Here is a 1,052,714-nt window from a genome sequence, read left to right on the forward strand (position 1 = left end):
CTTTATGATGGCTAGTGCGCTGTGCTGGTTAGGAACGTTATAATGGTTAGACCTCTGTGATGGTTAGAACTCTGTGATGGTTAGAACTCTGTGATGGTTAGAACTCTGTTATGGATAGAACGCTGTGATGGCTATCACGCTGTGATGGCTAGAATGCTGTTATGTTTATAACTTTACGATGGCTAGTGCGCTGTGCTGGTTAGGAACGTTATAATGGTTAGAACGCAGTCGCAGTTAGAATGCTAGGATGTTTCGCGCGCTGTGATGGTTAAAACTCTGCGATGGTTAGAACACTACCATGATTAGAACGACGCTGTTATGGTTAATTATGTGATGGTTCGAACACTGATGGTTAGCGCTGTGATGGTTAGGAACGTTGGAAAGGTTAGAACCCGGTGGTATAATGCTGGGACGGTTAACGCGCTGGACTTGCAACCCAGAGGTTACCGGTTTGATGACGCTCTTCTGTTCCATCCAATTCGGCGGTTGAAACGGAGGTGGAAGTCTGTCAAAGTTCGCTCCCCTTCCCACTCCCGCTGTCGACCCAGCGGGACAAGCTGGTGCGCCACTCACTGCTAAGGGGCCGTCCATAAATGACGTCACGCACCTGGGGGGGTGGGGGGGTCAGACATTTGTGACGATGTGTGACGAGGGGGGGAGGGGGGTTGAGAAATGTGACGTCACATCAAAATGCGCAACTTTAAATTCATATAGACAACACGTTCTATTTAATTAAGTAGACTTCTTAATACACGTTTCTCCTACAACATCAGAGTACAGCGCCACATTAAATACGCACTACAAGGACAATAGTTTAAAGCAATTTGAAGCATGTTTTATTTTTTGGGCGGGGGGGCAGAGCGTTGTGACGTCATATTTAAGGGGGGGGTCTGACTTTTTGTGACGATGGGGGGGGGGGGGCGGCGTCAAAAATCGTCCAAAATCGCATGATGTCATTTACGGACGGCCTCTAAGTCGATCAAGAGCGTCGCGTGCGGTAGGCGGTGGGGGGGGGGTAAAGTGTGGGTATCTCCAAAACCCGTCCAACACAGAAATAAAATAACAAAAAACAACACCTGGCCAAGAATATCCTCACAAAAACGAGCCACCGCCAGAGCTCCCGATGGCAAGAGGCTCGTCCGCCGGGAGTGGCACGGGGGAGCCGCTTTCGGGGCCCGCAACACGTTCACCGTCGCAACGCCCCGTGCATCCGTGATGGCTGAGCGTCACCTATTTGCATTAATTAGCTCAACGGCTGTGGCGTGAACGGGGGATGTCGGGGGGATTACGTGGGGGGGGGGGGGAGGGCAGCTGGCGAGGGAACGCGATGCTAATCAGGGGGTGGGGAGGGGAGGAAGGGGATCAGGCGGAGGGTGAACGCCGTGAGATACACCGCGGCACGAGGGAGAAGATTCTCCTGCCAAGAGCCTCGCTCCGTTTCCGCCCCTCAACGCCGCTCTCCGCCACGCGGCTCATCGTGCATGCGCCGCGCGCTCGACAAATGCAGATTACGATGATGATGATGACGATGATGATGATTAGTTACTCCCCCCTCCCACCCATCCCCCGGTCATCGTGCAGCGGCTGCCAATGCAACATGCGAGAGCTGAAGGGATTGTTTTTAGCTGAAGCGTGAAACCTGTCAATCCCCTTATCAGTGCCGCTACCTGTGTTACAGACCAACTCAGACCGTATTGGTCACCCCGTTGCCCCTTATAAAATCTCAACGTTCATCCCACAAAGTCCCATCACAAGGTGAGATACACAAACAAATAGACAATCCCCACTACTACACTCACCACTACTATACTCACCGCGATACTCACCACTACATTCCTGTAAATCCCTTATCAGTGCCATGCGTTGTTACAGACCAATTCTGACCCTATTGGTCACCCCATTGCCCCTTATAAATCTCAACGTTCATCCCACAAAGTCCCATCACAAGGTGAGATACACAAACAAATAGACAATCCCCACTACTACACTCACCACTACTATACTCACCGCGATACTCACCACTACATTCCTGTAAATCCCTTATCAGTGCCATGCGTTGTTACAGACCAATTCTGACCCTATTGGTCACCCCATTGCCCCTTATAAATCTCAACGTTCATCCTACAAAGTTCCATCACAAGGTGAGATACACAAACAAATAGACAATCCCCACTACTACACTCACCACTACTATACTCACCGCGATACTCACCACTACATTCCTGTAAATCCCTTATCAGTGCCATACCTTGTTACAGACCAATTCTGACCCTATTGGTCACCCCATTGCCCCTTTTAAATCTAAACGTTCATCCTACAAAGTCCCATCACAAGGTGAGATACACAAACAAATAGACAAAAAATGTGTTTTGCCCGTATTGAAACGGCTGTACGCCGTATGGACCTGAAAACTCAATTTCCCTGCTGTAAAAGAATACGGGGCAAACCGTATGGCTTGACAGCTATGGAAGCGTGATATCCCATGAAAAGGGGGGTGGGTGGGCGAGGCAGGGGGCACGGTAAAGTAAAGGTACGCTCGTTTCTCATGTTGCCTTTGTTTAATGAGTGCCAGGAGAGTTTCTGACCGCGGTGCCAATGATGGCACAGGGCACTCAACCGCCAGCATTACAGGGCAGCCTTTTGGGTCTGGCACCGACGAATCTGGAAGAGTCTCGTTCATTTGATAACGATCCTGAGCCTCCCCCAACGATTTATTTAAATCACCAACTCATATGGACCAACGTGGTGAAGTATAGTCAAGACAAAGATCCCCCGTATAGCCTTGCGAGCACCTATGAAGGCCGGTAACGTCACACGACGTGGTGCTGGCCATCAGTGGCGATGCTTACATACCGCACGAGGCACTCATTTAAGGCTGAGTCGACCTCGAGGAGGCCCAGGACCCGTTCAGATAATTAATCGTCACGCGTTGTTGGCCGTGAGCGGGAATCGAACTCGGGACGCCGGGTTCGCAGCGCAGCGCGCGAAATTGCCACACCACCGCTCCCCGACAGGGCACTTGGGAGGCCTTGATTTCAGAAGAGCAGAGGGCCGCAAGTTATTTGTAAAAAAAATTATTTTATTTTTCTTATTAAAAAAAATACCAGAACGGAACGAGACGCACGCTGGCTACGTACGGTGCGAAGGAAGTCCAACAGACGTATACAATATCGTGATGATTGCCGTGAATTAACGCGAAGGTTGTCAGCATGTCCACCACGTGAAGAGAACACCGTTTCGATTTAAAGCTTTCGTGACTGCAAGGATTCATCTTCTTTGGTTCTTTCGGTAAAGTCACGTAGAATGAGGAACGTCGTGAGAATATTATTGTGTTATTTTATTTTATCAATGTATTATTTTATTCTCATTCTACGTGACTTTACCGAAAGAACCAAAGAAGAGAACACCGTTCTTTAATGCACACCGCGACGGTCCAATCCACTCTCTTGCGCGAAATTGCATTTGGACACTTTGCTGAAATTACATCGGGGTGGCATTTGTTAGTTCAGCTAAGACTCTCATTATTGCAAAAGTTATTGCGGGATTTGTCTGGTATTCTGATACAAATTGGCATTTTCGGCCCAAACAGCCGCTCACCAAATGCCTGATGAAAAAAAAAACCCCACTTCCTCATGCTACAGGTTGATCCACGTATAGATACCCCACGGAATCATATTATATATAAATAAATATACATTTAATTTATAGCCTCTACTCGTCTCTCCCATCAAAACCTTGCCCTGATTAACTTTTGTCGAAATACGGAGCCATAAATCAACGTAAATCAGTCAGGCTGACTAATGATCCAGCACTCACTGAGCCACTCGTCACGTGCTCACTGATGGCCTGTCATCTACTTATCACTCCTCTGTCGCTACTACTATGGTTACTGTTCCCACAAACTTCGCTCATTGGTTCCTCCACCCGTGTTGATTCTACCAGACACGGACTGTGTTCACTGCATGTAGCAACCACACTCCTCACTCATCCGCTCACTTACTCACTCATTCGCTCACCCACTCATTCGCTCACTCACCCACTCACTCATTCACTTACCCTTTAATTCGCTCACACACCCACTCACTCAGTCACCCACTCATTCCCTCACACACCCACTCACTCACTCATTGACTCACCCACTCATTCGCTCACACACCCACTCACTCACTCACCCACTCATTCGCTCACACATCCACACATTCATCCACTCACCCACTCACTCATCCACTCACCCACTCATTCGCTCACACATCCACTCACTCACTCATTCACTTACCCACTCATTGGTTCACACGCCCAACTCACTCACTCATTCACTCACCCACTCATCCACTCACCCACTCATTCGCTCACACATCCACTCACTCACTCATCCACTTACCCACACATTTGTTCACACATCCACTCACTCACCCACTCATTTGCTCACACACCCACTCACTCATTTACTCACTCATTCGCTCACGCACCCACTCAGTCACCACACTGCAGCTCACAACTCTTCGCTGTCTGCTTCTTCCCTCGCACCGTTCCACTTTGGAAGCCACTTCCATCGCCTCTCACCCCAAGTCATTATGAACCACCTTGCTCAATTCAAGAAACGCAAAGTCCTCTGTTTGCTACACCTTCATCGGTGCTGTTTGTTGCTGGCCGCTCGGAATTGGGGCCTTTGGGCCCTGTACTCAGCAACTGTGATTTTTTAAAGGCAAAAAATCTCCTTCATAACATTCAAACAATGGCTGTGAAGTCAGTGTGATATCTATATACATGGATCACCATATATATATACTACACCCAGCGTAATATGTAATTACTGCACATGGATTGGCGTGACTATGCAGTTATAATGGTTATATATACTTTATATCAGCAAACCCCATTATGTTAAGGCATATATATAGAGAAAGGCAAAGTCAAAGCCATGATTGCATGTGTAATTTGTCAATGGAATGACCTACAGAGGAAAGGAATTAGCTCTGAAGACTCCCTGGGTTGAGCCTTGGATATGAAACGGATCGAGAAACGTAATGAGTGTTGGGTAAAGGCTCATGGTATTTTTCGCGATACAGCGGTGACAATTCGTCCCTACGCTGATACACGGTCACGTGATGCGTAATAGGCATTGCAAGTTAACAATATTTCTAATACGGCGATGATGATGATGATTTAATAGCCCGGTATCGATCCATCTATAGATCAAGGCCTCTCCATTGGGAGGGGGTGGGCGGGGGGGGGGGGGGCAATGGGTGGATTCAGTTGACCATACTTCACCACATTGGTCAGCGTGGGTTGGTGAAAGACTGTAACTGAAGATAATATTCAGATGTCACTTTTGCCACCAACTGATGTTAGGGGGGGGGGGGGGGGTGGTGGATGGGCGAGTCTAAGTCAGACTGTGTCCTTCATTGCAAGGCCGGCGACCCACTGGTGAGGCCTGGTGACCTTAAGTTCCGTCCCTGACGTGTGGTCCCCGACAATACACAAATGGTGACAACACCCCCCCCCACCACCACCACCATCATCATCATCATCGTGCTGCTGGCACAAACCCCCCAATTGTTTCAAATGGCGCGGCGGCACCCTACTGACACACACGCCTATGATGTCTCATCGACGAAAGTGCCCCACTCACCAACCGCACCGCCCCCTCCACCACCACCTCCACCACCACCACCCTCGCTCTGACGCGAACCGCGCCCGCTCGAAAGGAACAACAGACGGAGCGACACGTCGGGTTACAGCCGGGGAGCGCCTCGTGGTGACGATTGGCGCGGCTCGAAAGACCACTCGAGCTGGAGGTGACCCCCTCTCCCACCACCCCCCCCCCCCCCCCCAGCTCTTTCCCTGGCGGTGAGACGGCGCTGTTTCCACTCTCACGCAACAGAAAGCCGCCAACAAACCCCGACCACCTCGCCTCGCCTCGCGATCACCCCCGAAGGTTTGCTCGCCACCCACACGCCTGTCGCGATCTGTGTGCAGCCACCGTAAAGGGGGTAGGGGGGGTGGAGGAGCAGTGGGGGGGTCCTGGGATAGAGAGCAAATCAGAGTGGAGAGGAGATCGCTTTGTGGTTCCCCAAAAAGCCAGAATATCTTTCGAAACTACGATTTTCTATTTGACCAGATGAAGCCCACTGCGCAATGTAGCTCTTTTATTTTGGAAGCGAGATGTCGCTCACAAATGATAAACCAGCGAAGCGGATTGTTATTCACGTGGATATTTAGAGCAGCCAAATACTCCTGAACGCGTGTCGTTTCTAAATGTGGAGGGAAAAAAAACCGCAAGACCCGGAGACAAATCCACACGACCACGGTGAGAACACGCAAACTTCAAATATAACAGCGGGCGTCAGGGTCAGCATTTGAACCCACGACCTCCCGTAAACCATGCGAGGTAGTTAACATCTCGCGACCGCGACGCCCTCTGTAAGCGAATAAACAAAACAGGTAACGGTGCAGCCCTGCAATTGCCTGCTCACGCCACTGCTGGTAGAAGGCGCTTACCCAGTATAAAAGGGGCTGTAGAGAGAACGTCTTTTACGCTGGACAGACAGAAATTAATATGCAAAGAGGCCAATTAATTGGAGGGTGGGGGTGTGTCACAAGACATCTGGACCACCCTGTACTATGATGTGCTCATTACTGCCGGGTAGGACAGAGGCGGTTTGGGCCGTTCAAGAAACTTGACCCCGTTCCTTCAGCTGCCGCGCAGAGAGATGGGATCGAATCGTCGCCTTTTTGATTGCAAGTCACGGTGCGCCAAGACCCATTGCAGATTGAAAACTCTGTTTCTTTACAACTGCTCATTTTTTTGCGCGTGTGTGTGTTAGTGTGTTGTCGTTACCTGTGGGGAGCGGTAGTGTAGCGGTTAGTGCGCTGCGCTACGAACCTGGCGACCCGGGTTCAAATCCCGCTCATGGCCAACACCAGTGACGATTATCTCTGAACCGGTCCTGGGCCTCCCCTAGGTCGAGTCAACCTCAAATTAGCATTTGTTTGCGGTGTGTAAACATTGCTACTGGGAGACAAAGGCGGCCGGGCGTGGTGTTGGCCACCCACCCCCTCGTGTGCTGTACTGGCCTTTATAGGTGCTCGCTAACAGCACTTGCCCCTACAGTCTGTTAAGGCTATACGGGGGATCTTTTTTTGTCTTTCCCCACGCCCCCCGCTCTCCAGCCATCTCCGATGAGCACAGTTTGACAACGTACGGCGCGAAAGAAGTTCTACACACATAACACACACCACGGCAACATTTTATACACATATATATGTGTGTGCGTGCTTTGAAACGAGAATTTCCTTGCTTTCATCGCAACAACAAAACCGATAAAACAGATATGGGCACGGGCGCTGTTGGAAAGCTTTGCTGCAATCGCCACAACGGGCCGGTGTCGTGTTTTTTTGTTGCGTTCGTGTTGTAGTTCTTTGTGAAAATACTTGGACGGGTGTCCTCAAACACACGGCTGACATACCGGGGATATTTCCCAGGGGTGGCAATAAGCCCGCCTTATGGAAGCCTCCGCGCAAAGGTTAGAAGAAGTAGGGAACGCGCGGCGTGCTAAAAAAAAAAATAGAGAGAGGGAAAAAAATATATAACTTAAACGTATAAAGCGCACGGAAGGGAGCGCTGACATTTGAAAGGGCATCCGGGCCAGGCTTGGACTGAAACAGGCACGGCATGGAACGACAGATTTCTTACCCATTGGGAACCTAATAGCAGATCCCTCCGCGGTGGGGCGAAACTCACTCAATGTTCAGATATAGTCCAGCGACACCCGCATTAACACTTGGGTGCATTCATTAATTCGGAAGTGAACGCATGAATCAATGTATTCATCGATGCGTGTATTAATGGCGTCACTCTGCACGCCTCTTCTGAAGGAGAGGATCATTGGCCAGCACATTAGGCGATTAAATATATTTTTCTCTTCTTCCTGTGAGTACGGCGGGATTAATGTCAACAGCGGTGATTTGGTGCCGTAGTGCGAAACATGAAATGTAAAATATCTCACCCGCCCTAACCCCTCCCCCCTCTCCCCCCTCCTTCTCTCCCCAGTGCAATTGCACCACCTGCACACGACATATAACGGCGGATATCCTTGCTTCATGCGGGACAGCTGCTCTGTATTGAAAAGCATGCAATAACGTGTTTGTAATACTGCTGGTTGTTGTTGTTGTTGTGACGTCCTTACCCGACCTGACTGGACATCTGTGAAAAAGAGCTTCAGAGCTCATCGGATTCCTCCTGCAGTCTACATTTTCTGATTCTGACAAAAACAACAACAACAAATGCCCGTTCGAATCACTGCTCTGTCCTTTTAAACGGAACACAATTGTGCAATCGTTCCAGAGCGCAAAGACAAAGACCCCCCCACCTCCTGTATAGCCTTAACAGCCTTGTGGAGCAAGTGCGTTTAGCGAGTGGCAACCTATGAAGGCCGCACGTCACACAAGCTGGTGGGTGGGTTGAACCGAGCACTCTTTAGACACATTTACTAAGACGCGAAATGCCTCCCTATCCCCCGTAACTGATTCTTAATATCGCGTCTTTACGCGCCGCATCACGGATTGTAGAGGGGAATCGATGTTTGCCGATGCGCACGAATCCGCCGTAACGTTACGCGTCAGCGCGAGACTCCTTGCAGCCACGGGAGGCCGCTACGATCGAACCTCGAACTCGTAATCGTGGGAATTGATCGTGTCGCTGGCGAAAGCGCCCTTTTTCCAGCGTCGAGTAAAGCGCGCGTGTGCGTGGCAAGTCAGCCACGATCCAAAAAGCTGTCCAGCAATTGGTAGGTCATGGCTGATGATGTGCACAAAGGGACCGTTCATAAATGACGTCACGCACCTAGGGGGGCGTCAGACATTTGTGACGATGTGTGACGAGGGGGGGGGGAGAAGTTTGAGAAATGTGACGTCACGTAAAAATGCGCAACTTTAAATAAATATAGACAACACGTTCTACTTAATTAAATAGACTTTTTAATAAATGTTTTCTCCTACAACATCAGAGTGCAGCGCCACATTAAATACGCACTACAATGACAATAGTTTAAAGCGATTTGAAGCATGTTTTATTTTTGTGGGGGGGGGGGGTAGAGCTTTGTGACGTCATATTTGAGGGGGGTCTGACTTTTTGTGACGCCGCGTGACGAAGGGGAGGGGGGGGGGGTCAAAAATCGTCCAAAATTGCGTGACGTCATTTATGGACGGCCCCATAGCAAAACCCCAGCATCCGTGTCTGCGACGCCCACTGTGGCTGTTCCACTTATTCACGCTGTGCAGCGCTCTATGCAGTTGGTGGCACGAGGCACAAGCAAACTAATAACAGGGAGCCAGAGGGGAGGGGAACGATTCACGAAATAAAAAAAATATAATCTGGAATTTATCCACGTAATTAAATGTGCACACCCAATTAACATGCTCCGCCGAAATCAATCTCTCTCGCATCTTTGTCTCGTCGGCATTCCCTCTCGCCCTCTCTCTCTCTCTCTCCCTCCTCTCTCTCGTTCCCACCGCCCTTGAGCTGCTGCTGCTGCAGCTGTGGAATAAGAGCTTCGTGGCTCATCGGATTCTTGCAGAGCGAATCAACATTCTGAATCTGCGTTTCGCACGCGGCTCTTCTCGCCGGATCTCCGTCGCCCGTCGCCGCCTCTGCGTCTTCGATCGTTCCTCGACGTCGTCGTTCTCGATCGCTCCGAGTTCTGTCGAAACCACCGGCAACCCCTAACGCCCAGCCATCTGTGTGTGTCACCACGGCCCTCTGTGTGTGTCACCGCAGCCCACTGTGTGTGTCACCCCAGCCCTCTGTGTGTGTCACCACGGCCCTCTGTGTGTGTCACCCCAGCCCTCTGTGTGTGTCACCCCAGCCCTCTGTGTGTGTCACCACGGCCCTCTGTGTATGTCACCACGGCCCTCTGTGTGTGTCACCCCAGCCCTCTGTGTGTGTCACCACGGCCCTCTGTGTGTGTCACCCCGGCCCTCTGTGTGTGTCACCACGACCCTCTGTGTGTGTCACCACGGCCCTCTGTGTGTGTCACCACGGCCCTCTGTGTGTGTCACCCCGGCCCTCTGTGTGTGTCACCCCGGCCCTCTGTGTGTGTCACCCCAGCCCTCTGTGTGTGTCACCCCAGCCATCTGTGTGTGTCACCACGGCCCTCTGTGTGTGTCACCACGGCCCTCTGTGTGTGTCACCCCAGCCCTCTGTGTGTGTCACCCCAGCCATCTGTGTGTGTCACCACGGCCCTCTGTGTGTGTCACCCCGGCCCTCTGTGTGTGTCACCACGGCCCTCTGTGTGTGTCACCCCAGCCCTCTGTGTGTGTCACCACGGCCCTCTGTGTGTGTCACCCCTGTGTGTATGTCACCTCTGTGTGTGTGTGTGTCACCCATGTGTGTGTGTGTGACCCATGTGTGTGTGTGTCACCCCTGTGTGTGTGTCACCCCTGTGTGTGTGTGTGTCACCCCTGTGTGTGTGTGTGTCACCCCTGTGTGTGTGTGTGTCACCGATGTGTGTGTGTGTGTGTCACCCCTGTGTGCGTGTGTATCACCTCTGTGTGTGCGTGTGCGTGTGTCACCCCTGTGCATGTGTGTGTTACCCCTGTGTGTGTGTGTGTCACCCCTGTGTGCGTGTGTGTGTCACGTCTGTGTGTGTGTCACCCATATGTGTGTGTCACCTCTGTGTGTGTGTCACCCCTGTGTGCGTGTGTGTGTGTCACCCCTGTGTGTGCGTGTGTGTGTGTCACCCCTGTGTGTGTCACCCCTGTGTGTGTGTGTCACCCCTATGTGTGTGTGTGTGTGTGTCACCCCTGTGTGTGTGTGTCACCCCTGTGTGTGTGTGTCACCCCTGTGTGTGTGTGTCACCCCTATGTGTGTGTGTGTGTCACCCCTGTGTGAGTGTCTTTGTGTCACCTCTGTGTGTGTGTGTCACCCCTGTGTGTGTGTGTGTCACCCCTGTGTGTGTGTGTCACCCCTGTGTGTGTGTGTCACCCCTGTGTGTGTGTGTCACCCCTGTGTGTGTGTGTCACCCCTGTGTGTGTGTGTGTCACCCCTGTGTGTGTGTGTGTCACCCCGGCACGCGGCGTAAATCAGAGGCGGGATCGATGCGCGGCTTCGCAAAATCGCGCGAGGGTAAACGACGCCGCTCCTCGGGACATTGCCGATGAAATATAAACACAATTGTTGCGAAATTAATACTTTGTCAGTGTGTCGTCGTCAGACTGAAACACGCGTGCGCGTGCTCTCTGTCTCTCTCTCTCTGCCTGCTCCGTGTTGGGCAGCAGTGTGACTGATGTGCGCTGATGATCTGGTGGTGATCGCTGCTCACTCGCAGAAGGAAGCTGGAGGGCTCTGCTGCTGCTGCTCAACTTGGGAGCGTGCCGCTAAGTTCAGGAAAGTCTGCAAGACTATTTTTTTATTACCTTTAGCTTTCCCTTGACTATGTCCTCTCTCGTTTTTTATTTGTATATTTTTTTTTAACAGGCGTCTTGGCGTTATAGATAGAGCTACCTTCGTTTAATTCATACTGTAAAGTATTACGATGCCCTCTTTAGTGGGGGCGAGTTATTACTCGGAACATTAAATTGAATGGATGAATTAAGGTGGGGGCCTTACCATGAACCCCATAAAAACGAAACACCTGTCTGGGAATTTTGTCCCATCAAACACTCACCCCCACCCCTCAAATCCCCATTGTTGATGGTGGTTGTTGTTGATTTCTCTGTTGTTGTTGTTGTTGATCTCTCTGTTGTTGTTGAGCTCTCTGTTGTTGTTGATCTCTTTGTTGTTGTTGATCTCACTGTTGTTGTTATTGATCTCCCTGGAACGTAGGGGAGCCGCAGTGTAAGTGGTTAGCGCACTGTGCGTTATGAAGCCAGCGACCCCGAGTTCGATTCCAGCTCACGGCCACCACCAACACCAGCGACAGCGGCTATCTGAACCGGTCCCTGTGCCTGTAGGTCGACTCATCCTCAAGTGAGTACCTCGTGCGAAGTGTTCACATCGCCACTGGGGAGACAAAGACGGCCGGGAGTGGCGCTGGCCACCCCACCCCCTCGTGCGCCGTGCCATCCTCCATAGGTGCTGCTCGCTAACAGCGCTTGCAAGGCTGTTGAGGCTCTACGGGAGATGTTTGCGCTCTTGAAGGAACGCACAATTGTGCCTCATTTATAGACAAAGCAAGCGATTCGAACACACACGCATTGTTGTTGTCGCACGGTTTTCAAGGCAGAGCAGCTTGCCCGCATGATTATGCACAACCCCTGCCAAGCCACAGCCTTCACCCCCCCCACCCCCCGACACAGTTGCCAGAGCATCGGTCCCTGGACAGAAGCTCCCTCCTTCACTCTGCTGTCCGGATTTGGGACTGCCTCCCTGGTCAACACATCGTCGGCGATATCACCGGTTCGAGTCTTCGAGTCCTGCAAATGACAAGCTCACAACATGTGGGACATTTCCTAACCTCACCGCACGCCTTACAGTGACTGAGTCTTTGAGCTGCTGCGAACCAATGATTATGCCGATCAGATGGACTAATATTCTTTGGGTCTGTCGGTAAAGCCACGTAGATAGGTTCAAAGAAAATAACAAAACAACAACAAAAACACTTGTTATCTTTTGGTTATTTTGTTATTTCATTTCAACCTATCTACGTGACCTTACCGAAAGACCCAGATAATATGAATTCCTGCAGTCACGAAAGCTTTAAGTCAAGATGTAGATGGACTAATGTCTGATGTGGCTCTTGTTCACAATTCACCCAATACAAAATCATAGGATATCCACCGTTACAATATTGTACGGTGACTATTAAGGTTTATATAGCGCATGTCAAAAAATGCGTCTATCTCTCAAGGCGCTGTTCTGAAACGGTGGGCATGTTTGTTTGTCTTAGCTGCGTGTGACGTTTTCCTGCTCATAATCAGAATTTGTTTCTATATTGGAGGAATGTGATGAGCTATAAAGCTGTTTTTTTCACGGATGTCCACTCATTAGTGCATCGGTATTCATCACTCCTGTACTGCTCCGAGCCAACGGTGGGAATTCCACGCCGCTATGTCGAGACCGAGTCTATCCTTAGGACAAGCACTTATGAATTCCCCGCAAATTGGTACTCATGTGTATGTACCTGTAGGCATGTTGAACTTATTTGTGTATGTATGGATGCATGTTGAACTTCTTTTGCGATGTACATAGCCAACCTCGCTAATCGGAGGTGTCGGGGCAAGGACAGCAAACTGAACACACAAACGAAAAAAAAAACAGTTCTAAAGAAATGCGAAACGAGTATTCAATCTCGCGTGGGCTTCGCGATGGTGCCTAGGGGAGGATGGCATCGCTCAGGTGGACTGGGGGTTCCGTTGTGGCTGCATCGACGCTCGACGCTGATCAGGCCTCGGTCACCGACGCGCGCGCCTTCAGGCAAGGCTCTCGACGTTTCGAGCGCCGTGGCCGAGAACACGAAAAATTCATTAATCATTGCTTTCCCCTCTCTTGTCAAGGAGCTGAGCTGAGAGCGAGAGAGAGCGAGTTAGCGAGTGTGTGTGCCAAGTCGTTTATAAAGGGGGGTGGGTGGTGGGAGGTTATCGGTGAGTAGCGAGCGGCGTGCATTCGTAATGGGGCTCGTTACAGCAGCGCCGGTCGCGGGGAGGGGTGGGGGGGTGGTGAGGGGCCTCCGACGTGCCACGACGTGCGGGGAGACGGGCGGCAGGCGCCGCGGCATTTGCGAGAGTTTGACGAGGCGGATGCTTTGGCGGAAGGCAATTACCGGGCGGCAGAGGAGACGAGAGCCGGAGGCGCGCGGCATTCAGACCCAAGCGGTGGGGCCCATCCAGTGCCGGATTGTTCTCGTGGCAAAACGTAGCCGCATAATGTAGTAGCTACACTCGTAGTAGCTACACGTGCAGTAGCCACGGGAGCTACGCACTTTCAAGGGCCCCGCGCTAAATGATTTCAAGCTGTCAATTCCGGTTCAGTGATTCTGCACTTGCTCTATCGCTATAGTACTATACCGCCTTCAAGTTTTTTTTATGAACGACTGGGTGTTTAATGTGAGCGATTTGTCGTATTATTTGGCTGTGTAGCAAATGAAAAAAATACAGTGACTTTAACACGCACGTAAAACATGTGTGTTTTAATATTTATGTTTTTTTTGTAATTTAGGGCCCCTTTATAACATGTGCTACAGGCCCCGCACTAGCTTAATCCGGCACTACTTAGATGGCCTTGGATTCGGTTTTAATCGCCGTGGCTCATCGAGCCAGACTAAGGCTACCAAAGCGTTAGGCGTTAATTCACGAGATTCACGGTGGGGGGAGGGACACTGCGCCTTTCCCTACGGGGTCCAGAGAGCGGCAGAGCCGTCAAGTGTCGCAGGCAGTGGAAATGAAATTGGTGACCAGGAAGAGGGCAGATAATTGGAAGAAGGTTTGGGCCCCATTTGTTTCCCTTGCGTGCCACCCACGACACACCACCGTGCAGACCACGGTCCTCCCATTGAGAGAGAGAGAGATGAACAACACAATAATAATAATTCACCACTCACAATTCCTTGCACACAGATGGCCCTCCTGCGGAACTCGGAGCGCCCCTTATTTACTGAGGGTACGCCTAACTCCTTTTTAATATAAACAAAGCACTTTTTAAACGGACCAATCCATTGCGGCGAGATCGATTATGCCCAGGTCACCGCAGCGGGAGACGGATTCATCTCAGGCACCCGCGGGGTCCATGGATGCAAACGGGCCGGAGAAATGAAGTTGTGACAAGGTGAGGATTACACTTGCCTTGTCGCCTGCAGCAGCAGCAGCAGTAGCAGCAGTAGCAGTAGCAGCAGCAGTAGTAGCAGCAGTAGAAATATCAGTAGTAGTAGCATCAGAAGTAGCATCAGTAGTAGCGGCAGTAACAGCAGTAGTAGCAGCAGCAGTATCAGCACCAACAGTAGCAGAAGTAGCAGCAGTAGCAGCATCAGTAGTTGTAGCAACAGTAGTAGCATCAGTAGGAGCAGCAGCAGTGGTAGTAGCATCAGTAGCAGCAGCAGTAGCAGCAGTAGTAACAGCAGCAGTAGTAGCAGCATCAGCAGCAGTGGTAGTAGCATCAGTAGCAGCAGTAGTAGCATCAGTAGGAGCAGCAGTAGCAGCAGCAGCGGTAGTAGCATCAGGAGCAGCAGTAGTAACAGCAGCAGCAGAAGTAGCAGCATCAGCAGTAACAGCATCAGCAGCAGCCGCGAATTCAAATATCGGGATGCAGCGGCTGTCTGGCCGGGATGTGCAGATCACATCAGCAAATTGGGAGACCTCTTCGGGCACTACAAAATGCTGAATGTCAGCGAAGTCTGCCTTTTTTGCCTCCAAAAATATATATAAAAAACCCCTATATACTTTTTATTTTTTCAAGTAAAGCAGCCGTTCTGTCACGAGGTGAAGAACGCAGTCGGAAATCTCGCCGTGGAGGTGGATATCCACGGAGCTACCCTCCCGGCCCCCCCCCCGCAGGAGTGGGGCAGAACATTCGCGCTCGCTCCGCACGCGAGAGGAATGCGCGTTGCATGACAATCGAACTGATATTTCATTCGTAAAGATCCGGAACTTATCTGATGTAAGTGCAGTATTAAATGGAATGCCGTGGGGATTTATTGTCGTGTGCGTGTGTGCGTGGTTATCGGGAGCGGTAGTGTAGCGGTTAGCGCGCTGGGCTATGAACCTGGAGACGCGAGTTCGATTCCCGCTCACGGTCAACACCTGTGACGATTATCTGAACCGGTTCTGGGCCTCCCCTAGGTCGACTCAGCCTCAAATGAGTACCTGGTGCGGTGCGTAACATTGCCACTAGGGAGACAAAGGCGGCCGGGAGTGGCTTCTGGCCACCCACCCCCTCGTGTGCCGTTCCTCACACGCCGCTGCATGGGATTGAACCCAGGTTCTTGGCGTGTGCCAGCTTGGCACCCACACCATGGAGCGAAACGTCGGACGTCGTTCCAAAAACGACACGCAGTTTGACCGGGTCAACACGCCAACGCTTCAGCTCCCGAAGAAGCACGTGGGCGTGAAACGTCGGACCTCGTGCCGGAACGAGGGGAAGAGCTGACCGACGATACGTCACAGTACTCGAATTGTAAATGTTGTGGGTTTACTCTCCAACACACCGGCGTATGCTGAACTAGTAACGAATTGGCACGTTTTGTTTACGGGACAAACATCACTAATTGTCTGTGTCGGGTGGTGACCGGTTTTACGACACATTTACATTCACGCAATCTAACCCAACAAACAACAAAAAAACTCTATTATGGATGGTAAAAAAAGTAAACCCATCGCTTTATTCGTAGATATACCACTTCCTTCGCTCCCTCAAGAATAATGAAATTGGACCGTCGTGCAGCCACTAAATTTAATTGGGTGTAACTACAGTGAAGCGCTTAGGGGTTTAACAACGCCGGATAGACTTAATTTGTATTTACCGCCATTGGATTCAACACAACAAAAAAGGAAGCAAACCGAGCGTGGCCCGTATGGTCCGCGGGTCAAAGGTCACGGCTGCGAACGCTCCGTCTGGAGGTGCCCAGGGTTCGTAATGACGTTATACATTTTTATTTATTATTTTTTTTTATGTTTCACCCGGACAATCCCTTGAGATTGAACGCCTCATTTTGCGAGGATGTCCAGGGGGGTGTCGATTGACACGTACGGAGCAAAACACGGATCGACACGTAACTGATTTATTATTTAAAAAATCTAACTTACGCAGTACCATTCAACATCATACCCAGCCAAGCAAATGAAGTAATCCTATTATATATTACTTATATATTCACCTTCAACACATGTGTGTTGTGAAATATATTTGTTTATCCGGCCTGCACTAATCTTTCTGTAATTAATTATTGCTTTCTTCGTACACGTTTGAATTATGGTGATGATGATGATGCTGTAATGATAAAACGAATGCAATTTGTGACGTGCACAAAATTTCAGCGGTACAAAAAGTATATGCACTTCGACTCGGAGGTCCGAGGCCAAGGTCGGTGCTGCGTGAAAGCCAGGCGAAAGAGGTGGGACCTTTAACAAAAGAGGCGAGTCCTTTAACAATGAGATGATGCTTTGCCAATTAGGTGTGGCCTTTAACAAAGAGGTCTGGTGTTGTATATATATAGGCCTTTTTCCAAAAAAATAATATTAACAATAATTCTGCCATTTGTTTAATAATAATAATCGATGAAATAAATAAATTAACCACCCTCAAACCCGCTACCTCCCACAAGCACCAAGCATCTGGAGGTCGTAAAAATCCATTACATAATAAACTCCGGAGCAAAGGTAGGTTAACGACGACGATCTGCAAAATCTCCAGATTGCCAAATGACCGTATGCCATGACCTGCTTGGCGCTTTGGACAGTTCACAAACAAATATCCAGAATCACAGGCACGGACACAGAGCACAGGGAAAACGGACATTATAACTGATATATATTTTTGTTTGTACGGAAAAAGTTGAAGCTTGGCTATAAGAATAAGTCGACATTATTGACTGCAGTATTCCTTATATTATTTCTTATCGTATCTTTCTATCTACGTGACTTTACCAAGAGAACCAAAGTGCATGAGTTCGTGCAATCACGAAAACTTAAGTCCAAACTAAGCTGTATCTCTGGCCTCGAGAATAAAACGCACGGATCCCTGGATGCAGACAGTGAGCAAAAAGTAATAAAACCCTTGAAATACCGGAGGTAACATCTAATGACATTACAAATCTTGGTTAAACATGAACCAAATAATAATCACAAGAGATTAGACCTGGGGTAACTCAAAAGAGATACAAGAAAATAGGTCAAACACACAAGACCAGAGCTTGGCTGTGTTTAACTCCAGCGCAGTCTTCGAGACAGTCTGGTCCCCTTCACCTGATGAAGGCCGCTTGTGTTGTGGCCGAAACGTCGTGATTTTTGTTGTTTTATTTTTTTACCTACGTGACTTTACCGAATAGAACCAAAGAGTACAGATAATATGTATTCCATGAAATCAGAGCCTCCCCGGCCGCCTTTGTCTTCCAACAATTTGACACAAACACATGGTAGCCATAAAATAGGTATGAAGGGAGAGTGCCTCCCCTCCCTAATAGGAGAGACCACGAAGAGAGGGGTTGGAAATGCAAACAAACAAAATGTGATGGTAAAACAGTCAAAGGTCAAAGGTCAAAAGGGGGGGGGGGCAAGCAGCCAGGCCGCTGCTGCCACGGGAGGAGGACGGTCACAGAGGGCATCTGTTGTTTTTTTCTCTCTCGCAAGAGACGCGGAGAGAGGAGACAGAATTTCACATTTAAGCTCGGCAAGGGACATCTCGACACAGCAGCTCGGCAAGGGACAGCTCGGAAGAGGACAGCAAGCCAGCTCCGGGTGTGGTGCATCGCAGAGAAGAGGGGCGAGGTGATGCTCTGTGCTGAGTTCGGCATGGACCGACAGAGCGTCGCTGGAAAGTTATTCCCAGCGTCAAGCAATCAACCTCGAGAAAGGGCGGAGAGTGCCAAGCATCGACCAAGCCAGCGTCGCAGAGAACCAGCTGCACGCGCAATCGGCACCGCCACAGAGAGAGACGGAGCAAGAGAGAGCGCGCAGCAGCGCCACCGAGCGAGGGTGCCAGCTGCCAGCGGACAAGCGTTATGCCGACTCGGCTCATCCAGCAGGGGAAAGAGCCTGACCGGCCGCCCGTGAGCGAGAGTGTCAGCGCCAGCGAGCGCGCCGTGGGTTCCACCCACAGGCACACCGAGCGGCACCGGCTGGGAACCAAGACGAGAGTGAGGAACTACAGCCAGCGGTCGAGCTGCTGGCGCTATCTGACGACGAGATCATCGCGCATCGACGGCGAGCGTCGTGCCGACTCTTCCAGCCAGCTGTGGACAGAAACTGTGGCCGGTCCCCCGAGCAAGAGAGAGAGAGCGAAGCCGTTTGTACGACCCTCCCCCACACTCACACCCTCACGACGCATCGCCCGGCGTCCGCTTTACGCAAAGAATTGAACAATTGGCAAAGAAGACACGCAGCACGCATATCGGGACAAATAAGATCGTTCCAAAAAGTTACCTTTGTGTTTCAAGAAGGGTTGCCATTCCAAGGTGGTGCGTTAAATATCAACTGATCTTGAAGAACATTGCTGCCCATTGAGTTACGTGGATACGGTCATTTAGAAGTATTTTAGTCGTTCGTTTTTTATTGCATAATCTTACCAATGAATTAATTGATATCTGCTCTTGCCCTTCGGGACATGTTTATTTATTGCTCTTCGTATGCTCGCGTACTCTGAGGAATAATCGATTGTACTCTTACCCAGTTAACAAACGTAACCATTGAGGGTTAAATGTATGGATCGATGAGGGGAACATCTCCAGGAGTACTGTGTTGACAATTCCAAGCATAAGAGATCGCATATAAGAGTGTTAAGGTTTTGTTTAGAAATTAAAATTGCTTAACAGAGAAGTGTCTGAGTGGTCCTTCTTAAGTTTATGCAAAATAATCTTAATTATAAGAACTGTATCCTGCGGTGAGATTTGAATTTGGAGACCTGATATGAACACACTAAGACATAATGCGTAAATGTTAAAGCGAGAATAATTGTATTATACCGATTGATAATACAACCCTAGACAACGAAGCCGAGCTTAATCTAGCATACTTACATCACACCTGCATAACTTCATACAATTAATTGTCTTATTCCGATTAAAAATACTACCCTCGACAACGAGGTTGAACCTAATTATCATAACTGCGTACATTAGCATAATCGCATGCAATCGAATTACTTTATACGATTACACCTTCAAAATTAGCATAATTTATGCGCATAATTACATCAATTACTTTTCCAATTTTTTTATTTTCATTAAAATTTTCAATACCCGGCATATACAGCAGTGGCCTTTAACAAAGATGGTGAGTCCTTTAACAATGAGATGAGGCTTTGCCAATTAGGTGTGGCCTTTAACAAAGATGGTGAGTCCTTTAACACAGCGGTGTGGTTTTTAACAAAGAGGGGAGGCCTTTAACAAGCATGTATTGTCTTTGTATTGTTTTTTGTTGTGACTTTCTGACCCGCCCCTACTGGACATCTGTGAGTTTTATAGCTCATCGGAATCCTGCTGCAGTCTAAATAGAGATTCTGATTCGGAAGAAGTGTCTCCTAAAAGTCGTATAGACTCAACGCTTCTGCTGCTGCTGCAGCAGGAGGATGGTGATGATGAGGATGATGATGGTGACGATGAAGATAATGAGGATAGTGATGATGGGGAGGATAGTGGTTATGATGATGAGGATGGTGATAATGATGAGGATGGTGATGATGATGACGGTGACGATGATGTCCGCGTTCCAGACGGCGGGGGCCTGCCACGGAGAAATGACGCCCGATCAGTGGCCACGCTCCGCCCGCTCCTCCCGCTCCTCGGTTTCGCAGACAGGGAGGAGCTTCATCCGGCACGGGGCCCATCGAGTCGGCGGCGTGCAGGCGGTGTGACTGCACTGGCGGTGGGGTTGGGGAGGCGGTTACAAAGAGCCTCGATTTACTCATTGCTTTTTTCGGTAAAGTCACGTATGTAGAAATACAATACAATTATTTTAAAACGAAAAAACAATCACGACGTTTCGATCACAACGCAAGATCGCTTGCGTGACTTTACCGAAAAAAACAATGAGTAATTTTATGCAGTCACGAAAGCTTTAATACTTTTTTTAGCCTCGATTTAATTTGTCGCACCAGGGCCCGTGCCCACTCAGCTGTGCCACTGGGGTTTTGTTGTCTTTAAAAGTATTTTGTGAACAAGACGGTTCCGGCACGCAACACAGAGGGTACTGAAACGAGGTCGTCACCAGCACAAACACACATTACGGATTAACAGTGCAATGGAAACCTGTCTTAAATCGCATGCTTAAAAAAAGAATTCAATAAACTCTTGCAACTCCCTGGTGTCTTCCTAAGCTCTGATAGCCCTGTAGAAGAAAGATACAAAAGGGGAGAGAGGCGGAGGGGGCGGGGGGTACTTAAATGCCCTCACGATCCCCTTCAGAAATAATGCTCCACTTGAGAAGAGGTAGCGAAGGGGTTCCATGTTTTGGTGGTAAGGAGGTTAAATCTTGACTTAGAGCTATCGTGACTGCAGGAATTCATATTCGTTGGGTCTATCGGTAAAGTCACGTAGATAGGTTCAAAGACTATATCTACGTGACTTTACCGAAAGACCCAAAGAATATGTAAGGTGGTTGTGAGTTGGGGTTGCTGTGGAGAGCTCTCGTTGCCACGAGGCAAGCTGCTGGGTCCCCACGGTGTAAAGGTAAAGCCCTCGTCTTACTCTGCACAGGGGCTAACAGTTGACACCACCACGTGGTGTCAACTGCTGCCCGTTGGGACGGTCACGCGTTCTCGACTCGTGTTCTCGACGCATGTTCGACTCATGTTCTCGACGTATGTTCGACTCATGTTCTCGACGCATGCTCGACACATGTTCGACACGTGTTCTCGACTCACGTGTTCGACTCACGTGCCCGACTCGCGTTTTCGAATCGTGTTCTAGACTCATGTTTCTCGACACATGCTCGACTCACGTGCATGCTTAAACCATTGCCAGGAGTTAAACTCATGCGGCTGGGCTCGTAGCCAGTGAGTGCGTGCGCGAACAACTGCCACGAGCCCACCGCGGACGGTGGTAATTAATGTCCACGTGTGCTCATTACCTGCGTGGCCTTTCGTTAAACACATTTCTGATCTCTCATATCCATCAAGAGACGGTTTGCTGGGCTGTTCTGCATCTATAATAATAATACTCACCCTTGACTTGAGATCGGTTAGAAACTCCCCTTTAACGGCAGTCAAAACACAGCGCACAGTACTTTAATCTCGCTTTCCGCCCCCTGTCTACGCAGACGGTATACGTTTCAGTTTCATTTTCAGTTTCATTTATTTGGTATAGCCCTGTGAGCCATTTGGCTCTTGGATCGGGTGCAACCACAACAAACAAAAATAAATAAAAACATGAACAAGAAAAACATCTTTGAGTGACTATGCGAAAACAGAAAAATTCAGGAAAAATAGCAAAAACTTACAGAAAAAGCACCGTACACCAACGCTGTGTGCAAAAATCCCAGTGGGATGCAAGTCAAACAACAACAACAACAACCACAAGACAACTTAGATTAAAGCCATCAGTTTAACTCCGTACTACAAGAAACAAACATGGCTTCAACCACAGCCAGCCTATCGGCATGTTGCATGTGCTGGTGGGGCAAAGAGTGGGTAACTCCCGAGGCCTCCTCCCTCCACATTAAACAAAAAAATAATCCCTCCACGTGTAAAGAAACGCGCTTCGATATTTTTGAGATAATTTCGCCGCTTTAAATGTCCGCGCAATGAGTCACTTGCTTGAGCTGTCATTTGTGGCCAGGTTGTTTACTAAAAATAAGAAGCTAATAGGGCAGTGGGCTTTACCTGGTAAGAAAAACATTATTGTCGTTTCATTTGCATATACATTTTTAAAGGATGTGTTTACCTTTCCTGTACCTTTGCACTCCTTTCGTGTTTTTTTGTATCGTCTGTTGTTGTCACGTTCTTACCCACCCCTAATGGACATCTGTGAAAAAAAGAGCTTCATAGCTCATCGGATTCCTCCAGCAGTATACAACTCAAGATTCTGTGTGGCAAGCGTGAAAGTAGTCGGCCAAAACACCGTCTATCTAGAGGTTCTGTCTTAAGCTCCCTCTAGTGGAGGTCCTTCCGCCAGCGGTTCAGTTTAAGTTTTCAGTTTATTTATTTTCAGTCAATTTATGTTGGTATAGCCCTGTGAGCCATTTGGCTCTTGAATCGGGTGCAACCACAACAAACAAAAAAAACAAAAACACGAACAAGAAAAACATCTTAAAGTGACTATGTGACTGTGCAAACAGAAAATCCATGGAAAAAAACCGTCAAAATATTCCTGAAAAAAGCACCGTACACCAACGCTGTGTGCAAAAAATCCCAGTGGGATGCAAGTCAAACAACAACAACCACAAGAAAACTTAGATTAAGGCCATCAGTCTAACTCCGTACTACAACAAAACATGTCCAAACCAAATTTTTTTTTCGAAATCACCAAAAAAATGTAAACCATAAATGCAACGTCACAGTGATCACAGGGACTGTGACCGAATTTTTACAATAAACTACATAAATAACATGTAACACCAAATCCTAGAGCCATAGCTGGCTGCATGAGTTACTCCACAACAACAGAAGCATCAGTCGGAGTATCAAATTTTTCAATGCACCTTTAAGTTCATCACGCTAAATCAAAATACAGATAATACTTTGCAGCGTCATCTGGAGCGAAACATTTTTCTTTATTTTATGCCAATGAACAGCAGTGGCAGCTAGGGGTGTACAACCCTTCTAGAGCAGTTTTGAGTAAATATCTCATTGGTAGCGATTCAAGTTGCAGTTTATTGGCAATAGCATTCCAAACCCTGGGGGCATCAATAGCAAAGGCCCTTCCTCCAGTTTTTGTACGGCAATAGGGAATGTGAAGCTGGTAAATGAGCGAAGACCTGAGGTCAAATTTGTTCGTTGAAACAGAGAGGAGATCCATCAGGTAGTCTGCGGATTTTTTTGTAAGTACATCGTGAATAGATAAGATCTGGTGTAGAAACCGTCGAACATTAAGAGATGTTAAGTTTGACCCAATGTAGAGATCACAGTGGTGAGTCCTATATGGGCAGTTCAATGTAAATCTTAAGGCCGAGTGATAGATGGAATCAAGCTTCTTCAGTACAGTACTTGGGGCTGATTTATACACGATGTCACAGTAGTCAAGTAGAGGCAGTATGGTAGCTTTTATCAGTTCCAAAGGGAACATTGGGGGGAAGCAGTGTTTGTGTCGATACAGAAAACCAATTTTTATTTTTGTCTTTTTACCAATATAATCAATGTGATGTTCAAAATTCAGTTTTGAATCCAGGATGACCCCAATATACGTATAGATCTTGACTTGTCTATTTGATAATTATTTAAGGAATGTAATTGGGGAAAAATAACTTCCTGCTTTAGTTGTGGTGAGAAGCATAGCACCTTGGTTTTGGAGGTATTCAGGACTAGTTTAAGAGCAACTAGCTGATGTTGTAGTTTGTTGAAATCACCCTGTAGCTTAGCAATCACGTCATCCGGAGAGCGGCCAGCAGTAATCAGTATCGTGTCATCTGCAAAAAGATTTACCCTGGAATGATCCAGGTCAGTGCCCAAGTCATTGACATAAAGAAAGAACAAAAGGGGGCCGAGGATGGAACCCTATGGATCCCGTTTTGTTATCTTAACACTGTTTGACCTCCAACCATCTGTGAATACAGTTTGGGTGCGAGAAAAGAGGTAATTTTGTAACCATTTTACTGCGTTTTCGGAAAAACCGAGGCAACTTAGTTTACTAAGCAGGGTGTTGTGGTCCACTGTATCAAAAGCTTTGGACAGGTCTAGAAAAAGACAGACACAGTACTGCTTATTATCAAAGCTACTGTAAATGTGATTCAGATAGTCTAATGCACCAGATGTGGTGCTGTATTTTTTTCGGAACCCAGATTGTTTTAGATGTAGTAGATTGTTGGTGGACAGGAAACTGCAAATTTGGTAATTAGCAGCGGTGACATGACCAGGACATTGCATGGGCTGCGCCTTTAAAATCTCCATCGATGTACTCAACTGTGATCTGCAATGGGGACTCTGAACGTAAATGACGACGATAGAAAAAAAAACTTCTTCTGAAAGTCAACTGCAACCACGACAACACACGACATATCTGCTCACCCCGAGCTCGACGTGGTCTGATAGTGGCATTGTCTTTGTACTGTTCGCGTTTTAGCGTTCGCTGGTCTGACACTGGTGAGACGAGGCCATCAAGAAGGCTGTCTCTGGTGTAGGCCAATCAGTTTCAAAGACAACGCAAACATTATGAGAGCATGTTTTTTTTGTTGTTCGCATGTTCACCACAAGCACTGTGTGTGGTTAGGGCAGACTTTATTCCTTGCAAAAGATTTCTATTTGGTGTTTGAAGATCTCAACGTCTCTTGTTTTATTGCCAGAAAGGGTAAAACCTATTCTTATTTTTTTATACTTTGATACTGGCAAGAAAAAAAGGGTCCCATAATATAACCACGATAACAATGAGGGCACTTCGCCAGTTTGAAGTGTCTGGAAATGAAAAATTGTGGGCACTGCATAATTTATGCCTTACCAAACGACGACTTCCAGTTTGATTTAAATGTGGGGGTGGGGGAGGCTTTTAATGAGCAATTGAATCAGCATTTGGATGAGAAATTGAATGAGCAATTGAAAGAACAATTGAATGAGCAATGGAATGAGACATTGAATGGGCAATTGAACGCGCAATTCAATGAGCAATCGGATGAGAAATTGAATGAGCAATCGAATGAGCAATTGAATGAGGGATCCCTGAAGGCGGTGGCCATATGAACTTGCACGACGTTCAGCCGCTGCAATCAAAGCGAACGAACCCCATTTCCCGCCCATGCCGCTCACTCAAAGTCCGCTTCGGAATTTGACCTTTGGAGATTTAATTTCCAAATCGCTAATTTCTAACCTAATTAACCCGCGTGAAACCTCAATTATTTACAGAGAGCCGCTCGCCTTGGTAATGACGCTGAGAGGTAGCGCCCCCCCCCCTCGCCCCCCCCCCCCCACTCCTCGCTCATTGCCCTTCTCGCGAAACGAGCCGAGCCACCGTTCCGACTCTCAGTCACTTAGTGGAATAATGAAGGGGAAATTGGTTTGACGATGAGAACTAATAATTAGGCGCCGTTTGTGGCAGGTTGGGAGTCTTCGCCACTTTAATTACGAATCGTTAAACGGAGCTTGCAAAGGAGGGGGCGTCCTTTTACCCGGTGATTGAATTTCTTTCGCACTGTACGTAGCTAATTGGAGGTCCTGGGGGAAGGGGAACAAACTAAAGAACAACAACAACAACAACAACAACCAGTTCTAAAGAAATGGAGTTTCAATCCCGACCAAGTGGCTCTTTACGGACTGCTTCGTGAGGTAATGTACAGGATGTATGATGTGCGTGATGTTTACACTGGTAGGAACCTCCTGGTCACACCAGCCCACAGGGGAATATTGTGTCCGTCCGTCCGTCGTGCATCCAAACATGGGAGGGGTGGGGCTGGGTGGGGAGGGTGGGGCTGGGTGAGGAGGGGAGGGTGGGGAGGGGCTGGGTGGGGAGGGTGGGGCTGGGTGGGGGGGTGGGAGGGGTGGGGGCTGGGTGGGGGAGGGGCTGGTCACCCCGTGGTGCCCTTATAAAACTCAACGTTTAACCTACTCACGCCGGCTTGTGCCCGCCCTCACAGTCGGGCAATATTTGCGGAATACACCACGTGGTGCCGCCGTTGTTGACCCTGGCCATTGACCGAGCAACCCAACGTTCCTACCAGCTCCCTCCGCAGGAGAATGTGTTATGTATGTATGTACGTAATGTGTGTATGCATGTAATGTGTATGTATGTATTATGTGGACGTATGTACGTAATGTGGGTATGTATGTATTATGTGTCTGTTTGTACGCAATGTGTGTATGTATGTATTATGTGTATGCATGTATAATGTCAATAATTAATCAATGGGCACGTTCCTCCATGTGGAGGGATGTCCTAAATGCGGAGGGAAGAGGCGTGGAGGATCCACACTTTACCACACGCAACCTGGCGGTCGACCAACTGCGATTTCAACCCATGTTGGTGGCTGGCGGCTATCACGGGTGCGTCGATAAGCCGGGGACATCGACACTGGTGGTCACAAAGAGAGCGTCATTCACTCGCGCGTACACGGTGGGCCGGCTCGTAAAAAAACAATAAAATACGACGAAAAAAGAATACCAAAAAAATTATTGAAAAAAAAGATATAAATCAATTGAATTGAGAGGTTTTTTTTTTTAGACTTACGCCAAAAAAAAAGCAGCTAGAAACATCCCAGGGCTATTAAAACGAACGACGCGCCCATTAAAATGACCGACGGCTCATGAATAATCTCGATGTATGGGCGGTAGTGCCGGTGGGGCCCAGGGCCCAAAGTCTCCGGCTCGCAAGGCGATACGGGCTGCCTGGCGGCGAGCCCCGAGCGGTTTCACACTCTCCGTCTTGACGAACACGACGAATATATTCCTCTGCCCCAGATTGTTGCTGATGGCTATATCGAAGGGTTGTCGGGTTTTGTTCTTGTTTCTGATGCTGCTGCTGTTGTTGTTGTTGTTGTTATTGTCGACATGCTGACGAACAGGACGAATATTTTCCTCTGCCCCAGATTGTTGCTGATGGCTATATCGAAGGGTTGTCGGGTTTTGTTGTTGTTGCTGCTGCTGCTGTTGTTGTTGTTGTTATTGTCGACATGCTGACGAACACGACGAATATATTCCTCTGCCCCAGATTGTTGCTGATGGCTATATCGAAAGGTTGTCGGGTTTTGTTGTTGTTGTTGCTGCTGCTGCTGCTGTTGTTGTTGTTGTCGACATGATGCCACGGCGGTGTTAATGGTTAACCGGCGCGCTCCGATCGAAGGAGGTGGCCGCTTCGACGCGACCACCCGGAGTGGCAGGTGGAGCAATGGAGCGAGTTTCTTAGGTCGCCCAGACACCCCCGCATCTCCCGTGCATCTCAATTTGCCCATTGCCACACCCCTCCCCTCCCCTCCATCACTGATAAGTGTCAGCCTCTGTGTTTGCTTTTTATTTGTTTCGGGAAAAATGAGTGAAATAGAAGCCAAGACCCACGTCCAATGTTGGCTTCGCCCCACTGCGTCACGCGTTGGGATAAACAAAATAAGAATACGAATCAATTTTGAAGAACGTTTTGAACCAGTGCACAAACACCCCCCCCCCTCACACACACATCTCCCGTTACGTGTGCGCGAGACGCGCGGTTATTGACAAACAAAATAAAAAGGGGCGACAGCCGAAAACAAAATCTGCGCAAAGAAGCGTGGAGAGAGACGCGCGTGCTTGGAATTCTGTTGAGAGGCGAGAAGGGTGGACGCGTGGATTAGAGAGCGTACGTGGGCTGGCGTCATCATTAAAACAAATGGTTTCATGGTTTGTCATTCTAACTGCCAGGCCAGGTCGAGTCAGGGCTTGGGCGGGACGCGTCACGGCGAGAAGAGACGATGGTCCAGGCAAGGCTCACTGAGCTATGTGGCTCTTTTTCAGAAGCGACCTGGCCCATAACAAACGATAGCTCAACCAAGTTGGCTTGTCGCGTGGAAATTTATCGCCGCGCAAATACTCTGAATGCACGCTGTTTCTAAATGTGGAGGGAAAAAACCGGAGGACCCGGAGAAAAATCCACGCGACCACGGGGAAAACACGCACACTCCAAATATACAGCAGTTGTCAGGGTCGGGATCGAATTCGCGACCTCTTGTATACCAAGCAAGGTAGTTTACATCTCCTAGCCACCGTGATGATGAGAGAGAGAGAGAGACACACACGCAAACTACAAATATACAGCAGGCGTCAGGGTCGGGATCGAAGCCACGACCTCATGTACACCAAGCGAGGTAGTTAAAATCTTCTAGCCACCGTGATGATGATGAGAGAGACATGCAAACTCCAAATATACAGCAGGCGTCAGGATCGGGATCGGATTCACGACCTCCTGTAAACCAGCCGAGGCAGTTAATATCTCGCCACAATTGTAGCTCAGCAATGATAACGGAGCGGCATCATGTATGAACATGCCAATGTAAAATAACTACGGTATGATTTAAATCCACGTGGTAACCTAGAACGATATGAGACCTTTTAATGTTCATTGATCGTTCACAATGTTGCTTAACAAGAGTAACCCAGCGAGCACGAACAAATTACTTCACGTGCGTGCGGGACGTCCGCTGAATTTGTTTTTAATTCGCTTGCAGTTACTAAGCTAGTTAGGATACCTCACAAAATGGACAATCGGTTAGAATATTTAAGCCCGATAATCATACATTCATTTCCTCAGAACCGTGTTGGGTCAGGCAACCGAGGGTGGCTTTCTAGATTGAAACATAATTCAACAAAAGAGGGTAACAACAGTTAGTTTAACACGTAGGATTTCGCGACCAATAGTATTCATAATAAAGGTTTTTGGGCTAGATCGCGTAAGTATGAGTGTGTCGTAAACCTCCACCACCCGACACAGCCAGCAAGGTTTGTCACGTAAACAACGCGACAATTAGTTTACTGCTTCAGCCCACCGTTGTGTCGGAGAGTAAAACCCACGACGTTTACAATCTGAGTAGTCCGACGTTTCGCTGGTAATTACATCAACCAGCATCGTCTGGCGATTAGCCAGGATGGTGAAGCCATCCACCTGCTTCAGGTCTCACATAGAGCAGCAGTAGGACGACTTCATCACTGAACCCACCAGGTGCAGAGATCAGAGGCGGAGGAGGAGGGGGGGTATTGTAATCATATAATAGATTCCAGTTATACTCTTTGGTTCTATTCGGTAAAGTCACGTAGGTAAAAAATAAAAAAAAATCACGACGTTTCGGCCACAACACAAGTGGCCTTCATCAGGTGAAGGGACCAATCTCTCCAGAGGACAGCGTTGGAGTGAGAAAAGTCAAGCGCAGGTCGCCTCCTTTAAGCTGTGAGTGGGTAAACAGAAAAGACGCCTTGACAAAGGAATTAGCATACAATGTACAGCTGTGCAAGCTCGCAAATAGCATAAACAATACATTAGCACCACCGTGAGAGTTTGGGATGCCACTAATTGAATGAACATACTGTACGATTAAACAAGTACAGCGCAGGTCGCCTCCTTTAAGCTGTGAGTGGGTAAACAGAAAAAACGCCTTGACAAAGGAATTAGCATAAAAATGTAAAGCTGTGTTTTATTTTTTGCCTACGTGACTTTACCGAATAGAACCAAACAGTATGGATCCTTGCAGTCACGAAAGCTTCAAATCTACAAGATTCCAGTTAATCAGTATGTGTTTCCTCCATAAGGAACTGTAGTTGTAACATGTATTACTCAATAGTACGCTTCCATACTCTTTGGTTCTATTGGGTAAAGTCACGTAGGTGAAACGTCGTGATTTTTTGTTATTTTATTTTCACCTACGTGACTTTACCCAATAGAACCAAAGAGTATGGATCCTAGCAGTCACGAAAGCTTTAACTCTAGTACGCTTCCAGGCCGCGTATTGTCAAGTCGTACAACACAGTTAGCCAAGCGTGTGGTTGAGGACCCAAACGCTCTAAGGTTTAGTAGGCGCGGCATTTCGGACAGCCCCTCAAGTAGAGAGAGATACAGCAAAGCATTGAAAAAAAACGAAATGATGAACGAATCAAAGTGCCGACGACACCGAGCATCTTGTTGCTTCCTCTGATCGTTAAAAAAAAAACAAAGAGAGAAAGAGAGACGAGCTACTCCGGTCCAGGTGGGACGCAACGAAGGCGGAGGGCAGCTTCTCCGTTTTCTGAAGCGAGGGATTTGAGGAGGTGGAGGAGGAGGTGGCACGGGAGAGAGTGGCGGGTGTCACCGTGACGGGCCGTGCACGGGAGGCGCGCGTGCGGAGCGGGGAGTGCAAGGGAAGGGGGGGTTGCACGGCAAGTCAGCGCTGAACGCGTGGCGGTGTTCACGCCCGCGGTTTCGCGTGTTCGCCACGGTCTCCGTTTCTTCCGCGAGGGGGACGCTTTTGGCACAACGTGGATAACGCGCGCCCTGCTTCGACGCGGCCTCGAAGCGCTCGACGACGAACTACTTTCTTGAGCTGCGCTGCTGAGCGGTGCAGTGATGCCGTCCGCGGAATGATACAGTGACGGCGGCTGCGTCGTACCCCTCTCAGTGATTTGTCCCGCCATCTCACTGCGTACGCGCAGTGGTACAATCGCGTCTTGCCGAACTTCACCGTCACATCATTCATCGGGGGTAATTGTTTCCGTTCGACGGCGGCATTTTCCAGGAACGGATCTGCCGCGTTAACCGGTGACTTGGTGGCGTGCGAGTGGCCCCTACAAAGATCGACGCGACATGAACAGGGTTCCTCCCTTGATTTGAAGCTTTCGCCACTGCAGGAATCCATACTCTTTGGTTCTTTCGGTAAAGTCACGTAGGTAGAAATGAAAGAAAATAAAACAATCTTTTTTTTTTTTAAATAAAAGAAAATAAAACAATATTCTATTTTATTTCCACCTACGTGACTTTACCGAAAGAACCACAGGAGCATAGGGTCAGCGGGCTCAACGCTTTGATTGATTTGACGGGCCACGCACACGGAAATTGGCAGCGTTTTACGCACCGGCCCGTCACGTCAAAAGAGACGATAAAATCTGCCCCAAATGGCCTTGCCCGTTCCCCTGCACTCTCGGTCGAGTCGCGTCGCATCGGCCTCGCGTCATTGCTTGAGAATGTTCGCCGCCCGGAACGACGCGGGATCGCGTCGGCCACATGGACGCGGGCGCGAGCGCGCTGAGCGTCGCCTGTGAGCCGGCGGGCCGCGTCGGTGCGACAGAGTCGCGTCCGCCTCCTCTGGCTCGGGTGCCCTCGTTGGACGGTTTTTGGCGGCGAATGTATTCAAGGTTCGAGACGAATAAAGCAAAGTTCGCGCGTTAAACTGTCAACGTGTGTCACCCCCCCCCCTCAATCCCCCCCTCATCCCCTCCGTGCCCCCCCCCCCACGCCCCCCCCTTCATCTCCCCCACGCCCCCCCTCATCCCCTCCCCCACGCCCCCCCTTCATCCCCCCCACGCCCCCCCTTCATCCCCCCCACGCCCCCCCCTCATCCCCTCCCCCACGCCCCCCCTTCATCCCCCCGAAGCCCCCCCCCCTCATCCCCTCCGCCTCCCACGGTGCGCGACGCTTTGACCACGGCGAGCTGTTTTTAGCACAATGTCGCTGAAATGAATACAAGGATTGGGAACGACGGTGCCGAGTGATGGTGCCGCAGCGCCACTGATGCTCCTTGGCGATTGTTGACTTCGTCGCCTCGTGTGCAGGCGAGGGCGTGGGACCTGACTGGCGCCTGCTCTGTTTGTGGGGGGCGGCGGTGGGGGGGGGGTTCTTCTATCCTGTGGACGCGTGGAGGTTTCTCGGGGCCCTCTGGATTTTCCACCTCCACGTTGAGAAGCGCGCGTTCAGAGTACGTGATCGGGGCTATCATTGGTGACCAGGTCGCTTCGGGGGGGAAAAAAGTAAAAGAGCTACATAGCTCAGTGTGCCCTTAACTTTGCAAAATAAAAATTAGGTTATAGTTGTTTTTGGTTTTGTTTAGTTGTAACCGCATTGTACCATCGCCTGCGTAATATGGGGCCGTCCATAAATGACGTCACACGATTTTGGACGATTTTGGACCCCCCCCCCCCCACATCGTCACACGGCGTCACAAAAAGTCAGACCCCCCTTCAAACATGACGTCACGAAGCTCTGCCCCCCCCCCCCACAAAAAATATATAAACATGCTTCAAATCGCTTTAAATTATTGTCATTGTAGTGCGTATTTAATGTGGCGCTACACTCTGATGTTGTAGGAGAAACATTTATTTTAAAAGTATATTTCATTAAGTAGAACGTGTTGTCTATTTATTTAAAGTTTGCGCATTTAGATGTGACGTCACATTCTCAAACCCCCCCCCCCCCTCGTTACACATCGTCAGAAATGTCTGACCCCTCCCCCCTAGGTGGGTGACGTCATTTATGGACGGCCCCTATACAGTTCACACAGCCGCGTACACATAAACAAGTATTCGGGTAAATTTGGCCATGGGACCATAACAGAGGTGTTTGGGTTAGATCGCATCAATAACACATTCCTGCGGAGGGGGTTGGTAGGAACGTTGGGTTGCTCGGTCAGTGGCCAGGGTCAACGGCGGCACCACGTGGTGTATTCCGCAAATATATTCCCGACTGTGAGGGTGGGCACAAGCCGGCGTGAGTAGGTTAAACGTTGCGTTTTATAAGGGAACCACGGGGTGACCAGCCCCTCCCCACCCAGCACAACCCCACACAGCCACACCCCTCCCACCCCCCACCCAGCCCCACCCTCCCCACCCAGCCCCTCCCCACCCTCCCCTCCCCACCCAGCCCCTCCCCACCCAGCCCCTCCCCACCCAGCCCCTCTCTACCATCTCCTCTCTACCCAGCCCCACCCCTCCCACGTGGACAGACATCAACAGACATACACAATTAATCCCCTACCTCCTGTGAATTAATCCCGGTTGGGCTTCCAGTCCACTACGTTTCCTATCAGTATAAATGCGTCAAATTTTGATTTAAAGCTTTCGTGACTGCAGTAATTCATAATTCATATTCTGAGCTCTTTATATATAATTTTATTGTTTAATATATTTTATTATTTTATTGTTTCCCTTCGACGTGAAAGAGCTAAGAATATAAGAATGTAAATGCGTCGTTAAACCCGCTACCGCCCGACACAGCCAATTAGTAAGGCAAGCTGCAACATTTACAATCTGAGCACGACGTTTCGCCAGTGATTACAACTAGCTTCATCAGGCCACAGCCAAATCTGCCAAAATCTGGCTGTCTGTTTGCGTGACAAACCTTACTGATTGGCTGTGTCGGGTGGTGTGGCGGGTTTAACGACACACATTTATATTTACGCGATCTAAACCCCCGAAAAACCTCGATTATTATGGATAATATTGGTCGCGAAAGCCCTTACTAATACTACTGCTACGTGTTAGATTGGCGACGAGTGTTTGTTGCACGTGGTGGAAACAAACCAAACACAAATAAGTAATATTAAAAAAACAACTTTTTTAAAAAACACGTTTTTATGTAATGTACTAGTAATGGCAGAACTCCATGACTCCAGGAAGTGGCCCCGAAGCTTGCCATAACGTAAGGGGGCCGTGGTGCAATTACAGCCAACGTCAGTTGACCGTGGACAATTAGACCCAAGCCGAAACATAACATACACAAAATAACGTTTACAAATATATATTTGTTATTTTTTATGATAGAATATAGTGTTGTCATCAGTATGACATAAGTATACCAAGTTTGCAGTCGATACCACATTGGTAAGTGGGTTAAAATTGAGTTACAAGATTTGAGGATACAACAACGACAACAATAACAGAGTGAGTTAAATGAAAGCGTGTAAAAAGCGTTTGCTTACAGCACGTGCGTCTCGTCTGTACGGTCGACTTGTTTATTTTTGTTGACAGTCCTATGCACTTTGGAAAAAAAAAACAAATATTCATTCGTGACTATGATACCATCTGGAGTCTTCCAGGGAAGACAGCTGTCTCCGACTCCAGAGAGCGATGCCCCTTGAGTGTGAGATGTCAGACAGCACGGGGTTGAACAGTGACGAGGCTATGTGCAGAGCTGTCAAATGCTGTAGGGTTTAACACGACTGGTTAAACAACAACAAAAAACGCAATTTGCCACTAATTGGCGGTGATGTCACCAGGGCGCTTGTGCCAGGCTATGTGCCGTTTAAGGCCACGTGATGTGTCGAACGTCCGTTGGTAGGAGGTTCCGGGACAGACCCAGGTGCCATGGGTTGACTGACAAATGACTGGCCGATGCAACACCTGTGCCCCCTACTGTGCCAACTTTGCTCTGTTTTTGCCGCCCGGCGCATCACTCATTGTTGTGTCGACACAACAACGAGACACCGACCGCTCGTTGCCTCCAACTGCCCAGTAGCGTCCTTCACGAGCTTCCTCCACAGTATTTTAACGACTGGTTAAAACAAAGACAAAGACCCCCCCGCGTAGCCTTTAACAGACTGTTGGGGCAAGTGCTGTTAGCGAGCAGCACCTACGAAGGCCGGCACGGCACACGAGGGGGTGGGTGACCAGCACCGCGCCAGGACCGCCTTTGTCTCCCCAGTTGGCGATATTTACACACCGCACCAGGTACTAATTTTAGATGGAGTCGACTTAGGGGAAGCTCGGGACCGGTCACTGGTGTTGGCCGTGAGCCGCAATCGAACTTCGGTTGCCGGGTTCGCAAGTGCAGCGCGCTAACCGTTGCACCACCGCTCCCCGCTGCTGGTTAAAATACACGCACACGCGTGTCTTTGTGGTGAGCTGTGGTGTAGTGGTGAGCGGTGGTGTAGTGGTGAACGGTGGTGTAATGGTGAGCATACTGCACGTGCGTGATCCCGATGCCTCAACAGCAGAGGAGCTGACGAGATTGGTATTGGAAAGCAGCGTGGGGTCGAAAATCAATTTTGGAAAATAAAAAAAGGCCAACACTTATTTGTTTTTTGGCAGGGATCAAGAACGAAACGTCTACTTTCAACGAACGAACGGATATGAATGAGAACCGGAACGAATTTACGTTCGGGAACGAATTATATTTAGAGAACAGACCGCTTAACCTTCGTTTAGTGATATAATGTTGCGGGAAGAAATACAAAAAGTTGTTCAGGTCCAAGTGCTGGGTCAGGTGTCAAACCGGTGTCTGATGGCTCCTGCGTTGACGAGTTTACAAAACCAAACAAACGGAGCGCTCAACGCAAACGTGAATAACGCCGTGTGTGTGGCGTTTAAAAGAAGAACACAACTATCATAGGCAACGTTTCGGGCAATGGCCCTTCTTAACAGCACGCAAATGCAAAGGCCGGCGACGTATGAGTGGACAAGAAGAGTTGGGAGACAGAACATGGCATAGCGGTGGGCCTGATGAGGATGACATTCTAACAGTGTTTGCTGATTAACAGTCTTCACGTAGTCCACTCAGTGATGCATTCCTCGGGTTCAGTTTCTCATCTCGATAATAATGAGAATGAGCAAAAAACCCAAAACCCCACTCGGTGATGATTGCCGTGGCTCGACTCTCATTTCAAATGCCACGAATTTCACCGCAGAGGACCCACCTCGGCGAAACTTACCGATGCATCACAGTTACTCACTCGTCGGCAGGCAGTCACCTCCGTCTCTCTTTTCTACCGCTATTATTGCGGTTACGGTGCCCGTGAACTTCGCTCCTTGATTCCCTCCTCCACGCAGTGTAAAGAAGTCGGTACACCATGGCTGACTGTTTGGTCTCAAACAGTCAGCCATGGTGTACCAGCAAAGCAGGAAAGTAGCCAGCGAGAAATGCAGCCCTGACAGTGATGGACTGACGTCCTTAAACATCGTAAACGTGCCTCTAAGTCTCAGGTATTTACACCGAACATTAAGAATGGTACTACAGCGTTGGCCGGTGAAATCCCGCCACTTAAAATTATCTTCAAGTTTAAGAATAAAAATAACAGGGGGCACTTTTGTCCAGGTTTGGAGCCTCGTGAAATTAAAACGACAGCTCATGAATTATGGCCGTGCTTTAGTTTAGCTCCTACGAGCATTGGGATTTTAACGGCGGAGCATTGAAAATAAAGCGCGCGCGTGCGTGTGTGTGTGTGTTCAGCGTGGTGCGATGACACTCAGATATTTAGAATGAACCTCAAGCAAAATTAGGGGGTGCTTGTGTTGCGGATGTCTGAGTCTGGTGCATTAACGCAGAATCATTTATTAAATGGGCCCCAAGGGAGCACTATGTCTGGCTCCGTGAGCCTCACGGGTGCAAAAGAAGTTCAGCATGCACACTTGACGGACTATGTCAGCTTGAACCGTTGCTGCTACTACTGCCATAGTCTGCAACTCACTCCCCCCAGCCATCCGTGCTGTCGAATCCCCTCTGCCCCTATTTAAGTCCATGCTCCCTTTGTCAATGGCAAGACTGCCTCTTCTCTATCACACAAATAGGCCCACTGATTCTGGAACAGCATCTTGAGACGCGGTCAGTCGCCTCCATCACGTGTTATATGAATACGAATTGTACGGCATTGAATATATGCACGCAGATAACCATTAGGCTCGCACAGAGACCCACAGGCTCACCAAGAGACAAAGACACTTGCACAGAGGATCGTAGACTACCTGCCTTTGCCAGGCTACAGACATTCGACGTACCCTCTTGGAAGGTGTCTCTTAGCGTTACCTAAACTATAAACTAAACTCCATTAAACAGATGTGTGGAGAAATCCTCCTGCTTCGTTCGTTAAATAGAGAGGTAGATGTGATGAAGTAACTTGTGAGCCTTTCACGTGTGAAGGGGTGGGGGGGGTTAATGAATGATTTCAAATTAGAATGAGTATCCATAAACTAAACTATTTTTTTTTATTTGAGCAGGTAAGGTCCACTGAGCTGTATAGCTCTTTTCAGAAGCTACCTGGCAACAGATGATAGCTCAAGGGGCCGTCCATAAATGACCTCACGCACCTGGGGGGGTGGGGGGTCAGACATTTGTGACGATGTGTGACGAGGTGGGGGGGGGGGTTGAGAAATGTGACGTCACATCAAAGTGCGCAACTTAAAAAAAATATAGTCAACACGTTCTACTTAATTAAATAGACTTTTTAAGAAATGTTTTCTTCTACAACATCAGAGTGCAGCGCCACATTAAATACGCACTACAAATTTCAACAGTTTAAAGCGATTTGAAGCATGTGGTGGGGGGGGGGGGCAGAGCTTTGTGACGTCATGTTTGAGGGGAGGTCTGACTTTTTGTGACGCCGTGTGACGAAGGGGGGTGGGGTGGTCAAAAAACGTCCAAAATCGCGTGACGTCATTTATGGACGGCCCCCAACGCAGTGGCTCATCACGTGAGAAGCAGCCAAATACTCTGAACGCGTGACGTTGATTCGAAATACGGAGGTCATGACCCAGAGGACTCGGTGAGAAATCCACGCGACCATGGAGAGAGAGAGAGAGGCACGCAAACTCCAAATATACAGCTGGCGTCAGGGTTGGGATCGAACCCAGAACGTCCTGTATACCAGGCGAGGAAGTTGACATCTCCTAGCCACTGCTGTGCCATAAATATGTTGGAGGGGGGAGGGGGGGGGGGGTGCACTCCGGACCCTCCGCCGCACGACGAAACGCGCGAGCGGCTCTCTCTACCCCCTTTTTTTTTGACCAGCTGAAGGTTAATTTGCAACGTGCACAAGGCCGAGACCGGTGGCAAGGCGGGCTGGCTGGAAATCCGCACGGGGAACGCAGACACACGCAGCCGACCGAGCGCACGAGTTAATAACGCGGCTGATGCCTGGGGATCGGAGGAGTAAAGCCCACAGTCCGCGGATTGTGTGACTCCGGCTAAACAAGCGTGGGGAGCGCTGAGCAAGCGGAAAATTATCCGCCGCGGGTGGCTCCGGGCAAAGGGGCAGTCAACCTGGGAAGAAGAGGTGGAAAGGGCAGGAATAGTGATACAATTTCTGTGCGATGGCATGGGCAGAGTGGAGTGGGGGGGGGCATCGCTGAAGTTGTCAAATGGATTTTAACAAAGGAGGTTTCATACACTTCCACAATCCTCTCCCGCGATCACGTATAGACGTGGATTTGGCCAAGCATCCAAATGTAGGACCACAGAGCTTAAGGCGAATGTTGTTCCCCCGGTCCTGGCTGCCTTCCCGCTCGTGTGTGGTTTCCTGTGCCTCTGAATAATTATCAATATCTTCCCGAACGAATTCTCCATTTTCAGACGAATCAGAAATATCCCAAAATTGACCCTCGATGTGAATTTTTTTAAGATCGGCAGAACAAAATATGCGACGTCACTTCCTGTAACATCACACGGTCGAATCGATCCGAAACTGTGATGTCACCGTTTGGTGTTTCTCCCGGCAAAATTGGTGCCGCGTGACACCTGGTGACGTCACTTTTGTTAGCACGAGGACGCGTCATAATTATTGAACCACGTATAAATGCTCTAACAATGCGAAAAAATACGGACAACGTTTCGTTAAAACTATAAAATTACAAAACTCACCCGCTCGACGCACCATACTACAGGGGTGGAGTGGTGGCGCAGTGGTTAGCGCACTGCTATGAACCGGGTCACACTGACCGACATGGCGAAGTTACGCTCAAGCCAACTCTCGTGGCTGACACGAGAGTAGGGGAGGCCTTCAGCCAGCAGTGGATTGACAAACGGTCGCAAACTATGTGTTCATTATGTCTTTAAAAGATACGTCTTCGACGTCCAATAGGCGAGCTGAACAAACCGCACCCACCAGTACGGTAAAGTATACGGGCCAAACAACCGCTGTGACAGACACAGCTACAATCCAGCAGTAGATCTAACGACACAAGAAGGATTTGAATTGTACACTTTGTAAATTATTAAAAGCGCCGTAAATTATTAATAATTGTACGCTGAACACCGCTCGTTAATGCGCACACAAGCTCTCTCCGGCGCCGTTTTACTGATTTTAAATCCCTGGGGGTTTCACCGTAGCTGGTAGGCGGAATGGGGCGGCACAGTGGCTGGGAGATGTTAACTACCTCGCCTGGTATACAGGAGGTCGTGGGTTCGATCCCGACCCTGACGCCTGCTGCTGTATATTTGGAGTTTGCATGTCTCTCATCATAATCACGGTGGCTATGAGATGTTAACTACCTCGCCTGGTGTACAGGAGGTCGTGGGTTCGATCCCGACCCTGACGCCTGTTGTATATTTGGAGTTTGCGTGTCTCTCTCTCATCATCATCACGGTGGCTATGAGATGTTAACTACCTCGCCTGGTATGTAAGAGGTCGTGGGTTCGATCCCGACCCTGACGCCTGCTGCTGTATATTTGGAGTTTGCGTGTCTCTCTCTCTCATCATCATCACGGTGGCTATGGGATGTTAACTACCTCGCCTGGTATGAAGGAGGTTGTGGGTTCGATCCCTACCCTGACGCCCTGGCTGTATATTTGGAGTTTACGTGTCTCTCTCTCATCATCATCATCTTCTTGGTGGCTATGAGATGTTAATTGTCTTGCCTGGTGTACAGGAGGTTGTGGGTTCGATCCCGACCCTGACGCCTGCTGCATAATTGAAGTCTGCATGCTCTCTCTCTCTTTTTCGTGTGGATTTTTTTCCGAGTCCTCCCTATTGAATCCCTCCTCCACATTTATAATCGACGTCCGTGAGGTTCAGGCACAGGTACGAACCGCTCCTCCTTCCGCCCTGCCGCACAACAGAATGATAAAATCAGAGAGATGGCCACCGTACGCCAGGAAATGTGCAACAACGTATCGTCAAGTCGCTCTCACGGCGTAAACTTTGCTCTTAACAGCGTCAACTTTTTTTTTTGGAGACACTTCAACACTTCCGCTGAGATACCCAGCGGGTGCGAGATGACGAACGAACGTTTTTGCGGACGTCACCATCCCTGCGAGGGATTTGTAACCCCCGGGTTATTAAATCCTAAACAAAATAAGGGTCCGTCCATAAATTACGTCACGCGATATTGACCCCCCCCCGTCACAAAAAGTCAGACCCCCCCTCAAACATGACGTCACAAAGCTCTGCCCCCCTCCACCCCCCCCCAAAAATAAAACATGCTTCAAATCGCTTTAAACTATTGCCATTGTAGCGCGTATTTAATGTGCCGCTGCACTCTGATGTTGTAGGAGAAAACATTTATCAAAAAGTATATTTAATTAATTAGAACGTGTTGTCCATATTTATTTAAAGTTGCGCATTTTGATGTGACGTCACATTTCTCACCCCCCCCCCTGCTCGTCACACATCGTCACAAATGTCTGCCCCCCCCCCCCCCAGGTGCGTGACGTCATTTAAGGACGGCCCCTAAACCATCCTCACAGCAGCAGCTTTTGGCTGACCGTCGAACAAAGACGGCGGTCACCGCATCGCGCGCTTTCAGATGCTGTCCTGCGGCCGTCTGGAACGTTCTTTCCTTCCAATATTAGGGAGACACTGGAGCTACGCGAATTCAAATCTAGATTAAAGACTCATTTGTTGCGAACTGCTTCTTTGTGTTTAGTTTGTTGTCCTTCCCACGCACCTCCCATCAGCACGGTTAGCCACCTACGGTGCGAAAGAATTTCAACATACACACGTACACAAGTGGGCCCACGTGCCACTCTGCCCCTCGCCTTCAACCTCCATGGGCCCTGCTCATGACCAATTGCGTTTGTAATAAAGGTTTTTGGGTTAGATCGCGTTTATTTATAAATGTGTCGTAACCCTCCACCACCCGACACGGCCAATCACCAAAAAAGTGTCACGTTGACAAAAGACAAATATTCACTACTTCAGCCCACCGGTGTGTTGAAGAGTTAATCCATATTTACAGTTTGAGTACGACGTTTCGCTGGTAAATACATCCAGCATCATCAAGCAATTCGCCAGAATGGTAAAGCCCTCGCTTGCTCCCGGTTTTATATAGAGCAGCAAGGTGACGTCATCACTTAACTCATATCAGGTTCAGTGATTAGAGGCGGAGGGGGGGGGGGCATTGTAATTATATAATCGATTAGTAATCAGTCATTGGTTATGATTAGTAATGAGTTGTAGATTAGTAATTCTTTTATATAATCGATTAGTAATCAGTCATTGGTTATGATTAGTAATGAGTTGTAGATTAGTAATTCTTTAAATGTAATGTGTATTATTTAATAATACGCTTCCAGGCCGCACTAAGCCGGTTTAGTGCGGCCTGGAAGCGTATTATTAAATAATACACATTACATTTAAAGAATTACTAATCTACAACTCATTACTAATCATAACCAATGACTGATTACTAATCGATTATATAATTCCAATACCCCTCCGCCTCTAATCACTGCACCTGATATGAGTTAAGTGATGACGTCACCTTGCTGCTCTATGTAAAACCGGGAGCAAGCGAGGGCTTTACCATTCTGGCGAATTGCTTGATGATGCTGGATGTATTTACCAGCGAAACGTCGTACTCAAACTGTAAATGTGGATTAACTCTTCAACACACCGGTGGGCTGAAGTAGTGAATTATTTGTCTTTTGTCAACGTGACACTTTTTTGCTGATTGGCCGTGTCGGGTGGTGGAGGGTTACGACACATTTATAAATAAACGCGATCTAACCCAAAAACCTTTATTATGAATAATATTGGTCGCGAAAGCCTACGTGTTAAACTCAATTGCGTTTGGTTGACATCGGGTCACGGGGGCAACGATGCATCTCTCTCTTGCCCAATCGGTCGCTCGACCATCTCAACACAATCGTCAGTAACACTGGCTTAAAAAAAAACAGAAGCGAGTAGGCAACGGGTTTCCCTCGCTTCGTGCGGGTTCGGTTTGTGCGATTTCGCGCTGTCAATGCGGCTATAACAGCGCTGTTCATTGCAAGGCCCGGGGGGGGGGGGGGGGCGGGGGGCACTGGCGACCTCTGGTGGCCTTTAGTGCGGCCCCTGACGTGCGCCCCCCCCCCCCCCCCGACAATACACAGACGGTGACAACACCCTCCATCATCATCAGCATCGTGCTGCTGTCAAACCCCCAATGCTTTCGAACGTGTGGCAGCCCCTCACACACACACTGATGATGTCTTATCAGCAAAAGAGCCCCCCGCCCCCCCCCCTTAAAATGTGTGAAGATTACTGGGGCATCACCTATTTCTACCCAGCGTTGGCGATATGATGCGGTTTGAATTCACTTATGAGCGGCTATGCGGTTGGACGTGGGGCAACATTGTGTACTGTGGGTGTGCTGTGTACTGTGTGTGTGCTGTGTGTGTGCTGTGTGTGTGCTGTGTGCTGTGTGTGTGCTGTGTGTGCTGTGTGTGTGCTGTGTACTGTGTGTGTGCTGTGTGAGTGCTGTGTGTGTGTACTGTGTGTGTGTGCTGTGTGTGTGTACTGTGTGTGTGCTGTGTGTGTGTACTGTGTGTGTGCTGTGTGAGTGTGCTGTGTGTGTGCTGTGTACTGTGTGTGTGTACTGTGTGTGTGCTGTGTGAGTGTGCTGTGTGTGTACTGTGTGTGTGCCGTGTACTGTGTGTGTGCTGTGTGAGTGCTGTGTGTGTGTACTGTGTGTGTACTGTGTGTGTGTGCTGTGTGTGTACTGTGTGTGTACTGTGTGAGTGCTGTGTGTGTACTGTGTGTGTGTACTGTGTGTGTGCTGTGTGTGTGTGCTGTGTGTGTGTGCTGTGTGTGTATTGTGTGTGTACTGTGTGTACGGTGTGTGTGCTGTGTGTATATGTGTGTGCTGTGTTTGTGCTGTGTGTGTACTCTGTGTGTGCTGTGTGTGTACTGTGTGTGTACTGTGCGTACGGTGTGTGTGCTGTGTGTGTATGTGTGTGCTGTGTTTGTGCTGTGTGTGTACTCTGTGTGTGCTGTGTGTGTACTGTGTGTGTACTGTGTGTACGGTGTGTGTGTGCTGTGTGTGTATGTGTGTGCTGTGTTTGTGCTGTGTGTGTACTCTGTGTGTGCTGTGTGTGTACTGTTTGTGTACTGTGTACGGTGTGTGTGCTGTGTGTGTATGTGTGTGCTGTGTTTGTGCTGTGTGTGTACTCTGTGTGTGCTGTGTGTGTACTGTTTGTGTACTGTGCGTACGGTGTGTGTGCTGTGTGTGTATGTGTGTGCTGTGTTTGTGCTGTGTGTGTACTCTGTGTGTGCTGTGTGTGTACTGTTTGTGTACTGTGTGTGCGCTACTCGGCAGGCAGCTGTCTCCTCGTCCAATTTCGCTTTGTTACGCCCTATTTTTTGGACAGAATCTACTACTACTACTACCGTGTGGAGCGATGGAGACCTGTACATCACAGGCGTCGTGTCCCCATCTCTCAATGCATGTGCCGTGCTTATCGATGTCAAAAAGTGGCAGCCCTTGCCAAGGAAAGCCTTGCTGTCAGACGCCACTGAAGAGGCCCCTTGTCACATCATAACGCGTGACAGTGGCCTTGCTATATATATTCTTGGTTCTTTCGGTAAAGTCACGTAGAAGGGAATCAATAAAATAATACAAATATAAAACAATAAAATTATCACGACGTTTCGACTACAACACAAGCAATCATCATCAGGTGTGAAAACCACAACAAGAAAATGTGCACAGGTACGAACCGCTCCTCCTTCCGCCCTGCCGTACAACAGAATGATAAAATCAGAGAGATGGCCACCGTACGCCAGGAAATGTGCAACAACGTATCGTCAAGTCGCTCTCACGGCGTAAACTTTGCTTTTAAAAGCGTCAACTTTTGTCTTTTTTTGTTTGGAGACACTTCAACACTTCCGCTGAGATACCCAGCGGGTGCGAGATGACGAACGAACGTTTTGCGGACGTCACCATCCCTGCGAAGGATTTGTAACCCCCGGGTTATTAAATCCTAAACAAAATAAGGGGCCGTCCATAAATTACGTCATTTTTTATTTTCTTGTTGTGGTTTTCACACCTGATGATGATTGCTTGTGTTGCAGTCGAAACGTCGTGATAATTTTTTTTATAGTTTTATATTTTTATTATTTTATTGTTTCCCTTCTACGTGACTTTACCGAAAGAACCAAGAATATGAATCCCTGCAGTCACGAAAGCTTTAAATCAAAAGTGGCCTTGCTGAAAGGTTTAATTTTTAATCCACGTGCACAGCCACCAGCCCCTCCCCCGCCTAAAAAGACACTAAAATAAGTTAATCGTTTTAAAGTAAAAGGCCAGTCCGAATTTTTTTTTTCTCCCCACGTTTTCGCGATGTTAATTATCTCGCTTGGTATCCAAGAGGTCGTGGGTTCGATCCCAACCCTGATGCCTGTAGAGAGTATTGAAATTTGGAGTTTTCATGTCTCTCTCCCCGTGGTCGCGTGGATTTTTCGCCGGGTCCTCCGGTTTTTCGCTCCACATTGAAAAGCAACATCACGCGTTTAAAGTATTTGGTTGCTACACATTTCCACGTGAGGATGATGATGATTATGATGATGATCCACTTCGTTGAGATATCATTTGTGGCCATGTCGCTTCAGAAAAAAAGAGCCGCATAGCTCAGTGGGCCTTACCTGGTTAATTAAAAACAGTTTGTCACTTTTTTTTTTATAATTTCATAGTGTCAATTTGCAAGGTTTCCAAGGTTGACCGTTTACAAAAATCGTCGCACGAAAGACGTCCAGGAACTGGAAACCTGCGTGTTTGACTCGTGACATTGGCTACCGATTAAATACAGGATTGTGGATAAACTATGGCTACTCGTCTTCCAGAGTCTCCATCAATCTACTCCATCCTATCTCGCCGATCAGTACGTACCAGCTACAAAGAGACCCAAATCGACTCCGACTATGATTCGCGGCTGGCGGCGACTTGCTGCTATACCCGCCACGTGCAGACCTCGCGCGCGATACGGCCAGTGCAGTTTCGGGGTCTCCGGGCCCAAAGAGCTGCAATGCCGTTACCAGCTCATCATGTTCGGGATCCATCCCCAAGTCTGAGCCAGCTCTACAACAGACTCAAATCGGTGTTGTTGTTTCAGAGAGTCTTCTTCAATGTTTGATCAATGTGTGATCAATGCATGATCAATGCGTACTCGTGATGGATTGGACTTATCAGAGTTGCTCAATAACAAATGTTCTTACTTACACACTGCTTGTTTAAATCATTCAACACCCACGTTCCAAATATTAACCATGAGTCTACTCCTAGAAACCGTCCATCGGCTCGCTCGACAACCTTGAGATGAGCATTGGAACGTTGCCAATCGATTTCCTGCCATACAGAAGAAGACGTGCCTATGGTCGGTCCATTGATCTCTATTTGAGTATATGGTTGTCTATGCACATCTTTTGGTGTCTATTTTGATCTATTGGCGTCAATGTGAGTCAATTAGTCTCTACAAAAAAAGATATGAATCTCCTAAACATTTTTTTCTCTTTTTTTTACCCAGTTAAGGCCCACTGAGCTATATAGCTCTTTTTCAGAAGCGATCTGGCCACAGATGACGGCTCAGCGAAGTGGCTTGTCGTCACGTAGAAATGTGTAGCAGCCAAATACTCTGAACGAACGTTTTTACACGTGGAGGGAAAGACCGGAGAACCCAGAGAAAAATCCACGTGACCACGGAGAGAATATGCAAACTTCAAATATACAGGCGTCAGGGTCGGCATCGAATCCACGACCACATGCACACAAGGCGAGGGAGTTACCATCTCGCTACCGTGGGGCTCCTGTTATCCGCATATATACGGGAGTGCAACTCGGAGACTCCGTTCATCCGCATGTATTCGTGTAAATTCATTGATATTATCCGTGTGGTGATCCGCGACACTCAATTATCTCCCTCGCCTGGTACACAGGAGGTCGTGGCTTCGACCCTGCACCCTAACGATGCCCGTTGTATATTTGAAGTCCCCGTGGTCTCTCTCTACCCGAGGTGGTTCGCGTGGATTGTTCTCCGGGTTCCTCCGGTTTTCACCCTCCTCCTCCTCCTCCCCGTCCATAAAAAAAACACGTGCTCAGATTATGTGGCTGCTACTAGAAATTCCTTCCCAAGTGTGCCGATGATGTAAGCCACTTCGGCGATGAGCTATCATCACGTGTGGCCAGGTCACCTCTGAAAACGAGGTAATAGCTCGGTGTGCTTTACCTGGTAAGATACAACAGTGGACTTTAATTAAGATGAATATTCCTCCACTCGTAGGTCACTCCCTTTTACCTCTGGATACGCGCAGATAACGATTTGCACGGATAACGATTGGAGAGGAGAAATCTGAGAGCACAACATAAATGATAGAAGACGTCAGAGCAAGCGACGGGGGCGGGCCTGTGGCGTAGCGATGTCACTCGTGCCTCGCAGCAAGAAGCGTCCTGGTTCAATTCCCGACTCAGGCGCCGTTCTCTGTGGAATTTGAATGGTTCTCCCTCTGTTCTGCGTGGGTTTCCTCCTGGTTCACCAGATTTCCTCTAATAGCAAAAAAAAACCCCACATACAATGTAACCGGTGTCGGCCAAACGTCGCAATGCTTACACTGCAAATCAGGCAAAGATCCACCGTATAGCCCTAACAGACTGTTGGGGCAAGGTGTGTTAGAGAGCATCTATGAAGGCCGGCACTGTGGCACAAGAGGGAGTTGGTGGCCAGCACCACGCCTGACCACCTCTGTCTCACCAGTGGCGATGTTTACACACCGCACCATGTACTCATTTGAGGCTTAATCGACCTAAGGGAGGCCCAGAACCGGTTCAGATAATAATTGTAAAGCAGGAAACAGGAAGTTGATGATGGGCAAGTCGCGAACGGTAGCCCAGAGCGAGACAGACGGAACCGTAATTGCGAAAACAACGTTCAAAGTGAAACATAAATTAAAAATCTTTGTTTAAACCAGAGTGATAGCTAATAATATTTCTCAGGCATAGATGACAGTGACTCAAAGCAGCGGCATAGCGCTCTCAACGCACAAGGAAAAGGGACAGTAATTGCGTTAATGAAAAGCAACTCAAAAAATTTAACGTTTACTTTTCATTAAACACTCCCCGCCCGTACAGCGCCGTGATTAGCCGAGACGCGCGCTAGCTCGCTCGCTCGCTCATCATCATCTGGGTAAACAATTGAGGAAACGCAGAAGCAAGGCTTGCTGCAATGCGCCCACCCCCACTACTACAGCCCCCCCGCCAGCAGAACCACCACTCAACCCCCCACTGCCTACGCCACCACCATCCACCACTCAACCCCCCCCCACCACCACCACCCACCACCCCCTCCTTCCTCCGGGCCATCACTGAGCGACACTCTGCCTGGTTCCGCTGTAACCTTCGAGTCACGGTCGTTGACGTCCGTCAAATATCGTGCGCCTTACACTGGGCATCTGTGAAAAAGAGCTTCATAGGTCATCGGATTTCTCCAGGATCCATAGAGATTCTGATTATAACTAATTAAAAATATATATATCTTTATTGCTTCAACGAATTTATCCAAAGTGGCACTGCATATTTACTGTAAAATAAAAAAATAAATAAATTATCAGCACCTTCGTCAACGCTCTTGCTGGATGAATGTGGATGCGTTTTCGTGTTCCACGTGCAGCATGATGACATCGAACTGCTTAGGGGAAATCCATCTTTACTCAAATCAGTTTCAAGCCTCCAGCAAATCACGTGGCTTTTGTGTCCCCCCCCCAATATCTGAACTTAATAAGGAAGAGCAGCCACACTAGTGTGCCTACAAGGGCACGTGGTTTCACAGAGTGCGGCGGTCGCTAGCTAGACAGGCAGTGGTCCTCAACAGTGATGCCAATGACAATAATGACAGTGTTTGTTTCGGAAATTCATTTTTTTTTTCATCGCGATATTCAATGTAGAATTTACGTTAGGTAAACTACCCTGATGAAATTACCCCATAACCATAACATCTAAATGCCGGCCCCCGCCTACAACGCCCACCCCCCTTATAGCTGCGTTTACAAAAATAAAAACGTTTGTAAGTTCCGGTAATATGAATCGTGTTGTGGTATTTGTAGAGTGGAAGTGAACGGGATTTCTCACCAGGGGTGAGGAAGAGGGGGGAGGGTGCTGGGTGATCAGCGGGAAATGTTTACACCGCCTTGGGTCGTCCGCGGGCCAAAACTACGTTTGATAAGCAGCTGCTCCAGAGGAGTTCAACACGGTGGACTTTCGCGAACAATAATGTCCGTAATAGAGGTCTGTAAATGTCGCGGGTTTAACTCTCCAACACATCAACCGCTGTGCCGTACTGGCAACGATTTGGCATGTTTTGATCACGTGACGTTAACCTTGCGAATTGCCTGTTCTGGGTGGCGGTGGCGGGTTTAACGACGAATTTGTATACACGCGATTTAACACACACAAACCCCCCCCCCCCCCCCCCCCCTATATAACGCTCTAGGGGAACGTTTTCAATAGTTGCATGTTTCCAGCATCGATGCACGGGGCTCAGACAACGCGGACTTTTGATGAAGAATATGGGACGATGATTAAAAAAACACCACGCACACACACTGAAAAGTACACAACAAGCAGCACTATGGCAATTTACCTAGAGTCAAACACGAATGAGAGCCCCCCCCCCCCCCCTGCGTGTTCGTCCGTGAACGGAACACGTCACAAGGGAAGGGCTGACGGAACAATGGACCAGAGAGACCAGGAACGCAATTCCCCCCCCTCTTCCCCCCGCTAAAAAAACAATGGGACCGATCCTGAAAGACACTCGTGAAAAGGTGGAACGACGAGGTGAGTTCGTAGCGCGCAGGCGCGAGATGGATCGTGTGGCATCTCGAGGCCTCGAGAAACGGTGGGGAGAGGCGCGCGATTCATCTAGCAGCGGATAGATGATCGGTCATGTCATGGGATGAAGGAATACCCCCCCCCCCCGTCCGCCTCCCCTCCCCCACCCTTACGAAACTCCTTCACTCAGCAGATATCGCATCGTGTTAAGGACCAGCCCGCGGAGATAACGGTGACGAATTTCTTGTCAGTGGAGGCTCCGGTGTCTCCGTGTCCTTATCCGACTGTGAACGTCGTCTTGCCGTGGAGGGGTTTTTGTGCGAATTCGTGTCCGATTTTCACGTTCGTTACCCAACGTACGTTTTTGTAAAACCAAAAAAAAAACATGCGAGTGCTGGTAACTCGAATAATAGATGCAGCCGTGAAAGGGCCACGTTTTCACATCGTGGATTTTTTTTTTAATAGGCGCATAACTGTGCATCGATTCGTCGATTAAAACTAAACAAAAAGCACCCGAAATGATGTTGATAGCCATGATGCACACACAGTGGACTGGGAATTAAGTGTGTTGGACGAGACCTTTGATAACGGACGCAATCGATTCGCCGATGTTATTCCAACGTTAACAAAAGACACAAACGAGACAGAAAGGGGTGGGGGCGAACGAACGAGTCAAAACAAAATAACCGATTCCTGAACGTAATCGCGATCCCAAAAGTTGTGATGATTCGTGGACTTTTTTGTGGGGAGTGGGGGGAAGGGGGAGTGAATCAGTGCTTACCCAATATTTTGTCTAAATGCACGTACAGCACAAGCATAACTCAGGACCGTGTTTCCACGTGAATGCGCGTCTAAATCAGCTCAAGCCTCCCGCAAATCACGTGACATCTGTGCGGTCACCACCCCCACTCTGAACCCCTCCCCTCTACCCCCCCACCCGCTGTGAAAACAGACGCTGCTCATCCGTGCAGCAGCAACAGCAGCAGTTGCATCAGTGACGAGACTCCGACGGAGAAGCCTCTTCCTCCCTCATCCTCATCTCTCCTGACCCCATTTTCTCCCGTTCCGTCGTTCACTTCGCATTCCTTTACTCTGATTTCCCATTCTCTGCTCTTTTCCTTCACTTCGCTCGCCCCCTCTGCCATCCCCCATTCATTTGTATTCCCCCCTGCATCAAATTCTTGACTCTCCTTCCCGTGGTGCTTACTACGGGCACAAGTTGCTCGTATAAGCAAAATGTGTGCCTACTGGGCATCTGTGAAAACTACTGGACATCTGTGAGAAAAGAGCTTCATAGCACGTCTGATTTCCTCCCGCGTAAATACGTATTCTCATTCTGTTTCTTGTCTATCGGCCTCTTTGGCTCTCGGGACCAATATTACCGAGCAGCATTTGTTTAAGTAAAGCTAAAAGACTGGATCCGTTTTGACCTCCTGGATCCCATCAACTTATTAAACAAATGCTGCTGGATATGCGAACGCTGTTGGCAAGGGCACTGCATATCGTACATTGCTAATACAATTGACAATCTGGTTTAATTCTGGAAATCCAGCAGTGCTGCTTCAGCTTGTCTGCAAGGTTATTAGAGGTCATATTTTTGCCAACCGGCCACCAATCCTCCGTGTTACTTTTCAAATGAGCTTAGTTTTTTCTCTATTTTTTTTATTTTTAGATTTGCGCTAACAGCATCACGTCGCGAGATGAAGAATCCATCCAGGACTCTCACAGGGCCAGTGCCCAAAGCCTCACTCTGAGACAACGCGCGGGCTATATCTGCCCTTGAGAAAAAGACCATTGTCTTATAGGTCTCCTGTTTTATATTTGCGAACGTGTTGGTTTTGTTGTTGTTGTTTGTGCTTGTGCACCACTGTAAAGACAAAGATCCCCCTATAGCTTTGACAGACTGTTGGGGCAAGTGCTGTGAGCGAACCAGCACCGATGCAGCCCGGCACGGCACGCGAGAGGGTGGGTGGCCAGCATCACGCCCGGCCGCCTTTGTCTCCTGGAGTGGCGATGTTTTACACACCGCACCAGGTACTCATTTGAGGCTGAGTCAAACCAGCCAACCCATTATCAGACGCGAGCAATACTTTTAATTTCTGAATCATTTTGTACGGATTACTTTGTTGCAGATTATTTTGCGTGTTAGCTAAACGACGAACAACGCTCCTAGTGCTAAGGCAAACACATGCGTATAAACACACACGTGACTATATTTAGATATTTACCATCGCCCAAACAAATCATATTTAATTTAATCAGAGCTCCACCGAGTGCAACAGATGCATTATTTTCTCGACGGTGCTTAAACATCCACTCCCTGCTGGAAAATACATCTTCCCTTCGACCCCAGTCGTTCTGCTGATGAGAGGGAGATGTCGACATTCAGATTAAACCACTGGGGAGAATAAATAAAAAAAATCCCCCGCATAGCCTTAACAGACTGTAGGGGCAAGTGCTGTTAGCGAGCAACCTATGAAGGCCGGAACGGTACACGAGAGGGTGGATGGGCCAGCACCACACGCGACACGCCTTTGTCTCCCCAGTGGCGATGTTTACACACCGCAACAGGTATCTCATTTGAGGCTGAATCGACCTAGGGGAAGGTCCAGGACCGGTTCAAATAATTCGTCGCTGGTGTTGGCCGTGAGCGGGAATCGAACTCGGGTCGCCGGGTTCGTAGCGCTGACCGCTGCACCACCGCACACGCGTGCACATGGGTTTGCTTGCGAAGCGGATTGTTTGGAGGAAAATATTTGTGGCCAGAAGATTTTGTGTTTTTTTTTCTTTCCGCATTTTAAAGTTAAACCGATGCCCCTTGTTGTGCGAAAATGTCACGGTCGTGACAATTAAACGCCACGCCTTGAGACCAATTTGTTTTACATGCAAAAAAAGCGATGCTGCTAATGTTTGAAAAGGATATATTTTAAATACAAAAAAGCGCGTTCAGATTACATCGGCTTATGTGCACAATTATTTCAGAGTGCACGTTTATTTTAAAAAGCCCGGGATGTCGCAATATATGTTGTTGATCTTAAGCAGAGCTCTGTGCAATCAAATCTGGAAAATGTAGTTTACATTCAGCCAGTTGTTCTAGCCAAATTAGCTCATATTTAAATAAACAATAGCCTATTTGAATAGTGGGGGGGGGGCGAAGGGAGTATTTATTAAAAACGATTAAAACTAATTATTTTACCAGGTAAAACCCACTGAGCTATCAAGCTCTCTGTCAAAAGCGATCTGGCTTTCACAAATGACAGCTCAACGAAGTGACTTATCACGTGGAAATGTTTAGCGGTAGCCAAACACTCTAAACGCGCGATGCCGTTTCTAAATGTTGGAGGGAAAAAAAAAACCGGAGGTCCCGGAGAAAAATCCACGCGACCACGGAGAAAGAGACACACAAAATCCAAATATACAGGAGTTAGGGGTCGGGATAGGATAGAACCCACGACCTCGTGTATACCTGGCGAGGTAGTTAACATCTCGCTACAGCGGCACCCCTCGTGAAGGTGATTAGGAGGGAGTGTTGTCGCTAGCAACCACTCCCGGCCGCCTTTGTCTCCCCAGTGCTGGCAATGTGTTGACATAGCAACGGGGGTACTCATTTAAGGGTGATTCGACCTAGGGGAGGCCGGGACCGGTTCAGATATTTTTCCACTGATGTTATCAGAGTCAGAATCGCGATCTTTTTTTTCGACTGGAGTAGGAATCCCAAGCGATGTGAAGCTTTTTTTTCTCACAGAAATCCAGTATGGGGGCGGGTCAGCATGTTAAGCCGTGAGCGGGAATGGAAACGCAGACGTGAACTCAGATGATAACTTAGACCTTAACTTAGACGTGAACTCAGACGTGAACTCAGACGCGAAGCTCAGATGTTAACTCAGACGTGAACCCACGTGGATTGTGGACGGTACGCCACGCAATCACAAGTGACGAAGATCCCCTCCCGTACAGCCTTCTCTGACTTGGTGGGTCAAGTGGCATTAGCGACACAAGTAAATTCGCGCGCGCACACAAAGACAAGAATTCCCCGTACAGCCTGAACAGACTGTAGGGGCAAGTGCTGTTAACGAGCACCTATGAAGGCCGGAACGGTACGCGAGGGAGTGGGTGACAAGCGTGTGTATGTGTGTGGCACACGCACACACACACGCACGCGCACACACACACACGGGCAATAAACATCACGAGTCCAAAGCACGGATACTCTCACGGCCACTCGGTGGCGCCAGCCTCCACTCGAGGCGTGCGAGCATCGCATTGCCCCCTGCATCGGCTCTGGCTGCGCGGAGAGTCGACGTTGTTTTTGGGTTCGAGCAACGCTGCTGTTCGGCATTAATGTCCGACGTTTCGCTCCACGTGCTGCTGGGGTTGAGGGGGGGGGAGGCTATTCGGGTGATTGAATTGAGCCCTCGTTTCTCCTTCTCCCCGCACGTTGTGCAACGCTGCCGGCCGCTGTTGGTGTCGATTCAATTCTCAGCAACACGTGGCGCGAAACGTCGGACATCGTGCCGATAAGGAACGAATACAACGACAAATATACCCCGTATAGCCTTCACATACTTTTGGGTGCAAGTGCTGGAAAGCGAGGACCTATGAAGGCAGGAAAGATACGCGAGGGGTGGAGGGGGGGCAGCGCCACGCCCGACCGCCTTTGTCTCCCCAGTGGTGGTATTCACACACAGCACGAGTCAACCCCGAATACACAAACAAAGATAAAGACAAAGGTACCCCCGTTATAGCCTTAACAGACTGTAGGGGCAAGTGCTGTTAGCGAGCACCTATAAAGGCCGGAACGGTACACGAGAGGGGTCGGTGGCCAACACCACGCCCGACCGCCTTTATCTCCCCAGTGGCGATGTTTACACACCGTGCTCATTTGAGGCTGAGTCGACCTAGGGGAGGCCCAGGACCGGTTCAGATAATCGTCACTGGGTGTTGGCCGTGAGCAGGAATCGAACCTGGGTCGCGGGGGTTCAGAGCACAGCGCGCTAACCGCTACACTACCGCTCCCCCACATATACAGACACACATAGACACTCACACACAGACACTCACACACACAGACATTCACACACACACATGTACAACTCAATCACGTCTGTCACTGCTCTGGTGCCTTGTCGATGACTGACACACGTGACTTGGACCGGACCTCGAGCTCGCTTTCATAAGCCCTTCTGTCGGCAGTAAAGGTTCACTCGCCACATGCAGGGCCGCGCTTCTAGCTTTACTCCGTAAAGTCACTTGTGATTGAGTAATCAAAAACGTGAGCTGTACATTATTATTATTATTATAAGGGGGGTGGGGGGCGGTGGGGGCTTTGTTGTGTTATAATTAATCGAGCTGTACAGGTGTGTGGTCATACCGTTGCGCGCATATAGATTGTTTGCGCTCGCCGTCTTGAATGATTATAGAAAAACACCTCCGCCATCGTTAACTTGCTGACAAATGAGTCCCAGTAGATATGATGAGCTGACCCACTTTTTTGTTGTTGAGCTAATTAAGCCCCGCCCCGCAACCCCCCTCCCCCCAACCCCCCTCCCCCCACGCTCCAATGCAAAAATCTTTAAATACTTGTCAACGCATTTGCTATTCAAGGCATGCATATGTCAGCCATAACTAACTTAATTCTGAGTTATTCAGGTTTACCATACGTTCCGAATGCCATATTTGTAAATGATGGGAAAATCTCATCATCATCATCACGACCATTATCATCGTCACGGAATGATAGCGTAGGCTAGGGAAAAAAGAAGATCTTGCAAATAAAAACACGGGAATCGTGTGAAAAGCTTTACAACCGTTTGTGACATCCGCAAAAAAAAACTTCCTAAATAAGCAAATTGCCCTACCCTCTGGTCTTGGGATCATCGTCAAAATAAATTTGAGAAGATAGCACCGACAAGCTCTGAGACAGATTGTGAAAGCAGTGAGCGGTGGTGACCGTACCGTGCTGATGAGCCCTGATCAAAACGACACCGGTCCAAAATTTGCTCAAATTTATTTTGACGGTGATCTAAATGTTGATGGTTTACATTTTTTTTGCAAATGCCACAAATGTCTGCGGTGCTTCTTTTGTTTGTTACGCATTTTTGTTGTTGTTGCATCTATAAGTTCAACACTTTCTGGATTGTAAGATGCCCGGTAGTCAAATAAAGTCATGGAATCGTGGTCCCACACACGCAAACACATACATACACACACACACATATACACCGGTACAGAAGATGGGGGGGGGGGGGGGGGGGTGGCAGTGCGTCTTAAAATCTAGAGGATCCGGTCATATTAAAACATATATTGAGAGTTTAATTGGCGCTCCTTTAAGGCGATTATGATAACATGTCAGATGATTTCCAGGGACACGCAAATACGCATCCATTGTTGCTATTAGCTTTCGAAATTAGGGCGCCGTACCTTCGAAAGATAAATTACTGTGAAATGTTTGCAAAACGCATTTTTCTTTTTTTTGTGTTCTCCCAAAAGACACATCTATAATGGTATTAAGTATTTCTGCACAGAATTTCGAAATAAAAACACGAAATAAAGTTTAAAAAAACCATACACGTACAATTCGAAATTAAGTCTTAAATCTACCGCAGCGGGCTCCCTTTAACTGGCCAAGGGCTCTAACTACTTGGCCATCATTTCCTGAAGCCACACCGCGAGGACGATGGGAAAGAGGGATGCATGTGTTACGCCACGAGGTCCCGATGCACGCCTCCCCCCCCCCCCTCAAACAAGAAGGGGGTTAAATCCGTGAATGAAAGCCAACAACAAAACCCAGGCCCCATTCGCACTCACTCCAGGCCCACGATTCGTTGCCAGCGATGCGGGACTTTGGGTGAATGGCTTAATTATAGTAATGAGTATCCCCGTTTTCGTGCGTGTGGGGGTGGAGCGGAGGCGCGGGGGGGGGGGGGTCCTGGTGGGGGGGGGGGGGTGTAAGGAAGCAGGGATAGGAGAAGGGTAAGTCAGCGGCGCGCCGTCTCCCCGGCCTGATGATGATGATGATGAATGCGAGGGAGCGCTCCGCACCCGCGTGTGTAATGTCGTTATTTCATGGCAATGGGCTCAGAAGTGATCGACTTGGTCGCGCGCGAATTCCGGGGGAAAGCGGGTGTCTGGGTCAGTGGCGCAACGGGCGGGCGGGCGGACGGGCGGGCAGAAGAACGCGTGGGACAAGGGGTGGAGAGACGGGCGGACGGACGGATGGAGAGATGGACAGACGGACGGAGAGAAGAACGAATGGAAGGACAGACAGATTGGCGGACACGCGTAAGGACATACGCAAGAACGGAGGGAAGGGACTGAGAGATGGATGGACAGAGGGACAGACAGACAGACAAGGCGGTCGAACGGAGAGATTGGACGGAGAGATTGGACGGACGGATGCAAGACGGACGGACGGTCGGACGCGAGCAAGCGGGAAGCGTGAGTGCACTCGAGTGCACGCAGGCACGCAGGCGATATCAGCTCTCACCGATACCATCATCATTATTATTATGCCCTATAGACACCTCTCGCAGCCTTAGACCGTTGGGCCAAGTGCTGTTAGCGAGCCCTATTATTAAGACCGGCACACGGCTCTTGAGAGCTCCCTCCACAGAAGAGGGGTTATTTGGCCTACTCTTCCACGCTGCCCGGAAGAGACCAAGAATATAATTGGGAGTGGGGCGGAGGCTTGGGGGAGGGGGGCAGTAGTTGAGAGTAAGCGGTAGTTGTTGTGTTGTTGTTGTTGTGTTGTTGTTGTTTCCTGGTGGTAGCGGAGGGTGGTTGGTTGGTTGGTGGGGAGTGCTGGTGGATTGGGGGGGGGGGGGGGAGATGTCTGGCTCGTAAAACACTGGCGGGGAAATTCGGCAGCGGAGGGAAGGGAAGTGGGGGACTCGGGGAGATTTTCACGGCAGATTATTTCATGAGTTACGGCATTAGTATTTTAACAGCCCCCTAATATGCATGCCCATTGCTCGGCCCCGCACGGATAGAAGCGGAGCCGCATTTCACGATCATTCCTGGCTGTCCAAATTTACCCACCACCCCCACCACCCCCACCGCCTCTCTCTCTCCCCCCACCTACCTCCCACCACCACAACGTGCCCCCCACCACCCCCACCGCCTCTCTCTCCCCCCACATACCCCCCACCACCACAACGTACCCCCCACCACCCCACCGCCTCCCTCTCTCCCCCCACCTACCCCCCACCACCACAACGTACCCCCCACCACCCCACCGCCTCCCTCTCTCCCCCGACCTACCCCCCACCACGTCCTCGTTCGTGCCGGCGGGGGGGGGGGGGGAACCTCTCGGCGAACGGACCGGGCGCATCACCGCCTTCCCCTCGACTGGCTGCGTCGCATTTGCATGAGCGAGGCGAGTGGGGGGGACGGTGTGGGAGAGAGAGAGAGAGAGAAGGCGAACGAGCGCTGCGTTGAATTGAGCCGCTCCTCTCTCTCTCGATCTGTCACTCCCTTCCCCTCTCTCCCTCCCTCCCTCCTGCCCACCAATTCCCTCCCAAGCATCTCACCTCCCACCCACCCCGCTACCTCCCCTCCACTCCCTCTCTACCCCCACCCCACCCACACAACCCACGCCTCGACACGCAAACCTGCCCAACCACCCAGCCACCCCTTCCCCCATCCAGCGCAAGCACTCCTCTGGTCGCGGATTTGTGTCGAGTAATAACTGCGAGGGAGCCGCCACTGTTTGGTGGTGGTGGCTGCGGCGGAAGACGGCGTTTGCTGGCTGGGTTTTCGCGTGGCCTGTTGCTGCTACTGCTGCTGCTACTGCTGCTACTGCTGCTGCTGCCCTTACGCAAGGCAATGCGCTCGTGATCCCCGCGAGCGAGACGCAGTATCAGAGGCATGGGACATCACAGCGCTTGGCAGTCCACCTGCTAACACCATCATCATCATCATCATCGCCGCCGCAGCTGCCGTCACCCGGTTCCTCCGGCCCGAGATCAACTCGGCGCAACAGCGGGCGAGGCGTCGCCACTTCTTGGCGATTTTTGTCACGATCAACTTTTTTTCGCGTCGACTTGAAATTCAATTCCCGTGCTCGCAGCTGAAAGCGCGAGGCACCCGGCCACACTGGACGCTGCGCCCGGCGCGTGCAACGCAAGTTTGCGTCTCATCCTCCAGCCGAGCCCCTAAACCACGGCGACCAACATCCATTGTGGGTGACCCGCTCACGAACGGGGCGTTCAAGACGGCAAGCAAACAAGATCCGAGGGATAATCCGAGAGCGAATTTACAGATCGTCGCTCGCCGCCGTCATCCGAGTCGCTCGGAGTTGCGTTTGTGTCCCCCCTTGTTCCCGCGGGAGAAGATGGTGGGCAGGCGCGCGAGGTGTTGGTGATGCCCCCTTGCAGACCATGGTGACAGGGTCCCACGGCTCACACAGCCTCGAGAATAATAATAATAATACCATTACATCGACGACGACATGCCTCCCACTTCTCCGTGGACCATGCTGCCCCGGCAGCTGCCCTCCACTTCCTCGACGCCGCCGCCTCTGCCGCGGCTGCTGCTGCTGCCCCTCGCCGTGCTGTGTCTGGCTCTGGGGGCAGCCGAGTGCGAGCTGTACGGGGCAGTGTCGATCCACAAAATCATCGTCGGGGGCAAGCACCGCGGGCCGCTCACCGCAGCGCATTCGCCCTCCTCCCTGCGCTCTCGGGGTGAGTTGCGGCTCCTCGTGGCGAGTGAGTGAGCGGTGCGAGTGAGGCGTTCTTCCTATTGTCGTACGGCTTCATGTTGAGATGCAGGGCAACGACTGCAATTTCACATTCAGGTGGTCAAGCCCAGATGACGGCGTCAGGATCGGCAAAGTGCATCGCTGCGTCAACGTGAGTGAGCTGAGTGAGCTGAGTGGAGCGAGTGAGCGATTAAGCGAGCAGGTTCATTTCTAATATTGGCGCTACGAACCTGGCGAAACGAGTTAGATTCCACGCTCACGGCCAACACCGGTTACGATTATCTGAACAGGTCACGGGCCTCCCCTAGGTCGGCTCAGCCTCAAATGAGTACCTGGGTGCGGTGTGTAGTAAACGTCGCCACGGGGAAGACAAATCCGACCGGGCGTGGCGCAGGCCACCCACCCCCTCGTGTGCCGTGCTGGCCTTCATAGGTGCTACTCGCTGACAGCACTTGTTCCAACAGTCTGTTAAGCCTCTACGGGAGATCTTTGTCGTCTGTGTGTGTGCGCGCACTCGAGTGCTGGCACGACGCGCCTGATCCAGGCAATGCGCAGATACACACACGGATCAAGGCAATTGCCTACCCTCCCGTATAGCATTTAACATGCCGTTTGGGCGAATGCTGTTAGCGAGCACCTATTTAAGGCCGCCACGAAACCGCGAAGGGTTTGGGTGGCCAACACCACGCCCGGCCGCCTTTGTCTCCCCGAGTGCCAATGTCTTTACACATCGCACCAGGTACTCAATTGAGGCTGAGTCGACCTAGAGGAGGCCCAGGACCGGGTTCGGATAATCGTCACTTGGTATTGGCCGTGGGCTGGCGGAATGGAACTCGGTTCGCCGCACGGACACACACACACAAACACACAAACATACACACATACACACACGGCGACAGACGTACACGGCGGCGCAGAGACACGAGACGCACATTGTGCCGCACTCGCCTGCACAACAACGGGGGGGGGGGGGTGAGGGGGAGTGGGCCTTGTGACAACCACAACCACCACCACCGCCAACAACAACAACACGTGCCGCGCACAATGATCACCTCCAGCGCGACTGATTGAGGATTGTCCAACACGGGGGCTCCTCAATCCGTTTGAGATTCGCGCCCCCCAAATGGTGTTGGCTACGGCACGTGCCACGACCCGCCCACCTTTGCCTCTCTTCTTTCACCGACCCCGCCGCTGATGAAACGCGCACGCCACCTCTCTATCACCGGGGTCTTCGCTTTGTTTTTTTGGGAATCCCTGACGCCTGGCGAGGAGATGCTTCGGAAAGAAGAAAGAGAAACCCCGTTTCTGATACCGCCTGCCAAACTGATTCTTACAGCCGCGGTCTGGAATCGAACTTAAAGCGGGCCAGTCTCGTAGCACACGCACAGATTATTACGCAAAGGAGGACAGGCTACTGACAGTACAGCCCACTCGCAGTTCAGCACGCTCACAGTACAGAATACAGACAGTACAGCCCGCTCACAGTACAGAATACAGACAGTACAGCCCGCTCACAGTACAGCCCATTGACAGTACAGCCGACTGACAGTACAGCCGACTGACAGTACAGCCGACTGACAGCAGAGCCCACTGACAGCACAGCCCACTGACAGTACAGCCCGCTCACAGTACAGAATACAGATAGTACAGCCGACTGACAGCACAGCCCACTGACAGTACAGACCACTGACAGTACAGCCCATTGACAGTACAGCCGACTGACAGTACAGCCGACTGACAGCACAGCCCACTGACAGTACAGCCCACTGACAGTACAGCCCGCTCACAGTACAGCCCACTGACAGTACAGCCCACTGACAGTACAGCCCACTGACAGTACAGCCCACTGACAGTACAGCCGACTGACAGTACAGCCCACTCACAGTACAGCCCGCTCACAGTACAGCCCGCTCACAGTACAGCCCGCTCACAGTACAGCCCACTGACAGTACAGCCCACTGACAGTACAGCCCACTGACAGTACAGCCCACTGACAGTACAGCCCACTGACAGTACAGCCCACTGACAGTACGTTCAGTACACACCGCAGTGCCTCTACAACCACAACGCCCCGCGTGCATGTTATCGCTGGATCTCGGAAGTTAATCGGGAATTGTGGAGCCCAGGTTATGACTTGGATGGGAGACGATGTGGGAATTACAGCGCATAGTCGGATCTGGGATGCGAGGTAGCCAAGGGCAGCGCGTGACAACGCGGCAATGGGGAATCTTCATCGGATCTGTGCGGAGCTTTGCGAGTGTCGGTTCACCCTGTCGCACGGGCTGGTGTTGGGAGCTTCCCTCCGTGTGTCTTGGATCCCTGCTCGGTAGATGATTGGCCAAGCACATCCCCGTGTGGCCAGGACCCTCCTGGGAAACGCGTCACGAGAACTCGGCCACGAGTATCGTGCGCAAGACGATTGTCTGGCACGCCGTCATGCGATGTTGTGGCACGATCAATGCACGTGGTTGGTCAATGCACTACGAGGATGATCTCGGTTTAGGGTTACCTGCATACGGGACCGGTGGGTTAAGGATCTCCGAAGCGAGTAGCTATTTATAAGGGCACGAGGTTGTGGTTGATCCAGACGCCGCGCGCGACCGCCTTTGTCTTCGACAATGATCATGGTGACGATTGTGGATGTCGTATGCACCAATAGCAGGTATTCATTTAAGGCTTAATCGACCTAGGGGGAGGCCCAGGTCCGGTTCAGATCATCGTTAGTGGTGTTGGCCGTGAATGGGAATCGAACACGGGTCGTTGGGTTTCGTAGCACAGCGGTTATGCTGTACACAAATATAAAGACAAATATCCCCCGTATAGCCTTAACAGACTGTTGGGGCAAGTGCCGTTAGCGAGCACCTGTGAAGTCTGGTTCGGCACACGAGGGGGTGGGTGGCCAGCACCACGCCCGGCCGCCTTTGCCTCCCCAGCGGCGATGATTACACATCGCACCGGGTACTCGTTTGAGGCTGAGTCGACCTAAGGGGGGGGGGAAGAGATCCAGTTCCAGTTCAGATAATCGTCACCGGTGTTGGCCGCGAGCGACAATTCGGGAGTCGCCAGATTTGTCGCGCAGCGGCCCCAACCGTTGCACCACCGCTCCCCGCACGCGCGCACGCACGCCAGCACAATCGCCACGTGTCCGCACCCGCGCGTACACGTGGCGATTCGCGTACACGTCCGCGCGCACGCCAACACAATTGGCGTACGCCTGTTCACACACAGTCACATCGGCGTGCACACACGCACGCGCACAAGCACACACGCACGCACACACGCGCGCGAACGCACGAATTCTCTCCTGGAGACATCCAATCCGGCAGTTTGGGGGTATCCCCCCCCATACTTCACAGCCCACTGCATCGCTCGTTAGTCATCAAGCAGGGAGCAAGTACTGTTAGCGAGCACCTATTATTATTAAGGTCGGAAACGCCTTTGTCTCCCCCCCTCCCCCCGCTTTGCTTTTGTTTTACCTACCGCACAAAGTGCGAATTTTAAGGCTGAGCGGACCTAGGGGAGAGGTCCGATTGAAGAGCGCATCTGACACCACTCGCCACACTGATCGCGATAGCCGTGGTCGAGAATCGCATTTGAGGGGGTTGCCGTGTCCATCGCGCGCGTCTCGCTCAGCCTCCGCTCACAAAACCAAAACGCTGACGCAGCGACCGCCGTGTCACCACGTAGAACCATCAACAGACTGGAGAAACGCGATTAGCGAGCACCTATTGAAGCCGCATTCGTACACGAATGGGCAGTGTGGTCAAAGCAATGGACGCGGCGGTGTCCGTCTTTGTCTCCCCATTTGACGATGCTGCACGCAATTCATCACGCGTTTATTTAAAGGCTGAGTAGACCTAGAGGGAGGTCCCGCGCGCCGGTTTAAATTTGTAGGATTCGAACCGTGGCGGGCAAAAGGGTCGGAGCAATGCAAAATGCCGCCTGCTCGCTGGGGTTCGAGGTGCACCGCTCTCCCACCGTACCACAGCGAATTGCATCGGCATCCACGCTTGAGTGCAGAGCCCATCGCTGCGTCAAGGCTGCTTACGGGAGACCTCTTGCCGCTTGCGTCTTGGCTCAGCGGTGCGATTTGCAAAGGCAACGGACAAAAGGTAAAAAAAAAATGGCAAAGGCGCAGCCCTGCAATGGCTCGCTCACGCCACCACTTGGCGGAAGAGCCTCCACCAGAGGGAGCTCATGCGGTCAATTTGCTTGCGGCCCGCAACGGTAGCCCACGCCTTGGCACGCGTACCGATCATCTCGCTGCAAGTGCGCGCGTTTAAGTCGTCGCACGCTTCACGCGCCCGATGATTGTTACACACACACACACCCCCAACGTGCCGTAGAGACGGCGAGTGATTTGACTCCGGCGAATAAAGCCCGGGCTCTATTCGAGATGCACGCACGCACGCACGCTGTACATTATTGTGAAATTGGCGCCGTTCTACGCCATTTGGTACAAAGACAAAAATCCCCAGGCTGTCGGAGCAAGTGCTGTCAGCGAACACCTAATGAAGGTCGGCACGGCCAACGAGTGTGGGGCGTGGCCCAGCACTACGCCCGGTCACCTTTGTTGTATGCGCCTAAGGGAGCGGATCAAGAGGATCGTCTGATACTGTTTTGAACCATTTTATTTAATCTTACCAAGTAAGGCCCACTGAGCTGCTGCACAGCTGTTTTTTTTTCTTTCCAGAAGCGACTTGGCTATCGCAAATGATCGCTCAACGAAGTGGCTTACCACGTGGATAATTACGTATAGCAGCCTAAATACTCGAATCGCACGTTTCTAAATGTGGAGGGAAACACTGGAGGAGCCGGAGGAAAAATCCACGCGGGCCACAGTGAGAGAGAGAGAGACGTAAACTCCAAATATATAGCAGGCATCAGGGTTTGAGATCGATCCCACGACCTCCTGTATAACCAGCGAGGGAGTTAACATCTCCCAGCCACCGTGATGATGATGATGAGAGAGACACGTAAACTCCAAATATAGAGCAGGCGTCAGGGTCGGGGGGTCTAACCCACGACCTCCTGTATACCGGGCACGAGGGAGTTAACATCTGTACGACTGCGTCACGAGCTGTTTAGCCGTGGTCGGGAATCGAACTTAATTCGTCGTGTGCGCTGCGGAACCCGTGAGCGAGTGCCGGCGCCTCTCTCCCTTCCTCTCTCTCTGTTCCGTGGCTCGGCGATTTTGTTGCTCCGGACGAGAGAGGCAGAACGGTGACAGTGGATCTAAGCGAGGGTCCGGTGGTTATTACATTGGGTTGTCAATAACTGGCCCGTGACACTTGGCACGCACGAACGAGTTGGAGAAAGGAAATCCAATATTAAAATGTAAGGCGTGTAAGCCCGTGGCTAATTTTATTTTTATTTTAGCTGGCATTTTGCTTGTTTGCCTGGCAAAGGAAATTGGTCTATGAATAATAATAATGCAAATAAAACTAAAAAAGCCACTTTGCATATTCCTATTTACTTTTGCACTTCAAACGTGTGGTTAATTTGGCTTCAAGAATGATACCAAAATTGTTACGTTTTTTTTTCGGTGTGAATTTGCAATCGGATGCACCCATACAGTGTACATCGTCATCATCGTTATCTCCGTCAGCCGTGGTCAATTCACTGTTGGATGAAGGCCTCTCCCAATCCGCTGCCAGCTGCCTCTCACGATTCTACGACATGTGACAATCCTCCCGGCACCTGCGCGTGAACCGATTCCATCGCTCCATCTCCGCGGCTGTTCTCCTCCTGGGATGCGTTTTCACTCCTCGCCTGCCACCGCTCCCATGCATGCAATTAGCATTAGGATTGATTGAGTGTAATTAAATATTTACCAAGATGTGCCTTTAATATCCTATGAATGCTGAGAAATGGCAATAACTATGACCTAATCACCTTGAATGCGTCCTATCTCGTCGGAGCTCGGAAGCTGCGGTGGCTAGGAGACGTTAACTCTCTCGCCTGATATACAGGAAGGAGGTCGTGGGTTCGATCCCGACCCTGACGCCTGTTGTTTATTTGAAGTTTGCAGTGTCTCTCTCTCTCATCATTATCACGGTGGCTAGGAGATGTTAACTACCTCGCTTGGTGTACAGGAGGTCGTGGGTTCGATCCAGACCCTGACGCCTGCTGTTGTATATTTGGAGTTTGCGTCTCTCTCTGTGGTCGTGTGCATTTTTCTCCGGGTCCTCCGGTTTTCCCCTCCACATTTAGAATCAACGTGCGTTTTAATCGTGGCTGCTGCTGACACTTATGATAGTACAGATACTACATTGCTGTTTCTGTATTATACTTTGTCAATCCACTGCTTGATGAAGACCTCCCCATGCTGTGTAAGCCCTGCACATTCTTTGACCACAATTGGCAACGCTTGTCAGTGCAGAATGTTGGCCACAATCAGGAATCAAACTCGGCTCTCCAGCTAAGTAGCGTGGCGCGGTGCGCTTACCACTGCGCGCGTGTGTGTGTGTGTATCAAAGCGTACTGTAATGTTAAACCGCGTTAAAATCGTTGGCACTGTGGGCATATGCGGGCTTCGACTGGAAGAGGACATGCTGCGCCCACACGCGCACCATGCAGCAACGGTCACCAGTCACTCTTCGAAATCAAAATTACTGCGCAAACGCGGCCCGACTTGAGCCTGTGTCTTCAACGTAGCTGTGAAGGTCACCGTGCGAAGGATTTTTGTTGTTGTTTGTCACGCAAATAGTACAGCCGCAACGAGAGGGGGTGGTGGGTGAAGCTGATGCCGGCCGTCCGGCTCAACCGACGATACCGGCGGCTTGCAGACCAAAGGTTGCGTTTCCAAATCCTGGTTGGTGGGTTTTCTGACTCATCCCATCATTCCTCCGGGGTTGATAAAATTAGCACCAATTTTTTGGGAGTGGGGGAGGGGGGGACGGCTAGTAAACAGTAGTTATCCTGTAAACAAACTCACCTCTGCCATAGGAATGTGTAATTTCCACCACCGACTCCGGGCTGCCAATAGGAGATGAGCATGGATGCTCCAGTGCTTTGACAATTTGACAAAAGCAGATTGGGTCGGCTTTCAAGGCGCCGCATTAGCGCGATGTTAACTCCTTCGCGTGGTACACAGGAGGTCGTGGGTTCGATCGCGACCATGATGCCTGCTGTATATTTGGAGTTTTCACGTTCTCTCTCTCTCGCTCCCCGTGTTCGCGTGAATTTTTTTCCCGGTTCCTCCTGATTTTCCCTCCACATTTAGCAACACGCGATGTGAGTATTCGACTGCGAGAAAATGCCACGTGATTGTTCACTTCGTTGAGCTATCATTTGTACCAGCCGGGTCGCTACGGAAAAAAAAATGTCTATACAGCTCAGTTGGCCATTACCTTTCTGTAAAAAAGTACAAAATAGAACCCTAAGGCTTTTAGATTTTAGAGTGCACATCCGTCGCGTAACACTCGCTTGGAAAACACCAAAACGCCAAGCTCGTGATGCAGTGGAACGCACGCAAAAAGGGGGGCCTCCCTTGCCGTAGCAGCCGCTTAAAGGGGCACTCGGCGCACTAAATGTCATCATCCCCCTTCAAATTACTCCATTAATTATTCAGTAATTATGTCAAGATGAATAATTGGACGCTGGACTGCCGCGGGAGGAGGGAGGCCCGGGGATTGGGGCTGTGATCGGCGGGAATGTGTTCGGCGTGTTTATAGACGATGGTCGCCAGCGGATGGATGTCCACGTGGCGTAGAGGAGCCTCGTGCTTAGACTTTAGGCCTCGGGAGCGATTTGCCCGGTGACAGCGAATTTACTAATCGCTTGACGACGACGACGACATAATAGATCGGTGCCAGAAAGATGTGTCCACTACTTGAATATATTGGCACAAGACAGAGGGAAGTGGAATCAAATAACAAAAAAGTGCAGTGGACACATACGGGTGCTATCTTGCCCATGGATCATGATGATGATTTTACTGGGTAAGTCCCACTGAGTTACTTCGCTCTTTTTCAGAATCGACCTGCCCGCAAAACGATAGCCCAATGAAGTGGCTTATCACGTGGAAATGTATAGCAGCCAAATACTCTTAAGCACATATCGATTGGAAATGTGGAGGGGATATCCGGAGGACCCGGAGAAAAAAAAAACACACGCTACCACGGGGGGAGAGAGAGAGAGACACGCACACTCGATATATACAGCAGTCAGGGTCCAGATCGAACCCACGACCTCCTGCATACCAGGCGAGAGAGTTAACATCTCGTTACCGCGCTGGACACGTGCTGTAATACCCAGCCTTACGTGGGTGGATGCGTTCCTGAAATGTGAGACGAACATCGAAGCTACGGAAATCGAAGCACATTTCACCACCCCCCCCCACCCCCCAAGTCACCAAAATATCGTCCGTAAATAATACATTGTACTCTACGGTAGAGGAGCACACATTTCTTGATGCGGGGCGCAAAGTGGTTCGTGTGCAGGGCGGGCGGAGGCGGTGGCTGAGAGAGGCGACAGATAACAACGAGAAGGGCCCGGATGATGCTGTCAGCGACGCGAGCGCGTGTGGCGTTGAGGCGACGAAACTCGGGCGGCGGCAGCGGCGGCGGCATTGAATTGAATTGAAGCGACGACGCATTTGCGAAACGCCGTAAAAAGGATTGGAGGGACGTTGAATGGTTTGGCATTGCTCGAACTGACATTTGTTGGCGCGTGGAGGCTTCAGCGGGTGGCTGGTCGCGGGGCGAGCAAACAGTCGAGCAGTTTCCTGCTGGCTCGGTCGTTCGAGAAGAGGGCTTCCCAACATCACTGGCTTAGAAGGTAAGATGAGCCATGGCAAGCAAAGAGGACATCGGTTGCTACCCTTCCCCATCCTCCACCCCAAAACACCCATACCCCCCCCCGCGACCCCCCCCCCCCCCTACTCGTGCCACCCCCCTCCCCCTCCTACACACACGTTAACCTAAAATGTAGGTTCAATCATGATTTATGTTTATGTTGTCATTACCTGTGCAACAACTGTCAAGTGACTTTTTTTTTGTAACGAAATATTATTTTAAATGTAGACGTATCGGAAGATAGCTTGTGTATTTATTAAGCCCCCTTGAGAATACCTCGGTGGCAATTTTTTTTTTAATGCTCAGCGGTATTGGATCGAGGTCAAAGGTTGTACGCATCTCACGATCGATGCCGGATGCTCTGCTTAGTCCTTCCGTTCGTAAAGCAACTTTGTTCAACTCTGGACTTTCAAAGGTACTCAACTACTGTGGACAGACTGACGTGATGCGTGCACGGGAAGACGCATTCATAGATGGACAAATATGTTATTGTTTTTATTTATGAATATTCATAATATGTGTATATACGGGTGGTTATACAGTACGTGGAAACATAAAATGACCCACTCACTGCACAGCGTCTGATAATATGAACAAAAATGTGACGCGTTAGCACGTCAGTTATGGGGGAAATACCTGCGGTTAAATTAATGAGCTTAAAAGGATTTCATCAATCAACTGTAATTGATTCTTGTCCGACTTTTTTTTTAGGAGGAGGAAATGACACGGAATGCGGACAAAAAAACGTGTAGACAATGTCTGGCAGAGGTTGATAAAAGAAAAAGTTAAAGTGATGTTTTAAAATAATTATATATACAACATTTGTGTAAAAATGAACAATGCCCAAGTAATAAATTGCACTCTGAGCTGAGATCTCAAGTGCAGCGAATTGATGGTCTCTCCTTGGTCATCAATTCTATTGTGTTATTTTCTGAAAAGTTTGGCTGGCTGGCTGGCTGGCTGGCGACGGAGGGAGCCATTCAAAGGAAGTGCAGGTTGTCAGTGACTGCGCACACACAAACCCAATCACATTAAATTTGCGTTCTGCCCTTAATTTGCCTACATTTCCCAGCTGCAAGAGTTCAAATGTCGAGTTGGCTGCCACGCCATGGACAATCACTCACACGTGCAGAGCGGCTCAGAAAGTTCCTCCATCCGCTGCGGACACCAAATGTCATCACCTCTTCGCTGTGTGGCTGCTGGAGATGCAGAGAAACAAGAATGAGGTGGTTGAGCCTGATGATGGCTGGTCAGGCGTCAGCGGAGTGGTGAATCATCGCTGCGGTTAGGATGGATGCCTCCTGCTCCACCCGCTCCTCCTCCTCCTCCTCGGGCATTGATTCGTTGTTACAATCTTGATTTGAAGCCTTCGTGACAGCAGGAATCCATGCTCTCTGGTTCTTTCGGTAAAGTCACGTAGATAGAAAACATAATAATAGAACACGACGTTTTGGTCGCAACACAAGCTTTCCGTCATCAGGTGAGAAATAATGCTCTGCTGTTGTGGCTTTATATAGGTACGGTTGGGGAGAACAGTCGTCACACACACACACTGCCAGGGAGTTTGTTTTTTAACGTGCCATTTGTGCATCATCATCATCAGCTGCTGCTGCTGACACGGGTTGTGCACTGTGGATGATGCGGTTCTGGGCTTGTGGCCCAGAGTGTTGGTGGTGGGAAGATTTGAAGCAAGTGGGGGGGGATCTTCTGCGTCGTCGGTTCTTTCACGAGGAACGGGGGGGGGGGGGGAGGCGTTTGCTTTTGACAAAGGTCGCTCGCGAAGAGATGTCAGAAGCGGGATCGGCGATCGCCGCTCCTTTTGCGAGATAATTCGAACGGGGATTGTACCCAGAAACGTATGTGGCCCGATGCCAATGGCTCAATGGCGATATATGCAGCTGTGGTGGAGGAAAATTACAAAATTCGATAAAAAATATATAAAGAAACGTTACCCCGCTATAGAAATAATCCTCAGGAGGTGATCAAAGAAGGGATGTAGGCCATACGCAGGGCTGCTGTTAAAAGTTTTTTTTTTTACAAAGCTTATCGACTTTTATTGCAATTTCAGTACACAGCGATGCCAACTGGGAGCCCTTGTGAGTGAATTTTGACGGTAAAAAATGAGACGAGTTTACGGAAAAGTTTTTTTTTACATTTATTGCAAATAAACAAGTGATTGAAAGCATTGCTGTAACGTTGGCCTTTTGGACTCAATGAATACGCACAATAGATTTCAGCCCTTTGTCAATCCACTGCTGGATGTAGGCCTCATCAATACCGTGTGAACAATTCATGGGGGGGGGGGAGGGGGGGTTGTTTGACCGGAAGTGACGATGCCGGCTCACATTTGAACGGAGCGCATTCTGCATCATAACGGGCGCGTTCCTGCGTTGCGCGAAAAGTGTTCTCCGATAGAAAAGAACCGCGTTGCGGCGAAAACGCTTTAGGTGAACATGCGTTAAGCGAGGACTTACTATGCCCACATCCAGGAGTGGACAGAGAATGACTCCAGATGGTGATTCAATCAAATATTCTCACGGAGCACCCGAGTGTGTCATTAAGGCAAACGGAATGCGACGTTTTTCTTTAATTATTCTTCGTCTTCTTGCTGCTTCTGCTGCTGCTGCTGCTGCCGCCTCTCTCACCGCTTCGCTGTGGCCACACCGGAATGATTCTCAGCGCGGGGTCTAAACATGCGGACGACGAGCAAAATTGTTCATACCCCGTCGACTTCAAAGTACAAATTGTAATAAAAACCCCCGGCTCCATTCTCACGCGAAATGTAGACGTAGAGAATTTTCTGAAGTCCTGGGGGAAAAGGGGGATTTTTTTTTGTCTTCAAAATCCACGTGAAGCAATGTTGCAGCTAATGAGAATTGGATAATAAGGGAGGGGGGGGAGAATGATGGCTGCTCCAAAACTAAACTTGGGGGGTGGGGGTGGGGAAGGGGGAAGGGGGGTGGGGTAGGGGGTGGTTAGGGGGTGGGGTGAGGTTAGGGGATAGGGGTGGGGTAGAGGGTGGGGTTAGTGGGTGTGGTAGGGGGAGGGGTGAGATTAGGTGGTGGGGTAGGGGGTGGGGTCGGGGGTGGGGTCGGGGGTGTGGCAGGGGGTGTGGCAGGGGGTGTGGCAGGGCGTGTGGCAGGGGGTGTGGCAGGGGGTGTGGCAGGGGGTGGGGTAGGGGTGGGGTAGGGGGTGGGGTAGGGGGTGGGGTCGGGGGTGGGGTAGGGGATGGGGTCGGGGGTGGGGTCGGGGGTGTAGCAGGGGGTGGGGTCGGGGGTGTAGCAGGGGGTGTGGCAGGGGGTGGGGTAGGGGGTGGCGCAGTATTCGGCCTACTCTTCCACACTGGCCCGTTGTCTTTGAAGATGCGTCAAGTGCCCTCACCTTTTAGACCACGACTACACGCGACCTGCCGATGGACTTTGGTGGAAACCCATTAATGCTGTCGGGTGGACAGAGGCGGCAGCGGGTTGGTGGAGGGATTTGCAAGTCCAACCTGTTGCTGATCCTTTCCACTCAGCAGCATAGGCGGTTGAAACTAGGGCTGAACGATTAATCGATTTCAAATCTAAATCGCAATTTGAAACAATGCGATTAGCAAATTGCAAAGGATGCGATTTGAAAAGTCCCATTACTTTATTGGAATTTTTTTATTTTGATAACTTAATTTATTTAACTTAACAATTGTTATATGTTTGATTGTTCTATTTCAATGTAAACATTTTAATAAAATACATGTTGGAAGCAATTAATATCGTTTAAGTTCTCATCCGTGCATTAAAATAGATAGGGCAGTTCATATTTTGATGGTATCAGGTGGTAATGATCCATGACATGTTTTAAATCTATTACACGGTGACTATTGAACTGAAGCTTGACTTAAAACATTTGTAGTCGCAAATCAAATCGCAATATCTGTCAGAAAAAATCGCAATTAGATATTTTCCCCAAATCGTTAAGCCCGAGTTGAAACTCACGGGTAACCCGCAGAAGCAGCGATTAGCCCGCACCTCCGATTTAGCGCGGTTGGCTACATATGGCGCGAAATAGGTTAGACGTGCAGAAGCGAAACCCAAACGAGACGAGATGCCACGGGAACATTGCGTGGCGTGGTGGTCAACAAAATATAAAAAAAATCAACCGCCGAGCAAGCACGGGTCTCTTTCTGGCCGCTCGTCCCCTTGACTTCGGGGGGGGGGGGGGAACTGTGGGCCCCACGTTAGTCCATTGTTTCCGCGAGCTCCCCCGTGCAATTTCTCAGTAAATGCCAATGCCCCGGACGATTTCCGAATGCGGATTTGAAAATACAAAGGGGAGAAAGCGATGGGGAAGAGAAATGGGGAGATAAATAAATAATGTCACAGAGAGAGCCCGGACCGCGTGATACATTCCCTGACCGGGTGGCGCGTGCGGACACTGTTGGGGGGTGGGGGGGACTGGTGGGGGGGGACTGGGGAGGGGGGTGCTGGGGAGGGGAGGGGGGGAAGTGGGAGGAGCTGGGGAGGTGCTCGTGTTGGGAGGCAGTGCAGCCAGCGATAGGTGGAACGAGTCTGCCGACGACTGGTGATGGTGATCGTCTTCATTGTCATCATCACGATCATAATCAGCGAGGGTCACTCCACTGCTGGATGAAGGTCAATCCCAAGCCGCTGCCGCCTCTTGCGATGCTCGAAAGAAGAAGACACAGGAGCACACCTGCACGCGAACCGATTTCACCGCTCCGTCTCCGTGGTTCTGGTTCTTGGCTGCCGATGGACGCGGGGGGAGGTGGCCGGGAGGTGGGTGGGGTGGGGGGATGAAAAAAATACGTATTAACATGCCACATGTCAACAGCATAAATGATGCGTAAATACAAGAACACATCCGTAACTTGACGCTGCCTCTGTCCATGTCGCCCGGCATATGCCCGCCCTCGTCAGATATCGGAAGCTAAGCAAGCTTGAGCCTGCATATTGCTTTGGATAGGCGACCGCCGAGTATAACAGGTGCCATAGGCAGTTCAGGTGAAATCCATCGCTGCTATGCGACCGACGCTTGACGAGCCCGTGTGAAGTAAGCCCCCGACACCTCGCCGATCTTGTGAAGAAGCATGGACCATCATCACGTGACACTCCGGGCATCCTCACTCACGGCAGCAGCAGCAGCGGCGGCGGCGGCTTTTGGCGCTTTCAGACGCGCTTCCTCGGCCGTCTGGAACGCTCTCCCTTTCCGATGTTAGGGAGGCACCGGGAGCTATGCCACTTTTAAATCGAAATTGAAAACCCATTTTTTTGGAACTGACTTTTGTGTTCAGATTGGCACGGTTGGCTACGTACGGTGCGAAACAAGTTCAACGCAGCGTGGACTATGGTCCGAATAGCTCCCATGACCTACATGGCCTGGGAAGGCCCTCAAAACCGACAGGGGGGTTTCTTTGCACTTCTCAAATTGGGTCGATTGGTTGCTGGAGGCAGGTTTAAAAAAAAAAAAACATTCACTGATATTTTTGTAGTGGGAGCTCTAGTCCTCTTGTTATCTACTAAGTGTTGAGGAAAGTGGGGGGGGGGGGTAATACCCCCCCCCCGCAGTGTACCCCCCCCTTACAGCTACAGGGGAGGATGAGTGACTCTGATGTTGTCGTTGGCTGAGAGGACCTGCGTGTAAGCCTATTGTTCAGATCTCTATTGTTCAGATCTTTGACCCCCCACCCCCCCCCCATCCGCCACCGTCACCGCCCCCCCATGGAGGGGGGGGGGGGGTCATTGCCATAGTAACAGCGGTGAGCCCTTAGGGGGAGCTCTTGGGGCAAGGGGAGCAGCAGGAGGAGGGCAGGCAAGGGCAGCTTCACTTTCCTCACCGTCCACCCTGCAAGCTGCTGCACTGTGGGGGTCCGAGGAGCGTGGGGTTATTATTTTTCTTTCTCTCCAAAGAGATAATTTTCAAAGAAGGACACTCCCCTCCCCCCCCCAGCCACCTTTCAAACTCACCTTGGGCCTCAAATGCTGCCCGCCGACTTTGTCGTTGAGACCTCTGGCAGCGACACGGCGAGCGTGGCAGTAAATATTCACGACGATGCCGATTAATCGCACGCGGAACAGCCCGGTGGCTGAGTCTCGAGGCTCCTTGGCAAGGGGCGTCCTGCATTGGGATGTTTGGCCACGCGAGTGGAAAGCTGGAGTACGTGAAAATAAAATGAAAACCCAGCATGCACGCGAGGAGGTGTGAAGCCACGGGTGTACGGCCGTCTGTTGCCTCCACCCCTCGCAGCCCACACCTACAACACCTGGTATCCCCTTCGGCAGTCCCCTCATGCGACGACTTTCAAGCAGGCTCTCAACGCCTGCTTGGCTTCACAGATCCTGACGCAATCGAGTGCATTCCGAGGCGACGGTGGTCGCGAGGCATTCGCCAGCTCATCAGCCACCTATCGACACCCCCGCCACCCCCCCCCCCCCCCCCCATCTTTGAGGCTAAAAGGACGCCACGGCGGTGAGATGTGAACTACCTCGTCTGGTATTCAGGAGGTCGTGGGTTCGAAGGTTAGATCCCGATCCTGACGCCTGCTGTAAATTTGGAGCTTGCACGTCTTTATCCCCGTGAACTACTTTCCGACGTCGTTTACGTGACCTCGCTTCAAATAATCGCGAGGGTTCGCTGCCGTTTCTCACGCGTTACCCTTCCACATAATGACGTTTGCTGCACGGCCGTGATTAAAAAAAAATCTATTTTTAAATGAATGCTTGGAGCCGGTATTAAGCAAATGTTAAGTGGAAAACCAATTTGAACGTGATGGGGTGAGTGTGTGTAGTCATTGTTGGCCGGGCTGAAAAACCATCAACTCGCCGCCCTTGAGAACCCCCGCTTAATCACGGATGCCCTTAATGAAGGTCATCTCCGTGCTGTGACCCCGAGCCAGCGGGCCACCACTGCACCCCTGGCTTCTTATGCCTCCGAGGACATCACAAGAGTAATGGAGAGCTGCATCGACTCGCGGACTAAAACTTAATGAGCCACCGGGAATGAAAAAAAATTGTCAAAATTCCGTGCATTCAAAATTAGGTCGGGTATTTATTTAAAAATTTCCAAATTTTAAAATTATCCACACTTAATGCATTTGAAAGTAATGACTTCTCTCCCGCGGGCGGCTGACTATGTCTGAGAATTAGAAGTTAATTCTCGAGGGGTACGTCCTGCTTTAAAAAGAAAAACTTGCATTGCATCGTACAAAGCAAAATATATATATATTTTTTTACAGCCATGCAGTACTGCCTTCAACCGTTCTGCCACGAATAGTATTGGACATCTACTGGACATCTGTGAAAAAAGAGCTTTACAGCTCATCGGATTCCTCCAGGATAAAATATTCTGATTAAATATTTCACGAGATTGCCTACAATTCTATTTTGAAGTCGCGGGTATTTCCACTTAACTATACGACAGCAATTCTAACTGGGGTGCTCGTTCAACAACTCATCCACGATTCGCTGGTCTTGAGGCGCGTCCATAGCCGAGACGATCAGTTGCCCCCAACTCAGTTGCACGCAACAGCTTCGCTTACGTGGTGGACGTCCCTTGCGACCGTAGGGGATGTCCTCATTAAGACGTAAATTGAGTTGTGCGATTTCGAGAGCGGGGTCGAGTCTCGATTGTGCAGCTCGCCACATATTCATGAACGGTCTCTGATACACGGTGGCCAGCTGCGAATTTCGGTGCTGGGGACAATGTACCCCCCCCCCCCCCACCTTACCCACCAGGGCTACGCTTCCACAGACGGTTTCGCTAAACCCTACTCGCTGCACTGCCTCTTCCAGGCCATCTCGCACTTCTGGCAGCTCCCCCCCCCCCCCCCCCCCCACCATTTCCCAGTCTCTAGGCAGGGGCTCAACCCTGACAATTGTTTTTTGCAGCTGCCGCGAGGGATCTCGGCATCGCAGGTTTGCTGCAATCAAGCGGGGAGGGAGAGGGGGACACCCCGAGGCTTGCCCACGCCGCGGGGCTGCGCTCCTCCTGACGCGGTTCTCTGCTGGGCGTGACCACCAGGATGTGAAATTGTCGTCGTTGCTGTGCCGTCACGGGCTCCTGCCGTCACGGGCTCCTGCCGTGCGCGTTCCGCTTCCATTTCCCCTCCGAGCCCTCCTCCTCATCCTTCTTAGTCGTGCCGCTCGTCAGCGGCTAAGTGGTCGCCCAGTGACTCTTTGTCGGGGGCTGTGGGGCCCGATTCGTTAACCCTGACCGGCCATGGACTATATTGTCTGCGTCTGTGTGTGTGTGGTGAGCATGAGGTTGAGGTGGGGATAAGCCGGTAGTGTAGCGGCCAGCCCGCTGCGCTACGAACCCGGCGGGCCGAGTTCGATTTACCGCCAATGACGATTGTCTGAACCGGTCCTGGGTCTCGGCTTGGTCGACTGGTGCGCTGTGTAAACATCGTCGCGGGGAGACAAAGGCGGCCGGGCGTGGTACTGGCCACCCTTCATGTGTGCACCAACACAGGCTGTTAATGCGATACGGAGGATCGTTGTCTTTGTCTTTGTCTTTTTGGTTGAGGGGGGGGGTAGTGGGGGTGGTGTGATTGATAATTGTAGCCGCTTGATGGTCATTGCTTCGAGCCGCTCTTTAGGAACGAGTCACCTCCGTCCACCCCCCCACCTCCCCCCCACCACCGACCCATCCCGCCCCGCCCCGCGGGTCGGCTCACGTCGTCCGTGACTCGTAAGGGGGCGACGCGTCATTAGCCCCGTGACTTAGCGCTCGGTCAATGCCTCGCGCGGCGCATTAAAAGGCGATGGATCCGTGCAGTGACGGGCGCAGCGCTCGCGAGGAGGCAGTCGTCCCCGCGTGCACCCTCGCGATGCGCGAACCGTGGGGCCACTGTGGTTAGGTTGAGAGTCGAAGCGGCTAAGTGGGCCCTTTATTTGTGATACAACCGCCGGTGCGACCACCTCTGCCGCCACTTGACTGAGCTATTTTTTTAAAATTTTATTTTACCAGGTAAGGCCAACTGAGCTATATACGGCTATTTCTCAGAAGCGACCTGGCTATCACAACTGAGAGCTCGCACGAAGTGGCTTCAACGCGTGGATATTTACGGCAGCCGAAATACTCTATAAACGCATGTTGATTCTAAATGTGGAGGGACAAACAAAAATTCCACGCGATCACTGGGAGAGACGCGCGAATCTCCAACTATACAGCAGGCGTCAAGGTCAGGATGTAACGAATGAACCCATGACCTCCTGTATACCAGGCGAGGTAGTTAACTGCTCGCTACTGTGACTCCGCTGTTGCAACTGCTCAAAGTGACACCCCTAATTTATTAGTTTGAATATCACTGGCGACCTACTCAAGCGTTCCTCTTACTTCGTGATTGTTCAGGATGGGGGGGGGGGGGGCGGCGGCGGGGGAGAGTGGAGGGGGGGTTAACTGGTGAGCGAAACTCTTTGGTTCTTTCGGTAAAGTCACGTGGGTATAAAATAAAATAAATCACGACGTTTCGGGCGCAACACAAGCGTCCGTCATCAGGTGAGAAAGCTTTCCCACCTGATGACGGACGCTTGTGTTGCGCCCGAAACGTGGTGATTTATTTTATTTTATACCTACGTGACTTTACAGAAAGAACCAAAGAGTATAGATTCCTGCAGTCACGAAAGCTTCAAATCAAGATTGGTGAGTGATGTTTTGTTTCGGTCCTCCGATTCGCTAACCTGCACTGCCCAGCGCAGTGAAGTATGGTCACACAACTTGTATAGCGCACCAGGTATTGGGGCGGTCTTCGTGCAGCAGAGAATTAACACAGGGGCTGTAAAATAAACGTGCATTATTAATCTATATATCATGGCAGTTTCTGCAGAACGTAGATATTTTATGGCTTCTTATGCATTTATTTTTGTTCATACATTTCGGCAAAAATTCCTCATCGTCTTTGTTTACGTGACATTATTCCCCCGCTCATGCTAATTCTAGAGCCCATATATATACATACGTGTAGGCGCTTTATGTTGACGTAAAAGACAATTAACCTTCTTCGCAACCCCGTGCATAATGAGCGTAACAAACAATTACGAGGAATGAAGCGCACCTGAACTCAATAGGGCCGCTGCTGGAGACACGCCTGAAGCCATGCGAGCCGAATTGTGGGAAATACTTGCCTCGACAAATCCGCGGAGCGATGCATTGCGCCGTCAATCAACGGAGTGCTTGGACGCGTGGCGACGGCGGCTACGCTCGCACGCAATACACGCGCGCGTTTCGCGGGATTGGTGGATCGTCGGTTCGAATGTTGCGAATGTGGATCCTAGCCCGCGGGTGTCGGAGAGGAGCCCCCCGTACCCCTCGTTTCCCAGGAGCAGGCGAATACGGCAAAAGTGCCGGGGAATGTGATCTGACCGTTTTGTTCAGGGATAAGGTGTTGCACCCTCGCACGTTGTGGGTTTTGTATGTATGTATGAATGTTGAACTTCTTTTGCACCGTACGTAGGAGGTGCGGCGGAAACAGAACAAAGTAGTTATTTTTCAATCTGCTCCAGTTTCCTCCCACATGTATACACACCCGGTAATGGGCTGACAACATCTTAATATATAAAGGACCACAGAGCGTGGGCAATGAAACGAAGTCTTGGGCCATATCTAACCCACGAGTGGGGTTCCGTAGGTTCCCCATTCGTTCTTTTATAAGTGATAGACCGAACACGTAGTTTATTTTCACGCATGTAGTTCACGTATTTTTTTTTCACGATTTTTAAAAGAAATACATCTGTTTTGATCAGTTTTAATCATTCGTATTACCCACGATCCAAACCTGTCTCCCAAGCCGCATGCGGCTCTTTAATCTACCACACGTGTCTCCATCGAAGGGAGCATTACGTAGAACGCAGTCACTATCACGGTAGGAGGAAAGAATACTTCTTGAAAGTTGCACGATATATATTCTATGCATTCACTCGGCTCTTTTGCAAAACTCATGGCGTACTTTTTGTCTCTAGGTTTGTTAAAGGTTGGCCAATCCTGCTCCAAAACGTAGATTGTATCCATTTCCCGTTTGGGAAAGTGGAAAGTTGTAAACATCTTTAGCTTCGCATGGACAGGGCGAGAGAGTGCTGCAACCAATAAGCTATTAAAGTATTTAAAAAAAACCATTATTTTTTCCAGAAGCGACTTGGCTATCACACATGATAGGTCAATGAAGTGGCTCACCGCGTGGGGATGTTTAGCGGTAGACAAATACACGAAACGCACATTGATTAAAAATGCGGGGGGGGGGGGGGGGGGGGAAACCGGAGGACCCGGAGAGAAGAAAAAAATCACACGAACACGGGGAGAGAGAGAGCCACGCAAACTCCAAATATACAGCAGCAGCAGGCGTCAGGGTCGAGATCGAACCCAGGAACCTCCTGTAAACCAAGCGAGGTAGTTAACATCTCCTAGCCACCGTGATGATGATGAGAGAGAGAGAGAGAGCCACGCAAACTCCAAATATACAGCAGCAGCAAGCGTCAGGGTCGAGATCGAACCCAGGAACCTCCTGTAAACCAGGCAAGATAGTTAACATCTCCAGCCACGGCGGCGCCTCTGTGCAACCTGTGTACATCGAGACGCTGCGAGCAACAGAGCAACACCCGCTCGCGTGACGCGTCCGATGAAATTAATAAAGCCGCGATTTAAAAAAAAAACCCAGCGGGTTAGTAATATATTGATACACACACACACACACAGACCCGACACACGCGCGCGACCCGGACACAAACATCCTCGAGTCTCGGCCGCTTGACAATCACGACTCGCGGAATCTCTCGCGGGAAAAAAAAAAACCTAAAACAAAATTCGCCTGTGCTGGCCTCCCGTCAATAATGAGAAGTGCAACAGCAGCAGCAGCAGCAGTGGGGTCGACCCGCCTGTCCCGCTTAAAGCGAAGGGGTTAATGCGATGCAATGCAATGTTCGGGCGGCGATGAATGTAAACCGAGGTTTAATTAGACAAAAAAAGCCATTTACTGATTAAAGAGCGCCCGGCGCTATCTGTGGGGGTACAATACATTTAACATTAACTGCCGAATGGGGGGTAGGTGGGGGAGTATGTACGGGGGGGCGGGGGGAGGGAGTACGTAGGGGGGGGGGCGCTATGGATAATTTGGTTTGCTGTACTGCCATTGCGGCTGACCCCACACGAGCAGGGTCAGTCCTCGCTTAACGCACGACGACGCGGTTCTTCCACGTGGCGATACTTTTCGCACAACGCGAGAGAGGCGCACGTGTTTCAACGCGCACACGTTATAACGTGGATACGCACACACGTTATAACGTGGATACGCGCACACGCGTTATAACGTGTGTGTGTGTGTATCCACACACGTTATCACGTGGATACACACACACGTTATCACGTGGCTTTGTTTTAATGTAGCGCGGCTTCCCTGCGCACTTCGCCCCAGCTGGGTGAACTTGCTTTCCCACTTTCGGGGAATTATGACCGAATGGTGCGGTCAAGAGCTCAAGACAGAGGCGCGCTTAATATGTAATTGCCCGGTTCCGTGCCTTGGGTTCAGCGTAAACGGGGGGGGGGGGGGCGTGCCGAAAGTGTGGGGAGTGACTGGGGGGGGGGGTACGCGAGTGTGCTATCTTCGGAGCGTCATGGTGGGTAAAAGGCTCGCTCAGAAAATCTCCTTAAAATGAAATAGATTCTTCCTTAATCTTCCCATAATTAGGTGTCAACGCCCAACGGGAGTTGGGCAGGGAGAGCGCTCGGACCGACAAGGGCAAGGGATGTGCGCTGGCTGGGGGTGTGATGTCCGTGTGTGTCTCTGTGTGTGTGTGTCTGTGTGTGTGTATGTCTGTGTGTGTCCGTGTGTGTCTGTGTGTGTAGTGTAGGGGTTAGCGCGCTGCGCTACGAACCCGGCGACTCGAGTTCGATTTCCGCTCACGGCCAACACCATTGACGATTATCTGAACCGGTTCTGGGCCTCCCACAGGTCGACTCAACCTCTAATCAGCAATGCTGCGGTGTGTTAACATCGTCACTGTGGAGACAAAGGCGGTCGGGCGAGGTGCTGGCCGCCCCCCCCCTCTCCCCATATACCTTGCCGGCTATCATAGGTGCCTGCTAACAGCACCTGTCCCAAAAGTCCGTTGAGGCTCTAAGGGGGATCTTTGTCTTTTGTGTGTGCGGGAGGGTTGAGCGGTGAGAGTGGCTGTGTTCGGGCCACACCACCACCCGTGCGCGCCGTGCCGGCCTTCGGAAATGCTCGCTCGCAGCACTTGCCCCAGCAGCCCGTGTAGAGTACACCGGTTATCTTTGCCTGTTGTGTGTGTCTCAGTTGCTGCACGTACCTGTGCGTTATACCGCCTGCCGGGGAGATCCTAACGTCGCCTGCACACGTCTGACACTTGTATGCCGCTGTTGTTGATCTTCTTTCGCACCGTACATAGCCAACCGTGCTAATCCGAGGTGCGGTTGTTGCTGCTGATGCTGTATTTGCACGCATTGGATTTGCCGCAAATCGGTTGAGAAACATCATAGAGGGTGGGCGGTGAGGGAGTGGGGGGCTGAGCGATGCAGTCGGTTCAGATTAAATGTTCCGACCTCCTTGGAGGGAGCGAGCTGCAACTTTAATTGCCGTGCTGAAATTACGCGGGGCCACGGAGGAGCGAACCTCTGGCCAGCCGATTGGAGACGCTCGCGAGCGACACTTAAACTATAAACTTGTTTTTTTTAACTTCTACTAGGTAAGGCCCACTCGAGCTACGTGAGCTTTTTTTGTTGTTTGTTGCAGAAGCGACCTGGCTATCACGAATGATAGCTCGACCAAGTGGCCTCTCATCACGTGGGGATGTTTAGCAGTAGCCAAATACTCTGAAGGCGCCCTGTTTATTCTAAATGTAGAGGGGAAAACCGGAGGACCCGGAGAAAAATCCACGCGGACACAGAGAGAGAGACACTGCAAACTTCAAAAAACAGCAGGTGTCAGGTCGGGATCGAACCCACCACCTCCTCCATACCAAGCGAGGTAGTGCGCACTTCAAATGCGTTCGCTGCGATGACGTCATTTCGTAGGCGGTGACATCCTCCATGTGGACTTGCACCACCACCAACAACAACAACAACACAGTAAAACGAGGCTCTACTCTCCCAATATTTGTCATTGTTGTTCCCTTTGTTGGCAAACGGACAAACTCTTCACCACAGATAATGTAAGCACCACCACCGCCACTCCCTGTCTGAAGTGAAGAGACGTTTGCCTTGTACTCAATTCACAGGCGCCTGTCCACATGCACTCCAACACACGCGTCGTGTTTGTCGCCTCTGTGAAGATCCGGGTCGGGTTGTCCACCCAAACCGCCCGAACGATCGCGCTCAGCGCGTGCCGGTGACGCGCCTCCCGCGGCACCGCGCGCCGTTCGTCGCCCGTCGATGCGAAGAGAGAGAGAGAGGAGAGAGAGAGGGGAGAACGCTCGTTTGATTGCTCGCTCGTGTAAGCGCTTGCTTGTGCGTTTGATTGCGTGAACGAACACTCAGGTGGGCCTAAGTGACCACGTATTCGCACATTGTGTATACCAAACCTACACTGAGTAAGCATAGCGCGCGCGTGCACACAAAAGTCTCCACGTTGTACGCTAACGCGGGATGGTGTTGCGTCGGGCAGTGAGTGGAGATTCCGCCTGTGAGCGGAAACCGAGTGCCATCGAGCAGTGGAGTACCGATGACACGTGCATTTGGTAAAAAAAATAAAAATGAAAAAGTTTGAAAAAAAAGAGAGGAGAGAGAGGGGAGAGAGGGGAGAGAGAGGGGAGAGAGACCAATATCTGGTACTGGTATCGTGTTGACCTTATAATCACAATCGACCAATATCTGGTACTGGTATCCTGTTGACCTTATAATCGCAGTCGATCAAGATCTGGTACTGGTATCGTGTTGACCTTTGAATCACAGTCGACCAAGATCTGGTACTGGTATCCTGTTGACCTTTGAATCGCAGTCGACCAATATCTGGATCCTGTTGACCTTATGATCACAATCGACCAAGATCTGGTACTGGTATCCTGTTGACCTTTGAATCACAGTCGACCAATATCTGGTACTGGAATCGTGTTGACCTTTGAATCACAGTCGACCGCACACAGTTTTAGTGACAGACCGGACTGAGAAATTCTTCCGGGTTTTGGTCTACAGTGGAAGATGCTCGGCCACCCTAATCCCGCATACTCCAAGGCTTTCCCTCGAGCGCGACATTCCAGAAAATATTGAGTGAGAAATTAAGCCCCCTCGGATATTGCTCGCTCGCTGATGATATTAACCATGACCGAGAATCGAACCGAGGTCACTGTGGGATTCATAACGCGGGGGCCACGAGCCACCGCTCCACCAACCCAAAATAAATTGGTTTGGATATAATCCCCCCACACCACCACCCACCCATCCACCCACCACCCCCCAGCCCTTACAAAACTGCTGCCTTATTTCATTCTCATTATTTCATTTGGCGGACGCGTAAGTCGCGCTCTGATTAAGGACGAGTAAATGTTGACTCTGTCTCGTGGCGAGAGGCATAAAAAAGTGTGCGGCGGGGTGGGTGGGGAGCTCACGCCCGCGGTAATGTCACACGCTTGGCGGTGATGGCGGGGGTGTTTCTGGGGTTGTTGTTGTTGTTGTTTTTGTTGTTGACACAAAAAGCTTGGAGGCTTTCCGGCAAATTAAAAACGAAACCCGCCACCTCCGTAACGTTCCCCGGCGTTTGGTAGTGATGCCGGAGTGTGTTGTGTTTTTTTTGGGTGCTGAACACAACCAAAGCGGGAATTCATATTTATGGGTCTTCCTGAAGACGACCGCTTGTGTTGCGATCGAAACGTCGCAGTTTTTTCGTAATTTTTTTGTTATTTTCTTTGAACCTATCTACCTGACGAAAGACCCAAGGATATGAACGCAACCAAAGCGTCTTCTTTGGTTCTTTCGGTAAAGTCACGTAGAATGAGAATAAAATAATAAAATAACACAATAAAATTCTCACGACGTTTCGGCCACAACGCAAGCGGCCGTGACTTTACCGAAAGAACCAAAGAAGATGAATCCTTGCAGTCACGAAAGCTTTAAACCGAAATTTAATACAACCAAAGCGGTATTGTATGTAAATAAACAAACATTTCATTCGTGATGTGCCACCAACGGCCGAGGGTTATTGGGTAAAATATGAATAAATTAAAATACCTGACCCGAGTGCTTTAGGTCTGGCACCTCTGGAGAGAGCCTGGGTTGGAATCCAGGCCAGCGAGGCTACGACGCTTCACGTGCCCTCAAAGTGCACCTAGCATGGCACAGGCGCCGTAGTGACCGCCGTGTCATGGTGAAAGCCGGTTGTTGTTATTGTTGTTGTTGTTGCCGCAGCGTTGTTCCTGTGTGGTGGAGGTATGCTGCCAAGCTATGGCAGCGTATGAGAAAGTAGTGTTGACATAATAGTGATGAAAAAAGTGCATTATATTGCGTCCATTAATGAACGAAAATGTCTCGGAGAGAAATGTAGCCTCGGGGTACGCTGTATACTGTATAGTCTAGAATCATGCTCTCTATACTGGAGGAATCTAATTAGCTATGAAGCTATTTTTTTCACAATATGTCCAGTAGGAGCGCGTCAGAAAGTTATAACAAACAATTAAAAACAAAGCAAAACGATCGTATAGCCCATGAGGCCGGAGCAGCAATGTAACTCCTTAGTTCCAGCAGAAGTGGCATCATCACCTTGACCGGATTCAAATTCATCACGTGGCCAAAAATAGCGAATTAATGGTCAAAAGAATCCGCTGTTTGTCAGCCAGAGAAATCAATCCGTGCCACTGAAATTCTTACCCGCCGCGTGTCTTAAGCTGGTAACAATTTCTGCCTCTTGCCCATGGACCACTCGCCCTGTACGGCTCGGCACAGACCCGCGACTGGGTGGGGGAGTGGTGGCAGTGACTGCCGTGCGAAATCCCAATTGTGTGACGGATGATCGCTTTGAGAAAGGAATTAACCTGACGATCCCACCGCCGCTGCCGCTGTGTTGACTGTGTTGCGACAAGCGCCATTCACACCAACACAAACAAAATAAAACACTCAACGCGTTCGTAAGTAACAACACCGTGATCTTAAAACGAGAGAAAAACAAGGGCGACATTTGCGGGAAATGTACCTAGTTCTTGATGCGCTATGAAGAAGGACCGTTACCCGAAACGTTGCCTATTGTTACATTATATACATTTTTCTCACTACAGCCACAGTTGTGTTATTGGCGTACGCTGAGCGTTGTTGATTGGCGCCATCCATGAACTACACGTCAAAAAGTCTGCTACGGTACTAAACGTGGAACGCACGCATTTGAAATTGAAAGCTTTTGCAATGCATTGCATTTTCTTTGGAAATAGCGGACGCGTTCAGGAACCGGGTGGGGGGGGGGGGGGCTTGGGAGGGGGCCCTTTTCCCCATGAACGAAAACAAAAAAACATTAGGAATAAGTTAGAGATGTTCTTTTTTTATACCGATTAAATAATGAAGCGAGTATATGTATAAATAAGTAATTGCCTCACTTAAAATGTTTAGCTGAGTCAAAAAAATATATAGCGACATCAAAAACCTAGAAATAAAGTTGCGTGCTGCTGCAGGATTGAAACAGTAGGTAGTCAAAGTTACTTGACCCCCCCCCCCGCCCCCGATATACCCACCTCATTGCCCTAGGCTAGAATCAAGGCTGGATTATGGACTGGGCCAGTGGTGACAGTGCCCCGGGGCCTCGGACTGCCAGGGGGCCTCCAAGCCTCAGGCCGCGCACGGTGCGTGGCCCAAGACTTCCGAAGGAAGTTGAACGCCAGGGCCCTCGGTGCGCACAGCGCAAGATGACCACGAGGCCCCTGGGTGCTCATAGCGTGAGCTCACCATTAGGGCCCCCCAGCGCTTACAATGTGATGGCCCTCCAGACCCCTTGGTGTTTAAAACGTAAGCTGACCACTAGGGCCCCTATGCACCTGGGGCTTAAAGCGCGATCTAACCACTCGGGCCCCCTGGCCCCGCAGCGCTTACAATGTGAGGCCCCTCGGTGCTTAAAGTGTGAGTTGACCACTAGGGCCCCCAGACCTCTCGGTGCATACATCGATCCTGGGCCCCTTGGTACACACAGTGCATGCTTAAGACGAGAGCCTCTCGGAGAGTGCAGTGCTTCTGTACAACTGAGCCACTGGCTGGCACGCTGCAATACGCTGTGACATGATACAATATTCACCAACAAGTCAGTCAATTCTGCATAACTAGGACAGTTTGAAGGGCGTCATATTATGGCAAGCCGTTCGTTATTTGACTTACCGTAACTGGGTATCCCTTTATTTTAGCTAGCTGCCCATTTTCCCTAGCAAGCTGCCCACATGATTCAGCTTGTTACCAGAAATTAGTTAGCTTGCTGACATTTTTACCAGCTAGCTGCCCTTACAACCAAATTATCTGTCTTAAAAAAGCCAGCTAGTGAGACCGAGGGCTCGTCGTTTGTTGAGAGATTAGTTTCCCGTTGACAAATCAATTATTAAAATGCACCGCGGTTTTTGTGCAACATTAAAAAAGATGTGACAAAAGCTATATTTTTTCATACACTAACGCATATGTAAAAGACCCAGTCCATGCTTAAAGATTAAGTAAAACCCCATTAATGTATTCCATGGACCGTCTGTTTTTAGATGCACGTAAGTAGATGATGCGAACGTTGACATGCAAATTGTCGACAGCTCTCACGAGGTCTTTACCCCCCCCTCCCCATCGATGGGGTGTGGCCTACGGGGTGTGGTCCCTCCCCATCGATGGGGTGTGGCCTACGGGGTGTGGCCCCTCGCCATCAATGGGGTGTGGCCTATGGGGTGTGGCCCCTCCCCATCGATGGGGTGTGGCCTATGTGCATAGTCTCCACCAAGTAATTTCACTGACTAATCAGAAACCTTTGTTGATTGTTCAGCCAATGAAAAAAAGTTACCTTTTGAATTTCAAGCACCACGATTCTAAATTTTGATTTAAAGCTTTTGTGACTGCAAGGATTCATCTTCTTGGTTCTTTCGGTAAAGTCACGTAGAATGAGCATAAAACAATAAAACAAAATAAGACAATAAAATTCTCACGACGTTCCGGCCACAACACAAGTAGCCTTCTTCAGGTGAAGGAACAGAACTGTCGGGACGATTGAAGCGCTGTCGTTCCGACAGTTCTGTTCCTTCACCTGAAGAAGGCTACTTGTGTTGTGGCCGAAACGTCGTGAGAATTTCATTGTCTTATTTTGTTTTATTGTTTTATTCTCATTCTACACCACACTTCTCTCTGTGTCTGGCAGGTATACAGTACATTTCTTGGTAGGAAAAGCCACATACAGATGCCTGGTTTCTTGCTTGGTACACCACAGTAATATATTCAGACACTTTTTACATCCTTTTATAAAACAACAGCGTGTTTAAAGGATATTTCAACAATCCCTCCTAAGGGCTATTTTCTAACAGCCTTTTTATTTCCGTTGATGTGCTTTTCTGTTTTTCATGTATCTACTCAAAGCTGCCTTTAGGTACAAGTAGACTATCAAATTCTACCACTTGGTTGTATTTTCCAACAACAGTATTTGAATGGTGTTATCATTTAGATTTAAAGCTTTCGTGACTGCAGGGATTCATATTCTTTGGGTCTTTCGATAAAGTCACGTAGAAGGGAAATAATAAAATAATACAAATATTATTTCCCTTCTACGTGACTTAACCGAAAGAACCAAGAAAATGGTGTTATCATTATTAATATATTAATTAAATTTTTATGTAATACGTATTTTAATATGCTGTAAATATATTCACATAAATAGCATACTAGTTCTGAAATATGGACCGCAAACATTGGAATAGCGGTGCTTCCAAAAGGAAAGACAAAAAAAGAAAAGGAGGCAAGAGAGGAAGTTTTACTTCAAAGTGTTCCACTCTTTGTCAACTTCTTTCAAAATCCCTCTGATAGTAATGACGATGACAGCAGCACTCTTGTCAGCTGTGAGGAAGGAACTTGCACTAGTTCAGTTTCCAGTAATTTTGTCACTCTCCCAGAGCCATATTTGAAGCCGAACCCTCAACAGCTAATGGTGTACAAGAACCATCATTTACACCTCAGGAGCATTTGGGCAGTTCACAAGAATCAAATCAGCAACCAAGCCATTCCTGGTGCTATGAGGTCACTGACCTTGCATTATGGCAAAGCACTTCCAGTGACATTGTTAAGTCAGTGCTTATTGAAAGAGTAGCAGTCCCCTTCCAAAACCGCAGTGAACAATACTCAGCTTAAGTCCGAGATAGAGCGTTTGGTGGAAAGACGAGACGTTTTAACAATGAACTTCTGAACTGTATATTGCCAAATGGGCAGAATGTTTCTAGACAGTGGCTACTGTACTCACCCTCAACACGTTGTGTGTAACTGTTCTGCATGCAAACTGTTCTCCAGCAAGCTCGGTGGCTTTAGTCAGAGATTTAGTGACTGGAAGCACTCTGAAATAATAGGGGAACACGAAAATGGTACAGAACACAGATCATGCCTTGCACCAGCGGACAAAGGGCAGTGCTATAGATGCAGATCTCATGCAGCAAATTGATGCGGAACGTAAATACTGGAGGGATATTTTGAAACGAGTTGTAGCAGTGATCAAGTTCTTGGGTGAAAGAGGACTTGCGTTTAGGGGAGATGATGAATGGTTTGGGTCAACCGATAACTGTACTTTCCTTGGCATCCTAGAGTTGCTATCACAATTTGACCCATTCTTAGCTGAACATTTTAAAAAGTTTGGCGGAAAAGGAAGAGGCACAGTGTCGTATTTGTCATCAGAAAATTCGCCAAACAATAGCAGATGAGATTCGGGATGCCACATATTTTTCAATAATTGTCGACTCCACCTCAAACCTGTTGCATGTGGACCAATTGACGTTCATACTCCGGTTTGTTAACAGCAGCCGGAATGTGGTGGAGCGGTTCCTGGGCTTTGAGCCAATTGAGAGCCACACTGTGAAAACTTTAGCAGATCGTGTGACTTTGATGGTGGAGGGACTTGGGTTGGACCTCTCAAACTGTAGAGGTCAGTCGTATGACAATGCAAGCAACATGTCAGGAAAATTCAATGGGCTACAGGCCCACCTGAAACAAACAAAAACCCTCTGATAGAGTATGTGCCTTGCGCAGCACATTCACTTAGCGTAGCTGGTGTTAACACCTTAGATGGCAGTAGCCCAGAGGCTGACGAGTTTTTTTTAACATGTTGCAGTCACTGTGCACATTTTGCTCTTCATCCACACAGATGGGGGAAAGTCTTTCGGAAGACAGACGTCAGACTGGCATTAAAATCGCTGTCCAGCACTCGATGGAGTGCTCGGGCAGAGTCAACCAAGGCACTTTGGAGGAATTACACCAAAATTAGAGAGGCCTTCAGTGGTATGTGCAATGATGATAATGAGAAAAGAGATACTCGAATAATTGAGGCCGCTGGAATATGTACTAAATTGGACACCTTAGAAATGGCGTTCATGATACATATCTGGGGCGTCATACTTGACCGGTTCCACGCAATAAGCATGCACCTACAGAAAAGTAACATTGACATCTCCGTAGCAGCACAGCTTTTGTCTTCGTTGAGGGATTATGTGGCGGGACAGCGAGACCAGTTTGAGGCTTTTGAAAGGGCAGCCTTGATGTAAATGTGACAGGTGTCTCTCAGTAATATAAGGACAATCTTCAGCGAAACAGGAAACGCAAAACATTTGCAGATGAGAGCTCAGAGCCAGGTGTCACACTTGAGAGGAGGGAGAAGTTCAAAATAGAAACATTTTTACGTGGTCATTGATAAGCTAGTGGCATGCCTTGAGCATCGCTTGGACGCTGTCAAGCGTTTCACCAGTCACTTTGGAGTTCTGTTTATGTCAGGTCAGGTGTCTAACAGTGATGTCATAGTGGAAAAGGTAAATACACTCTCCGCTGCATATCCATCAGACCTGGACATGAACTTTGCCAACGAACTCATCCAATTCAAGTCTTTCATGTCTGACTCTGAGTGCACAAATAAATTGCTTGAGACGTTGCAGGGCACTTGATCTGTAGTCAGTCTTCCCCGATGTTTTCGTGGCACTTCGGATTTTTCTAACTTTGCCGGTGACAAACTGCCAGGGTGAGTGGACATTTTCCCTTTTAGGCAGAATTTAAAAAAAATGGCCTGCGGAGTAGCGCGTTGCCAAACACGTCTCAGCTGATTGTCACTAATGTCAATAGAGTCAGACCGTGTCAGACAGCTAGAGTTTGACGATCTAGTGGATGGTTTTGCGACGAGGAAGGCAAGAAAGACACTAATATAGGAAAGCGGTGGGGGGGGGGGGGGGGGGGCTGCAAAAGCCGTGTGCCCAAGGGGCCTCACGGGACCATGATCCGGCCCTTAGAATCTTACCCGCTTTATTAAACACGCCCATGTATGCCTCGATGTGAACTTACAAGCGAATGCACTTTTTGTTGTTGCAAGAGCAAGGTAATTTTGCACCGGTAGAACCGGTAGTCGTAACCTTTACCGATGATGGTCAATCATCCCTCAATCAACTGCTGGATGAAGATCTCCCTAAGTGGCCGCTATCTCTCGAAATACTGCAGGGTGACGAATCCATCTTGCATTCTTTGTCCGGCATTCCATCTCCGCCATGGATGTCCTCTCATGCCCATCCCCGCCCCCCCCCCCCCCTTGCCTCACAACGCCAATCTTCTTTGGTCACGCACTCTGTCATTGCTGTCCACGCCTTTTGTCAAGCCGGATTCACAACGGAGCAATCGGTTGCGCGATTTGATTGCATGCAACTCACTCGCTTGTGTGTGAACGTCTCTACAATCGGTTGCGAGCAGTTGCCCGCGAGCGTTTGCTTGCAGCAGAAACGGCTCAGCGATTTTTCAGCGACGCATCGCATCTCATTCTGCAAACAAAAACAAAGATCCCCCCGTAAATACTTAACAGACGGTCGGGCAAGTGCTGTTAGCGACCGCCTATGAAGGCCTGCACGGCACACACAGGGGTTGGGTGGCCAGCAGTACGTCCGACCGCCTTTGTCTCCCAGGTATTCATTTAATGCGGAGACTACCTAGGGGAGCACTGATTTCACTCGCGTACCGACGTTAGCCGTGGCGTGCAATCGAACTCGGTATGCCGCTCAGGTACGTAGCGCAGTGCGCTCACCACCGCACCACCCGGCCCGTATGTACCTCACCTGCACCACCACTTGCAGCTTCACACTTTCACTAGCAAGCCCAAACACCCTTCTGCGCTTCTACTCCACCTCCTGTCTCATTGCTGCCTCCCAACCCCCACTACTCCCAGTGCCGGATTAAGCTAGTGCGGGGCCTGTAGCTTATGTTATGAAGGGGCCCTAAATAATAAAACAACACAAATGTTTAACTTGCACAGTACAGTAATTGTATTTTTTCATTTGCTACACAGCCAGATAATACGACAAATCGCTAACCTTAAACACCCAGTGGTTCATTAAAGTTAAAGGCGGTATAGTACTATAGTAATAGAGCAATTTCAGAATCACTGAACCGGAATTGACAGCTTGAAAGCATTTAGCGCGCGGCCCTTGAAAGCGCGGGGCCCGTAGTATACTGCATGCAGCTACGAGGATAATCCGGCACTGACCACTACCCTAAATTACCCCCCACCCATACCCCCCTACCCACACCCACTCCTACCCATACCCCCCCTACCCATACCCCCCCTACCCATACCCCCCCTACCCACACCCACCCCTACCCATACCCCCCCTACCCACACCCACCCCTACCCACCCCTACCCACACCCACCCCTACCCATACACCCTACCCACAACCACCCCTACCCACACCCCCTACCCACTCCCACCCCTACCCATACACCCTACCCACACCCCCCTTACCCACACACCCCCTACCCACACCTACCCCTGCCCACACCCCTTACCCACACCCAAACCTACCCACACCCCCTACTCACACCCACCCCTACCCACAACCCCTACCCACAACCCCCTCTACCCACATTCCCTACCCACACCCCCCTACCCACACCCCCTACCCACACCCACCCCTACCCACAACCCCTACCGACACCCCCTACCCACATCCCCTGCCCACACCCACTACCCACACCCCCCTACCCACCCCCCTACCCACACCCACACCCCTACCCACACCCACACCCCTACCCACACCCACACCCCTACCCACACCCACCCCTACCCACCCCCCCTACCCACACCCACCCCTACCCACACTCCCTACCCACACCCACCCCTACCCATACACCCTACCAACACACCCTACCCACACCCACCCCCCCCTACCCACCCCCTACCCACACCCTCTACCCACCCCCCTACCCACACCCCCTACCCACACCCACCCATACCCACACCCCCTACCCACACCCACCCCTACCCACACCCCCTACCCACACCCACCCTTACCCACACCCCCTACCCACACCCACCCCTACCCACCCCCCCTACCCACACCCACCCCTACCCACACTCCCTACCCACACCCACCCCTACCCATACACCCTACCAACACACCCTACCCACACCCACCCCCCCCTACCCACCCCCTACCCACACCCTCTACCCACCCCCCTACCCACACCCCCTACCCACACCCACCCATACCCACACCCCCTACCCACACCCACCCCTACCCACACCCCCTACCCACACCCACCCTTACCCACACCCCCTACCCACACCCACCCCTACCCACACCCCCTACCCACACCCCCCTACCCACCCCCCTACCCACACCCACCCCCCTACCCACACCCCCACCCCTACCCACACCCACCCCTACCCACCCCCCCTACCCACACCCACCCCTACCCACACTCCCTACCCACACCCACCCCTACCCATACACCCTACCCACACCCACCCCCCCTACCCACCCCCTACCCACACCCTCTACCCACCCCCCTACCCACACCCCCTATCCACACCCACCCCTACCCACACCCCCTACCCACACCCACACCCACCCCTACCCACACCCCCTACCCACACCCACACCCACCCCTACCCACACCCCCTATCCACACCCACCCCTACCCACACCCCCTACCCCCACCCTGAAGCTCTGTCGCTCAGCGAGGCGGCGGTAATGGGCAGCCGTGCACCAGCAGTGGCTCCGTCCTTGTGGGGACTTCAATGAAGAGCAGGGGAGACATATTGGCGAGAAAGATCTCGTCTTGTACCGCCGCTGGCTCACGGGATCTTCAATGAAGAGCAGGGGAGACATATTGGCGAGGCAGATCTCGTCTTGAACCGCCGCTGGCTCACGGGATCTTGCAACAAAAATACTCAACTAAACTAGAAAATATATATTTTCATTTTACCAGGTAAGATCCACGCAGATGTCTAGCTCTTTGTCAGGAGCGACCTGGCTATCACAAATGATAGCGCAACGAAGTAGCGTGTCGTCATGTGGACATTTGTAGCAGTCAAACACTCTAAACGCGTGTTGATTCTAAATGTAGAGGGGGGGGGGGGAAATCGGAGGGCCCTGAGAAAAATCCACGCGACCACGGGTAGAGAGCGAGACACCGCAAACTCAAAATATACAGCAGCAGGCGTCAGGGTCGAGATCGAACCCACGACTTCCTGTATACCACGCGAGGTAATTAACATCTCCTAGCCACTGTGATGATGATAATGAGAGACACGCAGACGGCACATAGACAGCAGCAGGCATTGTCAGGGTCGGGATCAAACCCACGACCCCCTGTATACCAGGCGAGGGAGTTAACATCTTGCCAGGGTGGAAGCTCTGCTCGCCACCATAGTACCTTAGCTGAAATTACTGCCCCGCGTAAGGAATCGTTATTATGATGTTGACTGCACAATTTCGGCGTCTTCCTTGTCACTCTATCGCCGTTGTCCGCAGTGAACGAGTCCCTAGATTTGTCGCTGGTCGACAGGACACTTTGTTTAACTTCTCTCGCAGGGCAAACTCAAAAGTCGCTCGATCCAGCGACACAATCGCGAAGCTTGGCAAACGCTGTAGGGTGGAGGGGGTAGGGGGGCACGCTAATCGCAGCCGTCGATTTTTAATTTGCGTGTAAAATGTTGTATTTGTCACCCCCCCCACCCACCCCCCACCCACCCACCACCCCCCACCCACCAACCCCTCCGCCGACATGAACAATTGCGTTTTACTTTTGTCGCCGATTCAATTACCCTGCTTCGATCATCGTGCCCGCGTCGCGCTAATAAGATTTTAAAAGGGTTAGCGGAGTGGCCCCTCCAGAAGCATTTGACGGGGACGAACGGTGGGTGGGAGGGAGTGGGAAGGGAGGGAGCTCTGTTTTTTTTTTCTTCTTAAATTGCATCCTCGATATCAAATCATTTAATTAAGGCCCTCTGCGAGCAGCCGTGTGACAAAGGGCGGCGGCGGGGCGAAGGCGACCTCCGAACCTTCGTGAGCGGAGTTTGCCCCGCCACGCTCAGCGCGAGTGGGTGGCGCCGTTGGCAGCAATCCGCCGTCGCTCTGTTACGCGTACTTCCGTGCGCTCCCAATTTTGTGCGGCGCAAACGGGTGGCTTAGGGAGATGTTAACTACCTCGCCCGGTATACAGCAGGTCGTGGGTTCGAGCCCGACCCTGATGCCCGCTGTATATTTGAAGTCTGCGTGTCTCTCTCTCTCTCTCATCATCATCATTACGATGGCTTAGGGAGATGTTAACTGCCTCGCTAGGTGTACAGGAGGTCGTGGGTTCGAGCCCGACCCTGACGATGCCTGTTATATTTGGAATTTTGCGTCTTTCTCTCTCCGTGGTCGTGTGGATTTGTCTTTGGGTCCTCCTGTTTCCCCACCCCCCCCCCCCCCTCCACATTTAGAATCAAGATCGCGCATTTACAGTATTTTGCTGCTTTAAATTTCAGCATGATAAGCCACTTCGTTTGGCTATCATTTGTGGCCAGGTGGCTTCTCAAAGAGAGCTACATAGCTCAGTGCGCCTTAGCTGGTCAAATATATATTTAAAAAAATGTCCTAGAAATGTATGTACCGTATGTATATTGAATTTCTTTCGCACCGTACGTAGTCAATTGCACAACAATCGGTTATTTATATCCGTAACAGGAACGATGACGACATTCAACTTCCACGGTGTAATTAAATCCACTTACTGGAAATGTCGGTACCATTTAATCCTGGGCTTAATAGCCATGATGCATAAACCCATGTTAAGTGCCCGTGATATGATAAATCCCAGCTATCAGTCCATAAAACTATTAAGACTCGGTTGAAATGTCCCATTGTATCATTATATTCTGCTTAAATGAGCATTGTGCCGTTAAATCCTGGCTAAATGTCCATTACTCTCTTAAAGCCACAAATCCCGTAGCCGTGATTATTGAGGCAAGAGCTCTAATAGGGTCTCTATTCAAGCTGGACGGCGGATGAAGACGACACGACGACTCTATCTTCCCCCAGCCTGGCACTTTATCATTCGTGACCGAATGAAGCGACAAACGTGGGGCCCCAAGAGGGCTGAAGCGGCGCCACGGTGGCTAGGAGATGTTAACTACCACGCCCGGTACACAGGAGGTCGTGGGTTCGATCCCGAGCCTGACGCCTGCTGTAATATTTGTAGTGTGAATGTTTCTCTCCCCGCGCGGTCGCGTGGATTTTTCTTCGGATCATGCGGATGTTTTTTTTTTCTTTCCACATCTTTTCAACACGCTATAAGAGTATTTGGCTGCAATACATTTCCACAAGATAAACCGCGAACTTGAGCTATTATTTGTGATAGCCAGCTCGCTTCTGAAACAAAAGCGTTATATAGCTCAGTGGGCCTTACCAGTTGGTCATTTGGATTGACAAACGGTACACGAGATTACTTCTGCGACGTCCGTTTACAAAATAGGAATCGATGAAAACATCGGTGCACGTACGTTCGAGGTTAATTGAAAATAATTATTTGAAATAGTGGGGGGGGGGGGGGGTGTGGTTATGAGTGCGAGGAGGCGGGGTGGAAGTAGCGCTACGGAATGAACCCCACTACCTGAGTTAGATTCCCAGCCACGGCTATTGCCACTGGCCTGTGATATCCGAACCGGCGATGGGGCCTGCCTATTCACCAACCCGCACTGACCAACGTGGTGAAGTATGGCGTAAACAACCGTCACGACGTCTCAGCATGTCATGCGGGAGGCCTGCATCCAACTGTAGATAAGAGAGGGGCTGGGAATGATTAATTATCACGTATTGTCATTAGTATAGTAATATCAATGACTCAAGTATTCATTCTGGTGACGAATCTGCCCAGGCCATGTAAAGTCGAGTGATTGCGATTTCGCCGCAGGCTATAGCAAACAGATCAAGGCGTTTCCTTTCCCTTCCATTCTCTTGATTGTGCAGGGTGCTGTCACACCTCATTTTTATTCAAAAGCTCATAAAAAAATTAACAGGTAACAAACTTAATTAGCAACTAGAAGACCGTTAACAGGCACTAATTACACTTAACAACATGCTAAATAATAAGCTCACAAACGCTCGGATTTAATTGACTGTTTAGCGGCAGTCTCAATCCGAGTGACCCTCCGGACGTATAAATATCCAAAGTGCGAAATTAAGTGCATTGCTCAAACGCAATAGCAGCCCGTGGTTTTCATCACTAAGATATCCAAGGCGTGGTTAGTGCTGTTCACATTATAACGCGTTTTCGCGATAACGCGTTTTTTTTTCCTTTGGCGAACACTGTTTGCACAACGCGGAACGCGCACCGCTGTTAGAACGCGGAACTACTTATTTAGCGTCGTGACTGAGCGGAGTGATACAGTACCCAGAATTATATAGTAACCGCGGCGGCGTACCCTCAGTTATTTGTCGCGTCGTCTCACTGCGCGTGCATAGGGACACATCGTGTCGCCGCACGCTTTAGCCTCACATTATTCGTGGGTAAATTGTTTTCACTCGTCGCGTTTTTGTCTTTCTTTCAGGAACGCATCTACTACCGCGTTAAGCGAGGACGTACTGTTCAGCGATATCGATTGCGGCTTTTCTAAATTGCAGCCGTGCGCAATGCCTTTTGGGGGACGTCACGGGCACGCGAGGCCGAGCGCGGTTGGTGACCGGCCGGCCACTCGCAATGCCTCGAATGATGTCCGACGTTTCGTTTCCACGTCATTGAAGCTTCTTCAGGAAGTGAATTGTGCAATACAGCACGAGGGGACAAGTGCTCAATAATGCAACGATTGATCTCAAGCTCATGGCACGTTCATCAAAGGGCTATGCGCAATAATTAATATTTTTAAAAAATTCATATACGGTATATATTTTGGGTAATTGGTTCACGTGACCAGTGCAGCCATTGGATGCGCTATGATTCACCGCTACGTAACACAAAAAAAAATCAATGATTTGAATTATATTATTTGATCTCCTCCCCTACAATTACTTTTGAATTAAGCTCTCAGCATTGGGACATCTTGAGCGAGCGGCGTATGTTGTGTTTAAGTGCCCCCAGAAGTAGACTTGAGCTGAGTTCAATAGAAATATAATCACCACCCTATTGCAGTAGGGGTCCAACAATGCTCACTTGTAATTCAGTGACTGGGAGACACTATTCATGGATCGCATGGACAATGCCGCGGACAATGATGGCAGTACAGCAAGTAGATGCAGGAATTGAATTCACCTGTTCGCACCTCGCACGTATGCACGTTGAACTTTATTCGCGCCGTACGTATCCAACCGTGCTAATCGGAGGTGCACACGTGGGTTTACTGTTCAGCATTGGTCATCTTTATATTTTCGTATTTGCCGTGAAGTGGGATGAACGTTGTGTCAAGAAATATTCACTCCTTGTGTCGGTGTTCGTGGCTGCGCTGCACGGCTCTCCGATTACTCTCTCGGGTCGTACCGCGCGTTGCTCGGCAACGATGTCCGACGTTCCACTCCACGAGCTGGGAGGCTTCTCCAGGAACATCGATTCCCGTCGCTGAAGAAGCTGCGAGCACGCGGATCGGAATGTCGTAAATCGAAGGCTCATCATTACGTCGAAATTCATAGCAGCCAAATGCTCTAGACGCACGTTGATTCTCAATGTGGAGGGGGGAAAAACGGAGGACCCGGAGAGAATTCCACACGACCACGGGGGGAGAGCTAGAACACGCAAACTCCAAATATACAAGAGGCGTCTGGGTCGGGATCAAACCCACGACTTCCTGCCTACCAGGCGAGGTAGTTAACATCTCCAAGCCACCGCGGCGGCGCCCCTGATAGTGATGTATGACGTTATCCCCTGGAAGGAGTCATCCGGCAGCTGGGCGGAGACCAGATGCCAAGCCACGCAACCTAATGGGGCGTCGCGAAGAATGATCTGCCCAGCGGTCCAACAGATGCTCCGACTCACACGAGAAGCCACGCACGCCGCGTACGAGCGGAAATCCAGTCAGAAAGGCTTGTGGAATGCCGACAATTAACTTGAAGGGCTGAGAGAAATCAAATTCGTTTGTCTCTATACAATCGACCTTAGATCGTCCATACACCTTCCCGCCCAGTTCTGTGCGCAGGTTTACTTGGGGGGGGGGGGGGGGCAGCGACTGGGGGTCGTGGGGGCCCGGACCCCCCCCCCTCTCCAACATGTTTAGCTTCGGCTCAGAGCACCTATATTATAATGTTGGACATATGACTGGGTAGATAACACACAGTGACGCTGAGGCTTTAATTACCTCAAGGATTAGTCGTAGTGCGACAGTGTTGCGTTTCAATACAAGCGATTTATATTATTTGAGGGGTGGGGGGGGGGGCACCTCAAATCAGAATATTTTCTTTACACCGGAGGAATCCGATGAGCTATGAAGCAATTTTTTTCGTCACAGATGTCCAAATTTCGAGACCCTGGGCTACAGGCCCTGGTGCCTCAAAGATAATCCGGCCCAGGCTGCAGACCGCGCGTGACACACAGGACGGGAGAAACTGTGGCAGTCCCGAGATTATCAACCCATGAATTTTAATGGTCACGTTCTTTTTGTCCATAAATGTATATTTCCTTCCGCAGCAAAAGCCTCGCTCAAGAGTTTTTTTTTTTACATTTCAGTTCGGGAATGTTTTGCTCTTCGCTGTGTTTGTGCGTTGTAAAGCGAGCGTTGTTATCATGTGTGGCCAGGTCGCTTCTGAAAAAGGGGGGCTATATAGCCGCTCGGTGGAGGCCTTTACCCGGTTAAATAAAAATAAAAACAATCGTTGAGTTTACTTATGAGTAATGCCTCCGCTTTACCCCACCACACGTGACCTAACGATCGACTGACCGTCGTGAAAAACGAGGCATTGATTTGAACAATCGGCTTGAGTCTTGAACTATCAAAGATAATTTTTTTGTTGGTTTCTAAGCCGACGTTTGGAATTTTGTTGCTTAATTCCACGTTTCGTTTCTATTCGAGTAGATTATTTTGTTCTTCTCAAATGTGAAACATCACATTATTTTTCTTAGCTCTTTCGGTAAAGTCACGTTGAAGGGAAAGAATAAAATAATAAAATATATATAAAACAAAAATAATTCTCACGACGTTTCGACCATAACACAAACGGTCGTCATCAGATGTGTCGGTTTGCATTAATTTATTTATTTTTAAACGGTGTATTTATTTATAATAAAAAAACGTCAGCGCCACGCGCAGCGATTTGGCAGTTTATTTAGAAGGACTAGTCCATCTATGTTCTGAAAAGAGGAGGGGGGAGACGAAAAATTAATGTATGCTGTCTGAAAGCCACTGTAAGCGTGAACAATCAATTAAGACCTGAAATGGTTAATCAAATCTTTCCAATGATTGCTAAGCCAGAATCCATCTTCTCGGTTGAAATTGTCTCTGTGCTTGTATATGTGGAAAGCCTCATGAACGAATCTCTCATGGTAGCCAGATGGCTTGCAAAGAACCTCTGTCTTGGAAAAGTCAATGTCATGTGAGCCTACTGAATTATAACAATGATCTGCCACGGCCGAGGTGTTGGTCCTACCGTGTTTAAGGTCTGCTTTGTGTTCACGAATGCGGTCCGAGACATGGCGTTTGGTTTCTCCAATGTAACTACTGCCACAGAGGCAACTTAGTTTGTAGACACCAGGGTACTGTTTGTCCGGAATCACATCTTTTACAGACGGAACCAGATCACGGATTTTATGTAATGTGTTGAAACGGACCTGGATCTTGTGTTTATTCAAGATTTTGGAGATTTTTTTTTGTGATCCCCGCAATGTACGGTAAAGTGATGGTTTTGAAAGGCTCCTCAAGAGGGTCCTTCTTCATGGTTTGAGTGATAGCTTTGCGGATTGTATAGTCGGAGTAACCATTAGCCTTTTATAAATAAATAAATACACCGTTTAAAAATAAATAAATGAATGCAAACCGGCACACCTGATGACGACCGTTTGTGTTATGGTCGAAACGTCGTGAGAATTTTTATTGTTTTATATATATTTTATTATTTTATTGTTTCCCTTCAACGTGACTTTACCGAAAGAGCTAAGAAAATGAATTTCTGCAGTCACGAAAGCTTAAAATCAAAATCACATTATTTCTTTAGGTGCATTAATTAATCCCCTACCTACAACCACCCCCCATCCCACAAACCAGTCAATTAAACGATTCTTCACGATTGGATTGCAAGTCCAGCAGCGCTGAACCATTACACGGTGACAGCGACGTTGGCAACAAGAAGTGAATAATGCACGCAACCACAAAACAAAAATGCGGTGCTTCGATTTATTTTAAGAATCTACGAAAGGAATGTTCTTTCTCTGCAATTTCAAATTGATAACCCCCCCCCCCCCCCCCAAGAGGCGAGCGTGCAATCGAGCTGCTTTGAAACAACGCTAGCTCCGTAATGCTGCGGTCTTTGAAAAGATAAAGGCGTGGTCCTGAAATCGCTCGCTGATGCCGACCGCTGCGGGAAGGGCTTCCCACTGGAGGCAATTTTTCAAGCAACCCCCCCCCCCATACAGCTCACATACAGAGTGTTTTTGGCCTACCCTTCCACAATGGCCAGATGCCTTGGCGCCCACATTTTACCCCGCCGCATGCATGTAACATACCGATCGAGTAGCTGTGGTTGTACTCGCAATGCTGCTGGGTCGATAGCGCGCCCGGGGGGAGAGGGGGGGGTTATTTGGGCATTCAAGAAACTCCCCACGATTGTTTCAAGCGTCGGGCCGGGGAGATCGAAACGAATTGGCAAACTCTGGATGTCAAGCCCATCAGCATATCCGTTCGCTCTCCCTCTCTCTCGTCATACCCCTCCATACCGCCCCTGCCAGGAATGTACGAATCCCACGTCGCATAAGTGCGAGCAAGGCAATGTCCTGGCGCTCTTGAAGACAACGCTGGGTCCAACTGTGGAAGTCTTTGCCGTGCCGCTAGCTCTGAAGGTGCTCGGCACGGCACGCGAGAGGGGGTGGATGGCCAGCGCCAGCACCCCAGTGTTAGCGATGTTCACTACTCACCGCACCAGGTACTCATTTGAGGCTGAGTCGACCTAGGGGAAGGCCCAGGACCAGTCACAGATGATCGTCACCGGTGTTGGCCGTGAGCGGGAATCGAACTCGCGTGGCCGGGTTCGTAGCGCAGCGCGCCAACCGTTTCACTATAATTCACCACACAAAAGACAAAGATCCTCCGTATAGCCTTAACTGGCTGTTGGGGCAAGTGCTGTGAGCGAGTAGCGCCGATGAAGGCCGGCAATGGCACACGAGGGGGTGGGTGGCCAACAACCGCGCCCGGCCGCCTTTGTCTCCCCAGCGGCGATGTTTCCACATCGCACCAGTGCGTCACGCAGTGGCCTTAACGCTTAACTGCTGCTCCGATTTTAATAACAACAACCGCCATTCGCCACTAAGTGGCAGTGACGTCGGCACGGCACGGCGCTGGTGCCAGGCTATGTGCACTTTAAGGCCACGTGAAGTGTCGAAAGCCCGCTTGCAGGAGGTCACGTGACAGACCCAGGTGCCATGGGTCGACTGACTGAGATGACTGGTCAGAGCTCGGCTGTGTTATTACACCTTCATATGTATTAGTTTCATTGCTCCATCTCCCTAATGGACGGACGTGTTCTCGGACGGGTTTTTTCCTTGGCTGCCAACTCCATTATTAATCTTGACCATTGTCCATTATTCCAATTTACTTAATTGTAGTTATTACAATTCCATGTCGGCATCTCTCCAAGTTAATTTTTAGGCGCGATTATCATAGATTTATCAGGTTGTAGTTCTCGTATGTACGTGTGCTGAACTCCTTTCGCACAGGTCCGCAGCCAACCGTGCTCATTGGTAGGTGCGGGAGAAGGTCAACAAACTGAACACAAAAAAAGCAGTTCTAAAGAAATGAGTTTTCAATTTAGATTTGAAAGCGCACAGCTCCCCGTGACCTTCCTCACGAGGAAGATCGGCGTCTAACAACGTTCCTGCTTCTTCCTTCGCCACCGCATCCACCGTTGTTGGAATTTGCTACCACCATCTCTACCTTTCCCCCCCCCACCCCCAGCTCTCACAAACCTTGCTCAATGCATGTGTAGTGTCCTTATTGACGACGGAGACTGTTGACTTGAGGCAACACGTATTTATTGCAAATGCTTCACAGTAACGACCCTGACACTCGAAGAGGTAACAGCCTCTTCACCCGTGCTCTATAGAGGGAAGTGTTCCCCGAGTTAATGCCCCACGCTAGCTCCCTACTTCCCTCTATCCTAGACCTCCCTTTGGAGGCTATCTGACCTGGCCCAGCTTACAGGTCTCGATCACCAGCCACACGAGTCCGGCCCTCAGAAGGACATCGGCCCTCGCGGCTCTGGTGTCGCACCCTGGCTTGCTTTGCCCGGCCCTGAAAAGGGCAGCGAGTCAGAGGAGTTCCAGGGTCTGGCTAGTCGGTCTTCTGTCTTCACTGGCTCTTCATCCTGGCTGGGTCGAACTGAACTCTCAGCTCGCCGGGTCCCACATTTTATACTGAGTCTCACTGAGGGGCGGGGCTGGGAGGAATCACAGCATCCCCCACAGCCCCCCCCCCCCCAGGGTGGTGGTCTTAACGGACGTGTTTGTGGCCACCGTTACACAACCGCGTGTCACCCTCCCGTAACACCCATACACATGCACCGCATAAACAACTCTTCCTGTACCCGTTGAGACTTTAATAGCCGCTGTTTCTTGTCTGGCCACTCGGCGTTTCGAGTCCTTGGGCCGGCGCTTCTCAACTCTGACGTTCAATACATGTCAATTGTTGTTGTTGTTGTTACGTTACTTAATGATCGTGCACCGCGCAAGAGTTAACATGCGGCAGCGAACCCATCGCGTTAATGAAGTGTAGCAGAGCGCCCGTTTAAAGCGAAGCCGAGGCTACATCGGAGCCTGGGCAAAGATTTCGTAACGGCGAAAAGGAAGCGTGAGACTGAAATCCGCATCTGGGCAATGCCAGTAAAGTCGTCGGTAACGAATTTCACCCCTTCTCCCTAACTCCCTTCCACCGCCACCCACCGCCGCCGCATCCCATCCCGCTACTTCCATCACTTTCGGAGCAATCGGGCATGTACCGTTCGTTAGTTCGTCGGGGAGAGAGAGCACATTGGAGAGCAAAGCCAAGGATTGCCCGGCCGGGTGTGATGCTGGCCACCCACCTACCATCTGGTGTGCCGTGCCGGCGTTTTGTAGGTGCTACTTGCTAACAGCACTTGCGCCACAAATAGTCTGTTGAAGGCTTTACTGGGGGATCTTTGTCTTTGGACAGCAACGGTGGGCCCGCGTCTGAATTAAATTCAGCAGAAACTGCGGTGGGCGCATTATTGTTTTGACATAGCCGATTTTTTTTTATTTTAGAAATTTATTTTTTACTTACGGTGGTTGACAGAACTATCCGAGGGAAAGAACAACAACCCCCCCCCCCCCCACAATAATTACATCTTGCAGAAAAGCCTCGCTTTGCTCCCCGTTTTTCACTCTCCCGTTTGGCGCTCCCACGCGCGGGTTCACGACGAGCCGACGACGCAGCGGGTCCGTCGCACGTGGACGGATCGCCTGTCGACACTTTACCTCCTCGCCGTTCACCAAAGTGCAAAGGTGCGGGAGGAGGGGGGTATCAATATAACCCCCCCCCACCTCCCCCCCCCACCTCTCCCCCCACCTGTCCCCCACCTCTCACCCACCTGTCCCCCACCTCTCCCCTCACCTCCCCTCACCTCCCCCCTCACCTCCCCCACACCTCCCCCCCCACCTCCCCCCCCCACCTCCCCCCTCACCTCTCCCCGCACCTCTCCCCCCACCTCCCCCTTCACCTCCCCCCCACCTCTCCCCGCACCTCTCCCCCCACCTCCCCCCCACCTCCCCCCACACCTCCCCCCACACCTCCCTCACACCTCTCCCCCCACCTCCCTCACACCTCCCCCCCACCTCTCCCCCCACCTCTCCCCCACCTCTCCCCTCACCTCCCCCCCCCACCTCCCCCTTCACCTCCCCCCCACCTCCCCCCACACCTCCCCCCTACCTCTCCCCCCACCTCCCCCCACACCTCCCCCCACACCTCCCCCCCACCTCCCCCCACACCTCCCCCCCCACACCTCCCCCCACACCTCCCCCCCCCACCTCCCCCCACCCACCCAACAACGACGGCGGTGGCTGCGCCCTTCGTGTGTCTCGTCCTCGTTCCCCTGCCGCCGCCGCCGCCTCGGCTCCAATGCGTGGCGCTGCACAGCGGAGCGGTGATGACTGACAAACAATAACCCTGCTCTCATCGTTTACCTACCCACCAACCCCTTGCCCCCCTCGCCCCCCCCGCCCCTCGCCCCCCCCCCACTTCGACCTGGAGACGAGATGAGAGCGTGCTTTGGGCTTCGGTGATGGTGGCCACCTGCGTGCGACTCCCACCGCAACCCCTCCCCACCTCGCCCGAAGGCGAAATGTAATTACCTCCTAACAGCGGTGGATCTCAGGATTCTAAACGTAAAGCAGCTGGTGCGATGGTTGCGTGTCAAAGGATGACGCAGCGTCGAGGTGTGTGGGGCGGTGGAGATATTCCATGGAGCATCACGGTTGGAGTTCGAAGGGGTAAGGGTTGTTGTGTGTTGCGTGTTTTGGGGAGTCGGGGAGCGGTGGTGGGAGCGTTCAGCGACGATTCGATGGCTTGCAATAATTCGGGGTCACGATGTGATCGGCCCTGCACCACCGCCACTGGACCACCATCACCACCACCACCACCACCGCCACTGGACCACCATCATCATCACCACCACCACCACCACTCCCCACACCACCACTGCTCCCCTTCCATATAAATAAAAACAACATTCATTCTTACGCACACAATGATGCACATATCACCTCCGAATAGCACGATTGGTTACGTACGGTGTGAAAAAATGTACAGCATACATAGATCAAGACTTTACGTTAATTAATCAATGCATCGCCACGCCTCTGGCCGTAATCGTGGTAACCACGAACCCATATATATGTCTGAGAGTGACCCAAGATACGATCAAAGAATACCCCCCCCCCCCCCCCTTTGTGAGTGAAATAAACCCGCGCCATTGTTTCAGGTTGCCACGTCGGAAGATCGAATCCGATGGGGGCGACCCCTCGACTGCCGAGTCCAGCAGTGGCACCGCGCACAGCCGTGAGAGCGACGGCGTGCGGTCATTTGAACGACGGAACTCGATCGGCGGGGGGGGGGGGGGGGGGGGTGGGAAGAGGTGAAATGAGGCAGCCCTTGGTTTAAAATGCCAGGGCGGTAAATGGCTTCCGAGTGAATGGTGAGAGGCCGGCTGGGAGCGTCGGGGGAGGCGGATGACTGGCAGGAATTTTTCAAACCTTTTCGGCCAATTTGGGGAACGTCACGCCGCAGTGTGGAGAGAGGGCCGCAAAGTTAATGTTGGGTCAAATCCGCGCGGTGTATTTGGTCGGATGCATTAGGCAAACGAAAAATAAAACAAATCCGTGACACGTCTGAAATCTCTCCCCGCGCCCGCCCTCAACTTCCAGATCCGACTCCAGCCGCTCAATCGCCCGGTTGCACTCCTCATCGCGGGCAGCTATTCACTGAGAAAGCGCTCGTGTTCCATCCATCCGATCCCGTCTTGTCTCTCGTGAAAGTCTACGCCAGCATGTTGTGCAGTATCGGGCTTCCTCATTCAGCGCGCAACGACCGACGCTCGATCCTTTTTGGGCGCTCGATAAAACACCGCACGCGTCCCGTGCAAAACGTAAACTTGGCAGCGTGAGAGCACTTCTCCCGTGGAAAGTAAAAAAAAAGTGTTTTCATCGAACCGTAACACTATTGCCACTTGCGTCTTTTCTTCCCGTCTCTGTATCTGACTGCGCCCGTGCCTCTTGTCCTTCTTCATATTCCTCTCGACTTTCAGCCTTTCATCTCTCCCGTAATTCGTTCACACATCTGACACCCCCGCCCGCCCGCCCGCCGCCACTACACACTCGCCACCTCCACCCTGGTCTCTTCTCAATGAACCCCCCGCCCGCACGCTAATCAGCATCCGTCTGCGCCGAAGCATCGGACGAAACGCCAATATAAACAACCCACGTGGACGCGGAGAGAGCGAGCCGCCGCACGAATTGCGCGCGGCATTACTTTGCCCGGCAGACAATACCGATAACAATTACGCGGCATGCGAAATTGTTCAATAACGTATCGGTGGGGTGGATTGATTTCAAAACAACAAAAATTATATATGTGTGTGTGGTTCGGAGCGAAGTTGCGCCGATGTAAATGAATACATTCCAATGCAGAACAATTACTTGTCAAAAAATATAACGATTGTGACCAACTCTTAAGTTAAGCATCTCCGCCCTCCTACTCCCCTCCCCCCACCCACCACTTTCACACTCTCCTCTAGAGTTCACACGCCGGCGTTCCGAGAATTCGACAGCGTGACAAATCGAATATTTTGCACGAGTTACAGTGGTATTTTTCAAATAATGTTTGATATTTAAAGCGGTTCTTTTGACAGATCTGTGTGGTCCCCTTCTATTTTGGAGGGGGCGTGTGTGGCGGTGGATGCTCATCGATTGTCACACTAGTGACAACGGAGAAATAACCTCTTGTCAAGACGTTGCCCGCTCCATTCGATTATTTAGATTTTTCTTTGCAGCTCTAAATTTCCACGCGATGATAAGCCGCCGCCACTTCGTTGACCTATCATTTGCGATAATCAGGTCGCTTTTTTAAAGATCTACATAACACCAGTGGGGGCCTTTCCTGGTAAAATAAAAAAAATAGTTTAAATTTTTTATTAGTTTCCACTCAAAGCCCCATCGGGCGGACAAGCCTTTGAGAAAACCCCCTCGCTGTGGCAGCCGCGACAGCGGGAGAGAGAGAGAGAGCAAACGGACATTTCAGATTGTGTTGTTGGACCACCCAGCGGGTTCACGTGTTGACCTAAAAGAACATCTCTCTATATATAACCACACCTGATGCTTTGTCTTAACTCGGCCGCGTGGCAGTACATTTGCGCGAGTGTGGGGGTTTTCACTTCTGGTCACGCTCGGGCAGACATCGAAATATAGGACGGTGATTTAGCTCGGCAGAGGACGTGTCCGTGACGTCTCCCGGGGGCGATCGAAGCGAGTGTCACCCGCTCGTTAGTAGATGGTATTAGTGCGGGAATTGAAGCAGCTCTGGAGCGAGTGGATTTGTTGAGAGCCGCTGGTTTATACGTTTTATTCGTGCACGGCTTCGTGAGTTTCTTTGAACACAGCGCCTCGAGTAATGGTTATCGCACCGGAATTGTAGTGCGGATGTCGCCAGCGTGCTGCGACGAGTAGGACAAAGTACCCTCCCAGAGGGCCTCTCTTGGGCCTCCCTCTTGTGGAGGCCTTTCCGCCAGCAGTGACGTGAGCAAGACAATCGCAGTGCTGCACTTTTACCTTTGTATTATTATAACTATCATTTTTTTTAACGAAACGTATGACACACCGCCCGAGAAACTTAAATCATGAAAGAGGTGCCCTATAGCTGTTGCGTAGCCTGGAGCTGTAGCACCGATTCAGACCTTTACATCATGGGTCTTGCGATAAATAAAACACGCCCACACATGCTTCACTTTCATGATATTCTGTAATATGATTTATCATTGCACCGAGGCTTTGCCTTGGACGCCAAGAGGTCATAGAATCGTTGGCTGAGACCGTGTTTGCTGTTTTTGTGTTGAACTGCCGTGCGGACCCGGTCCAAGCCAAGCCGTCGCAACATTTTGGCTCAATACTCTTTGGTTCTTTCGGTAAAGTCACGTAGGTATAAAATAAAATAAATCACGACGTTTCCGGTGCAACACAAGCGTCCGTCATCAGGTGGGAAAGCATGGTCTGCTGCTGACTGTTTTAAAACATTTTCTACCTACGTGACTTTACCGAAAGAACCAAAGAGTATAGATTCCTGCAGTCACGAAAGCTTCAATTCAAGATTTGGTTCAATGTTATCGGGACACCCCCGTGAACGTTTAGAGTCCAGATGAGAATCTTTATTGAGATCAGAATCTTGATTTAGACTGGAAGAATCCGATGAGCTATGAAGCTCTTTTTCACACATGTCCAGTTTTTTTCTTGCTGTGGTTGTCCCAGCTGATGACGATTGCATGTGCTGCGATTGAAACGTCGTGATCTATTTATTTTTTTCTACCTACGTGACTTTACCGAAATAACCAAAGAGTATGGATTCCTGCAGTCACGAAAGCTTCGAATAAAAACAACATAGTTTTAGTAAAAGTATAGTTTAGTTTGAGTCAGCAGGCAGCGGTTGTGTAGATTTTTTTTTCGTAGAATCTCAGCGCAGTTCAACTTCTCTTTACCCGTAACGCCGTTCGTGGGGTGAACTTTAAGGTTCCCGTCTGCGATTATTCTACCCGGCGACCATCGGGGGAACTGTTTGCTGGTCGTGTACACGCAACTACTGCTGCTGCTGAGTTATCTTCGTGTCGTCTGGGACTGTTGTTGTTTTTGCAGTTCTTCTGCCTTTCCCAATTTAGCTCAATCGGACTTATATAATGAATGCATTTATTCCGTATTTATACTTCGTGCCTTGCTTACTATTTTCTTTATTTTTCACTCCCGTCGTGTTTTGTGTCGTCTGCTGTTGTAACTTGCTCACCACCCCCCACCCCTCCCTCCCGTAGTAGAGACATCTGTTATAAAGAGCTTCATAGCTCATCGGATTTCTCCTGCAGTCTACATCAAGATTCTGATTCTGTGTCTCTATCCCTGATTGGCATAATGTCCCATATCCTTAATGGACACCTGGATCATACGAGGGGTAAACAAGTAATACATAGGTATTTATATACACACGGCGCTCTTTCGTGCATTCATTATGGGTTCATTTCCTGTGGCGATATATCTTTAGCCCCGTAAATTCGCACCACTTCCCCTAACTCTCTGCCACTCATTCTCTAATCGAATGACGGAAACGTTCCCTTCGCTGGTCGGCGATGCTTGAACGACGCCCTTTCGGCGCTCTCAAGATGTGGCGGTTAGCTCAGCCGGTAAATTGTGTAACACTCCAAATTGTGCAGAAATTGCCGTAATTTCGAAGCGTCAGACGAATCGCTCGCGTTCTCTCCATTGCCTTGCGTCTCGCGCGTCGGTGTGGACTCTGAACGTAACTCCTTATCGGCTGTTCTCATCACAGCAGCGGAGTCATCGGTGACGCTGCGATGGAATGTTTCCAGTTCGATATTAAATGTCACGACGTGACGATTATCGCTGTAGCAGTTCCCCTGAGCACTCTAAGGCAAAATCTACTTCGCAGTATCGTTTTGTGTTCTCTGCTGTGCTTCAAAGCGCGAATGTACGTCGACTGAAAATTCTTCTGACTGGGATCGTGGCAAGTGAATTGGCGGTCTGTGGGATCTGTTGAGAAAGCAGTGCATTGATCACGGCTGGTACTGATGATAATAATGATGATGATATACAGGGTGCTTTAAAAAAATGTTAACACTTACATGGGACTATCGTTTTTAATGAAAGAGGAACGGGTAATAACACCATAACAAGATACCAAATGTATGTTAATAGCTTCAAAAAGAAAGGTTAGCGACTCGATCAGCTGAGCCTTCTTCTTAACAGCTTCAAAAAGTCAAAGAGTCTCCACTCGCTCGCCATCCTTGTCGACACATTGCCTGGAATCTTCTCCAGGTGGTCTCCAGAGCACGGAGGCGGCAGCACATTTCTTGTGGAGTTGTTGCAAATCCTCTGAAATGTTAACATTTTTGTTTGAAGGACCATGTAGTAACGCCATATCAAGGCATATTATCCGACAGCTCTGCTGCAAGAGCATGCAAACGGTGGGGGGGGGGGGGGGGGGTGGACGTTGGGGCCATCGTGACGCTTTTTTTTTTACAGTCCTGCGGTGTTTGCTCCTCGCAATGATTGAAGAACCCCATCCGTGTAGCAGAGGAGGAGGAGAGAGTGATAGACGAGCGGTTGTGTTTTAATCTCTCCGCTCGCCCGGCGGTCATCCCCGCAGCCACGAGGCTGCTCTGATGAACGAGTTCCGGCACTCTGGGGCGAGCGGTCCGGGGGGGGGGGTATTTCGACACGTGCGACAAAGAGCTTTATATCTCGTCGGATTTCTCTCCAGTTCAAATAAATATTCCGATTTTGATGATATCCCCACCGCTCGCTTGAAGGCCCTTTTCTCCATCATGGGACCTCCGTTGCCTTGCCAGTATCAAAGTGTAAGAATAGGTTTTGCCCTTTCTGGCAATAAAACAGTTGTGTTAAGATGTTAAAACACCAAACTGAAACCTTTTGCAAGGAATCATATCTGCATTAACCACATATACTCGTGGTGAACATGCAAAAAAAAATTGCTCTGATATTATATGCATTGTCTTTGAAACTGATTGGTATCAGTTTGGTGTTTTAACATCTTAGCACCTATTTTATTGACATAAAGGTTAACACCTATTCCTTTAGGCCCTCTCTCCGTCTGCAGACTCTATCTGCTCTCTTAAGCCTTCCCGTGCAAGTAAGGACACGTGACTGCAGATGTGTTTTTAAACGGAGGCCCGTGCCTGCAACCTCCAGACTTTGTTGGGTTTTTTTTTTGTAAAGTTTGCATGCGTTAACAGTCCGCGACTCAAGGACGGAGGGGGGCTCTCCCCCGCAGCAAAGGTTTTGGTGTGCGGCGACACTCCTTGTGACCCGTAAATCCTGAAGGTCACCGACCGCGTCGATTACCAACTTTGCCGCTAGTTGAAACAAGGGAGCAAGTTTCTGCATTTCCATCTCACCCTCCACACACCACACCCCCCAACCCCATACCACCCACGTCCTTCAGAGCCACTTGAACGGCTACAACCGCAGTTAGTCTGTCGATTGGCGGGTGTCGTGCGGTCGGGTAAATTGTGGGTATTTGCACAGCATGTTTTTCTCAGCATGGTAGAGAAAACAACAACAACAACAACAACTTCAACAACAACAACAGCAACCTATGACCGCCATGGCGCAGAGAGGCCGTCATCCAGCGGCGGTTAGATAATGATGGGTGGAGGAATGTTATTTATTTTATGATAATAACGCGATCTAATCCCCCCACCCCACCCCCAAAAAAAAACATTTATTCTGAATAATAGTGGTCGCGAAAACCTACGTGTTAAACTTTTTGCGTGCAGTTTGTTGTCGCTCCCCCCCCACCCTGCACCTCCGGTTGGCTACGTACGGTGCGAAAGAAGTGCAACGCCCATACAAACGACCGGCTCATTGATTATTGTATTTGGTGACGATGCTGCGGCCGATTAAGCGTTGGCAGTCGTTGGCAGTCGTGCACTGACGTTCGTCAGTAACAACACCACCACCACCACTGCCACCACGTGCGTGTGTGTGGCCTTTAAAGGACAACTATATATACAGGGTGCTTTCAAAAGAAAAAAAGAAATATGAACACGTCTGAGAATTTGCAACAATACCATCAGAAATGTGCAACCGCCTCCGGGCTCTGGGGACCACCTGGAGAAGATTCCAGGCCACGTGTTGACAGCGATGGCGAACAAGTGGAGACTCTTTGACTTTTTGAAGCTGTTAACATTACATTTGTTATCATGTTACAGTGCATTATTATCCGTTTTGTTCCCCATTAAAAACGATAGTCCCATATCAGTGTTTATATTTTTCAAGCATCCTGTATAACAGGCGTTGTTTCGGGAAATGGCCTTCTTCGTGACACATTAATTAGCTACCATTCATCGCCTACGAACAACCCCCCCCCCCCCCCCAACTATGTTAATAATATAATGGCCTTAAATCAATCGTGACGATTCGTTAATCCGGTACACCTCTGGTGTGCAAAGGGTTCGCGGGTTTCATTCGCGCTCGGAAGTGCGACGACCCGAGTTCCATTCCCGCTCACAGCTACCAACACCGGTGACGATTATCTGAACCGGTCCTGGGCCTCCTCTACGTCGACGCAGCCTCAAATGAGTACCTGGTGCGGTGTGTAAACATCGCCACTGGGGAGACAAAGGCGACCGGGCGTGGTGCTGGCCACCCACCCCCTCGTGTGCCGTGCCGGCCTTCATAAGTGCTCGAACAACACTTGCCCCAACAGTCTATTAGGGCTAAAACGGGTATATTTGTCTGTGTGCCTATTGGTGGGTGCCTGCATACGCGCGCGTGACACATTAGCACCCAACTTGAAAGTGAATAAAAGATGCGTGGGTGGCTTTGAGAACTCTCCCTCATTGAGCGACACCAAGAAGGGAGAGCGAGAGAGAGAGAAAGGAGAGAGGCAGAACGAGTGTGTGGAGAGAGAGAGAGAGAAAGGAGAGAGGCAGAACGAGTGTGGGGAGAGAGAGAGAGATGAGTTGCAGGGAAACGAAGACAAGCTGCCACTGCCTTGCCATTTATTCTGGACGCTAAGCCCAAGGATTGGCATCAACTCCACTGCCTGACCCAATGAAAAAAAGAAAACTCACAAAAGTAGAAGGGAAAAAAACCCTGTCCCACCCTGCCCACGCTGCCCATCCTCCCTACCCTCCGCACCCTTCCCACCATGCCCACCCCGACGGTACACGGCAGGGGTGGTACCAGTAAGCACGTATTGGCCCGACGACTCCGACCAGAGGCCAACCAACGTTTTTCCCATCTTGTGCTCCAATGCGCTCCGAGTCTCAGTGTTTAGGGGTGAGTGCAATATTCACGACTTTTCCATTGCTTTGCTCTAAGTGCATTGTATCGTTCTGTATTTTACCTGATTTGTTTTCATGCGATATTTTGATTGCTCCATTGAGTGGGAGTGATATTACATTTCAAGTAAAACCTTGACACTTTTGAACACTTTCAATGGGGTGTGGCTAACACCACGCCCGGCCGCCTTTGTCTCCCCCAGTGGTGACGTTTCTACAACTGTAGCGGGTGCTCGTTGAAGGCTGAACTGGCCTCGGAGAGGCCTAGAAATGGTGAAAGTGTGAACCAGCCACAGATGTTAGCTGTGGCTGGGAATCGAACTCGGGTGACCAGGCTCGTTGTTCAGTGTGATAAATGCCTCACCACCGCATTCACGCATAAGTAGACCATGATGCTCCGTGCACATATGTGCGTATGTCCATAAATAAGTATGCACGTGGTGTTGAGACTACCTCGCCTGGTATACAGGTTGTAGGTTCGATCCCAGCTCTGACGCCTGTGGTATATTTGGAGTAAGCATGTCTCTCTCCCCGTGGTCGCGTGGATCCTTTTTGGGGGTTCTCACGGTTTTCCCCTCCACATTTAGAAAAAAAAACATGAGTATTTGGCTGCTATCAATCTTCACTTTAAAAAAAATGCCACTTCCTCGAGCTATCAGGTCGCTTCTGAAAAAGAGCGACATAGTTCAGTGGGCTTTAACTGGTAAAATAAAGCATAGTTTAGTTTGACACACATCCATGCTGTGACGTCGTGTTGGTTGGCATGGGCCCTGGTGCAAGCTATGAAATTGGGTCCCAAACCCTGCCCAATAGACCCTCTCTACGTAGACCGCCGCCTGGGAGCTATGCCACTGCATCCGTGCAAAGCACAGAGCCAAGCCATCGTAAGAGAAGAGGACACAGCTTGCTCGACATCTTTCCCCATCTGTCTATGGTGTTTCAACGAAATTGACTGGACATTGCGCACATGTTGACTGTGTATGGTTACTGCTTATGTAAACATGCATAGCCCAGTACTGTGACTCTATGTGATGTTTAACATGTAGGCTTTCGCGACCAATTTCATCCATTATTGAGGTTTTTGGGTTCGCACATTGCACATGCATAATGTACGTTGCCTCAGTAATCCCCCTCCCCATCATTGTGCAAGAGCGCAGAAGCGTGGTCACCACATCCACGCCTCTATATAATGAACGAAACAGGTGAACTTCTCCACAAATCTGGCTGTCGCCTGGTGATGCTAGTTGTAATTACTGGCGAAACGTCGTACTCAGTTTGTAAATGTTGTGACTTGGCTCTCCAACACACCGCTGTGCTGTACTAGTGACGAATTGGCCACGTTCTGTTAACGTGACAACCCTTACTAGTTGGCTGTGTCGGGTGGTGGCGGGTTTTAACGACACATTTATATTTTTACGCGATCTAACCCAAAAAACCTCGTATGGGAAATACATTTTTACATTTATAAGGCGCAATTCATTAAGAGATCTCAGTGATAGATTTACCCTCTTGGTAGATTCACTCTCTTGGTAAATTCATCCCCTTGGTAGATTCATACTCTTTGTAGATTAATGTCTGGAAATCTCCAGCGGCGATCTGGAAACGCAGACGTGCACGCAACAGCGACAGTCGGGTTGGCGATTGCTGTGAACGCACGGATCGCACAGAGAATCAATGGGCACACACACACACAAACAATGATCCACCGTATAGCCTGAACTGACTGTTGGGGCAAGTGCTGTTAGCGAGCACCTATGAAGGCCGGAACAGCACACGACGGGGTGGGTGGCCAACACCACGCCCGGCCACCTTTGTCTCTCCAGTGGCGATGTTTACACGCCACACCAGGTACTCATTTGAGGCTGAGTCGACCTAGGGGAGGCCCACGACCGTTTCAGATAATCGTCACTGGTGTTGGTGACCGTGAGCGGGAATCGAACTCGGTTCGCCAGGTTCCTAGCACAGTGCGAGCTAACCGCTACACTACCGCTCCCCACACACGGACACACGCACACAAGGCAAGAGATCCCCCTGTATAGCTGTGGCAAGTGCCTGGTCGCTTTTGAAGAAGATCTGTATAGCTCAGTGGGCCTTACCTGGTTCAATAAAATAAAAATGTGTTTTAGTTTCATGTTTAAACAGCAGTGGTTCTGAACCGTTGCGGTATGACGGCCTCAAGACCACTGGTCCTGCGCATGACACCCAAAAGCCCCACGTACAATTAAGGCAACTGAGGACACAGCGCAACAGAGAGATACTACGTCCGCGCCTCTAGTCACTCTCGAGTCGACGATGGCTTTCGCCGCATGGCTCTGCGCGGGTCGCAGCTGTCGTCCTCGCTCGCAACCTTGGCACTGCAGTTCGAATGTCTCCCTGCACGGTATCCACGCGGCAGCCTGGGTTGCAAACGGCTGCTTCTCGAGCTCTCCCGGGTCGCGTCCTTTTCGCGTCGCGTGCCCCGCGCGCTGTTGTTGCTGCTGCTGTTGTTTGGCACCATAACCGGCGTTTCTGCTCCACGTGCCGGGGAGGGTCTGGTGGTGGTGGTGGGGGGAAGCTTCTTGTCGCTTCTCCTGTCAGCTTCTGGAAGATATTATCAGCAAGTTGACACCACGCCGAGCTACGTGCGGGTGCAACCGCAATGCGCGCAGGAGAACGAGAGACCGCAGCTTGAGCAGTCCGCCAATTAGGCTGCATTCTGCAGGAATCGATATTTGCCTGGCTTAAAGCCTCCCCCATTGTCACTGCATGGGGTTTTCTTTCTTGCCCGTAGACAATGATACCCTGTGGAATTTTGAAGAAGAAGAAGAAGAAAAAAAGAACCTTGTGTCGAAAGCATGATTGGCCATTTAATTGCATTCATGTTATTATTGTTATAATTTTAACAATTAGGAGTGCAGGTGATGGGCGCAATGTTACTGCAACTATGAACCCACCGTACCTGAGTTCAAGTCCAGGCCCTTGGCTGATATTGGTGGCGAGTGGAATATTAACTGATCCCAGGCATGGTTGGGTTAAGATTATAAGAGCCCTAAGGCTAATAGGAGGCAAGGGCCTCGGGTTTTGGATTACATTTTGCAGCAAATATAATGAAGTCGTCAAGCATATTCATTTATTTACCTCTGCAAAATGTACAACTTGTATTCGACTCAGCGTAAATTTCCGATGGCCGCGGTACAGTCGGCCAGCTGTTTCTTTCGATATGGAATGGAGGGCCTTAAGGAGGGCCGACAAAATATGAGGGCCTAAGGCATCACGGTGGCGAGACGTTAACTACTCTTGTCTGGTATGCAGGAGGTCGTGGGTTCGATGTTAATTTTCGTGTCTCTCTCTCCATGTGGTCGCGTGGATTTTTCCCTTCACATTTCGAATCAACATCACGCGTTTAGAGTACCTACTATTCGAGCAATTTTACTCTTCAACACACCGGTGTGCTGTACTAGCAACGAATTGGCATATTCTGTTTACGTGACGAACCTTGACAAGTGGCTGCGTCGGGTGGTAGCGCATTTAACGACTCATTTATATTCACAAGGTCTTACCCAAAAACCTCTTATGGATAATATTCGTCGCGAAAGCCTACGTGTAAAAAAAAAAAACCAACAACAACTGGCAGTTTATTTCATTGAATATTTAAAACCCTTATTTTTTATTGAAAATAATATTTGTTTTACATACAACGCCAAAAAAACCGATTTCATTGCACGTGAGCGCCAGAGGCAGGCAACATCCCAGATACGAAGTGCCCGTTCTTTGGCCAAGTTCTGTGACAACACCGCGGCCTTTCTTCCATCCCCCCCCCCCCCGCGTAGAGAATGAAGCTTTGATTTTATCACTTCAAAAAGAGCAGCTCCCAAATGATGGACTATTGGTGCATCACACATTCACGGCACGCTTTACCGTTAAAATCCCGCACCATTAAAACGTGCCATTTAAACTCGACACAGTCCCCCACGTGTTATCGGATAACATTTACGCTTTTGAAAACAGCCAATCCTCGCCGCTGTGATCCTAGCAACTGAGCAACCGTGTCAAATTAAAAGCCACCCTATATACTACGTACATACACACAGGGTGGCCCAAAAACGTCGGGACACATAGGGTTATTATGTGTATTTTAACAGATCACATCGGGTTATTTTTTTTTTATTTGAGCAAATGTTCAAATTGACTTCCATGAACACTATTGCGCGGTGCATTAATGTTTTTTTTTTAAATGAATGTGGGACTTTTATTTTTAAAACATTGCAGGTGTGTGCAATCTGAACAGTCATCAGTTGTGTTTTGTTGCCTCAATTCATTCAAAGGTTCTTGGTCGAGTTGTGTAAATAATAGATTCAAGGTGATCTCCACAGGAAGGAGACAAAGAGATTTCGATAAAGATAACAGATAACAATATATAAACGTAGAGAATAAACAATTCTAATGCTTTCATGCCATGTTGAAAATTAATTAAATAACCCGTTTTGTCCTGACTTGTGGGCCACCCTTGTGTATATTAAAAAAACACTTCTACTTGAACGATTTAATCATTAAAAATAAAACATTTACAGGTAAAAGTGCAGCCCTGCAATCGCTTGCTCACGCCTCCTGTCGCCAGCAGCGTCTCCTATACGCACTGGAACAGGCGGGAGTTACCCACACTTTACACTGTTACATTGTTTTTATAGCATTATTTTAGTAATTTCTAGAAAGGTTTAGTCTAGCCCGATTTTTTTTTATGTAGTATAGAGTTAGACTTAAAATTGTAATCTAAATAATATTATGATTGTTATTGTGATCGAACATCAAAATGGGATTTTTTTTGCACAGTTTACTACGCAGCATAAACAAATGGCGCTTTTTCTGTAAGATGTTATTGTTTTTGTAGGGGATGTCTCAATTTGTGTACAGTAAATTATAAATGTATCTTGTAATTTTATTGTTTGTTGCGGGTTATTCCAAATAAATGAAACTGAAAAACTGAAAAAACTTGCACCACCGTGTGTGACGTGCAGATTGACTAGCTGTGGTGTACATATCATTGCTGCTGTGTGGACATTAGTGGAGGAGTGGGATTTTAAGAAACTTGAAGCCACCGTTTCAACTGCCGCACCAGAAGACCAAATCGGACCGGTCAACCTCTGGATTACAATTTCGCGTGGCTATCCCATTGCACCACCATGGAGTACGGCACAGAATCGCAACCTGTAGCGGGACTTTGGCGCGGTTGCATTCCACGAGAGGCGAATTACTGTGTGTGGGGGGGGGGGGGGTGCTGATTGGGAGAGCGAGCGGGAAGAGTCGCACGTACGTGGTGTCCGGTTGGAGTCATTCGAGGCGTAATTACAAAGGCAAGCTGCTTGGAGATATGAATTATGTCTTACACTTTGGCACGTTCACTTAATTCCGAGAAATTGGAAGCCGTAAGGATGCGGGGGTGGGGGGGGAGGTGGTGGTGGGACACGTGCAGTGTCCAACGGCCAGCAGGCGCTGCCCACGTGTTGATGGGCATGCTGGAGACGAGCCGAGAGGTGGGGTGGTGGCGTGGGGTTCTGTGGGGGGCCATTTGGGGTGACGTTGGATGAATTGCCCGATCGGTCGGTGCTCCTTGGGCGCATTAATTGCCGTGACGCGGGGGCGTTGTCTGCTTCAATCGGGCTGGTGGAGGGGTGTGGGTGGGTTTGGGATAAATACAAAACCCTAATTGGCCTCTGTTGCAACTGGCACATGCCCGTCACGAGGTTGCCAAGCGGCCCAATTAAAAAAAATGTTCGTGAAAAAAAAATCGGCATTTTGTTGTTGTTGTTTCTGCTGGTGCTGCTGCTGTTGTTGTTTTACTTAACGTGGCGTGGTGTCAGGGGCATCGATCGCACTCGCCGAGTGCGTTTCTCCGCCGTGCTTATTTAGCCCCGGCAAAGTCGGACATAACCGTCGAGAGCTTCAGAGGCGAGCGGCGTCCACTTCAATAACCACTGCCTGGGAATAAAGCTGGGGGCAGTGCCAGATTAAGCTAGTGCGAGGCCTGTAGCATATGTTATAAAGGGGCCCTAAAAAACAAACAAAAAATGTTAAAACACACATTTTTTACTTGCATCGTAAAGTAATTGTAGTTTTCATTTGATATACAGCCAGATAATGCGACATATTTCAGTTGTATTACTGTAGGTATAACCCTGTGAGCCATGCGGCTCTTGACTCGGGTGCAACCGCAACAAAACAAAAACATGAACAAGAAAACATCTTAAAGTGACTACACGCAACAGAAAAATCCTGGAATTTAACAGCAACGTCTTCCAAAAAAAAACACCGTAAAAGTTGAAGGCGGTATAGTACCATAGTAATGGAGCAAGTGCAGAATAACTGAACCGTAATTTAAAGCTTGAAAGCGTTTAGCGCGAGGCCCTTGAAAGTGCGGGGCCCGTAGTTACTACACATGCAGCTACTTTTGCCACTGGGATCATCCGGCACTGCCCGGGGGCAATGGATCATGCTGGGAACCGACGATCCGAGCGTGGCCCGGTCCTCGTCAGGTGGCAGAAACTAAGCAGGGCCGAGCCTTGGCTCTTGCATCACGCGTGTGGCAGCTGCCCGCGAAGACACCAAGTCTTCGTAGAATCGCCCTGTCAGGTGACTCAGCATCTGGTGGTTATCGGTAGCTCGGTGGCGAGATGTTAACTCCCTCGCCTGGGTTCGATCCCGATCGCGATCCTGCTCCTGTATAGGGACAATCCATTTAGTAGGTACGCAAAAATCTGTCAAAACCTGAGCCCTTCCCCTCTCCCTGTATGCACGCGGACTTTTTACACCCCTCCCCACCTGCGTACGTACACCTGACGCACCCCCCCCCCCCCCCGCTCCCGAATCCTATAGAACGGCCGATATTTAATCCACTCAGAAACGTATTAACGTGTTTAAGCAAACAGATAGTCCACCGCCGGACTATCTAACTCAGTTGAAAGCCAATGTAGATAAATTATTATCGAGGCTTCACCCCACCCCTCCCCCCCCCCCGTTTCATATGCGTACGCACCTTGTCAATAGACCCCCCCATAAGCAAGCGCACGCGTTTTGGTTAACCCACTCCCCCCTCCATGCGTACGTATTCAATGGATGGCTCCATATTTGGAGTCTGCATGTTCTCCCAGTGGTCGCGTGGATTCTTGTCCGGGGTCTTTGTTTCTTTTTCCTTCCACATTTAGAATCAACGTTCATTCAGAGTATTTAGCTGATAACGAAATCCACGTGATACGCAACTTCGTTGAGCTGTCATTTTTGATGACCAGGTCCCTTCTGAAATCGAGCTGCATAGCTCCGTGGGCCCTTGTTGCAACTTTGGCAGCCTGGTGACTGGCACGTTTATACATGGGGAAGGGAGAAATCCGGAGAACCAGGGGGAAAATCCACGCGACCACGAGGAGAGAGAGAGAGAGACACACGCAAACACCAAATTCTACAGGCATCAGGGTCGGGATCAAACCCACGACCTACTGCATATCGGGCGAGGTAGTTAACATCTTGCCACCCTCAGATGCCGAATGAGGAAATGGAAGTAGCCTCCGGCAATCGATGTCAGTTGCCGTTTGATGCGATAAGATCCACGTTCTGGAGGAATTCGTGACCACAGTTGCACTTGTGGGGTCTTATCCCTCATCATCCAGTCGTGGAGCAGGCGGTCCGTGCGTCGCCATCATCATCATCATCTTCTATTAAAAACTAAACAATTGTTTAAAAAATGTATAGGGTTTTCCTCTTTTTTCTGGCAACAAAAATGAAACATTTTTACGAGGAATCATGTGTGCATTAACCACAATATTTGGGGTCATAATACAAACAAAACACATTCTGATAATATATGTCCTTGCATTTTGCATTTTGACCACAAGTTTTGTGGTTAATGCAGTAACATGATTCCTTGGAAAAAGGTGTCAGTTTTGTTGCCAGTAAAAAGGGGAAAAACCCTATTATTATATTTTGGTACTGGGAAAGGAGGTCTAATGATGTAGATGCTTAACCCGAGCCCTCATTACTTTGTTAGTGCATTGTCTTTGAGCTGTACGCCTTTTGGCGTCATCTGGTCTAGCACAAATTGAGACTGGGCTCTAAAGAAAGCTGTCTCTGGTGTGGACCAATCAGTTTCAAGGACCATGCATATATTATCAGTGTGTTTTTTGTTTGCATTTTGACCACAAATATTGTGGTTGATGCACAAATTATTTTACTGGCATGAACTTCCTGGTTACACCAGCCCACAGGGGATTATTGCGTCCGTCCATCCTTTGTGCATCCAAAAATGGGAGGGGTGGGGCTGAGTGGAGAGGGGAGGGTGGGGAGGGGTTGGGTGGGGAGGGAGGGGCTGGGTGGGGAGGGGAGGGACTGGGTGGGGAGGGTGGGGAGGGACTGGCTGGGGAGGGGCTGGGTGGGGAGGGTGGGGCTGGGTGGAGGGTGGGAGGGGTGGGTTTGGGTGGGGAGGGGGTGGTCACCCCGTGGTGCCCTTATAAAACTCAACGCTTAACCTACTCACGCCGGCTTGTGCCCGCCCTCACAGTCGGGCATATTTGCGGAATACACCACGTGGTGCCGCCGTTGACCCTGGACATTGACCGAGCAACCCAACGTTCCTACCAGCTCCCTCCGCAGGAGTGTGTTTCATTTTACCAGGTAACGCTCACTGAGCTGTATAGCTGTTTTTTTCAGACTCCACCTTGCTATCACAAATGATAGTTCAACGAAGTAGCGTATCATCGTGGGGACATTCATAGCAGCGATGTTGATTCTAAATGTGGATGGGGACCCGGAGAAATATCCACGCGACCACGGGGTGAACACGGAAACTTCAAATATCCAACAGGTGTCAGGGTCGGGATCGTAAACACGACCTCCTGTATACCAGGTGAGGAAGTTTACATATCCTAGCCACCGTGATGATGATGATGATGAGAGAGACGCAGACTCCAAATATACAGCAGGCGTCAGGGTCGGGATCAAACCCACAAACTCCTGTCTACCAGGCGAGGTAGTTAACATCTCGCCATTGTCCACCCCGCGTGTCACGTGCCGAGTCGGTCGAGTGCCCATCCAATCATTGTCGTCGAGGGAGGAGCCAGCGGGTCACCTCCGCTGTTGTGTCAGTGACGATGAAGGGGGGGGGGGGGGTGTTGCTTCTTGACGTTCAGTCCTACGATCCCGTCCCTGAATTATTGGCTGGATGCCAGCTGCGTGGATATAAAAAAACAACCACGTGAAAGCACCCCCAAAAATAGACTGAACTACCTCTTTTCTCTCCGCCAGATGAAGACCGCTTTTTGCTTTTATTTTCAATTTTGTTGTTGTTTTTTTGTATTTAATTAAATGATATTATTTGTTATTTTTGTTTTTAAATGTAATCTTCTATTTACGTAACTTTACCGAAAGAACCAAGAATACAAACTAACATATTTTTTTTAAATGCAGTAAACAAGTTGAAAGCATGAAGGCCGAGGGCGTGCGCTCCCGCTTAGGCAGCTTATCGTAGAACGGTTCTCCGGATTCGCATTCTTCTACAGCCACCGCCACCACCCCCTCCTCCACCCACCAGCCCTTCCCCACACAGCCCCATCGCCCGATCCCCAGGGCCCAAGCCTTCGGTCCTTATCGCTAGCGCGATAGACGGGAGCGGTGGTGCCGGGCGGCACGAGCTGGCCGGGCGAGTTGGTGGGGGCGGGCGGGGGGGGTGAAGGGAAGAGAAGCCCCAACATTCGACGCGTGACATATGCCTCCCACTTTCGTTTGTGTCGTATCGCCGTTCCACCGCTCACTCTCCGGGCCCGCAGAGAACGCACCCAGGGGGTGGGGAGGTGAGATTGGGGTGGCGGGTGGTGGTGGTGCAGGGATGAGAGCTGACTGCTGCACGCGAGAACACCGCTGTGGGAAAGTAGCCCGGGAGCGGCGCTCGGAATATTAACGCGGAGGGATGCGCGGTTGGCACGGGACGCTGCCCACGCGGTGCTGTGAAGAGGGGTCAGCGCCACTCTCCACCGGCGGGACTCTCTGTTTCTCTCTCTATCTCTCTCTCCTCGCGATCCGGTGTGGTCGCAGATTCGATTCGATGCGGCGGCCGTCGAAACGATTGATCTCGATGATCGGGACCTTTCAAGATGAAATGCTCAGATCTACAAGTCAGGGGAAGCTGGTTTTGAAAACTATCACCAACCCATTTTTTGTCCCACTATGCCACCGGACCGTGCCGTGCCGTGCCAGCCTGGCCCCACTCCGGGGCAGGAAGTGCCCGGTTGTTGTTGTTGTTGTTGTTTTACACTGCTTAGAGTCGAGCCGTGCTGCTGACGTCGCCACGTGATGTGTGACGTTGTTGTTGTTATTTTGCTGCTATACCCAAGCTTGCATTTATTGTTGAAAATTCGGCAGGAATGTAAACACTTTTGCAAATTTGTATGAGTATACTTTATTTTTTTTTAAGTATTCACGTTTTTAGTGACTCGCTTATCTTTCCTACACGTTGCACTCCTATCCGTTGTTGTCTTGTTATTGTCACTTGCTTTTTTTTTTTTTTTTTACCCCCGCCCCATACTGGAAATCTGTGAAAAAGAGCTTCAAAGCTCATCGGATTCCTCCTGCAGTCTGAAATAGAGATCCTGCTTCTGACGTCGAGATGCGCGGTGGGCGTCGCGGTGACGTCGACTCCTGACGCCTCGTGTGGCCGACGTCACGTGCAATGAACGCGTCACTCGCCTATGGGGTTTGCGATTGTGGGCAGCAGAGGGCAGGGCATCAAACCTCGATTGCGGGCAGCAGAGGGCAGTGCGTCAAACCTCGATTGCGGGCAGCAGAGGGCATTGTATCAAACCTCGATTGCGGGCAGCAGAGGGCAGTGCGTCAAACCTCGATTGCGTGCAGCAGAGGGCATTGCATCAAACCTCGATTGTGGGCAGCAGAGGGCAGTGCATCAAACCTCGATTGTGGGCAGCAGAGGGCAGTGCACCAAACCTCGATTGTGGGCAGCAGAGGGCAGTGGATCAAACGTCGATTACGAGCAGCAGAGGGCAGTGCGTCAAACCTCGATTGTGGGCAGCAGAGGGCATTGCGTCAAACCTCGATTGTGGGCAGCAGAGGGCAGTGCACCAAACCTCGATTGCGTGCAGCAGAGGGCAGTGGATCAAACGTCGATTACGAGCAGCAGAGGGCAGTGCGTCAAACCTCGATTGTGGGCAGCAGAGGGCAGTGCATCTACAGTAACCTCGATTGCTCGCCTGGACGTGCATGCCCACCGCCTTCACCACCCCTCACTCACCACCCCACACTCCCCAGCGTGGCGCATAATCCCCCACGACCTGCACGCCCAGGGGGGTTGGAAGGGGTGGGGGGGGGTACCGTTGTGTATATGTGTGTATGTGTGTGTATGTGTGTGTGTATGTGTGTGTATGTGTGTGTGTATGTGTGTGGGGAGCGGTAGTGTGGTGGTTAGCGCGCTGCGCTACGAACCTGGCGACCCGGGTTCGATTCCCGCTCACGGCCAACACCAGTGACGATTACCTGAACCGGTCCCGGGCCTCCCCTAGGTCGACTCAGCCTCAAATGAGTACCTGGTGCGGTGTGTAAACATCGCCACTAGGGAAACAAAGGCGGTCGGGCGTGGTGCTGGCCACCCACCCCCTCGTGTACCGTTCGGGCCTTCATAGGTGCTCGCTAACAGCACTTGCCCCTACAGTCTGTTAAGGCTATACGGGGGATCTTTTTATCTTTTTTGTATGTGTGTGAACCGGTCCTGGGCCTCCCCTAGGTCGACTCAGCCTCAAATGAGTACCTGGTGCGGTGGATAAAAACATTGCCACTGGGGAGACAAAGGCGGTCGGCCGTGGTGCTGGCCACCCACCCCCTCGTGTACCGTTCCGGCCTTCATAAGTGCTCGCTAACAGCAGTTGCCCCTACAGTCTGTTAAGGCTATACGGGGGATCTTTGTCTTTGTGTATGTGTGTGTATGTGTGTACCGTATGTGTGTGTGTGCGGCAAAACAACCCCCTACCTCCTCGCGGTGCCGGACGGGCAACTCTGTCGTGGACAGCGCTGTGGGGGGAGATCCAATTTTGATTGGCTCCTCCCCTCATGGCATATGTATCCACCACAGGGGCTAAACGGGGGCTCTGGACGGGTGTGAGGGGCTGGTAACCCCTCCACCTTCAATTAATTACCACGAAACTACGAATTAAACTTAAATATGTAACAACTAAGCTTGTGCCGGAGGCCCCGGGGGGCCAGGCGTCTATGACGTCTCCTGGCCAAACCCCAATTGGCGGAGCCAGGAGATTGAATACCTACCCTCGGGGCTACTCCAGAAACAACGAAAAGCCACTACGGTTGGCCACGTGGAATGTTCGAACGCTCACTGCAGAGGAGAGGATGCCACTCCTCTGTCGGGAGCTGGACCGGTACCGCCTGGATCTATGCGGCATTCAGGAGGTCCGGTGGACCGGCTCTGGCTCCTGCCACCATGAGGGGTGGACAGTCCTCTACTCGGGGCAGCAGACTGCCAAACAACAGGGTGTGGGTCTTCTTTTGATCAAAATAATGAAGGGGGCGTGGGAGCGTGGCGGTGAGGTGTGGGAAGCTGTAAGCCCCAGGCTACTTTGGGCTCGCCTTCCCATCAACAGGAGGCGAGGAATGGTGGTCGTGGTTACTTATGCCCCCACCGAAGATGAACATCCGTGGAGGGATGCAGGCAAAGCCGATGAGTCAGATGCCTTCTATGACCTCCTGTCACAGGTGCTGGCTAAAGTGGCCCCTCGGGATAGAGTCATCATGTTGGGTGACTTCAATGCCCGAGTTGGTCATGATACTGGCACCTGGCCTGGAGTGATTGGAGGGCATGGGCCAGATCAGCTCAATAACAACGGTAGGAGGCTGCTAGATTTTTGTGCAGCCCATGGGCTTGTAATTACCAACACGCTGTTCCGGCATCGGCGCATCCACACAACATCATGGATGCATGCCGGGTCCAAGCAAGAACATCTGCTGGACTACATAGTGACGGACCAGCGAATGCGAGCCCATGTCCTTGACACCAGGACCTACCGTGGAGCTGATCTGCCCTCTGACCATCGACTAGTCATCTGTAAGATGCGCCTGCCATTCTTCCACTCCGGTGGTGGGTGTACACCCAGGACCCCATTCCAACCTAAAGTGGCCTGGTCTCAGTTATCTGATGAAAGTTGCAAGCGAGAATTTCATCATCGCTTGCGGCTGGGATTGGCATCGTCCCCGACTCCTCCTGATGTCGAGGGTAAATGGGCGAGGTTTAGGACTGTGACTCATGCAGCTGCAATGGCTGCTTTGGGTACGCGGTCCAGACCTCCCCAGACACCCTGGATGACAGAGGAGTTGTTCACGATGGTTGAGAAAAAGCGACAGGCCCACTGTCATCGGCTACAGAGTCCCACGTCAGAGAATGAGGAGGCTTACCGCAGCCTTCGCTCGGAGGTTCGGAGAGCCGTGAGGCGCTGCAAGGATGGGTGGTGGTCGCGGGTTGCTGAGGAGATGGAGTCTGCCTCAGTGGCCCGTGATCACAAATCACTATTTAACTCCATCAAAAAAGTAACCTGCAGCGCCACACCTATTACCATCATTAGGGGAAAAAACGGCGATCCAATTTCCGACCCCCAGGAACAGGTTCGCAGATTTGCTGAGCATTTCTGTGAGGTCCTGGGGGAGGGAAAATCCCTCAGCCAGGAAAACATCGTGGCACAAAGTGAGGATGACCCTGCTGAGGCTGCGGTGCCTCAAATATTGGATGAAGTCACCCCCTGTGAGTGGCTGGCTGAGGTGCCATCTGCTGAGGAAGTATTGAAGGCGATTCGGAGTCTGAGACCAGGAAAGGCAGCGGGCAGAGATGATCTTCCAAGCGAAATGCTGAGGGAGGGTGGCGTTTGTGCACAGACTGCCCTATATGACATCATAACAACAGTCTGGACCACTGGACGGGTTCCGCAGGATTGGAAGGATGCCCTGGTGGTCCCCCTTTTTAAGAAGGGGGGCCGCACAGACTGTAACAACTACAGGGGCATCTCACTCCTCAGTGTGCCGGGAAAGGTCCTGGCAAGGATTATTCAGCATCGCCTTGCCAGGCACGCTGAGGAGAGGCTTGCGGAGCCCCAATGCGGTTTCAGGAAAGGGCGGTCCTGCACAGATGCCATATTTTCTGTCCGTCTGCTACAGCAGAGGTGTAGGGAATTCCAACAAGACCTACATCTCTGCTTTATTGACCTGGTCAAGGCCTATGATACCATCAGTAGGCCTGGGCTCTGGGTCGTTCTTCGTGCTTTTGGAGTACCTGACCCTCTGCTCACGATCATTAAGGACCTTCATGATGGTGAGCGGGCCCGGGTAAAACTACGTGGCCGGGAGTCAGAGCCATTCCCAGTACACCTTGGGGTGCGACAGGGATGTCCACTGGCTCCCACATTATTTAACATCTAATTTGACCACGTAGTTCGTGAAGCCTTCAATAGCTGTACCGGGGGAATCTCCATATGGTACAGATATAATGGGAGGCTAATCGATGCCCGGGTGCGGTCAAGGGATGGCTCCCTATTGCTCAACCACGTTATGTATGCTGATGACTTGGTAATAGCTGCTCAGTCAGAGGAGGAGTTGGAGACGCTGCTGCTGAGACTGGAGCGTGCCACTAAGAGGTGGGGCCTTACCATCAGCCCCACCAAAACCAAGCACCTGCCTGGGTATTTTGTACCATCGGACACTCCACCCCCACAACTCCCAATCGGTGATGGGGCAGTTGTGGAGAGAGTGGAGAGTTTCCCATACCTGGGCAGTGTGCTTATGACTGGCACCAGTTTAACAGCAGAGGTCTCACTCCGAATCAGTCGAGCGGCAATATCTTTTCATCGGTTGCGTAACGCTGTGTGGAAGCTACCTGGTCTGTCGCTCCGCACTAAGCTTCAGGTCTTCTCGGCCACGGTCATTCCCTCCCTTCTCTACGCTTGCGAAACGTGGACCCCCCTAATGGAACATCTTCGCCGGTTAGAAACATTTAGGCTGGCCTGCCTACGATCCATCCTGGGTTTAACCAGACTGGATTGTGTGAGGAGCTCACAAATCCTTGAAAGATCTGGGCAGGGTCCCATCGGTGAGCTCCTCCGGCAGGCAAGGCTGCGATGGCTGGGTCATGTAGCCCGCATGCCCAGCCACCGCATGCCGAAACAGCTTTTGTTTGGCCGGATTGAGGGGGCTAAGCGGGCGCGGCACGGGCTAGAGAAGAGATGGAGTGATGTGGTACAGGAGGACGTGGAGCTGAGTGGACTTGCCGATGACTGGTACCAGCGGTGTCAAGATCGGCCTCTGTGGAGGAGGCTCGTGAAGGATGCTACTGGGCAGTTGGAGGCAGTCGCCCTCCAACAACAACGGAGGGCGGAGGAGCGACGCTCACAACAGCGAGCGGAGCGCCGGGTGGCTAAAGCACAGCAGGTTGGCACAGTAGGGGGCACAGGTGGTGCATCAGCCAGTCATCTCAGTCAGTCGACCCGTGGCACCTGGGTCTGCCCCGTGACCTCCTGCCAGCGGGCGTTCGACACTTCACGTGGCCTCAGGGTGCACATAGCCTGGCACAAGCGTCGTGGTGACGTCACCGCCACTTAGTGGCGAATGGCGGTTGTTGTTGTTGTTGTTGTATATGTGTGTGTATGTGTGTGTGTGTATGTATGTGTGTGTATGTGCATGTTGGACTTCTTTCGCACCGTACGTAGCCAAGCGTGCTAAATCGTAGGCTCGTGTGTTCTCGGATCCACGCGGTCCTCTGTGCTCTCTCTCGACAGCAATTTCGATCATGCACCTTTCACCATGCATCTTCTCTCAACCTGTAATATCGGACACGGGGGACAGAGAGACAGAGAGATATATAGTGTCTTCCCCCTTCTGTCTCTTCATGTCAATCCCCGAAGAGGCAACTCTCCACGCTTACTAATAATAATACCACTACTTTCATTTTATACCGCGTCATTCATGCCAACAGCATCCCGCAACGCTGTACGTTAATTAAATACAGGGTCCAAATCCCGTACACGGCGTTTGGCTACGCACGGCGTTTGGCTACGCACGGCGCGAAAGAAGCCCCCAACATACGGACGCACGTGCCAGGCCGACTAAGACGCTCAAATTACCAAGCAAAATCAAAGGCATGAATTGAGAAATGGCACCGGAATAAAAAAAGCGTAAACAACAGTGTGCGAAAGCTTGTTTGGGGCACGGCCTATCTACCTGTCTGCACTTATTGTTGATTTCTGTGACGTTTGTGACCGTATTAATGAATCCGCGTGTCACAGAAGCAGGGGTTCAAAGTACGCGCCGATTAAAACGCTGGGCGCGTCTGGATCACCGCGGTCAGCGGACACTCTCATGCCCGTGCATTCCACCACCACCACCACCACCACCCCCAAAGTCCAACGGGGATCCAGTCACAGCCTACGGATTGGCGGCTGATTAGGTTGAGGCTGTGGGTGAGGGATGGGTGAGGATGGGGGTGAGGGAGGTGTGAGGATGGGGGTGAGGGATGAGTGAGGATGGGGGTGAGGGATGGGTGAGGATGGGGGTGAGGGATGGGTGAGGATGGGGGTGAGGGATGAGTGAGGATGGGGGTGAGGGATGGGTGAGGATGGGGGTGAGCGATGTGTGAGGCTGTGGGTGAGGGATGGGTGAGGATGGTGGTGAGGGATGGGTGAGGCTGTGGGTGAGAGATGAGTGAGGATGGGGGTGAGGGATGGGTGAGGATGGGGGTGAGGGATGGGTGAGGCTGTGCGTGAGAGATGTGTGAGGATGGGGGTGAGGGATGGGTGAGGCTGTGGGTGAGAGATGTGTGAGGATGGGGGTGAGGGATGGGTGAGGATGGGGGTGAGGGTTGAGTGAGGATGGGGGTGAGGGATGGGTGAGGATGGGGGTGAGGGAGGTGTGAGGCTGTAGGTGAGGGATGGGTGAGGATGGGGGTGAGGGTTGAGGGAGGATGGCGGTGAGGGATTGGTGAGGATGGGGGTGAGGGTTGAATGAGTCTGTAGGTGAGGGATGGGTGAGGCTGTGGGTGAGGGATGGGTGGGGATAAGGGTGAGGGATGAGTGAGGATGGGGGTGAGGGATGGGTGAGGCTGTGGGTGATCGATGGGTGATGATGGGGGTGAGGGATGGGTGAGGCTGTGGGTGAGGGATGGGTGAGGATGGGGGTGAGGGATGGGTGAGGATGGGGGTGAGGGATGGGTGAGGATGGGGGTGAGGGATGGGTGAGGATGGGGGTGAGGGATGGGTGAGAATGGGGGTGAGGGATGGGTGAGGATGGGGGTGAGGGATGGGTGAGGATGGGGGTGATCGATGGGTGAGAATGGGGGTGAGGGATGGGTGAGGATGGGGGTGAGGGTTGAGTGAGGCTGTGGGTGAGGGGTGGAGTGAGGATGGGGGTGAGGGATGGGTGAGGATGGGGGTGAGGTATGGGTGAGAATGGGGGTGAGGGATGGGTGAGGATGGGGGTGAGGGATGGGTGAGGCTGTGGGTGAGGGGTGGAGTGAGGATGGGAGTGAGGGATGGGTGAGTATGGGGGTGAGGGTTGAGTGAGGATGGGGGTGAGGGATGGGTGAGGATGGGGGTGAGGGATGGGTGAGGATGGGGGTGAGGGTTGAGTGAGGCTGTGGGTGATGGGTGGAGTGAGGATGGGAGTGAGGGATGGGTGAGGATGGGGGTGAGGGATGGATGAGGATGGGGGTGAGGGATGGGTGAGGATGGGGGTGAGGGTTGAGTGAGGATGGGGGTGAGGGATGGGTGAGGATGGGGGTGAGGGGTTGAGTGAGGATGGGGGTGAGGGATGGGTGAGGATGGGGGTGAGGGATGGGTGAGGATGGGGGTGAGGGTTGAGTGAGGATGGGGGTGAGGGATGGGTGAGGCTGTGGGTGAGGGGTGGAGTGAGGCTGGGGGTGAGCGCGTGTGTGTGTGTGCGTTGGGGTAAAGGCAGCAGCGGGGTGACATGGAGGAGCGACAGGTCACGAAGGAGGGCTCGTGTAGCGCCTTTCAATCTCACGCACCTTTGTCCGTCAAGTTGAGATGCGGCCCAATTACGGCAACACATTGCACGCCTCGGAATGTTTTTTTTTATTCCCTCCCAGCTGTCCAGCTGTCGACTGGCTCGGCAAGGCGGTGGTGGTTGGGGGGTGCTGAGACGGGGGGGGGGGTGATGGGAGGGGGTGACTGTGGCGAGGGGAGGGGCCAGGCAATGTCTGTGTCACCACGGCCTGCAGCTAGCACCTTGCGAGAGAGGTTCTCGCCCGTACGATGTCCTCCGGGGCTCGAGAGGGGGGGAGGGGGGGAGGGGGGGACTAAGGACAATCATCGGTGGGCCAGGTGGCAGAGCGAGAGACTCACGGCCGGAAATATTCGAGTTCAAACCCTGGTTGAGGGAGGAGTTGACTCGTCGCATCATTCCTTACTGGGTGTTAATAAAATAGTTAGCATTTTGTTGAGAAGTGCAACAGTGGTTCTCCTGCCTCAGCAGTTCGCCTGCTGTATTTTTTTCACCTGAAGACGATTGCTTGTTTTGCGATCGAAACGTCGTGATTTTTAAAATTATTTTTCTGTCTACGTGACTTTGCCGAATACCCAAATGAGTAGTGGTCTAATGATGATGGAGTAGTGGTTATCCTATGGATAACCACTACTCCATCACCCGCTCGCCCCAGGTAGCGAGATGTTAACTACCTCGCCTGGTATACAGGAGGTCGTGGGTTCGATTCCGACCCTGACGCCTGCTGTATATTTGGAGTTTGCGTGTCTCTCTCTCATCATCACGGTGTCTAGGAGATGTTAACTCCCTCGGCTGGTATACAGGAGGTCGTGGGTTCGATCCAGACCCTGACGCCTGCTGTATGTTTGGAGTTTGCGTGTCTCTCTCCCCGTGGTCGCGTGGATTTTTCTCCCGGTTCTCCGGATTTTCCCTCCACACTGAGAATCGACATCACGCGGTTCGAGTGTCTGGCTGCTGTAACATTTCCATGCGACGAAGAGCCACTTCGTTGAGATGCCGCCTGTGGCCAGGTCGCTTCTAGAAAAAGAGCTAGAAAGCTCAGTGGGCCTTACCTGGTCAAATTAAAATAAGAAAAGGGGTAAAAAAAATTCGACTTTTTAAGTTTCTCTCTACCGATGAGAAGCGCAGCGTGCAGTCCTTTGTGCAGTATCCCTTACGGAGCCTGCACAGTACTCGTCCCCCGCGATATTGACGTTTGTTGTTGTTTTATGTTGCTGCTGCTGCTGCAGCTGTTGAGGCTCACACAGCCGGGCAACTGGCTGCACGGGACCATCATTCCGTGCAACGAAATCAAATCAACTCAACGCTCTTCGCAGAGACGCGTGGATTGCGGTGAAGGTGGAAAAAAAATTGGAGGGAAGAAAAAATGTTTGCGAATGATTTTGCCGTTATTTTTTTTTAATTTCTTCACCACACCGAGCTCTGCGAAGATCACAAGCAGAAGCAACCGAAGGTCGGGGATTGCTCGCGGTGAACACAAAGACAAAGAGCCCCCGTATAGCCTTAACAGTCTGTAGGGGCAAGCGCTGTTAGCGAGCACCTTTGAAGGCCGGCACGGCACACGAGGTAGTGGGTAGCCAGCACCACGCCCGGCCATCCCCTTGTCTCCCTAGTGGCGATGTTTACACATCGCAACATGCACTGATTTGAGGCTGAGTCAACCTAGAGGAGGCCCAGGACCGGTTCAGATAATCGTCACTGGTGTTAGCCGTGAGCCAAGTTCGTAGCGCAGCGTAGTGCTCACCGCAGCAGTAGCAGCAGCGTTACGCGGCGCCAGCCGTCTGTGTTGCGAGGTTACTCCCGAAGGCTGCTTCACAGCTGGGCGTCCAACTTCACACGAACTTGTGACCCTTTAACGCACGATTTTGTTACTCAGAATTGTAAATGCTGTGGATTTACTCTCCAACCCACCGGTGTGCTGAAGTAGCAACTTATTGGCAGGTTTTGTTTACGTGACAAACCTTACTAATTGGCTATGTTGGGTAGTGGCGGGTTAAAGACGCATTTATATTTACGCGATCTAACCCATAAAACCGTTTTTTTTAATGAATCAAATTGGTCGCGAAATGCCTACGTGTTGAAATTAACCCACGACTCGAAGACAGAATGTAGATTCCACAGATGTCCTCCTCTCAGTGCCTGAGGCGAGAAACCCCCACCCCCCCCCACCCCCCGAAACACAAAAAAATATTTTTAAAAATCACGTTAGCTGCCAATTCATATTCATACTGAGGTTTTTTTATTGTAAGAATTTACAATACCCTTTAACAGACGAACCCCCAAAGGTGATAATTACATCTCAGGGCTGTTTGAAACCATTTGCTAAGGTTATCGTGGGGAACAATAGCATATATTTAAGACCGATTTAATCGCTTAAAGAGTTGCCCAAGTGCTGCGGAGAGATTTTCACGGTTTTTGCTTTCTTTAGGAGCGGTGGTGCTGCGGTTGGCAACGCTGCACTAGAAACCCGGCGACCCGAGTCTCGATTCTCGCTCACGTCTACCAATACCGGTGACAATTATCTGAAGCTGCCCTGGGCCTCCGCTAGGTCGACTCAGCCTCAAATGAGTACCTGGTGCGGTGTGTAAACATCGGCACTGGGGAGACAAAGGCGGCCGTGCCGGCCTTCATAGGTCACGTGTGCAGGATCATCCTCGCAGCAGAGAGGCTGTTGTCTCATTCCTTTAGAGCTGCCTTTGTTTGTTTGTTTTGAGTTTGTTGTCCTTCCCCGCAACTTTGATTAGCACGGTTGGCTACGTACGGTGCGGAAGAAGTTCAACATATTATTGATGGATAAATTATCGTTTACAATGTGATCGTATTCATTGAATGGTGTGATGGAAGCTTTTCTTCAGCAGTGGATCGGCAAAAAAATGGTAACAACGAACCCTTACTGCTGGTGAGACTTGGACGCTTGAAACTGGTGCTTTTGAGTGGTTGAACAGAGTTCGCGTGCCTAAACGAATGCCGCCGGCTGTTGGAGTAAGTTCGACCATACTTCACCGTTACTGGTCAGTGCAAGTCGGTGACACGGTAGGATGCCTGGTAATTGTGGCTAGAAATGGAATTCTGGTTGCCGGGTTCATAGTGCAGCGAGCTTAACCGCTTTAACGCCATTCTACCTGGCACTTTTTATATATATTTTAAAAGGAACCATTCAATGCCGCAATTGTATATCTCGATGGGCCCCCCCCCCCCCCATTGAATCAAGTACAAATTTAAGTGGGGTAATTTTACAATTACCGTTTTTTTCTTCCGCGCGCAACGTAGCCCCACTTTAGCGAGCGGTGCGTGATCGAGTGACGCAAGTTTTCTCATTTCCGCCCCCCCCCCTCCCCCAGCGACACGCACGCGCAGGCTACGCGCGCGCGTGCCCGCGGTCGCCAATGACCCCTCGCGGTCTTCTAAATGGGGAGGGAAATGACGGAGTTGGGCAATGAACCTCTCTGCGAGCTGCCGCGTTATTAGCGAATGAGCCATTGTCGCCAGCCACGCAACGTCGCGTGCTGGGACAGGGTGTTACCTGCTCAGCTCCGGGAGGGAATGTACTTACATCTGGCGTGTAATGACTCACTTCCACCCCCCCACCCCCCACCATTTCGCCCCAACTTAGAGCGTTGATGAATTGCTACAATCTGGGAATCGTGATTTGATTCGAGAACGCATTTTTTTGTTTTGCTCTTCAAACTTTTTTTTCGTCGCTTTCCGTGTCTCATTCGTTGTGATGTCCGTTACGTGCCTCTGGTTTGTGGCTTTTACCGTCTGTAGTGTCCGACTCGTCTGTATCGCCTGTCTCGTGTTTCTCTGGTTTGTCCACCTCCTGTGTGCGTTCAAATCTCAATTTTCCATCTCATCGTCCGCGAATGCCACGAGTGTTCCGTGGCATGCCCCTACCGGACACGTGCGAAACAAAATGAGCTTCATAGCTCATCGGATTTCACCGGTATGAATACATTTATTCCGATTCTGAATTTACACGATGCTCGTTTTAACCGCGTAGACCAGCGTGGTGAAGTATGGTCAAACAGCTGCCATGCCATTTCATAGGGAGGCCTTCACCCAGCAGTTGATTGTCAAAGGGTTATTCATTGTAGCAATAATAATAATAATTATCATCAGCGCATCATTGTATGCCCAGCGAGCATGTCACCGAGCTCGCTCAGAATCGCTTTCTGCACAGATATCAGTGTCGATCCACTGCTGGATGGAGCCACAACCTCGACGCCGTGGGGGTTTGGCCGTTGTGGGCCTTGTGAAGGGAGGCGTTGGGGGTAAGCCCCAGGGGAGTTCCAGACTGCACTCGCCACTGATGTTAGCCGTGGGCCTCACACTCAGGCAACTGGGTTCGTAAGGCAGTTTGCCGGCCACTTTACCAACTCGTTTGTCTTGTTCTTTCCTTTTGTGTTCCATTAGTTTCATTTGCTGCGTTATCCTAAAATAATAATAATAATGTCGAGCTGAGCGTATAACTTAGCGCGAATTCCAACGTCATTAATTCTTACATGCCATAACGATCCCAGCGCGTGTGCTCTCCGAGCCTTAAGAATCAATATAATATATAGTCACGCATCGTTTAGATGCCCAGATGAAGTCCATCACTGCCGGACTCTTCTTCTTCCTCTTCTTCTTCTTCGTCTTCTTCTTCCTTTGAACCCTTTAAAAGACACAAAAAAGGACGCCTCACATCTCTTGAACAAGTTATCCGCTTTGGCGGCGCTTCTGTCGCTTTGGCAGCGGTGCAATGAAGGCACATACAGCACACAAATAAACATATATAGTAGACGTCGTTTCGGTCAATCGCCCTTTTTAGTAGAGGCTTGCCATAACTTTTATTATAATTATTTTTCCCAAAAGGCGCTTGCAAAACGTATTTTCCATGATACAGGTTTTTTTTTTATTAGATGGTGTAAATATAAATGTCGTTACACCCGCCACCACGACACATTCACATTTAAGCGATCTAACCCAACAAAAACATGTATTATGGATGATACTGGTCGCGAAAGCCTCCTACGTGTTAAACTGAAGTATGTTTTGATTTGAAGCTTTCGTGACTGCAGTAATCCCTAACTCTTTGGTTCTTTCGGTAAAGTCACGTAGGTATAAAATAAAATGAATCACAAAAGTCACGTAGGTATAAAATAAAAATAAATCACATTTCATTTGATACCCACGTGACTTTACCGAAAGAACCAATGACTATGAATTATGTTTATTGGCCAAGGAGGTACTTCGTTTGTGCCACACCCAGCACGTGCTGGGAACCATTATCCATCTCTGTGCCCAGTGTGCCACCCTCACACCCACTTACCACAACTGCTATACTCTATGGTACGGTGGCAATGCGTTCGCATGTGCGTGTATGTTGTGGGGAGCGGTGGTGTAGCGGTTAGCACTACACTGTGCCACGGCGACCCGAATTCAATTCCCGCTCACGGGCCAATACCAGTGACGATTTACTGAACCGGTCATGGGCCTCCCCTAGGTCGACTCAGCCTAAAAATGAGTACGTGGAATATTAACTAGTTCAGTAGTTTATATCTGCATGCTTTGAGCCCCATACCCCGGTGGGTCATCATCTCCCACTGGTTATGAAATCTAAAAAGCGGCGTGCGCCTCTAGCTGGGTCGCTGGGCACGCGCGCTTGTACAAGCATGGTCGTGCTCATGTTCAATTACGCGAGTTTGCTGACGTGTACGCAGGACACCAACAAAGTGCTTCGAGCGGAATTGCGCTGTCGCTGAAACTGCAATTGCGTTGCGTGCTGTCCCCAAAGGTCTCCCTCCCCACCCCCCCCCCAACTGCCAACCGCTCCCCCCCCCAAAAAATGAAATAAACGCGAGCTCCTAAAACGCTTCGATGCCCAATAGCCGGTGCGGCTATTCCCAACGCGATCGTACAAAACATGTAAATAAATAAAGCATCGGCCCGGCCCGTAGGAGGCTGCCACGGCTGGGACTCCACGCGTGCCCTGCAACCGTTCGAAACGTCACCGCCCCCCCCCCCACCCCCCATCTGAATTATCTTTGCATATTACGTGGGCTTAAAAGAGGGCAGCATCGTTTAAGCCGGAGAAAGGGTTGCTTCTGTGGAATCAACGGGACATTAATTGGGGCGCTTCCGTGGCGTAAATGGTAACTACCTCGCCTGGCATGCAGGAGGTTGTGGGTTCGATTCCAACACTGATGATGCCTGTATAAGTGGAGTTTGCATGTTCTTTCTCTCTCCCCGTGGTCGTGTGGATTTTTCTGATGGTCCTTCGGTTTTCCCTCCAACATTTAGAATTAACAACACACGTTTAGAGTATTTAGCTGCTCTAAATTTCCACGTGATGATAAGCCACGTCGTTGAGCTGTTTTTTCTGGGCAGGTCGCTTCTGAAAAAATAGCCAGATAGCTCAGTGGGACTTTACCTCGTAAAATAAATGAAACATGTTGTTTAGTTTCATAGTAAGTTTAGTTTACAGGCAGAATAATATATTGTTAAATTCTCAGAACTGGAATTTATCCCAAAAAAGTGCAGAATCAATTTTAATCAAATGTTCAATCGTTGTTTGGCCGGTCGAGACCACCATCTGTCTGCAAATGAAATCTGCTTTAATCACAGGTGGCTGCCTGAATTCGAACCTAGGATCTCACCGGTGCCAGATAAGTGCTCTGACCTCTGAACCACTCGGATAGCTGTTGTTTTGTAGGTCGCAGATTTCGGGTGGAGAGACTCGCTGTCCCACATTGACAGTCCAGGGCTGTGTCACAGGACTATCGGAAGGCCGTGTGCGTTCCGTGTCCGTTGCAGTTAAACTCCCAGTGCCGAGCCATTTATATATCCCCATTAGCTCTGCTCGCAGGGGATTGTTCACACGACTGTAGGCCATCCCGTGCCCATCTGAAGGCTAACTATAAATTGGCCTCAAGAAACATATTAGGGATGTTTCCGTGGGGGCAATAGATGGTTAGTACGCGGAGACCTGCCATCCAGAGGCTCAAGGCGTGGCAGCTAAACCAATGGTGCATGTTTCTTAAATCTGACCGCCTCTGTCAACCCAGCGGTACAAATGAGTAACAGCCCGCAGGTTAGTCGATCGGAAGGTCACGAGTGGTGGAGTAAAGTGTGAGTTCTCCCACTTCTGCCAAGACGTCTGGCTAGCGTGAGAGAGTCGACCAGGATACTTTCTGCTACATTGCAGCGCTCTTCATTGCAAGGCCCCGCGAGGCCACTGGCGGCTCCTGGTGGCCTCTAGCGCGGCCCCTGACGTGCAGTCCCCCGACAGTACACAACACGTGACAACACCCCCCATCAACATCATCATCATCATCGTGCTGCTGTCACAAACCTCCAATGGTTTCAAATGTGTAGCAGCTCTCACACTGATGATGCCTTATCGGCCAAAGGGGCCACCACCCCCCCTCCACCCTCACCCCCCACCCCCCCGCCCTGAAAACGAGTGACGAACACCGGTGTAGACCCTTCCACCAGCGGTGATGCAAGCGCGAATTTGCCGGGCTGCACCTTTTACCACTTTAAAGTGATGAATGCGTCAGTTTGAGGCGCATCCCCAAGTGGAGCGTGCACCCAAGGCCCGTGACGTCCACGAGTGAGTGGCGCGGCAGACCGCTCCGAGGGCCCAGAGCTGGACAGCGATTTCCGTGACGTCCGCAAGGGGTATATTACGCGAGCGCCTGATATAATCACGGCCGCCGTGGGATGTCGCCGTCCCGCGTGAGATCTCAACCCGGCAATCCCGGGGAAGCGGGTTAGAGTCCAGCCTCACCGGGGGGGGGGGGGGGGGGCTCCGTCGCCTTGACGATGACTCGAGCCGTTAATGAACGTCGGTCCCCTCGCTCTGACCCCCCCCCCCACCCGGATGGGCTTGGTCTCTGCGAGCCCGTGGGTCGAACGCGAGGTTGTGCATTGTGTGCGTAGGCGAGTGCGAAAGGGGGGGGTGGAGGCGGCAAGACTGAATTCTGTCAGCGCTGGGTTTTTTTTCTCTTTTCTGTCGATGAATTGTAAAATCTCGCCAACCGCCCGCGGTTCCAATGATAAATTTGATGACAACTTATTTTGTTTAAAGGATGTTTGTTGTGACAATCCGCTTCTGGATGAAAGGACACCCGCAATGCCGTGACTGTTCTTTTTTTCTCCCCTCCCCTCCCCGCAACGGGGTCCTTCTTGACACGATTGGCCAACTCGGCTTGCGGAGTAATAAAGGTGTTAGGGTCAGAGCGTGTCGTAACCCTCCACCACCCGACACAGCCAACGATTAAGGGATTTGTCACGTAAACGAAACGCCAAATCATTACAACTTCAGCCCCACCGGCGTGTTTTGAGAATAAATCTACAACATTTACAATTTGAGTGCGGTAGGAAGACTGCCGGCACCAGGATGAAACCGGACGGCAAGCGCCAACTACTTGCTGTGCTGCCCTGGCAACGCGCACCCTGGGTGGCTAGCAGGTGGGACATCTCACGCACGAGACGACTCCGTCCACAGCTCATCCTGCACGGAGAACAAATCCCGGAGGATTGCACCAATCGTTACGCACACGCGCGTCGCCGACGCTCCTCCTGCTGCTGCCGAAGCTCCTGCTGCTGCTGCTGCTGCTGACGCTATTGCTGACGCTACTGCTGCTGCTGCTCCTGCTGCTGCTCCTGCTGCTCCTGCTGCTGCTGACGCTCCTGCTGCTGCTGACGCTCCTGCTGCTGCTACTGCTGCTGCTGACGCTCCTGCTGTTGCTGACGCCACTGCTGACGCTCCTGCTGTTGCTGACGCCACTGCTGGTGCTGACGCCGCTGCTGCTGTTGCTCCTGCTGCTGCTGACGCTACTGCTGCTGACGCTGCTGCTGCTGTTGAGACTACAACTGCCGCTGGGCGCCAGTACGACTTCGACGTCTGCAGAAGAAGTGCTGCGGCTGCTACTGCTGCTCTGACTACTGCCGTTGCTGCTGTCGTTACTGCTTAAAGTGCAAAGGGCCGCACGCGAAATCGCGCCCGGAGCGAATTTAAACAATCGTAGCAACAACAACAACAACAAATCACTTTACGAGAAGAGCGTGATAATCTACGCCAGGGGTCAGCAACCAAAATAACAACAAGAGCCAAATATTTTTTTCGAATTCGGTAAACAAAATAAACCCCTTTAATACTTCAAGAGCCGCAATGCGTGTGAATAACCTCACGAAGCAGTGTGGAGCGGTGGTGCAGCGGTTGCCGCACTGCGCTACGAACCCGACCACGCGAGTTCGATTCCCGCTCGCGGCCACAACCAGTGACGATTATCTGAACCGGTCCTGGGCCTCCCCTAGGTCGACCCAGCCGATAAATGAGTTTACCTGGTGCGGTGTGTAAGCATCGCCACTGGGGAGACAAAGGCGGCCGGGCGTGGTGCTGGCCACCCAACCCCTCGTGTGTCGCTGCCGGACTTCATAGGTGCTGCTACTCGCTAACAGCACTTGCCCCATCAGTCTGGTCCAGGCTATACGGGGGGTCTTTGTCTTTGAAGCGGTGATCAAAAGGGCCGCGCGCGGAGCCGCAGGTTGATCCGACCCCCTGGTCTGCACGGAGGGGTTCACACGGACATGGAACGCCGCTTACTTAGAGCTTCCCGGACTGAAACGCAATGACATTACAGTACCCCGCGCCGTTAAAAGCGTTTTAACGGGACAGCCATGCGAGAGAGGAGAGAGAGAGGAGAGAGAGATTTTTTGGCTTTTAAACAACTTTTATTGCCGCCAGCAGCAACAGCACTGGATGCGATTTCGATACGAAATACACGAAGTCACCAGCAGACAAATGAAAATACACGCTACAAATCCACGCGCTTTGGCGCTAAAAGCACCGCGCGCAACACGAAAGAAAAGTCACTTGGTGGTGGTACTCATACACTTTCGGTAAAGTCACGTAGGTAAAAAATAAATAAATAAAGTTGATCAAATCACGTTTCGGAAGCAACACAAGCTTCCGTCATCAGGCGGGACAACCACAGCAATTTTTTTTTCTGTAGTGGGTAAAGAGAGCTGTTTGTGTTCATCGCGCACGCCACGGTGACGAGCGAGCGCTTCAGAAGGTGAACACGTGGGCGCCGTCCACGCTGGTACCAGAGGGCTTTTCGAGAGAGGAGCGAGAGAGAGAGAGAAGGGGAGAGGACCTGGAAATCCCTCGCGATGCAGCGAGGCAAAGTCCCGGGCGTGTGGGGGATCGCACAGAGGAACCGCCGCTTCGCCCGTGACGCCACGGCTGACAGGTTTCATACTCACGGCTCGTTTCAGCGCTCTGCTCCGATGAGCGCGACGAATCGCTGCGTTCACGGTGCCCTCTTGGCCGCCTGTCTGCGATAATTAGCGCTCTCGGCCACGTCGGGTGCGGAGGAAGTTCGACGCACACACGGGCAATATGCGCGCAGGGACACCCCGGTTTGCGTCGGGGATGAGTTCCTGGAGGGTGAGGCGGCGAATATATCGAGGCGACGTAAATCAAAGCGATTTCCGGCGGTAGGTAGCTGGGTGGGTAGGTGGGTGGGTAGGTAGGTGGGGGCGAAGGCTGAGGGGCGACGGATAACGAGAATGGACGGACGATGCTGTCAGCGACGTTAAGTGCAGGATGAGGCGACTCGCATGGGCTCTTGGTGTTACTCAAGCGACGGCGGCGTTGCGGAACGACGTAACATGGGGATGCGCAAATCGGAGGTATTGCCGTACGTACGTGTCTTCTCGTCCCTTCTCATATCTCTTCATCTTCGGTTCATCGACTCTCCCCTCCCCCCTCTCTCTCTGTCCTCTGTCTCTCTCTCTCGATATTTCACGCGCCTTATAAATGCAATTAAGCAGTCGGGCCTCATTAATTCCAACGCAACCTTAAAAACGCCTTGTCCAGCGAGTAAATAATTGATCCATTTCACGCAAAAAAAAAAACCCTTTCCCACAAAAAAAAACTGTCTAAAGATCACGCGAGTGAATTGATGAACCCATGAATTAGTGACAAGCCAGATACATGCACGAACGAATGAGCGCATTAATGCTAATGAAGGAGTAAATCAGTTCCAAGAAATGGCCACCTCTGCTGATTCAGATCTAGCCCAAGACTCCGCTTCCAGTCAGAGATGGAACACTGCTCAACTCTCCAAATGCACGTGGCCCTTACGAGATCGTAATGGCGGAGCAGCACAGCACGCGACAGCAGTAGTAGTAATAGCAGCAGCAGCAGCGGTGTCAACAGTAGTAGCTGCAGCGGTAGCCAGCAGTAATAGTATCAGCACCAGCAATAGTAGTAGAAGCAGCAGCAATAGCAACAGCGGTAATAGTAGTAATAGCAGTAGTAGCAGCAGAAGTAGTATCAGCACCAGCAATAATAGACGCAGCAGCAGCAATAGCAAAAGCAGTAATAGCAGTAGCGGCAGCAGTGGTAGCAGCAACATTAGTAGCTGCAGCAGCAGTTGAAGCATTAGCAGAACCAGCAAGACCAGCAGCAGTAGTGGTAATAGCAGCATTAGCAGCAGCAACAGCGGTAACACAAGCAGCCAGAGCAGCGCTATCATCAGCGGGAAGTTGTAGTAGCAACAGCAGTAGTATCATCATCATCAGCAGCCACTAGCAGCAGTTGCAAGCATCATCAGCAGCAGCTTTGCGCGTGCGTAAGCTGCCGCGTAAAGAACGCATGGTGGGGGAGGGAGAGGCAGTCGTGTCGGAGGGAAAACAGCAAATAAAGCCCAATTAGCAAGGCGAGTGGTGCGCGTGAGAGCGGATCGATCGTGCGCGCCGCTGGTGGCTGTGCGCTCGGGCGCCCATCCTGGCAGAATAACTCTGTCCCTGTCAGAGGCCACGTGAAGTGCGTGAGTTTGTGGTGGTGATGGTGGTGGAGTGGAGAGGGACAGAATTCCAAGTGGGAATTATCAAGCGGGTGGTGGTGATGTTGGTGGAGGGGAGATGGACAGAATTCCACGTGGGAATCGCCAAGTGGGTTGTGGTGATTGAGGGGAAGGGGAGAGGGACACAATTCCACGTGGGAATAAGTGGTACTTCTGAAAGATCACGGATTTGAAAAATGAATGATCCTTATGAGAAGCATTTATCTTAGAGTTTCACCAGATGCGAAATTATTGCTTCTAAGCACCCCGATGGAAAACTGAATTCGCAAGTCACGCAGCAACAAGTGCGCCATCTTGTTAATAAAATGTACAACGACAAACACTACTTAATTATTTATTTTGCTGTGTTGGAGAATAGCCCGAGTAGAATACGTCACAAAACTAGTTCTAAAGTCACGTGGTTGACCCCCCCCCTACCCTCGTTATTCACCATATCGGGGCGCAAACATTTTAATGCCCTCTCCCTTCCCCAGTCTCCCACAACTGAATTTTATCATCGAACCAAATATATGTTTAAATGTCTATATTTGACGGGGGGAGGGGTTCATATTTCTAATGTGTGCAGTCATTGGCGGTCGGCCTGATAAAATCCACTGATTAAATCACCTGATGATATTCACTGATGAAATCAATTGATGAAATTAACTGATGAAATCCACTGATGAAATCAACTGATGAAATCCACTGATGAAATCAACTGATGAAATCAACTGATGAAATCCACTGATCAAATCAACTGATGAAATCCACTGATCAAATCAACTGATGAAATTTACTGATGAAATCAACTGGCCAAAACTGCGTCGATTTCTGTCCCCCACCCCCGCGTCTGTCACGCTAAGTAGCTCCCCCGAGGAGTTTTTGGGATCGTGCCGCGTCGATGTTCCACACCGGGGTGTGTGTCCGACGTTTCGCCCCGTGTTCCGGGATGTTGTTCTCCGATATAGATACGCGCGCGCGTCAGAGAGCCGTCTGCTCGCCGCACGTTGAGATGACTGAGGCGGCTGCTGAGAATCACGCCTGGGACCTGGGATGTTCGCGATGCCGGCGAGAGTGGCTCCTGACTCCTTTGCCATCCACACGAGCTTAACCCCCTAGTCCATTTTGCATATTTCGCAACAACAACAAAAAAATGGTCTTAGAGTACAGCACATTAATTCCATAAAAGTGCATACATATGGCAATTGACAAAGTAATTGATATCTGCCGAGAGCATACTTAATTGATTGCTCGAGTGTAGAGGTTTCTCTCAGCTCAATTGGCCTTTCTTGCTGTGGGAATATCATCAGAACGGAAATCGCTGGGCGTTGCCGAGCAGTGAGCGTGCAACCGGCGCGCGGGAGAAGTCGTGTGTGCGGGGAGTGTGTGCATCTCTGCTGCGGGGTTGTCAATGTGTGTGTGTGTGTTTATCTCCAATGTTTTATGCGCCGTACCTGGTGCGGTGTATAAAACATCGCTGATAGGGAGACAAAGGCGGCCGGGCGTGGTTTTGGCCACCCCACCCCCTCGTGTGCCACAGTGCCGGGCTTCGTAGGTGCTCGCTAACACCCAACAGTCTGTTACAGGCTATATGGGGGATCTTTGTGCGTCGTTGTGACCTCCGATTAGCACGATTTGGCTATGTACGGTGCGAAAGAAGTTCAACATACGGTACATACATCACTGCAGTTGAATTCGGCGCAGCTTACAGATGAAATGTATCAATATGCAAACATTCTGTTCTGTGTGATTTTTTTTTAAATAATCGTGTTTTACATTTGAACCTCAAAGTGTTTTTATTATTATTATTATTCACGTGAATTGAAACTACTGCTGCCTCTATCCATCACTCTACTGCTGTGTTGCCAATCAGGCGTGAGCGAGGGTGTGTACAGCATCAACAGCAACAACAGCAACAACAACATACCCAAGCTATTTTTCCCATTTAAATGTAAAAAAACACACTTGCGTGATGTAGCCAGGTGGCCCATGGGATCAGAGCATTGAAGCTGATGTCGCTAAAAGCATGGGATGGAATCCGGGTGTCAGTCGTCCGTGATAAAACCGAGTTCTCCACTATCGCGAGATGATCGTTTCAGCTCAGTTAACACAATGAAAGGGCAAAAAAAATTCCTAAAAAAAATCAGTCATTCTCAATCCACCAATGGACGAAGGCCTCATTCAACCATACTTCACCATACTTAGCCACTGGTGTTAGCCGTGACCAGGAATAAAACTGTGGTCATCGGGTTAATAGCGCAACGCGAAAAACATTACCACCACTCCGTACCAGCATTAATCCTATAAATAAATGGCTACATTTTCCATTCATAATAGAAACAAATATACACATCAGAGTGACGGTACGTGCCGATCATTAATCTGGAAAATGCACCGAATTGTGTGTGTGGCCATGAACGAACAAAATATTGCTTGAAATTATCTAAGACGTGGTTCTGTGATATCGCCTTCTGCAGGCCGTTTTCTCGCTAGTGTGCTTTCACTGCCCGACGAGAGTTGTGAATGAACACTTCATCTTATGATGCGATTCCACTAGCAAATTCGAATTAAATTGCAAACGTTTTAAACAAAATAATCAAAATTTAATTACTCTTTGGCTAATTTTAGGAACAGGGGAATATACTCCCACTGACATCCGCTCCAAACTTTTCCATTAAAGCACATTCGTTCAAGTAAATATAGAGGCGTCAATATTAATTTCCGTGGAAATGAGGCAATTTATTTCCAAATCCTCGTTGTTACCTTTACATAACAACATGCAGTAAATCTCATCTGGTTTCAAGTACGATTCAAACGCAACCCTTTGGGCAGCTCTTAGACTTGAAAACGCGTTCGCAGATTACATCGTCTGCGTCGGTGACTGTCTTGCCTGTGAAGTGCCCGAGTGCAGAAAACCAAGAGGGCGATGTACAACAAAAAAAACCTCCCAAAAGTATGGCACTTAGTTGTGTTGTTTGCTCAGGAGACCGGGAGACCGACGTTCGATGGTTTCGGTGGCCGCGTTGATGGCATTCCTCGTTATTGTCTCACTCGATGGCAGAGCGGGCCGCGTGAAGGATGCTGCCGTGTTCCACTCCGAGTACCTCGTTCAAAAGCAACCAAGATCACACGTCATCTCGCTTGCCCAGAGACTGCACACGCACTTGCAGGCCGTTGCTGTGTGCATCTCTGCCGAACGGGGGGGGGGGGGGGGGGGAAGCTGTTATCGTAGGGGTGCACAGATGAATCGATGGCAAAGACACTGTGGCAAGAGGTGACTTTTTTTTTTCGTCACGTCTTCCAAAGCCTAATTTAATGGAAGCAACAGGTCACCAGAACAGAGGCATGGGCCCATCACAATCTTGGAGACGAGGTGCCAGACGTGCGAACTCGCACCGTTGCTGGCATCTTAGCCCAAGCAGGTGTGCGGTTGGTCACGGTTCAGACAGGACAGGTGCTTGCGGGAGGTGGTGGGAGCGTTTCCCCCGGAAATTATTCATCAAGGACGGCCGCGTAGATCGTGGCGGTGACGAATCGGCTCGGCGCACGAAGTGGCGACAACTTCCAGGCCAGCGCCACCGCTGTCGTCACCTCTGTTACATTGTTTTCATCGCTTTATTTTTGGTGATTTTGAAAACGTTTTGGTTTAGCCATGTTTGTTTGTTGCAGTACAGAGTTAGCCTGATAAGTTTAATCTAAATTGTCTTATGGTTATTCTTGGTTCTTTCGGTAAAGTCACGTAGAAGGGAAACAAAGTAATACATATATTTTTTTGTTTTCCCTTCTACATGGTGACTTTACCGAAAGAACCAAGAATATGAATCCCTGCAGTCACGAAAGCTTTAAATGAAAATTTGTCTTGTGGTTGTTATTGTTTGACTTGCATCCCACTGGGATTTTTGCACACAGGGTTGCAATGCGGTGTTTTTTTCTGGAAGACTTTGCTGTTTTTTTTTTTCTGGATTTTTCTGTTGCGTGTAGTCACTTTAAGATGTTTCTTGTTAATGTGTTTTGTGTGTTGCGGTTGCACCCGAGTCAAGAGCAGCATTGGCTCACAGGGTTATATCTAATAAATGAAACTGAAACCTCGGGTGAAGCCAAAAATAGGAGAGGGATGGCAGCCCTGGGGGGGGGGGGGGTGGTGGAGGGGGCAGGGGGTAGGCGCTGCTGATTAAAAGGGTGTGGGGGTCACGAGGAATGGGCAACTGCTGGAATCGCCCACTGTTAAGCGGGAGGCAATTGATGGCCCATCAGTTCATCATCGGTTCATCGGTCAGTTGTCTCGTCCGAGAGAGTTCTCACTTAAGTGAGCATTGAGGCAATGAATAATCATAATATTTAGCTATGCTGGAGGAATCCGATGAGCTATGAAGCTCTTTTTCACAGATGTCCAGTAACGTTAATCTCCTATGTACATCCACCTTGAGCCAGTGGTGGATATCCACATCCCCATGGCAGGGGTGAGTCTGGTCGTGGTACAGCCACTGTTGACGTCCCCATAAATGGTACCTATTTTACCGACAAATAAGGCATGATGTGCTGAGTTATCCCCCCCCCCCCCCACTCTCTTTTCATCTAAGTCACCTGGCCAGTCATTGAGTAATGTTGATTCTTAAGCTCACAACACAATAGGGACGTGTTCCTGATTCTTTGGATTTATAAAAACGAATTAAAGAAAATGTTGCCTCCAATAGTAAAGTAAGGATAATCAGGAAATGTTTTTGTTTTGGATGAATCAGAGATTATGATGTCACGGGACATGACGTAACTTCCGTGCTTTGTTCGCCATACTGTGATATAACGATGACATTGGTGACGTCACTTTTGTTCACACGAAGGCGCATTAAACTCTTACGTCATTATTAATGATCCAAAAAATTCCACAAAGGTATCCAAGATGTTTCTGAAAAAATCCAAAACTCACCCCCACTCTACACACACATGAATCACGTGGGTCACAGTTGGCAATTATTACGACGGGATTTGTGTTGTATGTAATCGGTTCACATCACCGCTGCTGCCACTCGTGGCCGCTTAATTATTCACGACGAAGTGAACACAAGAATTGGTTTCTTGAATCAAACCGCGAACCCTGACTTGTGATCATCCATCCAAATTTAGGACTAGGAGGGGGTGATATGTAGACACCTCTGGATTTTTTTTCTACTTCACGTTACGGTTTAACTGCACGCTTGTAAATGTTACATGTCTAAATGACTCCGCCTTGACACACAAATGCTAAGATATACTGGCTCTGCAAGCTCTTCACCACCATTACAACAAATGTGTAAATGTATAAAATATACTATCTGTACACGGCGATATAAGGTAGTCAAGGCGTCAAGTAAAACCTTCACTTTTTAAAGGGGATGGTCAAATGTTTTACCACTCACCCCACCGCCTTTGGCCAAGTGTTATATTTGTTTCATCACAATCGTTATTAAATAATAAACCGCACGGTGTATAAATCTTTTCAGTTTCACAAGGCAGAGCTTAGAGTTGATTGGAAGCAGGTTGCATATTGTACGCGTCGTGTTCCCTTGTTACAGGCCTCTGTGTTTGTACGTTACGTTGAACTCCTTCGTGCTCATCGGAGGTGCGGGGGATGGACAACAAACTCAACACAAAAAGCAGTTCTCAAAAAAAGGAGTTTTCAATTTAAATCATTTCAAAGTGCATAGCTCACAGTAGCTTACTAATATCGGAAGGAAGAGCGTTCCAGACGGCCACGGAAGCGCAATCTGAGAGCGCGCGATGCGGTGACCATCTTTGTGTTCGATGGCCAGCCAAAAGCTGCTGCGAGGATGACCCCTATCACTACCCCTATCACTACTTCATCCCCTATCACTACCCCTATTACTACTCCATCCCCTATAACTACCCCTATCACTACTCCATCCCCTATCACTACCCCTATCACTACTCCATCCCCTATCACTAGCCCTATCACTACTCCATCCCCTATCACTACCCCTATCACTACTCCATCCCCTATCACTACCCCTATCACTACCCCTATCACTACTCCATCCCCTATCACTACCCATATCACTACTCCATCCCCTATCACTAGCCCTATCACTACTCCATCCCCTATCACTACCCCTATCACTACTCCATCCCCTATCACTAGCCCTATCACTACTCCATCCCCTATCACTAGCCCTATCACTACTCCATCCCATATCACTACCCCTATCACTACTCCATCCCCTATCACTAGCCCTATCACTACTCCATCCCCTATCACTAGCCCTATCACTACTCCATCCCCTATCACTAGCCCTATCACTACTCCATCCCCTATCACTAGCCCTATCACTACTCCATCCCCTATCACTATCCCTATCACTACTCCATCCCCTATCACTAGCCCTATCACTACTCCATCCCCTATCACTACTCCTATCACTACTCCATCCCCTATCACTACCCCTATCACTACTCCATCCCCTATCACTAGCCCTATCACTACTCCATCCCCTATCAGTACCCCTATCACTACTCCATCCCCTATCACTACCCCTATCACTACTCCAACCCCTATCACTACCCTATCACTCCCCCATGCCCAATCACTAAACCTATCACTCCACTCAACCCCCTATCACCACCCCTAACATTAGCCCTAAAACTACCCCTCCTTAACCACTCCCGCCTGTCCTCTTGTCACGATAACAACACCACCATTTTTAATAATAACCCTACTCTTTATGATCACAACCATTATCATCTTTTGCACAAGTGTATCATTGCTCTAGTTAAGCTCCTTGGATTAAGGCGACATATATAAATGTAGATACGGTAAGACTCCGATTAGCACCGTTGGCTATGTATGGTGCGAAATAAGTTCAACATCCATATGTACATACGTAGAGAAGTTTAACACGTGAGCTTTCGTGACCAATATTATCCATAAGAGTGGTTTTTTTGGGGTTAGATCGCGTAAATCTCAATGTGTCGTTAAACCCGCCACCACCCGACACAGCCAATTAGTAAGGTTTGTCACGTAAACAAAACATTCCAATTCGTTACTAGTACAGCACACCGGTGTGTTGGAGAGTAAAGCCGCAACGTTTACAATTCGAGTACAATTCAGAATGTGACAAACCTTTACTAATCAGCCGCGTCGGTTTGGTGGCGGGTTTAACGACGCATGAATATTCACGTGCTCTAACCGCAACAAAACAAACCCTCTCATGTACACAAAGGAGCGTGTTTATGTGAGGACAGATGAGCGGTCGACAACCTGCGCCTCCGGAACCGCACGAGGCTCTTGAAGGACCACCGTCTCGAATTCACCCACAGTGCAATGCGACTCTTGAAATATGCGGGGGGTTTTTTCGTTTGTTACCGAATTGGGAAAATTTTTTTTTGCTGTTCTGGTTATTTTGGTTGCTGATCCCTGGCGAAGGATAGGAGGAAAGTGTCCATGTGACGTGGAAGGGCCATCGACGGCTTTGACAATGATGATGATGAAGACGATGACGTCTCGATCTTGATTACAATCATTTAGGTGCTGGTCCAAGCAATGTGACCACGTTTTTTTTCTTCCTTTTGTCAAAATATTATTTGTCTTGGCCCCGATTGTTATCTGGGAGGTTACAACCATAGGTGGTGACGCAGAGGGGAAATTGGGGGGGGCTATCCCCTTTCCACATTAGCACACTGTGTGTGTGTGTGTGGGGGGGGTGAACAATAAAACAATATAATTTACTCCCCCCGTTAAAAAAAAATCGCTGGGAATAAGGGGCGAGGAGCCAATTGGCGTTATTTAAACGATAAATATATTGTGTAAACATCGCCGCATTTTTTTTATTGCCGAAATAAATCTGCGATATCCTAGAAGTATAATACACTCCGGGTTACGTGTGTTACAAAATATATGTCATTAGCGTCACAGTGGTGAGCGGCTGTGTTGCTGAGGAGATGGGCAAATCACGAGTCATGTAAATCTGATCTGCGGACCGGGGTCCCATGGCCTGGACGCGTGATTTAACATCGTCGCCTCACGGCCTGTCCCCTCGGCTGCAGGGCCTACACATGGGCACGGCGCGTGGAAGAGTAGGCCAATCCCCGACCCTCTCGTGAGGGGGGCTGGTGGGGGAGGCCCTCTTGTGAACGGTATAAGGTTGCACTCATTGCGCACACAAAGCGCTTGCCACAAATGGACCACGGTGCATTTTCCTGATCTCGTCAAGGAGCAATAAACCATTGTCACGTGACACTCCGATCATCCTCGCAGCAGCAGCGGAATTTTTTTCTGCTGCCATCCAACAAAGACGGCGCTCACCGCGTCGCCCGGCGCTTTCAGAAGCGCTTCCGCGGCCGTCTGGAACGCTCTCCCTTCCGATATTAGGAATCCACTGGAGCGATGCACTTTTAAATCTAGATTGAAAACTCCTTCTTGAGAACTGCTGTTTGTGTTTAGTTTCTTGCCATTCCCCCCGCACCTCCGATCAGCACGGTTGGCTACGTACGGTGCGAAAGAAGTTCAACATACGTACACAGCAGCCGTGGTGCCTGCATGCGACCGCAGCGCTGCGGCTTTAGCTTAACCTCCCCTCACCGAAGCAGCTTGCAGCTTCGCCCCTGGCTCTCACCCCCCCCCATCCTCCTCCCCCCTCCCCCCCAGGGACATTCCCACACGACCCAATGCATCAGCCCCTCACGCCAAACACCCCGAATCTTCCTTGCCTCGCCAAGATGTAAAATTGTGGCACACTACCACCTCCACCCCCCCCCCCACCATTGCTGCTATGGAAGTGGCCTCATCCAAGTATCGCGGGCCCGTTCTTAATCCAGCGGCAGTGGCACACTGACAGGAGGCACAAAGAGTAAGTCGGAGAACTACAGCGGCAGTTTTCCCATCAGTCCCTTGGAGAAACTCTTCCGTGCTTCGCCGCGCAAGCTGATAGCCCATTCCAATGTTATGGCCCCACCTATGAGGCGAGGCAGTGTGCCACTGGAATGATCCCCTTCCTCCTGCTCGCTCGAACCCCCGCTCAAGACTGGTGGTGGTGGTGGGGAAAATCATGTTTGGGGACATTTATATTTAAAACATTTTCCAGCTCATTTCAGAATAAACTGCTAACCCGTTCGCCCACTGTCTCTCACGGTTCAAGGTGGTATCGAGGGGGGGAGTGGGGGGGGCAGGAGTGGAATAGTCGAGGCGAGAGTGAGTGCCGGAATGCGACAGCTGCATCGATTTTCTTCTCGGAATTTAAGTGGAAATGGTTTGGGGTGACCCCCCCACTCCCCGTCCTCCCGTGCCACACAGGTTCCAGTAGCAGGCTTGCAAAGGTGTGTGGGTATTATTTAAGCACGCTGAGGATTTCCTTTAGATATATTATATATATTGTTCCCATGGTTAATACCCAGGCCTGTCACAAATCACAGGGGTCCCTGCACGTGTTACACGAAGTATATTTTCATATATCCTGCCTTTAATTTTTTTCTCTCTCTCTCTCTCTCCACTTCTTCTTATTAAATTTCTACCGAGCACGGGACCTATTCATTCTCATCCTGCGACCGGCAAAAACCCATCTATCCCATCCGTGCACCTCTCCACTTATATTCATCCACCCAATCATTGAGCCATCAATCTGTCTCTGCCCGTGCGTACGACTTTCCGTAACATCCATCTATCGAGCGATGACATCAAGCTCATAGTCAGCTCCTGAAATATCTCCAGGAGGTGGGTTAGGGTTAGCCAAACGCTGGGGGTTTGCGGTGGGGGGAGGGTTGAAGAACTGGGGGGGGGGGGGAGTGGTGGTGGGGGTGGGGGCAGATGGACCAGACCGCTAAGATTACCTTCGCCCCCCAACGTGTGAAAGGAGATGGGGAGGGCTTTCCTGAAACGTTAATCTAATGAGGCGGTAATTAGCGTCGATACAATTAATTATTGATTTGACCCACGAGGTGGAGCCCGCCAGCGACGGTTATGCGGTATTTATCACGGAAAGTTTAAGCATCGTGGAGTTCGACACAAATCGACGGATAAAATGTCAGGGTCCTTTATTGATGGAGAGAATGCTAACGGCTCTGACACCATCGATCAGGTGGGCGTGCGTCTCTGCAAAATTTTTTTTTTGCGTGGACAGCTCCGAAATGTCTTTAGCCAGCCCTGGGTTGGATGAAATGATTTCGGATTGATTTGGCCGGGAGCATATCCGAGCCGGTGAAAAGTATTCATCTTCCAGCTGATCGGCGTATTTAGCACGCGCTAAATACGGCGATGTTCATCCGCAGCGAGTCGCGACGACGTTGCGGTGGCGCGGTCGTTCGTTCGTCCGTCCGGATTCGGCCGCCCGTTGAGCTTCTTCTCGGGCGTTGGCCAGAATCGGAATCAGAATCTTTACTTAGACGCGAGGAATCCGATAAGCTATGAAGCTGTTTTTTTTTAGCAGATGTCCAGTATAGACAGATGGCCATCTCGCTCCGTGGCGGGGGGGGGGGGGGGACCTTCAGGAGCTGTAGAGAGGAATCCCACCTGGTTTCCGCGTAGACTCATTTAAACTACGTATTTTTTATTTTACCAGGTAAGGTCCACTGAGCTGTTACGTAGCTGGCAACAAATGGTCGCTCAACGGAAGTGGACTTATCATCACGTGGAAATTTATGAGCCAGATACTCGAAACGCTTGATGTTGATTGTAAACGTGGGGGCGGGGGGGGGAATCGGAGGATCCAGAGAAAAATCCACGCAACTCACGTCAGGGCCGGGATCAAACCCACGATCTCTTGTATACCAGGTGAGGTAGTTAACATCTCACCACCGTACCGCCCCTGTTCATAGAATAGGCTGGTGATTCGGAGGATTGCTATCCTCTGCTCCAGAGAAGGCCACGTAATAAAAATAAGAATAACAACAGTTAACATTTGTAAAGTGGCGCATTCTATCCGTGAAAGCCAACCAATGCGCCACCACCGTTGTACGGAAAGCAGAAAAAACTGAACCTGCAGGGTTAAAGGCCCCATCTAGAAGGCCAGTTTAAAGGGGTGACTTTTCAAGGCTGGACTTAAAAAAATTGCTAACGACTCTGATAGTCGTCCTATTAGCAGAGGTTAAAAGCGTTCCAAAGCTTGGCAGCTGCACAGTGGCAAAAGCCCGATCAGCCCTGCAGGAACAGTGCCTTGACCTCGGAGTACTTAGCAGAGGAGGATCCAAAGATCTCGGGGAGCTCGTTGGGGTATAAAGATGGATCGCTTCCTGCAGATATATTGCAGGGCTAACCCACTGAGTGCCTTCCTGAAACGCATGCACATTGTATATATTATGTGCTAATGACAAGCGTGGTAATTTTAGTTTAGATTTGTGCTTGCCTACCACTGTCAGCACAATCCCTTCATTTTTATTGTCTTTCGGTGAGAAATATATGTGGGAAAGTACAAAACTGATTATTATTATTTTGATAAACGTGGCTGCCTCAGATAACCAGGTTGCCAAATGATAATTGTAGTTTTCCCGAACAACATTGCAGCAGAGACGGCTTCCAATGGCATTACCTATCCGGAGATCATCCTGCCTCGTTAGAATATTCTTTGAATTTAGGGTATTTATTTTATGGAAATTTCAGGCCCTTTTTTTAAAGCTCCCTCCCCACCAACAAAGCTCTTCCCAAAGTCCTGTGGAGGTTGTGACACCATTTGGAAAGGCCAGACCTAGAGGCAAAAAACCCATTGCTTCACTTGAATCCATCATCTTCTTTGGTTCTTTCGGTAAAGTCACGTAGAATGAGAATAAACTAATACATTGATAAAATAAAATAACACAATAATATTCTCACGACGTTTCGGCCACAACACAAGCGGCCTTCATCAGGTGAAGGGACGAGACTGTCTGGTAGGACAGCGCTGGACTGAGGCAGCCAGGTTTATAAAAATAATAACAACAAAACAAAGATCCCCCATATTACCTTAAGAGACTTTTGGGGCAAGTGCTGTTAGCGAGCACCTATGAAGGCCGGAACGGCACACGAGGGGGGTGGGTGGCCATCACCACGCCCGACCGCCTTTGTCTCCCTAGTTGGCGATGTTTACACGCCGCACCAGGTACTCATTTGAGGCTGAGTCGACCTAGGGGAGAATCCCAGAACCGGGTTCAAAGAGCCGTCACTGGTGCTAGTCGTGAGCGAGAATCCAACTCGGGTCGCCGGGTTCGTAGTGCAGTGCCCTGACCGCTACAACACCGCTCTCCACAGGCAGGGGGGTGGCGTCGAACCGACGAACCTGTGTTGGTCGCCAGTTGCGGCGCGCTGCTGACCGCGCCGACGGCGGCGGCTTGCGTACTTGGGGACAGTGTACTTGGGGACAGTGTACTTGGGGACAGTAGACAGCGTACTTGGGGACAGTAGACAGCGTACTTGGGGACAGCGTACTTGGGGACAGTGTACTTGGGGACAGCGTACTTGGGAACAGTGTACTTGGGAACAGTGTACTTGGGGACAGCGTACTTGGGGACAGTGTACTTGGGGACAGCGTACTTGGGAACAGCGGACAGCGTACTTGGGGACAGCGTACTTGGGGACAGGGTACTTGGGGACAGTGTACAGTGTACTTGGGGACAGTGTACTTGGGGACAGTAGACAGCGTACTTGGGGACAGTGTACTTGGGGACAGTGTACTTGGGGACAGTGTACTTGGGGACAGCGGACAGCGTACTTGGGGACAGGGTACTTGGGGACAGCGTACTTGGGGACAGCGTACTTGGGGACAGTGTACTTGGGGACAGTGTACTTGGGGACAGCGTACTTGGGGACAGTGTACTTGGGGACAGTGTACTTGGGGACAGTGTACTTGGGGACAGGGTACTTGGGGACAGCGTACTTGGGGACAGTGTACTTGGGGACAGTGTACTTGGGGACAGTGTACTTGGGGACAGTGTACTTGGGGACAGTGTACTTGGGGACAGTGTACTTGGGGACAGTAGACAGCGTACTTGGGGACAGCGTACTTGGGGACAGTGTACTTGGGGACAGTGTACAGCGTACTTGGGGACAGGGTACTTGGGTACAGTGTACAGCGTACTTGGGGACAGTGTACTTGGGTACAGTGTACAGCGTACTTGGGGACAGGGTACTTGGGGACAGTGTACTTGGGGACAGTGTACTTGGGGACAGTGTACAGCGTACTTGGGGACAGTGTACTTGGGGACAGTGTACTTGGGGACAGTGTACTTGGGGACAGTAGACAGTGTACTTGGGGACAGTGTACTTGGGGACAGTGTACAGCGTACTTGGGGACAGGGTACTTGGGGACAGTGTACTTGGGGACAGTGTACTTGGGGACAGTGTACAGCGTACTTGGGGACAGTGTACTTGGGGACAGTGTACTTGGGGACAGTGTACTTGGGGACAGTGTACTTGGGGACAGTAGACAGTGTACTTGGGGACAGTGTACTTGGGGACAGGGTACTTGGGGACAGCGTACTTGGGGACAGTGTACTTGGGGACAGGGTACTTGGGGACAGGGTACTTGGGGACAGTGTACTTGGGGACAGGGTACTTGGGGACAGTGTACTTGGGTACAGTGTACTTGGGGACAGGGTACTTGGGGACAGCGTACTTGGGGACAGGGTACTTGGGAACAGTGTACTTGGGGACAGTGTACTTGGGGACAGGGTACTTGGGGACAGTGTACTTGGGTACAGTGTACTTGGGGACAGTGTACTTGGGGACAGCGTACTTGGGGACAGGGTACTTGGGGACAGGGTACTTGGGGACAGTGTACTTGGGTACAGTGTACTTGGGGACAGTGTACTTGGGGACAGCGTACTTGGGGACAGGGTACTTGGGGACAGTAGACAGCGTACTTGGGGACAGGGTACTTGGGGACAGGGTACTTGGGGACAGTAGACAGCGTACTTGGGGACAGGGTACTTGTGGACAGGGTACTTGGGTACAGTGTACTTGGGGACAGCGTACTTGGGGACAGTGTACTTGGGGACAGCGTACTTGGGGACAGTAGACAGCGTACTTGGGGACAGGGTACTTGGGGACAGGGTACTTGGGTACAGTGTACTTGGGGACAGCGTACTTGGGGACAGGGTACTTGGGGACAGGGTACTTGGGGACAGCGTACTTGGGGACAGCGTACTTGGGGACAGCGTACTTGGGGACAGGGTACTTGGGGACAGCGTACTTGGGGACAGGGTACTTGGGGACAGGGTACTTGGGAACAGTGTACTTGGGGACAGGGTACTTGGGAACAGTGTACTTGGGGATAGCGTACTTGGGGACAGGGTACTTGGGGACAGTGTACTTGGGGACAGTGTACTTGGGGACAGTGTACTTGGGAACAGCGTACTTGGGGACAGCGTACTTGGGGACAGCGTACTTGGGGACAGTGTACTTGGGGACAGCGTACTTGGGGACAGCGTACTTGGGGACAGCGTACTTGGGGACAGCGTACTTGGGGACAGCGTACTTGGGGACAGCGTACTTGGGGACAGCGTACTTGGGGACAGTGTAATTGGGGACAGGGTACTTGGGGACAGCGTACTTGGGGACAGCGTACTTGGGGACAGGGTACTTGGGGACAGGGTACTTGGGGACAGCGTACTTGGGGACAGTGTAATTGGGGACAGGGTACTTGGGGACAGCGTACTTGGGGACAGCGTACTTGGGGACAGTGTACTTGGGGACAGCGTACTTGGGGACAGCGTACTTGGGGACAGCGTACTTGGGGACAGGGTACTTGGGGACAGTGTACTTGGGTACAGTGTACTTGGGGACAGTGTACTTGGGGACAGCGTACTTGGGGACAGGGTACTTGGGGACAGTAGACAGCGTACTTGGGGACAGGGTACTTGGGGACAGGGTACTTGGGGACAGCGTACTTGGGGACAGTAGACAGCGTACTTGGGGACAGGGTACTTGGGGACAGGGTACTTGGGTACAGTGTACTTGGGGACAGCGTACTTGGGGACAGTGTACTTGGGGACAGCGTACTTGGGGACAGTAGACAGCGTACTTGGGGACAGGGTACTTGGGGACAGGGTACTTGGGTACAGTGTACTTGGGGACAGCGTACTTGGGGACAGCGTACTTGGGGACAGGGTACTTGGGGACAGGGTACTTGGGGACAGCGTACTTGGGGACAGTGTACTTGGGGACAGTGTACTTGGGGACAGTGTAATTGGGGACAGGGTACTTGGGGACAGGGTACTTGGGGACAGTGTACTTGGGGACAGTGTAATTGGGGACAGGGTACTTGGGGACAGCGTACTTGGGGACAGCGTACTTGGGGACAGGGTACTTGGGGACAGGGTACTTGGGGACAGTGTACTTGGGGACAGTGTAATTGGGGACAGCGTACTTGGGGACAGCGTACTTGGGGACAGCGTACTTGGGGACAGCGTACTTGGGGACAGGGTACTTGGGGACAGCGTACTTGGGGACAGCGTACTTGGGGACAGCGTACTTGGGGACAGCGTACTTGGGGACAGGGTACTTGGGGACAGGGTACTTGGGGACAGCGTACTTGGGGACAGTGTAATTGGGGACAGGGTACTTGGGGACAGCGTACTTGGGGACAGCGTACTTGGGGACAGGGTACTTGGGGACAGGGTACTTGGGGACAGCGTACTTGGGGACAGTGTAATTGGGGACAGGGTACTTGGGGACAGCGTACTTGGGGACAGCGTACTTGGGGACAGTGTACTTGGGGACAGCGTACTTGGGGACAGCGTACTTGGGGACAGCGTACTTGGGGACAGCGTACTTGGGGACAGCGTACTTGGGGACAGCGTACTTGGGGACAGGGTACTTGGGGACAGCGTACTTGGGGACAGGGTACTTGGGGACAGGGTACTTGGGAACAGTGTACTTGGGGACAGGGTACTTGGGAACAGTGTACTTGGGGATAGCGTACTTGGGGACAGGGTACTTGGGGACAGTGTACTTGGGGACAGTGTACTTGGGGACAGTGTACTTGGGAACAGCGTACTTGGGGACAGCGTACTTGGGGACAGCGTACTTGGGGACAGTGTACTTGGGGACAGCGTACTTGGGGACAGCGTACTTGGGGACAGCGTACTTGGGGACAGGGTACTTGGGGACAGCGTACTTGGGGACAGCGTACTTGGGGACAGCGTACTTGGGGACAGCGTACTTGGGGACAGTGTAATTGGGGACAGGGTACTTGGGGACAGCGTACTTGGGGACAGCGTACTTGGGGACAGGGTACTTGGGGACAGGGTACTTGGGGACAGCGTACTTGGGGACAGTGTAATTGGGGACAGGGTACTTGGGGACAGCGTACTTGGGGACAGTGTACTTGGGGACAGCGTACTTGGGGACAGCGTACTTGGGGACAGCGTACTTGGGGACAGGGTACTTGGGGACAGTGTACTTGGGTACAGTGTACTTGGGGACAGTGTACTTGGGGACAGCGTACTTGGGGACAGGGTACTTGGGGACAGTAGACAGCGTACTTAGGGACAGGGTACTTGGGGACAGGGTACTTGGGGACAGCGTACTTGGGGACAGTAGACAGCGTACTTGGGGACAGGGTACTTGGGGACAGGGTACTTGGGTACAGTGTACTTGGGGACAGCGTACTTGGGGACAGTGTACTTGGGGACAGCGTACTTGGGGACAGTAGACAGCGTACTTGGGGACAGGGTACTTGGGGACAGGGTACTTGGGTACAGTGTACTTGGGGACAGCGTACTTGGGGACAGCGTACTTGGGGACAGGGTACTTGGGGACAGGGTACTTGGGGACAGCGTACTTGGGGACAGTGTACTTGGGGACAGTGTACTTGGGGACAGTGTAATTGGGGACAGGGTACTTGGGGACAGGGTACTTGGGGACAGTGTACTTGGGGACAGTGTAATTGGGGACAGGGTACTTGGGGACAGCGTACTTGGGGACAGCGTACTTGGGGACAGGGTACTTGGGGACAGGGTACTTGGGGACAGTGTACTTGGGGACAGTGTAATTGGGGACAGGGTACTTGGGGACAGCGTACTTGGGGACAGCGTACTTGGGGACAGCGTACTTGGGGACAGCGTACTTGGGGACAGCGTACTTGGGGACAGGGTACTTGGGGACAGCGTACTTGGGGACAGCGTACTTGGGGACAGCGTACTTGGGGACAGCGTACTTGGGGACAGGGTACTTGGGGACAGGGTACTTGGGGACAGCGTACTTGGGGACAGTGTAATTGGGGACAGGGTACTTGGGGACAGCGTACTTGGGGACAGCGTACTTGGGGACAGGGTACTTGGGGACAGGGTACTTGGGGACAGCGTACTTGGGGACAGTGTAATTGGGGACAGGGTACTTGGGGACAGCGTACTTGGGGACAGCGTACTTGGGGACAGCGTACTTGGGGACAGCGTACTTGGGGACAGCGTACTTGGGGACAGCGTACTTGGGGACAGTGTACTTGGGGACAGCGTACTTGGGGACAGCGTACTTGGGGACAGCGTACTTGGGGACAGCGTACTTGGGGACAGGGTACTTGGGGACAGCGTACTTGGGGACAGGGTACTTGGGGACAGTGTACTTGGGGACAGTGTACTTGGGGACAGTGTACTTGGGAACAGCGTACTTGGGAACAGCGTACTTGGGGACAGTGTACTTGGGGACAGTGTACTTGGGGACAGGGTACTTGGGAACAGCGTACTTGGGGACAGGGTACTTGGGGACAGTGTACTTGGGGACAGGGTACTTGGGAACAGTGTACTTGGGGACAGCGGACAGCGTACTTGGGGACAGCGGACAGCGTACTTGGGGACAGGGTACTTGGGGACAGTGTACTTGGGGACAGTGTACTTGGGGACAGCGGACAGCGTACTTGGGGACAGCGTACTTGGGAACAGTGTACTTGGGGACAGCGTACTTGGGGACAGTGTACTTGGGGACAGTGTACTTGGGAACAGTGTACTTGGGGACAGTGTACTTGGGGACAGCGTACTTGGGAACAGCGTACTTGGGGACAGCGTACTTGGGGACAGCGTACTTGGGGACAGCCGCGGCGGCTCGTGTGCTCGGGACAGCGCGATGTTAACTAAAAGGGTGCATTGATCTGGCGGGGTATTAGGGGGTTGCCGCCTGTACAGCTTCACTCGGGGCATTCGATACGTCTGGTGCTGTCGCAGCGGCGGCTGCGCTCAAGAGGGTAAAACATTATTCTGCCCTTGGTCTGTCCACTGGCTCTCAACTAACGTCGCTTGCAAATCATGTACACGACATGCGTGCGCGTGTATATGCATGTATGTATGTGCATGTATGTATGTGGGTTGAACTTCGTCGTCGCCAGCCGTGCGAATGGCGAGGTACATGCATCCCCAGGTCGTTGACACTAACAGACAGATGCCCGTTGTGAAGAGATGTCCAGGAGGAGGTGTGCGGCGATGCAAACCACTCGCCGATGCCCCGTGCCGCTTTCCTCGGGGTCTCGACGATGATTTGTCCCAACTTCTCGTTGAGCCTGGAGAGCGCTCGGATTGGTCGCGCACTGAATACAGGTGCGGTAGGAATCGTGGGCAGTGCAGGGCATTGCTGAAATGTCCATACCTGTGCCCTACCTTATGACAAACCAATTCAGACCTTATTGGTCACCCCGTTGCCCCTTATAAATATCAGCGTTCATCCTACAAAGTCCCATCACAAGGGAGAAACACAGACAAATAGACACCTTTTTGTATGTTCTTAGTTTTTTCGGTAAAGTCACGTTGAAGAGAAACAACAAAATAATAAAATATATATAAAACAATAAAAAAATTCTCACGACGTTTCGACCATAACTCAAACGGTCGTCTTCAGGTGTGTTGGTTCGCATAAATTGATTTTTAAACGGCGCATTTATTTATTTAAAAAAATTTTTTGCGTCACGCGCAACGATTTGGCAGTTTACCCAGGACTAGTCCATCTATATATTTGTATGCCCGTATTGAAACGGCTGTACGCCATATGGACCTGAAAACTCAATTTCCCTGTACAAGAATACAGGTAAACTATGGGTTGACAGCTATGAATATATATTCAGGGCGCCACGGTGCAGAGATGTTAATTGCAAGAGGTCGTGGGTTCGATACCGACCCTGATGCCTGTGTAGCGCCATAGATGGAACGGTACCTCGTACCGTCAGGGGAGGGGCTGCTGGGGGCTCAGGATCCCCAGAGAGCTAAGCCCCTCGGCGCCCCCAACGGGGGGGGGGGCTGCGGGGGTTCTGGGATCCCACGTAGCCCCTTGCCCTCAATGGGCAAAGGGCATAAAAGGGGTCCTCCCCAGCCGATCTGGACCAGTTGAAGACCGAAGCCGAAGGCCAGCAGCTCGATAGGACCCTGAGACCCCCTAGCCACGCTGCCCTTGTCAGGGCCGGGATTCTGTGCGGCTCAGCGGTGAGACCCTGGGAACCCCTGGCCCCGACGTCCTTGTAAGGGCCGGGTCCAGTGGGTCAGTGGTGGGAACTCACAGCCTGGCTAGGGCCGAGTTAGAATAGCCTCCCCCTAGGCACCCATAGCCGGAGGACCCTGAGTGTAGCCCTGTGTTAGGGCACGTTAGCCCAGAGGCAGTATACCTCCCCAGACAGTAGCTGTAGGAGGACAGTGACCCTGTAGGAGGACAGTAACCCTGCCGAGCGAGGTGGTTTAATAAATAGTGTTGCCTCCAAGAACCGTCTCCGACGTCTCCTGAATCCACAACACTACAATGTATAGTTTGGAGTTTCCATTGTTCTCTCTCTCTCTGTCTCTCCCCGTGGTCGTGTGGATGTTTTCTCCGGTTCCTCTTGTTTTTTTATCCACATTTAAAATCATTATCACCCTTTCAGAGTATCTGGCTGCTGTAAATTTCGACGCGATGAACCGCTTCGTCGAGCTCTCGTTTGTGACGGACAGGTCGCTTCTGAAAAATCGCTGCATGGCTAAGTGGGCCTTACCTGCTAAAGTAAATAAATAAAAAAATATATAGTATAATCGTCGTTAATTTTCTCTGCACGGTGAAGTCTGGTCAATATATCCCTCATGGTGGCAATCAGGCACGGGCAGGTCCACGTCCAGCAGTGCATTGATAAAGCGGGCTGTATGTGTGCAGCATTACAGACATTCATCTGCGGATCGGTGCACCGTTACATGACCGGCGAGCAAGGTGATGGGCACGGGGGGGGGGGGGCCTGTGTGGAGGAAATATTCAAAAATAAATTGCGACATTCGGTCGTTCAACTAAGCACACGGGCCAGATCGTTCATTGCGAAAGGGCCGTCTGTTAATGTCGTCGGCGACGGGCAATACCGTGACATTTCGACCAACATATTGTTTGTTAATAGTTCATTAATCACAATGACCAACACAAGTTTGGGCCTCCGGGGCGCGGAAACGTGGCGCGGTGAGAGGGAGGGGGGCACCACCTGCGGGTTGAAGGGGGGCGGAGAGAGGGGGCCCGGGAGCGGGGGGGAGGGGGGGTCGGGGGGGGGGCATTAACCTCCCGATAATTTGTCACGCGCCGCTTTCATCTCGCACGTGTGCGCGTGCCCCTACCGCACTTCTGGGGGGGGGGGGAGGGGGGGGGCACGCGACGCGAGGAATGGAAGTGGTCACCGCTCATTCGCCGCGTTCGTGGCGACCGCCGAGGGGTGATCGAGCGGATCGATGGCGCGCGACGATGGATGGATGGGGGGGGGGTGCAATTTTTTACTTGAAAGTTTTGTGAAAGTTTTGTGGAAGTGGAAATTTTTTGTTGTTTTTCGTTAGGAAACGTCGGCGTTTTTAGCGTAATGCGCTCCCATCTATTTCCGAATGACGATGATGATGATACAAACAAACTAAAACACACACACACACAAGGTATCTGCGCAAAGTCGGCTTGGACGTTTCTTCTACGACCCTTGTAATTAATGATTTCGCTACTTTCTTTGAGACGTGAGAAATTCCCCTGAACTATTTCCCGACCCGGCGGTTTAAACAATAGGACCAGTTTGTTAAAGCTACCCAGGGGTATAAATGAGTTACACCCAGTGGTGGACATGGGCCAGAACACCCAGGAACGTCGTGGTGGGAGTGAAAATTTGAAGGAATCAAAGAATAATCGTTCTTTACTTATTTTGTCTGACTCATCGATAGATCCCTAGACTAACGGAGATACCCACAGACACGCTCAGAGACCCACAGACACGCTCACAGGCCCACATATGCGCACAGAAACCCACAAATGCACTCAGATACCCACAGACACGCTCAGGGACCCACAGACACGCTCAGAGACCCACAGACACGCTCACAGGCCCACAGATACGCACAAAACCCCACAAACACACTCAGATACCCACAGACACGCTCAGAGACCCACAGACACGCTCACAGACCCACATACACGCTCACAGACCCACATACATGCTCAGAGACCTACAGACACACTCAGAGACCCACAGACACACTCAGAGACCCACAGACATAGTCGGAGACCCACAGGTACTCACAGAAACCCACAGGCACTCACAGAAACCCACAAACACGCTCAGAGACCCACAACCACGCATTGAGACCCACAGACACATGAAGATACCTGCACATGGAGCGAAGCTCCTCCTCCCCCTCTTCCTACAGGACAATAAGCTACACGCAAAAAGCAGTTCTACAGAAGTGAACAACGCTTCGGGAGGTTCTAGCACCTTCAAGGTGGGGGGCGCTGATTTGCATGCAGCTGCTCTTTCCCGCGACCGCTAGGCCCCCCCCCCCCCCCTCCGCGTTAAACGGGGGGGGGGGGGGGGGCACGCAACGCTGCTACGAAGGACGCGCAGAGCAAAAGGCGGCGAGCAGGCTGGGGGCTGGCAACGGTTGCTAGGGTATTGGGTGGGTGGGCGGGGGGTAAAGAGCTTTCCAGCTCATCGGATTTCCTCGAGTATAAAATAATATTTTTGTACTGAATGATTAGAAAGGGGCCTCCTTTCTCCGCGTCGACAAAGCCCTCATTCCTTACACACACCACGCCCATTTGTTTCTGAGATACGTAAAGCGATTTCCTTCCCATATGGACATCTATGCGGTGCGCACCTCCTGCCTTCAACAATTCGTGGAAATTCCACATTCCTACGGCGGGGGGCGAGTCCATCCAAAAAGGGCACACCCGCTGCTGAATTCCCTCCACGTACTTCCCCGCGCAGCGAATGATGGGCCGAGTCCACGACACGCCACCAAGAATATTGTTATTTTTTTTAACTCGCAACATTCCGAATGTTGCGATCTGCTCGCTCTACCACCTTGGGGGGGTCTACCACCTGGTTCGCCTATCCCCCCGCCCCTCCACACTCTCTCCCCCCCCCCCCACCCCATCCTCGCCATCTCCCTCTCCGGCCTTCACCTCGGAGGAAAGGTACGAAAAAAAAGCAATAGCAGACATAAAAGCCCGGGATTTATGACTCGGCTGTGACCAGCCGTCCGATCCATCACTAAGCAAAACTAATTCGGCCACAGATGAGAGTCCCCGACCATAAAGGACATTTTTTTTCCCACACGTCGGCACACGTGGAGGTGTGGGCAATGACCGGCCGTGAACAGCGGCGGTGACGGTTTTTGAGACGTCAACGTGAACCCTTTTGTTTCTGTTTCCCTTCCCCTTGTCGGGACACCGGTTCACCAGCACATGAACCCGGTTCACCATCACAGGACACCGGTTCACCAGCACATGAACCCGGTTCACCATCACAGGACACCGGTTCACCAGCACATGAACCCGGTTCACCAGCACAGGACACCAGTTCACCAGCGCATGAACCCGGTTCACCAGCACATGAACCCGGTTCACCAGCACATGAACCCGGTTCACCAGCACATGAACCCGGTTCACCATCACAGGACACCGGTTCACCATCACAGGACACCGGTTCACCAGCACATGAACCCGGTTCACCATCACAGGACACCGGTTCACCAGCACATGAACCCGGTTCACCAGCACATGAACCCGGTTCACCAGCACATGAACTCGGTTCACCATCACAGGACACCGGTTCACCAGCACAGGAACCCGGTTCACCAGCACAGGACACCAGTTCACCAGCGCATGAACCCGGTTCACCAGCACATGAACCCGGTTCACCAGCACATGAACCCGGTTCACCAGCACATGAACCCGGTTCACCAGCACATGAACCCGGTTCACCAGCACATGAACCCGGTTCACCAGCACATGAACCCGGTTCACCATCACAGGACACCGGTTCACCAGCACAGGAACCCGGTTCACCAGCACAGGACACCAGTTCATCAGCGCATGAACCCGGTTCACCAGCACATGAACCCGGTTCACCAGCACATGAACCCGGTTCACCAGCACATGAACCCGGTTCACCAGCACATGAACTCGGTTCACCAGCACAGGACACCAGTTCACCATCACACGACACCGGTTCACCAACACATGAACTCGGTTCACCAGCACATGAACACGGTTCACCAGCACAGGACACCAGTTCACCAGCACAGGACACCGGTTCACCAACACATGAACTCGGTTCACCAGCACATGAACACGGTTCACCAGCACATGAACTCGGTTCACCAGCACAGGACACCAGTTCACCATCACAGGACACCGGTTCACCAACACATGAACTCGGTTCACCAGCACATGAACTCGGTTCACCAGCACATGAACTCGGTTCACCAGCACAGGACACCAGTTCACCATCACAGGACACCGGTTCACCAACACATGAACTCGGTTCACCAGCACATGAACCCGGTTCACCAGCACATGAACTCGGTTCACCAGCACAGGACACCAGTTCACCATCACAGGACACCGGTTCACCAACACATGAACTCGGTTCACCAGCACAGGAACCCGGTTCACCATCACAGGACACCAGTTCACCAGCACAGGACACCGCTTCACCATCACATGAACCCGGTTCACCAGCACAGGACACACGTTCACCAGCACACGATCCCAGACGCCCTCCCCACCCCGACCCCGCTTCTACCACCAACACCGCACGCTTCTGTCACCTCCAGCCTTCCCCCACCACGCGTCCCCGTGGAGTGACTGCACGCGGTTCGAACTCACGCGCAAGCACCACGGAGGTTGGTTCCGTCACTCGGTAGACTTTAGCGTCGGAGCAACGCGATTCGTGGTTTGCATGTTACGCGTATCGAACGTCTTTCTTCGCCGTAGGTGGCCAACCGTGCTAATCAAAAGGGAAGGACAACAAAACAAACGCGAAAAATATCGTTCTAAATAAATGAGTTTTCAATCTAGATAATTTTAAAGAGCTTAGCTCCAGTGGCTGCGTAATATCGGAAGGAAGAGCGTTCCAGACGGCCGCAGAAGTGCACTTGAAAGCGCGCGATGCAGTGGCCGTCTTTTCTCGGTTTGAGTTCGGTTAGCACGGTTTGCTACGTAGGGTGCGAAAGAAGTTCAGCATACATACACGCAAACGGGGTTCTCCGTTAGAGCAAGCGGATTGGTCTATTTGATCAATCAATGACTATTGTACCTAAGGGTGTCTTAAATAGTAGCTTGGTTGGATACTGGAACAGTATCACAGACCGCTTGAGAATCAGTTTAACACGTAGGGCTTTCGCGACCAATATCAACCATAATATAGTCTTTTTGGAGTTAGATAGCGTAAATAATCACGCGATCTAATCCAAAAATCCTATATGATGGAGCATGATGATCACTGACAATCTTTACAAAAACAAAAATATACTAATATAATTCTTCTTTTTTGTACTCCAATATATTCTTTTAGTTTATTTGTGCGTTCTTAAAATATAAGTCGTTGTCCGTTGTTTTAGTTATAAGTTAAGCAATAGCTAAGTCCATGCTCTCCATCTGCCTTTGTGAAAAGTGAGCAATGTCTTTGCTCAACACTGAACCAGCCGTCTCAACACTTAAAAAAATAAATCAATATGACTGCACACAAAAAAACGACATTATTTAAAATATGTTTCGCTCCTCGATCCAAAAACCAGTGTGTGTTGTGCATTCTCAGCTCGGTGAGCAATTGCCGTAATAAACTATTGATAAGTATTTGTTGATGATGATGACGCTGTGTTGGCAGTGATACACAAGCAGAGGTTCTGACCACGCCCATCCTGGACATCTGTGCGAAGGAGCTTCGTAGCTCATCGGATTTCTCTCGTCTAAATAAAGATCCTGATTCCCAATTCACAATAAAACCAACATATGATAGGTGACGTTCGAGGCAATGACCCTTACTTAACCTATTCATAACGCGTAAATGTAAATCATTGCATTTGATACCGTGTCAAATGGTTTGCAATTCCCACTCTCTTTCGTCACCTCGTCCACACACGTACCATGGTGCACGCTCTCGAGTCATCTGTAGCTTCTGCGACTCGCAGATGGCAGTGAGGTGGTAATCGCCGAGCTTCTGCGACTCGTAGATGGTAGTGAGGTGGTAATCGCCGAGCTTCCGCGACTCGCAGATGGCAGTGAGGTGGTAATCGCCGAGCTTCTGCGACTCGCAGATGGCAGTGAGGTGGTAATCGCCGAGCTTCTGCGACTCGCAGATGGCAGTGAGGTGGTAATCGCCGAGCTTCTGCGACTCGTAGATGGCAGTGAGGTGGTAATCGCCGAGCTTCTGCGACTCGCAGATGGCAGTGAGGTGGTAATTGCTGAGCTTCTGCGACTCGCAGATGGCAGTGAGGTGGTAATCGCCGAGCTTCTGCGACTCGCAGATGGCAGTGAGGTGGTAATCGCTGAGCTTCTGCGACTCGCAGATGGCAGTGAGGTGGTAATCTTCGAGCTGTTAGTCCTCTCCATTTAATATAATCAGGAGTGGCCTGCAAAAACCCATACTTTCACTTCATCTTATCCAACCAGGCGCTGCTGTGCACTCCCTGCTATTCACTCGACATTGATTGCTCTGTGGCTCGCAGATGACAGTGAGGCAGTGATCTCCAATCTGGACATGATTTTCCCGCTCTCCAGGTCAGGTGACGAATTCTCACAAATAAAAAACTCGCGTTTGGGAAAATGTCATTTTCTGCTGACTTCTTATGGCTATATTTTCCACTCTCGTAATACTTTTTAGCCCTCGAGTGATGAGCAAAATAACAGACAAATGTCTTTCAATAAATCAATGAAGGAATGATTATCATGCAGTGAAGGCTCCATGCAAAGTGTGGAGGCATGACATCGAGTGTTGAGTGAGAGTGTAATTAAATACGTCTGTGCCATCTATTCAGGTCTGTTATCCGGAGAATTACGTGACGCTCTGTTGACTGCAAGTTCCCGAAATAATTTGTTTTTTTTTCTCCTGACATAACTCCGAAAGCACAATTGTAAAAAAAACATTTTTTGTGATTATTACGATTTCCCCCCCCCCCCCATCGGTTAGGCTAACGGTGGTAAACGTTTCAAAATGCCAGATATACGTCATCGTAGACATTGCTTGCGGAGAGAGACATGGCACTCAGGGAACAAATGCACATGAGCTGCATCGTCGTGACTGTTAAACTAAGCTATTTCTATTCTTGATTCTTTCGGTAAAGTCACCACGTAGAAGGGAAACAGTAAAATAATAAAAATATAAAACAATAAAATTCTCACGACGTTTCGACTGCAACACAAGCAATCATCATCAGGTGTGAAAACCACAGCAAGAAAATTTGAAAAAAGTGGCGTTTTTTTTTTTACGTTAGCACCACGAAGAGCGATTTGGCAGTTATTCAGGTGGACGAGTCCATCTATGTTCGGAAAAGAGGAGGGGGGAGACAAAAATAATGTATGTGGTCTGAAAGTCACCGTAAGCGTGAACAATCAATTAAGACCCGAAATGGTTTATCAAATCCTTCCAATGATTGCTAAGCCAGAATCCATCTTCTCGGTTGAAATTGTCTCTGTGTTTGTATATGTGGATAGCCTCATGAACGAATCTCTCATGGTAGCCAGATGGCTTGCAACATAGATGGACTCGTCCACCTGAAATAACTGCCAAATCGCTCTCCGTGGTGCTAACGTTAAAAAAGCGCCACTTTTTTCTAATTTTCTTGCTGTGGTTTTCACACCTGATGATGATTGCTTGTGTTGCAGTCGAAACGTCGTAATAATTGTATTGTTTTATATTTTTATTATTTTATTGTTTCCCTTCTACGTGACTTTACCGAAAGAACCAAGAATATGAATCCCTGCAGTCACGAAAGCTTTAAATCAAAATTTAAGCTATTTATTTTTATTGTACCAGTAAAGGTTCACTGAGCTAATCTAGCTCTCTTTTCAGAAGCTACCTGGCTATCACAAATAATAGCTCGACTCAGTGGCTTATTGCATGGCAATGTACAGCAAGGCACATACTCTCAAACGCGTCGATTCTAAATGTGGAGGGGAAAACCGGAGGACCTGGAGAAAAATCCGCACGACCACGGGGAGAGAGAGCGAGAGAACACGATAACTCCATATATACAGATGGATTCAGGGTCGGGATCGAACCCACGACCTCCTGCATACCAGGCGAGGTAGTTAACATATCAACGTCACCGTGATGATGATGAGAGAGAGCGAGAGACGCAAACTCCAAATATACAACAGACGTCTGGATCGGGATCGAACCCATGCCTCCTTGCATGCCAGGCGAGGTAGTTAACATCACGCCACCTTGATGTTTCGTGGGCTTTGGGCATTACACATCATGAGAAGGGATGATGGCCAACGGACAAGATTGCTGATGGAATGGCAGTCAAAGGAAGGAATATGCCAAGAGAATGATCGTGAGAAAGTCTTCGCTCCAGACTTCATTCTTAATACCCTTCCCATTCAGGCAGTCTGCAAGGAAGCAATCAACCTTATTTATTAAAAAAATAAGAAGAGGTATTTCCGTGTTTCTGCTCCCACGTTCCTGGAATACCCACGGAGGCGGAGCGGCGATGTTGTCGTGAGTGGGAACGAGACCGTACTGCTGCATCGCAAGAGCACGAGCGCTGGCGATGGGAAGGAAGCTTTCATCCAGCAGTGGATAGACATAGACTCGCGACGACGCTGCTGGTAGACGACGAAGAAGTTCTCCTGCGTGGGATGTTCCTGCCTGGCTCTCCGATGTTGCTCGGCGCGACGTCCGCCGTCGTTTCGTTCCACGTCCCCGGCGCTGATTCGATTTTGATTGCTTTCGGCTGTTCGAGAAGCAACCAGCCGCGTGGAAGCGAAACGTTGGACGCGAGCGACAGAGGTCATCGTGGATTTGTGAGGCTCGCGAGTCGTCGGAGATTTGAATGGGAGTGAGGATGTGATGGGCATACAAGAGGGTTAAACAAACCAGCCAACTGCCCTTGATCTCTTACCCATCCAGTCTTCTGTAGGGGTTAATTTATTTCTTAATATTTTGCCGAACGCTGCTGCTAGGTTTTTGAGCAGTGGAGATTATCGGCGTAAGGCACCACCACTAGAGTATCCACTGCTCTTAAACATTAGTCACTGATTTGGTTTACTCAAATGAGCATTGAGGCAGTGATCATCTCCTGTGCACAACCCTGAAACCAGCTGTGGAAATTCCATAGGAGAACCACTCTTGACTTCCCCACAAGGTAGTAGGAGTTTTATCGACCCCAATGAGATGATGATGGGCTGAGTTGAACCGCCAAACAGAATTTTAACTATGAGAACACACTTTTCTCTTCCGGAGACTGGAATTCGCACACGTGATGATAATAATGTTTTATTATAGTCCACTCGATTATTGCACCCTATAATCCAACGATACTGAGGTATCGTGAGCTCAAAATCAGGCGAGACGGATGCTGCTTGTCGCTCAAATAATTCCCGGAACAGCGTTGACACCTCGACATCATCCAGCATGGTGCAGTTCCAGTGGTGCACGCTTGCATCATCGAGTCGAAAATTGTCAACCTGGGGTGAAGTGGTGAGATGTTATTCGCCTCGCTTAAGATGCAGGAGGTCGTGGGTTCGATCTTGACCCTGACGCCGATATAATTCGAGTTTGCATGTCTCCCCCCCCCCCCCTTGGTGGCGTGGATTTTCCTCCGGGTCCTCTGGTTTTTTCCCCCTCCGCATTTAGAATCAACTTGCACTTAAGATTATTTGGCTTGCTCTACATTTCTACACTACGACAAGCCACTTCGTTGCGCTATCATTTGTGACAGCCGAGTCGCTTCTGAAAAAGAAATAGCTGTATAGCTCAGTGTGGACTAAAAATGTGTTTAATTTAGAAGTGAAAAATAAAATGAAATCACACCAATTTTCAAATCTAAAGGGGGGGGGGGGGGTGGGGGTGGCAGTAACGTTCGGGACGTTTATCCCTTGTAACCTTGTCCTCGTGGCCACGTTAATCCAGGTGATTCGAGCGGGGGCAGCGGGGAGATAAAAAACAAAATCCCTCGCTCGACGTGGAATCCTCACGCGAGCCGTGATGGGCACTTTAATTTCTGTGCTTGGTCTAAGCCAGTGGTTCTCCTGAACCTGGGGTGCACTCACCCCCCCTGGGAGTGCGAGATGCCCTTTCTGGGGGTGCGAGACGTGGCCGGATTTTTTTAGAAGGTAAATCATCGGAAACACAAATTGAGCAAGGGCAGGTAACCACAACTACTTTGTTGCATCAAACCCTGTGCATTTGTTAACATTCTACCTTTTTGAACGTTTGAAAACCAAAGGGCTGCAGTAAAGGTTAAGTACCACTGGTCTAAGGGGTCACGACAAGACACGGAGCGCACTGTCAGCCGGGAGCCGGGCACCGCTCCATCATCCATCTGCTGGCCTCTCAAATGTCTCGTTTGATGCACGACGGTTGGCAAGAGAGAGAAATGCTCACGAGGCCTCCCCCGATCCTGCGACAAATTCAACGCGTGGGGTTTGTCGCGACCGACGTGATGATGATGATGACGATTCATAATCGATGTTTGGGTCATATCGTGTGAGCACAATTCTGACATCTGCCTGATGATGCTGATGAATGAATGAATGATGCTGGTGGTGGTTCTAACTACCTGCAAAACGCCCGTGACCATTTGTTCAACGTTGCGTGGTAGAACTTTCCACAAACAACGTGTCCAGGGGTGCTGCTGAAGCAAAAATTGGCCACGTTTGTGCAGCACGCGGCGCCAATTAATTTCCTGTGTCGGGTGGAGAAGGCTTTTTTTTAACGCACATTTTACTTACTCGCTCATACAATTGCTGTTGGAAAGACCTCTAATTGTCTGGACCCCTTTCTCGAGAGAGAAAGAGTGTTCGGCCCACTCTTCCATCTTGGCCTTCATGTCTTGAAAAAGATGGACGTACCCACACTTTTACCCCCACCACACCCGATCCTCTGTGATTGTACCCTAGTATACTGCTGAGTGGACAGAGGCAGGGGAGGAGGGGGGATGTCGTTATTCAATAACCTCGCCCCAATGTGTCAACTGGACTCGAACCGGCGACCTACAGATCGCGTGTCCCAGTGTGCTTCAAAACCATTGAATCCTCTCACACTGCGCATTCTCTCTCAGACTTGACTATCTTTGAAAAATGCCTATTCAATTACTAATTTTCTTTAAAACGCCCTGCTTTGGCGAGGCTATGTTAGGGCTGCGGATGAAGGAACGCGCACCAGCGCAGGGTGGCACGCTTATCGTAAACCTTAACGGGGACCTGTCAACGGTCACGTCAGGACACGGAGTCGAGCATGGCATTCAAATCCGGGAAAAGCCATCCGAGACTCCACTTTCAAGTCAAAACAACCTTTCATTTCGCTCGAGAAGGCTGTGAGCGATGTCTGACCGCCCAAACGCCGGGCCAGCGCCAGTAACGACATCTTTGTTCGAAATGAGAGAGCGAGCGAGCGAGCGAGAGAGAAGGAGGCATTTGTTGTAAATGGTTCGCGTACGCAACCTTTTGTAAATCTATACGATTCACATTTCTCCATCACGGGCATTTAAGCATTAGTCCAGCGATACCTTTCCAGATAGCGCCGTTGGATGCCTCGGGATTAACCCTTTATCCTTACCCAACCTCTAACATTTCCATGCGTACACTATTGCTACATGGGCCGGGCAAGCTCGTCAATCCACTGCTGGATTAAGGGCCTCACATCTACCCCGTGTCTCTACGCTTCCACGTGCGTGCTCTCAGGGGAATTGTTGCGCTCCAACGACACAAATTGAGGACCCAAACCCCCACGCGGCGTATGGGGGGGGGGGTGGGGTGGGGGGGGGGCCTCATCCAGCAGTGGATTGACAACGCAGGCCGTGCAGTACATGTCCGTATGATGAACTAAAAGAGCATGCAGCGAACATCCTCCAACAGCTTCGTGATCGATTAGAAACACAAAGTCATCATCCTCGTCACTTTCGCCGACACATCCGTGGGGCCCATTGACCCTCGAACAATGAGCGCGTGCGCAGTGAGTTGTCCTGCAGACCACATGGCCACACACTCATCCAGTGCAGTGTTCTTCACGACTTCTCAGTGTTGGGAGGGGGGGGGGGCATTTTCTAAGATAAGACATCATCAGTGTGTGTGAGGGGCCGTCACACCAATTGAAACGATGATGATGATGATGATTGGGCGGGTATTTTCACCATTTGTGTGTTGTCAGGGGCCGCACTAAAGGCCAACAGGGACCGCCAGTGGCTCGCGGGCCTTGCAATGAAGACAATCGGCGGCCAGCTGGTTCCAAGGGTTAATAACGCAGCAGTAAATTAGCAACACTGGGTTCCACCAGCCCGCCTGCCCCCCTCCCCTCCTCATCTCTCTCACGCGGCTGCCATCAGGATATTTTTTTCGTGAAATGGCTCCGTCGGGGGTGCCGCTAAAAGGTTCAGGCTCTTGGAGGTTTTGGCGGCGGCGGTGGTGGTGGCGGCTGCAGTAGCGCGGGGGTTGGCGGCGAGGAGGCGATCGCAATGCCGCGCACAGCGCGAGCGTTAAGCCCGCCGATTCCCACAATCATCTCCCCCACCTCTCCCCCTCTCCTCCCCATCTCACTCTCCTCCCTCCAGCCTCCCTCTACTCCCTCCCTCTCCTTCACCCCTCCCTCTCCTCCCCCTCCCTCCATTCTACTCCCCCTCCCCCTTTCCTCCCTCCCCCAACTCTTCGTCCCCTCCCTCTCGTTCCTCCCCCATGACGCTCCGTAGCAAGTAACCACCTACTCCTCCTCTCATCTGGTGACAATATCCAAGTCTGTCGAGATGTTAACTCTTTCACCCGGTATGCAGGAGGTCGTGGGTTCGATCCTGACCCTGACGATGCCTGCTGCTGTATATTTGGAGTTTGCGGTGTGTCTCTCTCTCTCTCCCCGTGGTCGCGTGGATTTTTTTCCGGGTCCTCCGGTTTTCCCCTCCATATTTTCGAATCGACGCGGCTGCGATACATTTCCACACAATGACACGCCACTTCGTTGCGCTATCATTTGTTATAACCAGGTCGCTTTCTTAAAAAAAAGAGCTATAGAACTCAGTGGGCCTTACCTGGTAAAATTTAAATAGAAAGAGTTTATGTTTTTCGTTTACTTTGATTTCGCCACCGGTATGGCATTTGCACGCGTGTGACCCAGGCAGAATCGTCTCGACCAAGACGCGCCACCACGCTCGGTCGATGTCAGTCTCCTTCCACGATTTCCACAATCGGAGCAGCGAGAATCGTGGCCACCGGGCTGGAGAGGGCATCCTCCAAAATAAGGAGCGCGTGAAAGGCGCATGAAGGTTATCCGACTGTCGCGGCAGTCAACGGAGCAGTCAAAGATCAAAATTACGCATCTCAGACACCGCCACCCCCCATCCCCCCATGATTTGTATCGGGAGCAAGCCAACTCCCTCTGTTTTTTTTTCTACGTTGCGAGGCAAGGCTCCAGTCGTGATTAGCTGGATGGGAAAGCAGCGGCAGTATGGGGGTTGATAAGGTTGGGTGGGGGGGGGAGCAAGTTTGGAGGCGAGGCAGGGGGACCACGTAAGCACCGTCGACAGCCAAATAATAAATATCTTTATCGATGACTTCGGTGCAAAGACAAATGATAGGCGAAAGTGCCAGGACCGATTGCTTCCACGTGGAGTGTGCGGTGGCCGGCCCAGGTCAGGCAGGCTGGCGAGCGGCTTGAAGAGATGGCACGTTCACCTAAAGGGGGGTTGTGTAAGGTTGTTTTTCTTCCCCTCTCTCCTTTGTCCGGGGCTGCAATTTAAACTCTTACCCTTGACACCCGCGCGAGCCTGCCCAGTGCCAGCAGGAAGGCAGAGCATTAGGAGACGCCTCAATCTCGCACGGGTACGCTCGGAGGCGCTGAGATATACAAAACAACATTTCACCTCTACGCGCCCACACGAGCCTCTGTGATGCACGTGTGTAGCTGCGTGTTGGTGCGTGAGTGGGGAGTGGTGGTGCGCGGTTAGCGAACCGGTCCTGGGCCTCCCCTAAGTCGACTCAGCCTAAAATGAGCACCTGGTGCAGTGTATAAACATTGTCACTGGGGAGACAAAGGCGGCCGGGCGTATTGCTGGCAACCCACCCCCTCGTGTGTGCCGTGCCGGCCTTCACAGGTGCTCGCGAACAGCACTTGCCCCTACAGTCTGTTAAGGCTATACGGAGGACCTTTGTCTTTGTGCTCGTGCATTCGTGCGCGCCGCGTCGAGTCCCTTGCATGAGCTTGCTGCGCTTGTGTTTAAAAATTAACGTCGTTCTATGCGGAATGAACCTGCGCCAAGCCATACGGCATCACGCCGCAGGAGGCACCGATAACACAGGCGCGCAGCGGGCGGTGGAGCAAGTCTCGGGCAAAAACACATTTGCACACAAGTGTCAAGGCGCTCTCGCCCGTGCGCGTGTGTACACGTGCGTTTGTGTGTGTACACGTGCGTGTGTGTGTGTACACGTGCGTGTGTGTGTGTACACACGTGTACACACATACACGCGCGTGTACACACACGCGCACGTGTAAACACACACACACAACAACAACAACTGCCATTCGCCACTAAGTGGCGGTGACGTCACCACGACGCTTGTGCCAGGCCATGTGCACCTTGAGGCCACGTGAAGTGTCGAACGCCCGCTGGCAGGAGGTCACAGGGCAGACCCAATTGCCACGGGTCGACTGACTGAGATGACTGGCTGGTGCACCACCTGTGCCCCCTATTGTGCCAACCTGCTGTGCTTTAGCCACCCGGCGCTCCGCTCGTTGTTGTGAGCGTCGCGCCCGTTTAGCCCCCTCGATCCGGCCCAACAAAAGCTGTTTCGGCATGCGGTGGCTGGGCATGCGGGCTACATGACCCAGCCAATGCAGCCTTGCCTGCCGGAGGAGCTCACCGATGGGACCTTGCCCAGATCTTTCAAGGATTTATGAGCTCCTGACACAATCCAGCCGGGTTAAACCCAGGATGGATCGTAGGCAGGCTAGCCTAAATGTTTCTAACCGGCGAAGATGTTCCATGAGGGGGTTCCACGTTTCGCAAGCGTAGAGAAGAGAGGGAATGACCGTGGCCGAGAAGACCTGAAGCTTAGTGGGGAGCGACAGACCAGGTAGCTTCCACACAGCGTTACGCAACCGATGAAAAGATATTGCCGCTCGACTGATTCGGAGTGAGACCTCTGCTGTTAAACTGGAGCCGATCATAAGCACACTGCCCAGGTATGGGAAACTCTCCACTCTCTCCACAACTGCCCCATCACCGATTGGGAGTTGTGGGGGTGGAGTGTCCGATGGTACAAAATACCCAGGCAGGTGCTTAGTTTTGGTGGGGCTGATGGTAAGACCCCATCTCTTAGTGGCACGCTCCAGCCTCAGCAGCAGCGTCTCCAACTCCTCCTCTGAGTGAGCAGCAATCACCAAATCATCGGCATACATAACGTAGTTAAGCAATAGGGAGCCATCCCTTGACCGCACCCGGGCATCGATCAGCCTGCCATTATATCTGTACCAAATGGAGATTCCCCCGGTACAGCTATTGAAGGCTTCACGAACTACGTGGTCAAAATAGATGTTAAATAATGTGGGAGCCAGAGGACATCCCTGTCGCATTCCAAGATGTACAGGGAATGGCTCTGACTCCCGGCCACGTAAATTTTACCCGGGCGCGCTCACCATCATGAAGGTCCTTTATGATCGTGAGCAGAGGGTCAGGGACTTCAAAAGCACGAAGAACAACCCAGAGCCCAGGCCTACTGATGGTATCATAGGCCTTTACTTGGTCAATAAAGCAGAGATGTAGGTCTTGTTGGAATTTCCTACACCTCTGCTGTAGCAGACGGACAGAAAATATAGCATCTGTGCAGGACCGCCCTTTCCTGAAACCGCATTGGGGCTTCGCAAGCCTCTTCTCAGCGCACGTGTACACACACACCCACGTGTACACACACACACACGCACGTGCACACACACACGCACGTGTACATACACACACGTGCGTACACAAGACGATCCTCCACCCCCGTAAGTCCGTAACAGATTGCGCTACTGCGCGGCCAACACCAGTGGCGATTACCTGAACCGGTGCTGGGCCTCCCCTAGGTCGACTCAGCATCAAATGAGTACCTGGTGCGGTGTGGTAAACATTATCCCCTACGCGCTAAAAGCACTTGCCCCGTCTGTCATCACAAAGACCCCCCCCCCCACCCCCGTACAGCCTGCAACAGACTGTTGGGGCAGTACTTTTGGCGAGTAGCACCTATATAGGCCGGCAATTGTGGCACACGCGTTGGGGTGTGTGTCACGGCACCAGGGCTACATAGCTCACTAGGATTCAACTTGTGAAATTAATCTTATTCTGATTCTTAAAATGTTTTTTAGCAATATCCGTTTGCATGTTTGTACCACAGTTATGTGTGATTAATACAGACCTGATGCTTTGTTATAGGTGCCTATTATGTATTTTGACATCCTAATACATGTATTATTACCAGAAATTGTAAAGCTTTCTTTTTCATCATCTTGATACTGCCAAAAGGGTCCCATAAATATTATTTTGATGCTGAAATATTGCCTAAAATGCATCGTGCGTTCATAGAGCGTGTATATTCAGGACTGCATCATGTATCCCTCTACATGTAAATACAATATACAGCGCAAATAGATCGTTCATTCATCGTAAACATCATCACTGGGAAGAGAAAGGCAGTCATGCGTGGTGCAAATACGCAGATACGCAGACCCACACACACAGATACACGCAGACACGCAGAGACACGTTGACACACACACAGAGACACGTAGATGCACACAGACACGCCGAGACACAGAGACGCAGACACGTAGACACACACAGACGCAGACACACGCAGAGACAATCAGAGACACACAGAGACGCAGAGACACACAGACACGCAGAGACACATAGACACATGTAGACACGCAGGGACAAGCAGATGCACACAGAGACGCAGACGCATCGGTCTTAGTGAGTTCCCGCGATAATAGGCACTTGATGCCCAGCACTTCAAAGGCTAAACGGAGATATCCTTCTCGCGGCCTTAATAGGCCCTCAATAACGGCGCTCGCCCCAACAGTCTACGGGGCCGATCGGGGAGTCTCCGTCTTTGTAGCTGATAGTGGAGCGCGCTCGCACTCTGCACGCGGATGTACGGCCGAGGTAAAATTAAGTTCCCTGGGGCGGGTGGTCCTAATCCATTGTCGCGCGCGCCTCATTTCTGTTTTGTTGCGGAGCGCTTTGACAACCTTTACCCACCACCCCCCCCCCCCCCCTGAGCTTCCGACGATGGGATGAGGGAGCAATCCTGCAAGGAGATGGAAAGGGTTGGGGGGTAAGGGGAGTCGGGATGGAGGGGGGGGGGTTGGTAGTGGGGGTATTAGGGGAACACAGCCTACACAGCTCCACCTCGGAAGATAAACCGAGTAGGATTGATGGGGGGGGGGGGGTAATTCTTCTCACAAATCCTGCCAGTGGGGTTGTCAAAGACCTACTCGAGTTAAACTCCCAAAGCTCTCGCGCGCACATCTGAGACGCGTCGCTTTGACAATTAATTACACGGCGAACATTTCAAAGCGATCGCGTGGGAGCTCCCCGCAATAGTTTATGCGTTGAGATTGTCAGCGCCCGTGTCGATTACCGGGGCGTCTTCCCCTTTCGCATGGATTAATATGAGCAGGTTAAAGATGTAATTTTAGATGCTGTTATCCACTCAATTGTCTGTTCTGGAAGCGGAGTGGATCTCGTCCATTCACTCATTTAAAGGAGTGAATTGGCAGCAGCAGGGTCGATGGTTTTGGGATTCGTGGCGGTGCCACCACGCGCAGGCCGCCGAATCTTTGATGGGTGCCGTTTGTGGCATCAGGTGGCCGCGTCGGCCACACGGCCCGGTCCTGATTCGGTTGATGGTCCACCATCGGCGGCGTGGAAGGTGGAAACCGGGGAGGTTCGATGGTAGGGTCGCTGTATGTAAAGTTTATTTTTGACGTCGGCCGCAGTCCAAGACTCTCGCTTCAATCTCACGCTTTCATTTGTATATGTGGCGTGGAGTGAGGCTGCTGTGATCCAGAAGTGGTGGCGTAATTTCAGGCGAAGGGGCGGCCCTGGGTTTATGTCCCCATGTATCGGAAGGTGCGGGTTGACGATAATTTTTCTGGTACTGCCAGACGGCCGCTGTTCCACCACGGGGTGTAAGACAGAGAGACAGACTTGCGCACGCCACGCTGATACGGTCCGAATTTGCACGTATGTATGTTGCACTCCTTTCGCGCCGTATGCAGCCAACCATGCGGGAGGACACCAAACTGAACACGAACAGCAAGCAGTTATAAAGGAATTAGTTTGTGTACCCTGAGTGCGTGCGATCGACTCTTAACGTTGCAAAGCCCTTGGAAAAACACGCCACCCCCCACCCGCCCCCCACATCCTTCTCACCACGGGATGCATTCGATCGATTGGTCTCTGCTCGCTAAGAGAATGTTTTGCTCGTTTTGCGAACAAATTGTTCGAATTTTAAATTGTTCGGGATAGGAAATTTCTTGTAGAAAGAACGCCCGTTAAACGAGACACGCCAGTAACGATCAACAGAAAAGCAATCTGTGAATTTTAAATAAAATTAAACAGCTCCTTCTTTGTTATTAGCATCGCAGAGAGGAGAATAAGGAGCTTAATATGGCTTCCAACTAAAGCTCATGAAGTCCGCGTGACTTAAATCCTTAAATTCAACAATCCGGGAACTTATTACTCGATTAAAATGGCAAATTGTGTGCTTTTCAATTATAAAATGGTGAAAAACCTATCGCGAAAAGCTCCAATTAAAATTTAATAAGCTAGCGATTAATTAATTAAAAGATGCAAAGTATATGCCTATTCATTATAATTTTCTAACAAATACATTATAAATAAGCACTTCAGGATACTGGAGCATTTAAATCGCTATATAAATGCAAATTATGATGCCAAATCCTTAAATACCTAATTAAATAACTATTTTGAAGAACAAAAATAAATCAATACATAATGCACACGTAGATTAATACACACACCTGCAGGCCACGTTGCATTTACCCTGTGCCATCGCAGGGACAGCTGCCACTGGGGGGGTCCCCTTGGGCATACCGCAGCAGGTCATTAAAATGGTTGAAGTGAAATATGATGTAAGGTACTGTAAAGGTGAGGCATTTAAGTCCCATTATAAATGCGTGCTTACACAAATATAAGGGACGTTTGTGTACAGCGCACACTGTACAGTGTACCAGAACTCGCAATCCGCGATGTCGGACGTCCGCGAATCGCATCTGGAACTCTGCACGACTACTCCATCGAGAGAGAGAGGGAGAAAGTGATGAGAGAGGATGTGATGAGAGATAATGTGATAAATAAATGTTATGAGAGAACGATGAGATAATGTGATGAGAGAGAAATGTTAGTTACGTATTTATTTTGATTTTGAGGAAATTCATTCAAAAAATATATAGAGAGATTTTCGTAGAGCCAATATCATTATCCGCGAAATTTGACATTCACGAGCATCTCTGGAATGTATCCCTCGCGAATAACGAGAGAACACTGCATTGTAACAAAAATATTCACCGAAATACTGAAAGCACCGGGAGAAATTACCGTCAGCCTTCCTCGTTGTTGTTGTTGTTATTGCTGATGTTGTTGCTACTGCTGTTGCCTCTATCACACACAGAAAGATCCTGAGCATGAAATTACCGGGAGGATTTTAATGGGGGGGGGGGGAGATAACGTGATGACTTATGGGTTTTTTTACACTCATTTCACCCGCTATGCATCGTAAACGCCTTCTTGACTCCATAATACAGGGGTTTTTGGGGGTTAGATCGCGTAAATATATAAATGTGTCGTTAAACCCGCCACCACCCGGCACAGCCAATTAGTAAGACTTGTCACGTAAACATATTTTACGCGATCTATCCCCCAAAAAAAGCTTGCGTTATGGATGATATTGGCCGCGAAAGACTGTCATTCATTCCCCATTCGTTTGCGGAGATCGCGGGAGTGTGAGGTTGGAAGCTTTGTTACTGGTTAAATCGCTTTCTTCCACGAGGTGTGAATATTTGTGGGGCTCTTTTACAAGGAAATACGGGGTGAGGGATGTGACATCTGGTTGTCGGTTGTTTTTGGTTTGCACCATCCCGTCCCATGCCACGGTATGTTTTGTACCATCGTCAGTTCATCACTTAGATTTACAGGGCTTTATGAATGTAATTCAGTTAAGTCGTGCCATGGTTGAGATGGTACCAGCCGTCGCTGGGGTTTCCCGTTAAAAGGGTACGCGGGGTGCAGAGTCACTTGCCTTATCTTAAAACTATTGTTTTTTTTTACCAGCTAAGGCAAACTGAGCTCTATATCTCGTTATCAGAAGCGACCCGGCCACAATTGATAGCTCAACGATATAGCTCATCACGTGGACCCGGAGAAAAATCCACGCGATCACGGGGAGAGAGAGAGAGACACACAAACTCCAAATATATACAGGATCAAACCCACGACCTCCTGTATACTAGGAGAGACAGTTAACATCTCGCCACCTCTGCACCCCCTATTCAAATCGACATTAAAGTGTACCTTCCCCCCAAAAAGCGCAACATATTCGTCAACAGCATTGCCCGCGACAACGAAAGGACCAGTGGTGTCGACGGATGTGCGCGCTTTGTTATTTGTGCTAGCGCACACCTGCTGCCAGTGCATCCCCGATTAGCCGCGGTTGGCTACGTACGGTGCGAACGAAGTTCAACGCACAATGCGGTGTCGCCAACGAGGAGTTTCGTTTCCCAAAACGGAATCGTTTCATTGAATAGCTTCAATAAAACTGACAAAGGAGTTCCGTGGATATAGCTGCTTCGACCGAGCTATTAATGAACGCGTTCGATTTGGCACTGTCTTTGTGCCGTTCCTCCCTTTGGCGGACGTTGGTCTACAGCAGTGGCTCTTGACCTGGGGGTGCGAGACACGGCCAGATATTTTGTTAGAAGGTAAATAATCTAAAAGACAAATTAAAAACACGGGCACGTAAGTTACAACTACTTTGTTTCATGAAAGTTCTATGCATTTATTAACACTTTACATTTTTTTTATGACCGAGAACCAAAGGGTTGCAAGGCTGCAGTTTGGTTAAGAACCACTCACTGGTCGAAAGGATCGGTGAGGCAAAGCCACGAAGGAGGCTAAACCCGGTGTAGGCAAATCAGTTTCAAGCACAGTCCACACATTATTATCGCAGAATAATTTGTTTCGCGTGTTCCCCCCCCCCCCCTTCTGCATGTGTGTGGTGAATGCATACTTCATGCCTCGTGATCTCTGTGTGTTTTTGTTATTTTTTTTTTACATCGTAACAGGTCCTGTATGTTTGCCTTCTCTTCATAATTCATACATTGTTTCTTTTTCATGGCCCACTACTGAATTATCGCTGTTGTACTCTACTCGTATGCTCCATCCTACATGCCCTCCCCTCACCCTTTAACAGTAGCCAGTAGTGACCGCTGTGAACTAAGGTACGGTATGTATGTAGAACTTCTTTCACACCGTAAGTAGCCGACCGTGCTAGTCGGAGGTGCGGCGGCGGCGGGGGGGTAGGACAACAAACCAAACACAACAACAACAAACCAAACACAACAACAACAACCAGTTACATAGCCTCACGACCGCCAGGGCTTGCGATGCACTCATCCAGCAGTGGATAGACAAGAAAGGACCTGCACGTGCAGCTTTGTCCATCGTTGATGATACACTATTTGGTTGAGGCACGAGATTCACCCGACGCGTGCATCACGATCCGTGACGAGGGTGCGAGGTGAGTGGAGAAGCACCCCCGACGGCGTTGATGCAGCGTGTCGCTGATTAGCAGCTGGCCTGTAATTGGATGGAATCGATCGGTTCCGCGTGTAGCTTTTAGACAAAATTATTTTGGTGAAGCTGTGGCTGCGTTGGCAGTGGTGCACAATCACAAATAACCAAAACACAAATAAAATCGACACGCTTGTGAATAACCCCGTGGACTTAAACGGGAACACACAAAAAACGTTACAATGTTTCAGTTTCAATTTTTAGGCATAACCCTGTGAGCCATGCGTCTCTTGACTCGGGTGCAACCGCAACAAAACAAAAACATGAACAAGAAAACATCTTAAAGTGACTGGCTCTTAAATTTTGATTTAAAGCTTTCGTGACTGCAGTGATTCATATTCTTGGTTCTTTCGGTAAAATCACGTTGAAGGGAAACAATAAAATAATACAATATATAAAACAATAAAATTCTCACGACGTTTCGACTGTAACACAAACAGTCATCATCAGGTGTGAAAAAAAAACCCCACGGCAAGTAGTAGCCTTCCTCAGGTTAAGAAACAGTCCTGTTTCTTCACCTGAGGAAGGCTACTTGTGTTGTGGCCGAAACGTCGTGATCATTTTATTCTGTTTTTATTATTTTTATTATTTTATCTCCATTCTACGTGACTTTACCGAAAGAACCCAGAAGATGAATCCCTGCAGTCACGAAAGCTTTCAATCGAAATTCAGTTGTAAAGAAATTAGTTTTCAATTTACCCCACACCTCTCAGTCGGTTCACGTGAGTGTCGTGCAGTATTCTTAACTAATTTTCAGAGGGCGGGGGGGGGGGGGGCACTGTTGCCGATAGATCCGTGGGGCCCATTGGCCCTCGACCAACGCGCGTGCGCAGAGTGAGTTGTCCTGCAGTCCACGTGGCCACACACTCATCCAGTACAGTGTTCTTCACTCATTTCCAGAGGGGGTGGCCACTTTCGCCGATAAGACATCACCAGTGTGTGTGTGTGAGGGGCCGCCACACTTTGAAACCATTGAGGAGGGTTTGACAGCAGCACGGTGAATATGATGATGGGGGGGGGGTGTTTTCACCGTTTGTGTATTGTCGAGGGGGACCACACTCAAGGCCATCAGGGGCCCGCCAGTGGCCCCGTGGACCTTGCAAAGAACACAACTGATGTGGCGGACAGGCGTGCTTACCGTAAGACTCACACGTGGCAATGCGCGGGGACACGAACACACGTCTTGGGATTCATCGGGAGCGCAGTGACACAGTCTTGGCTCTCCGTGATAGAGGCCCCTTTAATAACTGGCATTTCGGGCACGGCGAGACAGGTATATTATAAACACGGTAATTATGATGCATTATCCATCTTTGTGTGACAGCGCATCAATACGATTTAACAAACGCTCGCGCAAATAAGCCCAAAACAATGATTTATTATCGGTTAGGACAAGGCTAACGTAATTAAGAGGCTGTATTTTTTTGTTCAACATTTTTTCCCCCCACCTCTACCAAAAATAATACTTGTTGGGGTTTGCGTTGACACGTGCGCAGTAATGGCATGCGACCGTGGGATCGTGCACCGCGCAGCACAAAGGAGTCTCTGATTATGTGTGTGTGTAGTGGGAGCGGTGGTGTAGCGGTTAGTGCGCTGCACTATAAACCCGGCGACCCGGGTTCGATTCCCGCTCACGGCCAACACCAGTGACGATTATCTGAACCGGTCCCGGGCCTCCCCTAGGTCGACTCAGCCTCAAATTAGTACCTGGTGCGGTGTGTAAACATCGCCACTGGGGAGACAAAGGGGGTCGGGCGTGGTGCTGGCCACCTACCCCCTCGTGTGCCGTCCCGGGCTTTATAGGTGCTCGCTAACAGCACTTGCCCCATACAGTCTGTTAAGGCTACACGGGGGAGCTTTGATTATGATGGTCAGCGGTACTGCACTGCGAACGCGTCAGATCCGAATCCAATTCTCTGCCACGGCTAACATCGGTGGTGATTATCTGAACCGATTCTGGTCCACTACCCCGGATTGCCTCAGCCTTAAGTGAGTAGCTGGTGCCGGGTCGAGACAAAGGCGGCCGGGTGTGGTGTTTGCCACGCCACCCCCTCGTGTGCTGTGCCGTCCTCCTTCATGGGTGCACGCTATCTGCGCTTGACCCAAAAGCCTGTGCAGACTATACGGGGGGGGGGGGTCTTTGTCATTGGCGTGTTTGTGAGTGGGATGGCTTACGTACAGGATGGTGCATATGTATTGTAACCCGATTTAATTATCTCAATTTAAAGCAAAAATTTATAAATTGGGGGGAGGGGGGGTCACAAGATAGTAGGGACAGTGATCCATGTATAAATACTCAACTAATATAACATGGATGCATATTAGTGTCTTTTACTTACATTTTACTTCATGTCCCCACCAATCTCATTAGTGAAACATATTACCACTTTCCCGATGCACCTCGTCATTATTTCAATCAAAATTTTAAATCACCTGTTGAGAACGAGGTTAAGTGGCTTATCAGAAAACAGCGGGGTATCTCTAAACGGATCACCACGTACAGTTTTATATCTCAACAGAGGAGACATCTGGCTGGTCATGACCCAGCATAGATAGAGCAGCTCCATAACAAGATACCCACTGGCTTCTGGGAACACATTTAATGGGTCTCGGGATACTGCTGGGACCTCAATAATGACACTTTCAGCGGTGTGTTTTCCTTCATAATCGTGTACCGAGATGATAACGTGACATGATTTTGAGTTTCATGATCTGCAGAGACCCGGCTGAGATGTAACAACGGGGTATGAATTGTACATGACCTTAACCCTTGACCTATGACCAATGACCCCTAAATCCTGAGAGGCGGGGGGAAGGAGGAGGGGGGCTATGACGCAGGGCAAGGGATGCGTGGTAGAGACATGAGCTGTGTGCCTTCCACATCTGCACGGACGCCCGTTCGCGTAAATGTGTATTTCCCCGCGTAAATGTGTATTTCCCCGCCGCAATGTGATACCTACATTTGCCGAAGGTTATAAGCGATTTACTTAAATCAACGCGATCAGGGACATACTTTCTCTCTCTGTACCGGTCGCCTAATGTGCTACTACCGTTGGCACGTGCATCGGGCATGCCTCCTTAATGCTAATAACAGATTCATGTGATTCCAGGGAATAAGATTGCCTGTGGCAATTTACTTCGCGACTTTCATAGGCCACGCAGCTGTACAGGTGAACGTACATAAATACATACACGTACAATCTTGATTTGAAGCTTTCGTGACTGCAGGGATCCATACCCTTTGGTTCTTTCGGCAAAGTCACGTGGGTAGAAAAATAAAACGGAAAATAATAGATCGCGACGCTTGTGTTGTGATCGAAACGTCGTGATTTGTTATTTTCTGTCCTATTTTTCTACCTACGTGACTTTGCCGAAAGAACCAAAGAGTACATACACGTGCGTAAGCACACATGTGCGTGGATGGTTATTTTAGAATTTGGGTCGGCGTCGATTTAAAGTACGGACAGCTCCGTTTGCCTGAAGTGGCCGGACCCACTGAAAAGCCTGTGCCAGTCACACGCCGCATTCATGAGCTCAGTGGTGCAACAGGGACCGGTTGTTCATGCTCGTCATCGTGATTACAATCTGCCGTCATTTATCCACTGCTGCATGTGGGCAACCCCAAATCGTCTCGCAATCCGTCACTGTCAGGGTCAGGTTACGTTTGATGGGGACCCGGGGATGCTATTGTTTTAAGGGGCACCTCTTGGTATATAAAGTTAATTCCCTTGGCTGTTGTGCCACGGTGGCCCGGAGATGTTAACTACCTCGCGTGGTACACAGGGGATCGTGGGTTCGATTCCGAACCTGATGCCTGTTGCAAATTTGGAGATTGCGTGTCTCTCTCTCTCCGCGTGGTCGCGTACATTTTTCTCCGGGTCCTCCAGTTTTTTCCGCCTCCACATTTAGAATCATGCTCAAAGAGCATTTGATTGCTGTACATTTCCACGCGATGAGATGCCACTTCATTTGTGATCGCCAGGTCGCTTCTGAGAAATAGCTATATAGCTCAGTGGGGCCTTACTTGGTAAAATAAAAAAATGTATTTTATAGTTTAATAGTTTAAGTTTTACCACCACCATGATGTCAATCACTCTCCATTGGCATCTCAACTTGACCAAATCGGTTCTAGCTTATTTCCACTCCCTCCCAAACCCCAATGCGATATACGAATTTTAAAGCTAAATCCAAGTAAAAATCATACAAAACTATCTGAATTCTGTCACAACCGGTAGTAACTTGCACAGCGAGGCCATGGCTTGCAAGGACCGGGTCACACTGCGAGCTCCATCGCAGTGCTAGTGTCGCATTTCAACCCGCACCCTCCGATTGCCACGGTTGGCAATGTACCGATGCGAAAGAAGTTCAACATACGTACATACAATTTGTCTTCGATACCAAAGTACTATGCAAACCTCCCGGTTATTACCAAAGATTTGTCCTTGAAGCCATCCAGATATACACACATGGACACAACTTCAACCGAGAGGATGGTTTCAAATTGAGCAACTTATGGAAAGATGTCATCAACCAAAGTCAAACGTTAGCTGGCTGATAATTACTCTTTGGTTCTATTCGGTAAAGTCACGTAGGTAAAAAAATAAAACAACAAAAATCACGACGTTTCGGCCACAACACAAGCGGCCTTCATCAGGTGAAGGGATCAGACTGTCTCGAGGACAGCGCTGGAGTGAAACACAGCCAAGCTCAGACCGCGACCTTTAAGCTGTGTGCGAGGAAACAAGGTGCCTTGACAAAGGAATTAGCATAAAAATTAGCATTTTATTGGCCGACTTAGCATGATGAACGGTGTAGAGGTGGTGTACATGCGGGTGAACATGCCGGTTGGCGAGGGGGGGAGGGGGAGTTTACCTATTAATGGTGTGAAAAGGGCATTTTTAAGAGCTGCGAAAGTTTGGGGTACCACTACTGTCTCTGACCGAATTCGCGAGCACAAATCAGATTAGAAACACGGCAAAGCGCCATAGCTGATCACTGTTACAACGCTGTGGGTGATCACGATATAATTTTCTCCGATACCAAGGTTCTTTGCAAACCCACGGGTTTTTATCAGAGATTTGTTCACGAGGCAATTCAGATCTACAAACACGGACACAATTTCAACCGAGAAGATGGTTTCAAATTAAGCAACCATTGGAAAGATGTTCTAAATCGAACCAAACATTAAACTAATTTTCAATGGTACAATATATTTTTCAAGTAGTGGTACCCCAAACTTTCGCAGCTCTTAAAAATTCTATTTTCACACCATCAATAGGTAAACTCCCCCTCCCCCCCCTCGCCAACCGGCATGTTCACCCGCATGTACACCACCTCTACACCGTTCATCATGCTAAGTCGGCCAATCAAATGCTATTTTTTTATGCTAATTCCTTAGTCAAGGCACCTTGTTTTCCTCGCACACAGCTTAAAGGTCGCGGTCTGAGCGTGGCTGTGTTTCACTCCAGCGCTGTCCTCGAGACAGCCTGGTCCCTTCACCTGATGAAGGCCGCTTGTGTTGTGGCCGAAACGTCGTTATTTTTGTTGTTTTATTTTTTTTACCTACGTGACTTTGCCGAATAGAACCAAAGAGTATGGATCCTTGCAGTCACGAAAGCTTTAAATCTAGAATTGGCTGATAATTGTACAGCCGTTTCCGTTTCTACCAGGATGGTGCTTGCTCTCGTGCAGCGCACCATCGCTCCCCCCGAACCCCCTGCAGCATAACAAAAGGCGTCTTAACTTAGCCCCTCCCCTCCCCACCACGTCACTTCCTGGCTCCTCCCCCCTCCTCCTTAACCTGTATATAAGCTCGTGTGTCCCAGAGCTGTTAACTTGATACAGCGAACTTTGTTGTGTCTGTTCCACCTGAAGACGGAAGCTTGTGTTGCCTCCGAAACGTCGTGATTTAATTTAGTTGTTTTTTTTTATTATTTTATTTTACCTACGTGACTTTACCGAAAAAAAACAAAGAGTACGTACAGTCAACCATTATAACGGAGTCGCGTATATTTTATGGGGGAGGAGGGGCGGGGAGAGGGGGTTTGCTCTCGGCATGACTGGTTTCGATCCGCATCCTCGAATGCTGCCGCCTGCGTTGTATAACCCAGCCCTGCTCACGGCCTCGCGATTATGAATGTAGTGTTTGCTGCCCTCTCGCCGCACCTCTGATGAGCACAGTTGGCTACGTACCGCATTGGGCTTCGCCTTCTACGGTGGGGGATGGTTTAATGTTTTATTTGTATGTTTTTGGCTGATTTGTTTCCCTTTTTTTGTATTTTGCAACACGATCATTTTGTTTTTCTAGAGTTTTTACCCCTTGCCCCGACTGGACAATTCTGCAAAAAAAAAAAATAACTTGAGAGCTTATCGAATTCATCCCGTACAAATAGATATTCTGATTCTGCCAAAAAAAAGTTCGCCGACGCCAACTGTGACTTGCCAGCAACAGAAGCGCGACTATTGGTTTTGGGGGAGACCCACAGGGGAGGAGAGAGACAGGAGAGAGACGGGAGGGAGGAACCTGCCCAGAGTGGGAGAGAAATCCCATCTCTACCGCGAACGGTAGAGACGCCCAGGGCTCCAACACCCCCCCCCCCCCATCGTGAGCGCGTTCGCCGAACAAAATTCCGCGAAAGCCCTCATTAAGCTGAGCTCTTGCCAGCAATTAGCATGTAGGAAGTGCTGTTGCGCTCTTTGATACGCGGGCTGCATTGCTGTGGCATCCGTGCCTCCAGCTCCGTGATGAAATCGGCATTGAACGTAATGGTGATTGATGGACACAATGATAGCGCGGTACGATAGTGGTTTTTATAACTGGCTTTCCTGTTTAGGTAAAAAAAACTATCCAGGGAGCTTTGATGAATGGATACAAGGTAGCCCACCGCGGGAAAGTTTATTTTTTTTATTATTATTTCAAAATGATGATACGAAGTGCAGTTTCAGATGTTCTTCATTAAAACAATTATTTTTAAACGCACTCGTGGCCAAGTCAAATCATTGCAATCGTCACCGCCGCACGCGATATATATAAACTACAAATAGGCTTTGTTAAACCAAGTAAAACACAATTTGCATGCTTTTAATTTATGTTAATTTCTACGAAATGATGAGCACATGTTATTTGGGATTGAAGAATTAACGTGCCATTATATTTGTGCCAAGCCGTTTTATCTTCATGCCTTGCACGTATCAGCGGGGCAAAAGACAAAGGCGGCCGGGCGTGGTGCTGTCCACCCACGCCACTTGTGCACCGTGTTGTCCCTCGTGGGTGCTGGCGAGCAGCACTTGCCCCAACAGCCCGTGTAGGTCATAGACGGGGGGGTAAACCTTTGATCTTTGTGCGTTTCAAAAACGATTGTCGTCGGATTCTATTCGATTTTATTTCGCATTCATATAGCGACCTTTCCAGGGCGCCTGAAGATGAAATCCGACGGCGTTCAGTGAGGAAGGCGATGCAATGGATGGAGGGAAAGGGGCTGGGAATGGAGCTGATGTTGCAGGGGTATATAAGGTAGAATAAGGTGGATGTGATGGTGAGTGAAGGTGTCCGTTGAGTGCAGAGTGGATGAGAGGCAGGATCGAGCTAAACCCTTACGTGACAGAGGAACCCACATTAGTGACGGTAAAAAAAATTTTTTTATGAAAATTATTAAACCTCGTTTCTGTTACCCCCAACCACGACGATCCTTCGTTAAGTGTTTACCATTTGCCACCCCCCCCCCCCACACCCCTCTCCCCAATTCAAACGCCACTCAAGCCGTGAATTTGATGAGTGGCGAGAGATAAATATTTAAGAAAAAAAAACCTGCATGCATTTCGACACGCCGCGGGATCCAAATCGTGTTATTGTTGTATATGAGGGGGCTGGTGTTCGTCTGCCCATACCTTGTGGCGTGACCTTGTTTAAAGGAAGGGACATGCGAATAGTGGCTGTGCGGTGTCTTCGCAGTCAAGTCCCAATATGCGAACGTAAATCGATCGGTAATGGCAGTATGTAAGCGGCGTCGTAAATCGGACCTGCTGTAAATCTGGGCGTCGTAAACCGATAGATCTGCTCCGTGCCTTAAGGGCCGGCCATAAATGGCGTCACGCGATTTTGGACGTATTTGACCCCGCCCCCCCATCGTCACACGGCGTCACATAAAGTCAGACCTCCCCCCCTCAAATATGACGTCACAAAGCTCTGCCCCCCCCCCCAAATAAATAAACATAAACATGCTTCAAATAAATTTTGATTTAAAGCTTTCGTGACTGCAGTAATTCATATTCTTAGTTCTTTCGGTAAAGTCACGTTGAAGGGAAACAACAAAATAATAAAATATATATAAAACAATAAAAATTCTCACGACGTTTCGACCATAACACAAACGGTCGTCTTCAGGTGTGTTGGTTTGCGTTATGGTCGAAACGTCGTGAGAATTTTTATTGTTTTATATATATTTTATTATTTTGTTGTTTCCCTTCAACGTGACTTTACCGAAAGAACTAAGAATATGCTTCAAATAGGTTTAAACTGTTGTCATTGTAGTGCGTATTTAATGTGGCGATGCACTCTGATGTTGTAGGAGAAAATATTTATTAAAAAGTATATTTAATTAAGTAGAACGTGTCGTCTATGTTTATTTAAAGTTGCGCATTTTGATGTGACGTCACATGTCTGAACCCCCCCCCCCTCGTCACACATCGTCACACATCGTCACAAATGTCTGACCCCCACCCCCCCTAGGTGCGTGACGTCATTTATGGACTGCCCCTTACTGTGCCTTCTGCCCCGAGTTGCCTCCCCGCTGTGTGTGCGAACCGAGCCTCTTTAACATTTCCACGCGATGCGCCACTTTGTTGAGCAATCATTTGTGTGGCCAGGCCGCTTCTGAAAAAAGAAGGAAGGTAATAGCTGAGTGGGCTTCACCTGTAAAATAATAAAATAATTTAGTTGTATTCATATATTAGTGATTTGCTTACCTTTCCTAAACTTTGCACTCTCATCGTGGTTTCGTACCGTTTGTTGTAGTAACGTGCTGCTGACCTGCCCTTACTGGACATATGTGAAAAAAAGAGCTTCATAGCTCATCGGATTCTGCCTTCAGTCTAAATACAGATTCTGATTCTGATACATCTTTTGACTTGGTTGGGGGAGTGGGGGGAGGGGGCGGGGCTTATTCCATCTTTAGCCCCGCCCCCTCCCCCCGACACTGCCGGGGCTAAGAAGCTGCCGTGCACGACGCATCGCATGGAGACCACGCGTCCGGTCGCGCTCCACGCGACTCCCATCACAGCATCGTTTGTTGGCAATTGTCCAGCATTCTGGATTTAACAACAACAACAATAACACTCCACCACCACCACAATCTAATTTTGTTTCATTCGACTCTCAAACAGTTATCATTTAAAACCTGGCAGGGAGGAGGCGCAGAGGTGGGGTGGGGGAGAAAGGGGGGCAGACACCCCCCCCCTCCTCCCCCCACTCTTTTCAACGATGACATTTTTTTCAGTTGTTGTTGATGGAAATAAATGATCGAAAATTTTAACGCGGCCAAGAAAAGAGGTTCGCGGGAGGTTCCACGCGGGATGACGGCTACTTGGGAAGCCGAGCGCTGCCGGCTGCCGGCTAAACCCTGCCGTTGTGTCCCCGCTTCGCCCGCCCACCAGCGGCGATCCCCCAATCGATTTCGTGCGCCGATAATTAATTGATCCGTGGCGACCCACGGGGTTGAGCCGGTGGTGGTGGTGGTGGTGGGCGGGGGTGCAGCCGGGCTTGGGAAAACGCGGGCCGCCGATTCATCACGGCCACGCGTGTCACGATCGAACCCCCCCCATCTCTCCCTCACCTCCCCCGGTGTAGAATAGCCACGGGATTGTGAGCCAGGAGCGAGACCCACCGACCCCCTCCCCAACTATCCTTCTCCACTCCCCCCCCCAACCTGTATTGTGACATGGCCATCGCGTGCAAGCGCAGAGGGGCAACCCTTGCTGTAGCCAAGGCCGGATTAAACCATGGGTTTGCTTCGGGGATAATATAACCTTAGGCCTGCACATATTTGCAGGCCCTCACCTTCCTCGGTGTTGAAGTAACAGCTGAGCGAGACGGTATACCCCGCGCCTCCGATCAGCACCGTTGGCTACCTACGGTGCGAAAGAAGCTCAACGTGCATACATCATGATTCCAATCATCATCGCTGTTACTATCAGCATCATCACTTCCAACATTTTTCGACTGACTATAAGAATTTAGAAGGGGGGAGGGGTGGTGAGAGGTCTGCTCCCTCCAGCCCCCCTCCCCTATAACTCTGCACCCTCCCACCACCAGCAGAGGCTGTGGAATTTAATTTCGATCGATGCAGTGTTTCGGGAGGGGTTAGATGCTCACGTTGTTCCCGAGATGTGGCCGGGTGATGCATTGCTCCGTGTGCGTAGCCCATCGTGAGCGAGTGAGTCCGGTGACTGATGCAACCTCTAATGGTATCCTGTAGGGGAATAGGAAGCTAAACATTTGGCACAAAATATTGTCGGGTCTATGATTGGACGTATCTGTGTGTTTGTGGGGAGCGGTCGTGTAGCGGTTAGTACGAACCCAGCGAAACCGAGTTGTATTCCCGCTGACGGACCAACACCTGTGATAGCGATTATCTGAACCGGTCCTGGGCCTCCCCTAGGTCAACACAGCCTAAAATGAGTACCTGGTGCGGTGTGTAGAACATCGCCACTGGGGAGACAAAGGCGGTCGGGCGTGGTGCTGGCCATCCACCCCCTCGTGTACCGTTCCGGCCTTTATAGATGCTACTCGCTAAGAGCACTTGCCTCAACAGTATGTTAAGGCTGCACGGGGGATCTTTAACTTTGTTTTTTTCGCGTTTGTTTACAGCCATTCACTGCTGTACGGAGTGCCTCCCCAACAGCATGCAACGTTGACCCGACGTTGCATGCAACGTTGACCCGACGTTGCAAGTGATCACGTAGTTTCAAATTGACGGGTTGCCGTGCTTAACCCACACACAGCCAGCGAAGCAGTTAACGATGCGGTATTGACGGATCGTGATGAGGTCACATCAGTGCAACACTCGTATTGCAGGGGCAGTGAAGTGCCAGCCAGGTATAGTACAGCAAGTAGGCTGCCGATACTTGTGCTGGGCTCGTTCCGCCCCTTGTACGCGTGGGGTTTCCTCTGGACAACACTAGGATCTGTCGCACGTGTGAAATTCGGAAGAGGGAATTGGAGAAACATCCCAATGCTGCTACATCCTGAAAACCGGGCACTGAGACTCACCTAAGGCTTTTACGGAAACGGACTATTATAATCATAATTCGTTTGTAACTTTTAAAAATATAATTTTCGTTGTCTTTTTTTTTCTCAATGTTATTCCGGTTGTGCGATCGGTGTCACATTCACGAGACGCCCGTATGGAACTTTCACAGAGCACAGCCCACGGAAGCGGATGCCACGGACCTACTTCTGAGACCCGTCCAAGTGACCTCGATAGCCACACGAGAAATGTTTGACATGCAGCAATTGAGCCGACATTTACATTTCCAATTGTCGGAGCTTGAGTTTTTATATTTTTCCATCAAATGAAGCGATGAACCTAATTTAGTAGGGTATATTTATTAGTGCAGTCATTTTGGTGACCGGGCTGAGATCATCAACTTGCCACACTTGAAAAATCCAGTTTAATCACAGACGGCTTAAACCCTTATTTGAACCAAGGGCACCGGCAGTGATCTGACCCTTGATCCATCCGGCAACTTCAGAACTTTTCTAACGTTGTAACCAGTGGTTGTGTAAGGAAGTAGAACTCTGGCTTCATTTCAATGAATACAATGTGGTACAGGAGCAATATCAGAAGCAGCTTTACCATCCTGCCCCCCCCCCCACCCTGCGTCCGTCCTCCCTGGATCCCCCCCCCCCTCCTCTTACCCTATATGATTAATCGCTCATCACTAATAGCTCTCTCTACAGTAATTTTGCTGTGCTTTTTACACCTGACGATGAAAGCTTGTGTTGCCTCCGAAACTTCGTGATTTAATTTAGTTGGTTTATATATTTTTTATTTTTTTATTTTTCACCTACGTGACTTTAGCGACAGAACCACAGAGTATCCTTGCAGTCACGAAAACTCCAAATCTAGAATTAAACTGCAAGACAATGTCTAATTGTATGGCACGCATTTTTACGCGTAGCACAAGGGAGCACGGGATGGGAGGGAGGTGGAAAGACACGCGCTTGGAATTACATTGAAAGAGAGAACCACGTGGATTGCAGAACATTCACAGGTTAAGGAACACGTGGATTACAGAACATTCACAGGTTAAGGAACACGCGGATTACAGAACATTCACACGTTAAGGAACACGTGGATTACAGAACATTCACAGGTTAAGGAGCACGTGGATTACAGAACATTCACAGGTCAAGGAACACGTGGATTACAGAACATTCACAGGTTAAGGAACACGTGGATGACAGAACATTCACAGGTTAAGGAACACGCGGATTACAGAACATTCACACGTTAAGGAACACGTGGATTACAGAACATTCACAGGTTAAGGAGCACGTGGATTACAGAACATTCACAGGTTAAGGAACACGTGGATTACAGAACATTCACAGGTTAAGGAACACGCGGATTACAGAACATTCACACGTTAAGGAACACGTGGATTACAGAACATTCACAGGTTAAGGAACACGCGGATTACAGAACATTCACTGGTTAAGGAACACGTGGATTACAGAACATTCACAGGTTAAGGAGCACGTGGATTACAGAACATTCACAGGTTAAGGAACACGTGGATTACAGAACATTCACTGGTTAAGGAACACGTGGATTACAGAACATTCACTGGTCAAGGAACACGTGGATTACAGAACATTCACAGGTTAAGGAACACGCGGATTACAGAACATTCACACGTTAAGGAACACGTGGATTACAGAACATTCACAGGTTAAGGAGCACGTGGATTACAGAACATTCACAGGTTAAGGAACACGTGGATTACAGAACATTCACAGGTTAAGGAACACGCGGATTACAGAACATTCACACGTTAAGGAACACGTGGATTACAGAACATTCACAGGTTAAGGAACACGTGGATGACAGAACATTCACAGGTTAAGGAACACGCGGATTACAGAACATTCACACGTTAAGGAACACGTGGATTACAGAACATTCACAGGTTAAGGAGCACGTGGATTACAGAACATTCACAGGTTAAGGAACACGCGGATTACAGAACATTCACACGTTAAGGAACACGTGGATTACAGAACATTCACAGGTTAAGGAACACGTGGATTACAGAACATTCACAGGTTAAGGAGCACGTGGATTACAGAACATTCACAGGTTAATGAACACGTGGATTACAGAACATTCACAGGTTAATGAACACGTGGATTACAGAAGATTCACAGGTTAAGGAACACGTGGATTACAGAACATTCACAGGTCAAGGGACATGTGGATTACAGCACATTCACTGGTTAAGGAACACGTGGATTACAGAACATTCACAGGTTAAGGAACACGTGGATTACAGAACATTCACAGGTTAAGGAACACGTGGATTACAGAACATTCACAGGTTAAGGAACACGTGGATTACAGAACATTCACAGGTTAAGGAGCACGTGGATTACAGAACATTCACAGGTTAAGGAGCACGTGGATTACAGAACATTCACAGGTTAAGGAGCACGTGGATTACAGAACATTCACAGGTTAAGGTCATCCTCGCAGCAGCAGCAGCAGCTTTTGACTGGCCATCGAATAAAAATAGTCAACGCTTCGCGTGCCTCCCAAATTGCGCTTCCGTGGCCGTCTGGAACGCTCTTCCATCCGATATTAGTAAGCCACTATGAGCTATGCACTTTTAAACGATTTAAAACTCCTTTTTTGAGAACGGCTTTTTGCGTTGAGTTTGTTGTCCATCCCCCGCACCTCCGATGAGCACGAAGGAGTTCAACGTAACGTACAAACACAGAGGCCTGTAACAAGGGAACACGACGCATACAATATGCAACCAGCTTCCAATCAACTCGAAGCTCTTCCTTGTGAAACTGAAAGGATTTATACACCGTGCGGTTTATTATTACGATTGTGATAAAACAAATAAAACACTCGACCAAAGGCGGTGGGGTGAGTGGTAAAACATTTGACGACCCCCTTTAAAAAGTGAAGGTTTTACTTGACGCCTTGACTACCTTATATCGCCGTGTACGGATAGTATATTTTATACATTTATACATTTGTTGTAATGGTGGTGAAGAGCTTGCAGAGCCAGTATATCTTAGCATTTGTGTGTCAAGGCGGAGTCATTTAGACATGTAACATTTACAAGCGTGCAGTTAAACCGTAACGTGAAGTCAAAAAAAATCCAGAGGTGTCTACATATCACCCCCTCCTAGTCCTCAATTTGGATGGATGGTCACCAGTCAGGGTTCGCGGTTTTATTCACGAAACCAATTCTTGTGTTCACTTCGTGGTGAATAATTCAGCGGCCACGAGTGGCAGCAGCGGTGATGTGAACCGATTACATACAACACAAATCCCGTCGCAATAATTTCCAATTGTGACCTCACGTGATTCCTGTGTGTGTAGAGTGGGGGTGAGTTTTGGATTTTTTGAGGAACATCTTGGATACCTTTGTGGAATTTTTTTGGGATAATTAATATTGACGTGAGAGTTTAATGCGCCTTCGTGTGAACAAAAGTGACGTTACTGCATCGCGTGCTGTCAGAGGAACTTCTGCAGGCGTCTGGAACGCCCTTCCTTCAGATATTAGTAAAGCCACTGGAGCTATCCACTTTTAAATCATCTAGATTGAAATCTTATTTTATTTAGAACTGCCTTTTGTGTTTAGTTCGTTGTCCTTACCCCGCCCCTCCGATTAGCACGGTTGGCTACGTACGGCGCGAAAGAAGTTCAACATTCATACGTACACGCACATCATTCAAACTGTTGTCCTTGGGAAGGACACGTGATGGCTCGAAGTGATTGATCAGAATCAGAATGTTGATTTATACTTGAGGAATCCGATGGGCAATAAAGCTCTTTTTCACAGATGTCCAGTAGAGGGTGACTTAGGTGGCTAATGCCATGATGAGTGACGGCCAAGAATAATGACGGAGCAAAAGTCTAGGGAATAGGTATAAATAAATAAATACATCCCAGAGAACGTCCACACGATGAGAAGGAGCGATGAAATCCGTCAGCTTGCAAGTGCTGGGCAAAATTACGTCATCGCGCGATCGTTGCGACCGGTGGTTGTTGCTCGATGTCCGACGTTTCGCCCCCACGTGCTTCGTCAGGAACTGATTGGAGCAGCTCACAATTCTCCCTTGATTAATGTAAAGTTATCCTCGACAGAGGCTCTCTGGACCTCCCTGCAGTGGACGCCCTTCCGATGGCAGTGGCGTGAGCAAGCAATTGCAGGGCTGCACCATTTCCCTTGTCGTATTTATCTCCGCTAACATTTAGTTTATTTCACTTGAATTGTGAATGAGGCCCCCTGTGCAATGTGCGGCTCCCGCACGTGGCTCCCAACCCGGTCTAATTCCACGCGTATCTCTCTCCGCGCTTGGCTGCACACTTTCCAGGCCTTGTTGTGTTGTTGTTCTTGACCATGGCTCTGGACACACAACATTCCGGTACAAATTACAACAACAGCAGCAAGGCTACTCATCAGAGTTCGTCAGTAACGCTAACGTAGGTCATGTTTCTACAAATGGTCATTCATAGCACATAATTGATTATTGATTGTGCTGTGAAGAAGGGCCATAGCTCCCCGAAACGTCAACTACGTATATACATATTTGCCTTGTACGGCCAGAGTGTTATTGACAGTGCAAATAATGAGTTTATCCCCCCCAAAAAATACAAAGACCCCCCCCCGTATCGCCTTAACAGACTGTCAGAGCAAGTGCTCTTAGCGAGCACCTATGAAGGCCAAAACAGCACACACGACGGGGTGGGTGGCCAGCACCACGCCCGGCCGCCTTTGTCTCCACATTGGCGATGTTTTTTTACACACCGCACCAGGTACTTATTTGAAGCCGAATCGACCTAAGGGAGGCCCAGGATCGGTTCAGATACTCATCACTGGTGAGCGGGAATCGAACTCGGGACGCCGGGTTCAGACGAACCCGTTTCGCCGGGTTCGCAGCGCATCACGCTAACCGCTACACCACCGCTCCTCTTTGTAACCCCCCCCCCCCCCACACACACACACACACAGAGTTCAATTCCAAATGCCAACATCACCCACATCGTGCAAGTGCCACTTCAACAATTCGCAGCAGGCGCACACAGCATTCCCCGCGCAGGTGACAACGCAATCGGTGGTGACCTTATTATCCCTTGATTCCACGCGACGGGAATAATCGTGGCTTATTGATCGCGGTGTGATTTACAAGCGGGTGTGCGTTGGGTGGTGCACGTGGGGAAAGGCGGGAGATGTGAAAATTAACCGCTGTGAGTTAAAACTACGGGGTGGGAGATTTGAAGCTTTCGTGACTGCAGGAACGACTCTTTGGTTATAATAGAGTCTTTCCATTTTTTGTCTGGCAACAAAACTGAAACCTTTTTACAAGGATTCATGTCTGCATTAACCACAATACCTGCAGTCAAATTGCAAACAAAAACATACTATGATAATCATGTCACCCTATGTGCTATTTGTTTTTTTTACACCTGATGAAGATCGCTTGTGTTGCGGTCGAAACGTGGTGATTGATTTATTTTAATATAATTTTATGGTATTTCTACGTACGTGACTTTACCGAAAAAAACAATGAGTAGACGTTTGCCTTGTACGGCCACAATAAAATTCTCACGACGTTTCGAAATGTCGTGAGAATTGTATTGTTTTATATTTTTATTATTTTATTCTTTCCCTTCTACGTGACTTTACCGAAAGAAGCAAGAATATGTGTTTAACTCTGTTAACGTTGAGTGTCATTCACTTGAATGTGAATGAGGCTCCCGTTACAATGTGCAGCTTTTACCACGAAAGTTTATTTGCCTAACCAGAGTAATTTTGGAAGAAAAAATAAATGCGCAAATGTGATTACCCCAAATGAATTGAGTAATTGTTGTTGTTATTCTAATTCATCTTCTTAGTTCTTTCGGCGAAGTCACGTAGAAGGGAAATAATAAAATAATAAAAATAAAACATAATAAAATACAATTCTCACGACGTTTCGGCCACAGCACAAGCAGCCGTCTTCAGGTGAAGAAACAGAATTGTCACCTGAAGACGGCTGCTTGTGTTGTGGCCGAAACGTCGTGAGAATTTTATTATGTTTAGTTTTTATTATTATTTTATTATTTACCTTCTTCGTGACTTCACCGAAAGAACCAAGAAGATGAATCCGTGCAGTCACGAAAGCTTTAAATCGAAAGTTATTGTAGTTGTCGTTGCTTAACAACACTAGAGACGCATCACATCACGTGTCCTTCTCAAGGACAAGTGTTATTGGTCCATCGCAGCGTTGTGTAGCTGTAGATCCGATGAGTGAAGCGTCTGGCCCTTACAAGGACACGTCTTGCCGATTTACCATCGGCCGTGGTGCATGTGTAACGTCAAACAGCTGCCTCTTCGATGTACGCTGCTGTAGGACTTCTTTCGCACCGTACGTGGCCAACCGTGTTAACCGGAGGTGCAGGGCTGCGCCTTTGCCATTTTCTTCGACGACAAATTCTCGAAAGCAGTCCCATGCCCAAGTTTGGTGAGCACAGTACCTTTATAAATAACAAACAGGCAAAATTTTGCCTTTTTTCATGGAAAAAGGTTTAATGGCATCTTAAGAATTTTTTTTATGAAAAAAAAATGTTAATCTGTCTGTATAGTTCTCCTGGGTTGTACTGAATGTTTGTTCGGCACATTGTCCGACGTTTCGCTCAAAGCATTGAGAGCTTCTTCAGCAACCCAGTGCTCCTCCTGCCTGTGCTGATGTTGGTGGTGCAATTTTGATTTGAAGCTTTCGTGACTGCAGGGATCCATGCTCTTTGGTTCTTTCGGTAAAGTCACGTAGGTAGAAAAATTTAACAAAACAAAAAAAATAATATATCACGACGTTTCGATCGCAACACAAGCGGTCGTCCTCAGGCGGAAAAAAATAATAATAATCCTGCAGTGGAATTGCTGAACCAGCGAGAAAGCTGGTGGTGATATTGTGGAGAGCGGTGGCCAACACCGGTGACGATTATCTGAACCGGTCCTGGGCCTCCCCTAGGTCGCCTCAGCCTAAAATAAATACCTGGTTGTGGTGCGTAAGCAACCGCCACTGGGCGGCCAGGCGTGGTGCTGGCCGCCCAACCCCATCGTGTGTCCTGTCTGCATTCATGTGCGCTCGCGAACAGCACTTGCCCCAACAGTCTGTTGAGGCTGTACGGGGGCTCTTTGTCTTTGGCGCTATTGGTGGATCGTGTCATCTGTGCAAATTGCCAATTTGTACTCTGCACATATTTGTGGGTGAATGATAGGACAATTATATCTTGGCATCTCTTCTTATCCATGGAAAATCGTGAATAGGACAAATGTGGCTCTTGCAGTGTCTCCCTTAATCTGTGGAGGATATGAATAATTTTCCGTCACTTGCCGGTGACTTGTTGTTGTTGTCTTGTTACACGCAGATAATTAACGAAAATTTTTGGCAGTGCAAAGAAACGTCCGGCAACGCCTGTGTGAAGTGACAAGACAGCTGCGCAAATAAAGCATCTCTGTCTCTGCGGTGTTTCCTAAGTGGCAGTGCAGAGGTTACGATGTGGAAGAAGTACACCGTCGTTTTGGTGTCAGCCAAGTTTCCGGTGAAGGGGAATTTCCAAAGTGGCTGGAATTTTACTGCCGGGTTTAGCTTGTGCACTTCAGTGATGTGCACGTGCGTGTGTCTGTGGGGAGCGGTATAGTGTAGCGGTTAGCGCGTTGCGCTCCGAACCCGGCAAACCCGAGTTGGATTCAGGTCCTGAGCCTCCTCTAGGTCGACTCAGCTTCGAATGAGTACCTGGTGCGGTGTGTCAACATCGCCACTGGGGAGAAAGAAGGCGGTCGGCCGTGGTTGCTGGACACCCACCCCCTCGTGTGCCTTTGCCGGCCTTCATAGGTGCCACTGGCTAACAGCACTTGCTCCACCAGTCTGTTAAGACTATACGGGGGTTCTTTATTTGTTTTTTTTTGTTGTTGTTCACGCCTCCCATGTGGGCGTGAGTTAGGAGTGCTGCATGAGGTTTTTGTTTTAAAGACGGGCTAGAGTTTTGGTAACAACAACAACCTAGTTTTAAATCATGAAAGCGGATGTCCTGTCATGCCATAAAGATGTCTCTACGCTTCTGGCGGGGAAGAGACAGAATGCATGCGAGTGTAGTCGGGGGTATAACTGTGAAAAAGTGACATTTTGACTTCAAAAGGTGGCTAAGTTTCCTTTCACTAAACTTCAACATTTGCTCAGGGCTTCAACATTCGCATCGCTCTTCCTTCCGATATGAGGAAGCCACTGGAGCTTTGCAGTGTTTGTTTTTTTATTTTCCCCCTTTTTTGCTTGTTTAATGTTCATCGTGAGTGCACATTGCCAATAAGCTTGTTGCGTAACGTGCTTCCAACGTACCAATGGCATTTTAGAGGGGGCATTGACGCCAAGCCCATCACCACCACCACCACCGCCACCTCCACAGGGTGAAGCGAGCGTTCCGTTCCCATCCTGGAAGCAAAGGGAGGCGATGTGGGGTGGGTGGTCGGTGGCGGAAGTGAATGTCTCTACAAAGTAAATGTCTCTACAACGGAAAAATTGTTCACGTGAAGAAAACTAACGCCGCCAGAAAATTCACAGGGAAGTGCCCATCGGAAAAAAAACGACGCTGTGCATATTAGCGGAAGAAAAAAATAACACGCCGATAACATACACGAGGGAAAACGATTATGGGAAGGTGCGATTTGGGGATTTTGTAAGCACGGGTTTTGTATGTATGTTGAACTTCTTTCGCACCGTACGTAGCACAACCTTGCTAAACATAGGTGGGGGGACACAACAAACAAAACACAAAAATAAATTCTCAACAAATGAGTTTTCAATCTAGATAATTTTAAAGTGCATAGCTCCAGTGACTGCCTAATATCGGAAGGAAGAATGTTCCAGATGTCCGCAGACTGTGTGTATGTATGTATGTATGTTGAACTTCTTTCGCACCGTACGTAGCCACCCGTGCTAATCGGAGGTGCGGGAGGGGTTGGTGGAAAGACAACAAACTAAACACAGAAAGCACTTCTCAATAAGTGAGTTTTCAATCCAAGAAATTCGTTTTCAATCCAAGAAATTCGTTTTCAATCTGTGCGCACCGTTGGCTCGTCCGTGCCTGTAGGTCCGCACGTGTTGTGTCCGCCGCTGCCGGCACGGGCCTGTGTGCGCGGTGGCGCCTGCGGTGTCCGCTCCACACGACAGAGGGGACACGGGCTCCCCCGAACCGTCAGGGGCTGTCTTGTCGAGGACAGATCGCCGGCCAGACCCGTTTGCGTTCAGCTCCCGCGGCGCCACGGATTTACTCTCTCTCGCTCTCTTCTAGATTTGAAGCTTTCGTGACTGCAAGGATCCATACTATTTGGTTCTATTCGGTAAAATCACGTAGGTTAAAAAAAAAAAAAACAACAAAAATAAAACAACAAAATGTTTTATTTTTTATTTTTTTACCTACGTGACTTTACCGAATAGAACCAAAGAGTATTAATCTCTCCCTCTCTCTTTTTGTTGCTGTGTGAGTCGGAGCTCTTTGCGAGCGACGCCGAGTCGATGCGGAGCAGCGCGGTACATTTAGGCGTAATAGCGCGCGAGATTTGCTTTGTTTCATTAATTTACTTCGAGCGAATGGCCTCATTCGCAGTCACCTCTCGAATAGTTGAGTTTTAGTATATTTTCTTTCGCGATTTAAAGACGATTAGCGGTCTTCCCCGGCGCTTCAATGGCCCCCTTTCGCGCGCTCTCTCTCTCTCTCTCCATCTCCCGTCTCCCTTACCCTCCAGCCGCAGTCACACCTTCTGTCGCTAAACATTAGGGTATTTATTAACACTTTAACTCTTCCTCTTTTTTATTACGGCATCTCGACGTTAATTCCGGTGCCGCTGGATCTTTTTTTTATGGATTCGTTTTAATCTGTCCCAGGGACTGCAAACGTTCGCCAGGGATACTTGCATTGCAATGAAAGTGGGGAGAGAGTCTCTGTGTGTGTGGGTGCGTGTGCGTGTGGGTGACGGCTGTTATCATCGCATGTATCGTTTCTTCGTCGTAACCATCAGCGTAATTGTATTTTCATGACTCACTTTTTTCAAAACAAACGCTTCAAAGCGGCTTGATAGTGGTGGCCAATGATTTGAAGTGATGGTAAAAGAAGAAAAAAAACGTTTGTTTCCGTTGCGTAATAATTCTGATCATTTATTTGCATTTCAAGCCATTGGCAATCCGCTGCAGTATGAAGGGCTTCCCATGCTGTATCAGTCATGGGGGCTTGTTCGTCCACTGACCATACTTCACTCCGCGGGTATGTGCAGTTTGGTCGAACGGTGACGTATGGTCAAACAACTACAGTGACCATCCGACACAATGTGTGTGTGTGATTGTCAACAAAAAAAACCTGTCAATTAATTATTACACGTATTACCCCAACTTAGCAATGTATGCATATTTAACTTTTTTCGCACCGTACGTAGTGCATGTGGGGGGAGGGGGGGGGGCTGGACACAAAAAGCAGTTCTAAAGAAACGAGTTACTTCCTAACCTCATTTCTTCACCTGGAACGTCACATTATTTTCAATTAAAATTAGGCCGATTCAAAAATCCACGTCTTGCCATGCACGTGTGTCGTCGGTGCTCGTTGCCGTGCAACTTGCGTCAATAGAGCAGGGTCGATGACTACACCGCCATTTGATAAACCTTCCGCTGCACAGTGCGCGTGGCGATGGTCCAATGGGTCTGTCTCTGGCGACGTCAGTATTAAGTTTCTCTGTGCTCCGCGAGCTCTCACAAGTGAGCACGTGAGGTCACATTAATTGGTGTGCGATGCCTCTCGTTGTTCGCACACATTGCCTTGTGATAGTTCAACGTTGGGCAGAGCTGTCTCCGTTCTTAATTAGGATGCAGTCTGAGCGAGCGAGCGAGTGAGCGTGCGTGCGTGTGCGCGTGCGTGCGTACGTGTGCGCGTGCGTGCGTGTGTGTGGACGTGTGTGCGTGTGTGTGTGGAGCGGTAGTGTAGCGGTTAGCGCCATGCTGCGCTGCGAAACCCGGCGACCCGAATTCGATTCCCGCTTATCTGAACGATTATCTGAACCGGTCCTGGGCCTCCCCTAGGTCGACTCGGCCTCAAATGAGTACCTCGGTGCGGTGTGTAAACATCGCCACTGGGGAGACAAAGGCGGCCGGGCGTATGTGCTGGTCACCCACCCCCTGGTGTGCCGTTCTGGCTTTTTGCCAGAATCATAATGTTAGGGCTAAAGGTGCGTCCCTGATAGGGGCCCCACTAGAAGGGGCTTATGACAGCCCCCCACCACCACCTAGACGGCGTTTGGCCTACTCCTCCACGCTGACCAGACTACCCAGGAGAAATGTTTCCATACCCACACTGTGCCCCCCCCCCCCCCCCCCCGCTCTTTCGCGACATGCCGATCAACTAAACCGCCGCACGAACTCCGCTTCGTCATCGCAGCAGCTAAGGGGCCGCCCATAAATGACGTCACGCACCTGGGGGGGGGTCAGACATTTGTGACGATGTGTGACGTGGGGGGAGGGGGGTGAGAAATGTGACGTCACATCAAAATGCGCAACTTTAAATAAATATAGACAACACGTTCTACTTAAATAAATATACTTTTTTTTTAATAAATGTTGTCTCCTACAACATCAGAGTGCAGCGCCACATTAAATACGCACTACAATGACAATAGTTTAAAGCGATTTGAAGCATGTTTTTTTTGGAGGGGGGGGGGCAGAGCTTTGTGACGTCATATCTGAGGGGGGGTCTGACTTTTTGTGACGCCTTGTGACGAGGGGGGGGGTCAATAATCGTCTAAATTCGCGTGACGTCATTTATGGACGGCCCCTAAGCCGTCGAACAAAGACGTTGGTCACCGCCATCGCACGCTTCCGAATGCGCTTCAGTGCCCGTCTGGAACGCTCTTCCTTCCGACGCTGGAAAGGAAGAGGAGCTTTTAAATCTAGATTGGACGCTCATTTTGCGTGTGCTCGGCGCGTTGTCCCTCCGCCGCACCTTCGATTCGCACGTTGTGGCCACGTACGGCGCGTTAGGAAGTTCACCGTACATCCAGTGCCGTGACTGCTGGGCAGAGAGTGGCCGTGGGGGCTGAGGATTTAAGAAGCTTGCGCCATTGTTTTTGTTCCAACTGCTGGACCAGACGATTGAAGCGGCGACCTCTGGATTGAGCAACCACCGCGAACGCAACAAATTCTCTGGGGCCGATCGTTTTGGCTGTCGTTTCTCGGGACCGGGTAGGGTAAAAGTACCGAAGAAAGGAAAAGTAAGGACTGCACCGTGAAGACAAATTCGAAGAAAAATGAGCTCTGGGGAACAGCTTTTAACACCATTGGCCTTAATTGGGCCATATGCCCTCCCAACCCCCCCCCCCTCCCCCCTAATGACACCTAAATTAGCCCTGGGCGTACACATTGACTATTGTGTTTTTGTGTGGTGTTCTTTTTATTTCTCCCTCATCAGTGAAAACGTTGTTATTTAGCCGCATGTTGTTGTTGTTTTGCAACCGAGCGTGGCACGTTCAGACCGTACCTGGGGCAGGAAAGGAGAAAGTGAATCTATCTTGGACGTCTAACCCAGTTTCATTGGGATGCTTTGCACTCCGCGTTGTGTTTAGGGTGATGCTCGTAATCATTTTGAATGTGTGTGTGTGTATATATATGTAGCATCCAAAATACAGAGCGAGGGTGGGGGGTGATGCTGCTGCTACTGCTGCTGCTACTACTACTGCTGCTACTACTGCTGGTACTGCTGCTGCTACTGCTGCTTCTACTACTTGTACTGCTGCTGCTACTCCTGCTGGTACTACTGCTACTCCTGCTGGTACTACTGCTGCTACTGCTGGTACTACTGCTTCTACTACTTGTACTGCTGCTGCTACTGCTGCTACTCCTGCTGGTACTACTGCTACTCCTGCTGGTACTAATGCTGCTACTGCTGCTTCTACTACTTGTACTGCTGCTGCTACCCCTGCTGGTACTACTGCTGCTACTACTGCCAAATAGTATTCAGTGCAACGGTTAGGAGTAATGTGTAAGAGTAGACTAATTATTCAGTTTAACACGTAGGCTTTCGCGACCAATATTATTCATAATAAAGGTTTGGGTTAGATCGCGTTTATTTACAAATGTGTCGTAACCCTCCACCATCCGACACGGCCAATCAGCAAAAAAGTGTCACGTTAGCCCACCGGTGTGTTGAAGAGTGAATCCACAACATTTACAGTTTGAGTACAACATTTCGCTGGTAATTACATCCAGCATCATCGGGCAATTCGCCAGAATGGTAAAGCCCTCGCTTGCTCCCGGTCTTAAATAGAGCAGCAGGGTGACGTCATCATTTAACTCATTCAGGTGCAGTGATTTGAGGCGGAGGGGGGGTATTGTAACTATATAATCGATTGGTGATCAGTCAATGGTTATGATTAGTAATGAGTTATAGATTAGTAATTAGTTGTAATGTGTGTTATTGTGATTATATGCTACATTAGTAATCTGTTAGTTAGTATGTGTTTCCCCTTTAAGGAATTGTAATATGAATTATTTAATAATACGCTTTCAAGCCTCACTAAGCCTGTAGCTGTCAGAGAGATTAAAGTTATTTCTATTTCTCTCGAATTCAATGAATTCTCTAATTAGTCTTTGCCAATAATAATTCGTTTTACACAACACTTCAACGTTATCAAAATCAATTGAATGTCCTTGTTGACAAGCATGTTCTGCCACTTCCGACAGTTGTGTTTGATATTACTTAATATTTCTTTGGCGTTATTTAGTCTTATGGTGATGTTACGTCCCGTCTGTCCAATATAGCATCTGCCACATGAACAATTATTCCGATATTCACCTTCTGTTGATAATTTAGGTAATTCGTCTTTAGTGCAAGATACTAGTTTTTGAATTTGGTGTACTGTACCAAATCATACTGTAATGTTTTGCTTTTGCAAAACACGGGCTAATTTGTCAGTTACTCCTGAGATATATGGAATTTTAATTGTTTAAACAGGCTAATTATTCTCCGGTGTAATGGTTTGGGTGGAAGAGTATGCCAAATACCCCGTAGAGTTGCTCTCTAGAGCTCCTCTCGCTTACCAGGACCTTCTGCTAGCAGCAACACGAGCAAGCAACTGCAGGGCAGCACCTTTAACCCCTTTAACCAATACACACAACCGTGACGCCTATTCATTGATTTTCTTTGCCAAACATTCAACGGGTTCCCAGTTGCCGAATGTTGGGGTCGTGCATCGCTCGCGAAACGCTCTGCCCGAGCACACACAGTCGGCGCGTGTCCACTCCCACGACCGGGCGACCTTGCGCGCAAGCGCAAAGCCGCCAACGACGCAGCGAATGAAGCGAATTAGCGGGCTCGTCCAATTAACAGCGGCGCGAGGAGATCGACAAAGCCGCGGAGCACACGGGTTCATTGGGCGTGGTGCAACGAGCGTTGTGGTGATGATGATGATGATGGTGGTGGTGGTGGTTGTTGTTGTTGTTGTTGTTGTTTTCGAGGTTTGCGCCAGCCGTTTGATCGGAGTCTAACCATCGAACGAAAACGTTGGGTCGCCGCGCCGCGCGTTTTCAGATGCGCTTCTGCGGCCGTCTGGAACGCTCTCCCTTCCGATGTTAGGAAGACACTTGGTGCTCTGCACTTTTAAATCATCATCGCCCTGATTGACAAAATCTGACGATTTGTTTCGTTCGTTTGCATGTTTTTTTTGCCACAAGCGCGTGTGGTTAACGCTGACTTGACCCCTTGCGAAAATATATCTATTTGGTGTATGGACACATTAACACCCTCCTGTTGTATTGCTAGAAAGTGTGAAACCTAATTATTACCGTTTCATCAGATTGAAAACTCCCCTCTTTCGCACTGATTTTTTCGTCTTTAGTTTGCTGTCCCCCCCCACTCCTCCGCACCTCCGATTAGCCACGGTTGGCTACGTACGGTGCGACAAAAAGTTCAACAAACACAAAAAAAACGCTGCACCGCCTCTTATTTGGCATTGAGCGCGGGCTCGCCACTGAAGAGCCGTGATGCCATTATCCGGAGCGCGGCGCATCGCTGACAGCCGCACTTCGGGCGAGCCGCGTACGGCTTGACGCTAAACGTCCGACTATTTTTAGTTCGCCTTACCGGGAAATGCCAGATTATCGATGGTCGTGATTTATAGGCGGCATCTGTTGCGAATGTCCTTCATTTCACCCGCGCCGAGTGCCCGTTGAGATTTTTCGTCTGGGTGGTGGTGGTGGTGGGGGGGCTGTCCGTGGTCCTAGGGAACTTAGACACGAGCCTCAAACAAACAATAAAAAAGCCTCCAGAGTTCTGTGTATTTATGCATTTAAAAATGCCTTAGTCAGAGCCCAGTTACTATTATTAAAAACGAGGAAGAAGAATCGGGAACGCGCCTGGATTCCGTAACGCTCTGCAATTATTGGCGCCTGTACTGGTTGAATTTAATTAGCGACACGCAAGCCGATGATTCGCTGTAAGGGGGGGGGGGTATTTTTTGCATATTTGAAAATAACGTAGTCCCCATATTTTGCTCTGCTTTGTGTCTGCAAGTTTTGGGAAACAAATCCTTTGTTGAACGTGGCCGGGTTGTGTCGAGGTTGCGTCCCTAATAGCAACAAAACTTTACACTAAAGGTTCATTCATAATGGATCATCTTTACAGGATTCATCTCGACCTCTGCCGTTACAGACAGACAGACGGACGGCAGAGCTGTAATGCATTGCCGCTTTCAACCGTTGCTGGGGCAAGCGTTAAAAAAAAATCATCGCCATAAAGGAGAGGAGACAGCCCTCTGTCTGGCAACAGAAGCGTTCACCGGCGCTGCTCCGTCCAACCAAGATGACCTCATACTTTATCAATACAGGATTGCGTGCAGCTCCACTGCCTCGCTTCATACTTAGCACAACGCACGGCGGCGCATTAGGTACACAATCAGTCTCGCTGAATTATACATTACCGCATTTTTCGAGCCGACAGAGACGAATGGCTAAGGAGCCGCAGACAATTGTTTTTTTTTTATTTGCGAATCAATGTAATGTTTTCACAATGCAGTAATTCACATCACAACGGCCTCTTTCACTTATCGAGGACACTCATTCCCCCATAACGCAGCCGTATCCTGCCTCCACCACCCCCCACCCCCCGCTCCCCCACCTCTCAATGTCAGCTCATTATTTTAATATGCGCGTTAATAAAGCTCAATCAATACAGATGTCTCTACGCGTCGCTCGGCATGTTAGGCACTGCGTGCGAATGTTTCTGCAAGAACAGCGAATAAATGAAAGTCCGGCGGCTGTGCCAGGTAAAGGGTACAGGCACCGTTCCTCCTACTAGGGCCCTGACAATTCTCGTCCTCAGTACATGTCGCCGTCTTCGATAGCCCGATGAATCTTACAATAAATGTGGTGCATCGATGCTCACGACTGCACACCAGTCGTGAAGGTATTTAACAATAATAATCATTTACAATTTCTAAAGTCGCACATTTCACCCGGAATTCCCACCAATGCGCCTCTGTCGTGTATGGAAAACCAGGAAATACATATAAAAATAACCTGCATAGGGTAAACGGGCAGAACTAGGGGGGGGGGAGGGGGGGTAAAGGCCACAGTTTAAAGTGGTGAGTTTTTAAGACACCACTTAAATATAGCGAACGATTTTGATTGTCATATTAGCAAGGGCAAAAAAGTTCCAAAGCTTTGGAGCCGCACAGTGCACAAGTGCCCGACCCACCACCGCATGGAGAGAACCTTGGCCTCGGAGTCCAGGGAGCTCGTTGGATGAGTTCATGTACATATTTTATCGTAAAAATCAAAGTTTATAAACATCCACGTCACTGAGTCTGAGTTCGCGTAGCAATCGTGTAGAATAACCGTGCACGATGATCGATCGGGTGATAACTAACCGTGAGGTTTGTAATTTTTTAACACGATCGTATTGTAAAATGTTATTTTTTTTATCGACTTTTAAAAAAGAGCGTTTCTCGTCAGCTATTCATGGTAAGCGATTTTAATTTCCAGGAGGCGCCAACTATTAACATTATCTCACATCTGTTCCCATCGCAAGGTGTGGTGGGGGGAAAAAAAAACCAAGCCGCTTGACTGACACGGCATGGGAAGACTTTTCATCCAGAAGTGTATTGACAGTAATTTTTTTTTTAATCAAAAGCATAAATTGTGCACCCGTTAATAATGACAAGCCTAATTGACAGCGACACCTTTTTACTAGTTAAGGAGCCTTTTCATATAACAGTACAGTTTATGCAAACCCCATGTTGTATGCTGAACTTCTTTCACACCATGCGTAACCAAACGCACTAATCGGATGCCCGTGAGGTGTTCAAATATCCCAATGGAGAGGGCCTTCGCTAGAAAGCAATAATCTTGAGACTCCGTGAGGCTCTTGGAGATAAGAGGATCAAAGACATGTTTATGCTGGCAGAGCCCCAAAGTACGGGGTGCTTGAAAAAAGAGTGAACACTTATATGGGACTATCGTTATTAGTGGAAAAAGAACGGATAATGACACTGTAACATGTAAACAAATGTCAAAGAGTATTCTTTGGTTCTTTCGGTAAAATCACGTAGATAGAAAAAAATATAATAATAAAAATCATAATAATATTTTTATTTTTGTTCTATCTACGTGACTAAAAATAATAACATTGTTTATTATTATTCTTTTTTCTATCTACCTGACTTTACCGAAGGAGTCAAAGAATATGAATTCCTGCAATCACGAAAGTTTTAAGTCAAAATTTGAAGTCACAGAGTCTCCACTTGTTCGCCATCATTGTCAACACGTGCCTGGAATCTTCTCTTGGTGGTCTGCAGAGCCCGAAGGCAGCACATTTCAGTGGAATTGTTGCAAATTCTCCGAAGTGTTAACATTTTTTTTTTTGAAGCGCCCTCTATAACCAACAGTACCAGTCTCTCTCTCCCACTGTGCAGGAAACAAAAAAAAAATGTTCCAGGAATTCCCAGTGGGTCATCGAGACAGCCTTGATGGGTTCAGTGATGACGTCATCTTGCTCTATTTAAGACCGGAAGCTGGTGGATTGCTTCACTATTCTGGCAAATCGCCCGATGATGCTGGATGTAATTATCAGCGAAACGTCGTACTACTCAAATTGTGAATGTCGTGGATTTACTCTCCAACACACAGGTGGGCTGGAGTAGTAACTAATTGGCGTGTTGTTTACATGACAAACCTTACTGGCTGTGTTGGGTGGTGGAGGCTTACGACACATTTATTAGTATGCGATCTAACCCAAAAAAAACCTTTATTATGAACGGGACAGCCTTGTGCACGTCTCCACTCAACAATAATGTAGCGGACCTGGTGCATACCTTAATTATTTAATAACCCACTTATATATATTCTCAATTAATGTTGCCCAGGCTGAGATGCACCATCTTGCTCACAGCGTCGCGCCAATGATGACATTGGACCATATGCCACTGCAGTTTTTTTTTCAATTAAAAATTTTGCATTAAAATAAATAAAAGCAAACTAAATAATTACACACAGGGATGCATCTCGCAGCTTTTTGTTGTTGTTCATTGGACGCTTTTCAATATTTCAGTCTCTTAAACGGTTTTGACCACCCATTAAGTGCCCATAGGCTGTCTGAAAGTATTTGTTTCTTCCCTCTATTACCACCGCAGTCATTGACACTGGATAATTAGTGACCCTTTCATTTAGACAGGAAAGCCTCACTGAGCCTCAAGACTATTTTCTTTCTTTCAGCAGGGTCCTGCATTGCGGGTCGTTTGACCAATTTCCATTTACCCGGTGTTGTAGAATGTGGGGGCGATCTTTTGCAGAGGTGGTAATGCCCAAGGAAACGTCACACGGATAGGTTCAAGAATCCATTGCTGCGTTGAAAACTCCTGGCCACCTCGCAGCCCAAGCCCAGAGCGCCTCGTGATGATTCCAAGTACAGAAGTACCCCGATTTACGTCTCCCCTTTAATAGTCGTTTCGCAATTCCCGTCGTCAATGGATGTTTAACACCCACTCCCCGATGTGCATCACCTCAACCCCCACACGCTTACGTCGCTGAGATCATCGTCCATCCTGTCTCGTTATCCGTCGCCTCTCAGCCTTCTCCTCCACCACTTAACCCTGTAAATCGCTTCGATGTATTACGTCGTTTCGATATTCGTGAGTCGCACCTGTCAGGGGCGCATCCCCAGATGTCACCAGGGGTATGACTGTACCAACGAGGCCTTACCCCTGCTGACTTTCCAGGACCTGACGAGATCGGGCGAATCACTGTCATCATCATCATCAGCAGCAGCAGCCATGATCAATCCACTGCTGGATAAAAGCCTCTCCGAGTCGTATCCATCTCTCACAGTATCTGCAAAGTAACGTCACGATCTTGGATAACTGTAAACAATATACGAATGAACGTTGCGGACAGTGAGTGTTTTTTTTTTTTAAAGCTAGAGGTAAGTAGAAGGCAGAAGGTTGCGTGCTTTAACCATCAATGGCAACTTAATTATGATTCTCGCGGTTTACAAATGAAACGGTGGCGTTAATTAGGTTTCCCGGCTAATTATTTGGAGACAGTGAGCTACCAACACGTACCCCGCTGCCAGTGCGAGTCTCCCAGAAATGTAATCGTATTCCGTCGTTTTTCGCAAGGGATATACGTTCCAGAGATGCTCATGAATTGCAAATTTCGCGGATAATGATATTGGCTCTACGAAAACCTATCTTTTATCTCATCACTTTATCTCTCATCGCCTTATCTTTCGTAGCTTCATCTCATCACTTTATCTCTCATCGCTTTATCTCCCATCACTTTATCTCATCACTTTATTTTTCATCGAGTTATCTTTCATCGAGTTATCTCTCATCGAGTTATCTCTCATCGAGTTATCTCTCATCACTTTATCTCAACACTTCCTCTCTCTCTCTCAATGCGCAGTAGTCGTACATAGTTCCAGATGCGATTCTCCGATAGCCAAAATCGCGGCCATCAAGTTCACGAATAACGAGGGAATATTGTAATCGAGACGGTGGTGGGGGGGGGGGGGGGTGGTGGTGAGGGGTTGGTGAGGGGGTGGTGAGGGGGTGGTGAGGGGGTGTCTCACGCGTTATTGTTTGGCACGATGTCCGACGTTTTTGCGCTCCGCGTGCTGGCCAGTTTCTTGAGGAACTGAGTTGCCCCGAAGGGGGTACTGATCGATCGCAACTCACGGAATCATTCGACATTTTGTTCAAGTGGCGAGTCCATTTGCTCGTTAAAAACCAGACTGGGAGAAAGAGAGGAGGGGGGGGGGGGCGATTGTTAGAGGTAACTGTTGCTGGTATTGTTACAGGTGATTGTTACAGGTAATTGTTACAGGTGTTTGTTACGGGTAATTGTTACAGGTGATTGTTACAGGTGATTGTTACGGGTAATTGTCACGAGTAATTGACCCGGAAACCAGCGCTTACTTGCCACTGGGTCTACCCTGGTCAGCGACCCAGAAGTGAATTCCATGCCCAGTACGCCACGTCCAGAATACTCCCTCGCTGTGGCTGTGGCTAGCAGTCACCAGCTACCTGCTCCAGTCAACCAGCGACCCCAGGCACACCTTTTATTGTGTGAGAAATGTAGCCATAAGACGCGACGTTATTGCAAGTGAGAGGAGCATCGCTGCCGAAGGAGGAGGATGTTGCTGTCCATCACACGAACATCAAGGATCCCAACACGTGCGCTGTGTGTGTACGTGTGGGTCTCTTAACCCCACTGACAATAACTTCCCCATCGCTCTAACAACACCCATCTGTCACCTCTCTCGCGATGGACATTTAATGTCTTGGTTAACAATGGGGCTTCCCACCCCTGCGGCAATTCAAGAGCGCCCTTACAACTTCGTGCGATGGACCGATCACTTGTGGCTATCAAAATCGGGCCTCTCAATTCACCTGCCGTCGATAACGTCCACAAACATTCGCAATTCAGAGCCCCCCCTCCCCCCGCCCCTTCCCCCCTCCTCCTCCTCGCCCCCCCCTCCTCCTCGCCGCCCCCCTCCTCGCCCCCCCCCCTCTCCTCCTCTCGCTATCGCTCTCTCCCTCTCCTGACAATGAGAGTCTCTCTATTCACGTCTCCTTTCTACGCCTATAATCTCTCGACAGCCCTCCCCTCCGACCCCTCCGTATGTCCGTATAGATTGTTGTGAACAAGTGCTGAGTTTCGATTTGAAGCTTTCGTGACTGCAAGGATTCATCTTCTTTGGTTCTTTCGGTAAAGTCACCACGTATAATGAGAATAAAATAATAAAAATTCTACGCGACTTTACCGAAAGAACCAAAGAAGAAAAGAAAAAAGTGCTGCGTTGTCGGGTTGGTGTGGTCAAAACCATGCCTCGCCGCCATTGACTTCTCAGCACGATGATGATGATGATGGTGGTGATGATATTTACACAACGCACGGAGTCACTCGATTAAGGTTGAGTCGACGTAACTGAGCTTGGCTGTGTTAACTCCAGCGCTGTCCTCTAGACAGTCTGGCCCCTTCACCTGATGAAGGCCACTTGTGTTGTGGCCGAAACGTCGTGATTTTTGTTGTTTTATTTTTTTTACCTACGTGACTTTACCGAATAGAACCAAAGAGTATCGACGTAACTCGTTCGGACACCACCCGCCAATGATGTTGACCGGGGCCGGGACTCGAACTCGGGTCACCGTGGGAGTAGCGTGGTATGCTAAACACTGTGCCACCGCTCCACACAAAGACAAAGATTCTCCGTATAGCCTTAACAGACTGTTGGGGCAAGTGCTGTTAGCGAGCACTTGTGAAGGCGGCAACGGTACGCAAATGGATGGCCAGAACAACGCCCGGCCGCCTTTGTCTCCCCAGTGTCGATGTTTGCACACAGTTACGTGTGCTCATTTGAGGCTGAGTCGACCTAGGGGAGACTCAGGAGCGGATCAGATAGTCGTCACTGGCATTGTCTGTGAGTGGAAATCGAAGTCGGGTCGCCGGATTTGTAGCTCAACGCACTTAACCGCTGCACTACCGCTCCACACACACAACAACAACAACAACTGCCATTCGCCACTAAGTAGCGGTGACGTCACCACGACGCTTGTGCCAGGCCATGTGCACTTTGAGGCCACGTGAAGTATCGAACGCCCGCTGGCAGGAGGTCACGGGGCAGACCCAGGTGCCACGGGTCGACTGACTGAGATGACCGAGACGACTGGCTGATGCACCACCTGTGCCCCCTACTGTGCCAACTTGCTGTGCTTTAGCCACCCGGCGCTCCGCTCGTTGTTGTGAGCGTCGCTCCTCCGTCCTCCGTTGTTGTTGGAGGGCGACTGCCTCCAACTGCCCAGTAGCGTCCTTCACGAGCCTCCTCCACAGAGGCCGATCTTGACACCGCTGGTACCAGGCATCGGCAAGTCCACTCAGCTCCACGTCCTCCTGTACCACGTCACTCCATCGCTTCTCTAGCCCGTGCCGCGCCCGTTTAGCCCCCTCTATCCGGCCGAACAAAAGCTGTTTAGGCATGCGGTGGCTGGGCATGCGGGCTACATGACTTTGCCCAGATCTTTCAAGGCTGGTCTGCCTACGATCCTTCCTGGGTTTAACCAGGCTGGATTGTGTGAGGAGCTCACAAATCCCCACAAACGCACACACACGCGCACACACGTACACATACGCTCGCTCGCACATTTTGGCCACACCGAGTTCCGTCTGCGCTTCTGTTTCCCTCATGCACAGTAACAAAATCTTCTACCCGCCCCACCCCCTTCCTCCAAATGTCAATAAACCCATGGCCAAAGATCATTGCGGAGCGGTCACTAAACGCTGTGATGCGTCCGAGAGTTACATCCATCGCAGAGCAGGGAGCGATGTGATCACCTCTTGTGCAGAGGTGCTGCTCAGTCGATGATTGTATCGCAGAATTGCGACAGATGGTGGATGACTAGAGGAGGCCGACCATCCAGAGGCAGATTGATAATGGTTGCTGATGGACGTACTGGGAGACAGACGGGAAGGAGCCTCTGTTGTGTGAGAGGCGTGTAAACCCTGGGAAAACGTCGCGGGGGTTATTTTTCAGATTGATTTGTAACGCTCGTTAACTATTAAACCAAACAGTATGGTTTATTTTCCAGGTAAGGCCCACTGAGCGATACAGCTGTTTTTTTTTTGCCAGAAGAAAGCTGGCCACAAATAATAGCTCAACGAAGTGACTTATCAGGTGGATATTGATAACAGCCAAATACTCTAAACGCATGTTTCTAAATGTGGAGGATCCGGAGATAAATCCACGCGACCATGGGGAGGGAGACACGCAAGCTCAAAATCTACAGCAGCAGGCGTCAGGGTCGGGAGCGAACCCACGGCCTCCTGTATACCAGGCGAGGTAGTTAACATCTCCTAGCCACCGTAATGATGATCAAAAAGAGACACGGAAAACTCCAAATATACAGCAGGCGTCAGGGTCGGCATCGTACTCACAACCTCTTGCATACCAGGTCCTCTTTCCCGGGGTTGTCACTGCCATCACCGCGGCTTTGGAGCTCAGTGCGCACACCCAAGTAGCGATTCTCCCATCGCGCTGCCGCGTTAAATTAGACCGATCAGGGAAGCAGCAATAGTGCTCGTCGCCCGGGAACTGTGACGCATGGCACCACTGCATCTCCGCAACAACACCACCACCACCACCACCAACAACAATCGATTAAAGCTCCAAATATCACGTGAGGCACTTTTTTTTATTTTGCTAATTTGTTGCTTGGCTGTGTGAAAAAGAAAGTAGGTCAAGCCTAATTTATACGTTACGTGGTGTCGCTCGCTCGCTCCCTCCCTCGCCCGCTCGTGCGCGCGCGCGTTTACTCGTTCGAATCAAACTCTGCGAGAGTAGAGACGCGCGCAAGGACAAAGCGCTCACATTTGGCTCTCAAAGGAAGTGGGTTTTTTTGGAACAGGTGGCCGCATTTAAGTTGTCCGTGAGCTGCATCACTATTTGACGCGCAGTGCCGTTGTCGTAAAAATAATATATATATATATATATAAGTTGGGGAGATATCTAAACGAGCTAGCGTGACTAAGAGATTTGCTTAAGGCAGCGTGTGCAACAGTACGTTCATCGCAATGCGACACGGAACGGCTTTCGACGTTTACAATCTCCTCCGTGCAAACGCAGCGTTCCATTGTTACACGCTCCCACGTGCCTGATGATCGATGAACACGAACCAGAAACAAATGTCGAGACAAATTAATTAAGACCGATAACTTGCAGTAGCACGGTCGACTACATACGGTGTGTGTGTGTGCACGTATGCCTTACTGCTTAGTGTTAAATAAGGTTTTTATTTTTCACTCAATGTTATATCCGTGTACGCCATTGTCCTTGATATTTCATTGAAAGTGTTCGGTTTTGTACCGTTATATATTGTTGCGTTTGCTCTCATGACAGAGCGCTATTTTGATCTCAACGGGCTCCCCTGCCTATAAATATTTAGCACGACCACTGGAACTTGAGTGACGCTAATTCCTGATATCGCTCATCCTCAAAATGAGACATTGCCGAGACAAACACAGTGATAGTCGTCACACTACAGAGACGTCCGCAATATTGTTTACAAGAAATGACAGGGTAATGCATACTGACAGCGAGGTAAAGAACAAGAAGGCATCAACATAACATCTACACACATGAAAAATAAACAGACAGACTGACGGGAGACCTACACAGAATCAATCATCGGAGGAAAGAAATAAAGCAATGCGACTGTGCATCCCGGATTTAAACAGAGGGAAATATTCAGCACCACGGACAGCTGCAGAGAGGCCACGGTGTCTCGGTCACCGCTCGCCCGTGTATCGCAAACAATTAAAGAGTTCAAGATTGCGAGAGCGCGCTTGTAAATACAGAGCACAGAGGTGGGCGTGTTGGGGGAGGGGGGTTTGCACACAACAAGACAAATATCCTCCGTGTAGCCTTAACAGACTGTTGGGGCAAGTGCTGTTAGCGAGTAGCACCTATGAAGCCCGGCGTGGCGCACGAGTGTGTGTTGCCAACACCACGCCCGGCCGCCTTTATCTTTCTCGTGGCTATGTTTACATATCGCATCAGGTACTTATCTGAGACTCAGTCGACCAAGGGGAGGCTCAGGACTGGTTCAGATAATCGTCACTGGTGTTGGCCGCGCGCGGGGATCGAACTGGGGTCGCCGGGGTTCCTGGCTCAGCGTAGCGCTTACAGACGCACTACCGCTCCCCCACTATCAACACAACCTTCAAGTCACGTACAAGCGACACAGATGGACGCATGCGCTGCACACCCTGCGCGCTGTTTGACCGGTCTCTATCCGCACACTCAATCACCAACCCCACCAACGCCGCCCCCCACCCCCGCCGCCTACTCCGTAGGCATGCCCCTTTCTCCACGTGGCGCGCGCGAATCGCTCCGCAAACTCGCATGGTATCGTGTGCAGTCCTGGAGAAGAAGAAAAAAACAGACCATTGGCCAATCGTCTGGAGCAGGATCCCCTCCCCCTCTTGAAAGTGAATATCGCGAGGCTAGTTGAAGAATTACGGCGCCTCGCCCATTATGCAGACTAAGGTGATTGCGGTCCGGGATGCTCACGTAACAATAGTTAAGTCTTTGTTTAACCAACTTACAACGAAGTGTTTGTTGTAACAACACAACAACTAGCTGTGTGTGTGCCTCTCTCTCTCTCTCGACTCTGAGGCACGTGGCACTCAATTCTGGGTCCCCAATGACGACAAGGCGCGCGTGCACGCTCTCTGCTTGACGATGTCGTTTTTATGTCGTTATTGATTAGAGGAAAAATGGTAATACAATCAGTGCTCCTAATTAATTGCATTCTCTGGCTAATTGTGTGTTCAATGAAGAACACACAATTAGCAAGTAGGAGAAATGGTTTAACTTAATTGAAGCAAAATTGCCCTGTTTCTATCCGAAATAAGTGGGTTAGCTTTTATTGTTTTCCAAAACAAATGCATTTTTTTTTATCGTAAACGGCCACTATAGGCGTAACGTGTTGGTGATTTATGCATTGTTTTTTTTATATCCATTTACAGTCGCATACTGATTATAACCGATTGTTTGGAATCGATCAGAGGCAGCTAATTCCGAATTCACGCGTATTTACTGCACGCCGAAAGCATTTATACGAGTTTTTTTCTCTTGACAGTGAATGGCAGCAATAGCTTGCAAAGGCCTTAATCCAGCATTCATATTCATCCCACCGATGCTGGTGCGAGCGGTGGATGCAGCGGTCAGCGCCGCACTGCGCTATTATCCCAACAGCCTGAGTGAGATTCCTGGCCATGGCTCAGCATTCATGCTGAGTGATATCCGAACCCGTTCCTGAGTACCCTTTTCACCATTCCACACTGCCCTGCATGGTGCGGTTTGATCAAATAAGACCCATTTTCAACTTGGCATGGGGAGACCTTTATCCAGCAGGTGATTGACAGAGGACTGAGTTTTTATTACCATAGATAGCCTAAATAATGTGCATTAAAATAAATGGCACGTATTCGAATTAAATGGTGCAATTTATAAAACCAGAATCTGGGAACTACACCAGGCTAGCTTTCAGCTATTCCGTCATTCCCCACTGATAACAACCGGATCTGATCAATCGTAAGCCACATCCAACACAGAGGAATGAATGTGCTAACGTACAGCAGAGTACAACGCCGCGTGTGTGTTAGTGTCCGTGCCTCCGGGAGAGAAGTGTCGTGGTGAGCGCACCGCGCTACAAACCAAGCTTACCCGTGATCAAACCACCCCCCCCCCCCCCGCCATACCACTCACGGCTTACATCAGTGATGTACATCTGAACTGGTTGTCCTGGGCCTCCCCTAGGTCGACTCATCCTGAAGAGATTAGCAGGTACGGTGTGCAAACGTCAGCACTGGGGAAACAAAGGCAGCCGGGTGTGCGTGGCACTTCACCACACCACCCTCTCGTGCTTCCCGTGCCGTCCTTCATAGGTGCTCGCTGATAGCACTTCCTGCAAGAGCCTGGTGGGCTCCAACAGCCCTGGTGGGCTCCATCAGCCCTGGCGGGCTCCAACAGCCCTGGTGGGCTCCATCAGCCCTGGTGGGCTCCATCAGCCCTGGTGGGCTCCATCAGCCCTGGTGGGCTACATCAGCCCGCGTGGGCTACACGGGCGGGGGAGGCGGTCACTGATCTTTTCCTTTTGCTCTTCAGAGTTTCACCTCGCCACGCCTCAGACAGACGAGGCAGCCCGCGCCCACCAAGGGTCTCGTACCCTATCAGAGTAATTCCCTCTGACACGGCTCACCTTTACCGAGATGCCTTAATTAGCACAATGCGCGCGGTGTCGGCGCGTGCACAATAATGGCACGCAAGGTATGTCACCGCGTAATAATTAGGCGCTTCACGTTTTATTATTCGCGGGTCGGGTCATGTTGCCTTGTGAAGTGCCGCAGCCCTTAGCACGATGAGAGGAGCCTGTGTCGCAGCGATGTCGGCTGAAAGCCAACCCCCGAGATGACGCCTTTTACGAGAGGAGCATTTACAAGCAGAGGATTGTCACTTCGATATGAAGTCAAATAATGTTTTTTGTCGGTGACAATGACATTAATAGGTTCAGAGGATGTTGGGTGGCTCAGGGATCAGAGCACGAATATGGTAGGTTTGGCAGCTTATTCCACAATATGAGGAATAAACTGTGGAAAAATATAGGGACTATGGGGTCTATACTCTGGAATTATATCGGAACTAAAGGGACTATACTCTGGAATTATATCAAAACTTTTGGGACTGTACTCTGGAATTATATCGGGACTATATGGACTGTACTCTGGAACGATAGAGGGACCATTAGGACGATAGAAACTATCCTGGCGAATGGGTAAGGAAATGCTCTGTAGATGAATGCCCTGCCAGCCGCATATTTTATACCAGTCTGATTAAAATTTGTTTTTCAGCCACTGGTGATGAAACCAGCATCTGAAGTGTTGGTCTCAGCCCATATTACATTTTTTTCCATTTGATTTGGTTTATTCCACGTCTTGAGTGGTTATTGTTTTCCCAGTTTGAGTGACATCTGATGAACAATCCTTGCAGCAAATGAGCAAATAAGTCTGTGCCACTGCTGTGGATAAAGACGTCTTTTGAAGTGACTTCAGAAGTAGTTATGTTACATTAGATTCAAGGGTGATGCACTGCTAGTTGTACCAGTTTGAAGTTTATCTGTCTTATGAGATGAATTCGATATCACAACTTAAATATTATTGTAGGGAGGGGGCAGGTAACCCAGAGCATGATAATAATAATGATACTAATAATACAGTAATGTATACGTTTATTCATAAGCGGCTTCATTGAGTCAGAGTCTGGATCGAAATTATGACCTCCTGCATACCAGGAAAGGTTGATAACATCTCGCCACTTCACCCCAGGTTGAAAATATTCGACCCTATGATGCAAACGTGGACCAGTGGCAGTGTTTAGGAGCTGCACCATGCTGGATGATGCCAAGTTGTCAACGCTGTTCCAGGAATTATTTGAGCGACAAGCAACATCAGTCTCACCTAATTCTGAGCTCACGATACCGCAGTATAGTAAGATTATAGGGTACAATAATGTAGTGTACGATAACAATATATAATTATCATCACTTGAGCGAATGCACACGTGGCGATGATTACGACCTTTTTGTGGGGAAGTCAAGGGTGGTTCTCCTAAGGAATTTCCACGACAGTTTCAGGTTGGTGCACAGGAGATGATCACTGTCTCAATGCTCATTTGAGTAAAAACAAAAATCAGTGACTAATTATGATTCAGTGGTAGTGTCTTACGCCAATAATCTCCCCTGCTAGACAGCCTAGCAGCAGCGTTTGGTGAAAATATCGAGTTAGAGATTAACTCCTGCAGTGCATCCTGACTCAATGGGAATGATCAAGGGTGGCTGGCCCATCATCGTCTCATCGGGGTCGATAAAACGACTACCACTTTCTGGGGAAGTCAACAGTGGTTGTCCTATGGAATTTCCACGATCGTGGAGCCCCTTCAATGGGTGCAATTTAACGCTCAGCGCCGTGCCACTTTTTTTTGCCCTGGTCACTGCCGCACTGGGTTGGCCCTTTCGAGAACGAATCACGGGGAGACCCCCTTTAATTTGTTCCCTGTGTGCCCACACAGAGGCAGGGAAATACTCGCAGAGCTAAAGCCATCAACATCGCGCTTTGATATTCTCGTCAATGAAAACGTTGTGGTTATCTTACTTATTATTATTATTATTTTTCTTCACGCTTAAGTAATGAACACGGTCTCAAGCCGGTGACGATCGACCATTAAATTAAACGTAGCATTGGGTTCACAGTGATTGATCAATGACAATACAAGCAGATGCTTGTCACAGTGTTTGATGGCCCGTACTCGAGTGCCAGCATTTAAGGCAGCCAGCATATCTAATTGGGCAACATGTGCTGCCTTGTGCCTCTGTGCTTCCCGACCAGCTGGCCATTAACCTCCACGCTACAGACCTCGCTGCAAAAAGGCACGGCGCTAGCGGACACAACGCACTCGGGCAATTTTATCGAAGACTCATTGCTGGCACAAAGTCGCTGGGAATTGGTCGTCCAAATCTGGAACAACTAAGATCGTCGCTGCTGCTTACTCTCTCCCACCTCCACCTCGTAGGGACTGTAATGGCAAACTTGCAACCGTATCACAGACTGGGGTCACGTGACTACCCCGAGATCGGGCGCTCCGTAGTTCCCAATCAGTGCACATCAAAGACACTTTTAAGGAAAGTCTGTTTTTTTATTATCTAAATTCAACTCTGCCACTCTGTCCCATTTTTGACACCGAGTTGATTTCTCCCAACTATTCACTGCACATAGAGGCACCGCTGGTGACAGTTACTGGCACGGATTGCCCCAAAAATTGCTCGAAAATTGCCCTCGTGTATCATAGTCTGAAAGGCAATGTTTTTGTGTGGGTGACAATTTATTGGCTTTACCTGCCATGATGTTGCCTCCAAGTGAAGCCAATGAGAAGGCCCTCCCAGGGCAGTGTTGGCCGTTCTCCAGGAGTAATCGGAGGCAAGAAAGGAGCAAAGGACGATCCCAGCTTTCCGCTCCTCGAAACAATTTTTTTCAACGGCGCCCAAAATTGGCGAGACACGAGGCCGTTCGCGATGAGAGCAGCATGTGAACACGCGGTAAAATCACGTTCCAAGGGCCGTGATCCGATTGGCCGCCGGTGTCTCGAATGCATCTCCCATGGTATCATTCACGGACGCAGCCAAATTCCACCGATAGGGCCTTCGGATTTCTCCCAACAATTCCGCCGCCCATCGGACTGTCAACTAAAATGAAAACAATTTTTGTTGAGCAGGTAAGGCCCACTGAGTTTTTTTTAAATATATATACAGCTCTTTTTTCAGAAGTGACCTGGCCATATATGATGGCTCAGCGAAGTGGCTTATCGTGAGGCCATTTACAGCAGCCGGATACTCTGAATGTGAGCTAAGCGAAGCTTTTCATAATTTTTTGCTATTTGTATTTTACTGCGTTAGGCCCACTGGGCTACATAGCACTTTTTCAGAAGCGACCTGGCCACAAATGATAGCTCAACGAAGTGACTTATTACGTGTACGTTAGGCCCACTGGGCTACATAGCACTTTTTCAGAAGCGACCTGGCCACAAATGATAGCTCAACGAAGTGACTTATTACGTGTACGTTAGGCCCACTGGGCTACATAGCACTTTTTCAGAAGCGACCTGGCCACAAATGATAGCTCAACGAAGTGACTTATTACGTGTACATTAGGCCCACTGGGCTACATAGCAATTTTTCAGAAGCGACCTGGCCACAAATGATAGCTCAACGAAGTGACTTATTACGTGTACGTTAGGCCTACTGGGCTACATAGCAATTTTTCAGAAGCGACCTGGCCACAAATGATAGCTCAACGAAGTGACTTATTACGTGTACGTTAGGCCCACTGGGCTACATAGCAATTTTTCAGAAGCGACCTGGCCACAAATGATAGCTCAACGAAGTGACTTATTACGTGTACGTTAGGCCTACTGGGCTACATAGCAATTTTTCAGAAGCGACCTGGCCACAAATGATAGCTCAACGAAGTGACTTATTACGTGTACGTTAGGCCTACTGGGCTACATAGCAATTTTTCAGAAGCGACCTGGCCACAAATGATAGCTCAACGAAGTGACTTATTACGTGTACGTTAGGCCTACTGGGCTACATAGCAATTTTTCAGAAGCGACCTGGCCACAAATGATAGCTCAACGAAGTGACTTATTACGTGTACGTTAGGCCTACTGGGCTACATACCACTTTTTCAGAAGCGACCTGGCCACAAATAATAGCTCAACGAAGTGACTTATTACGTGTACGTTAGGCCCACTGGGCTACATAGCACTTTTTCAGAAGCGACCTGGCCACAAATGATAGCTCAACGAAGTGACTTATTACGTGTACGTTAGGCCCACTGGGCTACATACCACTTTTTCAGAAGCGACCTGGCCACAAATGATAGCTCAACAAAGTGACTTATTACGTGTACGTTAGGCCCACTGGGCTACATACCACTTTTTCAGAAGCGACCTGGCCACAAATGATAGCTCAACGAAGTGACTTATTACGTGTACATGTATAGCAGCCTAATACTCTAACTGTAAGCGAAACTAAGCTATATTTATTTTAGCTATTTGAATTTTTTTTTTTTTACCAGGTAAGGCCAAACTGAGGTGTGTAGCTCTTTTTCAGAAGCGACCTGGCAATAAATGATGGCTCAACTTAGTGGCGTATCATGTGAAAATGAAGAGCATCCATATATTCAAAATATAAGACAATGACCCCCCCCCCCCCAACCTCCGACCCAGTAATCTGCTTATTAGCTCACTCAGAGCCCAGCGTATTCATTGATTAAGGGCTGCGGCATTTATTTTGAAGCCAAGAGCCCGTTGAGACTGATTGTCTGTGGAGAACTCCGCCAATTTCCCTCCCTCCCTCTCTGTCTTTTTGATGAGGCACTCACCACGAACCGAACAATGTGACATTAATGTGGCAAGGCACTTTTCTCTGCTGGGGCACTGTATTGTTTCAGCATCGGCACGGGTAAACGCCGATGCACACGTAATCATGCGTGCTTGCAGTTTGCTACAGCAGTTCCAAGCCTCCGTCTATTATAAGCCAACGTAAGATTTTACAAGGAATTTTAAAGAATTTTAATGATTTCCACTATTCTCTTTACTCTGTTTGTGTTTATGTACCGTAGCTATGTGGGGAGCGGTCGAACCCGGCCATCAGCGTTCGATTCCCGCGCACGGCAATCACAAGGTGACGATTATCTGAATCGGTCCTCGGCCTCTCCTAGGTCGATTCAGCCTCAAATTGGTTCCTGGTGCGATGTGTGCATGTCGGGGGGTTGGTGTTGGCCACCCACCCCTTCGTGTGCCGTTCCGGCCTGCATAACTGCTGCTCGCTAACAACGCTTGCCCCAACAGTCTTAGTTTATTGTTGTTGTTTATGCCTTCCACGTGGGCGTAAGTTGGGAGTCCTGCATGAGTTTTTGTTTTGTTTAACACGGGTGAGAGTTTTGGTAACAACCGCAGCAACAAAACAACAATATACGCGTTTTAAATAATGAAAGTGAATGTCCTGTAATGGCGCGGGGAACACTTGCCCTATGTTAAGGCTATACGGGGAACCTTTGTCTTTGTCCAATAGAGCAATCCGTGTATCATTCAAGGGTCTCTAGATCCCTTAATAAGGTCAGAGGATTTTTTTTTTATTTGGAGGTGATGAGGCTGCCACCTGCCCTGGTTTTCCCAAGATTGTGCTTTTTATATGTAAGGCAGCTGCTGTTGTGGGGAATCTGCAACTCTTCCTGGGACATTTAAGTCCCAGTTGTTGTCAGTTGCATAATAATAATAATAACAACAACAATAATAACAATGATAGACCACGGAGAACAATGCATTCACACGTGCGAGTTCTCTCACGCGTAGATCAGTTTTCTTCTTCGCGCAACATGTCCCGGTGTTGTGCACCGCAGAGGTGGCAACCCCCAGCAGATGCTGTGGAAAAAAAGATTATTGCCATCGTCTGTATGTATGTTGAACTTCTTTTGCGCCGTACGTAGCCAAGCGTGCTAATCGGAGGTTCGGGGGAAGGACAAAAAAAAAAACTAAACACGAAAATTAGTTCTAAAGAAATGAGTTTGTCAATCTCGATGATGATGATGATGATTTAAAAGTCCACAGATCCCAGTGACTTCCTGATATCGGAAGGAAGAGCATTCCGGACGGCCACAGCAGCGCATCAGATAGCACGCGATGCGGTGACCATCGTTGGTCCGCCAAAAGCCGCTGCTGTTGCGAGGATGACCGGAATTCGCGTGACGGTTTTTGCTCCGTGACGATATCAGCGAGGTATTGTGGTTCATTTGGTGGCGAGAGCTTTGCGGGTAACGAGCCCGGCCTTATGATAATGTATTCGTTCGGGCGACCGACTCCGTACGACACGGTCGTTTTCGCGAAGACAGAGCTCGCGACCGCTACGTGCTGCTCTAACGGATTATTTTCCCCGGCCGCCGGTGCATCAACGGTGCGGCAAATGTGCCCGCTGCGCGGAAAAGCTCAAAGTTTAAACGCCGTCCGCATTGAGGTCAGCGGGCAACCCGCGTGCAGAATCACAATCAGAATATGGATCTAGACTGCTGGAGGAATCTGATGAGCTATAAAGCTCTTTTTTTTCACAGATGTCCTGTCGGGGCGCCGGGGGTCAGACCGTTCCAACAACAAAACGATACAAAACACGATAGGAGACGTAGAGTATAGGGAAGAGACGATTCGGACACAGGAGGAAGTTAAGCCAGCAGCGTTGGCCAACCAGTCAGTGGGTCAGCTCAAGCGAACAGCAACACACACGCACGGACAAACCACGTGGCGTCACGGTGGCTAAGAGATGTTAACTCCCTCGCCTGATATGCAGGAGGTCGTGGGTTCTATCCCGACCCTGACGCCTGCTGTATATTTGGAGTTTGCATCTCTCACTCTCTCTCTCCCCGTGGTCGTGTGGATTTTTCCTCCGGGTCCCCCGGTTTTTCTCCACATATTTAGAATCGACATCACGCGTTTAGAGTGTGTGTCTGCTGTAACATTTCCACGAGGATAAGCCACTGTGTTGAGCTATTATTTGTGATAGCCAGGTCGCGTCTCAAAAAAAAAAGGCCACATAGCTCAGTGGGTCTTAACCTGGTAAAATAAAGAATTAAAAGTTCAAATTAGGACACTCGCCTTCGTTATCCGTGGACAGGATTCCGCGTCGATAATATGGCCACGCCAAGCTGCCCTGGTGTATTGGTTGAGCTCGCCCGACTTTAGAATCGAAATGTTTCTCATCCACGCTGTTCTTTGGGTCTTTCGGTAAAGTCACCGTAGATAGGTTCAAAGAACTATGAAACTGGACAAGTGCCAACGGCAAAACAAGACTGACGAACAAAAACACGGATATGAGTGTAAAGATAGAGGTGAAATGTAACTAACTAAATAATACATGTTTTCACGTTTGATTTTTCAAGATTGGGCAAGGCAGCAGCAACAACAACAACAGCAACAACACAGTCCCAGACCACACCACGATAACGCCACACAGCGGTAGTAGTCCCTCATTAAAATGGCACATCAACATTGAACTATCGACACACAGGTCACAACTTGCGGCTGCAGCATGCATCACTGATCTTTTCGCTTCAGGATACTCACAACCCAGAGGTCACCGGTTGGACTTCAAATTCCCCGGCGCGGCAGTTGACACATTACGGTGCACGATACGTGTATGGTGTTGAATTTATTTCGCACCGTACGTATCCAACCGTGCTAATCGGAGGTGTTTATGTACGTTGAACTTCTTTCGCACCGTACGTAGCCAGCCGTGGTAATCGGAGTTATGTATATGTGTGTATGTTGAACTTCTTTTCGCACCGTACGTAGCCAGCCGTGGTAATCGAAATTTCACACAAATACAGTTTGTTACGGCTACACGGTGCGGTATTTGCTTTTGTCTTCCTCTTACAATTCTGGGTTTTAGCATGTCAGCGTTATGTAGACATGCAAACGGAGCATGCGGAAAAAAATCACATTTTGTTTCAAGGCCGCTGGCAGTCTTATTGTTCACGTAACCAAGAACGATTTTTTTTGTACCTTAAATTAATTTGATAAGTAAATGCACCCTTCCCGTGTTGGCTTCATGCCAACAACAAACAAAAAAGCCAGGAGTGCTGTTGAGTTTGCCATAAGCCCGTGGCAATGGCACTTTTGATCCATTGGCCCGCACACTGATTTATCGGCACCACCTCAGGGTGGCAAAGCCTAACAATGACGTTCTATCGAGAATCTTATCTCTCGGTCAAAAAAAGAAAATATAACGTACGATGGCAAAGACACACAGGGTACGTATGCTAAGTTTTCTGACCATGGTAGCCAAATGCGCGTGGTGGACACTGCCCATGGTGGACGATGCCCATGGGTGGACAATGCTCAGAGGTGGACAATGCTCACGGTGGAGAATACTCATGGTGGACAATGCCCATGGTGGACAATGGCGATGGATGGACGATACCCGTGGTGCACACTGCCCGTGGTGGACACTGCCCATGGTGTACGATGCCCATGGGTGGACAATGCTCAGAGGTGGACAATGGCCATGGATGGACAATGACCGTGGAGCACACTGCCCGTGGAGGACACTGGCCGTGGTGGACAATGCCCATGGGTGGACAATGCCCATGGGTGGACAATGCCCATCGGTGGAAAATATTCACGGTGAACAATGGTCATGGTGGACAATGCTCATGGTGGATATTGGAAGCATTTTCCACAACAGGTGGTAGCGAACAATCCCCTTGGTGGATCATTTTCTCTAACACAGAATTTGAACTAACCATTAAAGTGTATCCATGTCCAGTATAACATGTATACATTTTTGAAAATAATTATTTCATAGCAGATTGATAACATGCACGACTATGTGAAATTATTTTCCTTTTTTTATATATGGAACTTGGAGGGACTATAATTTCTCACGATGTCTCTAGGTTGGCCATGTGACTATCGCTGTCATAATTGAAATAATAACAATCATAATCTTGATTTGAAGCTTTCGTGACTGCAGGAATCCATACTCTTTGTTTTTTTCGGTAAAGTCACGTAGATAGAAAATTAATAGATAACAATCGTAATAAAATATTTTAATAAATATTTTTTTGTGGTACAAGGTAGCTGTGAACCTGCATTGCTGCTCGGGAAACAATCAGCCTCGGGGCCTCTAAAGCGTAACCACAATCATCACAGCCCAACCGGCGGTGTGTCTGGACGTGGGGAAAACGGGCAGTCCAGCCAGTCACGACAAATCAAATAAATGTTGTGTACGCGGCTATTGCACTTACAGCCAGACGGGTAGATGCTCGCAGAGCGTTCGCGATGATGTGTGCAGAATGTACGCATGTATGTAGCTACGTATGTTGAACTTCTTGAGCACAGTACGTAGCCAACGGTGCTAATCGGAGGTGCGGGGGAAGGACAACAAACTAATCCAGAGGAGGCCAATTTCATTCCATTGGTAAATATTCTTAAATCCACCTACCCAGCTGTATAAAAAATTAGGAATGCCACAGTTGACCAGCAGGTCACGCGTGGTTAGGTTAAACTGAGGGTAACTCCCTCCCACTTCTTCCCAGACGTCGAGCCAACTTGGAAAAGTAGGCCAAATACCCAATGGAAGGGGAGGATGTCTGAAGCTCCCTCTAGACGAGACACATTCCGGCAGCAGTGGCGCGAGCAAGCAAATTGCAGGGCCTGCGCCTGTACCCTTGTCCCTTTGAAAACTCAATTAGGTACAAGGAATCGTATTAGCCCGGCTGTGCCTGTGCCCGGCTCCGTATCACATTTCGTAGACACTGCGGGAGGGGAGGTCATTGGCTTCTTAGCACAGCAGGGGTGGCACGGGTGGCACAGTGGGCAACCGAATATCCAACAGCTCAGCCGTGCCAGCCGGTGAAACCGCATCTCGAGCTCCCGGGGTTACCGTGGATCAAGATTCCATCGCACCGATGACTCGGAGACGCATCTTGCAGTGACGACGCCGCTGCTGTGAAGGCGATTTTGCCCGAAGCATCCTCCGCTCGCTTTCTCTTCCGTCGCTCCGAATGCTCGCGTCGCATTAAAAACAACAACAACAACAACAACAAAAACTCCCGGCGACTAACCAAGCAAATGGGGTGTGTTAACATATTATTTCACGGCGTAGATTGAATCTGCTTTGAAAAACTCTGTTTTTTTATCTCTCTCTCTCTCGTTATTTATGTATTCCTTTTATTTGTTTTCTAAGCGGTGGGGTTATGTTTTTTGTATTATCTGTGCACAAAACTGGATAATCGATGTGCAGCGTTGTGGGATGCAATTGCATGAATGACGCGATGTAAAATGGAGTTATTATTATTATTGACAGGTGAAGCCACCGCGATGGAGGCTACCATGTACACACGAGTCACACTCGTGCGATTGTGGCCATGCCAGCCAAACTATGGGTCAAATAGTGAAGCCATCGAGACGCACAGGGACACATCGAGACGAATAGAGACCCCACAGTTAAGCCGCAGCAGTGCGATTGTGGCCACGCAACCCAAACTATAGGACGTAAAGTAAACCCACTGCAGTCTGCGCTCCTTCAACGGAGGAGGAGGAGGAGGAATGGCAAAGACTCCCACGAACTTTCTGTCTCCTGAAGCCCTCTCGTGGCTAGCAGGAGCTCAGCATTGGGTTCCTGGACATACTGCTGCTGCCATCAAACAGAAGCAAGAGCGTTGATCGTTTATACCCTGACGTGAAGCATATGGGCAGGAGGTCAGGGCATGTAGACTCTACCTGGGAACCGTGGTTTGGCCGTGCTGTAGTGGATTTCACTGCACTACGCTCCCATGTCTACGCTCACCACCATTAGCCAAGCCGCACTTTAGATTCTCGCGGCTTTGGGAGACTCGCATCCAGCAGTGGATTGACACACGGTTTGCTCCCTGTGCACACACCCACAGACAACATAAAAATAAAAAGATCCGCCGTTCAGCCTTACCAGGCTGTTGGGGGTATTGGTTGGCCAGCACCGCCCATGGCCACCTGTGCCCGAGTTCATAGCACAGCACGCTAACCGCTACACCACCGCTCCCCATACACAAACGCGCGCACACGCGCGCAACATATGCTTTCATTATTTTGCGGAAATTATTTTCGCGCCCTAATAAGTGTCCGCATGTTTTATGTAAGCCAAAGTTTGGGATCCTCCTTAAACAACTCAAATTTGTTATGCTGCCTGGACGCATTCTCATTATTCGCGATATATGCCAGTTCTCTGGATTCCCTCTTCTGTCTCATCGCGCATATGTTTAATTCAAGGCATCAACATCACCAGCGCTCGTGTCGTTCCACCATCAATTTGCCCGAACGATTCTCGTAACGAGGAACGGCCGAGGGTGTTAAGGACAATACTAATGAACGCGCACTCGGATATATTTATTTATCCGTGTATATATGTGTTTTCTTTTGTTCTTTTATACCAACGCAACGGCTTATTTATTTATTTTTGATGCCGCCGTTACTGCGTTTCGCTTATTTCATTAATTCTGCCCCCCCGGTCACGTGCTCCTACATTCGTTATCGCCCCTGCAGAGCTCACATCATAGCCGCCACCCCCCCCCCCCCCACCACCAGAACAACAACAACAAAAGTGGCACTGTCTCTGCCCAGTCAAGGCTACTGCACTGGGTCGTTTGGGCCGAGTCTACAAACCCGGGGCGGGGGGAGGGGGCTGGCGGAGCGATCGTTGACACGCAGCATGGAAGAGTTGGGTGGGTTTGTACGTGACGGACCCCCCCCACCATGCCGCCATCCCCGACACCCCCTACACCCCCTACACCCGACACCCTACCCTCCACGCTCAATCGATCATCCATCAAGCATGCGGAACCGCCCTCTCAGAATCTGGCTCCGCCGACCATCCTCCGGCTCTTCCCTGGGCGTCGAGCAAGGAGCCCTAAAGGCACTCCGGCCTTTCGGAGAGACCATCAATTCGAGCAGCCTTAATTAAACGAACGCTGCACAAAGGCTCGTTTCATGCCCGAACGGGGGCGGGGGGGGGGGGAAGGTGGAAGAAGCGAGCTGGCAAAACAAAACAAAAAACGAACATGGCTTGTGGATTGTCGGGGGCCGTTGCATGCGGGGTGAGGTTCACGGCGAGTGAACGGATGAAATGAGAGCTTCTGTCGACCGAGCGTGAGTCGGCTTGCCCTCTGCGTTCACAGATCGAGGCTCATAGCGCCATGGCCTTAAAAGAGCCCTCGCCGCCCATATATCACGTGGAGATCGATCGGCGAGCCTTTATAGAAGGGTGCGCATTGTGTGATGCCACTTGACTGCCACCCACGTGATTGGCTGTTCGTAATTAGCAGGTGCCGGAGGGAGACATGGAAGGGGAGAATTGGGATGAGAGAGGGATAGGAACAAACAAGGCTTAAAGATCAGTCGTAACATCGACAGGGCATCTTTGCTTCAGGATGTTGATCACATTGATCGTGCTGTATCGACGGTGTTGATCACATTGGTCGTTGTGGCATAGATTGTATTAACCACATTGATCACATTGATCGTGTTGTGTTGACAGCTGTAGCTGGAGACCACGATCAGCTCCGTGAAAGTTCCCTGGTTTTGATCTTTCCACGAAGCTCATGGCCGACCACTAAATCGCATATGCGGAAGATACCCGGTGGAAATTTAGTTTTACAAAATTAAAAACTCTCCAGCAGCAGTGTGCGACCGTGGCCATCCAGAACGGAGACCGTACAAGGTGGTGTAACAACGCAATGTCCCGATCACAAACCGGGAAGGAGACATCGTGACAGAGCTGAGACACTCCGCTACACCTGACGCGCCTGTCTGGCTTAACCACTTGAATGTGAAATTGTGGTTGCTGTTGTTGTTGCTTCTCTGCATCTACATCAGCCGTATATTCTTATTGTTTTTTATTGCGCTATTAAACTATGCTGTCGTGCAGTCGTAATCTCAGTGCAGCGGTGCCGGGGTTAATGGAGAAGCCGGGAGCGATGCTGCTGTGCGCGTTAGTGACGGTGGTGGCGATGGTGATTATGGATGCGGCAATTGCCGTTTCCGTGATGCCGGTAGCGCTGCTGGCGATGTCGGTGTTGATGGTGGTGTTGGTGACGTGGTTGTGGTTGCGAAGAGCAGTGATATTGGCGATAGTGGTGATGTGGTGGTGGTGGTGGTAGGAGTGATGTGGTGGTGGTGGTGGTGGTGACGACATGGATGTCGTGGAAGTGGTGACGTTGGTGCTGAGTAGATTTCGTGGCCCACCATGCACCTCTGCGGACGCATAACCCGTCCCCCCTCCCCTCCCTGCGTATTTGACGCCAATCGGCACTGCAAGACGGCTGCAGGAACGCCGGGGCCACCGCTCCGAGCGCATAACGCGGCGACGGTGACGGACAGACAGGCGCGTGGATTAAAACCACCGGCTGGCATCCGAGGAGACTCGCGCACAGATTCACCGCGCAACCCGCGCTGACAACGTCTCTTCGCTTCGCGTGCTCAGCGCGAGAGTCGTGCCGTTCGCGGGCGCGATGAATCAACGCTCGCGTTGCCTTCCAGTTCCCCGAGGTTGTTCTCGAAGACGGATGTCGCAGCGCGCAGCGGCGGCGGGGGGGGGGAAATTTTCGTACTAATTCTCGCGGGGGGCTGTACCAAAAAAATGTATATATATGTAAAACGTAGAGAAAGAAGGAGAGAGCGTTGAGTTAGGAAAGTGCGGCGGGGTTGTGATGAAGAAGTGGGCCGGCGTCGGGAAACGAAACGAACTGGCGAGTCGCGCTTAACATCTCACGGTGGCTAGGAGATGTTAACTACCTCGCCTGGTATACAGGAGGTCGTGGGTTCGTTCCCGACTCTGACGCCTGCTGTATATTTGGAGGTTGCGTGTCTCTCTCTCTCATCATCATCACGGTAGCTAGGAGATGTTAAAAACCTCTCCCGGTATACAGGAGGTCGTGGGTTCAATCCCGATTCTGACGCCTGCTACATATTTGGAGGTTGCGTGTCTCTCTCTCATCATCATCATCATCACGGTGGCTAGGAAATGTTAACTACCTCTCCTGGTATACAGGAGGTCGTTGGGTTCGTTCCCGACCCTGACGACTGCTGTATATTTGGAGTTTGTGTCTCTCTCCCCGCGGTCGAGAGCATTTGGCTGCTATAAATATTCCACGCGATTAGCCAATTAATTGAGCTATCATTTGTGGATAGGTCGCTTCTGAAAAAGAGCTACACAGGTCAGTGGGCCTTGCCTGGTAAAAACAAAATGTGTTCATTTTTTAGTTTAGTTTTAGTCGGTCACATTTTTCTAACATTTTATTTTTTCGATGGTCGGCCGAAGACAAGAGGACCAGCCACGCGCCTCTTCAGGAAACGCCAATGGACATATTTAAATATTCACCAACGGCTGAGCACCTTCTCGCGTCGATACGAGGCAGGATTAGCGAATAAAAGCATCCGTCTAATTCTTTAATGGGACGTCTCCTTCTAGATGCAGAACGGGAGGGGCTGTGTGTGTGTGCGTTGTATTGCTAGTGGGGAGCGGTGGTGTAGCGGTTAGCGCCACGCTGCGCTATGAACCCGGCGACCCGGGTTCGATTCTCGCTCATGGTCAACACCAGTGACGATTATTTGAACCGGTCCCGAGCCTCCCCCTAGGTCGACTCAGCCTCAAATGAGTACCTGGTGCGGTGTGTAGTAAACATCGCCACTGGGGAGACAAAGGCGGTCGGGCGTGGTGCTGGCCACCCACCCCCTCGTGTACCGTTCCGGCCTGCATAGGTTGCTCGCTAACAGCACTTGCCCCAACAGTCTGTGAAGGCTACAGGGCGGTTCTTTGTTGTTGTTTTGCCTCGTCGCTGTCGCAGCAACAATTGACTTTGACAGCGCCATCGGCTTATAATTGGTGGTAAAAATTCACAGGCGCAGGAAGGCGAAACGCCAAGAGAGCACCCATCGCATGCGTGTGTGTGTGTACGTTTTGCGCGAGTTAGAGCAACGGTAAATATAGCACGGACCATATGGCTGATGCACAGCACTTGAAAGTCAAGCTCTCCGTTGATTTTTTTCTTTGTTTAAGTGTGTGCTCTCGAGCATTCTGTGACCGACCGTAATCTTGTAAACGTGCGGTGCTCTCCTGATCTAATCTCTCGACTGCTGTCTCATGATCAACCGGATCTTATCTGATTACCGAGGCTGTATGCGGCGGGGTGTCTCCTTGTAAGACGCTCGCTCGCACGCAAGGCGCACACTTGCGCCGCTCCATCGCACGCGTTTGACACACGTTGGCACGCAGGTTCATCGCAGAGTCTGTGGGGAGCGGCGGTGCAGCAGTTAGCGCTACGCTGCGCTACGAGCCCGGCGACCCGAGGTCGCCAACACCGGTGACGATTGTCTGAACAGGTCTTGGTGCCTCACCTAGGTCGACTCAGCCTCGAATGAGTACCTGGTTGCGGTGCGTAAACATCGCCACTGGAGGGACAAAGGCGGCCGGGCGTGGTGCTGACCGACCACCCCCTCGTGAACCACGTCGGTGCTCGCTAACAGCACTTGCCCCAAAAGTCTGTACAAGCTATCGGGAGGATCTTTGTCTTTTGTGTGTGTGTGTTTGTGCACTTTGTGTACTGTGCCGGACTTGCATAGGTGCTCGCTAACAGCACTTGCCCCAAAAGTCTGTACAGGCTATCGGGGGGGAATTTTGTCTTTTGTGTGCAATTACGGCCAGCATGGCACACGAGCGAGCGGTGTGCCCATTACCTCGCCTGGCCGCCTTTGTCTCCCTCGTCGTGCTGGATGTTGACCGCACCGCAACATGTATTCATTTAAGGGATTCGCTGACCCAGGCAAGGTCTAGGCCAGGTTTGAACGTCAATACCTGGTTCACATCAAAGGACGTGGACAGGAATTGAAGCTCAGCAATTGCCCAGGAATTGCAGTGCGAGCTACCAAACACTCATTAATGGAATTGCCGGAGCATTCCATCGTAGCTGCCGTCCTCTGTGAGGTCTCCCCGAGTAAATAAGGTCGATTTATTTATTTATTTGACTACAACACGTGCTCGCATCCAGCAACATCCTCTAATGGCCATCACTGCTGCTAGGGGGGGCTGAGGTGGGTGGGTGGGGGTGCGGGGATGGGGGTGGCAGGGGGGGGGGTGCGCAGGGGCGGGGGTGGGGGGTCAGGGAGCGGGGTTGAGTGGGAAGCATTGTCGTGGTGTTTTGTGCACGAGGTTATGTTATCATCGACCCGCGTATCGTTCCGTGCGCCGCACATCGCCGCGCGTCGAACGGGACGGCCCTTCGAGACTCTCCCCTTTGGCCTCCCCGAGTTGTAAGGCCGCGACGCGCACCGTGCGGTCCTACGGACGGTGCCAAGGAAGTTCAACGCTGCGCAAACAACAACAACAAAAAAACATCGCGTGGTGTAGCGGCCTGTGATGGTCACAAGAGCGCCTCGCAGCAGCAAACGCCTGGGTTCGATTCCAGCGCCCGGGCGACTTTGCTGCGTCGGGGGTTTTGTGTATCCCCCCTCCCCCCTCCCTCCCTGTTCGGCACGCGGGTTTCCTCCGAGGACTTCTGGTTTCCTCCCAGCGAAGGCTTTCGAATTCGTTAACAGGCGGAGTAATGAGATGTCCATTAGCATGAATGACGCTGTATACAACTAAAGTATTATTCATTATTATTATAACTACGCGTGGGTTCATGGGCTGGTGGGGGCCCATGAACCGAGCTAGCTAAAAAGGAGATATTTTATCGCCCCCCCCCCCCACTCCATTTAATTCGTTGCACCAAGGCCCTTCCAGACGATTCGACTACAACCATTGTGCAGAGACAACGGAGTTCAGAGATTTCCCTGGCCACAAGAGCCTAGTCTAGCCATGAATGATTGCTGGCCTTAGCAATAATAATAATACTATGACAAGCATGCCTTTTTTTGGCCAAGAGAGAGTTTTACTCAATCATGAGTCTATATATGTTTTTTAGGAGGGTGCTGGATTGGAATGTTTGACCACTTACCATCGTGGGTGTTTTGATTGAATTTGGGAGGATATCAGAGGACCTGAAGAATACCCCATTACACACAAGGGGGTTAAAAGACTCAAGTCTTTACACATACAGATGAAATAATCCATTGCTGTACCTTTGCCATCATCTTGCCAGCTCACAGCCCAAGCCTACGGTAACACCTGTCATTGCCTTAGACGAGTGGTTATTAACCTGGGGTGCACACACCCCCTGGGGTGCGAGATGCCCTTTCTGGGGGTGCGAGACATGGCTAGATTTGTTTCGAAGGTAATTAATCAAAAACACAAATTAAGCACGTGGCACGTAAGTGCAGCTACTTTGTTTAATGAAACCGATGTATTTATTAACATTTTTTTTATGCTTGAGAACCAAAGTGGTGCAGGCTGCAGTAAAGGTCAAGAACCACTGCCATATAAATCCAAACACTAACCAGGCTGAAACTATGCTTAGCTTCTAAGATTAGGTGACATTGGGGCGCCGAAGTGGCTAGGAGATGTTAACTACCTCGCCTCTGTATACAGGAGGTCGTGGGTTCGATCCCGACCCTGACGCCTGCTGCTGTATATTTGGAGTTTGCATGTCCTTACCGTGGTCGCGTGGATGTTTCTCCGGGTCCTTCGGTTTTTAACTCCACATTTAGAAACATGCGTTTAAAGCATTTGGTTGCTGCTATAAATATCCACGTGATAAGCCACTTCGTTGAGCTATCATTTGTGGCCAGGTCCCTTCTGAAAAAGAGCCGTAGAGCCCAGTGGGCCTTTACCTGGTAACATAAATCGTTTCAAGAGTTGATATCGCAAGCCGATCTTTGTATGCATGAATGTGAACGAAGTACATTGCCAGAGTGTGCACAGGGATCTATGTGTGTGTGTGTGTGCTCGTGCGTGAAGCAAAGTCAAATGTATTTGTTTTACGAGGTGGGAACTCGAGAGAGAGAGAGAGAACAGGACACGTCTCGTTTGGAAGCTTGACCTGGGTGAATGTGGGGAGCCACCGACACATCAGGTTTGGCGCGCGGTGCCACAAACCCGACGGGCTGAATTACAGAACAAGCTGCAGTTAAACGTCAGCGTCGAGCGATATCAGAGCCAGTCTCTGGACCTCCCCTAGATCGACTCAGCCTTAAATGAGTACCTCGTGCGGTGTATGGACTTCAGCAAGGGGCGTGGACATGGCCGCATCGCCCCATCGTGTACGCACCGTTCCGACCTTGCAATGTGCCCTCTAACAGCCCTTGCCCCAGTAGCCTATACAGGGCTATGAGGGATATGTGTACCTTGTGTGAGTGTGTGCACATGTGGGATTGATATGAATACTGTATTTTTTTTAAGATGATGTGCGTGGGCCTTTATGCACCTATCGTGATCAACATCTGCTGGGGGGGAGCAAGGTGTGTGTGTGTGTGTGCGATGTGTGAGATAGCCGGTCACGACTAGATTCGATTTGATGCAGTGCAGCCAGAAGACTGGCAGATAAAGCTATCGACACAGACACACACGCCAGCGCGCATGCGCGCACGCGCGCACACACACAGAGTTGATATATGGAGCCGCTGTGGTGTACACCGTGAGCAATATGGACTTGGGTTATTTCCTGCCGGCACAGTTTAAGCCTTGGACACGTTTCTCGTTCTCACATTTCCTCTGCCCCCGCTTACCGGGCACGTGATGACCGATATTGATCCACACCGCGGATTCTCGCCTTCGTGACGTCGAAGAAAGTGTGACTCCCAGTCGACATTAAAAAAAAAACGTCTACGATAGTTTTACCGCAGCGTTCATGGAGACTGCGCGAGGCAGAACGGACGAGTCAGACGGCACGAGTGAGAACAAAAATAAATAGACGTTTTGGAATTGAATGCCGACACTGACTTGTGGGCAAGCCATCGCATGGGCGAGGTTAGAAATCGCTGCATGCTTATGTTGTGGCAACCAAACAGGCGACAGCGATTGACCACTCGGTGCATCGCGAGCAACGTGCGGATCAGGTGTTTTCAAACCCGGTAATTAACACGTGAATACTGGAGGTTTTAAATCGCACCTATGCAATTGCTAAGGCGGATTGTGGAAGTGTTCTCCAGTCGCTCGTGCATTTGAACGGATTGAGTAGCGGCGCAGTGGTTGGCGCACCCGCGCTATGAAACCCGGCGGCTCAAGTTCGATTCTTAGGCGTGGCTAGCACGTCGGTGGCGAGTGATAACTAAACCGGTTCCTTCACACCCCCCCCCTCAGTCTCCCCCCCAAGTCCCCCCACCCACCTTCAACAACAAGCGTGGTGAAGTATGGTCAAACAACCACCCCCCGTGACCAAAATTGCAGCGGAAAGCCTGCAACCAACGGTGGATTAACTCAAAAGGGGCCAAGAAATATAATAAATTAGTAAAACAACCCTTGAGTGTTTAGAAACCTAAATGAAATTGTTGAAGTTGGCGAGATGTTAACGCCTTCGATCCCGACCCTGGCACCTGATGTATATTGGTAGTTTGCACGTTCTCCCCGTGGTCACGTGGATTTTTCTCCGGGTCCGCTGATTTTCTTCTCTCCACATTTAGAATCAAAATACGTTTAGGGTATTTGGCTGCTATAAATTTCCACGCGATGAACCACTTCGTTGAGCTGTCATTTGTGACCAGATCGCTTCAGAAAATAGAGCTATATAGCTCAGTGGGCCTTACTTGGGAAAAAATTTGTTTCGTTTAAGTTTCATAAATGTCACATTTTGTTAAAATAGAGCCCAGCGTGACCTATTTTAGTGTATTGTTTTCGAAACAACCATTTGCTGTTCCCGTTCTAAATGTATGTACGTTTAATTTTGTTCGCACCGTAGATAGCCAACCATGCTAATCAGAGGTGCGGGGGCAGGACAACAAATCAAACACAAAAAGCAGTTTCCGAAATCAGTTTCCAATCTCGATGATTTTAACGTGCGTAGCAACAGTGGCCTCCTCATAAATGGCCCAACATCATGTGCGTAAGGCTCGTGTAAAGGGCGGCGAGCGAACGAGATGCAGTTGTATTACAAAACGGGGTCAAACTCAATTTACGGGGGGTCACGGCGGAAGGCGGAGGGACTCTCGGGGTTGGTGGAACTCGAACTCCAAGCAAGGCCCTCTCGCGTAAAAAAAAAATATTTGAACAAAAATAAAGAAATGTTTAGCTCCAACGCGCGCCGCCACCGATTGCTCACGGGCGTAACCTCAAATGATGACGTCGCTTTTCTCCGTGGGTTTAGTGTGGATTTTTTTTTTGGGGGGGGGGGGGTTTGCCGGCGTTAATTTTCTAGACGTATAGCCAACTTTGCAACCGATTTCTGTAAAACCCACCAACAATGTAAACATCAAGCAAGCAAGCAAGCCGCCCGAGGGCATTGGGTAAACTTTCCTGAGGCGATGCATTGCCGTTGCGACGCGAGCATTTGCTTCCGCATTTTCGCCCGCTCCAACCCGGAGGCTGCCGTGAAATGTAGCGAAGCGTGTGGACATCACACCCGTAAACTATCGTCTCATTCGCTCGAGCATTAGCCGCGCGGTTGTGCTACGTACGGTGACGATAGTCTCGTTCGCTTTAACAACGCAGACTTTCGCGACCAATATCATCAATTGTAGAGGTTTTTGGGGTTCGGTCGTGTAAATATAAATGTGTCGTTAAACCCGCCACCACCACCACCACCCGACACAGCCAATTAGTTGCCGTGCAAACAGAACATGCGAATTCGTTACTCGTTCAGCACACCGGTGCGCTGTACAAGTAACGAATTGGCACGTTTTGTTTGCGTGACCAACATTACTAATTGGCTGTGTCGGGTGGTGGCGGGTTTAACGACGCATTTATATTTACGCGATCTAACCCAAAAACCTTTTTACGTCTCATTCGCAAAAGCACCTCCGATTAGCTGTAGGATCATCCGACGTACGGTGCGAAAAAAGTTCAACATACACACACGTGCAAAACATGATAGCGCAGCGTGGCACATGCGACCGTCACTTCTCCACCGTGACCGACGAACCGCCCACAGCCAATGCCTCGCGTGCTTCGACACGTTACAAAGCCGTCAGATTCTACAGACGTTCACAAATCTGATCTCGCCGCGTTCACGCAATATTAGCCTTCGTCTCGCGTACATTTGCTCACTTCTGGAAGCCCAGTCAAGCATTCCCCCCGGTGTTTAAAGCTGATTGTCTTTTATTATTGCCTGGTGACGTAATTGTTATTCTTTGAATCGAGAGCACGTGGCACAACTGTCATATAAAATGGCTGTCATATAAAATAACAGTCGTTCACATATCCACTGGAGACTATTACGAACTGTTCAATATATAATTATTATTTTTACCAAGTAAGGCCCGCTGAGCTATATAGCAATTTTTTCAGAAGGGACCTGGCCACAAATGATAACTCAATGAAGTGGCTTATTATCACGCAGAAATGTCAAACAGCCAAATACACTAAACGCGTGCTGTCGATTCTAAATGTGGAGGGAAAATCCGGAGGACCCGGAGAAAAATTCACGCGACCACGGGGAGAGAGAGAGACACACACAAACTCCAAATATGTCAGAGCCAGGATCGAACCCACCACCTCCTGCACACCAGGCGAGGTAGTTAACATCTCGAACTCCATCCCCAGTGAGTCGGATAGATGCTGCATTTTACCATACTGGTTTTTTCACGATATGTCACACCTATAGTTTGATAGTAATGAGTGCGGAATATTATATAAAATAATATTTCTTCGAATTTTTGTTGTTGCTACATTAAATAGATTGGCTATTACAAGGTAGTAAATTGAAGAGAAGGTTGAATTCGTTGTGAGATTTGTGCACGGCAGGGTGGGCTCTTTGGCCAGGGGAAGCATATCGATAGATGACCCCTATAACCAATTGGGACATGGCACGGAAAATTGAGACGAAAAATATATTTTTCAGGGGTTGAACCGGGTCAAATCAGCATCGCAAAAAAAAACCAAAGCGAACACAATCATAGCGACGCTCTGTGCTCGAACGCAGAAACGACGCACGAGCTTAGAAATCACTAAAAGCAATCTGCATGGCAGATTTTAACGATAAAAAATCATCTCAACATTACCTTCGGTTGTAAATGTTTGCAATTCAAACAAACGAACTCCGTGTGATTTTCATGCTCTTTTGTTGTCTACTTAAGAGGGCTTACGTTCGTGACGTCCCACTGTGGAATCTAACACGCGGGGCCGCGTAGGGCTTCCGCGGTCGTGCACTGCAGGGCTCTGCCAATGTTGAGCTCCTGGGTCGTACCGCTCGCCCTTCCTGTGCAAAATGTGCGACGTCCGCTCCCCACTTAACGCGCTGGGCTCTTCTCGAGTTCAGTAAAAAATAAAAGGAACATATACGTCGTATCGAACGCTGACCCCCAGAGCGGTGGGGGTGAGAGGGGGGGGGGGGGGCTGAACGTTTAGATTCATGGCCGTGTATGGTCTCAAGTCTGCGTGCAAAGAGGTGGGAGGGGGGGGGCAGCATCGTGTTTTTTTGCGAGCAGTGCTTTATTTATTTTTTATAGCCTAAAATTCGTACGATTTTTTTCTTTCTGGACTTGTCACGGAAAATGTGAGCGATGGCCTCTTCGAGCAACGGCTCCTCCAAGGTTTTGGGGGCGGGGGGGGGGTAGAGGGGCCCTCATGGAAAGTGCTTTGCCAATAGCGGTGCCACTCACTTTTTGAAGAGGCAGGAGAGAGAGGTCACCTCGCAGTTTGTTGCGAGTCTGGAGGTGGGACGACCTTGGTGGAAGGTGAAAAATCACTGATTTTGGAGGGAGGCAGGCCACGATTTTGGAGATCTTGTCCGCGCGCTCCGTTATGTCCGTTTTTGAGACGCTTTTTAAACCTTCAGATTCGTTAAAGCTTGCACCTCCCCCCTGCCCCCCCCCCCCCCAAAAAAAAAGACGCACTTGAGAAAAAAATCACTGCAGGAAAGGAGGCGGCGACGCCTCTGCCGCTACTTTAAAAAAAAAAAAACGACGCACACGACGCTAATCGCTGCAATTGGTTCGGCAAAAATCCTAGACACGTCACGGCTTAGCTTCCCTGGACAGCCTGTGACCCGCAACAAGAAGCACACACTGCCTGCACACGCATTTCCATTGCTGTGCTTGAACATGGAAGCCAATTGGGAAGCTACTGGGAGCTATGCACTTTCGAATATAGATTGAAAACTCATTTATTTAAAACTGCATTTTGTGTTTAGTTTGTTGTCCTACCCCCCACCCGCCCGCCCCCCTCGCTAATTATCACGGTTAGCTACGTATGGAGTGAAAGAAGTTCAACATCCAGACATATGTAGTGTAGCACAAGTCGGAGACGAGGTAGTTGCAGGAGGAACCTTCTTTAATTGTTACACCTTTCCGGCCGTTCACACACAGGATCGCCTTTCTCTCGCCCCCGCTGCCGTACAGCCAGGCCTAGGCACAACCCTAACCGTGTTGCACCGACAGAGTCGACCGAGACAGCCAACAACTCTCCGTCCGAGCAATTATCGCGACAAAGGCGGCGGCGACGATGACGACAGCGAAGACGAGAACCGGCAGCCCGGAGCTCCCCGCTCTCCGCTGCTTTTATTCCACTCGGCGCGGCCTGGCTCCGCCCTGGCCACGCCTCCCTTCTCGAACCCACCAGCAGATTCCAGAGGCCTGCCCACGAGGTCTTCCGTGACCCATGCCCCAGTTCCTCCGCCCTGCCGGCACACACACACGCGCCGTGTGGTATGCTCGACGGCGTGTTTGCGGACTGTCCACCGTAGTTGCCGCTGCTGGACAGCAGTCGGCGCTGTATCACTACACATACATAAACACGGGTGGAGCCGTGATTTTAATGAAAGGATTACGTATGTTAGCTGAACTTCTTCCGCACCGTACGTTGCCAACAGTGCTAATCTCACCGTCTGGGTGCGGATGTTGGCAATTGTACGCTCGCGATGCAGCCAAACTAGCCGCCAGTAACTGGTGACACCTTTCAAGAGAGACAGACGCTGGTATATACATATATAAACGCTGAGCCCGCATTGATATTTAATACTCTCTACGCTTGTTTCTAAATGTGGAGGACCCAGAGAAAAATCCAAGCGATCACGGGGAGAGAATCACGCAAACTCCAAATATACAGCAGGCGTCAGCGTCGGAATCGAACCGACGACCTCCTGTATACCAGGCGAGGTAGTGAACATCTCGCCACCGTGGCGCCAATATGTCAGTGGTGATATTATTACAGTCATCATCCAGTGAACAGCGGTCGACTTCTTATTGTATCTCGAACGCATCTCCCAAATTCACTGCACGTCTCTTGCAGCTCTTGACTGGATCTGAAATCGTGATGTCAAAGCGTTGAATGCTGTTGCTGTTCACTCAAACGACATCATCATCATCACCATCATCGCCGCTACAGGAACCAGACTCAACGCGTTCGTCAATAACAACACTGCGGCCTTAAAATAAAAAAAAAATATGTAATGGACGACGTTTCGGGCAGTGGCCCTTCTTCATAGAAAGTAAAATGACATGCAAGATGGGCGTAAAGACGAACGCCTAATTGTGCAATCCATCACGACCATTACGGTCACAAAGCAATGTCAAAGAAAGACAAAGATCCCCTGTGTAGCCTTGCCAGACTGCTTGGGAAAAGTGCCGTTAACGAGCACCTATGAAGGCCAGCTCGGCACACGAGGGGGTGGGTGGCCAGCACCACGCCTGACCGCCTTTGTCTCTCCAGTGGCGATGTTTACACAGCGCAACCAGGTACTCATTGCGAGACTGAGTCGACCTAGGGGAGGCCCAGGACAGATTCAGATAATCGTCACCGGTGTCGGTGGCCGTGAGCGGGAATCGAACTGGGGTGGCCGGTTTCGCAGCGCAGCGTAGCGCTAACCACTACACCAATGCTTCCCACGTACGTACGACAAATGCGCGCACGCACGCGTAGACCCGAGTTAACAGAGCTGCGCGCAGCTTCTCCCTCTCTGTCATTCACGTCGCGTGCACGAAACTGAAGGTGGCCTAGGAGGGGGCGCGCGCGATCGAATGAGCGCATCTAGCATCGTTACCCCGTGGGCACTCCAAGCTCGCGCAGCAGCTCGCCAGGGCTCGCGGCGACTCGGAGCAAAGCGAGCACGTCGAGGACGTGGATCGCTGGCGCGGGCCCGCTGCGCGTGCATGTGCACGATGAACTTTCGTGACTGCAGGAATGAAATTAAATTAAAAAAAGAAAATTGTAAAAATATATATATAGCGCTGTGGAGTCAGCAGCGAGGGTTGTTGGATGGCCGTGGTGGAACTCCCCTGCGTGTTGACGAGGTGCCGTGAATCCTGGCTGGCCGTGAGAATGCGGTAGAGCCAAGTGTGGGCTAATATCATCTGTCAATTTTTTTACGGGGATAGAGTCTTGCGACCTCGCACATTGCGGATTTTCACCGGGTGCTCCGACGCCCTCCGACGTGTATGAACACTCATTAATTGGCTGACAACATCTTAATAAATAGAGGATCGCAGAGCGTGGGCAATATTGACTCACCGCCTGTCTGCTGCCTTCCCACTTATCTGTGTGGAATAATGCCCATCTGTTCCATCTGGACGGAATCCAAACATTCACGCATCACCACCACCCTCATCATCATGATCGTCATGATTATTCAGACGCCGGCGCTTGTGCCAGGCCAGGTGCACTTTGAGGCCACGTGAAAGTGTCTAAGGTTCCCTGACAGGAGGTCTCGGGACAGACCCAGGTGCCATGAGTTGGCTGACTGAGTTGACCAGTCAATGCACCAGCTGTACCTCCTACTGGCACAATCACAATACCTTACACACCCGCATGTTTAATCACAAAAACGCGCCCAATATCTTCCGATCTCGAAGCTAAGCCGGTATTAGCCTGGTTTATCTTTACTGGGAGCGCCACGGTGGTTAAGAAATGTTAACTACCTCGCCTGGTATACATGAGGTCGTTGCTTCAATCCCGACTCTGACGCCTGCTGTATATTTGGAGTTTGCGTGTCTCTCTTCCACCCGTGGTAGCGTGGATTTTTCTCTGGGTCCTGCGGTTTCCCCCTCCATATTTCGAACCAACGTGCACTTGCAGAGTATTTGACTGTTTTGAATTGTCCACGCGACGATAAGCCCACTTCGTTGAGCTATCATTTGTGATAGCCGTGTCGCTTTTCCGAAAAAGCGCTGCCAGAGCTCAGTGGGGCTTTACCTGGTTAAAACATGAACGAAAGTTCAGTGTAGTATAGTGTGGCTATCATTTGACGCCGGGGGGGGAGGGAGGGTGGGGCGAGAGTCAGCCTCGGCGAAACGGACACCAACGCCGTCGATGCGGTTCGCCTTTGGCGCGTCAACAAACACGGGGATGAATCCGTCACCGCGCGTAATTCGCTTCCGCGCCTCCGTCCGTCGCGCTTAAGCCGGAACGCTGCGGTTGCGTTTTTAGGGGTGGCTCACGACGTCTTCTGACGCAGTGCAGGTTCAGCGTCAGCGTCAGCACTCGCAGAGCTCGCGGGTGTTCGATTCGATCTCTCGGCGCGGCAGTGGAAACACCGCCTCGGTCCGCCCAGCAGTGTAACTGCGTTCCCAGCGGTGTAGCTGCGTTCCCCGCAGTCGGTTGACCGGCGGGTTGCATGCGGTGTGGGTATACAGTGTGTGGGTACTCCGTCTCGCAAGACGCCTGTCCCGTGTTTTGTATGTGTGTGCGTGTGGTGGAAGAGTAGGCCAAATGCCCTCGAGCGCTTCATCTCGTGGAGGCTCTAGCCCGCAGCAGTGGCGTGAGTGAGATATTGCAGGGCTGCACATTTATTTTTTTCATCTTTTAGTGATGGGAGCAATCTCGTGACACGATTTCATCAGTCTCGCCTTCCCATGTGTTCCAATCCACCGCGAGTCAATCTGTGCTCTTGAGAGCACTCCACATGGAAATTTGTCTCCCGCATTATAACGACCGAATACGTGGTGAATAACAAACCCCTTTGTCAATCCACTGCTGGGTGATGGCGTCCTGACGTGTGTCGGCCATGGCGGGAGGGTTGGGGGGAGGGGGGTGGTGGTTGTTTGGCCATACTTCACCACCGCTTGTCGGTAATCGAACTCGGGGGCGGTGGGCTGACAGCGCGGCGTACTAATCGCATCCACACCCCCACCCCCCTCTCGCCTCCCCGTCTTCGCCAGAGCACGTGCGCTGTTGCCGCCGTACGAATGATGCCCTTCTCATGCTCGCCTGCGATCGTTGCGCCCGTGCAACTTTGACCCAGTTGCAGTTCCACGCCGCGCCAGGTTGCGCCAATTAAGCAGAGTCCGGTTAATTACCGAAACCTGCCAGGGATTTTTTGTCTTCTCCCTCCTCCACCTCCTCCTCCTCCTCCTTCAGCGGCCACGGCATCCTCTCGCTGCCCGCTTTACCAGGTGTTGCGAATTCATGCAGTGGCGGCTTGCCAGAGCTTTCGCGTGAGGCTTTGGTCCAACACCACCAGGTGCGCGCGCGCGCGCGCGTGTGTTGTGTGCGTCCAATTTATCCAAAGCAATGGTAGCACACTTCAGTGTGTCCCTACGCTGCCCGTGGTTACGATTCTCAACGGACTGCTTCTGTGAATTACAAAAGGCCCGAAGTTTTTTGTTCGACTGGCGCGGCAACTTGTTCTTTGCATTTAAAATACCGAGACGGTGTCTGTTTACTTCTGGATGAAGCATCTCCCCCCCCCCCCCCTCTCCGCAGTCCCGTCATGCCATGATCCGTCTAGCGCATCGCACGAGCCGGTTATTTCTCGATTCATCCATCCACCTCCGTGGTGAGCGCTTCCTCACGGGGAGGAGACTCGTCCTCGCTAAACTCAGCGTTCCTCCCACTGGCCGATATAGCACTACTACAGCTTTCGACTCTCTTTGAATCGGTGGTCTCAACGAGGCTTGGCTGCATTGCGCACACACAGTGACGTTAAACTACAAAGCAAAGCTAAACTGGTTTTTGTTTTATTTTACCAGGAGGTTGTAGTTTCAATCCCGACCCTGACGCCTGTTTGTTTGGAGTTTGCATGTTCTCCCCGTGGTCGCGTGGATTGTCCTGCGGGTCCACCGGTTTTTGCTCCAAATTCAGAAACATGCGATTTGAGTAGCTACATCATGGGACCTCCTTTGCCAGTACCAAAATATGAGAATAGGTTTTCCCCTCTTTTCTGACAACATAATAGGTGTTAAGATGTTAAACACCAAACTGAAACCTTTTACAAGCAATTATGTCTGCATTAACCACAATACTTGTGGTCAGAATGCAAACAAAAAAACATACTCTGATAATATTTGCATTTTCCTTGATACTGATTGATCCACACCAGAGATAGCTTTCTTTGGAGCCTCGTCTCAAAACGGTGTCAGACCAGAGGACGCCTTTTGGCGCCTTTTGGCGTCCTCATCTGTTGCTAGGTCGCTTCTGATAAAGAGCTATATAGCTCTGTGTCTTACCTGGTATAATATAAATAGTTAAAATAGTTTAGTCGTCTGGCCATCACAGAAGAGTAGGCCAAAATACCCTCCAGTGGAGCGCTTTCCAGCTCCCTGTCATGGAGGCGCTTTCCACCAGCAGCGCCGTGACAAAACAATTGCACAGCCGCACTTTTGCCGTGCAACAACATTCGTGCATGTCTCGGACCGCATTCGTGAACACAAAGCAGACCTGAAACACGGTAGGACCAACACCTCGGCCTTGGCAGATCCCTGTTATAATTCAGTAGGCTCACATGACATTGACTTCTCCAAGACAGAGGTTCTTTGTAAGCCATCTGGCTACCATGAGAGATTCGTTCATGAGGCTATCCACGTATACAAACACAGAGACAATTTCAACCGAGAAGATGGATTCTGGCTTAGCAATCATTGGAAGGATTTGATAAACCATTTCGGGTCTTAATTGATTGTTCACGCTTATGGTGGCTTTCAGACCGCATCCATTATTTTCGTCTGCCCCTCCCCTTTTCCGAACATAGATGGACTCGTCCATCTGAATAACTGCCAAATCGCTCTCCGTGGTGCTAACGTTAAAAAAACGCCACTTATTTCAAATGTTCTTGCTGTGGTTTTCACACCTGATGATGATTGCTTGTGTTGCAGTCGAAACGTCGTGAGAATTTTATTGTTTTATATTTTTATTATTTTATTGTTTCCCTTCTACGTGACTTTACCAAAAGAACCAAGAATATAGCATTCGTGCCGTACAATATTTACAGTTGTCGAGCAAATTGTAACTCCATAAAGCCAACGAAATGTGAGCTTCTCTTCGCTTGTCCGTCCATTCCCGTAACCTCCGCAAAACCGGGAAAGAAGAAGAATGAGAAATAAAATAAAATACCGCTCGTATATTTCACAACCCGGCTTACGTTTTATGTCGAAACAAATCTAATCTCGCTCGCACTTGGTGTATTTGGGGTCTCCAGCGAGATCCTCCTCCCTCCAACGCCGCCAACCAGACGGGCAACAACTCACGGCCGCCTCGCGCGCTCACCGCCCCGTTATTCGTAACCGGGTATAGAGCTTGTATTTATTTAGGTTTCACCCACAGCGAGCCACCGCTGCCGCAGGCCGAGTCTGTCACTTTGTGGATATTCGGTCGAGGCACAGGGCGGACACAAGCAGTTGCTTGTCTCGCGATACTGCTGGCGGGAAGCGCTTCCATGCTGCAGCAGGGCGGTTCTCATCCTGTGGTCCGCCAACCACCGAGCGCTCCGTAAAGGTTTGGGGCATCGTGGTCCGCGAAGGGGTTTTTTTTTTTTTTGAGGATTCACATTGGTGGTCAGCAGGCGTCAGGGTGAGGATGGAACCCATTACCTCCTGCATACCACACCAGGGAGTTAACGTCTTGTCACCGTATCGCCCCTGTATGGAAAGAGGCAGCAGAATTTAAGAAACTTGCCCCGTCGTCTTAACTTGCCGTGCCAGGAAACACAGTAGAGCTGGTGACCTCCGGAGTTCGATTCCAGCATGACAAACGTTTCGCAAGGGCAGCGTCTCATTTTAGCATGGCAAATTCGAAAATCTCTGCGAAATTTCATCGTTTGAGCCCCTTCTGCCCCAAAGACTCAATTTGTTTTCGTCACGTGTTACCAGAAGTTTCCTACTTTTACAAAACTCTTCCGAAAGTTGTCGGTGAAATGTATCCGTCAGGTTTTTATTTTTTTACCTAGGTCACATGACAAAAAGTCATAAATAATAATACTTTCATTTCATACAGGGTCATTCATGCCAATAGCATCCCATAAGGACTAAATCCCATTACAGCCACTCCCAAGCGGATGAAATCCCGACTGCTACCAAACAAAATAAAAAATGAATAAACAAATTAAGAAATGGCACAAAAAACAAAGATATAAACAACAGCAAAGTTATCACAACAAAAATATTAGTCCATGAGGTCACATTTAACTATTTATGTACAAAATACATTTGACCAGGTTAGGCCCACTGAGCTGTAATGCTCTTTTTCAGAAGCCACCTCGCTATCACAAATGTTAGCTCAACGAAGTGGCTTATCACGTGCAAATTCATAACAACCAAATTCTCTCAATGCATGTTGATTCTAAATGTGGAGAGAAAACCGGAGGATCCGGAGAAAAATCCAGGCGAGAACATGCAAACTACAAATATAGAGGCGTCAGGGTCGGGATCGACCTCCTGTATACCGGGCGAGGTAGTTAACATCTCACCACCGTGGCGCCCATACTTACCAGACGTCCTTGGTTCCTTCCGGTAAGCATGATCTCAAATTCAACTCTGTACGACGAGCATCATTCAATGTTTATTGTTGCTAGAAACGTTGTTTATTATTCTGAATTATTCAATTGAGCATAATTCATTGTTCGCCGTACTGTGCTTGAGTGACTCAGCCAAATGAAATTTCTTATAATGTAGATTTGCCATTAGATGAGGCGCATAGCAGATAAGCCTTTCAATAAATCTCCCAGAAGGCCAGCGAGAATGGAATTCCCTCTTAGAGCCGGAGATTGTTATCATCGTTTCGAGAGAAGAAAACTATTTCCATTTTCCTTTCATTATGAGTAACATCAGCAGTTGTGTCAGGCCTTGTCAGTTTATATGCTTTTGGGCCCTCTGTCATTGTCTCAGAGATGCCACAAGAATAAAACAACGGAGGAACGTTACTCTGCATGTATACAAGAGAAGAGGGTGTTTTTTTGCATATTGTAGGGATGAGTTTTGGATTCGATTTTATTTCAGATATGGAATTTTTGGGCCCTGTTCAGGCTTTCGTTCCTGTTTTTGTTTGTTTGGACTTAAAGTTATGAAATGTTAATAACCTTCATTATTAATTCTCTAAATATAGGCATTCGATTTTTTTTTTTTTATATGAATCACTGACAAAGTTCCTTCAGTAGAACAATCATTTCAATGCCTACATTTTAATTTTTTTATTTTTATAATTCAAGCAACAGTGACATCACTTGTCTTTAAAATTATGTCACGCGACGATGCCACCTCTGGTGGGGAGAAGCACGGCATGGATGCCAAGGGAGGGATGTCACATTCAGATCATTCCAAAAACAACATCAGATCCCAGAGTACACTTAGAATTTGATGGCATAATACAGGGTAGGCACACAGCGAGATGAGAACAGAATGTGACGTGTTAAGGAAGGAAAGTATGAGACGGCTGCATTGTGTGTGTGTTTGTGAGTGTGGTAGTGTAGCGGTTAGAGCGCTGCGCTACGAACCTGGCGACCCGAGTTCGATTCCCGCTCACGGCAAACATCAGTGACGATTATCTGAACCGGTTCCTGGATATCTCGTAGGTCTACTCAGCCTCAAATGAGTACCTGGTGCAGTGCGTAAACATCGCCACTGGGGAGACAAAGGTGCTAGGGCATTGTGCTGGCCACAACCCCCTCGTGTACCGTGCCGGCCTTCATTGGTGCTCGCTAACAGCACTTGACCCAAACGCCTGTTAAGGCTATATGGAGGAAATTTATTTTTTTGGTACAGACCGGTAATGAGTAAGATTGGTTCACAGGGGTATGGGATTGACCAGTAAGTTGAATACCAAATATGGTGAACAGATGCCAGCGTGGGGAATGTAGCATTGCAAAACAAAATTAATCACCATCATTAGCCATGGGTCAATCTGCTGCTGGATGAATGCCTCCCCAATACCATCGCCATCTCTCACGATCCATAATAGAGGTTTTTTTTAGGTTAGATCGCATTATATAAATGTCTCGTTAAACCCGCCACCATACGTCACAGCTATTTAGTAAGCTTTGTCACGTAAACAAAACGTGCCAATTAGTTACTCGTTCTGCACACCGGTGTGTTGGAGAGTAAACCCACAACATTTACAATTGGGTGTACTCTCCAAGGCGCGGGTGTGCTGCTCAACTAGTAACTAATTGGCGTGCTTTATTCACGTGACAAATCTTATAACGACAAAAAAAATGATCTCGCCGATAATATTGCTCGCGAAACGCGTACGCATTAAACTGACGAATCTCTCACGGCGCTGCGATGTGGTCGTGTACCTGACACGCGCAGCACTTTAACCGGTGGGGCAGCCTCTCGGATCCGTTCCTGTTCCTTAGCTACCACTCCACCATTGCTCCTTTCACCCTCGCCTTATGGTATCCACATTGGTGTCCGTGGGAGACCCCTACGCACGAAGCGAACTTAATTAATTCAATTATGGCGTTTGCGGTATTGCTAAAGTGGGCAGAATCAGCCCAGCTTTTCCTGCGTTGATGTCACGTCAGGGACTGCCGACCCCCACTTAGAAGGCCACGATGCTGCAACGCAGTGCAGCCCAAAGGTCTCGTCGACTCGCCTCATCCCTCTCTCTCTCTCTCCCCCCATCGGGTGTGCACGAGGGGGGAGGAAATGGCCAACGTTTGGGCAATTTAATCTGTTCTCATCAAAGGCCTTGCAACAGTGAAACATTCACGGGGCCACCCTATGCGGTTCGGCTAAGCGATGCTGCCGCGGTGCAACGGTCAACACGCTGGGTTTTACAATCCAGAGGTCCCCGGTTCAATGAACGGGTTTACCACACACAGTTGGTCGATGCGTGAGGTGGGGTCATGTGTTGGTATTGCTGGGGTTTTACAATCCAGAGGTCCCCGGTTCAATGAACGGGTTTACCACAGTTAGTCCATGCGTGTGGTGGGGTCATGTGTTGGTATTGCTGGGTTTTGCAATCCCGAGGTCACCGGTTCAATGAACGGAGTCACCACAGTTAGTCCATGCGTGTGGTGGGGTCATGTGTTGGTATTGGCACCTCTTCCGAGATGCCTGGCCAGCGTGGAAGAGTAGGCCAAAACACCGTGGTCGTGTGAATTTTTCTTCCGATCCTCCAGTTCTTCCCTCCACATTTAGAATCAACACGCGTTTAGAGTATTTGGCTGCTCTAAATTTCCACATCATAAGCCACTTCGTTGAGCGATCATTTGTGGCCAGGTCGCTTCTGAAAGATAGCTACATAGCTCAGTGAGCCCTTCCCAGGAAAAAAATAAAGTAAAATGTTTGTTTGGATGTCAGAGACGTTTCCGGGAGAAATGAGTAACAGTCTGCACAGCTAAATTTTGATTTAAAGCTTTCGTGACTGCAGTAATTCATATTCTTAGTTTTTTCGGTAAAGTCACGTTGAAGGGAAACAACAAAATAATAAAATATATATAAATATATATTGTAAGCCATCTGGCTTCCATGAGAGATTCGTTCATGAGGCTATCCACATATACAAGCACAGAGACAATTTCAACCGAGAAGATGGATTCTATCTTAGCAATCATTGGAAAGATTTGATAAACCATTTCAGGTCTTAATTGATTGTTCACGCTTACAGTGGCTTTCAGACAGCATACATTATAAAAAAAATCGTCTCCCCCCTCCTCTTTTCAGAATATAGATGGACTAGTCCTAAATAAACTGCCAAATCGTTGCGCGTGGCGCTAACGTTTTTATAAATAAATAAATGCGCCGTTTAAAAATACATTTACGCGAACCAACACACCTGAAGACGACCGTTTGAGTTATGGTCGAAACGTCGTGAGAATTTTTTTATTGTTTTATATATATTTTATTATTTTGTTGTTTCCCTTCAACGTGACTTTACCGAAAAAACTAAGAATATAGTCCACACAGCTGTTCGCTCGACGTTCTGACGTTTGAAGTCATTCGCCACGTTCCCACTGTTGGGTGTCCCCGAGTGTCCATCTGTGCGCGAGCTATCCGCGGCGTCCCGTGTGATGAACTAACGCGGCGAATGATCAGTCACTGCCAAGCCAGGAGGAATTATCGTCGGGCTCGGCTATGAGGCTCTTGTTTTTTTTTCATATCAACGGCCGCCTCCGTTCATTTATGCCACTTCTCTTTTCCGGGATGAAATGTTCAGTTCAGCCCAGTCACCAATGTGGCTGCAAATAAAAAAAGCAATCCAACGTGTTCATTTTTGTTCCGTCACGTAATGTGGCCAAATTCCAGCCCTGCCAATAAAACAGCTAATCAGGGTTGGACTGCCACGAGTCAAATGCTCGTCTCTAGCAAGCTGTGTGAAAAAGTGTGCCCGCTAGCGTGTGGGTGAAATAAAGTCACCGCAAGGGTTCTCAGAAAGCGTTCTGTGATGTCCACTTCCAAAGGCTGTTCTTTAACGCGGTATAACTCACTGCTCCTTGAGCTTTTCGATGGATGCTTCATGTCGTGACATGATGCCAGTAACACGATTATAATAAAACCTTGGGGGGGTGGGGGGAAGGGTTGGGAAATTTGTTTGGCTAGTGGTGTGGACATAATGTAAATAGCGTCGCGTTTGTCACAATTTACGCTGCGTCGTGCCTTTCACTGACACAACATCAGAGTCTCGTCCCGCAGAGCGGTGAGCAAATTACGTTTCATTCATTCACGGGCGTACCTTGGGTGGGCTTTTACGGTTGTAAAGCCGTCATCACAATAATTCTTTCGCGATGGATGATACTTTTATGAACATGCTCTTTGCCGTGATGTGACGAGTGGCCGAATGCAAAAGAGAGAAAGAATGAACCTGTCTGGCTCTCAAAACCAAGGCCCTGTATGAATTTAGTGGCATGAACAGCGCAGGTGATTCTTTTTTTCCAGCACTGGCGTGTGTGTTTGAAGGTTGGTATTTTTACTTCACGCCTTTTTTTAAGAAAAGGAGCCCACTTTGGCACAATGCAGCTGTCTGGCCTTAAACTTTTGAACACGTTTTCTTGCCGGAGGAAGTCTGGCCCCCAATCTCGCTGAGTATTTGCTCAGTTTGTGATGCAAACCAAGCGGACAAAAGGCTTGGGGAGTGAAAATGACATGTCGGTTGATCGGAGTAAAATCGCTTTTTTTTCGTTTTACGATCACGGTAAATTATGTATCAAATGGCAATTGATTACGCGCATGTTTTTATGATTTGTACTCACGTAGCCAACAGCAGCCACCGGAGGTGCTACAATGCACCACGGCGCTAAAAAAGAGAAAATCGTTCTCGGACGGATTGAATCGCAGCCTCGACCGTGACAGTTCATCAAATTGCGATGACTTTATCGGTTTAAATCGGTGAAGGTACGAAATACAGGGGGAGGTAAAAATAAAAGTTCGGCCCTCCAATAGCTTGCTCACGACACCGCTGGTAGACGGGTCCCTGCTAGAGGGAGCCTTGGATAGCCCCTCTCGAGGGATATTTGGCCTACTCTTCCACGCTGGCTGGATGCCTTGGGAGAAGTGAGCGAACCACCACACTTGACCCCAAACACGCGCGACCTGCCGGTTGAACGAACCGTGGTGTGGACCCATTTGTACTGCTGGGCAAACGGAGACGGGGAGTGGAGTTTACGAATCAGAATCTTTATTCCGACCGGAGGAATCTGGTGGGCTATTAAGCTGTTTTCAGCAAACTATACAAAAAAAACATACCCAATAAACAATAGGAGTGCAAAGTAGTGCAAAAAAAGGTGAGCACGTCACTAAATATAAATAAATAAAACTGACTTAGTTATGTAAGTACGATTTATTAAGCTTGGGTAAGGCATAGCTGATCACTGTTACAACGCTGTGGGTGATCACGATATAATTTTCTCCGATACCAAGGTTTTTTGCAAACCCACGGGTTTTTATCAGAGATTTGTTCACGAGGCAATTCAGATCTACAAACACAGACAGAATTTCAACCGAGAAGATGATTTCAAATTAAGCAACCATTGGAAAGATGTTCTAAATCGAACCAAACATTAAACTAATTTTCAATGGTACAGTATATTTTTCAAGTAGTGGTACCCCAAACTTTCGCATCTCTTAAAAATTCCCTTTTCACACCATCAATAGGTAAACTCCCCCCCCTCGCCAACCGCCATGTTCACCCGCATGTACACCACCTCTACACCGTTCATCATGCTAAGTTGGCCAATTAAATGCTAATTTTTATGCTAATTCCTTTGTCAAGGCACCTTAATTCCTCTCACACAGCTTAAAGGTCGCGGTCTGAGCTTGGCTGTGTTCACTCCAGCGCTGTCCTCGAGACAGTCTGGTCCCTTCACCTGATGAAGGCCGCTTGTGTTGTGGCCGAAACGTCGTGATTTTTGTTGTTTTATTTTTTACCTACGTGACTTTACCGAATAGAACCAAAGAGTAAGGCAGCAAAAACAACACCAAAACAGTCCCCGACCAAAATTAACACCACCACCACCACCACACAGTGATAGCCCCTCAAAACAATGGCTCATTAACAGTGAACGATGGACACGTAGTTGAGGGACCAACGTTACAAATCACAATCGCAAAAAATTGCGACCGCTGTCCCCGGCGCTGAATGTTCCGCTTCAGGAAGCTTCGAGAAGCTTGCGACCACCGCTTCGATTGCCGCGCTGGGAGATCTGAATCGAAACCGAGCGACCTTTCTCTCTCTCTCTTTCTGTCGCGATTCCAAGCACGCCCGAGCCCACCCAATGTGTACACGCGACGAATTCACAGACGCGTTGTTTTTTGTTTATATAAATCCGGAGGCACGCGATTAGCGTACGGAGCATTCGGCCCGCTACTCTCCGAGTAAAGCGCCGATAACAATTGCAAATTATTACGAGGCAGAAAATTCGGCAAAAAAAAACCCCATCAGCGCTTGGGCGTGAGTCCGTTTTTTTAAAATCTTTGCTGTCCGTCACAGCGACGTAAATAGTTAAAAAATCACTCCGCACAAAAGTGCCCCAATAAGTTCGACCCCCACCACCCCCTCCACCGGCCCCGGGCTTGCTCCGTTGCACGAACGTCCCGAGCGAAGCTGAAATTCCTGCGCCCCGTTTTTGCGCGTCCGCACGCGACCGCAGGACCCGTCCGGGGCATTGCTTGTCGGGACCGTCCTCTTCAACTTCGTTGTGGGCTTGGCCAGCCGCAGGGGAGTCTGGGAGATGGTTCCCCAAGTCCTTGAGGTCTGGGCCCCGTTGTTGTGTTTTCCCCGCCCCCTCCGAGAAAGTTCCATCCAATTGTCGGTCCCCGAGGCTCAAGCGTTTCGAGCCGCCTCGTCCTTCGGCAGACCGCACGAGGGTTTCCATCCTCGTTTCGCATTTGCCAGAGGTCCAAACAGCGCAGGGAAATAAAGTGTCCCTGTGGACGCCGGTGGAGCTAGGGTATTGGCGAACTGATCGAGATTTTAGGGCCCCAATCAGCTGCCAGGGGCCCTGCAATCACAAATAACGGGTGCTCCAAATATCAGCTCAAGCTCTCTCCCCCCCCAAAAAACATGAAAACGCCCATCATTCTAATAACGCCGTTAAGATCATGTTAAGTGTAATTCGTTTATTACCTTAATGGTTTCACACGGCTGTGATATAATTAAGTGATGAAGCTTATCCATTTATGTAATGTTTGAAGACAGGTGATTTACCCAAACGTAATTTCTGCTTCGGGCGGTCAAAGGGCTGGTACGACCACTGCCCGCGAGAGTGCTGGGTATTGGAAAGGGTTTTTGCAAGAGTTTTGGGACATCTTCTTTTGTTCTTTCGGTAAAGTCACGTAGAATGAGAATAAAATAATAAATTGATAAAATAAAATAACGCAATAAAATTCTCAGAAATAACACAATAAAATTCTCAGAATTTTATTGTGTTATTTTATCAATTTATTATTTTATTCTCATTCTACGTGACTTTACCGAAAGAACCAAAGAAGATGAATCCTTGCAGTCACGAAAGCTTTAAATCGAAAGTTTTGGGGCAGGTGGTGGCACAGGAGTTGGCGCACCGCACTTTGAACCCAGCGGCCTGAATTCGATTCCCGACCACAGCTAACATCGGTGATGAGTGATCTCTCAACCGGTCCTGGGCACACTGCCCTAGCCCTCCTCCCCGCATCCCCATCCCTTCACCACACGTACAAATGTTGACCAGCATGGTGAAGTATGGGTACACGGGCAGTCCTCGGCTTACGAATATAATTCGTTCCTGAAAACCGTCCGTACGTCGAACGATTCGTAAAATCGGAACACAGGAATGCACTGCATTTAAATGCCCATGCGATCAGTGCTATGAAATGTGTTACGGTTCAACAAAAAGGAAATCATTGTTCAACTCATAATAAAGAATAAATATTGTACGCTTGGATGTAAGATGTTTTAAGTCAATGTTTTTTTGTTATTTCATGGAAGCTGCTTCGTGGAAGTACTGGTGTTCGTAAGCCGGGTGTTCGTAAGTCGATGACTGCCTGTACAACCCCCATGATGAACGTGGCACGAGGAGACCTTGTCGAAGCAGTGTATTATTATTTATATTATTGTTATCATTACAAACGGGCACAGCTCTCAGTTGGCAGAGCATGGTGGCACCAAATTACGGCATCGTCAAATAAAGCCTTGGCCAGGCTGCAGCTTTGCCCCGGTTCTTTTGTAAAAGCCTGCCTGCATCACGTGCTATGGTATTCCATCAGTGGCTTGAGCCATTACTGAACTACCATAACAGGCGGCGGATTGCTGGTTTGAAGAGCCTCCCACTCGGAGCTCTAGAAACGCCCTCTCGAGTGCACATGGCGAGGTGTCTTGGAAGAGGTTGTAGTACCCACACATTTCCCCACCACACGCAAACCTGCCGAAGCGACTGCCCGTGGTTTAATCATTAGTACCGCCGAGTGGACAAGAACTGACACTTTCCCATTGCTCCAATGGCCACGCAGCAGCGGGCGTGGTGGTGGGGGAGGGTGTCAGACTGGCTGACCTCTGGGCTTCCTCACTCTCAAATAGAGAGATAACGCTTCATCTGGAAGCTCCGCAGCCGTGGGTTCCCGGGAGGAGGGAGTACTTCTTCTGGCTGGATTGGCCGACCCCGTGCTGCTGCACTTTCCAGGATGGCTTCCTGCTTTGAGCCTAATGTGATACATTTTGGGAAACTAAGCTGGAGCGGTATGAGAGTACTGTGTAGGCACCGCCGGCCACCTCAACGCCGCTCCTGCCAGGCAGACGTTGTCGGATGAAAACCATTTTGGTGAACAAGAGAACAGAATTTTGCCCCCCACCCCCCTTCCCTCCTGCCTGTCACCCCAACCCCCATCCTTTGCAAATCATAAAAGTCATACTTTTTACGCCGGTCTCACCCACTTTTTTGATATTTGTGTCTATGTACATGGGGCGCTGTGGTGGCGAGATGTTTATTATCTCGCTAGGTATACAGGAGGTCTTGGGTTCGATGCCAACCCTGACACCGGTTGTATATTTGGATTTTGCGTGTCTCTCGTCCCGTGGTTGCGTGGATTTTTCTCCAGGTCCTCTGGTTTTTCTCTCCATATTTAGAATCAATGTGCGTTGAGAGCATTTGGCTGCTATACATTTATACGTGATAAGCCACTTTGTTGAGATATAATTTGTGATAGCCAGGTCGCTTCTGAAAAATACCTATAGAGCGCAAGTGGACCTTACCTGGTAAAATAAAAAAAATGGTTTTAGTTTTCTAGTTCATATTATTTTTGCTGAAAAAAATTATACCCGATGATGCAACAATTACTTTTCTCCAGAATCCAATCTCGTCGCCCGTGCATCTGTTCAAAAGCCTGAAGCGAAGCTCGTGTGAGTGTCCAGGTAAAAAAAAAATCCCATTGTCCATGATCAGCACTGGCAAGGTCCCACTCGCGAGAAATTCCTGTCCGCCCCCCCCCCCGGCTCGCTGGCCTGATGCTTTAGCGAGCGCCACTGGTCGTGTGCGACAATAACATGAATAAATAAATATGTACCACTCCGCGTGAAATGATGAAGACCTCACAATTTACGGGGAGACTTGTTGGCAGAATATTGACACGATGCTTTACACAAAGCGAGCAAATTACCTCCAGATTTTGGCCAATTATTCCGCGGAATTTACACGCGTGCCTAAAAGATCCAACCCGGCCCCCCGCTACATATTTAGGCGTTATTTATATCTCGAATTACGGGCCATTTGTATGCGCGGGGATATTTATGCACTCGCGCGTATCGCATTTGCGACCTACCTGGGAACACATCAGCCGAAGATTTGCCATGCGCTGGTTGTGCCAATAATCCTTTGCGATGTGCGCGGAACGAAAGCCTTGAGATTTGTCTCGGTGAGAGAGCAAAAATAAGAAAGAGCATTGCGGTTTTTTTTTGGTTGTCGTCCCGTCCAGCTCGGCTGAAAAAATAGGGCTTTCTGTTTTTCGCGAGCGTGAAATGCTGCAAAAGGTTTTGCGCGTAAAGTGGATGCACATACACGTAGCATTAGCAGGCGGTGGCAGCAAAGTTCGTTGGTTGTTTGTTATTTCTTTTCCTTCACGTTTTTTTTTTTGCCACGATTTCATGGAAGGCTCCATCAATTCAACCCTACCACCACCACCACCATCACATCCTCCGACCACCACTCACCTCTTCCATCTCACCCCCCACAACCGCACGCGCACACTCGCGTGATGCGATTCGGTGGATTGTTGCGATTTGGAATCGGGCCCTTTATTTGATTCAATAATTTATTCTGATTATTCTTTTTTTTACCTTTGACTTCTCGCCAGGGTTGTCACATTTAGTGCTCGCGATTCCTTCCAATTTAATTACAGTAGTTGGTCCACTCAAAGACCTCGGCCGATCAGTTTACGGCCCTTAGTGGAGAGCTTTTGTTGGGATTTAGCTCGACTGATCACATCTCGATTCAAATTAATGACGTCCTCTTCGCTTAGATTATGGTTTCCGTTGTGCTTAAGGTCACCTGAAGACACCTCACGCTTCGAGAAAGCGACCGGATTTTAACCAACGGGGGAGGATGAGGATGAGGAGGAATACTAAAAACTAAAAAAAACGAACAACCTCTCTCTCCTGAAGACCCCTCTCGTGGCTAGCAAACCTCGACATTTGCATTTAGCTCCTGCCTTACGCAAGAAGAGAGTAAAACATGATTAGTGCCTGTCTCTTTGTGTCCCATGGTTGTTTGTGTTCTCATTCATTTGTGCAATTTAGTTTTGCTCCAATAGCCTCAATGTCCCATTAGGACGTCAATTGCACGCATGTCAATTGAAGTCAGCTACCGTGGCAACTTGTTTGGCACAGAAACCGGACGAGAGTCAGGGATGTGATGCGCGAGAAAAGAAAAATGACTGGCAAAAGGGAAGAGAGAAGAGAAAGAATGGGAAACAGGAGGAAAATTATGGGCAATGAATGTGGAAATGGCAGCAAAGGGGTCAGGAAAAATTAGGATCGGAAGAGGCTGCATGAGGGCCTCGACGCTGCTGTTGCTGTTGCTTCACGGAGTGGAGTCTGTTTTCACAGCGGGCGGTGGAGTAACAGGGGAGGGGTTCGGAGTGGGCGTGGTCACACACAGAAGTCACGCAGTTCGCGGGATGCTTGAACTGAGTTCTATTTTCAGATTTGTCCAGTGTTGCCGCTAACCACTGCACCACAGCAACATCGCTCACTGCTGTAACAAAAGCCGCGATCATCCTCCTCACTCTCCGGCAAAACTCAAAAGACGGAACGTTGCCATCAACTAACCAAGAACCACGGTTGTTCTTTCCCCATCTGTCCCCCTTACCTTTCTGCCCCCCCCCCCCACCTCTTTGCCCCCCTCCCACACCTTGCTCTTCCCTTGGCCCCCCCTCCCCACCACCACCAATTTACTGCCAGAAGGGCTGAGCTACGTGTTTGGCGCCGGCGGGGGCATGGTGACGTACTCGTGGCCGAGTAACGGGAGGCCGAGCACACGCGCCGATCGGCTCACGCTGGGGTTCAGCACCCTGGCACCCAGCGCCGCCATCCTGCGCGTTGACAGCCAGGACGGCCTGGGCGACTTCCTGGAGCTGTACATCGTACGTACAATGCCCGCGCGCACGCACGCGCGCATGAACGCACACGCGCGTGCTAAGTTGGTCTACTGCCGCGCTGGTTTGTGTTTAGTTTTTTTGTTGTTCTCCCGGTTGGCTACGTGCGGTGTGAAAGAAATTCAACACGCATACATAGAGACCCACAGACTCACACAGAGACCCACATACGTATAGAGACCCAAAAACTCACATAGAGACCCATAGACTCAAACATACACCCACAGACTCAGAGAGACCCATAGACTCACATAAAGACTCACATAAAATGAAAACCCTAGATTGAAAACTCATCTATTTAGAACTGATTTTTGTGTTTAGTTTGTTGTCCTTCACGCTCACCTCCGATTATACACTACATAGATAGGCATTTGTGCTGTTACTCTTTTTGTTTGATTCGTGTGGTGTCGTGGTTGGCCAGTGTGCCAGAAGATGGCTTCAGGAGTGTGAATCTCTGAACACGCTGCTGACGGGCATTGGTAGCGGGCAGTGGCGTTACAATTGCACTTTTGCACCAACGAGTGCACACACTGCAGCGACGAAATGTCCTCGTTTGTCCAGGAGATTTCTGGTATCAGAAGGCTGTTCCGGTGACCCCACCCCCCTGCCCATCACAAAAAATTGGGGGTTTGTCCTCGTTTGATATTTTCTTGGTGAGGTTACCTGAGTCGCTCCACCCACTACCTGGGTAGCCCCAAGCCGACCGCTCATAGATCCCAACTACTACTCAGGTACACCCATAGTGGGTGGGGCTAACCGAGCAGTGGGCGGGGTTTACCTGAGCAGTAAGCGGGGCTACATGAGCCGTGGGCGGGGCTAGTGGAGGGGCTGACAGCTAATCAGGGAGCTCCTGAACTCGTGTCCAGTCTGATTGTATTTACGTACGTACAGTGAGGGAAAAAAGTATTTTATCCCCTGCTGATTTTGTACTTTTGTCCACTGACAAAGAAATGATCAGTCTATAATTTTAATGGTAGGTTTATTTGAACAGTGAGAGACAGACTAACAAAAAAATCCAGAAAAACGCATGTCAAAAATGTTATAAATTTATTTGCATTTTAATGGAGGAAATAAGTATTTGACCACCTCTCAATTAGAAAGATTTCTGGCCCCCAGGTGTCGTTTATACAGGTAACGAACTGAGATTAGGAGCACACTCTTAAAAGGGAGTGCTCCTAATCTCAACTTGTTACCTGTATAAAAGACACCTGTCCACAGAAGCAATCAATCAGATTCCAAACTCTCCACCATGGCCAAGGCCAAAGAGCTTTCCAAGGATGCCAGGGACAAGATTGTAGACCTACACAAGGCTGGAATGGGCTACAAGACCATTGCCAAGCAGCTTGGTGAGAAGGTGACAACAGTTGGTGCGATTATTCGCAAATGGAAGAAACACAAACGAACTGTCAATCTCCCTCGGCCTGGGGCACCATGCAAGATCACACCTCGTGGAGTTGCAATGATCATGAGAACGGTGAGGAATCAGCCCAGAACTACACGGTAGGATCTTGTCAATGATCTCAAGGCAGCTGGGACCATAGTCACCAAAAAAACAATTGGTAACACACTACGCCGTGAAGGACTAAAATCCTGCAGCGCCCGCAAGGTCCCCCTGCTCAAGAAAGCACATGTACATGCCCGTCTGAAGTTTGCCAATGAACATCTGAATGATTCAGAGGACAACTGGGTGAAAGTGTTGTGGTCAGATGAGACCAAAATGGAGCTCGTTGGCATCAACTCAACTCGCCGTGTTTGGAGGAGGAGGAATGCTGTCTATGACCCCAAGAACACCATCCCCACCGTCAAACATGGAGGTGGAAACATTATGCTTTGGGGGTGTTTTTCTGCTAAGGGGACCGGACAACTTCACCGCATCAAAGGGACGATGGACGGGGCCATGTACCATCAAATCTTGGGTGAGAACCTCCTTCCCTCAGCCAGGGCATTGAAAATGGGTCGTGGATGGGTTTTCCAGCATGACAATGACCCAAAACACACGGCCAAGGCAACAAAGGAGTGGCTCAATAAAAAGCACATTAAGGTCCTGGAGTGGCCTAGCCAGGCTCCAGACCTTAATCCCATAGAAAATCTGTGGAGGGAGCTGAAGGTTCGAGTTGCCAAACGTCAGCCTCGAAACCTTAATGACTTGGAGAAGATCTGCAAAGAGGAGTGGGACAAAATCCCTCCTGAGATCTGTGCAAATCTGGTGGCCAACTACAAGAAACGTCTGTCCTCTGTGATTGGCAACAAGGGTTTTGCCACCAAGTACTAAGTCATGTTTTGCAGAGGGGTCAAATACTTATTTCCCTCATAAAAATGCAAATCAATTTATAACGTTTTGACATGCGATTTTCTGGAATTTTTCGTTGTTATTCTGTCTCTCACTGTTCAAATAAACCTACCATTAAATTATAGACTGATCATTTCTATGTCAGTGGGCAAACGTACATAATTAGAAGGGGATCAAATACTTTTTTTTCCCTCACTGTACATGCACGCCTTCAAATTTAATGATGTTGCGTACTTATAAAATTCATCCAACACACACACTCACATGTGTATCACTCATATTATTTACTAAAGTGTGTACCTTTATACTTTATGCGCTCAAATATTGCCCAATGCGTTCAACAACAACCACAACAAAAAAACGTGCAGCTACACATCTGCTATGATGTGTACCCTTTGATGCACCAGAATCCGTACCCAGATGTCCCCCACTTTTGTAGCTGCATGTGTACCCACACATCCTCATTATTACGATCGTTTATCATTTATATTGTGTGTCACACCTGCGTGACAGGTGTCGAGGCACCATAAGGATTTCGACATTAAACCTCACATGTGGGTGACGGATGAATCCACGCACACACACACACACAAAGCGGAAACAATATCAAAATACATAACTTAAACATATTTCACTCAAGACACCGGTAACGGGTTTCGCGCTCGAAGGTAAGTCTGAAATAACCGGTTTGCGTATGATGTGAATGCAGAAAGCACATGCTCTGATGCACACGAAACTAGTAAGAACTTGTGTGGGTCTCTCTGTACGAGCATGAGCGTCTCTGCGTAATGCTGTGGGTCTCTGTATGAGTTTCAGGGGTCCTCTGTGTGAGTCTGAATATAAATACGTGTGGTCATCACGCATCCTGATTCGGTGCTATCTCCCCACCCCGCCGCGCGCAACTGCTCGCTCAGACGCAGACTAAAGCGGCTGCGGGTGGACGATCGGTGTTTCGCGATTCCGAGCGCGATTTGCTTCACGCGAGCCGCTCGCTCGGTGCATGTGCTTGCCGCCTTCACTAACTCCGTATCCGTCCACGCGGCACTGCCCGGTGGACGCGGTCATCGGGGTAGCGTCCCCCCTTTAGGGGCCGTCCATAAATGACGTCACCCACCTAGGGGTGAGGGGGGGGGGTCAGACATTTGTGGCGATGTGTGACGTTGGGGGTGGTTGAGAAATGTGACGTCACATCAAAATGCGCAACTTTGAATAAATGTAGACAACACGTTCTACTTAATTAAATATACTTTTTTTAATAAATGTTTTCTCCTACAACATCAGAGTGCAGCGCCACATAAAATACGCACTACAATGACAATAGTTTAAAGCGATTTGAAGTATGTTTTATATATTTTTGGGGGGGGGGGCAGAGCTTTGTGACGTCATATTTGAGTAGGGGGTCTGACTTTTTGTGACGTCGTATGACGAAGGGGGGGGGGGGTAAAAAATCGTCCAAAATAGCGTGACGTCATTTATGGACTGCCTCTTAGTTGGTATCCACAAACACGTTTTGTGCGCCGGACACGTTTAGTTACACGTCACACGGTGGGGGCATGGTGGAGGTAGGATTTCACTCCCCCCCCCCTCCTCCCCCCCCCTTTAATTTTAGCGAACGAATCGCAATTCTTTTTTTGCAAAGGAAGCCCGAGGCAGCTTCAACGGCTGGGTTTGGGGCATGAAGGGTGGTGCCATTGCCGCGTGGGAGGATCGGAGCGCATGCTGGCGGTCACTGGGGGGGGGGGTGGGAAGATGTTATCTCCCTCGTCGGTATGCAGGGGGTCGTGGGTTTGATCCTGACCCTGACGATGCCTGTATAATTAGAATGAACGTGCATTTAGAGTACTTGGCTGATATACAATTCCACACGACGATAGGCGACTTCCGTTGAGCTATCACACGTGATAGCCAGGTTGCATCTGCAAAAAAAAGAGCTATACAGCTCAGTTAGTCTTACCTAGTAAAAGAAAATAGTCATTGCACATGTAGGCAGTGTGGGGAAGGGGGGGGATGGGGGCGGGGGGTAGGGGGGGTGGAAACAAGCCAAGCCCGACGATCCTCCAGGGAGCCGACACCTAATGCGTCCAACGCCGCTAATTGAATGATGGATGGTTTTTCTGCAGAGCGCACGTCAAGAGCTACACGGGGAGCGTGCGAATGAGGGGGGAGATATTTCTTTTGTTTTGCCAATGGAGGAATGTTAAAGGAGTTCGGCCTAGTCTGCATTGCCGCCGCAGCACGTGTGGCCTCGAAGCAAAGGCACAGAATCTCAGTGTCACCACAGCACGTGTGGCTTAAAAACACAGGCACAAAATCTCAGTGTTACCACAGCAGGTGTGGCCTAAAAACAAAGACACAAAATCTCAGTGTTACCACAGCACGTGTGGCCTAAAAACAAAGACACAAAATCTCAGTGTTACCACAGCACGTGTGGCCTAAAAACAAAGACACAAAATCTCAGTGTTACCACAGCACGTGTGGCCTAAAAACAAAGACACAAAATCTCAGTGTTACCGCAGCACGTGTGGCCTAAAAACAAAGACACAAAATCTCAGTGTTACCACAGCACGTGTGGCCTAAAAACAAAGACAAAATCTCAGTGTTACTACAGAACGTGTGGCCTAAAAACAAAGGCACAAAATCTCAGTATTACCACAGCACGTGTGGCCTAAGGACAAAGGCACAAAATCTCAGTGTTACCACAGCACGGGCGGCCTATAAGCAAAGACACAAAAGCTCCTAAACGACATCGGTGGTGGCAAGAGCTGAAGATTTGCCATTTGGTGAAAGTCTTTCTGCTTGGCGTGGAATGATTCTTCGTGATTCTGCACGATCACCCGCTGGCAATTTGATGAATTATCCCGAGGCAGTGTCAAAACTCTGATTCTAGATTGGTTGATTTTTTTGTTAATGTTTTCTTAGACAACGGAAATAATGTTTTAATAAGTCATACAATTCGTGTATCGTGAGTTTAATATGCATTATCAATCAATGAACGTATGAATTATGCCACCCCCAGTGTTTACATATTCAAGATACACACCAATAATTTGGGGCACTGCTAATTTTCGTTATTTTGTGAAACAGTTTGACAATCGCCAGGCAATCACGGTCATCGTCATCATCGAGACATTTTCAACCCTCTTGCGCCATGCCAGCTTCTGTCGGTCCTCGTTAACAGCACTTGCCAAAACAGTCTCCTCAAGGCTACACGGGGGGAGGAATCTTTGCCTTTTGTTTATTATTTAAAGCACATGTTATCACGTGGCCATGTGGAGGTTTGTGGCAGGGGTTCATAAGCATGAAGCTTGAGAGATAAATATTGAAACGTGCAATAGCTCTGACACGAGCAGTAAAACCCAGGGGAGGGATAAAATGATCGTGGCTGTGACATCAACTGAGAATGAGCGGATTGATTTGTTGCCTCCAACCGTACATTTTCGCCGGCGAGAAACGTCTGGCCTGCGGTCTTGTTCATGTATTTTACAATGAAGGGCCCGGAAAAGCGACAACTCTACTAAATTTTGCTTTCTCAAACTTCCGATTTTCTTGCTCAAATATTACCGTGCTGGCTTGTTTATAGTCCATTGTCTCTCCTCCGGTAGCTATGGTCCGGAATTCCAATCCCCCCCACCCTCTCTCTCTGAACCAACCCCTCCCCCATCTCTCTATTTAAGGCCTCGACACAGTGGCGCTGTCTTTCTGTTTGTCAATCTTTGCAAGAACGTAATCAACCATGTGGGATGTTGACTGTTGTGTTAGCCGACTCTGTGTGTTGTCTCGCATTATATTTCTAAGTTTACTATGTTTGGTTTTTTCTCATTCATTCTTACCTAATGATGCTTGCTTGTGTTGCAATCAAAACGTCGTTTTCTATTATTATTATATTTTATTTTCTACGTAACTTTACCGAAAGAACCAAAGAGTAATTCTACTTTCGTATGGCTGATGATGTTGATGCAGGGCAAAAACTATTTCACAATCAGGCGGTCGAGGCATACAACCGCTTCAGAAGCAGCGGAGTGAATCGCTGTAATGTCTCCCCGTGTATTTGTGGATTTGGGGCCTTGCATCGTTATATGTTGTACGGTCTGTTCTGGATGACCACATTCGGACGCTGGAGAGTTTTTCATTTTCCATCTGCGCATCAGGTATCCGCATCTACTGTCATGGTTTGTGCACAGGATGTGGTTTAGGGTGGACCATGAGCTTCATGGAAGATCCAAACCATGGACGTTCTACGTCGGGTCTTTCATAAGACTTGATAGTCTTTGTACTTAAAAAATATATATATAGACGCAGTAACCATTATGGAATCAGCGTCGATGATGATGATGATGATGATGAAGACGAAGACGGACAGGTTAAATGACGACACGCACGCTGCCAGTCATCGTCGGCAGTCCCTCGGGGTTCGAGGGTGACGTCCATCAGGTTTAGTGGTGGCTCTTTAGGTGGCTCAGGGGTCAATTTTCCTGACAAAAGCCTGCGGCATGTAGTTGATTTACGTGGGGACCCCGGTGTGCGGGGGGCTCGGATCCACACGATCTCGACGGGCTAGTGGCCAGGCCCAGTGGCCACGGCGAGCCGAGGCGACTGGAGCCACTTTTCACGCTGCAGCTGTCGTCCGCCTTCGCCACCGTCGAGACCCACGGCCTCTCTCTAGCGCGTTCTGCTGTTGAGGACTTCTCGGATCGCGTTTAGCCCTGGAAGCTCCCCCTTTGACCTTGCCCGCCGTGGGTGGGTGACCCCACCAGGGGCACGAGGCTCCCGGCGGCGTCGCTCTGGGGATCATTTGAACGCGCAAAAAAAAACCTCGCCACTACGATAAGGTGGCAATCCCCGCCAGTAGGAGGCTGTTAAAGAGGAGCAACTCGACGTTGCGAGGACGGATTAGTTGCCCAACCTGCACAGAAACACCCGTTTTATACGGATTGGCTGAAAGTCACATCTCACACTTGTACGTCTTCATGTAAAATACCCCAGTGATTTTCATGAAAGAAGATTGTGGACCCTCTACCTCTGGCGCACATTTGCACCCGGGATGGCACTAATGGAAAAGGAGGCCATTATTGAGCAATGCGATCTGATGCTTTGTGGGTGGTGGTTGATTTTTATTTATTTATGTATTTATTTATATATATGCCCGGATGTGCAATGTGGAGAGATGTAACTGCCTCGCCTGGTATATAGGAGCACGTGGGTTCGATCCCGACCCTGACGCCTGCTGTATATTTGGAGTTTGCGTGTCTCTCTCTCTCATCGTCATCACGGTGGCTGGGAGATGTTAACTACCTGGCCTGGTATACAGGAGCACGTGGGTTTGATCCCGACCCTGACGATGCCTGCTGTATATCTGAAGTTTGCGTGTTCTTTCTCTCTCCCCGTGGTCGCGTGGATTTTTTCCCCGGGTCCTCCTGGCTTTTTTTCCCCTCCACATTTAGAATCAACATCGCGCGTTCAGAATATTTGGCTGCTGTAAATTTCCACACGATGATGATAAGCCCACTTCGTCGAGCCGCTATCATTTGTGATAGCCAGGTCGCTCCTGAATAAAGAGGCTGTATAGCTCAGTGGGCCTTACCCCTTAGTGCCCCGTGAGTGCGAGGCATCAGTTGTTGTCACCAACGTGTCTTGTGTGCCGCGAACGAGGAGCCCAAGAGGATGTCATCTGGGGACTAATGGACGAAGGGGGTCAGACCTCAAGAAAGGAAAATAAAAAAAGTGTTCACGTATCTCAATGTTTTATTTCCTAATTCGAATGGCTGATGCAGGTGTAGAAAACAACATCCGCAATTTTACGTTCAGGTGGTCGAGCCAGATGATTGCCAGTCAGGAGTCAGCGTAATGGTGAATCCTCGCCGCTGTGACGATGCCTGCTCCTTCCGTATTTAATAATTGGGCATTGAGTCGTCGTTACGAGTTCCATGGTTCCTTCTGGGTGGTGGACCACAGTCTTCGTACACCGTCCGGAGAATTTTAATTTCCCATTTGTCCATCAACATCATCATCAGCGAGTGTCCGGATCACCATCATCACCATCATCTGCTGCTGCTGCCATGGCTTGTGCAGTGGATGCGGTTTAGAGATTGTGACCCAGAAGCTTCTTCTTGGCGGAAGATCAGCGCCAGGGATCGTCTACATCGTTAGGTCTTTCATGAAGAGGAGTTGTTGTGCGTGACTTCTTCAAAACTCCATTCGGCTTTCCGAGCCCCGTCGTTTATCCGTAGTGGTTCTCCACGTGACAGGATGTGGTTGCGCAACAATAATGAACGATCAAAATGAATAGCTATTACCCATTCAATTGAAGGCTTCGTTTCGCAGAGTAATTGACAGCGTGATGGTTATGTGACATAATTTTCGCGGGTAAAATTAATAATTCAGTAATGTATTGCGTAACGGGCGACGTGTGTGCGTTTATGCACGCGAGACAGATTATAAAGGTGCAATGGAACGGTTTTTTTCTCTCTCGTAATTTAGCGATCTTCATTTGTACTGGTAATAATATACCAATAAATAAATAAATAGACACTACGCATTAAATTTGTTTAAACACCATTTGAAATTTCACGGGAAAAATCTCATATCGCGATTAGCATAATAGCGCGAAAATTAATGTCGTGTTTCGAACGATAACATTTCAGCAACCCCAATAATAATAATTTCAAGCACAGTGCAAGCATTTTGGCCACAGTGATCACATTAGGTCCTCGGTGGATCAACAGGCCCGCTGTGCGAGAACATTCCTACCCTATGCAAGGCCCAATGATGCTCTTGTTTAATGCTGTTATTATGATCCGGTTTCGTGTCCCATGCTGTCATGCCTCTACCGGCAAATTGACCGCGTGCATACGTGCCTGCGTGCAACTCAAGCCCACTCATCTCTGCAAAGTGAAAGGTCAAGGCGCAGCCTTGACCTTTTACTTGCAGAACGATCTCCACTAGAGGGAGCTCTGGAGACCCACTCTAGAGTATTTTGGTCAACTCTTCCAGACATCTAGGAAGATGTACGAATGCCCACACTTTGCCCCACCACACGTGACCTACCTATCGACTAACTGCGGTGGACCCACTTAAACTTATGGGACCTTCGTTTTCCAGTTTCAAAAATAAGAATAGGTTTTGCCCCTTTTCTGGCAATAAAACAGGTGTTAAGATGCTCAAACACCAAATAGATCCTAGATTTGAAATTTTCGTGACTGCAATGATCCATACGCTTTGGTTCTTTCGGTAAAGTCACGTAGGTAAAAAAATAAAATAAAGTTAATCAAATCACGACGTTTCGGAAGCAACGCAAGCCTCCGTCATCAGGTGGGATAGTCACAGCAAGAAGTAATTTGCTGTGACTACAGCTGTGACTACAGCAAATTTTCTTCTTGCTGTGACTATCCCACCTGATGACGGAGGCTTATGTTGCTTACCGAAACGTCGTGATTTGATTAACTTTTTTATTTTTATTTTTTACCTACGTGACTTTACCGAAATAACCAAAGAGTACCAAATATATCCCTTTTTCCCCCTTAGATATAACTGCTCATCCCGAGCGACGATGCTTTGACACTTGCATTGTCTTTGTACCGTTCACCTTTCGGCATTCTCTGGTCTAACACTGCTGAGACAAGGCCATGAAGAAGGCTGGCCCTGGTGTAGGTCAATGCATTTCACATACAATGCATATTTTACCTGGGCATGTTTTTCCACAAGTATGTGTGGTGAATGCAGATTTGATGCCTTGGTGTTTGGACATCTTAAGACCTATTTTATTGCCAGAAAGGGCAAGACCTATTCTTACACACTTATTCTCTTGGTTGGACAGAGGCGGTGCTGGGGATTTAGTAAACTTGAGATGTTGTTTCAATCCGGTGACCTCTGTATTGCAAGTCCAGCATGCCGACCATTATTACCTCACGGCAGAATCAATTGATCTTTTACAGTGTCTCTGCTAATAAGTAATAAAAAAAGAACATGCAAAGTAGATATTTTTTGTCGCAACAAAAAGTTTACTTTCTTGAAATAATATCTGGGATTTTGTTGTTTACCAAAATATAATTTGGACATCACTTGGTAATCTGTGAATAATAAATAAATAACTTTGCTACGTACTGTATCATTACAATCGCAGCGTGAGGGTCATTATTTCCTCAAAGGCAAATGGTGATTCTGCCCATTTTAATTTTGTTTATTGCCCGTGCCCCGATAAGATGCCATCGGGATTTTCTATCGCCGCGTCTCAAAAAATACAGCCGCATCCCAAGACGGCGTCCAGAAACAGGAGGGGTGCGTCTGTTTTATTGATGGGGGTGAGCGGGCAGCGCGAGACAATGCATTATTTCTCGAGCTTGGGCTTGAACAGGGGGCAGGGGGAGCCGACAACACGGATGGCTGGGGGAGGAGAGGGCTCTGAAACTTCGGAGGCGGCAGTGTTGAATCATCGGTGAACTCCCACACGACCAAAGGCTTAATGTGCGCAATATCCCAGAGAGAACTTTACGCGTTTGACGTGTTATAATGCAATTGTTTTTTATTGGTAAATGTATTACGAAAATTGCAACATCAAGCTCATTATGTTCTGCGGCTCTGTATTCATAGGAATGAGCTCAAATTGCCTCACGAACACCTACGGGTGTAATAATTCACACACCCACAGCAAGCTGATAAATTGTTGCAATTCAGGGAAGTTATTCTTTTTGAGAATCCTTTTGTGTTTTAGTGTTAGTGTCTAGCCACCCTTTCATTTGTATTGCTCATCTTTTTTTTTCCCCCCAAACGACTCGTTTAGACGTCGCCGTGCGCTCGATTAACCTGAATGTAATCGTACACTAAATGCTCAGCCACTGCTGGATGAAAGCAGTGGATTTACAGTCCACTGGGGGGTTCTAGATTTGAAGCTTTCGTGACTGCAAGGATTCATACTCTTTGGTTTTATTCGGTAAAGTCACGTAGGTAAAATGAAATAAAAGAAACAATGAAATCACGACGTTTCGGAGGCAACGCAAGCTTCCGTCTTCAGGTGGAATAGTCACACTTGACACAGATATTCTATTTCGATTCAAAGCTTTCGTGACTGCAAGGATTCATCTTCTCTGATTCTTTCGGTAAAGTCATGTAGAATGAGAATATTTTATTCTCATAATACGAGAATATTTTATTCTCATTCTACGTGACTTTACCAAAAGAACCAAAGAAGACAGATATTCTACTGTGACTATTCCACCTGAAGACGGAAGCTTGTGTTGCCTCCGAAACGGCGTGATTTAATTGTTTATTTTATTTTATTTTACCCACGTGACTTTACCGAATAAAACCAAAGAGCACCGGGTGGTTGTTTGACCGTAATTCAGCATGCCCGCTCGGTGCCGGTCGCTGAGATGGGAGGTGGCCCTCGACTTCTTACGACGTCACTCGCCACTGACCCTTGGCCAGGAATCGAACTAGGGTAGCCGGGCTCACGTCTCGCGGCGCAGTGTGGCGGCCACTTTCCCACCCCCCCCCCCCCAACCTCGTGAAAATGCGGCACGAACATTTGCGAGCGGTTTGCGGAGATAAAATAAAATGAAACATCTTCTCTCACGCCAGAAATTCGATGCGTCATCCATCGTGGGCGTCCGAAGCGCTTGCTTTCACGTTACACTCGAGCACTTTGCTACGACCGTGACCACGAGGGGCATTGAAGGTTTCAGGCGCTTCCCCGAGGCCAGAATTGCCTCTCTTTTTCGTGCCGACTGTCACGTGGAAGTAAGCCTCCTCCGTCACCCTTCACACGCATAGAGCCCCCCTTGCGATGCAGACAAGGAGAGAGATTAACATTAAACATTAAAGTAAATTCCAGGTAAGGCCCACTGAGCTGTATATAACTCTTTTGCAGAAGCGACCTGGCCACAAATGGTAGCTCAACCATGTGGCTTGTCACGTGGATATTTATAGCAGCAGCCAAAGACTCTGAAGGCGAGATGTTGATTCTAAACGTGGAGGGAAAAACCGGAGGACACGGAGAAAAATACACGCGAGCTGGTTTTTTGATGTACCGCAATTTTTTTGCTAAAAATCTGGGGCCCCCTTTATCTGTTTAGTTTGCTTGGGCATATTACCCCACACACCGCATCGTTGTGGCCTCAAATCCCAATGCATTTGAAGAACAAATCCAGAAGTCTTCGTGTTGGCGGTACGCGTACAAGTGAAACGTGGGTGATTCAAAGCCGTGGAAACTTTCAGCCAACGCACTCCGCATAAATAACGACTTCAGGGATGACTTAACACGCCGCTTTGCCTCTGTGCATCAGGCGGTAGGGTGACGCAAGTCGTAACGTGTGCGGCTTACAGCAAGAAGAACCTGGGTTCCACTCCTGACTCGGGTGCCTTTCTGCGTGTGAATGTTCTCCCCCTGTTCTGCACGGGTGCTCCAGTGGCGAGATGTCAACTCCCTCGCCTAGTATGCAGGAGGTCGTCGGTTTGATCCCAGCCCTGGCGCCTGTATATTTGGAATTTGCATGTCTCTCTCCCCATAGTCACGTGGATTTTTCTTCGGTTCCTCCGGTTTTTCCCTCCACGTTTAGAATAAACGTGCGTTAATAGGATTTGGCTGCAATACATTTCCACATGAGATAGGCCACTGCGTTGAGCTATCATTTGTGGCCAGTTCGCTTCAGAAAAAGAACCACATAGTTCAGATGGGCCTTATCTGGTAAAATTAAAAAGAGGAACTAGTTTTAGTTTATCGTGAAAATAATTTCATGTATTTGGCCTGGGACAAGTGACGTTGTTATACAACCGCCTCTGACCAAATCTCCCGGAATCCTGTCAGATATCACAAGCCAAGCGGGATTTTTGAGCCTGGATAGTGCTTGGATGGGTGATGGCCATGATGCGTGGGCTACTTGGTCGGCGTCACAGCACCTTGGCGAAATCCAGGCACAAGCCAACGAGACAGAATGATTAAACACACAGCGCAGTTCGGGGAGACATCTCTCTGATAACGAGACGAGCCGCGATTGTGTTTTTTCCTTCCATCCGAGGACGGGGGTGGGGGAACCGTCGATTAACGCTTAATTTTCAGCAGCAGACGAAGTTTTATTATTATTATTATTATTCTTTTTAGTTTTTTTTGTTATCATTCTGTACGGCGCGTGTTTCCTTAGCGTGCGTTTTAAAAACACACCGACGTGATTAATGGTGCGTGTTCCGTCGTGACATTCTCCGTGGCGGGCCCGCCACCGCTCAGCGGGCCCCCGCCGTCCTCACGATGTAGCCCGTGCGACGGCAGAGGGAGGGGGGTGGTGGTGGTGCTTACCTGCCGCAACGTCGCTGGTTAATTGGGCTGTGAAGGCGACTGCCACCAAACGAGAAACGTACCTCGCAATACATTCATGGCGATGTGTGTGTGTGCGCGCGTGTGTGTAGTGTAGCGCAGCGGTTAGCGCTACGCTGCGCTATGAACCTGGCGACCCGGGTTCGATTCCCGCTCACGGTCAACACCGGTGACGATTATCTGAACCGGTCCTGGGCTTCCTCTAGGTCTACTCAGCCTCAAATGAGTACCTGGTGCGGTGTGTAAACATCGCCACTGGGGAGACAAAGGGGGTCGGGCGTGGTGCTGGTCACCCACCCCATCCGTGTACCGTTCCGGCCTTCAAAGGTGCTCGCTAACAGCACTTGGCCCTACAGTCTATTCAGGCTATACGGGAGATATTTGTCTCTTATATATAGCAATGATGAAGGTGCAGCCCTAGCAATTGTTTATTGCGGCCACTGTGCCACTGCTGGATGAAGGGCCTCCACTCGAGTAGAGCTCTAGCAGGTAGTATCAGAATCTTGATTGACACTGCAGGAGGAGGAATCCGATGAGCTACGAAGCTCTTTGTTCACGCATACAGTATGGGGCACGGGGTCAGCAAGTTACAAGAGCAAAAAACAGAGAAAATGGTTAGTTAGTCACGAAGTAGTCTCTCAATAACATGGCCACATTAACATTGAACTATCAATACACAGCTAAGGATCAAAGTTACAACTCACATTTGCCAATGTGACTTCTGTTCCCAGCACTAATCCTCTGCTTCAGGATATATATATTTTATGAAAATCCCAAAAAACAAGACCCCATCGTTCTCAGCAACAGCACGGCGCACGATGCCAGTCGATGTATTACAGGTGAGCGTTGCAGGTTAGGAGTGTTACAGGTGAGCGTTTCAGGTGAGCGTTACAGGTTAGGAGTGTTACAGGTGAGCGTTGCAGGTTAGGAGTGTTACAGGTGAGCGTTGCAGGTTAGGAGTATTACAGGTGAGAGTTGCAAGGTGAGCGTTACAGGTGAGCCTTGCAGGTTAGGAGTGTTACAGGTGAGAGTTGCAGGTGAGCATTACAGGTTAGGAGTGTTACATGTGAGCGTTACAGGTGAGCGTTGCAGGTGAGCGTTACAGGTTAGGAGTGTTACAGGTGAGCGTTACAGGTGAGCGTTACAGGTGAGCGTTACAGGTTAGGAGTGTTACAGGTGAGCGTTACAGGTGAGAGTTGCAGGTGAGCGTTACAAGTTAGGAGTGTTACAGGTGAGCGTTACAGGTTAGGAGTGTTACAGGTGAGCGTTGCAGGTTAGGAGTGTTACAGGTGAGAGTTGCAGGTGAGCGTTACAGGTGAGCATTACAGGTTAGGAGTGTTACAGGTGAGAGTTGCAGGTGAGCATTACAGGTTAGGAGTGTTACAGGTGAGCGTTACAGGTGAGCGTTGCAGGTTAGGAGTGTTACAGGTGAGCGTTACAGGTGAGCTGTGCAGGTGAGCGTTACAGGTTAGGAGTGTTACAGTTGAGCGTTACAGGTGAGAGTTGCAGGTGAGCGTTACAGGTTAGGAGTGTTACAGGTGAGCGTTACAGGTGAGCTGTGCAGGTGAGCGTTACAGGTTAGGAGTGTTACAGGTGAGCGTTACAGGTGAGAGTTGCAGGTGAGCATTACAGGTTAGGAGTGTTACAGGTGAGCGTTGCATGTGAGCGTTACAGGCTAGGAGTGTTACAGGTGAGCGTTACAGGTGAGCTGTGCAGGTGAGCATTACAGGTTAGGAGTGTTACAGGTGAGCGTTACAGGTGAGCGTTGCAGGTGAGCGTTGCAGGTTTGGAGTGTTACAGGTGAGCGTTGCATGTGAGCGTTACAGGCTAGGAGTCACACAGGTGAGCGTTACAGGTGAGCTTTACGCGTGAGCGTTGTCCCAGGGTGAGTGGCTGAACCACCGCAGCCCAACTCGAGGCTTCACGTCTCGTGATGAGGGCAGCTGTTATCCAAATAAACTTCAACATCAGAGCGTGGCACAAATGCCACCCATTGTTGCCTGATCTACGGGACCAGGTTTTCGTGAAGCCAACGCTGCCGGCTTTAATTTTATATATATACTTTAATAAATATGCATATACTTTTACAGGTGGGTAAGAGAGCAAGGCAAAGGTGCGGCCCTGCAATTGCCGGCTCACGCAACTGCTGTGGGAAAGGTCTCCGCTAGAGGGCGCCCCTAGAAAGCCTCTCTCCAGGGTAAGATGATATGTATGTACGTATGTTGAATTCCTTTCGCACCCGAACGTAGCCAAACATGTTGATCGGAGGTTGCGGGGCGAAGGACAACGAAATAAACTCAAGAAAACAGTTCTAAAGAAACGTTTTTTTAATCGAAATCATTTAAAAGTGCACAGCTCCAGTGGCGTCCTAATTTCGGAGGGAGGAGCGTTCCAGACGGCCGCAGCAGCGCTTCTGAAAGCGCGCGATGCGGTGGCCGCTTTTGTTCGATGGTAGCAGCCAAAAGCCGCCGCTGGGAGGTTTGACCGAAGTTCGCGTGAAGATGTCACCGAAGTGATGGGAGCAGGAACGATTTACCCCACCACGCCTGCTGCGGCGCAGCTTCTCGCCAAGAGTAATATTTTGTAGGGGTAGGGGGAGAAGGAGGGGGGTAGGTGAGAGTCTGAACCATAGAGTCGAGTGCCAATCATAAGCCTGTTGCAAGGAACGTCTATTTGTGTGCTCCTGTGCGTTGTGTGTCCTCTTTATTTTTCAACGTAGAATTTCTTATAAAAATGCACAGATCGGTTATAAAATATGCAATTTACAGACATTGACAGCTATTTTGTTATTTTTATAGAGCAGTCCGTAAAATTTACATACGTTGGCAACCCCCGACACTCCGAAACATCAGGGGCCCAACTTGTCAAGTGTGTTTAATTACTTTGCGCCGGCTATTTTGTTCACCTCTTCTTCTTCTTTCCAGACATTTGGAAATCCTGGCACGGCAGCTGCTTAAAAAAAGAAAAACCTCTTAAACGTCTTGCACCCTGGGCCTTATTTTAACTTTGTTGCCACGTCTAAAACTAAAGAAAGCGAAGAACGGCCTTTGAGCATAATTCGACCCAATTAAGTTTTGGCAGGGTAATTTTAACAAAGATATTTGCAGAATATATGGCGACATCTGCACATGAGAAATACTCTCTCCTCTCTCTCCTCTCTCTCTCTGCTCCTGCTGCTGCGATAACGAAACTATATATATTTTTAAATTTTACCAGGTAAGGCCCACTAAGCTCTCTAGCTATTTTTTTCAGAAGCGACCTGGCCTCAAATGATAGCTCAACGAGGTGGGCTATTTGGTCATGGGCGGTTGCATAACAACCACGATTGGCCCAAACCGAAAACATAATATGCTTTTCACGATCAACTAAAACTATTTATTGTTTTTATTTTGCCAGATCAGGCCCACTGAGCTATGTACTGTATCTAATTTTTTTTTTCAGAAGCGACCTGGCCGCAGATGATCGCTAAACGAATTGGCCCTCGGTTTATTTTTTCTTTGGCTGCCACGCCGGGAAATCTAACTGGCAACTTCCGAATGGCCGTTTAGATCCGATGTGCCGACCATCACGGTGTAGTCATCCGTCTCGCTCAGCGGGAATATTACTGGAACGTCTATTCCGATCACGGATCACAGACGGTCATCCCGACTCCTCTCGATAAAAAGACCAAATAAAGCCACGGATTCTTCTTTTCTCTCTCTCTCTCTCGCGCGCGTCTGTGTCAACAACAACAACTAACTACTATCGATAAAATAAGAAACAATATACAGCCACCTCTCTCTCAGTTTGTGGCGAGCGTCTGTTGTGAACAACCACTCTTCCACTCCCCGCTCCCCTTCCACCTCTCCACGCCACACGTCTTGCCAGCACTCCCCCTGCCTCTCGTCTTTCCCCCCCCCGCGGCTCCCCCCCCCCCCTCATTTATCGGTCATTTCCACAGCATCCCTTTCGGTTAAACGTGAAGTAGTTATTTCGGGCAGGGGCTACAACTTTGATTGGTTCCTCTCAGACCTCACTGAGAGGGAGGGGGGGGGCATCTTAAAGAGACCATAAAAAAAACAACGTGGGATGGCATAATGAAAATAAAAATAATAATAAATATATTAAAAACTCACGACGTTTCGGTCGCAACACAAGCGGTGGTGCCAGGCTAGGTGTACTTTGATGCTGCATGCAGTTGTATAAATTGGCCACAGAACAGACGAGCATTTCGCGTTTTAGCCACCAATTGCTCTGTTGTTTTGAGTCTCCTGGCACGCGGAAGAGTAGGCCAATCACCCTCTAGCGGGGGCTCCGTACAGCTCTGCCTGGTGGGAGGGGTTGTGAGCAAGCAATTGCAGGCCTGCGCCTCTACCCTTGCATTCATTGCCTCCTCCACCTCGTGTTATTGCAGCAGGGCGAGAATTGTTGACTGACCAACAGTATCGCTCACGAGCCCCATTCCTCTCAGCACACACAGGAGCGACTGCTGGCATCAGCGATGGCCATCCCACTTTCTGCGGCACCACGTTCTGCCGCGCCGCATCAGCCCATCTTCGCTGTAGCCTCTGCAGCGCCAATGTTCGCCTCCCTTTAACTGGCCAAACAAATCACGATCAGCATCTGTATTTATACCGCAGGAGGGATCTGACGAGCTTTCAAGCTCTTTTTTTTAACAGATGTCCGCTAGGGGTACGGGGCCAGAACGTGACAGAAACAAGCAATACAAATGTAATGGGTTCCGGAGACTCTTGTAGAGGGCACGTCTTTATTTCCACACACCACGTACTTGTACACTTTACTCCCAGCCTATTCACATAGGTCTCCTACACAGCCTGTCTACGTAGCGTGCCTAGCCTCGTCTACGTTCCCAGGTCCTCCGGCTATGATTACCCCTGGGGAGGCTACCTGACCCGACCCAGTCAAGGTGCGGGTCGAGACCTCTGGCTTCCTCGGACCTCGCCCTTACAAGGGCGTCGGGCCGGGAGTCCCAGAGTCTCACCACTGGCCCGCACAGCGACCCGGCCCTTACAAGGGCGTCGGGCCGGGAGTCCCAGAGTCTCACCACTGGCCCGCACAGTGCCCCGGCCCTTACAAGGATGTGGGGCTGGGAGTCCCAGAGTCTCACCACTGGCCCACACAGCGACCCGATGCCCTTACAAGGGCATCGGGCCGGGAGTCCCAGAGTCTCACCACTGGCCCGCACCGTGCCCGGCCCTTACAAGGGCATCGGGGCGAGGGGGTCCAGGGTCCTAAGCCGGCTGGTCTTCTTGCTTCGGTCTGCGACTGGTCCTGAGCTGCTGGGGAGGGGTCCCCCTTTATGCACCTTACCATCGAGGGGCGGGGCTGCGTGGGATCCTGGAACCCCCGCAGCCCCTCCCGCTCTTGGGCTGGACAATGCAGTCCCTCCCCTGGCGGTTCGAGGTACCGCCCTTGATGGGCCCTGTCCACCATTGCAGGTAAGTGCGGCCCATCTACAGTGCTACGCAAAGACGCGACAGCAGTGCAAAGTACAAGAAAGGCAAAACAATGACGCAAACGCACACAAATAAAACTAAACCCTCCCCATCCCATCAGGCAAAGCCCACTGACGATTGTGTAACAATGGGCCGCCGCTCAAGACAATGCACTGATAGCACGTTGCAGTTCCTCCCCTCTTCCGATTTTGAGATATTATTCTTCTGCCTGAGACGTGTCCTGGCTTTGTGCACCTCTGAGGTGGCAACCGTACACACAGAGCCATACAATGTAACGTGACGTGTAATTATTACCCAATCCCCCCTCTGAGCGATTCAATTAATTTCTACCGTCGAGGGTCGAGATTCGACTCCAATCATCATTATTATTGGTCTTGTCTTTATTATTCGCCACCTCGTTTCTACTCGTTTTATTTTTTGCCTGTTCTATCGCACTCGGGCAAGTCTTGTTCACACCGCCGGTCCAGAGGTGACGACATAAACGCGAACCAAGTAGCGGACTTTCTCACACGCTCAGTTCCACACAGACTTTGTGTGCGGTTGTTAATGTGCATGTACACAGCCCTTTTCGTCAGTCCACTGCTGGATGAAGGTCTGCGATCCATGGGTGTTATTTGACCTCAACTTATAACTGAACTGTGTTCAATTTACCAGGTGAGGCCCACTTCACCATGTGCGGTCAGCGCAGATAGGTGGAGGCAAGGAATATAGTTACGGGACGATAGAAGCACAGTACAACAATATATGTTGCACCACTGACTGACCATCTGTGCCCCACAATATAGCACAGCCCCTCAGTCACCTATGACAACCTGGCATGCATGTGTAATCGGCCCGCCCTATCCCTCTCCTCGCGTATTCATTACGAGGGGACAGGCCGGCTGATAAGTACAAAAAAAAACAACAACAACAATAATAGTAGTAGATGAGTTCGGATGAGAGGAGTGGATACTATGTTTTGTTCTGCACTCCACTACCAAGGGACACCAAAGGATTGTGTGACTGCAACTCTTCATTTCAAAGTGTTCTTCTGAGGAGCATTCGTGCATCTGTAATTATGACCCGATGCACAGCAATCAACCCCAATTAACACCGTCTCACTGCTCTATCCCTGTACTGTAACAGCGTCCACCCGAATCTCAATAGGTGTCTTGTACCCTCAATTGGTTACTCAACTGGTGGGCGTGGCCTACTGTGCACTCACGTGACCACATGGGCCCAATCCATGCTTATTATCACTTTCATTCACTATGATATTTGTGGTTCATTGACATTTAGCCCTTACCGGCTACACATGGGAAATAGAAATGGGGTAAAAGGGGACGGGATGGGTGTACAGGTTCTTGGAAACCTATTTGTAGGATTATAAGAATATAGGGTATAGTAATATAGGATTATTATAGGTAGCTTGTACTGTACTAGCAGTGCGTATATGTCAACAATTTATTTTTGAAACAGGTCTATAGCAGCGTTACGGAAAATAGCGAGTGAGAAATTCGGCGCTGGCACGTATCCATGTCTACTGCTGGGTGGACAGAGGCAGGAAGGATTTACGAAACTTCCTTGCCCCCTTTGTTTAAACTGCCACGCCGGGAGATACAATCGGACCGGCGACCGCCAGGTTGCAAGCCGCGGTTGTGCTGACCATCACACCGAGGCAAAACGACTATATATTTTTATACCATAAAATACTCGGCATTTTAACTCCGCTGTTTCGTCCTCTTCACCCATATAAAACTATAAAGATTTTTTTTTTACCAGAAAAGGCCGACTGAGCTATATAGGTCTTTTTTCAGAAGCGATCCGGCCACACAAATGATAGCTCAACGAAGTGGCTTATCACGTGGAAATTTATAGCAGCAGCCAAATACGTGGTGGTGGCTGCGTTCCCCCGGGCCGTACAACTTAAGGCTACCCCCCCATCCCACCACCCTCCCCTCCTGTCGCCGCCCAAATAAATATTTAGACAAGGGCGATTTGTCTTCAGCACCTGCACGCGTATCCCTGTTTCGGGGGGCCACGTTGCAGAGCACACACTCGGCCTCTGGCGCTCGTTCGCGAGTCTCCTGGCCCACGGGGGTGGAAGTGGGGTTAGCGGTGAATGCGTGATGAGCTCTTCATCACGGGCAACCTCTTCTTCCCGTGGCAGCGATGCACGGGCGAATAAATAAACAAATACATTATTTAGATGCTCTCGCCGCCTGCTCTGTCGCCCCGCTAGCACGGGGTCCGCCCGCCCCCGCCGCCCGACGTCGTCCGAGCCCCGTGGTGAACGCGCGAGTGGCTCGCGGTGCGAAGGTTCTGTCGCACGTTTTTGTCTCGGAGATCTTCCCCCCCCCCTCTCTCTCTCTTCCCGGCTGGAGATTTGGTGCCTGCGTTTTTTGTTTTTGTTTTGTTTTACCCAGTGGGTTTGGGTTTGTGTCGGGGCCGCTGGTAGTGGTAGCGACTGACATGAAGGGCATCCCAGACGTGGGTCTCTTGGAGCGTCAGGACATCGATGTTACGGGTTTTCGCTATGTTCGCGATCGTACTCAAACTTGGCCCGGGAGAATGTCTTATTGTCCGGTTGGGGAGATCCTTGTCCCAAGGCCTATCTGGCGCGTTGTTGGGCTCTGGGGAGGGGCCTTGGCGTGGCTTAGTGCTGTTGTTGCTCTGGAGACCGGAAGATTGATGATCGATGTTCGGTCGCCACGTTCATTGTGTTCGTCGTGATTCTCAATTGAGACCTCGCTCCCCATCGACTCCACCACTCCCCCCACCCACCCTTCCCCACCACCACCTCCCACCCTCCAATTCCACACTCCAGCTCATTTTGTCCTTTCAGAGAGCCATGGTGAAAGCGAATCGTACTCGGATGCAAATTTTCCTGGCGAGGTTTATTTTGTGTGTGTGTGTCTATGGGCAAAGGCTGCGTCCTCATCAATCAGTCGTCCGAACAGGGCGTTATCAAAAGGTTTCCTACGGTATCGTGAATAAATAACGATAACCTTTAGACGAGTCCTTAACCGGAGGGTTTGTGTACGCTCGCCCTGACATGACACGCACACACGCGGTCATTCATGAGAGTTTACTTCACCCCGAAGTGAGCCGTAACTCGTAAATAAAAACCGCCACCTGCCCGGATCTATACACGGATTGGCGTAGAGTCGTCACTCTAAGGTGGGAAGCAGATGTTCGAAATGAAGTGAATAAATGCATAAACCAAAAGGCAGAAAGGAAAAAAAAGAGACATGCTGCAGATACTGCTGAATATCATATCAGTCGAATTTAGTGTGAGCCTCTGATTATATTCACACAAAGACAAAGAACCCCCCCCGTAGCCTTAGCAGACTTTGGGGGCAAATGCTGTCGGCAAGCACCTTTGAAGGCTGGCACCGCACACGAGGTGGTGGGTGGTCGGTACCACGCCCTGCCACCTTTGTCTCCCCAGTGTGGATATTTACGCATCGCACCAGGTACTCATTTTAGGCTGAGTCGACCTAGCAGAGGCCCAGGACCAGGTCAGACAATCGTCACTGGTGTTGGCCGTGAGCGGGAATCGAACCCAGATATCCGGGTTCGGAGCGCAACGCGCAAAACCACTGCCCCACCGCTCCCCTCATATTCACACACACCCACAGATGAGATGACACAATGGCTTGCAACCTTTGAAGGCCAGACGTATCGCGCTCATAAATCATTATTTATTTATGCGATTCACCTTTGACCCCGTGAATGCGCCCAATCTGTTTGGCCAGACTGCTCGGGATCGATGGGAGTACCCACATTACCCCATCACACGTGACCTGCCGACCGACTTGACAGGGGCGTACCCATCTCTTATGTTTTGGTGAACAGAAGCGGCAGGGGCGGGGCGGGGGGGTGGCAGGGGGGAATTTAAGAAATAGTTTAAACTGCCACGCCGGGAGATCAAATTGAAATGGCGACACCTCGTGATTGCAGGTTCCATCTGATAATTGTCACACGGCGGCAGCTTCATGCGTCGTCACATAAATCAGTGATGACTGCAGCGGTATTGAACGTATTCTTGGTTCTTTCGGTAAAGTCACGTAGAAGGGAAACAATAAAATAATAAAAATATAAAACAATAAAATTCTCACGACGTTTCGAATGCAACACAAGCAATCATAATCAGGTGTGAAAACCACAGCAAGAAAAATTGAAAAGCAATTGCACTGAAAAAAAATTATAAGCGCGATAACAAAACAAAAAATTTGGGGGGATAAATAAGGTTCAACAGTGACTTGTTTCCGTCGGTGAAATGTGATTGCTCGCGAACTGGGGGGCAAAGCGACGGCGCTATCGTTGCAGCATTCAAATTCATCGCTCAGGCTGATGAGAGTCGAGGGGCGTTCAATGTCACGGCGCTGTCGATGCCAGGCATCTCCTTCGCGTGAATCGTGTGAAATCCACTCCGCACATGAAAGCTGACGACACAACAGCCCGGGACGACTTGGGAACCTCATTGACCTATCGCTGGTGTGTTCTCGAGCGCTGAATCACCAGCGAAGGAACACCTACGATAGCGAATTTGACGTGTCATAGTAACATTTCACTGTCAAACTGATTTTGGCTGAAAATTGTATTTATGCTACAATCCTTTTTTTTTTATCTCCATCATTTAAGTTTTTGTAAGCGCCACAAATGTTTTGAAAACCTCACTCTGCCCGGAGACGGGGAGGGAGGCACCGCAAACTCAAAATATAGAGCAGGCATCAGGGTCGGGATCGAACCCACGACCTCCTGTATGCCAGGCGAGGGAGTTAACATCTCCTAGCCACCGCGGCGAAACAGCGGCGTATCGTTTCGTACAATATGCTTCAATGCAGAAGGATATCAGGTCGCGTGCGCGCAATTCTGCGAGCGTGTCCATCAGCCCCACATTAATAATCTTGGCAATCGGTGCGTCGGTACATCCCTACCATCGCGTGCCATTTGCGCACTTTTCCGGCCGGATTGTTTTCAAATCGACAAATGTATTCATTTTCACACCGGTAATAATAATAATTATTATTACAGTGTGTGTCCACGGTACCGGCACTCGCATCTGCATAACACACGCTGCTTGTGAATTGCGTGTAAAACTAGGACAGGGTTGGTTATTCCCCCCCCCCCCCAACCACGTTGAAATGCTAAAGAAGCTGTGCCTAATAGCATCACCACGGCTGCATTTTCAGTCAATTTGCAGCTTTGAAATGACATGCAATTTCGGTGTTATATCCAATCATTCCATCTCGCACAGTCAACCGCGGGAATCTGACCACATTTCTTGCTTGTTACATTCCGTTCCACAAGTGCAACCCACCCGAACCTTTTTTTGTTTTCACCGCCAAATTTTTTTGCTACGCCCTCGAATCCTAAAACAACCACGAGCGGATTATTTCTTTCTGCTTTGGTTTTGGCCCGGCTCAAGCGGCTGTGCCATCCTCGCGGCCGCCCGTTAACATGATGCGCGCACGCGCGTCGCCGGAGCGATGAACTTCATTTCTTTTTCTTCGAGGGATCCGCAGGAAAGGGGAACGGGCGAAAGCGAAAAGTGTGCGGCTCCCACCCCCCACCAGCCACCACCCACCACCAGCCACTTGGGTAAACCTTGACATTGGCCAGCGGGTCCAAATTTCCAACGCGGGTAATTTTTCCGCGCTCGCTATGCGCATTGGAATCCCCCGTGTGCCGCGCGTCCCCTGTCGAGTGGCGAGTGAGGGGCGAGACGTAGAATGGGCAACCCAAGCCACCAGGAGACCGTGCCGGAACGCCGCTCCCAGAAGCGGGAGGGCGCCCTTCACGAGCGCCGTTAAATTGAGCGCGGATCTGAGAGGGGCACCGGCGTGGGTTTTTCGCGAGGTGATGCAAAATTTCATCTCTAGCCCCGCCCACGGACCCTTGGGCTACACCCATCTCAAACCTTTGTAACTCCCTGCCTTAGCAGCGCTCCCACCAAATATTCTCAGCACCTCTCCCACTATATTTTTCTGCCTGATGACGATTGCTTGTGTTGCGATCGAAACGTCGTGATATTGTTATTATTATTTTTATTATTTATTCTATCTACGTGGCTTTTCCGAAGACCCAACGAATATAGTTTGTTATGGATTGACTGAAGCGGAATCGACACATTCAGTCACGATTAACGATCCACAGCGACCGTATATGGACAAGGACACACCCCTTCCGTAACAAAGCCACGCCCACTTTCTTCCACATATGGGCGGGTAGTCTGATCGGTGACTTCGTCGAGGCGAACGATTGAATGTTTTTATAAACAACAACAACAACAACCCCACCACCACCACGGCACCTTTAACGTCTGCAGCACAGCAGACGGATGCCGATTAATGCACTTGAACGCAACCCGGCAGTATTAATCAGGGCGGCCACTGTGAACCACCCAATGGCGGATTGAGCTAGTGCAGGACCTGCAGCATATGTTATAAATAGGCCCAATTTTTTTGTTTTTTAAAACACGTTAATAATAAAACACAAATGTTTAACTTGCACAGTAAAGTAATTGTATTTTTTCATTTGCTATACAGCCGGATAATACGACAAATCGCTAACCTTAAACACCCAGTCGTTCGTAAAAGTTGAAGGTGGTATAGTACTATAGTAACAGAGCAAGTGCAGAATCACTGAACCGGAATTGGCAGCTTGAAAGCGTTTAGCGCGGTGCTTTTGAAAGTGTAGGGCCCGTAGCTACTGCATATGTAGTAGCTACTTGTGCTACTAGAATAATTATCCGGCACTGGATCCACCCGTACCTACCGCGATCGCTCCACAGCGACAAGCGGCGTAATTCCGGACCCACCACCCCCCCTGCCTCTCGAGTGTCAGCTGCACAAGAAGACGCGGGCAGCGGTGTTTCGGGTGCATTCTCATTTGTGTTAACATCGCGGCAAGCATCTGGCGTGGCTTCGTGCGAAATAATAATTGTTAAAGCCAACGCCATTTAGCCTCATGCCCCCCCCCCCCACCTCTCAACACCCACGTAACCCTTACCACTTACACCGAAAATCCAACTCCAGCATGAGCTTGCTGACCCCGACTTCGGGACTGCGGGAAAATAAATTCAATTTCTCAAACCGAATTAGCTCGGCGCTGGTGCCGAGAGGGTTATGTCGTTTGCTCGTGGGGGGGGGGGGAGGAGGGCAGGCCACGTGTTTTACATTCATTCGATGTGGCACACGCGGGCCAAGTACCGCATCACGACGATGATGACGGAGAGGATGCGTTTGTTGGTCTTGTTTACTCAATCGCTTGCTGGGTACGACTTACATGGTACTCTTTGGGTCTTTCGGCGAAGTCAGGTAGATAGAAAAATAATACAATATTTTTTTTTATTTTACTGTCTACGTGAAGTCACGTAGATAGAAAAATAATAAAATATTATTTTTATTTTACTATCTACGTGACTTTACGGAAAGACCAAAAGAGTATGAATTCCTGCAGTCACGAATGCTTTAAGTCAAGACTTCCATGGCATTCGCCAGTGTGGGGAGAGGCGGTGTAGGGGCTGTTGGTGCGCTTGCGCTACAAAGCCGGCGACCCGGGTTCGATTCCCGCTCACGACCCACTAACAGGCAGCAATTATCTAAACCGGTCCTGGGCATCCCCTAGGTCGACTCAGCCTCAAACGAGTACCCGATGCGGCGTGTTAAATATCAGCACTTGGGCGACAAAGTCGGCCTGGCGTGGAGTTGGCCACACCCGTCCCACCTCGAGCGCCGTGTCGGCCTTCATAGGTGCTGCTCGCTAACAGCACTTGCCCAGCACAGGCTGGTGAAGGCGACACGAACGGGGGGGATCTCTGTGTGGTATTCAGAGCGCGTTGTCTGTCGAATACGTGCTGCTGAGACATTGCCACACACTTCGTGAAATGTTTGAATGCTCAAACAAATCCAACACAGCCTTCCCATTGCCCCCTACCCTGGGGCGCCACGGTGGCGAGATGTTAACTATCTCTCCCTGTATACAGGAGGTCCGTGGGTTTGATCCCGACCGTGAGCCTTGTATATTTGCAGTTTGCATATTCTTCTACAGGTATTTCAGTTTTTCTTTCCATATTTAGAAGCACGCGTTGAGAGTAGTTGGCTGCTATACATTTCTACATGATAAGCCACTTCGTTGAGCTATCATTTGTGGCCAGGTCGCTTCTGAAAACTAGCTATATCGCTCAGTGGGCCTTGCCCGGTTACATAAAAAATGGTTTAGTTTTAGCTTAGAAACCGGCTGCATGTGATTAGTCCAAGACCTCAAGCTACCAGAATGTCTGTTTCATTTTGTTTTATACATATACAGTTCCATACTATATCTACGTATGTGTCTTCATTTTAACGTGATATTTATTCTGCGAAGAATTAAGCTCATTTGCTTGGAGGAGGGGGAAGGGGAATCGTTAGCATAGGGAGATAGAGAGAGAAAAAAAAAGTGCATCGCTCTCGTTAATTAAAGGAAGTGAAAGTGATTTGAAGAGAATGAGAGATTCTGAATGAGAATCACGGGGATGATCAGAGTGGCCTTTTTTTGGGCATGAAATAAGGCGCAGAATAAATGATGCGGGACAGAGTGAGGACAAGGTGAGAGAGTAAGGGTGGTGTAAGGTTAAAAATGTGGGGGGATTTTAAAAGACTGTCACAACCCTCCTTTGGCACAAGCATCGGTCTGTTAATTTGAATGATAGTGATAGCGACTATCATTATCATTATAGGCAAATACAAAAAAAGCAATGCAAGAAAAGCGACGGTGATTATTATTCTTACAGGACGGGCAAATTAAATACCTAAACGTAGATAAGACAGTGTAAATCACCCTTCGCGCGCCACACAATGGAAACGAAAATGCAATTATTTTCCGGTCCTCTCTGGATTATGACTCACTTTTTGAAATAAGTTATTTTAAGATAAACGTTTTGGAGTCGCCTCGGTGGCGAGAAGTTAACTCCCTCGCCTGGCATACAAGCGAGGTCGTGGGTTCGATCCCGACCCTTGACGCCTGCTCTATATTTTGAGTACGCGGTGCCTCCCTCCCGTGGCCGCGTGGATTCTTCTCCGGTTCCTCCGGGTTTTTCCCTCCGCATTTAGAATGGACGTGCGTTCAGAGTATCTGGCCGGGGCTGCTGCTATAAATTATAAGCCCACTTCGTTGAAGCTGTCGTTTGCGACGGCCAGGTCACTTCTGAAAACGAGCTATATAGCTCAGTGGGGCCTTATCTGGGAAAGACAAAAAAAATTACATTTAATTACCCTTCCCGGCAGAGAGCCTGGCGCAGTGCTCCTACCCACGTCCCCGTGTCCCGAAATGATCGTTCATGATTGGAGAGGGGTACCGATGCGTGCCTTAGCCTCTTTATTTTTTTTTTACACGACCTGCATATTTCTTGCCCCTAATTTGGTTAATTTTTTTTGACGACGTCTCCGTTTTGCAAACTTTAGCTTCGAGTTGATGGCCCGTTATCTCTCCTCCTCCTCTTCCTTTGCTTCCGAGTCGGTGAGCACGGTTGACTACGTGCCGTGCGAAAGAAGTTCAACATACATGGCGCTGATCGCACAATCATGGTAAAAATGGCGAAAACTGACAAGAATGGGGTGAAGGGAAAGTATAAAACGGTCAACAAGTCCCAAAACGTATTCTGGAGGGGTTTTGTCCTTGGAATATTTTGGCCGGTACCTTACGGGGTACTTGATTTTATTTTGCTCGCCTCGTGTGCCATATCGCATGCGTTAATCTTGATATGATCCACCAACCCCGCACCCCCCCCCCCCCAATCTTATTGTATTGTGGATTTGTGTGTCATGCTCACCAAAGGCTGGAAAATTACGTCGATAAACAGACAGACAACACCTTGCTGTCCTGTGTCTTCCCGTACGTACGTTTAACCTCTTTCGCGCCGTACGTAGTCAACCGCGCCAATCGGAGGTGCGATTAGCAATTTAAAAAAAAACATGTTTTAGCCATCGGCCTATTTGTCAAAGTTTTTTGAGCACCTGGTTTCTCGTGAACAGCGCCAGGCTTGTGAAAGACGTGCCGGTCTGGTTGCATTGTGGTTTTGGCGAGAGCACATTGGATCGACGAGTGTACATTGCATCATAGAGGTAACGTCGTGGGTGCATTACTGAGCAAGGTTACGAGCGAGCTTAAAGCATTACACGCGGAAAAGCATCAGGCCGACAATTTGAATTCATAATAGATTTTTGGATCACATTTGTGCGATTTCGCATGCGTTTTGAATTGTAAAAAGGCGCGTCGTTTTCATTGACGGTTGTAAAATATTCAACCCCTTTCAAGCGCTTTACTCTCGCCCTTGAATTGCTTACGATCGCAAGCAGACTCTTTTCCTCAGCCCAAACAGCAGCAGCTGCAGCAGTCTTTATGGAGTGTTGTCTCGCCTGTTCAATGGCCCAACGGAATTCAGGCCGCCCCCTGCTTTGAAATTGGAATTGCAGCGCTTGTTCTAAGATTCTAATTGTAATTATTACGGGTTTGGTCGAGGTGAGTAATACACGTATCACCTATGCGCCCCCTTACCCATGGCTGTTTAACCTATAACGAGACATGCGCGCGCACACAACGGTAAAGTTTCCCCCGATAGATATACAGAATGTTGGGGCAAGTGCTGCTAGCGATCAATAACATAGATAAAAAAAATACTCCCGTACAAGATCAGCCACCATTCGTCTCTTGGTCCGTGTCACCCACACATACCCAGGGCCCTCAAGTACACACTGGATGGACGACACGGGCGGGTTAATGCTTTGTAATAAAACGCCGAGGAAAAATATAAATCGAGTGTCAAACGTGCACCTTGGTCTCAGCGTGAGCTCTCCACGAGTTAGCGGGGCTGCTCGCCCGTTCTCCGGTAATTAGAAGCAATTACCACAATTACTACCACAATTACCAGCAATGGTGGCGAGTAGCCGTGGAGCAGTCCTTGCCCGGGGGGCAAAGTGGGATGACGGTTCCTGACGATTCATCAATTCCCAACACCCACCCTTCACCCACACCAACTGGACCAGAGGTGCCAGCCACTTTGGGTGTCGGGGGTGTCTGGACAACCGCCCCCCCCCCCCAAACCTACCCCCCACAGACGTTGAAAAGATCACGCTCTTTTTTTTTCTTCTCTCCAACAAGGCGACGTAAATGCTGACTCGCGGCGACGAAGGGCTCTCTCGAAATAACGCGCAATGGCGCCGCACGAATTGTCGGCTCGGTCACGGGGTCGAGTCGGTAGCCGGGATCGAGTCGGTAGCCGGGATCGAGTTGGTAACTGGGATCGAGTTGGTAACTGGGATCGAGTTGGTAGCCGGGATCGAGTTGGTAACTGGGATCGAGTTGGTAGCCGGGATCGAGTCGGTAGCCGGGATCGAGTCGGTAGCCGGGATCGAGTTGGTAGCCTGGGTCGAGTCGGTAGCCAGAGTCGAGTCGGTAGCCAGGGTCGAGTCGTGAGCCGGGATCGAGTCAGTAGCCGGGTTCGAGTCGGTAGCCGGGATCGAGTCGGTAGGCGGGGTCGAGTCAGTAGCTAGTGGCGACTATTTGGCCGCGAGTATTTTTCTTTTTAACGGGGACATCTGTCAAAAAAAAAGCTTCATAGCTCATCACATTCACCCAGTCTAAGTAGAGATTTTGATTCCGATAAAGATTCTGATATCGTCGCAGGGGTCAGCAACCTGCCGCTCCCAGAGCCCCGCGTGCGGCTCTTTAAGTGACTCCTTCCTGACGTTATTTATTAAAGGACCCACCGTCTCGTATTCATCACATTGCATTGCAGGCTCTTGAAGTATTGAGTTACGTATTTTTTTCATACCAGATTAGAAAGAAAAAATGTATCTTCTTGGTAGTTTGGTTGCCGACCCCCGGTTTTTGTGAAATCATTATCAATCGTAGGCCAGCAGTATTCCTCTCATCAGCGACAGAGTGAGCGGGAGGAGAAACTTTGCAGACCGCATTTGTGCCCCTTCAAGACATCTGTGAAAAGTAGCTTCACAGCTCATTGGATTTCTCCAGCATAAATAAAAGATTCTGATCTGAAACTAAATTATTTTTTTTTTTATCAAAGAAAGGCCCACTGAGTTACATAGCTCTTTTTTCGGAAGTGACCTGGCCACAAATTATGGCTCAAGGAAGTGGCTTACCATGCTAATCGGTAACCACCAGGAACCATTCGCTGGTTGGAACTGCTCCACCCCACAACTTTCAGAGTGCGACTGCTCCCCAGGCCCCAACGCTGCCAAACACATTTCCGATGAGCTGCCCATCTCCCGCACGGCGCTCGTGAATTACCCATCGTTTGTGGTAATCCTGAGGTTCTAATCAGGTGGAGTGGTGGCACAGTGGTTAGCGCACTGCGCCGTCAACCCAGGTGGCATGGAGTATGCGATTCCCAGCCCGCGACTAACCTCAGTGGAGAAGGATCATGGTAGCGAGGTGTGAAATATCTCACCTGATCGTGGGTTCGATCCCGACCATGACACCTGCTGTATATTTGGAGTTTGCGTGTCTCTCTTCCCACGATCGCGTGGATTTTTCTCCGTTTTTTCCCTCCACATTTAGAATCAAGGTGCGTTCAGAGTATTTGGCTGCTATAAATTTCCACCCGATGAACCACTTTAATGGCCTCATCATTTGCGATAATCAGGCCGCTTTTAACAAAGAGCTTTAGAGCTCAGTGGATCTTACCTGGTAAAAATAAATTGTTTAGTTAATATCTTAAACAGTGAATAGTGGGGTCAAATAGCCGCTATGTCTGACAGCATGGGGGGGGGGCTATATCCAGCAGTGGATTGACAAAGGGCCGAATATTAAATAGATCTGTGCATGTTCAACTCTCTTGGCTTGCGTGTAAGAAGTGTCAGGTCACAACTGCCTCCCTTGTGACATGACATAGGAGTGTGACGGAGGCCAGAGCTTGAATCGGAAATCGTGCGCCATGGGATGCATGCAATTCCTATATGTGTGTATATATCATTTATGTTTGCGAGCACGGATTCATTCATTGCATTTCACGTGTTAAAAATGCATACAGGAATGTGCCCTCGTGTTCCGTTGATGTGTAGAAGTTCTTGTTGACAGGCCGAGTCTGGAGACCACTAAAGCTCTGAATGAATTGATGTTCATCTCTGCTTTTAATGCGCCAAACAAATTTGAGTAGTTTTATTTCGCGTGGCAATAACCTATTTATTTCGACCTGTGGATGGCACTTGGTGCGGCAACAGGCTGCGAATACCTCTGCATTGTCTCATGAACAGAAGCGAAAAATTTAAGCAGAATTATTTAATTAATTATTCGACGAAAGGAAATTATGCTACAAAACTTTTGTTTGTGGTCTATCACACAGGCATGTTTAATAATGGCCGACCGCGCATCCCATCCCCGCTAAGGCGGGAAACACCCCCAACAAGCCACTCCCAGCGTGATCCGGGTGACGTTGCCGAGGATGTCGCACAAACCCCGCCCGTCAATCTTCCGTCCAGACGTGCGACTCGTTCTCACCACTAGAGTATCTTTGTGTTATCCGGTCAAGTCGAGTCATCGAATAGAAAACTAATAGATTAATCGATCACTTAAATTATCTCTGTATTAAACATATGTGCATTGCATGATGAGCCAACATTGTGGGCGATGGCACAATCTAGATTGAAAAACGTATTTCTTTGCAACTGATTTTTGTGTGTAGTTTGTTGTCCTTCCCCCGCACCTCCAATTAGTACGGTTCAGCGATGTACGGTACAAAATAAGTTCAAAGCTCCGTTCCTGGAGTGACCGGGATTTTTGCCAGTGCAGCTCCAAGACTATGGAATGCTTCGCCTCTGGCAATAAGACAATCCAAATATTTAGAGCCCTTTGAATCTGCCACTGGAAACGCACCTCCTTAAAAATGTCCCTTTCCCCCATAGTTTTGGTCGCTGGCTCTGTCTTATGTCCTTCTTTCCATACACGGCGCATCGGGTTTCCTTGGGATGAAATGCGCCTTTCAGTTGTAAATAATAAGTAGTGTACATAAGTACGTAGAAATCAGGTGGCGGCAAAGCAAAATCAGCACCCCGCACTCATCAACTCGCACTGACCAGCATGATGAAATATGGTCGAATTACGCCCACGACCCACATTGACAAAACGGGATGTACAATGTACGCGTGCATGATCTCTATCTGATCCACCAACCCCAGGCATGTTCCTCCACAGTGCACGTTGGCTCGTTGTGACTGTCCCATTATTATTGTTGATCGTTTTTAATCTGTTACGTTTATACTTTCTCGTTAGCTCCATGATCCCACATGTAATATTAGCTTATCATCATATGCACAAATTATAAATCTCTTCGGGGCTTAATTTTATGCCGGAGCAGCCCCCGAGGCTCAGCTCCAGAAAATATTTCCTCGTTCCCAACCCTCCTCACCCGGGAGGGGAGGGAGCAGGGGGCAAAGTTGAGGGGGCCAAGGGTTACCCAGAAAATATCCCGTGAGAAATGAATCCCTGTAAATAATCTACTCTCGCGCGCGCGATCAGTTGCGTGTATCGCGAGCAGCATAAGGACTGATTTGAATCGTTAGATTGATACGTTGTGTCATGCCCACTCTCTCTACACACCTACAACCAGACCTCCCCACCCCCCAACCCCACTTCACCACTGCTGATGCGATTGAAGGCTGCATGTCAGCCTCTAAAGCACTTACATTTATACCTGCCGTGGCCGTTGATTTACGTCTTGAGCCCCAGCCAGCAAGGAAGCAGTTGACACATTATTGGGCAGAGTTATAAAGCAAGAGTGTCATGTTTATGTACAGACACCACGTGCCTATTATTAAATGACGCAGTCGTGAAATTAAACGGACGATATTCATTGCACAGCAGACGTAAGAAAGCCACATTGTAGCGTCTTCATGTTGTCCATGCGCACATTTATTGACTCGTCTCACTGAGCCTCAATGCTCTTTTCCTGCAGTCGCTGGTTTGCTGCCATTTCGTTCGCACGGAATGCTAGGGCATGGAACGGTTTCTTTCGTCTCATGTTTAACCAGTCATTTGCATCGTTTATGTTTTTCACGACATTTTTGGGGGGGGTTCCAGTCCCGTCTCTAGCTTTGTTCGCTCCGCGAGCCTAAATATAGCATCATAATTTGAAAGTAATTCGCATAGACAACAATAAATTATAACAACCTGATGGCCGCTTCATGAGAATGAGGAATTTGATGCCGGCATTGAGTGTCCACTGAACACCTTCCTGGGTGAGTCGAGCCGTATATGTAGACCGTATTTAACCCCTCATCCAGCAGTGGATTGATAGAAGGGCTCTACTGTGTACATGTGCGTTGGTGTAACATGCACATTTATCGTGGGCCCTTCTTTGGACGTGCCAAGTGAGGATTAGTCGACAGGGCCTAGGAGCCACGCGCTCGCGCCTTTTCGACGAAGCCGGAATTTGTCACGAGAGTTCGGTTTCACCTTTGACACCGGGGGCTTGCGTCGACAACACCGCGCAGCAGTCCGTTCTCAACACGTGTTGGTTTGATGATGCGAATGGGATACAACGAGATGAATGTATGGAGGGAGCACTTTTTTTCATATGACGCGGGTGCAAATTGGATATAACGCGATTGAGCGAACGGAACCACGTCGCGCGAGTAGGGATGAGCGGTCGCGCGGCTGCCACTGCGTAGCATCGCACAAGGCGGGATGCTTCTGGATGCTTCTAGATGCTACCCACGCGCCTGCGTACGCATCTCACGCGCTATCGCTTTGCCCTACATTATACATTATTTATTAGAACGCGATTTTTCCATAACGCGGTGTTCCAAGTTTGAGTTTATTTTGCTACTATAAATGCCCAAATGATAAGCCACTTTGTTGAGCTATCATTTGTGGGCAGGTCGCTTCTGAAAAATAAGTTAATACCTCAGTGGGCTTTGCCTGGTAGGATGGGGATGATTTAGTGTTTTGTATTTGTTTGTGTGATTTGTTTACTTGCCTTGTACTTTGCGCTACTGTCGTGTTTGTGTGTCACTGTTTGTTGTTGTAACGTTCTTACCCTGCGCCCCTACTGGACACCTGTGAAAAAAGTGCTTCATGGCTCATCGGATTCCTCCTGCAGTCGAAATCGAGATTCTGATCAAGATAATGGCCTCGACTAGAAGGAAGCTCTGGAGAGACCCCTCTGGAGGTTATTTTGGCCAAGTTTTTTTCTGTGCCAGCCACAAATCCTGAAAGAGCTCGCCGGCAATGCTTTGTACTTATTAACCGACGAGCATCGATTCGAATCAATCACTGGAAACTCAGGCGGAAATACGCGTGCGATTAAGTTTGTGAGAATCGGCTTCACGGAGCCCGCTACTGCGGCCGCCGCCGGCCGCCGCACCCACCGACGCAGTCCATCGTCACGTATCCCAACTCAACAGGCCACTGAGAGTTTTCGGCGGTTGTGTATGTGCGAATCGGTGAACTTCTCTGAAAAATTTGACGGTTGCGCAACGCGCAAAATACTGCCCATGACAGAGGTTTTTTTTTTTTTGGGTCGGATCGCTTAAATCTACGTTACTAGTACAGCACACCGGTGTGTTGGAGGGTAAACCCACAAGATTAATCATTGCAAATGGCATGCTTTGTTTACGCGACAAACCTTACTAATTGGCTGTGTCGGGTAGTGGCGGGTTTATCGACACATTTATACTTACGCGATCTAACCCAAAAAAACACTGTATTATGGGTAATATTGGTTGTGAAAGCCGCCTACGTGTTCAACTGATAAATACCGCGACCGGGTGCAGGCGGTTGACTGCTCCGGACGGTTGTGCGGTGTTGTACTGTGGCGTTAAACAACAAAAACGAAGAAGGTTATTTAAAGCGAACTTGAATTGTCGCGCACCCGTAACCTCACAATCACGTCGCGCGCGGAATGCCAATGGAGTCGACGGAGGAATACGGAGCCTGAGATGACTGGTGCTTGGATAATATCAATTGGCCACGGCAGAGCCGCTGTGCCTCGGACGCTTCCTCCTTTTCCCCCACCACGCCTGTGCCTGTCCTCCTGTGAGCGCGAGGAGGCCTATCCCATCGCTATATATTTATATTCTCGTTGGGTGTGTTTCCCACGTCTATTTTAGTTTTGGCGTGTAAAAATAATCCACTTTGGGTCGCGTGGATTATTTTTTCCTTCCCTTCTAACATGCCCGTCATGCTTCCTCTTTTTTGGCTGCTTTCCCCACCCCTCCAAAAAAATGGAATACGGCTTTCAGATTAGTAAAACGTGGGCATGCTGTATCACCACGAAGACAAAGATCCCCCGTATAGCCTTAGCAGACTGTAGGGGCAAGTGCTGTTCGCGAGCACATAATGAAGGCCGGCACGGCACCACGAGGGGGTGGGGTGGCGCGCACCACGCCCAGCCGCCTTTGTCTCCCCAGTGGCGATGTTTTTACACACCACACCAGGTACTCATTTGAGGCTGAATCAAACAACGGGAGGCCTAGGACCGGTTGAGATCATCGTCACCGATGTTGGCCGTTAGCGGGAATCGAACTCGGAACGCCGGGTTCGTCGTGCCAACCGCTACACTACCGCTACACTTACGCACGCGATCACTTTTCTCCATACACTGCCAGCGCAAGGCCGCCACAACGAGCGCCAGGAGCAGGAGAGAGTGGGGGGGGGGGGCGCATCCTACATCCCGCAAACCTCGGTGCCAATAGGCGTGCCGTAAAACCCACGAACACGTGTGTTGTGATCGCCGCTTACCACGCGCGCCTGCAAGAGGCTGGAGCCGTGCGACTTGGCCTTTTTTTTTGTTTTACGAGAGGCTGATTTACGCCGAGCGATACATTCCCGGCACACAAGCAGCTCGGAGCTAACGCCGCCCAGCATTAAATGAGCGGGCTTTTGTGGTTGGAGTGGCGGGGGGGGGGGAGTTGTGGCGTGACCCTGCTCCGTTGCATGTTGGGGTGTAGTAGATTTGTTTATTTATTTGACAGAGTTGAATAAATGCCAGGTGGGTGGGTGGAGGTTGGAGCTGTTCACCCTGGTGCTGTGTCGTGGCAGGTGAGGCTACTGCAAGGGGAGTGCGATGGGTCGCAGGTATTTGTATGCGCGTGTGTACGTTGAACTTCTTTCACACCGTACGTAGCCAACCGTTGCGGGGTTGGAAGGACAACGAACTAAGCACAAAAAGCCGTTTTAAAGGAATTCGTTTTTCAATTCACATTTATAAGTGCACAGCTCCGGTGGCTTCCTAATATCAGAACGAAGAGTGTTCCAGACGGCCACAGAAGCGCATCGGACAGCGCTCGATGCGGTAAACCGTCTTCACTCGGCAATCTATCCTAGAGCTGCGGCTGCTGTGAGGATGACCGAAGTTCGCGTGATGGTGGTTTATGCTCCTTGAAAGTGATGGGCAGGGCGTTGTGGTTCATTTGTGGCGAGCTCTCTGTGCGTGCGCGCAACGGGTGCGACCTGGCTTGACCACCCGAACGATGACATCGTAGTTGTTCCTCTGCATCTACGTGAGCCACGTGAAAGGAAAGAGTGCCACCTTAAAAATGAGCGCGACCTTAGAGGAGTGCGTACCGATTGCGCGAATCGCTCGTCGCCTGTCGAGAACATGAGAGGAATGTAGCGGCAGCAGTCGCACAGGTGGTGAACCTGGCATCCCGAGTTTGGCTACCGGCTAGCGGCTCGCGTCACAGGCGGACGACATCTGAACGAGCGGTGGATCGGGGTTTGTGCAGCGGTTAGCGCCGTGAGCCAACCAAACGCGGCTTTGATCCTCAGCCACGAATTAACATCGGTTGCAATTTGACGTCTGACCTGATCTTCCTGGGTAGCGCCCATTAACCAGCCCACGCTGACCGGCGTGGTGAAGTATGGATAAAATAAAATAAAAATATACCAAAAAATATATATTTAAAGAAGAAACTTTTTTTTGTTTGTTGCGTGAGCGATACGTTGTGAATTGAGAATTCTGGTCCGTAATTTATATTTTGTTATTGAAAAGCGGTGCAATAATAGACACTGCTGACTGACCCCGACTGTAAATCTGTGAAAAAGAGCTTCATAGCTCATCGGATTCCACCTCCGGGATAAATAAAGATTCTGATTCGGACACCGGAACGTTGCATCAAGGAATTCGCGTGCACGCACACCACACGCACGCTCGCACAGCCCAGACGGCTGACATACGGGACAATATACACGGGACCCTTTTGCAAGTACTGCATCAGGATGTTAAATGAATACAAGAGGTGTTGAGATATTCTATGGGTCTTTCGGTAAAGCAACATAGATTGACGATTGCTTGTGTTGCGATCGAAACGTCGTGATATTTTAAATTATTTTTCTATCTACGTGGCTTTACCGAAAGACCCATAAAACATGTATTCCTGCAGTCACGAGAGCTTTAAGTCAAGGTGTTAAGATGTTCACACTCCAAATAGACACAAATTACGCAAACAACCCGGGCTGTAATTGCGTTGGTGGTTACATAGCCCTTGTACCGTTCGCCCTTTCGTCCAGCACTGATTGAGACGAGAGAGGCTGCCTCTGTGTCGCCAAATCAGTTGCAAGGACGGTTGCCGATATTAGCAAAGAATATAATTGTTTGCATCTGTTCGCCACAAGCAAGTGCGAGAGACAGGGTTCGCATTACACTGAGACGTACAAACACGTCGGCGACGACGTTGAAATCCGCTGCCTTGCGAGTTTTTTTTTGGGGGGGGGGGTTTGCAACAACTTATCGTAGCTTACAATTACCCGGATGAAAAATCGGGCGTCATGATACCGAGACGTGTTTGGATATGAAGGGGCGGGGGGGGGGGCACTAGACAGGCAAATTTTAAATTAATACTGTTCGTAACAAAAACAAACCCCCGCCACATTCATCACTCGGATTGGCCATTACGTCGCCTTGTCAAGACAAAATCTACCAATGCAATTGCACCCCGCAATCATCCAAACTCCCCGCTGACTTAATAAGACGGGGGTGGGGGGGAAGGGGCGGGGTCGTCCTCATAAAATAAACCAAAACAAAAACAAATCTCCCTAAATCCGAGACGGTTTGTGTACGCACGATGTATTTTACCGCGGCCTAATAGCCCAGGCGTATTTTATTTAATCGCATCCAAATACTGGAGGATTGACAGAGTCAAGAATGAGAAGAGGTTTTTCACTTTTCAGGTGTTGAGATGTTAAAACACCAAACTGAAACCTTGTTACAAGGAATCATGTCTGCATTAACCACAATACTTGTGGTCAGAACGCAAAAAAAAACTCTGATAATATATGCATTCTCTTTATCAGAGTATGTTTTTTTTATGTTTGCATTCTGACCACAAGTATTGCAGTTAATGCAGACATGATTCCCTGTAAACGGTTTCAGTTTGGTGTTTTAACATCTCAAACACCTGTTTTGTTTTTGCCAGAAAAAATGGGAAAACCTTTTCTCATATTTTTTGGTACTGGCAAAGGAGGTCCCAGAGTCAAGCCTGTCGGATTTGCATGCACTGCATGGCACCAACAAGCGGGTTAAATATACAGCATCGGCGGCAGTGGCATCTGGAGTCGAGGATTGTGTCGGAGGGCCTCTGCGGAGAGAGATGCCATCGGTTCAAGCGCGACGCCAGAGGGAAAACGAGCTGTAAGTGGCAGACTCGTCATTGCGGGCGAGAGTGGAGTCAATGAAACTAAATTGTTAAACGATATATCGTGTTTTACCTTACCAGGTTTAGGCCCCACTGAGCGATAATAGACTTGGCCGACAAATGATAAGCGCAACGAAGTGGCTTGTTGCGTGGGGGGGGGGGAAATATATATATAGCAGACGAATACTTTAAACGCGCGTTTCTAAATGTGGAGGGAAAACCCGGAGAACCCAGAGAAAATAGCACGCGACCAAGGGGAGAGAGACACGCAAACTCCAAAAACAGTGTGCTTCAAAACAATGTTATTCACTTCGGAGAATTTGCAACAATACCATGAGAAATGGGGACCACCTGGAGAAGATTCCAGGCACGCGTTGACAACGATGGCGAACAAGTGGAGACTTTTTTTTTACTTTTTGAAGCTATTAACATTACATTTGTTATCATGTCACAGTGTCTTATCCGTTCTTTTCCCATTATAAACGATAGTCCCATATGAGTGTTTTTTTGAAGCACCCTGCATACAGCAGGCGTCAGGGTCGGGATGGAACCCACGACATCATGTAGAGCAAGCGAGGCAGTAAACATCTCGCCACCGCGGCACCCTAAACGGTCTTGCAGACCGATTCCCCATTCGTTCCTGGTCTCCGATACGGCATTTGTAACACCCCCCCGCGCAGCACGCTCAAGCCCGCTCAAGTACGGGGAGGAAAACAAAAACCTCGCGGCGTCTCGCGCAGACGAGAGTCTCGTGCCAGCACCGGCTTGCGAGCACGTGGGGGCTGCCCCGTGACAGGGGTGGGTGGGTGCGGGGTGATGTCGCCGGCCCATTATTTGGAGGGCAAGGGGGGGGGGGGGGTGTGAAGGAGGCCCTCAAATCACGAACTGCGTGGCCACCGAGTCGTGCGGTTTAGCCTGCCACGGAGCCGAACCGGCGACGATCGATCTCGGGCGGGAAGAGAAGCCCCCCCCGCCACCCCGCCCGCCTCCCGCTTCCCGCCGGCCGCCTCGAACGAATAACCGCGGTGGTGGCGTCAACGGCAAGGGCGCTGCGTGGCGGCTTGGGGAAGTGGTCGCCCGCCGAGCGTAGCGCCGAGATGACACGCTCGCGTGAAGGCACCCCCGCTTCAGAGGAAGGCAGGTAATGAGGAGTCGAGTGAGCCGATTGCAATACGTGTGACTAATGTGGCAGTTATTTTAAATCTCGTGGATTTCAGTGGTGGGACACACCTGGGCGCTTAGTATAAATTATCTGGCTGTAGGCACGGGGGTCATTCTACATGATCTTGTTTGATCCCGACCCTGACGCCTGCTGTATATTTGGAGTTTGCGTGTCTCTCTGCTCAGGGTCGCGTGCATTATTTTTTTTTTAACCGGGTCCTCCAATTTTTCTTTCCACATTTAGAAACATGCGTTTAGAGAGTTTAGATTATTTGGCTGCTTTAAATTTCCACATTATGAGCCGCTTCATTGAGTTATCATCTGTGGCAAGGTGGCTTCTGAAAATTAAACTAATAGCTCAGTGGGCTTCACCTGGTGAAATACAATATTTAGGTTTTATTGTAGAATTTTTTTGTAATCTTCTTACCTTTCTAAAACCTTTGCACTCCTATGGTGTTTCCGTATTGTTTGTTGTTGTTGTTGTAACGTTCTCTTCCACCCCGACTGCACATCTGTGAAAAAGAGCTTTATAGCTCATCGGACTCATCCAGTATACATCAAGATTCCGAATCTGACATGTACACACTTTCAAAAAAGAACACAGGGGGATCTTCGCTTGCAGCCTTTGGCAAGGTGCTTCTAGTGAAGTCAGTGAGCACCTATTATAAGGTTGGAGAGGTTACAGGATGGCGTCGAGTGGCCAGAAATCACGCGCGGCCGTCTCAGGTCTCTCCAGCGCTGGTGTTCACTACACACTGCACCGGGTGCTCGTTTTTAAGTTCGAGTCGACCTAGGGGGAGGCCCAACACCGGATATCAGAGGCCAATGTTAAGCGCGGCTGAGACTTGAACTCAGTTCGTGAGGTATTGGGCACGCGAAGCACAGCGTCGCGCCTTCATTCAACGCTTTAAGGAAACGCACAATGGGTCCCCCAACTTCTGTGACTCATGTTCTTTGGGTTTAGGAGTAAAGAAAATGAATACAAATAAAAACGCACACTGAAAACGTTTTCCGAATAAGCAAACTAATTGCACACTTAGGAGGCCTCAATCAGGCCCATTCACAGACGCGCGTCTGATAGTGACATTGCCGAGACTTTTAAACTAAGATGTTCAAAGGGAGATTTCATTTTATTAATCATCTCCCGGTGAACTTTCTGTTGCCAAAATGAAACAGGCAGAGCAATGTATACCAACTTCAAGGCAAGACTGCTTTATTTCTATTTTAATTAAAGAAGGGAAGTGTTCGATAAGGTGCTCTATAAAAGGCTTAAAGATAAAGCAAATGTCAGTAAGCTGTGTATGCGTGTGTGTTTGCATGCTTCTGCAATCAAACAGCGCAGACGTTCGTGCGGGTGAGTCAACGCAGCGGTAAATCCTGCACGCGATGCTCGCCCGTCGTACACCCACGCGTCCATGGCAGTGCGTGGCAGTACAGCAAGTAGGTTCATAACTTTATCTGAAACTAAAAAAGAACTCACATATTAACTAAAACTATTTAACCATAATAGAGATTTTTTTTTGGGGGGGGGGGGGGTTAGGATCGCGTAAATATAAATGTGTCGTGAAACCCGCCACCACCCGACACAGCCAACTCGTAAGGTTTGTATCACGTGAACAGAACGTGCCAATTCGTTACTAGTACAGCACACCGGTGTGTTGGAGAGCAAACCCACAACATTCAGAATTCGAGCACGACGTTTATGGATAATATTGGTCGCGAAAGCCTATATTTTAAAACTATTTAAACGAAACGTAGCGGATTGCACATTCATTCTACTAATCCAGTGACCTGAGTTCGATTCTCGGGTCACGGCTAGCACCAGCGGAGAGTGATGTCAAACCAAGTCTTGGGCCACCATTCACTGACCCTAAACTAAACTCTAAAACTATAAACTATTTTTTTATTTCACCTGGTAAAGCTCACTGAGCTATTATAGCTCTTTTTTGCAGAAGCGGCCTGGCCACAAATGATAGCTCAACGAAGTGGCTTATAATGTGGACATTTATAGCAGCCAAATAATCTAAAGGTGAGAGAGGCACGCAAACTCAAAATATGCAGCAGGTGTCAGGGTCGGGATCGAATCCACGACCTCCTGTATACCAGGCGAGGTAGTTAACATCTCGCCACCGTGGCGCTCCTTGTTTTCTGTGCGGAGATGTATCCATAACCGTTTTGCCTTTGGGTTAGGTCTCGTAAGAAATGTAAACCCTGGTCGACCCGACACAGCCGACACAGCCGACACAGCCGACACAGCCGACACAGCCGACACAGCCGACACAGCCGACACAGCCGACACAGCCGACACAGCGCTGGTGGTGGTGCTGTTGAAGCAGAGATGAGTGCGGCAGGTTTTATTCTCGTGGCACCTTTCTCGGATGACTGTGTCGGGTGGAGGAGGGCCTACAACGCGCACATTTCCGTTCGCAAGACGACCTCACCCATACGAAATCAATTAGGAATCGTACTATTAGTCACGATAGCCAACTTATATAATGAAAACATTAATCCATTTCTCCCGTTTAGTATTCATGGGGTCCCCCCCCCAGACACTCCCGAGTTTATTTTCAATCGAAAAACAAAAATAAAATGAATACAATGGAATAGGCGAAACATCACAAAGCACAAGACCGTTACAGGTTTAAAAAAAATATCTAGCAAAGCATGTTTTTTTTCTTTACATAAAAAAAATCTAGCAAAGCATGTTTTAAGTTTCTTTAGGTAAACAAAAAATAGATTGAACAAAGGGCAAAGCAAGCAAAATACGATTTCAAATTGACTGAGAGCCAACAAGGTGTCGAGTGAAGTGTGTGAAGTTCAAACATTCACCGGTAGCTGTGGTGGTACCAAGGACAGCAGCTTTTGCTGTCTAAAAAAACCTTTTTTTTACCATGAGAAGACCCACTGAGCTATAGAACTCATTTTCAGAAGCGACCTGGCCACAAATGATAGCCCAATTAAGTTTCTTATCGGGTGGAAATGTATCGCAGCCAAATACTCTAAACGCGTGACGTTGATTCTAAATGTGGAGGAAAAACCTGGAGGACCCGGAGAAAAAATCCAAAATACAGCTGGCGTCATAGTGATGGGTGAGGTGTTGGTGTGGAGGGTGAGGTGTTGGTGTGGAGGGTGAGGTGTCAGTAGGAGGGTGAGGTGTCAGTGTGGAGGGTGAGGTGTCAGTAGGAGGGTGAGGTGTCAGTATGGAGGGTGAGGTGTCATTGTGGAGGGTGAGGTGTCAGTGTGGAGGGTGAGGTGTCAGTGTGGAGGGTGAGGTGTCAGTGCGGAGGGTGAGGTGTCAGTGTGGAGGGTGAGGTGTCAATGTGGAGGGTGAGGTGTCAGTATGGAGGGTGAGGTGTCAGTAGGAGGGTGAGGTGTCAGTAGGAGGGTGATGTGTCAGTAGGAGGGTGAGGTGTCAGTATGGAGGGTGAGGTGTCAGTATGGAGGGTGAGGTGTCAGTATGGAGAGTTGAGGTGTCAGTGTGGAGGGTGAGGTGTCAGTAGGAGGGTTGAGGTGTCAGTGTGGAGGGTGAGGTGTCAGTGTGGGGGGTGAGGTGTCAGTGTGGTGGGTGAGGTGTCAGTAGAAGGGTGAGGTGTCAGTATGGAGGGTGAGGTGTCAGTATGGAGGGTGAGGTGTCAGAGTGGAGGGTGAGCTGTCAGTATGGAGGGTGAGGTGTCAGTGTGGAGGGTGAGGTGTCAGTGTGAAGGGTGAGGTGTCAGTGTGGAGGGTGAGGTGTCAGTATGGAGGGTGAGGTGTGTGTGTGTGTGTAGGGTGAGGTGTGTGTTAGTGTAGGGTGAGGTGTGTGTGTATAGGGTGAGGTGTGTGTGTGTGGAGGGTGAGGTGTGTTTGTGTATAGGGTGAGGTGTGTATGGAGGGTGAGGTGTGTGTGTGTGTGTAGGGTGAGGTGTGTGTGGAGGGTGAGGTGTGTGTGTGTGTGTGGAGGGTGAGCTGTGTGTGTGTGTAGGGTGAGGTGTGTGTGTGTGTGTTTAGGGTGAGGTGTGTGTGTAGGGTGAGGTGTGTGTGTGTGTTTAGGGTGAGTTGTGTGTATGGAGGGTGAGGTGTGTGTGTGTGTGGAGGGTGAGGTGTGTGTGTGTGTGGAGGGTGAGGTGTGTGTGTGTGTGTGTAGGGTGAGGTGTGTGTGTGTGTAGGGTGAGGTCTGTGTGTGTGTGGAGGGTGAGGTCTGTGTGTGTGTGTAGGGTGAGGTCTGTGTGTGTAGGGTGAGGTGTGTGTGTGTGTGTGTAGGGTGAGGTGTGTGTGTGTGTAGGGTCAGGTCTGTGTGTGTGTGGAGGATGAGGTGTGTGTGTGTGTGTAGGGTGAGGTGTGTGTGTGTGTAGGGTGAGGTCTGTGTGTGTGTGTAGGGTGAGGTCTGTGTGTGTAGGGTGAGGTGTGTGTGTGTGTGTGTAGGGTGAGGTGTGTGTGTGTGTGGAGGGTGAGATGTGTGTGTGTGTAGGGTGAGGTGTGTGTGTGTGTAAGGTGAGGTCTGTGTGTGTGTGGAGGTGAGGTGTGTTTGGGCCGAGCCACAAGCCAAGTCTTTGAAATGTTAAATGACATTTTTATATCAATGAAAGAAAACACTGCAGAGCTCCAACAGCCAGATTTTTATTTTGTACTGACATAGAGAGATAACTTTTTGTCAGTGGAGAGTAGAACAGAGTTGTTGGTCCATCACTTTACAATTCATCATGTCGCCGCGGTGTCATTTCATGAATCGCGTTAATGGTAAAGGTTCAGCCCTGCAATTTATTGCTCACACCACCCCTGGCCGAAGGTGTCTCCACTCGAAAGAGCTCTCGGGAACCTCTCCAGAGGGCAATTCGGCCTGCTCTTCCATGCTGGCCACAACACTTGGAAGAGATATGAGTGCCCACGGTTGACCCCCCCCCACCACACACGCTTGACCGTGCCAATAGATTCACTGTGGTTTTCCCGTTCATTCCTGCTGGGTGGACAGAGGTGGAGGGGTGGTGGTAGGGAGGTGGTGGAGATTTAAGAAACTCGCCCCATTGTTTTAATGGCTGCACCGGGATATTGAACCGAACCCTCGTGACCTCTGGGTTGCAAGTCGGAGTGTGTGGACCATTACCTTCATAGCAGCAGCAGTAGCAGCACGGTGGCGAGATGTTTACTACCTCACCTGGTATACAGGAGGTCGTGGGTTCAATACCGATCCCGACCCTGACGCCTGCTGCTGTATATTTGGAATTTGGCGGTGTCTCTCTCCCCGTGGTCGCGTGGATTTGTCTCGGGGTCCTCCGGTGTTTTTCCCCTCCACGTGTAAAACCATGCGTTTAGAGCTTTTGACTGCAATAGATTTCCAAATGGTACTGTAAGCCACTTTCGCTGGGCTATTATGTGTGGCCAGGTCACTCCTGAAAAAGAGCAATATTATATAGCTCAGTGGGCATTCATTAGCCGGTAAAATAAAATAAAAAAAAAATAGTTTAGTGTTTTACTTTAGCAGCAGAAACATCCTCAAGCAAATAATTTGCAACAGGAGGATGCTATAATTTGCACGGCGAATAATTATCCCATGCGTTGCGTTATATATTTTTTTTTGCACGCAATAAGTGCTGCCTACGGAACGTGTAGCACCGTGGCTTTGGGCTTTGGTTGTCGGGGCGTGGAGTTTCGTCCAAGTTTGTTGTGGGGTCTGCACTTTCCGGTCGGCAAAACATTTGCGTGGAATGGCATTGACTTGTGAACACAAAATAATGTGGAACAAAAAGATTTCGCGATGAGCTCAGGTTTGAGGGGACGGATGGGCGGGGCGAGGGCGAACCCCAGGTAATAACTCACCGAGGTGAAGACCTATTTTTATGGCTGAATGGAAAAATCCGAAGAAATATGATAACAGAAAAAATGTTGAGCAAAACAAATCTTGAAAGCCAGAGACTAACATTCACAGGGCAGCATTGCTTTTTGTTTACACTCAGAGTTGAACGAGACATCTCTGGGGGCGCAATTATGGAATATTTAACGAGTGGAGGCATTCTTAGGAGGAATATATTTTGAATACGTCATCGGTTGTGACCCAGTGGAAGAATCCACCCCAAAGAGCGATTAAATCGTGATTCACTCACCTCGCTCACGAGCAGCTATGGCTCGGGTTCTGCGGGGGGGGGGGGAATTAATAAAGCCTTTTTGGTTTGTACCCAGACAGTTTAAATATTGGTTTGTGCCTTTGTGGTACCCTTCTGCTGGAAGGACCAAGAAGTTCTGCGGCTCTCGCCCGGGAGCGAGCTCATTGTACTGACAGCTCTTTTGTCAATCTCGTTGACGGCGCTCCGGCATGTCGCGTTTCCTCCACGGGCGCGCGCGAGCCACAATTTGGCCTCCCTGCAGATAGGGATGGAAAGCAGATTACAACTTCAAAGCGAGGGAAAAAATGAGCCAAAATCTGCAACAGGAAAAAAAGTATGAAGTCACGGAACGATCTTGCAAATATCATCTGGCAACCAACGAGCGTTTATTTATTTTTACTTACTTTCACTCCTGAATCTGCTGATGAGACCCAGAGTGTCAAATCGGGTCTGGAATTTTACGTGTTTGATGAAAAACTGTGCTGGATAATATTGATCTGTAAAGCTACAATGGGCTGATGGATTAAATCGATTTTTTATTTTTTTACATTCACGATGAATGCGTAGAGCTGTACACACACGAAGTGAACATTCTTGTATCATGTGTTGGTGGTTTGCATAAGCTCTGCTAGCAACCAGGGGCTCAACAAGGCATCGATTCATCGATTAACATCAGTTATATGTTCAGTGGGGCGGCGATGTCAGCGGTTAGCACCTTGCACTGTGAACCCGGTCGACCTGAATAAAATTCCCGGGCAAAGTTAACGACATCAGTGGCGAGTCATCATCCGTCCTGGCCCTTGCTCCCGCCTCCTTCTTCACCAACTCGCACTGACCGGCTTGGTGACGTATGATGGAAACAACCCCTTTGACTGACACTGCACGGAGAATCCTTCACATTAACATATGACGTTCGGTATTGTGCAGCGGCTGAGCATGCTTAGCATGGACCCTACTGCAAGGAATTAAATTCCCCCTTCCCCCCCCACCCCTGTACAAATTATCCTCTTCTTCATAGCCCGGTACCTGGGCCCCCTTTGTTCTGTAAGGTCCTGGTGCAGTTGCACCGCGTATACACCTGATACTCGATAGCCATGCCACTGGTACCGTAAGTTAGGTTTCCGCAGTCCAAAACCCATAGGGGGGAGAGGGCGGGGGGGGGGTGCGGGGTCCGGGGCAAATCCCACCGTGTGGGCCCCCCCTGGCCCCGTCGAAGCGCGGGACCCCCCAAAGCGCGGGGCTCGGGGCGGTCGCCCCGATTCGCCGTGTGCCCCTAGGGACGTCTCTGACACCGCTCGTGGTTTTTTTAATTGCAAATTTTTTCCCCCAAAATTCTCGGTGCCAGATTGCCATCGACGTGCCCTGGCTTCTACCATCAGCCTGCATCGCGGACTTCGAACAATCTAGGTCATACACTTCAAATTTAGTACAGTGCTGTAAAAAAATATACATTCTGCAAGGAAGATACTCCTGCAGCCGCTGGTTGCATTAATGCGCTTCTGTATTTATGTTTCCATCGGTCCCAATGCAGTCTGCGTTCTTGTTTGGCATCTGAAGCAGTGGTCGTTGTAGTTTAGAACTTCCATTTGTTCCTGTAAGGCTGCGACGAAATAGTCCAGAATACAGCCAGTCTCATCAGATCTATATTATTGGTTCTTTCGGTAAAGTCATGTAGGAGTGAAATAAAAAAATAAAATAATACAGTTCTCACGACGTTTCGATTGCAGCACAAGCAATCATCAGGTGTGAAAACCACAGCAAGAACATTTTTCTAAATTTTTCAACGTTGAAAAAAAAACAACAATCGAAACGTCGTGAGAATGTTATTGTTCTATTTTTATTATTTTATTATTTCCATTCTACGTGACTTTACCGAAAGAACCAAGAATATGAATCCCTGCAGTCACGAAAGCTTTAATTAATCAGATCTATAGAAGCTAAGCAGGATCGAGTCTGGATGATGTTTGGATGGGCAAACACCATAAATAAGAGATCGTTAACACTATTTTTCTGAGTTAAGTGGTGGGCAGCAGATGGCGGTACAGTCAATACGTTGTTGTACCGTTCTTCTATGCCCGCATGTGTACACTCCTTGCCATAACCAACCCGCGCTCACCAGCACGGTGAAGTATGGTCAAACAATCCGCACGGTGGTGCATGGCCCTCATATCTTATTTTATATTCATAGAGCTCATTAGCTCTTACATAGTTTTAAAAAGTTGCGTAAATCGAGTGACTTAGATGGCAGGGGCAGTGCAAGGGACGAGTGACCCTAAAAGGGGGGCACGTGGTGGTCACGAAAAGGCTCCAGGGGAAAGACAGAGTGGAGGGGCGAGGGGAGGGAAGAGGAAGGGAATGGGAAATTGAGAAGAGGTGAGGATTTGAGAGAGGAACGGAAGGAGGTGAAGGAGGAAGACTGCTTTCTGTACAGGGGCAGTGTTGAGTCTATGAGCAGTGCCGAGTCTATGAGCAGTGCTGAGTCTATGGTGCAGTGCTGAGTCTATGGTGCAGTGCTGAGTCTATGGTGCAGTGCTGAGTCTATGAGCGGTGCTGAGTCTATGGTGCAGTGTTGAGTCTATGAGCGGTGCTGAGTCTATGGTGCAGTGCTGAGTCTATGGTGCAGTGCTGAGTCTATGGTGCAGTGTTGAGTCTATGCTGCAGTGTTGAGTCTATGAGCAGTGCTGAGTCTATGGGCAGTGCTGAATCTATGGTGCAGTGCTGAGTCTATGAGCGGTGCTGAGTCTATGGTGCAGTGCTGAGTCTATGGTGCAGTGTTGAATCTATGAGCGGTGCTGAGTCTATGAGCGGTGCTGAGTCTATGGTGCAGTGCTGAGTCTATGGTGCAGTGCTGAGTCTATGGTGCAGTGTTGAGTCTATGGTGCAGTGTTGAGTCTATGCGCAGTTCTGAGTCTATGGGGCAGTGCTGAGTCTATGAGCGGTGCTGCCTAATGTGCAAGGGAAGTTGATTCCAGTGGAGGGGTGCACGGATGTAGGATGCATGCAATTTACATGCGCAATATCATAGTAAAGAAATATCCATTCAAGAGACTGCTTGATCAAACAAAGTGTTGTTTTGTAAAAAGAAACCTAAAATGTTAACCTGTTTAGCCTGACTTTCACAGATGAAAACTAAGTATTTTTTACAAAAAGTATGGTTGGAAATGAACCTAATTACTAGTTTAATCTCATGGTTTTAAAGTTTTAATAGGCAGTTTTAATATTTTATGTGCAGGGGCCTTGGTTTGAAGAAAAGTGCCCATGTAAAAATGAAAGTTTTTTTATTGATTGAAAGTTATCAAAATAGAGGGCAACAACCAAATCCGCATCGTGCCGTGAGACGAAGCGTCCGTTTGGAACGCTCCGTGCGCGTTTGTGAGCGACTCAGCCTCAAGTGGGTACCCGGTGCGGTGTGTAAACATCGCCACTGGGAGGACAAAGGCGGCCGGGCGTGGTGATGGGCACAGGCATCTCCTCCGTGTGCCGTGCAGGCCTTCATTGGTGATACTCGCTGACAGCACTTGCCCCAACAATATGTGAAGCCTATAGGACGAGCCTTGTCTTTTTGGTAGCGTACGTTGAACTTCTTTCACACATGACGTAGCCAATCGAGCTAATTGGTGGTGCGGGGGAAGGACAACAAACTCAACACAAAAATAAGTTATTAATAAATTAGTTTTCGATTGAGAATGGTGTGGAGAAGGAGATAAAGCAGAACTGCTTCTGAGATCCCTGCGCTTGATCTTCTGTTTCTGCACACGAGGGCACATTGCACTGTACCACCCGCCCTGCTGCATTGAAATATTCCTCTGCATCGCGGTCAAACTGAATAATTGTTTTAATTTAATTCTCAGAGCCAGAATTTTTCCAAATGAAACGACACCCAAATTCCACTTTGGGACCTCAGTTGTGCAAAGGTCAATGCCTCTGACCCCCAATGAGGCTTTGTAACAGAACAACGGTCGCATTCCGTGGGCCACATTACGAACTTTTGTCATGCCAACGCACGTGACGAACTTATAATCCATGAGCTGCCCGAGCCCAACTGAGGTCATTTTTTTTTGTTTGGAGTAGATGGGTGGGTGGGGGGGGGGCGAGGTCGCAAATTGGTAGCAGCACGCACATCTCAAGTGACCAAAGTTGAGCAATACGTGAAGAATTATAAATCTCCGATTTGGTGGTAGGGGGGGGGGGAAACACACACACGAAGCTTAAGCCAGCCTGCATATCTGTCTGTGTAATAAAAACCGTAATTAATTGCCGAGGACAAACCCCTCCAAAGCCGCACGCGAGCGTGTTGCGGTATTCTCGGCAGAAATAATTATCCGAATTATCGGAACAACTGCAAATGTGGCACTCATTTCGCGGGGGGGGGGGGGGTGCATTTTCTGTAGGGAGCGGACGACGCAATAACAACAACAACAACAATCGCATTTGTGTTGACCGCGTCCGCGTGTGTCGGGTCAGCAACGTGACCTCGCCACGTCACCGTTAGACGGTGATGGAGAGGGGGGTGTGGGGGGGTTGCTCGCCGCTGACTCGAGATGAGCGATACGAGCATTAACATCGCAGATAGCCATCGTGATAGTAATCGTTATAATAATGATGATGATAATTACTTAAAACAGGAAAGACAACGACGGAACAATAGGCCTCGCTTCAGGCGCAACACTCGTGTGGTCATTCCTCGTTATGCCCATCAGTGGGTGTTTTCGGAATTTCACGATGAATGCTGAACTTCTTCTTTGGTTCTTTCGGTAAAGTCACATAGAATGAGAATAAAATAATTAATTGATAAAATAAAATAACACAATAAAATTCTCACGACGTTTCGGCCACAACACAACACAAGCGGCCTTCATCAGGTGAAGGGACGAGACTGTCTGGAGGACAGACAGTCTCGTCCCTTCACCTGATGAAGGAGGACAGACAGTCTCGTCCCTTCACCTGATGAAGGCCGCTTGTGTTGTGTTGTGGCCGAAACGTCGTGAGAATTTTATTGTGTTATTTTATTTGATCAATTTATTATTTTATTCTCATTCTACGTGACTTTACCGAAAGAACCAAAGAAGATGAATCCTTGCAGTCACGACAGCTTTAAATCGAAATGTAATGCTGAACTTGTAAATCAGGGAAAGGCGTTTCCACGCGCGTTACCTTAAATTCGCGTTTGCGGAGTTTTGGATCCATAATAGAGTTTTCTTTGGGTTAGATCGCATAAATATATAAATGTGTCATTAAAGCCGCCACCACCCGACACAAGCCTACGTGTTAAATGGAGTTTTGGATGTCTAATTTGTAATTTTAAAAAAGTGAGGGGGGGGGAGGAGTAGGCCAATGCACGGTCCCTCAAGTCCTCGCATGCATTTCGCCACAGATTCTGGTTAAGTCCGATACAATATTTATACATCTCGAGACTTCTTTTGAGTACAGTATTATTACAAATAATAATTTATCGTAAAAATATCGCCTTTTTACAGTAAATATGTGCTGTAAAAGGGTTTGGTCCATTCCTAAGTTTTGATTTTTGTCAGATGTTTAACACGGGCCCCAAAATGTAAACTTTGGTCTGTTTTTTTACCGTGCGTTTTGCAGTCGGAACGCATCTCCAAATTTTCTCAGGGAAGCCAACGGGAAAAATAGGGAGCGCGATGTGCGGAATATCGCTTCACGGACAACTTTCCAGGAACGTGTCCGTGGGATAACCCGCAACAATAAAACGACGATGAGGATGATGACAATTACTCACCCAGAAAAAGAAAAAAAAACGCCTCACCTTGACTCAATCATCCTTTTTTTTAATATCAGGCGGCTCACCCCCCCACACTGGCCATCGATTGTCGAATCCCACTCACGAGCACAACCGAGAGCTTTTTTACGGCTGTGCTCTACAGCTCTCAGATCTTGTTATCGGGGTTGTTACTGCGTGATTAAAACGCACACACATCTCCCATGGCAGACCCCTAACGGGCTAATGGGGCAAGCGCTGTTGGCGACTAGCACCAATGAATGGTTGGCACGGCGCACGAGAGGTTTGACGTGGACAGCGCCGCGCCCGGCCCGCCTTTGTCTCGCCACTACGGCTGCTCACACACCGCCCCAACCGCTCGCGCAAGTCATGTCAACCTAGAGGGGGGCACCAGGACGGGCTCAGTGATTCGTCGCTGATGTTGGCTGCGAGCGGGAACCGAACTCGGGTTTCTGTGTCCGGAGCGCATGGCGCTGAACCCACTGAGCTCTCGGCTCACTGCAGCCACATTGATGCGCACAGACGCGCATACTTACAGGCAGTGTGATGGACAGACAAACTGACAGGTGGATGGCAAATTGACACGCTAACTGACTGACGCGTGCACGATAGCAAAGAGAAAGCGAATGCTAAAGTGGGAGTGTGCGACAAGGAGAGAGTGTGTGGGGGGGGGGGGAAATGAGAGATTGAGAGAGAGAGAGAGAGACACACAGGGTGATCGATACGATGCAAAGGTGAATAAGAGATTTAAAAAAAAGAGGAATGGCGGATGTATGTATGTATGAGGAGATGGCAACACAGAGGGATAGAGAGATACGGAGAGGAAGGAAGGAGATGACGAGAGAGGAAATTGAAAAGGAACACGAAATGGGTTGACAATTACAACAGCAGTGATTTGTCGAGCAAAGCCTCACTGAGTCTAAAGCCTGCCTTTCAAGAGACTCCTGCACGAGTATACTTGTCCATTTCCATTCGCGGAGTATTTGACTTGTGGACTGCGATCCCCTTGATTTAGAGCTTTCGTGACTGCAGGGATTCATATTCTTGGTTCTTTCGGTAAAGTCACGTAGAAGGGAAACAATAAAATAATAAAATATAAAACAATAAAATTCTCACGACGTTTCGACTGATGATAATTGCTTGTGTTGCAGTCGAAACGTCGTGGGAATTTTATTATTTTATTATTTTATTGTTTCCCTTCTACGTGACTTTACCGAAAGAACCAAGAATATGCGTGTGGCCTTAATTGCATCTTGGGGAAAGTGCTGTTGGCGAGCACCCATCAAGGCCGGCATGGCACACGCTGGGGTAGGCTGACTCGACCGAGGGGAGGCCCAGGAACGGTTCAAGGCATTCGCCACTGTCTGTTTGTCGTGAGCGGGAGTCGAACTCAGGTCGCCAGGCTCACAGCACGCGATCGCTCGTCCATCTCACACACGCGCACACACACGCGCGTGCATGTGTGTGTGTGCAAGCACTACGATTCCCGTTCACGGCCACTACCAGTTGACGATTATCTGAACCAGTCCTGGGACTCCCCTAGGTCAACTCAGCCTCAAATGAGTACCTGGTGCCGTGTTTAAACATCACTACGAGGGAGACAAAGGCTGCCGGGCGTAGTGCTGGCCACCCATCCCCTCGTGTGCCTTGCCGGCCTTCATAGGTGCTTGCTAACTGCACTTGCCCCAACAGCATGTAAAGGCTATACGGGGGATCTTTGCCTTTGTTGTGTGTGCATGCACTGCAAACCACACTTTCATCTGCAGCCCCTAAAAAATCCAAGTGGATTTGCGCAAATTGCATGACCCATCCAGATGGGATCATCTGCGATGGCCACACTCCGCTAAACCAGTGCCCCAGAGTGTCAGTAGAGTAGAGTTGACCGAAGCAATTTTGATTGAAGGTAAAACCTCTGTGGGTGCATTTATTTATACGGGGACGGGTGGAGGAGGTCCCTCGATAGCCTAAGGTCCACGCGATGCCAATCCAACGCGTGTTACACCGATAATATTACACCAGTCGTGTGCTCACTCGAATGTATATGCTGTAGAAGTGAAATGCGGCACAACGTCGCACATCCGGTCGTATACGTCACGTATCCTACCTGGCCTCACTGGGCGGATGTGTGAACATCTATGGGAAAGGACAGTCGCGCCGTGCCCAGTTGCTGCACTGGATCATCACTGGATCATCATCATCGTAGCCATCGTTAGATGCGCTTCTGCGGCCGTCTGGAATGCTCTTCCTTCCGATATTAGGAGATCACTGAGAGCTGTGCACTTTTAAATCTCAATTGAAAACCCGTTAACACAGCACTGCTTCTTGTGTGTCGCTTGATGTCCTTATCCCGCACCTCCGATTAGCACGGTTGGCTACGTACGGTGCGAAAGAAGTTCAGCATACGTGCATACATTATCAGCCATGGTCAACCCACTGCTGGATGAAACGCCTTCCCAAGCCGCCGCCACCTCTGGCGATGTGCTTAAATGCGAGAGCATCTCGGGACGTTGTGCGCGGGCATGTCAGAGGCCGTGTGCTGCACGGGAAAGTCACGTGCCAGCCAGATTAGGGTGCGGGTGGCCGCTTGGTAGCAGTTACAGCGGAGGTCACGGAGCAAACCTCCCGACGCTCACGCCCATGTTTAAATGCGCACGTGCTGAAGGACACATTGATTTGCTGATTAACGTTAATCCTGGCTGATGGCTAAAGAGTAATCGATGGAGTCGCGACCGAGGAATGGAACACGTCCGAGAGGGAACACCGACCGCGGAGATGTACGTAGGAAAGAGGAGGAGGTGCAGGAGGAGAAGTTGAAGATTGAGAGGAGCGCTGAGTTTCGAGCCACAGAACGAGGATGGCGTCACCGTTGCTGTACCGCATTGGTCAGTACGGGCGAGTGGAGGCAAAAAGCGCAGCTGTCGGAGGATAGAGGTGGCGTACGATCCAAAATGCTGTTCCGGGAATTATTGTGGCACGCCACATCCATTTCGTGCCTTATTTTGTCCTCATGGATTTATATAAATATTTCTGCAGTATATGTGTGTAAATCAGTTCATAAGATTATAGGAATATAGGGAATAGAATAGAATAATATTGGATTATAGCAGATAGCTATACCTTGCAAATATTGTGAATTTACTCTCCAACACACCGGTGTGCTAAAGTAGTAACTAATTGGCACGTGTTGTCTACATAAAAAAAAATCTTACTAATAAGTTATGCTGGTTGGTGGCGGGTTTAACAACAAATTTATATTCATGCAATTTCATCCAACAAAAAAACCCTACATCATGGATAATATTGGTCGCAAAGGCCCATGTCTTAAACTGACTCTAGTGGTAGTGCCTTACACCAATCATCCCCACTCCCAAGTCAGCCAGCCTGAGCAGCCGTTCCGGGTCGGGGAGGCGTAAAAAAAAATCCCGAGTGAGAAATTGAGCCCTGGATCGCAGTCAGTCGCGGCATTCGTGTGCCAGACTGGTAATCATATTCAGACAATGGGATGACTGGAGCCAACTCCGTCAACGCACGGAGCAGCCGGCAATTTCTGTCTTTATTAATTCAACTGACGCAGATTAAATATGCATATAAAATCCCGATACACGCAGAGTTACCCGTGTGAGGGTACAACAACCCTCATGGTTCTGCGTCTGTGTCAGGAAGAATCTATCCTATATTAGGCTCGCAGTGTTAATTTAAAATGAAATGTGGGACGCTGCAGTAACGCAGCAATCCTTGAGATTCACGGGCCGTGTTTGTTCTGAAAAACTATTTATTATTTGGCTATATTTTTTATCTCGTGCCAGCGTGCGTGTAATGTAGGCTCGTGCCGCCTACCTCATTAAACAAAAATATTATTGCCATGGTTCCCAACTCTGGACGAACAAGCTTTATTTCCGTGGAGACCCGAGTGATTTTAAGTGCGGGCCGCAGTCAAACACTACTGGATTGAGAGCGATTTACTCCCTGTACCGGGCTCCATCACGAAGTTTGGAAACTCGTCTGTGTCTCGTACTTGGTCATCACGGTGGCTATGAGATGTTAACTACCTCGCGGGGTATACAGGAGATTGTGAGTTCGACCCCGACCGTTAATCCTGCTGTATATTTGGAGTTTGCATGTTCTCCCCGTGGTATCGTGGGCTTTTCTCCGAGTCTTCCGGTTTTTTGAGCATGTGTCTGCTATAAATTCCCACGTGATAAGCCACTTCGTTGAGCTGTCATTTGTGATAGCCATGTCACTTCTGAAAAAGAGCTGCGTAGCTCAGTGGGCCTTACCTGGGACATTTTTTGCTTAAAATATTTCTGATATATCTGATGATGATGATGATGATGATACCTATAAGTACAGTAATGCCCTGGCTTACATCGGGGATGCGATCCTGAAAGGTGCGACGACGAATATCGAAACGGCGTACTAAATCAACGCGATTTATAGGGTGTAGAGTTGGTGGTGGTGGTGGTGACGACGCATTTGCGAAACGACATAAAAGGTGGAGATGTAAATCTGGGTACTGCTGTTCTACCTGGTCAGGAAATTCGGTCGGCTGATCGACACAATACCATATATTTTTCACGTGAAGCACTGAACGGAAGTCTGTTTAATAGTTTCATTATTTTCACGGAGATTAGTTGCTATGGGAAATAACTTGGCATGTGGTATGCTGTGTAATCTGAATATGCTCGCAACACATGAAGCGAAGCTATTCCAATGTTTAAAAACCATTACTGTATCTGATTTTCACTGTTTGTACTTCACGCTCTATAAGATTCACTCTTTATACAATTCCCGAACGTTTATTGCCGCCACTGCAATCTACGGCAATATCCATCGATGTCACGTGCCTACTGCCACCCTTTGCAACACTTTTTTACCAACATTGGCACTTGCACGACCACCACCACCATTACCGCAATCACTATCAGTACAATAACTATCACAACCACACTTAATAATCATCATAATTTACATTCATAGAGTGCGTTTAATCCGTAGATCCAAATGCCCCACCGTGCATGGAAAGCAGGAGACGAACAGAACCTGCGGGATAAACGACCAGATCTAGGCGCTAAAGGCTGGTGGAAAGAGGTGGGTTTTCAGGACAGGCCTCATTCGGAAAGGCAGAGCGTTCAAAAACCTTGGAGCTCCACTGGCAAAAGCCCGATCACCCCCTAGGAAATGAGCGTTCACCGCAGAGTCCTTACCACTAGCACGCACCATTACTGTCGCAACCAACGACGAAAGACAAAGATTCCCCTGTGGGGCCTTCAAACGACGAGTGGGGCAAATACAATCGGTGAACAACTATTAAGACCTGCCCAGTGCTCGAATCGGTGGTGTGGCTAACCCCACGTCCGGCCACCTTTGTCTCCCCATTGCCGACATTGACACCCCACACCAGGTAATCATTAAAGGCTGAGCCGACCTAAGAGAGGCCTAGGAACCTGCTCAGACATTCAACAGTGATATTGGCCATGAGCGGGAATTGTAACTCTGCTTTTCTGAGTCGTAGGGCAGTGCGCCAACCACTGCACGACCGCGTCCCGCCGATGACGACCGCGGTTACCACCGTTCACCGTCGCTGTGAGATGTTGGTTGATGCGTGCCTGTAATACAGCGACTTAAAAGGCTGGGTTGGTGGATTGCTTAGAGATGGGGAGCCTTGTAAGACACCTATCTATCTGTGCTAGGATTTCCCCCACAAGCACAAACTAATTAAAAAAAAATTCAAAGTACCTCGCCAAATATATTCAGGTACGGTCATCCTAAAAAAACAAAAATGTTCAAAAGGCTCGTCCATTTGCGGAGCGGGCGTAACAAAATAAGAAAAAAACGACGATGTTAACGCGAACGGCACCCTTTCATTTCGGCCAATCCGAGCAATTCCACACCACTCTCCGCTCTCAATCGAATCATCCGCCACATTAAACACTGCTCGAACGATCGCGACGGTCGCTCAAGTCCCTTGCAATGCTTCAATCTATTCGAATAAGTTGGGGGCCGCTTCCACTCTCCAATGAGCCCAATCTACGAAAAGGCGGCAGGGGCCAAATTCAGAAATTAATGCCCTCTCCGTTCACCGGCGTAACGTTAGCCGTGTTTAATAAGCATAATGGTGATGAATTGCGGAGAGTGTGTTGGTGCCCCTGCACGGCAACACCCCAGAGCGTATTCATAAATGCCCGCGCTAATCGCATCAGCGGTTAACCCATTCCGAGAGAACGCGTAAATGTCACGGAACGATTTCACCTCCGTAGGCACACAACAAAAATCAAATTGACCATCAACGTAACATTTGAATGTTTTATCATCGTGTTTTTTTATTTTTACGGGCTCTGGACATTTAATTGCAAATTTATGCGCTGTGTTTTCGCATCGATAGTTCTATTATTGGCAATAATACGCCGGAGAATGGCACCAATTCGTTCCGTTGAGAAAAGTGAGCGAGCGGGGTGGGGGGGGGGGGTGATTGGGCAGGACGCCGTCGTTACGGCAAGACGAGGCGACGGTGGCCAACGATCACAATATTAATAACTGAGCGGAAGCCAAGGAACGGAACGGCGTCGGAGCGACAGGGCACGCCCGCCGAAGAGGTGACGCAGTCAGTTGGTGTGGCCGGCGGTCGGGGTGGAAGTATTACATCTCAGGATCGCAAGCGTGGCATTCATCCAGCAGTGGATTCACCACGGCCGATAATAATAACAGTGATGACGACGACGATGGAGATGACATCGATCTTGATCTTGAAAACTTCTGTTCACGCTAACAATGTTGACATTTTAATAATAAATATTTTTAATTTTACATAGCGTCATTCACGCCAACAGCATCCCACAACGCTGTGCATTAAGTATAAATACAAGGACCAAATCCCATATACGCGGTTGGCTACGGACGGCACGAAAGAAGCCCAACAAAGACAAAGACGAAGATTCCCAATATAGCCTTAACAGACTGTTGGCGCAATTGCTGTTAGTAAGCACCTATGAAGGCCGGAACGGCACACATGGGAGTGGATGGCCAACACCACGCCCGGACGCCTTTGTTTCCCCGAGTGGCGACGTTTACACATTGCACCAAGGAACTCATTTGAGGCTGAATCGACCTAGGGGAGTCACAGGGCCGGTTCAGATAATCCTCACTGGTGTTGGCCGTGAGCGGGAATCGAACTCGGGTCGCCGAGTTCGTAGCGTGGCGCGCTAACCCCTGCACCACCGCTCCCCACACTGAAGCCCAACACACGCACATACCAAGCAGATGAAAAAACCCCTACTTGCTACCAAGCAAAATCCGAAAATACATTTAAAAATTTCGAAAAAAATCACACCAAAAAGCGAAAAAAAGGACGAACAACAGCGACAAAAAATTCTCAAAAACTTCAGAGCGGCAATGGGCCCCCATTGCCCGCGTCGCCACTTTCGTGGCGTGCGTCAGCTGTTCGTGTGGAGGCAAGTGACTCGATCCGCGGCGTCATCTCGCCGGACGCCCGTCGCGCGTGCCAGTGACACTTATATATCATGGGGACCTCTGTTGCCGTGATGCAGCTTTGTGCCGTGATGCAGCTTCTCACCCCGAGCTGTAAATGCTCTGGGACGTTGCATTGTCTTTGTGCTGTCCGCCTTTTGGCGCTATGCTCTGGACTGACACTGGTGAGGCTAGGCCATGAATAAGGCTGTCGTCTGTGGTGTAGGCCAATCAGTTTCAAAGACATTGCATACATTATCCAGAGCATGTTTGTTTGCATGTTCACCACAAGCACGTGCGGTCAATGCAGACTTTATTCCTCGCAAAGGGTTTCTATTTGGTGTTTGAACATCTTAACGCGAGTGAGTGACAAGCCCAGCCCCCCAAATAAACCCAAGTCCCCGACTTCCAAGTGGAAAAAAAAAACGCAAGTGCCTGGGTCAGACGGCAGTTGTAAGAGCCGAGGCCCAAAATTCCATCGCCTCTCTTGTCACGGATGACTAACGCGGCTCTGTGATTTAAATGTGCGGATACTTTGCACACAATATGCTAATGCGGTGTGCAATGGGCCCCTGTTTTAATGCTGTGACGCCTCCATCAGAGTAATGGCCAATTCTTTGTCCCTAAAGAGGCAACCGTAAAAGGAAGATTCTGGCATTTTGAATAGAGGGTGCCTGGGGAGGTTTGCAGGAATTTCACGGAAATATGACTCGAGAAACCGGCACGGAATAGAAACGTTGCGAGAGACGTAGCCAAAAAATATCTGCTTGGGATGGGTGGGACACGGTGTACGGGGAAGGTGGAGCTCAGCTTACCGAGACGGGGCATTGATGCTGACAACAGTGTCCGTCGATAGGGCACTTTGGGTCTCACCAGGCGAGAACTCATTGAAACGCCAAAGGTATTTTCGAAAGGTGACCTGGAATCCATGCTTCTGGGTTAAGAAAAAAAATATATTTTTATTTTACGTGGAGAGACCAGTATCGTGAAGGAGACGTATTGTCCGCTTATTTATTTCGTAAATCTACATTCTCCACAAAGACGCATACGATTACTTTTGAGTTGCGAATTAAATAATTTCGCGTTGAACCAGGACCCCCATAACGTAAATCGAGGGCGGCACGATTCCTAGTAAGATCGGGCAGTTCACCGGCAATGAATCGAGCGAGCCTGACTCTGCTCCTGATGAGGACACTGTGTGTTAAAACCAGTCCAGAGTTTGCTTGTCTTGAAACGAAGCTGTGCGGCTGGTGGGTTGTATTAGAATGTTTTTACGTGGAGATCAATACGGTATGTGAAGGACATATTGTCTATTTTTGTATTTTGTTCTGCATAACGATTCATATTTGTGTGCATTCAGCGCAAAATAATTAGTATGTACCCTATTTCGTGTTTTTCCCATCTGCATGGCTTTGTTGGCACCACGTTGGCAAGATGTTAACAAACTCGTCTGGTTTGCAGGAGTTCGTGGGTTAAATCCCGACCCTAACGCCTGCTGTATATTTGGAGTTTTCGAGTTCTCCCCACGGTAGCGTGGATTTTTCTCCGGGTTTTCCGGTTTTTCCCACCACATTTAGAAATACACTTTTAGGCCCACTGAGCGATTTAGCTCTTTTTCAGAAGCGACCTGGCTATCACAAATGATAGCTCAACGAAGTGGCTTATCATCATGTGGAAATTTATAGTAGCCAAATACTCTGAACGCGTGATGTTGATTCTGAATGTGGCGGGAAAAACTGGAGGACCTGGAGAAAAATTCACCACGACCAGGGAGAGAGAGAGAGAGGACATGCAAACTCCAAATATACAGGCGCCAAGGTTGGAATTGAACCCACGACCTTCTGGAAACCAGGCGAGGTAGTTAACATTTCACCACCGCGGCACCCCAGGTGGAAGTAAACCTCACTTTACCCCACTATATGCTACCTGTCGATCGACTAACCACAGCGTACCCAAAATATACTCCTGGTTGGACAGAAGCGAGAGGCATTTCAGAAACTTGCTCGTTCATTTCATCGACTGCGGTGGGACAAATAACTGCAGGCCTGGGCAAGGCGACACAAAGTCCCTCAATAAAATAGCACAAACAAAATGGGCAAGGATCAAAGTTACAAGTCACACGTGAAAATGTGGTGGTATCCAGTACTGATCTTCTGCTTCAAGATATTTTTTTTCTGATCATTTAGATGTCGTTATTCATTTTTTATTCAACTCGAACGGTTGCACAAGTCGATATATATATAAAAAAAAATTCGAGCAAAAAAAAAGTTACTTTCCTATTGTTGGTTTGCGTACGAAGAAAAATCTAAAATGCCACCGACACCCAAACGATGTGCTGCTGGATGCGGCCGAGAATGTCGTTCTTGTAAAACTTAATCGTAAAAAACAGAAACTTCATCAATATGAAGCTATGTTCAGATTCCAATCCATTTCCCGCTAAGTGCATCGGCTGTTTCCGCGAACATTTAACAGGTAGGCAAAACAATCGCAGCTTTGCAGCTCCCATTCTGCCATTACATCCGAAAACATTTACAGACGTGTAATACGCACGCCGCTCTAAGCCAGGGATATATTTTTGTTTACGCATAATGCGTTTTCATTCAAAATGCGGGGTTTTTTTTTGCTCTTTCCATAACATCACGCCATTGCTTGCTTAAAACTTCTACATTCGAACAAAAGTACAGGCCCGGCCGGCACAAAAGGCATCGCTGCAGTGGCGTAATGATTTAACAGCGCATCGAATTTGAAATCCAAAGTTTCGCCGGTTCGATTCAATCTCCCGGGCGCGACAGTTCAAACCACGGTGCAGATTTCTTAAGCCCCGACAACGCCCCCCCCTCCCCGCCCGCCTCCACCCCCGAAAGGGCTTCTGTTCACCGATCAGCATGAATGGGTCCGCTAGAGTTAGTCAATCAGCAGGCCATGTGGTGGGGTAAAATGCGATGTCTGGCCAGCATTAAAAAGTCGGCCCAGAAATACGATCTAGAGAGGGGGGCCTCTTGATCCTTCTCGAGTGAATTGTCTTCTGCCAACAGTGGCGTGCAGAAGTAATGACCTTTAACTTGCAGACAAGCTCCCATAAGTCTATATGTATCCACTCACATGGAATTATAATTGAAGCGAGCGTCATTCACCTTAATTAAGGTCTGATGAAGTGACTTGCGCTGCCTTCTATGGGGAGCTTCATTGCATTATCAGCATTCTTAATGCATTCCTTTACATTGTGCAATGACACGAAAGGTTAAGGTTAGTGGTATCGTTTGAAGAAGGCACAATGAAAGATGCGTCGGGCGGCCTTAATTGATCTTCACCGACATTAATAGCGTCCGTTTTCGTGGATTTCTATGGAATGCAGTGGCGTTTGTGATTAAAATCGCTCGGGAAAAGTGAATAGGAGCCCCCTTTAATATATCGCCGAAGGAAGGTCCTTGCAGCGCTCATTTAATGATATGTATACACATCACCTTTGAGTGAAGAATTGTGATTGAGGCGGAGTGGTGGCACTGTGGTTAGCTTTGTCTCATTAACACAGGCGAGCTTTATAACTGCGTTTTTAAGAAAAACGCGTTGTCGTTATTTCATGTTTTTGGACAATGACACAAGATTGTGACTAATAGGGGGAGGAGGGGTTTCCCACAGTATAGCGTCTTGACATTTTGTGCAAATGTATTTCATTCATTCCAACACGCGCAATTCAAACCAAGAAGCGTTTGGTTTAAATTGTCGTGTAATGTCACAGCCGTTTTTCTTTTTTGTTTGTGTCCACTACTAGCTGAGGTTTAATTTGGCCAGGAGTGGATTGGCCGTACTTCACCACACCGGTCGGCACGGGTTAATGAAGCCGGGTGGACCCAGGACGGGTTCAGGTATCACTCATTAATGGTAGTCATGGCCAGCGATTTTAACTAATTTCTTTACTGGGTTCATTGTGCAGTGCGTGAACCACTACACTATAAATCCACACTGCACCACCTTATATACTAATAATTAGCAAACGTGCATACAGTGATGAAGCGGAATGCACACTTACACGAGTTGGGGAGTGATTTCAAACCCAGTTCTGGGCCACCTTTCACTGACCCTGAATTAAACTGCAAAACTATATACAATGTGTTATTTCACCAGGTAAGGCCCGCTGTGCTATTCAACTCTTTTCAGAAGCGACCTGGCCACGTATGATAGCTCAATAGCTCAAGTGGCTTATCACTTGGGAAATTTATAGCAGCCATATACTCTGAACGCGTGATGTTGATTCTAAATGTGGAGGGAGAAATCGAAAGACCCGTAGAAAAATCCACGCGACCACGGGGAGAGAGACACCGCAAGCTCCAAATATACAGCAGGCGTCAGAGTCGGGATCATACCTACGACCTCCTGCATACCAGGCGAGGTAGTTAAATCTCACCACTGGCAAGTACAGTGAAGTGTGGTCAAACAACGCCCAAGACCAACCGACACGGCACGGGGAGGCCTTCATCAGGCAGCAGATTGGCAAAAGGGGGTACATTTTTAAAATGTTCTCCTACCTTACTGCTGCTCTTCGTGGTAAGCAGTATCATTTTATATGTTTGACCGAACTGCCATTTCCTAAAGGCTAAACACAACTTATTTGTGTTGTTTGTATACAGTACATAGCTTGAATAACGGGTGTCTAACGATGCATCGATTCGGCGATTAATGTCGATTACAGCCGCTCGTAATGCACTCACTCACCGCATCACGCGTGGAAGAAACTGCGTGTTTGTATAAATATATATTTATTTATTTTATCTCGTTGTACGCACCTACGACGCCCGACTTTTTGTGAGACCTCGAAAGCGTCAGCGGGTTTTGGGGCTGCATCATCCTCGGTGTGGGCGACCACTGTGCACTAAAAACAGGCACAGTATGCGTCGTGGGCAGCGGAGGGAAGCGCAACAAAATTCATTGATGTGCTCCCCCCCTCCGCTCCCCCGATCTTCATCAACCCACCCTGACCGGCACGGTGAAGTATGACCGCTGCCTACACAACCAGTGGACTGGCAAATGGGTTGTTTATGCGAACCACATCCAGCCACTTGAGCAGTGGTTCTTCTTAACCTGGGGTGCACACACCCCCTGGAAACGCGAGAGATGCCCTCTCTGCGGGTGCGAGACATGGCCAGGTCTTTTTCTTAGAAGGTAAATAATCGAAGCACAAATTAAGCACGGGCACGTAAGCACAACTTACTTTGTTTAATCAAACTGTTGTATTTGTTAACATTATAAAAAAAAAATTTACGATTGGGAACCAAAGTTGTGCAAGGCTGCAGTGAATGTTAGAACCACTGCACCAGAGGCTACACTATTCACTGCAATGTAAATCTGGAAATCAAATTTAGACCTTAAAATTCAACATTTCCATTGCATTTAGAGGTCGGCAAAAAATATTGCATTGCTAATGGATAGCGTCAAACACAAATGATGCTTTTCAAATAAACTATTCCATCTCATAAGCCTCAGTGATGAAACATATTTTTTCTGGCTTTCGTCGAATGCAGTTTTCGAATAAGCGAGCATATTGATAAAGTTAAAACAAATATAGCATAACGCTACGGTTCTCGGCCTAATAATTGAATACGCATAATCTGATATTTCAGCTTCAAATAATCAATTTCCATTTTCACACAACACTAATCGCCTAAGCCTAATTTTTATGACCTGTTTTTTTTTTTGGGGGGGGGGGTCTGCAGCTTTACCCGCTTAGTTGAACTATATGGGGGGTGGGGGGATTGTGGGGCTGATGGGTAGGGGACATAAAGAAAACAGCGGACGATCCAGGGCACCTGTCATGCATCGAGTTGATTTTATTGAGCTCCGAGGAGGTCATTGGGGGCCCAGTGTTGCTGTGCTTCCTTCTGAGAAAGCAAAGCAAGCAAAAAGCGCTAGTTCCGCTAAGCAGCTCAAGGATTCCCCGGGGGGTTCACGCCAACGTGGATAGGAGCTGACTCAAATCTCAAATACCAGCGACCTCGCATGGTATTCAGGATTCGTGGGTTCGATCCCGACTCTGACGCCGGCTGTATATTTGGAGTTTGCGTGTCTCTCTCTCTCTCTCCCCCCCGTGGTCATGTAGATTTTTCTCCGGATCCTCCGGTTTTTTTTGTCCCTCCACATTTAGAATCAACATCACGTGTTTAGAATATTTGGCTGCTATAAAAATGTCCACGTGACGACAAGCCACTGCGTTGAGCTGTCATTCGTGATAGCCAGGTCGCTTCTGAAAAAGAGCCGCATAGCTCAGTGGGCCGTACCTGGTCAAATAAAATTTGTTTAGTTCATGACATGCTAATTAACAAAATGAATCTCATTGATCTCGCTCATTTCCATCTTGCCTGCGTCTCTCATGTTGCTTGCGTGTCTGTTTTTTTTGTATCTACATTTCACTCATCTCACAAACATCTATATTTACTGCCTGTATCCCTTCTGTAATTTTACTTAGGATTTTTAAAATATTTTTTTAATTGGAACCCCCCCCCCCCCTAAAAGTAGAATGTCTCCCTCGGGGATTCCAAAATGAGTCAGCCACCATCACTGACTGATCGCCTTCTATTGGAAACAGGAACAAGGACTGCTGTATATAGAACACCCCCCTCCCCTCACCGCCCCGACGCATGGCTGTAATTTAATTTAATATATTCAACAATGCCGCTCGAATAACGAAGCTGCGCCAGTTTCCTTACGATAATTTCCATTGCAAAGCTGTGGCAGGGCAAACGCCAGCAGTAGCAGCAGCAGCATCTTTACGATGGTATTCTGATCGCAGTATGCCGCCTCCACGTGACCGCACTCTGGAGAACAAATATTATTGAACGGGTGGAACAACGTGGAAATGCGTCGAACCGTTTATCCGTGTGCTCGTGCATATGCCTTTTTGACGCACTTTCATTTAACTTGCCGCGTCTGTTTATATTATTTCAAATCTTTGACGCTTAACATCTTCGGACCTACGAAGCCTGAAGAGCTGGAATTTCGTACACAAAGACTCATCGTCTAAGTCTCGCGTGATGATTCAAGATTTCATTTAAAGATCCGGTCCAGGTCCCTCCGATCCTGGGCCTCTTCGTGTCTTCTTTTTTTTACTGAAATTTGTATTGCACTATTTCAAATATATTAGAATTATCTGGATTGAGATCTTAGAATATGTATTTTTTTCAGAATCCTACTTTAAAAAAAAATTGATTAAAAAACAAGTTTATCAATGCACACAATTGTATTTGTATTCAAAAGTAGAAAACAAATTATATTCTTAGTTTTTTCGGTAAAGTCACGTTGAAGAGAAACAACAAAATAACAAAATATATATAAAACAATAAAAAATTCGGTTTGCATGACACACCTGATGATGACCGTTTGAGTTATGGTCGAAACGTCGTGATAATTTTTTATTGTTTTATATATATTTTGTTATTTTGTTGTTTCTCTTCAACGTGACTTTACCGAAAAAACTAAGAATATGAATTACTGCAGTCACGAAAGCTTTAAATCAAAATAGAAAACAAATTGTTTTGATTCTAGATTTGAAGCATTCGTGGTTCTATTCGGTAAAGTCACGTAGGTAAAAAAAAAAAAATGTTGACCCCAGAATTAATTAAGATTTGATGTTCTGAATAGAAGTGGGTGGCTTCCTTTCGGTATGTTTAATTTAATTCATGCAAGTCACCCACTTTCATTCAGCACATCAAGTTTGATCAATTCTGGGGTAAAAAAAAAATTACTTTCCACTTTTTTGTGCAAATAAAGGTGTGTGCATTGGAACACTATTTTTTTTTACCAAATTAGTTTTTTTGGTAATTATTGTTATTGTATTTCAATGAGTACCTGGTTCAGTGGTGTGTAAAACATCAGCACTGGGAAGACAAACATGTCTGAGCAAGGTTCTGCCCACCCACCCCCTCATATGCTGCGTCAGCCTTTCATAGAGGCCTTCACCATTACCGTATGACCATTTTTTTTTTACAAAACACGGGCAGTGCAAATGTTCTGATTCAGTTTTTTCTGTCTTTTTGTTGTCTTTTTTAGCAAAACAAAATGTCTTTCGCGGTACCGTTCAGGGCGCATTGGGAATATGGTCTCATGGAGTGAGAGAGAGAGAGAGAGAAAAACCCTAATGCGTATCCTCACCAACAGGAGTCTATTTTGAGCGCCCCAGAGAGGGATATCTTGGGCCGAATGTGTTTATTATTAATTTATTCATCTCAGAGTGTTAATGCAAAGTGGCCCAATTTACCCCCGAGCAGCGGAGTCTGCTCTCATCTGGAGGAATTCACACGTGCGTGACAGCATGCGATGACTCTCTAAGACAATGGTTCTTAACCTTTTGCTGCTAACTTGCACTCATTTGGTTCACAATCGTTAAACAAATGAACACTATATTCTTGGTTCTTTCGGTAAAGTCACGTAGAAGGGAAACAATAAAATAATAAAAACATAAAACAATAAAATTCTCACTACGTTTCGACTGCAACACAAGCAACCAAGAATATGAATCCCTGCAGCCACTTAAATCAAAATTCAAATGTACACTGTTAATAAATACATAGGGTTTGATGAAACAAAGTAGTTGTAACTTACGTGCCTATGCTTAATTTGTCTTTTTTATTATTTACCTTCTTAAAAAAATAATCTGGCCGTGTCTCGCATTCCCGTAAAGGGCATCTCGCATCCCCAGGAGGTGGGTACCCCCCAGGTTAAGAAAAATAACCACTAGCCGAAGGTCTGAAATCAGCAGCTACACTCCACCAGCAAAAACACGCAAGCTGCCACTATTGCAACAATAGCACGAAACAGGACACATGGGGTTGTTATACAGGGTGGCCCAAAAGTCAGGACACATAGGGTTGTTATACAGTACTCTTTGGTTCTTTCGATAAAGTCACGTAGGTAGAAATAAAATCCGTCATCAGGTGGGACAACCACAGCAAGAAACAATTGCTGAAATTATATGCTTAGTTTTTTCGGTAAAGTCACGTTGAAGAGAAACAACAAAATAATAAAATATATATAAAACAATAAAAAATTCTCACGACGTTTCGACCATAACTCAAACGGTCATCTTCATCTTCAGATGACCGTTTGAGTTATGGTCGAAACGTCGTGAGAATTTTTTTGTTTTATATATATTTTATTATTTTGTTGTTTCTCTTCAACGTGACTTTACCGAAAAAACTAAGAATATGAATTACTGCAGTCACGAAAGCTTTAAATCAAAATTTATTTCCTGAAATTATATCTTGCTGTGGTTGTCCCACCTGATGACGGACGCTTCTTTTATTTCTACCTACGTGACTTTACCGAAAGAACCAAAGAGTATGGATTCCTGCAGTGACGAAGGCTTCAAATCAAGATTGTTATACAGTGTTGCGCAACAATCACGTAGGGTTGTTTGATTTATTTCAACCCTGGCATGAAGACATGTTCATTGTTTATTCTTTAAGTTAATAGCACATCTCGTATCATTATTTATACTTATGTATCTTGTTCTTCCTGTGACGGTCACCTCAAATCTTACCGTTTACAATACTCGACCAAGAAACCCCTGAATGGCAAGTCGAGAGCGGTGGGGTAAAGTGTGGGAATTCTCACCTCTCTCAAGCCCAGCGTGGACGACTGGACCAAAGCCGCCTCTAGAGGGGCTCTCCAGAGCTCTACCTCTAGTGGGGATGCCCTTCTGCTCGCAGTGACGGTGAGCAAGAATCTGCAGGGCTGCGCCTTTAGCTTCACACCGCATTTAGCGCTCGTTCCACGAGTTAAGACTTGAACCAGTACAGTCCGCTCTTCGACAACGCTGCGTGTTTTCACGACGCAAATTGGATGAAGCGCGATGGACTGCATTAGGGAACACGATTTTATTTTTTCGAACGCGGATGCGAAATGGATATAACGCAATTGAGTGAACGGAACAGCGTCGCGCGAGTAGGGATAAGCGATTGTACGGCTGCCTCGGCGTGGCATCGCACAAGGCGTTGGGATGCTGCTGGATGCTTCTAGGCGCTACCCATGCACCTCAATTTTTGTTCAGCCTGCGTACGCAACTCACGTGATACAGCGGACCGTGCTTTAATCCCACATTATTCATCATTTATTGTAACGCGTTTTTTTCTTTCCATAACGCGCTGTTCTTCAGGAAGGCAACTACCACGTTATAGGAGAATAGACTTTATACTATATTATTATAATACCTTTCCAGCATAGCACAATGTTGTATTGTTGACACTCGAATCTTTATTACAAATAACCATGCCGGCGCTAAAGCATCTGTTGCAGCAGTCGCAGTAGCAGGTGTTGTTGTTGTTGTTTCAATGCAACGTTGCGTCTCAATCAAATGTCCCGCGGAATGATTTCAACACATTCGGCCACGGCGGATTTCCCCCGAATTAATGGGAATGCCCCTCTGGGAGGGTAGCCGTCGACGGCCGCCCATCCCGTGGGACTGCCCCTACCCACCAGCAGTGGCGTGAGCGAGCGATTGTAGGGCTGCCACACCTCTTGACCAACTTCACGTGAAAAACAAATGAATGCGCAACCCACTGGGCGAAGGCCTCCGGGTTCGGCCCGGGGCACGTTGCTGCCGGTGGGGCGATGTCGCTCGGCTGGCCTGGGAACGCCTGGGAATTACCCCAGGAAGAGCTAGGGTAGTATTAGTGTGTTGTGTATTAGTGTGTACTAGTGTATAGTGTCGTAGTGTATAGTGTAGTAGTGTATAGTGTAGTGTATAGTGTATGTGTGTAATAGTGTATAGTGTTGTAGTCTAGTAGTGCATAGTATAGTCGTGTGTAGTGTATTAGTGTGTAATAGTGTATAGTGTTGTAGTGTATAGTCTAGTAGTGTATAGTGTAGTGTATAGTCGTGTGTAGTCTATGTGTGTAATAATGTATAGTGTTGAGTGTAGTAGTGTATAGTATAGTCGTGTTTAGTGTATTAGTGTGTAATAGTGTATAGTGTTGTAGTGTAGTAGTGTATATTGTAGTAGTGTATAATATAGTCGTGTGTAGTGTATTAGTGTGTAATAGTGTATAGTGTCTTAGTGTATAGTGTAGTATATAGTGTAGTGTATCGTCGTGTGTAGTGTATTAGTGTGTAATAGTGTATAGTGTTGTAGTGTATAGTGTAGTGTATAGTCGTGTGTAGTGTATTAGTGTGTAATAGTGTATAGTGTTGTAGTGTACTAGTGTGTAGTAGTGTGTAGTAGTAGTGTATAGTGTAGAGTACTGTATAGTGTAGTGTATCGTGTCGTAGTGTATAGTAGTGGGGTGTATAGTAGTGTGTAGTGTATTAATGTGTAATTGTGTATAGTGTAGTGTAGTAGTGTGTAGTAGTGTATAGTGTAGTAGTGTGTAGTAGTGTATAGTGTAGTGTATAGTGTAGTTTATCGTCGTGTGTAGTGTATTAGTGTGTAATAGTGTATAGTGTTGTAGTGTATAGTGTAGTGTATAGTCGTGTGTAGTGTATTAGTGTGTAATAGTGTATAGTGTCGTAGTGTACTAGTGTGTAGTAGTGTAGTGTGTAGTAGTGTATAGTGTAGTGTATAGTGTAGTAGTGTATAGTGTAGTCCTGTTTAGTAGTTTATAGTGTAGTTGTGTATAGTAGTGTATAGTGTAGTCGTGTATCGTGTTGTAGTAGAGTGTAGTAGTGTATAGCAGTGTATAGTATAGTAGTGTATAGTGTAGTAGTGTATAGTGTAGTAGTGCTAGAGTCTGTCGCCAGGGAAAGGGAGGTCTGGACCACCCTACTCAACACGCTGCTGCAGTGTATAGTCTAGTGTATAGTAGTGTATAGTGTAGTGTATAGTGTAGTGTATAGTGTAGTGTATAGTGTAGTGTATAGTGTAGTAGTGCTAGAGTCTGTCGCCGGGGAAAGGGAAGTCTGGACCACCCTACTCAACACGCTGCTGTAGTGTATAGTGTAGTGTATAGTAGTGTATAGTGTAGTGTATAGTAGTGCATAGTGTAGTGTATAGTGTAGTAGTGCTAGAGTCTGTTGCCAGGGAAAGGGAGGTCCGGACCACCCTACTCAACACGCTGATGCCATGACCCTCATCAGGACAAACGAACTTAAAAACGAACAGGCGAGTAACTACGCGTAAATAACGCTGCCGCGCCTTGGACACAGCATGACGGTAACTTGCCCGATGTAGCTTGGCACGGGTAAGATCATAAAGCATAACTCTTTGTGAAAAGTAAATTAACTCGACACAACAAATCACTACGAACTAATCATTTCCAGTATGCATTATCCTACAATCGACCATTTGTACAGGCCCTAGGGACAGCTGTGGCGTGTGCTTGCCAGCCACCCCTGCACAGTATTTGGCCTACTCTTCCACGCTGCCGAGAGACAACTTGGAGGAGCTCGGAGTATCCAAACCTTACCCCGCCACAGGCGACCGGCCAGTGAACCAGCTACGGTGTATAATCCATTCATACTGAATTTAGACTTAAACGCTTTCGTGACTGCAGGAATTCATATTCTTGGTTCTTTCGGTAATGTCACGTAGATAGAAAACAATACGAAATCTAAAATAAAGGCAAAAAAATCCTTGACTTTCCGATCGCAACACAAGCGGTCTTCATCAGGCGGAGAAAAAAAATGCGCACCATCGCAAACTCCCTTGTGCTGCTTGCTTCGGCCGCTGAAGCAAAACTAAAAATGCCGCGAAGGATTATTCACGGCGCGCGATTGAACACGGAGCTATCGTGCATTCATTCGCGAGGCGACGCTCCTGTTGGAATATTCGTGCTGGCTTGCACACACGAAGCGGATTTACAAGCACCGCCGTGCGTACGCTTGCAGAGGCTGTTGAATATCTCGCCGTTCGTCGTACGTTTTGCTCCATCGGCTGGACAATTCTGACCCCATCATACGCAGCAGTAGTAGTAGTGGTCGTATAATCACAACAGTGGAATCCTTCTTAACCACGGTTGTTGGTTCCACGAAACCGGTCGTTGAGTGATTTGGTCATTTAAGCGAGTTTAGGAAACACACGTTAAAGGCTTAATTCGTTCCCGTAGCATGGAAAGTTATCCCTTTTTACCCCCAAAAAAGAAGTTTTATAATATTTAAACAATTGGTATTAATACATAAAGGTAATAGCAACATTATAAACGCATCATATTTAAAGAAACACGGTCAATCAATGCATTAATTAATATTTACTGTACCTACAACGGCCAATCGTTCACAGGGGAATGGTCGGTAGGCGAACACGTTGGGCTCTATGGAGGCCGTCGTGAAGCGATTAGTCGCTAATCGATTAGTCGCTAAGCGATTAGTCGCTAAGCGATTAGTCGTTAACAGGGGTGGTCGTTAAGAGGGGTTCTACTCTACACAACTATACACTACTATACATTACACTACTATACACTACGATACACTACACTATACACTACATTACTATATACTACACTATACACTCTACACTACTATATACTACACTATACACTCTACACTACTATACACTACACTATACACTACTACACTACACTACTATACACTACTACACTACACAACTATACACTACACTATACATCACACAACTATACACTACACTATACACTACACAACTATACACTACACTATACACTACACAACTATACACCACACTACTATACACTACACATTGGGCTCTATGGAGGCCCGTCGTTAAGCGATCAGTCGTTAACAGGGGTGGTCGTTAAGAGGGCAGAAAGAGGTGTCGGGACAGCTACCTAAAAAGAAAGAGAGGACGCTCCTTGAAAAACCTGGGACGGGTGGCAACCCGCTATGGCGGGCTGCACCTCGCGGCCGGGATACTGCCATGTCAACGCGTGTGTGAACAACGATCGCATATGTAAATTCCAGTGTGAAATGTTAATTGGGAAAACCCGGAGGCCAATGGCTTCGATGTTATTTGCTCTCAGTGATTAAACAATACTCCCCAGCCCACCGCTATACACGTACGCGCGTTTGTAAATGATCTAATGATAAATACACAAGCCCCATCACGCAACGCGTCCGTGATACGGTGATCGCATAAGCCGCGTAGACAAATGTCACGATTGCACGGGATGGTCCAGATGTGCTTGTGACCCCCATTTCGTTCTCCAAAACTTGACTTTTTTTTTGCGCGCGTGTGCAAATACCACTGGGTGTGAAGACGGAAATGATTTGGTCCTAAAGGAAAACAAACCAAAAAAAAAATGTTCGGGGTCAATTAATTGGGGGTCACAGAGACATCTGGGCCACCCTGTAGATGCGTTTGGGAATGGACGAGGGTGGACAGATACACAAGGAGGAGAGTTCGATATATTGTCTGCTTATTTATTTAGTGTTTTACAATCGCTGCACCACTTGGGCCCCCATATCGCGAAGGAAGAGTGGGGAACCTGCCAGTAAGGTCGACAGTGTTACAAGCACAGGTGCAAGCGAGCCACGACTCTGCTGCCGATGAGGGCACTGTGTGTCGAAACCGGTCCAGAGGATGCTCGTCCAGTGCCGGATTATCCCAGTGACAAAAGTAGCTACACATCCTACGGGCCCCGCACTTTCAAGGGCCCCGCGCTAAATGCTTTCAAGCTATCAATTCCGGTTCAGTGATTCTGCACTTGCTCTATTACTATAGTACTATACCGCCTTCAACTTTTATGAACGACTGGGCGTTTAAGGTTAGCGATTTGTCGTATTATCTGGCTGTATAGCAAATGAAAAAAATACAATTACTTTACTATGCAAGTTAAAAAATGTGTGTTTTAATATTTACGTTTTTTTTTTATTTAGGGCCCCTTTATAAGATGTGCTACGGGCCCTGCACTACCTTCATCCGGCACTGAGAATGTACGCGCGTTAAACTTCTTTTGCGCCGTATGTAGCCAACCGCGCTAAACGGAAGGGCAACAAACTAACACACGAAAAGCGGTTCTAAAGAAATGAGCTTCCGACCTAACATTTAATTCTGCACTCTCAAAAAGCCCCCCGTGCGGCTGATGACGGGCTCGTGTAAAAATTACGTAATTTCAAATTTTGTATACATATTGTTGGTCAGTTTTACGTGGAAAGATGGACAACGTGGAACACAGCCAGGCCATCTGCCGTATTTATTTGGGCAATTTGTATTCTGCACGACCACGACAACGCGACGACGACGCGGAGTGATTAATCCAAGCGCCGGTTAGCGGGTGGCCGTGTGGCTCACGCGGAATGCAAAAACGCGAAGTGGCTCGACACAAAAAAAAGCCCCTGCCACACTGATGCCATCTTATTGAAGCTGTCCCTCAAGTGCCCCCTTCCCCTTCCGACGCGCACAGCTCTGCCACAAACACCGCCGCCCTGGGTTGTAACTGTGCTGCCTTCTCGGCAAGCTCCCGTCAGACAAAGATGAAAAGGTGCCCCGGTTCTGCCCCCTCGCCTTGCCACCGTGTTGGGGTCAAGTGGTGCAAGCGAGTGCCGGTGAGAAGGCTGGCACGGTGCACGAGGTGGTGGGGACGGTGTCAGCGGGGGAGGAAGAGATGGCAAGGAAAATGAGACACGCACACGCAGACAAAAGATCACACTTGTATAGCCTCAACAGGCTGTAGGGGCAAGTGGTGCTTGCGCGAGCGCCTATCAATGCCGGCAAACAGCGCCGCTGTCCACACATCGCACCAGGTACTCGTTGTATAAGGCTGAGTTAACCTCTTGGAGGTCCATGACCGGTGCACATGTATGTGCAGTGTCAGCGGAGCGGGAGGCAAGGTTTCTCAGGAGCCCTCGCACTCTGTCTAGCCGTCTCGCCTCGCCTTAACACAACCCGGACCGCGTAGCACCGGTGGCGCCGGCCGAGACAGCCAACAACTATCCGGCCAACAAATATCTAGCGAAGAAGGCAGCGACGAGCCAGACGAGTCCACTTCCCGCGCCTCCCTTCTCGAACCCACGAGCAGGTTCCAGGGGCTTCCAGACGGGGTCCTCCATGACCCTTGCCCCCAGTTCCTCCGCCCTGCCGACACACAGCCGCGTATGTGCTTACCGTAGCGTGTTCTATTCGTACACCGCAGCTGCCGTTGCTTTACAACAGTCGGCGCTGTTACACTACATTTGTACAAAGATCCCCTGTATAGCCTTCACAGACTGTTGGGGCAAGTGCTGTTAGCGAGCACCTATTAAGGGTGGCGCGGTACACGAGGGGGTGGGTGGCCAACAAACACCACGCCGGGCCACCTTTGTCTCCCCAATGGTGATGGTTACACATCGCACCAGGTACTCATTTGACGATGAATCGACCTCGCTAGGGGGGAGGCCCAGGACCGGTTCAGATAATCGTCGCTAGTGATGGCCGTGAGCGGGCATTGAACTCGGTTTGTGACGTTCATAGCGCAGTGCCAGAACCGCTACGTCACCGCCCCCCCCCCACCCCCCCCAGTCCCCGCGACCCCCCTAAAACGCACCAAAGCAGTCACTTCTCCGTGTGAATGTGCCAGCATGAGTATCGCACGGAAGCTCCGCTGTATCATGGGCATTTGCCTTCCTTACAAATTCCAGGCATTTAAAACTAAAAAACAAAGAGGCAAACGCTTCAAGAAGAGTATATTTCCCCGCCGCTCTTAATTTACCCCCGCCTATTGCATAATTAAATAGAACGGACTCGGCGGTAATTACATTTCGTCCGCGCTTGGATGTGTGAATTTGTCAATTCGCGTCTCCGCGTGCGAGCGCCGCTGTTAGCCACTCGCGCATAGGGAGGCCCAGGTGTTCTCCTGCGCGGTGCCGTTTGACGGCCACCGTTTAGTCACTAATGACTTGCACGCTGCAACAGCGCAAAAACAAAAATAAGCCCTCGGTATCGTTGCACGTTCATTTATTTTACCAACAGACCTAAACGTATTTTGCCCAAGGTCATTAGCGCACTGGACTCGCAAGTCCGAACTCGCCGGTGTCCCTTCCCTCGCCCGGCACGGTACCGGTTTACTCGAATATAAAACGTCACGGCCGCAACCAGTCCATCGGCAGCGTTGCTGTTGGTGCCGGGGTCACGTGCGGGTACTCCCACCTCTTCTGAGACGTCGAGGTCAGCGTGGAAGAGAAGGCCAAATAACCCTTCCCCCCCCCCCCCAACCAGAGGCCCCTCGCGTCCAGGCGCGTCTGCCGGCAGGTACGGTCAGGGTTCCTACGCCCTTAGCTTTACCTTTGCCAAGATCGAAGGGCAGCGTTTTGTGGATGATGCTACGATTGCTGTGTGGTTAGTAGGATAGGGCAGTGCAAGCGAGCAAAAAAACAAATATTGTTGTGCAGTACTGTCCTTGTTCTTCTATGCTACCCTGGTTATTTTCCCCACCTTCACCAGCAAGCACTGGTCAGTGTGGTGAAGTATGGTCAAACAACCCCCAAGACCCCCACGGCACGAAGAGGGCACTCATGCAGCAGTGGAGTAACAAAAATACACGTTTAATACCCATGTGCACAATAGTACTCTTGGTTGATTGAAACGTGTTAGTTCATCGTTCCACTTTTAACAGGAGAACTAAATGGAGCAAACGGATGTTTGAGTTAATTCGACTTGTTACGCCGATCATCTCGGCTATTTTACAAGGGAGATCCGTGGTGCGTGAACCTTAATGACAACAAAAAAGATTTGTTTTTTTTAAATACCATTAATATCGCGCGACTAACAAACGAGTTAGTTAGCGGTCGTAAGCAAAACGCAGACAATGTGTGTTTTTTAAAGTGCAAATACAGTATATGAATGAGCGCAAGGGGTGCCAGATGCAAGCAACCTCTATTTCTACATGGAATTCTGCAAATGGATTTTACCCGTTCCAAAACGCGCTAGGCTTGTTTTTTCTTTCCTTCCGAGAGCGTGGTCTGACCTGAAGATAGCGAGCGCACGCGTATCAACGGGATTTTAAATGGGAGCGATCGACCTCGCCTTGTATTGCTCGAACGTAGACGCACGCCTTTCACAGACGGCTAAATGCGGCAATTTCAAAATCGTCGTGCTGCTTAACCGCTTGTGTTGAAAGATGTCTCTCCGTAATTCTGCCATTAAAACCGAGAACCGAGTGCAGTGGTGAGCGGTGTTTAATGTCAGCTGGAACAGTCCGGAGCGCTTATTTTATTTTGGCACTCCCACATCCATCTCGTCTAATTGTGTCCTCGTGATACTGCAGTGGCGTGCGCGGTGTGGCTTAGCGTTGCGTGATTTGTTGCAGTGGGGGGGAGCGGTGGCGTCGTGGTTAGCACACTGCGTTGCGAACCCGGCGGCACGAGTTCATTGCTCCACTCGCAGCCAATTGAGGTGGCGAAAACTTTAAACCGGTCCTGGGGTCTCTCTTTGGTTGATACAGCCTTAAATGTGTGCCTGTGTTGTTGTCCTTCCCCCGCACGTGAGATTTGCACGGTTGCCTACGTATGGTGCGAATGAAGTTCAACATACATACTGCCATAGAATAACACTACCCATAGACTCAACACTGCCATAGACTCAACACTACCCATAGACTAACACTACCATAGACTCAACACTACCCATAGACTCAACACTGCCCATTGACTCAGCACTACCCATAGACTCAACACTACCCATAGACTCAACACTACCCATAGACTAACACTACCCATAGACTCAACACTACCCATAGACTCAACACTACCCATAGACTCAACACTGCCATAGACTCAACACTACCCATAGACTAACACTACCCATAGACTCAACACTACCCATAGACTCAACACTGCCCATTGACTCAACACTACCCATAGACTCAACACTACCCATAGACTCAACACTACCCATAGACTCAACGCTACCCATACACTCAACGCTACCCATACACTCAACACTGCCCATAGACTCAACACTACCATTGACTCAACACTACCCATAGACTCAACACTACCCATAGACTCAACGCTACCCATAGACTCAACACTACCCATAGACTCAACACTGCCCATTGACTCAACACTACCCATAGACTCAACACTGCCCATTGACTCAACACTACCCATAGACTCAACACTACCCATAGACTAACACTATCCATAGACTCAACACTACCCATAGACTCAACACTGCCCATTGACTCAACACTACCCATAGACTCAACACTACCCATAGACTCAACACTGCCCATAGACTCAAGACTACCCATTGACTCAACACTACCCATAGACTCAACACTACCCATAGACTCAACACTACCCATAGACTCAACACTGCCCATTGACTCAACACTACCCATAGATTCAACACTACCCATAGACTCAACACTGCCCATAGACTCAACACTACCCTTAGACTCAACACTACCCATAGACTCAACACTGCCCATAGACTCAACACTACCCATTGACTCAACACTACCCATAGACTCAACACTACCCATAGACTCAACACTACCCATAGACTCAACACTGCCCATTGACTCAACACTACCCATAGACTCAACACTACCCATAGACTCAACACTGCTCATAGACTCAACACTACCCATAGACTAACACTACCCATAGACTCAACACTGCCCATTGACTCAACACTACCCATAGACTCAACACTACCCATTGACTCAACACTACCCATAGACTCAACACTACCCATAGACTCAACACTACCCATAGACTCAACACTACCTATAGACTAACACTACCCGTAGACTCAACACTACCCATAGACTCAACACTGCAGGGATTCATATTTTTGGTTCTTTCGGTAAAGTCACACAGAAGGGAAACAATAAGATAATAAATCCCTTTTAGCTAAAGGGCTAAACTTTGCAATCACACCTAAACACATACCAGTGAATGATATCATTGCCCAATTAGACGTAGCTGTCAAGGGCCTGGGTGACATCGCTGCAGACGTAGCAAGATCTGAAATCGCTGCAACCCTCAAAAACGTTAAGATGCCAGCTAGCAACCTCAGCAAAGATGAGCGTTTTGAATTATATAAATTAAAAAAGGGATGACATTGTCATCCTCTCAGCCGACAAGGGCAATGCCACCGTCATCATGGATAAAATAGAATATAACAACAAAATTCAGGAATTACTCAACGATGGCAGCTATACAAAAATAAAAAGAGATCCCACCAACAGCCTCGTCATACAAACCAACAAAATAATTTCTGATTCAACCGCATTCATTGATCAAATCAAACAGTTCTCGTTGAAACCTTCTGCTGCCAGGCCACCAAGATTATACGGCTTACCAATAACACATAAAGTAGATACACCCCTTCGTCCCATCGTCTCTACTATCAACTCCCCCACCTACAAACTGGCTTGTTTTCTGTCTTAAATCCTGCGGCCTTTCACTGGAAAAATCCACCTCTGCGGTACAAAATTCTAATAACCTGGTATCGACAATTACGGGTATTTCCCTGTCCCCAGACGATCTGCTTGTCAGTTTTGATGTAGTTTCCTTATTCACCAAAGTTCCTGTACCTGACACCATCGCAATCATTGAAGACTTGGTTCATCAAGGACTAAACACTGAGGTACCCTCCCTGGTGAGACACTGCTTAACCAAGACAAACTTCACTTGGAATGGAACTTTCTACAAACAAACTGAGGGCACCCCAATGGGCTCCCCCTATCTCCGGTTGTAGCCAACATTTTCATGGAGAAATTTGAGACTGACGCCATCCAGACTGCCACTCTGCGCCCAACCTTATGGAAGAGGTACGTGGATGACGCTTTTGTCATTTACCATGGAAGTCGAAAAAGATAGCAAGCTACCTTTTTTGGATGTCCTAATAAAAAAGAAACCTGATGGTTCAATGAGCCACTCTGTCTACAGGAAAGCTACCCATATGGATGCTTACCTGAAACCGGATTCCCACCACCATCCATCCCATAAGAATTCCCTCATCATGACTCTGAACCATAGAGCCCAATGCATATCCGACTAGGAAAACACATAGCCAGTGGACTCAAGCACGTACACCAAGCTCTTAAGGCTAATGGTTACTCCGACTACACAATCACCAAAGTTATCACTCCAACTATGAAGAAGGACCCTCTTGAGGAGCCTTTCAAAACCATCACTTTACCCTACATTGCGGGGATCACAAAAAAGATCTCCAAAAGCTTAAATAAACACAAGATCCAGGTCCGATTCAACACATTACATAAAATCCGTGATCTGGTTCCGTCTGTAAAAGATGTGATTCCGGCCATACAGTACCCTGGCGTCTACAAACTAAGTTGCCTCTGTGATAGTAGTTACATTGGAGAAACCAAACGACATGTCTCGGACCGCATTCGTGAACACAAAGCAGACCTAAAACACGATAGGACCAACACCTCGGCCATGGCAGATCACTGTTATAATTCAGTAGGCTTAAATTACATTGACTTCTCCAAGATAGAGGTTATTTGCAAGCCATCTGGCTTCCATGAGAGATTCGTTCATGATGTTATCCACATATACAAACACAGAGACAATTGCAACCGAGAAGATGGATTCTGGCTTAGCAATCATTGGAAGGAATTGATAAACCATTTCGGGTCTTAATTGATTGTTCACGCTTACGGTGGCTTTCAGACCGCATCCATTATTTTCGTCTCCCCCCTCCTCTTTTCCGAACTCGTCCATCTGAATAACTGCCAAATCGCTCTCCGTGGTGCTAACGTTAAAAAAACCCGCCACTTTTTTCAAATTTTCTTGCTGTGGCTTTCACACCTGATGATGATTGCTTGTGTTGCAATCGAAACGTCATGAGAATTTTATTGTTTTATATATTTTTTTCTTGTATTGTTTCCCTTCTACGTGGCTTTACTGAAAGAACCAAGAATATACTACCCAAAGACTCAACACTGCCCATAGACTCAACACTGCCCATAGACTCAACACTGCCCATAGCCTCAAACTGCACCTCCGATTAGCACGGCTGGCTACGTATGGTGCGAATGAAGTTCAACATGCATACATCAGCACTGGGGAGACAGAGACAGCCGGCCACCCACCCCCTCGTGTGCCTTTCCGGCCTTAATAGGGACTCGCTAACAGCACTTGCCCCAACAGTCTGGTGAACGCGACCACATCTCCTTAAAGACAGTAGTAGTATTGTACGTAAGTATAACCTCCTTTTATTATTATATTTTATTAACTTTATTTTTATCATTTTATTGTTTATACTTTTTTCTTCTACCTACGTGACTTTGGCCGAAGGAATCATAGAACATAGACTATATAACCTCTTCCTGAAGAGAGATTGTCTTTAACGGGGACGCACAAACGTCCATGTCAAAGTCACGTGCCCCACATGTGCCTAGCGGCGTTCCTGAAACAACGTCGCGCGGTATTTTTAATTCGTTTGTGATGATCGCGGCTCTGCCTCCCATCGTCCTATCCCCTGCCTTTCATAGCCGGGGATAGTTTACGTTGACGGCGCGTGTACGTGCGCCGCAAACGGGACGTAACGGCCCACGCGCATTGCCTCAATGCGAAAACAAACGTTTGCGATGAGCCTTTGTGCACGCGGTCGGCGTTTCTTGAAGGGTGGCGCGGAGTCTACAGCACGGAAGGCGGCGGCGGGTGGGTAGATGGGTGGGGTGGGTTGGGTGAATGCTCGGTACTAAAACGGGCAGCAGTGGAGAAAGAGCAGGACATCTCTCTCTCTCTCTCCTACACGTTGAGGAGGGAGCAGATGTGCCGAAGTCGGTATTGGAATGAAAATTGCATTGAGTGTGAGGCCCTCAACCTCAATTCCTCAGAGGACAGCACAGGCGAGCCTCCTGTGCCAGTGGACAGATGCATGTAAAACATAAATGAGGCAATTTGCTTATGAATGACTCCATAATTTACATATGAATGGAAATGACTGCCTGACACTGGGGAAAGCTGCAATCCACGGAGGAGGCTGAAGGCTAAGAGCCCATTGAGCAGAGCTGCATATGAAAGGAAAATTTATACAGGGTGCTTCAAATAAATGTTAACACTCACATGGGACTTTCGTTTCGAATGCAATAAGAAACATATGATAATACACCGTAACATGATAACAAATGTATGTTAATGGCTTCAAAGAGTCAAAGAGTCTCCACTTTTTTCGCCATCGTTGTGAACACGTGGCCTGGAATCTTCTCCAGGTGGTCTCCAGATACTGGAGGCAGGCGGCACATTCCTTGTGGAATTATTGCAAATTCTCAAAAGTGTTCACATTTTTTTAAGCACTCTGCGTGTGTATATATATACCCTACCTGTACGTACATTCAATAAAGATTAAAACAAATTCTTCCACAATTGGGAAAATTCCACCGTTAACGCAGACGTTAGCGAAAGAAAGAGAGAGTCAATTATTGGCGTAATCCAGAATGCCCTTGGATCTATGTTATGCAGGCGGGCAGGCGCGTAACAATGCACCATCCAACGTACGATTGCTGAGCACACCGATTGAATCGTGCGTGTAAGAACTTGATTGTGCGTGATGCGTTCAAATGATATACAAATTGCCCGCCGATGTTACAATCAGATCAATGGAGCTAACGCAACCGTGCAAAAACAAATTTTTTTGTTAAATAGATGGAAAAAAAAACTACTTTTACTGTTTATATATATTTTTTTCAATTTAACTGCAACCCCAAATTGTGGTCATTCATCTCCGGTGTGCTTTCAGGGTGTGATCCGAGTGGTGTTCCGACGTTTCGCTGCACGTTCTGGGAGCTTCCTGCAGAAGCTTCCCTTCCTACCCCCCTAAGAAAGCTCCCCGACACGTGGAGCGTAACGCCGGATATCACGCCCAGACAACGAGCCGTAAAATACAGAAAGCAAAGCGGAGAGCGATATGAAACGAAACTAACAAAAAAACTATTTCTATTTTACCAGGTAAGGCCCACTGAGCTGTATAGCTCTTATTTTCAGAAGCGAATTGGCTATCACAAATGATAGCTAAACGAAATGGCTTATCGTGTGGACACTTTTTAAAAGCAACCGAACACTTTCAATGCGTCATTTTGAATCGAAATGTGTGTGGGGGGGGGGGGGGAGTGGGCGGACCGGAGGACCCAGAGAAAAATCCACACGACCACGGGGAGAGAGACACCGCAAACTCCATATATACAGCAGGTGTCAGGATCGGTATTGAACCCACGAGCTCCTGTGTACCCGGCGAGGTAGTTAACATCTCGCTACCGTGGCATACACTCGTTATGGCAACGTTCACGCTCGGAGACTCGTAACAATAATAATAATCAATGCCCATATGGTGCTTCTTGTCGCTCCGTAGGAGCAGCAGCAGGCATCTAATTGCGAGATCGGTTCAGCTCCCAGCCAGCCAGCGTAACCCCGGCTCCCATTATAATAATCGTCATCTTCATCATCATCATCGCTCTGGCGTTTATAAAATGAACATCCTCTGGTGGCTGCATCGCTCGAATGGTCATGTCACTTTCACGTATTGTACATGTAAAACTTGTTTTAATTTTACCAGGTAAGGCCCATTGAGCTATGTTCAGAAGCGACCCGGCCATCACAAGTGATAGCTCAACGAAGGTGGCTTATCATCGTGTGGAAATTTATAGCAGCCAAATATTATAAAGGTACGTTTCTAAATGTGGAGGGAAAACCCGGAGAGACCTGGAGAAAAATTCACGCGACTACGGGAAGAACTTACAAACTACAAATATACAGCAGGCGACAGGGTCGGGATCGAACCCACAACCTCATGTATACCAGGCGAGGTAATTAACATCTTGCCACCGTGGCACATAAAATGGGGTTTGGAAAAAAATGTGTCAGTTCACTGCTGGATCGGGACTCCCACCATGCTGCCGCGTGCTTTGTTGGGGTTATTTAATCATACTTCACCATCGGCTGGCCAATCTAGCGCGGTTGAATGTGGGAGAGGTTGCTGAACAACGGGTGATTTTTTTTCCACACTGCCCTCTACTGCCCACAGTGCCTCGTGCGCCTGTTTGTTATGCGCGGTGATCGCCCATCAATCCACTGCTGGATGAGGGCCTCACCACGCCGTGCGGGTCGTGGGAGTCAGTCGTGGGAGTCGTTGAACCGCACTTCGTCGTTCTGGCTTGTGTGGATTTGGTGGTGGGGAGCAAATATGTAGGAGCATGGCGGCAAGAGTATAACAGTGGTTTCATTCTTTACTGCCCACAGCACGTAGCCGCGCAGCAGCCTGTAACTTTCGGGTGCAATGTAAAGTATTTTCTGCTGCTAACGTGCCCAAGGCCGTAAACGGCCTTGCGCCATTTTTCACATTTAACAACCGATACAGCCGCACGCGCCGTCACGACCTCTCCGTTCCGCCGATTTACATCTTCTCCACGTGCCGAGAACTTGACTCTGACCCGAGGTGATCGAACCCGTGCATGTTGCTGCGCCAAGACTACAGAATTCCCTGCCACCGGCGGTGAGACAGGCGAGGTGCCACTCGCCCTGTGGAGGTCTTCTCTTTAAACACTCACGCCTGTTCCGCTTGCAGGCCTACACTCCCCACGTATAACCAGTAGACTTTGTAGTTTTTATATTTCCCAACTTCGTGCGTGGCGCACTGAGATCCCTCGATGAATTGCGCCTTCTAAATGTAAATTATTATTGTTGTTGTGTATGGCGGTCGTCCATCCAAGCACTGACCAGGTTCAAACCTGCTTGGCTTCCAACACCCTATGACACCCGGGTGCATTTTGGGTGGTTTGGTTCACAGGGCGGTGGCCTTTAGAACACATTAATTTCCACCACTGGCTCGTAACACGCTGGCAGTGATTGCTAACAGACACCACCTCTTGAGCTTTGTGAACGCAAGCGCAGTGTCCCTGGAGTGGCAGTTCAGAGGTCGCCGGTTCGATTGGAGCTTCCAGCATGGCAGCAATCGGCGAGTTTCTCAAATCGCCTGCCAACTTTCGTCCACCCAGGCGAGTCGATCGGCAGGTCGCTCGTGGTGTTGGTGCTCCCACCTCGTTCATGACCTCTGGCCAGCGTGGAATAGTAGGCCAAGTACCCGGCTCTCTTGGGCTTCTTCTGGTTAAGGCCTTTCCGCCAGCGGTGGCGTGACCAAGCAATTGCACGGCTGCACCTATACCAAACAAAAAATCCCCGTATAGCCTTCGCAGACTGTTGGGGCAAGTGCTGTTAGCGAGTACCTATGAAGGCCGGCACGGCACACGAAGGGGTGGGTGGCCAACACCATGGCCGGCCGCCTTTGTCTCCCCAGTGGCGATATGTACACACTGCACCAGGTGCTCATTTGAGGAACAGTCGACCTAGGGGAGGCCCACGATCGGTTGAGATAATCGTCTCCGGTGTTAGCCGTGAGTCGGAATCGAACCCGGGTCGCCAGGTTCTTAGCGCAGCTTAGCGCTAACCGCTGCGCCACCGCTCCTGCGCGATTCGCTCAAAGTTTTCTGGGCGCGCGGTGTTGTCGCACGCGTGCACTTCAGCACTGCGAGGGTCGGTGGATCGCGAAAATCTTGTGAAACTCCCTTGGCGTGCGTGTCAAGGAGGTTCCATAACTCTGGAATTCTAGGAAAAGGCGGGAGAGCAAGTGTGGACTCCACCTGTTCCCACCCTGTGTCGGATGGAATATTTCACCTATCACACGTGTGGGTCTTCTTCGAGCGCGCCGGTTTGCTGCCACATGTACCGCACGCACAGACATTAATATATTCATATATAATGGCCCCGCAGAGCCTGGGTAATTGTTCACAGCGCCGGCTCACAACCCGGTTGCTTTCGTCCCCCTCGTCTGTATATATGTATGTGTGTTGATCTTCTTTCGCACCGTACATAGCCAACCGTGCTAGTTAGGGTTGGGGGGTGATTTTGGGAAGGACAACAAACTGAGCACAAAAATAATTCCGTAGGAAATGAGTTTCCAAATGTGGACGATTCAACGGTTTCCCAAATATCGGGAGGAAGAGCGTTCCAGACGGCCGCAAAAGCGCGCGTGAAAGCGCCGCGCGGCACGGTCGGTTCATCGCGACTCCGAGTCGTCGTGCCTCTTCGAGAGCGAGCCACGGCCGTGATTTAGCGGTGGCGGCGGCGTTACAAATTGTCCTCGTGCGGAAAGGAAAAAAATAAAGAAAATCGTCACTCAATTTTTATTTCCCATCCCTTTTTTTTTGTTCTCGGACACAAAACACGCTCGCGCATGGTAGGAACGTCAGGGTCGCGTCTTGCGAGCGTGCTCGCGGGCGCCACACACGCGCACAAAGTACGACTAGGGAGCTAATGGAAATATGCAAAGGCGGAAATGCGAGGGTGACGGCAATTCTTTTCGTCGAATGAATTTTTTGCGAGGCGCTTTGGAGAGTCGAGATTTCGTGATTACGCTCGGTCAGGGCAGCGTCAAATAAAAAAAGAATCGGTAGATGGGAGACAGCCGCATGGCTGATGTGCGCAGAGAGCCGAGCCGACACGATTGAGATTCTGGGTTTGAGTCCGGGTTTCAGCTGGCCTGTGATTTACAAAAAAAAAACAAAGTGAGATTCTCAACTATTGTGAGTTGGTGGTCTCAACCTGGTCACTGATTTATGCGCGCGCGCGCGCACACACACACAAACAACAACCATTGTGGTAAAATTATATCATAACTTAATTTGGATACGATTTCCGGCTCTGAGAATTGATTCAGATCAGTTTGACTATGAGGTGATAAACTATCTCATTGTCAAACGCACGGCGAAGTGCGACCCCCCCTCCTACTTTGTAATGCCGCGTGGACGATCGTTTTTTTTTCCTTTCCTTTGGGGAAGTCCCGTTGACTATCTCCCAATTGGGCCGATCTCGGACGAACGCACGTGGCCACACACCGCTGTGCAAGATCTCCAAGTGGATTCTTCATCACCTCGTGGCACGATGCCACTCGTGTGCAGTTGGAATGGATTTGGACGAACAAAATGAAGACGTGAGTGATACAATCGTCAGTTTGATCGTAATTACGTTGGAACCCGCATGCATTTTAATTATTGGGTTTTGTCCATTTGCGTAATGTGAGGCTGCTAAATAATTTGTGCGTTCTTGTAAAAAAATGCAAACAAATAAGCCAAACACTAATTGTGGTATTAAACATTAAATGCGCGATATTAAATAAAATATGCCCATTGCATTCTCATGAATGCACAGAAATCAGAAATGTATTCCCCTACATCACCCATTATTGCATCTGAGATACATAAATAACGTCGTATACACAAATGCATTTTGTGAACATTTCATGAAAAGCCTCAACTTCTTTCGCAGAGCTTGAGCAGAACCGAAGCCGTTAGATTCTTTGACTGAAATATTCAGCCTAAGTGCTGGATTAAAAATAGAGAGTCAACATGCAGTTACAATTGAAAATCTCGAGATATTAATAAACGGAAACAACTTTGTGATTAAATAAGTGTCACGGCTCAAACCATGCCAACTGTTCTCTGTGCTTCGTTTATTGTCCTTCTCTCGCACCACCGACTAGCACGGTTGGCTACGTACGGTGTGAAAGAAGTTCAACTTTCATACACAGTGAAAAACGTTGGACATTATGCCGAACAACACGCGGTAGAAACCTAAATATTCATATAGGCTCACACAAAGACCCACAGACTCGCAAAGAGACCCAAATACAGCAGAAACCCAGACTCACACAGAGTCCCATAGACTCACGAAGAGATCCAAATACAGCAGAAACCCAGACTCACAAAGAGACTCATAGACGCGCATAAAGACCCAAAGCATGACACCTACAGGCTCACACAGAGACCCATAGACTCGCAAAGAGATCCATATACTCACAGAGACCCACATACAGTAATTAACTAACTAATTATTTTACCAAGTAAAGCCCGCTGAGCTATGAGCACTTTTTTCAGAAGTGCCTTGGCCATGAATGAAAGCTGAATAAAGTATCTTATAGTGTGGACATTTATAGCAGCCAAATACTCTAAACGCATGTTTATTCTAAATGTGGAGAGAAAACCCGGAGGACCCAGATAATACTCCACGTGACCACAGGGGAGAACGTACAAACTCCAAATGTGCAGCAGGCAGCAGGGTCGGGATCGAACTCACGACCTCCTGCAGACCAGGCGAGGTAGTTAACACCTGACCACCTCAGCGCCCATATAACCATATACTCATAAACTCACATAGACCCATCGACTGACACAGACACAGCAGTCACAACGAGACCCAAACACCCACAAAGACCATCGACTGACACAGAGATCCAGACACAGCAGTCACAACGAGACCCAAACACCCACAAAGACCCATCGACTGACACGGAGACCCAGACACAGCAGTCACAACGAGACCCAAACACCCACAAAGACCCATCGACTGACACGGAGACCCAGACACAGCAGTCACAACGAGACCCAAACACCCACAAAGACCCATCGACTGACACAGAGACCCAGACACAGCAGTCACAACGAGACCCAAACACCCACAAAGACCCATCGACTGACCCAGAGACTCAACGCTATTCAACGCGATGCGTTTTGCACGTGATGGATTTGCACTTCACCCACAGCCATAATTAGCCACCCCTGCCCACGTGCTCATCTTGCACGGAAATAAGTGCAGTCCAGTGTCCGCAGGGTTGTGAGAGAGTCAGATAGATCTGTCGCTGCGTCTTCAGGGGCACTGTTTGCACGGATCGACTGAAATAAGTGCCATCTGCGATGATATCACATTATATATTTTTGTTCATTTTCAGGAAACAAGCAGCAGTAATGTCGACACGTGACTGTGGATACCTTTGTCTTAGATTTAAAACGAAACAAAATCAGGTGAGAGTTGGCAAATTCACGGAAACCATTACCTCTCCCGTCACCGCCGGCTCTTTCGTGAATGTATATTTAATGAGTTGACGAAAAAAAAGTCAAGCTTGGCACCTCACTCGACCACGCAAAGCGTTTTAAGCGTAAAAAAAGAATTGCGGTGGGTTTTGATCGAGAGCAGCGAGCATGGGCCTACCGTCACAAGGGTAGACGGGTCACACCCCACAACATCTTACCGACAAAGCCCTTTATTTAAGCAAGTAAGTAAAACTCAGTTTTGTTTCTGTATATAGCTCCATTCACACAAGGCCTCACAGCCGCCTTACAACACAGTCCCAACAAAACAAAATACACCCTTAATGTTAAAACGAAGATGAAGAAAACAACAACCGTTTACAGACGGATACGCAAGTAAAAAAAAATATAATAATGTGGTTTTCAGAAGAGGCCTTAAAAAAACGTCGACTGACGGAGCGTCCCAAACGGACTGGGGGGCGAGGCGTTTCAGAGTAAAAACCAAAAATCTTCACTCGCTGGGGCTCAGGACTTTTTTTTTTTTTGCTCAGGGAGGAGGATCCTGCCTCAGGATTGTTCTGGACAATTCCATGAGCGAGTGAGAGGAAGTCGTGGCAAACCATCGGAATGTAAGGGATGACCCTTCGGAGGTCGCAAGTTCTGTCTCTCGGCGTTGCGGTTTGATGCGATGGGGCAGGTTGTTTAAAAATATATATATATATTTCCCTCCGCGCATCTGTACACCCGGCGCTATGAATTAAATGAGTGTCACCACGGTCGATCGTTAGCTCGTGCGTCGGTGTGACAAAGCTCAGAACAGTGGAGAGAGGTGGAAGGGTCGGCCGAATGTCCCTAGGAGGTGGTGGGGACCTCTAAAAGCCCTCCCCACCCCCCTCACACGGAGGCCCTTCTCCCCAGCCAGCAGTGGCATGAGCAAGACATTGCAAGGCCACACATTTTACCTCAATCGATGCAATGCAATTGGCTCATCGTCTAGCCTTTTACTCTTTACTGCAGCCTCCTATTCCCAACAAATGTTAACACTCCCCTCCCCCCCCCCGATTCTGCCCCCCCCCCCTCCCACTCCTCCAATCATGCTTCCAAGGGGGGTGGGAGGCCCGGAGCAAAATTCCTCTCACAGGAGAGCCGAGCCTAAGCAAGGAGAGAGCAGCAGCAGATAACAGCGTAATTTGTTGTAGTCATGAATTTTTAAGGGGACATGGGAGCTGGAAATTCCCGCATTATGGGGATCCTCTTGACCAGATTCGACGGTAGCCACGGGCTAATTGCAGTGCCTGGCGGGGAGCCGAGCCAGGAACTCATCACCACCCCCCCCCCCTCACTCCCCCCTCACTCCCCCCTCACCCCCATACGGTGCTCTCCCTCACCCCGAATCCCCGTGACGAGACGTTAACTACCTCGCCTGGTATACAGGAGGTCGTGGGTTTGATCTCGACCCAGACGCCTGTTGTATATTTGGAGTTTGCGGTGTCTCTCTCTCCCTGTCGTCGCGTGGATTTTTCTCCGGCTCCTCCGGTCTTCTCTCCACATTTAGAATCAACGTGGGTTTAGAGAAGTGGCTCTTCTTCTTCTTAACCTGGGGTGCACGCATCTCCTGGGGGTGCGAGATGCCCTTTCTGGGGGGTGCGAGACAGGCCCAGATTTGTTTTAGAAGGCAAATAATCTAAAACACAAAATAATCACGGGCACGTAGTTACGACTTTGTTTCATCAAACCTATGTGTTTATTTACATTAAAAATGTTTTTTTAACGATTGCCAACCGAAGGGATGCAGGCTACAGTCAAGGTGAAGCACCGCTGTTTTAGAGTATTTTGGCTTCTGTAAATGTCCACATGAGGAGCCACTTTGTTGAGCTGTTGATATCATTTGGGGCCAGGTCGCTTCTGAAAAAGAGCTATAGACCTCAGTGGGCCTTGCCTGGTGAAATAAAATATATATATTTTATAGTTTTAGAGTTTAGTTTAGTGTCAGTGAAATGTGGCCCAAGGCTGGGTACGACATCACTCTCCGCTTGTGTTAGCCGTGACCCGAGAATAGAACTCGGGTAACTCGATTCATAGAATAAGTGTGCAATCCGCCACGTCGCTGTTCTAACTATTTAATCGTATATTTATTCGTGTATGTTGTTTGTGTATGTGCATGTAAGGTGGTGCAGTGAGATTCACGTACTGCGCTATGAACCCCTGGCCATGGCTCACATTAGCGATGATTGAGACCCTTAACCGGTCCTGGGCCCACCCAGCTAAAATAAAAATAAAAAGTTTTGATGTTTTTTTTATAGTTTGCTGCTTGTGAAGTGTGAGATCGAGCGCGAGCCTTTCGTTGTTTCCGCTTTGCTCGACTGTTGCTTAAATTTTATTAGTCGTGCGGTTTTCTCCCTCCTATTTTATTTCGTGCTTATACAAGGGGGGGGGGGTGAAGGGAGGGGGGGTAAAGGCGCAGCCCTGCAATTCCAAAGCACGTGTCACTACTAACGGAAGGGCGTCCGCTCCAGGGAGAGGAAGCAAGGGGTTGTCAACCTGCGGCTTTGGAGCCACGTGATGCTTCGTGACGACATTTATCAAGGACCACCGTCTCGTATTCACCGCATGCATTGCATTTTCTTTTTACAGCACTCCAAAGCAAGATAGCTCTTCCTCTTATTCTTTTGGTCGCCTAGCCCTGATGTTGGGGGGTATTAGTTTAACCCACTCTCTTCCAACGACCGGCCAGACCGCTTGGGAGAGGTTGGAAATGCCCACCCACACTTTAATCCACCAACACGCGAGGCCTCCTTCCGATTGGCTGACTGCGATGCTCCGTGATTGACTCATACTGCTGGGTAGACAGCGGTGAAACAAAAATCGTTGAGGGATTGTCTCTGAGCTCGCAGTTCCTTCGGCGTAACGAAGCAAATGAATACAGTCGGGAGGGCGTGACCTTGAAAATAACAAACTCTGAATTTTGAGTGGCGCCTTAATGTTTATATCGTAAAACACAAAGCGCGATTGTAAAATTGGGTACAGTCACCAGAGCTGCATGGAATGATAATGCAGCGTCGCCTCAGCCTCACGTCGAAATCAAATATATATGTTTACAGACCGAGTCACTCCGTGGTCATATGAATTACTCATCCTTTTTGAGCTGAATAATTGCAACGTGAACGTTAGGTTTTTAATTCTTTATGCTCATTTATTATTGTTGATATTTATGTTTTTTTTTAATGTGTCTCTGTACACGTTTTTCGTGTTTCAGAATTGGCCAAATATGGACAACCATGGTCTCGATGGAGCCAGCTTGACCGTTGGAAAGTTACACAGCAATGACATTGGTTAATCTATTTTTATCTTTGAGGAATAAAAGATTAATGGGACATCAGTGGGAATACAAAACTTCAAAGCACGTCTGCACCCCGTGGTATCCACATCTTGTCAATCAGTCGGTGAACATTTCACTTTCTTTGGGCACATTTTAAGAGTCAGACCACAGCTTATTTTACATTCTTAGGGGCCATCGGCAACATTTAAGACTCAACAAGTCAAACTAACGTGACCTATGGATGATTCTGAAAGCGTCATTGGAGATGTACAACACTGGGCGATTTGCTTGCCTTGTTGTTAAAAAAAAAATTATTTGGTAAAAAAATGTGTTCAAATTAAATTCCCACTTCTTTCGACGTGTTTTATGGTTGTGCCGGCTATGTTTTGTTTCGCACGCTGTTCGACGTTTCACTCCACGTGCCGGGAGCTTCTGCTGAGACTGTGGCAGCTGTGCTCCTCCAGGCACAGTGCCTGACGCTTGTTCGCAGCACACATTCCTGAAGAGGTTCCAGGCACGTAGAACGAAACGTCAGACATCGTGCCAAACAACACGCGGCACGACAGAAAAACATATCTTAGGGTTTACACATTGTAGTATCGGCGCTTCCATTTAATTTGTATATATATCCTTTTCATACAGGTGGCAGAAAAATTAATGGAATAATTATCCTGCCATGAAAGGTTAATGAGCTGTCCTTTCACCTTCAGCAGTGGTGTCATAGTTCTTTACATCTTTAATTGGGTATTGTGATCAACAATATAAATCAGGTGGGTGTTGATAATGTTTTTTTGTTGTTGTTGTTATATCTTCGATTGCAGTGGCATTGGTGGAGAGCCATGGCCTTGGACATTCCACACATTAACTTTGTCCCGTGGCCACGCACTAGTAGATTGCCAAAACAAAGATCCCCCGTACAGCCTTACCAGACTTTTGAGGCAGGTTCTGTTCGCTAGCTCCTATGTAGGTCGGCACGGCATATGAGGGGGTGGGTGGCCAGCACCACGCCCGACCACCTTTCTGTCTTCCAAGTGACGATGTTCACACACTGCACCAGGTACTCATTTAAGGCTGAGTGGGACTTGGGGAAACCCAGAACCAGTGGAGGGGAAAAAACGGAGGATCTGGAGAAATATCCACCCGACCACGGAGAGAGAGACACCGCAAACTCCAAATATACGACCTCCTGTATCCCGTGCGAGGGAGTTAACATCTCACCACCTTAGCGACCCAGGGCATCACATTCATGTAAACACACAATGTCTTTTCTCTGCTAAATATCAAGTGGGGGAGGGGGGAGGCGATGAGGTGGATTTGTCTCTGCCCCTTCTTCCTTCCCCACACTGTCACTGAATCGTAGGAGGGGGGGGGAGTGGGAGCCTGCATGGGTATGCAGTGACTTGTACTGGCGTAAAGTTTTGCTCCGATTATGCAACTGAGAGAGAGAGAACAAAAACTGCCGCTTGACTCGTAAATGCCGCGCGGACGACGTAACAGATATCCCCCCCGGAGAGGCGTCTCAAATAAGAGGGGACGATCCAAACGACCTTGGATTCCCCCAGACGACTGAACACTTCGCTTTGCTGCTCCATTGGGCAGCAGAATTGCTTGTGGGGGGGGGGGGGGCAGGTGGGGGGGGGTAAAGGTGTGAGTGAGTGGCATCTGACCCAGACGGTGCTTCCGAGTCGCAAGTGCACATCTGTTTGCCTAGCTACGTGGATGGGCGAGAGGTGCAGGTTGGTTCATCAGAAGAATCAATCAATGGTGACTTTTTTTTGAAGACTGTGGGTTAATTTTTTGTTCCTGTGGCAGGCAGGATGTGTTCATGGCTGTCAACCCACACGGTTTACCCCGCATTCTTGTGCAGGGATATTGAGTTTTCAGGTCCATATGGTGTACAGCCGTTTCAATACGGGAAAAAAATGTGGCTATTGGTTTGTGTTTCTCCCTTGCGATGGGACTTTGTAGGATGAACTTTGATATTTATAAGGGCACGGGGTGACCAATAAGGTCTGAATTGGTCTGTCATAAGGTAGGGCGCTGAGAATGGGTTGACAGGTTTGTGTTCCTGACACCAAAAAAAAAGAATTCGGGGAGACGCGAAAAAATGTTGAAATCGTCCACAGTGGACGCGTTTCGCCACGTAACCATGGCGACGAATCTGTGCGTGTAATCAATTCCTCTGCCAATATTCCTGACACATTCCCGGCGCTCTCGCCCGCAAAATTCTTCCCGAGCGCGCGCGAATCGCGCCCTCGAAGTTTGAGCGCGCGGGGGAATTTTCGCGAACTCTCCGCGTGCTCTGGCCGTGGGGAGTCGTGTTTAGCGGCGTAGACAAGACGAGATCCCGTCCTTGTGTGCGACAATAAATGCATTGTCGGCTGTGCAGGCTAAGTAGGCGGTGGATAACCGTAATCGTGCAGCGTTTGAATGCCCGTTCCCTTGCAAGCGTGGGGTTTGTTCCAGGCGCTTGAGGAAGGCCTTCGTCCGGGAGTTGATTGACAAGTGGCTGACGACGGTGAGCTGCAAATTATTCAATGATGAAATTGGCCATATATCGTGACAATGACTCTACAGAGAGCCTTGAGAGAGAGAGAGAGAGTAAGGCTCTACGTACGTAAAAAAATATATATTGGTGTTTTACATTCATGGTGTAAGTGGTGGTTGGAATGTGCATTTGTGAAATGCTTGCTACGGTTTTTTCTTACCATTATGGGGTGCATAGCGATCCATCGATTCCTTTCAATAAAATTGATTATTACGTCATTAACATGTGCATCAAATCGCACGTGTGAGAGTGACGTTATTTTCAAGGTGTTTTTCTACACTCGATGCTGCAATGTAAATTATTAGTTTAGGTCGCTGGAGGCACTACAGAAAACCGCAGCCTTGAATTGGGATGACTTGCTCCAAACCTTTTAACCACAGAGGCCAGTTAATCCAGTAATATGATATTACATTTTTAAATAAGACGAGCACACATTTGAAAGTACGATTAACTATCGTGGCCAGGAATGTTATTTTCTAGTCACCAGTTTTTTTATGTGACCAGACCGCATTCAGTATAGGATCCCTGTTCCCGTAAAATCCACACAATTTTATGCACTTCTGCAGCCGTCTGGAACGCTGTTTCTTCCGCCGTTAGGAAGCCACTGGAGCTATGCACTTTTAAAATCTAAATTTAAAACTAATTTCTTTAGAACTGCTTCTTGCGTTTAGTTTCATGTCCTTATCCCGCACATCCGGTTAACGCGGTTGGCTACGTACGGTGCGGAAAAAGTTCAACATGCGCACTTACAAAAATGTAATAATTGTTAGAGAGGTACGATGTGACCGAAATGCAGCCTCTGTTCACGCCCTGGCCCCGGGTTCGTTGTTGTTATTATTGTTGTTGCTGTTATTATTGTTGTTATAATTGTTGTTGTTGTTGTTGCTCATGGCTTCTGCGAAGACTGCTGCCACAAAACATCCCTACTTTTTCTCCTTGCGGGAGCGAGCGACTTTCACCCCATCGCTCCCCAGTTTTAAACGTAGCCACGGGCACGCCGCAAAACACATTTTCTGCTCGACGAGAAAAATAAGGGGGGGGGGGGAAACCTCAATTTTTATTTTTTTTCTAAGGGGGGGGGGGGTGGGGGGCTGGTCTGATGGAATTTCTTTGCTTGGCTTGAGACCGCGTTAGAATTTAAATTGAAAAATCAATGGCCATCTCTCCCCAACAAGCGGTGCATTTTCGGCAGTTTTCAAAACGCATTAGGGATGGGTGGCGGATGGCGAGCGGACTCCGGGCGTTATTTATTGCGCGAGGGCGCCGGAAGGCGCCTGTGGCGCTTCCGAGCTGCGTTGACGGCCTCCCGTACACCAACAGCACTCCACGGCAAATGGCATCGTATTGGCATCGCGTTCCCCGCGCGATTAATGGACGCACTCCATTTAGTGTCTGGAACTCGGTAATACCGCGCGGCGGCGGCAACGCCATCAGCGATACACTGGCTGCCTCCCGCCGCACTTCCGCGCCAAATCTCCTTTGCCAACTGCTCCATCCCTCTCCCCTCTCTCCCCTCTCTCCCTCTCTTCTTTCCCTCTCTCCGTCTCCCTTCTCTCCCTTTCCTTTTTTTTACGATCAGAGGAAACAAAGAAGATGCTCGGTGCAGTCGGCACTTTGCTTCGTTCATCATTTCGTTTTTATTTTTTTCAATGCTTTGCTTTATGTGTCCCCCCCCCCCCCTGTTTAAATGAAAGATTTCACGAAAGATTTAAAGCTCTGCCCCTTTTTCTTACCCCTTCCCTCTCTCGTTACCCCCTCTCTCTACCCCCCCCCTCTCTCTCTCTAACCCCTCTCTCCTCTGTCTATATTCCCCCTGTTTTCTATGTACATATGTTTTACTACGACAAGTGCTGCATCTGCACCCAGCCCTCCACGCAGTCCTACGGCCTCCGACGGGTAGCTCACAATCTGCATGCAGAGCTCTCCGTCATCTGCCACCGAGCACACGGCCTCCTCCAGCGCCCACTGCTCCTTGAAGGCCGGCACGGCGTGGGTCAGCCGCGCGTGGCGGAACTCCAGCCACACCCTGGCTCCGACCAGAGCGCGGAAGATGTCCAGGCTGCTGGCCGGACGTTTCCCCTCCAGGGCCACCTTCCTCGCCCTGTATATGGCGAGCTTGGCGTAGCCGACGAGCACGTTGACCAGCCCCTGAAGATGTTGGGGTCCGTCGCCCTTCAGGTATCCAAAGATGAGGACCGTCGGGGAGAAGTGGAGGCTGAACCTTAGGAGGATGTTTCTCAGGACCTTGAACAGCTAGTCCAGGCTCTTGCACTCCACGTATTGGTGCGCCACCGTCTCCACTTTACCACATAACCGGCACTCCGGGGACGTGTCGGTGAAGCGCGCCAGGGAGGCGTTGGTGGTGACGGTGCCGTGGGCGATGCTCCAGCTGAGGTCGCCGATGCGGTTGTACGTCGGGCTGGAGTAGAGTTGCCTCCAGCGAGGCCTCTCCGGAGAGACGCAGGGCAGGGCTTTCCTCCAGGCATGGTCCTTGTGGCTCCTCAGGGTGTCCTGTTGGTGAAACCGGACCATGTAGGAGTAGAGCACTTTCCTCTTTACATTTGCGAAGGCCACCTCCGGCAGGTCTTTTAGCCGGCACAGGTTGTGATCCGCCTTCTTTTGTCGGCATTGGCGATGCAGTGGCACGACGGAGAGCTCCGGGGAGGGGGACTGAGCGGGGCCTCGTCATCCCCCATGCCGATGAGGGGCCCCCCTTGGCTTCGGCTAGGATCTGGGTAGCCACCCGGAGTGACTGCAGCCCTGTCTTTGCGGCCATGTCTGCTGGTCCGAGCCACCGGCCCCGTGTTCCAGGTTCTACCAAATCTCCCATCCTTGTGAGCCGTGCGTTGGCGAGGCGCCTCTCCATGCCGGGGGTGGTGGTGGTGGTGGATTGCAGCTTTGTCTACGGGTTCCTGAGGATCGGTTCGAAGACCCAATCCTTGGCCGATCGCGGCTGGTTCAGCCTCCTGACAGCAAGGGAGCTCCATGTCTGCAGGACGCTCCTGTAGAAAGGTGGCAGCTGTCCCCGTGGGAGGCCCTGCAGGTTCATGTAGAATAGTTGTTTGGAGCACTGCATACCCCCCAGCTGTTTCAGGAGGAAGGAGGCCGTGACGCTCCAGGCCGGTGCCCCTCTCTCTCTCTCCCCCCTCTCTCCCTTCCCTCTCTCCTCTCAGCCTTGCCCCTCTGGGGCGCCGCCGTGGCGATTTGTTAACTTTTTGTTGCTTTAAATTTACGCGATCTAGCCCAAAAAACCCTCGATTATGGTGACGTTAACTACCTCGCCTGGTATGCAGGAAGTTGTGGGTTTGATCCCGACCCTGACGCCAGCTGTATATTTGGAGTTGTGTGTCTCTCTCCCCGTGGTCGTGTGGATTTTCTCCGGGGTTTTCCCTCCACATTGAGAATCAACGTGCTTTTAGAGTATTTGGCTACTGCTATACATTTCCACGTGATAAGCCACTTCGCTGAGAAATCATTTCTGATAGCTAGGTCACTTCTGAAAAAGAGTGATATAGCTCAGTGGGCCTTACCACAGCATGGCTTCACAATCATGAAATGCCCTTTAAAGCTTTCGTGACTTCAAGGATTCATCTTCTTTGGTTCTTTCGGTAAAGTCACGTAGAATGAGAATAAAATAATAAAATTAAATAAGACAATAAAATTCTCACAATGTTTCGGTTACAACACAAGCAGCCTTCATCAGGTGAAAGAACAGAACTGTCGGGACGACAGTGTCCCAATGGAGTGTTGTGGCCGAAACGTCGTGAGAATTTTATTGTCTTATTTTATTTTATAAAATACGACAATATTCTCATTCTACGTGACTTTACCGAAAGAACCAAAGAAGATGAAATGCCCTCTTATGAGAACGCGATGGGAAGCCACAAAAGTAAACAGCGATATCGTTGGAAACTTTTTGCCAGAACCAAAGTATGAAACGCAATAATAGCTTTTACCCTTTCTGGCAATACGTCAGGAGGTGTTAAGATGATCAAACACCAAATACATACATTTTGCAAGGTATCAAGTCTGCATGTTCACCACACGGTGCTGTGGTATTATACGGGCATTGTCTTTGAAACGGATTGACCTACACCTGCCTAGTCTCACGAGTGTCAGATCAGAGGACGCCAATTGGCGAACAGAACAAAGTAAAGGCTTGTTGGTTGAGTCCACGGCGGATGTGAAATTCCGTTTGGCAATGTCCGTGAGCCTAGACCGCCGTGGCTGGCGTCGGTGAGCAGATTTGAAGATTCGCTCACAACTCCTCTAAGTTGCGATGAAATGCAGATTTAAGTCGTTATATCTCTCTCTCTCTGAAGTGTGTTCTGGTCGTGGTAACGGAGTTCAATACCCAGACGATGGATAACATCTATGGCCAGTGACATCCGAGTTGACCTTGTCCACAAACCCCCGACCACCTTAAATTAGCCACACAGCCAGCCAGCCATCTCGCCGCGAGACGTTCAAAGAGGCCCCATGACTCACGTGGCCATGCATGGGCCTTCATCTAGCAGCGGGGGCTGACGGAGGGCTGAAATGTACACTTCATTGTACATTCTAATTAGGAATTGAAATTGAAAAATATATATACTTGTTAGCTCACAACAGCAGGCCTTTTCACCGACTGTGTGCCGTGATATTCCTAGTCGCCGATTAGTCATTGCTCACCAGACGGCAAAGTGTCTAATACGTGATTTAAAGCTTTCGTGACCGCAGTAATTCATATTCTTAGTTCTTTCGGTAAAGTCACGTTGAAGGGAAACAACAAAATAATAATATATATATAACAATAAAAATTCTCACAACGTTTCGACCATAACACAAACGGTCGTCTTCAGGTGTGTCGGTTTGCATAAATGTATTTATTTTTAAACGGTGTATTTATTTATTTATAATAAAAAAACGTTAGCGCCACGCGCAGCGATTTGGCAGTTTATTTAGACGGACTAGTCCGTCTATGTTCTGAAAAGAGGAGGGGGGAGACAACATTTTTTTTTTATGTATGCTGTCTGAAAGCCACTGTAAGCGTGAACAATCAATTAAGACCTGAAATGGTTTATCAAATCTTTCCAATGATTGCTAAGCCAGAATCCATCTTCTCGGTTGAAATTGTCTCTGTGCTTGTATATGTGGATAGCCTCATGAACGAATCTGAAATCCTGCGTCCTTTCACTGGAAAAACCACCTCTGCGGTACAAAATTCTACTCACCTGGTATCGACAATCAAGGGTATTTCCCTGTCCCCAGACGACCTGCTTGTCAGTTTTGATGTAGTTTCCTTATTCACCAAGGTTCCTGTACCTGACACCATTGCAATCATTGAAGACTTGGTTCATCAAGGACTAAACACTGAGGTACCCCCCCTGGTGAGACACTGTTTAACCAATACATACTTCACTTGGAATGGAACTTTCTACAAACAAACTGAGGGCACCCCAATGGGCTCCCCCTTTCTCCGGTTATAGCTAACATTTTCATGGAGAAATTTGAGACTGACGCCATCCAGACTGCCACTCTGCGCCCAACCTTATGGAAGAGGTACGTGGATGACACTTTTGTCACTGGCCACATGGCCGGCCTGCTCTAGACCAATTCTTCGACCACATCAATTCCATACACCCAGCCATCAGATTTACCATGGAAGTCGAAATAGATGGCAAGCAACCTTTTTTGGATGTCCTAATTAAAAAGAGACCTGATGGTTCAATGAGCCACTCTGTCTACAGGAAAGCTACCCATACGGATGCTTATCTGAAACCGGATTCCCACCACCATCCATCACAGAAGAATTCTCTCATCAAGACTCTGTATCATAGAGCCCAATGCATATCCGACCAGGAACACATAGGCAGTGAACTCAAGCACGTACACCAAGCTCTTAAGCCTAATGGTTACTCCGACTATACAATCCGCAAAGCTATCACTCAAACCATGAAGAAGGACCCTCTTGAGGAGCCTTTCAAAACCATCACTTTACCCTACATTCCGGGGATCACAAAAACGATCTCCAAAATCTTGAATAAACACAAGATCCAGGTCCGTTTCAACACATTACATAAAATCCGTGATCTGGTTCCGTCTGTAAAAGATGTGATTCCGGACAAACAATACCCTGGTGTCTACAAACTAAGTTGCCTCTGTGGTAGTAGTTACATTGGAGAAAGCAAACGCCATGTCTCGGACCGCATTCATGAACACAAAGCAGAACTTTAACACGGTAGGACCAACACCTCGGCTGTGGCAGATCATTGTTCTAATTCAGTAGGCTCGCATGACATTGACTTTTCCAAGACAGAGGTTCTTTGTAAGCCATCTGGCTACCATGAGAGATTCGTTCATGAGGCTATCCACATATACAAGCACAGAGACAATTTCAACCGAGAAGATGGATTCTGGCTGGGCAATCATTGGAAAGATTTGATAAACCATTTCATGTCTTAATTGATTGTTCACGCTTACAGTGGCTTTCAGACAGCATACATAAAAAAAAAAATCGTCTCCCCCCTCCTCTTTTCCGAACATAGATGGACTAGTCCGTCTAAATAAACTGCCAAATCGCTGCGCGTGGCGCTAACGTTTTTTATAAATAAATAAATACACCGTTTAAAAATAAATAAATTTATGCAAACTGACACACCTGAAGACGACCGTTTGTGTTATGATCGAAACGTCGTGAGAATTTTTATTGTTTTATATATATTTTATTATTTTGTTGTTTCCCTTCAACGTGACTTTACCAAAAGAACTAAGAATATGTCTAATACGTGTTAAACAATCGTGAATCAGAATATGTATTGATACTGGAGGAATCCGATGAGCAATAAAGCTCTTTTTTCACAAAGGTCCAATAGGGGCACGCGCTAAGAAGGTTGCATCATGAAACAGTTTCACAGAAACGCGACGTGAGTCAACGCTCATTGATGGGACGCTCGTTTAACACTGGCGCTTAGTCATTATCATTTATTTTGACTCCGGTGGAAGCCTCATTATCGAGTAGCCCAACGAAGTAAAACAAAATCTCACTTGAGAGTTATCACATCTCATTTCCAAAGGGTTGCTCTGTGGGCAGTCACACCGTGCGAAATACTGCCGCAGCTTACAAAGCAAATTACTGGGAGACGATCGCAGAAGTGTCGATAATGTGCACGGTACTCGCAGCCAACGAAGTGCAGCGCTACATGAGGACACACAGTCGCTTGTGCCCGGCCAATCGTATGCCATCCTCGAATTGACCCGAAGTGGCACTCAGGCCCGCTATTAATGTCGATTTTAGTTTTTTTGGTTTTAAACCACCGAAGACGCAGCCTCTTACCCACTGCAGCCACCGCCACTCCACCAGTGGCGAGGCCCATCGGTGCGCAAGAGACAACAGGGGTGGATTGCTGAGATTCGTTTCAGAGTTCAGGAGGGGGTGGCAAGCGGCATCCGATGCCAGAGATGGCGATCGGCCTCGAAGCATCGCGCAAACCAAATCCGAGCCCAGTGATTCGGGGCGCTCTCGGTGCAACGTCGGCCGCTTCTTCGCTTGCAAGAAGTGCGCAGTCATCTGCAAGGAGCAGCTTCCGGAACATGTCGCGCAGTGGTTGTGGACTTCTTGGCAAAGAGACGCCGAAGATTGAAAAGATAAGAGGCCTTCTGTCAGCCCCCTCCTCTGCCTCCTGCCGGTTGTAAAGGAAGTCACATTGACGTGTGCACTGCAGTCTGTGGACACGGCTGCTGATCTCAGGCACGAGGCATGCTGTCTTTATTCTTCGAATCTAGAGCGCCAGTCAGCGACGGATTAAGCGAGTGCGGGACCTGTAGCTTGATGTTATAAAGGGGCCCTACATTTTAAAACACGAAAAAATTAAAACACAAATGTTTTACTTGCACGGTAAAGTGATTGCATTTTTTCATTTGCTATACAGCCGGATAATACGACAAATCACTAAACCTCAAACACCCAGTCGTTCATAAAAGTTGAAGGCAGTATAGTACTATAGTAATAGAGCAAGTGCAGAATCACTGAACCTGAATTGATAGCTGGAAAGCATTTAGCGCGAGGCCCTTAAAAGTGCGGGGCCCGTAGCTACTACTACATATGTATCTACTTTTGCTGCTACGCTAATCCGGCACTGACGGTATATACGGTATGTACGTAGCACCCGCGGCTGTGAGTTCCGGGCTTGCAAGTTCTGCTTGCGCCGCCTGATGTTCAAGCAGGTTCTTGTGCGCGGGTGAGGTTTTTCACGTGATTGGCTTGGCCGGCGAACTACCGCACATGTCACGGCGTGGCTCGGTCCGGCGTGGCTCAGACCCTCTCCGGGGGGGGGGTGGGGGGGGCCTCGTGCCGCGGCACCGTCCGGCAAAGATGTCCGACGTTTCGACCTTCGCGAAGAAAGCTTCGCCGAGACGTGGAGCAAAAAAATACAAATTTAAACAACCCGAAAGCAACGTCCGGAGAGAGACTCCACGCTAGGGCTGAACGATTTGGGGAAAATATCAAATTGCGATTTTTATGACAGATATCGCAATTGCGATTTGATTTGCGATAAAAAAATTAAGTCAAGCTTCAGTTCAATATTCAATGTGCAATAGATTTAAAACATGTGATGGAGCATTACCACTTGATACCATCAAAATATGAACTGCTCTATATATTCTCATGCAAGGATGAGAACTTAAAAAACTATTAATTGCTTCCAACATGTATTTATTAAAATGTTTAATTGAAATAGAACAATCAAACATAGAACAATTGTTAAGTTAAATAAATAAAGTTATCATAATAAAAAAAACAATTCCAATAAGAAAGTAATAGGACTTTTAAAATCGCAAAAAATCGCAGCCTTTGCGATTTGCTAATCGCATTATTTCAAATTGCGATTTCGATTTTAAATCGATTAATCATTCAGCCCGCGATAAGCCTTGCGCGGCGATGTTTTCAATGGGCCGCGTGCCGGGAACGGCAGTGAATTGGTACACGACCAGTGGACGCGCCTTGCCACGTGCAATCTGTCAGCGTCGACAGCAGTGGCAAGCCGAGTAGAGAACGCCTAACGAGGACTAAAAACACACACACAAAAACAAATTGTCGCGTGAAACCCCTTGGGCTTACGCGCGTTCTGAAGATGAGCGGGGCGTGTTTCACGGAACGCGTTGTACCCCACCCCCCCCCCCCCCCCCGGGGGGCCCCGCTGTTGGAGCCCGTTAGCTGCGCCCTGCTCGGGCTGATCTTGACTTAAACGCTTTCGTGACTGCAGGAATTCATATTGCTTGGGTCTTTCGGTAAAGTCACGTAGATAGGTCCAAAGAAAATAACAAAAAACATTATTTGGGTCTTTCGGTGAAGTCGCAGGAAGTTTATTTTCTGATGACGACCGCTTGTGTTGCGATCGAAACGTCGTAGTTTTTTTCTTGGTAATTTTCTTTGAACCTATCTACGTGACTTTACCGATAGACTCAAAGAACGCGATAATGACGCTGATGATGATGCTGATGATGACGGTGACAGCTAGACTTGATTAGCCGTTGTTCGGTACCCCCATCTACAACGGCGCTGGCCTTCTGTTGCCGGAGCCCAATAAAGACGCGCGCGTGTAAACCGACAGCTGACAGCGGTAGTGAAAGTCAAAAAGGCGCCCCGAACCTTACAACGGGCCTTGCCGTCGTGAATCATGGCAGGGTTCCCACTGGGCTCGAGAGGACCCAGCGAACAATGCTTGGGAGCACATTTTCTGCGGGGAACGCATTTATCCAACGGCAGGTGGTAGTGCTGGTGGTGTGTGCGCGTGGTTGGCGGCATTCCGCGCCTGAAGGTTTCCAGGAGAGTTGTGGTCCCTTCGCGCTCGCCACCTCACAGTGGCAGCGGTGCAGATGGCGCGAGAGAGCGGGGCAAAGGCGCAGCCCCTCAAGTTTCCCCTTTGCGAGCGCCGCCGCCGCTGGTGGGGGAGCTCTAGAGAGCTCCTCTCGAGGGGTATTTGGCCTACTCTTCCACGCTGATCACACGTCTGGGATGATGTGGGAGTTACCCCACACTTTACCCCACCAGAGGCAACCTGTCGATCGACGAGCTGTGGTTGAACCCAATCGCATCGCTGGGTGGACAGAGGCGGTGGGTGGTGGTGGATGATCTACTGTAACAAACTCGCCCCATTGTTTCAACTACCGCGCAGCGAAATAAAATCGGACCGGCGACCTCACGATTGGACCGGCGACCTCACGTTGTCATTTTCAGTCCGGTGTGCTCAACATTACAACGCAACAGATTCCACTTCTAGCTCCGGGCCAGAAAACATTTTCTTTTTGTCAGAATGTCTCTCTCTCTCTCTCGACAGTGCAGCACCTCGCAGTTGTCCGTACACTACGTATTAATCTGATCAATGCTCGGCAGGTGTACGTTCCCTTACGTTGCCCCCTCGTGAAACGTCCGCACGTTGCGTTTATGAACTTTTCTATTATTTTATTGTTTCCCTTCAACGTGACTTTACCGAAAGAGCTAAGAATATGAATTATCGCAGTCACGAAAGCTTTAAATCAAAATTTAAATCCTCCTCCTGTTTCGGATCTTGGCTGTGTCGGGTGATGGCGGGGTTTGACGACGCGTTTATATTTTCGCTATCAAACCCAAAGACATCGACTGTGGACGCCAGTGGTCGCGGAAGCCCTTACTGCGTGCCAGACAGGGCCAGAAATTGCTTTGCCACGCGTTTTCGCGCCGCTGTTGCTTGTTTGAAACGGTGAGTCCCGGGACGGTCGTCCCGAATGCATTCCTGCGTTGTGAGTGGACCGGCAAAGGCCATTGCTCGGTTGCCATTAAAGGATACGTAGGAAGCAGCGGAATCGGTCCCACGTGCATGTCTCTGTATAAAAGGACATCAGCGTCTCGAATGCAATGGCGTGGTCAGGTGCACGGTAGAATTCAACTATAATTGACAGCCCCTGTTGTTCAGCGGGTCCTTGGAAGCCATGGTCAGTCATGGGGAATTGTTTGGCAATACTACCACCGTTGACCAGTGTGGCTTGGTACAGGCCAGGTATCGTAGAAGTGCAGTACAGCAATGGATGTTTCTGCAATACCCTATGCTCCTGCCCACCACGTAGCCACACAGCACCACAGCCTATAGCAACCTGGTAGACCATCTAAGCGTTTGTCCAGTCTCAACGCCTGCCTCGCAGCAGGGACAAAGTGGTGCAGGATTCACTCGCTGCTGATGTTAGCCAGGATTCGAACTCTGAAGTGGAATGTAATCGCAGGCCAATGCACCAGCAGTGGAGTGCCCTGGTTATTGCAGGGGATGCGCCTTATTAGCCTTACAACGATCACTCTAAATGTAGGACGCCACAGTGTCCTCGTCTGCTATGCAGGAGGTCGTGGGTTCAGTCCCGGCCCTGACGCCTGCTGCTGTATATTTGGAGTTTGCATGTCTCTCTCTCTTCCCGTGGTCGCGTGGATTTTTCTCCGGGTCCTCCAGTTTTTCCCTCCACATTTAGAATTAACGTGCATTCAGAGTATTTGGATGCTTAAATGTGCCCTTGATAAGCCACTTAATTCAGCGATCACGTGATGGCCGGTCACTTCTGAAAAAGAGCTACGTAGCTCAGTGGGCCTTACCTGGTCAAATTAAAAAAAAAGTTTATAGTTACAGTGAGGGAAAAAAGTATTTGATCCCCTGCTGATTTTGTACGTTTGCCCACTGACAAAAAAATGATCAGTCTATAATTTTAATGGTAGGCTTATTTGAACAATGAGAGACAGAATAACAACAACAAAATCCAGAAAAACGCATGTCAAAAATTTTATAAATTGATTTGCATTTTAATGAGGGAAATGAGTATTTGACCCCTCTGCAAAACGTGACTTAGTACTTGGTGGCAAAACCCTTGTTGGCAATCACAGAGGTCAGACGTTTCTTGTAGTTGGCCACCAGGTTTGCACACATCTCAGGAGGGATTTTGTCCCACTCCTCTTTGCAGATCTTCTCCAAATCATTAAGGTTTCGAGGCTGACGTTTGGCAACTCGAACCTTCAGCTCCCTCCAGAGATGTTCTATGGGATTAAGGTCTGGAGACTGGCTAGGCCACTCCAGGACCTTAATGGGCTTCTTCTTGAGCCACTCCTTTATTGCCTTGGCCATGTGTTTTGGGTCATTGTCATGCTGGAATACCCATCCACGACCAATTTTCAATGCCCTGGCTGAGGCAAGGAGGTTCTCACCCAAGATTTGACGGTACATGGCCCCGTCCATCGTCCCTTTGATGCGGTGAAGTTGTCCTGTCCCCTTAGCAGAAAAACACCCCCAAAGCATAATTTTTCCACTTCCATGTTTGACGGTGGGGATGGTGTTCTTGGGGTCATAGGCAGCATTCCTCCTCCTTCAAACACGGCGAGTTGAGTTGATAACCAAAGAGCTCCATTTTGGTCTCATCTCACCACCACACTTTCACCCAGTTGTCCTCTGAATCATTCAGATGTTCATTGGCAAACTTCAGACGGGCATGTATATGTGCTTTCTTGAGCAGGGGGACCATGCGGGCGCTGTAGGATTTCAGTCCTTCACGGCATAGTGTGTTACCAATTGTTTTCTTGGTGACTATGGTCCCAGCTGCCTTGAGATCATTGACAAGATCCTCCCGTGTAGTTCTGCGCTGATTCCTCACCGTTCTCATGATCATTGCAACTCCACGAGGTGAGATCTTGCATGGAGCCCCAGGCCGAGGAAGATTGACAGTTCTTTTGTATTTCTTCCATTTGCGAATAATCGCACCAACTGTTGTCACCTTCTCACCAAGCTGCTTGGCAATGGTCTTGTAGCCCATTCCAGCCTTGTGTAGGTCTACAATCTTGTTCCTGACATCCTTGGAGAGCTCTTTGGTCTTGGCCATGGTGGAGAGTTTGGAATCTGATTGATTGATTGCTTCTGTGGACAGGTGTCTTTCATACAGGTAACAAGCTGAGATAAGGAGCACTCCCTTTAAGAGTGTGCTCCTAATCTCAGTTCGTTACCTGTACAAAAGACACCTTGGAGCCAAAAATCTTTCTGATTGAGAGGGGGTCAAATACTTATTTCTCTCATTAAAATGCACATCAATTTATTACATTTTTGACATGCGTTTTTCTGTTGCTATTCTGTCTCTCACTGTTCAAATAAACCTACCATTAAAATTATAGACTGATCATTTATTTGTCAGTGGGCAAACGTACAAAATCAGCAGGGGATCAAAAACTTTTTTACCCTCACTGTAACATTTTTTATAGAAAGCAGAAGTAAAACAAAACAGTTTTCACGCTGGCACGGATTCAAGAGGCCATAAGTGAGCCTCGTGTCTATTTAACGACGAAGGGGGTTTACACCCTTTATTTATTTATTTTCAAGTGGGCACATTCATGTCCCCTTGGGCCTCTTGTTCAGCGCCTGTGATACACGGCACGTGCGCAACGGGTTTCACGAAACATGAGCCAACAGTACCCTTCGCGCGATGAGCGTGACTGCTCAAAGGCATCCTGCGGCCTTCCACGAAATGCACGCACGCTACCGGAGCGTATGTACACGGCACCTTAAAGCGCACCGTCGATGTGAAGCCGGCCGGCTGAGTTTGATTCCCGGCCACGGCTGACGTCAGTGTCGAGCGATATCCGAACCGGTACTGAGCCTCCCCCTTCAACGCCAACCCTCGCTGACCGGCGTGGTGAAGTATGGTCAAACGACTCCCAGGACTGACACGGTATGCTGGGGTCTCCATCCGGCAGTGTGTTGACAAAAAGGGCTGGAAATTATTCAAACAAAAATTAGAGAATGTGACGATTCATCAATTAGACTTCATTATCATGCACATGATGCAAGCACTAAAATATGCCTCTAGAGAAATTGATTATTTACGACTTTTTGCAGCTTTTATTATCATAAAACTTTCAGGTTAATGGAACACCGGACGAAACCAACAATAATGTACTAGGCAAACGAGACGGTACAACCAAGATTCAGAAGAGAAAAAAAACCATTAATCAATTTTAAGAATCGAATCACCACCTTGAATTGTTGACAAGCCATCCAATCGCCAGGAGGGCGAATCGATATGTCCCCAACGTAGGTGTACCATCGCAAGCAAATGGATTTGGTTCGCGAAATTCTATTGCAGGTTCCCGGCTCGTTTCGGCAACTCGCGAGCCAACACCGACGCACACACACACACACAGAGACAGATGGATGAGTCTCGATTTAATATACTACATGTGTGGGTTTCAAGCTCAAGTTAATGAAATTCAGTACATGCCACAGAGGGGCACGCTCAGAGCTGGGCTGCAGTGTCTTCGCTTAACAACACGGGGCGCTACGGGAGTGAGATGTTAACTACCTCGCCAAGTGTACAGGAGGGTCATGGGTTCGATCCCAACCCTGACGCTTGCATATTTGGAGTTTGCGTGTCTCTCTCCCCGTGGTCGCGTGGATTTGTCTCCGTGTCCTCCGGTTTTTCCCTCCACATTTAGAAACAACGCGCATTTAGATTAATTGTCTGTTATAAATTTCCACCAGATAAGCCACTTCGTTGATCTATCATTTGTGGCCAGGTCGTTTCTGAAACATAGCTATGAAAAATAGTTTAAATGTGTTTAGTTTTAATTTAACTTGTCTCGCCCCCATCCATGGCTCAACAGCCATCGAGAGATATCTGCACGCGGTGTTCACTGCTGTTATACTGTGCCAAGCTCCAACATCTATGCTCCTTACCTATGGGACCCTTTTGCCAGTATCAATGTATTGAATGATAATATAAGTCTGTGCCCTTTCTGGCATAAATGCAGGAGGTGTTAAGATGTTCAAACACCAAATAGACACCGATGACACAAGGTATCAAGTCTGCACGAATCACACATACTCGTTTGGATCTTTCACCACAGGTGTGTGAGGTTAATGCAGACGGGTTGCTATGTACGGTGCGAAAGAAGTCCAACGCACGTAGCAGGTGTCTATTTGGTGTTTGAACATCTTCGCGCCTTTATGTATAGCAGAAAGGCCAAATAACCCGCAGGGACCGGCATGGCGTCGGGTGGCGTTCATCCAGCAGTGGATTGACAAAAGGAGGGACGGGGTTACACGTGCTCATCGTTGTGTAAAATTGGCAAGACTTTGGGGTCTCTCTCGTTATACGGCCGTCTCCGTGTTGAATTATCACAACCATAACGATGGTGAAAATGTCCTTCGTTTAATGCGCTGGGCAAAGCCTCGCCCGGCCTGAAATCTCGTGCTTTTTTTGTTTGTTAAGCAGCTGGAACCTGCAACGGGAATTCCTGGCCACGATCACGTGGGAGTGTTTGTTCGCATCGCGTGGTCGGAAAACCGGAGTTCCCGGACGACAATCCACCATCCGAACGTGGGAAATAACTCGAAGCCTCCGCACAGATAGCTTTGCGTGCTGTCATCTCCTGGTGATCTCATGGCCTCTATCCATCCCAACACCTTGTATCCACCGGCAGTGCTCCCTCCCATGCATGTAGTGCACTAACCGCGCTTAAATCTTCGGACGCGGACAGAAATCAAGGACGCTGACAGAGGATATTTCACCCGCACCTCGGATGAGCTCGGTTGGCTACTACGCATGGTCTGCTGCTGTGATTTATTTCATACCTACGTGATTTTACCGCAAGAACCAAATGAGTACATTAGCCAATCTTGATTTGAGGCTTTCGTGACTGCAGGAATCCATACTCTTTGTTTTTTTTTTTGGGTAAAGTCACGTAGGTAGAAATAAAATAAAATAAAACATTCCCCCGAAAGAGGAAAGATATACAGGGTCCCCACGTCATTCACGAACTCGCTACCCGCGATTTTGGCTACTCGCATATCGCATATGTGGAGCTGGACACGACTACCGGGGGCTGGGTGGGGAGGGGGGCTGGTGGAGGCACTGTGAAGGTCCTGCGTGGCTCACAAAGTACTCGGGTAGGAAACTAACTGAGAAACAAGTTCGTAATTGGAACAGGCAACGAATCTATTTCTGTGCCCATAAGCTTACTGGCCAGCGGCAATGTGGCCCTCGGCAGTTTGTACATGGCTAGCAATGTCCTCACGTCTGTTGCCAGCGCAAGTATCTTGCTTGACACGGAAGGATCATTATTGTTTGTCTTATATGGAGGGTATTCTATCTAGGGTGATGATGGCTTAGGGCATTGTCAGCGGAGTGGCATGCCAGGTTGGCTAGGATGGTACAGAAGGTTGTAGTTATCCGCGAGACCCAACAATAACTGTTTATGTTTAATTACCTCTAACCGTAGACGCGTGTATATATATTTTTTTCAGATTCCGTAGACAATTACTGTCCATCACAATCGTCCCACGAAAGCTCCGTCGAGCGGTGACGACATTTCTTTCCGGGAACCCGTGTGCCAGTCACATTGCCTTTGTCAAATCCTAGGCAAAGGAGCCGTCCATAAATGACGTCACGCACCTCGGGGGGGGGGGGGGGGGTGGGGTCAGACATTTGTGACGATGTGTGACGAGGGGGGGGCGGTTTGATAAATGTGACGTCACATCAAAATGCGCAACTTTAAATAAATATAGACAACACGTTCTACTTAATTAAATTGACTTTTTAACAAATGTTTTCTCCTACAACGTCAGAGTGCAGCGCCACATTAAATACGCACTACAATGACAATAGTTTCAATAGTTTCAAGCTATTTGAAGCATGTTTTATTTGGGGGGGGGGGGGCAGAGCTTTGTGACGTCATATTTGAGGGGGGGATCTGACTTTTTGTGACAACGTGTGACGATGGGGGAGGGGTTAAAAATCGTCCAAAATCGCGTGACGTCATTTATGGACGGCCCCAAAGGACGCGCCTGCATTCACTGTAATCAGCCGTTTGTTGCCATGAGCACGTGCCACGTGGCTGCCTAGAGCTTAGTTGGTTGGTCTTTTGTAGCAGGGGATCTAAAGTGGTGACTTGTTGGTCTGAGAATCACGTTGGCCGTGAAATAAAGCACGTGGCCAGGTGAATTGTAATCGGAGGTAAATCTGAGCCTCACCGATGTTGACTCTGGACATCTCTGATAAAGAGCTTCATAGATGATCGGATTCCTCCTGTCTGAACAAAAGATTCTGATTCCAACACGGCCTAAAATGAGTACCTGGTAGTTTTCCCAGAATCATCCTATTTTTCAGGGTAGCTGCTGTTCTTCAGGAACCGATATTCACGTCGTAAATCTTCATTTCAGTTCCTGAAGAAGATCCCAACTAGGTTGAGCGAAACGTTGGGCAACATGCGGACGGACGCAACCCCCACGAAAAGCCTTAACGCACGTTTGGCCACGTAGCCACGTACGTTGCAAAAGAAGTTCAACACACAACAACAACAACCGCCATTCGCCACTAAGTGGCGGTGACGTCACCACGACGCTTGTGCCAGGCCATGTGCACCTTGAGGCCACGTGAAGTGTCGAACACCCGCTGGCAGGAGGTCACGGGGCAGACCCAAGTGCCACGGGTCGACTGACTGAGATGACTGGCTGATGCACCACCTGTGCCCCCTACTGTGCCAACTTGCTGTGCTTTAGTCACCCGGCGCTCCGCTCGTTGTTGTGAGCGTCGCTCCTCCACCCTCCGTTGTTGTTGAAGGGCGACTGCCTCCAAGTGCCCAGTAGCGTCCTTCACGAGCCTCCTCCATTGAGGCCGATCTTGACACCGCTGGTACCAGTCATCGGCAAGTCCACTCAGCTCCACGTCCTCCTGTACCACATCACTCCATCTCTTCTCTAGCATCATACACCCACACACGCACGCACACATACTCCTCCACCTGGGTTAATTTGCGGGGGTCTTTTCTTTACACGCGGTTTGGCATGTGTTGCGCAGTGCTTGATATTTTTAGACCGCCAACTACTTTCAGGGTGGTGTATATATATGAATGTTCAAGAGTTTGTTTTCGATTGCTCTGCCGTGCTCTAATTTTTTTTTGTTACAGCGAAAGAAATGAGCGATCCGTAATTTATTGAATTAAGCATTTTTCGTATTAAAAAATCCAATTTGCACTTTGCGAGGCTGCAAAGATCTTTCCGCGCAAGTGCCAATCAGGCGCGAGCCAATTTGTGTCCCACACAATGTTCGTGCGCAATTTTCACGAGCAAAGTATTTCCGATGCGTGCCCACGCGTTTTATTATTATTTTTATCATTAAAACAAAAAATATATATACTACGGAGGAACATTGTCAATTAAATTTAGCAAAATATTGGACTGCTGACTTGTCACTTAGGGTCTAGCCGATCAAAATTCGCCAGATTATCGCCGTTGCTCGACAGAGACGCGATCGCACGCAGCAGCAGCGATTCGCGAATCACGTCGAGGTTTACGCCGAGAAGTTACCGGTTGGTGATCGCCGATTGGTGATCGGTTGGTGATTGGTGATTGGTTGGTGATCGTTGGTTGGTGATTGGTTGGTGATCGTTGGTTTGTGATTGGTTGGTGATCGTTGGTTGGTGATCGGTTGGTGATCGTTGGTTGGTGATTGGTTGCTGATCGTTGGTTTGTGATTGGTTGGTGATCGTCGGTTGGTGATTGGTTGGTGATCGTTGGTTGGTGATCGGTTGGTGATCGTTGGTTGGTGATTGGTTGGTGATCACCGAGAAGTCATCGGTGTGGTGATTGTCGCTTGGTGATCGCCGAGAAGTGATCGGTTGGCATTCGTCGGTTGGCGATCAGTTGGTGATCATCGGTTCGTGATTGGTTGGTGATCACTGAGAAGTGATCGGTTGCCAATCGTCGATTGGTGATCATCGGTTGGTGTTCGCCGTACGTCCACCGATGCGACCGCTCTCCCCGATCGTGGAACTCCCTTCCTCCCATTGAAACTATTAAACTTAACATTTTTTTTATTTTACCAGGCAAGGTCCACCGAGCTACATAGCTCTTTGTCAGACGCGACCTGGCTATCACAAATGATCGCTCAACGAAGTGACTCATTACGTGGAAAGTTATAGCAGTCAAACACTCGAAACGCGCGATGTCGATTCTTAAAGTGGAGGGGAAAACCGGAGGACCCGGAGAAAAATCCACGCGACCACGGGGAGAGAGTGACACAAACTCCAAATATGCAAGCGTCAGGGTCGGCATCGAACCCACGACCTTCCTGTATACCGGGCGAGGTAGTTAACAACTCATAGCCATCGTGATGATTATGAGCGAGAGACACGCAGACTCCAAATATACAGCAGGCGTCAGAGTCACGATCGAACCCACGACATCCTGTATACCAGGCGAGGTAGCTAACATCTCATAGCCAGCCTTGGAGGGAGGTTCTCGGACAGTGTAGACACATTTAAATCTCATCCCGACGAAAACACATCGTCTCAACAAAACTGCTTCTTTTCCTAATTAGCTGCGTGCCTCTCTGGCTCATATTCCGTCACCCAATTCTCTCTTTATTAGCTTTCATCTTCTCATTCACGGCGCCCAGAGATGTTTTGTAAAAGGCGCCTTCTAAGTGCAAATTATTATTATTATTATTGAATAGCTTCTGGTTCATCATCGTTTGTCATCGTATCCACGGTTTTGTTTTTTTACACGACATACATCGGGCACATTAATTTGTATTTGCAGCCACTATCCACTGCTGGATGAAGGCCTTAAAAAACACCGCTCATCCCCCACAATATTTGCTGTGCGAACGATTTACCTGGAGCAGATTGCATCACTCCATCTCCCCAAATGGATGCACTCTTTTTGAAAGAGTTCCACCCCTTGGCTGCAACTCCGTCGCTATCCCGGACCATAGGACATCGTCCTTACTACCGATTTTTAACCCCTGTACCGAATGATCATGATTGCATGGCGCAGTGCCTTGTGAGACGTCAGCACTTTGATGGAAGGTATAGTTGTATTGAAAATGACAATAGTCGTTATTATTATTATTTGACAATGTGAATTTCAAACCCGTTCGTAGACTGGCAGCTGCAGTGAGAATGCATTGCGATTTCGTCGAACGATCTAAGTTCAACGAGCGCCGTGGGATACACTGAACTTGGCAGGCACCCATGGAAAAGATGTTCACGATAGCGCTGTACGGCCGGTCGAGCGAAGGAGGCTACCCGCATTGGCTCGCGCATGCCACCGCTCGTTGCAATGCTGCTGCCGTGGAGCGACTTTCAGCGCACATCGGCTCGCAACGCGGAGACATCGCCGGCTCGGTTCGAGCTACCGGCACGGCGAGTTTCTTAAATCCCCCCCCCCCAGTCCCGCGGCCCCTCCCTCCACACCCCGCGGCCCCCCCCACCCACCCCTCCCCGCGGCTCCCCCCCTCTCCCCCACCCCGCGGCGCTCCAACCCCCCACCCACCCCGCGGCTCCCCCCCACCCACCTCACGCCCCCCCCTCCCACCACCCATCCCACGCCTCCCCTCCAACCCGCGGCTTCCCTCCCCCCCCCACCCGTGACACCCCCCCCACCTACCCCGCGGCTCCCCGCCGGTCCCCCCCCACCCCGCCCCCCCCTCTGTTCACCCAGCGATATAAATCGATTCACCACAGTTCGTCGATGGGTAGGTTGCGTGTTGGCGGGGTAAAGTGTGGGTACCCCTGCATCGTCCAAGACGTCTGGTCAGTGTGGAAGAGTAGGCTAAATACCCATCTAGAGGGGCTCTCCAGAGCTCCCCTCGAGTGGGGGACCCTTCCTTCAGCAGTGACGTGAACAAGCAATTGCAGGTCTGCGCTTAACACAGTACAATTTACATTTATATAGCATCTCAATGCAACCTCGTCTCCAGACGATGTGTGGGCAACACAAAGCATTAAAACAAGTCGGGTATAAACAGGATAATATACACACACACACGAACGACGAAATAAATACAACGCACAATTTAACGTGAAAAATAAATGTGCGTGTGTTTTTTTTTAGAAGTCTTGACTTGAACAAGGGCAGTCTCACCCACTTGAATGTCACGTGGAAGAGAAATTCTCCCGCTGCCGCATTCGCATTGCTCGTATCCAGCGCATCACGGGCGAGAAGCCGAGCCACGGTGAGCGGCAGGAGGTCGTGGGTTCAATCCCGACCCTGACGCTATAATGTATATTTGGAGTCTGCGTGTATCTCTTTCTCTCTCATCATCATCACGGTGGCTAGGAGATGTTAACTACCTCGCCTGGTATACAGGAGGTCGTGGGTTCAATCCCGACCCTGACGCCTGCTGTATATTTGGAGTCTGTGTGTATCTCTTTCTCTCTCATCAACATCACGGTGGCTTGGAGCTGTAAACTACCTCGCCTGGTATGCAGGAGGTCGTGGGTTCAATCCCGACCCTGACGCCTGCTGCATATTTGGAGTCTGTGTGTATCTCTTTCTCTCTCATCATCATCACGGAGGCTGGGAGACGTTAACTACCTCGCCTGGTATACAGGAGGTCGTGGGTTCAATCCCGCCCTTGACGCCATAATGTATATTTGGAGTCTGCGTGTATCTCTTTCTCTCTCATCATCATCACGGTGGCTAGGAGATGTTAACTACCTCGCCTGGTATACAGGAGGTCGTGGGTTCAATCCCGACCCTGACGCCTGCTGTATATTTGGAGTCTGTGTGTATCTCTTTCTCTCTCATCAACATCACGGTGGCTTGGAGCTGTAAACTACCTCGCCTGGTATGCAGGAGGTCGTGGGTTCAATCCCGACCCTGACGCCTGCTGCATATTTGGAGTCTGTGTGTATCTCTTTCTCTCTCATCATCATCACGGAGGCTGGGAGACGTTAACTACCTCGCCTGGTATACAGGAGGCCGTGGGATAGATCCCGACCCTGATGATGCCTAATATATTTTAAGTTTGCGTGTCTCTCTCTCTATATCTCCCCGTGGTCGCGTGGATTTCTTTTCTCCGGCATTTAGAAAAGACGTGCGCTTCAGAGTATATGGCTGCTTTAAATGCCCACGTCCTAAGCCACTTCGTTGAGCTATCATTTGTGACCAGTGAGCCTTACCTGGTAGAATAAAAATACAAGTACAAATAATACTAGATATCACGCGCCACTGATGTTAGCCCTGGCCGGGAATTCAACTCAAGCCACCGGGTTTAGAGCCTGGTGCACAAAACTACTGCGCCAACGCTCCCTTCGCCCGCTGTCGAATGCCAGCGGGCATTCGACACTTCACATTGGCCTCAACGTGCACGTAGCCTGGCACAAGCGCCGTGTTGACATCACCGCCACTTCGTGGCGAATGGCGATTGCTGTTGTTGTTGTTGTGCATGTGTGCGCGCGTGTCCATGCGTACTCGCTAACAGTACTTGCCCCGACAGTCTGTTAAGGCTACACGGGGGATCTTTGTTTTGTCCGTATGTGCGTGCGTGAGTGTGGAGCTGTAGTGTAGCGGGTAGCGCGCTGCGTTACGAACCTGGCGCCCCGAGTTCAATTCCCGCTAATGGCAAACACCAGTGACGATTATCTCAACCGGTTCTGGGTCTCGCCTAGGTCGACTCAGTCTCAAATGAGTACGCGGTGCGATGTGTGAACATCACCACTGGGGAGACAAAGGCGGCTGGGCGTGGTGCTGGCAACCCACCACCTCGTGTGCCGTGCCAGCCGGCCTTCATAGGTGCTCACTAACAGCACTTGCCCCAACAGTCTGTTGAGGTTATACGGGTGATCGTTATCTTTGCATGACATGGGGCGGATCACGCGCTTAGCGGCACATCACACCGTGTCTATCTTGTCAATTGTGCGGTCTCCCCAGTACGCTGGGTTGGTGCGTGGATCATGGGCAGGGGTGGGGGACCCAGGTTGCAAGTGCAGATGTCACAAGCCGATGGCAACCTGTGTGTACAAAGATGGTCCTTCCCATTCCAGCCTGGGCACTCTCCTTGCTCAAACCCTGGTTCGTGTGTGACACTTGGGGGTGCATTCCAGGTGATTTGGTCACACGGTATAAAATAATATATATACGGTACGTATTTAATAATGTCTCGTGAAAATATATATATGAACGCATATATATTTCTACATGTCTCCGTGTATTGTGGTGATTTCCCAAGATAGAATTTCCCGCATTCTCTTGGGCATTCGGGGGATGCGGCTGGCTTCAGATATTTTCTAAAATCCAAATTGCGTTGTGCTGGTGGAACACTGGATTTGATAATGAAATGCAACAGAGCAATGCGCCATGAAGAGAGCCCTTCAATCGGAGAGTATTACCCGCTCTGACGCACGCGTCCGAGGCACTGACGTTGACAAAGCAAATGGAACAATTGCTGAGAGGTGAGCGCAGAGAGGGCACTTGAGATTCCGCACGATTGGCATTTACACACGGGGACCGAACGCGGAACAACATTGATCGTAAAATGAGCGCAAATCAAACGCAACTTATTGATTGTTAGGGAAAGCAAGGGGGTGATTGGGCAGGTCATACCAATAGAAACGGAGAGGGGGGGTGGAAATACACTTCAGTGGCCGTCTGGAACGCTCTTCCGATATTAGGAAGCCATTGGAGCTCTGCACATTTAAATCTCGATTAAAAAACTTTTTTTTTTCAGAAGTGACTTTTGCGTCTAGTTTGTTGTCCTTTCCCTGCACCTCCGATTTGCGCGGTTTGCTACGTACGGTGCGAAAGAAGTTCAACAAACAGCATGTGCATACGTACAATCCACACGTGCATATCTGACTATATATAGTTCGGTTGGCTACGTACGGTGCGAATGATGTTCAACATACATACGTACAAACATAGAAATGAACATTTGCGCAATTTGTAACGGTTTTAAAAGGTGCCTGGCGTCCATAGAACGCGTCACCAAAGTGCATTTCTATAATGGGCTGACCGCAGTGCAAGCGACGCGTGAAAGAGGCGTTCTGTTGTGCCGATGGATCAGACAAACATCCACAGCAGCAGCAACAACAACATCACTCACGGGTGCGCATCGAGGGGCGATTCGCTCGCGGGGCGCTGCGTACATTTAAACAGTGAATGAACACAGATGATTGTTAATTCACGTATTTATTCTCCACTGCGTGGAACCAACGTGACCCCCCCCCCACCCCTAATCCTGCAATAGACACCGTGGTGTCGTGGGTTGTCTGAATACCGCTTGATTTCACACTCTAAACTAAACCTTTTTTTACAGAGCTCTTTTTATATATATATAGCTCTTATTCAGAAGCGACCTGACCACTAGTGATAGCTCGACCAACGAAGTGGGCTCATCGCGCGGAAATTGATTGCAGCCAAACGCTCTAAACTCGCGATGTGGATTCTAAATGTGGAGGGAAAACCCGGAGGTCTCGGAAAAAAAAATCCACGCGACCACGGGAAGAGAGACACCGCAGACTCCAAAATATACAGCAGGCGTCAGGGTCGGGATCGAACCCACAACTTCCTGTATACCAAGCGAGGTAGTTAACATCTCCTAGCCACCGTGGAGAGCGACATCACCCGCTGCGTGATCTCCCCCACCACGTCCCGCCCCTCCTCGAAAACATAATGAGGCCATTACAGAGAAAGAGCCGTCCTATTTTATTCGGACCTATTAATGTCCGACGGTTCCGGGGGAGACTCGGGCCCCGATGCGCGCACGTTATGGCGGGACAAACGACACAATCCCGAGCCAAGTGATCGACGACGTCGACAACATCCAAAGCTTGCGATCTTTGCTGAGCTCGGCACGCCGTGACCTCCGGGGTCCGCGTCGTGCGACACCCAGCTGCCCCCCCCCTCCCCGTCTCTCTGTGGGGTGGTAGGGGTGAGGAGGTAGGGGGTGCGGGTGGAGGTGGACGGGAAATCCAGGGAGACGAGAACGACAGGGAGGAGAGCGCCAGGCGGTCGACGCAAACTCCGAGCGGTTCCAATTAAAGCGGACCTTGAAAACGTCGCTGCGGAGCCACGGTCAACGTCAGTTGACTTGCAAACCCCGTGGGTAGCCGGTTCAATCGCTTCCACGCCTTTGCCCGCACCGCAAATTGTTTTGAGTCCATCGGCAGATCGCCCGCCGGGGTGGGTAAAGTGTGCGTACCGTCACGTGGAAGAGTAGGCCAAAGGCCCTCTAGAGGGTGTGCTCTAGAGCTCCGTCTAGTGGAAGCCCTTCCATCAGCAGCGGCGTGAGCGAACAATTGCAGGGGCTGGACCCTTACCACCCTTTAGTTTGAACACGACGATGGACATTCCAGAAATATAAAACAGCGTGCAAGGTTCAACAGCAACCTCAAGCGATCCAAACTGGACAGAGCGGTGAAGTACGGTCAAAACGACGAGGGGTTAGCACCCGTCTTGGGTTTTCTCAGGGTAGTCATATTCTTGGTTCTTTCGATAAAGTCACGTAGATATAAAATACAAATTATAAAATAAATAAATAAAGCACGTTAAAATATTATAAATTGAAAATAATTAAAGCACAAAACCCACGACGTGTCGATCGCAACACAAACGGTCTTCATCAGGCGCCGCCTGATTTTTTTTATTATTATTATTAAAACTTTACCGAAAGAACCACGAATATGAATTCCTGCAGTCACGAAAGTTTGAAGTCAAAACTCAGGGTAGCCCTTTCATTGAGGTGGCCCTGTCCTGCGCAATCTGCAAGTCGTCCCGGTAAATTACAATTACCCATCTTTTTGTTTTTTTGGTTATCGATGGCGTGATAGTATCAACACTCATCCGAGACAATGCATCTACGTGTGCAGTACCGAGGGTTCCATCCTCTTCCGACATTGTGGTATCATATTCTCCTCCTTCCTGCGATGTTACCCCCCCCCCCCCCCCCGCGGAGTTACGTACCTCGAAACGCTGCCGATCTCAGGGCCACGAGCGATCCCATTCGGAGCGAAGATGCTAATCACTTCGCCTACTAACCCAGGGTTCGGCAACCAAAACAACAACAAACCCACAACAACAACGATACATTTTTTTTCTTCGAATTCCGGAAAAATGAATACGTAGACTCAATATTTAAAGAGCCCCCCCCCCCGTGCACGTGAATGAACACGAGACGTTGGAACTTAATCGATAGCGTCACGAAGCAGTCCTTAAAGAGCCCTGATCCTAACCTAACCGCATATTAACAACTCTCACGGCCCCACACGGCACGGGGGGCGGTGGAGGGAGCCGGAGGGGGCCGGAGGGGGCCTTCATCCAGCAGTGGATTGACCGAAAAGCGCTCCACGCACTCGTTCGTACAGATTGCCGCAAGTCGCTGCGAAGTTATGCACAGGAGGGGTTCCCAGACCCCCAACAGCCCCCCACACCACCCACACACCACCCACACACCACCCACACACCACCCAGACACCACCCACACACCACCCACACACCACCCAGACACCACCCACACACCACCCACACACCACCCACACACCACCCCCACACCACCCAGACACCACCCACACATCACCCACACACCACCCACACACCACCCACACACCACCCACACACCACCACCCCCCACACCACCCACACACCACCCACACACCACCCACACACCACCCAGACCACCTCCCCCCACACCACCCACACACCACCCACACACCACCCACACACCACCCACACACCACCCAGACCACCTCCCCCCACACCACCCACACACCACCCACACACCACCCACACACCACCCAGACCACCTCCCCCCACACCACCCACACACCACCCACACACCACCCACACCCCACCCAGACCACCTCCCCCCACACCACCCACACACCACCCACACACCACCCACACACCACCCACACACCACTCCCACACCACCCACACACCACCCACACACCACCCACACACCACCCAGACCACCTCCCCCCACACCATCCACACACCACCCACACACCACCCACACACCACCCAGACCACCTCCCCCCACACCATCCACACACCATCCACACACCACCCACACACCACCCACACACCACCCAGACCACCTCCCCCCACACCACCCACACACCACCCAGACACCACCCACACACCACCCACACACCACCCACACACCACCCCCACACCACCCAGACACCACCCACACATCACCCACACACCACCCACACACCACCCACACACCACCCACACACCACCCCCACACCACCCACACACCTCCCCCCACACCACCCACACACCACCCACACACCACCCACACACCACCCACACACCACTCCCACACCACCCACACACCACCCACACACCACCCACACACCACCCAGACCACCTCCCCCCACACCATCCACACACCACCCACACACCACCCACACACCACCCAGACCACCTCCCCCCACACCATCCACACACCATCCACACACCACCCACACACCACCCACACACCACCCAGACCACCTCCCCCCACACCATCCACACACCATCCACACACCATCCACACACCACCCACACACCACCCACATACCACCACCCCCTACATAAAATAAAAACATCAGACATGGGAGGTGACCTGATGCCGGCTCCACGTGCTGGCTCCACGTGGCTGATGCCGGCTCCACGTGCTGGCTTCACGTGCTTGATGCCGGCCTCACGTGCTGGCTTGTCGTGCCTGATGCCGGCTTCACGTGCTGGATTCACGTGCCTGATGCCGGCTTCACGTGCTGGATTCACGTGCCTGATGCCGGCCTCACGTGCTGGCTTGTCGTGCCTGATGCCGGCTTCACGTGCTGGCTTCACGTGCCTGATGCCGGCCTCACGTGCTGGCTTCACGTGCCTGATGCTGGCTTCACGTGCTGGCTTCACGTGCCTGATGCTGGCTTCACGTGGCTGATGCTGGATTCACGTGCTGGCTTCACGTGCCTGATGCCGGCTTCACGTGCCTGATGCCGGCTTCACGTGCCTGATGCCGGCTTCACGTGCTGGCTTCACGTGCTGGCTTCACGTGCCTGATGCCGGCTTCACGTGCTGGCTTCACGTGCCTGATGCCGGCTTCACGCAACGGCCGCTCCCCTGGCCGCCGATCCCAGCCCGCCGGGATTCGCTTTGACAAATGGCCCAATTTGCTTTTTGCACAATCCCAACAGTCCCCCCCATCCCCCCCCCCCCACACACACTGCTCGACGCGCAAGCGTGTGACGTTCAACAAAGACCGCTCGCCAGAATTGTTCTGATCAATGCGTCCCCAAACCCTCCGACCCCCAGCCCCGAGGTGGAACGTCGCCCCGGTATTTGTTTTTGTGTGCCCGTTATTTGTTGCGGCTGGGGAAATCTTCTTGTCGTTGTTTGTTGTTGTTGTATGTTGTTGTTGTTCTTGTCGTACGGGGCCCGCACCGCGGTCCTTCCTCGGCTCGTCGACGTCCATTTTCGTTGTGCTGAGTGCGGCAATAAGCCCCGAGGTTTGTCGCTTTAATTAGACAATTAGACGTGGCACGCGTGCTTGGCCTCTCGTGGAATTATAACTCAGACGAAGGTGCGATGCGATGCGTACGCGCTCACACACAAAGATGCCCCGTATAATCTAGAGTTGAAGTTATTCGTGACTGCAGGCATCTATACTGTTTGGTTCTTTCGGTAAAGTCACGTGGGTATACATTTATTTTATTTTATACCCACGTGACTTTACCGAAAGAACCAATGAGTATGGATCCCCCGTATAGCCTTAACGGACTGTTGAGTTGGGGGAGCGGTGGTGTAGCGGTTAGCGCTACGCTGCGCTACGAACCCGGCCACCCGGGTTCGACTCCCGCTCACGGCCAAAACCAGTGACGATTATCTGAACCGGTCCTGGCCATCCACTAGGTCGACTCAGCCTCAACTGAGTACCTGGTGCTATGTGTAAAAAAAAAACATTGCCACTAGGGAGACAAAGGCGGCCGGTCGTGGTGTTGGCCACCCACCCCCTTGTGTGTAGTTCCGGCCTATCATAGGTGCTCGCTAACAGCACTTGCCTCAACAGTCCACGCGCGCGCGCGCGTATTTGTTTCTCATAGATGACATTCACGCCAATTGTTTACCCAGAAAAGCGCCACGCTGAGCCTCGACATTCATGGAGTGTCCCCCGCATTTAGTTGCCTGGCCGATTTCAATTCATCAGTCGCTTGGCTTCATACGTGGGGGAGGAAAGCGGAGAACACGGAGATAAACCGGCGCTTCGTAACCGTGGGGAACACTCACCACGCAGCCTCCCCCCCCCTCTCGCCTCCGATTAGCACGGTTGGCTACAACATCATACGTACATACAAACATACAAACAAAGATCCACCCGTATCGGCTTCGCACATTATTGGAGCAAGTGCTGTGAACGAGTAGCACCTATGAAGGGCCGGCACGGCACACGAACGGGGTGGGTGGCCAGCACCACTCCCGGCCGCCTTTGTCTCCCTAAGTGGCAATGTTTACACACCGCACCCAGGTACTCATTTGCGGCTGAGTCGACCTAGTGGAGGCCAAGGAGCGATTCTGTGATTCGCCACTTGTATTGGCTGTGAGCGGGAATCGAACTCGGTGGCCGAGTTCGGAGCGCAATTGCGTTAACCAGTGCGCCACCGCTCCCCACAAACATACACAGACATGCAATGCCTAGAGGGTCACCCATCCCAAGGTACTGGCCAGGTTCAAGACTACTTACCTTCAAAGATCTGATGAGATCAGACACATTCATGGTGATTTAAAGAATACGAAAGGACGTCAAAGGTGAGAAAATATCAAAAGTATGTATTTGATTATTTACGTTCCGTTGCACGTTTGGTACAATACATGTGGTAGGCAATGCCAAATGCAACCATCACAGCGGTCTGTGAAGTTACTGCAGACTCTTATCATCATCATCAGCTATGATCGGTCCACTGCTGGATGAAGGCCTACCCAAGCCATCACTACCGAAAAAGAGCTTCATAGTTCATCGGCTTCCTCCAATATAAATAAATGTTCTGACCCTGACTGCTCGGGATGCTGCAATGCAAAAACAATGCACCCATCACCTGCACGGGAGGCATTGCATGGAATATACTCTTTTGCGAACAGGCCGTTCCACTCAGGCGGTAGTTCTTAACCTTCACTGCAGCCTGGCACTACATTGGTTCCCAATCGTAAAACAAACTATGTACAATGTTAATAAATACATAGGGTTCGATGCAACAACGTAGTTGTACTTACGTGCCAGTGCTTCAATTGTGTTTTCGATTATTTTACCTTAAAAAAAAATCTGCCCACGTCTCGCACCCCCAGAATTGGTTAAGAAGAACCACTGCACTGAGACGCCTAGAGGTCACTGCGTGCAGGAATGTGACAGTTTTGGAGCAGTGTGTGGTATTCCTTTTGTTGTTGTTGGCCATCGCAGCACCAATCACTGGCTCCCGATCATGCCACAAAATCCACGGCCCGTGAGGTTTTTAACGTCTCGTTTCCAGTAAACACGCCTCGGCCACGTGTTTTTCGAGGAATTCCTTTATTTTTTTTATTTTTCTATACTTATTGTATTCGACTCAATTGCACGGCTTTGTGCCAAGATTCAGACACTTTCATCGGTTGGCCAAAGTGTGACGGAGATATCGATATGGAGCCGTACAGAATGTTGTGACCTTTCATCCAAAAGAAGAACTCTCATTCCCCGTTGCTGCTTATCGTTTGTCGTGCGTGTTGCCTTTTGATGTCCCGTTATTAAACGATACGGACGCTTTCATTCCGTGGTTTTCAGGGGACGAAGTAGGGGTGGCGCCCTTGATAATCATGGGATCCATGAAAGATTTTAGGTTTTCGTCCTCATTCTTGCTGCGACGGCGGTAATGGGCTGAGAGCAAGTGGAAGGTTCGCGCACGCACGTGTGGATTGACAGGTGAAAAGAGCTCACTTGCCACACGTAGGAGCGTTTAAAATTTTAACCACCTACCCACCCCACCACCACCAAACCTCCCTTTTAAAATTAACCTAATTTTAAAATTACCACAACAACAGCTAATTCGGAAATTAAATCTCTTCCCCCAGCGGAGGTTAGACATCCAGGAAAATGAGATGTAACAACTCACTCGATCTACGCTGCGTTCTCGCGAGCCCAGAGAATACAATCTGTCTGGGGGGTCGGAGCAGACGTGACTCATGTTATGGGGGGCGGGGCGGGGAGCAGGCAGGGGGGGTTACAACCTTTTTTTTTTCAAGGCGGTAAACACTGAACCTCAAACGTTCAGTGGCGAGGGTCCGGGTATGGGGATGGAATCATAAACCATCATCACGCGACACTCCGGTCATCCTTGCAGCAGCAACGGTGGCTTTTGGCTAACCATTGAACAAGCTTTCAGATGCGCTTCCGTGGCCGTCTGGAACGCTCTTTCCTTGCCGATGTTCGGAAGCCACTGGGAGCTATTCCACTTTTAAATCATCTCGATTGACAAACTAATTTCTTCAGGGCTGTTTTTCGTGTTTAGGACATTGTTCTTCCCCCACAACCTCCGATTAGCACGGTTTGGCTGCGTGCTGGTGCAAAAGAAGTTCGACATACATATATATTATTGGGCCCCGAGTTTCCGAATCAAACTGTTTATTTCGACTGCCGGAGGAATCCGATGAGCTATGAAGCTCTTTTTCACAGATGTCCAGCATGGGGGCGGGTCGGCGAGTAGGCAGTGCGTGACAGCGTCACGATCCAAATGTTGTCAGATTTTAAAAAAATGAAATTAACACGACCTTAATTAATCGATTAATACCATGTGGCAACATCACACCCCTACTAACAAACCATACCTGCCTGTGTATCAATGCCCCTTCACGCTGGCCATTGTGCTCTTAGAATAGCGTGAATACCAATGTACAAATCATTACCATGATTAAGAAACCACACAGTGGTACGTACACGTACATTCGCTTTTGTCAATCCACTGCTGGATGACCCTCCCCCTCCTCATGCCGTTGTTGGTTTGAACCGGCGACCTCTGCATTGCGAGTCACGGCGCGCGAACCATTTCGACTGCATGGGAGGGCTATGAAAAATAAGCGAGCATTCGCATATGCAGGTGAGGCAGCCTCCCAACAGCACGAATGAGCTGATGGCTCAAGAAACGTAACTCACATCTCGGTGTAGCCATAAGAAGAAGGGGGAAAAAAAAAACGTGCGTGTTTGAGCCGGTGAGTAGCGCAGGGAGCAAATTAGTCAGCTGACGGATGGCTCGGGGAATGAGTTTGTGAATTATGGATAGGTCAAGGAAGCATATTAGCTGAGAGACAGGTCCGAGAAACACATCCGTAAGCTGTCGGATTGAACAGCGGGGTTACGCTGGCTTGTGAATAGAAGCTTTGCCATTCCCCCCACCATCACTAATCCCTATTGCCCCCGTTACGATGCAAAGCACGCAGTTGCTCACGTGCCAAGCGAGTTGGTCGGTGCCACCTGGGGTGGCATATGCTTACTGGTTGCCCACCAATGGGCACGGTCCACCAATGATCAGCGCGCACCAAAGGGGCGGATAGCTTTCGCGTGCACGCCACCTGATTTATGGAAGCACGTCATATGTTCTCCCATATTCTGTAAATACTTAGCATCTCATTAACGGGGTGTGCTCCCCACTCCCCCGCTCTAAAAAAACCCCGATATTCTTCTAACCGACTGACGGCACCCTTCTTTTATGCAGCTTCTGCTCATGAGCAGCTGCCGCGGTGATTTCGCTATCATTGCAGATACACTGGTGCGATCTAGAGATTAAAAAAAAAAACGTGCCAAAAGAAATTGTGGTTTTGCATTTGCCACCATGGCTGGTACCCATAACCCGATTTAACTATTGACAATATTTCTTATTCTACCAGGGTAGACCCACTGAGCTATGTAGCCCTTCTTCGGAAGCGATCCGGCCACACATTTTTGCTCGACGAAGCGGCTTATCGCGTGGAAATGCACAGCAAGCAAAACACTCTAAACGCGTGACGTTGATTCTAAACGTGGAGGGGGGGAAAAAAAAGGAGAAAAGATCCACGCGACCACGGGGAGAGAACGCGCACACTCCAAATATACGGCAAGCTCCAGGGTTCGGGATCGAACTCCCCCACCCCCACCACCGCGACCTCCTCCTGTACACCAGGCGAGGCGGTTAGCCAACATATCGCCACTGCGGCAACAATGGTTTGGGACCCGCGTTCTCAATGACCGCGTGGCCAAGCAGCTGCCCGTCGCCCTGCTATCCGGCGATGGCACGCGCCGACAAACAGGTCGCAAAGCTTTGATTTAAAGCTTTCGTGACTGCAGTAAATCATATTCTTAGCTCTTTTAGGTAAAGTCACGTTGAAGGGAAACAATAAAATAATAATATATAGATATAAAACAATAAAATTCTCACGACGTTTCGACCATAACGCAAACGGTCATCATCAGGTGTGAAAATCAACGGCAAGAAACATTTGAAATGCCACTTCTTTCAAAGTGGTTATGGTCGAAACGTCGTGAGAATTTTTATTGTTTTATATATTTTTTTTATTATTTTATTGTTTCCCTTCAACGCGACTTTACCGAAAGAGCTAAGAATAGGTCGCAAAGCGTCGAATTAAAAAAAAAAGCACGGCTCGGCCATCGTGACTCCTCCACCGCCCATCAACGGAGCGTGCGTGCCAAGGATGCGTCAGCGCCGCTAAAACAAAAAAAAATGACAGTTACGATTATTGCCGTGTCGTTAACGGTTATGATGAATAATGTAGGATGAAACTAAAATAATTACGTACAATATTGTAACGTGCGCGCTTTTGTGCGCGTCCCCCCCCCTCCATGCCCCCCCCCCCCGCAAGCCCCCTACTCCCCCCACGCTCCACGTGTCGCATGAACGCGTCACACGCATTGCTCGTAGCTCTTGTTAATTGCCCAGCGACGAGCTGTGATCGTCGCCTCCCGGGCCACGTAAATTGGGGCCGCGTCCACCGCCACCCCCTCCCCCAGCCCCCATCGAGGGGGCTTCTGCCACAGTTCCCTTTAGTGGGCTGATTATAATCCCTTCTCTTGCGTTGTGGCACGCGCGCTCCAAATTGTCCTTGAGAGGTGACAACATTCTACGCTGCCGTGCCCTGCATGTTGATCTCTGCGTCGATGTTATTTTATATTCATGATACTTTACATGTTTTTGGGTTAGATCGCGTTATTTATAAATGTGTCGCAACCCTCCACCACCCGACATTAGACCGTCAGTAAAAAAAAGTGTCACGTTGACAAAAGACAAATAGTTCACTACTTTAGCCCACCGGTGTGTTGAAGAGTGAATCCACAACATTTACAAAAAAAAATTCACTCTTCAACACACCGGTGGTTTAAAGTAGTGAAATATTTGTCTTTTGTCAACGTGACACATTTTTTTTACTGATTGGCCGTATCGGGTGGTGGACGGTTGCGACATTTATAAATAACGCGATCTAAACCAAAAACATTTATTATGAATAATATTGGTCGCGAAAGCCTGCTACGTGTTAAACTTATTTTATATTCTTTGGGTCTTTCGGTAAAGTCACGTAGATCGGTTGAAAGAAAAGAACAAAAAAACGACTTCATTAAATTTTTTTTCCTCCTGATGACGATCGCTTGTGTTGTGATTGAAAGTCGTAGTTTTTTTTGTTATTTTCTTTCAACCCATCTACGTGACTTTACCGAAAGACCCAAAGGATATGAATTCCTGCAGTCACGAAAGCTCTAAGTCAAGGTTAACGCTATTTTTTTGCATTATTTCCCTAAAACTGAAACCAATCACGTGGCCAGGGAGTAAGAACGGCCGTGTCGCGACTGGAGTCGCTCCGCGGGGCTTCTGCGTTGCGCATTAGCGGCGTGAGTGAACGGCGCGTTCGAAAAACGCACCACCACCCCAAAAAAAAAATGTACGCTATTTGTATTTGTTTGCTCCGCCGACAGGTAATGAAACGTTTAAACGCACAAATTTGTTTTATATGTTTACGTAGACCGCTCGGGTGGGGGGAATGGGCAGCCCCCGCTGGCAGAGGGCGGCGGACGAAGCGGGGGGCAGGGACACAAAGTTGCAGAGGCGGCAGACGGCGAAAGGCCCCGATTCTGAAATTGAATTCGTGGCGCGCAAAAAAAAAAAACTAAATTCATTTTGAAACTTCCGCGACCGGCTGGAGAGTCTCGTGCCGCTGAATATTCGCAAGTTTTACTGCTCGACGTTTTCTTTTGTCGCTGTTGCGCCGTGCGTGCAGTTCTTCGGGTGCGCCGTCGGCACGATGTCCGACGTTTTGCCCCGCGTGCCGGGAGCCTTTGTTAGGAACTCGAAGTGACCAACTCGCCTCATCCATCGCTTATCCATTCAGAGGCTTCCCTCGCTTTATGCCCGGTTCGGTATAGCCTCAACAGACTCTCGGAGCAAGGGCTGTTAGCGAGCGCATACAAAGACAAAGATCCCCCATATAGCCTTAACAGACTGTTGGGGCAAGTGCTGTTAGCGAGCACCTATGAAAGCCGGCACGGCACACGATGGGGTGGGTGGCCAACACCATGTCCGAGCGTCTTTGTCTCCCTCGTTACATTGTTTACATACCGCACCAGGTTAGGCTGAGTCGACGTAGGGGGTGCCCAGGACCGGTTCAGATAATCGTCACTGGTGTTGGCCGTGAGCCGGAATCGAATTTGGCTTGCCAGGTTCGTAGCGCAACACGCTAACCGCTGCACACACGCACGCACACACGCACACACGCACGTGCACGCGCGCGAATGAACGAGTGAATGCGCATGCACATCTCCCCTCTGGTATGCGTGGACAGGGGCTCCAATGATCGCAATGCATTTCTTAACAACGCATTTAATATTTTAACACTCGCGCAACGCTGCCAGCAAATCTCAAAAGCACTTATTTCGGCCGCCGAACCTTTGCGGATTATCGTTTTGAAACAAATGTTCAGCCGAATGAAATAAGTCGGCGAGATCTATTTGCCGTCCGATGGGTTTATAATTTTTTTGGGGAGGTGGGGGGGGGGGGTAGGAGTCATTCACGCAATGGAATTACACCGAGAGACGTCAGAGAGATGAAGGGGGGGGTGCGTCCGATGATGAATGGCAATTTCGAGTTGTCGCGTTGTTGGCGGTAAAAATTAGAGTCGCAGTTGCGTAACGAGCGTGCAGGCAGGCAGGCAGGGGGGGGCAAGACCCCCCCCCCCCCTTGGTGGCCAAAGCTACGAGTTGCCCCCCCTCCCCCGCCCCTTGACAACCACCATGGGATATTTCTTGAACAAATAGTGTAAAAGAACGACAACGCCGATTTAAAACGCGGTTTAAATTGTATTTGTTTTTTTGTGAAAACGCTTTCGTTTACGTTCCACGTTTGAATTTGATTAAAATTGCGAGCAGTGACGTGATATTGGCAAGAGGGTAACCACGGAGCTGGAGTGGGCTGCATTTTGTGAAGAATGGAGCTCGCCCTACAGCGCTAAATGTTCGAGACCCTTTGGTTCTATTCGGTAAAGTCACGTAGGTTAAAAAAAGATAGAACCAAAGAGTATGGATCCTTGCAGTCACGAAAGCTTCAAATCTAGAATAAATGTTCCGAGACCGTGAGCGTAATGATGATGTGATTAAGGAAAGATGACCCGCTGTATACGCGGTGCTTAAAAAATGTTTTAACACTGATATGGGACTATCGTTTCTAATGGGAAAAGAACGGATAAAGACACTGCAACGTGACAACAAATGTAATGTTAATAGCTTCAAAAAGTCAAAGAGTCTCCCACTCGTTCGCCATCGTTGTCAACGCGTGGCCTTGAATCTTCTCCAGGTGGTCTCCAGAGCCCGGAGGCGGCGGCACATTTCTCGTGGAATTGTTGAAAATTCTCAGAAGTGTTAACATTTTTTTAAAGCATCCTGTAGTATCATAGCTTGGGTGCCACCGTGCGAGACAAATCAAATATTAGGGGGGTGGAGGGGGTGGACACACCGCCTGACCCATCGCAGCACCACTCCCTGAGCTGACGATGTCGTTACTACGCCGCTGAAGAGAAGGGATGGTGAGCGATGGGAGTGTTCGGTGACGGAATCGCAGCCAAAGGAGGGAGCGCTTACCCAGGGCGATGTTTGTGGCGTAGACGGAGCGTTGGGGATGAGCTCGTGCGAGCTGTTCCCTTGGAAAACCGTGACGGATGACGATGATGCGGGGAAGGCCTTCATCCAGCAGTGGATAGGTCACGGCTGATGTTGTCTTTCTTAGTGTTGTGGGGGTTTTTTTCACGTAATACTAATACCAATTCGCAACGTGAATCGTTTTAAGATCGCTTATTGAGCTACGATGAATTTGTTTGCAACATTCAGTTTATTTTAATATAATAATGATAAAAAAATATATATACGTTCGGTTGCGGGGTTTTTTTCTCGACATCATTCCAATTGTATTGTGAGCATCGTGAAATGAAATGGGAGGAGGGGGGGGTTCATTCGGAACTCTTAAATCGTAGAGCGTCTCCTCTCTCGGGTGAGGAGGACTTAAGGCTGACAAAATCGGTCGTTTATCGCATGCAGCGGAAAGAAGCGGGGATCACCCAGGGCACCGCGGATAACGAGATTCACGGATAAGGAGGTGATGGATAAGATGGTTTTTGAACCCTTAAATTGAAGCCTTCAATAGGTTATTGTAGAAAAGGGATTTTTTATTTTTTTCAAAATTTCAAAGTAGTGGCCCACGTTTAGGGGCCCCCTGTGAAAATTCCCAGTCTGGTCCGTCATCCATTTATTTCTGCAATTATTGTTGCTGTTGCAGCTTCTTGGAAGAATATGATTGGCAACTGATCGGCTCGCAGAGTGACGACGTCACATTTATCCCCCGTCTATTCAGGACCGAAACAGGAGGGGGGGTGTCTCCACAACTCTGTGGCTGTCACCTGATGATGCTGCTCGTTGTCGTTGTAATTACCGGTGGGACGTCACGGCACTCGAATTGTAAATGTTGCGGTGGGTTTTACTCTCCAACACACAACCGGTGCGCCGGAACTGGTAACGAATTATCGGCATGCTTTGTTCACGTGACAAACCTTACTAATTGGCTGTGTCGGTTGGTGGTGGTGGCGTGTTTAACGACACATTTATATTTACGCGATCTGATCGTGGAATAATATGGTTCACAGATAAAATGCTGGATTGAGAGAGCAAGATAACCCATTCGTTGAAACGAACACACATACAACACTCTGTGTGTTTAATTGGATTTGTGTTAAACAGATGCGTGCAAGTTGAAACAATGGGGGAGAGGGAGGGGAGGGGGAAATTATTTAAACCTCCTTCCCTGCCACCTTGTGCCCACCCAGCAATAAAAAAAACAGAAACATCGATTCACTACTGTGAAGTCGATGATCTGGTGGGGTAGATTGTGGGGTGATCTCACTTCCTACAAGATGTGTGGCCACCGTGGAACAACAGGCGAAATACCCTCTCGTGCAGTGGTTCTTCACCTTTACTACAGCCTCGCACCCCTTTGGTTCTCAATGGTTAAGCATATATGATGTTAATAGATACGTAGGTTTGGTAAAACAAAGTAAGTTGTACTTACGTGCCCGTGCTTAACATGTGTTTTCGATTATTTACCTTCTAAAAAAACATCTGACCGTGTCTCGCACACCCAGAGGGTGCGTGCACCCCAGGTGAAGAACCACTTCTCTACGAGATCTCTGTCTTTCAGAGGCCCTTCCCGTCAGCAGTGGAGTGAGCAAGCAATTGCAGTCCTGCGCCTTTACCTTGTGTGTATATATTCGGGTTTTAAATTCACGTAGCATTATCCATTGCTATAGTCGTCATAACCCTTTACCCTTTTTGACCGCCCCCATACCGCGGTGCTTATCTTTGGCGTCGCGTATAAACAATAAACAATATTTCAGAGGTTTTTAGGGTCAAGGACCAATCGATAGTGTAATAGTTTATGGATCAGATAAGGTCAGCAGAACCTTTCAAATGGGCCGCTTGTTCATCAAATCCTGCCCATCAGTTTCAGCGGGATTGGGTTTTCAGACGAATGTGAAAGCATGGCTCGGTGTGTATGAATCAAGGCGCTGTGTTAAGTCGTTTACGTGATTTTTTTCCCGAGGGTTAGAGGGGTGAAAGGATACAATTCTCCCTTTTTGCCGTGTGCTTGTGCACGACGCGGCGACGCTCGAGTCTCGATCACAACGATTGTGAGTTCGAATCTCGTTTGGTGTCACATTACTCCCCTATTCCTTTGGAGGTGCTAATATTATGATGATGATGATTATTATTATTATTGCGTGTCCTAAACTCTACATTGCCAGGATGCTGCCGTGGGGGTAATGGTTGGCACACTGGACGTGAAATCCATTGGTCACGAGTTCGATCTCCTGGAGTGGCAGCTGAAACAACGGGCAGACCAATTAAATCCCCTCTCCAGACACACACACACAAGCACCTCTGTCCACTTATCAGCATGTATGATTTCACCACAGTCGATCGACAGGCTGAGTGTGGCGGGTGTCAATTGTCGGTGTTTCCCAACTCTGGCAAACGTGGGAAAGTTAGCCAAAATACCATCGAGCTAAGAGGGTTTCTCTAGAGCTCATTGTAGCATAGTGAAGGCCCTTCCACCAGCAGTGGCGTGCGAGCAAGCAATTTCAGGGCTGCACTTTCACCCTCTGTTTATTTTCTGTAACGCCACTAAGCTGCCCGTATTGGCCTCCGTGCGTAATGGCAGGAACCGCAGCTGGGTGACTCATTTCACACCGAGTCAGTCGTCCTTGGGGGTAGACCCTTGGCAGGCAGAAGCCGCGATGAAATCGTCGAGAAAAGTTTTGGCCTCCCGGGGGGCGAAATTTTTTACCGCGTCTCGCTGGGTGGCACGCGCGTGAGCCCTCTATCCGATGTCAACTCGTAGTCCGATTACACGACTGCACGTAACCGCAAGGCCGAATAAATATATGTATACACAACGAACAAAATGATTTAGAGGCTTCGCAAGCAACAATTACTTTGTCAGCACCACCGAGGCGCAGTCACGGCATCACGGCTGGTGAACCACGCAACCCTCTGGCGTCGCATCGGTTTGACGGTGGGATAATAAAAAAATAAAATATCTAAATATATATATAACACGACGGGCCTCCAGAGCGCGTAATTGCACGGAAAATTGCATCAAATACGCAGGAAAAAACGACGCAGCGCCGCCGCCGCCGCCGCGGCCCTGCGGCAGAAAAAAAATCAAAGCAAGCCACCGGGAGAGAGGGCCCCCCGCCGAAAATGAACTCACGGTCCCCGAAACGAAAAAAGCCCCCTCCCGGCCGCTGGCCTCGTGTCGTTTAATGAAAGGGAGCGTAATTAGTGCGGTGTTGTTGTTGTTGTTGGTAAGCAACCCCACCCACATTATTGGCTGAATTGTCAGCTAACGGTGTTCCGTGTGTCACAAAGGCTGCGACAACGACGCTGCCAATCAGATCACCTCTTTGTCTCGGAGCTGCGGTCCCCATTAGCCAGGGATCTAAGAGCCATGAACGCTGTTTAGCCAAAACGGCTGCCGGCGTTGTGGTAATTTCAGGCTCCCCGTGGCCGGCCCCCCTCTCTGAGATAAATCTTTTTTTTTTGGTTTATGGGAAATTGCTAACAGCGTCCAATTAGCCTAATGGAAGGGGAGAAAGCGGAGGCATTGCAGCTTGGCTCTCACTACCTCCTTACTTTCACTCTCTCTCTCTCCCGCTCTGGTCGGCGAGCACGGATGGAGGGAGAGTCGGATAATGTACGACGCTCCACCCACTCAGCCCTTCCCCCCCCCCCCCCCCGAACCCCCACCCCCCCTGTACCCCCCCGTACCCACCCCCCCGTACCCACCCCCCCCCCCGTACACCCCCGTACCCCCCGTACCCCCCTGTACCCCCCCGTACCCCCCCGTACCCCCCCCTGTACCCCCACCCCCCCCTGTACCCCCACCCCCCCCCTGTACCCCCCCCGTACCCCCCCCTGTACCCCCACCCCCCCCTGTACCCCCACCCCCCCCTGTACCCCCACCCCCCCCGTACCCCCCCCCCCTGTACCCCCACCCCCCCCCTGTGCCCCCACTCCCCCCGTACCCCCACCCCCCCCTGTACCCCCACCCCCCCTGTACCCCCACCCCCCCCTGTACCCCCACCCCCCCCTGTACCCCCACCCCCCCCTGTACCCCCACCCCCCCTGTACCCCCACCCCCCCTGTACCCCCACCCCCCCCGTACCCCCCTCTGTACCCCCACCCCCCCCCTGTACCCCCACCCCCCCCAGTACCCCCACCCCCCCAGTACCCCCACCCCCCCCCTGTACCCCCACCCCCCCCCTGTACCACCACCCTCCTCCCCCTGTACCCCCCCTGTACCCCCACCCTGTACCCCCCACCCCCCGCTGTACCCCCACCCTCCTCCCCCTGTACCCCCACCCCCCCTAGTACCCCCACCCCCCTCCCTTGTACCCCCACCCCCCCCCCTGTACCCCCACCCCCCCCGTACCCCCACCCCCCCGTACCCCCACCGCCCCCCCACCCCCCCGGTACCCCCACCGCCCCACCCTCCTTTACTCCAACCCCCCCCCAGTACCACCCTACCCTCCTCCTCCTCACCCTACCCTCCTCCTCCTCCTCCTACCCTCCTCCTCACCCTACCCTCCTCCTCCTCCTACCCTCCTCCGCATCCGTTCAAATTTCTCGACACCAGAACGATCTTTCTACCATTAGCGTAATTACCAATTAGAAATTGGCAATTACCAATTGATTTGGTTACTGAGTCTCAATTTTGAGGGTGTCGTCGTACACGTGAGCGTTTTGTCAGTCATTGCTGGCACTGTTGTGGGTGTTTGATGATGGCCCGGTTAATTACGCACCTGTATATATTTACACGAACAAATTTGCGGATGATCAAACATCTCAAAGCAGGATCCTCGTGGGGAATTCGAATTACGATTCCGTTGACGATTCCATGATTCGAGATTGAGCTTTTTTTACGTAAAAAAATCTCAGCAGAATAAACAATCGTCACTTTGTAGTCTCAGTGCTTATCGGTGAACATGCACATATGTATCATTTGATAACCTAAAATCGATTCTTACGATCAAGATACGTTCATGGCATCACACGTTTGGGAATCAGATATTTGCTAACGATATGCTCGTGTTATTTTTCGGCCCAGAATTCTGCCGTGGTGGTTACTGGTTAGCACTAAAATTTCCAGAGGTCGCCAGTTCGATTCGATTCCCCGGCGCGGCAATTGAAGCAATGATGGCGAGTTTCCTAAATCGGCACCACGGCCTCTGTCCACCCAGGAGTATACATGGGTTCAGCCACGGCGAGTCAATGGGCAGATTCCCTACTCGGCAGAACGTCTGTCAACAACAAAAAAAAACTTTAACAAGCTGCAGCGTGTACAACGTTCTTCGCCACGTGTCGTGACAGATGCACTACAAGATCCGAACATATCCGCTCGGTGCTCGCTGAGCTGCATTGGCTTTCGGTTATCGAACGAACACATATCTGAGGTCGCACTCATTACACTCAACGCGCTCGCCACAAAATGAACCACAATTCCTTGCTGATCGCCAGGATAATAAAACATCACGCGACACTCCGGTCATCCTCGCAGCGACGGCGACGGCTTTTTGGCTAAGCCATCAAACACAGACGGCGGTCACCGCATCGCGTGGCGATTTCAGGTGCGCTTTCTGCGGCCGTCTGGAACGCTCTTCCTTCCGATATCAGGGGGGAGGAGGTGGGGGAGGGGGACGGTGGGAGAGAGGAGGGGGGGGGAGATGATTGCTTGGCATGCCTGGCTCACGTTGTCGGGGTTAATTTGACTCGTCCGAGTGACTCGGTTCGGCTCGCTCCTGCGAAGCGGTGACAGGAGCAGTCAGTCGACGCGGAGCGCGAGCGCCGTCTTGGCGAGGGAGACGGTGCCGTGCGAGTTGTAGAGCTGTCACTTCTGTTGAGTGGGAGCCCCCCCCCCTTCCCCCCCCCCATTTCCGTTGAGTGCCCCCCCCCACTGTTTTTTTGCTGGGAATATTTGAGAAAAATCTGCTGATGGGGATGAGCATGCGAGGTCAGCTCTGAACATGAATTAATGAACGCGCCATCTGCCGTAGTTGGAGCGCCACGCCATCCATGTCCCAGGGCCAATTCGTCAGAGCGATTGGAGCTGGCACGCTCACTGCAGCCTGATGCCTTATCGCCGTGTGTTTGATAGTCCCGATTAAATAATGAAATGTCGCTGCAATCTCATGATTTCCCTTTCCACCCCGCCCCGTCACTGCGTACACAACAACAACAACAAGAAACAACATTATTAATAATTATTATAACGCGCAGCACTTCGTAAACGACCACTGCTGGATGAAGACTTCCCGACGCCGTGCCAGTCACGTGACGGGTGGAGGGGGGGGTGGTTATTTGACCATACTTTACCACTCTTGGGTCAATGCACAAATGATGATGGTTGGAGCGAGGCAATTGAACCTGCACGTTGGAGCCGTGGTACGGGAAACAAGAGACGCGAACAACGCGTGTGAAATTCCCCACCCCCAATGACGTCACGCACCTAGAGGGCAGGGGGGGGTCAGACATTTGTGACGAGGGGGGGGGGGGAGAAATGTGACGTCACATCAAAATGCGCAACTTTAAATAAATATAGACAACACGTTCTACTTTAAAAAACAGACTTTTTAATAAATGTTTGCTCCTACAACATCAGAGTGCAGCGCCACATTAAATACGCACTACAATGGCAATAGTTTAAAGCGATTTGAAGCATGTTTAAAAAATGTGGGGGGGGCAGAGCTTTGTGACGTCATATTTGAGGGGGGGGGTCTGACTTTTTGTGACGCCGTGTGACGAAGGGAGGGTGGTCAAAAATCGTCCAAAATCGCGTGACGTCATATATGTACGGCCCCTGTGTGAATGGACTACAAGACGTATTGCTTGTTGGGGCGATGGAGGGGGAGGGGTCTGTTTGGCCATACTTCACCACGCTGGTCCGGTGCTGCTTCGAGAATATTTGGGGGTGCCCGGGACCAGGAAAGACGTGGGTAGCATCTAGAAGCATCCAGTAGCATCCCACTACCTCGTGCGATGCTACGCCGAGGCAACCGTACGACCGCTTATCACTACTGGCGCGACGTAGTTCTGTTCGCTCGTTCGCGTTATATCCAATTCGCATGCGCGTTATATATAAAAAAAAAGTGTTCCCTAATGCATTCATTACGCTATATCCAATCCCCACTATGAAAGCACGCGCGATATGAGAAGTGACTGTCTCTGGTAATGTGCGCAACAATAATAATACTGCACTGAAACTGCAGGCCAAACATAAGTGGAACGACGTATGAAAACAATTCATATTGTATTTGGATCACGTGACGCGTTTTTTTTTTAAAATGCTGCCGTAAAGTGAGTTTGCACGTGGTTTGTCTATAGGACAATCAAAAGCAGCGCTGCTGACAGATAATAACCGCACATTTCAAACGCCGAGTAAACGCAGAGAACACAATGTCGCGAGCCGAGTTTAAATTATTAAACGCGCTGGCATCCCAAATGAAATTATTCCGCACAAAAAGTCAATTAATTATGAAGAAATAACATACCCCGTTAACCCCCACAGAGTTCATATTCTTGGAACTGTCGGTAAAATCACGTAGATAGAAAATAATAGAGTTGTGTCATTGTTGTTATTATTATAGGCGCAAAGCGGGGCCACATTAAAATTGTAACACATTTTAAGACTGTACATTTCAACGAACAGCGCTAAAAGACATCACCACCCGCAGAGGCGACACTTTTAAACTGGTAGGAACGAAGTTGTAAACTGAGTGTACCAGCCTGCAATAGATTAATGTGTCCGTCCGTCCGTCCCCTTTCAATACTTTAATGAAGTGAAATCTCGTGCTGTTGGGTGTAAAATGAGCAATAGACAGCGCAGCGACTTGTCCTACCAGCCCACCCTGCAGGGACCTGTTAATTCCTTTCAGCAAGTCTCGGTCTTGAATTGGCGAAGCTGCAACGTAGAATGACCCCGAATAAACTAAAACTATGATTTTTATTTTACTTTACCAGGTAATGCACCGCTAGCCTCTATAGGTATTTTTCAGAAGCGACCTGGCTATTTACAAATGGTAGGTCAGCAAAGTGGCTTATCGTCAGGTGGACATTTATAGCAGACAAATACCCTGAACGCACATTTATTCTAAATATGGAGGGAAAACCAGGAGGACCCGGAAGAAAATCCATGACACCACTGGGAGAGAGAGATATATGCAAACTCCAATTATACAGCCGTCAGTGTCTGGATCAAACCCACAACCTCCTGTATACCAGGCGAGGTAGTTAACATCTCGCCACCGTGGCGCCCTGAATCGCGTTGATGTGCATCATCTCTACCGCCCACAGGAAGATCCTTCGAAGTGTCGTTCACTAGGGGCGCTTCCATCACCTCGTATTTGCTTCTCACCAAACATTGATGGGCGCCTCAAATCTCCTTCGCCTGGTGTACAGGAGGTCGTGGATTCGATCCCAACCCTGACGCCTGCTGTGGTCGCGTAGACTTTCCTCGGGGTCGTCCTGGTTGTCCCCGCCACATTTATAATCGACGTGTTCAGAGTGTTTGTCTGCTACCCATTTCGGCGCGATGAGCTTCTTCATTGAGATATCATTTGTGGCCAAAGCAGCTTGGGAAAGAGAGCCGCATAGCTCAGTGGGCCTTTACCTGTTAAAATACAAATAGTTTCGCTTAAAATTTTAAACGTGCGTGTTCAACAGCAGTGGATGAAGATGCCGGCGTTTTCATTAGCACGCAGTGCGATATGTTCATGAAATGTGTATTTGTATGTATTATTTACGCGTGGCGAGAATAGCGCATTATAGTTGGAGGCGCAAAACAGCGACGGGAAACACGACCGACGTTTCGTAGTTCATCTCTTGGCGTGGGGCACCGTCCCGCTCCTTCGTCGTTCCCCGTGGTAGTTTTGCTCTTTTGCTCGAAGATTTATCGACGGGCCGCATGCAGCTTCACTCCGCAGTGAACACGGCACCAACAACATTTGACGAGCGTAATGATTGTCGAGAGAGAGGAAGAAGTTGCCTCCGGCAATTTAACACTCGACGTGAATACTGTAGCCGCATCCCACCCACCTCCCCCCCTGCCCCTCACCCCTCCGCCTGCCCCCTGCACCACCCTCTCCCCTCCGACTTCTCTTCCCTCTCCTTCGCCCCTGCCGCCTCCCTCTCAGCTTCCCGCCTCCCCCCTCCGCCTCCCCCCTCCGCCTCCCCAAACACTCGCTAATTGTTAATAGCAAGAGCGACAAATGCGCACTGCTCTCGATCTACCGGCGAATGTCGTTCACGCTCAAATCACCACCAAACAAATCACCACCAAACAAATCACCACCAAACAAATCACCACCAAACAAATCACCACCAAACAAATCACCACCAAACAAGCCACCAAATATTTTTTTTCTCAAACAAAAATAAAATAAACTCGTCAAAAAAACGCGTGCCCGAGCACGCCCGCTCACATCCGTCGCGGGCTCGCCAGAGCCAACTCGGGTGGCGTGTATCAACAAGGATCGATCATTGCAACTCACTACTCTACGGGACGTCTGGCAAAAAATGAATTTCAAAAAGACATGAGCAAGCTGCGGCGTGTACACGATTCGTTGGCCACGTGTCGTGACGGGTCCGTCCGGTGCTCGCCGGAGATGCGTTGGCTTCCCGTTGGCGAGCGAAATCGTTGTTACGAGGCCGCACTCGCTCGTTACGCACGAAAGCGCTTGCTACAAATCAACCACGATACCTCGCTGATCTCGTTGAGGAGCATAGACCACCATCACGCGACAATTCGCTCATCCTCGCAGCAGCGGCGGTGGCTTTTGGCTGCTGCCATCGAACAAAGGTGGTGGTGATCACCGCGTCGCGCAGCGCTTTCGGATGCCCTTCTGCGGCCATCTGGAACGCTCTCCCTTACGATATTAGGAAGCCACTGGAGCTATGCACTTCTTAATAATCGTCTATATTGACAAACTCGTTTCTTAAGGATTGCTTTTTGTGTTTGGTTTGTCGTCGCTCCCCCTCCCCTCCGATCAGCACGGTTGGCTACGTACGGTGCGAAAGAAGTTCAACATACAGCATATGCATACCTGCAATATACACGTGCGTGGGTAAATACATAGCACGGTCGGCTACGTACGGCGCAAAGCAAGTCCAACATAGATACAATACACAGCGTGCGGGAGGGAGGGAGGGAGCGAGAGAGTACACTCTCGCTCGCCGCTTGCCAGGGCCTCACCCAAGATCTCCTTAACCCACCGGGGCAGATTATTATCACCAGGAAATGAGATCGCGTATGGTGTAGGGCAAAAGTTATTGGTGCCAATGACCCAGGTGTCACGCTACAACTCTCTGCCACACGCATTGCTCACAGCGCGCTCCTTGAGCCGGCTTCATTGTCTCAGAGACACGTGGCGCTGCGGCCTGCCCACGGCTCATTATTAGCTGCGGATAGGGGTACCCACCTGCCCGAGGATTCCACCCCCCCCGCCTCCCCCACCGCCTCCCCCACCAGGATCGTCCACTTGTTGAGGCTGCTGCTGTCCTAGGGATTCTGCAAGTCTTCCACCGGGACGTGAAGACGATCAGCTGTTGTCAGTTGAATAATACCGCACGCTTCAAGACGGCGCATTGGCACGTTGTTCCCCGCATCTCGTCTGGTGGTGGCTCGCTGAGCTACGTGGCTCTGTTTTTTTTTTCAGAAGCGACCTAGTTAACACAAATGATAGCTCAACGGAGTGGCTCGTCGCGTGGAAATGTACAGCTGCCAAAAGACGATGAACGCGTGGAGTCGATTGTTCACGTGGAAGGAAAAACCGGAGGACCCCCGGAGAAAAATCAACTCGACCACGGGGGAGAGAGAAACGCAAACTCAAAATATACAGCAGCAGGGGTCAGAGTCGGGATCGAACCCACGACCTCCTGCATACCAGGCGTGGGAGTTAGCATCTCGCCACCTGCCCAAGTCGTCAAAGACGCTGCTGTCGCAACAGTCGGCAGAGCCTAAATCGTGCTCGCCGCGTCTTGTTTGCACCAACACAGAACACAGCAGTCATCTGTTAAAAAACTTGCCCCGGTGATAATGCTGTTAGTCGTTGAAGGAAGTGCAGAACGCCACCGCATGACATTGCTCTCACACTCAAGAGCGATGGGGACCTCATTTGAGGCGACGGCGATGAGAGATCGCGGATATCCCATACCGAGCTGTTGAAGTCTTCAAAAGCTTTTCTCTCCCCCCCCCCTCGTAACCTCAATAAAGTGGCCACGCGCCAATTACGAGACTCACTCGAAATGCACTTAGCAAAACCCCTTTTTAATTGCATCGGGGAATGCCAATGGATCTATACGTCGACCTTAACGTCTTGAAGGGGTCGGTGCGTGTAGTGTGCTGTGTAAACCTTGGGGCCCCAACAGACAGATGAATGATTCTTGATTAGGAGCGTCGTTCGCGGTAGGGAATTGGGGGGGGACAGTTGACCATACTTCACCACTTCTAGTACCCGACTGTTATTGGTGCCCTTATCCATCAAGGCTACTCAAGACTACAATGCTCTGAAACCTCTTTGGCACAGAGAGGCATTTCTCCGGTGTACATTGATTTTAGTAAAAATAATCATTAGTTATATTCCTGGTTCTTTCGGTGAAGTCACGTTGAAGGGAAACAATAAAATAATAAAATCCGTGATCTGGTTCCATCTGTAAAAGATGTGATTCCGGACATACAGTACCCTGGTGTCTCCAAACTAAGTTGCCTCTGTGGTAGTAGTTACATTGGAGAAACCAAACGACATGTCTCGGACCGCATTCGTGAACACAAAGCAGACCTAAAACACGGTAGGACCAACACCTCGGCCGTGGCAGATCACTGTTATAATTCAGTAGGCTCACATGACATTGACTTCTCCAAGACAGAGGTTCCTTGCAAGCCATCTGGCTACCATGAGAGATTCGTTCATGAGGCTATCCACATATACAAACACAGAGACAATTTCCACCGAGAAGATGGATTCTGGCTTAGCAATCATTGGAAGGATTTGATCAACCATTTCGGGTCTTTTACATTATGAGACCTCCTTTGCCAGTAACAAGATATAGGAATAGGTTTTACCCTTTTGACTGGCACAAAAACTGAGACCTTAATTCAAGGCATCATGTTTGCAATAAGCACAACACAAGCAGTCAAAATGCAAACAAAAAAGACAACTCTGATAATAATATGCACTGTCCTTGAATTTGATTGGTCCACACCCGAGACGGCTTTCTTTAGAGCCTAGTCTCGGGTGTGGACCAATCAAATTCAAGGACAGTGCATATTATTATCAGAGTTGTCTTTTTAGTTTGCATTTTGACTGCTTGTGTTGTGCTTATTGTAAACATGATGCCTTGAATAAAGGTGTCAGTTTTTGTGCCAGTTAAAAGGGTAAAACCTATTCCTATTTCCCATTTCGGGTCTTAATTGATTGTTCACGCTTACGGTGGCTTTCAGACAGCATACATTAATTTTTCGTCTCCCCCCTCCTCTTTTCCGAACATAGATGGACTCCTCCATCTAAACAAACTGTCAAATCGCTATCCGTGGTGCTAACGTTTAAAAATGAAGAAATAAATACAAACCGCCACTTCTTTCAAATGTTCTTGCCGTTGGTTTTCACACCTGATGATGACTGCTTGTGTTGCAGTCGAAACGTCGTGAGAATTTTATTGTTTTATATATATAATTATTTTATTGTTTCCCTTCAACGTGACTTTACCGAAAGAACCAAGAATATGAATCACTGCAATCACGAAAGCTTTAAATCAAAAGTAATTAGTTAATCAACTGCTGGCTGGAGGTCTTCCTGTTGTAACTTGCTTCGCTGGTGTAACTTGCTGACCCGCCCATACTGGACAAAAAATATCTTCATAGCTCATCGGACTATCTGCAGTATGAATACAGATTTAGATTCCGGTTATATGCCATGTTGGTCATGAGGATTGCTTGATCATGCTTCGTCCACACTGCCAAGTGTGTGAGCTTCACCTGCAACCGATGATAACCCGTGGGGGAGGATCAACCCCGGGTTGATTGGCTCGTAGCGTAGGTGCGCTAACCACTACAACACCGCATCCACCCCTTGAAATGTGAGTTTTTGTGGGGCGAGAAAGCTTGCTGTTATTGTACAGGTGGTTGGTGTACACAATAACAGCACTCCGTGACAATATGCCCAATTGTCGAAAGAAGCCATCAAAACGTATACTATTCAGTCGCACGATAACAACGCACAGAGGAGCACTCACAAACGACAGACTGGCAGGCAAGCACGGCCTCCCAGAATGCCTCCGTGGGTTGTTCCCGTTTGGTTTCATCCCGCACGCATTTTCCCTGTTGTGGGTTTCCTCATCATGGACGAGAATTTGAATTGGAGGAGGTTTTTTGCCGGGCAAATCTCTTTCTAATCATTTAAAAGGAATTAAAAGATCCACTAAAATTTGTAAAGGACATTCACGGCACCTTGCTGTTCTCGCCAAGCAGCATACAACGACACGCAAACTCCGAACTGCTTTTTTGTGTTACTTGTTTTTTGTACTTCGCCCCGAGCACCTGCGTGCCGTGCGAAATAAGTTCAACGCACAAGCAGAGCGACAGTTCGCTATTCGACGTAAAGTTATTTGGGGGTTATCCCCCCCCCCTCCAGCCCCCCTTCTGAAATGTGAGCTTGCACGTAGCTAGCGGAGCGAGCCCGCACGAGCTCATTAGAAGGCTGGCATGTGACATGCGGACATAAAGGCACTGCCAATAAATTGTCATTACTGCACGCGGCGACGCCTATTGAGTTACGATCGGTAAAACTGCACAAGTCACCGGCAGAGGCGTGAACGAGACGGATGCCTCGCGATGTGAGCGATATTCATTTTTTCGCTGCTGTTTTCACCACTTCCGTACGCGAATTGCCGCAGGGTACATTTGGTACAACAATCGCCGCACGTCGTCGCCAATGGCTGCGCTTCGCCAAATTGCTGCACGTCGCCAATTGCTGCGCCTCGCCAATTGCTGCAAGGGCCCAACATGATTTCCCACGGCTCGAATGAACACCGAGACGGGGTGTGCGCGCCTTCCCGTTTCACAGCCCTGAGCCACTAGTGGAGATTCCACATTCCTATGGCGCGCCGATAATCTCTCCGTAGGATAAGCTGTGAAGGCCAGGATGAACGATCGTCCCGCTCAGCTATGAGCTTCGTGTTTTTATTTTTAAATCTCAGCAGCAGCCCCCCTCCCACCCCCTTGTAGTCGCAATCCAAAGTCAGAACCGGTCTTCGCAAGACTTTCGAAGCGAGCTCTCGTGTGGTTTTTTTTTTTGCGATCGAAGGTCGGAGGTCGGAGGTCGACCGGCTCTGACTGCGCAACCGGCCCCGGTGTCAGGGAATCGCGATGCAATGGATTTGCGTAGCGCGTTTGAAACGCCGCTGTCCCTGGAACCCGTCGTCGACCCGAGCACGAACAACATTGGCTTCGCGTTTGCCCCCCGCGCGCCCATTCCCCGTCGCTATCAATCATTGGGGGAGGAGGGGGAGGGGGGGGTCGGTTCATTTTTCGTTGGGCTCTGACGCCGCGGCCCAGAGGAATTTCGCCGTTATAGAATTCCGGCAGGCAGCCCTGGTTAATACTGCGGTGCCTGTGTGTGTTTAACCGTAATTAATGGGATGGAAAGTTTCACGCCGCTTCTCGCGTCATCGCAGACGCCGAAGGCCCCCGCGACGTCGTGCGCAAGACCGGGCCCTTCGTGGGCCAGCGTCATCATCACGGTCCAAATTTAGCCGAATTTGGAAAAGTTACCCACAAAATCACTCGGGTGGGATTATACAGATCAGTCATCCGCCCCACCCCCCCCCCCCCCCTACTGTGACAAATTTGGCAGGACCCTCCTGACAAAGAGGCATGAGACTTCGTGGGGCTTTTCTGCGTACACGAGTGTAACAACAACAATAATAATCAGATCCTTCATCTAATGTTGGTTCGGCACTGGGGTAAGAATCTGCGCTTTGCAAGGCACTACGAGTTTTTAGAAGGAACGTACACTGGGTTTATGAAACTATTTCAAACTAAACTCTCTTTTTTTTATTTTACGAGATAAGGCCCACTGAGATATGTCTATCTTTTTCAGGACCGACCACAAAAGATCGCTCAACAAAGTGGCTTATCACTTGGACATTTACAGCAGCCAAATACAATTAACGCACATTGATTATTATAAATGTGGAGGGGAAAACCGGAGGACCCGGAGAATTATCCACACGACCATGGGAAGTGAGTCACGCAAACTCCAAATATACAGCAAGCATCAGGGTTGGGATCAAACCCACGACCTCCCGCATACCAGGCGAGGTACTTAACATTTCGCCACGGTGTGGAGATGTTAACTACCTCGTCTGGTATTCAGGATCGAACCCACGACTTAGTTTACATTGATAAGAGGGAGAAATGAGTCAGCTTACTCTGTTGAGCAACTCGCTGTTTTCCGAAAGATAACTTGTGTTTTTTATCAGTCATTGTGCTGCAGTTCACGAAGGTAAAGACGCAGCCCTGCAATTCCCCGTTTAACGCCACTGCTGGCAGAACGGCCTCCGCCAGATGGAGCTCTCTGGAACCCCCTCTAGTGAAGGCTCTAAACGGCGACTTAAAGTTAATTGGAAACCCTGTAATGCACAAATGTGTAACCTTTATCGGGGGGGGGGGGGGGGGGGGCAAGGGTACATGTCACAAGTGTGGGAATGAACAAGTGCATCCCTCATTAGACTAAAAATGATTTGACATTACGGCGCGCAGCCGTGGGCTTTGTCTGTTAATCAAAATTCACCCTATGGTCTGCGTATGTAATTCAGGCAAAGATTACAACGTCGCTTTGCGTGTGTGAGGATGGATATAAATGCATCTGCGTTTTGTAGCCCGCGCACTCCTCCTGCTTCCTGCTGATTTTCTTCAGAGATATCGCGTGTTTTTTTTGTTTCAAGTACGGTGCTGGGGGGGGGGGGGATTTGTTGTACAAAAAAAATCCCAATTATCATCTTGTTAACTTTTGATAATGTGAGCTTCCCCAAATTGCGCATTGAACATTTGCTTAAAAATTGTAATTTTAATTTTATATTTACATTTTAGATTTAACGCTCCCCCCCCACCACCCCCCACCTGCCCCCTTCCTATCCAACCATGAAGGTAAGGGAGAGATGCTGAGGCCAAAGAAGTCTAAGAGAGCCTTGTAGCTCATCAAGTGTTTGGGGCGAGGAACGAGGGAGCCGTGCCAGGCCCTCCCTGAAATGGCCCAGGTACGGTTTGTCTCTGCTTTTATAGCGGCCACGGAAGCTCGGCATCGACTGATCCACGCTCCATTCCCGAGTGTCGGCATTCGAAGCTTCATTTAGACTGGAGGAATCCGATGAGCTATGAAGCTCTTTTTTTGTTTTTAAAGATGTCCAGCGTGAGCAGCGTTGGCAATTAATAATAAAGGTTTTTGGGTTCGATCGCGTAAGTAGAAATGTGTCGAAAGCCTCCACCAGCGACACGGCCAATCAGTAAGGGATTTGTCACGTAAACTAAACGCCAAATAGTTACTAGTATAGTGTATAGTAGTGTATAGTGTAGTGTACTACTTCGCCTACCGGTGTGTTGAAGAGTGGATCTACTACGTTTACAATCCAGCATCAACTTGTTGCGTACTCAGATTGTAAATGTTGTGGATTTACTCTTCAACACGCCGGTGGGCTAAAGTAGTAACTATTTCCCGTTTTGTTTACGCAAAAAAAATCCCTTACTGATTGGCCGTGTCGGCTGGTGGAGGGTTTCGACGCATTTACACTTAGGCGATCTAACCCGAAAAACCTTCATTATGAATAATATTGGTCGCGAAAGCCTGCCACGTCGTTGAACTGAACATTGGCAATTGCCACCCGAAATGTGTTCCGCGAGTCCCATGGTGAACCCCGTGCCAATCCCTGGCGTCGCTCCCACCGGCACCATCGAGTGACACGCCCGGCTTTAATAGGCCTCAAATTTTTACTGACTTAAGTGGCGACGTGCGGAAGATTGGTGTCCTCTTGTGTGCGTAAATGAGTGGTCTTTTACATTTGCGGTGTATTAGCTTCTCCCCCTCTCTCTGTGCGAATTTTTTTGTCGCTCGCGTTTTTAAAATGTAGCTTTCAAAATCCACTGCTGCCTCTTTTCAACACTTTTTCAAGTTACTTAAAGGGAAGTGTCGTGGAAATGAACGCACGCAGGCTATTATATTTTGCCAATATTTATAACGGTATTCATACGAAAGGATAATTTTAAAGCACTCTTAGCCGGTGAAAGGGTGTGTTTGTGTGTGTCTATGTACCTGTGGGGAGCGGGAGTGTAGCGGTTAGCGCTGCGCTGCGCCAGGAACCTGGCTACACGTGTTCGATTTCCCGCTCACGGCCAACATCGGCGACGATTATCTGAACCAGTCCTGGGCCTCCCCTAGGTTTGACAGCCTCAATTGAGTGCCTGGTGCGATGTGTAAAAACATCGCTACGAGGTAGACAAAGACGGCCAGGCGAAGTTCCGGCCACCCACCACATCGTGTGCCATTCCAACCTTCATAGCTGCTCGCTAACAGCACTTGCCCCGACAGTATTTTAAGGCTATACTGGGGGATCTTTGCCATTGCTTTTGTGTGTATCTGTTCTCGATTCTTTTTCATGCAGCCTACCCCCCTACACCCCCCTCCACTTGACTCTCTACATTTCAATGTGTTGCTCTTTGGGCTCCTAGAACTAAGCAGCTTTCAACGAACAAACTTAGAGTGAACCAGCATCAAACATCATCAGAAATGTACTCTCTGGCCAGACACAAGCTTCGGTTTTTTTATTTGCTTGCAGAGAGGCACTGCCAAATGTTTTCTGGGTTACGATGCTCGTGCGCGTGTGTGTGTGCGCGCGAGCGAGCGCGTGTGGGGAGCGATAGTGCAGCGGTTATGTACGTTGAACTTCCTTCGCACCGTACGTTGCCAACCGTGCTAATGGGAGGTGCGAGACAACGGAGGTGCGGTCAGCACGCTGTGCCACGAACCAGACAAACAGAGTTCGATTCCCGCTCAAGGCCAACACCAGCGACGATTATCTGAACCGGTCCTGGGCCTCCCCTAGGTCGACTCAGCCTCAATTGAGTACCTGGTGCCACTAGGGGAACAAAGGCGGTCGGGCGTGGTGTTGGCCACTAACCCCCTCGTGTGCCGTGCAGACCTTCATAGGTGCTGCTCGCTCACAGCACTTGCCCCGACAGTCCGCTGGGGCTTTAGGGCAATCTTTGTAGGTGGAGAGCAGTAGCTTAAGGGACCGTCCATAAATGACGTCACGCACTTAGGAGGGGAGGGGGGGTCAGACAATTGTGACGATGTGTGACGAGGGGGGGGGGTGAAAAATGTGACGTCACATCAAAATGCGCAACTTTAAATAAATATAGAATTGTTATAACAACACTCCTACAAAATCAGAGTGCAGCGCCACATTAAATACGCACTACAATGACAATAGTTTAAAGCGATTTGAAGCATGTTTTATTTTCAAAATGGAAATATAGTTTTAGGGGGGGGGGGCAGAGCTTTGTGGCGTCGTATTTGAGGGGGGGTCTGACTTTTTTGTGACGAGGGGGGGGGGTCAAAAATCGTCCAAAATCGCGTGACGTCATTTATGGACGGACCCTTAGTGGTTCGTGCACTGCGTTTGATTCAGGACCGTGGCAAAGTAACCCCGGTGAGTTGTGTAACCATCAGCATGGGGGGAAATATACATAGAGCTATGCAGGACAACCGCGATAAATGAACCCCCACTCTAGGAGTAAACGCTTAACTTGAAAACTAGAAAAAAAAATTTAGAAGCGACCTGGGAACAAATGATAGCTCACCTAAGTGGCGTATTTCTTTGTAAATATATAGCAACCAAATGCTCTAAACGCGTGATGTTGATTCTAAATATGGAGGGGGAAACCGGAGGGCCTAGAGACAATTCCACGCGACCACGGGGAGAGAGACACCGCAAACTCCAAATATCCAGCAGGCGTCAGGGTCAGGATCAAACCCACGACCTCCTGCATACCAGGCGAGGTAGTTAACATCTCCTCGTCAGCGTGGCGCTCCCAGTAAGGATAAACCAGGCTTATACCGGCTTAGCTTCGATATCTGAAGTGATTAAACATGCGGGTGCGTAAGGTATTGTGATTGTTCTGCCAGTCGGAGGTACAGCTGGTGCATCGACTGGTCATCTCAGTCAGCCAACTCATGGCACCTGCTGGGTCAGTCCCGAGACCTCCTGTCAGCGAGCCATCGACACTTTCACGTGGCCTCAAAGTGCACCTGGCCTGGCACAGGCACCGTAGTGATGTCACCGTCGTCACTTCGTGGTGAATGGCGGTGGTATTGGTGGTTGTGCCCGTGTGTGTGTTTGTGTGTGTGTGTTTGTGTGTGTGTGTTTGTTTTTCCTCTGCACTTTTTGACATTTGGACACTGTGCCATTTCAGTCGTGGGCGACTGGGATTTCCTGAAGTAAGTTTGATATCTCTATAACTCGGGGATTTTGTTTGTTCAAATTAATTAGCAAGCATCTGGTCACGCTGTTTGCTGTGCCTGCGTGCGTGTTACTGTTGTGTAAAGAATTATAATTAGTTTTTATCCCCCCCATATTAACCCACACATTAAAAGTGATTTCTTACCGCAGGGTTTCCTTACCTGCAGTCTCCGCGACTCTCCGCGACTCTCCAAGGTGCACGTTTTCGTGTTTACCCGACTCTCGTTCGTTAAAATACAAATTTAGTTGCTCCGTGCCTCCTAATTGTTCCAAACGTTCCACGTGACGTAGGGAGCGTCGATTCGAATACATTATTATATCTAGCACGTGTGTTTGTTTGTGTGTGTGTGTTTGTGTGTGTTTATGTGTGTGTGTTTGTGTGTGTATGTTTGTGTGTTCATGTGTGTGTGTGTTTATGTCTTTGTGTTTGTGAGCTTGTGTGTGTTTGTTTGTGTGTGTTTATGTGTGTGTTTGTGGGGAGCGATAGTGTAGCGGTTAGCGCGCTGCGCTATGAACCCGGCGACACGGGTTCGATTCTCGCTCACGGCCAACACCAGTGACGATTATCTGAACCGGTCCCGGGCCTCCCCTAGGTCGACTCAGCCTCAAATGAGTACCTGGTGCGGTGTGTAAACATTGCCACTAGGGAGACAAAGGCGGTCGGGCGTGGTGCTGGCCACCCACCCCCTCGTGTACCGTTCCGGCCTTCATAGGTGCTCGCTAACAGCACTTGCCCCTACAGTCTGTTAAGGCTATACGGGGGATCTTTGTCTTTGTTTGTGTGTGTGTTTGTGAATGTTTATGCGTGTGTTTGTTTATGTGTGTTTATGTGTGTGTTTATGTGTGTGTGTGCTTATTAGGGGAAAAAAACGGTGATCCAATCTCCGACCCCCAGGAACAGATTTGCTGAGAATATCTGTGAGGTCCTGGGGGAGGGGAAATCCCTCAGCCAGGAAAACATCGTGACACAAAGTGGGGATGACCCTGCTGAGGCTGCAGTGCCTCAAATATTGGAAGAAGTCACCCCCTGTGAGTGGCTGGCTGAGGTGCCATCTGTTGAGGAAGTACTGAAGGCGATTCGAAGTCTGAGACCTGGAAAGGCACCGGGTAGAGATGATCTCCCAAGCGAAATGCTGAGGGAGGGTGGCGTTTGTGCACAGACTGCCCTATATGACATCATAACAACAATCTGGACCACTGAACGGGTTCCACAGGACTGGAAGGATGCCCTGGTGGTCCCCCTTTTTAAGAAGGGGGGCCGCACAGACTGTAACAACTACAGGGGCATCTCACTCTTCAGTGTGCCGTGAAAGGTCCTGGCAAGGATTATTCAACATTGCCTTGCCAGGCACGCTGAGGAGAGGCTTGCAGAGCCCCAATGCGGTTTCAGGAAAGGGCGGTCCTGCACAGATGCCATATTTTCTGTCCGTCTGCTACAGCAGAGGTGTAGAGAATTCCAGCAAGACCTACATCTCTGCTTTATTGACCTGGTCAAGGCCTATGATACGATCAGTAGGCCTGGGCTCTGGGTTGTTCTTCGTGCTTTTGGAGTCCCTGACCCTCTGCTCACGATCATTAAGGACCTTCATGATGGTGAGCGGGCATGGGTAAAACTACATGGCCGGGAGTCAGAGCCATTCCCTGTACACCTTGGGGTGCGACAGGGATGTCCTCTGGCTCCCACATTATTTAACATCTATTTTGACCACGTAGTTCGTGAAGCCTTCAATAGCTGTACCGGGGGAATCTCCATTTGGTACAGATATAATGGGAGGCTGATCGATGCCCGGGTGCGGTCAAGGGATGGCTCCCTATTGCTCAACCACGTTATGTATGCCGATGATTTAGAAATAGCTGCTCATTCAGAGGAGGAGTTGTAGACGCTGCTGCTGAGACTGGAACGTGCCACTAAGAGATGGGGCCTTACCATCAGCCCCACCAAAACTAAGCACCTGCCTGGGTATTTTGTACCATCGGACACTCCACCCCCACAACTCCCAATCGGTGATGGGGCAGTTGTGGAGAGAGTGGAGAGTTTCCCATACCTGGGCAGTGTGCTTATGACCGGCTCCAGTTTAACAGCAGAGGTCTCACTCAGAATCAGTCGAGCGGCAATATCTTTTCATCGGTTGCGTAACGCTGTGTGGAAGCTACCTGGTCTGTCGCTCCGCACTAAGCTTCAGGTCTTCTCGGCCACGGTCATTCCCTCCCTTCTCTACGCTTGCGAAACGTGGACCCCCTTAATGGAGCATCTTCGCCGGTTGGAAACATTTAGGCTGGCCTGCCTACGATCCATCCTGGGTTTAACCAGGCTATATTGTGTGAGGAGCTCACAAATCCTTGAAAGATCTGAGCAAAGTCCCATCGGTGAGCTCCTCCCGCAGGCAAGGCTGCGTTGGCTGGGTTATGTAGCCCGCATGCCCAGCCACCGCATGCCGAAACAGCTTTTGTTCGGCCGGATCGAGGGGGCTAAATGGGCGCGGCACGGGCTCGAGAAGAGATGAAGTGATGTGGTACAGGAGGACGTGGAGCTGAGTGGACTTGCCGATGACTGGTACCAGCGGTGTCAAGATCGGCCTCAATGGAGGAGGCTCGTGAAGGACGCTACTGGGCACTTGGAGGCAGTCGCCCTTCAACAACAACGGAGGGCGGAGGAGCGACGCTCACAACACCGAGCGGAGCGCCGGGTGGATAAAGCACAGCAGGTTGGCACAGTAAGGGGCACAGGTGGTGCACCAGCCAGTCATCTCAGTCAGTCGACCCGTGGCACCCCGTGACCTCCTGCCAGCGGGCGTTCGACACTTCACGTGGCCTCAAGGTGCACAAGGCCTGGCACAAGCGTCGTCGTTTTGACGTCACCGCCACTTAGTGGCGAATGGCGGTTGTTGTTGTCTGTTTGTGTGTTTGTGAGTTTGTGTGTGTTTGTTTGTGTGTGTTTTTGTGTGTGTATTTGTGTGTGTGTTTATGTGTGTGTGTTTGGACCTTTCACGGCCCTCCGAGTTGCTTGTAAACAGCACTTGGCCCAAAAGTCTGTTAAAGCTATACGGGGGATCTTTTGTCACGTCGTTGTTGTGTGTATCGTTGTTGTGTGTATCGTATCGCTATTCTGCGTGTACGCTAGAGGGCAATTGGAGCGCCGATTGAAATACTCCACCAATGATTCCTAACGAGCATCAAAACCAGCGTTGGTGGCCCAAAGCAAGGCTGTTGTCCTTTGGAACGTCGAAGTGATGTCCTGCTGAGGCGATGCTGCCCGTCTCGAGTTTACAGCCTGTGGTGCAAATTCCACATTCCTATGGCGGGCATCGGGGGGGAGGGGCAGGTACGTCCATATGACAAGCACTGTTGTTGACTTTCTCACCAAGTGGGGGAATTATTTAATCAACCCTGGAGGGACAGTGGGCTGAGTGAGCCCCCCCCACCACACACCAGGATTTTGACCTCGTGGTTTGCTCGCTTCGACCGCTAAGCCACGCAGGAGAGTCACGTGACACGCGAGGCATTATGGGAGCGGAGCTTGGTGGGGGGGGGGGCTTTGGTGGCAATCGCCGTCTTTTTTCCGTCGAGAAAAATCTACTTTTTGGACGTATTGTAATATAATTCTTACTTAATATTACTCTCTTATTCCCTCCGAGGCATGGCTGTTGGGCACAAACAACTGTCCCCCCCCCCCCCCCCCGCCGCCTTTTTCACCTTTTTGGAGAATGTACAATACCGCATGAGAGAATACACAAAGCAGGGGCCAACTCACGCATGGCAAGCACAGCACAAGTCTCCGGCACGCGGGCAACACATTTTAACATCAGTCGCTCCAGCAAGGAACCAAACAGTTTGCCTGGCAGCGCCACTAAGATCCCTGGGTTTTGGATCCTGACAGCCAACTCGCTACCGTATGGTACGGTCGGTTCTCCCGCGAGCGCGTGTTCTTTTTATAACGCGATTGAGTGAAATGGAACTACGTAGCGCGAGGAGAGATGAGCGGTGGTACGGCTGCCTCGGCGTGGCCATCACACAACGAGGCGGGATGCTGCTGGATGCTTCTCGACGCGCTGCCCACGCGCCTCGGTCTTTGTTCAGCCTGCGAGCGCATCTCCACGCGTTATTGCGGACAGTGCTTTACCCCTACGTTATATATTATTAATAGAAACGCGATTTTTTTCCATAACTCGGTGTTCTTCAGGAACGCAACGAACCACCGCGTTGTGGGAGAACAGACTTGACACATAGCTATGGGGACCCTTTTTGCCAGCATCAAAATGATGACGAAAGAAGAGCAGCATTTACCCTTTTCCTGCCAATAAAGCGGGAGGTTTTATATTTTTTTATTATTTTATTGTTTCCCTTCTACGTGACTTTACCGAAAGAACCAAAAATATAGGTGTTAAGATGTTCAGACGCCAAATAGATGCCTATTGCGAGGCATCCCGTCTGCATTAACCACACATATTCGCGGCAAAACATGCAAACAAACATGCCCTGCTAATATGTGTATGTTTTTTTTAAGCTGATTGACCTAGACCAGAGACAGCTTTTTCATCGTGACCTTGTCTCACCAGTGTCAGACCAGCGAACGCCAAAAGGCGATCATCGCAAAGGCAATACAACGTATGCCGAACTTCTTTCGCACCGTACGTAGCCAACCGTGCTCATCGGTTCTCAAGTGCCGTCGAGTCGAAGTGGACCGAGCTCAATCACCGCATCTACAACCACGAAAAGTCACCACGTCAGAGTGCTCTGTCCTTTCATATCTGTCGACTCGGCTAATAAAGATGTAAAGGCACAGCCCTGCAATTTCCGGGATTATGCCAGAGCCGACGGAAGGGCCGCCAACTACAGTGACCTCTGGATTGACCTCTAGAAATAATTTGGCCTACTTTAAATCACCGGCTGGGCGCCTTGTGAAAGTTTGTGAGATATTTCCACACTTTACCCTGTCGCACGCGATCAGCCGATCCGACCAACGGACGTGTGACCGTTGGTAACTGAGAAATTATTTTTAAAAATGAGACGGAACGAGATATGCATGTGAGAGTCACCCAGAATCGAACCGTGACCCCAGACGAATATTGGAAATTCATCAAATCGGTGGGTAGGGTAGTAGTGTGGTGAATCGAAAAATAATGTATAGAAATCTGCTAACAAAATAAAAATGTATTTAAAAAAACAATACAAACGAAACTGCAAACCCGATAAAAAAAGTCTGAAACGTGCCGATTCATCGAATCGCTGTGGGGATAAATCATTCTATGGCTAATTGTCGCATGTTCCATTCCTTTGGTTGGCTCGGCGATGGAGTTGGCACGGTCAAGTATACGGTCGATTCTTTTTTATACCAACCTGTGCCTGACCCTGAAGATGGAATCATTTTTCAATGGGGTGCCTTTTTGACTGAACGACCTAAAAAAAATCATCCATCCGCCTCTGCCCTCCCCTTTCCCAAGGACAAAGTTGTATCTCTCCCCCTCTCTCTCTCGCTAATTTTTCGTGACAAATTCAACGGTTGACCTCTTCGTTTGCTCCGGCACCCCGCTTAGAAAGTTTCGCGGCTCAAGTTCAGCGGACGCACGGAATTGCCGTCGGTTGCAGGTCAACTCGGTCGCCATCATCGATCATCGCCATCGTCACCATCATGATCAATCAGCCCTGGCCAAATCCACTGCTGGATGTAAGGCCATCTCTCGAGCTGCCGCAAGCGATCCAGCGGCGTAACGATTCACGCGCCGCAGCTGCTGGGCACGAGCCAATCTCGTCACTCCATCTCCCCTGGCGCGCATGCCCTAGGACGTGTTCCATCCCTTGGCTGTAACTCCGTTATTTGTCTAGACCAGGGGTGGGGAACGTCCCACCCACGGGACGTATAACCTGTTGTTTCTAAGGTGAATGCCACAGTGGCGAGATGTTAACTTCCTCGCCTGGAATGCAGGAGGTCGTGGATTTGATCCCGACACTGACGCCTGCTGTGTATTTGGAGTTTGCCTTTCTCTCTCCCCGTGGTTTTGCGGATTATTCTCCTACTCCTCCGGGTTTTCCCTCCACATTTAAAATCAACACCACGCGTTTAGAGTATTTGGCTGCTATACATTTGCACGTGATAAGCCACTTCGTTGAACTATTATTTGTGGCCAGGTCGCTTCTGAAAAACTAGATATACAGCTCAGTGGCCCTTACCTGCGAAAAATTAATAACTAGAAAAAAACTTTCGTTTAAAACTGCATGGCTGGGAGATTAAACAGGCCACCTCTGGCTTGCGGTTTCAAGAGGGTGCTGGGTTCAGCAGGTAGTGAACGCGCGGATTAACCACGCTCATCTTCGCGCGCACTGCTGCGTTGCATTTCATTATCAAGTTGAGGCCCACTCGTGCCCTGTGTCATTCGTCGTGAGTACCACCACACTCAACTTCCCAGCAGCGCATCCGGCGTATGTCGCTATTTTATTTATATAAAAACACACGCATGGCTGCCGTGATTAAATAATCCATTAACTAAATTATGTATCGGTCTCCAGCAGAACAGCTTTAAATACGGCTCTCTCGACCGCGTGCCAGATGACAATTATGCGCCCAAGGATATTGGCCCTGCCAGCACCTGCCACCCCATACTTTTTAAAGAGTCCTGCCATGTGTGTGTGTGTGTGTGCCCGCCATGTGGCGCTTGTAAAAACTAACCAGCATCCCGCCACGGGGGTTCGGATGCCACCGATCCAGAGTGACAGCGCGTGGTGCCCTTCAGTTGTACCGTGATTAATGATTGGCGCTGCGATGCTGGCACAATTAGCAGCCGGTCACTGTGGCTGGTACGGTCAGGGGTCTTTCACTGTCCCTCCTAGCCCCGAGAACCGCTAAACTTTTGGTGGCGTGTGCGCGCGCACGTGGGAAGCGGCGGTGCACCGAACGTAGCCAACCGTGCTAATCGGAGGTGGAGGGAAATCGGAAGCACGGTTGGCGCGCTGCGCTACAAACCCGAAAAGCAGGGCTCGATTCGCGTTCACAGTGACGCTTATCTAAACCGGTACTGGGCCTCCCCTTGGTCGACTCAGCCTCAAATGAGTACCTGGTTTGGTGTGTAAACATCAGCACTGCGGTGACAAAGGCGGTCGGGCGTGGTGCTGGCCACCCACCCTCTCGTGTGCCATGCCGGCCTTCATAGGTCCTCGCTCAGAGCATTTGAGCCAACAGTCTATTAAGCCTGCACGGGGGATCTTTGTCTTTGTTGTTTTGTGCTGTGTCCTACAAAAAGGCATTTACTTACGTCTCTTTTTTTAAGAGATCAATAAAGCTTGCCTAGAAATAAAAAAAATCGGCAGTGTATAGAGATACATATATAGCAATAGCCATTCTTTATAGCAGAGCAATGTCTGCTATGAAGAAGCGCTATTGTCTGAAAACGTAACCTGTTATATATGTGTTTTTTTTATTTTAGGGCACTGTTAGTGACGATTTTGTTGATTATTATTTGTGGTTATGCACCACTGCCAAATGGCAAACACAATTATTTCAAGACAGCTAAACCATTTTAGCAAGGTTTTGTTGTTGGTGCAATTTCAATCCATTCATACCCCCGCCCTCACGACATGAGACAGAGCATCCGTTTTTGAAGAAACAAAACATCAGAGCGAAGCATCATCCCCGTGTTGCGACAATGGGCCGCTGAAGGAGATATCGTAGAACTACTTCGAACATTCCTTCGCGTGACCTTTCTTATCCAGGGGTAGGATTGTCGTTGACAAGACGACGCAATTGATAGTTACAGCTCTGTCGAGAATGTTGTGCTCAGGTATCGGCATGCTGGCAACCATCGTCACCACCAGCAATGATCGATTCCACCGCTTGATGAAGGCGCCGTATCTCGTGATCCTGAGATGTAACGATCCACCCAGGGCCTGCACCCAAGCAGATTTCGTCGTTCCGTCTCCCCGGTGGGCGAGTCCTCTCGGATGCATACCATCACCCTCGGCTGCCACTCCATCATCATTAGACAACTACGATGACGATATGTTAACTACCTCACCTGGTATGAAGGAGGTCGTGGGTTCGATCGCCTGTATATTTGGAGTTTGCGTGTCTCTCCTCGTGGTCGCGTGGAATTTTTCTACGGGTCCTCCGTTTTTCCCCCCATATTTAGAATCAACATCACGCGTTCAGAGCATTTGGCTGCTATAAATTTCTACTTCGATGAGCTATGATTTTTGACTAGGTCGCTTCTGAAAAAGTTACAAGCTCAGTGGGCCTTAGCTGATCAAATAAAACATAGTTTAGTTTTAGTTTAGTTTATTGTATTCGACCCATCGATCGTAATCTGTTCGAGTCCACATGTGCGGTCAATCTTATGAATGTAAAATGGTTGTGAAAAGGGGTTAAGGGAAGTTTAGGTATTCATTCCGGAAGCAAATTGAAGTCTCGCTCTAAGTATTGAATGATTCAGCTACGTGTCATTAAGGGCGCGGCGCATATAGGGATTCTAGAATGTATTGGACATGTCGCTGAAAATTGAACATCCTGGTTGAGCTGAGATGGTGAATATATAGCTGGGTTTTTTTTTTACTTACCGAGCGAGACTCTTTTTTTTTAAGATTACAACATTCCCAAAATGATAGAATATATTTCCGTGAGTGCGTGAAGAAAGTCGTGTGGAAGGGAAGAGCGTAGAGAGTGGGTGGAATGATTGAGAGAGCGAGTGAAATAATAAAGCCGTACAGGGGAGAGTGAATGGAGTAAGACGTAGGGGACAGGGTAAGAGACACCGAGAAACAAGGAGACAGGGCACAGGGGAGAGGAGATGGAAGAGTCGAAAGGGATGGAGAAAATTCAAGGTGTCCTCAAAAATCTCTGGGTCAAGGTACACGGGAACGCAACTGCACGTGTGTTTGTATACCTACACGCGCATGTGGGTGTTTGTATACCTACACGCGCATGTGTGTGTTTGTATACCGACACGCGCATGTGTGTGCATGTGTACCTGCGCGTGTGTGCGCGCGCGCGTGTTCCCCAAAGTGTCGCAGGCGTGATGGATGTTGCGAGCACGCTGCGAAGAGACTACGCCACCTCCTACTCCCATGCACCGCACCTAGCCGCAGCAGCGCTACGCTAATGCCCACTCCTCCCACGCCTCTTCCCTGCTATCCGCCCCTCCCAACTCTTGCCAAGCACCTCGGAGGACACGCTTACGTCACATAGCACGCCGCTCTCGCTTCAAACCGAAAACGGTCCTTTGGCCGTCTCCGCGGTGACGATCGCAAGGTTTGGCCCCCCTCGTGTGAGGCTCCGCCGGCGTCTATCGAGAATATATCGGTCAAGTTCTTCGGGGTTTTTTTTTGTCAGACGCCAGCCTTTGAGAGAGCTTCCTCGTGCGCAAGCCGCGTCTCAGAAACCGCTCTGAGACGCGTCTCAGAAATCGGACCCTTTTTTTGTTATTTGTCCGTCCGTGCCAATCTCAAAGAGCGCAAGCGGCAACAATTGAGCCGCTCGACGCGACAAGAGGAGGTGGTGGGGGTGGGGGGAAGGAAAAAAAATCCACGGCGCGTGGATTGTGGGGGGGTGTGGGAGCGGGGTGGCCTCGTCCGCCATCGGCCGAAGGCCCCCCACTCCCTCGCCCCCCACGCCCGCGTCTGGAATTGAGCTCAGCGAGCAGTGACTTAACGAATGGCGACAGTTGGACACCCGTAATTTTGCTGACAGCTCGGAATGGCCGTTGTCACCCCGAGTGCACAATGGCGAGAGTCACCCCCTCCCTGCGCCGACGCTCAGCACTACCTGGGGTTTACATCCACCGAGAGTGCTCCCCGAAGCACTCAGAAATGTGGCCGTGGACTAATCGAGAGTGAGTGGATGCACGGTGGCAGTGGTGGCGGTGGTGGTGGTGGTGGTGGCAGTGATGGTGGGTGTAGTAGCGGTGATGGTAGGTAGGTGTGGTGGTCGTGGCGGTGGTTGGTGGTTGTTGTTGTGGTGGTGGTCGTGGTGGTGAGTGGGTGTGGTGGTGAGTGGGTGTGGTGGGTGGTAGTGGTGAGTGGGTGTGGTGGTGGTGAGTGGGTGTGGTGGGTGGTGGTGAGTGGGTGTGGTGGTGGTGGTGAGTGGGTGTGGTGGTGGTGGTGGTGAGTGGATGTGGTGGTGGTGAGTGGGTGTGGTGGGTGTGGTGGTGGTGGTGATTGGGTGTGGTGGTGGCGATGGTGAGTGGGTGTGGTAGTGGTTAGTGGGTGTGGTGGGGAGTGGATGTGGTGGGTGGTGGTGGTGAGTGGGTGTGGTGGTGGTGAGTGGGTGTGGTGGTGGTGAGTGGGTGTGGTGGTGGTGAATGGGTGTGGTGGTGGCGGTGGTGAGTGGGTGCGGTGGTGGTGGTGAGTGGGTGTGGTCGTGGTGGTGAGTGGGTGTGCTGGTGGCGGTGGTGAGTGGGTGTGGTGGTGGTGAGTGGGTGTGGTGGTGGTGGTGAGTGGGTGTGGTGGTGGTGAGTGGGTGTGGTGAGTGGATGTGGTGAGTGGATGTGGTGGTGGTGGTGGTGGGTGGCGGTGGATGTGGTGGTGGTGAGTGGGTGTGGTCGTGGTGGTGAGTGGGTGTGCTGGTGGCGGTGGTGAGTGGGTGTGGTGGTGGTGGTGGTGAGTGGGTGTGGTGGTGGTGGTGGTGAGTGGGTGTGGTGGTGAGTGGGTGTGGTGGTGAGTGGGTGTGGGTGTGATGGTGGTGGTGGGACTCTTCTCTCGCTTGTTTTCCCCTACACAGGCGCTGAGCGACGTCCGGCCGTGGGGCTGCGTCAGCGATCTCTGAGACGTTCACCTCTCTTAGACACGCGGCTGTGTTACTTTATTATTTCCTTATTCTTTTTTACTGTTAAATCGTTTCGAAGGAAAGTCTGGCAGAGGCTTCCAGCTGTTTTCTTTTGTCCAGGAAGTTCCTACGTGGCATATATTTGACAGTTTTTTTAATGGGTTATTTTTAATCCATATTTGTTACAATTTCTAGCCTTTTGCCTGTACTAGGACTGAAGCTGTAATATTTACGAAAGAATTTAGCAGAGTATAATCGTAAATTGTGTAAATTTAATGGCAGTAATTATTGCATTAAAGAATGTCATCAAACACTTCACTGCATCTCACTGTAGCACTGTATTAATGGCATTGATTCTTGCACAAAACCACGTCATAAAACACCTCACTTCAAGTCACTGTAGCACTGTATATAACTGACCTTCAATTTATTCAAATTCACTGCTCTGATACTTTATTCTCTTCTGCTTTCGGTCGCTGGGGTTGACATTAATTAGAAATCGACGCAATATCTGGAAAATCACCGAGAAATGTCTATTTTACCATAACGTAGAAGCATAAATTAGACTTACCTTTTGTCTCAAGTGCTGAAAGAAAGAAAATGAAGACACCAAATCAACTTTGTTGCTGCGTAGAATTATTTATTAGATTCACTTTCAATAAAGAAACGTGAAACTTGAAGCGAATTTGCGAACAACAATGTATTTCCGCTCGACCTTCTGCGTGAGTGTAAAAATCCACCTGCTCACGAATATTAATGATGGGGGGGGGCGGGGTGTGCGTCATGTGGAGTGACGCCACGCGCGTTACACACAGAGATTCCTGGCTCATTATAGTAGTAATACTATGTACGTACAACTTATTTCGCACGGTATGTAGCCAACAGTTCTAATCGGAGGCGTAGGGGAAGGGCATCAAACCTCAACACAAAAAGGATGTTTCAAAGAAATTAGTTTTCAATCTAGAATTATTTAAAGGTGCATCGCTTGAGTGGCTTCATGATATCGGAAGGAAGAGCGTTCCAGACGGCCGCAGAAGCGCATCTGAAAACGCCGCGCGATGCAGTGACCCGTCTTTGTTCGATGGCTCAGCCAGAAGACACTGCGAGGATGACCGGAGTGTCACGTGATGGTACTGTCGGGATGTATGTCTTGAGAACAGGATTCTTTTCGTAAATCTCAAATAGCAGTGCGCCCTTCTTGATCATGAGCCCTGGCCAGATATCTCGCTGATCTGTACCACCTGACGTGCCGTCACTTTAGCTGGTCCAATTTCTTGACGTGGCCAATGGACCATGAATTATGCGATTGCCATTTGAATTGAGTGTGTTATCAAGTTAATTCACTCGTATTTGCCATCTACACACGCACACAACAAACAAATCGTGGTCATCAAAGTCGTAATCCACCTCGTGCCATCGCGGCCGCCTGAACACGACCGTAACGTTGAAAAACGTTGCCAATTTGGAATGGAAAAAAAAAGTCAAAGCTTGTTTTTAGCACAGAAGGCCGACGGCGATCTAGGCATCTCCCCCCCCGCCCCCCACCCCCCGCGACCGCCCCCCCCCTCTCACTCTACCCTTGGAGCGGTTGATCTCGAACGAAAAAGTGCAAGGATGCTGCCGCTCGCCGCTGGCTGTCCATCTCTGAGCCAAAACAACAGCACACGAAGGGGTTTTTTTTCATTACTGGGGGGATGTTGTGTGTGTGTGGGGGGGGGGGGGTGTTAAACAAACGGCAGAGGGGAAATCGTGTCAGTGGAACAATGGGGAGGGGAGTGGGGGGGGTCAGCCAGTCCCACTGCTAAAATGGCTCGAGCGGAGCCCCCCTGAGATCAGCAAAAAGTCGTGGCCAATGTTGTTGAGCGTCGCGGCCGTTGAGCTCCGCCACCTCTTGCGAGATGCGGGGAAAGAAGGCTTTCTCACAACACCGCAGAGTTGCGAGGGACTCTTATACGGTGGGGTGATGTTAAACTACCTCGCCTGCCGTGCACAAGGACATGAGTTCGCTCCCGACCATGACGCATGCTGTATATTTGATGTTTGCATGTCTCTCTTCCCGTGGTCGCGTGGATTTTTCTCCGGTTCCTCCGGTTTATTTCCCCCTCCACATTTAGAAACATGCGTTGAGAGTATTCGGCTGCTATACATTTCCAAGTGATGATGATAGGCCCACTTCGTTGAGCTATCATTTGTGATCGATCACTTCTGAAAAAGAGCTATATGCTGTAGCTCAGAGCCTCGCTGAGTCTCACAATTCTTTGTCAGAAGGTTTCTGCCACGTTTATTGGCATTCATGGTGGGGAGGCGATGGGCCACTGTTGTGTATAATCCCAATCCAGTAATTTGCGGGTGATTTATTTTCAAATTTGGACCATCGTAACGCCGGCACACAGTGACCCTAACTCTTGCGAATGACGCCGCGGGGATCCTTAACGTCGCCACTGCGAATCTGAAAGTGCAAAGCTCATTTAAATGTTTACACCGGCAGCAGCCCCTCGCAGTATTTGACCGGGGCGGCCCTTGGGTTCCGAAACCCTCGAACCCTCTGCAAACAAGCGCCTGGTACATTTACCATCCCCGTCTCCCAACAACCCTCCCCCCCACCCTGCATCCGTCCTCCCTGCCCCCCCCCCCCCCATCCTCTTACACTATATAATAATCTCTTATTACAAAATAGCTCTCTTTACAGTAATTTTGGCGTGCTAGTTACACCTGATGACGGAAGCTTGTGTTGCCTCCGAAATGTCGTGATTTGATTAACTTAATTTTTTTATTTTTACCTACGTGACTTTACCGAAAGAACCAAAGAGTATGGATCATTGTGGTTCACCATGAGCACGTGGAGACAAAGGCAGCTGAGCAGCTGCGTAGGGGGGGGGGGCATGGCACAACTCAATGGTAAACAAACTTCAAACAAATGTGAAACCGCTCGACAGCATGAGTAACGATACAATCCGCACGTTTGTCTCATGCACTCTGCGCATCGAGCTCTCATGTACGCGCATATTGTGCCAACGTTTTTTGACTTCATGATAAAGAATTTAGTAGGGAGTCGGGCGGGGGGGGGGCTTGTGGGTGGGGGGGTGAGGAGCCTTCAGCATAGAGGGGGGGGTTTACAGAGAGGCGTGGCGGGGTCACGCTCAAAGTGCAGATTGCCCGTCGTAGGGGGTGACGGTGAGCGGTGAGACACTTTCGAGACGGCCGTTGAGATAATGGACAAGTTTCTTAATTCACCCCCCCCCCCCCACTTCCCCACCGCCTCCCGTCCGCCACCTCTGTCCAGCCAAAAGTAAAATTTGGTAACGCCACAGTTAGTCAGTGTGGTGGGGGTAAAAGTGCGTGCGTACGTTGAAATCCTTTCGCAGCCGTGCGTAGCCAACCGCGCTAATCGGAGGTGCGGGAGGGAGGACACAAAACCAACGCACACAAAGCAGTTTCGATGAATGTTTAAATCTATATGATGATTTGAAAGTGCATAGCTCCAGTGGGCTTCCGAACATTGGAAGGAGAGGGGGGGGAACGTTCCAGACGGACGCAGAAGCGCATCTGAGAGTGCGCGGTGTGCGGTGACCACCATCTTTCTTCGACGAGTACAGTGGACCTGATCCCGTACGATATGCCGGGGGTATTTGCCACCTTACGGCAACTCCGAGATACCGTACGTCTATCTGTCTGTCCGCCTGTCGTCTGCGGCAGTGTGTTTCCTAATAACGGAGCGATGCGCTGCCTTCCAAGAATTGCAATCGATTTCATTATTCTCTCCTTCACACCAGTCGACCGGTCTCTGCGTCGTGGCCCCGCTTGCCACCGCCATTAATCACCGGGCAGGGGTGGCCCGATATAAATCTGTGAAGTCGCAATGTCCCATCGCAAACATTTCACTCGTTTGTTTGGCGATATAAGAAGGGATTGTTGTAAGTTTTTTTTGTGAGGTTTTTTTTTTGCCTCCTGTCAAACTGCCTGGAATGTGCCTACCCCCCCTCCACCCACCCACCCCCTCCGTGATTCTTTCAGATCTTGGGAGCTAAGCAGAAGCCTGAGCCTGGCTGGAAATAACCGAGCGAAAAAATATTTATATGGTTGTGGCAGGCACCGCGGGGCTGTAGAGGGGGGCACTGTCACCAGCCCACACTGACCAGCGTGGTGAAGTATGGTCAAGTATCTCTCAGGAATCCACAAGGCATGGCGAGGCCCTCATGGAGCAGTGGATTGATGCAAAAAGGGGCTGCACTGGCATGTGCTGTTTTTTTTTTTGCGTGTAGATTCTATATTTATGAACATCAGCTTTCACTGAATCTCGGTGCTGCGAAAATACGACTGCAAACCTGCAACTCAGAGGCGAGCGCGCAGGATTGTATCTCGGAGTGCCCACCCAGATTTTCGTGTTTAGGTTGTTGTCCTTCCCCTGCACCTCCCATGTGCACGGTTGGCTTCGTACTGGTTGCGACAGAAGTTCAGCATTCATACATACATACATGCGTACAGCTGCGTGGCAGTTTATGTTTCCTAGATTAAAATTCTTCTTTTTATTTTTAGTTGCATGCTCGATTTGCCGTTTTGTTTATTTTCATGCGTGCACTTTCAAACGAATGCAATTGTTTGTCAAAATCTATAAGTTGTGACTTATCAAAAAGTCTGTGCCGTCTGCTAGCCTGGGGTTTCTTGTCGTATGGCTGCTGATGTAGATTTAGAGCAACAACTACGATTCCACATTCAGGTGGTCAAGCCAGCAGACAACCGCATCAGGACCAGCGGAGTAGTGCATCTTCGTCGCTGCGATGTCTCCTGCTTTGCATTCATGCTTTCGGGACAATACATCACTATACATTGCACGGTCTCTGTTGTGGACGACGGCAGTCGCACACTTACCACTGGAGAGTTTCCAACGTTACCATTTGTGCGTCAAGCATCGTCCGCATCTGCGGCCACGCTTCGCGCGGTGGATGCGGCTTAGAGTGGACCCATTGCTTGCCTGCGTGCAAAGTGGTGCAATGCCCCCCCCCCCCCTGCCAAATACTGGCCCCAGCCTGGCTCAAAAACTGAACGCACTCTGTGGATGTATCGCTTGACTGTGGGATACTGAGTGCTCTATCCTGCACCCCCCCCCCCCCGCCCTTCTTCCTCGAGCGTCTAGGCCTTAGGCCACCACGTCCTTTGCTCAAGTTCCTTGATCTTTATGAGACCTCCTTTGCCAGAAACACGATATAGGAATAGGTTTTACCCTTTTAACTGGCACAAAAACTGACACCTTTATTCAAGGCATCATGTTTGCAATAACCACAACACAAGCAGTCAAAATGCAAACAAAAAAGACAACTCTGATAATAATATGCACTGTCCTTGAATTTGATTGGTCCACACCCGAGACAGCTTTTCTTAGAGCCCAGTCTCCATTGGTGTTGGACCAGAAGACGCCAAAAGGCGTACCCTTTTTTTTGGTGTCTTCTGGTCCAACACCAATGGAGACTAGGCTCTAAGAAAAGCTGTCTCGGGTGTGGACCAATCAAATTCAAGGACAGTGCATATTATTATCAGAGTTGTCTTTTTTGTTTGCATTTTGACTGCTTGTGTTGTGGTTATTGCAAACATGATGCCTTGAATAAAGGTGTCAGTTTTTGTGCCAGTTAAAAGGGTAAAACCTATTCCTATTCCTTGATCTTCTTTGATCCCGCGCGGTGCCCTTCATTTCTGGCGTTCCGGGCCCTCCTTGTCTCGCAGAAGTCGAGTGCTGCGATTCCTCGTCTCCCCCTCTCCTCCCCTTCCTCAGCATCCTTCTAAAGTCAGGGGGACCGGAGACTCTGCGGCTCCAGATCCGCATGCGGTGGCTCTTTTAAGGACTGAGCAGTGCGGCTCTTGAAATCCGTAAAACAAACAAAAAATGGCCCTTCGTGTTATGTTGGTTGCCAACCCACCTGACCATGGAAGTCCAGTTCACCATGGAAGTCCAGTTACAATGGGAGTCCAGTATACAATGGGAGTCCAGTTTACCGTGGAAGTCCGTCCAATTCACCATTTAAGTCCAGTTTACCGTGGAAGTCCAGTTTACCGTGGAAGTCCAGTTTACTATGGAAGTCCAGTTTACCGTGGAAGTCCAGTTTACCGTGGAAGTCCAGTTTACCGTGGAAGTCCAGTTTACTATGGAAGTCCAGTTTACCGTGGAAGTCCAGTTTACCGTGGAAGTCCAGTTTACCGTGGAAGTCCAGTTCACCATGGAAGTCCAGTTTACCATGGGCAGGGTTCAGCAACTTGCGGCTCTGGGGCCGCATGCGGCTCATTAAGGACTGCTCCGTGACGTTCTTTATTAAGGGACCACCGTGTCTCATGTTTCACATCTATTACGGCTGTTAAATATTGAGCGTGTCTTTACCGAATTCTGAAGAAATGGGTCTTCTTGTTTTTTGTTTTGCCGACCCCTGCCCCAAAGCAGCGGTCCTCAACCTCGAGTTGGCTACTGTGACCCCCTTGTTGAATTTTGCTTCAAACAAGTAACCCAGAGGTTGGTAAAAAAAAAAACCTCTGTGCGAGGGCATACTCCGAGCAAGTCTCCACCTCTGACAAAATGTCCAGAGTCCGCCTCTTCCGCCTTCTCCGAATCGCCCCAATTTAGACTTCTCTGTCGCTCAACCCCCACTCTCGACACTCCCTATCCACGCTTTTACTTTTCTCTCCAAAACGACGTTCTTCGTTCTACGCCAACGCCACGGTCTCGACCCTCTCCGAACTCGTTATTTTCTGAGTTAGGACACCTGCAGGGGTTAAAACACTTGATCGATTGATCGACCGGCATCGCTTCTTGAGCTCGTGGTACATGCAACAAAGCAACTGTATATGCATGTATATATTTAAGATCCGTGTACGTTACACGTCATTGGAACGACCCACCCCAGCAGTCACTAGAGGCCCTCCCATTCACGGCAGAGCAACGACAACAAAAAGAAGACGTAACAACATGAATCCTTTTTACAAGGATTCATGTCTGCATTAACCACAATACCTGCAGTTAAAATGCAAACAAAAAAATATACTATGATAATATATGCATTGTCCTTGAAACTGATTGGTCCACACCAAGGGACGGCTTTCTTTTGAGCCTCGACCCAATTGGTGCTCGACCAGATGACGCCAAGGAGGTACTGGCAAAGGAGGTCTAATGATGAAAAAGAAGACGGTTTAACGCGTCGGCTTTCGCGACCAATCAATATTATCCATGACGGGGGGGGGGTTTCTTGGCTTAGATCACGTAAAAATAAATATCTCGTAATATACTTACGCGATGTGTATTATGAAAGAATACAGTAGTGTATTCGTGGATTGAATGGTGACCCTGAATTGCGGTCAGTCGTCACAATCGGCCCCTATGACGCCGTCTGTGTCCCTTGTGACCGAAGATGATCCGGCTGGTGGTATGACGGCTGCTGGCAGCATCGCGGTTGTGGATCACAGGCCCGAGGGCCCCAAAATGCAAAGTGGCACCGTAAAGAGTTGTGGTCATATGCTTCTCAAATCGACTGTGCATGCAACTGTCGGCTGTCGATGAACAGCAGCGCAGTGGTTAGCGCGCTGCGCTACAAACACGGCGACCCGGGGTTCGATTCACGCTCACGGCCACCACCAACACCAGCGATGATTATGTCGACTCTGCCCTCAAATTAGTACCTGGCGCGGTGTGTAAACATCGCTACTCAGGGGACAAAGGCGGCCGAGCGTGGTTCTGGCCACCCCGCCACCTCGTCTGCCGTGCCGGCCTGTAGAGGTGCTGGCTAACAGCACAGGCCCAAAAGTGCCAGTTAGCCAGCACGGCTACGCGGGGTATCTTTGTGAAGACCAATAGTGTACACGAGGGGCAGTCATTATCACAGTGTTTGTGCACTTTGTGATTTGGCGCCCGAAGAAGCACCCAAAGTGCTTGTGAATTTTTACGCAACATTAAGTGGCCCAGGGTTCCGACCAGTATTGACCTTTAAAAAAAAAACACACACACATTTTCATGACTCGGCCAAGGCGAAGATTCTTCTGGCAATCCAAGGATTACTAATCAATCCCGCTCACTAATCGCAATCCAAAGAGATGCAATGATCTTCGTCAACTGCTAAAAAAAAAATTGCCAATTAGCAGCAGACGTTTGCTGCGCGTACTAGTAGGACGCGTTGTTGGCACCGTGTCTCGAATTTTGAAACGCGCGCCTCCCCACCCCCACCACCACCGCTCGTTCGCTCGCTCGTTCGCAAGTAGCTGCCGAGTTAGAGGGCCCTGACAGCCCGGCTTTTACAGACACGGATACACTCCGTGCCAAGGACGGCTAAAAAAGGGCTCGCTGTTTTCGAGTTAGATGCTCGCATGTGCGAAGCGTATGCACGCACATGCACACACTCACACGCGCATGCAAACACAAAGATTTCCCGTATAGCCTGTTGGGGCAATAGGTGCTGTTGGCGAGTAGCACCTATGAAGGCCGAAACGGCAGATGAGCGGGTGGGTGGCCAGCACCACGCCCGGTCGTCTTTGTCTCCAGAGTGGCGATGTACTGCACCGTGAGATTTCCCGTAATGGATCCTCGTGACGTGCAGTAACCGGTGGCACAATCGGGATACAATTGCGGATAAATGGGGAAAAAAAAACTTTAAAAAAAATAGATTACGGAAGAAACTTGTGTACTCTCGTCTTTGCTGCAGCAGACGATGATGTTGCTGCTGCTGCTGCAGCAGACGATGATGTTGCTGCTGCTGCTGCTGTTTTGCGTCTCATACCCGTGAGTTTATTTTGCGCCACGTTCATTTATGTGCCACGGCAATGGGGGGAGGGGTAAGCAGCACAATTAAGTCTTGTCAGGAAAGGGAAAAAAACGCTGCGAAGATAATTGCGTGAGACAAACGAGCAGCTGAAATTGAGTCAAGCGAAATTGATCAACCGCAAACCCGGTGAACGAAAACGCTTTTTAGTTCGTCCGTGGCTCGTGATGCGCCACAATTCCCAACGTAATCCCATAACCTCTTGCCCGGCTCACTCCCCACCAGCCCCCCCTCCCCGCCTACACTGCCCCTTGCCTCTGCACTCCCTCTCTAAGTGGATTGTGCCTTGCACTAACGAGAAAATAATCTTCCCCACAATGCAATGTGCTAGCAACGGATCGATTATTTCGTATGAATGTTGCACTTATTTAGCACCGTACGTAGCCAACCGCGCTCATCGGAGGTGCAGTGTTGTGTCTATGGGCAGTGTTGAGTCTATTGGCAGTGTTGAGTCTATGGGCAGTGTTAGTCTATGGGCAGTGTTGAGTCTATTGGCAGTGTTGAGTCTATGGGCAGTGTTAGTCTATGGGCAGTGTTGAGTCTATGGGCAGTGTTAGTCTATGGGTAGTGTTGATTCTATGGGTAGTGTTGAGTCTATGGGTAGTGTTGAGTCTATGGTAGTGTTGAGTCTATGGGTAGTGTTGAGTCTATGGGCATCAAACATGATGCCTTGAATAAAGGTGTCAGTTTTTGTGCCAGTTAAAAGGGTAAAACCTATTCCTATATCTATGGGCAGTGTTGAGTTTATGGGCAGTGTTGAGTCTATGGGCAGTGTTGAGTCTATGGGCAGTGTTGAGTCTATGGGTAGTGCTGAGTCTATGGGTAGTGTTGAGTCTATGGGTAGTGTTGAGCCTATGGGTAGTGTTGAGTCTATGGGTAGTTTTTTTTATTTTGATTTAAAGCTTTACTGACTGCAGTGATTCATATTCTTAGCTATTTCGGTAAAGTCACGTTGAAGAGAAACAATAAAATAATAAAATATATATAAAACAATAAAAATTCTCACGACGTTTCGACCATAACACAAACGGTCGTAATCAGGTGTGTCGGTTTGCATTAATTTATTTATTTTTAAAGGGTGCATTTATTTGCTTATAAAAAATACGTCAGAGCCACGCGCAGCGATTTGGCAGTTTATTTAGAAGGACTAGTCCATCTATGTTCTGAAAAGAGTAGGGGGGAGACGAAAAATGAGTGTATGCTGTCTGAAAGCCACTGTAAGCATGAACAATCAATTAAGACCTGAAATGGTTTATCAAATCTTTCCAATGATTGCTAAACCAGAATCCATCTTATCGGTTGAAATTGTCTCTGTGCTTGTATATGTGGATAGCCTCATGAACGAATCTCTCATGGTAGCTGGAGTATCAAGTGGTTGTTTCTCCCTCCATACAGAAACAACCACTTGATACTCCGGTCAAAACCATCACACTACCATATATAGCAGGCGTTACTAAAAAGATTTCCAAAATTCTAAACAAACACAAGATCCAGGTCCGGTTCAATACAGTACACAATATTCGTGATCTGATCCCATCCGTGAAGGATGTCATTCCTGACTTACAGTACCCCGGGGTTTACAAATTGAGTTGCACCTGCGGTGATTGCTATATCGGGGAGACAAAGCGACATGTCTCTGATCGAATTCGCGAGCACAAATCAGATTTTAAACACGGCAGAACGAATTCTTCTGCCGTAGCTGATCACTGTTACAACGCTGTGGGTGATCACGATATAATTTTCTCCGATACCAAGGTTCTTTGCAAACCCACGGGTTTTTATCAGAGATTTGTTCATGAGGCAATTCAGACCTACAAACACAGACACAATTTCAACCGAGAAGATGGTTTCAAATTAAGCAACCATTGGAAAGATGTTCTAAATCGAACCAAACATTAAACTAATTTCAATGGTACAGTATATTTTTCAAGTAGGGGTACCCCAATCTTTCGCAGCTCTTAAAAAATCCCTTTTCACACCATCAATATGTAAACTCCCCTTCCCCCCCTCGCTAACCGGCATGTTCACCCGCATGTACACCACCTCTATACCGTTCATCATGCTAAGTCGGCCAATCAAATGCTATTTTTTATGCTAATTCTTTTGTCAAGGCACCTTGTTTCCTCGCACACAGCTTAAAGGTCGCGGTCTGAGCGTGGCTGTGTTTCACTCCAGCGCTGTCCTCGAGACAGTCTGGACCCTTCACCTGATGAAGGCCGCTTGTGTTGTGGCCGAAACGTCGTGATTTTTGTTGTTTCATTTTTTACCTACGTGACTCTATGGGTAGTGTTAGTCTATGGGTAGTTTTAGTCTATGGGTAGTGTTGAGTCTATGGGTAGTGTTGAGTCTATGGGTAGTGTTAATAGGGTTTTTCGCCTTTTTTCTGGCAACAAAACTGAAACCTTTTTTTCAGCTGTACACCTTTTGGCGTCATCTGGTCGTGCACCAATTGGGTCTAGGCTCAAAAGAAAGCCGTCCCTTGGTGTTGACCAATCAGTTTCAAAGACAATGCATATGTTATCATAGTATGTTTTTTGTTTGCATTTTGACTGCAGGTATTGTGGTTAATGCAGACATGAATCCTTGTAAAAAGGTTTCAGTTTTGTTGCCAGAAAAAAAGGGGGAAAACCTATTATTATATTTTGGTACTGGCAAAGGAGGTCTAATGATATATGGGTAGTGTTGAGTCTATGGATAGTTTTGAGTCTGTGGGTAGTGTTGAGTCTATGGGTAGTGTTGAGTCTATGGGTAGTGTTGAGTCTATGGGTAGTGTTAGTCTATGGGTAGTGTTGAGTATATGGGTAGTGTTGAGTCTATGGGTAGTGTTGAGTCTATGGGTAGTGTTGAGTCTATGGGCAGTGCTAAGTCTATGGGCAGTGTTGAGTCTATGGGTAGTGTTGAGTCTATGGGTAGTGTTGAGTCTATGGGTAGTGTTGAGTCTATCGGCAGTGTTGAGTCTATGGGTAGTGTTAGTCTATGGGTAGTGTTGAGTCTATGGGTAGTGTTGAGTCTATGGGTTAGTGTTGAGTCTATGGGTAGTGTTGAGTCTATGGGCAGTGCTAAGTCTATGGGCAGTGTTGAGTCTATGGGTAGTGTTGAGTCTATCGGCAGTGTTGAGTCTATGGGTAGTGTTAGTCTATGGGTAGTGTTGAGTCTATGGGTAGTGTTGAGTCTATGGGTTAGTGTTAGTCTATGGGTAGTGTTGAGTATATGGGTAGTGTTGAGTCTATGGGTAGTGTTGAGTCTATGGGTAGTGTTGAGTCTATGGGTAGTGTTGAGTCTATGGGCAGTGCTAAGTCTATGGGCAGTGTTGAGTCTATGGGTAGTGTTGAGTCTATGGGTAGTGTTGAGTCTATGGGTAGTGTTGAGTCTATCGGCAGTGTTGAGTCTATGGGTAGTGTTTGTCTATGGGTAGTGTTGAGTCTATGGGTAGTGTTGAGTCTATGGGTTAGTGTTGAGTCTATGGGTAGTGTTGAGTCTATGGGCAGTGCTAAGTCTATGGGCAGTGTTGAGTCTATGGGTAGTGTTGAGTCTATGGGTAGTGTTGAGTCTATGGGTAGTGTTGAGTCTATGCGCAGTGTTGAGTCTATGGGTAGTGTTAGTCTATGGGTAGTGTTGAGTCTATGGGTAGTGTTGAGTCTATGGGTAGTGTTGAGTCTATGGGTAGTGTTGAGTCTATGGGCAGTGCTAAGTCTATGGGCAGTGTTGAGTCTATGGGTAGTGGTAGTCTTTTGCCCCGTACATAGCCAACCGCGCTAATCGGAGGTGCTGGAGGAAGGACAACAACACTAAACGCAAAGAGAAGTTCTACAGAAATGAGTTTGTATAACACACAGGTTTTTGCGACTAATATTATTCATCATAAAGGTTTTTGGGTTAGATCGCGTAAGTGTAAATGTGGTGTAATCCTCCACCTCCCCACACAGCCAGTACGGTTTGTCACGTAAACAACGCGCCAATAAGTTCACTACTTCAGCCTACCAGTGTGTTGGAGATTAAATTCACAACATTCACAATTTGAATGTGACGTTTCGTTTGTAATTACCCTAATGTTGGGGAACGTAACATTAGCGCAACATAAGCGTTATATTAAAAGAACATCAAATAAATATTCAATATAAACACAACTGTCGGCAGTTGCAGAACATGTTTTGCCAACAAGGACCCTCAATTTATTTTGATAACGTTTAAGTGTTGCGTAAAACTAATTATTAGTGGCCGAGACAAATTCGAGAATCCATTGAAATTGAGGGAAATGCAAATAATTTTAACCGCTCTGACAGCTACAGGCTTAGCGCAGCCTGGAAGCGTATTATTATTACTACGTAATATATCTTAAAACTACAATTCCTTATAGAGGAAACACATGCTAATGAACTGATTCCTAAACTATTACATTATTGCAATACCCCCACCCCTCCGCCTCTGATCTCTGCACCTGATGAGTTCAATCATGACGTCATCTTGTTCTATTTTGGACCGGAAGCAGGTGGATGGCCTCACTATTCTGGAAAATTGCCCGATGATGCTGGATGTAATTACCAGCGAATCGTCGTATTCAAATTGTAAATGTTGTGGATTTACTCTCCAATACACCGGTGGGCTGAATTAGTGACTCTTTGCGCATTGTTTACATGACAAACCTTACTGGCGGTGTCGGGTGGTGGAGGGTTACGACACTTTCATACTTACGCGATCTAACCCAAAACACTTTATTGTGATAAATGAGTTTTCAATCTCGATTTTAAAGTGCATTGCTCCAAGTATCTTCCTAATATTGAAAGGAAGAACGTTCCAGACGGTCGCCGAAGCGTGTCTGAAAGCACGTGATGCAGTGACCGTCTATGTTCGATTGTTTAAATGATATTGTGAGTTTACTGAGTAATGAACATTGAAAGGTTTGTTCCTCGACAGCTACTGTAAGGCCAATAAAAAAAAAACCGGCGGTCAGAAAATGTAATGATTATCAAGACTCTTGGAGTGCTTCTTTATGTCTGGAGCGGCCCACGAAAATGTGTGCTCACAGGAGGGAGATTACTGCGAAACACCGCACCAGCGATATGAGACAGAACACGACCTCTGCAGTCCTCGTCTTTGTCCTCCGTATGGGCAAACTTAACCGTGCTGTTTATCCTGTGATGAAGCATTGCGTCATCCATTCAATATCGATTCTCGTGCTAACGACGCATGACTCAAATAAGTGCGGCTCAGAATGAATTGTCTTTCGATTGGACAGGACGCATCACAAAGACGGTCAACCGCATAGCATGCTATCAGATGCGCTTCTGCGGCCGTCTGGAACGCTCTTCCGACATTTGAAAGCCACTGGAGTTATACACTTTTAAATCTAGATTGAAAACTCACTTTTTAAAACTGCTTTTTGTGATTAGCACGGTTGGCTACGTACGGTGCGAAGGAAGTTCGACATACATACATATTGGGAATTATGGCCACTGAATGAGTGAGACTTGCGATTGACTGACAGGTAAAGGCGGGAGGGATCACGAACGAGGATGACCTCGGCAGCAATGGAACGATAAGATCAGCTCGTGTGCAGATTGCCTTCATCCAGCAGTGGATAGACACTGACTCCTGCTGCTGCAAATGATGATGATGATGATTATATTTAATTCCTTGATAATGAAAAATATCGTATTCAATTAAGGGCTCGCAGAGGCGTGTTTCAGATCTACGTTTGACAAGGCGGTTGTCAAATAAAGAAAGTGTTTTTTAAAAAAAAAATGAGATTGCTTCGCGGGGCGAGAGAGAGAGAGAGAGCGCGAAGCATGCGGCCTCGGCAGGGACAGCACGGGAGAGAGAGAGAGAGGAGAGAGACAAAGATAGAGTAGAGAGAGAGCTGAGCGTGCGGTCTCGGCATGGACAGCACGGGAGAGAGGAGAGAGCCTCGCTGGGAGTATGTGAATCGGGGAATTGAAAGCGACTCTGTAGAAGCGGGCGGGAGGGAGGGAGGGAGGCAGGAATATAAATAAGTGAGTGTTCCTGGCTTTATGGGCCCTCATCAAGACGCAGGGATACTCCGAGGAGTGGTTGTGTCTGCGACAAGGAAGGACGGCCACGGCCAATTAGGAGGCATGCTGCAAAATTAGGCGTTGTGGAGCCTACGGAGAGTGAGGGTGGCTCCCCCGACCCTCCCCCCTCCCATAGCGTTGGGCTGGCTGGAGGAACCTGAGACCTACCCACCCACCCGTTCCCAATCTTCTAATTCCTTGTCGTGTCGCAATGCCTGTGTTCCACATACTGGGATGATCACTCACGTCTCATATGCTCAGTCTCAGCTCCCCCTCCTCCTTTTAAATCTCGATTGACAAAGTCACTTCTCGAGAACGGCTTTTTGTGTGTTTAGTTTGTTGTCCTTCCACCCCCCTACCACCCACGCGCACCTCCGATTGGTACGGTTGGCTGCGTGTATGGTGCGAAAGAAGTTTAAACCATACGTACGCATGTACAAGTCGAGCCTGGTGTGGTGGGCTGTGGCACTCCCCCTCGAATCCACCCCGTAGCGTCCCAAAGCTGTCCCCTCCCGCCCACAAAGACAAAAACAAAGATCCACCGTGTAGCCTTAACAGTCTATTGGGGCAAGTGCTGTTTGCGATCAGCACCTATGAAGGCCGGCACGGCACACGATGGGCTGGGTGGCCAGGACCACGCCCAGCCGCCTTTGTCTCCCCAGTGGCGATGTTTACTACACACAGCACCATTTACCCACTTGAGGGTGAGTAGACCTAGGGCAGGCCCAGGACCGGTTCAGGTAATCGTCACCGGTGTTGGCCCTGAGCGGGAATCGGGTGGCCGAGTTCGTAGCGCAGCGTAGCACTAACCACTACACCACCGCTCCCCTCCTGCCCACACACACACACCACACACACGCGCGCATTATTCAGGCTGAACTTCAGGCTTAGTTTGTGACATTTAACAAAGCGACTCGGAGGCGTTCATGATGAGGTGGTCATTTGTTTATTTTTGGGGGGAGGGGAGGGGTGTGTTATGGGTGGGGGGGAGGTAGGAAACGGGGGTGGGGTGAGGGGGTGGGGGGGGAGGTATTTGTGGGGAATTCTATTGTTCCGCAATGGTAAGAAAACGATATAACAACAACATTCGAAATTGGGAGAAATAAACAAATGTGGCCACATTTGACTTGTAAATGCGGCCCCTCCTTGCGCTGGTTTTATCGGCGCAATTTGTAACTCCGAGGAAGCGGTGTTTCCTTGAATTGAATAGAAAGAAGTCGCCCCGGGGAGAATGTAGCGTGGATTGTGAGCGTTTCTTTATTCGTATCGGAGACGTCTCCTCCGCTCCGGTGATTTCATTGGAGCCCCGCACAAGTGAGAGAAATTGGGCATGTAATGATTTAGGTTTACCCCACCAACAACTCGCCTCGACAGCCCCCCCCCCCCATCTGCCTCCACCAGTGATATGAATAATTATGATTCGGGATCACAATTAAGGTTTTTTTTTTTGGCTAAAAAAAAAAAATCTCTAGCTCTTTCTGTAAAACGCACGTGTTTGTTCACAAAGCGTCTAAATGTGACAGCGTCTCAAGATGCTTGACTTACAAACAAATGCGTGAAATGTGCTTGAACATGAGAATAGCAGAAAAGAAGGGGTTTTTTTAATATCTGGATTATTATTTTTTTCCGTCTCTAAGTCATTGGGTTTTATGTTTGTCTGTTTAACATCTCATTTGCACGCATTTCGCTCGCTAGATTAGCCCAAACGTAGCTTAAGCAAATAATTTACATATCATTTTTTGCATGTATTGTAAATAATTGAATGTTGCACGGCTCCTTTGAGCGGTGCGCGTTGATTTGAGCTTAACGAACGGCCTTCATCCGTGAATCGACAGATCATTGAAAGCCTCTTACGCACCGGCCAGGCATGTGATGTGCGTTAGCGTCGTGAGAATTCGCACCTTTCGCGATTCCAAGCGAACGGTCGATTCATTATAATTATTATGATTTCGTTGTTGTGAACGTGTAGCGCCTGTGGTGGCTGCAGAGGTCATGGACGTTCAACTCATTCCCAAAACAAAACAAATCCATTGCTGACAGACTCGATTCAATTCATGCATCGTGAGCACCGAATCCACCGGCACCACCAAACTCACCGGCCCCATTGGCCCCACCGAATTCACTGGTCCCATTGGCCCCACCGAATTCGCCGGTCCCATTGGCCTCACCAAACTCTCCGGCCCCACTGACCCCACTGAACTCACCGGCCCCGCTGGCCCCACTGAATTCACCGTTTCCACCAGCCCCACCAAACTCACCGGCCCCACTGACCCCACTGAATTCACCGTATCCACCAGCCCCACCAAATTCACCGTATCCACCAGCCCCACCAAACTCACCGGTTTCCACTGGCCCCACCGAATTCACCGGCCCCATTGGGCCCCACTGGCCCCCACCGACCGCACCGGCACCTAATGACGATCCGCCATCGATTCTAATCCAAGACTCAAGAGCACCGTTGCACGTCGAATGATGAAGGGCCCAGGTTTCTTGCGTTGAGTAGAGACTCAGCCGCCCTCGGAATTCGCAGTCGCGAGGCAACACGGCGGCATTTCCTCCCCCCCCCCCCGGGAAAAGGAGACATTGTCCTCCATCGCAGGAAAGCAACCATGAAAGGTTGCAGGTGGTGGGGAGGAGGAAGGGAGGGAGGTTGTAAGGGAGGGGAAGTGAGGGAAGGCCAGTGGTGGCAGCGCTTGGCAAAAAAAAAACACCAAAGCTGTCTCTGGTGTAAGGGAATAATTTTCAAAGACAATGCATATATAATCAGAACATGTTTGTTTGGATGTTTTGCCACAATTACGTGCGGTAAATGCAGACTTTTTATGCCTTGCAATAGGTCTATTTATTTGGTGTTTGAACGTCTAAACGCCTCCTTTTTTATTGCCAAGAAAGGGTAAAACCTATTCTTATTATTATTATTATTTTCTCATAAAAAAAATATATAAACTAAGCAAAAAAGCGCAGACAACCAAGCAACTCAAGGGGACCTCGGATTTGCAATGAAACACATTGTAACGGCGCATCAAATATAATCTGGTAAAATCAAATCTTGATGAACGTGGAACGTGATACAATGACAGGAAATCTCTGTCATCCCTTTCTCATCTGCCTCCTTCTTTTCTCACGCCACCACCCGCACCTCCGTTCTGTCGACGCATTCCTCTCGCATCACTGTCCTCCGCATCTCTTCTGTCATCTCCCGAGGATTTCAGACATTGAAAGGGTGGGGGGAGGGGGTGGTGGTGGGTTTGGCCGGTGGGGTGCGGTGGAAGGGGTCACCCAAAAATGTATTCGGCTCAGAGTCCCTCCCTCCCCCTTCCCCCCCCCAATAGGCGCAGCACCACCGCTGGAAGTAGACACCTCAATCATGTTGCGCACGTGTGACTGCCTGGAAAGTGGCGCTCGACGGATATTAAGCCAGGTTGCTGCGCTCGGAGGTCTGTGACGGAGTCATGCATTACCCCCCACGGATCGTGTCCTAGTAGCAACACAGCAGGGCTACCTGCGAGCTCACACAATCTGTTTGTGGGACTCCTTTCCTCGCCAGCATTCCCCCCCCCTCCCCGTCCCTCCCCCACACACACAATTTTATTCCAATTGCTCTGTCGGCATCGTCTCAAGAAATGAAGGAAATGCTCTCGCGGAACAGTGCATCGCTGCGCTGTGAGCGGTGTTCGTTGAAGGGCACGCTCAAGGTGATACTGCAAAACTACTTCTGAGATCCCTTCCAGTGACGTTGTTCTCTACACTTCAGATGAGGGTTACCGGGCTCGCAACACTAATTATTTTGGGGGTCCCCCCCCTCCCCCAATTTAGTTTCAGTCAAACTGAATATGTAACGTTCTCAGAGTTGAACATTTTCCCAAATTAAAGTGAAGGTTTTTTTCCCTTATTTATTTTGTAATTTTCACAATTCCGGCACCATCGTACTATCGACATCTTATTGTGAGGCGCACCGTCCGTTCGTTCAGAGCAGTCCAACACGTTCTTACACGACAGCCACGGAAGCAGATTTCCTTTAAAAAAAAACACTTCTGAGATTCCATTTTTGTGACCTTTCTTTAATTCACGTACGAGGAGGTACACGTAAACAGACATTGTTTTCAAAATCTCAGAGCTAAAAATACAAACCCGTACTATTCAGCCGCATGGAGTTAGAAGCCCATGACATAACGTGAAGATGTATTTCGTGCAATCGTAATTGACCGAGACGAGATGATCAGCCCTTCAACTCGAGAAATCCGGTTAATTCACGGGCGACTGAAACCCAGATTCAATCGCAGAATCTCAGCGATGACGTTTCAGCGCTCTGACCTCTGAGCCAACGAGCCACCTTCCACCTATAATCAGGCGTTGCATACACAGAAGCACGAATGGACTTCGCCCTCTGACTACGTACGCATTTCCCACCGACAGACATTTATTCGAAATGAGAGATGTTACGCCGTGACGACATCATCATCAACATCATCTGTACGATATCATGATTGCTGCAGCACCGGTTATGCCATCAAGCGCTTCCTAGAGCGGGACAGTGCTTAGGCGAGAGCAGAACATCCAACTGTAGACATTAATGTCAACACCTTTCTCATTGAGACAAAATGTAGTGAAGCAATTTTTTTACATTTTATAAAATGAATGTTGCTTTTAATTGACACGACCAGCATAAACCAAACCACATAACACTATACGCGTCACTTATACGTAATTCTCTGCTTCATAGGCATTATGCATCGATTTAAATTGTTACGCTTTGCGGCTTAACTTTGGTCGAAGCTGTCCTGAGTTGAGCTCAGGAAAACATCCGCGCCACGAGCTGGGATGGTGGTGGCTGGGGAGTTGGTGGTTGGGGTGAATGAGTGCATAACTGAGTTGAGCATCTTCCATCGGAGCCAGTAGCAAAATTAGTATTTATGGAAGAGTACGGTCGGTGGAGGAGGGGGGGAGTAAGGGAGTTTCGTGTGGTGCAGGAGACGCGTGGAGGGGGGGGTGGCAATTCCAGTGTTAGTATTTAGTGTTGATCGCGGTTGGTGCGGGAGAGCGGAAGGGAGTGCTCAAGGAGGGAGAGGCGCGGGTGGATGGGGAGGGCGGTGGCGAGGCGGGGGGGGGTACGAGGGAAGTGAGAGGGGGGGGGGCAGTGCCGACCGGGGTCGTATCGCACGGCGCGATGGAGAAGACGCGCGGCCACTGCCACGGAGCCGCGCGGCTGCGACGTCGCCACGGGGCCCTCGGTCCGTGCGCTCGGCGTGGCAGGGACGTGCCTCGTGCATGACTCATGGAGGCGTAGGCGGCTTGGGAGAGGCCAGCGGACGGAGAAGAGATGGCAACAGACAGAGACGGACGCGCGGACGCGCGGTGCGGCGAGCGAGACACGGGCAGTCAGAGTGGGAGACAGCCGGGGGTGGGGGGGGGTGGAAATGTTAGGCGAGGAAAGATGGAAAGGTACCGGGGAGATAGCTGGGGGATCGTCGGAGGAGGAGGAGCACGCCGTCTCATGGAGTGAGACCTTGGGGGCGCTAACTGTAGCGAGACGTTAACTACCTCGCCTGGTATGCAGGGGGTCGTGGGCTCGATCCCGACCCTGACGATGCCTGCTGCTGTAGATTTGGAGTTTGCGGTGTCTCTCTCTTCCCGTGGTCGCGTGGATTTTTCTCCGGGTCCTCCGGGTTTTCCCCTCCACATTTAGAATAGACGTCACTCCTGTAAAATGTGTGGCTGTCGCTGTACAATACAACGTGATATGCCACTTAGTTGAGCTATCATTCGTGATGAGGCAGGTCGCTTTAAAAAAAAACAGTTATATATCTCAGTGGGCCTTACCTGGTAAAATAAAATGAAAAAAATAATTTAGATTAAATACAAAGCAGGAGGGTCGAGAAGGCTGTCTCTAGTAGGCCAATACCTTTCAAGGACTATGCAGACATTATCATCAGAGCATGTTTGCATGTTTTGCCACAAGTATGTGTGGTTAATGCACACTCGATGCCTTGCATAAAAAAAGGTTCCTATGTGCTGTTTGAACATCTTCACACAACTCTTGTTTTATTGCCGGAAAGGGTAAAACCCTCTTATTTTGTCATCACGAAGCGGGATTATTCACCCTGCCCGCACCATCCCACCACCGCCACTGCGGGTTTATTGTCACGCTTCCACTGTAGAATCGATTTAACATCTCGCTTTCACCATCGCATTTGAATGTGTTCCTTGTTGTTTTTAAATTGCCTCGCGAGCACGTGGGGGGGGGGGGGGTGGGCGTGTGTTCCCCGCGTCAGCCCCGGAACGTAACGCGATCGAGTGGATCGCTCCCCATCGTTATCAAGCGATTGCTCGCCATCGCTAGCGTCGACCGCACACGAACGGGTCCGAGTTGCGGAGCCTGTGGGTGTCTCGTCGAGCGCAATACGATTCGCGACGTCGGATTCTTATTCGAGGATTTTTCACGCGGCGTCGCGGGCCAGCAGTGCTCGCCTACGATGTCACCACGAAGGTTGGAACGCCGCGCCACGTTTTTTTGCGTGAACTTTTCAACCGAAGGTGGCACGCGTAAGGCGTGAAGAGTGAGATGGATGTGCACAGCGTCCAGAAGCACAGCTGTCGACTGTATTTTCGATGACGGTCGGTACAACGTGAGGTCGCTAACTGATCTGTGAATTCCAAGAATTCCGAGACGAACTTTAGATTGTAATTGTTTTTTTTGTTAACTGGTTCATCCGTACATAAGGCGGAGGAGGTTTTAACGTAATGCAGTCTAAGTCAGATCCGAGGTTCTGATCCAGGTTTCATCCGCCCATGATTAAATCGGGTTCTCAAGCATCGCGAGAGTATGATATATAATCTGATCATGTCGTGGATACACTGTTATATATTATTACTTGGACGTCTGTGGAAAAAAAGAATTATAGCTCATCGAATTCCTCCAGTATAAATACAAATTTTGATTTATCCTGACTTCACATATTTAAACAATAAACAAGAACACCCTTCATATGAAGTACAGAAGAGGCTGTTTATCCTTCCCTTTCCTTCCCTTTAGTGCAACCAAAACAACAAGAAGAGGTGGGTTTTTTTAGAATTCGGTATTCATTTTAAATAAAAAGTTCAATATTTAAAGAGCCGCAATGCAAATGCGACGAATACGAAACGGTGCTCCTGTAATAAATAAGATTATTCAGATGCTAGCAATGTCCAAATCATGGGCCACTTTGTTGAACTATCATTTGTGGCCAGGTCGCTTCTGAAAAAGAAGTTAATACCTCGGTGGGCTTTGCCTTGTAGGATCGGGATGGTTTAGTGTTGTATTTGTGTGTTTGGGTGATTTGTTTACATTTCTTGTACATTGCAATACTATCGTGTTTTTGTTCTGTCTGTTGCGTGTAACGTTCTTACCTCGCGCCCCTAGCGGGCATCTATGAAAGAGCGCTTTATAGCTCATCGGATTCCTCCTGCTCTACAAATAAATATTCTGACTCTGAATAACGTCGCGAAGCCAGCAGTCGCTTGAAAGAGCCGCCACGTGCCTCCGGCGCCGCTGGTTTTGCCGACCGCTGCCGTTGTGCGACTTAGCCCCCGCTCTCACGGCTAAAAATTGTTGGTTCCTTGACATGTGACGGTCAGCCTTTATGAAGCGTAACAGGGAGTAATTTAATGGCGGATGAGCGAGTGAGGGGTAGGGGGAGATCGATGGACGTTCCTTCAGAGATCGTTTCTTGCCGGGCCACCTTTCTGAAAGCTGCTGCTGCTGCTGCTGCTCGCTGACGTGATCTACGGAGAGCTCCGCTGGCTGAGATTTCTTTGTCTCTCGCCGAGACCCTTTGATGGCACATTTTTTGTTGATGTATTTTAGTGACTTGGAGAGAGAGGGAAAAAAAAAATTATAAAGAGACTTAGGAGATATACAGTCGAGGCTGTCTTTACTCAGTTTAACATGTAGCAGCATTTTTAATTCATAAAGGGTTTTTGGGTTAGATCACGCAAATATAAATGCGTCGTAACCCTCCACCACCCGACTGAGCCAATTAGCAAGGGATTTGTCACGTAAACAAACCGCCAATTAGTTACTACTTCAGCCCACCGGTGTGTTGGAGAGTTTATCCACAGCATTTACTCTAAGCAACCGGTTGTGCAACTGGTTGCAGAAACGTCCCCACACGAGCGATTTGATTGCATGCAGCCAAGTTAGGCGCAACTGATCTGCCCAGGTGTGAGCCCGGGTGCAGGAAACATCCAGGATGCCCTGCTACTTCCAACGGTTTCTACACGAGAAAATCCATTCAGAATAGATCTGTTTGGAACAAATCATCATCATCATCATCATCGGCCATGATCAATCCACTGCTGGATGAGGCCTCCCCAAGCCATCACCAACTCGCCCGATCCTGTGATGTAACAATGCACCTAGTACCTGCACATTTCCCTTCTCTAAATCTGACCAAGCCTCCCGTTGACTACGGGGCTTTCCTGTGACCACCGCCCCCACTCTAACCCGCCCCCTCTCTCGTCACCGCCCACTGTGAAAACAGACTCCACTCCTCCTCCTACCACGTGCAGCTGAGTCGAGCCTCTGATGCAGCTTCTTACAATTCTTCATCTTTCCTGACCCTTTGCTCCCGTTTCTCCGTCTTGTTTGCATCCACAGATTCGATCCCGACCCTGATGCCTGCTGTATATTTGGAGATTCGGGTCTCTCTCTCTCTCTCTCCCCGTGGTCGCGTGGATTTTTTCTCTCCGGGTTCTCCGGTTGTTCCCTCCAACATTAAGAGTCGACATTACCCGTTCAGAATGTTTGGCTTCTATAAATATCCACGCGCTAATCCCCCTTTGTCGAACTATCATTTGTGGCCACGTGGTAAAAAAACATAAAATAGTTTCGTTTTAATGTTTCCCATGATTTTTATTCCTGATCCTCCTGCTTCTTTCACGCATCACCGCCTTGATTCTACTCCCCTTCGTGTGGTGTGTGCCTTGGGCAATTTTTTTACCTTCGATTATTTCATTGGGATAGCGGAAATACCAGGGGTTAATTTGTTTTATGCGTCAATCCCTCCATTTGCAGCCTCGATCTCCGATTAGCACGGCTGGCTACGTACGGTGCGAAAGAAGTTCAACATACACACACATACGCGCGTCCGATTAGCACGGCTGGCTACGTACGGTGCGAAAGAAGTTCAACATACACACGTACATCCCTGAAGAGGAGTAACCGGATTGCGTCATCGTTACTTTAAGGTAAATTCCAACGACGCTTCTACGACGTCGCCTTCGTTAAAAAAGAAAAAATAATTCGATCGGCATGAACGTCGATTGTCGTTGTGAGAGGGAGGAGAAATAAAATAAAAAAAAAAAACATTCAAAAAAGGTTGACAAGACCGCCTCAAAAATTCGAGCGTAAGAGATGTCGAAAGGAGCGTGCATGCAAGAAAAACGATGGAAGAGTTGAGCTGCGGAGAGACGAATGAACGAGCGAGGGAAAGTAAGAGTCCAGAGAGAGAGAGAGATGCAATAAAATAAATGGACTGCGTCCAAGAGCCAGCGTTGGATGTTGCCCGGCCCAGGCCCAGCCACGATAAAACAAATCAAAACAAAAAAATAAAGTGCGGCAATCGCTTACAAAACGACGTCGCCGCAAATACAAAATTTGTGCTCCAAGAATGACAAGAACCGCGCCATAAACGCACCAAATGCGACCCATTCAAAAAAAAACGGAATTTCCGAGGTAATTCTTCCAAAGAGGGTTATATAACGACCCGGGTTCCAGAACGCATTGAGACAGCGAGCGAGAGAGAGAGAGAGGGGAGAGCGATGGGATGAGAGAAGAAGACGAATCTTGACTTAAGGATTTCGTGACTGCAGCAATTTATATTCTTTGGGTCTTTCGGTAAAATCACGTAGATAGGTTCAAAATTATTAATAATAATAATAAAAAAAACACGACGTTTCGATAGCAACACAAGCAACCGTCTTCAGGTGGTTAAAAAAACGTAGAAGAAGACGAAAAAAAACCGCAACTAGGACCGTCAGATTAGCGATGCAGCGACCGGCGGAGAGGGCACTCGAGCGCCGTAAAGGCTTCTATAATGGAGGCGGCAGATACGGCGATGTTACCGTGGCATTCTAACCGATGGGCCGTGTGGTAGCGATGAAAGAGATATCCACTTCCACCCTCCCCTCTTGACCTTGCAATTCAATGAATTGTCGCGATTGCAGGCGAGGGGGGTGGGGGGGCAGGGGAGGTTACAATTCGGTTCAGTCATCACACGTTTTGCTTTGCCCGTGAATGCAGGGCTCCTCCGGCGGCTGTGAGATTTCCGTAAACGAATTGCATTGCGACGTACACAGCACGAATTCGGAAGCGGTCGAACGGTGAGCGGGCGCACTGGACCTGCAACCTCAGGGGTGACCGGTCCAATCTCCCGTCCGTACGAGCTGAAACATAGTGGGGCGAGTTAGTTCAATTCCCCCCCCCCCCCCCCCTCAAACACACACCATCACTCTCTCCTTCCAGCAGTACAAATGGGTAACACCGCAGTCAATCGGCAGGTCGCGTCCGGTTGGGTGAAGTGTGAGTCCTCTCAACCGTTTCGCAAGGTATCTAGCCAGCGTGGAAGAGTAGGAGAAATATTACCCGCTACAGAGCCAGCAGTGGCGTGAGCCAAGCAATTGCAGGGCCGCGCCTTTGCCCTCAACGTGTCGTACGAATTTAAAATAATTGGTTCTCACGGGGGCGGCCATCCAATCGCATGCATCGAAAGTGTTGGAACTAATTTTAATCAATGTATCGTTAACACACCTAGTCCCCTGCTCCATTAGGAGGCCATCAGGACCATTTAGCGTGTCCACGAGAGGTTGAGTGGTCAGCAGTACGGGGGGGGGGGGCGGGGGGGGGGGCGGCGGGGGGGGTCTGGACATGCTAAAGCACCGAGAGGGGCAGAAGAAGTTTAACACGCAGGCTTTCGCGAACCAATATCATCGATAATAAAGGTTTCTGTCGTTAAACCCGCCGCCACCCGACCATTAGTAAGGTTTGTCACGTAAACAAAACATGGCAATTCGTTACTAGTTCAGCACACCCGGTGTGTCGGAGAGTAAAGCCACAACATTTGCATTTCGAGTACGACGTTTCGCCATTAATTACAACCACAACTCTGGCTGTCGCCTGATGAGGCTGGTTGTAATTACCGTGCGAAACGTCGTACTCGAATTGTATATGTCGTGGGTTTACTCTCCGACACTATTAACGCATTGACACGTTTTGTTAACGCGACAAACCTTCACTAATTTGGCTATGTCGGGTGGTGGCGGGTTTAACGACACGTTTATATTCACGTGATCTAACCCGAAATAATTAAACAAAACCTTTACCGAGGCAGAAGGTTTGCGAGATTACGATTGCGGATGTAGGAGGTCTTCAGTGCGATGAGTTGAGAACAGAATAACTGAAGGTTCTAAACAATTTATGCCGGGGAGATGCAACATCTCGTGGGATATGATTTCATTATTCAAAAATAATAATTCAGCGCAATCTTTTGTGGTAATCGTCGCATCAAGCGAAGTTGCACGCGATGGTTTTTCGCCAATGAATAATACAATGTAACAAAAATATATATATATTTTGTTCCTGGGAAGTAAGTGTTATTGTATCATTGCTTATGCCTCAAAAGTACAGAAAATGGCTATTATTCCCCACAAACTTTTCTTCTGTGACCAGGACAGTGATATTTCTAAATGTACCTATTTTCAATGAGAACACGTGGTGTGCATTTGTGTCATTCTTCCACGTAAAGTCCTGGTCACAAAAGCAACGTTTGTGGGGAATAATAATAATAGCCATTTTCTATACTTTTGAGGCATAGGCAATTAGAAAATAACACTTAGTACCCAGAAACCAAAATCGTGTTGCATAGCGTAATGGGGCCACGATGTCAGTGGCCGTCGCACCGAACTCGCAAAGCCCAGAGCCGCCACCAGTTCCGTCGGCCAGCGCGGCATTTAAAACAACGGTGCCAACTTCTTTGGTTCTTTTGTTAAAGTCACGTAGAATGAGAGGAGGACAGCGCTGTCCTCCAGACAGTCTCGTCCCCTTCACCTGATGAAGGCCGCTTGTGTTGTGGCCGAAACGTCGTGAGATATTATTATTGTGTTATTTTATTTTATCAATTTATTATTTTATTCTCATTCTACGTGGTGACTTTACCGAAAGAACCGAAGAAGATGAATCCTTGCAGTCACGAAAGCTTTAAATCGAAATTCAACGGTGCCAAGTTCGTGAATTTCCCCCTGCCTCTTGTCCACCCCGCAGTCAGTTTGAGTGTGGTGGGGCAAAGCGTGGGCACTCGCCCCCTCGTAGAGCTGGCGTGGATGAGTAGGCCGAATTTCCCTTCGGAGTGGTGCCTCGGGGAGCCCCCTCTTAAGTGGGGAGGCCCTTTTCGCCAACAGTGGAGTGAGCAAGACGTTTCAGGGCAGCACCTTTAGCTCCATGACGAATCGCAGCACATTGAATGCGCTCGCCGGTTGGTGTTCATCGGTAAGGTTTTTTTTTTACCGCCGCCAACAAAAAATGTGTAAAACAACTTGGACCGCGAACTGAATGTGAAATCAACAGCGGAAAACATTGGGCGTGGGAAAGAGAGGACTGTTCATGCTACAACAATCTGGAGATTATGTTTTTAAATTAAATTCTGCGAGTGGTCATCAATATTGGGAAAGAATGATTCAGTCAGTGTTAAGTGTAACATCAAATGTAATATTTACCCATAATTTGACAGTGTGAAAATTATACCAGTTTCCCGACTAACAGTATGCAAATGTTTACAACTACCAGAATACATTTTTGGAACGTAGATCTATAGAGATAAAAATGAAAGTCTGTCTGTTTGTTCCGAGTAAAAAACCACATCGTTAAAGCAATCGCCACCAAACGTGGCAGGGTTACCTTTTTAAAACTCCGTGGAAAACCTTCGCTACATGGCGAGCCGACATTTAATATAGGGGGGCCCGTAGCAATCCCAAAACGGCACCCCTCACGCTTCCAGTGACGTCGCCATCCATAACCCAGCACATTAACCTGGCCCCGCACATCTAACGGGAAAATAATGACCCATGACCCCCTCTTCATCAAGGTAATCTAACAATTTCCGTTGATTGCGTCACCAAATAAACCGGTTGGTGATTCCAATTAACGGTTAAACCTCCGTGAGCACGCCCGCCGTCTTTCCGTGGCGAGACAAACAAACGGCATAATTCACGCCTCAAAAAAAAAGATTCGCTATATCATGTTGTACCCCATTGTGTCACGTGATATTACATTTATTACAGGCCCCATGGCACAGCACAATCTTAACAGTTGCTGTGACGTCATTGACCCTCTTCTGAATACAGTGATTGAGCCACTCTACTTTCACAAAAGTACCCAGGAAATGCCGGGTATTTCCTGCTAGTTTCATATAAAATCCAAAGAAAATGGCATTTCCCCGTACCATTTTTACTGTCACATTTTTGTTGTGCCATTTTCTCCCATGACATTTTTCCTGATATTTTTCCGTGCCATTTTTTCCGTGCCATTTTTACCGTGCCATTTTTTTCCGTGACATTTTTACCATGCCTTTTCTCATGCCATTTTTTCCCGTGACATTTTTACCATGCCTTTTCCCATGCCATTTTTTCCCGTGACATTTTTACCATGCCTTTTCCCATGCCATTTTTTCCCGTGCCATTTTTTCCCGTGCCATTTTTCACGTGCAACATTTTCCCGTGCCATTTTTACCGGTCACCACCTTTGCTCACAGTCCCAATGTAAAGGCCAGAACATTTTAAACCGGGAACAAAATCCCAATGTTTGCAAAACGATTTGGGACATGTGGGAATGGGGTGGGGGTGCAGCTTTTTATGGCAAACCACGAGCACTATCCCTGACCAAACCGGGACGTTCGGGTAGCAGCGGCAGCGACGATTACGCGCAACAACCCCGCTATGTTAACTCTCTCTCGGCAGGGAATTAGAAAATGGCACTGATCGCCGTGTGAATGGCGCGCACGCTCTCTCTCACTCTCTCTCACTCACTCACACACTCGCGCACTCACCTGTACCGCAGACTGTGTGTGCGTACAACCAGACCCGCAGCGAGTGGTGCCCCGTGACGGGGGTCGGGGAGGATGGAGGAGAGAGATTGCCCGTGCCACACAAATATGGATGTACCACCCAGAGCGCTGCCTTGCCTGCGGTGGGATGATGTGTGAAGACATACCGAAGGCGTGAAACAATGGGGTAGAGTAGTGAAACAAGCTGTCATACCGGTACGTTCAAGGAGCCTCTGGTTCTGTTCGGGGTAGAGGTCAAAGGTAAAGACGGAGGCCCTTTCGATTTGCCGACTGTGCGACTAAATTCTGAGAGGCCAACCGCTGGAGGCAATTCGAGAGAGCCCCCTATTGATAGAATGTTTTTTTGGCCGACTTTTCCGAGCTCGCAAGACGTCTTGGAAGATGTGGGAGCGCATATAACTCAACCTGACCAAAAACACCACCTGCCGATAAGCTAACCGAGGTGGGAGTTCATCTGCCAGTGTTGTCTTGTTTTATATTTATACGAGCTGTACTACCCGGCTTCGCCCAGGACTTGGATTCACCACGCCCGCCGCCTTTGTCTCCCCAGTGGCGATGTTCACACAGCAGAGCAGTTACTCGTTTGATGCTGAGTCGACCTAGGGGAGGCCGAGGACCGGTAAAAATAATCGTCACCGGTGGTGGCTGTGAGCGGGAATCGAACTCGGGTGGCCGGGTTCGTAGCGCGGCGCGCTAACCGCTACATTACAATGCGTTACGCTTCCACATGTGTGGGTCACGTGACAGATTTGACGTCAGCTCACTTGCCGTGCAAAAAAAATATGCATTATTGAGCTCCTCCCCCCCCCCAAAAAAGTGTATTTTTATAATTTTTGCATGGTGTACAGTCTGGAAAGTACCCACATGGCAAATTTCAAGTTTGTTGCATGTCGGGAAGTACGCTAAACATTTTCAGACACATATTCACAACTTTGCCTTTTATATATATGGAGACAGAGCTCCTTAGCTCGAGGTGCTCTGTAATAGAGTTCAAAAGCGGAAACAAAAGTCTAGTGATTTAGATGTCATGGGCAGTGCAGGGACCGAGGAACGAGTGACCGTGACAGATGGGCACGGGGGAGGTCACGAAAGGGCTATAGGGGAGGGACGGGACGGAGTGGAGGGGCGAGGGGAGGGAAGATGAAGGGAATGGGCGATAGAGAAGAGACGAGGATTTGAGAGAGGAACGGAGGAGGGTTAAGGAAGGAGACCGCTTCATGTACAGAGGCAGTGTTGGTTCTCTGGGCAGTGTTGAGTCTGTGGTTAATGTTGAGTCTACGGGCAGTGTTGAATCTATGGGCAGTGTTGAATCTATGGGCAAGTGTTGAATCTATGAGTAGTGTTAAATCTATGGGCAGTGTTGAGTCGATGCGCAGTGTTCATTCTATGGGCAGTGTTGAGTCTATGGGCAGTTTTGAGTCGATGGCAAGTGTTGAATATATGGACAGTGCTGAGTCCATGGGCAGTGTTGAATCTACGTGCAGTGCTGAGTCTTTGGGCAGTACTAAATCTACGGGCATTGTTGAGTCTACGGGCAGTGCCGACACTCACGGCGACGGCGTGCATGCTGGTCACGCCCGGATGCAGCTTGACATTAGTTTAAAACGTAAAAAGCGCCGTTTCGAAACTACTTAATTAGCCAATCTTGCCCCAAAAAAACCTATATTCTCAGAACTGAAATGGAGCCAATTTAAGTTAAACAAATAATGTGATTAGCAACTAAGCGGTGATCGTCAATTCGTTACACTTGAGAACCCGGATTCATCTTCCTTGGCTGAAAACCCGTTTTGTGCAGGCTTAGCGTGCTGACCTCTGACCTTCCCGGGCCCTGTGTGGGGTGAGCGTGGCTGAGGCTTATTAACGTGCTGCTAACTTGCAATAACTCTCTGACCCCCCCCCCCCCCCCCCCGCTACTGGACACCTGTGCAAAAGAGATTCACAGCTCGTCGGATTTCTCCAGGATAGATGTTGTTTTAAATATTCTGATTCGAAAGAGATTCCCTGCGTAGGCCTTCAGCCGTCGTGCTCCAGCGAGGCTCTCGGACGCACGTTGTTCGGCACGATGTCCGACGTTTTTCTCCTCTCCGCGTGCCCCCCCACCCCCCTCCCAACCCCCTCCCACGCGCTGAGAAACATTCTTCCGTGAGTTTTGCTGAAGAAGCTCGCCCGGGTAAAAGTGCAGCGAGTGGCCCGGGCGCCGAGCCCCAGCGGTTGCACGGCAAGCGAGCTGCGCGAGAGGCCGTTGTACCGCAGTGTTGGTCGACAAACAAACGACGAGAAATAGCAATGCCCTGCCGGCATGACCGTCGTCGTCTTCACGCCGTGCCGTCCGCACGTGACGCCCGCACGTGACGCCGCGCGAACGCGAGCCTCGCCCACCAGTTGAACGTTCGGTGAAGGAAGGCGCCCGGGTTTGCTCGGCGCGCAACGCTCCGCGCGTCTTTGACAAGCCGCGAGTGCAGGCGGCGGAGGCGATGGATGGGGAAAATAATATTTCAATTTCGCAAGAAGAGGCGCAAAGAGAGGAGGTGAAGACCCCGTGGTTAAAGTGAAGCACGGCAGAAATCGTAAACGGCCTGAGAGTGAGAGAGAGAGAGGGGGGCAGGGGGGGAGGGGTTAAGTCGACGTGACAGACGGCCAGACAGATGTAACTAGCAGAGTCGAGAGAGAGAGAGAGTGGGAAGAGAGTGCGAGGGGAGTTTGAAGCGGCGAGAGCAAGCGAGGGGGAGAAGCTGAGCATACGGCTCGTCAGCCGTAGTCATTCTAAGCGTAGTCAATGCCCTGGTGGCTAGGAGATGTTAACTACATTGCCTGGTATACATGAGGTCGTCGGTTCGATCCCGACCCTGACGCCTGTTGTATATTTGGAGTTTGCGTGTCTCTCTCCCCGTGGTCGTGTGTATTTTTCTCCAGGTCCTCCGGTTTTTCCCTCCACATTTAGAATGTGAAGGGAGTATTTGGCTGCTATACATTTCCACACGATGACAAGCAACTTCATTGTGCTGTCATTCGTGATGGCCAGGTCGCTTGTGAAAAAAGAACGGCATTGCTCAGTGGGCCTGACCTGGTAAGATAGAAATAGTTTCGTTTATTAGATCAAGTTTGTCATTTCCATTCCGCAATGCTTTTTCTCTCCCCCCTTCCCCGCCCCCCCCCCACCCCTTTTTGTAAAAAAAGAGTTCCACGTGGTTTAATTGTAATTTAGTTTGTTGTGTTGCACAATTGGAGGGTTGATGAATGATTCACGGCTGTTCGGGGATCATTATTGGTGATGATGAATGATAAACGTGCGTTTAGAGTATTTGGCTGCTATAAATGTCCACTTGATGAGCCACTTTGTTGAGCTATCATTTGTGGCCAGGTCGTTTGTGCAAAAATATTTGTATAGCTCAGTGGGCCTTACCTGGTACAATTAAAACAAATTGTGTTTCGTTTTATAGTGTAATTGTTCCCAAAGAGAGCAGGATGAAGACACACCAGCTGGGAAAGCCTTTTTCAAGCTGTCTTCTTTTATTAAAGCCTTCTGCGCTAGCATACATCTTTGTTTAAAAAAAATCAACTTCGCTTGTGGATCAGATGTCACTTAAAGGTATCTCCTAGGTAGTAGCTCTGTGATATCTCGTTCCGTGGGCCATTCCCCCAACACCAAGGGAGTTACACTGCCCTGTGAGCGATCCAAATTGATGCTTCTTGCTAATGGCCACGTGATGCCAACAGCACAGCCGGCGAAAGGAAATGTAGACAAATAGACAAATTCACCAATAGCCCTCGTCGCATCTTGAAATCGTAATTTCTGGGACAATTGCCGATTTCTCGATGACACTCGCAATGCCAACCCTAGGCCACGTCACGGGGACAAATCGCTGACATCGACTCGTAAAGTAAAATTGAAAGTTGTCGTTTCATTGTTCTACCCGCTTGCACATTTGTACCACCCATCGTGAGATCGGTGTCCGCGTTTTTTCCGACGACGAAGAATCCGTGCAGAAATCCCAAGGAGAGCAGCACAGCGGCACGTGGAAGTAGATATCACAGAGCCACCTCTTGAGATCCCTTACAAAGTTACTTCCAGTTCACATAGTGAGGGGCAGCATTGTTGAAAAGGACGGATTATCATGCCGAACGCGAGATCCATTTAATTGGGCGTGCGCGAAAACGTCTCGTACACAATCATCTGCCACAATATTTGGATGACCCGGCCGACAAGTTCCGGCTGCAATTAGCGGAGTTTCAGAAGCCCTAATTGTCCGGGTTCGTGCGACCTGCAGCCTTTAGTGCTCCGTCCAAAAGCATTAAAAATGAATGATGTGTACGTACGGGCGAAGTGGCGCTGTGAGTGGGCGCTAAGGGTGGGGAAGGGGGGGGGTAGTGGAGGCAAGTGAGTCCGTGTTGCTGCTGATGGCGATGATGTCTGCCGTTTTGCGAAGCATCATTATCCTTTTTTGAATCGCGCTCCCTCGGTCCGCGTCTCGTGCTGCCTCGTCCCGTTCGTTTGTTTTGCGCTGGGGAAATGGCAACGGTGCAACCGCTCGCTTATCCGGAAGTCTTTCCGCTTGTGCACGGCGCGAGAAAGCGTAACAACAACGCGCCAGACATGAGAAGAAGGGTAGAACAAAAAAAAGTGTCAAATTTTCTTTCAATATCCATTGTTTACGGTCTGTTCAGGTGTCACCGACACCATCCGACCGCTGTAAATTGCATTGGATGATGCTTGCGTGTGTCATGGTGCGTGTAACTCGAGCAAGCAAAGTCGTTTTGAGGATGAGCAATACCTGTTACACCTCTCATCTGGCGATTGGGGTAAAAAAACATTGAATGGGCGGAAATTGACAGCTCTTTGACCACCTCCTCACTGCCATCTGCGAGTGACGCAGTGCTTCGATATTGAGCAAAATAGGTTACACCTCTCATCTGGCGATGGGGGCAAAACAATGAATGAGCGGAAATTAACAGCTCTTTGACCACCTCCTCACTGCCATCTGCGAGTGACGCAGTGCTTCGATATTGTGCTAATAGCGGAGAGAGTCCAACAGTCCATATGTCTGCACAAGGCACACAGAGAGATAGAGAGAGAGTGGGGATCGCAACGCCGTTCAATTCGACAACCACCGAGGGTGCCAAGATTTTCCCTTCGTGGGAAAGGTTAAAGATAAAAAAAGGTGAAGATGCACCGCTGCAATTACTGGCTTAGTTAATTCAATCACTTGCTCCGACTGCATGAGCAGGAGGGTTGGGCACTCAGGCACACTGTGACCAAGATCAGTTTAGCTCTGTTCTCAGCATTATTCTCATCATGATCACCATCAAATGAACGAATAATCATCACATCATCATTGTCTTCATCACCATGCATCATCACCAATGTTGAACCATGATCCGTCGTTTGTGGAGTCGTCAGGCCTCCAGTTGTGCAGCACAACAAACTATGCTACAATAAATTAACGTGAAGCTCTTTTTTTTTTTTAAAAAAAGGTGGGGGGAGGGGAGGAGGAGGAAGAGGGAGAAGAGGCAGAATGAAAATTACGAACTTGATCCCATGAACGTACAGTAACTATTTTTATTTTGCGAGGCAAGGCTCACTGAGCTACGTATATATATATATTTTTAGAAGCAACATGGCGAACGAAAATGATAGCTCAACCAAGTGGCTGATCCAGTGGAAATGTTATAAGCAGCCAGATACTCTAAGCGCATGTTTCTAAATGTCGAGGGAATAAGCGGAGGAAGCGGAGAAAAAATCCACGTGACCACGGGGAGAGAGAGAGAGAGACACACACACACAAACTACAAATAGAGCAGGCGTCAGGGTCGGGATCGAACCCACGCCCTCGTGTACACTAGTTAACGCCTCAACACCGTGGCGTCCTTTAATTTTTTTTTTACTCAGATCTCATTATTTCGCTCAAACGTGAGTGCTGCGATGCGATTAAAATTCAGACGAAACGCCTGCACGGTAGTCCCCTTGGAGCTGCCAATCGCTGAGAATGGCCCAAAGACAAGAAAAGAAAGAACCAAAACGACGCCAATCCATCAAGAGTTGTAAAATGACAAAGTCACCGTGAAATTGGCCGATTTCCTTGCGATGTATTGCGCACGTTACGATTTGCATTGTTGGCTGTTGTTGTTATTGTTGTTATTGTTGTTATTATTATTATTGACGTTAGCTCGCGGAAGCTACAGCCGGCTTGAAGCCTGGTAAGGACCCGGGTGACCGTGATGCGGCCGGAGAATAATCAGCCGCCGTGAACATGACCTGCAGGGTGACCAGCAGGTTGAAGATTGTCAGTACGCCAAAACGGATGCGTGAATCCATCCGCGTGGAGCTGTGTCGGCACCTCGTGCAATCCCTCGTACTGTACGCGTGGTGGATTCCCCTTTCTTCATCGAGCGCGTTTGGTTTGCCTCCGCGCGTCAAACGTTCGTGACATTGGTCGAACGTCCCAATGTCACGAACGTTCCTGTCTGAATGAAGGCCGTGATGAAGTCTGCTGGACTCATTTTGGCAGAATGAAGATGATGAAAAAATAAGAAAAGGCATTGTCTTTTCTACCAATAATAATAATAATACAGGTTAAATTTCGATTTAAAGCTTTCGTGACTGCAGGGAATCATCTTCTTGGTTCTTTCGGTAAAGTCACGTAGAATGAGAATAAAATAATAAATTGATAAAATAAAATAACGCAATAATATTCTCACGACGTTTCGGCCACAACACAAGCGGCCTCCAGACAGTCTCGTCCCTTTACCTGATCAAGGCCGCTTGTGTTGTGGCCGAAACGTCGTGAGAATATTATTGTATTATTTTATTTTATCAATTTATTACTTTATTCTCATTCTACGTGACTTTACCGAAAGAACCAAGGAAGAAGGCTACTTGTGTTGTGGCCGAAACGTCGTGAGAATTTTATTTTATTATGTTTTATTTTTATTATTTTATTTCCATTCTACGTGACTTTACCGAAAGAACCAAGTAGAAAAAATACAGGTGTTCAGATATTAAGAGTGTAGTGCCAAAAAGGGGTCCCATCAATAAAACTGCTTAAATCGAGCTTATTCATCCTTTCTGCTCTTCGCCTTTTGACATTCATTTGCTCTCTAGCACACTGGTGAGAGACAAGGCCACAAAGGAAGCTGTCTCTGCAGGTGCAGGCCAATCAGTTTCAAGTTCAATGCGTACATTATCAAAGCACGTTTGATTGCATATATTTTTATCGCAAGTGTGTGTGTGTGTGGTAAATACAGACTTGATGCCCTATAATTGGTGTCTATTTGGTGTCTGAACATCTTAACACCTGTGTCATTTCATGGGGCCTCCTTTTGCCGGTACCAAAATATGAGAATAGGTTTTCACCTTTTTTTCTGGCAACAAAACAGCTGTGTTGAGATGTTAAAATACCAAACTGAAACCTTTAACAAGGAATCATGTCTGCATGAACCATAATACTTGTGGTCAGAGTGCAATTAAAAAAAACACACTGATAATATATGCATTGTCCTTGAAACTGATTGGTCCACACCAGAAAACATCTGTACGCCTTTTGGCGTCCTCTGGTCTAACACCGTTTTGAGACGAGGCTCAAAAGAAAGCTGTCTCTGGTGTGGACCAATCGGTTTCAAGGACAATGCATCATATTATCAGAGTGTGTGTTTTTGTTTGCATTCCGACCACAAGCATTGTGGTTAATGCAGACATGATTCCTTGTAAAAGGTTGTAGTTTGGTGTTTTGACATCTTAACACCTGTTTTGTTGCCATATAAAAGGGAAAAACGTATTCTCACCTGCGTCATTGCACCAACGACGCACCAACGACGGACCAACGACGCACCAACGACGCACCAACGACGCACCAACGACGCGCCAACGACGCACCAACGACGCACCAACGACGCACCAACGACGCCCAACGACGCACCAACGACGCGCCAACGACGCACCAACGACGGACCAACGACGCACCAACGACGCACCAACGACGCACCAACGACGCACCAACGACGCACCAACATGGCACCAACGACGCACCAACGACGCACAAATGACGCACCAACGACGCACCAACGACGCACCAACGACGCCCAACGAAGCACCAACGACGCACCAACGTCGCACCAACGACGCACCAACGACGCACCAACGACGCACCAATGACGCACCAACGTCGCACCAACGACGCACCAACGACGCACCAACGACGCCCAACGAAGCACCAACGACGCACCAACGACGCACCAACGACGCACCAACGACGCACCAACGACGCACCAATGACGCACCGGCGACGATCGATTCTCGATTCTCACGTTACGCGGCACCGCCGTTTCACGGCGCGGTTGGCTACGTACGGCGTGAAAAAGGGTTCAACAAACGTCCATGCGTGTAAGCCGAATCGTTGCAACTCTCAGTTCAGTTTCAGTTTTTTGTCAAGTATCCCGTGAGCTAAGAAGGTCTTAAGTCGGGTTTCATCAATAACAACAACGCGCCGTTTCCGTGAAAAGTCGTAACACATCAGAGAAAACTAAATTAACAACAAAAATGAATGATTTGTTTTGTTACAAAAAAGGTAAAAAATAATATAATTTAAAATACAAAATGTATATTTTTTTAAGTTTTATCCAACTGAGGGATCAAACAAGTGCAAGATTCAGGCACAAAAAGTAGCAGTGGTAAAAACACACCGTTTCCCAAGATACACGAAATATAAATCTCCAATAATATGCTTTAATATATAATATGAATGCGCCATCAATCTACAACGACCCTGCAATCTATAACGATCGTAATGCAACGTGCTGTCAGTTTACACGAGAAAATATTAAAGCCATTGAATGAACTACGAAACTGAGGACGCCATCCGTTACTCACAAAACCACTTTGCAAAGCGCTACATTTAATGGGTAATAGATATTTATTTACCACATTAATTGTATCTCCGGGACCCCGTTTTTTTGCAAGTATCAAGATGATGAACAAGAATAGGTTTACCCTTTCCGACAAGAATACAGGTGTGAATGTGTTCAAACACCAAATGCGGACTTTGTGCCTTGGTATTTATGTTGAACTTCTGTTGCACCGTACGAAGCCAGCGATGACTCAATGATCTGTTCTATTTTTCTGTTCAAAAAAGGCACACGAAGCGCGAACACTGCAATGGCAAGCATTTAAAGGCCTATCCGTGCCCCGTTAGTGTGACGGTTGCCCATAGTTAACCAGGAATGTTTAGTTCAGTGTGATAGCCAAAGTGAATGAAAGTTACTTTATGCTTTTGCAAGGCGTTTACCGACGTCACGACGCATTTGTCCTACCCGCGTTGCAATGCTCTGATGCCAGAATCGCCCACGGGTCTGTAGGACGGATACACAGCCACTTGCTCAACATCTGCTCAACACATCCGCAACATGCTCCACCGACCCTCACCACCAACGTTTAAACATTGCATGAGCCACCCAGAAAAGAAAGAAAGGTATAGAAAGATCCCCCCCCCGTATAGCCTGTCATAGACTGTAGGGGCAAGTGCTGTTGTCGAGAACCTATGAAGGCCGGCACGGCAGACGAGGGGGTGGGTGGCCAACACCACGCCCGGCCGCCTTTGTCTCTCCAGTGGCGATGTTTACACACCGCGCCAGGTTCACATTTGAGGCTGAGTCGACCTAGGGGAGGCCTAGGACCGGTTCAGATAATCGTCAGCGGTGTTTGCCATGAGCGGGAATCGAACCCGGATGGCCTGGTTCATAGCGCAGCGTGCTAACCGCTACACTACCGCTCGCCACCAACACACACACAGACACACGTGTACATCACAAACGCCATCACCACACTTTAGGTTTCCGCTGGGTTTTTGCCCTCCGCCCCCCCCACCTCGCCTCGACCAGAAAGCTCACGAGGTGAACGGATGACAACGCCATTGAGCGCATCTTTGCAAAGCTGCGATGTCACTTCTTCAAATCAAGAGCTGTCAGACTTAGCCAACCTTCGCGAACCTTCAGCGGTTAATTTGCTCCGTCGTTCTTGCGCGATTATCCGTGACAAAAACTCGCGGTTAAACCTTGAAAGACCCTCAACGTGGCGCTGCTGTAGTTTTGATCTTGCAATCGCCCGCTAAAAATAATAATATCAATGAATAAATAATTGCTCTCCGTTACTATCATACCTTCAACCGTGTTGTTACGCTGGGCTTGAGATGGGTGAGATGAATTATAAATTATATGTTACGTGTCGATGTTGCTGTATCGACATCGATGTCGCGAGATGCTCTTTTGGCTCTGCCTCCCTCGCAGTGTCGCGCTAATTGGCTCATGGACACGCCTGAAGCCGTGACATTATTGGCGCATACTTTTTCACACGCTGCCCTCTCACGTTGAGTATTGTCGCTTTTTTCATTCATCAAGTACGGTGCTATATGGTATTAAAAAATAATTATCGGTCCGAATTTTTATAAACGTGAAAATGAGAAAATATGTATTTTGACACATATGGAGTATTTTTTTTTCATGGGCCACTTTGTTTGGCTATGATTTGCGGTGGCCAGGTTGCTTCTGAAAAATAAGTTAATACCTTGGTCGGCTTTGCCTGCTAGGATGGGGATGGTTTAGTTTAATTTGTCTGCGTTTGGATGATGTGTTTACCTTTCTTGTACTTTGCACTGCTACTGGGCATCTGTGAAAAATATCTTTGTAACTCATCGGATTCCTCCCGAAGTATAAATGCGTATTCTGATTCTGTAGTCGTGTGAAAGAACGGTTAAGATGTACCGTGTCCATCCTCTTGCACTACTAACTGTGCAGTGAACGAGAGTGTTGCTGCCTGCTGTTGGGGTTAGAGAATTGAAACCAGCGTAAAGCGTGCGAGCCTGTGCGCCGCTGTTCATTCGCCCGCGGCCCCCACACGTGGGCCCCCACACGCGGCCCACACACGTGGGCCCCCAGGGCCCCCACACGTGGGCCCACACACGTGGGCCCACACACGCGGCTGCGTGAAACCCAGCTGCGACTTTCAAGACGCTCCAAATCGTGCCGAAATGAAATGCTCGCGATGGATGCGCACACGCAGGCAGCTACGACGGCGATCGGGTTCATCTTGCATCTGAGACTTCGCCGTCCGCGTAACAAATTCGGAAGCCATTTCGGCGCGTGGCTAGACGCTAGCATCGTTCCCAAGGCCGGTCGCCATCGTTGCCTCATTTGCGCCGTGACCCAGACGTAACAATTCCCTTCCACTGGAACCACCTTCGCCCGAGTGTGATCGTTCGAGTCGCCACCTTAATTGGCATTTGACGCCTCGGGCCAACGGGGGGGGCGCGGGGTGGCCCAGGGGACTGCAGACGGAACGACTCAACAACCTTTATTGTTGCGCGTGGCCTTCTTAACAAAGGCGGGAGTCTGACAGCAGCCTGACCTGGGAGCTGCTCCCCTTGAGGGGGAGGACGGAGAGGGAGGGGGGGGGCGTGCGAGTTGTGTGTGTGTGTGGCCACGCGCGGCAGCGGCGGTAGTGCCGTGGTGTGGTGAGCACCTTGCGCCTACGAGCCCCGGACGGCCCGAGTTCAGTTCCCGCTCACGGCCAACGTTCAATGGCGACTTTGTGTTTTTTTTTTATTTTGTTCACCCAGCAGTGGCTTGACCTGGCCTGCTCGTGACGGGGGTACACCACCATTGACGGAGTGGTTGAGCCCACAACGCTCTGAACCCAGCAAAACCTTGAGTATGATTCCTGCCCAAAGAGTTAATATATTTAGAGGCCGTCCGTAAATGACGTCACGCACCTAGGGGGGGTGGGGGGGGGGGTCAGACATTTGTGACGATGTGTGACGAGGGTGGGAGAAGGTTGAGAAATGTGACGTCACATCAAAATGGGCAACTTTAAATAAATACAGACAACACGTTCTACTTAATTAAATATACTTTTTAATAAATGTTTTCTCCTACAAAATCAGAGTGCAGCGCCACATTAAATACGCACTACAATGACGATAGTTTAAAGCGATTTAAAGCATGTTTTATTTTTTGGGGGGAGGTGGAGGCAGAGCTTTGTGACGTCATATTTGAGGGAGGGGGGTGGGGGTGTCTGACTTTTTGTGACGCCGTGTGACGAGGGGTGGGGTCAAAAATCGTCCAAAATCGCGTGACGTCATTTATGGACGGCCCCTTAGTGGCGAGTTATATCTGAACCGGTTCGGTCCTCTGTCTTGTCCCCGAGGTCGACTCCGTTTTCAATGAGCCCCGCAACGCGCGCGCGCACGCACGTTATATAAGGTCGTACTCGCTGCACAACAAAGTGCTTGCCGCAATTCAACAACAACACCTCGCTGATCTCGTCAGGGAGCATAAACCATCATCACGCGAACTCCGGGTCATCCCCGCAAGCGGCTTTTGGCTAAGCCATCGAACAGCGATAGTGGTCACCGCGTCGCGCACTCTGGGATACGCTTCTGTGGCCGTCTGGAACGCTCTTCCTTCCAATATTAGGAAGCCACTGGAGCTACGCAACTTTTGAATCGTCTAGTTTGAAAACTCATTTCTTTTGAACTGCTTTTGCGTGTCGTCTAGCTTGCTGTCCTTCGCCCGTTTATCGCGGCTGGCTACGTACGGTACGAAAGAAGTTCAACATACAACCCATAGACTAACACAACCCATGGACCAAAACTGCCCATAGACTCAACACTGCACCTCCGATTATCGCGGCTGGCTACGTACGGTGCGAAAGAAGTTCAACGCACACGCACGTACGCGCAATGTCCTCGCGCACGTGCCAGAAACGAGGTGGCAGCATTTTTATCCGCGTCTCATCATCGCTGCTTGTAGCGGTGGGGGTGGTGGTGGAGGCGGGGGGTGGCCTGGCTGCATGAAAAGAGATAGCAATGGAAGAGAGACACAGATACAAACCCACCCCATTTCACCAAGCAGAGTACTTTTCAATTATCCTTTTGAATGAATAACGTTACAATTGCATGAAAATGGAAATACGGTGGGCGGCGGGCTACTTTGTTTGGGGGGGGGTGGGGGCGGTGATGGCGGTGGGAGGCGGCAGCCCAGTGGGGTGGTGAGTGGATGTGTGTGTGGGGGGTGCGAGTTTGTGCTACGTAAATGGAGATGCTCCGTGATTAAACCCCAGAAATAGCCGACGTGATTTGTGGCCGGAGGAGCGCCCTGCGGTGGAGGGGGGGGGGGTAGTTGCGATGTTGCGGCGGTTGACAGGGCGGGGGGGGGGCTGTGGGCGTGGGTGGATGGGTGGCGGTGGCGGGTAGGGGGCGGAGGCGTTCAGGTCACCGGCGTGAACTCGGCAGAGACCCCCCCCCACCCCCCGGGGGGTTTAATCCGCAGCCTTCCTCGCTTATCAGTCGCACGGGCGTGGGGGGGGGCTCGAGTTGCGCTCGACCGCATCGCGGCCTCGAGCTCATCTCGAGCTTTGTTTGCTTGCCTGCGGTGCCGGTGGTCGGGCCTTCGTTCTCACGTCTGCTCGGCGAGTTTAGTTGGAGAGGCAGTTTGTAAAAGGCGAAGGGTTGCGGCCCTGCAATTATTCGCTCGCCGCACTGCTGGAAGAAGGGCCTCCACTAAAAGGGAGCTTCATGGGGCTCCTGCAGAGAGTCTTTGGCCTAGGTGAGAGACCCTAAATATAACGGCGTGTGTACCTTGTGGAAATTACGATTCGGATAACGATGGCAATGATGATGATTGTGATGTTAGTGATGAGAGTTATGGTGATGATGATGGAAAATTTTAAACGGAGAATTAGTTATAGGAAGAATCGGCCCAAACATCTTCTCCTTGAGAACACTGAAGGAGAAGGATGATGGTGTCATCATCATCACGATGATGATGATGGTGATGACAATCTTCTTCCGTATGGCGTTTAAAAAACAGCAACATGCACGAATTATATATTTACTTTGTCGTAAACCCTGCCATGGCATCCACGGTGGTAGCTGAGTGGATTCCACCTTGTTCCATCGGAACACGCGTGATGTATCGGGGCTGGCATCGGTGATGCGCGCCTGATTCATTTGCACGTCGATCAATCGATCAATATTTATTTTTTTCACGTGCCAATATCTTCATCAATAAAGTAGTGCACTGGTGTGCATCGCAACGGAACGGTGGGGGTGGGGAGGTCGGGGGCTGCGTACGGAACGGCAGGACTGAGACAAAGAAAAACCCGTCACGCGCCCTCAGCGGCAAACATCGACCGAGCAGAAGTAAAATTGTAAAAATAAAATGCACCCGCGCGCAACGAATCGCGTAAGAGAGTTAAATGGGAGGTGAGAATAAATTAAAAGTCAAGAGACAGATTTTTTTTTTTTAATGTATTTTATGGGAAGGCGAGTCTTGAGTTCCGGCGACAGGCAGGCAGACGAGGTGTTTATACTCTTTGGTTCTATTGGGTAAAGTCACGTAGGTGAAAATAAAATACCAAAAAAATGACGACGTTTCGGCCACAACACAAGCGGCCTTCATCAGGCGAAGGGACGAGACTGTGACTTTACCCAATAGAACCAAAGAGTATGGATCCAAGCGGTCACGGAAGCTTTAAATCTAGAATAGACGAGGTGTTCCTTATTTTCGGGGGGGGGCTGCAATCACCGCATTTACTGTCTGGTGGAGTCCCTGATGATCGTTCCATTTCTGGAGGGAATATCCCCACACCTTCTTCCTCCGTGTGGTGTTGTTGATGCTGCTGCTGCTGTTGTTGTTGTCGGTGGTGGTGGTGGGACGTGGTTTGAGAGCGGTCCTCACCATTGACGAGGTAGCAGAGAGAGACAATAGAGACACGAAGGAGACACCAAGACTTACCTTCGTGAGGTCTGCAATGTGGTCCTTAAACTTGATTTGGAGCTTTCGTGACTGCAGGAATTACTTTTTGGTTCTTTCGGTAAAGTCACGTAGTAAATATAAAATGTATTTTCTTTCTACGTGACTTTACCGAAATAACCAAAAAGCAATGTGGTCCTTATTTCGGGACGCCACTGCATGGTGAGAATGACTACGACGACGATGATGACGATGTTGATGATGGTGGCCGATGTGGCCGAGCCATTGACGACATCACAAGAGATCGGTGCCAGAAAGATGTGGCCGCTACTTGAGCGTGCCCGGCACAAGACAGAGGGGGGTGGAAACAAATGACAAAATGTGCAGTGGGCACTTACGGGCGATCTGTCCATGGATCGCGATGACGACGACGATGATGATGATGAGGCCAACGACATCGCTGACGATTCAGAATCACAATATCTATGTATACTGGAGGAATCCGATTAGCTATGAAGATCTTTTTAACCGATGTGCATTGCCCTACCTCGCCCCGCCCCGCGCCCTACCACCCACGCTCGTCCTGCGTGCAGGAGGACGGGCGGATCGCGGTGATCTTCAACGTGGGCACGGGTGACGTGGTGCTGCGGGAGGAACGCGCGCCAGTCAACGACGGGCGCTACCACTTGGTGAAGTTCATGCGCAGTGGCGCCAACGCCACCCTGCAGCTCGACCACTACCCGCCCAACGAGCACTATCCGTCGCGTGAGTCCGCGCGACGCGCACAACTCCACCCGCCTCCACCCGCCTCCACCCACCTCCACCCGCCTCCACTCACCTCCACCCACCTCCACCCACCTCCACCCACCTCCACTCACCTCCACCCACCTCCACTCACCTCCACCCACCTCCACTCACCTCCACCCACCTCCACCCACCTCCACCCACCTCCACCCACCTCCACCCACCAAACCAACTTTTTTTTGTACTTATTGAGAGGCAATGCAGGGGAGCCCGTTACATCACGTACGCACACCGTTACATCACGTACGCACACCGTTACATCACGTACGCACACCGTTACATCACGTACGCACACCGTTACATCACGTACGCACACCGTTACATCACGTACACACACCGTTACATCACGTACGCACACCGTTACATCACGTACACACACCGTTACATCACGTACACACACCGTTACATCACGTACGCACACCGTTACATCACGTACACACACCGTTACATCACGTACACACACCGTTACATCACGTACGCACACCGTTACATCACGTACGCACACCGTTACATCACGTACGCACACCGTTACATCACGTACGCACACCGTTACATCACGTACGCACACCGTTACATCACGTACGCACACCGTTACATCACGTACGCACACCGTTACATCACGTACACACACCGTTACATCACGTACGCACACCGTTACATCACGTACGCACACCGTTACATCACGTACGCACACCGTTACATCACGTACGCACACCGTTACATCACGTACGCACACCGTTACATCACGTACACACACCGTTACATCACGTACACACACCGTTACATCACGTACGCACACCGTTACATCACGTACACACACCGTTACATCACGTACGCACACCGTTACATCACGTACGCACACCGTCGACATGAACTGAAACCGGCTATGAAAAGCGAGGGGTTGGAAAGATGGGGAACGGTCCCTCTGCCCCATCTCGCAACCCCCTTTAATTAAGACAACAGGATTGTTCGTCGAGGTAAAAGAATGCATTAATTAACATCTCCCGTCAGCCGATGGCTCCTGCCTGCATCGCCCCCTCCTCACCTGGCCCTGCCGATGAAAGGGATAAAACGAATCGTGAATTCGTTTTATCCACTCCGGAGGGATGATGGGCTATGTTGATCCGTTGACTTGCCAGGTCACCGGGCAGGTCGTCCCACGCTTTGTGCGCGTTCGGTTTGTGCGATTTAGCGCACACGCGGCTCACCTGTTTCTACGCAGAATTCCTCGTGGGCGGCTTTAATTCACTCTACACGCGGCTGTGCGGTCAGCCGTGGGGACAACAAGGAAGGCTCCACGGTGGCTAGGAGATGTTAACTCCCTCGCCTGGCATGCATTAGGTCGTGGGTTCGATCCCAACCCTGACGCCGGTACGTTTGGAGTGTTTTCCCCGTGGTCGCGTGGATTTTTCTCCGGGTCCTCCGGTTTTTTCCTCCACATTTAGAATCAACAACATCGCGCGTTTCGAGTGTTTGGCTACTGTTATGAATGTCAACATGATAAGCCACTTTGTCATTCATGGCCAGGTCGCTTCTGAAAAAGAACTAATAGTTCAGTGGGCTCCACCTGGTACAAATAATATAATTTACTTTTTGTTTAACATTGTGAGTGTGTACTGTGGGGATCAGTAGTGTAGCGATTAGCGCACTGCACTACAAACCTGGAGACCCGTGTTCAATTCCCGCTCACGGCCAACACCAGTGACGATTATTTGAACCGGTCCTGGGCCTCCCCTAGGTCGACTCAGCCTCAAATAAGTACCTGGTGCGGTGTGTAAATATCGCCACTCGAGAGACTAAGGCGGCCGGGCGTGGTGCTGGCCACCCACCCCCTCGTGTGCCGTGCCGGCCTTAATAGGTGCTCGCTAAATGCACTTGCCCCTACAGTCTGTTACAGGCTACACGCGGGATCTTTGTGTGTGCTACTCGGCAGGCAGCTGTCTCCTCGTGCGGTGCATTGTGGGTCGGGTGAGTGTGCGGTCCACGCCACGCGATTTCGTTTCGCGTGCCCCCTTTTTTATTGGAAGGCATCTACTACTACCGCATGAAGCGAGGGAGACCTGTCAGAATGAGCCAAACACTGTTTGGCCAGATACTGTGTAAACAAAGAGATCTGGCTGCCGTCTGATGATGCCGGTTGCAATTACTGGCGCAACGTCGTACTCGGATTGTAAATGTTGTGGATTTGCTCTCCAACGCACCGGTGTTGCTGTACTAGTAAGGAATTGGCGTGTTCTGTTTACGTGACAAACCTTACTAGTTAGCTGTGTCGGCTGGTGGCGGGTTTAACGACACAACATTTATATGGTGGAGCCCACACGGTCGGTCGATCGATCGATCGGTGGCGGGTCACGTGTGATGGCGGGGTGGGGTGGGGTGGGTAATAATGTTGGTATCCCCACATCTTCCAAGACGTCTTGCCCGGCGTGGAAGAGTAGGCCAAACACAATTCGAGAAGGCGCTCTCTCGGGAGCTCCCTCTAGTCATGGAATCCCGTCTGCCAACAGTGGCGGGAGCAAGCAACAATCGCATGGCTGCACCTTTATAAATCTACACAACGCAACGAGGCTGTGGCAAATAAAAACGGTTAACACTGAATCCATCAGCCTGTGGGCTTTTCATAGAAAAAAAAAAGAAACAACATACCCTCTCCCCAACAAAAGCAATGATATATGGGACACAGCCCTGTAGATTTCCAATTGATCTTCGCTGCTAAATTACTCCGTTCCGTCTGTCTCAACCGACATGCTCTTCAATTATGTACCAAGGATGGAGCGATCGGACCCCGCCAAGGCATTGCAAAGCCTCGAGGAGTTCCCGTGCATCGTACGCACTCCTCGCTGGTAAACTTCTGTCCGTCCGCCAGCGGAAGAGTGTGGCTTGTTGCGGTTTTTTTTTGCTTTTCATTTGACCATGACACGCAAGTCAACGCAGCCGAGCCAAAAGTGTGCTTAATGCAAAGTCAAGGTTGCCTCCTCCCCCCCACCCCGCCTCTTGGTGGCGCGATTGTTGAGCAAAGTTGAACAAATTCCCAAACGGCGTTTGACTGGAGCCGGTGGACGGAGCCTTGAACGGCGTTTTTTGTTTGTCGAACGTCTTCACGGGAAAGCAGATCACCCCGGCAAAGACGAATGCATGCGCAGTGCGGTCTGTACACTCGATTAACCTACAGCGATGTGTACGCGTACAACTAGGCAAGAGGATGCGTTCAAGTAAAAAAATATATATACTTTTATTTTCTTGTACAAAAACGGAAGGACAGATATGGGAAGGTGCCGTATTGTATGATTATTTATTTTGTTAATGAGGCAAATGAGCATGTAACATTCTCTCTAACCCCCGCCCGCTCCCCCATCCACCCCCATCCAGATGATTAAGGACCACGATTCTTTAAAATATATTATTTTGTTAGTTATTTTAGCTTCATGGTGCCTAATCCCTTTTGCTTCGATTTTTGTAAATCTAATTTGTAGTGTTTTGTTTGGCCGCATTAGCCTAGAAATATACCACCACCATCATCACTATCATCATCATCATGGTTCTCATTGGCAGCAGTAGCACAACCGTCATCATCATCATTACTACGACTGTCATCCTCATAATCACCACCAACATCATTATCACCACAACCACAATCATCCTCATCATCATCACTGTCACAGGCATCATTATCACCACCACCATCATCATCACCCTCACTGACAGCAGTAGCACCATCGACATTACCATCATCATTAAACACGCACAATATGACACGTGTACCAACAACGTCGATCCTAATCAATTCATCGCTGCACCGATGCGTACATCATAAGCACCTACGATTCGCACAGTTGGCTAAGTACGGTGCGAAAGAAGTTCAACATACACATACATTCCCCAACAGTCTGTGTAGCCGATATGATTATCCCGCTTTGGATTTGGCTCATGCACACGCTGGGGAGGTAATGCTCTCCTGTGCGATTACTGATAATAATCACAATCATACAGAGCGTCGCTGGTGCAAAACTGCATCTCACAACGCCGTGCCAGACAATGATAGCGTACAAACCTCTGCCGGATCCACTGCTGGATGAAGGCCTACCACGCCGTGTCGGCCATGGGGGTGTACCTAACAACGCCCTCGTCGATCTTAATCAATGAATCGATGCACCGATGGCGTACGTCGTGGGCAACTTCGAAGAGCACGGTTTGGCTACAACATACGTACGTGCGTGCGCACAAGATAAGACCGCATGCCCCGGTTGTGTTGAATTGATTAGCAACTGTTGTGCCCGCGGGCACACACCGCCACGGGGGGGGGGAGTCAATGATGTAACGCGTGGAAGAAGCAGGAAGAACATGAAAGGCAAGAGAGAAGAGAAGGAATGGGAAATATGAGGAAAAGAATGGGAGAGGGAATCAGAAGAGACGGGAGCAAAGGGTTAGGAAAGATGAGGATTGGAAGAGGGCTCCATGACGGCCTCGACGTTGCTGCTGCCGCTGCTGCTGCTGCTGCTGATGCACAGAGGAGGAGAAGCCGAGTCTGTTTTCAAAGTGGGTGGGGAGAGGGGAGGGGTTTCACAGTGGGGGCGGGGAAAGGGGAGGGTTTTAACAGTGGGGGCGGGGCAGTGGCCACACGGAAGCCACATCGTTTACGGGAGGCCTGAGTCTATTTAAAACAGAGAGATGTGCAGGTGCTCGGTGCATGATTACATCGCAGCATTGGGCGAGCTGGTGACAGCTTGGGGTGGCTTTCATCCAGCAGCGGATTGATCATGGCTGAAGATGATTATACTTTGTTCGATTCTCTCGTGTAGAAGCTTTTTGTAAGTGAGTGCATCCTGGTTTTTCTTTTTTTCCTGAAGCCAGGCTCACAGCTGAGCAGACCAGTTGCGCAACTTGGCTGCACGCAACCAGTTGCGAACAATTGCGCAACCGGTTGCTTAGAGTAATTACACAAACGCTACTTTCAAACTTCGATCGGCTGAGCGATTTTTTTAGCGACGTACATCATCACACTCTGCACATTTGCGAGCTGCTGTCGGTCGTTATACAACGCTGCATTACACACTCTTCGATTTCCTCACTGCACACACTGCTCGCTCGGATGTCGAGAAACGAGTTTTCAAGAGAGAGAGAGAGCGAGATGCAATCGTACAACCAATTGCCCAGTTGCGGACGCTGCTTTTTCAAGCGACGATTTTCCCGTCCTGCCATGGGCGAGGAAGCTACAACGCTTCATGGCCCCGCGAGTTTACTGCGAACATGAACGACGAACCGATTGTAACAGGGCAACAGCAGCAACAACAACAACAAAAAAAACTCATCAAAGGAACTTTTGAAAACCAGCCTTCAAAAAGGAGCCGCATATTTTAACGGGGCATTTGAAGCGCACAGAATACTTGTAATCATGGAACAGTCGGGCTCTGATTCCGCACGCGAACGTCTGTTTGAAGGGCAAGGCGGAAAACATGAGCTCGCTGCCAAATTAAACACATTTAATTAAATGTGTAAATATATCCAAGCTCTACTTTAAAAGGGGCTATCTTGAAATTAACTCTTCGGTTTAGCAATGAGGCATTTTTCACTGTGATACCATACTGATAAACAGCTGTAATGCGGTGTAATTTGGTTCAATTGTCGTGTTGATTTCGAATCACCCGAGCGTCTGATGCTAATTCCATCGATCATCTGGATTTTTTTTTTACCATTGCTATTGAATCGCAACTTTTCCGGCCAAGGCTCACGTCAGTGGCGAGGCGATATCACAGCCGATCATACAACCCAGCCACCTTCGCAAACCCGCACTGACCCGTGTGGTGAAGTATGGTCAGACAACCTTTGTGACTGACACTGTGTTTGAGGCCTTCAGCCGACGGTGGATTGGCAATTAGCTGCGTATACATATATATAAAACAGTACAGTCAAATCATACACTCCCGCTTTTGTATGGATTTTTTGGGGGGTTTTTTTAACCCAAGTTGCTCTTTCAAATGGGACTATCCCTGCTCACATTGGGATCTCACCTGGTTTAACGAGTACACTTGACTTCACGTGTGTCTATCACGGGCGTATTAATACTTCTTCGTGGACAGGGCGACGGTATTGTTGAGTGCTCAACGTGCTCAACGCACAGACGCGGAAGCCCAAACCCTCCTTCCGACCGCTTTCCTCAAGCCGGACAGCAGAAGGCGCAGTTAACGGAGGCGCACAGGTGTTCGGCACCAGACAAATGGGAATTGTCTCGGTTTTTTTCTTTTAAGAATTTTCTCTGTTTTAAGGTGCAAAACAGACAATTCCTAAATTTCATTTTAACTCATGCGCCGTCAAACGCTCGTGGGCGAGAGCCACGATAATTACCCGCAAGATGGGACCGGGACGGCAAAAAATAAAAATAAACATTCAATTTAACAAAAAAAATCACTTCTAAGAATTGCCTCTTTGCAAAGTTGGAGTGAGCTGAGATTGCACGTACGTGATCTAATAGTATTGGGTGGATTTATTCCCCCCCCCCCCCCCAACAGAGGTAGCTTGTTCTCCGCCACGTCTTGTAATTACCAGCGTACGCTGCTGTAAATATATACGGCCGTGAAAGGGGGGACGAGTGTCGAGACGTTGCGTCAATTGGCAGGCGTGGATCGCGCGTGTGGTGGCAGACGTGCAGGCTTTCTCGCGACATTTGCCACATTTGAAAAGTTACACTCCCCGCGAACGATTCGATTGAGATTATACACAGCAATCATGCCCCCACCCCTCCCCCCTCCCCGATTTCATTTCTACTTGGCAGGACCCTCCTAAAAAAAATGACTCGTGAGACTCAGTGAGATTTTCGTGGGCAAGCAAGGGTAATACTGATGATAATTAAAAAAATATATATATATCTAATTTAAACTTGTGATGCGAACAGTATTAACTCGCTCTCGAAGCGAAAGAACGACCCCACAGACAGGCCCCAACAATAGCCCAAGCTCTGTAGTCCTCTATATATTAAGGTGTCATCGGCCAATTAATGAGTGCTTACATCTGCGAGAAAACCCACGCGCGCGAGTGGGCAACACTCTGCCCCATACGGGCAGGATAGGCAGAGCCCATTTCTGCTGTACTGCCTTCTCCGATTGTTTTGTAGGTGATGGTTAGTGGATCACGTACAGCCCTTTCGTCAAATCCGCTGCTGGATAAGGGCCTCCCCATGGCGTGTGGAGCCTTCTTTACCCCTCTCGTCACCCTGGGTCGGTGTAGGCGGGGAGCATAGATGTGGGAGTATGGTACAACAACGGATGTTGCTGCACTGCCCTCTGCTGCCCACGTAGGCACACAGCAGCCTACGACTTCCTGTTGAGATGCGTGCTGGCTGCCCATCCCAGCAGTAACCAAGCGCTCAATAATTAGAGCATGGCCAATGGTGATGATGCTCGTGACGACGATTCCATTCGCGCTCCGAGTCGCATCACCAAGAGGTGCAATGCCCTTGCAGAACGCCTTCAATTGGCAGAGCGTGCTTACAGCCCTCACTAATGTCTTCGCAGAAACTCCATCAGCAGTCACAAGTAGGGCCTTTACTACCCAACTGTAAATGGCTGAAGATTAATTAAAAGGGATAACGGGCTTTGTGGCGGTAAAAAAAAAATGTTTTTATCTTAATGAACCGTTATTTGTTGAGTAAGTTTTCTCGAAGCGGCAACTCTGCACACGAAGATCCTTGGAGGCCTGGCTACGAGCCGCACTCGCCGCTCATTGTCGCCGAACAAAAGGTCAAATATTCTTAGCTCTTTCGGTAAAGTCACGTTGAAGGGAAACAATAAAATAATAAAATATTTATAAAACAATAAAAATTCTCACGACGTTTCGACCATAACACAAACGGTCGTCATCAGGTGTGTCGGTTTGCATAAATTTATGTATTTTTGAACGGCGGAATTAATTAATTATTTAAAAAACGTCAGCGCCACGCGCAGCGATTTGGCAGTTTATTTAGAAGGACTAGTCCATCTATGTTCTGAAAAGAGGAGGGGGGAGACGAAAAATTAATGTATGCTGTCTGAAAGCCACTGTAAGCGTGAACAATCAATTAAGACCTGAAATGGTTATCAAATCTTTCCAATGATTGCTAAGCCAGAATCCATCTTCTCGGTTGAAATTGTCTCTGTGCTTGTAACTGCAAAATCGTTGCGCGTGGCGCTGACGTTTTTTTTATAAATAAATAATTACACCGTTCAAAAATAAATAAATGTATGCAAACCGACACACCTGATGACGACCGTTTGTGTTATGGTCGAAACGTCGTGAGAATTTTTATTGTTTTATATATATTTTATTATTTTATTGTTTCCCTTCAACGTGACTTTACCGAAAGAGCTAAGAATATGAATTACTGCAGTCACGAAAGCTTTAAATCAAAAGGTCAAATGTCAACGTTTTTTTTCTTTCCAGTTCAAACGGGAGTGGGATGTCCCTCGTATTCTATTCGTAGCCCTGATCCAGTGGCGGAAATTCCACGTCCCTACGGCGAGAGCCCGCCTCTCTGTACGGCAACGTGCGGCTGACCTCCCGAAAAATGGGCCGTGGAAGCAGATTTCATTGAAAGAAAATAAAACGAATTCTGAGATTCCCTTGAAGCGACCTATTTTAGTTTATTAACACACCAACAGAGGCACACACTTACCCAGGGGAAATGTTAATCGGAGTCCAGCTGATTATTTTTTACGCTTAATTTTCAGAGCTGTAATTATATGCAATTTCAGATGAGAGGCGGGGGGAAGAAAACAAATGTCACGTGACGGATTTTGTGCGCAGCCAGCGGTGACCGAACCGAGACTGTCAATCGCAAAAAAAGAAGAAATGGAGAAACCCCGATATTGAAGGCGTAATATCGGTCGTGAAATCCTGCGTATACAATTGAGAACCCCGATTAATCAATCACGGTCGACTGAACATCGGCTCTGCACCCAGGGTTGTTTGTCGCAGCGCTCGCTAACGTCGCTTCAACCCCTTAAGCCACTCGCGGTGCGTAAAACAAAAGAAAACTCGATAAATCTTCAAATGAAATGAATAAATAATGTTACCCTGCGAAAGGAGGTGGGGGTGGGGGGTGGGGGGGGGGGCGGTGGGAACAGCGCTAGCAGGGCCCCGTGTCCTCCTAGTTAACAATGACTGCCGCTCGTGTGCTCAGCGCGGTATGCAGATGGGAAAAAAACGAAACTACTTCTGCCACCGACGACAAATGAAATTGCGCACGCTGCCCCACCGTAGCCTCGGAGCCGAAGAAAAATGCTGCCCGAACCCAGCGATATCGCGGCTCATTGCAGCGTGGCCACGTCGCTGATCTCATCTCCGTGCCCCCAGATTGACTTCCTGAGCCCGGGGCATTTGGAGCAAGAGCGCTAAGAGGAACAACGCAACGGATCCCTCAGTGCGGTAATTGCTCCAGAAAAAAATTCGCCTGGCCGCTCTGTCATTCCATTTACATTTTTTCGCGAAGTAATTTTCTGCCGCGTTGCCTCAGCCTTTGCCCCCAAGTCCATGGCCAATCCAGATGAAAAGGTTGCATTTGATATTAAAATATTCCCGTCCTGGTGATCCATCCCAACGTTCGTTGGACGACATTACATGCCCCCCGATTACATTCTGCGTGGAAAACACGTGTTAAGTATGTAAATGTGAAAAATTACCTTATTTATAGGGATATGCACTGTGGTTATCTCACTGTGCTTATAAACCCAGCGGGTGTGTTCACCAAAAATAATCGATTCTCATGCACCACGACATTCGATATATGTACGCAGTATGCATGTTCAACTTCTTTCTCACACCGTACGTAGCCAGCCGTGATATTCGGAGGTACGGGGTAAAGACACCAAACTAAACACAACAAGCAATTTTAAAGAAATTAGTTTTCAATTTAGATGTAAAAGTGCATAGCTCCAGTGGCTTCCTAATATTCGAAAGAAGAGCGTTCCAGACGGCCGCAGAAGCACATATGAAAGCGCACGACACAGTTACAATCTTACGAGCATGAGACTCGATGTTAATTGATTAATTGTTCCACCACTAATACATGTATTACACGGGGCCAGATTAACCCCTCAGGCCCTCATATATTTCGCAGGCCCTCCATTCCACATTGAAGCAACGGCGACGGTTGAGCGGGGCCATCGAGAAATGTTTTTGTCGTTGAATTACGAATACATCCCCCGTGACTTTGCCACAGCTAAAGTTAGGGTTGGAAGAAATTATTTCGTTCGTTTCTCAGTCCACGTGTCCTGGTGAGGGTCGCGGCGGCAGCGTGTTGAGTAGTGGCGGTCCACACCTCCCTTTCCCTGCCGACAGACTCTAGCATTACTACACTATATACTACACTACACACTACACTATATACTACTATACACTACTATACACTCCAGCAGCGTGTTGAGTAGTGGCGGTCCACACCTCCCTTTCCCTGGCGACAGACTCTAGCACTACTACACTATACACTACACTATACACTACACTATATACTACTATACACTACTATACACTCCAGCAGCGTGTTGAGTAGTGGCGGTCCACATCTCCCTTTCTCTGGCAACGGACTCTAGCACTACTACACTATACACTACTACATTATACACTACAATATACACTACACACTACACTATACACTACACTATACACTACACTATATACTACTATACACTACAGCAGCGTGTTGAGTAGTGGCGGTCCACACCTCCCTTTTTCTGGCAACGGACTCTATCACTACTACACTATACACTACACTATACACTACACTACACACTACACTATACACTACACTATACACTACTATACATTAATATACACTATACACTACTATACATTAATATACGCTACTACACTCCAGCAGCGTGTTGAGTAGTGGCGGTCCAAACCTCCCTTTCTCTGGCAACAGACTCCATCACTACTACACTATACACTACACTATACACTACACTACACTATACACTACACTATATACTACTATACACTACTATACATTAATATCCACTACACTAAACACTACTACACTATACACTACACTATATACTACTATACATTAATATACACTACTACACTACACTATACACTACTACACGATACAATTCTATACACTACTATGCATTAATATACACTACACTATACACTACTATACATTAATATACACGAATACACTACACTATATACTACACTATACACTCCTACACTATACACTGCACTATACACTACACTACTAAACACTACACTACTATAAACTACACACTATACACTACTATACACACTGCTATACACGACTACAACGTACACTACAACACTACATTACTACACACTATACACTACTATACACACTACTATACACGACTACAATATACACTACAACACTACATTACCACACACTATACACTACATTACTACACACTATACACTACAATACACAGACTCCAGCTCTTCCTGGGGTAATTCCCAGGCGTCCCCAGGTCAGCCGAGCGACATCGCCCCACCGCCAGCAACGTGCCCTGGGCCGGCCCCGGGGTCTTAGCCCATTGTTGTAGTGAGTTATTTACGTTTTATGAGGTTACCTTGAGTCAAATACATTAATGGACTAATTTCTTTGTTGTGATAAGGTTGCTGTTTGCTTGTGCTTTTTGGGGGGGGAGGGGTTTGGTGCCATTTCTTAATTTGTTTTATTTTCCTTGGTAGTAGTCGGATTTGCATCTGCTTGGCAGTGGCTGTATATGGGATTTGGTCCACATTGCGTATAATTAATGTACAGCGTTACGGGATGCTGTCCGCACACATGACGCTACGTAAAATGAAAGTAGATGCAAAAAGATGTGTTAATTTTCACAACGGTAAAAAAAAAAACTACAATGAAGTTTAATGACTTCAGAATAGCTTTTTTGTGCGATATGTAATACGGTACTTGCCTAGGCCCCTTTTAACCTTAATCCAGCCCTGTGCATACATACGGCACACGTCTCACGTATATATGTTGATGGTTAGTGGCGGGCAAACATGATTGCACACTGCGCTCTGAGCCCAGCAACCCCAGTAGGTATCCCTGTCACTGCTATCATCAGCGGCGATTGATATCAGAACTGGTGCCTGGGTAACCCTGATGAGCGTGGTGAAGCATGCTTGGGCACGCTCCCACGGACCACACATTACATCGAGAAGCTGTCTTCCAGCAGTGGATTGACAGAGAGGCGTGAACTGTTGCTGCTTTGTCATGAACACGCCGTAGAAACCGTGGCTCGTAATCAAGAGGTCACGGGTTCAAATCGCAGCCTGGGATCGAATTAGTGCATCGTCCTTCTGGGGGGGGGGGTGGGGGTCAGTGCAATGAGCTCCAACCTTGTGAGGAAGCCAACGACGGTTGGAATTTGCTCTGGGAAGACTCGACCCCACCATCATCATCATCATTATAGGAATGTGGAATTTCTCAACGACTCACGGCTGTTAAAACGGGGGAGGAGTGAAACTTCGTGCTCAGTGTGGGGGGGAGGGGGGGTGGGGCGGGAAAAAAATAATTCGTCAATCTTTAGTTGCTTCCTCTAAGCCAGTGGTTCTTCTTCTTCTTCACCTGGGGTGCACGCAACCGCCTGGTGATTGCGAGATGCCCTTTCTGGGGGTGCGAGACATGGCCAGATATTTTAAAAAATTTCGATTGCGAACCAAAGGGGAGTGCAATACCGCAGTAAAGGTTAAGAACCACTTCTCGAAACGCTCTGCCCATGTCGCTCCAGAGAAACAGAACTTCGCGCCAACGTCAACGGTGTCTAGAACCCCGAAGCAAGTCTGCTGGAAATAAATAAATAAATAAATACGCTGGGCAATAAAAAGTCAACAAAGTCTGGACGATGGGAGGACGAACAATCTCGCGCGATTTGTCCTTTTTTTTTTGGTTTAAATCGTCATCATAATAATAGTACTAAAACATTGCAGCTTTATTTTTTCAAACCTTGTAGAGATCAATAACGGCTTGGTTTTCGAAGTTCGTACCCTAAGACGCACACGTGGGTGTGTGTGTGTGTAAATGCTCGCCAGTGGCGAGTGGAGCGGGGGGGGGGGGGGGGTCAGCGCACACTGCCCCACAAACCCGGGCGACCTCGGTTCGATTCCCGGCACGGCCAACACCGGACCTGCCCCCCCCCCCCCAACATCATCTTTCACCAACACTGACCAACACTGTGAAGTATGGTTAAAAACAACCCCCGTGACCAGCGCGGAGTCCGGGAGGCCTTTATCCAGCAGCTGGTATTGACAAAAGGCATTGAATTATTATCTTTGCACTTTGAAGTGCAATGTTGCTGTGTGGTTTCATCCAATTAAGCAATTTGTGGATAAACATTATTTCTTTTGAAATTTGGAGAAAAAAAATCTTACCGTGACCCCGTCACGCAAGTGACCTACTCATTTATGATTTTTATTCACGTCACGGGATCGTTAACGTCCGCTACGCAGCAGACGGTGCATACTTAACGGCGAACAACACTCAAAGTAGGGGACCTTTTTGCCAGTAGCAAAGAATAAAAAAAAAACAATAGGTTTTACCCTTTCTGGCAATAAAACAGGTGTTAAGATGTTCAAACACCAGATCAAGTCTGCATTAACCACACGTATCTGTGCACGTACTTGCACTTGTGGTTAATGCAGACTTGATTCCTTGCAAAAGGGTAAAAGCTATTCTTATGTTTTCATACTTAACACGCGCAGTCTGAACCAGGGTGGCCTCTGGGCTCTTAGCCACGATGCTCTCCAATTCACTCGTGCTCAGCCAATTCGCCGCCCTCAACAAGGTCCAACAACTTGCCCGACACATCGCTCGTTACGCACGTCCCATTCCTTTTAAGGCGGCGGTGTCATTGGGTGTTTTGTTATTGTTAGGCTCTATTAAGCATTTGATCTTGTGAGGCATCGCTTGTCAAGTCGACTTTAAAAGCAAACCCGAAAGAACGACAACAACAAAAACCGCAGTGGAACTCGCGACCCGCTGGGCTAGCGCGTGGCTTCAAAGCGACGGCGGATTTATTCACGGGCGCGGGAATCCCGGGGACGATGTTTAGTGTGGTGCCATTTGTCGGACACTCTTGCAAGCTTGTTATGGCATGAGACGCGACGCTGCGATGGGGGGCATGGGGGGTGAGGGGGCAGGGGGGTCGAGGGGCTATGGGTGGGGGGCAGGGGAGGGCTGGGGGGGGGGGGCAGAGATATAGGGCTTGTTTACACCGTGGAGGAATTTTCGTGAGCGCATACATGCGATGTGCCTGGCCACGGGCCGCGCTTAACGACGACCAGATGACTGTGCGGGGCTAATTCATTGCCTCTGCTGTACGATGAGCCCCCTCAGCGAGAGTACGGAAATTCATATTTGATCCGCCACAAAAGCACATTTTTATTTGTCTCCATGGCGAAGTTGTGGGATTGTCGAAGCCCAAAACGAGATGGCTACCTTTTGCTCGAGGCGCCGCCTTCAGCTGTGAGGCCTTCAGCTGTGAGGTCTTCAGCCGTGAGGACTTCAGCTGTGAGGTCTTCAGCTACGAGGCCTTCAGCTGTGAGGTCTTCAGCTACGAGGTCTTCAGCCGTGAGGACTTCAGCTGTGAGGTCTTCAGCTACGAGGCCTTCAGCTGTGAGACCTTCAGCGGTGAAGACTTCAGCTGTGAGATCTTCAGCTACGAGGCCTTCAGCTGTGAGGTCTTTAGCTACGAGGACTTCAACTATGAGACCTTCAGCGGTGAAGACTTCAGCTGTGAGGTCTTCAGCTACGAGGCCTTCAGCTGTGAGACCTTCAGCTGTGAGGACTTCAGCTGTGAGGTCTTTAGCTACGAGGACTTCAGCTGTGAGACCTTCAGCTGTGAGACCTTCAGCGGTGAAGACTTCAGCTGTGAGGTCTTCAGCTACGAGGCCTTCAGCTGTGAGACCTTCAGCTGTGAGACCTTCAGCGGTGAAGACTTCAGCTGGCAGGCACTTCACTTGCAAGCTAATGAAGCAGCTATCAACCTCACATGCGCTTGGACAAAACAACTGATTCCCGGTGTATTCTGATTGGCCCTAAAAGTCTTTACCCAGCCAGTATAAATGTGCACGCCAAAGATAAGCAATCAGCAGGTCGTGCATGGTGGGTTAAACTGTGGGTGCTCCCATGCCTCTTCCAAAGGCACCTGACCAGCGTGATAAGTCACGTATGTTGATCTTTCGCACCGTGCTTAGCCAACCGCGCTCATCGGAGGTGCAGGGAAAGGACAACAAACGAAATATGAAAAGCAGTTATAAAGAAATGAATTTGTCAATCTAGATTCATTCAAAGTGCATGGCTCCAGTGGCTTCCTAATATCGGAAGGGCGTACCAGGCGGCCGTAGAAGCGCAAGTGAATGCACGAAAGTGAACACGTTTGTCGAACTGAGCAAGCTAATTTTTATTGTAAGCGCGCGGGATTCGAGATGATGGGAGGGAATTCCAAAGTAGAGCAGTGCGAGGGAAGAAGCAGAATGAGGGGAAGTACGTCACACCCACACACACACAGCGGGCCCCCTCACTCGTGTGTCAGCGAGGGTGCAGTAACCGACCTTTGTTTAATCGTTAGCCAAAAGCCGCTGCGAGGATGGCCAGAGATACGATTTATATATTTATTTTTAACAGACAATTTTTTTGTGGAAAACTTGAAGCAGTTTGGCCATTTTTTTACGTCAAAAAATAGTTAAGATGTTTTTTTCTTCTCACGACAAAATACATGCGTTCTGCCGTATGTCGTCAGGACAATCACGAGCGCAAATTCATATCTGTGCACGAGTGAATTCATACGAAGCCAAAAGCGGGTTTTCCTTGATTAAACAGATGGCTGCACTTTGTTTTAGGCTCTGCCACGAGAGGAATCATCGCTTCCAAAATTGGAAATGTCACCAAAGAATCCGTGGCCACAGAAGCTAGAGCTAGCAGATCAATACAGCGTGCTTTGTTGTAGACTTTTATATTTTGGCTTTGTATAATTACATTTTCCCCTCAACTGTAATTTAACTGTGCTATCGCCATTACGTCATACCGTGATAGAATATCCGATCAGAACTCTTAGCAGAGTCGTTTCACATTGTGCAGTCTTTGTCTTCAAAAATGTTGCACGGTCTTGCACCGGATTATATTTCACCTCTCACAGACCAGTGTAGTCTGCCGGTCGAGGGGCAATGTTGCTCCGTGGTTTTTACTCAAACTCTTTACCATTCCGATGACGTACGTGTACGTATGAGTACGTCATCGGATTTTCTTCCGATTCTGTTCCGATGTCATACACGTACGTCATTTGAGCGGAACCGGAAGAAGAACTAAAATAAAATAACGTTATCGGTCCCGAGGCTTCCCACGAGGCCATAGGGGCGTGCGTGTGGCACAGTTTGGCACGAGCTATCATAGAGTGGTGGTTCCCTGTAGTGAGTACGATGTTTTTAAAAACAAGGGTGCTTTGCCTCTCTCAAAAAAATTAACGGTGTGCCGCTTGCGTGTTCCGAGATTCAACGGTGAACGGGACACCCACCCATCCTGCAACTTGCAGACATGTCTAAATTGGAAAAGCAAAGGTACGCAAAGACATTTGAATTGACAAGCGGTCGGTGAAAGGTGTGACTCGGTGTTCGCTCCGGGTCACGTGGTCTGCGGTGCGTGACATCGCACGAGTGGAGCTCTTTTCACGTCTCCTCTCGTGCTTTTCGTTCGCAGTCTTTTCTCTCTCTTTCTCTGCCCATCCGTCTCCCTGTGCGCAATCCCCATGTGCGACCCTTCTCCCTCCTCCACTGGAATCAACTTCCCCTGCATATTAAGCAGCACTGCACACAGATTCAACACTGCCCGTCGACTCAGCACTGCCGGTAGACTCAAGACTGCCCATAGATTCAACACTGCCCAGACTCAACACTGCCCACAGACTCAACACTGCCCATAGACTCAACACTGCCCAGAGACTCAACACTGCCCATAGACTCAACACTGCCCAGACTCAACACTGCCCACAGACTCAACACTGCCCAGAGACTCAACACTGCCCAGACTCAACGCTGCCCAGACTCAACACTGCCCACAGACTCAACACTGCCCACAGACTCAACACTGCCCATATACTCAACACTGCCCAGACTCAACACTGCCCGTAGACTCAACACTACCCATAGACTCAACACTGCCCATAGACTCAACACTGCCCATAGATTTAACACTGCCCGTAGACTCAACACTGCCCATAGATTCAACACTGCCCGTAGACTCAACACTGCCCATAGACTCAACACTGCCCAGACTCAACACTGCCCATAGACTCAGCACTACCCACAGACTCAACACTGCCCATAGATTGAACACTACCCGTAGACTCAACACTGCTCATAGACTCAACACTGCCCATAGACTCAACACTGCCCAGACTCAACACTGCCCATAGACTCTGCACTACCCGTAGACTCAACACTCATAGACTCAACACTGCCCACAGACTAAACACTGTCCATAGACTCAACACTGCCCATAGACTCAACACTGCCCATAGACTCAACACTGCCCAGACTCAACACTGCTCACAGACTCAACACTGCCCATAGACTCAACACTGCCCAGACTCAACACTGTCCACAGACTCAACACTGCCCATAGACTCAACACTGCCCATAGACTCAACACTGCCCAGACTCAACACTGCCCATAGACTAACACTGCCCACAGACTCAACACTGCCCATAGACTCAACACTGCCCATAGACTCAACACTGCCCATAGACTCAACACTGCCCAGACTCAACACTGCCCAGACTCAACACTGCCCAGACTCAACACTGCCCACAGACTCAACACTGCCCACAGACTCAACACTGCCCATAGACTCAACACTGCCCATAGACTCAACACTACCCGTAGAATCAGCACTGCTCATAGACTCAACACTGCCCATAGACTCAGCACTACCCATAGACTCAACACTGCCCATAGACTCAGCACTACCCATAGACTCAACACTGCCCATAGACTCAACACTGCCCAGACTCAACACTGCTCACAGACTCAACACTGCCCATAGACTCAACACTGCCCAGACTCAACACTGTCCACAGACTCAACACTGCCCATAGACTCAACACTGCCCATAGACTCAACACTGCCCAGACTCAACACTGCCCATAGACTAACACTGCCCACAGACTCAACACTGCCCATAGACTCAACACTGCCCATAGACTCAACACTGCCCAGACTCAACACTGCCCAGACTCAACACTGCCCAGACTCAACACTGCCCACAGACTCAACACTGCCCACAGACTCAACACTGCCCATAGACTCAACACTGCCCATAGACTCAACACTACCCATAGACTCAACACTGCCCATAGACTCAGCACTACCCATAGACTCAACACTACCCATAGACTCAACACTGTCCATAGACTCAAAACTGTCCATAGACTCAACACTGACCATAGACTCAACACTGCACATGGAGTTAACACAGCCCACAGATTCAACATTGGCCGTATACTCAACACTGCCGATAGCCTCAGAACTCCCCACAGACTCAACACTGCCCGTAGACTCAACACTGCCCATAGATTCTACACTGCCCATAGACTCAACACTGCCCATAGATTGAACGCTGCCCGTAGACTCAACACTGCCCATAGACTCAACACTGCCATCAGACTCAACACTGCCCCTAAATATTAAGCAGTCCCCCTCCTTAACAGTGGCTTCATAACGTAGGGTGACAGACAAAATGAATCTTCCACTACCATCATCACGACTCCCGCATTAACCGTAGCCCTGCCCGAGGTGGCATTTACGACTTTTCAAAGCCATTAGCCGAGGCCCCGGGCTTACAAACAACAGCTTCTGCCTTAAACGGGATATCTACCCTGTGGGTGAAGAGGGACTTTCAATGCAGTGCTTGTTAATTATACTCGACTTACCTGCATTAGGGACAATGAGTGTCACGCATCAGTTGTTAACGGGGTTTTTTTGTTTGTTTGTTGTTGCGCTTATTCAGTCTTGCCTGAATGAGCTTGTTGCGGTCTTTCTTTGTGGCTGTGTTTATCGCTTTGGATTCACCCCAGGTACCCCTTGCTCAAAGTGACTCGTCATCCGAACGATCATGGCAAATTGTTTCCATTATCCACGTTTATCCACGGATAACCCTGCGAATATCGTGAGTTATTTTCTGAAAGAGATTAAAGAATCATGGGATCTTATAATTGTGCATCCCCCCCCCTCCCCCCCCCCATCGCTCGTGCTGTACACTGCACGAGCGGCCATAGGAGTTACAGATACTCCGGATAAAAACGGGGTTAATTAATTCTCTATACCAGGGGTGGGGAACGTCCGGCCCACGGGCCCTATAAGACACCGCGAAATCATTTGGTCTCTGGCCCTGCCAAGGCAACCGCAGGCGGAACTGGAAATTCAATAAATCTAGGAGCAAACCTGGAAAAGCAGTTGCGAGTAGCAACATCATCAATACCAGCTAACATCATCACACGCCTCACCAAAGAGAAGCAGCCATCACATTTGGGGTGAGTTAATCAAATGTTTGACCAAATATAACAGGCTAATTTTTAAGTTGATCATTTCGTATGGCCCGCGAATGATGCTATAAATATCCAAATGGCCCTTGGCAGAAAAAAGATTCCCCACCCCTGCTTTAGAATATCGCCAACATGTGACGAAATCTTTGCGTGCCAAACTCGGCCATTTGCTTCGCTGTTCATAATCCAAGGCGGCCCCGGCTTCTGAGTCGGCGGTTGTTTTCCTTTCTTTAGTTGTGGATCTGTCAAAAGCCAGGGACCTAGGCTGTAATCATTGCGGTGAAAAAGTAAACACAACTCTTTTCTGTGCTCTTTTAACTTCCTCTCCGTTTTTTTGTCGTCGCTCAGATCGATGCATGATTTAAAATCCCATCACTTCCCAAAAAAACTGTGGTTGCAAATTTAATGGACTTTCCATCCAGTTTTTGTTTTTGTTTTTACAATGAATAAAACATACCGTACTGCACAATATAGGATATTATTCCCTTCCGAATAGTAATAGGGAGAGAGTTAATGAGGCATCGCGGTACATTTGTCAATTGTTTTTCACGTACCGCGGCCCGGGTCTTTCACTGTGGCTCTCACCATACGGTGGGGCTTTTGGGGAAGCCCCCCGCACCATGGGTCCGTCTGCCGTTTCGGGAGATGGTGCCTTGGCAGCAGACGAGGACCATCACACGCACACCGCAGCATGCGTGCACGTCTTCTGGGTAAATTGTGAGCTATTGTTGCCCGCGATTTTACAATTTCCACAATAGTCCAAATGAAAGGCATTGTTGCGAGGCGGTTCGAGGTCTGACAAAAGCGATCCTCAAAAAACAACAACAACAACAACAAACAACAAACTGGCGACAAAAACCGCGTGCAATGAAAGAAAATATCTCAGACAAAAGAAAATTACTGCCGAGTGCTGCTCGTCTTTGGTCGCGTGTCCTTGGCGGCGAACTCGAAGCAAATTGCTGGTGGCCAATAAGCGAGGGCTTAATCACCGTCGGGCACACAATAGCTGGGAGGGCGAGCGCTGATTCAAAGCCGATGATCAACAGGCAAGGCCCGAGGAGGCCCTCAAGCACAATCAGGTGAACGCGAATGTCAGTCGGCACTCAATGTCACCGAGTGACATTTGGGAGACAACGGCGGGTTTGTTTCTTTTAGGAATTCCGGAGCTCCGTTGAACCTTGCGTGTGCACGACGCTCTGACTTTGTCGCCTGGTACGCAGGAACTCGCGGGTTGAATCCCGGCCCTGACGCCTGCTGCATATTTGGAGTTTGCATGTCTCGCTCTCTCTCCCCACGTGGTGAGATGTTAACTACCTTTCCTGGTACGCAGGAGAAGCGTATCAGCATTATCAGCCTTGCTGGATAGAAAATAAAACGTCGGGCAAATCCGTCACCTGGAGGGAATTTGCATTTCTTTTTTTTTTGGCCTCTCAACAACAGAAGTCAATCAGCTGCTGGATGAAGGCCTCCCCAAACCGTCGCCATATCTCGCAGCTGTGCGATGGTAACAATCCACCCAGCGCGCGTGCACATTGCGTTGCTCCACTTCTTCAGCGGGCGTTCTCTTAGACGCGTTGCCCAATCTTGGCTAAGAAAAAAAAAACATACGTACAGCGGGCAAACATTTGGCCAATTAGGTAAAAGTAAATTAAAATTAAAAATAAAAGAACTACATTTTATTTTCTTTTAAATTGTATTTTGCCTACGTGACTTTACCGAAAAAACCAAAGAGTATGAATTCTTGCAGTCACGAAAGCTTCAAATCTAGAATTTGGCCAATTGTTTGTTATTAAAATCATCAAACGCTACGTACATTATCTCCCCGTTGCTTCTTTGAAAAGTAATCTTCATGCAAGTTGTTGAGATAATGTCATCAGCCAGTTTAAATGCGAATACATTTACGAGAAATCAAAATTAGAGAATTATTGGTGGTTTATACTTTTCAAGTTAAACTAATTATTTGGTTCGCCGTGCAGAAAAGGGCAAAGTCATCAAGAAGGGCCATAGCCGGAAACGTCGACTATTATATTTTCCTTTCAAGGCAACAATAGTGTCATTGACGAAATGTTTCGAGTGTTCCTATATATTTTCTTGCTTTCTTTCCCAAGGTTTCTTTGATGAAATAAGAATAGCACTCCCCCCCCTCCCGCTCTGTCTCTGCGCATGAAAAAAAAACGCAGGGCTCTGGCAGGTTCAGCCTTCGCCGGCTTGTGTTGTCGAGTGGCGGCAGCAGCAGCAGCAGCAGTGTTTGTTCAAACAAGCAGACTGTAAAATTTCGATTTAAAGCTTTCGTGACTGCAAGGATTCATCGTCTTCTTTGGTTCTTTCGGTGAAGTCACCACGTAGAATGAGAATAAAATAATAAAATAAAATAAAGGAATAGGTTTTAGCCTTTTTAACTGGCACAAAAACTGACACCTCTATTCAAGGGATCATGTTTGCAATAACCACAACACAAGCAGTCAAAATGCAAACAAAAAAGACAACTCTGATAATAATATGCACTGTCCTTGAATTTGATTGGTCCACACCCGAGACAGCTTTTTGACTGCTTGTGTTGTGGTTATTGCAAACATGATGCCTTGAATAAAGGTGTCAGTTTTTGTGCCAGTTAAAAGGGTAAAACCTATTCCTATATCTTGTTACTGGCAAAGGAGGTCTCATGAAATAAAATTAGACAATAAAATTCTCACGACGTTTCGGCCACAACACAAGTAGCCTTCTTCGGGAAGACATTCAAGCTCTGTCGTCCCGACAGTTCTGTTCTTTCACCTGAAGAAGGCGACTTGTGTTGTGGCCGAAGCGTCGTGAGAATTTTATTGTCTCATTTTATTTCATTATTTTATTCTCATTCTACGTGACTTTACCGAAAGAACCAAAGAAGATGAAGCAGACTGTAGACCAGGTGTTTTTTTTTTACTTTTTGATGAGTTCGGTTAAAGGTTGCCAGCAGCGCCTGATCGCAGGCTCTCGTGTTCCGAAACGAGAATCCCAAAAAACAGAAAGATCAACGCCTGCACCCTTGCCACCCCACCTTGCCCCCACCCACCCCGCCCCCGCCGCCCCTCCCCCCCCCGCGAGTATGAAACGAGGGCCCGATCACGGTAGTGCCAAATTGTCACCGCTGTCCTGGAGTGACGAGAGAGCAAACGGACAGGTCTTCCTTCCGGCACTGCTCCCGTCAGTAACTTCCACCCGCAGGAAGCGGTGACACAACTTTTTTGCACTTTCATCCGTAGGTGAGAGGTACACCAGGAATCACATCATCCCAGTGTTGTTGCTCACGACAGCCAGGGATGATGAGAATGGATAGCGTTGGCAGAAAGATGCTCGCGAGTGATTACAGTCCACTATCTAACTAAACTATCTAACAATGTTTTTATTTTACCAGGTAAGGCCCACTGGGCTATGTAGCTCATTTTTCAGAAGCGGTCTGGCCACGAAATGACAGCTCAAGGAAGCGGGCTCATCATCGTGTGGAAAATCATAGCAGCCAAATACTTTGAACGCGTGACGTTGATTCTAAATGTGAAGGGGAAAATCGCAAGACCCGGAAAACAAAATCCACGCGATCACGTGGAGAGAGACACTCAAATTCCAAATATACAGCAGGCGTCAGGGTCGGGATCGAACTCATGACCTCTTGTACACCAGGTGAGGTCGTTAACATTTCGCAATGATGGCGCCTCGTTTACCCCGGACAAGGATTGTGATCCTGGTGCTGTACTAAAAAGACGATGTTCCTCTAAACGTGGTCCAGACTTGTTATTAAAGGGATGATCATTCTTAAAAGGCTCGTTAGTGAATGTGTGTCTCAGGAGGAGAGAGGGCCTCCCCGCTTATTTAAGAAATCGATTCCTCTTCTAATTACCATTCCATTATTCACCAATCAGAAGTCTCTCCCGCTGGACAAACGCGGCATCCAATCATCAGCGTGCACTTTTCAAGCATCAGCTAAAGGCTCACCTGGTCCAGGCTCTTGGCTGTTCAGCCTTTCGCCTGGTCCAGCCTGGCCCAGGCTCTCGCCCGGTTCAGGCTCCTGCCCGGTTCAGGCTCCTGCCTCGTTCAGGCTCTCGATCGATTCAGGCTGCTGCCTCGTTCGGGCTCTCGATCGGTTCAGGCTCCTGCCTCTTTCAGGCTATCGATCGATTCAGGCTGTCGATCGAATCAGGCTCTCGATCAGTTCAGGCTCTCGATCGATTCAGGCTCACACCCAGTTAAGGCTCCTGTCCGGTTCAAACTTTCGCCCGGCCCAGGCTCTCACCCGGCCCAGGCTCTCACCTGGAATACGAGGAACTCTGAACTGTGGCTCTGCGCCTCAAAGTTCTCAATCGAACATTGCGTCCAATTCACGATACACGTGCCTGTTATGAATCGTGTTCATCATCATTATTATTGTATTTTTACGGAGTGTCCTTCATGCCAAGGGCATCTTCGAGCGTTTTTTTTTACACACCCTCAAATCGTAAATTAATTCACAACTTAACGTTAAGAAAGTGTGAGCATAACTTAAAAGACTTGAGATTAAAAACAGAATGTTCACTGAAAATAGTTGAGAGGGGGAGGGAACAAAAAAGTATCGTCTCAGTACAAACTCAGGTCACCGGGTTTCTTGCGCAGTGAACGATCCACCACGCCACCACCACGGTGCAGCCAACACACCAAGAGCACAGTGTATGTTTGGTTCATCATTAATTCAGACCTGTCTCTTCCGAGCCGATACATAGTTTTGTGGATGTTTAAGCTTCATTGATTGTGAACGCCGTCGAATGTTTGGTAATGAAAGCCGGTAAGAAATTACAATTAGGAGCATTTATTTTGTGAAATCTTCCAAGGTTATTCTCTGCCATGATGCAAAAGCTCTGTTGACTGGCAGAGTTGGGAGAGGTAGGAGAGTGCGTGGAGGGGAGTAGAGTGAGATGAGAGGGGAGAGGTAGGCGAGTGCGTGGAGGGGAGTAGAGTGAGATGAGAGGGGAGAGGCAGGCGAGTGCGTGGAGGGGAGTAGAGTGAGATGAGAGGGGAGATGTAGGAGAATGCGTGGAAGACAGCAGAGTGAGATGAGAGAGAAGAGTGATCAAAATGCAGTGACAGTTCGTAGCTTGTTTGGTAGGGTAACGAATGCCAATCGTGGGTGTTTCCAATTGCAAGTGACACGTGCAGTAAGTGCAATTGAACATTGGTCATGAGAAGGTGACAGACGACGAGCCAGTGCCTGCCTGATCTCTCGCCAGTCCGGTTTACTCTGGAAAGCTGGCACGGATTATTTACTGCTTTCTGTCTGGCGGGGGAGCCAACGCCGACGATGATGTCACCGATAATCGTGGCAATGCGCAAATGAATTCGCCAGAGCACGTGCCACGTGTTCATCGAAACAGGAGCGCCGCACGTCGATATCGACAAAGTAGGCAAAAGTGCGTAAAAGAATGGAACACCGTGAGATGCTTGGGAGCACGTGTTTCAATGAAAGTTGCTTGCGCTTGCCTCGAGCGTCTGCGCCCTTGTTGATTGGCTGGCGGTCTGCGAACGCAAAGCGAAGAATAGTCGAGCCTCCCGTTTCATCAAAGTGCCTTTGAGCCTCGAGCTATTTGTACGTTCGTGATGGGCTGTGATGATTCTAATAGGTATATCGGTTGCATGCACATATTGGACCATTTTCAATTAGCGATAATAGGTCGGACAAAGAACGTCACTGGCAAAACAATCCGTTTGCGAATTTTTTTTTTGTTTTACTTGCGATCACACGATTTGCATTTCAAATGTGAGAAAACCGCTCCATTTTTGTCTTTCAAACGAAGTTAAAAAAAAACTGCAACAACGCCACCCTTTTCATCTCGGGGAAAACAAATGGGACGACACGTGCGCTTATGTCCTTGCGCACGACCCTAAGATCATTCTGTTTTGAAGCAATGGGTTTTTGAAAGTCGCTTTGATCTATGACTATCAAACAAACAAACCTAAAAAAAGATGCACAACTGTAAACAATGTTGAGAAAAAAGACAAACGCGTGCGCGCGGAAGGAGAGCATGGAGTGAATCAAGCAAACTGCTTGCGAGACACCCATCAGCGAACGTATGCAGTGCACCAACCCATTTTGAATGGCCGCACGCACACACGCGTGCAAATACAGGGCGCTTCAAAAGAATGTTAACACTTCGGAGAATTTGCAACAACACTACGTGACATGTGCTGCTGCCTCCGGGCTCTGGATTCAAGGCCACGTGTTGACAGCGATGGCGAACGAGTGGGTGACTCTTTGACTTTTTGAAGATGTTAACATTACATTTGCTTCCTCATTAGACCTCCTTTGCCAGTACCAAAATGTAATAATAGGGTTTTTCCCCTTTTTTCTGGCAACAAAACTGAAACCTTTTTTTTTTAACAAGGATTCATGTCTGCATTAACCACAATACCTGCAGTCAAAATGCAAACAAAAATACTATGATAATATATGATGCATTGTCCTTGAAACTGATTGGTCCACACCAAGGGACGGCTTTCTTTTGAGCCTCGACCCAATTGGTGCTCGACCAGATGACGGCTTTTGGCGTGGTCAATGCAGACATGAATCCTTGTAAAAAGGTTTCAGATTTGTTGCCATCAAAAAGGGGAAAACCCCTAGTATTACATTTGCTATCACGTTACTGCGTATCGTCCGTTCATTTTCTATTAAAATCCGATAGAACCATAGAAGTGTTAACATTGTTTTGAAGCACCCAGTATGCACGTGCGGTAGCGAGTCAGTCTGATGGCGCAAATGACGCACCGATTTTTTTATTTAGTCGCATTGTATATTTCAGCCATAGCCTTAAGTCTCTTTAACACGTGGGCTTTCGCAACCAATATCATCCACAATTGTAAATGTCGTGGGTTTACTCTCCAGCACACCGGTGTGCTCTAATAGTAACGAATTGGCACTTTTGTTCATGTGACAAATCTCTTACTATATATAGTCTTGGTTCTTTTGGTAAAGTCACGTGACTTTACCGAAAGAACCAAGACTATGAATCACTGCAGTCACAAAAGCTTTAAATCAAAATTTAAAATATCTTACTATTTGGCTGTGTGGTGGCGAGTTTAACGACACGTTCATATTTACGCGATCTGACTCACAAAAACCTATGTTATGGAGTCTTAAGTCTAGTCGGCAACATCCTCTTACGCTTCTGCATGTGCATTTCATTCAGTCATTCTGTCGGTCCACTCAACTACAGCAGACACACATTCCCCCATTATATATATAAAAAAGGGAATGTTGTGAATGTGTGTCTGTTTGACATGTTTAGCGTACTTCCCGACATGCAACAAACTTGAAATTTGCCATGTGAGTACTTTCCAGACTGTACACCATGCAAAAAGTATAAAAATACACTTTTTTTTTTGCTCACGGCCACCACCGGTGACGATTATTTGAACCGGTCCTGGGCCTCCCCTAGGTCGACTCAGCCTCAAACGAGTAACTGGTGTGGTGTGTGAACATCGCCACTGGGGAGACAAAGGCGGCCGGGCGTGGTGAATCCAAGTCCCGGGCGAAGCCGGGTAGTAAAGCTAATTGTATATATAACAAACGAACAAAAATCAACAAATTCGTCAATAACAACCACTGTCTCGAAGGGAACAAAAAATATTATTGGTGCATAATTGGCGATGTTTCGGGCAATGTTCTTTCTTAATGGTAACGTGGTATCACCAAATACGAGTTTACTTCCCAATAGGATGAGGTGAGTCGATCTGTGAACCTTTTTGAGATACTCTTTGGTTCTTTCGGTAAAGTCACGTAGAAAATAAAATCAAATAACAATAGAATACGACGTTCCGATTGCAACACAAGCCACACCGATCAAGACATACACCAAGACAAACTGATTGTCTTGGTGTGTGTCTCGCTCGGTGTGTCTTTGTGTGTGTCTCTCCCTGCATGTGTGGCTGCCTCTGCTGCTTCCGCGTCTGTGTTTTCATCATTCATTCTTACCTAACGATGGTTGCTTGTGTTGCAATCGAAACGTCGTATTCTATTATTATTTGATTTTATTTTCTACGTGACTTTACCGAAAGAACCAAAGAGGAATTCCTGCAAGTCACGAAAGCTTCGAATCAACTTTTTTTAGATACACGCATACATGTTTACTTATATATATTGCCATTACCCACGTTAGATATCCCACAATGTACCCGGCCGTCTCCGCCAAGGTCACTAAATTATCTCCGCGTCTGCGTAAGGACACGATCCTTTCCTCTCGTCGTCACAGTGGGGCTCACCGCGTGTCTTGGTCTTGCGTCGGCCATCGAAGTCATCATCGCCCCGCTTGGAGTTTGATGGTCACAGCGAGGACGGGGAGAGGCTTGGAGAGGGGGGGGGGGGGTATCATCCTGCGTGTTCCTTACCACGTTACTAGGCCCCCTGATCCACCCACGTGTTTTAAAATTTATTTATCAGGATATTTTACCAGGATAATCGCTCGACTAAGATCATCTCGTTCGAAACGTCTCGTTTGGAAGGGACGTCATGTGGCTTTTCTGGGACTCCGCATACGGCTTGCCTGCAGCTTACAGCGGCAGTGGACTTAACTATTTTTATTTTACCAAGTAAGGCCCACTGAGCTAATTTATATATCTCGATTTAAAGCTTTCGTGACTGCACGGTAAAGTCACGTGACTTTACCGAAAGAACCAAAGAAGATGAATTTATATATCTGTTTTAGAAGCGACGTGACCACCAATGAAAGCTCAGTGAAGTGGCTCATCACGTGGAAATGTCTAGCAGCCAAATACTGTGTCTGCTGCTTAACCCCTTCCACGTTCCTCTGCGGGCTAGAAGCCGCGAACTTTTGCGAGTGATTCTAAATGTGTAGGGAAACGACGGAGGACCCGGAGAGAATCCACACGACCACGAGGAGAGAGAGAGAAAACATGCAAACTCGAAAATACACAGCATGCGTCAGGGTCGAAGTGGAACCCACGACCTCCTGTATACCAGGCGAGGTAGTTAACATCTGGCCACCGTGGCGCCTTACAATCCGCAAGGTCGCCGTTTCAATCTCCAGGCGCGGCAGTCCATAAACAAATGTACACGTTCATCACCCCCCCCCCCCGCACCCTGCCCCTCCGCCACTTTCCACCCAGCAGTGTAAATTGGGTTCACCATTGTCAGACGGCCATCGGGCATGGCCGCGTGCGGGTGGGGTATACTCACGCCTATCCCTGCGCCAGTCCGGTCGGGCGTGGAAGAGTAGGCCTAAACACCCTTGAGGAGCGGGGCAACTCTCTCTCGCGCGAGCGAGCGAGCGGGCGATTGGGCAGGAGCGCGCACCCTACGCTTTCGGCATCTTTCACGACTCTCGTCTTTGGGTGGGGGGGGGGGGCGGGGGGGGGGGCGGGGGGGGGGGGCAGAGTGTGGCGCGTGTCTAGCGAGGCGTCAAACTCTGCAGGGCGGTTGGGTCTCAGCACGACGCTGGCTCTCGCTCGCCTGCCCGCACGCGGGTTGTGACCCTCTCGAGAGGGGGTCGTGAATCTCCGCCGAGGCTTGCGCATTAGCACCGCGGTGCTCTGCGGGTCCTTCCTCGCTGGGCTGAGCCACACTTTTTTTTTCGTCTCCTTTGGGGGGCGGGGGAGCATAGGGGGGGGGGGGGAGGGCTGGGGGTGCTCCCCAGACGAGGCAGTAAGTGGCGAGAAATGTTGGGGGGGGGGGGGGGGTGGAGAAATAAAATCAGAGTGAAATATCTTAACGAACCCAATTCATCCAGTCTAATTAATTGAGATATATTTATTTTTCTGATCCCATTTCAGATGAATGTATTCGTCGTGCCCTGGGAGAGCATTGAAAGTAACCGTGGCGGTCACACGTTGGTGACTTTGTATATGTGCGTTCGTATATTGGACTTCTTTTGCAGCGTGCGTAGCCAACCGTGCTAATCGGAGGTGCGGATTTGCTTTTTACAAACAATTGAATGATACAAACATGACAGTGTTTCTCTCTATATATATTCATTACACTCAATTCCAAATCCATGCTCTTATTTGTATGAGCATGTGTAGAGTTAAACTACTTCCCATCAATCAGATTACGCTATCATTGTTTGAAATTAACTGTGAGCAATTTCAATATTTCATATGTTGCCCTGAAGTTATGGGAATCATTTGGTATCAATCAAGAATCTATTGGGTGACATAAAATTAAATTGGCTGCCATCATTTCAGCTTTCCACCCCCTCCCAACTCTAATCGAAGCTCTTGTATGCGTTTTTATGGTTGTCCGACGTTTCGCCCCTCGTGCTTGAAGCTTCTTCAGGAACAATGCGCATTCTGATCCCCGCGTCCTTCCGTCCCTACTTCCCCTTTTCATCTCTCATCCCGACATCTTCCTAACGTGCCCTTTAAAAAGGTAACAGAGACAAATGATCCCTCCGAATAGCCTTTAACAAACAGACTGTTTGGGGCAAGTGCTGTTAGCGAGCACGTACGAAGGCCTACGTACATATCTCCCACCCCACCCCATTCGCGCACCCAACATAGGCCACTACTCATTAGGGTGGAGTGATTTAGGGTTTGGTTCTGCAGAGGAGGCCATCAGTGGGCCCTCCTCCCCCTCCGCCACCACCCCGAGTGCATGGCCCCAACTCCACCCCGCCATAGATCCCCGCCCTCCCCCAAGGGCCATATTGGCAATGCATAGAGAGCACTTTCAATGAGCCACTATAAATGCACATATACACAGTGTTGGCCGTGTCTGCTGCTTAACCCCCCCCCCCCCCCCATGTGCCTCTCCGGGCTAGAACCCACTAGCTTATGCATGCGTGTATACGTGCACTGACCAAACCTGTGAAATTATTATACAGAAGTCCATCCCCACCCCCCACCCCCCCCCCTTACAAGACTCTGCCCCCCCCCTCTCCGCCCCAGTTGTATTATCGTGGTTTAGTTCTTATAGTTGATTGCAAGCTAATCGTTCTTTGATTTCCAGTATTCGAAAGGTGCCTCGTATACAAACGGAGTCTCAAAGTTGAATCGGTGCTGTGATGACGTGGAATTATTTTTGTCATTTTTCCACCACTGTCATCATTACGAACTGAGCACGTACAAATTTCGTAGCCGATATTACCTATACTTCGCCGTTGACTTTCGAGTTCGGCCGAGTAATGATCTGGATAGATTATTGTAGTGTGACCCTCCACCACCCAACGTAACCAACCATATCAACGTGTCACCTGCACAAGCGTTGAACGCACCGATCATTTATTATTGAAGCTCACTCACCGGTGAATTGAGGAACAGTTTTTACAAAGAACACGCGTTTAGAGTATTTGGCTGCTCAAAATTTCCACACGATGAGCCACTTTCGTTGAGCTATCATTTGTCGTGGCGAGGTCGCTTCTGTAAAAGAGCGAGACAGCTCTGTGGGGCCTTACGTCGTAAAATAAAATATATATACATAGTTCAGTTTAATTTGCCGAGTCGTGCTAGATACGTAGATCTGCAGCACAGTGCACGCGCAAGCCGGACTGCGCGTACAACGCGGAATGAATGCTGCCCCCCCCCCCTCCAACACTGCCTCGCAGTGCCTGATGGGAAGAACCACTGCTGCCCCCTCTCCAAACACTGCCTCGCAGTGTCTGACGGGAAGAACCACTGCTGCCCCCTCTCCCAACACTGCCTCGCAGTGTCTGATGGGAAGAACCACTGCCGCTCCCCTCTCCCAACACTGCCTCGCAGTGCTTGATGGGAAGAACCACTGCTGCCCCCTCTCCCAACACTGCCTCGCAGTGTCTGATGGGAAGAACCACTGCTGCCCCCCTCTCCCAACACTGCCTCGCAGTGTCTGATGGGAAGAACCACTGCCGCCCCCCTCTCCCAACACTGCCTCGCAGTGCTTGATGGGAAGAACCACTGCTGCCCCCACTCCCAACACTGCCTCGCAGTGTCTGATGGGAAGAACCACTGCTGCCCCCCTCTCCCAACACTGCCTCGCAGTGCTTGATGGGAAGAACCACTGCTGCCCCCTCTCCCAACACTGCCTCGCAGTGTCTGAGAACCACTGCCGCCCCCCTCTCCCAACACTGCCTCGCAGTGCTTGATGGGAAGAACCACTGCTGCCCCCTCTCCCAACACTGCCTCGCAGTGTCTGATGGGAAGAACCACTGCCGCCCCCCTCTCCCAACACTGCCTCGCAGTGCTTGATGGGAAGAACCACTGCTGCCCCCTCTCCCAACACTGCCTCGCAGTGTCTGATGGGAAGAACCACTGGTGCCCCCTCTCCCAACACTGCCTCGCAGTGTCTGATGGGAAGAACCACTGCCGCCCCCTCTCCCAACACTGCCTCGCAGTGCCTGATGGGGAGAACCACTGCTGCCCCCTCTCCCAACACTGCCGCAGTGCCTGATGGGAGGAACCATTGCCCCCCCCCCCCCCACCTCCACCAATCCAAGGCACACTCGGGCTGTCTTAACCTTCATTCATCGTTTTAGATGTTAAATCGTCGAACGCCAGTTCCCCACGTGCTGCCCCTCGGATCTCCCCCCCCCCCCCTCCACTTTGCTTATTAAATCCTCGCGCTCGCTGCTCACCAATCGTGAGTGATACCCAATTACTGGGGCCGGACATCCATCTCCGGCTTGTCCGTCGAGAGCACACACACACACCGCTCACCTAGTATACTTGGCAGTATCGTTGTTTGTAAAAAAAAAAATACTAAGGATGACCGAAGTTTGCATGATTGTGGCAAGCACTCTGTGTGCAACGAGTGCGACCTTACAATGCATTTGGAAAATATTTCCATATAACACTGCGTTAATCTAAATTGTCCTGTCGGGGCAGTGTCATCAGACAAACAAGTAACCTCCTGGAGTATCATCGGGCAGAAGGCCATCATCGTCATTTCAGCAAACAACCCTGGAAGGTGATACTGTAGAACTGCTTCCGGTGTATACGTCAGGGCCATCTGATTAGAGTTTTACCCCCAGCGCTTGAGCCGGCTCGACTGAGATCCTGGGTTTGCAGTGAGTTGATAGTCTCAACCCACGTCACCAGTGACTGCACACAAATAATTTTTAAATTGGCCAAACAAAATAATATTGTCGCTTAGCGAAATTATTAGCCCTTAGATGTTTAGTGCTGCTTTGATTGGCATGCAACGAATATTTTTTTTGTCTGTCGGAGGGTATCTCAGAAAGTGCCCTCGCTAATATGGGGATAAAATGAATGTAATTTAAATGGATCCCAGAAGTATTTCCCTGATGTCTCCTTCAATTCTTTAACAGTTTTTAGTATTTCGGAAATAGTTATCTGGCATCTCCTTCCATTCTTTAGCAGTTTTTAAGATCTCAGAAGTAGTTCTCTAATACCTACTTCCATACTTTAGCAGTTTTTAAGATCTTAGAAGTGATTCTATGATATCTCCTTCCAATTTTTGACGTTTTAAAGGATCTCAGAAGTAGTTAGCTGTTATCTCCTTCCATTCTTTAACAGTTTTCAAGATCTCAGAAGTAGTTCTCTGTTGTATCCTTTTATTCTTTAACACGTGGCGCGATGCACTGCTAGACAAGCATTCCGAACAGAACATTCATCTCGTGGCATGATGCCATAAGCACAACTGGAATAAACTTAAGCAACGTTAAAAAAAGATTTTAGTTTTTATGAATCGAGGATATCCACATGAACCCGAACCCATCATTTCATCGGCGCTGGCTTACTGTTCAAACACGGCCATTACGTGACGGAGAGCCAACAAGCCATCACCACCCTGATGGTATTTCCACGAACAATAGTTGAAATGGCTTGCTCCGTCACCCCATTCCGGAAGACTCAATTGCACGCGAGCGCGCACCGGTGTGTGTGCGTGTGTTACCTGGGGAGCGGTGGTGCAGGGGTCAGCGCTATGCTGCGCTACGAACCCGGTGACCCGAGTTCGATTCCTGCTCACGGCCACCACCGGCGACGATTGTCTGAACCGGTTCTGAACCTCCCCTAGGTCGACTCAGCCTCAAAAGTGTACCTGGTGCAGTGGGTGGGAGTACTCTAAAAGGTGGCAGTGGGCGTGGTGCTGGCTACCCCGCATCCCCGTGCCGGCCTTCACAGGTGCTACTCGTGAACAGCACTTGCCCCAACAGTCTGTGAAGGCTCTGCGGGGGATCTTTGTCTTTTCTCCTTGTTACCTGTTGCCTAGCACGTACAAAACGCTAACGTGGAACGGTGGTGGGAATCGCGAACAATGGTCAGACGGCCGGCCATCCCTAGCTAACGAGTGGCTTGGAGGACACGGAGACGGCAGAAACGCGGTTTCTCTTTTTCCCCCCTCGAGGGCAAAACTTCGCGGCCTCCTTGAACAGCGCTCGGCGAAAGTTTGCGACGAGCCTCGAAGAGAAACGAGCACGCAAGGAGACGTGGGTGGGACTCTCCTTTCGAATAAACAGCGCGCACCTCGCGCGACGAAGACTTCCGCCGGCAAGCGTGGGCGTGTTTTCGTGTTTTCTTTGGACGCATCGTCGCGCGTCCGCGCGCCGGGCTTGTTAGCGCTCGCGCTTGTCGCGGGGCTGCGCATCTTGCACGAGGCGACTGCCGGAGCTGCTGAATGAAAATGCAAGGAGTGAAGAGTTTTTCGCGGGCTTGCGGGAGGAGATCCGCGAGGGACAGCAGAACGCTTGCGCGTGGTGTGTAGTGGTCTGTGGGCCCCCCCCCCACCCCGTTTTCGCTCACCTGAGGTGCGGCCTGATGAGCAGGTGCTTTGTTGACCCGTGCCCCTCGCCGTTTGATGAATTTGTTTTGAGTTCACGAAACTGTTCTCGAGGTGGTCAGGTGAGCCGGGTGTTCGCAAGACAGAACCACTGACACCCCCCCAAATTCCCCCCCCCCCCACCCCCCAAGTCTATGGGGTTCGAATCTGGGTTTCAAACCCAGCCCGGGAATGAGATGCACGAAATGTAATGCACGAGTGCTGATCGCATTACACGTGGTTTGTTGCTTCAAGTTTGTTTTATCTTTTTTGGGGCCGAATTTTTACTTGTGAGAATATTCATCAAATACGCCGGGTGGGAGGAATAATGCGCGTGCCAAATTCCCGTGTGAAAGGCTATTCGAAGAAAATTACGAAACACATCCTTGCGGATCCTTGTAATCAGTATTGACACACGGAGGGTGGCTCTGCCCAGTAACTCAATAATATGCCATCAGCTCTTTGTGTGCTTTCGGGTTGTGGCGCGTGCGTTGTTCAGCGCGTTGAACAATTCACTTCCTCGAGTAGCTCGCAAGGCGACGTGTGTGTGCGGCGAAACGTCGGACACGGTGCCGAACGGACACGAGAGCGTCACGCACGCAGCACCCGACACGAGGAGTTACATCATCTTTCAGATTGGCGCTTGTTGGCAGAGCCAAGCTCGCGTTTTCGGTGCCTAATAATGCTTCGGCGGCCTACACACACAAACACACGCCTCGCTGTGGATTCATTGCCAGCGCTTTCCATGCACACGTGTGTGCCTGTGTGGAGGAGGAGGAGCGGTAGTGTAATGGTTAGCGCGCTGTGCTACGAACCTGGCGACCCGCGTTCGATTCCCGCTCACGGCCGATTATCTGAACCGGTTCTGGGCCCCCCTCCAGGTCGACTCAGCCTCAGATCAGTACCTTGTGTAGTGAACTTCGCCACTGGGGAGACAAAGGCGACCGGGCGTGGTGCTGGCCACCCAACCGCTCATGTGCCGCGCCGGCCGTCATAGGTGCTACTCGCTAAGAGCACTTACCCCAATGGTCTGTCAAGGCTATACGGAGGAACTTTGTCTTTTTGTCATACTCCCAGACAACTTCATCCTTCAAATCTACACACACACACTGGGGACTGAGCTCGAAGCATTGCCGCACAACTTCCCGAGGCAATCCACAGCACAGTGTCGGCAAGCAGCCTTCGTGCGGACCATATAACAACGGCAAGAGCCCTTTATTAACTCGGGGAAAGTGTCACTCAAGAGTCTCATGCCTCTCGTTTTTTTTAGGAGGTGCCCTGCATTGTTGGGATGTTTGGTCAATTTCCAGCTGGGGGGGGCGGGGGTGGTGTTTGGAAAGAAAGTGGAGTGCCCAGAGATAGGCCACCACTTTAACCAAACAAAAATAACATTTTCACCAGGTAAGGCCCACTGAGCTAGAGGGATATTTTTCAGAAGCGACCTTTAAACACATGCTTCTAATTGTGGAGGGAATATACTCTGAAGGCGTATTGTGTCTACATGTGGAGGGAAAAACCGGAAAAAATCCACGCGATCACAGGGAGAGAGACACGTAAACTTCAAATATAAATCAGGCATAACAGTCGGGATCGAACTCACGACCTCCTCCATACCAGGCGAGGTAGTTAACATCTCGCCCCCGTGGCGAGGGGTTAACACTCAAAGCCCAATGCAGATAGATTCAATATCCCATTGCTGAACTACAATATTCTAGCCGTCCCACAATCCCAAGCCGACAATACCTGGTATTCTCAAGCAGTCCGCCATTGAAATACCAAGCCAGCTCAACATCCTGCATACAGTGAGGGAAAAAAGTATTTGATCCCCTGCTGATTTTGTACGTTTGCCCACTGACAAAGAAATGATCAGTCTATAATTTTAATGGTAAGTTTATTTGAACAGTGAGAGACAGAAAAACAACAACAAAATCCGGAAAAACGCATGTCAAAAATGTTATAAATTGATTTGCATTTTAATGAGGGAAATAAGTATTTGACCCCTCTGCAAAACATGACTTAGTACTTGGTGTCAAAACCCTTATTGGCAATCACAGAGGTCAGACGTTTCTTGTAGTTGGCCACCAGGTTTGCACAAATCTCAGGAGGGATTTTGTCCCACTCCTCTTTGCAGATCTTCTCCAAATCATTAAGGTTTCGAGGCTGACGTTTGGCAACTCGAACCTTCAGCTCCCTCCACAGATTTTCTATGGGATTAAGCTCTGGAGGCTGGCTAGGCCACTCCAGGACCTTAATGTGCTTCGTCTTGAGCCACTCCTTTGTTGCCTTGGCCGTGTGTTTTGGGTCATTGTCATGCTGGAATACCCATCCACGACCCATTTTCAATGCCATGGCTGAGGGAAGGAGGTTCTCACCCAAGATTTGACGGTACATGGCCCCGTCCATCGTCCCTTTGATGCGGTGAATTTGTCCTATCCCCTTAGCAGAAAAACACCCCCAAAGCATAATGTTTCCACCTCCATGTTTGACGGTGGAAATGGTGTTTTTGAGGTCATAGGCAGCATTCCTCCTCCTCCAAAAACGGCGAGTTGAGTTGATGCCAAAGAGCTCCATTTTGGTCTCATCTGACCACAACACTTTCACCCAGTTGTCCTCTGAATCATTCAGATGTTCATTGGCAAACTTCAGACGGGCATGTATATGTGCTTTCTTGAGCAGGGGGACCTTGCGGGCGCTGCAGGATTTCAGTCCTTCACGGCGTAGTGTATTACCAATTGTTTTCTTGGTGACTATGGTCCCAGCTGCCTTGAGATCATTGACAAGGTCCTCCCGTGTAGTTCTGGGCATGGAGCCCCAGGCCGAGGGAGATTGACTGTTATTTTGTGTTTCTTCCATTTGCGAATAATCGCACCAACTGTTATCACCTTCTCACCAAACTGCTTGGCAATGGTCTTGTAGCTCATTCCAGCCTTGTGTAGGTCTACAATCTTGTCCCTGACATCCTTGGAGAGCTCTTTGGTCTTGGCCATGGTGGAGAGTTTTGAATCTGATTGATTGATTGCTTCTGTGGACAGGTGTCTTTTATACAGGTAACAAGCTGAGATTGGGAGCACTCCCTTTAAGAGTGTGTTCCTAATCTCAGCTCGTTACCTGTATAAAAGACACCTGGGAGCCAGAAATCTTTCTGATTGAGAGGGGGTCAAATGCTTATTTCCCTCATTAAAATGCAAATCGATTTATAACATTTTTGACATGCGCTTTTCCGGATGTTTTTTTGTTATTCTGTCTCTCACTGTAGAAATAAACCTACCATTAAAATTATAGACTCATCATTTCTTTGTCAGTGGGCAAACGTACAAAATCTGCAGGGGATCAAATACTTTTTTCCCTCACTGTACATAGCTCTTTTTCAGAAGCGACCTGGCCAAAATGGCAGCTCAACAAAGTGGCTTATCACGTGGAAATGTATAGCAGCTGAAAACTCTAAATGCCTGTTGATTCTAAATGTGGAGGGAAAAACCGGATGACCCGGAGAAAAATCCATGCGACCACGGGGAGAGAGACACCGCAAACTCCAAATATACAGCAGCAGGCGTCAGGGACCGGATCGAATCCACGACCTCCTGTAAACAAGGTGAGGTAGTTAACATCTCCTAGCCACCGTGGTGCCCGTGCATACTTCCCACTTGCGCTGGAAGTACGCACAACGCACAAGAGCAATACGTTTTTCTGGATTTTTTTGTTGTTATTCTGTCTCTCACTGTTCAAATAAACCTACCATTAAAATTATAGACTGATCATTTCTTTGTCAGTGGGCAAACGTACAAAATCAGCAGGAGATCAAATACTTTTTTCCCTCACTGTAGCTTCTAAGATCCAGTAGAGTTTAGCTGCTATGAATGATGGGATTGTGCTAAACCATCCCAATGTCGCAGGACCCACCTCAACAGGAGTCTTGAGGCTCTGCAATGCTTTTCTTTTTTTGTTCTCGATGAGCAAAGGGGAGTGTTACATCGTATTGCCGATACAGAATGTGAAATTTGAATAGAATCAACGCAAATTGGCAGTAATATCACAAGATTAAGCATGCAGATCACGTGACTATACAGGAATTTCATTTCTCTGCGGAGGACAAATATCATTTAAATTTAATAATCGAGGGAATAAAGAAAAACACACTCCCTACAAGGTGATCTGCAATACCTGTCACACACTCAGTCACTTAAGTTGCATTCATACCATTTACATATTATTAACGCGGTGAACGATTGGATTACCTGCGGGTAGGAGAGCGAAGGGTATTGATATATTATTCCTTAAACAGAAACATGTTACACGCGCTATTCCTCCCGGGAGTGACAAAGGTGCAGAGATGTGACAGATAATACGAAATGCCCCCATACAGATTTCAAGGCAATTAATGTGTGTGTGTGCGCGTACGATTTTTTTTTCAAGACTGCCGCGTTCTCTGGTTCGTATACGAGCGGCGTGCCGCAGCTTGGCTGTGGACACGAGAGAGCTCATTTAATCGGCGTTTGCAACAACAGACGCGTCTTAAGGGCTTTGCGCAGTCACTTTGTGACCTGAAACTGGTTTCCAAAAAGAAAAAGGAAAGACGTAAAGGTTTTCCAAAAGGCGCGCGGAGTGCGAATCCAAGAGACGCATCGCGATTGTCATTACATGACCTCAATACAAGTTAAAGGTGCAGCCCTGCAAATCGTTGCTGGTGGAATGGCCTCCATTAGACGGAGCTCTGGAGAGTCCCTCTCGAGCCTGTTTAGCCTACCACTTCCTTGCTGCTGTACATATGCATTTATATATGCGTGTTGAGCTTCTTTCGCACCATACGCAGTCAACCCTGCCAATCATAGGTGGGGGGGAAGGACAACAAACTAAACACAAAAAAATAACTTCTAAAGAAATTAGTTTTCAATATAGGGGTTTCAATGTATGTGAGTCTGTGGGTCTCTATGAGTCTGTGGGTGTCTGTGCGAGGCTATGGATCTCTGTGTGAGTCTTAGGGTCTATGTGAGTCTGTGGGTCTCTACGTATGTATGTTGAACATCATTCCCACCGTACGTAGCCAACCGTGCTAATCGGAGGTGCTGTGGGTATCGAGGTGATGGTTGCGGGGGGGGGGGGGGATAAGAAATCTACCAATCGTCTCAGCTGCCACGCCGGGAGATAGAACCAAATCAACGACTTCCGGAATGCAAGTCACAGTCGACGATCACCGTGAACTTGTCAACCAGAGTTTGATACGTGGCCACGGCTATACATCGATTTGCGAGTGATGTCCAAAACCGGTTCCCTGGGCCCCCCATCCCACCCCCTGCGTCGAGCCGCAGAGACGAACGCGGTGAAGTATGGTCCAACGGCCCCTCCAACCGGCACGGCGCTGGGAAGCCTTCGCCCCGCTGTGTGTTGACAAAGGGGGGAGGGGGGGGGGCTATAAATTGGTCGCCCTTGCAAAAGAGGCGAGGTTAATTCACGTACCTCCGCGGCTTTATTTCATCCCCTGCTCAAATAAACATACAGCCGCAACAATAACAAATTATATTGCGAAGGCAGTGTTCATTATGAACGTGGTGAGTTTGCCTATTCATTTCTTTTTTTTCAACCGTAGATTTTTTTTTTATCGTGCCATAGTTCAGAAATAATTGCATTGGTTGCGTCTTAACCAATTGCCATAGCCGGGCAGCGGTGGCTACACTGCATGTGGCCTGTGATGCAGCGCATTGGAGGCAGCAAGGATTGGTGGATCACACACGGATGTTGTCAAAGTCGCTTCCTGTGGGCGTTGAGGAGGAGCCCATACCCTGGCATGCCAGGAGAGGGCGGGACAGCAAGTTGGACTAATTGCCATCCGTTTCCACCTGTACGGGGATGGTGTTGCCCCCTTTCACGTGCGCGTGGGTTTTCTCCGCTTGCTCCAGTTTTCTTCCCACGTCTATAATAAACACTCACCGGTAATTGACTGACAATATATTGACAAATAAACCCAATGCAGCAGCAGGACCCTCAGCGTCCCTCTCCTGGAATAATAATAAATTAAGAGCCTCGATTAAATCCGCTGTAATTCACCTTCACCCATTCTCAGTTTCTCATCGGATATAGGCTATGCGGGAGGGCGCGTGGAACAGTTTTGGCGCCAGCCATTACAGAGTGTGCAGTCGTGTCGCTGCAGTCATCTGCAGCGAGAGCGGGGGACATCCACCCACCAATGCAACTTGCAGAAGTCTCGAAACTGGAGAGGGGTTGATAGCGACCGGTCATTCCCGCCGAGGTCCTGTTTTGAGCAACGTCCGCGCAGTACCCGTCGCGATGGAGAAGTTACCTGTCGTTTAATTCTATCGTGTGACACCTATCACGATGCCCGCGGTGCACTTAGGGATTTAACTGCCGGTTCGCTGCAACGAGGAAAGTGGCGGAGGTCACTCAGTTGAGTGCCAGCTTCCGGTCGTCCCGAGCGACAAAGGGGTTGTTTTTTTCCCCCCGGCGATGGCCAGATCTGTGATTCTCTCCTTTTCTCAGACCATGCAACATATCGTGGACGACTGCCCTAATCAAACCATTCAACGGCGATCTAAAACAAATGCACACAGATACTCCTAAAGCAGTCGAATGGATGTCAAATCTCGACATCAATTTGTAATCAGTTGCAATCCTCAAAAATGGCATACGAAAGAAGACGATTGATGACATCATCATTGCCGCCATTTTGTTTTTTCCCAGGTAAGGCCCCACTGAGCTGTACAGCTCTTTTTCAGAACCGACCTGGCTATCACAAATGATAGCTCAATGGAGTGGCTCATCGAATGGAAATTTATAGCAGCCAAATACTCCAAACGTGTGATGTTGATTCTCAATGTGGAGGGAAAAACCGGAGGACCCGGAGACGAAATCTACGCGACCATGGATGAGAGAGACAGGCAAACTCCAAATATATAGCAGGCAGCACGTCAGGGTCGGGATCGAACCCATGCGGTGAAACAGGTGGACCTCTCCACAAATTTGGCTGTCGCCTGATGAAGCTAGTTGTTATTACTGACGAAACGTCGTACGCAGATTGTCAATGTTGTGGCTTGGCTCTCCAACACACCGGTGTGCTGTACTGAATTGACATGTTCTGTTTACGTGACAACCCTTACTAGTTGGCTGTGTCCGGTGGTGGAGGGTTTAAAGACACGTTTATATATTTACGCGATCCTACCCAAAAACCTGTATTATCCATGACCACCTGTATACCAGGCGAGGTAGTTAACATCTCGAAACGTCTCCCCTCTCACCTTCCCCCCCCCCCCGTGAGTGATTCAATAAGTTGTCACAATTTAGATTCGCGAATCAATGGAAATATTTATGCTGTTTCCTCTCATATTTACCGTCTCATTTGGTCAGTTCTGTTTGCCTCATTAGCCTATTCGACACATTATCATATGATTTGCATATCATTTTCACACATTGGAATTATATTAGAAGTATTACAATTCGCATTCTCGTTTTGCTCACGTTTGTTTTCCCCGTTAGCCCAACTGTAACACAGGCACATCATTTGCATAAATCATATCATAATTATAACAATTCACCTTGTCGTCGATATAGTTTTGTTTGCAACATTATACCAAAGGTAACGTTCGCATATAATGTGCATACGAATTGCATTAAGCATCACAATAATGTTGCGATCGTTTATGGTTATGGACCGATGAGATCAGTTCATTGTGCGGGTGCTCACCGGGTGCATTGTTACTTCAAAGCACGGCCGTGGGGAAATTTGGTGACGGATTGGGGAGTCTTCATCCATCAGCGGATTGCTCATGGCTGGACAGCGATTCCGATTTACCTTCTCGTGTGTTCAAGTTGGCTCCTTTAGCCCAAATGTCACGTTTACATATTATTTGCATGCAATTTGCATGAATTATTAATTATCAAATCCCACGAGGGCGATTCAACACGGAGGCAGGGTTCGGGCGAGAATCAACTTCAATCGATGATTTATCATTTCAAGCCGAATGAATTATGACACAATAATGTGCAATCATGGGGGCAATATTTATATTTATGTTAACAGCATCTACAAAGGTAATTTCTGTCATGAATAAAAACATCTTCTGTCGTAAAAAATATATATATATTCCTTGTCTCGGTGAAAGACAAGGTTGGTAACCTTACATTCCAGTCTCATGGAGCACTGGTATCAAAGGGCCCGGATATCAAGGTGCCTGGGTATCAAAGAGCCTGGGTATCAAGGAGCCTGGGTATCAAGGAGCCTTGGTATCAAGGAGCCTGGGTATCAAGGAGCCTGGGTATCAAGGAGCCTGGGTATCAAGGAGCCTGGGTATCAAAGAGCCTGGGTATCAAGGAGCCAGGGTATCAAGGAGCCTGAGTATCAAGGAGCGTGGGTATCAAGGAGCCTGGGTATCAAAGAGCCTGGGTATCAAGGAGCCTGGGTATCAAGGAGCCTGGGTATCAAAGAGCCTGGGTATCAAGGAGCCTGGGTATCAAGGAGCCTGAGTATCAAGGAGCGTGGGTATCAAGGAGCCTGGGTATCAAGGAGCCTGGGTATCAAGGAGCCTGGGTATCAAAGAGCCGGGTATCAAGGAGCCTGGGTATCAAAGAGCCCGGGTATCAAGGAGCATGGGTATCAAGGAGCCCGGGTATCAAGGAGCCCGGGTATCAAGGAGCGTGGGTATCAAGGAGCATGGGTATCAAGGAGCCCGGGTATCAAGGAGCATGGGTATCAAGGAGCCCGGGTATCAAAGAGCCTGGGTATCAAGGAGCCTGGGTATCAAGGAGCCTGGGTATCAAGGAGCGTGGGTATCAAAGAGCCTGGGTATCAAGGAGCCTGGGTATCAAGGAGCCTGGGTATCAAGAAGCCTTGGTATCAAGGAGCCTGGGTATCAAAGAGCCCGGGTATCAAGGAGCCTGGGTATCAAAGCGCCCAGATATCAAGGAGCCTGGGTATCAAGGAACACTGGTGTGAAGGAGGCCAGGTATCAAAGATCATGGATATCAAGGATCACTGGTCTGAAGGAGCACAGGTATCAAGAAGCCCGATTCTGTCGCTCTATCTCCCTGCGGTGGCCGCCCTCTCTCGGATGCGTTCCATTCATCGGACGCTCCCTCAGTCGTCACCCATTTCTACCGGAGACGCCCAAGACCACTTACTATTCTAGTTAGTTTTTTATATTCATATTCTTGGTTCATTCGGTAAAGTCTTTCGGTAAAATCTTGATTTGAAGCTTTCGTGACTGCAGGAATCCATACTCTTTGGTTCTTTCGGTAAAGTCACGTAGGTAGAAAAATTAAATAAAACAAAAAATAATATATAATATAAATTTAAAAAATCCAGCAGTCGAACTGCTCGATTACTTTTTTCCGCATGAGGAAGACCGCTTGTGTTGTGATCGAAACGTCGTGATATATTATTTTCTTTCGGTAAAGTCACGTTTTTTTTCTTAATTTTTTTTTATTAAAAATGTTTATTTTATTTCATGTTATTTTTATTTTCTATCTACGTGACTTTACCAAAAGAACCGAGAATATGAATTCCTGCAGTCACGAAAGTTTTAAGTCAAAATGTTATTTTATACATAAATAAATATGTTATGGCCATGATACAAAGTAGATTTCAAAATGAAGGCCGCTCAACTCTTCTCATTCACGGTTTGAACGACTCCAGCGAAACCACGCCTGGATTGTTCTATCATTCGTGGCGCTCCTCAGCACGCCTCTTAACGTCGTTCCCGTCGTGCGTGACAACGTGGGAAATCGTAAGCAGAGAGGCAGATGTCGTTGGCACACTTACAGTTCGTCATTATGATCATTATTGTTATTTTATCACTTTCGACGTCGCCCGCGTTGTTAACGCAGCGGTTAAGTCGGGGGGAGAGAAACAACCATTGCCGGATTATCCTAATAGCACAATAAACTGCATACAGTATGCTCCGGACCCCGTACTTTCAAGGGCCCCGCGCTAAATGCTTTCAAGCTATCAATTCCGGTTCAGTGATTCTGCACTTGCTCTATTACTATAGTACTATACCGCCTTCAAGTTTTATGAACGACTGGGTGTTTAAGGTTAGCGATTTGTCGTATTATCTGGCTGTGTAGCAAATAAAAAAATAAAATTATTTTACTATGCAAGTAAAAAAATGTGTTTTAATATTTACGTGTTTTTTTATTATTTAGGGCCCCTTTATAACATATGTTACGGGCCCCGCACTAGCTTAATCCGACACTGGAAACAAGCACTCACTTTTGACTTTTAAATAATCTTTATCTCGCAAATTAGATGCGTGCAAGTGGACCATTATTCGCGGCAGTGCCACGTGGTTCAGTTCCTCCTTTCGAGTGGCATTTGTGCAAAGCTCCGTCTGTACACAAAGGGCCGCCTGCCTCTTTGATAACTATCGCCTCCAATTTAACATCAATCAAGCCAAGAGAGCGTCTGACAACGAGCGCCATTTTAATTTCTATTCGGGGGCGACACACACACGCGCACGTGCGCGCGCGCGCGCAATTCGCCATGCCGAGCTGAACAATGCGAGCAATTAACGAGTAAAAAAAAACAGTAATTCCCCCTCGCAACCCCGGATCGTCAACATGTGATTCTTGCAAATGCAGTATATATTTTTTATAATAATTATTATATTCTTTTTTTGGGGGGTCGCTGTTGCGGTCGCAACATAAGTTGCTGTTGTTGAAAGAAAATACGGATGTCTGCATTTTTTTATTGTCTCGTATTTTTATTTTTTTACTCTAAATAGTTCTCATATTGCGGAGTAGTCCACACAAATTATGGATGGGTAAAGATAAAGAATAGCAACTACAGCGATCTCAAATATCGTCGATTCTATGACGGTAAAAGAGACAAAAGACGCCCCGTGTCGCCTACTTAGACTGTGAAAGGACAAGTTCTGCTGTGAGCGAACGCATTTGAGGCCGAGTGAACCTAGGGGAGGCCCAAGACCGGTTCAGATAATCGTCACTGGAGTTGGCCGTGAGCAGGAGTCGAACTTGGGTGGCCGGGGTTCGAAGGGCGAGTGCGCAAAGCACTACGCTACCGCTCCATATACATACAATGAGTAGTGGCCTACATGAGTGAGAGAATGGGTGAAGGTGGGGGGGGTATAGCGGTGGTGCAGTGTTGAGCGCACCGCCCTACGAACTCAACGACACAAGTTCGATTCTAGGGCGTGGCTCAACACGCCCGGCTGCCTTTGTCTTCCGAATGGCATCCAAATACTCGTTTGAGGCTGAGTCGACCTAGGGCGAGGACCAAGGGCCGGTTCAGATAATTGCCACCGGGGTTGGCCGTGAGCGGGAATCGAACTCGGGGTGGCCGAGGTTCGTGGCGCAGCGTAGCGCTCGCCGCTACTGCACCACCGCTCCCCACGCAACACACAGCCACGAGCGCGCACACGATCCATCGACCTCTCTCGCTCCTTGTCAACATGCTTACGGTTTTTTTTTAATGGCCTCATTGCTCTGTCGTAGCAGAAATGTAAGGACGTGTATTGATGCGTCATAGCGAGAGAATGACTGCCCATGACAAAAGCGCCATCACTCACCCTCTCGTTCCTTGAATCGATCACAGTCCTCTCCGGGGATGACAAGTAGTATAGCCCTACTCTTTGGTTCTATTCGGTAAAGTCACGTAGGTAAAAAAATAAAACAACAAAAATCACGACGTTTCGGCCACAACACAAGCGGCCTTCATCAGGTGAAGGGACCAGGCTGTCTCGAGGACAGCGCTGGAGTGAAACACAGCCACGCTCAGACCGCGACCTTTAAGCTGTGTGCGAGGAAACAAGGTGCCTTGATTGTGTTGTGGCCGAAACGTCGTGATATTTGTTGTTTTATTTTTTTACCTACGTGACTTTACCGAATAGAACCAAAGAGTATGGGTCCTTGCAGTTACGAAAGCTTCAAATCTAGAATAGTATAGCCCTGGTCATCGTTATATATATATTTTTTAAAGAACTATAATGTCATACATTGGCTTCGTTATAATTAACAGGAGACGGGTTTAATGAGATGCTTTTAAACGCAGCTATTTCAAACGGCTGTGGGATGGTCGGCTGGCAGAACATTAGCGGAATTTAAATGTTAAGAATATATATCGATAAATACATATATCAATACGCTGATCTGCCGCATGAATCGCCTTCGTCGCATTTATTTCATTGGCATCCGCATCGCGGTGCGGGCTTTTGGCAGTGGCTGAAGATCGGCGTTTGTCGTCAGCGGCCTGTTGCTCATGTCAGATGTTCGTCGCAACCCAATGAGCTCAATGACAGTGATGATTTCAGCCGTTCAGATGCGGTGCAGGGTGCTTAACGACGTAATTAGCCGAGTGTGCACGTGTTAAATGATAACATCAATAATAATAATAGCAATGCAAATTGTTACCTCGGAGTGTCTCGCGTCGTGCTTTGCTTCACTGTCACCACGGTCTGGGCCCTTCACACTGGAGGGAACGAGCGGCGCATTCGCATTTGAGGCACCTCACCGCTGTAACGCCCTGCCCATTGGGGTCAGACACTTACACATCTTAAAATCTAGAAACAAGTCCTTTTAAAAATGGCTCTCATCTCTTTCGTTATTTTCAAGCCGTCTTTCTCACTCCTTACTCTGCCTTTCTTGATTGTTGTTAACTATTGTTCCGCCTTTCCATGCATAGCGCCCTGAGAACGATTGTTTAAGGGCACTTTATACATTTAGATTGTTCTTGTTGCTAAATTATCGATGGGTCTTGGCAATTTTGGTTTTTATTTTCAGGATGTCTTGGCCAGGTCTGATTAATGGCTGTTTGGCTGAATGTGGGAGGACTCTTAAGTACAGAACCCAGAGAAACCCCATTGCATTTGCGGGGATAATGCTTACAACTCCGCACGGGTAGATTCAAGAATCCGTAATGACCGTTTTGAGTGGGGTTTTTTTTAGCAATGTTGGTGAGCGGGTGGGTGACCTAGAGAAATCCCTCCCCCACACTCCGCACAGATGGATGTCAAGAATCCACTTGCCGTGCTGCCATCTCTGGCCATCTGCACCCCTATGCGTTCGACACTTGTCATTGCTAGGCAGTCTCCCGTTAGCGTAACTGATCAGGCTCAAGCCCAGCTTAGCTTCTGAGCTCCGCCAAGGAGGGGCGGGGGGGGGGGGTTACGTTCGGGATGATTCGGATGCTCGTAAGGATGATCGGCAGCGAGATCGCAGAAAGGGACGCGCACGAACTTTCACAAATCTCCTCGTGATCCACCAACCCCTGCCTCCAGTCGCGCATGGCCCCACCGGGTAACCTGTCACGCGTGTTCATTGCGTTGAGGGGTGTGCAGGAGCGAAAATGTCAGCGTAATGATCGCACGCACGCACGCACACGCGCGCACGCACAACGCATATGCAATGCATGATTTGTGCTCGTGTGCGTGCGCGTGTGGCAGTGGGGAGCGGTGGCGTCGCGGTTAGCGCACTGCGCTCCGAACCCGACGACCCAAGATCGATTCCCGCTCACGGCCAACACCAGTGACGATTATCTGAACCGGCCCTGGGCCTCTCCTAGGTCGACTCAGCATCAAATGAGTTCCCGGTGCCATACGGAAGACGAAGGCAACCGGCCGGGCGTTGTGTTGGCCAAACCACCTCCTCGTGTGCCGTGCCGGCCTTCATAGGTGCTTGCTAACAGCACTTGCCCCAACAGTCTGCTCAGGCTATACGGGGAATCTTTGTCTTTGTGTCGTAGCAGTGAGGAGCGGTCGTGTCGTCGCGGTTCACGCTCTGTGCTACGGCGACCCGAGTTCGATTCTCGCTCATGGCCACCAACACCAGTGACGATTACCTTAACCAGTTGTGGGCCTCCCCTAGGTCGACTCAGCCTCAAGTGAGTACCTCGTGCGATGAGTAAACATCGCCACTCGGGGAGACAAAAGCGGCCGGGCGTGATGCTGGCTACGCCACCACCTCGTGTGCCGTTCGGCTGTTCAGAGGTGCTCGCTTACGGCACTTGCCCCTCGCAGTCTGTGAAGGCTAAAGGGGGGGGGGCGGGGGGATCTTTATCTTTGGTGTGGCAGGGACGTGGTGATCGTCCAGACTCATTGGGACGGACCTCCCCTGGTGTCGCGCGGATCGCAAAATAACGCAAAGGGGGAATTTGTTTTAAAAGGACACTGCCAGCGATGCAGCACAATAAACTACTACAATAATAATAATAATAACAGTAAAAAGCGCCACCATCAAAATGCAATAATGCCGCAACAGAGAATATTTGTTCGCTCAAGTTAAATCTCGTTAGGCAATAAAATCTTTTAATAGAGTTCCCTGTCGTACACGTAGAGGTTATTAATACGAAGGGCATTCGTGCAACGCCGTCCTTTTGGATCGCGTGAACAGTTGCTTCACAGGCAATGTGTGATACTTGATGTTTTGATGAACATAGGAAGCCTATTAATCGTGTGATATTTCAAATCAAGAGATCACACATCTTAGGTGCGTATGTGGGGAGCGGTGGTGCGGCGGTTAGCGCTACGCTGCGCCATGAACCCGGCGACCCGAGTTCGATTCCCGCCCACGGCGAACCCCAGTGACGATTATCTGAACCGGTCCTGGGTCTCCCCTAGGTCGACTCAGCCTCAAATGAGCGCCTGGAGCGGTGTGTAAACATCGTCACTGGGGAGACAAAGGCGGCCGTGCGTGATGTTGGCCACCCACCCCCTCGTGTGTCGTGCCGGCCTTCAAAGGCGGTCGCTAACAGCACTTGCCCCAAAAGCCCGTGCAGGCTATGCAGGGGGCCTCCGTCTTTGTTGTGCAAGTAGGAAGAGGTGAGCGGTGGCGCAGCGGTTAGCGCGTTGTGCTGCGAATCCGGCGACCCGAATTTTCATTCTCGTTCACAGCACAACATTAGTGTGATACTACACCATCACCCGGGGAAACAAAGGCGGCCAAGCGTGGTTGTGGCCACACCACCACTTCGTCCCGTATCCCCGTGCCAACGTGAACAGCACTTCGCTCACCGTCAGTCGACTCTGCCACACGAGTGGGTGGGACCTTTTCGCGTCGTTTTGCGTACGCTACTTATATGCGCATGCTGATGGGCTAACCATTGGACCTCTCGGAGGCAATTCGCACACACTAATGGGTGGCTGTGTGTGCAAGGAGATGTCGTACACACAACAGTTTCTCGTTTCGAAGCAAATAAAAGAAGAAAAAAGAGAGAGAAAATATTTTCGGTTAACACCGGGCCCCAACTTTTTTTTCATTAATCTTTGACCTGCCATTCGGTGACCTCTCGAAAACCTTGAATAGCCTTCAATAGTCACGTGTCCCCCCCACCCCCCCCACCCCCCGACATGAGGGTGAGAAGTATACATCGTTTATACACGCTTGGCGAAACGCTGCCTATATTATTATTACGAGACAAGTATCTGAAATATTTGCTGTAATCTCTGCCGAACCAGTGGCAAGGAAACGGTGGTGTGTGTGTGTGTGTTTTTATTGTCGGTGATAATGACGATAATAATACCACTACGACTGGCAAATGGAAATAGCGAGCGGCGCAGGTGACAGTGCATTAGCACGGCCGTCACAGATTACGAGCGAGAATGAGCGCTGGTTTTAGTTCCCATCAATCTGTCTGCGTCGCGAGTGCGTAGGATGGCGGGGACGATGCAAAAGTAGTTGTATATCTATCTCCCACTTGCGATAAGCACATTCTCTTTTTTCATGACATGTCTATATTGTTTCGTCGTTTTTGTTGCTGCAAAAATTTTGAGCGGGGCAGACAACAACAACAACAAAGATTCGCCTCTTGACGCGGCGTCTTTAGCGGATATTTTGCAGAGAGATTATTGCGTGCGATGTCGCACACAGCAGCGGCAGCCATCCCTGGTAAGAGTTGCATAATAATATGATTAGGACAAATAGATTTTAAAAAATCATATACCGTAACAAGGGGTACTCTGGTCTCTCTCCCCAAATATTAATACAAAAATAATTTAGCCCACCGGTCTATTGGCATTCCAGACCTAAATTATCAAGCAGCATTTGTTTAAGTCAGAAAACTCTGAACAGATGTTGACATTCTGGGTCTCATCAGCAGAGTTAGGCTTGTTAAACAAATGCTGCTAGGTTGCCAGATGTTACTGTGTCAAGAGTGCCCCAATTCGACTGTGGGACTCCATCCACATGTTAAAATAAAAATACTGGACATAAACTCACCATCCGTTGCTGTGGAGCATTGTGGGTATACTTTTTCACATAATACTCAACGGCAATGCATAATGGGTAGAAGATCGCCAGGATATGCAAGTATAACAAAGGATTATTGAATATATCTGTGCGGATCTTTGGTTGTTACTCATTCGAATGTAGCTTTTTTTTCAGTACTCTAATCAGTCCACCATGTGTCCCGGTTGAGCTCTCCGGAAATTAGGTAGCTTTAGTTTCGGGCTGCGTGAAATTGGCCTGAATTTGCCATTCTGGACGGCTGGAATTACCAATGGGCGAGCCAAGCTATATTCATAATGGAGACCGCAATAGAAGCCCGGTCTATTGCACGAATTTTCCATGGCAAAATCCCACTTAGAATTGCTTTCAAATGAAAGGAGATTTAACGTGGCAATTGCCCGTAGAGGACATGACAGTCGCCAGGTTCCTTCCAGACATCTTACAGGGTGGAAGAGTAGAAATTCTAATGTTATTCCTGCAGGAATTGCTCGAGTCGTACCGTTTATACAATGTAATACGATACCCGCTTCCCTGCAGGGATCATCCGCGGTGGGATTTTTGAAGTGCTTTCTAAGTTTACTCAATGGCTACCATTCCTGTGGCTATTCGTATGCCTATTTGAAAAAAAAATGGCGATCAAAATGTTTTAATGTTAATGTATTAACACGTAGGAGGCTTTCGCGACCAATATCATCCATAATACAGGTTTTTTGAGTTTAGATCGCGTAAATATATAAATGTGTCGTTAAACCCGCCACCACCCGACACAGCCAATTAGTAAGATTTGTCAAGTAAACAGAACATGCCAATTCGTTACTAGTACAGCACACCGGTCCGTGTTCGAGAGCCAATTATCAAGCAGCATTTGTTTAAGTCAGAAAACTCTAAACAGATGTTGACATTCTGGGTCTCATCAGCAGAGTGAGGCTTGTTAAATAAATGCTACTAGATTGCCAGACGTTAATGTTTTAAGAGTGCTTCAATTCAACTATGGGACTCCATCCACGTGTAAAAAAATAAACAATACTGGCTTGGCTCTCCAACACACCGGTGTGCTGCACTAGTAACGTATTGGCACGTTCTGTTACGTCACGTGACAAAACTTACTAATTGGCTGTGTCGGGTGGTGGCGGGTTTAACGACACATTTATATATTTACGAGATCTAACCCAAGAAACCTTTATTATTAATTTTTACGTAATTCTCATCAGCCCCCCCTCCCTCCCCCATGGTTTGCGCAAGTGTGTGCTCCTACTTTTGTTATCCACTCTAACGTAATGGCCTCTCTATCTACAGTATGTGTTTTTAATAAAGAGCCATTGCCTGAAATGTCGCCTTTTATATATGCAGCAGAACCCCTCTGAATGACCACCCCTGTTAACGACTGATCGCTTAACGATGGGCCTCCATAGAGCCAAATGTGTAGTGTAGAGTTGTGTAGTTTATAGGAGTGTAGAATATAGTAGTGTAGTGTATAGTAGTGTAGAGTGTATAGTGTAGTGTATCGTAGTGTGTACTAGTGTAATGTATAGTAGAGGATAGTAGTGTAGTGTATGGTGTAGTGTATAGTGGTGTAGAAGAGTAGAACTCCTCTTAAAGACCACCCTTGTTAATGAAGAATCGCTTAACGACTAATCGCTTAACAACTAATCGCTAAACGACTAATCGCTAAACGACTAATCGCTTAACGACTAATCATTTAGCGACTAATCGCTAAACGACTAATCGCTTAACGACTAATTGTTTAACGACTAATCGTTTAGTGACTAATCCCTTAACGACTAATCGCTTAACGACTAATCGCTTAACGACTAATCGCTTAGCGACTAATCGCTTAGCAACGAGCCTCCATAGAGCCCAACGTGTTCGCCTACCGACCATTCCCCCGTTAACGACGGGCTGTTGTGGATACAAGACATTAATTAATGCATTTATTGACCGTGTTTCTTTTAATATTATGTGTTTATAATGTCGTTAGTATCTTTATGTATTCATATCCATTGTTTAAATATTATAAATAACGGGTTTTTTGGGTCAAAAGGGATGACTTTCGATGCTACCGGAACGAATGAAGCCTTTAACGTGTATTTCCCATACTCGCTTAAAGACCAAATCAATTAACGACCGGTTTCATGGAACCAATTACCGTCGTTAAGAGGGCTTCTACTGTACTTTTTTTTTCCATTTAAGCCCACACAATTGACATAACGGTGGGTGTTATTGCCGAATATGTGTTCAGTTTCGTGTTGTTTGGGCACAGTGGAATGGTAAGAATTGAGTGGGATTCCTCCTGCCCGGAAAGCACTCAGCGAGACCATTTCTATGACACAAGGCGACGGCAAATGGATTCGAAGTTCACGGTAGCTTTTAGCCAGATGTTCTTTTTGAAAGTATCAAAGCTAACGTTTGTACGTTTTCATATAAAAAGTATATCTATAAACACAGCACTTGGAAGAAAAAAATCCGTCTCAAAGGGAAAAATCCTCTCCCAACAACCGGTCTCCTCTACGCATCCCACAAGAATAATTGCCTGCAGCCAAAATGAGCCAGGCATGGAAAGAGAGTAGTTCCCAAACACCGCCAAGGTTACTTTCTGGCCTCAATTTACAGCCTTCTTAATGCAAACACTTTCCATGAATGCATTCACAATTGCCTTGCGGATCCCGTCAAGAAGCATAAACTATCGCCCGAACTCCGGTCAAACTCGCAGCGGCGGCTTAATACTTGCCGTCTAACACAGACGGCCACCGCATCGCGTGCTTTCAGATGCGCTTCTGCGGCCGTCTGGAACGCTCTTCCTTTCAATATCAGGAAGCCACTGGAGCTGTGCACTTTTACATAATCGAAATTGAAAACTCATTTCTTCATAACTAACTTTCGTGTTTAGTTTGTTGTCCTTCTCCCCCCCCCCCCGCACCTCCGAATAGCGCGGTTGGCTGCGTACGGTGCGACAGAAGTTCAACACGCACACGACTGCCCACTGCCACCTCACTTCGGTGAGGGTGCCCTCAAATGGGCAACGGAGTTGAGGGTGCACGGACAATGTACGTGGAGTTGAAGAGCGTGGCGAGAGGGGGCTTCACGTGGGGTCAGTAGGGCAGAGCGGAGCTGCCACGAGGACGCGGCTTGGTGTCGCCATCGACAAGCGTCGTTGCCCTTTGCCTTCATCGTCATCGTCGTCGTCATCGTTGTCGTCATCGTTGTCGTCATCATCGTCGTCGTCATCATCGTCGTCGTCATCGTCGTCGTCATCATCGTCGTCATCATCGTCGTCATCATCATTGTCATCATCATCGTCGTCGTCATCGTCGTCGTCATCGTTGTCGTCATCGTCATCATCGTCGTCATCATCATCGTCGTCATCATCGTCGTCGTCATCGTCGTCGTCATCGTCGTCGTCATCGTCATGAGCGTCATCATTGTCGTCATCATCGTCATCATCGTCGTCGTCATCGTCGTCGTCATCGTCATCATTGTTGTCATCGTTATCATCGTCAGACACAACGCAGGAGATCCCTGGTTTTTGATCTTCCACGAAGCTCATGGTCCACCCTAAACCGCATCCACTGCACGAACCGTGGCAGCTGTGGATACCTGATGCACAAATGGAAGAAAACAAACTCTCCAGTAGTGTGCTTCTGTGGTCATGCAGAATACACCATACAATGTATAACGACACAATGCCCGATCCACAAATGCGAAAGAGACATCACAGCGATGATGATACACTCTCTGCTGCTCCTGGCGCGGTTGTCTGCTGGCTTTACCACCTGGATGTGAGATTGTAGTTGATGCCCTGCATCTACATCAGCTGTACGAGGGAAGATCATCATCATCATCATCAGTGCAAAGAAAAGCAGCAGCATTGCAATCATCATCATTATCAACATAATTGTTACCTTTATCACCATTTGTATCATCGTTGTCTTTACAATTATCATCAGCAACGTTCTCATTATCACGATCATCTTCCTCACAGTCGTCATCATTGTCTTCATCCATCCTTATCATCACGGTCGTCATCATTGTCACAAACAAGGCGGACACAAAGAGCAGCCCTGGTGTATTCCTCCCACCGCTCTTAGGATTCCCAATCAGCTGCCGTGGCTTTATTACACGTCTCGGGTCAGGGCTACGTTTCAGCTGGGTCTGTCTGGGTCGGCAACCCGGAAAATATTTCCCCACCCGCCACACCGCATCCAGTATGCTTCTCGCTACGGCCGCGACTACGACTGGACATCTGTGAAAAAGAGCTTTGTTGCTCATCGGATTCCTCAAAGTACAAATAGATAGTATGGTTCGGATTCTGATAGCAACGTGGAATCTACTTCAGTCTACCAGCGACCAGGAATATTTTTCAGTGAGAAAATAAGCTCCTACCTTGGGTACAGTATTTCCGATCAATTCTAAGAATCCCGGACGTAACGTACGGGATTCAATATTCAGTATGGTACGTACGGTACGCAGGGGCGGAGCTACAGGGGGGGCTTGGGAAAGTCGGTAATCGGGATAACCGGATATCTGGCTGCTGCAAAATGCTGGCTGCCACCTTGTGCTGCCCTGCAGGCTGCCACCTTGTGCTGCCACCTTGTGCTGCTGCCCTGCAGGCTGCCACCTCGTGCTGCCCTGCAGGCTGCCACCTTGTGCTGCTGCCCTGCAGGCTGCCACCTTGTGCTGCTGCCCTGCAGGCTGCCACCTTGTGCTGCTGCCCTGCAGGCTGCCACCTTGTGCTGCCCTGCAGGCTGCCACCTTGTGCTGCCCTGCAGGCTGCCACCTTGTGCTGCCCTGCAGGCTGCTTGAGCGGCAGCCTTTCGAACTTATCAAACTTATTAGCCACATCAGCGGCTCCGACCTATTAATCAACTCCGCGTTCAAATCCAATAAAAAAATGTTTTATACATTTGTGGCGCCCATTGGCAAACAAACACTGGATATCTCAGAATATTGAAGTCAGGCCCCCCCAAAGTCAAAATCCTGGCTCCGCCCCTGACGGTACATACGGATATTGAGCTTCTCTTCGCACCGTACGTAGTTAAGAGTGCTAATCGGTGCGCGGAATTTGTCATTGAATTTTAAACACACTCGTGAAGTTATTTTGTCCTGTTAATTATTTGGCATGTAATAGCTCCACCCAACCCCCCCTCCTCCCCCCCCGAAAGGCCGATGAACACAAACCAGCCAGCAACTTAGCACACCAATGATAGTCCAGTACAGCATACAAGAGCAGCACACAACACTTTTATTGAATTAAGAAATGTTATAGGACTTTGGGAATAGGTGCTTGGGAGGAAGTTCCGAATGCAGTAGCTCTGATGAGCATCACGACGTTTATTGACTTATTAAATTGTTTACTGGTCATTTAAAAATAAATAAACTGGTCATCAGAAGACACTTTTTAACACTTTAATTATCATCAAGTAAAGGCCCCATAGTGTACAACGCAGCCTCCAACTGTCTCCTCCATCTCCCGAGCCGGTCCATGTATGTGTTGTAAAAAAAAGGATCATTGCCTGAAACGTCACTTGTTATATTAGGTTTTTTTTATTATTTTAAGGCCACGGCGTTATTGACGAACCTGTTGAGTTCTTCTGTTTGTTGAATTGAGCGAGTTCTTGGGGGATTTGGGTGGAGTCCTGAGCCGTGATTGGTGGAAGGAAACAGAGAGGTGAGAATGTTTGGGGTTTTCACTCCCTCGCACTGCAGCGGTTGAACACAGTACGCGCCTCCTCCGGTTAGCACGATTGGCTACGTAGGGTGCAAAAGAAATTAAAATACGACAAAGATCCTCCCCGTGTAGCCTTAACAGACTGTCGGGGCAAGTGCTGTCAGCGAGCGCCTACGAAGGTCGGCACGGCACACGAGGGGGTGGGTGGCGATCACCCCACGCCCGACTGCCATTGTCTCCCCGGTGGCGATGTTTACGCACTGCACCAGGTACTCATTTGAGGCTGAGTCGACCTAGGGGAGGCCCAGGACCGGTACAGATAATTGTCGCTGGTGTTGACCGTGAACGGAAATCGAAGTCGGTTCCGCGGGCTTCGTGGCGCTGCATAGCGCTATACTACCGCTCCCCATAAGAAGCTCAGCGTACGTACATACAAAGACACAATCAGGTAGAGCGAACCCTGGAAAATGGTTGGAGGCATCAACAGAGATTCATTTCAATCCGGGTCGGTGTCCCGCTCTATAAATACGAAAAAGAAGATAAGGATCCGGCACACCGCATCCAGGATACATCTTGCTGTGCGGGCTAGCGACCTCCAAAAATATTCAGTGATAAATCGTGCGCTCGCTTTATCAAAGGCAATCGCGGCTCGCGCTAAAACGCCGACCGCGCTGGCGGTGAAGGAAGAAACGCAGCGCGCCCGTGTCGGGAACGCGGTGTTTCCGTGGGGCATATCGAGAAATTGCACGCGGCCGTAAATTCTTCGCCGCTAAATCGGCCTATCGACACGCACAGAGCGTCGACTGCATACTCGAGAACCGATGGTGATGGAACCTCTCTCTGGAGATGACGATACAAAAAAAAACATTAAAGGAAATGTCCCCCAGTTAACTGTGGGCCGGTATTATGGGGTAGCCGCGGACATAATCTGTCAGAGTGAATGATTAGGTGCCGTATTTCCTTGGAAGGTCTTACTTTAAATTCACCCACCCCCCCCCCCCCCCCCAACAGAACGGCAATTGAATATTTAACTAATAAAAATATATATATATATTCCAGCGGTATCCTTCGCTGAGTACGCCTGCCGCCCTGCCTCTCCCTGCGCTCCCACGTGCGTATGAGATTCAGATTTTGTATCAGCCGCCTGCGCGCGTCCAACGGCTTAACCCAATCGCCGATGCGGCGCCTCGACGGTTCACCGCCGGCGGCGGCTTTTAATTCGCAACTCCGTTCGGGCCCCTGCAACGATGTGCGCCCGCCCAGGTAAAGGCAAAGGTGCAGCAGGGGCACGACGCGCCACTGCTGAACTTCACTAGTGGCGGCGGCGGGGGGAGGGGGGGGGGGGTTGCTATCCGGAGAGGTGATTTGGCCTACTCTTCCGTGCTGCCCAGACAACCTCGGACGGACGAGCACGCAAAGCCATGCCGGTGGACTAAGAGGGGTTGCTGGATTCGAACTGGCGACCCACCGTCAACGCAGCAGCGGTGGGGTGGGGTGGGGTGGGCACCCCCCCCCCAACCCCCCCCCCCCCCCCGCTACGATCGCGTATAAATAACCAAATATCGTTAGCGTTGAGACAAGTTTTCAGTGGGGAATTAAAAGACACGGAGTTTGGGGAAGCGGGCGGGGGGGGGGGGGGACAATTGCTACATTTCAATTGCGCTCGCACGCTGGCGGAGTGGCAAGGGTTAATATTTCATCAGGAAACATCCAGATAACCATTACATAAACCATTAGCCCACATGACCCCTGCTTGTGTATATTTCATGCGCCATCCATGCGGAAACCGCCTGACACTTTTAAAAGCTAAGATCTTCATTTATGGATGTAGTGAGTCACGGGCGGCCTCACTGGCACCTTGCTCCCACCGACTCCCTGTGTTCATTTGGCCACGTGTGGCTGTCCAAGCGTGCAGTAGCCGGCCTCACCAACACAACACACTCCCCTTGTGTGCAGTGTTCCGGCCGCACCAACACAACCCGATCTCAGTGTGCGGCCTCACCAACACAACACACTCCCTCTGTGTGTGCAGTGTCCGGCCTTAACAGGAGCTCGCGCGTCCAGGCCGTTTGTCATTCCACTGCTGGATGAGAGTCGCCTCTTGGGGTGCGTGATGTGTTGTGGGGGTTACGGTATTTGACTCTACTTCACCGCGCTGGTCAGTGCGGGTTACAGAAGTGGGGGGGGGGGGGGCGGTAGGGGAGTGGGGAATTGAAGGTATCGATATCAAAGTGATGTCCTGATCACACGACCATTGAGGCATTTGTCCTCATCGCTCAGACAAACGGCTGGAATTCCACGTTCCTATGGCGAGGAGGGTCGATAATAACAACCCAGTTAATCGACACGTAGCATGGGGAGGCCTTTATCCAGCGGTGTATATTTGCCATCGCAGAAATCGTTACATGTCGAGTTCACCGATAGCAAAGCAAACGTTCCGACGTTTGTCGGTGCTTTGTAGGCGCGCGCGCGTGCGCGTACGTCAGGGTGAGTGCACGTGGGCACGCGCGTGCACGTACGTCAGCGTGAGTGCACGTGGGCGCGCACGTGCACGTACGTCAGCGTGAGTGCACGTGGGCGCGCACGTGCACGTACGTCAGCGTGAATGCACGTGGGCACACGTACGCTCTGAGCGAATGCGCGTACCTGCGCACGACAGCGCGGAGTGACGGCGCAGCAGTCAGCGCGCTGCGCTTTGAATCCGCCGATCCGAGTTGTAAACATTCGCCAATCACGGTGGCGAATGTTTACACCGGTTTTAGGCCTCCCCCTAGGTCGACTCGGCATCAAACGAGTACCTGGTGCGGTGCGTAAATATCAACAAGGGGGAGACAAAGGCGGCCGGGCATGGTGCTAGCCAACACCACCTCCTCGCGTGCCGTGCCGGCATCCGTCGGTGCTCGCTAACAACACTTGCCCCAACAGGCTATTAAGGCTATGCGGGGGATCTTTGGCATTGACCACTGACCTTCAGGCCATTGTAGTAAAGACCAGACAGGAGGCCTTGGAATGGATGGAGTCGGTCGCGTCCTCCAATACGGATCCACGCTCGGCTATTGAAAGCGGTCATCTGTTTTTTTGTTTTAGTTGCTTTTTGTCTTTTAGTTTGTTGTCCGAACCGCCCGCACCTCCGATCAGCGCGGTTGGCTACGCGGACACACGGCTGTCGCACTCTGGGTAATTATAGGTGGAAACACACAAGCGAGCAAAACGAGGCAGTTAATACTGCGCATTGTGATCATCATCATCGTCGTGCAGAACAAAAGAGTGGGCACCCATTATGCATTTCTATTCACACTCACACGGAATGCAAAGTCGGAACGAAACGGCGAAGTGCACTTCAAGTCTAATGGGTGCCATGCGTCGAATTTGTCAGCAGCTGCACTCGCCCAATGAGAATCCAGCCGGTGCCCCGCACACAACAAGTGATGTATCAATGAAGTGTGCCCCCCCCCCCCCTCCCACCTGGGTGCTCACCTATGCCACGAAACAACAAGGCAAAAAAGAGCCGTGGATTTTTCTCCGGGATCCTCCGGTTTAGAACCCCCCCCCCCCCACTCCACATTAAGAAACAACACGCGCTTAAGATGATTTGGCTGCCACTATAAATTCCCACGAGTGGTAATGACGATGATGATGATGATGACGATGATGATGACGACGACGATGATACAAACCACTCCGATGGGCTATCACGTGTGGCGGAGTCGCCTCTGAAAAAAAATCTCGACGGTGGACTTTAGCCGGTAAATAAAATAAAATTAGCTTTTGTGTGGGAGACCATTCAATCAACTGACCACGAAGCCCACCCGCCCATCGTATTCACAAGGCCATTTAACGTTGTGTGTGGATCGAACAGGTTTCCGTCAAGGTCAAACGGAACGATGGACTCGGTTCACATTTTTTCCCGACATTATTAACAGCGTGGCCAGGGATGTTGACGTACCTGGGATGGTCGTCATTTTCACGCCGGGATATTTGGCAACCCACATAAATCACCTCGCGCGCCTTTTTCGTGGCCTCGCCGCACGTTAAAGATGTCACCGCCGCCCTCGTATCATCGCGGTGAAATACACGCATCGACTATTTAATGCGTTGTAGATTTTTTTTTATTAGCCACAACGTTTTTCTACGGCGTGCGACGACGATGATGATGATGATGATTTTTTTAGGCAGAATCATTCTCGGTAACGACACTTCGGCGTCGCGTTTGATAACCGAACGTGATGGGAAGTGAACGCTATGCAGTCCCTCGTCACCGATTCGTTTGTTGAGGTTACAAACGACGGTTAGATTTGCCAATAGCTTCGTTTTTATTTACGCTCTTACCATCCTTCTTGGTATAATTGCGATCTCAAATTCGTCCCCGTCTCGTTTGTAGCGCCGTTTCCCCTTTGAAGCGAACGAAATCCAAATCCCAACATTGACATCGCTGCTGTGCCACTTCGACATGAAGTCACGCAAATTCCAGGATTACTACCTATCAACAGCAAATATCCCTCTGGCCCGACCGTGGCATTGCCTATGTGCCCACCGGCCCACCTGTGTGCCCACCCGCCCACCTGTGTGCCCACCGGCCCACCTATGTGCCCACCCACCCACCTGTGTGCCCACCCATCCACCTGTGTGCCCACCCATCCACCTGTGTGTCCACCCACCCACCTGTGTGCCCACCCATCCACCTGTGTGTCCACCCACCCACCTGTGTGCCCACCCATCCACCTGTGTGTCCACCCACCCACCTGTGTGCCCACCCATCCACCTGTGTGTCCACCCACCTGTGTGCCCACCCATCCACCTGTGTGTCCACCCACCCACCTGTGTGCCCACCCACCTGTGTGCCCACCCACCTGTGTGCCCACCCGCCCACCTACGCGCCCGCCCACCCACCCACCGTTGCCACCTGCCAGTAAAGTTGTCTCACCCCGCGAATACCTCCTTGGCACGGCGTGCCACCGCGGCGACTCTCGCACGGCGGCAATGACCCTGGCCACGCCTGGCCTTGGCCACGCCTGACCCTGGCCACGCCTGACCCTGGCCACGCCGAAATCGCGCGCTTAGCGACGCTGCCACCGAGAGTGTCCGAGCAGTGTGCCAGGTCAGCGCACAGAGCACGGGGGTCGCATTGCTCCACAAAGGCGCCGTCTATCACGCGCACATTTCAAAGCACAATGCGATAGGCTATCATAATGTAATGCATTACAGGGCGAACGTTCCTGGATAACAATCTGATACAGGTCAATAACGTCTCTGGGCTGGGCTGGATACCCCCCCCACCTCCTCCCCCCACCCCCCAGGCTTATGGCAGAGAATACAAAAGTTCTATTCAATCCTTGTGTATGATGGCAGCAGCCAAAAAGCCGCTGCTGCTGTTGCTGCTGCGATGATAACCGAAGTGTCGCGAGATCAGCGAGGTATCGTGGTAACGTTCCGTGTGTAACGAGTGCGACCTCGTGACGTCGTCGTCGTCCGTGCAACCTGAAGGCCAACAGCGCAGCTCGGCGAGCACTGGACGGGCATGGTGGGGGTTCTTGCGGTACCTTTCGCGACACGTGCCCAAGTAATTTCGTGCTCCCCGGCAGCCTGGTTAAACTTGCACCGAGAGAGCGGAAGGCACGCGAGGCCTGGTCAGGGCGTGTGAACTTCACGACGACTCGCGGACGAGACGGACGCTACGGGTGACCGTGAACGACAGCGAAATTCGGGCAGCGAGCCCGGGAGAATGGCCCCACCGTCGAGATGGGAGCGATTATGTCAGCTGATGTGCAGGGGTGGGGGGGGGGGAGCTTCATCCAGCAGTGGATAATATCAGGGGTGATAAGTGGTGTGTAACGTGGTTGCCATGGCACCCAGTGCAAGGAATGACACGGTAGGCCCCCTGTTCAATTTCTGCCATCTTGGATTTTCATCCCCTGTGTACTCAATAGCTACCTACGTCACTGGGACTAATGGCGATGGTGATGACAACGACGACGGGCATTAACAGCCGTGTTGTGTTTGCTTGCTTGTATGTTTCTACCTATTGCCCACAGTGCGACAGCTGACCATTTTCAACAGCCAAGCGTGGATCCGTATCGGAGGACGTGACCGACCCCATCCGTTCCAGGGCCTCCTCTCTGGCCTTTACTACAATGGCCTGAAGGTCAGTGGTCAATGTCAACCCCCCCCCCCCCCCCCCCCCGTATAGCCTTACCACACTGCTCGGGCAAGTGCTGTTAGCGAGCGCCTACGAAGGCCAGAACGGCACACAAGGGGGTGGGTGGCTAGCACCACGCCCGACCGCCTTTGTCTCCCCCTTGCTGAAATTTTCACGCCGATTCAGGTACTATTTTATGGCTGAGTCGACCTAGAGGAGGGCCAGAACCCGTTCAAACGTTCGCCACCGTTATTGGTCGTGAGCGGGAATTGAACTCGGATCATCGGATTCGTAAGCGCTGCTCCACCGCTCCCCTGCAGACGCACGCATTCACGGGAATGTTGCATTTAGCTTAGACTAAGTGAACGAAGCTGACTGTACACACAAGACAAACACGAGAAGGCGACATAAACGAAATGGCAAACGCGAGACGACAAAAAGAGTTGACGATGTTTGAATTGAACCGAATCGCAACTCCGATTCGTGACAATTCGTCGAACGACTGGCAGGCGTAAACTGCCCGCGACGTCGCCTCCCGACGGGATGAGCACGTGGTCAGGGGCCATGGTAGTGAGATACCTGTGGAGATTACCTGTACTCGCAGCCAGGTGGGAATTTGTCGCACCTCCGATGAGCACGGTTGGCTATGTACGGTGCGAAAGAAGTTCAGCATAAGTACAATCCATCCAGACGACTGTCAATGCTTCTTTGGTTCTTTCGGTAAAGTCACGTAGAATGAGAATAAAATTATAAATTGATCAAATAAAATAACACAATAATATTCTCACGACGTTTCGGCCACAACACAAGCGGCCTTCATCAGGTGAAGGGACGAGACTGTCTGGTAGGACAGCGCTGAAGTGAAAGAGCCACGTTCAGATCACGGCCTTTAAGCTGTGTGAGAGGAACAAAGCGCCTTGACAAAGGAATTAGCATATAATTTAGCATTGAAATGGCTGAATGATTAGCTTTTGACTGGTCACAGAAATAGTTATGTTAAAAGTTAAAGCATACACATCCGCAGAGGCACCGCTTGACAATGGAATTAGCATAGAATTTAGCATTGAAATAGCTAAGTTAAAGCATACACATCCGCAGAGGCACCCCTTGCCAATGGAATTAGCATAGAATTTAGCATTGAAATAGCTGAGTTATTAGCTTGTAACTGCTCACAGAAATAGCTACGTTAAAGTCAGACCATACACATTCACCGAGGCACTTAGTACAAATCAAACAGGAGAATTTAGCATTGAAATAACTGAGTGATTAGCTAGTGACTGGTCACAGAAATGACTATGTTGAAGTCAAGGCCTACACATCTGAGCTATTCACAGTACTATATAGTGAACCAATAAAAACTAAAATATAAATTACCTTAATGTTATCAATAAACTCTATATTCTCCAATCAGCTAAGCTACCAACAATAAGTCGTTATATATCACAATGCTATATGGCGAAAAAATGGGTGGATTCTTACCCTCAACTTTAGCACCACGGATAGCTACGGGCCCCGTTCAGACGGACGAGTTCGTCCATGGTCGGAACAGAGGAGGGGGAGAGAGACAGCTGCGAGGCCCTAGTATACTCCATGTTGTAAAGCCATACCATTAACCGTGGTGTGAGAGGTATTAAGAGTCAATGCTGGCGAAAGAGCTGTGGTCTGAAGGTCATCGTAAAAATACAATTAATTAAGAACAGAAATGATTTAAAACATCTTTCCAGTGGTTACTAAGCCAGAATCCATCTTCTCGGTTGAAATTGTCTCTGTGCTTGTATATGTGAATGGCCTCATGAACGAATCTCTCATGGTAGCCGGTTGGTTTGCAAAGAACCTCCGTCTTGGAGAAGTCAATGTCATGTGATCACTGTTATAATTCAGTGGGCTCACCACCAGCTGTACCCCTCTTACTGTGCCAGGCTAGGTGCAGGAGGTCACGGGACAGACCCAGCAGGTGCCATGTGTTGGCTGACTGAGATGACCGGTAGATGCACCACCAGCTGTACCCCCCTACTGTGCCGGGCTAGGTGCAGGAGGTCTCGGGACAGACCCAGCAGGTGCCATGCGTTGGCTGACTGAGATTACCGGCAGATGCACCACCACCCGTACTCCCTACTGTGTCATATGCAGACACCCACGCCTTCATCTCTTCCATGCAGCCTGCTGAACCGACACACCGCAGCTCACCACACTTTGTCTTTCCGCTTCATTTTCCTCGCACTGCTCGCCGACACTTGGAATTGTCTCCCATCGTCGCGTCTCTTTCCCCCCCCCCCCCCGAGTTCTTATAATCTTGCTCTATTCGGAAAGGGCATTGACTGTTATCTGTTCCATCTTCTTTAGTGCTCTTTGTTGCTGTGCGATTTTATTTTTTTGCCTCTGCTCACCAACGACCGGAATAATAATAATAAAAACGAATAGTTCTGCACCATTATGTTCCTTGGCTGTTCCCTGATATGCCGCGACGGCCTACCACGGGATTGTCGTGTGAACGCAGCCATCCCGAGCCTCGACTGGATCGCAAAGAGATGCGGCCGATGACTCCAAACCTGTAGATTGACACGATGGTGCTTGTAGTAGGCATCTTGGAGTGGATTGGTTTCTGCCGGCCCAAAAATATGCCATTTGAGCATTTTCCCCTGGTGTGCTTAGGGTGTACTCCATGTACTCTGGTTTCATTCAAGATATAAAAAAAGAGATGTTAATTAGGGATTGGTCAAATATCCAAAATCAGGGCACTCCTGAGAGGGTCTTGAGATTAAGTGAGGGAGTAGGGGGAGGCAGGAAGGGTTTTGGCTGTCAAATTATCGCAATCAATATTTTAACACAAGGGTCACTCAGCATGGTCTATTAAATGATACTTTGCCAGATACTGTACACTCTGTAGGTACGCGCGTTCTTTTATGAGCTACGGAGTAAAAAAATACTTTATTTTAAAAATAAATAATAATTTCTCACAGATTCGTTTTCGGTAGAAAATAGCGCACTTTCACAGGGCACAATTGTGAAGAACGCTTATCGGAAAAATGGGTGATTCTATCAAAGGTTAATTTCAAAGAGATTTTTTTCTGGTTCATGTATGCCTGCCGCATAGCAATGAAGTGATTTGGGAGCGGTGGGGGGGGAGGGACATTCGTTTTACAAACAGTTCCTGTGCATACCAAGTGCAGTGAGACCGGTGACAATTACCCCAGTTCTTCGAACGCTCTTGCTGGTAACACTCAAAGCGTCAACGGAGGATTGGCACCTCTGTGCAGCGGTCTCATTTTTCCAACGATGCCATATCGGTGTTCACGATACGACAATAATCGCGATGTCTGTTCCCCGTGTCGTTTGTAATCGTATATATATGTTGAACTTCTTTTGCACCGCATGTAGTCAACCATGCTCATCGGAGGTGCGGTGGAATGACAAAAAAAAAGAACACAAAAATCAGTTGTGATTGTATTTCACAGTTTTACCGTATTGCTCTTGTGCGTTGTGCGTAATTCCAGCGCAAGTGGGAAATATACAAGGGCACCACGGTGGCTAGAAGATGTTAACTACCTCGACTGGTATACAGGAGGTCATGGATTCGATCCCAACCCTGACGCCTGCTGCTCTATATTTGGAGTTTGCGGTGTCTCTCTCCCCGTGGTCCCGTGGATTTTTCTCCGGGTCCTCCGGTTTTTCCCTCCACATTTAGAATCAACAGGCATTTAGAGTTTTCGGCTGCTATACATTTCCACGTGATAAGCCACTTTGTTGAGTTGTCATTTTTGGCCAGGTCGCTTCTGAAAAAGAGCTATGTACAGTGAGGGAAAAAAGGATATGATCCCCTGCTGATTTTGTACGTTTTCCCACTGACAAACAATTGATCAGTATATAATTTTAATGGTAGGTTTATTTGAACAGTGAGAGACAGAATAACAAAAAAATCCGGAAAACGCATGTAAAAAATGTTATAAATTGATTTGCATTTTAATGAGGGAAATAAGTATTTGACCCCCTCTCAATCAGAAAGATTTCTGATTCCCAGGTGTCTTTTATATAGGTAACGAGCTGAGATTAGGAGCACACTCTTAAAGGGAGTGCTCCTAATCTCAGCTTGTTACCTCTATAGAAGACACTTGTCCACAGAAGCAATCAATCAATCAGATTCCAAACTCTCCACCATGGCCAAGACCAAAGAGCTCTCTAAGGATGTCAGGGACAAGATTGTAGACCTACAAAAGGCTGGAATGGGCTACAAGACCATTGCCAAGCAGCTTGGTGAGAAGGTGACAACAGTTGGTGCGATTATTCGCAAATGTAAGAAACACAAAAGAACTGTCAATCTCCCTCGGCCTGGGGCTCCATGCAAGATCTCACCTCGTGGAGTTGCAATGATCATGAGAACGGTGAGGAATCAGCCCAGAACTTCACGGGAGGATCTTGTCAATGATCTTAAGGCAGCTGGGACCATAGTCACCCAGAACACAATTGGTAACACACTACGCCATGAAGGACTGAAATCCTGCAGCGCCCGCAAGGTCCCCCTGCTCAAGAAAGCACATATACATGTCCGTCTGAAGTTTGCCAATGAACATCTGAATGATTCAGAGGACAACTGGGTGAAAGTGTTGTGGTCAGATGAGACCAAAATGGAGCTCTTGGGCATCAACTAAACTCGCCGTGTTTGGAGGAGGAGGAATGCTACCTATGACCCCAAGAACACCATCCCCACCGTCAAACATGGAGGTGGAAACATTATGCTTTGGGGGTGTTTTTCTGCTAAGGGGACAGGACAACTTCAACGCATCAAAGGGGCAATGGACGGGGCCATGTACCGTCAAATCTTGGGTGAGAACCTCCTTCCCTCAGCCAGGCCATTGAAAATGGGTCGTGGATGGGTATTCCAGCATGACATTGACCCAAAACACACGGCCAAGGCAACAAAGGAGTGGCTCAAGAAGAAGCACATTATTTTATTCTCATTCTATGTGACTTTACCGAAAGAACCAAAGAAGAAGAAGCACATTAAGGTTCTGGAGTGGCCTAGCCAGTCTCCAGACCTTAATCCCATAGAAAATCTGTGGAGGGAGCTGAAGGTTCGAGTTGCCAAACGTCACCCTCGAAACCTTAATGATTTGGAGAAGATCTGCAAAGAGGAGTGGGACAAAATCCCTCCTGAGATGTGTGCAAACCTGGTGGCCAACTACAAGAAACGTCAGACCTCTGTGATTGCCAACAAGGGTTTTGCCACCAAGTACTAAGTCATGTTTTGCAGAGGGGTCAAATACTTATTTCCCTCAATAAAATGCAAATCAATTTATAACATTTTTGACATGCGTTTTTCTGGATGTTTTGTTGTTATTCTGTCTCTCACTGTTCAAATAAACCTACCATTAAAATTATAGACTGATAATTTCTTTGTCAGTGGGCAAACGTACAAAATCAGCAGGGGATCAAATACTTTTTTCCCCTCACTGTAGCTCAGTGGGCCTTACCTGGTAAACTTTTATTAGTTTAGTTTACAAGCAAATTACTTCATAGTCATTTACTGTACCTGCAGTTCACTCGATGTAAGCCAGCTCATGAGTCTCTTAATCAGTGCAAAAGAAAGGGCACGGTTAAATCTTGACTTAAAGCTTTCGTGACTGCAGGAATTCAGATCCTTTGTGTCTTTCGGTGAAGTCACGTTGATAGGTTCAAAGAAAATAACAAAAAACTACGACGTTTCGATTGCAACACAAGCGGTCGTCATCAGGAAAGGGGGGGGGGGTGCGATCAAAACGTCGTATTTTTTTTGTTATTTTCTTTGAACCTATCTACGTGACTTTTTCCGAAAGGCCCAAAGAACATGAAATGCCACGGTGGTGTTTCACACCTGCAAATCGCACCCCGCGATTACACCGGGAATGAGCGTGGAAAAAATATAATTCAGAGAGAGAGCGTTACCTGCTGCACTGTCACCTGCGCTACCGCCCACCTCCTCCGTGCCCCGCCCCCCTCGAGACCTACGCAGTAGGGGTGGCAGCTGTGACGTGGCTCTCGGTCGTCGTCGTTATAATTTTTTTTTACTCCTCCCACCAGGTGCTGAACTTGGCGGCCGCGAGCGACGCGCACACGCGGACCGAGGGCGCCCTGCGGGTGGTCCGCGGGATGTCGCCCCACCTGGCGACGCTGATCGCCACGGCGACCGCCACGGCGACCGCCGAGCCCACCGGGCCCGCCGCCGGCGCCGGCGGCCCACGCACCTCCACCGCGACGCTCGTGGAGACCACCACCACGATAACCGTGACCACGACGACGGAGCACGGGAGGAAGGCCGCCGCCACGGAGGAGGTGGATGAGGAGGATGAGGAGGAGGCAGAGGAGGAGGATGAGGAGGGAGAAGCAGGATTGGCACCGTCTGGACCCCACGTCCCAGTGAGACCGCCGCCAGCTCAGAAGGACACCCTCATGGTGGTGAGTCGTTCGACGCTTGACCAGTAAGCAATGTGATTTGTCCATGGGATGCACTCATTCGTTAGAGTAAAACATCTTAATACGTAGAGGACCGCAGAGCTTGGGGGGATTTGGCGCCCGTTCGTCTGTGGTTCCTCTCCGTCGTTCTCTGTCCTTGAGAGCGAGCGAACGCCGCGCGGCTGCACGCTACAAGTTGAAATTATTATTTCCACTAACTACACACACACACAAAAAAACACGTTGTTAAATGAGTTGCTTTCGCTTAAAGTCACTGAATTTCAGCTCTGAGAATAAAAACAACTTTATTTGTTTGACTGTCATGCAACACACATTTCTCTCGTCGGAGGGCATATGAGAAAGTGTGGATGGAAACGGGTCACTTGAAGCTATTTCATCTCATTCTGTGGACCTTTCCGTGACACCCACTGCTCTTCCGAAGTTAAGATTGCTAACTTTATCTCGTAATGACCATTACACCATTGGAATAACCGCAATAGGATACCGGAGCATGCTAATTGCTTAATAAATAAAATCAATGCGTTCATTGACCTTACAAAAGTGAGACACATCTGACCGTACAATATCTCAGTTCTCCGAGGCACATTATGTCTTTTTTTTAATTTTTTTTTTTTTGCATTGAGTTAGATTCTTTAATGTGTATGTTGGCACATATATTCTGCAAGCTTCACGCTTTCGTTTTGCATCACCTGTTTGGTTTCTGCACTGAACATGGTTTACCTTGTATGTAGCCGTGCCCCCCTCCCCTGCCGTTTAACCTTTGCATTCGGCTCGACTATCATGATAAATATAGACATTGCTATAGAACTAGAACCCTCCCCCTACATAGTAAAATTAATAAAAGCAAAAAGTGTCCCAAGTAATTAACATGCTCGAGTGAGCACCGGGGCTGCTCTTCATCTCCCGTTCGCAGCCCCGAAGTGGAAATTCCACATTCCTATGGCAGGGATACAATCTCTCCACGACACTCACGAGGAGAGGAACATCTTCATAGCACGCAAAGCAGACAGGTCAGCAACCCCGTTGATGTCATCCCTTACGGATGCCTTGTTGCTTTGCGTACATTATTTAGTTGCGCGTTTGTTATCACACAGCTGCTGAGCACAGGCCCCAAGGGCCGAAACGCCAAGCGGCCAGCGACAAGCAGCACGATTGAAAGTGTACGTACGACGGCTGGACTTCCTTCGCGCCGTACATAGCCAACCGCGCCAATCGGAGGTGCGCGAGAAGGACAACATACCAAAACACTAAAAGCAGTGCTAAAGAAATTATTTTTTTTCAAACCACATTTGAAAGTGGAATAGCTCCAGCGGCTTCCTAATATCCGAGGGAAGAGCGTTCCAGACGGCCGCAGAAGCGCACGTGCAATGCACGAGGGTGAACACGTTTGTTGAACTGAGCAAAGGTTAATTTTGTTGTAAGACCGCGGGACTCGAGATTATGGGAGGGAATTCCAAGGTAGAGAAGTGTGAGGGATCCGACAGAGGGGAAGTACGTCACACGCACGGTGGGCCCCCTCACTCGTGTGTCAGCGATGATTCATTTTTTTTCCATTTTGTGGCAAAGATTGCACCGTGGGGTGCCACGGTGACCAGATGTTAACTACCTCGCCAAGTTTACAGGAGGTCATGGGTTTAATCCCGACCCTGACAATGCTTTTATATCCACAATAGATGCTTTTGGGTTAGACCGCATAAAAATAAATGTGTCGTTAAACCCGCCACCAGCCAATTAGTGAGATTTGTCACGTAAACAAAACATGCCAATTCGTTACTATTTCAGCACACCAGTAAACCCATTTACAATGTTGTGAGTTTACTCTCCAACACACCGGTGTGCTGAACTCGTAACGAATTGGCATGTTTTGTTTACGCCACAAAGCTTACTAATGGGCTTTGTTGGGTGGTGGCGGGTTTAATGACACGTTTATATTTACACGATCTAACCCTAAACCTCTGTTATGAATAATATTGGTCGCGAAAGCCTACGTGTTATACTGACGCCTGTATATTTGGAGTCACGTGGATTCTTTCCTGGGTTCTCCGGTTTTTCCCTCCACATTTAGAATCAACATCACGCGTCTAGAGTATTTGGCTGCTATCAATTTCCACGTGACGATGAGCCACTTCATTAAGCTATCATTTGCGATGGTCAGGTCGCTTCTGAAAAAGCGCTATATGTAGTTCAGGAGGCCTTACCTGGTAAAAATATATATATATATATAGCTTAGCTAGCTTAGCTTTGCAAAGAGTGTGAATCTGTACCCATGATCTGCATGTGATCCACTAAATCCATTTGTGAGGCTAACGTTGCAAAAAAAATACCAGGGATACAGATGATCAAACACTCGCCGCCTTTTTGGCAATTTCCACATGTAAAGGTGTGCCCTATCATTCGGTGCACGGCTGCTACTTCGAAATGGATTATTGCAAATTTTGTTATTAAAGGGAAATCGTGGTGCCGCAATTTGGGGCTGTCTGATTTAGCTCCGTGGGGTTTCCGCTTTACAAAAAAAAAGGAGGAATTACTGAATCCGCTCTACGACATTGTATTTCATCCTGTGTGGACTTTGTGGGATGCTCTGCTCTCCCTTGTACACAGAATGCATGTGGGGCAAGCCTAGGACTTGTTAGCATGACATATACACGAGCTTGTTTCTCATATATATATTTACACGTATACACTAATCCCGTGCTGCATCGTGGGGAATGCGGCCACGGTGTAACTTGTTGGCGCACTTGACTTGCAATCGGGAGGACCCCGGTTCAAATCCATCACGTGGTGCGGCAGTTGAAGCAATGGGGCAGGTTTCTTAAATCGCCCCCCCCCCCCCCACTGACCACTGCACCCCAACCACTGCCTCCCCTCCACCCCCCAGCAGTATAAATGGGTTCACCACAGTTACCACCAAAGTCGATCGCCAGGTTTGCTCATCGTGGGGTAAAGTGTGGTTAGTTTTATGAATGTGTTTAAATTATCCTTTGTAAGAGTATATACCATATGTGCTGCTGGTCTCTTGACTATGATTCTTAAACATGTTATTGTTAGCTCGAATGTTCGGTTAGAAACACTTAGTCTGCAGTTGCCTGGGTGAAAAGTGGAATCATCCACTCAACAATCAAAAAAATAAAATTACCTCTTCCAAGATACCTGGCCAGCATTGAAGAGTCGACCACCTCTTCAAAGATACCTGACAAGCATTGAAGAGTAGACCACCTCTTCCAAGATATCTCACCAGCATTGAAGAGTCGGCCACCTCTTCCAAGATACCTTACCAGCATTAAAGAGTCGACCACCTCTTCCAAGATATCTCACCAGCAATGAAGAGTCGGCCACCTCTTCCAAGATACCTGACAAGCATTAAAGAGTCGACCACCTCTTCCATGATATCTCACCAGCATTGAAGAGTCGACCACCTCTTCCAAGATATCTCATCACCATTGAAGAGTCGGCCACCTCTTCCAAGATATCTCACCACCATTAAAGAGTCGACCACCTCTTCCATGATATCTCACCAGCATTGAAGAGTCGACCACCTCTTCCAAGATATCTCATCACCATTGAAGAGTCGGCCACCTCTTCCAAGATATCTCATCACCATTGAAGAGTCGGCCACCTCTTCCAAGATATCTCACCACCATTAAAGAGTCGACCACCTCTTCCATGATATCTCACCAGCATTGAAGAGTCGACCACCTCTTCCAAGATATCTCACCAGCATTGAAGAGTCGACCACCTCTTCCAAGATATCTCACCAGCATTGAAGAGTCGACCACCTCTTCCAAGATATCTCACCAGCATTGAAGAGTAGGCCACCTCTTCCCAGATATCGCAGCTTCGTGAGAGACGTCAAAGGTGGAATGGTTATCGTGATCGTGACATGCAGCCACTGCGTGGGCAGCCTCTGTAAGTCGATGCCGAATGGCGGATAAGCGCACCTCAGTGTTAATTTACGACTACGAATGACGGCACCCAACTAGGTTTCATTCTTTTGATTTAAAGCTTTCGTGACTGCAGTGATTCATATTCTTGGTTCTTTCGGTAAAGTCGCGTTGGAGGGAGACAATAAAATAATAAAAAATATATGTTGTTTTATATATTTTTTATTACGTCCTTTCGGTAAAGTCACGTTGAAGGGAAACAATAAAATAATAAAATATATATTGTTTTATATATATTTTAGTATGTTATTGTTTCTCTTCAACGTGACTTTACCGAAAGAACCAAGAATATAGGTTTCATTCGTTTCGTAGGGGGGTTTTTTTCCGCCCGTTAAACTCGGTGTCTGTTTAATGAGACAGGGACACGGCGGGCTGACTCTGCCGCATTGCAGATTAAATAATGTAGAGCCCGACAACAGACGGAAAGCAATGAGGTGTCCCACGTGTCCCAACACGTGTAGTTATGGAAAAAACACATTCCCCCTTTTCCCTTCTACACTCACGAGAGACTGCTCCACGTCTGTTAAGTACGTACCGCATGTATGTCGAACTTCTTTCGCGCCGTACATAGCCAACCGTGGCTAATTGGGGGTGCGGGGGAAGGACTACAAATTCAACACAAAAAGCAGTTCTAAAGAAATGGGTTTTCAATCCAGATGATTTGCTACATCGCAGGATCGTGAGAGATGGTGGCGGCGTGGGGAGGCCTTCATCTAGCAGTGGATTGACCGTGGCTGCTGCTGCTGCTGCTGATGATGAGAAAGCAGAAACACCTTCGGCTCGGGTGTCGGTTGTCAAGCGGTGGGCAGGATTCGCTCACCGTTATGGAAGGCTTCAGGACGGAGAGGATTGTATATATTATCGCCACGCGGCCTCAATGAATTCCAAGTGGGAGAGGTGTGTTGGGACGAGAGGCGATTACATTGAGCAGCAGGGAAAGAAAAAAATAGATCTATCTCATCTGAAGCACTCTCAGATGGATTACTTTTCCAGGGTCTGGGGACTGACAAAGTACTGCAGTGGCACGGGTTTGCTCTGTTTTGTCGTGCACTTAAACTCTGTACGCTATTACACCTTTGGGGGAGCAGCGGTGCGGTTATTTGCGCACTGCGCTGTGAACCCGGTGACCCGAGTTCAATTCCAGGCCACGGCTGATGTCGATGGCAAGCGAACATCCAAATTGGGCCCTACCCCTTCCCCACCACCACCGCTTTTGCTATCCCGCATTGACCAGCGCGGTGAAGTATGGTTAAAAAATTTCCATAATCGGCACTGCATTGAGAGGCCTTCATCAAGTAGTGTATTGACAAAGGATTGTCAATTTTAAAATATATCCCCACTTTAATTTGAGGTATTTAACACCACGATGACCTAAATGTGGCCTGGTTATAATTTCATTGTTTATGTAACAAAGTTGTAAAATAATTGTATTAGTTTTCTTTTTTGCTTCAGTGGGACAGAGGCTGGCATGGCCGAGGGTGGAGGGGGGGTGGCAGGAGTCTTTTTACAAAAGCCACGTGTGAAAGACCTCGAAGGAAACTGCCCACAAATTACTCATTTTCAAGAGTGCAATACAAGAGCTTCACAATTATTCTCACCGTATTGTGAAAGTGGTCAAAATATATATTTGTATTTTTAATTTAAATGGGAATAATGAGAAATGTGACGCTTCTGTGTTCGGATTTTCCGGTGGCGATCATGCCGTAAATTAACAAACGCTTCGCTGGGTTGAAAATAACATACACTCGAATTAAATGTCTAATGCACCGCAGCTTAGCCTTTATCGTAAAAACATAGTAATTATTCCACGTATGCGGTCTTTCTTTTTTACCTTCGGCTGGAAATCTTTGCATGAGCTATGAAAATCTTTCTCTGCCAGAAGCAAAAAAAAGTAGCCTGCACCTCCGCGTCGAGAGACTGGCACATCGATGCTCACGCATAAATATGAATCCACCCGTGCATGCACATAATAAAGGCAAAGAGTCCCCCCTGTATAGCCTTCAACAGACTTCAGGGGGCAAGTGCTGTAAGCCAGTAGCACCGATGAAGGCCGGCACGGCACGCGAGGGGTGTGGGTGGTTAAGCATCTCGCCCGGTCGCCTTACTGCACATCGCACTCGTTTGACGCCGAATCGACCTCGGGGAGGCCCAAGAACCGTTCAGATGAACGCCACTGTTATCGGCCGTGAGCGGGAATCGAACTCAGTTCGCGGTGTTCGTAGAACAGCGAGCTAACCATCTGCACCAACGCTCCCAAAATACGCACGCACGCACGGGTGAAAAAATGATGGACACCCAAATACAAACAAAAGCGCATTGTGTGCATTATGGGGGTAGCCGCGATGTCATTTTTCATGACACAATACAACATGAATCTTCACGGTGAGACGATCATCACGATGCTGGTTTCCTATACAGTCACTTTGTATGGGTCACCGGATTTCAAAACGCGGTTTGCTCACCGCAAGGGTGGAATGTCTCCGCCCGCTGCCACCCACATTTATCCATCGTGGATGATCAGCAAATGATGTACGAATGCAAATACTCATCATAGCCTGTTTTGAGCAATTTTTTTTCTAGCTACTTCAACCTAAAAGAGTCTTTATTCAATAAAACCACTACTTTTTATTTTACCAGGTAAGGCCCACTAAGCTATATATCTCTTTTTCAGAAGCGACCTGGCCATCGCAAATGATTCGCTCAACGAAGTGGCTTATCACGTGGACATTTATAGCAGCCAAATATACCTGAACGCCCGTTGATTCTAAATATGGAGGAGAAAAGCCAGAAGAGCCGGAGAACACTCCACGTGGTCCTTGGGGAAAAAGAGTGACACGCAGACTCCAAACTTACAGGCGTCAGGGTCGGGATCGTACCCACGACCTGCTGTATACCAAGCGAGGTAGCTAACATCTCCTAGCCACCGTGGTGCACCTATGCATATCGGTGGTACGTTGCTGCTGTGGGGTGCTGGTGAACACACCGCATTGGCGATCCAGAGGTCGCCGGCTCGACTCAATATCCCGGCAGTTGAATCAACGATGGTGCACGTTTCTTAAATCCCACACCGGCAAATCTGTCCGCCCAGCAGCATAGACGGGTAACTCCGCTGTCATTCCGTCGTCGAAAGGTCGTGTGTGGTGGGGGTGAAGTGTGGGTGCCACCACCTCTTTCTCGCCAGCGTGCAAGGGGAGGCCAACGGAGGGGCCCTCTCCTCGAGTGGACGTCCATCTGCCAGCATTTGCACGAGTAAAACCACTGCAGGGCTGCACCCTTATCTCACTAATGTTAATTGGTGGACAGTGCATGTTACAGTGGTGCTCGGCGTTACACAGAGAGACGAAAAAAATGTAACACGCGGATTAAAGAACATTTTTTTATCCCGTTTCTGCTATGACGCAGAGCAGTGCAACCCGTTGGGTCGCAGAACGGCCCACGGAATTGGACATTGCACGAGACGCCGCTGAGATCCCTTCAAATGACCTACGGTCAGCGCTTTCCCGCCCGCCCTGCATGCGAGAGTGCGAGGTTCAGACGGCCAACATTTGAATTCTCGGGGTGGTAACGTCGCCAAAAAATAAGCGCTGAACCAAGTTTCAATGCGACGGCCGAGGCCATCGACTCAGCGACAACTTGGAGGCTCGGGCTTCACCCCCGGGGGGACCTCAGCGGCGCCGGCTCAGCTCCGAGCCCGCTTGCTCAGCCGGCGGCGCTGGCTGCGGCTTCGGGGAACCGCGGCGCCGCTGGATGATCAAGCCCCCGCCACTCCCTCCGCAGGCCGTGTCAATTTGCGAAGCAGCGGTGGCACAACCCAATTCATCGCGCGCTGGTTATCGTGACAGCGCGTCGTTAAGCGCGCGTGCGGCGCCACGGCAGAGCAGTTGCCACCCCCCGACTGGAAGCGGCAAAGGAATGGGGTTGAGGTGGGGGGTGGGGGGCGAGGGATATGAACGCGCTGCGAAAAAAAAAGATAAAAAAAAGCGTCACAGACCCTCGATGTTCGCGTGGAGTTCTGCGTGAGGCTCTGCCAACGGTCCTCGCGAATGTCGGGACGACGCCGTGGAACGCACTGAGAGGTCTCGGGACCCGGCAGCAATGTTTGTCAACGCTTTCTGACCACGAATTTCTTTCGCACCGTACGTAGCCAACCGTGCTAATCGGAGGTGCTGGGGGGGTGGGGGGGGGGGGGAACGACAACAAACTAACACACAAAAAGCAGTTTTAAAGCAATGCGTTTGTCAATCTCGATTATTTAAAAGTGCACGGCTCTCCAGTGGTTTCCTAATATCGGAAGGAAGAGCGTTCCAGACGGCCGCAGAAGCGCACTTGAAAGCGCCGCGCGATGCGGTAGTGACCGTCTTTGTACGGTGGCTTAGCAAAAGGCCGCTGCGATACATTTCTTGAACTGAGCAAGGGTTTATGAGAAGTTGGTAAATAGGAGACCAGTCGATGGTTTGCAGGCACCCAGCAGCCAAACAGCCATGTACTTATAACTATAGGGCCTAATCTATAGCAGTGGGAGCTCCAAAATTAAATTAGACTTCGGCAAGATAAAGTGGTTTATGTGCAGACAAAACATTGTGGAACATTGCTTCCTATTAGTCGTGCGATATGATGTCATGCAAATTACAAAAAGGAAAGGCAAACGCTCCAATGAAAGGTGTTATCCGCATTCGCTCGCGCACGTGCATCCACCCGTACAAAGACAAAGATCCCCCGTTTAGCCAACACAGACGGTTGGGGCAAGTGCCATTAGCGAGCGCCTATGAAGGCCAGAACGGCACACGAGGGGGTGGGTGGCCAGCACCACACCCGGCCGCCTTTGTCTCCCTAGCGGCGAAGATTTTTACACACCGCACCAGGTACTCATTTGAGGCTGAGTCGACCTAGGGGGAGGCCCGTGACCGGTTCCGATATTCATCACTGGTGTTGGCCGTGAGCGAGAATCGAACTCGGGTGGCACACACGCGCGCTGTCTCACCACGTCCTGAATGTAATTTCGCAATGGCTCTTACGGCCCTTACTCCGTGCCTCTATCGGAAACAGAAAGTGCGCGCTTCGGATGGAAGATGCACGGCACAGATATCTCAACTCGGAATAAATTATTTCTTTTGTTATTTATATTAAAACGGGCAGGCAGCCGTTCTCAGAAGGCATTGCCTGTGCAGCGCGTGGAGGAAGCAAAAATGTGCAAATGTAAAGAGATACAAAAAATGCGGCCGCGCATGAAATGTCTCCGTGTGTTTTATAACAAAAATGTATTTATATGAGCCGTCCTCCCCCCCCGAACGATACACACGCTTTTACTTTTTTATCATCATTATTAGTACAACGCGCAATCATGTTTGCTCTATTGTGTATGATAAGGTATGTTGTTTGTCGTTCATAAAAGATCCCGTTTTCTAAAGAGAAACTATTAGTGCAAGGTCATCTCTGTGCAGCGCTACTCACAGCAGCGAGCAATGAAAAATCTATGACACTCAACGCTCTGGTCGTGCGGCATTAGTCACGGGATTTGCACGACTACTTACGATTGCATACTGTATATATATTCGGAGCGTAGAGTTATTTAAAAGGAAAGAAAGAACCCTATGCACACAAAGACAAATATTACCCTGTTGAGCTGTCCAAAGTGTCGTGGGCAAACGTCGTTAGCGGGGGGAATTATTAAGGCGGCTTGGTTCAACAAAACACTGCTGGGACTCTGAGACGACATTGGCGAGAGCGCTCCCCGTCTGAACCACCGAGCGCTGGCTGACAGGGAAAAATATATATATACGACAATCCATTTGAAAATGTAGCAATGCACAGAACGTGCTCGCTGAGAATGAGTTATTGCAGAACGTAAGCAAATATCAGAGAGATGTTCTGTTTAGATGAATGGCCTGAATGCGACTGTACGAATGAGATGGAAAATAATTGGTTCCCGATACAAAAGGATGCATTGATGCTTGAATAGAATCACGGTCCTGGATCATGATAATTCATCAAATCCCCGGGTTGACGGAGGAGGGTGAATAGACCAACCAAAAGCCCGGGACCAAAACAAGTAAATTTAAACGAGATGATGACAGCGGATCTCCCCGTGCCGTTTGAAGCCTCGTTATTTGAACCATGCCAGCTAGAACATTCGCTCTTCCCGCAGCATCCACGCGACATGAATAGGGGGGAGGAGGGGGGAGTCCAGGCTTTGTTATAGCACACCTTATTAAAGCCGCCGCTAAGCAAAGCATGTTTACAAGGCTTAATAGGGTCCCGGGGGAGGGAAAAAAAACCCAAAAAAATAAAGTTAGCAATAACTGCGGCAGACCGCATCGGCTATTACGCGCACGAAAGGGGCACCGTGCATCCGATATTGCGTTCCCTCGCCAGCGCGCGCGCCCCCACGCTCGTCTTGCGCGAACGGCCAATTATATCGGCGATCGTCACCGCCGATCCGTCACCCGGGCTCCGGGAGAAACATCGCGGCCGTTACGTTGCCGGTTCCTTCGTAGCGACGACGCCTGGGATGTGACCACGGCTCTCGACGTGGGCTGGGATCGGCGTGTCGGCGTCACGTAATCGGGCACGACGCCGCATTTATGTATTTTTTTGTTGTTGTTGTTGTAATTATTATATCCCTCCTGCCGACACGGCCAAACAAACGGAGTTGTCACGCCGTTGTCCAAATACGCCAATTGATCCGGGTTTGTGGTGGTGGGGGGGGGGAGAGGGGGGGGGTTCTTCGGACAATCCGGAGGGGCGTCGTTTGGGGTAGAAATCTTGCCCAGATGTAATCTCCAGTGAAACGTCGTGCGTAAGATTTGTCAAGGGGGGGGGGGGGGACACATATTGGCACTTTTCGCCCACGTAACCACTTGAAGTCATGGGCTCTGTCAGGTTGCGGACGGCTATGCGGGGTATAAAACGTTGACATTAAACCTACACCGACGGTAGGCCAAAAGGAAACGATACTCTTTGGTTCTTTCGGTAAAGTCACGTAGGTATAAAATAAAAAGAAATCACGACGTTTCTATCGTCGGTCGTCCTCAGGCGGGAAAAAAATAGAATCCAGCAGTGTGGATTCCTGCAGTCACGAAAGCTTCAAATCAAGATGAAAAGGAAACGAGTTACCTATCGGACACATTGGACATTTGTCATCGTGTCACGAGGCAGATACGCGTCCTGCCAGAACTTTCTCAATCGGCAGAGCAGAATCGTCGTCGGATTTCGAACAATGGTCTTAGAGACGACAGCTACTGGCGATGCCAATGCACGGTGGGATGAGGGGGAGGGGGGGGCTCGGTTTGGGGGGCCCTAAGCAGAAATTATTAATTGGTGCATCACATCACTGCGAACATGCTGGACAATGGCACGCAACTTCCTTACATCACAGTTGTGTGGAACAATCAAGTCGGTGGACTAAATTCGTTACAATCGTTCGCAGTCGTGTCATTACAGCGTTGGGTTTTCGTTACGTTTATTAGGAGATGATTGTGAGCCGCGTTGCGTCACTCAGATCGAGCCATTATGATTCCCCCCCCGCCGCACCCGCTCGCTGTGTAACCCAGCCAATGGCCTCTCTCTCTCTCTCTCAGCAAATGAACTCCACATCTACCCCCCCCTCCCCCCCTACCGTGACAACAATCTCATCTTTCCTCGCCCGGAGATATTTCATCCGCGACATTTCTCTCCCGGCTAAAGCGGCTGATTTGTGGACAATTAATCAGGAGCCCGACTATTAATCAGTGGCGTCGTGGCATTACATTTACGCTCGACGGCACGCCGCGCAGATTTTAATACACTAGCTCAGCACGCGCGCGGCCACCACGTGACAACAATGTTTTGCTAAACCTCTTATATATTTTTTTTTCCCATTACATTCATACATTCGTCCCGTACGATGTGACCGTCGCTTTAAGCTGTCATAATATTGTGGGAGCGGGTTTTTTTTTTTGGGGGGGGGGGTTTCTCCACCGCTCCTGCCCGCCCGACATAAATCGCAGCGCTTTAAACAAACAAAAAACCTTCCCACCACAAAGAGACGAATAATAAACCCAACTCACCGGCATAGGGGAAGCAACGCCGCAGTGTCAAATAAGAACACTGTGTAACAAATACAAAAAATTGTTCCTGGGTAGTAAGTGTTATTTCTTAATTGCTCGTGCCTCAAAAGTACATAAAATTGCTATTATTCCGCACAATTTTTTATTTTGTGACCAGGACAGTGATATTTTAGAAATTTACCTATTTTCAATGAGAAAACGTGGTGTGCATTTGTGTCAATTTCTTCACGTAAAGTCCTGGTCACAAAAGCAAAGTTTATTGGGAATAATAATAGCCATTTTCTATACTTTTGAGGCATAAGCAATTAGAAAATAACACTTACTATCCAGGAACAAAAATCGTGTTACATACTATAATACACGCGTCGAATCATGTTCGAGGTTAGGCAACTGATGCCAAGGTGACCACCTCCCACCACGAACCCCCCAGCTGCCCCGCACGATCGAGGGTGGGGGGCTAGGGGGGGTGTGGGGGGGAACTTCATTCAGTGGTGAATTAACAGAATGCTGTACAGGACGTTGCTGTTGTTACATCAATTTGTACAAGGACAAGATGACCACTGCCTTTACTGATAACGGACTGAACAAAACCCGTACAAGAGACACAGGTAAATGGGGAAGAATAAACAATACGAAGCTGGCAGTAAAAATGAGAAGAAATATAATACTATCTTGAGTCAAATCGTGCCCATGAATCGTAACAATTGATCGGATGTATTGCCAAGTGGAGGGCAGTGGTTTGAATCATTGGTTTCATTACTCCCCTGCTATGAACTCAGCAAAGCCACCACTGTATATCGACTAGAAAAAAAACATATCCCGACATTACCTCTGAGCTCATCGCCGGCTCTAAATATGGATTCATTCATGACGGCGACATCACGGCGGCATCCGCTATCGCCGTACAAATGTGTGCACAAAGTGAACAAACTTTAAACCACCTTAGCGCAACACGCAAAACACGATGGCGATGATTGTAATTTCTGCAGAATGTACGTTGGACTTATTTCGCTCCGTACATAACCAACCGTGCTAATCGGAGGTGCGGATGGAAGCACAACAGACTAAGCACAAAAAGCAGCTCTAAACGGAATGAGTTTTCAATTTGTATTTAGAAGTGTACACCTCCCATGGTTTCCTAATATCGGAAGGAAAAACGTTCCAGACGGCCACGGAAGCGAATCTGATAAGCGCGCCGCGCGGTGACCGTCTTTGTTCGATGGTTAGCCAAAAAGCCGCTGCCGAGGCAAGGATGAAAGGGAATTAGTTCCGAGTGAAAAATTCCCACATTTGCAGCGACGCACTTTGATTCTAACAGCGGTTAAATGCAAAACCATGAGACCATTAAACCAGGACACAGGGTCAGAGAAAAATGACATTGCTCAAATGACCTTCCGTGTATTCCTTTACGTCTGCAGTGTGTGCGTGTGTGGTTTTGTCGCGTACACAAATTGAAGGGTAGAAACGAGATTCGTGGAATTTAAATGCGAGCTCCCATCCCCACCCCCTGCCTGCCTCCAAGCGTGTTTGTAATTTTTCTAAATGGCTGTCGGAACCAAAATAACAACAACAAAACATCCGTAAGTGCATACAACATAAATAATTCCGAAGAATGGTCCATTGAGTAAATGTGCTTCATAATTGTGTAACCTACGTCAGAATGATTTCGGGAGAACAATTGTGTAGCGAATGAGGCATGACTCTTAGAAATTGTGCAGTATGTTTTTGTTCACGTGGTTTTTTTTATTTGACTATTAACGAACTTTTTTTTCATATTTTTACCAGGTAAGGCCCACTGAGCCACATAGCTTCAGTGAGCGACCAGGCCACAAATGATAGCTCAGTGCAGTGGCTAATCATACGAACATTAATAAGAGCCAAATGCTCTTAACGCATGTTGATTGTAAATGTTGAGGGGGAAACAAGAGGACCCGGAAAAAAACACGTCATAGAAATGTGGAATGGCCGCAAATGACTGATAACCACCAATTAAGCTAAACACTGTCTGATGCTCAGGAAAGTCAAAGGGACAGTGTATATTTTATACACTTTCCCCCAAATGTATCCTGATTCTGCTTTCTGTGTCAGATCGTGAGACGAAGTGTCCATTCAGGCTCTTTTATTGAGCGTGTAAAGCCCACTGAGCTATGGGAGTATTTTTTTTCAGAGGTGACCTGGCCACACACGTTAGCTCAACAAGGTGGCTTTCCAAATGTGGGAATTTATAGTGAAGCGGACGAATAATGTAAACACGTGCTGTTTATGAACGTGGAGGGCAAAAACCCGGAGGAACCCAAAGAACGATCCACGTGACCCCCACGGGAGAGAGAGAGAGAGTTAACACGCCAACTCCAAATATACAAGAACAGGCATCGTCAGGGTCCTAGATCGAACCCACGAGCTCCTGCGTACCAGGCGAGGGAGATAACATCTTTCCACCCGCGTTGAGAGAACGGCCCACGGAAGCAGATATCACAGAGCCAATTCTAAGATGCCCTTTTATTCCACACAGTTCGGGTGGGAACGGGGGTGGGGCACATTTAGATGATTAGTATCGTAAATAGTAACAGCAGCAGCAGCAGCACCATGATGTTAAACTATGAGGGTCGGAAATCAACACGCCAAACGTAAGCGTCTGCGGAGCGGTTGCGATGTCACGAATAATCCCTGTCCTCTGAGAGGACACGGCGTTGGAGGTCTCCTCTGCCTTTTGTTTACTAAAGATCCCCTGATACTCTCTTTCGAGAGTGGGTCACCGCGCGGTGGGCTGTCACAGCAGAATTTACTGGCCCTTTGTAAATCGGCATCTGTTCCCCTCCCCCAGGTAAAACAGACAACCTAAAAAAACACGTGGGCGCGCTCGCACAAACACGCGCGCGCGCAACTTAAACCAGCGGCGCAGCGGTAGCGGATATCTGATGACATTTGCGCGCGAGCAGTTTGATGACAAAGCGTGTGACGGTGTTGTTGTACCACAGGAAACGTCGTGGGCGCGTCATAGTTGGGGGTGCAGTTGATGAAAGGAGGTGCGGTGTTTGCCGGACTTGTCCGTAAAATTTCACATTTCAGTCACACCCCTCTGAGCATCAACACAGACACACGATGATGGCAACGTCGCACGCGCATTTTACGTCCATACATCCTTGTCTCGGTACATAGTAGTACAATAGTCACCCCGATATATCTGTTTAATGTGCCTGTAACGTAAAACCATTTTTTATTGTACTATGATCGGTATAAAAAAAAAATCTGCCCAAGCCGACTTAACGCCACAACGTGGAATTAGCATTGATTTTTGTCCGTGCAATATTTTGAATTTTTCATGTTGCGACGCAGCTGTTTTTTTTGTCTGCTGCCGAATTATCTTTGCTTCATTGCTCTCCCCCACGATGATTTTCCTTTGCTTTTGTCACTTCCATGACCCTGGTCACTTCCTCGTAAATGAGACTCCTCCTGGGTTGCCCGAGACCTCACCCCGGTTCCAAAAAAATAAACTTGGCACGTGCAACACGCACCGATCAAAAGCACACACACACACATCGGATTATCCCACGCGCGTGACTCGACGTGCAGTTTATAACATCGGCAGCTGAGGAATGCGTAGTCATTTAATCGACGATCCGATCCACGCCATTACACCGCAACCGATTCAGATGTCTGTTTAGAAAAAAAAATGAAAACGATGCAGGAGAAATGATCGGTGCTGCAATATTTTAATTAAAAGCCTCCACACAATCTACCACCGATCTCAATACACGTATTGCATCTTTTAACGCTATCTCTCTCTCTCTCTTTCTCCTCGGTAAGATACGGGAACCATCGCTTTCACAACATTCAATCCCCTGTTGAGACGAAAGTAGGAGGCTCGTTCGGAAATCAGTGGGGTATCTATACATGGATCGCAGCTGCATGTTAAACGGCTGCCGATGCAGCTGAGAAAAGCCCTTTGCTGCCATTGCATTCAGGACGCGGGCCTTGGTGTTGACAATGCATTTCCCATTATGGGGGAAATGAGGTCATGTGACCATGGCAACACATTGCAATCACCACAAGCCCTCTGTTCAACCAATCAGAGAGCCGAGCAACGGACAGATGGATAGGCATAAATATAACAATTTATTCCAGTCTTGCGCGCGATGGAAATTACCTTGTAATGATGGATATTACCTTGTAATGATGGTATTTTGATGGCTTTTTTGGAGACGTTGGCAAACAAAAAATAAACGACGACATTTCAACGTGCCGCTGTGTATTAGCGGCGTTGGCTTTCCAAAAAGAGAGACGCTTTGCTACTCAAGTGCCCGTAACCTCTTTTTTTTTGGTCACTTGATGATCATTACCGAGCGACGAACGTTAAAAATAAGCAGCGCAACTCGTGCGCAACTTTGCAACGATCACCAACAATGCGTCACGCCAAAATTGTCGCAGCTGACGAGCTTAATAGCCCATTGGCATGTCTTGTCAAGTTGTACTTTGGATTTAATATAAAAAAAACACTGCCATTTTCCTTTGAGTACGTATGAGATGACCAGCGCCTGTGGGCCTCGATTCATATGGAAGAAAAAAAAACCCAATTTAGCATCTGCGCCTGCTTTGGCGTCTCACTCGCGTCTATTACAATTATGGCTCCGTGTGACCGTTAGCTGGCGGAGCGGCTCCATTCCATTTATATTTACGGTGATCACCAAGAGCGAGACGGCGCTTGCTGCTGCGACGTAACGGTGCTCACCAGTTTCCGCCGCTTGGACGCGGCAGAAACTGCCCTTCACGCTTTGTCGGGGGGGTGGGGGAGTGTTGGCGCGGTGGCCTCGAAGCGCCGCTGTGCTTATGAACTCGGTCCGCGTGAGTTCGATTCCGTGCTGTGGCCAACGTCATCGTGGCCGAGTGCTACTGGGCGCCACGGTGGCTAGGAGATGTTAACGACCTCGCCTGGTATACAGGAGATGGTAACGACCTCGCCTGGTATACAGGAGATCGTAGGTTCAATCCCGACCCTGACGCCTGCTGTGTATTTGGAGTGCTCGTGTTCTTGCCCGTGGTCGTGTGGATTTGTATCCCGGTCCCCCGGTTCTCCCCCTCCACATTTAGTGTCAACGTGGCATTTAGAGCATTTGGCCGCTGCTATAAATTTCTACGTGATAAGCCACTTCATTGGGCTATCATTTGTGGCCAGATCGCTATATAGCTCAGTGGGCCTTACCTGGTAAAACAAAACAAAAGTTTCGTTTCAGCACATGAGCCGATCTCTTCACTCGGCAGCCATCTGGGATGCTTCTACTTCCGGTATTAGGAAGCAACTGGAGCTATGCACTTTGAAATCTTGATCGAAAACTCGTTTCTTAAGAAGTTGGATCCCATGTTCCTCTGGTACCGTATCCCTCACCTGCTCAACAAACAACTCTCCCACCCAACAAGCACCCACTCACTCACTCGCCTGCCAAACCACTGACTCGTGAATTTCTTTAGAACTGATTTTCGTGTTTAGTTTGTTGTCCTTCCCCCCGCACCTCCGATGAGCACCTCCCAAGCTCTTAGAAGAGCCCCGCTTACTTCAATAAACGCGTTACACTCTCGTCTGTTACACCTTCAATGGTGCTGCTATTATCTGGCCGTGTGGTGCTTTGGGCCGTTGGCTCTCTGCTCAGAAACTGTGCTATTAAAATATATGAGTCTATAAATAACTAAATAGGCATGCACAACTCGTAACCAGCCGTTGGGTGGGATCAATCAATCAATAAAACTTTACTTATATAACACAATTCGTGCAAATAATGCAATACATCGTGCTTTACAGGACTACATGAAGCGACTGACAATGCAAACAACACGCATGATACATTAAACAAATGACATCACATTACAATGAACTAAAAGTAAAACAAAAATGCATAATAAAACACAATAAAAGCATCCTCATTAAAAGCCAATATAAAAAAAGTTGGATAACCTTGTTGAAGCGACGCTCACAGGCGTACGCATGCACGTGCGTGCCGTCGACTTTCAGCAGAAGGTGATGTTCCTTTAGGGGGATACTTATCCAGAGCGAATCGAACGTGCAGACGCACGGTTGGCACGCTCACAGAAGAACCACTAACAGCGACACGAACCCTGCCCGCCCCGAACCCAGCCAGAGGGATGAACTTTGGACGCAAATGGTGGTGGTGGGGGGGGGTCGGACAGTTGTCCCGTGCCGCTGTCCGATAGTGTTAAAAAAAAACGTGCGCCTTTGTAATTGCCCCCACAATTATTGAGACCGCCGCCCCCACCCCACCGCGAACCGCTCCGGATGAGAAAGGTTTCGCTGCCACGTGGCGGTGGTGGTCGTGTGGTGGTGGTGGGGGGACAAGCCGGAGGGAGGCGACGAGGGGAAGTGAGTGGGGAGGGGGTGGTGCCACTATGCTTTGATTTACACGGCGGATTAAACCGGGGGGGAGGGAGGGGATTAATACGAACAATCTGGGATGATGGACGATTATTGCGGCCCACACACCCTGCCAGCGGTGACTAATGAGTTTACACGATCAGAGCAAGCCGGTTTGCGGTGCGGCACCGTCAAAAGCGATGCCCCATTTGTTAACCGCCAGCTAATTCCCCATCCAATCTCACCTTTTGCCTCCTAATGGGTGCAACAAGCAGCAGCGTCTACGCCGATACGATAATCATCTTGGGGAGGTGGGGGGAGGTAGGCGGGGGGGGGCTGTGGGTGGCCTCTGCTTTTTTTATCGCGAGTAAATGTTCGGCGTGGCTTCGATGCCACGGAAGAAAGGCCTAGGCAGCGTTGAACTTCTCAAGTTTGTTAGATATTTGTGTGTCGACGACTCAAATTCGCGTGTCGACGACTCAAACTCGCGTGTCGACGACTCAAACTCGCGTGTCGACGACTCAAATTCGCGTGTCGACGACTCAAACTCGCGTGTCGACGACTCAAACTCGCGTGTCGACGACTCAAATTCGCGTGTCGACGACTCAAACTCGCGTGTCGACGACTCAAATTCGCGTGTCGACGACTCAAACTCGCGTGTCGACGACTCAAATTCGCGTGTCGACGACTCAAACTCGCGTGTCGACGACTCAAATTCGCGTGTCGACGACTCAAACTCGCGTGTCGACGACTCAAATTCGCGTGTCGACGACTCAAACTCGCGTGTCGACGACTCAAACTCGCGTGTCGACGACTCAAATTCGCGTGTCGCCCTCTGACCACCGAGCGGTGTAGATGGGCGCGGACCACAGCGAGACGACCGGCGAGGCCTCGCGCGTGATGGGCGTCGGTGTTGTCCGATGGTGCGCTTATTGACGCGTTCACTGCGGCCCTTGTGGACATCCACCGCTGGACGACCTCCGATTAGCACGGTCGGCTACGTACGGTGCGAAAGAAGCTCTACGTACACACGCACGTTGACGGCCTCCACATGCCGTGTCGGCAATTGTTGTTTGAGCAAGACCGATTAAGATATCACTCACACATCGTAAATCATACATTCAGATAGCGCCTTAACCAGGGCGCTGTACAGTGAACTAACTATGGTACAAGTTGGTTGGCGAAATGAAAGGAGATTGGTGGATGGGAAGGTAGGTGCTGGTGGTGGTGGTGGTGATGATGGCGATGATCCGTGGAATAAACGAAGATGGAAATGAGATGAGTGGATTGATGGTGAGTGACCACTCGCCACCGACGTTAGCCATTGTCGGGAATCGAACTCAGGTGGTTGGGTTCGCAGCACCAGCGACGTCTCTAACTGCTGCGACGCCACACACACACACACGCGCACACACAGATATATATAAAATTGCGCGGCATATTTGCTCAAAAGCCATGAATATATCATTAGACCTCCTTTGCCAGTACCAAAATGTAAGAATAGGGTTGTTCCCCTTTTTTCTGGCAACAAAACTGAAACCTTTTTACAATGATTCATGTCTGCATTAACCACAATACCTGCAGTCAAAATGCAAACAAAAAACATAATTTGATGATATATGCATTGTACTTGAAACTGATTGGTACACACCAAGGGACGGCTTTCTTTTGAGCCTATATTATCATAGTATGTTTTTTGTTCGCATTTTGACTGCAGGTATTGTGGTTAATGCAGACATGAATCCTCGTAAAAAGGTTTCAGTTTTGTTGCCAGAAAAAAAGGGGAAAACCCTATTATTATTATAAGCCATGAATAATTTGTGTTTTTTGGGGGGTTTTTACGCTCACCAGTTGGACTTTTGGGACAAATTTCTGACCGAGTGCACCTGTTCAGCCTGTAAGGAACCCTTCCTTGTGCATGCCGATGCCGATCCATAAAACAAAGACACAGATTCCCCGTGCAGCCTTGGGAGGGACTGTCGGGGCAAATGCTGTTCGCGATTAGCACCTATTCAAGCTGGCAAGGCACACGAGGAGGTGGGTTTGCCATCACAAAACCCGGCCGCCTTTGTCTTCCCACTGCTGAAGTTTCCACACCGCACGAGGTGCTCATTTAAGGCTCAGTCGATCTAAAAATAAACAAAACTTTTTATTTTACCAGGTAAGGCACACTGGGTTACGTAGCTCTTTTTTGGAAGCAACCTGGCCACAGATGATAGCTCAATGCAGCGTATTATCACGTGGAAATTACTCACAGCCAAATACTCCAAACGCACGTTGATTCTAAATGTAGAGGGGAAAACCCGGAGGACCCTGAGAAAAATCCATGGAACTACGGGGAGAGAGACACGCGCAAACCCCAAATATACAGCAGGCATCAGGATCGGGATCGAACCCACGACGTCCTGCATACCAGACGAGGTAGTTAACATCTCACCACCGTGATTACAGATGGGATCTGTGAAATGTCCCCCTCTCCCCGCACTTGGTAACTTCGTAACGGCTAAGGTGAGTTCTCCTGTACTTTGGGGAGATACTGCCGTTGTGTCGCAGTCAACACGATTTGGACTTGCAATCCAGAGGTCGTCGATTCATTTCGATCTGCCTCTTGCGGCAGTGGAAGCAACGCCGTCAGCCTCTGTCCAGCCAGCAACGTAAATGGTTATGGTCAACTCTTAGTCGATTGGCAGGTCCAAGTGTGTGTGGTGGGGGTTCTTGGTCCTCTTCTTCGTATGGCTGGGGAAGCAGTTATGGTTTTGATGCTGAGGTTTGGCGATCCGTTGAACGTGTGAGCAGGGGGGCGGGGGGGGGTCCGCGATGTCACCGGTGGAACGGATCTCTCAGGGCCGGGAGTTGGGCACGGGGGGCGATCGCAGTGTGACTTTGGTGGTGGTCCCTCGCGCTCCACTAGTGGGGGAGCGAGGCCGCCGGCATCGCCATCCCATGGCACCTGTCCTCAAGCGGTCGAGAGTTGCCCAAAGGTTTTCCGTAGACGTTCGGAAGCCTGGGGGACTTGACCGCTCGGGGTCGGCTACCAACCGGGTTGCAATAGGCGACGATTGCAGTCAACCGGGAAGTTGCGTCATTGAGAGGCAGCAGGGCTGTCATCGGTTTTGTAGGGTTTGGAGTGCATTCCAGTAGGGGCTGCGGGATTTCAGATGGCTTTTGAAGTCCTTTGCTTTGTTGGCTGACAGGCGGTGGCCTTCTCGTAGCTGAAATGTTCCCTGCGGACGTCCCGGTGGTTTAGATTGTGAAGTGCTCCCACGTCTTCTTCCAAGGCGTCCTGGCGAGCGTGGAAGAGTAGGCCAAGCACTCTCTAGATCCCTCTTCTAGACCTCCCCTCCAGTGGTGAGGCCCTTTCTCCATCGGCGGTGTGCACGAAAGCATTTCAGGGCTGCACCTATACCTTTCGTAACGCTGTACACTTGACAGGCGTTGGGCTCGGGACATTTTTAAAGCGTGCCGAACTTTTAACCGCTGAAAGTGATCAAAAATTTACTTACGGTGCCCGGTGCGGTGTTCAGCAACATCGCGTTTTAATTCCTCCAGACAGGCTGCCTTTGCAGGGCTCGAGTTAATTCACACACTCATGAGGGACACTAAAGAAGGTTCAACAGTTATAATTGTTTCATCAGGTTACTGGAAAAGCCATTGGCTTGAAATGCTTGGCAAATTATTTTTATTATATTTTTCTTCTGGTAGGGGAAACTGGAAAGCGTGGAGAATAATCTATATGCATACGGTGGGAATGATTTTCAACAGTTGCACGGGGTTTTGACAGCTACCTACTTGCTGTACTGCCTACGACAGCCAGCACCTGGGAGTATCACCACAGGCTTTACCTTCGGAGTGAACAAAACTGTACAAACGAAGGAGTGAAAGAGTGAGAGAAACAGAGCAAACGAGTAACAGGAGAAAAGGGATGGTGTAATCGCGACGAAAGTGTATCGATTCATAAGAGCAAATGATTGTTCCTGAATGGTGACAATTCATGGAATCGCCGCTGAGATGGTTGGATGATTCCTCGCCCCCCCCCCCCCCCAGATAACGGTGCAGCCCTGCTATTAATTGCTCATGCCGGGTTATTTTGACTTTTATCTCCATGATGGCCAGTCGTCTCGTAAGAGGTGGATGCAGCACCCACACTTGACCCCGCCAAACTTGACCCCGCCAAACATGGACCCCGCCAAACCTGACCCCGCCAAACTTGACCCCGCCACACTTGACCCCGCCAAACTTGACCCCGCCAAATATGGACCCCGCCGATCTGACGCGGACTGTGGCACGGACCCATTTACACCGCTGGGTGGGCAAGCGGTGAAAGGGTCCCCGTGATGAAAACCTTCCCCCAATTGTCTTCCACAGCCGCCCGTGCCCGTGTTCGGACCAAAGCTGTCACCTCGAGTCCAGCGTGTGCTGTTCCATTGCGCAACGGCGGCGTCTCCAGCTCCGAATGCTTTCGCCGAAATCGAGAGCAATAATTGGCCTTTGGGCAAACTCGTGGTGGCCGCTGGTGGCCCTGCAACAATAAGAGTGAATCCCACTCGATAACTTGCCTTTGGGATGGCAAAACAGAAAAAATGCGATCCAGTAAAGCGAAGAAATGATCTATGACTCTGGAAGGACATTAGCACGGCTAAAGAAAACAGACCCCTGTGTATTTATAGCCAGCTCGTTGTTGCACAGACATCTAGGATTGCTTTGGAAGCATTTAAAGCAGGTCATACATTAAATGCATGCCTTTTCAACGATATACCGTACTCCATAACCAAATGAAACCGAACACAATCTGCGGAACCCTGAATTCGGAATGACGTGTCATCTCTGTAGCCATTTACATGTATTTATGTATGCCGTACATTGTATGCATTTATACATTACAAGGCCGGTCAAAATTTTTTGAGAATGGGAATATTAAATTATACACCGCCTAGCACTTATTACTATTTATTTTCCACTTTCAGTCTCCTCCATAGAACAATATACGCCTCATCTCCTCCCGGTGTCCCGAGCTGCCACGGGAAATTCCACAAGGCCAACCGCCCTGCGATTCGATGAATTGACACAATTTCTCCATCGCGATTAAATTCAATAATTTTTTCAATATATGCTTTGTTTTGTCTCGAGGTAATACTGTCCCGTTCGTATCGTTTATAGTTTCGTTTCTCTCCCATTCTTCTCGATGGCTCAGCTTCATTCGCCGCGTTCGCCGAAATACTGCGCCAGTGTACGGTCTGCGCAACAATCTTGCGCGAGCTTTTGAACGATCGATCGTGACACGCGCTCGCTGATCCGATGCGAGTTTTTTTTTTTGCGAGCGCGGGAATCCCTTTCGGTCGGCGAATTCGCCTCCCGTTTTGGGCGCCTCCCGACGGCCAACAACGATGCAGCCCAACGCGGTTTTATAGGAATCGCCGCTGTCAAACCGTGACCGGCGAGCGCGGTCATCGATTACGGGGTCGGCAGGGTTGTTACGCAGCGGTCAGCCTCGCGCGCCTCACGCCAAGGTTTAATTCCCTGCTCGCTCCCTGCGTGGGGTTTGTATGTCCGACCCCCCACCCCACCCCACCCCCCCCCCCCCCCCCCCCGCTCTACATGGGTTTCCTCGCCGTAAGCTTCTCCGGCTTAATCCACGCAGCCAAGTAAATGAAGCGTGCACGTGCAGACGACTTTACACGTTGCTCGTCGTGGTAAAAGAGGCGAGCGCCACGTTTTCTTACCGCCATTTTTTATTTTTTATTTTTTTGGGGGTGGGGGGGTGACAGTTCGGGCGAATCTGTGGTTTGAGTTGCAGTCAGCTCGGTGCGGTGGCGGGGGGGTGGTGCCACGTTCGCCGATAAGACATCGTCGGTGTGTGCGTGTGTGTGTGAGGGGCTGCCACGACATTTGAAACCATCGGGGGGGTTTGTGACAGCAGCACTATGATGATGATGATGGGGGCTGTTTTCACCGTTTGTGTATTGTCGGGGGTGGGGGGTAGGCGCACACGTTAGGGGCCGCACTAAAGGCCACAAGGGGGCGGTAGTGGCCCGCGGGCCTTGCAATAAAGAACACTGCAGCTGAGTTTTGGGGTTGTTGCCGTTTTTCATTATTGTCCACGAGTTTGATCGTTGCCAGACCATCCCGAGGATAGTCACCTTTGACGGCAGCAAGTTAATGAGGAAATTGACCGCACAATGTAGCCGCTCTTGGCAAAATCATCCCGATGGATGAAATATTGCCTGCACATTTACTCCATTGGGATTACGCACAGCGGCAATGTCACCCGCTACTGCGCGTAACAAAAAAATATAATTGGCAGGACCCTCCTGAAAAAGAGTCTTGGGTCTCGTGGGTTGATGCCTTCCTGGTTAAACAAAGCGTGATCATGAATAATAATCACCATGGCAAATCGGGATGGCAAGGGCATTGTGTGATGGAGTTTTGTCTGACCTTTAAACTCTGAGTAAAAAGGGGAGGCTTTTCCTAGGTACATAAAGGACCTTGTGAGGCAATGGTCCTTGGTTGGCTGTACATGATCGTCGTTATTATTATTACAGGGTTACTGCGGTGGTTGTTGCTGCTGTTGGGTGCTGTGTATTCGATTTTTAATTAGTTGTTTCATTTTGGCGCCTCTCTAACGTAAACAAATTGACACAATCATAACTTTACACGCAGGGGGTCTCAGAATTTAGTGGCGCTCGAAAAGGGGACTGAATTTATTACCCCCCTCCCCCCCAACTGCGAAGACAAAGATCCCCCACATAGCCTTAACAGACTGTTGGGGCAAGTGCAAGTGCTGTTAGCGAGCACCCCCCAACCACACAACAGCACTGCTGCCCCGACAGACTCATGCATCGTCTTATTAATAAATAAAAAAATCCTGGCTCTTCTCTTCCGAACATTTCTTTAGAGCAAATTCCCACCAAAGTGTGATGCGGGAATCGCACGTTCCTCCCGCGCACCGACGCACACGTGTCCGTTCCCTCGCTTGTGTTTCCCGCGTACCCACAGCTCGCACGTTTTGCATTTGCAATCTCGCGCATTTACGTTTTAATTAAGATAATGTTTTGCTTGTTCTGTTTTTGCCAAGAAGAAGGGCAAATTGCCCGAATTATCACCTATTTTTTTTCCCACTTTTTAGGGCTGACACGTTGTTGTTGTTATTTACGGGCATGTTGTTATTTACGAGAATGTTGTTAAATGCGTGCTGCGGTGGCGGGTTGTCAGTTCCCTCGCCTGGTATGCAGGAGGACATGGGTTCGAATCCAACCCCGATGCCTGCTGTATGTTTGGAGTGTGCATGTTCTCACCCCTTGGTCGCGTGGATTTTTCTTTGGATCCTCCGGTGTTTCCCGACGCATTTACAAACATGCGCTTAGAGTATTTTTGCTGCTATAAATTTCCACGCGAATAAGCCACTTCGTTGAGCTATCATTTGTGATAGCCAGGTCGCTTCTGAAAAAGAGCTACATAGCTCAGTTGGGCCTTACCTGGTGAAATAAAAAATAAAATGTCTTTTATTCAACTGTGGTGAGGGCACCACTGCCAATGCAGCAACCAGCATCGCCATCGTAAATGGTCTGATGTAAAGAGGGTTGCCTCAAGATATCAGAGCGATGAGCTGGTGCCGTTGAGAGCCTGGGTTTTAATCCAGGTTTCAATCACCTCCTGCGATGCGATTCAAGCAATCATAGATTTTTTTTTTGTAACAGTGTCGTGAATGTAGCTTTTCCTACCAGCTGACTTGGCGGGACGGCATACTCAAAAGAGTATACATACGCATCCAAATACACGGGCTCGTACGACCGCTAATCAATGCACGTGTTACGAGCTTAATCGATATGACTCTAGGTGGTTATGTGGCGCACAGGTGATGGGGCTGAGCTGGCACCAGCGATACGCTGGGTTCCAGTACACGCAGCTGCCTGCGATTAGCTGGATTCTCAAGTGGTAGTGAGTTGATGGCGGCGGTCGCCAATGACTGCACATAGAAGAAGGGAAAAATCACGTTAAGTTTGTTTTGCACTTAGTTGGGATGAATTCCTACTGTGGAGAATAAAATGTCAGTTTGGATGTCAGGAGGCGAACATTACGCTCGTTGCAGCGCGATTAGGAAAGTGCTGCTGTTACTACCGTATGGGCCAGAGGTCACTAAGAAGGCATCTCGGAAGTAGACCTGTGAGATCCACTTCTGTGGGCAGCGATTTAAGACGGAAAATGTGGGTGACGTTCCATCTTTATGGATTGGTATGGGCAACAATGCCATACACAGAGAATAATAGGGATGTTTAAAATCAGATAAAACTAAACTATCAACACTTTTTATTCTACATTTATAATTTGAGTAGTACGACGTTTCGCTGGCAATTACATCAACCAGCATCATCGGGCGATTTGCCAGAATAGTGACGCAATCCACCTGCTTCTGGTCATAAAGAGAGCAGCAACAGGACGGCGTCATCACTGAACTCAATGACGTCGTACTGTTCTATTTAAGACCGGAAGCATGTGACACGTGTTAAACACTCTACTTCAATAAATATTAACAACAAAAAATGGTTTACCAGGTAAGGCCCACTGAGCTACGTAGCTCTTTTTCAGAAGCGACCTGGCTATCACAAACGATAGCTCAACAAAGTGGCTTGTCACGTGGAGATTCATAACAGCCAAATACCCTGAACACGCTGATCCTAAATGTGAATAGAAAAACCGGAGGACCCGGAAAAAAAAATCCACGTGACCACGGGGAGAACAAGCAAACTCCAAATATGCAGGCGTCAGGGTTAGGATCGAACCCATGACCTCCTGTATTGTATACCAAGGGAGGCAGTTAACGTCTCAACAAAATAGCCATTTAAGCCGTCTTTAGATGTTTATTCCACTGGTCCGAGAATATTTCTGAGCTTGGCTTCTCACACGTGACGTTCTCACTTCTACACCTCTATTTAAGGAACAGAAACAGGAGGATTTCTCCACAAATCTGGCTGTCGCCTGATGAAGCCAGTTGTAATTACTGGCGAAACTTCGTACTCAGATTGTACATATTGTGGATTTGCTCTCCAACACACCGGTGTGCTGTACTAGTAATGAATTGGCACGTTCTGTTTACGTGACAAACCTTACTAATTGGCTGTGTCCGGTGGTAGCGGGTTTAACGACACATTAATATATTTACGCGATCTAACCCAAAAAAAACACCTATATTACGGAAGCTTGGTTTTTGTTTGCCTCTTCGAGTTTGGCGGTGTTGGTAAGAGTTCTGATTCGTGGGGTTGCAGTGCAGCGATTGGCTCGCCGCGCTACGATCCCGCCCTTCCATGTTCGACTCTCGGCGACGGCTAGGAACGTCGGTGGCGAGCGGCATCGGAACCGTTCGTGCCCATACTTCACTACGCCGCACTAACCGGCGCGGTGAAGTATGGTTGAACACAACCCCCATGAACGACGTGGCACAGTAGGGGGGTGGGGTGGTAATGAGCAGGGGCTGCGGGGTGGGGGGGGCTTCATCCATCGGTGGATTGTGAATGGTGGCAAGTTGGTGTTATTTATTTTTCTTCATTTTTACATTTTATGAACACGTCTGGCCTCCGGCTGTTTGTGACAACACCGATTCGGCACGGAGGCGCCGATTCTGAAGGAGGCTTCGTGCGCGCAAGCGATGTGATTCGTATCTTGTTAAAGTGCTTTTCGTCAAGCGCTCACATTTAAATGCCTATTACTCCGAGCGTGTTTTGGCCTCGCACTGGCAACGTGGATTGTTTGACGTGACAACTCAGGGTCATTATCTGCCGCTTAGCCTTCTTTGGGCACGTGCGCGTGTGTCGAAGCGTGGGGAGCGGTGGTGCAGCGGTTGGCGCTACGCTGCGCTACGAACCCGGCGACCCGAGTTCGATTCCCGCTCACGGCCAACACCAGTGACGATTATCTGAACCGGTCCTGGGCCTCCCCTAGGTCGACTCAGCCTCAAATGAGTACCTGGTGCGGTGTGTAAACATCGCCACTGGGAAGGCAAAGGCGGTCGGGCCTGGTGCTGGGCACCCACCCCCTAGTGTGCCGTGTCGGCCTTCATAATTGCTCGCTAACGGCACTTGTCTTTGTTTTGTGTATCTGTAGAAGCACACACGTACACGTTTCCATTCGCCACGTGTCATCACCTTGAAACTCCACGTGATTGTATTTGCTAGGCGCCATGGGTCGGAAACACGTTATCCGACTATTGCAATAGTTTCATCAGTATTTTTTTCACGGATACGATGACGATGATGCTGGATGATGCTGATGATCATCATCATCTCACGTGCCCTGCTGCTCGGGATGATTATGCTGAGGACAATGAAACTGATGTTTTGTTTTTGGTAATCCTCACAGGTTTCATATTTGGAAACATTATAAAGGGGGGGGGGGACCCCCACATTTAATACAAAAGTGGTATTGTGGGCAGATATGGTGACCAGGCAGAGACAATCAACTTCCTAGACTCGAGAACGCAGTTCGTTCGCGGGCGGCTGATACTCGGATGAGAACCCCAACGGTTCTAACTCGTGAGACACGCAGCCACCTCACGTTTCTTAAGGGGTCGCCGTGAAGGTTCGAGGCTGAGTAACAGCAACGGTTTGTCATTTTGTTTTTGCATTGTTGTAAGTGTATTGTTGTTGTTATTGTGTTGTTGTCATTGTCTTGTTGCTATTGTATTGTTATTGTCTTGTTGTTATTTCATTGTTGTTATTGTGTTGTCTGTCTTGTTATTGTATTGTTGTTATATTGTTGTTATTGTATTGTTGTTATTGCATTGTTGGATGTGCATTGTTGTTTTGTATTGTTTTTTATTGAATTCTTGATATTTTATGATTGTTATTTCATTGTTGTTATTGCATTGTGTTATTGCATTGTTGTTATTGTATTGTTGTTATTGCATTTTTGTTATTGTATTGTTATTGGATTGTTATTGCATTCTTGTTATTGTCTTGTTATTGTATTGTTGTTATTGCATTTTTGTTATTGCATTCTTGTTATTGTATTGTTGTTATTGCATTTTTGTTATTGTATTGTTATTGCATTGTTGTTATTGTATTGTTGTTATTGGATTGTTGTTATTGGATTGTTGTTATTGGATTGTTATTGCATTCTTGTTATTGTATTGTTGTTATTGCATTTTTGTTATTGTATTGTTATTGCATTTTTGTTATTGTATTGTTATTGTATTCTTGTTATTGTATTGTTGTTATTGCATTGTTATTGCATTGTTGTTATTGTCTTGTTGTTATTGTATTGTTATTATTTCACTGTTATAGTTTTTGCATTATTATCTTTACATTGTTGTCATTGTATTGTTGTTTTGCATTGTTGTTATTGTATTGTTGCTTTTTGCATTGTTGTTATTGTCTTGTTGTTGCGACTCAATGCGAGCGCAGTGCAAAGCACCGGTCACGGTGTAGTGGGCACCGCGAGTGTGAACGTGAAAGCTTTTATATGGGTAAGGAGAGGATGAGGGAGGGGAGGGAAAGATAACTCACACAATGGGGGAGGGGGTGGAGAGCGATGGGCAGGTTAAGGGTGACGTGAAAAAAAATTGAAAACAGCTTAGTTATAATTAGCTAAGCCAGTCAAAGATGACGCGAGATGAACAGCAGCAGTGATTCTCCGCAGGAAATTCTAAAGATTGGAACGGGCTTTTGCGTTAATTGTCTGGAAGCTAATCAACAACAGCAGGCAAAAACCGTGGACTCCCTCCCAGCCACTCTGGCCAAGCCAAATTCTCGCAGTTTAGAGAAAAAAGAATGCTTTACACTGTCTGGGAATTCCAATAGATTTGGAGGAGCTAATAAATTGAGCTGTCGTGTGCAAGCTCGTTAATTGAATGCGCCATTTAAAAAAAGAAACTTGAAACAAATAAACACGACACGTGCACTCTCGTGGTGCCAGCACAGGCATTTATTACAGTTCGAACGTTGAGTATTCATGAAGCACCCATTCAGTGTGCTCGATTGTACGTATATATCATCGGCCATGATCGGTCCACTGCTGGATGAAGGCCTCCCCAAGTCGTCGCCGTCTCCCCTTGTCCTCGCGACTCCGCGACCGACCTCACTCCGTCTCACGAGCTCATCTCGCCGCTCCGTCTCCGCGATGGACGTCCTCTCGGTTGCGTTCCCACGAATGGGTTTTGGGGACACGGCAGGTAATGGACAGAACCCGCAAGAGGATTTAGGGCAAAGGAAGGGGGGGGGGGGGGGTTCAGCAAACCTCTCGCCTCCGTAGCCGCATCGTGGGGTGGCTCTTTAAGTAACTGCTCACTATGAAGGACCCACCACCGGTCTCGTATTCACCGCCGGGGCATTGCTGCTCTTGAAATATTGAGTTGGTTTTTTTTTCGGTTTTTTTTTACAACCACATTCGAAAGAAATGGCTCTCCATGTTATCTCGGTTGCCGACGCCCGGATTTAGGGATTCTCAGCACCCGTCGAGGAGCCAGGTGGGGCGGCACGGTGGAAACACTCGCGCCTCACGACAAGAAAGGGCCTGGGTTCGATTCCTGACTCGTGTGTCATCCCTGTGTGGAGGTTTGTGCGTTCGTTCTCCCGCTGTTCCGCGCGACTTTCCTACTGGTTTAGCAGGCTCCCTCCCACAGGTTAAACACATTTAAACCGCACAATGTAACTCGTAGTGGCCAACATGTCCCAATGCCGAAAAATGTACTGCAATTTATTCGCTTGGGATTATACTTCAGCAGCAGCAACAGCAGCGTCATCATCGCCTCCTACTGTGAAAACGTGGCAGAACCCCCCTGCAAAGAGAGTGCTGAGACTCAATGAGGCTTTCCTGGGTAAACGAGCGTAGTGGTCATAAGAAGAAACGGACGTTTGATTTGGGCAATGCCAGGCTAATGTGTCCGCCTCAATGTGTCTCCCAGATCTGGGTTGATTATTTCAGCTCTGTCTCTCTCGCGTCCAAGGCCGGCGATGTGTTATTTTGCTCCCAGATGGCGCGTGGGGGTATCTGGGATCTCCTGTGCTTCCCGGGGGAAGCGTGTGGCAATGTGTCAGACGAAGAAAGTTGCCAATCGCTGCGCATTTCCAGCCGTGACGTGGGATCCTCAGAAACGTGGACGCTCACAGCGAGAAACTGAGACGCAACAAAAAAAAAAACCTCCTAAAAAGTGCAGAAACGGAGCGTTGGGGAGATGCGCTCCTGGAATTACGCTTAGAGGCGGCAAAAGGAACATACGGATCGGGGATTCGACACAAATCGGAGACACCACATGGACGAGAAAAGGCACAGAATCCACACCTTCCGATAGGCACGGTTGGCTCGTCGCCGTCGGCAGTCGTCATCGTTTGGTCGCGGCTCTTGAGGTGGCTGATGAGTCCATTCCTGGATCCGCAGATCTTTTGGGCATTCTGCCTGGGACACGTGCGGTGTCCCAGGGAGGTTCAGCGTGCGCACGCACATACGTACATCGCCGGACGGGGATGGAAGGGGGCACGCAAGCCCAGACGAGACGGTGGCCCACGGACGAGACTGGTAATAAAACGGCAGCCGAAAGGAGGCAGCGTGCCCGAGAAGGTGACCGCCCGCGGAGTACGAAGCTGGGTCCGTGCGTATGTCTGCACGGACTGGTGTCCTCTCCGCACGCCGCCAACGGTGCTCATCGGAGGTGCGGATGCTGCCGATGGAGGCAGCTCGCGAGCAGCGCGAGTTTGCCGTGGGTGGGGGGGAGGGGGGGGGTCACGTGAAGGTTTCCCGGGAGAGACGTTGACTACGACGACTCTATGGGGACGAATTTTATTTGTATTTTTTTCACAAAAGGTATGCCGACACATTGGCTTTGTTGCAACGACGTTGTTGTGACAACGAGGACGGGTTTTGGTAGCGCCTCTGACGTGAACGACGGTGTTGCCAAGACAACGGCGCGGTGGTCTGGCCTTCACGACGTGACCCCCCCCCCCCCAAAAAAAGTGAAAACGCGTTGCTGCTTTGCGCTTAGCGGATGGAGCTGCTGTGCGTGCAAGTGTTGTTAGCTTGGTGAGGAGGGCTGCCGTGACGGAGGAACGTAGAGGCACCGCTTCTTGATGCAATTCTCTTCGTTAAGTGATGATCCGCCTAACCCAGAGACATGCAAAGCCGTTATCCGTGATGCAGGGTGTATGGACAGTGTTGAGTTTATGGGTAGTAATGAGTCTATGGTTAGTGTTGAGTCTATGGGTAGTGCTGAGTCTATGGGTAGTGTTGAGTCTGTGGGTAGTGCTGAGTCTATGGGTAGTATTGAGTCTATGGGTAGTATTGAGTCTAAGGGTAGTGCTGAGTCTATGGGTGGTGTTGAGTCTATGGGTAGTATTGAGTCTATGGGTAGTGTTGAGTCTATGGGTATTGTTGAGTCTATGGGCAGTGTTGAGTCTATGGATAGTGTTGAGTCCATGGGCAGTGCTGAGTCTATGGGTAGTATTGAGTCTATGGGCAGTATTGAGTCTATGGGTAGTATTGAGACTATGGGTAGTGTTGAGTCTATGGGTAGTGCTGAGTCTATGGGTAGTGTTGAGTCTATGGGTAGTGTTGAGTCTATGGGTAGTGCTGAGTCTATGGGTAGTGTTGAGTCTATGGGCAGTGTTGAGTCTATGGGCAGTGTTGAGTCTATGGGTAGTGTTGAGTCTATGGGTAGTGTTGGTCTATGGGTAGTGTTGAGTCTATGAGTAGTGTTAAGTCTATGGGTAGTGCTGAGTCTATGGGTAGTGTTGAGTCTATGGGTATTGTTGAGTCTATGGGCAGTGTTGAGTCTATGAGTAGTGTTAAGTCTATGGGTAGTGCTGAGTCTATGGGTAGTGTTGAGTCTATGGGTATTGTTGAGTCTATGGGTAGTATTGAGTCTATGGGTAGTGTTGAGTCCATGGGCAGTGCTGAGTCTATGGGTAGTATTGAGTCTATGGGCAGTATTGAGTCTATGGGTAGTGCTGAGTCTATGGGTAGTGTTGAGTCTATGGGCAGTGTTGAGTCTATGGGCAGTGTTGAGTCTATGGGTAGTGTTGAGTCTGTGGGTAGTGCTGAGTCTATGGGTAGTGTTGAGTCTATGGGCAGTGTTGAGTCTATGGGCAGTGTTGAGTCTATGGGTAGTGTTGAGTCTATGGGCAGTGTTGAGTCTATGGGTAGTGTTGAGTCTATGGGTAGTGCTGAGTCTATGGGTAGTATTGAGTCTATGGGTAGTATTGCGTCTAAGGGTAGTGCTGAGTCTATGGGTAGTGTTGAGTCTATGGGTAGTATTGAGTCTATGGGCAGTATTGAGTCTATGGGTAGTATTGAGACTATGGGTAGTGTTGAGTCTATGGGTAGTGTTGAGTCTATGGGTAGTGTTGAGTCTATGGGTAGTGTTGAGTCTATGGGTAGTGCTGAGTCTATGGGTAGTGTTGAGTCTATGGGCAGTGTTGAGTCTATAGGCAGTGTTGAGTCTATGGGTAGTGTTGAGTCTATGGGCAGTGTTGAGTTTATGGGCAGTGTTGAGTCTATGGGTAGTGTTGAGTCTATGGGCAGTGTTGAGTCTATGGGCAGTGTTGAGTCTATGGGTAGTGTTGAGTCTATGGGTAGTGTTGGTCTATGGGTAGTGTTGAGTCTATGAGTAGTGTTAAGTCTATGGGTAGTGCTGAGTCTATGGGTAGTGTTGAGTCTATGGGTATTGTTGAGTCTATGGGCAGTGTTGAGTCTATGAGTAGTGTTAAGTCTATGGGTAGTGCTGAGTCTATGGGTAGTGTTGAGTCTATGGGTATTGTTGAGTCTATGGGTAGTATTGAGTCTATGGGTAGTGTTGAGTCCATGGGCAGTGCTGAGTCTATGGGTAGTATTGAGTCTATGGGCAGTATTGAGTCTATGGGTAGTGCTGAGTCTATGGGTAGTGTTGAGTCTATGGGCAGTGTTGAGTCTATGGGCAGTGTTGAGTCTATGGGTAGTGTTGAGTCTGTGGGTAGTGCTGAGTCTATGGGTAGTGTTGAGTCTATGGGCAGTGTTGAGTCTATGGGCAGTGTTGAGTCTATGGGTAGTGTTGAGTCTATGGGTAGTGTTGAGTCTATGGGCAGTGTTGAGTCTATAGGCAGTGTTGAGTCTATGGGTAGTGTTGAGTCTATGGGCAGTGTTGAGTTTATGGGCAGTGTTGAGTCTATGGGTAGTGTTGAGTCTATGGGCAGTGTTGAGTCTATGGGCAGTGTTGAGTCTATGGGTAGTGTTGAGTCTATGGGTAGTGTTGGTCTATGGGTAGTGTTGAGTCTATGAGTAGTGTTGAGTCTATGGGTAGTGCTGAGTCTATGGGTAGTGTTGAGTCTATGGGTAGTGTTGAGTCTATGGGTAGTGCTGAGTCTATGGGTAGTGTTGAGTCTATGGGTAGTGTTGAGTCTATGGGTAGTGCTGAGTCTATGGGTAGTGTTGAGTCTATGGGCAGTGTTGAGTCTATGGGCAGTGTTGAGTCTATGGGTAGTGTTGAGTCTGTGGGTAGTGTTGAGTCTATGGGTAGTGTTGAGTCTATGGGTAGTGTTGGTCTATGGGTAGTGTTGAGTCTATGAGTAGTGTTAAGTCTATGGGTAGTGCTGAGTCTATGGGTAGTATTGAGTCTATGGGTAGTATTGCGTCTAAGGGTAGTGCTGAGTCTATGGGTAGTGTTGAGTCTATGGGTAGTATTGAGTCTATGGGCAGTATTGAGTCTATGGGTAGTATTGAGATTATGGGTAGTGTTGAGTCTATGGGTAGTGTTGAGTCTATGGGTAGTGTTGAGTCTATGGGTAGTGTTGAGTCTATGGGTAGTGCTGAGTCTATGGGTAGTGTTGAGTCTATGGGCAGTGTTGAGTCTATAGGCAGTGTTGAGTCTATGGGTAGTGTTGAGTCTATGGGCAGTGTTGAGTTTATGGGCAGTGTTGAGTCTATGGGTAGTGTTGAGTCTATGGGCAGTGTTGAGTCTATGGGCAGTGTTGAGTCTATGGGTAGTGTTGAGTCTATGGGTAGTGTTGGTCTATGGGTAGTGTTGAGTCTATGAGTAGTGTTAAGTCTATGGGTAGTGCTGAGTCTATGGGTAGTGTTGAGTCTATGGGTATTGTTGAGTCTATGGGCAGTGTTGAGTGTATGAGTAGTGTTAAGTCTATGGGTAGTGCTGAGTCTATGGGTAGTGTTGAGTCTATGGGTATTGTTGAGTCTATGGGTAGTATTGAGTCTATGGGTAGTGTTGAGTCCATGGGCAGTGCTGAGTCTATGGGTAGTATTGAGTCTATGGGCAGTATTGAGTCTATGGGTAGTGCTGAGTCTATGGGTAGTGTTGAGTCTATGGGCAGTGTTGAGTCTATGGGCAGTGTTGAGTCTATGGGTAGTGTTGAGTCTGTGGGTAGTGCTGAGTCTATGGGTAGTGTTGAGTCTATGGGCAGTGTTGAGTCTATGGGCAGTGTTGAGTCTATGGGTAGTGTTGAGTCTATGGGTAGTGTTGAGTCTATGGGCAGTGTTGAGTCTATAGGCAGTGTTGAGTCTATGGGTAGTGTTGAGTCTATGGGCAGTGTTGAGTTTATGGGCAGTGTTGAGTCTATGGGTAGTGTTGAGTCTATGGGCAGTGTTGAGTCTATGGGCAGTGTTGAGTCTATGGGTAGTGTTGAGTCTATGGGTAGTGTTGGTCTATGGGTAGTGTTGAGTCTATGAGTAGTGTTGAGTCTATGGGTAGTGCTGAGTCTATGGGTAGTGTTGAGTCTATGGGTAGTGTTGAGTCTATGGGTAGTGCTGAGTCTATGGGTAGTGTTGAGTCTATGGGCAGTGTTGAGTCTATGGGCAGTGTTGAGTCTATGGGTAGTGTTGAGTCTGTGGGTAGTGCTGAGTCTATGGGTAGTGTTGAGTCTATGGGCAGTGTTGAGTCTATGGGCAGTGTTGAGTCTATGGGTAGTGTTGAGTCTATGGGCAGTGTTGAGTCTATGGGTAGTGTTGAGTTTATGGGTAGTGTTGAGCCTATGGGTAAGTGTTAGTCTATGGACAGTGTTGGGTCTATGGGTAGTGTTGAGTCTATGGGTAGTGTTGAGTCTATGGGTAGTGCTGAGTCTATGGGTAGTGTTGAGTCTATGGGCAGTGTTGAGTCTATAGGCAGTGTTGAGTCTATGGGTAGTGTTGAGTCTATGGGCAGTGTTGAGTTTATGGGCAGTGTTGAGTCTATGGGTAGTGTTGAGTCTATGGGCAGTGTTGAGTCTATGGGCAGTGTTGAGTCTATGGGTAGTGTTGAGTCTATGGGTAGTGTTGGTCTATGGGTAGTGTTGAGTCTATGAGTAGTGTTAAGTCTATGGGTAGTGCTGAGTCTATGGGTAGTGTTGAGTCTATGGGTATTGTTGAGTCTATGGGCAGTGTTGAGTCTATGAGTAGTGTTAAGTCTATGGGTAGTGCTGAGTCTATGGGTAGTGTTGAGTCTATGGGTATTGTTGAGTCTATGGGTAGTATTGCGTCTATGGGTAGTGTTGAGTCCATGGGCAGTGCTGAGTCTATGGGTAGTATTGAGTCTATGGGCAGTATTGAGTCTATGGGTAGTGCTGAGTCTATGGGTAGTGTTGAGTCTATGGGCAGTGTTGAGTCTATGGGCAGTGTTGAGTCTATGGGTAGTGTTGAGTCTGTGGGTAGTGCTGAGTCTATGGGTAGTGTTGAGTCTATGGGCAGTGTTGAGTCTATGGGCAGTGTTGAGTCTATGGGTAGTGTTGAGTCTATGGGTAGTGTTGAGTCTATGGGCAGTGTTGAGTCTATAGGCAGTGTTGAGTCTGTGGGTAGTGTTGAGTCTATGGGCAGTGTTGAGTTTATGGGCAGTGTTGAGTCTATGGGTAGTGTTGAGTCTATGGGCAGTGTTGAGTCTATGGGCAGTGTTGAGTCTATGGGTAGTGTTGAGTCTATGGGTAGTGTTGGTCTATGGGTAGTGTTGAGTCTATGAGTAGTGTTGAGTCTATGGGTAGTGCTGAGTCTATGGGTAGTGTTGAGTCTATGGGTAGTGTTGAGTCTATGGGTAGTGCTGAGTCTATGGGTAGTGTTGAGTCTATGGGCAGTGTTGAGTCTATGGGCAGTGTTGAGTCTATGGGTAGTGTTGAGTCTGTGGGTAGTGCTGAGTCTATGGGTAGTGTTGAGTCTATGGGCAGTGTTGAGTCTATGGGCAGTGTTGAGTCTATGGGTAGTGTTGAGTCTATGGGCAGTGTTGGTCTATGGGTAGTGTTGAGTCTATGAGTAGTGTTAAGTCTATGGGTAGTGCTGAGTCTATGGGTAGTGTTGAGTCTATGGGTAGTGTTGAGTCTATGGGCAGTGTTGAGTCTATGGGTAGTGTTGAGTCTATGGGCAGTGTTGAGTCTATGGGCAGTGTTGAGTCTATGGGTAGTGTTGAGTCTATGGGTAGTGCTGAGTCTATGGGTAGTGTTGAGTCTATGGGTAGTGTTGAGTCTATGGGCAGTGTTGAGTCTATGGGTAGTGTTGAGTCTATGGGCAGTGTTGAGTCTATGGGCAGTGTTGAGTCTATGGGTAGTGTTGAGTCTATGGGTAGTGTTGAGTCTATGGGCAGTGTTGAGTCTATAGGCAGTGTTGAGTCTGTGGGTAGTGTTGAGTCTATGGGCAGTGTTGAGTTTATGGGCAGTGTTGAGTCTATGGGTAGTGTTGAGTCTATGGGCAGTGTTGAGTCTATGGGCAGTGTTGAGTCTATGGGTAGTGTTGAGTCTATGGGTAGTGTTGGTCTATGGGTAGTGTTGAGTCTATGAGTAGTGTTGAGTCTATGGGTAGTGCTGAGTCTATGGGTAGTGTTGAGTCTATGGGTAGTGTTGAGTCTATGGGTAGTGCTGAGTCTATGGGTAGTGTTGAGTCTATGGGCAGTGTTGAGTCTATGGGCAGTGTTGAGTCTATGGGTAGTGTTGAGTCTGTGGGTAGTGCTGAGTCTATGGGTAGTGTTGAGTCTATGGGCAGTGTTGAGTCTATGGGCAGTGTTGAGTCTATGGGTAGTGTTGAGTCTATGGGCAGTGTTGGTCTATGGGTAGTGTTGAGTCTATGAGTAGTGTTAAGTCTATGGGTAGTGCTGAGTCTATGGGTAGTGTTGAGTCTATGGGTAGTGTTGAGTCTATGGGCAGTGTTGAGTCTATGGGTAGTGTTGAGTCTATGGGCAGTGTTGAGTCTATGGGCAGTGTTGAGTCTATGGGTAGTGTTGAGTCTATGGGTAGTGCTGAGTCTATGGGTAGTGTTGAGTCTATGGGTAGTGTTGAGTCTATGGGCAGTGTTGAGTCTATGGGTAGTGTTGAGTCTATGGGCAGTGTTGAGTCTATGGGCAGTGTTGAGTCTATGGGTAGTGTTGAGTCTATGGGTAGTGTTGGTCTATGGGTAGTGTTGAGTCTATGAGTAGTGTTAAGTCTATGGGTAGTGCTGAGTCTATGGGTAGTGTTGAGTCTATGGGTAGTGTTGAGTCTATGGGCAGTGTTGAGTCTATGGGTAGTGTTGAGTCCATGGGCAGTGCTGAGTCTATGGGCAGTGTTGAGTCTATGGGTAGTGTTGAGTCTATGGGTAGTGTTCGTCTATGGGTAGTGTTGAGTCTATGGGTAGTGTTGAGTCTATGGGTAGTGTTAGTCTATGGGTAGTGTTGAGTTTATGGGTAGTGTTGAGCCTATGGGTAAGTGTTAGTCTATGGACAGTGTTCGTCTATGGGTAGTGTTGAGTCTATGGGTAGTGTTAGTCTATGGGTAGTGTTGAGTTTATGGGTAGTGTTGAGCCTATGGGTAAGTGTTAGTCTATGGACAGTGTTGGGTCTATGGGTAGTGTTGAGTTTATGGGTAGTGTTGAGTCTATGGGTAGTGTTGAGTTTATGGGTAGTGTTGAGCCTATGGGTAAGTGTTAGTCTATGGACAGTGTTGGGTCTATGGGTAGTGTTGAGTTTATGGGTAGTGTTGAGTCTATGGGTAGTGTTGAGTTTATGGGTAGTGTTGAGTTTATGGGTAGTGTTGAGTCTATGGGTAGTGTTGAGTTTATGGGTAGTGTTGAGCCTATGGGTAAGTGTTAGTCTATGGACAGTGTTGGGTCTATGGGTAGTGTTGAGTTTATGGGTAGTGTTGAGTTTATGGGTAGTGTTAGTCTATGGGTAGTGTTGAGTTTATGGGTAGTGTTGAGTCTATGGGTAGTGTTGAGTCTATGGGTAAGTGTTAGTCTATGGACAGTGTTGGGTCTATGGGTAGTGTTCGTCTATGGACAGTATGCATGTTTGTTGTTTTTTTCGCACTGTATGTACCCAACCGTGCTAATCGGAGGTGAGAATATTCAGCATATCATTTGCCTCCATTTTAAATTAGCAATTCTTACGCGCAACGTTTCGATGCAAATATTGCTCGCATAAGATTAAATGTTTCATCAATGAATCCACTCATTGTTTCATGCCTATGGGACTGTTATGGGTCACTGCAGGAAGTTTATTTTTTATACATGTATAAAGAAAGTCAAAGTCATGCAAAGTCTGCAGGTTAATGACTCAAAATAAACATTTTAAAACAATTTTATACTATTCTAGATTTGAAGTTTTCGTGACTGCAAGGATCCATACTCTTTGGTTCGTTCGGTAAAGTCACGTAGGTATAAAATATAAAATAAATTAAATCACGACGATAAATTTGCTGTACTTTTCACACCTGATGATGATTGCTTGTGTTGCAATCGAAACGTCGTGATTTTATTTATTTTATATTTTATACCTACGTGACTTTACCGAAAGAACCAAAGAGTAATTTTATACTATTTTTATTTTACCCAGCTAAGGCCCACTGAGCTATGTAGCTCTCTTTTTCAGAAGCGACCTGGCCACAAACGATAGCTCGACGTAGTGGCTTATCATGTGGAAATTCATAGCAGCCAAATACTCGAAACGCACGTTTCTAAATGTGGAGGGGAAAACCCCACGCGACCGCGGGGAGAGAGAGAGAGAGACACGTAAACTCCAAATATACAGCAGGCGTCAGAGTCGGGATCGAACCCAGGCGAGGGAGTTAACATCTCATAGCCACCGTGGCGCCCCTTAAACGTGGGCATGGGCAGGACACGTCACGGCTAGGAGGTGCGTTGGCCGGTGGTCAGGGATAACGGGAGAGTGGCAGCCGATGAGTGGAACGCATCCGATTGCACGTCTGCCAGGGGAGACGGAGCGCTGAGCAGCGATGGCGCTTGGTGGACTTTTTTGAAGTGTCGTCTTTAGTGTTGTTGTCCTTCTCCCGCACCTCCGACGAGCACGGTTGGCTACGTACGGTGCGGAAGAAGTACAACGCACATACGCACGCACGCACGCCCGGGCACACGCGCGTGCCGGCCTTCATCCAGCGGCGGATCGAGCGTGGCGCCGACGACGGCGTGCGAAATCGCCGCGCGGGCCAATTGAAAGTCACTTTCGACGCGGCGAGCGCAAAATTAAATTAAGCGTCTGCTGCGAGCGGGGGGTTGGGAACTTTTAATAACAAAGTGGGGCCGCGCATTCATCACGGACTGGGGGTGGAAACGCGCGCGCGGCCCCCATATTCCTCCGAGCATAAGCGCTATCTCGTCCCGTTGCAGATTTCGTACCCAAAAAAAAAAAACCTCCCCAGCAAGCGTTACGCTCTTGAATTTTAATGCATTTTCAGCGGTTAATATCTCACGCGGGGCAAGCGATAGAATTATTATGCTAACATGTGAGGTAATGGAAGTGGTTTGTCTGAGTGGCTATAAGCGTGGTGTTAAGGCGGCTATTGTTATCACCTAAAGACACCGTTGCAGTGTTTGCAACAACACCAAAAAAAAACGGACGAAACATGCAACACGTTGAGGGGAGGAAAAAAAATATCAAAATGTACACGTCGGGTGTTTTTACTTTTAGTACTGCATTAAATAAAACATTACATAAAGGGGGGACGGTGGACGAGTGGGGGGGAGGGGAATATTCAAATTATGAACCACGGTCAAATGGAACGAGATAATGCCTCGTGGAGGTGAAGTGACCGCGATGTTCAATGACTGCAACCGCAATTCCCTTGCTATAATTGCCACCTTTCAACTTGGCTTGCCAAGATGCCGACACAGTTCGAGTGTCGCTGCTACGGTTTGGCCGGAGGGACGCTAAGTGATATTGCGCCAAAGTCTATTCCGTTACTTTGTCTAGTTTGTGGCTAGCTTTCTGTCTGTCTGTTGGGTTTTTCTTTCCCTCCCCGCCCCCAACCATGAAAAAGAAGCGCGGTCAATTGCCCCCGCGCTGCCGGAGTCTGAATCGGCCAAACAGCCGTCACCAAATTGTCTTGAACGATCGGAAGACTCCCACAGGCTGTACCGTCTAGTGACAGCGTTCGTGAGGTTCAGGGCTAGCGTTTAGGGTTACGATCACAATCGCGGCCACACGATTCGGGGTGACAAGAAGCACGGCTGTGCCGCGGTTGGGCACGCTGCGCTTGCGACCCCAGAGTTTCGCCCGTTCAATTTGATCTGCTGAAGCGACGGTTGCACAAAAAAAGAAATGAATGGGCAATGTCTGCGTAAATCCACCGCACCGCCCCGAGTTCACGCAGCGGTGGCATTGGGTGCACGCTGCAGCCAGTCGATCGGCGAGCCGCGCGTGGTGGGGTGAGGTGTGGGTAACTCCCATCACTTTGATGATTTATCACCAACAGCGGCAAGGCCCCTGAAACCACTGGAACAAACAATTGTATTCCTGAATATCATCGATTACTGATATGCGCATGTCTCTCCCTTGCGATTCATCATATCATTACTGCATTGGTAAAATCTAATGTATTTATCATCGTCAGCCATGGTTGCATTTACTGCTGGATTAAGGTCACCGCAAGGCATTCCCCATCTGTCACAATCGCCCGAAGCCATGATCCACCCAGCTGTATCTCCTCGTAGGACGATCTCTCTCCAATACGTTCAATTCCTGGGCTGTTAGCCCCACCACTGTTGTTGACCTTCAGCCAAATAATTCCTGTTTTTTGTGACGCGTTGCGTCAAGGCCCACTCTGCATATAAAATGAATGCGAACGGCGTTTGAAAGAAATGCCTCTTTTATGTTACCCAAAAATTACTTGAGGTCCACCAAACACAGGCTGCATGCAAAATGAACCGTGCGTTACGTATGGGTGGCCAGGTCTGGTAAACAAGCCCTCCCCATAGGTGCGTGTTTCCATGCATCCGGGCCCCCGCCAGTCATTCAGACGTGTGTCTGGCAAGCCGCGCCTTATTCTTCGCCCGCAGGTGTTTAGCTCTGCACATTTCCAGCGATGCAGTTTCACGAGCGCCCGCGGTGCGTACACACGCTGGTACACACGCGCTCGCCACGTCTGCGATTTATCGGGAAGCTACCATTGATTTATCGGGAAGTGGCGGTGGATTGACCGTGGCTCGCGATGATGACAGGGGTGGCTTTCGCGGGGGCGGGTTATGAAATTTTAAAAGGCAATTTGGAAACTTATTTTCGAATTGTTCGGATTTATTTTGATGTGCAAATGCAGCATAGTCTACGTGCCAACGAAGGTCAGGGATGGAGAGCGCGTGACAAAATCAAGCGATGCCACATTTTCGTATAAATCCGAAAAAAAACATTCCCTCCGGATAATACGAAAATGTAATTTCTAGGCCCGAATTTTCAGAGAATTTTTTCCTTCGGATTTACCCCAAATTCGGTGCGTATCCAAATGAAATAATACATGTTGAACTTCTTTCGCTCCGTACAAAGCCACCCATGCTAATCGGAGGTACGTTTATAATAAATCATGTATAATAAGTGTACACGTCCAGCCCTTTTGTCAATCAGCTGCTAGATGAGGGCCTCCCCACGCCGTGCGGGTCGTGGGGGATGTGATTTCACAGCGCATTGCAGAGACTCTTTTCTGGAACAGGACCCAACCGTTCAGAGTTCCTGTTCAACTAAATCCTCTCGCCGTCTTTCTCCTCACCGGGGGATGACATTATTTTTGGAATGGCGAACCGTTCCTGAGTTTTTAAGCCACGATCGATCACACGTCTGTTCAAGACCCTGAAAGTAATAAATAAAAACCTAACCTTCGGGGTGGGGTTCAGACCCAAAATATATGTGACAAACACGGGGACAAATAAACTATTAATTCCCACGACCTGGTGCACCCATTGATCTCTGGACTGTTAGCCCTAGACCCTTGTCGCCCACTGCCGTGCACATACACACAGAGTGCAATAACAATTGCAAGAGAAAATGCTCGCTCCAACACACACACACACGCGCGCTAAAACAAAGACAAAGATCCCCCCGTATAACCTTATTAGACTGTTGGGGCAAGTGCTCTTTGCGAGCACCTATGAAGGCTGGCATGGCAGACGAGGGGGTGGGTGGCCAGCATCACACCCGGCCGCCTTTGTCTCCCCAGTGGCGATGTTTACACCCAGGTACTCAGATATTCGTCACCGATGTTGGCCATTGAGCGGGAATCGAACTCGGGTGACCGGATCCGCTATGCTACCGCTCCCCACGGCGCGCACGCACACACACGCACAGAGCAAGGGAGTCCCAACGGTGCGGGCCTGGCGCTGTGAACACGGCAACTGAATTGCAGCTCGTACTGGAGTATCCTGAGTGGGTGGCTCGGTGAGCTCCAGGGTGTAGGTGTCAGAGCAATGAGCTGTCAAGCTGGATTTCATGAGTTCAAGTTCAGGTTTCTGCTTGCCTATCTCTCACTCGCTCTCTCTCTCTCACTACCTCTCTCTCGAGCTTGTTCTCACGCTTGCTATCTATTTGTCCCTTTCTCTCTCTCTCACTCTATCGCTTGTTATCTCTAGCCTCTTCTTGCTCACTCTCTGACTCACTTTCTCTCTTGCTCACTTTTCTCACTCTCACGCTCACCCTTTCTCTCTCTCTCTGGCCCTCGCTTTTCTGCTGTGTCTATTGCTCTTGCTCGTTATCTCTGTCTCGCTCGCTCGCTCACTCTCTCGCTCTGTCCCACTCTCTGTTGGTCTCTCAGGAGGTTCACATTACTGGATTTGGAGCAATGAGCCAGCACCACTGAAAAGTCAGGATGGAATCCACGCAGATGTCCTTGATTAAACCAGGCTGTGTTGTAGTTTGCAGACTTGGGGGTTAATTACGCTCATAATAGTTGCATTTGATCATTTGCAGTCACCGCCATCGTCGTCATCAGCCGTGGTCAATCCACTGCTGGATGAAGGCCCTCTCTATGCCGCTGCCATCTCTCACGATTCTTTCTGCGGCGTCGCAACAATTGTGACTGTAATTGGAGCCCGCAATTACTGGCCACCGCTGTACAAATTGTATTTTTTTTTCATCACGGAACCCCATGTCCCGCAAGTATGCATGGAAACGACGCGTCGAATCGCCGACTAAAATCCATTCCCGTGTTGACGTTACACCCTGATGGATTGCGTGCGCGAGCATCCTAATCCGGTGTTGGTGGTGGTTCTGCACGGCTCGTGGAAGGGAAGTTGTTGTTGTTGACCGTGCGCGAGGTTTAATGGAGGGAACAAAACTTACAGGGGACGAGAGATGGGCAAAACCACGAGACGTCATAAAAAAACGTCTTAAGTCTCGCTTACACATCCGGTCACGGTCCAGAAATCGTAACAAATTCATCGGATGTCTGGGCGGTTGTGTGACTTTTTACATATATATAAAAGTCGGAAGTGCAGTGGCGGTTCGATGGTCTCAGCATGGTCACCAGTCACTCTCAGACAGCGGGGGGTTACCGTGAAGTTCATTTAAATTAACATATTTTTTTATCAAGGGGAGTAAGTGTAATTTATATTCGATCTTCCCAACCCAAATATTTTGTTCTAACTGCCACGCCTGGCATCGGTGCACTACGATGTTACGCCATTGTTGTTCGCAGCAGCGTGCTGATAAGCTCAGCATGTGATTGGATTACATTAGTCACGTGCTCTGCCTGATTTAAGAGTTGCCTGTGATTGGACGGAATCCATCACACGCTCCGTGCGCTTTGTGCGTCATGTTCGAACGAGTCGTGTTCTTTGATTTGTGTTGTTATTTGTGTTTACAGTAGCCTGCTGATGTCGAGTTAGCGGTGATTGAACGGCATCCATCATGGGTATATCTTAACCGTGTGTCTTTCTCTCATTCGCTGTCCTAATTTGTTCGTAAAAGCTTCAACAGTTTGTTTTTATCACGATCGTACAATGGATGCGATAGTCGGAAGGGCGTTATCAAGCCTGTTGATTTCACCCACAAATATATATTGTGTAAAGCAGCACTCTTTTGAACAAAATCGTTCAATGGATACCCGGTAAGATGCAATCAAAAACTATTTCGCACAATTCAACCAGGAATAAAACGCGAATTGCTTGAGAAAAGACACCGCGAAACCACTCCGACAGCACTGGACGTTGGAGAGAAAGTCTTAAGGCTGGCTCTGAGTGCAGTGGATTAGCAAAGTGGCGAGTGTTGAAGTGCGTTGGGGCGTGCAACACGGCCTTGCATCGTTCTACGTGATCCCCAGCAGTGAAAATCGGATATAATGGAAGAAGATAGTTGTATCTTCATTTGTCGTAAAGAAATCGAAGTTGGTGTGTACCAACGGTAATTTTGTGTGTGTGTGCGTTAAAGTCGAGTGCGTGTGTGCGCTGTAGGTTGTAAGATGATTTTTATTGAAACCCGCAAATCAGTCATGAAGATGCGCGATTGCGCCACCACATCCATGCAATTAAAAGGGGCAGCGACGCGGGAGATTTGTTTTTATTGCCCGGTTAAATTTTGTTTTAATAAATGAGGCCGGATGCCTCCAGTGGGCATGCAACAGGCAAACGGAAGCTACGCTTGCTGCTACTGGAGACACACAGGAGGCAGGGCGAGATCATAACCCAGAATCAGAATATGTATTTATACTGCAGGAATCTGATGAGCTATTAAACCATATTTTTTCGAGATGTCCAGTAGGGGCACAGGGTAAGAACGTTACAACAACAAACAGTACACAGACACGATAGTAGGGCAAAGTACAAGGCAGGTAAACAAATCATCCAACACACAAACATATACAACTAAACCATCCCCATCCTGCCTGCAGGCAAAGCCCACTGGCCACAAATGATAGCTCAACAAAGTGGCCCATCATTTGGACATTAAACCACCAAAACAAACCTAAATAATCTCAAAGAACGTTCCCAACTCATTACCCACTGAACAAAAATAAACCCTTCCAACCACCTCTTACCCCAAAGCTGGATCACAAACTATGTTGGGGGGGGGAGGAAAGGCCAAAAAAAAAACAACCCCGATTCTTAGAAAGCACCAGAGCTTAGCTCTGGGATGAGCTGCCGGGTCCGTGCCTCGTGTTGTCCAGCACCGCGCCCGACGTTTCGCGCCGAGCATTCCGCTCGGCTCCTGAAGGAAGGTGCCCAGCACGCAGCGGAGGGGAATCGTCGGGCGTCCAGCCGGGGCAACGCGTGGCACGAGCCCGGCAAAGACGCACCGGAGAGGAGCCGCCGCGCGGTCATAACGCAGCACCGTTGTTCGTGAAACGTCGCAGCTCGGTCCAGTAATAGACTCCACGTGGCTATCTTCTCACCTCCCATGAGCTGCTGCACCCGCCCCCCCCCCCCCCCCGCTAATGTTTTCAAGCAGATGGCAGCACAGTAATGGAATTCTTCAACGTATCCGTGCGTGGCTTTAGGTGTTACCCCCTCATAGGCGCTGGCTTTTTCCAGATAATCTGCTTTCTTCCCACGAGACATACATTCATAATTAAACTCTTACGAAACAAAGTAGTTCTTAAAAAAAATCAGCGAGGCTTTCCCGAATGTATTTCCTGAAGAAGCTTCCGGAACGTAGAGCGAAACGTCGGACAACACGCGCTATACCCCGAAGACACGCCGGAGTGCCGTCCAGCGCAGCTGCGAAATCCTACGCAAAGAAGGCCTTGTAATTATTGTTTGTGCAGCGCACACAATCATTCACACGTGAACACTCCACTTTGACTCATCCGCTCATGGCCATTGTCTCTTGTCACCTCCCACGATCCCAGATTACAGACGACGTGGTGGTCTCTTCAGCCGAGTGCCCCTCTGACGACGAGGACCTTGAAGAGTGTCAGCCCAGCTCAGGTGAGACGTGGTGCTCGCCACACCACCCGCCCCAGCGCATGCGCCGTGATAACCTCGCGGCGGTGAGACGTGAACTCCCTCGCCTGGTCCCCCTTCCTCCCCGCCACCACTTTTGTTCCCTTCACTTTCGCTCCTCTCCCTTGGCCTTCCCCTTCCCCATGTTAAAGAATAAACACAACTACGCTGCCACTCACGGTCCCTGCGTGAGTGGGGCAGAGAGGCCAATCACCTCCCCTTCCCAGCACCCAGGAGCACTCAGTTCCGTCTTTGTTCTGCGACATTTCTGTACTCCCCCCACCACCACCACAACTTTGTTACGGTTTGTGACTTGCACCGCGTGCTTGTCAAAATATTACACTTTTAAAAAAAATGACCTCGCCTGGTGTGCAGGAGGTCGTGGGTTCGATCCCGATGCTGACGCCTGTTTAAGCGTTTCTCTTTCCCCGTGGTCGCGTGGATTTTTCTCCGGGTGTCCCGGTTTTTCCCCTCCACATTTAGAATCAACATCACGCGTTTTAGAGTATTAGGTTGCTAGACATGTCCACGTGATAAGCCACTTTGTTGAGCTATCATTTGTGGCCAGGTCGCATCTGAAAAAGAGCTACACAGCTCAGTGGGCCTTAACTGGTCAAATAAACATGATTTTTTTTTACAGTTGTATACGTGTTGCCTGACAGCACGTGCGCCAGCAGTCTTGTGTAGGCTACACGGGCGATCTTTGCCTTTGTGCGCGGTGCTTGCTGTTGTTGATGCGCGGCGGGGATATCTCGGAAGTCACGTGGCTGCTCCAATCACAAGGAGGAGGCGCGTGCCGTCACACCGAACACACCTGCCGCGCCATGTGTTGCAAGCCCTCTGGAAGCTTGCGAGCATACGGGCGATTCCACGGTAACAGAACTACGAGACCGACGCCAGTCGTATTAGAGACGGGTGGTGAAATGTCATGGGGGCGGGGGTTGTGTAACAGCGCCAAATCCTGCGATGCAAGAACGTTTGGGTAAAACGCACTGAAATCCTAAATGGTTGCTCCTGGCGTGTGACAACGTTGCGAGTGTCAAGGTCTGCGCCGCGTTTCCCTAATTCCGATGCCGTGGCATCGGGCGCGTTGAGAGCATTGCGTTCGTGAACGAGGCATCACCCCGCTGATGGAAAGGAGGATTCTTCAGCTCACGGCACGCACGGTCCGAAGGGCGTAATTTATCAGCAAACGTCTTCGAGGTGGTTCGTTGACTTGAGTAAGGCATGTGAGAGTAGTCGCCATGGCCGTCGCGAGAGGTACACTTGATGTGTTGTGCCGGGCGGGGAGATATTTTGCGGGAGGCGGTGGAGGGGTTACTCGTTCCACCCCGAGCGTGCGGTTATATCCAGTGTGCAGATTTAGCGCAACGCGCACCGTACAACAATCAGCAGCCAGACTTGGCCAAGATCATAATTATACGCCAAGACAAAGACCCACGGAACGCACGCAGTTACTGACAAACAAATCAAATCATGAGTGCATTTTGTAACTGTGCCATGTATTGCAGCGCAATGGATATAGCACGTGGTTCGGTTTGCAATAGTTTTGCCATAGGTGGGCGATCTTTGCTTTTATATTTCCTCATGTTAGGTTCGGCAAAATTTGGATCTTGACGCCGGCAAAAACCACGTGGCTAATCTTTTTTTGGTGTGTTTGTTTAGTTATCGAATTGCATCAAACTTGGTGTTTGAACGTGTGCTGTGGAGCAGACGGTGGCGCGTTTTACGGTCGATACAAATTTTGCGAGATTTGTCCGAACCAGCACGGCCGTGGGGGGTTTCAAGCCGCGAAACCCCCCACGACGATGCCCCCTCTCGAGCAAAGTCGTCACCCCACCCCCCACCCCCTGGTACATAGCGCTCCAATCCCCCGCGTTGCCTCGCGAAAAAGTAATGAATGCTTATTGACAAAATGGCAAGAGGGGTGGTGGTTTTGTTTGTTGTTGTTGTTGTTAAGTTAACAAAAAAATATTATCTTTCTTCGTTTGCCACGGTGTTTTTTTTCTCTCTCTCTCTCTCATTATTCCTGCAAAGAAAATGTTTTTCGCAAAAAAAGATCCGCCGCTGTATTTGAAGGGATTGATCCGGAGGCCCTTCATGTCATCCTCTATTTCGCAGGAGGAAAAGGCACAATAAGATCTCCTGGGGTGGGCTCGATGCTTTATTGTTTCATGTGACCCGCCGTAACTTTCCCCGCCTTGAGCGCCAGTGCAAATATTATTCAACGAGCAAAAATAAATGTATTTGGGGGGGGGAGGGGGTGGTGGGGGTAAGTTTTTTTACGTGACATCCAATCCTCACTGATTCGTGCCACTTGAGACGTTTATTGTTCTTCAAACAAAAGTGAAATCATCTCTCTCTTGCTCTCTCTCTCTGGGTGTAAAAAAAGAGAAATAGAAGAACAAGCAGTTTATAGGGAAGACAGACAGAGAGCGAGCGTCCCCCGTGTGTGTGTGTGTTCCTGCTGCACCCTACCCTGGCACTTGTGCGATGGGAGCGCAGAGGCTGTCTGCCGCAAGGCTGCCAATTCACGCTCCACTCCCAAACTGCTCGGCATCTGCTAAACGCACAGCATCTGAGAGATATGCCCTTTACGGAATCGTTTTGAATGTTCGTGCCGTATATATGTTAATGGCGGGCGTAGGAGGAAATGCACACATCGGAACGAAATATAAATCAGTTGTGGATATTGGCGGTGAAATATTGAGTATTTCTTTTATGTTAGGGGTATGCAGTTGATCATCGATTATCCGGCACTGCGCGATTTTCTGGCCTCCAACATTATCCGGCGGTCCCGGACCGGCAAAACCGCTCCAAAAGCTGTGCCCAGTCCGGCTATTGGCACCGTGTGGGTGACAAAAAAAAATAGCTGTGGTTGATTTCAACGTCAAATATTATATAGAGTACATCATGCACTACATATAACTTAAACAATGAAAATACCGCACGTATGTACACATTGCCCCATGCAGAGTCTTCGCGATTGGAGTGGTAAGTACAGTAAATACAGTCACTTTTAAAAGGTTATTTAATGTCTATTTGTATGATTGTGTGTGCCAATTAAACTAGATTGAAAACACGCAAAAACATAATGTCATCCAAGAATGTGCAAAAATAATCTATTTTAAATCATGATGATTGGAGATTATCCGGCGTTTTTGGAAATCCGGCTTGCCCTCTCCGAAGCCGCCGGGATAATCGATTATCTCCTCTAGTTGTGTAACACCGTTGCTGATCACAGACCCCAAACAAGGCCCAGAATCGTCGAGCTGCGAGCAAACAAACGGCACTATGAGTGGAAGTTGAAATAGATAAGGGCTTAAAGCGTTTTATGTTTAATTGAGCAAAGGTGTATAATTGGAAGCTTGGAAAAAAAGAGGCGACAGGAAGAGTGAACTTGAGAGTGGGGTGGTTGTGAGGGGAAGATGCCGACAGAGAAGCGTTGTGTCCTGCAGCGGTCGTGCTAGTGAATCCGAATAATAATCTTGATTTAGACTGCAGGAGGCAATCCGATGAGCTGTGAAGTTCTTTTTCACGGATGTCCACTCAAGGCACAGGGTCAGAACGTTACAACAACAAACAGTACAAACAAAACACACGATAGGAGTACAAAACATAGGAAAAGAAAGCAAGTCACTAAGTGACATATAGATAAACCATATAAGGACAAATTGCAAAGGTAGACAATTTCCTGCCCATGTTTCAACAATAAATGCAAAGCTCGGGAAAGGCAGCAAATCAACAAAAACAACAGTCCCAGATCACGGCAGGACAACGCACAATCCCCCAATAGCATTGCAACGTTCAAAAGTGTCTGGGCAGAGTGCGAGCTGTCGATGAGAAGACCTGGGGGGGGGCGGGAGGGGGGGTCCATCGCATGGGAGGAAGAGTCAATGAGTGAAGTTCACGCGAATAATCACGCGTCACTTAATGAGACCACAGCTACTGCTGGGTATCCCTCCGTCGTCGGCCGATGCCTCCTCCTGTTTTTGTCAAATTGGCAGTCAAAACAATATGCCAAGCCCACATTTGGCACAAAATCACGCACACATCTGTTTGGCACCGTAATTACACGAGCTCATTTTGGTCTCTGGCTCAACAGCTGCCGGATTACCGGTGGGCATTTATGATAGAGATGATGAGTGCGTTAATGATAATCGCAACCCTCTGTCCATCCACTGCTGGATGAAGACCTCCCCTCGCCGTGTCGGCCATGGCAGTTATGGGAGCTGCTCTACCATACTTCATGATAGGTTGATAATTGGGTCTCGTAGTGGTGTGGTGGGGACCAGAACTTGGTGAAGCGATGTATCCACGAGATAACCAACCCGGTTGAGCTGAGTTCAGTTTCCCAGCGACTGCCAGCATCAGCGGTGAGCAACTGTCTGCACCAGCCCTGGCTTCCCCGTACCTCCCTTTAACAAACCCAGAGTGACCACTGTGACTGTCCTGTCCCGTCAACCAACCATCGGGAGCAACGTGGCGCGGGGGATCCGTCATCCAGCAGTGGAAAAAAGGGAGATCGGTGTGTTTTAGGATAGTAAAAAAAACTAAACTGAGAAAGAGTAACTTAATTATTATAATACTTATGATTAATTCCTTTACCTGGGAGGGCTTTGATGGTCCTTAAAGACTTTTTTTCAGGGGGAATGTCCTGCTTGAAATATTTGTTGAGTTCTCCTTTTAGTATTTTATCCACGTGGTGTGAAAACCGGAGTTCACTGAAGACGCGTATATATGTACGTACGTACGTTGAACTTGTTTCGCACCGTACGTAGCCAACCGTGCTAATCGGAGGTGCGGGGGAAGGACAACAAACTAGTCAAAAAACGCAGTTATAAAGAAATGCGTTTTCAATTTATAGTTTTTTTAAGTTCATAGCTCTATTGGCTTCTTAATATCGGAAGGAAGAGCGTTCCAGACGGCCACAGAAGCACATCTGAAAGGACGTGATGCTGTGATCATCTTTGTTCGATGGCTAGCCAAAAGCCGCTTTTGTATAAGCTCATGTGAAACGTTGGTTAATTCAGCAAGCCAAACTGTGCAAACAGTACAGGAATTTAATAAACAATACAAACAAGATGGTAAAAATAAGACGAAATAATGTATTCACACAGCCCCTCTGGAGGGCATTTTTGGCCTACTCTCTCACGCTGACCAAACGTCTTGGAAAAGAAGTACCCACACGTGACCCACCACGCACACGACCTCTACCGGTCGACTGACGGTGGTGCTCCTCATTCATTGTCGGAACGGAACTGCCGACCGCACGTCGTCACAAATCATCGCCGTGTTGGAGTTTGTGTATCGTGCACGTGCATCGTGAGATAACCACGGCCAACGAACGCAGGTGCGCCGGACATTATCGGACATCTGTGGAAAAGAGCTTCGCAGCTCGTCGGATTTCTCCCGGGCAAATAAAGATTCGGATTGCGATAAAGATCCCTGCGATGGCCCAAATTTAGTGCTCGGCACGATCTACAGCACGCGGCGGATAAAGAGTATCGTTATCATCATCGTCGTCATCGTCGTCGCGATCCATGGGCAGATATCCCGTAGGTGTCCACTGCTCATCGCATCTCTTGTTTCCACTTTCCTCCGTCTATTGTGCCAACATGCTCAAGTAATGGCTACATCTTTCTGGCACCAATCTCTTACGATGTCATCGTCAATCCATTCTCTGTTGGGTCTTCCTCTCTTTCCGTACGCTTCCATTTTTCCGACACAACACACTTTGAATGTTCCCGTTCTTGTCCATCCTACATACGTGTCCAAATAGTGCCGGTTCGCTCCTCGTCACCGCCTGCCTGCATCAGGTCTTCTTTTTGTTTTTCTTATATCTACGTCGGTCGCCCTTTGGGTCCAGCCTGAGACGCAGCGGTGTCCTTCTGTAGCAATCCATTTCAAGCGCCAATATCTGGTCTCTATCAAGTCTTTTTTAACGTCCAACTCTCGCAGGCAGTGCAAAGCTGTACTGAGCATGCATGTTCTTAAGATGAAGGGCATAGCAATGTCTCATTTATGCACGGGAAAAGGAGGCTATGTTTGAATTAATTATGCAACCGCTTGCAATCACGACGGCACGTCGCCCCAAGCTGCACTCGGCATATGCGGAGGCACTTCAACAACAACAACAATCTTAGGTGATAATAGATGCAAATAAACATGTTTGTATGATTCGTATACACCCCCGCCTCCACCCGGCCTCCCCCTTACCACACCGTTCGAAAATAAACGAGCGCAAAATGCTAACCGCCGTAAGTCAACAGCTGAAACTGACGACGACGTTGTCATTAATTTTTGAGAGGTCATTTTCGATCAAACAATTTTCTTGTGCCTGGTGTGTTAACAATGCTTTTTTTTTGTTTTCATATGGCCACAATATCTCCCTCCCGTCCACCGGCATCACCGTTGCTCGTCTATTACTTAAGACCGAAACGGGAGGAATTCTCCACAATTCTGGCCATCGCCTGATGCAGCTGGTTGTTGTAATCACCAGCGGAACGTCACTGCACTCGAGTTGTAAATGCTGTGGGTTTACTCTCCAACACAGACCGGTGTGCCGAAGTAGTAACTAATTGGCACGTTTTGTTCACGTGATAAACCTTACCAATTGGCTGCATCGGGCGGTGGCGGGCTCAACGACACACATTTATATTTACGCGATCTAACCCAAAAAGAAAAACTTTGTTATGGATTGGCACGGCAGCTGTAACGATGGTGCAACGTTGTTTTTGTCCAACCAGCAGCATCAACGAAGTTAGCCAATCAGCAGGGTCGCGTGCAGTGGGGTGTCCTCCCAACTCTTCCTAGACGTCCAGCGTGGAAGAAGAGTAGGCCAAAACCACCTGCTAGATGGAGCGTGCGGCACTCTCTCTGTTTGCGTCCTCGAATTGGGGAAGTCCTTCGGGCAACAAGGGGTGTGAGCAAGCCATTGCAGGGCTGCGCCTGCACCTTTTCGTTGACATTCCGACTGTGCTGGTGGCATCGGTGTCACGGAGATGGAGACATTGACGCCGGGAACTCCGGTGAGAGCAATGCATCACCCACCCCCCCCCCCCCCCCCCCGTTTGTCGAATGGCCGTGTTGCGAGGTGGCTAAGTAGAACTACTCCTGAAAGTCACTTATAAAGATGTCTTTATCCACACAAGGGAGAGACATTTGCATTATCCCTGCCATTATTTTTTTAAGTCTCAGAGCTTGGAATTCGGCCAAATTAGTTGAAAAATCTCATTTAATGTGATGGGGGGGGGGGGGTTGTGCAGTCATTGGTGACTGGACTGAGAATATCAACGACATCTTATCAACTCGCCACACTTGAGAACCCAGTTTATGCACGGGTGGCCGTACACACTTAAGCCCAGATTCTCAGGAGTGTCAGCTTAATTATTCTCAATCCCTGAGACGCTCGGCCACATACGTCTGCCGTGTCTCATTTAGCGTGTATTTTTGTTGTTGTTGTTAGCCGCCTGAACAAATTGATGCGGGTAGCAAGTTAGTGCGGCCGCGGTCCAACCAAATGGTAGAGGCTTTGCCTTCCTACCACCTTCCGGGGGGGGGGTGCCTTAAAAAGTGTGCCATTCGTGGACCCCTCCGGGCAATCTAAAAAAAAATCTGCGAAAAGCAACTGCAATTGATTGGTATAAATGTGTTAGCAGCGCGCGAGTGAGGGAGTGAGTATTGAGCAGAATTGCTTATGACGGGGCCCGGTGTTGACGAAGACAATTTATGGAAAGCTCTGCTGGGGAGGGCCCGGGGCGTGGAATAGATGAGGTCTGATTGGATGAGGTCTGATTGGACGATGGATGAGGTCTGATTGGACGAGGTCTGATTGGACGATGGATGAGGTCTACTGGACGAGGTCTGAATGGATGAAGTCTAAATGGATGATGGATGAGGTCTGATTGGACGAGGTCTGAATGGACGACGGATGAGGTCTAATGGACGAGGTCTGAATGGTCGAGGTCTAAATGGATGATGGATGAGGTCTGATTGGACGAGGTCTGAACGGACGATGGATGAGGTCTGATGGACGAGGTCTGAATGGACGAGGTCTAAATGGATGATGGACGAAGTGTGAATGGACGAGGTCTGAATGGACGTTGGATGAGGTCTGATTGAACGAGTTCTGAATGGACGAGGTCGGAATGGACGAGTTCTGAATGGACGATGGATGAGGTCTGATTGGTCGAGGTCTGGCCAGGTGGTTCAGCCAATCATCCCTCTGTGGTTTATAGAAAACCAAATGAGTGTCACTGCGTAAGCAATCAAGAGTGGTTGTTCTGTGGAGAGACTCGTCACCTCGCCTGGTATGGAGGAGGTCGTGGGTTCGATCTCGGACCTGAAGCCTGCTGCTGCTGAATATTTTGAGTTTGCATGCTCTTCCCGTGGTTGCGTGGATTTTTCTCCAGGTCCTCCGGTTATTCCACTCCACAATTGGAAACACGCGTTTAGAGTATTTGTGCTGCTATGAACTTCCACGTGATAAGCCCACTTCGTTGAGCTATCACTTTTGGCCAGGTCGCTTCTGATAAAGGCTACATAACTCAGTGGACCTTACCTGGTAAAATAAATCAAATGTGTGCACTGTGTATGTTTAATATCCTTCGAAGCGTATGTAGCCAACCGTGCTAATTGGAGGTGCGGGGGAAGGACAGGGGCCGACCATAAATGACGTCACGCGATTTTGGACGATTTTTGACCCCCCTCGTCACACGGCGTCACAAAAAGTCAGACCCCCCTCAAATATGACGTCACAAAGCTCTGCCCCTCCCCTATTGTCATTTTAGTGCGTTTTTAACGTGGCGCTGCACTCTGATGTTGGAGAAAACATTTATAAAAAAAAAGTCTATTAAATTAAGTAGAACGTGTTGTCTACATTTATTTAAAGCTGCGCATTTTGATGTGACGTCACATTTCTCAACCCCCCCCCCCCGCTCGTCACACATCGTCACAAATATCTGACACCCCCCCCCCCCCCAGGTGCGTGACGTCATTTATTGACGGCCCCAGTCAACAAACTAAACACTAAGTATGGCGAGCGGTGTCGTTCAACCAGCGTGCTATCAGCTTGGAGTACTGGTCCATAGACAACGCCAGTGGCAATTGGTATCTTTAGCTGACCTGAGACCTTGGTGTGTCAACTGAGAATAATAGGAGATCACAGGGCAGTGGAGTGTCAATAGCAAGGCCATCAGAACTCAGAAGACAAAGGTAGCGGAGGAGCGCGCGCGGGCGCGTGTGTGTGATGCTGGCCACACCCCCCCCACTCTCTTTTAAGTGTCATGCCGGCCTTGACGTAAGGTTAAACGGCATCTTTGTGTTTGAATTGCCGTGTGTGTATGTGTGTTTGTGTTCTTGTGTGCATATGCGGTGGGGCGGCAGTGTAGCGGTCAGTGCATAGCACCGCTAACCCTGCTACCCGAGTCCGATTCACCACTGACGGCCCACGTGGCGCGATGAATGTACAAACCTCTCGTGGGGCCACTCAGCCACACATGAGTTCCTGGTGCAGTGTGTAAACATCAGTTCTGGGGAGACAAAGGTGGCCGAGTGTGGTGTTGGGCACACATTTCCCTTTGTGCCTTCGTAGGTGCGTCGCTAACGGGACTTGCTCCAACAGCCTGTAAAAAAAAAGGCCCTATATTCGGTCTTATATTTCATGGTGTACATTTGAATACACTACATCATCGCTCTGTGAGTCCGTCCAAATGCTTTGGAGTGTTCCCACACGTAAATTTGTGTAATTTTCATTCCAAAATTACGGGAGCATTTACTCAAAACTCTTGGAGTTGTATTGCCTAATAGTTCAACCAACGTGAGTTCATATTCACAACTGATTTTGATTAAAAACTCTTATTTCTTTCTCAGCATGCTTAATACTTTTTTATACCTACATTAAATTAACGCCTAGGCAATAAACAGAGAGCACTATAAATCTATTTCCGTCTTATTAATTAGTTTCTTAAATTATTCTTATTTTCAGAGCCCTGCATATGAGATGCCATTCATCAAGGGGCTACACGCAAAGGAGAAAGGCAAATAAACAATGCTTGAGTTCTCACCCAGATGAACGAAACAAACTTGAAACTTCAAGCATTGCATACACAGAAAAGTGCTTGCCGCAAATGAAACATCATACCTTGCTGATCTCGTAAAGGAGCATAAACCATAATTACGTGAACTCCCGGTCATCCTCGCAGCAGTTAGCAGTGGCTTTTGACTAAGCCATCGAACAAAGACGGTCACCGCATCGCGTGTTTTCATATGCGCTTCTGCGGTCGTCTGGAACGCTCTTCTGATGTAATGATGCCACTGGAAGTATGGACTTTTAAATCTAGATTGAAAACGCATTTCTTGACAACTCCTTTTCATCTTTAGTTTATTGTCCTTCCCCCGCACCTCCGATTCGCACGGTTGGCTACGAACGGCGCGAAAGACGTTCAACGTACGTACGTACATACAGTGCGCGTCTTCAGCAACTCCGGTATTCTCACCACGTGGAGAAATACCCAACGGAAAACTCAACGAACATACAAACGGGGCAGGCCACACAGACCCACCTGCTGACATTGGTGGGGGGGCAGGGGGGTCCATCCAACCACTCTCACAATTCAGTGGGACTCGTCGCATCTGCGCCCCTGCTCGATAGGGCCCCAATTGTCTCTTCCCCTTCCTTGGGCTCTCTGCGCCTTTCCTTTTTTTAGGCCCCACCCCTTCGTCTCTAGGCCACGCCCCTTTCTGTTTTAGCCCCGCCCTTTCCTCCACACACGGGGGGGGGGGGTGGAAGGTGGGGGCGCGGGGGAATGTGAGTGGGCAGCAGTAGAGGTCGTGTTAGGAGTGGTTTCGGATTCACCAAAACAACCAGCATCCCTCTTAGAGCGATATAAAAATTCTTACAAGGCATCTATGATTTTATTATTATTATACATGCAATATGATTGTTATAAGACATATATACTTATTGTTATAGATGCAATATAATGATTATTATAAATCATCTATAATTATTATTATGGTAAGGCATCTTTAATAATATGCCTTATAATCATTCTTATTATAGATGCCTTTTAACCATCATAATAATCATTATTATATTGCTTGAAGAGGGATGCTGATTGTGGCGATAAAGCCGCACCATAATTTGACTGCGATATTTCCCGTGGCATTGAATCATTTTAAATCCGAGCTCTCACCTTTCACGGCACAGTTTCGAGTGTATCCGTGGAAAGCGTTGTATTAGATGTAAATGGTTATCGACCGCAAATCACACAGCACGAGCGCTCATATTACAAGAGGAAAACAATCCCGGTCGCGAACAATTAGCGATGCTGTCAGCGAGCATCATTTTGTAGGTAGAGTAATTGAAGCGTAGACTCTAATTGTGTAAAACGCACGCGGCCATCATTTCTGCCTGGGAGTGGATACCGATAATTTGCGAGCAGATTACAACCGACGGCATTCGACCGGAAATAATGCACTCCGACAGTCTTAGGGAAATAATTCTGAACTCCGTAAAATCAATTTTAAAAAAAGACATCCCGTTGCAGTGGTTGTCGGAGAAGCTGCGGTAGGGTGGACTAGCAGACCCACGCAATGAACCCAACGACCTCGGGTCGATTCCCAGGCTCGGCGAACGTCAGTGGCGAGTGATTCTGATCCGCTCCTGAGCACCCGCCCCCCGCATTCCTCCGTCGGCAACTCGCATTGACGCAGAGAGGTAAATATGGTCACGTAGCTCCCATGACTGACCCGACATAGGGATACATTCATCCAGCAGTGGAGTGACACAGAGGGCTATGAGAAGGCAAAGGCGCAGCCCTGCGTTTACTCGCTCGTGCCACTGCTAGAGGTAGGACCTCCATTAAAGTCAGCATTAGAGAACTCCTACTGATCATATTTGGCCTGCTCTTCCATACTTGCCAGACAAATCCAGATTGAAAACTAATTTATTTAGAACGGTTTAGTTCGTTATCCTTCCCCCGCAACCTCCGATTAGCACAGTTGGCCACGCACAGAGCGAAATAAATTCAACACACATACATACTTACCAGAAATCTTGTAAGTGCTGGGAGTACGCACACTTTACCCCCACAATGTACGGACCTACCGATCGACTAACTGATCTCCCTATTTGTACCGCTGCATGGACCCAGGCGGGGTGGGAAGTGGGGCTGGGGTGGAATGGGTTAAGAAAATCGTCCCATCGTTTCAAACTGCCACGCCGGGAGATCGAGTCGACACCGGCGACCTCTGGATCGCAAGCCCAGCGAGCTGCTAACCGTTAGCACCGCGGCAGCGTCCACCACGATTGTGAAAAACGGACTCGTGCGAGGAATCGTCGTCGGCGGCGGCGGCGCACTACGCCGGCCGTTTACTCATTGGGCGAATGTCAAAACTTCTCTCCCCGCCAAATCTCAAGTCAATTGCGCCGGAGAGTATTGGGACTCACACGAACAGATAGGGCTTTTAATATGTGTTATATGGGTAGGCTTATACAATCCTCCCCGCACGCCTGTGTCATTTAAATTTTAAATCTCCAGATGCCCCAAGTGTGAATTGGAACTCGGCAGACACCGGGGGAAAAAAAGTCCACCTTCCAAAGTGAACACTTTTTTAAAAAATCGCTCTCTCTCTCTCGCTCGCTAACTTAAACGTCCCAGGGCTCTTCCCACTCCCATTTCACAACTCAATCGATGAGCATAATCTCAATCGGGTGGAGCGGCAGAGTGTTGCTTAGCGTCGCGACAAGCCCGGAAATCTCAGTCTTGATTCCCGGCCACGCGTAACATGTCAGTAACGAGCATGCACACGGTTGCCACCTTTCCTGACTTTCCCCCCCCCCCCCCCCCCACGATTGTCCTCTTCTCTTTGAGGTTGATCTTTCTTCGATACTATGCAACTCTTCCCGGGGAGATTAAAAGTCCCAGATTTTCCCAGATGCTACACAGCGTCACTCAAAATCTGCTTCGGACACCAGGGTCTCGAATTGTTACAGCCTCACATCACTATTTACTACACTACTATACACTACACTATATGCGACACACAACACTACTATACACTACAGACTACACTATACGCTACACTATACACTACACTATTATACACTACTATAAACTACACTAATATACTATACACTACACTATTATACACTACTATAAACTACACTAATATACTATACAAAACACTACTATGCACTACAGACTACACCATACGCTACACTATACACTACACTATTATACACTACTATAAACTACACTAATATACTATACACTACACTATTATACACTACTATAAACTACACTAATAGACTATACAAAACACTACTATACACTACAGACTACACCATACGCTACACTATACACTACACTATTATACACTACTATAAACTACACTAATATACTATACACTACACTATTATACACTACTATAAACTACACTAATAGACTATACAAGACACTACTATACACTACAGACTACACCATACGCTACACTATACACTACACTATTATACACTACTATAAACTACACTAATATACTATACACTACACTATTATACACTACTATAAACTACACTAATATACTATACAAGACAATACTATACAGTACAGACTACACTATACGCTACACTATACACTACACTATTATACACTACTATAAACTACACTAATATACTATACAAGACACTACTATACACTACAGACTACAATATACACTACACTATACACTACACTATACACTACAGACTACACTACAGACTACACTATACACTACACTACTATACACTACAGACTACACTATACACGACACTATACACTACACTATACGCTACAGACTACACTATACGCTACACTATACACTACACTATTATACACTACTATAAACTACACTAATATACTATACAAGACACTACTATACACTACAGACTACAATATACACTACACTATACACTACACTATACACTACAGACTACACTATGCGCTACACTATACACTACACTACTATACACTACAGACTACACTATACACGACACTATACACCACACTATACACTACAGACTACACTATACACGACACTATACACTACCCTACTATACACTACAGACTACACTATACACTACACTATACACTACACTACTATACACTACAGACTACACTATACACTACACTACTATACACTACAGACTACACTATACACGACACTATACACCACACTATACACTACAGACTACACTATACACGACACTATACACCACACTATACACTACAGACTACACTATACGCTACACTATACACTACACTATACACTACAGACTACACTATACACGACACTGTTAGAGCCTCACGTCGGTTCTGTGCTGTCGCCCCTCGGTGTGGAGCTCTCTATCCCTTTGCGCATCCGCAACATCAAATGCACTCTGACTACTTTCAAGAAACATCTAAAGGCCTCCTCCATCTGTGTCTGACTCAGGGCTTTCGAGCAGCCCTGAGCTTGGCCGAGTTGTTGACGTGTCTGCTAAATGTGGCGCGCTATGAATGTCATCATCATTATTCTTCTTTTTGTCCCCGTGATGTCCCGTTTTTTTGTCGTCGTTGTTGTTGTTGTGCCTCGGGGGTTGGCAACCCTAGTCGTGTCCGATACTGCCACCCTCCCACCCCCACTGGTGAAGTATGGTCAAACGTGCCCTCGTGGCTGACGCGGTGCGAGGGAGGCCCTCCTGCGGCGGTGATGCAGCGACAAAAGGCTCGGCTTTTTTTATTTTTATTTCCACGAATCTGAATTCATGCAGCCGTTTTCACTCCTCGGTGCTACGGCAATGTTGTTTTTGTACGCATGTTGGTTGTCTTAAGTGAATACCACTTCGCGCGGCGGTGTTCGCACTGCTGCTGAAACTGACGCCTTGATTACTTTTGCGGTCTTGTCATTTGCTAACAAGCGCGCTGGCCTTATTCCTAAAAACAACAAAAACTCGGGCGTGTTTAACGTGAGCTGTCTAATGTGCATGGCAATGGCACGTTTTTCACATTTAGGGCCGCGCTTCTTCCGTCGCTGCCGCGAAGGGGTGACTGTGACCCAGCAGTGGCAGAACATTCATCCTGTTACTCACGGTTACTCAGACAAAGAAAATGAGAGGAGTAGAAGGATGGTGGTGATGGAGGGAACACGGCAAGGCGCTGGTGGGACCCATGATTCATATCTAAGGGACCCTTTTTGTCAAGATCAAAATGATTGGGGGAAAACAATGAGAATACGCGTTGGCCTTCCTGGCAATAAAACGGCTGTTAAGATGTTCAAACGCCTAATAGACACTCGTTGCATGATCCAACCGAGCGTCCAACATCAAATTATCGTCGAAACGGAAGGCACCTCAGTTCAGAACCAAAATATTTATACTGGGGGAGGAATCCGATGAGCTTTAAAGCTCTTTTTCACAGATGTCCATGCGGGGCACGGGCTAAGAACGTTACAACAACGCACAGTATAAAAACACGATTAGGAGCGCAAAGTACAAGAAAGGTAAATAAATGACCCAAACGCACACAAATTAAACTGAACCAGTCCCATCCCACTCTGTGGATCCCTGAAGTCACGAAAACTTCAAATCGAGATTCAGCCCGCATCCTACCAGGCAAAGCCTGCTGCGGTGTGAACTTATTTTTTCAGAAGCGACCTGGCTATCACAAATGATAGCCCAACGAAGTGGCCCATCATGAAAGAAGCAGCGACGGGGCAGCGAGAAGTGGACAGGCCACGGCACGTAGATTTCGGTGAAGGAAACGGCCATGCCCCCAACGGCCCCAAAAAGTTCAAGAAACCGGACGAATATATTCAATTTCATCCGCACCTTGTTTTGCTGCGCATAAAAAAAAGAGTGACTTTCTGGGATGAATCCAGATAATAGGGTCCGTCCCGAGGACTCCCCTTCCCCCTTCCGCCCGTTCCACAGCAGTCGGATGAGATACGTTTTAACCGAAACCTGATCGGCGCTGTACCCTCCTCCCAAGCTCGTATGGAGCATGTATCACCGAGCCTCGAATGGCCGCGCTTCCACGTTTTGATGTCCGAGTGCTCAGCGGGCCGAGACCCGAGTCGGTTGAGACTCATCCGGAACACGGTTGGGCGCGGATGGTGGGCAGAGGGGAGCGCACGTAAGCGCTGTGGTGATTTTACACGGGGGGCACAACAGAGGGCAACAGCGGAGGGCACAACGGAGGCCACAACAATGGGCTACCTTTCTAGGGGACACTCGCGCGCGTTAAGATCCCCCCCCCCTACCGCTTATCGGCTTTGCTGAGACCACAGTGAAGTCTGAGAACACCGGTCCCGTTGGTTCAATTCCAAGGCTATTGCGGATTACATGTGTCATTTACAAGAAAACCAAGATCAACGTTGCTCCGTGCGAGCAGGACGCTACCTGCCTTGGATGCTTTATGTCACGCAAAGACAATGACGAAAGATGCCCCTCCCAGCCCGCCTGTAGACTTTAACAGGCAGTTGGGGTAAGCGCTGTTCGCGAGTGCCACCTTTCATGGAGACCCTCGAGCCTTTGTCTCGCCACTGGCGATGTTTACACACGAGGCGCCAGGCACAGGACTCGCTTGAGGCAGTGTCGACCTCGAGGGCAGAAGCCCAGAACCGGGGTTCAGACACTCAACGCCGTTATTGGTCATGAGCGGCAAATCGAATGCGGGTCGCCGGGTTCGGAGTGCCACGCGCTCACCGCTCCACTACCGCTGCCCGTAATTCCCCACGTACAACAGACAAAGATTCCCCCGTGTAGCCTTGAACAGGCTGTCGAGTCAAGTGCTGTTTGCGAGCACCAATCAAGGCCGACACGGCGCACTAGGGGGGTGGTTGGCCAGCACCACGTCTGGCCGCCTTTGTCTCCCCAGTGTCGATGTTTTACACACTGCACCAGGTACTCATTTGAGGCTGAGTCGACCTAGGGGAGGCCCAAGATCGGTTCAAATAAACGTCGTCACTGGTGTTGGCCGTGAGCGGGAATTGAACTCGGGTCTCCGGGTTCGTAGGCGCGGCACGCTAACCGCGACACGACCACTGCCCTACCGCTGCCCATAACTTCTCACAACAACAACCGCCATTCGCCACTCAGTGGCGTCACCACGGCGCCTGTGCCAGGCTACGTGCACGTTAAGGCCACGTGAAGTGTCCCCGCCCGCTGGCAAGGAGGCCACGGGACGGAACCAGCAGGTGCCATGGGTTGGCTGACTGAGGTGGCTGGCCGATGCACCACCTGTGCCCCCCTACTGTGCCAATTCACACATACACACACATACACACACATACACACGTGTGCAAGTGAAGCCCCTAACGAGCTAAAACCTTGCTGACGTGATTGCGGCTTACAGGGAGTGAGGGCTAGCTCCTGTGAAAACTGATTACTTTTATATTCCTATCGCTTTGCCCATCATCATAAATCATAATCATCATTACCAATCATCGTGATCATTATCATCACCTAACAGAGCTTAGATTGCCCGCACGGTACTCTGGATGCCCGTGTAATGTTAAGGAATGGATCCCCTTTCCTGCTCCAGATCATTCCAACGTCATCAAACATCATCATTGTCTTTGAGTTGTGCGCCTTTTGGCGTCATCTGGTCGAACACCGTATGAGACTAGGCTCTAAGGATAGCTGTCTCTGGTGTGGACTAATCAATTTCAAGGACAATGCATACATTATCAGAGTGTGCATACATTATCAGTGTGTTTTTTGTTTGCATTCTGACTGCAGGTATTGTGATTAATGTAAACATGATTCCTTGTAAAAAAGGTTTCAGTTTTGTTGCCAGAAAAAAAGGGGAAAAAACCTATTATTATATTTTGGTACTAGCAAAGGAGGCCTCATGATCATCATCGTCATCAAGCCTCGGAGCAAATCATCCCGAGTACGTCTGATCACGTTGGTCCTCAGAAGCTCAGCAGATAACATCCTGGCTTGGTACGTGCAGCGGTAGATGTCCTGGGAACACCGGTTGTTTTAGTCGCGGGCTGACAAGTGACCAGAAGATGGCAAGCGCAGCAAATGGGTTGAATTTTCGTCTGTTCGGAAACCCACTCCCCCTTGTTGTGCGTGATTGGTTTTTCTCCAGGTACGCTGGTGTGCTCCCACGTGAAACCTAACACGCATTCGTGGCATTACCCAAACATCCCAATGGGCTGTTTGCAAATATACAAACTGCACTTAGCTATCTGTCGCCCTTTGTACTAACATTTGAATATTTCCAGATACAAGCGCATGTTCGAGAGCATTGCGTAATCCCATTTTTCTGAACTTGTTTAGTAATATCGCTCTCTCCGATGTGTCTTTCGGGTTCGTGCCGCGCATCGTTCTGCACACGATGTTCTGGCTCATTGCTCCGCGAGCTCGGGAGGTTCTTCAGGAACCGCGTTAACTTCTTGACGGCGCGTGGAGCGAAACGTCGGAGACACCGCAAAATCCTTCTCCTCCTCCTCGGCGCGATCGTTCAACGTCCGGCGCTCTGCGTCACTGTGCGCAGGCAAGACGATGTCCCTGGCCACCTACGAGGGGAGCTACAGGACCCACGTTCCTCGATGGGACGGCGGCGGCGGTCGACGAGGAGGCGGCGATGCGGGAGGAGGAGGTCGGAGCGGCGGTGACGGAGATCCCCAGCGGCCGCCGTCGACGGGCGCCCCCCCCGGCCCCACGGCGGGCCACGTCGCGCCCACGCTGACGCCCGTGGCGCAGCGGCCACACGTGGGCAACATGAACACGCACGAGGTGAAGCCGCACGAGGCCAAGCCCCCGCAGCAGCAGCAGCCGCCACACGGCGCGGCGGAAGACGGGGAAGAGGGCCGCGGCTACGGCGAGCTGAACGCCACCTTCCCCACGGTGCGACGTGCGGGCGTCGAGGTGAGCTGGGGGGGGGGGGCGTAGGGCTGGGGGGGGGGCCCTACCCATTTTCTTATTCCTCACTCTCACGCTCTCACGCACGCACACACATGGACACGCTCACGCACAGTGAGCGAACGGCTAAATCGCTCAAGCAACTCCGAATCGCTCGGAGTTGCTCTTCGTCGGTCCATACGGTTTGCACGGTTGGCTACGTACGGTGTGAAAGAAGTTCAACATATATGCATACAAGTGTAAGCCGTGCTACGGGTGACGGTGTTTTAGTTTTAAGGGCACCGCCGTGGCGACATGTTAACTACCTTGCCTGGTATACAGGAGGTCGTGGATTCAATCCCGACCCTGAAGCCTGGTGCATATTTGGAGTTTGCGTGTCTCTCTCTCCCCCCTTGGTTGCATGGATTTTTCTCCGGCTCCTCCGGTTTGTCTCTCCGCATTGACAATCAGCATCACGCGTTTAGAGCATTTGGCTGCTATAAATTTCCACATGGTGATGACAAGCCACTTCGTTGAGCTTTCATTTGTGATAGCCAGGTCACTTCTGAAAGATAACTATATGTAGCTCAGTGACCATTTCCTGGTAAAATAAAAAAAATTGTTTAAATAATGGTAGTTTTACGGAGTGTAGTCTATTGCGAGATGCAAATTGCATCGCTCATGATCTCCGAAGAACCACAACGAGCTGGAAGGCAGCATCAGCCAGGCAGCGAGCCACCACTACCAACAATTTCCCAAGCCCTGCAGTCATCTATGTGGTGAAGATGTTTTCAGCCAATTATTGAGTGTTTATATATACTCAGCACCATGCATAAAACATGTGTTGTAGAGTGCTGCGGGTGCATTCTGGGTAATTTTGTCACCGGATTGAACATTTTGGGTTGTCATTGATCCCAGAGTCACCATGAAATATCAAAATAAAAGTATATTTTTTTAAGGATCTTGACGACAGCATAGCAATACTTGTGTAGTTATTGCCAATCCTGGGGTCATGGGGTGGTGGTTATTGCTCAAAAAACTGGTGAACTGATCGCTGCGGGACCAGCAAAGAGATGTCAATCGATTGATCGATTGATTGAGCTGCGGCACGCTTTTCCACAGCTCATCGGCTCCCTGATGGCTCATCAACCACCTCCAGCTGTCGGGAATGTGAGCTCTGATATATACCGGTGGGGTTTTTCCGGTTAGACTTCACAGGCCAAGGTCAAGAGGTCGACCGCGGCCACTGCAGATGATGACCACCGATGCCTTGTCGTCACTTCCTACGTTCCGCTAAATTCCCCCGAGGCGTGAAGAATTGCACGTCAGTTTGCCGTGTGTAGTATGTGGCAAATTGTTGAGTGGCTCGATTTACAGGCGTATCCGCGTGCGGCGATTATCATCCCGTGCCGCTTTACCACGTGTAACGCGCGATAAATTGGCAAGCGACGTACAGCAGAACCCCTCTTAACGACGGTAATTGGTTCCATGAAACCTGTTGTTAAGTGATTTGGTCGTTAAGCGAGTATAGCAAATACACGTTAAAGGCTTAATTCGTTCAGATAGCATCAAAAGTTACACTTTTTCACCCAAAAAACGTACTTTATAATATTAAAACAATGCATATTAATACATAACGGCACTAACGCCATTATAAAACACATACTATTAAAAGAAACATGGTTAATCAATGCATTAATTAATATTATGATACAAGTGTAGTGGGTTCTACGGAGGCACACACTTGAACTTGGAGGAAACATTTATTACAGGACCCCAACAGGGTAACTACAGAAACGTACATTGGTTTACTAGACCACAACGGGGTAACTACATAACCGAGTCAGCTAACACACTGCCTAACCCACTATGCCGACCGTAAAGACCAAAGATCGAAGAGACGTAGCACCGACGGATTCCATTTCAGCAGACAGCCGCAATTGCTCTGGGGACTTCCCTTTTATGCTCCCGAGCGTGGCCTCGCTCCGCCTTCGGCCACGCCCCTTCTGGATCTTACCAGAAGGTTCTTGACCGAGCATCATGTGTCCCTCAAGCCACCCTTTGGGCCCCCTCGCTACCCTGTCCCGTTCACGTGCCCTCTCGGGTTCACCAAGACTGTCACGTCCCTACTTGCCCTCTCTCTGACCGTCACCAGAATCATGCCCCCTAGGCCCCGCATCCATGCCATACCTACTCTGGTGCCAGAGAGATTCTGAAGACGCACAGTTCCACTCTTGTGACAGCTGGCACTAAATGCCCTAGTGACTCCATTTACATCACAACACCTGCAATAGCCAGTCGTTAACTGGAGAATGATCAGTAAGCGGACACATTGGGATCTATGGAGGCCTGTCGTTAAGCGATTAGTTGTTAACAGGGGTAGCCGTTGAGAGGGGTTCTACTAGACACTACTATACACTACACTATACACTACACTACTATACACTACACACAACACTACTATATACACTACACTACTATACACTACACTACTATACACTACACTACTATACACTACATTATACAGTACTATACAATACACTTCTATACTCTTTGGTTCTATTCGGTAAAGTCACGTAGGTAAATAATAAAACAACAATAATCACGACGTTTCGGCCACAACACAAGCGGCCTTCATCAGGTGAAGGGACGAGCCTGTCTGGAGGACAGCGCTGGAGTGGAAGAAGCCACGCTTAGATCACGACATTTAAGCTGTGTGAGATTATACACTACAATACACTACAATACACTACACATTGGGCTCCGTGGAGGCCCATCGTGAAGCAATGCGTCGTTTATAGTCGTGGCCTTTAAGAGGAATTCTACTACAGTTCGATGACTTTAGGGAAGTTCGGTTTCGCTATGTCCCAAGCGATTTTCAGACTTTAAGAGGGCAGAGTTTGCAATGCTCACACTTGGCACATCCCATAGACCCTCCTCGTGCGCTCACGCACGTGTGCACACCAGGCCCATCCCCGGTGTTTACCACAAGTCTGTTCACGTTTATAAATGTTTAAGTTGCCTCCCCGCCACCATAAGCAAATGCAACAACAACAATGATGATTTATAATGAAGCTTATTCAGTTGGATTGCGTAAATGTAAATGTGTCGTTAAACCCGCCACCAAACCCGACACAGCCAATCAGGTAAGGTGTGTCACGTGAACAAATCGTGCCAATTAGTTACTGCTTCAGCACTGACCGGTTGTGTGTTGGACAGCAAACCCACAACATTTAGAATATGAGAACCCTGACATTGCATTGGTGACTGTGACCAGCCTCCCGGTTGTTAATCACCAGCGGAACTTTACCATGAATAATATTGGTCACGAAAGCATATGTGTTAATGAATAATAATACAGAGGAGAGAGACAGCTAGTCAGAGGTGTAAGCAGTTGTCTTGACGCAACTCCAAAACACACGCAGTACCGGCACTTTCCAGGACTCTTCCTAATTACTACGCCGCGATGTTTTCCGCAGAGGGCGGTTGGGCAGTGACCAAAGGGATGGCCACCGGGCGGAAAAGGTTTTATTTCCATCCCTGGGTGTAAGCGAAAAGTCCTCGCGGTTGGACTCGAACAGAGGGAGGCGCGGTCTCGACAACGTGGATGGCGAGAGGAGCGGATTTCCAGACAGTTGGGGACGGGGAGGTGTAGACTGCAGCAGAGAAGGAGCGACCTTCCATCGAACGGAGGTCGACTCTTGGCTTGGACCGTAGACCTTGGTCTGCTATGGCGGAAAACACGTGAACTGGAGTCGAGCGAACTTATAGCAGATGCCGTTGGCTCTGTACAGGGTATGCGCACGCTGTTTCTTGCGTTATAATTGGAGCTGGCACAATCAGTCAATTAAGTTAATTAATTGGCATTTATAAAACGGCTAATTTATTGACATTACATTACTCGTGTGCCTTTAAAATGTCAGCTGCCCGGACATCCTGCCTTCGAAGGTGGGAAACCCCCTACAAGGGTGACACGGTTGATGATGCCGATGACATAATTGATGATACCGATGACATCACTGATGATGCCGATGACGTCGTTGATGATGTCGCTGACATCGTTGATGATGCCGATTACATCATCAATCCATGCCCATCACCTCCCGTCCAGCGGCATGATTGACGACAGGTGCGAGACTTTTATTTTTTCCCCCCAACAAATATTTTCCAGTCACCTGATTCGTCGAGCAATCGACTCAGTAATCGGCAGCGTAATCGATTACTTCAATAATTGTGAAGCCCAGTTCTAATTGCAATTCAATTGAATGTGCATCTTTTTTATGCCGTGTGTATTCGAGTTGTCCATTGTACACAAAAATATGGCTGTTTAATACTCATAAAGGCAGTTATTTAGACACACAAAAACAAGTCAAATAGAATGACGTTATAAGAATATATAATACATCCTATGGCAATGGCGTTGCCCAGGTTCTGATGAAACTACTGGCGAGCTCTTTAAACACACTTGGCGTTTCTTTCTTTTGTTCTTTGTTAGAACAATGCACTACACCCTACATCCATTTTCACATCATGCCAGTCCTGTGATCTCGTGATTAGGATATCGTACAAATTACACGTCTCAGCATGTCAGGACTCAGATAAGTAAAATGGTCTGAGTCACCACGCGCGATGTGGATTGAATAATTAAGGCTATTTAGGCTTCACCAGGGTAAAAGCTGTAGCGGAGAGGCAGATGGGAGTCTTGGAATGGAGAAGTGAATTGTGTAATTTCACAAGCAAGGGTCTGAAAATACCGCATAAATAAAAAAAAACCTATGACAGCTTATAAACAACGCATGGAGGAAGGTGGTGGCAGGTTAGGTTGGAATTAAGTTTTAACAATATAAATCGAGTCATGTGAATGCTTATAAAATGGCAGTGGGGGGTATTTGCAAAGCTTTAGCTATTTGTGCAAGGAACACAATTGGGCCAGACTCACAAACACTTTTGTGTGTGTGTGTGACATTGAGGGGTCCAGGCCAGCATTTTTTTGAAAACGTCTCAGAGAAATCATTTAGGTGGCACAGGGCTCAAACCAGTGGACCTTGGGATTAAGAGGCAGGCTCTTTGACTCCGACAAGCCTGCCTTCCTTAGACAATAGATTTTCAGGTCTGCTGCCCAGTCATTGTACAATATAAAACTGAAATGCCATACATAATAAACTGTGCCAGTTGCCCAAACAAGGCAGCGGGGCAGGCAAAGGTGGTTTGGGAAAATGGATCCTACTATTCTGATCATTCGAAATAACATTCCATGATTGTTGCTCTTGAAATTTCCAGCATTTCCAACCTTTTTTCCGGATGAAGTCCACTGAGCTACGTAGCTCTTTTTCAGAAGCGACCTGACTATCACAAATGATAGCTCAACGAAGTGGCTTATCACTTGGACATTTATAGCAGCCGAATAATCTAAATGCATGTTTCTAAATGTGGAGGGAAAAACCTGAGGACCTGGAGAAAAATCCACGCGACCACGGGGAGAACACGAGAACATGCAAACAAACTCCAAATATACAGCAGGCGTCAAGGTCAGGATCGAACCAACGACCTCCTGCATACTAGGCGAGGGAGGTAACGTCTCGCCCTAATGCATCTACATAATTTTTATGATGGCCTGGTGGCTCAGCGGGTAGGGTGAAACGGCTCACAATGGAAAGGTTGCGAATTTCAAGTGTTCTTTGAGGGTTCACTCAGCCCATCGTCCCTCAGAGGTCGATAAATAAGAGTTTCACTTTGTGGGGAATGTCAACAATGGTTTTTGCATGGATACGCTTGCCCCTTCCATAGGAATGTAGAATTTCCCCCGCGGGCTTCAGGGCCTAGTAATTTTTCACCCATTACAACGGTGAAGTGACAACTAATGGTGTTGTGTTTTTTTGCTCCTCTGCACTTGTGTTTTTTTCAAGGCGTGCACAACACACGCACTGTGATTGTAAATGCAGCGCAAGGTGACATGTATTTATCCACAATAATGTTTTTTTTAATCCCATCTTCTCTAAAGTGCTTCATTTCACAATAACAGAGAATTCTAAACGCCTATGACCGAAACGCTCTTCGTGTGCCTGACCTCGTGAGATCTTCAAAGCTGAGCGGTGGTGGGCCTGGTTAGTACTTGAACGTGAGTTTTTGTAGTTAATAGTGAGAGTGTTGCAGGCCTAGGCTTGCAATGTGGCCAGGAAATGGTCGTACGGAATTTTCAAATCTATTGGCTCAGAACTTGGCAGTGTTAACATTTTACAAATTGGCTCTTAGTGTATTGATGAGGGGATGATGACAATGATTATGGTGGTGATGGTGGTGGTGATAATATTAATGGGCCCAGTTGGTCTTTGACGAGAATTTGAATTAGCAAACTTACAAATGTGGCAAGGCTCGTTATAATTAAGGGGCCCTAGGAGGTGAAGGTATAGCAAAAATATGTTACAGTAGTGTAGCCAACGTGGAAGAAAACATGAATGAAATTGACATTTCCATTATTATCAAGTAATGTGTAGGATTGATTTAACTATATAACGCGATTTTTGTTCCTGTGTAGTAAGTGGTATTTTCTAATTGCTTATGCCTCAAAAGTATATCAATTAGGAAACAACACTTACTACCCAGGAACAAAAATCATTTGTTACACAGTGTTTTACAACACGAAGAAATGGTGATTTGGCCATTAATTAAAAACAAACGTTACGTATATAGTGCAAGGCAATCATATCGCACAGCAAGAATTAATTATTTGGAATAACCTTGAGTGCACAATTTCAAATAATTGACCCACGTTCAAACTATTTTACTTCTCGATATCAAAATAATCATCGCAACAGCTGCGCTCTGCAATCTAACTAATTATATCTGTTGATATAAAGTTACTATCAAGATTACATGTAGAGCTTCGTGTAATTATTCAACAGACAGGCTTTGAATTAGAAGCTTAAATTCTGTCATTATTTTCTGCCGGGGGACAAAAGTGTCTTTTGCTAACAAGGGAAATTAGTTTAACACGTAGGCTTTTGCGACCAATATCATGCATAATAGAGGGGTTTTTTGGGGTAATTATATAAATGTGTCGTTAAAACCTGCCACCACCCGACACAGCCAACTAGTAAGGGTTGTCACGTAAACAGAACGTGCCAATTCGTCACTAGTAGAGCACACCGATGTGTTGGAGAGCCAAGCCACAGCATTTACAATCTGAGTACGAAGTTTTGCCAGTAATTTCAACTATCTTCATCAGGCGATAGCCAGATTTGTGGAGAAGTCCACCTGTTTCGTTAAGAAAAGTATCCTCCCCATATAATTAAGCCCAGATTGTCAGTTCATTGCCCTCAACTTTACCGGTCACGTGCCACTGTTTCACATCTCCCAGGAAAGTTGTTTTGCTCAAGAAGAAATGTAATTGATTAGAACAGGGTTTCCCCTTTTTTCTGGCAACAAAACAGGTGTTGAGATGTTAAAACACCAAACTGAAACCTTTTACAAGGAATCATGTCTGCATTAACCACGATACTTGTGGTTATAATGCAAACAAAAAACATACTCTGATAATATATGCATTGTCTTTGATACTAATTGGTCCACACCAGAGACAGCTTTCTTTTGAGCCTAGTTGTCTCTGGTGTGGACCAATCAGTTTCAAAGACAATGCATATATTATCAGAGTATGTTTTTTTGTTTGCAGCCTCATCCTCTTTCCTTTAGTCTCGGGCATTTTTGCTCAATCTTAGGAATCCAAATTTAATTGCAGTTTACGTTGAGTTCCTCATAGCAACTCGTGGTTGAAACACATTGATCGGAAATATCCGTTTATGAAGATTAACATTTTAAACATTTAGAAGACAACAGCTGCTGGAGAGAAAACTGACGAGGAAATGTGTTGTTGTCCATGAGTCGTTGGGTCATGGCCCCCGTGCACTACACAATCGTTTGACCAAGTTGAAGTGAAATTCTCCATATATATCCTCATGATCGATGCATTCACGGACCAGCAAAGGCTGGTCCGCACCCGAACGATCTGTTGTGTAAATGTGTTGCCTCACTCACGTGCGGACGTCTCTGCAACTAGTTGCACAACCAGTTGCTTAGAGTGGAGACAGACTCGCTTCTAACCATCAATTTGCTCGGCGATTTGTAGAAATGTGTTCATCACGTGACACATTTGCGAATGGTGATTGGCCATTACAGTCTTCAAAAGGTATTTTAGAGCATTTGGCTGCTATAAATGTCCACATTATGATAAGCACTTCGTTGAGCTATCGTTTGTGGACAGGTTTTTTTCTGAAAAAGAGCTACATAGCTCAGTGGGCCTTACCTAGTAAAATAAATATAGTTTTTTTTATTAGATGGAGCTAACCAGGAATGGGCTGGATCTCTGCTGTTGAGGGCATGGCCAGACACTTTGGGCATGCCCAGACACGTCACTGTTGCACAACTGCTCGCTCAGATGTGGACAAAGCGGTTGGAGGCGGTGATTAACCCTTTCCCGTTCCGATGACGTGCGTGTATGCACGTGTACGTCATCAGTTTTTCTTCCAATTTCGTTTCCGATTACGTATGTGTAATATCATCGGAACGGAATCGACCATGAACGGAATTTAATCGATTCCGAACGGAATTGGAAGCAAACGGCCACGCGGGAGGGCTTGTGGCACGTTTTTGGGGACAGCTATCGTAGCGTTGCTTTCGTGTCGCTACAGTTCTCTGCAGTGAGTAACAGCAACAATGTCTGTTTAAGAACAGCGGCGCTGCACCTCTCCAAATAAACTTAACGCTGAACCCCTTGCGCCTTCCGGTGGTGGACGGGACCCACCGCGATGATTTGGCCGTGCGGCCGATCGCTCGGGTTCGTACGCACGCCTCACGGAAGCGAACACCCCCCCCCACCCCACCCTGCGCCCGTTGCCGCTCACAGGCCGAGGACCCCATGGGAATTCCGGGCGTCGCCGAGGCCGTGCCAGAGTCGGGCAGCACCACGGGGATGGTGGCCGGCATCGTGGCCGCCGCCGCCCTGTGCATCCTCATCTTGCTCTACGCCATGTACAAGTACCAGAGCCGCGACGGCACGCCCGGCGGCACGGCCGGCGGCGGCGGCGGCGGCGGCGGCGGCGGGGGGACTCGCGACGGCGCGGCAACGGCCGCCGGCGGCTCCCCGGCTAAGGGAGACAAGGCGTCGCCCGCAAACACTGGAGCCAGCAGCCCGTGCAGGAAGGACAAGGAGTATTTTGTCTAAAGATGGAAGCCCGCCTTCCCGTCACTCCTCCTCCTACCTTCTTCTTCTCCCTCCTCCACTACCCACCCCCCCCCACCCCCCCCCACCCTTTCCCACCATCGGCCCGCTGTGGAAATATCCAGGGAATGTTCGGAATAGTGGGAGGGAGGGAGGTGTGCGCACAAGCAGGGGGTGCCACGCATCACCGCCCCCGGCCCGCCTCCCCCCTCCCACTCCACCCCCACCGAAACTGTCCGTGGTGCTGGACCTGCTGGACCTGATGTTGGAGGTGGTATGCGGCACGCGAGCGAAGTGGCTGCTGGGTGGCGCGGGACCGGAGATGGGTCAAGAGGTTAAACCAGGCGTGTGAGCGCGACGGGGGGCGGGGGGAAGGAGGGGGCGGGGGGAAGCTGTCGCTCGTCGAGGGATGGTTAAAATTGGACGAAAGCGATGAAGGGGGCGGGAGTGCGATCGATGTTGTCTGAGGGGCAGAGCGGGGGGGGGGGGGGATGATACTAAAGGGGGACGGGATGGGGCATGGACACATGCAGGCGACGTGTGCGGCTTTGTCTGATGGACAGAGTTGACCGTGAACATTTTGAACGACGTCAAACTTTTGGGGCCCGAATTGTGCGACCGCTTGAAGGGCGGGAGGGCACCGGGAAATGCCAAAGCGTCAGGTGTCGCCGCAGACGTCAAAAGCCTGAACCCTCGCTCTCTCATACTTAGCCGCCGGATGAAGAATTAGAGGCTGGCTCTTTATCGCCGTCCCTCTTGTTTGCTACTGCTGCTGCTGCTGTTGTTGTTATACACCGCCACTAATAATATGCGCTGCAAGCACCCAATAACTTAAGCCGGGATTTTCTTTCTTTCTCTCTGGGGTGTTGGATGAGTGTCGGCCGGGAGGAATTGGCATTTTTTTTTTATTATTGTTGTTGTTTGTTGTTACTGCGCCTGACGGCACATTCTTAAGAAACACAAAGTGCTGCAATTATTTATTTTCCCACGATCTTTTATCTCGGCGCGCTTCACGACGAAGCTGCCCCTTGAGTGCTTCTGCCCCCGTCTTGCGCAACCACCAGAACGGCGTAGTTCATGCAGGGCAATTCTCTTTTTTTTATTTTGCACGGATGAAATTACTTTCTTCTTGCTCTGCCGTTCTCACCTCCCCAAGCCGAACGCGGTGCATCATTCACGTCGTTCATCGTCCGCCCTATCTCCCCCCACGTCCCCTTCTGTGGCAATGCACTAGCAAGGCCGTAGGTGGCGATATGTTGACTACCTCGCCTGGTATGCAGGAGGCCGTGGGTTCGACTCCGACCCTGCTGTGTTTATTTGGAGTTTGCATGGTCTCTCTCTCTCTCCCAGTGGTTGCGTGGATTTTTCTCCAGGTCCTCCGGTTGTTCCCTCCACATTTGGTATCAACATCATGCGTTTCGAGTGTTTCGCTGTGAGAATTTTCCACGCGATGATGACCAGCCACCTCGTTGAGCTATCACTTTGTGGCCAGGTCGCTTCTCAAAATCAGCTACGTAGCTTAGTGGACCTTACCTGGTAAAATAAAATAAAAATGTTCATAGTTTAGTTTTAAGTGGTAGAGATGCCGTTCCCGCAGGTGTCAAAGACAGATGGCGAGCTCGTGCGCCCCTACCTGAGCAGGTGTGTGCATGATCCGCATACCCGACCGATACGCGGTGTTGCGATTGTTCGCGGGTAAACCACGCGTGCTTTTTGCTCACACGGCTCCGATTAGTACGGTTGGCTACGTACGGCGCGAAAGAAGATCAACATACACACACATACATACGGCTGGTGTGTGTTGCGCGCACACATCCGTGCGTGTAAATGATTGGGGGTGCTAGCCCATTGGGCCCCCCGCCCTTCTCATCAGGAATTTTGTTTTAACCCTCCCCGCTTTCAATTTGTAAACTCCCGAGTGAGGCAGAAGATATGATGTACAGGCAAGGCAGAGATGTAGTGAGATGTGAGAGAGATGTAGGACAAGACAGAGATGTAGTGAGATGCGAGAGAGATGTAAGACAAGACAGAGATGTAGTGAGATGTGAGAGAGATGTAAGACAAGACAGAGATGTAGTGAGATGCGAGAGAGATGTAGGACAAGACAGAGATGTAGTGAGATGTGAGAGAGATGTAGGACAAGACAGAGATGTAGTGAGATGCGAGAGAGATGTAAGACAAGACAGAGATGTAGTGAGATGCGAGAGAGATGTAAGACAAGACAGAGATGTAGTGAGATGTGAGAGAGATGTAGGACAAGACAGAGATGTAGTGAGATGTGAGAGATGTAGACAAGAGAGATGTAGTGAGATGAGATAATGACGCTACAGGCAAGATAGAGATGAGATTGATTCATTCGATTTTATGTTGGTTGGATTTTGTATGCACGTGGATGTGAATTCGGGCCTGATATTTGGCGAATGCCTGGGGGTTTGTTTCGTCTTCTCCCGAATCTGGGGTCCACCCTGAGCCTCTTGGGGGCCCCCACGCTTTTTTGCTTGGGGTTTTTTGTCTCCAGCAATAGCGCCCGCCATCGACTGCAAGGTTTTGCGCGTGTGACCCTTTGACCCCCGTCCTCTGGCAGACTTGAGCTGTCGAGGGGATGCAAACACAAATTGCCACGCGCTTGCCCGTGGGCACTGATTGATTACCTCATCAGACAAGTTCGCATTGCGGCAACAGCACTCCCGCCAATTTAGGCAATCCCACCGAGCCAGTCAAATCGCTCCTGCAAGGCCTCGGCCATAGATCAAAATATATTTTGCAAAAAAAAAAGAAGTAAAATAATAATAACGCGCGCGTGTGTGTGCGCGTGTCTGTGCGCGTGTCTGTGTAGATGGGGAGCGGTAGTGTAGTGGTTAGCACCACGCTGCGCTATACGAACCCGTCAACCCCAGGTTTGATTCCCGCTCACGGCCAACGCCGGTGACGATTATCTGAACCGGTCCTGGGCCTCCCCTTAGGTCGACTCAGCCTCGAATGAGTACCTGGTGCGGCGTGTAAACGTCGCCACTGGGGAGACAAAGGCGGCCGGGCGTGGTGCTGGCCACCCACATCCCCTCGTGTGCCGTGCACGCGCCCTTCGTAGGTGCTGTTCGCTAACAGCACTTGCCCCAACAGTCTCTAAAGGCTTCACGGGGGATCTTTGTGTGTGTGTGACTATTTTCAGCTGTGCGACACAACCCTTGGCAGTTATTCAAAACATTCTGGAGCACACTATTTAGGTCACCTTTTCATTATTTTTGCAACAAAATAAATTTTAAAATCCCCAATTCTACGCAGCAGACTGTGCCCTCCGTCGTCACAAGACAAAGTATTATCGCCTTTGGATATTTAGCGTAGTCACGACCCTTTCTCCGTGTTTGGAGATCAATCCCATGGAAGTGGAAAATTTAAAGGAAAATGTCTTAGATTTGTTTTTGATAGTTTAACACAGGCTTTCGCGACCAATAGCATCCAAAGTATAGGTTTTTTTTTTGGCTTAGGTCGTGTAAATATATCAATGTGTCGTTAAACCCGCCACCACCCGACACTGCCAATTAGTAACGTTGTGTCACGTAAACAGAAAGTGCCATTTCGCTACCAGTACAGCACTGACCGGTGTGTTGGAGAGCAAAGCCACAACATTTACAACCTGAGTACGACGTTTCGCCAGTAATTACAATTAACATCACCAGGCGACAGCCAGATTGTAAATGTTACGGCGTTGCTCTCCAACACTCAACCGGTGCGCTGTCCTAGTAGCGTATTGGCACGTTCTGTTCACGTGACAAACCTGTGTCGGTGCTGGTGGGTTTGACGTCACGTATATTTAAGCGATCTAACAACAACAAAAAAAACCCTGCATTATGGATTCGTTTTGTTGTCAATGTTCTAGAAAGCTTCGCTGAGGCTCGTGGCTCTTTTTTTTTAATCTTTCTTCAGGAGGGTCCTGCCAAGTTTTCAAAGTTGTGGGGCGATGATCGCTTCTTACAGAGTGGCCCAAAAGTCAGAACACGAACGGTTGTTTCATTTATTTTAACACTGGCATTAAAGCATTATTAATTGTTTGTATGTTTTAACACGTAGTAGGCTTTATCATAGAGGTGTTTTAGGTGATATCGCGTAACTATAAATGTGCCGTTAAACCCGCCACTGCTTATCGCTTGCTTAGAGTGTTGCTTACAGCTCATACATTAATAGTGGCGGGTTTGACGGCACATTACATTTGTACGCGATATAGCGCTACAAAAAAAACCTCGACCATGTTCATATTTTAAGTTAATATTGAATCTTTATCATTATTAATATCGCGGGGGTTTTTTCCTTCAATTTTCAGATAACATTTTTAAGTGGAAAGAAAATTGACCAAAGACGAACGAGTTCAATTAGTTTCTACGTGCGCTAAAGAAGGAAGCTGTAATATATATGTTTTTGTAAAGTGTTAAATTAATCTCAAAAGAGAACTCATGCGTGCATTCGTGTTAATGGAAGCCAGTTTTGAACAGTTGTTAAATTAAATGAAATAACCCTATTTGATTTGTTAAAATAAATATAACCGTGTGTGTCCTGACTCTCTGGGTCACCCTGCATATTGCAATTCCTTCCAAGTGACCTCTGTGGCACACAACACTCAGAAGTGGGCATCACTTTCCCACTCGCTCTGCACGTGACAGTGAGATTTGTCGCGTGACGGCCAAACCGATCATTTCATTCGCAGAGCTGAAATTTTGCCAAAATTAAGTGCAGAACCAATTCTAACGCCATTGCTGTTTTTTTTTTTAATTCGCTGTGCAGTCATTGTTGTACCAATAGCCCCAAGCAAGGAAAACACATGTCATTATATATATTGCCTATATATATTCAGATGTGACACATCCGTGAGAGTTTTTTCCTGACAATAGAGGACGGTATTTGGGTCATCTTTACCCAAGGAAAGCTCGGTGCATTAGGGGATGGCTCAAGGTAGCCAGCCGTGTACCTCCGATTAGCACGGTTGGCTACGTACGGTGCGAAAGAAGTTAAATGGACACACGTACAACTTTCACCAGCTGCTACCCCCCAACCAGAAGGATGATCGTGAAGACCACGTGCAGTTAATCACCGCCACATTAATTGGCCTAATGTCCCAGCATTATACTGATTGTAGATTCCTCCTGGAGCTTCGTCTTTGTATTCAAACTTCGTACATTGAGTCACCTATAACGTTAGTACTATGAGGATGCGATCCCACCCTCCGTAACTTACCATTTAATGCTATAAACACTTCATAACTTACCATTCATATGGTCAACAGAGACACTTTATATTGAAGATAACGTGACATTTTACACCATACAGTATTAACATTAAAAACTGACAAATAAAATAAACACAGTTAACAAACTTAATTTTATTCTCATAGTACCATAGAGTGACAAATGTATTATTATTTTTATACATTTCCGAATATTCTAGATTTGAAGTTTTCGTGACTGCAAGGATCCATATTCTTTGGTCCTTTCGGTAAAGTCACGTAGGTGACTTTGTCGAAACGTCGTGATTTAATTTGTTATTTTTTATTCGTTTTTCCACCTACGTGACTTTACCGAAAGAACCAAATAATACATTTCCGAATATTTATTTCTAATTTTACTTCATTGTCAAATAGGGGGTGCTGTCGCGAGTTGTACGTATGTTGTATGTTGAACTTCTTTCGCACCGCACATAGCCAACCGTGCTAATCGGAGGCATGTGTGAAAATAAGAATTCAAATGTATAATGCGGCATTCCATCCTAGTGTAGTGACTGACTTGGAGACGCAAGTTATTGGAGGCAGTTATTTTATTCAACCAAGCACCCTTTGCACAATACACACCCTACGCTGGTACACACTCTTCTCCCTCTCGTTTATATAAATCTACGTAACACAACGCTAGCTGTCTGACACTGACGGCGCTGAATCGAGACTCAAACTACCGTCTAGCAGCGCAATATCAGGTGAAGATAACAGCGATGAAGGCGACGATCTTCAACAGCAACGACAGGGATCCCACTCCAAACGACAGCCCCGAGGTCCCCTCCCGAGGCCCCTCTTATGCTGGGGGGCGTGGCCCAGCTCTGCCCCTGGCCACGCCCCCTTCTGGAATCTACCAGCGGGTTCTCGATGTGCCCCTTCCGTAACCTTTCCCCTAGATCCCTCTCTGGTCTATCATGTGACCTGCTGTCATTCAGGGCTGCTGCAAGCTGCAGATCCCCTTCCCTGCCAGCAGCCAGCGCTATGCTGCTACGTGACCGATTCTATATCACTACACTAGGATCCCAATGCGCAGTGCATGAAAAGCAGGAAACAAAAACAACCCAGGGAACAACCAACCAAACTAAAGAGGGAAGGGCCACTTTAAAGAGATGGGGTTTCAAAGCAGACTTAAATAAATCTACCGACTTCAATTGCCTGATTTCAAGTGGCAAGGCGTTCCATAGCTTGTGGGTGCCATGCTCACAAAATCACCAAAAGTGCACAACCTAGGGCCTCTTTCACACGGTACTTAGCCAACCGTGCTAATCGGAGGTGTGTATGTGTGGATGTTGCACTCCTTCCGAACCGTCGTATGTAGCCAACCACGCTCATCGGAGGTGCGGTACAAATGGGAACACCACAGCAGGTTGTGTGTGGTGGGGTAAAATACACATCGCTCTCACATCTCTTCCAAGACGTCACCGCCAGAGAAGAATAATTGGCAAAAATGCCCTCTTAAGAAGGGCTCCCTGAGGGCTCCCTCCATTGGAGGACTTTCCCGCCAGCAGTGACGTGAGCGAGTGAGCTATCGGCAGGGCTGCACGCTTACCCATGAGCATAAATTAATCAATGGGTCATTTCTCGTGGTGTTCGTACACGCGTCCATGCAAAAGTAAAACCTTTAATCGAATCAACCTCCAATTAAAGTTATAATTTACAGGGCCTCTGTCAATCGACTGCTGGGTGAAGGCCTCCCCATGCCACGTGTCAGTTATCTGGGTTGTGTGACCATACTACGCCACGCCGGTCAGTGTGGCTCGGTGCTGGTCAGCTTGGGTTGGTGAAAAGTAGGGCGGGGGGCGGGGGATTAGTGGGGGGTCACAACCCATTAGGATATCACTAACCATTGATGTTAGCTGTGGCCGGGAATCAACCAAATTTCTTCGAGTTAATAATCTAAAACTAAACTTTTTTTTTTTTACTAGGTAAGGCCCACTCAGCTATGTAGCTCTTTATCGGAAGCCACCTGGCCATCTCAAATGATAGCTCAACGAAGTGGCTTATCACGTGGAAAGTTATAGCAGCCAAATACGTGAAACGCGTGTTTATTCTAAATGTGGAGGGATAACCCGGAGGAACCGGAGAAAAATCCACACGACCACCATCTGGGGAGAGACACCGCAAACTCCAAATATAGAGCAGGTGTCAGAGTTGGGATCGAACCCACGACCTTCTGCATACCAAGCGAGGTAGTTAACATCTCCTAGCCACCGTGATTATGATGAAAGACACGCAAACTCCAAATATACAGCAGGCGTCAGGATCGGGATCGAACCCATGACCTCCTGCATACTAGGCGAGAGAGTTAACATCTCGCCACCACGGCTCCCTGAACCACAGACAGTGGACAACTACCAAAAGCACCGGTAGGATGCTGCCGGTTAAACTTTTACTAACCTATTCGTATTTAATAGAGCAGTTCGCTAACCTCTGCCCTGCCGTTCCACTCTGAAATACAAATATATACGTACCATTTTGCAAAGGTCATAATTAGGGTCAAATATACATTGGTCCATTGGTCATTTGCCAATTTTAACATGGCAAACAACCCAATGGGTTAGAACCGTGAAATATTGAATGGGTGGCTTTTTTAATGTAACCAAGTTAGAAAAACAAGAAGTGGATGAAATTTGAGCCTAACCTTCCGACTTTTCTCTATGCCTGTTGATTTTGTTTATATTATCCAGGACAGCCATACTGAATCTGAAGAGACTTTCTTTCACGAGGGTCTTGCATTTAGATTCATTATTGGCCACTAACGATGGCATGGTTAAACCGCATTTCCCAGGGAGAAAACGCACGCACATGCAGAGCCTCGCACAGACACATTCAAGAATCCCCTGCTGTACCACAATCTTCATGGCCACCTCCCAGCCCAAGACCGCAACACCTGGCATTCCCAGGTCACCTTCCCATATAAGTATGAACCACGCTCAACGCCGCTTAATGCGATCGGACGCATTAAGAGTGATTCGGTTGTTGGTATGATTTTTTTTTTTACGTGTCTCCGGACCTCATCTTCGTCAGCAGTTCCGAGGACAGTGGTGGAATTTCAAATCGTGCACAATAGCGACCTGTTTACACACAAGACAACCCTCATTGGCTTACCCAAAGTATGAACGTCGCGGTATGCAATTTGGATTTACATTGCAACTAAATGCAACTGCGTCCCGAGATGCGGCTCAGCACAAGCGAGACTGTGTTCACAATATGGAACGAGGAGGCTTACGTGTAATCTGACCTTCTTATTTGGAGGGATGAGTTCAAAATAACGATTGATTTTTGTTTTACTTTCCTAAGGAGAGTTCGGTTTGTTTGAGATCACGACCGATGACAGTGATGACGTTGTTGCTCACGGACGGTCTTTGTGCGCCAGGGAGGATGAGGAGGTGGGGAGCAGTTGGGGTAGGGGGGGAGTTGGTGTGGGGTGGAGTTGGGGGTAGGGGGGAGTTGGGGTGGGGTGGAGTTGGGGGTGGGGGGGAGTTGGGGTATGGGGGAGTTGGGGTAGGGGGGAATTGGGGTGGGGGGGGAGTTGGGGGTGGGGAGGAGTTGGGGTGGGGAGTTGGGGGTGGGGGGGAGTTGGGGTAGGGGGGAGTTGGGGTGGGGTGGAGTTTGGGGTGGGTGGAGTTGGGGGTGGGGGTAGTTGGGGGTGGGGGGGAGTTGGGGGGTGGGGGGGAGTTGGGGTAGGGGGGAGTTGGGGTGGGGTGGAGTTGGGGGTGGGGGGTAGTTGGGGGTGGGGGGGAGTTGGGGGTAGTGGGGAGTTGTGGGTGGGGGGGAGTTGGGGGTGGGGGGTAGTTGTGGGTGGGGGGGAGTTGGGGGTGGGGGGTAGTTGGGGGTGAGGGAGAGTTGGGGGTGGGGGGCTCGCTGCGTCACGTGAGAGCGAAGCGGCTCCTTCTAACGGCGCAAAAGAGCGCGGGTGGCCCCGAGGATTCATCTTTTTTTTATTCTGTCGCGTTCGCGACTCGTGAGGAGCGATCCGTACAAAACGCGGCCCGCGAGATCTCACGCCACGGCGGGATTCGAACGGCAAGACTCAAAACGGGGCACACCGCTTGCCCGCACTTGGACCCCGCACCTTCTGATTAGCGCGAGTTGGCGGAAAAGGTTTCAGCGAACCCAGGCACGCGGAGCTTGCCCGCTCACGCCTCTCGCTACATGGCAGTCGCTGCGGCCCTTGCGTTGTTCTTGATGTTGTTGTTATTATTATGCTCCTCCCCCAAACACAACGGACTTGATTGAGTTCGTCATCGTCGCCATCGGCATCATCGTCAGCCGTGATCTACCCACTGCTGGATGGACCCCGCACGCCGACGCCGTCCCCTCGCGCCGATCCGGCGGCCGCTCTCCGACGGGTGGCTCCGAAACGTCGGGACGCCGGCAGAGGAAGGGGTGGGGGGAAAAAAATGGAACGATGTCTCAAAAGAGAAGCGTGGGGAGCCACGGACTCGAGTTGGTAACACGCGTGGCGCTAATGCGCCATGTCACGCCTATGCCTGGATGCACATTTGTCCGAGCGATGCCTGGTTCGTGTTTTATTTGTACTTTTAAAAGCCCGACGGACGAGTGCAGCGCAGCAAATGACGCCACTACCTGGGCACCGCGCGGAGCCGCACGCTGCTCAACGACTTTCGTCTCTCAAGCGTCTGAGCTCGGTTGCCACCTCTGAGGTCGCACGCAAACTGGACGGTATCGTGCGGAGGGAGGGAAAGAGGGAGGGGAGGGAGGAAGGGGAGGGAGGGAGGGAGGGCTACACGTAGCTGACAAAACCCTGGGACTTAACGCGGGATGCCGCGGTAAGACGACCACACAAGGTTTCCCCCGGGGAGAGATACCTCAGCGAGGAGACGATCCTGGGAGAGAGAAACAAACAATAACAACAACAACAACAACAAAAAAGCAGAGCAAGTGTCAACTCGACGGTCAAAACCACACGGAGCGCTCCTGGATCGACTTTGTCGACATTTTGCAACCGGATTATTATTTTGGTTGCTGTTGCTGTTGTTGTTGTAACGGACTGCCCTGTGAGCCACAGCGTAAGGGCCTCGTTTTGGCAGTGATCCCTTGCAGAGTGTTTCACACCAGGGTTGGACTCCCACCTTGCGCACTCAGAGAGAGAGAGGGGAAGAGGGCGTGACTGTTGTTCGATGTGGGGAATAACAATCTCTAGATAGGAAGACACAAGAAAAAAAAACTCCTCCAATTGTTCTTGTAAAATTTGGATGTGTGTGTGTGTATATATTTAAAAACGTGACAATTTTTTTTGGGTTCTTTGTTTCAAAAACACTTTAAAAATACGCTACTCAATTGCTTTTAAGACTACAACTTTTGAAATAGAGCCTTTGGTAAGACAAATGCTACGTTCAGTTATTGTATATACTGTACTGTACCACTTTTTTAAGTCTATAGCAATTGTCCTATGGATAAACTGGCCCCACCATGTAATCGTGGGATTTCCACTACTTAGTGCTGCCACAATGCTCACTTGCGCAGAGGAAAAACCCTAAAAATGTTGTCTTCTTCCACGAACCACCTTGCTTCTCAAACACACAGCAATGTTAAGAACATCCTGTATATACCACAACAACTTTAACATTTCGAAGCTTACATTAACCTCTAAATCAGTGAGGGATTGTTGAAGCGTTATCCTCACCGAGGGCTGAATTTGGCTTTAAAATGCCTTGGGCGAGCAACTACAACATTCACTTGGAGGCCAGCCACGTGTATTGGGTGGCTGCATTGGTCCATTGCCATTGACAGAAGTAACTAAACCCGACGTTGAAATTACACAGCGGTGAGTTCATACCGTGTCAACCCATACGATTTACCCGCATTCTTGTACAAGGAAATTTAGCTTTCAGGTCCATACGGCGTACAGCCGTTTCAATACGGGCAAAAAAAATTGCGTATCTGTTTGTGTTTTTCCCTTGTGATCGGACTTTGTAGGATGAACGTTGATATTTATAAGGGGCACGGGGTGACCAATAAGGTCTGAGTTGGTCTGTAATAGGGTAGGGCACTGATAAGGGGTTGACATGTATGTTAGTTTAACGCATAGGCTTTGGGAAGACGTCTTCACAATTCTGGCAAAATTGGCCCGATGAAGCTGGTTGTAATCACCAGCGAAACGTCGTACTCAAATCGTAAATGTTGTAAATTTACTCTCCAGCACACCGGTGTGCTGTAACGAATCGGCACGTTCTGTTTTCGCGACAAACCTTGCTCGTTGTCTGCGTTGGATGTTGATGAGTTAACGACGACACATTTAGATCTACGCGATCCAACCCAAAACGCTTTATTGCAAAGTATTGTTATTATTGCCATTGCACTCGTTTACCGTGGCGGGGGAAGAGACTCGACACATCTGCAAACGTGAACAGACTTGTGGTGAGCACCGCGGACGAGGTACTCAGTGTGAACCCACGAGGCAGCGGTTCAATGGGGAGGTGGCGGGTGTGCGTAGCGAACTCCGGCCCTATTAACACGTCTGAGGAAAACAAATGAAGGGGCGGGGGGGGAAAGAAAAAAAGACGTTTTTTTATCATAGACGGTGATTGTTGGCAGGCGCGATGTCGCGCTGCGAGCACGCGTGCAAGTGAGGGGGTTTGAGTATCGTCCGCGTTTGGGAGTTTGGGTTGATTCGATTGGCGTCACGTGCGACCGGGCCCCTTTTAGCCACGTTTGCGCGGCTCTTTCACAAAGGGAGATCCGTGGTGCGTGAAATAAACCACAGGGCTCTCAGATTCCAACCCCCCCCCCTCCCCCCCAAACCTTTTTTTTTATATAATCTCTGATCGGGTATCCACTGCTGATGACAAGACCGTGTGGTTGGCACCGCATGCCGTTATGACGCCTGCTGGTCGGATTTAGCACCGCCCGTTCATTCAAACGCCATAACGCGGCGTGGGTGTGTGGGGGAGACATTGAGATGAAAATGACGGCGATTTCACTGGGTTTTTTTTTACCAGTTAAAGGCCTACTGAGCTACATCGCTCGTCTTGTCAGAAGCGACCCAGCCTCACGTGATAGCTCAACGAAGTGGCTCATCGTCGCGTGGGAATTGATAGCAGCCAAATGATCCCAAGGCGTGATGTTGATTCTAAATGTGGAGGGAAAAACCGGAGGACCCGGAGAAAAATCCACGCGACTACAGGGAGAGAGGGAGAGAGAGAGACACGCAAACTCCAAATACACAGCAGGCGTCAGGGTCGGGATCGAACCCACGGCCTCCTGTATACCAGTCGAGGTAGTTAACATCTCCTAAGCCACCGTGATGATGATGATGAGAGACACGCAAACTCCAAATACACAGCAGGCGTCAGGGTCGGGATCGAACCCTCGAGGTAGTTAACATCTCCTAAGCCACCGTGATGATGACAGAGAGAGATACGCGCATACAGCAGGGGTTTCGGGATCGAACCCACGACCTCCTGTATACGAGGCGAGGTAGTTAACATCTCCTAAGCTACCGTGATGATGATGATGATGAGAGAGAGACACGCCAACTTCACATATACAGCAGGCGTCAGGGTCGAGATCGAACCCACGGCCTCCTGTATACCAGTCGAGGTAGTTAACATCTCCTAAGCCACCGTGATGATGACAGAGAGAGATACGCGCATACAGCAGGGGTTTCGGGATCGAACCTACGACCTCCTGTATACGAGGCGAGGGAGTCAACATCGCCTAGCCACCGTGGCGCCGCGTTGTTCTGGGTGCGTGGGCTCAACGCAGAAGCGGATATTAAACCCGTCCCTCATTTGCTTGGAGCTCATTTGCCCGTGATAAATGCGGCCCACTTTAACCCCCTTCTCCACACACACCTCCGCTTTTATTTATTTTTTGCGGCGCAAAACAAATTGGTGCTATTACCACGTTTGTCTATCCTCGCAACGGTGTTTGGGGGGGGGGGGGCGAATACGTGTAGCGGCGGATGTCCTAGTAACAGTAGCGATCGGCAATATAAGATAATTAATGTTTGTAGGGAGAGAGAGAAAGCGAGAGCTAAAAACAACTAATGAAAAAATAAGTTAACCCTCGATCACGAAAATGTTTAAGCATACAATAGCAACAACAACAAAAAACGACTTTAATTCACACGTGGTTTGTTTAAACGATACACGATGAAGAGAATTGATATGACGGTATAGTTGTACATATTTAATTATTGTTAGAATAAATATATCGAAGGCAACATAACGGTTTTTGCTCTCGGTTTTTTAAATAATTTTGCTTGCTTTCCTCTACTCATCAGTTACACAACTGTGCTTTGACTGTGCAAGATACATCGGTTCAATTTAAAATTGGGCAGTACCTGCCAGTTATACCAAGGTTATCAAATGCAGTGAGTTATACGTTGTTAGTCCGATCAAGAATGCGATATTTGTTATACATTTTGACTGCATTTATTTTTTCAATCTCCTGCAGTTCCACTGACACCATCAGCATCGTGCCGCGAAACGAAGACATTCATGGCAGCGGGCAGTGCACCACCCAGTGTCAAAGAATAACCGCGGAAGATGCCAACATAAGAGCAGCTTCTGATATTGCTCAAGTCACTCAAGTTTCAAGTTTCATTTATTAGGTAGAGCCCTGTGAGCCATGCGGCTCTTAAGTCGGGTGCAACCGCAACAAACAAATATGAATCTACATTGCAGAAAACTATTACACCACAACCAGACCAAAATGAAGATACAAAAACGATGTAACAACAGTAATCATAGGAACTGTGATTTTAAATTTAACAATAAACGATATACATAACACGTACGACAAAACCTGCAGCCATAGCTGGCAGCACGACACTCCCAGTGTATGATGTGTGAGTGAGTCAGCAGCAGCGTGAGTGAGTCTATGATGTGTGAGTGAGTGTATGATGTGTGAGTGAGTGGTAGTGTGAGTGTATGATGTGCGAGTCAGCGTATGTTGAGTGAGTTAGTAGTAGATTGAGTGAATGTATGATGTGTGAGTCAGCGCACGATGTGTTAGTCAGCGCATGATAAGTGAGTCAGTGTAGGATGTGGGAGCGAGTCAGCGGCAGTGTGAGCGAGTCAGCGGCAGTGTGAGTGAGTGTATGATGTGCGAGTGAGCCAGCACACGATGAGTGAACCTGTGTATGATGAGTGAATGGGTCAGTGGTTGTGCGAGTGTATGATGTGTGAGTAAGCACATGATGAGCGAGTCAGTGCATGATGTGTGAGTGAGTCAGTGCATGGCGTGAGTGAGTCAGTGTATGATGTATCTCGTTCAGTCATTCGTTCGTTTCTCAATCCGCGTGTCCTGGTGAGGGTCGCGGCGGCAGCAGCTTGAGTAGTGGTTGTCCACACCTCCATTTCCCTGGCGACAGACTCTAGCACTACTACACTATACACTACTACACTATATACTACACTACACACTACTACACTTTACATTACACTATACACTATATACTACTATACACTACACACGACACTATACACTACTATACACGACTACAATATACACTACAACACTACATTGCTACACACTATATACTACAATACACACTACTATACACGACTACAATATACACTACAACACTACATTACTACACACTATACACTACAATACACACTACTATACACGACTACAATATACACTACAACACTACATTACTACACACTATACACCACTATACACTACACTATACACTACTATACACAGACTCTATCTCTTCCTGGGGTAATTCCCAGGCGTTCCCAGGCCAGCCGAGCGACATCGCCCCACCACCAGCAACGTGCCCTGGGCCGGCCCCGGGGTCTTCGCCCAGTGGGACGCTGCTGCTGCTGCTGCCCGGTAGAGTTCCAGGGGGAGTCTACCGGGGGGGGCATCCTTTACCAGGTGTCCGAGCCACCTCAACCTGGCTCCCCTTGCAGTCACTTTCATTCGACTTATTTCTTGGCTTTGTTTTAGGCCACGACTCGCAGTGGCTGTTCTGGAAAGGGACATTGTTTTTGGTGTAATCGGCCGTGAGTATTTGGACATCTGGAAACGTGCGCGGCGTAATAATGCAGCAGCAGCAGCAGCAACATATTATTGGTTATTTCGATGAAGTCACGTAGATAGAAGAAATAAATATATATATAATAATAAAATATAATTAAACTAATGAAAACCACAATAAAAAGAGTTAAAATAAAGTTACAATAAAAAATAAATTGAAAATAATAAAAGCAAAAAACCCACGACGTTTCGATCGCAACACAAGCGGTCTTCGTCAGGTGGAGATAAAAGCCAACAACAACAACAACAGTCTTGAGGTCTCCTCCATAAGGTGCTGTGACGTCACCATATCTGCTGAGCCCCCCCCCCCCCACCTTATCCCCCAAAAGTCAGGGTAGTTTTTTTATAGGATATGTTTAAAAGTGAAACTTTTACATGAATAAAATACAAATTTAAAACACAGTTTTTGTTTTGAAAACTTAAGAGGCGTGTGTGCGGGATGGTCAATGTACATAGGGCAGTACAAAAAAGAAAGTGTTCATATGGGGGGAAAAGTTAGATGACGTAAATTTGTTACCCACATTACGTTCTTTAAAAGTTATATGCTCCGGCGTGTGTGGCGTGTCGTGGGTTCTGTGCTCGAATGAGACGGTGACCGTGGAACAAACAAAATAAATGAATACAAATAAAATCGGAAAGCCCGTGATCAAATCAAAATCGAGCGGTATATTTGGAGTTTGGGTGTCTCTCTCATCACCATCATCGTCACGGTGGCGAGGAGATGTTAACTCCCTCGCCTGGTATACAGGTCATGGGTTCGATCCAGACCCCGACGCCTGCTGCTGTATATTTGGAGTTTGGGTGTCTCTCTCATCATCATCACGGTAGCGAAGAGATGTTAACTCCCTCGCCTGGTATACAGGTCATGGGTTCGATCCAGACCCCGACGCCTGCTGCTGTATATTTGGAGTTTGGGTGTCTCTCTCATCATCATCACGGTAGTGAGGAGATGTTGACTCCCTCGCCTGGTATACAGGTCATGGGTTCGATCCAGACCCCGACGCCTGCTGCTGTATATTGGAGTTTGGGTGTCTCTCTCATCATCATCATCACGGTAGTGAGGAGATGTTAACTCCCTCGCCTGGTATACAGGTCATGGGATCGATCCCAGACCCCGACGCCTGCTGCTGTATATTTGGAGTTTGGGTGTCTCTCTCATCACCATCATCATCACGGTGGCGAGGAGATGTTGACTCCCTCGCCTGGTATACAGGTCATGGGTTCGATCCAGACCCCGATGCCTGCTGCTGTATATTTGGAGTTTGGGTGTCTCTCTCTCATCATCATCATCATCACGGTAGTGAGGAGATGTTAACTCCCTCGCCTGGTATACAGGTCGTGGGATCGATCCCAGACCCCGACGCCTGCAGCTGTATATTTGTAGTTTGCGTGTGTCTCTCTCTCTCTCGTGGTTACGTGGATTTTTCTTCGGTTCCTCCGGTTTTTTCCTCCACATGTAGAACCAACATCACGTGTTTAGGGTACACGACTGCTGCTATAAATTTGCACACGATGATGTAAGCAACTTCGTTGACCTATAATTTGTGATGGCCAGGTTGGCTTCTAAAAATAAGAGCTATACAGCTCAAGTGGGGCCTTTGCCTGGTGAAATAACACGCGGTAGGTAGTAGGTAGTCCAACCCGAAAACACATCCGAGAAAACCACACGGCTCAAATCGCCAAGACCCAACACTCGCTCTCTCTCTCTCTCTGTGGCATGGCAGCAGTGCCGAATTAAGCTAGTGCAGGCCCTTTAGCATATGTTATAAAGGGGCCCTAAATAAACAAAAAAAACGTAAATATTAAAACACAAATGTTTAACCTTCTTTGGTTCTTTCGGTCAAGTCACGTAGAATGAGAATAAAATAATAAATTGATAAAATAAAATAACACAATAAAATTCTCACGACGTTTCGACCACAAACACAAGCGGCCTTCATCAGGTGAAGGGACGAGACTGTGTTGTGGCCGAAACGTCGTGGGAATTTTATTGTGTTATTTTATTTTATCAATGTATTATTTTATTCTCATTCTACGTGACTTTACCGAAAGAACCAAAGAAGATGAATCCTTGCAGTCACGAAAGCTTTAAATACAAATGTTTAACTTGCTTAGTAAAGTAATTGTATTTTTTCATTTGCTATACAGCCAGATAATACGACAAATCGCTAACCTTAAACACCCAGTCGTTCATAAAAGTTGAAGGCGGAATAGTACTATAGTAATAGAACAAGTGCAGAATCACTGAACCGAAATTGATAGCTTGAAAGCGTTTAGCGCGGGGCCCTTGAGAGTGCGGGGCCCGTAGCTACTACTACATGTGTAGCTACTTATGCTGCTCGGATAATCCGGCACTGCATGGCAGTCCTCACTTTGGCCGGGTCTGCGTAAAAGCTCATTCGCAGGCGACATGGACTTGCGTTTCTCACTCGCACGGTTGACTACTCGTGGTGAAACTGACCACGGCTTTTGTAGCCCGCGCAGCAACAGCAGCGGCAGAAACAAGAACAACAGCAGCAGCAGCGAATTCGCCACCAAGTGGCGGTCACGCTGCCACAGCCGCTTGTGCCAGGCTAAGTGCACGTTGAGGCGGTCGCGTTGAGTGCCGGGAGGCTCGCTGCTGGCAGCAGGTCACGGGACAGACCCACGTGTTGTGTGGGTTTCACTGCCTGCAAATATTAAGATCTCCCGTGTAGCCTTAACGGGCTGTTGGGGCAAGTGCTGTTAGCGAGCGCCTATGAAGGCCGGCACGGCACACGAGGAGGTGGGTGGACAACACCACGGCCCGGCGCTGATGTTTTACGGCTGAGTCGACCTAGGGGAGGCCCAGCAGCGGTTCAGATATTATCCGTCACTGTTATCGGTCGTGAATTGGAATCGAACTCGGATTGGGCCGGGTTTATAGTGCAGCAAAGCTTGCTTGTGCTAATGTGAAGGCTTTTCCATCTCGCCACCTACACCACGTTGCTTGATTCCCAGATGTTGGTTGGTAATTTAAAGTTGGAGGAGGTGGTATGGGGGGGGGGGGGGTGGTGTTATGGGTTTAGGGGATGATGTATCAATGAGAAATTCCTCCTGGATTCTATTGTTATATTTCGTGGCATTTCTTCCATAACGTCAATCAATCCAAGTTGAGGACGTACATAAATGCGAAACTTTGCATTGTATTGTAACTGCGGTGTTATTTTGCTGCTCATTTTACCCTTTGCGCATTTTTGTTGTTAATGTACATACTGTAATTAGTCGATGGGGGACGGGAGCTGTTGTTGTTGTTGTTGTCTGGTAACTTGAAACAAATAAATAACCCCGTGCATTTATTTATTCACTTATAAATTTGTAAACGTAAAAAAAAATGCCGTTGGTTTCTATAACTGCTGCATCTCGCGGAGTATTAGGTTTACCTTTGTCAAATGTTTTTTCATATATTTATTCGCAAGCCCCCTTTCCCCCCCTTCTTGTGTTTGTGGCGTGTTTTTTTGTTATTTATGCATCCGGGACTGTTGACTCCTGTCGGATTCCTCGTACGCAAGAGTCAAGCGGGCCCCGTCACGGTGTGGATTGCGGCGTGCAGAGACCACCACCCCCCCCCCCCACCCCCCGTTTCGCGACTGACGCAAGAGCAATCCGAGCGGGGTGCGATGGATAAAATAATGGGGGAAAAAAAATATCGAATTATTATTTCTTCTTATTTTTTCTATCCACGTGACTTCACCGAAAGGCCCAAAGAGTATGTGAAAATAAGCATTCCTTTTTAATTGCCCGCTCCGGCAAAAGGCTGCCCCGCGTCAATCGCTGTGCGACACAGCCGAGCGGACAGATGACACGAAATCGCAACCCGCACGCCAAACTCAACGGGCATCCAAACCAACGCCACGTGACACGTTTGGAGACATTTGATTTTCCATAATACTGGGGGGGGGGGGGGGGTTGTGTGTGGGTTAGATCGCGTAAGTATTTAAATGTGTCGTTAAAACCCGCCACCACCCGACACAGCCAACTAGTAAGGGTTGTCACGTAAACAGAACGTGGCCAATTCGTCACTAGTACAGCACTGACCGGTGTGTTGGAGAGCCAAGCCACAACATTTACAATCTGAGTACGACGTTTCGCCAGTAATTACAACCAGCTTCATCAGGCGATAGCCAGATTATTTAACGACACAATTATATATTTACGCGATCTAACCCCAAAAAAACTCCTGTATCATGGATGGTACTGGTCGCGAAAGCCTACGTGTTAAACCGTTTGACTTTGTTTCACTGACATGTCATGAAGCGCGGCGTTGAATTAAAATGTTGGGCTCGCATCGGCATTCCTCAATGGGTGACATTGGACAGGTCAGAGGGAAGTAACCAAGACGGCTATGGAGAGGATGGGCCCTCTCGTGGCTGCAACAGTGAAGGAGATGCAGGATTATCCAGATCCACATCGCGGTTGAGCGATGAGATGCCTATGGATATCTTGGGTATCGCCACGATCAATTACAAAGGGGCCCTACAAAGAAAGCTGGAAGTAGAAGAAATGTGTGGGGTTTTTTTTAAAGGGGGAATGATGTTTTAAAAAAATTACGGGCAGACAAAAGGAATAACAAGCGTATTACGTATTCTTGGTTCTTTTGGTAAAGTCAGGTAGAAGGGAAATAATAAAATAATAAAATAAAATAATAAAATTATCACGACGTTTCGATTGCAACACAAGCAATCATCAGCAGGTGTGAGAAAACCCACAGCAAGAAAATTTGAAAAAAACGCCACTTTTTTCAAATTTCCTTGCTGTGGTTTTTCCTCATATATATGAATCCCTGCAGTCACGAAAGCTTTAAATCGAAATGTAAGTGTATTACGGACAACGGGTACAAAAATACACTTAAAAAGAATTACGAGAGAAAGACAAGTTCGAGATGTTTGGCCATGTCGTGAGAAAACAAGCGACTGGATGCAACGTTTTGACTGTAACGATTGTGGAGGTACTCGAAGGCGGGGAGACGGCGAATGAAGTCGATGAGAAATGTGAACCAGTGGACGCAAGCGAGGAGTACCTGACGTAAAGTTCGTGGAGCAAGCATCGTGGGCAGAGCTCAACTGAAGGCCACGTCTTGGAGAGAGAGGAGATCTCCCCAAATCCTGATACCTCGTCATGATACATCGTTGCGAGAGACCCCCCCCCCCACCACCACCCCACCAAAGACCAACTACCAACTAGCACCTCTGACTAGCACTGTCTGGCTACGTACGGTGCTAAAGAAGTGCAACGCACAAACAATGTAAGGACACACTTAATCTCAGCCATTGCCTTCAAGCACTTAGTGACTGTCTGGGCCAAAGGTAAAATAATGTTTCGGCTGGTTGCAGGGCACCTCGCTCAGGTGGGGCGACGATTGGCAGACGGTTTTGCGTTCGGGTGCAAGGTGGATTATTCCATCATCGCATCGTGAGAGATAGTGGTGGTGGTGGCTTTGAGATGCCCTCATTGCAGCAGTGGATTGACCGTGGCTGATGTTGACAAATCGAAAGTGTATAAATTGTATCGCATTAGTGGATTTGCTCTTGCCTTTACGGGTATTCAGAAGGTATTGCGATCCTTTAGCATTGCTGCGATGAAGACGCTGGTATGAGTGTGTGTATGTATGTATGTTGAACTTCTTTCGCACCGTGCGTAGCCAACCGTGCGAATATGAGGTGCGGGGGGAGGTCAAAAAAACTAAACACACAAAACGCAGATCTAAAGAAATACATTTTCAATCGAGGTGATTTAAAAGTGGCATAGCTCCGGTGGCTTCCTAACATCGGGAGGGAGAACGTTCCAGACGGGCTCGGACGCGCGTTTGAAAGATGGCGTTGACCGCCATCTTTGCTCGATGGCAGCAGCCAAAAGCTGCTGCTGCTGCTGCGAGGATGAGCGGAGTTCGCGTGATGATGGCTTATTGCTCCTTGCAGGTAATGCCAACCTGAGTGCGGTACTGCCCTGAACTAGTCACAATAAACACTGTCGGAGCCTCACGCACACGCACGCGCACACGCACGCACGCGCACGTGAGCCTGTGTATCATGAAACAGTAAGTTATTTATTTACCCAAGCCAGGCTCAAGTTAATCTCAAAACCTTTTTTTAAGAAGTGTCCTTGCCGCGAAGTCTCACCAATTCCTGATCGATTGTGTTTTCTCTGCAGGAGGAAACTAAAAAAGGCTTGAAAAAAAATCCACACATTGTACAATTGAATGGCATTCCATAAAAATCCACACAAACTGTATTAACAGCGGCCGACTTGCTGTAGTCTTGCCTTCCCGGGTAACTTCCTTGCGAGTGCCTCGCTCACATGATGATGTCGGAACAATCGGAAGGCAGATACTCGGGATGAGTTCCCGATTTTCATATTTACACGTGACGCCATGTGGGGAGACTCGATCTCGCCGTAGTAATGTGGAATTTCCACATCACTGTCTCGGAAGTGGTGAACGGAGCGGCGCGCACGATCCCACGCTCAACTATAAACTATTTTTATTTAATTTGAGCAGGTCAGGCTCACTGAGCTATACAGCTCTTTTCTCAGCAGCGACCTGCCTATCACATATGATAGCTCAACGAAGTGGCCCATCGCGTGGGCATTGAGAGCAAGCAGCAGTCAAATATTCGAATAAACAAGCGTTGATTCTAAATGTGGAGGGGCAAAAAAAAACCCGAGACGGACCCCGCTTCGGCTTCCTCGGGACACGCAATGTGTCCGCGTTCCTCGGACGAATGGTGACTGTCACCTTGGCTTCAAGTGAATACCCAATGATATTCAGGCTGGCGTGGGGGGGGGTGTGAAGACACTCCGAGTGTTTGCTATGGGCTCCAGTGAATGCCAGCCACGCCATTTGCATTCAGACGGAGCCAGAGGTGTCGAGTGATTGGCATGGGCCCTGGTGCGAGGAGCCCATCGGCTGAGCTACTTCAACACGTGGGCCCTGCGCACGACTCGATAGGCAGTGGACTTGAGCTCAGCGTTCAGTGGGTGGATGGGTGGGTGGATAGGTAAGTAGGAAGGGATGTGTGCAGGTGATTGGACAGCGAGTGCATTTGGCGCAACGGAGAAGGTGAAAGTAAAATGTATAACGGGACAAGGCAGTCCTGGTGCTGTATAGACTAAATACGATTCTCGCTGTGCAATGTTGCAGCTCAAAGACAGACCTTTCGATAGGCTCTCCACATGCCAAATTAAGAGGAAGGAAAACATAGTTCAACAATCTATGGGAATTCCACACCAATATTATCCAGCAGCGTTTTTTTTTTAAACAAGCAAACTCTGGGACCAGTTCTGATCCTCCTGGCCCTCGTCAGCAAGTCAGGCTTGTTAAGCAAATACTGCTGCATTGCCTAAGCGTTATTGGCAAGAGCACTCCCCTGCAGTAACAATGGTCTAATCAATAATATTGGTCTGGAAAGTTCATAGACCAGGGGTGGGGAGACCTTTTCCTTGAGCAGAGCTGAATAGGATTTTTCAATAAAAAAAAAAATACGTTTGGCAGGCAAAAAGGATAGGCTATAACAGGCTTTTGGGGCAAGTGCTGTTAGAGAGCACCTATTAAGGCCGGCACGGCACACGAGGGGATGGGTGTCCAGCCCCACACCCAACCACCTTTGTCTCCCGAGTGGCGATGTTTACACAATCATTTGAGGCCGAGTCGATCTAGGGGAGGCCCAGAACCGGTTCTGATAATCGCCACTGGTGTTGGCCGTGAGCGGAAATCGAACTCGGTGATTGCCCAGTCATAATGGAAGAGATGTAAGGCAAGGGATGTAGTGACATGAGATGAGAGATAGACAAGATCGTTGTGAGATGACAGCAGAGAGAGATATATACACGAGACATTGAGATCTAGTAATGTAAGAGAAATATAGATTGCAATGGCAATGTAGTGAGATGCTAGTTGAGAGCAATAGATGAGACAGAGATTTTGAGTTCAGAATCTGAATCTTTATTTCGACTGGAGGAATCCGATGAGCTTTAAATCTCTTTTTCACGGATTCCAGTAGGGGCTGGTCAATAAGTGACGCTGGGACAAGAATTGCAGACAAGCATGAGATGAATGTGATCTTTTTTTAATGATAATCCGCTTGGTGTGTTAATTAGGTGGGGGTATGGTGGTGGGGGAATGGTAGGATGGGGGGGGGTAGGAGGATGGGGGGATGATTGAGTGGGGGTGGGGGGATGGGGGATGGGGTGGGGGAATGGGAGGATGGGGGTAGGGGGAAGGGGGGATGGGGGGTGGGGGTAGGGGGATGGGGATGGGGGGTGGGGTTGACGAAGCTCATCGTCCTTGTGGGACTGATCAACTGAGTACCAAGCTGTGGAGATGCCGACAGTGGTTGTGCTGTGGATGTACTCGCCTCCACCGTAGAAATGCAGAATTTCCACCAATGTCTCACGGCAATGTCTCACGGCAATGTCTCACAGCAATGTCTCACGGCTGCATGCAGCAGATGAACAATCCGCCCGCTATGCTCATCCGAGCAGGAGACATCGCTTTCACCGCCCTTTATTATTTTAATTCCCTCTTCAGCGGGGTAAAACAAAAATGCAACGTAAATCACCAAGTATATTTCTCCTGTTAATGAACTCCCCCATAAAATGAGACGAGCTAAACCGGGTGGGAGGGGGTGTGATGCCGAGGCAGGTGTCGAGACCTACTTGTAACGTTGTACATCATCTTGTCCCGAGGTCCCTTCTTAGTCAAGCTGTTTCTTTGAACTGGTAAATGGGCAGCCGCTCAATGAAGTCTTCATGGCGTTTCACGTTACACGCAATATACGCGCGACGTGGCGCATGAATCATGGGCCAGGGACGCAGTTCAGATGGAGAGTCGCAGCGCTTGAAATGTTCATCCCCGCGAGATAAATGTCCAGCCAGGGTCTGAAATCGCCACTCCCGCGTGGTAGTGGAGCGGTGAGCGCTACGCTGCGCTACGAACCCGGCGACCCGAGTTCGATTCCCGTTCACGGCCAACACCGGTGACGATTACCTGAACCGGTCCTGGGCCTCCCCTAGGTCGACTCGGCCTCAAATGAGTCCCTGGTGCGATGTGGGGAGACAAAGGCGTCCCCGCGTGGTGCTGGCCACCCACCCCCTCATAGGTGCTCGCGAAGAGCACTTGCCCCAACAGTCTGTTCAGGCTATACGGGGGATCTTGGTCTTTGAGCTTAACGTGAAACGATGTACGAAAGAACTCCTCTCATCCACAACCCTATTACCGACGAATCCTAATACCTGCGGGATCTGTAGGGTCCGCAAAATCTCCCATTATACGAGCCCCTATTCCTATTATTCGTGATTAATATGGGTTTTCCACTCCGGCATTGCAGAGCGGCTTCCTATTATCCGCACATTTTTCACAGATAAGTGGAGTTGGTCAGCCAATTCATCCTATGATCCGCATCTTCTGTGGAATTACCATGTTTTTGGGGGGCGGGGGACGATAAGATCCGCCCCGTGTCCGTTCCCCAACGTGTACTAGTCCTCACTTTCTGCGTGCGTCAGCTATTCTACACGTGAGCAGCATGGCATCATCCCTCCGTGCACCTGTACATGGATGGATTGTACATAAAGTACATTGGACGCGATTATCGAATCGAACCATGGCGCCGCCGAATAAAGACGACTCATCAGGGGCAGCGGGGGGAGGATGGTGGGGGAGGGAGGATCGGGGGGGGGGGGTCTCTGCACCCCCAAGAGATTCCCTACCTAGAGATTACCTGCACGGTCCGGCTTTCCTTGTGAAGCGGCCACTAATGTATATGCAAATCGCGACAAGTACGCGTGGCAGTAAGGAACTGGCTTCCGTAGGTAATGGGAAAACATGACCATTGGGATTTGGGGATTCTCTTTGATCTCAAAGATCTCAGGGGTGGGGGGGGGGAGTGGAGGGGGCTGAGTGCCCTGCGCGAGGAATCGCTGACCGCTGCAGGGGGAGGGCAAAGCTGACAAAAATAATAGATTTAAAGCTTTCGTGACTGCTAGGATCCATACTCTTTGGTTCTATTGGGTAAAATCACGTAGGTAAAAAAATAAAATAACAAAAAATCACGACGTTTCGGCCACAACACAAGCGGCCTTCATCATTCAGACAGTCTCGTCCCTTCACCTGATGAAGGCCGCTTGTGTTGTGGCCGAAACGTCGTGATTTTTTTGTTATTTTATTTTCACCTACGTGACTTTACCCAATAGAACCAAAGAGTATAAAAAAATAATAGCTCCAGAATTCCCATCGAGCCAGGCGTGTTAGGAACGTGACCCCCCTCCGCACGAGAGAGGCGGACCAGACAGAGAGCCCTCACCGTAAGCCTGCGGCACCGCTTCCCTCCGTTGCTGGCCGGAGCTGCGTTCGGGCGGTGTTTGGTTTGTTTCGGAGTTCGACACGTTGTTCGACGTTTCGCTCCACGAATCTCCCACAAGCTGCAACCCGGCGCTTTGCCGGCGCGGCCGAGCGGCAAGCGCGTTCGCCGCTCGCTGCAGATGCTCGCGGTTCGATACGGGCGGCCGCCCCGGTTAACACTCCACCGGTGCGTTAACCATGCGACTCTACCGCTCCCCATCTGCTTCGCGTTGCGACGCTAAACGAACCGGCGGTGGTGTAACTCGAAAAGAGTAGGCCTCGCGCGGTCAGCGTCACGGTAAAAAAAGATTTGCCGCATTTTTAAAATGGCTCGCATATAATGATCATCGAATTGGGTAAAACCGCATGCGGTGATGACATCGCCACCTACTGGCAGACTATACTCGTCTGTCAGACATAGCACCTTCGTGATCGCCTTGCGCTTTAAGAACAGCACGAATTCCGAAGGTACTCGTGACGACGCTGACGACGATGACGATGATTTGAGCAAATTGTCGAGCGTATCGGCCGCATTGCTGCACTGAATTTCCTTTTTTGTTGTTATTTGTGAAGTGTTCACGGGTGTGCGTTATGTTAATTTTTATTATTTCCTTCGCAATTAGATTTTTAATAAATCAGCGAAAAGTTAATTGTGCACGTTTGCAATTGATCAGTGTCTAAAGCTCTCCTTGACACTCTGACACATTCTTACCATCCGACATTGCTTAGGCAATATGTAACATCTCTCCATATACATACATGTGTACATGCACAACCCTTTTATGAAGGCCTCCCCGTTCCCTGTAATAAAAATGTATTTTAAAAAAAAAACTAAAGATTTATGCTATACAGCGTCTTTCATGCAAATTTCAGTGGCCGAGGAACCACAGACCAAGCTGGAAGGCTGTCAGGTGGTGAACCGGAGCAAACAGTTGCTCTGCAGTTTTATATCTATTAAGATGTTTTTGGCCAATTGGTGGATTCTCCCTTCCTCGACGACCATGGACCACGCCGAACCGCGCTCCAACACCGTACGGCGGGTGCACGTACGCGTTCCGTAAACGGAAGATCAAAGAATCGCCCAACTGCGACTGTGGAGAAATCCAAACCATCCAAGCACGTGGACGACGAATGCGCCATCCATGCACATCCTGGCGGTAACGCTGAAATCCGCACTGCATCAGCCACCTCATTGGACTGAATGAGGAACCTTTGTATAAATTCACGACGATCGTTAAGAAAAAAAAAGACAAACTGTTGCTGTTCACAATGCCGTACGAAACAAAGAAGAAGCCAACAAGTGAGTGTTTATTTATACGTGTGCGAGGAAACTGGAGCACACGGAGAAACCCCACGCATGCGAGGGGGCAACACGCTATCCCCGTACGGAAGTGACAGATGATATCAGTCCACACTTTGCTGCACTGCATTCTGGTTAGCAAGCCCGGCGTATTGCAACTCCTCAATGGCCACGGGAAAGGGAGTCTCGCGACATTTTGTCGTTTGTCCGGTGATTCACCAACCCTTGCTGCAGGCTCCACAGCGCTTGATTAGAGCAGTGCCGGATTATCCCAGTAGCAAAAGTAGCTACATTTGCTACGGGCCCCGCACTTTAAAGGGCCCCGCGCTAAACGCTTTCAAGCTATCAATTCCGGTTCAGTGGTTCTGCACTTGCTCTATTACTATAGTACTATACCGCCTTCAACTTTTATGAACGACTGGGTGTTTAAGTTTAACGATTTGTCGTATTATTAAAAATGTGTGTTTTAATATTTACGTGGTTTTGTTTTATATTTAGGGCCCCTTTAATAACATATGCTACAGGCCCCGCACTAGCTTAATCCGGCACTGGATTCACGGCCATGTGCACAGCCACCACCACCCGACTATGCAGGCCCAAAGGGTAATTTGACCACCCTTAACCACGCTGGTCAATACAGGTCAGTGAAGGTTGTTGGGGTGACGTCATGAGATATGAGACAATAGAAGTGCACTACAACGATGGAGTGTGCCGTACCGTCCTATATTGATCACCCTGCAGCTCATCCAAACAGTGTGTAGCAAGGCCGTAGCCATGGAGTCAACATTAGGGGGGACCAAATCTTCCAGGGGGTCTGGGGGTCCCCCCCCCCCCCCCAGAAAAAAAATCTCAATTTGAAAACTAATTTCCGGCCTAAAATATTTAAAAATTCACTAACGCATAGGATGGACGTTTTATTTATGTTTTATAATAATGTCTAATAGTGTTATTGTATTACATTGCTCTGTTTTTTTTTCTTTTTTACATTTTCTTGTTTCATTGCATGTAATGACAGAGATTAGGGATTGATAAAGTACAACCATAACCACAATCATATAAACAGAAATCTATTTTAGAACAATATATTTGGGGGGGAGACATTTTGAGCATATTTGAATATTGGGGGGGATGTATCTCCCACAATATATATTATAATTACAGCCTTGGTGTGTGGGCTCAATTGCAGGCGATTAGGTCACGGGCTAATACATCTATTGCACACATAATCAAATACTTATTGAGTGTACAGCGACATCAATCAATAACACAGCCATCTCATCTTGATTGAATTATCATGCAGTCAGGAGGGCGCGAGAATAACATAGAAATGGACCGCCACACGCAAAAAAGACGACATCATGAGCGGACCGAGAAACCACGCGCGCAGGCCCAGTGAGTGCGATGAGCGTCTCTGCGGAGCGCAGCGTTCGAGCAAAATAATAACCGCGTCTGCCTCTATTCGCGAGCAGCGGTCGGGCAGTAAGCAACGCACGGGTGGTGAGACTTCCAAAGTGACCCCCGCCGTTTACGGGGATTTTGCGTTGCCGGTGCAAAAAAAAAAAAACACGCCGCCGATTTTACTGCGGTGACAATGAACGCAATCTGTGGGCGCTCCGTTGATCAATGAAAGGCGCTCGCTATAACCATTCCACACGCCAACAAGTTAATCTAAAGGACAAGGGAAGAGCTATGTCTGCTGGCGTCTGCTTGGTATGACAATAAAAAATGCCTTCCAATCCTTTGCCGATCCACCGCTGCTGCGTGGCTGTTCGACTGTATGTGCATGTACGCACGTTGTGGGGAGCATTGGTGTAGCGGTTAGCACTATGCTGCGCTACGAACCTGGCGAGTTCGATTCCCGCTCACGGCCAACACCGGTGACGATTATCTGAACCGGTCCTGGGCCTCCCCCTAGGTCGACTCAGCCTCAAATGAGTACCCTGTGCGGTGTGTAAAAATCTTCGCCGCTAGGGAGACAAAGGCGGACGGGCGTGGTGCTGGCCACCCACCCCCTCGTGTGCCGTGCCGACCTTCATAGGTGCTCGCCAACAGCACTTGCCCCAACAGTCTGTTACAGGCAATATGGGGGAATATTTGTCTTTGGTTGCATGTTGAACTTCTTTCGCACCGTACGTAGCCAACCGTGCTAATCGGAGGTGAAAGTACGGTGAAAGTACGGTGGGAGGCTGAGATATTACTAGCCGCTGACTTTTCAGTCGCAGCCGGGAATCTGAATTGTTGTTGTCACTCTACACATATTCTTGGTTCTTTCGGTAGTCACGTATAAGGGAAACAATAAAATAATAAAAATATAAAAAATACCATTCTCACGACGTTTCGACTGCAACACAAGCAATCATCATCAGGTGTGAAAACCACAGCAAGAAAATTTGAAAAAAGTGGTTTTCACACCTGATGATGATTGCTTGTGTTGCAGTCGAAACGTCGTGAGAATGTTATTGTTTTACATTTTTATTATTTTATTGTTTCCCTTCTACGTGTCTTTACCGAAAGAACCAAGAATATGAATCCCTGCAGTCACGAAAGCTTTAAATCAAAACTCTACACATTATAGATTATTTTACGTGATGGATTGTCGCCATTCGGGATTCCAAAACCCAATCCAATAATCAATTTTGTTTTCGAACACCCGAGTGGACGTAGCAGCCACGAGTGAGTTGACTGCAGGGGGTGACACACACATGGCCCAGGATACACACACAACGTACACGATTGGCAAAAAAAAGCATCGACCCCCGTACACGCGCAATTACACTCACGTACCGTGAGGTTAAGGACCGATATTGGTCGGCGATTCGATTCGTCGTTACGTCCCGACGAACAAGCTTTGGATTGTGCTCATCTCCTCTCATGGTCCCGTGCCAATGGGGGGGGGGGGGGTGGTGAGAGATGTCTACATTCCTATGGCAGGGACGAGTGAAACCGCAGAACAATCCCCATTCCGTCCGATTCCAGAAATATGCGCACGGGACAAATCGTGTTCACTAGTTACGATGCTTAAGACGCAGTAGAAGTCCAAACTGCATTTTGTATTGCAACGAACAATGAGCAAACTAAGCTGTGACCTGCATTCAAATGCAAATTTGACCAAACCTGGAGGGACAATGGCCCGGGCCCAATCCTCACTGGGATTTGAACTCATGGCCTTCCGATTGTGAATGACCGTGTCAAAATGTGACATTTTTGGGTCAAGTTACTCCTTGAGTCCCAGCTGTAAGAATCCATTTGGCATTACACGGCTACCTACTGACACTACACGACCGGCTACGGAATCGCACGATTCCTCGCGGGGCCTTGTGTCCTTTTTTTTAGCGCGGCATAAATTTTACAGCATTAGCCGGGACCATAAATAAAAAAAATTAAATACAAAAATCATGCATGCAGCATGCCATTTGTGGCGAAAGCACCCTTGGCTTTCGTCTGCAGCCTTTAACATTGCTACGTTAAAGCCATGCGCAGCTCTGGCAACCCTGTAGGGTTGATTTCTCACTGCCTTCGGTGAGAAATCAAAACGGCGACCGCATTACGCAGCGGTGCGATACGGACCCCCTCCTCCACCCCCCCTCCCCCGAGCCGTTTGCGAGTTGTTGCCACCCGTTGCAAAAGATTGAACAGTTGGAGGCCCCGAGTAGCAGCCCCGGGTTAGCACCGCGGGGTGGGTGGGTGGGTGTTGAGTTGTTGACATTAAAATGCACGCGCCGTCACCCTGCACGGGTTGAACGTGAACAGGACCCCCGTCCCGCCCCCAACTCCGTGAGTGATTTTTTTTGTAAAGCAAAATAAAAAAACAATGGCCGAGGCCACGTTTGGAACCGCGGTGTGCTACTAGTAAACGAATTGTCACGTTTTGTTCACGTGATTAACCTGACTAATGGGCTGTGTCGGGTGGTGGCGGGTTTAACGACACATTTATATTTACGCGATCTAGCCCAAAAAACTACTATATTATGGAAAATATTGGTCGCGAAAGCCTACGTGTTAAACTAACGACAATGTTAGTTTTAAAACTTCTGGAAAAAAAAAACATGTGATAATTATCAAACGCAGCATATCCTAGTTTCTTTCAAAAACAAGAACAGTTGTAGCATATGACCGGGAATGATTAATTTATAGAAACATACAATGAACTGTTTTGATGTAAAGAGTCACGCACACTGAGATCCAGCAGTCAAATAAATCAAAGCAATGCCAAAATAACCCTCACTTCAAAACCCTTGGTAGAAAAAATAAAAAAAACACACTTGCAAAAAAAAGAATAACTTCACAGCCCTTTGTTAATGCACTTGCTGGAAGACAATCTCCCCCACGCTACATGGGCAAATGGGGATTGTTTTACCATACTTCACCACCCAGGCCTGTGCAGGTAGGTGAAGGGTTGTTGACAGTAGAGTACATTTGATCTCCCCGTGTGGCAGTGGAAACAATGAGGCGAGCTTCTTGAACCCCACCCCACTGCTGCCTCTCTCCACCCAGCGATGCAAAACGGGTTCACCGCTATAATTATCGCCACCACGGTGGTTATGAGACGTTAACTACCTCGCCTGGTATACAGGAGGTCGTGGGTTCGATCCCGACACTGACGCCTTCTGCTGTATATTCGGAGTTTGCGTGTCTCTCTCTCCCCGTGGTCGCGTCGATTTTTCTCCAGGCCCTCGGGATTTCCCCTCCACATTTAGAAACGTGCGTTGAGATTATTTGGCTGCTGTTCATTTCCACACGATAAGCCACTTCGTTGAGCTATCATTTGTGGCCAGGTCGCTTCTGAATATCAGCTATATATAGCTCAGTGGGCCTTACCTGGTAAAATTAAAAAAAATAGCTTTTTTTTATTGGTCAATCGGTAGGTCGCGTTTGGTGGGGTAAAGTGTGAGTACCCCAAACTCTTCCAGACGTCTGGCCAATGTGAAAGAGTAGATCAAATGCCCTCCAGAGTGGGGCCTTGTAGAGCTACCTCTCGTGGAAGTCCCTACCACCAGCGGTATCGCAAGCAAGCAATTGCGTGGTTGCCCCTTTATCGATGTTAATATAAGTTTACATTTTGTTACTTCAACTTTGCAACTCAATGTCATCTATACCGGGCACTCTTTCGAGAGGAAAATGAACTACGCAGTATAAATGGAAAGTGGATCATGTCTAGCTCGTTTGCAGGCAGTCCCCTGAATGCGCAACAATTAAATTACCGCAGAGTCAACCGTCTTACCGATTTTTATTTACTTATTTTACATCCTGTATAGAATAAGAGAGGTCACAACAAACACATTCCTCGGAAATAATGTTGATAATTAAACACATATAACATTTCCATTTTGTGATACGTTGTTGATCATTCTTCTTGAACATATTGTCAAGACTCTTTGGTTTTTTTCGGTAAAGTCACGGGGGGTAGAAAAAATAATACATCACAACGTTCTCAGGTGGGATATCCTGGCGATCGAAACGTCGTGATCTAAGAGTATGGATTTCTACAGTCATGAAAGCTTCAAAAAAATATATTGTCATGAATTAAAATATTTGATGATCGTGTAATCATTATGTAATACGTTCGCAATACAGGCACAGGTTATTCTTCGATTTACAAAAAGGGATGCAGTTTTTTCTAAAAAACTAAATTTTGCAAATCGGAATGGCTTCTCCCATTCATTTAATCCTAAGGAAACGAGGTTTGCATTTTGGACAGTCATTCCAACGCGTCTCCGAACCTAAAATTAGAATACGCCTCTATCACTTTTCACGAATAAAAAAAATAACAATAATAATAAGGAAGGCAAATATTCAAACGATTGATTTATAATTAATTTCAAACACAAACAATTTACCTTTTTTTTCAGGGAACTCACCAAAAGATCTGACGCACGTTGGAATGATTGGAAACGTTACGTGGAGGCGTTGCTGTTGCTGCACAGAATCAGAATGTATTTGTACTGGCGCAATCCGATGAACTATAAAGCTCTTTTTCACAGCACTGCAGGGACACCGTGACGCTGTCGTCGGTGGATGACGAAGCAGCCTCCCGGCTCCTTGTTTGATGATCTCAGGGCGCATGGCCGTTGTGAAACTTTCGTGAATGCGTAAATTCGATTTCGTGAGTCGAAAAGTTTTAAAATATGAACCTAAAGTTCGTAAATCGAGGGATGCCGTGTACTTAAACGTGTATGTTAAATTAGTAAATGTGATATATTTGTGAAAATTTAACAAAACCTTGAGGATCAAACATCGTAACGAATGTCCCTGCCATGGGAAAGGCACCGCTGGGATTGTGTTCGGTCAATTTACGCGCAAGGCCTTTCCTAGGCTGGTACCTGACCCCACGGCAAAAATCGAATGACGCGCCTGCCCTGTCATTTGAATTGACATCCAAATGACAATTGGCAAAAAACCTGGGAAGGATTAATTTTTATAGCGTCACGTCAGCTGTTCCACGAGCAGAAAGATTTCGCCTGAATTATTCAAAAGGTTGAAAGAAGTATAAATATTTAAACTGCATTGTTTATTTTTTAAGAAGAGATTGAGTTCTGTTTTTGCCCAATCCAACACGCAGAAATATGTTTTACTTCAAGGCATCTGCTGGGATTGCTCTGTGCCACGAGACTGAAACATTCCGGAGTGAATCACCATAGATTTTTGTCGCAGCCACCTACAATCAGATATTTTAAAACTCACACCACCAGAGTTCAAGCTGGACTCACTGCACACCTCCATAATCCTGAGTTTACAACCACCACAGCACTGACTTTGACCCACACTCACTGGTGTTGAAGTATGTTAATTTACTGGGGGGGGCGGGGGGGTTCCTCCCCTCTCCAATCTTATCACTATTGTGCTCAGACGAAGAATCCATTCAGATCTGTCTCAGAGCAGTGCAACCCTTTTGTGTTAGAGCAGCCCACAGAAGTAGATATCACAGAGCTACCGTTAAGGTCCACTCAAGTGACCAAGTGACCTCTGGACCACAGAGTAGACAGCATCCGCTTTCTCACCTACCCTACATGTTGACAATAATGTTCATCACGTGACAAACCCGATGTATTTTTTTTACGAAACAGGACTTTTGCCAAATTAAGTACAGAACCACGTTTACTGTGACCCATTGGTGACTGGGCTGAGACCACCAAACTCACTCCGCTTTGGCACCTGGTTTAATCACAATTCCGCCTCTATATGAGTGTATGGGTCTCAATGTGGGTCTATGGGTGTCGATGTTAGCCACCCGTTGGCGTGCTGTAATCATGCTCATCAATTCGCCACACTTGAGTGCCGTACCCAGTTTCAAACCCAGACCCTGGAGCGTCGCAAGCCCCGGCACACACTGGCGCCCAAGCCACTCGGCAACCTCGTGTTGAAGTATTCATAAAGAGCGATGATCGCGGGGCTTAGAGTCGCGATCTCCCAAGCTGCAGTTAACATCGGTGGCGATGCGCGGTTATGGATGCCTCCCCTTGGCCAATCCGCACTGATCAATGCAGTGATGTACGTTCAAACGACTCCCCTCGCTATTACCCGCATGGATGCTCTCATCCAGCAGTATATTAACAAAATACTTTCAATCATCATCACGTTATTGGTAGTTGCGCGCGTTTTCATGCAGCGGTGGATTGACGATGTGCTGTACATTTGAATTATCGTCAACGATCATGATGACAGCGCACGGACACGACTGTGATAATGATCATGCCGTTTGTCGTCGGCCCCGTGAAAACGCGACATTTGTGCACTGCGGTGAAATTTGCATTAAATGACCTTCAATCATCCTTGCCCATTCCGGCCTTAATTGTTTTGCACTCGCGAGAAGGAATTCATCACCAGCGATAAAGGGCAGATAATAAAAATACATTAATAGCGACCTCACGCAAGAGGGCCTAACACACAGCCTGACAAATACTGCGACACCGCTGTCATTAACAGTGCCGTGCAGCCTAAAAATATTTAAGCTTGTATTTCAAGCAATCTCATTCTTGATCACGGGGAGTCGGATGCCATAACATTGTGACTTACAGACTTTGATAGCTATTTGCTTATGGGGGAAAAAAAACGACTACCGTTCATTCTGGGGTTATTTTTCCCTGTCCCTAATATTCCACACTTCTCAAGGCGCCACGCTATACTGTAAAAAGGTTAAAGGTGTCTTCTACTCGAGAGAGCTCCAGAGAGCCAATCTAGAGAGCAGGTATTGTTGGCCTACTCTTCCATGCGAGCAAGACATCCCGGAAGACATGAGAGTAACCACAAGTTACCCCACCCACGTACGAACTGTGAAACCATTCCTGCTGCTGGGTGGACAGAGGCGTGGGAGGATTCAAGAGCCTTTGCCCGTCGTTAAAGCTGCCGCTCGGAAGATCAGAACCTCGCGACCTCTGGATTGCAGGGATCAACATTAATCCGCCCGTCGGTGCACCGTTAGCACCCCATAGCTGGCAAGGCATTTCGCATCCGAAACACCGCAGCTCATTGAGTTTGTCTACTTTGAAATCGAACTCACATAACCGCGTATAGATCTCCCTCCACTCTTTCTTTCTCCCTGCCGTCAAACACAGAGCTGTGAAGCTTCGCCGAACGCGGTCTAAAACCACGCTGCCGAGCCGAGCGAACAACTGGCCTGAGCACGCACGTGTCGGGTTCGCAGCGCACACAAAGAACGCCGACGCTGACCGGGCTTCTCGTCTTCAGTCCCCACGGCCCCAAAGTCACACTTGGGCAAAACAAAACAAAAAAACCAAAGTGCGTTTCGGCGTAGCCGGAAGAACACATTTTATTCACTCGCACGGGCAAAACAGAGCGCATGGAATTTCCGAGCAGAGAAATAGGTTTAATATCTTGGGAAATTGCAGCGGCGACGCGCGTGGCATGCAGATATGAGCCCCGGGCGCTTCGGGAGGGGAGAGAGCGCGCGGGAGGGGTTTTAGGAGTCACGGGAATGTCCCTCGGATTTTCTGGCTAAATCTCTCCCGGGGGGGGGCAGGGGGCAGGGGGCGGGGGGGAGTCGATGTTTTTTTTTTAAATAGAAATGCCTCCACGACTGGCTGGCGTCCGTTCGATAGCTCTCGCTCGCACTTCCCCGACCCCAAATGCTGCAACAAAGCCACAGCAATGCAATGCAGATGATATTCACGTGGCGCGCGAACACATATATATACATGCGTGTAATCGCTTCACTGGCTTAAATGCAAATTGAAGATTCATAAATCATCCATTCGCGCATTTTCGCTTCCGCTATTTTTTTTATAAAGGTAGACGCTGGGTAGGTTGCAGGACAGTTGAAAAGTTTAAGAGGTAAATCGCACGACATTGAAACCATGAAAGTGGAATGTGTCGTAAACAACAATTGGATTTGACCTGGGCAAGTCAATGACTCCGAGTGTGTGGTTTATACTTTACTGCAGTTTCAAGTGAGGAGTCCAGGAGTAGCATTTATCATCAACCTACTCAAGCTAAGCAGGTCTTGAGCCTTCAATGTGGCTCCTGGATGATAATAACAAAAAAATATGGCAAAAAAAACATTGACATTATTATTAAGCTAATCACCGGTTTGTTGTCACAGGCATTTCAAAACAAGTCAATTTTAGACGTGACCTGTAACACAATTACGAGCACAATTAACGAAAAACCATCAGTCGTTAAATTAATATAATTGACCACGGCTGATGACCTCCTAGCCAATTCTTTACTCGCACAAGACGGTACCGTATTTCCGATAAAATCAAAGCAGAGTTATTAAACACGTCTCTTCTTCGTGGCTTCAAGAGGGAAGAACCACGGGGTGGAGTTTGGGGGGCGTTGCCCCCCCCGCCCCCCGTGTACCCCCCCCCTCCCAAACTGGGCACAGTTATTAATTTATTTCCAGTAGTTTACAATTAAGATTTTAAAATAATTAATTACATGAACCCGCGATTTATAATGTGAGGGACAAAACGAACCCCTATCCTCCCCCCCAAATATAGAAGTCAAACGCCGCCTATGAATTTAGACTATTAAGATTATTTTGTTGCAATAAATGTCCAAATTATGGGGCCACTTTGTTAGAGCTATTATTTGTGGCCAGGTCGCTTTTGAAAAATAAGTTAATACCTCAGTGGGCTTTGCCTGGTAGGATGGGGATGGTTTAATGTTTTGTATTTGTTTGTGTCTGGGTGATTTGTTGACCTGCCTTGTACTCAGCGCTACTGTCGTGTCTGTGTGTCACTGTTTGTTGTTGTAACGTTCTTACCCTGTGCCCCGACTGGACACTTGTAAAAAAAGAGCTTCATAGCTCATCGGATTCCTCCAGTATAAATCCATATTCTCATTCTGAAGTGTATTTGACAAAGACATAATAGAAGCTGCATATTTAACAACAACAACAACAACAACAACCGCACGGGGGTTCCAAGAGTAAACACACCACCACCTGACGCTCCCGTGGCGTAAAGGTCAACAACACTGAACTTGCAATCCAGAGATCACCGGGTTCTGATCTCCCGGCGTGGCAATTGAAACAACGGGCAATGGTCTTAAATCCACCGCGTCCTCCACCCCACAACGCCGCTGTCCACCCCCGCAGTGTCAATGAGCTCCCCAAAGTGAACGGGACATACGCGGTACTCCCATCTCTAACCAGGATGTCCGGCCCGCGTGGAAGACTAGGCCAAAGAAAACCCACCCTCTCCAGAGCTCCCTCGCAGTGGAGGCCCTCTCTTGGCAGCAGTGGCACGAGTGAAGCAATTGCAGGGCCTGCGCCTTCTCATAACAAAGGGGGGTGGGGGGGTGGGGGGTGGGGGACCCGTGCACAAGAGGATTGCATCGGAAGGAGGTCGGGTCTTGGCAAATGTAATATAGAACGAGGCATTGATTGCCTTTGATGTTTAATAAGGTCATTGCAAGTTCATTAGCGCTAATTAGAAGAGCGGCAAGGCATATTAGCTTAAATCAACTGGGACATCAATATAGATTGCGGGCGGATTGAGAAGGATCACATTTCCTCCAAGCCTTTCCTTGACGGTGTCGTTGACAATTTCATAACCCGTTAGCAGGCACTTAACAGGAAGCTTTTTTTGGGGGGGGGGGGCGGGGTGGAGTTCGGACAATTCCGCAGAAGGAAGAAAAAAAACCGAGACTCGACATCTGCAACGAGGATTTTTTTTTTATCATCACGGCTCAGGCTGTTTTTGGCAAAACAAAAAAAATCGCAGGCGCCACCCGTAAGCCCCAGAGCGTGCACGCCTCGCCGGAGCCTCCCATCCGCTCACAGGCGACGGTGAATGGCTCCCCAAAGGGGTTCAACTTTTTCTCGTTTTCCAACTCTCAATCATTTATCGGGCGCGGAATGTAAAAGAGCGCGCTGCCCCAATTGCCCGAAGATTATCGGCATGGCGAAGGCCTGGGGCTGCCAACCTTCTCCAACCACTGCGTGATCGGGTTCATGACAGAGCCCATCCCACGATAATCTCCGTAACAATAGGGTAGCCGTCATCGTAGTAGTAGTAGTCGTCGTAATAATGATGACATTCACCCAGGAAAGACACGCCGAGTCTCAAGACGCCCCCAGCAGCAGGCATTCTACCATTGGCATGTTTGGGCCAATTCCATTCACGAGTGCGCGGCTTCGTGCGAGAGAAAACCGAAGCACGCCAGGCTTGAGCGAAGTCGACCATCTCCTAGTAGCCTCGACATTGCCCGCGCCTGCAACGGCGAGTGCCAGCTCCGCTGTCCACATCCAAGCAGGCGCTAACCAGGAGGAGGAGGAGGAGGGAAAACTAAAATCCTGCTTAGCTTCCAACAAAAACCTGACAAGGCTCGGCGCATCTCGGGCGATTTTTATGTTAGTCCAAAATCCAGCACTGTTAACGCCTCCGAGTGAAAAAGAAACACCATGCAAGTGAACAGCCTCACGTGCTACCTCGATCATACCTCAGCGGAGGTTGGGAGCATAGATTTTGGACTGATAGTGCAGTACAACAATGGATTTCGCTACACTGCCATGCGCTAAGAGAGCAGACTGCGCTGACACCCATCGTACGGTATGCGTGGTTGCCATCCATACAAGCAGCGCGGCAGCCCCTAGCCTCCGACAACATCAACAACAACAACAACAACAAAACAAGCAAACAGCGTTGAAATCCACTGTCACTCCGTAGCGCTCTGGGGCAAAAAATATCTTCCCAGCACACGCGACGCGCGTGGCTGTACGAGTGCAAAGGGCTTCCCTTGTGCTTGACAGGGAGACACAGACAAAGCTTCTTTGCACCGTGACCCCACACGTGCGTGAGCAGGGAGCTGGAGGCCAGGCGTATTCACGAACGCGAGTGATGTGCACAACACCCTCGTGTTAGCCGGGGCGCGCAGACGCACGCAGCAACACGTGTGTCAACAGGTGGATGATGTGTAGCCCTCAGCCGTTCGCTCCTCTCGCCGCAAATTACACATCAACAACAAACAACAACAAACGACAACAACCGCCGCCGTTAGCCACTTAATTGGCGGTGCCAGGCTAGGTGCACACTTCGGCTGGTACAGTCCGAGGAACCAGCCCCCGGTTTCGGCGACTGTACAGAGTGGTCCAGATGTATTGTGACCTCCCGCTCCTTATTAATTGACCTCCATTTTTTTGTTCTCTTCTTTGCATATTCCTTTCTGTTTTAAATAAACCTTACTTAAAACACATACTAAGCTTTAGATAATAAAATAGGGTGGGTCACAAGATATCTGGACCACCCCGTAGAACAGAAGTGGGGGGGGGGGGGGGACGCAACAACAACTGCTGCGTGTTTGTGCTGCCATGGCACGATGTCCGACGTTTCGCTCCGCTTGCAGGGGCAGCGGGCTTTCTGTAGAACGCCCGGACCGAACTCTCGGGAGAGCCGTACACAACAGCAACAAGAACAACAACAAGAACAACAACAACAAAACACCGACGCAGTGCGAAAACTTCGTGGGAATAATCATTTGCGTCCTGCCACAGCCAGAACAACAACAACAAAAAACTTCTAAAGCCTACAGCGAAAGTGTTGACGTGTAAACGAAGCCACCGCAGCTACTTAGAATTTGTTGGAGTGAGTGAACACCTCCACTGGAGAATCAACGTCCCCCTGCTCACAGACTTAACACTGCCCACAGACTCAACACTACTCATATTATTGTGTTATTTTATTTTATCAATGTATTATTTTATTCTCATTCTACGTGACTTTACCGAAAGAACCAAAGAAGACTACTCATAGACTCAACACTGCCCATAGACTCAACACTGCCCATAGACTAAACACTACCCATAGACTCAACACTACCCATAGACTCAACACTACCCATAAACTCAACACTGCCCATAGACTCAACACTGCCCATAGACTCAACACTGCCCATAGACTCAACACTGCCCATAGACTCAACACTGCCCATAGACTCAACACTGCCCATAGACTCAACACTGCTCATAGACTCAACACTGCCCATAGACTAAACACTACCCATAGACTCAACACTACCCATAGACTCAACACTGCCCATAGACTCAACACTGCCCATAGACTCAACACTGCCCATAGACTCAACACTGCCCATAGACTCAACACTGCCCATAGACTCAACACTGCCCATAGACTCAACACTGCGCATAGACTCAACACTGCCCATAGACTCAACACTGCCCATAGACTCAACACTGCTCATAGACTCAACACTGCCCATAGACTAAACACTACCCATAGACTCAACACTACCCATAGACTCAACACTGCCCATAGACTCAACACTGCCCATAGACTCAACACTGCCCATAGACTCAACACTGCCCATAGACTCAACACTGCCCATAGACTCAACACTGCCCATAGACTCAACACTGCGCATAGACTCAACACTGCTCATAGACTCAACACTGCCCATAGACTCAACACTGCCCATAGACTCAACACTGCCCATAGACTCAACACTGCCCATAGACTCAGTCACTCAACACTGCGCATAGACTCAACACTGCCCATAGACTCAACACTGCCCATAGACTCAACACTGCCCATAGACTCAACACTACCCATAGACTCAACACTGCCCATAGACTCAACACTACCCATAGACTCAACACTACCTATAGACTAAACAATACCCATAGACTCAGTCACTCAACACTACCCATAGACTCAACACTGCCCATAGACTCAACACTGCCCATAGACTCAACACTGCCCATAGACTCAACACTGCCCATAGACTCAACACTGCCCATAGACTCAACACTGCCCATAGACTCAACACTGCCCATAGACTCAACACTACCCATAGACTCAACACTGCCCATAGACTCAACACTGCCCATAGACTCAACACTGCCCATAGACTCAACACTGCCCATAGACTCAACACTACCTATAGACTAAACACTACCCATAGACTCAGTCACTCAACACTACCCATAGACTCAACACTGCCCATAGACTCAACAATGCCCATAGACTCAACACTACCTATAGACTCAACACTGCCCATAGACTCAGTCACTCAACACTGCCCATAGACTCAACACTGCCCATAGACTCAACACTGCCCATAGACTCAACACTGCCCATAGACTCAACACTGCCCATAGACTCAACACTGCCCATAGACTCAACACTGCCCATAGACTCAACACTGCCCATAGACTCAACACTGCCCATAGACTCAACACTACCCATAGACTCAACACTGCCATAGACTCAACACTGCCCATAGACTCAACACTGCCCATAGACTCAACACTGCCCATAGACTCAACACTGCCCATAGACTCAACACTGCCCATAGACTCAACACTGCCCATAGACTCAACACTGCGCATAGACTCAACACTACCCATAGACTCAACACTACCCATAGACTCAACACTGCCCATAGACTCAACACTACCCATAGACTCAACACTACCTATAGACTAAACACTACCCATAGACTCAGTCACTCAACACTACCCATAGACTCAACACTGCCCATAGACTCAACACTGCCCATAGACTCAACACTACCCATAGACTCAACACTGCCCATAGACTCAACACTACCCATAGACTCAACACTACCTATAGACTAAACACTACCCATAGACTCAGTCACTCAACACTACCCATAGACTCAACACTGCCCATAGACTCAACACTGCCCATAGACTCAACAATGCCCATAGACTCAACACTACCTATAGGCTCAACACTGCCCATAGACTCAGTCACTCAACACTGCCCATAGACTCAACACTGCCCATAGACTCAACAATGCCCATAGACTCAACACTGCCCATAGACTCAACACTGCCCATAGACTCAACACTGCCCATAGACTCAACACTGCCCATAGACTCAACACTACCCATAGACTCAACACTGCCCATAGACTCAACACTGCCCATAGACTCAACACTGCCCATAGACTCAACACTGCCCATAGACTCAACACTGCCCATAGACTCAACACTGCCCATAGACTCAACACGACCTATAGACTAAACACTACCCATAGACTCAGTCACTCAACACTACCCATAGACTCAACACTGCCCATAGACTCAACACTGCCCATAGACTCAACAATGCCCATAGACTCAACACTACCTATAGACTCAACACTGCCCATAGACTCAGTCACTCAACACTGCCCATAGACTCAACACTGCCCATAGACTCAACACTGCCCATAGACTCAACACTGCCCATAGACTCAACACTGCCCATAGACTCAACACTGCCCATAGACTCAACACTGCCCATAGACTCAACACTGCCCATAGACTCAACACTACCCATAGACTCAACACTGCCATAGACTCAACACTGCCCATAGATTCAACACTGCCCATAGACTCAACACTGCCCATAGACTCAACACTGCCCATAGACTCAACACTGCCCATAGACTCAACACTGCCCATAGACTCAACACTGCCCATAGACTCAACACCGCCCCTGTGCATGAAGCAGTCCCCGTCGTTAACCCTCTTCCGTTCCCCTCTCAAGGCCTCGCCTCTTCTCTATCGCCCATTCCCTTCCTCCTCCTCCCTCCCATCGCCCCTCCACTTCTTCCCGTCCCTCCCCTATAGCCCTTTCGTGATCCTGATTAGCACGGTTGGCTGCGCATGGTGCGAAAGAAGTTAAACATACATACAACAATGCATACAACATACATACAACATACATACAACAACGCATACATGCATGCAACATACATACAACATACATACAACAATGCATACAACATACATACAACATACATACAACAATGCATACAACATGCATACAACATACATACAACATACATACAACAATGCATACAACATGCATACAACATACATACAACATACATACAACATGCATACAACATACATACAACATACATACGCGACGTCTCTCCCCGCACCCCCCACGACTTCTCCTCTCCACGTGTGACGCTGTTGCGCACTTTTGAAGTCGTCTACCAAAGCGGTTGATTTAACGATGGGTGACACAAGTTGTAGTTTACAAACAATGAGTTTCGAGGACAATGCTTTTATGATGAGAGCATGTTTTGTTTGCATGTTCGCCACAAGCACGTGTGGTTAACGCAGACACGATTCCTTGGGAAAAAAAAAGGTCTCTATTTGGCGTTTGAAGATCTTAACAACTCCCGTTTCATTGCCAGAAAGGCTAAAACCTCTTCTTATTTTTCACACTTTGAATGTGGAAACAACAACAAAAAAACATTCCCATTTCGTTACGTGCAGAGATGAGGACAAAAACCGGGTCAGGCTGCTGCGACGCCGATTGGCGGCCACGCGACCGATCATTCGGGCATTGCGTGCGGCATTTGGTCGAGGCTGTATTCCTCGCCGCTGATTTTGCGAATGGGACAAAATTATACGGATTAACGAGCGGTGGATACAAATCAGCAGTGATTGTAAACGTGTACTATTATTTTCATGTCACCTTCACTGATGGCCATGTCAGATTTCGTTTGATGCGCAATCCTTAAATAAAAACATCACCGGTTAATTAGTTATTGTGGTGGGGGGTGGGGGAGGGGGGCGGTAAAAAAATGTTCATCCGTTTGAAATATGCAAATCGGGGCGTCCAATTACTGCTAATTGATGCCCTTTTATACGACGCATATCTCCATTTGCAACGACGATTTCTCATAAATCTTCACAAATATTTCAGGAATAAAACCAACAAAGAGACACACACACACAACAGACTAATGCAATTACTGCATTTGATTTTCATATGCAAATTCTGGAAGATTAATGCAAATAAATGCTTTTATTTAAAACATAATTAAAGTACGCTCACCGTGCCTGCGTGTGTGTGTATATATATTGGGCAATGTCGTTGCAGAATAATGCACGCGGATATCTGCCTGTAAATAAAATTACAATTATTGTGAAAATAAAGCTAACGCATAATTGGCACTAATCAGTTCAATCTGGCAAACCAAATTTGATGAGAAATGGAATTACTCTTGCAATGTGTTAGGCTTACAAAATTATACTGCACACTGATGCGGTTTTTAATGTGACAAGGGAAACCCATCGCAAATATCAAAGTACACATTACTTTCCTTTGAACTACACCTTTACACGTTAAAATATGTCTCTGTTCTGAGATCTAAAATATTATTTCAACTTCGATGTTTAATAACAATAAAAATCAGGAACGGCATACTTGTGCCAGACGCGGTTCGTTCGCCAGGGGCATTGGGGAGCCACCTCCACAAAGCAGCTGGAGATGAGAAATTATTTTTATAATTAAAAAAAATACTTTTCTATAAATTGCTTCGTTATGTTACAAATAAAAAAAATCTGTGTCTGCGGTAGTAGTTACGTTGGGGAAACTAAACGACATGTCTCGGACCGTGTTCGTGAACACAAGGCAGATGTGAAACACGGTAGGACCAATACCTCAGCCGTGGCTGATCATTGTTTTAACGCTGTGGGCTCACATGAAATAGATTTTTCCAAGACGAAGGTACTATGCAAACCCACTGGCTATCTTCAAAGATTTGTCCATGAAGCCATCCCGATATACAGGGTGTTTAAAAAGATGGACCCAATTTCAAAGCGGTACTGCTTTGAAATCGGGTCCATCTTATTAAAACACCCTGTATGAACACAGACACAACTTAACCGAGAAGATGGGGACAAATTGAGCAATCATTGGAAGGACGTGATTAACCAGGTAAAGTCTTAACCTGCTGTGATGTTTCCATCCTTCCTGCCGATGTCAGCTGACTCTCTGAGTTGTATCACTAGGTTTTAATGTCTTTGTAGTGACAGGTTGGATGTCCTACTCGATCTGCCACCGACGCATCATTGACATGCTAATCTCTCACAATACAATGGCCACTTCCACAGTCTCAGGGAAACCATCTCTAGCCCCGCCCTCTTACCCTGAGGGGACTTCCATCTCAGGCCTATACAAGACCTTGTCTCAATAGCTCTCTCTCTCTCACCTGAAGACGATTGCCTGTGTTGGGATCGAAACGTCGTGATCTATTAATTTTTCTATCTACGTGACCTTACCAAAAGACCCAAATAGCATTAAAAATATATGTGTAATGATTCTCTCAACGTGAATTGCCTCATGAAGTTTACATTTCAAGTTATTCGTATTGGAAACCGCTGCAACGCCACGGTCTGACCTGTGTTTCGGGGAGGGGGAGGTCTCGGGGTGGCTGTGAAGATTTCCCTTCGTTGCGCTTAGCAGCTTCGCATTTTAGCCACGCCGTTTGAGACAACATTGAGGAGGGTGACAGGGGCGTCCCCCATGGCTTTGATGGCGACTTCACAACGCGAGCTTGCAATGTGCAAATATAGCAGCTCGCACGGCCTACACGCTCCAGGAGGAAATAGCGACAATGATGGCAGCGGATACAGCAAACGAAGAATTGGCAACGAACATGGTGGAGTCACTCCTAAATAATCAATTTGAAAGGGCTGTGTAGTGTGGACTTGAGGGCCACGGGGACAGCAATTGAGTGCTTTGTTTTGTATTGTTTGTGAATGCCTCACCGTTGGTAGATCACTTTCACCGGAAAGGCCAATAACACGACGAGGTTTTTCTTAATTAGAACACCGTGTTGTCAGAGGTCACTCACAATAGCCACACCTCGTGGAAACGTCCCGAGTCGCCACTGTCTGCTCCTCTTGTTGCCCCTGTCTCTCTGTCTCCCCACCACCACCCATCCTTGCCATCCCTCTGACCAGATTGAAAACTAATTTCTTTAACAACTGCTCTTTGTGTTCAGTTTATTTGTCCTTACCCCCCCCCCCCCCCCCTGCACGGTTGGCTATGTAGGGTGCGAAAGAAATTCAACATACACACGTACGGTACAAAGACGCCTCCTAAAAGCAGTCTTGAGTGCTCAAGACCAGGCCCAGGTCTCGGTCCGTTGTTGTTGGAGGACGACTGCCTCCAACTGCCCAGTAGCGTCCTCCACGAGCCTCCTCCACAGAGGCCGATCTTGACACCGCTGGTACCAGTCATCGACAAGTCCACTTAGCTCCACATCCTCCTGTACCACGTCACTCCATCTCTTCTCTAGCCCGTGCCGCGCCCGTTTAGCCCCCTCTATCAGGCCGAACAAAAGCTGTTTCGTCATGCGGTGGCTGGACATGCGGGCTACATGGCCCAGCCAACGCAGCCTTGCCCGCCGGAGGAGCTCACCGATGGGACTTTGTCCAGATCTTTCAAGGATTTGTGAGCTCCTCACACAATCCAGCCTGGTTAAAGCGAGGACGGAATCGTAGGCAGGCCAGCCTGAATATTTCTAACCGACGATGATGTTCAATCCAGGCGGGGTTCACGTTTCACAAGCATAGAGAAGGGAGGTCAACATCGCCGTGGCCGAGAAGACCCGAAGCTTCATGTGGACCGACAGACCAGGTAGCTTCTACACAGCGTTAGGCAGCCGAGGAAAAGGCAATGGCGCTCGACTGATTCTTCACCACTTGCCTTGATACCGGTCGTGACCTAAAAGGCTTTGACCTCAATTTGACCACGTGGCTCCCAGCCGTGAATCCAAGACTGGCAAAAAAATATATATATGAAACAAAACCAATAAAGACTTCTGGAGGCCTTCCTGGGTACAGACGAAACAACTGTCACAGGTATCCCTCGATTTCGCGTTAACGCAATTGGACATAAAAAAAACATATATATATGGACGCGTTTCGATGAACGAAATCGAATTTCCGCGTGAACGAAATTTCACGACGGCCGCACGCCGCGAGATCGTCAAACAGAAGAAGTCACCAGGGCAGGGCTGCGTCATCATCCGACCCACGGCAAAGCCGCGGCGTCCCTGCCGCGCAGCGGTAACGCCTCCCACCATCGACTTCACACGTGCAGCAAAGCACGTCTTGTGGTGAGTTCCCTTAAAGGGTTCATTGTAATTTGTTTTAAGTTAATTATGGTGGAATATTTTTTTTTTTACATTTATGTTCTTTAATATTGTTTTTGTATTGTGAAAAGTGAAACAGGTGAATTCTATGTTTAGGGTAGGGGATCGTCAATAAATGACGTCACGCTATTTTGGACGATTTTTTACCCCCCCCCCCCCCCCACTTCGTCACACGACGTCGAAAAAAGTCAGACCCCCCCCCCAATTATGACGTCACAAAGCTCTGCCACCCCCCCTCCCCAAAAGATATAAAACATGCTTCAAATCGCTTTAAACTATTGTCATTGTAGCGTGTATTTAATGTGGCGCTGCACTCTGATGTTGTAGGAGAAAACATTTATTTAAAAATCTAATTAAGTAGAACGTGTTGTCTATATTTATTTAAAGTTGCGCATTTTGATGTGATGTCACATTTCTCAACCCCCTCCCCCCTCGTCACACATCGTCACAAATGTCTGACCCCCCCCCCCAGATGCGTGACGTCATTTATGGACGGCCCCTAGGAAAGACTGCCCGAAACACATCCGTAATGTTTCATTCCGACTTCCAAAAAATCGTTGTACGCCCATTCTTTGAACAACCGCATCGCTTGCGTAAATCGACGGGCCTGAGCATCTACTGCATATCCACGAGCGTACAGCAGCAAAGCCATCATTAGAACTGCCGCATTTGATGATACGTTGAATTTATAATTTTACGTCACTTTGACACGCATTAACGTCACATTGGGAATTCAATGCCGCAACAGCCGTCACAAACCCACCGAGGCACACGTGAGACGTCGTGGACTCCGACGCGTTCCATCCAACGGTTGTTATATTTTGAGATCTCTTTAAACTATTTCTAGCGCATCGCAGTTACGCATTCCGATTAATCCCGTGTGCAAAGCATGCATGTACGTTGTACGTGCGCCGAACTTCTTTCGCGCCATACGTATGTGCACTCGCCGATGCCTGCTCTACCGAGGGCGATATTGGCACGTGAAATAGCGTTCGAATGATCGATTGCTTGACGTAGCCAACCGTGCTAATCGCTCACGGCCAGACGTCCTGAATTAAGTCGCAGTACCCACGCTTTACCCCCGCCACACCAACAGCCTCACCATAGCGTGACCCATTTATACTGCGGGGTTGACAGAGGCGGTGCAGTGCAGATAGATGGAGCGGGGTGGGGGGGCAGGAAATCTAATAAACGGGACCCCCGCCCTATTATTAAAACTGCCACGACAGGTGGGAGTCTAACCGGCGCCCTCTGGGATCGCAAGTCCAACGGGCGCGCTGCTGAACGTTACGCCGCTGTGGGCAAGCGGCACGTGGCCTAAACCTCAAACTTTGTTTTCCTTTGGAAAAACGGGGGGGGGGAGGGATAGAAGAGCAATCGGAATAGCAACCGCTGTAAAGATGCCACACGCTTCCGCGTGCAACGTTAGGCGCGTCTCGAGCATGCGCGAGAGAGCTAAACTGAGACGGGGCGGGCTGAGACAACCGACGGATGCGCTCGGAGCCTCGGCAACGAATTTCAACCGCGGTGGGACGCCGTGAATGTTAACAAGGGCCGGTGGAATTTACATTAGACTGCCTTCGAGTTTGTGGGCGCGGGGGAGAGAGAGCGCAAGGGGTATAGGATGATGGGGTTTTTTTTTCCCCCCCGGCCCTGTACAAACAACGGGGCCCTAAATGCGGCTGCGTGAATGGCACCTTTTGCTCGTAATAGGGTTTTGCTGTGTATGTAACGAGCAAAAAAGGTTCGGTGCGAAAAGGGGGCTACGGCTTAAATTTCCTTTAATTTTAGCGCGTGGGTACATTGAATTATTGACGGCAGACTCTTTTTTTATTAGAATTACACGAATAACAATAATCATTCGTAACGTGCGGGCTTTCACGACCAACGTGATCCATAATCGAGGTTTCTGGGTTAGATCACGTAAATATAAATGTGTCGTTGAACCCGCCACCACCCAACACAGCCAATTAGTAAGATTGCATCACGTAAACCATTAGTATGGTAAATGTTGTGGGTTTACGCTCCAACACACCGGTGTGCTGTACTAGTAACGAATTGGCATGTTCTGTTTACGTGACAAACCTTACTAATTGGCTGTGTCGGGTGGTGGTGGCAGGTTTGACGACACATTTATACCATTGGAACCTCCTTTGCTAGTAGCAAAATATGATCATTGGTTTTTTACCCTTTCATCTGGCAACACAACTGACACCTCTTTTTACAAGGAGTCATGTTTGCATTGACCACAATACCTGCGGTCGGAATGCAAACAAAAATAATAACTTTGATAATGTATTATCACAATTATTTTTAAAGAGGTGTCAGTTTTGTTGCCAGGTGAAAGGATAAAAAAACAATTATCCTGTGACCAATTTATATTTACGCGATCTAACCCCAAAAACCTCTATTATGGATAATAATTTATACATTTGTCATTTGTGGCATTCTTATAACCCAAGGCTATCACGACGTAGTCTGTGGTAGTTTCACATTGGGGGGGGGGGGGGGGGTGATGTTGCTGTTTTGTGTAATTCCATTTCATTAATTGGCAGGTAATTTTTTTTAATTAAAATAATTTTGAACCACGGCACCAAATTGCCAGTCGTGATTCCGGCCACATAACCCCCTCATGCGCCTGGCTAACCTTCACAGGTGCTTCATGGCCACGCGAGGAATCTTTGGTAGCCGCGGTGATCATGAGCGCCTAGAGCACCGTGACAAACTTCCCGGCTTTTTTGTTTTGGTTGCCATTCCTTAATTTGTTCCTTCTTGTTTACATTTTTGCTGGGTAGTCGTCGGGTCTTCGTCTGCTTGGTGTCTATGTGTGTGCGTTGGGCTTCTTTCGTGCTGTGCGTAGCCAACCGCGTGTATGAGATTTGGTGCTTTCAATTTACGTACAGCGTTGTGGGATGCTGTTGCCATCAATGACGTTGTATAAAATGAAAGTGTTACTGATGTTATTATTCGCTTCTCGCGTTATTAGAATCGGAATCTTTATTTGAATTCATACTGGAAAAATCCGATGCGCTATAAAGCTCTTTTTCACAGATCTCCAGTAGAGGCGGGTCAGAACGTTAAACAACATGCAATACAAAAACACAATAGTATAGGAAAAGTAGTTAAATCACCAAACAAAACTAAACTATATTAAGGTCCACTGAGCCATTCGTTTCTTTTTCAGAAGCGACCTGGCCACACAAATTATATCTCAACGAAGTGGCTTATTGTGTGGACATTTATAGCAGCCAAATCCTCAAAAAATATATAAAATGACTTGCTAGGGCCAACGTCAGTGGAAAAATATCTAAAACCAGTTCTGGGCCTCCCCTAAGTCGACTCGGCCGTAAATGAGCATCTGGTGTAATGTGTTAACATCAGCACTGGGGAGTTAAAAGTGGACTGGTGTGGTGCCGTCCACCATCACTACCACCACCACTGCCCATGTGCTGTGCCGGGCATCATAAGTGCTTGCAAACAGCACGTACCCAAACAGCAGCCTGTTAACAGCCACACAGGGAGTGTTAACTACCTCGCCTGGTATGTAGGAGGTCGTGGGTTCGATCCCGACCCTGATGCTTGTTGTATATTTGGAGTTTGCGTGTCTCTCTTGCCGTGTCTCTCTCGCTCCCCGTGGTCGCGTGGATTTTTCTGAGGGTCCTCCAGTTTTTCACCTCCGTTCACAATCGACATCACGTGAATTTAAGAGTATTTGGCTGCTATACGCTTCCACATGATAAGCCACTTTGCTGAGCGATAAGCCACCAGGTCGCGTCTGAAAAAGGGCGATATAGCTCAGTGAGGCCTTACCTGGTAAAATTAAATAAAAAAATGTTTATTTGAGTTTTTAGTTGTGCATGCATTGTTGACATCACAAGCTTTCACATGGTTCGTGAACTCTAAAGCACGGAGGAGCCGTCTCGGGACTTTAAACACAGGAATTGACCTGCGGAAGTCAAACACATTCAGCTCACAAACTTGACCTTTCGTGTCATTGAGAAGATTCGGAGGGTTTGGTTGTTTGCTTTCCTTTTATACCGTGCCTCTAATATGCCGCCGGGCAATAACCACAATTCAAAATGAAAATCTGTAAAAAAAACTATCTAATTGGTTTCTATTACACGCAAAACGAGGGATTATAAATACGCCGTAGTAATAATATTAACGCTGACAAGTACAGCGTTACAACAGCTACGGAACTTTAATTTCGCGTAAATTATTACAATGATTTTAGCGGCTGATGTAAAACGATGATTATTTTGTTAGCCTGCGCACATTTTAACGACATACACTTATTTTGACACTTCAAAAAAAATTAGAATTCAAGACTCAACGACGATGATAATATTCGCAATGCCTTCGAGGTGGCAACAGTGGTGAATCAGCGGCCGCGTTCGCACTTTGCAAATGAGCAAACCTGAGTTTAAATTCCCGGCCATGGCTAACATTAGTGCTGAGTGATATCTGAACTGAATCGAGGTCTGCAACCACTGCACCAACCCGCGCCGACCAGCATGGTGAAGTATGGTCGAATAGCCCCCACGAACGGCACGGCGTGGAGAGGACTTCATCCACCAGTTGAATTGATACTATGAACAAAAAAACCGATTTTATTTTACCGGGTAAAGCTCACTGAGCTATATAGCTCTTTTTTTCAGAAGCAACTTGGCCACAAATGATGGCTCAAGGAAGTGGGCTTATCATCGTGTGGAAATTAAGAGCAGCCAAATATGCCAAACGCACGTTGATTCTGAATGTCGAGGCAAAAAAACGGAGGGACCGGAGAAAAATCCACGCGACCACTGTTAGAGAGACACGCAAACTCCAAATATACAGCAGCAGGCATCGTCAGGGTCGGGGTTGAACCCACGGCCTCCTGCATATCAGGTGAGGTAGTTAACATCTGCTAGCCACCATGATGCTGATGAGAGAGAGAGAGAGACACCGCAAACTCCAAATATACAGCAGCAGGCATCGTCAGGGTCGGGGTTGAACCCACCGGCCTCCTGCATATCAGGTGAGGTACTTAACATCTGCTAGCCACCATGATGCTGATGAGAGAGAGAGAGAGACACGATAACTGCAAATATACAGCAGCAGGCATCGTCAGGGTCGAGGTTGAACCCACGGCCTCCTGCATATCAGGTGAGGTAGTTAACATCTGCTAGCCACCATGATGCTGATGAGAGAGAGAGAGACACCGCAAACTCCAAATATACAGCAGCAGGCATCGTCAGGGTCGGGGTTGAACCCACGGCCTCCTGCATATCAGGTGAGGTAGTTAACATCTGCTAGCCACCATGATGCTGATGAGAGAGAGAGAGAGACACCGCAAACTCCAAATATACAGCAGCAGGCATCGTCAGGGTCGGGGTTGAACCCACGGCCTCCTGCATATCAGGTGAGGTACTTAACATCTGCTAGCCACCATGATGCTGATGAGAGAGAGAGACACGATAACTCCAAATATACAGCAGGCGTCAGGGTCGGGATTGAACCCACGACCCTCTTGCATATCAGGCGAGGTAGTTAACATCTCCTAGCCACCGTGATGGTGAGAGAGAGAGAGACGATAACTCCAAATATACAATAGGCGTCAGGATTGAACCCACGACCTGGCAAGGGAAATAAAATCTCGCCACCGTGGCGAGTATTATTGATACTATTATTATACGAATAATGCGTATAACAAGAGAGTCCTCATTTTGGATGTTCGACCAATTACATTAATACGCGAATTTTCAGTGCTGTTTAAGGACTATGTTGGTTTGCGCTGGGAATTCGCTATCTTTTTTTCAGAATCGAGGATCATTTGCATTGCACGCTGATGTAAAAGCGTCCCAGCGCTGCTCGATGACAACTGCCACAGCTTTCGGACGAGGGAAGACCGCGTGGGAGTGACATCAACAACAGTGGCGTTTTTGGATAAATCCGAATCGAAAATGTTTTGTATCTCGGCTGGATCATGTCGGATTTTTGTTTGGGTTACACGTAAAATTGGGAGCACGTCCCGAAGTTCGTAGAGATTTGAACAGTAGAGTCCGTTCCATGACGCCCATTGGATATAACGCGAATGAGTGAAAGGAACTGAGTTGCGTGAGTGGAAATAATCGGTTGCGTGGCTGCCTCGACGTAGCATCGCACAAGGCGGGATGCTGCTGGATGCTTCTAGATCGGTGGTTATTAGCCTGGGGTGCACGCACCCCTTGGGGGTGCGAGACATGGCCAGATTTTTTTAGAAGGTAAATAATCGAACAAAAATAAGTTCGGGCACGTAAGTGCAACTACTTTATTTCATCAAACCTATCTGTTTATTAACATTATAAACAAAAATTCAGAACGAAATGGGTGCAAGGCTGCAGGAAAGGTTGAGAACCACTGTTCTAGATGCTACCCACGCGCATCAGTCTTTGTTCAGTCTGCGTACGCATATCACGTGTTATGGCGGACTGCGCTTCACCACTATATCACACATTATTTATTACAACGCGATTTTTCCATAACGCGGTGTCCTTCAGGAACGCACCGGACCACCGTTTTGTGGGAGAACACGACAGCAATTAGTTCCCATCGTCGCCGTCGTGTCTACACCGATTCATCACGGATCTTGCTCGCAAGAGACGTGCCGTCTGCGCGGCCTTTTAACCGTGCCAAAAAATTTAAGCCATCGAATCGCTGAACTGAGAAAAATAAACAACAACAACAACAACCTTTTGGGGGGGTGGGGGGGAGGGGGTTTGCCTTGGGCACTTTACGCAGCGCCTTCATCACACTTTGGCAGCGCTCGGGAGTAAGTGGAGACCACGAGGAGAGTCGGCGTGCGAGCGAGCGCCTCCCTTTCATTCAAGGGAGCGCTCGATCATCGCCCAGCAGCAGTTTCGTCCCACGTGACAGAATTTGCCGCCATGTTTCGGTCCCCGTTTCACGGAGGCCCCAAAAACGCGTCTGAGGTTTGTGAATCAAACTTGATGCCACGAATCACCCGAGACTCCACGGTGTGTTAACGGGTTGCAGCCCGCCTGCAGCTCGGAACGACGTTCTTCCTTCAGGCAACTGAGCTCAGTTGTTCCCGGCGACGGTCCCGAAAAATCGTCGGTCGCGTCGAACGACGCATGGCGGTGCATACACCACGGTGTGCCTTGAGAGTGCACCGTCGGAAAAAAAAAGAATCCTAGGCTAGTAAGGAATCGCTTTAACCACTCGGATTGTGAAACCGGCGCTTGCGAAGATATGATTTTCAAACTTGTGATTGGGCGTCTAGTAATCGGCCGGGCCAAACACAGACAGGGACAACCATCAATACAGCCATGAGTGCAGCCATCATTACAACCATCAGTACAATCATCAATACAGCCATCAGTGCAGCCATCAGTACAAGCATCAGTACAAGTGTCAGTACAAGTATCAGTACGGCCATCAGTACGGCCATCAGTGCAGCCATCAGTACAATCATCAGTGCAGCCATCAGTACAACCATCAGCACGGCCATCAGTACAATCATCAATACAGCCATCAGTGCAGCCATCAGTACAGCCATCAGTACAACCATCAGCACAACCATCAGTACAACCATCAATACAGCCATCAGTACAACCATCAGTACGGCCATCAGCACAACCATCAGTACAACCATCAGCACAACCATCAGTACAACCATCAGCACAACCATCAGTACAACCATCAATACAGCCATCAGTACAACCATCAATACAGCCATCAGTACAACCATCAGTACAACCATCAGTACGGCCATCAGCACAACCATCAGCACAACCACCAGGCCGCCCACATGGCACTCCGCGTGTTCACCGATGCGCGCACCGCGCGCACGGACGCGGTGCACTGCCCGGCGCAGCATCAATCGCAGGTTAACGGCGCCGTTTGACAACATTCAAGCAAGGGGCCCTTTGTTTTGATTAATAATGAAAAATGCCATTTACTTTAATGATGTCGTTTACAGCGCCCGGTAGTGTTTATTAGTTTTTTTTTTGCGTAGCGGCAATCACGCGGACGTGTGATTCATGAGGTCTCGCCCGGGACTTGGCACAGCCGCGCTGGGTTCCAGCGTGGGAGCGCCGGGCTGTGGCGGTGAGAATCTCGTTCCGTTTATATTTAGCATCGTGCTACGGTCTTCCATTGGAAATCAATAGCACAGGGGTGGGTGGGGTTTTTTTTGGTTGTTGTTTGTTTAGTTCTGCAAGTCGATGGGAAAAGGAGGGTTTGTTGTCGAGACTCGGCATGTGCGGTTTTTTTTGTTTGTGTTTTCTTTCTCTCTCAAAGTCAATGCGGTATTAGAAATTGGTGTGCGCATGCCTGGAAAGCTATGGTTTACACAAGAGAGGATGAGTTCAAAATGAACATCATCAGCAGCAGCAGCAGCAGGAACCATCAGCGGCAAGCGGCGGCACCGGGTTTATTTACAAGAGCCTTTCAAAATTCACACCGTCCCAGGACACATCGACAGCCTATCACTGGGGTGTTGACATGGAACCCATCGCAAACCAAACAACATGACGCGCCGTGGCCACGCGCGAAAGCCGAGGGTCACCACAAGACCGGGGTGAGCCTGCAGACAATGCGACAACAGCAGCAACAACAATTCAGCAATGGTCCCGAGGACACCACTGGACAGGGGCAGTTGTGGAAAAGAAGGAATGGAAGCAGTCGAGGGAGGCCTTTGCCCAGCAGTGGAATGTTACTGGCTGACAATAACCAAATGAGTCTACGGCCTCTTTGTGAATCTGTGGGTTCGCTGTGATTCTATGGGTCTCTATGCGAGTCTATGGGTCTCTATGTGAGTCTATGGGTCTCTGTTTGAGTCTTTGGGTCTCTGTGTGTGAGTCTATGGGTCTCTGTGTGAGTCTATGGGTCTCTGTGTGAGTCTATGGGGCTCTGTGTGAGTCTGTGGGTCACTGTGTAAGTCTATGGGTCTCTGTGTGAGTCTGTGGGTCTCTGTGTGAGTCTATGGGTCTCTGTCTGAGTCTGTGGGTCTCTGTGTGAGTCTATGGGTCTCTGTGTGAGTCTGTGGGTCTCTGTGTAAGTCTATGGGTCTCTGTGCGAGTCTGTGGGTCACTGTGTGAGTCTCCATTAGAGGTCGCTGTAGAGGGCACCTCGAGAGAGTCTTTGGCCTACTCTTGGAAGAGGTGGGAGTACCCTCACTTTAGCCAGCCCCACGTGACCGACCTGCCGATCGACGAACAGCCGTGGCGAATCCATTTATTCTGCCGGGTGGACAGAGGCAGTTGGTGGTGGCGGGGGCAGGGGGGCGGTGGAGCGAACCGACCCGGGGTGACCTGTGGATTGCGATCGCCGTTACGCCACGGCAGCGTCGCCAACAACCCAAACAAAGAAGCACGATGGGGAGAGGAAGAGGGTCGCCACGGTGGCTCGGAGATGTTAACTACCTCGCCTGGTACACAGGAGGTCGTGGGTTCGATCCCGACTCTGACGCCTGCTGCTGTATATTTGGAGTTTGCGTCTCTCTCATCATAATCACGGTGGCTAAGAGATGTTAACTACCTCGCCTGGTATACAGGAGGTCGTGGGTTCGAACCCGACCCTGACGATGCCTGCTGTATATCTGAAGTTTGCGTGTTCTTTCTCTCTCCCCGTGGTCGCGTGGATTTTTCTCCGGGTCCTCCGGTTTTTTCCTCCACATTTAGAATCAACATCGCGCGTTTAGATTATTTGGCTGCTCTCCATTTCCACGCCACAAGCCACTGCGTTGGGCTATCATTTGTAGCCAGGTCGCTTCTGAAAAAGGGATGTATAAGCTCAGTGGGCCTTACCTGACCGAGCCTTTGCAGTGTATTGCGCCAACACTACGAAATTCCCTGCCGCAAAGCGGTTAGACAGGCGAGGCGCCACTCGCCCCGTGTAGGTCTTCTCTAAACACTCACGCCTGTTCCGCTTGCAGGCCTACACTCCCCATGTACGACCAGTAGACTTTGCAGTATTGATATTTTCCAACTTCGTGCGTGGCCCACTGAGATCCCTGGATGAATTGTGCCTTGTAAATGTAAATTATTACTTGTATTATTTTCTGGGAAGCGGGCGGCGGTGCTAAATTATTGTGGAGAAGAGAAAAAATACTCAACTGTTTAAACTGCCTTGACAATATGTTTCTGGCTGCTGCTATGGCTTCTCAGCAATTTTTTGGTTGGTTTAGGCTCAGCGGCACCCAGCTATCGTCTCGCTCTCTCTCCGTAGCGACGGCTTCTCCACCAGCCTTCCCACCTTGTATGCTGTGCCAGCTGCATCAGAGGTGCCAACGAGATTCCACGTTCGGGTGCGAGCGCCCTCGCTCAAATGTAACTGCGTTCTCGCGTTTGGCGAGGTGATGGCCTCAGTCAATAACTGCACCTAGCCGCACGCACAACACACACGTGATATTTATTTTATTTTTTGTTAATTATATAACTTAGTTCGGCCTAGAAAAAGTCTAAAGGTATAAACTTGTAAAAGAATATCGGATGATTGATGCATGGGTAATCACTCCTTACAGGGCACGAGGAAGAGGGTGTCTAGCATTGGGTAAAGAAACCTCGTGGGCTGACACCACACGTGGCTCTGTAGTGTCATCTTCCACGGGGGCTGCTCCCTGACATGTTGTGATGCTCTGCTGACGTTTGAGATTTTCAAACGGAATATTTTTTTTTGTTCGAGACGTCACACGACATCAGTAGCACAATTTGAATATCACCGGTGATGAAATTGTCCAAATGTGGCGGCGGCAATGTAGCGCACTGCACTACGCGCACATTAAACCGAATACCTGAGTTCGATTCCCGGCCACGGCTGATGTAATTGGCGAGCGACGGCCGAACCGATCCTGGGTTGCCCACCCGTCACGTCCTGACCGGCGCGGTGAGGCACGGTCAAACAAATCCCCGTGGCCGACACGGCTGTGCGCAAAGCCGTCAGCCCAGCAGCGTCTTCACAAAAGAAGCTTGAACCATGTCCGTAAATATTAAAGCGGAGTTTCATAACCCCTCGCTCCAAAGCTCCGGCGGTTCCAACGCGCACGCCCAATAGACTCCTTTTCCTTCTGTCGCTTTTTTAATTTCACTTAAAACAATTATTTCCCACCTACCGCAACTACTCTCGTCGCCGAGAGTCAAAATTGTGTCGCTGGAACCTAGCGCATCTGCGTTGTTCGGCGTTCGCAGTGGGGACGGCTCCCTCTTCGGCGGCTGCACCGCGATCCGTCACAACGATGCGGCATTTCATACTCGACCAGGAAGGTGATGAGCTCGCCGCTTGCCGCCGTCTTCGTCGTCCGCGAGATGTCCCCGCGGTGTTCTCGTTCGCACGCGTCCGTTAGATCGTGCGATGAGCGGTAACGATCGCATGAAATATCTCGGGGTAATAAAAAAAAATGTTACGTGTATTTTTTTATAAATAAATAGATCTCTCTTTTTTTGTCACAGCGCAGTAAGCCAATGCTCGTGTTGTGGCCAAAATTTAGAATTTGCCAGGAAGCCATGAAATTAGCAGATTGTCTACTTCTGGATGTCTTCCAGGAAGAATGGCCAAGCTATGTTAACCCGCATATTGCGCTTACCCCAGGACAGCAACGTGCTAATTAGGGTTAACTACAGCGCTGATTATGAAAGTGTTGATTAAGAGCATCATTTAAATATATATTCAAGCTAGTACCAGCTCATTCTAAATACAAGCGATAAAGAAAAAAAACACTGCACTCTTCCAGATATCACTCTTCGATCGCTACTACCACAATTAGTGTTCCCATAAACTTTACTTATTGATTCCTCCACCCATAGCAGGGAGGACTCTCGCCTATTCACGACTGGCCCCTTCGTCTCACCCGCACGATATTCAGCCACGTCTGGCTATGTACCCCGTGTGAAAGAAGTTCAACGTACATTACAAAGACAAAGATCCCCCGTGTAGCCTTAACAGACCGTCGGGGCAAGTGCTGTTAGCGAGCACCTATGAAGGCCGACACGGCGTACGAGGTTGTGGGTGGCCAGCACCAAGCCCAGCCGCCTTTGTCTCCCGAGTGGCGACATTTCCACACCGCACCAGGTACTCATTTGAGGCTGAGTCGACCTAGGGGAGGCCCCAGGAACCGTTCAGATAATCGTCACCGGTGTTGGCCGCGAGCGGGAATCGAACTCGGGTCGAAGGGGTTCGTAGTGTAGCGTAGCGCTAACCGCCACACTACCGCTCCCTGCAACATACATGACACACGTATACACACGTGCACACACATGACACACGTATACACACGTGCACACACGTTTTGGAACCTCCCTCCCATCATCTTGTCGCTGCCCCCCCCCCCCCCCCCCACCGTGGTGCTTTGATCATGTGCTCAGGAAAAACTGCGATGGAAATACATTCATATTCTTGGTTCTTTCGGTAAAGTCACGTAGAAGGGAAACAATAAAATATTAAAAATATAAAACAATAAAATTCTCACGACGTTTCGACTGCAACACAAGCAATCATCATCAGGTGTGAAAACCACAGCAATATAAAAAATTCAAAAAAATGTTTTACAAATTTTGCTGTGGTTTTCACACCTGATGATGATTGCTTGTGTTGCAGTCGAAACGTCGTGAGAATTTTAGTTTTGTATTTTTATTATTTTATTGTTTCCCTTCGACGTGACTTTACCGAAAGAACCGAGAATATCAATCCCTGCAGTCACGAAAGCTTTAAATCAAAAGGAAATACATTTCTTGTCCGAACCGCATAGCATTATTGACCAGAATCCTCAGGGTTGGCATTAAACCCCTGAACCATTCACATGAGGTGCAATAGCGCCCGCTTGTACATCGCTCGTTGTTTTGCGCCGCTTTCGGTTCTTAACGTATAAGCAGAATGACGGGACACCTTTCAATAAATCAATACTGCTTTCATAAAGAAGGAGACGAGATCAAATGACCGATTTTACTTTGCTGACAAATCTAGCAATTATTACTTGTCGACAGATCTTCAAGGTCAGCAGTAAAACGGTGCTCAGCATGTTTGTGCCCCTGGTCTTCTTTAGGGCATTTTTTTTTCATCTCCTCCGTAACTCGCTGAAAATGACACGATCGAGATCGCACCGTGTAAAGTGTGAACGCAGTGCGTAATTGTGTTTAAGAAAACGTCACGAAATTTTTTTTTTATTTAAAGCGTGGGTAACTGGCAATTGATAACGCGTTTTGCTGCTGCTCGTATTCCAGGTGGGATTTGTCGGGGTCATACGCGTCTGAAAATGTTACGCTTATTTATTTCAAGAACCCATCTTTACTCAACCTTTACCCCGACAGTGCTTTTGACATCATCCAATGTGTCTGCACTTTGTGTTTGTTGATGTCACCTTCTTACCCCGTGCCCCTGCTGGAACATCTGTGAAAAAGAGCTTCATAGCTCATCGGATTCCTCCTGCAGCATAAATAAATATTCTGACTCTAAATATTCTGAAACGGAAGGGTTGGTGTGGCACGGCACCACACCCCCCCCCCCCCCCCGGTGCTTGTGTTTACACACCACACCAGGTACTCATTTAAGGCTGAGTCGACCTAGGGGATGCCCAGGAACCAATGCAGAGACATTCGTCACAGATGTTGGCCGAGGGATGGTGGAGGAGGAGCGCGGAATCGAACTCGGGTCGCCGCCAGGTTACTAAAAACTAAACTAAAACAATGTTTTTTTATTATTTTACCAGGTAAGGCCCACTGAGCTATGTAGCTCTTTTTCAAAAGCGGCCTGGCCACAAATGACAGCTCAGCGAAGTGGCTCATCGTGTTGACATTTACAGCAGCCAAATACTCTAAACGCGTGATGTCGATTCTAAATATGGATTGCAAAAACCGGAGGACCAGGAGAAAAATCCACGCGACCACGGGAAGAGAGAGAGAGAGAAACACGCAAACTCCAAATATACAGCAGGCGTCAGAGCCCGGATCGAACTCCACAACCTCCTGTATACCAGGCTAGGTGGTTAACATCTCGCCACTGCGGTCCGTACCGCGGTGCGCTGAACACTGCACCACCGCTCCTCGCCAGCAACGTGACAGCAGCAACAGCCCGTGCGTATTTGTGTGATTGTGTTGACATGCGGGGACGTTATGGCGAGCGGTAGTGCAGCGGTTAGCGCTACGCTGCGCTACGAATCTGGCGACGCCAGTTCGATTCCAGCTCACGGCCAACACCAGTGACAATTATTTGTACCGGTCCTGGGCCTCCCCTAGGTCGACTCAGCCTCAAATGAATACCTGGTGCAGTGTGTAAAACATCGCCATTGAGGAGACAAAGGCGGCCGGGCGTGGTGCTGCCCACCCACATCCTCGTGTGCCGTGCTGCTCGCGAACAGCACATGCTCCTACAATCTGTTCAGGCTATACGGGGGATCTTTGTCTTTGTGTTGACGTTGTCGCTGGCTGCTTGGCGCGCCACCGTTTTGATCGAACGACACTGCCCGCAGACCTCTCATTCACGACCAACTGACTCCAATTTGCTTCCACATTTGCGTGCGCGTCCGGGTGTGGCTTCGTTTACCCTTTAATACGCCGCAGCTCAACCGTTATTTGGGCGAGATCTCAGCGTAATTAATGCAATGGCAAATTTCATATTTCAAAATTTCAAATCTCTAAATGTAATATTTAAAAATGTTCAAATCTCAAAATTTCTCATTTTTTCATTTCAAATGTCAAAATTTGCCATTGCGCTGGGGCGCCGCGCGCGCGCGTAAAGAGTTGTGCCACCGCAGCGGCTGTTACGGAGCAATTAAAGGGCGAAAACGCTTTTCCGTTGTCGCCATTAAGGCCACAGTTTTATTATTGACGAATGCATCAAAGTGGGTTGTTGTTGTTGTTATTATGTGTGCTCGCGCACAACTGCCTCCGATTAGCGCGGTTGGCTAAGCGCCTACGATTAGCACGGTTGGGGCCACGTACGGTCCGAAAGAGGTCAAACGTACACGCACGCTCCCAATGTAGCAGCGGCAGCGGCAGCATCGCCACAAAATAATGTCCGCGTTTGACTCTTGTGGCCATATCTAATCGCCCTGAAGGTTCCCGATACTCGTCAGATGCCGGAAGCTAATCGAAGGTGGGAGCCTGGAGAGTATATCGAGCGTTGAGTTTATTTGATCTGTTGCTCGGATGATGACGGTCCAGTTTTGTCCACCCGCCAGGCTATTTTTCACGGGAGATCCGTGGTGCTGAGTGAGCGCAGCAGCCCCACCGACAGCGAACAACCTCGACATTGCAGAAAATCTAATTTTTTTGATAATTGCTTTTTTTTGGTTAGTTTGTGTGTGTGTGTCCCCACCTCAGCCCCCCGCACCTCCGATTAGCACGGTTGTGTTACGTACGGTGCGAAAGAAGTTCGACACACACACACATATATATACCTACGTGCACACATAGACAGGCTCGCTACGCGCTGCGTCGAAAAGTGTTTCCCTCAATGGAAAAGGAACCGCGCGACAGCGAAGACGCGTTGCGGCGTGAACACCGCGGCGCCAAGCGAGGAACCGTGCCCTAATGCGGGTTTCTGCAGGCGCCGGAGGAAATTTCGGTACAGGGGTGACACAAAATGTTGGGTAGCACGCGGATGGGTATCCCACCAGGGCTGGCCAGGTGTCGTAGGTGCGGGGCTGCGGTGCGGCGTTGAGGCTTTCCTGCCCCTCCTACGTAGGGGAATTTTTATTCCTGGGTTGCCAATCCAGCAGTCGACGGTTTCCATTCGATCTAATGGCGTGGCAGGATTTTTTTTAATTCCACTCGGACTCTGTCCACCCAGCAATGTAAACGTGGGTGCACACCACCACGGTTCGTCGATTGGTAACTCTTGTGCGGGTGTGTTTCAAGTGATGGTATTCCCACCTCTTCTAAGTTGCCTGGCCAATGTGGCAGAGTAGACCAAAATACCCTCGAGAGGAGCCCTCTAGATCTCACTATAGTGGAGGCCCATCTAACGGCAGTGGCGTGCGCGAGCAATTGCAGGGATGCACCTTTACCGACTAAAATATCTTCCCACATCATAATTAACTGTGAACATTTTACATTTTTATTTAAAGCTTTCGTGACTGCAGGGATTCATATTCTTGGTTTTTTCGGTAAAGTCACGTAGAAGGGAAACAATGAAATAATAAAAATATAAAACAATAAAATTATCACGTTTCGACTGCAACACAAGCAATCATCATCAGGTGTGAAAACCACAGCAAGAAAATGTTTTTGAAAAAAGTGGCGGTTTTTTATTTTATTATTTTATTGTTTCCCTTCTACGTGACTTTACCGAAAGAACCAAGAATGTGAACATTTTATTTTACCAGGTAAGGCCCCATTGAGCTATGTAGCTCTTTTTCAGAAGCGACCTGGCCACAAATGATAGCGCAACGAAGTGGTGGCTTATCGCGTCGAAATTTAGAGCAGCCAGGTAGTTAACGCATGTTTCTCAAATGTGGAGGGGAAAAAAGCATCCACACGAACATGAGAAAGAGCATGTAATCACCCGTGAGTGGGACTGCCTAAACATTCCATTGCAAGACCCTCAAGACAATTAATCCTTCGACTCGAACAAGAAGAAAGAGAAGATACAAGAGGCAACGTTTTAGGCAATGGACCTTCTTCGTGGCACATTCACGAGGTAGGGCAATTGCACGCAAAAATTCCACCCATGACGTGTTGTTTTCCCCTTCTAAAGCCACTGCGTTATTGACGATTGTGTTTAGTTTGTTCATTGTACGAGCGCTCCACTTCCAATGGTGCAGCAGGAGCAGCATCACCAAATAACGCGCGTAGTTCAGTGCCCATTCCCTGGATGTATAAACTGACGTCATTTGTAACGTGAGCTAACGATGCAGAGAATAGCGGAAAATGTATTTTCTGAATAAAGCACCGTGTAATTAAATATTCATGTTCTATACGCTGTATGTGAATGCCTAAAGCAGGGAGGGGGGGGGGGGTTACTTTTTTAATGTAACGGGGGTGCTGAACTGTTTAGCGAACTGCAATTCTCAACATTCGTCAGTGCTGTCCAAGAATTGTAAATAATTGGACGTTGTTATGCGACGCTCAACATTCGCGTAGCAACAAATACCTGGCCCTTCCTAAATTTAAACAAATCAGGGACAGTCTCGCGAAGTTAGGATGCGTCGTGCGCTAAATTAAATGATTGTTGGCAACGGCTGAATAAATCATACCAATCGAGCATAATTACATATTGACTCGTCGAATTACGTTTCCCAAATTCATCAACTCCTACGCCCAATGTTTTGCCGTGCGTTTAACGCGGATGAGGTACTGCGAGGGAACGCGTACCATTCACGTGGGTATCTGTCGGCTAAACCGATACGTGACCATGCACAAATATCCCCGGCAATATTCACTGGCAGAGCCATTCACGTAAATTATTCAGCAGCAGCAGCGGCATCATTCTAAATAGACAATTAACGCTGCTGTGCTAGGGCCACTGCTGCTACCACCAACAACCGCCAATACCACCACCACCGCCATTCGCCCCGAAGTGAAGGTGGCGTCACCACGGCGCCTGTGCCAGGCTAGGTGCACTTTGAGGCCACGTGAAGTGTCGAAGGCTCGCTGACAGCAGGTCTCGGAACAGAGCCAGGTGCCAATAGGGTTGGCTGACTGAGATGACCGGTAGATGCACCACCAGCTGTACCCCCTATTGTGCCAACTTGATGGATTTTACCCGCCCGGCGCTCCGCTCATTGTTGTGAGCGTCGCTCCTTCGCCCTCCGTTCAAGTTTTCATTTATTAGGTATAGCCCTGTGAGCCATGCGGCTCTTAAGTCGGGTGCAACCGCAACAAACAAAATATGAATCTACATTGCAGAAAACTATTACACCACAACAACACCAAAATGAAGATACAAAAACAATGTAACAACAGTAATCATAGGAACTGTGATTTTAAATTTAACAATAAACGACATACATAACACGTGCGATAAAACCTGCAGCCATAGCTGGCAGCACGACACTCCCAGTGTATGATGTGTGAGTGAGTCAGCAGCAGCGTGAGTCGGTGTATGATGTGTGAGTCAGCGTATGATGAGTGAGTGTATGATGTGTGAGCGAGTCAGCAGCAGTATGAGTGTATGATGTGTGAGCGAGTCAGCGTATGATGTGTGAGTCAGTGTATGATGTGTGAGCGAGTCAGCGGCAGTATGAGTGAGTGTATGATGTGCGAGTCAACGTATGATGATTGAGTCAGTATTACGTTGAGTGAGTGTATGATGTGTGAGTCAGCGCACGATGTGTTAGTCAGCGCATGATGAGCGAGTCAGTGTAGGATGTGTGAGCGAGTCAGCGGCAGTGTGAGTGAGTGTATGATGTGCGAGTGAGCCAGCACACGATGAGTGAACCTGTGTATGATGAGTGAATGGGTCAGTGGTTGTGCGAGTGTATGATGTGTGAGTGAATAAGCGTATGATGAGCGAGTCAGTGCATGGTGTGTGAGTGAGTCAGTGTATGATGTGTGAGTAAGTGCATGATGAGCGAGTCAGTGCATGATGTGTGAGTCAGTGTATGATGTGTGAGCGAGTCAGTGCATGGTGTGAGTGAGTCAGTGCATGGTGTGAGTCAGTGTATGATGTGTGAGTGAGTCAGTGTATGATGTGTGAGTCAGTGTATGGTGTGAGTCAGTGTATGATGTGTGAGTCAGTGTATGATGTGTGAGTGAGTCAGTGTATGATGTGTGAGTGAGTCAATGTATGATGTTTGAGTGAGTAAGTGTATGATGTGTGAGTGAGTCAGTGTATGATGTGTGAGTGAGTCAGTGTATGATGTGTGAGTGAGTCAGTGTATGATGTGTGAGTGAGTCAATGTATGATGTGTGAGTGAGTAAGTGTATGATGTGTGAGTGAGTCAGTGTATGATGTGTGAGTGAGTCAGTGTATGATGTGTGAGTGAGTCAATGTATGATGTGTGAGTGAGTCAGTGCATGGTGTGTGAGTGAGTCAGTGTATGATGTGTGAGTGAGTCAGTGTATGATGTGTGAGTGAGTCAGTGTATGATGTGTGAGTGAGTCAGTGTATGATGTGTGAGTGAGTCAGTGTATGATGTGTGAGAAGTCAGTGTATGATGTGTGAGTGAGTCAGTGTATGATGTGTGAGTGAGTCAGTGTATGATGTGTGAGTGAGTCAGTGTATGATGTGTGAGTGAGTCAGTGTATGATGTGTGAGTGAGTCAGTGTATGATGTGTGAGAAGTCAGTGTATGATGTGTGAGTGAGTCAGTGTATGATGTGTGAGTGAGTCAGTGTATGATGTGTGAGTGAGTCAGTGTATGATGTGTGAGTGAGTCAGTGTATGATGTGTGAGTGAGTCAGTGTATGATGTGTGAGAAGTCAGTGTATGATGTGTGAGAAGTCAGTGTATGATGTGTGAGTGAGTCAGTGTATGATGTGTGAGTGAGTCAGTGTATGATGTGTGAGTGAGTCAGTGTATGATGTGTGAGTGAGTCAGTGTATGATGTGTGAGTGAGTCAGTGTATGATGTGTGAGTGAGTCAGTGTATGATGTGTGAGTGAGTCAGTGTATGATGTGTGAGTGAGTCAGTGTATGATGTGTGAGAAGTCAGTGTATGATGTGTGAGTGAGTCAGTGTATGATGTGTGAGTGAGTCAGTGTATGATGTGTGAGTGAGTCAGTGTATGATGTGTGAGTGAGTCAGTGTATGATGTGTGAGAAGTCAGTGTATGATGTGTGAGTGAGTCAGTGTATGATGTGTGAGTGAGTCAGTGTATGATGTGTGAGTGAGTCAGTGTATGATGTGTGAGTGAGTCAGTGTATGATGTGTGAGTGAGTCAGTGTATGATGTGTGAGTGAGTCAGTGTATGATGTGTGAGAAGTCAGTGTATGATGTGTGAGTGAGTCAGTGTATGATGTGTGAGTGAGTCAGTGTATGATGTGTGAGTGAGTCAGTGTATGATGTGTGAGTGAGTCAGTGTATGATGTGTGAGAAGTCAGTGTATGATGTGTGAGTGAGTCAGTGTATGATGTGTGAGTGAGTCAGTGTATGATGTGTGAGTGAGTCAGTGTATGATGTGTGAGTGAGTCAGTGTATGATGTGTGAGTGAGTCAGTGTATGATGTGTGAGTGAGTCAGTGTATGATGTGTGAGTGAGTCAGTGTATGATGTGTGAGTGAGTCAGTGTATGATGTGTGAGTGAGTCAGTGTATGATGTGTGAGTGAGTGAGTCAGTGTATGATGTGTGAGTGAGTCAGTGTATGATGTGTGAGTGAGTCAGTGTATGATGTGTGAGTGAGTCAGTGTATGATGTGTGAGTCAGTGTATGATGTGTGAGTGAGTCAGTGTATGATGTGTGAGTGAGTCAGTGTATGATGTGTGAGTGAGTCAGTGTATGATGTGTGAGTGAGTCAGTGTATGATGTGTGAGTGAGTGAGTCAGTGTATGATGTGTGAGTGAGTGAGTCAGTGTATGATGTGTGAGTGAGTCAGTGTATGATGTGTGAGTGAGTCAGTGTATGATGTGTGAGTGAGTCAGTGTATGATGTGTGAGTGAGTCAGTGTATGATGTGTGAGTCAGTGTATGATGTGTGAGTGAGTCAGTGTATGATGTGTGAGTGAGTCAGTGTATGATGTGTGAGTGAGTCAGTGTATGATGTGTGAGTGAGTGAGTCAGTGTATGATGTGTGAGTGAGTGAGTCAGTGTATGATGTGTGAGTGAGTGAGTCAGTGTATGATGTGTGAGTGAGTCAGTGTCGGCCCTCTCTGCTCGCGCCATTGGGCCCCCCCCCCCAGCTCCGTCGCTCCCCCCCCGACTCCGTCGCCCCCCCCCCCGACTCCGTTGCCCCCCTGGCTCCGTCTGCCCCTCCCCGGCTTCGTCGGCCCCCCTCCCCCCCCCCCCCGGCTCCGTCGCCCCTCCCCCAGCTCCTTCGGCTCCGTCGGCCCCCTCGGCTTCATCGGCTCCGTCGCCCCCCCCCCCCAGCTCCGTCGGCTCCCTCCCCCGGCTCCCTCACAAACGGCCCCCGCCAGCCGCTGCTGGGAGCGCGCGCACCTCAGGCGGCCATCTTGTGATGTACGTTGTTTCAGGAGGGCGACTGCCTCCAACTCCCAAGCACCACGGTGGAAACACCAACAACCACCACAACCACCACAACCACCATCACCAACGCCAATCGCGTCCCCCGACAAAGGCATTCAAAAAATATATATAGCTTTCTCAGAATCTCCCCGACAACCAAAAAGCGATTGTGCAAGTGCAGTGAAAAATTAGTGTCTAAATTGCGAGGAGAGACAAAGCGGCTGGCCTAATTGCAACTAATCACTTTGTGAGAATCCGGCAGGTTGTCATTTCGCACAGCGTGTGGCTCGTCTCCCTCATCATCCCACCACCCACCTCTCTCAACAGCCCTGCCCTCCCGCCACCGTTCGGTCCGTTCGAACCGTGCAGAATATTCGAGTGGGGCGCCTCTCTCGAGCAGGCGAGCCATTTCAGCGGCACTTAATTAGAGCGCGGATTCCACATCGCGCCTCTGTTTGGGGTATCAGTTTTATTATTTTATTATCTACATAGCTCTCTGGGGGTTTTTCTATTCAGAAGCGATCTGGCTCGCACAGATGATGGCTTCAACGAAGTTGCGGCTCGTCACGTGGAAATGTATTGCCAACAAATATTCGGTAAAGTCACGTAGGTAAAAATAAAATAACAAAAAAATCACGACGTTTGGGCCACAACACAAGTGGCCTTCATCAGGTGAAGGGACTGGACTGTCCAGAGGACAGCGTTGGAGTGAAGACAGCAAGCCCAGGTCGCGTATTTTTACCTACGTGACTTTACCGAATAGAACCAAAGAGTATGGATCCTTGCAGTCACGAAAGCTTCAATTCTAGAATACTCTTGACCAGATGAGGCCCACTCAGCTACGTAGCTCTTTTTCAGAAGTGACCTGGCAACAATTGGTAGCTTCAACGAAGTTGCGGCTTGTCACATGGAAATGTAGAGCAGCCAAATACCCTTGAACGCGTGTTGACTCTAAATGTGGAGGGGGAAACAGGAAGACCGGGAGAAAAATACACGCGACCACGGGGAGAGAAAGCATGCAAACTCCAAATATATACAGCCTGTCGTCAGGATCCGGATCGAACACACAACTTCTGTATACCTGGCGAGGTAGTTAACATCTCGCCACCGTGGCGCCGATGATGTCCGCGTCGCGCATCACGATAATAGATTAGATTGCAACGATAGCGTTCAGTGTCGCAGGCATTGTAGTACTGCACTCGGAAAAGCAGAGGTTCTGAAAAGTCAAAGCGTTTCACCTGCTGTGTGCTGCCAGAGTTCTTCGATGTATTTTTTTTCTTGTCAGGGTGGTAAGGCGTGTTGTTGTTGCCGTTTTTGTTCCTGAAAAAGCTGCCGGATATTGGAGCCGAAACGCCGGACAGCATGCCGAACAATGTGCAGTATAGAACGATAAGGCATCGGAGACTTCAGTCGCAGGGGTCTTCCAACTCAGATGAACGTTGGGGGCCTGAGCTATTGGTAGAAATTCCACATTCCTATGGCTGGGCTCAGTCTCTCAATAGAATATTCAGTTTATCTGAACGACATTATCCTGTTCGTGTAAACCAAAGTATCACCTGTATTAAAGCAAGCATAATCACCGCAATCTGCCATGAGCTCTATCCACTGCTGGATGAACGGGTGTCCACGTCTTCGAACACAAACTGACACCTCACCTGGAGCCGTGCCGGGCTGGCTCGACTCAAACCCGGCACGGCGCTCAGTTGCCTAGTGGGAAAAAAAAAGGAGGCAAAATACCATCTTGTCAACGCTACGTCCCCACGGGGGTTATCACTCCAGTGGCCCGCGTCGATGAGACCGAGAGGGCCTTGAATAGATCACAATCATTACACCACTTCCGAGCGAAGTTATATAATCTCGGGTACAAACCCCACAGGCATCTCTGACCCGTGCAAAAAAAAAAGAACTCGTGCCAAAAACGAACGAAAGTATTTATTGGAGTCACCATAATTGACAGCGGGGGGTGAAAAATTTCGTTTCCCCAGGGCAATTGCACGAGGTAATTCGGTCCAAATCTAATCATGTGACCGCCGCGTTGCGTTTGCCTTGATAGTGAACTGCGGGCTGAATGTGAGAGATTGAAATTAAAAAGGTGGGGGTGGCATTAAAGTTTGTGTGCAGATGAATACTATTAATAAAGCAAACTATTTTTTTTTCTACAAAGTAAGGCCCACTGAACAGTGTAGCTCTCTTTTCAGAAGCGACCTGGCCACAAATAATAGCTTCAACTGAAGTGGCGGCTTGTCACGTGGAAATGTCTAGCAACCAAATACTCTTGAACACGTGTTGATTTGTCATGTGGAGGGGAAAACCGGAGGACCCTGGAGAAAAATCCACGCGACCACGGTGAGAGAGAGAGACACGCAAACTCCAAACATACAGGCGTCATCAGGGTCTGGATCGAATCCGCGACCTCATGTACACCATAACTCCACCGTGGCGTCCTACATCGTTATGGTGGTTGATATATTCCCATTGAAAAACAACGACACTCATACGAGTTGCGAATCCCAGGGCGTTCGTACCCTGAAGAACTGGGAGGTGTAAAGATTTATCGATTCACAACGATCCCTGGCGCTCCAGATACACGCATCGACTCGTGAATGTGCAAATCGATATTTGTTGACCCGCATGTACCATAATATCGTTTTTTTTTTAAATGTAGGGGGGGAGGGCGGGGGGGGAGCACTAGACCACGTAAATATAAATGTGTCGTTAGACCCGCCACCACCCGACGCAGCCTATTGTGACGTCAACCCCCGCTGCGCTGAGAAACGCGTGCGGTCTCGCGAGGTGCAAGGGCCTCGGTTGATTGTCACGTGAGCAGCGTAGAGGCAGGCCGTCAGGGCCAGCAAAGGCCTTCTCTGCTGGCCTAGAGATTGTCAGAATCAGATAATTGTATTTTTTATAATTTAATACAAATTTTCATTAATGCTATATGTATTTTATTAAGTTCGTTCGCATCAGTCTTTTAACGTCATTTCATTGCTACTCTCTCCGTCAGTTGCGCTGCTTCCAGTGCAGCTCATAAATTAGAGCTTTTATCCAGATTTTCCAACCGAGCTGTCTCCGCCTCTCCGGGTGAAAAATCTACCCTGAGGCCTTCAGAATGTCGAGTGAATCCCCCTCTGCTGTTGAAGCAAATGGGGACGATGTTATTGTCATATTCTTTAACCAATCAGATGTCGAGTTTGCCATTGTTGGGAGTGTTCTTTGACACGCCGGAGCCTCCTAGCTGGCCTAGCCGCCTACGTTATTAGCCTTGTTCGTGTGGCGTGATCAGAGGGCCAGTTAGCTACTGTGACTGAAGTAAAACTAGCAAACATGTAACGTAGCATCATCTAAGACTTATTTAAATTTTCTTTCGTGACGTTTAGATTTTTAGATGTAGTGCTTTAGATTTTTTGTTTTTTTTTTTCTTCTCTGGGGAAGCCTGTTGAATCCTGATTGTGCTATTTGTGTTTAACGGCATTTTTGCTTGCTTGGTGGTCGTATGAGTAAATGTGACTGGTTATTTTGTGAGTTTTTTCTTGTTTATTTGGTAATGGCATTGATTGTTTGTGATGCAGCATCCTGTTATACTGCGTAATGGTGGTGGTGCATCCTTGATGGGTTCAGTCACCATGTATTCACGTATCTGCAATATGTATCTGCAATAAGTGTATTGATGGTTTCAGTCACCATGTATTCACGTATCTGCAATTAGTGTATTGTAACTCTCATAGGTGTTGAGCCTCGTGTTAAATCACTTTATTACACTCGATAAAGGTTCCTGTCACTGTGAATATGGGGTGGTTACGTCGAATGACAATAGCCTGTGGCCCTCGTGTCACGGTGAGGTTATTTGAAGGCGGTTTAATTGCGGGAGGGTAGCACTGAAGGCCTCGGTGTAACACGCACGGCCCGCCACTGCGTGAGCGATGATTGTCACGTGAGCGATGATTGTTACGCGAGCGATGATTGTCACGTGAGCGATGATTGTCACGTGAGCGATGGCGATGGATCGTATAAACCCGCCGCCACCGCCGCCTGACGCAGCCGAATCGCAAGATGTGGCACCTAAACAAAAGCGTGCCAATGAGTTACCACTTGAGCACACCGCCTTGTGTGTGTGTGTTGGGGAGTAAAGGCGCAACATTAGTTTACGATTCGACGACCGTGATGTTTCCCCGGCGATTGCCACGACCGGCTTCGTCAGGCGGCTTGCCAGAATTGTGAACAAACTCTCCACGTTTCGTATGTCCATATTCTTGGTACTTTCGGTGAAGTCACGTAGATGGGAAATAATAATAAAATAATAATAATAAAACATGATAAAATTCTCATCGACGTTTCGGCCACAACCCAAGCAGCTGCCGAAACCTCGTGAGAATTTCATTGTTTCATTTTTATTATTTTATCGTTTCCCTTCTACATGGTGACTTTACCGAAAGAACCAAGAATATGAATCCCTGCAGTCACGACAGCTTTAAATCGAAAAGTTTCATATATCGTTGTATGCACGGCACTGGGTTCGCATCACACCCCCCCCCGCCCCCCCTTTGAGGCCACCAGAGGCCCCCCTCGACATTCTCTGCTGTGTGGCTTATGCCTCCAAGTGCCCCACTGTCTTTCCACTGTTGCTGCGCTGCGATTACACGCCGCAATTATCGTCGATGACAGAAAAAAACGACGTTGGGTTTTTGTTTTGGCGTTGTGTCGTGCTGTGTCGTAGCGTCGTTGTGTCGTTGTGACGTTGTGTTGTTGTGTTCTAGTGTCGTTGTGTTGTAGTGTTGTTGTGTCGTGTTGTGTCGTAGTGTTGTTGTGTCGTGTTGTTGTGTCCTAGTGTCGTTGTGTCGTGTCGTAGTGTCGTTGTGTCGTAGTGTTGTTGTGTCGTGTTGTTGTGTTGTAGTGTCGTATTGTAGTGTCGTTGTGTCGTAGTGTTGTTGTGTCGTGTTGTTGTGTTGTAGTGTCGTTGTGTCGTGTCGTAGTGTCGTTGTGTCGTAGTGTTGTTGTGTCGTGTTGTTGTGTTGTAGTGTCGTTGTGTCGTGTCGTAGTGTGTCGTAGCGTCGTGTTGTAGTGTCGTTGTGTTGTAGTGTCGTTGTGTCGTAGTGTCGTGTTGTGTCGTAGTGTCGTGTCGTAGTGTCGTTGTGTCGTAGCGTCGTTGTGTCGCAGTGTCGTGTTGTGTCGTGTCGTTGTGTTGTAGTGTCGTATTGTAGTGTCGTTGTGTTGTAGTGTCGTGTCGTGGTCTCTTTGTGTCATGGTGTCGTGGTGTTGTTGTGTCGTGTTGTGTCGTAGCGTCATTGTGTCGTAGCGTCGTTGTGTCGTTGTGTCGTGTTGTGTCGTAGTGTCGTGTTGTTGTGTCGTTGTGTCGTGTTGTTGTGTCGTTGTCGTCTTGTTGTGTCGTGTTGTGTCGTAGCGTGGTTGTGTCGTCTTGTTGTGTCGTTGTAGTGTCGTGTTGTTGTGTCGTGTTGTGTCGTTGTCTCATCGTTGTGTCGTCTTGTTGTGTCGTAGTGTCGTGTCGTCTTGTGTGGTGTTGTTGTGTCGTTGTGTCGTTGTAGTGTCGTGTTGTTGTGTCGTGTTGTGTCGTTGTCTCATCGTTGTGTCGTCTTGTTGTGTTGTGTCGTAGTGTCGTGTCGTCTTGTGTGGTGTTGTTGTGTCGTTGTGTCGTCTTGTAGTGTCGTGTTGTTGTGTCTTTGTGTGGTGTCGTTGTGTGGTGTTGTTGTGTCGTTGTGTCATCGTTGTGTCGACCCTCCGCCAAACACACCGTGGCAATTCGTCGAATTTCCGTCGTGGTTTTTTGGGCTGCGTTGTCGCAGGCCGACGAGCGACGCGCGAGGAAACTGGCGATGCCCCCCCCCCCCACCTCCAGACCCTTCCAGAACATTGCACTGGGCAGACTCTGTGTGTGATGGGTAAATAATTACAACAACAAAACCCATCGCAACAGCTGGCAAGATCAAGACCCTGCCAGCATTCAAGCCCCCCCCCCCACCCCCGTACAGGGTGATTCAGCCACCAGTTATGCCATAACGAGACACTTAAAAACGCCAGACAGCTCTTGCAGTCAAATAAACACGCAGACGTGCTTATGTATGTGTGTGTGTACATTGAACTTCTTTCGCACCATACGTAGCCAACCGTGAAAATCAGTGGCGCGGTGGAAGGCCAACAAACTAAAACACAAAAAGCAGTTCTAAAGAAATGAGTGTTCAATCGAGATGGTTTCAAAGTGCATAGCTTCAGCGGTGCTTCCTAACATCGGAAGGAAGAGCGTTCCAGACGGCCGCAGACGCGCGGCATCTGGTTCCCTCGACTGAACGCGCGTGGAAAAAGAGCTTCGAAGCTCCTCGGATTTCCCCCAGACTAAATCAAGACCCCCAATTCGAATCACCCCGCCGCACGCGACCTGCCGATCCTGCCGACCGGGGCGGCACCCGTTTACACCGCAGCGTGGATGACGGAGAGGGTGCGGTGGTGGCATCTGACCAACCCGGGAGATCGACTCAACACGGGCGACCCCTGAACTGCAAGTCCGGTGCGCCGCTGACCGTCACGTGGAACCTGGCAGCATCCCCTGCGCCTTCGGACAGAACCGCGAACTCCTAAGTCCCAAGACAGGTATTGATGGTTTAAAGCTTTCGTGACTGCAGTAAATTCATATTCTTAGCTCTTTCGGTAAAGTCACGTTGAAGGGAAACAATAAAATAATAAAATATGTATATATGAAACGATAAAAATTCTCACGACGTTTCGGCCATAACACAAACGGTCATCGTCAGATGTGTTATGGTCGAAACGTTGTGAGAATTTTTATTGTTTTATATACATTTTATTATTTTATTGTTTCCCTTCAACGTGACTTTACCGAAAGAGCTAAGAATTTGAATAGGTATTGATGGCTAAGGCACAACCTCGCGGCACAGCTAAGCGGATGCCTTCGATGCCTCCGTCGAAGTTCATGGCCCTGCTCGGGATTTCAAACAGTCGCATTCCTCCAATGGGCTCTCTCCGTTTTTCCACCTGAATATAGGAGGAGGTGGAGGTGGTGGTGGTGGCCGCGTTTGTCGCGGGTGCTGCAGGGTCATCACGGCTCGAACCTCGCGCCCGTTGCGTTCGAGGCCGGTCTAAACCCAAGGGTGGTGGTGGTGGCAACGGGACATTCGTCATTGGGGACGTCGCTCTTTGGACCGAAGCTGCCAGCCGTTGTCCGCGAGTGTCCTCCAAACCCCCGGAGCCCTCGGGTGCCCCTCGGCCGCACGCGATAAGGAGGTTGTCGCGCGATTCAGAGAGCTTCGTGAACTGGGGTAGTAGGTGGGGGGGGGGGGGAGTACTACATCTGGGTGTGCTTGAATATGCGGAAATGTTATATAACGTCATAAAGAAACCATTTGTGAACAACATCCTTTTAGAGAGCAGCGAGATCTTTGCTTCGTTTTTATTTTTTTCAGAGCTTTGTTTAACCATCGCCTACGTACGTCGCTATTTTAAACCACCCCCACTCCCCGTCGCATGAACGAATAGAAATGCGAGGGTTTCCAGATGCGGGCTGAAACAGCGGACGAGGCAGCAAAGTCTGCCCCAGAGCCGACGACCATCGGCGTCGGCTTAGCACATTCGTCGGCTCTCGCGAACGGCATTAACATAGTGAAGGTGTGGGTTGATTTCGTTTTTTGTTGTTTGTGGAGGAGGGGGGGGATGCGATCACGTAAATATAAACGCGTCATACTCCTTGGGTCTTTCGGTAAAGTCACGTAGCTAATCTATGTGACTTTACCGAAAGACCCAAAGAATATGAATTCCCGCAGTCACGAAGGCTTCAAGTCAAGATATAAACGCGTCGTTCGCACGTGTGACGTGCTGAGAGTCGCGTGCGGTCTAGCGTCGTCCCGGTCGCGTAGACACCTCGGTTGATTGTCACGCCGCAGAATCGCGAGCGATGGTGACGGATTGGGGAGGCCTTCGTCTGGCAGTGAATCGATCGTGACCTATGATGATGATGATGATGATTCACAAATTAAGAATAAGTTGCTCGCACAGCTTTTTCGTTCACTCTCGGGGAGAAAGAATGCATTCGGAGACGTAGGAAACCGCAGACCGGAACTGATGCCAAGAGTTGCCCAAGTTCTGCGGTCCTATATTGCAATGTTTGGCCAACTCCATAACGAATCGTGCGTATAGAACCAAACTGGACCACCAGGAGAACCCTCACGCAGGCTTAGTGGGTAACACTAAATCCCCGTACAGATGGCATCCATATGGAAACTAGTGCCATCCCACTTTCTGTACTGCCGTTTTTTGCCAGGCCAAGTGATGGCAACGTCGAGGTGCATGGGTAAGGTCAGGGAGGTAACACAGCAATTGTATGATCCACGAACCCTCCCCTGCACACTGCTGGATTACAGGTGCGCAACCGTCCAAAAGGCTTATCGGCTGAGAGATTGGGGGGGGGGGGGGGGGTGAGAGTATCCGTATATATTACTTTAGCGAAGAGCCAAACAGATGTATGTTTTGTTATTTCGTTGACGCTAATGAGTATTAAGGAATTGCGGGCACTCGAGAAGTTGATCAAATTGAAATGCTGCCGCATGCATGGGTCAAACGCTGTTCTCAAGGTCTATTGCATATTTACGTCGCTGTAATGCTAAATGATTCATACGGATGAAAAATATACGGAGCATTGCAGCAGCGTGAATAAAACATTTACAATGATGCACTCTCTTAAGGACGTTATTAAGCACACGGCGTCGAGAGAGTAATTGTGCAGCAGGTAACGGGGAATGAAGGTTAAGGTTTGTCTTCTAACTTTGCTCGTGTAACTAATTACATATTTTTTATTTACATCAAGGCACGCTGCCTTTGATGTTCGTAAGCCGCCTCCGAGCCAAATTAGTGAGTCGCACCCGAATCCATCATCGTCAACCCACAGTCAGTCCACTGGCGAATGAAGGCCTCGCTGAAATCCATCGTGATCCCGCTCACACCGCCGCTGTTGCAGTGACCCGCGCGGCGCCTGCTGCGAACGAGCTGCTTTTCATCGCTCCATCTCCGCGGAGGGACGAAAAAAAAAACCTCTCTCTCCCCTCTCTCTCAACGTTGGCAGCCACTGCGTTGTTGGTACTGTCCAAGCCCCCACTTACGCCCGCCCCTAACCTCTGCGTATGTGCCCCGAAACCCACGAGCTCAAGTTCCAGAAGCATAGTTAACCGTCAACGGTGAAAGGTGACGGTGTAGCACTGCACATTGTTTACTCACGTACCTGCTGATGGGCGCCACGGTGGCGAGATGTTAACTACCTCGCCTGGTATACAGGTCGTAGGTTCGATCCCAATCCTAATGCCTGTATATTTGGAGTATGCACGTCCACCCCCGTGGTCGTATTTGGTCACAACGCGCGTTTCAAGTATTTGTCTGCCATACATATTTTCAACTTTATGATAAGCCACTTCGTGCAGCTATTATTTGCTGCCAGGGCGCTCTAGTGATCTATTTTGGCCTACTCTTCCACGCCGTCCAGACATATCGATAGTGGTGGGAGGACCCACATTTTACCCTCTCTGCTTCAATACTGGACTTTTTTTTATTTGATTTCATTTCATTTTTAATTTCGTTGACTCAGCTCACTCTTGCCAATGAGACTCATCCTGGTCTCTTGAGTTCTCACGCGGTGAACCCAAATCAACTTTGACAGTTTAACCCCCACCACACACGACCGTGACAATCGACTATAACCGTGGTGCACCAGCGCCCACTGTTCCACTTCGGGAGGTCGAACCGGCAACCTCTCAGTTTCAAGTCGTGTGTGCTCACCGTTACACCGTGGCAGCATCCCATTGTAATCGTAATTTCAACTTGCAACGCGCATAGCATTTGCTCACTCTCATAGAGAGAAAGAGAGAGAGAGAACGACCCATAAGTTACAAAATTTTTTTTTTATTTTACCAGGTAAGGCCTCGCTGAGCTGTATAGCTCTTTTTCAGAAGCGACCTGACCACAAACGATAGCTTCAAAAATGTGGCTTAGCACGTGTAAATGTATAGCAGCCAAATACTCTAGACCTAAACATTGAAATGGCGATAAGGTCTCTAAGACGAATACTTAAGTGGAGATCACAAATCGGTGATTTATTTAGTTCTGTATAGCTCGTTGCCTGTCATTCATCCAAATTCCTTTTTTAAAGGTCGTTAAAAGTTTCAGTTCTCTGATCTGCACCAAACGAAATTGAAAGTGAAACACTCGCACACATTTTTATGAGATTTGTATCCTTGCAATCAACGAGGACCAGCCAGCGATCATCAACTCGCGATCGGAATCCAGGATCTCAGCGGTGCCACTTCAAAATCGTATCCCCTCAGCTGATGAGCCCACGCAGAGGTGCAGGCCTCCACTTATTTCCTCACGCCAATGTCGGCGAAAGGGCCTCCCACACTAGAGGGAGGATCTTATAGAGAGCCCTCCTTCTCTCTCTCTCGAGGGTTATGTTTTGGCCTACGTCTTCCACGCCATCTACGATTAGCAAGGGTTAGCTACGTAACGGTGCGAAAGAAGTTCAACGTACGTGCTGTGCGTGCGTGCGTACACACGCGCTGGCCAGATGTTTTGGCAGTGGTGGGTGTACCTAGGATTTATCCCACCACACACGACTTGCGGATTCACCATCTGTTGTGTTACCCCACTTATCGGGCACCAGGGTGGCTAGGAGATGTTAACTCCCTCGCCTGGTATACAGGAGTTCGTGGGTTCGATCACGACCCTGACACCTGCTGCTGTATATTTGGAGTTTGCGTGTTCTCCCCGTGGTCGTGTAGATTTTTCTCCGCGTCCTCTGGTTTTTTCCCTTCACATTTGTTAACGTGCGTTTAGAAAGTATTTGGCTGCTATAAATGTCCACGTGATGGGCCACTTGGTTGAGCTATCAATTGTGGCCAGGTCGCTTCTGACAAAGAGCCTACACAGCTCCATGGGCCTTACTTGATCAAATAAAATTCGTTCGTAGTTTTTAGTTTTATATTTCTAGGAGGGCAGGAGGTGGTCTGGGAGTGGGGGTGGTGGTGGTGGGTGGGGGAGGTGGATTTTAATTTTAAAAAATATTATAAATATTCAACTATCATGCAGGGGAACCAAACCGACGAGCTTTGACTTTGCATTCCCGGCATGCCGCTGACCATCAACTCCGCGACGTCGTCGTCTGCAGCAATAGCAACGTGACTAAATCCTCACCACTGGCTTTAAATACATTTAATTTGCGTGTATATTTACCTTTTCATTTATATAATTGGTCCCATAATTTCGTCGCCCCCCGAGAAATAGGCCATTGTGCGAGTTGCAGCCGCCGTAAACAACTCTGGCCACCCACGCCATCTATTAGTCACAGTGTCCCCCCACTGCCCCCCCCCCGACCACCAACAAAGCAAAACGGAGAGGGGGGGGGGTGGAGACAATCTTCATAACAAACGTGCGCCCGCCCTAATGAGGGCCACCCCTGGGTTATTTTATTTTTGTAACCATGGAGTTCAATACAACAAATGGGAGGGGGGGGGGGAGGCGTTGATGCTGCATGCTTCCTAATGAAGCGTGCACGTGTCAATAAATAAATACGCGATTCGGCGCAGCTTCTGGCGAATAAATGTAAACGCAAATGATAAATATTCACCATCAACCACTGGAGTGGCGCGAACAACTTTGAGCGGCATTTTTGACGCAAATCTTTTTTTTTGGGGGGGGGGGCAACTCCTGGCTTTTTGGGCTCCGCATTAACTTCGGGCGGTTTTCTTTCGTCTTCTTCATTGTAATTTTCAGCTACACCCCGATAGTAGCTACATCTGAATAGGATTCCAATCATTCGTGCCTTGGCCGAGTTCGTTTTTTTCAAATATGAATATGGGAGGCCCAGGATAGGTTTCGGATAAGTTGAGACCAGGCGAAGTTGAACTTGTTCAAATCGTTAATATGGAAGGCCTTTGTGACCGGATTCAGATGAGTTCAGACGAGGCCCTGTTACCCAGCTTGAATCATTCATTTGGAAGGCTCGTGATAGAAATTAGATGCGCTTATACCATTACAATTTTAACTTTTTTAATCATTAATACGGATGGCCCATGATAGGCTTAAGATAATTTGAGACCAGTCCAAGTTACATCTCTTGAATCATTGATATGGAAGGCTCATGATAGGATTCAGATGAGCTGAGACCATTCCAAATGCAACTTGTTTGGAATATTAATATGGTAAACCCATGAGCTGATGACTGGCAGTTCATATATTTTGTTGACAAACCCCATGTTTTATTCTTATATATAAAAGTCTCCGCGTGCGCGCGCTTGGGGTTCAAGTCCGAAAAAAATTGCCGGGTGGCACGCCCCGAGCCCCCTGCTTGGTATAGGCTATTCCGTTTTCCCAGCCGTCAACTTTAAATTAGTTTAATTAACGATATAGTGCCATTCTTGTTTTAATTATTTACTTACTGCACGAGCTGGACCGTACCAACTGACGCCAATTGCGTGGGGGGGGGGGCGGACCCTGCCAAGTGGGGGGGGGCGGACCCTGTCACGTGATGCGCGTTCAGTCGAGCTCACAGCGACACCACGGCACTCTGTCACGTGAGTGCTTTGTGCTATAGAGTCACTAAATATACTGATATACAGTCAGCATGTACTCCTGTAGAGTCTATAAATACTGCTATACAGTCAGAATGTACTACTGTACAGTCGATATCTACTGCTATACAGTCAGCATGTACTACTGTACAGTCCATAAATACTGATATAGAGTCAGCCTGTACTACTGTAGAGTCCATAAATACTGCTATACAGTCAGCATGTACTACTGTACAGTCCATAAATACTGCTATAGAGTCAGCCTGTACTACTGTACAGTCCATGAATACTGCTATACAGTCAGCATCTACTACTGTACCGTCGATATCTACTGCTATACAGTAAGCATGTACTACTGTAGAGTCGATATCTACTGCTATAGAGTCACCATGTACTACTGTACAGTCGATATCTACTGCTATAGAGTCAGCATCTACTACTGTACAGTCCTTAAATACTACTATACAGTAAGCATGTACTACTGTAGAGTCAATATCTATTGCTATAGAGTCACCATGTACTACTGTACAGTCGATATCTACTGCTATAGAGTCAGCATCTACTACTGTACAGTCGATATCTACTGCTATAGAATCACCATGTACTACTGTACAGTCGATATCTACTGCTATAGAGTCAGCATGTACTACTGTACAGTCCTTAAATACTACTATACAGTAAGCATGTACTACTGCACAGTCGATATCTACTGCTATAGTGTCAGCATGTACTACTCTACTCATAGCAGGTACCACCACTGTCGCCTGCCCTGCTGTAATCATAGCTTAAACCACAGTATGCATGCACTGCTGCAGGGAAAGCAGGTACCACCACTGTATGCACTGCTGTAATCATACCAGGTACCAGCACATTCAGTATGCACTGCTGTTGTTAAACCATGTACCACCACAGTATGCACTGCTGTTATCATAGCAGCTACCACCACAGTTAGTATGCACTGCTTTTGTAATAGCCGCTACCACCACTGTCAGTATGCACTGCCTTTGTGATAGCAGCTTCCACCACAGTCACTAGGCACTGCTGTAGTGATACCACAAACCACCACAGTCGGTTTGCACTGCTGTAGTTCAAGCAGGTACCACCACAGGCCGTGTGCACTGCTGTAGTTCAAGCAGGTACCACCACAGTCGGTATGCACTGCTGTAGTCATAGTGCATACCGTCGTGGTGTGTGTGCGTAAGTCCATGTATGTGTGTGCGTAAGTCAATGTGTGTGCGTGGTGTATGTGTGTGTAGAAAACTACTCTTTTTTAATTAAGTTACTTCTTTCACAGTAATAATGCCTGCGTCTAAGTCCATGTGTGTGTGTGAGTCAATGTGTGTGTGTGTGCGTCGCTCCATGTCAGTCAGTGTAAGTACATTTCTTTCTATGTGTGTGTTTTTTGGTCCATGTGTGAGTCCATGTGTGTGTGTCTGTATGTACATGTGTGTGTGTACATGTGTGTGTGTGTGTACGTCCATGTGTGTGCGTACGTCCATGTGTGTGTCTCACTCCATGTTTGTGTGCCTCTATGTGTGTGTGTCAGTCCATGTATGTTTGTGTGGGAGTCTACGTGTGTCAGTCGATGTGTGTATGGCAATGTGTCTATTTGTGACAGTCCATGTGTGTGTGTGCGTCGATATGTATGTGTGTGTGTAAGTTCATATCCGTGTGTGTGAGTCTATGTATGTGTGAGTCGATGTGTGGCTGTCAGTCGATGTGTGTACGTGGGTCCATGTGTGTGTAAGTCCCTGGGTGTGTGTCTGTAAGTCCATATGTGTGTGTGTAGGTCAATGTGTCTGTAAGTGTATTATGTGTGTGTGTGTCACTCGATGTGTGTGTGTAAGTCAATGTGTGTGTGACTTGATATGTGTGTGTGTGTCAGTCCATGTGCATGTGTGTTCGTTGCTGTGTGTGCGTGGCTCCATGTTAGTCAGTGTTAGTCCATTTCGTTGCGTGCCTGTAGGTCCATGTGTGCGTGTTAGTCCATGTGTGCTTTATTCACTTGCTCAGGGCTTATGATACCATCATTAGGCCTGGGCTCTGGGTTGCTCCTCGTACTTTTTGAGTCCCTGACCCTCTGCTCACGATCCTTAAGGACCTTCATGATGGTGAGCGGCCCCACATCAAACTACGTGACCGTGAATCAGAGCCACTCCCTGTACATCTTAGGGTGCGACAGGGATGTCCACTGCCTCCCACATTCTTTTACATATATTTGGACCACGTACTTCGTTAAGCCTTCAATGCCTCTACCGGAAGAATTCACATCTGGTACAGATACAATGGGAGGCTCATCGATGCCCGGGTGCGGTCAATCGATGGCTCCCTATTGGTCAACCACGTTTTGTATGCCGATGATCTGGTAATTAATGCTCACTCAGAAGAGGAGTTGGACGCGCTGCTGCTCAACCTGGAGCTTGCCACTAAGAGATGGGGCCTTACCATCAGCCCCACCAAAACTAAGCACCTGCCTGGGTATTTTGTACCACCCCCATAACTCACAATTGGTGATGGGCCAGTTGTGGAGAGTGCAGAGTTTCCCATACCTGCCCAGTGTACTCATGACCGGCTCCGATTTAACACCAGAGGTCTCACTCTGAATCAGTTGAGCGGCATCATCTTTTCATCGGCTGCGTAACACTGTGTTGAAGCTACCTGGTCTCTTGCTCCGCACGAAGCTCCACGTCGTCTCACCCACGGTTATTCCCTCCCTTCTCTACACTTGCGAAACTTGGACCCCCCTAATGCAACATTTTTGCCGGTTACAAACATTTAGGCTGGCCTGCCTACGATCCATCCTGGGTTTAACCAGGCTGGATTGTGTGATGAGCTCACAAATACCTCCTACGCCAAGCAAGGCTGCGTTGGCTGGGCCATGTAGCCTGCATGGCCAGGCAAGGCTGCGTTGGCTAGGCCATGTAGCCTGCATGCCCAGCCACCGCATGCCTAAACACCTTTTGTTCCGCCGGATCAAGGTCTCTAAACGGGCGCGGAACAGTCTACAGAAGAGATGGAGTGATGTGCTACAGGACGATGTGCAGCTGAGTGGCCTTGTCGATGACTGGTACCAGCGGTGTCAAGGTCGGTATCTGTGGAGGAGCCTCGTGAAAGACGCTACAGGCCAGTTGGAGGCAGTCGGCCTCCAACAACAACGGAGGGCGGAGGAGCGATGCTCACAAGAACGAGCGGTGCACCGTGTGGCTAAAGCACAGCAAGTTAGCAGGGTACAGGGCACAGGTGGTGCATCTGCCAGTCATCTCAGTCGACCTGTGCCATCTGGGTCTGCTCCGTGACCTCCTGCCAGCAGGTGTTCGACACTTCACGTGGCCTCAAGGTGCACATAGCCTGCCACAAGCGTTGTGGTGACGTCACTGCCACTTAGTGGCGAATGGCGCTTGTTGTTGTTCAGTCTATGTATGTATGTGTGAGTCCATATGTGTGTGTAACTCTGTGTGTTTGAGTCGATTTGTGTGTGTAACTACGTGTCTCTCAAGTCGATGTCTGTGTGTGTGAGTCCATATGTGTTTGCGTGCGTGTAAGTCAGTGGGTTTCTATGTGTATGGGTCCATGTCTGTTTGTAAGTCCATGTGTGTGTCTGCCTTTTTCGCCCAGGCAATGCCAGGTACTAACCGCTAGTATTCAATAAAAACACAGACTGAAAACTACACGCTCACACCTTGAACTGTTACATATTTTTACATGCGTGCGAGTGGATGAGTAAGTTGCTAATCACGTTTCCAGATAGGCTAGAAGCTCCGGACTTGCATTCCGCAATATTTTTTTCGTCCACCAAATATATTTTAAAAAAATACTTTTATAAAAACCAAATCTCACCTTCATGGTTAAAACAAGTTCCTGAAAGGGTCAAATTCCACATTTGTATGTGCGTAAAACTGTTATTGGGAAGTTTGTATGAGCGCTGGCTGAACTCCAAAAATATCATTTTTAATGTGTGATATTTATAATCAAATGCAGCGTGTCGACATGGTGGTCAACCAAAAGGCCAGCCTCACTTTTCCAATTGAATAATGTACTTGATTCATTACGGCAATTACACACTCCACTTGTCCCTCACTCCCGCCCTCCACCGCGCCCCACCAAATTCTCTCACACACGTGGCCAGACCACAGTGGCATGGTGCAGTAACGAAGCGCATTTGGCATGGCCTTTGCTCATCGTCATTCAGCCATGATCAATCTACCGTTCGTTAGAGGCCTCCACAAGCCGCCACCTCATCTCACGATCCTCCCTGCGGTTTAATAATAAAATGACGAGCAACTCGGACGCGTTCCATTGCTCGGTTGACACTTTGTTATTCCACTCGACCACTAGCCCCATCGTCCTTTCTGGCCGTGACGCCTCCTGCCCAAGCCCCACTTATTTCTCAAAACAGTTTGAACGATGTCGTGAACCTGCCTAAGTTTTCGAATCCACGCGTTCCTCTTTCTGTCTCTCGCCGTGATCCCAAGCATGCACCTCTTCCGTGTGTTCTAGGACCCTGATGCGAGCAATGAAATGGGGGGCCCTGTCCCATTACCCCCCCCCTCCTCTCTGCGTTAGTCGACACCTAGACCAGTGCCGGGTACAATTGCATCGCCTGCGCACCCCTCGATAGCTCCGCCACCGGCAATGAGGGCTTTCCATCGACGCGCTCACTCTGCAAACAGCACCTCACCCATCTCTCAGCCATCACCCACGGGCCAACACTCGCGCGCGCGCGATATGGAGACACCGCCTGGATGCCAATCCATCACAGGCCCATGGGCACGTTGCTGAATATTTCATGCGATCAGCCCTCGGTGACAGAACACGGGGCGCGCCCGGCAGAGGGGGATCTGTTTGGGAAAGGAGACAAATGTGAGCTCCCAACGTTCCGCCAGCAACTCAGGCCCAACCCGCAGGAATGGGGACGGAGGAGAGGGGCTGGAGACGACGGGGGTGGGGGGGGGGTGGTGATGGGGTGGGGTGGAAGCGCCGTGCATTTTGCCCGCTGATATACGAGCCGCGGAATCGCTTCACGTGTCCAGAGTACACGCTGAATAATTCAGGGGGGCGCTTTGCTACCCATGCACCTCCCCCTTCCCTCCCCTCCCCCTCCGAATCCAGAGTCATCAATCATCCCGCCGCCCCTTCTGCATGGTGCAGCCGCTGCACTGCCGCAACCCCACGTCACGCCACCACCCCCGTAAGCCCCCCTCCCCCCCCATAGATAGGGACACGCTCACTCACTCTTCACATTCACTGCCACCAACTCCCGCCCATGGTCGTGCTGGCCAATTCAAGGGGGGGGGGGGGCCCTAAGCAAACAATGTTTTTGGGCCACGCCACCCACTGCACCCGTTTCAAAATTAAAAACGCCTCGTGAGATGACAGAAGAGACATAGACACGAGGGAGAGGTGTGGTGAGATAACGAGACAACCGCGTGGAGATGCGATGGGATAAGAGAAAAAGGGAAGACATGGAGGTGCAGTCAAATGAGAGCGACCTACGGATGAGAAACCAAAATGCAATGAGATGACCACCAGAGAAGAGACGCGATGTGCACGAGATGACAACAAGGTTAATCCGCAGTAATGCTCATTATCTCATAATATTCATTTCGATCTGAAATTGAGTAGATGTTTGATGCAGCCCTATTATTGGCATGAACACGGTTGGGGGGGGGGGGGGGGCTCTTTGAGCATCTTTAGGCTCCCAGAGACCCTTACTTGATGTTTTGCTTATTGAAAAGCTGAGCTCTCAAGTCTTCCCCGATGTCGCTTCCTCAAAACCTCTCCAGAATCAGCCCCCCTTTGCCAAGAGACACCCGGGCGGAGGGAGCGCCGCTCCTCCTCGCTCTCGTGTCTCCGCCGCTAATGAGGACGGTTCCAGAATCTTCAGTCACGCGTGTTCCACCCCAATGGGAATTAGTGAAGAGCCATTAACCATTCATAAGGGTAAAGACAAAGATCTCCCACCCCCAATAGTCTTAGAAGACTGTTGGGGCAAGTGCTGTTAGCAAGCACCTATGAAAAAAAAAGCTTTATAGCTCGTCGGATTCCTCCAGTATAAATATTCTGATTCTGAAGAAAATTGCCAATGTTTACTATGCACCGCACCAGATATGCATTTGAGGCTGAGTCGACCTAGCAGAGGCCCAGGACCGGTTCGGATACCCACCAGTTTTATTGGTTGTGGTGAGCGGGAATCGGACTCCGGGTTACTGGGTTATTAGCGCAGTGTGTGCTAACCACCGGCGCCACCGCTCCCCTCAGGACAAAGGCAGTCTTCACCAAGGCTGCAGTGACCTGCTTGGTGAAGTATGGTCATCAAACAACTCCCATGACTTCCATCACCGACGTGGCCATGGCAGGCCTTCTTCCAGCAGTGGATTTGACAAAAGAGTATTTTCGTTTAATTTGCTTTTTTTTTATCATTCGCACGCCCCCAGGCCATTCCATATGGCGACGGTTTTTGGCCACGTCTCTCTTGTGTTCTCCTTTATGTCTTTTATATTCTTTGAGTACACAAACTAGTGGTTTATTTACGTCTTAAAGTTTCTCTCAATAGCAACACCCCCACCGTTTGTACATAGTGATGAGTGCCAGGACGCATTCATCAATATCAGACGAGTGACATTGCAATTTGGGGCATAGCGTTATAGCTAAAAATAGATATTTCTTCCCCTTTTTTTTTACATCACCAATTACACCGCAATTACGCTATCAGAGTCGTGTCGCGAGACAAAGACACGGTCGTCATTCCGCAATGCGCACGGCGCGGCGCAGCGCATCGACGGGGGACAACGACACCCAAAAGGAAGGCGAGGTTTGGCAGAGGCGTCTTCGTAATCATCAAGTGGCCATCCTCGTGCCACTGCTGGTCGGCGATGGTGGTGGCGAGCTCCGCGAATATTAAATGGGTTGCACGGCGCCATCGGCAGAATTGGTACGGCGACGGATGCAAACCGCGCACTTTCGTTTTCTGGACATCGAGACTTCAGCAGTGAGGCGCCGCCTCAACCAGTGCTGGTGAACTGTCCGATGTGCATGGGCAAGGAGCCCTCACGTGAGAAATTGGTTCCAGTTCAATGCGAAATTCTAGGCTAAATAACAAACATAATTTAAGCATTGTTTTGGAGAATGTTAATTGCAAAATAAAGAATGCATCCTTACCATACATCTCTCCACATAAAATATGACGGGGTTTTTTTTTTACACAACCTATTGGCCACATGGCCTTCTGGGAGTGTATCCTATACAAAAATGGTCATTTTGCACGGAAATAATTAAGTAAGTTTCTGTGCAGGTACTAGGTAGGCTGTTGCATCTCAGGGATGTGGAAAGTGGTGATGGTATTTGGCGAGGCCTTCCTCCAGCAGCGGATTGCCCATGGGCTGATGATGATAATGACGACGACGACGACGATCATGATCATGATGGCCACTATTGCAACATTATTACTAACTCAATAGTTGGCAAATGAGAAGAGTAATTTTTAAGTTACTTCATATATATAAAAAAACATGGGTCCTCTGGAACTGGGTTGCCTGATTAATTGATCTCAGCATATTACAAACGTAGAAATGTGTACTTCACAGACAGCACCTTTTGATGTTTTTTTAGAAGATTGAAGGACCTAACGAGTTTGTGGTTCTGCATTGTGACAAAATGATTCCAGCAACAATTATGGGAGTCACTGCCAAATAATATAATCAATAGAAATGTACAAAGAAAGTAAGCAGGAAAATTTAAAATAATGCAGGGTACGACAACAGGGGGGGCAAAATTAGCCAACTTTGCAGTGGCTCTTTCTTCATTAGGAGTGGACGAGGCGTACAGGAAGTAAAAACAAAAATCAATCGTGGCAAAGCACCGACTCACGCACACACAAAAAACGCCTACAACATCTGGTCCTCAGACACCGATGGCGGAAAGCCGCCACCAGCGGTTATTCGTGCTTACAAGGGGGCAAAATAGTGGGAACAGAAAACCCAATTAACGGTGGGCGTACGGCAGGGCCTCGGGCACGTGACTCCTACATGGAGTCCGCGCGGTCGGCTGCGTACGGTGCGAAAGAAGCTCAACATACGTAAGGACATACGTACGCACATACACGTGTGTACATACGTGCCACCCTTCAATGCTTCGCAAACCGCCGAGCAAGTTTTCACCGCTGCGGTTTCCCACCCCTCCTGGTCTTCCCCCAAGATATCTTCTTTTTTATGGTAAACCAATTATTTGGATGATTGCTGCTGCTGCTGCTGCTGGTAGTGGGCTGCACGAGCACAATTATCAACAACAACCAAGTAACAAACAGATTCATCGAAAGCACTACCTTGAAACGTAATAGGTGACGTTTTGAGCAATGGCCATTTTTTTTTAGTTAGCTCTTCTGGGGAAATATGCAAGTCTTCCTCGGACATTAAAAGCGTCGTCATAATAATAATATACGACGCATTGCAATGTATTCTTCCCAGTTTGTGGTCCCGGGTTTGTTGTACCTCAGAGGAGGCCATCCCCGCTTAGAGCGCGTTTATCACAGCCGCTATACGGATCGGTGTCCATGAGATTCGATGCAGATGAACGCCCGTTTAATGTTTGTCCTGCACTCGGAAACACGTGGCGCCACGGTGGCGAGGAGATGTTAACTGCCTCACCTGGTATGCAGCAGGTTGTAGGTTCGATCCCGACCCTGACGCCTGTTGTATATTTGGAGTGTGTATTCTCCCCGTGGTTGTGTGGATTTTTTTTCCCGGGTCCTCCGGTTTTTCCCTCCACATTTTGAAACGTGTTTGGAGTATTTGGCTGCTATAAATGTCCACGTGATGAGCCAATTCGTTTTTGGCCAGGTCGTTTCTGGAAAAAAAAGAGCTACGTAGCTCAGTGAAGAAAAATCCATTGTCAACTCAAATCGTGACAAGAAATCATGACAATTCAAGATTTGCAAGGAGCATAACCCAAACCAAGCCCGTGTTCATCTGCTCATATATATTCCAATAATTGTAATAACTGATTGTTTTTTTTTATCTTCTACAGGAGCTATACATGAAAACAAACATGTTAAATCTAGTTTTTTTTTTATTCCAAGGTTGACCCTGGCCATTATGCCAAACATTCAATGCTCTCAGGGACTTAACAACCCCCTGAATTAAACAAACACTTGGTGTTGCCCAGAAGCAGCAACGCATTCGCGTTCCTTTCCCTTAATTAAGCTGCTGCACGGCAGAAACAGCAACAACAAAAAAATAGTCGAGCAACAAACTCGAGCCCCGAGAGATCGAGCCAGCGAAGCTCAGCAAGAATATCAATGCGGAGTGACTGTGAAAAAACAAACGCAGCAAGCGGAACTGTACACATCAATCATAACTTAACATTACCAATTGGGTCAATTACCTATGCGCTCCGGTATTGTTTTGCCGCGCTGATGTTCAACTTGGGAATACCTCTCCTCTCCCCCTTGCGAGGGTTTTTTTTTTTCTTTACGAGATGCGCTTTCATTTTTAACGACGCATCTCCTTATCCTGTGGCCCCCTCGTACATTTCATTACGCCGGTGCGAGCGCCAGCAAAGGCCCCTGAAAAACAAGGGGGCAGCCGTTACGGCCGATTGCGAAAAATCTACTCCCAAGACTCTTACCATTATTGCCACCGCGCCTTGAGTTGGAGTTAAACGGGCTTAATTGCCGTTGCACCGTCGTTGCTTGAACAAAAAAAAACCACACCACGTTGCCATCACGCCTTGCGCGGCTCAACGTGGGCTGGGAATAAAGTGGCACGTGGCTCTGCCAATCGAAGCAAAACTTGGTGCAAGCACATTTGGCAACGTGGTTGCTGCGTCGCTCAAGCTAACGCTGACCCAATGACGACTAAGAGTGACCCGATTTCAACTAACACTGACCCGATGATGACCAATACTGACCCAACAAAAACTCTGACCCAATTATAACTAACAATGACCCAATTTAAACTAACACTGACCCATTGATGACCAATACTGACCCAACGAAAACACTGACCCAATTATAACTAACAAATGGCCCAATTTCAACTAACACTGACCCTATGATAACCAATACTGACCCAACGAAAACAGTGACCCAATGATAACTAACACCGACCCAATCATAGCTAACACTGACCCATTGATGACCAATACTGACCCAACGAAAACACTGACCCAATTATAACTAACAATGGCCCAGTTTCAACTAACAATGACCCTATGATAACCAATACTGACCCAACGAAAACAGTGACCCAATGATAACTAACACCAACCCAATCATAGCTAACACTGACCCAAAGCGGTCACATGATGGTCATGGCAACACTAAATCGCACACGTTATTTTTTCATTCAGATGATGGCATGGAGATATTTCATAACCTCACGGGGTACTTCAAAATGAACTGAACTGAACTCGGTTTTTTTTAGGGGCGGCGGGTAGAGGGTTATAATAAAAGACGATTGATATTATTATTATTTTCCTTAGGCCTATAAAAAATTTCAATCTTGCCTTAAAGTTTTTGTGACTGCAGGAATTAATATTATTGGGTCTTTCGGGAAAGTCACGTAGGTAGGTTCAAAGAAAAAAACAAAAAATATCTGTTTACGTGACTTTACCGAAAGACCCAGGAATACTATAATATTTTAATTCTAGATTTGAAGCTTTCGTGACTGCAAGGATCCATACTCTTTGGTTCTATTCGGTAAAGTCACGTAGGTAAAAAATAAAACAACAAAAAAAATTAAAAATTCACCACGCACTCCAATGCTGTCCTCTGGACAGTTTGGTCCCTTCACCTGATGAAGGCCACTTGTGTTGTGGCCAAAACGTCGTGAATTTTTTTATTTTTTGTTTTATTTTTTACCTACGTGACTTTGCCGAATAGAACCAAAGAGTATAATATTTTAGTTACACCTTATTTACCTACTTAACAATTCCGGCCAATTTCTAGTTACTTTACAAAAATATTCCAAGCAGATGCCTTTCCTTTGCCTTGATTCTCTGCCGGGCTCCATGGCCCGGGTCGTCCAGGCAAGAGGGGAGGGCGAAGTTGGGCCTCTGAGCTTCTGCTCTACAACCCGTTTGAGTTTTAACGACTTTTATCGTGTGCATTGAAAGAAACTCATGGATGAGCGAGCACTCGCCGGTTTACAACATCATTATAACCCCATAGTGAAGGTTTCCTGGTTGAGATCGCATAAATATATAAATGCGTCATTAAACCCGCCACCACCCGAGACAGCCAATTAGTAAGGTTTGTCACATAAACAAAACATGCCGATTAATTACTAGTTCAGTACACCGGTGTGTTGGAGAGTAAACCCACAACATTTACAATTTGAGTACAACGTTTCGATGGTGATTACAACCAGCTTCATCAGACGAGAGCCAGAATTGTGGAGAAATCCTATTTCGATCTTAAATAGAAGAGGTAATGGTGATGTCATCACTGTGGGCCTATCAGGTGCGAAGACCAGAGGTAGATTAATGTAGTCACATAAATTACAATGGATATCATGCTAATCTTACTCATTGGCTTGTGTTGGGCGGGTGGTTGCGGGTTTAACAACACAGTTATATTTATGCGATCTAACCCAAAAATAAATCCTTTATTACGGATAATATTGGTCGCGAAAGCCTAGCTTGTTACTCTGATCATTATAACTGTGATGAAAAGCCATTAAAGCCTTGGGCGGAACAAATCTCTGGAGGGGGCCATACGTGGCTGATGGCCGAGCAACGGAACGCGTCTGAGACGCCATCGACTGAGGCAATGGAGCTATGAATTCGGTTCACGTGCGCAGATGACCGATGGATTCGTCACGCCGGATCACAGTGGAGTGGAAGCAGCTTGGGTCAAGCCTTGATCCAGCAGTGGATTGACCACAGCTGACGACGACGACAATGATGATGACTATGAATGAATGAATTGATGCATCGCCGCATGCCCTGCTGGACAGCATGGGTCAATGCTGAAGGGTGGCGGTGACACGCGTATGTGTTTGGGTCTCGTGTTGTTGTTGTTAAGTCCTTTGGACGCTTTTTTTTCGATTTAAAGCTTTCGTGACTGCAGGGATTCATCTTCTTGGTTATTTCGGTAAAGTCGCCACATAAGAATGGAAATAAAATAATAAAAATAAAACATAATAAAATAAAATTCTCACGACGTTTCGGCCACAACACAAGTAGCCTTCTTCAGGGGAAGGAACAGAACTGTCGGGACGACAGTGCTTCAATGAACACTGCTAAGCTTGGCAGCGTCTTTTAAGCTAGGTGGGAGGAGCAGAGCGCCTTGACAAAGGAGTTTACATATCAATAGAAGAATTTAGTATTGAAATAGCTGTGTTAAAGTGTTGGATTAGCAAGGTGTTAAAGTCAGAAATTAGCATGTAACTGGGAGATTAGCATGATGTTAATGTGAGGGATTAGCATGTAACTGGTCACGGAAGTGGCTATGTTAAAGTCAGAGTTTACATATGGACGCACCAATGGGCCCAGTCGGGCAGCCTCATGCGAGCAAAATACACGAGCGGCAGCAGGAGCAGCAGCGGCAGCGAGTGGCAAAAAAGAGCGAGGATGCCTTTCCCCTTTACGCCAACCCATAGATCAATACAAACATTCCTCCGCCGGCGCAGCGAATAAAGAATTCATTGGATCGTTAATAATTATGATAATAGTACGTTTGAAAAAGTAAACTTGACGTGATGCATGGGCGCCAGCTAATGCTCAACCGTTGAGGCCGTTCTAAATAAATTACCCGACGCCAGGATTAATCTACGTACCAAAACAATGCATTTATCCCATCACCGCATTGCACTCTGAACCCATTCTTCTATTTAAAGCTTCATTAGCCACTGCTCCTTACTCCGTTCATTCCACTTACGCTCACACAAGAGCGCCGCTCTGCCTGCCTCAATCGGTCACGCTTTCTGAACATCGTCGCGCGCAGGCACGCGCCCCGTTTAGCGACACGTCCTCCTACGATGACACAATAGAGCAAAACTAATGGGAGCCGGCCCTCGCCCGCTGTCTCGCCCCCGGTCGTTGCGTCGCTTTGCGCCATCGCCCGGGACCGCTCGGCAAAAATGGGGTCCACCCCGACCTGGCCGTCCATCGCTGCCACGCTTGCGGAAAGCCTACAGTCGTGTTCTCCTATAATGCGGTGGTTAGTTGCGTTCCTGAAGAACACAGCATTCTGGAAAAATGGCGTTGTAAAAAAGAATGTCATTATGTAGGGTAAAACGCAGCAGTCCGCGATGACGCACGAGATGCATACGCAGGCCGAACTAAGACCAAGACTCATGGGGGTAGCGTCTGGAAGCATCCAGCAGCATCCCGCCTTGTCGTTCGACGCACGCCGAGGCAGCCGCGCGGCCGCTTGTTCCTACTCGCGCTGCGACGTAGTTCCGTTCGCTCGATCACGTTCTACCTAATTCGCGTCCGCGTTAGAACGAGAAAAAAATACTTTCCCCAATACGTTCATCGCGTTCTATCCAATTGACGCCGTGAAAAACAACGCGTTGCGGGAGAACAGACTTGCATTTGTAAAGAGTAAGGGTTGGGAACATGTACGTGCTTCCACGAACAACGTGGACCGAGCGTAAACGAATATTGGTCCCCCCCCCCAAAAGATTCGCTGCCACCATCCAACATTTGTTCCTCCGTAATTATTCGTTGCCTTTCTTCCCCTCCTCCCACAGGGGTTAGGGGTTTTCGTTTAGGCGCTACGTTAGCTGGGACAAAGTTTAGGGCCAAACCTGATGGTATGGAAAAACTAAAGCCGCATCACCAACGAGGTGCGGCAGCTGTTTCACAAATAAGTTTGGGAAAGCGGTCTTGATATTGAGGTTTGGGTTGGAAAGGCATAGATGTAGACACAATATCGGTAAAGATGCATCAGTATCTCTGATTCTTGGCACGTCGGGGGAGATAATATTAGTTCCTGAGAGAACATATCTTTACTCACACAGGCTCCGTTCATGAACCGTGCTAAAAGAGGGGAGCCCAGGGCCGGCTCAGATATTGATGTTAGCCATGGGTAGAAATCTAACTCAGCTCATCGGGGTTCTTAATGCACGGAGCAAACCACTGGACCACCTATTGGAACTAACACTGACCCAATGATCACTAATCCCCACCCAATCGTAGCTAACACCAACCCAACGATAACTAACACCGACCCAATCATAGCTAACACCAACCCAATCATAGCTAACACTGACCCAATCATAGCTAGCACCAACCCAACGATAACTAACACCAACCCAACGATAACTAACACCGACCCAATCATAGCTAACACCGACCCAATCATAGCTAACACCGACCCAATCATAGCTAACACCGACCCAACGATAACTAACACCGACCCAATCATAGCTAACACCGACCCAATCATAGCTAACACCAACCCAACGATAACTAACACCGACCCAATCATAACTAACACCGACCCAATCATAGCTAACACCGACCGAATGATAGCTAACACCGACCGAATGATAGCTAACACCGACCCAATCATAGCTAACACCGACCGAATGATAGCTAACACCGACCCAATCATAGCTAACACCGACCCTATGATAACTACCAAGCGAGTAAAGATCACGTGGTGCCGAGGTGTTACCCCCGCCCCCCTCCCCGGCACCCACCCCCAGCATTGGGTGCATTGGCCCCGAGGTCACGGACGTGTTGAGAGAGGCCACTCACAGAGGTAACTTTATTCATTGACAGCCACCAATCAACTCTTTAGAGCATCCTTCCTCCTCCTCCTCCCGTTAGCGCTGCCTGCTGCCGTGATCGACTAAAGTGTCGCCCGTGTGTCACGCCTCCCTTCGTTGACACCGCTCCGTCACGATAATTAAGACGAGCGCCTCAGTCAAGAGCGTGCCAGCTTGATGGCAATTTGACCCAACAACGAATGTGTTAGAATTATGAGTAATTATTTTTCTATTATTATTATTACTATGTTCATTGTGCTTGTTTACCCCGCACCTGCGATTAGCACGGTTGGTTACGTACGGTGCGAAAGAAGTTCAACATACATGCTGCCCATAGACTCAACACTGCCCATAGACTCAACACTACCCATAGACTCAACACCACCCATAGACTCAACACTGCCCATAGACTCAACACTGCCCATAGACTCAACACTGCCCATAGACTCCACACTACCCATAGACTCAACACCACCCATAGACTCAACACTGCCCATAGACTCAACACTGCCCATAGACTCCACACCACCCATAGACTCAACACTGCCCATAGACTCAACACTGCCCATAGACTCCACACTACCCAGACTCAACACCACCCATAGACTCAACACTGCCCATAGACTCAACACTGCCCATAGCCTCAACACTGCGCATCCTATTAGCACGGTTGGCTACGTACGGTGCGAAAGAAGTTGAACGTACGTACGAAAGCTTTACTGAGTACCAAGACTCATTTTAAGGAAGGGTCCTGCCAAGTATTTTAACTTGAGTTGGCAATGGTGGCTATGTTGTCCCAGCCAAGTCATTTGCAGGTAATTTTTGAGCATCGGGATACATTTTTTTGGCCAAAAACATCTGCAGGGGCGGACGCTTTCCACCAGCCGTGGCATAAGCAAGACGTTGCAGGGCTGCACCTTTGCCTTTCCCCCCTGTGTATCTCAACACACGTCTATCTCAACACACGTCTATCTCAACACACGTGTGCAAGTTGCAGGGTGGGTGATTTCCCGTTCACCGCTGAATCTCGGAACGCGCGACCGGCTCAGCGTTAATTTCAGTCAGAGAGGCGTAGCGCTGCTGTTTTTAAAAGACATTGCACTCACCGCAGATAACTGTAGCGACACGACCGCACTCTGCGATTGCTGGCGCCAAACTGTGCCACACGCCCCCTCCCGCGTGGCCTTTGTACTATCCGATTCCATTCCGATTCCGTTCACGTACGTCATCAGAACGGAATCCTAATTAAAAATGGATGATGTACAGGTACATCATGGTAACGGGAAAGGGTTCAATCGACTAACCATCGCTCCATTTCGTATGGGTTACACTTTTACCTGACGGCATGACCTTTTGGGAAAAAGAGAGGGCTGGGAGAAAAATTGAAATTGCTCCAAAAAAAAAAAGGAAACTGTGTTTACACACCATCAGATCTATCATTTGAGAGCTAAAATTAAGCACGTTTGAATAATTGAAGACGCAGCTGCATTCACAGGGTTATCTCTCCGCATACCGGGAGAGCAGAATCGCAGCGAGGGTTTTCTTCGGATGTTCGTAACGAGCAGCTCGCGGAAAAAAAAACACACGCAAAAAAGTATCTCCAATAAGCGGCTTATTAATGAGATTAATTGACAGGCATGTCAGGCTGTACCGCAGCTTTTCTGCCAGAGATGGGAATTGAGAATTCTGGTCCCCGCAGACACAGTCCTGCGCACCCCCCCCCCCTAACCCCCCCCCCCCCCTAATGGAGCCCTCACGCTGCTCGGATATGAATTTGCGGCGCTGAGTTTGCAGAGCGCTTGCAAAGCGAGCGCGCTACGAGGCTGTGCGCTGCGGGGGCCTCGGGGAGGGGCGGCGGGGGGAGAGAGGAGAGGTCTGTGCGCGGGGTCGAGTCCGCGTGTGAGCGTCACACCCCCGGGCCCACGCGTGTCACCTCGTGGGTACGACGACGACGACGACGAAAAAAAAAAAGGCGACTCTTCTTCAACGCGTTTGTCCCACTCACGCGGGGTCCGCTGTCCTTGCCAACCATCTCCAACGCCGCCCCGTCCTGCGCCATCTCTCTTTCCCCCTTCTCGGGCCACCATGTCCCATCGCACCACATCGCCCCACCTCCACTGCTGCCTTCCTCTTGCCTCGATCTTGATATGTGCAGACAACGTAGCTGCCACCGCCCGGGTCTGCACTCCCTGCAGCGGCAGAGTCATTGGGTCCCGATAAGGATTCGCACCCTCTGCCCAATTAAGGGCCGCGGGGGACTGAGGGCCATTTGTTTGCAAGGACTTTCCTTGTTTTGGCTTAAGGGATTTACGGCCGGTTGCCACCAGAGGCTGACCGCTCCTCCTTTTATTCTGGCTTGGGACAGGTAGAAACTAATTTCTGAAGGAGTTCAGGTGAAGAAAAAAAAATAATAATGATAAAAATAATAAAAGAGTCTAAATAGCTGTTGTTATTCAGAGGCAAAGTCACGGCGGCGATGCTCACCTCCTGTGTACATCCAAGCAGAGCCAGTGGTGGAAATTCCACATTGCTATGGTGGGGGCGGGTTTCTTCCACGGGGCAACTGCTGTTGGCTTCCCCAGCAAGGATAGTTGGCCGTGTCAAAATCCAGTTCAGGTTCATGAACCCACAATTGTTTCAGGCAGGTGTTCCAATAATGTACAAACTTACTGTGCTCTCCTACCTATTGCCTCTCATCTCACTCTACTCCCCTCCACGCGCTCTCCTGCCTCCCCCCCCTCTCATCTCACTCTACTAATTTGATCGTATTGTTTACGTTTATGCTAATAGGGTGAACACTCTATGTACAAACCGCACGTTAAAAAACACACGTGCACGAAGACCAGATATGGAAAAAACAGGACCAATAATAATTGATTCACGAATTGAATGTTGACTTCAAAATGTTGACAATTCATGTATTCGCTGAGGGGCTGAATTACCACCCCTGCTGCAGCTCAGCCCAATTAGCAACATGATCAGTTTTATTTGTATATATTATTTAAGTGCTTCGCTTTACCTTTTCTATACTTTGCACTCCGATTGTGTTTTTGTTAAATTTATTGTTGTGACGTTCTGACCTACCGCTACTTGGACATCTGTGAAAAAGAGCCTTATAGTTCATCGGATTCCTCCAATATAAATATTAATGATTCAGATTCGTGCGATACAAAAGTGGCATCACCGGATGGCACGTTACTCCACTTTTGTCGGGAACAGCGCGGGAGCGAAGTCATAACAGGGACGTCAATCCTGGTATTCCAATGAATCCCAACCAAACAAAAGTTCGCATCAATCGATATGTCACATCTCGGCCTGATTTTCGGACTCATCGAAAACTCTCAGGCAGATCCCTACTCTGCTGATAATGTTTCACCCTCCCACCTCCCCTGCGGAAGCACTGCATGGCTGCATATTTTACTCGTTACCCATAGTTTATAAAGTATCACAAAATGTATTTATACTAGAGACGTAGCAAGGCCAGTTGCTATGGCACAGATCACAGACTCCTATCGCCATCACTCTCTCGTTTTTAATAGAAACGGACGAGTGATAGCGGATCCCTGTGTCGCCATGCTGCAAATTCGAAATTTAAATTATCCCTCCGCAGGGAGAACCCACCACCGTGCAAACACGAGCCAGGTTTTGTTGATATAAAAAAACCAAAAAAATAATCAGACGTCATCTGCAGCGCCAAATACAAGGTGACCTCCGGTGGCCATCTCTCGAAATAACTGTTCAACTGCATCTCTACCATGTCCCCGGACGGGTTAGAATGATTACGAATTGTGCTGAGGAGTTCTTGAGGGGATTGATATTAAAACAAAAATATCTAGCTCAGAATTATTATTTCCGGAGTGCGCAGTTCGCAGCACCACGACAGGAAATGATTAAGGAACTTACAAATTGAGGCTATGCATCAAGTCCTCTCGAACTAAAACTATAAACTATTCTTGTTTTACCAGGTAAGGCCCACCCCGAGCTATGTAGCTCTTTTTCAAAAGCGATCTGGCCACAAATTATAGCTCAACGAAGTGGCTTTACACGTGGAACTTTATAGCAGCCAAATACTCTGAACGCGTGATGTTGATTCCAAATGTGGACGGGAAAAACCGGAAAACTCGGAAGGAAAATCCACGCGACCACGGGGAGAACGTGCAAACTCCAAATATGCAGCAGTAGGCGTCAGGGTCTGGATCGAACCCCACAACCTCCTGTATACCAGGCAAGGTAGTTAACATCTCGCCACCGTGGCCCCCGTCTGAACAAAAGGCTAAAACGGTTGAAGGGAGACATCTGGAAAACACAAGCAGAATATATTTACCAAGGTTGATTATTGAATGCGGACCAGGATCGAAATTGCGAAAGAAAGATGTGAGCGAGATCGAGACGGAGTGCTTTGGAAAAACTGCAATTCGATAGCACGGTTGGCTATGTACGGTGCGAAAGAAGTCCAACATACATACAAAATGCAACACCTCAACACGCCAACGTGCCTAAAAGCAGGACGTTTTTCCACGGCTTGAAAACGTGGACTCCAAGACGGTGACCGGCATCGCTCTCAGATTGCACTTCTGCGGCCCTCTGGAATGCTCTTCCTTCCAATATTAGGAAGCCACAGGTTGCTATGCACTTTTAGATCATCTAGATTGACAAACTCATTTCTGTAGAACTGTTTGCTTGTTGTGTTTAGCTTGTTGTCCTTTTCCTTCAGGTTGGCTTTGGTGAATCGGCATAATCGAAGCTCACGCGACAGGTTTGGCCAATTTTGTTTTTTCAATCAAAATGCGGGTGGCAGCTTGATATCCACGTGGGCTTCCCTCTCTTTATTTTAAGTGGACACCCCCATTTATCTGGAGTGCATATGATAGGTGACCACGATGAAGACAGAGCATATCGATATAGCATGAAATCGAGTTCTTTAGTCAATTTGTTTATATATAATATAAATGCACGGTGTTACTCGCACGAGTCTGTCGGTGGTTGGCACGCACCAAAGAACACCGACTGTAGGAGACTGGTAGCGCGACTCGGGGTGGGGGGACGTAAGTCACGGTCAACGGGGGTCAACGGGGGTCAACGGGGGTCAAAGCGGCCCAAAGGTCACGGGGTGGGGTTAAGAGCATCTGAGAAAGAGAGCGGTCTCGGATTTGCATGGGAATTGCGGGGGGGGGGGGCGGTCGGTGAAAAACGCGATGCGTGGCGATAGCCTCAGTCGGCACGGCGAGGAGGGGGGAGGGGAAAGGCGGAGGGTGGGCGCACAGAAATACCGTAGCGTGTGACCTCACCGCCGACACCCCCGCGCATTTCACGACTCGGCACTTCCACAGCAGGGAGGGGAATGGAATGGAATGGGGGAGTGGGGGTGGCGCGGGTGGGGAGCCAGCGGCCAGGGATATAACAACAACAAGGAAAAAAAAACAGGCGAAAGTTCAGCCGCTGGTCAGCGCCGGCCAAACCTAATTTACCGAGAGCTAACAAGGCCGTAACTTTCCCATGGCGGTGTCGGTGGAACTAGCCGACCTATCCCTGCGGCGACCAATCAAGCAGCCGCGTGAGCCGGCAACCGCCGAGGCCGAGGCGGAGGAGGAATACATTTTGGAGCCCGTTTAACCCCCTACTCCAAAAATACAAACAAAAAATGATATATATGTATATGTCTTTTTTTAAACCCATTGATCTGTATTCTATTCTTGCACATGATGGCGTGAATATATGTCCAGGAGCTAAATGCCAATGTTCGAGGTCTGATAGCCACGACGAGAGGGCTTCAGGAGCGAGTTTGCGTAGTTTTGACTTTCCTCCGTTGAAGACGCGCAGACTACGGCGGGATTTTACTGCACATGGCCACAATCGCGGCTCGTGTAAGACACTGTTCTTATTTCAAATTTATCTTAAAGCGAAGAGGTTAAAAGGAGAGAGGTTTTGTTATTATTTGTATCTAAATTGGGGCCTTCGCGACCAGCAGTTGGACAAGCAAGTCTGGAATAGAGCCAAAGAGAGAGAGAGAGCGAGAGGTTTGGGGATTCGGTAAAGATGTGTATGCGTGGGTTGTAAATGGGATCTCAGTGAGATTAGCTGACATTGTCACCGTGAAAATCACTGTTTAAGATGCAGAGCGAACACGGCGCGTTGTCAACTGCTGTGCCGTTTACGCGACTGGAGCAAGACTGGGCTAACCACTGCGAAGCTATTAACATTTACTCGGGTTTCCCGTCGAGACCTCGTCAATTGGAGACTTATCTTCAATTTCCCCCACAGTTGTGTTCCCTTAAATGAGTGCTGTAACAAGAAATGTTGTGATGAATGTTCGGTAAACTATAACTGAACTTTATAACAAACTAAGCATCGTTGATTTAGGAGGCTGCAGTCGTGTACATGTATGGTACAGGCCGTTTTGTCAATCCACTGCTGGATGAGGGCCTTCCTATACAGTTTTGTTTTTATAATATAGACGTGTTTTTTTATTTGTTTCAACATCAGAGGTCAAATACCTTTCCTGAAGTACAAAATGTAAATACAAGCGGACTCCACAGCATCTGAGGTCTTTGTAACGAAAATCAACTTACGGTGACTCACAAAGCAAACAATGGCCGCCGGTAGGCCTCCAATCCGATCGGTTTTCCAAATCTTGTAGCACCAAAAAACTGGGACTTGAGACAAAGAAATCTCTCAAACAACAACAACAAAAAGACCACAAAGAGAGGTACGCGTCTTGAGTGGTGTATGAATGTGCAGAGCTGAACAACAAAAAGGGGGAATATTCATGTCCCGGGAAGACTTGCACAATTTTTCTAGGACTTGTGCTACGCTACAGCACCTGACAAGGGCAATCCTAAGCAAAACCCAAGAAGATGGCTTCACTATTCTGGCAAATCGCGCGATGACGCTGCATGTAATTACCAGCTAAACGTCGTACTACTGAAATTGTAAATGTTGTGAATTTACTCTACAACACAACGGTGGGCTGAAGTAGTAACTAAATGCCGTTTGGTTTACGTGACAAATCCCTTACTAATTGGCTGTGTAGGGTGGTGGAGGGTTACGACACATTTACACTTGCGCGAACTTACCCAAAAAACCTTCATTATGAATAATATTTGGTCGCGAAAGCCTGCCACGTCGTTAAACTGACCGAGAAGAAGGTTGGCATCCCCAGGCCTGGGGCGGGAAACATTCGCAAAATTGAGCGTAGAGGACAAAACGCGAAGCGTACGAGCATTGGAAAGTTACACCCGAACGAGATGAACAATCCTGGGGCCGCACACTCCGCGGAGTTAAGTGAATGGGAACGGCAAAAGGTGGCGGGGGTAGGGGGGAAAGAGAAACGGCGTCGTGAGCACGGAGACAGATAAACTGCGCCTGCGACTTGGCCTCACGCTCCATTAACCGTGAGCCACCGTACCAAGGTTAACACTGCTGCTGCTGCGGGGGGGCGGGGGGGGGGGCACGGCCATCCACAAAGCAAATTAAATAACAGAGGCCGGGCGAGCTGCGCGGTGGCGTGGCGTGACCATGGGCGGCTTAGCCCCCCACGGGGTGGGCTCCCGGGGTCCTCCAGCGGAGCGGATTAGCGCCCTGTTTCACGGCGCACCGAGCGTGTGGCGGTGGCGAGGAGATGTTAACTCCTCGCCCGGTATGCAGGAGGACTTGGGTTCGATCCCGACCCTGAAGTCTGTTGTATATTTGGAGTTTGCGTCTCCCTCTCTCTCTCTAATCATCATCACGGTGGCTCGGAGACGTTAACTACCTCGCCTGGTATGAAGGAGGTTGTGGGTCCGATCCCGACCCTGACGCCTGCTGCTGTATATTCGGAGTTTACGGTCTCTCTCTCTCTCTCTCTGTCTCCCCGTGGTCGAGTGGAATTCTCTCCACATTTAGAATCGACATCACGCGTTTAAAGTATTTGGCAGCTCTAAATTTGCACGTGATAAGTCATTTCGTTGAGCTCTCATTGGTGGCCAGGTCAATTCTGAAAAAGAGTTACATAGTTGCTCAGTGGGCCTTCCCTGGTCGTAAAAAATACCAAACTAAGTTCTTTTAAAAAGTTATCATCTCGGGTATGAAATTCTTGCCATTTCGGTGAAAATAAACCATAAATAAATGGGTAAAGTAAAAAAAAACTTTAATAATTTTCCTTGTCACTAACAAAAAACCGAAGTCTTCACCGTTTAAATTTATGTTAACTCCCTCGCCTGGTATGCAGGAGGACTTGGGTTCGATCCCGACCCTGAAGTCTGTTGTATATTTGGAGTTTGCGTCTCCCTCTCTCTCTCTAATCATCATCAGGGTGGCTAGGAAATGTTAACTACCTCGCCTGGCATGCAAGAAGTCATGGGTTCGATCCAGATCCAGACGTCTGTTGTATATTTGGAGTTTGCATCTCTCTCTCTCTCATCATCATCACGGTGGCGAGGAGATGTTAACTACCTCGCCTGGTATGCAGGAGGTCGTTGGTTCGATCCCAATCCCTACCCTGACTCCAGCTGTATATGGAGTTTTCGTGTTCTCTCGCTCTCTCTCCCCGTGGTTGCGTGGATTTTTTTTCTACTCCGGTTTGACCTCCACATTTAGAATCGACATCACGCGTTTAGAGTATTTGCCTGCTGCTGTACATTTCCACGTGACAAGCCACTTCGTTGAGCTATCATTTGTGGCCAGGTCGCTTCTGCAAAAGAGCTACATAGAGCTCAGTTGGGCCTCACCTGGTAAAAACATTTTTTGTTAATATTTAGTGAAGTAGAGTGTTTAACACGTATCACATGCTTCCGGTCTTAAATAGAGCAGGACGACGTCATTGGGTTCAGTGATGACGCCGTCCTGCTGCTGCTGCTCTCTTTATGACCAGAAGCAGGTGGATTGCGTCACTATTCTGGCAAATCGCCAGATGATGCTGGTTGATGTAATTGCCAGCGAAACGTCGTACTACTCAAATGATAAATGCTGTGGATTTACTCTCCAACACACCGGTGGGTTGAAGCAGTGACTCATTGGCGTGTTTTGTTTACGTGACAAATCCCCTTACTAATTGGCTGTGCGTCGGGTGGTGGAGGGTTACGACACATTTTATAATGACACGATCCAACCCAAAAAAACCTTTATTATGAACATCAGTCGCGTGTGCCCAACAAGCCGCCTGTCTCTAGCCAGCTGGACGGTTTCCACGAGCTCTGCCTGGGTCGCGGGGAGTCTGTGCTCACGTAGGGTAGCCACCTTCTCCTGGCCTTCCCATGTTTGTCCTCTTGTCAAAGGAGCCAGCAGCTGATGCTGATGCTGCTGCTGTCCTGAGACATCGGCATGCCTTCTTTCCGGGGCATTAAAGGCCGTGGTTAAGCGTCGGTTGTTGTAACTATGCACCCACTCAAGGAAATTGCATTCACATGTAGCTCAGCACTTGTACCGCTATTGTCAAATATTCTTCTTCTTCCCATGATATGTTCAGGTTTTTTTTGTACCTTAGAAATAGCAAACCTAGAGCCCAGGACTAACGTTTTTTTTATTTACCAAGATTCCATCTCTCTCGATTTCTCCCCGTCTTTCATAATTTCCCGCCCAAAAATGTTCAGATCGTAACAATTGTGCTCCCTATCTAGGAAAGCGCCACTGAATCTCAAGACTTGGTTTAGGTTTCCTGCTAAATTTGGATAATTGGCCAATTACATTAATTTGTCTTTGGCTTCATGTGCGATAAAACCGGAGTAAGCACTGCCACAAATAAATACGTGGCAACAGAAGAAGAAAAAAAACACTCGGAATATTCACCCAAATAAATAAAGAACAATACTGCTTCTATTTTGTCACCTAACAGCCCAAGCCTACGATAGCTGCCATTCCCAGGCTGTCCCCCATCCACGCACTACCCAGGCCCAACCTTTGCTTAGCTTCCAATAGACGAGATATTAGGCGCAGTGTGAATTAGTCAAAAAATTAATATAATTAGATTACAAACAGGTGCTACAATAACACCGTGGTCTCGCCAATGCTAGCACCTGGCCTACATGAGGAGAGAGACCTTGGCAGCTATTAGCCTATGAAAAAGCAGCTTACAGTAAAATTATTAAAAATAAGAATAGCTTTTATGTTTGTTTGCATGTTGTGCCACAAGTATGTGTGCCTTGCTAAATGTATCTCTTTGGCGTTTGAACATATTCACACCTAATTCATCGCCAGAAAGGGTAAACCGTCTTCTTAGTTTTCATCATATTTTATACTGGCAACAAGGTCCCAAAGAGCGTATAGTAGTAGTAGTAATAATAACACGCATATCGTGATTTCTAGACGACAAAAGACTATTGTGACCACATTATCAGTCCTTCCCCCCCAGTATTCCTTGCATGTCAATCCTGAAAAATCAACCCGAAATTTACTCCATTGGCATTATGCACATCAACCATGGCCTCCTACTGCGAAATCGTGGCAGCACCCTCCTGAAAATAAAGTCACGAGACTCGGCGAGGCCTTCCTTGGCAAACAAGCATCGTGGTGATGTCTCACAGTACGACGCACACAGCCTTGATTTATACCATCAGGGCTCCACACATTACGGCCACTTTAATTGTTATAATCATAACAATATACTATTATCCTATTATAACAAGGTTATTCATATGGACACCGGACGTGAGCGGCGGAGGAGAGTGGCGGTGCTCCCACCTCCTCGAAGACGCACTGGACAGCGTAGAGAAGTAGGCCAAAATACCCTCTCTCCGGGGGCCGGGGGGGGGGGGGGGGCTTCTGTAGAGTTCCATATAGAGGGGGCTCGCTAGAGCTCCCTTGAGTGGAGGCCCTTCTGCAAGCGGTGGCGCGAGAAAGGGAATTGGCAGGGCCAAGCCTTGCGCCTTTACTTGCGCCACTAAAAGGGTGTCGGAGAGAGACGGTGGGAAAATAAAAGTGGACTGAAAAAGGCATTGAGGAACGGCCTTTGGCGACTCGTTCCGTAAGGTGTATCCCATCAAAATTCAATCAAATCCACACGTTCGTGTGTGTGTGTGTGTGTTATAATTTAAAGGCGGGCGAATACCCGCCCGAGGTGCGAAATCTCTTCATCAGCACGAAACGAGTCGCGTCCAAGCCCGCGGGAGGACTCCCCCCACGTGAGCAGCAACGGCCGCAAGCCGCGACATAAATGAATGAAAACCCTCCGTGACCAAGAACGTCCTCGCCAAAGAGATCACGGGGGGGGGGGGATGGTGTGGGGACAAACGACGACACCGCCCGACGGTGCGGGCCCTCGGGTAGAACCGCCGCCGCTTCCGCCCCCCCCCCCCCCGAGCCGCCTCGCCATTGGCAACAAAAAGCCCACGAGGTCTTTTGTTGCCGCCAGGCGCAACAAAAACAAGCACGTGGCCCAAGACATCTGGAAGGCTCGTCTTGCGGTCGGACGGTTGGGTATTTTGCCGGTGCGCTTTGATCGGTGGAAAAAAAAAGTACGGGCGTTTAACTCAGGTTTTTTTATTCACAATTTTGTTTTATGTTTACCAGGTAAGGCCCCACTGAGCTGTATGGCTCTTGACTCAGAGCTTTCGTGACTGCAGGAATTCATATTCTTTGGGTCTTTCGGTAAAGTCTCGTAGATAGGTTCAAAGAAAATAACAGTTTTTAGTTTTTTGTAAAAAAAAAACATCATTTTCTTTGAACCTATCAATGTGACTTTACCGAAAGACCCAAATAATATGTATAGCTCTTTTTCAGAAGAGACCTGGCCATCGCAAATGGTAGCTTCAACGAAGTGGCTTATCACGTCGAAATGTACAGCCGCCAAATATAAACGCGCGACGTCGATTCTAAATGTAGCCGGAGAAAAAAAAATCCACGCAACCACGGGGTAGAGAGACACGCAAACTCCAAATAAAACAGGCATCAGGGTCGGGAGCGGACCCCCGGCCTCCCGCACACCAGGCGACGGAGTTAACATCACGCCGCCACACCCGGCCCACCATTATTCACAGCGGTGCAAGCTCTGCCGCTCGACGATCACTGCACGTGGTGTCGTATCGCGTTGCTAATTTGTGGTTTCTCCTTCGCCAGCTGTTATTCTGCCCCGCCGCTTAAAAGCCGGCTCCTGTTCAACTCCGCCTGGGCTACTGGCCGGAGTTGGCGTAAACACTGCGGTGTGTAATATAGAATTTAAGCTTTCGTGACCGCAGAAATAACTATACTCATTGGTGTTTTCGGTAAAGTCACGTATGTAGAAATAAAATAAAATGTAACTAAATTAAATTAAACGGCGTGATTTATTTTAATTTTATTTTATTTCAATTAATTTTATTTCCACATACGTGACTTTACCGGTGTGTGTATACTCACGCTGTTATTCACTGCGCCGTGGCTCTCGATTTGCTTGTTTTCTTGTTTTTAATGAGCGTGGTTCGCCTGCTTGTGCAGCGCGGATCACAAACCGGTTGGGAAAGTTTTCTTCCCCCCCCCCCCCGCCAAGTGAATGGATTTAAAAAAAAAAATTGGCGCTTGAAAGGATCTCCGTAGTAGCTGTGTGATATCCCCTTCCGCGGGTGGCGTTCTCTTAACGCAGTGTGAAACGCCGCTGTGATCAGAATTCCCGAACGGACCCTTCGATCTCGTGGCGTGGCGCGCGGTACAGCGCAATTGGAATAAGATTTGAGAAAGATAAATATATATTTGAAGATGTTGCCCAAGAAATAAATATATTTTACATCAAGTGAAAATACAATTCAAAACATGCCAGCGAACTGAGTGGACAAACCACTGAATGGTAACACAAGCATCTATCAAAAGAAAACATGCCTATCATGCAGGATGTCTGACAGTTCACCTTCAGTCATGCCACGCGTGCACAGATGTTTATTTTCATGTAAAACTAGACTTCCCCTTTCTCCTCTTACGATCGACTTCTCTCCCTGCTTTACACCTGACGTGGCTTTACAGCCTCGTATTTGTTTCTCTCCTCCTCCCCCATATCTTCCTCCCCCATACAAACTCCCACCGCCCCGGCATAGTTATAGCAACGCCAACCGATCTCGTTGTTAAATGCCTCTGCTTTACTACAACGCCTGCCCGCCCGCCCGCCAAGACCCTGTTTCATTATCTTTGGGAATGTTTCAGTATCGGTCATCCTCGCAGCAGCGGCTTTTGGCTAAACATTGAGCAAAGGCGGTGGTCCACCGCATCACGCGGCGCTTTCGGATGCACTTCTGCGGCCGTCTGGAACGCTCTGCCTCCCGATATTAGGAAGCCACTGAGAGCTACTTTTAAATCGTCATCGTCTAGATTGACAAACTCATTTCTTTGGAACTGATTTTTGTGTTTCAGTTTGATGTCCTCTCCCCGCATCTCCGATTAGCACGCTTGGCTATGTATGGTGCGAAAGAAGTTCAACATGCAAATCGTTGAATGCTATTATGCTCAGAAGCTTCACGAATCCAAATATTACTGTGCCATTCTGGAAATATATATGCATATATAATTAGCAATTATGTTGAACGAAAACTGCCTTGCAAATTAATATATCCAGTGACATTTATTGTACCAGAGCCCATATTGTCAAATTTGTCTGATATCCATGCCAACCACCCGGTGGCTTTGAACACCTGTAATCCAGCACTGTGGAGCAAAAGGTTTGGTGGATCGCCAACTCCCTTCCCCGAGGTGTTGGGCTGCCATACCCTGGCTTGCAAGCACAAGGTGGCATGGCAAAATGTGGACGAATATCATCTTCATCACTTCCAGAATCGATTACTGCAACAGCATCCTATACGGCACCTCAACCAAAACATTAAATAAACTCCAGTACATCCGGAACTCTGCTGCTCGTCTGCTCACTCACACCCGCACCGGTGACCACATTACCCCTGTCCTCCAGAACCTCCATTGGCTCCCGGTCCCACAACGAATTCAATTCAAAATCCTCCTCCTCACACATAAAGCCCTTCATAACCAGGCCCCTTCCTACCTCACTGACCTGCTCCACCGCCACAACCCATCCCGTAGCCTTCGCTCATCTGACGCCAACCTCCTGTCCTTGGCTGCACGCTGTCTCCTCTCTGACCAAGTTCTTCGGTATCCGTTCTTCGCCAGGTGGTTTTTGGCCTCCACCAGTTTCCATTGCCCTGGAGGCATCCACATCGGAGCAATTTTATTTGTAGGACATGGCCTAGCCATCGCAGTCTTTCTTGTTTTATCTCCTTTTGTGATGCTCCCGGGACTTCGGGTCCTCAAGTGCGATTCATGATTGGAAAAAATAATTTGGTCAAAATATACGGCATAGATATTTCTGAGGCATCCATTGTGGAAGGCCTCAACCATTGCGTTAGGCCTCAACCATTGCGTTGTCTGCTTTCACAACCCTCCAGCATTCAGAGCCACTCGTCACAAATTGTCTGAAAACATGTTGAAATAAAACATGTTAAAGTCATCAAAAGAATTACAACACAATGTAGCACTACCCTCCTGAAACAAAGTCATTGGAGGCCCTCTTCCCCATGTGTTCTTGGACTCTTTTTCTGGCTCTCATGTAAACATAAATCACTTATTATAATTGATTCTAATACTGCGGGTAGATTGTTGTGGTTTTGCTGTATATCTCTCTGGTGGGATTTCGGGTTGTACCCGCGGGGTGTTTGGCACGACGCCGTACAATTCATTATATTAACCATGGATCGGTGCTTCCTGTTGTCTGTGATCATACATGGATAAGACGAGCCAGGAATGGTTTTGCGTCATTCAGCCCCCCCCCCCCGCCCCCATTAATATAATGATGGCTCGAGTGGAAGCTCACAATTGGAAGGTTACGAGTTCAAATCCCGGTTGGGGCTTGCCTCTTCCAATCATCGTCATCATCATCCCCCCCCGCGTCGATAAAACTCGTTCCACTTGGTGGAGAAGTGTGAAAAGGCTCACTCACCCCTGCTATAGGGATAAGGAATTTTCCACCCAGTGCCTTCAGAGTTATATATAATATAATATGAAAGATGAGCACTTACCCCGTGCTCAAATGGAAGGTGAAAAACACCGTGGCATTTTTAGGGGGGCGAATTAGGCGTTGGAGATGTTTATTTTATTTGGGTTGTATTGGGAGGGGCAGGGATTTCCATCCTGAGTTCCTGCACCACCGCCAACAGCCGCCTTGAACCGCGATTGAGACCGCATTGTGCTGCGTGTTAGGTTTTCACAGCTCAATTATGGCACCTCTCAGCCTGCCCTAGGGAGAAGGCGTGTGTCCCAGGAATATTCCGTGTGAGATGTTCAACTCTTCACAGCAACGACTCTCAATAGCCTACTTTCTGCACAGCGTTGCCAACTCAAGCGATTGTGTCGTCAGATTTCAAGACTTTGTGGGTTTTCTCCACAGCGACAAGATATTGCCTCACACAAACATCGTGTGAACATAGGAGCGGTTCCCGGTGTGCATTGAGGATCCTGTACAAGTTTATTATGTTTAATGTCTAATCAATTTAGCCGGGCCGTGGTGGCCACGCATGTGGCCTGTAATCCAGAACTGTGGAGGCGGCAAGGGTTGGTGGAACACTGCACAAATGTTGTGAGGCTCCCTTCCCTTAAGCATTTAGGAGTTTCCCTACCCTGGTAGAACGGCAAATATATGGACTCTATCTGCTCCATCTGTATGGGATACAGTGTTTCCCCCTCGCATACATCGGTGTTCTATGGTTTTCTCCCACATGTAGACTCATTCATTTGTCCAATAACACCTTAATATAGAGAGGGCCACAGAGCGTGGGCAATTGCTGGCGTCAGCTCATCGCTTTGCTGTGGTTCCTCGTGCCTATGGCTCGCCTCTCTTTCTCCGAGAGTCAGCGCGTATCGTGCGACGCTGCGTTACGAGTTGAATACATTATTATTATTGCTTTCCGGTGAAATTTTTATTCATTTGTAGGGTCTGACTAGCGACTCCTAAAAAGTTTGAGCTTTGTATTGAAGCTTCCCGCTTTACGGAGATTTCACAAACGGCGCTTTTGTGCACTTCGTGCCGTCAATGAACCCAGACCGGAGATTTTATCTCCATGGGAAGGGGCCCACCACAGGTAAAGGCAGAGCCTTGTTCGCAATAAAACCCAGGAGGCAACATTGCTTTTCAATTTAGATCTCAAAAAGCACAAATTCTACCCCTAAATTTTACCTTTAACCGCTGTGTGCTGGTAAAAATATATATAATTGGAGGTGGAAGCGTATGTGAGGGAAGGCCATAACCCTGCGATTTGGTGATATGGGTGATGTGATGTGAGAAAAGACATACTGTATATGTGTGGCGTATACGGATCGTGCTAATTTATCGGCAGCATGTTCACCTCTTGTTGCTGAGGTTCATGGGTTCGAATTAAGTGGCGGCGGTGCTGGTTTTGTATGTATGTTGAACTTCTTTCGCACCATACGTAGCCAACCGTGCTAATTGGAGGTGCGGGGGAAGGACAAGCAGCTATACACAAGAAAGCGTTGTTATTTTCGTTGTGTATTAACTATTAAAAAATATATTTGATCAGGTAAGGCCCAATGAGCTGTGTAGCTCTCTTTCAGAAGCCATCTGGCCACAAATGATAGCTCAACGAAGTGGCTTATCACGTGGAAATGTACAGCAGCCAAACGCTCTAAACACGTGATGTTGATTCTAAACGTGGAGGGAAAAAAATCGGAAGAGCTGGAGAAAAAAATCCACGCGACCACGGGGGGAGAGAAAGCCACGCAATCTCAAAATATACACAGCAGGCGTCAGGGTCGGTATCGAACCCACGAGCTCCTGCACACCAGGCGAGGTAGTGAACATCTGGCCACGGTGGAGCCGCCTGCTTCACGGTGGACATTAAAGGTGCGCTGACGTTCGTTCAAAACGAGGAGGCCATCGTGTGCCCACGCCAGAGATCGACGAGTTTTCCCGAATGTCAAAAAATTACCCCGCAGGTGACCCTCTTGAGAATTGTACACTCTCCCCCCCCCCCCCCCTGCAGCCGATCTCTCAGATCTTACAAGTGCTGCCGCGAGGTCCACTTTCTGCCCCTCCTCTCTCTCCCCCCCACCTCCTCTCTCTCTCCCCCCCACCTCCTCTCTCTCCCCCCCCCCTCCCCCTCCCACCTCCTCTCTCTCCCCCCCCCCACCTCCTCTCTCTCCCCCCCCCCCACCTCCTCTCTCTCCCCCCCCCACCTCCTCTCTCTCCCCCCCCCCTCCCTCTCTCTCCCCCCCCCACCTCCTCTCTCTCCCCCCCCCACCTCCTCTCTCTCCCCCCCCCACCTCCTCTCTCTCCCCCCCCCACCTCCTCTCTCTCCCCCCCCCACCTCCTCTCTCTCCCCCCCCACCTCCTCTCTCTCCCCCCCCACCTCCTCTCTCTCCCCCCCCACCTCCTCTCTCTCCCCCCCCACCTCCTCTCTCTCCCCCCCCACCTCCTCTCTCTCCCCCCCCACCTCCTCTCTCTCCCCCCCCACCTCCTCTCTCTCCCCCCCCACCTCCTCTCTCTCCCCCCCCACCTCCTCTCTCTCCCCCCCCACCTCCTCTCTCTCCCCCCCCACCTCCTCTCTCTCCCCCCCCACCTCCTCTCTCTCCCCCCCCACCTCCTCTCTCTCCCCCCCCACCTCCTCTCTCTCCCCCCCCACCTCCTCTCTCTCCCCCCCCACCTCCTCTCTCTCCCCCCCCACCTCCTCTCTCTCCCCCCCCACCTCCTCTCTCTCCCCCCCCACCTCCTCTCTCTCCCCCCCCACCTCCTCTCTCTCCCCCCCCACCTCCTCTCTCTCCCCCCCCACCTCCTCTCTCTCCCCCCCCACCTCCTCTCTCTCCCCCCCCACCTCCTCTCTCTCCCCCCCCACCTCCTTTCTCTCCCCCCCCACCTCCTCTCTCTCCCCCCCCACCTCCTCTCTCTCCCCCCCCACCTCCTCTCTCTCCCCCCCCACCTCCTCTCTCTCCCCCCCCACCTCCTCTCTCTCCCCCCCCACCTCCTCTCTCTCCCCCCCCACCTCCTCTCTCTCCCCCCCCACCTCCTCTCTCTCCCCCCCCACCTCCTCTCTCCCCCCCCCCCCACTACTGCCGAGGCCTGTATAACCTCGTGCCACGGCAGATCTCTCGCCTACTTCATCAGTTTGTTTTCTTGCTGTGGTTGTCCCACCTGATGACGATTGCTTGTCGTGATCTATTATTTTTCTACCAACGTGACTTTACCGAAGGAACCAAAGAGTATGGATTCCTGCAGTCACGAAAGCTTCAAATCAAGATTGAATATAGCAGTCTCCTGCAAAAAGAAAAACTCGAATAGGAACCTCCTGAAAAGACAGTCATGAGATTCGATTAGGCTTTCCTGTGTAAACAAACATAATAATTACGATAACAATAAGAATAAATTTTGATTTAAAGCTTTCGTGACTGCAGTAATTCATATTCTTAGTTCTTTCAGTAAAGTCGCGTTGAAGGGAAACAACAAAATAATAAAATATATATAAAACAATAAAAATTCTCACGACGTTTCGACCATAACACAAACGGTCGTCTTCAGGTGTGTCGGTTTGCATACATTTATTTATTTTTAAACGGTGTATTTATTTATTTTAAAAAAAACGTTAGCGCCATGCGCAGCGATTTGGCAGTTTATTTAGACGGACTAGTCCATCTATGTTCTGAAAAGAGGAGGGGGGAGACGATTTTTTTTTTTTAATGTATGCTGTCTGAAAGCCACTGTAAGCGTGAACAATCAATTAAGACCTGAAATGGTTTATCAAATCTTTCCAATGATTGCTAAGCCAGAATCCATCTTCTCGGTTGAAATTGTCTTTGTGCTTGTATATGTGGATTCGGGTCACTCGCATCCCGCTGCCGACTCACAATCTCTTATCTGTGCAAAAGCACGGTTAATAGGAAGCATCGATCTGCACGAGTTTGCGTGGATCGATCAGGTTGTGCGTGGATAAAAGGTGGGGTGGGATAATAGGGGTACGGATAACAGGGGTTTGTCTCTGTGCTGGATGTGTTGGCACACGCCTGTGACCACACGACTTTACAGGCGGGAACGTGGACGGTGCTCGGGGCATTTGCACGGAAAACCACCGCCCCCCCCCGCCCCCTCCACCACCACGACCTGCAGGGGCAGTACAGCAAGTCGGACGATGAATGTATCTATGCGGAGTTATAGTGGGTTTGGGTGGTGCAGGAGGGAGGGAGGTTGCAGATCCCTGGGGAAGAAAACCCAAAACATCCCGACCACGATTCCCTCCGGGGGGAAAAAAAAGTTTCGAGACTTCCCGAGACCTTCGCGAGTGCGGTTTGTTTTGTCATTATTTTTATTACGATTAATAATTGTACATATTGTATTTGTGAAACATTCTGAACGCCAGCTGGCTCAACATAACCCTGCACTGAACCGGAGAAAATCCCTCCGGGGGGGGGGGGGGGCAAAACTTGCACACAGGTCAAAGCTCGGCATATGGATGATGATGATGATGGGGACCGGTGGTGGTGGTGGTGATGATTATGATGACGACAAATAGGACATACAAATTCAAAAACCCCCGACGGTGCGCTCAACACGGTTGGAACAACTGTTCGCCGCGTCTCACTGAGCCGCGAGCGTCAAGCCTCAATGAGAACCACAGCACCACAGCGTCCGATTGGCAAATACCTTCAAAAACAACGACTGGCGTGTAGTAGCTCTTTTCGCGGGCACGCTGCGTATCTGTCCAACGGTGTAAAAGCTGGACACGATGTTCCGATGTTTCGCTCCGCATGCCGGGAGCCCCTTTTCTCAGGAACCTATTCAAGAAATTCCAGCTCCCGTCGTGCCGAACGACGCCGGGCGGCACAACCCCCGACAACGCATCGATGGAGAGGCGATAAAAAGACCTCGACGGGAAGGTGAACAATTCCACAGCGATAAACCCTTACGCAGGTGCCTAAACTGTGCGCGTGGCTCCGGTTTTACTAATTACACCCCACTGCCGGCTACGGCCAACACTTAATTAAGCAGTACACGTGCCAATCAGCGCTTGTTACTAAGGCGCGCGCGAGCGCACGTGCAGAGAGCTAAACGGCCATTTAACCCCTCTTCACCCGCCATCTCGTCTTTATTTCCCACCAGTCGACTCGTTAGAGAAATAACGAACGGTTTCCCATTAAAAAAAAAACCCCCACAGGGGCGCGAAGGTGGCCAGGATCGCTGAGCCATCTCCCTGCTAAGCACCTGGGTTCGAATCCAGGCAGCTGTCTGTTATTAAACCATCGCGCCAACTCCAGCCGTGCTCGCAAGAGCAGCCGTCTGGAACGCTCTTCCTCCTGATATGAGGAAGCCACTGGTTGCTATGAACTTTAAAATCATCTCGATTAAAAAACTTAGTTCTTGAGAACTGCATTTTGCGTTCAGTTTGCTTTACCCTCGCACCTCCAATTAGCGCGGTTGGCTACGTACGGTGTGAAAGAAGTTCAACATACAAGCCGCCGTGCTCTCAAATGCAGTGAGTTGATAGTTTCAGCCTGGTCACCAATGACCGCACACGCAAAAAAATAAATCCTTGAAATTAAATTTGTTTATGCATTTAAATCTGGCTACATTCCAGCTGCATGAATTCAAATATTGGTTTGAAGTATCATGTGATGAACATTACTCTCATATGCAGAGCGGGTGGGAAAGTGACGCCCTCTGTTGTGCGAAACCGGAGGTCACTTGATGGGATCTCAGAAAGGTAGTTCAGAGATTTCCGTCTCTCACCAACACCTGCACGACCCTCCAAGAGCTCGTCCGAGAACCCAGAAAGCAATCTGGGATCGCCGCGCGAGAGAATTCGATATAACAGGGGGGGGGGGTCAACTGCTTTCCGCACCACCGATGGGCGCGGTTGGCTGCGTAGAGTGCGAAAGAAGCTCAACATACATGCAGCTGGAAACCGCTGACGGACGCCGTGGAGTTCCGCCAAGGTTCCTACGAAAATCCTCAGAGAGGGCCTCAGCGCTCTGCTCCCGCACGGCTTTGCTCTGCCAATAAAAAAAGAGAGTGGTTGGGTGGCCTCCACCGACATCTTCAGACCAGCGACCCGCGGTCGCTGTGCATGCCTCTTCCACAAGTGGGACACTGAAGATGACAGCCCCCCCCCCCCTCGCTCCCTACCGCGCAGTGGATGTGGTCACTGGCGGAGCCAGTGGGGGAGGGGGTGGGGTGGCACGTGCCCCCCCCCCCCAAATGATCCGATCGAAACCCCTAATTTCGATCGGATCATTGGGTTTATTAGTAATAAATCTGCATTTTGCGACCCCCACTGCCACTGTGTAGCATATTATTACGTGCCAGGGACTCCATGAAATGATAGGACAATAGTCTGAGTCCATAATTGGCAATAAGTAACGGCAAAGCAGTTATAAGCGACTCACAGAATTGTGCGCAGTTGCGTATACAGAGTCCACGACTTCCCTGAAGGCATCGACACCTTCAGCGAGCGCGATGCCGATCACACAACGCGGTTCGAACTCGACCCTCGATCGATGGCTGCGCCATCGCCGCACACGCGTCGAATAAAAAGCAAGGGACAAGTCCTTAGTTATCATTTGTCATTGCTGGAGGGGTTGCCCGCCTCTACCTGAAAATCCTGGCTCCGCCATTGGCTGTGGCCACCCGAACCGCCCGAACGGCACGGCAACAGCTGCATCATTCTGCTAGGGCCCTCTCTCGGGCGGACTGGAAGCCCTCAACGCCACGGCTCACAAACTTGAACTGGGACGTGTAATGTCCGCGTATGTTCCGTGCGCCAGAAGAAGCCAAACTAAGATGTTTTTATTTCACCAGGTAAGGCCCCAATGAGCTATTGTAGCTTCTTCTTTTCAGAAGCGACCTGGCCACAAATGATAGCTCAACGAAGTGGCTTACATTTCGATTTAAAGCTTTCGTGACTGCAAGGATTCATCTTCTTTGGTTCTTTCGGTAAAGTCACGTAGAATGAGAAAAAAAATAATAAAATAAAATAACAATAAAATTATCACGACAGGGCTTGGCTGTGTTCGCTCCAGCGCTGTCCTCGAGACAGTCTCGTCCCTTCACATGATGAAGGCCACTTGTGTTGTGGCCGAAACGTCGTGAGAATTTTATTATTTTATTAATTTATTATTGTATTCTCATCCTACGTGACTTTTACCGAAAGAACCAAAGAAGAAGTGGCTTATCATCACGTGGACATTTATAGCGACCAAATACCCTAAACGCGTGATGTTGATTCTAAATGTAGAGGGGCAAACCCGGAAGACCTGGAGAAACATCCACGCGACCGCGGAGAGAACATGCAAACTCCGAATATACCGGCGTCAGTGATCGTGTTTGAACCCACGACGTCCTGCATACCAGGCGAAGTAGTTGACATCTCGCCACCGCGGCGCCCCGAGATTACGTAACTCTGTGATATCTGCTTCAGTGGACCATTTCCGAATGCAAACGAAACGCAACATGACACCGATAGCACAATCGGGATACGACCGGAGACACGTGCACGTACAACACCGCCATCGGACATTGCGTACACGGGGTGGAATGGCGCGTGCCGCAAGGCAGGGTAGAGTTGTGGGAATTTCGTTAAAAGCACGAAAAGCCTCGGCGGAAATCTGTCTTTTTGCGCGGCGTTGCTCGGATTGTCGGGGGAAAAGATAGAAAAAGATTACGCTTCCTGTAGTTGAAATGGGCAGCCAATTATGAAACAAGGTCAAGGGATCAGACACGCAATTCCCACCCCTAATGATCCAATTAATTTGGCGGTCCATTGACGGCACTTACGACAATTGTGCGCGCCTCACGTTTTCAGGTCTCCGGTTTTGCACAGGCAAGAGTCATAACATTGTTACAAAAGGGCACGGCACGACGGTTAATGCCGAGGAAATGTCTGTGCAACAGCGCACGTTCGCACGAGCGAACAAATGAGGATAACTTTACCAAAAAAAAACGGTTCAGTGGATTGTCACATTCGAAACAAGCGGTCGGGCAAACGTCGCATGCAGGCGTTGAACGGTATAACTCAAAACCCTTTGCGAAAGTTCGAGATATTTCTCTCCTTTTTTTGTTGCTGTTAGCTTGCATCGGTTGTTTTTTTTTTGTGTGTGTATGGAAATGTTAACTTAAGAATGGTTTTATTGAGAACGAATAGTGAAAGGTTAAGTTGTAAATAGGAAAAACTTTTTCTATCAGTGAAAGTAAACAAGGCCATCCTTATTCCAACTGCCTGGCCCTGCATAATTTCAGATTTCTATTTGGCCGATTGGCTGGCTGTCCGATTCCAAAGATTATTCTGTTAAAATTTCAACGGTGAAGACTTCGGTTTTGTGTCAGTGACAAGGAAAATTATTAAAGTTTATTTTTTTACTTTACCCATTTATTTATGGTTTATTTTCACCGAAATGGCAAGAATTTCATACCCGAGATGAGAACTTTTTTAAAAGAACTTAGTTTGGTATTTTTTACGACCAGGGAAGGCCCACTGAGCAACTATGTAACTCTTTTTCAGAATTGACCTGGCCACCAATGAGAGCTCAACGAAATGACTTATCACGTGCAAATTTAGAGCTGCAAAATACTTTAAACGCGTGATGTTGATTCTAAATGTGGAGAGAAAGCCACTCGACCACGAGGAGACAGAGAGAGAGAGAGACCGTAAACTCCGAATATACAGCAGCAGGCGTCAGGGTCGGGATCGGACCCACAACCTCCTTCATACCAGGCGAGGTAGTTAACATCTCCTAGCCACCGTGATGATGATGAGAGAGAGAGACACACAAACTCCAAATATACAGCAGCAGGCGTCAGGGTCGGGATCGAACCCACAACCTCCTTCATACCAGGCGAGGTAGTTAACATCTCCTAGCCACCGTGATGATGATGAGAGAGAGAGACACACAAACTCCAAATATACAGCAGCAGGCGTCAGGGTCGGGATCGGACCCACAACCTCCTTCATACCAGGCGAGGTAGTTAACATCTCCTAGCCACCGTGATGATGATGAGAGAGAGAGACACACAAACTCCAAATATACAGCAGCAGGCGTCAGGGTCGGGATCGAACCCACAACCTCCTTCATACCAGGCGAGGTAGTTAACATCTCCTAGCCACCGTGATGATGATGAGAGAGAGAGACACACAAACTCCAAATATGCAGCAGCAGGCGTCAGGGTCGGGATCGAACCCACAACCTCCTTCATACCAGGCGAGGTAGTTAACATCTCCTAGCCACCATGGCGCCTCGCGCCCACATTTGTAGTTTTGAAACCGCGTGGCACAAATCCCTTACCCGCTGCCCACGGCGCTGCCCTGCTCAGCTCACGGGCCTCGTTTGGTGACCCGAGCGCGCAGATTGCACGTGTGCGTGTCGCTCACATCGCTTGCCCCAACAGTCTGTTTAGGCTACACGGAGGATTCTTTGTGTTTTGTTTGTGTGAGCGCGTGTGTGGCACGGCCTCCGTTGAAAGTGTGCCAGCAAACGTTGGGCACACGGCGGACGTAAATACAAGGCGGCTCTGGCGGGCGGCGTCAGAAACACCGGCTCGGCCCGCGGGGTACAGAGAGCAACCTTAAACAAACAAAAATTGTGGTCGTTGGTGCTGGTGATGGTGCTGGTATCCGCGTGCACTTTGGCTGAACTCAAGCCTGCGCTGAGATGGACAGGCGCGTGCACACGCACGTACAGATGCACACGCATGGATGCGCCGTGCACGCTTGCGTGGAAGAAATAAACACAGCATGTGCGAGCGCGCGCACACACACACACATATAAAGACACATGGGACACCCACTGTGAACCACATACAACCAGCCACACGAACACTCCGGCAGTGTGCGCCTGTCAGGTCACAGTAGAGTGATTTTGTTGTACCCGTTTTGTTTTGCAGTAACTTATTCTTCATGTATTTATGTCTCATTGTGCATATGCAGTCTGATTGTGGAGCGCTTTGGAGGAAAGCGTTGGTGGATTGTATACAGATTTGAGAAACTCGCAAACTGGCTAGGTTCTAAGGTGGCCAGATGTCAATATTACCTTACTCACCCATCTACCCAAAAACCGACCTACCCACACACCAACCTACCAATATACCTAACTACCCACCCACGCACTTACTCACCCACCCACCAACCAAACCGATCCACCACCAATCCACCCACTTGCCCACGTACTTGAACCACCAAACAAACAAACAAAAAACCCTGCCTTTGTTGAAAAATAAAAACCAATTCCGTGTCTTTTTGACATAACTGACATTTTTAACGTGACAGTCAAAATCTAGCTGCACAAAAATAAAATAAACTCTAATCGGGTTGCAACCCCAAACCTTGACACTCCATCACATCATGGGGGGGGGGGGGGGGGTGGGGGCGAATCACAGCATGCCGACTCCTCACCCTGCCCTCTCCCTCTTTGCTCGGGGCGGTCACACGGCCCAGCGGCAGCGCGTTCGCCGCTCGTCGCAGACGTTCGCGGTTCGATACCAGCGGCCGCCCTGGTTAATGCTGCATCACAGTGTAACGGCAACGAAACCTCTGCCGTCATTCGCAAGAGTAGGCAGTCGTGCGCTGACATGTCGTAAAGAGGTCCAAGCTCGCAAAAAGGCTTTTAAAATGTAGCCGAAAATTTAACCAATCGGGATTACACAGAAAGCAGCAATCATGAGCCCAGACATGCCCCAGGTCACTCTTGCGAATGAGAATAATCCTGGCCTCCTGAGTTCACACTTCGTAAAACAACACAAACGAAACTCCTTCCCTCCGACAAGACCCAGACCTCAGCTTCCCTCGAGTAGTAGCTTGCATCATGAATTTTCTCGACCTCTAACCCCCCCCCACCTCCAACTACAGCCACTCCGCTGTCCTGGCTGACATCCACATCAGCAATTATTGCCATGGCGGTCTCCCTCGCTGGGATTGCTTACTCAGAACGGCGGTCGCTCGCTAGCCACCCGGCTGTAACCTCGACAAATCAACATCTCTACCGAAGCTACGCCAAGTCAGCTCACGAAGGGAGACACACACACAAAAAACCCCAAAGCTTTAACGGAAAGGCAAAAGCCGATATCACGACAAAGGCGTAAGCACCGCCGCTGCATTTTTCGTCAAAGGAATTAATACAAACGAAAGTTGGGCTTTTAATTGCGTTACGTCCAGCGGAATAAAAAAATATATAAACTGACCATCGCACAGACAAACGGGGGCCGCGTGATGGATCTAGCTGCTGACGGCGCGGGGAGCCACAGACGATCCACACAGTACTTCATTTATTGTCTCAGCTTCGCCTTGAAATCACTGCGTCCGCATTTGGCAAATTTCCGTTCTGCTAAAAAAAAATCAGTTTCCAGAATTCCCGCGTGTAATTTACATATTTGGAGGGTGGTTAGTTGCGAGCTTAACGTACAAGCTGAACGAACCGAAAATTCGCGAATAACAGTGTTGAGGCTTGCGATTGTAATTAATCGCGCGTGTTCCATTCAAATGACGTACCGTACGTGGCGTTGGCAGTGTTGTACATTAATAACAAACACTTCCTACTACTACTGCGAGTGCATTAACAGCAATAATTAGCGGGAGGCAGCAGTGCAATTCTCCAAACGAAGGGCCTTAATTGAATTCATCGTCAGCAGCCGTGTTTACTCACTGCTGGATGACGGCCTTCCCTGCCATTGACACTCATCGCGGTTTTTAGAAGACCATGGCTTTTTCGATTTAAAGCTTTCGTGACTGCAAGGATTCATCTTCTTTGGTTCTTTCGGTAAAGTCACGTAGAATGAGAATAAAACATAAAATAACACAATAAAATTCTCACGACGTTTCGGCCACTTCGTGAGAATTTTATTGTTATTTTATTTTTTATTCTCATTCTACGTGACTTTACCGAAATAACCAAAGAAGAAGACCATGGCTCTTGTCTATTCCTGCACAGGAGCGACAAGACCATGGCTCTTGTCTGTTCCTGCACAGGAGCGACAAGACCATGGCTCTTGTCTGTTCCTGCACGGGAGCGACAAGACCATAGCTCTTGTCTGCTCCTGCTAAGGAGCGACAAGACCGTGGCTCTTGTCTGTTCCTGCACAGAAGCGACAAAACCATGGCTCTTGTCTGCTCCTGTGCAGGAGCGACAAGACCATGGCTCTTGTCTGTTCCTGCACACGGGCGACAAGACCATGGCTCTTGTCTGTTCCTGCACGGGAGCGACAAGACCATAGCTCTTGTCTGCTCCTGCTAAGGAGCGACAAGACCATGGCTCTTGTCTGTTCCTGCACAGAAGCGACAAAACCATGGCTCTTGTCTGCTCCTGTGCAGGAGCGACAAGACCATGGCTCTTGTCTGCTCCTGAGCAGGAGCGAGAAGACCATGGCTCTTGTCTGTTCCTGCACAGGAGCGACAAGACCATGGCTCTTGTCTGCTCCTGCACAGGAGCGACAAGACCATGGCTCTTGTCTGTTCCTGCACAGGAGCGACAAGACCATAGCTCTTGTCTGCTCCTGCTAAGGAGCGACAAGACCATGGCTCTTGTCTGTTCCTGCACAGAAGCGACAAAATCATGGCTCTTGTCTGCTCCTGTGCAGGAGCGACAAGACCATGGCTCTTGTCTGCTCCTGAGCAGGAGCGAGAAGACCATGGCTCTTGTCTGTTCCTGCACAGGAGCGACAAGACCATGGCTCTTGTCTGCTTTTGAGCAGGAGTGAGAAGACCATGGCTCTTGTCTGTTCCTGCACAGGAGCGACAAGACCATGGCTCTTGTCTGCTCCTGCACAGGAGCAAGAAGACCATGTCTCTTGTCTGTTCCTGCACAGGAGCGACAAGACCATGGCTCTTGTCTGTTCCTGCACAGGAGCGAGAAGACCATAGCTCTTGTCTGTTCCTGCACAAGAGCGACAAGACCATGGCTCTTGTCTGTTCCTGCACAGGAGCGAGAAGACCATGGCTCTTGTCTGCTCCTGCGCGGGAGCGAGAAAACCATGGCTCTTGTCTGCTCCTGCGCGGGAGCGAGAAGACCATGGCTCTTGTCTACTACTGCACAGAAGCGACAAGACCATGGCTCTTGTCTGCTCCTGCACAGGAGCGAGAAGACCATGGCTCTTGTCTGCTCCTGCACAGGAGCGAGAAGACCATGGCTCTTGTCTGTTCCCGCGCAGGAGCGAGAAGACCATGGCTCTTGTCTGCTCCCGCGCAGGAGCGAGAAGACCATGGCTCTTGTCTGTTCCTGTGCAGAAGCGACAAGACCATGGCTCTTGTCGGTTCCTGCACGGGAGCGACAAGACCATAGCTCTTGTCTGCTCCTGCTAAGGAGCGACAAGACCATGGCTCTTGTCTGTTCCTGCACAGAAGCGACAAAACCATGGCTCTTGTCTGCTCCTGTGCAGGAGCGACAAGACCATGGCTCTTGTCTGCTCCTGAGCAGGAGCGAGAAGACCATGGCTCTTGTCTGTTCCTGCACAGGAGCGACAAGACCATGGCTCTTGTCTGCTCCTGCACAGGAGCGACAAGACCATGGCTCTTGTCTGTTCCTGCACAGGAGCGACAAGACCATAGCTCTTGTCTGCTCCTGCTAAGGAGCGACAAGACCATGGCTCTTGTCTGTTCCTGCACAGAAGCGACAAAATCATGGCTCTTGTCTGCTCCTGTGCAGGAGCGACAAGACCATGGCTCTTGTCTGCTCCTGAGCAGGAGCGAGAAGACCATGGCTCTTGTCTGTTCCTAAACAGGAGCGACAAGACCATGGCTCTTGTCTGCTTTTGAGCAGGAGTGAGAAGACCATGGCTCTTGTCTGTTCCTGCACAGGAGCGACAAGACCATGGCTCTTGTCTGCTCCTGCACAGGAGCAAGAAGACCATGTCTCTTGTCTGTTCCTGCACAGGAGCGACAAGACCATGGCTCTTGTCTGTTCCTGCACAGGAGCGAGAAGACCATAGCTCTTGTCTGTTCCTGCACAGGAGCGACAAGACCATGGCTCTTGTCTGTTCCTGCACAGGAGCGAGAAGACCATGGCTCTTGTCTGCTCCTGCGCGGGAGCGAGAAAACCATGGCTCTTGTCTGCTCCTGCGCGGGAGCGAGAAGACCATGGCTCTTGTCTACTACTGCACAGAAGCGACAAGACCATGGCTCTTGTCTGCTCCTGCACAGGAGCGAGAAGACCATGGCTCTTGTCTGCTCCTGCACAGGAGCGAGAAGACCATGGCTCTTGTCTGTTCCCGCGCAGGAGCGAGAAGACCATGGCTCTTGTCTGCTCCCGCGCAGGAGCGAGAAGACCATGGCTCTTGTCTGTTCCTGTGCAGAAGCGACAAGACCATGGCTCTTGTCTGTTCATGTGCAGAAGCGACAAGACCATGGCTCTTGTCTGCTCCTGCACAGGAGCGAGAAGACCATGGCTCTTGTCTTCTCCCTCGCAGGAGCGAGAAGACCATGGCTCTTGTCTGCTCCCGCGCAGGAGCGAGAAGACCATGGCTCTTGTCTGTTCCTGTGCAGAAGCGACAAGACCATGGCTCTTGTCTGTTCCTGTGCAGAAGCGACAAGACTATGGCTCTTGTCTGCTCCTGCACAGGAGCGAGAAGACCATGACTCTTGTCTGCTCCTGCGCAGAAACGAGAAGACCATGGCTCTTGTCTGTTCCTGCACAGGAGCGAGAAGACCATGGCTCTTGTCTCCTCTTGCACAGGAGCGAGAAGACCATGGCTCTTGTCTGCTCCTGCACAAATCGCGAGAAGACTATGGCTCTTGTCTGCTCCTTTGCCCGAAATTCCATCGCCAGCAGTCCATCCACCACCATCCCCTTCTCGCGGTGTGTTCCGTGCAAAGCCACGTCATTATATATAGTCCGTGCGACGTGTTTGGTCTCTCTTACTCAGAGCGTCGCTTTTCCTGTCTCTTGAGCGTCAATTCCCAGCGTGTATCTCTCCGCGCTCCTTTTCACACTTTTCAGCTCATGATTGTTTTTTTCCCTGTTCCATTTTATTTTGTCAATGTCCCGTGTTTCCGATCCATATGTCATAGCGGGTTTTTTTTTTAATATATATACATATGTACTGATTGACAACTTGTTTTCGCACGGGCACATTGGCACGTTACTTTTTCACAATCAAATTCAGTTTAATTAGATTTTATCTTTTTTTAAAAGCACTCCATCTCACGCTCCTGCTTGCTTCTTTATTCCATCGTATATTGCATAATATTGATTCCCCCCCCCCCCCACCATCAATAGTTAATCTACAGTGAATTTCATGTTCGTGGCCATTATTGTTACATATATAAATGACAACAACAAAAACGGTTGTCAAAGTGCCCGAGCGAGCTGGCGTCCAGCGCCGTCAAAGCACTGAGCTGCTGCCATGGTCTTCTCGCTCCTGCTCAGGAGCAGACGAACTTAGGTGGCAATCTGCGATCGAACCACATTCTCCCACCCATTCCGGTGGCGCCTCTGCTTGTTTGGGGGGGGCAGTGGGACCCCCCTCCCTCTTCTCTTTACCCCCCCCTCCCTCGTGCCCCCACCCCCCCCCCCCCAGCCCCCGCTTTCTTACGACCGGGTGAGCTCACATCGACGAGTTCGAACACGTGACGTGATGTAAAATGGGTCCGCACGTGTTGCCACAATTATATATTATTATTATTTTTATTATTTTTAAAACACAGGCTCTCCAGCTCACACGGGCCTTCGGGGCAAGTGTTTGCTCGACATGCACCCTGCTGAACTTCTTTCGCACCGTGCGTAGCCAACCCGTGCTGATCGGAGGCGCGCGAGTTCCCATTAAGGCCAGCGGAGTGCACGAGGCGCTGCTGCTTTTAACAGCCTCAAGATGAGTAGCTGCTACAAGACGGCATCAGACGCGGCCGCCTTTGTCCTCCCAGTACTAATGTTTACTCCTGGTACCAGGTACTCATCTGAAGCTGTCAACCAACCAACCAAGGGATGACCCAAGACGGCCTGACATGTTTTGCCACCGATCCTGGCTGCGACCGGGAGTCGAACTTAGGTCACCGGATCTGTAGGGCAGTGCGTTCGGCACGAACACCACCGCCGCCCCACATAAGCAACAACAACAACAGCAGCAACAGCAGCCACCATTCGCAACTGAGCGACGGCGGTGCCGTCACCGCAGCGCCGGTGCCAGGCTGGGTGCACTTTGGGGCTATCACGTGAAGTGTCGAAGGCTCGCTGGCGGGAGGTCACGGGACAGACACGGATGTGTGGGGGTTAGCTGAATGCGAGGACTGGCAGGTGCACACACAACGACGGAGACGCGTGCAATTGCCCGGACTTGGCCCATGGGCTGCAAGTATTAATTTTTAACAGTCATTACCCACTGACATGGTTATTTATTTATTTATTCATACCAGGGTTTAATGGGATTTCATTGTAGGTGTCAAAAGTCCCGGGGAACTCCACTGACGATTCCAAATCCCAGCCCTCGGATTGAGACTCTCACGTAAGGTTGGCGCTACTGCCGTCCGTCAACCCGGCAGCTTTAAACAACCCAGGGGCTCGAGTCAAAGCTCTGGGTCCTGGCGACAATGCACACTCGTACGCGCTGTCCACGGCGAATAACATCGATCGCCGTACCGCCTAACGTCCACGCGTTGCCGTGAGTGTGGGGGGGGGGGGGGGGGGGCTTGCAGCTGGGTTCTCTATCCGATTGTTAAGGAAAGGTCATTCCCCCTCCTCTAGCTGGCTCTTGGTGGTGGGGGAGCGGTGGTGGATCGCTGCGCTTCGGACCCGCTGAACCGAGCTTGAATTCGGGCCACGACGACCGACGGCGACCGATTGTCCCAACGGGTTCCTGGGCTCCTAGCGACGGCCGCGAGACTCCTTCGCCAACCTGCGCTGATCAGCTGTTGGGTAAAGTACGGGGAAGCAGCCGCCGTGAGACGGGGAGGCCTTCGTCCGGCGGCAAATTCATCAAGTGGCGAGGATCTTACCGGAACAATAGCGTAACAAAAAAAAAGTATATAGTCAACGAGTGTAATCGCAACATTATAGGGTGCAACGCGCTGAGCTCGAATTTAATACAAGCCACGGTTATATTTCTGGCCACGGTTAACAACGCAAGCGGAGTTTGCCTTCCACCACGCAAGTCAAGCTGTGTGTGCTTAGTGCCGTAGAGTCTCGGAAGCTAAGTCTGGTTACCAGGTAAGGCCCACCGAGCTACAGAGTTCTATTTCAGAAGCGACCTCGCCACAAATGATAGCTCAACGAAGTGGCTTATCGCGTGGAAATGTACAGCAGCCAAATACTCTAAACGCGTGTTTCTAAATGTGGGGGGGGGGGGGAAGCCGGAGGACCCGGAGAAAAATCCACGGACCACTGGGAGAACATGCAAACTCAAAATATACAGGCGATGGAACCCAGAACCTCCTGTATACCAGGCGAGGTAGTTAACATTTTGCCACCGTGGCGCCTGGGTATACCAGGTGTTGTAGGTTTGGGCTGTGAGGTGGCCAAACATTGGCAGGACAGCAATGGATTCCATAATCTGTGTGGAACCTGCGAGTGCTGCCCTCTGGTACATGTGGCGCGTTTTCACCGGGTACTCCGAATTCCTCTCGCATGCCGAACACTCGTTCATGGAATTGGTCAGACACCCCGATGTGGGACCCTCCTATGAAAGAGTATTGTGACTCAGTGAGGCTTTTCTGGATATATAAAGGACATCTAGGCCTTAAAATAATAGTTGATGTGCTGTTATGATCAACAACAGCATTGGGTAGAACAAAGTTGGGCAGGGAATGTGGCGTGTTGACCACACCACAACCCTTTCACGCATCACGTTGGCCTCAGCAGGTCCTGGCTAACGGGACTTGATCTCACAATCTGTAAGACTTCAGTAGGGACAGTTGCGTAGTTGCAGGTGGCCGGGTGGCTCAGAGGTCAGAGCGCCGGTGATTTGTCTTGCGACGTTCTGGATGACACCGCTGAGAGTTGGTGGTCTCAGCCCCGGACACCAATGACTCACATTACAAAACCCCAATAGACCCAGAGAGCGATCTATACACTCCAATATAGGTTGGTTCTGCACTTAATTTGGCTGAACTCCAGTTGCTGAGAAGTGAAAGTTTTTTTCCGTCATACGATGAACATTACTCTCGTGTTCAGAGCAAGCGGGAACGGTTTTGCCCTCTACTGTGCGGGCCAGAGGTCACTTGACGGGATCTCAGCAGTAGCTCAGCGATATCCTCTTCCGTGGGCCATTATTTAACACAAAGGGTTGCACTGCACTGCCAGAGATTTGTAAGGGTTTTTGTTGGTCTCGTGACGCGATGCCGATAGCGCAAATCAGGATAACAACTATTTGGAAAGACAATTTATTTTCTCCTTGTTTAGTGACACTAATCACATGTGAATTAATGATAAGAAATTGCATGCGTTCAGCGCTGAAATTCCAAGGCATCTCACAGCACCGTGCGTGTGAAAAGGTACACGACACCTCCGATTAGCATGATCGGCTACGTACCGTGCGAAAGAAGTTCAACGTTACTGGGGCACAACAAGAAAGCGAACGGGTATAAGAGGAAGGACAATTTTCTATTTTTCTACAAGAAAGAAGAAGTGAAGGACATCACGTAGCGCAATGACAAACGGAGACGTGCGCGCAAACACCGGCACGCGCGGCACACAGAAAGCCCGGGCGTAATGAGCGCGTTAGATAATTGTTCAGAGTGCCATCGGAGTGCGCGTGTGCGTGTGTGCGTGTGTGCGTGCGTGCGTGCGAGCGCGCGAGCGAGCGAGCGAGCGAAGTGGTCAAATGACACTCTCAGCCGACATTAGGCGGGAGGAGAGTCGCAGTAATAATATCCTTTCGCAAAACTCGTGACAGTATGCAAAGAGTGCAAACCAATACACTTCACGTATAGATATCCATCTAAAAATCATCGTCAAACTATCGACCCACTCCGGGACGAACGCATCCCAAAGCCATCTCTCGCTATCCTGCGATGGAAATAATCCGCCCAGCGACCGCACCCCGAGCGTATTTTATCACTCCGTCTCTTCATGGTAGACGTTCTCTCGGATGTCTAAGCGCAATCGCATCTTAAGACACCGCGCAGACGGCGGTGGATATTTGTTTTATGTTTTGCCGTTTCGTAATTTTTCCTTCCCCACTCCCACCTTTCTCTTTTATTCTGATTGCGCTCATCGGCGTCAGGTGATGCGGCTCTCTCTCTCTCGCAGAACAGCTTGCAAGCCTTCCGCTTAGAGAGCAGGTCCGCAGAAGTGGAACTCACAGAGCTACCTCTGAGACGACTTACACCGTGACTTCTGGGCCATACTGCAAAGGGAACACTCTCCAACTCACTTTTCATATCACAGGAACGTTCATTCTATAACGGTCAAACTGATCATATAATTTAATCATGCGAGATTTTCTTTGGGTTAGATCGCGTAAATATAAATGTGTCGTTTAACCCGCCACCACCCAACACAGTCAATGAGTAAGGTTTGTGACACGTCAACGAAACATGCAAATTAGTTACTAGTTCAGCACACCGGTGTGTTGGAGAGTAAACGTGCAACATTCACAATTTACTCTCCAACACACCGAACTAGTCATGAATGGGCACCTTTTGTTGACGTGACAAATCTTAATAATTGTCTGTTTTGCGTGGCGGTGGGTTTAACTATTATGGATAATATTGGTCGCGAAAGCCGACCGCGTGTTAAACTGATAAACAGGTCCCTGCAGGGTGGGCTGGTAGGACAAGTCTCTGCGCTGTCTATTGCTGATTTTACACCCAACAGCACGAGATTTCACTTCGTTAAAGTATTGAAAGGGGACGGACGGACGGACACATTAATCTATTGCAGGCTGGTACACTCAGTTTACAACTTCGTTCCTACCAGTATAACATTTTCAGAGCTGGAATTGAGCCAATTTAAGTGCAGAGCACAAATTTAATGGAACCGGGATTTGTTTGCCTGTCGTCACTGCCACCTGAGAACCCAATTTAATCACAGGCAGCATCCGGGACTGAAACTCAGGTTCCCAGTGCTGACAGCCTCAGCACCCTGACCTCTTCTCGTTTCGCAAGGCTGATGTAGACCCAGAGCAACAACAACTACAATTTCACATTCAGGTGGTCATGCCCAGACAGCCCTGTCAGGAGCAACGGAGCGTATCGCTTGCGATGCCTCCTTCGTATCTGCGGACGGGAGACATTACGGCAATGACGCTTCGCTGCTCCTGAACCACCCTGAACGCTGACCTCTTAGCCACGCTGGTCAACCTCGACAATGTTTTATTCTACAGGTGGCTGTCTGGACACGAACTTGTGAATCTCAGCGGCGCCAGCTCAGGCCTCTGACCTCTGGGCCACCCGCGCACCGCCCAGTCGAGACGGGCGAAGTGATGTCCACTCGTGTTTCCCCCGAGTCCTCCGGGAACACAAAGCCCTGCTGCGCCGCTGTAAATCGCTAAAAGCATATCACTGCCGGATGCACGAGTATCAATCCAGAGACTGCTCTATCTCTCATCTCGGCTTCTCGCGTATTTACCTCGCCCGTTTTGTTTCCGCTGCCATCGATTGACGTGACCTACTAAACACTTCCTTGTTAACACTTTCATCTTATCGCTTGAAATCCAACCTCACGAGATGTCCAGGTTGCACGTAGCGGCCACGCGATTAAAACGTCCGCGCGGTGGTGTAACGGCGTGAAGGCTCCCAATCACCAAATTCAGAATCAGAATATTTATACTGGAGAAATCCGATGAGCTATGAAGCTCTTTTTCACAGGCGTCCAGTAGGGGCACAGGGTAAGAACGTTACAACAACAAACAGTGACACACAAACACGACAGTAGCGCAAAGTACAAGGCAGGTCAACAAATCACCAAAACACAAACAAATACAAAACACTCAACCATACCCATCCTACCAGGCAAAGCCACACTGAGCTATTAATTTATTTTTCAGAAGCGACCTGGCCACAAATGATATTTCAACAAAGTGGCCTCCATCATTTGCACAATATTGCATCAAAATAATCTAAACAATTTCAACTCTCCAGACCATTAACCGCTCCACAACCCCCCCCACCCCCCACGCAAACGTGGATGTCGTTGCGGTTGCAGTGGGTCCTGGTGCAGGGCAGCGGGTTAACTATGGCTAACGAGGAGGATGATGATGATCAATGATAAGCATGTGCAGTGTGTGTGTGTGTGTTTCAACCCAAAAGGAGCCAAACAACAAATGCGAACAGCGTAATTACGTTCTCCCCCCCCCCCCCCCCCGGATTGCGCAATCGCCGTCGTGAGACGATGCATCCATTCGTGTCCCTCGCAGAGCGGTGAAGAACGTCCCGCGGCAGTGGATGTCACAGAGCTACCTCTAAAATCCCTTCAAGTGACCTCGCTCTGGTCGCCTCGGTTGAGGGCAGCGCGTTCTCGCCAATTATGCAAACGGAGACTTGATGTTGATTGCATGACGGTCAGAGACTCAGAGTGATGTTTTAATTGTCAGTACAAGAATTTAGCCGAAACCAAATTGAATGCTCGTTCATTAATTTAGTGTATTGCGTTTTTGAGCCAGATGGCCAGGATCGGGCAAAACCCAGCCCACTTTTCACCCAGGCAGCTGGAAAGCACAGATGAAGTGTTGTTACTCGACGAACATTACATCGAACAATAAACGCATTTAAGAATAAAAATTAAGAGACAAACAACATATACATGTATGTTTGAACTTCTTTCGCACCATACGTAGCCAACCATGCTAATCGGAGGTGCGACATGTCCTATTAAGCTAAGATATAAATTATATTTTTATCTTCTTTGGTTCTTTCGTTAATGCCCGACCAGGTTAGATTTTACTGAAGTCGGCGAGGATTTTTTTTTATTTCGTGGGGTCATTTGTGGCGTCATTGGTGAGCGGGCCGAGACCATCAACCCTTCTTTGCTGCTGCTGTTGTTTGCGTTTTTTTCGGTTCGGTGCCATTTCTTCATTTTGTTTATTCACTTTTGATTTTGCTTGCTACTGTCGTTTGCTTCGTAGTGGCTGCGCAGGGACTCGCCTTACGAACTTTCAGAGATACAAACAAACCTTGTCCGTATGTCCAGTTACGTGTTGGGACCCGAAAGTCATACGTTCAACCGCCACGCAGCAGATGGCAGTGGTGGCATCTACATCGGCAGAACGTGAAGAACCAGTGTGGCATCTACAGGAGATTATACAACTTTTAAAGCCATCTCCCGTGTTTAGTGTACACCGCCGTACAACACGTTTGGAATCGACAGGAGTAAAGTTGGACTTACGAACAAATCGACTTACGAACAGACCTCTGGAACGTAACTCGTTCGTAAGTGGAGGAGTCAATGTATATGACATTTGGGGCCGTCCATAAATGACGTCACGCACCTGGCGGGGGGGGGGGGGGGTCAGACATTTGTGACTATGTGTGACAAAGGGGGGGGGGGGGGGGGTTGAGAAATGTGACGTCACACCAAAATGCGCAACTTTAAATAAATATAGACAACACGTTCTACTTAATTAAATATACTTTTTATAAATCTTTTCTCCTACAACATCAGAGTGCAGCGCCACATTAAATACGCACTACAATGACAATAGTTTAAAGCGATTTGAAGCATGTTTTATTTTTTTTGGGGGGGGGGGGGGGCAGAGCTTTGTGACGTCATATTTGAGAGGGGGTCTGACTTTTTGTGACTCCGCGTGACGAAGGGGGGCGGGGGTCGAAAATCGTCCAAAATCGCGTGACGTCATTTACGGACTGCCCCTTTGGTTCTTTATATATATAAATAATTAGGCGCGCCCGTTGTGGGATTAAATTTTGCACGAATGGCCGCTACACGAAAATTAAAGCATTATAATCATTATTATTAACTCGGGCGGTGGAAATCCGTGAGTGAGCTTGGTGGAGTCAGCAGAGAGCGTCCGGCCTCCAATGTGCTTCCTCTCTCGTTGTTCTCACCGCGGGGCTCTCTCCGTCGACACAGAATTCGTCCGAAGAGCCGCTCTCGATTTGCCCGGCCCCGCCGTTATGACCATTGGGCAATCCTAAAAATCTGCGAAGCGCGTCCGATTGCCCATTAATAGTTTCACGGATTTGGCTCGCGCAATTTTTGGATCAAAAGCGTTTAATGGTTAGCTGCCACGAGGTGTTTCATGAAGCACCTCGTTTCGTCTTTCTTGGCATCACCGCTCTGCCATCTCCGTCCTCGTTTAAACCGACTGCGTCAAAATCACCGAAGGTTAAGTGCGTATGCAATTTTACAACGTAATTGCTATATGTTTTGTTTATTAAATCCGTAATTGTGTAATGCTTTGATGTTTTCCTGTCGGCCAAGTCGCCCTTGAAAAGGAGCTTCGCCCAATGGGCTTTACTTAGTGGGAAAGAAGCGTATGATTCAGATGACGTGTCTATGTTTAATGTAAAGCTTCCCAATACCATTTCACAACCAAATATTTTTTTTTAAAAACGTAACATGAGCTCTCGTATGCTTTAAGCATTAGGGCACGTTCCTTTATCCAGTCAATCCACATTAACCGAAGAATTAATGATAATTTTGAAAGTCTGCATACATTTTTCATGCTTCTAAAACGGTCTGCACTATTATAGGGGAGGACGTTCCATCAGTGCATTGCTCAGCGCGCACGTGAATCCGTGCACCAAGTCTCTCTCGCGCCTGAGTAATGAGCTGAACAGTATTCGCAAGCACCAATACCGCATCATAAGTACATTCATCGTAATGGAAATCGTACCCACTAACCCACCAATACCTGATCGCTAAATTATATTGTTAAGACGAATGGGTGTGCACAGTTGCACGAAGCAATACCACAGAGATGTGAATCTCATCATTAGCGTTACAATTTTGTCTTCGTGGTCCGCGGAACATTGCTAATGGGTATGAAACAGCTACGCGTCCGAATGTTCCTCGAAATATATATTTTTTAAATTGCTCACACATGTCTCAGGAGCATTTAATTAAGAGTCCGGGCGAGGAATCAGTGCGAATGGAGACAGCGTGAGGAGAGGGTGTGGAGAGAGCGTGGGGAGAGCGTGGGGAGAGAGCGTGGGGAGAGAGCGTGGGGAGAGAGCGTGGGGAGAGAGCGTGGGGAGAGAGCGTGGGGAGAGCGTGGGGAGAGGGTTGGGAGAGAGTGGGGAGAGAGCGTGGGGAGAGGGTGTGGAGAGAGCGTGGAGAGAGCGTGGGGAGAGAGCGTGGGGAGAGGGTGGGGAGAGAGCGTGGGGAGAGAGCGTGTGGAGAGTGTGGGGAGAGGGTGGGGAGAGTGGGGAGAGAGCGTGTGGAGAGTGTGGGGAGAGGGTGGGGAGAGAGCGTGGGGAGAGAGCTTGGGGAGAGCGTGGGGAGAGAGCGTGGGGAGAGCGTGGGGAGAGGGTGGGGAGAGAGCGTGGTGAGAGCGTGGGGAGAGAGCGTGGGGAGAGCGTGGGGAGAGAGCGTGGGGAGAGGGTGGGGAGAGAGCGTGGGGAGAGTGTGGGGAGAGGGCGTGGAGAGAGCGTGGGAGAGTGGGGAGAGAGCGTGGGGAGAGCGTGGGGAGAGTGTGGGGAGAGAGCGTGGGGAGAGCGTGGGGAGAGCGTGGGGAGAGAGCGTGGGGAGAGCGTGGGGAGAGCGTGGGGAGAGAGCGTGGGGAGAGAGCGTGGGAAGAGTGTGGGGAGAGGGTGGGAGAGAGCGTGGGGAGAGAGCGTGTGGAGAGCGTGGGGAGAGCGTGGGGAGAGGGTGTGGGGAGAGAGCGTGGGGAGAGCGTGGGAGAGAGCGTGGAGAGAGTGTGGGGAGAGAGCGTGGGGAGAGAGCGTGGGGAGAGGGTGTGGGGAGAGCGTGGGGAGAGAGCGTGGGGAGAGGGCGTGGGGAGAGAGCGTGGGGAGAGAGCGTGGGAGAGAGCGTGGGGAGAGGGCGTGGGGAGAGAGCGTGGGGAGAGAGAGTGGGGAGAGGGCGTGGGGGAGAGCGTGGGGAGAGAGCGTGGGGAGAGCGTGGGAGAGGGTGGGGAGAGAGCGTGGGGAGAGAGCGTGGGAGGAGAGCGTGTGGAGAGCGTGGGGAGAGTGTGGGGAGAGTGTGGGGAGAGAGCATGGGGAGAGGGCGTGGGGAGAGAGCATGGGGAGAGAGCGTGGGGAGAGCGTGGGAGAGCGTGGGGAGAGAGCGTGGGAGAGAGTGTGGGGAGAGGGCGTAGGGAGAGAGCGTGGGGAGAGAGCGTGGGGAGAGAGCGTGGGGAGAGGGCGTGGGGAGAGAGCGTGGGGAGAGAGCGTGGGGAGAGGGTGTGGAGAGAGCGTGGGGAGAGGGTGGGGAGAGAGCGTGGGGAGAGAGCATGGGGGAGAGCGTGGGGAGAGGGCGTGGGGAGAGCGTGGGGAGAGAGCGTGGGGAGAGAGCGTGGGGAGAGCGTGGGGAGAGAGCGTGGGGAGAGTGTGGGGAGAGGGTGGGAGAGAGCGTGGGGAGAGAGCGTGGGGAGAGAGCGTGGAGAGAGTGCGGGGAGAGAGCGTGGGGAGAGAGCGTGGGGAGAGGGCGTGGGGAGAGCGTGGGGAGAGAGCGTGGGGAGTGGGCGTGGGGAGAGAGCGTGGGGAGAGAGCGTGGGGAGAGGGCGTGAGGAGAGGGTGGGGAGAGGGCGTGGGAAGAGAACACGGGGAGAGAGCGTGGGGAGAGTGTGGGGAGAGAGCGTGTGGAGAGAGCGTGGAGAGAGAGCACGGGGAGAGAGCGTGGGGAGAGAGCGTGGGGAGAGCGTGGGGAGAGAGCGTGGGGAGAGTGTGGGGAGAGCGTGGGGCGAGAGAGCGTGGGGCGAGAGGGCGTGGGGAGAGGGCGTGGAGAGAGCGTGGGAAGAGCGTGGGGAGAGAGCGGGGAGAGAGCGTGGGGAGAGGGCGTGGAGAGAGCGTGGGAAGAGCGTGTGAAGATGGTGTGGGGAGAGAGCGTGGGGAGAGCGTGGGGAGAGCGCGGGGCAACTGCTCCAGCCACGAGCTCTGGCTTCGTCCCAGGCCACTTGCAGTGGGCATCGAAGCTGCTGTGCGGGAAGGGAGGCGCGGTCAGGGCAGAGCCAGGCCGCGCTGGGATCATTCACAGAGCCGGGAGCGGGAGCTCGAGGCTGCCGGTTCTGGGAATGGACTCGTCTCGTCGTTGCTACGTCATTCGTAGCCAGGTCGCTTCTGCAAAAGAGCTGTATTGATCAGTGGGCCCTACCTGGTAAATTTTACTGTGTAGGAACCTCCTGGTTCCACCAGCCCACAGGGGATTATTGTGTACGTCCGTCGTGCCTCCAAAAATGGGAGGGGTGGGGCTGGGTGGAGAGGGGAGGGTGGGGAGGGGCTGGGTGGGGAGGGTGGGGAGGGGCTGGGTGGGGAGGGTGGGGTGGGGAGGGGCTGGGTGGGGGAGGGTGGGGAGGGTGGGGAGGGACTGGGTGGGGAGGGAGGGGAGGGGCTGGGTGGAGAGGGGAGGGTGGGGAGGGGCTGGGTGGGGAGGGTGGGGAGGGGCTGGGTGGAGAGGTGAGGGTGGGGAGGGACTGGGTGGGGAGGGTGGGGAGGGGCTGGGTGGGGAGGGAGGGGCTGGGTGGGGAGGGGATGGTGGGGAGGGGATGGTGGGGAGGAGCTGCGTGGGGAGGGAGGGTGGGGAGGGGCTGGGTGGAGAGGCGAGGGTGGGGAGGGAGGGGCTGGGTGGGGAGGGGCTGGGTGGGGAGGGGATGGTGGGGAGGAGCTGCGTGGGGAGGGAGGGTGGGGAGGGGCTGGGTGGGGAAGGCGGCACGTCACACACGTGGGGGTGGGTGACCACCAACCACGTCCGACCATCTTCACGACATTTTCCCCTCCACGTGGAGAATCAACAACATGCGTTAGGAGTTTGCGGCCGCTCTCAATCTCTACATTATAAGCCGTCCAATTTGTTGAGCCATCATTCGAGGCAAGGTCACTTCGGAATCGTATACAGCTCAGTGGGCCCCTGCCCGGTCAAAATAAAACATTTACTTGAGCACAGGGCACTGTACACACGTGTGCTGTATCAACTACCCGACCTCGGGAGCTGCTGCTATACAAGGTGCGGTTCCTGTTTTGAAAAAAAACCCACACCATTCCTCCTGGGTCGATAAAATAGCTACCGCTTTGTGGGGAAGCCAACGGCGCTTGTGTGTGTGTGTACACCTATGTTAACCACGCTGTGTTTGTGTGTTCACCTTGCCATTGACCGAGCAACCCAACGTTCCCACCAGCTCCCCCCCGCAGGAATGTGTTAATAATATTTGAATAGAACGAAACCGGCGGCCGCTGGGATTTGCATGTCACAGGGCTCTGCCCGTACCCTCACAGCACGGCAACCACTCGATCCACACGCAGTATTTTGTTTTAATCATACTGGCCCTACTTGAACACATTCAGAATCCACTCGATGGCTTTGATTGTATAATCTCCCCCCACCACCCACCGCTTCCCCTGCCCACCAACACAGACGGCCAGCACAAAATAACGTAACAAGCCACTTCTTTTCATAATCCATTTAATCGGCCTACTCATAACCCTGGCATGCTCTCCGCTCAGTGGCTACGCAAGTCACGTGGGCCAGGTGATTCAACCGGAGAGCGAGCGGCTTGCAATCCGTTCGAGTTCAAGGGGTCAAATCCCAGTTGGGAGGGGATTCAGCCCATCATCCCTCCAGGGTTGATAAACTTTGGGAAGTCGACAGCGATTGTCCTTTGGAGATGGACTTAACCACCGCCATATGAATGAATGTGGAATATATATTCTATTCTATATAGGATGTATTAAGCGCCTCTCACCAATGCGCTTGACAATGCTTACCGACCACGGTACAAAATGGAAAAATAAGGGGTGGGGATTGGATTGTGACTCGGGTGGAGGCAGCGAGGTTGGAGGCTGTGGCCGGGGAGGGGTTAGGGGGGTCCGGTGGTGCAGGTCGGGGTGGTTGAACTTCTTTCGCACCGGTACGTTGAACTTCTTTCGTACAGGTACGTAGCCAACCGTGCTAATTGGAGGTGCGGGTGGTGAGGGGTGGGGTGGGGTGGAGGTTGGGCCAACAAACAACACAAAAAACAGTCCTAAACGAAATTACTTTTCGACGTAGATTTTTTTTTTAGCTCCCGACGGCTTCCTCTGTCCACCACCGGCTCGGGGGCAGTTAAACAAAAAAAACAGCAGCAGACGAGCACTGGCTGAACGCTCATTCGAGCAGGAAAATCACTTCGACTCTTTAGCATTACATGCACAGCTCACAACGTCACGTTTTTACAACGGCGTTTTGTAATATATTTTTTTCTTCGTGGCTAAAGAGAAAAAAAAACCCATCGTACTTGTTTATGCTTCATTTGTTGGTGGAAGGTCCCAAATTTAGACCCAGGAGTCCAGTGGAGCCGACTCATTTCCCTGACGTGGCCATTATGAGCCCCCCCCCCACCTCGACCCCCACTCCTCACACCCATGGGGTCACCCAAACACCGACGCTACCAAGTTCTTCGCCCGTGCATGCCAAAAGCAAAAAGTGTTACGGTCTCATCGAAGCAAATCTGCGCCCGTGCCTGCCAATGTGCACTTTGTTATCGCAGCACCAGAGTGTGGCACAGCGGTTAAGCGCGTGGCACTGTGAACCCAGTTATTACCCAGGGAGCCACGGTGGCTAGGAGATGTTAACTACCTCGCCTGGTGTACAGGAGGTCATGCGTTCAATCCCGACCCTGGCGACGACTGCTGTATATTCGCAGTTTGCGTGTCTCTCTCTCTCTCTCTCCCCGTGGTCCCCGGTTTTTCCCCTCCACATTTAGAATCAACATCACGCGTTTCGAGTATTTTTGGCCGCTATAAATTTCCACACGACAACGATAGGCCACTTTCGTCGAGCTCCGCTTCTGAAAGAGAGCTACATAGCGAAGTGTGACCCTTACCTGGTATAATAAAATAAAGATAGAATAAACAACACTCGAGTTCAACTCCAAGCCAAGAGCGAACATCAGTGGCGAGTGTTATCTCCTCCAGTCCTGGGACTCTACTCACTTTACCAACCGTGGAGGACGGGTCAAACTCTTCCCCGTTACCCGGCGCGGCATGGGGAGGCTGCCATCCAGCAGTGGATTGGCAAAGAGCTGTAAATTATCATCGTGATTTATTTACTCTGGAGTTCTGTATGTCACCTCGACGCTGCCGTGGGGTCAGAGTCAGCACATTGGCCTCGCATCCAGAGGCCGCCGGTTCGATCTCGTGCCGTGGCAGTTGAAGCATTGATGCATCCCTTTTCATGCCCTGTATGGTGGGTCAAAGCGTGTGTGTGTCCCCACCTCTTCCGAGAAGTCTGGCCACCGTGAAAGAGTAGGCCAAGTGGATCTCTCTCTAGAGCTCCCTTTAGCGGAGGACCATCTGACAGCTGTGGCATGAGCAACCACTTGCAGGGCTGCACCTTTACCTCCTGTCATCCTCGCAGCAGCAGTAGCGGCTTCTGGCTGACCATCGAACAAAGATTCTGGTCACCGCTGACTTTAAGTCTTCCCGTTAGGTCACGAACCCCAAACCCCTGGTCGTCACTCCAATGCCCGTTTCGGTAGCTCCATCCTGGACGCGTGTTCCGCTCATCGCAGCATCTCCCCCCCCCCCCCCCCCCCGATCACATCTACATAAAAAATCTTGCTTCACAAGTCGTGCCATTAAACTGCCAAGCTGCCGACCCTCATCTGTCCATGAAATTGTCTAGCAATCGTCCACATGACTGGGAGAAAAAGCAATCCACCCCGAATCAACGGAAGCCATTTCCTTACTGGGCATCTGTGTAAAAAAAGTTAGCGTCATAGCCCTTCGGATTCCTCCAGCATTAATAAATATTCTGATAACTAATCAGGACATAAGACGTGTAAGTTGCCCTTCATGCAGCCATATGCGTGAGGGATGAGCAAGCTATTTTCAACATACCTCCGATTAGCACGGTTGGCTACGTAAGGTGTGAAAGAAGTTCAACGCACATACATTCCTCGGAATTGCACGGTTGGCTACGTACGGTATGAAAGAAATTCAACATACATACGTTCCTCCGATTAGCACGGTTGGCTACGTACGGGTGCAATAGAAGTTCAACATACGTACCATACATAAATAAAGTGAGATCACCCCCCCCCCCCCTCTCTCTCAACGTGCCACAGGGATCATTCCGGCAAGTTTGCTGCGATTCCCCCAAGCGGCTGTGAAGGTGTCGGGCCAAGTCTCGCTGCAGCCCTAACCTTGAATAATTCCACCACCACCACCACCAGCAGCAGCAGTGCAAACATTACATTGCGTATCCAACAACAGAAACTACAACAAGCAGCAAAGGATTTGGCTTGTTCAAGGATGCACCCGCGGGAACCACGGCAATATTGACCACATAAAGTATGTATGTGTGCTTGGGATTTAAAGTTTTGCAAACATTACAGTCTGCAAGCAAACGCACATTGATTAGCCTCGCTCCCGGAGTTCTTTAACGTTTAGGAAAGTGAACACGCCTAACAATGTGGGCACACAGACCCAGGCTACTTGAGCAGCTGCGTCAAATTCCGGTGGGCCCGCGTTTACCGATGTTTATTAAATCAACAGATTAATCACGACATTGCGTAATCGCCGCTTGACAGCGTTGCGGGAAGTCAACAGCGATTGCGCAACGGATAGACTCGTCCCCCGTCCAGAGGAACGTGGAACTTCCACCGCGGCAACAGGAGATGACGCCAGTGCTCCACGCTCTTTGACTGGACGCCATCCTTGAGTCACGATCAATCCTCTGTCGTAGGACGAAGGCCTCGCCCAGCCGCCTCTATCTCTCTGGGTCCTGCGTTGTAACAATGCAACTAGCACCTGCACGAAGTCCGGTGCTTTGCGCACCGCTCCGACCTAGGAAATGCATATTCAGTTTAACACGTAGGCTTTCGCGACTGGACGCCATCCATTTAAGACCGGGAGCAAGCGAGGGCTTTACCATTCTGGCGAATTGCCCGATGATGCTGGATGTAATTACCAGCGAAACGTCGTACTCAAACTGTAAATGTTGTGGATTCACTCTTCAACACACCGGTGGGCTAAAGTAGTGAATTATTTGTCTTTTATCAACGTGACACTTTTTTTGCTGATTGGCCGTGTCGGGTGGTGGAGGGTTACGACACATTTATAAATAAACGCGATCTAACCCAAAAAACTTTTATTATGAAACGCATATTGCCCGCTTATTTTAGCACGACCGAGTAGCGTAGCATCGACAAGCCTCCAATAGTGCAACTCACTTGCTCTCCGGCACGTCTGGCAACACCACTACCAGGCCATAGCGTGCACAAAACTCTCTGGATCGCGCCGTGACGAACTACTGCAACGATCCGAACCGTGTCCGTCCAGTGCTCGCCAAGCCGCGCTGGCTTCCGGTTTGCCGAACGAATACGTCGAGGTCGCACTCGTCGCACGAACAAAATGTGTGCCACAAATTTACCACGATGATGCCTCGCCCGATCTCGTCAAGGGGAGCGTGAACCATCATCACGCGATGCTTCCGGTCATCGTCGCAGTGGCTTTTGGCTAAGCCGTCGAACAAAGGCGGATCACTGCATCGTTGCGGCGCTTTCAGATGCGCTTTCCGCGGCCGTCTGGAACGTTCATCCTTTCGATATTAGGAAGCCACTGGAGCTGTGCACTTTTAAATCATCATCTCGATTGAAAACACATTTCTTGAGAACTGCTTTTTGTGTCTAGTTTGTTGTCCTTTCCCCGCACCTCCGATTAGCACGGTTGGCTACGTACGGTGTGAAAGAAGTCCAACATACATACATTAGCCTATGGGTCTCTGTGCGAGTGTATGGGGCTGTGTGAGTCTATGGATATCTGTGTGTGTCTATGAGTCTCTGTGTGTGTCTATGAGTCTCTGTGTGAGTTTATGGATATCTGTATGTGTCTATGGGTCTCTATGTGAGTTTATGGATATCTTTGTGTGCCTATGAGTCTCTGTGTGAGTCTATGGATATCTGTGTGTGTCTATGGGTCTCTGTGTGAGTCTATGGATATCTGTGTGTGCCTATGAGTCTCTGTATGTGTCTATGGGTCTCTGTGTGAGTTTATGGATATCTGTGTGTGTATGAGTCCCTGTGCAAGTCCATGGGTCCCTGTGCGAGTCTATGGGTCTCTATGTGCACATGCTCTCAAGCTTGCACCCTTCTTTGCCTTCCACTCCACGATTCAACTCAAGAATGAATTGTTTTATTTGTCATTGTTACGGTGAGTGTAGCGGCAAACTGGTGGCTGCAGAGTTCTTGTAAATGAGTTAAATGCAAAAAAAAAACCTTGATTCTTACGAACACAATTCGATACGCGTCTTTCGAGCCGAAAATCGATATTACTCAATGAATTGATGCGTCACTACATCTCTATTAATTACATCTAACCACAGAGAAAGGCTGCAGCACAAATCAAATACTGTGCAAAACTTTAGATGAACAGTACATTGATCTGCAGAAAACAGAATCAATATTCAGCTTAACAAGAGCCCCAATTCGAAGCTGAAATGTCATACCAAAAAATTGCGAATGCTCGACTTTCCTATATTCAATTTCAAACAAATTTACCCCCCCCCCCCCAGTCAGCCACTTACTCTATCCATCACTACCCGAATAAAAGCCATCGACTGCCTTACCACTGCGGCATAATCAGAGTCTTCATTAATCCTGGAGGAATCCGATAAGCTATGAAGCTCTTTCTTTACAAACATCCAGCAAGGGCAATATATCATCAGCATGAGCATACGAAACGATGCCTCCACGGATGTTCGTCTTTTGTCTTAGTGTCAGTAGATCAAGCTCGAGATGTCATCAGCGCCAAGCCCATCGATGCCACCACCACCACCAATCCTTCCTGCCATCTACCGGACCCTGCAGCTGCTACACAGTAGGCACACGGCGACCTCTGAGATCTGACCTAGCAGCCTAGAAGCAGCCAACAGATGTCGTGCGCAAATTCACCCGAATAGCCAAGTGGATAGGAAAACTGCGTTTTTTTTTTGCAAACAATGGGATCCACCAATAAAGCCCCCCCGCCACCACCACCATCCCCAGCGCTGCATCAATGCCGATGAGCGGAGTTTTCACCGCCACGATGGTTTCCGCGGTTGTGCCGCACAGCTCACCGACGTGGGTTCGACGGTCGTACCGTTGCGCGTGTTTTTTTTTGGGCCCCGATGTCCGACGTTTTTTGCCTAAACAGGAATTGGATATTCAATTAATGAAAGGAGCTCCCAGTCCCCGTGGAGCTGAAACGGCGGACACCGTTCCAAAGAGTCAAACTTGGCAGCACGGAACGTTCAATTCAATTCGGTTCCCGCGGAAGCTCTCCCGGGGGCACGTGGAAGCACAACGTCAGCTCATCGTGCCGAACGACACCTACGTCGCTACGACCCCCAAAAACAAACATCGTGGGAAGTTTCGCCGCTTTATAATCTGGGGGGGGGGGCGGCATTTAATGCCTCCCACGGACAGATGCCACGTGGGAGAGCGGAGAGGAGAGCACCGAGCGGCGAGGCGCCTCTACCCTCATTGTGTCAGATAAGCAATGAAGTGGCGCCCATAGCGAAAGGCAATCTTCCCCCGCGGGGTCAGAGGTCACCAGTAATTACCAAAATTGTCACGAGCGCGACACGTACTGGGAATGCACGTGGCAAGACATGGGGGGGGGGGTGGGGGAGCCTCATTGCAGTGTGCTGGCTAAATGCGTCCAGTACGCCCTCTTGAACTAACGCAATATGATGACTTAATGATACAATTTTAAGCATTCTTGTTTTTTTTACGGAGCAATTTCTGCCGTGGGATTGGGGTTCATAAAGGAGAGAGAGAGAAAGAGGAGGAACTGGCGACCGCTATTAAGGATGGATAATAATCTCCGATTCTGGGAAAATTACAATCTTGTACGGCTCCCGCAGCAACCACCGCGTAACAGAATCATAATTAGAATATTTATATATACTTCATGAGCAATCCGATTAACTATAAAGATCTTTTCACAGACGTCCAGTAGGGGCCACAGGGTAAATTAACGTTACACACAACAAACAACACAAAAACACTGCAGCAGTGCAAAGTACAAGAAAGGTAACCAAATCACCCAAACACATGCAAAGACAACACTAAACCATCCTACCAGGCAAAAGCCCACCGAGGTGTTAACTTAAACATTTTTCAAATGTCAGCGCATTTTCTCGTCCCATTTTGTTTTTTTGCAAACCCGTTCGGACGTTTGCAACGAACAAAAAAAAGCTCTCCAGCAAAAAGACACCGAAAACAAATTGCAATTTTAATGAAAGAGGACAAACTTGACAGACACAAGGCAAAGACCCCCCCCCCTGTATAGCCTTAACAGACTGTTGGGGCAAGTGCTGTTCGCGAGCACCTACGAAGGTTGGCACGGCACACGATGGGGTGGGTGGCCAACACCACGCCCGGCCGCCTTTGTCTCCCCAGTGGCGATATTTACACACCGCATCACGTACTCATTTTAAGACCGATTCGACCTAGGGGAGGCCCAGGACCAGTTCTGGTAATCGTCACCGGTGTTGACCGCGAGCGGGAATCGAACTTGGGTGGCCGGGTTCGTAGCGCAGCATAGCCGCGCTAACCGCTCCTCCACTAAAGCCATCGAAAGCAAATTGCAAATTCAATTAAGGGAGAACAAACCTTGACAGACACACGCACGCACGAGCAAAATAAGTTGTCCTGGAACAAGCAGGAGATGAGCCGGAGAGAGATGCGACGTGGACATGAACTCGCGATCACATCAACTCTCAAACGTGAGCAAATCGCCCCGCGCTAAACCAATCTCGCTGTGGTTCCGCCTGGTGGAGTCGCCCGACTCGGACGAGAGACAGCAATGGGAGTACCGGAGGTAGCTGGGGGGGAGGTGCTGTAGGCTTGCTTAGGCCGTGAGGTGGTGATGGTGGTGATGGTGGTGATGAGGTGGCAGTAAGTGCAATCGATACTTTGAGCGTCATTGTCCCCTTCGTATGTGCGGTGGGCACGGGGGGAGGGGACGAAATGCCCCCACACTAACCACCCAAACTGGGCACCTTTATTAATTTATTTTAAGTAGTTCCCAATTAAGATTACAAATAAATTAATTAAATGCATCCGCGATTCCTAATGTGAGGGACAAATAGAACCCCTGCCCACCACACCCTCCCATCCCCCAAATCTAGAAGTCAAACTCCACCCACGTGCTGATGGCTTGATTAGACCGTGACGAGGTGGTGATGACGAGGAGTCGAGGTGACGAGGTGACGGTACGTGCGTACCTTCGATATTGTCCCCACTCGTACGCGCGGCGGGGCTTTCTCTGGGCCCTGCGGTTTCCTCCAAAGTGCCACTCATTCGCAGGGATCGAAATCACGACCAAACTTATTCACACTTTGAAGGCATTTCATTCGAGATATTAGCCACAGGAACAGAACTGTACGGTAAAATAACGCTAATTCATATTTTGGCTGTTGTTGCCACTGGGAAAGGCGTGCAGGAATGGCACAACAGAACAATTTAATTATTACTATGGGGAAGTGCTTACCGATGCAAAAGGCACGCGTTGCCGTCAGAACAACAGCGACGTAAAATAATAATTTCGCGCCATTGCATGCGCTTGTCTTCAGCCAGTCTCGACAAACAGATGCGGGACAAGTCCAAAAAAACAATAATCCGTCCTTTCCTCGCTTCAAAACTTTCACATGCGCGAGGCATGGCCAGGCCACATGGCAGAAACGCACACCTGGACATGCGCTGTAACCGAGATGGCCCAGAGGCTGAGCTGCAGTCAACAATAAAACACATTCTTGACACACATCTGTACACGAGGGGAAACCCCCCTCCGCGACAGAAAGAAAATAAGTGCGTGGTGGAAGACAAATAGACTCAATAACACGCGCTATTGATGTGCGTTAAACTAAACCAACTGAACCAAACTTATTATTTTATCAGGTTAAGGCCCCACTAAGCTATATGGCCCTTTTTCAGCAGCGACCTGGCCATCACATATCATAGCTCAACGAAGTGGCTTGCAACGTAAAAAATGTATAGCAGCCAAATACTCTTAAGCGCGTGATGCTGATTCGAAATGCGGAGGGGAAAATCCACGCGACCACGGGGACAGAGAGAGAGAGACACGCAAACTCCAAATATACAGCAGCAGGCGTCAGGGTCGGGATCCAACCCACGACCTCCTGTATTCCAGGCGAAGTAGTTAACATCTCCTAGGCACCGTGATGATGATGAGAGAGAGAGAGACACGCAAACTCCAAATATACAGCAGGCGTCAGGGTCGGGATCGGACCCACGCCCCCCCCCACCTCTCCTATAAATGTACAACAACAAAACTCAGCCTGATCTAGGTCACCAGCTCATCAAGAACTGTCCGCTTCTATCCCACCCAGGCTCGGCGGGGAGTGTCTCTGGCTCTCCCACTTCGCTGACCGCGGAGTAAACTTTGAACCGAACATTCGCCGCCTTAAACCCGGCTTCGGCACGGGGTGCGCGCGTTATTAGACAGGCGGCGCTGCCTTAACGCGAACGACTTGAAGCGGCGTGACCGGCAAATGCCCCCTCGCAGCCGTCGGCTCGCATCAGTGGCGGAGGGTGTGAACACGTGCGTGCGCGCGTGTGTGAGTGCGTGCGCGCGCGCGTGTGTGTGTGGGTTGTTGTGTGTAGAGCGAATGGTGGCGCAAGCGGTTAGCGCTGACACTGCGCTACAAACCCAGCGTCCACCCGAGTTCGATTCCCCGCTCACGACCGAAAGCACAATTATTCGAACCGGTCCTGTGCGCAATCCCCGAGGTCGACTCGGGCTTAAATGTACGTGTGTTGAACTTCTTTCGCACCGTACGTAGCCAATCGCGCCCTGTGCCCATTATCATCGGGGAGACAAAGCCAGCCGGGCATTCGTGTGCGGTGCCGGCCTTCATATAAGCCGCGCTGTGCGCGACTCCGAGGGACTGACACCGCTGATGTTGACCCCTCGCCCCCTGCATCGGGCTCGCAGCGTGCAGCTCCCCGCATGACGCAGCTCTCTCCCCTTGCACTGCCCCTGCAGACTGTTTTTTTTTTGTCGGTTGTCCCTGCTGTTGTGTGCAGACCCCCAACGCCCCACCACTGTTCATCACCATCACCACCACCACCTTCGTCGTCATCAGCCATTACCAGGGTGTGGGGGGGGGGGTGTCGGCAAACCAAAATAACACGAAGAGACATTTTATTTCCCGAATTGTGTCAAAAAAAAATCGATATTTCAAGAGCCGCAATGCCACGTGGTGAATGCGAGATTGGCGGTGGTCCTTAATAAAATATCGTCACGAATCAGCAGTTCCTTAAGGGGCCGTCCATAAATGACGTCACAAAAAGTCAGACCCCCCCCCCAAATATGACGTCACAAAGCTCTGCCCCCCCCCCCCCCCAAAAAAACATGCTTCAAATCGCTTTAAACTATTGTCATTGTAGTGCGTATTTAATGTGGCGCTGCACTCTGATGTTGTAGGAGAAGACATGTATATTTAATTAAGTAGAACGTATTCTTGGTTCTTTCGGTAAAGTCACGTAGAAGGGAAACAATAAAATACTAAAAATAAAAAACAATAAAATTCTCACGACGTTTCGACTGCAACACAAGCAATCATCATCAGGTGTGAAAGCCACAGCAAATTTTCTTGAAACGTCGTGAGAATTTTCTTGTTTTATTTTATTTTATTGTTACCCTTCTACGTGACCTTACCGAAAGAACCAAGAATATGAATCCCTGCAGTCACGAAAGCTTTAAATCAAAATTCAATTGCAACAGCTTTACTTAAAAAAAAACAATTTCTTTTCCGAGGACCATGATGAAAAAAATAACCTCCGACACGCCGTGCAGCAGACGGTAGTGTGCTAGTCCGCGTGGTACTAATGAAGTGTACTTCTAGAATGGCCTCTATAGTTGCTACCCTCCAATCTAGAGGGGTCTCTGATCCAGAGTTCCCTGCAGTGAGAGTTCATTCGATTTTGTTACACGGGTGGATGGCCGACCCTTATAGCCAGTTGCTCGGCTATTTTACGAAGGGCGGGATCCGTGGTACGTACTCTGCGAGCACAGCAGCACCAGCAACACAACCATCCCTCTGCAATAGTGACCAGACGCAACCATTATCCAATAACCAATACCACCGCCATTCGCCACAGAGTGACGGTGACGTCACCACGGCGCCTGTGCCAGGCTAGGTGCACTTTGAGGCTACCACGTGAAGTGTCGAAGGATCGCTGACAGCAGGTCTCGGGACAGACCCAGCAAGTGCCATCGGTCGGCTGACTGAGATGACCGGTAGATGCACCACCAGCTGTACCCCCCTAATGTGCCAGGCTAGGTGCAGGAGGTCTCGGGACAGACCCAGCAGGTGCCATCGGTCGGCTGACTGAGATGACCGGTAGATGCACCACCAGCTGTACCCCCCTAATGTGCCAGGCTAGGTGCAGGAGGTCTCGGGACAGACCCAGCAGTTGCCATGGGCTGGCTGAGATGACCGGTACATGCACCACCAGCTGTACCCCAAACTGTGCCAACTCACTGTATTTTACCCGCCCGTCGCTCCGCTCGTTGTCGTGAGTGTCGCTCCTCTGCCAAACAGTATCACGCCACACGACACCGACGCCTCTGTTGTAAAAAGGGGGGTGACGGGGCGGTGACACACGGGGTGGGTGCTGGGGTTGGGTGACATACGGGCCTCGGGTTATGGTTAATATGTATTGTATTCCCTTAATTATGCAAGGCATCGGTTAATTGATTGGGCAGGGAAAGAGGCCCTTTGCTCGAGCCAAGAAAGAAGAAAGGAGACAAAAGTTTAACACGTAGGCTTTCGCGACCAATATTATTGGCCACAACGCAACGGCAAGCTCTGGAGACCACCTGGAGAAGATTCCAGGCACACGTTGACAATGATGGAGAAACACGTGGAGATTCTTTGACTTTTGAAGCTATCAACAGAATTTTTTTATATACATTTTTTTATATGTATAATTTTACAGTGTATTATCCGTTCTTTTTCCATTAAAAACGATAGTCGCATGTAAGTGTTCAAACATTTTTGAAGCACCCCGTATAGTGGACCGACTGAGCTTGGGAAATTGTTGGCAACCGGCTCAATGCCTGGCTACCTTTCACCACGTTGTCACCGGGTCCTGGCGCCTCCAAACTGTGCTCCCTCCCTCCCTCTCTCTCCGTGAGCGAGCGAAAGCTGTGCGCTGTGCGGCGCGTTCCAAGTTGAAATTATTATCGTTTGTCGTTGTTATTATTATGAACGTGATATTATTACATTTCATTTGTTTAACCGGGGCCCTTGCCAACCACGCTAACCCCACCGCCATAAATGTGAAACGCACCAACTCAATAAAGAACCTACCGCTGGCAAACGAAAGAGGCATTTTTAAGGCCAAATTACCTGCACTTAAAATGCCCCTATAAATGTTTTTGCCCTGTAACACTACTGCCTCTGTATAAATATCCACACTGCCTCCACTGCACCGCGGGGGATGGAATTCTCTAGAAAGGGCATCAAGTGAGGATTTCAGCCGTTACGCAACACAGAGTGGACTTTTATATTTTGCAGAACCACCAAGATACAGGCAGTGATTACATAAGCCTCCATCTGCTCTCTTGGAAAATACAAATTGACTACCACCAGAATCCACATCATCGCCAATTAGTCCCGTGAAGAGAATATTGGCAAAAGGCAGTGCTTTGATATTTATTTCAAAAACAAAATATAAGTTTAACTTTTAGTTTTTAAATACATTATTTTATATTTTTCTGCTGTGTTTTCGAGTTGTGCAACACATGTTACTGATCGGCAAAACGTCCGACGTTTTACTCCACGTGCCGGCAGCATTTTTAGGTCAGTTCCTGAAGAATCTCCCAGCACGTGGAGCAAACCGTCGAATATCATGAAACATTTTAAACTAATTTACATCGCATATTGTTATAACCACCTTCTTTACGAACCGAGTTAAAGAAGTGCCCAGCGTGTGTGGCACTTTGGTGGTGAGATGTCACCACACGCCTGATCTACAGGAGGTCGTGGATTCGATCCCGACCCTGACGCCTGCTGTATTTTTGGAGTTTGCGTGTCTCTTTCTCATCATGATCACGATGGCTAGGAGATGTTTACTCCCTCGTCTGGTATACAGGAGGTCGTGGATTCGATCCCGACCCTGACGTCTGCTGTATATTTGGAGTCTGCGTGTCTCTTTCTCATCATGATCACGATGGGTTGGAGATGTTTACTCTCTCGCCTGGTATACATGAAATCGTGGATTCGATACAGACTCTGACGCCAGCTGTATATGTGGAGTTTGCATGTTCTTTCACCCCATGGTCACGTAGATTTTTCTCCAGGTCCTCCCGTTGTTTCTTCCACATTTAGAATCAACATTCATTGAGAGTATTTAGCTGACATACACTTCGGCACGATAAGCCACTTCTTCTTTGGTTCTTTCGGTAAAGTCACATAAGCCACTTCGTTGAGCTGTGGCCAGGTCAAGGAGCTATATAGCTCAGTGGGCCCTTGCCTGGTCAAATCAAAACAATTGTTGAGTTTTAAGCTTCAGTGCGGAACGAAAGGTCGAACGTGGTGCTCAATAAACGCACACAGGGCACACACAGACAGACAACGCGTCGGAGAGTCATACAGCACCTCGGCGAGCTCCTACACGCGAGTGATCCGTTACAGTTTTCCAAACTCTCCAGCAAATGAATAACCCATTACTCTTTACAAGCCGAGAAGCCGGTCAATAAAGGAAGCCTTTCGTTCGGTCTGTAGGGAAATATATGGCATCTTCATAACAAACAAATATGTAGTACCTAAGGGTTATCCTCCTTTGGTGCCTCCACGCCCAATGAGTGTATATACCTTTGATAGAAATTAGATTTTACATCCTGCTGAGTGTAAAAACACCCCCCCCCCGTATAGCCTGTTAGTGCTGTTAGCGAGCACCTATGAATGCAAGCACGGCATACGAGGTGGGTGGCCAACTCTACACACGGCCGCCTTTGTCTCACCAGTGGCGATGTTTACACACCGCACCAGATACTCATTTGAGTGCTGAGTCGACCTAGGGGAGGCCCAGGACCGGTTAAGATAATCGTCACTGGTGTTGGCCGTGAGCAGGAATTGAATCCGGGTCGCCAGGTTCGTGGAACAGTGCCCTAACCACCGAGTGCACACACACACACATGCATACGCAGGTGATGCAATAAAGATACTTCATTAAAAATGTAACCAACATCATCATAAGGGATCACCCGAAGAGATGCATCAGCTCATTAGCAAGAAGGCCCGATTCCCTTCCGCTTGACTAATTTATCAAATAAAGCAATGTTTGCCCTGACAGCACTACCCATAAAAGTAAAAATAAATGTGACTTGCTCACTCCGCTGTTAGTGAAATGACCTCCGCCTGAGGGAGCTCCATTGGGCCAAAGCCTCCACACCAGCCGGAGATGTACGTTGAACTTCTTTCGCACCGTACGTAGCCAACCGTGCTATTGGAAGAGCGCTGAGTAGCCACGCTTTGACCCACTGCACGCGACTTGCCGATGTCGCCCGACTGTGGTCTTACACCTTTGTGCTGCTGGGTGGACAGAGGCTGGCCACATCGGTGTGAACTGGCACGCCGGGAGATCAAATCAAACCGACGACCATTGCGATCGCAACAAGGGTGGAAAAAAACCCCGATTATTTTTTCGTGCAAATTTTATCGGGTTATTGGTTTTATTTTATTTTTAAAACCCGATTTTGTCGGGGGAAAAAAAACCACGGTTTTTAATCCGGCAAGTCAAGTTGCCGTCAATCGGTGGCAGAGCCATCGGATTCGCTGTCCTCTTTGACCATCTCGATCGCGCCGTCGAAGAAGGCGCGTGAATGTTGCTCTCGATGGAGACGACGACCTTCTCCACCGACTCCACTTTCGGGCTGCTCTTCCTCAGCTCGGAGTGAACGAAGGCCGTGGTGGTGGTGGAGGAGAAGAAGAAGTTCCTCTCGGATGCGGCGCTGGACGTGGCGATGCTGGACAGCTTGACGGCGACCTTTGGCAGTTCGGGCCACTCGCTGCCATCGGACAGCCAAACACTCCACCGGCCTCCTGCGATCTTTGACCATCATCTTGTAGCGGAACGCGTTGTTGTTGTTGTTTGTCTTCTCTTTGGCGGGGGGGGGGGCTATAATTATGGGGATTAACAGGCAATAAAACCGGATTTTTGGCCATCATCTGAGATGATCGGGTTTTTGTTTATTAAAACCATGAAAAACCCGATGCCGCCAGCCTTGGATTGCAAGTCCAGCGCCCTGGCCATTTGCATTGTAGCAGCGGGGGGCGGGGGGTGGGGAATTATGTTTATTGCGGGGCCACAACCGTCCCAACTGGTGTTTTTTTATAATTATCAACAAAAATAAACGCTATAAACAATATATTGCCAGTGACTTAGCGACGTACAAGTTACAAAGAATGCGTTCCGAGAGTTGTCCACCTGGGAGATGGAGCGATGGAATCAGCTCGCGTGCAGGTACAATCGCGAGCGGTGGCGGCGACGGCTTGGGCAGGCCTTAATCCAGCAGTGGATAGACCGTGGCCGATCACGGAAATGTTTCACCAAAGTGCCGGTGCGCGGCTTGTCGTTTTAAGTTGTTGGTGAAACGAGGAATTAAAAAAAAACGAGGAATATAAAAAAGGACAGTGGTGGCCCCCACCCCTTCCCCCACCACCCCCCACCCCCTCCCCCACAGCCCCCTCCCACAACAGCCCCCCCCCACCCCAGGTTGTGTATTTTTGTGCTTTTCCGTCGCAACGTGAGGACTATATTTTTCCCCGTGAACCTTCACGAAAAAAAATTATCCTGCACGGTATCAATGGCGCCGTCTGCACCCACCCCTCCACCACCACCCCCTGAAAGGCTTTCGCGTGCTCCCACAGGCTAAGATCCGCCGATTAAGAGTTGTATAAATTCAGAACGGAAAAAAAATGCGCACGTATATTACAGTTTAGTCTCGAGGCTTAACGCAATTTAATGACCTTTCTTTTCATGTTTCCTTTTTTATGATAAAGGTAAAAATGAAAGGTTTGCCCGGAGCAAATAGAGCTTCCTGCAGCTGATGGCCATAATTATAGATGTGAAAATGCATTTGCGGAGCTCAGAATCAAGTGCACTGCTGCTGCAATTGGCCCCAATACTGCTCCGAAGTGTGATGGGGGAATGAGTACGAGTATTCTGGGCTCTGGCTCACTCGCTCACTCACCGATTCGCTCCAGTCACTCGCTCACTCACCGATTCGCTCCAGTAGAGTGAGTTGAGACGGGAGAGGCAGGCGAGTGCGTGGAGGGAAGTAGAGTGAGATGAGAGGGGAGAGGTAGGAGAGTGCGTGGAGGGGAGTAGAGTGAGGTGAGAGGGGAGAGGTAGGAGAGTGCGTGGAGGGGAGTAGAGTGAGATGAGAGGGGAGAGGCAGGCGAGTGCGTGGGGGGGAGTAGAGTGAGATGAGAGGGGAGAGGTAGGAGAGTGCGTGGAGGGGAGTGGAGTGAGATGAGAGGGGAGAGGTAGGAGAGTGCGTGGAGGGGAGTAGAGTGAGATGAGAGGGGAGAGGTAAGAGAGTGAGTGGAGGGGAGTGGAGTGAGATGAGAGGGGAGAGGTAGGAGAGTGCGTGGAGGGGAGTGGAGTGAGATGAGAGGTAGGAGAGTGCGTGGAGGGGAGTAAAGTGAGATGAGAGCGAAGAGGTACAGTGAGGGAAAAAAAGTATTTGATCCCCTGCTGATTTTGTACGTTTGCCCACTGACAAAGAAATGATCAGTCTATAATTTTAATGGTAGGTTTATTTGAACAGTGAGAGACAGAATAACAACAAAAATCTAGAAAAACGCATGTTCAAAAATGGTATAAATTGCTTCTGAGAGTAAAATAATGTTTTTTTACGTGGAGCAAAAGGGGTGTATAGGAAGGCGTATTTCATGATAATTTATTTTTAAGGGAGGACACGATAGAATAATCTTTAATTGAGAGCAACGCTGCATTCCGATATCCAAGGAGTACTAGGAAGACAGGAAGCTGCCCCTCCACTGTGGAAGCGCCACGAACTCGCAACAGCTGACACACGTGCAGAATGACAACATCTATAGGCACAGCACTAATTTCTGATTTACGTTACATTGGTGTACAGCATTGTTGCCGCAATACCACTTTTTTCGATACGCTATAAATACTCATGATATGACAATTATCGCAATTTCACGTTCCTACAACGAACAAGCGTTTGTTTAACGCTTTAATTACCGTACTTGCTCTTTAGAATACTTTAAAAAGGAATAAAATGCGGAGCGGTAGTCACTTTGGTGACATTTTTAGAAAGCCATTTCACGCTCGATGAAGATCGAGGCCGGCCCTCGTTCCTTGTTTAACAAACTCTGAGCCAGTTGTGGATAATTCCACATCGCTATGGTGGAGGTGGGGAGTCCACTCGTAGGACAACCACAGTTGACTCTGCCCAAAAAAGGTGACCTCGGAGGGACGATGGGCAGAGTCAACCCTCAGGACCAGGACTTGAACTCGCGAAACTTCCCGATTGCGAGCCGCTCGCTCACTCAGCCGCAGGCGGTGGCGCCGTTATCTGTGTGTCTCTCTCTCTCTCTGTGTGTCTCTCTCTGTGTGTCTCTCTCTCTCTGTGTCTCTCTCTCCATGTGTATCTCTCTGTGTGTGTCTCTCTGTGTGTGTGTCCCTCTCTCTCTCCATGTGTATCTCTCTGTGTCTCTCCCTCTGTGTGTCTCTCCCTCTGTGTGTCTCTCTCTCCATGTGTATCTCTCTGTGTGTGTCTCTCTCTGTATGTCTCTCTCTCCATGTGTATCTGTGTGTGTGTGTCTCTCTCTGTGTGTGTCTCTCTCTCCATGTGTATCTCTCTGTGTGTCTCTCTCTGTGTGTCTCTCTCTCCATGTGTATCTCTCTGTGTGTCTCTCTCTCTCCATGTGTATCTCTCTGTGTGTGTCTCTCTCAGTGTGTGTGTCTCTCTCTCTCCATGTGTATCTCTCTGTGTGTCTCTCTCTGTGTGTGTCTCTCTCTCCATGTGTATCTCTCTGTGTGTGTCTCTCCCTCTCTCTGTGTCTCTCTCGCTCCATGTGTATCTCTCTGTGTATCTCTCTGTGTGGCTCTCTCTGTCTGTGTGTCTCTCTCTCCATGTGCATCTCTCTGTGTCTCTCCCTCTGTATGTCTCTCTCTCCATGTGTATCTCTCTGTGTGTCTCTCTCTGTGTGTCTCTCTCTCCATGTGTATCTCTCTGTGTGTCTCTCTCTCTCCATGTGTATCTCTCTGTGTGTGTCTCTCTCAGTGTGTGTGTCTCTCTCTCTCCATGTGTATCTCTCTGTGTGTCTCTCTCTGTGTGTGTCTCTCTCTCCATGTGTATCTCTCTGTGTGTGTCTCTCCCTCTCTCTGTGTCTCTCTCGCTCCATGTGTATCTCTCTGTGTATCTCTCTGTGTGGCTCTCTCTGTCTGTGTGTCTCTCTCTCCATGTGCATCTCTCTGTGTCTCTCCCTCTGTATGTCTCTCTCCATGTGTATCTCTCTGTGTGTGTTTCTCTCTTTGTGTGTCTCTCTCCATGTGTATCTCTCTGTGTGTGTCTCTCTCTCTGTCTCTCTCCATGTGTATCTCTCTGTGTGTGTTTCTCTCTTTGCGTGTCTCTCTCCATGTGTATCTCTCTGTGTGTGTCTCTCTCTCCATGTGTATCTCTCTATGTGTGTCTCTCTCTGTATGTCTCTCTCTCCATGTGTATCTCTCTGTGTCTGTCTCTCTCTCTCTCTGTGTCTCCCTCTGTGTGTGTGTCTCTCTCTCCATGTGTATCTCTGTGTGTGTGTGTGTCTCTCTCTCCATGTGTATCTCTGTGTGTGTCTCTCTCTCTCCATGTGTATATCTGTGTGTGTCTCTCTCTCTCCATGTGTATCTGTGTGTGTGTGTCTCTCTCTCCATGTGTATCTCTTGCTCTTGCGGGTGTTTTCTTCCTGTTGCCCAGCTCTCTCACATTGACATGCTAATCTTCTCACTGGCACAACCCCCGGTTGCTGGAGCCGTCTCAAATTGACATGCTAATCTCTTACATTTACGTACAAATTACCCTTGGGTTGGACACACCAAAAGCTGATTTAAACTCTTGTTGCAGAAGCTCTCTCTCTCTCTCCTACGTCAGCAGCTCTCCTGCTGTGTTTGTTTCACCTGATGACGGCTGCCTGTGTTGCGATCGAAACGTCGTGGTCTATTAATTTTCTATGTACGTGACTTTACCGAGAGAACCAAAGAGTGTGTTATCGTGGGCCTCGTATCGTAGTATCGCCAACATTGAAACGCGTGCGTAATAGAGGCTCCGGCGCTGTAAGTTGTGCACCCAGCGGCGTGGAATGCCTCGACGAAGTGAAGTCCGCTTGATTGGATTCCTTTTTTTTGCCGCACGTGTTGCGAGATGTGATTTGACATCAATCATAACCGTTTAAAATATATGTCGTGAGTTTTGTCTACCTGTTGTGATGCCTATGTGTCTCTCTCCCGCCCCTAACCCACCGCTTCTGTAAGCCAGAATTTTAGGAAAGGGGGGGGGGGTGTGATAATTAATTTATTTTTGTTACAGAACGTGTAAATAAAAAGCGGCCGTGACAATTTTCACCTATTCACCTATTCTTTGCCAACGATGGCTCGAAAAATTCGCATCTTCACACCATGATTCCTGAGGGATAGGACAAAGAGAGAGATTGTGACAAGCCTAAAACTCAAATCTATACCTTGATTGCTCATTTTTACCATTAAGTAAAAAAAAAACACCACATGAATGAATCACTCTAATGAATGAAATAAATGAATAAATGAGGCAAAAATATTATTTCCTCGTTATCACAATTGCACTGTACTGCCATCACGTTTAAATTACATAGCGAACTAAGGTGGCACGCACAATTTCCAACCACAGAATTAACATTTTTCACAAACCATTTTATTGCTATTGCTATTGCCTGGTTACATCATAAATGTGCAATAACTATATCCGTGCTCAATAAAGATAATGCACCGCTGGTTTGTTTTTACTTGCATTTTAAACACAGCTTAATGATCGGACAACTGTACTTAAATCGTAATCTCATGTTAAAATGTCCATTAAGCTACGCGTGCACTGGAATGCATCGCAATGTTGAGTGGCCTGCATTCCCCCATAAAATGGCGATGATGGAGAATGCGATTTTGTTACATTTTTACGACGAACCCATAGAGGTGGAACTATTTGTTCCCTGCGCAGACATTCACTGAATATGCCCGCTATTCAATTATTTTGAAAATTGCAGTGGTGAATTGGTGGCATCTCTGGTGAACCCACTGCTCTACTAAAAAATGAAATAAAACAAACACCCATCCGATATTCACACACGTGATTGGATGTATCGATGTTAACATTGACGAATCATTGTCATGTTTCACCCTTGCTGATCCAACTCAGTTTTTTTTTGCTCCAGCTAACGTCCTGCGTTTTCCTTGGAAATGGGAAAAACCGCGGCACACGAATTGTAACGATCGCAAACTCCCGTCGCACCTCAACAAATAAATGCAGCGTGCATTTCCGACGAGAACACGCGTGCGTGGAGGGCGGATGTCAGCCGCAATTGATGATTGCAACCGGTGGTTAAATAGCGAGTTGGTTCAATGCATTGTGCGACGCACAATGCATTGAACGATGTCGCTCGGCTGGCCTGGGAACTCCTGGGAATTCTCCCAGGAAGAGCTAGGATCTGTGTATAGTAGCGTAGAGTGTAGTTTATAGTAGTGTAGTGTATCGTGTAGTGTATAGTGCAGTAGTGTATCGTGTAGTAGTGTATATTGTAGTAGTGTATATTAATGGGTCGTAGTGGAAAGTGTATAGTCTAGTAGTGTATAGTCTAGTAGTGTATATTAATGTATAGTAGTGACAAACGTGCCATGGTCATCATCAACTATGATGGACGAACAAGAGAGATAGTAGTGTACAGTAATATGTAGTGTAGTGTATAGTGTAGTGTATAGTGTAGTGTATAGTAGTATGTAGTGTAGTGTATAGTGTAGTGTATAGTAATATAGTGTAGTGTATAGTGTAGTGTATAGTAATATGTAGTGTAGTTTATAGTGCAGTGTATAGTAGTGTATAGTGTAATGTATAGTGTATAGTGTAATGTACAGTGTAGTGTATAGTGTAGTGTATAGTAGTATATAGTGTAGTGTATAGTGTATAGTGTAGTGTATAGTGCAGTGTTTAGTAGTATATAGTGTAGTGTGTAGTGTATAGTGTATATTAATGTATAGTAGTATATAGTGTAGTGTATAGTGTAGTGTATAGTTTAGTGTATAGTTTAGTGTATAGTAGTGTATAGTGTAGTGTATTGTGTAGTGTATAGTAGTGTATAGTGTAGTGTATAGTGTAGTGTATAGTGTAGTGTATAGTAATGTAATGCTTGAGTCCGTCGCCAGGGAAAGGGGGGTGAGGACCGCCCTACTCATCATGCTGCCGCCTCGACCCTCACAAGGAAAAGCGGATTGAGAAGCGAACAAATGTTGTGTTTGAGGCCAGTAAGGAGCTCACCGCTGAGCCAGGGTGAGAATGTTAAGTTGTGCCCTTGGGGACCCGATTGTTTTTTTTTGCACTGGTCAGTCAAACATAAAACAATCATTGGTGGAGACCCTTGACAAGCGCGCGTGTGCGTGTGCTTTGCTGTAGACTGGCATTGGATTGTCGTTTGTGACGAAGGTTACGAGTTTAACACGGTAATTGCTCATTGAATATCATCGCCAAGAGGTGTGGAGGGGGAAAAAACTATATTTTATGAAGAGGTAGAGGAATGATTTGGGTTTTTGTCCCAAATTAATGTTTTCTTCAATTTTTCTTCGTAAGAAAAAATCCCGTAAAAGTTTAAACTAACCATTTGAAAGTTTACAAAATATTAAACCAAGTAAGCATTACTCTTTGTTTTTTTCGGTAAAGTCACGTAGAAATAAAAAAAAAATTACATAATAGCATACGACGTTTCGATTGCAACACAAGCAATCATCATCAGGTACAGAAGAGCTTAATTTAAGAGAGAGAGGAAACACATAACCGCAGATATATATACGGACCCTGGTGTGTCTGTGTTAACTCCCTCTACTTAGGGTCCGTATATATATCTGCGGTTATGTGTTTCCTCTCTCTCTTAAATTTAGCTCTTCTGTACCTGATGATGATTGCTCGTGTTGCAATCGAAACGTCGTATGCTATTATATAATTTTTTTTTTATTATTTCTACGTGACTTTACCGAAAAAAACAAAGAGTAATTCCTGCAGTCACGAAAGCACCTAATCAAGTTGCAAGTAAGCATGTTAAGTAATTTTCTTAAATACGTTTGACCATTTAAAATCTGAAATTAATTTAAATATGCTGCTCTCAGAATGGTTTTTTTATTGACACTCCTATGCCCCTCCTGCCCTGCTCTGCCCCCCCCCCCGACCCCCACCAGTTAGCTAATCGTTACATGCCCAGTGACACCAAGCAAGCTTTTAATAAACCGAACACTTTAATCAAGACTTGGAGGATAATGCCGAGATAAAAAACGCATGGTCTGATTGAAGGACACGGTAAGAACAAGTGTTGCTGATTATACGACTGATCTGCGTGGAATTCTCCGCGTGGCTCTTATATGTTGCCAAACACTCTCTCGTGTCTTCCCACTTGAAAGAAATCGAAGCAGGTCCCTCCTAATAAACAAAAAAGTTCCTGGCGCTCCATTAAGCTTTTATTGTTTAAAAAAAATGTTTCATAAAAAAATGGCCGCACTGAATCAACGACAATTATTATCAGCGTGAAAAGTGATTATCGCCGTGAAAAGTGATTATCGCACCGACAAAAAGACATTGCTAGAACCCATCAGGCTCCTCGGACCAAAGTACTCATTAAAGTGTTGTAAAAAAATGTGCAGATGTTTGCGGAGTCAAAAGACAGGTCAAATGTGTTAGCGCATGCATGTCTTTCTAATAAAACCGAGACCTTTTGAATTATTAATTTGCACATTATATAGTTATACACGAATGTGTGTGTGTTTTTTTTTTGCCAAACTTGAGAATAAAACTTCTCCTATCGGTGCAGCATGAGGACTAATATCTTCAACAGTGCACATTTAAAAAGGAGGAATCCATATTTGGAGTTTGATTTCAATAGTCCTGTGACTTCAAGCCTGTAAAAGTAATTAAGTTCAAGAGATCTGAGAGGGATGTTTAAGGTGGATAGGTCATCGGGTTTTTTTGTATGGTTGCTTTTTCCAGAACTTTGCAGAGAAAATGGAGTTCGTAATGAATCTCTGGCAAGTTATCTGTTGGAACGAGACCAAATTTGCTGAAATTTCATCACAAGGAGACGCAGAGACATTGTTCAAATAAAGGCAAAAAACTATTTATTTTTTTGTGCGAATGGTCAGGTCGAAGTGAAGCCCTGCAATTCCTTGCTTGTGTCACTGCTGGTGGAGGACCTCCGCTCGAGACAGCTCTAGAGAGCACTTGGAGCTACGTGTCCTGACCAAGCCCGGTAACTATTCACAATTATTATCCACTCAAATGTTTTATCATCCACACTATCTCTCTGACCTCTCTATCCATATGAAGAAGACCCATGGCCTATGTTTTTTTTATCATTTTTAAGGCCACAGCGCTATTGCGAATATGTTGAGGTATATATTCCTGAATCCCTGCAGTCACGAAAGCTTTTAATCAAAATGTTGAGGTATCTTTTGTTTTCGGTGATGGCACTGCCAATGCAGAAGCATCACGAAATCATTTTGTGTGCTTTTCATAAGTTTTAATTATGTTATTAAACCTGCGTATGGTCTCTAACCATGTGTTCCTCTTTCGGTTTCTCCAATTTATTCCATGCACGCATCTCCAAGCGTGGATCTCTTCATTTGGTTGCTTGACCACAATGCTCCACAACGTTATATAATGAGTTTTGTAAAAAGTGAAATACTCGAGTTGTATTTGCGAACAGTTGGTATGCATATTCACATAAATGATGTTCGCTTGTAGCAATGATGTCGTTATTATTACAGCTAGCCACATAACGATGGGTCATAAACAGCTTTACATTGTGTTTAACTCCGCATACTAACATGTGAAATGCAGCCAAAATATTTAAAGCGGTCTTAATTGGAACCCGCTGCCTTAATCTATAAGAATATATAAAGCACACACACGCATAAATGGTAAAGAAAAACACAAAAGTTGTCAAATAAATGTGAAATGGGTAGGGAAATAAAATTTTACTTTGAATGTAGGAGTCTGTGTATCGAGCGTACCAGCAAAGCATTAATCCCCAAACACCATTTCGAGGCAGCAAAAAAGAAAATCCCAGATGGCTATAAGCAAATGACAAATAAAAATCAATGGGATAACACAAGGAGTGACAGGGGCATCACCGTGCTCATCATTTTGCATTGGGGAGATTGTATTACGGTCAAGAAAACACAGCCGACCACAAAACAGAGCTATTTTATTGAATGTCTTTGTACTGCGGTGGCTCCGATAATCTGAATGCACTTTGCTTATTTGCTCGCAAGAAGCGTGTGGCAGCCCCCTGTTATTTTATAGGCGACAGTTTGTTTTTCTTCTGAAAATTGTATTGCTCACGCAGAGTAAGCAATGAATGCTCAACCTTGATCATAATATTAAGATATTTTTTTTTATTTAAAATCATTCTTACATTCATTTATTATTAAAATCCATCGCGACTCACTGCTGATGGAGTGGTTAGTGCACCGTGCTATGATTCGGGTGACCTGAAATCCATTCCCAGTCACGGCCAACGTCAGTGGTAAGTGATATAAGAATCAGTCCTAGGCACACCCCAACCACCATCGCCATTTCATTAACCCGCACTGACCATCGTGGTGAAGTATGGTCAAACAACCTCCATGACCAACACAGCCATAGGGAGGGCTTCAACCAACAGTAGATTGATAAAGGGTAATAAGTTGTATTATTATTATTATTTCCGTTACAACACTTAGCTACTCAATTTCGCAATCACAGTAAATTGCCTTCTATGTTTTGGAGCTCTGTCAAGAAGAACACTCAGTTGACAAATTGCGATCTGCGAGTTCAACTCTCAAAGGTCAACTTGGCCACCATTCCTCAGGGGACAATAAAATGTGGTAATTGAACTTATACCCCTTTAGCAAGTGACTTCCTCACAGTGTTCGATTAATTGTCACTATTTAGTGACGATTCCATGCAACATCCCGTTACTTTCGTCTCGTTTTTCTCATCGTGTTTGTATCGTTCCTTTTCAAAATTAATATATTACCATCTGATTCGTACATTTTGTGTTCCCTCCGATATTCTACATTTCTCCTAAGCATATTAATTGCTTATTCACTACCTGTGCATGATTATTAGGGCAGACGGACGAAGGATCGAGGGCAGAGGAGTGAGATACGTACCCTCAGCTCCTTCACTGTTCCTGCCAATCCAGGTCAAGTCTCACGGGAAGTGTTTCCGAGTCCATTTGTATGCAAGATGGGGTTTTTATATTCTTGATTCTTTCGATAAATTTTCTTGCTGTGGTTTTCACACCTGATGATGATGGCTTGTGTTGCATTCGAAACGTCGTGAGAATTTAATTGTCTTATATTTTTATTATTTTATTGTTTCCCTTATACGTGACTTTACCGAAAGAACCAAGAATATGATTCCCTGTAGTCACGAAAGCTTTAAATCAAAATGTTTTTTTGTTTTGTTTTGCAACAACTGTGCATAGTTTAGGTCCCAAATGTTTTCAATATCACACGGATGACATGTCAGAATTTTGAAAGTGCATGTATTTTGTGGAATGCCATTTTTTCGGTCCTCTAAAATCAAGTGCTTCGTTTTAGTCAGGAGTGAAGACCCATTGAGTCGATGCATTGATCACATTTTTTAGCAAATTCATTAAAATTATAAAAGGACAAATGGATATTGAAACTGTCTTATGCTGCCATAAGTGTATTCACCAACAGCTACGTGGCTTGGTTTATTTTCATGAAGACAGACAATACTTAATTGAAATCGTAGAGTAAAAAATACAGGACCAATGAGTGCAATCCTTTGGCAAGAACGGCAACATTGATCACATTGATGACCACATGTCGTATCAAATTTAGCCACCGCACAAACAACCTGCACACCTGCCAAACCACTGCTGGCAAAAAAGTACCTTACACAGTGCGTAATTTCAGCCGAAAACTGCCTTATTTTTCGATTTAAAGCTTTCGTGACTGCAAGGATTCATCTTCTTTGGTTCTTTCGGTAAAGTCACGTAGAATGAGAATAAAATAATAAATAAAATAAAATAACACAATAAAGTTCTCACGACGTTTCGGCCACAACACAAGTGGCCTTCATCAGGTGAAGGGATGAGACTGTCCTCCAGTCTTCACCTGATGAAGGCCACTTGTGTTGTGGCCGAAACGTCGTGAGAATTTTATTGTGTTATTTTATTTTATTAATTTATTATTTTATTCTCATTCTACGTGACTTTACCGAAAGAACCAAAGAAGGTGCCTTATTTTGTCCTCATGATACTGCAGTGGCGTGAACAGTGCGTGGTAAGGTAGCGTGTGCAGTGTGCATGCAGTGATGCGGTGTGTGCGTGCAGCGATGTCCAAAAAAAATGTGTGACTAGCACGTAAGGTTACCAGATCTCCTTTAGGACAGTGCCACGCTTAACATCTTTCTCCTTAAGATAAACTGTCTTTAATAAGGGCACTCAAAATATAAAATCACGCCACGGAAGTGCCCAGCAGCGTTCCAGCAAATATCGAATTAGATATTGAGCCATAACTAGTGATGGAGAATGGTGACCATGTTCGGCATTGTAGCAACCACCTGCAGCAAGACCATCCTGGGGGAGATTGGTGGCTCCCACACCCCTCGAGTGAACTTTCTCAGGGTATCCGGCTGAGACCAACCTCGCCTTTGGAAAGCTCCATTCGACTAACTAACTCACCTTTCTTAGGGTCCTCTGAGGCTAATGAACTTCTGGAGAAAACGTCTCCTGCATGTACCCAAGCCTTCAACTGGCACCGCCCACAGCCAAGCACTTGGCACAAACGCTCGGGGTAACATTTTAGTTCATGTAGACCCAGAGCTACAACTACAATTTTACATTCAGGTGGTCAAGGCAGCAGACAACCGCGTCGATATAACGACGCAATTCCCGATCCAAAACACGCAGGAGACATTACAGCGATACACTCCTGACGTGGTTATACTAATCGGATAACACAAAAAATATATACTTTAAAAGTCTTATATTTGTTCCAACTAGTGCAGCTTGATGGAAGGTGACGGGTGAGGCTTAGTGATATAATCACAATGCTGGGCGTAGCTTGTAGGGGGTGATGATGGTCCCCAATTATTTAAGAGGCCTGAGTAATCGACTGCAAACAAGATATTCGATGACAATATTTAGCTGATTTCTCGGCTTCGCTGATAATTATTGAAGCAAATCGGTGAGAATGAAGACCTCATAATGCAATGCGAATACAGCAATTGGTAGGCTACAGCTTCCATCTTTCTGACAGGCTGCGCACGTTCACATAGAATTGCAATGTAAAATACATAACTGTCCTGCATTGTAATAAATCAAACAACAATAATAAGGTGATTGCAGAACATGCCCGGCCTTGTTACACAAACAATTCAAGGAATGCGTCTACTATTTTCAAGGTTGATGGCCAACTTTTTTTTAACATCTGTTTCGCGACACAAAGACAAAGATCCCCCGTGTAGCCATAACAGACTGTTGGGGCAAGTGCTGTTAGCGAGCAGCGCCTATGAAGGCCGGCACGGCACACGAGGGGGTGGGTGGCTAACACCACGCCCGGCCGCCTTTGTCTCCCCAGTGGCGATGTTGACTACACACCGCACCAGGTACTCATTTGAAGCTGAGTCGACCTAGGGGAGGCCCAGGACCCGTTCAGATAATCGTCGCTGATTTTGGCTGTGAGCGGGAATGGAACTCGAGTCGCCAGGTTCGTAGCGCAGCGCGCTAACCGCTACACCACCGCTCCCCACACACTCACACACACACACTCGCACACTCGCACACAAAAGACAAAGATCCCCCATATAGCCTTTGCAGACTGTAGGGGCAAGTGCTGTTAGCGAGCACCTATGAAGGCCGGAACGGTACACGAGGGGGTGGGTGGCCAGCACCACGCCCGACCGCCTTTGTCTCCCTAGTGGCGATGTTTACACACCGCACCAGGTACTCATTTTAGGCTGAGTCGACCTAGGGGAGGCCAGGGACCGGTTCAGATAATCGTCACTGGTGTTGGCCGTGAGCGGGAATCGAACTCGGGTCGCCGGGTTCACAGTGCAGCGCGCTAACCGCTACACCACCGCTCCCCACACACTCGCACACACTTTCACACACACACACTTTCACACACACACTCACACACGCACTCTCTCACACACACACACTCACTCACACACCCACATGCGCACACCTGGCAGCGCACACATTTTAATTTAGCAGCCGTTCCTTATTTCGCCTTCTCCTTGCGTCTGTATCTTACCTTCCAAAACTGGACGAGCAGGAACAACACAGCCGTCTCGTTATTTATAATTGACGATGCTCAGCCATCGTCTCGCACCCCAAAAAAATGCACAAATGTAATTATGCGCCTGTATTGGTGCAGGTCAAAGTGATTTTGTAGGTTACAGTCGACTGACTGTGATCGACATAAACGTAACAATGTATCCATTGTGTTGAGTTTTGGACATCTGTTTTGAACCAAAAAATAAATGGGATTTTTTTTTCCTTCAGAGCTGCACATGTCTTTTTTTTGTTCAAAGGAGCCACTAAATCAGTAATGGTGCACTTTGAAGTTGATTCATTTGCTAGACAAAAATATTAAGGACAATGACGCAGAATGTTTGATTGATGACCCATAACTGATTATATAATGACCTTTACAATGATAAATTTCGTCGAAAAATTTGCATGTATGTAGACGCTGCTGACATAAAATTATATGTTTACCAACTGCGTACAGATGTTGTGTATAAAGTTCTAATTTGTATATAGATCACGTTCCTGTAATTATATTTGGAAACACCCAATTATGAAACCAAATAATCCAAACCAGCTCATTTTTGTTTAAAAAAAACCCCATAGGTGCATATTACAGAACACTATTAATTTCTGAACACTAACATAGGGGGGATTTTTTCATAACACATTTATTTCAACAGGAAACAGTTAAACTGTAGTCACACGTTTTGATCATTAAAGCATCAGTAAAATAAATGTGTCTTGTGCAATACTACTCTGTAGCAAGTAACAGATTGTAGTTACAAATAGTAATTGAATTTACAGATAAATGCTCACATGCGGTATTGTGCTAATTTGTTTGTAACGATGTATAATTGTATGTTTCCATGAAATCTGAGTTTTTTCACAAATTACAGGGTAGATCACAAAGCCCAGGAATTATAATAATCACAATTGAGAAAACTAACTGTGCCAAGCATGAAATGTGTTCAGAGTCTGGCACATAAATCCCAATTTTGGTCAAAAATTTTGGGAAAACAATGTCAACGTGTCTTAACTTGTGCAAAAAAAGTGTTTTAGTCTATTTGTCAATGGTATATATTATAAGAATAGCTATATTCTTGGTTCTTTCGGTAAAGTCACGTAGAAGGGAAACAAAAAAATGTTGTTTTATATATAATAAAAATATAAAACAACAAAATTTAGTTGTTTTATATTTTTATTATTTTATTGTTGTTTTATATTTTTATTATTATTTTATTGTTTCCCTTCTACGTGACTTCACCGAAAGAACCAAGAATATGAATCCCTGCAGTCACGAAAGCGTTAAATCAAAATACAAGAATAGCTTTTACCCTTTCTGTCAATAAAACAGGTGTTAAGATGTTAAAACACCAAACTGAAACCTTTTGCAAGAAATCATGTCTGCATGAAGCACATATACTTGCGGTGAACATGCAAACTAAATAAATGCTCTGATAGCATAAGTATCGTCTTCGAAACTGATTGGTCCACGCCAGACAGTTTTTTAGGGCCCAGTCTCAAACAGTGTTAGACCAGAGGACGCCAAAAGGCGAACAGCACAAAGACAATGCCACCATCAGAACATTGAGAGTTCGGGGTAAGCAGCTACATCATGGGACCTCCCTTGCCAATATCAAAATATAATAATAGGTTTCACCCTTTGTTCACCACAAGTATATGTGGTTAATGCAGACATGATTCCTTGCAAAAGGTTTCAGTTAGGTGTTTTAACATCTTAACACAACTGTTTTATTACCAAAAAGGGTAAAACCTATTCTTATATTTTGATACTGGCAAGGGAGGTCCCATGACGTATATATGAAACCAACATATTTTTTTAACGCACTATAGTATGACTTTCAGTACTGTCCCGGTGAATGGTGAGGCCTTCATCCAGCAATGGAATTGTCATTGCTGATAATGATGACGCTAAAGATAAACGATTGATTCCTGTATAGCAAGAACGTGGTTGGCTCTCAATGTTAAATCTCTATTGATGGCCCACGTGACCAACAACATGAACCCACAGCGACGTGGTCGTTTATCATGGAGGGTGAACGCACGCCTATCGTGGGCAATGCAGTCGTAAATCGACATCTTCTGCCAAATGGAAAACAACTCTTGGTCTGAATGTTCCAATGCACCAACGAATTACCCCGTCCCCAAAATCGTGCCTTACCAAACATCCCTATCTCCTGATTTAAAGCTTTCGTGACTGCAGTAATTCATATTCTTAGCTCTTTCGGTAAAGTCACGTTGAAGGAAAACAATTAATTAATAAAATATATATAACAATAAAAATTCTCACGACGTTTCGACCATAACACAAACGGTCGTCATCAGGTGTGTCGGTTTGCATACATTTATTTATTTTTTAAACGGTGTATTTATTTATTTTAAAAAACGTCAGCGCCACGCGCAGCGATTTGGCAGTTTATTTAGAAGGACGAGTCCATCTATGTTCTGAAAAGAGGAGGGGGGAGACGAAAAATTAATTTGTTCACGCTTAGTGTGGCTTTCAGACAGCATACATTAATTTTTCGTCTCCCTCCTCCTCTTTTCAGAACATAGATGGACTAGTCCTTCTAAATAAACTGCCAAATCGCGGCGCGTGGCGCTGACGTTTTTTTATAAATAAATACACCGTTTAAAAATAAATAAATTAATGCAAACCGACACACCTGATGACGACCGTTTGTGCTTTGGTCGAAACGTCGTGAGAATTTTTATTGTTTATATATTTTATTATTTTATTGTTTTCCTTCAACGTGACTTTACCGAAAGAGCTAAGAATATGAATCCCCATCTCCCACGTAAAACAAAACAAACCCAATAGGAAACCAAAAAAAAAACAAGCATTTTTAAGTTTTGACTTTTTTATGTAGTGAGTGTTTAAGCAGCAATCAGGCTTCAAGAGCACACTCGACCAGGCTGCTTGTAGTTTAGTAGTTTGATCTCTGTAGCTGCCTCATTATTTGCGTGGTGAATTGCCAAAGCAGACCATCTGCTACATTGCGAATGTTTACAAAAAAAATTGATATATCATTTTCCAGTGTAAAATCTTCAAGAGAGTAGAGTTTCAGTGAAGTTTTCATTTATGTACACGATATCATCATCATCGACCATGATCAAACCACTGCTGGTAACACATTCCTGCGGAGGGAGCTGGTAGGAACGTTGGGTTGCTCGGTCAATGGCCAGGGTCAACGGCGGCACCACGTGGTGTATTCCGCAAATATGCCCGACTGTGAGGGCGGGCACAAGCCGGCGTGAGTAGGTTAAACGTTGAGTTTATAAGGGCACCTCCCCACCCAGTCCCTCCCCACCCTCCCCTCCCCACCCAGCCCCTCCCCACCCTCCCCTCCCCACCCAGCCCCTCCCTACCCTCCCCTCTCCACCTAGCCCCACCCCTCCTATTTTTGGAAGCACGACGGACGGACACAATAATCCCCTGTGGGCTGGTGTAACCAGGAGGTTCCTACCAGTATAAGGCTTCCCCAAATCGTCACCATCTCTTGTTTCTGCGATGTAACAATTCGCTTATCAACCGCACACAAACTGATTTTATCACTGTATCTCCTCAGTCTTTATTCTTACGTATATATTGTTAGTTAAAGTGGTGCTGTGGATTCAATAATTTAAAAGTTTAATTTTTACCATCTTGTATTATTTCCCATTTGATGTCTAGTTTGGATAGGTTTGCTCACTCTATTATGCCTAATTTAACATATCCGATGTTTTATGTATAAAGCAATTCATCTTTACATGACTCCCTTCGAGTACTCCACTCACACTGTGAGTCCAAATCCTGCTCAGGAATTGACTCAGCCCCAACTAATGTATCTGGGGTGACAAAGTACTGTGAAAAGTGATGGGAAGGTTGAATTTCCACCTCTGACTCAACATCGATGAGCAACCACCCCATGCTGAGTTGAGAACGGAGGCATTTTGACCTTTGACTTGACCCTTGAACAAAGAATATTAAATCTCAACGAGCTCTTGCCCAGTCGCAAGGCACGTGTAGGTCCAGATTTCTTGTGATCCCCCCACCCCCATTTCATTATCTGAAACATTACGGTTTATTTAAAACATAAATGAATATGAAAAGGACATCTGGACCACCTTGTACATTGCCAATACAGGTATCATTGTAGTATATACTGCACTGGAATTAATTCTGAGCCATGAAATTTGGTTATGATGTAAATGAGACAGAATTTAAGAGTACAATATTACATGAGTAGAGAATGTGGTTAATAAATAATTCATTACATTTGCAAATACTGAGTACAGTTCAGGACATATAACAGTTTGTACTGTATTGCTCTAATTGTATTCAAATACAGCACATGCCAATTATATTTTTTGTAAGTAGATATTACCGTACACAACATTCAACGATGTTTTCATATCAAACAAATATTGTAACCGTGCGATGTGGCGAATTTTTCAAATGTTCTGTCTGAGGTTAATTCATGTACAGGGTGGTCCAGATGTCTCGTCGTCCCCATTTATATCTCTACAACTTCATATTTTTTTGTAAGTAAGGTGTATTTAAAACAGAAATGAATATGCAAAGAAAAAATATTCGGTTATAGGGGCATATTAATTTGCGGGGGTCACAAAACATCTGGACGACCGTGTACACTATACGTGTGTGATGTTGACCTAATGATGACCTTTCGCACCGTTACGTTGCCAACCGTGATAATCGGACCAAACTTGCATTACGTACTCGACAAAATGCCGCAACATTACACGGATCATACTACAATTGACAGGCACATAGGAATATAAAGCTCTGATTGCTGGTTGTGCTGCTGCTGCTGGTGGGGGTGGTAAATAGCTCCGATGCAAGAGCATTGGGTGTATACTCTTTGGTTCTATTGGGTAAAGTCACGTAGGTGAAAATAAAATAACAAAAAATCACGACGTTTCGGCCACAACACAAGCGGCCTTCATCAGGTGAAGGGACCAGCCTGTCTCGAAGACTGCGCTGGAGTGAAACAGAGCCAAGCTCAGACTGCGACCTTTAAGCTGTGTGAGAGGGATCAAGGTGCCTCGACAAAGGAATGACTTTACCCAATAGAACCAAAGAGTATGGATCCTAGCAGTCACGAAAGCTTTAAATCTAGAGAAGCACTGGGTGTCTCATGGTGCAACATTGCCTCCCACAGGCCAGAGCTGCCCTCTTCCACTAAATCTCTCGACTCTGCCCACCTAATTAAACTGCGCTGGGTAATTAGCCAAGCGAGTAATACTGCATTAACGTGTAGGCTGTTCCATAATTGGATGCTCCTCGGAGCAAGCTGTGCCACTTATTGAATTCACACGCGCGAATATCGGCGCTTTGGAATGGAGGTTGTTTCTTGGTCATCAAACCGTGATGGATTAAAATATCGGAGGGGTAATAATGTTTTATAAAAGCCACGACTTTACGTGACAAATCTTGATTTTTATTTTTTTTAAAGGTTCAGCGTTTGAAAACTATTTGAATCTTGATCCACTATTTAGGAACTGATCAAAGTGAACCAAAGCAATGTGTAAGACTCAATTTTTTACGTTATCCAAATTGACATTGTTATTAAAATGTTACATTTGAATGACATTTTCATATTATCTATAGAATGTCCTTATACTTTCATTTGCATAAACTGCGTATACTTTTTCCTCACTTTTCAGGACTTTAAAAGAGCGTGCACTTCCATCCATGTTACGCATAGAATAATTGTGTTTGTTTATGATTACCTTGCATAATATTTAACACGTAGGCTTTCGCGACCAAAATAATCCGTGAAACAGTTTTTTTTTGTTTTGTTAAATCGCGTAAATATAAATGCGTCGTTAAACCCGCCACCACCACCCGACACAGCCAATTAGTAAGGTTTGTAACGTAATCAGAACATGACAATTCGTTACTAGTACAGGACATTTGATAGCACTGACCGTATGGACATTTAAATGCAGTGCATTGTCGTTCCGACTTACGAACCGCTCGACTTACGAACCATTCGACTTACGAACCATTCGACTTACGAACGGATCTCAGGAACGAGTTAGGTTCATAAGCGGAGGACTGCCGTATACACATAAGCTTAAAGAAGTCACTTAGGGGCCGTCCATAAATGACGTCACGCGATTTTGTACGATTTTTGACCCCCCCCCCCCGTCGTCACATGGCGTCACAAAAAGCAAGACCCCCCCCCCCTCAAATATGACGTCATAAGGCTCTGTCCGCCCCCCAAAAAAATTAAACATGCTTCAAATCGCTTTAAACTATTGTCATTGTAGTGCGTATTTAATTTGGCGCTGCACTCTGATGTTGGAGGAGTAAAACATTTATTAAAAAGTCTATTTATTTAAGTAGAACGTGTTGTCTATATTTAGTTAAATTTGCGCATTTTGATGTGACGTCACATTTCTCAACCACCCCCCCCCCCATCGTCACACATCGTCACAAATGTCTGACCCCCCCCCCCCCCAGGTGCGTGACGTCATTTATGGACGGCCCCTTATATTGAAATCATTTAACTAGTAAACTCGTATAGGATTGTAGGTGGAACGTTTGTGCTCGTGTGACTTAATTTCACAATTAAAAAAAATCAATTACACGCTATATCAGGTACGGACAATCACCGTTTAAAATAAAATAGCATTAAAAGGGGTTGCAAATTAACAATGAAACGCTTCACAAAAGTGCATTTAACTTGAGCGAGTGCTTTATTCTGAGGTAAAACTTGCTCTAAATTCTGAGGTGAAATTTGGCCTATCTTTATTTGGACGTCCGTGGAAAAAAAAGATTTATAAGATAGATAGACAGATATTATGATCTTTACGTGGGCACCCGCGCCAGACCTTTTTGTCGGTAAAAGGCGACTCGGTCGCCGGCGCGAGAAGCGCCCGAGATTTTGGCGGGAGAAAAGTCGCGAGCGCGCGCCCGAGATTTTGGCGGGAAAAAAGTCGCGAGCGCGCGCCCGAGATTTTGGCGGGAAAAAAGTCGCGAGCACGCGCCCGAGATTTTTGGCGGGAAAAAAGTCGCGAGCGCGCGCCCGAGATTTGGCGGGAAAAGTCGCGAGCGCGCGCCAGAGACGTTGGGGCTCGCGGGTGAGCTCGTTTTGTTGACTCCCAGGCGATCGCAACAACAACAATAATAATAATATTCATAACCGGCACTTGCTGTTATTTTTTTTATTTTATCATAATCGCAAGCGTTACATAAACGTGTTGGGATGCTCAGTAAACAGCACCAAAGACCCACCAACAAACCGCACACTTTTATTGATGCAGTAATTTTACAAGTCGTGCATAACCGTAGTAAACTCCGTACATTTAATAACAAAAAAACAACACGCGCATACATCATTCACAACATTCGCAATCTTAAATTGAACAAAAAACGTGTAACTCCACAAAACGGCAATCGGCAAACTTCCACAAGACACACAATCATATCCCGACTCGGCAATTTTCGTAGGTCCAATTAACAGTTAATTTAATTGATTTAATTTAATTTCGCTATTGATTGAATGTACGTGCTTTGTGTGAACACGTGCAAGGGGAAACAGGTGAATAATACATTTTGTTAAAACGCTTAAGTGATGACTACCGTATAATCTCATTAAGCTATCACCAGGTAATTATGATGATAATTGTTTTTGTTATTTGATCTATCTACGTGGCTTTACCGAAAGACCCAAGAATAGTTAATTATCATATTGATAATTCTATTAGTGAGTGGCAGGATGCACTCGCGTGATTATAAAGATTATTTATCCTACGTTTGTCGCCCCCTACCGTCTCTATAAATTATAAACTTTCCTCATAACTTCGCTGCTATGAGGAAATTAACAACGTTACGGTCACGTTGCAAAAATGGGTTTAATCGTTTAAAAGGTAAGCATATGCGCAAGTTAAACCAAGACGGGTCAAATACATCTCACAATTGCTATCTATTTAATTACACGGTATTTGTAACTTTTTTTTGTTTAGTTATTACAATAAATTGAAATCAATCAAATTGCGGTATCATTTTTTTTGGTACAACATTTTTACAGGACCACGAGGGGGTTCTTCGTATTGTTTGTTTTTGTGTGTATACAAATATTAAGTCCATAAATAACCAGAGGGTACGAACGCCAAGTTTAATGTAACAAAAACCTAAAGGCAGTATTGTAAACAACACGTAATGAAAAAACGGCATTGAGAAAGTATTGACCCGAATGGGATTCTCATTGATTTTATTTAATTTATTTTGGTATAGCCCTGTGAGCCATGCGGCTCTTGAATCGGGTGCAACTTGCAACAAAAACAAAAACGTGAACAAGAAAAACATCTTAAAGTGACTACAACGTTAAGGCGAAGTCCTCTGGTGCGTGGCGGGGGGGGGGGGAATTATATAATTTTCTTTTGCCAGGAAAACTATTACATTTGTAACCGTAGTTATTGTAATGTTCGTGGAAATACTAATACGTAAAACCTAATGAAACGCTAGTGCTTACAAACGTGAGTGTAAATACCCACTTTTCAAAACGTCAGTATCTGTAAAATTACGTACTTTACAATTGCGGGTTGTCTTGTACTTTACGAATAATACTGCCGACATAATAATCGTTTAATTTTCGGCGTTTATTTGTTAATGTTAAGCGGTTGTCTAACCATCGTGTGGCCGTACAGCAAGAAGCTGTTGGATATTCGGGACACCTTTTAACTATATGTCATTTACAAATTTTTTTAACGAATAATGATCTTGTGACACATTTTGCAGGGGTCCGTAGTTGTGTCCGTTGTCAACATCTTAGACACTAAACTGAAAATGTCTCCCAAATTATTATTTTTAATCCTTAGTTTCAGTTTCTCGTTTATTTTTTTTTTTATATAATTAGAATAATTATTATAGCCCAGGCCGAAATCGACCAGAATGTGTGTGTGTGTGTGTTTTAGATCTAGAGAGCTAAGCAGTTCTTGAGCCTGGCTGCCACTTGCGTAACATACCACCATGCACTTCGCTTTGTTGTAATAGGGCTATGTTGCGAGCAACAGAGAGTAGTGCAGAAAGATACATTGTATTGTACTAATGCTCCCATGTCTATGCTCCCCCCACCACCACCACCACCAAACCATCCTGAATTATGTTCAAATAACCCACAAACAATCGCCCGTGCGTGTGGGGTCGATTTAAAACCACAAATGCCCTTTTTTTAAGAGAGGCATTTCTGAAATGGCTCTTTAAGTTGCTGAAGTGCATTCAAAGTACTCTTGTAAAATCTTGATTTGAAGCTTTCATAAACTGCAGGAATCCATACTCTTTGTTTCTTTCGGTAAAGTCACGTAGGTAGGTATAAAATAAAAGTCGTGATTTATTTTATACCTACGTGACTTTACCCAAAGAACCAAAGAGTATACAGTAAAACCTTGGATTGCGAGTAACTTGGTCTGCGAGTGTTTTGCAAGACGAGCAAATTTTATAAATAAATATTCATTGATGAGCGAGCGAGGTCTTGCAATACGAGTAGTAGCACGTATACGCTTTGTCTGCCGAGCGTCACGTTTCCACAACTGATATACGAGTGCTTTGATATACGAGTGCTTTGGATTACAAACACGTTTCTCGGAACGAATTATGCTCGCAATCCAAGGTTTTACTGAAGATATATACTCTTGTAAAGCTGATTTTTTTTTTATTCAGATGGTGCCTTGTTTCATACTTGTCAACCACTTATCAGTGCCTACCTTATTTCAGACCAATTCAGACATTTGGTCACCCCGTGCCCTTATAAATCTCAACGTTCATCCTACAAAGTCCTCATCACAAGGGAGAAACACAAAGAAATAGACAAAAACAAATATTTTGCCCGCTGTACACGATATGGATCTGAGAACTCGATTACCCCTGTACAAGAATACGGGTAAACCGTATGGGTCGACGACTATGTTGTTTGAAAAGGTTTTACCCTTTTAACTGGCACAAAAAAACTGACACCTTTATTCAAGGCATCATGTTTGCAATAACCAAATTCAAGGACAGTGCATATTATTATCAGAGTTGTCTCTTTTTTGTTTGCATTTTGACTGCTTGTGTTGTGGTTATTGCAAACATGATGCCTTGAATAAAGGTGTCAGTTTTTGTGCCAGTTAAAAGGGTAAAACCTATTCCTATATCTTGTTTCTGGCAAAGGAGGTCTCATAATGACTATGCTGTTTGTTGTATTTCCAGTAAACTTGCAAGATGTTCGGGATGAACGCACCGAAATCATGCCGCACGTACGGGAGGAAAAAAATCCGACTCTCGGTGCCCAACAACTCTGACACGGGGATCTTCAACAGCTCCCCTGTGCCTGCCGACGAAGGTGCAAACGGTGGAGTTTTTATTTTAGTTTATACCTATGTGCCTTTACCGAAATAAAACTTCAAATCTAGATAGGTTTGTTCAAGGAAGCACCCCACCATTCTGTGAACTAAGCAGAAATGTTGCCCCCCTCTCCGTTAATTTAAACAAAACCTTGCATGTGCTGTATTGGCTAAATTCCAGCTTTAATATTTTTTTATTATTAATCTGTTTGTCATGCAGGTATAAATTGCGCTCGTATGCTGCTGCCCTCTGCTGTGGTGGTTCTATAATTGCCGCTTCCGCGGATTGAGTACCGTAATCCGTTCGGATTTCTCTTTGCACTGCTCTGCACGACATCCGATTTGGATACGCCCGTCTCGTGACCATGATGCTGATGGCACAAACAGGTCCCACCACCACCACCTACCGTAGCATCGGCTTCTAAGATGCTACCATCAGTTTCTCCAGATGGCAGCTATTGCTGAAATTTTTGACACGCAGTAGAGGCCGACCGGAATTCGGTTTCGGCACCGAAAGTTGGCAAATGGCCACGTTCGGCATAGTTTCGGTTTCGGCCGAAAGTAAATTTTTAACTTTCTGGTTCCGGTTTCGGCCGAAACTGATATTGACTTTCAGTCGTCAACCGAAGATCTATTTTTAGAATATAACGCTAGTGCTAAGTCTATCAGCCGGTCAGTCGGTGCACGGCAATCCTATGCGATAGGCTGCATACATACACACGTACACACATACACGTATACACGTACACACGTAAACACGTACACACACGTATACACACATATACACGTACACACACGTCAGCAGCAGCTTGCGAGCGAGGTGACAGACGCAACCATGTCCTGGTGCCGTCAATAAATGACGTCACGCACCTAGGGGGGCGACTGCGGAGCGATTGGCGCGCTGCGCTACGAACCCGGCGGCCCGAGTTCGATTCACGCTCACGGCCGGTGACGATTATTTGAACCGGTCCTGGGCCTCCCCTAGGTCGACTCAACCTCAAACGAGTAAGTGGTGTGGTATGTCAACATCGCCACTGGGGAGACAAAGGCGGCCGGCCGTGGTGAATCCAAGTCCCGGGCGAAGCCGGGTAGTAAAGCTCGTATTTCATAAATCTTGTGTTCGGTAACTTCGATTATATACCTTTCTGTTTCGGTCTTGGTCGAAATTGAAGTTAAACTTTCGGTTTCGGCCGAAAGTCAATTTTTACTTTCGGTTTCGGTTTCGGCCGGCCTCTAACACAGGTTACAGCCTCATTCTTTATAAGTGTAACACGATTTAAAGCTTTCGTGACTGCAATGATTAATCTTCTTTGGTTCTTTCGGTAAAGTCACGTAGAATGAGAATAAAATACCAGACAGTCTCGTCCCTTCACCTGATGAAGGCCGCTTGTGTTGTGGCCGAAACGTCGTGAGAATATTATTGTGTTATTTTATTTTATCAATTTATTATTTTATTCTCATTCTACGTGACTTTACCGAAAGAACCAAAGAAGAAGTGTAACACGCTCCTTTTACCGACTCTCAGATCAATGACCATCAGGCAGTCCGTGTGCTCAACCAAATGAGCTATATAAGTAAATATATAAATGCTGCTTTCTTGTATCGCTGCTTTTATGAATGCTCATGAAAGTTAACGAAGAATGTATTTTTTGTCCTGTGATGCAGTGTTTTCCACAGTGAATAATAATAGGAGCCTCACACCGATACACGAGGACCAAACCCTTCAGTCATTTAAACCCGCTCCACATATAAGCACCTCTATAAGGTAAGCTATGCATTGCACGATACGTGCTTCGAGTACGCTTTTAAATTGACCGTTTCACAATATTCCTTAACTTAAATGGCAAGGTAATGCTTTGCAAAACGAGATCTGTAATGAATAATGCATTACATTTTTCAGTGGGGCAGTTCTGTGTGTTGGCAAAACACTCCATCTGTGGAGCCCATCAAGCTGTGGATTCTTGAAGCTTTTTAGAAGGGGAACTTTCCCTTTGTCAATTCTGTATCAAAAATATCAAGCTGGCACTTTCCCAAAGTGATATTGGTATTAAAAAACACACATTGGTGAGAAAGAGAGGGACTAATAATTGCAACTTTGGAAGAACCCGTGTAGATTGGATTTGATTTTAAAATTGCACCTGCATTTAAAGAGACTCTTCAAACGAGTATAACAAGACCTTCGGCCTCTGCTTGCCTCCAGGCAGCCCATGACAGTAGGAATTTGATGAAAATTGCGATTTACAACAGGCGCCTGCAGTGATTTCAACACGTTTTATCAGTGTAACGAGAGGCGAAAGTTGAGTCACGCCCCTGGCTTCCCTCTGGTGTCGGTTATAGCTGGTGGGACCGGTTTTAGCAGTACAGGGTCACCCGCGTTAGGGAAGATGCGCCTTTACGGAAATCCTCCCATAAATCACGTAAATATATATGCGGAAACGTTTGCAAGTGCAAATAGTGCAGCGTTACGTAATTATTTTCCTTTTGTATAATTACGTAATTGGTGGTTTTCTGTACAGTATGTACTGTGTGTGTTAAAGTGCACGTGGCCTCTCACAGGCGTCGTGGTGACGTCGCCGTCATTTAGTTGCGAATGGCGGGTGTTGGTATTGGTGTATGTGAATAATTTGATTCCCCCTCACGGACAACATCGGTGACAATATTCTAAATCGGCCCTGGGCTCCCCTTTGTCGACTCGGCCTCAAACGAGTACCTGGTGCGGTACGTATAAACATCGCCACTGGGGAGACAGAAGCGGCCGGGCGTGGTGCTGGCCACCCCACCCCCTCGTGTGCCGTGCCGGCCTTAATAGGTGCTTGCTAACAGCACTTTCCCCAACAGTCTGAGGCTATATGGGGGGTCCTTTGTCTTTGTATGTGACGTCTAGACCTATCCGAATTCACGGTAAACATTCGGAAGTGACTGCTTTCTGTTAATTAATATTACAATTAATAATTGAATACAGTATATTCCATTAGTTTAATTATGGGTCGTGTTAGGGTAGATATTTGATTTAAATGAAAGAATCCTAAGAAGTGCAATGTATATGCACAGTGATACGACGCAGGTGGCGACCAGAAAACGGACAGTGCGATGCAGCACTGAGAGAAAACGGTAGGGGAGGCACAACTTTCCAGATATGGGATTTCATCTTGGTTTTGGGAGAAAATGTATTAAGTTTCCGACATACGGAAAATTATGGTTACAGATATTTATCGGGAACCAAACCCTTTCGTAACCCGGGGACTGCCTGTTTGGGTGTGGGGAAGCCCAATTATGCAAATTTACCAGCTATAAAAGGGTCACCAAAGAAAAGGGTTGAGGGGGGGGAACCAGCTACCAGCAAGAAGGTCTGATGATCCACTGCTGGAGTGTGGAGCAACTACACACACGGCTGCAATCGTCTCAAGCTGCCCCAGAAGCCTATGAGTGCTGTACCTGGGGCTGAGTGCTGAGGTGTGGATGCAGTCTCTACTGCTGGAGTGCGGGAACTCGCCACGCCAAGAACAAGGACATCAATAGCTGCAAGGGCCTCCTCGGCTTCAATCAATTTGAGTGCCGAATCCACCATCCCCAAGGGAGCCACCTGCTCGTCCTACCGCTGAAGTGTGGAGACACCACACCAAGGGAGGCAGCAGTGCTCTTGCTGCTGGAAGGTGGACACACCACCGAGGGAGCCACCAGTGCTCTACCTACTGCTAGACTGGAGACGCCACACCCAAAGAAGGGACTGAAGCTCTGCATATTGCTAAAGGCTGACTATTAAGAACTGGTATGCGCAGGACTGCGAGTCCTTGTAAACGGGCGTGCCGGTGGGTGCATATGAGGGATTGAGTCGTTCGGTTGCATGTGTAAGGATAGTACGGGGCCTAGTGGCCGTAAATAATGATTGCAGCGATGAGGACAGGCAGGGTTAAGGGAGGCAACTGGGTGAGGAGTCAGCGTGGGGGTGGAGATGGAACCCCCGAGGTGTTATAGTGAGGCAGATGAAATCTCCGACAGGTGAGTTTGGGAAAAGGTACGTGGCAGAGCCGAGGGGGGAATGAAAGGCAGCGCGGAGTGGGGCTTGAGGCTGCCGTGGGGGGAGTCGGAGTCCGGATCGTCGTCGCTGTCATCGCTGTAGATTGTCCTCGTCCTGGAAGGCTACAACGACAGCTCCTATATAGTCAGCCAGCTGTGTAGGGAACATCATGTAGCCGCTACTTAATTGCCCAGTGTAATATAGTCAACCCGTGTCCATCTTAAGAGACATCAAATCGGGTGGACTTTTATAATATATAACTTAAGAAACAGCGTCTCAGAGTGCTATATTACACATATACAAACGGTTTATTTTTCTTTATTAAGTTCCATACCGAGCACACTAGTCAAAAAAATACTTGTTGGGGTTCTGCCTATAAGTGTGCATGAAAGGTAGCATCTATAAAAGTGTGGCAAAACGACATTCGCCAAGGAATCGCACTCCCCATACACCCTGCAACTATTCTGAATCGTTACAAGCATCTTGTTAAGCTCAATGCATTATTCTAAGCCAACGTCTCCTCTTACAGGAGCAGGTCTTCACTGCAAGAAACCAACACAAAGACAACTGTATGTTTTTATACTTTGTCAACCTCTTGTCAAAACTCGTGTAATTCCCTCGTGGGAGGCTTCACATCAATGCAACTTACAATAGCCTTTGGAGAGCATCATGGGTCTGACATGACGTTGCAGCACTATCTTAAACGTGCATTCGGCCCAAAATATTGGGATGTACCTCTTCAAATTACATTTCAAAACACCAACTGTGCTAACACTGAATATGCATGTGTCCATATTTTCCAAAAAAATATTTAAACTTTAGAACATTTTCATTTTACCATATACAGCAGAATTGCAACATTTTCCATGGTACGAGGAGATTGTCAGTGAACAAAGTACTAACAAACGTGGGTTCCACTGGTTTTGCTGTGTGCATGGTAAAAGAAAAGTGTACTTTCATACAATGGTCTCAATCCTCTCCTGAGGTAATTGCTGTCATGTTCCTACCTGGTTGTGTAACTTTATAAAATGTATGTTGTATGCATTTTGTCCTTTGCTCATGACACCTGTTGGTTTACTTTTTTTAAAGTTATGAATATTTTTTTTCCCAAAGGATTCGGCCAGAGACGTGGAAACTGTGGAAAGCGGTGAGGATATAGTTTTTTCTTGTATCATCCATTTATCACCTACACAAAATAAATATAATTGCTTCAAACCATACAAAAATAGTGTTATCTGTTAGATAAGTGTTTTGAGCAATTTACTGACTAAAGTAAGACCATGCATCAGCCTTTTTAATAGTAAAAAAAACAGTTGGCTGGATTTATTATTAACTGTCCTGTAAAATGTGAGGTCTCTGATTTGACTGATCACCATGTTAGTGTTATAGATAATATCACAGGTTATGCCTCTAATTCTATCCCTCCTGACGAATGGAGACCAGCTTATAATACAGAGGGTAATACGTGTAACCCCCGATATGTATTGTCATAAGAGTTTTGTTTGTTCTAGATTTAAAGCTTTCGTGACTGCAAGGATCCATACTCTTTGGTTCTATTGGGTAAAGTCACGTAGGTAAAAAATAAAATAACAAAAATCACGACGTTTCGGCCACAACACAGGGACTAGACTGTCTGGAGGACAGCGCTGGAGTGAAAAAAGGCCACGCTCAGATCACGACCTTTAAGCTTTTTGAGGAAGGTCAGCGTCTCGATGAGCTGTGACTTCTTGTCCCGTTGTCTGTTAAAAGCTCTAACAGATAGGTGAAAGCCCTCCCCATAGAGGTTATCAATTCTAGATTTAAAGCTTTCGTGACTGCAAGGATCCATACTCTTTGGTTCTATTGGGTAAAGTCACGTAGGTAAAAAATTAAATAACAAAAATCACGACGTTTCGGCCACAACACAAGCGGCCTTCATCAGGTGAAGGGACGAGACTGTCTGGAGGACAGCGCTGGAGTGAAAAAAGCCACGCTCAGATCACGACCTTTAAGCTTTTTGAGGAAGGTCAGCGTCTTGATGAATTGATAACCTCTATGGGGAGGGCTTTCACCTATCTGTTAGAGCTTTTAACAGACAACGGGACAAAAAGTCACAGCTCATCGAGACGCTGACCTTCCTCAAAAAGCTTAAAGGTTGTGATCTGAGCGTGGCTTTTTCACTCCAGCGCTGTCCTCCAGACAGTCTCGTCCCTTCACCTGATGAAGGCCGCTTGTGTTGTGGCCGAAACGTCGTGATTTTTGTTATTTTATTTTTTACCTACGTGACTTTACCCAATAGAACCAAAGAGTATAGTTTTGTTTGTGATGTTAATACAAAATATGTAACTTGGTTTACGTAACTTGGTCTGTATTAAGATGCACACATTCATGCTCTTCTGCACAAAACTTTAAAAACACGCACAATGGTCCCTGTAGAGCCATCAATCCCAAATCGCCATGCATTAAAGACAACAAATGCACTTAAACACTTCCTACAACTTCTGAAAGACAGACTGCACCAGATGGATACACACTGCATCGTCACAGAACACCCGAATATGGCGGCTTTACAACTTCCATCAGAATTTGTGCTTCTGACGTTGCAATAGAGGACAGGTGGACTGTTCCATGCCATCTGCTTCTCTCACTTCTTGAATGCACACATCAATGTTGAGTGCTGCCCACTGTCAAATCCATAATGTGTGCAAGTATGTCAAAGAATCTGTCGTGCCTATCTTTGGCCTCAACAGATCGTGCAAGTGTGTAGCGAGTCCAACTGGGTCGCAGACGGTGTCTTGGGAGCAACACTATTTCACCAACTCAACACACAACATAACGTAACCTACACTTCGGTGTTGAATGCCCATCTAACTACGCTACGGCAGAACTAGACACGGTTCGCTATCCCGGTCCGGACCACGAGCTGGGTCCCGGACTGCATGGCTGAAGGCTTCTTCAACCCAACGTGGATCTTCGTCACCAACAACCCGAAGAACCCTGAGCCCCTCACGGGGCCCCGTTATATTGGCCTGGGCTGGGACTGGCTCCGCCCCTCGCCCCGTCCACCTTCTAGATCTCTCGAGCTCTTTCCCGAGAGCTCCTTTATACCACGTGACCGCCCAGCAGCCCCCGTCCACCGGTGGCCTCCCTCCAATATCATCCGGTCATGTGTTGGCAGGTCAACCAGCGTATCATGCCCCATCGTAACCGTGGCTGGCTGACACTCCCTCTCGCTGCCTCACCGGGAGCCCGCACCGCACACTGTACGTGGTGCCTCCGCGCTGACCAGCGCTCACCCAAGCCCCGTTAGGGCTGGTACTACGCCCAGTAACCGGGCTGCACATAATGATAACATCCGCCGTGGCTTCGTAAGCTCGGCACCACACAGTGACATTCAGTCGCTGCAAGTGCATGATGACGTTCAACAATATCATTTTGGCATGTACATCTGCACCTAGGAATCCATATGGAGAATCCTTAACTTATCCATCCACGAGCGATACATGGAACGTTCCCAGCAAAAAGTGGGTGTGCTGCAAAGTTCGACAATGTGCCAAATTGCCCACAAATCAAAGGCCGTTATGCACTTGGCCGTGTTTACACTATACATCCCACCAATTTAGAATGCTTTCACCCCAGACTGCTTCTACATGAGGTCAAAGGTCCTGAGTCATTTGAAGAGCTGTGAACAGTTGATGGCAGAGGAGTGCACAAACTAGGCTTAACAAAATGTAAATGAGTCAGCAAACTGGTTGCCTAAAATTTGATATTGAACTTTTCATAGTCATTACACCGAAGTAGGAAGCAAACTTTGTGGATCATCTGTCTACTAATTTACCATTTGGGAACAATGTATTTAACAGGAACCTTCAAACCTCCAAAGTGTCTTGTGCGCCTGCGTGGCTTGATGTACAGTTATTTTATTTTTTACCTACGTGACTTTACCCAATAGAACCAAAGAGTATGGATCCTAGCAGTCACGAAAGCTTTAAATCTAGAATTGATGTACATTGTGGTGTTTTTCTCCACAGAGGAAACGTACCTAAGCTCGTATATGACGCTGCCGTCTGGGGTCTCCACCTTCTTAAACCAGCTGCAAAGTGACATGATGATAAGCTCCTCCCTGTCCACGGACGATACACTGCAAAGGGAGGACAACGCCTCAGATTTAGACTGCACCATCACAGAAACAATGCGGAAAGAAGGGCATGCCACACGTGAGATTATTGTCAAGTTCATTAGCACTCTTGTCAACGCACTCCAGTTTAGTTTGGTGTAGTTAGTTTTCCTTAGTTAAATTATTTGAATGGACATGTTTCCTCGACTATGCGTTGCACTCTGTTGCAATAACTTGTATAATTCTGATGTATGTGTGGGCTTGTGCTTTCGTGCATATTTTGTAAGTGGCACAGCTCTTTCCAGTGGATTTTAATAACGTCATTATTTTACTCTGTATTTTGAACTTCTTTGTAAATGCACCCTCGTATAAAGACACGGTTAATATTATTAAAGTTAACAAGCGATTGTACGATAACGTGACAATGTAATTTGGTGAAAATACAATTTTTTGTCTTGGGACAGATTATGCGGATGTGGAGGACATTGTAGAGACAGAGGTCCTAGGCGAACCTGAAGCGGACCAAATTGGTGTGAGCACAGCAGACTTCAACTTTATACAGTCTACAATGATCAACAGCAGCTGTCCACTGGGCACCATCAACATGGGCCTGCCTGAGGATATTTCAGAAATCTATGGTTGGTGCCAAGTCTGGATACATTTTTCTGTTTTCAACGGTGTTTCAAATGTAACAACACTATCTTGCCTTTAAAAAAAATCTATATACTTGGGTAGCTGTGTGGCTCAGCGCTGAGTTTGTGCTGCTGAGTGTTCGATTCTTTGTTTTAATCACCTGCACTTTAACTAGGTGGGTTCTCAAGTGTTGGGAGTTTATGGTTGCAGTCTGATAACCAGTGACTTCACACAAAATAGAATTTAAAACGTTGGTTGATTTTTATTAACTTAAAATACAGCAACAATCTCATAGCAGATCGTGTAGGAAAGTGAGTAATCCTTGTGTAAAAAATAAAAGCCACTTTCAACAAGTCCTGTGCTTCCGTAGGTCATTCTGACACGAGAAACAATGCAATGTAACATTTCCGAAAGGATTCCTCAATACAATTTGTGATATACTGCTATTGATGACTAATATACAACAAATTACATTTGACAAGCAAGCCTCAAAGTAAAGGAAACTGATGGTGGAGGACCCATATAGCATTTTTCATGAATATACCTAATAGAAGAAATACCTTGCTCGTGGTGAATGGTTGTGGGAAATATTTACCCTGCGCCAGGTGGCACGGTGTTGGCCAAAGCAGCTCTCAATCGGAAGGTTGTAAGTTAAATTCCTGTTTGGGGGTTGGCAAAGCCTATTTCCCCTCCCAGGATTAATACAACGAGTGCTGTCTTGTGGATTACCTTTTGGTTGTCTTATCGATGCCTCCTGCTATAAACCTTCTTTGGCATTTTCTACCACGGGTTCAGGGCAGTAAATAGTCGCCACCTATGCTCTTTTGAGCAGGGTATCGTTGACTGCACATTTGAATCCTCTATATGTAATTGTGTCGCGTACAATTGCTTACGTGAAATATGTACACGTATGAAGTCTGTTATAAAATGTGCCTTTTATAGATTCTAGGATCGGAAAGAAAAAACGCTCCACTTGTGTGAAAAAGACAAGTCTCAGGTATGGAGAGTTCATCTAACATGTGCACTAAGACTGCACAGGGTAAATGCATTATGCAATACTTTGTCAGTTTGGTTTTAAGAAATGTGATTAAATCTGCCTTGGTGTACATTTTTCTTAGTTAAAATTATCTGGGGAGGATATTCTGATGAAAAATGTGAAGTGCAATCGTGATTGGTAATGACAATGCACTTTTTTTGCTATTTGCCTATTTAATAACCATGTATATTTGTCAAGTAAATCTGGTACATCCATTGTCATTTTAAAAGATAAATGTTTTACTTTAAAGTTTGGTGCAATGGGTGTGCAGTAATCGTAGAATGTTTTTTTTAGCAAGGAAAGATCTTTGACTAGGACCAAGGCAACACTGAATGAATCGTCTGCACATATTTCAACATCTTTTTCAGGTATGTGCTTTAAATATCACTTAAGAATTCAAACATTAACTTTTCAGCACTATGTGATGTAGTTTCCACTGGCTCCACCCCACTACAATCCAGATTTGTATTCCACATTTGACCAAGTTACACATTTATACAAAGGAACAATTTGTCCAAATGTCACAAGTGAAGAAACGAGGAACAACGTGACTTTACCAAAAGAACCAATAATATGAATCGCTGCAGTCACGAAAGCTTTAAATCAATATGCGTAATTACTTCAAAAAGCTAGGTCAGGGAGTTATTCACTGACATAGCTTTCAATTAATTGCGTTAATGATTTGCAAGGTTAAGATTTGTGCAGTACATATTTGTTTAAACGAGACAACATTTTATTATTAGAACGATTAACTTTACTTGTAGTACACCACTGAAAGGGGAACACAATAAAGCATGTAATGTATGGAAAAAGAACAAGGGGGCGAGAGAATGCAAAATACAAAATAAAAGGATGGGACCAAAGTGGTCAGGAAAGATGAGGATCGGGAGTAAGACACTACACAAAGGCCTCAACACTGCATGGAGTTTTCGCAAGCAGAGGGGGGAGATTATGAGTGGGGGTGGCTACAAGTCCAGTTTTTTTATGGGAGGCTTGAGCTGATTTAGTTCAACGGTTATGCATAGGTTTTCATAGTTGTGCCATGTACATCTTTGTTTTCGGGTTGTCTGTTTTTGGCATTAACCCCAATATTTCTATATACATCCGTAACTTTTTCAGGAACTTCATCTCTAATAAAAAAAAGAGCAATTGTCTCAAGCGCCTCTGTCCACAATCTTCATCTCTGATATGCATTATGGCAATTGCTCAAAGTCGCCTACTTATACCATTTTATAGCGTTTTGTGGCAGTTTTGACAAATGTGCAGTTTTTGTTATCTGTGCTAATGCACTACTGCCAACGCAGTATCACAAGAAAGATGTTTTGAGAAGTTGCTTTAAACAACTTTCCAATGCAGTCTCTGAAATGTTATGTTAAGCCACAAGATGGCGCTTGCAAATTCCTCACCTGTTAAGAAAAGTAAAATATATATTTCATTTAAAATGTGTTGCAGGGAAAAAAGTTTACAGACTGGGAAACCTGAACGTGTCGTCGAGTGTCTTGGTGAAAAAAACTCTGAAATCTGCTCTGACAAATCCAAACAACGAAGCCACTCGACACACACCTAAGGTGCTTATGTACTCTCAGAAAACATCTTGCGATTACGTTTCATAATAAAAGTCACTTAACATTTGTCCCTGTTTCATTGTGGGCAAAACACAGGCATACTTGACTCAAGATCGGGTGATTTTTTTTATCAATATCAGGTCACCATGGTTTATTATGTTGATCCCGCAACACCTCCATCCTTTTGGATCTTCGTTGCAAAGTCGACACCCTCTGCTTACAATTTATGCATTTGACCTCTGGGTGTCACTCCAATACCTGTCTTAAACACAACCCCCATGATAGTCACGATATTGAGGGCTTCATCAGTGGATTGTGCAAGGGCTGTAAATTATTATTTGCTATTAAAGGCAATGTAAAACAGCTATATTTAGAAGTTTAATTACTATAAAAATATATGCATTGATAGCACAATGACGCTAAATCCAATATTTGTATAGACTGAGAAATTGCCTTCTTCTTTTACCAATGAATTATTGAATTAATTTAAGTAAAATGACAATGGCAGATACAAATGTGGCTCGATGTACTGATGAGATTATATAGATATTATAAGTAGTGCACGACCATGGAGCTGTGTGGTCGTGCATAGTTGTCCTCAACTGAGGTGGAATTGGCAATTTGTTTTTATATGACATTTGGAAAACATCCAACAGCTAATTAACAAGGTGCCATGATAAGTTTGGAATAGCTAATCGGTGTCTTTACCTGTGCATATTAAATGTTCTACCCGTGTATATTATGGGTTGTATCCTCCCTATGATCCACCAAACAATACGAAAATTCCCAAAATAATAAATATCAAAGCATTCATAAAATCCAGTGAGTCTTTCCCAGCTTAAAATGTTGTGTTACTCTAAAACAGGGTTATTCAGTTGGTGGCCTACAGGCCAGACTTAGCCCAGAAAATACCTTGGAATGGCTTGTGGAGAGATGTGTTTTGCCAAGACATAAAGATAAACCAATTTAGTAAAATGGAAGTGAGACACAACAAGAGACCTGAAAATGAATGGTACAGATTCATGGTCCGATATATAGATGTTATGATGTGACATAACGTCTATACACAATGCTATGATGTTACTTGACTTGTCATCACATGCCAATTTCACTTTGGCTCTCCAGATAATCTAATTTAACCCTGATCTAGGATGATGAATTAATGTTATGGTCCTAAAACAAATAATGTGGTGGTTGTGGTGTATTACTAGCCGACGTGCAGTGAAGCGCTAGAAGAAATGAGCAAATCCAAATCTTCTGTCATCGCCAAGCACGTTTCGTTCAGACAGCCCATAGACTGCACCTTTCCGACTAACGAGGTCACATCCCAGTCCTTGCAGGTATTTAATGCTTATTCCTATCCACACGTATGTTTTCATCCCCTTTTTTCCTTAAGTCTTCTTAGCTTGCTTTTGTGCTTTCATATGGATTGTCCTGTTTTGAATTCTCCCTGCTATTAACACTAACGTGGAATGGTGGCTCTGCAGTAAAAGGAGCGGCTCTCAATGAGACGTAAAATTGTGGTCGACTTGACCCATCATTCCTTCGGGGACGATGAGTACCACTTTTTGGAGAGGTCATCAATGGTTTTCCTAAAGGATGGACTTGCCCCCACGAAAGCAACGCGTCAATTCCACCACTGGCTCGGGGCTATAAAGGAGATGAGCAACCCCCTTAATCACTGACACTTATTAGCAGATGGTCCATAACAATGGTTATTTATTACTTATAGGTGACATGCATCTAGACACTCTGCTTCAGAAGACTGAATCCATTTGCTTTTAAGACCTCAATTATTCCTCCTGAGATTAATGTTGATTACAAACGGACTTGTTTGACATTAGCTGTCTTCTGACAATTTTTTTAAGTGTAACTTGAATTAAGAGCCTCTAACTTCTTGTTTTTTTTTAGACCAGAGACCTCTGACATTCAAATGTTTGTCCATGAGAATCGACAGTTTCGGATGGGGTAATTCGCTGTAAATAAATCACTCTACCTCCAAAAAAATCCTTTGTCACTTCAAAATGCTCAGTACTGACTAACAAGGCACTGTAGCATACAATTCAGTAAAGCAAAACTGCACATCTTTGTTATTACATTTAACTTTCCATTTCATAAAGCAAAAATCCCCAAAATGCTGTACTCCTGCAACATATAAACAATGATGTTCACTGTTTGTCCATATATCAATAGTCGCTAACAACATTTGTATTATTCGTTTTCCCCTTTTTGTGTAAATGTTGATGTGCAGGCATCGCACACAATCAAATATTTTCAGACAAAGACCAGCACACCTCAAAAGATGACCAACACTTTAGCTGTAAGTAAAACATTTAAGACATTGTAAAGTTCAGAGACAACCAGTGGGGGGTTGGCCAATGTGGATATCGATAACTGTAGATATTAGATTAATCGATGCTCCCGTGTTTTTCCTGACAGGCTGCTAGCTGGGCACCTCTCCACCCCAACAAAAACTATTGTTATTTTAGTGCTCGCATAGAGAAGTGGAAACGACAGCTGTCTTTTACATTGCAGAGCAATGGGTTCTCTAACGAGTGTTTAAATATAATTCATATATATTTTCCTGAATCCGGGGCATCTTGAATTGCTTAGAACTCTAAGATTTAGCTTTTGCCAAGTGCCGCCAACTATAATGATTTTAAGACTCCAGTCGTGTGCCGTGCACTTCATTATATCTCTGCATTGTGTGTGTGTGTGGCTGCAGCTGGACTTGTCGCCTGTGGCCCAGGAGAGCTTGAGTCAACTGGAGCCTAATCAGACTTGGGGCATTGTCAACTCGCAAGAAATTGCGCCCGACTCGCCCTCCACCAGCTCGAGCGGTATTGGGCAAGAGGTGCTGAAACTCCCATTGCATCCTTACACCACGCCCGCATGCATTTTATAGCACCGGAAAAGCATGGACCAACTTGTTGAGTGTTAATGAAAAAAGACCATTTTTATATTGCGATTATTATTTGCCATATTTTATTTTGCTGATCTGTTATTCATATTTATCGATTTATTTTGCTGTGACTTGTTGCGTGTCGGAGAAGCGGCGTTATTTTGTTGTTGATGAAACCTGATTTAAGAGCTTGTTGGCTCACAGGGTAATTCAAAATGAACTGAACTTCATAACGCTGCCCTAAAAGAGGAAAACTGTACAATAGGTGACGTTTTAGGCAATGGTCCTTCTTTCATAGCAGAGGGACAGTGGGCAAGTAACAATTGGAAACGACATTACATACCACTGAGCCACTAGGTCACCACAAGTGGGTTTTAAAATCTTGTTCCTAATGGTGACAACTGTTCTGTCAAAAAGCTACTGATGATTGCTATTTTGATTCGGTACTTGCCTTGATGGTACTCGTTTTCAAACTATAACGATATTTGTTGATGCCGTAATTTTATGGTTGGTACACGACTTGCAATCCAGAGGTCGTAAAAGTTCGCTCCCCTGGCATGGCAATTGAAACAAAAGGAAAGTTTCTTAAATCCCCATGCCTCAGTCCACCCAGCCAATACAAATGAGTACATAACAGTTGATTGGGAGGTTGCATGTGGTGGGATTAAGTGTGGGTACTTCCACCTCTTCCAAGATATCTGACCAGCATGGAAGAGTAGGCAAAGGGCTTTCTAGAGCTCCCTCCACATTTATGAGCAAACGATTGTTGGCTACGCCTTTTTCAGCTTGTCATGCATGCTCCGAGCTCTCAAGAGCTGTGCTGCATCGTGAGCCAGACGTTTGTAACAAAGAAGATGGGCCAACTCAAGCGTTTCCATGCACATGGTGGTCCAGGTGATGTAGGTAGCATACCCCGAGGTGAGTGAACAATCTTGTGCACAGGCCTTCAAAATACCCTTGAGATTGTGACATGTGCACACACACCAAGTGGCGGTGAGAGGCATAATCAACTCAAAAAAGCTCCAGGGGCCCTAAGTATCTCAAGTGGCCCCAGGAAACACGACACAAATTTAAATCCTATTAAACATTACAAGCTATTTAACATAAAGCAAGTTTATTGCTCTGACTTCTATCTTGTCTGCATCTCTCCTCAATATAGCTCTTAATTTAGTTTACATTTATCCTATTTTACTCGATCTGAAAATCTTGTCTCTTCTCTGGTCTCACTATATATCTTCTGTCATCTCACTCGGATATCAACATTTGAAAGGGGAGCCCACAAAAAATTCTGCTTGGTGCCTCAATGGGTGTAACACCACCATTGACTACAGAGTAATCAACATTTAGCTACCATGGTTAATGTCTGCAGTTACGACAATTTTGGGTTGTTCCCCGTTTTTGTTGACCATTAGCCAGTGGTGGAAGTTCCTCATTCTTATGGCAGGGTAAACCTCCATTTGGACACCACTGCTGATTCCCAATAAAGTGGTACTTGTTTTATCTACCCTAGGATGATGGGCTGAACTGATTCCAACATTTTTAAAGCTCGTGATTTCATATTGTCAAATTACCGCATGTAAGAGTAACAATGCGAGTGTATAAACTTGCGAGCGAAAACCACCATTAATCGTTACATTTCTCACGTCTACCATTACCAACAACGTGCCCTGCGACTAACATGCAATTTTAACATTTCTAGGGATAAGCGCAGTATTAATAGTATTATGCTATAGTTGACCGTTGTATCAATGTCGCATTTTATATTGTTGCAGATATTCTTTCGGAGAACTGAAAGCTGAAGAGTGACTGTAGTGTGCAAATATTAATGCACTTAAGGTTAGGTAACTGCACGATTGGTGAGCCTTGTATTTAAAATATTTTGTTGCACTTTAAGAATAGGAATAATATATAAAAAGTCTTCAAGAATTTAAAGGTTAAACTGCAAAGAATGAAAGATGCAAATTCACCATGCAGACAAACCCCTAAATGAAATTGTACCGTATTTAAATAAGCAAACCATATCATATGGTTTGTCTGGCAATAAAAAGTCAAATGTAACTCCTCTGCTCGAATTCTTACGTTATGTATGGTGCAATATCCTGGCTTGCCAGCATAATCCAGTACAGCAAAGTGTCAACTGATATATCACGTCCCTTCTGTATGGGATAGTGTTGCCCCCTTGCATCCCTGGGTTTTCTGCAGATGCTCTGGTTTCCTCCTACATGTATAAATACTAATTGGCTGAATTTTTTTTTTAGCAGCATTCTAGCTAGTCTGTGGTCCCTCGGCGATTGTGCGATTTACAATTACAATTAACGGTGCTGTATGAAATTAATCCATTAGATTTGTTTTGATTTTAAAATGGTCATTTAAATTACTCAATTGTGTAGTGAGTTCAACTGAGTTGCAGACGTACTCTTTGGAGGCAACACATTAATTAACACCAACACACGGGGTAACTGCCCCTTAACAGAATAACAACCTGTGGTGGTGACCAACCGGGCTAACTACACTAATTACTCCGTAACTAGCTACAAAGGACCGGACCACAGCTTGGGTCCCGGTCCACGTGCTGGACACTCTGTAGGACGTAGAACGTAGATTTCTTCAGAATGAACAACGCCGGTCCCTCTGGGGGACCCGGCTTATTACCTCTGTGACGTGGCCAGCTCCGCCCTTGGCCACGACCACCTTCTAGAACCCTCGAGCAGGATCTCGACCCTGACAAGTGACCACCCCTAGCTCCTACTTGGGGTCCCTGTGTAGACTTAACCGGTCACGCGTCCTCTGGGGCCAACTAGGGTGCCACGGCTTATATGAACCCCATTTCCATGGCCGGCACTCCCAAACCCGATCCTGTTGGGGCCAGCACTGCACGCCGAGCGTGGTGCCATCCAGCGCTATAGATCAGCGCTCACCGAGCCCCTCTAGGCCCGGTACTGCACCCACATCCAAGTGGTGTCTGCGATGTCGCGACACCACACGCCGTGCCTCTTTAGGGCCGGCACCACAGTGACATACGGCGACGTCACTACAATTGTATTAAATATTTGTAATTGTATTATCTTGGAATGCTTCATTACGGGTCCTATCAATGTATTTTTGGATGTAGGCCTCCCTAAGACATTACCATCTCTCATTCCTGGAAAGATTCATTGAATCAATGTTTCCAGAGGCTCTTTCTTGGAATATTTGCCCCAATTCCTTTTTCGGGCACTTTCTCCCGCCCCTTCCCACCCGCGTGAGGGGAAAATAATAGTTGAAGACTATCCACACGTGATGGAACAAAATGCGCACAGGTCGTACACCTACCTGCTCTCGCACAGGAACAGTCCAATCGTCCATGCAGGTGGGTGTCTCACACAGGGAGGGTGCTTCTCTCTGCATGATCCACAAACCGATTGCGTCAGTTGGTGAATTTCAGGTGTGCGTTGCCATCCACACATGGATACAATAATGAACGCTGGCACGGGTTTCTTCCATCTTGTGCAAAAGAGCAGGGAATGAACATCAACACTATATTTGAAAACACTGCCTATAAATGTCGACGATAAAAAAATGTATTCCCCATAAATGTTAATGTAGTATTTAACACCAATAATGTAACTGCTCATGATCAAATCACCTTTCATGTGCTCAATCTCATCCAGATCAAGTCCCTGGATCACAGGCTTGTCAAGATTAACACATTTCGAACTCCTGGCAAGAAAGACTCTTTAGTATGTTTTCTTTTATCCCCAAGTTCAACCTGAAATTACCTTGGACACGCCAAGAACGCAAGACTTTACCTTCCAGGTTATGCTTTGCATTGCATAGAGGCGATGAAACAAAGAAACACGCCAATCATTCCACTTGCACCACACTCCTTGCAACCTAGGTTTTATTGGCTCACGAACCTTCAAATGTCCCCTTTTTACTATAGAAATGGAGTCAAAGCTAAGGCACACTGGGCAACGTAATCACATGCCACACAAGTGACGTGGCCTATTTGGAATATTTTTGCTGCTCTTGCTTTACGATGCAATTTACAGCAGCCGCCTTTTCTAGAAATCATGTCATTATACCAAAACGTACGATGATGCGTGGCCACGAAGCTTGGCCTATTGGGTAACTCGTCTGTAAACTGTACCACATGCACCCTTACAATCAAACGCAAGTTGACCAATGCATTAAACAGTAAAAGTAGAAGTTTATTTTTTATTAACGTATTTAAATATTCCCAACATGCTGCGTTAGATATTTTTGGGCAATTTTACCAATCGTAGTCAACTTTGTCGCCCTTCAAAGCGATGTCTCATGGGTTCTTACCAGAAGTCTTTTTATATCAATCAACTGTTGTGTTATTGGTGCTGCAACCCATGAAGAAATGTCCTTATGGCAATCGGTAACGCTCCACCATATCAGGAAAAACATCCCCTGAAGATTCAGGACTCGCAATGACATTACACTCATACCTAACACGACAGGTCTCAGACTGTGAACTTGATTGGCACATGTCTGTGCTCGAGTCCATTTTTATTGGATTTAGCCTGCAGATGAGGCTGAACTTTGCATTGAAATGGTGACCAGTCCAAAATCAGAAAATTGCTAGTTGATAATTACAGATGACGAAACGCTGACTTTTAAAATGGGATTCTCAGCCGTGCTGACAGTTAACAGCAACCAAACCACCCGTTAATGCTCTTTTTTTAAGTGTTGGACCTGTGCTTGGACAGATGATGCAAAAGAATTGCGACCAACATCACCCCCAATGGTGCAGCGAGTGTTGGGAGACTCGTTCCAGCTGGTTGCGAGTGCGGGCTTTGAATAGGAAAAACATTTTTAACACTTTGTGAAAATGGTGATAACTGCTTGAGTGGCTGGATGCGAGTGCATCTCATGCTGTACTGCCCCGCTCCCCCCCCCCCCCACCCCCCACAATGCCTTTCTGGGATTGCGGAGGACTGCAGTGGTCATCCGTGTGAAATTACTGGATCTTACCACGTAAATGTGAAATATCCGTCACGGCATGAAGCTACCCAATCTAGATACGTGCTGCCAAAATGCTAATTTGACCCTGGATTACCTCTGCTCGTCTCCTCTTGCTCCATCCCCTACACTTGCCTGCTGCTCCAGCAACCAAGGCCTATCAAAAATGCCCAGTCAACCAACTCCGTGGGAAACCATGCCGAGTGTGCTGCCGATCCCGCCGTCACCCATCCTCGGATACCTCCATCCCTGTCAATCTGGTGTCTCGACCCTCTGCCTCATTCAAGTGTGCAAGCATCTTTGCATATCAAGTCTTAACCTGTAAAAAAAAATCCTCCTTCCCCATGACCTCACAATACAGTCTTCCTGTACATTGTCTTGAGATGTGATCGCAGACAAAATATAAATATTCGTCTTTCTCCGTGTTATGATGGCTGTTTGAACAATGATTGTAAAAAATGTTGATGGCTTGCGGCCATCCAGCAGTGTCTTTATCATAGCTGGCAACTTCAATTCGCTGGGTCAGTGCAGATTGGCAAAGGAGTTGGGGGGGAGGGGAAAGCCAGAACATTTTTCAGATCTTACTCGCCACTGGTGATAATGGTCAGGAATCTAATTCGGCTTGCCAGGTTCATGGCAAAGTGTGCGAACTACTGCAACACCGCCCCTCCCAGTCGCATGCAGATGCTTTCTAAAATGCACATTTGTATTTTAAAATAATGGGAGACGACTTTTAACTTTATTCAAACGAATCGCAATACTGTTCTGGTATCACCGAATTTATTTACACCACTTCACTGTTATAGACAATAGGAATGCATAATGTACTGGTAGAGATAAATAGGAATGCATAATGTACATTAGGCATGTAATGGTTTTCCCCAACCACCCCGATTCTATGAATTGTCATTTCAAGGCTCCCAATTCTGTAATAACTTTGGATTGTGGTGAATGTGGTGCCCTCCAGTGGCAGCAGGCATCGCGTGAACCATTTCACATTAAAAGGGGAAAACGAGGGGTGTAATGGATGCTCGTGTTTTGAGAACTATGCGATAAAATGTTATTCTGAATCGATGCAACGTTATGGCCTACTTGCAATTGATCTTAGCATAGAATCGTATACTGTTATCGGCACAATACACGACGCCAATATGCACCACACTGTTGTGACGCATGTCTTGATCACTTTAATGCCGTCCAGCTCTGACCTCAAGGTAACCTTATTGAGGCTCAGACACTCCAGCACACGACTACCACTCAAGAAGCAATCAGTGCGATGAGAACAACGAATTAAATTATAATGCATTTTACAAGAGGTCGGTAATGAAGGAGACGAGACCAAACCAATACAAAACCTCCCCAACCCCCCCCCTTCCCCGCTCCATCACCTTGCTTGCACCTGCATTCAGCAACTCACCCAGTCCTCGGCCCAACATCGAGGCTTCGCAAACCTATCTATACACCGCAAGCAAACAAATCCATAGTAGGCACGCGCACAAATCAAAGTAGTGCCTTCTCCCCACAACTGATCAAGAGGAACCACCAACTCATTCTCCATTACCCCCCCCCCCCCTCCTGGTAAACCCCCAAACAAATATCATACAAATTTTAAACAGTGACTCCATAAAAATTATAGGATTAAATCAATAACAAAGAAAACTGCACGCGATGCGTTTTCTGAAAGTTAACCCTCCACTCCACTGCAACAAAATAGCATGAAAAAGTGTGCCCTGCAGAGTGAGGATGGGAGAGGGAGGGAAGTGAGGGGGAGAGAAGTGAGTGCAACAAGATGCAATCAGGTGTGAAATTACGGGGCAGCCCGAAACTTAAAAGCTCGAGGGGGTTGGTGTTGGACTAAGCATAGGGCGTAGACTGTATGATACAGGATGACACACATGTGTACACGCTCGGTGGGTACATGGGCATTGACAGGGAGGCAGAGAAGTCAAATCAGTTAGGTGGTGCAAACACGGCAGGCTCCACAAATCATCAGGAAGCTTTCCATATGCGAAATGAACCAGGCCTGCTGAGAAAGTAGCCCAATTAAAGTGGGGTGGGGCTTGGTTTTGTGAATCAGCTGGTAACAACAAATCAGCGGAAAAAGGTGGCGATTCTTAGAGCTGATGGAAGAATGCATGGTCACACCCTAGCCTAGAATGGTGTCGTGTTATGCGTGGCCATTCCTGCCATTAACAGCGCAAAAAAGGTGCGGCCTTTTTGGCAGACTGTTCATTAACGCGTGGTGTACCACTCAAAACCTTGCCCCCCCACACACACAAATTACACCAAAGGAAGTGATTTATCATGTCACTTTGCATTAATGTTGCCCAAGATACCTCTAGGCTCCCAGTTGACACCTCTGGTGACGATCCGAGAAAATTTCTGGTTCGGAGGGCAAAGCACTAGATGACAAGCATCCATCATTGCCCCCACATGCCACACGTAACTATCTCCACAAATAACTATCTCCACAAGTGAACTGTCTGAGAGAAAGAGCTAGCAAGGGAGAGATAGCACGAGTTGGCGAGAGGTGAGCAGCACGCCAGAGCCTTGCCGCTGTGTAGATTAAAGAACGCCATTTCCATTCGCAACGTAGCCCCTCCTTGCTACGCCTCAGTGCTCGTTTCAGTGCAAGACAAAAAGAGAGAGAGTGAGGACAGACAGCCACGAAAGAATGGCGCTAGTTTGGGAGACATAAAAGAGAGCAGGGCAAGGTGCTCTGGGGCGTGCTTGCTCTATCTGGTGTAGTAGACGCGGTAGTAGACTGTCTTGGCCCGCCACAACGAGTACGAGTTGTCAAACTTGAGCAGGTAGGTGCCCGTGCCCGGGTACTGGTGGCTGCCGGCGTACACCTCGGTGTAGCAGTCCCTCCTATACACGGGGACCACCTCGCCCAGCACGGGCTTGGAGGCACCAGCCTTCGCCCCTGCAGCTTTGCCAGACCCGGCCAGGCTTCCGCCTTCCCCTGCAATGTGGAGGCGGTGGGGCGGGGGGGAGGTAGCGGTTAAATACAGCATTCAAACGCAGGAGTTACCACTGCCGATAAATACCTGTGGTTATAGCTGCAACTATCTACATTTGAACTAATAAGACAAATCTATCCATTAATTTTAAACCCCTTTGTTAAGCCAATGCTGGATGAAGGCATCACCCTGACGTGTCGGTGGTCAAGTAACAATCTGATTAAGTATTCTTCCACCACAACCGTGTATGAACAAAGATGGCCGTACTTGTACATGCAGGGTTTTTAACCCTCTCCCATTCCGAGACATCTGCAAAGATGCAGGGTTGGTCCCGTCCACCGCTGAATCTCGGAACGCGCAAGCGCAACAGCGTTAATCTTATTTAGAGAGACGCAGCGGCGCCGTTGTTTTTAAAGACACTGCACTCACCGCAGAGAACCGTAGCGACACGACCACGCTCTAAGGTAGCTGGCGCCACACGCCCCTCCCACAGGGCCTTGTGGGAGCCTCGGTACCAATCAACATGTACCATGTACGTCATCGGAACGGCAAAGGGTGAACACGAGCAGCGTGTAGACATCTGCCTGGCGAGGGCCACGACCGCTAATCGCACGTCGCCCCACGTACCGGCCTCCTCCTCCTCGTCGTCCTCGCTGGACTCGCTCACGTGCACGCTCACGCCGCTGGGCGGCTCGGCGTTCCACTCGAACAGCACCCCGAAGCCGATGTCGTAGTGGTCGGTGGCGAACTCCCAGAAGAGGTAGGCGCCGTCGCGGTGCGTGGGCACGCGCACCGTCAGCACCTCGCCGCGCCCCACCGTCAGCACAGAGTCCGCGTCCTGCCGCACCTTCATCTTGAAGTCGGCGATCTGGGGCCGCGTCCACATGGAGGGCGCCGCGATGCTCCGCCGCAGGTCTGAGTGTGCGCGGCAAAAAAAAAAAACGCGACGGCGCCCGCGGGCGACTGTGAACGAGCCATCGCGTCCGCGTACACCCCAGGAAGGCACCCCGTACGGACGTGCGGCGCGCTGTGCAATAAATCTGGAGATCTAAATTCGTTCAGTGGCCAGGGATATTAGAATCGGTCCAACCCCATGCCGGCAACCCCTTCACCAACCATCAAAGACCGGTGCGGTGAAATATGGTTTAAAAAAAACACTTAAATGGCACGTGGAGGTCTTCATCCATTGGTGGGCATGTATGCACACAGGCATGCACGATGACCACAAAAAAAACTCTACATATTGCTTACATAAAACGTTGGGGCAAGTATTGTTACTTGGTCCCTGAGTAAGGGAAACGTTCCCCAGCCCCACATCATCATGATGCCGTGCACCTCCAAAGCTCAGAGTGTCACTGCTCCCGACGCCATTCTTGCCACACGTGACCCCAGGGGGAACATTCCTACCGCTGGGTCCGTTCTCCGTCCCTTCCTCGGCCGCCTCCGCGTCCCCCGCCTCGCCCGGTGGCCCCGCGAGTCCCTCCGCCGCGGGATCCGTGGGCCCGATCGTCGCGTCCTCCAGCAGGGTGGCCCCGTCGACCGTGCTGGCCCAGCCTTCTTGGGGGGGTGCCCCCCCTGCCACGCCGTCGCCGTTCTGCTGCTGGTGCTGCTGCTGCCTGAGCAACGCCGCCTGGCACAGCAAGGACGGCAATCACAGAGCGACAAAGACAAAGATCCCCCGTGTAGCCTGAACAGACTGTTGGGGCAAGTGCCGTTAGCGAGCGCCTATGAAGGCTGGCAGGGTACACGAGGGGGTGGGTGGCCAGCACCACGCACGCAACGCCTTTGTCTCCCCAGTAGCGATGTTTACACACCGTACCAGGGACTCATACAAGGTTGAGGCAACCTAAGGGAGGCCCAGGACCAGTTCAGATAATCGTCACTGGTGTTGGCCATGAGGGGGAATCGAACTCGGGCTGCCAGGTTCGTGGTGCAGCACGCTGACCGTTGCACTACCGCTCCCGACTTGATTCTATCTAGAATCTATATAGCACCCTTTCCACACACACATTTAAATACGGGGCATTCGTAAATATATAGGCCTTGTGTCAATCCACTGTTGGATGAAGGGCCTCCCCATGCTGTAGGTCATGGCGGTTATCGGATTGGGGAAGGCAGGCAACACAAACGTGTGGACAGCAGCAGGGTGATTAAGAAACTGCCACAACTGCCGCGACGGGAAATAGAACCGGCGACCTCCGTATCACAATTCCAATTTGCTAATGTCTGTTGAACTTCTTCTTGGTTCTTTCGGTAAAATCACGTGGAAGGGAAATAATAAAATAATAACAAAACAATTAAATTCTCACGACGTTTCGATTGCAACACAAGCAATCATCACCAGGTGTGAGAAAAACCACAACAAGAAAATCAGAAAAAAACACCACTTTTTCTAAATATTCTTGCTGTGGTTTTCACACCTGATGATGATTGCTTGTGTTGCAATCGAAACGTCGTGAGAATTGTATTGTTTTAGATTTTTATTATTTTGTTATTTCCCTTCTACGTGACTTTACCGAAAGAACCAAAAATATGAATCCCTGCAGTCACGAAAGCTTTAAATCGAAATTTATGTTGAACTTCTTCCGCACCGTACGTAGCCAACCGAGCATCATGAGCACGCACTTAGCGTGTTCTCCCCGTTCTGCACGGGTTTCCTCTGGGTTCTCCAGTCTCCTCACACAGCTAAAACACATATACAACGTAAACTATTGGCCAAACATCCCGCTCACTCGGTATCACTTATGGCACTGTTACCACCTCCCCCCACTCCTGCAAAACCTTGACAGGCCCTTCATGACATCGAGTCTCGAGGCTTTAGTGGGTTACACAAGTAGAATAATAAATAATAATAACAACAATAACCTGTTGCTGCTGCAACTGTATCTGATAAAGTTGGGCCATGTACTGCTGGTAGTGCTGTTCCTGCAGCTGGGCAATGAGCGCCTGCTGCTGCTCGTAGTTGCCCGGGTACTGCTGCGCCGCGTAATGCTGGAACTGCGCAGCGGTCTGCGCGTTCAGTGCCGCCATGATCTGCTGCCTGCACACGCACACACGGACACACACACACACGTGAACGTACACGAGTGAACACACGTACATGAGCGCACACACGGACACGAGTGAACACACGTACATGCGCACACACAGACACGAGTGAACACACATACATGCGCACACGGACACACACAAGTCAACACATACATGCGCATACAGACACACACAAGTGAACACACACATACATGCGCACACAGACACACACAAGTGAACACATATAAAAGACAAAGGCCCCCCCCCCCCCCATATAGCCTTTCAACAGACTGTTGGGGCAAGTGCTATGAGCAAGTGAAAGCCGGCAAGGTACGCAATGGGGTAGATGGCCAACACCACGCCCAACCACCTTCGTGTCTCCAGTAGCGATGCTTTTAAGTCCACAGCGTTATCGATGAAAATGTTGAGTTTTTTTTGTTCCTTGGCTTTGGCCACCACCGTCTTCGCAGAATCACCAAATGGCCAGTTTATTTGCTCACACACCACAAGTTTCTCCCGATGTGCTTCGACTGCCGAGCTGTGGCCCACCACCACCACCACCACCACACCGGCGCTGCTCACTTCTGCTGCTCCTGGCGCAGGCGCTCCTCGTCAGCACGCTGTCGCAACTCCTCCTCCCTCCTCTCCCGCTCCTCCTCCTCAAGCCGCCTCCTCTCCTCTTCCTGCCGTGCTCGCTCCCGCTCCTCCTCTTGCTGACGACGCAACTCCTCCTGCTCGAGCCTGTGCGCGTGCACCGCCAGGAGAGACGCGTACGGCACTCATCAGAATCGGAATGTTCGTTTAGTTTCAGGTTATTTTTTTTGGTATAGCCCTGTGAGCCATTCGGCTCTTGAATCGGGTGCAACCAGAACAAACAAAAAAACAAAACACGAACAAGAAAAACATCTTAAAGTGACTATGTGACTGTGCAAACAGAAAATCCATGGAAAAAAAAACGGCAAAATATTCCTGAAAAAAGCACCGTACACCAAAGCTGTGTGCAAAAAATCCCAGTGGGATGCAAGTCAAACAACAACAACCACAAGAAAACTTAGATTAAGGCCATCAGTCTAACTCTGTACTACAACAAAACAAACATGTCCAAACCAAAAAACGTTTTCAAAATCGCCAAAAAATAAAGCCATAATTGTAACGTAACAGTGATCATAGGGACTGTGACCGAATTTTTACAATAAACTACATAAATAACATGTAACACCAAATCCTAGAGCCATAGCTGGCTGCATGAGTTACTCCACAACAACAGAAGCATCAGTCGGAGTATCAAATTTTTCAATGCACCTTTAAGATCAGCACGCTAAATCAAAATACAGATAATACTTTGCAGCGTCATCCGGAGCGAAACATTTTATTTTATTTTATGCCAATGAATAGCAGTGGCAGCTAGGGGCGTACAACTCCTCTAGAGCAGTTTTGATAGAAGATCTCATTGGTCGCGATTCAAGTTGCAGTTTATTGGCAATAGCATTCCAGACCCTGGGGGCATCAATAGCAAAGGCCCTTCCTCCAGTTTTTGTACAGCAATAGGGAATGTGAAGCTGGTAAATTAGCGAAGACCTGAGGTCAAATTTGTTCTTGAAACAGAGAGGAGATCCAGCAGGTAGTCTGTGGATTTTTTCGTGTAAGTACATCATGAATAAATAAGATCTGGTGCACAAGCCGTCGAACATTAAGAGATGTTAATTTTTACCCAATGTAAACCCAATGTAGAGATCACAGTGGTGAGTCCTATATGGGCAGTTAAATGTAAATCTTAAGGCCGAGTGATAAATGGAATCAAGCTTCTTAGTACAGTACTTGGGGCTGATTTATACACGATGTCACAGTAGTCAAGTAGAGGCAGTAGGGTAGCTTTTATCAATACCAAACGGAACATTGGGGGGAAGCAGTGCTTGTGTCGATACAGAAAACCAATTTTTATTTTTGTCTTTTTACCAATATAATCAATGTGATCTTCAAAATTCAGTTTTGAATCCAGGATGACCCCAAGATACTTATAGCTCTTGACTTGCTCTATTTGATAATTATTTAAGAAATGTAATTGGGAAAAATTACTTCCTGCTTTGGTCCTGGTGAGAAGCATAGCACCTTGGTTTTGGAGGTATTCAGGACTAGTTTAAGAGCAACTAGCTGATGTTGTAGGTTGTTGAAATCACCCTGTAGCTTAGCAATCACGTCATCCGCAGAGCGGCCAGCAGTAATCAGTATCGTGTCATCTGCAAAAAAGATTTACCCTGGAATGATCCAGGTCAGTGCCCAAGTCATTGACATAAAGAGAGAACAAAAGGGGGCCGAGGATGGAACCCTATGGAACCCTTTTTGTTATCTTAACACTGTTTGACCTCCAACCATCTGTGAATACAGTTTGGGTGCAAGAAAAGAGTTAATTTTGTAACCATTTTACTGCGTTTTCGGAAAAATCGAGGCAAGTTAGTTTACTAAGCAGGGTGTTGTGGTCTACTGTACCAAAAGCTTTGGACAGGTCTAGAAAAAGACAGGCACAGTACTGCTTATTAGTCAACGGGGACAAAAATTGAGATAGGTCGGTAGATATTTGGATCATCTTTAGGGCCCCCTTTGTGAAGTGGACGGACAAAGGAATGTTTCCATTCTAGAGGAACGGATGCTTCTTTGATGGATAGGTTGAAAATATGGGCTATAGGTTTGCATATTAGGTGACCAATAGTTAGTGGAGCTAAGACGGGAATACTATCTGCTCCGGTAGAGGAGGACCCTTTGAGGTAGGACAGTTGTTTCAGAACATTACTTTTGTGGATTGGCTGGAAACTAAATTCGTTTAATGTTTGGACAGGGGTGTAGGAATTTGCATGAGCAGGGGTGACTTCCAATACATTATCAAAAAGATTACCAGCTTCAGAAAAATGAAGGTTAAAATTGTCAACTATTTTATGGGGATCTGAAAAATATTCCCCATTTCGGTAAAGCTCAACGGGCAGATTGTCTGTTTTGGATGCGTTTTCGATACATTTGATTGTTTTCCAGAAAATCCTGGCATTTCCATGTGATTCCAGGAGAGTGGAGGAAAAGTAGGCATTTTTTGCATGCCGTATTTTTTTGACGCATATATTCCTTAAAATCCTGTATTCTAGCCAGTCATTGACCAAATTACTCTTCTGAGCACATGCTCAAGCCTTGTCCCTAGTTTTCATGAGCTTTATAATCAAAAGGATCAAACCATGGTGGGCGGTTGCCTTTAGTTTTAAATCTAACCAAAGGAGCATGTTTGTTAAGAATTTGGAGAAACGTGTACCTGAAGGTCTCCTAAGCCGTAGTCAGGTTGGGGATATCACAGACCTTGTCAACATCCGAGTGAAGCACATCATAAGTAAATGCCTGAGTGCTGAAGTGTCTCATAGAGTGCTTCTCAACCAATTTAGGGGGAGCTTTGGGTCTGGCTGATGATCTCACCCCAAAAATGAAGGAGTGATCACTAAGGTTATTATCCAGAACACCAGTCAGTGTGAAATTGTGAGGAGCATTTGTCAATAGGACGTCAAGCAGAGATGACTGTCCCGGTTTTATTTAGGTTGGGTCTTGTGGGGACATGTATTAATTGAAACAGATTAAATTCATCTGCAAAATATGTGGCCACGGCTGGCGGGTTTAGCCAATTCCAATTTAGATCACCCACTAAAACTATTTCGCCTTTAGGGAGGCTCCCAAAAAGCTCACAGTGCAGATGCAGCTTCAACATCCTTCCCACTAGGCGGTCGATAGCAGCACACTACCAATATCTGTTGATTATTTGGGAGAGTTATTCTGAGAGCCAGACCTTCAAAGCAACATTTTTTAAACAAGGAGTGAGCTAGTGAACATGCAATAGTATTTCGAACATAGATGGCAATTCCACCTCCTTTAGATCCTCGGTAAAGCCGAAAATGGTTGTAGTTGTCAATCGCAATCTGCAAGTCATTGACGGCTACCCACAGGCTGCCCCAAGCTGACCACAGGCTGCCCACAGGCTGCCCACAGGCTAACCACAGACTGCACACAGGCTGACTACAGGCTAACCACAGGCTGCCCACAGGTTAACCACAGGCTGACCACAAGCTGCCCACAGGCTGCACACAGGCTGCCCATAGGCTGACCACAGGCTGACCAGAAGCTAACCACAAGCTGCCCATAGGCTGCCCCAAACTGACCACAGGCTGCCCACAGGCTGACCACAGGCTGCCCACAGGCTGACTACAGGCTAACCACAGGCTGCCCACAGGCTGACCACAGGCTGCCCACAGGCTGACTACAGGCTAACCACAGGCTGCCCACAGGCTGACTACAGGCTGACCACAAGCTGCCCACAGGCTGCCCACAGGCTGACCACAGGCTGCCCACAGGCTGCCCACAGGCTGACCACAAGCTGCCCACAGGCTACCCCAAACTGACCACAGGATGACCACAGGCTGCCCAGAGGGTGACCACAGGCTGCCCGCAGGCTAACCACAGGCTGCCCACAAGCTGCCCACAGGTTGACCACAGGCTGACCACAGGCTGCACAGAAGCTGCCCACAAGCTGCCCACAGGCTAACCACAGGCTGCCCACAAGCTGCCCACAGGCTGACCACAGGCTGCACAGAAGCTGCCCACAAGCTGCCCACAGGCTAACCACAGACTGCCCACAAGCTGCCCACAAGTTGCCCACAAGCTGACCACCGAAACTCAACCAGGGAGCCCAGCCACAACGCGTGCATGCTTCGCGCAGGGAGCGCGGGACCACGCACGCACGCACCGTATGCGCTCCTGCTCCTGCTTCTGGATGCGGTGCGAGGTGGTGTAGGGGGCGAAGAGCTGGCAGCAGCCGTTGAGGAGGTTCACGAAGCCGACCATAGCGTCTTCCTTGGACATGTCGCCCAGCGCCGCCCATTCACGCCTGCTCGAGAGAGAGACAGGGAGAGAGAGCGAGAGCACAGCCCGTGGTGCAAATGTACACACGCACGCACGGCGTACATGCATGTGGTCGGTGTGGTGAGTAGGTGCTTGTGCGGGTGAGTGGCTACGTGAGTGGATGTATGAGTGGGTGAGCAGGTGTGTGCACGAGTAAGTGGGCAAGTGGGTGCAGGAGTAAGTCCATAGGTGCATTTGTGAGCAAACGAGTAGGTGAGTACGTGCATGGGTCCATGTGTGGTAGAGTGGGTATGTAGGTACGCGGGCGCGTGCTTTGGCGAGTACGCGGGTGTGTAACTATCAGTGGATGTATTGTGCATAGGTAGGTGGGTGTGCGAGTTGGTGAGTACTTGAGTGAGTGGGTGGACGAGTGGACGGGGTTGTAGGCCACTACCTGCGGTCATTTCCCAACACGTCCAGGTATCCCACGTCAGGACTGGAGTCGGGGCTGAAGGGCCCAGCGGAGACCTGGCGCGACAGAGCCACAAGCTTCAGCTTGTCCGCGTAGCTCAGGTGAAATGCCTTGCCATCCTTTTCTGCAGTCGCGCACACAAAAATAAAGATTACCCCCCCGCCCACCATGCAACTATTACAGACTGTTGGGGAAAGTGCTCTTTGGTGAGCACCATTAAAGCCGGCACGGCACACAAAGGGGTGTGGTGATGTCTATACAACCTCACAAGGTGCTAATTTGAAGCCGGGTCAACCGAGCGGGACCATCGCCTGTTTAGATATTCGCGAGTGATGTTAGCCGTGAGCGCGAACCAAACTCGGGTCACCAGCTTTGTAGCACAGTGTGCAGACTACTACACCATCACTCCACCCAGGCACACGCGCGCACACGCACACATACCATCACCAACCCAGCATCGCTCTAAGTTCGACTGTTCATCGCCAGTTAGCTCCCAATTGTGTTTTTCGCGTGTCTGGCCACATGACATTGGCATCCATTCCAGATGCCACTCGAACTGGCACCAGAGGCATCTTCACACTGGAGGAGCGATCCAAAAAGGAAAACAATGACACCACGGAGCAAGTTATTGCGCCTCCGGATTAATAACGTGACAAAGCAAATAACAGGCATACTGAAATCGTCAGCGTTAAAATAATAACCGAGACGAGTCTCACGAGCAGATAAAACAGACCGTGTCGGCAGTGGTTCACGAGCAACAAAGCAAACCCAACACATTCGTTAAAAAAAATTCTTGAAACAGGAAATAAATATATGGAAGGTAACATTTCGGCCAATGACCCCTTCATAAGAGAGAAACGTCACCTATTGTGTGTTCCTCACTGAGGGCGCCGCTATTGATGAATGTGTTGAGTTTTTTGTAAGTTCACACAGTGGCTTAATCCGCGTGCTCCACTCACGCTGCCTTCAAGTGGCAGCGCGGCGGTTTGTCCAAGTTTGCCCGGCCAACGCAGCAATCGCACCCACAGCCTCGCGACCACCGCCTCGCTCCGAACAAACATAGCCTTATTCATATTTTTAGTTTTTTCGGTAAAGTCACGTTGAAGAGAAACAACAAAATAACAAAATATATATAAAAAACAATAAAAACTAAGAATATGAATTACTGCAGTCACGAAAGCTTTAAATCAAAACATAGCCTTGTTTGAAATTGAGAAGAAAAAAAAATACGTCGCATGACATTAACTGGGATATTGGGCAACAGGCCTTTACACAGCGCAAAGCGGAGCCAGGGTTTTGCTAATGCCAGCAGTAGCAGGGCGGAAGAGTTGTGTCGGGGTTCGTTGTCGTTGCACGTATGTACTCTCTTGCCAGCGTGGCCCTGCCGGCTGTATTTGATCTTGTATTGCCGGGATCAATCGCTGGGATGAAAGCTGAGCGAAGAGTTCACATTCCACCACAGCCGAGTGTCACTCCCCCCCCCCCACGCAGCTCCGACTCGCTTAGCGAGCTTGAGCGGGCACACAACAACAACAACGCACATATTCATTCACTCTTAAAGCTAATTTTGACACCAAGCTGTCGATTCTTTTAAACTGCAGATACTTTAGAACTTCATTTGCAATTGTGTTTAGACTCATATCCTTGGCTGTTCAGTGTACATATTTGTGTAACAGTCATCGCCCTATATCTGTTTCACGTCACTTTGAACTAAATTTGGTAATTGCGCTTTGATCAGCCTAAACATATTATGCCCAGGCCGACTTGCGCTGCAGGTCATTTATCACTTGGCACTGATTTACTTTTGTGCAAATATAATCGATTTCTCATGCGACACAATCGTTTTTGTTTGCCATAAGTTGGTACTGTACTAGGATGGGTGACCACCAGTGCTGGCCAGATGTTGTAGTTATGGGCTGCGATGGGGGGCAACAGGTGGCAGTGCAGCATTGAGTTCAGTCTACATTATTCAACATAATTCAAGTACTTGTATATTGAGTAAGTGTGGATCTGTTAGTGTTATCCGTCGTTTAAGTGTGGGCTTTAGCCAGTCCATTGCGTTTTCTTCCTCCAGGATGAACACTCATGGAATTGGCCAAAAATTCCAATGTGGGCGACCGCCCCCCCTTTCAAAAGCCACGAGATCCTGCGATGATGCACGGGCACGATCATTCACGAACGGTCAAAAAGCCCAACATTATTATCAAATTAATGTTGTCGCTATGTAAAGACAATTCATATTTACAGTGTGTGCAGCATCCAAAATGACGATGGCCTACATTCAATCGGCTGAGTGCCACTGGAGGATTCATGACCTCCTTTGTAAAGCAAGACCAGGTTCTCATATTGGCGAAAGGGGTTAGATTATTACATTAGCAAATTGATTTGCAGGAGATTTATTTACATTTCAAATTAAGGCTCTGACAGCAACACATAAAATAATTTGGATTCATTTTGCCGCCAAACTTCTCACCAAAGGTTAAATTTTATTTATTTGGAGGGTCCTGCTTGGGATTCTTGAGCAAGTACTTATTAAGAAAATTACAGAGCCGGGACGAATGGCCAATCAAGTCGATTCATCGACTAAAGATTGTTAATCAACTACTTTGTTGCGGTGGATTTGTTCAATGCACCGTCCGTTAAAGAGTGCTTTTGATGCACAGCGATTGGTCTACAGAGCGCACAACCCCCGGGTGGTAGTCACGTGACCTCTGCCTGTGATCCGATTTGTAGGTTTACCACCGCAGTCCTGCCACAAGAAGAAGCAATCAGATTTGTCCAGATTAGGGGGGGGAGGGGCAAACTAGTAACATCATCTCCTCCAGTACCTATTATTTTATTCGCACTAACAGTGAAAGGAACTAATACAATCGCTTGAGTTCACGTAACCAACAGAAGCCCGGGTGCACCGTGCCAACGCGTCTCCTTAATGATTGAATAAGCGCGCCTCGACTTCCGTGATCCAGCAGCAGTGTTCATGCCTCCAGTGTTTTGCTTCATCTCCCTGTGTGTGCAAGCATCATCTGTGTTCTCTTTATCAGTAGAATGACGACATATTTGCGTGTGCTATCTTCTCACATGCGTGCACAGGCTTTCTCCAGATCTAAAATGTTCCTGCTGTGTGCGAATACATATTTAATAAAATACTCAGGAACCACACTTTGCCCCACGACACGCGACCTGCCGATAAAACTGGTGAACCCCCACTGACACAACTGGGTGGACAGGCCGTGGTGAGGATTTAAGAAACCCGCCCAACCACTCTCAACTGCCGCGTCGGGAGATCGAATCGAACCGGCGACCTCTGGATTTGCAAGATCAAGCGCGAAACCATTATACCGCGGCAGCGTTCGTCAGAGCTTTTGGAAACAGGCGTTGAATTTTTAAAAACCACGGGGAGGTGGCAGAGAACAAGTGATTTATAGTTTGGCAAAGCTTCTAGAAATAACTGAAATAAATTATTTGTTTACCCGTTGATGCCTCGTTGAGCTTCAAAACTATTTTTTTTCCAAAGCAATGTTTTGGACAATTTCAAAGCATGGAAAATACCCACTTATCAGTGGATACAGGCACTCTAACAACCGCATAGACACAGGCAGTCAAGTGCCTACTTGCCGTACTGCCGCTAGTGACAACGGACCCCCCCCCCCCCTTACCCCGTGGGTGAGATTATTTCAGGATTATTTGCATGCACTGTCACGATTTCACTGATCAAAATCAGGTTTTTTGTTTTTTACGTGCAAGATGCGGGTGTCAGTTTGGGCATGCGAGAATCATTTCATTAGCCCCCCCCCCGTGAACTTCATCCGTGGATTCCTCCAGCCGTGTTGAGCACTCCAGTCCACCAGACTGCTTAAGTGTCTCGTCCACACTGCAAGTGGCATAACTTCTCTTTCTGCTTCCTCTCGCACACGGCTCGACTTTTGGGTATTCCCTCCCATCATCTTCTTTTTCCACGTTACAACTTTTGCTCAATCCAAGAAACGTAAGCAACTCCTACACTGTGCGTCACACCGTCACAAATCGCCGTTTGTTGCTGGCTGCTTGCCATTTTTACACCGGGGCTTGCAAACTGTGATATATTTTTTTGTAAGTGCAAATTATGTGACGTCACGATAAAGCTCATAGGGTGAGCAAAACAAAATGAGTACTACAAGCTACTACGCGTTTTCATTGAGACAAATAAACAACAAAAAATAACTTCGCAAACGACGATTTCGAACCGCGACCTTCCATTGAAATAACTTCATCGGTATGTCTTGGGACAGGAAGACGTACCAAGGCTCCCACAAGGCCATGCGTGAGGGCGTGTGGTACAGTTTTGGGCAAGCCATCATAGAGTGGCGGTCATGTCACTAAAGTTCACTGTGGTGAGTACAATGTCTTTAAAAACAACGGCGCTACTACACCTCTCGAAATAAAATTGGCGCTGAACCACTCCTGCGTTCTGAGATTCAGCTGTGAACGGGACACCCAGCCTGCACCTTTCGGACGTCTCGGAAAGGGTGAATGGCCAGAGGGCCCTGCCGTGGCGCTGCAAGGCAGACGTGAGCTATTAGTGAACGGGTGTTAGGACGAGAGGCTTACAACGTCACACACCCGCTCAGCCAATGAGCACTGCGTCCATGAACCATGAAGCGAGAGATCGCAGGAAGTTACGGCGTGGCTCTGACTTGACATGCCGACCTAATGCTCAGCGAGGGCGCTCCTCAGACCGCTAAGTCCCTGTTGCTGAGCCGCTAACAGGCCGTTTGATTAAAAACAAAAGCTCTGGCCATTTAACGCACCCCTTTAATCTATGCAGCAGAGTATATATTTGTTCCTCTCACATGACCCCGTGACCCCGTGAATCATCAGCGCGTGGTGTCATCAGTCACGGTGTGTGACGAAGAAGAGGCCTGTGTTAATCGGCGGCGAGTTATTTTTCCAAATTTTGGCCAACCCTCATTAACTTTATAATACATCCTTCTAACGCCTTATTTACATGAGATCATCTGCACGAGTGTTACCGTGACCGCCCGCCTCGGACGGACAAATGGAGTTTATGAATTCGTGTAAAAATTCATCAATTACGGAATCAATTCTCAACGCAGAATCACAATTCATGCCACCATGAGTGGGTGCAGGGCAAATTGTTACAAGCCGAGCTTTAGATCCGACACTTTCTTATTTTCCACGAACCTGATCGTGCTCGTCCTTATCGCAGCTGCATTACAGCGAGCGTTGAAGGTTTATGTTCAGATACTTTTACGGGTAAATAAACGCTTCATGTTTTAACAATGGGTTTCGTTGTGTATATTGTTTGCTTTACTGCTCCAGATTCCTCTTATAGACGACACGTTAAGTAGCCTCCCCACTGCATGCACAGCCCGATTGTCAATACACTGCTGGGTGAGGGTTTCCCCACACCGTGTGGGTTTTGGCAGTTATTGGTCCATACTTCACCACGCTGGTAAGCTCAGAGTGATGCAGTTGTCCCCGGGGGCATAGACATGGGAGCATAGAATCATAACAAAAAAATATATCTTGTTTTTGCACAGGCCTCTGCTAAAGCAGCTGTCCAGACTCAATCATGCCTAGCTTCTGAGATCTCACAGAGGCTGGGTGCAATCTGAGTGATTTGATCACAGGCAGCTCAAATCTACAGGGATGGAGTACAATGCTGGAGTATAAGATAGAGGTTGGTGGTGCTTGGGTATGAAAGTCAGATATGCGTGGTGCTCAGGCTTGGCAAAGGTTAGAAGCATAGACGCTGGGGAGCTTAGTAAAGTACAACAACAGACTTTTTGTGCAATGCCCTCTGCTGCCAATGCAGCCCCGCAGCACCTGATAGTATTTATTTTATGCATTGGTGGCCGTACATCAAAGCACTATCAGGACTCAAAAACCCTGCTTAGCTTGCGAAATCTGACGAGGTGGGACATGTCGCCGGTGATCTGGTCGTAGGCCTGGAGAGCGTTATTCTTAGATTTTTAAAAAAAAGTTCAACCAAAGGGAGTGGACAAGATCGTCGGGCGCAGCTCAGAAGAAAAAAAAACACAGCAGAGGCACCCAGGCATGGGCTGCCCTAATTACGGCCCAACAGCTGATAGCACCGGGCACAAGGGAGTGCTTTGACGCCAGGAAAAGAATACACTTCGTTGGTGACCGGTTACAGACGATGATTACAGCATCGTAGGTGGCTGAAATTACAATCACAGTTACAATGGGATTGAAATTGATTACGATTAAGAATCAAACAATTAGAATTGTAAGTGAACCCAGGTCTGAACTGGGTAGAGAAGTCACTATTTCTGCAGTTCATGAGGGGGGTGAACAGCAGCCATACATGGTGGATATTTTCTTTGCCAGTGCACAGTCGATGGTACGCATGTAGCAAGATGTTAGCTACTTTGCTTGGTACACAGGAGGCCGGGGGTTTTATCCCAACCCTGAAGCCTGTATATTTGGATTTTGCTGCAGTTCTCCCCGTGGTCACGTGAATTTTTTCCCGGGTCCTCTGGTTTTTCCCCCCGTATTTATAAACATGCGTTTAAGGGTATTTCGCTGCAATATAAGTCCACATGATAAGCCACTTCCCTTGAGCGATCATTTATGGCTAGGTCGCTTATGAAACATAACTAGAAAGCTCAGTGGGCCTAACCTGGTAAAAAATTAAAGTTAATAACCATTAAAATCACCCACGCACAATTCTATCAATTGGTTCTTTCGCTAAAGTCACGTAGAAGGGAAATAATAAAAATAAAACATAATAAAATAAAATTCTCACGACGTTTCGGCCACAAGGCAAGCAGCCGTCCTCAGAACAGAGCTGTCGGAAAGACAGCGTCCTAGGACCTGTCGGAAAGAGCATCCTGTCGGATGTTCTTCAGACAGCTCTGTTCTTCAGAATTTTTATTTTTATCATTTTTATTTTATTATTTCCCTTCTACGTGACTTTACCGAATGAACCAAGAATATGAGTCCCTGCAGTCACGCAAGCTTTAAATCTAAATTTTATATTTAATGTTTGAAGTTTTACTTTACAGCCATTTGCCAATCCATGAGTGGACAATTGCCTCTCCACCCCACGTTGGGCCTTCTGATTGTTTGGCAATACTTCACCACGCTGGTCAGTGTGGGTTGGTGAAGGCAGGGAGCATAAACATGGGAGTAGGAAGTACAGTACAATGGATGTCGCTGTGAACTACCCTGTGCTGCTCACCACATACCCCTGCACCAGTCTATAATAATTTGAATCTGCTGTCCCTGGTTGTCACTCATCCAAGCATCTGACAAGATCAGGTACACAATGAGTGATTTGGTCAAAGTCAGCTGCAGTGTAAAGGGGTCAAAATGAAGGCTGTTTGGGTATGCGAGAAGAATTCCAGCGGTCAGGGCCGAAGCTAATGTGGCTTAAATATGAGAGTAGGGGTTGCTGCTTAGGTACAGCAATGACATGTTGAAGATGCCCAGGCTTGGGAGAGAAGAAGAACAGATGTTTCCCCAGGTATGTGACAGGAGTTCAAGGCAGTCAGGTGAGAGAATATGGTGGGTGGAGCAAACGCTGATGGCTGAACACGTGTTGATGATTCCGGCGCACAGGGATGATGGTGGCCGTGAATGCAGAGGGACTCGTGGAAGTCGATGGAGGAATATGATGGTGCCTGTATAGACAGAAGGGGGTTAACAGTGACACTGTATGTTGGTTTTAACACGTAGGCTTTCGCGACCAATATTATTCATAATAAAGGTTTTCGTACATTGCATGCACGTATGTTGAACTTCTTTGCACACCGTAGTAAGCCAACCGTGCTAAAATGTGACGGTGCTAAGTGGTACACAATACAGGTGTAGCAGTAATTGTGCGGCACATTTGTCGATCCACGGCCGTACGAGGCAGAGGGGGTTATTTGACCATACTTCACCATGCTGGTCAGTGCAGGTTCGTGGAGGTGAGGGCCATAGATGTGGAAGCTTAGAAGCAAAGTACAGCAATGGATTTTCCTGCACTGTTTAGCATGGATAGTACTTGGATGGTGACCACCATGCAAACTGGTTGCCATAGGGCTGAGGGGGGATGGGGGGTAAATATGAAATGATGGCACCCTAATGCAGTGTGGATCGAGCCCAGATAATCGTGTTATTTTGAGTTCTAACCTGGTTAAAAAAAGTACACGATAAACTGAATCCCAACCCAAGTGAACCACCTGGAATGAGCTCACCAGGACAATGTCCGATTTTCCCAGTGGGCCCTTCAGACCTTGGTGTCAACCATCGCTGGATTGGTCCACCGGGCGAACTGGAATTGCACCTCGTCAGCAGTTCCTGGTGTTGGGTAAACCACACGCCTGGCCCAACTTAATCGCTGCGGTACAACTAATTACCCATACATAGCAATAATCACCCCCTACTGGCAGACTAACGAATAATGCTCCAGGTCACAATTGCAATTAGACTATGCTGGTCTTTTGAGTTCTCCCTTGGGTTAACCAAAGAAACTCTAGCGTCAAACTAGACAGGTGATGTATTTTAAGATGCCCAATTTGGTAATAGGAGTTGGTGCCCAAAGCCGATGACATTTCGATGATGGTTCCTGAACACATGAGAGAGGCTAATCCTGCCAATACATAAGTTTGTTGGTGTCTGAGTAGGTGACGTGAGTTAACTCCCAAACGTAAAGTTAGTGTCCCTTTCCAGGTTGGGTGACTTCAGTGAATGATATCCCCAAAGTACAAGTTGATGTTGCCTGAGTTGGTGTCAATAATTGATGGTGACAAGGTATTGATGATACCCAGATAGGTGACGTAAGACTACAAGGACAATGATGATGATGATGATACTCCAACCCAGACACGGCAGTGTGGTCAGATGAGGTTTTGTGGTTGGGTAGGTGATAACATTAAACATTAAGTAGGTAGGCCAGCCTGTAGGTGAGCGTCTGAGGAGGTGGGCGAGTGGTGAAAGCGAGTAGGTGGGTGAATGGGTGAGTAGGTGTGTGTGGGTGTGTGAGTGAGTAGGTGTGTGGGTGAGTAGGTGTGTGTGGATGAGTAGGTGTGTGTGGGTGAGTAGGTGTGTGTGCATGAGTAGTGTGTGGTTGGGTCAGGTGAGTAGGTGTGTGGGTGAGTAGAGGTGTGTGGGTGAGTAGGTGTGTGGATGCGTAGGTGTGCGTGGATGAGTAGGTGTGCGTGGGTGGGTCAGGTGAGTACGTAGGTGAACGTGTGAGTGAACACCCCTGACTGGGCCTACGAGCCAAGCCCCTAAGGGTCACCCAGCACCACCACCACTACCCCCCTCCGCCCTCCATCTCACCGCGGTAGAACTTGAGCGCGAGTCTGTAGAGCTCAGCGACAGGGAAGCCCCAAGCCTCCTCAAGTGCAGCGGCGCCACCATCGCCACCACCGTCGCCGCCGCCGCCGCCTTCGAGTCCCTTCTGCTCGGCACCCTCCGGCGTCTCGGCCGTCCCCTCGCCGTCTCCAGCCGCCTCGGCTGCACCGGGCAACGCCGCTGCCGAGTCGGCGGCGGCGTCGTCGTCGGCTCGCGGGCCGAGCTCGCTCGGAGACAGCGCCATGCCCACCACGGCCACCTCCAGCTGAGACACGGCCGCGTCCGCCATGCAGCCGCCACGTCGGTACAGGTCACCTCACTTCCGGTTCGCCACTTCCGGGGGGGGTGGGCGGGTGTGGGGAGGGGCGTGGGGATGGGGGTGGGTGGGCGTGGGGAGGGGCGTGGGGAGGGGCGTGGATGGGCGTGGGGAGGGGCGTGGATGGGCGTGGGGAGGGGCGTGGGGAGGGGCGTGGGGAGGGGCGTGGCGAGGGGCGTGGGGAGGGGCGTGGAAGGGTGCCTAATTAATACTCATGAGGGGTATGCAATGAGATGGGAAGATGCACACGCACGCACAACAACACGGTTCTTGATACACAGCAGTGAACTTGCATCGCCCGACTTAAAGGTTTACGAAATAAGCCATCGCCCTTAATTAATATTCATGATGTATCGACTTCCGGTTCGGCGTTGTCGGGGTAACCACGGCAGCCATCTTGCTCAGGGACCAAAGTTGCACATTATTCTATGACGAGCTTAATCCTGCACACAATTAAACAAACTCAACACAATTGTCAATTAAAGTACACCGTGGCTTTGAAAGGAATACAATATTAATGGGTGATGTTTAGGGGAGGGGGGGCAATGATTCTTATTCATAGCATAATGATGCGCCTATTGAGTGCAGTTCGCTTTCCCGTAGTAAGATGGCAGACCAATTTGCCGAGCCTGGACAATAAAACACGTTGGTTAATAACACTTTTGTTACCTTAAAATAAAAAAAAATATATAATGGGCGACGTTTCGGGCAATGGCCCTTCACAGCATATACAATTAGGGGTGTTTTTGGTTTTCATGCATATGCACCGCTGCCAATGCAACATCACAACAACAACAATTGCCTCGTACAATCGATGTACACAAATAATTGAGAGGCTTTAAAAATCAATATTTGTGCTGTGCCGTAATTTTCCTTTACATCGGACGCCTATATAAACATCACGTGCAATGTACGTGTAGAAATGTGCTGCCAAAGTGGCCGTTAAACATATTTCAAGTTTTCAAGTTTCATTTATTAAGTATAGCCCTGTGAGCCATGCGGCTCTTAAGTCAGGTGCAACCGCAACAAACACAATTTGAACACAGAACATCTTAAAGCGACAACGCGTAACAGAAACATCCTGGAATAAACCAGCAAATATTCCACACCAAAAAAAAACTTATTAAAACGCTGTGTGCAAAAATCACAATGTGGTGCAAGCCAACAACAACAACCATAAGACAATTTAGATTAACCATGTTTTCGAATCACCAAAATACAGCTATAAAAACAATGTAACAACGGTAATCATAGGAACTGTGATTTTAAATTTAACAATAAACGATATACATAACACGTACGACAAAACCTGCAGCCATAGCTGGCAGCACGACACTCCCAGTGTATGATGTGTGAGTCAGCAGCAGCGTGAGTCAGTGCACGATGTGTTAGTCAGTGTATGATGTGTGAGTGAGTCAGCAGCAGTGTGAGTGAGTGTATGATGTGCGAGTCAGCGTATGATGAGTGAGTCAGTAGTAGCTTGAGTGTATGTGTGAGCGAGTCAGCGTATGGTGTGTGAGTCAGTGTATGATGTGTGAGTCAGCGTATATGTGAGTCAGTGTATGATGTGTGAGTCAGTGCACGATGTGTTAGTCAGTGTATGATGTGTGAGTGAGTCAGCAGCAGTGTGAGTGTATGATGTGTGAGTCAGTGTATGATGTGTGAGTGAGCCAGCAGCAGCGTGAGTGTATGATGTGTTAGCCAGCGCATGATGAGTGAGTGAGTGGTAGTGTGAGTGTATGATGTGAGTCAGTGTATGATGTGTGAGTGAGTCAGTGCATGGTGTGAGTGAGTCAGTGTATGATGTGTGGGTGAGTCAGTGTATGATGTGTGAGAAAGTCAGTGTATGATGTGTGAGTGAGTCAGTGCATGGTGTGAGTGAGTCAGTGTATGATGTGTGAGTGAGTCAGTGTATGATGTGTGAGTGAGTCAGTGTATGATGTGTGAGTGAGTCAGTGTATGATGTGTGAGTGAGTCAGTGTATGATGTGTGAGTGAGTCAGTGTATGATGTGTGAGTGAGTCAGTGTATGATGTGTGAGAAAGTCAGTGTATGATGTGTGAGTGAGTCAGTGCATGGTGTGAGTGAGTCAGTGTATGATGTGTGTGTGAGTCAGTGTATGGTGTGTGAGTGAGTCAGTGTATGATGTGTGAGTGAGTCAGTGCATGGTGTGAGTGAGTCAGTGTATGATGTGTGAGTGAGTCAATGTATGATGTGTGAGTGAGTCAGTGTATGATGTGTGAGAAAGTCAGTGTATGATGTGTGAGTGAGTCAGTGTATGATGTGTGAATGAGTCAGTGTATGATGTGTGAGTGAGTCAGTGCATGGTGTGAGTGAGTCAGTGTATGATGTGTGAGTGAGTCAGTGTATGATGTGTGAGTGAGTCAGTGTATGATGTGTGAGTGAGTCAGTGTATGATGTGTGAGTGAGTCAGTGTATGATGTGTGAGTGAGTCAGTGTATGATGTGTGAGTGAGTCAGTATATGATGTGTGAGAAAGTCAGTGTATGATGTGTGAGTGAGTCAGTGCATGGTGTGAGTGAGTCAGTGTATGATGTGTGAGTGAGTCAGTGTATGGTGTGTGAGTGAGTCAGTGTATGATGTGTGAGTGAGTCAGTGCATGGTGTGAGTGAGTCAGTGTATGATGTGTGAGTGAGTCAATGTATGATGTGTGAGTGAGTCAGTGTATGATGTGTGAGAAAGTCAGTGTATGATGTGTGAGTGAGTCAGTGTATGATGTGTGAATGAGTCAGTGTATGATGTGTGAGTGAGTCAGTGCATGGTGTGAGTGAGTCAGTGTATGATGTGTGAGTGAGTCAGTGTATGATGTGTGAGTGAGTCAGTGTATGATGTGTGAGTGAGTCAGTGTATGATGTGTGAGTGAGTCAGTGTATGATGTGTGAGTGAGTCAGTGTATGATGTGTGAGAAAGTCAGTGTATGATGTGTGAGTGAGTCAGTGCATGGTGTGAGTGAGTCAGTGTATGATGTGTGAGTGAGTCAGTGTATGGTGTGTGAGTGAGTCAGTGTATGATGTGTGAGTGAGTCAGTGCATGGTGTGAGTGAGTCAGTGTATGATGTGTGAGTGAGTCAGTGTATGGTGTGTGAGTGAGTCAGTGTATGATGTGTGAGTGAGTCAGTGCATGGTGTGAGTGAGTCAGTGTATGATGTAAGTGAGTCAGTGTATGGTGTGTGAGTGAGTCAGTGTATGGTGTGTGAGTGAGTCAGTGTATGATGTGTGAGTGAGTCAGTGCATGGTGTGTGAGTGAGTCAGTGTATGGTGTGTGAGTGAGTCAGTGCATGGTGTGAGTGAGTCAGTGTATGATGTAAGTGAGTCAGTGTATGGTGTGTGAGTGAGTCAGTGTATGGTGTGAGTGAGCCAGTGTATGATGTGAGTGAGTCAGTGTATGGTGTGTGAGTGAGTCAGTGCATGGTGTGAGTGAGTCAGTGTATGATGTGTGAGTGAGTCAGTGTATGATGTGTGAGTGAGTCAGTGTATGATGTGTGAGTGAGTCAGTGCATGGTGTGAGTGAGTCAGTGTATGATGTGTGAGTGAGTCAGTGCATGATGTGTGAGTGAGTCAGTGTATGATGTGTGAGTCAGTGTATGATGTGTGAGTGAGTCAGTGTATGATGTGTGAGTGAGTCAGTGTATGATGTGTGAGTGAGTCAGTGTATGGTGTGTGAGTGAGTCAGTGTATGATGTGTGAGTGAGTCAGTGCATGGTGTGAGTGAGTCAGTGTATGATGTAAGTGAGTCAGTGTATGGTGTGTGAGTGAGTCAGTGCATGGTGTGAGTGAGTCAGTGTATGATGTGTGAGTGAGTCAGTGTATGATGTGTGAGTGAGTCAGTGCATGGTGTGAGTGAGTCAGTGTATGATGTGTGAGTGAGTCAGTGCATGATGTGTGAGTGAGTCAGTGTATGATGTGTGAGTGAGTCAGTGTATGATGTGTGAGTGAGTCAGTGTATGGTGTGTGAGTGAGTCAGTGTATGATGTGTGAGTGAGTCAGTGTATGGTGTGTGAGTGAGTCAGTGTATGGTGTGTGAGTGAGTCAGTGTATGATGTGTGAGTGAGTCAGTGTCGGCCCCCCCCCAGCTCCGTCGGCCCCCACCCCCAGCTCCGTCGCCCCCCCCGACTCCGTTGCCCCCCCCCCGGCTCCATCAGCCCCCCTGGCTCCGTCGGCCCCCTCGGCTCCATCGGCTCCCTTCGTTGGCCCCCTCACAAACGGCCCCCGCCAGCCGCTGCTGGGAGCGCGGCCCGGGAACGCGGCCCGGGAGCACGCCTCACCTGTACGGTACAAAATCAAGCAAATACTCAACAATATTCAACTTTTAAATGGCACTGGCGATGATGAATTCGCCACTTGTTGCATAGATGCACGGTTGGTTTGTTTCCATCCGGAAGGCCGCCCTGATTAATATATACTGCAGTTGCCGTTTGGATTTGAACGCAGCATCTCGGCGGTGGAAGTTCAGCGATTTATGTTATTGTAGCTTTTATAGTGTGCTGATCTTTAAAGGTGTATTTAAAAATAAATTATACTGCTAGTGCTACTCGTGCTGTTATGGAGTGACTCATGCAGCCAGCTATGGCTGCAAAGTTTGGTCGTACATGTTATGCATATCGTTTATTGTTAAATTTGAATCACAGTTCCTGTGATCACTGTTACATTGTTTTTATAGCTTTATTTTGGTGATTTTGAAAACTTTTTGTTTAGCCATGTTTGTTGTAGTACAGAGTTAGCCTGATAACTTTAATCTAAATTGTCTCACGGTTGTTATTATTTGACTTGCATCCCACTTAGGATTTTTGCACACAGTGTTGAAATGCGGTGTTTTTTTCTGGAAGACTTTGATGTTTTTTCCTGGATTTTTCCTGTTGCGTGTAGTCACTTTAAGATGTTTCTTGTTCATGTTTTTGTTTGTTGCGGTTGCACCCGAGTCAAGAGCGGCATGGCTCACAGGGTTATACCTAATAAGTGAAACTGAAAACTGAAAAAAATATTTCTGTGATTCATGCAGCACATTGAAGCCAAAATCGAGCAGATTTTTAAAGGTCAATCCACACTGTTGAGGCACCACTTAGGATTTGCTTAAACTGCTTCGCACGTGCCACCCGAGGCCGAATGTTTCTGCACCTTACTATCAACAATTTTTTAAAAGCAACGTCGAAGCTAACTTTCATTTCAGGACATTTAATATGGATTCATGTTTTTTACCCACCATTATACATCCCTGCCACGCAGTTGTTTTTTTTTACCCACCAATTTTCTATTCGCTTCCACGTTTTTAACTTTGTAATTTTACGGAACTCATGTCACTCTTGCAAATGGGACTATCGTGGACTCTTTAAAAGTTCTCATCTGGATAAACAGTTTCAGTTCAGTTTATTTTGAAGTACCCTGTGAGATTAAAAAAAATCTCTTGAATCGTGTTTTATCAACAAAAGCATCGGTTCCCTGGCAAGGTCGCGGGAAAATTAGGTAGCAGGAAAATTAGAAATAAAAATAAATACGTGGAGAAAAAATGGCAAACAAAAACACACGTCGATTATATGACAAAATAATATTTAAAATACGTAACTAAAGTGAATAAACGCACTCGAAACGATGCAATCGTGTTTCGTGTCTACAGCATCAGCTGATGGTAAAAAAAAAACCCACAGCATTCAGCCGCCCAGTGTCGCTGCTGTCAGGAGAATTTCAGCCGCTGGTGTGCCTGCCTGCTCATTCGTAAGAGGCCGATCCTGGCTTTGACCTTTTTCACGCGTCTATTCAGTGACTTTCAAAAGGTCATGTTCCTGTCAAAGCTCACGGCCTCCCGGTATTTAGGGTTGGGCTCATATTTCACCCCGTGGGCCACAAAAGGTGACACTGAGCGTCTCTTTGGCAGCCTCGTCAATGAGATGACTTGTAGCTTAAACAAACAAAAAAAAAGACGATGATATTTTGAGTAAAAATACTGGTGACTCAGCCGAGATTTCTGGGTTGTCTATTAACGGGTTTGATTTGAACAAGCCGTTTATTTGCAATAAAAGTTGTTAGGAATCACGATCTTCATAGTGAATACATTTTAATCAGAATATTTATTGAAACTGGAGAAATCCCATGACCTATAAAGAAAGCTGTTTTTCACAGATGTCCAGTACATGTCAAAATAAGCTACATATGACAGATTATTATATCCCGATTACCATTAAAATGAGGACACTATAAAAGGTATAATTCACAGCACGTGAAACCAGTAGTGGATATTAAGGCACAATTATTGTCTTGGAATACGGGACATCACTCAACCGATTTTAATAAAAACATAAATTGTGCTTGTTACATCTCCGAGTTCTTGGTGAAAATTCCGTTAAGCACGATACGCTGGTACGCTGGGTCAAGCGAGGGTGAAAACTGGATTTGCCCTCGGATATATGATCGTTTACGTGATCGATGGTTAATCCCAAAAGTAATGGAATGGAAAACGAGGATCCAGTTCCATTTAAGTCGAGGCCCAATTGATTGGCAACATTCAAACCACTCCCCAATGTGATTCGTCAAGTGGCAACCCATTAAATATTGACTTAAAGCATTCGTGACTGCAGGAATTCATATTGTTTGGATCTTCGGTAAAGTAACGTAAAGTAAAAAAAAAATACAAACTACGACGTTTCGATCGCAACACAAGCGAACGTCATCAGGTGGAAGAAAGGGGGCAGCCACAAGCTGTTTTTAAAGGTTTAAAATGGGTGTAGCCCAAGTGCCAGTTGTAGCCAATGTTACTTGTAGGAACCTCCTGGTTACACCAGCCCACAGGGGATTATTGTGTCCGTCCGTCCGTCGTGCATCCAAAAATGGGAGGGGTGGGGCTGGGTGGAGAGGGGAGGGTGGAGAGGGGCTGGGTGGGGAGGGTGGGGCTGGGTGGGGAGGGACTGGTCACCCTGTGGTGCCCTTATAAAACTCAACCTTTAACCTACTCACGCCAGCTTGTGCCCGCCCTCAGTCGGGCATATTTGCGGAATACACCACGCCGCCGTTGACCCTGGCCATTGACCGAGCAACCCAACGTTCCTAACAGCTCCCTCCGCAGGAATGTGTTTTTACCGAAAAATTTGAGACAGATGCCAGGCATCCACTCTACGTCCGTCCTTGTGGAAGAGGTACGTAGATGACATATTCATCATCTGGCCACATGGCCGAACAGCTCTGAACCAATTCCTCAACCATATCAATTCCATACACAAGATTCGTTCATGAAGCTATTCATATATAGACACAATTTCAACCGAGGATGGATACAAACTCAGCAATCATTGGAAGGATGTCGTCAACCAGTTCAAGTCATAACTGGCTGTGATGTTTCCATTCTGTCACCTTCCGATGTTAGTTTTATTTTACTGAAGATGGGACTAGCAATTCCAGTTCTTGCGGTGCCGCGCCCTACATTGGGCGTCCCACAAGTTGTTAATTTCTCCAGGGCTCATGCGTCTACTGTTCTCTTGATTCTCGGATTTCACATTAACATAATCGCCACTTATACCTCACCATGGTCGTTATGCCCCGCCAACTTCGTTGGGCGGTACACACCTAATAACGATCGCTTGTGTTGCGATCGAAACGTCGTAGTATTGTTTATTTTTTTACCTTTCTCCGTGACTTTATCGAAAGAGCCAAAGAATGACAACCCATTATATAGATTTTTTAAAATGTTTAACCCCAATCAGTCCACTGCTAAATGAATGCCTCAACATGCTCCGTCAGTCAAGGGACACGTCTCACAGCTCGTGAATCACGCTGATCAGTGCGGGTTGGTGAAGAACTGTTACACAACTCATGATTATCAAAAACGCAAAAAAATAAAATTCCAATCCCTAACTGTAACCCAGAATGTGAGCAGTATTGGAGCCGCGTCTGATACAGACAACGAATTCTTCCCAAAAACAGTGCAGCCTACTCGTATAAATTAAGGCACGCACAGGCTCAATGTATGTTGAACTTCTTTTGCACCATACGAAGGGCCGGATTAAGGTTCTTGTAGGCCCTAAACACTTGTTTCGTAGGCCTTCAGTGATAACTTTCTCCAGCCGGTACTGCTGCTGCCCATATAACTACCGCCACTGTCACTCGCTTGTTTCACGCAGACTTCGTCCAGCCGCTGGACACACGTCGTTACTGCTATATTAATTATTTATTCTGTGCCCTCATTCGAAGGGAGCAAGCCGTGTGCCGCAAGATTTAATTTGAAAAACTGCCGATCCTTGCTATATATTTATTCAAGATGATATCTTGGTTACATTTGTTATCATACAAACAAAAAAATACATGGTCAACATTTTTTTTTCGTAGGCCCTTGGAGTTTTCGGCCCCTGACCGTAGACAGCCCAACCGTGCTAATCCGAGGTGCCAACCGTGCTAAGAATATTTGGAATACACGTACACACCCACAGCAAGTTGATGCTTTATTTACACATTTAAATATATATATGCTGTCACGAAGATACATTTTAGAGGGACATTAGACAGTATAGCACTACAACTTTCTACAGAAGAAATTGACAATACAATAAAAATTACAGCGTTCCGAAAGGGCATTTAAAATTGATCTGTTTTGTTTTAAAAATACATACTCAAATATTAGTTTTTTTTATATAATCTGTTTGCAAAACAAAAAAATCGAACTCATTCTTTACAGAGCTTCCTGGAGTATTATACTATAACGCACACAGACCTCTCTAAGTGTTGAGAATTATCAACACCACCACCCTCAGAACACAAAGGATCGTACACACACACATACACACTCGCACAACTAACAATATTTTTTACATAGCGCCTTTCACAGTAATTAACCTGCTATCCATCCTAGCACGCAATGTTTCAGGTTTATGGTGCTATTTATTTTCAATTCAGCACCAGTGTGCGGTCTTTATAAGACGGCTTTCTGCCAACTTATAACATCAAATATTCATTGAGGTCCGTTGCAATCTTTTTGTTTGAATAGCCCTGCGATGTATTTTTTTAGATGTTTGTGTTGTTGTTCAGCATGATGTCCGACGTTTCGCACCACATTCTGGGAGCTTCTTGAGGTACAGTTCTTGAAGAAGCTCCTAGCACTTCATGGCAAAGCTAGAGAGATTTTAAAAGGTCACTTACTGCCGAGTAAGTTTAGCCATATCCACACAAATCACCGAATATGCGGTTAATGCATGAGTGTAAAATAGACACTCCTGTGTGCGACTAACATAACGTCACACTGCCCAAAATAAACTTATGGCAGCGTATCTGCAATTGAACAACTCTTAAAGAAAGAAAATGGGCAAATCACCTATGAGCGAACATCGAGTAGTCCTGCTTCATCGGCCACATAAAATAAGTAAACAGCCACCTACTGTTAATTTACTCAACTAGAGCTGAAATTTAGAAAACAGGCACACAATCTGGGGGTCATCCTGGGTTCTGAGCTGACCTATTCTCACCACACATTTCACCTGTCAGACTACCAATTTACATCTTCGCAAGATATCCCCTGCATTCGAAATTGCCTCTCACACCGCTGCTGAACCGATCATTCGTGTATTCGTTAATCTCCAGGCTTGATGACTGTAATGAATAAGCGTAGTTTATAATACGCACAAGATCCACGGACGTAAATGACCGTGACTCTAATCCCCTCCTTATATGGCCATTCCGCGTTTTGTCATTCATTGACTCAAATATGTTCAAAATACCACTGCAACAGCTCTTAATCATAGCCATGAACGTCATCACATTACCTACACCCGCCAGCTTATGTTCACTTCATTGGCTTCCCCCCTCCCCCCATCCACTATGAAATAAAATTTAGGATCACACTTAGTGTTTTAAATCTTGCACGGACTCTCCCTCGCTCATCTCTTTCCCCCTCTCATTTCTGCCTCCGCCACTGCCCGTGACCTTCGCTCATCTGGCCTGGAGTTGCTAACTACACCCAAGAAGAAAATTACTACAGGCGGACGAGCGTTTACATTTTCATCCCCCTCAAGTCTGCATTGGCACCACTTCCACTTCATACCCGCCAGATTCCACTCCAAAGTGTAAATCCTGGTTTAAAAACATTTTATTCACCTCCGAATGTCTTGGTTGTGGAGAGTGTGCGTCTTTAAACGACTTAACGGGTAGTTGTTTGACTGCCACCCGCCCTAAGGATTTTACCCCTGGCCTGTGCCTGAGGAGCTGGGATAAACTTCCTGGTGTTGGTTTGTGGGTTGATGTTCTCGGCTGGCAGCGTGAGCTGCTGAGCGTTTGACCTGGTTCGCACTACAAGCAACTTTTTAGACACCTTTTAGACTCTCTCCTAGCCTAGTACTTGTAATTTGCATGATGTACTTAATAAATCCTGTTCAGTGGTCTTTCTGTTTAGGATTTCTTTGCACCTTTTTACGTAAAACTTAAATATAGTATGGCGTTTTGAGATACAACAGTATGAATGACGCTATATAAAATTAGATTATTAATTCTTATCATCGTTAAATAAAGGATATGTATGTCTGAGGTGTTGAAGTGTTGTTGTGTTGTCGGTGTCTGATGTGCGAGTGTTGACGTCTGCAGTGTCATAGTGTGGCATGTGTATTGTGTTTTAGTGTGGTGCTGTCGTGTGGATGTCTGTGGTGATGGTGATGTATGGCATCGTAATGTGGGTGTTTGTCATTTTCTACGAGATGTGGTCAATGAGTACGGGATGTGGCGTGGATGCGGACTATTAGGGCAGTGTGCGTATGTGCAGAAAGCAGTGGTGGATTGTGTGCGGTGGCGTGTGTGTGTCAGACGCTATCAAGATGTCTGCCTTGGTGTGTGAAAGCTACGTGGATGTGTGTGGTGGCATGGATGTGTAATGCTGTGTGTGGTGTGTCGCTCTGTGGTTGTGTCGCTCTATCGGGAGTGGTAGTGTAGCGGTTGGTGCGTTGCGCTCAAACCCGGCGTCCCGAGTTCGATTCCCGCTCACGGCCAACGCCAGTGACGATTATCTGAACCTGTTTTAGATCTCTCCTAGGTCTGCTCAGCCTCAAATTAGTATCTGGTGCGGTGTTGAAAATCTCGCCACTGAGCAGACAAAGGCGGCCGGGCATGGTCCTGGCCACCCACCACCTCGTGTGCCGTGCTGGCCATCATAGGTGCTCAATAACGGCACTTGCCCCAACAGTCTGTTAAGGCTATACGGGGGGCATATCTTTGTCTTTGTCGCTCTGTGGTTGTGTACGGTGGACGTGTGTGTGACGTTACGTGGACGAGTACGGTTGCGTGAGTGCGTGTGCGTGACATTGTTGTTGTTGTACATGGCGACACAGGGCAGAACTGTGGTCACGGTCTCTCCCACTCTGCCTCGGTGAGGTTGGAGGCGAACGCGTGCAGGTTTCCCATCTGGCTCAGGCCACTCTGGATGTGCGCCACGTGGATCTCCACGTTGTTCTGAAAGCAACTGGAGCAGCACAAATCGCACGCGAGTAAAATCTCCGTTAACCACCGCCACCCCCCCAGTCGCAGCAACGTAGACCAATTAGGCAAACGCGCGCCGATTTGTTCGCTGCCCGTGTCAATTTTAATAAGCAACAGCGCCTCCGCTCAAAATCCCCCAGAATGCACCCGACCTCGTCAGACCTCGGGTTGAGCCCGGATAGTGCCTGGTTAGGTGGCCTTTACGGCCTGCTGAGGGGCTATGCTGTCAGCAGAGAGCAGTGCAAGCAACCCAACATCCATGCTCCCCAAGCCTTCACAAGTGACGCTGACCGACGTGGTCAGGTATGGTGAAATATCCCCCCCCGACCTGCACAACGTGAGGAGGATGGAGGGAAGGGGTGGGGAGGGCCATCATCCAGCTGTGGATTTGACCAAAGGGCTGCAGATGTACTTTGCAAGAGCAGTCAACTTCAAGGCAACCGTTGCTATAAAGTAGACAACAAAAGTCAAGTCCGTGTCGCAGCGGTGAAATTTCCACAACAGTACGGGTGGATGCGCTGAATTACAAGGATAACGACGGGATGATTCGTCACACGAGCTCTATATTTATATATCGCACCAACAAGCCGCGTAAGAACATTTAGAAACTATAACAGCGCAAATAACGCCTATGTTAAAGACCTGATGCTATGCGATTCTGTGCCGCAAGTCCGTTAATAATGAAAACGAGCACACTAGGCGTTTTCTCGCCATGCTTATATCACAAATACGCTATGTTCTATAGACTGATTTAGTCTTCCGATGCATGGTGATGTTGCAGACAACGTTCACATTCAGTAAATGTGGGACCGTGACGACGGCACACACGTTGCCGACGCCAATTCAAATAACGTAACAGGATCTTTAACGTTTAAACTGTGAAGCAGACGGCAATCATTTTTGGTTAACACACTTTAGATGCGGGAGGAAACCAGAACACCTAGATCACTATCTCTCCCCCCTGCCCCCCGCACTGATAGAGCTTAGTCCAGACTTTTCTGTACTGCCATCCCTCGGCAGAACTACAGTTACGGCATCTTCTCGACGCCCACTGGGAGGGAGCCGGAACCGATGAAGAGGAGTCCACTTGCCAGGGTTTATAGGCCACTCAATGCCGACGGGAAAGGAATTTTCACAAGATTCGTGTGATCCAACAACCCTCTCCAACTGTGCTAGATTGCAGGCAAGAGGTGGCGGCCTCTGAAACGTGAACATCTCTGGATCAGAATACAGTAAAACCTTGGATTGCGAGTAACTTGGTCTGCGAGTGTTTTGCCAGACGAGCAAATTTTTTAAATAAATATTAATTTGATAAACGAGCGAGGTCTTGCAATACGAGTAGTACGTATACGCTTTGTCTGCCGAGCGTCACGTGATCACAACTGATATACGAGTGCTTTGATATACGAGTGCTTTGGATTACAAACACGTTTCCGGAACGAATTATGCTCGCAATCCAAGGTTTTACTGTATTTATTTATACTGGATGAAGGCAATGAGCTACACAGCCCTTTTCACAGACGCAACGGGCGGGCAAACGCAATACCGCTCTTGCCACATCATATGGTGTGATGTGATCTTCCCCGCCTGGTATACAGGAGTTCGTGGGTTCAATCCCGACCCCTGTATATTTGGAGTTTGCATGTTCTCCCTGTGGTCGCGTGGATTTTTTGTTATCCGGGTCCCCCGGTTTTTCCCCTCCACATTCAGAAACATCCATTGAGATTATTTTGATTATTTTGGTGCTATAAACGTCCAAATTAAGGGCCACTTTCTTGAGCTATTATGTGTGGCCAGGTCGCTTATGAAAAATAAGTTAATACCTCAGTGGGCTTTGGTTTAGTGTTTTGTATTTGTAAGTGTTAAGGTGATTTGTTGACCTTTCTTGTACTTTGCAGTACTATCGTGTTTTTGTACTGTTTGTTGTTGTAACGTTCTTACCCGCCCCTACTGGACATCTGAAAAAGAGCTTTATAGCTCATCAGATTCCCCCAGTAGAAATAAATATTGTGATTCTGGACAGCCAGACGAAACACACCGATGACAAATTATCTCTTGAAATCAACACTACCCCCCTCACGTGCCCGAGTATCACCTGATGTTGGTAGGGTCCAGCGAGCTGCGGATTTCGTCCAACGAGTCTGTCAGAGACTTAAATTCAAACGAGTTGAGGTCACTCTCCGCCAGCCTCTGTGTCGGGGAGGGGGCAGGCGGGAAGAAAAGCGATCAGACCGCTTTGCTCTGTAAGCACATTTCGTCTTTCGCGTATAACTTAAATCAATAATGGGTTTTAACACGTAGGCTTTCGAGACCAATATTACCTACAAGAGGATTTTTTTGGGTTAGATCGCGCAAATATAAATGTGTCGTTAAACCCGCCACCACCCGACACAGCCAATTAGTAAGATTTGTCAAGCAAACAAAACGTGTCAATTACGCAAGCGCGCGCGCGCGCTTCCTCGCACCTTGATCTGCAGGAGGAGCGCCGAGAGCCGAGCCACCAGCTCCCTGAGTCCCTCTGTGTCATCCCCGGATGCCACGCGCTCCCCAGCTCCTCCCCCTCCCGTTGTAATCGCCGACGTGGCACCACCGCGTCCCACCCCCGACCTGCCGACATCTCTCACCATCTCCTGCGCCTCCTCCAGGCACTGGCGCCGCATCTCCGTCGGCTGGTCCATGGGCTGCAGGCCCTGCTGGGGGGCTAGCTGTACGAGCGCATGTGCCAACACGAAGAACACCCCCCCGCCCCCCCCCCCGCCATTATGGAAATGTCACACATCATGTCGAGGGAAAGCAACACATCCCGGAAATGCACCGGACCGCGAGACAAAATTTTCCGCGGAGTTACAGCTGTGAGTAGCTGCACCTGGTAGCAGTACTGCTGCACGTTGAGCAGGATGTGATTGAGGTCCTTGTTGAGGTTCTCCAGGCCCAGCACGATGGTGGCATACCGCTTCTGGAAGTCGATCCCGAATGGCTCCGAATACGACCGCTGCAACGCAACAGCACAACCGCTCAATCACGTGACCGTTCACAAACTCTTCACCACGCAGTCACGAAACCCGACACACAACTGTACGATGGCACTCGAATAAACATTCGAGCGTGCATTCGCAACAATCACACGCTCATCGGTCAAACACAAATCCTCGACATCCAAGCAACCCCGAATCCGCTCTACCGCATGATCACACGCGCACACAAACCCTCAGCTGCACAACTGCTCCACCACACGATCACGTGATCTCGCTTGCACACAAACCATCCTCCAGTCTAAATATTCTGATCAACAATGCAACCGACTACGCGGCCTTATGCACAAAACGACGTCACACACAGAGGTATGTCGTGTGGGGGGCGCCAGTGGTGAGTTGTTAACTACCTCGCCTGGTATGCAGGAGGTCGTGGGTTCGATCCGAACCCTGACGCCTGCTGTATATTTGGAGTTTGCGTGTTCTCCCTTGTGGTCATGGATTTTTCTCCGGGGCCTCCGGTTTTTCCTTCCACATTTAGAACATGTATTTAGAGTATTTGGCTACTATAAATTTCCACTTGATAAGCCACTTGTTTGAGCTATCATTTGTGGCCAGGTCCCTTCTGAAAAAGAGATATATAGCTCAGTGAGCCTTACCTGGTAAATTAAAAAGTGGAGTTAAATAAAAAAAAGTTTATAGTTTAGTGTGACGGTCTCTTACCAGCTTCTCGCCCTCCGTGTTCATCTCCTTGAGCTGTTTGATGTAATCTTTCTTCGTCATCAGGATTTTGGACAGCCGCGTCTGCACAGCAGGGACGGAGGTAGGGACAGAGGGGTCATGACAGGAACAGGGCACGGTGCAATAATTCCAAACCATACATCTCCTGCGCCCGTCCCTCTTGGGCGCCTTTTCCTTCCTTTGGCTGCCACTCCGTCAATCATCTCAGCCATAACGTGTCCTGGCCAAGCACAACCACTTTTCTTCCTAATTAATTTGATTTACCCAAAGTACACTTGTTGGCAAATAAATGCACTCCTCCTCTTCCTGTTCCTCAGAGTGATGTGGCCCCGAGCAGTAGGCGCTTGTTATTACCGGAGGTGTAACAACCCTAAAATATACGCCGCAAGCTGTAGAGTAGACAATACAGGTCACCTGACGTCACTCGAAAGATGAGTGTGACATTGTGTGCCGGCGCGGTCGCCCAAAATTCTAAAAATGTACCTGCAAATTACTCAATTGGAACTACGCAAAGCAACATTGTCTCCGAATGACTGTGAAACACAGCGCCTTCATGACAGCCTTCCACTATAAGAATTGGGCAAAGCCTACGTGTAATCAAATCATTATTATTTCCAAACAGGCATCTGGAGTAATAAGCTGTGCTGCTGCTGTTGCTGCCGGTCGAGGTTATTGTTGTTGCGTGGCCAAATGGGCATCGTTACGCGCTGCCTCTCACTCACGCGCCCGTGCGTGCGTGAACTCACGACTTGAACGAGAAAGTTGATGGGGAAGCCGCCGAGGATATTGCTGTCCGGCCCGGGTGCCCCGAGGCGAGATTTCCACTCGACTTGGCCCAGCAGCGGGTCCTGGGTGACACAACAAAGACAATTATCCCCTGTGTAGCCTTAAGGTCCTGGGTGACACAACAAAGACAATTATCCCCTGTGTAGCCTTAACAGACTGTTGGGGCAAGTGCTGTTAGCGAGCACCTATGAAGGCTGGCACGGCACACGAGGGGGTGGGTGGCCAGCACCACGCCCGGCCGCCTTTGTCTCCCCAGTCGCGATGTTTACCACACGCCTCATTTGAGGTCGAGTCGACCGGTTCAGATAATCGTCACTGGTGTTGGCCGTGAGCGGGAATTGAACTTGGGTAGCCAGGGTTCAAAGAGCAATGCGCATGCGTGCAACTGCATTGGAGTGCGTGCGTACGTGAACCTGTTTTATACACACAAGCAGTGTAAAGGTGGCACAGTGGTAAGCTCACCGTGCTACGAACGCAACAACCTCTCCGTTCGACTCCCAGCACAGCTAACATATGTGGCAAATATTTGAAACAGTCCTGCAGCCTTCCCAAGGTCTGCCCAGCCTTAAAATGAGCATCCGGTGTGGTCAATTAATATCAAGTGCCATGCTTGCCTCACAGCACTTCTCAAGTCTGTTTGGCTGAGTGCGCATTTGCATGTGTGTGTGCATGCGACGCATTTGGTACAGTAGAGGGCACAGGTGGTGCATCGGCCAGTCCGCTCAATCAGTCAACCCGTGGCACCTGGGTCTGCCCCGTGCCCTCCTGCCAGCGGGCGTTCGACACGTCACATGGCCTTAACGTGCACATAGCCTGGCACAAGCGCCGTGGTGAGGTCACCTCCACTTAGCGGCGAATGGTGGTTGTTGTTATGCGACGATATCAGCACCGTGGGGAAGCCCCCCCCCCCCCCCGCCCCCAGAGCGCCGAGCCGGCCTTCATAGGTGCTTGCAAACGGCACTCGTCCCAATAATCTCCGCAGGTTACGTGGCGCGGGAGGGAAGTTTGTACTTGTGCGTGTAAACGTGCGTAAGCGCGGATCGTACCGCGAGCGGGGAGGCCAACACCATGGAGCTGTAGTGCACACGTGGCGGGCTGTTGAAGGTTTTTACGGGACGCTGCTTTTGCGCAAACGACGAGATGGGCATGCTGTCCTGCGGCTCGTTGCTCTGCGGGAGGGAGGAGGGTAAATGTTTAAAACAAACAATAAACGACATGGTGAACGAAGCAAGGTGCCGAGTAACCGATATTTTTTTTTTGCTTCTTCTATATTGGGAAGAGGGAGGGAGGGAAGGAGGGAGGGAGGGAGGTGGCTTAGAAGTCAGAATGCCGAGCTGGCATTGCTCAGATCTTGAGGTTTGAATCGTGGCAGACGCGTATGATTAAAAACCAGGTTCAAGGTGCAGCAGCAGTGTTGATGGTCTCAGCTCGACGACACAAAAGAAATACCATCCCCAATAAAGTTGGATCTGCAACATAATTTGGTTATGTTCCAGCTCGAAAAATGGAAAATATCGGTTTGACTGTCGTGGGATCAACGTGTTACTCTCAGTGCCAGAGCTGGTGGGAAAGTGATGCCCCCTACTGTGTTGAACAGAGGTCATTTGAAGGGATCTCAGAAGTAGCTCTGCGACATCTGCTTCCATGGACCGTTTCTCTAACACGAAGGGTTGCGCTGGTCTGTGATTCTCGGTCTCGCCAAATATTATTGCCTTGATTCAAGGGCACCAAAATAAGAAAAACTGCTGCAAGAGAGAGAATGGGTCCTCGTGCCATGGGCTGCAGAAATGGGCCCGTTGACGGGCATGTCATGACGATATATGGGAAACAGAATTATGGTTAGAGACAACGTTAGGTTTCATCTTCTTTGGTTCTTTCGGCAAAGTCACGTAGAATGAGAATAAAATAACATAATAAAATAACACAATAAAATTCTCACGACGTTGTGGCCGAAACGTCGTGAGAATTTTATCGTGTTATTTTATTTTATTCTCACTCTACGTGACTTTACCGAAAGAACCAAAGAAGATGAATCCTTGCAGTCACGAAAGCTTTAAATCGAAATTTAACGTTAGGTCTGTTTAACATGCAGGCTTTCGCGACCAATATCATAAAGGTTTTGGGGCGAGATCGCGTAAGTATAATTCTAAATGTTGTGGAATTACTCTCCAACAACGATGGGATGAAGTAGTAACTAAGTGGCACGTTTTGTTTACACGACAAACCTTAGTGGCTGTCGGGTGGTGGATGGTTACGACACATTTGTACTTACGCGATCTAACCCAAAAACCTGTATTATGAACATCAAGGTCTACTGATTGGCTGGAGCAGCGGTATTTTGCATGATAAAGAGGACTGTTAAATATGGGAAGACGTTAACTCAAGTGGGATTTAAGAAATACAGCATGGATCCAGTGTTCCTCGGGTACCGTATTACCCATTCACGTAATCACCTACCTCAAACAACTTTCCCACCCAAAACCCACCGACCTCTCTCAACCCAACAAACTGCCACCTCAACCATCCAACTACCCACTCACCCATCCAACCATCCACTCACCTGTACAACCAACCACTCACCTCCCTCGCCTGCCAAATCACTCGCCAATATGTATGGGGGGTGGGTAGTCTACCCTCCCCCCTCCCCCCTCCCCCCCCACCCCCTCCCCCCCCCACCCCCTCCCCCCCCGTGTACGTACGACGACTTCGATGTCGGGGATGGTGTGCGTGCCGAGGCCCGGGCGATCGAAGGTTACGCGGTAGGTGGCTTTGATGGTGTCGACCGCGTCGATCTGCCCCGTGAAGAGCCCGTCGTGCTGACCCCGCAGGCGCGCTGCTCACACACAACGCGAAAACTATTAAAATATTTCTTGTTTTACCAGGTAGAGGCCCCACTGAGCTATACAGCTCGTTTTAAGAAGCAACCTGGCCATCACAAAATGATAGCACAACAAAGTGGCTTATCACGTGGAAATTTATAACAGCCAAATACTCAAAACACACGTTTATTATTATAAATGGTGAGGGAAAAACCGGAAGACCTGGAGAATAATCCAGGCGACCACGAAGAGAACATGCAAACTCTAAATATACAGGCATCAGGGTAGGGATCGAACCCACGACCTCCTGGATACCAGGCAAGGGAGTAACATCTCGCCACCGCGGTGCTCAAAGACAAAGATCCCCCCCCCCATATGGCTTCAACAGACGATTCAGCCAAGTGCTGTTAGCGAGTAGCACCTATGAAGTTCGGATCGGCATACGCGGGGGGGGGGGGGGGGGTGGAGGGGCGGTTGTGGCCAGCACCATCTCCGATGGCCTTTGTCTTCCGAGTGGCAATGTTTTTTTACACACCGCACCAGGTACTCAATAGAGGGCGAGTCGACCTAGGGAAGGCCCAGGACCAGTTCAGATAATCGTCACTGGTGTTGGCCGTGAGCGGGGAATCGAACTCAAGTCGCCAGGTTCATAACGCTGCGCGCTAACCGCTACACTACCTCTCCCCACGCACGTACACACACGCGTGCACACGCACACCAAAGCATAAACCATCACGTGAACTATGGTCATCCTCGCAGCAGCTTTTGGTTGACCATTGAAAAAATACGGTCACTGCATCGCACGCTTTCAGATGCGCTTTCGTGGCCGTCTGGAATGCTCTTCCTTCCGATATTAGGAAGCCACTGGAACTATGCACTTTTAAATCATCTAGATTGAAAACGAATTTCTGTAGAACTACTTTGTGTGTTAGTTTGTTGTTCCCACGCACTTCTGATTAGCACGGTTGGCTACGTACCGTGCAAAAAAAATTCAACATAGATACCAAAGACAAACATCCCCCATATAGCCTGAAATAGACTGTTGGGGTAAGTGCTGTTAGCGAGCACCTATAAAGGCCGTACGGTGCACGAGGGGGGCAGGTGTGGCTAGCACCACATAGGGCCACCTTTGTCTCCCCAGTGGTAATGTTTTGCTCAATGCACCGGGTACTCATTTAAAGCTGAGTCGACCTCGAAGAGGTCCAGGACAGGTTCAAATATTCGACACGAACTCAGCTCACTGGAGTTCGTAGAGCAGTGCACTAACCACTACACTACTGGTCCCCATCGCGCGTGCACCACACAAATGCCAGATTATCACATTAGTTTTGAGTTGACTGAGCAGAGGACCCCATAGTTAGGTTCAGAGACCACTTGGCACATATCAGAAGCAATTTTTTTCTCTCAGTCACTATGGCACCGTCCCACATATACAGCAGGCATGTGAGAACGGCTCCATTAAAATCGATTCTTACGATCACGATAGATGCATCAAATTGTACGCACGCAATCATCAATTATTAATTAAAGCGACACATGAACGACGTGTTACCTGTGACTTTGGTGCCGATGACGAGCGGGAGCGGGATTTCCTCGGGCAGCTCCTTGAAGGAGCTCAGGTCAGTCACCTTCTGCTGCTGCAGCTGCCGGATCTTGTGCCTCTTCTGGAGGAGGGCCGTTCGCTCCTCCGCGAAGAAAGCCTCCGAACACCTGGCACACACGGTCAAAGCACCCGGTCACAACCTTCGACCCAGCGCACGGACGCTCGGTCTCCGCTCCTGCCCCCCCCGCAATTGTCTGGAACGACCTCCCTTCTCCCCTGGCCATCCGTGCCGTCGACTCCCCTGCCTCATTTAAGCTCCTTCCCTCCCTCTCTGCCTCTCATCTCACTCTACGCCCATCGGCGTACGCTCCTTCCCCTTCCCTCTCTCATCTTACTCCACTTCCCTCATCCATGTAATCTCCTACCTCTTCCCTCTCATTACACTCTCGTACCTCTCGCCTCGGACCGAAATCTCTCTAGAAAGTAATTACGTCCACTATTCGTCATGCAGAATTTTGAGATGCGGTTGCATGTGCACCAGGCACGTGCGGCACGTGCGAGTCACGTGTGCGTGCTAGTCGCGTGTGCTAGCATGTGTAATAACCTCTTGTCTGTGTTTATGCCATTGTGCACTAGGCCCATACATGCCAGCACATGAACAGGGTGCGAAAGCCGTGTACGGGCACATGCTCGTGTGCGCTAGCCGTGTGTGCTAGCTCGCATGTGCTAGCTGTCTGCGTTAAGCGTGCGTGCGAGCTAGCGTGTGTGCGAGCTGGCATGCGCTAGCTGTGTGCGTTAACCGTGCGTGCGAGCTAGCGTGCACTAGGGGTGCGCACAAGCCAGCGTGCGCACGAGGGGGTATGCGCGAGCTGGCGTGTGCGCGAGCTGGCGTGTGCGCGAGCTGGTCTGTGCGCGAGTTGGCGTGTGCTAGCTGTGTGCGTTAACCGTGCGTGCGAGCTAGCGTGCGCGCGAGCCAGCACGAGCTAGCGTGCACGAGCTAGCGTGCACCTAGGGGTGCGCACAAGCCAGCGTGCGCACGACGGGGGATGCGCGAGCTGGCGTGTGCGCGAGGTGGCGTGTGCACGAGCTGGCGCGTGCCAGGGGTGTGCGCGTGAGCGTACCGCCGTGGCTTGCCCATGAGCCGCCGCACCTTCCCCCACTCGACGCGGGAGAGGCGTCTCGTCCGCAGCTGAGGGAACGACTCCTTGAGGCACACGCAGAAGTCATTGTCGCCCTCGAAGAGAGGCCTGCCCGGCGTCATGGAGGAGCGCGAGAAAACGGCAGACACACACACCACCCTTGGGCACAAGTTTTCACCAGCAACAAAAGTAACTGAAAATCATTATTATTATTTTAAAATCTAGTTTTGATTTTACCAGGTAAGGCCCACTGAGCTCAACAGCTCTTTTTCATAAGCGAATCTGACCATCACAAATGATAGCTTGAAAGAGTGGCTTATCACGTGGAAATGTATAGCAACCAAATACTTGAACCAGAGGACCCGGAGGAAAAAACAATGCTACCACAGAGAGAACACGCAAACTCGAAATATGGCATCAGAGTTGGGATCGAACCCACGACCTCCTGTAATCCAAAGCGAGGTAAGTTAACACCTCGCCACCGTGTCGCCCCGTCAAGAACGCAAGTGAGCAATTCAGTTTGTGGAAAAAAAATCTTATTCGTCAATAACTCTGAAGCCTAAAAAGGATACAAATGTATTCTATGGGTCTTTCGGTAAAGTCACGTAGATAGGTTCAAATAAAATACAACAAACTACGACGTTTCGATCGCAACATAAGCGGTCGTCATCTGATGCCGTCGTGGTTTTTTGTTATTTTCTTTGAACCTATCTACGTGACTTTAGCGAAAGACCCATATAATATTAATTCCTGCAGTCACGAAAGCTTTAAGCCAGGATAAAAAATTTAAAAATAGTTGACATTTTGGGTAATGTCCCATCTTCAAATGCTATAATAAAGGGCCATTGCCTAAAATATCGCCTATTATATACTTTTTCTTTCAAGGCCACATTGTTATTCATGAATTTTGGAGATTTTTTTTGTGCTTGAGCACCGCTGTCAATGCAACAGCATCGCCAAATAATTTGCTTATATACTCCATGGGCAATTCTGAGCCGGTGTAGAAAATCCTACAATGCTACAGCAGGGGTCAGTATCTCGATAAGCCAAATCACTGTCAACTTCCAGGAAGTGCTACTTATTGGAAAATACTGCAACAATCACGGTTAAAATGCGCTCACACCACATTTGAAGGGAACCAAGAGGCCACTTGCGGCTATGCTGGGGAAATATTAGGATTGACCATATGCCCATCCACGCTGGTATGGGCCAAAAACTCTACGTCCCATAAACCGATCGCGACAAAACTTGCCATGCATCCTACAGATGCAACGCCCAGAATCCATAACACAAGTCTTCAACCAACAAGTCACTCTAAAAAAATATTTCACATTTACTTTTTATTTTACCAGGCAAGGCCCACTAAAATAGCTTTTAGGCACATCTGTCAATGCAACACTTGCAAGCATTTGCTAATTCTATGAAAATAGGAATAGGTTTAACCCTTTCTGGCAATAAAACAGGTGTGTTAAGATGTTCAAACACCAAATAGAAAACTTTAGCAAGGAATCAAGTCTGCATTAACCACACGTACTTGTGGCGAACATGCAAACATCCTCTGATAATATTTGGTAATGCTTTTGTTTGTAAACAACGCAACTTTGTGTGCCAGCATAATAAAAACATGTGAATCAATACGCATGCGTGTGGTGCATTAGCATGTGGATTAATTAACACGTGCGCCTATGTGGCTGCACCCGTGCGCGCGTTATTCGAACGCGTGCACGCCTGCAAGGGTGCGCGTGTGTGTGTGTCCAAGAGAGAGTGCCACACTTACTTGTCTATGTTGGAGTAGAACCACTCGTAGATGCACCACTTGTGAGCCTTGGGCAGCTTGAGGAGGTTACGGAGACGGATGCCGACCTTCTGCGCGCTGCGTTTGTCTGGAGTGGTGAGACCCGCAGACAACTTCTGCAACAGGGCACAGGGGTGGGGTGGAGGGGAGTGCAAAGTTTTGAAACTCCCTTCACCACCATCTCCATTACTACCGCCTTAGCATGGAAATACGTGGCAGTCTCATCGTACTCCACGCAATGGACCTACTTTTCAGGGCAGAAATATAGAGACGTCAGAAGGCTTTGAATGCCATGCAGTTGGATAATGTGTTTTAAAAAGTGGTGCCTGGAAAACACCGAAAGACTGGAAAAAGTTTAAATACAGCCTTGTATATTATGTACGTTGAGCTTATTTTGCACCGTACGTAGCTAACCATGCTAATCGGAGGTGTGGCGAAGAATAAGAAAACGGAACACAAAAAGCATTTTAAAGAAATTAATTTTAAAATTTTTTATAAGAGGTAAAATATTTTTTACGAGATGGAACGTTTTCGAATTTTTTTTTACCTCCAAACAAAGCTCCTGGTATCATCAGATCTCATAAACTATGCTCCATGCCTTCACCAACCCACATTTAAATTACTTAATTATCCAGGAAAGCCACACTGAATGGTAGGACTATTTCAGGAGGGTCCTGTTACATTGGGTTTTTATTTTAAGATTGTTTTAGCCGATTAACGATGAGTGTGTTTATACGTGTAGCAGGAAACCAGAGCACCTGGAGAAAATTCACGTGCGCTAGAGGTGGGGGGGGGGGGGGCAACGCTCTATCCTCGTACAGATGGAAACAGATGGCCATCAGATCACTTGCTGTACTGCCTGTCGAGCGCCAGGGTTTGTGGCACCTTGACGCCCACGGGAAGGGAGATTTCACAACAAGATTCGTGTGGTGATCCAAACCGATTTATATTTGCAGAGGGCCAACACTAAAAGCGATGACAGAATGGAACGATGCAGTTGACAGGTATTGAGGAATGATTGACAGCGATAGAGGGGTACTTAGAGATAAGGAAAAGGGTAGGGGAGGGACGGGAAGCAGTGGAGGGGTGAGGGGAGCAGAGGATGGATAAGAGAGATGAGACTTTAAGAGAGGAATGGGAGGAGGTTCAGGAGGTGGACTGCTTAATGTACAAGTGGAAGGTTCCCGTATATTTGGAGTTGCATGTTCTCCCTCCGGTCGTGTCTATCTTTCTCCGAGTCCTCCGCTTTTTCCCTCCACATTTAGAATCAACGTGGCTTAGATTATTTGGCTACCATAAATTTCCACGTGATAAGCCACGTCGTTGAGAGCTATCATTTGTGGCCAGGTTCGCTTCTGAAAAAGAGGGAGGGAGGGAGGGAGGGAGGGAGGGAGGGAGGGAGGGAGGGAGGGAGGGAGGGAGGGAGGGAGGGAGGGAGGGAGGGAGGGAGGGAGGGAGGGAGGGAGGGAGGGAGGGAGGGAGGGAGGGAGGGAGGGAGGGAGGGAGGGAGGGGACCCACACCTGTGGGATCATGACAACGCGTGCGTTCTTCCGCGGAGACTTTGTGCTCGGGAGGAAATCCTCATCTTCGCTGAAGTGCAGTCGCGTCTTCTTGCGCACCTTCGAGGGCTGCCCGCACACACAAAGACCCCCCCCCCCGCCCCGTGTGGCCTTGAACACCGTTGGGGGCAAGTGCTGTTTTCCATAATAGGTACTCGCGAACGAGCGAGTACCTATTACGGTTGATGTTTATAAACTACACCTGGTTCTTCTTATTTAAGGACGAGTCGGGAATCGAACTCGTGTCGTTGGTTGCATAGTGGGCTAACCACTACAACACTACCGCTCCCCGTATGTTACGCAGAGATCCTCCTCGTATAGCCTTGTATGAGACTGTTGCTGCAAGTGCCGTTAGCGAGCAGTACCTATGAAGGCCGGCACGGCACATGAGGGGGTGGTTGGCCAACACCACGCCCGGCCGCCTTTGTCTCCCCTGTGGCGATGTTTACACATCGCACTGGGTGGGTACTCATTTGAGGCTGAGTCGACCTAACGGAGGCCCAGGACTGGTTCAGATAATTGTCACCGGTGTTCGTCGTGAGCGGGAATCGAACCATTGACCTGCATTGCAAGTGAAGCCAAGACAGCGGGACTCTTAACTGTGAAAGTTCACCAGTTATGCAGCATTGCACGAATGTCGTGTTCATGTTGTTTGAAAGAAGGACGACTCACGCTGTCTCGCTGCGCGGCGCCCTTGCGGGGGGGAGTTCGACGGCTCCATGGGCTTGATAGACCACCCTCTGTGCAAACACAAATACATAAAAGCACAACACAAGCAAAACTATATATGTACAACTGCTGCCGCGAATCGCCGCAAAGTGACGGTGACGTCACCTGTGCTTGTGCCAGGCTAGGTGCACTTTGAGGCCACGTGAAAACTCGCAGACTTTCATCTGACAGGTCACTGGACAGGGCCAAGTCTTATGGGTTAACTAACTTGACTTGTGAGATGACTGGCAGATGCACCACCTGTTCTCCCCACTGTGTCAACTTACACATACAGAAATACATGTGCACACATACATCTACATAAGGCAAAGATCCTCCTTTAGCCTACACAGCCTGTTAGAGCAAGTGCTGTTAGAAACACCTATGAAGGATGGCATGGTGCACGAGTGGGTAGTGTAGCCAGCACCAGGCCCAGACAGTTTTACCTCCCCAGTACTGATGTTAATACACCGCACTGGGTAATTATCAATAAAGGCCAAACCAACTTCACGGAGGCCCAGGGTGCTGCGATGGCGAGATGTTAACTCTTTCGACTGGTATACAGGAGGTTGTGGATTCGATCTCGACCCTGACACCTGTATATTTAGAGTTCGCATGTTCACCCCGTGGTTGTGTGGATTTTTCTCCATGTCCCCCGGTTTATCCCTCCACATTTTGAATCAAAATGATTTTATAGTATTTGGCTGCTGCTATACATTTCTATCTGACAAGCCATTTCGTTGAGCTATCATTTGTGGTCAGGTCGCTTCTGAAAAAGAGCTACGTAGCTCATTGGGTCTTCCCTGGTAAAATAAATAGTTTACTGTTAGGTTAGGACCTAGCCAGATAAATAACACTGATGGTAGCTGTGGTAAAGAATAAAACTCCCGGATTCGTCACGCAATTGCGATAACCACGACACTACCGCTCCCACACACACAAATGTATACATTTTTTGCTTCCTTCTACTGTCTGATTTGTATTGTTTCAAATTTGTTTTGTTCATGAAGATGCATTCCCTCCTTCGCCTAAATGTAGCATTATCATATCATTTACACGTATTTTTTAATAACTCGTAGACAAGCTCTAAGTATATTAATAAACAAAAACACACACAAACGCACACGTGCAGACACTAACCAAAAACACACCGCCACAAACACTCCACACCCCTACAGCTGCACACTTAACAAACGCAGTGGACACATCCACAGAGCCACAACCGCACTTTTCACAAATCCAAAGCCACTCCAAACATGTAATACAGCCACTGACTTCCAAAAATCCAGTCACAAGCAAACACTCCACAAATGCAAAGCAACGGCTCATTCCACAAACTTAAGGATAGGAAAAACACGGCAGCTCTCGGTAATATTCGACAAAACCAAACCCACAAGTTTCTTCCATCAACCACTCAATTCCACAACCCCCACTCAAACCACCAAACTGACCGGTACTCAAATCCCGACAAAACCATTCGACAGACAACGTGTGTAGAAACTAACTCCCTTCCCCCAACCATCTGTGCTGTTGAAATCCGGCACGGGTTTTTCAAGTCCAGTTTCAAGAACTTCCTTTTTTTTTGCTTCCCTTATGACTGGCTAAGATTTTCTTCTCTATTAAATAAATATGAACGCCTTTCCTGAACAGCATCTTTAGACAGCAGTGAAATTTAGATGCTCTTAAACTACACATTGTATTGTACAAATCCACAAGCACACACACGCTCAAGACAACACTATCCCCATTGTCAGTCACACGTCACTTACTACATGCGGCACAAACACACAAAGATCTGCCCATATAGCCTTTAACAGACTTTTGAGGCAAGTGCTGTTAGTGAGCACCTATGAAGGCCAGCACAGCACACGAGGGGGTGGGTGGACTTTGTCTCCCTAGTGGCAATGCTTACACACTGCGCCAGGTACTCATTTGAGGCTGAGTCGACCTAGGGGAGGAGCCCCAGAACTGGTTCAGATAATCGTCATTGGTGTTTGCCGTGAGCGGGAATCGAACTCGAGTCGCCGGGTTCGTAGCGCAGTGTGCTAACTGCTACAATACCACTCCCCACCTACCCGGGGCATAAACACACACACGGACACACTCCATACAAGTCGGCACAGATTCCACAGACGCCCAGATAGGGTCCACTGGTTTGCGCTCAGTGAACCACAACAACAAAAAATCCGAGCAGTGCACCATTCATCTCTTACATGTTATCATTATCTTGGGAGGGGCGTTTCTTATTTTGTTTTGCCCGCGTGGCGAGAGCCGTCAGGTTGAGTGTGTGTCTTACCTTTCAGGCTAACCAATGCTTCAGCCGAAGAGCCTGAAACAAGAAGAACCACGCGTATTTATTTATTACGATGACACATGTTTACGCTTTACTGCCATCACGAGGAACCGAGGCAGCTGCTTCTGCTGTGAACATTGTACACACCCCCCGTAGCACTGAGCGAATATATAATTTACGAGGATTAGAAATAACTTTTTTTGGTTCTGATATTTGCTCTATATTTGATTAACAATTCCTCTCCGGTGTATTTTTCGGGTTGTACCACGTGCTGTTTCCGTGTCTGACATTTCACTCCATGTGATGGCAGCATAATCCGAAAACACAACCGCTGCAAGAATATAATAATTCATACTTGTAAAATGCTGCAGAATGAGCCTGCAGCACGAGGAGGAACCACAGACAAACGAGAAGGCAGCCAAGCGGTGAGCTGGCGCCAACAATTGCCCAAGCTCTGCGGTCCTCTATATATTAAATTTGTTTTCAGCCAATTCATGTTTGTTTATACGTTGGATGGAATGCAGAGCACCCGGAGAAAAAGCACATGCGAGGGGGCAACACTATCCCATCACACATAAAGATTCGTCCACGTTTTGCTGTAGCGCCTTTTCCTGGTACGGCACCTGCTCGACGCCCACTGGGAGTTTCATCACAACGTCCGTGTGAGCCACCAACCCTCGCTGCCTCCACAGTGCTGGATTACACCACAGTGCTGAATTACACCACAGTGCTGGATTACACCACAGTGCTGGATTACACCACAGTGCTGGATTACACGTGTGCACAGCGACCACATTTAACTCCGGTAGTCTAGGTACACAGAATTTGGCACCATACAAGATAATGTGGGCTGCAAAAAGCACTGCTTTGAGAAATAAGTTTAGTAGTATGCTCAAGGAAAATAACAATTAGTGATAATTTCATAGATTTAAATAAAATGTTATGCTTTTGAGACAAACATTGAATCATGCGCTTCGGAATCAACTATTTTAAAATGTCTGCAAATTTACAAATTCGTAATATCAACATACATACCCACACTGACCAGCATAGTAGTTTACCACGGTTGGCTATGTACTGTAAGAAAGAAGCTTAACATACAAACCCGCACTGACCAGCGTGGCGGATTAGCACGGTTGGCTACATACGGTGTGAAAGATGTTCAACCTACATCCATACCCGCACTGACCAGCATAGTAGTTTACCACGGTTGGCTACGTACTGTGCGAAAGAAGCTTAACATACAAACATGCACTGACCAGCGTGGCGGATTAGCACGGCTGGCTACATACGGTGTGAAAGATGTTCAACCTACATCCATACCCGCACTGACCAGCAAAGGGAAGTATGATCAAATAACACTCATGACCCGCAGCGCGTGGAGAGGCCCTCATCCAACAGTAGAATGACAACATTAGCTGTACACGTATGAGACTCTCAATTTGCTTTCATCTTCTTTACCGTGTACGTGTAGAACCCACATGGTCTGTAAACCGTTTTCACTATTTAAATACTACCCCTGCCTTTCACCTTTATTACGCTCCTCCTTGAAATACTCTGTATGCTAAAGGTCAAGTTACAAAAAGCCTTGGCCTACCACAGCATTAAAAAACACCACATCTGTGGTACGGCAGCGTTAACGATACCAATAGTAAAATGTCTTACACCTCTGCTTGTAAATAAGAATCCTATTACCAAGCCCTTATTGGTATTTGGAGAGATACAATTCATACATATAAATTATAAATGTAATTCAAATGTATAAATCATGCACCGGGTGCTTTTAACAGCAGTGCAAGATACAAATAATAGAAATTCATCACATCTGTCATTGACAATTTTACAGTATAAGAGTATAAGGCGGGATAATTATCTTGGCAATAACCCTTGTCCAACATGGTTGAGATTTTAAAAAGAATTGCATTTAATACACACGGCTGCACATGCCACGAGTGAAAAATGAAAATCTTATATTATATTCTACAAGAGCTAAAAAGCTTAGAATGTGGAACAGATAGATGCCCAAAAACCAAAATGTATGAATCTGGGCCCTCAAATATTTTGATCCGGAAGTTGATTGGTTTCACTCAAACGGAAGGGTCAATGTAAAATTCAAAGTTGCTTACGTCTCGTGCAAAACATCTTAAACATATGAGCTATATCACCAATTAACAAAGTCATCTGCCTCCTGCAGTGACACTAACGCCAAGAGTAAGCAAACCCTACTGCCAGTTACTAAAATATTGGAAACCCTTTGCCAATCCACTGCTGTATGAAGGCCTCCCCCACGATATGTTGGTCATAGGAACAGTGTGACCATACTTCACCACAGTGTGGGATGAAGGGGAAATCCAGCAGCAGTTTAGATGTCACTTGTCACTGATGTTAGCCGTAGTCAGGAATCAAACGCAGGAGTTAGGATTCACGTTAGCTACTATAGTACTTAAATATGTGAATGTATAGTAACAGACTCGCTGCTTCACAGCAGGAGAGTGTAGGTAACACATCATTAATAAATACATACAGGGCAGTTGGAAACATTCATGAAAATTCAAAGCGCAAGTCGTTTGGACTTTTGCAAAGTCATAATATTAATCAGTCTTAAAGTGACATTTCTGTTACATCTGTAACACGTTTAGGAAATTACTCTGAGCCAGAGGTGGGGTTTCAATACTGCAATTTAATTAACCAAAGGCCAAACAGGACTTACAAATACTTCCGGCTGTTTACACACACTGTGACCCAATAATGCAAATAATTAGGCCTCACCTTTATATGTGACTGAGCAAGAAACAATTACACCCACAATGAAAACAATTCCTCTCCAGTACCGCGGGACGAATGATATGAAGTCACGGCCATATATGAAATAATGCCATTGGCCGCATGATATTAAGTGGCAGATTGTGTGACATGAAGTTACGGGCCATGCGAAAATTGAGCCCCACCACTGCTCTCAGCCGAACAAGCAGACATCAAGACCGACCGTGCATCTCACAGTGGCCTCCACCGCATAAGCGCCACACAGAGACCATATTATACTGATGATGATTATGAATCGCACCGGAGGGGATATGGGTTGTCCCTTTCCAGGCACGTACCCGGTGAACCCCCCCCCCCCGACTCAAGAACCGGTCAACTGGGAAGAGCACTGGGAGGTTGGAAACTCAAGGAGATTGACTCACGGGTGCCGTGCCCGGGATGAGAGTGACCTCTCTGGCTTCACAGCTGCCGAGGGGGTGGTGAGTGAACCCCGGTCGTACGTCACTGGTGGGGGGGGGAGGAGGGTGAGCGTGCAAGTCGGGGGCAGTGAGGAGCAGATGCGGTTTAGGTTCAAGAGTTTAGGGGCTCAGGGACACGGAGCGGCAGGCGGCCAGGTCATAAGTAACCTAAAAAACGAGCTGTAAACTTGTAGGCGCCTATGACTAAATCACGTGGATCGCGTCCGACTTCAAGATATCAGCTCAGCAGGGTTGCTCTGATGGGTGATCGCCGTGCATGCGAGAGATTATTACAGGCTGCGGAGGCAACATGATGACCAGCAATTGGTAGCGCAGTAAAACACTGTTGTTGGAAACTACCCCTAGAATGCATACTCTTTGGTTCTTTCGGTAAAGTCACGTAGGAGAAAAATAAAAAAAATTTTAATGAAATACAAATTTACAAAAAATCGCGACGTTTCGGGCGCAACACAAGCGCCCGTCATCAGGTGCGTCCATTCCAGCACTTGTTTCTTGCTGCGGTGGTCCTAGCTGTGGTGGTCCTGGCTGTGGTGGTCCTGGCTGTGGTGGCCCTAGCTGTGGTGGTCCTAGCTGTGGTGGCCCTAGCTGTGGTGGTCCTAGCTGTGGTGGTCCCACCTGATGACGGGCGCTTGTGTTGCGCCCGAAACGTCGCGATATTTATTTTATTTTTTCATTACTTTTTTATTTTTCACCTACGTGACTTTGCCGAAAGAACCAAAGAGTAAGGATCCTTGCAGTCACGAAAACCTCAAATCTGGAATGATACCTCTAGAATGGCTCCCTAGAGCTCCCTCTAGCGGAGGCCCTCCTCTCACCGGCAGTGGCGTGAGCAATCAGTTGCAGGGCTGCACCTTGACCATACCTCTACGCTTAACCGCCGTCACCCTACCGTACCGACCGGCCTCGTGAAGTTAAAGTAGGGCGACACCAACACCTCGATCGTCACGGCGTGGCCATCATCCAACAGTGGAGATTGTGTATGTGCACATGTACACGATTGCGGACCGCGCATCTAGGCTGCGCGTTCTAAGGCCGTTTCCACGCGAGTGAGCATCCTTCCTTCACGAGGAAGAAAAATATAAAAAAACCCAACCAAGGCCACTTTAAAAAATCATCAAATAACGCAACGCGAGATTAAAACCTTCAAGCCGTGACGTCACGCCCCCCAGTGACTTTTAAGAAATTTATTTCACCCACTTACAGGAACCTCAAAACTCTTGCGCCGCGAAGCAGCCCTTGTGGCGAGCGCACTCGCACCCGATATGCCTCATCGCGGTGGTTTTCACTCCACGCAAATTCGTTTTACTAAAACAACTACAAAAAAGGAGTTGCCCAGGGCTGAATGCGATGGGGGGGGGAGGGGGGGCGCTGACGTGACCGCAAAGGCCTAAAGGGGGCGACGGTGACGGGCAAGGGGTCGCTACCGCCACACGCGCTCACTCCCCCCTCGCCTCACAACCACCACTCATCAACACCATGAGCCTTGGTCAATCCACTGCTAGATGAAGGTCTCCACACCCCCCACCCCATCCTCTCCACCTTAACCCAATACGCCGCAACGCCGAGACGACAGTGCCGACGACGAAACGTTGCACAGGCGGCGGTGAGAAGCGCCTCAAAAGGAGAGAGGGGGCGCGGCTAACTCGTGAGCGCGAGAGTGTAACGGCGGTGAGGCAGGTGAGTGGTGGTGGTGAGTGGTGAGGAGGTGTGAGTGGTGGTGGTGAGTGGTGAGGGGTGGGTGAGCCCCACTCACTCTCGTCCAGGAGATGCTCGGCGGCCGCCGCCGCCATGTTGCTCCGGACGCACCGCTCTTTTTCAAAGAGCGCGCGGAACTCTGGGAGCCGCCGCCGGAAATGGACGGAAATTGACGGAGATAGCCGAGACGCCCGGGAGCGCCGCAGCGATTGGTTGGTGGGTCGAAGTTTAAGGTTGGGGGAGGGAGGGGTAGATACACGCCCACTCATGCAACTTTCCCCCCGCCCCCGAACGCCGAGCGAAGCCGCGATTGGTTGAAGATGTTCGGGGGGAGGGGTGGGAGTAAACACGCCCACTCATGCACATCCGCCCCCGAACGCCGAGCGAAGCCGTGATTGGTTGAGGATGTTGGGGTGGATGTAAACACGCCCACCCATGCACCTCCCCCCGAACGCCGAGCAAAGCCGCGATTGTTTGAGGATGTTGGGGGGGGGAGGTGTAAACAAGCCCATTCATGAATTCCCCCCCACCGACCGCCGAGCAGGGCCACGATTGGTTGAGGATGTGGGGGAGGGTGGGGGAAAGATAAACACGCCCACTCATCCAACTTTCCCCCCCCCCAAACGCCGAGCCGGGTCGCCATTGGTAGAGGTGGGGTGTAAACACACCCTGAACGCCGAGCGGGGCCGCGATTGGTTATTAAGGATGTTGGGGGAGGGTACACGCCCACTCACCCCCTCCCCCAGCCTTGGTGGCTGATAATTATATAATTGATGAAAAACTTACCGATTAACATTTTATTTGTATTAGCATATGAATCGTGAAGCACTATACTAGTCGCTATGTTTAATAGCAATACAACCCAACAATAATCTGAATGAAACATGGTATTTCTACATGAACCCATCATTTCGATCTTTACAAAATTGGTGATGCTGCTCAAACAGTGGTGCCACAAGCCCATTGAATAAAAAAAACTCATTCGCCAATAACCCCGAATAGTAAAAGCATATCAAAAGCAACGTTTCGAGCAACGGCCCTTCTTCACAGGACATTTCCTCGTCTCCTGTTAACCACGCCCCGCGACCAGAACGAAGGCTGTGGTTGGTCGATACATTGGCCATGCCCCACTTTTAAACCAATGGCCCCGCCATAGAGCGAATCGCCATCTCTCCCACGACCACGATCCCTTAACGCCTCGTGATTGGTTCAACACTTAACTCCGCCCCTTTAATGCCCCCCCCCCCCCATTCTCCGTCGAAATCCCGCCTCCTCCACCCGCTATCTAACGAGCGCAATTGGTCGACGCTGGAGCGGCCACCCCCGCCGCCCCACCAGAAATCGACGGGGAAGGCGCTCATTGGCTGTAATGAGGAAAACTGCCCTCTTCCCTCGCCAAAGGTTCGTAGCGATTGGTTAATAACTTTACACCTTGGCCCGCCCATAATCGGCAACAAAGAAGGTGATTGGTTAAGACGTGACTCCACCCCCACCACGCGCTTTATAAATTCAACTGCATTTGTCACGAAAACACCGTGGCCCTTAAAGGGGAATGTAATAGATAATGTTTAAAGCAACGGCTCTTTTTCATGGCACACACATTTATATAGGCAACGTTTCGGGCAATGCGCCCATTAGCCGGTGTTAAAAGGAATGTTGTGTGCGACGTTAATTGTGTCTGCGCATCACTGCCAAAGCAGCATCACAAAATAATTAGCTCAATTTAAGCGGGGAGATATGATTCTTTGGTGCCCTACAGATCTCACGTGTTGCTCAATGAGTAACAACACAACATCCAAGCAAACTCAAGACTGCCAAGCATTTTGCCAAACGTGGATGTATTTAAATTACAAAGCATTGTTTAACACAGGCCTTTTCGCGACCAATAATTATTACATTTAAAAGCGCTTTTCATCTTGGATCTTCAAAATGATATACAGGACACAGCAGCGGGCACTCCGCATAAAATAATATAAGTACATTTTTAAAATTATTTCCTAAATGAACAAAAAATGCGGAAGCGTATAAATAGGTTTTAAGGCACATGTTTTAAATGTCCGCAGACATCCTGATATCTCGTGCAAGAGCGTTCCATAGCCTGGGGGCTACACGGGAAAAATCTCGGTCACCCATAGACCGAAACCTCGACCTGGGAATAGAGAGAAGATCTGCATCCCCAGATCTTAATGACCTTGAGGGGATATATGGGGGTGCAGCATGTCAATGGTGTAGGCTGGGGCAAGATGCTTCACTGCTTTGTCAGTTCACAATAGGATTTAAAACTAGATTCGAAGCTTTCGTGACTGCAGGAATTACTCTTTGGTTCTTTCGGTAAAGTCACGGAGAAAGAAATTCAATTAAATAATAAGAGAATACGACGTTTCGATTGCAACACAAGCAACCACCATCAGGTACAAATGATTGAGAAAACAAACATAATAAACTTGGAAATATAATACAACACAGAGAGTCGGTCAACACAAGAGTCAACACCCCCACCTGGTTGATTACGTTCTTCCAAAGATTGCAAAATTTGAGAGAGAGACAAAACACAGACACGGAGACACACAAGCAGAGAGAGATAACACATACACAGAGAGACACACATATAGGCACACAGTTGTCTCTGTAAGTCTCTCTGCTTGTGTGTCTGTCTGTGTGTCTCCGTGTCTATGTTTTGTCTCTCTCTCAAATGTATCAATCTTTGGAAGAACGTAATCAACCAGGTGGGGTGTTGACTGTTTTGTTGGCCGACTCTCTGTGTTGTATTGCATTATATTTCCAAGTTTACTAGGTTTGTTTTCTCATTCATTTGTACCTGATGATGGTTGCTTTTGTTGCAATCGAAACGTCATATTATATTATTTTAATTAATTTCTTTCTACGTGACTTTACCGAAATAACCAAAGAGTAATAGGATTTTAAACTGTATTATATGTGAAACTGGAAGCCAGTGCAGGAAAACCAAAATGAGTGTAATATGATGTGAAGATAGGTGTTCCTGTTAACACCCGAGCAGCTGCATTTTTAACATGCTGAAAAACTGATTAGCACTTGATTTGAAGCTTTCGTGACTGCAGGAATCCATACTGTTTGGTTCTTCACCTGAAGACGGTCGCTTGTCGTTGCGATCGAAACGTCGTGATCTATTATTGTTTCTACCTACGTGACTTTACCGAAAGAACCAACGAGTATTGATTAGCACCTTCTTAGCCACGTCAGGGAGTAGGAAGACATTACAATCGTCTATGCGAGATGAGATGAAGGGCATGGGCCAGCTTTTCTGCATCTGAGGCAGAGATAATGGATCGAATAGGGAGATATTCCATAGATGGAAAAAATTAAGTCTTCGGGATCTTTTTTAATGTGCCTTGAAGGACAATGTGGGATCACAGATGACACATACATTTGTGACTTCGTGTGCCGAACTGATTACCTGACCGTCAATCGTAATGTTGAAGGGCGCAGCTTTATGAAGTTGGTGGGGTGACCGAATGGGTATCACCTCCGTTTTAACCCCATTCAATTGGATGAAGTTTTGTTGCAACCAACTTTTGATGGAAGCCAGCGCCGAAGCATGGAGGCAGACGAATTTATATCTGACTCAGTATGTAAGTACATTTCAGTGTCGTCCGCATAGCAATTAAACTTTAGGCCGAGATTTCGGAGCAAATGACCCAGTGGCACCACATGAATACAAAAGGGCCAATAACCCCAAATTAAACAGGGCTGGGAGCAGATTTAAAATCTCTCATAGATACGAACTGTTCCCGAATGGCAAGAGAAGAGAATACCTGAACCAATTGAGAGCAGTTCGTGAAACCCCATGGATGCTTTCCAAGCGATCAGTCAAGATGTCATGATCGATGGTGTCAAAGGCTGAACTCAGATCCAGCAAAAGCGAGAATACTTGGTGAGCCAGACAGCAGCAATCGAAATCTCGTTCACCACTTTATTATCCATAAGAGGTTTTGGGTTAGATATTGTAAATATAAATGTGCCATTAAACCCCCCACCACCCGACACAGCCAATTAGTAGGTTTCAGCCGATTAGTAAGGTATCCTATATAAATAACCCAACCAGCAATGGATACCCATTGTAATTTGTAGACATTCATTAACCCCCCCCCCCCCACTTCGCACGTGAAGTGCTCACAAGTGACGTCAACACATCCACGCCTCTATTTAAGGAACAAAACACGTGGACTTCTCCACAAATCACCTGATGAAGCTGGTTGTCATTACTGGCGAAACGTCGTACTCGGATTGTAAATGTTGTGGCTTGGCTCTCCAACACACCGGTCAGTGCTGTACTAGTGACGAATTGGCACGTTCTGTTTATGTGACAACCCTTACTAGTTGGCTGTGTCGGGTGGTGGCGGCTTTTAACGACACATTTATATATTTACGCGATCTAACCTTTATAAACAGTTTGCCTTTAGAAGCTAACCCCACTTTCCTGATGCCGACCGCTTGTGTTATGATCGAAACGTCGTAGTTTTTTTGTTATTTTCTTTGAACCTAAGTGACTTTATTGGAAGACCTAAAGAATATCGCTACACCTGTATTGTAAGATGTTCTTAGCTCTACTGAGCTACCCAGCAACTTCAACAAGTGGATGTATAACATTCTACTTGCCCCCACTCAACAACATTATCGACAGACAGAACATCCTCATCAACACAACAAGCTTTTAGGAAGTTTATTGGGCCGTCAAGCTGCCTTGAATATTGTTGAAAACGAATTTCAAAGCACGATGACAAAGGCAGTGAACAGCCATGTACAGACGTCAAATCTACAAACAGAAATCAACAGCGGTCTCTCCGACGTGGCCTCCCGTGACATTTTTAAGCATTTCAGCTCTGCATGCGACCCATGTTAATTTCAACACAGTGCCGTTTCCTAATGTAAAAAAAGTTACAATAAAATAAATGAACAGTAAAAAGAGTTGTCGCCGGTTTCTGTTTAGTTTTGCGAACCTGAACTTGGGTTCTCGTGACATTTATGCGAAGTTCAGCGATTCGACCGCAAGAAGACAACACCGCGAAAACAAATGCAGGCGGGGGTCTGAGACATCACTGAAGGCTAAGAGTCAAGTAGAAAACACTCCCTCCCAAACACTTTGCTTCGGACGTAGCCAACTGTGAAGGCTGGTTGCATACTCATGCAATTTGTTGAACGATGGACTCGCCGGACCGCACAGGTTTCGTAACGATGGGCGGTAAATTAACAAATTGCTTCACCGGGTGGCAAAGATTTAATGTTGCCAGCTTCATAGTAATGTTTCTGCATCAAACAACTGCCAGCCCGACCTATTATGAGACGCTCGTTCTACCCACTCAAGCAGCCGGTGATGATACACTCTCCCTGCTGCGTATCATTTGCACATTACCAACTTTAGGCATTCGTTGGTTTTGGACAACCGCTTATTTTGAAAATTAGGTAAAACCACAGAGCAAACATTGCCCCCACACCGCCCCTGGCAGACTAAACCTGGCTGGGAAACGTCGTACTTTTACGGATAGCCTTGCGCGATGAGAAGGAAACAATGACCAATGTTTTTTTTATGACCCACGCGATTTAAAAAAAAACAAAGAGAGAACGCAGTCACGTTCTACTCCAAAACTACAGGTAGAAGAAGTGGCCGGACGCACTTTATGCATTACGGTGCATTTTCCGTAAAAGTCTCATCGGCCAATTGCTCAAGTGTGAACGGCAGCAGCAGACTTCATATGCGAGAGAGAAGTGGCTGAAGGGGAGGGGGTTCAATTTAAAAACTAGGGATGAACAAAACAAGCCATTCGCGAGCAAGCCCATCGACAATACGAGTTACGCGAGTGTGAACCAACCTTAAGCAAGGCCAACAGGACCGTTGCTGAAGACATGGGTAACAGGTGTGCAGCATTACACCTTTACATCACTGCTGCCTCCGTTAGCAGACGTTCGAGAGGGTATCTGGTCTGCTCTTCCACGCTGACCAGATGTATTGTGAAGTTGCCCACATTTTACCCCACTGCACGCAACCTACCGAGATTTATTGTGGTGTACACATTTATGCTGCCGAGCGGATGAAGGCCAGGTTTTTTTTGTTCGAAAGAAAATTCCACGATTGTTTTCAACTGCCGTGCCAGGAGATCGCAACCGGCGACCTCTGGATCGCAAGGCCCAGTGTGCTCACCATCACACCACGGCAGCATCCCGAAGACGCGTCTAAAATAAACAATAAGGTGGTTCTTCACAAATATAATGTCTTCGACGGCCACAACGGCATTCACAAGTGTAAGCCAATGTTGTTGGTTGGCCCGTGTGGGCTCTGTGCACGTGCCCACACGTGTGCACACGTGAAGAGCGGTGCGCGACTTCATGTGAGCACAGTGTACATTAGTGAGAGGCGATGACTGTAGCAATGGCCACTAGAGTGTTGGATCACATTTGGGTTGAATGTGATGGCTAAGGGCGATATACCACTGGCCTTTTCGGCACGTGTACAATCCACCGCTGGATCAGGGCCTCCTCACGCCGTGCGGGCCAGTGAGGGTTGTTTGACCGTACTTCAAGTTGGTCTGTGGTGCGTTGGTCAAGGTGGGGGACATTGACGTGGTCGTATAATACGGTACAATTGATTTTGATTGCATCATTCTCTGCCGTTCGCCACGTAGCCCTATGGGGAACCTGCTTAGTGTCAACAATGGTCACCCATCTGGGCTCCTCAGTTGTCTTGATATAATTAAAGGTACCATCCACCCCATCTTTGACCATTGTGATATTGTCAACCGGCTAGCCTCCGAAACCAATCTAAAACGGATTGTTACATTTTACCCCTCAGCCATCCGCTTTGCCCTTGATGCCCGCTTTAGAAAAGATCATTACAACCTCTATATTACCTCAAATTAGTCCCCCCTGGACATCCGAATGTGAGATCACCACTGGGCTGTCTTCATCCTTAAGTCATTTTGAAATAAACCTGCCAAAAATCTAAAAGGACCTCCTAGCTCCACAAATTCCCAGCTGCAACCTCAGAAGTGCCTCCCCCCCCCCCCCCGTTTCTAATTAAAAAATACCAGCTGTTAAAAGTAGGGTTGAGCGACACGTCCTTCCACATTGCTGCCCCACGTTACCAGAATGCCCTTGCACCTCTCAAGCTTAGGATCAAGCTCCCTCTGCTACCTCTCTCTCACTCCACCATTGACTCCGAGCTCAGAAAGCGCAGCAGCAAGATCAGCTCCATCCATACCTGACACACTTTGCTACTACTTTTTGCGTTCTCAGGATTGACTGGCTGTTTTATCCCCTCGATTGTGTTCATTTCGCCTTGCGATTATCGCCTCTCCAACCATTAGTCACATCGTCTTGAATTTTTGGTGCAATATGCCTGGTTATATTAATGTTGTAATTTTTTTGTACTTGATGGATTTTATTTTCCCTGCACCTCCCGACGCATTCTGTTCCGATGTTGCCTGTTCCTGCGTACGGATCACTTTGATGTTGTTGTTTCGTGCCGATGCACCATAGATCTCCGGAGAAAACTAGCTGGGTTAACTGGCTGAACGGGATTTCCCATGGGACAATTAAACATCTCAACTCTGAGATCTGACGCATTAAGGGTAAAAGATAATGATATTTTCGAATATTTTTTATTTAAAACTGTATTTATTTTTACAATCGTGACTTTGTCATACGCTTCCAGCTCACAATCGGCGGCAAGACATAACCCATCACAGGATTTCACCCAGTCTCGTGGTGAAGTGTCAATGAGTTTCTAAATGTGTGTGTGTGTCGATTAAAGGTTGCCAGATGGGGCAAGTCTTGCGTATATTCCTCTCTTCAACAAAAAAAATCCTCACTGCAAGAAAAAAACATAAAAAAGAGATTAGAGTCTACAATTACAATCGTTAAAAGACCACCAGTGATGTACAAGACAACGTCGGGCTGGGATCAATGAGACCATGGGGGGGGGGGGCATGCTAATAACTAACCATAAACCATTGTCTATCCACTGCTGGATGAAGGAACACCCATGGCATCACCATCCTGCAGGGTCCTGTGACACCACAATCTCACTCCCCGCGTATATGAGCTGATCTCAGAGATTCTATCCTCGGCAGTGGTTGTCCCGTCCGGACACGTTTCGTCCTTTGATTGCCATTCCATTACCAGTCTCGTCCTTTAACTCTGTCCCCATGTTATGGAAACGACCTGCTCAAGGCCATATGAATTAAAAACATTTCCGGGTAAGGCCCACTGAGCTATGTCGCTCTTTTTTTCAGAAGTGACCTGGCTACCGCAAATGACAGCTCAACAAAGTGGCTCATCGTCATGTGGAAATGTACAGAAGCCAAACACTCGAAACGCGTGATGTCGATTCTAATTGTGGAGGGAAAAACCGAAGGACCCGGAGAAAAATCCAAACGACCACGGGGAGAGACATGCAAGCTCCAAATATACAAGCGTCAGGGTCGGTATCGAACACGCAACATCCTTGTACACCAGGCGAGGTAGTTAACATCTCGCCACCGTGGCGCCCCGAGATATCTCACGTCACTGCCAACGCGAGCTTACACGCACGACGAACGTTACTTGTGGCCAGTGATGTATGTTAAACTATTGGTGGGAATTACAAATTGCTGTTGTGGGAACCAATCTCTCAATAGAACAACCACTGCCAACCTCTGATCCAAGTACCCCTGGTTCGACTCCTAGTTGTGGACATAAGACTCATCCGGTATGTTAACCTGGCTTGAATCTCTACAGAGTTTGCTCAGCCAGAATATGAGTGCTTGGTGAATTGTGCGAGCATAAAGCACTTGGTAAATGAAGGCAGATTATCTCTCTACCCCCTTGTTATCAGGTGCTCCCTAATAATAGTATGAACTATTGGGATATTTGTCTCATGTTCAGAATTCTCCCACTGACGTTAACCATGGCCAGGAATAAAACTCGGTTCACTGAATTTCATATCGCAGTGATAACCACTGCTCCACCACTACCCAAAGACACCCTGTGAAGCTTAACACGTAGGCTTTTGCGACCAAAAAAAACCTCTACCCTGTGAAGCCTTTCACGGACTTTTGGGGCAAGTTCTGTTAGCGAGCACCTATGACGGCTGGCATGGCACACGAGGGGGTGGGTAGCCAGCACCACGCCCGGCCGCCTTTGCCTCCCCAGTGATGATGTTTAACACATCGCACCAGGTACTCATTTGAGGCCGAGTCAACCGAAGGCTCTGGACCAATTCAGAAAATCGTCAATGATGTTGAACGTGAGCGGGAATTCAACTCGGGTTTGCCGGGTTCGTAGCATAGCGCACTAACCACCGCACTACCGCGCACAAGTACACACAAACACAAATATCGCTGGTAGAGAGGCTACATAGGCTGTTAGGGTCAGTGCTTTCAGCAAGAACACACACACACACACAGGTACACAGATGTTTCTTACCTTGACCTCCTGGGGTTTGGTCCATTTGAGCGCCTGCCGGGGAGGCAGAGAGGGCGGCGAGGGGTGGTAGAAGACGCAGCCGGCTCGCTTGCAGCGTACCCCGTAGCGGCACGGCTGCAAACGCGGCGCGGAGGGGGGGGGGGGCGGGGGGACAAAAACACGAAAATTCGTTGACAATTTTTACTTTCGTTGATAAAGAAGCTCGCGTTCGTCAATAACGTTGCGGCCTTCGAGAGAAGACCAAAATATTGACGTTATGGGCAATGAGTCTTCTTCAGAGTACGTAGGCAAGTGCTACTGAGGAATGTGTTGAGTTTTTTTTTTACATCAATTCACCTTGAAACAATATAAATTAAGAGGTAATATGCCTGCCTGAATACACTAATCCTAAAAAAGTCAAATATGCTGCATTGTCATAGAAGTATCAACGGAAAACATGCGATTGTGAACAATACTGAGTTGCAAAGCAACTTATTTCCTAGTAACGCAAACAATATTTCACCAATACTCTTTGGTTCCTTCGGTAAAGTCACGTAGTTAGAAATAAAATAAAATAATCACGACGTTTCGATTGCAACACAAGCGATCATCATCAGGTGGGAAAACCACAGCAAGAACAAATTGCTGAAGTGGGAGCGAGAGCTGCCGTGGCAAGAGGTTATATAGGTAAGGGGGGAGGGGCAAGGAGGGAGAGAGAGAGAGAGGGGGGGTTGTGGGGTTGGGGGAGGGGAGGGGAGCGCTGTGTGAGCACTAGGGGGAGAGGACGTGGGGCTGGGGGGGGGGGAGTGGGTGGTTGCTGTAAGTGGGAGGCCGAGAGAGCTGGGGATGCAGGGGGAGAAATTAACTCGGAAGAACCAAAGATTATGGATTCCTGCTTTCACCAATGTGATCCAATCCACACGACCGGTGTCAAAAGTCATTGGGTGAAGAATCCATTCAGATCTCACCTCAGAGCAGTGCAAACCTCAATGTTAGACAACTGGCCCACGGAAGCGGACATCACAGAGCCACCTCTGATATCACCACAAGTGACCTTCGGTCCACACAGTTGGGGCGCAAGTTCGTTCCTATCCACCCTACCGACACCGTAATGTTCGCCACACAATAGCCAAATAAATATTTGTAATTCTAAAATGAGGCCGATTTCTGTCAAATTAAGTGCAGCACCAAATTTAACGTCACAGGATTTGCTTTTTTGCGCAGTCATTGATGACCGGGATGAGATGAACAACACTTGAGCGCTCTTCATCTCCCGAGCCATCCGGTCAAATGCTATTTTATTCTTTTGCTTTTTGCTTCCATTAATTATGTTCCAGCGGTCGCTCGTGAACAAAGACATTCCTTTGGAATTCTTGTCGTGAGTAGGACACCACCCGCCCTATATTGGGGGGATGACCAAAGGAAGAAGACATCTCACGAAACAATATCTCAAGACGTTTCAACATCTCTTAACCCCTGAGGACAAAACGCTTAAAAATAAATTAAGAAGTTGTTACCTTTGGGTGCTCGAAGGGACATTCCAGGTTCTTGCACTCGGGGAAGAAGCGGCATTGAGCGGAAGAAGAGACGACTGGGGCTGCCACTAACGAACAAAGACAAAGATCCCCCGTTATAACCTTAACAGACTGTTGGGGCAAGTGCTGTTCACGAGCACCTACGAAGGCCGGCACGGCACGCGAGGGGTGGGTGGCCAACACCACGCCCGACCACCTTTGTCTCCCCAGTGGCGATCTTTACACACCACACCAGGTACTCATTTGAGGCCGAGTCGACTTAGGGGAGGCCCAGGACCGGTTGAGATAATCATCATTGGTGATGGACATGAGCAGGAATCGAACTCGGGTCACCAGGTTCATAGCGCAGCACGCCAACCGCTACACAACCGCTCCCAATTGAACACGCTTACAGGCACACACATTCATGGTCACACGCGGTCCTATCCAACGACAACAGTGACGCATTCATAATGAATGTTTTGTTTGAGGCCACGTAATGATCTGGCCAAGGTTGCGGCTGTGAAATAATACTGGCTGCGAAAACCAACGTGTTACGTTAAAAACAAACCGTCATTCAGTGCCAATTTAACACGTAGGCTTTCGCGACCAATATTATTCATAATAAAGGTTTTTGGGTTAGATCGCGTTTATTTATAAATGTGTCGTAACCCTCCACCACCCGACACGGCCAATCAGCAAAGAAAAGTGTCACGTTGACAAAAGACAAATAATTCACTACTTCAGCCCACCGGTGTGTTGAAGAGTTAATCCACATTTACAGTTTGAGTACGACGTTTCGCTGGTAAATACTTCCAGCATCATCGGGCAATTCGCCAGAATGGTAAAGCCCTCGCTTGCTCCCGGTTTTATATAGAGCAGAAGAGTGACGTCATCACTTAACTCATCAGGTGCAGTGATTAGAGGCGGAGGGGGGGGGGTAATGTAATTATATAATCGATTAGTAATCAGTCATTGGTTATGATTAGTAATGAGTTGTAGATTAGTAATTCTTTAAATCAAAATGTAATGTGTATTATTTAATAATACGCTTCCAGGCCGCACTGAGCCGGTAGCTGTCAGAGCGATTAAAGTTATTCTTGTTCCTCTCAATTTCAATGGATTCTCTAATTAGTCTTTGCCAGTAATAATTAGTTTTACACACCACTGCAACATTGTCAAAATCAATTGAGTGTCCTTGTTGACAAGCATGTTCTGCCACTGCCGACAGTTGTGTTTGAGATAATTTAATATTTCTCTGATGTTCTTTTAGTCTTACGCTGATGTTACGTCCCGTCTGCCCAATGTAGCAGCTGCCACATGAACAATTAATCCGATATACACCTTCTGTTGATAGTTTAGGTAATGCGTCTTTAGTGCAAGATACTAGTTTTTGAATTTTGTGTACTGTACCAAATCTTACTGTAATGTTTTGCTTTTGCAAAACGCGGGCTAATTTGTCAGTTACTCCTGAGATATATGGAATTTTTATTGTTTTAACAATCTGGTCGCTTTCAGTAGTATTGCTTTGCGATCGTGATTTGGCATTCAGTGCTCTGTTAATTTGAGCATTATTGTAGCCATTCTGTCGTAGTGCGTCTTTAACGTGTTTAATCTCTCTCACTAGACTCTCACCATCTGACACTGTTTTCGCCCGATGCACGAGCGTCTTAATAAGAGAGGATTTTTGAGCTGGATGATGATGTGATTCTGCATTCAGATAGGCATCAGTGTGCGTTTGCTTTCTGTAAACGCTGTGTGTTATTTTACCGTTTAGGCCATGTCCAAGCAAAATATCTAGGAATGGGAGTGTATTATTCACCTCCATTTCCATGGTGAACTGGATGGCCGGGTTTTGTGCATTGAGATGATTTAGAAAATCATTAAGTGTATCTTTACCATGTGGCCAGACAACCAAAGTGTCATCCACATACCTAAACCAAAAGGATGGTTTTAATGTGCTCGAGGCAAGTGCTCTTATTTCAAAGTTTTACATGTACAAATTTGCTATAGCAGGGGATAAAGGAGAACCCATTGCTGCTCCTTCCTTTTGTTTAAAGAAATCCCCTCTCCATAAGAAGTAAGTGTTATTTAAGCAATGGCCAGCAAGTTTCGGAATATCTTTTTGTAAACCGGTATTCTTTACTAGTGTATCAAGTAATTTAAGCGATTCGTCCACTGGAACCTTAGTGAATAGAGAAATCACATCAAAGCTTACCAGAATATCATCAGGAGTAAGTTTAATATCTTTAATCACATTCACAAGATGTTCTGAATTTTTTATGAATGAAGATGTCTTACCGATGTAGGGCTGTATTTGTTTGGTTATATATTTTGCTAATTGATATGTGGCAGAGCCAATTGTACTGACTATGGGTCGTAATGGGATGCCGATTTTATGAATCTTTGGTAGCCCATAGAGTCTAGGTGGTTTTGAGGCCCTTGGCTTAATTAGGTATTGCTCATTTTTAGGGATTAATGAATTTGCAATTATTGCAGTGGTCTTACGTTCTAAAGTATTAGTTGGATCTCGTTTAATTTTAATGTAGGTACTTTCCTCTAGTAAATTTCTAATTTTATTATCATAATCGGCTCGTGACATCAGTACAGTAGTGCGGCCTTTATCAGCTGCTAGGATTTGGATATCCTTATTTACACGCAGCTCTCTTAAGGCTTTTGCCTCGTTAGAGCTAATATTTACTTTTGGAACTTTGCTATTCTCAATTATTTTAGCAACCTCATGTCTAGTCATCTCTGCCTCATTATGTGGAAGGAGTCTAACTGCTGATTCTACCTCAGCAATTATCTCATCCACTGGAATTGTGCGTGGGGTAATGGCAAAGTTAAGGCCTTTAGAAAGGATAGAGACCATGTCACCGGTTAATACAGTGTTGGTCAAGTTCATTTCGGAATCGCTAAAGCAGTTACACTTAGATATAAGCAATAGTGTATCTATGCATTATTGGAATATAATCGATAACATAACACAACAATCGGCTGATAATGTGTTTAAACTAACAAAAACTAACCAAATTAATAAATTTTCTAGACTACATAATAAACAAATCCCTACTGAAAACCAAAAATGTAAAACCAAAACTGTACTGAACTTGACCAACACTGTATTAACCGGTGACATGGTCTCTATCCTTTCTAAAGGCCTTAACTTTGCCGTTACCCCACGCACAATTCCAGTGGATGAGATAATTGCTGAGGTAGAATCAGCAGTTAGACTCCTTCCACATAATGAGGCAGAGATGACTAGACATGAGGTTGCTAAAATAATTGAGAATAGCAAAGTTCCAAAAGTAAATATTAGCTCTAACGAGGCAAAAGCCTTAAGAGAGCTGCGTGTAAATAAGGATATCCAAATCCTAGCAGCTGATAAAGGCCGCACTACTGTACTGATGTCACGAGCCGATTATGATAATAAAATTAGAAATTTACTAGAGGAAAGTACCTACATTAAAATTAAACGAGATCCAACTAATACTTTAGAACGTAAGACCACTGCAATAATTGCAAATTCATTAATCCCTAAAAATGAGCAATACCTAATTAAGCCAAGGGCCTCAAAACCACCTAGACTCTATGGGCTACCAAAGATTCATAAAATCGGCATCCCATTACGACCCATAGTCAGTACAATTGGCTCTGCCACATATCAATTAGCAAAATATATAACCAAACAAATACAGCCCTACATCGGTAAGACATCTTCATTCATAAAAAATTCAGAACATCTTGTGAATGTGATTAAAGATATTAAACTTACTCCTGATGATATTCTGGTAAGCTTTGATGTGATTTCTCTATTCACTAAGGTTCCAGTGGATGAATTGCTTAAATTACTTGATACACTAGTAAAGAATACCGGTTTACAAAAAGATATTCCGAAACTTGCTGGCCATTGCTTAAATAACACTTACTTCTTATGGAGAGGGGATTTCTTTAAACAAAAGGAAGGAGCAGCAATGGGTTCTCCTTTATCCCCTGCTATAGCAAATTTGTACATGTAAAACTTTGAAATAAGAGCACTTGCCTCGAGCACATTAAAACCATCCTTTTGGTTTAGGTATGTGGATGACACTTTGGTTGTCTGGCCACATGGTAAAGATACACTTAATGATTTTCTAAATCATCTCAATGCACAAAACCCGGCCATCCAGTTCACCATGGAAATGGAGGTGAATAATACACTCCCATTCCTAGATATTTTGCTTGGACATGGCCTAAACGGTAAAATAACACACAGCGTTTACAGAAAGCAAACGCACACTGATGCCTATCTGAATGCAGAATCACATCATCATCCAGCTCAAAAATCCTCTCTTATTAAGACGCTCGTGCATCGGGCGAAAACAGTGTCAGATGGTGAGAGTCTAGTGAGAGAGATTAAACACGTTAAAGACGCACTACGACAGAATGGCTACAATAATGCTCAAATTAACAGAGCACTGAATGCCAAATCACGATCGCAAAGCAATACTACTGAAAGCGACCAGATTGTTAAAACAATAAAAATTCCATATATCTCAGGAGTAACTGACAAATTAGCCCGCGTTTTGCAAAAGCAAAACATTACAGTAAGATTTGGTACAGTACACAAAATTCAAAAACTAGTATCTTGCACTAAAGACGCATTACCTAAACTATCAACAGAAGGTGTATATCGGATTAATTGTTCATGTGGCAGCTGCTACATTGGGCAGACGGGACGTAACATCAGCGTAAGACTAAAAGAACATCAGAGAAATATTAAATTATCTCAAACACAACTGTCGGCAGTGGCAGAACATGCTTGTCAACAAGGACACTCAATTGATTTTGACAAAGTTGCAGTGGTGTGTAAAACTAATTATTACTGGCAAAGACTAATTAGAGAATCCATTGAAATTGAGAGGAACAAGAATAACTTTAATCGCTCTGACAGCTACCGGCTCAGTGCGGCCTGGAAGCGTATTATTAAATAATACACATTACATTTTGATTTAAAGAATTACTAATCTACAACTCATTACTAATCATAACCAATGACTGATTACTAATCGATTATATAATTACATTACCCCCCCCCTCCGCCTCTAATCACTGCACCTGATGAGTTAAGTGATGACGTCACTCTTCTGCTCTATATAAAACCGGGAGCAAGCGAGGGCTTTACCATTCTGGCGAATTGCCCGATGATGCTGGAAGTATTTACCAGCAAAACGTCGTACTCAAACTGTAAATGTGGATTAACTCTTCAACACACCGGTGGGCTGAAGTAGTGAATTATTTGTCTTTTGTCAACGTGACACTTTTCTTTGCTGATTGGCCGTGTCGGGTGGTGGAGGGTTACGACACATTTATAAATAAACGCGATCTAACCCAAAAACCTTTATTATGAATTCAGTGCCAAGTTGGGCAAGTGTCCCACGGTATCTGTACTAATTATGGGGGACACTTTTAAAGCTATGTGGATTGGTCAAGACATACCAACAGGTCATGGGATAGGCCCATGTGCGATAAGTTAAAATGTAATACATCAATCACAATATACAGAATAGAAACTATGTGGTTATAAGTTCGTGCGTGCACGCGCAAGCTTCAAATCTTACCATAGAAATGAGCAAATACTGACAAGGGTAATCTCAATAACATTAGAATGACAATCGGAAGGATTTGTCCAATCCTTTGATCAATCCACTGCAGACTCACCTCCCACTGCACAAGGGGGTGGGTGGCCAGCACCACGCCCGGCCGCCTTTGTTGCTTACAGACGCGCGTACACACGACACAAACGTGTGCTCACTCGAGCCTGGCTCACCTGGCTTGGCAGGCTGCGCGGGGCGGCGTTTCTCCGTGTGCGTGAAGGGGCACTCAACCTTGCTGCACTTCCCGTCAAAGCGGCACACCGGGTGGATGTAAAGGCACCGATCGCCAAACTTGCAGTTGGGGAACGTCCTGTGTGCGGAACAGAGCATTACCAAGACGTGGAAACATAAACATTTTTAATGCAAGTTTAAATATTCTGGGCAAATAGGTATTTGTGCGTCTAACAGATCGTTACTTTACCGGGCGAGGCCCACTGATCTACATAGCCCATTTTCAGACGTGACCTGGCCACGAAATGATAGTCCAATGAAGTGGCTTATCATGTGGAAATTAATAGCTGCCAAATACTCTAAATGTTTGTTTCTATATGTGGAGGGAAAAAACGGATGACCCGGAGAAAAATCCACGCGACCACGGGGAGAACATGCAAACCTCCAAATATACAGCAGGCGTCAAGGTCGGCATTGAACCCACGGCCTCCTGTGTACCAGGCGAGGTAGCGAGCATCTCGCCACAGCGGGACCCATGCAACTAATTTCTACATCCGATGGCACAACCACCTCTCAACACTCTCCAGTTGCTAATTGTCTTCCTTTCTCAGCATCCGCGTCTCCGCTGAATGTGCACATGTACGGCACTTTTGTCTACCCACTGCTGGACGAAGGCCTGCCCGAGCCGTGCGGGTCACAGGGGGGGTTACGTGAGCATACTTCACCACGCTGGTCAGTGCGGAGTTGGTAAAGGCGGCGAGCACAGGCGTTGGAAGCGCAGTGCAGCGCAAAGGATTTTTGAGAAACTGCCCTCTGCTGAAAGCGCAGAGCACCAGTTAGTGCATGGTGGTCAACCATCCCTATAAGGTGATACGCTCATAGCGTACTTCTGCTTATATAGCAACGTTATCTCGTCAAGGAGCAATAAACCATCAAGCGAACTCCGGTCATCCTCGCAGCAGGAGCGGCTTTTGGCTAAGCGTCGAACAAAGACGGTGGTCACCGCATCGCGCGCTCTCACAAGCGTTTTTTCGGCCGTCTGGAACACTCTTCCTTCCGATATTAAGAAGTCACCGGAGCTGTGCACTATTAAATCTAGATTGAAAAAACGTATTTCTTTAGAACTGCTTTTTGTGTTCAGTTTGTTTGTCCTTCCCCCCGCACCTTCCGATTACCGCGGTTGGCTACGTATGGTGCTAAAGAAGTTCAACACACACGTGCATACATACACACGAAGGCCAAGCAAAAGACTTCTCAGCTCTACCCATCTCTCCACGTGAAAGATGGAAACTTTTTAAAAAGGGGGGTAAGGTGGGGGGTAGGGCTGGGGGGGGGCAACGCTTACTTGCAGCACTGCGTCGGGTGGTGGAAGGGGCACGCTTCCCCATTGCTGCAGCCCGGCCAGAAGCGGCAGCGCTCGCGCCCTTTCGCTTGCGCCTCGGGGACGTAGCCCTCGTCGGAGTCGTCTGGGCGCAGAGGTCGCACGTGGGGAGGAGAAACCGAGGGGAAATGCGGAGGTTTGCGGGGGGGTGGTGGGAGGAGGGAGAGGCGAGGAGACACAGGGAGGCACGGGGGGAGACGATGAGAAGTGGGGAGACGACGGGAGGAGATAACGTCGAGACGCGGGAGGAGACGCAGGGATGGGGGAGATGGAGACACGAGGAGACACAGCCACGGGGCAAGAGGACATATGGGGGAGACACAGGTGAGAGACATTTTAATTTCAGCTCAGTGAACGACGCTTCCTCCACAACACACTGTAAGCGGACTCCTCCCAGCGCCGCCCATCAGCTGACGCCCACGTCATCAGCTGACGCCCACCTCATCAGCTGACGCCCACCCCCATCAGCTGACGGCCCTCCACCCCCCGGGCCTTACCGTCAGACTCTCCCAGCGACACGGCCACGGGCTTGAGCTTGGGGATCTGCATCAGCTTGCCGCCCTGCGCCTGCACGAACACGTGGGGCCTCCCGAGCGGCACCGACAGCTCCATCTCCTCCATGTCGACGACGCCGCCCATGGCCTCGGACTCGGAGTAGCACTGCTCCATCTCCTCCACCTCGGCACCCGACGCCGCCGCCGCCACGGCGGTCATCGTCGCCTCATCGTCCTCCGCGTCGCCGTCAAATGCGGCCGCCCCCGCCGGAGGCGTCGCGACGCCGTCCAGCGTCACGATGAACTTGGGGCTCACGGGCCGGCGTGGTGGTTCGGGGTTCCTGCAAAAAGGCGCGTGCGGGCGCGCGCGCAAGCGTGAGCGTCGGTGGCTTGAGCAGGGGTCGGCAAAACCTGCGGCTCCGGAGCAGCGTGCAGCTATTTAAAGGCTGCTTGGTGACGTTATTCACAAGCGTATTGCGGCTCCTCAAGTACCGAGTCTTTTTGTTTACAGAATAACAAAAATGGTCGTCGACCCCTGGGCTAGAGTGGGGCGGTAGTGCACTGATATGAATCAGAAAACAAGAAAATGTCATGCGAATGCGCAGATCCTGTAACGCTTTCCAACAAGCGTTTGTCACCGGAAAGATTTAATTGGCAGTAACAAGGACAACTTTGAAAACCGCATAACGAGAGGGCGCCACACGTGGAGGTATTTCTGATGAAGCGATCGCATCTAAGTGCGCGGGTTTACCCGATTTCATACAGAAAACAAGAAAATGTCATGCGAATGCACAGATCCTGTAACGCTTTCCAACAAGCGTTTGTCACCGGAAAGATTTAATTGGCAGTAACAAGGACAACTTTGAAAACCGCATAACGAGAGGGCGCCACACGTGGAGGTATTTCTGATGAAGCGATCGCATCTAAGTGCGCGGGTTTACCCGATTTCATACAACAGGTATGTATATCTCATTAGAATTCCTAGTGCACAAGCGTACGCTGCCTACTCCCATTAACATGCCAACAGCGGTACGTTGTTAATTTTCCTTATTTATTTCAGGAAACCTTATCCGGCTTCCAGAGGCTTTACTCTATGAAGTGCAACGACACACTGTATCTATAAACTGTTTCGGTAAAGTCCATTCATTGGGCGCCACCCATCGCTGCCCCTTGGGCCTCCTCCCTCTGAAGCGAGCCTGACCCCGATGAGCCCTTGCCGTGCCGTTACCGGTTCCGTATGAGCCGAGGCGGCGCGATGACGGCTGGCGGAGTGGCGCCCAGACGATGCGCCAGCGAGATGCTGGTCGGAGCGGCGGGCATCACCGCCGTCGCCACTGCCGCCACCGTCACAGTCTCCCTGGGGGGATCTCGCGTCTGGCCCCTCTCCTCGTCCGTCAGCACGAAGGAGCGCGTGTCGGCAAACACCACCACTGCACGCGCGCAGACACACAAACGCACGCACACACACAGAGCGCAGACGTTTTAGTGACCGTTTCAGTCATCCACACGCACGGACGCACACACACCAGAGGTACACGCGAGCAAATGTCATTTTCTTGCTTTCATTAAACTAAATTTAACACACAATTATCGGTAAATGTTGGGGGCACGGCACCTGAAAGCGAGCAACCAGAGTTAAATTCTCAGTCGCGGCTAACATCAGCGGCGGCTAGCATGCGGAGACCTCGGCTGCTGATTAATAATCGCCCGATTCATGATAACAATGGTATGTACGTTGAACTTCTTTCGCACCGCAAGTAGCCAACAGTGCTAAGTTGGTGATACGAGTGCTGCTGGTGCTGACGATCATTATTATACCGATGCTGCTGCTGGCAGTGCCTGATAATGAAAGCAATGCTATGGCTGCTACTACTGCTGATGACAACGGAACTGATGATGAACAAAAGGCAACACAACCAACGGTGCCAGGCGGAAGAAATTCTCCGCCACTCTTTAATCCAACTCTCGTATCCTGCTCCTCATTCCTCCGCCGATTCGGCCGCGACCGCCACTCACCAGGCCGAGCGCTGCCGGCCTCGTGCGGCCTCGCGTCATCTCCGAGCGCCTCCACGTGACGCGAGTCCACAAGCAGCGCCTGCACTTGCGGTTTTATCTGCGGCTGCAGCTGCGGTTGCGGCTGCGGCTGGGGTTCCGGCTGGGGTTGCGGCTGAGGTTGCAGCTGCGGTTGCGGCTGAGGTTGCGGCTGAGGTTGCGGCTGAGGTTGCGGCTGAGGTTGCATCTGTGTCTGCTTGGGGCGCCAGCTCTCCCGTTCCGGCTGGGCACCGCCCTGACCCAATTCCAGGTTCCTCCTGATCATGGCCCGGCGTGGTTGTGGCACAGTGGAGCGCTTCGACTCTACTTCACGCGGTTCCACTTCCTGTGGTTCCATTGCCTGCTGCTGCTGTTGCTGCCGCCGCTGCTGCTGCTCCGGCTGCCGCTGCTCCGGCTGCCGCTGCTGCTGCTCCGGCTGCCGCTGCTCCGAATGTGGCAGGAGGCCGTGCTTTGGCTCCGGGAGCCGTGCCGTGCCAGGCCGGGCCTCGGGCCAGCGGGTTACACTCTGGCGCGGACCGGAGGCCCTGTAGGTCAGCCGGCCCGCCTCGTCGGCCTGGACCGTCCCGGACCCGCGCGTCCACTTCCTGGGCTCCCACTCGCCCTCCCTGTCCTCCCGAGGGCGAGCCCTGGGGGCCACGGGGGCAGTCTGCCGCTGCTGGATGGCTGTGTGGAGGAAGAGCGGGGAACCCCACGGAAGCCAGACAGAGGTTAGGGGAGGCGGTCGTAGCAACAGAGGGGCAGCAACAAAGGAAAGCAGCAGAGGACGTTCATACCCAGACCATAGTTTTTTCATCAACCCTGACATTATGTATGTATGCATGCTGAACGTATTTTGCCAACCGTGCTAATGGGAGGTGCAGCCTAACCATGGATAAATAAACTATTTGCATTATTCCTGGAAACTCGTGTAGGGTCTGCCTTCCTGGTCCTCATTCCTGTCTTGGGCCATCATCTGCACATCCACTCCACAGTCCTTCATATGTCCTAGCTCACCACTCCAAACCACCTCTCTCTTCCCTAGGTCCTGCCTCTCGGTCTCCGCTCAAATGCTTCCATTTTCATCGCCTTTAGTCTTCTTCTAGCGTAGGTTCTCTCTCTTCTTTACGTCTCACCCTAACCACCGGAGTTGACTATCTCTCAGATTCATGGGACCTCCTTTGCCAGTACCAAAATATGATAATAGGTTTTTCCCCTTTTATCTGGCAACAAAACAGGTGTTAAGTTGTTAAAACACCAAATTGAAACCTTTTACAAGGAATCATGTCTGCATTAACCACAATACTTGTGGTCAAAATGCAAAAAATATATACTCTGATAATATATGCATTGTCTTTGAAACTGATTGGTCCACACCAGAGACAGCTTTCTTTTGAGCCTCGTCTCAAACGGTCCCATGATGTAGATGCTCACCCCGAGCTCACATTACTCTGATAGTGCATTGTCTTTGTGCTGTGTACGCCTTTTGGCATCCCCTGGTCTAACACCGTTTGAGACGAGGCTCAAAAGAAAGCTGTGTCTGGTGTGGACCAATCCGTTTCAAAGACAATGCATATATTATCAGAGTATATTTTTTGTTTGCATTTTGACCACAAGTATTGTGGTTAATGCAGACATGATTCCTTGTAAAAGGTTTCAGTTTGGTGTTTTAACAACTTAACACCTGTTTTGTTGCCAGATAAAATGGGAAAAACCTATTATCATATCTCTCAGCTCGTCTGAGACAGGGGCACCACACCCTTCGCTTCTTCCTCATTTACAGCACGTGAATAATCACGCACGAGTCTAATCACATCACAACAATATATAACCATAACAATATATTCATCTAGACATCATATTCCAGGGCAGCACGGCGAGCTGCAGTGGCTACGGGGGATCAGGGGCTACGGCAATTGTTCTCAACCTTGAAACAGAGAGATCGCAAGTCCGCACCTCCAGTCAACAGGGGGCTATATTAAGTACACGTGGTGGTAAGGTATTCGCTTCGAGTTGCGTATCAGTGCGTTGTGTGCTAAGCATTCACGATCAATAGTCGGGGGTCAGCGGGTTGGGACATTGAATGGGATGGACGGGAGGGGAAGAGGTGAGGATGGTGCGCGTTGCTTACGCTGCATGCGACTCGTGGTGCGGGAGACCGACTCCTGCGCCTCGGAGATGGCCTTCATCAGCAGGCTCTTGTTCGCCTGCTTCGAGGGAGGCAGCGTTGGCCTGGTGGCAGCGACGGGCAGGCGGGAGGGTGGGGGGGGGGGCGGTCAGCGGACGGCCGTGGATGTGCGCGTACAAGAAGCGGACAGGAAGACGCATGAACACGGGGCACACGGACGCGATGGCGCACGTCCAATTGCATTCCAGTGCATCCCTCCCTTACGGCTTACCCATGTACTCCCATGTGCCCCCCTGAAACCCCGAGCTTCACCACAGAACCCCGCATCTCCACGATGTCCCTACGCATATCCGTGCCTTCCCACGTTTGCCAGTACATTCCTGTACGTCCCCAGTATTTTCCAACGCATCACTCCACGTCCCCATTCGTTCCCTCACGTCCCATTGCATCGGCATGCGTCCCTTTACTTCCCTGCGGACGCCCCTTTATCTCCACAATATCCCTGTGCATCCCCGTGCACTCCAACATATCCCTTAACATTCCTGCGTGCCCGCAAGGCTTCCAATGCATCCCCTCACCTCCCCGTGGGCTTCCTCCTCTCCTCCCCTCCCCCTTATATTCCCAAGAACGTGTGTCCATGGATCCTCCTACACCCCCACCCCCCCTCATCCCCAAGTGCCCCTCACTGCACGTACTTGCGCTCGGGTTTTGGGGGGAGCTGCACGCTGCTGGCAGGGCCGCCCCCGCGCCGCCAGACCTCCACCTCGTCCTCCTCCTCCTCCTCCCCCTCCTCCTCCCACTCTCCTCGGTCGTCGTCTTCATCGTGGTCGTCGCCCTCCAGCGGGAAGACGCGCAGCACCGAGCTGGAGGCGCCCGCGCGCCGCCCACTCCGCCAGCCCTCGCCCTCCTGCACGCATCGTGCACAACATTGTCGTCATCGTCGGAAGCGCCCACTCGCTAAATCGCCCCACTCTCACTCACACATGCACTCTCTCACTCCCATCTCTCTCTCTCTCTATCATCAATCACCTGTTCTCTCTCAATCGCCCTCTCTCCATAATAAAGGGGGTGATTTTGGGTAAGATTGCAGTGATTATAAACGTGCCGTTAAACCCACCACTACCACCCACACAGCCAATTAGTAAGGCTTGTTCACGTAAACAAAACCGGCCAATCAGTTAATACTTCAGCACATCCGTGTGTTGGAAAGAAAACCCACAACATTTACAATCTGAGTAGCATGACGTTTCGCTGGCGATTACAACCAGCCTCTCGCTAACTTTCACTCTCCTGATCTCACTCTCCCTCGCCCGCTCTTGCTCTCTGTCGCTCTCTCTCTATCCCTCGATCGCGTTCTCTCCCATCATCTCTTTCACCTGCTCGCAAACTCAAACCCCCAGCTCGCTTCCCCGTGTGCGCTGGGGGTTGTTTGTGTCTCTGACAAGTCGACAGAGTCAGGCCGTCCGAGAGATGGGGTGAATTTTCTACACTACATTGCAGAATTGATTTTAATTAGGGTGACGACATGAACGTCAGGGTCAGAACGATGAGGCACTGAAGAAGGCAAGGCTTCTGGTGCCCATTTCAGACAGGCGGAGAGAAAGTCTCGACTTGGACGGGTCGAATGCGTCACAAGGAGAGAGGAAAATCTGCATACCAGCCGCAGAGCAAGGCCCAATGACGGAGATTTAGAACACTTTCAGGATTCTAACGTTGAGCGTTAATGGCCAGGGCTCACACAAACAGTTTGGAGAGCAGTATAGCCATAGGTAATTCCTAAGTTATTAAGGAACATAAACCATTCAGCAGAATTGTTTTCAGCTGAGTAGTTGGCACGGTCCTTTCACATCCGCCAAATCCTGGAAATTTGCGTGACACCCTGTGACCTGTGACCCCCGTAACCTCACCTCTCGCGCGTGTCGCTCGCCCCCGCGCTGGTGGCCCCCGTCGTGGCTGCTCCGTGTCGAAACCACGGGAACAGGCCTCCTCCTGGGGGGCGATGGCACCGTATCCACGGCAACGGCACGCTTCTTGGGAGGCAAAGAATCCATCTCTAAGGCACCGGGCCTCTTCCTGACGGGCAATGGCAGGGTATCCAGGGCGATGGCGACTGGACGTTTCCTGAGAGTAGAGGGCATAATATCCACGGCAACCGGACGCCCCCTGGGAGGGGAAGGTACCGTCTCCACAGCAACAGGCCTCCTCCTGAGGGACAACAAATCAGTCCCTATGGGAAGAGGTCTTTTCCGGGGGGGCGATGGGACTGTATCTACGGTGACCGAACGCCTCTTGGGTGGCGATGGAACCGTCTCCATGACGACCGGTCGCTTCCTAGAAGCGGCAGCAGCAGCGATGGGCGGAGACCCGGAGCCCATCACCACGGCGATTGGTCTCTTCCTGGGAGGCGAATCCACATTCCCCATGGAGACGGGCCGCTTCCTGGACGGGGAGGTTGAGGTCGTCACGGCAACGAGAGCGGGACGGTGGGGGGGCGGCGAGCGGGACCCCCCTGCGCCGCTGCTCAGGTCGTATGAGAGGTCGTCCAAGGTCGGGGTGATGTCGATGATGGGGTCAGAGGGCATGGGGAGGTCGGCGCTCGATGACAGCGAGTGCTTGAACGTGGTGCGCGAGGAGCGATGCTCCCCACTGTGTCTGTCCGATGGGGGAACAAGTAGACACGCACGCATAGACGTGCATCGTCAGATGAAATGCAGAGCAAAGCTCCTTGTGAAACACCAATTAAAGCATCTGATAAAAATAGAAAATACATCAGCTGAAGCGCCTCAGCATAGAGAACCAGATGAATTTAGAGAGATGAAGGGCTGCGTGAGCTCTTAGATTAATAATGACGTAAAACTGCATTCCCTCATACATTAAGGTAGTCTCCCTCCTTAACCTCCTTCCGTTCCTCTCTCAAAGCCTCACCTCTTCTCTACCACCCATTATCTTCATTTTCCCTCCCCTCGCCCCTCCACTCCTTTCCGTCCCTCCCCTATAGCCCTTTCGTGATCCCCAAATAAACTCTATCCCTGTCACTCACTCCTCAATCCCTGTACGCCCCTGCCACATAAATAATTTTATTCTGTCGCCGTTTTGTAAGCTACTTGAAGGTGCTATATAAATACACCTCACGAGGCACCAGACGAAACATTGGGCTTTGCCCCACCGGCTGTCGCAGCAGTCCTGTACCAGTCGGTGACACCTGCTCACCGGCTACTGGAGGAGGAGGTACGGTCGCGGCGTGCGCCGACGCCGCTACCGCTGCCACCCGTGGCGCCGCTGCTGGTGGAGCCCTTGGTGTCGCGCGGTGGCGCTGCCACTGCCGTCGGCACCCCCTCGGGGACGGCACGGCCAGCGGGTACGGTCGAGTAGGAGATGGAGTGGCTCGAGTCTTTCTTTTCGCGGCTCTCGGATACCGGGGCGTCCACTCGCGTCTGAGCCTGGTCTGTGGGAGCAACACGGCGGAGGTAACGTTGTTCGTTTGTTTATCCAGTAAAGCCTTAAAAATATTTGATTAGCAAGAGAGACCTGCACTGCGAAGTTCAGCAACGTCCTTTTCTGTGATAATGACGAAAGCAAGGGACAATCATATACGCTGAATTATCACAGGAAGACAGTGCCTGGTACATCGCAGTGTGTCCGACAGAGGCACTCACCCACAGTGATGGAACGCAGCTTGTCCAAGACGCCATGCAGCCTGCGATGGGGTGAGGGTAATGGGAAAAACACACATGCAAGCACACACAAGTCAACATACATACATACAACATGCATGCGCACCCAAGCATGCACACAAGTGACCATTGATACACACATACATACGCATACACACAAATCAACATGCACAAAGAATTATCATTATCATGATGAAATTTACTACTTTTTTATTTTCCCAGGTAAGGCCCAGAGCTCTATAGCTTTATCAGAAGCGACCTGGCCACAAATGATGGCTCAAAGAAGTGGCTTATCACATGCAAATTCATAATAGCGATTTATACCCTAAACACACGTTTTTAAATGTGGAGGGAAACCCCGGTGATTACAACGTTGAAAATGGCAAAGATGACAGTGATGTTGACAACGGCAAGTGGGATAACGCACGCAGCAGTGCACCAAGCAGCGCACAATGTCCGTGCATGCGCAAGCGTACCACGCGGTGAACTTGCTGGTGTTGTCTCCCAGGAAGAGCATCAGATCGCGAGTCATCTGATCGCGGCTCTTCTTGTTGGCCACCATCACCATGATGTAGTCCGGCAATTCATTGTCTGAGCAGCACAACGCAAGGGGCTCAAAGTTCAGAACCGTGTAACAATTCGTCAGTGGAATATGAATGACAGTCAACGCCCAATTGTCTGGGGTAAAGGGGTGGGAAGGGTGGCCCGGATAAATCCGAAACAAAGGTGATGCAAGACACGTATGAATTAGTCTATAAAACGTGTTTATTATTCACCTACGTAGACCGAAGGCTGATTTTATTCATAAAAGGGTTTACAAGCCGATGTTTTCAGTCGTGTGGGCACCTACTCAAGAACTCAATGATCGAGGGGCAGCCAATGATTAAACGAAGAAATTCATTTATGTTTGTTTTTCAGATGACACTACCAAATCCGCGCACATCACCTCCCCTCCAGTGGCACACGTGGGAACAGGTTGAGAGTTTTCCTCAACTACCTTCGTGTTATCCCATTAGTCGAGCAATGTAACCCGATAATCAGCAGAGTAATCAATTACTTAAATAATCAGATAGCCCACCCCTATGACAATATAAATCACAATAATAAACATGTATGTTGATGTAGCGTTTAGATCAATTATTACATGTAATTACAGATTGCGGAAAGGTGTTTTATGAAAGGGTGCGAATGTGTTTGTGATTGAAGGTGTGTCTCTTACCAACATAAACCCCCAGCTCTGTGAGCTTGGTTTTAATAGCGGACTGAAAGAGAACACACCCACAAACACAGCACGATGAACAATTAATTACACGTTAACACCCACACAGCAGATATTTGTATTCCTGTACCAATAATAACACGTGCCTGTCCGCGGAGCGCCCATCAGTGGTAGCTATATTGGACACCACGGTGGCGAGATGTGAATTTCCTCGCTTGGTATTCGGGATAGCGTAGGTTCGATCCCGGACCCTGACACCTATATATTTGGAGTTTGCATGCTCTCCCCGTGGTCGCGTAGATTTTTTTTCTCCGGGTCCTCCGGTTTTCTCCTCCACATTTAGATACACGAGGTTGAGGGTATTTGGCTCTTGCTCTAAATTTCCACATACGCCACTTCGTTGAGCTATCATTTGTGGCCAGGTTGCTTCTGATAAGGAGCTACATAGCTCAGTGGGCCTTACCTGCGAAAATAGCCGCGTGTGTCAGCACCCGGCACATTGCATCCAGTATACCCCCCTCCCATGGCTGCGGCTACTAATAACGTGCCTACTCCAATCTAACAGCGACCCGCACAATATTTCAGTGGGAAATTAATCCCGATGCCGAATCGAACGCCTACATTTTAAGCGATATCTGCTATACTGGCAATAGACTGTGCTGTCGGTAGGACGAGTCCTACACAAGATACACATGCTAGTTATACACTCCATAACTACCCCATGTATATCTACAGCCCTTTTGTCAATGCATTGATCGATGGGGGGGCCTCCTCAAGCCGTGCAGATCGTGAGGGTTGTTGACCATACTTCACCGCGCTGGTCAGTACTGGTTGGTGAAGGAGAATGCATCATGCACGATACTGGCCATACAGCCTAACACTACCCGTGCCATACTCCACTGAAGCCGAGACGTAGGGCACAATATCAAACACAACCCCATTATCATTTCTGCCCCCACGCCCTCTAAACACATACTTTTTAGGGGTTTCTGGTATTTAGGAACCTCTGGGTTTAGGGGTCTGTCTCTGGGCTTATGGTTTTAGGAGACTCGGGATTGAGAGGTCATAGGGTTTAGAGATCTCGCGGTTTATGAATCTCAGGTCTCAAGGTATCGCGGTGTATGGATCTCAGAGCCTCTAGGTCTAGAGGTCTCGCGGTGTATGGATCTCAGAGCCTCTAAGTCTCGAGGTCTCGGGGTTTATGGATCTCAAGAGTTTCTAGGTCTAGAAGTCTCGGGGTTCATGGATCTCGCGGTTTCGGGGTACCGAGGCCCCCGATCTTTGCGGACTCCACGAAGCCTCATCCTAATCCGCTAGGCCGCACGGCGGCATGCTGCGCGCGAAGTCGCCGCTAGCCGGTCTCGCCCAAAGCGCCGCCGCCGCTCCGTTGCACCCCCGATTTACCTGGGCCCAGCACGGGCGGAGGAGAAGGGGACGAGAGAGAGAGGAGGGGGGGGGCAGAGGCCCTTGCGAGAGGAGTCACGCACCCGAATCTTGCGGCTGATCTCCGTGCCGAGCTCCACTCCGACGTCCATGTCGGCTGCTTGTGTGGCGGAGGCCGCCTCGGGTGACGTCATCGCGCAGGGCAGGCCCTGCGCGATGACGTCACGCGCGCGAACTTACGCGATGACGTCCTCCCCCAGAACTTGAAGGCGGGGTGCCGGTGACGTCAGCGCGCCGACCACGCCGATGATTGCGTGCCCTCCCCCCCCGCCCGTCCGTATATATTATTTATTTCGATTTAAAGCTTTCGTGACTGCAGAGATTCATCTTCTTGGTTCTTTCGGTGACTTTACCGAAAGAACCAAGAAGATATTATTTGTTTCTTATATATACTGTGAGAAATATGCTGTGTAACAATATGTGATAACATCTAAAATATCATAGCCGTCAACCCGTACGGTCTACCTCGTATTCTTGTACAGGGGGAATTGCGTTTTCAGGTCCATAGGGCGTACAGCCGTTTCAATGCGGGCACACACAACAACAAAAGTGTCTATGTGTTTGTGTTTCTCCCTTGTGATGGGAACTTTGTAGGATGAAAGTTGAGATTTACAAGGGGCACGGGGTGACCGATAAGGTCTGAGTTGGTATATAATAAGGTAGGCACTGATAAGGGGTTGACAGGTATGATATAATATCTCATAAAATATATAATATACTGTATGCGATAAATATATGAAGGGACTCCTCTCCTTACGAAGGAGTTAGAGATTACAAAAGTTGTATAATCTCCTGCAGATGTAGATGCCACTGGTTCTTCACGTTCTGCAGATGTAGATGCCACTAGTTCTTCACGTTCTGCAGACGTAGATGCCACTGGTTCTTTATGTTCTGCAGATGTAGATGCCACTGGACCTTCATGTTCTGCAGACGTAGATTCCACTGGTTCTTCACGTTCTGCAGACGTAGATGCCACTGGTTCTTCACGTTCTGCAGATGTAGATGCCACTGGTTCTTCATGTTCTGTAGACGTAGATGCCACTGGTACTTCACGTTCCGCAGATGTAGATGCCACTGGTTCTTCACGTTCTGCAGACGTAGATGCCACTGGTTCTTCATGTTCTGCAGATGTAGATGCCACTGGATCTTCATGTTCTGCAGAAGTAGATGCCACTGGTTCTTCACGTTCTGCAGATGTAGATGCCACTGATTCTTCACGTTCTGCAAACGTAGATGCCACTGGTTCTTCACGTTCTGCAGATGTAGATGCCACTGGTTCTTCACGTTCTGCAGATGTCGATGCCACTGGTTCTTCATGTTCTGCAGACGTAGATGCCACTAGTTCTTCACGTTCTGCAGATGTAGATGCCAATGGTTATTCACGTTCTGCAGATGTAGATGCCACTGGTTCTTCATGTTCTGCAGATGTAGATGCCACTGGATCTTCACGTTCTGCAGACGTAGATGCCACTGGTTCTTCACGCTCTGCAGATGTAGATGCCACTGGTTCTTCACGTTCTGCAAATGTAGATGCCACTGGTTCTTCACGTTCTGCAGATGTAGATGCCACTGATTCTTCACGTTCTGTAGATGTAGATGCCACTGGTTCTTCATGTTCTGCAGATGTAGATGCTACTGGTTCTTCACGTTCTGCAGATGTAGATGCCACCACTGCCATCTACTGCATGGCGGTTGAACTTACGACTCTCGGTCCGAACATGCAACTGGACATACGGACCAGGTTCGGTCGTTTCTCTGAAATCTCCTAAGTCGAATGTTCGCAAGTAAAGGAGTCCCTGTAATAGGCGACATTTCAGGAAATGACCCTTCTTCATGGGCCATAAATAGAGAGGCCTGTGGACAGATCGAGTGGCTAATCAGAGTTGGAGATTGCATTTGGTTTACACCATGGGGTCTGACAACCATTAAATTAGAAACAATTTTCTGATAACATGTTTATTTCATTGGCATATGAATAGTTACACTATGAGTAAAAGTACAGACATACCCTTCGATATTGCAACATGTTTTACTCCGTAAACTATTTTGTATTGAAAGTAAAATTATTCAATGTTGCCGGCACATTGCCTTATGGGTAGTCCTGTTGCCGTGTGGTCAACAAATAAATTACAGAAATACCCCCGATTTACGCCTCTTCCCCCTTTTACATCGTTTCGCAAATACGTCGTTACTTTATTAACACTACCCGATTTGCGTCGTCTCAACCCCACACTTACGTCGCTGGTGGCATCGTCCGTCCATTCTGGTATCCGTCGCCTCTCAGCCTTCGCCTCCACTACCACCACCCGCTGTAAATCGCTTTGATTTACGTAGATTCGGTATTTGGTCGTCTCCACATTTCAGGAAAGCATCCCTGACGTAAACCGGGGTCAACACCGCATTAGCATAACCCTCCTGGTCACCCAATCGCGAAAGCAATTATCATTTCGATAGAATTAAAGAGCCTCGAGTATCCAAGCCACTCAAATCAATTGACCATCAACTCAGCCCCTTCATCTTGTTGCATCAACCGTCTCACTCCACCGTGGCAGGGGGGCAGCCCCCCGGCAATGTGGAGGGAACAACTGTTTTCTGGGGCAGTTCCGCGGTAACTTGCAGTGAGGATGCCACACCAACCCGAGATGATGCCAAATCAGCATACCAAGACGCCCATAGCCACACACCAGTCCGCTCAGTCTGATCCCAGACAATCTGGATAGTTGTTGCCCATGTTTCATCCAGGGGCGGAGCCAGGATTTCAGGCCGGGGTGACATTCAACAAATTTTAATTTCAAGAATGATTAGAGAGTCAGGCTGTTGAACTAGACGCCATCGGTTGGCGACACGCTCTGACAATGCAGTTGCACGGAGTCCGCCAGACCGAGTGTCGTACACTTATACGCAGAATGTCACCCCTGTCACCCGCCCTGGCTCCGCCCCTGTTTGCATCGCCACCTGTCCGGGGGAATTGGATTCTATGTTCGGGTGGCAGGAATGGATGTGTACCCAGATCTGTTTCCGGTCTCGTGTTGAACTTCGTGATAGATTACTGCTATCTTAATAACAGATAATAGACCTCGGCTGACTTATGAATAAGGGTGCTTCAACAAAAATATATCTAAAAAAATGTGCCCCCAGGCTCTGGAGACCACCTGGAGATGATTCCAGACACGTGTTGACAATGATGGCGAAACAAGTGGAGACTCTTCGACTTTTTGACGCTATTAACATACATTTGTTATCACGTTACAGTGTATTATCATCAGTTCTTTTTCCATGAAAAACGATAGTCCCATATACGTGTTAACATGTTTTTGAAGCACCCTGTATAGTCCATGTACAAGTGTCACCGATGGGCAGCAGAGGTGTATGTAAATGGTTTTTCGTTGTTTGGCCAGGTGCAGGTAACATCTCAAGAAACCAGGATGCGTCTCATTTTCCAAGTTGTGACCTGGGGCATTAGTCTGCCAGTCGAGGGGGTAATAATTACAATTCACGATGTACAATCTAAATTGTGTAATTTGTTTCGACTTTGGCACATTTTTCTGACTCTGACTTTGGCCTGCTTCTTGCGAATGATGTCACGGGATCTTTGACGTCCAACTCGTGCGTGTATTATCGTCATAGTTATGACACGCACGGTAATGATCAGGGCGACCGCTGGAATCGAACCGAGAATCTCTGCAACAGGGGTGGACAACCTCTAACAGACCGACAGCCAAAAAAGGTACCCATGAGTACTGCAAAGAGCCAAGTGAAAAATAGATGTGTATATAGAGTTTTCTGCACAGCACGGGAGACATTCTTCGTTATTATTATGTTGCCACGACTGTGCGCGTAGGAGCTGCGTTCGACCTAATGCCCCCTTCCGTAGAGCGGCGTGCGGTGGATTAAAGAGCAGCATTGGGGCTAGAGAGACACCGCCTGCAGTCGACAACAAGCGACGAACGGGTGGGGGCTACGTTGACGGCAACAAAGACAAAGATCCCCCGCATAGCCTTAACAGGCTGTTTGGGCAAGTGCTGTTAGCGAGCACCTATGAAGGCCGGCACGGCACACGAGGGGGTGGGTGGCCAGCCCGAGTGGCGATGTTTACTACACACCGCACCAGGTACTCATCTGAGGTCGAGTCCACCTAGGGGAGGGGCCCAGGACCGGTTCAGATATTCGTCGTCGATGTTTTTGCCGTGAGCGGGAATCGAACCCGGCTCGCTGGGTTCACAGCGTAGCGCTAACCACAACACTACCGCTACCCACCACACACACAACACACACACACAACGCGCACACAGTGACAACACCACAGGCTCAGAGTTGGGCTTTAGTCGTGTCGTCAAAGCGTCTCTTTAATTGTCCAACCTATGGTGATAAACAACAATCGCACGAATCACGTCACAGGTTACACACGGAGTGGTGGGTTCAAACGAGTTGGTCGCACGGTGCACACGTGGTATCGCGCACGCACGCACGCCGAAACGTGACACCATTGAAAAAGACCGCAATCTCTTACACAACACACGACCACCACCACCACCACCCCAGCGCCTATCCTCCTACCGCCCTCACGAATCAATCGCGATAATTACAGCCGAGAATAATAACGATAACCGCCGCTGTGCGTTGTGTGTGTAATCTCGGGTATTTGCAGTTGTTGCTATTGTTGTTGTGTCGCTCGGCGGCGCGAACTTCAAAAATCCATTCGCGCAGCAGCCAAGGGCCGTGTGAACAAGTCGACCAAGTGCCCACGTCGTACTCAAGATTGCGAATGTTGCGGATTTGCTCCCCAACACACCGGTGTGCTGTACTCGCAACGAATTGGCCACGTTCTGTTCACGTGACACAAACATTGCTAATTGGCAGTGTCGGGTGGTGGCGGTGCTTAACGACACATTTATATATTTACGCGATCTAACCCCCCAGCCCCCCCCCCCCCCCAAAAAAAACCCCAACCTATGTTATGGATGCACGCGCTGCAAAACCAGACCAGCATTAAAGCCAGGGTGGGGAACATCCTTCCATTTTGTACATCACGCCGACTTCACTTGATCTGCCAGACGGCGGTTAAAGGTTTGAAATCGAGGGCCCGACGAGACACGTGCCGGCTGAAAGATGTGGTGGTGTTTTTTTTCCCCGAAAGTTGGATTCTGCCAGCAAAATAAAAAAAATTCCCACAGAATCGCCCCCCCTCCTCTGTGATGAGGGCCCACCGCATTGACACATGCACGGATACGGAATCACAAAGCGCCCTTTTGTTACCCCCCACTGCTGGATGAGGGCTTTCCAAAAGCCGTCCGGGGGGGGGGGGGTTGTGGGATTTATTTGACCATACTTCACCACGCTGGTTAGTGCCATTTGTACCTGAAAAAATAAAAATATGCTCCCCTTTCTGGCAATAAAACAGGTGGCGTTAAGATGTTCAAACACCAAATATAAATCTTTTGCAAGGAATCATATCTGCATTAACCACAGCAAGGCCGTAGCCAGGGAGTCAACATTGGGGGGGACCAAATCTTCCAAGGGGTCTGAGGGTCCTCCCCCCCAAAAAAATCTAAATTTGAAAACGAATCTCCTTCCATTTCCTGCCTAAAATATAACAAAAATTCACGAACACATGGGATTGACTTATTTTTTACAATAATGTCTAATAGTGTATTGTATTTCATTGCTCTGTTTTTTTCTTTTTTTACCTTTTATTGTTTCATTGTATGTAATGGCAGAGTTTAGGGATTTATCAAGTACAACCATAACCACAAACATATAAACATAAATATATTTTATAGCAATATATCGGGGGGGACATTTTGAGCATATTTATAATATATATTGGGGGAGATGCCCCCCCCCAACATATATTATAATTACCGCCTTGAACCACAGGCCCTAAAGAAGGCTGTCTCTGGTGTAGACCAATCCGTTTCAAAGACAATGCAGATATTATCAGAGCATGTTTTTTTTTGCATGTTCATCGAAAGCACGTGTGGTTAATGCAGATGATTCCTTCACAACTGTTGCATTACCAGAAAGAGTAAAACCTATTCTTATTTGTCATACTTTGATACTGCCAATAAAGATCCCATGGCATTTGCACCGATAAACTTCATATTTATTTTCATGTATATTTACCGACTTGCTTAGTTGTCCCGTAATGTGCACTCCTAACGTGATTTGTATTCCTTGTTGTAACTTTCTGACCCGCCCCCCAAACTGGTCATCTGTGAAAAAGGGCTTTATAGCTCATCGGATTATTCCAGTCTAAACTAAGGTTCTAAATTGAAGGTGTGTGGGGGGGGGGGCACGGATGTACCAGCACAAAAGAACAGTATCACAATGCCCTTTTCCGCACTGCCCTCTTACTGGCCATCACGTGGCAGCAGGCAGCAGCAACCTGTTTGTGCGCAGTGGTGGGTCACCCATCCAAGCACGAGCCAGGCCAAAACCCACACTCAGCTTCCACTTTTAGATGACATTGGGCGCGTTCCGGAACACTGGTTCGTGGGGCAAAATAATTAAACATTTTGAGTTGAATGCAGGGGACAGCCCCAGGTGTCGATTCGTACATCTTGCGCCTACCAAACACGTGCTCCGAACTGACAAGGCGAGGGCTGTGTTAACAAGGTTTACATTGTTTGTACAATCGAGACGTAATTACATACACAAAGCCAAACGTGAAACCGTCCCTCGCGCGCCAGTGCTGCTCATCTCCATTAAAGGCTCTGCTAAACCGGTGGGGAGAATTCCACATTCTCGTGAGAGGTGCCAGTTTTTTCTCTTTTTTTTCCCCCCCATGGAACAACCAACTGAGAGAGAGAGGACTTCTCACAAAGCAGTACTCGTTTTTATACACACCCGAGAGAAGATGAGGCTCCCCGCGTTTAATCCTAAGTGGAGTGATCTGCGCACACAAACGGCACTATCGAACTACAGTATTGAACAATGTAATCGGAAATTGTTTAAACACCCCTCCACCCGCCCCTGCCAAACAATCACATGCAGAAGATGATATATCCACCCGGTCGATTTCAAAGATAAACGACATCGCCTCATATTTAATAATAATCGTGGTAATGCGACACAAACGACCGTGGTTAGAGTGTCACGCTGAGTTTCGCTCGAAAGCCGGGGCAGAACAAGCTGGGGGGCCTTTTAGAAAGACGTGGAGGGGGGGGGGCATTGAAGTGCCTCCTAAACGTCGGTGTAGACTGAAGGCAGCAGTGGGGGGGGGCTACCACAGGCACGATCCGTCCTGGTAGGGACCACGGTCCTGACTGCTTGGGGTAGAGAGGATGTTGTGAGTGACTCTCCTAGTAGTACCACTCTTGCTGTTTTATTTGACCAGGTAAGGACCCCACACTGAGCTGGAGAGTTCGTTTTTTCAGAAGCGACCTGGCCACCACAAATGATTGCTCAACAAAGTGGCTCACCGTGTGGAAATGTATTTCGCAGCCAAATACTCTGAACGCGTGTTTATTGATTCGAAATGTGAAGAATTCACACCACCACGGGCAGAGAGACACGCCAACTTCCTAATATACCAGCGTCTGGGAGTCGGGATCGAACCCACGATCTCCGGTACACCAGGCGAGGTAGTTAACATCCCACCACCGCGGCGCCATCCGCCGCTGTGGAGGGGTTCTAACGTGAGCCGTGGGTGATGGGTGACAAGTGCGGAGAGAGAAATCGGCGCGGTCATGAAGGGGGGCGCGATGCCCAGCGGTGGTGGCGCCGCTCCCTTGGTGCAGAGAGGAGGCTGCAGGACTCACAGCAGCGCGACTCCCGTGTTGCCGTGTTAAGCAAACCCGATTTATAAGCCAGACCTTTTGGCGCAATCGAAAATTGTTTCGATGCCGCGTTACCGAAACGCAACGCGGCATGGGGGGGGGGAATCAAACAGATCAACTCTCGCTCTTCCCAAAGTCCCGGCCGTATTTTTTGCTCGGCATCGCAAAACGAGCAATCCCATCTCTCGCCTTCGGTGGGGCCAACATTCACAGCCGTGCCTCCCGACAGCGGCCGCGTTCGGCGATTGGTGCATGCGCGGGGGAGGGGGGGGGGTTCTTTTTGTTGTTGTTGTCGCAAGGAACTGGATACGTCGGCTGGAAGGTTTCTGAGTTTTAATTGCTTCGGATCGTCACTTCCCAAAAACGAGCGGATAGAGCGGAGAGAGGTAACAACAACAAAAAAGAGAGATGGCCCAGCCCAGCCGTTTGATCACACAGATCCGCAGCGATTGCAGTCATTGGGGAAAACCGTCATCCAGAAACGGCGTGCCAACACCACCCACGCGCACTTCTTCCCGAGACGCAAGGTTCAATCCCTCCGGCTGTCATGTCCCTCGTGGCCACGTGGGTTTCATCTTCTTCTGTTCGCGGACAGAAGAAAATAGAATCGTATCCACGTGTTGCATTAGATTATTACTTTGCATTCTGTTTGGTGCATCTTTTACATTGGCACTGCGCAGTTGGTTTGTGTGCGCTTCACATCACTTAGGTTTAACTGCCGTGCAATTTTAACTCGTCTGTCCCGTTATTTTGATTTAGCTTTTGTACGTTAGGCTTTTGGTGGGGCGGTGGCGCAGCGGTTAGAGTACTGCGCTGACCGTTTTCAGCCTGGGCGATCATATGGCCTGACGTGCAAAGACAAAGATCCCCCCTGGATAGCTTTAAAACTGTTGGGGCCAAGTGCTGTTAGCGAGCACCTATGAAGGCCAGAACGGCACACGAGGGGGTGGGTGACCAGCACCACGCCCAGCCGCCTTTGTCTCCCGAGTGGCGATGTTTTTACGCACCGCACCAGGTACTCGTTTGAGGCCGAGTCTACCTGGCCTGACGTGCACTCAAACACACATCGAGGGGCAGTGCAGTGAGGACATTCGATCACGGGCAACAAGGATTCCCTTTCTGCCGTGGAGTTTGCATTTTCTTCCCCTATTCTGCACGAATCTTCTCCGGGTTCCCCGGTTTCCTCCCATAAGACAAAAATAAACACAACGTAACTGGCATTGGCCAAAAACACCCCGATGCCGAAACATCACCCCCGCAAACGACTCAAAAAGTGGGATCACACACACAGCAAAGATCGCCCACACAATTTTTATGCGTAACATAATCACACAAATTGGTATTTTTCAAAGTACCGTGATCTAATTTAGGCGATTATATTTTTGATTAATCATGGCAAATTAAAACACAACACGTAGACTTTTCAGCTCATGCTATACCTATTAGTAATAACATTTGACAATGCGCGCTCTAGTGAGTCCAGTTCATCACGAATGCGGACTGTGGAGGCGTGTGCTCCATATGCATTGGCTACTTCTGCTGTACTTATAAATCCCAGCTCCTGGCATTATAATTTTCCACATTTACATCGATTTCGAGATCATTTGATTTTGGGGGTTCATTTTCCATGTCAATAAATGGCCAAGGGATGGAACATTTCGGAGAGTACATCCATCTGGGGAGATGGAGCATATGCAAGAAATGAGCACGTGTGTAAGACGCCAGGTGGATTGTTCCGTTACTACATCATAGCATGGGGGGGGGGGGGGGTGGAGGAGGGGGTTGACAGTTGCCTGGTGCAGGCTTTCATCCAGCAGTGGATTTACCATAGCTGATGTTTATGATGCTGATGTAAAGCATTCATAAAAACGGATAAATCTCAACTCAACCGACGAACGTGAAGTAACAATGGCCGATTGCTCATTGTAAAACGAGTATATAGGCGACTTCCCGTACCTGGTTTTTGCAATCCGATTACAGCAACGCGTTACTTGCAGCGCATTACTGTTAACACATTGCTCACCTCCGAAACCTTTGCGTGCATTACCCAACCGTTTCAATCCACTTATCCGAACACGTGCCTGTGAGCAACGACCACCTCTTCTCCTTGCCGTGTTGGTGGGGTTCCTCCCCCCCCACCACCACTGGCTGGCGAGCGTTGACGAGCGACGGTGATTTTAAACTCGAGGCGATCGCGTGACGACGATTTTTTGTTGTTGCGTCACGCCCGAGAAAGTGAAGAACAGCGAGCTAACTACGCGCGAGTCTCTACGCCGAAGACTACCACCACCACCACCACCGTCTCGACGCCACATGGGCGAACGACAGCTTGCCGCACGCCGCCAACAGCTTGGGGCGCCGCGGGAATCAAAGCTGCCCCACGAAAAAAACGCCGAACATACAAACACGCACACGTGTATATAATAATAATATATATTACACATTTAGAATAGATAGCCGTAATAACTTAACACTGCTCCGTATAGTAGTAGTAGTAGTAATAACAGATAATGTAGTCGGAAGTCGTTTTTGCTTTGGGGGGGGGGGGGGATGTTAAGACGAACGCACTTTTTTTTTGTACACTCGGGGCTTAATTTCAGCCGGGTATTGCGTGGGGTAAGCGACTCGGCACACCACATCCAGTACACATACATCCCGTATACATGTGTGTGTGTGTATATATATACCTCCAGCTATGGCCTCGGGCTACCACCGTGCCACGTGCCACCCTACTCTGGTCTACCAGCGACCCGGCAAACGTTCAGTGAAAAATAAAAGCCCCCCCCCCCCCCCGAATCGTTCATTGCGATTGTGCCGAAAGAACGGAGAAACCTTGGCCACGTGCTCGCAAGCGCCCGCAATGTTGCGCCGGGCGCGCGCAGACACTGGCGTCTCGTGCTCACACAAGGCGGCACGGGTGGTGCGCGGGTGGCGCAGGTGGCACGGGTGGGATGGGTGGCAGGGGTGGCTTGTCGTGGAAGCCACGGGCGTGTAAAGTGGCGCGGACACCGGCACGCTCGTCGTGTGGGCGAGGCGGGGTCACAGCCGTGCCGTGTCTGCCTCAGGTAATCGAGGCCGGAGAAGAAACTGGGGGGGGGGGGGGGGGGGGGGGGGGAGACCCTAACTCCTCAACCCCAAGGACCCTACCCATCTTTCACCGCTAAACTTGCAGCTTAACCCCAGCCCGACAGGGTACGGCGCCAACCTTGGGCCGAGAGCGTGAGCAAGGCCACCGCAGTTCTGGGAGGCTCAACCGGGGAATCCGGTGAGCGGGCAGCCCCCAACGCCTAAAAGTCCAGAGTTTAACCCCATCCCAAACAGCATGAAAGCCTTCCCTCAATTTCCATGGCGCATTCACAAGTGCTGTAATCTTACCACACCAGCCAAACTCGCCTTATTAGTGTAACCGTTCCAAATAAAAACCCAATATTTGGCCAAACCCCGACCATGAGGACTCTTGGCGCCAATGGGTCAGCGCCATCGACCATGGGTAACGGAAACCCGAACCCCACCGCTGCCACCAATTGTGTTAATTTGAGTTTTATGTTGAAGTGTATTTTGACGAGCAAGGCGAGACCGGCGAACGTCTCTCATATTGCACGAGTGACCCGAACGTTCCCCCCCGTGTGCAGGCGGAGCGAGGCGGGACGGGGCTGAATCCCTGCCGACGTTCTCGCTCGCCGACGGCGATCACAAGCGGAGGCAGACACGGTGCCGCCGCCACGCCAGCCCGGCCTGCGCAGACGCTCCCGTTCAAAACCCAGCTTGGCTATCTCTCACCCCATCTCATACGGAGAAACAAAAAAAATCACGGCTTTAGCCGTTTCCCTCCCGCCCACCCCCCCCGATACGGTTTGGCGTTGTACCGGCGTGTTGTTTGGCAAGAGCAACTCGCTTTACGAAAGATCCCCCCCCCCCCCTAGCATGTGGAGCGAGATGTCAGTCAATTACACAAGTGACAGTTGAACTGTAATCCCCCCCCCCGAGACTGAGACTACATGGGGGAGTGTCCCCCTCCAACCTTGGCGGCTTCAACGCACAAATTCAACGGGCGCCGCCATGGTGACGGCCCCGTGCCGGACTGGCCATGCGTGGTGCTGGGGTGCGCTTCTTCAGGAACTGAAAATCGGCAAGACGTTTCCCAGTGGGCGGAGCGAAACCTCAAGACGTCATGGCGAACGCCGCGCGGTACAAACGGGAAAAACCGCAGAGGAGAACAGCGAAGCGCGACCGCGAAAAACCGACGCGGGCCGTGTTTAACGCTCCCGTCGAAATGTTCAATTACCATTTTTATTTAACCCCGCTGCCGCCATCGCCCGCTGCTCCGCGACCTTTTCACAAGAGAGCGGGTTCGCGCGACTTTTAACGTTATCCTCACCCGGCACGGCAAACCGCAGAAGCCTCCCCCCCCCTGCCCCCATAACACGGAACCAAGCGAGCCGGCGGTAGAAACACAACAGCGCAACCAGAGCCGTGCCTATCCATCGCTGTACACGGGGCACATCCAGACCGGACTGGCATGGCAGCGGGGGAGAGGGGCGTGAAGGCGGACGAGGAAGGGGTGGTGACCAAAAGCGTGAGTGGCACGGCCCACAGTGAACGGTAGCGGGGAAAGGTCTTACGGATAACGGGGGGGGGGGGCGACTACAGTCGCTCGAGCCTAACTTACTTCACGCAATGAAACCCCTAAAATTATATCTCACAATGCCAAGAAATCCGTGTGGAGGGGACGAGAAGGAAGGCGACGGTGGGCTGGAGAAACCCACGGGGAGACACCACCACCGTAGCAGTAGTAGTCATAATAATAATAATAAGAACGATGATGAGGGCAATGGTGACGACGGGACGAGGGGGTTTGGGGAAGTTGGGGAAGGACCTCTGGGACTCTCTGCCACCTCCGCGTTTACTCCGCCTTGCGCTTGGCACCAGGGATCTTGGCCTGGACCCTGATGGGGGTGAGGGCAGGACAGAGCGATCACGAGTGAGCGCCAACATCCGAGTTACGAGTGAAGCCCCGTGAGAGACAGTGGGTCTCTAAGTGAGCCTGTGGGTCTCTACGTGAGCCTGTGGGTCTCTACGTGAGCCTGTGGGTCTCTAAGTGAGCCAGTGGTTCTCTAAGTGAGCCTGTGGGTCTCTAAGTGAGCCTGTGGGTCTCTAAGTGAGCCCGTGGGTCTCTAAGTGAGCCCGTGGGTCTCTAAGTGAGCCAGTGGGTCTCTACGCGAGCCTGTGGGTCTCTAAGTGAGCCAGTGGGTCTCTACGTGAGCCAGTGGTTCTCTAAGTGAGCCAGTGGGTCTCTAAGTGAGCCAGTGGGTCTCTAAGTGAGCCTGTGGGTCTCTAAGTGAGCCTGTGGGTCTCTAAGTGAGCCAGTGGGTCTCTACGCGAGCCTGTGGGTCTCTAAGTGAGCCTGTGGGTCTCTACGTGAGCCTGTGGGTCTCTAAGTGAGCCAGTGGGTCTCTAAGTGAGCCTGTGGGTCTCTAAGTGAGCCAGTGGGTCTCTACGCAAGCCTGTGGGTCTCTACGCGAGCCTGTGGGTCTCTAAGTAAGCCTGTGGGTCTCTAAGTGAGCCAGTGGGTCTCTAAGTGAGCCAGTGGGTCTCTAAGTGAGCCAGTGGGTCTCTACGCGAGCCTGTGAGTCTCTAAGTGAGCCTGTGGGTCTCTAAGTGAGCCTGTGGGTCTCTACGTGAGCCTGTGGGTCTCTAAGTGAGCCTGTGGGTCTCTAAGTGAGCCAGTGGGTCTCTAAGTGAGCCAGTGGGTCTCTAAGTGAGCCAGTGGGTCTCTACGCGAGCCTGTGAGTCTCTAAGTGAGCCTGTGGGTCTCTAAGTGAGCCTGTGGGTCTCTAAGTGAGCCTGTGGGTCTCTAAGTGAGCCTGTGGGTCTCTAAGTGAGCCAGTGGGTCTCTAAGTGAGCCAGTGGGTCTCTAAGTGAGCCAGTGGGTCTCTAAGTGAGCCAGTGGGTCTCTAAGTGAGCCAGTGGGTCTCTAAGTGAGCCTGTGGGTCTCTAAGTGAGCCTGTGGGTCTCTAAGTGAGCCAGTGGGTCTCTAAGTGAGCCAGTGGTTCTCTAAGTGAGCCAGTGGGTCTCTAAGTGAGCCAGTGGGTCTCTAAGTGAGCCAGTGGGTCTCTAAGTGAGCCAGTGGGTCTCTAAGTGAGCCAGTGGGTCTCTAAGTGAGCCTGTGGGTCTCTAAGTGAGCCAGTGGGTCTCTAAGTGAACCTGTGGGTCTCTAAGTAAGCCTGTGGGTCTCTAAGTGAGCCAGTGGGTCTCTACGCGAGCCTGTGAGTCTCTAAGTGAGCCTGTGAGTCTCTAAGTGAGCCTGTGGGTCTCTAAGTGAGCCAGTGGGTCTCTACGCACGCCTGTGGGTCTCTAAGTGAGCCAGTGGGTCTCTAAGTGAGCCTGTGGGTCTCTAAGTGAGCCTGTGGGTCTCTAAGTGAGCCAGTGGTTCTCTAAGTGAGCCAGTGGGTCTCTAAGTGAGCCAGTGGTTCTCTAAGTGAGCCAGTGGGTCTCTAAGTGAGCCAGTGGGTCTCTAAGTGAGCCAGTGGGTCTCTAAGTGAGCCAGTGGGTCTCTAAGTGAGCCAGTGGGTCTCTAAGTGAGCCTGTGAGTCTCTAAGTGAGCCAGTGGGTCTCTAAGTGAGCCAGTGGGTCTCTAAGTGAGCCTGTGGGTCTCTAAGTGAGCCAGTGGGTCTCTAAGTGAGCCAGTGGGTCTCTAAGTGAGACAGTGGGTCACTAAGTGAGCCTGTGGGTCTCTAAGTGAGCCAGTGGGTCTCTAAGTGAGCCAGTGGGTCTCTAAGTGAGCCAGTGGGTCTCTAAGTGAGCCAGTGGGTCTCTAAGTGAGCCTGTGGGTCTCTAAGTGAGCCAGTGGGTCTCTAAGTGAGCCAGTGGGTCTCTAAGTGAGCCTGTGGGTCTCTAAGTGAGCCTGTGGGTCTCTAAGTGAGCCAGTGGGTCTCTAAGTGAGCCAGTGGGTCTCTAAGTGAGCCAGTGGGTCTCTAAGTGAGCCTGTGGGTCTCTAAGTGAGCCTGTGGGTCTCTAAGTGAGCCAGTGGTTCTCTAAGTGAGCCAGTGGGTCTCTAAGTGAGCCAGTGGGTCTCTAAGTGAGCCAGTGGGTCTCTAAGTGAGCCAGTGGGTCTCTAAGTGAGCCAGTGGGTCTCTAAGTGAGCCAGTGGGTCTCTAAGTGAGCCAGTGGGTCTCTAAGTGAGCCAGTGGGTCTCTAAGTGAGCCAGTGGGTCTCTAAGCGAGCCTGTGGGTCACTAAGTGAGCCTGTGGGTCTCTAAGTGAGCCAGTGGGTCTCTAAGTGAGCCAGTGGGTCTCTAAGTGAGCCTGTGGGTCTCTAAGTGAGCCAGTGGGTCTCTAAGTGAGCCAGTGGGTCTCTGAGTGAGCCAGTGGGTCACTAAGTGAGCCTGTGGGTCTCTAAGTGAGCCAGTGGGTCTCTAAGTGAGCCAGTGGGTCTCTAAGTGAGCCAGTGGGTCTCTAAGTGAGCCAGTGGGTCACTAAGTGAGCCTGTGGGTCTCTAAGTGAGCCAGTGGGTCTCTAAGTGAGCCTGTGGGTCTCTAAGTGAGCCAGTGGGTCTCTAAGTGAGCCAGTGGGTCTCTAAGTGAGCCTGTGGGTCTCTAAGTGAGCCAGTGGGTCTCTAAGTGAGCCTGTGGGTCTCTAAGTGAGCCTGTGGGTCTCTAAGTGAGCCTGTGGGTCTCTAAGTGAGCCAGTGGGTCTCTAAGTGAGCCTGTGGGTCTCTAAGTGAGCCAGTGGGTCTCTAAGTGAGCCAGTGGGTCTCTAAGTGAGCCTGTGGGTCTCTAAGTGAGCCAGTGGGTCTCTAAGTGAGCCTGTGGGTCTCCAAGAGAGCCAGTAGGTCTCTAAGTGAGCCTGTGCGTATCTACCTGGCACACCTCTCGCTATGGATGTGGCTACTTAGTCCCATGCCACCTGTGTTCCAGTCAACCAGCGACCCGGAAAATTAGGTGAAAATTTAAGCCCAGATCTCTGACCGTCATGCCAGCAGGACTTCACAAACACCACAGTCGGATTGGCAGGTCGTGTATGGCGAGGCAACGTGTGGGTCCTCCGACCTCTTCAAAGACATATGGCCAGCGTGGAAGAGTAGGCCAAATACCCTCCTCTCTAAAGGGGCTCTCGAGAGCTCCCCCCCCCCCCCAAGTGGAAGGCATTCCGCCGGCGGTGGCGCGAGCAAGCATATTGCAGGGCCGTGCAAATATCGCGATCCGCTTCTCAACGTCGCATAAAATTTCACGTCACAGTGCGGGGGTGCGAGAGAGAGTTGTTGTTTTGTGCTGTCGTTGGCTTACTTGGCGATGACGCCGTTGAGATTGCTGCGAGCCAGGGCCAGGTAGTGATCGATCTGTTTCTGCGGGGAGTGGGGGCGGCAAGGCGGCGGAATATTTGGAGTGAGGTGCAGGGAACCCGGAACGCGCGGCACGAGCGTTCAGCCCTTCGGTGTCAGCGTCTTCCTCCTGCACAGCTCAACCGAGAAATCTGTGTGCGTGCGTATGTGTGTATTTCGTTGTGGGAGAGCGCTTGTGTAGCGGCGAGCACGCTGCGCTACGATTCCCGTTCACGGTCAACACCAGTGACGCTTACGTGAACCGGTCCTGGGCCTCCCCTAGGTCGACTCAGCTTCAAATTAGTACCTGGTGCGGTGTAGTAAACGCCGTCACTGGGGAGACAAAGGCTGCCGGGCGTGGTGTTGGCCACCCACCCGCTCGCGTGCCGTGCCGGCCTTCAAAGGTGCTCGTTAACAGCACTTGCCCCAACAGCCTATTATTAAGGCTATACGGGGGATCTTTGTGTGTGTGTGCGTTACCTGATACTTTTCGTAAACGACGGGAGCTGTGAACAGGGTCAGGACACCTGCAGCGACACAGGGGGGAGTAAGGGAAGCAAATAAACAATTGAACATCCACACGAAATGACAGCAGGTGGCTCAAATGACTCGTCACGTGCGTGCCTTAAAAAAACCGATAACTACTTTTTTTTTAGCAGCAGGCAAGTCCCACTGAGCTACACAGCTCTTTGTCAGAAGCAACCCGGCCACAAGTGATAGCTCCACGAAGTGGCTTATCACGCCGAAATATGTACCAATCCGGAGGACCCGGAGAGAGACAGGCAAACGCCAAATATACAGCAGCAGGCGTCAGGGTCAGGATCGGACCCACGACCTCCTGTATACCGGGCGAGAGAGTCAACATCTCATAGCCACCGCGGCGCCCAACGAGCGCTGAGCTAGCAACATTAACATCTCAGAATCTCAGCAGGTTATTCGCCCGGCTAATGCTCGACCACGGTGTATGCAGCAGGCGTCATAGCCTGCGGGGGGGCTACGTTGTGGGCGTCCGAGGGCGGTGCAGAAAAATCCGCCGTTGTGCAATGCTATGGCTCCCAGCCCTCACCGACCCACACCGAGACCAGCGTGGTGACGTACGGGTAAAGGAGGATCCGCAAGACACGCACGGCGTTGGGGATGACCTTCATTCAGCAGTGGAATGGCGATGGCTTCACGTGTACAGGTGAAACAATGTGGCAGTTACAGAGCCAGCAAGAGAAACGCCGAACCCTGAGAGCACTTAACAATATCCCACTGCTAAGCTTGTCCACATACCCAAGCTGTTACATTCCGAATATGTTTTGGTTTTATTTTCAATCATAAACCTCGTAAATCCACTGCCGTGTCCGGTCGCGGGGGTTGTTCGACCATACTTCACCACGCTGGTCAGTGTGGGTTGGTGGAGGGGGCAAGGCAGGACCAGTTTCGGATATCACCCTGAAGCCTCCAATGTTAGCCGTGGCCGGTGATCAAAAGCAACTCTGGTGATCCTCTCAGCGGCTTCCAGCTGACCATCGAACAAAGACCGTCACTGCGTCTCGCGCTTTCAGACGCGCTTCTGTGGCCGTCTGGAACGCTCTCCCTTCCGATATTAGGAAGCCACTGGAGCTACGCACTTTTACATCTCAATTGAAAACTAATTTTACTACAACGGGCTTTGTTGTGTTTCTTTTGCTGTCCTTCCCCCGATTAGCACGGCTGGCTAGGTACGGTGCAAAAGAAGTTCAACACACATAAACTACAAAAACCAAGGATGCCGCACTCACCTAACAAGAAGGGGGGGGGCAGTGATAAAACAACATTTTAAAAGATTCACATTAAATCGGCAGCAACCTAGCACAGCCAATGACTATAAATGCCACGGCACCGACTTAAAATAGACCATCTGCTTTGGCTAAATTAAGGTGCGATGAGGCGAGATATCATTACGGGGGCGCGCCCGTGCGATATTTCCAAGTGCACGGAGGGAGATGCTCTGTTTACACTTCGCACACGGTTGGCCTGGAGGCTCTCGGGGCCTGCACAGACCTGTCGCGCCCTTTAATATATTTACCTCGTCAGGTGGCTCAGCGGTAGAGCGAGCGGTTCAGAGGTCAACTCCCTGCTAGGGGTTGACTCATCCCATCATCCCCCGCGGGGCCGATTAAAATGAGCACTGCTGTGTGGGGGAAATGGGGGGTATAACTCCTCTTCCAAGACTGGCCACTGTGGAAGAATAGGCCAAATATCCTCCAGCGGGGTTCTCTTGAGACCTTCTCTCGAGCTCCCTCTCGAGAGAGCGGAGCAGCGAAAAATATTGTTCTAATGTACTTCTATGCCCTCACATCCATGCTCTCAAGCTCCAGCAACCCGCAATGACCAGCGCGCGCGGTGGTGTTACGGTCAAAAAGGTGGTTTTCCGATAGGAGAGATTCAGGCCTTGCCACGGGAATGTGGAATTTCTCATGCGGGTTTCAGGGTTGTAATCATTTGGACTCTTGACGTCAACCGATTGTTGATCGCAGGAGCTTGTGTTGAACGCAATACCGCCGAAAGGATGATCTCCCAGAAGGCCGTGTGACTGATGGGATTTGTGAAGTAACAGATTTATTTTTTCTGTGGAGGGACAGATGTGTGAAAGGAGATGGACTGTCTGCTTATTTATTGTATTACTTTTATTCTCCGCAATGATGCGGATGATTATTATTTTAAGTTGCGATGAAAAAATTGTATACTGTGGGAGGAATCGAATGAGCTATAAAAAATATTTTTCACAGATGCCCAGTTGGGGTACGGGGTAAGAACGTTACAACAACAAACAGTACAACAACACGATAGCAGTGCAAAGTACAAGAACGGTAAACAAATCGCCCAAACACAGACAAATAAAATTAAACCATCGCCATCCTTGCATATACTTTGCACGAATCGTATATAAGGAAACACAATAAAAAAATCTACACACTCATCAGAGGGCCCTTCGGGTATTTGGTTTTATCTTACAGACAACTGACTGTGGTTGCACCCATTTGTACGAATGGACAGGGGCACCTGCAGGGTTGGGGATTTTGGAAATTCGCCCGTTCGTTTCAGCTGCCGCGCCAGTAGATCGAATCGAACCAGCAACTTCTGCACCGCTCACCGTTACGCCACCCTGGTTCGAGTTAATGTGGGGCGCTACGGTGGCGAGATGTTAACTACCTCTCCTGGTATACAGGAGGTCGTGGATTCGATCCCAACCCTGAAACCTGCATATTTAGAGTTTGCATGTTCTCCCCGTGGTCGCGTAGATTTTTCTCAAGGTCAACCCCCGGTTTTTCCCGCCACATTTTCCATCAAGATGTTTTTAGAGTATTTGGCTGCTTTACATTTCCACGCGACAAGCCACTTCGTTGAGCTATCATTTGTGATGGCCAGGTCGCTTCTGAAAAAAGAGCTACGTAGCTCAGCGGGGCATTACCTGGTGAAATTAAAAAAAAATGCTTAGTTCGTAATTTAATAGAATATTGGAGAGACTGCGGGAGAAAATGTTCCACGGCGAGAAGGCAATCGTACCGAGGATGAGAAGGGTGAGGCCGTTGAAGATCGCTCCGATGTAAGTGAGAAGCCACATGAGAACAGCGAACTGCACGCACGCGCACACACACACACACAGACAACGAGCCCCATTAAGCCTCGGACTGTTTGGGGCAAATGCTGTTAGCGAGCACCTATTAAGGCAGGTACGATGCGCTAGGGTCTGGTGTTGCCAGCACCACGCCCAGCCACCTTTGTTCCCCCAGTGCTAATGATTTACACACCACTTAAGAAACTCGTTTAAGGCCGAGGCCTGATGAAGCTAGTTGTAATTACTGGCGAAACATCGTACTCAAAGATTGTAAATGTTGTGGCTTGGCTCTCCAACCCACCGGTGTGCTATACTAGTGACGAATTGGCATGTTCTGTTTACGTGACAACCCTTACTAGTTGGCTGTGTCGGGTGGTGGCGGGTTTTAACGACACATTTATATATTTACGCGATCTAACCCCAAAAAAACTATTATGAACAACAACTACAGCCGCCATTCGCCACTAAACGGTGGTGACATCACCAGGGCTGTTTGTGCCAGGCCGGGTGCACTCCGAGGCCACGTGAAGTGCCAAAGGCTCGCTGGCAGGAGGTCACGGGACAGACCCAGGTGCGATGGGTTGACTGAATGAGATGACTAGCGGATAAACCACCTGTGGCCCCCACTGTGCCACCTCAACGTTTTAGCCGCCCGGCGCTCCACTCGTTGTTGTGAATGTCGGCGATCTGCCCTCCGTTGTAGTTGGAAGTCGACTGTCCTTCACAAGCCTCCTCCACAACTCCGAATCCTCCCATACTGCATTAGCTCCATCTCTTTTCTAACACATGCCTTTGCCATTTAGCCCCCTCTATCCGGCCAAACAGAAGCTGTCTGACATGGATATGTGAGCTACATGACCCAGCCAAGATATTAAATAGTGTAAGGGCCAGATGACATAACGATTGCACCCCAAGCACCACACACAATCACAACAACATCCACCAGTCGCCACTAAGTGATGTTGACGTCACCACAGCTTTTGTGCCAGGCTATGTGTGTATATACATGCCAGTGCAGTGCCATGCCGTGCCATGTCATACGGTGTGTTCTGTAGTGCGACGTGTGGACTAGTGTGGCGTGTGGACTAGTGTGGCGTGTGGACTAGTGTGGCGTGTGGACTAGTGTGGCGTGTAGTGCGGTGCAGCACCTTGAGCGAGTCGACGAGGTCCTCCACCAGGAAGAGGCGCCGGAGCTCACGCACGACCGCGTTGAAGCGCGCGAGAGCGACGTCCAGGTGCGTCTCTACGGTGGCCTGCGACACGCCCAGATCGCACTCCAGACATGCCCTGCACACACAGCATAGACAAAGATCCCCCGTATAGCCTTAGCGGACCGTTGGGGCAAGTGCCGTTAGCGAGCACCTATGAAGGCCGGCACGGCACACGAGGGGGTGGGTGACCAACACCAAGTGGCGATATTTACACATCACACCAGGTACTCATTTGAGGCGTAGTCGACCAAGGGGAGGCCCAGGACCGGTTCAAATAATCACCACCGGCAATCGAACTCGGGTCGGCGGGTTCGTACCGCAGCGCGCTAGCCGCTACACTACCACTCCCCACGCACACGCGTCCAAAGAGAAAGATCCCTGGTATGGCCCGTTGGGGGGAAAGTTCTGTTAGCGAGCAGCTCTTGGACCGACCCTCACTCCTACGCGTAACTCGGTCTCCACGGGCGGCACCGCTCACCGAAAGGGGTGCCCGCTGTCGCTCTTCTGCACGGCCTGTAGCACGGACTTGTAGACGCGGAAGCTGACGGTGACGGAGAGCACGGCGAGGCAGACGTAGCACACGACGCTCACGACGCTGAACTGCGTGAGCGCCAGCAGCAGCACCGTGGTGGCGCCGAACACGCCGGCCGAGCTGCGCACGTCGCGCCAGTACACAAGCTCCACGGCTGTGCGGTGGAAAGCGCACGCAGGGAGAGAGGAGGGGGGAGGAGAGGGGGGGGAGAGAGGAGGGGGGGGAGGAGGGGGGGGAGAGGAGAGGGAGTGGAGGGGGAGCAGAGGGGGGGAGGAGAGGGAGTGGAGGGGGGGGAGAGGAGGGGGGGAGAGGAGGGGGGAGAGGAGGGGGGGGAGAGGAGGGGGAGTGGAGGGGGGAGAGGAGGGGGAGAGAGGAGGGGGGGAGAGAAGGGGGGGAGGAGGGGGGGAGAGGAGAGGGAGTGGAGGGGGGGGGAGAGGAGAGGGAGTGGAGGGGGGGGAGAGGAGGGGGGGAGAGGAGGGGGGGAGAGGAGGGGGGAGAAGAGGGGGGGAGAGGAGGGGGGGGGAGAGGGACAGGGAGGGGGAGAGGAGAGGGACGTCAGTGGAGATGGCATCAATGTCAGCGACAGTGCCAATGTCATCGCCCGCGACAAAAAGTTTCCCCATGACCGATAGGGTCATGGGGACGCGTGCCCGCGGTGCGGCCGTTAGCACAAAGGACCCTGCAACCCAGGGATCGCCGGCTCCATTCCATCTCCAGGTGAGGCAGTTTTTAAACAACGGCGCAAGTTCCTTGAACCCCCCACACTGCCACCGCCGCCGCCTCTTGTCCAGCCAGCGGTCTATTACGATGGGTACAGCGCAGGTCGCGGACGGTTCTTGCGCAACGTGCGTAGCCAACCGTGCTAATCGGCGGTGCGGGAAAAGGAAAACTAAACGCAAAACGAGGGTCTGAAGAAATGAGATTGTCAATCGAGGTGATGATTTAAAAGTGCCATAGCTTTCCAGTGGCTTCCTAATATGGGAAATAAGAGACCCATAGAGGCCCACAGAGTTCCACAGAGACCGATACCCACATGAATGTACGTTGAACTTCTTTCCCATCGTGCGTAGCCAACCGTGCTAATCGGAGGTGCGGGGGAAAAGACAAGCTAGACACAAAAAATAGTAAATAAATTAGTTATAAATCTAAATGATGATGTAAAAATGCAAATCTCCCAGCGGCTTCCTAACATGGGAAGGAAGAGCGTTCCAGACGGCCGCGGAAGCACATCTGAAAGCGCCGCGCGATGGCGGTCGACCGTCTTTGTTCGACGGCTCCTTCGGCGAAAGGGGAGGAGGAACGGCAAAACTTGGCGCAGTCTCTCCCGAAGGCCTCCTGTGGTGGCGAGCAGCAGACCTAGACGTTTATCATTCAGCTCCCGAACACGTTTCCATAGTACGCGAGAACGGAATTGCCGTTGCCGCCACAGTGTCGACATCTCCAGGCGCATGACCTACATTAAACGCTTGTTTATACCCACGATTAAAATGCATCCCAATTTCGGGGCCAAGCGAGTCACGTGACGAGGGAGGCACAAAATTGCGTCGATCCTAGAGCCCGTGCAATCAACAGAGACTCCATGTCACCATGCCACGGTCGCCCGTAGCCCTGGGTTCAAAGGGTGGCTTCTCCTGGACTTGAACAGAGGCTCTTTAAGCAGTTGTGGCTCTACAAAACTAAAACTGTGAAACTACTTTTTTTATTTTACCAGGTAAGACCCACAGAGCTACACGGCTGCTTCTCAGAAACGACCTGGCCACTAATGATAGCTCAACGAAGTGGCTTGTCGCGTGGAAATACAGCAGGGACCTCTTTTGTCTTTGTGCACCTGTGCGCCTACACATACACGCGTGTGTGCAAACAGTGCCCGGCCTGGTATGGCATGCCTGAACACGACGTTGGCGTCTCCCAGGAGTGTCACAAAGTCAGCGGAACATTCCCGTCCGTCTAGCGGGGAAGGTTCTCGCCACACGCGGCACAACGGTCGCTACGCGTATGTATCGCTGAACTTCTTTCGCACCGTACGTAGCCAACCGTGCTAATCGGAGGTGCTAGGCTGAGACCACTCCACAGTGGGCAGATTTACCATGTGCTGTGGTTGTGAGATGTTAACTACCTCGCCAAGTATACAGGTCACGGTTTCGATCCCGAGCCTGATGCCTGCTATATATTTGGAGTTTGCGTGTCTCTCTCACCATGGTCATGTCGATTTTTCCCCGGATCCTCCGGTTTTTCCCTCCACATTTAGAATCAACATGTGTTTTAGAGTATTTGGCTGCTATACATTTACACATGATGATAAGCCACTTTGTTGAACTTTCACTTGTGGCCAGGCCGCTTCTGAAAAAGAGCTATATAACTTGCTGGGCCTTACCTGGTGAAATGAAGAACAGTTTTAGAGTTCAGTTTTAACAACGCAACAACTGTTTCTTGAACAGCTTTTCTGACGCCATGGGCTCTCCCGTCCGTTAGCATAATCGTCACGATGAGCAGCAAATGCGATGGTTTCACCGTCGCACCGCCTGAGATACGGCGCTGTGGATCAGGACTATCCGTTAAGGCAACCACCCTCTTTGGTTCTATTCGGTAAAGTCACGTAGGTAAAAAACAAAACAACATAAAAAATCACGACGTTTCGGCCACAACACAAGTGGCCTTCATCAGCTGAAGGGACCAACCTGTCCAGAGGGTTGGTCCCTTCACCTGATGAAGGCCACTTGTGTTGTGGCCGAAACGTCGTGATTTTTTGTTGTTTTGTTTTTTACCTACGTGACTTTACCGAATAGAACCAAAGAGTATGGATCCTTGCAGTCACGAAAGCTTCAAATCTAGAAAAGGCAACCACCGTTGGCAGTTTCACAACTGCGGTGCCGTTCAGGTTGTGCACGTGCGGCAGCCCTCTTGTCCATCCACTGCTGGATGAGGGTCTACCCACGTCGTGCGGTATCGTGGGGCTATTCGAAAATGCTTCATAAGAATTACAGGGACTCCTCGACTTACGAACGAGTTAGGTTCCAGAGGTCTGTCCGTAAGTCGATTTATCCAACTCGACTCCTGTTCATTCCAAAGATGTTGTATGGCATGTATACAAAACACGGGGTAAAGGCTTTAAACGTTGTATAATCTCCTGTAGATGCCACTGGTTCTTCACGTTCTGCAGATGTAGATGCTACTGGTTCTTCACGTTCTGCAGATGTAGATGCCACTGGTTCTTCACGTTCTGCAGATGTAGATGCCACTGATTCGTCATGTTCTGTATATGTAGATGCCCTGGTTCTTCCCATTCTGCAGATGGAGATACCACTGGTTCTTCACGTTCTGCAGATGTAGATGCCACTGATTCGTCATGTTCTGTATATGTAGATGCCACTGGTTCTTCACGTTCTGCAGATGTAGATGCTACTGGTTCTTTACGTTCTGCAGATGGAGATGCCACGGGTTCTTCACGTTCTGCAGATAGAAATGCCACTGGTTCTTCACGTTCTGCAGATGTAGATGCTACTGGTTCTTTACGTTCTGCAGATGGAGATGCCACTGGTTCTTCACGTTCTGCAGATGGAGATGCCACTGGTTCTGCACGTTCTCCAGATGTAGATATCACTGGTTCTTCACGTTCTGCAGATGTAGATGCCACTGGTTCTGCACGTTCTGCAGATGTAGATGCTACTGGTTCTTCACGTTCTGCAGATGTAGATGCCACTGGTTCTTCACGTTCTGCAGATGTAGATGCCACTGATTCGTCATGTTCTGTATATGTAGATGCCCTGGTTCTTCCCATTCTGCAGATGGAGATACCACTGGTTCTTCACGTTCTGCAGATGTAGATGCCACTGATTCGTCATGTTCTGTATATGTAGATGCCACTGGTTCTTCACGTTCTGCAGATGTAGATGCTACTGGTTCTTTACGTTCTGCAGATGGAGATGCCACGGGTTCTTCACGTTCTGCAGATGGAAATGCCACTGGTTCTTCACGTTCTGCAGATGTAGATGCTACTGGTTCTTTACGTTCTGCAGATGGAGATGCCACTGGTTCTTCACGTTCTGCAGATGGAGATGCCACTGGTTCTGCACGTTCTCCAGATGTAGATATCACTGGTTCTTCACGTTCTGCAGATGTAGATGCCACTGGTTCTGCACGTTCTGCAGTTGTAGATACTACTGGTTCTTCCCGTTCTGCCGATGGAGATGCCACTGGTTCTTCACGTTCTGCAGATGGAGATGCCACTGGTTCTTCACGTTCTGCAGATGTAGATGCCACCGATTCTTCACGTTCTGCAGATGTAGATGCTACTGGTTCTTTACGTTCTGCAGATGGAGATGCCACTGGTTCTTCACGTTCTGCAGATGTAGATGCCACTGATTCGTCATGTTCTGTATATGTAGATGCCACTGGTTCTTCCCGTTCTGCAGATGGAGATACCACTGGTTCTTCACGTTCTGCAGATGTAGATGCCACTGATTCGTCATGTTCTGTATATGTAGATGCCACTGGTTCTTCACGTTCTGTATATGTAGATGCCACTGGTTCTTCACGTTCTGCAGATGTAGATGCCACTGGTTCTTCACGTTCTGCAGATGTAGATGCCACTGGTTCTTCACGTTCTGCAGATGTAGATGCCACTGGTTCTGCACGTTCTCCAGATGTAGATATCACTGGTTCTTCACATTCTGCAGATGTAGATGCCACTGGTTCTGCACGTTCTGCAGTTGTAGATACCACTGGTTCTTCACGTTCTGCAGATGTAGATGTCACTGGTTCTTCACGTTCTGCAGATGTAGATGCTACTGGTTCTTTACGTTCTGCAGATGGAGATGCCACGGGTTCTTCACGTTCTGCAGATGGAAATGCCACTGGTTCGTCACGTTCTGCAGATGTAGATGCCACTGATTCTTCACGTTTTGCAGATGTAGATGCTACTGGTTCTTTACGTTCTGCAGATGGAGATGCCACTGGTTCTTCACGTTCTGCAGATAGAGATGCCACTGGTTCTTCACGTTCTACAGATGTAGATGACACTGGTTCTTCACATTCTACAGATGTAGATGCCACTGGTTCTGCACGTTCTCCAGATGTAGATATCACTGGTTCTTCACGTTCTGCAGATGTAGATGCCACTGGTTCTGCACGTTCTGCAGTTGTAGATGCCACTGGTTCTTCACGTTCTGCAGATGTAGATGCAACTGGTTCTTCACGTTCTGCAGATGTAGATGCCACCACCGCCGTCTATTGCACGGCGGTTGAACTTACGACTCTCGGTCCAAACAGGAAACTGGACGTACAGACCAGGTTTGTTCGTATCTCTGAAAGTTTGTAAGCCGAATGTTCTTAAGTAGAGGAGTACTTCATCCACCAATTGATAATTTTAACAATTTGTGGATGAAGGCTTCCCCGTGGTGTGTCGGTCACAGGGTTGAATAACCAAACTTCACCACGTCAGCGCAGGTTGACGAAGGTCGGTAGCATAGACTCTTAGGTGCAGCATAACGCCTTATACTTCGAACGCTGCCTTGCAGCTGCAGACCTTCATCCAGCAGTGGTCTGACAAAAGGTTGGGAATGATCATGATTGCTATTACACTCGAGAGAACCAGTACTAATCTTGGTTGCATGGCCCAGGGATTGAACCCCGCCGCCACCCCCCCATCCACCATGTTCTCAGCGGTGCTGGCTCCGCACCGACACAATCCTGACCGCGCGAGTCCCATGGGACGGCCAGCCGCCTCCGTTCACGCCGGCGACTTAAACTGAGATGAAGTCGCCGGGCATCGACATGCACGGGGTACAAGCGGGGACCTTTTTGTCAACCCACTGCTGGATGAAGGCCTCCCCCCCCCCCAACACCCCGCGCGGGTTGCGGGAATGTTATCGGCCCACACGTCAGCGTGGGTTGGTGAAGGCAGGGAGCGCGCAGGAGTACGGTACAACGATGGAATTCGTTGCACTGCCCTCCGCTGCACACGCAGGCGATTGCTAACAGCACTTCACCCAACAGCCTGTTCGAAGGCTACATGGGGGATCTTTGTCCACTGCACGCAACTTAGCCTCACAGCCTCCAACAACTGTTATGCATGGTGCTTGTCCTGTAAAAGCATCGTCCAGGCTCAACCCTGATCAGGGGCAGAGCCCCAGGGGGGCTGGAGGGGGCCCAGCCCCCCCCTGAAATTTTGGGAAAGTCGGTAATCGGGATAACCGGATATCCGGCTGCTGCAAAATGCTGCAGGCTGCCACCTTGTGCTGCCCTGAAGGCTGCTTGAGCGGCAGCCTTTCGAACTTATCAAACTTATTAGCCACATCAGCGGCTCCGACCTATTAATAAACTCCGCGTTCAAATCCAATAAAATTTGTTTTATACATTTGTGGTGCCCATTGGAAAACATAAACACTGGATATCTCAGAATGTTTTAGTCAGCCCCCCCCAAAGTAAAAATCCTGGCTAAGCCCCTGACCCCGATTCACTTCTGAAATCTGTACTCTTTGGTTCTTACCGAAAGAAGCAAACAGTATGGATTCCTGCAGTCACGAAAACTTCAAATCAAGATTCTGAAATCTACTACGAGTTCGAGCGCAACCCGGTGAGCATCGGCGCTCCGTTGTATATTGATACGTAACACAGCACACACACACACACACCGCGCTGGACATTAATACTGGAAACCGGTAGCAGGTGGAGCGGTGTGGCGCAGTGGTTGGCGCACGTAGACGGCAGACCAGGAGAACAGAGGTCCATTCCCATGCAAGGCTAACATCAGTGGCGAGTGATATCCAAACCGGTCCTGGACCTCTGCAATCCATCGGCGGGGATTGATGTGGGGCACACAATCGACTTTCTACCCACTTTCGTGTGACATTCCGACAAAGTCAGAACATCATTTTGTTTTAATGACGATGGGGGGGATTGTAAAAGCGATCGTTAGTATAGAGGCTCTCTTGGTTCTTTCGGTAAAGTCACGTAGAAGGCAAATAATAAAAGGAAAAAAAAAGGTTCTATATTTGTTCCGATTTCTATTCGCTGAACTTTGTTTAATTGCTACCCGCGACACCACTGTACACAAAGATCCCCCGACGTGTGAACATAACGGATTGTAGGTGCAAGTGCTGTTCGCGAGCACCTATGCAGGACGGCACGGCACACGAGGGGAGTGACCAGCATCTCGCCCGTATACACAAGTCACGACACGCGTTCACATATACACACACGCACGCACACATGCCTTGTCATGTTTGCCTTTGCCATTGTTTTTCTTTTGTCATTTTGGGTACCCAGGTGGCTCTCGCAAATGAGACCACCCCCCCAACCTCCCGGTCTCTTTGAATTCTCACCCTGTGGCTTTAACAAAATAAACTTGAAGCTTAGGCCGACGCCCCCATCCCCCTACCTCCCACGAGTGAAACAAGGACATTGCAGAGCAGAGGAATATATTTAACAAAAAAACCTGAACATTGGCACATCTTCCTCCCAGAGACCTTCCCACAGGGCAGATGGTTCACTCACGAGCTGCTGATCACGCCTGGGAGCCCAGTGCAAACACGCTAATCATGTACCACGTAACATCACGTCTGCAGACAAAAACAAAGATCCCCCACCACCCGCATAGCCTTTAATAGACTGTTGGGGCAAGTGCTGTTAGCGAGCAAATATGAAAGCCGGCACGGCACATGAGGCGGTGGGGGGCCAGCACCACGCCGGGCCGCCTTTGTCTCCCAAGTGGCGATGTTTACACACCGTGCCGCGTACTAATTTGAGGCCGAGTCGACCTAGGGAAGGCCTAGGGCCAGTTCAGATAATCGTCACTGGTGTTGGCCATAAGTAGGAATCAAACCAGAGTCGCCGGCTTCGTATAGCGCAGCAGGCTAACCGCTACACTAACACTCCATCTGCATACAACAACAACCGCCATGGTGGATGATGTCACCACAGCACTTGTGCCAGGCTATGTACACTTTAAGGCCACGTGCAGTGTCGAACACCCACTTGCAGGAGGAGGTCACGGGACAGACCCAGATGACTGCCAGATGCACCAGCTGTGCCCCCCCTATTGTGCCAACTTGCAGTGTTTTAGCCACCCGGCGTCCCACTCGTTGTTGTGAGCGTTGCTCCCCTGCCCTCCGTTGTTGCTGGAGGGTATACCACGTGCATACACAGGCACAAGCCTGCACAAGCACAGGCATTCACATTTCTTCATGAGAACACTTTACCCATTGTTATATTTTTTACAGCCATTTGTCAACCAATAAATGGACGAAGAACTCCCCCCCCCCCGTGCTGTGTCAGACACGGGGGTTGTTTGACCATACCTCACCGCGCTGGTCAACGTGGGTTGAGGAATGCTGGGGGGCATGGGGGGCAAGAAGGGTTCGAGATAGCCATGGTCGGGAATTGAACTCAGGTGGCCGGGTTCAGAAACCTAGGGATTGAGAAAGGAAGACAAAGGTTTTCACGTGTGGGTAATGGAGTGCAATAGGGAAATCAAATGGATGGAGAGAATGAGAGACATGGGGAGGTTCAAGAGCAATTGGATAAACTAAACAAAGTTTTTTATTTTACCAGGTAAGGCCCAATGAACTATGCGGCTCTTTTTAAGATGCGACCTGGCCACAAATTATATTTCAACGAAGTGGCTTATCACGTAGAAATGTATCGCAGCCGTATACTCTAAATGCATGATGTTGTTGATTATGTAAAAAATGTGGAGGAAAAACCCGGAGAACCAGGAGAAAAACCCACGTGACCTCACAGAGAGAGACACGCAAACTAAAAATATACAGTAGGCATCAGGGTCGGGTATCGCTCCCACGGCCTCCTTGCATACCAGGCGAGGTAGTTAACATCTCGCCATCGCGGCACAACCAAAACAAAAACAGAATAAAACCAAACGCTTTAATCACTTCACCCCGACAGACCAACACGAGTCCCGATCTCGGCTCAAGAGTCATCGTCCAAACCCCGGCACAAAATCCCAAAATAACCCGTTCAAGTTGTACGATTTAAAGGCCGGCATCTGATTTCTTGCGAGATTTGGAGATTCCCAGGAGTTTCGTTGGCGTGGGAATGTGCCCCGACGCGCACTCCACGCTCACAGCTGCCTCGAGAGACAGCGTGGGTGCACAATGTGCGTGCGTGTGTGCACGATGCATGTGTGTGTGTGCACGATGCGTGTGTGTGTGTGCACAATGCGTGTGTGTGTGCACAATGTGCGTGCGTGTGTGCACGATGCATGTGTGCACGGTGCGTGTGTGTGTGTGTACAATGTGCGTGTGTCCACGATGCATGTGTGTGTGTGTGCGGAGCAGTAGCATAGCGGTTAGCACACAGCACGCCGAACCCGGCGACCCGAGTTCGATTCCCTCTCACCTCACTCTACTCCCCTCCAAGCACTCGCCTGCCTCTCCCCTCTCATCTCACTCCACTCCCCTCCAGACACTCGCCTGCCTCTCCCCTCTCACCTCACTCTACTCCCCTCCACGCACTCTCCTACCTCTCCCCTCTCATCTCACGCTATTCCCCTACAGGCACTCTCCTACCTCTCCCCTCTCATCTCACTCTACTCCACGCACTCTCTACTACACAGACTATAATGCCCTCTGTCAAAATCCTCAAGTCAACCTTCACTCAGTGTGGGGGAGGTCATTCTCTCTCCCGCTGAGCCACATGGCCATTCAATGATTTATAAACCCAGCGTTGGTGAAGCGGTGCATGGCACAGTGCTCTGCGAACCCAACAGCAGTGGCGGGGCAGATCTGAAACCGGTCCAGAGGTCACCAACAACCCGTGGTGAAGTATGGTCAAACAACCCCGACGATCAACACAGCCAGGAGAGAGTGGATTTACAAAGGGCTGTACATCATTCTGTGTGTGTGCCCGCACGTGTGAGCATGAGTGAGTTGTATGCTCATGCACCGAGCGTAGGAATGCACGGTGCACCAGTTGCTTGCACGCGTCCGTCGTGTTGTGCGTCGACACCACTTTAGATAATGTTCGAGTGGTGGTACAGTGGTTCCGCACGTGGCCGGGCTCCGATTAGCACGGTTGGCTATGTACGGTGCGAAAGAAGTTAAATGTACGTACATACAACAGCGGAACCAGCCCTGGGCCTCCCCTAGGTAAACTCAGCCTAAAACGAGTAACTGGTGCGGTGTGTAAACATCAACACTGGTTAGACAAAGGTGGCCGTGTATGGCGCTGGCCCAAAAGGTAATTTCAGAAAATAGAAAAAAAAACTACCCCGGGATAATGTGCATTTCTGTTCACTCCCTTTAAAGTTGTGCTGCGCCGGCCTTAATAGGTGCTCGCTAATACATTTTGCACCAACATTCTGTCAAAGGCTACAATGGGGGGGTGGGGGCGGGGAAATATTTATCTTTGTAGTATATTCGCGATGGGGGTGTGGAGGGTGCGCGCGTGTGCTAAGTGCGCGTGTTTGCATGCGAGAGGCTGCACCAGGGCGCGAGTGTGCTCGTGTAAGCACGTGTAGTGTGTGGCTGGTTCATGGTGATGATTGTGTCCGTGGGTGGTGGGTGGTGTGGATGGGAAGCGGTCGTGTAGGGGCTACGAGCCCGGCGACCCGAGTTCGATTCCCGCTCACGACCAATATCAGTGACAATTATCTGAACCGGTCGTGGGCCTCCCCTAGGTCGACTCAGCCTCAAATGAGTACCTGGTGCGGTGTGTAAACATCGCCAGGTGGGGATACAAAGGCTGTCGAGTGTGATTCTGGCCAGGCAACCCCATCGTGTATTGTTCCACCCTTCATAGGTGCTCGCTAACAGCACCTGCCCCAAATGTCTGTTTAGACCATACAGGGGATCTTTGTCTTTGCAACTATGTATATGCGTAAATGTATTTGTCTTGTATGGACAGGTGTGCACTGTGCTGGCCTACACAGGTGCTCACGGATTATAAAGCGCGTGTGTAATTACGTGTGTGAGTAATGGTCGGGTATATGTGTGAGTAATGGTTGGGTATATGGGTGAAAGGGCGAATGAAGCGAGTGGTGAAAGTTGGACGTGGGTGTGTTGTATCTGGCTAGGGAGCGGTAGCTGGGGAGCGGTAGTGTAGTGGTTAGCGCACTGCGCTACGAACCCGGCGTCCCGAGTTTAATTCCCGCTCACGACCAATACCAGTGACGATCTGAACCGGTCCTGGGCCTCCCCAAGGTAGACTCAGCCTCAAATGAGCACCTGGTGCGGTGTGTAGTCAACATCGCCACTCGGGAGACAAAGACGGCCGGGCGTGGTGCAGTGCCGGCCTTCAGAGGTGCTCGCAAACAGCACTTGCCCCAAAAGTATGTTAAAGGCAATACGGGGGATCTTTGTCTTTATCTGGCTATGCTGGGGTTAGCAGCTCAGAGTGTGTGTCTGTGGGCGCTGCAAGTGATAAATATAACCCAGCATGAGTACGTCTAGCCAACAACCACCTACGTGACTTTACCGAATAGAACCAAAGAGTAAATATTTTTTTTATGATAGAATATAGTATTGTCATCAGTATGACATAAGTATACCAAGTTTGCAGTCGATACCACATTGGGAAGTGGGTTAAAATTGCGTTACAAGATTTGAGAATACAACAACAGTGTGAGTTGAATGAAAGCGTGTAAATAAATACTTCGGTGATGACGGGCTGTGGTCACGATCGTGTACGCGCAAACCAACGCAAATCGCTTAACATACTCCAGTTACAAACACCTAATTTGACATGTCAATGGCAACAACTCCCAACACGTGACCCGCATTTAAAAAGGGATAAACGACCACAATTTGCGAGCCCCGAAGCTGAAAACACACACGAGCGTTATTTTTTTTTTAAACAGCAGCTTGGCAGGCTCACATTCGTGAGCTGAATCGGAGGACGCCACGCACGGCCCCTGCTGCTGATGTTCACCACCAACTTTCAGACGAACCCTGCCCAAGCGACTAAACGCAGTGCACAGTCACCGCGGAATGGCAGTGCTCTTCAACTGCAAGGCCCCGCGGGGCCCCCGGTGGCTTCAGCGAGGCCCCTTGACGTGCGGCCTCCCCCGACAATACACAAATGGTGGAAACAGCCCCCCCCTCCCCCCCATCATCATCGTGCCGCTGTCCAAACCCCGATGTTGTTTCAAATGTGTGGCGGACCTCACACCCCGATGATGTCTTATCAACGAAAGTGCCCCCACACCTCTGAAATTTGGTGAAGAACGCTGCTGTAAAATAACCCAGGCAGGCCAAAGCAATTTCCAGGCTCCAATGAGCACTGGGCTCAAATTCCACTGCTCACAGCCCCGAGCCATAGGTAGAAATTCCACATTCCTATGGCGAGGGGGGATAGTGTATTATTATTAAAGGACAACCACTGATAACTTCCCCCGCCGAGTGGTACTGTACTCACGTTATCGACCCCCACAGGGGTGATGGGCTGAGTGAAAGCTCCCCCCCCCCCGTCTCCCGGCCACCTCGCAGCCCACAAAGTGCCAACCCTACAACACCTTCCATTCCCAAGCAGCGCGAATTCAACGCCAATGAAGCTCGGAGAGCCGAGCGGAGTTCAAAAGAATTCCAAAAACACCACCGCCTTCTTGTTGTGAAAGACCCCACGCAGAAGATCCCTGGGGTTTGATCTTCCACGAAGCTCACGGTCCACCCTAAACCGCATCCACCGCGCTAATCATGCCAGTGGATGCGGATGATACCTGACGCACAAGTGGAAAATTAAGAACTCTCCAGGAGCAGCGGTGTGCGACTGTGGCCATCGAGAACAGAGACCGCACGACGTGTAACGACGCAATGCCCCGATCCACAAATACGAAGGAGACATGACAACGATGATACTCCGCTGCTCCTGACGCGGTTGCCTGGTTTGACCGCCTGAATGTGAAATTAGTCGTTGTTCTGCATCCACATCAGCCGTACAACAGAAGCAGCAGACAGCCATACTGGCAGCGTAAAATAAGTATCTCTTATCTAGGGGGTGGGGGGGGACACATTTATCGACTCCGGGGGGAAGAGAAATGTAAAGTGCAGTCCCAGGGACAGAGCGAGAGCTGAGAATCTCCGGTTACTTAGCCGATCGATGATCGCAATTTATTACACGAAACAAAAAGCGATCTCGCCTCTGTCCCCAAGCGTGCCGCTGGACGGGAGGCGATGGGAGGACGCTCGTTGACGTCGCCCGCACGCACCACTGTCAAATCTCGGAAGCTCAGCAGGCTTTGAGCGTGCCCAGCGCTTGGACGGGCGACGGCCACGCGTTAAAACAAACGTCACACAGCAGCTACGACGCACGTGGTCGTGACGGTTGGCGCGCTGCGCTAATGCGAGCTCGCCACGTCACGCTGGGCGTGGCTTGTCAGGGGGTTTCCCGCCTTCAGGGAGGCAGGATGTTGCGGCGGCCACAATTTTTTTTAAAAGAGTCCATACTCTTTGGTTCTTTTGCTAAAGTCACGTAGGTAGAAAAATAAATTAAGTTAACCAAAGAGTACAGATTTCAGAAGTGTATGTGGGTGGAGCCTGGACGATGCTAGGAGGACTCCTACGTCAGCAGTTCTCCTGCTGCATCTGTTCCACCTGATGACGGTCGCTTGTGTTGCGATCGAAACGTCGTGCTTTATTTTATTTTCTACCTACGTGACTTTACCGAAAGAACCAAAGAGTATCGATTCCTGCAGTCACGAAAGCTTCAAATCAAGATTAAAACAGGAGTCGACTACAAATATCCGTCGGACGAATTTACTCGAATCGGCAAATTCGATTTGGTTTAACGAGGCGTGAAAAACCCAAGAGGCGAGGTTGAGCCTCACTTGCCAAAGGGCGACCTCGTCTCCACCCATGGAGTTCAGACGTCCAATCTCCCCCCTCGCTCGACTGCGCCGTCGTCCCATCCCACAACACAAGTCCCCTTTCATCTCATTCGTGCCTCCCGAATAAAACCTCTCATCTACCCGACTTTTATCTTCCCTCACAGGCCCGGCTCCGACTCCTCTCGGATGGTGGCAGTGGGGGAGGGGGGGGGGGTCCCAGTTGGGCTGTTGTGTAGAGGGGTGGGGGGGGGGGCACCGTAATAGCGAGTCTGGAGCATCCGTGGACTGCTGGGCATGTGTGAAAAAGAGCTTCATCATAGCTCATCCGATTCCTCGAGGTTAAATATTCTAATTCGACGCTATGCAGAGTGAACCCAGCTGAGTCATCAAAGTGACAATTTTGGTGGTACAAGGCCCAAACCCAGTCGCTTCCCATCCAGTAAACGTGGAATGCTGGCCCAATATTCCACGTTTACTGGGTAGCCACCAGCTCTCGTACCTTGTCCCCCTACGATTTTTATTTATTTTTACCAGGTAAGGCTCCACTGAGCTATGGAACTATTTTTCAGAAGCGACCTGGCCACAAGCGATAGCGCAACGAAGTGGCTTATCGTGTGGAAATTCATAACAACCAAATATTCTGAACGCGTTTTTTTTCTAAATGTGGAGGGGGAAAACCCGGAGGGTCCAGAGGAAAACCCACGCGACCACAGTGAGAGACACGCTAACTCCAAATATACAGCAGCAGGCGTCAGGGTCGGGGTTGAACCCACGACCTCCTGTACACCAGGCAAGGTAGTTAACATCTCGCCACTGCGGTACCAGTTTTCTGGTGGTACAAGGCCCAAACCCAGTACCTCCCTATCTCGTAAACATCTCACGTCACCTCATCACCTCCACGACATCACTGCCCCACGTTACCTCCTCCCCCCTTGCCTCAATTTCAAATGATATACAATCGACGTATCAATACCACGTAAATACACAATGCATTTGGCAACTCCAGGGCCAGACAGGCGGATTGACCCAGAAGGCGATTTACTATGTTCAGTGATGGGAGATCGTATGTTTAGTACTTGTAATCGTGCAATTTATAACGTGCACAGTATATCGTGGACATTAATAAGAGTGACTCTGTTGAGGCGTGGAGCAATTATGAAATTTATGGTGAGCCAGCCCCTAAGAGTGAAACCAATCAACTTCAGAACGATAATATTTAAGGGCGCAAAATTGTTAGAATTATCAGCAGTAGACTCGACTATTATCGTGTCAAATTTCAGCTTCCTAGCCCTTCTAGAACATCATTAGAATGTACATCAGGCTGTCGTGATTTGCCTGTATATATAGTATTACACCCCCCCACGCATTACACACACACCCCACGCATTACACACACCACCCCACGCATTACACACACCCCCACACATTACACACACAACCCCACGCATTACACACACCCCACGCATTACACACACCCCACGCATTACACACACCCCACGCATTACACACACCCCACGCATTACACACACCCACGCATTACACACACCACCCCACACATTACACACACCCCACGCATTACACACACCCATAGCCGTCAACCCACACGGTGTACCCCGTATTCTTCTTGTACAGGGGAATTGAGTTTCCAGGTCCAGACAGCGTGCAGCCGTTTCAATAGGGCAACATTTTCTTTGTCTATTTGTCTGTGTTTCTCCTCTTGTGATGAGACTTTGTAGGATGAACGTTGAGATTTATAAGGCAGCACACGGGGTGACCAATAAGGTCTGAGTTGGTCTGTAACAAGGCATTGATAAGGGGTTGACAGGTACACACACACACAGAGCTCCAGGTGATAATGTAACACAAACGGATGATTACCACAAGACACCTCCCCACGACGCCACACAACGCCAACACAGAAGGAACCACACGACTGCACTCATCGATTTGCACGCCACAAGGCACAAAAGATGATCTCACCCACAACTTCAAAACCAGAATATATCATATACACAAAGCAAAGGAGAATATGGTATATAAAATGCGTATGCAAAAAAACTAATCTGGATGGCATACACACACACAATTGCAAACACAAACAGGTAACAATGCAAAGGCATAGGCCAAAGAACATGACGTCACACATTTTTACAATCATACCAAACAATGAACATAATCAATACACACGCCACACACACACACGAGGATGATATCAATAGTCCGCAAACACAACAGCTTACAGATGCGAAAAACACAATCCTAAATACACGATACACATAAACGTGATATTGCACTATGCCACATCTCAACATGCGACGGATATAAAAGCCTACACAATACACACAACAGCAACGTGATATATAAAAGCCTACACAATACACACAACGTGAAAACATTTCACACAAAGCAATATTCAGCCACAACCCCGTCCTGCAGACAGACATACACCCCATGCCGCACACACAGACACACACACCCCATGCCGCACACACAGACACACACACCCCATGCCGCACACACAGACACACACAGACACACACACCTATGCTGCACACACAGACACACACACATTCTGCACACACAGACACACACACCCATGCTGCACTCACAGACACACACCCCCCATGCTGCACACACACCCACACACACCCCATGCTGCACCCACAGACACACACACACCCCATGCTGCACACACAGACACACACAACCCCATGTTGCACACACAGACACACACACACCCCATGCTGCACACACAGACACACACCCCATGCTGCACACACAGACACACACACCCCCATGCTGCACCCACAGACACACCCCCATGCAGCACACACAGACACACACACCACCCATGCTGCACACACAGACACACACACCCCATGCTGCACACAGACACACACCCACATGCTGCACACACAGACACACACACCCCATGCTGCACCCACAGACACACACCCACATGCTGTACACACAGACACACACACCCCATGCTGCACGCACAGACACACACACCCCATGCTGCACCCACAGACACACACCCACATGCTGCACCCACAGACACACACACCCACCCCCATGCTGCACCCACAGACACACACACCCCATGCTGCACACACAGACACACACACCCCATGCTGCACACACAGACACACACACCCCCATGCTGCCCCCACAGACACACACACCCCATGCTGCACACACAGACACACACACCCCATGCTGCACACACAGACACACACACCCCATGCTGCACACACAGACACACACACCCCCATGCTGGAGACACAGACACACACACCCCATGCTGCACACAGACACACACAACCCCATGTTGCACACACAGACACACAACACCCCCATGCTGCACACACAGACACACACACCCATGCTGCACACACAGGCACACACAACCCAAATTGACACAAACATAACATCAAACACACAACGCAGGCAACACCACATCACAAAAACAACGCAAAGCAACCTGCAGAACAACGAGCGCCCCATGCTCTTTACGCACACAAACACACACCGACCGGACGATACACACGTGAACACGTAGACACACACGTGAACACGTAGACACACACGTGAACACGTAGACACACACGTGAACACGTAGACACACACGTGAACACGTAGACACACACGTGAACACGTAGACACACACGTGAACACGTAAACACGTGACACACATGACGATGCATAAACATATATATATCAATCCCACACACCATCAACATCACAAACATTGCACACACACACAGGAATTTGCATACAACGCCCCACGCTTCGCGCACACAAATACAAACACACAAAGGCAAAGATCCCCCCTATAGCCTGCACAGACTGATTGGGACAAGTGCTGTAAGCGAGTTAGCGCCTATGAAGGGCGGCAACCGTGGCCGTAGCCAGCACCACGCCCGGCTGCCTTTGTCTCCCCCAGTGTCGATGTTTTTTTATGCACAGCACCGGATTCTCATTTGAGGCAGAGTCGACCTAGGGGAGGCCCGGGACCGGTTCAGATAAGCTGGTGTTGGCCGTGAGCGGGAATCGAACTTGGTCTGTCGGGTTCGCAGCGTGACGCTAAACTGCTACAATTTGCAAACACAGCATGCTGGGCACACACAAATACAAACCCCCCTTAAACACACACACACCAATCTAAATCACACACACACACCGACACACACAATAGCATTGTTAACAAACATTGAACCGTACAAGACCACAGCGATCTGCCAATATCGAAACAAAGACCAAGATCGCCCCCGTTCACGGCCTTGTTTTTTTTAACAGATTGTAACAACCTTATACGCCGGAGCTAACACAAACACAGACGCCAACAACAACAATCACGGAACGATTTAAAGGGATCATCTGGTGACGGCGGCGATGATTCCGCTGCTGCTGCATTGGCAGTTGTGTACCAGCACAGACAACAACAATAACACTCAACGCGTTAATCAAGAGCAACACCGGTTGCCTTAAAAGGAGAAAACAAGATAAAAAAAACAGGCGACGTTTTGGGCAAAGGACCTTTGTCACGGCACACACACAGAGAAGCCTATGTGCCGTGGAGAACTGTCGCCCGAAACGTCGCCTTCTAGATATTTTTTTCTCCTTTTAAGGTCACGGGTGTTATCGCTGAACCACGACAACGACGATGGTGGTGGTGGCATTGAAAGGCAACAATAACGACGATGTTGGTGATGTTGGTGGTGGTGGCATTGAAAGACAACAATAACAACAACAACGACGATGTTGGTGGTGGTGGCATTGAAAGACAACAACAATAACGACAACGACGACGATGGTGGTGGTGGTGGTGGCATTGAAAGACAATAACGACAACGACGACGATGTTGGTGGTGGCATTGAAAGACAACAATAACAACGACGACGACGTTGGTGGTGGTGGTGGTGGCATTGAAAGACAACAACAATAACGACGACGACGATGTTGGTGGTGGTGGTGGGTGGCATTGAAAGACAACAACAATAACGACGACGTACCACGGCCCTTCAATCCACACCATTGCTTCTTCTCCATTTTGGCTCGGGTGACCAGACGACGGCAAAACAAAATAAAACGAGAACTGAGTAGCGCCCTAATAAAGGCTTTGGCCAACCAGCAGACAAGAGGCGTTGTTTTATATATGTGTGCGCGTGCGTGCGCGTGTGTGAAAGTCACAAGCGGCTGCAGCCGTTAAGAGCAGCAGCAGCGGGCAAGCAGCAGTGGGCAGGCAAAGCTGGAATAGCGCGGCAGAGCGAGAGAAGCCGATGCTGCCGATGATGATGCTGATGATGCTGCTGTGAATGTGCGGCCGAACAGTCCGTGGGTGTTGTCGCACGCCACCGCCGCTGGCTGCACGCTGCTAATGACGCCCGAAAAGCGTGGAGGGGGGGGAAGGAGAGTGTGTGCGGAGGGGGGAGGAGAGAGAGAGCGAGAGAGCGAGCGAGAGCTTTGGAGCGTTTAAAGCAGAGGGAGAACGGTGGTGGGGAGGCAGAGATGGCCCAGCAAGGGAGAGCTGGGTTGGTGGGGGGGGGGAGAAGTGGGAGGGGAGAATGGGACGTGAGAGGGAGGGAGGGAGAATGAGTGGCTGAATTGTGAGAGGGGTGGGTTGGGAGAGAGGGTGGGTTGGGAGAGAGGGTGGGTGGGAGGGTGGGTTGGGAGAGAGGGTGGGTGGGAGGGTGACAGAGAGGGTGGGTGGGAGGGTGACAGAGAGGGTGGGTGGGAGGGTGACAGAGAGGGTGGGTGGGAGGGTGACAGAGAGGGTGGGTGGGAGGGTGACAGAGAGGGTGGGTGGGAGGGTGACAGAGAGGGTGGGTGGGAGGGTGACAGAGAGGGTGGGTGGGAGGGTGACAGAGAGGGTGGGTGGGAGGGTGACAGAGAGGGTGGGTGGGAGGGTGACAGAGAGGGTGGGTGGGAGGGTGGGAGGGTGAGAGAGAGGGTGGGTGGGAAGGTGAGAGGGAGGGTGGCAGAGGGAGGGTGGGTGAGAGAGTGAGGGGGAGGGTGAGTGAGAGGGGAGAGGTTGAGTGATGGATATGTGGATGGTGGGTAGCTATAAGACACGAAATGGATGCATGGAGGGTGAGAGAGCAGAAGGCTGAGTGGGAATCTGGGCTGCAAGGCGATAGGGAGGACGTGGATTATGGCCTTTGACCAAATCAGCAGGAATGCGCCCGATCTCATCAAATCTCTCAAGCTCAGCCGGGCTGAGCCTGGATCGACAGACAGACGGGTGGGTAGGTGACCACCACGCACCCCGCGTCGTCAGTGACCACCACGCACCACGCATTGGCAGTGGCGTCTGTGGCAATACATTGTGGACGGCAGAGGTCAGCGCAGAAACAATCCACTGTTGTACTGCACTTCTCATCGCGCTGCGGTGGCTATGCACGTGGCCTGTCTGCAATCCGGCAACGTGGAGGTAGCAGCGAGGGCTTGCTGGATTACACACAAATGCTGCGAAACTCCCTTCCCACGGGCGTCGCCAGAGGTGCTATAGTGCTCTGGCCTGCAAGGGAGGCGGAACAGCAAAAGTGTGGACTGATTTCCCCTCCATCTGTACGGGATAGCGTTGTCTCCCCTCGAATGCGTGGGGTTTTCTCCGGGTGCTCAGCTTTCCTCCCAAGTGTAAACACTCAATTCATTAGATGAAAACATCTTAATACATAGATGACTACAGAGCTTTGGGGGGGGGGGGGGGTGGGGTTGATTTGGCACCGGCTCCTCCTCCCCGCACCTCTGGGTCTTTCTCTCTCTCTTCGACGGCGGTGGTGCAGTGTTACATGTTGAACTTTGTTGCGATTATCATCATTATTATTTACGACAACAAAATTTCGGTTTGGTTTATTGCGTGGGGTGAAAGTTGGGTGGCCCGGATGGGAGAGATGCAGTAACGAAATATCTATGGTGCGAGGCTTAGTAAGGGAGGCATCAGGAAACAATGTGAGGGTGGGAGGAAAACTGTCTGGTTAAATCAGAGGAGACTTTTACGTTTGTGGTAGATGTATAACACTGAGTGAGAGAGTGGTGGCGCAGCGGTTAGCGTACCGCGCTATGAGAACCATACAAAGCGGAGTTCGATTCCCAGCCACGGCTACATTATCAGTTGCAAAGTGACATCTGAACCGATTCTGGGCACGGACCAGCGCGGTGAAGTATGGCTCAAAACAAAAATTCCCATGACCCGCACGGCGTGGCGAGACCTTTATCCAGCAGTGGACTGTACGTGCACATTATAAAACACTGGCCAAAAACATCCCATTGCAGGACCCTCCTCCTGCGCAAAGAATGTTGAAACGCAGCCAGGCTTTGCTGGACAATAATTACGGGGAGTAGTGGCGTAGCGGCTGGCTTCACTGTGCCGTGAAACCAATTGAGCCGAGTTCGGTTACAATACAAGACCCGCATTATTAGCAGTAGCAGGCAGGGTACGAGGGAAGGGAAATGATGTATGTAGGCAAATTAATATGGGTGTAAGGGTTTAGAGGGAGCGATGCAGAGAGGGGAGGGATTGTAAGAGGAGAAGAGACACGGTGGGAGGGAGACAGGGAGGCGAGATGGGAGGGATGATGGGAGGGATGTCGTGAGATGGAGGAGGGGAGGGAGATACTGGTACAAGGATAGAGAAGGTGGCAGAGTGTGGTACAATGCTGAAATTCAAATAATTAAATATGAATTGGGAGGAATGCAGGCAGGATTGGAGGCAGGGAGACGAGAGGGAGGGGGGTATGGGAGGGATCTCGGGAGATGGCTAGGCGGGGGAGAGATGCTGATACAGGGAGAGAGGGTGAGAGACAGGGTTGTGGTACAATGTCAATGGCAGGGAGTGGGATGCAATGTGGATTGGAGGGGTGGAGCACGATGGGAGGGATGGAGGGAGATTCGTGGGAGGGTCCAGGACAGGGGTCGGCAAACGAAATAACAAGAAGAGCCATTTTTGTTTGTGTTTCGAATTCTGCAATAAACTCAAGCTTCCGAGCGCCGCGATGCACGTCCAGTACGAGGCGGTGGACCTTAAAGAGCCACCGCATGCGGCTCCTGGGCCGCAGGTTGCCGACCCCCCTGGTCCAGGAGGATAAAGGCAGCGATGCAGAGAGAGAGAGAGAGTGACAGGGTGTGGCACAACGTGAATGGGACGAGGTGGGCTGCAATATGGAAATGAAGGATGCTGGATGGGGGGGGGGAGGCATGGACTTGAAGTGGGCAGGGTTGATGCAGGAAGCGGGTGAGACGCAGTGTGTGGTGGTAGTGGTGGTGTGAATGGGTGGGGGGGGTGGGATGCAATTTGGTTTGGAGTGGTGCTGGCAGGAAGGGATGGATGGAGGGAGGAGGGGAGGCTTGCAGGGTGCAAGGTGGGGAGGCGGGAGAGGCATTGCAACGACGGCCTTCAATGCGCTGTTTGCTTTGCACACTGCGGGCGACCCGCCCTTCACAATAAAAGCCAACTTCGGTCTAACTCCGTAAGAGTCCCTCGGCCAGCCGCAATTTACAACGGTCCCATTCCAAAATCTAATTTATTCTTCGATCGAATTTCAAGTCCACGCGTGTCCGTTCTGCACGACTTGCCTGCCTGTGTCTCTCTGCCTTTGTTCATTAAGCCTCGCCGATATGAACCGGTGCCAATGCCTGATAACTAAAGTTCAACTCTGGCTCTTCGTGCACACGGACAATAAGCATGTCAACAACATACAATATCTGCACAAGTCGAGCAATTCCACGTTACCATGGTGTGGGCGGGACAAGTATATCCGTTTGGCAAAGACAAATGTCGAGTGGCACTGCATATTGACTAAATTGAGTCAAGAATGGCTGCGTGTCTCGCGCGTGACGTCACTCTACGTCGGCCAGCCCCCCTCATTAATAATCATGAGCGGGTGACGTCTCTCCACATGTAGCATTTCCCCCTCCAATTAATAATCATGAGCAAGTGACGTCACTCCGCGTCGAACAGCCCCCCTCATTAATAATCATGAAGAGGTGACGTCTTCCAAATTGACACCCCCCCATCATTAATAATAATTAGCGAGTGACGTCACTCCACAGAGGGAGGGGCGAGGCGCCTCCTCCCCCCTCCTCGGCGTCAACTCACAACCCTCACTACAAAGGCAGAACCCTCACGTCACGTGATCTCCGTAACGCTGTTGTTGAGACATCAAAGTAAAAAGGACGTCATGATGAACAAGGGATTATAACCTTAAGATGAAATAAAGTGTGTGTCACCGCGGCCTTCCAAATTGCACACGCATTGATGCAATGAATATATCACGTCGCGGTCTGATTTTCGCTTGCAAGTTTCAGATTTACTGCAATACACCCGTCCTTGGACGGGCAAAAGGCGAATGTATATTAATCTGGCTCTCCTCTCAACCGCCTCGGGCTGCAATGATCGCGCACACGAGCACCTGATACCAGCGTGTGAATATCAGCGCTGGGAGAGACAAAGGCGGCTGGGCATGCATCCCGATGGAGTTCTGCCCCCTCCATCCGCCTCGTGCTCTGGGGCCATCCTTAATAGGTGCTCACCACCCACGAGTGTATCCTTAATAAGCGCTCACCACCCACGAGTGTACCGTTTGACGATTCACAGGGAACATCTGCGAGTGAAAGCGCACGCCACTTTTGCCTCCGCAATATATTTCGTCAATGCAACGATAATTCGCAGGCAATGCAGCGCGAAAGAGGCCACTTTTTGAGCAACATTTTTGCCTAATGTTGAATGGGTTTAGTTCACGTTGTACCCCACCCTCCCCCCGCTACCTGAACCACTCAGGATGCTCTCGCGTAGCTCCACGTGTTCAGCTCCATCAGCCTGGCAAAGGTGCGGTACCTACCACTCACTCTCTCGCACAGCACCCCCAACGAGACTGTGCTGTCTGTGTGGGTGGCTGTGACCACACGTGTGTGTGTGTACGTGTGGCTACGGTCGAGTGTCTCCGTCTGTGGTGTATGCACAGTACGGTGTCGCATGTGCGTCGGTATATGTGTTACATTTTTTTTCAGCACGAGTCTACTCGGACACATACATACATGCATACCACCAGGTAGCGAGCACTACCAGGTATGTATGTGTCTGATTATCTATGTGTTTCTTGGTTTATGTACATACTTCTGTGACTGTCTGCATGATGAATGTGTGTCTGCATGCCTCTGCATGCATCATATGCCTGTGCGTTGCGTCTATGTCTTTGTCTGCGTGATGCATCTGTGTGTCGGCGTACATCTGTACGTCTGTGTCTGCGTACATCTGTGTGGCTATGCTTGTCTGCATGTTTGCATGTATCAGTGTGGCTGTTATGTCTGTCTGCATGAGTATGTATGTTTGCATGATGTATGTTTGCATGATGTATGTATGTTTGCATGATGTATGTATGTTTGCATGATGTACCTATGTTTATGTGTCCGCACACACCTCAACTGTCTGTCTGCGCTATGAACCTGGCGACCCGAGTTCGATTCCCGCTCAGGGCCAACACCAGTGTGACGATTATCTGAAACGGTCAATGGGCCTCCCCGAGGTCGACTCAGCCTCAAATGAGAACCTGGTGCTGTGTGTAAAAACATCGCCACTGGGGATACAAAGGCGGCCGGGCGTGGTGCTGACCACCCACCCCCTCGTGTGCCGTTCTGACCTTCATAGGTGCTCGCTAACACCACTTGCCCCAACAGTCTGTTAAGGCTATACGGGTTTTTTTTTCTTTGTGTGTGCATGCTCTGTGTATCTGCACGCGTCTGTGTGCCTGCCCTGTGTCTGCGCGACGCATCTGTGTGGTTGTGGCTGCTGTTGTGACTCGGGGGGGGGGGGGGTCTCTGCGCAAGCCGCCGTGCTACAGCTGTAACGCATTGAAAATCCAAACTATACTCAGAGCGGCGCAATTAAGGACGATGCTATATATATATCTCTCGATCCCTGCACGACACTGGCTGCGCCAGCAAAAAAAAAGCAAGAGTATGGATTGCGCGGACTGCAGGGTAAAACTGGGCAGGGCAGGGAAAGGCGGCACGGTAGGGGGAGCAAGGGGCAGGGAAGAGAAAGGGTAAGGGACGCAAAGGGCACGCCGAGAACAAGAGTTAGGGGCGGGCAGCCGCGTGGGTTTTCGCGGTTGTGTTGTTACGGTATCTCCGATGTGTTTTCGGGGGGGGGGAGGGGAAGGGCGTACTGCCGCTTGGCTTCTTGGCACGACGCCGTCCGACGTTTCGCTCCACGTGCTGGGGAGATTTAATCGGCAAATAATTCGACCGTTCGGGGATGTATCGAAATCCAGCTCCCAGCACGTGGAGCGAAGCACCGGACATCGCGCCAAACGACACGCGCGGTACGAACCCGAACACCGCGCACCGGGGGCAAGAGCGGGTGGGCGTGGCCGGGCCAGGACAGGCAGGGAAGGGTGGACAGGATGGGCAGGGCAAGGTGAAGCAGGGCAAGGTGGAGAGGGTGGACACGGCAGGGTGGAGAGGGTGGACAGGGCAGGGTGGAGAGGGTGGGCAGGGCAAGGTGAAGCAGGGCAAGGTGGAGAGCGTGGACAGGGCAGAGTGGAGAGGGTGGACAGGGCAGGGTGGAGAGGGTGGACAGGGCAGGGTGGAGAGGGTGGACAGGGCAGGGTGAAGCAGGACAGGGTACACCAAATCAATTTAACAACAGAGATCTGCATTGCATGTACGAACGCTCTCAGCCTCATCCAGACCACCAGCTCAAAAATAACTGAATGAGTTTTATCGTTCGGAACCACCAACTCAGAGGGTTGAGAAAATGTGGCCGTCCCAGTAACGGGCAGCGATGAAACAGAGACGACAACTGCGGACCGGTTTCATTATCGTGAGGACGCATCAGTAAGTGCGGTGCAGTCATCAATGCTCGCCGCTTCCATATGCCTCTGGGAACCTTTGGCCCCCCTTTGATCTTGGATACGAGACAAGACCTCGAGACTCCAGGGACATCATCTCAGCTTTCGTTGGTGACCTTCGCCTGGGAGGATGTTGCCTCCTTCCGAGGCCTTCGAGGACCTGGATCGCGATCCAAACTCGGCCCCGTGAACTTTTATTTTGAAATTTTCAGATTCCTAAATTGGAAAAAAATCCATGTTAACTGATGATCCATGCTAACTGATTATCCATGTTAACTGATTATCCATGCTAACTGATGATCCAGGTTAACTGATAATCCAGGTTAACTGATTATCCATGCTAACTGATGATCCATGCTAACTGATGATCCAGGTTAACTGATGATCCAGGTTAACTGATGAGCCATGCTAACTGATGAGCCATGCTAACTGATGCTCCAGATTAACCGATGATCCATGCTAACTGATGATCCATGCTAACTGATGATCCATGCTAACTGATGATCCAGGTTAACTGATGATCCATGCTAACTGATGATCCATGCTAACTTATGATCCATGCTAACTGGTGATCCATGCTAACTGATGATCCAGGTTAACTGATGATCCAGGTTAACTGATGATCCATGCTAACTGATGGTCCATGCTAACTTATGATCCATGCTAACTGGTGATCCATGCTAACTGATGGTCCAGGTTAACTGATGGTCCAGGTTAACTGATGATCCAGGTTAACTGATGATCCATGCTAGCTGATGATCCATGCTGATGATCCATGCTAACTGATGATCCAGGTTAACTGATGATCCAGCACTCAGTGATTCAGTCGAGTCTGCCTTTTCATTTCATGTTGCTACCACCCATCGGCGGAGTTTGACTTCTATATTTGGGGGGGGGGGGGGGGGGGGTTGGGAGGCATGGGCTCGCTTTGTTACTCTCGTTAGGAATCGCGGGTGCAGTGAAATATATTTTTTACAACTATTAATAGTAAACTGAAAATAAATTAATAAAGGTGTCCAGTTTGGGAGGGGTGTTGCCCCGCCCTCCCCCCCCCGCATGCCCCCGCTGCAAGCCCCGCCCATGCTACTACCCGTGGATATTTACCCTTGAACTTCACTCATTCGTACCTCCACCCACCGCCTTACCAGACTGAACGATTCGTCTCATCCACACGGTGTTCAACCACCACCAAACACCGGCAGGTCACAGCACTTCTCCCTGCCGCTAATTTCCTCGCTCTGCTCAACATTTGGAACCCCCCCCCCCCCCCAGGGAACAAGAAACCTTTTCTCAATTAAAGCAACGGTGCCGTTTGTTTCTGGCCGCGTGGCGCTTGGGGGCCTCTGCGCCTATGCTCAGCCAGCTACTGGCGACCGAAAAAAAGTGCCCGCTGGCAACTCGCAATCTCCTCCCCTTGCCACCCCGCGCCCCCACCCCCCCATGCCACCCCCCCTCCCCCCCATGCCACCGCCCGCCACCACCCCCCCACCCCGCCGTGGCTTTGAAACCCACCGCAATGCGGCGCTCCTCCGGGCACTGCCGCGTTCCAAACCACAGCCATCGCTCACCCATCTCCTGCACAGGCGCCGCCAGACGCCGCCAGACGCACACGCTCGCACGCAGTCGCACTGGCACGCACGCAGCCACAAAGCCAATAGCGATGCCCCTCCCTCCTCCTCCTCCTCATCAGTGCCGGATGAAGCTAGTGCGGGGCCTGTAGCATATGTCATGCCATTTTCTCTTTCAGTTTCAACGATGAAATTAACCTTTTTAAGTTCGGCCAACCCCTGCTCACCTCCCCTCTTGCTCCACGCCACCCCGTGCCACGTCGCCGCCCTATCTTGCTGCCCCTCTATATCAGAATCAGAATATTGATTGACATTGGAGGAATCCGAAGAGCTATGAAGCTCTTTTTTTCCAGACGTCCAGTAGGGGCACGCGGTCAGAACGTTACAGCAACAAATGATACAAAAACACGATAGGAGTGCAAAGTATACGAAATGTAAGCACATCGATTAACAAATATATATGTACAAATAAAAACTAAACTTTTTTTTATCTCACCAGCTAAATCCCACTTGCGCCATTAGCCTATTTTTCACACGCGACCTGGCCATAAATGATAGCTCAACGAAGTGTTTTAATCATGTAGACATTTATAGCAGCCAAATAATCTCAATAATCTAAACGCTGCCCATGACGGCCACACACGGATCGTATATCTCACTCGATACATCTCGGTATACTGGTAAGCTCGCTTGGAGGAGGGATTATGTGCGTAATGCACGAGGTACGCTTATCCATAATAACTCTCATAATATAGTAACCATGCAATCCTATAATAATATGAACTGGTTTATCGGCACGTAGGCTACAATGAGGAATGGGGCGTGCCAAAGTAATTCCTGGGCCAGCGTTCCGGACTGTTCCGGCCGAAATGAAGCACCATGCCACCACCCACCGCTGGGCTGACTGTACACATCGGGGGATGAGTGAGTAGCAGTGCCGGATTATCCTCGTAGCAAAAGTAGCTACATATGTAGTAGCTACGGGCCCCGCACTCTCAAGGGCCCCGCGCTAAACGCTTTCCAGCTATCGATTCCGGTTCAGTGATTCTGCACTTGCTCTATTACTATAGTACTATACCGCCTTCAACGTTTATGAACGACCGCGTGTTTAAGGTTAGCGATTTGTCGTTTTATCTGGCTGTATAGCAAATTAAAACATACAATTACTTTACTATGCAAGTTAAACATTTGTGTTTTAATATTTACGTGTTTTTATTTTATTTAGGGCCCCTTTAAGAACATAAGCTACAGGCCCCGTATTAGCTTCATCAGGCACTGGTTGCTGATGGTGGTTTGAGGTGGAGAAGGGTCCGAACCTTTGTGGGTCACAGCGCTTGTGTGACAATCACGGGGCTGTCACCCAGCCCATCATCCTGACGTGGTCGATAAAATATCTATATTTATAACACTTTCTGGGAGGTCAATAGTGTATGTCGTGTGAAGGGAACGACTCCCGCCCAACCCCCCCCGCCCGCCCCACAATGGGGACATGGAATTTACAAGGTTGGCTCAGGGACACAAACAGGGATGCTCACTGCCGCACGTTCAGTGAGCATCGACTTTTTCTCTCTCATAAATCTGCAATGGTTAGACTTGTCTGAGTCTCATCAGCAGGACGCGGGCTCGTATAAAACAATTCCACTCAATGTCCTGATGCTGCAGACAAAAGCCTATGCCTTCTCTTACCCTTCAAGTTATATAAAGAAGTGGTTTTCCGCACGAAAATCCCGCAACAATTATTAGTATTAGCTCTCATGGCTGGGCTGAGCTGAATTCAGTGCAAAAGATTTTCCAACCAAAAAAATTCTGAGCAGGAAGTAGTCGTTGACTTATAGCCTGTGACCAAATCACTTGGAATTCAACCCGATCTCACCAGATCCGAGAAGCTAAGCAGGCTTGGGCCTGGATATTGCTTCGACGGGCGACCACCATGCCCCGACAAGCTTTTGTAGACTACCGGGCTACGTGGCGCGCAGCAGAGGGCAGTGCATAAAAATATAGTTGTCCTGTACATCTATGCTCCCCGCATTCACCAACCCACACTCACCAGCATGGTGAAGTAGGGTCAAGTAAACCCCTCATTCAGCAGTGGATAGACAAAGGGCTGGGCATGTACAATTAGTAACGCGAGTACATCAAATATGCTTAACAATCACATTCTGGTTTAATCACCACGGGTGGCTTGGAACCCAGATTTAAAACGGTGAATCTCTGAGCTGCTGCCTCAGTGCTCTGGGTCATCCATTATGAGCCCCTGGGCCAACCATCCACCCCTTAAAGGCAGTGTTTGTTCGTATCAACAACGGTAATGTTCACAGCCTGCGTTTCCACGGGCCGCAATTCACCAGCACAAATCAAGTCGCAAGTGCATTCGGTATTCGCGCCGTTCTAATAGCGCAAGGCTATCAAGAAGGCGCTGTTGTTTCACACGCATCGCCTGCAGTCATTTCACAGTCGGGGGGGGGGGGGGGGGTTGGGGGCAGGCGATGTTCTTACCAAACCAGGTACTTTGCTAGGTTTTAACATTTGCACCGTGATGCTGGGACACGTGGCCTGTGCTCTTTTCTCCCCAAAAAAACCGTCACGGGATCTTTAACATCCACTGCGAAGCAGACGGTGCATATTGATTCCTGTGCTTAATACACCAACAGCAGTATGAAAACATTTTTTTATTTTATTTTACCAGGTTAAGGCCCCACTGCGCTATGTAGCTCTTTTTCAGATGCGACCTGGCCACAAATGATAACTCAACTAAGTGGCTTATCGAGTGGAAATTAACAGTAGCCAAATACTCACAACACACGTTAATGGAAAAACCGGAGGACCCGGATAAAAAAAAATCCACGCGACCATGGGGAGAGAGACACGCAAACTCCAAATATACAGCAGGCGTCAGGGTCGAGATGGAAACCACGACCTACTGCAAACTAGGCGAGGTAGTTAACATATCGTGACCAAGGCCCCCCTATTAACCAGGAGAGGAACGTCGCGGTGATCACTCAAAAGTTCCTCGCTGCCCCACAATCAAATCCATAAACTGTCACGATTCTGGCTCACGATTCAATCCAAGAGTCAATAATTGGTTTGCCATTGCAGAGCGTGTAACATTTCTTGTGGCTGCAGGGTTTCCATGAACTCGGCACGCACAGCACGACATACGTAAATCGTAAAATAATCAATTATTACCCGTCCGTTAAAATGCAAGTGGAGCGAGTGAAATAATCGACGTTAACGCTTGCCGTTCCGAGACGTCTGCAAGTTGCAGGGTGGTTCCCATTTGCCGCTGAATCTCGGATCGTGCAAGCGGCTCAGCGTTAATCGTATTTAGAGAAGGTGTAGCCTCCGTTGTTTTTAAAGACGTTGTGCTCACCGCAGAGAACTGTAACGATACGACCGCCACGCTAGGATAGCTGGAGCCAAATTCTGCACACACCCTCCCGCATAGCCTTGTGGGAGCCTTGGTACCGATTAAGTCATTTGGTTTTTTTTCTTCCATTTTGCGTTCCAATGACATACATGTACTCCAAATATACACCTAGGTCATCGGAATGGAATCGTAAGATAAAATGATTACGTGCAAAGTGTGGCGATCCTTCTGAAAAAAGAGTCGCGAGGCTCGGCGAGGCTTTTCCGAGTAAACAAAGTGCAAAGTGAGTTCACAGAAACACTCAATAGCACTAATGCCCTTAAAATGAAAAGCACACGTTTCGGGCAATGGCCCATAGAAAGGCCAGTGAGATGATGGTTTCAGCGTGATCTCCAACACACAAACATTTCGTACGGTTCTGCTCATGTGGCTAAATTCCAGCTCTGAGAATAAAATAAATTGGTTCGACTGTCACGCTAAGAGCAGTTTAATACGTAGGCTTTCGTGACCAATATCCATAATACAGATTATTTTTTTGGGTTAGATCACGTAAAAATAAATATACACTGACAGCATTACTCTAATCTCAGTAATATGCATCTCTTTAGCAGGGTGGGTGGGAAAGTGTTGCGCTTTACCGAGTGGATTAAAGGGTCACGGGGCGGGATTTCAGAGGTAGCTCTATGGTATCCGCTTCCGTAGGCCATTCTCTAGCACGAAGGCTTGCACCGCCCTGCGAGAGGTCCAAATACATTCTTACGTCTCATGGCACAGGGGCGAAAAAAATGTACTAAATGTGTTTTGAAAGGAATCGATGTTAATCAATGGGGGATCGTTAACACGCCTGTTTTCCATACAACCCTGCCAACACGGTCTTAGACTTACATTTGAACTCGCGTCGGGGCAGATGCTACATTGGGATTTTTTCCGGTTTGCTGTAGTCGTGCAGACTCGCGGTTTGGCTGGCCTCTGGACCGCGCAGAAACTCGACCGCGTAGCGATTGCTGCGATTTTACGAAAGCCTGAACACCACGTGTACGGAGTTTTATCGTCATCACTTTCATCATCGCCGCCACTAACATCCTAAACGTCACCACCACCACGACCACCACCAGTTAGCCGACATACATAGGGTGCTTAAAAATATATTTTTTTACAATTATAATGGGAAAAGAACGGATAATGCACTGTAACATGATTAGAAATGTATGTCAATAGCTTCACTTGTTCGCCATCATTGTCAACGCGTGCCTGGAATCTTCTCCAGGTGGTCTCCAGAGCCGGGAGGCAGCAGCACATTTCTTGTGGTGTTGTTGCAAATTCTCAGAAGCGTTAACATTTTTTTAAGCACCATGTATAAACATTACGGTATATAGTGTATTGTCTATCGCCATTTTTAATCATCAGTCAATGCCTATCGTCATTATTATTATCACTAATACAGTATGTATAGGTGAGTGGATGGAAATTACATTTATTGCAACAGTGAATGGGCCAATTAAACAGTACTTAATTTAATCATGGATGCGGTGGCTGCATAGTGCTTAAGATAACTGAAACACGAATCCGGTGATCTGCTTTCATCCCGGCCATGGCAAATTTACCAGCCCTGTGCTGACCAGCGTGGTTTAAGTGTGGCAACATAATCCCCGGTGAATTGACGAGGTCTGTTTAAGTAAATATTTAAACGCTTGGCCATTTATTCGGGGAAAACTTCAGTGAGTCTCAAGACCTCTTGCTCTGTCGGTTCCTGCATTGGGATGTTTGAGCCCATTCCATTATAACCTGCGTTTTTGCGTGCGGGAGGAAATTGTGGGCGCTACGGTGGCTATGCGATGTTAACTCCCTCGCCTGGTATACAGGAGGTCGTTGGTTCGATCCCGACCCTGACGCCTGCTGTGGTCGCTTGGATTTATATTCGGGTCCTCCGGTTTATCAGTCCATATTTAGAATCAATGTGCGTTTAAGAGTACTGTATTTGGCCGCTGTAAATTTCCACGTGGTAAGCCACGTCGATGAGCCATCATTTGTGGTGGTCAATGCGCTTACGAGAAAGAGCTGTATAGCTCAGTGGGCCTTACATAGTTAAATAAAAAAAATAGTGAGTAAAACATTTTTGGGTTTAAAAAAGACCCAAAAAATTTAACTCACCACGCATAACAATGGGCGGATGGAAGAGGGGGGTAACAAAGACCCCCCGTGTAGCCTTAACAGACTGTTGAGGCAAGTGCTGTTAGCAAGCACTTATGAAGGCCAGAACGATACACGAGGGGGTGAGTGGCCAGCACCACGCCCGACCGCCTTTATCTCCCCAGTGGCGATGTTTTTACGCACCGCACCAGGTACTAATTTATGGCTGAGTCGACCTACGGGAGGCCCAGGACCGGTTCAGATAATCGCCACTGGTGTTGGCCGCGAGCGGGAATCGAACTCGGGTGACCAGGTTCTGTAGTGCAGCGCAGTAACAGCTCCACTGCCGCTCCCCACCTGGGAGGATTAAACAAACACCAACACCCGCTATTCGCCACGAAGTGACGGTCACATCAACACGGCGCCTGCGCCAGGCCAGGTGAACTTTGAGGCCAAGTAAAGTGTCGAAGGCTCGCTGCTGACAGGAGGTCACGGGACAGACCCTGCAGGTGCCATGGGTTGGCTGTAACCCTCCCCTTACTGTGCCGCCCGGCGCTCCGCTCGTTGTTGTGAGCGTCGCTCCTCTGCCCTCCACTGTTGCTGGAGGGCGACTGCCGACTGCCTCAGACTGCCCGGTAGCAGCGTCCTTCACGAGCCTCCTCCACAGAGGTCGATCTTGACAACGCTGGTACCGGTCATTGGCAAGGGGTGGGGGAGCGGTGTAACGCTTCCATGGCTACACATGTTGCATTCACACCACCCACTTGCTGTACTGCCATCTGCTGGCCACCTCGAAGGTTTGGGAGTTGTCACAAATCTCTTTGCGAGTCACCGATGCTCGCCTCCCGCAATTGCCGAACACGATAATAAGTTAAGTGCCTTTCGTATCCGCGTCATGCTTATAGCGCAAGATAAACACGAAGGCAGTACTTTTCACAGAAGCATGCAGCACACCTGTACGCCATATGGACCTGAACACTCAATTTCCCTGTACAAGAATACGGGACAAAGTCAGTTTAACACGTAGGCTTTGGCGACCAATATTATTCATAATAAAGGTGTTTGGGTTAGATCGCGTTATTTATGAATGTGTCGTAACCCTCCACCACCCGACACGGCCAATCAGCAAAAATGTGTCACGTTGACAAATAGTTCACTACTTTAGCCCACTACTTTAGCCCACTGGTGTGTTGAAGAGTGAATCCACAACATTTACAGTTTGAGTACGACGTTTCGCTGGTAATTACATCCAGCATCATCGGGCAATTCGCCGGAATGGTAAAGCCCTCGCTTGCTCCCGGTCTTAAATAGAGCAGCAGGGTGACGTCATCATTTAACTCATTCAGGTGCAGTGATTAGAGGCGGAGGGGGGGTATTGTAATTATATAATCGATTGGTAATCAGTCAATGGTTATGATTAGTAATGAGTTGTAGATTAGTAATTAGTTGTAATGTGTGTTATTGTGATTATATGCTACGTTAGTAATCCGTTAATTAGTATGTGTTTCCCCTATAAGGAATTGTAATATGTATTATTTAATAATACGCTTCCAAGCCGCACTAAGCCTGTAGCTGTCAGAGCGATTAAAGCTATTTCTATTTCTCTAAATTTTAATGGATTCTCTAATTAGTCTTTGCCAGAAATAATTAGTTTTACGCAACACTTCAACGTTATCAAAATCAATTGAGTGTCCTTGTGGACAAGCATGTTCTGCCACTGCCTACAGTTGTGTTTGAGATAACAAAAGAAAGGAGTAGCAATGGGCTCTCCTTTATCTCCTGCTATAGCAAATCTGTACATGGAAAACTTTGAAATAAGAGCACTTGCCTCGAGCACATTAAAACCATCTTTTTGGTTTAGATATGTGGATGACACTTTGGTTGTCTGGTCACATGGTAAAGATACACTTAAAGATTTTCTAAATCATCTCAATGAGAGCACTTGCCTCGAGCACATTAAAACCATATTTTTGGTTTAGATATGTGGATGACACTTTGGTTGTCTGGCCACATGGTAAAGATACACTTAATGATTTTCTAAATCATCTCAATGCACAAAACCCGGCCATCCAGTTCACCATGGAAATGGAGGTGAATAACACACTCCCGTTCCTAGATATTTTGCTTGGACATGGCCTAAACGGTAAAATAACACACAGCGTTTACAGAAAGCAAACGCACACTGATGCCTATCTGAATGCAGATTCGCATCATCATCCAGCTCAGAAATCCTCCATACATCGGGCTAAAGCAGTGTCAGATGGTGAAAGTCTAGTGAGAGAGATCAAACACGTTAAAGAAACATTACCACAAAATGGCTAAAATAATACTCAAATTAACAGAGCACTGAATGCCAAATCACGATCGCAAAGCAACACTGCTGAAGGCGATCAGATTGTTAAAACAATAAAAATTCCATATATCTCAGGAGGAACTGACAAATTAGCCCATGTTTTGCAAAAGCAAAACATTACAGTAAGATTTGGTACAGTACACAAAATTAAAAAAAACTAGCATCTTGCACTAAAGACGAATTACCTAAATTATCAACAGAAGGTGTATATTGGATTCATTTTTTATGTGGTAGATGCTATATGAGACAGACGGGATGTAACATCAGCATAAGACTAAAAGAACACCAAAGAAATTCAATTATCTCAAACACCACTGTCGGCAGTGGCAGAACATGCTTGTCAACAAGGACACTCAATTGATTTTGATAACGTTGAAGTGTTGTGCAAAACTAATTATTACTGGCAAAGACTAATTAGAGAATCCATTGAAATTGAGAGAAATAGAAATAACTTTAATCGCTCTGACAGATACAGGCTTAGCGCGGCCTGGAAGCGTATTATTAAATTATACATATTACAATTCCTTATAGGGGAAACACATACTAATTAATGGATTAATAACGTAGCATATAATCACAATAACACACATTATAACTAATTACTAATCTACAACTCATTACTAATCATAACCACTGACTGATTACCAATCGATTATATAATTACAATACCCCCCCTCCGCCTCAAATCACTGCACCTGAATGAGTTAAATGATGACGTCACCCTGCTGCTCTATTTAAGACCGGGAGCAAGTGAGGGCTTTGCCATTCTGACGAATTGCCCGATGATGCTGGATGTAATTACCAGCGAAACGTTGTACTCAAACTGTAAATGTTGTGGATTCACTCTTCAACACACCGGTGGGCTAAAGTAGTGAACTATTTGTCTTTTGTCAACGTGACACTTTTTTGCTGACTGGCCGTGTCGGGTGGTGGAGGGTTACGACACATTTATAAATAACGCGATCTAACCCAAACACCTTTATTAGGGACAAACAGTGTGGGTTGACACGGTTTGTGATAAGGTCGTTTGCGTGTCATTTTCAAACGTGTCCAATTTGGAGCGTGATGCTGGCACACATGGGCTACTCGTATTCGAATGACATCACGGGATATGGGGCCGTCCATAAATGACATGACGTCATGCGATTTTTGACGATTTTTGACCCCCCCCCCCTCGTCACACGGCGTCACAAAAAGTCAGACCCCCCCCTCAAATATGACGTCACAAAGCTCTGCCCGCCCCCCTCCCAAAACATTTCCATTTTGAAAATAAAGCATGCTTCAAATCGCTTTAAACGATTGTCATTGTAGTGCGTATTTAATGTGGCGCTGCACTCTGATGTTGTAGGAGAAAACATTTATTAAAACGTCTATTTAATTAAGTAGAACGTGTTGTTTATATTTATTTAAAGTTGCGCATTTCGATGTAACGTCACATTTCTCAAATTCTCCCCCCCCCCTCGTCACACATCGTCACAAATATCTGACCCCCCCCCCCCCCAGGTGTGTGACGTCATTTATGGACTGCCCCTAAGGTCGTTTGCATGTCATTTTCAAACGTGTCCAATTTGGAGCGTGACGCTGGCACACATGGCCTACTCTTATTCGAATGACATCACGGGATACAGAATGTACAGTATGCTGAACTCCTTTTGCACCGTACATAGCCAACCGTGCTAATCGGAGGTGCACGGGAAAGGACAACAAATTGCGCACAAGAAGCAGTGCGAAATGAACGAGATTTCAATCCAGATGATTTAAAAGTGCATAGCCCCAGCGTCTGCCCAATATCGGAAGAAAGAGCGTTCCAGACGAAAGCGCGCGGTGCGGTGACCGTCTTTGTTCAGTGGCCAGCCAAAAGCGGCTGCGAGCATTGCCGGAGTTCGCGCGACGGGTTTATGCTTCTTGACAAAAAACAACCACCGTGAAGCTGACGGCGTGTTTATTTGCGGTTCATGCACCCGCAGTATCAACCGGGCTGACCACTGTGCCCGAAGCGTAGAACCCCGGCAAACGGCCAGGGAACGCGCGACCGCTCGGCCGCGCCACCACCGCAAGTGCGTGCCACCATGACAGGCCCATCGCCATCAACATCAGCCTCATCATCATCATCATCACACGTGGGAGCTCATACTTGATTGCAAGGGACAGCTGGGAACGACGATTTCACGATAGGAAAATGCGAAGGAGAGGAACAAAAGCACATGTGAACCAGACGAAAGTGAGTCTATGCATGACATAAAAGAAAAACTCAACACGTACGTCAGTAACACTGTGCTAGAATTATATGACAGGCGACGTTTTGGGAAATGGGCCCTCTTTGTAGTAAATCGTGCAAAAAAACAGCTAAACAAAAATGCAGCGCAAAGTAACAAAATTAAAAAAATATATAAACTGTGAAATTATTTTATTTTGGCAGGTCAGGCGCACTGAGCTACAATGGCCTACTCGTTTCCAATGATGTCACGGGATCTTTAAAGGCCACTGTGAAGCAGACGACGCGTGTTTTGTTACGGTTAACACACACACGCGCGCGGCATTAACCAGGGCGACCTGCTGGAGTCGAACCGCGAACCTCTGCAACGCGCTAGCACTGGGGCCGCGTCACGAAGATGGGAGTATCCATTCCATGCAAAATAAACTACAATGTTTAAGAGACGTTTGACTATATTTTTGCAATGTACTGTTGAGACGTTTTGGGATGGGCATTCCGACACATTCATGTTGCCAGCATCGTTTGCTTCGACAAGAAAACTTTGTATGGGACGGGACATCACGTTGTAAAAAAAATAATTCACTCAAGCGTGAACAAACACTTAAATGAACATTTTCTAAAAAAAAAACCGCATTGGATCACACAATGTTAATGCATAGCTCCTGCCAAAAATAATAAGCACATTCAGTGGCATTCGTACAGTGGCATAACCACATCCACGCTTTGCTGATCAGACAGTGAAGATGACAAGGTTGCTTTGTCTAAATAACAAATGTTACTGGCTAACATTCATATGGGAGAAGACCTGCAATCTGATCAACACAACATTTTTGGGGTTATTGTAAAGGCGAAATACCCCACCCCGTAATATTGCACATAAATGCGAGTACATGGATAACGTGTGTTAAACCCTGCGGTTCTACAATATCAGCACAGTGCAGTGCAGTCAAATATATCGTTACATCATTCAATGCTACGTCTTTTCCATGGTGAAGTATGGCTAAATAACCACCACGGTGTGCACAGCATGGGGAGGTGCTCATCCAGCAGTGGGTTGACAACAGAAGCATGTGTGTGTGCACAAGTGCATCATCACACTTGAGAATGAAAGCACTGTGACGCATGACATCAATTCCTGTAATAGAAAAATGTACGATTCACCACTCAAATACTTAGCGGGATTCAGGTCTGTGCAGTTAACAGCACGTGCACCACCCACTCACTCACCTACCCGCCTACCGTTCCACTCCCTCAATCACACACTGACATGTCTACCCACCCACTCACTCACCTACTCAATTATTCAACCACCCACTCACTCAACCAACCACTAAACAATGCACTCGCCCGCCCACCCACCCACCTACCAACCCACTGACCTATTCACTCACCCATTCACACATCATCCCATTCACTGACTCATTTACTCACCCATCTACTAATCCACTCACCCCATCACTCAACCTTTCAAACCCACTCAGCCACCCACTCACCTGGTTACCCACCATCCCACCTACTAACCTACTCACTCAACCACTTCCCGCCCCACTCACCCACCTACCAAGCCACCCATCAACCCACTCTCCCAACTACTCACCTGCCCACCACCTCACTCCCACCCACCCACCAATGAACCCACTCTCTCCCCCGGCCCTCAACCCACTCACCCTCTACCTCGCCGCCCACCACCCCGCAGTAGTTACCTGCTCGTCGGCCCATCCCCGCGGCCAGCACGGCGGGCAGGCACAGCAGCGAGGGGAAACCCCCCAGCCACAGGAGGCTCAGCAGGGCCACGGGCGTGGGGGGCACGCGCGCCGTCAGCCGGGGGGGCGCCGTCGCCACCACGCCCCTCGCGCCGCATCCACCCTTCCCCGCGGCGTCGCCCCGCCGAGCCCTCACCCGCCCGGCCCCCGCGGCCCTGCCGGCCCCGTCCAGGGGGAACGCCGGCAGGCCGCGTGACGAGGGCCACGCCGCCGGCAGCGTGTGCCTGCGCGCCCAGGGCCCGCCGGCGCCGAACCGGCGGGCCGAGCCCCACAAGCCTCGGTCGTCTTCGCCGTCGTACGAAGGCGAGGATGACGAGGAGGAGGAGGAGGAGGAGCCGTCGAGGACCAGTTCGCTGTCGAGCTCCTCCTCGCGTTCCGCGCGCAGGAGGCTATAGCCGGCGGGGGCCGGCGCCGAAGCCGCAGGCGGCGCCGACGGTGGAGACGACGGCCCGCGAGCTGCGGGATCGTCCGAGGAGGTCACCGAGGAGGGCGGCTCGGGGGAGCGCGGCTCGGGGGAGCGCGGGGCGCGCAGCAGCGTCGGGGAGGCGAGCAGCGCTGCGCCGTCGTCGGGACGCCACGAGTCCCGCACGGAGCGCACCAGGTGCAGCGAGCGCAGCGCGCGCGACCCCCCCACGCGCCCGGGGGGGGCCTCCCCGCCACCATCACCTGCTGGCGGAGGCAGCAGCAGCAGCAGGAGGAGGAGCGGTAACAATAGTAGCGGTAGCAAAGAAGAGAATGTTGAATCAATGCTGCATACCTGCATTGACATGAATTTGAAGACATTTGACAAATACAAATAGAACACAATCTGAAAATATGCAGAGGAGAGATACATGCTTAGAACACATGGATCAGAGAACAAACGAAAATTAGACATTGTTCGGTAAAGTAATAGGGCTTTGGCAGGACACAATTGTTGTCTTGAAAGGGAGGGTGGCTGACGAACGAGCCTTGTGACAGCATGGCAGTCAAAGGAGGGAGAAGACTCCCAAGAAGAAATCCACCGCAGAGATGGAGCAACCGCGTCGGCTTGTGTGCCTTACGAGACCGTGTGGGGTGGTGACAGCTTTGGGAGGCCACATACAGCGGTGGCTGATGACGACGATGATGGCTGAAACCCAGATTCAAACACAAGACCTAAGCAGTGCTGGCTTAATGTCTCTGGCCCCTGAGCCGCCCTGCAACCTCTCAAGATTATAACTCATATTGGATGAAGCTGGAAACGTCGTGCTCGAATTGTAAATATTGTGGATTTACTCTCCATCACACCGATGTGCTGAAGTATCAATTAATTGGCACGTTCTGTTTACGTTACAAACCTTACTAATTGGCTGTGTCGGGTGATGGCGGGTTTAATGACACATTTATATTCATGCGATCTAATCCCAAAATATTCTTTATTATGGATATTGGACTTTATTTAACTTGAAGGCAAGGGACTTGAGTGATTGGCATGGGCCCTGGCGCAACGAATAACATGGGGCCCCTTAGCCCAGGACCTGGGCTGCTCTGGCCTGTGCCCCCCGCCCCGTCCAGTTGCAGTGCCTGCACACTCCTCGATAGCTAAGCCGCCGAGTCGTTTTGCGGTCGCACAGTCGCACCGTACTCGTCGGATTATAAGATGCTCTGGAAAGGAAGATGCACCCCGGTGTCAACAAAGCTATACCAATCTGGTCACACACGCCGACCGAAAATGTACGCTTTAAAATAGTAACGAAAAATTGAAGTGACTTTCTATGGCGGGGACAAGTGCATCCTTAAGAGAACCACTGCTGACATCCCCTACTGAGCGCTACTCATTTTACCAACCCCGTGGGGGTGACTGACCAAGTCAAACCCCAAGCCAGGATTTGAACTTGCAACCTTTGCGAGCCACTCACTCGACCGCTGAGGCAACCTGGCCACTGGCATTAAAATGCAGGGGGAGGTGGGTGCGGGGGGGGGGAGAGTTTGAAAGTGTGCATTATAATCTGGAGAACACGGTAACACGCTGGGTAAGGCAAGCTCACCTGTCTGGCGCTGCGCGGCGCTTTGCTCCATCGCCAGGCTGCACGGCCGCTTGACCTGCGGACAGCAGGCGACCCCTGCCGCCACCACCACCGCCGTGGTTCCGCGACCCCTCTCCACAAGCTCCCTTTCACCGCCCTCGCCCGCCAGGCAACTCGGTTCCATCTCCGACTTGTCCAACCGCGCTCCGGCACCGGCCGCCGGCGCCGGACGGAGGCCACCATAGCCGTCACCACCGTCTCCTTCTCCTCGGATTGTTACCGCGACGGCCGATGGTGCAGGGTCAACGGGGAAAGGGCAGCCGCTCCCGCCGGCCTGTGGCTTCACGCGGTCCACCACCGCGATCGACGCTCGGCGCGGCTTGAGAATCGCGCTCGCCTGCGGGTAGGGGTCACCGCGATATCATTTCTCACGACACGATACGAGATGAAATTTCGTGACGATTATCGCGATGTCAGTTTCCCATAACTGTGTGATCGTACTCCACCAAATTTATCGTCTTGTTTTTTGTGCTTTGATGCAGTTCGTGTACGAATAAAGATTGCTTTTTAAAGTTATTCGACGACAGTTCACTCAACGTTAGCCTGCCGTATATCTTCTCATCATTGCAACTTTACAATCTACAACACTTATACTGCACTTGCTTTCAGAAAATTGCGTCATCATATCATCTCCATGCCGTCAATTACTCAATAAATCGTATTACAAAGCACTCATGTAGTTGGTAATACCATGCTCCTCTGTATTTTAAATCAAGAATTGGGGGTGCACCTTATAGTCTGGTAGGTTTGTGTTGCGTGTATGACCACATTTGTATACTGTAACTGTATTGGCAGAGATCATCTTATCATCCAGAAAACAGTGTCTATTTTTGTTACTTTATTTCCCATCGTGCACTTTAATTATCGTTAGTTCATTAATATTGTCAGCTCTTATTGAGGATTTTATTTAGCCAACTCTGCCATGCTGGTCAGAAGTCCTGAAGGAGTTCAGATAAAGTATTTAAGAAACATTTAATGCTCCTACGGTCCCGTCATGCCGAATTGTAACTCTCTCGGAGTTTCTGTCCCCCCGTCCCCCCGCCACCAATGTCGATTGGCGTATTGTACCGGGCTCGCGTTTTGTTGCAATTAAAAAAAAAAACCCATACATACAACAACAAAAATAAACATTTAATTCGCCACGTTAATCACCATATGAAGATATCACGCAAAAACGGACGACGCAATTACCAGTGGACCTCATATTGTGCGACGCATCCGAGCGTCGCGACATCACCGCGACCCTACCTGCGAGGGAGACTCAGCGTCGGACGACGGCGACTCAACGCCTGAGTCCGTGCTCAGGAAGCGCGGCAGGGGCCGTCGCTCGGCTGGACGGGCCCACGGTCCCTCGGGCGTCGTGACGAGGCTACCACCGCCACCGTCGCCGCCAACGCCATCGGCGCCCACCAGGATCACGCCCAGGTCAGGGGATGAATCCGAAGGGGAGTTGGGACTGTCCTGCTGCTGCTGCTGCTTTGCCACCAGGGAGTGCGGCTGTAAGGAGATGGGCAATGTGGCTGCTGGCGACGATGCCATTTCCATTGTGGCAGCAGTGGTGGTAGACAATGGGAGGTCCGGTCTGTTGCGACTCAGTTGCAGATCGACAAATGCTTCCTTGCAAAGGGGTTCAGCAAACGGAGAAGCCCTGGAATGAGAACGAAATGCAGGACGTAGTGCGTATTCCTCTCCTTTTGCGACAGGGGCACATGCGCTAGGCTACCAAGGGGAGAAAAATTGGACAGAGGGCCCAATTTCACTTCTTGCATCAGAGCCCATGCAAACCGCACTACTGTGCCACCTGTTGGTGGTCCAGAGGGAGCACTTATTTTCCACATTCCTATGTCAAGGACCAGTATATTCATCGGACAATCACTGTTGACTGACCACAAAGTGACACTTATGTATGTTTTGTCCTTGTCCAATTCATTTTTCAAAATTGTGCAATTGGTATCGTTAACGAGATGAGGTCTTATTATTATTCTTGGTTCTTTCAGTAAAGTCACGTAGAAGGGAAACAATAACATAATAAAAATATAAAACAATAAAATTCTCACGACGTTTCAACTGCAACACAAGCAATCATCATCAGGTGTGAAAACCACAGCAAGAACCTTTTTGAAAAAACTTTACCGAAAGAACAAAGAATATGAATCCCTGCAGTCACGAAAGCTTTAAATCAAAAAGAGATGAGGTCTCTTTTTGGAACCCTCACGGAGCAGTGCAACCCGGCGTGTTGGGAAACGGGCCACAGAAGAAGACATCACATCACCGAACTGTGATATCTCACAGTTCTGTGATATCTCACAGAACAAGAAGTTGTTCGTGATATCTCCAATTCCCCATGTTTTATTCACAGGGCGGTGCTCTGTTGGACATAACCTACCACGTATCCCCAAAGCCGAAACATCTGTTGTGCATGACAGTCACCCATCCAAGAACTATACAGGCTCAATCCTGCTTAGTTTAAAACAGATCCGACGAGATCAGGCACATTCAGGGTGATTTTGTCAGAGGCTACGTTGTGAGCAGCAGAGGGCAGAGTAGAAAAAGCGATTGTCGCACTGTGCTCATATGCTTCCACGTCTATGCTCCCCAATCTTCCAAACTGCGCTCACCAGCACGGTGAAGCACGGTCAATAAAGCCCACAACCCGCACGGCGTGATCCAGCAGTGGAATGACATCAGAGGATGTAGAGATACATATAACATTGGTTTAAGACCATAAGTGTAAAAATGTTATCTTACCTCTGTCTCTTCGGTCCGTCGATGATTTCCGGTTGCGATTCTCATATACAAGCTGTTGTACACGTCTGTCTACAGTGTATGTGTACGATTCACGGACACATTTGAGTTTCTAAGAGAACGAGTTCAAATGAATACGAGATGATAACAGCGGCCCAACACGCAACTGGCGGCTTGAGCTGAGCATCATCGCGCTTTCATCACCGACTGAATTTCTCCCCCCCCCACCAAAAAAATCTAACGCTGCAGATAGCTTAATAATTCATCAGTTGTGAAAAAATACACCCACATGGAACTCGAGGCTGTGACAAACACGCGAGAGTCGGCCTGCAGTTATCAGCACGCTTTATTTTTTGTTTATGAAAGGGTCCAATATTGCGGCTCAGTGAAATTCGGAAGGCTCTCACGCTACCACTCTCGGCGTGGCAGATTTCTGAAGGGTCCATTATTGTGGGTCACAATGAGCCTCAGGACCTTTTCCTGGAAATTTGGGGAAGGAAGTCAAGGTTTGTATTCTTGAGTGATAAAAGCCTTGAAAAGGGGAGTGCTAAACCCTCCCCTGTGAACGTTAAGCTCTCAGGGTGTTCTTAAAGATGTCCAAATTGACGGGAAGTCACCGAATGACTTCAAAGGATGTAAGTTCATGATGGCTGTGTCGAGCACTGAATCCAGTCACCTGTGATTACTCAGTGTAATGGAGCTGATGGTTTTGGACTGGTCACCAACGACTGAACAAAAACATAATATCATTTGGCTTCTTTAAAAAAAATCATACAGGGATAACGTACAATACAGGGAGGATTCATAGAGTTTAAATGCCAGCTGTCCAAATACTCCACAGAACAGTGAGATATGGACAACGTACGGTGCGAAAGAAGTTCAACATAAATACATACATACACCCAGAACATGTACATCCGTTTTTGTCAATCCACTGCTGGATGAGGGCCTCCCCATGTCGTGTGGGTTCAGGTGGTTATATGACCATACCTCACCATGCTGGTCAGTGCAGGTTGGTGAAGGAGTAGCAAGAAGGAGCAGAGGTGTAGGAGCACAGAATTACAGTAAAACAATCGATTATGTTGCATTGCCCTCTGATAGCCCATCACTTCCCATCACCTCCCGGAAAGTAGCACACGTGGGAGCAAGGGTCAGACTTCCCCCCCCCACCCCAACGATTTTAACGTTATCCGATTAGTCAAATAATAATCAAACCGATGGGTGTAATCAATTACACTACTTATATAATCGGATAGCTCGACTCAACTATATTTCTTTAGGCCAAATGTATAAGTATATTGTGTGGCCGACAAGTGGCAAACCACTCAATCTTTAAACTATTTAAACTAAAACTACTGTTTTTTGGCCACTGAGCTTTTTCAGAAGCGACCTGGCCACAAATGACAACTTAAGGAAGTTGAGTTGTCACTTGTTGTCCATATCGCAACGAAGTTGAGTTATCATTATCGCAGCCAAATACTACGACCGTGATGTTGATTCTCAATGTGGAGGGAAAAACCGGAGAACAATCCAAACGACCACGGGGAGCGAGAGAGACACGCAAACTCCAAATATACAGCAGGCGTCAAGATCGGGATCGAACCCACGGTCACCTGCATACCAGGCGAGGTAGTTAACATCTCCTAGCCACAGTGGTGATGACAAGAGAGAGAGACACGAAACTCCAAATATATAGCAGCATGCGTCAGAATCGGGATCGAACCCACGACCTCCTGCATACCAGGCGAGGTAGTTAACATCTCCTAGCCACCGTGGTGATGACGACAAAGAGAGACACAAACTCCAAATATACAGCAGCAGACGTCAAGATCGGGATCGAACCCACGACCTCCTGCATACCAGGCGAGGTAGTTAACATCTCATAGCCACCGTGATGGTGATGAGAGAGACACGCAAACTCCAAATATACAGCAGCAGACGTCAGGATCGGGATCGAACCCACGATCTCCTGCATACCAGGCGAGGTAGTTAACATCTCCTAGCCACCGTGGTGATAGCGAGAGACACGAAACTCCAAATATACAGCAGGCGTCAGGGTCGGGATGGAACCCACGGTCACCTGCATACCAGGCGAGGTAGTTAACATCTCCTAGCCACAGTGGTGATGATGAGAGAGAGAGACGCAGACTTCAAATATACAGCAGGCGTCAAGATCGAGATCGAACCCACGACCTCCTGTACACCAGGCGAGGTAGTTAACATCTCCTAGCCACAGTGGTGATTATGAGAGAGAGAGACACGCAAACTCCAAATATACAGCAGGCGTCAAGATCGGGATCGAACCCACGACCTCCTGCATACCAGGCGAGGTAGTTAACATCTCCTAGCCACCGTGACACACCACGGCAGCTGGACTCTACTGTAGAGATTTCTGTAGGCCAAATGTACAAGTGTATCGGGTGGCCGACAAGTGTCAAACCACTCAATATTTGTACGGCGTGAAGTGGAGATGCCTCTTGTTGTTGAGAGAGGGGGGCCAACGTGACTGAACTGGTCCCGGGGTTAAAATCTTCTCGGGGAAGTCGCCTTCGTTGATGCGATGGATTATGTTTGACCAACGACTTTGAACCCATCAAAATTGTCAATCGACGTCTCCGTTGACTTCCATAGCGCAATTGTTACGTAGCAGAAACGCGGCGGTACAACAACAACAACAAAAATATGTGTATAACAACAAAAATATGTGTATAACAACAAAAATACAACGTTCATAGAATGTGACAAGACGTTACGTTACTGCATCGTTTTTTTTTTCACTCAAAATACTGCAATAGTTAATTGATCACATCGTTCATTACTATTAGTATTATCTGAGGCAGTTAACTGCCTATCGCAAAAAGCTGAGCTGTACTATTTTATCATTTAAAAAAATAACTTTACGGTCTTTCACAGGCAATGTTAAAATATAAAACGTTTGATTCGGAGTGACATACAGATTGCAATATGAATAACGCAATCAAGAGATACACATTGCACATGCATAGCCCATTTATGTCAATCAAACTCAATTAACAACGGATTGTAAACGAACTCCGCAGAGTATGACACGCAAGTTGTACACGTTATTTTTTTTAAATGTGTTGTTGTTGTTGTTTACCTCTACGGGCCTCGGGAGCTCGTAAATCCCAATGTGGTGAGAGTCCGTAGAAGTAGGCCGAGTCCCCGGCCTGGGCTAGCGAGCCCTACCGGAGCCCTGCGCTCTTTGCCGGGCAGAGCCACCCTCGCCGCGGCTTCTTACTCCACGGACTCATTTTTTTTAAGAAAAACAAAACTGGCGTAAAATTAAAACAAATATATTATCTCGCTATAGACAGCGAAATAATAATAATGTTAACATTATAATGTCGATGTTGTAATGCTCTTTATGATATTGTTTGTTGAATATTTGGTGTAAAAAATCGTGCCCACTTGCCTTTGACGGCCGGCGATGCCGTATCAGTCGCGTCCCCATTCACTTGGCATTGCCCCTAAATGTATACTTATCAATAATTAAGTTAAATTGCAGCTTTAAGTAAATTTTTAACATTCACCGTGGTATTTAAGAGTAGGATTCACTCGCGACACCCCCCCCCCGCCCACGTTATAAAGCACTACGGTATATCTTAGTCAATAATCATAATCAGGGTGGTCAAAATTGGTACCAGTTTGTGAGAATGCAACCCTGGAACCGCTGAAGAGACAGCAGCAGCAAATTGTTATTTTATACGACTGGGTCCCGTCACGGGAATGTGGAATTTCCACCACTTAATGTAAAGTCAACAGTGGTCAGATACTTTGCCTACTCTTCCACGGTGGTCAGACACTTGGCCTACTCTTCCACGGTGGTCAGACACTTGGCCTGCTCTTCCACAGTGGAGAGACACTTGGCCTACTCTTCCACAGTGGTCAGACACTTGGCCTACTCTTCCACGGTGGGCAGACACTTGGTCTACTCTTCCACGGTGGAGAGACACTTGGCCTGCTCTTCCACGGTGGTCAGACACTTGGCCTACTCTTACACGGTGGTCAGACACTTGGCCTACTCTTCCACGGTGGTCAGACACTTGGCCTACTCTTCCACGGTGGAGAGACACTTGGCCTACTCTTCCACGGTGGGCAGACACTTGGCCTACTCTTCCACACTGTACAGACACTTGGCCTACTCTTCCACGGTGGTCAGACACTTGGCCTACTCTTCCACGGTGGTCAGACACTTGGCCTACTCTTCCACGGTGGTCAGACACTTGGCCTACTCTTCCACGGTGGTCAGACACTTGGCCTACTCTTCCACGGTGGTCAGACACTTGGCCTACTCTTCCACGGTGGTCAGACACTTGGCCTACTCTTCCACGGTGGTCAGACACTTGGCCTACTCTTCCACGGTGGTCAGACACTTGGTCTACTCTTCCACGGTGGTCAGACACTTGGCCTACTCTTCCACGGTGGTCAGACACTTGGCCTACTCTTCCACGGTGGTCAGACACTTGGCCTACTCTTCCACGGTGGTCAGACACTTGGCCTACTCTTCCACGGTGGTCAGACACTTGGCCTACTCTTCCACGGTGGTCAGACACTTGGCCTACTCTTCCACGGTGGTCAGACACTTGGCCTACTCTTCCACGGTGGTCAGACACTTGGCCTGCTCTTCCACGGTGGTCAGACACTTGGCCTGCTCTTCCACGGTGGTCAGACACTTGACCTACTCTTCCACGGTGGTCACACTTGGCCTACTCTTCCACACTGGACAGACACTTGGCCTACTCTTCCACAGTGGTCAGACACTTGTCCTACTCTTCCACGGTGGTCAGACACTTGGCCTACTCTTCCACGGTGGTCAGACACTTGGCCTACTCTTCCACGGTGGTCAGACACTTGGCCTGCTCTTCCACGGTGGTCAGACACTTGGCCTACTCTTCCACACTGGTCAGACACTTGGCCTACTCTTCCACGGTGGTCAGACACTTGGCCTGCTCTTCCACACTGGTCAGACACTTGGCCTACTCTTCCACGGTGGTCAGACACTTGGCCTACTCTTCCACAGTGGCCTACTTTTCCACAGTGGTCAGACACTTGGCCTACTCTTCCACACTGGACAGACACTTGGCCTACTCTTCCACAGTGGTCAGACACTTGGCCTACTCTTCCACGGTGGTCAGACACTTGGCCTACTCTTCCACGGTGGTCAGACACTTGGCCTACTCTTGCACGCCGGCAATTCGCCTTGGAAGAGGTCGTAACAATGACCTTTATTTGGGTCGGCGGCTCTTTAGTGACTGTGTTTATTAAGCACCCACCGCCTCCTGTTCACATTGTCTTTTCGGCTCTTGTAATATTGAGATGTGTTTTTTATTTACCGAATTCTAATTAAAGGAATTTTCTTGTTATTTTGGTTTCCAACCTCTGGCCCAGCGCAAGTCCTCATTGTACAGCTGTAAACCCACACTGTTTGTCCCGTATTCTTGTACATGCAAATTGAGGTCCATACGGCGTACAGCCGTTTCAATACGGGCAAAATATTAGTTGTGTCTATTTGTTTGCGTTTCTCCCTTGTGATGGGGCTTTGTAGGATGAACGTTGAGATGTATAAGGGGCACGGGGTGACCAATAAGGTCTTAATTGGTCTGTAACAAGCTGGACACTGATACAGGGTTGAAATCTGTGTCATTGAGTCTCAAAACCACTCTTTTTCAAGAGGGCCCTGCTGACATTTGTATGTTTGGCCAATTCCACAACTTGGTGTTGTGGTTTAAAGCTTTCTTGACTGCAGGAATCCATACTCTTTGTTTTTTTCGGTAAAGTCACGCAGATAGAAATAAAATAAAATAAGACTCCAGCATTTCTTTGCTGTGGTTGTCCCACCTGAAAAGGATTGCTTGTGTTGCGATCGAAATGTCGTGATTTGTTTTATTTTATTTCTACCTACTTGACTTTACCAAAAGAACCAAAGAGTTTGGTGTTGTGGCTTCGTACGAGAGGACACCAGAGTGCGTGGCACAGCCCTTTAGTCAATCCACTGCTGGATGAGGGCCTCACCACGCCGTGCGGGAAGTGGGGGGGTTATTTGACCATACTTCACCACGATGCTCACCGTGGGTTGGTCAAAGGCGGCGGTCATTCTAAATGACAGGATCATCGATGCCGGGCTAACTTTGTCGATCGTTTGCCAAACCTTTGGGATCACATCGTTAAATACGACGCTCATAGAGCCGGGGAAATGCTCTTTTGGGACCCCTTGTGATTCATTGTGTATAACTAAGCCTTGTAGAGTCTGACCACCGGCACCTCTGGGATGCTTGGCGCTCGGTGTTAATTAATGCCTTTGTGTGTTGATAAGACCTCGTCTCCATCTCGTCTCCATCTGTGGGGAGCGGTAGTGTAGTAGCGGTTAGCGCAACGCTGCGCTACGAACCCGACGACCCGAGTTCGATTCCCGCTCACGGCCAACACCAGTGGCGATTATTTGAACCGGACCTGGGCCTCCCCTAGGTCGACTCACCCTCAAATGCGTACTTGGTGCGGTGTGTAAACATCGTCACTAGGAAGACAAAGGTGGCTGGGCGTGGTGCTGGCCACCCACCCCCTCGTGTGCCGTGCCGGCCTTCATAGGTGCTCGCTAACAGCACTTGCCCCTACAGTCTATTCAGGCTATACGGGGGATCTTTGTCTCCATCTCGACTCCAATCTGTTGGCCTTACACCAGGGGCCGGTAACAAAAATTACGAAAGGAGGCAATTTTTTCTCGAAATTCGGTAAGAAACTCAATATGTGAATACGAGACCGGCGGTGTTTCTAAATAACGTCACGAAGCAGTCCTTAAAAAAGCCGCAGGTTGACGACCCCTGCCTTCCACCGATTGAACTTGTACGCCCAGGTAAAATGGTCACCGCCTAATGCCCAAACACAGAACAGCTGCACCAGGTGGCCATCTCACCTGGGGGGTCAGGCTCCACGAGGTCACGCGGGCGACTCTTCCCCCGAGGGTGCCTCTGCGTCTGCCCATCTCACCAGCACCACCACGTGGCTTCACGTCTATTCTCCCTTTGTCACGCGGATGTGGCACGTCCTTCAAGGACCGCTCTGGCACCGGCGGCATCATCACAACATCTGGCTTTAGCTTTTGTCTGTGCATACAAGGTGTTGCAAGATGTTAACTACCTCGTCTGGCGTGCAGGAATTCATGGATCCCGACCCTAAACAACTAAATCATTTGGAATTTGCATGTTCTCCCCGTGGTTACGTGGATTTTTATCCAGGTCCTTCGGTTTTTTCCACCACTTTTATAAACATGCGTTTAGATTATTTGGCTGATATAAAGTCACACAATATAAGCCACTTTGTTGAGCTATCATTTGTGACGAGGTCGCTTCTGAAAAAGAGCAATTTCGCTCAGTGGGCCTTACCTGGTGAAATAAAAAAAATGTTGAGTTTAATAGTTTAGAAAAATCTCGTGGCTCATGATCTAAAGCGGTTTTTTTAATTTTTCTGGAGGACACGAGTCTGTCATAAGTGCTGTCCGAAATTTACCTGGACAGACCGTGTCTCGTTGTCCTAGAATGCGCCCAATCCCGGAAAATCTCAGGAGCTAAGCAGAGCCGAGCCTGCATAGCGCTCGACTGGGGGTGGGGGGGGGGGGGTTAGTGAGGGGGAGTGAACCACCACGATTTTACCCCAGCGCTGGCACCGATCTCGACGACTGCCACTTTATTTTAACGATCAAACACACGGCAAACACTGTGTAACGAGTGGTTGGGGCCTAAGCTCCTGGTACAATCAGAATCTTATTAGACCGGAGGAATCCGATCAGCTATGAAGCTCTTTTTTTCACAGATGTCCAGGAGTGAATTCAATGAGGGGGGAATGAAAAGGAATGAAATGGGGGGGGGGGGGGGGGCCCTGCCCCAGGCCAACTTCATCACCCCGCCAGTCAGTGCAGTAGCACCACCTGCGCCCAATCGTTGGACTACACCGCTGCACTTGCAGTCAACCCAGCCCCACAGCAGCCGATGGATGGCACCTGCGTTGTATTCTGATGCTGAACTTCTTACGCACCGTACGTAGCCAATCGTGCTCATCCCAGGTGCAGGGGAAGGACAACAAATTAACTACAAAAAGCAGTTGTAAAGAAATGAGCTTTCAATCTAGATGTAAAAGTGCATAGCCCCAGTGACTTCCCAATATTCACGGCGATCGCTACATCTCAAGAGCTACCCAGGCTTCAAATCCCGCTTAGCTTTCGAGACCCGTCCTCGTCGGGTGGTTTGGTCACATGGGCCACGTCGGTCTCTTCGCGCGAACACATTTCACAACGAGCAACCGCGTGACTTCTGTAGTTCGCGTAGCCGGCCATTCGCGTGGGCGTCCCAGTGGCGACACAGCACACATAACACGGCTGCAAGCGACTGAAATGCACACCACACGGAGAAAATACAATGGTGAACTGGTTTTATTCTGGTAGAATACAGGAGTGGAGCAGTGGCGCCGTGTAGATTGTGTGCCGAGCGACGAACTCGACCACCCGAGTTAAGATTCCCGGCCACGGTGAGCGTCGGTGGCGAGCAATGCCTCAAACGGTCCTGGACACCGCCACCACCCCTCCACTTCATGAAACCACACCGAGCGGCATAGTAAAGTACGGTCAAACAACCTCCCGTTCAAGACTTGCACACGCGAGCTGTTTCTCCTCGGACTCGCACAGTGGCAGAAGTGAGTCTCGTATCAGCCCTGGTTGAGCGCTGCTCTCACCGCTCCGTATCCGGGGTCTGCGTTCCCTCCTCTGGCTGCCGCTCTGTCAGCAGGCCCATCCGTCGGGTGTCAGCCCCCATAGCCACCTTGTGTCCTGACCAAGCCCACTTCACAAGATGCACGTGTGTTCCCTGATCCATGTGTTCCTCTGACTCTCCGCGTGGTTCCAACCATACAAAATCTCAACACTTCTGTCAAAAAGCAAAGAGTGATATCTAATTAAATTGTTCACCAGCCTTAAAATCGGACCCGACTAAAACAAGCCACCGGCCTGGGTATTTTAAATCGTCAAACACTCCACCCCCCTTAACTCTCCATGGGTGATTGGGCAGTTGTACAGAGTGCAGGAGTGCCCCACCCTGGGCATTATGCTTATTACCAGCTATAGTTCAGCAAGATGTTTAACTTCGAATCAGTTTAGCGGAATTATCTTTTCATCAACTACGTAACGCTGCATAGAAGCTGTCTGGCCTATGGCTTTATGCGAAGGTCCAGGTCTTCAGTGTCACAGTTATGCCCTCCCTTCTGTATGCTTGAGAAGCTTGGACAATTTTACAGGAACGTCTGTGCAGGCTTGAAAAATTCAGGGTGGCCTACTCACAATCCATCTTGGGTTTAACCAGGCTGGATCAGGAGCTCACAGATCCTCGAAAGACCTCGACACAGTCCCATCGATGAACTTCTCCGACAGGTGAGGTTGCGTCAGCTGGGTCATGTAGCCCGCATGCCCAGCCACCGCATGGCCAAGCAGAATTCTGCTTGGCCGGATAGAGGGAGCTAAATGGGAGCGGCACGGGCTGGAGAACAGGTGGACAGAGGATGTGGAGCTCCGTCGCCTCCTCCGTCGCCTCCGTATCCTCCTCTGTCAGCTCCTCCACCGCCTCCTCCGTCACCTCCTCCCCGTCAGCACCACGGGTGCGCGCACGGTGCGAGGCACGTGACGGATAGTGAGCGATACCCGCGTGCCGCGCGGGGCCGGCCACACCGCCGCCTCCCCACCGGCCCCGGCATTGGCCCACGGCACCAGCGCGAGGTTGGCGGCGCCGGCGGCGGTGGTGGCGACGTCGTCGGCCATGACAGGTTTAATCCCGTGCAGTAGTTCCGTGTAGGCCGAGTTGCGCAGTACCAGCAGGCTGCGGCGGTCCAGCAGCAGACTGAACACGGGCGAGCGAGCGGCTGGGCACTCAGGGTCACCGTCGGGCTCCTGGAGGACGGGGTGGCGGCGAGGATGGAGAAATGGGGGTTGAAGGTGTGCGATGAAGATGCATCAGTTCAACCAGGGTTCGATATCTCACGGAATATTTTGTGGGTGGCAGGTCGGCTAGATCAGACTCGTGACTAATAGGCACGTAAGCTATAATGGGTACGTGACTAGTAGGCTCACTCATAGTGAGCCGTATACTGGATGTGGCATGCTAGGCGTGGAAAGGTTTCCATGTCGTTGGGCAGGCTGAAATCAAGCCCAGACTTCATTGAATTAAGTCGATTGTTACGAGTCACGAAACGATTCGTGGATTAACGTCAGTTCTTAAGCTCAAGAAAATTGTATCATGCTGCGTGTGTTGACAATCGATTGTTTACATTTGCCATAAATTAAATTCAAATGTCACCTTTAGTCCGATGATATGATCGAGACAACAAAACAATACACATGAGAGGACACAAACGAGACAAACATGACAAGCATTACAAGTCAACACTAATACAAACGAGAATACTTCAGTTAAATCATGATCCTGGCCTGTAACAATTTAGTACAGTATTCCCTCGCTCTTTGCGAGGGATACGTTCCAGTGATCACATTCTCCCTCATCACATTCTCTCTCACCACTTTATCTCATCATTGTCTTTCTCTCTCTCTCCCTCTCTCTCTCGAAACAGTCGTGTGGAGTCCGAAATGCAATTTGCGGAGAGCCAAAACCGCAGATATCAAGTTCGTGAAGAACGAGGGAATACTGTAATTGACTGCGCAAGCAATGGGCTGACTGCCCCAGCTGTAGGTTATGTTGCAGCTTGCGGTTAGCGGGGTGTGGGAGGGAGGCAGCGGCTTAGGGTGTGTGCGGACCTGAGTGGAGCGCACGGTGGGGTAGAAGTCAAGCACGGAATGGGAGCCCAGGCTGAGCGTCGTCACGGTGGGGTAGTAGAGCGGCCCGTCCTCGTGAGGCTGGGAAAAGACGAGACAAAAAGATCCCCCGTGTAGCATTTCACAGAATGTTGTGGCAAGTGCTGTTCGTGAGCACCTACGATTGCTGGCATGGCACATTATAGGATGGGTGGCCAGCACCACGCTCGGCCGCCTCGGTCTTCCCAGTGCTGATGTTTACACACTGCACCGGGTACTCATTTGAGGCTGAGTCGATCTAGAGGAGGCCCAGGACCAGTTCAGATAATCGTCAGCGGTGTTGGCCGTGAGCAGGAATCGAACTTGGCTCGCCGGTTTAGTAGCGCAATGCGCTAACCGTTGCGCCACCGCTCACCATACACACGCGCACACACCCACACGAGAGAAAGGGCTCTCACCATGATGCCCTCGCCCGGGCGGTACTCGTTAACCAGCACGTGGTTGGCCTGGCGACCGTCAAAGAGGCCGAGGGAAGAGAGGCGCGAGGCCGGGTGGGCGAGCCAGGGAGGCAGAGGGGACGTGAGCATCCCCCGTGGGTCCGGCAGGCCCCCTGCACCCCATCAACATCATCATCATCAACATCGTCGTCAACACCACCATCACCAACATTATTATATAATCATCACCTACAGCATCACTTACAGCATCATTGTCAATATCGTTGTCAACATTATGCACATCATCAACTTCATATTAATATCAGCATCATCAAAATAATCATCATGTTAAAAATCATCGTACTCATCAACACCACCATATTTATTCACATCATCTACATTATAACCGTCGTGGTCACCATCAGCAGCAATAAGCGTATTTACGAGCGGATGAGTTTCAGATTGAAGCTTGATTTTTTTCGAACAATTTGCAGATTGTATGCCGACACATAAAAACGTGTGTACGTGTGCATGCACATATTATGCGGTGATAAAGATCATTTGTGTGCAGGAGTGAGATCGATTTTGTGGCCCTGCCAGACCAGGAAAGACGAATGGACAATTGCTTGGAGAAGCTTTCATCCGGCATTGTGGATTGACTAGTTCTGCTGCTGATGGTGATGAAGCCATCCAGCAGTGGAAAAACCATTGATAATGTTGACGTTGGTGACGATGACGACGATGATGACAAGGGTCCTCACCCCAATTCTGCAGCCGACGTCCAGACAGCTGCGTCCATTTGGTTTTGGGCGCTTTGTACACCTGCAACAAGAGCAGAGGCTGTGGTCCATTTCTGATGACGTCGTGAAACGGGTTGTGACGAGCTCATGAAGTTGTGATGAGGATTGCAATGAGGCTGTGATGAGGGTGGTGGCAATGGTTTATAGTGAGGTTGTGAAGAGTTTATGATCCGTTCGTGATGAGGTTGCGACCCGCCTCCGACGGTTCATTGCTATACCGTGCGGGCTTTGATGATGTGATGAGTTTCCAATGAGGTGATGAGTTACCGAGTGCTCGATGAGGTTGTGATGATGTGATGAAGATGTGATCCAGATAGGACGAGGCGGAGCATACAGTGAGGACTGCAAATCACGCGGTCATTTCCCGACAACAGGAATAGTGATGAGGTCGCTACGAAGCTGTGACGATGGTAAGGGAAAAACGTTGGTGAGATGTTAACTACCTCGCCCGGTATACGGGAGGTTATGGGTTCGATCCCGACCCTGATGCCTTTATTTTTGGAGTTTGCATGTTCTCCCCGTGGTCGCATGGATTTTTCCTCCGGGTCCTCCGGTTTTTCCCTCCTCATTTAAAAACACGCATTAATAGTATTTGGCTGCTATAAATTTACACGTAATAACCCACTTCGTTGAGCTATAATTTGTGGTCAGGTCGCTTGTAAAAAAAAAAAATAGCTACATAGCTCAATGGGCCTTACCGTGTAAAATAAAAAAATAGTTTAGTTTTAGTTTAGGTGAGTTTCGTTCGCAGCCCCGTGTCTGTCACCTCTCTCAGCAGCATCTCCTCCTCGCCGTGCGACAAGAAGTCCGGCACATAGTAGATTGTTGGTGGCACCTTGAGACAAACACACAAAGAACACGAGTCTGAGAGGTGGCCGCGTGGGGCCTCAGAAGTAAGAGCGTGGAGCTCGCACCGCCGAGAGCCAGAGCGTAAACTGGGTTCGCAAGGTGTAGCTAGTTATCTTTTACAGATTTATAACGCGCCTAATATAATTCCAAGGCGCTTTGCAACAATTACACAATTGTAAATAAGCTGATAGTGTATTGTCTCAGCATCCATTGACTGCACAAAAATAACCCATCACTTTAAAATGTATTCCTGCGTTTTACCTTGGATACATTCCTGCTCCCGATAATTAATTTTCACAGGCGTCCATACTGGTCTAGCGGTGTGACCCTTATTCGTATTAGAGAACGGCCCGCAGAAGCGGATATCACAGAGTTACCTCCTAAGGTCTCTTCAAGCGACCTCTGGTCACATACTGGACACCTGTGAAAAGCACTTCATAGCTAATCGGATTCCTCCAGTCTAAACAAAGATTCTGATAAAGATTCTGAAGGGTATCAGTTTGACCGTCATGCGTGAGAAAGTGTTAGCCCCTCTGCATTGTGGACCAGAGGTCGCTTGGAGTCACCTCAAGATGTAGCTCTGCGTGATATCCGCTGCTGTAACAATTGCGAGTTTCGAATGGACACTTAATTGAATGACCCATCATAACAATAATACTTTCATTTTATATAGCGTCATTCATTCTAATAGCATCCCATAAACGCTTGAGAGCTCATAGGATTTCTCCCGTACAAAATATTCTGATTCGGACGTATGTCTGTTGAACTTCTTTTGCGCCGTACGTATCCAACCGTTCTATCCGTGTCGTCTCAAGGGCCAAATCCCGTATACAGCCACGACCAACCAAATGAAAACACTTCTATCAAGCCAAAATCTCGCATTAACACATGTTAGAAATGGCATCACAATATATATATTTTTTAAAAGCACAAACGACGACAAAAAGTCTTGCACAACAAATACATTAGTCCCCTAGGGTCACATCCGGCGTGGAGACGTTCGTTTTTAACACGTTGGCTTTCACAATATTGCAAGCCTTTTTGTTCGTTCGGTAAAATCACGTAAAGTTTGCGTGACTTTACCGATAGAACCAAAGAGTATGGAACCCCGCAGTCGTGAAAGCTTCAAATCACTGTTACATTGTTTTTTATAGCTTTAATTTGGTGATTTCGAACACGTTTTGGTTAAGCAATATTTGTTTGATTTAAAGCTTTCGTGACTGCAGGGATTCATATTCTTGGTTCTTTCGGTAAAGTCATGTAGAAGGGAAACAATAAAATAATAAAAATAAAAAACAATAAAATTCTCACGACGTTTCGACTGCAACACAAGCAATCATCATCAGGTGTGAAAACCACAACATTATTATGTTATTGTTTCCCTTCTACGTGACTTTCCCGAAAGAACCAAGAATATAATATTTGTTTGTTGTGGTACAGAGTTAAAGACTGCTAACTTTAATCTAAATTGTCTTATGCTTGTTATTGTTTGACTTTGCATCCCACTGGGATTTTTGCACACAAGCGTTGAATATTCGGTGTTTTTTCCTGGAAGATTTTTTGCTGTTTTCTTCCAGGATTTCTCTGTAACGTGTAGTCACTTTGAGATGTAACTTGTTCGTGTTTCTGTTTTTTTCTGTTGCGTGTAGTCACTTTAAGATGTAACTTGTTCGTGTTTCTGGTTTTTTTTGCGGTTGCACCAAGAATCAAAAAGCCGCATGGCTCGCAGGGTTATACCTCCTGATAAATGAAACTGAAATAAATTCAACTTGAAATTGATTATCAGCTCACAAGGGGCAACGTCACGTTCATCCCCATCCCGTGTCTATTTAAGACCGACACAGCAGGAGGATTTCTCCACAACTCTCTCTGGCTATCCGCCTGATGATGCCGGTTGCAATTGCTGGTTGTGATTGCTGGCGAAACGTCGTACTCCAATTGTAAAATGTTGTTGTGGGTTTACTCTCCTACTACACGACCGGTCAGTGCTGTTTACAAGCAACGAATCGGAACGTTTTGTTTAAGTGACAAAACCTTACTATTTGGCCGTGTCGGGTGGTGGCGGGTTTAACGCGATCGAACCCGAAACAAGTCCTCTATTATGGATGTGTGGAGATGTTATTTCATCCAGCATTTGAATCGGCGAAGAAAGGGGGGGGGGGGGGACTACGTTGTTACACGAAGCGTAACATCGGCGATTATCCCAGCGGCTCCCGTATCAGTCTCAAAGCCCAACCAGGTTTAAGCGGCGTATTCACACCACCCGCCTGGGTCCCCACGCGCCTATCCCGGCAGCCGATCCAGGCGAGACCGAGGCTTCGGGGTGCGGTGGGCTCTTCGGTGTGTGGGCCTACTCACGTTGAGCAGGCGGTGAGGCTCCAGGGCCTGGAGCGTTTCCATGGATACCCGTGGTCGCGGGGCCTAAGTTACGGGGAATGACTTTCGGTTGTCGTTGTTGTTGTTTCTTATGCTGTTGTTGTTGCTGCTGCTGCTTCTTCTGCTGTTGCTTTTGAATGGGAAGCACAGCGGAACGAGGAACAGGAAAGAGAGGCGCCCGCCACTAGGGGTCGTAGTGAGCAATTAGTTTAATAAGAAATGACATCCGTGCGTGTATATTCATTATATGGTTCATAAAGGTCCTTCGCCAGGCAAACGTTTCCAATATATATAATAATTAAACTGATATGTTTTTAACAATTTTTGTCTACGATCAGACACTAACAACTACTCAAAAATTTTTTCCGCGAAAAAACCCCATTGTTGACGACTTTATTTATTAAGTTATTATATTTCAAGGTGTACCCATCGGAAACCGGTCAATTTAAAGAATGTGTTAGTTTTTTTTAATTAGAAAGAACAACATTTTGTGAACGTAATACTCAATGAGGGGGAAGCTCCTATCTTTTGCAGTTTTCGAATTATTCAGATTTGAACATCAAAAAATGTGAATTTTTTTTCGTTCAAAACCGCTTGAATCCGAAATATGTGGAAAACAATAAAAGATAGAATGGTTCTCGCTTTAATTGTATTTGCTATGTAACGCTCAATCGAACGAAAAACACGGAATCTTATATTTTTTTACGGTTTCTGCATGACACCACGCACAAACATGTTTATGGGACACTCAAAATCGAGATTTTGAGGCCCTTAAAATGAAAAATTTCGTTTTTTCTGATTTTTTTCCTCCGCTGTTTGTGCCCTGAAAGCTACCTGGGTACCAAATGTCAACGTTCTACCTTGTCGGGAAGTACCCCTAGAGGTTCTTGAGACGTACAGATTAAGGCCTTTATTTATATAGACATGGAGAGTTCAAATGTAATTCTTATCAGGCCCCACGGTGTAAATTTCGTGCACTCTCAAACTCTCATAACCCACACTTTACCACTGCGCACGCCACCTGCCCATTGGCTTTAAGCTGTTGAGATGCGCAGATCAGAAGTCAGAATCTGTATTTATGCTGCAGTAGGAATCCGATGAGCTATAAAGCTTTTTTTTTACAGATGTCCAGTCGGGGGCGCAGGGTAAGAACGCTGCAACAATAATGCAAACCAAAACACGATGGGAGTGCAAAGTGTAGGCCAGGTAAACAAATCACTACAAGAAATATTTTTTAAAACTATATGTTTTGTCGTACCAGGCAAAGCCACTGGAGCTATGCACTTTTTAAATATAGATTGAAAACTAATTTCTTTAGAACTGTTTTTAGTGTTTAGTGTTGTTGTTCTCCTTCCCCCCGGCACCCCCGATTAGCACGGTTGGCTACGTACGGTGCGAAAGAAGTTCAACATACATACTGCCCATAGACTCAACACTGTCCATAGACTCAACACTGCCCATAGACTCTACACTGCCCACAGACTCAACACTGCACATAGACCCAACACTGTCCATAGACTCAACACTGCCCATAGACTCAACACTGCCCATAGACTCAACACTACCCATAGACTCAGCACTACCCATAGACTCAGCACTGCACCATATACTCAACACTACCCATATTATTTTATTGTTTCCCTTCTAGACTCAACACTGCCCATAGACTCAACACTGCCCATAGACTCAACACTGCCCATAGACTCAATAATGCCCATAGACTCAACACTACCCATAGACTCAACACTACCCATAGACTCAGCACTGCCCATAGACTCAACACTACCCATATAATTTTATTGTTTCCCTTCTACGTGACTTTACCGAAACAACCAAGAATACACTAACCATAGACTCAACACTACTCATAGACTCAGCACTGCCCATATACTCAACACTACCCATAGACTCAGCACTACCCATAGACTCAACACTGCCCATAGACTCAACACTACCCATAGACTCAGCACTGCCCATAGACTCAACACTGCACATAGACTCAACACTACCCATAGACTCAGCACTACCCATAGACTCAACACTGCCCATAGACTCAACACTACCCATAGACTCAGCACTACCCATAGACTCAGCACTGCCCATAGACTCAACACTACCCATAGACTCAACACTGCCCATAGACTCAACACTGCCCATAGACTCAGCACTGCCCATAGACTCAACACTGCCCATAGACTCAACATTACCTATAGACTCAACACTAACCCATAGACTCCACACTACCCATAGACTCAGCACTGCCCATAGACTCAGCACTGCCCATATACTCAACACTACCCATAGACTCAGCACTACCCATAGACTCAACACTGCACCTCCGATTAGCACGGTTAGCTACGTACGGTGCGAAATAAGTTCAATATAATTAAATAGAACATAAACGCGATGTAAGTCTAATCCCATAACACAAACACATACAGCAGACGTCACTTAATAACATTTTAGTTTATAAAGGTCCAACATTTACGTATTAAAATACATCCAAAACAAAACTGTTATCTACGTAACATTTACCACGGAGTGCAATGTCTGTGCTTTCCATCTGTATGAGCCAGCATACCGAGTCGGGTTTTATGTTTGTTTTGTTTTCCAAGCTTAGTTAAATCTCAATTAGCCGGGTTGCGGAGTCAACATGCTCACATGGGTTAAAACACGTGCGACAAACTGAATAAATATCTATTTTTTTTATGTGCAGCACTGGTTTAAATATAATCTGCTCCTTCCTAGCCGAGGGTCAGCGGACACAGCGCCCGATGTGAGACCACAAACTGAACCACGCATTCTGCCAATGTGAACAGATGATGTTTATAGCCTCATTTGGAAGTGTTTTTTCATTATATATGCGTTTATTTCTTAAAGGGGCACCACGGTGGAGAGATGTTGTCTTCCTCGCCTGGTATGCAGGAGGTCGGGGGTTCGATCCCGACCTTGTATATTTGGAGTTCGCGGTGTTCTCCCCGTGGTCGTCTTTGGTTCTTTTGGTAAAGTCACGTAGGTAGAAAAACTAAATAACATAATAATATATCAGCAGTTCCACTGCTGGATTATTTTTTTCCGCCGGAAGACGACCGCTTGTGTTGCGATAGAGACGTCGCGATATATATTCTTGTTTTTCTACCTACGTGACTTTACCGAAAGAACCAAAGAGTATGCATTGAGGTTATTTAGGTGTTATGTCCAAATAATGGGGCACTTTGTTGAGCTATTGGTGGCCAGGCCGCTTATAAAAAATAAGTTAATACTTTTGATTTAAAGCTTTCGTGACTGCAGTAATTCATATTCTTAGTTCTTTCGGTAAAGTCACGTTGAAGGGAAACAACAAAATAATAAAATATATATAATAAAAATTCTCACGACGTTTCGACCATAACACAAACGGTCGTCTTCAGGTGTGTCGGTCTGCATAAATGTATTTATTTTTAAACGGCGTATTTATTTATTTATTATAATAAAACAACGTTAGCGCCACGCGCAGCGATTTGGCAGTTTATTCAGACGGACTAGTCCATCTATGTTCTGAAAAGAGGAGGGGGAAAAAAATTCGTCTTCCCCCTCCTCTTTTCAGAACATAGATGGACTAGTCCGTCTACATAAATTGCCAAATCGCTGCGCGTGGCGCTAACGTTTTTTTTTTATAAATAAATACACCGTTTAAAAATAAATTTATGCAAACCGACACACCTGAAGACGACCGTTTGTGTTATGGTCGAAACGTCGTGAGAATTTTTATTGTTTTATATATATTTTATTATTTTGTTGTTTCCCTTCAACGTGACTTTACCGAAAGAACTAAGTATATAAGTTAATATGTTAAGTTAATACCTCAGTGGGCTTTGCCTGGTAGGATGAGGATGGTTTAGTGTTTTGTATTTGTTTGTGTTCGTGTGATTTGTTTACCTGCCTTGTACTTTGCGCTACTGTCGTGTTTGTGTAGTTTGTTGTTGTAACGTTCTTACCCTGTGCCCCTACCTGGACATTTTTGAAAAAAAGAGCTTAATAGCCCATCGGATTCCTCCAGTATAGATACATATTCTGATTCTGTTATCTGGGCTTTCCCTCCTCAGTAAACATGGAACGTTGAGCCAACGTTGAGAGTTCACCGTTTATGCAAAACACTTTTTAGACAAAAGCATTAATTAAATAATACAGGAACTGTTTAAAGATCCCAATGCAGGTTCCTCCTGAGATGCAGTACTGAGATTCAGACCTTCCTGGATAAAAAAAAATGCAGTGATATTGTTCATGTTCAGTTATTTCACCTCGCAAAGGTCAGTTGCCTGCCGGGCACTCGTGAAACGAGTAATTCTCAACGAATCTTAAAACAAGAATTATATACATATATTCCATGTAGGACCCTCCACACAAGGAGTCTTGAGACTCATTGAGGCTTTCCTGAGTAAGGTTACAGGCGCAGCCCTGCAATTGCTTGCTCATGCTACCGCTGGCAGATGTCAGTCGGTTTATTTCGTTCAAGGCGCATTGAGCTGAGCTCTTATTCAATGGCCTACTCTCCCACGCTCGCTTCTTATTAGTACTGTACACAAGTATCAATGAAAAGTGTTGAAATATTACTCAAATTCAGGTCACCTTATGCAATTGGAGATGTTAGGAATCTCATGAGGTAGCATCAACTGCTACCTTACTGCTTTCTTGTGTGTTTAGTTTGTCCTTCCCCCGCACCTACGATTAGCACGACTGGCTACGTATGGTGCGAAAGAAGTTAAGCACACAAACCAATACCCGGCGCCTGTGCCAGGCCAGGTGCACTTTGAGGTCACGTGAATTGTCGAAGGCTCGCTGACAGGTCATGGGACAGACCCAGGTGCCATGGGTTGACTGAGATGACTCGCAGATGCACACCAGCTGTGCTCCCGACTGTCAACATACATACATCAATAATATAGGGGTTTTTGGGGGGGGTTTGATCGAGTAAATATAAATGTGCCGTTAAGCTGGCCACCACCCGACATAAACAGAACGTGCCAATTCATTACTTGTACAGCACGCCGGCGTGTTGCAGCAAATCCACAATGTTTACAATCTTGAGTACGACGTTTCGCCAGTAATTACAACCAGCTTCATCAGGCAGACAGCCAGGTTTTTGGAGAAGTCCCTTTTCATTCCTTAAATAGAGGGGATAGATGTGATGACATCACTTGCGAGCCCTTCAGGTGTGAAGGGGAGGGGATTAATGAATGAATATAAATTACAATGGGTATCCATTACCGGTTGAGTTATTCATATGGTAAATCACCGTACATCGTGTACATTACGCATGCGCATTGTTCCTGTACCTCCTGTTGTTTGTGTGCACTAAAATAGCAGTCCGTGTTATTGTCTGCGCGCAGGTAATACCCATTGACGTATGGTAACCTGTATAGGCACTTTAACAAGTAGGCTTTCGCGACCAATATCATCCATAATACAGGGTTTTTTTGTTAGATCGGGTAAATATATTTGTCGTTAAACCCCCCCAAAAAAACCTGTGTTATGAATGTGATGATTCGCTTCCAAGCAGCACTAAGCCTGTAGCTATCCGAAAGGTTACAATTATTTTTATTTCTCTCAATTTCAATAAATTATCGAATTAGTCTTGGCCTGTAGTAACTAGTTTTGCACAGCACTTCAACATTATCAAAATCACTTTAGTGTCCTTGTTGGCACGCGTGTTCTGCCACTGCCGACAGTTGTATTTGGGAGTATTACAGTGAGGGAAAAAAGTATTTGATCCCCTGGTGATTTTGTACGTTTGCCCACTGACAAAGAAATGATCAGTCTATAATTTTTACGGTAGGTTTATTTGAACAGTGAGTGACATAATAACAACAACAAAATCCAGAAAAACGCATGTCAAAAATGTTATAAATTGATTTGCATTTTAATGAGGGAAATAAGTATTTGACCCCCTCTCAATCAGAAATATTTCTGGCTCCCAGGTGTCTTTTATATAGATAACGAGCTGAGATTAGGAACACACTTAAAGGGAGTGATCCTAATCTCAGCTTGTTACCTGTATAAAAGACACCTGTCCACAGAAGCAATCAATCAGATTCCAAACTCTCCACCATGGCCAAGACCAAAGAGCTCTCCAAGGATGTCAGGAACAAGATTGTAGACCTACACAAGGCTAGAATGGGCTACAAGACCATTGCCAAGCAGCTTGGTGGGAAGGTGACAACAGTTGGTACGATTATTCGCAAATGGAAAAAAACACAAAAGAACTGTCAATCTCCCTCGGCCTGGGGCTCCATGCAAGATCTCACCTCGTGGAGTTGCAATGATCATGAGAACGGTGAGGAATCAGCCCAGAACTACACGGGAGGATCTTGTCAATGATCTCAAGGCAGCTGGGACCATAGCCACCAAGAAAACAATTGGTAACACACTACGCCGTGAAGCACTGATATCCTGCAGCGCCCGCAAGGTCCCCCTGCTCAAGAAAGCACATATATATGCCCGTCTGAAGTTTGCCAATGAACATCTGAATGATTCAGAGGACAACTGGGTGAAAGTGTTGTGATCAGATGAGACCAAAATGGAGCTCGTTGGCATCATCTCAACTCGCCGTGTTTGGAGGAGGAATGCTGCCTGTGACCCCAATAACACCATCCCCACCGTCAAACATGGAGGTGGAAACATTATGCTTTGGGGGTGTTTTTCTGCTAAGGGGACAGGACAACTTCACCGCATAAAAGGGACGATGGACAGGGCCATGTACCGTCAAATCTTGGGTGAGAACCTCCTTCCCTCAACTAGGACATTGAAAATAGGTCGTGGATGGGTATTCCAGCATGACAATGACCCAAAACACACGGCCAAGGCAACAAAGGAGTGGCTCAAGAAGAAGCACATTAAGGTCCTGGAGTGGCCTAGCCAGTCTCCAGACCTTAATCCCATAGAAAATCTGTGGAGGGAGCTGAAGGTTCGAGTTGCCAAACGTCAGCCTCGAAACCTTAATGACTTGGAGAAGATCTGCAAAGAGGAGTGGGACAAAATCCCTCCTGAGATGTGTGCAAACCTGGTGGCCAACTACAAGAAACGTCTGACCTCTGTGATTGCCAACAGGGGTTTTGCCACCAAGTACTAAGTCATGTTTTGGAGAGGGGTCAAATACTTATTTCCCTCATTAAAATGCAAATCAAATGTTTTGATGTTATTCTGTCTCTCACTGTTCAAATAAACCTACCATTAAAATTATAGACTGCTCATTTCTTTGTCAGTGGGCAAACGTACAAAATCAGCAGGGGATCAAATATTTTTTCCCCTCACTGTACTGACTCATGGTCTGATCTCTGGACGCTTAAATCCGAACTTCAATGTGCACCGCTGCTCGAGAGAACCATGGTTGTCTGTGTACGACTCCAAGCGAGATTCACTGCTGATCAAAGCCCCCCACTGCCCTCACATTCATTATTTACATTTGTTTACCCACAGAAAGCTTCACCGAGTCTCAAGAATATATTTTTTAGGAGGGTCATACTAAGTTTTTGCAGTAAAGGACAATGATTGCTACGTCTTTCCCAATCAAGTACATTTACATTTTTCAAGTTTTCGCACGGACTGTGACACTGGCACACAACGTCACGGGATCGTTAATGTCCACTATGAACCCTTTGGCACGTCGTGTTTTATGGTTATTAGACACTGTTGTATTAACCAGAGCTGCCTGGCACAATCGAACCGCGAACCTATCCAACAAATAACGAATACGCTCTCGCTGTGTCGACGAGCACGGTTGGCTATGTACGGTGCGTAAGAAGTGCAACGTACATACGTACATGTCAGGTCACAACAAATGCATTTTGTTTTTTTCCCTCACCCGGCTACACTTAGGAATTCCTTCCATCGTCTGTTTTCCCCAAGCTCTTATAATAACGTTGCTCAGTTTAAAAAAAATCGTAACTCTTCCCTTTTACAATTTTTATCGTGCCGTTTGTCACTGACCGCTTGACGCTTTGGACCTTTGAGCCTGTGCTCAGCAAATGTGTAAAAAAAAACATCCGTGAATCAAGAGCTGGCAGGCAAAGAGGGATAGGCATTGCCACCAGCACTGACGGGAGGGCTCGTGATGGGGCTTGCGATCATTACGCTGTTCATCAGTGAGAAGCAGATCGGGTGGGCAACGTATTCATGGCAATTTCTTAGCTTCTCAATGTTTCGCATGTGCTATTACATTTTTTTATATATATTTAGAAACACCTCGCAGCAAGCTGATTACATTGCACTATGTTATGAGATATGAAGCCTGCATGGCGATTCTGCTTTCACATAGCTAGAAATATCTTCTTTGGTTCTTTCGGTAAAGTCACGTAGAATGAGAATAAAATAATAAATTGATAAAATTAAATAACACAATGATATTCTCACGACGTTTCGGCCACAACACAAGCGGCCTTCATCAGGTGAAGGGACGAGACTGTCTGGAGGACAGCGCTGGAGTGAAATATACCATACATATTGCAACGTGGCATTCCGATATTCTATGCGGTTTATCATTGTGAATTAAACATATGCATATTTTATGTCCCATGTAAACAATCACAAAATAGACGCTGAAAAATATAAAACAACACATCTTCCACATTCCTTTTTCAGGCTTTAGCAATGAAATAAAATACTGGATGCTGCTGAGCAATATGAAACAGTTGCTTTGCAGCCAGTCTCCAGCCCTTAATCCCATAGAAAATCTGTGGAGGGAGCTGAAGGTTCGAGTTGCCAAACGTCAGCCTCGAAACCTTAATGACTTGGAGAAGATCTGCAAAGAGGAGTGGGACAAAATCCCTCCTGAGATGTGTGCAAACCTGGTGGCCAACTACAAGAAACGTCTGACCTCTGTGATTGCCAACAAGGGTTTTGCCACCAAGTACTAAGTCATGTTTTGCAGAGGGGTCAAATACTTATTTCTCTGATTAAAATCAATTCATAACACTTTTGACATGCGTTTTTCTGGATTTTGTTGTTGTTATTCTGTCTCTCATTGTTCAAATAAACCTACCATTAAAATTAAAGACTGATAATTTCTTTGTCAGTGGGCAAATGTACAAAATCAGCACAGGATCAAATACTTTTTTCCCTCACTGTATATATTGCTTTGGTGTTCTAGAAGTCTCGTGCTGATCATTCGTCTTGTCTGCCCAACATAGCATTTGCCACAAGAGCAATTAATCCGGTACGCACCTTCTGTTGATAGCTTCGGTAATACGCCTTTAGTCGCAGATATTAGTTTTTATTAAAAATAACAACTATATTATGGATGATATTGGGCGCGAAAGCCTACGTGTTAAACATAGATACATCAAAATACACACCTTTTACACAGTCCACATTAAAAACCCAACAATAGGAAAGCTGTACGCCTTTTGGCGTCCTCTGGTCTAGTTTTCGCACGGACTGTGACACTGGCACACAACGTCACGGGATCGTTAATGTCCACTATGAACCCTTTGGCACGTCGTGCCAAAGGGTTCATAGGTTCAAAAGAAAGCCGTCTCTGGTGTGGACCAATCAATTTCAAGGACAATGCATCATATATTATCAGCGAGTGTTTTTTGTTTGCATTTTGACCACAGGTATTGTGGTTAATGCACACATGATTCCTTGTAAAAAGGTTTCAGTTTTGTTGCCAGAAAAAAAAGGAAAAACCATATTATATTTTGGTACTGGCAAAGGAGGTCTAATGATGTCAATGCTTACCCCGAGCCCTCATTACTCTGATAGTGCATTGTCTTTGAGCTGTACGCCTTTTGGCGTCATCTGGTCTAGCACCAATTGAGACGAGGCTCAAAAGAAAGCTGTCTCTGGTGTAGACCAATCAGTTTCAAGGACAATGCATATATTATCATCGTGTGTTTTTTTTGTTTGCATTTTGACCACGGGAATTGTGGTTAATGCACACATGATTCCTTGTCAAAAGGTTTCAGTTTTGTTGCCAGAAAAAAGGGGAAAAACCCTATTATTATAATAGGGATAATTACCGGCAGAAAAAAAATCCTGAACAACTCGAGCAGAACAGGAGTGGGGAACCTCTTATCCTTACGAAGGGCCTAACAGGACTTTCACATACCTGTGGCAGGCCACCTCACTACAATCACACCCCTTATCGCTACCCAAATTACTAACATAAAAAGAAACGTGCGTGTTTGACCGGGCAAGAAGAAGCAGTGACATAATTCGACCGAGCATGCCGAAATTAGAAACGCATTTGTTGTCGCCAGGTTGAAAATATTGCCCTCCAGGACCCAATTAGTGCTGCCGAGATGTTGAGTCCTATTTATTCAAGGTTCTGCGAGGCCCTTGCAGTGACAGGAGTGACTGGGCACTTGCTTAAATTAGTGCCCGCCAGGTCAAACACATTCCCCTCAGGTGTCCGATTAGTGCGGCCAAGATGCTAGTCGTGAAGAAGTAAAGCTTGTTTGGGGACCTGTTTTGAAGTGAGAAGAGGCCTCGTGTTGCTGCAGGTTTTATCAATTGAAGGCATGGGCCGTATCTGTAGTCTAAAGTTGTGTTACCATTATCAGGGACTTGCCCTCTAGAACTCTAGAAAACTAGCCAAATTAGTCAAAGCGCTGCCTGAAACTTGGGAGACAAAACACCAGAGGCAAAAGGATCACAGTATTTGCAAATATGCAAACGCGTTTTCCCCCAGTTTCCACGCCGCTGATTAAATACTTCCGAGGACGAACGCACGTTAGGAACGTTGAAGGATCCAAACGTATGCTTTTTTTTTCTTAACTTGTTTTGGCTGCGTCTTCCTGTAACTAACGCTGCGTCCATCCACATAACCGTAACGTGAACCCAGCACTGCCGGTCCGCTTAAAACATTTGCACGTGGACGCTCATGAAAACGTTTGAACAATGTGCCAGAAAGCGGAGGATTTGTCCTCGCATAATCCGCACAACCACAAACCAATCGCCCTTAACCGCATGCGATCCCATGAGCTCCCTTAACCAAACAAAATTGGGCGTGAGCGTCTGACGACGTTGGTGCGCCATTGATAATGATGTTGATCGTCCTGATGAGGACGACGGTGCCGATGACGTTGCGGACTCGGCATGTCTGAACGACTCAGCCCCGCAGCAATTCTATAAATCGTCACCGTTCAGTATCGCGATTCGATTTAAGGCTCCATTTTTTTTTCCTGTATCATTTTTACTGTGCCCTTTGTTTATTTGTATGGCTCGTCAAGGTCTTGTTTGTACGGTTTCGTTTGCTCTCTTGGCCTCAATGTATCTGTAACGCATCATTCGCATTACACTTACAAGCATCAAAACGATCAATTATCTCGCGACACGCGCCATCGCAAGAGTAAGAAGTAGTCGATCGCAATGATCCGTCGATCGATCGGGCCTCACCGACTAATTGTCCCCGTTCTAATTCACACGTCATTTCGATTCTACCCATATCTAGAAGCTTCACGGTGGCGATGGCGCCGCCGCCGGCGCCGCCGCCGACGCCACTTAAGATATTTTCCGCGGTCGTGCCGTGCGGCTTTCCCGTGCGGGTCACCACGGAGCGTCGTTCGGCACGACGTCCCGCGCCCTCGTGCCGGGAGCTTCTCCCGCGGCCCTCGCCGCCGGCGCCGCTAGCGCCACGAGTGACCGAGCTCCTCCTGCTGCCGTGGCCCCCGGCGCCACGTTTGCGCCACCCAGTCCTGCAGCAGCAAGGCGGCGTCGATCCGGTTGAGGTCGCGGCACTGCTGCACCAGCTGGGCCAGCGGGCGGTGCCCGTTGCGCAGGAGCACCTCCTCGGTGGGGCTGCGCCCGCCCCTCCCCCGCTCCTCCAGCAGGCTCAGCTCGTCGTAGCTTAGGCCCCAGCGTGAGCCCACGTGACGCCAGTTCTGCGGGCGGCGGCGGGTTCACAGTGGCCATGTCGTTGGGTTCACGATGGCCATCTCCTCTCGTGTGGCATTTCAAAAGCAAACGTGCCGATATTTTGACTGATCTCATCTACTGTGCACTGAACAATGGCCATACTCGATAGCTACATCACTGGGTCTACATTCGTCTGTGGGTCCTATGCTAGTCTGCAGATCCTATATTAGTCTACGGGTCCTATGTTAGTCTATGGGTGTACGTAAGTCTCTAGGTCCTATGCGAGTCTATCGGTCTGATGCTAGTCTATGTATATATTTGAAACTTCTTTCGCACCATACGTAGCCAACCGTGCGTATCGGAGGTGCGGGGGGGGGGTGGGGGGGAAGGATGACAAACTAAACTGGGTCTCTACGTGAGTCTATTGGTCACCGCGGCACTGCGACACACCTTGATGATGCTGTGGCTGGGATCCAACTTGGCCTTGAGTCTGTAGAAGGCGTCGGCGTCATCCATGAAGTCCAGCACCGTGGGCTGGGGGCGCTCGGTACCCGAGCACAGCGAGACGGGGGCAGAGGTCACGGGGTCAATGGCGGGGGGGAGGTTGGGACATGACTGACCTGCACACACACACACATGTACGGCACACACTTAACTAATTTTTTATTTACCTGGTAAGGCCCACTGAGCTATGTAGCTCTTTTTCAAAAGCGACCTGGTTATCACAAATGATAGCTCAACGAAGTGGCTTATCACGTGGATAATTTATAGCAGTCTGATACTCTAAACACATTGTTTCTAAACGTGGAGGGAAAAACTGGAGCTCCTGAAAAAAAAATCCACGCGAGCACAGGAAGAACACGCAAACTCCAAATATACAGCAGGCCTCAGGGTCGGGATCAAACCCAGGACCCCGTGTATACCAGCCGAGGTAGTTAACATTTCGCCACAGAGACACACAAAGACAAATATCGCCCATATAGCCTTAACAGATTGTTGGGGCAAGTGTCTTGAGCGAGCATGTATGGAGGGCGGCACGGCGCAAGAGGGGGTTGGGTGGCGAGCACCACGCCCGCCCACTTACGTCTCCCCAGGTACTGGAATATACACATTGCAGGTGGTACTTGTTTAAGGCTAAGTTGATGTAAGCGAGGCCCAGGATCGATGCAAACATTCTCAATTGTTAATGGTCGTGAGTGGGAATTGAACTCGGGTCGCTGGGTTCGTAGCGCAGTCCACTAACCACTGCACCATCGCTTCCCACCGCAAGACAATTATTACCCGTACAGCGTTAACTGACTTGCTGGCCAGGCTCTCTGAGCGAGCGGCACCTATGGAGGCCGGCACGGCACGCGAAGAGTGGTGTGGGGCTATGGACACGCGCACGGGTAACCCACAAATAAATTCTAAATCAAGTCTCGACTCGTTACCCATTTCCCTCCTGTGCCCGAGACTCACCGCCGCTACTGCCGTTGGGACTTTCAGCGGCCTTTTCAGTGGGGGTTTCCGTCGGAGTTTTGCCAGGGATTGCGATGGGGTTGCTGGCCTCAGTCTCCTTCTGTGTGAATCGCAGACACGACCTCAGTTAGCAAAATTTGGGGCACGCCTGATGTTCTGTGCCCTGCCAGGAGTGTTCGTCGCGAAGCAATCTCAAAGGGATGTCCTGCTGCTCAAGAAGCATTGGGGCGGTGGTCATCTCCCAGTTGTTACGCTGCTTAGCCAACGGTGGAAATTACACATTCACATGGCCCGGGAGGGGGGAGGGAGAGTCTTATCCATCCATAGGACAACCACTGTTGATTTCCCCACAAAGTGGCGCTTGTGGAATTATCGACCCCAGAGGCATTATGGGCCAAGTCACCCACCGCCACCCTCACCCCGACGCAACCCCCCCCCGACCCACCCGCGACCAGGATGCGAACTCGCAACCCGCCGAGTCGCCTGGCACAGCAGTCTCCTCGACAGCTTTAATCCAAAAGAGCGGGCGGAGGTCCGAGCTCCACAGCCACCGAGCAAACTGAACGAGGCTTTCTGCTTTGAGCCGAGGACACTGGGCGTGACCAGGCCCGAGGCCGTCCGCCGAGGGACGCCGATGTAACGAGCGGACACGCGACCTTCGATTCAGCGCGGTTGGCTACGTACGGTGTGAAAAAAGTGCAGCGCACGTACATACGTAGGTACAGTATATACGTACATACATATGTACAGTAAAACCTTGGATTGCGAGCATAATTCGTTCCGGAAAAACGTGTTTGTAATCCGAAGCACTCGTATATCAAAGCACTCGTATATCAAATCACTCGTATATCAAATCACTCGTATATCAAAGCACTCGTTGTATATCAGTTGTGATCACGTGACGCTCGGCAGACAAAGCGTCTACACGTGCTGCTTCTCGTATTGCAAGACCCTCGCTCGTTTATCAAATTAATATTTATTTTAAATTTTTGCTCGTCTTGCAAAACACTCGCAGACCAAGTTACTCGCAATCCAAGGTTTTACTGTACATATGTATGTACGCTGAACTTCGCTGAACTTCTGTACGTACGCACAACTGTGCAGGCAAAGCCTTCTCTGCGCGTCCGCACACAGCTCGATTGTCCATCGCCAGCTCGCTTCACATTGCGTGAAAAAGAATCCGCGCTAACTCCGCCGCGACGACCCCCTTCGACCGCGACGAGAATAAAAACGTTAACTTGCAACGCGCTGCACAGCATTCACTCGCTCTCGAAGAGGGAGCGTGAGGGAGAGGGAGCGTGAGGGAGAGGGCGCGACTCAGAAGAACCGCGGACAAGCGGCGGGAAGGCAGCGGCCACGCGGCCAGCCGGCGCAGTCAACAATGGCCCAAGCTCTGCGATCCTCTATGTATGAATGCGTCACCGGACAAAACTCCGTTGACTTGGCGCACAAGTGCAGCAGAATAAATGTGGAGATTACAAAGGGTGTGGTCTCTGGGGTGAACTACACGAGGGCGCGGCGGGAGATTGAGTAGGCCCGAAGGTCGAGGCTCCTGGCTTCGTGCTCACTCGGTGACAGTGGTGGATGGTGGCTTCGTGAGCGAGTGACTCGGTGAGCGAGTGACTCGGTGGCTTTGCGAGTGAGTGACACGTGGGAGATTGAGTGGGTGGGAGGGTGAGGGAGTGGATGAGTGGGTGGCTGAGGGAGTGGGTGAGTGAGTTGGAGGGTGAGGAACTGGGTGGGTGGTTGTGTAGGCGAATGAGTTTATCGGTAAGTGACGCGTGGTAGGATAATAAGCGGTGCTCTTGTTGGAGAGGCGAGGAGGGGTCAGAGGTCGTTTGTGCGTGACCCACAAACGGTGCCGTCTCCTCCTTCGTCAGGCCGGGACTCTGCCGCTTCTCACGCGCAGTCACTGCGACACACAGGGGCACACCCAGGTACACGCACACACACACACGGGTGTGAGTACACACACACGCGGGTGTGAGTACACGCACACGCGGGTGTGAGCGCACGCACACACGCGGGTGTGAGCACACGCACGCACCACAAGAGACAACAAAAGACAAAGATGCCCATACAGCATTCACAGACCATCTTGGCAAGTGCTGTTGTTAGCGAGCACCTATTAAGGCAGGTACGATGTGCCAGGGGCTGGTGTTGCCAGCACCACCCCCAGCCACCTTTGTTCCCCCAGTGCTGATGATTTACACACCACTTAAGGAACTCGTTTAAGACCAAGGCGACCTAGGTAAGGCCCATGACCAGTTCAGGTATTCTCCAATGATGTTGGCCGTGAGCGGGAATCGAACTTGGGTCGCCGGGTTCGTAGCGCAGTGCGGTAACACTCCACCGCTCCAAAGGAAAAGATTTCCTGTATAGCCTTAACAGACTGGAGGAGCAAGTGCTGTTAGCGAGCACCTATGAAGGTCAGTACATCACACGTGGGAGTGGGTGGCCAGCACCATGCCCGGCCGCCTTTGTCTCCACAATTCTGAAGTTTACACCATGCCAGACACTGATTTAAGACTAGGGGAGGCCCAGGACCGGTTCAGGTATTCATCACTGAAGGTGGCCAGGTGCGGAAATGGAAATCAGGTTCATGGTTTCAGACAGCAGTGTGCTAACCACTGCACCACTGCTCCCTACAAACTAGCATCAGTGAGCACACATTCACGCATGCCACGGTACTGTAGCCACATGGTGCGGCGTGGTGTGGCGTGGTGTGGCGTGGTGTGGCGTGGTGTAGTGCAGGGTGGTGCGGTGCAGTAAGGGGTGGTGTGCTTTCGTGTGGTATGGGGTGGTGTGGGATGGTACAGGTGGTGTGGTGCAGTGTGGAGTCGTGTGATGCGGTGCAGTGTGGGGCAGTGTGGTGCAGTGCAGTGTGGTCTGGGGTGATGTGGTGCAGTGTGGTGTGATGCAGTGTGGTGTGGTGCAGTATGGAGTCACCGTACCCAGCTCTCCCTGCACTGGGTCCGTCTCCTGCACCGGGGTCACCAACTCCTACACATACAAACAAAGACAAAGATCCCCCGTGTAGCCTTAATATTCTATTGGGACAAGTGCTGTTAGCAAGTAGCACCTATGAAGGCCGGAACAGCACACGAGGGGGGTGGGTGGTCAGTGCCACGCCCGGCCGCCTTTGTCTCCCCAGTGGCGATGTTTACTACACACCGCACCAGAGTCGACCTTAGGGGATGCCCAGGACCGGTTCAAATAATCGTCACCGATGTTGACCGTGAGCGGGAATCGAACTCGGGACCGCCGGGTTCACAGCGCGGCGTAGCGTTAACCGTTACGGCACCGCTCCCCCATAGCGAGCGACTACCCCCACACACAGACAGACAGGGACAAGACAGACCAGACGTGCGAACAGACGCTAAGATATGCATGACGAAACAAGGGCGCGCGGGCAAACGCAACGTCTCGATCCTTCAACCCCCTCGCTCCTCTCCATTGTACCTCACTCGGCCTGTAACCACGAGGGCTCGGCCATGCCATGCCTCTCGGCGGGGGCCACTCTAAAAGGGGACTCGGTAGGCCCAAGCCGGCCCACGGCCGCCGGTTGCTGGGGGGCCCCCGGCCGAGGCTCGAGACTCCTCTTTCAGGAGGGTCCTGCCAGGTTTTTCGCACGCGCGGGCCTGATTTTGGTAAACACTGGCCGACGAAGAAAGGGTCGGCGGGCCGTCGGGAGGACGCGTCTCTGATTAATTTGAAGATAATTGTGCTACAATGGGATATTGTTAAGGCCGATAAAGGGCGCCCGACATACGCAACCGTGCTCATCGCATCGTGCAAGGCTTTAGTGGGGGAATTGTGGTGCTGTGTGTGCAGGGGAGCTCACCATGAGTCTGCTGTGGTACTACCGCCCCGAGCACACGCAGGGTGGCAGGGTTCCTGGCCAGCACTGTGAGGTACAGCACCCCCCCCCTCCCCTCACCAACCCTACCCACCTCTCCCCCCTACCTCCCTCTTCCTCTCTATGCTCTCCCTTATCTACCCTGTCTCTCTCCCTTGCACTCTCTCCTTAGCTGACGCTTTCCCCCACTCTCTTCTCTCTCTCTGCCTTCTGTGTCCCCCACCCCCCCTTGTTGGTCCTCTCGCCTCCTGTCGCCGCGGTGGCTAGGAGATGTTAACTGCCTCGCCTGATATGCAGGAAGTCGTGGGTTCGATCCCGACCCTGAAGCCTGCTGTATAGTTGGAGTTTGTGTGTCTCTCTCTCTTCCCGTGGTCGCGTGGATTTTTCTCCGGGTCTTCCGGTTTTTCCGTCCGCATTTGGAAACACGCGCTTATATAATATAATCTCCATGTGACAAGCCACTTCGTTGAGCTATCATTTGTGATAGCCAGGTCGCTTCTGAAAAAGAGCTACACAGTAGCTCAGTGGACCTTACCTGGTAAAATAAAAACAGTTTAGTTTTCTCTAGACTTCACTTCCCCTATGTATCTTCCTCCTCTCTCCTTCCATTCTCTCTCTCTCCACCTTCGCTCTCCCTCCTCGCACTCTCCCCGCACTCGACCTTGCGCCGTTCCTCCCTCTCGCTCGCGACTCGTACAGCCGCCTTCACCATTACGTCCAGTGCCAGTTACATTGTACGGTTTTACTTCTTTATCCACGGGAGGAAACCAGAGAACCCGGGGGCATTCGCCCTGCAACACAGGAGGGGAGAGAGCAGACAAACTCCGCGCAGAAAGGCGCCCGAGGTCGGGAATCGAACCCGGGCCCCTCGTTGCTGGGAGGCGCGAGCGGTCACCACCGCGGCACCGCCCGGCCGGCCGGGCACGGCGCGGAGGAGCGCCGTGCCGTGCGGACTCACCAGAGTGGCGGCCGCGTCGCTCCGGTAGTCGGACTCCACCGGGCGACGTGGGGACGAGCAGCCGTTCCCGGCCGGAGCCGCGGCCTTGGCCGGCACTGCACGCAGAGCGGCCATCATACACAGGGCAGTCATTGTACACAGGGCAGTCATCGTACACAGGGCAGTCATCGTACACAGGGCGGTCATCATACACAGGGCGGTCATCATACACAGGGTGGTCATCATACACAGGGCAGTCATCGTACACAGGGTGGTCATCGTACACAGGGCGGTCATCATACACAGGGCGGTCATCATACACAGGGCGGTCATCATACACAGGGCAGTCATCGTACACAGGGCGGTCATCATACACAGGGTGGTCATCGTACACAGGGTGGTCATCATACACAGGGCGGTCATCATACACAGGGCGGTCATCATACACAGGGCGGTCATCGTACACAGGGCGGTCATTGTACACAGGGCGGTCATCATACACAGGGCGGTCATCGTACACAGGGCAGTCATCATACACAGGGCGGTCATCGTACACAGGGCGGTCATCGTACACAGGGCGGTCATCATACACAGGGGTGGTCATCATACACAGGGCAGTCATCGTACACAGGGCAGTCATCATACACAGGGCGGTCATCATACACAGGGTGGTCATCGTACACAGGGCGGTCATCGTACACAGGGCAGTCATCGTACACAGGGCGGTCATCGTACACAGGGCGGTCATCATACACAGGGCGGTCATCATACACAGGGTGGTCATCGTACACAGGGCGGTCATCATACACAGGGCAGTCATCATACACAGGGTGGTCATCATACACAGGGCGGTCATCATACACAGGGCGGTCATCATACACAGGGCAGTCATCGTACACAGGGCGGTCATCATACACAGGGCAGTCATCATACACAGGGTGGTCATCATACACAGGGCGGTCATCATACACAGGGCGGTCATCATACAAAGAGCGGCCACAGTGACCCAAAGACTTACACAGAGACCCATAGACCAGTGCGCTGGCTTAGTGTGTGACATGGCCATTATAAATTTCGAGAAAGAGACGCTCACGTCTTTGCATCGCGTACGTACACGCGCGCGTGCGCACACGTGCAGCGCGTGCACACACACACACGTGTACACACACACACACGTGTACACACACGTGTACACACACACACACGTACATGTGTGGGTACGCATGTCTCTCTCTCTCCCTCTTCCTGGCTCTCTAACCGCTTTTTTTCCAAGAAACCAGAAACCCCGCAGCGTAGACCGCGCACGATTTCCACTGCTGCTGCTGCTTCCACCACCATTGCCATGGCCAGCCCGAATGTAATGCGCGCGTGTAAGTTGAACTTCTTTCGCACGGTACGTAGCCACTTGTGCGAATCGGAGGTGCTGGGTGGAGGGGGGAAGGACGATAAACTAAAGACGAAAAAGCAGTTATAAAGAAATGAGTTTTCAAAGTAGATTTAAAATCACAAAGCCCCCGGTGGCTTCCTAATAACAGCCCATTTACTGCAGGCTATTACCATACTCTGAGCCCATTACTCTAGCCAACAGCCAGAGTACTTAGCCCTGGCGCATTAAGCAAAGTCCTACACCCTAGTCCAAGAGCATAACTCGAGCCATAACCCTAAGCTCAAGTCCGAGTCTGACCCGAGTGCAAAGCCAAGAACCCAAAACGTTACCCCGTCGCCTTGACCCGAGACTCTGACCGCAATGCCTCACCAATTTTCCCTACTAAGCCTCGTCTTATCCGTAACCTATAACCCCTAAAACACGATGCCGAAACATCACTTAGCCAAAAAAAGCGTTGAACCCATAGCACTAAACCCTATAACCCCCCCCCCCACCGCCGCCTCCCCCCAACCCTTCCCCGCTGTAGCTTGACCCGAGTGATAAGCCTGAAAACCCCAGACCTCCTTGGGGCCCCGTGACTCATCATCTCCGCCGCCGCCGCTAGCAATCGGCTCGCAACGTCTCCACCTCCGGCTCTCCGTGACCGACTCAAGCCAAATTTCCAGAGAGGCCGGCGGTGTGACCCACGCCCACAGAGTTCCGAGTAAAGCTCTTATTCACACGCCGTGTCCAGTCGATTAGTGGAGGCTGAGTCGATTAGTGGAGGCTGTGTCCTGCAGATGTAGATGTCACTGGTTCTTCACGTTCTGCAGATGGAGATGCCACTGGTTCTTTATGTTCTGCAGACGTAGATGCCACTGGTTCTTCACGTTCTGCAGATGCACTGGTTCTTCACGTTCCGTAGATGTAGATGCCACTGGTTCTTCACGTTCTGCAGATGTAGATGCCACTGGTTCTTCACGTTCTGCAGATGGAGATGTCACTGGTTCTTCACGTTCTGCAGATGGAGATGTCACTGGTTCTTCATGTTCTGCAGATGTAGATGTCACTGGTTCTTCACGTTCTGCAGATGGAGATGCCACTGGTTCTTTATGTTCTGCAGACGTAGATGCCACTGGTTCTTCACGTTCTGCAGATGTAGATGCACTGGTTCTTCACGTTCCGTATATGTAGATGCCACTGGTTCTTCACGTTCTGCAGATGTAGATGCAACTGGTTCTTCACGTTCTGCAGATGGAGATGTCACTGGTTCTTCACGTTCTGCAGATGGAGATATCACTGGTTCTTCATGTTCTGCAGATGTAGATACTACTGATTCTTCATGTTCTGCAGATGTAGATGCCACTGGTTCTTCACGTTCTGCAGATGGAGATGTCACTGGTTCTTCACGTTCTGCAGATGTAGATGCTACTGATTCTTCACGTTCTGCAGATGTAGATGCCACTGGTTCTTCACGTTCTGCAGATGCCACTGGTTCTTCACGTTCTGCAGATGGAGATGCCACTGGTTCTTCACGTTCCGTAGATGTAGATGCCACTGGTTCTTCACGTTCTGTAGATGTAGATGCCACTGGTTCTTCATGTTCTGCAGATAAAGATGCCACTGGTTCTTCACGTTCTGCAGATGGAGATGCCACTGGACCTTCACGTTCTGCAGATGTAGATGCCACTGGTTCTTCACGTTCCGTAGATGTAAACGCCACTGGTTCTTCACGTTCTGCAGATGTAGATGCCACTGGTTCTTCATGTTGTATAGATGTAGATGCCACTGGTTCTTCACGTTCTGTAGATGTAGATGCCACTGGTTCTTCATGTTCAGCAGATGTAGATGCCACTGGTTCTTCAGGTTCCGTAGATGTAGATGCCACTGGTTCTTCACGTTCTGTAGATGTAGATGCCACCACCGCCATCTATTGCGTGGCGATTTAACTTACGACTCTCGGTCCGAACAGGCAACTGGACGTACGGACCAGGTTTGTTCATATCTCTGAAAGTTCGTAAGTAGAAGAGTCCTTGTACAACGTTCTCTCTCTGGCTACGTGGCGCGCGAACGAATCCGTTGTCGCTTGTACACAAATGAGCCACAATATCTCGCCAATCTTGTCAAGGGGCATAAACCACCATCACGTGACACTCCGGTCATTGTCGCAGCAGCGGCTTGTTGCCTAAGCCATCGAACAAAGACGGTGGTCACCGCAATCTTCAAGATGCACTTCTGCGGCCGTCTGGAATGCTCCTCCGATATTAGTAAGCCACTGGAGCTGTGCACTTTAAAATCATCATCTAGACTGAAATCTCATTCCTTTCGAACTGCTTTTAGTGTTTAGTTTGTTGTCCTTCCCCCTCGCACCTCCAATTAGCGCAGTTGGCTACGTAAGGTGCGAAAGAAGTTCAACATACATACATACGACCCAAAGACTACCACTACCCATAGACTCAACACTACCCATAGACTCAACACTGCCCATAGACTCAACACTGCCCATAGACTCAACACTGCCCATAGACTCAACACTGCCCATATACTCAATACTGCCCACAGACTCGACACTGCCCACAGACTCAACACTGCCCACAGACTAACACTACTCACAGACTCACACTACATCCCTGTGTGTGTACCTGTGTGTGTGTAGGCTAGCCTGCCTTTGATCCATCCTGGGTTTGACCAGGCTGGATTGTGTGAGGAGCTCACAAATCCTTGAAAGATCTGGGCAAAGTCCCATCGGTGAGCTCCTTCGGCAGGCAAGGCTGCGTTGGCTGCGTCATGTAGCCCGCATACCCAGCCACCGCATGCCGAAACAGCTTTTGTTCGGCCGAATCGAGGGGGCTAAACGGGCGCGGCACGGGCTAGAGAAGAGATGGAGTGATGTGGTACAGGAGGACGTGGAGCTGAGTGTACTTGCCGATGACAGGTACCATCGGTGTCAAGATCGGCCTCTGTGGAGGAGGCTCGTGAAGGACGCTACTGAGCAGTTGGAGGCAGTCGCCCTCCAACAACAACGGAGGGCGGAGGAGCGACGCTCACAACAACGAGCGGAGCGCCGGGTGGCTAAAGCACAGCAGGTTGGCACAGTCGGGGGCACAGGTGGTGCATCAGCCAGTCATCTCAGTCATCTCAGTCAGTCGACCCGTGGCACCTGGGTCTGCCCCGTGACCTCCTGCCAGCGGGCGTTCGACACTTTCACGTGGCCTCAAGGTGCACATGGCCTGGCACAAGCGTCGTGGTGACGTCACCGTCACTTAGTGGCGAATGGCGGTTGTTGTTGTGTGTACCTGTGTGTGTACCTGTGTGTGTGTATCTGTGTGTATCTGTGTGTGTACCTGTGTGTGTACCTGTGTGTACCTGTGTGTGTACCTGTATGTGTGTCTGTGTCTATGTGTGTGTGTACCTGTGTGTGTACCTGTGTGTATCTGTGTATGTACCTGTGTGTGTGTACCTGTGTGTGTGTTCCCGTGTATCTGTGTGTGTACCTTTGTGTGTGTACCTGTGTGTACCTGTGTGTGTGTACCTGTGTGTGTACCTGTGTGTACCTGTGTGTGTACCTGTGTGTGTACCTGTGTGTGTACCTGTGTGTACCTGTGTGTGTGTCTGTGTGTGTGTCTGTGTGTGTGTACCTGTGTGTATCTGTGTGTGTGTACCTGTGTGTGTGTGTACCTGTGTGTGTGTACCTGTGTGTATCTGTGTGTGTGTACCTGTGTGTGTACCTGTGTGTGTACCTGTATGTGTGTCTGTGTCTATGTGTGTGTGTACCTGTGTGTGTACCTGTGTGTATCTGTGTGTGTACCTGTGTGTGTGTACCTGTGTGTGTGTTCCCGTGTATCTGTGTGTGTACCTTTGTGTGTGTACCTTTGTGTGTGTACCTGTGTGTACCTGTGTGTGTGTACCTGTGTGTGTACCTGTGTGTGTACCTGTGTGTGTGTGTGTACCTGTGTGTGTACCTGTGTGTGTACCTGTGTGTGTGTGTACCTGTGTGTGTACCTGTGTGTGTGTCTGTGTGTGTGTACCTGTGTGTGTGTACCTGTGTGTATCTGTGTGTGTGTACCTGTGTGTGTGTACCTGTGTGTGTGTACCTGTGTGTGTGTACCTGTGTGTGTACCTGTGTGTGTGTGTACCTGTGTGTGTGTACCTGTTTGTGTGTACCTGTGTGTGTGTACCTGTGTGTACCTGTGTGTGTGTACCTGTGTGTGTGTACCTGTGTGTGTGTACCTGTGTGTACCTGTGTGTGTGTACCTGTGTGTGTGTACCTGTGTGTGTGTACCTGTGTGTGTGTGTACCTGTGTGTGTACCTGTGTGTGTGTACCTGTGTGTATCTGTGTGTGTGTACTTGTCTGTGTGTGTGTGTACCTGTGTGTGTGTACCTGTGTGTGTGTACCTGTGTGTGTACCTGTCTGTGTGTGTACCTGTGTGTGTGTGTACCTGTGTGTGTGTACCTGTGTGTGTGTACCTGTGTGTGTGTATCTGTGTGTGTGTGTACCTGTGTGTGTGTACCTGTGTGTGTGTACCTGTGTGTGTGTACCTGTGTGTGTGTACCTGTGTGTGTGTACCTGTGTGTGTGTACCTGTGTGTGTGTACCTGCTGCGCAGTGCTCCAGGGTGCTGGTGGCTCCGCTGTGGTCGTGCTCCATGGTGGGTGCGGGGTGCGCGCGCTGCGCCTCCGCCTCCACTGGAATCGACGACGACTTCTGGTGCCTCCCTCCCTCTCTCTCCCTCCCTCTCCCCCTCTCCCTGCCCCTCTCCCTCCCTCTCTCTCCCTCCCCCTCTCCCTCCCTCTCTCTCCCTCCCTCTCCCCCCCCTCTCCCTCCCCCTCGTCGCGTCTGCTTCCTCACGGTGCTCAGACGTCTTCTGTGCCCCAAGTTTCAGTGTCCGGAGACTCCTTCCGATTCTCTCACGGTCACGTCCTGCCCCCCCCCACCTCCACTCACCTCCCCCCACCCCGCCACTCACCTCCCCACCACTCACCTCCCCCCACCCCGCCACTCACCTCCCCACCACTCACACCCCCCCCCCCCCCACTCACACCCCCCCCCCCACTCCTCCGCCGGCCACTGTTCTGTTCCTCGCGCTGTTCTCAACGGGATTCTCCTTCGGCTCCTGTTCCGATACTGCCCCACCCCACCGACCAAAGTGGTTTTTGAACCAAAGAGCGCCCTGCTCCGATATTCGCTGCCGTTCACGAGCACCGCGCCACGTGTTCGTTCCGCTCCGAACCGATTTCGGGCTCGGTACCTGAACCGGTTCAGCCTTAGCCCTGTTCCAAACAAACTCCTGGTGCCGTTCCGAACCGTCTCTTATCTCGGTTCTAGTTTTCGAACCGCGGCCTCCAGTTCCGCGTTCCCCCCTTTCCACTTCCCGTAAATACGCGAAACGATGCGCATCGGGGTAGGCAAACACTTTGACAAAGGCGCGCACACGCGTACAAAATGACCACACTTGCACGCACAGACTTCACGCACACGGTACACTCATCCTCAAAGACAAAGATCCCCCGTGTAGCCTCAACACACTATAGGGGTAAGTGCTGTTAGCGAGTAGCGCCTATGAAGGCCGGCACTGTGGCACACGAGGGGGGTGGATGGCCAGCGACACGCCCGGCCGCCTTTGTCTCCCCAGTGGCGATGTTTACTACACACCGTACCAGGTACTCATTTGAGGCTGAGTCTACCTAGGGGAGGCCCACGACCGGTTCAAATAATTGTCACCGGTGTTGGCCGTGAGCGGGAAATCGAACTCGGGTTGATGGGTTCGTAGCGCAGCGCGCTGACCGCTACACTACCCAAACAAAGACAAAGATCCCCCGTGTAGTCTCAACAGACTGTTGGGGCAAGTGCTGTTAGCGAGTCGCGCCTATGAAGGCTGGCACGGCACACGAGGGGGGTGGGTGGCCAGCGCCACGCGCGGCCGCCTTTGTCTCCCCAGTGGCGATGCTTACTACACACCGCACCAGTTTATCATTTGAGGCTGAGTCGACCTAGACACACACACAAAATACGACCCAACCCATCTCACCCAACACTCGCCACTCCCTAACCTGCGCGCAAACGTCTTAGCTGCTCATCGTCACTTAATTGTATCAATTAGGGTGTGTTCCTACGCAGACGACGCAATGCATATCGCATCTGCACACCCGTCAACCGCACATCAATGTCCCACCTTATTACAAGACCAATTCAGACCCTATTGGTCACCACGTGGCCCCTTATAAATCTCAACGTTCATCCCACAGTTCATCCTAAGTCCCATCACAAGCGAGAAACACAAACAAGACGCATTTTTTTGTGTGTGCCCGTATTCCCTGTAAATCCGTGTGTGGGTTGACACGGTATGTGCATCTGCCACGCGCGATAGTCATTCAAATCGCGACACCAAAGATGCGCCCTCGTTTAGCATCAATACGGTAACCAGCTGGCCGCATTCGATTACGATGCTCTGGAATCTCGAAGGTGAATCGATTGTGACGCGCGATGAACCGGCTCGCTCACGTGAAGGAATCGATTTATTTTTGACGCGTAATCCATTTTGGATCGATTCCCTCGCCGTTGTGTGTAAAGCTTTAAATGGCAGCCTTCCACGTGTGATTAACACGCGGTGGTGGGTTCGATCCCGCACCAGACGCCTGCTGCTGTATATTTGGAGTTTGCGTGTCTCTCTCTCTCCGTGGCGAGATGTTAACTACCTCGCCTGGTATACAGGAGGTGGTGGGTTCGACCCCGACCCAGACGCCCTCTGCTGCTGTATATTTGGAGTTTGCGGTGTCTCTCTCCGGGTCCTCCGGTTGGCTTCTCTTTCTCATTTAGAGTCAACATCACGCGTTTAAGAGTATCTGGCCAGTGCTTATACATGTCCTTCACGAAGACTCTAAGTCACTGTGTTGAGCCGCTATCGTTTGCGATGGCCAGGTGGGGGAAAGGTGGTGGGGGGAGGTGGTGGGGAGAGGTGGTGGGGGCACTGATATCTGTAGTCGGTGCCCCCCCTCCTTTAAACATAAAAGCAACGTCGAAACGAGTGATTGTACGCATCTTGAGCGTAAGGAGACATTTTTCGTAACCATAAACCGTCCTTGTCGTGGTTCGTAATTCTGAAATCGGCTCAAAACCACACATGCGAATGCAAGTCCCGGAAAGAATGGAAACCAAGGCCGTAATTATAATATATAATCAAATATGCTTAAAATATATTGTTATAAAAAATATTTTTGTAAAATAATAATTGCGATGCTATGTAAATAAAAAAAGAATTTTCTAAACCTTGCCAGGACTTGTCTTCATATAACAATGCATATATTTCTGTTTATATGATTGTGGTTATGGTTGAAACAAGAAAAGGTAAAAAAGTAAAAACAGAGCAATGTAATACAATACACTATTAGACATTGTTGTAAAAAATAAAGGAAAAGTCCATCCTATGTGTTAGTGAATTTTTTTTATATTTTAGGCAATAAATTAGTTTTAGATTTTTTTTCTGGGGGGGGGGGGACCCCCAGACCCCCTGGAAGATGTGGTCCCCCCCAATGTTGACTCCATGGCTATGGCCTTGATGGAAACACTGTAATACGCCTTTCATCCGGAGGTAACAAAATGTTGACAAGAGCTAAAAACAAAACATTTAAGGAAACAAATGAATTACCAAAAAGCCCAAAATAAAAGCATGCAGACTGGTGAAAAGAACACACCGCCAAATAAAATCAAATGAAAACGCAAGGTTAAAAAAATAGACGTATAAAGGAAGTGAGACAGGCTTTTAATAACGAGTGCATTGAAGCTGGATTGAATAAGCCCACTGGGAGGAATAAAGTTCGGGTGGGAAGTGAACTCCATAGCCTCGGGGCCCACTCCTGAACAGGGTCCGAGTGGTCCTAATACCGAGTACAGATTTGAAAACAACTGTTGGCATGCGAACGCGACATTGTTGAGACGTGTACACTTTCTTAAAACCAACTCCACGTTTTCTCAGAGCCCACAGTGCGAGGCCGCGATCGCCAACTTAATAATGAGGTTGGTTATCCTCTCGGAATGCAGCTGCTGGAGTGAGAACACTTTACACAAGTCGTCGTATCTCTTCAGCTGGCTACCGGACAAATTCCCAGTGGACTTTACGATAACGCTATTAGTTTAACACGTAGACTTTCGCGATCGGTATCCATAAGAGTTTTTTTGGGGGGGGTTAGATCGCGTAAATATGCGTCGTTAAAACCCGCCACCACCCGACACAGCCAACTAGTAAGGGTTGTCACGTCAACAGAACGTGGCCAATTCGTCACTAGTACAGCACGCCGGTGTGTTGGAGAGCCAAGCCACAACATTTACAATCTACGGCTTTGAAAGGGCTCACCCCAACACTACTAGCAGGAACTGATACATTTATATACGTGTATGTATTTCTGATCTCCAACTGCTCAGCACTCCCATGTCCAGGGTACGCTCTCTTTGGTGATCGGTGCTTTTGTGAGCGTGGCACCCCACAAGCTATGTTAGGAACGCCTTGCCACTTGAAATCAGGCAAATCGGAGTCGGTAGGTGTATTCAAGTTTGCTTTGAAACCCCATCGCTTTAAAGTGGCCTTTCCCTCTTTAGTCGGTTGGCCCCCTGGGTTCTGTTTTTGTTTCCTGCTTTTCATGCACTGCGTTTTGGGATCCTGGGATGGAATGCCTCATTATAAATTCGAATTATTTATGTATGTATTATTGTGCCGCTATGCTCCGACAAAACAAAACAGAGCCATTGCCCATCACGTCGCCGGATTGTAAATGATTTGCGTCGTCGGCAAAGTGATTTGCCGATTGAACGCAGTAACGGCAAAACTAAATAACGAGTCCCTGAGCGGCGGCTCAGGAACAAACGATCGATCGTGCGGAACGTGGTGGAGGCTTTCCGGGATTCGAGAGGGGAAAAGAGCAGAATGCGATGGCACGGAGACTGAGCCACGGGGCTACCCCCCCCTCCCCCACCCTTGGGAAAATAACTCAAAACAAGACCAAGCTAGGTGGTAGTGCAACACGTTTGTGTTTTACGTGACTTTACCGAAAGAACCAAAGAGTAATTCCTGCAGTCACGAAAGCTCCAAATCGAGTTTATACCTGTCGACCTGTCACCCCCTGGGGTTATGTGCCAAGGTGTTACGGCCAGCACGCCGCCGAAACTAAGGTTGGGACGAGCGAGTCTCGGGAGGCGTGAATGTTCTGCTTCTGTGCTACCCACCGAAGCCCCACTCCACATCGTAAATGCCATGCCGAGTCCACGTGTTTTGAGTCTGCAAGTGAAAATTGTGTTTTCCAGGCGTTTACTCAAGAGAAGCGATTTTGGTGTTTTTTGTTTCGCGACAACCATCGTTCGCTTGTATCCAGCGTAGGCTACGGAAGCTGCTCGACCATACTTCACCACGGTGGTCAATGCGGGCTGAAAGGTGTTTGCCCAAGATCGATTTGCAGATATCACTCGCCAATAGCGCGAGACAGCCCCAGCAGTGTTCAGCCTCGTGCTCTTTCCACCGACCGACAAAACATGACCAAAAACAGCTGACGTTCTCCCCCGCCGCTTGGCAACGCGCATGTCCCCGCTGTGTCTTCGGACGGTGGCTTTTAGATTCATTTAAAACTGCAAATGAGGCGCAGGCTGCGAGGGCGGGGGCTCGAACCGACGGACGACAGCAGGAGCTTCGCACGACCGCAGCAGCAGCAGCGGTGGTCTCGTAGCGAACACGCGAATTTTGGACCGCCACTACAAGGTGCTTTAAAGTAAATTTTTGTTTTAACCAGGGGAATAGCTCGAGACACCAGAATAGCCTCATTTCCATATGCGTGACCGGGATGATCGATTTGCCAGCACGTGGCGGGGGGAGGTGATCATTGCTCTGTATAATCACAAATTGAGCAAGACCGCTCAATTAATTTTTTGCTGCACCGCGTCGCCTCCGGAAACCGCCAACAACGCAGGGTGGAGAGTTTGTGGCCGCCTCGAGCGGTCACCACGAAATGTTGACACGGCCGGGTGTGAAGGGGACTGGTGTGGGACACCCAAGACGAGACGCGTGTCGTGCCGCGCCGCGCCACGGGCAGGAATCGGCAAACTGCGGTTCCGGGGCTGCACTCGGCTCCGCGAGAAATGGTTCCGAGACGTTCTTCATGAAGGATCCCGCCGTCTCGTTCCCACGCGCGTTTTACTAAATTCTAAAAAAAAAAAACCGAATTCTTGTAAAATTTTGTTTGCCGAACCCTGGGCACGGGTGGGAGGAGTCGAGGGATTTGGGGGTCACGTTGGGGTCAACTTGCGTGTGTGTCATCGTCGGTTTGGAGAGGGCACCTGTCACTCGCTAATAGTGCAAGGGGAAACGCGAGATGCCCGGGCTAACGCAATACTGCTGTAGTCGTGGTGTAATGGGCGTGTGTGAATGTGTGAATGTGTGGGTGTGTGCGTGGGGAGCGGTAGTGTAGCGGTTAGCGCTACGCTGCGCTATGAACCCAGAGACCCGAGTTCGATTCTCGCTCGCGGCCAACACCAGTGACGATTTGAACCGCTCCTGGGCCTCCCTTAGGTCGACTCAGCCTCAAGTGAGTACCTGGTGCGGTGTGAACATTGCCATTATGGAGACAAAGGCGGTCGGGCGTGGTGCTGACCACCCACCCCCTCGAGTACCGTTCTGGCCTTCATCGGTGCTCGCTAACACCACTTGCCCCAACAGTCTGCTAAGGCTATACGGGGGATCTTTGTCTTTGTGTGTGCTCGCCAACATAATCTTTCTCCCCCCAAAAAAAGAATCTGTAAAAAGGCCACACAGGGAACCTTGGTCTTCTGCTGATTAATGTGGCACGACAGCACGCGTGTGTGAATGCCGGCATGGGCATGTGGGGCGACTGCGGGTGTAAGAGCCGGTGAGTTCCCATGACGATACACCGTTTCTCGCCATCGCTGATGAGTGGACGTGAATGAGTGTGCGCGATCAGTGGTTGTGTGCGAGAGGGCGTGGTGCTGCCACCCCCCCCCACCTCTCGTGTGCCGCGCCATCCTTCATCGGTGCTGCTCGCTAACAGCACTTGCCCCAAAGTCTGTTAAGGCTACACAGGGGGGGTTGTTTTGGTAGTGTAGCGGTTAGCGCGCTGCGCTACGAACCCAGCGACGCGAGTTCGATTCCCCCTCCCCCCCTTATCTGAACCGGTCGTGGGCCTCCCCTAGGTCGGGTCAGCCTCAAATGAGTACCTGTAAAAACATCACCAAGGCGGTCGGGCATGGTGCTGGCCACCCACCTCGTGTACCGTGTACCGGCCTGCATCGGTGCTCGCTAACAGCACTTGCCCCAACAGTCTGTTGAGGCTATACGGGGGATCTTTGTCTTTGAGAATGAGTGTGCGTGAAGTCTGTGCGTGCGAGTGCGCTATGCTGTACGCGTGCGCGCCTGTGTACAAGTGTTGCTTACACTAAAAAACGTGACATCAGCTGACAATTGCTTTAGATCATGTTCTTAAAAAAACAAAATTATATATGGTTATGTATCATGAGCACAATACAGTAGATTTCAATTATAACTTAACATGTACTTTAAATGTTTTTTTCCATTATCATTTGCCAGTAATGATTTATTGTCTTTTTTAATATTAACGCACAAGCGCGCGCATTAACTTAACGCCTAATAAATATAATTACACTTTATTTTAGAATGTAGCCTACCGACACATATATGACGTACTCTCAAAAGTAAGACGAGCCAAACAAAAAAACGTCATCCAAACTCCCATAAACAAGACTTATTGTTATTATAAAATGGAAATGTGGAGTGCAGAACGACCACCCCTGTTTGACGGGAGTGGCGCTCCACATTGGCCCGAGACGATACGGTTTTAAATACTGTAGGTGACCTCCTGTGGGTTAAAGGCTTGCTTACAAAGCACACGTGGGGGTGGTGGTGTATGTGGGGGGGAGAGCATACAACTGGGCTCTTGGCTGTGAAAGTGTGTGTGTGTGTGCGCCCTACTTTGGGACACGTTAATCATCTTAAAGCCACACGGAGCACCGTGCCACCAAATTGAGTGCAAAAAGCCAACTGGAGGAATGGGGATGGGGTGGGAGGGCATGGCCAATGGACTATCATCATCATAATGATGATGCCATTTATTTATCTATGGAAAGCATCACCGTGTCTCAAGACTTCCATGTGTATGTGTTTTTTTTCTCTCTCTCTCTCTTCATTGGTGGTGCAGCGGTGACACATTTGGCCCCAATAGCAAGGACCTCGGTTCGATTCGGGACTCGAGCAAGACGACCTTTGTCGCGTGGCGTCCACACGTTCTTTCTTCACACCCTCATGCTCCCCCCCCCCCCCCCCCATGGGTTTCCTCCCACAGCTGAATGCGTACTTGCACAACATTTTGTAAACACAATTTTGGTTCCTGGGTACTGAGTGTTATTTTTTTATTGTTTATGCCTAAAAAGTATAGAAAATGGCTATTATTATTATTCCCCACAAACTTTGCTTTGGCGACCAGGACTTCACGTGAAGGAATGACACAAATGCACAGCACGTTTTCTCATTGAAAATTGGTCAATTTCAAAATATCACTGTCCTGGTCACAAAAGCAAAGTTTGTGGGGAATAATAGCCATTTTCTGTACTTTAGAGGCATAAGCAATTAGGAAATAACACTACCCAGGAACAAAACTAATCTTTTGTTACACATTGTTATTAATGGAGTGGATTATTAACTTTGCTTTTGTGTCCTGGTCACAAAAGCAAAGTTTGTGGGGAATAATAGCCTCCTCCTCCTTCTCGTTAAGAGTTGTTCACACTCGATGCCGCTTTACTGGGTAAAAAAAAAAGATTGCTGTGATCGTTTTTGATTTAGTGTGGGAGGAAGCCCGAAGTACCTGGCAAAAACCCACGAAGCACATCAAAAAAAGGTAACACTCAAAAGAAGGTTCATATAGATGGGTTCACAGACCGACTTTCTGTACTGCCACTCTGGCCACATTGCAGCCCAGCAGAGTTTTACAAACCTCTGCGATCCACCAAACCCTCGCCCCCAAAGCGCTGGCTCATCGGTTTGCGTCAATATCATCACCATCATCGCCGCCACCGATTGTGCATTTTTTTTTTATGCCAGAGGCGACGCCAGTGACCCCGGTGAGTGTCTGCGTTCGAGCGGAATCGTGGGTCCAACTCGCACCTTGCGAGTTGCTTGCTCTTTATAGCCGCCCGCCCGCCCGCCCGCCTGTCCCCCCCCCCCCGCCCGCCTGCCCCCCCACCACCACTTCCCAGCAACCATTCCACCTCATTTTAATCATCTTTAAAAAGGCAGAAGCGCACTTGTAACTTTGGAGATAACTTACACAGAACTGCGGCGATAATTGTAGAACGCCAAATTATCGTCGTCAACATTATGGCTGAAATGTGGCCGCATCCGGTGAACGTGTCCCGTGCCAACATCGACTAGAACAGCAACGCGTGGACGAAAGTAGTGAAAACGATGGAAACGAGAGGCCGCTTCACACCAACGCTCTTCCTTCCCCCCCCCCAACTCCGATGGAACCGACGCCAGCAATTCGTCCGACCAGGGTGGTGTGGGTAACTTGTAAGGTTGTTTGGCCGGAGAATAACATCAATCTCGAGAGATGCCACGTCGCAAAATACAAAATGACGGCTCTCGAAAAGCCCGTGGTGGACACATTCCACGTGGTGGGGGGAGGGGAACGATCGCCGTTGCAGGAGACTAACCGAATTGGAACGCGGCACACACTGAAACTACTACCGGACAAAATGACATGCCAATTGTCCCGTAGATAACTACACCGAGGCGGTGTTTCCCTCCGGGGTTGCCCGACGTGACACCGAAGCTTCGTTAACAAGGGGGGGGGGGGGGGAGCCTTTTAGAGTCAAGGTACGACGGTTCACGCTTGCCCTGTAGCAATGTCCCCCGCCTCCCCACCACCGCATCGATATGCGGCGATGGCGCGTGCAAGTACCAAGACCAATACGCACAACCATAAACTTTGAAGCCTTTTTCTCACTAAACAAAGCGCAAGCTTCACGTCACGCAGCCCGGGACACACACGGCCTAGACACGCCATCTACTCGAGCGGTTTGTTTTCAAGGCCGTCTTCTGTCACGTTTCAGCTGCTTACTCTCCTGTCCCCCTGGCAATCTTTTCAGAGACTTGGCACTGACGAGGGGGGAGGGGGGGTCTGGAGTGGAGGTTTAGTCGATGCCACATTGCCAATGAGATTAATGACACCATAATGCAGTTTTTTTTGGGTTAGATCGCATAAATATAGAAATGTCGTTCAACCCGCCACCACCCGACACAGCCAATTAAGGTTTGCGATGTAAACAGAACGTGGCCAATTCGTTACTAGTACAGCACACCGGTGTGTTAGAGAGCCAAGCCACAACATTTACAATCTGAGTACGAGGTTTCACCAGTAATTACAACCAGCTTCATCAGGCGGACAGCCAGATAGTTGTGGAGAAATCCTCCTGCTGTGTCGGTCTTAAATAGACACGAGCTGGGGATAAACGTGATGTCGCCACTTGTGAACTAATCAGGTGGTTAAGGCCAGAGGGGAATGTGGATTGCCAGTGAGATTAATGAAAGAGACCAGGCCACAAGGCTCATTTAATCAAATGCTAAAAAAAACAACGCCACTATCATCAACAGGGCAAATCCCCCGTGTAAGACACCCCCTGGTCTCGGGCAGTACGTGAGGTTTCTTACCAGAGACACGGATGGATGGACCGAGGTGGGACGCTGGTGTGGTCGCACCCCCCCCCCCGCCCCCCCAGCCCCCTCCAGAGTTAACCTAACACAGGGGTTCGACAACCTGCGGTCCCTGAGCCCGCGTGGGGCTCTTTAAAGCGAGTGCTTTGGCTTCGTGACGCTATTCATTGAAGGACCCCCGCCCCGTCTCGTGTTCCCCGCGTTGGAATTGCAGCTCTTGAAATATTGAGTTTTTTTTTTGTACCGAATTCGAAACAAAAATGGCTCATCTTGTTGTTGCTTTGGTTTGCCGACCAAGTGACCCCCCCCCCCCCCCAACGTAACCCCGACCGGTTTGTTTCTCGTGCCGGGCGGTGACGTCAAAAAGGCCGGAGTTACGCGACAAATCGACGGCCCGCTTGGCTTACGCGTTTGCGTAAATGCGTAAGCAGATCACACTGGCTAGGGTTGGAGGCAAAAAAAAGTGGTATCGGTCGAGGGAGTTCAAACGACTTGACCGAGAACCGAGATTGGCAAGACGCGCAGAGGCCCCTTGATGCGAAACGTTTTCTCGGCCACGTCTGCCGTGCGATTCATTTATAAACGGATCACCCTGTGTTTTGGGAAACGCCCGAGTCTCGAGACTCGCCCTCAAGAGAGGGCGCCGCTGCCTGGACTGGACGCCCCATTATAAGCGTCCACCCAGACCACTCGGCCGCCGCCGACACGTTTAGGCGGCGGAATCTCAGCTGCTTTGCCCGATGCCCTCTGGGCTGCCGACTAATTTTACAAAAATCTAATTTTCTTACTCTTTGGTTCTATTGGGTAAAGTCACGTAGGTAAAAAATTAAATAACAAAAGTCACGACGTTTCGACCACAACACAAGTGGCCTTCATCAAGCAGACCACGTGTTGTTGTGGTCGAAACGTCGTGATTTGTTATTTTATTTTTTTACCTACGTGACTTTACCCAATAGAACCAAAGAGTATGGATCCTTGCAGTCACGAAAGCTTTAAATCTAGAATCTAATTTTCTTCGCAAAGATCGTTTAAATGCTAAACTGCCCGCAAGAAGGCCCCCCACCTCTCCCCCTGGCAAAGCAGAGGACACCCCCTCCCATCCCCTTCACAAGCAAAGCCAGCGACGCCGTCGGGACGGCGCTCGCCGGCATTCGGCGCTGTCAACACCCCCACCACCCCACCCCCCACATCGAAAAGTGGCCAACAACAACAAAGCGAAACGGCCGCGCGTGTTGCAATCGACAGAGAGAGGTGGGGGGGGGGGGGCGAGCGGTTTGATGGGGGGGGGGGGGGGGCGGGGGAAGAGCACACGGGTTGGACGTGCGTATATTGAACTTCGTCGGCGACGTGCGTAGCCGACCGTGCCAAGTCGGAGGTTGTGCGCGAGTTACCCGAACGCCCGCACCGCCCGCACCGCCCGCACCGCCAGCACCGCCCGCACCGCCCGCACCGCCAGCACGAGCAGGCCATCCGAACACACCGGGACCAGCCGCGTCCCTCTCAACCGCTCGCCACCACCCGCCCCGAAAACCCCACCCCCCCCCCCCCCTTAGCGCGATGCCAAGTCTCCTCTTTTACTTTTTGTTCCCTTTTCAAGTTTCGGTGTTCAGCAAACATTGCAGCCACCTCCCTGCCCCCCAACCACCATCCGTGAATCTCCCGCGAACCAGCCCTTGGCTGCCACCATGTCTACTCCCCCCACTCCTCCCTCTTCCTCTCCTCCCTCATTGCAAACTCGCCCACCCCCCCCCCCATCCTCGCCCAATCCATAACATCAGCCTGCGCCAAACTAAGGCATATTTAGGATTCTTAGGGTTGTGGAAACATCCAGGATGCAGACGGCAACAACAATAAGCTCTCGCCACCTGTCAAGGAATCACAGACAAGAGAAAAATATAATTTTAAGTTTTTTTCCCGTTGTAAGTAAGGGGCCGATGGTGGGGTTATATTTTTTTACATCCATTAAGTTTTGTATACAGCTGTCAACGCAGTTCACTTTTAATTAATAGATCACGAAGCAAAGAGTTTGAAGCGTTTGGAGATGTATTTATAGTAGGCACGTGACGATTCCCACAAACCGCCTCGCCACGGTGAGTCGATTGTCCACGACTCGTTCCCAAATTTGCCTTCAAGAATCAAATCATCTTCAAGAAAAAATTCTTAAAGAATCAAATCATCTTCAACAATCGAATCATCTTGAACAATCAAATCTTAAAGAATCAAATCATTTTTCGATTTAAAGCTTTCGTGACTGCAAGGATTCATCTTCTTTGGTTCTTTCGGCAAAGTCACGTAGAATGAGAATAAAATAATAAATTGATAAAATAACACAATAATATTCTCACGACGTTTCGGCCACAACACAAGCGGCCTTCATCAGGTGAAGGGACGAGACTGTCTGGAGGACAGCGCTGTTTTTTTTTCACTCCAGCGCTGTCCTCCAGACAGTCTCGTCCCTTCACCTGATGAAGGCCGCTTGCATTGTGGCCGAAATGTCGTGAGAATATTATTGTGTTATTTTATTTTATCAATTTATTATTTTATTCTCATTCTACGTGACTTTACCGAAAGAACCAAAGAAGATGAATCAAATCATCTTCAAGAATCAAATCTTTAAGAATCAAATCATCTTCAAGAATCGAATCATTTTGTTTTGCTCCTGTGCTAGAATCCATAAAGGCGGGTTTCCACGAAACCAATCACATGCAATGTTCCAGAATCGATCCCCGCTCGCACAATTCAAAAACGCTGCACGTCGCAAGCCTCAGAGTCGATCCGCGTCGACTAATTGACGAACGAACCATAGCGTTATAACACTTTTGGGGTCGAGTGAAACAAGGCCCCAAGACTGGAGAAGAGTCATACACTACCAATGTGTCATTGCGAGGATCTGAAGAGCAGTGGGAGCAATGCACCGGAGCTGGCCTACACTGTGGCATTATAAAAAAAAGGCCCCAGACGTCGGGTCGAGTTGCGTTTGCACGTGCGGCCAAATTTAGCGTCCGAACGGCAGAAGGCCGGCAAACGGGTGGGGGGGAAGGCGGAGAAAGGTTCGAGGAATCCCAAAGCGCGGCTCGTCCGTGAAAAACGCGCAGCACGCGGGAGAGTCAGGCTGCCATCTACGCTGGACACCTGCAGCAAAATAAAAAAAACTTCATATCTCATGGGATTTATCTCGATTCCAATTCACCCTACGTGTCGCAGCAATTCTGCCGTCCAGACAAATCCGTTTTGGGGTGGTCCCGAATCAATTCAATTGATGTTTTATTGTTTGGATCGTCCTGTTTAAACAGTGTCATTTGTTCCTGAAGGTTAAGGCATTCCAAACGTACGCACAAAATGCTGAACAAATTGCCGATACGCCCGCAACTCGACGCAGGTGCCATGAGGCTATAACTCCAATTTTCATTGTTGCCTGTAACAATTCTCCCTTCTGGAGAGGCAATTTGAGTTGTCAAAATTTTGGATCGTTATTGAAGAATCAATATTTCACCCCCCCATTCTCAATAATGTAGTAGCCCTCCAGTGGCAACAGAGGTCAGTCGAACCCCGTTACGTACACAATACACTCACGTGGCATCACGTGCCACAGCGATTAAACCACACCTCGTTTTGTTACGAAGCGCGTGTAAGGTGTACGATTACGTATCCCAATTCAACGCATGCACCGTGTGCACGAGAATCGGATCTAATTGACGAATCGCCGCATCGTTTTACACCCCCTAGCCGGAATACCACGAAACGTTACGCGCCTATTTTACGCACGAGACATAAGTGCAGGAGTGGGAACATCGTGATGGTGCCACCTCTCTCTCTCTCAATAATTCCTTTTTCAATACGGCAGATTATAACAAGGAATACGGTTTGTCAAGAGGCGAGGGCTCCCCTCCCTGTGTAAACATTACACACCTGGCATCTACCTCCCTTATAATAGGATAAATACGGTAATACATTCTGGCTTAGCCGGCGGGAAACAAACGGACAACCGTAAGGACCCCATCCCAACCCCTCCCAAATAAAAGTCCCGTTTCAAATAAGTGTACTTTATAAAAACGTGTGGTTAATATTGTGATTATTTTAGTTTCTTTTTTAACGATTACTATTGTACTATACGGATGCATACGAATGCCCAGCTCCTGTAAGGTGGTGAATGTACAGCAAATTAACTCTTCACAACGCGTCGCCAACATGATGTTCATGTCGTCCCGACGTCATTTTTTGGACAAAAATCGCCAAGGTGAAGGCGTGCCCCCCCCCCCCCGACGCTTTCAAGAGCCAAGGTTTTACAACTAAACTAAACCATTTTTATTTATTTTATCAGGTAAGGCTATATAGATATTTTTCAGAAGCGACCTGGCCATCACAAATGATAGCTCAACGAAGTGGCTCATCATCACGTGGAAATGTACAGCAGCCATATACTCAGATCTGCCAAAAAAAAAACCCGCAGTGCCAGGCAGCCAGTTTATCATCCACACACCGGATCACCTCAACTGCCAAAGCATTACATCTCTACTCACTGAACTCTCCACCTTGCTCCATTCATTCATGCTCGACCCATCGCTCACGTGGGAATAATCAAAGGAATCAGCGAATGTAACTCACGCGCCCCGTCTCTCTCCGTCACTTGCTGCCACGTAAAATACCGCTGCCGACAATTTAGCAAAGCGGTAAATCGGTGGTCCCTGACTGTATCCGCAACATCGCACTGCCCCCCCAAAATGTAGCGGTAGAATTTTGGGTCAACTGCAAATAACCTTAACTCCCCCACAATTCAACGCAACTATAGTGAACATAAACATCGATTTTAATAAATTGATGGGGTTGTTACTTGCCTTATTTGCCTTTTCTCCTTGAACGGGTCATTGCCACCTCTGGCGCTAAACATGATTTTTTAAGACTGGCAGTAATTACTTACTCCACTGCTTGTTATGCCCCGCCCACCGCACGGGGCCAATTATGGCTAAGTTAACGTCAACCACTGCTGAGGTTGCTGCTGCAGCTGCTGCTGCTGCTCCTCTGCTGCCCTCCACTGTCCGAAACCCCATCCCCTTACCGGCAACTCCCTCACCCCGTTCGTCGGTCCCTTCTACCCCTTTTCCACTGGCACATCCGGTCAGAGCCCCGCCAGCGTGCAGCCCATCACGGTACGGTCACGTTTTCGACTGCCGTGTGAGCGTCTGCCATCGTCGCGAGTATAGCTTTCTCAGGATTCAACCCCAAAAAGTTCGGCACGCCTCAAAATATCGGTCCACGCACCGGGAGGAATTTGACGAACTGCAGAATCCACTTCCGTCTATTTGCCACAGCCTAGACGAAGCCAAGCCGTTGAAACTCTGGCCGAGGACGGACGTCTGAATTTGGCTCCTGGCCAAAACGGAGCCAGGGGGTTGTAGCCTCATCGTTTTCACAACTGCGGTGTGAACTTTGCGGCACGGCTCGGCTTCTGCGGTGGAAAAACTGGCGCCTCCTGAGCCTCGCCGCCGGGCTGGCTCGGCATCACCCTGGCACGGCTCAGTTGTGCAGTGGCAAACAAAAATATGAAAAAATATTTTCTTTTTTTTCTTTTATCATGTATAGCCCACTGAGCTACACGGCTCTTTTTCAGAAGCAGCCTGACCACAAATGACAGCTCAACAAAGTGGCTCATCATTGTGTCGAACTTTATAGCAGCCAAATATGACAAAACGCACGTTGATTCGAAATATGGGAGGGAAAAACAGGAGGACCCGGAGAAAAATCCACGGAGAGAGGCACGCAAACTCCAAATATACAGCAGGCGTCAGGGGTCGGGATCAAACCCGCGTCCTCCTGTATACCAGGCGAGGCGGTCAGCATCTCGCCACCGTGGCGCCATGCTTCCTAAGATCCTCGCTTGAGGAAGGTGAAGGTGGTGCTGTTCTATTGTGCCCTTGATATCTCCACCCGCCCGCTACCTCACCCCCTGGCTCCTTGCGTACGACAGTGCTCGGCGGAAAACTTCCATCGGCGAGAATTGTAGGGATAAATATGGCATCACTCGAGGTCTTCCAGGGCTAGCGGGGGGCGGGGGGTTAAGCCGGACTGTGGTAGGGTGGGGGGACAAATTCTGAAAACGAGGAATGTGTTTCTCAAACTTAACGCAGCCGACTATTTCCGAGTTTCACACTCGGAAAAGGCGGCAAAAAAAAAAGGACCGCTGTCCCGACGGTTAATTAACGTGAAAGCGGTGAGAAACGTCGTAAAAAGTATGCTCGTTAGGGGGGGGTTCAAATAAGCGACCGACGCACATGCGGATGAGGGGACGCAGTTGGAGAGACGGGATGTTATGACTGGCGCTGGGGCTAGGGAGCTTAGGTTACGATTGGTCATTAGAGCTATGATTAGAGTTGGGGTTAGGGGTAAGGGTTATGTTAAGGTCAGGGTTATGGTCAGAGTAACAGTTTTGGTTACAGTCAGATATAGGGCAAATGTTAGGGCTACAAAAGTAATGACTCGGGTTGAGGTCAGTATTATAACTAACGATAACAGTTGGGGGAGGTTTCAAGTTGTAGTTCGAATTAGATTCTTGTTAAAAAGTGTGGGCTGTGGTCCAGGTGAGCACTTGGCTTAGGAGGTAGGGTAATGGTCCGGTAAAGGTAAGGATCAAAGCCATGGTCGACGTTGCTTCTAACCCCACCGCACCTAACTGCTCTCTGGGTCCACCTGCGCTCGAATTTTTACTTTCCCCCAACCGCTGTCTGCCCCCACCCCTAAGTGCCAACGTTAAGAGCATCTTTCGCAAACTGCATAGAAATCCCACCGTTGGCATCACACACAAAGATTCCCCGGTCATATAGACTTAACAGACTGTTGGGGCATCACACACACACACACACCCCCAGACACACCTGCGCGCACGCACGCAAGCCCGCAGGCATGCGCGCACACACATACGCACAGCAGCACACACGCCAACAGTTGCGCGCACACACGCACCCACACCACCCCAAAGGAGGACCGAGGCAGGAATTTTGGTGAATATACCAATTTTGATTTCTCTTCACCATGGCAGGGACTAAAGGTTGGCGAGTTGGGGGTGGGGGGTGGGTTGCGAGGGACCGTAGCTATCCGTCACCGCAGCTCTAATAGGCGCCCCCCCACCCAACACATTCCAGACTGCGCATACCCCCCCCCCACCCGCCGCCCCCAATCGACTCTAAAAGGAGTTCCGCAAAAATATATATATAACAGCTATGTATAATAAACACAAAACCGAATAGGTTCAATCGAAAAATACAAAATACGCGAGAGCGACGGCAATCGAAATACATCTTGCGGGGCTTTCTGCTCAATCAGTGGAACGGCTCTGGCCGCTTCCAGGGCGCAGCGTCCCCAGGTTCACTCGACCGCGGGCGCGTTGCCGGCGGTGGCTCTCGGTCTAGTGTTGGTGCACGGCTGTGCCGCACCCCCACCCCCACCCCCACCCCCCCCTCCCCGCTAAGTATGGTGCACAGCCCCGGCAGTACGGCCTACAGCTCGGCAGTACAGTGTATAGCCTGGCATATAGCCCGGCAGTACGGCGTAAAGCCCGGCAGCGAGGGCCGGGGTCGAACAGAGGCAGCTGGCGGGGGATGGGGGGGGCACTAGATGGGGTTCTTGAGGATGCGTCCGAGACGGAAGTCGTAGACGCGGCGGCACAGGTAGACGAGGCTGGGGTTGGCGCGGTCCGGCAAACAGCGGTGGGGGGGGGCTACGCGTGCCGGCAGCGCCGGCACCACGCCTGCCGAGGGTCTCGCCAACGGGCTTGCCCGCCGCCCAGACTCCTCGCGCTGGCGAACCTCGGCCTGGAACCTGCGAGCGCGGGTTGGTTGGGGAGCGGGAGAGCGAAGGGCGAACGTGGTTAGACGTGGCGGGGGAAGGGAGAGAAGGAAGAGAGGAAGGACGGCAGGGAATAGCAGGGTAGGCGGGAGAGGATGGAAGGTAGGTGGGCTGAGAGACAGGAGTGGGATGTGTTTTGTTTTTGTGTTTAGTTTGTTGCCCTCATTGCACCGCACCGGTCTACACGTCGCATCGCATTGCACCGCACTAGTCTACACATTGCACTGCACCGCACTAGTCTACACATCGCATTGCATTGCACCGCACTAGTCTACACATCGCATTGCACTGCACTAGTCTACACATCGCATTGCACTGCACTAGTCTACACATCGCATTGCACTGCACTAGCCTACACATCGCATTGCACTGCACCGCACTAGTCTATACATCGCATTGCACTGCACCGCACTAGTCTATACATCGCACTGCACTACACCGCACTAGTCTGTACATCGCATTGCACTGCACTAGTCTACACATCGCACTGCACTACACCGCACTAGTCTACACATCGCACTGCACCGCACTGCACAAGTCTATACATCGCATTGCACTGCACTAGTCTATACATCGCATTGCACTGCACAAGTCTACACATCGCATTGCACTGCACCGCACAACGCAATGGTCTACACATTGTATTGCCCTACACAACACACCTTATGGCACACGGCACCAAACTGCACTCTGCCCCACCTCCGATTAGCACGGGTTGACTATGTAAGGCGCGAAAGAAGTTCGACACACGTACCCCATACATAGTGAATGGATAAAATGGGGTCGACTTATAAGGGAACACAGAGCGAGGGAGAGATAAAAACGGGATAGACGTTGTCCAGACGGTCAGGCGAGGTGGGCACGCGTTGTGGGGTTGCGAAGAGCCACCTGCAGTACTCGAGGTAGGTGAGCACATAGCACTTGTCCTCGATGCAAGCCACGCTGTTCTCGTCCTGGTGTCGCGAAGCAAACACCTCGTTCTGTGGGGGGCGAAGGGGAAGCGGAAGGTGGTGGGGGATGGGGATGGCAATGCGTCGGCCGCGGCGTATAAACGTGCAACTTTCCCCCGGCCCCCCTTCGTGTCGTCTGTTTCGGGGTTGTTGTTACCGCGCGCGCCGGGGCCGATTTTTCTTGGGGGGGAACTGAAAAGAATTCTGGGGTGGGATCGGTGACGAGAAGAAGCTCTCGGCGCGTGGTGGCGGTGTGGTGGGCGAAATGTCACGACGACGGCAAAACAACCGCGCGGCGCGAAGACGCGACGGAGAGAGACGTAGGTACGGCAGCGCCGTGAAACGCTACAAGGCCCTTCGGTCGCAATCTCCACCGCACATGGGCCCCGGAGAGAGAGGCTCCTGCGCGCGCTCAGCGCACAATGGAAGGAGATGCAGCGATACTGGGGGCATGACGGTGAAGGCGGCTGTACGAGTCGCAAGTGAGAAGGAGGAACAGCGCAAGGTCGAGTGCGGGGAGAGTGCGTGGAGGAAGAGTGGAGAGGAAGGGAGAGTGAAGGTGGAGGGAGAAAGAGAGAGGAGGAAGATACATAGGGAAAGTAAAAACGAGAGAAAACTAAACTATTTAACCGCCACTTTTTTCAAATTTTCTTGCTGTGGTTTTCACACCTGATGATGTTGCAGTCGAAATGTCGTGCGAATTTTCTTGTTTTATATTTTTATAATTTTATTGTTTCCCTTCTACATGACTTTACCGAAAGAACCAAGAATATTTACGAAACGGTTTTTATTTTACCAGGTAAAGCCCACTGAGCTACAAAGCAATTTTTCAGAAGCGACCTGCCCATCACAAACGATAACTCAATGTAAACAAAATACTCAAAACGCGTGATATTGATTCTAAATGTGGAGGGAAAAACCGGAGGACCCGGAGAAAAATCCACACGACCACCACGGGCAGAGACACGCAAGCTCAAAATATACAGCAGGCGTCAGGGTCGGGATGGAACCCACGACCTCCTGTATACCTCGTGAGGTAGTTTACATCTCCTAGCCAATGTAATGATGATGAGGGAGAGACGCAAACTCCAAATATACAGCAGGAGTCAGGGTCGGGATCGAACCCACGACTTCCTGCATATCAGGCGAGGCAGTTAACATCTCCTAGCCACCACGGCAACAGGAGGCGAGAGGACCAACAAGGGGGGTGGGGGACACAGAAGGCAGAGAGAGAGAGAAAAGAGAGTGGGGGAAAGCGTCAGCTAAGGAGAGAGTGCAAGGGAGAGAGACAGGGTAGATAAGGGAGAGCATAGAGAGGAAGAGGGAGGTGGGGGGGGGAGGTGGTGGGTAGGGTTGGTGAGGGGAGGGGGGGGGTGCTGTACCTCACAGTGCTGGCCAGGAACCCTGCCACCCTGCGTGTGCTCGGGGCGGTAGTACCACAGCAGACTCATGGTGAGCTCCCCTGCACACACAGCACCACAATTCCCCCATTAAAGCCTTGCACGATGCGATGAGCACGGTTGCGTATGTCGGGTGCGAAAGAACTTCAACATACACACCCAACGTAAGAGCAATCCTCAACGGCAGAAAAGCACACAATGGTGTGTGGGTTAATTTGTGGCTCGCCTAGTTTCGCTGTGGCTATAGCACCAGTTTAGCGGTCACGACAGTACCGGTTTAGCCGTGGTTATTGCACCGGATTATTCCCGTTAGTCATGGCCACCGCACCTGTTTTGGGGTCGTCCCACAGCGCCGAGATCTTGGCGACGTACGGCAGGCACTTGCGACGAGGCCCCGACCGCAGCAGCACGCAGTCGCGCACCGCGATGATGTCACCGCCGCGTCGGACGGCGCCGTAGCAGCGCCTCGGCACCAGCTCCAGCTCGCCCTACTCCCCAACAAAGGCACGGACCACACTGCGGTCATCACTGCAGCAGCAGTGGCGGCTTTTGGCGAAGCAATTGAACAAAGACGGCGGCCGCGTCGCGTGCTTTCAAGATGCGCTTCCGCGGCCGTCTGGGACGCTCTTCCTTCTGATACTAGGAAGCCACTCAAGCTGTGCACTTTTAAATCATTATCTAGATTGCCAAACTCATTTCTTTAGAACTGCTTTATCCGTTTAGATTATTGTCCTTTCCCCGTACCTCCGATGAGCAAGGTTGCCTACGTACGGTGCGACAGAAGTTCAACATACATGCTCTTGCAGGGGGAGGACGTGGCAATTTTCAGGAAATGCAGAGTACAGATCGTTCTCCTATAACGTCGCGTGTTGCTTTCATAACGCAAATTGGATACAACGCAACTAATGTACTTGGGAACGCATTTTTGTTATAACGCGGATGCAAATTGGATATAACGCGATTGAGTGAATGGGACTACGTCGCGCGAGTAGGACTAAGCGGTTGTGCGGCTGCCTCGGCGTAGCATCGCACGAGGCGGGATGCTGCTGGATGCTTCTCGATGCTACCCACGCGCCTCAGTCTTTGTTCGGCCCGCGTACGCATCTCACCCGTTATCGCGGACTGTGTTTTACCCTATATTATATATTACCCATTATAACGAGATTTTTCCACAGCGCGGTGGAAAAATACCGCATTACAGGAGAACAGACTGTAGGTGTGCCAAGCGTTTAAAAGGCAAGCGAGACCAAGGAGGGTAGGTAACAAAAGTCCTGAATTCAATTACAATGCTGTCGTTCATAACATATCGCAATTTCAACATTATTGTAATTTAGACCAATAAATCTGTTGCTCCAATCGTAATTAAAAGTGAACCAAGGTCATGATCATGAATCGCATCGAAGCGTGCACGCGCGGAAAATTATAAGTTTATTCAAATCGATGTCATAGCTGCCAACGCACACGGCTCACCCCGTATTCTTGTACAGGGAAATTGAGTTTTCATGTCCATATGGCGCACAGCCGTTTCAATAGGGGACTTTGTAGGATGAACGTTGAGATTTATAAGAGCACGGGGTGACCAATAAGGTCAGAATTGGTCTGTAATAAGGTAGGCACTGATAAGGGGATTGACAGGTATGCGATATTGCATTTAGTTATACTGCAATTGAGTAGATGGCACTGCACACAACAACAAAAAAAAGATCTAATTGCTTGCTCACAAGAATTCTGTTTTTGCAAAAATGTGAAATTACTCAACTGACTTTAATGGAAAGCGTTGTTATTTCTTCATAGCGGAAGCCCAGTCAATGTGCATGTGTGCAAGTAAATGATGCATAGACAAAGCTCCCCCGTGTAGCCTTAACAGACTGTTGGGGTAAAGGGCCGTTAGCGAGCACCTATGAAGGCCGGCACGGCACACGAGGGGGTGGGTGGCCAGCACCACGCCCGGCCGCCTTTGTCTCCCCAGTGGCGATGTTTACTACACATCGCACAAGGTATGCATTTGAGGCTGAGTCGACCTAGGGGAGGCCCCAGGACTGGTTCAAATATTCGTCACTGGTGTTGGCTGTGAGGGGGAAACGAATTGGGGACACCGGGTTCGTAGCGGAGCGCACTAACCGCTACGCTACCTGCTGCGGTGTGTAAAACATCGCCACTTGGGAGACAAAGGCGGCCGGGCGTGGTGCTGGCCACGCAACTCCTCATGAAGGCCGGCACGGCACACAGGTGCTACTCGCTAACAGCACTTGCCCCAACAGTCTGGTGTAAGCCTATTAAGGGGGATCTTTGTCTTGATGTGGCCTCAAAGTGCACCTGGTATGGCACAAACGCTGTCATGGCGTCACCAGTCGTGAATGGCGGTTCTTGTTGTGCGTGTGTGGGTTGCGCGTGGGTGCGCGCGAGGTGTTCTGTGGGGTGAGCGTGGGTACGTGTGGGTGCGTGCGAGGTGAGTAGGCGTACCGCCACATAGACGGCCTTCTCGTAGGCCTCCCCGACTGGCACCCAGCCGTTGGTCTGCCTCCGTGCCGTGTAGCTCAGCGCCACCTCGCACACCAGAGATGCCGCCGACGCTGCCGCTGCCGCAGCGCCCCTCGCTCCCCGCATCGCACCTTGCGAGCCCCGCTTGTCCGCACCCCGGCCGGCGCCCGCCCTACTACCGCCGCCGGCCGGTACGAACAACAGCCCGGTGCCCGGGTGGTTCCGGCAGCCCGGTGACGGCAGCTCTGGGTAGGGGCTGGCAGGGATCGACCGTGCCGGGTACAGGGCCAACGGCCGCGGCAAACCCGACGCCGGGCGGGCACTGGGGTGCCGCGCCTGCGCCGCACGGCAGCCGTAGCCGCTGTGCTCCTCCTCATTGTCCTCGGTGTCCTCGAGGTGCGAGTGCTGATGTTTGTGTTGGTGGTGGTGATGCTGGTGGTGGTGGTGCCGGTGGTGCTGCTGGTGCCGACGATGGCGGTGGTGGTGCTGGTGGTTCGTCCGCCTGCCGTCGGAGCTGCCGTTGGCGCGCGTGCCGTAAATGATGGACTCTGCGTGCGGCAGCTTCACCAGGCAGACGCGCGCCGCCCGCGGGTCCACGGCACTGCCAACCGCCGCCTTCCCCACCGGCCCCGCGCCGGCGCCGGCCTCCTCCCCGACGCGGCACCCGCACCCGCACCCCCACTCGCAGCAGGGCTCGCACGGCGCGTACGACGGAGCGGCGCTCGCCGACAGACGTGGAAACCGCACCGGCGACTGCCGCTCTCCGGCGTGGCTGGCGCCCGCCCTGCCGGCGCCGGCCGAACCCGGGTTGGCGCGCGTCGCCCGCCCGCCCCGCCCGGCCGGCCTGCACGGCTTCGCCGGGGCAACGACCAAGGGGCCTGGATCGGAGCGGGAGCGCACGAGCTCGCGGCCACTCACGCCGCTGGCACGGCGTGGGCGCTTGCGCTGACTCGCGGCGCCGGCGTTCTTAGCTGTTCTGTTGCCACGGGCGTCATTACCGCCGCCGCCGCCCCCGGCGCCACGCCGCTTTGGCGCCATCCCCCCGCGGCCTCCGCGGCCGCAGCCCCCCGTCGCGCCAGCGCTGTCCAGGCTGCACTGACGGCGGCTGCGCTTGGCCGGCGGTTTCGCCGACGACGATGACGCCGCCGCCAGGTTCGGCAGGTCGCGCTCCAGGAGGGCGCTGACGAGCGCCTCGGCGTTAAGACTCGCCAGACGGCGCTTGCGCGGCTCGAAGTAGAAGTGACACGGAAAGAGGTTCCAGGGGCTCGGCTTGAGAACGAGGACGTCGCCCTCGGCGCCGTCGGCGCCGCCGGTGCCGCCATCGCCGGCGCCGCCTGCCGATCGTCCGCCACCCGGTTCCACTGCCGCGCCCTCTGGGGCCGCCTCGCTCGGAGGCCCTCCTGCACCAGTGGACGCGACGGCCATGGCCGTCGTTTTCCCAGGGCGCCAGGACGCGTTCCGCGCGCCGCGCCCGCTCGCCGCGGTGGCCGTGGCGGTGGCGGCAACGGTGGCCGGCGCGGGCGAGGCCGTGGAGGTGGCCGTGGCGGCGGCGGGGGTGCGGCGCGGCGGCGCGGCGCGCCGGGCCGCTGGCGCCGTGGTGTGGCACGGCGGGGCCTCCAGGCCCAGCATCACGTCGCGCGTGCGCTCAGTGCCGGCGCTGGCGGCGCTCCCCGCCAAGCTCTCGGCGAACTCCAGGCCGGGGGCGTAGTCGCCGACGGAGGTGGCGGCCGCCGGGGCCGCGCCGCTCCTCTCGTCGCCTTGGGGAGGGGGCCCCTCGCCCCCCCAGCCTGTCTCGCCGGTTGTCATGGAGACCGGGCAGTGCTGCAGCGATGCCATGCCTCATAGGAATCTGAAAGAACCGGCAAGGGGGTTTGCGGGCATAGGTGAAGAGCGTTCACGCGAACGTGTAGTAACGGCGACTTGGTATTTACGGCTGCCCCCTCCGGGGAGCAGCGGCTGCCCCCCCCAGGGAGCAGCCGCTACCCCAGCCAGGGACCTCCGGCTGCGCTGTCCTTTGGCCCTTCGGAGCACGGTTGCTGCTGGAGGCGAGACGCAGATTTGCACCTCGGTGGCAGAACAAACGCCGCACCCTCTCTTCCCCTCCCCGCCAAAGAGAAGGGAGTGCGCGGATCGCTCACTTCTTAAGATGCTCGCTCCTCGCACCTCCCTGCACGTACGCTGCCATGCGGCGAGTCAATTGGAGCACACCGGGGCTAGTGCTGACGGCTGTTTTGTCAGCGCTGTTCCAAGCTTTCGATTAGGCTGTGCCAGCACTGCACTGTAAGCGGTCGATGGTGCTTCCATAGCGGGATAATTTTTGTTACGTCCCTTGTGGCGCTAGTTCTTAGAAGCTTCTAAAAACCATCATGCTCTGGGCACCTCGCTCAAAAAACACGAAAACGCCGGGGACAATAGTGGAGGAGCCAAGTGATGTGGGGGTGGTGCATCGCAACCTGTTTCTAAGAATAATTAAATAACTAGCATGTATGCTATTAAACTATGTTTTATTTAACTCGGTAAGGCCCCACTGAGCTATGTGGCTCTTTTTCAGAAGCGACCTGGCTATCACAAATGGTGTCTCTACGAAGTGGCTTGTCGTCACGTGAACATTTACAGCAGCCAAATACTCTAAACGCGTGGGACGTTCATTCTAAACGTGGAGGGATGAACCGGAGGATCCGGAGAAAAACCCGAGCGACCCCCATGGGGAGAGAGACACGCAAACTCCAAATATACAACAGGCGTCAGGGGGTTGGGATCGAACCCACGATCACCTGCAGACCAGGCAAGGTAGTTAACATCTCGCCACCGTTGGCGCCCATAGGTGCCCGGCCACAGATCTATTTGCGATGAACTGGGAAGTGTCGGGCGGCCACCATGTATGATCATTCTATTCAATTCTTTCCAGGGTGCTACATATAAATCCTTTGGCGGACCACACCTTAACGGTCACCTAGCATGCTCCGATAAAACAAAAACATCACTAGACCTCTCACCTTACCTGCTGAAGCGACCAAGCCCGCTAAAAATGCAATACAGTGATGATGCCGGGTCAAAAAACATTTCCCTCCGTTATTTCCAATTTTTGGTGTGGCCAAGACGCTTTTACAGTGACAAGATGAATATCGTTTGTGGGCCATTGGAAAGTGGTAGGCCTCGTGTTGGCCGCGGGCCGTGTAACATTAAGTTGCGGATCACATGAAATTAAAGAAGCGGCCCTAATCTGGTCACCTCCGACTATAAGTGGACGAACACCCAAGGATGGATTGGGGGCTCAATTATCCTTTTTGCAGGCGATTAGTCACCATCAGAGGTCTTGGGTTTGAGCCACATGCAAACTACCAGTTACTAGTAACGAAAGGGCATTTAGGTTGATTATGCTAGAGTTGTTACCAGAGATGAACATTTCTACATTGAAGTAAAGCTGACGACGATATAATTACCGACTAAAGAATGGGACGAACATGTCATGTTCGAAGAAGAAACAGTAAAAACGGACGACACGTTCTTTATCTCCACCCCATTCCAAGCAGATAAACAACAAATAGTTTTAATCCGCAATTTATGTACTTTTGCATCCGCCCCCCCCTCCCCCCCAAGTGCATGACTTGCTTTAACAACTCTTCACGATCATTCATTTTTACTTCACGTGGACTGCCCTCAATCCACCACTGGTCGAGGACTTAACCCCAGGGGTGTTAGACCAGTGGCGCGTTGGTGCAGGTGGGGAGCAGATGAGGGAGCTTAGAAGTACAGTACAATGGATTTTACTTCTCTGCCCTCCTAACGCGCACCACGTAGCCCCACAGCCCATGGGTGTTAAATACTTTCAGAAGCATTCCCTCCTCTACATATATTTCTCATTATTTCTGAGCCCACATGCCAAAATCAAAAAGATCCTGAAGAAGGCGTCTTTATAAGCACCAACATTGCCTAATGTCCCCCCATGTAAAATCCCTTGCCGTAGGAATCTTAGGAAACAACCTCAATGATAACTGCCTAAATTGCCTGCACTCGATTCTAGATTTAAAGCTTTCGTGACTGCTAGGATCCATACTCTTTGGTTCTATTGGGTAAAGTCACGCAAGTGAAAATAAAATAATAAAAAATCACGACGTTTCAGCCACAACACAAGCGGCCTTCATCAGGTGAAGGGACGAGACTGTCTGGAGTGATCTAAGCGTGGCTTCTTCCACTCCAGCGCTAATTCCTTTGTCAAGGGGTACCTCTGCGGATGTGTATACTTTAACTTAGCTATTTCAATGAGCCATTACAATGCTAAATTATATGCTAATTCCTTTGTCAAGGCGCGTGGTATTTTTCTTGTCACACAGCTTAAAGGACGTGATCTAAGCGTGGCTTCTTCCACTCCAGCGCTGTCCTCCAGACAGTCTCGTCCCTTCACCTGATGAAGGCCGCTTGTGTTGTGGCCAAAACGTCGTGATTTTTGGCTATTTTATTTTCACCTACGTGACTTTACCCAATAGAACCAAAGAGTATGCCTGCACTCGACCAACCAAAGTCCCAAAAAACTAAATTTATCAATAACACAATCACGATATTTTAAAAAAGAAACATGCGAGCCTATAAAACGTATCGATGACATTAACCGGTCTTTTTATTTAACCGGTTGGTCTTCAGTCCCCAATTTAAATGTGACAGAATCTGCCTGGCCCCTTATCAAGAAGAGAGTTTCTGGATGTTAATTACTTGCATATACCCCTAAAGAAACCAAAACAAATAAGAATAACCCCCCTGGGGTTCACTTCCGAACGAAGCCACCTCCGCTGGCAAAGAAATAAAATACGGACGATTGTAAGGAAATAAAAATCCTCCTGCAGCTCGCCTAAAATTTAGAAAACTCCGTAATAAGTACTGGCCGGTCCGTGTAAAAAAATAGTGTCAAAGCCCATTGGATTCCTCCAGAGTTAAATAAAGATTCTGATAAGCGTACATCTAAAACAAAAAAGGGTCAAATCAGAATTATTTGAAAACAATTATAAATAGCTCCAAAGACAATCCTCCAAAAAACGTCTCCCATAAAATATTTTAGAACTTTACTAATCAACGGTTCCCTGTTCATCTTTTTATAATAGAAGTTAACACATTCCTTACACTTTTAACAAACATTTTGTACAAACATAAATACCTTTTTAAACGAGTAATCTTTCATCAGTTCATGCCACCCATCCTAACACCACATACAACCCCCAATACAGTGAGGGAAAAAAATATTTGATCCCCTGCTGATTTTGTACGTTTGCCCACTGACAAAGAAATGATCAGTCTGTAATTTTAATGGTAGGTTTATTTGAACAGTGAGAGACAGAATAACAACAACAAAATCCTGAAAAACGAATGTCAAAAATGTTATACATTTATTTGCATTTTAATGAGGGAAATAAGTATTTGACTCCCTCGCAATCAGAAAGATTTCTGGCTCCCAGGTGTCTTTTATACCGGTAACGAGCTGAGATTAGGAGCACACTCTTAAGGGAGTGCTCCTAATCTCAGCTTGTTACCTGTATAAAAGACACCTGTCCACAGAAGCAATCAATCAGATTACAAACTCTCCACCATGGCCAAGACCAAAGAGCTCTCCAAGGATGTCAAGGACAAGATTGTAGACCTACACAAGGCTGGAATGGGCTACAAGACCATTGCCAAGCAGCTTGGTGAGAAGGTGACAACAGTTGGTGCGATTTTTCGCAAATGGAAGAAACACAAAAGAACTGTCAATCTCCCTCGGCCTGGGGCTCCATGCAAGATCTCAGCTCGTGGAGTTGCAATGATCATGAGAACGGTGAGGAATCAGCCCAGAACTACACGGGAGGATCTTGTCAATGATCGCAAGGCAGCTGGGACCATAGTCACCAAGAAAACAATTGGTAACACACTACGCCGTGAAGGACTGATATCCTGCAACGCCGGCAAGGTCCCCCCTGCTCAAGAATGCACATATACATGCCCGTCTGACATTTGCCAATCAACATTTGAATGATTCAGAGGACAACTGGGTGAAAGTGTTGTTGTCAGATGAGACCAAAATGGAGCTCTTTGGCATCAACTCAACTCGTCGTGTTTGGAGGAGGAATGCTGCCTATGACCCCAAGAACACCATCCCCACCGTCAAATATGGAGGTGGAAACATTATGCTTTGGGGGTGTTTTACTGCTAAGGGGACAGGACAACTTCACCGCATCAAAGGGACAATGGACGGGGCCATGTACCGTCAAATCTTGGGTGAGAACCTCCTTCCCTCAGCCAGGGCATTGAAAATGGGTCGTGGATGGGTATTCCAGCATGACAATGACCCAAAACACACGGCCAAGGCAACAAAGGAGTGGCTCAAAAAGAAGCCCATTAAGGTCCTGGAGTGGCCTAGCCTGTCTCAAGACCTTAATCCCATAGAATATCTGTGGAGGGAGCTGAAGGTTCGAGTTGCCAAACGTCAGCCTCGAAACCTTAATGACTTGGAGATCTGCAAAGAGGAGTGGGACAAAATCCCTCCTGAGATGTGTGCAAACCTGGTGGCCAACTACAAGAAACGTCTGACCTCTGTGATTTCCAACAAGGGTTTTGCCACGAAGTACTAAGTCATGTTTTGCAGAGGGGTAAAATAATGATTTCCCTCATCAAAATGCAAATCATTTTATAACATTTTTGACATGCGTTTTTCTGGATTTTGTTGTTGTTATTCTGTCTCTCACTGTTCAAATAAACCTACCATTAATATTATAGACTGATTATTTCTTTGTCAGTGGGCAAACGTACCAAATCAGCAGGGGATCAAATACTTTTTTTCCCTCACTGTACTTCCCTTGCGTTGGCAAAGTATTCCAGTCATCGTCGGCAGGGCATAGAATAAACACCCGTCCATGCCTGCGATCGAGTCAGGTTTAAGCCGAGCCTAAGCCTAGGTTTACCCTTTACATAATCTTTGCTATTACAGATGGAACGGTGGGCAAGAATAAACGAGTGGCTAGAAATGGAACGGGCGGCATTCGAGGATGCGTCTGCCGCATAGATGGAAGCTCATGTGCACAGGTGCTAGGTGGACTGCTGCATCGCCAGACTAATAGAGATGGCGGACAGCTTGTGAGGATTCATCCACCAGTGGCTGATGATGGAAAATAATATACAATTCGTGAAATCTACCGAATGCCTTCCTGAGCTCCTCGCTTCCCCGAACACTCTGAACCGCAGTGAATCGCAGACGCTGCGCCGCCAAAAGCGCGAAACTTCTGCACGAGAGAAAGATAAAAGACTGTTTGGCTTCCCTTGAGACTACGGAGCAGAAAAATGGAGCACCTCATCAGCTGCTGCCCGACGATGTGCCCCATCAAGACCATTTAGCAGTGGCAACAAATCAATCCTGCAGCTTAAAACGCAATGCCAATATCTAAAGAACCTCAAGATTTATATTCTTGGTTCTTTCGGTAAAGTCACGTAGAAGGGAAATAATAAAATAATAATTTAACAATCAAATTCTCACGACGTTTCGATTGCAACACAAGCAATCATCATCAGGTGGGAAAACCACAGCAAGAAAATTGTCGTGAGAATTTTATTGTTTTATTTTCATTCTTTTATTATTTCCCTTCTACGTGACTTTACCGAAAGAACCAAGAATATGAATCCCTGCAGTCATGAAAGCTTTAAATCGAAATTTAACTTCAAGATTTGTTTATAACTTTCATTTGCGTGTTCCAAAAAATCAGTTTCTCGTTCATCTCTGCAATACGCCTTAAGGAAGAAGCAGCATCCCTCTCTGAAGTGCCAAAACCTTGTTGAATTTGAGAAAGAATTGAGATGATTACATTGGGAAATAGTTGGGCTCGTAAGTTGAGAAGGGGGGGGGGGGAGAAAACTGTACATCTGAAAGGCAGAAACTTTATCCATCACAGGTCTCAAGAGTACATTGGATCGAGTTGCCCGGCGAACATTAAGCCTCTTCAACCATTAAAAGTTGAAGTCAATTGAAATATTTGCTCTAACAAGTAAGGAATGAAGATGCGGTAGACCAGCGACGGAGAATGCACCAAGCACTGATCCATGTGGGTTGATCTCAACCGGGCTCTGCGATCCATTACTAACAATTAGCTAGATTTAAGTTTAACACGTAGACTTTTGTGACCGATATTATTTATAATAAAGGTTTTTGGGTTAGATCGCGTAATGATAAATGCATAAATGTGTCGTAACCCCCCACTACCCGACACAGCCAGTTAGGTTTGTCACGGAAACAAAACGTGGCAATTAGTTTCTACTTCAGCCCACCGATTTGTTGGAAAGTAAATCCACAACATTTACAATTTAAGTACCCAAAAACCTAGATTTATGTAATTACTCAAAAACCTAGATTTAACCCTGTTAATGTCCAAGCATGTTATTAAATGAAAAGGAAGCTACTTAATGTTAGACGTACCCATCGCGGATTTATATATATAATTTGCCAAAGCAACTGCTATATTCAATCTTGATTTGAAGCTTTCGTGTCTGCAGGAATCCATACTCTTTGGTTCTTTCGGTAAAGTCACGTAGGTAGAAAATACAATTTTATTTTAAATTTTATTTTATACTAACTGCTATATTAACCGATCGTTCAAAAACACGTCGCCTCTCCTCCGTCAACTGCACTGGCTTCCCGTTTACTACACGTTGTCTTTACATCTCCCCATGGCCTTTCTCCACCTCTCTTTTAATGTTACCTCTCGTGCCCTCCATCCACAATCTCCTCTCCGTTTCTCTCCCTCTGTGCTTTCTTCTCCCTGTGCCCAATATCTTTTAGATATTTCTCCCTCCTCGCATCCCTCCACTGGCATCAACTTCCCCTGTATATTGAGCAGGACTGCACCATAGAATCAACGCTGCACCATAGACTCAGCACTGCCCATTAACACTGCACTATAGACTCAACGCTGCCCACAGACTCAGCAGCACTGCCCCTGTACATGAAGCAGTCCTTAATCTCCTTCCGTTCCTCTCTCAAAGTCTCACCTCTTCTCTATCGCTCATTCCCTTCCTATTCCTTCCCCTCGCCCCTCCACTCCGTCCCTCCCCTGTAGCCCTTTCGTGACCACCCCCACGTGGCCTCTGCCACGGTCACTCATTCCTCGTGCATTGCACTGCCGATTTCTGTTACCCGAATATACAAAACACAAGATTACAACAAGAAAAACAAGTAACACCGTGCATCACTCGATTCCCCAAACTCCAAGCTCAGTCACAGTCACGACTAAGGCCCGACTCAGGCTCCACCGTATGCGAGAATAAAACTAGGCCCCGGATGACCATCTACACAATTACCCTGAAACATTGTGAATACACGCCGTGAAAAGTTGGTGAAGGCGTGCGTACCGAACACCTGTTACATTATGCAAGTATGCACAACTTCTTTTGCACCGTACGTGCTAATCGGCGCCGGACAACGCGGTCCCGATGTGGCCAGCAGATAACAAAAGGACCATGAGCCTCCTCGTTTTAAAAATGTTTACAAGTCTTAATAATTACCACGTTAAGCTTTAACTCTGTGGCGCTACGTTGTGGAAGCTAAGCAAAATGTGATTTCAATTTATTTAAGAAAGCAAGTCGAAACGCTGGACATTCAAATATCCCGAGCCCCACGTGCCGAGTGCGCACCGCGTGACTTTGACGTCACTGCGCGTCACGTGTTGCTATGGAGGAAAAGGGGGCAGTACCTGAGGTGTCACCCACGTGCGCCGAGGCCAATCGTGATCCAGCAACTTCACACGCCACTTTTTAATACCGCTTGCTTTGTTTGTTCTTTCGGTAAAGTCACGTACAGTGAGGGAAAAAAGTATTTGATCCCCTGCTGATTTTGTAAGTTTGCCCACTGACAAAGAAATGATCAGTCTATCATTTTGATGGTAGGTTTATTTGAAGAGAGACAGAATAACAACAAAAAAATCCGGAAAAACGCATGTCAAAAATGTTATAAATTGGTTTGCATTTTGATGAGGAAAATAAGTATTTGACCCCTCTGCAAAACATGACTTAGTAGTTGGTGGCAAAACCCTTGTTGGCAATCAGATAGGTCAGACGTTTCTTGTAGTTGGCCACCAGGTTTGCACACATCTCAGGAGGGATTTTGTCCCACTCCTCTTTGCAGATCTTCTCCAAGTCAATAAGGTTTCGAGACTGACGTTTGGCAACTCGAACCTTCAGCTCCCTCCACAGATTTTCTATGGGATTAAGGTCTGGAGACTGGCTAGGCCACTCCAGGACCTTAATGTGCTTCTTCTTGAGCCACTCCTTTGTTGCCTTGGCCGTGTCTTTTGGGTCATTGTCATGCTGGAATACCCATCCACGACCTATTTTCAATGCCCTGGCTGAGGGAAGGAGGCTTTCACCCAATATTTGACGGTACATGGCCCCGTCCATCGTCCCTTTGATGCGGTGAAGTTGTTCTGTCCCCTTAGCAGAAAAACACCCCCAAAGCATGTTTCCACCTCCATGTTTGACGGTGGGGATGTGTTCTTGGGGTCATAGGTAGCATTCCTCCTCTTCCAAACACGGCGAGTTGAGTTGATGCCAAAGAGCTCCATTTTGGTCTCATCTGACCACAACACTTTCACCCAGTTGTCCTCTGAATCATTCAGATGTTCATTGGCAAACTTCAGATGGGCATGTATATGTGCTTTCTTGAGCAGGGGGACCTTGCGGGCGCTGCAGGATTTCAGTCCGTCACGGCGTAGTGTGTTACCAATTGTTTTCTTGGTGACTATGGTCCCAGCTGCCTTGAGATCATTGACAAGATTCTCCTGTGTAGTTCTGGGCTGATTTCTCACCGTTCTCATGATCATTGCAACTCCACGAGGTGAGATTTTGCATGGAGCCCCAGGCCGAGGGAGATTGACAGTTCTTTTGTGTTTCTTCCATTTGTGAATAATCGCACCAACTGTTGTCACTTTCTCACCAAGCTGCTTGGCAATGGTCTTGTAGCCCATTCCAGCCTTGTGTAGGTCTACAATCTTGTCCCTGACATCCTTGGAGAGCTCTTTGGTCTTGGCCATGGTGGAGAGTTTGGAATCTGATTGATTGATTGCTTCTGTGGACAGGTGTCTTTTATACAGGTAACAAGCTGAGATTAGGAGGACTCCCTTTAAGAGTGTGCTCCTTATCTCAGCTCGTTGCCTGTATAAAAGACACCTGGGAGCCAGAAATCTTTCTGATTGCGAGGGGGTCAAATACTTATTTCCCTCATTAAAATGCAAATCAATTTACAACATTTTTGACATGCGTTTTTCTGGACTTTTGTTGTTGTTATTCTGTCTCTCACTGTTCAAATAAAACTACCATTAAAATTATAGACTGATCATTTCTTTGCCAGTGGGCAAACGTACAAAATCAGCAGGGGATCAAATACTTTTTTCCCTCACTGTAGTTGGAAATCAAATAAAACTAGTCACGACGTTTCTACCTACGTGACTTTGGATTCCTGCAGTCACAAAAGCTTCAAATAAAGATTGTTTGTTCTTCTTCAGTTGTTTATTCTAATTTGCCCCAAGATTCACGCGTTGGCCACCACTGGTAGGGCCCAAAGTGTACGGGGAGGAAAAGACCGAACGGTGAATGCTAACAAAATAAGGCTCTAAATTTGTGTTTTTGTTTATGTTTTACTCCGACAAACCCAAACCTGTCAACCCCTTATCAGTGCCCTACCTTACTACAGACCAATTCAGACCTTATTGGTCACCCCGTGCCCTTGTAAATCTCAACGTTCAGCCTACAAAGTCCCATCACAAGGGAGAAACACAAACAAATAGACAATCACCACTACTATACTCACCACGAGTACACTCAACACTACACTCACCACGAGTACTCACCACTACATACATGTCAACCCCTTCATCAGTGCCCTACCATATTACAGACCAATTCAGACTTTATTGGTCACCCTGTACCCTTGTAAATATCAACGTTCATCCTACAAAGTCCCATCAAACAAAAAGACAAAAATGTTTGCCCGTATTGAAACGGCTGTACGTCGTATGAACCTGAAAACTAAATTTCCCTGTACACGAATACGGGTAAACCGTACGGCTTGATAGGTATGCAAACCTATACTGCGTACTTAAGTTATACTGCGTGACCAGTATTTTGGTCTTTGTAGTAAAAAGGGGGTTGACGTCATCTCCAAGGTGAGTGGAGGGTGCCTTCGAGATGACGTCTTCACTAGAAGCAGCACAGCATCTGGCAAGTCTAAGGGACACTTTTTGTTGCCAGTATCAAAATGTTGACATAAAAAGAGTAGGCTTTAGCCTTTCTGGCACATGAAATAGGTGTTAAGGTGTTCGAACAACAAATCGATACCTATTGCAAGGCATCCAGTCTGCATTAAACACAAATACTTGTGGCAAAACATGCAAACAAACATGATCTGATAATACATGCATTGTCTTTGGAATTGATTGCCCTACACCAGGGACAGCCTTCTTTATGGGCTTGTAACACCACCGGTGTTAGACCAGGGAACGCCAAAAGGCGAACACTGCAAAGGTAATGCAAATATCGAAGCATTAATAACCTCGGGTTGTTTCGATATTTTTGCCACAAGCATGTGTGGTTAATGCAGACTCGATGCCTCGCCATAGGTATCTACTTTGTATTTGAACATATTACCACAACTCCTGCTGTATTGCCAGAAAGGGTAAAACCTAGTCTTCTTATTCTTGGTTCTTTCGGTAAAGTCACGTAAAAGGGAAATAATAAAAATAAAACAGAATAAAAATAATTTAATTATTTCGGTTGGTTTTATTTTTATTATTTTATTATTCCCTTCTATGTGACTTTACAGAAAGAACCAAGAAGAATAATCCCTGCAGTCACGAAAGCTTTAAATCGAAAAATGAAACCTAGTCTTCTTATTTGGTAAGTCCTGTAACCACGTGGTTCTATCTCTGCACACCACTCCTTGTGCATCTGCTATCTGTCCCGTCTTTCCTCAACACACCTCTCATCTCTGATTATATCACTCTCATATCTTTCTTTATATTCCCCCTCCTATCTTATCTAAATACCTCAACTCAATCTCATGTGATTGTGTTTGTCACCTACATATTCTTCGAATTGCATCTCCTTTCTCTTCTACCTCATCTGGTTAGATCTATCTCCTACCTCTTTTGGATCTATTGTGAATATATCCCTCTCTTTGACAACTTTTAAAACACATCTATCTTCTGCTGCTTCTGAATACATCGCTCTCCTATCTCTTATATGAATACATCTATCCTAATATATTTTATTTCATATGAATGTATCAATATTCAAACGTCTTCAAAATTATATTCTTTGGAGTTCTTTCGGTAAAGTCACGTAGAAGGGAAACAGTAAAATAATATTACCGAAAGAACCAAGAATATGAATCCCTGCAGTCATGAAAGCTTTCAATCAGAAGTCTTCAAAATTGTCTGAAAATCTCCCATCACCTTCCTCTTGTATCTCATATACTACTACTTAACTATAAACTATTTTAACTCCTATCCTGATACATTTACAACCATCTACTCAATCTTGTTTCAACGGATCCATCAATAATTATCGGTTCCTCTCTTCTATTGCATCCGGATACAACTTTGAACATATTCTTTTTTTCTCTAGTTAACTCCAATAAGCTCGCTATTTTCAACGCCATCAAAATGAATCTGTCACGTCGTTAAATCACGTTGACCCTTCTTTGATCCCACATCTCTAACCCATCTGTATATTTTCTACTGCTTCACACACACACACATCCGTCTATTGCCTTCGTCCGTAAAGCGCCTTGACATCCCTGCGTAGAAGACACTAGATCAAAACAGATCATTATGATCTCTCGCGTCGCATGAAAACACTAATGTTGCCTACAACTGCTCTCATCTCACTACATCTCAATGGCTCGCCTACACACGTCGTTTTTCCATTCCTCTTTCCGTGTGTCCACATCTCTTATTTTTGCGTCTCTCTGCATCCATCCGTTGTCCACGTCTCTTGCAGATGTTGCCGCATCTCTCGTTTCGCTGCATCCATCTGCTTTTCACATCTCTCGTGGATATTACCGCATCTCTCATCCGGTGCGCCTCGTGACCATCACATCTCTCAATTCTCTTGTTTTCACCTCTCACCTGGCCATGCCCATATTTCGTCTTGGAGGTCAAATGCGACCAGATCGTTATTGAACGTATTCAGCATTTGCTTCGAGTGCACCCTTACAAATAACCACCCTGCACTCTAACCTTGAGCACCTCACATTTAATTATTAAACACCCTGCACAACGAACTCTGATGCACCTCATAATTAACCCGTCCTGCGCTTTAACCTTACAACACCCTGCACAACTAACTCTGATGCATCTTACCCTTAACCCGTCCTGCGCTTTAACCTTACAACACCCTGCACAACTCTGCAGCACCTTAACCTGTCCTACACTTTAACCTTACAACACTCTGCACAACTAACTCTGCAGCACCTTACCCTTAACCTGTCCTACACTTTAACCTTACAACACCCTGCACACCTAACTCTTATGCACCTTACCATTAACCCGCCATGCACTTTAACCTTTAAACACCCTGCACAACTAACTCTGCAGCACCTTAACCTGTCCTACGCTTTAACCTTACAACACCCTGCACAACTAACTCTGCAGCACCTTACCCTTAACCTGTCCTACGCTTTAACCTTACAACACCCTGCACAACTAACTCTTATGCACCTTACCATTAACCCGCCATGCACTTTAACCTTTAAACACCCTGCACAACTAACTCTGATGCACCTTACCATTAACCCGCCATGCACTTTAACCTTTAAACACCCCGCAATCGTTTCTTACCACCCGGCCACTTGCCTCCTAAGCCACCCTGCACCTGAAGCATGAACCAACACGACTGGTATTTTTACATTTCCCTTGCATCCAAAACTCAATCAGCATCAGCTACCACACGAAAAAAAAAGCACCCTGTATTTCACCTTAAAACGCTCCGCACTTGATCTTCAACCGGTACCGACAAGTGTCACAGAGGCGGCAGCAGTGGCAGATGACGGTGGCAACACCATCACCAGCAGTGACGATGTTACCAACACTGAGTGCCAATAAAGACCCACTGACCGTGGCAGTCTGCACCCCATCCTGAAAGGCTGACGCCTCTCGCGCGCCTGCGTGCGTTGAGGAACCACAACCGCTTTAGTAAATAAAACCCCTAAAACTTGACACACCCAGTGACACTAACCTCCCCCCCCACCTTAACACAGAGGCATCGGAACTAATTTCAAACCCAGCATTGCCACGGGAGGTGTCAACAATCATTTAGCGGCACACCAATTTCGACAGGGCGGCTATTACATAGAAAAACGCTTCCGACACGCACACAATTTGCACACACGTTGAGCAAAAATGCACGCGTCTCGACGAGCATCGAGCGTGTCACAATCTATCTTCTCCCAACTCACTGCGACACCCTCTCTGCATCACAAACTCTGCGCCACTAATGTGCGACTACTGGACGTGTGTGTGTGAAAAATATATTTACAGCTCATCGGATTCCTCCAGTATGAATAAATATTCCGATTCTGGTTAACACACGGCGTCAACACGCTGTGCTCCTGAAAATCGTCACCCGTGTTAGTGTCACTCTCTGAGTTAGTGTCACTCTCTGAGTGTCACCTTCCCCCTCGCCATACTCCTGATCCGGGACACAGTGTCAGTCACCCTCTGCCGCAATTTCCGTGCCACCAACACTACTGGTCACAACTCCGCGCCACTAACACCGATAGACACACACACACATACACACTCACACACACACTTCCCTAGCTTAGCTAACGGTGTCACCCACGATCTGTGCCACTAACACTGCCGGCACTGTTCACTCCGCACCATTCTGCCACAAAGACCCCGTGTAGCCTCAACAGACTGCAGGGGCAAGCGGCTGTTCGCGAGTGGCAGCACCTACGAAGGTCGGCACAATGTGGCACACGAGGCGGATGGGATGGGGTGGGGTGAGGTGGGCCCAGGACCGGTTCACATGTTCACATATTCGCACATTGATGTTGATCGCGAGATGAGAATCGATCTCGGGTTCGTATTGCGCATATCCGCTACCCGCTACCCCGCCGCCGCCGCCGCTCCCCATCCTCTTGCCGCACGCACCCCGTGTTACCGGATACACGCTCTCACCTGTCCCCCACATACCCTGTGCCACAAACACCGTCCCGGTGCCGCTCGCGTCCCTGTGCCACCCTGTGCCACCCTGTGCCGCACGCGTCAATCGTATCAAGGCCACACACACACACACAATGTATCAAGGCCACACACACAATGTGTGTGTGTGTGGCATCAACAGGCACACTGTCGACACTGCCAGAGCGTCACTTCTCTGTGCCACTAACACCCGTCAGTGAGGCCCTTGGTACTTCTCACGCGAGACGGGTTTTTTTTAATATTGGCTTTGTCGGACTGTCGCTCCACCAGTCTTGTGTCAAAAAAGTCCCCCACGCCGCACCACACGCGTGCCGCCACCCACCCACCGCTGTTAAGTAACCACTCTGCTCCTCCCGCGTCCAAATTACTAACCGGAGTCGAGGGACTATGCCACACCGTGCCACATCGTGCCACACTCGCTTAGGGCCACCGTGCCAAACTCACACACACTCACACCATGTGCCACTACGGCTGCGCCACACCCAACAGCAGCCGCCGCCGCGTGTGGCCGCGTGTGGCCACGCGAAGCCTCTCTGCGCCACGCCGTGCCGCGGTGAAGCCGCCGCCGCTGCCGCCGCTACCGCCGCTACCACCGTCCAAGCCGCCGCCTTCGTCCCGGGCCTTGGGGCAGAGCCACCACCGTCACCATCACCACCATCACCACCACCGTCACCACCACCACCGTCACCACCACCATCACCCCCACCACCGTCACCACCACCGTCACCACCACAGTCGTCACCACCACCACCGTCACCCCCACCACCACCGTCACCACCACTGTCACCCCTCTCGGCCGCGATCATCACCAGCAACCACCACCACCACCACCAACAACCACCACCATCATCATCATCGCTACGAGCAACACCCCCTGCTGCTAACCAAGCCGAAGCGAGCGCTGCTGACGAAGAAGACGACGACGACGATGTTTGTGATGATGTTAACGGTGTTAAACCGCGGCAACCACGACGAAGATGTTAACTCCCCCACCACCTCACCGCTCAGCGCTGCCGCCCGCCCGCCATGTTGTGTCGCGTACAGTGGCGTCACGCGGGACCACTGCTCGCACCGCCCTTATATAATAATAATATCTTTATTTTAGTCTTCTTCTTCTTAGTCTTCCTATTACCGCCGTCGCTAACTCGCGAATGCCGTGCCACCTACACACCAGCCCCCACTTAGCCATTACAAAATTCTCGACTCGCACCGCGGTGTGGGAGGTTCGCCACCTACTTAGGGTGCTTGTGAGGAGGAGAGCGAATTTACGGCGGTTTTGAAAAGTCCACGCTGCTGCTGCTGCTGCTCCTTCTTCTTACACTTCTCCTGCTGCTGCTCCTTCTGCTACTGCTCCTTCTTACGCTGCTGCCACTCCTTCTCCTCCTGCTGCTCCTCCTCCTTATGCTGCTCCTTCTGCTGCTCCTCCTTCTTACACTTCTGCTGCTGCTCCTTCTGCTGCTCCTTCTTCTTACACTGCTGCTGCTCCTTCTGCTGCTGCTGCTCCTTCTCCTGCTGCTCCTTCTTCTCCTTACACTGCTGCTGCTGCCGCTCCTTCTCCTCCTGCTGCTCCTCCTTCTTACACTTCTTCTGCTGCTCCTCCTGCTGCTCCTCCTTCCACTGCTGCCGCTCCTTCTCCTGCTGCTCCTCCTGCTGCTCCTTCTCTTGCTGCTCCTCCTTCTTCTTACAATTCTTCTGCTGCTGCTCCTTCTCCTGCTGCTGCTCCTGCTGATCCTCCTCCTCCTTACATTTCTGCTGCTGCTCCTCCTGCTGCTGCTCCTGCTGATCCTCCTTCTTACACTTCTGCTGCTGCTCCTGCTGCTGCTCCTCCTCCTGCTCCTCCTGCTACTCCTTCTGCTCCTCCTGCTGCTGATCCTTCGCCTGCTGCTCCCTCTTCTGCTGTTCCTGCTTCCTCTGCTCCTTCTCCTGCTGCTCCTTCTTCTCCTCCTTCTTACACTGCTGCTGCTGCCGCTCCTCTTCTCGCCCTCTTTATATTATTTTTATATTCACATTTACTTACTCCTGCTGCTCCACCTACTACTTACAACTACTAATACTTAGAACCACTACTGCTTTACAACTACTTACTAATACTTAAAACTATTCAAACGTACTCCTCCCGTGGTTAGTACTATGGCCACAAACGGTTTGAAGTTGTACGGATGTTGTGGTTTTTTTATGTAGCGTATGTGTATTAAAAATAGCGTGTTAATATAAAGAGCATGCTTGTGCATTGAATAGCACGGTCCCGTATCGAATCTTACGGTCCGGTATTTAATAACACGGTCCTGTATTAAATACTACGATTCTGTATTGAATACGGCCCTGTATTGAATACAATACCGCATTAAATACTATAGCCATGTATTGAATACCACGGTCCTGTATTGAATACCAGTCATGTATTTAATACCACTTCTGTATTGAATACCAGTCTGGTACTGAATACAATACTGTATTTAATACTACGGTTCAGTATTAAATATCACAGTCTGGTACTGCATACCACAGTCCTGTATTGAATACCACATGTATTGAATACTACGGTCCTGCATTGAATACAAGTAATGTATTGAATAACAGTCCTGTATTGAATACCACAGTACTGTAATGAATACCACAGTACTGTATTGAATACTATAACCTTGTAGTAAAAACTCCAGTCCTGTACTACGTGCCCTGAACCCACGTTGGCACCATGCACTTTCAACACAGTACTTTGTATTAGTTATCACCACCACCACTACTAACTACCACAACTCCTGCCGTGTTACCATCACTACCAGTGTAATATGAAAGCACTTTGCAAGGTTTTAACAGTACATTTATTTTGGAGTTATGACAAAATTTTCAGGAACAAAATGCCATTTAGGTTTACTATATAGTTTGGGTTACATGTTCACAACCACACGACTGTGGCTTGTCTTTAATGTATATCGATGGCTCTGTGTCTCTACGAGTCTCCAGGTGTCTCTGTATCTCTTGATTGTATTCTTTTTGTCACGATGGGCTTGATATGCGGCCCACAGTTGGTTTTGCATAGCCAAAATCGCAATGCGTACTCATTTTCCATTCATGCAGTGGATGTGGGGAATCGGCCTCTTGATGTTCCTGATGCGGTTGATGGGTCACACAGCAGGCAGTCTTCGTGGAATGTCAAGGCCAAGCGATGTGCCACGTTTGTTTGGGGCTCCAACGTGGTGTTTATTCTGCATAATGCATAGTTGCCGCGGTGGCGAGATGCTAACTACCTCGCCTGGTATCGAAGAGGTCGTGGGTTAGATCCCGACCCTGATGCCTGCTGTATATTTGGAGTTTGCGTGTCTCTCTCTCTCTCCCTGTGGTCACGTGGATTTTTCTCCGGGTCCTTCAGTTTTTGTCTCAATATTTAGAAAATCACTCGTTTAGAGTATTTGGTTGCTATAAATTTCCACGTTATGATAAGCCACTTCGTTGAGCTATCATTTGCGATAGCCAGGTCGATTCTGAAAAGAAACTATATAGCTCAGTGGGTCCTTGCAGGTAAAATAAAATCATGTTTTAGGTTTATTCTGGACGTACCTGTTGTGCCCACTGATCGCCAAGCAGCGTTCTTTCGGATCTGGGTGAGATAAAAACAATTATGGCGGCCAAGGGTCAAAGTTGACCCCATGCACTTGCATAATATTGTATTACAGTAACTGCTATTAGTGTGAAATGAACTTCTTTTAAAGATGCAGTGGAAAACGACATTTGTGCATGATCTAATTCCTCAGTTTAACACGTAGGCTTTCGCAATCACTTTAAGATGTTTCTTGTTCACGTTTTTGTTTGTTGCGGTTGCACTCGAGTCAAGAGCCGCATGGCTCACAGGGTTATACCAAATAAATGAAAACTGAAATAGGACTTCTTCACAATTCTGGCTAATTGCCTGATGAAGCTGGTTGTTGTAATCACCACGGTACTCTAATTGCAAATGGTGTGGGTTTACTCTCCAACACACCAGTGTGCAGAATAATTAACTCAAGGGGCACGTTTTGTTTACGTGACAAACCTCACTTCATATTCTTGGTTCTTTCGGTAAAGTCACGTAGAAGGGAAATAATACAAATAAAACAATACAATTATCACGACGTTTCATCATCAGGTGTGAAAACCACAGCTTGTGTTGCAATCGAAACGTCGTGAGAATTTTATTGTTTTATATTTTTATTATTTCCCTTCTACGGGACTTTACCGAAAGAACCAAGAATATGAATCCCTGCAGTCACGAAAGCTTTAAAAAGAAATTTAAACCTCACTTCCTTCTAGAAGGGAAACAATAAAATAATAAAAATATAAAACAATAAAATTCTCACGACGTTTCGACTGCAACACAAGCAATCATCATCAGGTGTGATGACGTCCCTTTAGTGTGCTGATCTTAAAGTTGCATTGAAAAATGTGATACTCCGACTGATGCTCCTGTTGTTGTGGAGTGACTCATGTAGCCAGCTATGGCTCTAGGGTTTGGTGTTATATGTTATTTATGTAGTTTATTGTTAAAAATTCGGTCAGTCCCTATGATCACTGTCACATTGCATTTATGGCTTTATTTTGGTGATTTCTAAAACTTTTTTGGTTTGGCCATGTTTTTGTTTATTGTAATACGGCGTTAGACTGATGGCCTTAATCTTAGTTGTCTTGTGGTTGCTGTTGTTGTTTGACTTGCATCCTACTGGGAGTTTTGCACACAGCGTTGGTGTACGGTGCTATTTCAGGAATATTTTGATGTTTTTTCCTGGATTTTTTTGTTTGCAGTCACATAGTCACTTTAAGATGTTTTCTTGTTCATGTTTTTGTTATTTTGTTTGTTGCGGTTGCACCCGATTCAAGAGCCGAATGGCTCACAGGGCTATACCAAATAAATGGAGCTATGAACAGTGAGTACGCTTTTACTCTACACAGTAATTGAGTGTGACGCCAGAGCGAATAAAAAGCGTGCCAGACCCCGCTTACCCAGTTAGAAATCTTGTGACCGCAATTCTCCCGTCGTTGTCACCATCATTGTCACCATCACTCAAAGCTCACCCAGAGCCCGGAGATCGTTCGCAAACGGTGGAACCAACGCGTACATGTCCAGAAAGAAACACCCACATTTCGAGACCCACATTCCTCCTCCCAGTGCAGGATTGAGCTAGTGCGTGGCCCTGCAGCAAATGTTATACAGGGGTCCCTACATAAAAAAAAACATTACAACAACAAATGCTTTACTTGCATAGTAAAGTAATTGTATGTTTTCGTTTGCTATACAGCCAGATAATACGACAAATCGCTAACCTTAAACACCCAGTCGTTCATAAAAGTCGAAGGCGGTATAGGACTATAGTAATAGAGCAAGTGCAGAATCATTGGACCGGAATTGATAGCTTGACAGCATTTAGCACACGGGGTCCTTGAAAGTGCCGGGCCCGTGGCTACTACATATGTAGCTACTTTTACTACTACTACGACAATTATCCGGCACTGCCTCCTATTCCGTCTCGAAGTGTTGGTTTTAACCACCAACCCCATCCGAACATCGTTGTCATCATCAACATCAACCAGGCCAATCTCACTTCACGAGTGGAAAATAAAAGACACCAGCTGCCAGCATAGCGTGGTCACGTAAACCAAACTATGGGCTACATAGTTACATCCCTATACATGTAGACATATATCTCTTTAGACATATAAAGACATACATAATAGACTCAGCCTCGGAGATACAGAGACCCGTATGGATATACGTTTCGCACCGTACGTAGCAATAAGTGCGGAGGACAACAAACTAAAACATATAAAGCAACTTCTAAAGATGAGTTTTCAATCTGTATTTAAAAGCGCATAGCTCCAGATACCCATAGAGATACACAATTACTGTACCGATTGTCACCATGGAATCCACTGTATAAGGTGGTCCGGAAGTCTTGTGACCCCCCCCACCACCACATTTAATCTCTAAAAACGTAATGTTTTATAGTAATGTTTATTTATAATTACGCGAACTAACCCCAAAAACCCAACCTATATTATGTACAGAAAGTAACACTTTATTAACTCGCAGGATTGGCAGAGGTCGACTTTGGTGGAGGGCTTTCGTCCAGCAGTGGATCGAACACGGCCAACGACGATACATTAAGAACTTGTATCGACTTAAAGTGGTACCACAATAAGGAACGATAGCCAAATAAACATTACTCTTTTAGCGCTTAGGTTAACACTGACGTTGGTAACTACTTAACGCTTAGCCTAAGTTACTTAAGCGTGTGGTATAACGTTCACTGCGCGTCACATTTCGTCTCGCATTGACTTCACCACCGTGTTACTCGCAACAATCACTATAATCATTGCGTTCGTTAGAATGTAATTATTACGATGGGTGTTTTAATACTATATAATTTCACGCTTAAATGTAACATTTTTATACTACTGTATTTATAGTTGGCGCCAGGCTATATATCAAATTTCATTTATTAGGTATAGTCCTTTGAGCCATGCGGCTCTTAAGTCGGGTGCAACCGCAACAAACAAAATTTGAACACAGAACATCTTAAAGCGACAAAGCGTAACAGAAACATTCTGGAATAAACCAGAAAATATTCCACACATAAAAAACGTATTAAAACGCTGTGTGCAAAAATCAACGTGGTGCAAGCCAACAACAACAACCATAAGACAATTTAGATTAACTATGTTTTCGAATCACCAAAATAAAGCTATAAAAACAATGTAACAACAGTAATCATAGGAACTGTTATTTTAAATTTCACAATAAACGATATACATAACACGTACGACAAAAACTGCAGCCAAAGCTGGCAGCACGACACTCCATGCGTATGATGTGTGAGTCAGCAGCAGCGTGAGTCAGTGCACGATGTGTTAGTCAGTGTATGATGTGTGAGTGAGTCAGCAGCAGTGTGAGTGAGTGTATGATGTGCGAGTCAGCGTATGATGAGTGAGTCAGTAGTAGCTTGAGTGTATGATGTGTGAGCGAGTCAGCGTATGGTGTGTGAGTCAGTGTATGATGTGTGAGTCAGCGTATGTGTGAGTCAGTGTATGATGTGTGAGCAAGCGTATGATGTGTGAGTCAGTGTATGATGTGTGAGTGAGTCAGCAGCAGTGTGAGTGTATGATGTGCGAGTCAGCTTATGATGAGTGAGTCAGTGTATGATCTGTGAGTCAGTGTATGATGTGTGAGTGAGTCAGCGGCAGTATGAGTGAGTGTATGATGTGTGAGTCAGCGTATGATGAGTGAGTCAGTAGTAGCTTGAGTGTATAATGTGTGAGCGAGTCAGCGTATGATGTGTGAGTCAGTGTATGATGAGTGAGTCAGCAGCAGCGTGAGTGAGTGTATGATGTGCGAGTCAGCGTATGATGTGTGAGTCAGCAGCAGTGTGTGTATAATGTGTGAGCGAGTCAGCGTATGATGTGTGTGTGAGTCAGCAGCAGTGTGAGTGTATAATGTGAGCGAGTCAGCGTATGATGTGCGAGTCAGCGTATGATGTGTGTGAGTAAGCAGCAGTGTGAGTGTATAATGTGTGAGCGAGTCAGCGTATGATGTGCGAGTCAGCGTATGATGTGTGTGTGAGTCAGCAGCAGTGTGAGTGTATAATGTGTGAGCGAGTCAGCGTATGATGTGTGAGTAAGCAGCAGTGTGAGTGTATAATGTGAGCGAGTCAGCGTATGATGTGCGAGTCAGCGTATGATGTGTGAGTGAGTCAGTAGCAGCGTGAGTGGAGTTAAGCACTTACAGTATATATAAAAAAACACAATACATTAATATTATTGTGTATACTGCAATTTCAATTTTTTTAGCAAATGTTTTATAACGTTTTCAACACAGTACAATAATTATACATCTAAGTGTAATATTTATATAATTGTTATAGACGCGCGCTACGTGGGTCGCTAGCCGTACAATTATTATTATATGACGATAAAAGTAAAACGTGAATTGTTTATGCGTTTTAAAATATAGTACTGTACGATATATTGCAAATAAAACTACGTAATGTACAGGAATATATATTTAAAAAACACTAAATATTTAATATTACGTTAGTAGCTGGCGTCGCAGAGACCAGCAAACGCCTCGCAGATTTAATGTATTACCAACAGCATTGTTAGTTACATTTGTTTAAATAATTTAAAATTAAAACTAGTTTGTATTATTAATTAAAAGCAAATATTTTACGGTATTTGTTTGAACGGCTAGACGGTGCAGGCCGCTTAATCCTCAAGACCGCTTAATAACATTTACTACTCGTTATAAGTACAATTATTATTACCACTTCGCTATTATTAATAACTTGATTTAATTCTTTACGTTTTAAACTTTCTTTCGTGATTTAATTAACACTTTAAAAAACACATTTATTTAACGTCAACACAACGCGCCACCAGAAGCGACGTCGCTCCACGGACCTGGAATAAAATCACTACGGCACTCGGTTACAATGACAAATTGTTAACTTATAATAATTAACCATTAATTAAATTAGTACATTGAGTGCAATTATTAACTTACGGCGCTAGCTCCAGTACGTGCCGCGTTTATATTCGATTGTAAACTGCACCGTCATCCTGTAAACTAAAGTATATCTTAAATTTGTTATATTTCTAATTTACAACTTTAAGGTTATATTAAATTACTTGTATAAATTATTTATTGTATTATAAATTATTTACTATTTGAATAACGTACTTAATGGCGCGCCGCATACCCCTGCAAAGGTTATGTTATCAGTAATACTTTAACGTTCTTATCAGTAACACTTTGTTAACATTAGGACTACAGTTTTAATATTTTATTTAAAACCCCCTTAATGTAACTTAATTTCGTAATTATTGAACAAATTTTACCTCATAAATTTGCGCGAAACGATCAAAGCCCCGTCACCTCACGCCCGTCGTTAATTCTATTGCTATATATTACATTACTGTATTACTAACTTTATTAACCGTATACATTCACCTTTTTAAAAGTCTCTTTTATTCTATTGCAACATTATCAAGTGCGTTTCTATGCCTATTACGCTTCGCGCCCTTAATATTCTCAAAGTTCTAGATTTAAAGCTTTCGTGACTGCAAGGATTCACATCTTTGTTTTTTTTTCCGGTAAAGTCACTTAGGTAAAATATAAAATAAATCTAAAATTAAATCACGACGTTTCGGAGGCAACACAAGCTTCAAGCTTCAGGTGGAAAACGTCGCAGCAAAATTATTTTTTTTAAAAGAGTGAACGTGTTTGCCTCCGAAACGTCGTGATTTAATTTTAGTTGTTTTCATTTATTTTGTTTTACCTACGTGGCTTTACCGAAGAAAAAAAAGAGTACTCTCAAAGTTTACTGGCGGACGAACGTAAACTGCAATTGTTGTACACTTCTATAATTAAAACGACGTAAACGTTTTAAATGCACGACATTCCATCCACGTGCAACCTTCTCCGCACGTATCCACGTGGACTGCCACCCGCCACCCTCCTAACGCTCACGAATTTATAACTATTTAACACTTTCGCATAGCGAGGATCGCAGAGCTTTGGGGGCTGTTGGCAAATTTACCTGATCAATTAAAAGCTTGGTTAAATTTGCTAATTTTTTTGTGTGATTTTCTTATCCTTTAACATACTCTGCACCCCTATCGTGTTTTTCCTTCCTGTGTGGTCGCATTGTTTGTCGTAACGTTAACCTGCCTGTACCGGACGCTTGAAACCCCCCCCCCCACAAAATGAAAGAGCTTTATAGCTCATTGGATTTATCCGGCACACACATCCGGGTTAAGTGTTGGATCCACCGCCCTACTTACCCGTGCCGGATTAAGCTAGTGCGGGGCCTGTAGGATATGTTATAAAAAGGAACACACACACACACCCCTACCTACTGACTATTGTATATATGTCTTCACATCTTACATGCAATACGTCAGTAGACTCTATTGTAGGTAGGGTCGTGTATGTAGGCACACACACCCTACCTACTGACTATTGTATATATGTCTTCAAACCCTACAAACAAGTCAAGAGATACGACCGACTCTATTGTATGTGTAGGTACATATCCCTCTATTGAGTTAGTAGATACTACAATAGATGTATGAACATATAATAGGTTTTACCCTTTCTGTCAATACATGTTAAGACGTTCAAACACCAAACAGAAACATTTTGCAAGGAATCAAGTTTGCATTAACCACACGTATTTGTGGTGAACATGCAAAAAGACATCCTGTACTAACACTGTAACACATCTATTGTTCCTGGGTAGTGTTCATTCCTAATTGCTTATGCCTCAAAATCACAAAAGAATGGCTATTATTCTCCACAAACTTTGCTTTTGTGACCAGGACAGTGATATTTTGAAATGTATATTCTTTGAGTCTTTCGGTAAAGTCACGTAGATAGGTTGAAAGAAAATGACAGAAAACTACGTTTTCGAACGGAACACAAAGCGGTCGTCGTCAGGAAAAGGGGGTTAGCCTCTAAAGGCAAATTGTTTATAAAGGTTTGAAATGGACGTAGCCCAAGTGTCGTCAGCATGGGCGGGGCAGTTAACGTGAGTGATGTTAACGTGAGTAATGTCAACGTGATGTTAACGTGATGTTAACGTGATGTTAACGTGAGTGATGTTAACATGAGTGATGTTAACGTGATGTTAACGTGAGTAATGTTAACGTGAGTGATGTTAACGTGAGTGATGTTAACGGGATGTTAACGTGAGTGATGTTAACGTGAGTAATGTTAACGTGATGTCAACGTGATGTTAACGTGATGTTAACGTAATGTCAACGTGATGTTAACGTGAGTGATGTTAACATGAGTGATGTTAACGTGATGTTAACGCGAGTGATGTTAACATGAGTGATGTTAACGTGATGTTAACGTGAGTAATGTGAGTGATGTTAACGTGAGTGATGTTAACGGGATGTTAACGTGAGTGATGTTAACGTGAGTAATGTTAACGCGAGTGATGTTAATGCGTGTGATGTTAATGCGTGTGATGTTAACGCGAGTGATGGTACTCGTAGAGGGCAACCACGGCACTGGTGGTGGGTTTTCACCAATAAAGGGCTACTGCTCGTGACGGTGGTAGTGGGCAGCGATGGTCCAGGTGGTGGGCTTCCACCAGTAAAGGGCTGCTAGGTCTAAAATGGAAACATTACAGCCAGTTAAGACTTGAACTGGTTGATAACGTCCTTCCAGTGATCGCCGAGTTTGTACCCATCGCGGTTGAAATTGTGTCTGTCTGTATATATGGATGGCTTCATGAACGAATATTTGTTGATAGCTAGTGGGTTTACATATTTTCAATGAGAAAACGTGTGCATTTGGCATTCCTTCACAAAGTCCTGGTCACAGAAGCAAAGTTTGTGGGGAACAATAGCCATTTCATTTACTTTTTAGGCAAAAGCTATTTAAAAATAACACTACCCAGGGGCAAAAATCGCGTTAGTGTAATAGTCTGTATATACTAACTGTAGATACTAGTGTGTGCGTGTAGGGATGCCTCTCTTGTATGCACACACATCTGCCTACACACACCCTACATACAATCTAGTTAGCAGATACTACATTAGTCAGTAGATACTGCTGCCACTGGATACTAGTTAGTAGATACAAGTCTAGATACTACTGCCATGAGATACTACTAGTTAGTAGATACAATCGTGAGCACATACTACTGCCAGTCGATACTACTGCCACTATTGTACGTAGGGAGTGTAGGTATACAAGGTGCTTCAAAACAACGTGAACACTTCCGAGAATTTGCAACAACACCACGTGACATGAGCTGCTACCTCCGGGCTCTGGAGATCACCTGGAGAAGATTCCAGGTGCAGCGTTGATAATGATGGCGAACAAGTCGGAGAACCTTTGACCTTTTGAGGCCATTAACATTGCATGTTATCATGATACGGTGTATTATCCGTCCCATTAAAAACGATAGTCCCATGTGTTAACATCTTTTTGAAGCACTCTGTACATTTCGATTTGAAGCTTTTGTGACTGCAATGATTCATCTTCTTTGGTTCTTTCGGTAAAGTCACGTAGAATGAGAATAAAATAATAAATTGATAAAATAAAATAACACAATAATATTCTCACGACGTTTCGGCCACAACACAAGCGGCCTTCATCAGGTGAAGGGGGCGAGACTGTCTGGTAGGACAGCGCTGGAGTGAGAGAGCCACGTTCAGATCACGGCTTTTAAGCTGTGTGAGAGGAACAAAGAGCCTTGACAAAGGAATTAGCATAAAATTTAGCATTGAAATGGCTGAATGATTAGCTTGTGACTGGTCACAGAAATAGCTATGTTAAAAGTTAAAGCATACACATCCGCAGAGGCACCCATTGTTAAAAGGAATTAGCATAGAATTTAGCATTGAAATAGCTAAGTTAAGGCATACACATCTGCAGAGGCACCCCTTGACAATGGAGTTAGCATAGAATTTAGCATTGAAATAGCTGAGTGATTCGCTTGTAACTGCTACAGAAATAGCTACGTTGAAGTCAGAGCATACACATTCACCGAGGTACTTAGTACAAATCAAACAGGATAATTTAGCATTGAAATAACTAGGCGAATTTAGCATTGAAATAACTGAGTGATTTGCTAGTGACTGGTCACAGAAATGACTACACATCTGAGCTATTCACAGTACTATATAGTGAACCAATAAAAACTAAAATATAAATTACCTTCATGTTATCAATAAACTCTATATTCTCCAATCAGCTAAGCTACCAACCATAAGTCGTTATATATCACAATGCTATATGGCGAAAAAATGGGTGGATTCTTACCCTCAAATTTCCGCCCCACGGATAGCTACGGGCCCCGTTCAGACGGACGAGTTCGTCCATGGTCGGAACAGAGGAGGGGGAGAGAGACAGCTGCGAGGCCCTAGTATACTCCATGTTGTAAACCATACCATTAACCGTGGTGTGAGAGGTATTAAGAGGCAATGCTGGCGAAAGAGCTGCGGTCTGAAGGTCATCGTAAAATTACAATTAATTAAGAACAGAAATGATTTAACACATCTTTCCAGTGGTTACTAAGCCTGAATCCATCTCGGTTGAAATTGTCTCTGTGCTTGTATATGTGAATGGCCTCATGAACGAATCTCTCATGGTAGCCGGTTGGTTTGCAAAGAACCTCCGTCTTGGAGAAGTCAATGTCATGTGAGCCCACTGAATTGTAACAGTGATCTGCCACGGCAGAGGAGTTCGTCTTACCGTGTTTCAAGTCTGCTTTATGTTCGCGGATGCGGTCCGAGATATGTCTTTTGGTTTCTCCAATGTAGCTACTACCACAGAGGCACTTTAGTTTGTAAACGCCCGGGTACTGTATGTCTGGAAGAGCATCTTTTACAGATGGAACTAAATCACGGATTTTGTGTACTGTGTTGAATCGGACCTGGATCTTGTGTTTATTCAGGATTTTGGAGATCTTTTTAGTGACCCCTGCAATGTAGGGTAAGGTGATGGTTTTGAGTGACTCCACAAGAGGATTCTTCTTCATGACTGGAGTGATGGCTTTGCGGATTGTGTAGTCGGAGTAGCCATTAGCCCTGAGAGCCTGGTGTACGTGCTTGAGTTCACTGGTAATGTGTTCCTGGTCGGAAATGCATTGGGCTCTATGGTATAGAGTCTTGATGAGGCAGTTCTTCTGGGATGGATGGTGGTGGGAATCCGGTTTCAAGTAAGCATCTGTATGGGTAGCTTTCCTGTAGACAGAGTGGCTCATTGAACCATCATGTCTCCTTTTAATTAAGACATCCAAAAAGGGTAGTTTGCCATCTTTTTCGACCTCCATGGTAAATCTGATGGCTGGGTGTATGGAATTGATGTGGTCGCGGAATTGGTCTAGAGCAGGCTGGCCATGTGGCCAGATGACAAAGGTGTCATCAACGTACCTCTTCCATAAGGTCGGGCGTAGAGTGGCAGTCTGGATGGCGTCAGTTTCAAATTTTTCCATGAATACGTTGGCTACAACCGGAGATAGGGGGGAGCCCATTGGGGTGCCCTCAGTTTGTTTGTAGAAAGTTCCATTCCAGGTGAAGTATGTGTTGGTTAAGCAATGTCTCACCAGGGGGGGTACATCAGTATGCAGTCCTTGATGAACCAGGTCTTCAATGATAGCGATGGTGTCAGGTACCGGGACTTTGGTGAACAAGGACACCACATCAAAACTGACAAGCAGGTCGTTTGGGGACAGGGAAATGTCTTTGATTGTCGATACCAGGTGAGTAGAATTTAGTACCGCAGAGGTGGTTTTTCCAGTGAAAGGTCGCAGTATATCAGCCAGAAAACGTGCCAGTTTGTAGGTGGGGGAGCTGATAGTAGAGACGATGGGACGAAGGGGTGTATCTTCTTTGTGTATCTTTGGAAGGCCATATAATCTTGGTGGTCTGGCAGCAGAGGGTTTCAACGAGAACTGTTTGATCTCATCAATTAATGCTGTTGAATCAGAGATAATTTTGTTCGTTTTGGTGACCAGGCTGTTGGTGGGATCTCTTATTTTTGTATAGCTGCCATCGTTGAGTAGTTCTTGAATTTTGTTGTTATATTCTGTTTTGTCCATGATGACTGTGGCATTGCCTTTGTCGGCTGAGAGAACGACAATATCATCCCTCTTTTTTAATTGAGATAATTCAAAACGTTCGTCTTTGCTGATGTTGCTGGGTGGCAACTTAGCGTTTTTGAGGGTTGCAGCAATTTCAGATCTTGCTACGTCTGCAGAGATGTGACTCAAGCCCTTGAGTGCAACGTCGACATGGGCAATGATATCATTAACCGGTAAGTGTCTCGGTGTGACAGCAAAGTTTAGACCTTTAGCTAAAACGGATTTCAGACCATCAGAAATGGAACTGTTACTGCGATTAAGTACGACTTTGTTGACGTCT

General features: G+C 48.7%; 10 protein-coding genes and 2 long non-coding RNA genes across 25 annotated transcripts; 4 read left to right on the plus strand and 8 right to left on the minus strand.

Moving 5' to 3' along the window:
• The first annotated feature begins 5,714 nt into the window (after window positions 1–5,714).
• Window positions 5,715–22,023, plus strand: LOC116954022 (uncharacterized). Of its 3 annotated transcripts, XR_012929578.1 has the most exons (3): window positions 5,715–5,938; window positions 11,275–11,968; window positions 12,298–19,461. XR_012929578.1 is itself a non-coding variant. In XM_076051993.1 (2 exons), exon 1 carries the CDS (start codon window positions 9,899–9,901, stop codon window positions 10,889–10,891), a length of 993 nt encoding a protein of 330 aa, XP_075908108.1. In that variant the 5' UTR covers window positions 9,166–9,898; the 3' UTR covers window positions 10,892–11,968; window positions 20,357–22,023. The 3 variants fall into 3 exon arrangements, 2 of the variants coding, with proteins under 2 accessions (XP_075908108.1, XP_075908107.1); XM_076051993.1 differs by lacking the exons at window positions 5,715–5,938; window positions 12,298–19,461 and adding an exon at window positions 20,357–22,023 and having other exon boundaries at window positions 9,166–11,968; XM_076051992.1 differs by lacking the exon at window positions 5,715–5,938 and having other exon boundaries at window positions 9,166–11,968.
• Window positions 22,024–57,349: 35,326 nt separating this feature from the next.
• Window positions 57,350–616,133, plus strand: LOC116954021 (neurexin-1-beta-like). Its single transcript, XM_032974412.2, has 8 exons — window positions 57,350–58,602; window positions 264,149–264,327; window positions 471,425–471,596; window positions 533,743–533,852; window positions 539,901–540,275; window positions 587,593–587,671; window positions 606,214–606,587; window positions 615,460–616,133. Exons 1-8 carry the CDS (start codon window positions 58,371–58,373, stop codon window positions 615,775–615,777), a joined length of 1,839 nt encoding a protein of 612 aa, XP_032830303.1. The 5' UTR covers window positions 57,350–58,370; the 3' UTR covers window positions 615,778–616,133.
• An 8,851-nt stretch (window positions 616,134–624,984) lies between these two features.
• Window positions 624,985–731,651, minus strand: LOC142905413 (uncharacterized). Its single transcript, XR_012929579.1, has 2 exons — window positions 730,995–731,651; window positions 624,985–627,515 (listed from the first exon to the last, which is right to left on the minus strand). It is a non-coding gene; the product is annotated as an uncharacterized LOC142905413 (long non-coding RNA).
• A 44,096-nt stretch (window positions 731,652–775,747) lies between these two features.
• LOC142905414 (uncharacterized) lies at window positions 775,748–779,722 on the plus strand. Its single transcript, XR_012929580.1, has 3 exons — window positions 775,748–775,911; window positions 776,748–776,854; window positions 778,717–779,722. It is a non-coding gene; the product is annotated as an uncharacterized LOC142905414 (long non-coding RNA).
• A 9,945-nt stretch (window positions 779,723–789,667) lies between these two features.
• LOC116953981 (uncharacterized) lies at window positions 789,668–808,537 on the plus strand. 5 transcript variants are annotated; one of them, XM_076051994.1, is made up of 15 exons: window positions 789,668–789,775; window positions 792,096–792,237; window positions 793,895–793,994; window positions 796,777–796,816; window positions 797,361–797,394; window positions 800,258–800,443; window positions 800,808–800,981; window positions 801,919–801,973; window positions 802,307–802,380; window positions 803,465–803,580; window positions 804,789–804,917; window positions 805,829–805,897; window positions 806,303–806,431; window positions 807,265–807,397; window positions 808,252–808,537. In XM_076051994.1, the coding sequence occupies exons 2-15, from the start codon at window positions 792,108–792,110 to the stop codon at window positions 808,269–808,271; spliced, it is 1,389 nt and encodes a 462-aa protein (XP_075908109.1). In that variant the 5' UTR covers window positions 789,668–789,775; window positions 792,096–792,107; the 3' UTR covers window positions 808,272–808,537. The 5 variants fall into 5 exon arrangements, with proteins under 5 accessions (XP_075908109.1, XP_032830224.1, XP_075908112.1 ...); XM_032974333.2 differs by having other exon boundaries at window positions 792,096–792,228; XM_076051996.1 differs by lacking the exon at window positions 789,668–789,775 and adding an exon at window positions 790,148–790,250 and having other exon boundaries at window positions 792,096–792,228.
• A 2,111-nt stretch (window positions 808,538–810,648) lies between these two features.
• Window positions 810,649–832,422, minus strand: ACBD3 (acyl-CoA binding domain containing 3). Its single transcript, XM_032974332.2, has 8 exons — window positions 832,067–832,422; window positions 822,758–822,899; window positions 822,209–822,349; window positions 818,023–818,181; window positions 817,276–817,450; window positions 815,818–816,040; window positions 815,038–815,325; window positions 810,649–814,412 (listed from the first exon to the last, which is right to left on the minus strand). The coding sequence occupies exons 1-8, from the start codon at window positions 832,368–832,370 to the stop codon at window positions 814,183–814,185; spliced, it is 1,662 nt and encodes a 553-aa protein (XP_032830223.1). The 5' UTR covers window positions 832,371–832,422; the 3' UTR covers window positions 810,649–814,182.
• An 8,403-nt stretch (window positions 832,423–840,825) lies between these two features.
• LIN9 (lin-9 DREAM MuvB core complex component) lies at window positions 840,826–865,364 on the minus strand. 4 transcript variants are annotated; one of them, XM_032974184.2, is made up of 16 exons: window positions 865,203–865,358; window positions 863,393–863,474; window positions 860,211–860,243; window positions 857,879–857,946; window positions 857,168–857,275; window positions 855,629–855,762; window positions 853,834–853,959; window positions 852,722–852,879; window positions 851,050–851,183; window positions 849,397–849,519; window positions 848,311–848,412; window positions 847,547–847,627; window positions 846,718–846,843; window positions 846,317–846,556; window positions 845,947–846,041; window positions 840,826–843,834 (listed from the first exon to the last, which is right to left on the minus strand). In XM_032974184.2, exons 5-16 carry the CDS (start codon window positions 857,177–857,179, stop codon window positions 843,717–843,719), a joined length of 1,449 nt encoding a protein of 482 aa, XP_032830075.1. In that variant the 5' UTR covers window positions 857,180–857,275; window positions 857,879–857,946; window positions 860,211–860,243; window positions 863,393–863,474; window positions 865,203–865,358; the 3' UTR covers window positions 840,826–843,716. The 4 variants fall into 4 exon arrangements, with proteins under 4 accessions (XP_032830075.1, XP_032830073.2, XP_032830072.1 ...); XM_032974182.2 differs by lacking the exon at window positions 863,393–863,474 and having other exon boundaries at window positions 855,629–855,759; window positions 865,203–865,364; XM_032974181.2 differs by lacking the exon at window positions 863,393–863,474 and having other exon boundaries at window positions 865,203–865,362.
• Window positions 865,365–869,832: 4,468 nt separating this feature from the next.
• ZC3H14 (zinc finger CCCH-type containing 14) lies at window positions 869,833–894,435 on the minus strand. The gene is made up of 16 exons (XM_032974421.2): window positions 894,294–894,435; window positions 892,807–892,849; window positions 892,064–892,178; window positions 891,570–891,610; window positions 891,124–891,358; window positions 889,821–890,565; window positions 888,609–888,820; window positions 887,917–888,017; window positions 885,774–886,472; window positions 884,986–885,187; window positions 883,761–884,098; window positions 883,228–883,348; window positions 881,885–882,021; window positions 876,079–876,164; window positions 874,583–874,696; window positions 869,833–872,987 (listed from the first exon to the last, which is right to left on the minus strand). The coding sequence occupies exons 1-16, from the start codon at window positions 894,381–894,383 to the stop codon at window positions 872,985–872,987; spliced, it is 3,282 nt and encodes a 1,093-aa protein (XP_032830312.1). The 5' UTR covers window positions 894,384–894,435; the 3' UTR covers window positions 869,833–872,984.
• Window positions 894,436–898,563: 4,128 nt separating this feature from the next.
• Window positions 898,564–963,109, minus strand: LOC116953946 (reticulon-1-A-like). 4 transcript variants are annotated; one of them, XM_032974279.2, is made up of 10 exons: window positions 962,928–963,109; window positions 957,998–958,397; window positions 956,711–957,086; window positions 954,642–955,370; window positions 915,622–915,829; window positions 915,081–915,219; window positions 913,881–913,950; window positions 910,827–910,873; window positions 910,312–910,370; window positions 898,564–906,973 (listed from the first exon to the last, which is right to left on the minus strand). In XM_032974279.2, the coding sequence occupies exons 2-10, from the start codon at window positions 958,292–958,294 to the stop codon at window positions 906,931–906,933; spliced, it is 1,968 nt and encodes a 655-aa protein (XP_032830170.1). In that variant the 5' UTR covers window positions 958,295–958,397; window positions 962,928–963,109; the 3' UTR covers window positions 898,564–906,930. The 4 variants fall into 4 exon arrangements, with proteins under 4 accessions (XP_032830170.1, XP_032830171.1, XP_032830169.1 ...); XM_032974280.2 differs by having other exon boundaries at window positions 954,642–955,367; window positions 962,613–963,109; XM_032974278.2 differs by having other exon boundaries at window positions 962,613–963,109.
• Window positions 963,110–968,973: 5,864 nt separating this feature from the next.
• ALKBH6 (alkB homolog 6) lies at window positions 968,974–974,895 on the minus strand. The gene is made up of 6 exons (XM_032974208.2): window positions 974,743–974,895; window positions 972,302–972,370; window positions 971,497–971,557; window positions 970,757–970,908; window positions 970,302–970,400; window positions 968,974–969,440 (listed from the first exon to the last, which is right to left on the minus strand). Exons 1-6 carry the CDS (start codon window positions 974,782–974,784, stop codon window positions 969,126–969,128), a joined length of 738 nt encoding a protein of 245 aa, XP_032830099.1. The 5' UTR covers window positions 974,785–974,895; the 3' UTR covers window positions 968,974–969,125.
• Window positions 974,896–980,560: 5,665 nt separating this feature from the next.
• EDARADD (EDAR associated via death domain) lies at window positions 980,561–998,941 on the minus strand. Of its 2 annotated transcripts, none has more exons than XM_032974253.2 (7): window positions 998,809–998,941; window positions 992,868–992,962; window positions 991,005–991,053; window positions 989,904–989,962; window positions 988,051–988,147; window positions 987,043–987,212; window positions 980,561–986,618 (listed from the first exon to the last, which is right to left on the minus strand). In XM_032974253.2, exons 1-7 carry the CDS (start codon window positions 998,858–998,860, stop codon window positions 986,364–986,366), a joined length of 777 nt encoding a protein of 258 aa, XP_032830144.1. In that variant the 5' UTR covers window positions 998,861–998,941; the 3' UTR covers window positions 980,561–986,363. The 2 variants fall into 2 exon arrangements, with proteins under 2 accessions (XP_032830144.1, XP_032830143.1); XM_032974252.2 differs by having other exon boundaries at window positions 988,051–988,150.
• A 15,637-nt stretch (window positions 998,942–1,014,578) lies between these two features.
• On the minus strand, window positions 1,014,579–1,039,023 carry LOC116953916 (uncharacterized). The gene is made up of 6 exons (XM_032974224.2): window positions 1,038,812–1,039,023; window positions 1,021,585–1,023,451; window positions 1,019,450–1,019,609; window positions 1,019,104–1,019,183; window positions 1,017,660–1,017,751; window positions 1,014,579–1,016,744 (listed from the first exon to the last, which is right to left on the minus strand). Exons 2-6 carry the CDS (start codon window positions 1,023,436–1,023,438, stop codon window positions 1,016,537–1,016,539), a joined length of 2,394 nt encoding a protein of 797 aa, XP_032830115.2. The 5' UTR covers window positions 1,023,439–1,023,451; window positions 1,038,812–1,039,023; the 3' UTR covers window positions 1,014,579–1,016,536.
• Window positions 1,039,024–1,052,714: the final 13,691 nt, after the last annotated feature.

This window comes from Petromyzon marinus, chromosome 53, assembly GCF_048934315.1.
Source record: "Petromyzon marinus isolate PM22_M1 ecotype Great Lakes invasive population chromosome 53, UKy_Petmar_22M1.pri1.0, whole genome shotgun sequence".
Lineage (NCBI taxonomy): Eukaryota > Metazoa > Chordata > Hyperoartia > Petromyzontiformes > Petromyzontidae > Petromyzon > Petromyzon marinus.

Bases quoted from the DNA above. Each gene is read 5' to 3' on its own strand.
- LOC116953916 (XM_032974224.2), bottom strand. From the start codon at position 1,023,438: ATGGCATCGCTGCAGCACTGCCCGGTCTCCATGACAACCGGCGAGACA. The intron at 1,017,752-1,019,103 runs GTACAGCACCCC...CGCCCCCCACAG, and splicing joins TTCCTGGCCAGCACTGTGAG to AACGAGGTGTTTGCTTCGCG. The intron at 1,016,745-1,017,659 runs GTGGCTCTTCGC...CCGCGCTCGCAG, and splicing joins ACCTACCTCGAGTACTGCAG to GTTCCAGGCCGAGGTTCGCC.
- ACBD3 (XM_032974332.2), bottom strand. From the start codon at position 832,370: ATGGCGGACGCGGCCGTGTCTCAGCTGGAGGTGGCCGTGGTGGGCATG. The intron at 818,182-822,208 runs GTGCGTGCGTGC...GCACGCGCACAG, and splicing joins CAGGAGCAGGAGCGCATACG to GCTCGAGCAGGAGGAGTTGC. The intron at 817,451-818,022 runs GTGAGCAGCGCC...GTGCGTGTGCAG, and splicing joins CTGCGCCAGGAGCAGCAGAA to GCAGCAGATCATGGCGGCAC.
- LOC116953946 (XM_032974279.2), bottom strand. From the start codon at position 958,294: ATGGAAATGGCATCGTCGCCAGCAGCCACATTGCCCATCTCCTTACAG. The intron at 915,830-954,641 runs GTAACTACTGCG...TCCACCGCACAG, and splicing joins GGGGATGGGCCGACGAGCAG to CCGTGGAGCTTGTGTACTGG. The intron at 910,371-910,826 runs GTAACGCACACA...CACTCCCCGCAG, and splicing joins TCGTTTACGAAAAGTATCAG to AAACAGATCGATCACTACCT.
- LOC116954022 (XM_076051993.1), top strand. From the start codon at position 9,899: ATGTCACCACGGCCCTCTGTGTGTGTCACCCCAGCCCTCTGTGTGTGT.
- EDARADD (XM_032974252.2), bottom strand. From the start codon at position 998,860: ATGGAGCACGACCACAGCGGAGCCACCAGCACCCTGGAGCACTGCGCA. The intron at 988,151-989,903 runs GTGGGTCACGCA...CGATTCACACAG, and splicing joins AGGAGGAGACGGCACCGTTT to AAGGAGACTGAGGCCAGCAA. The intron at 986,619-987,042 runs GTGTGTCGCAGT...CGCCGCCCGCAG, and splicing joins CCAGCCACAGCATCATCAAG to AACTGGCGTCACGTGGGCTC.
- ZC3H14 (XM_032974421.2), bottom strand. From the start codon at position 894,383: ATGACGTCACCCGAGGCGGCCTCCGCCACACAAGCAGCCGACATGGAC. The intron at 888,018-888,608 runs GTACGTGCAGTG...CGCTGCCACCAG, and splicing joins CCCCCAAAACCCGAGCGCAA to GCCAACGCTGCCTCCCTCGA. The intron at 874,697-876,078 runs GTAACAACTTCT...CCGCGTTTGCAG, and splicing joins GTCCCTTCGAGCACCCAAAG to CCGTGCCGCTACGGGGTACG.
- LIN9 (XM_032974181.2), bottom strand. From the start codon at position 865,239: ATGGCGGCGGCGGCCGCCGAGCATCTCCTGGACGAGA. The intron at 847,628-848,310 runs GTGAGTTCACGC...CCTGCTGTGCAG, and splicing joins TCAACTTTCTCGTTCAAGTC to ACGCGGCTGTCCAAAATCCT. The intron at 843,835-845,946 runs GTGATACTCGGG...GTGCTGCTCCAG, and splicing joins CTGGACCCTACCAACATCAG to TTGCTTTCAGAACAACGTGG.
- ALKBH6 (XM_032974208.2), bottom strand. From the start codon at position 974,784: ATGGAAACGCTCCAGGCCCTGGAGCCTCACCGCCTGCTCAAC. The intron at 970,909-971,496 runs GTGAGGACCCTT...GATGGGGTGCAG, and splicing joins ACGTCGGCTGCAGAATTGGG to GGGGCCTGCCGGACCCACGG. The intron at 969,441-970,301 runs GTCCGCACACAC...CCCGTCCTCCAG, and splicing joins CCACCGTGCGCTCCACTCAG to GAGCCCGACGGTGACCCTGA.
- LOC116953981 (XM_076051994.1), top strand. From the start codon at position 792,108: ATGTTCGGGATGAACGCACCGAAATCATGCCGCACGTACGGGAGGAAA. The intron at 793,995-796,776 runs GTAAGCTATGCA...CTCCTCTTACAG, and splicing joins CATATAAGCACCTCTATAAG to GAGCAGGTCTTCACTGCAAG. The intron at 800,444-800,807 runs GTGAGATTATTG...GTCTTGGGACAG, and splicing joins GAAAGAAGGGCATGCCACAC to ATTATGCGGATGTGGAGGAC.
- LOC116954021 (XM_032974412.2), top strand. From the start codon at position 58,371: ATGCCTCCCACTTCTCCGTGGACCATGCTGCCCCGGCAGCTGCCCTCC. The intron at 471,597-533,742 runs GTGAGTCCGCGC...TATTGCCCACAG, and splicing joins CAACGAGCACTATCCGTCGC to TGCGACAGCTGACCATTTTC. The intron at 587,672-606,213 runs GTGAGACGTGGT...CACTGTGCGCAG, and splicing joins AGAGTGTCAGCCCAGCTCAG to GCAAGACGATGTCCCTGGCC.